Genomic DNA, 1,147,647 nt, shown 5'->3' with positions numbered 1-1,147,647 from the left:
CAATTCTCCTCTTTGTGTCTCATTTCTTCTCTTTAACTTTTGTGCTTGTTCTCTTGAGCCTCTCAAAGCTCTCAGCTTCTCTCGCCCTTCAGCCTCCAGACCTGGACAATGAGCTTTAGCGGCATTCTGGTCAAAGGAGTGGACACAGTCCTTTTAAGTGGGATTCCTTTTGTTCTCCCCGATGTGATGCTCATTGCACTACATTACTTTACTCCTCCTAGATAATCAATTGCAATTACTTCTTCTGTGTTTTTTTCTTTTCAGCCATAGTGATTGTCCCCACTGCCCCTCATCACCCTTGAGATATTTTCTCTAGTTCGCCCATAAATATAATTTTGAGCTCTACTTCTAACTCGCAGATGTTCCATTTGCCACTAAAATGAAATTTAGTGTTACCGGTGACTAAATAAAGAGAAAAATCAAGGAAGTTGTGTAATGCTGGGCAACAGACTGAAGTCAAGAGTTCTGGATTTGAGCTTCTGACCCCCTATCTCCTCCACCAGCTCTGCCAGCTGGCTGCATGACCTTGAACAGATTAACTCTTCTAAAAAGAAGGGCTTCAGTTAGTTGATCCCTACAGTCCCTTCTTGTTCTGAGCTTCCTCGACTCTGAGAAATCTGTCATTAGTGGACTCAGTCTTTTCCATGCCTCCCCCTCTCCTTTAATTTTCCTATTTTAAGAGATCTCTTGCTTAAAAATTGCTCTTAGAAGAGAATCTGAAGGGAATCATCTACTTTTTAAAAAAGAAACTATTAAGAAATACACAAAATTGGGGCCCATGATGTGGTGGTTAGGTTCAAGCACTCGCCTTCAGCAGCCTGGGTTCGTGGGTTCAGATCCCGGGTGCAGATTTGCTCTGCTTGTCAGGCATTCTGTGTCAGTGACCCACATATAAAAAAGTGGAGGAAGGGGCTTGCCTGGTGACAGAGCATTTAAGTTCATGCACTCTGCTTTGGTGGCCTAGGGTTTGCTGGTTCAGATCCTGGGCGCAAACCTACACACCACTTATCAAGCCATGTTGTGGTAGGTGTCCCACATATAAAGTAGAGGAAGATGGGCACGGATGTTAGCTCAGGGCCAATCTTCCTTGCACACATACAAAAAAACCCCACAAAATCCAAAGCATTATACAGATTAACACCTTTATCATCCAAGCAACCACCTCTCAACTTTAAAAAATAAAACTTTACCATTAAAGTCTAATCCTCTGGGATTGCAATTCCCTCTCTACCTCTGGGAGGTGACCTCTCTCCAGGACAGTCATTCAGTCTTTAATGTACATTTAAGTCATAGTGTTACCCCTATAAGGGATATTGTATTCAAGCATAGTCTCTAATAAACTAAATAATTTACATATACCTTTAGCAGAATTTTTGGCAGACAGAAAAGACGTGAGGAGAAGAGTATCCTTCCTAGGGGTAAGGGCTGGCTCTGAGAACCGTAACATACTTACATTTTGTCCTATGTTTATCAACAAATGGATTTTCCTTGTTGCTGGTGCTTTATTTACATATGTAGGGCTCTCTCAACAGTACTAATTCTGATTTTTCTTTCCCATTTTGTATTCACTTTACCTCCTTGTTCATTAGCTTTCTCTTTGGAAATTGAATATAGAAGAATACGGGAATAATAATGTTGTCTACAGCCGAGAGACAAAGAACAACTACTTTCAGTTCCATTAGTTCAACAATGAAGTTGTCCAATTTAGAAAAAATCTGTAATTCTGCCAATCCTAGCTGACAGTCACCTACGACAACACTTGGACTTACTAGGCTTTTGCTCTGCCCACAATGTTTCCAACATCATCTCTTGCCTATTCCTTGCTCACCGCCTGCCAGCCCTACTGGCCAACTTCCATGTTCTCAAATATATGCAGAGCCACCTCCATCCAAGGCCTTTTGACATGCTGTTCCCTCTGCGTAGAATGCCCCCATCCTGCTCTTCACAATGCTAGTTGCTTGTCTTCCTTCATCTCCTCAGATGACCACCTTGTCTAGAGTGGCATGTAGCACAATTGCAACTTTACTGTGTCCTCCATTAAAATATAAGCACTATGTGGGCAGACACATTTTCTGTCTTATTTACCAATTGCTCACTGTAGTCCTTAGCAATAGGAGGGATTTAATATTATCTTTTAAAAGAAAAAAGGAATAAAAAGAAAGAAAGAAAGAAAAGCAGGAAGGAAGAAAGAAAGGAAAGAAGAAAGGAGGAGAAAGAAAGAAAGGAGGTAGGGAGGAAGGAAGGAAGGAAAGAAGGAAGGAAGGAAGAGGGAGGCAGTGGGTGGGATGTGGGGTGGGGAAGGAAGAAGGAAGGAAAAGAAAGAAAGAGAGAGCACACACTTTCTTTATGCATAAGTCTTTTGCCAATTTTAAAAATTAACTCATGGGGGGCTGGCCCTGTGGCTGAGTGGTTAAGTTCGCGTGCTCCCCTGCGGGTGGCCCAGTGTTTCGTCGGTTCAAGTCCTGGGCACGGACATGGCACTGCTCATCAAACCACGCTGAGGCGGCATCCCACATGCTACAACTAGAAGGACCCACAACGAAGAATATACAACTGTGTACCGGGGGGCTTTGGGGAGAAAAAAGGAAAAAAATAAAATCTTAAAAAAAAAAAATCAACGCATGGAAATATTCCTTGACTGTTGTTCTGAGTCTTTGCCACAATGATTACTATTGCATGGTAGATTGGACATTTCTTCGTTAAATGATCAGTTTGAAAGAGAATCTTGGTGTTTTCAAGTCTTTTAAAAAGATGTAAAGCACTAGCACTAGCACTAGCAGCCAATCATCTTTGGGATCCAACTGTAGATTAAAAAACAAAACCAAAAATTTTAACTTCAAGATAATTATAGATTCACGTGCAGTCACAGGAAGTAAGTCACAGGAATCCTGTATATCCTTCCCTCAGTTTCCCCCAGTGGTAACATCTTGCATTACTATAGTACAACGTCATAACCAGAAAAACCTATTGTTTTTAACAAAGTGACAGGTTTTTTTTCAATTCCAATTCTTTATTCATTCTCCATCTCTTTCGCTAAAGGGTTTGAGGTAGTTTATAAAAAGGACAAATATAATACCATTATTTTAAACTTGATTACAAAGGAGAAAACCAGGTTAATAGCAGATAAAATATGTTAACTCTTGGGGCTAATTCAAAGTTTATAACCTGGTTCTCTGCAAAGTCAACAGATTCTAATTAATTTACAACTGGAAACATACCAGCTCTTCAGAGGGAGACAAAGCCTTTCTGAGTTCCTAAAACAGTAAAAAGTTCTCATAAGGGACAACAAAGTATGCTTATAAGAGAGACAGTTTTTACCACCTTCCTTGAATTACAGTGAATGTGACAGGTAGAGAACCACAAAGTTAACTCACTAACTAAATAGCTCTCTCCCGCATGATATTACACCTTATCGTAGAGTTTCAGGGTCACTCACATACAGTTGAAATACTCAGTGCTAGATTCTCACACTTCAACAAACCACACTGCATTATTAAACTCTTACGGGTCAATCACAGGTGATAGGCAGTATGGTAATAATTAGAGCTATTCACAAATATTCTGGCTTTCCTCATTCTGGGCCCCTGTTAAGACTGCCATTTCCCGCCCCCTTGTAGTTAAGCTTGGCCAATGACTTGCTTCAGCCAACGAAATGTGAGTGAAAGTGACATGTTTCACTACCAAGTGGAAGCATTTAATTGGTGGTGCTCAACTGCAAACATTTTCCCTGCTTCAGTGATCATGGGATCATGAGTTAGCATGAAGCCTCTGTCATCCTGGGGCCCTCAGAGACTAAATTAACTGGAGACCCCTGCTGATCTATGTTGGACAGACATGTTGCCTGAATAAGAAATAAACCTGGATGGAGTCATTGAGATGTGGCAATTGTTCATTATCGTAGGTTAACATACCCCATCTTGGTTGTTAGAGAAAATGAAATCCTTTAAAATATATTTATTTGATTATTCTATCAAGTCAGGTTCTATTTCCTGAGGCTAGATATGTCCATTTCCTCCCACAGATGAGTGTGCAAAAGGCAGGTTACAGTATCTATAAATCCATCTCTCCACCAATTTAGCCGTAAGTGTGATTTACCTCTTGTTTGCTCTGAAAATAATACTCCCATGACACTCTACTAAAAATCTCTAGCAACACATTGAAACTTTGGGAACATCTCATGACTAGTCCCATAAGAACTAGATAACCAGTTAAAGGAGAATAGCAGGTCATTAAAACCCTAACCTAGAGGGTCAAGTGACACAATAGATGGAATGAAGTTGGCTGTGCTTGCTTTTGGTATTCCTCACATCTGCCATTGAGGTGGGCTGCTTCCTACCCTTCATCCTTACAGGCACTGCACACTCTTTGGAGATAAAAGGAAGAGGAGAAAGGTACTCACACGAAGCATTTTTAATTATCTGTTAATTGGATGAAATGGCAATTAAAGCACCTAAAGGCCCAATGCATATTCATAGATTGTCTTCAAAGGGTACAATTACCAAAGCCGATGAAAAAGATTAAGAGTTAATATTGGATTGTGATTTGGGGCGGAGGAGGGTGAGGCACGTTCAGATATCTTCCTCCAAAAAGCTGCTAAGATTAATTTGTCTCTCTGCTTTTATAAGATAATGTGTGGTGGTACAACTTGCCTGGGAGCATAGCGTGTTTGTCAAAGGAGCAAGTTCCACAGTGGGTAGTCATTGGCAATTTTCCTGATTGCTCTAGGTGTACAATACTCTAGAGATGCAGGATGAATTTTTACCCAATGTAAAAGTTGAGTTAACATTTTCCATGATATTCATGTCTAATATTATTTCCATCAGAAATAAGTATTTCTGCTTGTGGTAGAGATTAAATATAATATTCCCTTTGTGAATTTCCACGGGAACATAAAAACAATATTTTTGAAAGCAGTAGCAAAATTTTCTTTCAGAGCTGCCAAAAAGGGTATGGAAAAGAGATTTTGGGATACCATGTTGAAGTCCTCCCTTTGCCTTGAAGAATATTTTGACATTTAAGATTTAATGATCAAGTGACAATGCAGTGAGCATAAGTTCAAATTCCACAGGGCCCAGCAATGGATGGGAATTACAGACACTTTATTCTGTCTGCCCTTGTTCTGCTCAGCTGCTGAGGTCAGTGCAGGGGAAGATGTGGAAGGGAAAAAAAGCCACACACATCCCCAGGGCACCCTCTAAGTGCCTGAGTTTTTGTCACTATTTTCCTGCCACTTCAGATAATTTAAGGCAGCTAGTGAAATAACAAATGCTCGGTGACCACAGTTTGGAGGTTTCCAAAGATAAAAGTATTTTCAGTTGCTTTGTTCATTGGGTCTGTCTGAAAGAGCTATTGACGTTTTAGAAATTATTTTTTAAATTAATAGACTTTCTTTTTTAGAGCTGTGTAGGTTTGCAGAAAAGTCAAGCCAAGGTATAGAGACTTCCCATACACTTTCTCCTCCCGTTCCCTTGTTATTGACATATTGCAATGGTGTGGTACTTTTTGTGTTATACAGTTTTATGGATTTTGATAAATGCATAATGTCATGTATCCACCATTATAGTTTCCTATAGAATAATTTCACTGCCCTGAAAATCCCCAGTAAGAGACATTGACTTTTATAGCTATTTTAGAAGTGTGTTGCCAGCCTCATTCCCCTCGGGACACAGTCTAGCTCTACCAGGCTGTATGTTGTGTACTGAAACGGTACTCTGAAATGATGAAAGACGTGTGGCATGACGGTTAAGTGACTTGGCCCTGCTTTGCTGCAGCCAGGTCCTTTAGTCTCTCTCATCTATGAAATGAGCATAAGAATAGTCCTTAATACATGACTATTAAATGAGATTATACATGCAAAGAACTTAGAACAGAGTCAGGAAGATAGCAGGTACTCCATACATTGTAGCCAAAATTCTTATTCAAAAAGGAAGATAGGTACAGAACTAAACACACACCCGCAGACGCGCACGCGCGCACACACACACACACACACACACACGAGTACAAGTTAAATTAGGAAAATCCGAATAAGATCAGTGAACTGGATCAATGTCAATATCTTGACTGTGATAGAATCCTACAGGGTCGCAAAATATTGCTTATCATTGGGGGAAACAGGGTAAGTGTACCCAGGATCTCTCTGTATTATTGCTTACACGTAGCATGTGAATCTACAATTATCTCAATAACAATTTCAATTTAAAATAATTAAAGCAAGCACGAGAGGAAGAGTCACCTAAGATTCACACGGCCGTTAGATGTGACATCGTTGATCACACCCTGGCTGGGAACCAAAATCGGCTGTCAAGGCCTTTGGGAATACTTGGAGAAATTTGAATATGGAATGAGAATTAAATGGTCTTAGGAAAATTTCTTCTGTATTTTTGTTAGGAGTGACCCAGGTATTGTGGTTATAGAAGGAAAAAAAATGAATTTAGTGCCTCAATTCTCAATGGCCTGAACTTATAAGTCTGTGACAAACCGATTATTAGAAAACCTCTTTATGTAATTCTTTGCTTTAGCGTTATTATAACCACCACCACATTCTCAATGTATGCTCGAAATTTCTAGAGCAGAGACTCAGTAAGCCACAGCAGGCTATTGTTTTGCCCAAGACCTAAGCCTTTAGATACAGCAGACAAAACGTCTTTCTCTAAGAGGGTCACCACCTCTACAGGACGCATCTCAACAAGGGATTATTAATCATACATTATGGTCAGGCTTTCTTCGCAAACGAACTACCCAGATAGAAAATGGAACAGCAGGCTCGACTGAGGTTCAGCTTCCTTGAATTTAAATGCCACAGACGGGTTTCCAGCAAGAAAAATGAATGAGTAATTAGTACTCAGCACAGTGATGGCCTGTATATTTCAGACAGCTTCCTTTCAACTGCACTTAGCAGAGGCGGTTAATGTCCCTGTTTGTAAAACACTGTTCACATAAACAGCTGTATCTTGGGAATTTCCTTATTGTCCAACTTTCTGGTTCTTGCAGTTGATGAGTACATTTCCCAGTCTGAAAGTTTGGGGTGTGCCTTTTCACCTATTGAAGATATTCCATTGCTTAGAAGTTTTAGATAAAGAACCGCTCTATCTTAGCTTCAAAGAATTGTAATAACATAGGCCTCTTTTTTTCCCTCTAAAGAGCTTTTTGTCGACCAGACTCCTTTCTCCTTGATCGTTTCTGACAGAAAGTTACCAGCATGAACATGCCTGTGGTATTCCTGGAACTGTTCTGTTACGCCAAACTTTTAAAGGTATTTTGAACTCAAATATGAGAATAAGCTCCTGTGGCAAATTTTTACTGTGTATAAATATATATATTTCTAGTCCTATTTTTAAAGACATAAAATGTGTTTTTAAGTGTATGCTTTATAGTTCAGATATTTATGAAAGTACCCTCCATACTCTACTCAATGTGGAAACTCCGAACGCTCGTGGAGTCATTTTTAATAGACTAAATAGAACAGTTAAATCACATACAAGTAACCCAGACCACTGAATTTAGTTTTTCTCTTGGTTAGCATTGTTTCTTTCAGCAGCTTTACCCATGTGCTATGGGTTATTTCTCATTTGTTCTCAGTGAAAATATTGTCTCCTGCATTAAGGTTTTTTTGGTTTTTGTCTTTTTTTTATCCTAAGGATGGGGAGGCGTTTGTTCAGGTGATGGTTTAGCCGTCACAATTTCTCCTCTTGCAAAAAAAAAGAGGGGGTGAGAAGTTATTAACAAGAAATCTCTAGGTCCTCTTCAGTTTCCACATTCTATGAATCAATTCACTGTTTGTGCAGAAGAATGTCAAGAAAACTATGGTATCTATCTGATATCTGTTTAAAAATGATGGCTTCTATCTTCCCAACTACTCCTCTCAACTTGAAATGTCCCACTTGGTTTAGCTTTCCCCAGATTTCAGTTTTTCCTGGCACAAAGTTAAGGCTATTTTGGTAAATTTCAGCTTACTTTGCCTTGAAGTCCATTGAAGCTTGAAGGCAGTAATTTTCAGGTAAATAAAATTATCATTTTTTCCTAGGAGTAAATGGACATGAAACAATGAAACATTACTCTGAGAGATGGAAAAGGTGCAACCTACAACTGTATTATGTCAAAAAAGCTTTCAATAAATTGCCAAATGATGGTAGCAGCATTAATTATGCTAGAAAAAATACGGCTCTTTAGGGTAAATCTCCTACCTTTGGACGTTGAAGGTAAGGAGGTTAACTCTATAGTTTTATCTTAGATCTTCTCATTTAGAGCATTTAATTTGAGTTCCTTCCCTATACACACACACACACACACACCCCTTCTGTAGTATCACTTAGAAACTAAATATCTTGATTAAAATGTATCAATAGATAGATAAAAGGTAGATGGATAAATAGACGGATAGATAGATAGATAAAAGATAGATGATATAACCTAGTAAAGTGTCATTTATAGTTTTAAAAATATGGACCATATCACCTATACCTTAATAAAAAATAAATACATAATAAAAATATATGGACCAGTTTGTCATTCTGTGTTTAATATTGACTCTTTTATGACTTTAGTTGAACTACTTGTTCTCATTTAACCTTTATTTATTATAGCTATATGACAGTCATACACAGGTATTATTAGGTGGATTTTTTTTTCCCATTGTGTCACTTTTACTAGGTTAGTTTGGTTTGGTTTTGGAGGTCAGCTCCTAAAAGCTTGTACTTTTAGCATGGTACTAAAAAGTACCATGTTTAGGGGCCAGCCTGGTGGCATAGTGATTAAGTTCACACATTCTGCTTTGGTCACCTGGGGCTCGCGGGTTTGGGGTGCAGACCTACACACTGCTCATCAAGCCACACTGTGGCGGCATCCCACATACAAAATAGAGGAAGATTGGCACAAATGTTAGCTCAGGAACAATCTTCCTCAAGCAAAAAGAGGAATATTGGCAAGGGATGTTAGCTCAGGGCTGACATTCTTCACCAAAAAAAAAAAAAACTACCATGTTTAGTACTACTGTAGCTTATCTCACAGCTCAGTATTTCAGATTTTTTAAAGGTAAAAGAATAATTTTGTTCTCGTCAAAAAGCAAAATCTGTCCTCATACAAAATCAGTCCTTTAATGGAGAAATCTTCATTCTTTAAGGTGGGGAAAATGAATGTTTCTATGGGGTATAGTTTCTGTACCTTCTACCATAAGAATTTAAATTAATGTTTTGTCCTGCAGCCTGTCCAGGCAACCCCTGTTATTTTCACTTTCATCTTGTTCTTATTTTGGCTTTTCTAAAATCGAGTTTTCATTGCTTGAGTAGCTTGAGCATACATTTCCTGATAGAATGCACTTTCCAACTCTTACTCATTTCACTTAATGTTTAAAAGTTGTCTTGACTCAGTGATTAGAGAGGTCTTCATTGATTTTGGCTGCCAGAATCACTCCAGGTTGTTCTGTACATCAGATTTTGCATAGGTTTTGTTGTTGTTGTTGAGGTAGACACAATTACTTTTTTCGCTTTCGAAAACCCATGTAGGCCGTTTCTTCCTATCTTAAATTAGCTTTGAGGTCTGACTCATTTCTCCCCAGTACAAAGGAATATTGCTCCTGTGGTATGTTTTCATGCCTTCTAATCAGCCACTTCCCTCAAAATCCTTTTTCTATCTTTAAAATTGTAGTCCTTGACAGCAAGTCCCTAAGAATTCTTACAGTCTGTTAAACAGAAAATGATGTCTTTTCCTCAAGAAACTTATGATTTTGTGACAGGAAGAAGGGTAGGGGGAAGTCACTATTACCTTAGCTTGTTAAGAATGGGGAGGATTAATTTGAGAATGCTTCTTAGATTATGTGGATTTACAGCTGTAATTTAGGACTATAGCTGGATGGATAACTTCCCAGAGATTTCTGACCTCCTCATAATGTTAGAAGACTTATTGAGCCTATTTCTTATGTTTATCCATATTGACTTTACAGCTCTAGTATGGAACTGGAGAGAACCAAAATGACTATAGTCAGTGAGTTTGTTATGGGGACCTTCTAGTTTAACGTATATGCTTACTTTTTTCCTCCTTTGGGAAATGCAGAGAAGTTCAGAAAAATCTAGGTTTATCATGTCATTTTCATGTTAATTGAGAATAACTCCCTTTGTTCTGGGTTTGAATGAGAGGTGATTAAGACAGAAAGGAACTGAACATCTGAGCAACAGATGTTCTATGTGAAATTCTCAGCAGTAAATGAGTGAACACAGGAAGGTGTCGCAAGCAACACCCATAGGTGGTATGAAAGAACAAATGGATGCAAGAGAGGGCAGAGGAGAAACGAACAACGGGCAATAAAGAGGTGGGGCCAAGTGTGTGAATAGAATGTTTCGAAAGGGTGGTTGATGGATTTTAAAGAGAAAGTACTTTTACTTTTTCTTAGTTTAGTTTATGTTTGGGTATTAACCTAATTATTGTTTACTTTCATGCAAAATAAGAGAGTAAGTCCTTGCACACAGTTTGGCCAATACCCGTAAGACTAAGTTTTGTAAAGTTTTCTGGGTAAGTATTTAAAAAGAAAGTATTTTCTCTAATGAGTTTTCGCTAAGAGAGTGTTTGAGATATATAGGGGTCTACTGATGGAGATTAAAATATTTAGCATTCTTCTCTCCTTGCGTCTTCTAAGTCCCATACTGTTTTCTTGACTCACTTTTGGGTACCTTCTGCACACCAGGTATTGAACAAGTCCAAAGCTCATACGTATATGATCTCTTTCCTCCAGCGGCCTTAATTTTGTGCTAGTTTTTTTTATGAGTAATTGAATCATGAGGGAGTTTTAGAAATATCTCAACTAAAAACCAGGAAAATTGACTAATTTCTGGAGGCAGAGAAACAGGACCCATTTGACTACTGTTAAGGAAACATTAGGGATTCCTCTTTGTTTACCAAGAAGTGTTAATTTTATTAATTGAAATATAATTGACATACAACATTATATTAGTTTCAGTTGCACAATATAATGATATATTTGTATACATTGCAAAATGATCACCACAAGAAATCTAGCTAACATCTATCATCTTGCATAGTTAAAAAATTTTTTTTCTTGTGGTGAGAACTTTTGAGATCTACTCTCTTAGCAAGTTTGAAACATGCAATACAGTATTAACTATAGTCACCATGCTGTACATTATATCCCCATGATTTATTTTGTAACTGGAAATTTGCACATTTTGACCCTCTTCACTTATTTCTCTCATCCCCCAGCCCTCAACTCTGGCAACCACCAATCTATTCTCTGTATCTATGAGCTTGTTCTTTGTGTTTTTGTTTTTAGATTCCAGTTTAAATGAGATCATATGGTATTTGTCTTTCTCTGTCTGATTTATTTCACTTAGTATAATGTCTTTGAGGTCCATACATGTTGTTGTAAATGGCAAGATTTCACTCTTTTTTTCATGGCTGAATAATATTCCATTGAATGTATAAGTGTATATGTATATATATGTATATGTACATGTATACCACATTTTCTTTATCCATTCATCCATCAGTGGACACTTAGGTTGTTTCTATGTCTTGTCTATTGTAAATAATGCTTCTGTGAACATAAGATTGCATATATCTTTTCGAGTTAATGTTTTCGTTTTCTTCAGATAAATACCCAGAAATGGAATTCTTGGAAAGAAGTGTTAATTTTATTCATTGCAATGTAATAGCCACTGTCCCAATTAATGTAGAAATAAACAGGAATTCATTTTAAAATTGAAATATTGTGTATATACATGATTTTACTTACAAGATTCAGTATTTGATTATTTTTGAACTAAATTTTGATGATGTAGATACCAACTTACATAATATCACTACACTTGTAGAAAGAGAAGGGAAAAAAAGCAAATTCTAAGAGAGTGATCATTCTTCTCAAGTGATTCGACAATGCTTAACCTTTGGGGTGAAAACAAGGACAACTTGACCAAAGAAAATGCCATCACCAATCTCCTCTGAAGCAAGCAATGATTAAATGCAAAGGAACACTGTTCTTTGAATTTAATTGAAGAATGCTGCAATTTTTCTTATTCCAAGACTTTAAACATTTAAAAATTAACATGCATTCTTTGTTGCTGACAAATAAGAATTAGATCCTTTGAATCTTCCTCTCACCAACTGGTTTTCAAGATATGTGTGTTCTCTTTTATTGTTTCATTATGCAGCATTTAAGTCATTTTAAGGTAATTATTCAATCTTTTAATTAGATGCAGCAATTTGAAACATCTCATATGAGGTTATAATTTTTTTTGTAGTTTTAGTGCTCAGGCTCCATGGGCATATGTCTCTAGAAGTACCTTCTATTTTTGAAATATTTAGTGAAAAAGTTAAGAAAAAATCTACCTTGGAAGTTTTATACAGGGACATTTTGGACATTTATGTTCATACGTATATTTGAAACTTGCTAATACTGACACGGTTTGGTTTATCTTCTCTCATGGTTTTATTTTTTATGTCTATAACCTGAACTATCCATGGGGAATTTGTCATTTCCCGAGAGGACTTAATTGCCAACTGATTACCTAAGTTTGCGAATTCCTAGCTATGTTTCTAAAATGTCCATAGTACTATGTTTCAGTAAGTACCGCAGTCCTTTTCCAAAAGGGATGCTGTGTCAATTTAATTCTAACTCCATTTTGTTTTAGAATATGCACCCAGCGACAAATAAAGATCTGGACTTACTTTTAAAATCTTATGGAGTGATAATGTCTCTCTCATTTTCAAACATGACTGCTTTGGTATGTATTTGTGTAATGATGGGGCAGGGCAGATAGAGTATAAGGGAGTGAGTTAAGTTAGTACCAATTACACACGGGTCAAGGAACCATCGGCTCCTATATTTCAAGTAGCCCAAGGCAATGTTGCTATAACATTTTCTCAAAATGGACTTCTCTTTACCTGAGAAGAGTAAAACAATATAAAGTAAGTTAGCTGAGGAAATTACTATGTGCCCATGAGCCCTGAGAGAAATCAAGTTTTCTTCACAGAAATCAGATAGTGAGTCCTTATGAAACCTATTGTGGTATTTCATGCTTTTCACTTACGTTCTTGCCAGACTTTCGTGGCATTCACATTTGTGATAGGTAATGTGCAAACACTTGGCTGTGGCAAATTCTGGACTCTTAATAGCCTGGTGAGAACCAGCAAGAGGAGAGAATATGGTGGGTGAGTGAGCAGAGTCAGAAGACATTGCAACATGGGGAACTGACTTGGGGACACTGGATTGTCTGTTAGCAGCTCAGCTTCACTCCTGTCCCATTCTATATGGTCCTCCTGCACGGGAGAACTCCGGAAATACAATTCTCAGAATCCCTTTCCACTGTGTTTCTAGATTAGATTCTGCTAAATGATAGACATTTACATGAAGTTTGGAAGGTGCAGAAAGGGAGAGCCATTGTTCTCCAGTGGCAGCTGAGATATCCATGGTGGTTTCCTTTGGCTTCTGGGGTCCTCCTGGCAGTTGCCCACTGAGGTGCTACGGGTGGCTGAAGATCCTGTGATCCCTGTACTTCCTTAGGTCCTGATTAAATAACTTGGCCAAGGTCAAACATGTAAGTGGGTGAGCATGAATTCAAGCTCAGGAATCAAACTCAGGAGCTCGTCCTTTAGCTACTCCCTGTAGTGACTGCTGGGCAGTGGAGATGGGATGCTACTCTGCTCTCTTCAAGTGCACTTGTCTTTTCTTTTCATTTTTGCCAAATCTTCAGGCCAAGCTTTGGTCATCCTTTAACTGTATAACTTTAACTTTTTCCATTGCCTCCGTTATTCCATTAAGGCTAAATAGAGCAACAAATATATCTTTTTTGTCAGCGACATCAACCTATAACATGGCCCTACTTTGTTAAATACCTGAAGAGGTACATTATTGGTAGACTTTATGCAACAGCCTTAGCTTGAGAGCTTGCAGTGGGTAACTTTGTTAGCCTTCCCAAATCTCGCTGTGCATCACAAGCCCTAGGAGGGCATTTCAGTAGTAAACATTCCCGCATCCCACATCAGACATACTGAATTGGAATCTCTGAGGTTGGGACCTGGACATCTGCTTTTTTAACGAGCATCCCCAGGTGATTTTCCTGCATTCAGGTACATGCTGATCTCCAAACCGCAGTCTGAGGAGACTGAGGTTTCAACAGAGCAGAGGTTTATTAGATGATGGTCCACATACCCTGCTTCGAACAGAGCAACTCCATTTCTCGCTCTCTTCAACTTTCCGTATTTTCCTAATTCCTCAGCAGCAGCGCAGAGTTCCAAGTGCTTTTCTTTTCCGGCTCGCCAAGACATTGCTTTCCATTTTGCATCGTCTCTCTTCCTGATTCTCATAGGTAACTGGAATTAGCTGGAAATACCCTCAATTAGGCATATACTTCTTTATTTTCCTCTCAGCACTGAAATCATTGCATGCATATAATTATAAAATGGAAACACTAAAAAAAAACCCTCAGTTTTTCTTTGTACAAATTTCCATATATCCGTGTGGTCTTGTTTATGTTGTCATTTATATTAATATGTTCTGAAAACGAAAGATGTATTTAATTTTCTTGATATAATATTCAAAATCTGAGTCATGTGTACTTGGAAGCTGAGATCACTGTGATAAAGTTTGGTTTCTGCCATTTTATGAAACTATTAGTTTTTTTCCTCTGGTGTTTAATGATTATAGACTATATCCATAATCTATGTTTTTAGTTTAAGGAATTAACTAAGGAGTGTGTACGAAATAAGAGTGGACAATATCAAGTACAAATTTCTCGTGATGGCTAGAGATGTATTTCAAAGCACTCACCAATAATATCATGTTCACATACATAGCACAAGATATTTCAGAATTTCTGCCTGATGAAAATATGAACTTGAAATAAAATATATATCATCTTAAAACTATAGCATGTGTTTGTATCACTTTCATATCTATATACGTATTTGAGAAAACTTCAGAAACTCTGAAGTGTTTTAATTTCTCAACTGATAAACTATTGCCACCCTCCCCTTCCCTGTGCACCAAACTCTGCACCTTTTACCCACCATCTGTGAAGAATCGTGCAAAGCACTTCATGTGCATCATCTCAAACCATCCTCAATATAACGACAGGATGTAGCTATCAGATACTATCCCATTGTACAAATAAGAAGGCTGAGACCAAGAGATGTTAGGAAACTTTCCCAAGGCAACACGGCTAAGAAGCAGAGGAAGTTGGATGTAAACCCCAGCAACGTATCTCTAGAAGCCAAGCGCCTACCATGATACTCTTTTGCCCCATCCTCCAAGTGAAATGGAAGTCAAAAGTCAGCTCACTAATCATTAGCCAAATTTCTTATCCTCTACCTTTTCCTGTTTCCTCAAGATTCAGGAGACAGTGTTCTCTGATGGGGTAAGCACTGCCTCTGTTACTTTAGTAGATATTTGAACTTGGCAGATATATTCAATTATTTCACCTCTGTGAGCTTCAGGTCCTCTGAAAAATGGGCACACCAACTCTACAGGGTTGTAGTGAAGATTGAATTAAATCATATGTATGGATGTGCTATACCCAGAGCCTAGTCAATGGGCATTCAATAAATGCTAGCTTGTCTTCTGGCCTACTTTCCTCTTTTTATCTTTGTTATTAGCCCTGCAAAACAAACAAACAGACGGACACTAAACCCCTAAGCTGCTTGTTATTCTATGTTCATTGAGTCCCCATAATTGGAGGTGATCAAGGGAAAAACGGATGACTCTTTGATTAAATGTTGTGGCTGGAATTCAAGCCATCTGGGTGATTGGCTTAACCAACCCTTAATTCATCTTAACTCTCTAATTCTATGATTCCACAGCAAATCACTGATCTGAATATGCCATTTTATTTTTAAAGGATTTAGTTACAGATGACTCTTTATTTTTTTTGGCTTATAGTGTCAAAAATAGAGGATGTGAAACAGAATGACCCCAACTCAGCCACACAAAGGTTGCGGTCAAATGAGTAGTAGTGCATTAATTTAATAGCCTGGTATTAAAATTGATGATAATAAAGTAGAATGGAAATACATGTTTTTATATATATTCTGGTTTGGCTACTGCCCAGATTGTGATCAATAAGCCATCCAAAGAAAGTCTATGTTGCAAGAATTTCACTTAAGTTTATTCGACTAATTTCTCTGTTATTGGGCATCTAAATTTTATATTAGGGTCAACTATGGCTGCCGTACCATAAAATCTGTGTCTTAATCCAGTAAAAGTTTATGTATTGCTTATATGAAGCATAATGTGTACGTTCCTGGTCAGGAATAGTCTTCCACATGGTTATTCCTGGGAAAGACTTAGATTTCTTCCTTTAGTACTTTATCATCATGTAGGGCTTGACGTTTCTTCACTAGATTCTTTGTATCTCACCAACATCAGGACAAGAGAGCATATGGAGGACAGCTCAGGAGGTATTTATGGACTAGAACTTGAAATTCTTTGTATCGCTTCTGCCCACATTCCATTACCCAGAACTCAGTGCTGTAATCATCTCTACAGCAGAAGAGGCTGGGAAATGTAACCAACCTATGTGTCCAGGAGGCAGGAAAACAGGTTGTGCTGATATCCAGCAGTTTTTGCCGTAGGTTACTTCCAATTTATTGCTATCATAAACAACACTGAGATGAACATTTTATTTCAATCTTTGTTCATATTCTTAAACTTTTCCTTAGAATACATTATTTAAAGCAGAAATTTTGGGTCAAAGACTTACTTTAAGGCATGCCTTAGCATTTTGATATAGTCAACTGCCTTTCTGAAAAGTTGGATCAATTTGCTGTACATTAGAATTACCTAGGGAGTTTTTAAAAATCCCAATGCCCAGGTTACACCATGGGCCAATCAAATAAGAATATCTTGGGGTGGGAGCTAGACATCAGTATTTTAAAAAATCTCCAAGTGATTCTAATGTGCAGCAGAGTTTGGAAAACACCGCCTTAGGGGTTCCAGAGCAGAACTCTGAAAAAGCCTATGTTGCTAACAGCACAGCAGTCCAGGACTACCTACAACAGGGCCATCACATGTCAGAGAAATAAACTTACAGATTCTAGAAACTTCTATAAACCTGTTATTTGGAGTCTCATTTATATCCACTGAATCTATAGACAAACTAATAAAGATAAGTCACTGTTATTAAAACTGACCGATTATATTTCACAGAGAAAAAAAAGTCCTCCCCTACCAGCATTACATAATAGTGATTGTTTCTTCATATCTTTGTCAACGAGTATGATCTTTTAGAATCCTAGGTGATTAAACATGAGCATTAGTTTCCTCAACTGTAAAATGATGTCTGTCCCATAGGGTTGGTGTCATTATCAAGTTAGATGGTTGTGAACATGATTTATAATTTATAATCTCTGTATATATTCTAATTATTTTTAGAATGATGGTGTAACGAGTGACTATATTAGTTTTCAAGTCATTTAAAAAACTCAATGGCTTTATTTTATTACCAAATTTGAGAAATTATAAAAAAGACTGCTATTTTCAAGAGTGGAAAGTGTCCACTCTTCCCATCCTGCGGTGAAGAACATCGAACACACCCCAGAGTGAATGTGGCCAGAGAAAACTATTTTCTAAGTATTCCCCTCCCCCAGAAATCTTAAAGCCCAGGTTATAGATCGGTAGGACTACAAACAATGTTCTCAGCCAAAAACTGCCTTCTATTGCCAACTGGCACCAGTGTCTCCTGGTCAGAAGAGGGAATGGGTTTAAGATGGAGCACATTCCTCTAGCACCTGTCCTTTGCCTCTTCTTCTAGATTCGTCATGAAATGCCAGCAGCATACTGAGAGTCCAGCAGCTCATGTGTCTGTGTTACCCTTATCAATACAATAAAACTGGATGCTGAGTATTGATCATCAAAGTTGTCTATCAATAACATATCAATAGGGTTACTATTGAAAATAAAGAAGAATAACTAATCACAAATGGTATTTCAGTGTTGTAAGGTAGGTAGGAATGTTATCTATATGTTCTAAAAGAGACATTCAAAGCAGATCCCCTCAGTAGAATAGACATTAAATGTTAGAAAATAATGACATTTAGTGAGTGTGTTAACATCTGTAGATGCTTGTGTGCTTCTAGGTGTACACACGTGCAAGGGGGTGACCAGGTGGGAGAGTGGGACAGGGTGAAGGGCAAAGGCTGGGTGTTGAAAGACAAGAAGAAATGACTGACCCTTCTCTAGGGAATATTAACCTTAGTTGGGAGGTTCTTAAGAGATGGCCATTTTAAGAATACTTACCTACCATGCATTAGTAAGAGATAATCAACATTGTAGACTGAGCTCGCAGAAACTAAAATGACAAAAATGACAAATGTTGCAAGGACTAGAGTGCAGCCTTCCTCTCCTCTGCCCCCGATGTAAACGCTAATGTACTACTGACTCCAGCAAAGGTCAAGGACTTAAATTTTGGATATTGGCACAAGGTTTTTAATTAATGCTCTAACTCTTAGACTCTCTGGTAGGGAGAATAACGACTCCCCAAAGATGTCTGGGTCCTAACCCCTGGAACCTGAGAATACGTTACTTTACATGGAAAAGGGAATATGCAGGTGTCATTACAGGTAAGGACCTTGAGATGGGGAGATTATCCTGGATAGATTGAGTGGGTAGGTCCAACCTCATCACATGAGTCCTTAAAAGTACAGAACTTTTCCCAGCTGAAGTCAGAATCAGAGGGGATGTGACTATCAAAGAATGGTCGGAGAGATGCAACATGACTGGCTTTGAGCATGAAGGAAGGGGGCTGTGAGCCAAGGAGTGTGGGTAGCCTCTAAAAGCTATGCCCTCTATAAGCTAAGAAGGCAACGAAATTCTCATCTAGGAAGGAATCCTGTCCTCTGATGCCTTGATTTCAGCTGAGTGAGACCTCTTGAAGACTTCTAACCCCACAGAACTCAAAGATAATAAATTTGTGTTGTTTTGAGCCAATAAGTTTGTGATAATCTGTTACAGCGGTGATTGGAAACCAAAACAAAACCTCTCTTTAAAAGTCCTGCCTCAAAAATTACTTGCCCTTTATTTACTGTACAGTTGTTTTGTTCTTGAACAATAGATGGTGCTAAGCATCCATGTTTCTAGTGTTGTCAGCCAGATCCTCCAATTTAAAATAATTAGGACCATATGACAACAGTTGAAACCGTTACTCATGAAAGTCTACAAATCACATCGTTTCAGATTCAGAAAACCTTCATCAGAGTAGTGATGAATGCCAGGATGTTGGAGATTTGGTTGCTATAATTCACAAGTAACTACTTATTAAAAATCCAGAGAACAATGAAACATCTTTTCTGTTTGCTATATCGAATTGCTTACATCCCTTTAAAAATATTAAAACACGAGCTCCCGCCCCTCTTTGCAAACACTGAACACCTTGGGGCCACACAGTATATGAAAGTGAATTGGAGATTAGAAACTACAGGGAAAAGATGTCTGTGAAAGAAATTATGCAGCTGTTGTTTGTTTTTTCATATGTCGTGTGGTGCGACACTTAAGATAGGCAGTGAAAGATGGCATTCACGTTATTTCTTGTAAATTATTCACCACGTATATGTGTTCTTATTAGAAGGGACTTTGAATAAATGCAGCATGGTTTGTATTTAGCTCCTAGGGGGCAAGATTATATCTGTTTGACTATTTTTTAATAGTTTAAGTATGTGTATATGTAGATTTTTGATATTTGATTATTATAATTTTTAAAAGCATCATCTGTGCTGTGATAATATTTTTGACCACTGTTCTAGACTCAATTCTCTTCATTCTAATTTAATGAAATGGGTGGTTGACATCTTGGATTTGATGACTAGTGTCGTATAATGTAGCATTTGGGTACTCACGTAAACCCATTATAATGAGAGGGAAAGAGGGTGCTTTCAGGGAACCGTGTGTTTGGAAAGATTTAGGAGCACTTGATGATCTCAATATCAATACAATCACTTCTTCCATGCCTTTCCTTTTCTAAACAGTAAATTAAATATGCTCATTTTCTGAATAAAAGTAAACACAGCCCTGAAAGATGAGTATCTTTCCACTGAGACTGAAGGCAGGCAATACAGATCCACTGAGAAAAACCACAAAATCATGGGGACTGAACATTGAACGCTCTGAAATTCTGAGACCATGGACTAGAAATATAGAAAATAACAGAAATGTCAAGGGGGCAACGTATAATGTTAAGGCGACGTCTCATGTCTGTTTAGGTAAATAACTCCTTAATCTCCTCCAAGCACAATTCAAGACTTTATCTATTAGAAAGCCTCTTCCTTCACTCAAGGGCCAGTCTCAGGAAGACTTTACTCTTACGTAGGTGAAAATAAGGAGCCAAGGGAAAGACCGTACATTTGCACAGGGACTACCCCAAGCCACTCTTTATTCTGAGTACAATTATTTTCTGCTTGGGCTCTCAAATTAGTGAAATTTAAGAAATGTTTAAAGGGCCTAAATCAGGTCTGAACGGAAATACAAGTCATCAAGGGCCATGCAAATGAAGAAAAATATTCTTTACAAATTAAAATTAATTTCTAAAATCTATTTAAGGAAGGAAGAAGCCAGAGCTAGGATTTCCAGTTGAGGAAGCAGGGAACTGGCAATGGACTTTACTTTCAGTAGTGACCTAAAAGGTGAGAGCATTTATTTGTAAATCCAATGTCACGGGCAAAATGTTCTTGCAAACTAATACTAGGAGTTTATAGAAATTATTCACATTGTGTTTATATGCTTCATAGGAACGGGGTGAGGAATTGTGTGCGGCAAGGCGTAGGGGTGGCATAAGGTGGATGGGGATGGGAGTACAGAGATGAGAGGGTGAATGAGTGAGGTTGGCGGCTATGAGGGGTTATGAGAAATCTGTCTCATTTAAAACTGGCTTAAATGACCACCAGAGGGACTCCAAACTTCACTCATCAATACTGCACTTCAGCAAGAAACACTTTAGAAGATTTAGATTTGTGAACACACCATGTTCAATAGTTAAAATGTAGACAAAATACAGCAATAGGTATTAGCCATTAATTCAGAGGAAGAAATTCAGATCCTTAAAATTGAGAGCTTTCAAAAATCACCAGTGGAGATTTAAAAAAGTCCCTGATAATTGATATGAGAGATTTGTTAAATAGCTAAATTTAGTCTGCGTTCCTTGCTAGCAATTTAAGACACTGTTTGGCACTGTTTTATTTCACTAGATTTCCTGTGGCTCAGTTCTGCCAGAAGATGTTGCTATAATATAGCTGGGCTTGCAGGACAAAGTAATGTGGAATGAAATGTGGTCAGACTGGATAAAAATGTAAACCATATAAGTATATAGAATTCAGGCACAAAGATATCCATTATATGGGGAAAAGAGGGCTTTACTGTAGTATGTGCCCCCACTATAAATAGTTCTGCAAAATGTAAACACGAAATATTTCCCCAGTGATATTCGCAGCCATATAAACAGTAAGCCTACTTTTCATTAACTCTCATTTCTTAATAAAGGGACTTCTGTAGGGTGAAATTTGGGCAAAAATAGCAATGATCTGTAACTTTTTTATAACAGGGTATAGCATACATGGAATAAAAACTAGAATTTAAAACCAACAGATTTTTTTACAAACACGGCTTTGCTTTAATGTATAAAATCCCATATGTTATAGAAACAAGCACAGTGGGTACATGAAGGAAGACAAACTAACAAAGGATTGAATAAACTAGAATACAGTTCCCTTTTTAAAAAAGTTAGGATTTCTTCCAATATTGGTAAACAAAACTGAAATGGAATACTTTTAAAAATTTCACACAATCAATCAAAATTTTTAAACTGATTATTAAAGTGAATGTCTTTTTTTTGGTAAGGAAGATTGGCCCTGAGCTCACATCTGTTGCCAATCTTCCTCTTTCTTTGCTTGAGGAAGATTGTACCTGAGCTAACGTCTGTGCCAATCTTCCCCTATTTTGTATGTGGGTTGCCACCACAGCATGACTTGATGAGCAGTATGTAGATTGGTGCCCAGGATACAAACCTGTGAACCCCAGGCCACTGAAGTGGAGCACATGAACTTAACCACTATGCCATTAGGCTGGCCCCTAAAGTGAATGTCTTTTAACCAAGTTAAAATGTATTTTGGGGCCAGTCCAGTGGCATAGTGTTTAACTCCACGCTCTCTGCTTCAGTGGCCTGGGGTTTGCAGGTTTGGATCCTGGGCACAGACCTACGTACTGCTTATCAAGCCATGCTATGGCAGGCATCCCGCTTATAAAGTAGAGGAAGATGAGAACAGATGTTAGCTCAGGGCCAGTTTTCCTCAGCAAAAAGAGGAGGATTGGCGGTGGACGTTAGCTCAGGGATAATCTCCCTCAAAAAAAACCATGTATTTTTACTCAAACTTAATCCAGACTATTAATTTTACTCTCAAAATTCAGATGAGGGCAACTAATTTTTTTATACAGAAATTTATACCATGGGAGGCAAAATGAATTAAGCATTTTAAATATAGGACTATAGTATACCCCAAGTTAACTTAGCAAAGGTGGACAAACCAAAAATAAACTGAGACACACAGGTAACCCAGTCTCCTTTAAAATACTCGGTATCAACTTCCCTCCTCTCCAATTTTTCTTTTTTTACCAAACTGGTAAAAATGAATCAATAGAATTCGTGAATGCCCTTTCCACTTTCTTTTGCCTGGCTTACACTTCACTTGTACTGGAAATTTGGCCCAGGTATGATTTTGTCCAGAAAGTTTTCTCTGAATTCCCGGGCTTTGGAGCTCCAGTGGTGCAACTGGTTAGCACGAGTTACTTAGTACTCATTTGCATTACAGATCACCCTGTACCTATTTCCGCCATTACACTTACTGTGCTCAAAGCAGGGCCATGCCTTACTGGTCTCATGCTTAGCACTGGGCCTACAAGTTGGATAAATGTTTGTAGGACTGAGCTGAAATGAAATGAATTCAGACAAGATAATCTAAAAATAGTCCTTTGGCAATGGGTTTTGAGTTTCCTTCCATCCCCAGTTGTAACGAACTCTGTAGAGCTTTGTGGAAAATTGAGGATTCTGCTCCTTAAGACAAAGCAAAACAAACCCTGCAGGGATGGCCCTGATTAAGGAGGCCTGCACCCAGATGTGTCTGAATACCGTGCTGTGGCTCAAATGGCTGTAGAAGAAGTCAGCAGGATTGTGTCTAGGGTGTGCGATCTCCTTACTTATTTCTTCTTTAAGGGAGAATGAAAAGAGGGAAAGTATCAGGGGTAAGAAACATATTTCAAAGTGCTGAGAGTTCCATGGAAAAAAGCACTTTAGAAGAGTGTAAAATACATTCTAAGAACAAATTTACCTTCTTTTAAATCTTAGATTTGTGAGTAATGAGATATAGGGAAGTACTCATACTGTGAACTCAATTCAAGAATGTTAAGCAAAAATCCTGTAAAATTATCATAACAGTGTTTGCTTGTAGAGTTAAGAGAAGTAATTATGAGACTTCATACAATCATTTTTTTCAAATCAAAGTCAGAGATGTGATTTATTATTTTAAATGTTTTGCTTTCTCCATCTTTTTGTTTGTCTAAGGCACTTTATTTTTTCCCTCTGTCATGGCTATATTGCACACCCTTATTTTTATCATCACCTCTGATATGTATGGAAAGATTCCTGACTAATCCAGAGAAAGTGCAAGTCCAACTACTAAGTCAAAAAGCATTTTAAAAGGAAATATTTGTTTTGTTTCTATTTCATAAGTAACCATTTTCTATTTTATGTGAACAAGTTAAAAACTATTGTATATTCTCATGGCAGCTTTCATTGATCCAAAAATAAACTCAGTAGTGGATTTGATTCTGTTTGGAAAGGAATGAATTGCTTATTTTAAGGATATTTCCTAACTATTTCTAGGCCCGTAAGTAGTGGTGAACCAATGGTGTGAACAATAAGCAAGCAATACTTCCCTCACTGTGGAGACTAGGTCCTTAAACTAAGGAAGCAGCCAATGGAGCAACTTTCCCATATACGAGAGAGATTAATAAATGCTAAGTCTGTGCAATACATAGTGAGATGGAGTTTTACACCTTGTATCTTTATTTAAGAGAGAACTCTGTTTAGTAATAAAGATTGTGACCTGAGCTCGCTAAACTCTATACACGAACTAGATTAAGTGAAAAACAGGCAAATTTGCACCCAACTTCACATTAGGTCAGCACGGACTATTCACTCAACAATTATAAACTGAATGCCTACTTTGTACCAGGCACTGTTCCAGGCCTTTGGGATGCATGTGTGAACCAAACAAAGACTCGTTCCTTTGCGGAGCTCACATTCTAGCAAAGGAGTCAGGGGACAGAAGCCCTAGGGTGTGAACTGGGTGAGCCAGGAGGAGGGAAGTAGGAAATAAGGTCAAAGGTGTTTGGGGGTGCCAGTTTACGTGGGCCTCAGAGGCCATTGTAAGGACTTTCATTTAACTCTGAGCAAGATGAGAGTCACTGCAGTGACTCTTTGAGCAGAGGGGTGACACAATCTGGCTTACTTTTGCAAAGGATCCTTCTGTTTGCTGCCTTGGGCACAGACAGGGAGCAGGCAGGCCTGTTAGGAGGCTGTTAGCAACCCAGGTGAGAAATGATGATGCTTGGACCAGGCTGATAGCTGTGGAGATGGTAAAAAGCGTTTGGATTCTAGAAATATTCTGAAGGTAGAGCCAATAGGATTTCCTGCCAGGTTAGATAAGGATTGTGAGAGAGAGAGAGTTAAGGGGTTTTTTTCATCCTGATCAGCTGCAATATGGAGAATATGGCAAATAGGAAGAAAAGAGTTGATGACAATAAGTATAAACATCTCTTTTGGGCAGTATTAGTAAAGAGAGAAGCAAAGAAATGGCATGCTAATCACAGGAGACATGGGCCAGGCGGCCATTGTTTTCCGTGGGAGAAATAACCATGTGTTAGTAACTGGTGGGGATGATTCAGTACAGAGGGAACATTTAAGGATGCGGGAGAGAAGGGAGAATTTCTGCAGTGATGTCCTTCGTAGGCCAGAGGGACTGGAATCCAGGGTCCAAGTGGAGGGTTTGGCTTTAACAGGCAAGTGGACAATTCATCTATGGTAACCAGCAGGAAGGCAGCATATGGACTGAAACCCAAATAAAGATCTGTCGGACTCAGAGCTCGAGCTTCATCCACTATACCACATGAAAGGAAGAAAAGAAATGGAGCTAAACGTGGCATTAAACCACCCACTCGGATGATTTATATACCCTTCATAATCGGTGAAACACAGAGAAGCATCACAAGGTGTTGGAAAGCACAGGCATCATGAGACTTTGTTATGATCCTCCTTTGGGTGTGTGATTTACCATTTGTAAGATGAGAATAGTATTGCCAGTAGTACCCTTATTTCGGGGTTGTTGTGAGGATCAAATGAAACATCATCTGTGAAAGTGTTCCAAGCTCTAAAGAGCTATACAAAACATGCTCTAATACTCAAGAGTATCAACCTCCCCAAGTCCTTTACACTTCTTGTTCCCTATGCCCGGAACACTCTTTTCCTAGTTCTTTGCACATCTCCCTTCTCTTTATCATGGTTGTCTCAGCTCAGAGAGGTCTTCCTTGACCACACTAAAGTGGTCCCCACGCCCCACACTGACTCAGTCATTCTCTATCCCATTGCTATACTTTATTATCTTTTTAGCACTTAACCATCTTTGAAATCATCTTATATAATTATTTGTTTGATTGTGCATTGATTACCTGTCTTCCTTTGCTGAAATATAGACTCCGTATAGGAGGGCAGTCTTGTTTACCACTTTTTCCCGAGAGCCTAAATCAGTGACTTGCACATATTGCGTCTTCAATAAATATTTGTTGAATGAATGATTGAATATCATAATTATCCTAATTAGAGATGACTTTCCAAAATAAAATAGCAATTTAAAGAAAATGCTGAAAAGTTGTTACCATTTTAAGTTTCATTATTTAACTGCAGAGCAACGACGAATGACTCCAATTTAGTGTAAGCATTCAAAATAGTTTCCTCCTCTTCTGTGATTTCCCTCCAGGAGAAAAATCTTATTTCATGTGCTTAACAACAATATTAATTCATCACCATGACAAACAAGAGAGAGTTGCAGCAAATTGCACGTCTTAGGAAACATTCAATAAATATTAAGCAAAGAAAGGAGACCTGTCTCTTATTTTAATAGAGTTAGAATCTCTCTTCTTAGGGCATGTTAAAGCCCTTTTAATTTTTTTGCTTGACAATAGTAAAGAAATGCTATGATGCAAGAGAATGCTTAAGAAGGGAGATGTACGCAGGGTCTGGGCCCAAGACACAGTGGGCTGTTCTCTCTCCTGGAAGGACTTTCAGAGAGAGTCTTTGGAGCTCCTTAATCCTTCCCAAGAGTTCACGTGATTGTGCATGACTTCCACCATCCATGTGAACCATGCTCTCCAGAATGGGAGAATTATATGCTGTAGTCATTAGGCTTTTGCTTTCAAAGACTTGGTTATTTTCCAGTAGGGCTGGTGTGTTCCACACACCAGAACTGGTCACAGAAAAATAACACACAGCTTTCACTAATGTGTAGACAGACAGGCAAGGTGAGAATTGACCCAATATATTTAATAGTAGCTGACTGCCCACTGATAAAGTCAACTTATGGAAGGACTGTAGGCTAGCTTTTACTCTCCACATTTCTTTACTTCCTGTGTTAATTGATGTTGTGTGACCTGTGGTTATTTTTTGTAACAGAAAAAGAAATTTATCTTGTTCCGAATACTATAGCTGTCTTGCATGCCTTTATTTCTTCTTTACTCCTGCCCTCCCTCCTTCTCTTCTTTTCTTCCTTCCTGTTTTCCTTCTTCCCTCCCTTCTAGTCTTTCTCAAATGCTTTTTCTGCATAATGAGGCCTTTCAAGGAGCCTTTAGTCCATCCTTCTTAGAACTTGCCCAAAAAAGGGGGAATAAATCTAAAGTAATAGAAAGCTCATCACCTACATTCCTGTTAGAAAGAGATTTCCATCATCGTTTGCCTCCTGTGTGAGCATTCGGAGACCTGTGTGCAGCCGCAGAGACGAGAACTGTGAGTTATACTGCAGAGTTGAGTCTGACCACGATGATGGCCGGTGAAGCAGCCATGTGAGCAAAAATCGATCATTTTTCTTTTCTTCTGTACACTAGGGCATTGGAGTCTAAAAAGGTAAAAATTCTTATTGAATTCTCCTAATTTACCAAGAAGATATTTCCGAGGAAAGCCATGTGGATTTCAAGCAATGAAAATCAAGTTCATTTTCTCATGGAATTATAAAATACAACTGCCTGATCATCTATCATCCATATTTCTAGTCTTTTGTACATCCTATATGTGCCCTTATCTTTCTGATTATCACTGAGTACTCACCTTCCTCACAGACTATGAGTTCTTAAAGAGCAAGGTATCTTTGTTACTTGTGAATTCCCAGCATATACATAGTATGGATCACAAAATAGATGGTGAGTAAATGTTTGAGCAATGAATGAATCCATGAATCAATGAATGCATTACATTAGAATATGCTTCTTGTTGTATTCTGTGTTAAATCTTAGGCTTTTTAAAAAACCACATAATTTGTCACTATGCCCCAGGACTGCTTGACATGGAAAACTCTGTATTGCCTTTTAGGAGAGGGTGGTGTGCAAAGGATATGAACTGTAGACCAATTTACATCAAGTAGGTTTGCAAGAATGCAAAACTATCAACAGGCAGTGAAGAATTCCAGAAAGAAAATTACAAGTACATTTACATGGAACATTTCAAACTGCTTTCACTTAAAAGAAAAGTGTTTATGCTCAGGTGTATATCAATATGAATGACATATTCTTGCATAAACACCAAGCTGCTGATGGCTTCTCCTTCATTTTAAATAAGGAAAAGTGAAGTCAAAATGATTTATATAATTCTTCCTGGACGAGTCAGTTGTGGTTGATGCCTAGGACACACAGTTTCTGGTGATGGAATTAGACTATTAGAACACAGGGTAGCTGTGATTCAGTAAAGTTTACTATTTCACCAGTTCTATTCCACCTTCTAGGTTTGAGAAAGGTCACTGCTTGGACACTGCATGAAATCAGAACAGAATGGAAGAAACTGCTGGATGAGTGTCAATAGTATGGCCATGCTTTTTCTTGTCATCAAATAGCAGTGTTTGGGTCCAGTCTTTGTATTTTAAAGAGGAGGGGACAAAAGAAATCTAGCACCAATTTACAGTGAGCTCATAGAATATCCTCAATATGTTCATAACTGGACCTTTCATTTGTTGCCTGATCTCGGCAACAGGGGCTCAATCTGACTCCACCTCTAAGTCTTCCACATTCAGAGGATGCAGGGGCGGACACATTGCTAACCATATAAGGAATAAAAGTAATGATGTTAAATTTTTAAAAGAGAATGTATTGTAAACTGTGACTTCCTCCTTCTTTTCACAGAGGGTTTGTTTATTTGTCACTCCTCTCCAAACAAAACAAAATCCAAGCCAATGAGGATGAGGATGGAAGTCTTGTACAAACAGTGCAGCTTTTCTTGAACTTCAGTAGGGCAAAAGCAACCTAAATCTCCACGCCAAAGTCGGAACTTACATCTCTCTCATAAAATTTAGAGAAGACCTTAATTTATGCAATGCAGATTATAAGACTAAATGAAGGATGATGAATCAGAGAATCTGTCACAAGGCATCCTGGGGAATAGCTTAATGGGGATAAATTGAAATTCTATCACATGACTATGAGTTAAAAATTAGTTTAATTTGCTTTCACTCATCTCTTTTCCTCAATTTCACCTTGAAATAGCAGCAACAATGTTTATACCCATCTTTCCTGAAGACAGATGATTAGTAAGGGAAAGAGTGTTCAAATATATATAATTATGCAATTCGAATGCAATGAGTATATTTCATGTTTAGGAAGAGCCTTAATTGTGGTGGTCATTTCTAAAGAAATGTCTCCCCAAATCCTCCAGGAGAGAGCGGCAATATACCCTGTGTCTATAACTTTTGGATCAGATTTGCAGGGAAGTTAATTTTATGTTAATGTGGCTCATATAGCCAAAGTTATCCAGCTTACTGAATCAGCTTTCTATTTTCTTTTGCCTGAGAAATAGGGCAGACTCTTGTAATATGGCTCCCCTTGAGCCTCATAGTGAGTGGGTTAACTAAGTGAACAAAACACTCACCCCCAAGTCCCAATGGCTAAAATGCAGTTTTGTAGACTTTGGCAGTGGCATTCAGTTATACTCAACTCCTGATTGGCCATGTGAGTAAGAAATACTGATTAAGGTTAAAATTATTTTATTTTTTTCCACTCAAGATCCTTAATCAGAGAGAAGAAGAGAGCACGGAGTTTAGAGCATGGTCCAAAGTAGCTACCATAAGAGAGACATTTTTGACATCTTCTTTTAATTTAGTGTGTAAGAATTAAGCTTTCCAGTCTATCAGATATCTGTTGGAACTTCAATGTTTTGAAACAGACAATTGGATTTCTTTAGTTTATTGCAAAGTGCTGTGCAAATGCAGCTCAGGTCCATTCTTCCAATCAAATGGCACCCCTTAAGCCCAAAAGCAGAGCCTGAGACAAGGATTTGGGTACAAGTGGTTTATTTGGAAGGTGAGAGAATAGGGACAGTGAGAAAGGAAGGAAGGAGAAAAACCAAGAAAGGATGCATCCCTGAGCTTCTTACTGTTGCAGGCAACTGGGGTTCAACCCTCTGCAGAACCATGTGTTATTGCTACTCAGAATGGCTCCTCTGAAGGACAGGGAGCTGGGGCACTTATCCCTCGTTAGTTGCAAATTCAGCCCAAAGGCATTAACTCCCTTCCGCTTCTGGTTCTGACCTACACACAGTTTGAGCAATTTCCTGAGGCTTGGTGAAAGGGCTTGCAACAGAAACTTCAGAGATGTGGTAGGCACTCAGGCTGGGATGCTGTTAGCTTGCATGAGAACTGTCCTTCACTGTTGTGGTGAAACCTGAAGCAGGTTGAGAGGACACACTGCAGAATACCCAAAGCATCTACTTCATCATGCTATGGAGGATTTTTGAAACATAGCTGAATAAATTTTATTTTAACATATTTTTCTCAATGAACATTCTAGTAAAAATAATGCTCCAGGAAGCGTGTTTATCCCATGGTGTTGAGTAGTCCTGGCATACCCTTTTAGAAGTCCAAAAATAAATGCTAATTTGGAAATTGTATAGTGGGAGATATACAACGTGCCTAGGAGTTCTCTAGCATGTGGGGACAGGCAGCACTCAATGGTGCCTAAAGAAGAGAAGGTAGCTTCATCCGTTCCCTTAGCTTTTCCAGATTATATTAATCTCTCTGTTTTAGCTCCTACTGTAGAATGGAATCATTATATTTTCTTTATGTAGTTATCACTGAGAACTCCTAGGTGCTTGAGATATGACTGTAGATCACACAGCTCATAGGAGAGCAGAAGCTTGGCCCAGCCTGTCTAATTCCAAGCCCAGTGCATTTGCTGTTAACCAGTGCAACTCTGGAGAAACAAAAATTTGCCAAAAGTTGGAACTTATGTCTAGATGAGGGTCTATTTGATCAAATAGTGTGTTATGCCCATTACAATTTACTCACAGTCTGGAGAGCTATGTCGAGAATAAAGAATGCAGAAAATGAGTCTGAAGAAGAGGCTTTGGATCTGATCTCTATCTCTTAAGGGCAAAGAAAAAAACATTTGTTGAGTATTTGCTCCAAGCAAGGCATGAACTTAAGCCTTTCGTATACACTTGCTTCTTGTTATTTGCGGTAGTTATGTTTTATAAAGTTGCCATGAACACTGAATTAGTGAATACTGAACAATTGCTCCTGGGAGAAATACAAGGTTAGGTTCCTACAAGCCTCTGGTCACAACACTTTTGTCAACTGATAAATACATAACCTTGTTTTATGTGTGTTTCTGTTTAAAGACATCTTATTTAATATATATTGTTGATTCATGAGCATTGAACTCAGGGTCAACAGCACTATAACTCACGCCCGAGTGAAGCTCATCTAACACGTGTTTTCTCTGTAGGGTATATGTATTTTTTCTGTAAGCTGTCTTGTGCTTTGGAATGTTACCACTTCAGCATTATGCTGGGGGACATTACAAACAGTGAAATTATCAATAAAAATACAAAAAACATGACATTAAATAGACCATGAGAAGGACGCTTGTATACAGTATGAGAGCTGAGACAAGAAGGCAGAGTGTCACCTGGTTGGGCCTCAGCTGTGAATACACACGCGCGAGGTGAATTGATTTTTTGCTGCTCTGCACAAATAATAATCAATGCACAAATAATACAAATAATAATTACAAATCTGTAAATAATCACCAAAGCACCACAAGTGTTGATTTCAGGGTTACAAATACATTTTAGCAAGTAGAGAATTCACAAATAGTAAGGATTGATTGTACATATCTCATTTAATCTTCACAAAAACTTTGGACAATATTTTGCATTTCCCATAGTTTATAGGGAGAAGAAAGTGAGATAACCAGCCCAAGTCACAAAGCTAGTGTGTGGCCAACAGGAATCTTATATCTGTTGTGTTGGGGTTTTTTTCAGTTCAACTGTATCTTACAGATAATGTCTCTCTCTTTTGTTTTTTTAGTGAGGAAGTTTCACTCTGAGCTAACATCTGTTGCCAATCTTCCTCTTTTTTTGCTTGAGGAAGACTAGCCCTGAGCTAACATCTGCACCAATCTTCCTCTATTTTGTATATGGGTTGCCGCCACAGCATGGCTTGGTGAGTGTTGTAGGTCCTCACCTGGGAACTGAACCCGCGAACCTGGGCCACTGAAGCGGAGCGTGCAGGACTTAACCACTACGCCATGGGGCTGGCCCCAGTAATGTCTCTTTTAAAAACATAAACAAAATATCATTATCATACCTAAAGTAATTAGTGGTTCCTTGATATACAAAAAAAGTTACTTAAAATTTCTCCAATTGTTTCACAAATCGATTTTTACAGTTGCTTTATTTGAGTCAGGATCCAATAGGGTGTACATGCTGTGTTTGGATGATGTGTCTCTTAATTTTCTTTTAACCTATAAGTTCTACCACTTTCTCTTTTTTCCTCCCTTGCAATTCATTCATTAAAAAACCACCATTTTTTTTCTCTTTCCATTTTTTTCCCTAACAACCACAAAACTCATAAAAATTTGAGGCTTAACTTTAGTAATTATGAAAGATCTTGTCAACATAGTTAACACTTATACCTGTTTTCTAGTTTACTGTCTGTTCTCAACTTTCCATTCTACTCCAATTGTCCCTTCACTGAATTTCTTTCAATCTATTTATATTTTTTCACCATATTGTACCGCAAGTATTATTATAAACCATCTCAAAAAAAATTTTTTTTAGCATGTGCAAGGACATTTCTGCAGATATGGATATATGGAAACATACCTGAGTCGGCTTGGCTCTAAAGCCTGTTTTTCTATTCTGCTTCTTGTCTACCTCTAGGCTTTATTTTCCCTCCAAGCTCATCTGGCAAACAGGTATGCTAATAATATTTACTCTTCTTTCAGAGCTGTGTTTGGGAGAAACGACATGATATATGAGCCTGACATTCATAATTAAATAATAAATGCTTGCCGTATGAGTGACTAAATGCATGATTAAATGGGAATGTTTCCTAAACCGTAAAAACGCCATATAAACGCTGCTAAAAATTATAAATAACTGGATGAAACAGTCTGAATAGAGAAAAAAGAATTCTCTCTCAGGCTAAGATGTTTTATTGCTCAGTTGTAAAGCTAACTTTATTAATCAAGTGGATTATTTAAGGCTCTGGGTCCTTCCCTTTCTCCTTCTATCTCTCTGGCTGTTTCCCTTTCCCTGTTAATACCAACTGGAGAGGATGAGCAGGGAAAGGAGGTGAAAGGTCAGCTTGCTTTGAATTTTTGTTTGAGGATCTGGAAGGGAGTTTTGTCAGGGAAAATGTACAAATTTATTGAGATTATTTGTTATTTCTTTCTTTGATTTTCAATTATCTTTTTTTTTTTTTTTTTGCCCTTCACACCAAAATGTAAACTCTATGAGGGTAGAAGTTTTTATTTTGTTTACTGCTCTATTCTCTTACATAAAATAGAGTCTAATTAATAGGTGTTCAATAAATATTTGTTGAATAAATTCCTACACATCACTGATACATTGACTAGAGTTAGATTTGGTTCAGAAATGCTGTCTTAGCTAGTTCATGCTAGATTGCGTGGCTTAAGCAAGAAACATTTATTTCTCAGCGTTCTGGAGGCTGGGGAGTCCACAATGAAGGTGGTGGCAGATCCTGTGTCTAGTGAGGACCCACTTCCTGTTTGCTGATGGCTGTCTTCTCATTGCATCCTCACATGGCAGAGAGCACAGAGAGGAGCAAGCTCTCTGTCTCTTCTTATGAGGGCACTAATCTCATTCATGAGGGCTCCACCCTCATGACCTAATTACCCTACAAAGTCCCCATCTTCTGATACCATCACCTTGGGGGTTAAGATTTCAATATATGAATTGTTGGGGGACACAAACAGTCAGTCCATAAAAAATGCAATGGACAGGCTAGTCACAGTGTCAGTCAAGTCTGTCTTCCCTTCTAAGAGAAATTATCACCCTCACGGCTCCCCTTACCAAGAAGGAAACTTTGAGCTTTTTGTTAAGCAGGGGAGGCCATGTTTTATAGCTTAGATCTCCTCCATCCTCATCCTAGATAGACCAAGACAGGCACTTCATCACACGTTAACCAAATCCACAATATTGCCAGTGATAAATGAGATGATGATCTGGCACAAAAACTGCCTAAAGAAGATTGATGGACAAACCATGAAGGACCAAGAGAAAAACCAAAGCTACGAGGAAACCAAAGTTACGTGCATGCAGAAGTTATCAAAAATGGAGCTATGAGATAGAGAAGAAACAGCCTTTGCTCAAGGGTCACAGTTTAGGTTGGTAATGACAAGAACAGAGAAAGCAAAGACAGGGAAAGATTGAGTGACTTACGGCAAGCCTTTGATAAACTTCTGTGCCTGAGGAGGGGTCTTAGGTCAGTTTCCCTGGAAACAGACTGAGATGGAAGTCTGTGTGCAGGAGGTTTAGTGGGAACAGTCCTGTGGGAAAGCAACTGTAAGGGAGAAAGAAAAGCAGGATTAGGCAGAGGGAGAGATTGAACTCAGATGCAGTGGCACCAGGGCCTCACTTCCAGTGAGAGCTCTGGAACTGGGATGGCCCATCAAAGTTGTGCCTGAGTGAGGCAAGAGACAGAGCTCCTTTACCCTCCCATAGATCAGTCCTTGCATGAGAATATGCAACTTTGAGCAAGGTGGCTTCCTTTCACCAAGGGCAGTTCTTGGAGAGGGACTCAACTATCAGTCGTCAGCAGGCAACACACAAGGGGGATGGGATGGAGTGGGAGTTGGAAGGGTGGGGAATGAGAATTTCTGTACTAAAAGGAGAGTCTGAGCAGCGAACCCTGGCATTCACAACATGAAGTGACAAAATAACTCAATTTCTACATCATCTTGGATTCTTCTTGTTCTTAAATTATGCTTTCATTTCTGAGAAGCCCAGATAGATGGCTTTTCTTGGATCCCCGAAAGATTTTTTGCATATATATCTATATATCTATATATATCTATATATCTCCATATAACAGCCTCTCCTGCCATTTCTTGAGGTGGCTTTATTCTTTACCTAACCTGAAGAGAGAACCCACTCCGTTGAGCACAAAGGGGAAGCCCGTGAACATTAAAAGACTAGTGCTGGAAGAATACAATTAGTCAGCTTTAATATTAATAGACCTACTAACATTAAATCAATATTGAACCTTGCTATTTATGAATGAATTCACTGAAAGCCACGAATTCTGTACCTACATAACGGATATTGATTCTTTCTTTATGAGAATTTCAGTGTGGAGTATCCATGGGGGCGAGGTTTGAATTAATTTCTGTGAGTAAAAGAGAGAATTCCAAGAAAGTTGCCAAGTCCCTGAAGATACACAGACTGAAGTGACAAAATAATTTTAGGAGAAGTCTGTCATTATGCCCTATTGACACAAGGGTGACATTCAGATCTAGGAAGGCCCAGGTGTGACTTCTTGTTCTGCCCACTGTGTTCCCTTGGGCAAGACCCTAAATCATTCTGAATTTCTCTTCTTCATTTCTAAAATTGGGATTGCAATACTTTGCTCGAAGAGTTGTTGTGAGAACTGAATGAAATCCATATGAAATCTACGTTAGTGCTCACTGTATGGTAGCCAGTCTGCACATGGTAGCCATCCTTTTATGTTTCTTATAGCCACTTCTTACTGACTGCCTGGAATCCTGATTCATCTTGCTGGCAATTGAATGTAATTAATCCTCATGGAATTGATTCTTCCTTATCCTGCAGCCAAATTCTAGGCTTTGGGAATATATGGGGGAAAAAACTACCACTGAACTAGAATCCTTACTTTAGCCATGCCTTCCAGTAAATCAATCCTGGTCCAGGAATTACCTTGCCTGGAGCAATCTCTTAAAATCAGGGGGACTGGCCCGGTGGCGCAGCAGTTAAGTTCATATGTTCTGCTTCGGCCACCCGGGGTTCGCAGGTTCAACCTATGCACCGCTTATCAAGCCATGCTGTGGCAGGCGTCCCACATATAAAGTAGAGGAAGACGGCCATGGATGTTAGCTCAGGGCCAATGTTCCTCAGCAAAAAAGAGGAGGATTGGCAGCAGAAGTTAGCTTAGGGCTAATCTTCCTCAAAAAAAAAAAAAAAGGGGGATCAGACTGAAGGCCACTGTCAATAGCTCAATTCTAGGAGGATTTGGTTAAATTAGCATCACTTGTGGCATATTATGGGTAATCAAAACATTGGATCTCCTTTCCCGTCTTTGGTCTAGGTGCATCTCTTGAACTCTTCAGAATCCCAGGAACATTCCTTGAAATTTTACTGAACTCACAGGGAGTTCCTCAAAGCAGTATACCAATGATTGATGGAAATTCCATAAATTGTCAGCTTCTACTTTCCCTGCTGGGCCCTTCAGGTGCTAAATTATTACAGTCCCGCAGTCAGAGTTGGATCTCAAGGAACGGGAACTTCTGTCACAAGTTCAGCTCCTAGGAATAATATTTCTGGTTTTAGGTCAGTCCTGTACCAAAAACTGTAAAACCCCCACAGAATGTGGTGGCAAACGCCGGCCGGCACTCTGGGGAGCCATTCCAACTGCCTGCGTTCAAGTCTGTGGTCTCCAAGCACAAAAAATAATCCTGAATTTGATGTGTTCTTATAATCTAGGGAAGGCCTTTAAAAAAGCTTGGAACAAATAGTGTCCCAAATTGGTTCCGTAATTAAGGTATGCAGAGCTCGGCTTCAAAGATCCCTTACGTCTGTTTTAAGGGATGCTGTTAGTGAGCAGATAATTGTATATAGTAGCAGTAGAGCCATTAGAGGAGCTTAATCTGTACAGAAAGCTTGGATATTAGGTGCTTCTGGGACATCGCTTCTACAGTAATGTCTCATCTGCAGATATTACCTCAAATGTGCACTTTTCTCCATTATATTTTATTTTTTTAAAGCCAGAGAGTTTGCATTTGGGTACAGTTTTGCAACAGGATGAATAGGTACCCAAAAGATACTTTGATTGCTGTGAAAGGTAAAAACATAATGAGAAAACTAATAAAGATCACAAAGATACAATTCTCATGACCTGTTAAACTTGTGTGTGGGATGAGACGCAGTCCCAGGATAGGCCCAGAGAGGGAATATTATATTTGGTTTAGAGTCAACTATGTCCCAGACACAGTTTTAGGCACTTGATCTTATCCTCAAGAAGTCGGGATAGTAGGAGGAACAAAATTCAAAATGAGTCTGGGAGTTTTGTTTTCCATAAGGGTTTTGGGGGGAGAAGATTAAACATGGGAATATGGCTAAGAGAAAAATATGGAGGACAAGTATTCCCTCTGGAAAGTCAGCTTCCAGCCTGTATCAACCAAAAATCTTTCTCTGTGATCTGTAGTAAATATACTCTTCTAAGTAATAATTCTCAAACAACTGAAGAGTAAAACCAAATCATCTCAAGCAGTGACAGGGTTAACGAGAAAAAGAATTCAAATTCCTTGCTCAGCCACTTTAAGTAGTGTAAGGATTATTATTATTATTAACTCTTTTTTTTAGTGTCTACTCCTGTTCAAGGTCCTCCCCCCCCCCCCCCCCACCGCCGCACACACACACTTTTAACTTTTATTGTCTAATCTCTTGCATAACGGACCACATACAAAGACTTGGTTAAAAAACCTCCTCCCAGCCTGTTGCAATATTTATAAAACCCTTGCTTTTTAACACACTGTGAGAAGGGCTTAGTAAAACAAAGGGCATCATAATTTATTGTTTTAAGATTATTGATTCAATAAATTAACAATAATTTCCATGAAGGGTAGGAACCCTGGTGCCATAAAAGTTTATTTATTCCTACTTTAACTAGCATTGATTAGAGTATTCAAATTGTCCCAGTGCTCTATAATCACTCTTTATAGGTGAAATGCCCTCCGCTGTGCAGGAGACAGTAAAATAAACATTCAACCAGAAGTGACAATGGCTCCTTTAAAAACCAGAAACACTAGATTTTCTTTCAAGAGGGGAGGAATAGTTCAGATAGTGCTTTTAATATACGCTGTGTGCATGTTGGGCCCTGCTCCCTGACTTATTGCAAGGACGCAGTTTTAAGAGGCTATTGCAATTGTCAGCAAATGGGTAGGATCTAAACGGTGATATTTATACCCCGTACCTCAAACAAAGAGATCTTTCTGTTGTTGCTGTGGTTTGGTTTTAAAGTATCATTACATATTGAGCTTATGATCTAGGTAGATTTTGTGTGTGTGTGCAAGTATTGTTTCAGTGCTTTTGTTCCTCAAATGGTGACTAAACCTCAAGGTGACTTGGTGAGGGCATTGTAAAACCGTTAATAACTTAAACAAACAGGGATTGCTTTTTATTCCATAGCCACAGGGCAGATTAACTTGAAGTAAGTATGTGAAGAGATGAGAACAATGGACAAGCCAGCTCACTAGGCATGGTAGACCAGCACGTGGGTTTCTCCTGTCCTCAGGAACAGCTCCCCTTTATGGCGTACCAATCCCATAGGGTCACGTTTCACTTTCATATATTCTCCCCCACTGTTTCCCTCCTCTCTTTGGCATCTGGGTAACGTGTTTTATTTTCAAGCTTAATGCTCTGTTTTCCAATGTGATTCCTTTTCTTTTCCACCACCAAGAAATCTCCATGCTGAAATGTGCTTTAGAACCAGGCATTTGCACTAATTAATAAAATGAAATGAAATAAAATACAATAAACCTCTTAGTAACCAAAGGCTTATGATTTACATAGGCTTCAAATGATTGTTGGTGTTAAATAGTTTCTCAGAATGCGACTCAGGAATTTGAAGTTGTCAGATTAACTGCTGTATTTACTGGTCTGTTTGATTAGGTGAGCATAGTTTATATTCCCTCTTGGAGACCTAAATAGCAACCATTTCCTACCAAAACAGCGCTGAGAACAAAGGCCCCATTCACAGGGCAGTAGGCATTGCTCTATAGGCCTTTGTATCTGAAACAACACGGTTACTAAGCACCTCTAAAGGAAAAGGTGCAACTAATTTTTTAAATGTACACGTAACAGGCAGAAAAAGAATCACAGTGCATACCAAACAAATATATTCTATCCCAAATGAATGGAGAGTCTTTTTTGTACTGCTGGCTTTCTTTCCAAGGCTGTAATAAAAAATTACTGCGGCCATTTTTGAAGGACACTGGACAACAGAAAAGCAGTATCGGCAGGGATAAGCTGGTCTCATCATTTTAACTACTCACAAACACTCTTTTAATCAATAACCATCTTTTTGAGGAGCTTCCGTAGACCAGGTTCTGTGCTGGGTGGGCATGGGGGGCATAAAGGCCAATAAACTCCCTCTCTCCCCCACTCCTTAGTCCTATCGCTCACATTCTAGAGCGTGGACGGTATCATGACATTGATTATTTCAATGTCGAAGATGGAGTACAGAGGAAGGATGGCTTCTTGGAGAAGATGACCCTAAGCTGAGTCCTAAAGGCAGGAGCTGGGGGAGCAATTCCAGGTAGAGGCGATTACAGCAGCAACGGTTGGTAAATATCGGGATCTGCACAGGAGGCTACAACAGGTTCCTGAGGCTGAATCGTCAAGTGTAGGTTAGGACTGAAAGCAGATGGAGAGGAAGGAGAAATCAGGATCCACAGAGCACTTCCTGTGCCATGCTAAGCAGTTTGGACTTGATCCTCCAGGAGACTGCGAGCCTCTGAAGGATTTTGAAGGGTAGAGAGGCAGAGAAAGCTGGCCAGTCTGTGCAATTCCAACTCCAAAGTGATTAATTGGTTAGTTGTGCATTTAGGGTCCCAAAGCGAATCTCATCGCACTGGTAATATATATTTTCTTGACCTGCCTTTCCTCACTTCGTTGTCTACAGTGTTTGAATTCAGCAGATAGACACTGAATATTTCACTTTTCTTGGAAAGTTAATGCATCATTCGTTGAGAGAAGTCTTTTGTCGCCCACAAAGACACACATCAATCATTTGATTGAAGGACTTTCAAAAGGATAAATATGTGATAACTCCAGTTCCTGGGCTTCTGGAGAGTGGTAGCCTGGAGGAGTTTACAGGAAACTCAGAAACATCCCCCAGGGCCGTAGGCGTAATGCAAAATTTCACAACGAAATTTTGTTGTTTTGGTCAAAAACTAAATAAACACAGCCTGGTACCCACACCCCTCACCATCTCAGCTGCCATATTCTGGCAGTTATTTTTCCTTTACAATGAATTAAGATGAAAAAGATACTTGGGTAAAGCAAATGCTCTTCCAGTTACATATATTGAAAAAACACATTTTCTTTACGTATCTGGTATGTTATTCAGATGTAAAGTATTTAACTTTTGATCCCAAACTGATCACTTCAGCTAGTCTAGTGGCTTGGCAGGACTGCTGTGTGCATCTGCCAAGACTCTACGTTTTTAACCTCCGGGGTTGAGTGATCACTCTACAATGGGAGAACTACACATGGGGTGGAGTGGGCAATCAGCATATTAATTGAAGCTGGACTCAATTTACCTCTGTCTCATAGTTTTCGCCACTTCTTTGAGGGTACGAATCATCCCCTTGTTTGTTAGGTGTGCAGATTACAGACATGCCCTCTGTCAATTTTGCTTCAGTGGGGCTGGTTTGGGGTCCAGGAATCTGTTTTGTCAAGCTCTCCAGGTGTTGCTGATCTTCAGGGAACTTTGGGAAACCTTGCAAAAGTAATTAAGTAAATTGAGTAAAAGAACATTCCTCTAGTCACCATATATTATTAAGCTTTAAGAGGAACACTATAATATAGGACCTTACTGAGCATCAAAATAATGAGGAAATAGTTGGGGTTACACATTCTATAATTTTGCAAGCCACTTTAGTAGAAGGAATGATGGCAATATAAAAAGGAACTGTGCCAAATTTTTTATTGGGTCTCCAGATTACTAAAGTAAGTACTGCCAGTTAGGTTGGGGTAAGAAAATTGTGGGTCAGACTATATTTTCTTTTCATTACAAAGTGAAATAAATTTGTTATTAGTGCTTCGGTTAAGAAAAATAAATCCTTTGTTGCTTCTAAGTACACTTCGTTACATGCTATCACAATGGAGGCCTTCTTTTGGGTCTGAGGTACCTGCCATGTAATCTTCCTCATCCATACCATCTCTCCACACAAGCCATTACAAATGAAACTCACTTAAGACAGAAAAACATGCTTTCCAGCAATGGTTTTCAAACTGTTTTTCTATCAGCTGGACACTTTTTCTAAACCCCCAGTATATAAACAAGAAGGAGCGGCTATGTTTTCAGCAGGGAATAGGGAAGTGTGGGGGAGGGGCACACCTCCAGGGTCTTCTCAGCTCTAAATCAGCACCTGCCTAATTCACTAGCTTCCCTGTGGTAGGAGAGGAGAGTTCAAGGCATTAGGATAACAAAGAATTGATGTTATATGAAAAATGATGTTTTGGTAACTCCTGAAACACCTCCACAGACAGGGCAGAAGAGAGTTTGAAAACCTCTGCGAGAGTTTTTCCTCAAGGATGATAGCCTGGGTTCACTCAGTCAACACAGTGCCTACCACATGCCAGATACTAAGGAAATGTTTATTGTGAGGCGTTTTCATCGCATGCTTTCTCAGAGATTTTCAGAGTTTATACCCTTTTACAAAGAGTGGTTATGATTTTAATAAAGCACATCGGATCTGTGGATGGAAATGGAAGAGAGAATGTTTCTACTCAATTGATAAAGTGTGCATGCACTTTTAGATTAATGTCCCACCAGTAACGGTGATATCCTAACTTGGTGTGTGGACAGCCTCTGGTGTGCGGCAAGATGGACTGGAATTAGAAGGCATGACTGTTTCTGTTTAACTTGCTTTGCACAGTATTGTCTGCAGGTGGGCACGCAACGAACGCTGCCAGTCTTAGCATCCAGAGATGTGGTTGTGATCAGTCATCATATTATTAAATTATTCATCTCATATTAAGTGACCACAATTTCAACATTGGCTTCTCTTGATAGATATACAATTCATACAGACTATTGGAACTATATTCAGTGCGTGCTGTGATTTCATTTGCAATGCCACTCAGAGTGGAAAAAATATGCCACACTTTTTTAAGCAAACAGGCTTCTTTTCACAGTGGACAGAGAATACTGTTAAACAGAGGAAACACAATATCCCTTTTCATAGCAAGAGATCAAATGTCTGCAGAAGAGTTTAATTTATACTTCTCCATGTGCCAGAGCCCAGTCTGAGACATAGCAGCATTTCAGTACTTTCAATCAGGTCATAGTTTCCACCCTGGATGACTTCATCCCTCTTAAAATAGAATAAATGGAATTCCACATTATACTATGGGTAGGGATTATAGGAAATTAAAAGACGTATAGTGCTCAACACACTAAATAATTGTGACATTGAGCTGGGAAAATAACACTTATGCAGCAAGTTCTTCTTGGGTGTTATTTGTTAAAGAGGTTTTGCTCCAGCTTTCCAGGAGAGCGGACGAGAAGTACTGCAGTGTGGGCCAGAAAGTAAATTCTCTGCTGTTCTTGCTCAAAGTTTTCCCTTTTGAAAATATATGTAGGCATTAAGTTAGATCAGAGGTGTGACTTGATTTCATTGTCCACCAGCCCTGTGGTCTGACTCTCTCTGGGTTTAGTCCTCTGGTTTTACTGTGTTGGCGATGAAGTCCATACTGAATGCAGTCCAGCAGCCTGCAGCTTGGGTTGGGTACAACTAGAGAGGTGGGGAGGACTCCTATTCAGCCAAAAGAAGGCTCTGAAGTTAAAATACGAAACCACACTCTATGAAAGCCCTAAAACGTAATCATCCTACATGAGCTGAATTGTTACCATAAAAACCAGAGGTTTTTGTTGTTTTATATAGAAATTACCTGGAAGAGAAAGCTATGATGGTCAAAAGTAAGAGGGCGGCAGATTCTTCTCTGGAAGACTTTCCTTCACAATGTACTTTTTTGGTTGACTTTTGATCTTATTTAATATGGTTTTGTAAGTGAAGTAATTTGATGTGTTTCCTGAGCAAATGAATACACACACTAGACCAGCCTGCAACGGGTATATTGCACATAAGCCTTCTGTTGATGAGTGATGAAAATACAATATTTTCATTCTGTTGCGCTCTCTTTACAATCACGTTTGTGGCGTTAAATGGTTGCAGTGTTGAGATTTGCATGCCTTTAAAAAAGAGCCCAGTGTGCAGGTCTTCCCTTTGGGAAGATTACTGCTGGAAAAATGGGGGTTCTGAGAGAGAATGAATACAAATCCATTGCAGGTGAGCCAGCACAATTTAATCACATAATATATTTATAATATATCCCTAGGAATTCATGTTTGCTTTGAGTCTGCCTACGAGATAGGCCACAAGGAGATAGAAATGGCTTCCAGTGGTTTCTAGTGCCTAGCGCTGAGTGTGTGCTATGTTTCTGTTCACACATAATCAACAAACAAAGGAGAGGCGGCAGCTGCTCAGAAGACTTCAAGGGAGGGAGATGTACAGGTGGGAGTTTTTAAAACTTGACATGCTGATAAGATTTCAGCATGGCTTCAAAGCTTGTTCAAAAAAATGACCTACATTGCCAGTATTTCTTTGAAAATCCTAATCTGTTGCTAAAACAGAGCAAACCAAGTTCTCTTTTGTAAACTTGAGTAAACACATTCTTCATCACCATCAAAGATTGTGGCAAGAAGAGGGAAGGACCTGCCTTTGTGATTCAAGAGTCCTCGACGAGTATTCTGTGCATATTTGTGGGTACAGTCATATCTTTCAAAGAACAACCCAGACCAAATACTTCTGGTAATCTCCAGGCTTTTAATGTGTGACAAAGCAGGGCAATGGGTTCAGGCATGTTTTTCAGAGCCTTTCTTGTGCATGTAGTACCAGATCAATACCACACTTGCTCTTCGGGGGCACCTGCTTATGGAAAGAGTTCAGAATATTGGAGAAATGAGCATTACACAAACAGATGGGGAAATTAAAGCAATGAAAAGCTCTTGACCTGGCCAAAGTCAATATGACTTGTCAATAGAGGAGCGGAGAGCAGAGAACGTGCATTCCCAAGCTCTCTGTTACAATATCATTTACAGAATCTGATGCCTTTGAGTTGGTGAAAAGGGTGATCATGGTGAGTCTCGAGGCCATAAAGACTAATGTGCTCCACCGCAGAGAATGGAGTCTCTCTATTTACCCAAATTACAGTTATTCCTACTCTTTGTGAAAGTTTAAAACAAGAAAAATGAGCCTCAGTCTTGTTAGTAGCTTCTATGGAACTCGTAAAAATGGGAAGTCAATTGAAAATGGGTTAGTGACGGAAACAGTGTTAGTCAGAGAAACAGAACCAATAAAATGTGTGTGTGTGTGTGTGTGTGTGTGTGTTTGTAGAGACAGAGAAAGAGAGAAAGATTTTAAGAAATTGGTTCATGCAATTGGGGAGGCTGGCAAGTTCAAAATCTGCAGTGTAGACCAGCATGCTGGAGACCTAGGGAAGAGATGATGCTTCAGATTGAGTCCAAAGGTAGTCTGCTGGCAGAATTCCCTCTTGTTTGGGGGACATCAGCCTTTTTCTATTAAGGCCTTTAACAGATTGGATGAGGGCTCTCTGCATCTTGGAGGGTAATCTGCTTCTCTTAAAGTCTACTGACTTCAGTGTTACTCTCATCTTAAAAAGCCTTCATGGAAACATGTAGAATAATGTTTGACCACATATCTGGGTACCATGGCCCAACCAAGCTGGCACACAAAATTCACAATCACAGAAACCAAGCAGCGTAATTATTGAGATGGAGACTCCCTAGGGATGCTGGGTGCTAGAGACCTGGTGGCAGTTACAGACCCTGATCTGATTACACAGGCTATCGGCAAATACATTTTCTGATGGCAACAGATACGTTTCCTTTTAACTGACTAAGGTGGGAAGTTTTCTGAAAGTCATTTCGAGTAAATTTCATACCCAAAAGAAAGTAATATCATAGGAAGAAACAATGTTGAAAAATTATCATCAGAGAATGATTACACACTCTCAAATAGTGTGCAAACACAATTAGAAACTCACAAAGCATTGGCCCCAAATTTGAAATAAGCCATATCCAAATGAAACCAGACAAGTGAAAAAATAAAATTCAAATAAATATTCAAAACAGATAAAAATCCACTAACAAATATGTAATTGAGCTCCTACTATAATGTGACACATTATCACGTCCTGATCAATCATTCCGTTTGACAAGATTGGCAAAGTTTTAAAGATTTTCTTAGTGTTGTAGGTAGAAAGATGAACTTTGGAGATCATTATTTCAACACATTCCCGCAGGTAGATAAGCAAGAGCATCGCTGTGTAGATGTGATCTACATATTACCTTTACATCAAAAGCTGGGTAAGCCACAGCCACTATCTCGTTGGGTATGGATGTCTATGCTTACACAGAAATGTACTTTCTCTTTCTCTTACACACGCAAATCCATATCCATATACATACACGTGAGGATATAAACTTGGTTTCTATTGTGATAATACTAATCAATCAGTGACATTTTTTGAGTACCTAGTATGTGCTAGGCCCCGTTGCTAATCTTTAAGAATATAAGGAACACGATGGTCAAAGTTTATCTTATGTACAAACTGGAGCATATATTCTGGTGAAGGAGGCAGAAACAAAAAACAGATGAATAAGTAAAATAGTTACAGTTAGTGTTTAAGTGTTATGGAGATAAGGGAAAATAATTTGACATAGAAAATAAGGAGAACTACTTTAAATAGAGAGGTCGAGAAGGAAATCTCTGAGAAGGTGTTATTTAGCTTGAAGCCCAGAGGACGAGAGCATTCCAGGCAGAGAAAAGAGTCATTGGAAGCATTTTCAGGAAGAAACACGTGATACATTAAAAATCTGGGATACTAAAGGGCAGACACATACTGAGAAAGAGCAGGAGCAGAATAAGGTGAGACTAGGGATGTGAAGAGGACCTCACAGGTCGTGAGAAGGGCTTTGGATTTTATTTCAAGAGCTATGGGAAGACGCTGAAGCAGCAAAGTGACATCAGACAAAATTTATGTTTTAATAAGATGACTATTGCTGCTGTATTGAGCATGGCTTGGTGAGGGGTGGGAACGGAAGAGATGAGATCAATGTAACTTAAAATAGTCCGTGCAATAAGATGACGGTGAACTAGTCAAAGGTGGGGGCAGAAGAGATGTAGAAGAACAAACTGATTAAGATGTATTCTGGAGACAGACTTGACAAGACTTGCTGTTATGTGGGTATGGGGCATGAGGAAAGGCAAAAATCAAGATGACACCTATGTTTCTCACTTGAGCAACTGAGTGGTTGGTGGTGCCATTTCCTGAGAAGAAGACTGGAGCTTATGATGTGGGAACCAGTTTGAAGAGGAAATCAAGAATTCCATTTCAGATTTGTTAAGTTTGAAATATCTGCAAGGTATCCTATTTAAATAAGCAATGTTGTGTGTGAGTATGGAGCTCAGAAGTGAGGTAACATTTTGAAGTCATCAGAATTAAAGTGGTGTTTAAACCCATGCGAATGATGAGATAACCGAGTATACTATTTAGCAGAGATAAGACGCTTCCCATTTGAGCCTTGAGTTCTATTTAGAGATTAGTTATAGGAGAAGGATCCAGTAAAAGAGAATGAGAAGGAACACCCAGGAAATTAAAAGAAACGATCAAAATAATGCAGTATTTCCAAATCCAAGAAAAAAGATAATTTCAAGACAAAGGCAGTATTTACCTGTAAACAAATACTGCTGGAAAATTGCAGATATTGAAGATAGCAAAGAGTCCATCAAATTGGGAACCATAGAGGTCACTGCTGATGTTGACAAGTGGTCATTCCCTTCCTTTGAAAGTGCTTGGAGCAGAAATCAGATTGCAGAAAATTAAAGTATAGATGGGAGGTGAGGAAGTGAAGGGCATTGTACATAGCTCATTCTTTTGAGAGATCCAGATGCAAAGGAGAGCAGAAAAATGGCGTAATTGCAGGAAAGAGATGCATTTTCATTAATGGCAGATATCAAGCATGTATGTTTTCTGATAGCATTGACTTCTGATTCATAAGAAATTACAGCTGAAGGGACCAAGAAGTAATGCTTGAGACTGAAGAAGAGAAAGAATCAAGAGCACACGTGGATAAATTGAATGGCAGTTTGTAAAATGACTCATATGGAAAAACCCTGTAATCAACATTCTAATATACTTCTCCCTTTCTAACTCAAAGCCATTCTAAACAGATTGTTCAAAGTTTAATAGAATAACTCAAGCCACAAAATGAATTGATGTCATTGTAGTGTAACCTTTCAGGGAAGGAGAGATCATTATTGAGAAAATAATTCAACTACAGTATTTCTTAATACTATATATTATATATACATATATAGCATTTCTTAAAAAGAAAATATAAATGTATCTTTAATTTCCTGATTCTTTCCTTGTGAGTCTGGAATGCCCAGTTAATCTGCCTCAAGAGGCACCCATGGCAGAAAAATCTCTCTCCACCCTTGTAAAAACCAACCCCACTATAGCTTGTGGCATTCAGGATCTCAGGCTCTCATGATTTCATGTGTGATTTTAAAATAACTCTATATTAGACAAAATTTCAATCCCCAGACTCAGTGCTCAGTCAATGTGACTTTGTTTAAAACTGAAGTTGATCCTTCCTTTGAACAAAAGGCAAAATACTTAGTCAATTCAAGGTCTCCTCCGTTAGCTTTGGGGTTGTTTTTAAGATCTAGAGGGATCGTATGGTGCCAAGATGTGGGGATAGAAGCAAATATGTTTTCCTTTTCTTTGCTATTTATCCATGTTGTCATCTGCTGAGGCCCCTTTGTTGTTTTCTGGGCTTTGGTCATTAGTCCACTCAGATTACTGCTATAAACTCCCTTTCCCTTCTAGTCCCTGGGCTTTTTGTGCAATGTCTGAGCTTCTCTTGGATGTTGGGAAACATTCCACTGATGTTATACAACTCTGGGTTAGTAGCAAACTCAGTGAGGCTGTCTCCCTGCCAAGGACTCGGACACTAGTCTAGGCCTTTCTGCTCTGGAGTTTCGGCTACAGGAAAGCAGAAAGCAGGTTTCTCTCTGTTCTCACATTCCTCAGATCTGTCTGGGAATTTGTACCCACTTCCTCCTAAGAGTTGGCCTGTGGTTAGGGAGGTGGACAAACCAGGAGGCCCCTTTCTCAAGTGCTCTACATCATAAACTCTGTACTTTGGACTCTTCTCTTTCCCGAGTCAGAAAAATATTTATTTAGTTTGATGCAGGGTAGCCTCTTCTTCCAAATCTGTGGTTTATGGCCAGATCTAAGCTTTGTAACTTATTTTTAAAAACAACTTTATTGAGATATAATTCTGAGACCATACAACGCATCCGTTTTCAGCATACAATTCGATCATTTTTAGTATATTGGGGAGTTATACAACCACTACCACAATTTCTAACTTAAACTTTTGAAACTTTGCAAAGCCAAAGGTTTGATTCTTTTTTCATTTCTTTGCATTACCTTTCCTGAGGCATGGAAATGTGCCTGAATGGGGAAAAGAAAAAGCAGTAAAAGAAAATACTCATGGGGGAACTTAATATATCAAAATGTTAATTTGCCACAATGTATGGGTCTCAGTGGTCCACAGCTGGACATTTCAGTATTCTTCAGTGTGGTGTCACAACCACGTTACTACACAGTGTTACTACCTGTGTAACACGGATGTAGAATGCTGCATAAAGCATCGTTTGGCTTGTGTGCAAAAGATCTTCATCTTTCTCTACTTTTGCTCCCTCCAGTTTTAAGGTTATAGATGTTTCTCTTACATGAGTCATCTAAATTCAGAGAATGAAGCTGCACAGTGAAGCTATCACTAGGTTATTTATTACATCTGCAGATTTCTAGAATGTTAGCCCCAGTTTCATCTCACATGGAATTTGTTCCAAATTCAAATTTTAACTGTCTGTTCTTGTCCATCGAAGTATTGCCACCATATTAGAAAATCAGTTTGGCTTGGGGCAAGTTTCACCTCTGTGATAAGGATTTGTGGAGGTACTGCTGGTTCAAGGCACAGTAAGATTTCAGGAGCTCATGAGCCATGAACTCACCACATATGTTGAAAGACATGCCTGAAAATACAAAGTGATGTGTTTTAGCCAAGCAATTTCACGCTATGGTTTAATCATGAAGAGCCAAAGCAGGAAATCTTGATCCTACCTCTACAATTTGTTAATTTTCGTAGATACAGGCAAATTGCAGTACAGATCTAAATTATCTAGATTGCTTGATGATATAAAACCAAAGAACCAGAATCTTGTCACAAACTCTTGCTTACCTGGTCTCCCATCAATATGTGGCTGAGAAAAGAAAAAAACAGGAAAGGAAAAAACAACTACTTTTTATGAAACGCAGGCACTTATATTTCTTATCTTATTTGAGAAAGGGAAATGGAGAGAGAAGTGAAAAGAAATACTGGAAAAACTGCCAGCCTAACGGTTAGCATTTTCTTGGATTCTAAGGAAACTTCTGGCCACATTCAATTTTTTGTTTTGGTTTGTTTTTGTTTTTGTTTTGCTTTTGTCAAAGGTGACGGCCAGCATTGCAGGTAAAATATTTCACTCTTTGTTTTGCCAATATTTATTCCTTCTGCCTGTTGTGCCTCTCTGTCATATCTCAGGATAGAAATTCCCTTATGAGCAACATGATTAGAAATGCAATGAAGACTATTAAATCTATCTGAATACAGCCAGCAAAACTGCCACGCAACCCATCTCAGGAGACCGCCCAAAAGCATTATGTGTGTGCACGAATGAATCCTGCCGATACACACTCCCTTCATTTGGTCCCCTATTTTGTCCTTCTTTTCACAACTACCTCCTTCAGTCTAAGTTTAGCCTCTGAGGACCCCAGCAACCTGACTCCTAAACTTACGCCAACACCAGCAAGCAAACACAGATGGGGGAAGTGACAGGGTGAGAGGGAAGAATAGGACAGACCAAAAGAAATGAAATGAGAAACAAAGGGAAAACTGAGGTTTGAAAGGCTTCTTTCCTCCAGCCTTTTTGGAGACAAGCCTCCGACACACATAACTACTCTGTAACTGAGGGTTCAACTTTCACCAGTGAAAAGAATTGCCAGCGTACCTGTGGTTATTTGAAGATTATACGTGCTATTTGGCCACCTTCTAATATGGGTAACCAAGATTCCATTTTTTATAAACCCCACGCAATGGAAAAATCCACATTTTAAGTTGAAAATTTCTCAAGGGCAATAATCCAATTGTAACAATAGCTAATATTTATTGAGCGCTTACTGTGTGTTTGCCAGAATACAATGACCCGCTGACTCTCCTATTATCTCACTTAATCTTTACAGCAATCATGTGAGGAATATGCTCTATAATCCTCCTCATTTCACAGCTAAGGAGATGAAATCTTCTGCCTGAGGTGACAGTCACTTAGAGGTTCTGGAGCCTACGTTCGTTACCACTTCCTCTTCATAGCCAACTGCTTCTTGTTCTGAAGAATTAAACAAAAAAAAAAGAGGAGTATTCCTTTCAGTCAAAAGTATTACAGAATAAGCAGTATAAATTCCTGGAATGAAAGGTTTTTTTTTTTTTTTTTTTTTTTTAAGATTTTATTTTATTTCCTTTTTCTTCCCAAAGCCCCCCTGTACATGGTTGTATATTCTTCGTTGTGGGTCCTTCTAGTTGTGGCATGTGGGACGCTGCCTCAGAGTGTTTTGACGAGCAGTGCCATGTCCGCGCCCAGGGTTCGAACCAACAAAACACTGGGCCGCCTGCAGCAGAGTGCGAGAACTTAACCACTCGGCCACGGGGCCAGCCCCTGGAATGAAAGGTTTTTAAAAGTTCTCAATTAATTTTTCATTTATTGGACCCTTCAGTGCCCCATCAAAACCCATAGCATGACAAACTGGAGTCTTCTTTTGGGAGAGTCAGCAGGGTCATTGTCCCACCTCTGTCTGCCCATCCCTCAGGGCACAGCATGGTCTGTCCCATTAGAGCCTGTGGACAGCCAGGGACGGCCCTTTTGAAATCAAAGTACTCTTCCCTGCCTGTACTCGGCCCTCTTGTGAGGTGTTAACATAACATAGCTTCATTATTTATTTAAAAAGTGTTTGTTTTTTTTCCCCAGCAGAGGCCCAGACTTCGCAGGCTTTGGGGTAGCTGAACAACTGAATCTGTGTCCTCAGAGATAACATAAAAATTTGGGTAACTGGGTTTGGAAGTGTGCGCACATGCTCCCAGATGCTTCGCCTTATGAAAGTAATCTCTTATGAGCGTCAGATGGTTGCTGGCCAAGAGAAACAGAAATGAAGAGGTAACTAGGACAGGTAAAACTGAGCTGCTTACGGTGGACACGTATATGTATATTTATTGAAAAATGTTCAGACCATCTCAAGGTTGTATTTTTTCGTTTTTATGAAAGTATGATATACGTGCAAAAAAGTACATAAATCATAAATGTACAGTTTGACAAATTTTCACAAAGTGAACAGACCAACATAACCAATACCCAAATTAAGAAAGCAAATATTACCAGGGCACCAGAAACCTCCATTTTTCCCCTCCTAGTCACTGCCTACTCCCAAGATAATCATGCTCTTGACTTCTAACCCGTAGATCAGTTCTGTTCATGTTTTGACTCTACATTCATGAAATCATAGAGTATACTTTTTTTGTGTGCCTGACTTCTTTGGCTCAACATTCTGTCTATGTACTTGCATATAGCAGTAGTTTATTCATTCTCGTTTCAGAGTATTTCATTTGTAAATATACCTCAACATATTTATCTGTTCTGTTGTTGGGAGACCCTTGGATAGCTTCCAGTTTGAGGCTATCATGAAAGGGGCTGCTATGAACATTCTCGTACATGTCTTTTGGTAAACATATGTTTCTACTTCTGTTGGGATAGCCAGAAATGTTAAAAACAGGTTTCTTACCTGTTTTATACTATTTCTGAGTGATATTTACCCCATGCATTTCTGACTCTATTATTAAAGCAATACAGTTGTATTCTTTTCCTTTTAATCTTGCCTCCTTTTGAACTTTGTTTTCCCTCTTCCTGAACTTTCTTTCTTCCTAAAACAAAACTGACCTCAGACACTGGGAAAATCTAAAATGCATCGCTCCAAGCTCATCATCTGAGGATGTAATAATGAGTGTGTTGTTTTAAATTACTTTTCATCATGGTCCATGCTGCCTTCAAAGGTCAGGCCTTCATCCCTTGTGTGTTCCGTGGGAGTACTTGGTACATGTGACCAAAAGTAGAGTGGTTTCCAACAAAATTAAGACAGGTTTCTACTCTTCTCACTAAAGATTTTTTTTAAGGTAAAAGAATCTACGTTTGATTCTCTGAATCTAGCTCATTTTAATATGAGACATTTTTGTATGCAAAGGACTGCTGACACCAGCAAGTTTTATAGTACTGATTACTATGGAAACATTTATCTATAAATATAAAATCCTTTAAAGCTTAGCCTTTTATCTTTATAGAAAAAGGCCTGTTTATGTCACTTCTAAGATTCCAGCTTTAATGTAGACATGAGCTATTCTAATGCCAAACAAGATAACCTCAGTGTTGGAGCCATGTGAGCTTTGAAAAGTGGAATTTGTGCTAAAACTATTATTTTTTGATAAAATATTAATAATGAAATAAAAATATTTAAAGAAGCTCGCTTAAGCCTAAAGCTCTGGTATATTGAATTCTTTTATTGAATTTAATATTGTGAATATGTCTCACATTTTTCCTATTCTAATTCATTGTTCTCCTCCATTTTTTGTGCATGTGTATGTGGGTTTGTGTGTGTTTGTTGTAATGATGGCCAAGACGAAAGTGATTCATTCATTAACCTTTTCCTTTGCCAGATTTATAAATTGTTCTCCTCAAAGTTCATGTAAAATCGGATATGATGATATAGTATCTTTGTATTATAATCACTTCCTTTCTTTTTCCTCTTTTACTAAAACATGTCGCTTTAAATAATTAGAGATTTATAAGGGGAAAATATTGCAAAATGAGAAGAGAGAGATTGCCATATGGCTGAAAGAAGGGCACTTTATGCTTTCCTGTTTTTCCTCATGGGCATGGGTAAGTGAATCGAGATGGAAGTAGGAGAGGGTTGTGCTCTGTCTTCCTCCAGGTACATCTTCATTCAAACAAGGTAACTTTTGTCCTCACATTTTTTTCCATACAAATTAGAAAATCCAGGAGTTATGGGTCTTGCCTAAAGAGAACATCCTCTCTACCTCCACACAAACATCTGAATTTACCATTATTATTTCTAAAACGTCTTCATGCCTCAAATGTGTCTCTAATCTAACAGTTTCAAGCTATGTCCAAATAATTGCAGTCCGATTAGTTAAAATCCTCTGAGACACTTCCAAATCTCCAGTGACTAATAGAACCCCCTATTCTTACAAAATGATAAGACAACAAAATATATAATTGTCAATCTTGCAAACAGTGCTTTCTCAATGCGTTTTACAGAACCCTAGAAATGACAGAAATAAAGAGACGAGGAGCAGAGAGATGCTGAGGTGCAAGAGAAAGGCATGTTCTGCAATCTTGTGGGCCTACCAGTTGTCATTGAAGAGTTAAAGTGCTGTATGACAAACTCCAGAGGAGCCGCTTCTCATCGTGGCTTCAAGGATGGGAACGAGATGCTAAAAGAGTGTGGCTGTCACAGCTGACCCAATTAACTTGTTAATTGCCAAATTCCTACTTATTTATCTTAGTGGTATATAAATAGAGATTAAAAAAATATTTTTGAGACACCATCAGTTTAGGCATTTTAGATGTTGTCGGGATTGACTCCAGTTGCTAGATAAATTTTCAGTGTGAAGGAAGTAAGAACTCATTGACAGAATATAGGGGAAATTATTATGGCAACATAGAACTGTAGAATCACAGGGTTGGAAGAGGGCCAGAGATTATCTATTCTGACCACCCATGTCTTAGCCATACTTTTTAGACACAAAAAGAAAGAACGTATTTAATAGATACTAAACAATAAAGGCCACAGAGTCAAATCTCTTTTCTGCATCTTCCTTTGATCTGCTATTTTCTCATTTCTTTGAGCACCAGAAAAAGGAATTCAAATGTGGAATATTTGTTTAATGCTTCAGATAGCAGCAAGACATATAGACTATGTGTTATATTAAGTGGCATAGACAGGGCTGACTCTGGGGGGATTATGACAGAAGGAATGTTCGCTGGCACACTCCTACCTTCACTATATCTCTTTGACCTTTCCCTCCACACTCTTCACCAACCCCCTTTCTCTACTCCACACCACGATATGCCTTGCCCCTTGGCTTATTCCAGCCTTGGCTCCTTCACCTATGACATAAAAATAATGACTTTACACATTTCACAGTGTTGTGAAAATTACATGAAATAATGTCTATGATGTCTTTATTCCCATATCCAGCACCTATGAAGGCCTCAATAAGTGATAGCTTTTATTCTTTGTGCTAACTGCTAAAGATGTAACTCATCTAAGGATATTCAGAATGTAAAATAGGACTTGAAGATGGAAAAAGCAATTAATGGATGAGATTGACATTTGCAAGCAGAGTGTTGCCTACTCAACAATTATTTATTGGGCATCTACTATGTACCAAACCCTCTGCTTCAGGTTGGAAATAGAGGATGAAAAAACACTCATTTTTCTTAACTTCATGGAGCAAAGAGTCTAATGAAGGAGACCAACTGTGAGCAATAACCACACAAGGGTTTGTATAATTACAATTATAATAAGGGCAATAAAGGAAAAATAAAGGGAGAAACGAGCATGCATAATATGGGGATATAATTTCAAAAGAGAAGATCAGGGAAGCCTGCCTGAGAAGTGCCATTTAAGTTGAGTTAGGCAAGGAAGAGGTGGTAGGATGGGGAAGACTTTTCCTGGCAGCAGAAATGGGTATGCCTCTTGGGAGACTGGCCTTGGGTAAAGTGGGAGGGATTGTGAAGAGAAGAAATTGGCCTGTGTGGGAACACTGCCCATCTTCCCTCTTCTTCTACCCGTCCCCCACCATCTACTGCTTCACCTTCCAGGAACTCAGGTTTCACAGTACAGTGACTTCTCAGGTTGAATCGCAGGGGACTGAGCCATCTTTTCCTTCTCACAAAGCAGACCACCACTCCCTTTTCATCTCTTGCCTAAGAGGTATGGGGTAAAACTCAGCTAGCTGTTTCTTAGCATGTGCCCACCCTTATGAATCTCCCAGGCCTCTGAGGCCAAGATTTGACCTGAACACACCTTTCGATCCCAAACTGTGAGAAACTGCAAGGTTTGCTAAATCTAATATGAACCTGAATTTACTGTTATTTTTTAACTGAACTGTGAACTGAACTTAAACCATTTCAAAGAAAACCTGGGGAGCTTCTTTGAGCCAGACCTAAGCTCATGTGTTTTTTCTCAAAAACTAATACACCAGAACTAAATCAGAACAATGAAATATTTTACAACCTGAATCTAAATAATTATTTCATTTAGTTTGAGCACCCATGCTGAAGAAAGAATATTAGTTATGGGGCGCCTGAAAGATTTTTATGTTTGGGTAAGTTGCCATTCGAATCATGCTACTCAATGTTTGGGAAATTTCAGAATTAGCTTTCATTTTTCTGAAGAAATTTTTGGCAAGGAGTATGTACTTCTTGTTGTCAGTCTAGGAATGCTACCTTTCCCCTGCAATTTTCAAGTACCTCTAATCCCTGTAAAAACCCCCAAATCGAGATTTATGTGAAAGTTAAAAAATAAAAATTAAAGGTTTGATTCCTTCTTGGTGCTCCCTCTTGCTTTCCATAATAATTTTGTTTCGTTTTAAATCTGGTAAAGGAAAAAAAGGATTTGGGAATGTTTTATTTCTAGTCAAAAGATTCTTTTATGTGAGAAGACATGGAAAAATCAGATGAGATGGCAGTGTGGCATCAGAGTGGCAGTGTAGTGATATAAAAAAATTTTGACTGAAAACATAAAGTCCATCTGAGAAGGTGGTGACTGACAGTCATGGCCCTTCTGGGTCTAGGTACCAGTGAGCAGCATCTTCTCCCTTCAGTGCCAATAAGAGTTAGTTCTCCAGGGTCAGTGATTTCCACTTAATGCTTCATCGCTGTGAGGCGTTTCATAACTTGACTTCTGGTTTTAAACCTTGAATCCTGGGTAAAAGCATGTAATTTCCCCTTTATTTGAGCTCCAGTTGAACTGAGCCATTGGCTTAATGACAACCTCTCAATTAGTAAAGCTAACAAAGAAAATTTCAAGGTGAGTTACTTTGTGTTTCTAACAATCTGCACTAGTTTTTGACTTTTGACCTAAGCAGAGTTCTGCGTGGGATCTTTCACAGATAAATTTAGATTAAATCGCAAACAACAAAACCAGTTACACAAATATAACCCTTCTAAACCACCCCCATTCTCCCCACAGAAACATGCCTTCTTTTGGAAGAAAAAAGCATTTTTGAGATCCTTAAGTTCCAAAAATTTTTTACATTTTACTATTTAATCCTCATAATGATGCTGTGACATGAGTTTTATTATCCCAGTTTTTCAGATGAGGAAACTGATCTTGCTTTGGGTGCAGTAAGTCTTTTCCTATCACACGGCTAGTAGGAGGCAGAGCCAAGATTTGGCTTGTTTTTTCTGACTCTGCAGTTTATTTTCCGTGATGCCGTATGTACAGATAACGCTAGTATAAAACAGCATAGAAACCCTTTTTTTTTTTAAAGATTTGTCAATTTTTTTTTTAAAGATTTTATTTTTTTCCTTTTTCTCCCCAAAGCCCCCTAGTACATAGTTGTATGTTCTTTGTTGTGGGTCCTTCTAGTTGTGGCATGTGGGACGCTGCCTCAGCGTGGTTTGATGAGCAGTGCCATGTCCGCGCCCAGGATTCGAACCAACGAAACACTGGGCCGCCTGCAGCGGAGCGCGAGAACTTAACCACTCGGCCACGGGGCCAGCCCCTAGAAAGCCTTTTATTAAAAGCACACCGCCATCACGATTGGGTTCTCCATCTGTAGAATGTGGCATCCCCACAGCACATTGTGTCGAGTTGGTTGGGAGTGATGGCAGGGTTGAACTTAGATTCCCTCAGTTATTATCTTCTGTGATAGGAATGACCAGATTAGGACTCATTCCTATAATTGTCGTCCTTACCCACTCACTCCAGTTTGAAACTGGGGCAATGACACACGGAGGAGGTACTTGGATGGGGATATCAGTGTTCTGGGATAGGGAACTCTGAGGGCTTCTCTCCCTTTGGTCCCAAGCATCTCTGAACCGTGCCATCTGCTTATTTTTGGACCTGATGAATCATCACTTTCTCTTTTTCTCCATCTCTTAAATGAGGGCCACAGGGGCCAGCTCATGGCCGAGTGGGTTAAGTTCCAGCTCCGCTTCGGTGGCCCAGGGTTTTGCCGGTTAGGATCCTGGGCGTAGACGCAGCACTGCTCATCAAGCCATGCTGAGGCAGCATCCCGCACACCACAACTAGAAGGACCCACAACTAAAATATACAACTATGTACTGGGGGGATTTGGGGAGAAAAAAGAAAAAATAAAATCTTTAAAAAAAGAAATTAAAAGAAAAAAAATGAGGGCCGTACTTTTTAGGCCTTAAGGTCTTAGGTTTTAGGTCTTAGGATAAACTTTAATTAGCCAATATCTATAAAGTCTTTGACTGTCTTAGGGAGAACAAATTTAACATTTTATTAAAACTATTTCTTTATTAATTAATTTATTGATAATTTATTAATTAATTCTTTATTAATTAATTTATAAGGCAAAACTTAATATAATAATCTCATGGCAATCTTTGCTCACCTACATTAATGAATCCAAAGTTTGTATAAACAGTTAACATCAATTTTGCAAACTCAGAACTAAAAGAACTTTAATGTATGCCATTTTGGTCTTTGTTGTTTATGTTTGTAAATCCAAAGTTATAGTGATTGGAATGTAAAGTTCCCAGCCTTAGTAATGTTTGGGTTAAATCTTTTTTCAGTGACTTTTAAGCTACCACCTCTTTGAGATGAGTGAAGTGGGAGGACAATTCCTGCTTTTACGAATTTAAGGTGGGGATATTTACATTAAACCATCTTGAAGGATTGTTCTGCATGCATTCATATGAAGTGATTACCATTTCTCTCGTTAAGTAATTTAGATGTAGCTTTTGAACTATAGCTCTGAGGCAACCAGGAGAATGGGCCACCGCACTACCATCGTTTACACACACATGCATACGTGTTAATCCCACTGGAATAATGAAGAGTCAGGGGCTCAACTCAGTAAAATGTAAGTAACGTAATATAAGTAATAGCATTGCCTTTCATTTGGTGTTGCTTGGTACTTTTCCAACATCACATCCCCGTTAGGAACTAGTCAGAAAGAAAGTATGAAGAATCTAGTTTTTAAGGACCAAATATAATCCTGAATTCTAATTTGCACATCCGGTCACCTCCCATTCAACTAACTTCTAAAGTTCGGAGAGACACAATAATGAGACAGGAAAATAAAACAGATAGTGCCTTACACATATCACATACTCAATAAAAATTGTTGAGTTAAATTAAATTGAATTACACGGTGACCAAACTAATCCAGATTAAGACATTCCATCCTTTAGCAGCTTCATTTTTGTTGTTGTTGATTTTGGACCCACTTCAGAGAAAAAGAACAAAGTGTCCTTTCAGGAACTTATTTTTTACAGTCTATTTTGGTTTATTTTAAATCAAATGTGGAGCCTAGAGAGTTTGAAATTAGGCTTCTATTGCCTTCAGCTCAACAAATGACAAATCACCTGATGAGAAATCTATCAAAACCACCAAAAAAATCCCCTCTCTTTATCATACTTCCTCTTTCCACGTCTTGCTCCTTCACTGCAACGTATTACTTCTAGTCTTTATGGAAAAGACTTCTTCCTTTTGAAACAGGTTTAGTAGTTTGGGCTCCTATCTTAAGTAGAAAGAACATAAGGCATTTCATATTTCTAAGGAAATTACCTTAAAGAGAAGAAAATACAGTGGCCAACATCACTGGAATTGGCTCTGGTGCAGGGTAGGAAACGAGGCCTTGAGCCTCAGTTTCCTCATCTGTAAAATGAAGGCGTTAGAACAAAGTCTGTTCAAGCCTTAGCATTCAATGAGGTTAACTCAAGATTGTGAAAACCCGAAAGGCTGAAGTTCAAAGGCCTCCCCAGGGAAAAGTATCCAGAGGAAATGCCACTTGGTATCCACGGTCACCGCACTCCTAGAAGGGAATTTGTTAGAGTATTGTTTGTTATTGGAAAGAAGATTGTGGGACATGGGAAATCTCAAAGAGATCTTAGGTCATATCGACACACATAGTTGGGTTTTTTTAAGTGCAGAACAGGGGTTTTTGTTAGTATGTTTTTTTTTTGTAGTGCAGCTCGTCTGCTATGTAACAGCAACTCCATGGTTTGGCTGAAATGTTCACTTTTCAACTGATTAGATGACATTGTGTGGACATAACCTTAGACCTGACTAATTAAGATTTGCTTTATACAAACAGCTGAACTTTTTAGTTGATCCTTTGCACTTTATCATGTAAGAATCTTAGACTGTAGGCGTTGGAATGTACCTTAGAGATTTAGTTCACTCCCATCATTTTCTAGTTGAGGAAACTGTCAAGAAAGAGAAATAGAACTTAGATTTTCTTTGACACCAGTTTTATACTTGATTTTGTAGATGACTTTGGCAACACGTCTTAGGTTTATGTAACTATAATAGTGGGAAATTCTCATCTCCACAAAACTGTCAAATTAAAAGAAAACAACCGTCCTTGCTTTAGAAAAATGAAATTCTCCATAGTGGGATGTTTTAGTTGAAACTTTCTGATATTTAATTCTAGTAATTAACTCCATCTGTCTGTCATCTATCTATAGTACTTTGATGATTAAATGGGATCACATTTTTAAGATGTCTAATAGTAGGCATCCACCATGTGTAAGTTTCCTCTTTCCTGCAGCCCCCACCCCCCATGCCCTATCATGTGCAAATGACTATGTTCCCTCCCTACCTTCAGTTGAAACCACAAAAAAGATCTTCTAGTTCTTAGTATCATCATAAAGACAGTACCGCATGTTTAGAAAAATGCTTCAATGGTAGCTGGCAGAGAAATGCATCTGTGAATTGATCACATTTCTCAGATACCTTGAGGCTTCATTTTGTCCTTTTTGTGTGTGCAGTGATTGTGGCTTGCACAAAATTTAGCGTATGCTTTTTGATTCGCATGAAAAAATGTGTAATGGTTAATTGAAGAGTCTCAAATTGTTGGGGTATACATACAGAGCAGTTTTATTTTGCCAAACCTTGTCTTTCACTACACTATAGTAATTCCCCTTTCCTATCCCTAATAGCATCTTGGGCATAGTGTACAATTAAAATTCGTCCAAAACTATTTAAAATTTCAATCTCCTATCCAATTCAAAGCTCTTTCTCTCCTCCCTGCAGCCTAGATTTCTGAAGTAAGGAGTTTCAAGTAGAGAGGAAGGCATGGTGTGGCTCTGGAGAGCCTCTCCCTCTCCATTTCCCAGGTTTAGCTCCTTTGATTTGTATGCAGTAAGGAGGGAGCAAGAAGGGGGAGAAGCAACTTTTCACTTCAGTGATCTCTCCGTGAGGTTGACTGTCCATGCTCTCCCTTCATTTTCAGGCATTTTCTTACGTTGACTGTGGGAGGAGGGGTTGTAGTGGTGATTGTTAGTAAGAGGGCCAGTTCTGTCTCTCCTAATACATCTGACCCCAGTTGTTGGGAGCTTAACAGCAGCTATCTGTGGACCGAAGGGTATTTTACAGCCTTACCTTGAGCTTGGAAACTTAGCTGCAATTCTAGACAGCAAAAATCCTGCCCACAACATCCTAATAGAGCAGCAAAGTAATTCCTGGGACAAACTGATATTTATATGTGTACCCTGTGGATGTCTGTGTGTGTGTTTGCAGTGGATTTTCTGTAGCATAAAAGCATCTACTGAAAACCCTTGCTGAGACTTTGTCACTGACGACCATATTGCATAAGAAGGACAGTACAAGATCTGGACATTCATTGGGTTTCCTGAACAGAGTATTTCCTATAGTTCTTAAGCTTTGATTCTCCATCTTTCTCTCTCTCTCTGTCTCTCTCTCACACACACACAAATACACACACTCCAAAACTGTTCCTTTCCTAGGTTTTCTCTTCTTGGAAAATAATGCCACCATTCATTGTGACTGGCCACAGCCACAGAGTTTCAGAGATGCAGCAGTAACATAAAGTTCATTGAACCTAAAGAGAATTCTGGGGCCATATTTGATACCTACCCACTCTTCCCCAAATTTTGGCTACTTACATGAAGTTGTTTTACCATAATGTATAAGAGAAGCCTAATATATGGAAATATATTTATATCACCTCTTATGTTTGAACAGATATTCACATTTTATATTTAAAAATATGGCAGAGAGACTTTCTGAAAATCAAGAGAATAGACATTTTTAGTTATTGACATGGCTGGCATCAAATCCACAGCAAAGCTAAAAGATATTGGGCCACAAAGTATTACACGTAGGCTCAAGGAAACCATTGGTTAAGGAAACTTTCCATTGTTTTGTTTTGGTAAAGCAAAGCATTAAAAGAAAGTGTGTGTTTAAGAGACAGTTTGAACATAGAACTCAGTCTGATGTGTCCTCTCTGCTATATTGAACTCAATTTGAATCAGCACATGTTTACTAAAGTCTACTATGTGGAGAGCTCTATTGTTTTAATCTCTGGGGGAAAAAAGCTTACTAGGTTTAAAAGATTATTTTAGAGACTGTCTTTTCTGATTATCTGAAAGAAATGTATTTTTGATACAACTCAGTTACAGAAAAATGATAAGATTTCTATGACAGATCTATAAACTTATTCCTTCTCGCAGTATTTTTCAAAGTTTCTAAGCCATACTGTATTTTATTTCTACTCAGCTTGAAAAAAGTTAAGTGACTCAATTAGCAATTGTACTAATAGACTTAAGTTCATAAAGTTTCAGTTATCTTAACTTTGTCAATTCTTAAGATTAGTCTTTCAAATGAAAGCAAGAAATGTTTATTGAAATTTTTCTTAAAACTGGACCTCTAGATTATGTCATTACTTTAAAAGCGAAGTTGAAGGTGACAAAAATGTTTGGACTGTCTGCATTTACCACATAGCTCATCTTCAAAATCTGGTCAAGAGTGGTTCTTAGGAGCACAGTTGAGAATGTAGTAGGTTCATCTCGATGAATGTCCCAGCACCTTTATATCTACGGTCTCTGTATAATCTCTAGGGAGGTGGAAACAGTTTATCTTTAGTGACTATCCACTACTATTATTTTTGGTGCTTTTTCTCAGCATTTTTTTCTAAGTGTGTCTTACAGTTATACTGTGTGCTGGCTGCCAAAGCCAGGTGGTATCGTGCAGGCTAAATGTTACTCTAGTGTTACTCTAGTCTTTTCCTTTTGTTCTGCCTCCCTTCACTTATCCCTCCATAAACCCATTAAATTATCTTTATTTCTGGGTGATGGCTCTAATTAGACAGAAAGAAGAAACTGTTTTGATTACCCTGAAGTGTGACTGAGCCCTAGTTGGCGTAGTGCAGTCCACTCCCAGGAGCACTTGTGTTTACAAGTCAATTTTTTAAACCTAAAACAGGAAAGCTCAATGGTGGCTTCTCAGGCAACAGAACAAGAAAAGCTTTAATCTAACTCCAAGAGAAGAGCTGTAGCTCTGTCATTTTTCGTTCTGCCATTTTACTTACCGTCATGAAATCTTTCTACCTTAAATGTTTTTCTAGACAGTGGGAGAAAATACACACATAAAGCATGCATCTATTCAAATTCTTAAATCCTTACAGAAGGTCGTAAATTTGTCTCTTGTGTTGGAGAGGAAGGACAATTTAATACTCATAGCAACAACAGAAGCCAGAGCATGAGCATTTTTGCATCAGTTCTCTGGTCCCCAATTCCCACAGAGTGATGCAAAGAGGGCCAGATGACACCTTCAGGTCAGTGGGTTGTGTTACAGGAAAGGAGCCTGCACATAGAGAACATGGATCTTTTATAATGGGCAGTAAATATTTATGGTCTTTGTTCTGGAGGGAGACATTATCTTTATTATGCCAAGCTCATAGCTCCACCAAATGCGTTTCTCCTGTTTTTGCTATACCAAAAACCCTATGTCAAGTGGAAAGACCATCATTACTGGTACCTTCTATTTCAACTTTGGGGACCCTGCCTTTGTAGCCACCAACGTGTTGGTTTCCAGCTGGGGCTGCAGGATTTGCATTCTCTGGATGATTCAGGCTTGACTTGCACACTGTCAACCTTCTCTGAGGATCACTCTTACTCTGGGGAAATTGCTGGCTTTTACCAAGAAAGCATCTTATATTCTTGCCCAGGGTCATCCTAAAGGCTAGGGGAGTTTTCCAAGACAACAATACTGACAACAAGAATTTATGTAGATTTCTTTGAGTCAGCTTCTCCTATTCCAGTAGGTCATCGTCAGCAGCATTGTAAAGCCAACCAGGGCAAAAAGAACCCAATTCTCCTGAGATTCTGTCTCAGGGGGAAAAGGCCAAAGGTCCCTTTTATCAGACAGGACCTATCACAAAAGACTCTGAGACATTTACGGTCATCTCCAAATAGACTTAAGATTGGCATGATAGCAGAGCATGAGCCATCTGATGGGCGAACTGTTGTCATTCTTCCTTAGCAAGGATTATGCACCCTGCCCCCTACATCCTAAGCAGACTAGGCCAAGATTTAGTGATGTATCTGGTTTCTATCCATATAGTCAAAATTTTCTCTCCTTTCACGCTTGGTGTAGGTGTTATGTCTCTGCAGCTCTTGTCTGAAAGAGGGCACACCAGGATGAATCCTAGTGCTATTTGTTACAATTTGGAGGACCTGAGGCTGACTACCAGATTGGAAAGAAACCCTTCTCCCCTACCCCTCCCCTGACTCCCACCCCCACTCCTGACCTAGAGGAGAGTTAGCAACACGTGTTTGTCTTTGAACTACTTCCTATATTCAGCCTTCAACCACTTTCCAAATGCCTCCTCATTAACAGGCAATAAAGATGAGGAACATTTATTGCCCTTTACATTGTACAGTTTGGCCAACATGTTCACTACTGATTGTATGGACTCTCTCAAGTCCCTTTAATTGACTTGTGAGACCCCCATCCTTCCTCTTCCGTGAAGTCATGTCACAGTCACCTTCCCATCCTCATTTCTAAAACTGCCAAACACTATGAAGGGTCTGGGATTTTACCCCACTGGCAAGCGAATAAGTTATCCTGCTACAGGATCATGGATGCTGGCAGAAGATACGAGACTCCTGGATCAGAGACAAAGAACAATTTGTTACTCAAGCAATAGAAGTAGTCAGAGTATCAGCATTTTTGTGCCAGTTCCTCTAGCTTCAATTTGCACAGGTTGATGTGAAAAGGACCAGATGACACCTACACACACAGTGAGTTATGTTACAGGAGAGGAGCTTAGGGAACCAAAATCTTTTATAATAGTAAGCGTATCTTCTCTTTGTTCCAGTGGGGACCACTATTTCCATCTTCCAACGCTATTAACAAATCTGCTCTGTGCTCTGAAGAGAGGCACTGTGTCTATATTCAAAGCTTGTTTGTGATACAAACTTCCTTGAAAAGACAGTCTGGAACAAAAGTTAGTCAATGCTTCCCCTTCAAGATATGAAGAAATACAATAGACCCACAGAGAATTGTCTCCCTACACTTGGAAGGAAGGGGGAATAATGCAACTACAAGTAGTCCTTGTTTCATGATTATAAGGACCCAATTGAAAACAATAGCACGGGAAAACAAGCTTTGGAAATAGCAATGATTGAGCTTTTGTTTCTTTTTTGATAGTTGGAGAGTGTGTTTCAGTGAATAATGTGTTTAGCAGTTCATCAAATGTTATATTAGGATTACAAGATTATAAAAGATGTGCACTGAGATTTCTTCGGAAAGTTCTCACATGACGCATTCTCATGAACTCTCCCTAATCGGGGAGACAAGATCATATCATTTTAGTGAATGGGCCTGGACTCAACCCATTTCAGTATATACCTTAGCTTGCAAACAGCCATTAAACTTCACAACAAAAGTGAAATCAGTAGATGCTTTGCGTTAGAAGTATTAAATTGGGTTTGTAGGGCAGTGGTAGAAATGTTTTATTTTCCTCTTAAGAAACAACATAGGTTACAATTTTACTTGTCAATTACACCTTAATAACGCTGGGGGAAAAACATGATAGGATTTTGTCTTATTAATAAAAAGGAACAACTCCTTTTTCCTCACCCTGAGACCTCGAACATAATTCATGTTTCCATTCAGAAGGATCTTCCCAATAACTGGAAAAGTCTGTCAAGATTTGGATAACGGCTAAGTGTAAAGCAATTGTTTGTTTGCTGTATAGGTAGACATTATTCCCACTCTAGTTACATTGATTATAGGAAATTTTCCATTGCTGGTGTAAACTGAGTTAGTCTTACTAACTAACTTACTAACTGGCCTTGGGTCTTTCAAATTCTGACACTCCTAGTTACTATGTAAACTTGGGAAAGTTATGTAAGCCCTGAGACTTCATTTTTTCCTCTGCAAAAACAAAGGACAAAAAACTCACTTATGAGCAAATTCTAAGGTCTTTTGGGATAAAATTAAATAAAATACCTTAAAAAAAATCCTTGTACAGTGCATAGTACATAATAAGTTCTCAATAATGTCTAGCCCCTTCTTTCCAATGTGGATTGACTACATATGGATAGAAAGTCCTTATTCTTCATTGTCATGTTATTTATTGGTTCACAGGTTCCTCATTGATACAGAAATTAATCCTCCCTGGAGGACCTCGCCTTCTTCTACCAGAGAACAAACTTCTCTGCTCACTTGCTTGACATTCTATTGTTTATCGTGACCCCCCCCCGAGAACGCATCCAAGTTTATAATGAAGACGCACTATATAGACACCAGACAAGTCCTGGGACTGGTTCCATGTGAGAGCTCCTAACAGAGGGGAGTGTGTTAAAAAGCTAAAGAACAGATTTGAAAAGCCTAAAATCCTTAGAATCTCAGCTTCAGATCCTGGCAGGATTGAATTAGCTTTTTCTCCTCTGGAGTAGTTAAACTTAGTTTCATGTGTTTTGTCTGCGTACTGCGTGTGGGAGTGGGAATCTATATCATTCAGATGGAAGCTTTCATCTGTTTCAAGCCTGTATGTATATTAAAACAGCCATGAAATTTTATATGTGCTCAAAGCCTAAAAATATCAGCACAGACCTTAAGAGAATCAGACAGGGGGCTGAAGAAAGATTTAATATTCAGTACTTCTCCTTTCTATTTCTTTTTGCATCATTTTTATGAAAAGTTGTGCTGACAGGAACTCAAAAAACGTACTTTGAAAACTGAGCAATTGTCCACTTAATGCATTCTATTCAGATGACAATTACTAACACTTTAGAATAAAACAAAACCACAACCTTTTCCTCAATAATAGGGTTTTAGGGCCCCGTTTGTCCAAATGAGAGCCTTAAATCTCCTTTTTATTTAACTTCTTTTTTTTTTTTTTTAAAAAAAAAAACACTGTTCCAGTAGTGTCGCCAATGTAATCTTGAGTTCTTTGGTCTAAACATACAGGGAACAACAGAAGGAAGTAAGGATGCCTTAGAGGGACAAATGGCATCTATGGATGGGCGTCTATCCTGAAAATGGGTGGTGTTGGGTCTTACATTGAGGGCATGTTTCTAGTTCACAGAGTTCTGTATCATTGGCACTTTAAGCGATTTATCAACTTCAGGGCACCTTGTTGGCTAAAGACTAATATAAGGATCTGTCAATCTTCTAAAGCAATAAAGCTTGCTTTAAGTAGAGCTGAATGCATGTTTTCCCAGAACAGGATTCCACTACTCTGGAGAGCCACTTTTTCCCATCCAAGGCATCCTGGAGATGAGTGTTGGGCTCCCAGGCTGATGCCTCAATGGCCAAGGAACTGTGGATATGTCCTTGAACTCATCCATTCCTTCACTCCATGATCTTGAGAAAAACATACCTTTGCTGCACTCAACACCACAACCCCCCACCTCTCCCCCTTCTATCCACTTCTCCACATGAAAGTAAGAGCTAGAGCATATGAATACCTATTTTTGGTAAATGTCATGGTTTTTCACATCACTGAGTAAGCATGAAAATTTCTCTCTAAATATTTGAATCACTTCATTTATAGTCAAGGACACTTTCTCAAAATGAACATTTTAAAGCCAACCAATTTGACTATACATCTGGTTTTGACCCAAGAGAAGCAGAAACACTATAGTTAATCAAACTAATTTGTATTGCTATTCTTATCTGGTGGTCTCACTTTGAGGAAACCACAAAGATGTCCTTTGGGAAGTCACAGTTTTAGGGGTGGGGCTGGGTTGGAGGTGCTGGATCTCTTGATGGTTAATGATTGTATAAAACACAATTGTAAAATTATGAAAAAGATTTTTAGTGAACTTTTTTTCTTAACACATTTGATTTTTTCAGAGCTGTAATTTTGAACTATGACAATTTGGAAAGAATGCATGCAGCGTGACATCATGCAAAGAACAGATCACTGAATTTTAGGGATTAGAATAAACTGAGACCTAGTCTTGTCTATGCCATTTTTTAGTTTTGTTGTGTTGGGCAAATCACATATCAATATGGTGTCAATTCCTTCTATATTAAATAAGGAATTGGCTTAGATTAGAGATCTCAAAATTTGTACTTTAGACTTGTGAAATTGTCTGTAAGAGTAAAATTAAATTAAAATAAATTGGGAAATGCTGCATACTATGCCCTCCAAATTTACATTTCCACATTAAGGGCTGTAAAAGGTTTTACAGTTAAAGACCCCAGCTCAGCTTTAGTACAGTATTTTCCAAAATTGTTTTTCTAGTGATGCATCTTAATGTCTTTTGGAAATAGAGTACAACAAATGTCTTTTGGAAACTGTGGCTTCAATAATCCCTAAGACCCTTTCCAGCTAGCATTCAATATATCAGTTACTCTACTTTTGTTATTTTTTATATTTTGCCAAGAAGGGAGTTTTTCTTTGTTGATTTTTGGTAATTTCTCAGACAAAGAATAACAAGAGATGAAATAATTTAGTCACCTAAGGATTCATTAGAATGAGTCATTGGTCCCTCCGCCTCATTTAAGGTACTTTCCAGTATTAAAGTTTATGATTCTAATATTCTAATTTGAGATCAGGGACAATTCTTCCTATAAGAAAAATTATTTTCTACCTTCTAGAAAGCCTTATGTTACTTTGTACACCTATAACCTGCACAAATGTTTGTTTTTCCCCCAAATTAGCATCTCAACACAATGACAGCTTTATCTATCAGCAACAGAGACATTTTGTAGCCTCATGGCTAATACTGTTAATGTTTCTGAAAAATCATGTTTCTCATTACATAATATCTTTAATCTAATTAAATTTTAAGCTATATATTGGGACACATTTACACAAGTGTTAAAATTTCTGGTTACTCTCCAGGACGTTACATCAGAGTAAATGTGTTGTTGACTTTATTTATTGTTTGAACACTTCTTTTGTCTGAACAATCTACATCTTTTGTTCAGACAAATGAAAAGGAAAGAGTGCATGCCTGCATCTTTAGGTGGATGTTCAAGTTCATTTATAAAGAAGATAATCTTTGTTTTAAAACGTTACGTCCTCCTCACCTGCAGTTTATTTCTTTCATTAAAGTGGTTCAAGATATATTCTGGTAAAAAAAAAAAAAATGCTTCCAACAGTTCCAGCATCAAAAAAGAAATACCATGTGTTTTATTTATCATTAAAAAATTGTGAAAAATTTTTCCAATCACTCCCTCTCTGATTGGTCACATTTTCTCTAGATATACATCAAGGATGGTAAAATACTCCCAATACCCACAAGGTGGCATGGCCTTCTTGTATAATTCAGTTTCATTTGGTTTATCTCTGCTTTAGCTGCTGCTGTATTTTAGATTGTATTCTTTTGTTAAAGTTTTGACTTTCACTATATGGTTTTATTTTTCCTCACTTGCAGCCAATGTACAGGGCTTGCATTCCTAGAGTGAGACATATTTTTCACAAACAGAGCTATTCAAGCAAAATGCTCCAGCCTTTTCTGTTGTTTCAGTCCACTTTGGAGCTGATTTTAAATTATTTGACTCTGTGTGATGCCTAGTGCCTATCACAATGCCTGATGAGTAGGCACTCAATAAATATTTGCTGTGGAATGTCATGACTTGCCTTATTGAGAAAAAAGTATTCAAATAGTATTTTCAGAAAAATTTATGGATACTTTTTATCGTTCTACTTGCTGGTGAAAAAGATCTTCCTCTGCTGTCCAGGAAATACTATTATTTTATGATATTATGAAAGTATGTTATGGATTATGGTGAAATGGCCGTCCTATTTCAATTATAAAAAAGGCATGGCTAATTCGGTTTATCCATTTATTCTTCTCCTTGGTAAACATTTGTGGATGCTCTGTCTATGCCCAGTGCTGTGCTAAGTGCTAAAGAACATGCGAGAATGAGTAGAACGTAGATAAGCCAGTAGGTATACAATTGCAGTAGAGTAATAAACATTCATTTCATTCATTCGACAAAAATTTAATGAATGTTTACTGTGTGCCAGGTGTTCTGGATGGTGAATAGTGAATAAAATAGTTAGAAATCTTACATTAGAGTGGATAAGACAACCAATGAACTAGATAAATAAGTAAGATGAGTGAAATACATAGTATGTTGGACAATAATATGTGCTAAAGAGGAAAAATAAAGCAGAGCAAGGCCCAGGAGGGAGGATTGAGAGTGGGTTATACTTTTAATCTGAGTAGTGGGAGAAGGCCTCTCTAAGAAGGTAGACTTTGCAAAAAGAGCTTAAGAAGGGACAGAAGTGACCTATGTGGTTATCCAGAGGAAGAACATTTTGGTTTTGGAGACAGGAAGAGCAAGGCTCAAAATGAGAGTGGGTCGCTACTTTCATGTCCTACCACAGGGTCTTGTGTGAGGTGAGACAGGAACAAAGAGGACTGAGGGGCTCCTTAGGGGAAGCGAAGGAGGATTTCATAGAGGAAGGGTAGTTCGCCAAGGATCAAGTGAGGAGAAAGACCCCTCTGGTGGAGGTAACCGCAGGAGCAAAGCCATGGAGGCATGAAAGCTAAAGATGTGTTTGTGTGGGAAGCGAGAAAATAAGACTGTAAATGGGGCCAACATGCCGTAGTCTTGTATGTACAACTCTATTTTCTATCCACTTGGGAGGACAAATAATGATCTTACCAGACTAAATTTGAGGAAAAAAAATTGCTCAGAATTTTAATTGAGGCAAATCATGGAAAAAAAAATGGACATTTTATGTGCAGAGTAATCTTAACCAATAACGTAGATCTGTTTTCTGTTCCCAAGAAATCTGTGTTCCTTGTCACTGGGATTAGGAAAGTTTGAGTTCAGAATGCGTAAGAGGACAGATAGTAAAAGTTTTGAGCCCGCTGTATTTTCTAGATGTCAGTTCTGCTTTTGAGATAAGGCCCCCAGTATGCAGTCCACCTTGGAATGCACTAAATTTTAGATATCTGAGATCCTTGCAATGGATAGCATAAGTTTCTTTTATGGGAGGTTTTACCAGAAGGAGAGCTCAAGTGATTATATCTGATGGATTTTTCTAGGTTTTAAACCTTTAGTAGGCGTCAGATAAGGGGATGGAAAAATCTCTCATGATTGTTTTGGAGAAACAGAATCTGACACATTCAACTGTAACAACTACAGTTCTCAATGAGCGTTTACATCTGCCATTACAGTCGTATTTCCTTTTTTTTTTTTTTTTCAGATAAAATGGTGGATTTAAATCTCAGGCTACAGCTTAAGGTGTGCACACCACCATTTATTTTTCTAAAATTCAACTTAGTTTCTCCTTTCAGACATCTTTGCACTGGCCTGGCAGAAAACTTAACTTCGGGACCCTTCCTTCCTGAAGTTGTGGGAAGTGTTTGAAGGTTGTGATGAAGTCCATGGCCCTGCGTGGGGTGAGATGTCTTCCACAAAGACTGCCACAGAGGAAGTGTCAACCATCTGTCCATATGGCACCTCAGGCCTGTGGCTCCCCTGTTGGGTCTGTGAGACCTTTGGGGGCAAGAACTTGCTGCTGCCTCCCTGGCATGCCAGGACCATGAGAATCTTTGCCCCATACACTTGAATGCTTATTCTCTGCCCAGGTTCGCATTATCCCTCCTGGGCTCTACCCTAGACATTGTTGGCCAATATCCCCTCAGGGTTAACTTGTCCTGTCTATCTCTCCTCCTCACAATCCAGAAGAAACTTTTTTGAAGTCTAGAAGGGAAATCTTTCTGCCTTTGTGCTTCTCCCACTAGCTGTCCTCTATCCCGCGTCACCAATATTCTCCTAAGAGTTGCATTCTGGGAAGCCAGGTACAGGAAGATCAGAGGATGTTTTCTCCCCTTCATGTGGCCCTTCTGAGCTAGTGGCCAGATATTGATTCTCTGTTCTAACCAGTGAAGGGAAAGAGAGAAACACCTGAAGAGGAAAAAATTTATTTCATAAATATTCACATAATTTCATACACAGAAATGCTGTGTTCATAGTCAAAGTATTTATTGATGTGTGTATGTGTGTCCTTTGTGGGAAGGCACGGTTATTGGTCTCTACTGGGCAATCGTAGGCAAGTCCTTTAACATCTTAGAGCACTGGTTTCTTAGCATATAAACAGTGGGCACTAGCGTGCAGTTCCTAACTGGAGGATTGTCACAAGGATTAAATGAGGCAACTGTATGAATGTAGTTAACCATTATGAATCTATACACGTCCGTACAGCACCAGAGCACATTTCTGGTTTTAGTTCAAAATGCTGTGTTTTGAATTTCAAGTCATCTGTGTTCTCAAAAGTAGTAAACCTAGTGATGACATAAAATTAGTACTTATTAGATAAAATACTAGTTTCTGCTCTCTTTCCTAAGAAGAGTAGGAAATCTCACTATTGTTGTAAATCCTCCTCTTTGCCAAAACCATAAATCTCTTCTATTCTGCCTGTTTCCTTCTCAGCACAAGTAGCAGCTTCATGAGGACATTATTTTGTCCACATCTCTAAGAAGGTTGCAGCATACTCAGAGCCGAAGGACGGGATGACGTGTGGAGGTTTCTGTGCCAACCTTTGTCGAGTAGAGGAGATGGGGTCGGGGCCTTGCACCTGCCTTGAGACTTAGCACAGCACTGAGTACAAGGCAGCTTCCACATTACTGTTCCTCAAACGATAGGACCTGGAAGGTGGAGCCCAGGACATCTGAATGGATGCCCACCCAAAGGGGCAGCAGGAGTTGGGCAACGATAGAGGGCCAGCATCCCAGGCATGCCAACCGCTGCTCTGCTTCCTGGCCCTTCCTCTGTCTATGTTCCACCTGCCTCTCAACAGATACACAGACACATACAGGCTGGGTCCTGTAACCTGGATCAAACAGACGAGCATTTTCAGACACTATTAACTCCCATGTTTACGAACACGGTACATTTCAATTCTAGTCTTATGTCTTTTTCTTGTGATGCTACTTAATTACTTCTCCCTTATACCATTTCTCTGAGAAAGCTAGATGTGAGATTTAGCTGGGTTGTTTACGTAGAAAAATAATAACTGTCATTTATTGAGCACTTGCTATTTGCTCAGCATTGTGCTGAGCACTTTACATTCATTATGTCATTTGATCCCTACTACAAATCTCTGAGGTAAGAATTATTTCTTTTTCTTTTCTTTTCTTTTTGTGAGGAAAGATTGGCCCTGAGCTCACATCCACTGCCGATCTTCTATTTGCGTGAGGAAGATTGTCTCTGGGCTAACATCTGTGCCAGCCTTCCTCTATTTTATACAGGATGCCGCCACAGAAAGTCTTGATGAGTGGTGCTAGGTCCACCCCTGGATCCAAACCAGCGAACCCCAGGCCGCCAAAGCAGAGCTTGCAAACTTAACTACTATGTCACCAGCCAGCCCCCAAGAATTATTTCTTTGTCTTGCTTACAGATGAGGATAATGAAGCCTAGCAAAATTAAGTGGCTTGCCCTGAAATCACACAGCAAGTGGCAAAATTATTATTTTGAACCCAGCGGTGGACTTTAGAGTGTGTGTTCTTAAACACAACAGTATAGGGATAAGGAAACTGAGGCACAAAAAGATTCCAGGAACTCATGCAAAGTTCTCAAGTGAAATCTAATCATAAAAAGTATTTTCTCCTGACCTCCAAGCCAATATTGCACCCCACTGTCTTGGGTCAAGTCTAAATGCAAACTGAACTGGGAAGAACCAGCTCTCTGCTGAAGCACACTTTGTACAATCCCATCGGATCGCGGGGCCCTGGTTTCTCAGTGATGAATGAGGACATGCTGCAAACTGCCCCTGATCAAGTGCCTCTACTGTTTTTCCACTTACTGTCCTGAAGGGGCGGCTCCATGGGACCTGAAATAAACATTTTGGAGGGACCACTTTTAAAAATACGCAATTATGGACACAAAGTTAGAAAAATTTATTTAAATATTATTTATTTAAGTTTTACTTATAATGAGAAGTGAAGTCATATCAAATAATGTCAGACAGCTAACAAGTACCACAAATATTCTAAAATCTATAGAAAGATCTAATATTTTTTGAATGAACTGCCTAAAATCTCCACAATGCTTTGTTTCCCTATATTTTCCCCTACATTATTTGGATTGTATTTTCATATAACAACCAAAAAACAAGCCAATCATTTCTTTAGGATGGTTGATAATTTTTTTTAAAATTAATACTTGAGATGCACAAAATATCAGTGACTTTACAAGCAGACATACTCGCTTTGGATAATGTCACGACAGGTTTGTGCTATGCAAACACAGGAATTCCGACAAATATATTTCATGAAATTCATATCAAAAAAGAAAAAATGTGTAGTGCATTTGTAATTGTATATACAACATTATCAAGTATATTCTTGACAGGAAAGAATTTTTATTACGGCTAAGCATCAATGAGAACTCAATTTCCTACTTACAAATTTACATGTTACAGAATTATTCACAGCCTAACTTCTGATTCCACACATTTCCAACATTGGCTGTCCTTTGCTTTCCACACGCTTCCGGTGCTGGGTGTTGTGGGACATGTTTCTATATCATGATAGAATCTCTGACCCTATACCTTCATGACACAAAACCAGGAGCATCAGCAGAGTGGGAAGGAGGAATCCTGGAAGCCAATACCACACTAAGATGGCTGGCAGGATCCCAACCATACACAAATGTGCCTGCAAACCACATCCATGTATCCCACTGAACCAAAAAACATGCATGGCAGCCCAACCTCAACTTAGCAAATCAGAGAAACACCCATGGCCACGCCATCATCTGAATGGAGGAAAGTAGGACAGAAAATTGAAGGGGAAAGAGACAGCTGTCTTGATCAAACTGTCTTTGGTTAATATCTTATTTTTTCAAATTTTGAAAAAACTCATGGCCCTGTGAACACATGTCTATACCCTCCCGCAGAGCCTTACATGTAAGCTGTATAAGTGAAGAGCCCTAAAGCTGAAACTTCACGGGCCTTGTTGGCAAAGGAAGACTTTCCATTCATTCTAATGTCTCTTGTTTCCATGTGAAATAGACATGACTGTATTTCCCTTTTGGACCGTGTTTAATTATCAATGTTTCAAACTCCTTTGTAACGTAAGACTTGAATGCACAAAATTTATTGGTACTTAGTCTTCCATTAGCTACAGAGGTTTTTTTTTTACATACTTTGAGATTATGAACATAGATAGCTTCATGAGAATTAAGTAAAGAATCACAAGACCTTTAAGCTTCTCAATTTATTTCTCTGACCCTAGGTTTCAAAGAAAGCAGAGGAAGAGCCGGAACTTGGCAAGCAGAAAGCCACAGTTACAATTACAATACAATTTAATTATGCCATAAAAATGCAATGAGTCACAGTGGGACACCAACCTAACTTATTAAAAACTGAAAAAATTCTTGACCAGTTATTTTGTTTTCCCACACAAACGATCAGTTTAATTTTCGCATTGGATAAGTCTAGAACTTTTCTTATCTGTAAATGAACATAATCCTCCCTCCTTCCAGATTGTAAGCTTCATGGAACAGAAACCTTGTCTATTTGGCTTATTCTTAGATCCTCAATTTCCAGTCTTGGCAAATGGGTGGCAGCTATCATGGAAATATTTGGTAAATGAATAAAAATTAAAGGATATCAATTATTCAGCTTCTCTATGGCACATACTAATACAAATTTCTTATTGCTGCTGTCAGCAAATTACCACAGACTCAGTGGCTTAAAAAAACACAAATTTATTATCTTACAATTCTGGAAGTCAAGTCCGAAATGAGTCTTAGGGGGCAAAATCAAGGTGTCAGCATTCCTTCTAGAGGCTCCAGGGGAGATTCGATAGCCTTTTCCAGCTTCTAAAGGCTTCTTGCTTTCCTTGGCTCATGGCCCCTTACTCCATCTTCAAAGCACATTACTCCAACCTCTGATGCTCTTGTCCCATCTCCTTTTTCTGACTCTGATCTTATTGTCTCCATCTTATAAGATCTTATTGTCTCCTGGTGATTTCATTGGGTCCACTGAGATAATTCAGGATAGTCTCCCAATCTCAAGATCCTTAACTTAATCCCATCTACAAAGTTCCATTTGCCACGTAAGCTAAAATGTTCACAGCTTCTGGGAACTAGGACATAGACATCTCTAGGGGCCATTATTCTGTCTACCACACATAGCAAGAAAATCACTCCCAGGATATTTGCTTTTTTGGAACCATTACTGGAACCCACAGAATTTAGACCTTCTGACTTCCGGGCTAGTTTTTCTTCATTGAAACGATACTGTCACTAAAGCAGAAATTTTTAAAAAGCATTTTAGTGTCCAGAAAGATTTACTGGACACACAGAGCACAAAAAGGTCTGTATTCACACCAAGAAGTAGTGGAGATGTTGGGAAAATTAGCTCTGTGGGAAGGCCCTCTTTATTTTAGCAATTAATAATCTGAATGAGTGGATGCATCACAGATATTTGATTCTCACCACGTCTCAGTTCTTTCTTTATTGCTTATTCAATTCTGGGAGACACTCAATCTGCTCTATTAGTAAAGACTTATTCGCTTTTCTCCATTGCTTCTCCTCTTGTCTGTATGAGTTACACAGAAACTAACTTGACTCAAGTGACAAGATTAAGATATTTGTTTAATGATGCTTTCCAGAGAGCCCATAACAACTTAATTAATAAGGGTATATGATAATAACGGAAAACGTTTTCAGAAGAATATGGGTTGCAGATGGCCTCAATGTGAACTAATAAACAGCAGATTTCCTGACACATTCTAGGTGTTCAATAAACATTTTTTAGGTAATTATGCATTTATAGATAATGAGGACGGATAATGGGAGGATGATTTCAGTTCCATAGAGCAGCTAACTTCTTGTAGACATCCTAGCTGGGACAGTGACTCTGAAGGCACAAATTCCACAATTAAATGATGAAAAGAGAAAAATGGGAAGGAAGTAGTCCAGGGATCTGGTGAGCACCTTGTGGACAAAGGGTGTAAAAAACTTTCTTTTGAAATTTGGGGTCCACTATTGTACACTGAAACATCACAGTATCAGTTCTCAGGCCTGACTCAACAAAGTGCCACCACTGAGTCATCTGACCACTTCCTGGGTTTTCCCCCTCAAAGCCTTCACGCCCAGGGTCTGCTTGTACCCCACCCTGATGGGGAATGATCTCAACAGGATTCATCAACTAAAGTCTTGACAGACCCTGCTTATGTAATGGTCCCTGTGGAAACCAGGATATCATCTCTAGAGACTGACATTGGGGAGGGTTTAAACAACAGTAACTAGTTGGGAATTTTCTCCTACGTGTCATCTGTGAGAACCATCTGACCTCACAAGCAAGACTCTGTGGTGAGAAGGGTGGTATATGTCTTACAGGAAATGCAAAAATGACTTTAGGGCATTACATACATGATTAACCAAAGAGTAAATTGTAGCACTGGACTCTTGCTTTAGATTTTTAGAGTAGAAAGAAAATCAGGGGGAAAGAAGAGAGGTCACTGATGAAGGGTGGGGTTTGTGATACAGTCTATGGCCTTACTCATTCATTCAGTAGAAATTTATTGAGTATTCGTTATGGGGCAAGCCACTGTTCGGGTCCCTCCTCACTCCAATTTTCTCTTGCTGCCAGCTCTCTTTTTGTTGTTCCCAATTTGAATATTTTTCATACTCGGAGCTACATAAACTTCTCTTCATCACCGGATTCTTTGATCTATGAACAATAGCAGCCCTTTGAATAGGAGTATTTGTTTCATAATTCCACTTTTTCTGGAGAATTTGGAACATAACCGTGTCTGAAAAATTTAAAGTTGGAGGGTTCCCATGGTTTGACCACTCCCTGACCTCTTTTTGGTCCTCTTATTTTCTTTTCGTAGTGTTTTCATTTTTCACCCAATTTGGTCACACTCTTTTGAGGCTAATTATATACTGGCCTTGCAATCTTCACAAGATTTGCACATGACAAGTTCTGATTTGCTTGTTAGTCAGTGAAGGCAATCTTCAAAATGAAGCTTCATAAATAACCAAAAGGAAGATTTTATACTCAACAGTAAAGCTAATTTATACTTACAAGGATTTTTCCATGATGCATTATACAGTGTTAGGCATAATATTTTAATCTCCTACACTTTAACACACATTTCAGCCATCCTGACTTTGATTGACCTATGGCGTCTGGATGCTTCCTAATGTATCATGAGACATACTGCACTACATTATATTATGGGCTGTAATGTGTTATTATGCAATCCCTTAAGACTCTTCCTCTGTTTCTTACACACATGCATGCTCACACACACACAAACACAAACACACTTTGATGCTTATATTCAATGGTCCCCAAGCTTAAGTGATATTTCTCTTTCTTCTCTTATCTATTAGTTACTCTGTTAGCGGAATAAAAGCAACTCTGTTCATTCCTAAGAGATTCTAAAGAAGTGTTTGTATAGATAGCTACACATGCCAACAACCTAAATACAGGATAATTTTTCCTAGGGTTCTCTCAGCACTCATCATAAAGTACTACGAATAACCCAACCAATAAACAACCTATCAGGAGAAAATGTGTGCAATAAACAAGGTGCACAGAGATTCTAGAAATAGCTCAATTACTAATTAGTATTGTGACCTTCAGGAGATCACTTAACCTTTCTGAACATCATAAACAGACTATTTATTACCTATCCTACCTACTTCTCGGGTTATGAGGACAAACTAGGGTAATGGATGTGAAAGCAGTTTAACAGTTTAATTTTCTACGCAGACAACTTTTAAAGTCAACTGTATCTAAGTTTGTAGAGCCGCTTTAGAATGAAACTGCTTCTCCTGTGCTTAAGCATATCAGTTGAGAAACCATTTAAAAATGGGGATTGATTAACTTTTAAGACAATCAATCATGCTTATTACAAGAAACTGTATGAGCCACTACAAAATCCTTTTGGTTTACATTCCAAGATTCAAATCGAGGCTCCTTGTGTAACACTCAAAACTCTTCACCTCTGCATCTATTCAGACTTGGACATTTAACAAAATACTGACAACTTGCGATAGATGTAAGTATATCTATTCTTCGAAAATCCAGGTGGACAGAAACTTAGCTTTTCAACTGATTTCCTACATACACAACCAATTAAGAGATTAAAAGGACATACTAGTTTTAAAATTTGTTATTTACAGACACTGGCAGTGTGTTGGCATTGTGTTTTGACTGTGTTTGACAGGAGCATATTTATAGGCAAGAATTCTACCTAGACTCTTTTGTTCAGCTCATTACAATTGATTTGTTCCTGGTATAAACTCAGGGTTATTATAATAATTAGCACAGACATTAATGTAACAAAATGGTGTTTTCCAGTTAAAGTAACAACCAAATGCAAGCCTGGTTTCCCTCCACGGCTAGGTCCTTCCAACACTGATACCAAGAGGTTCTTAATGCTCCATATTAAGTGAGATTCCTTTACTTTGATTCGTTTGGTTCCCCTGTTGAATCTTTCCAGGTCACAATTACGCTTAGTTTGTATCATTCAATGCCAATGAGGTGGCAAACACTCTCACATAAGTCAAAGGCAAGATCTGGAGAGTGCAGGTGTTCGGGAGATTGCACACCACGCAACGTTAGACTGTGGGATTCATTACAGCTTATGGGAAGACAGCAGCTCTTGAAGGACTCAAATGGCAGAAACACATTTGCAGCTCGCTGCCAAGCCATACAGATGTGGAGGCAATGTTTAAATTCATCTAATAGAGACATGTTCAAGACCACCTGAGCCACCTCTGTGGCTTTTGTCCCTAGTTTGTTAGAGCCACAGGCTTACACACCTGCCAAGGAGTGTGAACACCCCTCTCAGTCTTTGTAAAACGCACCTGTGTGCAACTTTTGATAGCTTTTACAAAACACGCGATTACGGCTCAGATTAAGTTCCCTTCGGCCACTTTTCAGTCAAGGGCAGTAGGTGTAAACATTTCTCAGTGGTCTGGAATTCCAAATGCCACTTGGATCCTGGACTTTGGGCCTTTTTATATTGTCTGTGCACGTATTCCAGGCCTGTTCCAGCTGTGAAGTTTAGGATTCAAAAGACATTTCGTCTGCAAAACATCACAGGCTCATGTTTAAAATTCACCTTTGAAATAATTTTGGGAATGGTGATTTGAAGTAAGCAATAATAAATCCTTCAGTTGTGGTGGAGAAAATGTGGCAATACACTTTGATATTCCTATTTATCAATATCTGTTGCCTTTTTATGGAGAAATGTCATGAATAAGGAGATGTCTTGGGGAACTGGAATGATATGTTGAGTGGCAAACTCCTTAATGCTTGGCTTTTGAAAGGAAAGAAAATGGTATTAAGGTGGTGGCAGCAGTCTTTGGGGTGAAGAGAATGACAGTGCTTAACACAAGCTTTTTCTCCTGTTGCCTGAGGCCTGAGACCCTGTGACACCAATACCATTCTCCAGGACAGTCTCCTGCCAGGCTGGCCGCCTGAGCTGAGGGATTCTGGGGGTGTCATAGCGTCAGATGCTTTGGAATTGCAAATCAAATTCTTCACACTCGGTCATATAAGAAACAGTCATCAGCTTCAGAAAAGTCGAGCACGAAAAATGGCAACTATTTTATAGTAATCTATTTTGGTCTGTGGTTAATTAATTACCCGCTTCTCTTAGCACTGGAGTCATGGTACCATGAATCCTTTCTTCTGTTGCACAAACTCTCTTTCCTCTTTCAACCCCTGGCTTGGCTCTGCCTTTTCTCAGAAGTTCTCTTGTGGGCCCTCCTTTCCTGCAGGGGCTGCTCTGTGGTGGCACCGGGGTTATATTTGCACTCAGGTCGGAGATGTGAGGGTCTTTTTTTTTTTTTTCCTGGCGAGGAAGACCAGCCCTGAGCTAACACCTGCTGGCAATCTTCCTCTTTTTGCTTGAGGAAGATTGTCGCTGAGCTAACATCTGTGCCAATCTTCCTCTATTTTGTATGTAGGTCACTGCCACAGCACGGCTTGATGAGCGGTGCATAGGTCCGTGCCCGAAATCCAAACCAGTGAACCCCAGACTGCTGAAGTAGAGCATGCAAACTTAACCACGATGCCACTGGGCTGGCCCGGAAGTTCTTTCTTAAGGTTCCAGCCTTCCCTTTTCTCCTCTCCCCCTTCTTCTAGGAAGTCAGGGCTTGCAATGTCCTCTCAGTGCAGTTTTCACAAATCACACAGCTAGAGATGGGAAAGAATAATTAATGTACCAACCAGATGTAGTAAATGATCACAAATATAAAAAGTGCATAGAGAATCCAGCTCAGGAAATACCTTACTTAGAGATGTTGTTCTTTTCTCTGTTTCTTCCTCTTTCCTTCATTCCTTCCATCCGGCCTTCCTTCTTTCTTTCCTTCACTTCTTTCCTTCCTTGCTTTTTTCTTTTCTTCCTTTCTTCCAAAATTTCTACTAAGTTACTTCTACGTGCTGATATGTCAGAAGACAGATAGTACTTTTAAATGAGGTGATTTGCATTGAGTTTAATAGAGGGGAAATTTACAAAGGTATGGGCTGGGATAAGAACACTAGCAAGGTATAGTAGAAATTCTTGGTCTTAGTAACAATGGGGAGCCATTACCACCTCTACGCCTAAGAGGTGACACTCAGGAGAGGTTACTACAAGCCAGAAAGGAAAGCTGTATGGACAGGGTCACCTGAGAAGAGTCATGGCCTTAAAGAGAGGGACACAGGCAATTCACAGCAACTTGATTTATTTTCAGATCTTATGCTCTTCTTATCTTCCAGTCTCCAGCAAGGCCCTCCCATAAGCTCACACTACTGAGCCAAATACAAGAGAGCCCACAATCCAGCCTCCCAAGGCCCAAAGCTAGGAGGAGGTGAAAAGTGGGTGGTGGGGGACAGAGGATGTGCAGCCCAGCTGGTCACTGGAGTACCTCTGGTGATATAAACATGACAAGGGCAAAGCCCTGCTCCTCGGGAATCTCACCTCCTTGGTGAGGGCAATAGAAAACATAGTGGAGGATTACAATGTGAGCACAGGGAAAAGACGGAGACTTAAACCAGATTGAAAGTGGCTGGCAGGGGAAAGGGGGACAAGCTTGGGAGCACGGTCATCAAAGGCTTCTCGGAGGAAGCATAGCCTCACTGAGTCTTTAATAGGATGTAGGCAGAGATGGATGAGAGAGTATTAGAACAGATGGAGCAGCATGATGAAGGCCAAGAAGTGAGAGACTGAGTATATGTTGCAAACACTGGATCATATAATGGACAGGACATGTGGCTGGAGATAGAGTTGGCAAAGAGGACAAGGGCCAGGTTGTGGACAGATATGCTTAGAACTCAAACTTTATTCTACAGACAATAGATATCCACTGAGGTATCTTCAAGGCAGCAAAAGCCACAATCAAATGTCACTTAAGAAGATTACACTATGGGTGGTAAAGCAACATATTGCTGTCTGAAGTGAGGTAAATTTGGAGCCTGGATATGAGTTAGGAGTCTAACATTGTAAAAGAGGGCAGTGAGATGCAAAGAGAGGAAAATACAGAGCATTTTTGTCCAAAGGCCTAAGTCCCATTACATCCATTCTGGCCTGTCCTTTCTGAGTCCACAAAATGTACATATTCTCTTCCTAGTCTAAGCTGCTCCTGCTCCTGATCCAGGCTGAGAAGGAGCTTGCCTTCCCATCAGTAGAATCTTCCAAACAAACGTCTTTCTTCCTTTCTTCCATTACGCCTCTTTCTCTGAGAAGCCTGGGCTGAATGTCCCCTTCTGGGCACCTGAAGGACTCAATCAATACCTGTCTTCTAACATTCATTTCACTATAATGAAATGACCTGTTTATGTCTCTATTTCACCCACTAAAAAGTGAGGTTCTTCAAGACTGACCTCATTCTACCCACTGTTGTGTCTGTGGTCCCTGACCCACAGTAGCTTTTCCATATGTATTTACTGAATTGAGTTGAACTGAACTTCGATCTCCTTCTTGTCTAAGCTCCCAGTTTTTGGAAGAATAGAGTTGGGATTGAGAAAGCGCAGTCTCCCGACAGTCTAGGTTCACTGAATCAGTACTGGAGCACAAAGTGGGGGCAGATGGTGCAACCAGATCACCATCCCATTTGAATTTCCACCCAGATATCTGGGTTCTCAAAAACTAACCCCAGAGGTTTTGTTTGTTTGTTTGTTTGTTTTTAATAAAGACCCAAGAGCAGCATCAAGTAAAATGGTATTCTGGAGAAATTTGTAAACTCTAAGGAGACATACGGCAATAATTTCCCATATATCTAGCTATGTGTAATTAATAGTTAATTTCTTGCATACTTAGCTATAGTCGGTGTACATATGAAAACGGGAAACACTTAAAAAGCATGCTATTGAGATCAGGCAAAGTCCCCAGTGAAGCCTGAAGAGTGTGAATACAAATCTGCTACACGTGCTCTTCCACTCTTTTATCCTAAGTAATCCTTAAGAAGAGATGAAAGAGGGGCCGGTCCCATGGCCGAGCAGCTAAGTTCCCGCACTCCACTTTGGTGGCCCAGCAGTTTGCCACTTAGGACCCTGGGCGCGGACATGGCACCACTCACCAGGTCACGCTGAGGTGGGTCCCATATAGCACAACCAGAAGGACCTGCAAATCGAATATACAACGATGTACTGAGGGGCTTTGGGGAGAAGAAGAAGAAGAAGAAGAAGAAGAAGAAAAGAAGATTGGCGAGAGGTGTTAGCTCAGGTGCCAATCTTTAAAAAACAAGAAAAGAAAAGGTGAAAGAGTGCAAATAGCAAGGCCTGGCAATCCTAAGGGACACAGTAGTAGAAGGATGCATCATAAGGAGACAATTGCTAGGAAGGTAAAAGAAAATTACAACAGTTACCGTGTACTGGGCATGTATTGGGGCTAGATAGCTTATGTACACTTCCTTTAATGCTCATGATAATCCTGTAGGGTTGATGTAATTCTTATCCCCATTTTATAGATGGGTCCACCGAAGTTCAAAAGTTCAAAGCAGTTCTTTCAATCAGCAGACATTTATTGCATCCCTACTAGGTGCCAGGCCCCGAGCTAGTTCAGCACATTTTCCAGAGCCACTCAGCACATCTGGATTCTGAACCCTCATCTGTCTTGAGTCAAAAGATTGATCTTTTCACTGTACAGTTTTCCTTTTCCAACCCACTTGGTTGTAACTTTGGAGCAATATTTTCTTGACTCTGTTGTATTAGTTTTGGAACAACCATTCCTCGAATCTATTGTATTAGCATAATGGTAACTTTTTGGAACACTGTGTTGCTGCCATATTTTCAGACTTATAGGATTCAGACAGCATCTAACCTAAACGTCCTAGCATTTTAACACCAAGCCTGCTGAAGCTGCACACAATCAAATCCAGTCTTGAATGCAGTTCTCTACGTGGGCAGAATGCATATGTGAAGGCTTCCAGTGGGAGAGATTTAATTCTTAACACTTTTAGTTATGTTGTTACTGGGACTTCAATATGTCTTGAGTTTTGATATAGCAATTCTAAAGTGCATGTTAGTTATTTCTGTGACGATGGGTGCCTGAATAAACTTTGCTCTTCTTCATACTGTACTAACCCCAACTCTCCCCTTCATGGCTCCCTGTAGCCTGCTTCAAGGCAATTAGTAAGAAAAACGTATTCCTTTCTCTCATCTCCCACATGTTTTTCTGTGAATGGGACTCCCACACCAGGTGGCCGCCAGCTTCAACATTGCTCCATGCTATTTTCAAAGATGGTTGAGGAAAGTTTGGAAAAAAGGTCACAATGCCTACCACTGCAAGCTTAGCGGCATATACGGCCAGGCCAGTAGAAAGAACATTTTTAAAGCAAGCTCCAAGAAAGTGAAATATTAGGTTTGATGGAATCAAAGATAGCTGCTTCTCCTTCCTGGAGTCTCCACCCTCCCCTACTCCTGTGCCACCACCAAAGATATCTCTCTGTGAGCAAAGCAATGTGTTTTTTGAAGCCATAGTTGGAGAATTAGATTATTAATTAATTTGGGTTTGTTTTAAAAGTGATGGGAGATGAAGAACTGATTGTCAAGAAAATTAATACGCTGACAGAATTTGTCTTCAGTAACCCAGCTCCCTTAAGATGTCCCCAGGTACCTTGCTCCAGGCATCCTTCACCCTGGGATTAATCTCCTGGACCAGAGCTTCAGGAACTCCGTATCTTGTCATCACTATGTTGCTTCTTCTTCCCTCTCTTTCCAGCATGATCTTTTATCTTACCCATAAAGTTACTATTCTCAAACTTATACCTTTAAGCTTCCAGTTTTTCTATGGAGTTGCTTGACAAAATAAAATCTAATTATAAAAGCAAGAACTAACTTTTTTGCTTTATTATTGAGTATTTTTTAGTACTTACTATGTGGTAGATAGCATGCTAAGCAATTTATATGCATAATATTGTTTAGTCCTTATAACAACTCCTGTACTGTAACAAAATTCAGCTGTTCATTCATTCAGTAAATTAGTTATTCAAACAATATGCCCTGAGTGTCTACTATATGTGAGGTTGTGTTCTAGGCCCTGGGAATACAGTGTTTAATAAGACAGTGGTCTGTTTGAGCTTAACGTCTAGATGAGGAAATAGATAACGAACAAGGAGGAAAATAATAAATAAGATCATTTCAGTTAGTAATAAGTGGCAAAAGGAAAATAAAATACATAGTGCAATAAAAATGGACATTAAATAGGGTGATGAGGAAAGAATTCTTTGAGGTAGTGATTTCTAAGTTGAGATCTAAATGATAGAAAAGTTAGACATACAAATATCTGGGAGAAGAACAGTCTAGAAAAAGGGAACAATGAGCATAAATGTGTGTAAATAAACTGAGAGAAATAGGAAGAAGCCTAATATGGCTGGACCATAGTGAGCAAAGGAGAGAGTATTAGATTAGAGGATGAGGTCATGGCTAGGTGCCCTCATCTATAAAGACTTAGAGGCAATGGGAAGGAGTTTGGATGATATTCTGAGAGTCAGAATAGGAGAGTAGCATGGTCTTATTTATAAGTTTAAAAGATTATCATACAGAATGGGTTGTAGGAGTCCAAGACTATAATTAGGGAGACATTATAGGACTATTGAATACTCCAGAAGAAAATGACAGTGGCTTAGACACTAGTGGTGGAAGTGAAAATAATTCAATATCCAGGCCAGATTCAAGAGAAGTTTTGGAGATAGACTATTAGGTATTAGGATGAATGTGGGTGAGGATGATGAGAAGAGAAGTGAAGGACGATTCGTAGTTTTTAGCTTGAGCAGTTAGATTGTGTCATCATTGAGATGGGTATGAGTGGGGAAAAAGCAGGTTTGGAGGGGTTTTCTGACGGGGATTGAGTTGAGGGAAATCCAGAGCTTTGACATACCTTTCAGACATCCAATAAAGATGTCAAGTTGGCTATATGAGTCTAATGCTCAACAGAGAAGCCAGGGTCAGACGTACAAATTTGGGAGTTATTAGCACTTTAACTTACAGGTGGTATTTAAAGTTTTGGGACTGAATGAGATAGACTTCAATACAGAAAAACAAGAAGGGAGAGTTCAGGTCTGAGTTCTAAGTCATTCCAAGATTTAAAGGTTAGGTAGAGAGAGAGGATGTAGCAGAGGAAATTAAAAGGGAGTGGCCAATGAGGAAGTAGGACATTAGAGAGTGGAGTCACAGGAAGCCAAGTGGAGAAAGTGCTTCAAGAAGGAATAAGGAATTTCCTGTGCCAGTTGATGTGGAGAGACGGACTAAGATAACAACAGACAATGACCACAGAATGACATGGAAGCTGAGGAGACTAAAACTTGATTAGGGAGAACTGGGCGGTGAGGAAGTGGAAATAACCAAAAAATTAAGGCTAAGAGAGATAGGATAACTTGCTCAGAGTTTGAACCTAATTCGAGATTTCAACCCAAGGAGTCTGACTTCAAAGCTAGATTCACAACTTACCTCTGTGTCAGGGAAAAGGATAAAGGCGATACCTAGTCATACGCTTCCTTCTTTTCTGAGTAACCAATGCTCAGTGACCTCAGGAAGCCAGTGATGTGTGATCCAGATGTCCTGGATGTCTGGATGTCCTGATCCAGAGAAGGGCTGTGATACTAGAACAGGCAGGCAGTGTCAGGGGAAGAGAGTATGCAAGGAAAGGTAGTGTGAGGGGAAATACTTTCAGAGAATGTCTTTCAAATTACAGTTTAATGATTTACATATGCATAGTCCTTTACATTTCATAAAGCATTATATTATATATTCTTTCATTTGATTTCCAGACAAACCCCGTAAGTTAGAAACAGGTCTAATGTATCAAGAAGACACATACCTGTACGGCAATTCATGAGGAAGGCAAGGCAAGAATTATAGTTACAAATAAATCATTTGAGAGATTAAATTTTTTTATTTAGTTTTTAGTTAGCATAGCTATTTGACCTCTGTCTTCATATGAATGCTTGAAAATCCTATATTATACCATCTATCCATCCATCCATCCATCCATCCATTTATACATTCATTCATTCATTCATCAGAACTACAATGCACACCTGGTGTTAGGCTTGTCACAGGGCCTTCATCTCCAAATCATGAGATTTATCCTTAAGAAACGTACGTTTGTTGGGATGAAAAAGTCACAGAAGTACATACAGGCAACATTTTCATGATAAACATACGTAAGTGTGTTATATTTCATAGGACCAGAGTCAATACATATTGGAATTTTCTGGTCAGAAGAAGTGTTATAGGGCTCAAAGAAGGAATTGGTCAACTTGCTCTAATGACTTCATAGAATGAGTAAAACGCCTTCATAGAGGTGTTGCCAAATTGGGTTGGTGGATTCTAAAGTAAAAGAGTAGGAGCAAGGAAGGGAGAGGGATGCAAGATATTCAGGACAGATTCTTCAGGCAGAAGGAGTGATATGAGTAAGGGCGTGGGGTGGGGGGGGGGGGACAATATTGGTATGCTTGTGAAATTGCAATTAGCTTAGTGTGACTGAGTACAATTTGGAAATAGAAGGTGGGTAAAGTGAGAAATAAGATTAGCTAGGTATTAGTAATAGCTAATTATTATAAGCAAGAATTATTTCTTTGAAACTTCAAACAAATCCAATGATATACGTACTATCTTTATACAGGTGAGGAAATTGAGACACTGAGATTTTAAGCAATTTGCCGTAGATCATAAAGCTCGTAGGTGGCCAAATTGGGACTTGAATCCAGGCAAATTGGCTCTGATTCCTATGCCTCCAATGCCACATTGAGGGCCTATTATGCAGTTCTAAAAAGTTTAGGCTTTAATCTATAGGAAATGGAGACCTGTTGAAACTTCATATGCCGTCACTTCTGTAGAATCTCGTGGTTTCTTGTATAGAATTCAGTCATAAGCTGGATAGAATTCAGGGGCTCTATGAGTTTGGACGCATCTTTACTTACCCAAATGCCTAACTGTACCGTAGGATTTCCTTAAATCATGAATTTAGGTAACAAACCTCAATAGTACCTGTGGCTGAGTATTTTCACATCACATCAAATTTGTTGCTGGCATCTCGAAATATCATTTACACTCATTGCTATTCAAAATTACAATAGCTATTAGACCTGCTGCTAGATCTTATTATCTAATGCGTTAATGAAGACACGCATTTATTATATCACAGATTTGTTTTTTAAATTTTGATGACTGTCTTTCAGTATCATTGGTTCCCTTTGTAATGCTCTGCATTTAAAATCATTAGTAAGAGAAGGGAATCCTAGGCTTCTCCAGACTGCCAAAGGAATCAAGGTACACACACAAACACAAGGTTAAAAACCCCTGATCTAGCTCAAATTCCCATGTATTATAGGAATCCTCTTGGTTTCATTACTCAGAGACAATTGTTTAGAAGTTGTTCAGTATTTACAGTGATAGGGGAGTTCACCATCCAGTAAATGAATACTTTTGTTGCTTTAAAACTCAAAATGTTTTAAAGATTCTGTTTTATATTGGAAGTAGTAACTGCATAGTTAAGCATTCTCCCCCCTCCCTCTTTTCAGCACTACCCTTCCCTCTTGAGCTACGTTCCTTCAAAAAAATGTGAACTATTTCTGTCTGGTTTCTTTAAAATCTGTTTTCCTGAAAGCCAGGGTATATTGATGACTCTTCCCAGAATTCCCATCCCTCACTCTTACAAATTTCCAAAATATTGGGGTAATCGTCTCACGAGCTTCCTGTCACTGACACGCCACCATCTAGTTCTTCCCTGAAATTCATAATTGAGTCGCAGTTCTCCTTATCGTTTCCTCAAACATCTGAGGGATGAAACTATAAGTAAAGCAAGTCAAGAATTTATCAGATACATGCTTTTAGCAGAGTGGAACTTTCAGCAACTGCCTAGATAAAGGCCCAGCCCTACCCCTTCACTTCTGGATCCTGTTTCCTTGTCAGTGTTATTAGCTGCATTCAGAAAACATGATGCATCTCCTGTCTTTGGCCATTTAGTAAAGTTTGCTTTAGTGATGTTTATTTCCACAATAATATCGATTCTGTTTCTCTCTCTTTTTCTCATCAATGGCCAAATGGTCTCCACCATATTTCTCCACTTTGCTTCATGAATTTTCACACAGGTGTGTACCTTCCTGACAAGTTAGATCTATTTCTTTTGAAAAGTGTAGCTTTCCACTGCCATCTTCCAGTTGGCAATTGTCTCCTTCTTCCCATCAAGTCACAGTGATTTCTGTTTTCCTTGGCTGCCACTGCAAATTTGCAAAAAGGAAAGAATTTGCAGTTCCTGGGGACTATCTATGCTGCATTGGGTGTAACCACGGAGTTAGAAAGGACCGCGGCAGGCACCGCTCAAAGGAAACTTGGCAACAGAAATCCGCTTCCCATCCCCTTCCCACAGCTGTGAAGGCCATTGTCAAGCAATTTATATCGAACTTCAAAAAAGTGTTTAAAGACAGAAAACTGTAGTAGGAGTTGGGACAGTCAGTGCTGTTTTTACACTTCTCATTTGTTCTTTCGTGTCTGAGATATAAGTTCGCTCAAAAAAAAATGTTAAGAACCAGTTTCACTCCAAATGCCAAAAGAACAGCACTGTTAGTTATTTTCTGACTACAGAGGACTAGAATATTATATAAAAGGAAATTCATCAGTATTACTTCTTTCCCTTCCCCAAATGTTTTGTCTCCATTTTTAAGTCTAGGATCAAATCTTTCAGGAAAAAAGAATAAGAAAAATGAAGGGTGGAAATGCGAAGTATCCAGTTCTGGAGTCCCTGACCCTACGAATATACACTTTTTTCATAGTATTAATAGTATTCCATAATATTTGTGAAGTTATATTTCCAGAGAACAAATCCATTCATGACATAATACCCTTGGCTTATGCATTTGTTTGTAGAGACTGGGATAAAACTAGTATAACTTTTAGAAGTTAGGAGCCCAAAGCAGTAAGAGATCCTATGGTTGAAAATGCCTACATGACTGGGATGTTTGAGCATGGAAAGTAAGTAAAGATTCTGCAATGCTTCTTGTCACTACTGCATAAAATTTTGTGATAACTTATTTGGAAGGCAGTAGGAAACACAAGCCCAGTAATCATCAAAGAATGAGTGTTGGATGACCCATTTGCTCTGATACTCACATTTAAATTTAAAGGTTTAGGGATCGTAGATATCTTCTTGTCTAACCTGCGCATTCAAAGGCTGAGAGCTGCCCGGCCATAGAACTAGATGGTTGTGAAGTGAGCCAAGGGTACAAGGCTCGCACCTGTCAGTCTCTTGCTCACACTACTGCCTTGAAGGAAATGCTGGATTTGACGCTGTTAATTACTCTCCTCCTCTCCTTTCGTTTCTACAACACCATTCCTTCTTGGGTTTCCTTTTGTCTTTTGACCATTTTCTCTAAATCTCAGTCATTATTTCTTCAAGCTTATACTCCTGCTCCTTAAATGTTCACATTCCCCAAGTTTCCACCTCTGGGCTTCTCCTCTTCTCAATGGACACGCTCTTCACGGGCACACCTGTCCATGGCCATTGCTTCAATTACCAAGGGAGATGGTGAAAGTGAGCAACAGTGTCTAATGCAGCAGATTCACTAAGGATGGGAAATACTCAAAAAGTTTGGCAGAAGGGGAGTTATTTATTACGAAATTTCAGTAAAGTGGTAGGTCAGAAGATTAAGGAGAATGGGGGCAAGTAAGTGTGGGCTGTTTTCAATTTAGAGAAATTTGGAAGAGAGAAATGTGGCAGTCAATTCAAAGAGGAGATTTTTTGTTTCATTTTTAGGATGAGAAGTATTTGAGCATATTTATAGGCTGAACGTAGGAGCTGATTATGGGGGAGACCAAAGATGTGAGAGTGAGAGAACTCATGGAGTGAAGTTGCAAAGAAGTTATGTCCACTGGCTCAAGGGGACAGATGGAAGGCTAGGCCTTGAAGAGTAAAGGCACTTCATCCTCTGAGAGTGAAGGAAGGAGATAAAAATGTGTGAATGTGAATTTACGTATGTGGAGGGGCTGAAAGTGAGAAAAATCTCAACCCCTACATTTGAAATGAAGAGACCATAACTAAGAACACGTGAAGAATTAACACGTGGCACTGTAGAACCAGTTGAAGCTGGGAAGATTAAATTTGTAGTGCCTCAAATCTGCATGCTGAATTTTTTCCATCCAGTGGCGCTTATTTGACTAGTTATAGGAGAAAAAAATTCAAGTTATTGATCCAGCATTTTCCTGAGAAGATTTTGGTGCAAGAGAAGTGCGCTAAAACCGAAAGAAATTTAAATAACTCTCACACATCCAAGGAGCACAGATACCAGAAGACTTGAAAAGCATTTACATTCAATGAAATGTACCCACTCAAACACCTCTTTTATAGATTGATGAGTTTTACCAAACATTTACTCTCGTGTAACCTTCACTACACCAAGGTATAGAACAATATCAGTCCAAAAATGTTCTTTTTTTTTTTTTTTACCTTTACCATATATTTATTACTTACAGCACTCTTCATTTCTTTGTGTAGATGTTTCCACGTGGTGTCGTTTTCCTTCCACTTAAAGAACTACCTTTACTATTTCTTGTAGTACAAGTCTGTTGATGACAAATTCTCTCAGGTTTTGCTTTTCTGAAAACGTTTTATTTTGCCTTCACTTTTTGAAGAATATTTTCACTGGATGTAGAATACCGGGAAAGTCTTTTTTGTTGCTGTTTTCCTTTCAGTGCATTAAAGATATTGCTTCATTGTCTTCTGGCTTACAAAGTTCTGCCAAAGAATCCATGGTCAATCTTATCTTTATTTGTCTACTCTGACTTCCTTTATGTGAGAAGATACAAATAGTGTGTCTTGTTCTTTAGCTGCTTTTAAGATTTTCTGTTTATCTCCAGATTTCTGCAATTTAAGACGTGCTTTGTTCTGCTTTCTTGTGCGTTTATAATGGCTGTGGCCTCTATACTTCCCAAATCTGTGAGTTGATAGCTTCTACCAAACTTAAAAATCTTTCGACCATTCTTTAGTCAAATATTTTTCTGCCCTTCCACCCAACACAAACACTTCCTCTGAATTCCAGTTGCACATATGTTAGACCATTTGATATCATCCTATAGGTCACTAAGCCTCTGTTTTTTTCCAACCTTTTTTCTTTTTGTGTTTCATTTTGAATTGTTTCTGTTGATATATCTTCTGGTTCACTGACTTCTTATTCTGTAGTGACTAATCTGCTGTTAAGTTTTTGTTGGCAAAGTTTTCATTTTAGATACTGTGTTTTTCATCTCTAGAAGTTTTATTTCATTTTTTTGATATTATCCATTTCTATTTGTTTTTCTTCAAATGCTTTTAACATATTTATAATAGCTCTTTAAACATCCTTGTCTGTTCATTTCATCATGTTGGCCCATCCTGGGAATGCTTCTATTGACTAATTTTTCTTCTGATTATAGGTCACATTTTCCTGTTTCTTCATATGACTAGTACTTTTTTGGGGATACTGGATATTTTTAATTTTACATTGTTGAGTTTCTAGACTTTACTTCTTCCTTTAAATAGTGTTGGACTTTGTTCTGTTGGGCAGTTAAGTTTCTTGCTGGTCAGTTGATCCTTTTAAGATTTATTCTTTCTTTAGTTTTAGAGTTGCCTATTCTCTAAGGATAGAATATTCCTATGACTGAGGCATGAGCCTTCTTAGATCTCTAAAAGTCATGGGCTTCAACCCTGTTTGAGTTCTCAGAATTGTTTAGCAATTTTTGTTCTCTCAGCCTCATGGAGTTCACCATAAATATCCATAGCTTATATGCAGCAACTGACTCAAGGAGAGCCCCACTCCTAAAGATTTCTGGAACTATTTCTCTGCGTACTCTCTTTTAACCTCTAATTCTCTGATTCACAAATACCAGTTGCCTTAGCCTCCTTGAACTCCAATGTCTGTCTTCTCAGCTCAGCAAGACCACTGTGCTTTGTCTGGATTTGCCCTTCCTGCCTCACTGTCCAGAAAGTATCTCTAGGCAGAAAGCCAAGGCAATCACTGGGCTCATCTCATTTGTTTCCCTCCTCTCAAAGATCACAGTCCTGACCCGCTTGCTGTCCAACACCTGAAAACTCTTGTTTTATAGGTTTATCCCTAGTTGCTCATCATGGGGGAGTAGACCTGGTTCCATGACTAGCAAAAAAAGTCTCAGTACATGACATTTTTGAAAAAGCAATTTTGACACAGCTCTCTGAACATGATAAAATATTAAATCATAAAAATTATAGATTGCTGTCATTAGTTGAAAATTACCAACAGGAAGAATTAAACAGCTTTTCCCCATCCTGGACATTCCTTCAATCGTATCCCTTGTTACTCAACAGTAGGATGCCAATGGCTTGAAAAGTGGGGTGGGGATCAGAGATAGTGTGAACAATGGAGTAGGATGTAAGCAACATCTGGCTGATGAACCACATCTAATCAAAAGTTGTTTATGTGCCAGTTTTGCTCATTTAATAAAGTGTCATCAATCTCTCTAAACTTTTTATTAATTGAAATATAATTAACATACAATAAAATTAATATTTTTAAAGTCTACAATTTAGTGATTTTTAGAATTTCACAAAGTGGTGCAACTGTCACCACTGTCTAATAAAGAACATTGCATCACCCCAAAAGGAAACTCAATACCCATTAGTGGTCTTTCCTATTTCCCCTCCCCTCCCAGCCCCTGAAAATTACCAATTTACTTTCTGTCTCTATGGATTTGCCTATTCTGGGCTTTTCAGATAAATGGAATCATACAATATGTGACCTTTCGTCACTAGATTCTGTTGTTTACCACAATGTTTTCAAGTTTCATTCATATTGTAGCACGTATCTGCGCTTCATTCTTTTTTATGGCTGAAAAATATTCTATTATATGGATATGCCACATTTTGTTTATCCATTCATCATTGATGAACGTTTGGATTGTTTCCACCTTTTTGTTTATTATGACTAATGTTGCTATAAATATTCATGTACAAATTTCTCTGTGGACATGTTTTTATTTTCTCTTAGAAGTGAAATTGCCAAGTCATATGGTTTCTCTATGTCTAACTTTTTAAGGGAACTGCCAAATTGTTTTCTTAAGTTGCTACACCATTTTATATTCTCACCAGCAATGTATGACAGTTCCAGTTTCCCTAAGTCCTTTCCAACACTTGTTATTGTCTGTCTTACCAGCTATAGCCATCCTTGTGTGTGTGAAGTGGTATTTCATTGAAGTTTTTATTTACATTACACTAATGACTAATAAAGCTGGATGTCTTTTCAATGGCCATTTGTATATCTTCTTTGGAGAAACATCAATTTAAATTCCTTGTTCACTTTTCAGTTAGGTTATTTATCTTTTTATTGTTCAATTGTAAGAGTACTTTATATATTCCGTATAGTAGTTACTTATCAGATATAGGATTTTTAAACATTTTCTCGCACTCTGTGGGTTGTCTTTTCACTTTTTTGGTAGTGTCCTTTGGTGCACAGAAGCTTTACATTTTGATGAAGTTTGATTAATCTATTTTTTTCCCTTGTTCCTTGTGTTTTTGTGTCATATTTAATAAACCATTGCCTAACCCAAAGTAATGAAGATTTATACTTGTGGTTTTTCCCAAGAATTTTATTATTTTAGCTTTTACATTTTCATCTCTGTTCCCTTTTGAGCTACTTTTTGTATATGGTGTGAGGTATTCTCAAAGCGTTTTGAATGTTCTACATTGCTATAAGCCTTTTGGATGGTCTACATCTTAAATACTCTGATTTAGCTCATAAAGTTATGAAGATATCACTTTACTTTCAGTTAATACATAGATCTATCTGTTTAATAATCAATTTTATTCTCCTCTCTCTTTAAAAATATAGAGAACAGAGAACAGACAACTGCATTTTTTAAGCTTTCTCTTTTTGGTATTTTTCTTTTTTAGATATATACTAAATAGTAGATCTGGCCGTGATATGTTTCTTAGTCTCAGTAACAGGAAATCCTCAATTAAATTTTAAATAGCTCTCTTAGAACTCTATTGGAAGACAGATGTGATAATATTTATAGAACCTAGCTCTAGAAGACTGTTGCACATATAATTTTTCTGGATATAAAGGTTATTTATACACCAATAGGAGTCAAATAATTGAAGTGGAAACTCCAAACCTCCTTTAATCAGGGTAGATATTAAAAATGAACAGGACCATTAGTGTCTACTTTAAACATTACTAGGAGATTTTTTTAAAATGAATTATTTTAAATTTGCTTTTACCATAGCTACATCAAAATGGCTTTGTGAAATATTCTTCATTAGCAATAAGACTTTCTCCAAATGTTTTTTATGAAGCTCATTTTAAATGGCTTTAGTATATTCAATCAAGTGGACATATCATCCTATACTTAATTATTTTCTCTTTGTTTTACAATTTTGTGCTTTAAGTGGATTCTAAACTGATTCATCTTATTCTGTACGAGTATGCCCAATATTTGGGCTCCCTCCAGCCCAGTTTATTGGCTAGAGCTGTAGTAGTGTGTTGTCTCTCTCTCGTGGTCAATTTGTAGTGCTCTTTGTAATAGGTAACTAATATATATCCAAAGGATCTTTATCTATATTAAAAGAGCCGTTTGTAAAAGTTATTTTTCTAAATGTGAATTTCTATACAGTTTCATTTAATCACTTGTATTCTTATTTTCCAAAGTGAGTGAACTAGATGGAGAAGTTCAATAAAAAGTAGAACTTCCAGCCTAAAAGAGCAAAAAATTATTTGTCTACTGAGCAAAGGGACATAGAGATATTGTTTATCTGGATGAGGTAGCAACCGGTGAATGTAAAATAGTGATTTTTTTGAAAGTTTCCGCAAGATGCCATTCATTGTTCTCCCTTACTTTCTGTCGGGCTTTCCCGTCACATTGACCTTCACACTGGTCTTTGGTCCACAGTGCGAATTCTAAGTGCTGGGAGAGATTGCCCCATGAAACTATCTCAGTAGAAAGAAAGCAGTGTAAATGTCTAATACATGGACGGGAAAGAGGAAAAAAATACTTAAGCTCTCAACTTAAAATGTGCAGGACGTTTGCTTATTTGCTTTGTCAATATTAGAGGATTTCATGTTACAGGATATTAACTGAGGTTGAGAGGCCTTAACAGGCCCAAGTAACCTATTAAAATCAGTTAACATTTAAGAATCATTAAGAGTCCTTTTCCCTATTTTTCAAGGCATATGCTAATCATCAGTTGGAATCAAGTATTTCCTCTCATGGAGTACTATTCCTTAGTTAAGTAAAAGATAGGATTTCCTTTGAAGTATATGATCACTGCTTATTATAGGGAAACTGACAAGGAAGGGCATTCATTATTTTTTTTCCCCTAGGACTGTATTTTCATTCACTCTTGGTATATTATCTATTATTTTATTCAATCATTCAACTCTTTTATTTAACTCAAATTCTCTCATTCACTCAATAAGTTTCCTCAGTGAGCATTTATTGAGTAGTAATCAGCACCAGACACTGGGGGCCATGTTACTCTCTGAGAGAGAGACCCTTGGGTTATTTTGGGGCTTAACAAGCAATTCAATAGGGGTATAATCAGCCACTGTATTCAAAATATAGAATTGTGTGAGCTCCTTAAGGCAGGGCCTGTACTGCCTCATTGTATCTCCAGTTATATTATAGGCGCTCAATTATATTTTTGTCAAATTGAATTGAATGGAATCCTGGAGTGTTAGATGTGGAGATGTGATGTCTAGGGGGCTCAGAGAGGTGCCCCAGACATTGCCACAAGATAGCATGACAAGGCAGATTTCTAGGAGTTCCCTACTTAAATTTCAGCTAGAGTGGCCTCCCTTTCATCTATTGGGCTTCTGTATAAGGTTTCATTTTTTTTTTTTTTAAGATTTTTTATTTATTTTTGTTTGTTTTTTTTGTTTTGTTTTTCTCCCCAAAGCCCCCCGGTACATAGTTGTATATTCTTCGTCGTGGGTCCTCCTAGTTGTGGCATGTGGGACGCTGCCTCAGCGTGGTTTGATGAGCAGTGCCATGTCCGTGCCCAGGATTTGAACCAATGATACACTGGGCCGCCTGCAGCGGAGCGCGCGAACTTAACCACTCAGCCACGGGGCCAGCCCCAAGGTTTCATTTTTTTAAAAAATGTGTCTACTGCTAAAAAATATTGGAAAGCCATTGGTAATTCAATTGTCTTACTTACAAATGAAGTAAGTCTATTTTTCAGCAATCTACATTAGTTACAAGTTATTTCATCTTTCCAAACAACAGATACAGTTTAGATCATGTCCCTTGCCCTTCCTTTCTTTCTTTTCGTTTTTTTTGCTTGTTTAAAAAAGAAAGTAGGGGCAACGGCCTAAAAATAATTTTCTCAAGAAATGATGAAACAGTAAAGTACGAAAGCCTTTGAAGGTCTCTAGCAAGCTATGTCAGTGTCTGTAATGTGAAACTGCTTGAGGTCTCTTCAATGGTGTGTGCCTTCACACTGTGAATGAATTCATTAAAACAATGCAGAATTCATCTGGGGCAGGAAAATAAGGAAACTAATTTTTAAATGACTAAAGACTGAGGATAAGATTCTCATTTAATTTCCCTGGCCTAATGGAGAACACATACAGATGCTATCAGCTCATCTCTATCATTAAAAATAAGTTAGAATCGAGGGCATGCAAATTCACACCGAGCCTTGTCAATTAAAAGTCAAGCCAAAAAAGATGTTTTGGAGATTACTGAGTCTGTCAGCTCCCACCAAAAGTGAGAGGAGATCCAGAGAGCAAAGCATTGGTTAATGTTGAGATCTTTGTTATAAAACAGAGCAAAATTGCCTCTTTCAGGTAACTTGGCGTTGATATCATCTGCTTTATGAGAATACTTCCAGATGATCAATCTGATTATGTGTCATAGTTACCCTTAAACTTGGGTACTCTAGGCGTAAGTCAATAAGACTGACTCAGACACATGAGGGCTAAATGTCATGAGAGTTGTGTTTCTCCCTTTTGAAGCAAGAAATTATAGACAACACTCAAGTTTTTTTCATACAACTGAGATTTTGGATTTTTTTTAACTTTGAAGAAGGGACTGCAATCTTTGATGGACTTTTTTTTTAATTTAGGTATACTTTTTTTTCTTTTTTGGGTGAGCAAGACTGGTCCTGAGCTAACATCTGTTGCCAATCTGCCTCTTTTGTTTTTTCCTCCCCAAAGCCCACTCATAGTTGTGTATCCTCATTGTAAGTCCTTCTAGCTCTTCTGTATGGGATGCTGCTCACAGCATAGCTTGATGAGCAGTGTGTAGGTCCATGCCCAGGATCCAAACTGATGAACCCCAGGCCACCAAATCAGAGCATGCGAACCCAACAACTACACCACTGGGCCGGCCCCCTTTGACGGACTTTTGTCTTTAATTTTCAAAACTGTTTCATAAACTGGTAATTTCAAAGACACGATTGAGAATAAGTGTTATTTAAAAATTCCAGGGGCCAGCCCAGTGGCGTAGTGGTTGGTTCACGTGCTCTGCTTCAGCAGCCCGGGGTTTGTGGGTTTGGATCCCAGGCGTGGACTTACACACTGCTCATCAAGCCATGCTGTGGCAGTGTCCCACATACAAAAGTGGAGGAAGATTGGCATGGATGTTAGCTCAGGGACAAGATTCCTCAAGCACAAAGAAGAAGATTGGCAACAGATATTAGCTCAGAGCCAATCTTCCTCACCAAAAAAAAAGAAAAAATTCAAGAAGCCAATGAACTTCCTTTTCTCTACAAAAGGATCATATTGAGCCCAACTGAATATTTTGAGCTCATGTGTCCATCAAAAATGTACATAAAATAAATTCTAAGAAGTCAGCTGAGGCCACATAATTGTTTAAAACACAATACAGACGTAATGAAATGAAGGCAGTCCTCATGATACCTTGTGAAATGACAGGCCAACCACACCATTCCAATATTAAAAAGTCAGGATGATGAAGTAAAAAGGTTAGGTAGACTAGCAAAACAGAAGAGGTCACAGGCAAAAGCAAATATTATGAGTCTTCCACAGACATAAAGAGAAGGCTGCCAAAGTGGCAAGGAAGGGTGAACAGCATGTTGCAGAAGCAGAGCTAGAGAGTTGTTGAGGCAGGAGGGGGAGAGATGGAGGGTGAAGAATGGATGCATGGCTGGGGACAGAGAAGTTGAATTGTGAAATAAGAGATCAGAATATATAAGCCATAAAGCATTCATCCAGATGGAATTGAGTAACACAAGTCATAAGTGGCAGGGGAAGAAGATGAGCTAGTGTAGACCCCCTCTCTTTATTGGGCTCTGTCCCAGTGGAGGGTAAAATGATATGAGTGAACTGTTTCCTGGGCTTTAGGTGTGTGTGTGTGAGAGAGAAAGACTGGCCCTGAGCTAACATCTGTGGCAATCTTCCTCTATTTTATGTGGGACACCACCACAGCATGGCTTGATGAGCAGTGCTAGGGCCATGCCTAGGATCCGAATCTGTGAACCCTGGGTCGCTGAAGCAGAGCGCGCAAACTTGACCACTTTGCCATTGGGCCAGCCCCATGAATTGTTATTTATAATGAAAAAGAAATGACCGCCTTTGCAAGGTATTTGTTTGCTGTGAGTGTCTAAAATGTGCACTGCATGTGTCCTGGGAAGAAAGAATATCTTGTCCTTGTCTCTTAAGTACATTATAATTCTAATTATATTTATTGCAGAAATATTCCTTAAAAGAAAATGCCCTTTGGTTGCAGAGCCATATTCTTTGAATTTCTCGTTAAGATTTGTTTGAGTTTTATTTTGTGTCCTCCCCAACGGTGATCATTTTGTAAAAATAAATTTTTATACTTTAAAAAGTTACATAGGTTTATAACAAAGCTTAAAACAAAACAAAGCAAAACAATGTCTGCCATATTCTTTCAAACTCTGCTTTCTACATTTGCTGGAATGGGAATCGATGGTTTTTTCCATATGAGCTATATACCTGCTCTTAGAGCTCTCTCGAGATGCCGTTCTGCTGAAGAACTAGAAAGAACACTTTCCTCATTTCTCCAAGTGTTCTCCTGATGTGTGGAACCAGCCCAAACAGATCCAAAAAGCACTGTGAGCAGAACATAATGCTCATAAACCTGAACCCTAGACACAGTCTCCAGCTTTTCGGGGAGAAATTTTAGATACTACTTGCTAATTTGGATGATGTTATTGTTATTCAGAGTTCATCCTTCTAATTTGAGTCACATCTGTGACTGCTTAGCTGAACTGGATCCTCAGCATTAAGCTCTATCTCCATTTGCTCAGGGGACACATGGTGTGTGTAGGAGCCATCATGCTTTGTTTTTACAAATCAAACTCTTAATTAATTACTGAACATACTGCAATTCACTAATCAAGCTGTATTTTTGAGACATTTCTGACTGATAAATATCTAGTCATCTGGCTTTGCAATATATCCTCTTGTCCTTGCTTTAGACAAAAATGGTGGGAGTCATCGGAAATGTTTCTTTTTATATGCTGTTTGTTCATCATCGTGCACAAGCTTGGAAGAAAAGAATTTCCATAGAACTTTGTCTGTATTCTTCTGGCCCACATTAAGAGGCAGAGTTTTTGAGCCAGAGTGGGTGCTGGATGCAAAATCGTAAAAGACCTGGGTTCAAATTCTGGCTTTGCCATTTCCAGCTGGTTGATCTTTAAGTTTCAGGTTCTTATTTGTAAAATTTATTTGAAAAATTAAATGAGAAAAACCAGATAAGCACTATTTTACTGGACTTGGCATCTAGCTGGCAGTGAAGTTTCCAATCACTCATTCATTCACTCACACCCAAAAATATTTATGGAGTACCTACAATTTGCTAGGTCCTTCAGCATGCAGAAAAACACCGTGGGCAAGATAGACATAGCACCTCTTCACATGAAGCTTAGACTCTGGGGCAGAGGGATTCACAATAAACCAGAAACAAACAAATAAGCGAAATAACTGCACATATAATAACTCTCTCTTTTTTTGTTGTTGTTTTTTGGTGTCTGATATTGGAATATGGCTGTTGTCTTTTTTTTTAATTGAGGTTATGATAGTTTACAACATTGTGAAATTTCAATTGTACATTGTTATTTCTCAGTCATCTTAGAGGTACACCCCTTCACTCTTTGTGTCCACCTCCCACCCCCCTTCCCCTGGTAACCACCAATCTGTTCTCTTTGTCCATGTGTTTGTTTATCTTCTGCATATGAGTGGAATCATACTGAGTTTGTTGTTCTCTATTTGGCTTATTTTGCTTAACATAATACCCTCAAGCTCCATCCATGTTGTTGTGAATGGGATGATTTTGTCATTTTTTATGGCTGAGTAGTATTCCACCATATATATATACCACATCTTCTTTATCCAGTCATCAGTCGATGGGCACTTAGGTTGCTCCCATGTCTTGGCTATTGTGAATAATGCTGTAATGAACATAGTTGTGCCCGGGACTTTTGGAATTGCTGATTTCAAGTTCTTTGGATAGATACCCAGTAGTGGGATGGCTGGGTCATACGGTAGTTCTATTTTTAATTTTTTGAGAAATCTCCATACTGTTTTCCATAGTGGCTGTCTATTTTGTTTTATAGATAATTGTGTACACATCTCATTTTCCATTATGGCAAGTTTTGTGAGGACAGTATCTTGTACCCTCTTCGGTATCAAAATCATTATTGCACATATTAGGAAACATATATCTCTTGAGTGAATAAATGGACAAATGTAAGACAATTTCTAACCTGTCTATGCATCTAGAATGGCTTATTGTTTTACAGGAATATTTTAGTAAGCACATCAATTACAAAGAGATTTCCTGGGTTCAAATCACAGTGCAGCCAGTTAGTAACTGTGTGACTTAAACTCTCTCTGCCTCAGTTCCACCACAAGGAAAATGTGGATAACAAATAATATGGCTGTCATGCAGATTCAGAGTTATTTCTTGTAGAGCATTTAAGAACAATGACACAGGGCAAGCATCGAAGAAATGTTAGCTATTTTTCTTCAACAAGAGAGTTGTTTCTCAAACCGGACTCTATAAGCAAATGGGAGTTCTTAGAAATATACTCAAGAGTCTTCTATTTTGTATAAGAATTTTAGATTTTGTATTTTCTTTTTGATGAAAAATTTAAAAATATTAGTTAGCTTATTTTGGAATATCTGCCAAGCAATTTCAGTGCCCATATTTACACTTACACTTAAAATTGCTTTGAGTGATCACCTGACACTACAGTGTTGAACTTTCAGTTTCTCACACTGGGATTCCTTATATTTTTGGGAGTTTAAAATTTCTCAAGATTGAAAAATACCATTTTAGAGCATCAAGAATACACGTGCTGTAGGCCATAACATAAATGTTCACAATGCAAAAATCATTGGTCATTCAACACACAATTATTGTGGCCATTGTTCATGCTCTCTCCCAATTCTTTTGGGTTCTCTGTCTGCAGGGCGCATAGCAGGATTTCACTTCTTTGCCTTGTTTGTGTTTGGATGATGAGGGGACCTGTGGCTACTTCTGGCCAATGAGTGTTGAGCAGAATTGACATGTGTTACTTCTGTATCAGAGTGTTTAACTGCTGATGCAAAACCTTCCAGAACCCACTTTTCAAGTTTTAGCTGTTGATTGGCTGCAACCCAGAGCTGCCTCACCTACTTACATTGGACACGTAGCGTGCATGGGAAATAACGTATTTGCTGATTCAAGCTATTGAAATTTGCATGCTGTTTTTCACCATTGCATCCTGACTAGTACATACTCTTATTGCACCTATGGTGTCCAGGACATGAGGATAGTTGACGTATAAATCAAAAGTCAGCCAATTTCCCAGCACACACTTTCCTCTCAGTTCATACCCTGCCAAATGATATCCTGAGAGCTGAGGTAATGTAAGCCTTCCAGTACCTTAAACTTTCACTCAACTTGTAATTCCTTCAGGTTCATATTATTCTCGCTCATCAATGAGACGATAATAAAATGCCTACTGTCTCCATCCTTCTCACCAGATGCTAAGTAAATGGTAAGGATTTACACTTTATTCCCCCAAGAGAAATGGAGAGCTGCCATAGAAAACTGAGTATTGCTTGGCAAGGTGGTCTCTCTCAGCTTGGTGTGCTCCTTCCAGACCGGATCTCAGTAGGGTTGCCAGTGGTGGTTCGCAGAAGCAGTTTGAGGCAGATCCAGAGGGCAGTGGTTTGTGTTCATAGTCCATTTCCTGGTCATGGTTCTCAGCAAAGACTCAGAGATCCTTCAGAAATCATATCTGCCTGTGTTACTCTCAGTCTCAAGACCCAGCTGAGTCCACTGGAGCCAATTTGATGTTCTTTAAAAGAACAGATCTTTTAAAGAATTGCCTATAGCATTGCTCTGGCAGCAAGTGTAGGTCCAGTGAGCTGGTGGGGAAAGCAAATGATCTTCTTACTTTTATTACCACGCAGTCTAATAAAATCTCTGCACTGTCCTAAAATGAATCGAAGGCACGGTGTCCCACAGGCTCTTCTTTATCTCCAAGCATATTGTCCAACTCCTTCAGAGATATTTTTCCAAGGGTTGGAGTTTATAGCCCAACATTTTCTTGTGGCAGGACCTGAATTCAAAGAAAGAGACTTAATCACAACCAGAATATCTACTTCATAAACCACCCCCTCCCATATGTTCAGTCCAGATTAGGTACTTTAAAAAATTTCCCCCAAGACATAAAAAGAAATCCTAGCTCATATTTAAAACACTAAAGCATGAACTTTGAAGTGAGATACTTTCTCTTTTAGCAATATTTAGACCTTATGCAACATTGATTAATACGTTCAAGAAATTTCTTCTGGAGCACTGGTATGTGTAAGTAAGCCACCATGTTGTACAAAAAGGGGAAAGTGGAAAGAGATAGGGCTGGAACGTTTTTATGGGAACACGATCATGAAGGATTTATAAGACATGTCAAAAAGCTTGGATTTATCCTAAGGGCAATAGAAAGTTATTAAAAAATTTGAGGATGGGTAACATGGTAAGATCTGCATTTTAAAATGATCACTCTAGCTACAGTAAAATGGTGAAATCAAGACTGGGAATGAAGATAAAAGTAAAGAATTTGTTTCAGACATTTGGACAAGAGAGAGCGGTGGCTTTGACTTAAAGATCACCAAGGAGATTTAGCATGAAGGTACTAATTTGGGGGTCAACATAGATATAGGCATTAAAGCCTCATGAGTGGTTGACAACACAGATCGTATGGAGAAAACAGGATCAAGGACAGAACCAAGAGGAACACCAATCTTTAAGGGCTGGGCAGGAAAAAGAACTCTTGAAGAAAACTACAAAGTATCAGAGAACAGAAATACTAGGGAAGTATGGTATTACAGAGCCAGGAATAGAGATTATTTCAAAAACTAGTGTTGTTAAAAGCTTACATATGTTAGGGACCAAAACCTTTCTATTAGATTTTATAACTAGAAGATTTCTGTTGGAGCAAACAGTGCCAAAGAACCATCGTAGGAAAAACCAGATTGTGGTAGGTTAATGAGTAAAGAAAATTAAAGAAATGAGGAGAATAAATATAGATAACTCTTCCAAGAAACTTGGCTTTGAAAGAAAGCAGAAAGAAGAGAATAGCTGGAAGAAGATATAGGCTCAAGGAAATTTTCTTTGGTTTTACTGCTAATTTTAAGGAGACTGGAGAAAGAGGGAGGTAGAAGACCTGGAGGAAGCAGATGGAAGGATTTTCTTAAAGAGATAAGTGGGAATGGGATCCAGGGTATGGGCAGAAAGATTAACTTTACACATTTGGGACATCTTTTCCGTTGTAATTGGAGGGAAGCACAACATACGGCTATGGAAACACTAAATTTCTAGGTTGGGAACCATGCGGTTAAAAGAGTTCTCATCTCTTGGCTATTTTCCTTTTGGAATTGGAGGTGAGATCATCTGTTGAGAATGGGCGGGGAGATTGAGGTTGGAAGTTTGGGGAGGGAGAGCGGAGATCCTTTGAAATGACTGCTATAAAAATTAAAGAGAGAACTGATGATGGAAATATAAAAGACTTCCTTTCCAATATGGGGATGATTATATCTTGCTCACAATTAGGGGGTTAAATGAGATGATATATGAAAAGTTGTACGTGGTTGGTACAAAATAATTCAATAAATAGTAGCTATTATTATTAATAACATCTTCATTTTCCTTCTCCTGTTTTGTACCACAGCACGAATTGTAGCTTTTATTTATAATTCCACCTCTTCTTTGAAGTTCCATCTATTTGCCTTCTCTTAGCTTTCTCCTCCACTCCCCTTCCAGGCTCTTGCTTTCGTCTCTTCACTTTCATCTCTTTCAACTCTTTCAGCCCGGTGGTTTGACAAGATGCCTTCTAGATACTGTCCCTTCTAAGATGGCCTGGCCCCCAGCATATCTCCTTCTGATTCTTTCCCTGTAATACAGCTCCTGACCCCTCTCCTGAGCCCATCATCAGAACTCAGTACCGAGGCCATGAAAATCCGTGAGCATTTTGTGGTTTACCAAAGGTCATTTGCAAGTGAAATCCTAATAATGGCCCTGAGTTTCAATAGTATGATTCTATAAAAAATAATCTACTAGATTAGAGGATCAGATTTACCTATTTATAATACTATAAGCCTTGGAGATGTTTATGATTCTAGTATGCAAAACAAGGTAGTTATTTTTTTTTATATATTTGCAGTTGCCAACGCCTATCTTGGGTCAATTTGTCTTCAAAATCCTTTTTTCTGTAACAAAACAAAACTGGTCTCTTTGACAATTCTGCCTCTTCTACTGTTTGAGCTGCTGTCAGAGACAATGCTGTCCATTTATCTAGTGCGTTTCTCCCCAACTTGAGCTAACAGCTCTAGCTTATGATCTTTACTCCATGCTCCATGCCTGAAATCCTGGTGTCTTGTCTCTGACTTTTTTTAGTGTGCCGTCTGAGAACATGGCACAACCATTCTGCCTTTCTCAACTCCTCCTCATTTATTAGAATGGTTAAGTTGTTCCCATCTCCCACCCCCAGAACCCAGCCATGTCCTCCTTATCTATTGCCACTACCAAGTGAATAATACGAAACTGAACACTTTATAAGTGAGTGACAGTAAAAAGACCCACGATAGATGATTAGGGAACACCATGGAGAGACTAATCTCCCTCTTCAAGAAATGATAAGCTTTTCTCATTGACTCCTGATCCAAAACTATATTTCACAAGGTTGACTGTGCACATATCAAACTCTAAAACTCTTACAATTCATACCTTGACTGCATTTTCAGGAGTATTCAGTATATATGTCAATCTGATTATTAATGCAGTGCAGCTTCCTTGCTGCTCACGGCACAGGAAATCACATGAAAGTCTGCTATAATTCTAAAAGTATACAAGGAACATGTTTTGCAGCCTGGCAGAGGGCACATGTAGACACACCGGAAACGTTATCAGCATCTCCGTCCCAGTGAAGTTTGTGTGAAAGAAACTGAGGATGCAGGTACAAAATGGCTGAGTGATTTTTTTTCTGACCAACAAAGCTGCTCGTTAGCAACTTGAAAGGACGCCTAGATCCAAAATAGTATTAAACAAGTGTTTCTTCAATATGAGATCATTATGTTTCTCTTCTAAATCCAAATACTAATTGCAACCTTGCTGTGAGCATACAATATTAAGGCCATCATAGCCATGGCAACAGAATGCAACATGAAGTGGAATCCTATCATCTGCACAGCGTTGCTAGTAGTTTGGGCGGCAGACGAGCACTTTCTTACAACATCCCTAATGTTCAACTCCAAAGAGGGGATTGCATTTCATACCTTTAGGCAATTTTGCCATACAGATTCTGTTATCTTTGAACATTTTGTGTATCTCTGTAATTAATTTCGATACAGGATGGCTTGTTAATCCATAGACAAAAATACAAGCACAAATTAAAATTTCAACAGGCACTTTACAATGGCCATTTACATTTCAAAATTAAACCCATAATAAAAACTTTTGTGTACTTATAATTGGACTGATTTTTAACACCCAATGATAAACATCTATGTAAATAGCCTCCCAAAGATTTTACACTTAAGAAAAAAAGCACTTTAAATGAGCTGCTTAAAGTCACCTTCTCTGCTTTGCATGATAATTATAATGCAAAATAATAAACAGCACAGGGCAGGAGTACAACACTTCTAGGATGATAGGGTGCCATTTATATGAAGATAATTAGGCATTTAAAACCTACCAATACCAATTTAAAAACCTACCAATTAAAAAAAACAGTGTGCTTACAGTAAACTCATTGAAATAAATTTCCATTCGCCTTTGCTGTGCTTTCATTGCAAATATGTCCACAGCTTGTGCAGCCCCAAGGACTCCTTTTTTGTGTGTAGGAAGTGAGGTGCAGATTAAGAGTTCATAACCCAGCCTATCTTTCTATAAAAACAAAAACGTATTTCGTAGAGATTTGCTGTAAACATATGGACCATATGCCATTGTTAAAAAGAAGGGAAACAGTTGTGTTGGCGGAAAGACTTGTTACTATTAAGAAGATTGAGGCGTGAACAGAACTCCATACTCATTTTCTCCTAGATTATGCAGGGAAGAGCAAAGGAGACAATGGGATATGCCATCAGTATTCAGAGGCAAATCCACTGCACTTTGCTTTCATATTTGCCTTCTCAAGAATTTACCTGAAAATAACCATGAAATCCATGTGAAAGCAATTAAGAGGTCATTTAGCTTTCCCAGATATGCAAAACATGACATGTCATTTAGACTGCAAGAAAATTTTAATACTTGTGCAATAAAGAAGCTCATGGCAGACAGATCAGTAGATATTTTCTTACTGTTATTAGTGCTACACCCATCCATCCATCCATTCATTCATTAATTCACTCCTTCATTTATCAAACATTTATTAGTCACCTACTTTGTGTCAGGCACTATACTAAATGCTGGCAATTCAAATACAAATTCAACTCTCAAAGAGATAAAGTATGTAAACAAGTAATTTCAATAAAGTAAGGAAAAATTATGAGCGAGTTCTATGCAAGATGCAATGGAAGCAGAAAGAGAAAATGATGGTCTGCTGCTAGAAAGAAAGAGTTCATTATAATAGACAATGTTTGAACTAAGTGTTGAAGAATGAGCAGGTTTTCTTGGAGGATGTAGAGGAAAACAGGCAGAGAAATCTGGAAGGGGCTTTAGAAGCTGGAGACATCAACGCGTTGGATTTTGGTGGCTGCAAGTAGTTATGTCTAGAACGTAGAGTGTTTGTTTGAAGGATATCCAGTGTTTCCCTATTTATCTTTCCATTAAATCTTATTTCTTCAAGTTGGTCTAGAAGCCTTTCATACTAGTTGAGGGTGAAAAATTGTTGACTTCAATAATTGCAAAACCCAAGAGAATTATTTCAGGCCTAGCTGAATTTAAGTGCTCTGAAGACTGTCTCTATCTCAAATTTGCTTTCCTCAATGTTGGTTCGATTTTCAAGGTTACACTATGAGTGAGCCTAGCAAATTCAGCAGAAATTTGGATTTGTATAAGAGATGATTTTTCCCTAAGAAAAAATTGGGATGTTCTCCCTGAATTGTTCACCAATTTCCCAGAACCATTTATTGAATGGCCAAAGTTTTTTATATATATCAAAAAATTGGAACAGCCGGTCTTCTGGACTATATATTTGGTTGAGTTCCTGATTAAATTTATTCAATAAGTATCTACTGGATGCTTACTATGTGCCAGACACTGTTCTAGTGATTTGTGTATATATCTTTGACACACATTCATTTTTTAAATCTTTGCAATTTGTTTTATCATCTGTTGAGTCAATGTTTCCCAAAATGTGGAACACATACTTCTGAGGACACTGAGGTTATTTTAGACCCAGAAATAAAGATGTTGAATCAAGCAATGCAAATGTTATTTTCCTTTTCAGTTCTCTTTTAATCCCTTTAATTATGTCAATAGAAAGTCTGTCTAGTACCTGGGTGTCTGGAACACCCTTCTTAACAAAGAGAGCTTCTGATAGGCTCATTAGTTAGCCAAAATTTAGTGGCAGTTTTTTATTTATTTTACAAAACTTTTTCCTATACTACTTTTATGTAATTTTAATATAATTAGTTTATCAAAGTTTTAGATTAAAATAATTTTTTATTTATATAATTTTATTCTATTAAAGGCAAAAAAGTTGCTGATTTTCTAGTTACACTACTGATATGAAGTTTCTTCTTAAGTAAAGTTGTTTAAGTAACACATGCAAACTGTTTAAAAGAAAGATTTGAAATAATTTTATCAGTGATGTGTGAGTAGGGTAAAAATTGTGGGGACAATATGTAAACAACTGAAATTTGGACTATTTTGTAATATGGCAGGATCTTCCTGCCATTCTAAAATTTCTCATATATTTGTATGTGTTTATTCATTCATATGATCTTCCTAATAACTTTGTCAAGTTCTAAGAAACCTCACTGATTTTTATTATAATTTAATTATACGTATAAATTAATATAAAAAGGGAAATGTCCTTTGTTACATTCAGTCTTCTTTTCCAGGAACATGGCATAGTTTTTCATTTAATCAAACTGCTTTTGTACCTTGTTAAGATTCTATCATTTTCTTCGTTAAATCCCATATATTTTCTTTTAAACATGTATTTAGGTATTTTATAATTTTGTGGCTATTGTTAAAGGAATTTTAAAAAATATGTTTTCTATCTAAGTATTGCTTGTATATAACTATTGCCTTTGCACACATTTGTATCAACCATCCTTCTAAATTACTGTGTTAGATAGGATAGACGCTTTCAGTCTAATTTTTTTTCTAGGCAGACAATTTTATAATGTACAAATGATGATCGCTTTCTCTTTTTCTCTCCAATAGTCACTACTCTTATTTCTGTTCTGTCATACTGTCTAGAACTTTGAAAATACATTTATTTTGATGATAGCAATGATGATAGCAACTATACATCTTATCTGCTTTTAATTTTAATAGGAGGGCATCTTCTCTTTTTTTGCCATTAAGTACCACGTTGAATATTGGTTTAAGAGTTGTTTTTTTGTTTTCTGTCATTTAAGGAAATATCATTCTATTTCTCGGTAACTAAGAGTTGTAAAAACATACTTTTCTATTTTTAGAATACAACTATAATTTAAGTTTTTAATTTGTAAAAGTGTTGTGTTTGCAGATGATGCGGACCAGAACCAAGATTCTGGTTGAATTTAAGTTGGTGGTAGAAACTTTGTTTTCAAAATAGCCAGTTTGATTGCATTCAACTGTCTCCTTCTTTACTATCCCAAACTAGTCTTTATGTGTGCTAAAACCAAACTTAGTAGACAAATATTTAGTTTTTTCTCCTAATATTTTACTATGAAAGTGCTTACACTTTGACAAAAGACTTTTTAAAAAATTACAATATATACCCACCATCTAGATTTAACTATGGCTAACATTTTACCATACGTATGTTTGCATAAATATATTTTTTCTTTCTAATTGACAAATATTAGTGAAACATAATTTTTCCAGATGGCCACTCTGGGAAATTATATATCAAGAAGATAGAAGTTCTTCACTTCTGAAAAATCAGAATTTAAAAACTAGATTGGAATTTACAGATTACCTAGTTAAACCACTTATATTTTGCTAGTAACCAATAGAGTCCTGTGGAGATTAAATGACTTTGAGCAATATTGTGGACACTGATTTATTTTTAAGATTCATTTGCATAAGTTGCCACTTATGTATGTATTTATTTATTTAGTATTAGATAAGGAAGAGCAAAATTCTTCTTCTTCTTTTTTTTAAAAATTAATGTATGTAAAGTTCAGTCAGACTTTATGCTTCCTAATTTCTATTTTACTATGCCATTATTAATAGTTGGGAGAATAAAGTGAGGAGTTTTGTCTTTGTTATCCTGGCTTTGAGGTGTTTGTAGACTATTGGGTTTGAGATAATATGAGTTGTCAGAAGCTCATGCACATGAGTAAGGAGAGAATTTGGAGTTTGGAAGAATCTGTGTAGGAAATAGAAGAGATAAGAAAAGTTAACGGCTTCCCTCAAAATGAAGGGGAGATGGAAAACAGCCTCAAAGTGTCTATCACCATCAAATAAGTGGTTAAAATTAATTAAGAAATTTTTATAATTAAAAAATATGAAAAAATAGAAAGTCATAATAAAGAGGAAAATGGCCACTTATTTTCTTCAGGTATTTTTTTTTTAATATAAAACATGTAGGCCTTTAACTAATAGTGTAAAAAAAATCACTGTCAGGCATGAAGGTGAAAGAAATTGACTTTTTCTTCCCTGTGTGTCTTAATGCCACGTGCTTTACTTTGGCCTTTTTTGTTATGTTCAAAATTAATGCCTACTGAGTAATAAATAATATATCAGACAAATAGAGAAATAAATCTTGACATACCAAAAAAACTGAACTATTTCTGCTTGCCAAAATATTTGGATATTAACAAAGCTGTAAATATTAAATTAGCAGGCAATAATAAATTGATTCTACCACGATTTACTTAAATTATTTTTACATCTCTTCATAATTGTACTCCAAAGAGGAAAATAAAGGACACATTAGAACTGGAAGTTTTATTACAATGTTAATAATAGTTCATATTTAATTGAGATCACATCTTTAATCTTATCTTTCTCCCACCAATGGCTCATTTTTATTCTTATTATCTTGTTTTCAGCACAGAATTATCACCCACTGGTTTTCAATTACAGAGATGCCCATATTGATTCTAGTCTTGATTTTAACTCACAACTGAAAAATTACTCATTTAATCCTATAAAGCTGTATTCTGTGGCTAGTTTAAGATCTTTTGAAAAAAATTATGTGGACTCAAAATACAGAAAGACAAAACTCATAAACAGAATTGTTCAGTTCTCTGAAGCTATTGGAAAACAGACTTTGAATGATTTTAACTCAAGTCACTATTAAAATGTAAGAAGACAAATAGTAATCAAAAATGTCATCACCATATGGAGGAAAACTTGATGTCAGTCACAGCATTTATAAAGAACAGGTGGCGCTTAAGCAATCAGAAAGCCCTTATGGAATTATACAAATGTAACCTAAATTCCATAGATCTGTCGTGGAGTGATGTACATAAATTAGACAAAAGATCTTTCATTAACACACACATTTTAAATTGTTTGACTGTAATTTCCAAAGTTTCAGAAGGAATGAAAATATTCTCCTGCACATCACATTGTTTACTTCTGCATTTTCTAAGGAAATAATTGTGTCCTTTGTTTCTTGTTAAAGACCATGCATATTATTCATTTTAGGAGGAATCTATGTCTCTAAAACCACCATAGGTGTTCTAATCCCCTCTGTCCCAAGGATCTGACAATGGGAATGTGGGGAGGGAGAGGATACTGGGGTGGGTCTGGTCTTGAAGACCAGCAGCTGAAACGTTTAGAGCCTGCGAACCCCTAAGCATTCAGCTAGAGCATCTACTGTCCAGAGAAGCTGTTTGGAATCCCCTCAGTCTGAGAGCAGTGCTGAGCTTACAAATCCTAAACTAGAACCAATTTTTTGGAACTCAAATTTTACACGATTCCTAGGAAGCAATTCGGGGGATAAAGAAAGCTGTTTAAAGCAAGTGAAAATGTTGAAGTAAAACCATAACTTCAGAATGTTTTGAGGAAAAGCAGATTGATAATTGTGACCCATGCTTTTGTAGCACTCTCATAAGAAAATCTCTTTACACTTTGGGACTTCCAAATAATATTGATGGTGATGCCCACTGATAATGGGAATAAAACTCTCATTTTGGAAAAACATCCTGGGGTTGCATGACGTTTGAGGTCGCCTGTCTGGCTTGAGGAGAGCAATTAGTGGCTGCAGATTTTCCACTGTTAATAGGTGAGCCTTGTAATTACCCCCGAAAGGAAATTCCCCTTTCTGAGTTCTTCCCTATTAATCTAATTTCTGGAATTGACTGAGTACTGCAAAATCCCAGATGGCGAACTAGAGTGCTACTGACTCAGTTTGTGTTTCACATTTTTATTCAGGATTCACATAAATGTCAACTTTCCACTAATTTTTTCCTGTAATATGAAAAGAAAACTCAAGGTTAAATTTTTTTGAAGAAAAGAAATTGAGTTTCTTGCAACGGCACAGATATACTAAGCACAACTCAGGCATAAAGATCAGAACTAAGCTGCTTCCAGTTTTTATGCATTTTATTGCTTTTATGTCCACCTTCTTTTTAGAATGTGTTAAAAAATATGCTAGTTGCTTTGAACTATCTGATTTTTTTGATAGCTTCTCTCTGCTTAAATTATGTTATACCCAACCATCGATTTACAAGGTAGCTGGCATCAATACAAGTTGCAGATTCAAAGTTATTTCCCACATACAAAATCACTTTAATCATAAGGCGTAATTAATATTAACATTTCCACATACTGATTCTTATAGCGCTTATTCTGTACCTTTCTTGGGTCCATTGCCACTTTCTACATGGCTCAGTGTACATTTTCATACCTCCAACTGAACTTCTGTTAGTCCCTTGAGAAAAGGATCGAGACCTTCCTTATTTTTCTATCCCCCATATTGTGTCTCATGGCACCTGGCATGAAATGAACTCAATAAATATCTGTTGAATAAATAAAAGAAAGGGCCAAGGAAAATATGTTACATTAGCTTCCTGATATTTTCTCTAGGCTTCTATTTTAAACATTTATCAAATCAGATACAACTATTCCTTCAATAGTACATGGGTTTGTTATTCAGCTTCTGATTTGGGGATAACATTAAATATCAGTATTTAGGGTAAAAAGTCTTACATCAGAAATATCTTCATTCATGTTTCTAGATTTATTTAGGTAGATTCAGCTTTAACATAACTTTTTAGTCAGTAAAATGAGTATACTACTTCTTACCTAACATAGTCATAGTAAGTGAGAGACAAGGGCTAATTTCTAAATTACATCAAGCATCTTTAAATACAATTTATGGTGAAGGAAAGAATTGTTTTTCCGTTTTTTCGGACTATTCTAGGATGCACTGAGTTGTTAAAATATAAGTAAGTGAATATAAAAATATAAATATAAATTATATAAAACAAAACAGGGAAAACTGGAGACAGGAATATGGATTCTCCTGGTGAAACATATGATAACGAAAAGACTAATAATTGTCGATGCTTATTTTAAAGTTTACAGTTGTTTAGAATACGCTGTGCTAAGTACTTTATATGCAATTTCCAACTTAATCCCAACAATCATCCTATGCATTAAGTACTCTCATTAGTCCTTTTTTCCAGATAAGAACACTGAGGTTCATGGAGATTAAATAACATGTCAAGGGCTATAGATGATAAGCAGCAGGTTAAGGATTCAAATCCAAGTGTGTCTCACCCAATTCCTTCATTCTTTACTTTATTGTCTAGTCCCTGTATTAGTGTGTGAGATTGTTGAAAACACAAGCATGACCAGTGGGGGTGTATATCTAATTAAAGACACCTATGCTTATTTCCTATGTTAAATCTTTTCCTGCTTCATTCACTCATAAACATAGGGCAATCCATGCCCTTCGACTGCCAGTGAAATTTCAAATAAAATCTCTCTCCAGAAGTGTGCATCAAGGTAAGAGATTTGAGTGTCACCCCCTCACCCAGAAGGTGTAGAGCTGGTGCCCTTCTATAAGAAGCAGGAAGAATTTGAATCCATCTGCAAAGTAATCTTTTTCTGGTAATCAAGGGATCTTCCCCCACTGGGTTCAAAGGGCTTCCCTCTTCTTTGTTGTGCAATTTCTAAAGCATTGTGCAATACGTAAAGAAAAGACCAAGAACATATCATTGCCTTGGAAACTGCTATGGAATTTGACAGACTGTAGGTTGTTGAGAGCAAATGTTCTGTTGCTGCACAGAGTCCGTGCAGCAGCAATGACTGGCAAAGTGGCTGAATGCTCATCTGCTAATCTTGATGTCAACTTAATTTGTCATCCCTGCCCTGAGGATAGGGCGGGAAGTTTGTCTTGTTTTGCTTTCTTTAAATAAGGACATTTGAATTATTTCATTCCCAACTGTCAGCGATGAAATGCAAAGATAAGGGCCAAAGACAAAACAGCAGCTTTCTGGGGTAGGTATCCACAGCTCCTGGAGATGAGAATTTGCAAACTAGGTTTTTAATAAATGAATTCTAACTGCATAATCCTGGGAAACTATTCTACTTCTTTTAAATATAATTGTGACTCTTACGCTGCATTTATATTAGCAAAAGGTAAAGGAAAAAACCTGGATTCAAAGAATGCCACTCACTGTACTTTCTAATGAACGTCTGGGAAAACAAATAAAACTCTGTATAAAAGAGGAGAGAAAAGATTAAGCAAGAAATGAAGGTAGGGAGTCAGTCCCTGGGAGCTGTTTCTCAAGAAGCAAATGTGACTCTGGCTAGTTGCAGTATTTTATTTATTTGTTTGTTGGTAGAAAGACTGAGAATAAAAATAAAAGTGATCCTTTTGTGATCCTGTTTGGCCGTGACAGATTCCTTCGGCATTGCCATAGTAACTGAAAGAAGTGCATTTATGAATAGACTTAGATTTCTAAGGCTTGAGTTTCCTGCCAAGAAGAGAACACAGGGTGGAGAAAACAGAGGAAAGTCAAGGCGAAGGGAAAGAAAACAGATTGAGGTGTTGATTTCCAAGCTCTCTCTTTGGAGCATGCAGACACACACCAGGTCAAGACAGTTTCACCTTCTTGGGCCTCCTAAGATCTTTAGATGTTGAAATTAGTCCTCTTTCAGTAGAATAAGTTTAGACAATTTCTTCAGCTCTTTCTGACGCCAGGAAGGGGAAAGCAATACTCTGGATTGTCAAAATGTGTACATAAGAAGAAGGAGAGTCCCCTCAGAGGTGGTTAGGTAAGGATGTGGAACAGAGACGGCAAGTATGAAGTTTACTGGGCTAGGCAAGTAACAGTCACACTTAGTAAGTGGAATGACCTCAATTAAAGAAAAATCACCCAGCTACCTTGTCCTACTTTTCATTTACAAAGCATCTTGAGAAATATTTCTCTAAACAATAATAATAAAACGAACAATGAAAGAGAGGGGATAAATGATAATCGACATTCAGTTCTGTCAGAGAGAACATAGTGGTGGGGACAACACAATGAAGAGCACAGGCCTAACATGGGCAACTACTTCGCAGTTCCAGCGAGTTCCCGGCCAGAAGCAGTGTGAGCTCAGTGTCGCCAGATCTCCCTATGTTTCAAGAGAAGCTGGAAGTCGGGATTTTACATGCAATCTTCTGATATTTTAGTTATGCTCAAAGATTTTTAAATACCATTAGGCCAAACAAAATATGCCTAGAAATTACACTTAGTTCATAGATGACCAGTTCATGACTCCCAGAGTCTGGTCTAAACCCACAGTTGTGTCTCTAGAGCATGAGCCAGTGATAACAATGAAGTGGCCGGAGAGGCGAGATTTAGGAGATGGAGATGGGCCGAGGGGATGATGTCATATGAAGCCAGGAAGAGCTATGACCGAATTGAGAAGAGACATTACCAATCTCCAGGACTTGAGGTAGAAAGCAGATGCTCTGGGTTCACATTTTAGTATCCAATATTCTCAAGTGTCTGCTCTATTTTCTGAAGTGTCTTCAGAAAATGTGCTGAACAGGAAACTTCCCTAAACTGTTTGGTTTTCCAGCTTGACTGTTTCACTTGTGATAAAATTTTTATTAAGAAATAATAAAGATATATAGGATTAGACATATTCCCACATATAGGATTATATATAGCATAGACACAAAAATTAAAGAATAGTAATAAAATGAACGTCCATTTATCCACCTCCCAGTTTAAGAAACAGACCATTCTGAGAATTTTTGAGGCTCTTCCCCACTTACATCCCTCTCTTCTGCCCAGGTATAATTGCTATCCTGAATTTTGTGAAAATAACTCCTTCACTTTTTTTTTCTTTTAGTTTATACATTCTCGTGTGGTTGTCAATATCTATTTATATATGGTTATTTCTACTATAGTTGTTTATAGGAGAACATAATGTATATGCTATCTATACATACACTATATATCCTATGTACTTTAATATATATAATATACATTACACTAGTGTTAGTAGTATAGTATTATGCACATAGGATATATTTGTTTATAGTTGCTTTTATAAGAATTTCGTTTTCCCCGTATTTGAATTCTATGTAAATTGACTTATACTTTCTATATTTTTTTAGTTTGCTTTTTTTCAGTTCAACAATATTTTGAAATTCATCCACACTGACATTTATAGCTATAAGTACTATATTCTCATCACCATGTATTCATTTCATTCTATTATGGAATATGTATATCCGTTCCACTGTAAAGAGCCATTTAGAAAGTTTCTGGTTTATTCTGTCATGAACTTTGTGAGTACGGGCATTTTCATCCATGTTTCCTGTATTTCTGAGAGTTCTCCAGAGAAACAGAACCAATAAAAGACATACACACACATGCGCACACACACACACACACACACAGATTATGAAGAATTGGCTTATGCAGTTGTGGAGGCTGACAAATCCCAAGATGTGCAGTCAGCAAGCTGGAGACTTGCTGTGTGCGGCTCCAGTCTGAAAGCTGGCAGGCATAAGACCCAAGAAACGCTGCCGATGTTTCAGTCCATGTCTGCAGGTGGGGAAAACCAATGTTTTAGCTGAAACAGTCAGGCAGAAGAAGTTCCCTTCTACTCATAGGAGGGCCAGACTTTTCATTCTATTCAGGTCTTCAACCGATTGAATGAGGGCCACTCACATTAGGGAGGGCACGGTGCTTTACTCAGTCTACCAATTCAGACGTTAATTTCATCCACAAACACCCTTAAGACACATCTAGAATAATGTTTGACCAGACATCTGGACACCTTGTGGTCCAGTCAAGTTGACACATAAAATTAACCACCATTTCCCTGATAGCTAATGATGTTGAGCATCTTTTCATATGCCTGTTGGCCATCTGTATATCTTCTTTGGATAAATCTCTGTTCAGATCTTTTGCCCATTTTCTAATTGGATTGTTGGTTTTTTCGTTGTTGAGCTGTATGAGTTCTTTGTATATTTTGGATATCAACCCCTTATCTGATATGTGGTTTGCAAATACCTTCTCCCAATTGTTAGGTTGTCTTTTCGTTTTGTTGATGGTTTCCTTTGCTGTGCAGAAGCTTTTTAGTTTGATGTAGTCCCATTTGTTCATTTTTTCTTTTGTTTCCCTTGCCTGGTCAGACATGGGACTTGAAAATATGCTGCTCAGTCCAATGTCATAGAGCGTACTGCCTATGTTTTCTTCTAGAAGTCTCATGGTTTCGGGTCTTACATTCAAGTCTTTAATCCATTTTGAGTTGATTTTTGTGCATGGTGTAAGGGAATGGTCTACCTTCATTCTTTTGCATGTGGCTGTCCAGTTTTCCCAGCACCATTTATTGAAGAGACTCTCCTTTCTCCATCGTATGCTCTTGGCTCCCTTGTCGAATATTAGCTGTCCATAAACGTGTGGGTTTGCTTCTGGGCTCTCAATTTTGTTCCATTGATCTTTGTGTCTGTTTTTGTGCCAGTACCATGCTGTTTTGGTTACTATGGCTTTGTAGTATAATTTGAAATCAGGGAGTGTGATACCTCCAGCTTTGTTCTTTTTTCTCAGGAATCCTTTGGCTATTCGGGGTCTTTTGTTGTTCCATATAAATTTTAGGATTCTTTGTTCTATTTCTGTAAAAAATGTTGTTGGAACTTTGATAGGGATCAGGGAAATGCCAATCAAAACTACAATGAGGTATCACCTCACTCCGGTCAGAATGGCTATAATTAACAAGATAGGAAACAACAAATGTTGGAGAGGGTGTGGAGAGAAGGGAACACTTGTTCACTGCTGGTGGCAGTGCAAACTGGTGCAGCCACTGTGGAAAGCAGTTTGGAGTATCCTCAGAAAATTAAGGATAGATCTACCATATGATCCAGCTATTCCACTGCTGGGTATTTATCCAAAGAACTTGAAAACACAAAGGCATAAAGATACTTGCACCCCTATGTTCATTGAGGCATTATACACAATAGCCAAGACTTGGAAGCAACCTAGGTGCCCATCAAGGGACAAATGGATAAAGAAGATGTGGTATTTATACACGATGGACTACTACTCAGCCGTAAGAAATGACGAAATCCAGCCATTTGTGACAACATGGATGGACCTCGAGGGTATTATGCTGAGTGAAATAAGTCAGAGGGAGAAAGTCAAATACCATATGATCTCACTCATAAGCAGAAGATAAAAACGACAAAAAAAAAAAAAACTACATAGCATTGGAGATTGGACTGGTGGTTACCATTGGGGAAGGGGGGGAGGAGGGAGGGCAAAAGGGGTGATTAGGGTCACATGTGAGGGGATGCACTATAATTAGTATTCGGGTGGTGAACATGATGTAATGTATCCAGAATTTGAAATATGATGTACATCCGAAAAAAATAAAAATTAAAAAAAGAAAATTAACCACCACACTTCCTAATCCACTTATGCAAGAATTTCTCCAAGAAATATATACAGGAATACAATTGCAGAATCATTGAGCATGTGCATAGTAAACTTCAATTTGTTTTTCAAAGTGATTGTACCAATGTACCTCTCTACTAGAAATCTATAAGAGTTGCCCTTGTTCCACACGCTTGCCAACATTTTTATCAGTCTTTTTGACAATGTGGTGGATGTGAAATGAAATCTTACTGTGGTTTTCATATACATAAGGTAAGCATCATACTAAGAATGTAAAAAAAATGCAAAATAAGCCCAAAGAAAATAAAATGAAGGAAATGATAAACATAGAAGCAGAAATCAATACAATATATTTTTTTAAAAGATACAATACAGAAGAAACAAATTCAAAAGTTGATTCTTTGCAGAGATGTTCAAAAATATCTTCCAGCCAACATCATACCAGAGTCCCTGACCAACAGCGAAGGCAAGGAAAAAAAAAAAGACTCAAAATGTCAGGGAAAATAACTGCTGTTACTCATATATGATTTGATTATCTACATAGAAAACCTAAAAGACTCTGTGGACGATTTATCAAAATTAATAACAGAGTTGGCAAACTTTCTAGTTGTAAAACTAACGCATAAAAGTTAATTTTTGTTCTATAAATTACGTAAAAATACCTAGAAAATGGAATAAAATAAGAAACTACTTAAAATAGTAACAAAATTGTAAGCCATAAAGAAATAAACCTAACAAAAAAGTTCAAGAATTTTAAGTAGATAAAATTTAAACTTTATTTAAAGACATTAAGGAAGATCTAAGTAGCGGAGACACAGCATGTTTTTGGATAGGAAGACAATATTCAATATATGAATTCAATGTTGTTTCAATCAAAATTCTGACAGTTTTTCATAAAACTTGATAAACTAATTCCAATACACACACACACGCATACATACATATATAAGAACAAAGGGTCAAGAATAGCCAAAACAGTTTTTTTTGTTGGAAAAGATTGGCTCTGAGCTAATATCTGTTGCTAATCTTCCTCTCTCTTTTTTCTTTTTTCTCCTCCCCCAAACCCCAGTATATGATTGTATATTCTAGTTGTATGTCCTTCTAGTTCTTCTGTGTGATCTGCCACCACAGCATGGCTGCTGACATATGTGTTCATAGTTCTGCACCTGGGAACCAAATCCAGGCCACCAAGTGGAGTACGCCAAACTTTAACCACTAGGCCATCATGACTGACTCAGCCACAAGACTTTTAAAATGACTTTCTTCACCAGAAATCCAAAATTTTTATTACAGAATGGCTAGCATGTTCTCCACTCTGGCTGATCAAAACTTGAGTGTCTCCTAGATGTGTTCAAGCTCCAGTAATATTCACGTCACAACTTCCCAGTGTTCATTCTTTCCCTGGCCTCCCAGAATTTCACTCTATGCATATACAGTTTCATATTCAGTCAGAGACTCAAAGGCATCTCTAAGCACATTTCTGGAGTTCTTTGTCTGCTTAGCTTCTCTCTGGTACTCTGTCCATCAAATTCCAGTTTTTTCATCTGCCTAAACTCCAATCCCTGTCTTTTGAGCTGAGAGAGACTTCTAGGCTCTTCTTGGACTCCCTTTCTGCACTGTCTCTGGAAAGTGCCCCTAGACAGAAAGCTTGAGAAGCTCACCTTATTTGTATCCTTCCTCTGAGGACCCAATCCTGTGTTGCCTGCTGTCCAATGCCTGAAAACAGAGGCTCAAATATTTGTGTCCTGTTTTTCGGTTGTTTATAGCAGGAGTTTTAGTATGATTCCAGTTTGTACCTCATGACCAGAATTTCATGATTCCTTTTGACATGACCCTGGAAATCTGAAGACTTCCTTGCTAGCTGGTATGACAAGATGACCCAGGTTAATCTTGTACAAGTTTTTGGCAGCAGATCTGGCATGAGATTTCCCTCTAAGGAGCCCTGGTTCCTTTTATGGGAAATGGTATTTGAAGACCACCATCAGGATCCTAAAGGAATTCATTGCTACTGAGCTATTTTTTGTTTCTAGATTCTTTCAGTTGCCAGAACTAGGATTTATCTAGATCTGTATCTACATCTACAACTACATCTAGATACACAATGAATTCATACTATTCTCTCTCTATCTGCTCCATCAGGTTTTTGCCCTAACTCTCTACCAACACATATTATCAAGATCACCAACGTCCTTCCATTTTCTAAATCCCATAGTCAGTCTTCAGTCTTTTATCATTTTCAACATATCAGCAGTGTTTGATCCAGTTGATTCTTCTCCTTCCTCTTCGAAATACTTTATTCCCTTATCTTCCAGGACATATGGTTTTCTACTCAACGTCTCCACCTGGATACCCCAAAGGAGTCTCATATTTAACATGTCCAGACCCAGACTCCCGATTTTCCTTTTGAAATTTTCTCCTTATGTAGTCTTCTTCATCTCAGTAAATAGTAACTCCACCCTTCCAGTTTCTCAGGTCAAACCTTGGAATGAGTCTTGACTCCACTCATTCTTCCAGACTCCAAATTTTGGCTCCATCTTCAAAATCTATCTAGGATCTGACCACCTCTCACCACTTCCATCAATACATTCCTGGTGAAAGTCACCATTATTTCTCAACTGGATTATCACAATAATCTCCTAACTTGTCTCCCTGTTTCCACACTTACCCCCTAGAGCCCAAGCAAGAATAAGCCTATTAAAATGTAGGTCACTTCATTCCATAGCACCACTCAAAACTCTACAACATCTTCTTATCTTTGCAGAGTAAGAGACCAATGTTAATAAAATGGCTCACAAGACTCTTCATGTATCACCTCCTCTGACTTTGCCTTATGTTACACCAGCCACACTGTCTTCCTTGCTATTTCTTGAGTATGTCAAGGATGCTCCTGTATTAAGAGTTTGTACTTGCTGTTCCCTCCACCTTCAGTACTCTTTTCCCAAATATTTTCATGACTTACCTCCTCCTCTTTAGGTCACTTTCTCCAAAACATGTGTCACTATCTGTGATTGTATGTGTTTTACTTATTTACAGGTTTATTATATATCCTTGTCACTAGATTCTAAGTCCCATGAGGTCAAGAAGAATGCCTAGAATACTGCAGGAATTTAATAAATATTTTGTTTAAAGAATGAACAAACAAACATTTGCTGAGCACCTGTTATATGCCAGGGACTGTGCTTCTTGGTAGCACATGTATGTAACATACAACCCCTTCCCTCAACAGAAAAGTGAGAGGCAAATGGCCAATGTCCACATAAAGTCCATGACACTAGCCTTGCACTTCCATGCACCTAGTCTATTCCTATTCCCACACATTTCTTAAAGTTTTTTGTGTGAGCATCTTTGATATATTTTAACCCTTTGACCTTTGAGAAAGCCATGCTCTAAAAATAGTCTAGAAGGTCAGCTCTGAGAAAGCCAAATTAGGAATTGATGCCTCCTCTCTTTGTGGCTTTGGGCAAATCCAAGAATCTTTCTGCTTCTGTTTCCCCAGCTGTAAAATAGGATTAATAGTTCCTGCTTCACAGGAGTCTTTTGAGGATTCTTTCATTCATGTAGTAATATTTATTGAAAATGGTAAGTGCTAAGTGGTATTATGCCTAATTAATTAGGTCCTCATCTCCCTGGTGTGGGTTATGGTGTCTGGCTGGTCATTAATAAAATATGCTGGAAGCTTTGCAGATTTCCCTTTCAGAGCTCTCGTGATGGCTGCATAAGCAGTGCACGAATTGGGCATCCAACCTTGTAGTTAAATACATACAGCTGCTTGAGTTCTATCACACTCACATTTATTTAGTTCTCAGACAATACAAAATTGGAAGGTGCTGAAAACAGCAGTTGAGAAAGAGAAATACTACAAAGGATCGTAGGGTGGTTTGTAATAAAGCCAGGAAATAAAACTAAGACTCAGTTTGGATTTGCCAGATAATACCAATGGGAATCCTAACACCTTCTCTGAAAAATTCAAGTGGGAGTGAGATAATAGTGAAATAATAAGTAATATTATAACTAGGTGACGTGGATGACATTATAGAGGAAATTACACAAGATGTAGAATAAGATATCAACAATGGATGATATTTATATTATGTATATATATATATCACAAGAGAAGATTTTTTTCTGAGAATATACTTATAATAAAACTGCTATAATCTGAATTTCCCAGAAAGCAAAGTTTATGTGCTCTTAATTTACAATTAAGTACAATCCCAGAGAGCAGGAGTCAGAGACAAGTGGAGTAACGCACAGAAGGAAGGGAAAGCGATACTAGGATGTGTTACTGAGCTGCTCATTGCTACATGTGTTTGATTGTTCAATACATATGACCACGTCCCTCTGGTCCTTCTCTGGAAACATAGTAAGATTGTGAGCTCTCAGGACTTACACCACATAGTCATTCAAATATTCACACCTCCCTGAGCCTTCTAACTCTTTCTTCCATACGATGCCAAGGAAGGTCTGGTGTCTTGACTTCGGTTACTATTGGCCATCATCCATGTTTCAAGGGGCCATTCCAATAAACTATTAGGTCTGGTTCTAGGAATCCTTGACAGAATATTGAGTCCTGAGTGCCCCCATCAATAAAATCTCTGTCCAGCTGTACACTCCACCCCTTCCAACCCCCTTTCTCTCCCTCTGATTCAGAACATATTGTCTTGGAGTTGGAAGGAGGGAGTGAAAAGATTATTTAACCCGATCTCCTGCCTAGTGGAAAAGTTCTTCCTGAAAGACTGTTCAATGGCAGTCATTCAGTCACCGTTTGCTTGATTCAGTGACAGTATGTTCATCTCATAAGGAAGCCTGTTTCCTTTTTTCACTTTTCCTATTAAATAATTCTTTATATTGAGCAAAAAATTAATCCACCTATGATTTGCAACCATATTCTCACTGTTATCTTTACTGTTCTTTGTTTATTTGACTTCCCTCCAGCTTTGCACATTAGGTCAGGATTTTTTTCCTTAGAATTCTACCCACCTGCAGCTTCTGTGATATTTCTCCTATATCTGTGGCTAATTTTTATCAAATCTCCTTTGTCAGTTCCTCTTCCTCAACTTGTCTATTAAGTGACCATATTTCCCAGGTTCCTTCTGTGGTCATTTGATTTTTTCCTTCAATGCATAAGTCCTGTGTGTCCATATCTGAACTTCTGACTTCAACTACCACCTCCCAATACTTTCTTTCTAACCCAGGGCATTCAGAGAGCTCAGCTCTGTGATTTCGGTTCTCTACTGAACGTCTTTACTTGGATGTCCCATGAGCATCTGCAAGTGAATGTGTCCCAAGCAGAACTCATCTTCTTTTCTTTCCCAACCCCTTCTTCCAGCTGTTCCCCTGTCTTAATGAATGGGCATCAGGCAGTCATTTACACAAGCCAAAGATCTAAGAACAAAATCTGGATGCTTTTATTCCATCACCAGTCTGCCCTCTATGTAAACCTCCAAGGGATTTTTTTTTTTTAAGGAAGATTAGCCTTGAGCTAAAATCTGCCACCAATCCTCCTCTTTTTGCTGAGGAAGACTAGCCCTGAGCTAACATCTGTGCCCATCTTCCTCTACTTTATATATTGGATGCCTGCCACAGCATGGTTTGCCAAGCAGTGTGTAGGTACACATGCAGGATCCGAACCAGCAAACCCCAGGCCACTGAAGTGGAACGTGCAAACCTAACTGCTACACCACCGGGCTGACCCCTCCAAGGGATTTTAATCCTTAAAAATCTTTCTATTCAACTAGGTCAGCGCTTACCCTTCACAAAGAGTTCTTTAGGAGTAAATTCATTATGCCTCAAAAACCTATTTTTCAAGTCAATGCCCAACGTATAGATATCTCTGATCCTCTGTCTAATCAGCACTCTCATATTGCTTTATACTTTCTTGAGCTAATCCAGATCTCCACTTATACCCTATCCTCTAAACCCTCCCTCAATGCCATCTGGACTGAGTGCCATAAAGAGCTAATTGCAAAATATCACCAAACGCTTCTGGAAGTGTTTTCTACACCTCCTTTGCCATATCTGATGTCTATCTCTTACTAAAGAATACAACTTGCCCTGTAATTCTCCATTTACCCTGCAATTCTCCCTTGTCAGCTGCATACCTCAGTGTTCAGAGGGTCTACCATGTCCTTGGTTCTTAGCACTAAACTTTGCACACAGTTAAAACTTAACAAATATTTTATATAAATGGACCCATCTCTTCCACCTATGCCCACTGCTGTGCCTTAATTCAGGCATTCATCAGTGTAGCAAATTACTGTAAGTACAGTTGGTCCTCATTATTTGTGGATTCTGCAGTATTTGAAAATTTTCCTACATGCTAAAATTTATTTCTAACCCTCAAAAGCAATATTCTCAGACTTTCACAGTCATCCCTGAACATGTTCAAAGTGGTGCAAAATTCAAGTCACCCAGGGAACATGTTCTCAGCTTAGATTGAACAAGATGACACTCTACTTTCTTGTTTCAACCCTCATATTGTAAACGAGCAACCTTTTGGCGGTCTGTTTAGTGCTACATTTTTTTCTTGCATTTTTGTGCTTGTTTTTTCTTTCTTGGTGATTCTGCTTTTAAAATGACCACCAACTGTAGTGCTGAATTGCTGTCTAGTGTTCCCAAGTGCGAAAAGGCTGTGATGTACCTTACGGAGAAAATGCAAGTGTTAGACGAGCATTGTTCAGGCATGAATTACAGTGCCATTGGTCATAATTTCACTGTTAATGAGTCAATAGCAGAGTACATTCAGAAAAAAGAAGATGAAATTTGTTGATCTACACATGAGGCACTCCAGAAAGTGGCAAAGTAACATCTATAGTACGTAATGAAGCTATGGAAAGGTGGCCAAATTTGTGGATTCATGAGATGATGACCAATAAAAAAATACTGTAGTGGACAGCAATATTGTGAGGCTGAAAACCAAAGAAATTAATAGTCACATTACCCAGAGTCAAGGCAATGTTAAACCCTTCTCAGCTGGAAATACTGCATATAATTATTTGTAAGATATGTACATATATACATATATAAAAGATAAAGGTGTCTTTAAATACAGATTCACCTAAAGCAAGGTTATTTGATTGATGAAAATGGTGTGAACCTAACCCTGTGCTGCCCCCAGAGGCAAGGACTCAGTATTCACTAACTCAGGATTTGCAACGACTTTAGAGAGAATAACTACCGCAAATAATGAGAATCCACTGTGCCTCCAAACCGGTCCTAATGCCTCCAGCCTGGCCCCACACTTGCCTGAGGGAACTTTCTAAAACTAAAATCTAATCATGTCCTTGCCCAGTTTTGAATGCTTCGAGTTTTCACTTTTTTCTGGATAACGTTCAAATTCGTTAGTTTCGAATACAACTCAGGCCTCATTTCCTATCAATGCTCCCACACACGTGTCCTTTCTTCTAGTTATCAGAACTACTCGTGTTTTCAGCAATTCTTTTATGCCTCTTTGATTTTCCGATACATTCACACATGCTGTTCCCTCTGCTTGGAGTGTCCTTGCTTCCTCCCCCTGTTTCAGCTAGTTAATGCCTATTCATCTTTCTATTCTTATCTCAAGTGCACTTTCTCTGGGACCTTTGCTGACCCCACAGTGTGATCTGTGTGCCCTTTCTCTGTGCCCCAGGAATCTCTCTAATATAGCACATACTATGATGCTTGATTTTCCTTGTCTGTTTCTTCACTAGAATACAAAGTCTTTCAGAGCAGGAGTTACATCTTTTCTTATTTTTCTTCCTAGTACCAAGGACAGTGACTAACCTACTTAGCACAGAGCAAAAGCTAAATATACATTTATTCAATGAATTCAGCATGAATGAATGAATGAATGAATGGTTTAATGAAGTCTGCTTGAGGAATTTGCTTAAGGAATACTTGAGAAATTTGCAGGATAACACTCTAAGTTCATACAACTCTCTCTCAGTGGACAAGTTTTCCTGAACTTTTCCACATCTTGTCACCAAGATCCATCCTGGGTCACATTCCATTTTTTCAAAAGTTCATTTTAAACTGTGGTACATCTGGAACGCTGTGACCCATATATGAGATACTTATGAAGTGTATAGAGTAAAATGGTCTTCTGTTTCCTTTGATTAGCACACAGCAAGTAGAAACGAATGAATGAATGAATTAGTACTAATGCGGCCTTAAGATTTCTTCCTCCTTCCCTTCTTTTTGTCCACATATCACTCTGCTGATTCCCATTGAGGGTGCTATTAATTTAAATTCCTATGTCTTTTTCATATATATTGCTGGTAAACCAAATATCCCCAGTGTATATTTAGGAAGATGGTATTTTTTTATTCCAAATGTAGGATTTATCATTTAATCCCTATTTAAATTCACCCAGCTAGCTTTGGTCTATTGTTACAGATTGTTCATATTTTTAAATATGAATTCTTTTACATAAAGCATTAATGATCCTTCTTGACTTCCTGCCATATGTCTTTACCCAAGTCATTGATAATAACATTTAACAGGCCCAAGGCCCCTGACATTGGTTTTATACCTTAAATATATCAAAATTCTTTTAGTACAATTGTTTACCTGCTTAGAAATTGTCTTAACCATGCTATCAACTGGCACAAATGCACACATCTGGTTCCCAATGGAGGCTGTGCTGTGTCGTGAAGAGTTCAGATTTAGAGTAGACCTGCATTCAAATTCCACCTCCACCTCTTACCAGCTGACAACTCTGGCAAATTCCTTAGCCTCTTTGTTCCTCAGTTTTCTCATCTGTAATTTGGAGATAACACACCAAAACAGGGCTTTCATAACCATTAAAGATAATGAACATAAAATGCCTACCACAGTGTGTGGCACATAGAAGACTTTGAAAAATGGCAGTAGTTTATAAATTACTAAAATGAGAGACTTGTTAAATGCTTTCTTGAAATCTAGATGTCTACAGCATCATGTTGAACTTCAGTTGGTAAGCACATCAAAAAACACTAGATGAGGGGCCGGCCTGGTGGCACAGCAGTTAAGTGCACAAGGTTTGCTTTGGTGGCCCAGGGTTCACCAGTTCGGATCCTGGGTGCAGCCCTACACACTGCTTGTCAAACCCTGCTGTGGTAGGCATCCCACGTATAAAGTAGAGGAAGATGAGCATGGATGTTAGCTCAGGGCCAGTCTTCCTCAGCAAAAAAAAAGGAGGATTGATGGCAGATGTTAGTTCAGGGCTAATCTTCCTCAAAGAAAAAAAACTAGATGATTTTAGCATTCAACCTCTGTCATCTTAATAGAAACTTGCCTCCTGATTAGTTTTTGCTACTTCAAGTAGTGCAAAGATCCCTTTTAGCACACAAATTGTAGGTTGAGTGATTTACTGCTCTGGTCTAGTCAATTGTTGTTTATTATTCCCAAAAACTAGTCCAGAGAAAAATGTGCACTTTGCTCCACATTATTAACACGTGATAATGACAAGGGATGGTGTGCGTGTACTAATCGATTCTTCTGAATTACTGAGAAATATTTGCATCCACTGTTTCCAGTCTGGCATTAGCATACTTTTGCGTATTCTAACATTTCCTGCTAGAACTCCCCCAGAGCCTTTTATCTTTCTATCACTCAAGTTGCCTGCTTTCTTTGTAGTTCTTTTTTCTCAGCTCATCCCAATTTCACCATTAGCGAACAGATATATACAACCTAGGGGCAAGTACAAATTTGATCTTCCATTTTCGCCCCCTCCCTTTCTTTGCTTCTTTAGATCATTATTAATCCTACTCCTTCCCTCGTCTTGTTCCTAACAAGATGCAAGAGGCATCTTGGTGTGCTCTGGTCTTAGTAAATCCATACTGATTCCCGAAGATTGCCGTATTGTTCTCTATGTACTTTCAAAACAGCTTTTTAATGAAATACTGTGTCACTTTTCCAGGGGTTATTGACGAACACAGCATTCCATTTGGTTTGCAATATACCATCTTCCACTTCAGAAAATCAGGACATCTACCTCTCCCAGCCTTCTGCCATCACAGCTCTTCCCCATAAATACTCCAGCCGCTGCTGACAGTGTTTCTGAGATCACACCTGTAAATTCCCCTGGTTCCTGGGAATAATTGCCCTGAATCTGGGGATTTGAATTCATTCAAAACAACTAAGAGCACTCTCATCATCTCTTCACCTAATTTGGGCATCATTTTCCTCTTAACCATGTTTGTTCTACTCTTTTCAGTTTGGAGATCATTTTCCTTGATAGAAAAAATAGAAGCAAATTAGGAGATGAGTAGTTTTTTCTTGCTGTAATCTGTTACCAAAATAAGATGAAAATCAAACACTGAGCTCGTTTTTACTTTGTTCCTTTTTACTCTAAGAGTGCTTTAAAAGTTTTTTCCCTCTGGCTTCTGGCTATTTTACACACTCAAACTTATTCTGAGGTTCCATGTCCTTGATAAAATTCTCTAGCTTTATTTTTCTCTTTTGTTTTCATTTCCAGTTATGTATCCTTTTCTCCATCCTGTACATGTGTTCTTTTTAAACATGAACCCAACAAAACTCCCGAAGCAGCCTAAGTAGTTTTGTTCCGTCTTTATCTCCTTTTTGTCATATGTGGAGATGACTTAAAATTAAATTTGAGATTTTTATATTTCAGCGTGTCCCCAGCCCCACTAACTCGAGCCATAGAAGCAGATTGATCTGTGGTGGGGCTGCCGCTAGAAGAAGTCTTGTAAGTTAGCGTGGCGAGCCTGCTAGAACTCTCTTTAGTGAGAAGCTGAAGAGCTTTGTGGCAGAGAAAACCTATGAGGAGACAGAGACAGACATGTCAGCTTGGCCCAACAACAAAACCTCTGATGAGACAGACTCTGTTCAGGAAAGGCAGAGTGATTTTGAGTATGATGTGGGGTGGTGGCTGTCACTTGAATTCATCCTTGTCCTTGTCTAGTTCTCAGGGAGAGACAGAGCTCTTGGCTGGGGCTAACAGATATATAGATAAACTTGGCTCACATTGTCAATTCCATGACACGAGAAAATCCAAATCGCTCTTTTTGATTTCTGTAAATTCCCAGAATTGGGTCATTTTCTGAATCCTCCAAGAAGCGTGTGTGTGCGTGTTGGGGGAGAAGTTGCAGAGTCTGAAATCTTCTGCAAGCAGCTTAGAGGCCACAGCCAGGGAAATAGGAGTTATTATCGTTAATATGATACCTTTGAATTCACAACGTGGTGAATCTGGGGTTGGGGGAATTCTTCCGTTTTTTTTCTTTGACCTTTCTGAAAGTCTTCAAGGATAAGGTGTCTCTACACACACACGTAGAGACACACACCTGGTGAATAAGCAAATACAGCATACAGTAGGTGCTGGATAAATATTCCCGATTTAATAAAACCATTCAAGTGGAGGACATAAATAGAAATATATCTAGCACTACTTTATTTGGTTGTTATGCATCTAAAATGACATAATTCTTTTCTCCCAAATTCCCTTTGATGCCCACCTAACCAAGTAGCTTTGCCTTGTACTCAGAATTAATTTCAGAACTGCAGCTCCCTCTGTCACTACCTCCTCTTTCTGTGAAATGACACAGTTAGCAGGCAAGCCAAGAAATTATCAGACATTCCACTTTTAGCAGAATGATTTTCCTAGCAGCTCCCTTGGTAATTGAAGTCTCTCAATACCACTATATTTGATCTCCTTGCCAATTATGTCATGTGAGTTAGAATTACATTCAGAATCACATAAATGATTATAATATATTAGAATTAGAAAGATTTTTATTTGTCTCTATTTTTCTTTTTAATCCTATTATGTTGAAAACAACTTCCTAAGATCATTTTTGCACGTAATCCTATAAAATATTGACTGTTCCGAAGGAAATGTCCAGTTCTCTACTTTGCACATTTCTGCCATATTCTTAACCAGAGAGTAAACTTCATATTGGAAGAAGCGCGTTATCTTTAAGAGCTTTTATTGGTCTTCCTAATTTACCCAAGTCCAAAGATAGATATAAACGAAATTTTGTCCTTCACCACAATCCCTCCCCTCTTGCCTGACAGACTTAAGACCCACCGGAACGTAAGAGGCAAGATGTCCTTGGTGAAGTCCTCCTTGTACTTCCTCTGAACTAGTACTCATCCTTGTACATATTTCTATTACAAGACCTTTCACATACATCGTGATACCTTTTGTGTTAGGCAAAAAGTAGCATGTAAATAACTTTAGCCTTTTCTCCACTCCTGGCTGCCAAATAGATCACTGGCCCAGCCAGATCTGTTTCTTCCCTTACTCGTAAGATTCTCTTGGGCAGGCTGAAAGCAGAATCAGGAAATAAGGATGTTTTGAAGCAAAACTTCATGGGGATTATGGAGTTATGGTTGGGGGAGAGAAAGAAACATTGGAGGAGTTTGGAAGAAAGGCAAGAGCAGCTGCAGTGAGTAAAATGGATGAGGAAGGGATTTTTAAAAGAAAGATTGTACTTCATTTCTTAGAGTTTGAGAACCACAAGTTGACTTACTCCAAACTTTTTTTTCAGTTGTCTGACTATGCTTCCTTAACAGCTCTGAGACTGGGCCACATGAGATCACGGTTTCCATAGGCTCACATTTTGTTTACTCATCTCTCTGATCTCTTCTGTAAGCTCCTTGAGAGCAGGGCTATGCCATTAACTTCTATATCCTCAGTTTTTAGCCCGTAATAGGCATTTAATAAATATTTGTTGAATGGAAAATGAAAAGTGTTTCATTTAACAGCTGAGGAAGTCAGGAGGTCCCCCAAATTTCTATAGCTGTGTCCTTTAGCTATCTTGAACTTTTAATGCCATCAACGCTTAATTAAAAATTTCTTCTTGACTAATGCCACTTTGTTGCTGCTGATTTTAGTAGAAAATAAATCAGACGATCTCCCAATATGATACAACACCATGTCACAATGGGCAATTGCAACAGGAGATTTAGGGAGAGATATACGAGACTTTCTGATCCTGGAGCTAGTTAGATATAATTGTTAAACATATCTGTCATATAACATACTGCTCCCTCCTTCCAGGAGTAGTTCTAGTATTTAAATGGCGTTTCCAGTCAGTTCAGGAGAGGGCCTATGCGCTAAAATGCTTAGAGTGACCCTCTCCCCAGAAATATAATTCAAAGATTTTTAAAAGAACTAAACTGAAAAATAAAAGGAATAATAATAAAGTTCTGATCTTTTCTGTGATGTATATTTGAAATTTTAAAAGCTATCAGGTATAAAAATCTTTCACAAACTTATTTTCTTATCCTTTTGATCCAGCTCTGCTAGCGCCCTCCCTGTGAACATGCAATTTTTCCGAACTAAAGATGGCAAAATGTTCATCACAAAACTAACTTCCTACCGTCTTCTTATTAATGAAGGAATGGCAAAGTTTTGTGGTGATGAGAAACATGTGCATTTGAGTTTTAGGGACTTAAATACTTTTTCCGGTGAAGAATTTGAAAACTAACGAGCCCAAGGCAGGTTTACGTCAAATGCCATCAAGTCTGTTTTCAGAAAAATAATCCAGACTTTTAGACTCCCATTCTAGTATTCTTTTAGCCATACTCAACATTTCAATAAAATCCTAATTTTTCCAAAGTAAAAATGTAATAAAAGGCTTCCTATACCTTCTTTGATGTTTTCCCTTATATATAGTGAGAGGAGAAAATATTAATCACTCAAGTGCTTATTGAGTCTCTACTATATATTGAGAATTATATGAGGTGTCATGAGAAATGCAAAAAAAAAGGAGGAAAGAAAATGTTGTTCCTGCCAACACTGAATTTATTGCATTGTTGCTATTGATTATAGAAAAACTGTAGCTGTTTAAAGGTTAGAAATAATAACTATGCTAATGATCATTAATTATAATAACCATAATGCAAACTCTCATTTGTATAACACTTTAGAGTTTACGAAAACATAATCTCATTTATCTTCATAGCCCTGTGTAAATTGCTATTTCTTTCCTTTAAGTCGTGAGGAAACAGGCTCAGATCATCTTGAGGTAGCAGAATCTTTGAGTGACAAAGGGAAACAGGCTAATCAATTCTTATTTGTACAATAGAGTCAACATAAGAAAATTGTTTGAAAATTAGAATTCTTGTAGTAAGTTCAACATGGAAAATCTTACAGTAACTTACTATTGAAAGGTTGTAATGTACAGAAGGTTGGATGCAAGCAAATACACAATATTAAAATGATAGAGTGGTCAACCAAAGGAGGAATCCTTCACTTCATTTTTTAACAGTTTTATTTTAGTGATGGCATACCATAAATTGTGCATATTTAAAATGACAATGAATGTTAACTAGACTTATCGTGGTGATCATTTGGCAATAATTCAAATATGAATCATTATATTGTACATCAGAAACTAATAAAATACGTCCATTATGCCTCCATTTAAAAAGAAATAAAGTGTAGGATTTGATGAGTTTTGACATATAAGTACACCCATGAAACCAGCACCACAATCAAGATAATGAACATATCTAACATCCCCAAAAGTTTCTTCCTGCCGCTTTGTAGTCTCTAGTTTCCGCCTCTTCCCACCTCTATCTCCTTTTTCCCAGATAACCACTGATCTGTGTTCTGTCACTATAGATTAGCTTGCTTTTTCTAAAATTTCATATAAACTCAACCACACACTATGCATTCTTTTTTTCCTCTGGCTCGTTTTACTCAGCATAACGATTTTGAGATGTATCCATGCTGTGTCACGATATGTCTACTGTGATATATCTATACATCAGCATACATCAGTAGTTCATTCCTTTTTATTGCTGACTAGTGTTTCTTAGGATAGATATAACACAGTTTGTTTATCCTTGCACCTGTTGATGAACTTTCGGGTTGTTCCTGTATTTCAAATACTATAAATAAAGCTGTTATGAACATTTGTGTACAAGTCTTTATATGGACATATGCTTTTATTTCTCTTGGATAAGTATCTAGGAATTGAATGGCTGAATTAACTTTTTAAGACACTGTCAAACTGTTTTCCAGAGGGATTGTACCGTTTTACTTTCCCACCAGCATTACCTGAGAGTAGAAGTTCCTTCACATCCTCGCCAACATTTGGTGTGATCAGTCTTTTTAATTTTAGCCAGTGTAATAGGCGTATAATAGCATCTCATTCTGATTTTAACTTGTCTTTCTCTAAGAACTTACGATAGGAGCATCTTTTCTTCTGCTTATTTGCTATCTCTCTGTCTTTTTTTTGGTGAAGCGTGTGTTTAAATCTTTTGTCCATTTTTATTGGATTTTTTCGTTGGTGGGATTTTCTTCTTATTCACATATCAATTCTTTATATATTCTGGATACAAGTTCTTTATCAGATATACAATTTGAAAATATTTTCTCCCAGTCTCTGCCTTGTCTTTCCATTCTATTAACAATATCTTTCAAAGAGCAGAAGCTTTTCATTTTGATATAGTCCAATTTATCAATTTATTCTTTTATGGATAGTGCTTTTGGTGTCACTCCAAGAAATATTTGCCTAATCCAAGGTCACAAAAATTTTCCCTTATGTTTTCTTCTAGCTGTTTTATAGCTTTAAATTTTACGCTTGGGTGTATAATCCACTCTGAGTTAATTTTTGTATATTGTGCAGAAAATATCGCTTTAATATTATAAATTTTTCAATTTGACTGTGGGATAGTCTGCCAAGAAGAGTTGTGGAAACTGTTCTGTTGGAGTCATTTTCAATACAACTGAAAAAAGCATTAAGAAGTTGACTGAAGAAACAGCCCTGCATGTGCAGAAGTTGGTACCAACTGGGTGTGCTTTCCATTATGCCATTTGCCTATTTTCTGGTTCTTTGTCTGCTTTTCTGAAAGAATTTTGATCATATCAAGGAAAGTAAAATCCCTAAAATTTACAAACTGATGAATTTCACATAATTTAAGGCTACTGGGTAATATTTTCATGCATGTTCCAACTGCTACTCATTTTATCTTCTTGAATACAGGAAGCACAGGTTTCTCCCCAATCCACTAGAAAATTCCATATATCTCCTTGGAGTTGTGGCTCTCTTCTATTTTTGTGACATTCTCATTGATGTCTGGGGTGATATTTTAAAGTTTTCTTTAAATTAATTTACTCAGCTTTTCTAGGAGAAGATTTTTTTGAGTATTACCCTTTATATTGGGTTTTAGCTGGGAGATAGTATCTTTTCAAAAAATGATAACTTTACTTTCATATCCATTGTTCCACAAAGATTTTTTTCTTTGTAGTTTAATCTTTATAATTAAACTTTTAACTAGGTGAAAGATAGGCTACCAGAGTTCTATTTAGAATAATGACTAATGCTGTCTTTTCAAAATTGGGGTCATGACCGCTAGGAAGTCCTAGAGAGGTTTTTGGGAAATATGGAACTTTCCAAAAGTATCTCAGAAACCTGAGTTTTGTAGAGCATTTAGCTAGCTTTCATGTAACCATGAGGCTTATGTGCACTTGGGAAAAAGATATCCCCTCCCATCTCTAAGGTCTTTCTCTGCCCTTCATCATTCTCTGCCTCGAACACACGTTAAGATTCAGGTACAGATCTCGGAATCGAGACATTCAGTCTTATCCTGACTAATACTTATATCTACAAAATGAATTGTCTGATTTTTGTGTAAGTAAGATGACATGAAATGAAATGTGGATTAGAGGAGGAGGAAACTTTACGGGGAAAAACTTTAGAGTTAAATTTTTATGTACAAAAATTCTTTATGTACATTCAGGATTACCAAACTAGCATCAAGTAATTATTTCTTCAATTGAATTAATTTGCCCAATTAAATTTCATTTAATTTTGGTAGAAGTTTTATTGATAAGCACAGTGGTGCCCTGTCCACGATTCCCCTGCTCTTCCCTCACTCCAGGGCTAGCACAAAGGCACAAAGCACACCTCAGCTATTATTTCTTTATAACTTTTTCGGGGCTGCCAATAGATATTTCTGGCAGAGGCTACTAGATGCTACCCAGTATCTATTCTCCCTTTCTTTCTTAGTAAGAGAAGCTCAAGTTTTTCAGGAGAACAATGTATCCAGCCAAAAGACGACATTTTCCATCCTCTTTGTAGCTGAGTGCATCTATGTGGTCATCTTCTGTCTAATGAGATGTAAGCACCGTTGTTTTGTGGGATTTCTGAGTGAGCAGTATAGAAATTGTTTGCACCTCCTCTTCCTTTTTATGAGACAGCAGTAAACTAATTTGTTTAAATCACTGCTGTTTGGGGTTTTCTGTTATGGGACGCTGAACGCAATCCTAACTGATACAATGCGGCATGACGATAACACGCAAATTCTAAGAGGAGGTAGCAGAAGGGCAAGACCAGCATCTCAGCGTCTCCTGGGGCATCCCCGACAACCCTCTTCAACCTGAACGTTCGTTTAAACGAAATGTGAGCCTTTCAGGCCCTGTCTAGAGTCAATCAAGAGGAAGTATTTTTCTAAGGAGTGTCTGCACAACTCTTTATTGTAGAAACAAAGCTTATCACATATTTTTCTTTATAAAATTAGTGCAGGTTCATTATAGAAAATGTAAGAAACTCAGAAATATAGTGAGAAATGGAAATGGGGAAAATAACCGATATTTCAACTATCTAAAAATAACCATAATTAATATTTTGATATATTTACCTGTGGTCTTTTTCTCTGCTGAGTTTCTACAACATAGGAACACATTGCATATATAATTTTGTACTCTGCTTTTTTTCCTCTTAAAGGATGATAAGAACATTTTGATGGTTATATTATATTTTATTGAGTGGGTCTAGCATCATCTACCTAATTATCCTCACACTGTGGATATTTTGGTTTCTAACTGATGATGTGATCCAGCGATAGGAAGGGTTAGGTGTTTAACCCTATTGAAATCATGACTCACATAGTTTGGTCCCAGTTCTGTGGACATTTAGAGAGGTACAATCCTAATCCTAATGCAAAAAATAATTGGAAAGATATTCCATGCTTTACTCATGTCTCTTAAGGCAGTGCTTCTCAAATGTACACATGCACAAGCGTTAAAATGCTGATTGCTGGGCCCCACTCCCAGAGATTCTAATTCAGTAGATCTGGATGGGACCCAAGAATATGCATTTCTAACACACATCTAGTTGATGCTGATGCTTTAAGAATCACAGTCTTAAAAGACGTTAAAAAGGATTAATTCATGTCTTCTCTAATATTTTCATACTTCTCTCCTCTCCAATTCTCAATTCCTAAATTCTCCAGTCTTCCTTTTGCTAATATCCTCCCCAAGACTTTTAGGATCCTCAGACTCTCCTCTATCTGTAAGTCACATGGCTTTTACTCTCTGCCAGTCTCTCTCTTCATCTCCACTTTCCTGCCAATCTCCAGTTCTTGACTTCTCTTACTTCACTCAGATTCTGTATAACATTAGCAGTCTGGCCAAGATAGACTCATCTCAAAGGTTGGGAGCAGAGATTGAGCTGGTAATGACAGAATTCTCTTTACACTGGGGGAAACCTAAGAATTCTCCAATATTAAGAAAATTCAAGTACCAAAAATTATTTTATTAGAATAGAGTCCCTGAAGCAGAATTTCTGAGTCAAGAGGCATGAGCTGCTTAAATCTTAACCTAGATTGAGAGGTTCAGAGCGTAGATGCTAAAGTCTGACACACATGAATTCAAATCCCACTTCTGCCACCTGCTAGTTATGTGATTTTGGGAAAATCAATTAACCCTACCAAGTCTTAGTGTCCACATACCTAAAGTACAAGAGATTATAGCATCCAACTAACAGAGTGGTTTTGAGGATTATATGTGACAATGAAGCTAATGCTTAGCAAATATTCTGGCACTTGGTAATAACTCGATAGATTGATGTTATTATTGTTCTTGCTAAATTACTTATGGAGAGTTTTCCAGACTCACACTTCCATGAATAATGTAGCAGAGTGGTAATTGGGTAGTTATTAGAGTCTAACTACAACACACAGTCTTCATGTCTATGTGGAGGGTGAAAAGAAGGAGTTCTTCCTAATTAATTAAGAAACTCTGTCTACTAGAATTTGAAGGAAACAGTGGAACTAATGATTCACAACAGAAGAGACTTACTGACGTTAATTCACATTTCATGCATGAAATGAAGACAAATTGGATGGATAATTTCCTATCCACTACATTATATCTTTTTAATAATTTTTACCATACCTCTGGTCAGAAAGTTCTTCATAGTTTTTAACAACAGTTAAGACCTTAGCATAAATGGATCCTGTGTGGTTACCAACATGTGAAGCATAGCATGGCATGCTTCTGTTTTTCTCAGCCAAATGATGCCAATTTTATTGAATCTATTACTACTTCCTTATAGCTTTTGTTTTCCAACTATATACTCATTATTGTTGACTTAAGTCATCAAACTGGGAGTTTTATTTTCAAATTTTCTGTCACCTTTATGTGATGCTCAGAAAGTAAGTCAAATTCCTAGTGCCTCAGTTTACATTTAGCAAATATGCACATTTAGCAAATATGTACATAATAAGAACTACTTCGTGGTTGCAATACACCTGAGTCTTGTGATCCATGAAAATAAACTTTCAAACTCTTGGTGAAATGCATTATAAATTGCAAAACATATTTAATCTTCCACTTATTATTGATGAAATCTGAATAGGTTCAAAACCACAAACAGGAATTTGTTTCAGGAATGGCAAGTGTGGCTTCTATTGCATACATTAAAGTCTATTATTCAAGAGAAACATAAAGTAAATCTTGTGTGAGCTGAGTCGATTTTTGTCTTAGCACACAAAAAGGCAGCTGGATAAAGAAGATGACCTTTGTTAAAAGGAAAAAAACTTCAATACCTGGTGTTCACTGCCAGTGGGTGTTCTGGTGTTGGCTCTTAAAAGAAGCAGGAATCCTATTGTCATTTCTTCTAGCTTTAATGATGAAATTTACTTTCAAGTTCATGTTTAGTCTCAGGCTATAAAAGTTCAGTACCTCCCCAGCACTTGATTCTGGGTCATTTCTTGGGGACCCTCACCATACTCCGAGACAAAATAAGTGGCTACAGATAAAAAAGCTTCAAGCTTCTGCGCTGAGTGCTGAAACTGGTACAAGAGCAAGGCTGTTAATAGCAACCAAATTGATTTTGAACTTCAGGAGATTTGCCTTCCTCCTGACTCTCAAGGCTTGGCTCTGACTTAGATTAAAGCTCTTTCTATTTAAATAGACAGAGAGTGTACTGGAGGAGAGGAGGGTAGAGAGAAATAAATTATGAACTACAGAAGTAGAAATACACATGCAAAAGCAATCAGAGGCTGTGAGGGAAAAGTACAATTTATAAAACATCCCTAGATATTATGTCTATATTATTCTTGAGAATTTTAGCAAGTGACTACGGTTGCGTTGACCCAGCTTATTGGCAGTTGAAGGCAAATTAATACCCTTGGTCTAATGAAACATTCATGACTCTGGATGACTATATTTCAGGAAGGAGAAGGGATTGTTTAGTTTGCAAAATGTTGCCCAATAAAGACATTAATGTTCTAGGACCCTCATAATATATAACTAAAAAATAAAAGATCTTTCATAAGACTTTTAGGATATCACTTATGGCTTCTCATCAGGAAAACATTGGTGAACCCTGTTGGGTACACTTCATTCTCTCTTTCAGGATCTCTTTTTTCCGTTTTGCAAATTGCTGAATTATTACAGTAATAACTGATTCAACTATCTTGTGAGTTTCCAGTATGTATTGGTTCATTCATTTACGCATTCATTCATCTAAATGGATGATATTTCATTCACTTAATTAGAGTCATACTTTATTAAATACCTGATACAATACCAAGGGCTGGAGATACAAATATAAAGCAAAATCCTTGCCCCTCAAGGAGTTTCTAGTCTGTTGATTACAAGGCCAGGTTTTCCAGCTTATCTACCTCAGAGGTCCCCCAAAGGTCAGTGATGCTTCTAGTTCATGTTCCAACCATGCAGATTAGGAATTAACACTCAGGCTGGTTTCTGTAGCATAGGGACAGCTTTTGCTTAAGAGTTTACTCATCTCATTTTGAAGACAGCCTAGCTGAGAGGAAAGAGGCCCTCCCCTTTTCATCCATCTCCACTGCCACCTGTAATGCTCCTACGTTTGACAGATAGAGTTCAGATTCTCATACTAGTTGTCATAAGAATTTAGAAAATGAAACATGGCTTCTCTTTAGGAAATGACTGGGAATCTCTGCTCTAGATTCTACTTTGTCTTCCCCTCCTCATTGTTTTTGTATAAGAAGTGAAAAACACTTTTTGAGTCAAGTAAGGGAGTAATTCTCAATTGTACAGATAATGATAATTAGATATGAATGACATAACCCAACATCTTGTCTGAAACTAGAAAATACTATTGGGCATTGCTCCCATTGTAATTTCAAGATTTGATGATGGTAACAAAATAAAACTTTAAGTGCTCTAGGAGTTGTATGACTAAACCACAATTTGGAAAATCTTTTTGGTATTTAGTTAAATTTCAGTGTGAGCATAACTTTCCCAGTAGAGGATGGAACATAAGCAATTGGTAAAACATGACAGTGATAAGATTATTCATAAGATTTTGGATTTTGGCAACAAAATGTATTGTTTTAAATTTAAATAAGTAATGAAAAATACATGCATGTTACAAAAAATTAAAATTAAAATATACAGAAGTATTTGGAGTAAAAATAAAAGACTTCCATCACCCCTACTCCAAATTATCCCCCTTCTCCTCCCACTGCCATTTTTCACTTCCCTTCCTGAGAGGGAACTGCTATTAACAGTGTGGGCTACATCCTTTTCATGGCATTTATACATATAAATAAAGTATAAGTGAAGATTTTTTTCTCATAAACGAGATTATATCATTGTGCAATTTGATTTTTTCACTTACTTGTGTGTCTAGGAGATTGCTAAATGTCAAAACACATGTGTCTCTATTCTTTCTAACCTGTGCATTGTATTCCATACTATAGAATATATCATAATCTACTTCATCATTCTTCTTAATATAAACATTTGTGTAGTTTGTTGTTTTTCACTATTATCAGCTATGCTGAAAAGAACACCTTTGCACATTCATATCTGAGTGTGTGTGTATATATATATATATATATATATATATATGTATATGTGTATATATATATATATATATATGTATTTTTGTGAGATAAATTATAAAGTAGAATACTTAAATTAAAAAATACCACCAAGGGGCCAGCTCAGGGGGTGTAGTGGTTAAATTTGGTGCACTCTGCTTCAGCGGCCAGGGGTTCATGGGTTCCCATCCCAGGCATGGACCTACACCACTCATCAAGCCATGTTGTGGCAGTGACCCACTTAAAAAAAAATAGAGGAAGTTAGCTCAGGGCCAGTCTTCCTCAAGCAAAAAAAAAAAAAAGCAACCCACCAAAAATCTACCCAAGATGCTCTCTCAATTTACCTACAATGTATGTATGTTGGTGTCCATTTCTATCTTTATCAATACTAGCTATTATAATTTTTTAAATTTCTGGCACCCTGGAGATTGCATATACATATAATTGCTTTACCTAAATTTTCACAATTACCAATTATGATTTATTTTTACATTATATCAATACATGTTTTTGTCAGTATACACAGATACACCCACGTTGTAATGTGCTTATGTGTGTTCTTTTCCCATTTTTCTACTGGACTGCCTTTTCATAATTGATTATGGCCTTTAATGCTTTGTGGGTTATATAGTTCTATCATGTTTTCCTACTCTGTCGTCTGTCTTTTTTCTTGAAGCATGGTGTCAGGGCATACGAAAGTTGAGTATTTCTATGTAATCGAATCTGAGACGGTTTTAATAGCCTCTGGATTTAGCTGTTGCTTTTATAATGCCTCCATCACACTAAGATTATAAAAATTTTCTTCTGCACGTTCTTTTAATATTTTCATTATTTTACTTTTTTTCGCTTAATCCATTTCTAATTTATTTTCATGTATTTTGATATGTAGGGATCTAACTTAATTTTTTATATAAATTTCCAATTTCCAAACATTGTATATTAATTATTGCATAATTTCCCCTGATTTCTAATGCAGCCATTTTTATAATTTTTTTTTTTTAGATTTTTTTTTTCCTTTTTCTCCCCAAAGCCCCCCAGTACATAGTTGTATATTCTTCATTGTGGGTCCTTCTAGTTGTGGCATATGGGACGCTGCCTCAGCGTGGTCTGATGAGCAGTGCCATGTCCGCGCCCAGGATTCGAACTAACGAAACACTGGGCTGCCTGCAGCGGAGCGCGCGAACTTAACCACTTGGCCACGGGGCCAGCCCCTAATGCAGCCATTTTTAAATGTCTGTAGATGTCTCTCTCTTTCTGACTTCTCTATTCCATCTAATAGATAACTGTTTATCTATTTGCACAAGCTACATTACTTGTGTCCATATTTTTAAATTTTGCATTTGTACAAAATAGGTCAAATTCCCGGTACTGATTTTTCTTTCTTAAAAGTTCCTTGGTTATTCTTGTACATTGTCTCTTTTTTGTGAATTTTAGGATTAGTTTGTCAAGTATAACAAATTCTGTTATACTTTTTGTGTTCTTTATTAATCAGAAAGATTGGGACCTGAGTTAGCAACTGTTGCCAATCTTTTCTTTTTCTTTTTTTTTCTTTTTTCTCCCTAAATCCACCCAGTACATAGTTGTATATTTTAGTTGTTGGTCCTTCTAGTTGTAGCACATGGGACACCACCTCAGCGTGGCCTGACAGTGCCATGTCCGCACCCAGGGCCCAAACCTGCGAAACCCTGGGACTCCGAAGCAGAGTGCGAGAACTCAACTACTCCTCCACAGGGCCGGCCCCCACTTTATCCTTTCTTATTCAACATAAAAAAATCTTCTTTAAAAAATCATTTATAGGGGCCAGCCCGGTGGCGCAGCAGTTGGATTTGCACGTTCTGCTTTGGCTGCCCTGGTTTGCTGGTTCAGATCCCGGGTGAGGACCTACCCACCATTTGTCAAGCCATGCTGTGGTAGGTGTCCCACATATAAAGCAGAGGAAGATGGGCACAGATGTTAGCTTAGGGCCAGTCTTACTCAGCAAAAGGAGGAGGATTGGTGGCAGATGTTAGCTCAGGACTAATCTTTCTCAAAAAAAATAAATAAAATGAATAAAAAAATAAAAAATCACTTATAAGGGCCAGCCCCGTGGCTGAGTGGTTAAGTTCGTGTGCTCCACTTCAGTAGCCCAGAGTTTCGCCAGTTTGGATCCTGGGTACGGACATGGCACCGCTTATCAGGCCATGCTGAGGCGGTGACCCACATAGCACAACCAGAGGCACTCACAACTAGAATATAGAACTATGTACTCGGAGGCTTTAGGGAGAAGAAAAAGAAAAAAAAGATTGGCAACAGTTGTTAGCTCAGGTGCTAATCTTTAAAACAAAATGATTTATACCTTAAAGGAACTTAAAATGTAATTGGCGAAAGCAATGATTTCTACAAACTCTTTATAAGCAGTTTCCTAATAAGGTCAAGAGAAACATTTATCACTTGCTTCAAGATCACTTAAGATACAAGAAACATTTTCAGTGGTAAAGTAGAAGTGATTTTTGAAAGTATAGCAAAACCATCTCCAAATAGCACCTTCACTTGGGGAGTTTTAAATATCCTGAGGAATAACATGGTATAGGTTCTCGAATACTATGAAGTGCCAAGTCAGTGGGACCATGTTAATGGATTAATCATTTAATAATAAACAGGGGCCGGCCCCTTGGCTGAGTGGTTGGGTTCGTGCATTCTGCTTCAGTGGCCCAGGGTTTCACTGGTTGCAGATCCTGGGTGCAGACCTAGTACCACTTGTCAAGCCATGCTGAGGCAGAGTCCCACGTGCCACAACTAGAAGGACCCACAACTAAAATATACTACTATGTACTGGGGGGCTTTGGAGAGAAGAAGGAAAAATTTAGAAATCTAAAAAAGAAAAATTAATAACAAACAAGAAGTGTGTGTGATCGCTGATTTTTTTTTAAAGTTGCTGAGTAGGAGACTATATACTCCTACATGAAACAACTACGGGCTTAATGTTTCAACATTCTGCCAAAGATTGGCACATAAAAAGATTCCTTACGCTGTGCTTTAAAAGGCAAAAGAGGGAGAAAATTCCAAGATGACTTGTTCCATCATATCATACATTTTAAATCATGTAAATAGATTCAGATAATAATTACCATTTTTCCAGTCCCCAAGTGACCCTACATAGCCTAATATCTGCAAACTATATCCCCATAGCCACCCACACACATACATATATTTTTTTAAATAGACAAAGATTTACAGATGGACATATATATATACATATATCAACACACAAATATATGCTTCACCACATGTACTTGCATACATTGGAAAGAGTAGAGCAAACAAACAAACAAGCAAAACTAAAATCAAAAGATGAAGATACATGCAGAAAACGTTGAAGAGGGAACCATGGGTGCACAGTGAAAGAGACTAGATATATGTTCTCAATGGAAGAGAATGGATATACATGGAAAAGGTGGGGAGTGGTGGCGAGAAAACTGTACAGCAGTCGAATCATTTAACACAAAATGCAGCTACATCAGCAAGTATTGTATCTGACCTAGATTGTCTCGACCTTCTCATCTTCCAAGATTAAACGCAGACATAGGATTTCGAGAAGGGCCATGTATTTTTCTAAAATTGCGTCTGGAAGGAAACTATTAAGGTTATGAGATCTTCCTCATTTGGTAAAAATGGATTCACATGTTTGTTCCAAATAGGTGTAATATACATACCAAGTATGAAGCAGACTTGTTTTAGAACATTGTTCTATGTATATAAGCGAGTAGAAAAACAATATTTTTCTCGGGAAGGAAGCATAATGCACAACATTTAATGTCAGAGAATCGTATCTAAATTTTCTTACTTCCAAATGATTTTTCTTATTAAGAAAAGAAATACTTTTATCAAGGTTGCCTACAATGCAGAAAAAGGCACTTAGTTGGGAAATAGCGATATCACTTCAATAATGGGCTTTTACACATTTAGCTCACTATTTGTCTACATGATAGAACCTCATTTTGGATACCTGTGAGTACAGTGCTTTTCTGAGTTAATGCAACCTGATCTATACACAGTCATTCTGGAGGATACCTCACTCCTGGGATAACACGCTGTGGGAAATGTGCCTCCTGATATATTCTTCAAAGGTTAAGCCTCACACAAATAAGACATCCAAATTAAGGGGAAACCTTTGGCTAACCACCAAAATTTATCTTCTAAAAATACTTCTTATTGATATGGCAACTTGCATAAGAAGTTAATGAAGTGGTGGATGATCATCATGAGGCCCTCCATGATTCTTTTTGCTTTTTTCCCAATAAAAGGTAAGAGAATGAGGGTAACGTGATGCAGACAAGGTGGGTGAATTTCTCACAATGCTTCAAGAATTAATTACTATATAAACTCCTTATTGGCTTTCCTCCCGCCCCCACCTCCTGTTCACTATTTCTGAGAAATATGGAGTAATCCAGGCATGTTATTTGCCAATGCATGAGGCATACAGATTTACTGTGGTCCTTCTCAGTCTTCATTTGGGGGCTGCTAACGAGGAGGCAGGTCCTTGTGCACAGCTCTTAGCTAGATTTTTTTTTCAATTTATAACAGAAATACACAAATGTGGCTCTATTGGACAAGAAGGAATCTCCTACTCCCATTACCTCATACTATGACATGAGGGGAGGGCTTATTTCTGGGTAACGTGAAGCATTTGTCATCATTTTTCTACCAGAAGAGTACAAAGTAAATCTAGAACCTACAAATTCATTGCTTCCAGGACACCGCCTATCTCTGACAGCTTTGTTTCCCAGAACGCAATGACACACTGTCCTCCCCTCCCCTCCCTACTGGGTTGAGCTGCAATACTGGTAATTGCAGACTTCTAGCAAATGTAGGAAGAGGACTAGAAAGGAAGGTAACAGGAAAAGGAGTAGCCTCTTCAGAAATCAGTTCCAGGACATAGCAGGGGCGTGGCTGCCTCATTTTCGAAGTCTATTTTAGGATGGGATTGGGTGAGTAAGGACTTCAGTGAAGCTTCTTTCCATCTTCTTTTTTGATTCAGTTGTTTCAGAGATCATTTGATTAGTGGTAATTTCATACACAACCTCACTAGTTATTAATCATTGGTTAATTCAACACATATTAATTGTTGGCCTACTATGTTAGCCACTAAAAAGCCAATAGTTTTGATGTTCAAGATATTGTGTATTTTGTGTACTTTCCTGAATACTTTTATGTGAAGTTAAAAGAGGGAGATTCTAGTCTCTTAGCAATTTGCCACTCAAATGTAAAAACTCACCATTTTATCTTAAAAGTCATTTCCCATATCATTTCATTAGATACCACAAATTGTCTGGTAAAAAATGGCTTGAGGTAATGCAATAAGACTAGAAAAAGAAACAAAAGATACATAGGCTGGGAAGGAAGAAATAAAACTGTATTTGTTTGCAAATGATATGATTGTCTACGCTAAAAATCTGAAAGTATTGACAAAAAAACTCCTGTGACCAATAAGCAATTATAGCGAGGTTGCAGGATACAAGGCTAATATACAAAAGTCAATTGCTTTTCTATATACCGACAATGAACAAGTAGAATTTGAAATTAAAAACATTGACATTTACATTAGCCCCAAGAAAAATGAAATACTTACATGTAAATCTAAAAAAATACAAGATGGATGTGAGGAAAACTACAAAACTCTGATGAAAGATATCAAAGAAGAAATAAATAAACGGGGTTTTTTCATGTTCATAGATAGGAAGACTCAATGTTGTCAAGATGGCAGTTCTTCTCAACTTGATCTATAGATTCAACACCATTTAAGTCAAAATCCCAGAAAGTTATTTTGTGGATATTGACAAACTGATTTTAAAGTTTAAAAGGAGAGGGAAAAGACCCAGAATAGCCCACCTCAGTGTTGAAAGAGAAGAACCAAGTCAGAGGAATAACATTATCTGACTTCAAGATTGACTATATCGCTACAATAATCAGGACCATGTGATATTGGTGAAGGAATAGAAAAATAGATTGATGAGAGAAAAGAGAGCCCAGAAATAGACTCATATAAATATAGTCAAGTGATATTTGACAAAGGAGCACAGGCAATACAATGGAACAAAAATAGTCTTTTCAACAAATACTGCTGAAGCAACTGAACCTCGACAGACACTAAAAATGAATCTAGACAAAGGCTTTACATTCTTCACAAAATTAACTGAAAATGGATCATAGACCTCAATGTAAAATGCAGACCTACAAAACTCCTTCAAGATAATGTAGGGGAAAATCTAGACGACCGTTTGTATTTGGATATGGCAATGACTCTTTGCATATAACACCAAAGACACAATCCACGAAAGAAATAACTAATAAACTAGACTTCAGTAAAACCAAAAAATTTTGCTCTGTGAAAGGCACTATCAAGAGAATGAGAAGACAAGCATAGAATGAGAGAAAATATTTGCAAAAGACACAACTGATAAAGGACCACTATCTAGATATACAACAAACACTTAAAATTCAACAATAAGCAAACTAACAACCCAATTAAAAAGAGAGTCAAGACCTTAACAGGCATTTCACCAAAGAAGATACACAGATGGAAAATAAGCATATGGAAAGATACTCCACCTTATAAGCCATCAGGGAAATGCAAATTAAAACGGCAGTGAGCTACCACTACACACCTATTAGAATGACCAAAATTCAGAACACTGACAACACAAAGGCTGGCAAGGAAATGAGCAAGAGCAACTCTCATTTGTTGCTGCTGGGAATGCAAAATGGTACAGCCACTTCGGAAGACAGTTTGACGGTTTCTTACAAAACTAAGCATACTCTTACCATATTGCGTTCCTTGGTATTTACCCATGGAGTTGAAAATTTATGTTCACACAAAAACCTGTACATGAATGTTTATAGCAGCTTTATTCATAATTGCCAAGATTTGGAAGCAATCAAGAAGCAACCTAGTCCTTCCGTAGGTGAGTGGATAAGTTAACTGTGGTACATAAGGACAATGGAATATTCAGGACTAAAAAGAAATGAGTTATAAAGCCATGAAAAGACAATAGCTTTTAAATGTATATTTAAATGCATATTATTAAGTGAAAGAAGCCAATCTGAAAAGGCTACATACTGTATGATTCCAACTATATGACATTCTGGAAAAGACAAAGTTATGGAGACAGTAAAAAGATCAGTGGTTGTCGTGGGTTGGGGGAGGCAGGGATGAATAGGGAAATCACAGAGGATTTTTAGGGCAGTGAAACTATTATGTATGGTACTATAATGGTGGATTCATGTCATACATTAGTCAAAATCCATACAATGTACAACACAAGAGTGAACCCTAATATAAACCCTTGACTTTGGGTAATAATGATGTGTCAGTGTTGTTTTATCAATTGTAGTAAATGTACCACTCTCGTGGGAGATGTTGATAATGGGGGAGATTGTGTATGTGTAGGGTAGGAGGTACATGGAAACTTTCTGTACATTCTGCTCAATTTTGCTGTGAACGTAGAACTGCCCTAAAAAATAAATCTCTTCTTTAGAAAAAAGAAAAAGCAAAATTAAGATAAAAATTTTCTCTATCTAACTAGCAAACATTTTTTAAAAAACAAAGAACAGCCCATTGATATCATCCACAATGGTGCAGCAAAATGGGCATATTCATGAATCATCCATTGCTGATATATTTTTCTTTATAATTTTCTGTTTTATCATTTTCAACCATCCATTGCTGAGATATTTTTCTTTATAATTTTCTGTTTTATAATTTTCAACAAGTAACATGAAAAACTGTTAAAAATATTTTTTTAAATGGCTTGAGGCAGAGAAATAAATAATCTCCTGAAAGTCATGTGATTATTTACTATAGAACTGAGACTAGAAACATATTTCCAAAATGGTTTCCACAGTACCATTCAGGTCTCAAATAGTCCAACAATGGAACAAAAAGAATTCATAGCAAAGAGAAGCTCCTTTCTCTACTAACTAGTGTAAATGTGGTGAAAATATATATTTCTGGCAGATGTGATCAATAGAACCAAGACACAAACACCAATAACAGATTCTGGAAGATGGGAGAATGTCATGTTCTCACACACAGTTATCCAGTCCATGCCAAAACCTCAGGCTTTAGGTGACCGTTGGTGAACGTTGAAAGTCTTACAGTAAAATACACTCCAGTGTAGGTCATTCTGTTGAAAGCAAAAGTGATGTGGTCCAAATATGAGGCTATTGGTAATATTGAGCTCAGAAAGTTTTGGAATTCCTACCGGAGTGACTTGATAGATTGTTTCTCAAGCTAGGATCCTTAAAAACAACTTCTCCTGCCAAGGCTTTTGATGGGCACAGAGTGTAAGACAGTGAAGTTATTCCCTCTAGCAAGAACCTAGAATAATGTTACCTTCATTGCTGATCTGGGGCAGAGCCTTTGGACATCAAACAAGCAAGTAGTAAAATTAATATTCTATCATGAAAACTAAAAAATCTAACAGAATTTATTCTTGCCTGAATAAAAGAAAACCGCACTTGCACATGTAACCAATATAAGGGTTTTCCCCAGAAAGTGTTCACCAGAGACCACAGCACTCTATCTGGAGCACACAGCAAGGATTGTTGGAGCCTGAAAAATGTTTAACAAATTTGATGAAGTGGTAGTAGGCATCCTTCTAGCCATAGGATAGCCTCAATAACCCTCATGGAAGAGTTCTGTGTGACATGGACCCTTGACATGCCACCAGACAATAATTGTAAATAGCAAGCCTACATCATTAAAATAAACTGCTACGTGGAGTTTTGTATATTTACCTCCAGTGTGTAGGAAACTATCCACCAACATTATGTTTGTTAGATAATACTTGTTATAATTCTTCTTCTTGATAATAATTATATATTAGAACTATTTATCTCTCTTTAGATAACATTCCTGATTAATTCTCTACCTAAAAATGAATAATCATGCTATGTACTATGGCAAGTATCCAGTTCAACTAAAATCCACTAATAGAGAGAAAAAAAATGAGAGTAAAGTATTTTTGAAGACTTCACATTTTTCTTTGTATTCTTCTCTAGCATCTTGTTTCCTGCTCGGCTTGGTATCTCCGATCACTCTGCTCTTCTGCTGTCCTCTGTGCCTACCTAGACCTGACTTCCAGTTCCTCCTCTAACATCAATCCTGTTTGAGTCCCTCACTTGCCCAGCAACATTCCATTTCCTTAACACTTATGATATCAGCTAATCCTGGCAGATTAGATCATAAATTAATTCATATTAAGGTATAAATGCCTGATAAAACTAATTCTCCAAGGGGACACTTGCATTTTAAAAGAAGCATTTATTAGTTTAAACTAGTTTCTAATTACTAAAATCCTTAGAGAATGTACTACTTTGAGCAGCAGCTTTTGTCAAACTATACTTCCTCACTCTCCAAAACCATGAAATCGGAAGAATATTATCTAGAAATCCTACTTTTTTTTTTTTTAAAGATTTTTATTTTTTTCCTTTTTCTCCCCAAAGCCCCTGGTACATAGTTGTATATTCTTCGTTGTGGGTCCTTCTAGTTGTGGCATGTGGGATGCTGCCTCAGCGTGGTTTGATGAGCAGTGCCATGTCTGCGCCCAGGATTCGAACCAATGAAACACTGGGCCACCTGCAGCGGAGCGCGCGAACTTAACCACTCGGCCACGGGGCCAGCCCCTAGAAATCCTACTTTTGAAAGGGTATAATCAAACATGTGAGAATTGTCCCAACTATGGTCTTCCTTGTGCCAGTGAGCCACAAGCAGATATTCCAACAACCCACGCTCCATTAAGATCTTGCGCCATAACTTGAGAAGGTATATCTGAGAGCGTTCCAAGCTAAAAGTTGAAAATAAGCTATTTAGTTATATACAGTCATGAGCTGCCTAAGATGTGTTGGTCAACAGACCACATATATGATAGTGGTCCCATCAGATTAGTACCATATACTGTAGGTGTGTAGTAGGCTATACCATCCAGGTTTGTGTAAGTGCACTCTACGACGTTCACACGATGATGTCGCCTAACGATGCATTTCTCAGAACGTATCCCTACAGTTAAGCCACACGTGACTGTATCCTACAATAATCAAGCTCACGATGACATGAAGGTAAAAAGAAAAATTACAATTTTATTTAGCGACAGTTTTGGTAAGGTTAGAAAGCCAAGCCCATAATTTTTTTTATTGAGATATAATTGACATATAACATTATATTGGTTTCAGGTGTGCAACATTATGATTACTTATATACATATATATACAGAAAGAGAGAAACGATCAACACCATGAATCTAGTTAACATCCATTACCTTGCATAGCTACAATTTTTTTGTTGTTGTGATGAGAACTTTTAAGATCTACTCTCTCAGCAACTTTCAAATATACAATACAGTATTATTAACTATAGTCACCATGCTGTAAATTACATCCCCAGGACTCATTTATTTCATGATTGGAAGTTTATACCTTTTTACCTCCTTCACCCATTTTGACCTACCTCCCACCCCCTGCCTCTGGCAACCAACAATATTTTTCAGATTGCACATATAAGTGAGATCATATTGTATTTGTCTTTCTCTGTCTGACTTATTTCACTTAGCATAATGTCCTCAAGGTCCATCCATGTTGTTGCAAATTGCAGGATTTCCTTCTTTTTTATGACTGAATAGTATTTCGTTGTATACAGATACACTACATTTTCTTTATTCATTCATCCATCAATGGACACTTAGCCAAACCTATAATGTTGATAAAGCTTTCATCCAGGAAGTTGGATCCATACTGCCAATATGTATAAGAATCACAAGTAGATTAATTTTGAAAAATAATTTGTGAGGCCGACTCGGTGGCATAATGGTTAAGTTCACACTCTCCACTACAGCGGCCTGGGATTTGCAGGTTTAGAATCTGTGCAGGGACCTAGCACTGCTCATCAAGCCATGCTGTGGCGGCATCCCACATAAAATAGAGGAAGATTTGCACAGGTGTTAGCTCAGTGACAATCTTCCTCAAGCAAAAAGAGGAAGATTGGCAACAGATGTTAGCTCACAGCCAGTATTCCTCACATGTGCACACACACACACACACGAAATCATTGAGGTTTCTTCCTAAGTGTTAAACAATAACCTCAGATGAATACCCAGATTAAAAGTAAGATTCATAAAGAAAGTATGTGGTGTATTTTGAGATAGGTTTTTATCATTAATCTTAACCTTTCTCCCAGGCTCCAGACTCAGTTTTACAACTGTATGCTAACCTCCCCTTTATTCTTGCCTCCCTCTTGACCATCGTGTCTACTAGTTGCAAACTTTTATAAATTCCACCTATGTTAGATCATTTAGATCCACCTGTTTTCATCATTGCCACCCCCCTATTCAGGCCAGTTTTATCTCATTCTGAGACTATTCTAACAGCTTTCCAAGTGGGTGCCTCCATGCCCAGTCTGGACTGTTGTACACACACAGTAGATAATCACTCTCCACATGATTGCCCAAAACACAGGATCCCAATGACCTCGGAAGTTAAGACAAACACCACGGAATAACATTTGAAGCCAGATTTGGTCCTAAACTACTTTTGCAAATTTTTGCCCACATTTTTATCTCTGCTTTTCATCCTTTTGGCAGCCAGATTAGACTCAACCCTGCTTCTGAACAGAATTTTTCCCGTTGATCATTTGCTTGTTCTCTTCCACCCATGCTCCTTTTGTTATTTTTCCATGTTGAAAATATATATCCTTTAAATTAACTCTCAGTTCTTAAAGCCCTTTCTGATACCCCTATTAAGTTGGAGATCTCTCTTTATATTCTTAAAAACTTGACACCTAGTCCTGTAGAATTAACATTTTGATTTATTCTTAGCTATTTGTATACTTCTAGTGATACGGTAAGCTCTATTAGAGTAGGAATTGTATTTTTCTTGCCTTTCCACTAACAATACTTTATACAAAGCAAAATCTCCATATATTAGAATTGAAATGAATTAAATTTGACATATTTCTCTGATTTGGCTTCCACTTGTATGGAACTTTTTTTGAGTTCCATGTGTTGTCTTGAGAAATTATATTCCTGTCATACAAACTCAAAAATAAATATAGAATTTGACATTTTGCCTCCTTTCTTTCTTCCAATGATGATGTGTATTCAAAGATGTTAATTCTTATGAAGGTAAAACTTTGATGGTGTCCTTGGAAGCCAAAATTTCTCGAAAGATGTTGCAAACATGCAATTGTCTTTCTTTACTATTGAAAGTAGATCTGAGGTTGAGGAGAGTGTCTGCATTTTAAAAAAAATGATATATTTAAAATAAAATATTGAAGTTAGAATAGTCTAGTGCAAAAACAATTTTTTTCTTTCTCTACAGCCATCCTTTATAACATTCTTCTTATTTCTGATAAATTACCACTTTTCTGCTTTTTAATTTAAAAAAATGTGTCCTACTACACATATTCTTTCCCTCTTGGAGTGATAGATTGAATTTGTCTAAATGTTCTAAGAAAGAGTTCTGTGTATTTGGCCTTATTGCAGCATAAGTAGAAACTACTACTTACAGACACTGCTATTGTTATCTTCAAAAAAGAAAGAGAGGAAAGAAAAAAACCTTTGTTTTAAAATTTGCTTGGACCGAGTGCATGGACTCCATTTCCTGAAGTGTAGAGTGATATAGAGTGCTACATAAATAATGAAAGTTACTGTAAAACCTGCGTCCCGCTAATACTCCCTTGATATTAAACAAGAGCAGTTCTGTCTTTAAAATACTAACCACTTATTCTTATAACATTCAATCTCTTCTAGGAATTTCCATTGCTTTTGAACTTATAGATTGTTTCGGATTATTCACAGTAAGTGGCCTGTTTCTCCCGGAGTTTCTTTGAATTGAGAAGCCCCCCAGGGATGCCACAAGAGAAGAGAAAGGAAACAAACCTAACTCACCATAGACCAGTTAGTCTACAGTTTAAAGTGAGTAATGGAGCTGTGTGACCAGCAGCGTGACCTTCAACTAGTAAGCGCTCCTCATGGACTTATAGGTAGGAGGCTTTTAATTCATGTTCCAGTCTTGTCCAGTATAAGGCTTAATTAATCCCTCTGTCTTTTTACAGCCTAAGTTGGAACAATAACACTAACAACTTCTGGAGACACTATATTGATTTAATCAACCATGGTCTGCTAAATTTCGGCATTCAAATATATTAATGTTAACACATTGATCCTATTTTGGGGGTGATTTTATATATATATACACACACACGCGAATCTGGTATTATTTTCATTAAATCATGAAATTTTCACTCTGACGTGGTTTTACTCTTTATTTTAAAAGAAAAAGTAATGAAGAGTTTAAAATAATGTTATTTCCCCCTTGCACACAATAAAACTAATGTGAAAGAAGGCATACAATCTTGCCTTAAATAACTATATTGGCTAAGGGCCAGTTAGGATAAGAATATTAAATCTCAATCACTCAAATGGCAAGAATTTCCTCGTCATTCAGCTGCAGAGGCTGGTGCTCAGTTCCACTGGAAAGGATGTGGTATTAGCATCATCTTTTGAGAGCATCCACTAATTTTACACAGAATTACCTGCGTATAAGGAATTCCACTGGAAAGACAGAAAAATAACACTGTATGAATACCGAAGCTTTAGGAATAGTTATTCTCCATTTCCTCCAGGTTAAATAACAATCTATGTTTACGATCTGAGTATCTCAAGATTAGTCTAGTAACATTTATCGAAATTTTTAAACTGCTTGGAAACGACCATCAGAGGAGAACATAAAAGAACATGATCCATGAGTTCAAGTGTCTCTATTGAAAAGAGACAAGATCTTTTGAGGCTGCTCCAGGTATGTTCACTTAATGCAACAGTGTTTCTAGAAAGGTATATGTAAATTTATAGTTCTACAAATTGAGTCAGATTTTCTTATTTTTTTTTTTTTTAGATTTTCTTATTTTTTTAAATGTAATCTTCATGTCTGTTCTACAATAAGATTCTGTCTGTCTGTTCAAGCAGATTCCTTAACATTTCAGAATCCAGTGATGGAAAATCATTTCAAGGTACACAGAACAACTACTTCCATCACAGTTGTGATGAGGTGTGGTGAGCTTGAAAAAAATTATAGGATTTTCCTAGTTCGTTTCAGAAAACAATCTTGAAGAGAGTGAATCACTCGTCTCACATTTCTCAAAGTCAGTGTTTGTTTGGGTGACACTAGGCATGGAACCCCTCCTTGGGTGAGCTGTTTGATACACACCTCTGAGGTAGACAAGTTGCTTCCTGCCAGTTTTATTTTAAAGATTGGCAACTAAGCTAGCAATTGTTGCCAATCTTTTTTTTTTTTTTTTGCCTTTTTCTCCCCAAATCCCCCCAGAACATAGTTGTATATTTTAGTTGTGGGTCCCTCTAATTGTGGCATGTGGGATGCCGCCTCAACATGGCCTGATGATTGGTGCCATGTCCGCACCCGGGATCCGAACCAGCGAGACCCTGGGCTGCCAAAGCAAAGCATGTGAACTTAACCACTCAGCCATGGGGCCGGGCCCCTTCCCTGCCAGCTTTTATATGGTTGCTTCTTCTCTCACTACAATCCACTGTGGCTATGGTCATGGCTATCTCCACCTCTCCAAGAGAAACTGAGCTACAGCAACCAAAGTTGGGACAAGAACAAAGTTAGACCCACTTTCTCCAAAAGGTCCTCATCTATAGGCATCCACTATGATTTCATGAACTCCTCCTTAAGTCAGAAGGCATATCACAAAGCAAAATGTCTTGTGAGAGCACAAGGATGTGTGCTGGATATAGATTCCCTTCTCATCATCTGGGAGCGGGGGTGGGGGGAGCATCTCTCTCTTCTTACGATGGTAAGAACGATACGGCTGGATATTGCAAAATTCCAGGTCTCTAAAGGGGTGCTCTCACTTCTTCCAGTCAGTCCCTCACTGAGGGAATACAGATGCCAAACAAGATTGAGGGGACAAGGCTTTCATGAGATCCCCAAATGTTTGGCTTTCATAAATAAGACCTAAATCAGAACACTTCTAAGAGTATCTTCTATTTGAGATAACAGTATTTTCCCTGAGTGGAGAAAGAACACATTTTAAAATACTTTTTGAGCTCTGGTCAACTTAACTAAAAAGACCTTTATACTACAAGACTTTTTAACACTGGGTCTTACTATATTTTTACTTAATGGGATTGACTATGGAGATTTCCCCAAGCTCTGTAACATGCAGGTAGTAGTCAGGGAACAAACACTTAAATGGAAAGAGAAGTTTTGCAAAAGGGATCCACTTTTTGAAGAGGGAATAATTTGATCACTTGCAGGAAGCATCTAGAGCAGGAATCTAAGTATGAAGTGTCTGGGCTCTGGAAGGGGCATCATCAGAGAAAGAGACTGATCCAAGAAATAGATGAAGTAGGTGATAGAACAGCAGAGGGAAGTGCTGTGATGAGAAGAGTGAAGATTCAAAATGGACTCAAAACCACATGCAAAAGCCAACTCAGGGTGGATTACTGAAGAGAATTGCCATAAAGGTAAAACCTAAAACTACAAAAATTCTAGAAGACATAGGAGAAAATTTTTGAGACCTTGAGCTAGGCAAAGATTTCTTAGACAGGACACAAAAATCACAAACCATAAAAGAAAACCTGATAAATTTGATTTCATCAAAATTAAAATCTTGGGGCCAGCCCCATGGCTGAGTGATTAAGTTCGCGCTGCGCTTCGGCGGCCCAGGGTTTCCCTGGTACAGATCCTGGGCGTGGATGTGGCACTGCCTGTCAGGCCATGCTGAGGTGGTGTCCCACACGCCACAACTAGAAAGACCCACAACTAAAATATACAACTATGTGCCAGGGGGGATTTGGGGAAAAGCAGGAAAAAAAAAGAAAAAGAAGATTGGCAACAGTTGTTAGCTCAGGTGCCAATCTTAAAAAGAAAAAAATTAAAGTCTTTTGTTCCTTTGAAAGATATTGTTAAGAAAATGAAAAGTTAAGCCACAGACTGGGAGAGAAGTTTTTAAAATCATACACAAAGAACTTAAATCCAGAATACACAAGGAAGTCTTAAATCTTAATAATAAGAAGGCAAACAACCCAATTTATTAAAACGGGCAAAAGATTTGAATAAATATTTCCCCAGAGAAAACATGCAGATGGAAAAGAAGTGCAAGAAAAGATGCTCAATATCGTTATTCATTAGGGAAATTAAAACCACAATAGGATACCACGACACCTTAATTAAAATGGCTAAATTGATAAAGATTGACCATACTAAGCTTTGGCAAGAATGCAGAGCAACTGGAACTGTCATACACAGTTGGTGGGAATGTAAAATGGTACAACCAATTTGAAAAACCATATAGCCGTTTCTTATAAAGGTAAGCATACACTTAATATACAACTCAGTAATCCCACGCCTAAGTTTTTGCTGAAGAGAATTGAAAGCCTATGACCACACAAAGAACTGTACATGAATGTTTATAGCAGCTTTACACATAATGACCAGAAACTGGAAACAACCAGGTTCATCAACTGGTGAATAGATAAACAAAGTTACGGTATATTTATACAATGGGATATTATTCAGTAACAAAAAGGAACAAACTACGGATGTGTACAATGTGGTTGGAAAAAGCCAGACATATAAATCTACATGCTGTAAGATACCATTTCTATGAAATTTCAGAAAAGACAATTCTATAGTGAAAGAAAGAAGAGTAACTTCTATGGGGCTAGACTATAAAGAAAGGGACATGAGGGGACTTTATTGCAGTGATGAAAACTTATGATGGTGGCCATACAATTGTACCCATTGGTCAAAACTTATCAAAGCATACACTTAAAATTCATTAACTTTAATGCATGAAAATTATACTTAACTAAATCTAATCATAAAACTAACTCAAAATTGCTAAATTTAAAAACAAGAACAGTGAAAGAAGAAATTAAAGAGACCAGTAAAGACATTGTTTTTCTTTAAGTTGAGGGAGATTGCATGCTGGAGAGAAAATATCATTGTCTCACTAATTCAACAGGTGATCTTGGACAAATCACATACCTCTCTGACTCTCAGTTTCCCCAAACGTAAAACAAGGAGGCTGAACAAGATGACCCTTCTTTACAGCTCTGAAATTGACAAAAGGTTTTGGTGTTTTTATATCAAGGATAGCCAATTTTGAGGAATATCTAATCAAGAATTTTGGTTCCATTTTATCAGGCTAGATTAATAAAATTGAAAAAGGAAACTCTGATTTATGTAGTTTGACAGTATTTCAAAACAAGTTGAAATAGAAAGGTTGAGTAAGCAAATACAGGAAAGAAAGTGGCTCCCTAAATAAAGTTTTCGTATAAAAAATTCCTCTGATGTCCCTCTATTTGCACAGAATGTTTTAACAGTTCTGAGGATTAGTCACTATCAACACAGACCAGTGGAGTTTAGGGTATCAGAAACACATGAGGTTATTAAGTGGTAGACTTGAAAATATCCATTGGTGCTTGTCATTCAGAAAAAAAGAAACAATAGATGAAGTGTTAAAATGGTGGAAATGTAACAGGGAAACCTTGTGTTTTAAGAGCCACAATACTGAAATAACTTCAAGGCATTGGCTTACACTCAAACAGGAAATTGACCAAATCAACATTTGGCTTGAGATAATGAAGTGATAAAAGGAGCAGTGGAGGGAACACAACTGTGAGTGAGAAGCAGGCGATGGAAGTTGTGTGTTAAGCTACAGGGCTGTTTCTGAAAAGTGTTTTTAATTAAACCTCTCCATCCAGTGTTCATGAAACCCAAATACAATACTGAATTAGTGCCATTGGGAACAGGTATAATATTAAAAAACAAAACAAAACAACAACAACAACAACAGTAACAAATTGGACCAGCAAATCACTTCCACCTTTTTTCAGACTAAATTCGACACTGTTTTCCTTTATTGATGGTCCTATTTCAGGCAGTAACAAGGCAATTAAGAAAACAAACCTATTGTGAAAGCAGATGAAGAAGGGACCAAATTGCACAGAAACACCTAAAAATAAGGGTTACTGTTCCCCAATTCCTGCCTCCCCCAATCTCTCTGACTGGGATTGGAGCTGAGCTCAGCTCTAGGGGTTGGTAACGGGAACTTGACGTTAGGGGGAAAGGTCCGGTAGCAGGATCCAGGACCAAATCATGTGAAGCAGCTAGCCTGTGAAGCAACCCAACCAGAGTTGAAGAAGTAGATGAGGAGTTAAACCAAGCAGACTTAGAGTTCAAAACAGAGTTAGTCAGAAGCGCAAACAGCTTAGGAGAGACCTAATGCGGATTTCAGAAGTTGTACCAATACACCTAAAAATATTCTCAATCTTCCTCTTTCTCTCTCTCTCTGTCTCCCCTCTCTCTCCCCGCAATTATTTATTTCTTTATCCAAATCTGAAACTGAATTGACACAAATCAGAGTTGCCTCAGGACTTTAAATGGCATAGGGTATTTTAGTTTATACACTGGGAAGTCTTTGAGGTAATAAGCAATAACAATGGCTAACATTTATAGAATTTTTTCAATGTGCCTGGCCCTGTCTTAGCACTTTATGAAACAAAACAAAGCAAAAAACTTTATGAGATGAGTATTGTTATCATCCCCATTTTACAATGACACAGTTTAAGTGACTTTCCAAATGTCAGAGCTTGAGATAAAAGGGCAGAGCGAGAATTAAAACCCAAGAACTCTGGTTCTGACTATTATTAACAACCACAGGCCAATGAAGAAGCCTGGGAGGAACCTAGAACCAGAATGAAAATCACCTTTAGGATGGAGCTGATCCCTAAAAGAACAGACCCAAATGCAGGTGCAGGGAGGAAGTTCAGTCCTGTGGGCAGAGGATGGTGTCCAGAGGGTGTGGCAATACTTAACAGGCGGTGGTACAGTCCAGCAGTCAGACCTAAAGAGGTTCAGCGTGAGGTTAGGGTGTCTCAACAGGTCAAGCAAGAACACTGAGAGGAAATTCAGAGAAGCAATTGTCAGTAGAGTCCCTGGCAATGGTTTCAGGACAGTCCCTGTTCTGGAACTAGAAATACTAGAAATGGCATCAAGATAAAACTCAAGCAATGAAAACAAGAATGGAATCTAGTTACCCTTACTGAGGAGATTGAAGCCATCACTGTGTTTGCATCAAGACTCAACCTCACCTGGTCTGCTCCCAGTCGATGACTGTGTTCAGCGGGCATACGAAGGCAGACCATGTTCTAGGACATGTGGCACTCCTTTTATGAGCTGCTTTGGTTTGAAAATGCCGGACTTTCCTTAGATGACCCAGTAAGCTTCTATGCACCACTCCTTCCTTCTCTTATTCACTCAGCATCAGTTGCAGTCTGACAGCCCTCCCCGACCCCCCTTCCTCCTCATTTCTTTTCACAGATGTTTCCCCTAATAAAATCTTTGCACCTTTAGTCCCGTCTGGGCTTCTGCTTCTTGGAAGACCCAGACTAATAAAAGCGTCTTATATTTGTATAGCGCTTTGCAGTTTGCAAAGCATTGTTACCTATGTTTGCTCATTTGACCTTCCAAGAGCTCTGAGAGATAAGCAGAGTATGTACAATCACACCCATTTTACAGGTTTGGAAATGGAAGCTCAGAGACATCAAGTGCTGTATCTGTGGTATGCAGCCTCTAAGATGGCCCCTGATAATCTCTACCTCCTGGTATTCACATCCTTTACTCCCCTCCCCTTGAGGGTAGGCTGGACTTATTGCTTGACTTATAATGAATAGACTGTGACAGAACTAATGGAAGGTTGCTTTGGAGATTAGATTACAAAAGACGTCAGCTTCCACCTTGAGTGCTCTGTCTTGCTTTCTCTTGAATCATTTGCCCTGAGGGAAACAGCTGCCATGTTGCAAGGCAGCCCCATGGAGAAATTCATGTGGCAGGGGACCAAGGCCTGCCAACAACCATATGAGTGCATTTGGAAATGGATCCTCTCCCTTCACCCCCAGTCAAGCCTACAGAGGAGACCACAGCTCCAGCTGACAGCTTAACTGCAACCTCATGAGAGACCTTGAGACAGAGACACCCAGCTAAGCCAAACTGGGATTCCTGATCCACAGAAACAGTGACATAATAAATGTTTACTATTTTAAACTGCTAAGTTTGGCGATAATTTTTAATTAGCAATAGAAGACTAATATAGTATCCAGTGTTCAGAATGAGTATGTAGCAGAATACACCATTGAAACTTATCCTCAAGCTTTGTCTGGCTGCATTTTATTCTTATCTTTACCCCAATTTGCAGTGCAACTTTTCTACTTTCTTTTTGGAAACAATCTTGAATCACCAGTTCTTTTTTTTTTTTTTTTTAATGTTATGATCTAGTAAACATTTGCCGTGGTAACAAACATCCCCTAAATCTCAGTGGCCTTCAACATTGGACATTTATTTTTGGTTCACAGTTCTGTCTGTTGGCTGTGGCTCTCCTGGACCCTTCTCGGGTCTATTCAGCTCTGCTCTATATATTTTCACATCCCAGGCTAAAGGGCTGAGGGTAAAGGAGCCATCCTTATCTGGAAATGCTGTTCTCATGACAGAGGCAGGAACACAAGAGGCCAAACTGAATCATTCGAATACAATTATAGTTTCTGCTCAGAAGTGGCACACATCATGTCCATTCACATTCTTTTGGCCAAAGTAAATCATTTAGCCAACCCAACAACATGACAGGCTAGTATATACTGCCTAGAGAGGTGTGGGAAGTTACAAGGCAAAGGGCATGAATTTATAATACACAGGAACTATAGTTGGGAAGAATGATATAATCTGCTACATATGATAATGAATGGTTATGAATTTAGATCATCTCAATGGCTTATGGATTTAAAAAGTTAAAGCATTAAGTGTAACAAATTCTTCCCCTTAAAGTATGTTATGAAAACACCAACACTCACTGAAACCATTGAGCAGAAGGGTAGAAAATACTAGACTGTCATTTGAAAGAGGAATTTGCGGAGAAACTCTATCCACAATGGGTGGCAATAGTTTCGTCATGATATCTTTTCAGTTATAACTTTCGGAGTTGGGAAATTTGGTTTCTTTCCATACCACATTCATTTAAGAGATATTTTTCTACTCTGTTTTTAAAATACGCATGAAGTCTTGCAGGAAAACATGTGAGATCTCTTGCTTAATCCAAGAAAAGGTTACCTCACCCTATCAACCCTGAATTGGCCAGGAACATTATTAGAATTTCTGAAAAGTTGTTAACACTATCCCTTGAAGGAAAAAAAAAAAGAGAGAAAGAAAAAAAGAAGATGCAAATCTCTTTTTTTTTTTAACAGCCAAACGTTCCGGTAATGATTTTCCACTCTTTGCCTATCTTGACGCTTTATATAGATTCTAGGTTAAAAATATCTGCTATAATAAAATAAGAAATAGGCAGCTAGCAAATTAGGAAGTAGGCAAAGCTAATTAAAATAATTCTGAAGACTATTGAAGGCACAGTCCTACTAGATTTTTTTCTTTTCTTTTTTTTTAGCAAAGTCAATGTTTCAACTTTTCTGGACAGTATTTTCACAGCTGACTTTGAGATTAACTTTGATGGCATCCTCACACTTTCAAACAAATATTTCACAGCAATGATATGTGTTGATGTCTGGCCATCCTGCTTGGGCTCTGGCTATATGCTAAGCACATCCCCTGTGCTTTCTGACAGCCCTATACAAAAAGTGCCCTAGCAAGCACAGTGGCCACAGAGGAGAAAACTAAGGGTTTTAGTGGTACACCTAAATATACAAGGCAAGATCATGCTCCTGCAAAGGGAGAGCACTAGGAGGGAAGAGGCATATGGCAAACTCTATTTCCTTTCACCATAGGCTACCTAAAGCTGAGAGAGACTAACATTTTCAGGTTTGTAGGTTTTAAGCTTAGTTTCCAACTTCCAAGTCAAAGGTTAGACCATCATTTATTTGGTCTATTTTGTGTGTGTGTGGTAAGAGGAATAAGGAACTTCAGTTTTCAGTTCTGTGAGCTACTTCTAGCCTCCAGTTCTTTCAGAGCTAATTCATCTGGGGGGAAAAACACTTAGGGGTAATCTACCTGTTTATGCCCAAAGTTATAAAATGGCATTGTTGTTTTTGAGTCAGTATAGCAACATCCTAAAACAATGCAGTGAGAATTATTTCCTGAAAGTTTCTTAAGGTGAGTTGGTCACTCTATCTCTTTTCTACATCCTTCTCCAAGTCACTAGATCTTTAGCTTTCCTTATGTTTTTATTTCCCCCACCTGGTCTTACTTTCCCTATATATATATATAATATATATATATAATGTTTCTTACACTTAACTAGCCATAAAATTGGAAAGCATTTTTATTTATTATACTTACTAGCATTTCAGGCTCTTTTTTATAGAATCGTAATGCAGATAACTAAATTTTCTCTTTAAATGTACTTGTTTTCCTTACTAATGTACCTCATTTTTTGTTGTTGTAGTACAAGGGCCCTGGTTAGTAGATTTCAACATAATAAAAAGACCCTCTACTGTTTGTATAACACAACGGGATTAAATGTCGAGATGTTGACACTATGGACCTCCAATAGACACCTTTATAAATACCACTTAAACATTGAATGTTTTAGTAGGTGAGTCCCATATTAAACGAGATTAAATATGTTCAACTGAGTATTTGATTCCATAAAGAGCCACACAGCTACCAAATGTTTTAATAGAATCAACACATAAATAAAAATTTTAAACTATTTTAAAATTGGTAAGTCCATATAGTGATTTTGGGGTCTCTCAATATATTTATCTGTGAGGTACACAAACTCTAGGACTTAGTTTCCTCATAAAACAAGATGACTGACTTAAACAAACTTCAAGTTCTATGAATTTATTTTACTTACATATTTTCCAAAATTCATTAAACCATCTTAAGCAAGTCATGTGAACTTCAGTCACTCCTTTTTTAGGATTTGTGATAGGGAGAATTATAATAAAGCCTCAGATATTAAAAAATATTCATAAATTAAGTAAAACTGTGTATACTTTTTTAAAAGTACCTAAAACGTATTGCCAAATTGTGTTCTAATATTTATGGTTGTGATTTCATTAATTAATATTTTGTTATATTTGAAAATACAAACATTGTAATTTATCCAGTTCTATTAAACACATTTAAAATACAAATAAATATAAATAAATGTGGTGTCATACATAACTTTTGAGTTATAAAACCCACATGTTAGTTTACTGTTCATACTTTTGTACTCATTCTTTTGGAGTAGAAAATCTAAACTTGCACATATTTGGATAGTAATATTGTATCTGTAGACTGTTTAAAATATGTGAACTGACTATCTTAACCAAGAATATGAGTAATAACAACTAGATAGTCACCCAGGGAATGCCATTAAAATCTGAGATAACTAACAGCAAAATTTCATTCAAATTCTTCAGTGATTCAGAACACTTGGTTAAAGTTCTTTCCGTCCTCTTGACAGTGCTTCCTGTTCTTGGCCAGATGCACAGCCACCAGCCAAGCACTGAAAACTCTGAGAAAAGCCATTGTTCAAAAGAGCTGGAAACTGAGTCATTCTCCCAAGTCTGATAGCCACACATTCAAAATCAGAGTGATTCACAGACGTGGAAATCCCTGGCTATCCATTAGAACTGTGTTTCCAAATATTTAATTATGCATCTATCCATCACTGATTATAAGAAATGTTACTGAAATGTTTATATGAAAGCACTAAAAGTCAGTGACCAGTGACCAAACATTATAATTTATTTCTATGTACAGTGCTACTAACAGCACTTGAAATTTGGTTCCATTTTTAGTCAAGCCTCTCTCTTTAATGACTAACTCAAGCAACCGAAGCCCTAATTAAATCATCATATTGGTGGTCTCTGGCTATGCAACTTGGCAACTCTGACAAGGGCAGCCTCCTGGCATACTGTGTAGACACAGGACAAAATTGACATTCACATTCAATCTGATGCTCAGGTTGCCTATTGTAAGATGAGCTATTAAGAGTAGAACCATGTTTTAGGCCCAGATAGTGATACTGAATTAATGCTACACATTATACAGAATTTTCTTTTCATGTCATATAATTTCATTTCAGCAGCAATTGTTAAATAGTGGGTGACAACCAAAATGAGGACCCCTGTCAAAAAGAGCCAATCCCATGTGTGGATGACTGTCTTTATTATATGATTCAAAGTCATAAGTGGAGGCCCTTGCTGTCAAAATTCAGTCTTCACTGTTGTCTGAAATCTGTCAGTAATAATTCCTTCCACTGGAGTACATAATACTTCTCTGGGTGGCTATTTTTCAATGGAGATAATTTGGGGGAGGGAGATGCCCAAATTAAATATCCAAAATCTTAGAGTGGATGAATTTGTCAGATTGTTGTGTCCATTCATTAGTTTTTTTATTCATTCACTCATCTCATTGATTCCTACAAATGAAATTTATAGAGCACCTTCGACATGTCAAGCACTCTTCCAGTTGATGGAAAATCTTGAGGAGAGCCCTTGAGGAGCTCACCTCCAGTTGGCAGCAGAGCACCGAGCTGGTGAGAATACCCAAAGTGGGGAAAGAAGCACAGAAAAGGATTCACCAAATCCAAGTCTGGTACTTCACGATTTTGCCTAAAGCTGGCACTGGTGGTGCCCACAGGTGTCCAACCTCAACCACAGCTGGTGAAGTGTGCAAAAGCTCTTAAAAAGGGGAAGCTGATTTCATAAATACAAGATTCCCTAGAGTCCATGATTTCATTGGTGGAGAACAAGTTTTCCTTAACATTTAAAAAATTTTATACAGTAAATACTTTAGTGGCTGAATCCAATTAGTCTCCCAAAGAAACTGCCCAATATGCTAAGATGTGTATGTTCAGCAAATCTAAAATTGAAAATTTCATCTTCCTGACCAAACTAACTCCCCGATTTTTGTAAATGGTACCAGACACAAGACTTGAAACCACAAAATCACCTTCGATTCTCCATTCCAGTCCTCTTTCCCGCCTTCCCCACTGCATTCTTGGGCATGTTCTTTTCACTCTTCTTTTATAATCCTTTCCTTTTTTCCTCTGTTCCACCTCAATCTGAGCTAATCTGTCAACAGTTTAACTCATCTCCCTGCCTTCAGCATTTTCTTCCCTTCTATCCGTCCTGAAAGCTGCCTCTATAACATTGTTTTGACCATATTGTTCATGCCTTCGGTGCAATGTAAAGACACCTAAAATTTAACTTCAGGCCCTCAATTAAATTTGTGCTACAACAGACCTTTAACTCTGTGAGCTTCAGATAAAAATCTGAACTCCTTAGCTTGGTATTAAATTTGTCCTCAACCTACCTTTGCCATCTTAGGTATAATTACTCATTTTAAGGCTTCTATTTCAGTCCAAATGGTTTACTCATCACTTCTTAATTACTCTTCATTTTTCCACGTCCATATATTTACTCATAAGGGTTTTACACACAGACACACACTCAGAACTAAAATTTTAAGCTTTATCCTGCTTCTGATCATTCTTGGAACTTCGCTGAGAATGATTTTCAACTGTGAATGAAGTCTTATAATATCTAACCTCTCAACCTTAAAGGGTCTTCATGAAGATCAAGGTTATTGACTCCTTACGCATCTCTTTGCCTGTTTTAATAAAGTAACATATTGTCTTATTAAAATATTCCAATGATTCTATGATCTATGTGGGGCTTATTTTCTTTTCTCAGATAAGGAAACTGAGGCAATAATTTGTTTGCGAATACTTCGCAAACTGAGAAACAACTATAAAAATGTGTATTTTTGTCTGTTTGTGACCTCCTATCAAATCTTCTATTTTATGCAATCCTAATATTTTCTCCAAAAACATTTTAAGTTATTTTAAGGTACAAATGACTTTATGTATTTTTTATCATATATTCTCCCGTGATAGTTGCTAGAGTTAGTAATTTCTACGTAAATATTATCAGATTTATTTTGATATACAGCTTATGTGATAGTTAATTGATGACTTTACTTTTCCATCACAGGAGATTTTTCCTTCCTCTGTTTTGCCTATTAGGCTATTAGCTGGCAGCCACATACTTGATAAAGAGGCTATGGAAGGTTTATCAAGGAAAAGAGACAAGTGTCACTTACGTGGGCTGCCTCAGCGTCTGCATAGTATGTATAAATAATATTTGTCCTGCTTGCAAATATTTCAAAATATATTTAAGTGAGTCCATCAAACCTGACCTAATGAAGAGGAAAATAAGAGTAATTCAAAACCATTCACAGCATATTTTATAAAGACCTATTAGTGATGAGGCAACTGAGGATAACTTCACTTCGCTAGCGATAAATACAATAGGCAAGATAATGACAGACAGTCATAAGACACTGGCTTTGAAACTTGGCTTTGATGATTTAAGTAGAGAAAGTAAAACTAGTTTATACTCGAGCAGGAATTTGTTTATTCCATTTATCTGAAGTTAAAGCCAACCATCATAGTTGGTTGAATGACCTTGAGCCTCCATATTTGAGCAGAACTTAATAGTCCATTTGCTGATAGATGAATTCCAGAAACTAAACCAGCTTCCAAAATTATGTTTGCGCGCATATATGTACTATATATTATGCTACTCAACTTTAAAAACAAATGTGTTTCTTTTGTAGAAAATTTTAAATGATAGATTCTAAACAACTTCCTACATAAATAAAGATGCTAGAGTCAAAAGGCTGGCTCATTCAGCTTAATAAAAAAAAATGTACTTTAGGTATACCTAATGATAAAAACTTCTTGGTTAACAAAAACTCTGAGTTTGATTTCTGCTATTTTTTTCTTTTCTCTAATTAGGAAGAACATGTTTTTATGGTGCTTTGCTCATTAGAAGTAAACATTTTAGCCTGGCGTCCTCTAAGTTTTTTTCAGTATGAAACAGGATGCTTGGCATGAACTGTATTTCCTGTATTGCACTGTGTTAAATTCCAAATACAGTTATACATCTTAATATAAGAAATATGTGTGACATAGCACCTTTTCCAAGATGATATGCTTGAAATGAAGTATGAACTAGGGAAATTAATCCATCAACCTATTAGATGATGACAGTTTAAGGAAACTCAGTCTATCTTTTCCACCCATCAAGGCCATGTGTTTTGCCTTTATCCACTAGAGGGGGTAATGTTCTTCCATCCTAAAAGGACTTGGAATTGTGCCAACGAGATTTAAATGCACATAGTGACCTTATTTCTTTTGAAACCAGGTTAATTAAATAATATAATACAATGGATGCCAACAATATCAATGAAAGTTGCTTCAAAAACATTCCATGACACAAAGATCAGAAATAGTTATTATTGTTTTTATCCATCCTAAAATTTTGCAAAATCCCTGGTTGTAAAGATGGGCAAATTTGTTTTAGTTGAGAGAGCAAATTTTCTCTTACATAAAGTAATTTTCTATGACCATTTCAAAAAATACCCTGTACTTTTTCATGTGATTAATTTCAACTTATTAGAGCTGATAATTGGATTGTTGTCTCCTTGGTTCAGCAAGGAGGCAAATCACCTCTTTATTTTTTAAGGATGTATTTAAGAAATAATGGGAGAATTAAATAGATTTATATGTTTATAATAAATATCATAAACACATGAATTAGACATGATATAACATGGTTGAATACTGATACAGGTTTTAGAATACTTGAAGATCAATAACATACACATAGAACTGGTTTTTTACATATAAATATATAATTGTCACTATTTATCATGGTAACGATTTTCCTTTAATAAATTCCAAGTCAATAAGACAAGAATGGCTTTTTTCTTTAAACCTACTGAAAAAATAGTTTGAATTGCAGAATAGCCAATCATATTTGGTTGTTAAAAGATAATCAAAATAATTGGTTAGAAATAACCAGTTGCCAAACTGATGAGATGTCATAATTATAATTAACTGTGCTATTAGGTCAGTTGTTTAGTTATTTCTATGAATAAGAAAAAGCCTAATCAAAATGCAGAATAATTAGTTCAGTTGAAAAGAAGAGGTATCATTTGCGAAAAGCAAGTATATTACACCAACCGTGTTTTTCGTAATTCTAATCATTTTCTAAAATAAAATATATTTCTGGTTCCTGGAGATTATTCCCCTTGAATAATAGCTGCAGTAGTGGTTTCAAATGGTGAGTGAATGAATACCAGATTCCCCATACAACTTTTGCAAATATTCATGCCCAGACACCCCCCATCCTACCCGCCCCTCCCCCCCCAAGGAATGCTGATTCAGCAGGTTTGGGGCAGGATCTCAGCAAGGGGACTTTTTACAAATCTCCGTATTCTAATCTGCAGGCCTGGCTGAGTGTCACTCACTGCATGAGGAGTCAATTGTACTTGACTAGGTTTTTCTCCTTGCTTTTTGACCCCTAGAAGGTATAGTATGAAAAAGTCTTTGGAGGCAAAAGAAGAAAATCATAGTGAATTATTATGACTTTTGGGGAGGAAATCTCCTATTGTATGAGTGAGTGTAAAGGCCTCAAAATACCTATGTGTGATAGCGAATTCCACATTAGAGTGCAAATAAACGTGCTTTTGAAGTCCTGTATTGTTTCTTAGCAATTTGTGCTGCCTGGAGATCTTCCAAATACAGCTAACAAAGGCTTGCAGAAAGGACTTACAGCATCATGGAAAAATTTTTGCTATAGACAAGAACAAATATTTATAAACAATAATTCCAAATAGACCAAAAACCCTATAAATAACTATTGTGTCCTTGTAAGTATATTACCATAAAAATACAGTTATTTAAAAAGTGAACAACATATTTATCTACTATATACATTAAAACAAATTATAGTGAGGTCACATCTCAAATGGAGATTTTTGTAACTCAGAAGTTAAATTATATGCATCTAAAAAGAATCAGCCAGTTTCACAATGAAATGCATGCCATTTATAATTTATTTTACTATAAATAGAATATTCTCTATATATTATAGAGAGCTATTATTAACTTACAGTCCATGATTTACTTTAATCAATATAAGAACAAATTTACTGTAAAGCAGAAAAGATCCATTTTTGTCTTCTAGAGAGTTTTTTCTACCCCTTTTTTTAACACTTACTGAAAAACACTGTGTCTACAAAGAGCAATAGGGCATAGCTCACAGGCCAGTGGAAGGAATTAGTATGTATCCAAATAATTGCAATGTAGTAACACATTCTGCATGTATTAAAGATGTTGAGAGTCCAGCCTGGTGGCGGAGTGGCCACATTTGCCCACTCAACTTCAGCAGCCCAGGGTTTCGCCAATTGGATCCCGGGCGCAGACACGGCACTGCTCATCAAGCCATGCTGAGGTGGTATCCCACATGGCACAACCAAGGAGCTACAACTAGAATATACAACTATATACGGTGGGGGCTTTGGGGAGAAGAAGAAAAAAAAAAAGAAGATTGGCAAGAGATGTTAGCTCAGGTGCCAATCTTTAAAAAAAAGATGTTGGGAGCTATGGGTTCCCAGGAAAAAAAGTGTCCAGTTCTGCCTGTAAGAAGTCCAGAGGTGGTGAAGGTGGTAGTTGTGGACAATTGTTGACAAGTCAAAAATAGTTCCAGGATTCATTAATTCACTCATTTCATCAAAGTGCCCTGCGCAGACACAGCATTTTCCTTGAAATAATCCCCAAGAGATAGGTCCAAAATGAGCCAGAACAATAATGCAGAGGATGATGAACGACATGTGGAGGTGGAAAGTGCTATAGAGGGTTGAAAGAAGGAAAGACCTCCAAGAGGTATGTGGCATGAAATGGACCTCGAAGTCCAGGTAGGATTGTTCTGGAGAAAGGAGTAATATCAGAAGGCAGAGGCAGGAACACACGGGCAGGGGCCCTTGTTTCTCCAGTTTGCTTGGAGAATGCATTTTGTCCACTAAGCCCAGATCACATTCTCCACTGCGGGAACAATTCCTGAGCTGTTCTACTCAGATCAATATCGGAACTTATATTAGCTTCATAATTAATTGGAACCAGTCAAACATTTAATTATATGCTCTTTTGCATTGTTTTCTAATTGTTTATTGTATTTTTTAACTTCTTAACCCTTTACATTGTAAATCTTTTGAGGGCAGGGATCGATTTTTTACACATGCGATGTCTTTCACACTGTCCACTACACTATTCAGCCACACAGTTCAGATTTAGTAAGTATTTGTTCATTAACTGATATTATGACTAAATGCAGTAATGGTAGGCTTGCCAGTTAAAATATGGGAAACCCAGTTAAATTTGAATTTCAGACAAACAAAAAAATTTTTAGTATAAAAATATTGATGGGATGGATTTATTCTAAAAAATCATTAATTGTTTATTTGAAACCGAAAATCAAATTTAACTGTTTATATACATACATATATTTCTTCTTCTTCTTCTCCTTCTTTCTTAAATCTAGCAGCTCTGGGTAGTGGTGTATTTTTTAAGGCTTTGTCAAAGTTTCCACAGTACTGAATATCAGTTCCTGACGTTTCATCCAAGAACAAACTCACTTACTTTGTTGTTTAAGGCTAATTCTTCCCTGAACAAGTGAACTTCACAAAATAAGAGGAATGAAAGAAAAAATCAGACATTTTTGAACCAAAGCGCATTGACGGAAGATGAATGAATGAATGAACAGAATCCAGTGATTGAATCAGAATGGACAAACATGAGACTACACAGAAGACAGGGGGATGATACAGACTGGAGGAGAAAGTTGTCTGAAGACATCAATAGGAAGACGAGTTGGGAAACAAGAAAGTTAAAAACAGGAAGAGACAGGAGAGGCTGGTTTAAAAAAAAGCAATAAAAGAATGAAAAGAGAAGAAAGGGTGAGAATGAAAAGTTGATGAAAGTAGAATAGAAAAAAGCAGGAGATGAAGAAATAGAATGTAGGCTGAGGAGATCTGAGGAGCAACAGCAGAGCCCTTCTCCTCCCCGCTTCCCACCTGTGCTCCCCAGTGACTGATCTATTGCTGCTGCCGCTGCTGTCACCAGTCATTCTGGGAGCACAGAAAGAAGGTTCACACATTGCTCTTCTCAAGGATGGACGAGGTAGAGAAGCTGACCAACAGTCATAGGGAAAGGCAAGTCAAGTGGAATGAAAGTAGACAGCACTACAGAGAAGGGGCAGCAAAGATGGATGTGTGTATACACACACACACACACACACACACAGAAGAGGAAAAACACCTGATTATTGGGATGGTGGATCAAACCTAAGTTCTAGGGAAGAAACACAGGCTAAGAATAAAAGTCTTTTAAAAATAAACTAATATTACATACAATGGATTATTATTCACCCTTGAAAAAGAAGGAAATTCTGCAATAAGTGACAACATGGATGAACTTTGAGGACATTAGTGAAACAGGCCCATCGCAGAAAGACAAATTCTGCATGATTCCACTTACACGAGGTATCCAAAATAGTCAGATTCACAGAATCAAAGAATGGAATGGCGATTGCCAGAGGCTGGGGAGAGGGAAGAATGGGGAATTACGAATCAACAGGCATAGAGTTTCGGTTAAGCAAGATGAATAAGTTCTAGAAATCTGCCGAACAACATGGTACCTGCAGTCAACAATAGAGTATTGTGTACTTAAAAATTTGCTAAGAGAGTAGATCTCTTACCAAAATAAAATAAATTAACTATATCATAATATCATGAAAATTGCAGTCTGTGAGGAAAATTTTTCAAATTGATGACAACTGATTTGTATTTGTATGGTAGCTCTTTCTGAATTGTTCCGAATTGTTTCCAAACTACACAGGCAAGGATATAAAATACTGAACGTCATTTCACTGGCTTTTCATGGACTGGGAAACTTGTTTTTTCTTCCTCCACCAGTGTCAAGGCATTAGCCAACCATGAAACAGGCATAGATAAGTAAACCTTTAATTCCTCTAATTCAAAATCCTCTGACATTTCCCAGAATCCCAGATAGCTGCTTGATGAGCAGTTTTATAAGCCATGAATTTCCTTCCAACTAGTTCTCTGCCCAGTTCAGTGGCTTCTCGGTCATATCACACTGAGAAATGAGATGAAATTTTTAAAAATTAGAATATATTGAAAATAAATTTTACTTAGAACTCTTGATTCTTAACAAGTATTTTGTACATGCGTGGGAGGGACAGAGGGGAGTTCACTGAAAAATTTTATTGTTTTGTTTTCAAAACTGATGAAGAACAAAGAAACTCTGCCCTGATGGCCCGGGTTTGTTTTCAGTTCAACTTCAAAGAGGGAAAACCTGCTTTTCTCGGGAACTGCAGGGGGGCTGCTCAACTGTCCTGCCTTGAAACCCATCTCCCACATAAATCAAATGTGTTGACAGACAGCACTTCCCTGTGAGAAATCACCATTTCTTCCTCTGCCTCCTGCTTATCTTTCATGCATGGCACTTATCAAACCTAGACAGAATGAAGAATCATGGGCTACATATGTGTTTTTATACCTTATTAGTTGTAAGTCCAAAAAATAGGACTGAAGTTCTTATGTCAACTTAGAGGATGGCCTCTAGAGGCAAGCCAAAGGGCTCTATTTTGTCCAGTTCATCACTTTTTTTTGGTCAGAGACTTAGATGAAAATATAAAGTAATACTTACCAAATTTGCCTTTGAGCATAATTTTGGGAGTCGAGAGAATTCCACGTATGATAGAGTTAAGATCCACAAAGGCCAAAAGCAAAAACTCCAACATGTGCAAAGAAGGGTCAGATCTAACAACATGAAACTTAAAATGGGTAATTTGGTACTTAACACTTGGGTCTCTCTGTCTCTGTCTCTGTCTCTTTCTTTCTTTCTTTCTTTCTTTCTTTCTTTCTTTCTTTCTTTCTTTCTCTCTCTCTCTTACACACACACACACACACACACACACACACACTCTTGTAAGCTGAGGCTTATCGGCATTTGTATAACAAAGATTTGTAGATTTTATTTCAGTAAAAGCCAGCAGTATGATGTGGCTGCTGAGAAAGCTAAGGCAGCTTTCAAGTGTGGTAATAGACCTATAAGGTTTGAATGAGGGAAATGGTTGTCATGTCCTGAGAGCTGGCTGGAACAATCCTAATGTGTTCCATTCAGCTCTAAGGATTTGGGAAACATAGACAAATTAGACTATATTCAAAAATCCTTGGATGAGGAAACTCAAAACAATCTGCGAGTTTCATCTAAAGGAACTGGAAATATTAGTCTAGAGAAGAGAAGATTCTTGGGCAATGATAGTTAACTTCCAATTATTCATCAACTATCTGAAAGGGTATTAAATGGCAAAGAAATCAGACACATTCCTATGAATGCTAGAGCTACAGCTAATAAGTTGATGCTACAAGGAGATATTGGCTCGTTATAAAGAAATACTGGCTGTCTGAACTTACAGTAGGGTGTTTCAGAGGAGTTCTCCAATTGGGGAAACTCAAGAATAGGCTGGAAAACCACTGGATTGCATGTTAAAGAATTCAACATCAGAAGGATAAATGTATTAGACAATATTTAAGGCCTGGGAGACAGTATAAATAGCCAGTAAAGTTACCTTGCCTGAAGTTAAACAAATCAGATCCAACATTTAGAGTCTATGTGACACTGAAAAAAGATATAGCTTCTTTGTTCCCCAGTTTCTTCACCTATAAAATAAAAATATTAGAAATTAACTCAGGATTATTGGAAAAAATAAGTGAGAAATGCATGTACAATGATTAGTACAGAGTAATTGTTTAATAAATAATATTTTGTTTTACTTTAAGATTTAAGTCCATTCCAACTCTAGCAGTTGGAAATCATTTGTAACAGCAGTTTATGTTTGACTTGGGCAATCTTTGTTTTGGGTCCTCTTTCAATATTCTCTACTGCTACCATGCTTGGTTATCTGTCTTTCTATGATATTTATCTAACTATCTGTCTATCTATTATCTATCTATCTACCTATCTATCTATCAATCATCTATCTATACCACTTAGCATGGTACAGAAGCTATGAAGAAGTGTGAGGACTCATTCACACTCTGCCAGCTGAGACCAGAGTGTAGTTATAGACTATTCAGTGCCTAGAAAGTTTTTATTTCTTGTGAGTATTAATGTTACCTTGGGAAAATGCAGAAGAGAAAGAGTAAATTTATAGGTCTTGATTTCACGCTTATAACAAACTCCTCACATATAATTTGCATCCCATTAATTAACTTAGAGTGTGTTTTATCATTGCTTCTGATGTGGTTTGTTAGAACATACAGAGAACTACGTGGAGGAGGGAGAACCCTCAAAAGGCGATGTACAGGCAATAGGAAGGGGCATCCTGATAAGAAGATAGGAACAGATGATAAATCCAGGCTAGTGAGCAAGGAAGGAGTGCAAGGTGATTGGCACACAGGGCATCGTAGCATTCAAGGATGGAACCACATCTTTTTTTATTTTTTCACTTTTTGTAACGCTTTAACGTTATAAGAAGATTTTACCACAAGACAGTGCACAGGAAATCATAATTTAGTACAGGTACTATTATCTTAAAATACTACTTACAATAAATATATGAAGTTCTGTGATGAATTTGACCTTTCATGAAGAAAAAGCAGGACATCAGGAGTGCTTCCCCTTAGATCTTAATATATTGGCCTATTTTTACCAGATGTTTTATTTTAGTGATTTTTTTGTTGTTCCACATGAATGACAATATTTTTCTCCAACTGTAAAAAAATGAATATTTATGGAAAAAGTAGGTTGTGAAACATTACATTTGGCATTTCTTTTTTCTTCTTTTTAGCTGTTATTGGTGAGTTTTATTTTTTTATTGTGGTAACACTGGTTGAAAACATTATATAAATGTCAGGTGTACATCGTTATATTTTTATTTCTGTGTAGATTACATCATGTTCACCACCCAAAGACTAATTCTAATCCATCACTATATACATACAATACACAGATTAGAACCATATCTTTGTAGTATGCATCATACTCTTCTCTAAAGATATAATCCTCTCATTAAAGAAAAAAATATGTATGTCTATGTACGTATATATGTGTGTGTGTTGGTATAAAGGACCGGCTTCATGAATATGCTACCAGTACAGTTGATCAGCGCTCCATGCTTAGAATAATTCCGCACTTGGTTTAATGCTCTGCTATTGCAGTATTAAAGTTCTTAACTTTTGAACATAGAGCACACATTTTCATTTTGTGCTGGGTCCCGTCAATAAGGTATATATATATATATAGATATACGTATGTATGTGTCATCTTAGAAGTGGGAGAGACCTTACCATTGGTCTAATTGAACATTTCTTCCCACCTCCACTTCTTCCACTCCATGTTTTTCTGTAACATGAATTTCTCATTATTTATTGTTTTTCTTTTCATTTTTCATTTTAAAAATAACACCAGTAGTGACTGCTTGATGTACATCTTTTTGGTTATTTTTAAATGAATATAGATGAATACATATGTAGATATATATTGCTGCTTTTTTACATATATAAGATCTTGCAATATATATTCACTCCTATTTCACTTCATGACATACGTTAGAGAGCCTTACGTATATGCATATTTCAGTCGTCATGATTTCTGAAGATTACTAGTAATAGTTTAGCAAGCTATCCATCAGTTCTTGTGGTACCCTGGATTATAATTTATCTAGACTGGAAGATCTGGATTATTTTAATGAAATAATTACTCTCCAGTTATTTTTGCATATTTTCAACTTCAGCTACCTTTAGGCTGTGGTAACCCTATTCTTTCCACTTTTTAAAGATCATTCTTTTTAATAGAAAGATGGAAACAGTATAGAAATGATGCCCTTCTCCCCTCACTCTCTCATCTGTCAGAATTATATTAATTATCTTGAGCAAGAGATCTAATTCTTCCTTTTTATTTTCTGCTCAGTAGCTAAAAATATTTGGTTGACTTCAAGATTTTTTCCTTTCTCAATAATCTCAGCTTATTCTGGACTTTCAATTTTTCCCACACTATTTTTAAAAATTCATGTCTTTCTTTTGTATGCATTCTTATTTCACCTCCTTTGTGATTTATGCTTTTCTTCTTCAAATTTGAGCTCATCAGACAGTTCCCGGGGTGACATTTTATGCTTCCCCTGCTTTATCCTCACTGAAATAAGTAAGGTGAGACTAATTAAACTAAGACTTTTAGAGAATCCTCTCCCCAAGCCTACCCCTGAATATTTTATTAGAATCTCTGATAATTGATCACTTTATTTTCTTTGATATCTAAAATAATGTGTTTTAATTCTTGATTCACATACCCAAAATAAGCATAAATGAGATTTTGAGGATATATCTGTAGTCTAGGCATGTATAAAAGAATTACATGCGCCTAACTCAGAGCAGGTCCTAAGTAGTCTATTATTGGTAACGGTATTAATAGAATAAATGAATAAATGAATGAATGAATGCATATACACACAAATTTAAGGCCAGGGCCATATCATATTTTCTCCTTTATAATAAATATATAATTAGTTAAACTTTTCAGTTGTCATTGTAGAATTGTTTTCTTATATGGTTCCTTTCTTGCATTTCAACCTTGATCAACCTATGGAGTAAAATACTAAATTAAATGTGAAATTCATACATTTCTTTGAAAGGATATAATTCTTTTTGTACATTTTGGATTCAACTTCTTAATATTTTGTTGAGGGTTTTTGCATCCATGTTCATGAGAGATGTTGGTCTGGTTTCTTTTCTGGTCATGTCTTCATCTGGTTTTAGAATTAGGGTGATGCTGGCTTCATCGAAGGAGTTGGGAAGTCTCCCCTCTGTTTCTAGTCCCTGAAGATTGTAGAGAACTGGTCTTATTTCTTCCTTCAATGTTTGGTAGAAGTTGCCAATGAAACCATATGGGCCTGGTGCTGTCTTCTTCAGAAGGTCAATTATTGATCAATTTTTATAGTAGATATAAGGAGCTTCAGGTTATCTATGTTTCCCTGTGTGTGTTTTGGCAGTTTTCACTTTTCTTGGAATCGGTCCATTTCATCTATGTTATCTGATTTATAGGCATATAGTTGTGTATGGTATTCCTTTATTATCCTTTGGTCTATGAGATTGGTAGGGATGAGGCCTCTTTCATTTTTCATACTGATGATTTATATCTTTTTCCCTTTTACTCCCTTTTACTCTTGGTTAGCCAGGGCAGAGTTTTATCAATATTATCGATCTTTTCAAAGACTCAACTTTTGATTTCATATATTTTCTCTATTGTTTTCTGTTTGCATCAATGTGCTTGATTTTTGCACTAATCTTTATTATTTCCTTTTTTTCAGCTTGGTTTAGCCTTCATTTTCTCTTTTATTTCTAATTTCCAAAGGTAAACTGAAGTATTGAATTTTATATATTTTTTCTTTTATAACATATGCATTAAATGCTACTAATTCCCCTCTAAGCACTGCTTTTGCTACACTCCACCAGTTTTAGTAAGATGTGATTTCAGTTTCATTTAGTTCAAAATGTTTTTTAATTTCTCTCGAAACTTCTCCTTTGACCTATGGGTTATTTAGATGTGTCTTCTTTAACATTTATATTTCCAAATATTGGGAGATTTTCCACCCATCTTTCCTATTATTGATTTCCACTTTAATTAAATTGTGGTCTGAGAATATATTTTGTATAATTTTTATGCTTTTAAATTTATTGAGATATATTTTATAGTCAAAATGTGGTCTATCTTGGTGAATGTTCTATATGAGCTTGAGATGAGTGTATATTCTGTTGGTACGTTGGATGGAGTATTTTATAAATGTCAGTTAGATCCAGTTGACTGATAGTCCTGTTCAGGTCATCTATATCCTTGCTCATTTTCCCCTTCTGGAATAATCAATTACTGAGATGGTGAAGTCTGCAACTGTAATAGGGGATTTGTCTAGTTTTCCTTTCAATTCTATCAGTTTTTGCCTTAGGTATTTTGACATTCTATTGTTAGGTGCTTACACATTTAGGATTGTTTGTATTTTTGGAGAATTGACCCCTTTATCATTATGTGGCACCCCTATTTATTTCCGATAATCTTGCTTGTTCTGGAGTTGGCTATGTCTGAAATTAATATAGCTACTCCAGTCTTCTTTTGATTAGTTTAGCATGATTTATCTTCCTTTACTCTTTTACTCTCAGCTTAAGTCTTTATATTGGAATTGGATACAATTGTATCTTCTTTTTATCCACGCTGACACTATATATCTTTTAATTGGTGTATTTAGACCATTCTACATGGAAGGGATTATTGATATAATTGGATTAACATCTATCATATCTGCAACTGTTTTTTAAATTTTGTTCTTTGTTTCTTTCCCCCTCCTTTTCCCTGAATTCTCTGAGTTAATTGAGCATTGTATTTGATTCCATTTTATATTCTCTCTTAGCATATCAACTATACTGTTTAAAAAAATTTTTTAATGGTCTTCTTTAGAATTTAAGATACGTATTTCAAACTAATCTGAGTCCACCCTCAAATAATACAATAGCCCTTCACATGAAATGCAGGTTTCTTAAAACAGAGTATTCCCTATTCTTCCCTCCTGTCCCTTATAACATTGCCCATTTCATTTATCCATTTGCTCTAATCTCCCAATACATTATTACTATTACTACTTTATACAAACAGTTATTTTTCAGATAAATTAAGAATAAGAAAAATAAAAGGCTTTATTTTACTTTCATTTATTCTTTCTCTAACTCTTCCTTTCTTTAGGTTGTCCAAGTTTCTGACCCATATCATTTTCCTTCTTTTTTTTTTTTTTTTTTTTTTTTTGGGGAGGAGGATCAGCCCTGAGCTAACTACTGCCAATCCTCCTCTTTTTGCCAAGGAAGACTGGCCCTGAGCTAACATCCATGCCCATCTTTCTCTACTTTTATATGTGGGACACTTACCACAGCATGGCTTTTGCCAAGCTGTGCCATGTCTGCACCCAGGATCTGAACCAGCGAACCCCAGGCCGCCAAGAAGCGAAACATGTGAACTTAATCACTGCGCCACTGGGTCGGCTCATATCATCTTCCTTCTGCTTGAAGAATTTCTTTGAACATTTCTTGGAGGTCAAGTTTGCTGGCAATGAGTTCCTCAGTTTTTGTTTATCTCGGAAAGTCTTTATTTCTCCCTTTTTTCTTTCTTTCTTTCTTCTTTCTGATGAGGAAGATTAGCCCTGACTTTTCTCTTTGACTTTGATTTTCTGGAGTTTGCATATGGTATGCTTAGGTGTGGATCTGCTTTTTTTTTTTTTTTTTTGAGGAGGAGGATTAGCCCGAGCTAACTGCTGCCAATCCTCCTCTTTTTGCTGAGGAAGACTGGCCCTGAGCTAACATCCATGCCCGTCTTCCTCTACTTTATGGACACCTAACACAGCATGGCGTGCCAAGTGGTGCCACATCCGCACCCAGGATCCAAACCTGTGAACCCCACCTGGGCGGCCAAGAAGTAGAACATTTGCACTTAACCACTGCACCACTGGGCCGACCCCCAGATTTTTTTTTTAAATATTTATTCTGCTTGGTGTTATCTGTGCTTCCTGGACTTATGGTTTGATGTCTACTAAATTTCTGGAGTTTCTATACAAATCACCACAAACTGGGTTGCTATTAACAAGAGAAAATTATTCTCTCTGAAATCAAGGCGTCAGCAGGGCCATGCTCCCTCTGAAGGCTCTGGGAAGAATCCTTTCTTGCTTCTTCCAGCTTCTGGTGATTGCCAGCAATCTTTGGCATTCCTTGGCTTGTAGCTGCATCACTCCAATTTTTACCTCCATCTTCACATAGCCATTTTCCCTCTGTGTGTGTATGTGTCTTCACATGGACTTCTTATAGGGACAGCATTCACTGGATTTAGGGCTGACCCGATTCCAGTATGACCTCCACTTGATGAATTACATCCACCAAGACTCTAGTCCCAAATAAAGTCACATTCTGGGGTTCTGGGTGGAAATTAATTTAGGGTGGGACACTACTCAACCCAGTACAGTGTCTATAATTAGTTTTAGAAAGTCATTGGCTGATATTATTTCAACATTATTTACATGTATTAATTATAACATTATATTACTTCAATATTATATTACTTCAATATTATTTCTAACATTTCCTTTTGATTCTTTCTTATAAGTTTCCACATTTCTGCTTCCATTACCCATCTGTTCTTGCTTGTTGTCTACTTTTTCCATTACAGCCCTTAACATACTGATCATAGCTGTATAAATTCCTGTCTGATAATTCCAATATCCCTAATATCTGAGTCTGATTATGATGATTGCTTTTTCTCTTCAGACTGTTTCTTCTTGTCTTTTGGCATGCCTCGTAATTCTTTGTTGAAAGCTCGACATGTTGTGTAAGATATTAGAAACTGGTGTAAATAGGGTTTTACCATGAAGATTTCTATTAACATGGCTAGGAGTCAGGCTGGGTTTATGTTTGCTGTAGCTGTAGGTGCTAGAGGCCTGAAATTCCTCTAGTGCCCTTGTTGTTATCTCCCCTCCTGACTTTGGGCTTCCTTAAGTACTCCTCCTCAGAGAGAGTCTGCGTCTTGCACTTCCCTCAGCTGTGATCCACTGTTATTATACTGAAGCCCTGCTACAGTGTGGTGAAAAAGGAGGCGGGGTGGGGGGGGAACATTCTATAATCTGATTAAATCTCAGGTTTTTAGTGGGCCTGTGTCTTGGGGCTGGGCTATGACCTTCACAAGTGTTTCTCTTGTGGTATAGCTTTTCCTCCCAGGTCCCTACTCCCTTCCTTGGCTTCAGGGCTCCCCATCTGTTTCCTTGAAGACCTGTTGATTATGTTTTCCCCTCGTAGGTGAGACAAGAAGGCTAGAGGGCCTGTGTGGGAGCAATGCCCTTCCTCTAGCTGGAATAATGCTCTGGTAAAGTCTTTTCCCCTGGATAGTAAACCTTTGTTATGGAGAAGGCTCCAAGTGTATTATTTCACAATGATTACTTATCTCCTTTCCCCACCAGAGCCATGAGGCAATGGATCTTCACCACGAGAACCTGGTGGGGTTCCTGTAGGCAAAGTCCCCCAGAGTGGGGTGGGGGTTATTTAAGATAGGAGTTTCTCACTCTCACACTCGTTCACATACAGCCTCCAGCAATTCATCAAAATTACCATTTAAGTGTTCGTACAAGTTTATGGCTCCAGCATCTTCCGATCCAGGTAAGCAGATCTTGGCTATAACTCCTGGGATGTGCCCCTCTATCCAGATTCAGGTGTGATGGGTTGCTATGTGACCTCAGTTCTCCAATGGTCCAAGAAAGTCACTGAATTTCAGTTTTCCCAGCATTTGCTTGCCTTAAGGATGTTTGGAATGATGACTTCCAAGCTCTTTACATGCCAGTGCTGAAACCAGAAATCCTTTTGGAATATATTTAATAATTTATTCCTACTCTCAATTTCATTTTGTTTATTTATAATAGCAGATTTTAAAATCTTTATAAATATAAAATAACTCTTTAAAATTTTCTTCGCATATTTGGTCCTGTTCTTTTGGATATCAGTGCATACCAAGGTTTGTTGTTGTTTTTGTACTTCCCAGTATTTTAACTTTTTTAAAGATTTTATTTTTCCTTTTTCTCCCCAAAGCCCCCAGGGACATAGTTGTGTATTTTTAGTTGTGAGTCCTTCTGGTTGTGGCATGTGGGACACCACCTCAGCATGGCTTGATGAGCAGTGCCATGTCCATGCCCAGGATCCAAACTGGCGAAACCCTGGGCGGCAGAAACGGAGCGCGCGAACTTAACCACTTGGCCACCGGGCCAGCCCCCTCCCAGCATCTCTATGAAGTAGATATTAGCTGTGTGACCTTAGGAAAGTTACATATCCTTTTCGTGCTCCAGTTTTCTCATTGGTGCTATAGAGTATGAATAGCGCTTGTCTTTTTGATTATTATGGAGATTAAATGAGATAATGTATCCATGACAGCTTAGCACAGTAAATAGTTGGCACAAAAAGTATTCTCAGTAAATGTCCACTTCTTATTAACACGTTTGTTGTCCATCTCATTCTCCAGATAGAAAAAATGAAGTAAAAATGTTTTTTAAAAACAGAATTCTCACTTCTGGGATTTTTGTTTTAGAATTTTCTGCACTTTGACCTGCAGCTGTGGTAGAGATGTAGGAGATACAGGCCCGACCACACTGGAGCTTAGCCAGGTGACGTGCCATCTTAAGGGTGTGCTAGGGCCAAAGTTCACTAAATTAGTTCCTCTGAGCTCTCACGTCCCTTCCCACTGGCCGGCAGCGTAACACAGCACAGACAACTGCTTCAGATCAATCCAACAAGAAAGAGGCCCCTGGAGAAAGGCAGTAAGTATTCTTCTTTGCTAGTCTCTTGCCAAATTCTGAAATTTAAAAAAAGAAGCAGGTTTTTAGTCTTAATGATAAAAACGTTATATTTTAAAAGATTTCAATGATTTACTTCATTTTCCTAGGAAGTCATTCTCTCTTTTTCAATTTTGCTAGTATTGTATGGTACTGAGGTATTGGTGGTGGACGGAAGACAGGGTGAGCAATTTCGAAATAGGTCTTGTGTGATTCAGAACTGCATAATTTGTAAGCTCATTTCGAAAACTCCATTTGCAGCAGGGGCCAAGGCTGGAAGTTCTGACAATGCCTTAGGGGAGCCTTCTCCCTGGCACCCTGTGGCATTGAATGATGACGAACACCACTGCAAACCAATGCACAGTTCAAGGAATTCAACTCTAAAGGATGCCTGAATCCTACAAAGTCTTTACATGAACTTTTAATAAGCAGGTTTTCTCCATTTACATGTAGAAGAGAGAAGAAACCTAGTCTCTATGTCATAATTTCTTAGCTTCTTTGTTACATTCAATTCTTTGAGTCTAGTTCACTTTTTATAATCATATCATTGCCTTTCTCTTGAAATTATGGTAAATTTTCACGCACACATAAATGTTTTCATGTTTAACACATTTATGCTATTAGTAGGACACTTGATAGGATAGTAAAGTTTTGTCTAGTCCAGCTGCTAGTATTTTCCAACCTACTAGTTTATCAGACTGATGGTTCTGTAGGTTATATTCTATAACCTCTTTATTGTTTCCATGAATGCATAGCATCTTTAATTTGGACAAATTGTTTTTATAATCCAACAGCATTTGTGATCATCTTCGAAGCTTGCAAAATACATTTGTAACCATCGTCTCATTTGATCCTTATAACAACATGTGAACGAGGGAGGGCAAGCAGCTGCTGCTAGAATTCTGATGTCACTGAATCTGCATGCTTGTCTAGAACAGTGGTGTAGCAAAGCAGTCTTCCGGGAGGAGTTTTTACACAAGGGTCTGATGTTTCCTAGTGACATGCACAGAGGGTTTTGCATTCTGTGTCCTTAGGAATTTCACTCTCAAAGAGGAAAAGAGTAGTTTTGCCCCTAAGGATGGCTGGATGTAGGGTGCCCCAGAAAGCAGGAACTGACCTTGAACTAGGAGAGAAAAGTGACATTAGTCACCATTTTAGGAAGGTCTTTCCTAATTAAAAGCAGTTCCTAGTACAGAGCAATTCCCTCAGTCAGTGGTTAGCATTGTACATTCTTTTAATTTCTTTAAAGCACTCTCTGATATTTTTGGTTGTTGTTATTTACTTTCTGAGCATTTGTCTTGCTCCTGGAGAATTCATGATTTGTTAGAGCAGGACCTGATCTTGTTTGGTTAGCACTGAATCCACAGCACCTAGCATAATACCTGACAAACAGTAGGAGCTCCATAAATGTTTCTCCCTTGACATTAGTTCCAGGTCTGATATGAATAAACTATGCTGGTCATCTAAGAGTGTCTTAGTCCATTCAGGATGATATAACAAAAATATCATAGGCTGGGTGCCTTAAACAACAAACATTTATTTCACTCAGTTCTGGAGGTGGCGAAGACCAAGATCAAGGCGCCGGCTGATCTGATGAGAACCTGCTGCATGGTTCACAGATAGTGGTCTTGCTGTATTCTCACATAGCAGAAGGAGTGAGAGAGCTCTCTGGAGTCTTTTTAATGTCCTTGTAAGGTCATGAGGGTTCCATCCTCATGACCTAATCACCTCCCAGAGCCCCACATCCTAATCCTCTCACCATAGAGGTTCGGATTTTAACATAGGAATTTTGAGTGGACATGAACATTCAGTCTATTACAGGAAGCTTGTTCTAATTCCTATATAAGTTACTATACCTCTGCATATGACAGAAGGTGAACTTGAACCAACTGGAGCAAGATAAAATTCATAAACTTTATAGGAAAGATCCTAGCATGAATCAAAATTAGAAGAACGAAAGAAGTGAACAATAGAAACTAGGGTGGCTCAGCTGACCCCTCAGGCTGGAATAGCGGCCTCAGATGCCCTCAGAACCTTTCTTAGCCTCTTTCTGCATGTCTACCTCATTGTCTCGGGTTGGGTGGCACCACAAACTTGTATTCATCGCTGAAAGCAGTTCCTAGGCTTAAATTCTCACAAAGGAGTCCTGAGGAAAGAAAGGGCTATTCTTCCCAGCTATACCTGTCTCCAAAGAGGTGGACTGTGGAAGAAAAGGGCCATAAACCAACGTGGTAGGGAGACCTGTTCATATAGAGAATGGAGAGCAATTTCCAGAAGATGAGAAGAATGCTGGACCTAAAGAAAAATGTTTACTTAGCAACTGAACTCAGTTTCAAATAACAGAAAACAACAAAATTGTGGCATAAAAATAAAGGTTTCATTTGTCTCACACAATGAGAAACCCAGAGGTAGGCAATCAAGGGATCTTGGGGAACTTCCTAGTCACTTCTAGAACCAAAATCACTTCCTTATTTCTTCTGAGCTGTCCTTAGTATATATTTGTCACTCTTGGTCACCAAATGGCTGCTCCAACCTCTAACATCATGCCCACGTTCTAGGTCATTCCAGTCACAGATGTACTATGACATCTGATTTAGATCACCACTACATTGTTTTGTTTAGGCCACATAGGCAGTGTCACCAAGTAGTTGCAGCCTTGATGTTTGACAGTACATAACCCAAGGAAACTAGGGCATGGGGAGAAGTATATGAATTTGTATCAGTCAGAATGAAACAAGGTTGTGTCAATGCACCTGTCTGTACATATTTGAGAGTAGTCACATTTGAAGCTGCTTTTGACGGCATCAGGCACAGCAGAATAGCTTGGGGCCAGCCAGGTCCACGTGAGTTTTCCTGTTTTCATAGCACATAGATGGGGATCATGAGCCAACAGTGGGTCAGATTTCTAGCTGCACTGCTTTCCCAGACTGTGGTGCTGGATCTAGAAGACAAGGAGAGCATGAATTGTTTCCCACTGCACCCTTAGCACCTCCACAGGTCGAAGTTGTTTCCTCTCTGAATGCTGGATTGTTGTTCTCCTTCCATAGCCATGAAATTGGTGTGTCCCCCCTGGTAGATATAACTTCACCTTTTTAAGCTCTGACTTGAAGCTAGATCTTCTGTCTAGAAGGGTGAAGTGAACGCGAGACAAGGCATTTTAACAAAACTTAAAGAGACCCACCATGTCCCCAATTTTGACACATGTGGGCTATGTAGGGGAGCTCAGTCAGCAATGTACTAAACCAAGTGGTCATCATCTTAATGATCTGGGACCTTGTCAATCCCAAGAGATATTCTGGGTGGCTGAACCAGAATTAAGTCTGAATTCCCTATACCCAGTTTTGTCTGGGCTGCCATTTAGAGTGACAACTAGAATGGCCCAGGGTTGTCGTAAGGGAAAGAAAGACTCAACATGCCTAGGATGGGTCAGGGTTGGATGCTATGCACGCACGGGGTTTGCATGGCAGTGAGGAACACTGAGCTTGGAGAATCTCCTGCTTTTATAACAAGCAGCAAGTAAACCTACTCTTCGTGTTGGAGGCAGACATTTCATCCCTCAAAATGTGCTTGTTGGAAATATAACCCTGAGAAATGGCCAGGGTAAAGAGTGGTCAGGCTATTTCATTCTTGGCCTACTCCGTATCATCTATAGGAGCACGAGAGATCATGGAAGAGAGTCTCTCCCAATAGAACTATAGGAAACAATCCTCTGAAATGCATTACTGTCTTGGCTAATAGGAAGCATGTCCTAACATTACTCCTTGAGAAGAAGACTCCCCAAGAAAAGTTTATATTTGGTCTTGATGTGCACAATAATTAGGCTTCTCCCTAACAACTGTAAATATGGAATTGGACCCTTTTTCTTTCTTCTTGGCTGCTAGAGAGGGAAGAAAAGATTGAAATCAAACAGGCGCAATCTCTGCCACAAGGAGGTCTTCAACAAATAATGTTAATGAAGGATACAGAACTGTGAAGTGGGATGAGCATTTGGGGAACTCACGACTGGTTCCATTTTATTCCCCTGCTCTTTTATCCCTTTATCTCATTTTTCTTACCTAAACTTAAAGTTGTATCAAAGATCCATGCCTTTTATTTTTATTTTTAATTTCTTTTTTGTGTGTGAGGCCTTGAGCTAACATCTGTGCCAATCTTTCTTCATTTTATATGGGACGCCACCACAGCATGGCTTGATGAGTAGTGCTAGGTCCGTGCCTGGGATCTGAACCTGTGACCCACCTGCCACTGAAGCAGAGCGTGCAGACTTAACCACTATGCCACCAGGCCAGCTCCTCACACCTTTTATTTTTAATAAACTGGAATTTAAATCCAGGTTTTCGAATTCCAGTGCTCTATATTGTGTCTAGTTCTATTGTCTTTGAAGTTGAAGAATAGCTGGTCAATAATTTTAACTTAAAAAATTCATGAGGAAAATTATTCAATCCCCCATCATCTGTCTCCTCTTCTATCACTACCCTGTTGGTTCTGTCTCCAGTGGTTGTTAGTTTTGTCATTTTTCTGTGTATTCCAGACTCTCTCATGTTTTGTACACATAGACTCAGACCCTCTGATGATAATGTGAAGATTTCTTCTTACCTTTTTCAAGCCAGTTCAACATGCTCAGACCTTTCAGCTGTGTATATTACTGGATAACCATCTTAAAGCTCTTCTTTTTTTTCTACAAACAATACCACACTCAGTTATGTTCACTGTCCTTCATCCGGCTTTGGATAGATCATCTCACTATTTCTTTCATTTCTTTTTGGAATGAAAAATTTGTGAGGCTTTAGATATTGTAATTTCCAGCTATAGGAAGGCAGAAAAGTACATCATGGGCTCTAGCTATGTCCAGGTAAACACTCAGCATGCAGAAGCTGCTTATAGAAATAAAACATTTTTTATTGTATAAATGCTTGATCATTTACTTGTTTATGCAACAATAAAAGTAGCTGAAAAATTAATGGACATATTGCACAAAGAGGCAGTTAAAATAACCGGAAGTAGTATGACCAAATTCGACCACTGGGATAGTAATCCAACTGATTACTCTGTCCTGGAGCAAAGTTACCTGGAGAGTAGCCATTTTGAGTATGCAAAATAGTTTAGTTTAGAGAGCAATAATTTAACATATTCTTTTTTTAAATCAACCTATAAATGAAATTCTAAACTTGTTTAAGTGCATCAGCATCAATGAGAAGGTGGGGGTGCAGGCATTGAAGCCCCGGACACCTAGAGATTGAAATTTTATTTACTCCTTCAAATAATTTACTGGAATTTAAATAAGAGGACATATTTTAGTGATTTTTTGAAGCTACTCTCTTTGCTTTATGTGCTTTTGTCAGTCTTTCATTTTGTTCGTTCTTTCACTTGCCCACCATATTTCACATATCATACAATGCAATTAGCAATATAGTACCAAAAATCTGAAAGAAGTAACAGAAACAGGAGTCATCATGAGTGCGTAGACCCAAATACCTAAGCCTCACTGGGACTCAAGCTTAAAACATTATTGCCTTGCTTGACAATTATTTTTGTTACCAATTCTAAGTCAGAAAAATATATCAGTCATTACCCTTTTCCTTACAAATAAAGTCAATGTATCTCATTGTATGTAAACCTCTATATATTTATAACACAAATTTTGTGGCAGTAGAGAACACAGAGAACATTGTGAAAGCTAAGCCTGAAAGAAATCCACATACGAAAAAAACTATTACTACATAGTTAAATCCCCTCACCTTGTATACTCATTATTTAAAATTAAAGGACAGAAGTCAAGTTGAAAAGTACTAAATTAAGAGACAAGATGTGGGGACCACAAGTTGCTTCACTTGAATAGAACCAATCTTGTTCTCTCTGGTTATTCTCCCAGGAAAGGAAAATTTACCAATCAGAGTAATAAACACAGTTCAGTAATATGAACAATGCAGTGTGGTTTTGGTTGTGTAAAGTACCTGGGTTGTACACGTTATTTCCCCTTTTCAAAACTATGGCTGAAATATTAAAAAAAAAAATCATCCTAAATACTTACCAAAATGAGAAAGTTTCAAAAAATTAGGATTCACTTTTAAACGTATACGCTGCCTCACATTTCAGTCAGCTTTGGCAACAAAACCAGTGTTGGCAGTTTTACCAACTGTTTTTAACCAGTTCAGCTCGATCTGGCTCTCAGCTGTTAATATAGTACTACCGAGCCTTAATTTGTAGAACCACAGGGGAAGGTTTAAATAAAAGAACACTCGATTTCATAGTAGTTTTTAAATGAAAACATATGTATCTGTAATAGGGCTTTAAAAGTTTTTTTCAATAAGAACTTAATGTGTGGCATCTGTTAGGTATAGGGTGTCTTTTTCAGTTTTTCTGAAGAGGTACATTAGACCCAGTAAAATTAATAGTTTGGATGTCAGTATCTCAGGAGTTATCAGGATTAAGAGCGTCCAAAGAAGAAAGATTGTTGTCAGTTATTTTTCCTTACACAGATAATCCCTTATATTGTATTTAGGGAGAGAAGCAGAGAAAAAGAAGACAAGCTCAAAATACTTTCTCAAAGCTGGTTGACTCGGAGAAGCTCACTTTTAAAATTTGAGATGCATATTATGTTTGGTGAGACAGGTAAAAATAGACATGGGATAAACCACTCATATACCTGGGATTCTTATCAAATATTTTAAGGTTCCTTTGAGTGGTCTCAGTGATGGAGTCCATAATTACTGAACTTAAATCATCCTTTTATAATACACTCTTGAGAATAGAGTGTGGGTTGACAAACTACCCTAATTTTTTTATAAAATGGAGAATTCATCGTCATTAAGATGACATGACATATTTGGTCTTTTGCATCACCTAAATTTCTCTCCACTTCTCAGGTCACAGCTTTTAATGTTTATTATTATTCCTCTCTACCTTCTTTAGGATTCCCGAGCACCCTGTCTCTGCTATTGTTAACATACATAACCAAATAAATCCAAAATAACCTTTGTGCAAATCAACTAAGGTGAAATATTATATACTCCTAATATTTGCTAGCATTCTCTCAATATCTCCAAATAGGTTAGGGTGATTGAGATCGTCTCAAAACCTTTTAGAGAATCTTGAATACCTTGGGCAGATGTAAAACCCTCTTCCATCAATAATATTTCTAGTTGTCTCAGGATGCAGCTAGAATATGGGGATGCAGATTGATACAAATCCCAGTTGATATGCCCATATTTTGAGAGCTATATATAGTATATATCTGTCCGTGAATATATGTCTGTATATACGTCTCATTATATATATTGAAAGGTAGCATAGCAAAGTGGTTAAGAGTCTTAAAGCTAGATTACTTTTGCTTGAGTCCAGGCTCCATCACCTGCTCACTGTATAACCTTGGACAAGTTCTATGACCTCTCTGTGCCTCAGTTTTCTTATCTGTAAAATAATATAATAAACTTATGTACTTCGTGGGGTGGTTGTGAGGAATAAAGGAGCTTATACACATAAAGCACTTAAGAACAATACCTGTAAAGTTGCAGGGACTCAAAAACTTGAGTAATTATTATTATTATATACATCATATGGATATATACATATGTCAATATGATATATAATTCTTAGCCTACAAAATAAGACAATTTCATATATATTGCTAAGTATCTTTTATATTTGATATATAGTATATATGCATGCTCCGTATATGGCACATTTAGATCTTCTCGGAAATTTCACATTTCTCTCATGACTGATGTGAATGAGAGTACCCACATAGCTCATACAGTCTGGACTGTACATAGTATAAATTTGGTGTTTTAAATCTAGCCATTTAATGAAATAATATTTCTTGTTGAAAACTGGCCCTAACACAAAGTGTAAGTGGCACGAAGGTGGAAGAGCACAGGCTCAAAGCTGGAGCAGGCTGGATTCACATCCCAGCACAACCACATAGAAGCTGTATGATTTTGGGCAAGTCATCTAACCTTTCTGAGCTTTACTTTTTTCATCTGCAAGACAGGGAGGTAAACATTTCTTGCAAGTTTGTGGTGAAAAGGAGAGATGAAATACATTTAAAAAAGTGCTTGGCCAAGAGCCTGGTACCTAGTAAATGCTCGATAAATAGAAACACTGATCTTTCATGTATCAGTCCCACTTCAAATGTGGGTATTTTTTTAAGCCCAACACAAACAAACATCCCACTGGAAGTTTTTGATCAGCTGTGCTGTTGCTATATAATGATCCTGCGTTAGTCTTGAGGACATGTGGTTTCAATAACCATAATGGTTGGAAGTTCTGCTGCCTGTAGGAGCAAAAAGGAGGAGGTTGGTGTAATTCAAGTTTCACCAACATCTCACCAGGTAGCTTGCAATTGTGCCTCTGCTCTCCCTCTGCCCAGCCTGGCCTCTGCTGCCAGTAGGAAGCCTGCTCACCCCAGACGCTGACACTGAAGAAGCAGTAGAAGCTGAAACCTTGAGGAGGTGGCACCGCTCTGCTTGGTGGGGTTAAGCCAATCAGGCACATTTATCACCCACTGGCCAGAGACCCAGGCGGAAAGGACTCACTCTGTCCCTTTATTATTACTGAGTATCATCTGAAAGAAACGGGTTAAAACCTCGGGGAAGGTCACTGTTAACAGCAATCTCTTTTCAAACGTTCTGTATTTTCAAATAACTGGTAGTGAGGAGCCCTTTTTTTGTAGTTGGGCCTGATTTGCCTCCTGCACATTATATAAGGACCTGGGCCTGACACAGTAATAACTAATTGTGAAAAGCAACTCCAGATGGATTATGAGAATAAATCAATGAAGGTATGCTAAGAACTCTTGAGAATCCAAATAACACTTAAATTCAAAGTACAGTACACTTATTGATGAATTCTTATGAATTCTTACATTCTTAGTACGCAAATGGCTCTGCTTTGAAGCTTGCATGACACAGGAACTGTAAGGAAAAGTAACATACAGGAAAGATGTTTCATGCACACATGCAGAGAATTTTTTCACACAGTGAGGCCACAAGGATCCAGCAATTTGAATATTATTATTATCCTGGTCTCTCTCATTAAATACTTAAGAAAACACAGTAAAATTGTTTAAAGATACACATTTAGAATGCCATATCCAGAGCTAGATCCAAGCCGGCAAATGATTACACTGCTTATAAATTCCAGGCAGATGATAATTTAAAATTCCCATGAAAGCCCTGAGTTTATTTGATTGTTCTCTTAATTACTGGGCTCTATGCTATCAAATATTTGTGGAAGAGGAAGCTTGTCTTTGTGGCAGTGGATAATAACTGTGCTTACACTTTGAAATTTTTGCTTTGAGTTATTAAGATTTGCATTTCTCACTTTTGTTCCAAGGAAAGGTGTTTAGCCATTTTTAGAAAGCAAATACCAAAGAATCAATCAGCAAACACCCCGGAAAGTTTCCACTCCAGACAAGTGCAAAATCTCACGTATTAGCAATACACCTCCAGAAACAAGTCTACAAAGAGTGGAGAGGGGGAGATAGGATGTATCACTTTTTCAGGTGAATATATTGTGATTGGTATGTGTTTCATGCCTTAAGAAACTATATTTGCTTACTAGCTAATGTTTAGAAACCGGTCAGAAAAAGTCTGAGACAGATCGCACAGACAGGCAAGCCCTGAGCCTACCTCCCATGCTGCTTCAGTGCCCTGCTCTTCCAGGCGCGTGAAGAATAAACAGACTGTGGTCATTGATCTCCTGGTGGTGATGTTGCACTCTGGGAAATGCTGGGGGTGCCCAGGGACGCGCCTCAGTCAATAGATGCGCGTCTGAAGAAAATCACCGAGATGAGGGAAGAGAACATGCAAATCGGCGTAAAGCTAGAGAAGAAAGAGGGAACGGCGAGAAAAAGAAACATGTTGCTCCGTGTTGTTTCTGTTAGTCCCCTTCTTCATCACTCTCCTCTATCCCCGCTGCCTCCCTCGTGACACCTCTCTCCTCGCCTCCTTTTGGACTCCACTTCTAGGAAGATCAGTTAAGATCCCCGCCGCTCCACCCTAGTTTGAGATTTAATAGGATTTTTTCTCCCCCTAGCAAACCGGCAGCTGTTTTAAGTCAATGAAAGTAAGATTGGAAAAGATAAGCGCTGGTGCAGCCCAGGAGCTGTCAGAGCACACACTTAAATCAGCCCCACAGCTTCTGCTCAGGGCATTACCTACGGAGTTTCTTCCGATGGTGATGCAACTCTGAGGGTCTCTGCCTTGCCTTCACGCGCCGATTCAAGGGACGCACAGAAGGAGTCGAAACCCAGCGCCGAGCCTTTTTCCCCCTAAACAGCATTGCTTGGTTTTTGGGCATTGGGTTTTTCGGCTTCACCCACACGAAACAAAACCAGTTCAACCACCCTGGAGGCAGAGATGAGAGCATCCCAAAACTTTTCTTCCCCCCTCCCCAGGAGTAGGTGGGTGCAAAGTGCCGGCGGCGGGGACCCGCAGGCGCGGAGCCGGTCTCGGGGAGGCAGTGGTCGCTTTAAAAAGCGAACCTCTTGCTGCTCCAGCCTTCGCGCTGGGCAGACGGCGGCTCGCCTCCCAGAAGGTTCCGCGGACACCCGCAGACCCCCGCGCGCGCCCTCTGTGCGAGCTTTACTCTGTGCAAAGAGGGGTGGGGGGTAAGAAGGGGCCCAGGTAATGGTTACAGGGCAGCGGGTGAGGTTCCAGCGCAGGGAAGAAGTTGACAAAGGGGACTTGACTAAACATGAATGCATATTTATAGACGCGAGCTCCGTCGAGATCTAGAGATATCCCACTCTCCCTGCCTCCTTCCCTTCCTGCCATTTCATTTTATCGCTCCTTTAAGTGGAGGGCAGATTTCTTTCTTTTCTTTCTTTCTTTTCTTTTCTTTTTTTTTTTTTTTAACATTCCTGCACGGTGTGGGTAATCAACGCGTTATTTACAATCTAGTTACTCTGCAGCAGACGGGGAAGCAAACTCTGGGGCTCCTTCCCTTCGGATGGACACAGAGGGCAGCCGGGCGGCGAGCTGCAGGAAGGAGGTCAGGGTGGGTTTGCGGGAGCTCAGGGGCGACCTGGAGGGAGCCGGAGCCCCCGGCGCCGCCCCCGCGCCCGCCCCCGCCTCCGCCGCACCCCCCGGGGCGGGCGCCGGGCCGCGGTGACCGCCGGCTGGTGCGCTGCCCTCGCCTCCCCCATTGTTCCTACTGTCTTTTTGCCTTTTGTTATTTGCACTCGCATTGTGTTGTTTGTCTCTGAAGCCGCCTCATGACCAGCAAAGGGATTTCACCTCGTCCTTGAGAGCCACACGGGGAGCGCGAGCGAGCGGGAGACGGGGGGAGAGGGACACGCGCGCGCGCACAGACACACACACACACACACAGACACACACACACACACACACACACAGAGTGAAAAAGGCGAGCCACCAAAACCCATCTCCAGTCTCCTCCCGGGGGCCCCCAGCCCGCCACTGTGCCACTTTGCATCCCACGCCAGAGGAGACATTAAGGAGACCCGGTAAGGTGCGTGAATCGCAGCGTTTTAACTTTGTTGTTCGTCCCGATGTTGTTGTGGGCAGACCTCCAAGGCGCAGAGCTCCCCTCTGCCGCTCGCCGGGCCCGCCACTCAGCACTCGTTCCCGGCTCCAGCTGGAGAGCCGGCTGAGGAGGGAGGGGGCCGCCACCGGAGTTTCCTCAAGTACAGAGGGAGGGGGACTGGGCTGGGGGTGAGGGAGAGGCGGGAGGCGGCTCGGGACTAGAAGTGGCCCTGTCATCCTCGGGGGGCGGCTGGCCGGGGCGAGTCGAGTGCGGGCTTGGACCCACTTCAGGCAGTGAGATAACTTTATATTTTTGTTGGGGAGCCTGCGTGCTGTTGCCGGTATTGTTTTGTAAGTGGTGGCGGTGGAGGTGGTGATGAGAGCTGAGGGCAGGAGTGCAGCGAAAATCCTAGGCTCGTCTGTGCATCTCGGCTAACGCCAAACGACAGACCCCAAAAGTTGGACAAAGCTCCTTGCCCTGCCTAGAATATAAACGCGACCCCCAGCCCACCCCACGAGAGTAATATTCCCCCTTTTCTTCTTTTTGTTTCGCTTTCTGCAATCCCTCTCCTACCACTCCCCCTCCCTCCCGCCCGGAATTTCGGAAACAAGTCTCATCCTTCAGGATTCTAGGGATTTCAGAGACCGGAAGCTTTAATTTTAATTGCAGCGACTTTTCCCCCACCCCACTCAGTGTACAAAGTGAAGACCACTCACGTGTTGTGTCACTTGAAGCGCGGGTTTGGGTATTCTTGCTTGCACTTTGGGGCTACAGTAATAAGCAAGGAAAAGAGGTTGTACGAGTTGGACTCAAATTGGATTTGGAAATGTTTGCGCTTGATAGCAGCAGTTTCTTGAGTATTGATCTGCTGGCATCGGATGCACACGAAACACTGTTGAAGTATTTTAATAGTAATTTTCCTTACACTTTGCAAAGCGAATATATTAATAAATAGATTGACCCTGGTGAATATCTAAAGACGCTGGCCTCTGACTAAATTCAGAGTGCGCGGAATGTGAATTCATTTTAATGTCTTCCCTTCTTAACTAAAGCAGGTCAAAATGAGGAATTCTGTGAACATGTAGAGCGATATTCTCAGTGTCAGCCAGCCCAGGCACTCTGGGTGGCAGTCAACTGTACCTCTTAGAAAAGTTTAGGGATTTGTTCTCTCCCAGTAGTGATCCTCACAATATCCAGATAGCCAAAGTATTTTGTCAAAAAAGGCATGAGCCGATTTCCCCGGAGACTGCCTTCAGGCTCAGCCCATTTCTGTCGTGAAGGGCAAGACCAAGGGAGATCTGTGGGATTTTGGGTAATAACTGTGGGAATCTGCAAACGGACTAGACAGAGTGATTTGTTTCCTTGCTGCTCATAAATAATGGCCCCTCGTATCCTTAAAAAAAAAAAAAAAACCACACAAACAAAACAGGCCAATGAAGTAGGCGCGTGGGAGATTTGTAGGCAATGGACATTTCAATCAGAAGAACCAGAGCAGAGTTTTTGATCAGGAATACAGGAGTGAGGCCCGATTGCCAAGACTGATTAGGTTAAGGACCAGATGGTTTTAAAGTATACGGAAATGTTTTTTAAGTTTGACTTTTATAGAATTTAAAAGGAGGACGATTTCTTAGAGTCTTTACAGAACTGCTGAATTTTGATCTGTCTAATTTTGAAGGAATTCAGCTGTATGTGAACTGCTGTTAGCTCTGATAGGGAAGGAATCTGGTTTCAAACGCAGATACATGGGACAAAGTTTCTGGGGGTGCTTCTTCCTGATTTAAATATAGCTCAAAGGCTAAAGCCTAGATAAATTCAGCCACGATGATTTAAAATCATAAGTACTTAGACTGAAAGTTCTCTTAGGCGTTGTGCAAAGTTTTCCTGCAAATTATGTCATCAGCTGTTTATTCCTCAGAACTATACGAGATAAAAATCATAGCATCACTTAAACTGATGCAATACAGCCTTAAATCCCTAAACTGGTAGGGATTGCTTTTGTTTGCCTAAAAGGTAGATCTTTCATCACATGAGTTGTTTAAAAACATTTAATTGTGGGGGTGGTAAGGGATGTGCATAATTATTTAGTTATTTGTGTTAATTATATAGTAGCATACTCGCTTGAAATTCTTTCTTTTTTTCCCTCTCTTTCCAGTGGTCTTCTAACAACCTAGTACATGAAGAATTAACAGAGTTTTTTGTTTGTTTGTGGGTTTTAAAAAATCTCTTTTTGTAGCCTTTTGGAATGGACAGTATTGAACCAATCTAACATAGACTTGAAAGAGTAAACTCTTAATACAGGAAAAAATAGCTACAACTCTTAAGACAGAAACCCTGTATTAGTTTTGTTGTTGAGCTTAAACAGTTCTGGTTGAATGGCGTGTTATATACAGGATTCAAAACTCTCAAACTTATTTGGTAAATAACCAGGCATTTGAGATCCAGTGGTTATTTCAAGTTAACTTAGTTCTATACATGTAAATGCACATCCTGTTTAGACTGACACATGGTTTTGTAAAAGAAGAAAATGAGTATACGCTTATAAAGATGTTATCTGTGGAGTGTGTGAAGTAAATAGTAAATAACAAGAGTGAAATTTATACTCAGGTATGACAGCTTTTTTTTTGTCCTTGTTCAGGGGAAGGCATGAGCTATAGGGACAGTTTAAAATTTCATTTTCCAGTTAAAAGAACGATTTTGAATGCTCGAATAACTTTTTTTCTTACAAAGCAAATGAAAAATATGATATAATGGTTAAAAGAATATACTGCCTTCTTGAAAAAACTCCATTCTTTTACTGAGTGATAGGCAATCATTGTTTTGAAAGCATGAACAGATGATATAAAGAAGGAATATACCAGGCAGGAGAAAACTTGTTTTTAGTAATCTAAAATACACTGGATTTCAAATAACTTAGAGCTTTAATGTTGAACATTATTTAGATTTCCATCAGGTAAAACTGTTGAATATGATTGATCGGCATAACCTGGGTGATTCATCCAATATCTAATCACTCCAGTGGTAGAAAATGCTATAATTAGAGTTTTGAGAGCAACCTGGAAAACTTATTCGTCTAGGCCTGAAGTCAATGCATTCCCTCACACACCCGTCACAATTTTTTAGCCTGAGAAATGTAGATTTATTTTAAAGGCGAAGAAAGTGCTTGGCTGTTTCAAATACACTATATCCTGAACTTAGATTTGTAGATAGTTAATAAAATAAAAGTCCAATTTTGTTCCAAACATTGTTTTAAAACACCCATTTGTAAATTGTCTACATTTGGTTTTCATATGTTAATGATTTGGGATCTGAAACTTCTTTCAGAAAGGCATTTTGGTTTATCTTAAAAAACACCACACAAAACTGTCTAAACAACTCTGTAAATAAACTGTTCCAAATGCCTCAATTTGATGAATGAATTAAAGAATTATAGTTCTTAATCCAATTATGATCAGTCTTGTTCTTCCATTTCCCATTTGGGGGATCTTGGGGGAATGGTAAATGATTCTCAAATGTGAGTGGGGTCTTTCCTGTTTATTTTCCGTGTGTGATGTAAGATAAATAATTACTCATACCTAACATTTAGGAGAAGCATTTTAGATGTAGAGAAGTTGTTTAATGATCTTGAGTTAAACTAAGAGTTCATTTGCATGTGAAGTTGCTCTTAATGGAAGAGTAAAATGAAAATTTTAAGAATGGGAAGAAGGGACCTAACCTTTTGCTTAAAAATAGTGAATTTTTATATTTAAAAGGGGAGAATAGAGCCCTTACAGCTTAGTAGTAGGGTGGACCCTTAGGCAGTTTTAGTCACTTTCAGCTGGGCCATATTGGGACATTTCTGTGGTACTATTTAATAAACTTTACTGTATTCAATTTCCTTGTCTTTCACATTAAGGATAATATGCTTTTTGGGTTGTTTCTCCAAACTCCTACCCGTTTGGCTGTCTACATGGGTACTTGTGAATGCTGTCCTGATTGGGGCCTGCACTTTCGGATGGGCCTTTGATGACAGCCCAGTTTACTTTGAAGGACCCTTCCAAATTCCTGCCCCATTTGCCCAGTTTAACCTCTGGCTCATAAACTCATTAATTCAAAGATGTTAATAGCTCATTATAGTTTAATTCTCTAGATGTTGTTGTTGTTATTATTATTACTGTAGTTTATTATGACCATCTAATTCCTTAGAGAAAGACTTCTGGAGATGAAAGTGTCAGGTGGAGCTGCCAGGAAGAAATAGGGATTTTTTCAGTAACATTCAAATCGTACCATATAGAGAAGTAATCACTCTGCTTACAGGAAAGAATGACATTCAGTCGGGGCAGCATATTGATAAAATTATGGGGAAATGAGTATGTTTAAAGAATACGTTAAATAACCACCCTTACAAATTGAGCCTTGGGGCTGGCATGGTTGCGTAGTGGTTAAGTTTGCGTGCTCTGCTTCTGCGGCCTGGGGTTCACGGGTTCAGCTCCCAGGTGCAGGCCTACACTGCTCATCAAGCCATGCTGTGGCGGCATCCCACATACAAAATAGAGGAAGATGGGCAAAGATGTTAGCTCAGCGACAATCTTCCTAAAGCAAAAAGAGGAGGATTGGCAACAGATGTTGGCTCAGGGCCAATCCTCCTCACCCTCCCCCCCAAAAAGGAAAACATGGATAAAAATTTAGCCTTAAAAGAAAACACCCAGGAAAACAAAAATGTGTCTCCAGGACTGGTGGTGGTGGTGGTGGTGATGGTGGTATTGAATTCTACAGGTACAGGTCCATTCATTCTTTATTGCTTAAAGTTCATTATAAGTTAAAAACCAAAAAACTCCTGGTTATATCTTTGATGCTCGATCACTTGCCATTCGGTTACTCCAGGGTTATATGCCATCACATGTCCAAGGGGAACAAATAGTGCCGCAGTCAAGGGGATGGGAGGACTCTGGTTTGACCTCCAGTTGGCATTCCCTGGAGGTCAGGTATTGTGTCATCACGGTAGCACCGATTAAACTCTTGGAGGTCTGGAATTCAGGAAGGAACCAGGGTGTGAAAGAGGTGATCCCACCAGCTTTTGGAGCTTCTTAGTTTAGATCTTTATCATTCTTCCAAGACTTCCCTTGGTGTTCTGAACATTCAGTGCTCTGTACCTTTTCTCAACCTCTGAAGCTGGAGCTTATAATGCTTTTTCTTATAGGGATATTGCATGGATTACACTAGATATTGTATGTCAAATTCCTACCATAGGGTCTGTCATGAACTAGGTGCTCAATAAATGTGAGCTATGCTCTTCTCTCCCTCTAATTTTTGATCATTAATAATGTTTGGAGCTTTATTTTGTACTTGCTTTGAACTTATTTGAGTCCAAGAAGAAAAATATATCACTTTCTTGAGGCTGAGATCAACACTTTAAAATAGTGATTCAGTTAACGTCTATATATGATCTCTGACAATGTGGTTTTATTCAGATGCTGTATTTGGTGCAAGTGTGAATTCTATCTTTTATTCATATAAAGTTCCTTCAGTAATTAACATTTTATCCTACACAGTAGGTAAAGGCAAACAAAACGTTTAGGACCTAACTGTAGATCTCGCTTCCTGTTAACCTTTTTGATTTCCCGTTACAGATGGAAACTTTTGAAAATTTATTGTGATTTTATCCATTGGTAGACATCCACTTCTGGGTTATATTAAGTTATAGTACATGTGGACAGAGAGAAATTCCACTTGGAAAAAGAAATAAATCTGACTTTTCAGTGTTTTGCTTTATGGAGTCAACAGTTCCTTCAAAGAGAATCTCATAGGTTTGTTTGTTTAAATTGGGTGTAAAGAGAAAGGCGTAATAAATATACCATTGCCTGTTTGAAGAAGTGACGTAGAGTAACAAGGAGATATTAGTGGTTGATTTCTCTTCCTGATGATACAGAGAGTTTCTCTGTAAGTACAACTGGCCAAAGATAAAGGAAAGACTTTAGAAAAGCAAATAAATGACTGGGTTATTGCGTTAATTTGGGTCCCTCAAGAAGCAGATGCCAAGATGGGATTAGACTTGTAAGAAGCTTGTTGGCGGAGGGAGCAGGAGAAGGCTGGGAGAGCCTTTCAACCATGATCCAAGTTTGACGCTTATGCAAGGAGAGACGGAAGGGAGGAGAATTGAGTAGAACGAAGCGCCACTGTAGCACAGTCCAAGAAAGGTTTGGTTAGGCTGATGAGAATTAGCCATTGGAGGAGTCCTCTGTCTAGAAGGACTGGCCTGCATTTGCCGCCATCACCGTGCTTAGTGCTTGGCCAGGAGCAGCCCTGTGGAAGTGTGGCCCTCGTGCACAAATGGTGCTGGAGACGAGGGGCAGCAGGTGGGGCACTGAGTCTTATATTCTCGCAACGGGAGCTCAGGGAGGTAGAGTTGTTGTTTGGCTGTATAACCCAGAGGTTAGTAGCAGTTGCCCTGGTCAGGTCCTTCCCACTGAGAAAAGACCTAGCAATTTCTTTGAGCTCTTTGATGCTTTATTTTCCTCCACTGTAAAAGGAGCACAATGATAATATCACCTCCCAGAGTCTTAGTCAAGATTAAATGAGGTTATATGAGATTATATATAAATCCATAGTGCTGTGCATGGCACACAGGACATGCTCAATATATATTGCACTCTTTTGTTTCCCCTACTTTTTTCTCCCCAAGTCCCCCCAGTACATAGTTGTATATATATATATGTATATATATATTTTTTTTAGTTGTGGGTCCAATTGCACTCTTTTTACTGTACTCATAAAATGCGCTGAGAGGTATAGCTGAATTGTATCAGATTATAAATATGTTGAAACAATAGATATCTCATGTAATTAGAAGGCATTGTTTATGCAAGCCAGCATCCTTAATGTCGCCTCTTAAAAATAGCTCAGTTTCTTTCTCATGCTTCAATCCCTATTTCTATCAGGTTATAAATCGTGCAACAGATAGACCAACTGACCTTGACCATCTTCAGGTAATTTGCCCTAAAGGATGAAGTAGACCGAACGCTCTCTTCATTTCCTTACCCCCTCAAGGCTCCCTATTCAGTTGAGAAGCAACTTGCACTGTAAGTCTGCATTTCATCTTGAGCCTCAAACACCTTGTGCGTCTTTGCTCCCCTATGTTACTGTTCCTAAACCAACTTGCCGCGCCACAAAGCGCTGAACTCAAGTGGCCCTCAGCGCGAGCTCCTGCTGTGATGAGTCACAGAGCCACCAGCACTTTGTTGCGTTCGATTTGATCACTACCATGAGCAGTCCTTCGATTGTCAGCTAAGAGACCCTTCAGGGAGTTGTCCCTTAATAGAAAGTCTCTTTTCTTCCCTCCTGTTGTAACTTTAAATTAAAAGAAACTGTAGAGGAGCTGGTGGCGTGGCAGCAGTTCATTCTTCTACCCACTGGGAGAACAACATCTGAGAAAAGACGTTATTGCACTGAGAATTGAGTTGTTGCTATTTTTTGGGCCAGCATTGTGGGGCAGGGGCAGTGCAGGATGAAGACCATGTCGTTTAGACTCAGACTGATGCTCAGTCGTGTAACAGAGAGCAGTCTCCTTCTGTGTGGACCAGGGAGCATTATTTTTGAGTGTAAGACCTCGACTCAGGATATTAGTTTCAAGCGGGATTCATGGGACCGCTGGTATTTTGCCCCCGATTTTTAGGTGCTTCTGTGTGTTGTACTGTGGGAAACTGGCACCGGGACAACTTCAGAATCCAAGGAAGATGGGAGGCAGGAAAAGAGAGCTAATTTTTGACACATTCCTCAGACGAGTGACCCCTCTAGGGAATCTGTGCCCAGGATAAGGACTGCTTACTGTGAGGCTTTTGGCATAGTTGTCTCCAAGTAGTGAACACTGGTTACTTCGATGTCTCTGGTTAAAAAGGCTGACGAACTTAGCATTTGTGAGAGGAAAAGAAAAAGATGTTAGTGCTTCTGACGGCGTGTTTCCTAGAGGCCGTTTCTCACTAAACTTCTCATTTAATTCTCTGCTGTGCCAGCCTTTCTACCCTCTATCGTTGCTGGTCCATTCCCATTCCTGGTTAGAGCCTGCTCCCAAATCTGGTGTCTGCTAAGATTTCCTGCTGTAATTCATGGCTACGGAAAGCCGAAGTTGTTTGATGTGTGACTGAGGTTTGCATGTAAGTTCTTGTGATGCTTGGTGTTACTATGCAGTATTGGCAGCCTTTCACGTGTATCTGGCACAATGCATCTCATTAATTTACTCTTACACTGGGAACTGCTTTTCAACAAGTGCATACTATTTCTTATACTTCTGTCTTGACTCTTCTTCCTTTGCTCTCTCAGCCTCATCTCCACCACTTCTCCTTGACTAGCACAATAGTAGTGTCTTTTCTAGTTTAAATCAGGAAATCAAGTGGTAATTTTAATGCACACTAAACGAACAAACAAATCTATCAGTACGTAAAGAAACTTAATGGGCCCACTATTTATTTCTAGGAACATCGTTGGCCCCCCAAAATGCTCTTCCCTCCTTACTTGCCTTTCCCTATCACTGCTTACTGGGTTTTTCTTAATCTTTCTCCTACCACCAAGTCTTTATTCTCGTGGCACCCTTGACACCCTGCCTTGTGTTAATCTCACTGGATGAAGTGAGAAGGGGAAGGGGTGCTAAATACATTGCTGCCTGGTTTGAAAGGGGTACCTCTAGGATGACACAGCATTTCCCATTGGACGATAAACTCCGTGAGGGCACTGTGTTGATCCCTAGTGCAATCACAGTGTCTGGAACAGAGCAGCAACAGAATGAATGATTGCAGAGCCAACATATCTTGCAAACTGAGCCTCCTTTTAATTCAAGGCAACCCTGCAGGATGGGGAAGTGGGAAAATTAACAGCAGTTGAGCATTGACCATGTACCAGGCACGGTGCTCAGCACTTTATGTGGATAATCTTGTTTAATCTTCACCACCTTCCTTTTAGGTGGGTATTTTCCCCTTTGCATAGATGGGCGAACAAACTCCAGTAAGTCAGGCGCTCGCTCATTTTCCTCAGCTAGTGAACAGGAGAATCGTTAGCTGAATTTCAGTCTGTTTGACTCCACCACTTGTATTCCTTTCATCATGCTGTGGCCAAGATGCTGGTGTGGGCTTCCTATCCACAGAATGCATACCTGCCTGTCTACGACAGGAGATAGGAGGAGCAGGTGAGAAGTGGTCGCTGAAAGTGAGGCCTGAGCTGTAATTTCCAAATGTCAGTTATTGTTATCAAGTACCTACTGATCCATGTATTAACCAAAAAATATTTATTGAACACACAGAAGCATGTTGCTTAAACTTTACTTAATAGGACATATTTTATGGTTTGAAGCAGAGATTCTGAATACGTAAAAACTGACATCAAAGGAAATCGAGAACAGTGTTTCTCAAAGATGATCATCTAATCGCCTAGTTGAACACCCCCTGGGATTTTTTTTAAAAAATCTACTTTCTGGCATCTACTCAGATGTGGGTAATCTGAATCTCTGTGGTCATAGCCCTGTAACCCTGCCTTTTTAACAAGCATGACTGACCATTCTTTTGCACGTAAAAGTTTGAGAACCAGTGATAAAGTACTGATTTGATTTGGTAGTAAGTTACATATATGGCTACAGAATTAAAGTAAGATGCTCAAAGAACCGTGGCAGTGCCAAGATAAAGCACAACTGATTGTTGGATTGCTGGGAAGGCTTTTTTTGGTGATGTGGTTTTAGGAGTTTTCAAATAAAATTTATCCTTTAGTAAATTTGAGTATATAGAACATTGGCATGCTTAAAGTCAAGAGTGGCGGGACCTGACACAAAGTGGGTTGGTGTCTGGGGAAGGGTGGCAGTTATGTGCATTCTAGACTTGGAAAGAACTTTCTAAGAGGACAAATCTAAGGTGGCTAAGTAAACTGAAGACCAGGGAATGATTTATTTGTCCAGCTCTGTATCCCAAATATTTAGAACAGTTTCTGGAACATACTAGGTGCTTAAAGACCTTTATTTAATGAATGAATAAAAACAGGGAGAGAGTAATATGTGGAGAATAGATTAGAACAGCTTGATTATGATTATTGTGGATAAAGAAGTTGAGAAAGAGTATGCTGAAGAGGTATCCTAGTGAGATAAGATAAGGACAAGGTTTTAATTAGACTAATATGGTCCTTACAGTAAGTGCCTTCATACAAACAAATAAGCAATGCAAAAACAAACCTGAGGTTTGTATGGGATCCAATCATCAGACTACTGTTGGTGTGTATTATCTTGGAAGCAGCAGTTACTACATGAGGGTAGGGAATGAGTGCGTTTTGTTCTCCATACGATCATAGTACTCGATAAATATTTATTGAACAAATGACAGAGTTTCCACATGGACTGGAAAAGAAAACTTTATATGGTACAAAAATATCTTGTAAAAAGAGAAAAAAAAATCTTTACAAATGCTAACCGATAGATTGGGGATCATGAATAGCAAATCTTCATGTTCTTAGACAGTTTGTTTAGAGTTTAGTCAAGTCTCCTTCTGATTGTCTGTCACCATGCAGTGCTTTGCTGCTAATGCCACTCTCATTTTACTGTTTCCAGAATCCTTCATGGTGCCTAGCACAGTGCATTGACTATATTAGCTATTTAATAAGTATCTGCTGAATAGTTCAATCAGTGAATGTAGAATATTGACTTGGGCTTGCGGGGGAGGTGGGAAATGGAAAGCAGATGAAGAAGAGAGTTGCCCTCATTCACTTAGAATTCCCAGAGTGACATGCGATCCAGCGACCTTGAAGGAGGCACATTTCCCATATAGCTCAAAGCCTGGTTACTGGAATCTTGAAGGGAAGGATGTTTAAGCTAAGGCAATGACTGCAAAGATGGGTTCAGCACTGTTAGAAGAGGCAAACCATTTGATGTGGAAAGTCAGGCTGGAAAATATACTGGGGGAGAAAAGGTAAAAAGTAATTCTAGACCTAACAGGAGTTTCAGGAGAAAAATGGCTCTAATTCAAGCAGTGTAATGTTAACATCAATGCATGTCTCGTGGCTCGAGCCCCGCATACTGCTTTGGAAATAAAAGGAGATTGTGTAAAGAATTAGCAATACAAGGCATTTTTAAGTGCTTTATTGCAGAGGCCTGTGATACTCTGTGAAATCTATGCAGCCTCTTTCTTCCTGCTGTGCTTAATTTCAGAATCTGATGCTATTACCTATCCTTGGAGAAAAAAAATCACTCTCTGTTAACTCTTAAAAACCGAGTTTAACATTGCACTTGCTTTCAACATAATCTTTCTGACATTTCTTGGGCAGAGAGAAGTGTATTTAGCCACTGAGGGTTTGCCTCCAAGTTTAGTATCTGGGAGTGCTTCTAGGGAGCAGCATTAGAGGAAGAGGGGAGGTTGGAAATAGATGTTGAAAGCATACGTTTAGAAATGGCTCAAGCAGCTTGAAGAATCAGGTCCCTTAAAGAATCAGCAGAGATTGTGTTTGGCATGAATCCAGAAGCCAGAAAGCTACATGCGTTATAAAGGAGATCAGGCAGAAGCCAGGACAGGAGTTAACTCTTTACAATATAGGTGGCTATCTTCTTGTGACGTGAAGACATGCCCACCAAAAATAAATTCCCTGGCATGCCATCGCCGTGCCCCTTCTCCTGCCTAGCTTGAAATGACAGTTGATGATTGATAGTTTACTGTTGCTAGGCATTGTGCTAAGCTGTTTACTTTTATTTGTATTGATTCTTGCCAGTAACTCTCTGATGTAGATACAAATGTTGCCCCATTATATAGATAAAGAAACTGAGCTTGCTTGAAGTAGCATAGCTGGTAAGTGGTGGAGCTGAGACTTGAACCCAGAGCGATCTGATTCTGAACCCTGGGCTCTTTACCCGTTGTAACATAGGAAGTATATTTTAAGTCCTGTTGAGTCATTCCTCAAAATGACATTTGTATTTTCCACTTTCTTTATGTACACACTTCTATCACTCTCAAAGGGCTCTTTTTAGCTTATTTCTAATCTATCGCAAAGTTCCTCAAACTAGGATCTCTCCTTACCATTTGCTTTATTTACCACTGTCAGGTCAATCTTTCTGACATGCTATTTAGATCATGTTACCCCTTTCTCAAAAATTCAAAGTGCCTGCTTACTACACACGGAGGGGACCCAGACTCTTAAGGCTGGTTTTTAAAGGCCTTACGGTCTAAGTCTTCGATCTTTTCAGTCTCATATTTGAAACCTTCTCTTTGAGAACAGTTTGTTTCTGATCTGGATTCAAGCTGAAAACAATTTCCCAGCTGACTCCCAAACTGTCTGCAACACGTCAGCCTTAGGAACTCTTTTCAGGATGCTCATGCCAGAGGCCATGGGCGTTGCATAAAAAGGCACTGCTCACACCTGAACCCTGTCTGACTCAGGGAACTCTTCCAGAGTTGTTTTTTCCATCTTCTTCAGACTTATTCCTCAATGGACTTTCCTTGGTTCCCAAACCACTTGACTCTGTGTTTTGGCTTTCTCTTTTTGTTTTGTCCCATCATTCATTTAATAATCAACAAATATTAGTGAGCACTTTCTATAAGCCAGACACCATGTTAACTGCTAGAGAGTGAGTGATGTGTGGAACAGGCACACACCTTACACACAAGGATTTAAAGACTATTAGGGAAGATGTACTTTAAGTAAATAATTACCTGCATTTATGATTGTAAATTGTGGAACTATCTTTCACAGAAGTATATACAACATATAGGAGAAATATTGGATATATTTGGGGGGGTAGTCAGGAGGCTGCCATGAGGAAGTCACATTTGAAGGAGGGTTAATAAAATAGAAAGGACAAGAGCAAAATCTTTTGAGACATAGGGAGTAGCGTGTACAAAGTTTCCAAAGAGAGAAAGGAAAAGGATGTATTCTTGGAATTAGTAGGCCAGCATGGCTGGAGTGGAGTGACTAGGAAATGGATATAGATGATGCTCTAGAGGTAGGTTGGGATCATATCATTATGGCCTTAGGCGCCATGTTAGAGAGTTGAGTCTTCATAATAAGGATGATAAGAAACCATTGAATGGTTTTAAGCAAGAGACTAATAAAATTGGTGGCTATAGAATGTAGACCAAATTTAAGAGAGGCAGGAATGGATCTGGGCAGGGTAGTAAGGAGGCTTCTGCAGTCATTCACACAAGAGAAAGATGGCGGCTTGGACTTCAGCCTATAGCAATAGTGTTAGAGATGGAAACAAGAGGAAGAGTTTCAGAATCAAACATGGAGGGGAAATCACCCAGTTTCAGGTGCTTTTTGTAACTGCTCCCCCTACCCCAAACCCCTCTCTACCAACCTAATGGGATATTTCCTCTGGTAATTACCCATTGTTTCCATGTTTCACAGGTTCAGAAAAGAGATGTGTAAGTCCATACCTCTCCCAGGGACTCCACTGGCTGGATCTGTATCTGCTTTAGCCCTTGAGTACACAGGCACAGAGCTTTGACCCAAAATGTATAGTGCCTCCTGGCTACATATATGTTTTTGTCGTCATATTTCCATGATTTCCTTTTGTATATATCATCCCTTCATATAGATTTCCTAAAGCCGTACCCATCTCTTAATTTCCAAATTACATTTAACTTTTTTTACAGCATCCTCACATAATCTACTGACCAAAGATCTCTCCTTTTGATCATATAATATTTACATCTAGAACTACTTTTATGGCTTTAGCTGTGTATTGTACCATATTGTAAGCAGGTTGTGAACATCTTATCCTTTGAGGGAGATTGTGAGCTGTGCCTGGGATGTGGATGCTGTAGTTCAATGTTATACTCCTGTTTCAGATCATTATTAACCTCTTTCTAGTTGGGCAATTTACTTCACCTATCTCAGTCTGTGATTCCTCATCTGCAGAATGGGGATAATTATATTTACCTCACAATGCAGTTGTGCAGAATCAATGAGAGAAAGAATGCAATCCTTGGCACATAATGGACTCCACCATGTGATGACATTTTATGACTATAAATGTTATTCTTTAAAATCACAAACCTGTATCTTATTACTACTTTTGTCTACTTGGAGCTTACTAAATATTTATTGAATTCAGATTTGAATTTAAATTTAAGTATCATTTCTGCCAGGGGATACAAGTATAAATAAATCTTGGTTCTTGTCTGCAGGAGCCTGGATTTGATAGGGGAACTCATAAAATAGACTGGTAATTATATATCAGTGTGATAGGTATGGTGATAGAGTATTTTGAAAGCACAGAAGAGTGGCTGGGGAAGGTTTTCTAAGTGAATTGATGTATGAACTGAGTATTAATCAGTTAAATACATATTAAAGTAATTTGTGTACATAGTATAAAACTCAAAGCTATGTAATAAAGTAGTACTCCTGTCTTACTGATGATCGTGCCCACCCCACTCCTAGTACTTTCAACTATGTATTTCTAAATAAAATATTTACTCATTATTTTTTCTTATTTTTCAAAAAATGTGAGTTATCAATTGACTTCCTACTATCTGACTTTGTTATGCTACTCTTTACTTCTCTTCCCCTAACCTGACTTCCTAAAACCACGTGCATTTCTTTTCCTGTTGTCCCAATATAATTTCATCCTTTTTTTGGGTGGAGGGGGAGGTTAAAGCAGTTCAGTAAATGCAGTTACTTTGACTATATAAATGTTGTTTATTGGTGAGAATATTATATTTTGATTACTTTTACTTTTCATACAACTTTTTTGGTTTTCCTCGAGTTAATAGTGGCCTATGTTTAAACCTACAAATTTTACCAGAAGTGCTCAATGTTTACTGGAATTCCTGAGTCAAGGCTTAAAACAGGTGAGTGGCCTATCCAGGGCAGGCCTTGGGGGCAGACTACTCTGGTGGGAAGGACCATTTTATAACTGACATAATGTAGAATTGTTGGAGTCAGATGATAATAAAAGGCCTACTGACTTTTAGTCAGTTATATTATGCTTCTTAAAATTTCTGCAGACATTGTACCCCCTTATTGCCTGCCCTTGGGAACCCTGCTCCCACCAACCTGCCCTTGGTGAGGGTCTGAGTTAAGCTAAGTAAGGCAGAGGGTGGTGTTCTGAGAAGGGAGGAAGGAATTCCGAGCAGACAGGACAACATGAGTAAGAAGGCAAGGAGGTGAGAAATAGCAGGGTGTGTTTGTGAAATTACAGAGAGTCTGGTGTCAGTGGAACATATAGCACATGATAGGGACCAGCTGAGATGAGACTGTGATGGTTGGCAGTTGTCACATCGAGGTGATCTTTTTATCATAGACTCGTATGCACCAGATTCTGTCTTGTAGGCCATGGGGAACCTTACAGTGTTGAGTAACGTGGTCTGCTTTGCTTGTGAATGAACTAATGACACATTAGCCAAAAACTGGAAAACTGGCTCCTTAAGTCAGCAGTTAAAATGCTGTCTTTACATATTTGATGACATATTAATATTTTAGGGGTATCCCATTGGTAAAATTTTTAGAGCACACAATCCTCCAGAATGCGTGTACCTGCACACACACACGTACACACACATATTCATAATTTAAGTACATGTGTTGTACTTTAGCTAATATTCAGGGCACAGTAAACACTTAGAGCAGGGTTCAGTTTAAATGATAGTAGAAGTAACAATGGCTTTATATCAGTTCCCTGGAGACCAACTCTGACATGTAGATTTGCATGCAGTGGGTGAATTGGGAGGGCTCTTGGGGACAACACCTGCAAGGGGCTGAAAGAAGCAGGATGGCCTGAAGGAGAAGTTGACTGTGATGCAGCTGGGGTGTCAGCTAATCTGCGGGGAGCTCTGGAACTGCATGGTTCCTCGGAGAGGTCCTGCCTTTGTAACCTCACATTGGTGTTGGATGTGGGCCATCCCTAGGGATGGGGGGGAACCGTGGATGAAGACAGTTCTCAGGACGGGGCTTAGATATGAGCCTTCAGCAGCCAACACTCCTGGTAGCTGGGAAATGAGGAAATGAGTGCTGCTAGGTAGCACACGACAACATCCTCTAAACACAACCTTCCTGAGAATTTCTTGCTCTAGTCTTTTGAATTGTCATAGATTTTCCTTGAAATATGGCTGATGAAGAGCTAGCAATGGGTCTAAGAGATATAGTTCCTCCATTTCCCCATGTTCACTTATATTTGCATTATTTATATGACTTGAAAAATCCCTAGTTTTTTTTGTTTTGTAGGAAATCTTTTTTAAACCACTTGTCTACTTTATAAGGGTTAATTTAGCTAAAAATTAGACAATGTAATCCACTTCCTCAAGCATATGAAAACTGTAATGTGTGACAGATTGGTGAAACAGAGAGAGAAGGGCATTAACATGAACTTCTTCCTGTTGTGAAATGAGAGCCCCAGTGGCAATCTATTAGAAGTTAGATTAAAAAAGAAAACCATGTGGATCATCTTAAACTTCCAGCTTTGGAGAAAATTTCTTTATGGAATGAAACCAAGGGAACATTTTAATTGAGAAAGCACAGCTGATTGGATGTTGACATGTGGTGGTGGTGACGGTGTATGGCACGTTGATAAGGAAGGAGGAGTTCTTGCCCAGTAAGTGGACAAGAGTGTAGGCCTAGGTTTCAGGTTCCCAGATGGTCATCTACGTCAGTGCTCTCCTAATTTTTTTGGTCATGTATATACACCGTCAATAGAAAAAGAAGCTATTACCTTACTAATAGTTAACACACAAAAATAGAAATTAAAAGGGACGAGATAAAAGGGAATAAAGAATATATAGAGAACAAGAACTGTAAATGAAGGTTGTAGTATTTTCTTCTAGCATGACAATAGATTATCATTATTATTATTTTTGCACCCACTTTGAAGACTTCTGAGCTAGATTTCTAGATCGTAAGTTGTGTACTAAATGGGGAGAATATGCACTGGAGACAAATTTTGGCAATTTTATGAGTTTGACCTATGCAACTATTTAAATGAGATAGTATGAACGCCAAGTATTAAAAAGTAAATAAGGTTTTAGGATATAGTTGTGATGCTTTAAATTTTTAAAAAAATTATGGAATAACTGTGTGTATGTGTGCACGTGTGTGTGTCTGTTTGCATGTATGCAAGCTAGCCAGGGTCATAATGACTTAGCATTTCCTCCTGTTTAGCAATTCCTCATAATTAACTAAAAGGTTGGGGCCACACTGACACCATTGCCTCTCTGTTTATCTGGCTCTAATTTATGAGCCACTTCCTGCCTTATATTCCAGAATGCTTTTTGAATGTTCTCTCATTGCTTATTTTTCCTCTGATTCATAAATTTATAAATCAGTTAAACGCAGTAATTAAAAGATATCTTTATTTGTGTCGTCTCAGCATTGGAGAACCTGAAAAGACAAAACCTTTCATAAATGCAGTAAGTTCCTTCATGTCCTTTTGGAATTTTAAATGTTTGTATGCATTTTTCTGGCAAAACTCGGCTTGGCTTAAAAGAATATCCCAGATTCATCTTGTGCCTGTACTTAAGATGTCTTAGCTGCCTTATTAACATCTTTTATTTTGTTAATAAAAATTGGTCTCAGTTGTGTTCTCATTTTTATATTTAACAGTGCCAGCTCACAAGATGTTAGTTGCTTTGAATTTCTTGGAAGGAAGGGGGTAAATACATTTCAGGTATCATTATTATTACTTTTCATTACAGATAAAATTAAAAGGTAGCTGGATTTGGAACCAGTATGCAGAAGTTTTAATAAGGATATAGTAATCATGGTTGCATTCCTAAGGAAACCTAATCGCATAATCTTAAATATAGTTCATAAGTTAAAAGGCAGAAACCTGGTCATGTCAGAGGGTATTATTTTTTAAAATAATAAAAAATTAAGATTCTTTTTTTCTATACACACAAACGATCTTTCCATTACTGAGTAAAGGGTGTATATTGTCTCAAAAAATACTGTGCCTTGAAATCTTCAGATGATTCCACCCGTACTTGTTCTTAGCCTCTTTATGACTATTTCCATATTGATCTTAATAGTAATTTAAAATAAACAATGTTGTTGTGTTTGACAACCTTAACGATTATTCATTCATTTAAAATATTTTTATCGTGGGGCCAGCCTGTGGCGCAGCAGTTAAGTTCACATGTTTCGCTTTGGCAGCCTGGGGTTCATGGGTTCGGATCCCGGGTGCGGACATGGCACCTCTTGTCAAGCCATGCTGTGGCAGGCGTCCCACATATAAAGTAGAGGAAGATGGGCATGGATGTTAGCTCAGGGCCTGTCTTCCTCAGCAAAAAGAGGAGGATTGGTGGCAGATGTTAGCTCAGGGCTAATCTTCCTCAAAAAAAAATAAAATTATTGAGAGTCTTGTCTTTGTCACATATGACAAGTGTTGAGGAATGGAGTTACAATGGTAAGCAAAAGAAATTTGGTTCCTGCTCTTATGGAGCTTCCAATCTAGTGAGACAGCTGGGGGTTACTTAGCTGATTGTGCCAACAAAAAGAACAGAGACACCTTCTCCTCTCCAGTGTAATTGTGACTGGTGGCTGGGCTGTTAATTTAAAAAAAATGGCTAAAGCCTAGAATCTTAAAGAAATGATATCTACCTTAAAAAATTAGGATTTAAACATAACGTGTTTTATCAATTTGTTTATCATCGCTTCGTTGTTTATCAATGTTATCAATTTGCCAATTTAATTGATATATAGGTGAGTCTTTTAAATATGGGTCCCTGAAGTGATGATCCTTGTTATCTTCTTGGGTAAGTCACACCCATAATCTATATTCTGTGGTTTTTGATTTTGATTTGCTAAAAATGACGAGAGAGCTTAAAGGCATTTGACAAGCAATCTGGCTGCAAGATTTGTCTAGTTTTTAAAAGTTTTTTATTCCAATTTTATGAAGCTATTTGACACCTAATTTAGTGGTTTTAAAAAACAATTTACCTTTATTCTTTCCAAAGCATTCAATCTAGTGTCATTAACAACCTTCTTTTTTGCCCTTATAGTTCATTAATTATGTAAATTTAATGAAGTTACCCAATTACAATAACAAACAGAAATGACATAAACGGACTTGGAATCCAGTAGACTAAGTGGTTAGAGTGGAGGGCGTGGGAGTGCTAGGGGAAGTCTTTGCCATTGCTGTGCCATGGCCAATAGTGTGTTTTAGAGCGAGAATGCAGCACGTCAGTTACTCTGGTGACTTGGTGAATGTAGGTTGGCTAAGAAAGTTGTATTCTACTCCCAGTAACAAGTACCATGGAGGAAGAGTATAGGGAGCTATAAGGAGATATTATAGGGTAGCCTGATTATTATGGAAGTCGCAGAAGGCTTTCCCAAGGAAGAGACACTTGGGCTGGGATACGAAGAGAAGTAAGGTGAAGAAGGCATGGGTGAGTATGGAGTAGAGAACAGTATATGCAAAGCTCTGAGGTGGGTTAAAGCTTGGAATATTGAGGAACGAAAGGAAGCCAGAGTGACTGGGGCACAGAAAAGAAGGGCAAAAGTAATGAAGAATGAGGCTCGCGAAGGAGGAGAGGGGGAGGCAGGAGTCGTCTCATGTACAGTCTTGGGGCTGCTAAGATTTTGGATTTTTGTCATAAAAGCAGTGGCAAGTAAGCAAAGGATTCAGATTTGGGGTTTAAAATGATCACTCTGGCTATTCTTTGGAAAATGGAATGGAGGGGGCATCAGTTATGTAGTGCTTAGAGTAGTTTAAATAAAAATTGTTGTCCTTGTCCCAAAAAGTATTCATTCTACCATTTTGGGGGGCCTTATCCTGCTACATTACTAAATGGGTCCTTGAAATACTTGAGGAAAGGCAGAATCTAAATTGATCACAGGTGTAAATCCTTTCAATCCCCAGGAGGAGCTGGACCAGTATTTTCTATAGTGCAGTTTGCTTACCATTTTCTCCTTTTCTATTTGTGTTTATATTCACAAGTTCAGCACAACATGTTTTCAAGACAATAGAAAAAAAGCAAAAGTCGTTCTTTTAGGCTTGTACCATGTTATTGACTTTCTTTGAAAGGACAACAAATGTGTTTATTTTATCACTATGGGTCTAAAAATTAACCGTGAAACATCAGTCTCTACTTCTAAACTATGTGTAACAAAGAAATGCTTTATTGCAACTTCATCAATAATTCAAATGCAACTTAAAAGAAAGTAGGGCAGCATAAGGAAAAAAAGCACACTTGTTCCGTAATTGAGTCGATTAAATAGTATTGAGCACCGTTGTTGTATTCATATTGATGAAACAACTTTTATAACTACCAAGAGCCTAATAAGAAATAAGACCTCAGAATTATGAGGCAATGTCATAGACATTTCTGTGGTTTTCTTCTATTGTAAGATGCAAATAGTGAAAGCAACCTTTTACTAGTGTGCAATAATGAAGGAACAGCTTTTGAAAGGTGTTCTTATTGGGATTTTAGTAGTTTTCAAGGCTGTGCAGTAATAGCCCAAGCTATTTTGGAACTTTGCATACATTAGTGTTCTGGTGTGGCATGATACAATAATGTGTGAAAAAGTATACGATCGCACCTTGCTTAAATTTGCAGTTTTTGTGCATAATCCCACATTGAGCTCTTGTCAGGTTTTCACTGTATATAGGAGAAAAAAGGTTTATAGAAGCCTACAGATCGGGGTTGGATGTAAATATCTGACTGTGAAAATAAAGCTTTTTTTAAAATTGTACTTTTTTGAAAGATCAAAAGTGATAAGTTTATATTATATATAACATTTTGCAGATCAACCTATGTTTAGTTTACCCAGTTGAAGCTTCAGAATGTACATATATAACCATCTAAATGAAAATGTGTATCTCCTCTATTTCATATTAGCACAGGATGAGTGAAAAGTACAAAGTCTAATTTTTGAAAACCATGATCGCACTATAATTTATGCATTCATATTAATGTTGTTTTCCAAAATTGTCATCCAGAGAAGCAAAACCCTGATTCCAATGATGCCCTTGTTCAAAACATTTTGGAAAACTTCCTTTCAGCACTGTCTTTTGAATCATTTGCAAGCCTGACTAAAACATCCATCTCATTACCTTCTATTCGCATTTTATACCAAGATTCATCATCCTTTTTTTTATTCACCAGAGTTGGCTATAAATGTCTCTCTGAAATGATGAAGATGGCTAAAATTGACTTTCAAATTATGAAATTTGTCACCATTGAGGATATTTAGAAGTGTGTATGCGTGTGAGTGTGACTGACTTAGACAGCAGTTTCAAAAGGAGGTGGAAATCCTGTGAGTAATGGCTAATCTTTGGAGTAAGTGACTGGTGTTCTAAGGGGACCAGTATGAAGGGAAAGCACATTTGGATGGCATGGTGTGTTTGTTTGAAAACCAGTCACATTACTTTTTAATGACACTGTATATTAGTTTTTACAACGTATACAAAGAAAAATGCACATATGTCTTTTGGAATGCAAGGCCAAAATACCTTACACAATTAGTAGCACATTTTATTATTAAGACAATTAAAGGATTAAGCAACTACAATACTAATCCTGTGTTGGCAGATTCTTCAGATAATGGTCTTTACATGGCAATGTCTCTGTATAATTTTAATTTAAATACTGCCATTTACTATCTGATCTATAAGTATGTGCATTTCCATTAGCATCTGACATAATTCATCCTTATTTTCATGTCATTTGGAGGTACTATTTGGTAGCATTCGAAGTTTTCATTTTGGTTGACCTCTTCCTGTAAGTAATTGACCCAGTTTTTAAACTCTTAGTGCTTGTTTTCTTAACCATCAATATAGATCCCAAATAGGTACATGTGCTTGAAATGTAAAATAATTGCAATGAGTTCCAAATATTTTCTTAATTTAAGAACTCTTTGGCCTTTCAGTACAACTCACAGAATGTTTATGTGTTGAATGATTTATGAATAGAATGAAAATGAAGTGGTAATGTACATACGCAAAACATTCACTGTTTATCCCCACTTTGAACATCTTTATTGTGTTCTTTCTTAAATGGGTAGGAAATGAAAGAAATGATTGCCAGACTCAGCTGCCTAGTTTTTGTTTTCTGAGTATTAGAGTTGGAATTAGTGCTTTCTAATAGAAGGAGAGCAAACAGTTCAAGTATGATTTTGCTGTGATCCATTTTTGTGACCCTGTACTCTGTAATTTCTGACTTCCAGCTTTGGGCATTAATAGTAGGGGTCAGACGCCTGTATTTTGAGAATGTCATTGGTAGCTCTTTGAAAATTGATAGATTTAAGTGCAAACCAGCGTTTGAATATGAAGATCTGGGAAATACTTTTGTACCACTTTTCAGTGTGGCTAACTCACCGTTGGAGACAGTAAAGACTTCTTGTTTAACATGGTAAGTAATTTGTGTAGACTAATTTGTGTCACTTTTTATCCTGGTTAACTGTATTAACATTCCTTTTTTTTGATTTCGTACTACTAAATGGATTTTGTTTTCCTGAATGCCTTTCTCTTTGACTACTCTAAAAATTTTAAAGCACAGAGTATATGCAGGAATCGTTCCAAACTAATAGCGACGTCCTTCTTATTAAACACTTTGGTTTGTATTAGTAAAATTGGGTGCTGCTTCACTTTTGCAAAAAAGTTTGGTTTTCTAAAAGACGGAATAGTTTTGAGGGACTAAATCAAACTGAAATGTACTACACCTTTAGGTCTTCAGTAACTTTATTTTACCCATTAACTGTCATAGCTTTTTGACAATCATATTTGAAATTCCATTGAAGGAAAGTATAATGTTGTGATCATGTTCATTTGCAATATAATTGTTTGTTGACAATTTCTAAAATCTGTAATAGATTAGAAAATAAAGTCCCAGCAGCTTTTTTGTTCCTCATTAAGAAAAGGAGATTCAGACAGCTTGTATTATAAATGTATCGTAGGACTGCTTACCAAAAGTTAGGAGTTTTATTCTTGTAGGAGTTAGGCTAGTAAGTCATGTTTATATAATCCTGATAAACATTTCTCCATGACTGAATTTTGAGTGGAAAACTTTGTTTCCTAAAAGGCTCTAAGTGAAAAAAAAAATAGGGTCTGTCCTCTGATTGTGTGGAGTGTGTGTGTGTGTGTTTGTGTTTAGATCCAGCTTAATACCAACTAATGCCAACATCTGGCAAAGAGATGGAGATCTGGGAATTTGTTGCTGGAAACCCTGGGACAAAGTGTTCTGATCTGACCAGCAAACATAGCTGTGGACTTGAACTGGAATCTTCAGGGGCAGAAACGTCTTAAGTGTCTGGAAAATTGGCCTGTTGAGTCACCATGAAGGCACTAAAACAAAACTAATTTTAAGCAGGTCAAAGTTCAGTGATTCCCTCTGGAATTCAAACTTTTTTTAAGAGTCTCATGTTTAAGTGAAAAGGGTCAAAGTTGATGCACTGTTACAATGTTTTGAATGCTTTCCCTTAAGAACAGCCACCCAAGCTGGGATTAGCATGGGGAAATGCAAGGCTGGCACTTCAGCGTCTGGGTTAAAAATATTTTAAAGCAGTAAATGCAGTCAGTACAGAGAGATCCCTGGGAGCCTTTCTATTCAAAAATGTGTGAGCTCAGGGCAGCGGCTGCAATGTAATTTAGGGCAGTGTATGCTTCATAGCTTTGGAGAATATTGCTTCTCGCTAATGTTCCATTGGAGGATGGTAGGATAGTAGTAATTTCAGAAGGTGGTATTCCTGTTTGTCTTAGATTGAAAACTTGAAAATAAATAAAAGGACACATCAACTGAACAAGAAATGTAACTGTGGAAAAGTACCAATGAATCTAAATTTGAACTGAACAGATACAAAATCAGCATGGGTGTAGGAATATTTTTAAGGAGGAAGCTACTGCAAAAGGAACTTCCCAGGGAATGGACTGCACAGGTATGTTCGGTGTGTGACAAATAGCCTGCGGAAACTTTCTAGAAAGTTCCTTGTCAACAGGGAGGTGCTTTAACTGTGACCAGATGTAATACTGTTGAGTATTTGAATTGAGGAATGATTTTAGAAACTGAAACTTAGGAGATTTAATTTCAGTAGCTGACATTCAGATGATACCTGGATATCCTGAGGATGTCAAGTAATTAGCTAGTCAGAATTCTTGAATGAGATTGTACTGGGATCATATGGTGGCCTAACCCTAAAGTGGGTGATTCCAGGACTTTTGATGTTAAAATGTTCTGCACTACAGCTTAATGCAATTAACTAGGCATTTCCTCAGTCTAAAGATCTTGTTGCTCACTAGAATGAGACCTAAACAACATTCTTAGACATTAAAAAGAGCCTATCATTTTATGGGTTGTGTCTAGGAAAAGGGGAGAGGAACATTTACTCTGCCTTCAAATTTAGAGAGACTCAGTTAAAAACTCTGTGCAGCTATGAAATTTGGCTGGTATCCATAGTCTGCTAAACTCCCTATAAAACTTTGGTTGTTCTTATTAGCTATTTTATTTTTCCACGATACCAGTTGCAGAATAATTCTGTTGTTCTTCATCATAAACCTATAATATTCACTTTGAAGAAGCTTTAATTATTTAGTTATTCATTCTATAAATATCAGTTATTCCAATTTGAGGAATTACATTTTGGATTGTGTTTACTGTGTCTCAAGAGATATGAACTCAGTCGTGTCTGTTTATTTTAATGAGATAAGCCAGGCTCACGTGATAATTTTTTACCAAAACACAGAATAAAAAGGCATGAAGAAGGAGAAGCTGAGTGATTATTGTATAACATGATGACTCTCTCTTAGACAGTTTTTAATTGGAAAGTGACCTGCGTTGAGCTGAGAGACGAGATGTCATGCATGTTCTGTGTGTTTCCATCACTAATATAGGTTAATAGAAAGCGGTCTTTGGTTTGGGTTGTCGAATTCAGTTTTGTTTATAATTAACAATATTACGAATGCTGATTATTTTAATGTAGTGGTGAAGAAAGAAGCATAAAAGAGAATCATCTAGTACAAAGGTTAAATTAGAAATAGTAAAAGGATAAATGTGTTTGAGAAGTGGTTCTAGGGTTTTAATGCAGGGGTATCTTTAAAGGAAGTCTTAGATTTCTCGGAATCTCACTTGTGGACCAGAAATTTAAGTTTTTGAGCAGGGAATTTCAAAAACAAAACTTATGTACCATCTGAATGGAAGAAATAGAAGCATTAGTACAGTCAGTATCCTAACTTCTTTCAACGTGACTACTTAATAGTTTTATCACAAGAGACCTTTAAAAAAATACTTGTTGCTCTGAACTTTTGCCCCTCTACGTATCTTTGCACGGGGAGCTTTGGACAAGAGTCTTAAATCTGTCTGATAGTAAGATATCCTGATTCATTTTCATTTCCCTACATCTCTGGGCCTTCTCAGCTGTTAAACTTGTGCTGGCCGACTGCTGGCTCCGCACGCTGTGCTGATCCTTTTGTTTAACTGGCATTTCTCTTAGCTTCCCCACTTAAACTAGCTATCAGAATCCTATGGGTCAACCAGACAGTTTGCCTTATCACAAGCTCACCTGAAACATCTTTTGAGGTAGGGCCTGTGATTTCATGACAAATAGTCACCTCAGTGGGGAGCTACAGAGCTCACCTCTATCTTCCAAGGGTTAACGGTAACCTATAATAATAATTTGGTGACACAAAATGCTTCTTTTTATGCATTACCTATTTCCAGAGGCCTAATTTAGGTTTGTATCAAAATGGATGTCACAAACAGTACAGCTTCCTGTTGCGAAGCAAAGTGCTACTGAGAGACATTCTGTTATTCTTTCGGTGGCACCTGGGAGGGGCGAAGAAACACTGAGGGGAGTGAAGCAATTGTCAGTCACTTATAGTGTAGCTGGGACAAGCCCGTGGTGGAGAATGGTTTTCCAAGGTGGAATAGCTTTATGGAATTGTTATATGAGAAACTGAAGTTTCTTCTGCTGCAGTTGATATGAGGCAAATTTTAGAACAAGGAAAACAGCAGAAGTGGTTATCACAAGGTGCCTTATTTTTCTGTATGATTTTCATACTTCATGCTCTAGCAACAGTGACAGCGCTTACCCAGGTGTAAACACAAACATAATAATACATCCCGAGAAAGTTTTAAACTTTGTCTGTTGAAAGTCTTAATTCCTCATCACGAAATCCCTGGCCGTGCGAGAGCCAGTCCATTCGGAAAAGCAAGCAGAGCTGATCTGTCAACGTGTTCCATCTTTAACCTTTTACTCTATTTTTAAATCGCTAGTACCTACCCTAAACATTCTAGGCTTCTCTATTGTCCTAGTTCTTTCCACAAAAGAAAGCAAACACAAATTTCTCATAATTTTTCTTACTTAACTATTCCCAGGAGTATTTGTACTTTAAATAGAAACTTATGAAGGTTTGTTTTTCATAAGTGTTTAGAGTTAGAATTTCTGGCTATGCTGGTAGTGAGAGATGGGAAAATATGGCAATGTTATTTCACAGAAGGGGTCTTCCAGGGAGCCCCCAGTGCACACCCTATAGGCTAAATTGCCCTTACAGTTAAGCCGGCAGCTGATTTGAGCCCAAATATGGGGTGGTAAGTGACCTGCGTTTTAGAATTCAGTGATGGAGGCATTTATGTATTTCCATGCTTTAGGCTCTGTGGGAGCATCCAGCTTCGGGCTTTGCCTTGACTGTGCCTGATTCTCGTACCTGGAAAAGGGATGGGAAAACCTCAGGGAGCTGGGCAAATTGTCAAGAACTCCATCCCAGAGGTTGAACTCCAGCTCCCACTTCAGCGTTTTGCTCTTGCATGTTTTCTGAGAGTGCAGGGTTTTTCTTGGCCTGCCGCTTCCCCAGTGGCCAGCCCTCGCCTCCTTGCTGTACTCTGGGGAGGTGTTCTCAGAATGCCCGTTTCCCACCCGCCCCTGGGAGCACCACGAAGGAGCAGCTGTCCTTGCTTTCCCACTCCCACTCCGAGGAGAGGCTTGGGTGCACCAGCTTCTGCCACATACTTAATTTGTGCATCTCAAGCACAGCTTGTTGCACAGCCCTGCATTTTTGGCTCAGTGAATGTGTTGAACATGTTCATATAGGTGTTCAACTTGGGGTACACACATGTGGGGATAATGGATATGGTCTCTGTTTTCAAGGACTCAGTTTTTAAACGTATATAATGGCTATTGGAAAAAAACATTGATTTTTTTTTAATGTGCTGCAAGTAACATGCTCATGACATTCTTTTTGCTTCTTTAAAAAGCTGGGTAAAAACTAGAATTTTAAGGGGTTTTTACCATAAAAACTGCTTTCAGCCACATTATATCTGTTTCCTTATTTAATTGACTATAATTCATTTTGTAATGTTGCTCATTCAAAGCAGGAAGACTTTCTACTGCCATGGTCTAAGAGTTTGGTCACTTTTCTTAGGGATTGCTCAGATCTTCCTTAATAGCAGCTCCCCAAAGAAAACCAGAGAAAAGAAAGAACGTTAAGCCGTCAACTGCAGCTTTTGTCCTATTTAAATTGCAATGGGTAATTTTGAAAAACTGTAAGTGGGGTGATGATGTAAGATGGACTTTTAGCTTTCTTTTCAAAGTTTCTTCCAATTTTTGTGCTTATTTCAAAACCTTTACCTAGAATGAGAATTCTTTCATGTTGGTTAATGTCCTTTGTTTTCATGGTATTGTTTTTTGTAATGATTCGTGGGTAGAAATGTGCCAGGGCCATGCTTTGGGATCTGAGCCTCCTTTGGACCCCATAGGATGTCAATGGACTCATTAGGATTTAGCCAAGTTTTATGCATTATTCATAATATACATTCACAGCGTGCGCACTAACGACCGTCTCCTGTGTCTGCTTAGTCAGAACCATTTGCATGCTGTATTATGGAACCATAATACAGAATGCATTTAGCCACATTTTCTGTATTATCCTTAATACATATTGTCATCATGTTCTGTTATGGGATATGTGGTGAATGTGTTTAAACAATAGCATACACTTGTGCATTATGATACCATAAAAACAAATGTATAATAAAAGTCTTGATGGAAGTAATTATTGCATATGTGCAATAATAGTTTCTAAAAAAGCCTTCATATTATTTCTAGTTTGCTTTTATTGTTTGATTATCTAGTTATTTGTTTATGCCTTCTGGACTGATGTCCTGAAATTTTTTAATTTTGAAAACAACATACCTTCTTTTTCCCTCTCATATCTTACCTCATTAGTTTCCCTAAATGAGTATTTAAAAATATAATATTTAAAAGAGACTCGAAGATTAGGAAAAGCATGTTTCCTAACTACCAATTAAAGATCTGTAGGGTATTTGTTATAAAGAGCCTGTGTTCCATGTAGCAGCAAGAACTGTGTTGTACATGTGAGAAATTAACATCAAATTATTAACATCAAATTATCTTCCATATCGAGGATAGAGAGGTTCTGAGTTCTAAAGTCAGCAGTGACTCTAATTCATTTAAGGAATTGGCACTTTATCTTTTATCTCTGACATCTTGCTTGCAAAATGGAAATGGCCACTGTTTAATTGCAAAAGGATGCCAGATTCCTTATATCTTTTTCTAAAAGAATATTTATTTGAAATAGAAAGAAAAAATCTAGAAATATACCTGTGTCACAAGTGTGAAGAAAACAAAGAATTTATTTAAAACTGTAAATGATAATTTGTTGAAAAGTTATGTTATGATGGAAATCTTAAGTACAGAATACAGTAAAAAAATTCATTGAAATTGTAAGTCTTTTGAGAGAGTTCCTGGTGGTTTTCAATAGTTTAAAGTCATCTGGTTTCTGGTTAGCTACTAGTAAACTCATTTTAGAATGTTGCCTTTGAAAACTCTACAGTGCATTTAGCATCCTCCAAATGTTGCGCTTTTATACCTGACCACTTCTTATTTCATTATGAAACTGTATAGGAATAGATTTAGAGGGAGTTTATAAAAGATAGTAGTCTTAGTTGGAAGGGTCATTAGTCTTTTTATTGATAATGACACTTTCATCGGTAATCTGTTTTACCTGCAATCAGTCTTATGAAATTTATGTTTTGCTAGATGTTATTGGTGAATTTGTTTCAAATAAATGATCTCACTGAAAATCTGAAGCGTGCCCATGGTAATGTTGTAAACTATCCTTCTCTTGTCTCTTCTTTTCAGCACGTTTGTTGTTATGCATCTAGATAAAATGGCTCTTTTCTTTGGGAATCTGCAAGAAATATAAACCTGATGCAAAATCAGAGTAATATCTTTTCTGCCTATCTCAGTATATTATTCTCTATTTCTCTACTGACATTCACGTAGTTGTTTGGGTTGTCTGCATGTTGAGAAGGAAATAGATTAAAATCTTGTGGTTCTAGATATAGTCCAAATGTGATAGATTAAATTACAAGTAGCCAGACCTCAAAATAGGACAGAGAAGGATATGGTACTCATCAAAACCTAGACATTTTGGTTGTCTGGAGTAATAGAGTTTGTCGGGGAAAGAGAGAGAAATTGAGTGTTAGAGAGGTAGACAGAGGGTGCACCCCCTTAAATGAATGCTTTTCTGCAATATAAGGAGGGAAAAAACCTCAGTGGCTCCTGTTTTAACAAGCTCTATTCTTTCCACTTTCATTTGATATTTCCTCCCAGTAGGCTTAGTTAACAGTTGATCACCCTGTCGGACTTTTATTGTCAATTTAAATAGTTCCTCTGCACAAAAAGTCCTCATGTTAATTTTGGCTATTTTTTCAAATTTTTGGAAAAGCTGTTGATCCTTAATGTATATGTCTGGATGAAATGGAATGCCTAAAAATGTTTTGTTTATATTTTAATTTATTAAGATATGTTTGTAAATCAGATGACCAGAAACTAATTCAATTTTTTTAAAATAAAAATTTTTAGGGGCTGGCCTGGTGATGTAGTGGTTAAGTTCACACACACCACTTTGGCAGCCTGGGGTTCACGGGTTTGCGTCCCAGGCATGGACCTACACACTACTCATCAAGCCATGCTGTGGTGGCATCCTGCATACAAAATATAGGAAGAGTGTCATAGATGGTAGTTCAGGGACAAATCTTTCTCAAGCAAAGGAAGGAAGATTGGTGACAGATGTTAGCTCAGGGCCAATCTTCCTCACCAAAATAAATAAGTAAATAAATAAAATTAAAATTTTTATATACAGGAGGATTGAGTCTAATTCAGCATAGTCACTTTCAAGACTATATACTTCTTTCAGTGATGCTGAAAGTGCTCAGACTATTTCAGAAACGTCTCCTTTGGAGCTGCTGGAACCTGAGGCGTACTCTTTTGGTAACTTCAGTGGGCAAATTTTCTAACTTTAAAGAAAGGATTTATATTTCAAAATAATCAAAAGATATGTTTGAGCCAAGTCTGGTGAATAAAATAGGCGGGTAGTCAGAAGGGGAGAGGGAGTGGAGGGGAGCACGGCTGTGGAACTAAAAGTCTGTTTTCTTGGGTCAGTTATAAATTAGAGGCTTACAAAACAGTGGCTTCAAAGTGTTTTAAGCAACAGTAGCAACAAGGAGATGAGTATATAGTTTCTTAAGTGTAATTCTTTGAAGGACCACATTTATTTGTCAGTAAAGGTTTAAAATAGATTTGAAACATGTTACATTAATTTATAGTTATACCTTGCATAATCTCAATATATTTTAAGTCTCTTTCGTGTTCATCTATTATAACTGACATGCAAAAATGTGTCCATTTTTAGACTGGGGTGCCTGCTGTTTCCAAGGTATGAAAAATGCACAGAGTCCTTCAAAACCATTAATTCTGAGCTAAGTTGTCCAAATGGAAAAATAAGTTCTATGTCTTTTTGGTTTTTTTAGATTAATTTTTCAGATAATAATTCAATATTTCCAGAGTCTAAGTATCTTAAATGTAGATTTAATTTTTTTCTACTTAATATTGGTCAGAGTTTGCTTCAATATTCATAGTAATAAAATTTATTTCAAGGAGTTTCTTCATTTGAATTTATTTGTTGGCTCTTCAAGACCAGTCTGGCCACTTGTAGACTGGCCCAGTTGCTTGCAAATAGATTATTTCCATAGATAAACAGGAAGAAACATACACAATTGTATATACGCATAGAGTTTCATGACTAACTTCCAAAGTAATAAATTTAAAAAGACTATAATTTTGGAGATTTATTTAATAATAAAGTGAATATTCACTGGACCATATGATTTTAATTTTGGAGTGGATCTTAGATATCACCATGTCCAAATCCCTCATTTTGATACCCCTGAATTCCTTGGAATGCTCCAATACGAGGAATAATATTAAAAGGGTTGCCATAAGCAAGGGCAGATTCAACAAAGAATGTTGGATTAATAGAAAATAGTTGAGTACTATTTTAGCTTATTGCAGATAATTTGAAATCTCAAATTACTGGGAATTGCTATTTCTTGAAGAGGGTTAAGAGATGGAACAATTTCCTAGTGAGGTGACTAACAGGGAAAATTCAAATAAATGTGTATACTAAAAGTAAGGTTTGGATTAGTCTGGATTAGGTATCAGTTTTTTTTCCCAAATTTGAATTAAATTGGATTTGGCTTCGTGAATAATTTTTGTTACCTGCATAATAATACAGTGAGTTTACCGTAGATAACTTTTTAAAAGTACCATGGGGGGGCCAGCCCGGTGGTGCAGCGGTTAAATTCACACGTTCTGCTTCAGCAGCCTGGGGTTCGTCGGCTTGGATCCCGGGTGGGGACACGGCACTGCTTGGCATGCCATGAAGTGGTAGGCGTCCCATGTATAAAGTAGAGGAAGATGGGCATGGATGTTAGTTCAGGGCCAGTCTTCCTCAGCAAAAAGAGGAGGATTGGCAGCAGATGTTAGCTCAGGGCTAACCTTCCTCAAAAAAAAAAGTACCATGGAATCCTGGCAGATGTAATAGATATTAACATTTTTGTCTTTATCTTAATATTTCTGTCTAAATTTCCATTACGTATTTTTTGTTTAACTTTTAAGCCCTCACTCTTTAACCTACTGTGTACAATTGCACATGGCAACCACAATCTCTGGTTCAGAGAAGAGAATACATTCATTTAGCTAAGTTGGGAAATTTATCTTTGTTTCTCTCTCTCTCCCTTATGTCCTTCCTTTCTCCCTTCTTTCTGTTTTTCTTGTACTTTAAATCCCAAAGTTAGCTCTTATTGCATATTGGATATAAGTGGAGAAGGGCAATAAAAATTGGCTTTGTAGGAAAGTTCTATGTTATTTTTGTAAGACTTCACCTAGTTCTTAATGGCTTACATATCTGCACCCCTAGTCCCATAATACACCCCACTCAGTGAACAAATCTTATAAACTATAACATTCCAATAGATGTTAGTTGTTCATTCTTTGATTTGGTGAGATGCAGAGCAGCCAGGACGGCAGCTAGAATTGCAGCTATTTTTGTTGATGGCTTTATGACTTTTTTATATGTTGTATACCTTTTGATGAAGTTCAAACTTTATCGCTTTTCAGCTGACATGGCACTAGTCCTACAAGTTATAACTCCCAGAAAAAAAATACGAAGTTTGCTTTTGGATTATGTTCATCTTGGTTGTTTTATAATTGGAATAAAGTTTCTGATGGTCCCACTGAGTGTTGACAGTACCTCCTATGATCTTTATATGTGAACTCTCCTAAGATTCTACTTCTTGTTTTCTTTTTCTTGAGTAACGTAAATGTGAATTTTAGTTCAGGCCTGGGGGATGATGTGTATATTTTCTTTTTGTTAGTAGGTATGTGGTATATAAATTGAGTATTTATATCTCATTATTTTGATAACATGCTACAAAGATCCCGGTAGCTGTGTTTAATATTTGTTTTAGGAAATTCGCCACTGCAGACAAATTTATTTTAGACTGACTTTTCTGAAGAACAGTGAATTAAATGGTGGGGAAAAAACCCAACGTGGTAAAGTAAATGTGATCTGTTTTCTGAGTTCATGGGAGACCTTCGTAATCTTTCTTTTCTCAGGATTTTTTCTTTTCTATTGTCTCCAATTCATTGCTTGTTTCTATTTTCTGTGTAGTAACTGGCCTCTAGATGCGGGCTTGTACTGATAAGTTATAATTCCAAGTGAAGTGATAGGGACAAATATTTCTAGGTGTTGGTTGTGGCACCTCCATTCTGACCTTAGACAAGTCACTTCATCTCTTTTCTCCGTCATTCTCTTTCTTTCCTAGCTTGTCGAGGAAACAGTTATAACAGTTCATGAGGCTGCTCAGAGGAGTAAATGAGATAATATAAATAAAAGCTCAGATATTCTAAAATTGAAAAGGGGCCCACTTATACCAGCCATCAAAATACTGAGTATTTGCTTACTGAAAGAGACAAACGATAATGCCCAGGCTTTCAGGAGTGTTTTGCCAAATTTCCCTCAAGATTTTAAATTGGCTGGTGGAAACAGAATTTTAGAACTGGGACACTGTTCCATACCCATAATCCCTCCTCCAAATCAGTGAAGGAAATTGAGGTCCAGGGATACTGGGTGAGATGTTTAAGGTCACATAGATAAGTAGGGGAATTGATCATAGAACCCAGGTCTCTTGGCTCCCACAATGAGCCATATTCTTCACTCTGCCATTTGGCCTCCTTTAGCATTAGATGTCTTTCAAGTGAGAGTGAAATAGGATCAGTAGCATCCACCCTTCTCTCAGAAATAAAGGACTCTAGAGAGGCATCTTCCTTTTGCTTTCTTTTTCCCCTTGTGGTTATTGACAAAGCTTGGGATCATGTTGAAACTTGTTGCAACCACCAGGAAACTCTTTCAACTTTTAATAGTTATCACCCTGCTCCTAATTAACAAGTAGCAAGCATGATTATGCTCCAGTAAGTTGGAAAGACTTGTCAGACTTTAATATTTAGATGAGGAATAGACCTCCAGCCATGAAAAAAAATCCCTGTTGATATTTTCCATAAAAGGGGACGTACAGTTCAAAACCAGCAGAGCCGACTCTGCCACTTTGTATAATGAGATCCTGAGAAATGGCTATGAAGAGAGCATGTTAGTCACGGCTTACATTAACACACAGTGTCTCCTCGAAATCGTTGGCTTCCTTTTCATGGAAATGCTGCATAATGAGCCATAAGGAGGTTATTATTTCTCTATATTTTGCCCAGAAATAAAACAAAAATAATAAAAATTATTAAACTTGAATTTATGGAAGTGTGTGATGAGGACAGCTTTTTTTTTCCGCCCGAGGAAGATTAGCCCTGAGCTAACATCTGCCAATCCTCCTCTTTGTGCTGAGGAAGACTTGCCCTGAGCTAACATCCGTGCCCATCTTCCTCTGCTTTATATGTGGGACGCCTACCACAGCATGGCTTGCCATGTGGTGCCATGTCCGCACCCAGGATCCGAACTGGCGAACCCCGGGCTACCGAAGTGGAACGTGCGCACTTAACTGCTGCGCCACCGGGCCAGCCCAGAGGACAGCTTTTTGTAAATGAATCTTTTGCTGGTGTCATCCATTTCAATCAAATAAGTAGTGTGCCCCATAGGAGAAGGAACTTTTAAAAATCATGTACACTTAATTCATTTCCTAAAAATTGACATTTACACTTACCTCGGGTACTGACTGACTCTCTCTCTCAAGGAAAAAAAAAAGTTTGTTTCTTAAGAAATCAGCAGGACGTTCAGCTCCCCTGAGAAGCTAGGTGGTTAAACGCTCATGTCTGTGTTTCCCCAGCTGCTCCAAGGTGAAGAGTCGGACCTCGGTCGTTGAATATGATGCTGGGTAATGTGACCTGAGCTTCTTGCAGAATGTCAGAAAATTCCCTTTATTTTCTTCTGATTATATTTCGCCACATTTAAAGAGACAAAAAACAATCTACAATAGAGAAAATAAAAAGAAATATAGAAGCAGAGTCCCCATTACCAGTAGTGTTTTCTGGTAGCCTTTGAAAACTGAATTGTTGTCTCAGTGTCATATCTAGAGGTCAGTTCAAGTCATGTCCCAAACCGGGTTATAACTAGTTTTAGTGTAGACAGTCTCAGCAAGGACATTGAGACAGCAAGGTTTAACTTTGCTATTCAAGTAATAATCAAAATAGAACTAGATTTACTATTTCATCTCTCTCTCCTCAGATGATTTATTTATGTGGGTTCTCTCCATCTAGAATCAGAGTATAGAGAGAAACCTCCTCTAAGCGGATGTCCCAAGTGAACAACATTTTTCTGGGGAGGTTAAAATCTCTCTAAATGTAGGCCATGGGTTGGTGAATGAGTGCCTATCACATGCCCAGTACCCCTTTTGGCATTGAGGATAAAACAGTAAACAGAATAGACAGCTCTTGCCCCAAAGGAGCTTAAAATCTAGACGGCATGATAGAAAATAAACTATAAATAAAGAGATATGACAATTCCATATGAAGAAGAATAAATAGCATAAGATGATAGACAGTAGTTCCCAGGATCTGCTTTGTTTGGGGTGCTCAGGGAAGAAGATGACATTTGAGTTGAGATCTAAATGATGAGAAGGATGAACCTGTGTGATGATCCAGAGAACAGATTTCTCATAGCATATGCTGTGGCCCAGTGACAGGGGAGAGCCTAGCTTGTTCTAGGGGGAGAGCCCACTTTTCTCCTCTCTTCTCACACTTGTTACGCTTCTCATGCCCTTCTCTCATCTGTACTCTCAGTTCATGATCTTGCTTCCTATTTCTCCTAGAAAATTAAAGGAACAAGAAGAGGGCTTCTCGAAACTTCTATCATAGCTGTGCACCTGCCTGCCTATACTCTGCCTTATCCTTGTTCCAATGTATAAACTGTCGGTGATCCTAGGAAAGGCTGACTCCTCCACTGGTGCACAAGATCCTGGAGTCTCTTCCCTCAGGCCTGCTCATACATACTCCACTCATGCTCCTTCCTCTGTCCTACATCATCACATTTTCCCTCTCTACCAGATCTTTCCCATCAATCTACCATCAACATTTTCCTTTTCAAATCTTATTTCTTCCATTTTAAGAGGACACACCCTTTTTCAATGCCACTCCTCTCCAACTACTTCACATTTGTCTCTAGCTGCTTAAAGAAGAATTCCTTGAAAAAGTTGTATAAATTTTTTTCTTCAAATTCTTCCCTCTCCTTTTCTCTTGAAACCACTCCAAGGAGGCATTTGCCTTCATCATGCTGCTGAAACTGCTCTTTATTCAAGTCAACAGTGGCCTACATGTTGCTATGCCAATGATCAATTGTCAGTCCTTGCCTTACTTGTCCCTCAGCAGCATTTGAAACTGTTATTTACTCTTGTCGCCTCATAAGACATTTTTCACTTGGCTTCTGTTTTCTTGATTTGCTTTCTACGTGCCAGCTGCTGCTTTTCGTTCTTTATTTGGTCCGTCTTCATCACTGTAATCTCTAAACATTGGCACACCCCAATGCTTAGTTCTTGAACCTCTTCTCTTTTCTCTCAAAACAAAAATCTTTGTTAGTCTTCATCCAGTCTAATGGCTCTAAATGCCGTACATACACTGATGACTTCTAAATGTAAATCTGGAGCCCAGAACTCCCTCTTGAACTTCAAGCTCATATATCCAACTACTTGATGTCTCTTCCTGAATGTCTAATAGGCAATTTAATATAATAGGTACAAAAATGAGCTCCTGCTCTCTCCCTGCCCCATACCCCGTGCTTCTCCTACAGTCTTTCCCATCTCAGTTATGGCAACTGTATTCTTTCAGTTGCTCAGGCAAAATCCTTGAAGTCATCTTTACGCAACTCTTTTCCCAACAGCCTAGTTTCTCGGGAATCCTGTCTTGTCTACCTTCAGAATATATCCAAATCCTTACTGTTTCTTACCACTTCCTAAGCTACCACCATAGTTCAAGCTGTTATCATCTCTCATCTGGATTAATTCAATAGCCTTCTAATTGGTGTCCCTGCTTCCACCATTGCCCATCTCTAGCCAATTTTTAACACAGCCAGAATGACCATGTTAAAGTGTAGACAGATATTACTCTTCCGTTCAAAGCCTGCAGTGGTTCCATTTCTCTCGTGGGTCAGTAGCCACATTAGTAAAATGGCCTACAAGGCTTAACGATATGGTATTCCCCCACCTCTCAGACCTCATGGCCTAATACCTTCCCTTTGCTTAGTCTGCTCCATGCACGCTTGATGGTGTTCAAATCCTCCTTGCATTTTCCCACCCCAGGGCTTTGGCACTGCTGCCCAGAGCTCTCTTCCTCCAGATAATTGTATGGCTTGCTCTTTCTCCTTCTTCAGTCTTTACTCAAATGTATTTTCTTAGTGAGTTTTTCCCTGGCCACCCTATCTAAAATATCCCCCTCCTTTCCACCTCTCTCCAAGAACACATACGCTCCCTGCTCCCTCTCGGGCCTTCCTACTTTATATTTCTCCTTAGCTCTTATTACCATTTTGAATTTACTACATGTTTTCTTAATTTCCTTGCTTCCCTCCACTAGAACGTGCGTTCACTGAGGAGAGAAATATTTGTATGTTCTGTTCATTGCTATATGCCCAGAATTTAGAAGAATGTTCAGTAAATATTTTAAAATGAATGAATGAATGATTGGATATAAGAGCATACTGAACCAGAGAAAGAGTAAGGTAGCAAAAGTTGTACAATGTTTTGGGGCTGGCCCCGTGGCCGAGGGGTTAAGTTTGCGCGCTCCGCTGCAGGCGGCCCAGTGTTTCGTTTCGTCGGTTCGAATCCTGGGCGCGGACGTGGCACTGCTCATCAAACCACGCTGAGGTAGCGTCCCACATGCCACAACTAGAAGGACCCACAACTAAGAATATACAACCATGTACTGGGGGGCTTTGGGGAGAAAAAGGAAAAAATTAAAATCTTAAAAAAAAAAGTCGTGCAAAGTTTTAATGAGATAGAATTTTACTTCTAGGGTTCTAGGATGCAACGCCATATTCAATTTTCCAGCTCAGTGTTGTTTCCTGGGCATAAAACCAGTTTTACTTTAAAGAAGAAAAATTTTTTTTTACAAAGAATAAAGATTTTTAAATCTTCTCTTGGAAGTATAATGATCCTGAAGATCTGACATACTCATACTTGTTTTAAAGAAGTTAGAAAATACATAAAGAACCATGGAAGATTTCTGTATAGGCTGCAGAAGTTTTGTTTCCTAAATATTAATACAAATATCACGTTAAGGAAGTAAAACAATTTAAAGTAATGGTTTTTAAAAAAACTTACAGGTGTAAAAGAGAAGCATATGGCTGAACAGAGATTGCCAATGAAATTGACAGATGATTAACATTCATTAAAACTTTTAATTAACACCTTAGAAAATTCCATAAAATGATACTGTATGTAAATGACTATGTGTGATATCTTGGAGCATTCTCATACCTTTTTTACAGGGGGGAAAAATGGATCACAGAACTGCTTATGATAACGCTTTTCCCTGCCCCAGGTTTGTTTCGGGTGTTATCTACTTGTGTCAATCATGCCGGTTTGAGCTGCCGATATTCTGAGTATATTTGTCTAAGATGTAAGTGATTCTCTGTATTCATTGGAGGAAAGAAAACCTCCCTTTTAGTTTCTTATCATTTCTTTTTCAATATTTTCTGATGAAGTAACTAGGGGAGAATTTGAGCTTTAACATGGAGCTTCTCCAAGCTGATTTGAAATCCAATTCATTTAAAATCTGGTTAATAAAATTTGTGATCAATAAGCCATATATAAAATGACACGGAAAGTTGTGAGAAACTGACTTTGTGAGGATTCAAAACACTAAATTGCGCTTTGTTTTCTTTGTTGGGACTCATTTTCTATTCAGTGTTGGCGGTGAAATGGGAGTGGTTTTCTGCTTGAAAATAGTGGTAGTTGGTAGTAAAAAGATTTGAAAACTTTTGCAGAGGTACAGTTGCTATAGGATTTTGTTATTAATTTTTGAGTTCCGATAAAAGACAGCTTCTTAGTGTTTTGTTGAGAGAGTTGTGGTACGAAAATAAGCTTCCTTACCTCTTGCTGATTTCTAGACCTGGGGAGGAGGATGGTAAAAAACATAGAAATATCTTTTCTTTGACAGAAGTGTGTTTCAGTTGTTGTCAGATAACATGCTTGGTCAGGGTTAAACAGCCACTGGTGGTCCAGGGTAATCTTTAAGGACATGAATTATTCTCCCAAGCTGTCATCTCTGGAGATCCTCAAGGACTGTGAAGGATATGTGGCTCTCTTTTTTCCACTGTCTCCTTATAGTTAATTGCATTTAACTTCCTCTGCTCTCTTTTGCCTCTTTCTCCCCCTGGGACATCCCCTATTTTATTTCTCTCTGCCTTTCTCCAATGAGTTTTCCATGCTTCTCAGCTTGGTGCCTATTGACTTGACTGTTGGAGCCACACTCAGTGAGTGATGGCTCTCCTTGTATGAGCTGCATGGTTGTGTTGAGTTATGAATGACTTCAGGGCTTCTTGGAGACTTCATTTTAAAATGCTATTCAGAACTTATTAATTGGCTTCTCAAAGTGTTGGCTCTTTGGTCAAAAGGCAACAAAGCAAGGGAGGTAGAACTAGATATTGCAACTGTTTTAGGTGGCTGAGGTTTGCAGAACACTTGCTACATAAATGAGGCATTATTATAATTTAAATTACCAAGTGTGATTTTAAAAGATCAGTTATAATATGCCTGCTTTTGAAAGCTAATGTGTATTTTAGGTTCAGTATTTAAGTTCCTTAGAATAATTTTTTATTTTCTTGTTTATTGGTTGGTAAGTATTAAGATTTTAAATCATTCTACAGATTAATTTAAGCAGTGAAAGCATTGGAACTGAAATATAAAAGCTTTAAAGATACAAAGGAACAAATTTATATTATTATTTTTATCTCTTCTGGTGTTAGGAGCCTAAATGTTTTGAAGCTGAAACATAAAGAATGGAGGAAGAAACAAAAAATTGCACTGAAAATACCAATTAAGCATGAATGTTGCCTGATTTATAATTCTATGTAGAGATTATAAAGAAGAAATATAGCTCATGAAGGATGAGATGCTCTAAAATTGTAATTCTGACTATATAATTGAGAATAATCCTGCTGAGAAAGAAAAGGCGTTAAGTAACATGTAACTATATCAAGAGCTCTTTGATAAGCTCAGAATTTAAAGGGGTAGGTGTTAAAGATAGAAGGAGGGGTACAAAGCGAGGGCTTATTAAGAAAGTCAGGAACTTTAGGACAGTTAAGGATCATGGTCATTCTTTCATTCAACAAACATTTACTGGGAACCTTTTCTATGCCAGATTCTCTTGTTTGCACTGTGGGTATTAAAGTATAAATCTTTGCCCTCAAAAATTTACTGTGATAACATTGGACTGTAATATTAATAATTGTTATAGCAAAAGAAGAATTCCTTAACCCCTATTTTGTTTCCAAAATGGAGAGTGGAGATTCAGCATACTTAAGTGGAAATGCAAGCCCAGGCTGGGATAAAGAATAGGGTGAGAACTTCTTAATATGAGTTCAAGCTTCCAGTCCCAGACAAGCGTATGTTTGAGCTTGAAAAGAACTTGCTCATATAATTGTGAGAAAAAGTGTTGGGTAAATAATAGCATGAGATATTAGGTAGATTTTTGGCAGGTAGAACAACTAAACTCATAGATAATTGATTAATGGATCAGTGTTAATGGAATATGAACTCTGACCTTGCCCTTGTCTTGAGTATTTATCGACAACTTCAGTGAACGTGTGCTTACTAGATCTTTGTTTTTTCTTGAGGAAGATTAGCCCTGAGCTAACAGCCACCAACAATCCTCCTCTTTTTGCCAAGGAAGATTGGCCCTGAGCTAACATCCGTGCCCATCTTCCTCTATTTTATATGTGGGATGCCTGCCACAGCATGACTTATAAGTAGTACATAGTTCTGCACCCAGGATCCGAACCAGCAAACCCGGGCTGCCAAGCGGAGCACACTAACTTAACCACTACGCCACTGGGCTGGCCCCTAGATCTTTAAATGATAAATATCTTGGAGGGGTAGCTTATATGTTTGATAAAATAGTCAGGATTCAATATTTAGATGTGTGAAAAATAGTATGTAAGGCTAAAATGGTAGAGACTCGCTTGAGAGTGGTTCCTTGGAAAAAAAGAATGTGAAGTTTAAATGGTTAATAAGCCAGTGGTTTGTTGGTCCTATTAAAAAGGGAACAGTGGCTAATTGTTACAGAGCCTTATTGATAAATTGGAGTAGGTCCAGAGTAGGGACATCACAACTGTCTTCAAATATTTGAAGAGTATCCTGGCTTTATGTTGCTCTGAAAGAATTGCTAGAAATTTAATGATGATCATTTTAGCACTATGAAACGGAAACCTTCCAAAAAACTAGAGTGGTCCAGCAATGGAGAGGACTACCATGTAAGGTACTGAAAGTCTTGTTATAGCGAAAGAGGTGGGCCATTTATGTAGGACAAGAATTGTGTTAGGAAATCTCTAAAGTTTCCTGTCTTTAGAATTGTGTAGTTCTATAATTTCACAAACTTATGACAATTTGAGAAGGTAAGAGGAATTTGCTCCAGGGGAAATAATATGCATATGAGTAGGGCATTTTTTTTAAAAAAAACAGATCAAACTCAGTGGCAATCCTGAAGACTATAATTAAAGTCGGAATGGGGAGTGGTTATAGCATTTCTCCCTCAAACATACTTGTGCTGTTCCCAGAATAATACAAAAGTGTGTAAAGAAACACAATGGTCTGAATTTGACCCATGGTTTGTCGGAGAGGTAAAGCATAGACGTATAATGGAGATCGGTTTAATTATTCCCCAATGTTCTGCTTCTCCTTTGATTAGAAGAAATGCTTGCCAGGTTACAAACAAGAGGGTTCATTTGGGAAACCAACAATCCTTGCCTTTGTATTGAGTTAAATATGGAGGTTTCATCTGTAAGAAGAAACCATGTTGGATTGCTAAGTACCTAAAAACCACTTCTAATGTGGCTCAAATTAACCTCGTTAGGCTTACCTGATATTTTTTCTATGAAGTTAACACAAAATACTCTAAGTGGATTGTAGTCCTTGGTTGAACAGATTCTACTTGAATTTAGAGATAGTTCTGTATGGGATCTTGGATTTGGGAAGGACCTGAAAGGTAACCTAATATGAAGTTCCTTATTTTACTGATGCAGAAATTGAGTTCTACAGCTTTTGACTGACTTGCCCAAGGCAATTCTGTTGAGTTAGAGACAAATTTAAGATTAGATCCCAGCTCTTGTAACTTCTAGTGAATTCACGTCTCTTTCTATTGTACCGTACTCTCTCTCTCTTCTTTTAAGCTATTCTGAAGCTATGTAGTACGTCAAGATATAGAAGGAAAAGAGGAGCTTATATTCACATTGTCTTCATTAAGTTAAAGGTATTATATTTAAGTCTTAAGTATTTTTCGGTTTTATTAAACTTTGATCTCTGGAAATAAAATAAGAGACAGTTGTTAAACTTCTGTTCTGGTGAAAATGGAAGGGATGGATATAGGATTCTGTGGTTAATTTCAAAAAGGATTTAGAGCTTATGACAGTCTTAGCAGCTTCCCTAAATTATGTAGATGACTATTCCAGTAGCAGATAGATCAAGTATCCAAGTTTTAGGACAGCTTTTAAGCTCGGCAAATCTAAGACATCTGAACAGAATATCACTTTACCTAGAGGTAATTCAGGCTTCTGGACTTCTGGCGGAGAAGAAAGTCAGCATGCTAGAGTACTTTGCTGCAAAGTCTTTAAGAGTGAAACATTTTTTTCTTGTGATTCTTTTGTTTAGTCTCCCTCGTGATTGGAATACAGATTTAAGTAGTGGTACTTCATTGTTTTCAGCAATAATTGACTCAATATTGGATTTAATCACGATAATGGATTATCCGTTAAAATGTATTGCAGTGATAATTTCAATGTGGTTTTTATTGAGCAAACTCCTAAATGAGTATCTGAGTCACTAAAATTTATGATAAAAAGCAGAGGTGCTCAATAAATGTTTATTGAGTTAATTCATTAAGATTTTGAAAAGTGAACTCATAAATATTAAAAAAGTGTATATATATCTTTAGAGATAGTCCACTTGATGCAATTTGAAGTGACTAAATGTTTTTGGACAGTTCCTGATCAGTAATTCCTATGTTCATGCCATGTAAGTTGACATAGAGATTTAACATAATCGTGGAACTTTGGCTATTGTGGGGAAAGAGGTGTGAGTAGGTTAAGTGGGAGGTGAACAGATTGCCAAATTAAAATGAATTTGGAAAACTGAAAATCATATGAATTTAAAGATAAATTAGGTATATTTGAAAGTAAAAATCAAAAGAGAAGTCATTTTTCTGGTCCATGTGACTTCAGGGAGGGGGGAGAGGGAGCAAAGGGAGGGGGAGTGGTTTAGAGATTTCCTTGCAACCAAGTAGTTATAGTAATTTACTGCATGTCTGCTGTATCCCCAGCCTGTTCCAATAAAGTAGAAGTCGCATTCCCTGGTCTTGAGGAATTTGCTTTCTTTCGTAGTGGAGACAGGGTAAGACAATCACATATGAGGCAATTTGTTATAACTGCCTAAGATTTGTGTGATTGTGAAAATAAGTGGAATGCACTCTAAAGATTGTCCTTGGCTTCCTTCATCCCCCCTTCCAGCCAGGAGTACTTACTGTTCACCCTGAGTTCTCATATCCTAGGACTAGCGCGTGTTGGAAATTCATGAGTGTTAAAAATTCTTGTTGGGACCAGGTCCTCACCTCAAAATCGTGCAAGTACCTGGCACGCGTTCTCTCTCTTCACCTCTCCTACCTTGTGCCTTAGACCCCTTGATTTCAGCCCTGACTGATCATCAGAATTACCTGTGGAGTTTTAAAATTCAGGCCCTAGGGGAATCTCCAGGGCTGTGGCTTAGGCAAGTGTATTTTTCAAAGACTTGTACATGTGTTTCTGATAACTTTTAACTATCCAACTTCTGGTGCCAGTGATCTGCATCTCATTTGCTTATCTACCTGGTCTTACTTCCTGCCTGGATATTCTCTTCCTGCCTATATAATGACTTCTCCTTTAGGTGTTTAATTTGATTTGTCTTAATCAACATTTGGGGGCATAACTCTTTTAAGATCATTAAAAATTTGAAAATTGGAACCAGTTAATTGAGTTATAGAGAACCAGACCTCAGTTAAAAATCTCTGCTATATGCATAGCATCTATTCTGGTCAGTGGATGTGTATTTATCCACTCCATCAACGTTGTGTGGAATATCCCATTTTTTGTGTCTTTAATCTGTGTTCTGTAATTCCCTCCAAAACACACTATGCTCACCTGTGTGTTGATTGTACATAGCAAGATGAGCAAATGTCTATTTTGAGCATGAAAATGTACTTGTTTCTGTAGCTACTTGTTTGTGATGTTAATTTGGGTAAAGTGATTCCATTCTATTTGAATAATTTCTCTGATGTAGTAAACATAAAACTTCTCATTCAGATGATAAGTTTCTTATATATTCTTAAAATGGTTTGTGAAGCCATTAGTACAGATTAAATGAAAAGCAATCACATCATTTTTAAACTAAAATTTGTGGTCGATAGTCTCAACATTTATCAATAAAAGTAAGATTGGGAATGTCAGATTCATTGCCTGGGCTTTATGACGGTAAATGGATTTCTGGTTCTAATATTAAACTACAATCTGTCTGACGTGATTTAAATATTTAGTGTAGATAAGACCAAAGTTAACGGATTTGCTGGAGTAACATGAACTAATTTTCTAGTTATTTGCTGGGCCAGGAGCATGACAACCATATAGAAGTGTGGATCAAATAAAAGTGAGGACCTTTTTATAGCTTGCTCATGAGAGGCCAGCGCATTCCACATCAGCACATCTGCCTTCCCAGAGGTTAGGAGGTTCAGAATTCACTGCTATGTGCTTTCATGATTACTTACTGGGTTGATGGCGTTTGGGCTATCAATATTAATTACTCTTTGTCCCCAAAGAAAATTTTAGGGACTTGTCTATTAGTATTTCTTATATTTGTGAATAAGTGGCATAAATAAATGCTGAGCCTGACACAGCTCTTCATCTGTCACCTTTTATTTGTTGCCATAAATGTCATGGTCATTTTTATGTTCATATAAGGTCCATCATTTTCACCCTGAAGCAATTTAGAGACCACTTATAGGAAAAAAAAAAACAAAAGGTGGGAGAGAAAATGAGGATGGAGCAAAGGAAAGAGACCGAGAGAGCCATAGTCTAGCATAAAATGTAATGGATTTCAAAGTGGGTACTTGGCTCTTACTATCTTCGGAACACTTTAAATCAAAGGATCTGCTTTTGTAGAATGTTAGAATTGAATGTAACCTTAGAGATAATATAGTTCATAGGCTTCATTTTTAAAAATAAGGAAAGAAGAGAAAGGTTAAATGACACAGTCATGGTCACACAAATAGTGGCATTGTCTACTGACTGGCCATCATGCTGCTGCTTTTCTTTATTTTTAGGGTGAGCAAAGTAGGTCATTTGCCTCAGACATTCAGGAAGGCTAAGACCATCAGGTACCTCAATTTTGCCAGTGAATGGGCATTTTTCAAACCTTCTTTTCCTCATTCCTGTACTTGACGCTGTTGACTCATCTTTTCTCAGAATTTTCTGTTCTTTCAGTTTCTGTGGCTGTGTGGTCTCTGTCTTCCTTCTAGCCTGAGCTTTATTTATTTATTATGTTGATTCTATATTCTATGTTCTATTTGTGTTATCATATTATTTATTTATTTCCTTCCGAGGACCTCGTTCTGCCTCCACTCCCTAACATCAGGCCTCCAGAATTCTGCCCTGAGCGACTGTTCTTTGCACTCTTCGTGTTCTCCTTGGACAATCTCATTTACCATCTATTTAGTACTTATTTTTTTAAGGTGTACTTTTTGGTGAGGAAGATTGGCCCCGAGCTAGCATCTGTTGCCAGTCTTCCTCTTTTTTTCTTTTTTTCTCCCCAAAGCCCCAGCACATAGTTTGTATATTCTAGTTGTGGGTCATTCTCGTTCTTCCATGTGGGATGCTGCCACAGCATGGCTTGATGAGCAGGGTGTAGCTCAGGATCCAAACCTGGGAACCCCAGGCCACCAAAGCAGAGCATGCAAACTTAACCACTCGGCCATGAGGCCAGCCCTGGTTGACTGCTTATTAAGAGTCCCATACCATGCTAGATACCATGTTAGACACTGGATAAGGACAGACGCAACCTCTGGACCATCCATTCTTGGGGTTTCAGCTGCTGCCTATATTCTGAAGGTTCCTGAATGCACAGCTCTGGTTGTGATCCATGCCCTGTGTTGTCCGTGTGTAACTAACTCGGATGTCCCATGGAAACCTCAAATTTGATGTGCTTCACATGGACTTTCTCATTTCCTTTTTTTCCCCACCCCTTTCTTCAAAATATGCTTTTCCTCCTGCATTCCGGATCTCAGTGTCAAAGTTGCTTAGCCACTCCTTCAGAAAGTTAAAAGTCAGCCTTGGTTCTTGTTCTTTCTTTCCCTTCCGATGACTAATTCCTGGCCCCTCTACCTTACGTCTACTCTCTTTTACTCCTTTATCATCCCTGATCTTCAGTTTTGCAGTAGGCTCCTAACTGGACTTCATTTCTCTAGGCTTGCTTCCCTTTCCACCACCTTCCTGAAATTCACTCTGCACAGAGTGTAATCCAACCATGGCAGTCTCTGCTTAGCACCTTTGCTTGGTTCCCCATATTCTTCAGGGTAAAGCATAAGCTCCTCAGTGTGGCACTCAGGGTTGTCTGTGACCTGACCCTACCTTGTGCTGCCTGCCCTTCCTACCCAGGTGCTTGCTGCTCTCTGATGATGTCACACTGTTTCTCGAGTCAGAATTCTGGCTTATGCCATTTCCTCTGCCTGGTCCATCATACCCTCATTCATGGCTCCCTGCTCTGTACCACTTGGCTGAACTTTAAAAAAATCAAGAAAAATTTCAAATAATCACAAAAGGACAGGGAAAAGTACTAAGAGTACTTGTATTCAACGTTAAGATTTTGACACGCTGGTTCATGTATTCTCCCCTGCCCTTTTTTCCTTTTGCAGAAGTATTTAAAAACAAATCCAAGCTACCATTCAGTTCCCCCCCTACTTCCATAGGCATCTTCAGAAGTATGGACATTTTCATACCTAACAACAATGCCATTATAAAACCTAACAAAACTGACAGTAATTCCTCGGGATCATCCAATTCCCTGTGCATAATGAAAAATTTCTAAATTGTTGCAAAAAAAAATCTTTTTACAGTTAGATTATTTGAATCATGATCGAAATAAGTACCACATATTAAATTTGGTTAAGTCTCTAATTCTCTTTTAATCGAAAACAGTTCCCACTCCCCTTTTATTAATGCTGTTTTCTTGTTGCAGAAACCAGGTCAGTTGTCATATAAAATGTTCCATAGTCTGTGTTTATTTGTCTTCCTGTGGTGTTACTTAATTTGTTTCTATATCCACTGTAAATAGAAGTTAGCTCTAGAGGCTTGATTAGATTCAGTTTCCATTATGAATTTGTTTATCTACCTATCTATTTATCTATCTATCTATCTATCATCTATCCATCTTTTTGTCTTTTGGGATGTTAAGATTGACCAGTGTGTTCAAGTGGTGACAGCTTCATTTTAAGCTTTTAAAACTCACCATCAATCATTGTGCAACTAATGGTTTAATCCATTAATGATCACTGCTCAAATCAATTACTTTATTAAGGATTGCAAAATGTTAATTGTATAATTCCATATTTTCTTCCACATTTACTGGCTGGAACTCTCTGTTTTTTGCCGAGGAAGATTCACTCTGAGCTAACATCTGTGCCAGTCTTCCTCTACTTTGTATGTGGGATGCCTCCACAGCATGGCTGATGAGTGGAGTAGGTCCGCACCCGGGATCCGAACCTGCGAACCCTGGGCTGCCAAAGCGGAATGTATGGAACTTTAACCACTCAGCCACAGGGCCGCCTCCTCAGGGGTTTATGGATTCTATGAAGTTCTGTGTAAAATTTTAAGTATATATCCTTTTTTTTTTTTGTGGAAAGAAACCATAGCCTTTATTAGATTCTCAAAGGTGTCCGTTACTCAAAATAAGACCCTTAGTTTTTGTGCTCAGAACTGGAATAAAACAGATTTCTGCTCATATAGAATTTTGGAAACATCTTCCTGACCTGAGATTTGATTAGTGGGTCAGCCTGTACACATAGTGAGATATATTCTGATTTCTCATAACTTCCACTTATAGTGTGAGTCAGAGGTATTTACTGTAAGAATGCCATCCCAACAAACCCCACTTTTATATCCTTTCATTTGCACATGAAAATGATATACACATATAGAAAATGTATTTTATGTTTTTGCTGCTTGCAGTCATTAAACTGCTTCAATTAGCACCTCAACTTGTTTTGTTTTTGTTTTTAACCAGTTCTGCACTTTCCAATGAATAATAACTAGCTATTTTCTTATATATTACTTTAATATCCATTTATATTACTATATCGATATTAATATCCATATATATTACTTTAAATCCATAGAAACGTAAACAGATGGGGTAAGAAAAATACCACATTAACTCAGGGATCTAGCACACAGAAATGGGCTCCCTGCTCTGGAAGTGGAACCAAGGAGGGAGGGACGGGCCTGACCAGAAGTGGCGGTGAGTCAAAGGCTCAGAGTCCAGAGGTCTGAGGATTGCAATGGGGGTTTTGATGACAGAGAAAGAAGTGGGAAGGGCTGTTACTACTTTAAACTCACATAGAGTTGAATGAGTCATGTGTTGGTACCATTCATTTACTCCAAAAGATAACATTTAGAAATTCCCCAAACAACTAAAGGGACAGTAGAAACTTAGGAATGTCAGATGTGGAACCAAAACCCAGATTCAATCCCAGCTTGACCATTTACCTTGGACGACTTGCTTAACTCTTCTATGTCTCAGTTTCCTCATCTGAAATAATCGAACCAACCTCATAATGTTCTCTTGAGGGTTAAATGTATGAAATGCGTAGAACAAAGTGCAGAAAATGTGTCCTTCAGCTGTAGCAGACGGAGCTGTGAAAAAGGGAAGATGGGAAACGCCTATGAATATGGTGGTGTGTGTCTGGAGGAGAAGTTACCCACCCCGTCCTTGCTGCCCCACACCCCCATGTGCATACACGCACAGACACCCAACCCTTGGCCTTCCCCATATGGGAGTGGACAAATCTTAATGACATATGCTATTAGCACGATGTTTTACATAGAAATTGATGGATTCATGGTGCATGTTTGTTTGAGAAGTTGTATAATAATTGCCTGTAAAATAAAGAAAAAAGCTGCTTTTTGATCCACTTGGCTGGTCGGTTGCCTCCAATGTAGACCAACCTAGCTGTGTAGCAGTGGTGTGACGCTGAATAGTTTGTTGTTATCAGAGCACCTGTTTTCTCTGAGTATGTTTACAGAGTTTTTATGGTTAGTTTTATCTACCTTATGGCTAAATATGGACATATTCAAAAGAAGTTTCATGCTAAAAGCATGGCACATGCTGCCTCTTCTTATTTTCCAATTGTTACATAAATCAATAACATCTCAAGAAACCACCACCTGTTTCTTATTTTTAATTTCCATGACATCTCTCCTCTGATATTGATCGTATTCCTCTGAGGAGCTTCCACCTCACTGTCTCTTGTTTCTCTGGCTTCTTTCTTTGTTCCAGATCTAACTCAAGCTTTTCCACATTGCAGGCTTTCAGTTCGAGCCCGATACTGATATTATACAGGTATTGATCTCGTTTAGCAGTTTGAGCCATTGCTTCTGATGCTTCTAAAAGAAAAAAAGTCAACGACAACTACAACAAACAGAGCACAACGGGGCTGCCCCGTCTTTTCCAGATGTAGGCATCGGTTTTCAACATGGTCATGTCTCCAAACCATTTTACTAATGCTACAAGTAGATCCTAAAATCTCTCACGAAGTCTCATTTTTAGCCTCCCCTTATCTGTATTACCTCTTCTCTTTGCGCGATTTGCAAACCCCAGGATTGAGAGGTAATACTTTAAATAGTTTTGATTTTTTTTCTCACCTGCACCTCATCTTATCTTAGATGCAGCATGAAAAAAAAAAAAAAGAAGTGAGAGCAGCCAGGGTGGTTGGAAATATTGTAATTGCACCTTGTTTGGATTAGCTCGAGGCTCAGTTTGCTCTGCTTTTCAATCCACTCATCAAGGTAGATATGAACTCAAAGGAGATCAGGTTTTGCTTAAAAAAGAAGGAAAACTAGAGTGAGAGTTCTTATCGTTAGCCATCGTGAGCAAAAAGAAGGAAGAGTAGGTTCTGTTTGAATGTTTATGTATACAATTTATTTATGTAGTTCTGTACTATTTTTGCGTTTGTCATCAGTTTTGGAAATGCGGTAGATGTTTTGAAATAACGTACATATGCTTTAAATGTTAGATTTGTCATGAAAGAGATTGTGACATGCTTGTATTTTTGTGGAATATTGTTAATTCTTCTTAAAGTAGTTACATTTGCATATTTTGTTGATTACTTTTACTCTTAAAAATAAATCTGTGAATCAGGTATAGTTTTAAGTGAAAGGCCTTTTCGTGACCTGTAATTTTTATATTTTTATAAAAGTCCACATTTATATTTTGAATACATCATTTTCAAGACCCTAAAGTTTGTCCTGGGGCTCATATTTAGGAGACTAACCATACTAGTCCTGTAAGAATAAGCGAATGGAACCGTTGACGTGGCCTAGAGTCTGATACATTCACAGTTTAGAGACATAAATATTGAAAGTATTATGTGCAATAATGATTACAATAGTTCTATAAGAAAATTAAATTATAAATAGCCAAATTAACTCAACTAGTTATTAATTGTATTTAAAAGACAGTTATGAAGCAAAGCCACAGGGAAATAGCCCTAGAGTTCAAGAAAGTAAAGCATGTACTGTATTTTCTCCTATGATTTGATTGGAAAAATCTTTGAATTTCTAATCTGAGAAACTAAAAATGCGATTGTTCCGTCTGGATGACTGTTCATTTAGATTGTGATGGTTCTACGATGAGTTTTATCAGCCTTATTGTAGAATCCTTCACCCTATCCTTTCTTGCTTTTGACCTGTGATTAAAAAAAAAAAATTTCAAAATCATTTTAGACTTAGAGAAAAGTTAAAACATAATATAGAGTTTACTTAAATCCTTCATCCAGCTTCTGCTAATGTTAACAATTTATGTGACCATAGTACATTGACCAAAACCAGGAGATTAACATTGATACACTACTATTTCTAGATACAGACCTTGTTCTAATTTCGCTGGTTTTCCTAATAATGGTATTTTTCTGATCCCAGACCCTATCCAGAATGCCACAGTGCATTTAACTGTTCTATCTCCTTGGTCTCCTCCAACCGTTGACAATTCTTCAGCCTTCCTTTTCTTTCATGACCTTGACAACTTTGATGAGTACTGGTCAGTGATTCTGTCAAACGTCTCTCGATTTGGGTTTGATTTCCCATGATCAGGTTGAGGATATGCATTTTTGGCCTGAATACCACAGAAGTGATGTCTTTTTCTCAGGGCATCATATGAAGGAGTACACTATGTTTTATGATATAAACTATGTTTATGTTAGTCTTGATCACTTGGTTAAGGTGGTATCTGCTGTATTTCTCCACCGTACATTTCTTTCTTTCTTTCTTTCTTTTTTTTTTTTTTGAGGAAGATTAGCCCTGAGCTAACATCTGCTGCCAATCCTCCTCTTTTTGCTGAGGAAGACTGATCTTGAGCTAACATCCGTGCCCATCTTCCTCCACTTTATATGTGGGACACCTACCACTGCATGGTGTGCCATGTCTGCGCCCGGGATCTGAACCAGCGAACCGTGGGCCGCTGAAGCGGAACTTTCGAACTTAACCGCCGTGCCACCGGGCTGGCCCCTCTCCACTGTAAATTTCTGTTTTTCCCATTGAATTAATAAATATCTTGGTGGAAATGCCAAGAGACTATGCAAATTTCTTGTTTCTTCTTAAACTTTGCCCACTGATTGTGGCACCCATCAGTGGATCTTGCTTGCAACAAATATTACTGCAACGTTGTAATGGTGATTTTGTATTTATCTCTTTTCTCTTACATTTTTTGGAATTTTCCTGTAAGGAAGAGCTGTTCCTTCTCTCCCATTTATTTATTTACATATTCAGTGATTAATTTTCATCATCAATAAGTTTCATTAATTCATCATCTCTGTGGACTCATGGGTATTCATTTTAATTTTATGGTTTATGGTCTAATAATAACTTTCTTTTTTTGCTCAATTTTTTTTCTCTTTTGGCCTTTGAGAACTCTTCAAGTTGATTCTGTGTCCTTTTGAGATGCCCTTGTCCTTTTCCCAACACTTTCTTATTTTCTAGCCCCACAAGGTGCTCCAGGCTGGTCTTGTATTTGCCCTGCCCCATCATTGGAATTAGGTACTTCAAAGATTCCCCTTATTTGTAGCTACATGCCACCGGAGATTGGTATTTAGAAACTAAGATTTTTGCCTCATATTGAATTTATGGAAAGACCTGTGTTTTTAAGAGATTATATAAAAGTAAATAAGTATTAAATAAATAAATCAGAGCATTTAGAGGTATGTAGCTGCAGCCAAGAAGGCTGTTCCAAATATTAGGTCTCAGGAGCTTCTAGAAGGTAAAGTACTCTTTTCTGGATGTAAAAACATTGGAGAGCGTTCCATCTGTGTCTTTTCCCAAGATGACCTAGAAGCATTTGTAATAATCTTTGCTTTTTACAAACAATCTACTTTCTTTTTTCTGTTTACCATATCGACTAAGAATTATACTGTGCCACTGAGGAAACGTTATTTGTTTTCCCTACTACTTGAAAGTATGAACACATAAAAAAAGCAAAAGCCAAATATCTATCTTTAAAATTAACATCGATGTTAAAAGTCTTGTGTATGCTGCTTTGGGTTGTGGGAACATAGACCTTGTTCCTGTCGTTCACCCCTGCGCTAGCTCGTCTCAGTTGAAGTGGTACACAAAGGCATCTGTCTTGCCCCTCTCCTGGCCCCGCATCCCTGACAACTAAGTGGGCATCTTTGTGGAAAATAATGCAGACTCAACAAGATCACAACCTTAGTGCTAAAACTGCTCTTAATGAGGTGCTGTGTATGAATGAATTAAATTAGTTGGCCCCTCCTGTGGCAGGCTCTGTTTACTGTTTGTCTGGTTGACTAATTTAAGGGGATAAAATTATGGTACAGTCTCTGCCTTGCTTGTTTTCATCAAAGAGATGGGCTAATTTGTAATGAAACTTTATCAATCAGATCGTGCAGTGGGTCCACCCTCCCAGCTCTGACTAATGAATTAAGGCTGTTTGAGTTCTTTCATACATGGCGCATCCTGTTGCCGCTGAGCGGGGAGGGCGCCTTGGCTGTAGACTGATTCTAAGACGGATTGCTTCTTTTCTCGCAAATAGATAACCAACTTTTCTGTTTTCTGTTTCTTGGCATGTTTATGGCTTTATGATTATCTTTCTTTTTTGACGTAGGGTATGAATTTAAAGTGGAAAGTGTGTAAAAATGCTGGTTTGTATTTGTTTGGGTGAAACCAAAGATTGTGCATTTCATATTGGACAGCAGTAGCTAAGAACTCTCAACAATGGGACAAGGAATAATAGTACAACCAGCAGAGAAATGGAGAGTTTGGAAAGGCAATATTCTTCAATGTTGGGAAAGTAATGAAAGGTCAAAACGAAGCTCAATAGAAAAGCCGTTATGAAAGGAAGGGGGAGAATTTGGCTTTTATGTTGCTGTCAGGATTTGGGATTTGTTTTCTTTTTATTCTGACAAAACTCTTTTGGGGTGTGTTTTTTTCTCTTCAATTCAAACAGTTTATACAAGTGTTATTTTAAACTTCCTTGTGTTTACATCACCATGTCTTTTAAAAAGAAACTTTTTTTTTCAATTTTGTTATCTGGGAATTTTTAAGGGCAGAGCCACTGTTTGTGAGACACACACACTCACACATCTATGCATTAATGTGAATATTTCTATTTTCCCTGCCTGACTGAGAAAGAAATAAGTACAGGATAATTCAAGAATACTTACATTTCAGTCTTGTTCATTTCAATGCATTAGTGTGATTATTTTGAAAATTTATGTTACTTCGTTGTCATTGATTAGTTAATTTGTAAAATACTCGCCACATAAAGATATTTTACATATGTAAAAATGACATAAAGCTCCATGTCAGACAGCAATCAGTGGCAGAAGTGGATTTAAGATTTCGAGTTCTGACTTCTGTCCTGTCATCAGGCCACTAATCTGCATGATTTTCTGAAAGAATTTGAGCACTGAGGAAAGAAGATGCCAGAGATACATTTCCAAAGAGATGAGTCACTTTGGGTGGTTTGATATAATAAAATCTGTGTTTATTTTGCAAAAGGCTTTTGAACAGATATTAGGGAAACAAATTTCATCATTGTGTTCAACTTTATACTTCATAACATTGTACTTTCCGTTCCAGTGGTTAACAGCACCAAGTTCGTAGTTATTCTCTTCTTGTTCTCTCTTGGGAGTTTTCTATTTAAAAAAAAGGCAGAGATTTTTAGTGTTTTATCAGAATGACTTAAAATGTTACCAGTATCCTTTGCCTGGACTGTTAAATTAGCCTTTAGCCTTTCTAATGCTATGCTGTGCTTTGCCTATGTCACTTCCTTGCTAAGAAACATTCTGTGGCTCCCCACTACCCACAGAATTCTTCCTCCTGACATTGAAGATCCTCCATGATATTGTCTCAATGTACTTTTCCTATGTCTGGGTGTGTACCATCCAAACTAGACTATTCCATCTTTCCTGACCGTGTTCCAGATTTCTGTCCTCTACATATTTGCTCTTGTAGTGCCCATAGGACCCATCTTTGCTGAGCTGCCACATCTCTTTTAAAGTCTGTATCTCATGGTTTTGACTTTGTGAAACATTTATTAACCAGGAGATGCAAGAACAAGGCTCGTGGTCTCATGGGCCTTGCCTTGTGGTGGAAGATGGGGTTGCAGACCATAAGCAAGTAAATAAAATTTAATAATACTTAATTTCTGGTGGTAATACATGCCGTGAGTACAGTTAGATAATTATGATAGAACTATACTTGGAGTGGGGGGAAGAGAATGTAGGCCAGATAGATTGAGTGGTTCAGGGTGGACCTCTTTGAGAAGGTGGTATTAGGCTGTGACTTAAATGCAAAGAAGGAGCCAGCCATGGGAAGATCCTGGAGAAGAGGGAAAAGGCACAAAGGTCCTGAGACAGGAGAAATCTTGGTGATTTCCAAGAATATGAGGAAGGTCGTGTCTGCCGCACACTGAGCCGAGGGGGTCGTAGTAAGAGATGTTCTGAGAGAGGTGGGGAGAGCCCAGTTCCTGCAGGGATTTGTGACCCATTATGTTCAATATGTGTGTTGATTTTAAGCTCTTGATTCTTTGCAATTCATTTCATTTATTTCAATTATCTGTGTAGTCCTTTTTAAGTAACGGATTGTAAACTCTTTTTGGGTAGGACTTATATATTATTTAATTTTGTTCATAGATAAGAGGCAGTCAGTAAATATTTGTCAGATAGTTGAATGAATGAAGCTGGGGGGAGTCTGAGAAATTAGTGTTGTAGGTATTTGAAATTAATATTTTACCGAAACAGAAAGAGTCAAGATCATACTTGGCTCTTTACTGGTGGCCATGTTCATGATCTTTTGAGGAAGGAAGAGATGGAAAGAGCAGAAGCTATTACATTAGGGGCAGTGCAGCAAAGGGGGCTAAGAGTGAGAATCTGGGAGTCTGATTGTCTGAGGGGGAACCCCAACTCTATCACTGACTTGCTAGATCTTTGGAAAGTTCCTTAATCTCTTTAAGACTTTGTTTTCGTACAAGGAAAATGGTGATAATATTATTTTCTGTATTAGTCTGTCATAATTCTTAACTGAAATCATCCATGTAAACACTGAGAATGATGTCTGGCAAATGACAAAGACCCAATACATGAATCCCTAAAATGTTAGGACAGAGGTTCATCACAGTGTCCCTGTTGGAAGGCTCTTGTTGAAATCCTTTCGGGTTCTCAAACCAGTCCTTGACCTCTTTGCCCACTTTATCTGAAATTTTTGGATAATTCTATTGGTAGTTAATAAGGTAAAACAGAGGAACTTAGTTTTTAAAAAATAAATAGACTCAAACAAAAATTTCTGCTTTTTTATTCTGTCGGCAGCTGAGAAATATATCTTCAACAAATTATATTTTCAAGAAAGGGATTACAGCCATTTGGTAAACAGCAACAATTTACATATCTTATGAAATTTCTTTCATAATTGATTCAACTATAAAATTATATGAGAAACTGGAGCCTGACTTTAGCCGTGATGATACGATGTTCTAGAACTTCTGTCATTCTATATGTTTATAGATGTACCCTGCTGTGCTATCTTAAGTGTCTTTGCTAAAGGACTGTGTTATAGGTGAGATCATTTTCTAACAGCTTCCTCTAGTAGCACGTCCAGGACAGCTCTGTGTCATAACAAATTCCATGCTTAGAGGCTCTTGTAAAAACCACAAATGGTGTAGAGATGAGCTTTTTTTCACCTTGGGAAGAAGCCAGTAGAACTTGCATAAGCATAAAGAGCAAGGTGTAAAGTAATAAATTCGGTCTATATTCTTAACCAAATTATGTTTCAGACGTTCGATTTCAGGCAAGGTCAGATTACATCAGCACATTCTTTGGGTGCTCTTTTCCTTTATTCTCATTAATACACTGAAATTTTGGATTGGAAAACATGGTATAAACTGATGGTGGAATTCAGACTGGAGCCCTTTGAGGGTGTGGTTTATTGTGCCTTTTCCAGCTCTTAAATAATTCTGAACATTTTAACCAGCCAAATAGAAAAATCCCTGAAGGCTTTTTGTACAGTTGTTTTGTTTCTCTTCTGCTACTCCCAGTAACATTACATAAGTTACCTGGAAATTGTGAAGCTTGGCTACGCTGAGCCAGATGGTCAGAATTCCTGGAATTCTCACTTCCTCAAACATAAGAGTGAAGGTGGATAATTTTTGGATGATAAGGAAATATCTGGGAGAACTGTCAAAAATGAATGATACTTTCTGTAATTGTTGTTCTTTTCCATATAGTCAGAGCCAAAAAGGACAGAGGCAAATCATGTGTCCAGGGATTTGTAGCCCAATTTGACTTTTTCAAAAAGTTTGGGTAAACTTTAAGTAACCTCTCTCTTTAGGCATTACTCTTCTTTGTAGGTAATTTTGCGTGTGTAGGAGTTGCTTGAAAATGAGCAGAGTTGCCGTTATTAAGATTCTGGAATTCTACCGCCACCACCCTTCGCCTCAAACACGCTCTTTTTGGATCAAGGAATATGGAGACTACTGTGCTTCAACTTCAACTCTGTTTGGTTATGAGATTAGACTGTTTTTGAGTTTGTTCTCCCTTGAACAGTTTAGATCGCTGTGGCATATTCAACTGAATTTATTGTTGTAGAATGAAGTTATGGGATTCGTTTCATGTTTATTCTTAAGTGTAGTTTAAAAACCTGGAGAGATTTATAAGACTTGGAATTATCCAGGGTCAAATCCCAACTTTGTCTTTGACTTTGCTGGGAAAGGACTCTCTTGGAACTTTGCTCTGGATGTAGGTCTGTGCTCCTTGCCTGCCTCCCCAACCTTTAGATTCTTTTGATTTTTACTCTCAAATCTACAGCTTTTCTTGTTACATTAGTTAATAAATAGTTGTTAATAAATGGTGCAATTTCGGATGTTAGCGTGTCATGAGACATACTGCACAGCTTAAAACACTTTCTTTAATCAGATCCTTGAACCTAAACTAGAAATGACGTATATTTTTGATGTTGTTCTAAAAGTTGACCTCAGAGTAACCGTTGTTCTCAAATGATCACTCAAACCGAAAAGAAACAGATTTGTTATTGGTTGATACTCTCTAATAAAATCAGGTTAAATCCTCTGGAATTAAGTTCCCGAGGACCATTCTTTTTATTTTTTTAAAGATTTTATTTTTTTTCCTTTTTCTTCCCAAAGCCCCCCAGTACATAGTTGTATATTCTTCGTTGTGGGTCCTTCTAGTTGTGGTATGTGGGACGCTGCCTCAGCGTGGTTTGATGAGCAGTGCCATGTCCGCGCCCAGGATTCGAACTGATGAAACACTGGTCTGCCTGCAGCGGAGCGCGAGAACTTAACCACTCGGCCACGGGGCCAGCCCCTCCCGAGGACCATTTTGTGAATTATCTTGTCTGAATAACTTTCCTAGTATTTTGACTACCATTTGGGGTCATTTATAGTTCTAAGTGGAAGAAGGAAAAAGAGCAAGAACAGGAGGGTTTCTGATCTGTACTTAATTATACTGGCTTCCCCTGATTAGATTAAGTTCCCACTACGCTGGGCCATGCTTTATTCACATTGGGTCCATGTTCTGGTGTGGTGCCCACAGTAATCACCCAGTAGACCCAGTAGATAGTCATTGAATGACTGAATGACTCTGATACATTTTTAGTTGTAGCTAAATTGAACAAAACTAAATTTCACTGTTTCTTGAGTAAATGTCAGGTTGTAACTAGATCTTCTTAATTTGACAATGGTTCACTGAAAACCAGATGGACTTTAAGTCTTCTGTCAACACTTTATGACAAAAGTGGCTTCAATGGTAGATTGGCAGTGAATATTCCAAGTTTTCATGCTGTGGTAGTATCAGAGAATAAAATTATTTTTTTAAAGCAAAGATGATATAATGTGCAATAATCAGATCCAACATTAGTGGTACTCCAGTCATATATATTTGGAGATAAATTTGTTGAGTTCTGGAAATAATTAATTCTGTAATAAACACTATTTTTCGGTGTTTGTTTTCATTACACTGATATTGAGGGAAAGAACGATCAGTTTCCCATCATGCTATCATAGCTCTTTCATTTTATTTAGCGTTTATGTTTTGCAAGAAATTGTGGTACATTGGAACTGCCTCACTCTAGACTTCTGTTATACTTAGAATGCTATGCATTGCATTATAAAACACGACATTAAGAAAACTCTTTTCTTGAAAGCACATTATTCCCAGGTATGAGTTAAGGTGGGAGGTTGAAGTTGGGAGAATTGGATCCTCATTTGCATTCCATCATTTATGGTGTGACTTCAGGTAAGTTTCATAACCTTTCCAGATCTTTGTTTTCTCACAAACTATAATAATAATAATAATAATCTATGCTGTCTGTTTTGAACAGTTGTTGTGAGGATAAAATGAAATAATAACTGTGAAGCACTTTGAAACTTTCAAAGGTGTTATTATCTGCTGTCGTTTTTATTGGCCGGCCTGGATTAGAAAACATATTCCAGTTTCTTGCGTGGCAACTGAACTACAGGGAAGAGTGAACCCATCAGGTCCCACCATTGTCTTGCCTTTTATATACTTCGTAAGTGCAAGAGGAGCTATGTATATATTTTTATTATCCTGCCTAGGTCTACCTGCTGCAGAGGGAAGAGAAGGGTCTGGACTTACTTCTCTACCCGGTTACTCCATGTACAGATACATTCTACACATCAGTATAATTTACCCACTTTTCTTCTTCTTAAAGCAAGAAAACCATGAAGTTATTTTCACTGTGGGCAGGGAATCTCAATAGATATCATTACTTCTGTGGAGCTTGTGTCAGTTTTTTCAATTCTTTCACATCACCCAATGCATTCTACAATTCGGGAAGTTATCAATTGATACAAGTACTTCTGCATTTAAAGAAGGTTCAGTTGCATCTTTACTGACACTGACATTTTTTAAACACTTTCTATTTTAGAAGAGTTTTAGATTTACAGAAAAGGTGCAGAACAAAAAGTTCCCATATGCCCCTGCCCCAATTTCCTCTCTTCTTGCCTTATGTTAATATGGCACATTAATTATATTATAATAAATGGACCAGTATTGATACATTATTATTAACTAAAGTACATACTTTATTCTGGTTTCCTTAGTTTTCCCCTAATATTCTATTTTTCCTGTTCCAAGACCCCATCCAGGATACATGTTACATTTAATATCATATCTTCTTAGGCTTCTCTTGACTTTGTTTCTTAGACTTTCCTTGTTTTTGATGATATTGACAAGTTTGAGTATTGCTGACACTAACTTTCAACCAGAGATTTCAAATTGCTCATTAGAAGAAAATGATGAGATCCACTCTCCCACCCACAAATAAAACCCCATAGCGTGAAGTTGTATTATCATGTGCTCATGGTAATTAAAATATTTTACTTAATGAAGCAGAAAGGGGGAAAGAAGTCATCAAAAGGCTTGAGTAGTATTCATATATATTTAAATTTTCTTACTACAATGTATTCTCTCTTTAAAAACTTTTTAATACACATTTAAAACTTCACATCTTAAACCTAACATCTGAGACCTTGTATCTAGCAATAAATCTAAGCTATTTTACAGCTCATTCTTTCATAAAAGGCCAATTTTCATCAGAAGTATCAAGAAAAAAATACATAAGTATCACTTGTGGACTCCAAGAAGCTTCAGTTAAGGTAACATTGTTTAGCATCACTTGCCAATGACAAGATGGCCTTAAGTGTTTATTATAACCCTGAGTCTCTGTTTCTATTAATACTTGAGGGGATTGAATCATTGACTTTTCAAAGCAACTTCACTGAAGGCTATGAAATGATTACTTTTCATCATGTCAGGATCATTACTGGTCTTGTACCTTATGGCCTAGAGCCTGACCTTCATTTTTTCGCAGTTGCCCAGTTTTGCTAAGCTTCCTGAGATAGATGTACCATAGTACGCAATTTATTTTAATTTAGGTAATCTATTTCCTATGGGGGAAAATGTTGTTATCTTTGCTTCACACCTGAGGGTGAGACTTTTCATGGACTTTTAAAGCAGGGGGAATGAGGCTAAGCACTCAATCAGAAGGCATTTATTTCCTTTATTACCTGACTTTTAGTTAGTTACCAAAATCAGCAGCTATTTCAGTTGTTGAGCTTTCATTGGTGCTACATTTGGACTTTGAGCTGTGGAACCCTTTTAAACTAGTCTGCAACGTATGAAGCTAACAGGCTAATGTGAAGGGGAGACACATGGTAATCTTCCTTCCTCTTTTGATTAGTTTGAGCTTAAGGATTTTATTAGGACCAAAAATTTGGTGAGTATGTGTGTCTGCTTGTAGCTCTTGCTTTAACCAAAGCTGTTTATACTTTATTGCCTCAAAGCAATTAAATGGAGTGAAGGTGTTGGGTTCCTAATTTGGCAAATGCATTCTGAACATGTAGTGACTTGCTGGCTCATAATTCACCTTAAAAAAAACACATTCTACTAGGAGTGTGAAAGAGCGAATCCTACAAGGGTGAAAGGAAAAGTATTTTCTTATGCCATGTGGGAAGACATGGCAAGGAAGGTAGACTGAGATCCAGTATGTACATACTTTGAGAGCGAGTGCTAATTATGTCGGACAGCTGTGGATCTGAAATGTGGTCCTGGTTTATCAGAACTTCATACGTCCATTGCTTTGTCCCGTCTTCATTCCTTTATCCCCTTCTTTTCCCTTATGTTTCCTGTATTGGTCAATTTCTTGTTTTGGTTACTACTGTACTTTCAAGGACTATTGTGCATCTTTACTTTGAAAGCTTTGATTCAAATATTATTTCTAACATTCAGAATGCAAAATTTATTATTTTGCCTTGCCTGAGAATTTTCTTTTTACCTAAATGCCAGCATGTGACTCTAGTGAACATTGTTTTGATGACGGGTGTGGGAGGGATGTTCAGGACGATCGTGATTGGTGTAATAAAGGAGGTTAAAATACCCTGGCAAGAGCCACTGTAGGAGAGGAGGTTCTTGAACCCTTCCCAGAAAGCCTGTGTAGGTGCTGCCACAGGCTGGAAAAATTTCCATGTCAGGGCCCGATTCAAGTCAGAGTTACAGATCAGTTGCCTTGGGTTTTACCACAAATGTAAATCAGAGAACCCACCATACAGAGTCATCTGTAATTTCCCCATTAACTGGTCCCTCCACTCCAAGTGCACACAAGCCAGTGTGAAGGGCTACCACCCAGGCAGCAACCCCGGCCTAAAGAGAGAAAGAAAGAAAGAGATGTTAGGTTTTTGTTTATTGGTTTGTTTGTCTATCTTGTTGGCTTTAGGATGAAAAGAATAGGGGTGAGCTTGTCTTACCTCTTAATTTGAATGTGGTGGCTCTTTGGGTATTTTGTTATTTTTAAAATCTTTTTGGAGGGGGTGATAGCGTTTTCAGCCATGTGTTTTAGAAACCTGGTGCTAACGTTCGAGTTAAAATAGGCATAAAGGAATATTAGAGGATCATGCCGCAAGTAAGTTAGCAAATGAGCAATAGACAATAAAAAGGAAATGAGAGAGTTTCTCCATGCCCATTTTGGATATTTATATGGATTTTGGAGCTCTTCATGTGCCTCCAACCCACCCACACAACACCATTAAAAAAATATGGTGTGTGTATCAAATACAGCCTGAATTTCCATGAAGGCAGTCCAAAAGAAACTGTGAGTTGCCCATGTAACCAATTTTTCCCTGAATTTTCCTGTGTAAGTGGAAAAAAATAGCTGTTCGGGTTTCAGCCACATTCGGGCATACTGGCTTCATACCTGTTTCAAATGTGCTTGCATAGGACTAATGGTCATCTTTAAAGAAAATGCTTCATCAAAAAGGACAACAGGCTAATTTACTTCATAGAAGGAAAGTTATATTAAAAGTGCTGTAAAAGCGATCTCTTTCCTTTTATCCCCCCTGAATGCTCAGTGCCCATCTCCTGAACAATCTTGGAAAACCACAGGGCAGAATTCCAGGAAACAATTCTTTTCTTTAATTAAGAACTCCATACAAGTTTGAACTAAAATCTGACTCTGTTCTAGGTGTTCTGGATGCTTCTCTTGCCCTGCATATTGATAGAATATGTTACCTGAAGAAAACCGTGCTATTGAACAAATGGTCTCTCTTCTATTCATGGCCGCATCTGTTCTGTGGCATTGTTTTGCCACCCAGAGGTGACAAAGCAGCACAGTGAATGTGTTAGGTCTCCCATAAACTACAGGAGGTCTTGTGAACCCCGGAGAGGTTTGTTGTTGGGGCTTCAACATCAATTTTGCCTTCTAATTCTATGGGCAATGCAGAGCAAACTCAAACTCATGGTAAGGAATATGGTCAACTTGTCCCCTGGAAATGGGTAAATGTGAATTAGACAGATGTATCATTTTCACTGCTTGACAAGCCTATTTTCCTGAAAGATCTAGAGGCAAGAATTTCTAAAAGCTCCCAGCTATTTGGCAGCGTGAAGGTTTCTTGTCAGGTGAAGTAACCTCAACCCTAATCGCAGCCTTATCTTTTTTTCCCGTTATCCCTCCATCCCTCACACCCTTTCTCTTTTGAAGGAGGTGTGCTCTGGCTAAGCCTTGTTGGCTTTCTGCCAGGAACAGTGTGGGATGACCCAACAGCCCGCCAAAAGCCCACTGAGACCCAGGGGGGTGGAAGCAGCCTCCCTCACCCCCAAACAGATTTTACCATGGGCCTCTCTCCCCCACAGTCTCCCTCTCGCTTGACAATGTGGACTTGGGAACTTGGCCCTCTTCAGTCTGATGTTCAACTTTGGTACCTGGCTCTGACAGTTTGTCAAGTACCCTGAGATCTGCAAGCAGGAGATGATTCTAATTTCTCCATCAGAGGCATTTAGGAAAGGGGAGCTGGAGTAATTGGAAATCAGAGAGCAAACATCACTGCTCCCCTCTTTAAGAGATTTGGACATCTGTGTTGGCATAAAAAGGTCATTTTAGGCCTGAGGGGTTTCACATTGTTCCTTTAAGTTAGAGCTTCAATGTAAACTATTTTCAACACTTGCCACGAAGAACAAATGACCTTTAGTTACTTGCCCAGAAGACAAATGGTACATTAACACAATAAATACAGTTTGCTGGGCTCTCATCCCATCCTGGCTTTAACTTTCTATGAGGATATTTTAAAACTATAGGATCCTTGAAATCTCTAATGGATTAAAATTCATTTATGATACTTTACTTTTTGAATTCTGTGTAGATTTTATGATAATGCCAGGTAATGGAAATCATCTAATATCACCTATATGCCTCAGAGCACATCCTGGACTTGGTTGTTGAGAGTGGGAAGACCTGAAAGGGTCTGGGTGAGAATGGGTTTGTGGTTACAGGAGGATTTTTTTTTTTTTTTTTAAAGATTTTATTTTTTCCTTTTTCTCCCCAAAGCCCCCCCGGTACATAGTTGTGTATTCTTCGTTGTGGGTTCTTCTAGTTGTGGCATGTGGGACGCTGCCTCAGCGTGGTTTGATGAGCAGTGCCATGTCCGCGCCCAGGATTCGAACCAACGAAACACTGGGCCGCCTGCAGCGGAGCGCGCAAACTTAACCACTCGGCCACGGGGCCAGCCCCTACAGGAGGATTTTTAGGCACTGACAATTCTTTCTTATGGGAAAATAAAAGATTTAATATTGAACATCTTCAGTGTTCAATATTAATGTTTAATGTTTAATGTTCAATATCAATGTTTAAGTGCAAAATTTCCTAGTCAGATCTAACTGCAGATTTAGTAATGTTGTAGGTCTTTTCGTAACACACTGATCAGACATGCATTGTATCTGGGAACTTGGCAACTTGTAACAAATGTCAGGACGTGGCCTGTAGTATGAGGGGCTGAAGAATTTTTTTAACCTTAAGTAAAGCAAACATTTTAAGTCACACTTGAATAGATCCATGATGAATCATTCAATTATCTGCATTTTTTCCCTTTTTTAAAAGTCCACACCTTTGACAGTTTGACGAACTGAGAACTAAATATTTTAGTTTTGCTCCAGGGAAATAAGACTTATTTAGTTTTTCTCTGCTGTGTTTTAATTGGAGGAGATAAAGGTGTTCCTGATCCTGCTATGGAGAAGAATGAGAGTCAGACTCTTATTATCTTCTTTGCCCTGGGTATGGAATGTACTGTATCCGAATGTCGTCCTGACTCTACTCTATTGAAAGTTTTCACCTTCGATAAAAAGGAAGACACTGGCTAACTGTGAATCTGGTGAGCAGAGGCCGTCTCTTGTTCATCTCCTGGCAGCTGCTGCTTTAGGAAAGCAGACCTTAGGAGTTGTGAGGATGACAACCTCTTTGAATGGGATCCTGAACTAAATATTCACCCTCTTTCCTTGGGAGAAATTTCTCTAAAAGTAGAATGTCGGTAATTACATAGGTAATTTTTGTTGCTGTGGAGTGACTTGCTGTCTTAAATGGAGTATCAAGGAGGACCGCATATTTTTAAATGAAGAAATGGGCTATGTAAAATATTCAAAGAGATAATAGGGAAACATTTTGGCTTTTTCTTGCAAATCCAGTTTCCTCATACACCTGTTTTGTGTCCCTTTTAATGAATATTCGTAAAATATTCTGTGTTGTGCAGATGTCTCATGTATGTAGTCTACTATTATTTCCCTCCTGATTTCTGTAAAAGAAACATTGATTATATTTAGCGAATGCAGGCTGGGTTTTGAAAAGTCAAAATATAAACAAGCATTTATATAAAATATATAAAGGTATAACATTATAAATATATAAAATATTATAAAGAAAGATTTTCCACAGATTTTTTAAATTTAAATTTTGTTTTTAGATAAACGAAACAAGGCATAAATCTTCCTTTAGTTGTAATTTTAGACTATTTGGAAGTCTACAATGTTTTCAAAGAATAATTCATGGACTTACCTTACCCGTGGGCTGTTGGGAGCTAGGCTGGGCAATGATAAGCTTTGATCAGCTTTTTGATAAATTTCTGATTTTAGTAAATGCCTGTAGTACAGTTTGTTTAGCATTTTCTAAATTGCATACAGGCAGCTATACTCAGTTCTCATTTATTTTCTTTAGATGCCAAAGCATCATACAAGATGTTTTACCTTTCTTTTGTTAATTAAAAAAAAAAGCAAAACAAAACAGATGTGGTTGGTAAAGGAAATACATTAGATGTCATGTATGTAGATATCAGCAAGGCATTTGTTAGTCACATTAAAACTGTGGTATTAGAGCCAAAGAATGCTGATTGTGTGAATCTATGTAATAATGAAAATTTCTGGTGTCTTGCCAGAGGGCTCTGTCTCTGATCATGGTATATAACTCACTTTCTCAATGAGCACCTTGCTGGTAAAATGATCAAATTTGAAGAGCCTTTGGGACTGGAATAAATTAAAAGTATGTTGGTTGCTGGTATCAGGGTTTGAATTGATCTCAGCAGGATGGAATAGGTCTTGCTATTGAGATTGATATAAAGTCTCTACACACAGGAGATAGTAAAGAAGTGATTTCCTCATATGGCAAGGGAAAAGGTTTAATGGCTTTAGGGGACTGAGTATGGGTTAACATTGTGGTATCGTTAACATTGTTTGGGCTTCCCCCTAGACTAGTGTGGTGTTGGATTGCATTAATCGAAGCTGAGCATCTGTTCAAGAGCAGTAATACTGATATGGAACTGAAACGACTCTAACATTCTAGGAGTCTTATTTTTAACTAATTTGAAGTCATAGCTTAAAAGAATTGCAGGAAATACTAACCAGAATGAGGGGACTTGAGGAAGAGACAGGAAAAGAAAGTCTCCAGGGGTCAATGTGGCTCCCAAATGCAAAACCTTTGGACACAAGTGAACTTAGATTTCTTTCTTGTTCATCCATTATAGGGAGATAGGTCTGGCCTCAGTCAAAGGAAGAGCCTTTTATTATAACTGCTTCAGATTAGAGTGGGCTTTCGTTAGAAATAGTGGACTTCCTGGACATATTCCACAGAGGTTTAGTTAATTATTTGTTAGGATGTTAGAGAAGAAACTCATACATCTGGTAGTGGTTGGACTAGTCACTTCTAAGTCTCCTTGAGGTTCTGAGAGTCTTGAGTTTCACATTATTTTTTGAAAGGGATATGGTTTGTCAGTTAATCTGTTATATATGTTGCATCCCCAAACATACTTACAAAGAGTGAAAAGGCCTTTAGGAAAAAAATAACAGGAGACATGTAGTGGATATGTATAAAATGTAGTGGATTGTGTATAAGAGTATTATAATATTAGCTGCTTGAAAGACATGTTTTTGACAGATGGAGGAGGGAAGACAAGCATTTTGGGTTGAGGGAGGGGTAATAAAAAACATTTAAACATATTATACTCAGAGGCCTTACTGTGAGAAAGCATACCATAGTAATAGTTACCAATTATCGATACCTAGACTATGTCAGACTTTTGTTTGTAGGTGCTTGTAGGTTCATTTTTCGATTTGTCACAAGAAATGGGAAGGGTACTTGTTATACACATTTTACAGATGAAAAAAACTGAGTGTGGCATCGTTGCCACGTGGAAAGCCAATGGCAGAGAATTCTTTCTGGTCCAGTCTGCTCTCTTTCCACTATACCACTAAAAAGGCTTGCGGACAATTTGTCTGGGTAATTCTGTGCTTCTAATGCCAATTCTGAACTACTCATATCTTAATCTGGACTACTGGTAAAGTTATTTTTTAAATAACCTCCAAGATCGGAGTTTTGATTATGAGGGCTAGAAAATTCTTGGAATCGTTCATACAATTTGAAGCCAAGAGACCCCCAAATGTTATTTTAATTATCTGGCCTATGTTCTCGTTATTATTTGTTGGGATTGGGGGTTCACGTCTTGCAGTCTTCATTCTGCTGTGATATATTAGTGTTCTGTTGAATAACTTGAGTTTACTTCCTTCTTCTGTTTTAGTTAAACCCATCTCAATTTTTCTGTACAGGCTATTTCCCCAGTACCCAAATTCTCTTATTCCCTTCTCCATCTGTCAGAATCTTGTGAATCTTCCTTTAAATTCCAACTCCTGAATCTGCTTTAACTCTTTCTAGCCCTCCGAGTTTCCCACCCCTCTGAATACAAAAGCATTTTTTTTCCCATTGGTTTTAAAAATGATCTTCAGTAAATGGCCTTATATTATTTTTTATCATTTGCTTATTTTTTTTCACCTCCAGATTTAAACTTTGAATTTAATCTTACACTAAGCAGTGAGTTGAAAAGAATCCAAGTTAATTACGGCTATAATCATTTGATGGGCAGAATGCTATCTATTTGGGGGAAAATTCCTGAATCTTCACTGGAAACTGATTTCAGAAATATTTTTGACACCAATGATTTTTTTTAAAGGAAAACAAGAACTGCTTGTTATGATGTATGTACAATATTAGTTCCCACTGGGAAAATGTAATTCAGCTTCTTTAAGAGAATTATTTTACCACAAGGCATTTAGTAGTAGTAAGTAATCCCCCACCCTCATACACACACCCACTCACATATGGACACACACATACACTCTGCTCCTTTGTGGTCTAAAGGTCTGAAGGTACTCAGCTGTGGTTCCTTCTTCCCTAGAAGAAGGAAGCAACAAATACAGTGTTCCTAATTGATATGATTTAAAACATTGTCAGCTAGCAAAAGGCAAGATGATGCAGGATTATCTCCAATACGGTGTCTTATTTCTGTAATTCATTTTTTTTTCTTTTTTGAGGAAGATTGGCCCTGAGCTAACATCTGCCACCAATCCTCCTCTTTTTGCTGAGGAAGACTGGCCCTGAGCTAACATCCGTGCCCATATTCCTCTACTTTATGTGTGGGATGCCTGCCACAGCATGGCTTGATAAGCAGTGGATAGGTCCACACCCGGGATCCAAACCAGTGAATCCCAGGCTGCCAAAGTGGAGTGGGTGAACTTAACCGCTATGCCACCAGGCCTGCCCCTGTAACTCATTTTTTTTTTTTTTTTGGATTTTTTATTTTTTCCTTTTTCTCCCCAAAGCTTCCCGGTACATAGTTGTATATTCTTAGTTGTAGGTCCTTCTAGTTGTGGCATGTGGGACGCTGCCTCAGCGTGGTTTGTTGAGCAGTGCCATGTCCGTGCCCAGGATTCGAACCAACGAAACACTGGGCTGCCTGCAGCGGTGCGCGCGAACTTAACCACTAGGCCACAGGGCCAGCCTCCCCCTCCCCCCCGTAACTCATTTTTAATTCAAGAAAAAATGGTCCTTGCCCTCAAGAAGTTTACAATCCCTTGAATGAAAATTAAGGAAGTCTTTAGTAAAACGCTACCTTCCTAGTAAACCAACTGGAAGCCATCAGAGACAAGGAGCAAGAAAGATTAATGAGGTGAACGGATTGACTTATGAGAAAAGATTAGAAGAACTAAATATGTATAGCTTGGCTAAATGAGTACTATGGTAGGAGACATGATAAATAGCCAGATTTACTCCTTCGTAAGGCTTTTCAGACCAAAGATTCTCCATACGGGCAAGATGATGTTTGTCAGTTCTATCAACTTCATACATTTCTTGCAGCTCTTTGAAGTCAGCAGCGTATACAAACTTGAAATGTAACTGGTAATACAAATATAATTAATCTCTGCTTCTGTGACGTAATATATGTCTGATTCGGCACACTTTTCTTACATAGAGAATGAATTATTTTTTAAAAATTTACCAAAAACGCTTTGAAGACTTCATGTGTTGTTTGGAGACAGAACTAATGAAGAAAATGCCAAATATTGATTGAAAAATGAGTCTTACGTGTGGAGTTTCAAATGCGGAAAATGCTTAGAAAACCAGTTTATAGCCAATTTAGGCCCACCGTGGCCAAATCATTATCACTGGTAGCTAAATGAACCTGTAGATGATTTGGGTGTTGATCCCATAAGCCTACCACAGTGATAGTAAACTGACCTATGTGGGCAGATGTCTGTTGAAAGAGGCTGAGACACTGCAGGTGCTCATTCATGCATCCTTAAAACAAAGGACTTCTACCCTTGCAAACTGGAATGCTGGTAAAATACACGTACTCATTTGCTTTGCAGTTCTGATTAAGAAGACTTACCCCACGATTAGCATCTCATCTGAGAGGAAAACTTACGGTGTATTTAAATAACTGAAGTGAAGTGACAAAGAATGGGGATTCCCAAAACAGGGTTTAGTTTCTGTGGTGAGTGATTCACCGGTAAAAGCCAGTAAGAACTTTCACTGAAAGAGAAAATTGCTACAGAACTAAGTTAATTCACCTGGTGTTTTCACTTTCCAGAAAAATTCTACATGTTGTTATTCTCTTTTGTTTTGGGTAAAGGAAAAAGAAACATTATCTTCAACACATAGTTTTATTTTTGAAGATTAGAAGAACCTGATACTTTTTTAAAAAATTGAGGAAGCTATCTAAAATGTTCCTCTCATTAGTTCACAAACTGAGAAAATAAGTATCCTTGTAACTGAATTTGAGTTATCCTAAACATTATCTTAATTCTGCGTTGTCACTGTGGTTCTCTGTTGTTTTTGCTCTAGCTGCCACACTGGTGCAGTGATGGTGGCGAAATGTATTTATTTATATGTGTATTTACATATGTATGTGTATGTTTATGTTTAACACATATTAAGTAACAAAAGCATCCAAAATTGATTTTCCACTAAAGAACAAATATTGACATGAGGAACATATTCCAATGAGATAATTTAGAGCAACCTTTTATTTATGATGCTTTTACTGTAAATTTTCAAGTGTGCATACATAGTGTGTCAGTAATTCATATTTATGTGGTTTGCTTTGTGTGGTCCTTTAAAGATGCATTCGACATGAATTTAAAAGTAGTATCGTAAAATGAAATCACAAGAATGAAAAATTATTCTGAAATAGAAATTTTCTAGAATGAAGAACTTTGGGATGTCTACTTTTTTAGATACACTTGGTTCATAAATATACTATCTGTACAAGAGTTGGGCAGGCTGAAATTGAATTTCAATGAAAAAATGTGAAGATTTTTATTTCTTAGGAGATCTAACATTCCACACTGATCAAGGATTACTTACATCTTCACTCTGGTATACGTCGATATGTATAATAGTAATCGTAGTGGGGAAAATGTCATTTCTGGTAATATTGAATGTCAGCATTTCAAAGACTGAAAAATCTATGAGTAAAATTGTTCTTAATACGTTATCATTGCCAAATGAAAGCTGCCCTGATTTCCCCATTCTCTCCTCTGGGGAATTATACTTATCTTTCATTCTGTGTCAGGAGAAACTGTCATTTAAGGGCAATTTCTGTTCCTATGCTGGCATATTTCTTTTGTTTATGTTCTTTCTTCTCCCATATGGGAATCTTTCTCAGCGTGTGAGTGTACAGTTTATCCATGCATAAATGGCAGCACCAGCTACTTCTCCTGTTGTCTTAGGAGTTGTTGCTGTTGGGAGGTGCTGCGTAGGATGGCTACTGAGAGGAATGGCCATTTTCTTTTAATCTCTGAAGTTAAAGATAGTTCTTCTGTTCACACATTTTGTGTTTCTACTTACAATCTCTCAATATATAAGGCTTTTGATGACTATATTGACTACTATAATTATGAATAATCAAGAGTCCTCCAAGATCGGAATGGACAGAATTACCAGAGGATATTGTATGAATTAATTTAAAAATATTTCTGAATTTAGGTAAATGGTCCCATACGAGAGGTTAATCCAGATTGTACTGAGATCCTTGAGGATAGATGGAAGCCCAGTTGAGAAAGCAACATGGCACCATGGTTCAGTGTGCAGGCTCTGGGGCCAGACCTGCTCAGTCCAGATTCTTCCTCTGGTTCCCAGCAGTCTGTGGGAATTTGGGCAAGTTAGTTAGTTGTGTCTTTGTACCTCAGTTATCCTCTCCTAAAAATAGGAATTTTTTTAGCTCTCAGAATTAAATGAGTTAATACTGACCAAGTTCTTAGAATTCTGCCTGTGGTAGGTGTACAATAAGTATTAGTTATTATGATTTCCGTAGTGAATTCTCTAGCATCTAGGACAGACCTGTCTCATATTAGGTAATCGCATAATAAGTAAATACACAAAATTAAATAAATACCTGGATATCCCCTAGATATTTCCCAATGTAAAATTTTATAAAACTTCTTTTTCATTTAATCTGTCTGTAATTGGAATCATAATATGTGCAAGTATCATGTTAAGTGCTTCAGAGTTGGAGATGTATGACACATGTTATTTATGAAGTGTGTGGTTTTGGGTAAGTTCTTTAACCCCTCTTTACCTCATTTTCCTCAACTCTAAAAGGGTTATTGCCAAGAGTAAATGAGACCATATATATACGTATGTATGTATGTATGTAGAGTACTTAGCTAGTGCCTGCTCCTAGTAAACACTTAATAGATGTTAGCATACTTTCTAGAATAGAAGGTAAAACATGTACAAAACAAATTTGCAGGGTAGAAAATGACATGTACAATAAGAGAGATTAAAGTGTTAGTTGAGCCTGTTTCCAACAGGGCAGCAGTTGGGGGTGGAGAGGAGAGGTCAAGGAAAGTTAGGAGAAGTTGGCATTTGACTTGTAAGGTGAAGAATGCATGGAATTTAGACATCCTCTGTGCAGCGAAAAGGCACTTCAGGTAGAAGGAACAACATAAATGGAGACTCGGAGTTAAGAAATCAGGTGCTTAATGGGAACAGTAAGAAGTTCAGCCTGGTTAGATTAAAGGAGGCAACCATTCGTACTATCAATAGGGAAAATAGTGAGAAATAGAGTTGGAAAGATAGATTCGAACCAGGTAAAAATCCTTGAATAAATTCCATGTTATTTGTGAGGCATTTGGAAGATGTTTAAGATTTCTGAGCAGGAGAATTACATGATTGGAGCTTTCCTGAATTTATTCAGGCAAGTTTCACTTGGCATTTATAAGTAGGATGGAATGGAGATGGAGATGTTGGAAACAAGGGGATTTATAAGTAAGATGGAATGGAGAAGGAGTTGGTTAGTGGTTCAAGCATGCAAGAATGAGGTCCTGAGCTAGTATAAGTTAAAACGCAGTGGAAGGAACAGATGGAAAAAGAGATTTCAATGGAAGAATTGTCAAGACTTGGCCTAGGTGTGGAAGAAAAGCAAGAGCATGGACAAATAATGCTCCAGGATTTCCAGTTTCAGGGAACTAAGAGGATGGTGCTGCCATTAACAGAAACAGGGAGCACGGGACATGGAACAAGTTGAACAGCAATGGAAACAGTACTGAGCTCCATTTAGAATTTATTGAGTCTGAGATATTGGCCTTCATCCTGGTCATCTGAGGGGAGAGGTCTTTCTTTAAGTAGGTGTGAAAGAATACAGTTCTTTTTATAAACTGTGAAATCTGTGGATGGAAGGTAAATATTGCAGTGTTCTGATAAAGCTATTGAGTTACGACATTATGGGAGAGCACCTACGTTTCTTTTCTTTCTTTTAAAAAGATAATAAAATGAGAGAAGTACAAACAGAAAGATGTAGATGTGTTCTTCAGCGATCTTAATGGCGAAATGGAAATCTGATCCTTTATGAGCTTAAGATTTTAATATTAAATGCGATAAACTGTGTTAAAATAGTGGTAAGGTTTTGTGATAACTCAGGTGAAAGAAGAAAATTCAAGATTGGTTCGAACACCTCCGTAGTAATTTAGAAAGCTCTTTCAGAATACTACCAAAAACATTGTCTGGGGTGTGACAAAATAGTCTTTGATTCTGGATTCCCTACATGTTGGACAAATTCACTTTTTTATGCTTAATTATGTTTATTTTGACGGTTTTGTGAGGTATTTTTTGGGAAAGATTTGCTGGGCTTTCTTTTACTTCGTAACAAATCAATTTGATAAGTTAATAAAATATATGATTTTTAGGCTAATTGTTTTATTAACTGGTATCTTCCATTAAAGGTAACTTTAACTATTTTTCTTACTTTAATAGGCTTCAGGAGAAAAACAAACTATACTGTCAGCTAGAATATAGTATACTTATATCTAAATGATCAATACTTGTCTCTAAAAATAAATACGTAGAAATATAAAGAAGTATACTCACAAATAATAGTAAATGAATAATGGATAAATAGTTACAGCTAAAGTGTTTACCAAGCCCTTCAATTTTCAATAGTATTTGATGCAAGTGTGACAACAATATGCATCTCATTTTAAAGAGAACCTGAAACCCAGAGAACTTAGGGGATTTGTCTATTTCTTGAAAAATATTTTCTTACAGTTAAACTGTCATTCATGTACAGTGTGAAGAATTTATCTCTTCAATTTGTGTCACTCATATCCAGGGCATTTAGTGTTTCTAAAAACTGCCAAACAGTGGTCATTTTCAACATTCTGGTGTGAAGTTGTGATTGTATGGGAGTCATAAAATTCTTTCCTTAATCTAATGCGTAACAATGTATAAAAATATTTAAATCTCCTAGAACTTAAGTATGACTATACAAATAGAAATGATATTGGGAGGCTATAAACTCATTAATTTTGGAATGTTTAACCTTGTTTTGAAAATGTGTCAGGAAGTTTTCTTCAGATTGGAATTCTGCTTATCCATCACTGAACCACAGACTAGATCTTCAGTATCATTTTATTTGCTCTCTATGGCAGAGATTCATTTTTGCAGGAAGCTTTGTGAGCCTCACTGTGTTCAGGGACCAAACAAAGATGAATAGAACACTGTCCTTGCCCTCAAGGGACTCTCAGTCTGTTGGGGGGAGGCCAACACATGGAGACACATGCGGTGCAGGCTGATGATAGCTGGGAGAGTCCAGGTGGGGGGAGGCGTCTCAGCCCTTTCAGTCGCCCAGCTTCTTCTTGAGCAATTAGACCAGTGGTCCATTCACACATTTTAGGTCAGCCATTTCTACTGTTGGTCAGTTTTCATTGTTAAAAGACTCTTTTGCTTTATTTTGTTTTGCTTTAATGGTTGACCAAAAACTGACCACCTTAGAATATCTATTTATGGGTCCTAGTTGAATTCTCCAGAACGACACTACTCTACATCAGTGCTTTACACATGATTTGTGATGAGGACCACTTTTTTTTTTTCAAATTGCTAATTTGTCGTGGACGGATGCTGTGATGAAATCCAATAAGAATGGATTCGAAACATGGAAAGAAGAAAACCAAAGACATACAAAATCCAAGCCCTGATTTTTCATTGTTAGATTTAACAGACATAAAAGGATTCTGTTGGATGGTTATAAACATTTCTATGTCTTACTCTTAGATGCTTTACCTCTTTCTTGCAAACCAGTAACAAACAGTTCGTGGAGGGGTGATGGCCCTCAGAGCATACACAGGGTAGCACTGCTCAGTACATCTTAGGCAGTCTTTCCAGGAAATTGATTGTAAAATTTTCTCTTCTGCTTCTAATTAAGCTTTAGAATTAGCCTGTTGACTTTCCTCTAATAAAATTCATTCTTTATGTACTTTATGAAATGTAGTGTATCTCTTGCCAGGTACTCATTGTTCCAGTACACTGATAATACACAGGATGGCCAGAGCCAAGAAAACAAGGAAAGGTGACAGCACTGGTCCCCATAATCAGTTCAGAGTGTCTCTCACTCCTTCGCACATCACACTCATCACTACCACTTTCAACTGAGTTCACATACATTTTGGTGTCCTTACTTTTTGCAAGATATTGTGCTGGGTGCTGGGGATGTGAAGATGAAGAGTACATAATTCCTGTCCTCGAAGTGTTTATGCTCCTATGGGAAAGACTCTGACCAACTTTTCTGTTTTTATATATGTTTAATATACTAAATTTTGACATACTCATACAAATGATATTAACGTGATAGTTTCTTGAATTTTACTACTTCTCATTCCAAATGAGTTGTAAAATATATTTTTTAATGTACATATAAGGGTAAAACATTTGGCAATATAAATTAGTCCATACAGAATTCTCACTAATAATTTTCATAATGAAATACTTAAAATTATGATATAGTAGTCTTCTAAATTTTTCTTGTAGCCCAAATTTTCCCATGATAGATATCAAGACTTAAAATGACATTACATTGGGTGTGTCATCCAGACGGAGCTCTCTTCAAACTTGATTTTAAGGCATCAAATATAGGCAACCAATTTTCTTGATTTGTAAGCCAAGATATTTTTGTTAGATAAGTTAGTCTAGAAAGGTTCTGCTAAACCTTGTTAAGCCAAGCATCTGTCTAAGCCAAAATTAAATGTAGTTATATAGTAGTATTACTTATGTAACACAATATGTATAAAACCTCATTGTTTTATTTCACATTAAAAAATGATCCTTCAAATCTGATAACTTTATTTTTCTTATATCTACTTGATGTCTTGCAGTCATTTAGTTCTAAGATGACAATAATTTACAGCATCCTTTATAAAGGTAAAATTTGCATAAATGTTTCTTTAAAAGTTTAGCATGCTATAAAGTGGTCACTTTTATTAGACAAATTCTTGGTTAAACAGGATTTTTATCACATATTAAATGATTTTCTAGTTTTCCTGAGCCTTGTTAGTTTTCCGTCTTTTATATATCCGCAGACAGCAGGCAGATACGCAGAACAGCTTGGTAAATTAACGTTAAAATCACTGCACCTCTTTAACCCACCCTGGTGGTCGACTGCTTAAGATTCCGCCCTCTTACCACCTCGGTGGGGTAGAGTAGGGGTGGGGGGTGGTGGGGGGGCGGGGTGATTCATTTCCCGTCTGGGAACCACACCACCCATCTGTCACTTGTCATACTGTGGTGGCTCTGTGTTGTTCTGATGCTGAAAGCTATGCCACCGGTATTTCAAATGCCAGCAGGGTCAGCCATGGTGGACAGGTTTCAGTGGAGCTTCCAGACTAAGACAGACTAGGAAGAAGGACCTGGCCACCCACTTCTGAAAAACTGGCCGTGAAAACCTTATGAACAGCAGCAGAGCATTGTCTACTATAGCACCAGAGGGTGAGAGGATGGTGCAAAAAGACCAGGCAGGGTTCCGCTCTGCTGTACACAGGGTCCCTGGGAGTCGGAATCCACTCGATGGCAGTAACAGCAACAAAAACTCCGTTTTAGGTTATAAATCTCCCTTTGAATCTCAGTTATTAGAACATTCATTAGGATATTCCATAAAGACTAAAGAGGCTAGACCTTTACGAAATCCTTTCTGACTGAGGGCCAACTCTAATCATCTGTGGGGAGCCCAGTCTCACACCTGTACTTACACTCATAAAGATGAGTATCATTTGGATTCCTTCAAGAGCAATTGGACTATATTTTTGGTTGTTTGATCTGGAGAAGAAAACCTAAAAAGACTCCCAAGGTTGTGTGAGATCCAAAGACAACAGATTTAGATATTTGAATTTAAATAATGGAGCTTCACAAGTGTAGATGGTTGAAAACACCATAGTCCACTTAAACACTGTTGCTGGGAATTTACTGTTGTGCTTTTAAAGGGTTTTGAGTTCAACCAGTGGTGTGACAGAGCTGGCTCTTACAGGCTTGCACCAGCGTGTATGAGCCAATTGTGCACATCTTTTCCAAATACTCTTGTGTGCAGTTACTTCATGGTGGGCTGGTAGCTTGAAATTGGCCATCAGTGGGTGTTTCACTATGAAATCTGCAAATGATACAAGTCAGGGCTTTTTTTTTTTTTCCTCCTGGAGAGTTGATTTTTGAACATATACCAGCACAGCACTGGTTTCAGCTTTAACCTTATTATGGATGCAGGTAATGGTCTAGGCTGATCATATTTGCTCAGTTTTAAAAGTGGTTCCCCCAGACACTTTAGAAAGGCCCCCCCCTCTGCATGGTACTATTCTGGGAACAGGGGATATAAAGATTAATAGAAAGATGAATGTTTTTGAGTAGTCAGTATTCTGTGAGTAAGCAAAGGGAGGAAATTCTTTACAGAGGTTAAAATCATATAATGACTTAAAAAAATTATTTCATATACTTGGTATTTTGTACTGCAGAACGAGTGACATGCATATTATATTGGTTATACATTAAAATAGCTCACCATAGGTGACACAGTAGGTATTGTTTTTAAATTATGTTTATTTTGTTCATGGCTTATGTTACATCATCTACAACATTTCATATATGTGTAGTAATACTTAATTAGAATATTCTTTCTTAATTAAAATAAGGCAATGTGTCTGATCATCTTCTTATTGATGTCTCTGGCAACCAAAGCTCTGAGTATCTCCAGGAATTGCTTTTACAGGCTAGGGAGATGAAAATTCAACATTTACACAAACGGAACTGTTGGTGTAAAAATCAAGAGAGATTCCAAGTATAGTCATCTTATATTAATGACCATTTGGGGAAAACACAGGCCACGGATCAGAGGGCTTGTTTATTGAGACACAAAATTCAAGTAAACCATCGGAAACTTAGTGAAGCAGTGCACACTTTATCTTTGAACTTTTAGTGGTACCATGTCCTCTTCTGGCAATATATGCTAGAGTAGGAGTGACTTGACCATAATCAGAGCTTCTCTCCTAATTAGGATTATCAGGCCACTATTGCTTACCACATTATGAGCTAAGGTAGAATCCTTTGGGAGGGGAGGCGATGAAAGGATAGGTGGTTACAGGCCATGCACCTCTCCATTCCCTTTAACCTCTCTGAGCACAGAGTCCCAGCGCTCCTCTGGGCTGTCAGTCCAAAGAACAACCCCGGCCCCTCTGGGTTCCTTTCACACACACTTTGCTTATCTGTCTGAGTGGTGGTTGTCTGGTTGTCTGATCTTTTCTTTTGCATGTTTTTACTTTTAAGATCTTCTCTTTCTTATGTAAAAAAGGCAATTAGACTCGTATCTGTTTATTTTATACAAAATGGCTGTTAATTAGTGTGATCAAAAACCCTGCCATTGTAGACTATGGGTTCCACTTTGTAGTTGCACTAAATTGAGTATGGTTTGGTGCCAGTTAACATGATAACAACTCAAAGTCTGGCTTTTTAAAAATTAATGAACAAACACATTTATGAGCCTTTGTTTTGTCTGGTTTAGATCTATAGGCTCTGAATGCATCAGAGTTCTTATTTTTTACTGACTAATGCTGTTGCTTATTAAAAGTGCATAAACTTACTGAAAAACTTTTTTGATAACTTCATATAACTGATGTGTGAAAGCTACACCATTTTCATTTAATTGGTTCATTTATGAGCTGGAGTACAAAGTATGCTTATTTATTCCATTAGTAACACACGCTAACATTTCTTTATATTAAGTTGTCAACTTACTAGAGCGCTAAAAACATCTTAAATTTGTCAGCCCTCTGGCCCCCCAACCCCATTTAACATTTAGAAAAAACAAGCAGATTCCAGGTATTTATTTAATATAAAACAACTTCAAGAACATGAGTCAATATGAGATGACCCAGTCTCCTACCTCTTTAATATCCTCAGTACTTTACCATGATAATTAATGTTCAGAATAATAAGGATAAGTATTGTAAGAGTCTCCTTTACAGAAAGATTAGATTATGTTCATGGTATACTGCTTCTAAGGCAGAAAGCCATAACAATATACGCTAAGATAATTTTTTATATTGACAAAATAAATAAATTTTAGAAAGTCAGAAAAAATAAATCAAAGTAAAATATAATTGACCAGAACATCCCAGCTCTTTAACAGTCTGGTTAACTGAAGTTTAAAAGTCATAATTTATTTTTCACATTAAAGAGAAAAGAAGAGAGTGACAAGAGTGTCAGGGAGCAAAAGACCCAACTCTCTGGATGTGTGCAAACTTTATGAATTATGTTAAAATAGGAGCACCTATCTTAACCTGACTTTGCTAGATCTCTGGGAAAACTTTGGATTTAAAACACATGCTTCAGATAGTCTGTAAAACAGCAATGAAACTTGAGTTTTCATTGACTACTTTGAAGAAAAAAATATGGTTATTAGTGAATGGTAATGGATCCTCCCTAAAGTTATTTAGATTGGAGTTAAAAGTCTAATAATAGCTACCATTTATTGAATGTTTACAGTATTCCAGGTAGTACTGTGTGCCCAATAATTAATTCATCCTTGGATTCATTGGTAGATTATCATGTTTGAACTTTACGGTCACCTTTTAAATATTAATTTTCAGTTGTAGAAACTGAGGCTTCAGAAGGTTAAATATCTTGCTCAAGGTCACTCACCAGGTAAATGACAGAGTTGAGATTTGAGCTCAGAGCTTTCTCATTCCAAGTGCTTTCCTCAACACTGTTTCCCAATGCTTGTCAATACTACATTAGTTTGAATAAAGCTTGTGTTTCTATTTTGCGATGAAATCACATTGTGACCCTCTTTCTTTATGCGGAACTTTTCCAAGCTAGAAAGAGAGAGTTCCCCTGTTGCTAGTTCTCTCACTGTTTGGAATCTTTGTCAAACACCCTTATGAATGAAAAGCTGTTGTTAATGGATTGAAGTGTTTCAGGGATCTTGATCACTTATCTTGGAAGTTTCCTGCCTTAATCTATCCTCACTGTTGAACATTCTTTCTTGATATTTAGCCTAAATTTACTTCTCTTGATTATACTCATTACTCCTAGTTACCTCCCTTATTGTGGATGTGTCAGTAATGATCTATCTTTAGCCAACTGGCCTTTGTTTACAGTCCTTCCCACAAGATTGAGGCTGATGTTGTAATGATGCTTAGAGATGATATAATATAGATGTGGGTAATTGGGCAATCAAATTCAAAGTACATTCTAAACCTAGAATTAGTAGGAAAGTAATAAATGGCACTCAGTGTTGATTTTCTACATCATCTGTACTTTGGTTTGCATTTAAAGACATCTGTACTTGATGCTTTAAGCTTATTTACATACAGTTACTTTGTGTGGCATATCATATTAGCATATACCAGCCTAATTAATAGTTTAAAAGTTTATTAAATATATATTATTTGATATGACACCAGTTTTAATTTTTTTTTATTATTTTGCACGAAATCAGCGTCTCGTATAATATAACCTTTGATCATATTTGCTTACTGCTTCCTGCCCTCAAGTCCTTGATTTCCATTTCCTTTTCAGTAGTAATGAGACAAATTATCAAACAAGCTCATTTGAGGAAATTCCAATTGTAATCAGTTAGCTTGATGGAGGAAAAGATTTTTGGTATGCAGCGTTCATCCTCCCCTGTGGATACCCAGTGTAGTAATTTAAAGCTTAGTATAGTGTACTGAGCACCCACAAAGTGAGCTTTACAAAGTCAAACCAGATTTCTTCATTCCACAGAGAATAGCTATCTATTCATAAGCTGCATGTGTCTGGGGATTTTTGTTTTGTTTTGTTTAACATTTTCATAATACGCTAACCTGGGGCATCACAGAGAGTGGCTCTTTCTGTGTTTTTGTACAGAATTGAAGCTCTAAAGGCATGAATTGAATAAAAAGCATCACAAAATTGTGAACCTAGAACATGAGTGTGCAAGAAAACCAACCCAGGAGTAAAGAGACATAAAAAAGGAGAAGCCTAGAGGAGAACCCTAAAATGTAAATCAGGAGGCAAAGCAGAAATAAGGGAAAGGAAGTTTAGATACGAAACTTAGGGCAGAAAACAGGCCAGGCATTGTGATGCTCATACAGAAATAACTCATCTTTTCTGAAAACATCATTAAAATCCTGGCAGACCAAGAATATGGAAGCACAGGAAGAGATATGTGAATATTTAAAAATAAAACGATTAAAGCTATAGATGATAGACAACATAAACATAATAAAAACCTTAAGCACTGAGAGAGTAGGCATATAAGAAGTAGTAATAAAACAGTAATGGTGGGAGTAGGAGAGGACACCTGGAGAACTATTTTGTAGGGCTGTGTTTGACTAAAACCTACTACCCTGAAGGCATATGGGAAATTTCTGGATTCTCCGAGGTCCAGGATCACTCTTACACATGTCTTATATTTGGAGCCATGCCTGGGAAAGCAACAAATCCCAGTAGATAATCACATCCATAAAAGGTAGCACTAACATAGTACTTACTATGTTCTAAGCACTGTTCTAAATACTTAGTATATTGTATGTCAACTAATTTAATCTTCATAATACCCTGATGAGGAAGGTGGACCGTACTTGTATCCCCATTTTAAAGATAAGAGGCAGACACCAGAGAGATTAAATAACTTGCCCAAGTTTACACAGCGGGAAAATGGTCGCACGATGCTCTTTGTAAACTACTTGGCCTGGAGCCCCTGCTCGAATCCACTGCACTGCCCAAGCCCCTTTCAGAGTCTGGGAAGCTCCATGCTGTTTTGTTCTCATCACCCACTCCACGGAGTCAGTCACCAAATCCTGACAACTCCAGCTCTTAGATATCTGCAAAATGCACTGCCTCATCAACCAGTTGTCATGATCTCAAAGACTCCTGTGCCCTTGGCCTCCACTGTTGCCCCATTCCAAACCTCCCACACAGTGCATTGGTCTGACTTTTCCAAAACGTAAACCTGACCATAAAACTCTATTAAAATCGTCCAGTGGCTCTCCATCACATCCAGGGTAAAATCCCAACTTCCCAACGTGGTGTAAGAGGTCATTTTCATCTGATCGTAGGCCCATCTTTCCCCTCACGTTCCCCACTGAAACTTCTGCTCCAGAAAGAGTGGGTTATTTGTGGTTCCCTGCACATACCAGTTTGTTCTCTACCTCTGTGCATGTGCACCTGTTGTTTTCTCTGTGCACAGTTTTCTTCCTCCGTTCTTGGCCTGGCTAACTCCTACTCATTCTTCATGATTTCGGTTTAGGCAACATGTCTTCCCGGAAGCCTTCCCTGATCCCGCAGGGTGAGTTAAGTCCTTGCTTCCATTTTCTAATTGGATTCTGTGCATATCTCCATTGTAACACACGCACTGAATTGTGTTCATTGTTTTCTGTCTCTCTTCCTCACTAAGTTATGAACTGCTCGAATATAGGGCTCGTGTGGTCATCGCCAAATACTCATGGCTCTCACAGGGACTGACACAGACGAGGTGCTCCTAAATGCTTGTTGAATAAATGAGCAAAGAAATGGATGAAGATATCTGACAGTATTAATACTTTTGCCTTTGAAGTTTCAGGTGAGGATATGATTTAGTTTATAGATCTTAATCAGTCCCTGTGTATTTTTCACTGAGGAGATAAATAAAGGGGATGGATTTCAATCACATATGAGGGAATTAAGTGGAGGAAGTAAGACTTTCCTGGCAGTTTCGTTAACCAGAATGCATTTTTAAATGGACTGAGTTCCTTTGGTGCACTTTAAAAATGGGATGCATTTACTTTTGGCTTCTGGAAAAGCCAACACTGTGGAATATCCTGGGGCAGAAGCTCCATCTGACTGTGCATCAATTGCCTGGGGAGGTTTAAAAATTATAGATTTCTTGGACTTCGTCCTCAAAGATTTAATGGGTTTTGTGTTGGGGCCCACACACTGTGTTTTTTGAGAAGCATCATGGGTAATTCTGATGTCCAGCTAGGACTGGGAGCTTGTCCTTATGGGTGGAATATTTGCTATTTGGTGCAACAGGAAGGTGCCTAGTGTATACTGTTGGGTGTTGGAAACCTCTGGCCATATTGGACCATAGACACTACCTCTACTCTGTGCCCTTTAACCAGCAGGCTCCTTCACGCTGTCTGGACTTGTAGCCCAGGATCCTTGGAAGACAAAGATGACTTCCTAATTAATAAAAACTTCAAGTGGGAAGGATAGTTCTAAAATGCTTATTTAAAGACTTTTGAAGTAAGCAGTGCTGTCTGAGCTCTCTTAATTACTGACTGTATCCTCCCTACCTTGCTCTTTCCCTCTCTTCTTCCTCCTTCCCTCTCCCTAGGTATGTGAAAAAGATCGAAGACTTAAAAAAAAATATTTTTACCTGGAGTATGGTATAGTTAGAGTAGTGTTATTAGAGTAAATGCTGTTATAATATCATAGTATTATCAGCATAGGGAAGTGGTAGGACGTAGCATAAGGGGAGGTTTCCCGTTGATGGGGCAGTGCTGTAACACATTGCTTCTGTCCTCGATAGTGTTTTGTATTGGAGGCTCTCCTGAAAGCCTTCTAGAGCTTGTACGGGGTTGGGATGGTGGACCAGGAATGGTTTGCTGTCAACGCTTTTCACTAGAATTTTGGATGCTGTTTGCCAATGGGTCTGTATCTTAAATTCATTTAGCCCCTGACTGATGTAATTTCATTTTGCAGTTGAATTGTTAGCCTAACTTTTCCTTCAGTTCTGTGACTATGATAGAGCTGTGTAGAAAAGATACAAGATTAGCAGTGTGCCTAGGTGCAGTCTCAGTGCCAGATACCTGTTTTGTGACTTGTGCAAATTAACGCTCCTCCCTGGCCTCGGTTTCTCACTGGGCTGTGAGCATAATGAAGGCAGGAACCAGATCTGTTTTTTTTCTCACTATTGTATTTTCTGCAACCAAAACAGACCCTGGCCTATTTGATATGTTCAATAAAATGGTTGATTGAATGAATAAATATATCTCTAAAATTGGAATATAATACAACTTCTCTCGTGGGTTTGCATATAAAATAATGTGTAAAGGCACTTAGAACAGTGTCTAGCACAAAATAAGTGCTCAGTAAGTGTTATTATTCATCAGACGGCAGAACACTGCAACCATTAGGAGTGAGGGTGCTGGAGTTAGAAAGTTTGTGTTTAATTCTGATCTATCATTTATTAGTTGTGTGACTTTGGGTCAGCTGTTTAGCCTATCTTAGCTTCCGTTTGCCCATCCAGAAGAGAAGGATGAAGATAGTACCTACCTCACAGAGTTGTTGAGCATTAAATGAGGTATAAAGCCCTTAGCTCAATTACTGGCACACGGTCCTCATTCCATAGTAGGTATCATCATTGCTCATCATCATCATCCGCACCATTACCATTCACCTCTATCATTACACCACTCCTGCAGCTCCCCTGGATTTATCAGTGGCACTCCATAACCTAAATACTTGATCAACTAGAAAGTCAGAAAAGGAATATTTTCCATCGACTCATTTCAGGGTTCATGTCAACATGGTTCCCTTTGAAAGCATCTGCATCACCAGCCCTCTTTACCAGCCATGAGACTTGGACAAGTGATTAAACTCTGCACCTCAATTTCCTCATCTGTAAAGTGGGGCTAATCATAGTTCCTCTCCCATGGGAGTTTTATTAATACAGCTAAAGTAATTAGAAGAGTGACTGTATATAAGTTCACAAAAAACGTTAACTCTTACTAGAAGTAGCAACAGTAATAAAAGACAAAACAAATACAAGCTCCACATTTCCAAATGTTGAATACCGGTATACACATATCATATAAGCGTGTATAAACACACAGACAAATATTCATTTTTACAAATACTGAATTGCCATCGTTTCTCAGGGTACGGATTCCACATTCCATCAGAGGGAAGGCAGTAATCTAGACATCTTATCTGAAGCAGTCCTTACTTTGTACATGACCACTGAGGAGGTAACTCCTCTTTGTCAACACACTTTTAAACTTAAAATATTTGAGATTAGTTTTAAAATTTTTATTTCTTTTAAAAAGCCAATAACATGGCAGCAAATTTAAAGAGAAGTGTTCAAGTTCACTGGAGTGAATGAGAAGAAAAAGCTTTGTGTTTCTGGTCATGTAAGGAAAAAATAGCTGAAGAGTATAAATTTCAGTGTTCCCAAATAAAAAATGATGTCTGACCAGGATTGGAAGCTTCAGATCAAAAGGGCAATTTTAGAAAACTGTGGTGAGTGAATGAGAGCACTAGTTTATTGAAGAAATCAATTTGCTATCTTAACCAATGGCACTGGAGCCATCCCTGTAATCTCGGAAAATAGATAGACACTTTGCGGTTCACCAATCCGTAGATCGCATCTGCTTCCTTACACTTGGCAAGCTCACACCCTTTTCAAATAAGATAGCATCGCAGGAGCTTTGTGGGATTATGAAGCCACAAGTTTATTAGCGAGATAAAATCTATAAGCGTTTAGAAGTTTAAAACTGTGTTGTCAAACCGTATTTCAGTTGTATGGCAATTTCCAAAGTAAATATGACACAGTAACTTTTAAATCTTGTCATTCTGTTTCCCTGAGAGTGTGTGATTTGAGATAATCTATGGCAGGGTTTCCTGTCTTTGCTTTCACATTCAGCTGTACATAGAAAGTAGCAATTGAAATACTGAAACTTAGAATCTACAGTTAATAAAACACCTCCAGTTGCCCCAAGTGCTTCTTTGCATAATGATGGGGCAAAAAATTTAAAGGGAAAAAAATATGGCTTTACTTTTAAAAATTTAGGTATAATTGACATAGAACATTATATTAGCTTCAGGTGGACAACATAATGATTCTAGATTTGAATATATTGTGAAATGACCACCACAATAAGTCTCTTTAACACCCATCATCATACTTAGTTACAAAATTTTTTTTCCGGTCATGAAAACTTTTAGGATCTACTCTCTTAGCAATTTTCAAATATACAATACAGTATTATTAACTGTAGTCACCATACTGTACATTACATCTCGAGAACTTATTTATGTTATAGCTGGAAATTGGTACTTTCTAACCTCCTTCATGCATCTCCCCTCTGCCAGCCCCCAGCAACCACCAGTCTGTTTTCTGTATCCATGAGCTCTAGTTTTTTGTTGTTTGTTTATGTGGTTTTGCTTTTTGGGTTTTTTTTTAGATACCATATATAAGTGAGGTCATATGGTATTTGTCTTTCTCTGGTTGGCTTGTTTCACTTGGCATAAGGCCCTCAAGGTCCATCCATGTTGTTGCAAATGCCAAAATTTCATCTTTTGTAGGGCTGAGTAATATTCCGTTGAATATATATATACCACGTTTTCTTTATCCATTTATCCATCAGTGGACACTTAAGTTATTTCTACATCTTGGCTATTGTTAATAATGCTGCAGTGAATATGGGTGTGCATAGATCTTTTCAAGTTAGCGTTTTCATTTCCTTTGGATAAATACCCAGCAGTGGAATAGCTGGGTCATATGGTGGTTCTATTTTTAATTTTCTGAGGAATATCCATACTGTTTTCCATAGGGCCTGCACTAATTTACATTCCCACCAACAGTGCACAAGTGTTCCCTTTTCTCCATATCCTCATAAACATTTGTTATTTCTTGTCTTTTTGATGACAGCCATTCTAACAGGTGTGAGGTGATATCTCATTGTGGTTTTGATTTGCATTTCCCTGATGGTTAATGATGTTGAGCACCTTTTTGTGTACCTGTTGGCCATCTATATGTCTTTGGAGAGATGTAAATATGGCTTTAAATGTATAACACAGTAGTTAGAGGAGAAAACAACCTTCGTCAGGGTGGGTCTGCTTTAATACATTGTTCTGTCTCATTTAAATGATCAAAAAGGTCTAAGACAATAAAAACTTATCAGAACTCAGTATTTAAAGGCCTAAATAAGCCTTTTTTTTCTCTTTTAACGTTTGACTGTAGAATAGAATCAAGTCCTAAGGAAATAACCGGTTACCAAGTAGTGATTTTGGAAAAGCAAATTGCAGGGTGTTCATTTAGGTTATTATACTTTCTATCAAGTTTTATACACAGAATTCCTAAATGAGAATTAATTTTTACTAGAAACTATAGGTATAGAGTTAGGAAAACTGAAGTTTTCCAATGAATCCCAGGCTTACTATATTACCAAAATGTAAATATGGGTATTTAGCTACATTCTTAATGTTACAAAAATGGTCTCTGTGAAAGGGTAATAGTAAGTCTTTTCAATATAATAACATGATGATATGTATCTTGTGTATTGTTGGATACTCTGCAGAGCTCTCCCACATGTATTATCTCACTGCATCCTCCAGATGGTCCTAGGAGGTAAGAAGGGCCAGTAGAATAAGGTGCATTTTGCAGTTGAGGATATTGGCAAGAGAGAGGAAAATGATGCAACCCAAACTGCTGTCAATTAATAACTGAGTTGGGATTAGAATCTCAAAGAGCAGAGAATATTCCGTTATATTAAACTGGAATATAATTTTATCAGATGATAGTATGAAACAGAATTGGTTTGTGGTTATTATAAACCTTAAATTATTGGTGCTACATGGGAGAAAGATGTCTCAAAGCACAACACGCTTTTATTTTGCTTGGCACATCATCATTTGCCAGCATAAGTGTTTAGTGAAGCTTAAGTCTTATTATTATTACATAGATTTTGAAAAATTGCTATAGACCACCCAAACCAAAGTAAATTAGTGCTGCTGATAAAAGATGATAATTTATGATATTTTTATGGTAGAGGACTATTGTTATCTTACGTTAATGTTGTTGCTGTTTTCACCACCATTCAAAAAGCAAGAATATCTTCCTAGAAATTAATTTAGTGTGAATTGCTATTTTAATGGGGATAGAATATAATGACTCATGGTTTTATGCATTTGAGCAAAAACCGTCAGTCACTTCATATCAAATTGTCTTCCTCCCATTTCTCTTACCTAAGGTAAAATCTGTTGACATCTTTCATATGCACTGTGACAGCGTCACCAGCAAACTCCAGATTCAGTGTGCTCACGACAAGAATCATAGTGGCGACTTCTGTGAGTTAATTGACTAGTTTAGAGCATGTCAAACAGTGCAATGAATCCTCCTGCAAAATAATATTTCCTGGTGTACAGACTGTCCAACGAGTTCAGTGTGTATCACTGGGTCAGCCTGGTGTACTTAGAGGCTTATCCTTATTCTTCCTTCTGTAAATGTGTGGTCATTTAGTAGAGGGCACCCAAATCTCAAGCCAAATATACACAGATCCTGAGAATTCGTGCTCTCTCAGGAGAGCAAGATTCTAATGGTTATTCAGTTATAGGGAAGTGAGTTTGGTAATAGCAATTTACTTTCCCCAACAAAATATGGTCTATAACAGGAAACCAATTGCAAGTTACCCAGATCGCTTGGGACTGGCCATGAGGTACAGTAAAATACCTAGGGGCATGCCGGGATGAGTTAAAGTCTTCTGGAAGAGTCCATATGGAGGAAACTACCATAAAGAGCTATTACCACTGCTCCTCTCTTGCAGTTTACCAGTACAGCACTGCTGTCTCAAAACCCTAAAATCCATCTGCTCTTAATGCATCCTCAAAAAGAGGGAAAATGCATCTCTGAGGGAGTACTCGAGAAAAGAAAATGGAATGGTCAGATGTAACCCCCTACAAATTATTCCTCGTGACGGGAAGATGCTTTTACAGGGAGCAGGGAGATTCTGAACTGAATAACTCTGAGTAAAAACAATACTGGAAAACATTGTGGTTTGAACCTAATCCACTTAACTTGGTCTGTCTTTAAGTTGCCCTCTAATTTAGAGTTCATTCTTTCAGGAGTCGAGCGCCTCTGTCATTGAGTAGTGGTCAGATTAACTGCGCTGTCCTGCTTACTTGCTGGCTGAAGTCTTTTTTGTTACTCCTAATGTAAGCTTTTAGAAAGCTACAAAGTACAGTGACAGACACTATCATAGTCAATTGGACATGCTTTCTGCAGATTTGTTAAGGATTTACTCTACACATTTGTAGCATTTAGTTGCCATGGAGATGACCTCAGTGGTAAGAGGAACAGCCTTTAGGTTGGACCTCAGATTTTCCTTTCATTTCCATTTAATTTGATTTGACTGCAAAATGTCACTTCCATTGCATTGATTAAGCTTCATTGCTGCCACCAGCCCTGTTAGAAAGGTGAAAGGGCAGGCCAGCTGCCGTCATTTTGCACCCTGACCCTTTTCTGATATCAATACAGATAGGCTTTTGAGATGAGAAACTCCTTCACTACGTTGATGCAGATGCAATTTCTCTTGCTCACTTCATGAGATATAATAAAACTAAAAATTATGCCCAGAAATTTTTATTTACCCAAAAGCACACTCTGTATAACCTCATTTTTTCCCTGTTTCAGCTCCATGTTTCTATGATATATAATGTATGAAAACTAAAAATTACTGGGTCTTAGGCTTCCCTTTAAAAAATTGTTTTGAAGTCAACTCAACAGTTGGCTACTCTCTTGAAATAGATCTTCTTTTATAGTTCAAATGAATTAGAAATAAATTACAAAATGAAATTATAGAAATATGAAGCATTAATTCTTGCTCACATGGATTGGAAATGCCATCCTTAGGTATTAATCAAGGTAGATTGGAAGCAAAATAATGCAGTAGATTAAGTTTTTCTTTGGTACCCCCTCCTCCTCCCGCCCCCCGCCGCCCCCCAGTCGACGGCTGCTTCTGTCTGCTTCTTTCTCTGTTCCCTCCCCTGACTCCTAATGTCTTCAGCAACCTAGGACTCATCTCTCTCTCCTTTTAGGTGAAACAACAATTTGATAAATTAATTCAACACTAAGATTTGAGAAAATAAATGTGTTAACTTCTTAGGAGTATAGCGTTTATATTTAACCGGAGAAGCCCAGGACGTTATTTAACACAAAGAACTTACTGCTAATAGGAGAACTTCAGTTAGAAGTGGGGCAGACAGTTTGACAGGAAGCCTTCTGGACACTTTTGACGTCATGGCACCTAGATTTCAGCCTCAGTGTGAATATTTGGTGCTGCTGTGTTTAGGAGGTTACTTCATTAGGCCTCTTTAAATGTACCACCATTTGGAAAAAAGCACTTAGGCACCTGATGGAACATATATAAGAAACCTGTGAATTCATGGCTGGAAAACATACAAGTCAGTGATCACTAAAGATAGACCAGCACTTTGGGGCAAAGCACCTTGACTGGGGCATGTACTTTCATGTTTCTACAAGAAAAATGCCTTTATTGACTAGGGTTGGGATTGGGGGGAAAAGGAAGCAATAATTGCTATGTAGATACTGGTTTCTTGTCTGGTGGGGTTATGGCCATGATCAGGTATGCTCTCCTTTGAGATCTGATACCAGCATTCTCTCCAGTGTCCCTCTGGAATAGTTATATGATTTGTGTTGGAAGTCTAAAATGATGTGCATTGGGAAGGTACTGATGATTTCTTTTTGGCCCCTGCTATGGTAACTGCACTTAACTAGACAAGTTTTCCTATGTTGGAATATTCTAGAATTCCGGTTAGTAATATAGTGACAGCCATAAGCATGGCTCCATTTAGTTGTTATCTCCAAATGATTTAGAGTAGTGTTTATCAAACTAATGTGCATATGAATCACCTGGATACCTTGTTATCAGATAAGTTCTGATTCAGAAGGCCTGGGGTGGGGCCTGAGAGTCTGTGTTTCTAACAAAGTTGCCAACTGAGGCTGATGTTGCTGGTTCCCAGACCACACTTAGTACAGTAAGGACTCAGGGCAGGTTCTCAATCTTGGCTACACATTGGAATTACCTAGGAAGATTAGAAATCTCAATGCCTGGATCCCATCCTACTCCCAGAGATCGGTATTGAATCGAATAGAGTGGAGCTAGTTATCAGGATTTTTTTTTTTTGGCGGAAGATTAGCCCTGAGCTAACATCTGCTGCCAATGCTCCTCCTTTTGCTGAGGAAGGCCGGTTCTGAGCTAACATCCATGCCCTTCTTTACTTTATTTGTGGGACACCTACCACAGCATGGCTTGTCGAGCGGTGCCATGTCCGTACCCAGGATCTGAACCGGCGAACCCCGGGCCACCAAAGCAGAATGTGTGCACTTAAACGCTGTGCCACTGGGTCGGCCTTTATCAGGATTTTTTTTTTTTTTTTTAAAGATTTTATTTTTTTCCTTTTTCTCCCCAAAGCCCCCAGTACATAGTTGTATATTCTTCGTTGTGGGTCCTTCTAGTTGTGGCATGTGGGGTGCCGCCTCAGCGTGGCCTGATGAGCAGCGCCGTGTCTGCGCCCAGGATTCAAACCAACGAAACACTGGGCCGCCTGCAGCGGAGCGCGCGAACTTAACCACTTGGCCACGGGGCCAGCCCCGCCTTTATCAGGATTTTTAAAAGCTGTCCAGGTGATTTTGGTGATCAGCCAAGGTTGAATTAGATAGTAGACCTGTAAAAATGGGGAAACAAATACCTATAGCTGATAATGTTATAAATAATATTTTTAAAACCTTCCTCAGGGTTTTTATTTTTGCTGTTAATCTGACATTTTTAGAGACAACAGTGAGCCAAATACGTTAATAAAAACCAATTCATCATTCCATTCATTAATTGTGAATATTAGTCCACAAATTAGCGCTTAACAATATTATCTTCAGCCATTTCTTCTTTTAAAAATAAATTTAGGATATGTTGCCACATTTAGCAAATAAAAATACAGACTCTGAGGTGCCATCCTAGGCCTGCTGAATCAGGCCTGCATTTTAACAAGAGATTCAAGTGATTCATAGACACAATACAAATATTGCATGGGACACACTTAAAAGACTGTTTATCTGAAATTCAGATTTACTTGAGCTTTCTGTATTTTATCTCGCAACCCTCTTTAGAAAGGAAGTAACATTTATTTCATTACAGAATAAAAGTGGAAAGTATTCTGAGTTTAGAGAACAATTTTAATATCTTACCTCTCATTTCATCTCATCTTCCTGTGTCTGTAATGCCCACTGATTTTTAAGCCTAACATAAAATAAAACCAGCTGATAGACCTCAAGATGTCATGCTGTGTATTGGAAACAAATGGGATGTATCCTTCTGTGTATTTATGCAAGAATGGGAAAAGCTCTGTGACTTTTAGGGCAATAATCAGTTTACATTAAAAATTGTTTTACATTTTTTTCTTTAAGTTTATTTATTTAAAAAATTATCACAGATTTAAGAATTCTTTTATTTATGGAATTCAGAAGCAGCCTTGTTATAACTAAAGTGTAACAATTGGTTGTGCTTGTAAAACTACAAATACTAGAATTCTCCAAAAAGAGAATTATCCAAAGGCTTATCTTACTATGAAAACATATTCCCACAAGGCTAGAATGTTGTGTCTATATACCCAAATAAGAAATGCTAATCTTTTAAAAAAATTACTTAGATTAACTAAAATGTCAAAGTCTAGCATTGTTCAAAGCAACATTCATTGTCGTAAACTCACATTTAACCTGGCTCCTGTTGATAGCAGTCTCCTGTGAGGCACAGATATAAAAAACACAGGTTATAAAAGTTTAGTCGCAAAAATTAATTTTCAGGTTAAGGTAACAAATACATCCTTGACATTATTAGATTTTCCTTGAACTGTCTCCCCTTTTGGAGTCTTTGTCACACATCTGGCACTCTATTAAGAAGAAGGCATTCATATGCTGGTATTGAATACAGTGATTTGCGCTTTAAAATGTAGCGTTGAGAACTATTTGGAATGTGTTGCTGTATGTAAAATTGAGCTTTAATAGTGTTATATTTCAACCTATAAATAACTTTTGCTTCCTATCTGACATTAAAACAATGTATGGCATTTGGCAAAAAGTTAACTGCCAAATGATTTCTTAAGTGCCTAGTTAAGGGATGTCACTGTAAATTTTTTATACTGGCGAAAACACTGTACGAATATGTCTGAGCTTTACTAATCCTTCAAAAGAAATGATTTATTTTGGCACTATGAAATCATAAATGCTAATCAACGTTCTGAAAAGGGAGGCATTGTCGGTTTTTATTTATAGTGAGTCAAGTTAACAGGTATATTCTGTAGTGAACTGTACTTAATTAGTGAGAATCAGGAAGATAAATAATAAAGAAGCCCTCAGATTTGCAAACATGGTGAAGCGGGGGAGGTCACAGCATGTTTCTTTGTAGTCCCAGTGAGGCATGGGGGTGAATGGACACATCAGTGGCTTCAAAGTCGGATCTCACTTGAACTGACTGGATCTCAGTTGCTTCATTTGTAAAATGAGAAAAGGAGTGTTTCCTCATTGAGTTGTTGTGAAGATTAAGTAAGACAACATGCAAAGCTCTTTGCATGGTGCCAGAAGATATTCGGAAGAAAGTTTTCACCTCAACCATCGGGGGGATCTCTTAAATCCTTCCATCCCATTGAGACCCGTTCTCCTTCCTTGGTAAAGTTTCTAGAAATATAGTAGGGCACGTGGGATGCTGAAAAGAAATAAACTGTTAACTGTTATTTGGGCAGACTTAAGCTGAAATGTGATTTTGTTAGGTGAAGACCAGATAAAGTTCATAGAGGAAAACAATTTCTAATAAAGAAAAGCACACCCACCTGTAAGTCAATAGGTAGAGGATATGGTCCTGGGACTAACTATTCATTTGATTCAATGCAAATTATTTAAATGTTCTTGGCTGAAGTTTCTTTACTTTTACAAAAGAAATAAAGTTGAACTGTAATACTTTTTTTTTTTTTCGTGGTGAAAATTGGTCCTGAGCTAACATCCATTGCCGATCTTCCTCTTTTTGCTTGAGAAAGATTGTTGCTGAGCTAACATCTGTACCAGTCTTCCTCTATTTCGTATGTGGGATGCCGCCGCAGCATGGCTTGATGAGCATTGTGTATGTCTACGCCCAGGATCGAAGCCTGTGAACCCCAGGCTGCCAGAGCACAGCACGTGAACTTAGTACCATGCCACCAGGCCAGCCCTGAACTGTAATATTTCTTGGTTGCCCTCCAGCTCCCCTCATAGTAATGTTTCTTAGATTGGGTTCTCTGAGTTGCTGAGTCCGAGATTGGGAGTGCTGCTAGGTTCAAGACCTGCAAAGGGAGTAAAGGCCCCAGGACAAGGCAGAGGGAGGAGTTGGGCTGAGATGCAGCTATGGCTCAGGCCTCAGCTGATCCCATTGGGAGCATGGGCTCTGCATGGCCCTTCAGAGTTGTTTGTGATTGAGACAAGAGTGCTAGGCCTCTGTCTGCCAAAACTCTTTATTAGGAGCATAACTTGGGCAAGTCAGCCTCTCTCCTTTCCCTGGCGGCAGGTGCTGAGGAGGAGTCGCCTGAGTGCTAGCAGCAACCAGGCCTCCTGGCAGCTACAATGAGTGCCTGGGTCCTGGAGGGAGTCTGACACAGTCTCTACTGCATGAAATTAGGTTAATTTCCCAGCGACTCATGGTCATGGACTCATTCTCAGCAGAATACCAGTCTTTATTGGACTGCTGTCTTTTTCAGAGATGTTTTGGGGCAATGCCAAGCTTTAGAATCTCTGGGTGTACTTGGGGGTGTTAATTTGACCATAGGCTCTGCTTATGTGTTTTCTGAAGTGAGAGGAATCAAAATACTCTGATATGAAATCTTTGCTGAGCTTTGCAGAAGGACAGACTTTTTGTACTATTCCTAAGGGATCTCGTTCATATAAATCTCTCCAAGGCACCAGGAAAAACAGCCTTGGCTTTGAGAGTTTCGTTTGCAGTTATGACCAAAACAAAAAGTGCTCAAGCACAGTATGAGACACTTAAAAAATGACAATAGATAGTCATACAAGTCACTGAGAAAGTCTACTTTGAGACTTTAAAAAAAGATTCTGGGTGGCTGGCCTGGCGGTCCAGTGGTTAAGTTTGCGCATTCTGCTTTGGCAGCCTGGAGTTTGCAGGTTCGGATCCCAGGCGTGGACCTACATACCACTCATCAAGCCATGGTGTGGTGGCATCCCACATACAAAATAGAAGGAGATGGCACAGATGTTAGCTCAGGGCAAAAAGAGGAAGATTGGCAACAGATGTTAACTCAGCACCAATCTTCCTCAAAAAAAAAAAAAGATTCTAGGGGCCGGCTCCGTGGCCTGGTGGTGGTTAAGTTCAGTGCACTCCACTTGGGCAGCCTGGGTTCTGTTGCCAGGTGCAGACCTACACCACTTGTTGGCAGCCATGCTGTGGCGGGGACCCAAATACAAAATAGAGGAAGATTGGCACAGATGTTAGCTCAGAGTGAATCTTCCTTAAGCCCCTCCTGCTAAAAAAATTCTATGCAGATTCTGTTCCAGTTTTGAATAAGGGAATTCTTCCACAGTAGTATTCATCCGTCTTTAATTAGCTCATCATTTTTCGAGTTTTAGGCTGGTATGTTTCACAGTTGATGTGCTGTGGATCAGGCCTCTGGACTGGCATCCTGCAGGGAAGGTATTTTTTTGTTAGTTGAAACAGAGGAGGCTGAGTGGATAAGACCATCAAGAAGATAAAGCAAACTTTATCTACTATGTAAAGAAGTTCAGTATATTCAAATACCAGTGCATTCTTGCAGTGGTCTTATTTGGTGGAATAGATAAAGTGTGAACCTTTATATCCCCCTAGTTGGCCTGGAAATGGAATGTCAAACAGCATATAGTCATCTCTCTTGTTTAAAAAAAAAAAGAGTGAGAGAAAGCCATTTTTATTTGTGTCAGATTTTAGATGTCTTAATATTCTTTCCTGTCTAATTTTGCAGAAAGTGATAATAGAGTTCCTATCAAATTAGGGGCTGCAGACTTTTAACCTATGTCGTGAAAAAAACATTAGTTATTATTACTATAAACATAATTCAAATAAAAGTTTCATTGTAATACTGTTATATTGAAGGGTGCATTCCAAGCATATAATTTTGCTCGTTATAAATAAAAGGATTCAGAATGATAGTACATTGGAGAAGAATTTTTTTTTTAAATTGGCACCTGAGCTGACATCTATTGCCAGTCTTCTTTTTTTTTTTCCTTCTTCTTCTTCTTCTTCTTCTCCCCAAAGCCCCCCAGTACATAGTTGTATATTCTAGTTGTAGGTCCTTCTGGTTGTGCTATTTGGGACGCTGCCTCAGCATGGCCTGATGAACGGTGCCATGACCGCGCCCAGGATCCAAACCAGTGAAACCCTGGACCACTGAAGTGGAGCACGCGACCTTAACCTCTTGGCCATGGGGCCGGCCCCTGGAGAAGAAATTTTTTAAAAAATGGAGGTGAATTTGAATTTAGACCTTTACTTCCAAAGATGGAGGCTCAATATAAATTTGTAACTTGAAAAATCAGAATAAAAGTGATTCCTATAGAGAATTCTTCATCTCTGTTACTTATAGAACACAAAAGTATTTTCTAAAATGTCATAACCTGCCAAATGTTTGTGAGGCAGAGACCAAAGTGAATAGTGTCGAGAGTGAGGGATAAAAGTGAGAAAAGAAAGAAGCAAGTGGAAAACTCACACTGGGTGCAACTTCATGGGAAGAGCTACAAGCAAGTCATACTGCTGATCTTGGATGAACCAATAGTTGAACCTGTTTTATTAGTCACCTGAAAATTACTTGCTTGAGTGGGATTGCTAAATGTGAAAATGGCTCTGGACCAATCTTTAGAATTTTTCAGACCTTTATTGAAACTCATGATAATTTTGACCCCTTCCTCATTACTTTTTCCAAATGCCAGTAGACAGAGCACACTTTTTCGGTAGTTCAAGTATATACACAAAATACCTAAGCAGGTGCATTTTCAGTCTGAAAGGGTATTTTCTCAGCCAAATTAATAAAACGTGAATGAATGAGAAAAGAAAGAGCATAATTCTAGAGGAGTCCTCTATAACATTGCTTTTAGCAGTATTATCAAATTGGGTCACAGATAATTGGATTAATTTGAGTACCCTATGGTTTTATTCGGAGAAATGTAATGTGGCAACTCTCTTTGCTCTTGGATATCTGTAGGATACAAGAAAATGGAAACACTCAGCCTTAAAAAAATGAAAGAGCTGTTATGTCGTGCTCAATCAGAGAGATGTAGACATTGACAGAGTATCAACACCTGAAGCCACTCTATTAAAGTGTGCTTTGCTTCCCCAAGCAAGAGTCACAGAAAATTGGCTCATGTTTCAACATCTAAGCTTCTACCAGTTGGTTTCCTTTAATTGGCTCTCATGTCCATTTACCAGAAATTGGCTGTTTCCTAGCTGCTGGATGTAGGAGTGACTTACTTGTATGAGTGTGCTTAGGATTACACCTGTTAGATAGTTTCAAGCATCATTTTCCTTAGAAAAATTACTAATGATGGATATCTGAATATGCGTACTACAAAGGAACTACAAAACCTAGAACCTGAGAGGCTCTTCAAAGAGTCTGACTTTTTCTAAAGACAGTATTAGAATAGAGGGGTCATGAAACCCTCTGGGTGGGCCCTGGTCGGTAAGGTGTTATTAAGGACAATTTAAGGATAGTATCAAAGGAATTGAAAAATAAATAGTATAGCACCATGCTTGGTATAGGTATTTTACCTAATATATGGATAGCTTGTAAAGCCACATCTTAATGCCACTCTAAGTAGATGGCTTTCATCTTTAGAGCATAACCACTTAAGGGTGCATTTTTGCTCAACTTCTTAAGAAATCAGTTAGGCTTTTTTTTTTTTTTTTTTTTGCTTATTTGAAATCATAGTGGCTTTTATTTTGTGAAAAAAAAAATCCCACATTTGACTTTGCTTTTCTAAACTTACAGGCATTTTTGGTTATCTAATTACTTTAACCACATATTTCCTGCAATGTGGTTGTCCACTTTAGTTTTAACCACAAATACAGATGTTCTAATTTCTACTCTTTTATACGTTTTTTGAGTGAGATCCACTCCTATCACTAGGGAGAAGGTGAATGTAAATGTAGAATAAATATTTTAAAAATATAAGAAATGGGTGCTTTAAACGTGAAGGAAAGTAAATGTAACAGTCTTCTGAAACAAGTCTAGTAAGGATTTTAAGTCTTTAAGACTTTCTATTTAATTACTTTGCATTGAAGCCAGCTGGTTTGGTAACTTTCATGACCTTATATTCCCTGAATGTTCTCATAAATCAAAGGAAGAATATGCTCAATTCTAACATTAGTCCTGGGGAAAATTCCATATTTGAAAACAAAAGAAAGAAAGGTAGAATCAAGGTTGCCTTGGGAATTTTGAGGTCCTTGGTAAGGTTAATTGGGAGGGCATAAATTCCTTTATCCTCAGATTTTTCTTTTCCTTTCTCTTCTCTCCCCCTAAGCTTTCCTGCCCTCTAACCCATCAATTTCTCTGGCAGCTTGAGCCTTCACACTTGAACATTGAACCTGGAGATATAAAAATATTCTAACAGGCAGAGGGATGGCCTTGATGATCTCTTAAAGTTCTTTTTAGTGCTCTACTTTAAATTCCAGTGATTTAATAGAAACTCAAGGGTAAAGTGGTCCTCTCGAGGTCATCACTGTAGCTCCCTCCACATAAGAATGCCTCCCATCTTCTGCAAGTTGACATTAACAGCCAGTCCCAAGGGACGTCTTCTTTCTCTGGACTTCTTCAGCCCTGTGGACTATCTCATTGACCAAGTCGGGGAAGAAGGTGCACATGGGATTAGAGAATTTTTAAAACCATGCATTTTACCTTCTTCCTAACTTACATTTTAAATATAGAAATCACTGCTTTAGTGACCTGCTCTTTTAAAAGAGATCTGTGTGAAATATCTAAGTATTTTTTGAGCTGGAATGGGTTTTCTGGTGGATGAGAATTGAAGGAAGTCAGAATTCATTGAGATCAAGCTATTCAACAAACATTAATTGAAGACTTCTGTCTGAGGGGTTACAAACTCTAATGTGTCAGGGGACAGGACTGACAATGTAAATCTATGAATTAAGCCCTTTATAAAGCAATAGGGATGGTGGGAGGCCTGAGGCATTGGCGACCTTGTGCTAGCATTCTAGTGCTAGTATTCTTGCCATAGCTCTTTTGCCCAAAGCATTCAGTTTGCAAACCCTTAAGTCTCTTTGCATGCTATCTGCTGCATCTTGTGGGAGATTCACAAGTGAACACGTAAGATTCCTGACCTCGCTGAGGTAAAACAGTAATAAAAATTATTATATTCTAATGGCAGCTACCATTTATAGAGTGGCTGCTAGGTCCCAGGCACTGTGGCACTCGTAGTCAATCCTTGTAGTAATCCTGTGTGGTAGTCGCAGTCAACTCTATTTTAAAGATTGGGAAGTGGAGGTGAAGAGAGGATCAGTTACTTGCTCACGGCCACTCCTCCTGTAATTGTTGGAGCCCGGGTTAAAACTGAAGTTTGCCAACTCCTGTTTGCCAACTTCCAAAGCCCATGCTCTTAGGCACTATTCAGGTATATCTCAGGCTATGTTCCTTGAGATGTTAACAGAGATCTCTCTTTTTTTTTTTTTTAAAGAAAATTGATGATTCCATAGTGAAATAATGGAAAACAAAATTTGAGTTACAGAAAGTTAAACCCCATACATTACTTACCATAGGACTTTTTTCCAGAGCCTTTATTATTATTGTGTGTTGTGAATCCCCCCAAATGGGTTTATTTTGCAGTGTTTCCCAAGCTAATGTGAGTTTTACAAGTTTTCTCAAATTCTAGTGTTCTAAGGAACCAACTTTGGGAAACTCTTTTCTATAACACCCAGCCCTCCCACTGAGATAAGTGTTGTCATTAGGAGCGAAGTATTTTGGGTGGACACAAGACAGCCATTAATTGTGCAATCAGAGAATGCATCAACAGGAAGGTAGCATTTGGGATTGGGTCTTAAAAATGGATAATATTTTCACAGATAATAATATTTACATAGATGATGTTAGGGGTTAGAGAACATTCCAGAAGAAATTATTTCAGTCAGAGGAACAGTGCAAACGTACACACGGAGACAGGGATGTGCAAGGGTGAATTTGGGGAATGTAGAAAAAATTGGTAGATAAGTATCATTTGGTGTTTATCCTATGTTAATCTTACTGTTAATTATATTTTAGAAGCTTGGTCTTATTTCTGCAAGTATTAGAAAGGCTCACTTTAAGAAGATTTCAAGTCAGATGACAGAGGATGTCATCTTCACTCGTATTATTAAAATTATTAATTCATTGAACAAATATTTACTGACTGCTTATTATATTCCAGGTTGGGTGCTGAGACTACAGCTGTAAATAAGATATACAAAGTTCTTGTTCTCAGACAACTCGCAGACAAAAGCAACACTAATGTAGGCAAGGCAACAAGAAAATGTCAACTTGTGATAAGTACTATGTAGAGAGATAAAATAGGCTGATGTGATGAAGAGTGCCTTAATGGCTATTTTAGAATAACAAGAAGGAGCCAGACATTTGAAGATCATGGGGAAAATGTATTAGGCAGGGAGAACAGCTGGTGCAATATCCCTAAGGGAGAAATGGACTCGAGGTTATTGAGGAATAGAGAAAAGGTTAATGTGGTTGGAGCACTGGCAAGGAGGAAAATGGTAAGAAGAATTCAGAGAGATTGATAAGAACCAGACCACAGAGTAAGGGTTTTTTTCCTAAGTGTGATGGTTAACTATGGGAGATTTCTAAGACAGGGCTTGACCAAAAGCGTGTGTGTGTATATGTGTGTACGCGCGTGTGTGTATAATCTCTCTGGCTGCTTTCTGAAGAATAAATTGCAAGAGAAAAGAGTTGAAGCAGGGGGCCAGTTAGGAAGCAATCACAAGAGTCCAGGAAGGACTAGTTTGGACCAGGGGTGGTAGTTTTGATGGAGAGAAGTGGACACTTGAACATAGAGGTTTTTAAGGAGGAGCTAATGAAGTGGGTGGAGAGGGTAGATGGAAAGAAAGTGGCTGCAGGTTGGTGGTATTTGCTGATGAAGAAGACTGAAGGAGGTGTTGGTTTGGATGGAAAATCAGAAGTTTTGTGTTGGACACATTAAGTTGGAAATGCCTATTACACATTCAAGTGGAGAGGTCAAATAAGCAATTGGATAGGTGAGTCTTGAATTCAAGGGGAGGTCTACACTGGAGATAAAGGGATATATTATTCCACATTATTCCATTAACAGAGTTGAGAAAGTCTACCCACAGTTAAAATACATTTTTTAAAGGTAAAATAAATGTTGTTTAATAATAAAAAGTTAAAAGTGAATACAGTATACAAATTACTATAGTGTAACATGGATTTGGGGTACAGCCACTTTTCTCCTGTCATTATTAAGTGCTGGTTGAGAAGCAGGAAAGCACTAAATTTTATTATTTCATACCTCGAAAGTCTCCTGGAGTTCAGATACCCATCTCCTCTACAACGTTCTGGACGTTTTTCCAGTGGAGTCCTGAATGCGTACTATTGGAAGGATGTGTTGTTCTTCCCAGAACAGGCGATTCCAGGCTTATAACAGGTTCTTCCTTTTCTTAAGTGGATATTTTCCCACTTCTCTCCATTTGTACCAAATGCTGCAACTTGAGTCTTCAAAGAAGGTTTGATCTTCACTCTTTATAATAACCTTTCATATATTTTGAAAGTTATTCTGTCTTCCATGTTTTCTAGCTTAAGCATACCCAGTACTTTTAGTTGCTTCTCATATAATGTGACTTCAAGCCTCTGCCCATTCTGGTTACTCTTGTTTCCAGACCCATTTCTCTGCATCCGCCTCCAAGTGTGGCACCTCACATTCCTACATTCCCCACAGTGTGATGGTTGTGTTCCCATGAGACTAAATGGACATGCCTTTGGCTTCTGTTTTCTGGATACCATACTTCTGTTAATGGGAACCAATCCAAAGCCCTTATTCTTATTTGTTTTTTAGTAAAATAAACCTTTAGTTTTACAATAGTTTTAGATTGTAAAGTTGAAAGATATTAGAGAGAGTTCCCGTATGTTCTCCATCCAGTTTATGCTATTGTTAACATTTTATACTACTGTAATATGTTTGGTGCAACTAATAAACCAACATTGGTACATTGCTGTTAACTAAAGTCCACATTTTTTTCGGATTTCCTTAGTTTTAGGGAAAATGTCTTTGTTCTCGGATCCTACCCAGGATACACATTACATTTAGTTGTCATGTCTCATTAGCTTTCTCTGAATTGCAACAATTTCTCAGGTTTTCCTTGTTTTCCATGACCTTGACAGTCAGGTATTTTGTAGAATGTCCCTCAGTTTGTGTTTGACATTTTTCTCATGGTTGGACTGGGGTTATGAGTTTGGGGGAGGAAGATGACAAAGGTGATGTGCCATTCTCATCACTCATGTTAGGGGCACATGCTTTCACCTTGACTCATCACTGATGACACTAACCTCGATCACCTGGCAGAGGTTTCCCATTGTAAATTTACTTTATTCTCCCTTTCCATACTGTACTCTTTGGAGGAGTGGCCCATACTCAAGAGGTGAGGAGTTAACTCCACCTCATTGAAGTGGGAGTATTGACATAAATTATTTGGAATTCTGTCCGGGAGATTTGTCTCATCTATTTATTTAACTTTTCAATCATTTATATCAGTATGGACTCATGGATATATATTTGATACTTTGGATTATAATATAGTAGTATATTATTTATTCTGTTGCTCAAATTTTTCCACCTTTGGCCATTGAGAGCTTTTTCAAGTTGGCTCCCATGTCCCTTTCGCAAACCCCCATCATTTTGTTTTTCCCCGTGATTTTAAAACCTGTGCTGCTGCTAACATCTTATGTGGTGCTATTACTTTTGGAGTGATTGTGGGTATAAAAACAGGTCTTATGATTGTCCTTGTTAAATTTCATCTTAGAATCTCTCATGACCATCATCTCTTGCCTACTATGACAATAGCCTCTTACCTGGTCTCTGGACTTCCATTCTAAACACCCCCACCTGCACTGTATTTGGTTCCCTGAATAGCAGCCAGGGTCTAAACAAATCAATTATGTCATTCTTCCCCATATCAGTAGCTAAGGCTTTACATGGTCTGACTCTTGCTTGTCTCTCTGATCTCTACTCTTAACCTTTATATCCCTCATTCAGTGTATTTTAGCCACGTGACTTTCCTTTCTCTTCCTTAGAAATGCTAAGCCTGTCCATCTGGGTTCTAACACTGGGCCTGTCAGCCAGGAATGTTCTCCCCTTATACCTTCAAATGGCTGATATTTTCCTTTCTGTTCCAGTCTTAGCTCAAGTGACACCCTGTCAGAGAGGCCTTTTCTTGCCACTTAATCTAGGGTAGCCTCAGTCTCTCGCTATCATTTTGCCGTGTTTTATTTTCTTTATAGCAATCATTATAATGGGATATTTTCTTAATTTATGAGCTATTTATTACCTTTCTGCTGCTTCTCCCGTTAGAATGTAATAGGTTGTTGTATCTCTTGTTCATAGTTATATCTCTAGAGCCCAAAGCAGTTCCTGGCACATGGGAGATGCTCAATAAATGTTTGTTAAATGTTGATTGCTAAAGGCCAAGTTATTTCTTCTGAGTAATACTTATCTCTGGGGTCTCCACAATCTGTTAGCTCTTGTCTTGTGATACCTTTGTTACTTCACGTTATTGTCTTTTACTGGATCCTATGGTGCAATTCTGATCAAGATTGTACAATAATTCTTCAGATAGCATATTCTTCCTGCCATAGTGAATTTTCTCCTTAGAAAATAAAGCTAACCCTGTTCCCATCAACACTTGCCTCTAGCTGATAAGCCCAGGCCGTCTCCATGCACCCCGTTCCATTGCAGATCACCAAGCCAGACTCGGAGGAGTCCCAAGCTATGAGACCTACAGGCAGAACACGGAGCTGCCAAAATTTTTCCTTTTGGCTGATATCAACTAAGGTAGCAGTTCCCTCTGGATATGGTTGTCTAACATTTTATAACCTCAGCTATTTATATTATTATCCAGCCTATATCTCTGTCTTGATCTCAACAAAGTAAGCATGAGGTCAGTATATTAACTGAAGCCCAAATATGGTGTACCTAATAGTGTTCTTTGTGTTACCACTTTAACTGGTTCTGACACTTGTGATCCCTATTTCCTGAATGTTTAAAAGCCATCTCTTTAATAATCCATTTTAGAGTCTCTTTTTGGATCTACATGAAACACAATAGTCTGTTGCTATGAAATTTACTTTTCCCTTTTACCACTTTTGTTTTTACTCACCTTGGAATCACACACAATTGCATAATATAAAAAAAATTAATGTGCTTTTCAAGCAAGTATAATGTTTTCCCATGTTAGTATGTAATTAATTAGACACGTCTGATACCATGCAGATTTGACCACCATATAGCTTACATGAGCTATATAGCCCTTTACAGTCACTATAAAATCACTAATTGACGATTCCTTGCTTAATAACACTGTGAGTACTTATGACTTGCTTCCAGTTATAATGGGAATTGCGCTGGATGGAAACTAATATTAACCCATGGGGGTACTCAGTAGAAATCAGTTACTATCTTTCAATTTCAGTTCTTTCAGATGGTACGAACCATATCATCTAGTATTTATTCCTACTGTGGGGTTGTCCGGTCAGCTTCCTTTGGAAACACACTCTGAGCCTCTGCTATTTGCATCTCTGAGGTTTATTGTTGTGTGCTCTTGGGAACAATACCTATGAGGGGCTTGGAAGGCAAGATGGGCAGATGGAGAGGGTGAATTGAGATGCAGTTGCAGCAGAGGCCTCAGCCAATCCTATGGGGAGATCTAAGGCTGGGATGGCCCTTCAGAGCTGTCCTGAATTGAGGCAGGGGACTGTCTTTTGTACTTCCTGATTTAGCAGTCACTAGACATTTGCTGCCCCTGGAGAGGAGTATAGCCTCTGGCGAGACAGCTCCCTTCAGCTGAGGCAGTGCCCGGAGAGGGCTCAGCTGTGAGCTGTTAGCAGTCAGTACTGCTAGCAGCTGGGACAGTGAGCGTTTAGGTACTGAAGGGAAGAGCTTCTGTTGTCATGTGGACAACACACAACAGCATCTTCTACAGGTGAATTCAAATAGATTTCGTGTCCCATTCTTAACTTTCTATTTCTGTGTATTTGCATTCACATTGCTTTATATTCCCGTTCCTGCCCAAGGTCCTATGTCTACCCTGAATATCTCGTTCTTCAGTTTCCTCAGCAGATAATAATACACACACCTGCAAATACAGTGGCCCAGCACATTGTTGAATGCTTAATAGATGTTAGTTTCTTCTATTCCGACTTTGAAATGTGTCTTTGACTAACTTGGCTAAGACCCTACCAATTAGGTTTCACAGACCTATTCCTCTCTTTGAAATAGAAGAGTTACCTCTTCTTGCCTCCTTTAGGCATTTCAAGAAGATGTAGCCTTGAAATATAAAGTGTGTTTAGAGAACCTTAAAAAGTCAGCAACCCCCTATGCAGAACTAACTGAGCCCCTCCCAACTCCCCCACATCAGCCTCCTTGTTAAACACTAGTTTAAAAAAACCTGCAGGTTTCTGGAAGCTTCTCAAACTTCTGAATATTAGCATTTAGTACAGTAATAATCTAAAGATTTACTGACCCGGTCCTTTATTCATAGTCGACAAGAAGGCAGTACATTTTGGCAGCTATTACGTGTAGCACTGTGTTAGAATGGGTGTTGAAAAAGCTGCTTTTCCTTGTTCTTTCAACAGTTTTTCCTGCAAAGGAAACTCAAGTCCCAACCTGTTACATTGATAATGCACAATACCATCTGATTTGAGTCAGTATGGATTATTGTGCAGCTCGACCTGCCGGGAGATGTTGTGCTTCCTCCAGCTAACCAGTCTCAGTGCTGCTTTATCCAACAGCTCTAAAACTGTGACAACTCGTTCTTGTGCTAGCATCTTACATGTGCCGAACAAAACAGACAGACACTTGGCTGATGTCAACAAGGCATGTCCGTTTTTTTTTTTGTAGGAGCCTGGTTTGTGTAAAGAAGTAAATCGTCTCTCTAAGTTATAACAGAATTACGTTGGTTTGCTGTGTAGAGCAGTTTACCTTTATTGGCTAGTGCCATGAATTCAATCAGTGATTTTCAACAGGGTATGATGGAAATCACTGAATTCATGTAGCCTCTTAGGTGTTCATTGAAAGAAAGTGAAGTAATAGTTGCCGTGTTATAATATTCTCATTTCAATCTTTACTTCCTTGGCCTATCTTATTATTTTGGGTTTTGAGGCCTAAAAGATGTTTATAAAACCATACCATGGGGGCTGGCCCCATGGCCGAGTGGTTAAGTTCGCGCGCTCCACTGCAGGCGGCCCAGTGTTTCGTTGGTTCGAATCCTGGACGCGGACATGGCACTGCTCATCAAACCACACTGAGGCAGCATCCCACATGCCACAACTAGAAGGACCCACAACGAAGAATGTACAACTATGTACTGGAGGGCTTTGGGGAGAAAAAGGAAAAAAATAAAATCTAGGAAAAAAAACCAAAACCACACCATGAAATTAAAAAGTTTAAAGAACTTACACATATCTTACTTCTGGAAAGAAATGGTTAGCATATGATATCTCAGATCATGTTGTTTTGTAGAATACTCCCATGGCTTCCCATCTCCCTCAGAATAAAAGCTAATGTCTTTACGATGTCTAGGATGCCCTGATCTTTCTGGTTCCCAGGTTACCTCTTTAACTCATTATGAACCATCCGCCTCTTGGTCCCTCCCCACCCGCCACACTGGCTTCCTTCATATTTGTCTAACCCACTGGGACAGCTCCCTTCTCAGGACCTTTCAAATTGCTCTTTCCTCACACACTCCTCAGATAAGTGAAAGATGTGCTCCGTTACCTCTTTCAAGTCTGATCAAATGTGACCTTCTCATTAATGTCTCCTCTTACGACATTTAAACTCTAAAACAGCAGACCTTCCCCCACCCCCAACCCTCTGACAGTCCATCTCTTTGCTTTGCCTTATTTTGCTCCTTGGTATGTACCACCTTCCAGTATACCATTTGTTTACTTATTGTGTTTATCGTCTTCTGTGCTCGCTAGAATAGACTGTTCATGAATGCAGGAAGTCTTGCGTGTTCTCTTCACTCTTGAATCCGTAGTGCCTAAACTAATGCTTGAAACGAAAGCAATTTTTGTTGAATGAATGAGTGCAAATAAGATAAAAGGACGTACTCTACGTTGAAACGGACCTAACGACATCAAATATAGACTGAAATATGATTGAGGTAAGATTGCATTCTAACAATCTAAAAAATTTGTCTCGTTTACAAATCTCAGCAGCTCAAATTGTTTTTCAGAGGAACCTTTAGAAAGTGTATCTATAAAGTATTTACCTTTCTCTGTTAGCTGCTTTTCTTCTTGCTTTGCCTGTTGCGGCATGTAGTCCAATTTTTCACACCTTGTTTAGACTTACGTGTTTATTGTAACTCTACTGTTTTAAGTTTCCTACCTCCTTAAATCACAAAGCACTTCAAGAAAGGATTTCCATGTATTATATTTTGTTCAGAAAGCCTTATCTCAGGCAGACATATTTGCACATTTTCTTTTTTATTAAAAAAAGTTTTATAATCATTATACATGCAGAGGGCTGTTCCGACAGACTGGGCTAGTATCTCTCCGTGAAACCACACACAATAAAACAGTTTCCTAAAAAAAGTTAACAATGCATAAAATGCTGATACAGTGCTTCAGAACACTTAATTATTTCTTTTTCCCCCCATTGTTTATCATTGTTTTGTCAACTTTCCATATCACTACCCACAATGCTTTGGGTTCGGTTTTCTTTGAACATTCCTTTCCTCTGAACTTACCATGAACTTGTGCCGGTAGCATGCCGCCACAAAATGCCACAGCCCCTTTATAGAGGGAAAAAAGCAACACTTTTGTTGTAAAAGGTGCTAAAAGCAAGCTCAGATCATATAAAATAGTAAACACACTTGTCCAATTGCTGTTTTAGGCTGAAGCATGATGCTTGCTTTAAAAGAAGGTTAGTGTGATAGTTTGCACATACTTCAGGAGAATCAGGAATTAAGTTTGTGTAGGGAGGAGGAAGAGAGAAAAGAATTATGTTTCATAAGATTAGGTGCACTGTAGGAGGAGAAGGATTGCATAAATACCAAATATGATACAGGAGAGGATGGAGCCCCTTATCGCGCTTGCACTGTAGGATGATGTGGAGGATTATTTGTTTTATACAGAAGGACAGGAGGAGGGTGTTTTTCTTTTTTTTTTTTTTTTTGCATTTCTGATTATTTCTCTACTTACAGGGTTATATTAGGAAATTATTGTTCCTTCTATCAAAGTGTCACGAGAGGAGCTCTGGATTGCTAAGTAAATCCTGGGTTCTCATCACAGCCCTACCAGTGGGTAGAAGTGAATGGGAGCATACGACAATAAGAATTCTTGCCTGACTTGCAACCTCAGGTGATTATTTGGTAAAAGGAAGATCCACGAACTTTGTGGGTGGCCTCAGTCATAGCAAAGTTGTGTTTCTTTAAAACCAGAATATTCAATAATTTCTCCTATATAACTGGCTGTTACATCTGAGTTACCATGTTGCATCAGAGGTGCAGCAGAGCTTAATGGTCCAAGAATGTGGGTTAAACCATTTATTCAGGATTTGCTAGGAAATTGAGAAATTTCACTCTTTTGTTTGTTTTACCATTTGCCTCTCACTCACCTGGAGAGGGTGTTGGAGGGGAGCAGGAAGGGAGATTATAATGAGATTGATGAAGAGTGTGGTCCTGAGGACTTCTGTGGAGAGAATTGACTGTGCTGAGGTGTTTCTCTTGTTCTCCCCTCCTGTGCCCCTCAGCTCTTCCCGCCAAAAAAAAAGTGTGTGGATGGGAAATCAGGAAAACACTCAGGGAGCTTGTGTGTGTGTAGCCTGGCATACGGGGATGTAGGTTCTGGTACCTGACGTAAGCATGCAAAAGTCAGAAAGCAAGAGGCCATGGCAAAGAGACAGGGATGCAATGGGAACAAGCCACATTTCCACAACTAGTAGGAAAAAGATGTGGTTTGCTGGAGGTCATATGTGGATCCTGTAGAAGTGAGCCAATTACGACCCCTTCTGCCACTACTTCCCTCCCCGCCCCACCGCCACACTGAAGAATTTCCTGTCAGGAGGAAGATGACAGCCTCAACAGAAAGACTAGAATTTGATGATCTGATGTAGAAGTTGAGGGAGTCAGCATTTATGGCATTGCCAGTGCCCGAGAACTGAGGACCTGAGGTGAATCTCTGAGGGATCCATAAAAACACACTACAAGAAGGAACCAGCGTTGGGACATTGGCCAGTGGCAGAATATAACTGTCCCAGCCAAGGAACACCTTTTCTATCTCTTATTTCTTCCCCTTCTCATCATCCTCTACTCAGCCAGCAGTCAAAATTTGACTCAGATTTTCACTGACTAAAATTTCAAATTGCCCCCAACTAAGATGTCTGCTTATTTAGTAAACATTTATTGAACAGGTCGTATGTGCAAGGCATCATGCCAGCATGTGTATTTCCTGACCTCAAGGAATATGTCTCACGATGAATTTTCCCTTATTCTTATTTTTAATGCAATTTTAGTCTTCCCCAAAACAAGATTGACAATTGCATAGATCGATAACTTCTAGGTCTATAAACACAGTTTGTATATAATATGAATGTTCCACTTCCACTTGATGAACAAGGTGAGAGATGGAGCTGAGAAGACTGGGATGGGAATAAGCCTGCTTAGGACAGTGTGTTTAGCTAGATGGAGGAGGATTAGAGCAGCAAACCGGGTAGCTAGATATTATTCATTGTGATCTTCTCATTCTCTTGCCATGTTGTTTAATTTTAGCTCGATGTTATGACGGAAAAGAACTTGTTTTGCTTATTTGCTTCTTTAGTGAATATTTATTCAACAGGTACTATGTGTGAGGCATTATGGTAGACATATGTCTTTTCTGCCCTCAAGAAATGTATAATCTAGTAGAGTAGAGAGCTTTCATTACTACGGCTGACTGCAATATTCAGAAGCATTTGATTAGTGAGATGCGAATGGTCTTGGGAATTTTTTAGTGCAAATGATAAAGACCTGATTCGAAATAACTTAACCATAGTGGAGATTTATTGGCTCATATAACTAGAAAGTGCAGGGAATGACACTTCAGACACAATTAATAGCATCAGAACAGGGTACACTTCCTTCTTCTCGTTACTCTGCTCTGCTCATCTCGGTATCAGCTTCATGCACAGGTGGCTTTCTTCTTATGAAGCAGCTCTAGGCTATGCCACTCATTTAACTAGTATCTCCAGAGAAAAGAGTGCAGACTTTTTTTCCTGATAGGCCCAGGAGGTTTCTTGTGACTGCCCACTTTGGATTCGTGTCCTTCCTGAATCCTTCGTGGTGGCCAGGGAAATGGAGTGCTCCCACTGAGTCACCCTAGGTTAAATGCCTCCCTCTTTGGGAGGTTACCTTACTGGTTCCAGTCAGATTACTTGGAATGCATTCTCCGAAAGAAAGAGGTGTTCTTTCACCAGGAGAGAGCAGGAGGGAGAGGGTGCGAGCAAAACCCACATCTCCCTTAGCTGGTTGAGGGGCAGTGCGGAGAAGGGAGGGGTCTTTCTGGTGGTTGCGGAAGACGTGCAGGAAGTGGTGGTAGTAAGACCTGGGCTTTTGAGATTTCAATTGAGAGTTTGGTGGGACATGGAGGAAGCCTTCCTTCTCAGGGAGAGGAGCCAAATCATGACATTTACAAAGCCCAAAACAATTTACACAATGCCCTGTGATTCTCTCTCGATGTATTTTAGCACCTTGAAGGTAATCTATTCGCTACAATATTTTCCTCAGTTTCTCCCTTTCCTTTCTCTCCCCGCTGTGATCACCATTCCACTCATACCATGTCATTTCTTCTGCCTGGCAAAAGTCACTGGTGACTTCTTAATCTGCAAATCCTGTGGCCTCTTTGCAGCACTATCTGACTTAATATCTTTGAATGTTTGACGCTGTGATTCATTTCTTTCTTCTGAAAATTTTCCCCTTTCTGGACTTCTGAGACATCACTCTCTCCTGGTTCTTTTTTGTCCACTTGAGCATTCTTTCTGAGTCACTGTTTGTTGGCCCCTTTATTTCTGACCTCTCCTTACTGTCTCTTTTCCCCAGAGCTCAAGCCTGGCTCTCTTGCCACTGTACATGTTCTTTTCTGGTCAGTCCCATTCATTCTCATGGCATCTACCATCACCTTTATGCTTATTCGTACCAATAGCCCTGTTAGATTTCTAAACATTCATTGTGTATCCCAAACTCCATGATCCATAAAGATCACAAATTGAACGTTTCCCTTATATTTTTGTGTCTCTTCTGTTCTTACCATTTTCACTGCTGTCACTCCAAAGTTTAATTTATAATTCATATCTAGCCAACAATCAAGAAAGACTTAATGTTACTCCAAGCCCTATTTAGGCCTCAATCCCGTATTCTAACTGATGTCCCTGAATAATCCCTTATTGTCAATAACATTGGACTTGGTAGACCACGTCTTTGTCCACATTTAAAAGACAAGAGGCTGGTATTTCAGTTTGAGTTTGAGTTTTAGATAGAAAGCAACACAGATTTGTAATGAGAGAAGTAGTCTTTGGGGCAAGTATATGTAGAGAAAGAGGCACACAGCCTGGTCTGCATAATTCATAGAGGAGGTCTAATGCAGGCAGAACTGGAGAGAGGTCACTAAGGTTCAGGAAAGTGATGAAAAGCGCTACAAAATGGACTTTAGTTCCCACTGTTGTTGATTTTCACCCCCTTGGTTTTCTCTGCATGATTATCCATAAGTTTAAAACTTCAAAGAATTCAACATTGATTGCCGCATTGCTACCTTTAAACAAATGTCTATTCTTAGCACTCTATAGTGCCCAAGTCAAAACAAGTGTAGTCCATCTTTAGTCAAGTGGGTGCTTTTATCAAGTTAACTTCCACTATTTTTGTCAAAAAGAGTATCACTTGTTGACAGCTTCAAAAAGCGTGTTTCAAAGGTCCATTTAACATTACTTTTTCTTCAGTCCCACTGACAACAGTTTTAGTAATTTTTCCAATTCAAATGTCACATTTCACTGTGGCCAACTTCTTTGACCAGATAATAAGCCATACTATAAACCAAATAGTGTAATTTTTTGGTGCTCAATGATGAGTTTGTAATCCTTCATTCGTGTGAAGATCATTAGAAACTAGTGAATGTTGAATATTTAAAAGCATTATATATTTGTTCAGAATGTTCTAAATATTTAGTGTTAGTGTTGTTTTATCAGCTATTTTGCTTGACAAAGACCTAAGCATCATTTTCACCATCTGAGAACACTCGCCTTTTTTTTCAGCCCTCCTTTATTTACACGGGAAGTCATAAAATTATATCAGGGCATTAACTTCTGATATTTTACTATCTGACATCCTGTCTTTATGTAGATTGGTTTTTATTTATTTTAATTTTTGAAGCATGAGTGTAGTCCTTATTTTAAGAAAATTCAAAAAATATTTATTTTGTTATAAAATGCGTGATCATTGTAGATTTCGAAAGCATTGGTGAGCAGAAAAGAAGCAAATAAGATTTTATTCACAAACAACTACTGCTAAATTGATCTAGACCTTCCAAGCTTTTATTTAGGCATCTAAATCTTTTTGTTTAAAAAAATCGTAGTAATTGGATCAGACAGTGTGTGTGTATTTTCTCCATTTAAAAAAATATCTTGTATATCCTGGATTTTGTAGGCAACTTGTTAGAGTGGAACTTTTTTTGCCCTATCTCAGAAAATTACTCCTAGGAACAGTATCCTATCATCAGGATTGCTGTAAAAAAATACTAATTCTCATATCCTGTTGCATTTTGATAATAATAATAACAACTAACTTTTACTGGGGAATTCTCATGTGACAGGCACTGTACTCAGCGCTTTACTTATATTATTTGACTCCTCATAACAATTATTTGACCTTCCTGGCAGTATCCATCTTTCATGGACAAGAACCTGGAGCACAGAGAGATTTATTATTTTGACCAAACTCATAGTACTAGTAAGAGGCAGAACCCGGATTCAAAACCAGGTCTTTGGGCTCCAGGCTGTGCTGAAAACTACAACACGATACAGTGAGAACGTTTAGAATATATATAGTAAGATGTTACACCGAGTTTGCTTGCTCGCTTAGTGTCCTCAATCTGCCAATCTTTGAGATTCTGAAGTGGGGTAACATTGTCGCGAGGCTGCGAGGAAACCCTAAGCCAAGTGGAAAGAGTGGGATGATTTTCCCCTGGTATTTCAGAGCGAAGATCCTGAAATCCTGTTAGAAAAGCACTATATAGTACATTGCTGTTTCATGTGTCTGTTTGGGCACCATCACCAAAGCCCACATACCTCTTTGACTAATTTTCAAGAGGTACCATTATTTTCACGAAAGGCATTGTCAGCTACCAAGTCTCTTGTCTTAAGTCCTGTCTCTGTAGCCAGAGATCAGCAGCCTATGTGGAATACTTGAATTTTACTTCCCTGTTAAAGATATAAGCTCCCTTCTTGGGTACCAAGCAATGGATAGAACTTGCATATGAAATGTAGAGAGGGACGGAGACTATTTAATAGATATTAGCAATAGAATTGCCTCTCAATTATCATGGTTCTCAATGAACTTTTTGCTGAGATGGGAAACATACAAGCCACATAGTCAGAAGAGTTGGAATTTGAACCCCAGTTTCACCACTTACTGGCTCTATAGTCTTGGGTATATTGCTTAATCCCTTTGAGCCTCTGTTTTATCATCTGAGATGTAGATTTATAGATAGGGATAGAAAGATACACACAGTCTGGTCTATAGTAGACAACCAATGAATATGAAGTCTTTCTTAAAAAATACGGACAACCTTCTGCTTTGTATTTGCTCTTCTATGAGATGGAGAAGAACATCTCTTCTTCATTAAAACTGAATTTTGATTAAATTCTTATATGGAAAAGGATAACAATTATAAAATTTTCAAGCATTAAGAGACCTTAGATATAATCCAGTTTAACTTTCTGATTTTAAAGATAAGATTTGAAGCTCGTAGCTGGAAAATAAACTGATTAATGGTGCAATCAAGACTCCATCATCTTGTCCAATATCTTGTTATAAATAATAAAGTTACTGCTGATGGCTGACAAAGGAGACAAAATTTACAAAGTTTTATTTTGTGAATGGTCCTTGAAAATAAGTTATATGCGAGATTGACCTCTATAATTCCCAAATGAAAGTTTGAGCCTTGGAAATGTAGTTGCTAATGCATCAACAAGGAGAATACAATAAAATCAGAAGATGATGTTTTAACTCCTAGATCTTTGTAATGAAACACAATTGTTGTCCTCAGCAAAAGATCATAACTATATATGTGGGCATGTGGTATTTTTTTTCCTGCTTTACCTCATAGAGTGGATACTCATTTTAATTTTGTTAATAGTCTTGGGTTTAATGAATTCTACATATTAAATATACACATACTCATAAATTTCATAAACATGCATTTAGAATTTCCTTAAATATAACTTTGTTGTGGTTAAATTTTTATACTAGTTTTTGAAAACATACCTTCTTGTCTTAGTGGTAATAAAAGTGTGGATTTACCACTTTTCATAACTGTGTTTTGAAAGCTTTATAGTCCTTTAGAGACAGACTCCCTGGAAGCCTTGCCAGTCAGCAAACACCCAAGATTAATAACATGAATGATTTGATGATTTTGGCATCTTGCAAAAATTATGCATTGGGTTTTCTTTAAAGAGGCATGACTTGTATTTTCCACTTTCAATTCTTTAACTTTTAGCTCATGTTTCAAATAGGCTATTGGTGTGTCCTTATATTTCTCCTCCAAGATTTCCAAGAATGATATGATAAATGATGATAATGTAAATTTTAGAGTAAAACACATGGTAAAAAACTCTGTTAATGGATTTGGCTTTTTGGAATAATGTTGATTTCTCTTTTAAAAATTCAAATTTCATATCAGTGAAAATTTGATAACTAGTTATTTCAATTTCACTTTGCTAACTTGTGGAATAGGTGAAAATGCCAATGGCAGATATAGGGTATGAGTGTCTCATTGCAATACTTGTCTGCTTTATTGAGTTGCCATTTGTCAAACTGTGAACATATATATGTAACCTCTTGCGCTGGATGTTATTATTATGATCCTTTAGGTTTTTTTAGTTTAATCAAATAAAAATTATTTAGAGGTGTATTGACAGAAAAACATTTGTGTATTTACCTGCCTTAGACATTGTAAAGAACCCATTGAATGATCTACAAAACGTGCCTCTTTATAAAGACTCGAATTTTGAACTGGAGGGCTTTGTGCCCATGTAAAGTTCAGATATCTATATTTTTTCTTCTAAGAAAACAGCTAGATGAGGAAGCCAACACATAGTGAATACATCATTGTTTGTAATTTCCTTTATAGATGCTCTTCTTGCTCGCTTCTTCCTCACCCCTTTCCCCATTTGAGAAATCTTGTTGAAACTGATTAATTTATCTGTAAGTTTTGAGCATTTCCTAAATGTCAGGGACTATTCCATTAAGAAAAATAAGGAACAATTTTGATTTCTCACTCCATGGCAAGTACTGTTCCAACAAATTTACGGACACTAACACAATTATTCCTCGAAACTGCATGAATAAGGCACAGAAGGTTATTCCTCTTGCCCAAGGTCACACAGCTAGTAAATAGTATTTGAACCCAGGCAGTCTGGCTCCATTGCCCGCACTATTAACCAGTGCACTGCACTGCTTGCAAGTTGCAAAATACTTTTAGAATGATGGCTTCCATACTTGCTTATAAGACCAATGACATAACGAGCAAATTAGCTTCTGAAAGGAAGGATTTAAATAACTTTTAGCTTTTTCCAAGTCCAGCTGATCCTGACCATGAAAGAACTGCTCTCTTGTCCTGTCATGTCAGTTGCCACAGTGATTTTGAAAATGGACTTGAAGCTTGGTAAAGACGGAAGAGTTCAGAAGAGTTTGTGTCTTTCAAACTTTGAGTAGAAGAGCCATTCAAAGAGGGTTAGCTTTCCTGAGTTGTTCATATTGGTCAGGACAGTCAGTACTGTATATTCTGGGGTGACCTCAGGTTTCTGCCTCTTCTGATAATAGCTGTCGGTGAAGTTAACAGAGGATTTGTGTTAAGATGTATAATGTGGAGAGTTATAATAAATAATTAGCATAGTCACAGCTTTTTCCCCCTCTCACAATAGCTGAAAGATTAATTTTAACTTCCTTTCTCAAAAAAATCTGGAATGTAGTACAGCATTTGGAAGGTGTATCAACATACACCTCTGTTGTTTGTTTTCCAGGCTATGCTCAAAATCTCTACAGTCAGCAACAAAGCCCTGAAAAATCAATATTTCGGCTCTTAGACTCCTGATAGGGGTGTAAGGGCAGGGTTTTCTGCCTCTTTAATTTGCCCCCTGATGTTTTCTAGTTTCCTGGTCTGAGCTTTTCTCGAGATCGGAGAAGGAGGGAAGTTTTATGAACCCCTAGTGGATCCTTCCACCATTGTGGATTTCTGCCTGTTAGTCTTTTACTGTTACACACGTTCACACCTCATATATTTTGCTCTAAAAGCAGAACATCTGAGATGATTCTGTGGTTGAAAAAGATCTCAAAGAGATGGAAGATGGATTTAACGTTGCCATTTTTAGATAATGCTGTAAATAGAATGGCAGCTGTCCTCGGATGCATAGCAGATATACAGTACATATGCTGAATAGAAACAGATAAAAGATTGCACTCAATTAATCCTCACGAAAAGTAGTGTTTTAGCTGTGGCCTCAGTCATCGAGTTTTTAGCTACAGTGCACTTATTTTGTACTCCCACGTGAGAAAATGCCATGCTTTGAAGGTGACTCAAGAAGGGGAAAAATTGGTATTATCCCCAACTAGGTTTAAAGCAATCCATAAAATTTTAGTTATTCGCCTCCCCTCTGTTTTTTAAAAATCTTGTACACAATTCGAATCTATAAACATTTCAGGAACACCTGTTATAAATAAGGCACTCTTCTTGGTGCAGTGAGGGGAACAAGGCGCGAACTGTTTCTTGGATAGGAAAGGCATAAGCAGAAATTCATCATGCAAGATCGAATCTGACGATTGCTATAAGTGAATTTAGATAGATATCTTTAGCTCAATAACAGTTGAACATTTATGAAACAACACCTCTGTTTCAAGTATATTGTTAATTGGTACTATGGATCTCAAGATAAATTAAACCTAGTCCTCGAGATTTCCTCAAGGGAGATGACGTGTAAACTAATAGTTATAGTCAATAGTTCAATTTATAGTTTGTGTTCAGAAGTAGCAGAGGAAGGAAAGATGAACTCTGCTGGAAGGTGATGGGTGGTAGGACAAGGCTTCATAGAAGAGGTAATGAGTGACTAGGATTTTGGGGCATGAATAAGAGTTGAGTAGATAGATAATGAGAGATGAAGGCAATAGAAGTTGAAGGCATTACAGAAAAAGGGAATGTCATGCCCAAAGATAAGGTGGCATGAGACTGCATGATATGTTGGAGACTGAATTTTCTGAGGTTGCCCTCATCCTGTACAATCTCTCTGCCCTGGGGAGGACGTCTGGAGTGTTCAGCAAAGATAGGGTTATTAAAATCCAGGCCAAAAGCAAAGTGAATTGTATATGTAAACTTTGTTTTTATGACAACAATGCATATGCTTTCTCTTTAAGACAGACCTGGGGGCTGGCCCTGTGGCCAAGTGGTTAAGTTAGCACCCTGTGCTTTGGCGACCCAGTGTTTCACCCGTTTGAATCCTGGGCGCGGACATGGCACCACTCATCAGGCCATGCTGAGGCGGTGTCCCACGTGCCACAACTAGAAGGACTCACAACTAAAATATGCAGTTATGTACTGGGGGGATTTGGGGAGAAAAAGCAGGAAAAAAAAAAACAGAGAAGATAGGCAACAGTTGTTAGCTCAGGTGTCAATCTCTAAAAACAAAAAAAAAAAGGGCAGACTTGGTTTTGCATCCTGACTCAGGAACTTGTTATTCTGTGATCTTGTGAACAATCTTCTAATCCTCTCAGACCTCAGTTTTTCAACAGAAATGGGAGTTCTTGTATTTAATATAAAACAGTAAATTGTCTGATACTTAGTGTATAGTGATGACTTTAATTATCTCTCTTTGGGTTTTTTTGGTTGACTGTCTTTTGGTGGTGCTCCTTGCTGACGGATTAAAAACATAGCTGCACTCCATGGATGTAGTGGGACTGCCGTTCTTCCCATGAAGTCTGGAATTTTCATGACGTAGGAGAGGAAATTGAAAGAGCTCTGGAAAGGGGGAGCTTGGAGACCTGAATTCTAGTTCTACCTTAGCCGCAAACTGAGACCAATGATCTTGACTGAAAATGTGCCCTGTAGTTGATTCTTCTCTTAAGGGGGGTGGCGTTGGTACTGAATGTCTGTCTGACTCATGTCCTTGTTGCTATGAGTAGTTTCTGAGGAGCAGCCCAGCGACTTGAAAGAACTAAACCACACAACTTAATTCCAGTAAAGGCTTACTAAATCAGAAATTCACTTATACATTTTCTGCTTGGGGGGAAAATTGTCTGCAGCAACTAAATTCATTTTAAAGAATGGTGGTTTCCCCATTGTTGTAAAAAAAGGACGAAATACAGAGTTAGTATCCCCTACAATTCATTAAACATGCAGAAAGGTGTTTGGCTAGCGTTGCTATTTCATTCAAAGATCAAGAATGGGAAGAGTGGGAGCATGTGGTTGGAAGGTGTGGGTGTGCGATGGTGAGATTGCGGTTAGATGAGCGCCAAGGAGCCTCTAATGCCTGTTGAGATTCTGTGTGTCAGAACATGCAAAAAATACCAATGAATCATGTTAATGATTGATAAAGTTTACATCTTGAGAAACTTATTTGCTGTTGACTAAGGAACACAGTGTTTCTTTCTATAAATTAATTGTTATCTTCGTGAATAATGAGTGTTCATTCACAAAGTACAGAGAGATTAACATCCTGAAGAATATGTAGTCAGTCGGGCTGCAGTCAAGGAGTGTTACCTCCAGATTCCAAACCACAGCCCTTTGATATTACTTCCTCTCATGACAAAATCTAACTGCTATTTTCACTGTACATTAATTTTGATATCATTTTGAAGTAATAGCATGTACGGCTCTCTAGTCTCTTAATGTAGACAGTCCTGTCTCTCTCCTTTCTATTTTCCTTGCTTTCTTTCCACCGTTAATCTGGTAACCAGCCACTTATTGTACTGATTATCTTGTAATTGAAACTGTAAAAGCCTATGGCAGGTAAACCTATGGCAGGCAGATGGTCTCCCCAGTATGTCAGCTGTCTCGGATGTGGGTTTTTTTTTGTGCTACAGTGTGGTCTAAGGGGAAAAAAAAAAAACTCAAAGAGCCCAGACCATACAATTTGAAATTTAACAGAATGTATTTGCTAACACTTTCAAAGTTGCCTTAAGACCGAAATTCATTATGGAAGCATCTTTTGTGGAGGATGAAGTGAAAGACACGAAGGGGAAACTATAGTGCTGGGATGACTGCAGAGGTTGTTAGAACAGATTTTCAGTAGCTTGTTTGTGCCTTTGGTCTTTTGGTGGACTTACTCTTGGCGGGGGAGGTGGAGATGCCCCCAAGCTATCGGTTGCTTCTGCTTGTTCTCATAGCAGCCTGAGGGGAAAAGTGCTTGTTTAAACACTAATATATTCCATAAAAACCAACAATTATGGCAAGGTTTTTAAAAAAGAAAATTACATTAAAGATGAATGAGGATATATTGAAATAATTACGTTTTAAGGTGTGTAACATTAAAAGATATTGAATAGAATATTGACTGTTTTGTGGAAATAGCAATAATGAGATTCCTGTCACCTAATCTTACAATAATTGGGTTATTACTATGCAAATGAAGGTATTACTTTAAAAAAGTAAGGAAGCAAGACAGATCCTTGAGGCAGTCCTTTATCTAGTCTTAAAGCTGTGCTGTCAATTCTCCTTAGACTGAAGATCCTTTTCTAAACAATTTGGAGATGCTCATTTCACTATTTGCTCCTGAAATTCCACTATAATATTTTTCAGCTGCCGCAGGTAGCCAGATCGGTGGCTGGTGATTTCATATGTTTTTAGCTCTTTGTGGAACTCAAAGGAATAATTAAACTGTATAATTATTGCCCACTGTCTTTTTTTTTTAATGAAATGTTGTGAATTTTCCTGCCAAAGATGCATGCTGGAGCCCTTATCTCCATTTTCCATACAGCTCTATCATTATTGTGTATTGTCAGGTGGTACCTACACATCTGAAAAGCCACCAGGTCATTTTGGGCTAGCAGACCTCCTAGGACACCTTTGTGGTTGAGGAAGTGATTCCATTTGTCCTCAGTCATACTCAGATCAATAGTCCATGCACTGTTGTCACCACCATGTCCATTTAAGCTCCTGTGGCACCCATTAAATGAATAGAAATATTTGGGACAGTGGCCATTTTAGTTCACGCCCCAGGTAAATATCTGTGTGTTTGGCAGAGAATGGTATTTCAAACTGTTGATTGCTGACGTTTTGAGTAAAAGGTGATTTTGTTTCCTGAGAATGTATGATTTTTACACACCGCTTGCTAAATGAAATGCTCTCTGTGTAAGGACACAAAGTTCCACTTTAAAAGTTTTCTAGGATTCTTACATAGAGAAAGAATCAAGTAGAAGTCTTGGATTGAGCCTTATTGAAATCTCACAATGGACTTTTTACAGTTTGAAGATCTTTGATACTGTATACTAGATTAATCAGAGCAAATAGATTTGAGGAAATCACAGGAAAGACAAATTTCATTTACCAAGTCCTTTTGGTTCCAAGGATTAGGAAGCCAAGAAAATATAAGCCTTATCAGTTTATTTCAGAATCTGTTGAGACTTGAAACTTATAAATGTCATCGACAACTGCTTTTTACCTTACGTTCTTCCATAGTTCTTAAGGTAGAACTTGGCTCGGAGTGGCTATTGTACATTACATTTATGCCACTTTCGGTTCAGTAGAGAAATCTTAGAATAAATTTCTATTTATACGAGGACAGATTTGTTGTTTTATTATTCTGAGGCATGATTTATCAGACATAGATAACATTTTCAAATGATTCACAATTCTGAAAATGTTAATTCAAATCCTTACCTTTGTATAGTCCAGCTCGTTTGGTCGGCCTCAATAAATCAATATATGTGGGTAGTTTTTATTAGATCTCAGTGGAAAGGATATTTGGGAAAAAATGCAGAATTCTAGCACATCATTTGGGTGAGAATAAGTTATGCTGCTGTTATAAACAACCCTTAAATCTCATTTACAAGCTCAGTTGTGAGTTTAGGTGATTCTGCAGGTCAGCTATCCTCCGTATGCTGACTTAGCTTTCCAGACTTCAATTTTATGGCTCCTCCATAGATACCTGCCTCTGTGAACTGCCAGGCCGGGGAAGACAGGGCTGGAAAGTTGAGCACTGGCAATTAAATACTTCATTCCAGAAGCAGCAAACATCGCTTCTCATATTTCTTTGCTAGAACTAATCATATGATCACTCCTAATTTCATTGTGATGGGAAGTGTAGAGGAGAACCAGATACTGATCAATATTGGTAATATATCCAGTATTGATTTATTCCAATTATTGAGAATACCTTTGAAATATGAAACACCACTCACAATGTGTGGATGAAAGTACAGCAAGGAGTGTTAATGAATGATTTTCATGAAAGATAATAAGCATTTTCCTCCTGTTCATTGATGCTGTCATTTTTCTAGACTTCTCAGACCTTGCTATTCTTGGGTTTTATGGAACAGGTTTTACCTTGACTAAGGTCGCTGTGCAGTCACCCTTTGCAGATGGGATTATTGTTAGCTTTTAAATTGTAGCTGTGACCAACCTGCAGCAATGATAAACATTGCAGAAGAATGCCCTTTTGTCCAGGTTTGATGAGGGTTGATGGCGTTAAATGCACCTAATAGTTTCTCAGCTTGGAAAGGGGGTTATAGCAGTTCCCCCTTATCCGTAATTTTGCTTTCGAAGGTTTCAGTTACCCACTGTCAACCTTTTTCCAAAAATATTACATGGAAAATTCCAGAAATAAACAATTCATAAGTTTTAAATTGTGTGCCGTTCTGAATAGCATGATGAAATCTTGCACCATTTCACCTGGAATGTGAATCATCCCTTTGTCCAGTGTATCCATGCTGGATAGGCTACCTGCCCATTAGTCTCTTAGTAGTCATCTTGGTTGTCAGATCAACTGTTGAGGTATTGCAGTGCTTGTGTTCAAGTAATCTTATTTAACTTACTAATGGCCCCAAAACGAAAGAGTAGTGATGCTGGCAATTCAGATATGCCAAAGAGAAGCCATAAAATGCTTCCTTTAAGTGAAAAGGTGAAAATTCTTGACTTAATAAGGAAAAAAAAATTGTACGCTGAGGTTGTTGAGATGTACAGTAACTTTTATTACAGTCTATTGTTATAATTTTTCTATTTTATTATGAGTTATTGTTGTTAATCTCCTACTGTGCCTAATTTATAAATTAAACTTTATCATGGATATATGTACGTATCGGGACAAACATACTATATATAGGGTTCGATACTATCCACGGTTTCAGGCATCCACTGGGGATGTTGGAACAGATCCCCTCTGGGTCGGGGGGACGTACTGTATTTGATTTGCAAAAGAAGGAAACATGAGAGTCAGTTCTACTCATTCTGATAGTTTCTACAAAGAAAAGAGAGCACACTTTCGGTATAATGAATGCCCCATTATCTTTTTGAACAAAGCGGAGTATTTGGAGCAAATAGGTGCTTAGCAACAGTAACAAAACTTTGTATCATATTAACTTTTTTGGGTAGCAGACTACAAGAGAACGGGATGTATTTGACCTGGAGGGAGGAAGTATTTTACCACATAGGTGAAACAGCTTCCTGTCATCCTCAGATGGTGACCAAGTAATTTCTTTTAAATATCTTCATGAACTCATGAATTTAAGCATATTTGATGAATTCAATCTCTTGCAATTCCTGTCCTTTTTGAAGCTCGAATTGTCTCAACTTTGACCAATGGAAACCTCTTAAAATTGGCTCCTGAGTACCTTTGACATAACTGTAGTCACCTTCGATAGCTTCCTTGGTATCTGGTATGTCAAGATGTTCTAGGTGCATTTTGTGCATATCCTGCCCCCATCCACTTCCTCAAGAAGCCTTGTTTTCAACACTATGTCTGTTCATTGCTACTGGTTGGGTCATTATTTATAGGCCTAAATAGACAGTGCTATTTTATGTGCTTAGAATTTTCACCTCCAGTACTCAAGTATTAATTTTGGGCTGTCAAATTTCATGTCAATACAAAGGTATTTAAACTTGTCCCAATGTATGTGAGGTCTTTCAGAAGTTTTACTAATATTTTTAGAGAACCACATTTCAGCCGTGGAAGAATATCATCTAGCTATCAACTGTAATGTATACATTTAATGTTTCTGCTCTTAGTATATTTCTTTGGTTTAATACTGTGGGCAAAGTCTTCTTTCACAGTTTATGTTCCTATTTGGCTTTTTTTGGCTAGAAGTGATCATATCTGCTACACGTTATTGTCGCTACAGCCTCTTATGCATAGAGTTCTACTTTTATTTTTTGCACGCTTGCTTCATCTTGATCAGCATTTAACAATGTTTATCTGCTGCAGTAATTTCCTCAGAAGTTGTCATATACATTATATTACTTACATATTTCTCTAGGTAAATATTTAAAAATTATTTTTCAAAAAATAAGGAAGTAAACACTAGCACAATTATCATCATTTTACTGAGCTGATATAGCCCATGTCATAGTTCGCTTAAATAGTTACATCGCACTCCTGGAGACTACACCATAAAGCATTGTTTGGCACTGAAACATGGAAAGTTAGAGTCTATAACATTTCCTGGTTCAGAAAACCCTTTTCAGGCTAGGTCTCATGTATAAAGAACTCTTTTCGCTAATATGTCCAGGAAATCAAATGCCCCGTCTCTTTGCAGCTGTGTAGGAGGAAAGAGGAAGGGTGAAGTGATGGGGTCTAAAGTTTTTGTGTTTATTAGAACCTTGGTTATGTATAATTTTTGAGTGCCCTCGTTTGACAGGAATGCTTGGACCAATCTGGGTGACTGACAAGTAATTACTCCATCTTTTCAGAGGATGGTGTAGCGCTCATCTGAAATGGGTCACTCGGACTAGTGCTTTCAGATACATGTGATCCTCTGTTCCACCTGTTTCCTTGTCCTGATTTCCACTTTTTGGTGTCTTCTGGAGGTTCCAAGACTAACCAGAAGGCCATGAGATTAGATATGTTATGAGATCACAACCATTTTCAAATGATACACAAGTATACTGGGTCATTAGAGTATTTTTTAAAGAAATTAGGATAGTTTTTGAAAAAAAGGCCCAACTAGATTTAGTTGATGATATCTCACATAGCCAGACATTAGAGGTGGGGCAGATAATTGCGTTGATTTTGTCCAGTGCTTTCAGCGTCTTATCTTTGCAGTTCCCAGAGCTCTGCCCTCCACTGTACGTCAGCTTTATTCTTAAATTGAAAGCAGATTGTCATCTGAAATTCCAGGTCTGACAGCCATAGGGTTTGAGAAAGAGACCATCGCTTCTGGTGGCTCTCTTTTAACAGTGAGGAAATGTTTTCCAAGAGACAAATCTCACTCATGTTTCATTGCCCCCATCCTCTCGTGTCATATGCTCATTCATAGATCCAAACCATGTTTCCAGGAGTATGCCATTCATAGATTGGCACAGGCCTGGGTTCACCAACCAATCACTGGCAAGGAGGATGGGATTACTATGGTTGCCTTAAATTTAGCAGGACCTACCCCCGAGATGGGGTTCATTCCTTCAAACTGCACAGCTCTTACTTGCTGAAGGAGGGATATTAAGGAGAAAGCCAGAGTATCTATTACCTTGTGCCTTAGGGCTTATTTGTGTATGTATATTCATTTGTTTGAGTGTAGAACATGAATAAAATAATGAGCAATTACAGTTGGAGCAAGAAAAAAGACAGTATGATATAATGTATCCAAAGATGTGTGTTTTGGTTGTAAAAATCTTTCGAACAATTCCTCTGATTTTTATTATTTTTAAAATTTTACTGACTATGAATTACTTGAGCAAGCTAATGTCATCCCTTTGTACCTCTAGATGAGCTCAGTGAAAACCAACTTCTGGGAAATATGAGTAAACTTGCCCTTAGGAGCTGTCATCTGGATTGAGCTTTCTATTCTAGCTGTCCTTCCGTGGCTTCTCCTTGCAAACCCTCGATTATAGGTCAAAGAGTGTCCTGGGCTCTAGCACCACCACCTGTATTTTTCTAGACCTTTGCCTGGAATATTTTCTACTCTTTCCTCCAACTTTCCAGATCTTTCCTCTTCCTCAAAACTCAGCTCCAGTTCTATGTCTATGAAGCCTTTTGGTGACCAGCCCAGCCTGAAGGTCTTTGCTCTCTCTTTCCTCTGAAGACTTCAAGTATTATTTTCTGTGCAGTTCCTTTGTTGGTCAAATCATCTGCTGCCTTTTGAGACTCCTATTCTATGTCTTTGGGCTGTTATTAACATCTTCTGCTATTGATTATGACCTTCTTGAAAATAGAAACCCTTGATAACTTAATGAGTCTCATGAAAATTGTTTCTTTTTATGTAGTCATCGGAAAGAGAAGTTTAAAGAATCTCTCATTCTGGACATAAAAATAGCTCACATTTATTAATCATTTTCTAGATGCCCAACACAGTAACAAATGCTTTAGGGGCATTATCTTGCTTCTTCCTCATGTACACATACAAAAGCTCCATGTCATAGGTTAGACAAAAACCTATCTCAAAATAGTTGAAGCAAGAAAGGGAATATAGTGGTACCCTAACAGAAAGTAACATTTAAGCTCACAGGATATTTCTGGGTATCCATCTCTCACTCTCTTGTCCCACCTCTTAGCTTCACTTTCCTCTTAGTTGAGTTTTTTAGGTTTGATTGCTCCTCAATAACCTCAATCACAGAGAGAGGGAGGGAGGGAGGTGAGGGGGAAGGAAGAGAGGAAGAGAGAGACAGAGAAAGAGAAAGAGAGAGAGTTCCTGCAGTGGCTGGAGTGATAGAGATCCCCACACGGCTTCCCAGCCCTGGTCACTGATTCCTCAGGCCTGAGCAGTCATGCCTAAAGTGTAGCAAGAGGGCGTGTGGGCCAACCCTACTTGAACCATGAAGTCTGAAAATAGGGGCAGCATGGTTTTTCACTTAGATGCTGAATAGACAATTACTCTGGTAAGTATTATTTCTCATTTGCAGATAAGCCCTGGTCTTAGAGATTAAGCAACTTTCCCAGGATCACCCAGACAGGAACATTCAACCCAGCATAAACTCCAGTTTATGCTAGTAACCACTTTGCTATATTGTAGTATTTTGATTAAACTGTGTTTGAGTATCAGTGCTCAAGATAAAAATAGCCTCTACTGTATGGAGCTTATTTTGTGTATCTTTAGTAGTAGTCCTCTTCAGACAATCAGTGCCTCGACTTCCTCATAGAAACTCGTCTTTTTTCCAAATCAGGAAATGAATCATTATCTGAAACTGTTACAAGCTCGTCGAGTGACTGGATTTGCTTTTCGAAGACTGTGTTTCAGTTACCATGTTTCCTTACCCAGATCTTTGCACATGAATACCCTCATAGCTTTTTCTGTCTCCAAAGACACCACACCTGACAAAGAAATTTCAGATATTGTCAGTGGAGTGATATTTGCAGAGGAAAAGCAGATTGGCCACTAAAATCTCCCTCCACTGCCTGCAGAGGTGACTGGGTGTAAGGTGGAGATTCATGAGTGTGGTGCATGGACCAGCCCAAGGTCTTTTAGCGGAAAGATTCTTGGCCACCCTGGGGAGAATAAAGCAGGACAGAGTGAGCTGTGGATGCTGAAGCTCAGATTCTCAGAGCTCCTGAGATGAAAGTGTACAGGTCCTGTTATCTCTGGCTCCTTCCAAAATCCAGGGCCTGCCCTGCTCTTGCTTGGGCCTGCAGCAGGCCCTGTTCTTCAGGTTCTTCCTGCCCTCTCGCTGCCTCAGAGAGACCACCCACTGTTTCACAGCAACTCTGAGTCTTCCCGGTCCTCTCCCTCTGACCCCAACATTTCAGATGTCTAAGATGAGTTTTCTATGATTTTTGACATTATTGTATTTTAGGTGCTATTTAATTTTTCACATATTGACACACAAACACATATTTTGTTGGTTACAACCCCTTTCTTGACATTCTGGAATGCATTCCTCGCTTTACTTCTTTCTCTGCTAATGACTTTTCTAACTTTGAAGTAGTTAGATCACAGCTTTTTTATTAATAAGTTTTAATGACTTTGTTTTCTCCACATCATCTAACAAAGTACGTTGCAGATATTGCTCAACAATATATTTATTTAATTTGACTTAGTACTCAGAGATGGGTTGAACTGTCTATGACACTGATATGAGGACCAGGAATTTCATCGTATTCATAGAGGTGGCCTGAATACTGTTTTTATTCTGCACTTTCAGCTTGAGCTAAGAGCTGGGGGATGAAACAACATTTACCAGCCTAATGCACAAATTGGTATGTAGTTCTTACTGTCTTTATCCATTGTCTTTGATATATCAGCTGAGGGGTTAATTTGGGATTACTTTTTGTTTTTAGAATGTAAAATTTGGTGTATTCTCAGGATTTTTGCTTCTAATCAGGAATAATGGCTTCTTGTTATAAAAAGCATTAAAATATGATGTGCTATCTTATCCAAATTAGATGTCAGTTGTTTTATAGATTATATTTAATCCATGATGGTACTGTGGCTGGAAAGGAGAACAAGTCTTCTCATGTTGAAATGTGGCCTATTAACAATGAAAAATGGATGTATAGATTATCTTCCTATTAACAGTTCATGGTCTATATTGAAGGTATTTGGTCTGTTCACCTACTGATTTTTAACCAGTTGAGTGTAATTCCACCTTCAGTCCAAGAACATCAGCATGGGGGTGTATCCATTTTACTTTTTAATGTTAAAAACCACAAAGGCCTTTCTAAATTAGCAGAGGGCATTTACACAGCAAACAAGTGAGAAACGTTATAAGCTTTTATCAACTGTTTTGGTTTTAGCTGCCACTTTGGGGCTTTTACACTTCTTTCCCTTTGCCACCCCATCTCCAGGAGGCAAACAAAGAAATATAATTTGCATTAGCTATAGAAATGCCTCTAAGATCACTGCTTTAAGTGTCCTGGGGATTTGGAGTAGAAATCCTGAAAAAGAGGAAAAGGCAAGGGTAAAAGCTCTGTTGACAGGGGAGTTTCGTAGGCATGTGGTGAGAGCACAACATTGGACGTGTGAATACAAATTTTGTACGCTTCCTCTCCTTTTGTAAAAAAAAAAAGTCTTTGAGTGTAGAAGTTCTGCCTGGTTAAAGAGTTGGACACGGGCAGCTGTATAGCTTAGTTTTTCTTCCTCATTCATATACTTCCCTGTTGGGGTGTTTAGCGCCTTCTCTCCTTCTTGTCCTGCTCCTCATCACATGTGGCACCACTGGCTGAGAGGAAGGCAGATGGCTCTCTCTCTGTCTACGATGCTGTATGGTGCTCTATCATTTGGCCTGCCCACTGGGCTGGCGTGGAAGGGCATTTGAATTCTCACTTGGGTGCAGTGCCTTAGTACATTCGCCCTCTGCTGGCATTAGGTCAAGAACCCCAGTTAGCTCGTGAACCAAGTTCCTCCTAGGAGTAAACATAATACATGTACTTGGCTAGGAGATCAGTTGTTAAAGATGATTTTATTTTTCAGTAGAATCAGGTATTTGTTCAAATTTAGAAAGCATCTAAATAGAGGCGATTTAGACATTTAATCAAAGCAAAATTTATTCTAAAAAAATAGGATCTCATTATAGATTCGCAAATCTGTGTATTTGTGTGCTTAGGGATAATAATAATACTGGAATATGTTTCAGAGAGAAGAGATGAGTAAAAATAAGAAAAGAAATTAATGGATTTGAGCCCAAGTAAATGAAACTCTATTGTTTAATTATAGTGTCTGACTGTGAATATAAATGGGAGATGTAGACAAGAACTTTCCTACAGTTTGGATCATAGAAGATTTCATGACTAAAAGGGGAAGTCTGTCACTCTGAGCTACAGGCTAGACGTTTCATCCTTCATAAAATGAATCAGGGAGTATAAAAAATATTTTGGGAATTGAGGACAGTCTCTTTTGCACACACTCAAGTGTTTTTACATTTAAAGTGAGTAAAAACTGCATAATGTGGAAAATATGCCAGTGTCCTGCAAATTTGCCATTCTGTAGTAGCCTGGAGAGATGGGGAAAAACTCATTGATACACAATGCGAAAGGACGTGCCAGCTCTTGCGATTTCATGTTTGGAAGCTCAAAGGGCCCAGTGTCTGCAATAATATCGATGGTTGTGCCATTTATTTGTTATCAATTGATACTTTTGGCAAGTGGGTAAGTTTAAACCCCAGTGTCCTGGTTAAATTCCAATGTAGATGAGTGATGATATTCCATCTGCCATGTTCTTATTTTGCCTTTCTTAAGGAAATGAAGCATAACTTCATTCTCAAAACAGACTGTTGACACACTTTGGGTAAAAAGTTAATATTTTCATTCCTCATCGTGTAATTCAGTATCATCAGACCTTGGTTCTGGGTCAACTCTTTCACTGACTCGCCCATGATGTTGTGCAAGTTAACTTCATCTGTCTAAAATGTATTTTCTATAAAAGGTGAACAATAGCCCAGTATTTGTTAAGCCTACTTACAATATTAACAGAGTGTGAATTGTTGATGGTCCATATCCTTGAAGAAAATAAGTGGACAATTTTGTCCAGACTTCAAAGACTTTTCAGATTTTTATTCACCTTAATGCATTAGAAAACACATTCTCTTAGACATTACCTTTAAAGTTGTCTATCCAAAATAGTATCTTGTTGTTTCAAACCAGTCAGGCTTTTTTGTTTTTTCCTCCTAATTCGAATTCATTTTTCAGTTATCTTTTTAGTGGAGGTACGAATGCTTGCATAGTTCTGGATGGGGTTAAACAGGAGAGTTTGGGCAGGGGAACAGGCAGAGTATCTCACATAGCTACATTTATTCTGATGTTTGGATTTTTGAGTTACCAATTTCACCATTTTATAGAAATATTCAATAGGGCATGATTCATGACACACTTCTCTCAAACTGATAAAATGATGACTCCATTAGACTATAATAAATTACGTGTATATAATGTCATACCTAAAGCAACCACTAAAAAAGCTATGCAAAGAGATACACAGAAACACTATAGATAAGTCAAAATTGAATTATAAAATTAAAAAAGTGTTGAACGAAAGCAGGAAAAAGAAAACAGAGAAATGAAAAACAGAAAAAACAAGCAGGAAACAAAAAATAAAATTGCAGACCTTTGCCCTAACATATTAATCACATTAAATGTAAATGGTCTAAATACAACAATTTAAAGATATATTGTCAGAGTATGTAAAAAATTAGGACTCAACTATATGCTGTCTATAAGAAATTTTCTTCAATTATGATATAGGCAAGTTGAAAGTAAAAGGATGGGTAAAGATGTGACAGGGAAGGATATTATATAGTGATAAAAGGGTTGCTGCATAAAAAAGGCATGGCAATCCTAAATGTATATGCACTAAATTACTGAGCTGCAGAATACATGAAGCAAAAAAATGACAGATTTGAAAGAGAAATGGACAAATTCACAAATATAGTTGAAGATTTTCGCCCCCCCCCCCCATCTCATCAGTTGATAGAAAACTAGACAGAAAATCAGCAAGGATATATAGGAAACTCAATAAAATCAGTAACCAATAGGCTCTGATTGACATTCACAGAACGCTTCACCCAACAGTTGCAGAACGCGCAATCTTTTCATGTGACCATGGAACATATACCAAGATAGACCATATCCAGGGCCAGAAAAAAAACTCAACAAATTTAAAATAATTGAAACTATATGGATTGTATTCTTTGACCACCGTGGAATCAAATTAGAAATCAATAGAGGCTGGCCCCGTGGCCGAGTGGTTAAGTTTGTGTGCTCCGCTTTGGCTGCCCAGGGTTTCGCTGGTTCAGATCGCAGGCGTAGACATGGCACTCCTCATCAGGCCATGCTGAGGCGGTGTCCCACATAGCACAACCAGAGGCACTCACAACTGGAATATACAACTATGTACTGGGGGGCTTTGGGGAGAAGAAGAAGGAAAGAAAATTAAAAAAAGAAGATTGGTAACAGATGTTAGCTGAGGTGCCAATCTTTAAAAAAAAATTAGAAATCAATAACAGAAAGATAACAGGAAAAATCTCTGAATTCTTGGAAACTAAGCAACATACATTGTAAATAATCCATAGGTTGCAAAGAAGTCTCAAGGGACATAAAAAATACATTGAACTGAATGAAAATAAAAATACAATGTCAAAATTTGTGGGTCATAAGTAAAGACGTGCTGAGAGGGAAGTTTATATCACTAAATGCATACGTTAGAAAAGTGAAAAGTCTCAAATCAATAATCTAAGCTCCCACTTCAAGAGCCTACAAAAGAAAAGAGCTGAATATACCCAAAACAAGCAGAAGGAAGGAAATGATAATGTTAAGAAGAAATATCAATAAAATTGAAGACAATTAATTTTAACAAGCTGGTTATTTGAAACAATCAATAAAATTGACTAACCTCTAGCAAGTCTGACACAGAAAGAACAGAGAAGACACAAATTATGTATAACGGGAATGAAAAAGGGTGTACCACTACAGACCCTGCAGACATCCAAAGGGTAATATGGGAATACTATAAAAACTCTACACATGGAAGTGTATTTTTAAATCCATTAATTTATTTATTTTATTGTTGTAACATTGGTTTATAACATTATGTAAATTTCAGGTGTACATCATTTATTTCAGTTTCTGTGTAGATTACATCATGTCCACCACACAAAGAGTAATTACAATCCATCACCATACCTATGTGCCTAATCATTCCTTTCTCCCTCCTCCCTCTTCCCTTCCCTTCTGGTAACATCAATCCAATCTCTGTCTCTATGTGATTGTTGTTGTTTTTATCTTCTATTTATGAGTGAGATCATACAGTATTTGACTTTCTCCCTCTGACTTATTTCACTTAGCATAATACCCTCAAGGTTCATCCATGTTGTTGCAAATGGCCAGATTTCTTCCTTTTTTATGGCTGAGTAGTATTCCATTATATATTTTATATATATATATATATACCACATCTTCTTTATCTGTTCATTCCTTGATGGGCTCCTAGGTTGCTTCCAAGTCTCGCCTGTTGTGAATAATGCTGCAATGAACATAGGGGTTCATGCATCTTCACGTGTTCGTGTTTTCATGGTCTTTGGATAAATACCCAGAAGTAGAATAGCTGGATTGTGTAGTAATTCTATTCTTAATTTTTTTGATGGGCATGAGGTAATATCTCATTGTGGTTTTTAATTTGCATTTCCCTGATAGTTAGTTATGTTGAACATCTCTTCATGTGCCTGTTGGCCATCTGTATATCTTCTTTGGAGAAATGTCTCTTCAGATCTTTTGCCATTTTTTAATTGGGTTGTTAGCTTTTTATTGTTGAGATGTATGAGTTCCTTATGTATTTTGGATATTAACTCCTTGTCAGATATATGGTTTGCAAATATATTCTCTCAATTGTTAGGTTACCTTTTCTTTTTGTTTATGGTTTCCTTTGCTGTGCAGAAGCTTTTTAGTTCAATGTAGTCCCATTTGTTTATTTTGTCCATTGTTTCCTTTGTGTGGTCATACATGGGACTTGAAAACATGCTGTTAAGACTGATGTCAGAGAGCTTACTGCCTATGTTTTCTTCTAGAAGTTTCACGTCTCAAGTCTTACATTCAAGTGTTTAACCCATTTTGAGTTAATTTTTGTGTATGATGTAAAATAATGGTCTACTTTCATTCTTTTGCATGTGGCTGTCCAGTTTTCCCAAGACCATTTATTGAAGAGACTTTCCTTCCTCCATTGTATTCTCTTGGCCCTCTTGTCAAAAATTAGCTGTCCATAGATGTGTGAGTTACACAAGTAAATTTCACAGATGAAATGGATCAATTCCACAAAAATCACAAACTACCCCAACTCATCCAATATTAAATAGATAATTTGAATAGCCCTATAACTATTTAGGAGATTGAATTTGTACTTTAAAAATTTCCAAAGAAGAAATACTCAGTCCCGGAAGTTTTCACTAGAGAATTCTAACAAACCTTTAAAGAAGTAACATCAATTCTACACATTCTCTTCTGGAAAACCATTTATATTATGAAAGTAATATTACCAAGATACCAAAACTAGACAAAGACTGTACAAAAAAAGAAAACTAGAGGCCAATATTCCTCATGAATACAGACACAAAAATCCTTAACAAAATATTAGCAAATAGAATTCAGCAATATATAAAAAGAATTATATACCATGACCAAGCGGGGTTTATTTCAGGGGTACAAGGCTGGTTCAGGACTTGAAAAACTATCAGTGCAATGCACCATGTTAACAGGCTAATGATGAAACATCACATGATCCTATCAATCATGCAGAAAAAGAATTTGACAAAATTCAACACCTGTACACGTTAAAAACTCAGAAAATAGGAACAGAGAACTGCCTCAACATTATATAGAGCATCTATTAAAAACTACATAAAAATCTACAACAAATGTTACTCTTAATGATGAATGACTGAATTCTTTCCTCTCAGATTAGGAGCAAGCTCAAGAATGTTTCTATTCAACGCTCTTACTCATTTTAGTCATGTGCCAGTTAATGATGGGGTATGTTCTGAGAAATGTGTTGTTAGGTGATTTTATCATTGCGCAAACTTCATAGAGTGTACTTACACGTACCGTGATGGTATTTTCTACTACACGCTTAGGCTGTGTGGTACTAATCTTAGGGGACCACTGTCACTTATACAGTCTGTCGTTGACTGAAATGTCATTATGCAGCGCATGACCGTAGTGCTAGAATTTCTAGCCTGTGAACAAAAGACAAGAAAAAGAAATTAAAAGCATAGAGATAAGAACGGAAGAAACGAAACTGTCCCTATTTGCAGATGACATGATTGTCCCTATTTGCAGGTGACGGAAAATTCTGAAGAACTTCAAAAAAAAAAAAAAACACCTCCCTGAACTAATAAGTGAGTTCAGCAAAGTAGTAGGGTACAAATAAACATACAAAAATCAATTATATTCCCACATAACAGTGATGACCAACTGGACCACAAAATTTAAAATATAATATCACTTACCATCACTCAAAAAACTAAAAACTTATGTATAAATCTAACAAAACATGTGTATGACTTTTATGCTGAAAGCCACACAATCCTGATGGAAGATGTAAATAAATGAATACACCATGCTCAGGGACTGGAAGACACACTGTAGCAGAGATGTGAATTCTCCCCAAACTGATGCACAGGTTTAACACAATTCCTATCAAAATTCCAGCAAGAGTTTCTATAGCTATAGACAGGATTATTCCAAAATTTACGTAGAAGGACAAAAGAATCAGAAGAGTAAATCGGGAAAAATTAATCTACCCGATTTTAAGATTTGTTATATAGCTACATTAATCAAGACTGTGTGATATTGGGAGGGGGATAGACACATATATCAGCAGAACAGAACAGAGAACCGTGAAATTGACCCACACAAATATGTCCAACTGGATTTTTGACAAAGGTGCAAAACCAATTCAATGGAGGAAACATAGCCTTTTCAACAAATGGTGATGGAGCAATTGGACATCCACAGGCAAAAAGATGAACCTTGACCTAAGTCTTACAGCTCATACAAAAATTAACTCCAAATATGTCGTGAACTTAAATGTAAAACTTAACTATGAAACTTTTATGAAAAAAGTAGAAACTCTTCAAGATCTAGGGCTAGGCAAAGCATTTTTATTTGAAACTTTTTTTTTTTTTTTGAGGAAGATTAGCCCTGAGCTAACATCTGCCGCCAATCCTCCTCTTCTTGCTGAGGAAGACCGGCCTGAGCTCATATCCATGCGCATCTTCCTCCACTTTATGTGTGGGATGCCTGCCACAACATGGCTTTCCAAGTGGTGCCATGTCTGCACCTGGGATCCGAACCGGTAAATCCCGGGCCTCCAAAGCAGAATGTGTGAACGGAACCACTGTGCCACTAGGCCAGCCCCTAGGCCAAGCATTTTTAGACGTTATACCAAAAACGCAATCTATAAAAGGGAAAAAAATGGATAAATTGGACTCTAGCAAAATTAAAAACTTTTCCTCTGTGAGAGACCCTATTAGGAAAACGAAAAGACAAGTCACAGACTGGGAGAAAATATTTGCAAACTGTGTATCTGACAAAGGACTAGCATTAAGAATATAAACTTTCAAAACTCTGTAGTAAAAAAATAAACAATCCAATTAGAAAATGGACAGAAGACATGAAGAAACATTTCATGGAAGAAGATATACAGGAAACAAAAAAACATGAAAAGATATTTGACATCATTAATCATTAGAGAAAATCAGAATGGCAAAAATAAAAAATAGTGACAACACCAAATGCTGGCAAGGATGCACAGAAACTGGCTCACTCTTGCATTGCTGGCAGAGATGTAAAATGGTACAGCCATTCAGCCAAACAGTTTGGCAGGTTTTTAACAAAAACCTTACCATACAACTGCCATACAACCCAGCAATTGTGCTCCTGGGCGTTTATCCCAGAGAAAAGGAAACTTACGTTCACACAAAAACCTGTATACAAATGTTTATAGCAGCTTTATTCATAATAACCCCAAACTGGAAACAATGTATTGTCCTTCTATGGGTGAATGGTTAAATGATCCATACCATTGAACACTGCTCAGCAATAAAAACAAATGAACTATCGATACACACACCAACCTGGTTGAATGTCCAGAGACTAATGTTGAGTGTATGATTTCATTTTTTCAATATTCTTGAAATGACGGACTTATAGAAATTGTGGATAGTTTAGTGGATTCCAGGGTTTAACGAGGAGGTGGAGTGGAAGGGAAATGGCTGTATCTTGCCTTTATCAATGTCAATGTCTTGGTTGTGATATTGTGTTATAACCTTGCAAGACATTACCATTGGGAGGAAGTGGGTGAAGGGTACACAGGATCTCTCTGTATTATTTCTTACAGCTGCATGCGATTCTACAATTATCTCAAACTAAATGTTTAATTTAGAGAAAGACAACCCTCTAATGGATTCTAGATTAAAATCTAAAGCCCTTCCTTGGCCCTTTCCCACCTCATTCATTTCCTACTTCTCTCTCCCTCATATGTCATGCTGTAGCCACCGTGGTCCTTTTGCTGTTCCTGGGCATGCTTACCAAGCTCTCCCCACAGGGCCTTTGAACTGGCTATTCCCTTTCCCTGGAAACCTCCTGCCTTTGGCTTACTCATTTCATCCTGGTCTCTGCTCAAATGTCAGCTTATTGGAGAGGTTTTTCCTTCAACACTCTAGCTAAAGTAGAATCCTTTCACAATCTATTTCCTTACCTGGATTTATTTTTCTTCTCTCATTAGAAACAAGATTTGATGCTTTAAAAAATTCCAAGTTCTAGGATAAGAACCTTAAATTCCCTACTATGCCTCCTCTTTTCTGTGTCTTCTTCTGGGATTTGGAGCATTTGATTTCAAAAACAACCCAAACAAGCTGATTCACTCTGTTTTCTTTCCTTCTGCTGATGGCTCTGTATCTGTCTGGGTCGAATTTAAGGGTTCTGTGGTAATACACGTGTTCTGTATTCTGTGACACTCAGCCTCACTGATAATTCCCCAAACAGCTAAGTTTTGAAACAGTCGAGCTTGACTCCACACACCATGAATCTGCCTCTAAATAACTTAGCTTTTATTCTCTTCTAGGCTTTTTAATCAGTCCATGGTGTGAAGACACACTTCAAGAGGATCCTTAAAAGTCTTGGACAAGCCTCCCCGCATGTGGCAGGTATGTCTCTGTCTATGCACCGAGTGTGCAAGAAATATAACTTTCTTTATTCTTCGATGGCTAAATCTAAATTATATTTAGATCCTTCATTTAGTCATGTAGCCTCAATCTGATGTTGCCCCTAAATTCTGGATGAGTTTTTAAGGTACCAAGCTCTTGAGGGGTGATATACTTTCTCCTTGGCTGTCATCTCTTCATTAGCCACATCTGTCCTCTCATCTCTTGTCAGGACTTATGGGCCACTGCTGAAGCGTACCTTGATCTTCCTTCTGCTCTCCTTCTCTTAGCTTCTTCCAGGTACCTCCTGGGCACATGGGGGTATGCTCTTGCTCCTGCTAGGCCACTCTCTGGGGTGGTATAAAGCACTTTGCCTGTTGCATGCTACTGTGAAGCACATGGTACTCGTTCTGTTGCTCTATGTCTTTCTGTTGCATGGGGTCCTTTGCAAGGCTGGTCAGGGCCATCTGCCTGGACATATCACTCAGCCATTTCTAAGATCAAGACTCCCTCCAAGAAAGGAGATCTTTTCCCTCTGCCATTATCTTCTACCAACATATTTGGAGTTTCTCTCTGTAACTGTACTTTGAACAAGCACAGCTTAGGAAATCAATCAAAACACTATTTTTTTCTCCTGTTGTTTCTTTAAAATGAATTTGTGGGGGGTGGTGCTTCTGGATGAAATTTAGATCTCAGGCAGGTTCCATACCTAAGAGGATTACTCTTAGATTAAAATAAAAAAATCCTCTTGCCACTAAATCACAAACATTCTCCATTCAGAAATTAGAATGTCCAATCTCACCATAATCAGAACTTGGAAGTTAATTTAATATCACATCACTTCCCCTCCCCCATCTAGAGCCTATTTTTGGGTTGGGCTATTGCAGTGGGAGAGGGTGTGTCCTTTTCCTTCCCTCTTTATCTGTCACCTCCTCCCCCATTTGCTAGCTGCTATTGGGAAACCCTAAGGGGTTGGAACATGGGAAAGAAGAGGAAATAAGCCGTTTAGGGATATTTCTCACTTGAACTTGTGCTATGTTAAGCTGGTTCTGTGATTTCTGGGCCTGGCAGATGTTTAAAACTGACTCTCACTTGGCCACTTTTGGGGGACTTTGGTGGCTCCCCTGCTGGACTCATCTGGCTTCAACTCGTCTCACTTGGGCAGGGCTTTTCCTTCAGCTACCCACTCCCCACTCAGGTCCTGGTTTTCGATGGTCCATTCCATGTGGCCTCTCATTTGGTGTATCAAGGATGCTTCCAGTTGGTCTTCTTGGGCATCAAGCTGGCTCTTTCATAAATGCTCCACACCTCCTTCATGAAAACATGCATCTTATGAATTACCAGTGGCAGGAGGCAGTGCAGGTACTTCTCAGATTACAGAGCTACTCCTGGCTTGACCCTCCGGTACCCCAGCTTTCCAAGGTGGGAACCAGTCTGCAGTCCATTGGGTCTCCCAAACTCCAGGGGACACATCTGGGCTCTCTAAATTATTCCTTTGAAGCCTCCCTAAAGACTTGAGATAGAATGAGTAGCACTTTCCATCACTCTCCCTTGGAAGGAGGTGGGACTTGCCACAGGGCAACAGCTCAATCCAAGACCCTCTTCATAAAGCTTCTCCTCTTCTCTATTCTTTGAAGCCTTTACATTATGTTGTTGGGTTTTAGAGCCATCCAACCAGTTCTCCTGATTTTCTTTTAAAATCTGGATGTTGATCTGGCCCTATACTTCAGAATTTCATGTCTGTTTAATGAAGGTGCCTCCATTGAATCTATCAGTCTAACATCTGGTCATTCCATCCCCACTAGGACAAGTTAGGGTAGGGGGAAAAGGGTAAAGATGCAGCCACCGCACCCCTAACTTGCTCCTGGATCTGTTAAGGTCTATATACGCCTTGACTACTTCATTTTCCCAAGGGATCTAAATCTGCTCTTCATCCCATCCCCACTAAGGTGAGTTGGGGGCGAGGGGGAGGGGTGAAGATACAGCCACCACACCACCAACTTGCTCCTGGATCTGCTAATGTCTATATATGCCTTGACTACCTCATTTTCCACTCAGGATCTAAATCTTCTCTTAGCTTAGTTAATACATAGGAAGTCTCTTCTAAGTCTGTTTTCTATGCATGGGAATCATTCCAATTTCCCAGAAGGTCTTAGGCTTTTGAAACTCAAAAACCAGTAATTGACACTGGCCCACCCCCATGCTCACTGCTCTGCCAACACTTTTTCAGCACTGTGAGTGCGCAGTATAGCAACTTGGCTGACTGAATGGGGACAGAAGCAAGACTCAAGGAAATAAATAAAATACTTCAAATATTATACCCCATATGATACGAAATATTGCCTATCCTCTTCTAAAGACCTACCATGTGATTTTTAATCCTGAGAATGGCACTGCATCCTTTATATGAAGGATCTGACGTTTAAGGAAACCAGGTATATTCGTTTGCTACAGCTGCCGTAAAAAAATACCACAAATGGTGACTTAAACAACAGAAATGTATTGTCTCACAGTTCTGGAGGATGGAAGTCTGAAATCAAGCTGTTGGTGGGGTTTATTCTTTCTGAGGGTTGTGAGGGAAGGATCTGTTCCAGGCCCTTCTCCTTGGCATGTAGATGACGTCTTCTCTCTGTCTCTTCATGTCATCTTTCCTCTATAAGTGTCTGTCTCTATGTTCAAATTTCCCTTTTTGATAAGGACACTGGTCATATTGGATTACGGCCCACACTAATGACCTCATCTTAAATAATTATATCTGCAACGACCTACTATTTTCAAATGTCGTATTCTGAGATACTGGGTGTTAGCACTTCAACATATGAATTTTGGCAGGACACAATTCAACCCATAATACCAGGGTTCAAAGAGGCTCGCTAACTTCAGCGTCCCACAGCCTTTGAAGTGCCGTTGCAGGGATTCTGTGCCCTGACTCTGGGGCTCTAAAGCTTGCATTCTTTCTGTGTAGTACCCTTCATCTCAGGCGACTCTTGCATGCAGGCTTGTGCAGTGAGCAGAATTCTGTCTTTCCTTTAAACAAACAAATGAGGCTGGGCGAGGCATGGATCCATCTAGGAAAGAAATTTGTACTTCGGCATAAGGTTGTATCCTTGCATGAACTTAGAACAACATGCCTTACACAAAGGAGAAACAGGAGCATATTTGTGGAGAGGTCCAATCTAATACCATCATATCCATAGTCTAGAAAATGAGTTTATACCTAAACCAGAGGTCTAGATTATCCTAGGGTTCAAATGGCTCTGAAGCTACTAAAATTGTGTCATCTTGAGTTTGGTGATGTTATTCCTATGGCCTGTGGTTTGCATTTTTCGTGCTCCTGGCCTGTATTCACATCTAAATATGCCATGCATAGGGCATATTTAAACAATGTGTACTAAAACAACTTTTTAAAATCATGTAAGAGAAAAAGGGTAAAATCTTTGCTCTAAAGGTCCTGCAAATGCTAGATAATGATAATGAGAGCTTTACTAAAAAAGGGGTAAAATGTGTTCCATTTCAGTGAGGATTATATAAGGAGAATTATCAGATTGTTTTGGATGTTTTCCTTTTAAAAGCAATTTTTTAATTGCATCCTAGGTGAGAGCTAGAAATTATAACAGTGATTCAGAAAGATAGCTTTATGCGTGTGAACATAAGTTGAGTCTTATAGTATTCATCACTGCTTTATTCCAGATGGCAAAAAATTTTTATTATTCCTTTCAGTTGGTGCCTGAAATATATACCTATGGAAATAAGTCCATTATAAGCTTTTTCTTGCCAAAACTAATAGATGCTCACTTATGGAGAAATATGTGTACTGAGAAATATTTAAGAAAAATACACTTTAATGAAGCTGCACTAATGATATTTATTTAGCTAATTGTGTACAGAGATCTAAACATGATTTCAAATAAAGTAGACTGTTGGCCATCTAAATAAGCGTGGCACAGGTGTGCAGTTTTAAGAGAATTAGATAGCAGATCTGATGAAAATTAGAGTAAGCCTCAAAGAAATATTTCATTGTAAATTAGATTTCCCATTATAAAACAAATATAGCCCCATAACAAAAATATTTTCAAATAAGGGCAAAAAAATGCTAACAGTACCAATAACTGAAAGCAAAAAAGTAACCTTTTTTTATATTTCCTTCTCCTCTTTTTTCATTCATTTGTTCATCTTGAGGATTACTGAGCACTTACTTAATGCAGCCACTTGGGAAATAAAGATGGCTATGATGAGGTTCCTGCCCTGAAGGACCTTTTGATTTATCAGGGGAATCAGATAGTAAATGAGTTCTTCTAACAGGTAATAAGTGCAGTGCTGGAGGAGGGTGGCCCAAGGACTCTAGTGTCAGGTCTGGGAATGCTCCCACAGGTAAGTGGGGATAGAAACATGAGAAGACATCCATCAGCCAGAAAAGAGAAGAGAAAAACATTTCATTTAGAGGCAAGAACACCTGCTAAGGTATGGGAAGTTTGAAATAACATCATAAGGAACTGTAAATAATGCAGCATGTCTGGAACAACAGAGAACTAGGTTGGAGAAGTAGGTGGAGGTGATATCATGGAAGGATTTGTGCCAATTATTTTATTGGCAAGAAAGGTTTTCAAATAGGGAAGGAATATGTTTAGAGTTTCATTTTAGAAAAATTAATCTTCAGCAGTATGATTGGATGGATGGCTTAGAAATCACAGACCTTAGGAACTAAGGGTTTGGTGAGGAGCCAGATTACCAAGAAGCTGAAATAAATGATGCTCGGCCTGCATGGGCGTCTAGGAGTATTCTGATGGAGACTCTAAAATGTTTTCTCATGGTCGTATTTTTATAAAATTTGCAAAATGTATGAGTTTTTAACTTCAATTAGTCATGAGTCCTTTCTCTTTCTATGTTACTACCCCTCTGTTATGCTTCTCTTAAGGCTGGGTGGCACTGGGGATGCAAATTTTGTATTCACAATTTTACCTTCTTTTTCTTTAAAAGAGTTCCCAAATTGTATAAGCTTAGGCCTCACTTTGCAAATCCAGCCCCAAGATGATATTGCAGTAATTCAGAAGAGAAATAGCAGGTTCTTAAGCCAAGATAGTAGCTATAGAGATAAAAAGGAGAAGGACGTGGAAGACCGAGAGGGAGGAATTATTGGCTCCGTCGGTGTGAGGGAGAGGCTACTGCCAAGATTTCTCGCTTCTATAGGTGAATTCTATAGGTGAATGGTAGGGCTGTTAACAGAAAAAAAAAATGGTAGGGACAGGTCACTATTGTAAATAACAATTTATTGAACATCTTTATGTGTGTGTGTGTGTGTTTATATTTTTTGCATTTTCAAAAGTAGATTTACTGTATCAAATTGTGTAAGTATTTTAGTGGATTTTGTTGTCTAGCACCAAATTGCTTTCCAGATAGATTGTGCCATTTAACACTGCTACAGTTAATGTAGCAATGAATTTTCATTTCTACACTCCCTCCATCATTGGGTATTATAATTTTTTCAAGCTAAATTATTCGGTAAAATCAGTGCCTCCTTTTCATTTTACTCTGAGGTGAGATAAATACGATCCATTATTGTGAGCTCTCCATAGGAGCCTATTTTCAGGGGGTAGTTATTGTGGTCTTTTTCTGGTACAGCTTTAGAAAGCATTAGGAGGTAATTGTAAATTTTTTATGTAGGTAGTTATATTATGCAGTCTAACTGCTCACATACATATGTATATTATAAAAGCTAGAAATAGGTGGGGCTAGAACAATTTTGTAGATCGGATTGTTTTAGACCAGGTGTCAGCAAACTTTCTCTGATAAGGACCAGATAGTAAATATTTTAGGGTTTGTAGGCTAGGAGGTGAAATTTAGAATATTATATGAGTTATTATTTAAGAGAGAAAAAAAATTCCACAGGATTTTTATTGACATATTTCAAAATGTAATAATAATAATTGAGTAAATTTTTTATAATAGAAGTCTCAATGCGAAAAATTGAATTTTTGGGGGGCAGATATTTCACTTAATTGTTCAAAGTTAATGTTCTCTATCATCAGATTGATTGTAAACTAAACAAATTGATTGCCATTAAACAGTTCTTATTTTACAGGCAATGATCTGAATTTGGAGCATACTGTGCCAACCTCTGTTTTAGACAGTGAGATTTATAAGTCCTTTTTCCATTAGGCTTTGTTAAAATGTTTTGTTTGATGCTAAGTTTCTGTTCTGTTGCATACTTTGTTTGAAACTATGGTAATCTACAACTTGCAAAACCAAAACACTCACCAAAATGTGCATGTGTGTGTGTGTGTGTGTGTGTGTGATGCATGTGGGATGTGGGTGGTTGTGTTCTCCATTGCCAGTGGAATTTGGGATACATCTGGGGTAACAACACTATTACAATGAAACATTTTGTCTGTTTAGATTAAGAGGCCAGAGAAGGGAAACAGGAAACTAGACTTGGCAGGTCCAAATTTGGTCTGGTGGTGTATGTATTGGAATGACTTTGAATGTTCCCTGTTGTTGACTTTGAGTTGACTATAACTGGTTCTGTTGATTAACGTCTGCATCTACTAAGTTTTGGGGGTTTGTGCTTTGGTTTTAGCTTTGCTGTTGCTCAGCAACTTTCCAAAAGTTCTTAATTTTTTCCCCACTCTCCCTCACAAACTTTATGTCTTGAGATGTTTTTTATAATTCACATTTCATTTGCTAATGGTTTTTGTGACAAGGCCACCCAGTTTCTATGGTTTTAAGAAAAAGAAGAAGGAGGAAGGAAAAAAATGAAACAAAATGGAAAGAGATGAAAATTTAAAAAACTAAGGCAAGCAGGTCATTTCACCCACTTCAGAGATTGGGCCATCTATCTCAAAAATTTCAACTGGAATTTGATTCCTAAATCTAAGACTAACTTTTCCTTTAAACTCTTGATGAATGATTTGGGAAGTCTATGAAAACTAACTTTAGCTACTTTCATGAGTATGCTGAATTGTGGATTAGATTTCTTAAGACCTGATGGTTGGACCGAAAGTTTATGTTTTATCTTCTTAGTCAACATGGACACAAAGAATTGGTATCTTTTTAATGTGTAATCAAATATAATTCAAATGAATAAACTCAATATGAAAACCTTATTTTAAAAAATATAGAAAACTTCTCTTTTGTTATTAGTACCTAGAATATTTTGATTTAATGTCTTGTTTAATGGATAAATATTCTATACCTATGCAACAAACATAAGCTATGTGGGTTTTTTTAGTGATAACGTGTTCTTAGATTATGATATGTGTGTTTCTGAAAGCCAGCGCAGGAGAAAATTCCATCAAAATTAAATTTTGGACTTATTGTCTCTTACTTATTTGCATAGGCTCTTTGGAAAGCAAACTTCCAAAAGCATATTTCCACAGTCTTCCTGCAGTGGCTAACTCAGCATGCTTTTCTCAACCATTATCTTGTTTTTTAGCTGTCGAAATATGTGGCAATTCTTAAAAATTTGTTTAATTCCACATTTTGTTTAGACTTTAGATGCAGAAGGTCTTTGTTTTTTTAGAAAATTGGTGCTAACAGCTTTATAATTCCAAGAAGAAAATTTGTTCCAAACACCATTCTTTTTTATTTTTCACGGAATTCTCCAATTATTGTTAATTACCAATTGGACTTGCTGTGTCTTAAAATAACATTCCTTTAATAAATAGTTATAATCACAATTATTGACAAATATCTGATATTTGCTATTTAAAAAACATTTGTTCAACCAGAAAAGGAGTAAATTATTTCACCAGAGGCAAACTAAGCTTCAGGGTCCTTCGCTCTGATGGGTTCTGTCTGAAGTTTGGGCAGAAGCTGTAGGCAATGTGTTCAGATGATCACATATTTTGTAAAAATTGCAAAGTAAGCTATTTTAACTGCAGTCATTAGGACCAGTGCCTCCACTTTAACCTCTCTCTATTCCTTTTCTGTTTTGTGGTGGCCTTGGAGAGGCCATGGCTTTATCTTGGTCGGGGGGCGGGTCCACCAATGGGGGAGTCAAATTTGGGATACAGAGATTTTAAATTAAGTGGGATATAGTCATATTGTTTGCAAACACTTCCATGTATGGTGAAGCCATTGATGATGTTCCACTTTGCCAATTCACTAGAGCATGGTGACACACAGGTGAGGAACGCAACAGGCCGTACTGTCCTATGGACACGTCCTACAGCACTGACGCCTGACGCTTGTAGGTGGAGGGGAGAAACTAGATTTGAAACATACCGAGCCAGGGCCTACTCTGGAGAACCTTCCTCATTATTAGGTGTGTAGTATTATAAACAGAGGAGATGGTTTGTATCAATGCCCAGTCACAATAGAAGTTCTCTCCTGTAAGGAATTGGATGACTAATGCAGTTTATACTGTTAATAATGCATCATATATTTTTTCTTTTTTGATAGATGTTACACACATAGAATTTCTCAAACATCTGTGTTTTCAGAGCGCAAACTTGTAGCAGTAATACAGGCAGCAAGTACCACTGTGTATGCGCAGTTACATGTTTTCTGAATGCCAATTATGAATAGTTAAAAACAAGTTTTGATTAAACATACTAGATAAAAGAATGGATTATCTTTCTATTTTCTGTAGAAAATGATATTTACAAAGAAGCAATCAAAGAGTATGCAGGAAACAGTTGTAGAGGAAAAAGCATTAGAGAGGTGTGGTCAGGGAGCTAATTGATATGAATATTATGTTTTCCAGATTGTGTGATGTTTGCGATATTTCTCAGCATTTTAAAGTAGTAATTTGTTGGGATTTCTTCACTGTAAATAAATATGCACTTTCATGTTAAATTAAAATTTTAATGTGTATTCTCTTTCTAAAATTACATGAGCTTTAGGACCCCATAAAACCTGGAACCACAGAATAAATACTTACTAAATATTTAGATACCACGAACGTAAGGATCGCTTTTAGCCTAGCATAGAGCCTAGTATCTATTTGTCACTCAGTTGTTTGGAGTTGAATGCATCTCCGTAATAAAAATTACTTTTGGGGGCTGGCGCCATGGCCCAGTGGTTAGGTTTGCACGCTCCACTTCAGCAGCCCAGGGTTTTGCTGGTTTGGATCCTGGGTGTGGACCTAGCACCGCTCATCTAACCATGCTGTGGCAGCGTCCCACATAGCAGAGCTAGAAGGACTTAGAACTAGAATATACAACTATGTACTGGGGGGCTTTGGGGAGAAGCAGAAAAAAAAATTAGTTACTTTTTTCAACGACTGGTACTTTTTATGGACAGTAAGTAATAGCTATAAGCTGTAGCTAAGTAGAATGTTTACCTTCTCAGCATCTTGAGGTGATGAAATCATTCATTCTACAACACATTTTCTCATGGGTGAAAAACTGGTAAGAGTCCTTAATTTAACCAGGTATTTGACGTTTGGAAATAATATTTACTTTATCATTTCCCTCAGCCACCTTTTCTGGTTTAACTTGTCAAAAAAAACAAAAGAAAAGAAAAAAAACAAGGAAAGAAGGAGAGAGAGAAAGAGAGAAAGCTTCAAGTCAGAATACTTTTGGTCAGGGTGGATTAGAATGTTATTACGGTAGTAGAGTCTTTGGACAGGTGCCTAAAATTCCGAAAAGTGACCAGGACACAATTAGTCAATGGCACTCCGAGGAAAGTAAAGTACTAGTGAGGGTCTCTCCCTATAAGTCCTTCCAAATAGTAAGTTTCAAACAAAAATTGATGTAACTGGTACGTTTGTTTAGAATGATGGTGTCTACCTGTGTTTTAAACAACTCCTTGTCACAGGGCAGTATGTACTTAACAATGTTTCAAGGAATTAAGCACAACATCTTCATTTAGTAAATACATTTTATTTATTTATTTTTTTTGGTGAGGAAGATTGGCTCTGAGCTAACGTCTATTGCCAATCTCCCTCTTTTCGCTTGAGGAAGATTGTTGCTAAGCTAACATCTATGCCAGTCTTCCTCTATTTTGTATATGGGATGCTGCCACAGCAGGGCTTGATGAGCAGTGTGTAGGTATGCCCCCAGGATCTGAACACACTAACCCCGGGTCACTAAAATGGAGTGCTCCAACTTAACCACTAGGCCAACGGGCTGGCCCACATTTTACATTTTAACATTTTAGCTCTCACCTCAAAAACACTCTGTCCTAAGCATCTCTGTGTTTGCCCATCTTCCAGGTGTACCTGAAGATTTAGCACACTCTATACATATGACTCCTTTTTAAAGCATCCATTTTGGGCACACAAATGGACAGGAGTTCAGAAAGATCCATCCAAGGATGACTGTTGCTACATTGTTCACCTGAATACTTCTCGGTGTGTTGATAGATGGCTTAAAAAGTGTTAGCTGGAGGAAGCCTGAGCGTGGATGCAGGAGTGAGTGGGGGCTGCTGCTGCGCCGGCACCAACAGGGTTAACCAGCCTTGCCAGCGTGAACAATGGAAACCGGGCAGCTCTAAATGAAATGAGCTGAATATTTCATTCGGCCACTCAGCTGCCTGCTCCAATTGCCTCCTTTACTAAAATAAGAGCTTAATCTAAAGTGACAACAACATCAGTTTCTGTGTGCTCCAGTCACACTGAACATGACTTCCTTAACATAAACACTATTTACATGGACCGTCTGGATATAGCGGGGAATCAGGAGCGTGCCCAGCTAAGACACAGGGTACAATGAAGGACGAGGAGCAGGCAGCTGAGAATTAACATCAGCAAATGAAAGCCTGACCCTCAGAGGGCATGTCCCTGTTACGTTTTAAAATGAGAGAGCATTGCACCAGTAACCTTAGCCTTTGTAAAGACTATGCCATTTAAAATAAAATAGCACCTTTTCAGTTTAGACACTTAACCAAATGCATTATGTCTGACCCATTTTCCAACTTACGTGACACAAGAGGATGGATCCCTAGCTGCAATTATTAGACTCTTTCAAACAATTGCAACCAATAACCTCCCTCCCCAGCCTCCTTCTCATAGCAGCCTGTACTTCTTTGAGATAAAGAGGGCATTTCCTTCAGTGAGGGCAGGCCAGACGGAGACGTCAGGGGAGTGGGAGAGAAGATGTCACCCTTGAACTGAAGGCTTTGATGTCGGTGTTAGTGGCACCCAGGAAATCCCTTTTTGAAAGTGATTTTCAGCTTGAGAGTTCGGGAAGATTAGAAGCAGGAGTGTGACAAGGCACCAGCCTGTCAGGGCCCACAAAGTAACACAAGTTACTTCCTTCCAGCACCCCAGAATAGATGATGAGAGAGACAGCAATCCCGAATGTGCATTATTGATGGTTTATTTCCACAAGGAGGATGCTATAGCGTTAATTACTTTCACCATGCTAGCCACCCTCTGGGAATTTTAAGAGTCACAAAATATAGAAATATTTAACTTCATCTTAGTAGAATTATTGACAGTTAGTGGAGTTCAGTGATTTTTCCACCAGCTTCGTAGATAAGGAAAGGAAGGCACAGAGAACTTGCTCATACATCTGAAGTCACACAGCAAATCAAAGAGCAATGGGGAAAGAATTCTTTATTTTTTTTCCCGGTAATTGTCTCTACTTCCTTCATGTCACCATTAACACTCTCATTTCTAAAATGGCTCTTCTCTTGAAATTTCCCTTGACTGAGTCTTACAGAAGGCTGACAGCTGACACTGGATTGTGGCTTCTGGGCTCCAAAGACCTGAGGCTGCTGACAAAATGGTAGCTCTGTTTTTTCCAGTACAGTTCTGTGTGACCTGTTCTCATCCTCCAGGCTCTGTGCCTGAGTGAATGTCCCTGTGGTCCCCGCCCCTGTGGCAGTAGGATTTAGATAAAGCTCTTATTCACTGAAGAAGAAAGAGACTGATCATTTAAAACAAGGTTCTTTTCTAAGGAAGGTATAGTGAGTGACAGGAGGGAAAATGGGAGAATCGTCAATATCTGGCGAGCCTCTGTAGAATACTCATTAATCAACAGACATTTATTGAGGATCTATGAGATCATCAAGCATTATGTTTGAGGAGAGAAAATTGTCTCTGGCCTCTTGAAGCCCACCGTCTAGTGAAAAGGTTTATCATAATTTGCCAAAAAGAAGAATTTAGACTTCTGCAGAAAGCCAATAAGAATATCACGATTGTGAAAAAATACTATTGTTTTAGTTTGAAATAATGCTCTTCTACTGTGTTTTCATCTTCATTTTTAACTTAAGGGAGCTGTGACTAGAAGGACGCCCTTTGGCTCGCCACTCATTGAGCACTGATCAGCTCTTTCAGGTCCTATCCTAGATGTGCCCCCGAAAGAATTACACACGTTTTCTCACAGTCAGATGGGGTTGCCAACACTTATACAAATATCGATTGTACAATTTGGTGATTGCCTTATTGAGACAGGTATCAAAGCTTGAGGGCGGAGGAGAGATGGGAATAACTTCACCTGCCCCGTGAGACCTCTTCAAACGGCAAGGACCTTGGCATCTCTGCCCAGCTCTTCAGCTTGGTCTAGAGTCAACAAATGTCAGCTGCGAATGGAAAAGCCAGTGGGAGTGAGGACCCTGCAAAAATTAAGCTTAGGAGACAGACTTTGCATGGATTTTTGAAATCATTAGGATTTGCGGAAGGCAATTGGGAAGCTGATTTGTGCCTGGCTTTTCTCTGTCTTAAGTCTTGGCTTCTCTGAGCTACAGTAAGGTTCTTTGACCTCCTCTTTTTCCTTCTCAAGTGAGGATGAGCTTGCCTTCTCTTGGGATGTCCCTACTGCTTCGTTGCCTCTTAGTATGATGGGGCATGATTAGCCAGAGAGAGAGATGCAGGATTTCTCTTGTTGAAGATGACAACACTCACTTTGAGGAATTTTGGGGCTCCATCAGAAGATGTCTGAGACAGACTCAGGCAGTCTAGTGTGTCTTCCATTTTCTTTCAGTCAACTTTCCCCTCATTAATTAATAGTGGTCAAGGTCTCAGCATTGACATACTATTGTGTATCGTTGACTAAAGCTGCTCATCATTTTATGTTTTCTAATGCAGGGTATTTTAAGAATATTTTGCCATTCTTACCTTCACATGCTGTGTGTAAACCATTCCCTGTGAAATTAATCATAAACCCCCTTCTTTCCTCCTTTGCTATACTCATTTTAAACTTTTAGGGAGAGGTGTATTTTTTTTGTGTTGTATATGTTGTATTTGGCCTTTTCTCTCTTCTTTGAAGATGAGGGACAAAATTTCTGTCGTCCTAAAATAGAAGATAGTATTGTGTCATAATTTTTTCAAGAATAGAAGAGTTTTGCCATGTTTTAATATAACTTCCACACTAAGTACTAGTTTTCATGAAAAGGAAAGTGTTTTAAAGCATAATCCAGACATAAGATTATATGTCTCTTAAGTTTCTGCCTAATCACTTAATGTTTTTATTGTAAGTTTCACAGGGTTAATTACCAGCACAGGAATGAACTTCTCACATATCATCACTGGAATGTCTAGTTATTGGGGGAGGGGTGGGGGTGAATGGTGGATTCCGTTCAGGTGTCCCTCAACCTGTTTATCCTCCAAGACCTTGTGAAACCCTCTTCTATAATATCAGGTTGTTATTCAGTTGCCCCCAACCCTGAGTGGTCTATAATTTCATCCCATCGGCAAGACCACAACCCAAAGAGTCAGCATCATGATTTTGCAGCAGCTGTTGCTGCAGAAGGTAAATGCCGTGCAGATATTGATGAGCTTGCTAATTTGTTTAGTAGACAGGATTTAGAATGGGGAACAGGATTTGTCTGCTAGCTGTCATCATCCATCAGCCCCAGGCTGCCCCAGGCAGTGGGTTTGCTTTTTGCCAGCTTCTAAATTTGCTTTATTTTTCCTTAGCTTCAATCTACTTTATTCATTTATTGTAATTGGGAGAGTGGTGGTTGAGATAGGAAAGAGAAATACTCATGCCCTACGCTTGAGATTGAAGGCTGTCATATGCAACAGTTCTCTGATATCAGTGGGTTCAGACGTGACCTATTGGTCTGTTGATTGATGTAGTTCGTGAATGAAGACCGTGCTCTCGAATGGGGGTCCTACAGCACAGGATGACTGCAAGACTTGCCAAAGTTGCCCTCAGTCCTATGTCTTTCTCCTTGGCTCCACCAAGATCAGAATTTGTAGTGTGGGATTTTCTTTGGGATTCTCATTCAATTCATTTAAAAATTGTGTTTTGAGTGCCCACTATATGTTAGTTATTATTATAGATGACAGAAATATATTGGTGAACAAGACAGAAAAAACCCCTGCTCTAAAAGTACTTAGATTCGAGAGGTGATGGAAATAAGCAAATAAATATGCAATACTTCAAATAGTGATAAATGAAATGAAGTAAATGACGTAGAGTGAGGGGTACAGCTGGACATGCTGTTTTAGATAAAGGCCAGCAAAAGTTCTCTGGGGAGATGACACCTGAGACCTGAGTGATGACGAGTCATGGAACATCTATGGGGAGACTTTAGGGAGAGGAAGTGGCAAAGGTGAAGACCCAGAAGAGACACTGAATGTGTTAAGTTCCAGGAATAGCAAGAAAACCAGTGCAGTTAAAGCAGGTGGTGGGGGGTGAGGGTGTGAGAAAATATTAGATAGATGAAATTGGAGAGGAAAGCAGAGTCAGGTCACCTGAATTTTATTGTTAGTGTGATCGGAAGCTGGTTGTTGCTGGAGGAGTGACGTGGTCAGATGCACGTTTTTAAAAAGCTTACTCTGGCTGCTGTGTGGAGAGTAGGCTGTGGGGAGACAAAAGTGGAAGCAGAGCGATCACATGGGAGACCATTGTCACAGTCCAGTCAGAGGTGATTCTGGCTGCTACTACAGTGACAGTAGTGGAGTTGGTGAGAAGTAATCGAACGGTATATATTTCATATATTTTGAATGGCTGTAGCTGATGGTTTGGATGTGGAGGGTGTGGAGAAGAGAAAAATCAAGGCTGATGATATTTAGATGTTTTGATTTCAAGTATTGCCTGGTCAGAGTGCCCATAATTAACTCATACATATTGGGGAAGGATGTAGGCTAAGGTAAGGTGCTTACTAACGAGATGTTGTTTTTGAAGACTCAGTAAAGTTTGAAATAGCATGTAGAAGAAGAGAAGTATCAGAAGACTCAAGATGAATAAATGTTACCCTGAATTTAAGATAGGAGAACAGATTATCTTTCTAAAATGTTATGTTTTAAAATCCTAGATTGTGTTATTATAGAGATTGTTTCTGAATTCTTAGAGGGAAAGCAGTGTTGACCAGAAGCCAGTATGGCTTCTCTAGGATCCAATCATGCAGAAGTAACTTCCTTTTTTGTTTTTGAGGAAGATTAGCCCTGAGCTAACATCCGCCACCAATCCTCCTCTTTTTGCTGTGGAAGCTTGGCTCTCAGCTAACATCTGTACCTATCTTCCTCTATTTTATATGTGGGATGCCTGCCACAGTGTGGCTTGATGAATGGTGTGTAGGTCCCTGCTTGGGATCTGAACCAGTGAACCCTGGGCCACTGAAGTGGAAGGTGTGACCTTAACTGCTATGCCACTGGGCCAGCCCCTTACTCTTTTTTTAATGGGTCTAGCCTATTATCAGATATCATTTATAAAGTATAATTTTATGATATATCATAAAATTCAGGGAAATTAGAAAATTGGTTTGTTGACAGTATGCTAATATGGATTAACAGCTGAAGAACCATATTTAAAGGATATAGATTAGTATATGGTTATCAACCTAAAGAGAAGTCTGTAGTCAAGTGCCACCCATTCTATTCATTGGCTTATCCTCTTTATTACTTTTATTAAGAACTTTGATGAAGGAAGAAAGAAAGTGAGGAAACTAACATTTTGATTACTGCTTTTGGAAAGGACACCCTTGGCAGTTTAACCCATTCTATCTCATTTGGTGCTCAGGAAGTCAGTGATAGCCTCAATGTTGACCAAAACTTAAGGAGATGAAACTTAGTAGTGGTTAAGTAATTCAACATGTAATTTTAAAATCAGTCAATTACAGTAGGGGTTATCTGAATTGATAGTCCATTGTCAAGATATTCTGGTTAATTTTATGTTCAATATAAGCCAACAGTAAGACATAGCTGCTCAAACAAGAGGTAGTGTCACCCTTTAACAGCATTGATAGGAGATTACCATAACCATTGTCCATAACCAATGAGATAATCATCCAGTAAAATGTATACTGATCAGTTCATATTTGTCACTTATGTGTAAAATAATTTGAAGGACATTGGCAATTTAATTCTAAAGCTAGTGAATTAGAGGGATGAATAATCTAGAAAGGAATACTTCATATGAAGAGGAATTTTTTAGCTGGAAAAAGAGAGACTTGGGGAGAATTTCAAAACAGTCTTCAAAAATATGAAAAAGAATTGGCTTTTGAGTCATTTAGGATCTGGCAAGAAACAGATGATGGACTTAAGCAAAATAATGTGAAGAGAGTTTAATAAAGGGAGAAGTTATAAGGACATTTACAGGGTTTTAAAAAATGAAGACCACAGTAAAATGTCACTTCATACTCATTAGGATGGCTGAGAAACAAAGACAAGAAATAACAAGTGTTGGTGAGGATATGGAGAAATTGGAACCCTTGAACACAGCTCATAGGAATGTAAAATGGGCAGCTGTTGGGAAAAGAGTCTGGCAGTTCCTCAGAAGGTTAAACCTTATGAGCTACCATGTAACCAGCAACTCCGTTCCTGGGTTCATTCAAGAGAAATGAAAATACATGTTCACACAAAAAGTTGTACACAATGTTCATAGCAGAATTATTCATAATAGCCAAAAAGTGGAAACAACCCAAATATCTGCCAACCAGTGAATAAATAAAATATAGTACATCCAAACAATGGAATATTATTTGTCAATAAAAAGAAAGGAAGTGTTGATACATGCAACAACATAGATGAACCTTGAAAAGGTTATTCTATGTGAAAGAAGCCGGTCACGAGAGCACATGTTATATGATTCCATTTATATGTAACGTCCAGATTGCCAAATTTGTAAAGACAGAAAGTAGATTAGTGGCTGCCTAGGGCTGAGAGGTTGGGAAGGAATGGGGAGTAATTGTTAACGGATATGAGGTTTCTTTTTATAGTGAGGAAAATGTTCCAAAATTGATTGTGGTGATGGTTGTACATATGAATATATTAAAAACCATTTTATTGTACACTTTAAATGGGTGAATTGTATGGTGAATTATATCTCAATAAAGCTGTTATTAAAAAGGACCAATGAAGGTTGGTCCAGGACTCTGGGGATAATAATAGCAGGGAATTGTCACTATCTCTAGGCCTGAAGGGACAAGGAGGGGAGCTGTGTGGAGAGACTCCACCAGACTCTGACCGTCACCTGCAAGGAGGGAGCTGCAGAAATATATACCCAGACCTGACTCTTCTCCTACTCTCTGACTCCTGCTGATGCCTCCTATTTTCGAAACCCAACCAGAAGCTTGGGAACAAAGGAGTCTGTTGATGTGATTCACAGAAATCAGCCTCCTGGGGCACAGAGCTGTGTGAAGGGTGGAGCCTGTATTTGGGTTTGAAAACAAGTGCTTCTGTGTATATCCAGAACTGGGACCAGTAGAAGAAAGTTAAAATTGGATGTGTTGCCTCAAAATGAAATGAATTTTGATCTCTGGAAATAGAGTTGGACTGAATTGGAGATGATGATAGTGAAATTACAGGGAGGATTGCAGTTTTAAGTGAAGGATTGAATTAATTACCTCTGAAAGTTCCCTTGCAATTCCAAGTTTCTGCCTCTAACCACTGGCATATTGGCACCAGTTGTATTATCTTTTGGCCAGCTGTGATCTTGGAAGTTCAAGATTTGGGCTTTGGCCAATAGAACATAGAGCAGGTAACTTTTGATGAAAGAGAGAAAGCAAAGGAAATATTCTAAGTATGGGGTGTTCACCTTGAGTTCACTGAACAAATAAATTAGATTCTAATGTGGTCAGAGACAGTTTGAGGAGAGCAGTGGCAGAAGAAAAAGAAAGAAGCTTGTCATCAAAGAAGATGTAGGATTTGGAGAAATAAAATTTTCCTACTTAACAATTTTGCTGATTGTGTATATTAGTCCACTTTCCTTTTTAGTTTAATATGACACTAAAAAGATGGCACTTGAATATTCTAAGAAAATTATAGTCGGCTTTCATGGTGCATGAAAGATGTCAAAGAACCATGTGTGTCTTCTCTCCTGCATGTTTCCCTAGATCCCCTTCTGGATTTATAGGGCAAGTGGTGGATCCCCCATGGGCATCTGATTCTGGGCTATGGATGGAGGGCGTTCTTTATGCGACTTCTCGCTCTTTTTGCAGAGACAGGATCTACAAGGGTGGCATGAGTGTGATCTGAGAAGAGAGTAGAAGGTTACTCAAGGGATTGCATTAATGGAAATGTTGTATTCAGCAACTCCGTGCTTTGCAGGCTACTTATGTTGATGACTTTAGAGAAGTTATTTGATGAGTTTTGTGGTTTTCTAAAATTAGTACTTTTCTTTTATGCCATGTTTTATATATACTGCATTAAATATATAGCAGTATAATCATTTATATGGTCCAGTGCCAAAATACAGAAATGAAGATGCTCATTTACAACTGTGGACAATATCCAAATAAACCACTGATATACCTTGTCAACTTACATGGATGTAGGATTTGGAAGAAGTAATCAAGACTGAGGAAGTATACTTTTCTATTTATTTTATTTCTGCACATCCACATATATCTCATAAATACTTGATAAAATACTTCTTGGATTTTTAGAAATTACCTTAATTTTTCCCCCTTCAATATTATGTACAGTAAATTTTACGATTTACTAAAGGCCAGTAGTTTTAGATTACTTGTTCTTTATGTTCACAAGTACTATTTTAATTTTTATTAACTTGCAACTCAAATTATTGTCACTTCATTGTAACAGATGGCATTTCATTGGTATAGGACGTTGGTTTTGCTATAGGACCTTTGGTACAGGATTATTGTTCAGATATGCATTTACCAGTTATATGACAAATATCCAGAAGTACGACTTTCTCAATTGCTTCCAATTCCATGTATTTATGTATGTTGTTTTAATCTTCACTGTTGTTTTTTGGTTTCACAATGAAAGAGAAGAAATTTCTCTGTTTACAAGTTTTTTTCATGAGTTATCTGGCTTTAGCATAAGAAATATTTATGAATAATATATGGTTAATATTAGAACTAAATGATTCAATACATATAAGATAATACACAGGGCCCGGTATGTAGTATTATAAATGTCATACACAAACCCTAACGCATAGTAGGGCTTAATAAAAGATAGCTATGGTGATGGTGGTGATGGTGATGATGATGATAATGATTGTAGAGCATTATATAATCATCAGCGTCAATTTCACATAATGACTTTGGGGAAAATCAGGTAATTGAGTAAAATCTTTAAAACCTTTAATCTTTTAAATTTGCTTTTTAAATTCCTCATATTTTTTTTTTCTCCCTAAAATCCCAATACATAGTTGTATATCCTAGTTGTGGGTCATTCTAGTTCTTCTGTGTGGGATGCCTCCACAGCATGGCTTGATGAGTGGTGCCACGTCTGTGCCCAGGATGGAAACCCGCTAACCCTGGGCTGTCAAAGCAGAACATGCAAATGCAAACCTAATCATACAGCCATGGGACCAGCCTCTAAATTCCACATGAATCTTAAATATAAAGCATGAAACTTAACATGTACTCAGCATTAGGTCTCATCAGTAGACCCTCAAAAACATGATTGTAAGGGGTTTTTTGCCATTCCTGAAAAAATGTGAGACAAATGTATCCAGGATGATGCTACATATTTGTTCTTCTGGATTATCTAAAGCCTAGTCATATATCAAGTCAGACCACCACACCTCGGCTCTTATTTTAGCATTTATTGCATGTGTTGACAGTATGAATTTAGCTGCCCATGATTTATCAGTATATGATGAGCTTTAAGGAATTATCTTTCTTAAACCCAAGTGGCCGTATAAAGATTTTTGTACTTTTTAAAAGACTGTTATTGAAGACACTACAAATTCAGTCCTGTCTTTTAAATAAAGATTCATTTGAAAACAAGCACTTTTGGTTCCTAGTCAGAACTAGGAAAATTTTTGTTTGAGAATATAAATTTCTTTTACATTGTAACCTCTATCCCGGACTCTCTACATACACATCCAAATGGCTACTTGGCGGCTCCGCTTGGGGCATGTAAGTGAGCCCCAGATGTGCCCCACACACCTGCTTCCCTAGGAGTTGTCCCTGGCTCAGTTAAAGACAAATCCATTCTTCCCACTGCTCAGACCCCAAACCTTCCTTCATCCTTGACTCCTCTCTTTCACATATACTCCCCCTAATGCCTTAGCAAAACCCTGTCAGCACTACCTTCAAAATATTTACAGGATCTGACCACCTCTCCTCATCTCCGCTATTTCTAGTCTGGTCCAAGCCACCATCATTTCTGCTTGTGGCCCTTGCCTTCTAACTGGACTCCTACCTTTGTCTGTCTTCACTGTATTTTCATATGGCAGCCAGGGTGAGCCCTTGAAATGTAAATCAGATTAGTCAGATTATGCCCTTCTCTGTTTAGGACCTTCCAATGGCTTACTTCCTCTGGGGAGTCGTTACTATGACCCTCAAGGAGCGCAGTCAGCTCCCCCTGCCCGCCTGACTTTATCTTCTACTACTCTCCCACTCACTCACCCTCAGCCATACTGCCCATAGCTCTTTCTTGAACATGCCGTGCACTGCCTTTCTTAGGGCCTGTGCAATTCTGTAAGGTTCCCTCTGCCTGCAGTGCTCTTGCTCCAATACCGCATGACTCATTCCAGCACTTTCTTCAGGTCTTGACTCAGATGGTACCTTCTCAGTGAGGCCCTTCCTTCTACTCTATCTAAAATTGCATCTGGCCCTGCCATAAACACTTTCTATTGTGCCTTGCTTTAATTTTTCTCCTTAGCACTTACCTAACATAGTATATAGCTCTTCATTTATCTTGTTGACTTTTTCTCTCTCTGAGTAGAATATTAGCTGCATGAGGGCAAAGAACTTGGTCGTTTTGTTTACTGCTCTATCTCTAGAGCCCAAGATAGTTCCTGGCAAATGGAGACGTTCAATAAATATATGTTGAATAAATGAATAATTCAAAGTTGACTTTGGCTCGTATTCAGTATTTATGGCCAGATAAGTCATAAATAATTCACATTGCTTTCTTCTTGAAGTCCATGTAGGCATCTTTGAGGTTACAGTCAAATTCTTACCAAGTTATTTTTTTCATTCCTCCTCTTCCTGAAGTATCTGTCTGCTATGATAACATCTATCACGTCCCCATTAATTAACAACGAGTCTTTTGTATTTACTTATTCAACATTTTTTGAACACCAAACTGTGTGCTGGTCACTGTACAAGGTTCTTAAGAGACATGATCCACCTTTTTAAGGACACTTCCAACTTAGTAAGGCAAGACTAACAAATAACCCATATAGAAGGGACTTTTTTCGTATATAAGAGAGGGCTGTTTCAAGAGGGATTTATAAAATACCCAACTGAGATTTTTCAGAAATATATGCTCTCATCCCATCCACTGGCTATAAGTTGGAGTACATGATGTGAGTATTTTAAAAAAGATTTTCTAAGTGACTTCATTAATCCACACATCTGCCATTAAGAACCACTGATTTAATAGTCACGCATGTATGTATTATGCTTCCAGACAGACAAACACAACTTACACCTTATTTATCAGGGCCAGCCTTGTACACTCGTGCTGTAATTGAAAGTTCCCTAACTTAAAGAAACATGTCCGAATCTATCAACTTTCGGGTAACAACAAAATGTATTAATACTAAAAATAAACATACGTATTTAATTATACTTGTTTCCTCCTTATGAAACAGGATGTTTCGGTTGCTTGTTTGTTTGGATTTTTTTAGTTTGTAAGAGTAAAGCTGCCGCTTGATCTGCAGTAGTGTCTGGCTTTTTGGGCATTTGTTGTGGCCGTGCTGCCCTTTTGCCATTTGTAGCTGAATGGGCATCTGTGTACTTCCCGAGATACGGTTCTCAACCCAGTAATGCATGCCTCCCACAGGCGAGACTGCTCTTGTGTGTTCTATTTGTGATTGCCACCTCACATAAAAATTACGCTAGTGCAAAGTCTGAAGACTAATTTTCTCAGTCCAGTGCATACTGCCCTATAGATGCCCCCACCTTGGGAGTTTTACTTGTTTTGAACTTCAGTGGAAATTTCAGGGCCTTTTCTTTCTGATTAGTTGCTTGTTACTGAACAAACTTAGAAATACAAAACTCTTACTGTATTATCCTTGTTCATCTTTGTATTTGGGTAAAGATGGACATGTGGTCTAAACAATTTGATATCATCATTTTGACCTTAGCCATCATATTCTTTGGTTTTCCTCAGTTTACTCTCTTGTGCATTCTATTTTCCTTTTTAAAAATATGTCAAGAGCATGGGACAATTAAAAATACTTGCCCTTGAAAAGAAAAGCTCCAGGAGTCTCAGTTTGGGAATGGGGTTTATCTCTGGATTCTGTGAGCTGGGTGCACGCTAATTTACCAGTGCTGGAACCAAATGGGTTGAAAATCGTTGTTTTCCCACCAGATGGGTTATTTTAAAATATCACAAAACTTCTGAGGTTATTTACATTACAAATGTGCTTCTTCGCACACATCAAGAATTGAGTACCGTGTTTTGACAGTAACTCCTTTATGAAATTATATGTTGCGCAAGTGGAGTAAAATTCAAGTCATTCTCTAGGGAGCAGGCTTATGAATCTGGATGAGGTCACACCTCTTTAAAGATGCAGTTTGATAATCCGACATCAAAACAAAGGAATTCTGTTAATCCTCTCACAAAAGTGCAAATTGCTAATCAGATCCCTGGGCTGGGCTGGCAGCTTGGTAAACAATGAGCTTGGCAGAAGAGCAACTTTGGGCGGATAGATAGCTGAGAAGCTTGGGGTACCAACTTTGCCCCTGTGTTAGCCCAGTTGGGCCTGTTGTTTTGAAACAATTATATGTGTCAATGGAGGTGGTTCTTGGAGTGATTGTGTTCTTGTGCTTTTCTCCTTCAATGCTAATGATGATGCAAATCAATCTTCCTGTCTTTCATTTCACTTCACTCGTGTATAGGCTACTAGGCCCCTATATTCTTTTCACTTGGATGCGTGTGTCTTTTGAATTTCATTACACATTCCTCTACAAGCCCAGAGGGTTTTCCTTCCTTCCCATAAATAGTGTGGTGGTATTTGAAAAAGGAAGAATAAATCCTAACCCAACTGAAAAAAGAATTTTCTTCTGGAAGGTGTAATAGTTAGGATTCTTTTTTTTGTACATGATCAAACCCAATTTAGGCAGCTTAAGAGGTAAAGCTGGAATTTGTTGGGTAAAGGAATACAAGGAAGGCAAATAACCAGATTGCAGGGAGGCAGGAATGTAGATGGACCTCAGGAACAGCTGGAACCAAGGAGTCATACTCGGCCATATACCATACTTGAACTCGGCCGGGGCTTCATACTTTCCCTTGTCTCCATGTCACTTTGGATGTCAACTTGATTCTTGCTGCAATAGAGATTTCTCCATATGGAAGGAAAGGTCACCATTGATGACAGCACTGGAATTTTACAGCTTGCTGCTTTTTCCATTCTGCTTAAACATCTCAGGGAAGCACTCTGATTTGGCTCCACTTAGATCAGATGCTTGCCCCAGACCAAATCCTATGTATATAACTTCATATTTGTCAGAGTGTAGAAAGTGCTTGCTATTTGTCTTACTCTGTCTTCTTTGGACTTCATGAAATATATAATCAGCCTGAAAAATTCTATGACCTGATGATCGTGTTAGCATGGAGAATTATTTTGCACATCTCATCACCACTCTTAACTCTCGCTGTAGTTGACCCTCTTGGCATTTCCAACTTTCACCCAAATGTGACTGAGTCAACTTGAAAGTGAAAAATACAACTTCTTCATTCTAAAAGGGGCTTTCATTGAGAGAGTGCATTATTTTGAATACTTCCAGCTAGTTGTGTGACTCCTGTAAAGAGAGCATTTGTAAATTATTTGGGTGCAATGTGTACGTTGAGAAGGGGTGAAAATTATAGTGTTGGTTCTGGAGCCGTCTTCCAATAGGGTCAGAGCTGTGTGCTTCTGCTGCAGTACAGTATGGGCCGCAGTCAGATGAATGATATAGTACACGACAAATCTACATGTGAAAGAGGAGAAACGTGTCAAAGGTAGAGGTTTGGGGTAGAGGCTGCCCCGGTGGGGCCGTGCTACTCACAGCCAAAGCTTTCTGAATAAGAGCACTGTCTTTTTAAAAGCAATAGGGGGTGAGGACTGAGGGAGCGCTCGCAGCGGTAAGTATAACACAGCTGTGCTCTGTTTATGCTTCGGCTACAATAAAAAAGCTATAAAATGTGAGATGTCATAGCTCCACTTTGCTTTATTTATACTATTTCCTCTGAGCTCTGTCACACTGCACATTCATCTGCTAAGTTGCAGCAAGAATGGAGATTAAAATATCACAGCTCAAAATAGGAGTCAAGCGGAAGGAGATTCATCATAGCCCTATTAAAAATATGTAAATATGGGAATGAAGTCATTTTAAAGCTATACAGCGCTCCTCCTTTATGAGTTAAGATCCCTTGAGCAAGTGGTGGGCTGGGCAAAGGATAGAGCAAGGGTGCTTGTTTGCCATTTCTTCCACCCATGGAAATTCTTTTAAGATTAAAGACTGTTAGAATTGCAAATTGCACATGTTTTCCTATAATCACGCCTTAGTTAATAATGGCAGGAAATCTAATGCAAAACAAGACAACAAAAGATTTGGTAATTAAAGTTTATATATTGTTCACTTGGTTAGGATTATTAAAAATAAGATATGAAATCTCCTTCTTGGCCTCAGCTATTAATGAATCCTTGAGAACTCTCCAGAAGTATCTCTAGGTAGGAAAGTTCCAAGAAGGAAACTGAGACTTGGAGGCATGTTCTGGCTTTCCAAAATCCAGTGGCTAATGGCAAAGCCGAGACTGGAAGCTAGGACACCTCCCTAAAACTTTGCTAGTAAATTACTTCTTTTAGCATTTCCTATATCTCTAGTCCTGACAGAGCTTGACTCTCTGCAGGCTGTATGGTGCGCTTAGGAGAGTAAGGAGTAGAATTTTTGGGTGGAAGTCTGGAATATCTCAAATGGTATTAGTAAAACTTTCATGCTCTCTTCTGCGTGCTGCTGATGTTTTGGCCTCCTTATTTTCCAAGTGTGCTATTGTAGCAATAATAAAGACCAACACTTATTAAGTACTTACTGGATACCAGGAATGGTTCTCTGTGTTTTATATGTATTAATTCTTTTAATTCTCATGACAACCCTATGTAGTAGGCATTATTACTCACATTTTACAGATGGGGAAACTGAGGCATAAGATCACACAGCTAGCGAGTGAGAACAGGAATTCAAACTGAGCAGTCTGGCTTCAGAGCCTGCACTCTCAACCACTATTGCCTTTCCAAAGGATTAGAAAAACACTAGAAAGAGTTCTTGACCGAAAAAGAGGAGAACTAGTTGCAGGCAGTCCTTCCATTACCATGGGAAACTAATTTTCCTCACTGTAGAATGAAATGAAGAAATGATTCTGTCCCTTCCAGTTTCAACTTTGCACGCATCTATCTACCTCATGAAAATAAATTTTTTGAGCAAGAACTTTTTTCTGCATTCTTTTTTAACTTTATTTTCAGAAATGGTTATGTTAAACATTTCGAATATACAGTGATTCTAGAATTTCTTTTGTCCTGCACTTTTCACTATGTTTTGGTTAAATTCTTTTTTTTTCCCCCTGAGGAAGATTAGCCCTGAGCTAACTGCTGCCAATCCTCTTGTTTTTGCTGAGGAAGACTGGCCCTGAGCTAACATCCGTGCCCATCTTCCTCTACTTTATATGTGGGACGTCTACCACAGTGTGGCTTTTACCAAGCAGTGCCATGTCCGCACCCAGGATCCGAACCGGCCAGCCCTGGGCTGCCAAGAAGCTGAACGCACGAACATAACCGCTGTGCCACCGGGCTGGCCCTGGTTAAATTCTTTTGGTTGCAATTAATAGCAGTATCACAGCTGGCTAAAGATCTTCTCGCTGTGTGACCTTGAGCACATTTTTTAATCTCTTCCGCCAGTTTTTTCATCTGTAAAATGGGTGTTGTGAAAATACCTCTCCCATAGAGTTGTTGTGGGAGTTAAGCGAGATATGACACAAAAAGCACTAAGCGTGGCGCCTGCTGCTAGTAACTGCTGTAAAATATCAAAGTGTTTGATTATGATTACTATTGATCACCCGAGTCTCATGTAACATCTCTGTCTCTCACTCCTTATGCTACCAGTTCTCCTATTGTGATTGGAAATCATTTAATCTTTTTGTACCTGCATTCATGAAGGAGAAAGGTTAAAGTTCTATCAAAAGTACCATCTAATTGAGGTAGAAATATTAGCGTGGGGTGGAACTTTGGAAATTGCATAGGCCCCCCTTTAGTGTGATGAGTATAATACCCTGAAAGATTGAGTGACTTGTCTGACACTCAACCAGCTGGTAGAGCATGGAGGGAAAGCCTACAGACCTTAACATGGTTTCCAGTGTCACACTGCTACCTATGGAGTTATTAAATAGCACACGTGAAGCTTCTTGAAATTTGTAAAAGGAACCACAACGCACGTCGTGAGGATTTAAGTTAGGCAAATTGCTAGAGCATCTCAGATTTATAGCAATTGAAGATTTAAATCATGTATCTTTTTGGCGGACTTCACAAGAGGACTTTAGGAAATATGCTTTCGGCTGGCAGGGAGTACTAGTGGTTATCTTTCTTTTTGACTCTTAAGAAATTGATGTTCTGGTTCCTTTTGTCTGTTGAGTGGCGTAACGTGATTTTCAATAGTATGAGAAGAAGTGTACCTGCTTAGGGAAGGTATAAAGGGATAAAGAAAAAAGATTTTTTTATAGCGATTTGAGTAATTTAAATAGGGAAATAATCTGATAAAACATTGTAATAATTTTTGACACATCTAGTTGGTTCAAAATTTATCCACTTCTACTCTAATATACAAAGAAAAATGAGCTGTTTCCCTAATGTATTCTTGCTCCTGAGTCCATACTCTACTGGGCAGATTGAAAGGTAGTAAAAAGTGAACCCAAAATAGCACAAAATAACTCAGTGTCTTCACTATCAAATCATTTCTTTCTGGTTGTTAGTTTCTCAGTTTCCGCATCCAGGCTGGGGACTAGGGTGGGTGGGGTGAGAGGTACCGTGGGTGTAAAATGTCAGGAGGCTCCCCTCTCAGGTGGCACCCCTGCACTTAGACAACCCTGAGAGGGCTGCCTCCTTTCATTTTGTGCCCTCCCAGGTGCCTCACAAGCCTCACCTTCGTGCTGGCTCTGCCCCTCTCCCCACTAAAGAAGCTATCTTTGAGGAGTCTGTGTATCATTGTGGCTGGGGTGGAGGGGAATGTGGAGTATCACATTTGTGCATGCTGGCCTCGGGGTTGTCCTCTGTATCCTTCCTGCTTCTGCCTTCTGATAGTGTCTCTACTGGTGGGGGCCTCTGTTCTTGCTGATGTAATTGGCCCCCCTGGATTTTGAGCCAGGACAGCTGCTACTGACCTACCATGCCCTTGAAGTTGAGGTCCCTCTTCGTTTCACTATCCCAGGGCTTTCCCAGTCTTTCTCTGTGTTGTGCTTGCCTGTGTGTGTGTGTGTGTTTGTGTGTGTGTGTGTCTGTGTGTTGGGGAGGGAGAGGATGGAACAGAGCACAGAAATTTTCAGGTTCCTTGCACATGCATACAACCTGTGAGGAATAACCAATTTTGGCTCAATCAAATCAAGTTCAGCTTCTCCCAAAAGGACCTACCCATTCATAATCTCTTAGTGTCTCTAAGAATTTGAGGTGCGCGTACTTCCTGAGTTATGGAGGATGCAGACGCGCAATCCCATCCACTGTGGTAACTTTTATTATATGATTGGGTATGGTATTTTATGGAAGCACAGAGAAGGAGTGCCTCATTTTGCCAGGGAGGATCAAAGGTGATTCCCAGAGGAGTGAAGCCCAAGTTAGGAGTTAAAGATAAATCATAGTCCTGTAGTTGGACAAGATGGGAAGTATGTTTTTGAAAGAGCAAATCTCATTGAAGAGCAGGCCCTTGTCTATCATAGTTACCTTTGTCTCCCTAGCGTAGATCTTAGCATATTGTATACACTTAAATATTTATTGCATCACCGAATGACTGACTTTTTCTTGAAGGCTGTTAAAGTTGGTCATTTTGAGCAGGAGTACAACTTGATAAGATTTATGTTTTATAAATAATAGTATAGCAACATTGTAGTAAGTGAGTCAAAAGGTAGTGAGGCAGGGAGCCTTTGTAGTCGCATGCTCCACGAAGACTCCTGGGAGAGATGCCTGTCAAGTGACCCCCAATCTCACTGCAGATGCTTCGAGATTATGTTAGAGAACACGTCACTCCACGGCCTCCACCAAAACCTAAAGACAATAAGAATATATAATGTCATAAGCATTTAGAGGCCATTATTCTTGAGAATTGAGTTTTTAGAATAAAGTTGTCATTGAAAGGTATAAAAAAGTGCACTGCTACTTTAATAATGTAGGGCACAGAGGAAGCAGATTGATGGTTGATATGTACAATGGTTGTTTCATTGAATTCGTACCTTCCAAATAGATTCTAGTTGGTGCTGTATCATCTAATTAATTTAAACACATTTATGGGGTGTGCATTATATCTCAGGTGCTGTGCTGGCCACTGGTGACCCAAAGATGATGATAAATATGTTCCTGCCCACGAGGAGCTAGCGATCCATTGGGGTATGTAAAGTGTTTATTATTTTTAAGATTGTTTGTTTTAAGCAAAATAGAGAAAGCTAAATACATAAGAAATATTTTGTATATTAATGTTGCAAGCATTTGGAACAATTTTTTTTTGACTAGATTAGCTAATGCTAAAGAAAATTGCTGATTTGGAGATTGTTGTTCATATGCCCAAATCAAATAATTAAACTCAGGTTCAACCTATTATAGATTCTGTATTAGGAGAGTTTTTGTGTGTGTGTTTGAGGAAGATTGGCCCTGAGCTAACAGCTGTTGCCAATCTTCCTCTTTTTGCTTGAGGAAGATTCACCCTGAGCTAACATCCATGCCAATCTTCCTCTATTTTTGTTGTGTGGGATGCTGCTAAAGCATGGCTTGATGAGCAGTGTGTAGGTCTGCACCTGGGACCTGAACCTGTGCACCCCAGGCCACTGAAGCGGAGTGCATGAACTTAACCACTGTGCCACTAGGCTGGCCCCTAGGATAGATGTTTTTAAAAAGTTAAACAACTCCAGAAAAAAACCAAAGCACTGAGATTTGTGTATATTTCCTACTTACAATAGTAAATGATGACAAATGAAGGGAGAATAGGATTGCTAACACGTCACACATAGCAGCAATGTATGTTTCTTCTTCACACTTACAACATTGACTACTCTACTTTTTATTGGTTACTTTAGTGATCATTGTTACCTTTCATCCTCTCCTACTTCATTGATTTCTCCAACTGAGCAAAGTCTATATTGAGATAAAATAGGACTCCTTGTTTAGTTAATGTTAATTTTTGGCAAATATGTATTTTATTTAAGTAATTTTATTTAGGTTATTGTTTATAATAGTCTGTGCTTACAATAAACCATGTTGGGAGTATCCCTGAAGAATTAAATATAAATGCAGTAAATATAAATACGAAGTATTACATTCTAATGATACTTTATATATTTTATAGCATGATATAGAATAGAATTAGAGAATAAAATAATAAATTTAAGTGAACTTGATGTCCAGTAGTTTATACTGATGGTAAACAGCCCTAATAGCAATATATTTGGACCTATTTAATAAGTGTATTAACATGCTATCTAGATTAAACATTATAACTGCTGAGGGTATAGTTGTGATCATTTTAAAATGTGAGCAAACCAAGAAAGAGGATGTCCTTTGCCTTGGCAATATGATTTTAATTTTTAAAAGCATTTAATTTCATAAACCATATCCATCATCTTTGCATAGATAAATGTTGTGGCAATTTTTTGAATGAACCTCTTGGTTCCCTAAAGAAATTATGGATATGCCATAAATTTACAAATGAAAGGCCATTCATCAGAGTTATAAATATGAGTGGTTCTAGTGCTGATGCCCGTGTAAACTTAAAGTGGTTTTGTATCTATCGGCTTTTGTGTATAGTTAGTATGGCAAAAGGATATAGGTATCGTCATACTTACATGGTGTCATAACATTGGCAAAGTGGTGAGAACGACATGCAATATTTTTTGAATAGCATGGCATTTTCTTGAATTACTGCCGACAATAGAACATAAATCAACCTTGATGATGGATATTCCAAAGATGTTTATTAATCTATTCATTTAATCTAAAATACTCAGTCTTGGCATTTATAGAGCCAGTTCAAAGGAAATGACAAGTGATTCTAAGCCCCAGCAGTTACTTGTAGGGGCCCCATAATTATGTCAGCTAACTTTGGTTGGAAAGGAGATTAAAATGCATAAAAATCCTTTCTTCCTATCTATGCTAAAGATATTTGCTTAACTAAAACATGTTTTCTTGTATGTGTCTAATCAAAATCTCAATTGGTTCCACCGTTGATGAAGTTTACTACATAGCTCTCTATTTGAATCTTCATTTTTTTGTTTTTTTGTTGAGGAAGATTCACCCTGAGCTAACATCTGTTGCCAGTCTTCCTCTTTTTTTTTCTTGGTTGAGAAAGATCAGCCTTGAGCTAACGTCTGTGCCAATCTTCCTCTTCTTTGTATGTGGGATGCCTCCACAGCAGGGCTGATGAGTGGAGTAGGTCCATACCCAGATCTTAACCCGTGAACCTGGGCTGCGGAAGTGGAGCGCACACAACTCTTAACCACTCGGCCATGGGCCGGCCCCTGGATCTTCAGTTTTTAAAGTCTGTCGTCTTCCCTCTGTCTCTCCTTTCATCCTTCCCTCACTTTCTCCTCCTCCCCCTCAACTGTAAAAATAATCCTGCACTGTGTAAACTTTGCCTGAAAAGGACTGAATCTGACCAAATTTCTGTGTACCAAATTAAGAAATAGCATATGGCATATGATTTTGACCATACATGATGAGATTAAAGACAGGTAGGATGGACAGAAATAAAGAGAGCGAGATTTATATTAGATAGGAAAGGTCAGAGAAAGTCAGTAGCAGTAAAGCTGAGGAAGTAGGAGGCAGCTATGCAAATGTTGTGGAGTGTGGTATGAATGTGCAATGTGTGTGCCTGTATATGTGTGTTACTTATTTATTGAAATATGGAAAGTCTGGGCACAGAACTAACTTCTGGATTAAAATAATGGAAGCGGGACTCAATTTCTGTCCATCTCTCAGCTTCCACTAATACAGCTTCAGTGTTTGGCTTCATTTGGAAGCAAGATGGTGGCAGTAGCATTGTTTCAACTATAACATCCTCTCAGGCTTCAGATCAAACAGGAAAAAGACAGTCTGTTTCCCAGAAGCCTATAAAAAGTATCTTTGTGCTAATTCGTTTTGATTAGATCATACACTAATCCTGTGTATGACCTCTCTTGGAGCAGGAGATAGAGCCAACTTCGTCATTTTTCATAGACTAGGCATTAGGATTGTATCCCAGAGGCAAACGGGGCACTGTTAACATAAGGAGGGTGCATGGATGCTATGTAGCAAAAAAGAATGGTTTGCTGCCAGAAAAATCAAAATAGGTACATACACATGAAATTTGGCATATAATTCCAGAAACCTGTAGATTTCCCAGCAATCCATGGATTCTGGGTTAAGAAACTCTAAAAGTGAAATCGAATCAATGCCTTCTAGAACAAACGAAAAGCAACATTGATTTCCGTGTCATCTAGGGAAATGAGTTGCTACTGGGGTTATTTCCTGAATAAAAAACAAAATGAGTTATCATCCTTAACTAGTTGTTTAAATGATAATATCAAAATAAGAATGAAAAAGAAGTTATATTTTCTTGTTAGCTAAAGTGGAAATGAGTGGTTCATCCTGAAGATGTTTCTTTAACTATTATTTTGTGTAAGGAAAAGAGGCAGAATCTTTTATTCAGGATGAGAAGTTTATACTGACAACATTAGAAAACTTCCATTAGGAAAAAAAGAAGTCATTTTTCATTGTTGGTGTTCTACAACTTTTATTGCTATGGGAGCCCGTGTTTATATATATTCTAAATCCCTTCAATGTAGTCAGTTCAGTTAAAGAAGTATTAATTGGGACCAGCCAGTACTGAGGTGGTTGAAATTGCATGCTCTGCTTCGGCGGTCTCAGGTTTGCAGGTTTGGATCCTGGGCACAGATCTACACACCGCTCATCAAGCCATGCTGTGGCAGCATCCCACATACAAAATAGAGGAAGATTGGCATGGATGTTAGCTCAGGGTGAATCTTCCTCAAGCAAAAAGAGGAAGATTGGCAACAGATGTTAGCTCAGGGCTGATCTTCCTCACCAAAAGAAAAAAAATAAGGTACTAATCATGTCTTGGAAAAGGAAATCTTTTTTGAGAATTGGCCTAAACTGCCTGTTGATTTGCTGAGTTTCTTTTTCTTTTTAACCATATTTTATTTTGGAACATGTTGGTGAAGTCAGTTATTTTCTTAAAAATTATTTTTAATTGAGAAATCTAGAGAGAGTTGGTGGAAAACATAGGTCAATCATAAGAAAATATGGATACTTTATAAATTTCTGCATAGCAATTGTGTATTTTTCATTAATTTTGGGAGGAAAACCTTTTAACAATGTGAAGACTTAAGTAGCAATCGCCGAGATAGCAGTCATAATTACACTTTATTTTTACATAGATGTCTCAGTTTATTGACAAGATGAAGGAGTTAGCCTGGAATTTTAAGTTCCTTCACTGAGTACAAGAGTTTTTCTTCTTAAGTGAATCAAAATGCCACTCAAAAATGGGAAAGAATTTCGTGGTTACCAGATATTTTTAGAGAATAAACATGTTAAATTGAGAGATTCACTGTGTCACCTTGTCTTTCTTCACACAAACAAAAGCCTTCTGAAATTCACACTGTTCCTCATGAATGGGTAAGCTTTTTAACCAAAGTCTTCTATTTATGACTAAAGTAAGTTGTCACTGCTTCTTAAGTTTAATACTCTCTGTTGTAAAGAAGTCCATCATATTTTTTCCCTACCAATTAATACCACTGAAATACAGCTATTTTGGAGGATGCCCAGCTTTCAGAATATTTCTACAAAAGCCATTGTATAAATGACTTTCTAGATTAACACGTTATTTTTTAAAAAAACTTCTCCCCAGGAGTCGGCCCACTGGTGTAGTGCTGAAGTTCGCAGCCTCTGCTTCAGTGGCCAAGGGTTCACAGGTCTGGATACCAGGTGTGGACCTACACACTGCTCATCAAGCCATGCTGTAGCAGCATCCCACATACGAAAAACAGAGGAAGATTGGCATGGATGTTAGCTCAGGGTGAACCTTCCTCAAGCAAAAAGAGGAAGATTGGCAACAGATGTTAGCTCAGGGCCAATCTTCCTCATCAAGAAAAAAAAAGCTTCTCCTCCAAACCTCCATTTACCACAAGTTCTCGCTTCAATTGAGAAATTCATGGATCTGTTATCACTGTGTGTGTGTATGGCTTTTGTTTTGATTTCTAGATTCCAACCTGTCTTTACACAGTGTCAATTATCTGTGACTAGGAAGCAGCGTATAGTTCTTCAGTGAATACTGGTTTACAGATTTTCTTGCTATACATTTCTTTCCGTTTTTCAGGTTCAATTTTAGTTTTTACCAAGATAGGGAATTGCTACTCTACATAATAATAGTAGTCATAGAATTTGAAGGCGATGTGAGTTTTTTAAAGAACAAACCTGTTTTTATATATAAGAAAAATGCGATTCTTACATTTTGGCTAAAAGAAATCAATGAATATTTTTAAGGCTGTGAGTTAAGGCAGGAAGAGCATATCACTTCTGTAATCCTTTCTAAAGACAGAAGATAGAGGACCAAAATATTGGAAGAAAAATCCAAGTTGTATTTTTCTCATATGATCTGCAATTCAGCTGTGTAGGTGTGAGCTTCAGATAAGATTAAGTGCTTTTACAGATGCGAACTGTGGAAACCTTCCCTATTATTATTAGGGGCTTTTTAGGGAGAAGAAATGAGTTTAGTCCAAGACCTCAAAGCGTAGACTTTTAAAGACAGCTGCCTTTCTGAATAGGGGACGGACTGCAAAGTAAACAGGAGAGAAAATCCACAGACACACTTGAGTTCCACTTTAGGGCTCTTGGTAACGGTGGTCACTGAGTGCAATTCTTCTCCAACTAGGAGTCAAAGAGACAAAGCAGGTAATCTACATAATCTTGCCCAGGTTTTCTAAAAGTGCTTGTAGATGAAAACATGTCAGACAACTAGTCAAATAGGGCTGCAAGTTTTCTCTGTTTATTTGTTGTAAATCCACTCTTTACTGAGAAGAAAATAAAAGGAAGCCTGAGGTTGGTGACAGACTTGGTTTTTTGCCACATTCCCAGCTCCTTTTGTGGACAGTTGTCTACTTCAGAGAAAGTTAATATTTTCCAGAGATGTTCCATAGGTATTCTAAATCATGCTACAGACACCTGCTCCTTTATATGGATATGTTATCCACCTAGGATGAATCAGAGTTGATTTTTTTTTTAGTGTGCTTCCTTTCAAAAACCTCATTAATCTCACTGTGCAGAATTTAGGGAGAAAGTTGTGTTTTGCTACTTGACACTGTTTAATGTAAATGATTTATGATTATTCCTTATGTATACACAATAGGCACTTTATAAATTGGATAGTTCTAGGAGTAACACGATACATAAATGTTATTGCTATAAATTCTGAAGTTGGCTATATATTTTTGTATCGTGTAACCAGTTGACTTATAAATGCTGACTATTCCAACCTGCTCCTTCTACTCAATATTGTAAATGGTGACTTCGGTAAGCCTAGTGAAGATATACACAGAGGCACTCAAATTGCACAAGAACAGGACACCCTGGCAACTCGCCAGTGCGGCTGCTGGCTTTCTTCCAGGGGTGATGGCAGAAAGAAGGAAGAGCGAGAGGCGAAACTGAAACTGTATGCAGCAAGAAGATGAATCTAAATTATTATTATTTTTTGCCCAATAAGGTCAAGAGTCCAGTGAGAGAAAAGGGGAAAAAGCAGAGTGTACAAGAGAAAAGCACTGGTAAAACCAATTTGGCAAAATTTAGTTAGATACCTCTTCACAGGTACATTTTCATTATTTAAATAATATTAAATAAAGAGAAAGGTAAAAATAGACTAACAGCTCTGTAATTATGTGTGTATATATATATTCCATATCAATAAATATATATTATTTTCAGAGTGTCATAGAAATAATAATATGTAATTCTTCTTTTTTTTTTTGCATTTCTGTGAATGAAGTGTTAGAAGAACAGAAGTTTTGCAAATCACTTGATTCTATTGGTAGATCAGGACATTTTATTATATAATGCTGTTATCCTAAGAGCCCTCATTTTTTTACCATGATAACCTCCTGTGATTTTCTTTCTGAGATCCTAACAAGTATGAAAAAAAATCTCTGAATAATTGGTCATTTTAGATCCAAGTAATTGTTAAATACCAAACTCATCTAAAATATTGAGTTAAAGGGGAAGGAGTAAAACCCATGTAACTGACCAGCCAGATTAATAGCAATCTTTTGCTACACCTGTTGTTGACTCCTTACCTGCTCACACAGTCCTAGCATCAGGGCTGATTTGAATTGTTCTCTGCAATTTGTGTAAAGAAGAACTGAGCTGTGAAGAATTCTATTGTGTTTATCGTGTCTATTCTGATAGTGATTTTATAGTCCATTTCATAGGCTGTTTCAGTTGATTTCCTTCCCCCATGGCCTCTTAAGTATTAATGTCTACACAATTGATCTGGTTACCCATGAAGTCGGTCCAAACCAGCTGTTATCGGTGACTGAAAATACAAGATCAGTCATTTTAAAACCTAGAGGTTCCTGACCTGCATAAAAGGACTCGATCTCATCAGGCAATCCCCAAGTGAAAAATTATGAGACTGAAACCACTGTGTGTGTGTGTGAGACCTGTAATAGCAAACATTGTTTATTTGGCTGTTCCGTTGAAGGAAGCGTCCTAATGTGCTCCTTTATGCTTCTGTCATATACTTTCTGGAGCTTTCCTGGTGCATGCTTGGGAAAGAATATACATATGCACATATCTCTATATTTGTAGGTACTATAGTCAAAACAACTTATTTGCCTAGCTGCCTTAGCTGTAAAGCTGACTTACCCACCCACTAGCAAGCTCCCTGGAGGAAATAGGGCAAAAAGGTCAACGAGAAGCAAGAAAGCCAATCATCTTTTACAAAAAAGTTATTTAAGAAGTTCTCAGTGGTACTGTTCGTCTTCTGGCAGGGAGATCACTCCATTCCCTGCCCATCCCTGTCTCATCAGCAGTGGCTTTGGATTCTTTGTAGAAGGAGCAAGCCTGTTTCTCCGTTGCTGCTGCTATACGCTCAGGTAAGCCTGGATTGAAATTCCAGAGAGACTGCTGTACCAGACTAGACTGTGGGAGGATTCTAGCGTTGATAGCGGGCTTCACAAACCTCAGTTCACTTAGCCTGGAGAATTTGAACCACCGTTTAAAATTCTGCTTTTTCTTACAGGAGGTTAAATTTAAATGCATGACCTCCTGATTTAAATACACACACACACACACACACGTAAAATCAGAAAAAGCCCCATCGCTTTTCATTCACTACAGAATACTTATAGTAACTATCGTTTACTGAAGACTTTCTTTGGACCAGGTATTATTCTTGTCTAATTTAAGCTTCCTAAGTACCTCATGAAGCAGCTACTATTATTATACCCATTTTTCAGCTGAGGGAATTGAGAGAGAGAGAGAAACTGAGTAAGTCACTCTGACTCAACAGCTAGTAAGAAGTGGAGCTAGGACTCAAACCCAGGCAGAGTGACCCCAGGGCTGAAGCACACACACTACTTGGCTGATTTGTAAGTAATAGGCAGTGCTTCATATGTGAAAAGAAAGCAGTAGGGCCATCATTTAGTAGGAAATAGAATTCGAGTTCTTGTTCTTGTACTGGTGGTCACCGTGTCTCTCTCTCAGACTCTACTGTGACCAATGGCAAACCTTGTTTGAGACAGCCAGTTAAAACTGGTAAAATAGTCTTTGGCCATGGAAGAGAAAGGAAGGCATTGGTTACTATGAGGATCTGACCCCAAGGCCTCGCTTTCACTGTTACCACAGTAAATAAGCGAGCTAATGAACCGTAGACGTTAGTGTGTCATCAGTGTCTTGCAGTTTTGTCATCCTGGCTAGCCCCATCAAGAAGGACAGAGTGCCCTCTATGAATATGTGTTTAGGAGCAGATACAGCAATTTATTCTTTTGAGGAGCACTTTATCTTTTGGTTTTGATAAATATACAAGCAATAATCAGTAGTTAGGAGTTTCAGGCTAAAATGGATGCCATTATTAGTGATTTATCAACTTTTCCTGCGACTACCGTGTGAATCACCAAGACTGGATCGTGCTGTCCAGAGCTACAGCTGCAAATATCCAATTCTTAGAAAAAAGCTCGCTCTAAAAACCTCTTGTGCGATGAACCCTTTGTTTCTCAGAACTACAGGAGTCACTAATTTCCCAACTCTGAATATGTAAAATAAAGTAGTGGCACATAAAACCTAGGAGGCTGCGTAGGTCAGAACATTTGTTTAAACTAAGATAGAATTAACTGTTTCAGTTCCAGCTACCTTTTCCCCATCTATTTGCCTTGCTAATAAGGCCTTACTTATTCCTGGGTACTTACCCTGTGCCTCCATCCCTCTTCTTTCTGGATTTTTTATTCTGATTTGAGCAGACCATCCTACTTCACATAGAGAACTTCCATAATAATAATAAATAAAAAATAAAGACTATTCAGTGAATAAGGATGATGAAAACAATGAAATTTAGCCCAAACTGGGCAAAATAGCATCTCACAGCACAGAATTCTAAGGCATTTTGATACTTGGTTAATAGAGATATTTCTCTCTGCCTGAAACATACATACTATTTCTGTTTATATAAGGGAATAGTGACATCCTGTGTGTAGCTAGACTAATTGCCTCTGTAATTAACTTATTTGAGAGGGAAGTTATATAGAAATAAAACATCACTGAGTACTGAGAGAGGCAATTCTGTCTTAAAGCAAGCCTCTAACTTTACCCAAGGGCATGGACAAAACAAAAAGATCCTGTCTGCTTCCCTTATTTTTTTCAACATCTTCCATTCTTCCTCCTTCTCTCCTATTCTTTTCTTCCTTCTTTCCTTTTCTTGACTCTATACAATTCTACTAGCTCTTTCCATTTTTCTCCCTATTACTTTCATTTTTCCATATTCTAAGGTAAAGATCTAGTGTTATTATGAGTGAAAATTCTATTTTAAAAATAGAATTGGGGAAAGATGTAAGTGTGGTGAAAAGAGATACTTTTTGTTTCAGTGCTATTCAGATGTCTTTTTTGGTCAAGGGTAGGATATGCAGAGAATCATTTTGGTGTCTTAGAGGCTGAGGAAAAAAATGGTAGCTTTCTTCCTATCGCTTGATAAAATATATATTAATTAAATTTAGAGAAGGATCTGGGAGCATGGCAAAAGGAGGATTTCTCTTGGCTTCTTAAATCCAGAAGAAACTATCAGAAGGCAATATGTTGTAGTAGAAAGAGTGCAGTTTTAGGTGTCAGAATTATTCATATCTGACCCCAAATGTATGACGAAGGGGAAACAAGACAAGTTTTCTCCAAAAGTGCCCTTTTCAACTTTTAAAAGGTAATGTGTTGCCAAGATATTTAAGAAAACAACGGCAGAAAGTGAGAATGAGAGGCATGTAGGAGAAATTAGTCAAAACTCTCCTGCTCCTTGCATCTTAACTTACCCACCAAACCCCAGCAAGACCCAAATCTCAGGGCTTCATCCAGCCCTAGCCTCATGCATAATCCTCCATCCCAGAATCAAAGCGGTATTTTGAATCAGATAGCTTGTTTAAGACTTTTTTCATGAGATAGCAAATGTTATGTTATAATAGATATATTTTTCAAGTCAGGTAACGAAGTTTCTATCTTGCATGTTACATGACTTGAAAGAGCTTCGTTTAAATTTATGACCACTACTAAAAAGAATTTCCTTGTGAAATGTTTGAGAATTTTAGGTCAAAGTAAACATAAGCACTGCATTCTATAATGGTTGCTGAGTGCAGAATAGTTGGAATGGAAATGGTTTGGGGTTTCAGACCGCGGTGGACGTGGGCTCCTCAACTTGCAGGACAATCTTTCTTTGCCTCTGTTTCTTTAACTGTGACAGAGGACTACAGATTTCTCTTTTATTAGGTAATCATGAAACTTTAGTGAAGAAACATTCATGTAGACACCATGCCAAGAGCCTGTAAATAAATGCTTAATAAATAGTAGCTAAAATTATTTCAGATGACATTTAACAAAGCAAACTGATTTGGATACTAGTTTATTGTAAAGAAATTTAATCTCATCTGGTTGAACCATTAAAATCTTTCCTGTAGTAACCTTTCACTTCTATCGATAATTTGTATTAGCGATAGCTACATTACCATTCTTGGAGGATGGTGCGAGGACATTTTTTTTTTGGCAGCTTAGAAAGTATTATTCATTGGGAAAGATGGGAAGCAAAAGAGGAGAAACTCTGCAGAGAGTTTTCCTGTGTGTCACCTTTGTGATTAATCATGTAATCTCTAGTGATTATCAGATTGCCAAAGAGGTTCCTTATGGGTAAAAAGGGGACCCTCAATACTAAATGGTCATTTGGTCATGGCTGTGTTTTGGCAATTGGGTTAATTAACTGTAGTATCTCTGGTCATTGGAGTGTCCAGCAGTTTTACACAAATCTCCCGTTGGTTTCATTGGTGATCTTCAATGAGATAGGGAATTACATGAATAGGAAACTCAGAAAACCATCCTCTGGCGATTCAGGTTCAGTTACTATTTATTATCATGAGATAACTCACTCATCCATTCAACAAATATGTACTGGGTGCATATTACATGCCACCCACTGTTTCTTGAAAAGATAGTCATCAACAAAGTAGATAAGGCACAGGGCCTCACAGATTTTACCACCCGGTAGAGAAAGTACATAACATAAAACAGGTAATTACAAGGAAATGTGTAAGTCTTATAAATGGAGAAAATTTTTGGTCTTTTACCCAAACTGAGTTGTGAATTTTCAGTGGTGGATGGTGGGGTAAGGATATTCCTTCCTTCTTTGAATTTCCATAGCATTTTAACTGTATTTCCATTTGGGAATAATTTCCACTTTGTGCTCCTGTTCCTTATGATTGTGGCATCTCTTCTAGACTGCAGCTTCCTTAGGAGCCAGGCAGGATACAGGTGGGATTCTCCTTAGCATCTTTCAGAGAGCATACACTTATGCACTGCATATAGTAGGCACTAAGTAAATGCTGTTCAGGGAATGAAGCAAAGAAAAAGTCCTAAGAGGTTTAGTTCCATTAGCTTTTTGTTTTAAATTCTTAAATATTTCACTTTGAAATTTCTCCTTCATATTAGTGGTGGTTAAAGGAAGATAACCAACTATAAATCATTATCCCTCCTTTCCCCTCTCCCTGCCACCTACTATTCTCTCAAAATTTAATCCGCAGCAATCTCCTCTGGAAGAAATTAATTATTTGTAAGACTTCCAAAGTTTGCTATACAGAACTCAGACTATAGTTGCCACATGCAAATAATGAAGGAAGAAGCATCTATTATTTGTGTTCTGGTACATTTTGAGGTGTCATGACCAACCTTTTTTCTGTCTATCACTGGATACGTCAAGAGACTCGAGGTTTAGGCTGGTTAATGTCTACCTTTAAAAAGTCAAAACTCTTCACTGGTTATGAGAAAGATGGTGGTTTAACCAGTGCTTTAGTTAGCATGCATTTGCCATTGCTTAATTCAGAGCACTCAGAAACTCTAAAAAAATAAAACTGAATTCTGACAGCTTTTAAAAAGTAGGGAAATAATCAGCTCTCATACAGAAATCCAACCCACAGCTTAAGAAGATTCAGTATTAAAAATGATAAAGAAGGGATTTTGGCAAAATGAGTGAAGCCCTTGCAGATTCTTCTGGAAGGATCTGAGCTGCACTGAGATTGAGAGACCTGAGCTCGGTGTTGCCTGTGAGCTGGGGTGTAATTTAGTGAGCTGACAGGAGTGAAGTATCTCCTCAATATCTGTGTTTGGCAGAAGAGATGAATGCATACATCAGGAAACAATGTTTAAGTGTTTTATTTCCTTATTTCAGCCTGTCAAACTGTCAGTATAGTTAATGGCCACCAAGAGAGAAAGAGAGAGAGAGGGAGGGGGAGGAACAGAGAGAAACAAAGGTGCTATGGAATCCGTAAAGAAAGAAACCAGGAAGGCATTTGCATGTTTCTGTGGCATAATGGTCAGTCAGACAAAAATAACTCCCTTTATTCATCTCTCTACTAAAGCCAGATGTGCTGGTTTTCTACCTACAGGCCCCCTTTCGTGCCTTCGTTCATGTCCTTCATAATTGCTTCACTTAACTTTGATCTCTGCGATTCCTTTCATTGCAGTCTAGACTGATTATCAATACTTCAGGGATTATTTTCTGTTATATTGGTAGTATCCAGTTTTGCTTAGTTTTCCAAGTTCACTCTCGTTTGTATTGTTTGCAAAATGTGGTATTAATGCTGTTTATACAAAAATGTTCAATCTAATGTGCAAAATATTCCCTTTTTATCCTTTGGAGTGTTTTAGAGTCTGCAAAGAATTGGGCTGGATTTTGACCTATTGCATGTTTCATTTAAAAAAATGCTTAAAGTGAAATGCCTAAATTAGACATTATTCTGAGGAGTACGACACTATCTTAAATTTCTAGAAAAATCTTAGCACAGCCAGGGGATTTTATTTCATGAAATGGGAGCATTTATAATGGATCATTTTTGTACTGGAAATAAGTTATTTTTCCACCGAAATGGAAAAGCCTCTAATCAGTCACATCTATGTCAAACTGAATTTTACATCTTTGAATTCACTCCAGTGAGGAACACTTTTCATAATGAACGATTAGAGTTGCCTTGTAAACCGAAAGCATTTAATTAGGAAAAAAATTGTTTTTTAAATGCCAATTAAAAATCATAAAATGGTCTAAGGAAGGGTAGGATGAGATCTTAAATACAGTGGGTTCTGAATCTGGGCAATCATCAAATCACCTGGAAGCCATTTTAAAAATATAGGCCCTCAGAACCCGCTCCAGATTGCTTGAAAGAGAATTTCAGGATTGGGGGCACAGCATGTGTGTGTGTGAGATCCGTGCCCTCTCCCCCAGCCCCCAGGTGATGTGGGCTATCAGCCAGGCTAGGAACCACGCCGTCCTTGTCATGGAAGGAGTACTGCTCTGGTTATCAGTAGGATTCGGACTGATTTCTAACATTATCGTTCACTCACTGAGTAACCTTGGCACAAACCACAAGCTTTGGGGGAGCACATATTTTCAACGCTATATGATTTGTATGATCTTTTCCAGCTCTAAAATCTTGTGACTTCATTATATTAATGAGATTTTTAAAAGTTTCAAACTTAATAACTGAGTTAAAATACACATGTGGTTTCTGATTAGTTTTTATTCTTAATTTGAGTTAATAGAAGGAAGGACACAATAACAAAAAAGTCAAAGAATCTCTTCTCTCGCTTTCAGTTTGATTTAAGAGTTCTTGATTAGACCTCTGTTTTCATGATATCAATCATGGAAATTTTATCATGAAAATTAAAATTTACCAGTCTGTCCTTTAGATCTTCAGATGCAAAATTGAGCTCTTCTCCACCCACCCAAACTTGATTCTTCATCAATACTCATATCTTAACAAATGGCACCACCATGCATCTTTTTGTGTAAGCCAGAAACCAAGAGTCACCCTCCCTCTCATTTATCTTTGGTATCCTAGGTTGATTTTACTCCCTAAAATATTGTTCATCTGTCAACTTCTTTTTTATCTCCACCGCTGTCCGTCCTGGGCCAGCATGCCCTCTTCCCTGGATTCTGCAATAACCTCCTAATTGAGAGTCTTTCTATACTATTCTTGCCACCCTGTGTTCTAGTACATGCTCAGTACTGCAAAGAGATTAAAAAATGTAAATCTGATCATAGGTCTTCCCCTGTGCAAACCTATCAATGGCTTTCCATTGTGCTTAGGATAAAGACCAAATTTGTATGGTGGCCTGTGAGGCCCTGCACGATCTATTCTATTCTTCTCCCCTTGACTTTCTGCACTTTCAGCACACTGGCCATCCTTTAGTTTCTCACATATGGTGTACTCCCTTCCCATCTTAGGGCCATTGGGTTTTCTTTTCCTTCTGTCTAGAAAGCTCTTCACCTCCAACTCATTCTTTTCAGATAAGCTGAAATGACATTTCCTCAGGAGAGCCTTATGCCCCAGATGTGATTGAGTCTACCTGTTATGCGCTCATATAGAATACCATACATTTTCCTCCAGAGTATTTTTCACAGTTCATCATTTTATATTAGCACAATGATTTGGTTAATTTTAATCTAATCTATAAAACTATAAGCTTGGGAAGAGTAGGGGCCTTGACTATTTCTTTCACCACTGATTCCCTAATTCCCTAAACAGTGTGTGATATCTGGTAGTTTCTTAAGAATTATTTGTTGAGTAAAAAATAAATGAATCAATGGAAGAAAAGTGCTCGCTTACTCAGGAACACCTCCCTCATTCCCGTGTATATTCTTTTCCAGCCCTATTGATATATGCAAAGCATTATCATTTTTCTTGTAATGCTCCTTTCCACAGCAAGGAGTGGTAATCTCTGAACCTGCCCTCATTTCTCGTTCTCTGTTCCAGCAACATCTGAATATCTGACTTCAGCCCTTTTCTGTGCTCCTCTGAGGTTAAAGAGGAATGTAAAAGCTCTAGGCTTGTTGATGCAGTCTTGAGATGAAGTCTAAAATTTTGCATAGCTCAATGCAAGAAATGTGGATAGAGAAGAGACCCCTCCAAAATTTCTTTAGAGGAAATGAAGACTCCGTTTTCTGAACTACCCCATTTGTTTGAGTAAAGAGGTTGCTCCATAGAGGGTACACAAATCCCAGGTCTGACCTGGTGAATCAGAGTGCCAGATTCCTGTCTTGATATAGCACATTGACACAGGTTATTGGTAAGGACGGCTTTTGGAGATGGAGAAGATTTGAGATACGGAGTTTAGTTAAGGCAGGGTATTTATTGTTGTCTGCTTTTCAAGGATATCATATTCCCCATAAACTGTTAGGATCTGGGAAATGGGAGCCCCTGCCATGCACCTTGTGCATTAGAGGGCCCTCTCCCTTCACCCTCCTGTGCTGTACCCCTCACCACTGGGTGGGTGACAGATCCCTAGGCCCTGTTCTAGACATGCTCCAGGAATCTCATACCTGTCCAATTCTCTGTCCAAGGACCTCACACCTGTCAACGAGGCCTGTGCAGGCTGTTTCTTCCATGGTCTGTCCTTCAGAGGTCATAATCCACCACAGGGGTGTGCGATCCTAGGCCCGAAGGTGGCCAAGGGGCAGCTGTTTGAGAAGAGCTGGCCACAGACAAAGGGTGCCCCCATTTTTCCTCTTGTCCTGGGTCCACAAATGTTAGAGAGACACTGGAGAGTAGATGAATGCTTTAGGAAGAAGGTATGTAGTAAGAAGAGAAGAAGACAGAGGATAAAGCCTTGAGGAACATAACATCAAGGCCCAGACAAGTTAACACCTGAGTAGATGGATAAATAAACCAATAAGTGTCTGAGTAAAATAACTTTTGAAAAGAGAAGTTAACTAGAAAAACCAGAATTAGGAAGGCAGAGCCTTAATTTTTATAGCCTTACTCTCACATCTAGTCAGCACTGAGCCGTGAATAAGTGTGACATTTGTTCTAGAGAGAAAGCTCATGGCAGTGATTCATGTCATGAACTTGTTGGACCCAGTTGTCATGGCCCCACAGGAGCTCAGTTTGTTATTCAAGTTTTTTTAAAGAATTGAGGGTTGATTTTGTTTCAATATTTGTTTCTCGTTATATAATTAATATATATTATTTTTCCAGAATTTTCAATAATGAGGTAAAGAGAACTTGTTATTCTCATTATGGAGAAGAAGCATGAACAACGTAAGTAGGAAGTTAATAGCATAGTTAGAATTTACTGTCACAAAAACACCTGCCCATTCATTGTGGGCCTCAGCGAACAAAATTCTGGGTGATGCTACTGGAGGAAATCAGGAAGGAACAAAGTGTGGGACCCCTTAGCTTTAAGGTAATTAAACTGTTTCATTCAACAGGCACCCCTTTTCCCTTAAGCCAACAGCTTTCTCTTTCACAGTACCTTCAGAATCTTTTTTGCAAAGTTGAAAGAGCTGTAATTTTAATGTAACTGTAATATTCTAGACATTAATGACCTGGATCACCGAAAATAACCATGGTAACAGGTGAGAAATCAAAGATAGTTAATTTAATTGCCACAGAAAGAAAATAAGTGCAAATAATCTATAATTCTTCATTCCCAATATGTACATGTTATTTTCTTACTGCATTAATTACCCAATAGTTAGACAGAAATTATCTAGTTGTTGCTCTGTGACTCCCCGTTGCATTCATGTAATGGTTTTCACTCTAATAACTAATCATTATAATTTCTTACCTTAGCAGTTTAGGCTGCTAGGAACTGGGTAACATGTTCATTCAGTTGACATTAGCAATTTTTAATAACAATAAAAATGATACTTTAAGTATAGTGGAAAGGAATTAAGCAGTTCTTTCAACCTAGTTACCTAAAGGCCACTCTAATTCAGTGCCTCTCTACACACTGCTAATGATCTGGGACTGCTTCTTACACATAAAGATTTCAAAATTCGTCTCAGTTTCTTAACTCTGTTTCTAGGACTGGCTGGAATATACCCACAGAACACTGCTTGGAAGGAGTAAGTTGTAGAATCCTAACTAGGCACATATTTAGAGTTACTGCCAGGGCTATTAAATATTTTTGTTGTGTGTCTATTATGTGTCAAATCTTTTGTTAGGCCTGGGGTATGATACAATGGTGAAGAAGACAGGGATAAAGGTGCAGGTGATAAAGCAGGAAATCATGACTAATGAGCAAGTTTCTATAGTTTTTAATTTTCATGTAGTCCATACACTGTTAAAGACGGTAGGTAGATGATATTTAAATTTCATAATTGTGTGCAAGAATCTTATAACATAACAATGTAGGGGATAATCAGTTGTATAATTAAAAATAATATCAACCGTTTATTGAATGCTTTGTGTATCTTTCTATGGTCATTTAATACTCACACAAACATACACTCTCCTCCCATAAGTGAATTCTTTTATCTCCATTTTCACATGAGGAAACTAAGGTTAAATAGTTGACCAAAGGTCATCTGAGCAAGTGAGTGAAAGAGAGCAGATCCCAGTCTTGGCTGTGCTCTAGTAAGTTCTAAAGTTTCTGCAGAAAGAATAATCAAGAGCCTTTTGAGCTTTGGCATTCTTAGGCAGTACTCATTGAATAGGATATTTGATTTTAATTGATTCTGTTCTCTATTTTCATTCCAGACTGTACCAAAACCATTTCAGAAAGATTCTATCCTATCTTTTAGATTGGTCTCTGAATCTCCTTTGGCAATTCTATCTCAAAAACTGTCTCAGTAAGAAAAAAAAGATGAATAAATGAACAAGGGTAGACACATGCTGCAAAGGAAATATGGGGCCACCTCACATCCATTAGGACACCTACTATCAAAAAACCCCCAAACAAGCAGAAAATAACAAGTGTCCACGAGGATGTGGAGAAATCAGAACCCTTGTGCGTCGTTGGTAGAAATGTGAAATGGTTTAGCCACTTTGGAAAACGGTGTGGCAGTTTCTCAAAAAATTAAACATATGATTTACCGTGTGATCCAGAAATTCCACTTTTGTGTATAAATCTAAAAGAATTGAAGGTAGAGTCTCATAGAGATATTTATATACCCATGTTCATAACAGCATTATTCACGATAGCCAAAGGTGGAAGCAACCCAAGTGTCCATCAGTGAATGAATGGATTAACAAATGAGTCATTATATATTATTACTCATCTTTTAAAAGGAAGGAATTTTGACATATACTACAATGTGGATGAACCCTGAGGCCAATATGCTAATGAAAGAAGCCAATCACAAAAAGACCAATCCTGTATGAGTCCACTTATATAAGGTACCTAGAGTAGCCAAAATTATAGAGACAGAAAGTGAAATGGTGGTTGCCAGGGGCAGAGGTGAGGGGGGAAGGGACTTGTTGTTTAACGAGTATAGAGTTTCAGTTTTGCAAGATGAAAAGAGTTCTGGAGGTTGGTTGCACAACAGTGTGAATGTTTTGACACTACTGTACACTTAAAAATGGTTAAGATAGTAAATTTTATGTTATATGTATTTTAACACATTAAACATTTAAAAGAAAGGAAATTTGGAAAATTATATGACACAGAGCACCTGAGGAGAGGGGAGAACTTCATTGGGTAAATTATTCAGCGAAGGCGTGCACAACGCTATGGAGCCAGCTCTGCCCAAAGCCAGGGAGAGAGCTTTCCGAGCAGAAGGATCCACAAATGGAAATCCCTGGGTTGAGAAAGAGCTAGATACGTTTGAATGAAAAGGAAGTCAGTGTAACAGCAACATAGTGGCAGGTGATAAGTTTGGAGAGAGGCACAAGGGGCTGATCATAGAAGGACCAGTAGACATGGAGGCTTTGGGGACTGTGTTATCATTATTACATTTCAGCTTTATTTCCAAGGGCTGTTTGTACCTTAGGAGATCACAAACTCTAGAATGTATCCATTTTGTTTCAAAAGTAGTAATTGGCACGCTTATTAATGTCGTGATTCAAGTGACTCTTACCGCACAATTTAAAAAAATGTTGAGAAATGGTGTGTTAACTGGTAGGTTTCATTTTTATTCATTAACTATATATTTTGGAAGCAAATGCAATCTGAAAGGATTTCCCTTTGTCTCTGTCTACCTTGGTCAAATAGCAGTGAACCACTACTTAAAACACGGCGTTCATTTGATACTTGAAAGTGCTTCATAGCATCTCTAGAACTTTTCTGGGGCCACGTCAGTTCATCAATCCTCACGACAGTGATTTCAGAGATTCTGGAGGCCCTAGGTTAAGGAATTAGTATTGCTAACTTTGCAGAAAACTGTCTAGCGCTGAACTTAGCAGTGTCAATTCATGACGAAGAGTTTAATATTGTAGTCACATCCTGGGTTGGTAAAATACAGAATTTAAAGGTTTATGAAAATGGCAGCTGTCATAATTTAAATACATTTTCTTAAGTATATTCCGAAAAGCAAAAGTTGCTAAAATTCAAATGTGAGTTTTATTGTTAAATATCCCCACATACGTTGATTTTCTTTGATGGAGAAGCCATTATTTAAAGTATTAATAATCTTGAAAAAGATCTATATCCCCTTTATTAGAATAATACATTTATTCTATATTCTGTACCATATATGTTTTTTCTGTTTCAAATACGTCTGGAAATTTTATCCTGCTTTGGATAATTGTTCTCTACTATTCAAGGCTCAAAATGGCACAGTAATTTGGAAAGTTCTCATGTGACTTTTCTTACTCATTTCTCATCTGACATTTGTCTCAGATTATCAGTAATGTGGAAAGATTCTGGGAAAACTTCCCTAAATGCATCAATGATGTTCATTCTCCCACATTTCGATAGAGGGGCCTGAATCTGGAAGATTGGGAGTTTGACTTTGAAGGAAAGCAGAAATATATTCATAATGGGATGACATGTCAGTTGAAACCTAAAGTTGATGAAGTGTAAGTGTGTTTGGACCAGACCATCACACACCGAGACAGGGCAGTGTGAGTGATTTATGGAACAAATGAAAAGAACACCTTCCTGGGCTGCCTTGTTTACACTAAGGGTGCAATAGTAGAGCGGAAGGAGCAGCTGTACTTAAAGAGCGACAGAACAAGTGTGCAGTTAATGTGAACAAGCCCCGAGGAAACCAGTAGTGCCCAAGGGTTATACGTCCTCCTTCAAGACAATTGTATTAATGCCTTCAGTGAAGTAGGGATAAACTGCATGGTTTATCCATGTGCAGTGTCAGAATTTAAATATTTCAAGAGAAATAATGGGGATGAAAATATTTAATATTTTAAGGTACTTTTAGATCCTAGGGACGAATGGTTAAGTGGAATAATCGTATCATCGGTCTTTTAGAATCATCAGTATTAATTTTGTACTTTTTCATTTGGGGTATCAATATTCATAGTCTTATTGTTAAAACTACTTCCAGTAATAATTCATATAATCAATAACAAGTAAAGGGTTGTAAAGACCATGACTCTGTTCTCAATGAGATTTTTAATAGTTTGGAGGATCCGACTGAAACATGAAACTGTAGAGCAAGAAAGTGCTTTTGGGGTGGCTGTGGGGCAGAAAACCAGCCAAGAAAAAGCTCTGGGTGGGCTGGAGTCCCTGGAGAGGGTTCGGGTACTTCGAACTTGAGCTGAGTCTTAGGAGTTTGTGTAATCAGAGGTAGGCCCTGAAGATTTGGTCACCTGAAGCCTTGGAAAATGAAAGTTCTGTGAACTTTTAGGATTTATGGTAAAATATCTGTGAATTTTGCATTCTGCCCCACAATATAGCTGTGTTCATGCTAGAATAAGAGAACGTTTGCATTATAATCAAATTATTTAATTTCGTTTTCTAAGTCTGATATACCTGCAAGTTATAGCCTTTTTTACCCATGATCTTCTTTTACTCCATCACACCCCCGAACATCCTCAGGAGTATGACTGACACTCCAGTTTGAGAAGCATGGCTGTACAGAATCACAATGCATTTAAACAGAAAAGCCTTTTCTTGGCCATTAGCACGTAATCGGCTGAGTAAATAACAGTTTCTTTAATCATTAAAAGACTCTCATACCATAGGGTATGTGTACACATTCTTTTGTAAGAGTTTGATGGGCTTTATAAGCAGCCCAGGTTTCCTTTTTATAAGTATAACTGGGGCCCAGATGGTTTCATGTGCTGATAAGAGTACATTTTCAATAATACGCTGTATGATTGGGTGCAAAATCAACATCCTCCAAGTTTTACTTTTAAAGTACAAGCCTTTGTTTTGTATTTCCGCCTGAAGCCTTTTTGACCTTTGTCAAAAATATTTTTCAGTTATTCAGAGCACATTGCTGTGCTCTAAAAAAAGACCACCCAGGCACATCCCTTTCAGTTGGCAAATTCCACTTAGAATGTGAAGGACAGAAGCATTCTATAACTGATGAGAACTATAGAGTCATTTGAATGTTTGAAAAAGGTCAAGACTCTTTTGTCAGCTCACGGAGGCTGGTCTCTCTGGCTTTGTGTTGCCTTGTTCAACAGCGTGACACAGTGGTCATCTGCACGCATCTCCAGTTTGGAAACTTGGCCCCGTGCTATTCGGGGGCAGCAGGAGTTTTTGGTGGTGCCAGAATTGCTCCCCACATTGTCCCTATTTGTTTCAAATATCAAATCACAAGCTGGCCAAGTAGCAATGAGCACACATTGGAAAGGATAAAGAACATAAAAGAGATTTTGAAGGCACTATTTGTGTTTTATGTGATTTTAATTTCTTTGATGAGGATGACGACTATTCTCAAGTGCCTGAATTCTTAAATCCTCCGAAGTTCTAAAGTAGCTCTAAAACCTTTTTGCCAGTAATCCTCAAGTTAACAATTTGCATCACGTCCAGTGGGCCTCCTGGCCACAATGTTGCTGCCCCTGCCCCCAGCAAATATTTCCCTTTCGCCGTTGCTTATTTCTATCTTGGATCCTTCTTCTCACAGCACCCTCCAATTTCTCACTTCTGACTCAACCAGAGCAGCTTGTTTTGTGGCGGGAACATTCATTCAGTTATTCATCTGGTAAATATTTATTAAGTATCTACTGTGTGCCTATACTGTCTTTGGGATTGGGGATATAACTGTGAATAAGACAAAAACTACCAAATATGAAACTGAGAGCAGATTAAAGACATAGACTAAATGTTATGACACCCTAGCTTGGTTCTCCAGATAGATATATTTTCTTTTTATCTATCAATTTATTAATCATATATATATAATTTCTTTTGTGTTCTCATTTTGTCTTTCCCTAATGGACTATAGTTCAAATAGAAAGGGGCATGGGTTGGGGCTGGGGGAAAGTGGAGAGCCGAGGAGCAGTCTGGTTTATCCTACATCTCTCTCCTTATGTTACCATGACCTTGATTCAAAGACTGTAATAAAGGAGACAAATTGTAAAGAGAAGACAATAGAGAAGTGATGCAGGCAGACTTATCACAGGGAGTAGAAAAAGACAAAGATGGTGAGTAGGAAGCCCATCTGGACCTGCAAGTCTCCTCAAGCCACTGGCCTGGCACTCATTCCACATGATACTTTTGATCCATGTTAACCCCTTACTTCTCTACATTTTCTTTGTGACATGAGAGGAGATGATCATTAAATTTGCTTTTTAGAACAAGTACGAGTTACTAGTTTAAAAACGTACGTGTAGGCGTTCTAAGCCACAGGCTTAAGTGATGTTAAGTAGAAATTAGATGACACGTGGTGAACTGAATTTGATATGGCTAGAGAGAAGTGTACGTATGGGGAATTGATGAGCCTAGAAAATTAGGTAGGAGTCAGATAAGGAAGCTTTTTTATTTACCACTTAGTACTTTGTTCTGAACACCATATGGATCCTTTAAATAAATGCCAATCATGTGAACGACATAGTCAGATTTCTGATTTAGAGAGATCATTCTGGTTTCATTGTGGGGTTGAATGGAAGGGTGGGAAGACTAAGGTCAGGAGATCAGGTAGGAAGCTGTTGAAGCAGCCCAAATAAGAAGAGATGAGTTTCTAAATTAAGGCAGCAGCAGCAGGGGGAATAGTCAATAGGGGAGATATGTAAGAGATATTAAGGATCTATAGACTTACTGACCAACTGGATATGAAGGACAAGGGGAGGTCCTAGGATTTTGTCATGGGTTCCAACTTTGGTAACTAGGAGGATTTTAATAGCAAAAAATCAAAGGAACAAGTTTGACAGGATGATATGATCAGTTCATTTGGGGAGAGAGGAAATTTTTGGTGCATGTAGGACATCCGATTGGAGATATCTAGTGCGAAAGTGGAGATATGTTGGTCTGGATCTCAGCAGAGAAGGCTAGGATGGACGTGTAGATTTGGTTAGAAATTGATGATTAAAGAGTTGGGATTAAGTCACTCAGAATGAGTGCAAGGACTGAGAAAAGAAGAGAATCAAGACTAGAGCCCCGAGAAACATTACATGTCAGGTATGTTAAGAATATAAGATGAAAGGTCTGAGGACCTAATGTGAAACATGGTGATCATAGTTGATAACATTGTATTGTATAATTGAAATTTGCCAAGAGAGTAGAACTTAAATCATCTCACCAAAAAGAAAAAAAGCAAATATGTGAGGTGATGGAAGTTTAATTAACTCAATGTGGGGACCTTTTCACAACATATACATATATTACATCAGAGCACTGTACATTTTAAATATCTTACAATTTTATTTGTCAATTATACCTCAGTAAAGCTGAAAAAAAATAAAAATAGTGAGAGAAAATTTTTTTAAAAAAGAAAAATGAAGTTTATAGGCTGATCTGAGGAACTAATCACAATGTTTGATATTATTTATAATTTGAGATTTCCTACAAGTTCTGGGCAGAAAGGATTAAAAATGAACCTTACAGCACTATGTGGCAGTAAATTAAGACCTGGTTTTAAAGTAATTTTAGATAGTCTATGTATCAGTTGAGGACACTCAGGAAAACAGCCCATGTCTGATGGTTCTGTAGAGGGAATCTAACACAGGGAATTAATTAAAATGGAGATTAACAATAGCAGGAAGCAGCCACTACTAGAAGAGCTGGAGGAACCAAGGGAGGAGGTGGTGTTACCAGAACTCAGGAGCCAAGGCTGCCCAGTGGGACTGGACCCAAGGTGGCAGCTGCCTTCAGAGGGAGGGGCTGTCTTGTGGGAACTTGTGCCCCCGAGGGAATGTGGCCGTTGGTAGAGATGCTTCCTGAAACAGAAAGAGAAGGCTTCTCTCTCTTCCCCCTTGCTTTATTCTGCCAGTTCCTCTCATTGGAAGAATCTGATTTCAAGCTGGTTAGCCATGGAGCTGGAGGGACATTACCTGCAAGATGTAACCCCCTGTGATATAAGGAGTACAGGTGAGGGTTAGTCTGGTCTGCGAGCAAACAGACAATTGACAGGCAGTCAATCAGTAAGACGTGATTTACTATTATTATTATTAATCAGGTGCTTTTACTCTTACTTATCTGACTAAAACTCTATTGCAAGTAGGTTACAAATCACTTCTTAAATTCTCTCACAACATAAGAACATTTATACTGTGATGTTTCCATAAGTCTGTGCCTTTTTTCCTAGGTTAGTAGGATCTAAGAACCAAAATATGCAAAAACTGATATTTGGTTGCCCAAATGGGATTAGAGCTAGAACCACTGAGTACACTAAATTTATACATTAGATCGGTGTTCTCGCTGAGTCTTCTCCCCAGATTCAGCTGCCTCGGTGGGGATGTGCACTTCATAAAAATGAACTAATAAAAAATCCCTCTGACAATTAGGCTTCCCTTGCTGGGCTTAAAATAAGGGAGTCTGTAGCTCTGCATTAAAAGGTGTGCTCTTGATATAGTCTTTTTTGAGGTTCTCAATCAAAGGGCTCTGCTTTTTAGTGAGACCTTTAAACAGCATCAGCCTTTCCCTCAAAAGAGAAAGGCTAAAAAGAGTGCGAGACTCAATTGAACTTAACAGAAAATCCATTGGTGACCAATGAAGCAGAAAGGATGTGCTCAAATTGCTGGGTTGAACGCTCTGTTGTATAGATCAGACAAGCCCATTTAGTGTCTACTGGCTCACACCAGAGTCAGATACTTGTTCACCAGCTTTAGCTCTCGGATATTTTAATGGCGGTGTTTACCAGTTTTACTGGGAAACCAATGAATGAAAAATCTGTAGTTGGATTAACTGGGTCAAACTACTCTCTTCCTTGGATTTTAATTCCCGTGGTAGTGAATTGGGTGCCAAAGCTTTGCTATAATATTGTCATGTTGAGTAGTATTTAATTTATTTGGTTCAATCTAATACTAGGTCTAAGAGGGTCTTAAAATATCCATTCTATAAATAAGCTACCTTTCAAAGCAGTTTATTAAATGATGAGCGTGAAATAACTTACACGATGATTTGAAAACAAACACACAGAAACCCCTTCTATGCTGTCTTAGGCTGGGTTCCCTGGAAGAAGACTGAGAGAGAGACTGTGTGCAGGCGGTTTATTGAAGAGGCTCTCGGGAACATCCGCAAGGGCTGGGACAAGCAGCCTGAGACAGAGACTGTGGTGATGTGCAAGGTAGGCTGGCTCTCGGTATCCCTCATGTAGGCAAGTGGGCTGAGCCACTGGACCACCCTGCCCCACCGCTGCATGTCCAGACATCGCTAGGCAGGGTTTTTACCTTGGGGAAGGCAGCTCTTTTAGCTGAGGGAAATTTCCGTCTTCCAGAAGTGACTCAATCGTGAGTTCTCTGCAGCTAACTTTCCCCACAGCTGGGGAAATGACTGCCTGGATCCTGAAAGCGGACCTTTGTGGCACACCACAGCATCTCTACATCTCAGCTTGTCCCAAATGTCCACTTGTCATAGCCACCACTGTAACTGCAGCATGAGTTACCAGCATTTTTTGGCTGTACTGTCGCAGTTGCCACATAGTGTTATCCTTTTGTGTAATTATTTCTTTGTTCTTTTTTCCTCATTTTATCCAATGATCTTTGGAAAATGCGAACATGATTCTGTCACTTCTCTAAAGAACCCTTCAGTGGCTCTCACTGCACTCAGAACAAACACCCAACTCCCTAACAAGGCTGGAAGTTTCCTGCCCTGGCTACTTCTGTGGCTTCTTATCTTATCATTTACATTTTTTGCTTTTTATACTATAACCATCATGTCCTTCTTACCTCAGGGCCTTTGCACACATTGTACCCTCTGCCTAGAATGCTCCAGCTCTCTCTGCCGCTCCCATCATTCTCATGCCCCGTAAGCTCCTACTTCAATATTAGCCCAAAGGGCTCTGCCATGAATCCTTTCCTGATTCTCCAGAGGGGGTCACATTCTTGTCACATATCCTCAGTACTTCACTGCAGTGCATCCTGTACTTTTTCTCAGTAACTGTGTGTTTGTGTGTGTGTGACATACAGACAGACAGACTGATTTCTTGTCTAATGTCTATTTCTGCCGTCAGACTGTAAGCTCCGGGAGAGCAGGGAAGCTGACCACTTTGTTCAGTTCTGTACCCTGCCCCTGACATCCTGCCTGGTACATAGCACATGATCAATCGGTATTTGTGGAATAAATAAGAATGAGTAATCCACCTGAAAACAAAATTTGGAGATGACTCTGGTCAACTTAAAAAGTACAGTGTGAAGTATCACCACCATTTCAAGCATTAAACATCAACTTTTATTTCCTAATTATAGGTTCAAAGTATGATGTATGTATTTCACTTTTCTACATTTCACTATATTCCTGGTCTCTCTCATTCTCTTTAGAATATATACATGTCCATATATACACACACAAATACATCCATATATACACACACAGACACACACACATACATGTATATGCATATGTATACATGTATTCTATATACATAATATGGGATGAGTTTTACGTGAAGAATGGAACATACGCTTATCTGGTCTGGTCTTGTTTTATAGATATCTTGGCCTTTTAGCATTTTAACACATAGCATTTATACTCACTAAGGATTTCAAATACTTTATAAAAGTGTAGAAAATAATTGAAATATTCAAGAAATTACCAATAAAGTAAAATATTTATAATAGCTATGAAACAAAATGTATTATGAATGTGAATGCTTATATAAAGTCAGGCCTTGATATTAAAGAATACTGGGAATGAGTCAGTACTGGGCTTTACAGGATTTATATTCAATCAGGTAAATTTCCATTACTTATATCTGTGTTTCAGAAACCAGGGGAAAGAAACATTTTGACGTCCCTTAGATAAATAATTTAAAATATTTTACTCTTTTAATTCTACATTTAAAAATAACATGGAGTGCATCTCAGTTTAGGTGAAACAACTCATATTATGCAAAAAATTTTTGTTGTGTCACTCTCTGAATACATGCGATTCTAGAAAGTTCTTGCATCATTTCTTAATACCAAATAAGTCTACATTCAGTTTATATTATGTGACCCACTTACAGTTTGTCTGATAAAAATCATATTGACTAAAGTTTCAGTGCCTTAAAGTTTAACCTATTTGCAAAAATTTCCTTTCTTGCTCTAGTGATGGTGTCATTTTTAAGACTATTTTGTGGAGGTGTCGTCTTTAAGAACTCAAGTAATACAGATCTACCAAACCAAAAAGAGACAATGTGAGAACCCCATCTTTTGAATCAGATTCAGAGATATAAAGCCAATAAACTAGATAGTGGTGTTAATACATCTGAGAATTATGAACTGGAAATAGTGTCTGATTAAAGAATTTATAGGAAGTAAAGTGAATGCTGTTCCTATGCTTAGGTGTTGAAAGCTGTGTAGACAAAGGAAACTCTTGTTAATATTCTCTCTGGAGACGTTACTCTTTTCGGTTTTTCCAAAAACACTAAGTGGGTGATTATTGCTTGGTCTCTAGTTATGTGATGATCCCTTCGCCATCTGAATCATTAACTGCAACAGAGAATTCTGAAATCTCAGACTCTTAGAGTTTCCTTCTAGTAAGTATCCAAGTGTGGCTTAACTTAAACTTATATTGCATGCATGTGGTGGGTAACTCCACAAAAAATTTATTTTGGCTAATATAGTTCCATTTACAAAACTTATTTGCTTGGAAAATGCCCAGAGATTTGCAATTGACTGTGAAATATCTGGGCTCCATCCTCATTCCCTGTTCAACCTGGTTTCTCGTTAATAAAAGAGGATTGTATTCACCGCTCTGTAGTGACAGCTATGCCTACAGATTGTTCTCTTTTCTCCTCTCTCATACCCCTCCCCAGATATTTTAATTTTATTCTTATTTCTTATGTTTCATAAAGGGAGGGGGGATTTTTTTTTTGAAAACTATATTTAGGTAATAAAGCAAGATGGTTTATACAATACGTGCTTATAGAATCAAAAATTATTACCCTATGAGAATTTCTGAAGTGTTTGAATACTGTATTCAGTTGCACCTGAGTGATGTGTTTGAGTCTTCATGCAAAAATTCCTTATTTGATTTTCTTGCTTCTCAATGGATGCTATAAATGAGAGTTCTTCAATGTCTAGGATCATGTGTTATTGATCTTGTCATCCTGATTTCAGAACGTCTCTTGGTACAGCTTTGAGTGATTGTCTGAATGTTATGCTGAACTTTGAGGTAAAAAATCGTACCCTCGTATTTTATTTCCAAGTCTAAATTTGGGAAATAGTAGTCAATTGCATGTTAGTGTCAAGAAGAATGTGATTTTATAGATACATCAAAGGTAATATTCCTAGCATGGAATCAGCAGCTATTAAAAATATACTTGATAAAATATTCCAATTCTTAAGCCTTGAAATTATATTGAAAATTTGACTAATGAAAACAGACAGTTGTAAGTAGAGTCTACTGAGAGTGTGCCTAGACTGAACCCTTTTTATATGTGGAGTTAAGGACAGTGATAAAATAATAAGGTTTATATTTAAGATCACAATTTAAGTTTTCTATACATTTCCTGGTGTCACTTGCCTGTCCCTCAAAATACCAGTGCTCTCTTCCCAATCAGAACCTCCTGGCCCTGGATAAATCTTTTAAGATACGTTAAATTTAGTTTGGCTGCATTTTATTAGACTTTTCCCTATATTCATGAATGAGCTTAGTTGACATGCTGTCCATTTCACTAAAACATTTCTATTTTAATCTGTTTTACATATTGAGCTTCCATAAAAATTTTATTCTAATTTTCTAAGAAAGTGTTCTAGTTATAAATTTATTTAAAATTTTCAAATCACCAATTTATTATATACTTTTTTTTACTGACAACTTTGTCCAGCTTGGCATCATTATTAAGCTAGCATAATAATATGAATACAGTAGATTCCTATATTTCTCTGTGTTTTATAACTTCGTTCTTAGAAAATTTGGAAGAATTCTTTGGTGGAAAAAAATATGACTCCAATAACTCTTTCGATATCTTTAATAGTTTTTCATGTTTTTGAGTTTTGTTTATGTTGGTTGAATTTTGATAAATGTTTATTTCCAAACAACTGCAAACAAATTGAGACCTCCATTTCTTGTTAAATCAAGGAGAGACAACTTATCTGATTACTCACTTCCCAGGATGAGCACATTCTTGTTCCCTTCTTTTTATCCACTCCTGTTAACTCTCTTCCACCTCCCAACCTCTGTTAGCTCTGTCAGTGCTTTTATATTATCACAATTGACAGCATTTAGTTTCTGTACAGTTACCATACTTAAATCTTCTGAGATTTGTTTATAGTTTGAGTGTAAAAGATCAAACCAATACACAGTTGAGAATATTTGAGGTTTCCTGCTCTCTGGGTTCCAGTATCAACGGAGAATATTTGTAGTGTATATTTCAAATGGTCACTACATTCTTATCTCTACCACTTGCCTCTGTGACATCTCACTTTTACAAACTTTCAGTCAGATTATCTATTCTAACCATTTCCCTTTTGCTGTGAAGAGTTTCTGCCCGCCTATTCAAGTCCAGACTGTCTTCCTAGTACTGCTTACCGCTTAGCTTTCTCCTGGGTCAGATCTCTTATTTCCTGAACTTCCTATCATCTTCTTTCTTAGTTTCTCTCAATTATTCCCAAACTTTTATTGGGAGACCACCTTAAATAATATGCTAAGTTACATGCCATTTAAGGCTTCATGGATCGCATATATGTGAAAGTATTACTATTCTCTCTGACATTTGATTAATAGCGTAACTGGGCTTAAAATTCAAAATGCAAAATCATTTTCTTTCAGAGTTCTGAAGCCATGTTCTTATGTCTTCTGCAAAACAGTGTTGCTAAAAATCAGATGCCAGGCTATTCTGTTCCTTTGAGAACGTGGTTTTTCCCACTCTTTTAAGTGTTTAAGATCTCTTTCTTTATCTTCAGTGTTCTGAAATTTGACTTTGATGTTGTAGGTATGGATCTTTTCTTATTCGTAAGATTTATTTTCTTGTTGTATTCTGGAAAATTCTCTCCTACATTTTCGTCAGTAATATTTTGCCTTTTTAGGCTTTTTTTCTTGTTGTTTGTTGTTGTTGTTGTTTGTGAGGAAAATTCGCCCTGAGCTGACATCGTTGCCAATCCTTCTCTTTATTTTGCTTAAGGAAGATTAGCCCTGAGCTAACATCCGTGCCAATCCTCCTCCATTTGCATGTGGGATGCCTTCACAGCATGGCTGATGAGTGGAGTAGATCCAAACCCATGAACCCAGGCTGCTGAAGCAGAGAGCGTGGAACTTCAACCACTTGGCCACGGGGCCGGCCCCCAAGCTTTTAGGTTTTCTGGAGATGATATTGGCCAGCTCTCAGACTTTCTGTTGTGATTATCTATTCTACTCTTATCTTTTCTCTCAAATATTTTGGTCCTTTCTGTTTATTCTATATTCTGGGAACATTCATGTGGTTTACTTCAGACACTTCTATTAATTTTGTGTTTTTCAGCAATTGTATTTTAATTTCCTAGAATTCTTTTGGTTTTTCCAGTTATTCATTTTTCATCAACTTGCGTTATGAATACCATGTATTCTTGAATCTAATGAGTGGATTCTAAATCAAGTATTTTAAAGATCTCGTTCTTTTTGTTGATAATCTTCAGAGGGTTTTTGTTATTTGTTTCTTTATCTTTTGTGCTCTAGTCTTTTCTCAGAAATTAGGTGATCTGTTGCTACCCATTATATATAAAAATGAGGCAATAGCAAAGCCATTTCAAAGGTAAGTTACAAATGTGGGGCTCCATTTAGTGCTAAAAGGAGCAGGTAACTGCATTACCTTAGAAGACAGCTAACGTGAGGGGGGAAGACTTTGCCCTGGGATGCTGACTTCCATGCCAGTTGGCCTAGTTCTTTCTTTTGACAGTTTGGACAATTTCTTTAGTAAAGAACTTGATTTGTTTTTGTTTTTTTTTTCCATGGGGATCGTATGTGACTTGGCAGGGGCGGGGGTCAACTGTTCCATACTGGCGATTCTGTGAGCACTCCTGGTTTCTGTTCTGCTTCTATTTCTCCATCGTACCTAATATCTCCTGCACGGGGGCTCTGATGGCGAAGTTGGCTCCCTTTTCTGCTGCAGCCTTGTATATTTATATTCTAGCTTATGGCTGTTTTCTCCTTCATTGCTCCTCCGTCTGCTTTCCATCTTCTGGAAACCTGATGAAATCCCTTGACAACTGATAGTCTTCCTCTCTTATTCTACAGTGTTTGGGTTTGTAACTTTCAAAAAGTACTTTTACTCATTTCATTGGAAGTTTGAGAGAGGAAATAAATCAAACCAAATGATTGTGTGTCGGACTCTCACATGCTATCCAGACACATTCATTTATTTTCTCATTCATTCATTCAAAACATATTCTTGTCGTGTCTGCCACGTGCAAAACTGTTTCCAAAGATAGAGCCTTGAACTGAACTTACAAAAATCCATGGCTTTATGGATCTTTTGTTTGAGTGGCCCCTTGTAGACAGAGAATTAGGAAGCTTGCTCTTAGTGAAGCCGAGGCAAAATATCACAGTCACATTATTATTGAGAGAAATAACGGAGGCCCAGGCAGGATGGAACTCAGGAAAATGAAGGTCCTGAGCGTGCTCCAAATATGCAGCCTGAACAGACTCTCTTCTCCCTCTATCACCGTCTTGGAAAGCAGCATTCATCCTGCCCTGAGGGCCCAGATCGTACCCCTACATAAGCGTCTAACACTTCTTCTTCCTTTCATCTTGAGCATTTCTTTTCGTATATTTCTTATGGAGGCAGTGTTGAATTTGTTTCTCAAGCCAACCTGACTTTTTCCCCCCAAGGGGGAATTTAACTTTTCACTGATTGTCATAATTGATCTGTTAATCTTACTGTCACAACTTCTTTTGGATCTACATTTTCTATTTTTAATACCCTTTTTTGCTTTCATTTTTGTCTTTTGTGACACAGGGTATGTTTATTTTATGTTTTCTTCAGCGACTTGGGAGGTATATATCTTATATATAATTCTATTATTGGTTACCGTTAGTTTTTTAAATATATATTTGAAAGAGCATTTTTTCTTGTGTTAAAAGTTAAAAACACACCACCAATGTTCGAATTCTACTTTTGTAGAATGAGTTATTTACCATGCTTTTCTACTCCCCTGACCTACTTCTAAACCTTTGTCAATATGGAACCAGATGCCATAACCATTTTTAATTTCCTAATTTGACTCATGCTAAACAACTAGATTGGAGCAGTGAGTGGGGAGAAATTCCTATTTTATTATAGTAAACTAATGTGATTCTCTTTGCAATATGATTCTTGGTAGCATGTTAGTATATAATATATAAGATCATGGCAATATCTAGATTTATCACTTTCTTTTAAAGATGAGAGAAACCTTAAGCATTAAACATATTTTGTTAGTCTTAACTCTTTGGAAATAAAATTTAATATCAAAAGAAACATTTTTGTATGCTTTTAAGCATGCTTCTGTAGCACTGCAGAATCAAGTATTATTAGGGTTTGTAAAAACATTCTAAAAAGAAAATCAACTTGCAATGTTGGTTTTACTTTTTGAACTAAGTGAAGGGGGCTTTAAAGACCAATCGTCGTAGTAAAGCAACAGATAAAACATAGTTAAATAGTTTTTTAGGCAAAATGTAGTGATATTAATGGAGGTAGTTTGCAGCTCTCACACCTCTGAAGTTTGTTCTACTCGTCGCTAGTGTTCCTTTAAAATTAATTTTAATTAAGCTTTTGCTATATCTTGACAAGGGTGAAAGAGTTAAAGAATTCTGTTTGCTACCCACTTTTTGTGTTTATATGAGAAGCAGCTCCTCTACCGGGAGATGTGTGGAGGTAGAGAAATATCAAACTAAGCTTTTGCTCTCTGTGGATAATAAAAATTACCCACTTTCTCACAGATGTCAAATCTGGCAGATTTCCATAGAAAATTTGGATTGAATGTCAACTACCCAAATTATTTTAGTGTCTGCTGAAGTGTGTGCTTGGCAGGGATTTCAGCAGGAAAATAGGAAGTGGGTTTGAAAACATTAATAATATCTGAATACAACTCCTTAAGCTGATTGTTCCATAGATGAACCAAAGTATATATTGTCCCTGCAAACCAGAGCCTCCAAGAAGTCCAGGTGGACACATTGTTAATGTTTCAAATATAGAAGTTGAGAGGAGGGCTTATTTATGAACCGGGATTTGCTATCATGGAGAGATCTGTTCCTTTTCCTTGAATAGTTTAGATGGGCTAATTAACAACTAATCGTAGTCAAAATGGCACATATACCATGTAGGCAGTGAAGATAACTTAGGTTTTATTAGTTACAAGTCATTTGTAGATAGATTGTTCAAAAGTATAGTGAGATTTTGTTAAAGATTTGCGTTCCAGTATTGTCACTGACATTCGGCAGTCTCCATTTCTCTAGCCTGTAGTTTCCTCGTCTGTAAATCAAAGGGGATGTTCTGCATCGTCTGAATGGATAACTTTCTGCGTATCTTTGATCTGTGCTGATAAGGAAAAATCGAGATCATTCAATGCTAGATAAATCTAGTTTGTTTCCCATGAGAAGCAGCAAAGCTCCTTTGTTTGAGGAAGAAATTAAGAACTGCGGTATATCAAGTAACATAAAATGAGTTCTGAGAAGTTAGGCAATAGCAAGGGATTAGCTTAACCATCACAGAAATTTTAAATTTCTGTAAATGTGTCTATTGTTATTCCTCAGACATAGCCTATTTTTATTTCCTCTTGCAAATGCTATGTCCTTGTGAAATTTATTCATCCATGCCACAAATATTTATTGAGCATCTACTATGTCCCACAAATTGTGTTAAATGCTAGGTAGTGAACAAAAAGGACAAACAGTCCTGCCTTCTTGATGTTTACATTCTAATGGGGGAAGACAGGTGATGACAAAACCAATGCAAACGATTTATAATATGTCAGACAGTGATAGAGGGAGGAAAGGGAGACTGGATGTGCATTGTGTGTTTTATATGGGAAGTCAGGAAAGTATTCATGCCAGGTCTGTTCCTACTCCAAGTTGCATCATAGATTTCTCTTAATAATTTTTATCTTTGCAGGTGCTCAGGTTAACGAGAACTATTGTATGGCTTTAAATATATAAGGAATGGCATGAATAGGATGAAGAATTTTTCTTCAGTTTTTTGGGGAGAAAGGAAAAGAAAGCAGCTGTTTACTAGGTACCCACCCACTCAGTGCCAGGTGCTGTACTAGGCACTTTATACATGTGGTCTTATTTTTTTCTTACCAGAGTGCCACATTGGTCTTCTGGTCCTTGTTTTTAGAAATGATGAAGCGTGGGCTGTGAGAGGTAAAGAGGTTGTCCTCAATTACTGAGTGAATAAATGGTGGAACCAAGATTCAAATTCAGGTCTTCTTCCTAACTCCCAATGTGTACACCCCTATCTTTACTTGTCCATGGTTACATCATCAATTGGGGACTTTGAGATTTTATCAGATAAAGGTAAAGATGGAGATAACATGTAGGATTATAGACTTTTGGGACTAGAATTGCCTAAAATAAAGTTTCAGCCTAAACTTGGGAAGCTTGACTTAAAGGTTTTCTGACAAGTCTAAATAAATAACAAACAGCACATGCCAAGTACTGAGCACCTTACATAACACACACATATACACACACACCCCTACATCCCTACTTCCGGGGAAGAGACTATGACTTCCCTTATATAAAGTGCTCTCTATTTCATCTTCACAACAAGGCTGTGAGGAAGATTTTATTGCCTTTGGTTGGAAGATGTTTTATCCATCTTATACTGGAACCCTCATTCTTAGTAATCATGGGATTTGTTACAGTATCTAACAACCCACATGGTTGAGAATGTCCTTTTTTATATCATATCTTAAATATAACTTCTCCACCATCATGAAAATGCATGCTTTCCTTCTTCCTCTACAAACATGGGATAAAGTTATTCTTTAATGTTCTTTATATATTCCTATATCTTATAGATGGCTAGACTTTTCATTGAGGGGATTCTTCACTGAGATTTTCTTGGCATGTCCTCTGTTTTTCTAAATCAGGGCTCATTGTGTATCCTGCCATCTTGGTCTCCGTGTTGCTTCTTTTAGTGGCTCTTCCCTCTCTGATTTCTTTATGTGACTATCTGAGATGTCTATAAAATATCATATTTGAGATGGGATAAATATTGATTTGTTTAAAAATGTAGTAAACATTTAAATGTAAATAAATTATGAAAGATTGCACTCATATTTTATATCTATGAATAGAAAACTTTAAAAATTTTCATACTATAAACCTAACTGAAAGCCTACATTTTTATCCTCACAGTCAACAGTTTTAGTGTGTACAACATTCTATTATGTTCAATTCATACTCTTTATTTTAAGGGTTTATTTTTCAACTTCCTCTTTACAAATAATTTTAAAAAACTGATATGTGATAAGATTAATTAACTTTTCCAAGAATACACAATTATATGACTGCTAGAACTGGGATTCTCTTGCCTTTTATTCAGGAAAACAATGTATCCCACTCGTGGTACCTCAAATGTTTATTAATTTGTCGTTTGTATTTTAAGGAGAAAGGAAGAAATATTTGCATTGTGACATGTGAGAAATATGAAGTTTAAAAAGATTAAATAACTTTGCTGGGTATAAAAAGTACTAGCTAAAGTAATAACTAACCTTTATTGAATAATTTCCAGGAGCTGGGCATTGTCTTAAGTCTTCTGTGTGTATTAATTCACTGAAAGTTCACGATAGTCCTGTAAGATAAGTATTGTTGTTCTTTCCATTTTACATGCAAAGAAACTGAGGCACCGAGAAGTTCGATAACTTGCCTAAGGACACATAACTAGTAGGAAAGATTATCTAGGTAATTTGGCTCACCATCTGGGCTTTTAACTACTGTGCCTTGTATTTGTCACAACTAAGAGAGGATATAGTGTTTCAAAATAATGATTTAAAAACAGGTGGAATTTCAGGACAGCTAATATATGTAATACAGTATTGCAGAAACTTTTCTTTGCTAAAAAATGAATAAATGTCACAACTACCTATAGAATTAACCATGCTAAATGGTCCTTCCTTGCACTTAGTTATGAATAGGAAAACTAACATACGTAGTTGTTAAAGAAGTATTTCAAGATCAAATAAGAGATAGAGATAGTTTGACAGAAGCGTAATAAGAGACGGAAGATAGCTTATCTTGGAATAAATTTAATGTATTTACCCATCTCTTCTACCAAAGGCAATTTACGGTAATGTTTGAACCTTGGTTTTTTACCCGGAGAAGCAGAACAACTAGGAATATAAATGGGATTTTTCCAAACAAAAAATTTAATGAATTAATATCATGAATAATGCTTAATTACCAATTACTACATTTCAAAACCAACTTCAAGCAAAATGACATTTGAAGTAAAATTTGAAGAAATGTAAGACCCAAGTCCAAAATTATTTCTCCCCTTCTACTTCTTAAAGCATACAATCTGAGCAACTGACGGCAAAGAGCTATCCTAAGTCCACTTCTGTTTTAACTAATTGTTCTCCCAGACTTAAGGTCATCATCTTTTCTTTAAAGGTAAAAATCCTTAATACACTTAATTCATGGCAGCCATTATTTATACATAATTTATTACACTTGTTTAATAACTGGAGGCCTTCTTCTCTGTTAATTGAACATTTTCCCTTAGTCATTTTGCGATCTTCATCAAAAACTTAAGCTGTTCTCCAGGAACTTGGCTAACGGAAGTGAAGTTACCTCTCCTTTATAAACTTTTGACTTTTCCTCCTAGCTGAGGGATAAATAAACTTTATTTCCCCCCCTTCCCGAACAAAATTAAAAACAACATGGCAGGCCCAGTCCCCTTACTACTACTTCCCTGTAGTATCAGGAGCCAGCTGTATTTGGGCACATGACCTTTCACCCACTCTTCAATATTTCAAGAGACCATTTACATTTTTCCAATATTTGAAACCATAATAAAGCACCCCAAACTTGGTAGCAATTAGGAGGGGAATTTTTCTTTTTCTCGTGAACATTTAAAAGCTAGCAGTGATTTTTCATTATTTGGAAACTTCTGTTTAATATATTAACATTTGAAACATTATAATATAAAGTACTTAATATTAATATGTTATGTAAAATCTACTGCATTATATTATTTATGTTTGACCTTAAAGAAGGGGTATGTTTAAGTTACTGATAAACTTTGAGAGCGTGTGCTAGAAAATTCATGTGATTTGTGTCTGGAGTTTTGAAACTTACTCCTATCCCTACTCCGTCACTAACTAATTTAATAATGTATGTCATCTCCATCCTACAATTATATATCCTCACCTGTTTTACTCTATGACCTCACTAAACTCTTTAGAAAACGAATGAAATAATTCATATTGCAAAAATTAATGCATTTATTACAATGGTACATAAACTTGGAGTGCTTATTAAACAGATTAGTGGACTGACCCCCGTTGTTTCCGAATTGTAGGTTTGTGTGAGGTCTGGGAATATGTGTAGCCTACAAGTTCCCGGATGATACTGATGCTACTGGCGCAGAGATCACGCTTTGAGAAGCACTGCCTTATAAAACTGAATGTGGCTTAAAAAAACAACTTAGTAACACGTGATTTGTCTGTGAATGGGGGAAAGGGCTTTATCCTGAGTTTGTTCGAATGTCTGGAGGTAGTAACGACTAGAAATTATGACAGAAACCGTTGTTCTACTGCCCCAATCCACACTCCCACTCTGTCCTTTTGTGAATATGGGTTTGATTTCTTCCTGGAGCAAAAAGTTGACAGTGTGCTGCAGAATTTCATTAACAGGGGTTTCTTGTTTACAGGTAGGTTTTTTTCCTTCTTCCACTTTTAACTTGTTATCAAAGGTATACAACACAAAGTAAATGTGAGACAATTCAGTATAATCTCTGTGAGAAACGTCAGCTCACTGAGACGCCAACATAACGGTTTTAGACTTTTTACAGGAAGGAAAATTTAGGTCAGTTTTAAAGAAGAATCTATACTGGAATGGATAATCAAACACACACCCACAAATGCACGCATGCACATACACAGTTTTTCTTTCAAAGACGCCATTATTTCCATCACTTCTGTTCATAATACCTCTCCTTACAATAAACATTTTTGATTGGCAATAGTGGTTAGCACAGACCTGTTATTTTGTTTAGTTCTTATGCTTTTTAAATGCCAGTCCCTTTCTAGGGGGAGGTGATCTTTTTAGCTTGTCATAAGTAACATCAAATAGCACCTTAAGTAAGTACTTAAGTACACTTTGCTGATAGTGACAATGCATGACGGCTAATGAGAAGCAAGTATGTGTAAATCTAATTTAAATTTACCATCAGTGTGGCATAGGTTACTACCTTGATGTTTTCGTCTTATGAACGGGATTCCTAAAAGGCCGTGATCAAGCATACAACTAATAAGCAGCCTTAGAAATGGAATGATGGCTTTGATCTCGCTGCTGTTTAGTTGACAGATGGGAATCAAACAGACATAAACTCTGTACTTCCAATTTATTGCTGGGAAGGGAAATTGTGTGCCCAAAATGCCATAAGACAGGTTGTTCTTCCAGCATTTATAGTCTGGTGGGAAGAAGAAAATAAAGGTCCTGTAGTCTTTCAAAAAAGACAGTTTTAAGCCATTTTCAACATAATATTTCAGACTTCCAGTTTGGATGAGAAATGTTGAGTATAACCGGGCCAACTTCTGAACCTTTTGAAGTTCATTCACATAGTACAACTTTTCATTTCCAATTTCTCTTTTAATTCAAGGTTGATTTAAATGAAAGATTCTTTACCCAACACTGTAGGTGCTTAGTAAGTGTTCTGCTTACAGTAACTCTAAAAATGCTTCCTTTAAATGTTAAAAATGTTTATATAAGTGTATGTTTTGATTCTTCTCATATTCTAGCTAAATGGCCCAAATAATTGTTTGTTCAAATATGTTGAATTCACACTATAAAACTAAGATATCTCTAATATGGTATGAGTAACAAATGAGCATGTGATACTCATAGACCCAAAATTAAAAAATATATATATGTACAGGTGTATTAACCAGATTTACTGTATTATATTCTTTAGCTTTTATGTGGTAAGCCTTTAAACACTTAAATGTGAAAAAAATTGTAATGTTCCTTTTTGGGGGGGATACCAATATTATGTTTTATGTGCTTCCTAAATGCAATTATTTAATGTTTAATCTTCAAATTTCATGCAAATATAATTAGTAAGAATTCTATCAGTATGATCACCCACTTGAGATTTTTCTGTTCAAACATAAATTGGAGTAGCACTATCTCAAGTACATAGAATTTTATTAATTAATGAAGAAATTTCCTAATTGACAAACATAGTTACTCGTCTATCTCATGTGAATTTCAGAACTGAATTTTTAAACACTTTTAATTCAGAGATTAACCAGTTAACTTGCAAAGAGTAAATGTATCTGACAGTTCTGGCTATAGCATTAACTCTGGTTAACATTCTCACACAAATAGGCCTGGTAATAAGCGGACAGGAAAAGGGAATGTGAATGATTTAGTTGAACACAGAAAAAAGGGCAAAGCTCACATCCTATAGATGGTACACTGAGTAGAAAATTTGGAATATGAAGAATGTTGTATCAGATTGGTCACAGAAAAAAGTTTCATGACTTCGTAATGAATTGATTTAGTTGTACAGTCAAAATATACCCCTATTTGTACAAGAGGAAATTAAATCTGCTGATATTGTCTAGGGAAAAATTAAAGCTAAGAGTGAGGACACTAGATAAGACTTTGCTCTAAAGAACAGAAATAGAAATTGGAGAAATCTGTTGAAAGAGAACAACCATTTAGTGTGAAATCATTGAAAGCATAAATCATGAGATGGGGTTAACAAGGGCTCAAGATTAAAGAGTTGAAAATAAGACCTATAAAGGACAAATTAATAAATAGAGAAAACTCATATTAAAGTTAGTTGTTTGGAACAATTAGGAGGAAACATTTTATAAAATAACTTTTAACTTGATTGTATGAAAACCGAAAGAGCCAAAAAGGGGGGGGGGGGTGGGAATCCTTGTCTATTAATGATTTTTTCACCTTTGGGGCTTTTGTGCAACTAGTGTAATTTTTTCCAAATATTTCTGTATATTTATGTACTCATCCCAGAGTTTTATCACTGTGATATCCCTGAGAATGCAAAGTGAAGGGAGGCCTGTACCTGCCTACAAGAAGTTTTGCAGTCCGATAGAAATGTAAACAAATGACCATAGGAATGGTGTCAGCAACATGGCTGAATAAGACATTCCTCTTCATGCTCCCCCACCCCCAACAACAACAATTTGGCATCCATCCATGGACAAAAGTGGCTTCATGGGAGCTGTGGGATCCAGCATCATATGCCAAGGGATGTGGAAAGAGTCTCACCTCCCCAAGTGTTTGGTAATTGGCGTATAGACCTTGGACCCAGCTGTGGACCCTGTGGTGACCCATGAACTGGCTCTAGCCCCTCTTGGCCATCGTTCAGGAGCCCCTGAAGAACACTGTCGTATTCAGCCTCCCATGGACAAGAGAAGCATTATGGAAGTCCAGATTTCCAGAGGAGGAAAATACAAGTTTGAACACGTTGGAGAGGAGCACTGAATCATGAGCTGCATGATTGAGAAGGTGGGACGTAGCTGGGAAAGCAGTAGATAGGACTCTTGGAGGGCATTAAAGGAATGCACCTCCTACTAACTGCTACATGGACTCCATAAGAAGCCCACCCATGAACTCCTGGGGATGCCTTGCCTACAATTTCTCCAGCTGGCCCATGGGCACCCCCAGCACTCCGTTTGCCTCAACCATGCTCTCTTCCACCCCTTGGATGGCTCCCTGTGTGTACTCCCAACCTCTTAGTGGCAGCAGTGAGAGCAATCTTTGGCAGACAGCTAATGAGCACACACAGAAAGTTGGCCTAAACTGTGGGCCAGGAAGAGACCACAAACTTGAGCTTTAGCACCACCCTTGTGAAAGCAGAAGGGAAGTTGTCAGCACCTGGCCTGGTATGTTGCAGGATTGGAAGAGGGCATAAAGTTTAAGAATTCTGAAGCAAGAGGGAGCAAGAAGCATGGAGCAGATGTATCCCATAGAGGGTCTGAGAAAGCCTCAGAATCCCTAGTAGGGCTGATAGAAGATATCTCTCTCCCAAAGGCAGTCAGTAAAAACTGGAGGAGGTGACTGCTACTTCATATGCAAACACAGCAATGCCAAACTTCAATGAACATCAAAAATGGAAGAAACATGATACCATTAAAGAATCACAATAATCTTCCAGTAACTGATCCGAAAGACATGGAGATCTGCAATTTACGAGATAAAGAATTCAAAATAACTGTTTTCAGGAAGCTCAATGAGCTACAAGAAAACACAGAAAGACAGTTCAATGAAATCAAGAAAACAGCAAATGAACAAAATGAAGTTTAGCAAAGAGACAGAAATCATTAAAAAAGAACTGAACAAATTCTGGAGGTAAGAATATGATAAATGAAATGAAAACTACAATATCATCAACAGCAGAATGGATCAAGGAAAAGAAAGAATCTGTGAGTTAGAGCACAGGAACTTTGAAATTATCCAGTCAGAGGAGAACAAAGAAAAAAGAATGAAGAAGACTGAAGAAACCCTGCATACTCTACAGGGTACCATCAAAGCAAACAACCAGAATTATTAGAGTTCCAGAAGGAGAAGGGGGCAAAAAGCTTATTTAAAGAATAATGGCTAAGAACTTCCCAAATCTGGGGAGAGATTTAGGTGTCTAAGTTCATGAAGCAACTAGGTCACCAAATAAACTCAATTTAGAGAGATCTTCTCCAAGACCTAATAAAACTGTCAAAAATCAAAGATGAAGAGATAATCTTAAAAGCAGCAAGAGAAAAGAAGTTTTTAACTTAAAAGAGAACTCTCATGAGGCTATCAGCAGATTTCTCAACAGAAACCTCACAGGCCAGGGCAGAGTGGGAAGATATATTCAAAGTTATTAAAGAAAAATACTGCCAACCAAGAATACTCTATCCAGCAAAATTTTCCTACAGAAATAAAGGAGACAAAGATCTTTGCAGAGAAACTAGAGCTGAGGGAGTTCATCACCACTACACCTGCCTTAAAAGAATTGCTGAAATGAAAGAACACTATTTAGTAACATGGAAACATAAGAAAATATACAGCACACTGGTAAGGGTAAGTAGATAGTCAAATTCAGATTAATACTGTTATATGATGATGTCTTAACAACTTAATTGTAGTATAAAGTTAAAGGACAAAAGTATTAAAAACAACTATACCTACAGTAACTAATAAATACACAATATAAAAAGGGTAAATTGTGACATTAAAAACATAAAAGGAGGGGGAGTAAAAAGGTACAGTTTTTGTATGTGATCAAAGTTAAGTTTTTATCAACATAAACTAGACTGTTACATCTATAAGATGTTTTTGTAAGCTTCATGGTAACTACAAATCAAAAAGATACAATAGATTGACAAAAGATACAGAAAAGGGAATCAAAGCATACTATTATGGGAAATCATTAGTTCATGTAGGAAGGCAGCAAGAGAGGGAGAAAGGAACAAAGGAACTACAAAACAGCCAGAAAACAATTTGATGGCATTAGTAAGTCCTTATCTATCAATATTTACTCTAAATGTAAATGAATTAAATTTTCCAGTCAAAAGATATAGAGTGCCTGGAAGCATAAAAAGTGACTGTATGCTGCCTACAAGAAAGACACACATAGGGTCAAAGTGAAGGGAAGGAAAAGCTATTTCATGAGAGTGGAAACCAAAAGAGAGCAGGAGAAGCTATACTTATGTCAGATGAAATAAGACTTTTAAAACCTTTAACAAGAGACAAGTTTGTTTTATAATGATAAGGATCAGTTCATCAAGAGAAGGTAACAATTGTGAACATGTATGCACCTAACAATGGAGGCACCTAAATAGATTACTAGCAAATTTTAAGGGAGACATAGACAAAAATATAATAACAGTAGGAAACTTTAATACTCAACTTTCAACAGTTCATAGATCATCTAGACAGAAAATTGATAAGGAAACATTGCCCTTGGATTATACCTCAGACCTAACAAACATATACAGAACATTCCGTCCAACCGCTGCAGAATATACATTCCTCCCAGTGTACATTCTTCTCAAGTGTACACAGAACATTCTCCAGAAGATGTAATGTGATAGGTCACAAAAAATCTTAGCAAATTTGAGAAGATTGAAATTATACCAAGTATCATCTCCAACCACAATGGTATGAAACTAGAAATCAATAACAGGAGGAAAACTGGAAAATTCACAAATATGTAGAAATTAAACAACACACTTCAATGGGTCAATGAAGAAATCAAAAGAGAAATCAAAAAATATATTGAAATAAATGAAAATGGAAACACAGCATACCAAATCTTACGGGATGCAGCTAAAGCAGTTCTAAGTGGAAAGTTTGTAGCTATAAATACCTACATTAAGAAAAAAGAAGGGCTGGCCCAGTGGTGTAGTGGTTAAGTTTGTGCGCTCCACTTCAGCGGCCCGGGGTTCACCATTTCAGATCCTGCGTGTGGACCTACACACCGCCTCAAGCCATGCTGTGGTGGCATCCCACATAGAAGAACTAGAAGGAGCTACAACTAAGATATACAACTATGTACTGGGGCTTTGGAGAGAAAAAAAAAAAGAGGAAGATTGCAACAGATGTTAGCCCAGGGCCAATCTTCCAGGCAAAAAAAGAAAAGAAAAAAGCCCCAAATTTTAAAAAAAAGAAAGAAAGAAAAGAAAAGAGAAAGATCTCAAACAATGTGACTTTATACCCTAAGGAACTAGAAAAAGAAGAACATACTAAGCCCAAAGTTAGCAAAAGGAAGGAAATTACAAAGATCAGAGTGGAAATGAATGAAATAGAGACTACAAAAGCAATAGAAAAGATTAGTGAAATTGTCAGCTGATTTTTTTAAAAAAGATAAACAAAATTTACAAACCTTTAGCTAAACTAAGAAAAAAAGAGAAGACTCAAATAAATGAAATCAGAAATTAAAAAGGAGACATTATGACTGATACCACAGAAATGCATGGATTATAAGAGACTACTATGAACAAATACATGCCAGCAAATTGGATAACCTGAAAGAATTGGATAAAGCCCTAGAAACATAAACCTACCAATACTGAATCATAAAGATGTAGAAAATCTCGACAAACCAATAAAGAATAAGGAGATTGAGTCCGTCAATGGATGAATGGATGAAGAAGGTATGAGATATATATCCATTCACCCATTGATAGACATTAGGTTGTTCCCATATCTTGGCTATTGTGAATAATGTTGCAGTGAACATTGGGCTGCAAATATCTTTTCAAGATCCTGATTTTATTTCTTTGGATGTATAGCCTGAAGTGGGATTGCTGGTAGTTCTATTTTTAATTTTTTGTGTATACACACAGACACACATACACACGCACATACATACACACACACACAGAGGAATATTATTCAGCCATGAGTAAGAAGGAAATTCTTCTTACTCATTTGAGACAGCATGGATGGACCTTCAGGGCATAATGCTAATTAAAATAAGTCAGATAGAGAAAGACAAATACTGTGTTGTATCACTGATATGGGGAATTTTTTAAAAAGCTGAACTCATAGAAACAGAGAGTAGAATGGTGGATGCCAGAGGCTGAGAGGTGGGGGAAATAGGGAAACGTTGATCAAAGGGTACAAACATTCAGCTATAAGATGAATAAGTTCCGGGGATCTGATGAATAGCATGGTGATTACAGTTAACAAACTGTATTATATACTTGAAAGTTGCTAAGAGAGTAGATCTTAAATGTTCTCACTGTAAAGAAGAAATGGTAATTATATGAAGTGATGGAGGAGTTAACTAACATTACTATGGTAATCATTTTGCAATATATAAGCATATCAAATCATCACATTTTATGACTAAAATTTACGTAATGTTATATGTCAATTATATCTCAAGAAAGCTGGAAAAAAAACAAATGACCACACTAAACCGTGACATGAGTGATGACATAAGCATGTACAACCTACCAAGTTATTACACAGAAGAAGGGATTATTAATTTTGTCAGGAAAGGTTGCCAATCATGGAATGCGTCAGAGCGGGGATGATGTTTGGGTGGGGTTTGATGGATGAGCTTTTGTTCAGAGAAGGATGAAAATGCATATCACAGCATTTATTTGATCTTGCAAGATGGTGGCTTTAGGAGATAAAATAATGAATCTAATCAGATTCATAACGAAAAGCCTTCTATACCATACTATAGAGTTTGTATTTTATTCTGAAGAAAAATCATAGAATTTGATTTGCAGTTTAAAGCTATCACTCTGGTAACCATGTGTAGGATGATTTCAAGGGGGAGAAAATAGTTATTTCACAAATTCAGGTAGGATATGAAGAAGGCTTAAACAAAGAAAATAGCATCAGGGACAGAGAAAGAAGGATGACATTTAAACATATTTAAAGGGGTAAAATCATTATTTAACGATTAATTGATTATGGAACATAGAAGAGAAGTATAGTCTAAGTTGATGCCAAGCTTTTTTGGCTTGGGAAAATAGGTGACTGGTTGTTATGAAGTAACATAAGAACCAGATTTGGAAACAAAGAAAATAATTCAATAACTTTATTGATGGGAGTTTCAAGTGCAGTGGTGATTTGCCAGATGTGGATGAACAGGGAAAGGGAGAGAATATGTCAGCTCGAAGGTGATGCGTGAATATTCATTCTTAATATTGGTAGACACTGGAGCATATTTACTGACAAGAGGGAGATGAGTCAATGGAAAAGCAAAAGTTGAATATATAAGGGAAGAGAGAAATAAGAACAGGAGAGCGTGGCATGCAGAGGTAGGCAGAAGGATGATTCTTGAACAAAAGAGCACCTGCACCTCAGGAATGGCAGAAGACAAAGAGGCAGCCCAAGTGAGAAGACAGAGAGTGATAGAGGTGGGTCACTCTTTATGGACGGACTGGATGCCTGGTGGCCTCAGTTTTGGAGTACGAGGCATCATCTGGTGAGATAGAGCCTGGTAATAGCGGGGGAAAGGTGGAGGAGGGTGTTAGTGTACAGAGTAATCATGGAAGGAAATGAGTATTGTCCTGGAGTGAAATAAAAGACTCTCAGTTCTTTCTCCATCTCTTCCTTTATAGGAGTTTCTCCATGACACACTGAAGTTCTATGATTTTAGAGAACTGGCTTTATGTTGATCATTTTAACAGTTTGGTTGCTTTCTGCTTCCCCAGGACTAGAGATTGTGAGATGCCGCCCCCTGGGTAAAAGGTCACTATAATTTAAAAAACTAAACCTTATAAAGAGCTTTTCCTTTTTTTCATCTTGTCTTAGGACCAAATTATTTCATGCCACCACCAGTTTCTTGCTTACAGACTAGAAGGGGTTTGTACACATGGGAACCCTATTTTGCTTTCAGAAAAAAAAAATTTTAAATCAAGACTCTCCTACCTAATAAGGAATGCTTTGGATAGCAAGACTTTATTTTTAACTTAAAAAATTTTAATTTCTCTCCAAATATGTTTTGAAATGACATGTGGAACTTGAATATAATTGGCACGGCTCTGTTTCATTATTCCCATCTACATGCTAAGAGATATTGAAGCTTGTGGATTTCTGTGTGCTTATTTGTATTTCTGCAGATTTTCTGCTTCCTTCCTCCATCCACACCCAAAAGTTAGAGGGCCAGAATAGGGAATTCCAGTCACTTCTGATGAGAGAATTGAAAGAGTGCGGAAAATTTTGCCAATTTTATGGGAAACTGGCAATCTTGGAAAAAGCGCACTCCTGGCAGATCCTTCACATAAAATGTGCCAATGTCAAGTCTGTTGTTAAATGTCAGAAAGAGTAAAATGAATATGTGTATTTCATTAGTTAAAGCGTCATATGGGTGCCAGAGGTGGTGATTCCTCTGGACCTTTGGTTGGTAAGTATGAGTGGGTGCCAAGATAGCCCCCCCACCTCTCCCCCCTCCCCTTCACTCCCAACCCCACCCTCGCTTATTCCAAAGACGTGGCAAAAGATTAAACTAGTCATTTTTAAGTCCTCTTGAGAGAAATCGGCTTCCTGGCACTTCCTTCACGTTTTAGGACTCCAGTGACTTTTATTCTATAATTACCAACCAAGAGAATCCCACAGTGACACAGGTGACTGTCCCCAGCATGGCTGTGCCTGCAGAGGCTACAAAGCTTTCGAGGTAACGCGGGCAGCTTCACAGTTGTCTGATCACCAGTGGGCCCCAAGTGATGTGAAAGAGAAGCCCATGGCTGAAGATCTTTAGCTTTGAAGGCAGGTTCAAAAAGAGTCCCATGCCTCTGTTTTCTGAAGGCTGAGTTAGATGAACAGATATTTGGCGCTTTCAAGATTTCTTTGTGGGACTTAAAGTTGTAACTTTCATTTGCGCCCAAGGCCTTCAGAATAAAGCGGACCACATGCTGGAAAGGTGCAGCAAGGATGGTTTTTATCTGAACTAGTTTCCCCTTTATATTTGAAACTAGATGAAATTAGTAAAGCTTTCTAAATGATTTGCTGAATAAGTATTAGAAAGAAAACTTTATATTTTACTTTGCTTTTTCTTCTCTTGAGTCTGGTAATGAAAATCATAAAAAAAACCAGTAAGAGATGGGGAGGAATCAAGTTGGTTGTAACCTCTGTATGCATTAATTTGAAATTTTGCTGAAGGGTTGTCTTTACATCTGTATTTTACATAATAATGTAAATTATTATGATGTGCAAACAACCTTCTAAATATGCTAAACTTGTATTTTCTTAAAATACTAACACTCAAAGAATTAAATGAAGTTTCTATGTTTTCTTCCTGTTTTTGCTTTTTAATGTCTTAATCTTTTTAACTTTCACTTTTTCTTTTAACTAACAAGTAATATATGTGAATTGCAAAAAGTTTTAACATTTAATAGATGGGTGTAAATAAGAAAAGAACATAGAAAAACATTCTGACTTCAATTCAGCTATTTTGTAGCTGTTTTTCTTTAGGCAGCTAGAAATGCAGTGTAACTTAACTAGACCACAGAAGATGAGTTAAAATAAAGGAAGACTGGAGAAATCCTCATAGAAATAGAGAGAGAAGACAAATGCTAAATAGGGAGTAAATAGGTAATTCATGTTATTTTATTTCGAGGAGATTCCTATATATTAAATCTTTGTTTCTTGCTAAAGTGTTTTATTTGTTCATTAATTAATCCATTGACACATTAGTCAGCATTCATCAAATATTTTATTATGGACCCAGAACTGTGCTTGATGCAACGATAAAGAAGACAAAGCACTTAGAGCTAGTAGAGGGATGCAACCACGTTAGCATCCAACAACGAATAAGTACTGAAGACCTACTGTGTTCTGGGCACTTTACTAAGAACTGAGGATGTAATAAGGGACAAATCAGACAAAAATCTCTGCCTTCATGGCGGATGGCAGATAGTGGACATCATAAAACAAGGACCAGCAAATGGCAGCATGTCTGTGGTGTTTAGGAAGAGCAAGTAGACCCATATGACTGGAGCAGAGTGCACGAAGGAGTGACTAGTAGGACATGAGTTTAGAAAACAGTTGGGGCCAGATCATTTTGGCCTTGTAGGACATTGTAAGGACTTTGGCTTTGACTCTGAATGAGATGAGAAGCCTTGATAGGGTTTTAAGCAGAGAGAACTGGCTTATGTTTTAAAAGGATCATTCTGGCCATAGTTTGGAGAAGACACGTGTTTTAGTCAAGGAATGGAAGCTGGGAGGCCATTGGGAGGCCATTGCAATAAGCCAGACCAGAGATTCATGGTGGATTGAATCAGAGTGGTAGTGGTGGGGGTGGTTAGAAATGATCAAAACCTTGATGTAGAGTGTTTTATAGATTCGTTCCACAAGATTTGTTGACCCAGGTGAATATGAGGTATGTGAGAAAGAGAGAAATCCCAGATGACTTGAAGATTTTGGCCTGAGTAACTGGGACGCAGCCATTTCCATTGGCTGAGATTTGGGAAAGAGCAGGTTTGAGGATAAATAATAGATCAATTTTGAACCTAAGTTTGTAATTCTTATCAAGTATCCAAGTAGAAATATTGAACAGAAGTGTAGGCTGGAAATATAAATGTGAAAGTCATCAGTAAGAAAGTGAGGGTGGACAAAAATGCAAAGGGAGAGGGAGTGTGAATATGGATGTAAGGAGTAAACCCTGCAATACAAGTAAATGCAATAAATTGTCACAGAATGGAAAGATGTGCAGAGTCGAGGGCCTCTAGGACCTATCAACCCAGGGAAAGGACTTTAGGTATTATCGCAAATATTATGGGAAACTCTTGGAACATTTTGAAGAGGGGAGCTACATGATCATAAAGCCTAATAATGGAAAAATTGAGATTAAAAACTTAGCAGAAACCTCAGAAAGTTTTTGCATGTTTTACTTGTATCCTTTACATTAGGATTTAAATCTAATTCCCGTCTATCTACTATCAGTGGAAAGAATTAGCTATGATCTCAGTGAAGTTAAAAATAAGTTATTTTTGTTCTCTTTATTAAATAAACCAAAGTTCTTAACTTTTTTCCTCAATTTCTTTGAACTTAATCTATATAGAATTTTTTGAATCTCTCGTTTTAAAGAGAATTTCATAAAACTCTTTTGGTTGTATATACTTTTTTTTGTATATTTTATGACCTTCATATGCTGCTAAATATTTTCCTGGGACAAAGCATGTATTTTTATTGTTGTTTTATAGATTTTAAAAGGACCCCTCAGACATCATACTCCTAAACACAGCTTTATTCATTCTGAAAGGGAGGCAGATAGACATTTCATGACCGAAGGAAGGCGCTAATTCTGGGATTCATGAGGCCAGAAGTCTGGTGGAAACCTCCTTGGCCTTTAGTCAGAATTAAATGATTTCAAGAATTAAAGAAATGTGGCCATCCATCTTCAAAATTTCAACTAACAGCCTGACCTGAAAATAATTCTAATCAATTTACATAAGATGGTTAAAATTATTTTCTGGTGATTGTTGACTAAATTATGTTTATTTTGCCAAGGGACATCAGGTTTGAGCTAAAACTGGAAATTCCTTTGTGTAATATGTTTAATTCTACTCCTAAAATATCTCACATGCAAAACTCTGAATTTTTTTTTTCCAAAATTAGTTCAACAAACTTGGCATATAGTAAATGTTTGGTAAAAAGTTCAGGAAATACAATAGCCGATGTGTGCAGTCCCAGAACCATTTTAAAATTTGGGAGTATATCTTTTAAAAGTAAAAAATGATAAAAGGAGGGAAAAAAGAAAAAATGCTGAAAATCCTTTATAGCTCAGATATTTAAGCCACTTAAGCTGTTAATGGGTGTTGTCTGTTTCCCTAACATGATGTTAACAGGACTTAGTTATTTGCACACAATAATGATGGAATCATTGCATTATTAAAACTCAACTCCATTGCTTCACCAATTCTCTGTACCCACTGACTTTTCCTTCCAGTTGCTCTATCATTTTTCCTGGCTTTTTTTCCTCAAAATAGATTTGGTTTGACCAATACCATAGAATTCATTAAAAGGAATGTGGAACAGTATTAAGAGGCATTGTACAATGGGTTCATGTATAAAATGTATATGTATATTTGAGTGTATGATGCAAATATCCTGAGACAAGGGATAGGCTGAATTGAGAAGTTGATTTAAATGTTAAAGAAATTTTCTTTTCAAAGTGTTAATACTTTCAAGAAAGCTTAAAATATGTATAATGTAAGGGTGTATTATTAAGTGGATGCTTCCTTTTGGAGTGATGACATGGTTTAGGAGCAAGCCCATACATGGTAATAAATAACACGTGTAACATTCATATTTTACAAAGCACTTTACAGACCTGTTAAATATATGCTCTTTGTTGTTGATCGATAGATATTGTTTACCCATGATTTTGCACTTGAGAAACCAAAGTAACACAAAGAGAGATTACCCCTCTCAAATCCTTTTAAGAAAAATGTAGAATATAAATAAATTTAGTAAATTAAAACTGCTTATGATGGGTGAAGCCATTTTTTTAGCAATATGAATGGCTTTTAAACATCCTCGCTTGGGTCTAATGGGAAGTGATCACTTGATCTTTTTAAACACCACCTACCTAAGCTCAAAAGCTTGAGAGTTACCAGATAGTGTTTGACTTAGTATTTTATGTCTAGCAATCCGTTGGGGAAAATGTTGCAGTGGATTAAAAATACCTGCTTTGACAAGCATATCAAAAAGATCATATCATTCTGAATCCAGTACTGGAATTAGTACTGATAGGGCATGTTAAGAACTTTCATTTCTCCAAGTTACTACATGTAAACATAAGTGTAAGGAATAATCTTTATCTTATTTGAATCCCTTTTCGTGATATGTTCTTTACAACTTATATTTCCATCTTTTCTGTTACTCTGTAAAATGGATCTTTGTTTTTACTTGTTATATTTTTTATACTATATATGTACTAGAAGAAAGGAAAGGAAAGAATATTTTCTAATCCTCTATTCAAGGAAAAAGTCAAAGATCTCCTTGTGAAATTTTACCTTAATGAGTGTGTAACTTTTTCGTGGCTGTCAATAACAGGTACTTTAAAAAGCATTTTGTCTAAATGTTTATTTGAAAAGCAAAATTGTTTTTCTGAAGAAAAACCGGTTTAAATAAGAGCTTAACTAGCTTTCATAAAATCAACTTTAAGATCTTAGGTGTAATTAAGTAGAGGAAAATAGGGAATAACAGTAATAACATACTTTTTAGCAAACTGCATTTCTGTGGAAAGTGTTTATAATATTTATTAACATACAGAATTAGTCTTAACGTGTTAGAAAGAAGAGAAAATGCAACACCTTTCAAAGATGCAAATTGACAATTAACAAAACAATAGAATTCTAGGCCTTCCTTTGCCAGAGGTGTAAATTGATAATCAGGCTCTGCTGCAAAGCTGGTTGTTTCTATTTAAAAGTTACCTTGACGTGAAGGCTCCCCAAGGAAGAAGAAAATAAGAAGATGACCATTTTCGTTAAATAGAACATCCAGTCTATAGTGATATCATCATTCTCCTGCTCTCAGCAGTTTATATTTGAAAAATCACAGCCGGAAGGGAGGAGAATGTGTGAATTTGGATTCTCTATGTATTTAACAGCTCTGCTTTTCACATTGATTCCTGATTCTATGCACTGTTCTGACCTTTCCTTTTAAGGTATTAAACAGTATGGAACCTGGACACCTGAGGAATCTAGTAATACTTAACTGTGTCTCTGTAGGGCTGTGTTGTGCTATGTTTGTGTTTTTGAGTTTCTGCCATGACGTTGTCTCTGTAAACTCAACACTCCATTTTCCGTTAGTAGACATTTCAGTTTCTCTGATTTTCTGTATCATTTGATTTTTATTTGCTTCTTTGTAGTTATTGACCTGATCTTATGTTTACTTTGCCACTGGAAGTCTCTGGCTGTATTGAAAAATTGTTTTGTTTTCTTTTTAATTTGTTGTGTCAGTAGTTATCCTACTGTCAGCCTGCATTTATTGAGTGCCACTGAGCGCCAGGTCCTGTGCTAGATGTTGTGCATACAAAGATGATGGAGAATTAGTCTAGTGGGGCTCGAAGCTCAAAAGAGAGTGAGGTTTGAAGTAAGAACTCCTCGATCTCTACCTCCCTCTCTTTCTTCCTGCCTTCAGTGAGTATTCATTGAGTATCTAGCTACACAGTGGTAAACAAGAAAGACATGGTCCCTGCCAGATCCTGCTTTCTCCTCTTGGTCCATTTATTACTCAGCATTTATTGAGGCAGGCTCTGTGTTCACAGGCATAAAAATGCATGCACTTATATAAATGAAAAAAGTATGAGCTGTGTTCTCAAGGAGTGTGATGTTTTGGCTAAATCCTTGAATCTTTCTCAGCTTCAGTTTCCTCACTAGTAAATAGGAAAAATAATAACTCATTCAGAGCACCCTGATGGGGATGATGGTAGAGATGATGTGTGTGAAAGTTCTTATTTAATTTGTACTGAAGAAGCTAATTCAATTTTCCTGTTCCAGGAAACTTGTGTACCAGGAATCCTACAATTTTAGAAAAGAGGGCAGCTAAGTCAAAGAAGAGGTTAGTTATATCATACAATAGATACTTTATTTTATTAACATTCATGATTTTGACTTTTCCCCTTAGGCTCTGGAGTTCTATGATGTAGTTATATGTAATTTTATTGAGGCAAACATTTGAAATGTGCATCGAGGGTCTTAGAGGCAATAACTAGTGGGGAAGTGCCGTAACATAGTGGTCACAGATCTGGGCTTTGGAGTCAGAAAGACCTGGGTTGAGTCCTTCCCTACACACTTGGACAGTCTCTTCAGACTATAGCATCTTCATCTGAAATGGGGATGATAAGCTTGTCTCAAAGAATTGGTTGTGAGGGTTGCTATAATGTAAATAGAGAAGATGTAAAGGTAATTTATACAGTGTCTGGTACATGGTCAGCCTTCAGTAAATGGAATCTACCCTTAGTATTATCAACTTAATTACTAGCTAGAGAGGAATCCTAACTGACTACCCAACATTTATATCCCAACAAGGAGGGCTTTATTATTCTGCCCTTGCTTTCCTGAAGTGTGGCCATCAAGTGAGAAATTAAACGTTAGTGAAAGCTGAAAAGGCCATTAACTTGTGATATGGACTTAAGCTCAGGAAAGACCAGATTCTCAATAGAATTGTGATCCATGAACAATAAGTTCTTATATAAATATATCTATATTTGGTAATTGTAGAAATACTCAGGACATCATCCCATAGGCTTATCAAAGGTCCACTATACATTTGCAAAATGAAGCTGGGAGCAAAGAAGAAAGGAAATTCAGATTGGTGATTGAGGGGGAAGTAATGCAAAAGTTGCTGCCTAGCTCTTTGTTATTTATTTGTTTATTCATTCATTCATTGATTTTAGTTACTGCGGAATTGCCGAAAATCACGTGCTTATGTGAGTATATAAATATATCTTCATACTTTCAAATAAGTTGTCCATCTTCTCATGGACAAATACAGTGGTCCCCCTTTATCTGTGGTTTTGCTTTCCACAGTTTCAGTTACCCGCTGTCAATCTGGGTCTGCAAATATTAAATGGACAATTCAAGAAATAAGCAATTCATAAGTTTTAAATTGCAAACCATCTTGTGTAATATGATGAAATCTCGCATCATCCTGCTCCCTCTCGCTGGGGATATGAATCATCCTTTTTCCAGCACATCCAGGCTGTGTATGCTAACCTCCTGTTAGTCACATGGCAGCCATTTTAGTTATCAGATTGACTATTGCTCTATCGCAGTGCTTCTGTTCAAGTAACCCTTATTTTGCTTAGTAATGGCCCCAAAGCCCAAGAGTAGTGACACTGACAGTTCCAATATGCCAAAGAGAGTCTCTAAAGTGCTTCCTTTAAGTGAAAAGGTGAAAGTTCTCAACCTAATGAGGAAAGAAAAAAATCGTGTGCTGAGGTTACTGAGATCTGTGGTAGGAAAGAAACTACTATCTGTGAAATTATATATCTCCAGCTTTGTTTTCTTTTTTCTCAGAGTCCTTGTCTTGCCCTGAGTCTGGGAATTGGGCTGAGAACTGGGCACTTTTCTGGCATTTGTACACATAAAGGGGTAGGAGTGGAAGGATAGATACCATCCTAGCCCACCTTCCTGCCTGGGGTCTGTCTCCAAAAGGATGGTTTTCCCCTTTTCCCTCTCTCCCTGGATTTCAGCTATCCTTAATGTGAGGGAAAATGTTCCACTCTCTGAGCCTCTCAAGTTTCCAGAGTATTGTCCCTCCAGGCCTTCTTTAGCTTTCTCCTCACTGATTGTGGGTTCTCTTCATGGATGCCATCTGAGTGAAATAAACATTCATCTTCTGCACAAATGAAGACAGAAGAAGAGTGACTGTCTTCCTTATGGTTACAGGGCAGTCTAGTAAATTTTCTTTCTGTGGGGCTGGCCAGGACTCTCTCTGTCTCTTTATGGTGTACAATCTTGTTCTCCAAATCACAGTGTTTGCATGATCCTAGGCTGCAACTTCAATGGGAGAATCATAGGTTAAGGGTCAATGCCCCGTTGTCCTTTTGGGGTCACTTTAATACAGGCATTCTAAAAACATCACAACAAGCTTTGAAGTGCTGTGCCAAGCCCCACTTCTTATCTCCAGTATCTGAGCTGGTGGTGCAGGTATCACCCAATCTGTGCCTGGCTGCCCTGGCACCTCAGAGGGGAGCAGAAAATGCTGACTCTCCCCACCCTCCCTGTCTCCTGCCAGCTCTGAATTCCAGCTTCAGGAGAAGTTTTGATGGGTGTGGGACTCAGCCTTAAGCAGAACATGGCACTCACTTTACACCTGCCAAAACCTGTTCTAAACAGGTCAGATCTATACTTTCTGATTCTGAAGTTCCTTGGGCAGAACCCACCCTTTCCAGGAAGAGTTCTGGGTGTTTTTTGGTTTTTTTTTTGTGTGGGTTTTTTGTATTGTTTCGTTTTTTTTAAGACATTTGGAGTCTGAGGTGGAGATCTTAAAAATATCTTTCCTCACCTCTCCCTCTCCTAGGTATTCTGCTAAGAATCTCAGAAAGAGTCATTGCTTCAGCCAAATCTAACAAGGCTGCCTCACCCTCCCTCCCTTCTACCAGTCACCCTTTATCTGCTTATGGAAGTTAAAGCAGAATTTATTTATTCGGAAACCACTGATGTTTCAGAAATGATACATCTCTGTACACCAAGTGTCCAACAGAATCACAATCACTGTCACAAAGCATATTGGACTCAGTTCTAAGGATTGACGTCTTTCTTTGTTACACTTATGCATGTTCAAGGATTTTTAGCAATCCCTGAAGACATCCCTGTGCATACTGTGGATAAACATCAGAACACAATCTTGTGTTTGAACAATATCATTTCCTTTATTTCTTACTATTAAACATGGCTATTGACATCATTATCTTGTAATAACATAATTAGTCATAATAACATAATTATTGACTCACAGGCCACCATTCTACCAGACTGGTGGCAAATCTAACATCAGCCATTCTTGGGTCTTCTGAACTTATTCTTTTGATTTGATTATCAAAGTTCTTTCAGGATCATCTTCAGGACCAAGGTATTGATTGGGGTGGAAGTTGCCCCCAGGTTATTCCATTATCTTTACATTTTGGTAGCAATACTTCCTGAGGATTTGACATAAACCAGGGGATATTGGGAATGGAAGGTAGGAGGTAGATTAACAATGATAGTGGCTGGGCTGATTGAAAGGTTGAGGTGAGGGACACTGAGGGTCTAGGCTGTCTATCCTCTGTCTTGGGGCACTGTATCAACGATACCGCTGATAACAAAGAAAAAGAATGTGAGAGGAGAGCGGGTTTGAGAGGAGAGATCATCAGTAAACTGGGAGACATTTGAGTGGACATATTGGAAATGTGGGTCAGGAGAGAGTTCTCCGATAAAAATAGAGAGCAAGTAGGGAACATGACCAAAGAGAGAAGCCTGCAAAACACCAGTGCTGTGGAACGTGCTCTCCTTTCTATCCCAGCACCTACCATCCTGTCAGACCATGTGGCTGCCAAACGGCTCACCCTTCCTCTAGTAGTCTCGCACTGAGTTCGTCTTACAGCTGCCAAATGTTTATTTCTCAATCGTAGCTCTACAGGCATTCTTCCTTTGCTCAGAAATCTTCTGTGGCTCCTCACTGTTTCATTTAGTTCAGTCTCTTTGGCTTGGAATTCATGATCCTCTCTGCTCTAACCCAATCTTCTACTTCAGCTTCACTTTCCAGTCTTCCTCAACCAGACATGTCCTTAGTCTAAAAAAGCCAAGACGATTTTCAGTGTTTTTAACAGGACTTTATACTTCCCTACCTCCATGCTTTTCCTCTTTGTTCCTGTTGTCCATGTTTCACATGGAATTCTCTTTACTCCACAACCTACCTGTCAAAGCCTTTTTTCTTTACTATTCCCTATATGATATGTTATTTTTCTCCTTTGCACTCCTGCACTTAATCATGCCTTTTATAAGGCATGTATTAAATTCTGACATATTTTTGACTGGCCATAGATTCATAGATTTTCTGTATATCAGGATTGGAAAGAACTTTTGAGCTCCATTAGTTCAATAATATCAACATTATATTTTAGTAGAACATACAGTTGAATGATTGCTAACTTTCCTAATTTAAAAAAAAGTTAATCCATAGAATTTTCTGAGTTTTAAGTTTGCCTATTGGGGAAGGCAGCCTTTAAGATGCCTCCTCCCGTGATCCCCACTTCCTGGCTTTCACACCTCTGTGTAATCCCCTCCCCTTGACTGTAGGCTGGACTTATTGACTTGCTTATAACAAAGAGAGTACACCAGAAGGGATGGGATGTCCTTCGTTTACTTACATGGAATGCTGCTGAGCAGTGCTGGAAGCACCATCATTTAATACAAATATTAAGAGAAATGTTTCCAACTTTCTTAGCCGATGGGAATTATATCTGGAATATCTATGTTATAGTACTTATAACTCAGTTAAGCTTCTTCATACAAAGTTTGCTATGTTTAAAGGAAAGCTAGCCTTAATATGACCTTCTTTTTTTCAGACACTGTACTGTATAAGATGGAATCCCTCTTCTCAGTGATTAAGAAGACTTTTGCTCAAATCAGGGGCAGAATATGTTTTACTTGACATTCCTCAGTGGGCAAATAGATGAATTCTTTTTGACTTTCCATGAGCGTCATGTCTAACTTCTTATTTTTTCCCCTATACTCTATACTATTAATATACTATACTATAATATTATTATTAACTTTTGGGTAAGACAAATCAGTCATTTCAAAGAATATCTGAATGATATTGGCTGTGTATTGATTTCACATATATTTGGTGATATTAAAAAAATTGTATGTAGCTACAAAATTTGCCTGGGAATTATAATTTATAACCTTCTTTCTCATATATATTTCTGTTGTGCTCAATGTTTTTTGGGTGGCCTTTCTCTAGTAACACTAGGTATAAAAACAGCCTCTTTTGTAAGCCTTGTCTTATGTTATATGTGCTCTTTCCTTTGGCCTCTCTGGTTCATAATGAATCTTGGTGTACTTTTAGATTTGGTGCAATTTTTTGAGTGTGTGTTATTTTTTGAAGTAGTCTTTTGTTGTTGTTAGTGTTGTTGTTTTCCCCCTATAACTAATGTGAAGTCAGCAATTTCATTTTCCCCACTCTGAGCGCTGTTGTCATCAGCTGTCCCTATATAATGACTTTTGATATGTCCCATTGTGACACGTTGGACCCTGTCCCTAGTTAATCACTCATTTTAGGAGACTGATTCTGGGCAACAATGATTATATTCTCTCTTCACTTTCAGTGTTAAAATCCTTGGCAGTTCATTTTTCTCTACCATTTTCTGTGGGCTGCAACTGAAACACCCAGCCACATTAAAACTCTTAGCAGAGTTAGCAATGCCTCTTTTCTGATACCCTGAGGGAATTCTCTTAACTACATCAATGGCCTGGGACCCTGTAGTGCTTAGAAAAAATTTTCAAGCTCCATATGACCTATCCCTATTTATACTGTTTTGGAACCTGCTTTTCTCATGTTTTGTAAGAAAAGAAGCAACACTTTGAAGCTCTTTGAAAACATTTTCCAAGTCCTTACTTACAAAGTGTCTCTAGTACAAATTGTAGGGAAAAGTACTTGTGTAAAACTATTTTCATGGGCCTTTGAAGATATATTCAGCAGTCCAGGAAATTAAGATATTCACAGATAAATCTAAAGTGATGCTAAATTCACATCAATATTCACGTTATTATTCTGCCATATCTTCTTTTAATCAAACAAACCTTATGGTGATACATATGTAGGAATATGTACGTGAGTGTATGTGTGAGAGAGACAGAGAGAGAGGGAGGCGAGAAAGAATGGGAATGCATATATATAATATAGAAATATCTTAGAGGATATGACGTCTCTGAATCCTTTTGCATCTGGATGGAACTATGACAAAAGATGATAACTTTCTACCAGTTGGATTTTAATATTTTATTTTTTGACTGAAGTAAGAAAGGGAAACAGAGAAAAAACTCAATAATGCTAAAGTTGTTGAGATTTTTATGAAGACTTTATGCATGTATATTCATGTGTGCGAATATGACTAAATTGTATGTATGTAATTTAAAGCAAAATTACTCTAGCTTCTTGTTTTACCAAAATGGATCCAGTTGATATATATTGCCCAAAGAACAGCAGTGAGGAAAAACATTTTCGATGTGTTAAAATCAGCTTCCATCACAGTCATTTTATCCCTGATATCTGCATGGCTTATCAATTTCTTGTAGCCAGAGACAGAAAAATGAGCGTTCCTCCATCTTCCACCCAGGACTGCACAAGTATACGTGTGCTTACTCGTGCTGGTTTAAAAAATAACAGGAAAAGAGTAACTTCAGCAGTAAATGTGTTTCGGTCAGAACCATACATTGTTAGAAACTGTAATAAGGCGCTGAAGAATTTGGAATATTTTTCTTGCTGTGCTTTATAGCAATATTTTATTAACCAGCTAATTGTTCTAGCATTGCTGGAAACTTTCTACAAAATTACATTTTGGCCCCTGCTCTTTTACTTAATTGTGGAGATGTGAAATGTGCATAATTCATGATTATCATAATAGATCATAAGATATCATAAGATAGATTCATGGTTATATATAATATATACTAAGATACATTCATCATTATCATAAGATATATTCATGGTTATTTTAAGCGATATTCACTGAGATTGATGCTTTCCGTGAATAATCCAGACACTTAAGGCATTTTGGGCAACTTTTTAAGACAGCTGTCATGGCATTACAGTACAAAGTGGAATAGGTCTGGGAGAATTAAATTGCCTCTTGAAGTGGAATACTTTTTTCAATAGCTGATATTTGCATTAGAGTGTCAAGATCAATGGGGACTTGATGCATTCAGTTGGGGGCAAATTAGGAAGCAGAGATGGCAGGTTTCTTGTCTCTGGGTCTTTCAAGTGGGAGAGGGTGATGGCAGCTGCTGGCTCATGGCTTGGAGCATGGAGGCAACCTGAGGGTAGAGCTAAGAGTCTGGAGACCCTGGAGTTTGGTTACTCCTGGCATTTTGCAGTGACAGTGGTGGAGGAGGAGCATTTTCTTTATAAGGCAATCCAAGGATCGTTGGAAAGATGGACATCAGCGTTCTAGATAAATGCAGATTAAATTTTAGTTAATGTACGTATATATAAAATATGCACAGAGACAGGATGGTATATAACAGAAAGAAATTTACAAAAATGAGTGCTTGATTCCCACCAGCATTAAAATTCCAACACTGGGTTCTCACAACTCGTGATAACATGTAGACGATCAGTTACCCAGGGATTTGGGGCTATGTGAATAGGTAATGTACTGTTTTTAAGATACAAAGTATGAAAGTGGAAGAAAGATTATAGTTTTGGAAGAACTGTTACTGGATGGCTTCCTGGAAGAAAGAAGTTGTGAGGAGAAATTAACAGAAGGAATACTAAGTCTCTTGGTTCACAGACTGAAATCCATTATGCTTAGAGGCTCTGTACCGCCATTTCAGTGGCCTGTTTTACTGCTCAGTGGATATGTTGCTTAGTGAATATTGGTCTTGTTGCAAGGATAATGTCCTATTTGGGTCCAAAATAGCTCACACGTCTCTCTTGTGTTTAGTAATAAATTGCCACTAACCATCAGGTAAAAGTTCATTTAACAAGATTCCAGATGGTGCATTTAACACCATTTTTAAGGCTTCCTGAAGCTAACTAACGTGTATAGTTAATGCAGATATATCTGAATTCCAGTATACTTTAATTATTTTCTGTAGGGTCTCCCCTCCATCTTTCCTGAGGTTTTTCCCTTTCTGTCATGTTTTTCTATTTTTCTGAACCGAGAAGTTACCACTGGCAGGATTTCAGTCTCAGAATTCTGTCCACCTTTAAAGATATAGCATTGCGGCTTTTGAAAAAGTTATTTTAAAGTAAGTTTGAAATTGCTGACAACAGCAGTGTTTTACTTGGTTTTCACGTATTCTCTAAATTCTAGCATTGGTTCCTTTTCGCTGAAGTTCATGAGGAAAAGTTCATCCTTCTGTTTGTTCCTTTAGGAAAATGCCTCTGGAATTGTATTTACCTTTGAGATTGTCTTGGGAAAATGGTGAGTTGTTATGCCCTCTTTAGTCTTAGCAAATTACATACCTCAGAGAAAGCAGGATAAGGGTCATCAAATCAAGTGTAGGCGAAGATGATAAGCGAGGAGATAAATTTTTGCCATTAAAAGTAAACCTTTGTTTGAGGCAGAAATTTGGTGCACTTTGTTGGCAGAGTAGGAAACAGTGACATTCACTAGGGATAAATTAGTTTTGTTTGTCTGAAATTAATTTATTAAATGAATTCATGTCCATGAGCCAATAGGGAAGACATATCAGAAAAATCAAAAGTGCTAGTACATAAACTGTCTAGTATTTGTTTATTTTGAATTTATATAGCCTCTTTTCTCTGGAGATTTGGAGACACGGTGCAGAAAATTTAAATCTTTTAAATAATAGACAATAAGTTGTAAAACGTGAACTCCTGCATAAATAGGTTATAATCTCTAAGGCTTTATATGTACCCAGATATAAGCACTTGCAGCTACAAAGGGAAAATACTTAAAATAAGAGATTCTCACCTGGCTGAATACAAAGAATGAGAGATACCTGGTATACACCTTCATTCTTTCAGACTTCGTTCTGTTTTTTTCTACTTATTCTGACATGTGAAGTTAGAGGTTTAACCTCAAGTGTAAAGCATGTTTTAAACTACTAAATATTCTTTCATATTATAGAGGAATTGAGAGTCCAAGCTATTCAGGCCTTTCATCAAAATGTGATTTCCTCCAGGACCAGGGGTGGGAGGACACTGGAAATAACACAAGAGGATAAAGACGCACCAGAAACACTAAGGTTAACATTGTTCCTCTTTGTGTGGGGTAATAAAAAATGGGTGAATCAAAGCATTTCCCTCAGTATTTTTCTGAGATTTAAATGAAGAAACTACACGTGAACTACTAGAAATAATGTGTAACACATCGCAACTGCTCCACAGGTGCCGTTAACACTGTTGTTACCAGTACAACTACAGAATATTGGAATGTAACATGTCTACATAGCTAATTTTATACTTTATTACTTCCATGGAATAAAATATCTTGATGCTATTTTTTAAATAGTAAGAATACATATACATTTTAATAGACTTGTAATTGGAACGGAACTTTGATAATGTTTTATAAGATCTTTTCAAATCCACTTTCTTTTAACTTAAAATTGCCGCTATTGAAGCAATTGTCATTTTGAAAACAGGAGTTATGTTTATTGGGGGATGGTTCATGGCTTGTCATTGGCAATTAACATGCATATACATTCAAGTTTGTCATCCAAAATCCACATGGAAGTGAGAACTTGAAGGACATAGGAGATAGTGGAAAAGGGCGAGGACAGTGGAAGCTGGCTGAGCAGTACCTCTGTGGTACTCTGAGAAGGAGTACCGTTACCCCTGCCAAGCAGACACTGCCAGTTACTAGCTAGCCGCTGGGACACTATGCCCTCGTGCAATGTGTTTCCTTAGGAAAATGTTCCGAGCAGTCACACCCGTTCCAGCCCCGCAGACGCTGCGTTTCCACAGTGCTGTGCTTCCAGAAGTTCCTTGCCCTGACCTGAAGGCCTGGGAATGCAGTGAGAATACAAAAGACGATCTTAAAAGGAGTCGTACCTTCTTGGCTTGTTGAGTCATTTGCTTGCTATGAAGGATCTGTTCATTATTTTAAGCAAGACTGTAGCTTTAGCAATGTTTAAGAGAGCATGTTGAGATTTTACCTATTTTGGTTAATTGAGCTTGTGGGTCACCTGGAGTAGTTAATGAAACCCCATTTCCATATACTCGTGCTTCAGCCTTGGGCTGCTTTTTAGCTCGCGATAGGTGGAGAAAGGAAAGAACAGCTTGTTTTATTGGAAAGGAAGAAAAACGCCCTTTGAGAATGGGAAAACTCCAGAAGATGAAACTCAGCCCTGATTATTTCGAATGGAAAGGCCCAGTGATTTAAAAACCATAAGTGCTGTCCTCTGAAATAGGCCTCTTGTTAGGTAAGCCTCCTTGGTAATAAGCATCAGTCACTGTTCAAAATTTTGACCGAATTATAGGTTGGCTCCACAATTTAATTACAAGGAAGAAACTTAAGCAGATGAATAGCAAGAATCGAAACTATATTTTAGTCTCGTCTAAGTTAAAACTGTAAACCACTTTGCATAACTACCTTTATGTCTGTGACTGTTAAATATAAAAAATCATTAATTCAGTGCAGCGTCTGGCAGTTAGGGTGATGACTGGATTGGAAATTAACAGCAGGGCCTGTTGGTGTCTATTTGTTTGTTTGTCTGTCTGTGTGTCAAGGCCCATGTGGGGTGTATGGGGTGTCCAGGTGGCAGAAATTATACTATCTAAGAAATAAAAAGGTTTAGCATTTTTCAGACTCTTCCTTCTTAAGATCACAATATCTGATGAGTACAGATTTGCCTTCTAAAACTGTGAAGTGATAATGCCTTAGTTAGGAAAAGAAATCTAAAGAACATGTTGGTTGCATAGGAGAGTGATTTCATGTTGCTTTTACTGCCCTGTCATTTTACATGGTTTCTACTGTCAGAAAGTTGGATCATCAAAAATCACGATGAGAATGCCACAACTGTTGCTTCTCGAATCTTCAAAAGATATTTTTCTTACTTATTCATGAGTTTGACATTATATTTAAATATCCAGGTCGTGGTTAGAACTGATACCTGTGTCAAAGGTGAAAGGAGAAACTAGCATGAAAAGCACTGGTCTGGGACCCCATTATTGTAAACCATGGCTGGGTCTGTCCACAATTCACATGTCCTGACCAAGGACACAAAGCTTTGGAGAAGGACGCTAGAAGGGGCTGTGTCTTCAGTGTAATATAGCCTCACATGTTTATGAGTTTCTTAATTTATCAGCGAGGAGGTCTCACGATCATGTGGAAACTGTTGCTTTCCCCATTAAGTTATTGTGCATCATTGCCACTGAAAAATTCATGAAAAGAGATGAGGCAGGTGAATTTTGATGATCATATCTTAAAGAAATAATATCAGCTTATAAGGAGATATTTCTGCTAATTTGGAAGCTAAATGTCCTGTGATGGAGTCTCAGATAAGTTTTTATTTGGTGTTCTAGTGGCAGATATTATGCAGTTTTTCCAGCACTATCTTAGTGTATGTTATTTCTCAGATTTAATTTTTCTTATTCTTTTCAGGAGTGGCTCAGATTTCAAAGAGGAGACATATTCCAAAATAATTCACTTAGTAAAAGGAAGTTTATATTTAATGTTCTTTAACAAAATCATTCTTCTTGATATCATACACAGGTCTTGATTCACATTCTAAAGGCAGCATACTAGATGCACCAAATGAGAAATACCACGTGAAAAACGGTGTTAGTTTCACGGAGCAAAATATGCTTTAGGGACCACAAATGATGCCGAGCAAGGAGTTTCGTGTTCACACATTTTCCCTTCAAGTTTCTTCAGACTAAATACACCATGCGTGCAGTTTTAAAATTCAGGGTTTACGTGTTTGGAGGTGTCTGAAATAGCCAGTCCATGCGTCATTCCCCCACTTCATTTTCTATGTTGCAACAAAGACTTTGAATAGATAAGTGTACTTAAATGAGAGGGAATTGGAGGAAAAGTTAGTCTGTTCTAGAGGAGAGTACTAAGGTCTAAGGTCCTCCAGCAATAAAGAGAGTAATTAATAAGAAAAAAAATTGCTGCCAATAAAAGAAACTAAATATAAATGTGTTGTCTCTCTTATATATGTATAATTTATTTTATTTATAAATTCACCTAAATATGTATATATAGTTTTACAACTATAATTTATAGTGTAATTTTTTATAATTTATAGTATAAATTCACATATATATGTATAAAGTCACATATATATGTATATACACATGTATGTACATATATGTATATATGTGAATATGTATATATCTATATGTGTACACACATATATATGTGTGTGTATATATATGATTAAATATATCTGTGCTAAACCTTGGAGGAGATTTATCATTACTAAATGTAAAAATTCCTGCAAACTTGGGGATACTTGGCTGTTCCCCATGCTACATTGTATCATTGGAAATCCATATTTTACCTTTTGTAGATATTAAGACTTGGCATGTTTTCTTGAAGAGGAAAGAGCACAGAAAATGCAGTGATAGGCCAGTTGAAGACCAACAGCAATGCCTTCTTCAGGTTCCATAGATTAAATTTCCCTAACTTGCCCGCCGCCTGCTTCATCCGTCTGTCAGCTCTGCTCTGAGCTTCTTTGTGTGCAGGAAGTACACTTCGTTTTTAGGGGAACACGGTTGCCTTCAGTAACATGCAGCCACTGAAACAATCTAATCCATCCGCAGATAAAGGTTAAAGTGTACTGTTGTTTCCCCCTTAGAGATTTTGTCAGAGGCGTCAATAGTGTAGACTGTTTAAGATGGTTGGATCCTGTGCATTTTGATGACTCCATTTCATGTGCCATGTGTGAGAGGCAGAAAGTGTGAAAGGAACTCTGCTTCCCAGAGTGTGAGCACTTGCTTGGAGGTGTTCACACTTGCTTATGAAATAGTGCCCTCGGGGTTCAAGAAGCAGGAATGGGAAACCAAAGGGCTTTCTTGAAGTGTTTCCATGCTTCCATGAAGAGTGTGTTACGTTGGATATTAATATTAGTTACTGAGGCAGAAATCAGGTAGAGAGGGGAGAAATATAGAAATAGCTTTTTCCCGGTGCTCTTTCCTGAGGATGCTGTTTGAGTGTTTAGGAAGAAAACCCGATGAGTGACAATGAGGCAGCTGTAAACAGGGGAAGTGACAGATGTAATGAAAGTCTCAGGGCCTGTCCTAGAAGAGGTCCCAGCACTGGTTGTGTGAGCATTATTTACATGAAGGCGAACAGACGGATACATTTGATCAAATTCTGAGGGGTCCCTACATCCGAATTTTGTTTAGCTTTTGAATGTACGGTTACAAATGCATGTATTTCTGATGCTTTTACAGGAGCAACTTACGTGTCTTCTCTTTTTTGCAGGACTTAAGGTTGTCAGAATAATGTTTAAAATGGCACGTTACTATTTAATGTAGTTGTTTGTGTTCTGTTACTGTTTATTCTTGTGTCATGGTGATTTATTTCACTAGACACCTGCAAGACAATCAAAAGAAAGAAAGCAGATTTGATAATTTATACCAGTTTGGGAAGAGGCACATTAAAGAACTCATCTAAACAACCCAGTTCTAATGGTAAAGTGGAAAGATATAATTCAGTTTTCAGGAACTGGCATCAATATGCTGTGTGAGCAGGGTGGTGATAGTACTCCCCTTGGCTTGAAAAAATTAGAATGAAAGTGGGAAATCAGTAAATCTTCATAGTCCTGCCAGTGCTGATTTTGGTATACAAATGCCCACCTTCTGGAATATTAATGTTATGTCTCTAAATTACATAATCCATGAAGTTTCTTTTTCCTTAGTTTTTTTTGGCTCATAATTGTTTTAATCTTCTTGCCACTCAGCAGTCTTTGATGCGTTCATACCCTTCTTCCGTCTCTGATAGTGTATCCAGAGGTATTTGTCCATTGTGCTGAAGATTCATTTTGTAGATACAGCCATAGCCATGTAAGTTTTAAAAGAATTGTTATAATAGATTTACAGAACATAATAGTTTATGTTAACTGATGTCCAGTGCAATGGTCGAAGTTTAAGGTCACAATAAATAAAAAGCTTTGATGAGGACCAGGTTTACCTTGAAATGAGTGAAGCTTAAGTCCACCTTGGCCCTGGTTGAGTCTTCGTAAAGGGATTACCTGGACGTATGTTTTTGTTAAATTTGCAAAATGATTAGTGTCACTATCTATTTGTATTTCAACTTCCCCTCCATCACATTTCACTTTTACCTATAGTAGTGGAGTGATGTGGGCATTTGGGGGGTCATGTAAAGGAACACTGATTTGAAGAGACGCTTAGTTTAGGTTGAGAGGGATATATTTACATCATCCACGGTCACTTTCATCTTTGGGCATCTTATTAGTAGCTGTCCCAGGAAGGGCATGGCTCCTAAGAATGATCCTACTGCTGGCTCACCTGACAGTGCGCCTGCAAGTTTCAGGACAGGAGTCACACTATGTTATGAACACCTCCTTTGTCACCAGGCGCTGGAAGTATGTAGGTAGTAGAAGAGTAACTGGGTTTGAATGTATGGAGCCAAAAGCTAGTCTGTGGAAAATTCTTCCAAATCCTATATCTCAAAAGAAATTTAATAAAGGCTTTCCCAGATTTAATACAGTCTGAAAATTTTGCATGACCTTACCAAGTTTTACAAGTTGTAAAGATGTAAGAAGCTTTCCTCAACTATCTATAACAACAAGGAGAACAACAAAATTCTATTAACCATGCTATTGGAAAGATTCAATTATCTTTCTCTTGTATCTATAAGTCTCTCTATGAAATTCCCTGTGTAAAATTTATGTACTCCGTACATAAAATTCTTTCCATGAAATTATAGTTGATATGAAGAGGTCATACTTTTTTATTTCTTTAAAGAGGGCATCCCAAGTCATATAAGTTTCAGGCATCACAAAGCTTGTATCTTCTTCTAATGAGGACACATTTTGAGACAGTTGGATAAAAGCTACATATCTAATGATCCTTATATTGGTTTAAAACTGTGATGAATAAACCATATCCTCAGGTATTCTTTATATATTAAAAAGCATTTGCCACATGACTAGGGATTTTAAAAAAATTAATACAGTATCCTAAGTATGATTCTGAGTATTTAAAAAAAAATCCGAGGCCAAATTTTATTGATGTAACTTTAGGTGGTTTTTGAAGTAATTAACCCTCAAGTATTAGTTTCCTTTTTAGTCAAATTCTGTTGAACAATATCCAGTTATTTTCACCACTAAAATAATCCTTCATTTTGATAAGATTGAATACTATTGATAATATTGATGTCAGTGATCCTGATCCTGGGCTGCCTGGATCTCGGTACTCTGTCCCCATTGCTCACTCCTGGCTCAGGTAAGAACTGGAGATAACTGTCTTTGAAATGCAAGAAGCTATTAACACCTTTTCTTCTCCTTAGTTCCAATCCTCACTTGCACCTCTTACTTGGATTTCTTTAGTTGTCAGCCTGTCTTAGGGCCTTGCTCGGAGCAGGCACTCCCTAATGTTTGTTGCATGAACTACAGTACATATTTTATTTAGCTGTGTGTTATTGCTACCTCCACCTCCACTAGACCCCTGGCAATTACAGGGCATATTCACAGCATATTCATTTCCATTTTTTACCAGCAACCATCATAGTGTCTTTGGTATTATGACTCTAAATGTAAATGATGGTGGTGGTGGGGTTACTGTCCTAAAAAATTCAGAGTCTGGCCAACCAGGAATATTGTGGTAATATTTTGCTCTTTTGATTAGTATACTGCTTGTTAGCTCACTTCCCAATTCTGAGTATTGTCTACCAAACCATACCGAATCACGATTAAAATTTATATGAACATACTATACTCATAACTTAGAAAGGGTTGCAACCGGACTCAAATCTTTTTATTGGGCATGATTTCCTTAAATTTCTTGCTTCTGTTTTCTGTTCCTATATGCACACTTTATGTGAATAAGATGAACATTAGCAGATTTATCTACATCTCTTCATTTCTATTCTACAGCAATAGCTCCTTAGAGTAATATCTGAAGTTATAGTAATTTTCTTCATATCAGAGTTTCTAACTATGTTAATGGGAGTTAGACTGGTTGCAGAGACATTCGTGAGAACTACCTATGCTGTAACATTTAAACAATTTATTTGATCTCTCTTTAGCTTACCTGCTCATGCCTTTGGAACATTGATGTTGACCTTGTTGGAACTTTGTCTATAATCATCATAAGTCCTTCAATAAAGTCTAACAGAAAATGACATTTAAATTTCCCAGTGATTTATTAACCCTCTGAATACTTTGTGATGTCCTATGCCCATCTTAGCACAGAGATACTCTTATGACACTTTATTCATATATTATTTCCTTGAATGCCCAATGCCTAATGACTTCATATTTAAAAAAAAAAAAGTCAAAGATGAATAATAACAATATAAACACTAGATAATACTGAGCATTACCTATTTCCTGATAAAAAGTGAGGAATAATCTTTGAGGGTAGCAAAGGATAGCCATCAAGCTGCAACCCTGTTTTTCAAAGCAGCTATGTGACTTTGGCCTTGTGGCTGGCCTTGCGTTTCCTCACGTATAAAATTGGGAGATGCATTAGCCCTACTTCTTCGCCTGACCTACTCCTAATCATCCTTCAAGATTCATCTCAGTCATCCTTTTGTTTGAGAAGCTATTGCTGACTCCCAGAGGAGGCTGGGTTCCCTCCCTCTGCATACTCCATCAAAGTCCTTTTGGCATTCTGTTGAAGCTATCTGTTTATTAATTTCTTTCTCTCTTTAGAGCTTGAGCCCCTTAGGGGCAAGGACCATGCCTTTGTACCACAAAGTGTGGCTCAAAGTAGGAGGCAGGAAACCAAGGTGGTTAAGGACACTAGCCGAGTTCACATCCCACCTCTGAACCTAAATCTTGGCTCCAACTTTGATTGGTTATGTAGCCTTGGCCAATTTCCTTAATTTACATAGGCTATTGTTTCCTCCTGTGGAATAAGGATAATAATGGCTGCTTCATCAGTGTCATTGTCAGAATAAACTTGTTGTATTTAAGCTCCTAACAAAGTGCCTGTCATATAGAAATCACTCAATTAATTCTATTACTACTATTATTATTAGCCAAATACATTCTTGTTGAAATAAACTTAGCATTATATTGTGTGATTTTTAAGGTACTTTCAGATATTAGAATCTATGATCATTCCATTTTTTACTAAGAAATAAAAACAGATGCTTTTAACCTTCTGAATTTGGAAATGGGGACAAAATGGTCATCAGTTAAAATGCGATGCATAATGTTATTTGTGTGCATTGTTAAGAACTGTGAATGGTCTGAGATTCTTACCCTGTTTGCAAGCTAATACATCAGCCTGCTACAATTCATGGATGCTGGCAGAAGACACTGGAATCCTGGATCAGAGAAAAGGACAGTTTATCTCTCATAGTAATAGTAGTAACCAGAGTAATAGCCTTTGTATCAGTTCCATGAGCCCTAGTTCCCACATGGTGATTCAGAGAGCCTGATGATGCCTGCACTTCATGGTGAGAAAATCTAAGATTGGGGAACCCAACTCTTTTATATCAGGCAGTAAGCATGCTTAACATTTGTCACTAAGTGAGACATTATCCTGTTAAACTTGACAGTAAACAAGCCTGCTCTTTCCTCTTGGGGGAGACACTATCTCTAGCTTCTAAGGCTTTGTCTGTACAAATAGTCTTAAACAGATGCTTCCTGAAGAAACACGTCAGGTGCCTTCACTTGTAAGAAGTGTGAACACTCAGAGTTCTTTGGCAAGAAACACAAGAGACTCATCGAGAATGGTCTCTCAACATGGAAATTTCAATTTCTATAGAGTGGGTTTATAGCTTTCATCAGATTCATAAAGGGATATGTGAACTAAAAAAAATTAAGCCTCTAAGTCCCTAATTCATTATTTAGGTGCTAGCATGTCTGAGGACACCAAAGGGTAAAGACTAAGGAAGCAAGACACCACATGGGAGATACTGTGAGGCATCTTGATGACTGAGGCAACTTGCTGCCCAAGATTCAGGGCTTTTATTTGGCTCATATTAAGCCTAGAACTAAGTCCAGAGGTGGTACCCTGGACTCTGTCCATAGGAAACAGAGTTGAGAGCCCAGGCTTCAGTGAGGAAAGTGAAGAGGGTAAGGGTAAAGAGTGACGGCATTCTCTGTGAAGAGGGTATTATTAATTGTTACAACGCTTATTGAAATAATTTAGCATATAAAAAGATAACCAAATTCATTTTTAAGATTGGATGTGCATTGTTGTGGATTTTTTTGATGTATGCTATACCTAACAGAAAAGTCAAAGATTACTCCTTGACTCAAATTTCCATTTTCATTTCATGTTATCAAAATGTGTGCTTCTGACTTTCCCCATCTGCATCGCTTTATTTTCAACATTCTTATAAGCAAAGTGTTATAAATACCATGACAAATTATTTTATGATCCATTTATCTCGGTAATGGTGACCTCTGTCACTTGAACTACTGTTCAATGTATTGTCAAACAGCAAAGATTAAGGCGTAGGGCATTTTGTGGAATTAGTGACGAACCAAGAGCTGATAGTCTTATGCCAAACCTGTCATTAGTACTCAGCAAATGTTACATTCTGAAAGCATTATTATGATTATGTAACAAAAATAGGAGACAAAAACAGATGGGTTAAATAAAAATACTGCTAATCCAGGGTTTCTCAACCTCAGCACTATTTACATTTTGGACTGGATAATTCTTTGTTGTGGGGAGCTATCCTGCATGCTGTAGAATGTTTAGAAGCATCCCTGGCCACTACCCACTAGATGCCAGTAGTATCCTCCCCAGAGTCACAATCAAAAATGTCTGCAGACATTGCCAAATGTCCCGCAGGGGTCAAAATGCCTCTCGGTTGAGAACCACTGTGCTATTCCCATTTTTAGAAGGAAGAGCATTCTATCAATGAATGAGAAGGTGAATAGAGAGCATAGCATAATCCTGATGAATGTTCATAGCTCCAGAAGTAAATTAACGTTTCTATAGTTTGACAGATTTCAAAGTGATTTTTCTGCCAGTTCCTAAAGTGCTGCGTGTGATCCGTTACAGAGCATGGTGGCTGGGAAAGAAGAGTGGATTTGGGTTCTTACCTTTTTTCTGCTGCTTTGTGGTTTTGTGATTTGGGGTCAAATCATAGTTTTTCTGAGTTATTTTTTAGTCTGTAAGAGAGGGATCATCCTGTCACACCTACCTTCGAGAATAGCTGTGAGAATCAAATGAGAGAGTGTAAGTGAAAATACCGTGAAAAGTCTACAAAGCTCTATAATGGTGAGGATGAGAAAAAGTGAAATGATTTTAAGAATTTCTTGAAAATTTTAGAGCATTCCTTAAAACAAGTAGAGGAACCCTGGGGCATCACAAAGGACGATTTGCGAATCACTTCTTTTGAAGATGCCCTCTAGCCCTGCTTAGCTCACTTTTCTGTGTGCTTGGTTGCCATGTGCTGAGTGGCTGTGACAGAAGGCACAGTTGAAGGAATAGTGGAAAGGCTTGGCTGACAGCAGCAAGGATGCAGCACTCAGTGTTCAAAAAGCCTAAATACTTTGTTCATGATGCCTCAATGTTCAAGAGTATCTATAAGTTGAGTAACTAGAAATTTAAGAAGGGGGAAATAAAGTTAATATAGTAAATTTATTAAAAATGGATATTATTGAGGGGCCGGCCCAGTGGCATAGTGGTTAAGTTGGTGTGCTCCACTTTCAGTGGCCTGGATTCACAGATTCGGATCCCAGGCATGGACTTACACCACTTTTCAGCCATGCTGTGGTGGCATCCTACATAAAATAGAGGAAGATTGGCACAGACGTTAGCTTGGCAACAATCTTCCTCAAGCAAAAAAGAGGAAGATTGGCAACAGATGTTAGCTCAGGGCCAATCTTCCTCACACACACACAAAATAAATAGAATAAAAATAAATGGGTATTACTGATTTAAGTAATAATATATCTGACTTATGATGTTATGGGTCTTTTATTAACTAAAAATGCTTTCTGAGTTTTATTTAACAGCTTTATCTTTGGTCAGAAATGAATATCCTTTCTCTATTTGATGCTAAAACCTTTTTAATAATGCAGAATTGCTGCAAACTTTTCCCCTTTTAAATATTTAATGCTAGCCTTTCTTGCCTGAAATTGTATGAAAATATATGCCTGAACTTTGAGAAATAGAGTAGTTTAGTCTCAGATTAGAGTGGATCTGATGATCCAGTGTACCATTCACTTCGGACATCCTGTTCTTGGAACTCTGACAGATGGTCCTTCCTTTATCTTCTACCTGTCCTTGGTATGGAATATATTTAGGAGATTTTGCATATGAGAAAACTGAGGCCTAGATAGATGAAGCTCACTTGGAGAGTAGGTAGCAAGGCCAGAAAGTGAGCCATTCTGTCTGAATCCAGAGCCATTGTTAAACCCTAAATCATTTTGCTTTGCTCCAATCATTCCTATTGCTGGACAACTCATTTGAAAAAAGTTATTTTTCACAATTCACTGAAATTTACCTCCCCATAATCGTGCCTTCAAAACAAGAACAATACTTGTTCTTTCATGTGCAGCATGAGACAATCTATCTGTGTATACTTTTCCAAATGGCAACCCTTCAAATATCTGATTGTTCTTAATGACTGGTGCCCTCCCCTACTCTTAAGTTTGATGTTTTTCAGACTGAATGTATCTTCTCCTCCTAATTGTACCTGATTTAGGACAATTGTCATACATGTTATGTTACTAGTTGACTTTTTCTGGTGTTGAATACTTAGCTAGTTCTCTACCTTCGGATGGAAACCAGTTCTGGAACCAGTATTTGAAATATTGTCCTACCATTGGGCACTGATTTTACCTAATTTTGATTTGGACAGTCTGTAATTATTAACTGTATTCTCTTTTATCCACTCGCACATCTCATTCTTTGCTTGCATTGTGATTGCTTCCATTAAAAATTACAAAATCTTAAATACTGCATGATTTCATCCATATGTGGAAGATAACAAATGCATGAATAAAGAGAACAGATTAGTGGTTTCCAGAGGGGTAGGGGGTTGGGGGGTGGGCAAAAGGGACAAAGGGGCACTCATGTATGGTGATGGATAAAAATCCGACTACCAGGCGTAAGCACGATGAAGTGTATTCAGGAATTGATAAACAATAATGTACACCCAAAATTATACAATGTTATAAACCATTATAATCCCAATAAAATTACTTGAAAAAATACAAAGTCTTCTTGAACTATCCTTAAAACACATCTTTTCAACTTGATATTTTTATAACAATACTATATTAAAGTAAGTTAAAGTCTCGGCTTGTGGATTTAAGTCCATCATTTCAATTTTAAGATCTTTTTACGTTTTAGAATTTCCTCACAGATTAGAGTTCAAATTTGATAAGTATGTCTTCATCTGGCTATATGATCACGGCATAATTATTCAAGTGTTTGGGGTAAGATAAAATCATAAATATTATTTGTATCCTTTCCCATTAATTATTAAGCACATGTCTGTTTCGAGGAAATTTAATCTATATGTTTGATTCATAGTCCCATAATTTTTCAAAATGTAATTTTGTAAGAGCCGTCTAACATCAGTCATTTTTATGGGGGGTGTGTGTGTGTTCGCTCCTAACATCAGAAGGTCATGTTTTGTTATGAATAAACAAATGCCTATATGTTAAACACGTCTAAGACATAAACTTGCTTAACTAGTCTCTACCATCTACCATTGGAAAAATATATTTTCGTGACGGATTGAGCTACCTCCTTAAAATAGACTGAGCAGATTCCCATGATGTCAGGCACTGGGATAGAATTTCCAAGAGCAGTAGTAGGTCTCTGTTGCTCCTTGATTGGCCCGTAGATTAAGACAAGTCAGTAAAAAAAAGGATATCAACAAGCAATTGACAAAAGATAAGAATAGATTGTCTGGTATATGAATACATTATTAATATTATATAGAGAAAACCTTACTTCAGGAAGGGCAAATATTGGACCAGCATACCGGGCTCTGTGCCGTTGAAAGGGTCCTATACTTCAGGTGGCCCTGACCTGCTTCATGGGAGCTGTGAATAAAGGATAAATAATGATTCTGCCAGTAGGTGATGAAAAGTAAAATAAAATAAGCACTCTATATGGCCAGGGTTCAACCAGAAAGACAGAAGCCACTGTGATTATTTTAAAAAGAGGGATGTAATGTTGGAAAATTGTTACACACTGACAATAATAAATCGTAAAAGAGTAACCTAGAGGTCAAGAACAGCAAGAAGTTACTACCACCCTTATGCTGGGAGACGCAGAGAGGAGGCAGGGTTACCAGGGTCGCCGGATGGAAGCTGTGACCATGGGGGCCTGTCTGGCCATAGATGGAGTCAGTAGAGATGGAGCTGATGCCTGAGATGCCTGGCAAATCAGAGAAGGAGGGTGAGAAATGCAAATAGCAGAAGGTTGATAGATGTTGATCCTTGGAGATGGTTGGTGGGGCTTTGTTTTACTGGTGTCTCTGTTTTGAGTATGTAATTGTCTATAAGAAAATGTTGAAAAAAATAGTAAATGAAAGAGAGAAAGAGAGAACCTGAGGCGTGTAAGCACACACACGCACACATGCACCCATGCACACACACATGCGCACCATGGCACTCGCCCGCCCTTACACTGTACTCTAATCTCCTCCTGGTAGCTGAACTCAGCTGGCAGGGTACCCTGGGAAACTTGATCCACAGGGCTCAGCCCATATCAGGGGTCAGCAGAGCAGGAGAAGGGCAAAGAAAGGATCGAAGGCAAAGGGGCTGGCAGACCCTCACAGGACAGATGAGGCAGTGGCTCTCTTCCCTCTGTCCATACAAAGTCCTAGCTAGAACTTCCTGTTGCTCTCTGTGGCTTTCTGAACCATAGAAACCCCCTATCTAAACCTAATTTTGTTATTATAAAAGTGGGATTGGGGATACACAATGTGATTATTTGACCCAGCCTCTGGCTGTGAAACCCACATTAAGACTTTGGACACTGCAGTGTCAATATAATACACCAAGTGTTTTACACTCTTCCTGTGCACTTCCATTTACATGAATTCTACTTAGTAGTCTTTACAAGTACTTATGAATATCAGACAAGCTCCAGATCAACTGGAATACTCATGGATTCAGTTTGAAATCCTTACCTTGAAGAGAGAGTAACGAATTGGCAAGGAATGATCATAATTAAAACTTTGGTCTGTTATATAGTAATGGTCTTCAGCACACATTTGTCACATTTGGTTGACAATAAGAAAAACTGTACTCAAGTTTTTGTATGTTCAGCCACAAAGACTGAAAATTAAAATGAAACATAGCAAAATGGAAGTATGCTAACTATGTAATTATTTGAATTAACATATAAAACATTACTATCATATTGGAATCCATCTCTACTGATTTTGTATTAATAAGTGGGGACTTGGTTCTCAAAAATCTTTTAACTCTGAAGAAGATTGGGTTTAATACTAGAAATAACACTTTCCTAGCTGCGACAACTATAAAGTCTCTTCTGCGGCCATCCTGTATGGTTGTTAACCATATGTTGAAATTTTGACCATTTTCTGAATGGTCCACCTAAGGAGACATCTTTCTCTTATTCACACAGAGGCGCTCTATCTGCTAGCAACTGCCCTGACCTTCTAGGACTGATATTATTAGGGGGAAAATATTGCCAGGAGAAGTTTCATTGCCTTCTCTAAAGAAGTTTTACTTTTAGTATCCAAATCAGGATTCTAGGAAGCTCCCATGAAGAATATCTTGGCTCTGAGCAGGACAGAGCCACATGCTGGTTTTAGATTTTCAGGTTTGCCTGTTTGTGTTTAGGCCAAGAACACTTTATTTATCTTTACTACTTTGTTTTATTGGTTTTTTTGTGAGGAAGACTGGCCCTGAGCTAGTATCTGTTGCCAGTCTTCCTCTTTTTGCTTGAGGAAGATTGTCGCTGAGCTAAAATCTGTGCCAATCTCCCTCTATTTTATGTGGGATGCCACCACAGCGTGGCTTGATGAGTGGTGCTAGGTCTGTGCCCAAGCTGTGAAAACATGAACCTCAGGCCACTGAAGTGGAGCATGTGAACCTAATCACTATACCACTGGGCCGGCCCCTACTTTGTTGTTAATCCTTCTTAATCATTCATGTAAGAGTAAACCTTTAATTATATTAAGATCAAGATGGGGATCACAAAGTGTTTTTCTGTTTTCAAATGGTCATTAAGGCTATGCTATGTTCTCAGTGTACATGTACTAATGTACCTTTGTACTAATATATGAATTAGTATTGCATATTTTACAGAAGCTAAAGTATTTCAATAACTTGGTTAAAGAAACTTGCATAAGCCCTGAATTTATTTATTTATTTTTTTTGCTGGGAAAGATTCTCCCTGAGCTAACATCTGTTGCCAATCTTCCTCTTTTTTTTTTTCCCCTCCTCAAAGCCCCAGTACTTAGTTAAATGTTCTAATTGTAGGTCCTTCTAGTTCTTCTATGTGAGACGCCAGCACAGCATGGCTACTGACAGATGAATGATGTGGTTCTGCACCGGGGAACCAAACCCAGGCCGCGAAAGTGGAGTGAACTGAATTTTAACTGATAAACCATCAAGGCTGGCTCATGAATTTAAAATTTTTAAATACAGTTTGACTTATTTATACAAAAGCAAAGCCATATATGCATTTAGGAAGAGATTTTTCATTTGGGTCAAAAGGGATGGGTTTTAAGGAGTGGTTGGCTGACGTCAGACTGGGACAAATCCCAGATCTAGCACTGCCTTAGATAACTATCAAGATTCCTAACTTCCCTGTGCCTCTGTACTATAAAATGTACCACCTGTGGAGGTTTTTATGAAGATCCAGTGTGGTGGATCCAAGTGTAAAGCACTTAAAACAGTGCATTGTAGGTAGATAGCACTAAAAATATCTCCTATTAAATTCTTTATTTAATATTTAAGAAAATTTTTAATCAAAATTCATTTTGATTAAAAAATATGAACTTTTTCTTGAGTTATCATTTGTTTTCCTGTTAAAATTAGGTAACACTTCTTTTCTCCAGGCTTTCTTGCGCCTGTTGCCTCTTTCTCTATTAGCCCCTTATCTGTCTATCCTTGTGCCCTGATACTCTAATTGAATTGTTCTGAGATAAGGGCTTTTGATCCTAAACATCTGGGTGTGTAGATATTTTGTGAGATGCTTTTTATCTCTTATTTGTGTATTCCTCATTTACTCTTTTTCCTCATGTTCCTGAAAATATCCTACTTATGGATCATGTATATTCCCTTTGTCTGACGTTGGAAAACAACAACATAGCAAAGAGCAGTGGAATTGAGATTTGGCTGTATATCTCCATAGCTCCTCCCCATTTTTAAATTCTTTAAATCTCTGAAATAGAAAATCAGAAATTTGTGATGCTTTGAAATCACATAGGAACATAGTCTTTCTCTTACCCCTCTTTTGGGGGGGTGATGGTGTGGGGGTGTGTGTTTACTCAACATGTGTATATTTTCTACTTTCCCCATCTGGCATCTGCCTTAGCACCAGCCTTGCTAGCTGTTCTGTGTCAAGAGTACTTTAACCTTTTCATTATGAAAGAGAAAGAAATGAAATAATATAAAAAAGAAAATCTTTCCACCGTCCCTCTCCCCACCTCACTTTTTGTTTGGTTGTTTCTAAGCAAGTTTCTTGCCATTTACCTTTGCATTTGCATTGCTTATTGATTGGCAATTTGAAAATTGTTTATTGTGCTCTTTTGTTTCACTGTTCAAGAGCTAAAACAAAAGCTACCAGGCCCTGCGAGGTACACATTTGCATGCGGTGAGCGTTGCCCGAGGAAAAAGTAATTGCTAATGCATATTTATGTGGCACAAATTTGCCATTTGTTTATGCATAAAATTATCAATAGTGCAGGGCGGCCCAGCCGTAGAAAATGGTGACCTTTTTAGCTTAATAAATAGAAATCAGCTGTTATTGTGAAGAGATCAGCCATTTATTCTGTGTTGAGGGACATTGCCGGGAAAATGCAGATTGGGGCTGGCAATATCATTAAATGGAAGGCCAATGACCCTTTCGGTAGAGTCTATTATACTTTATCTAATAGGGGATAAATGACTCTGGTTGGCAAATGGAATAAAGAACAACAGTTTTTTTTTTTCTTTTGTAATTTTATAACTATATGGATTTTAAGCCAGTAACACTGAACAGGAAATCTCATGCTGACCTGTTGCTAGAATTTGCTCGTAAAGTATCTGTTTTAAAGATGCTTTTCCTATTCATTATTCTCTGACTATTTTGATTTGTTCCCATTGAAACAAAAAATAATAAGTCAAATGATATTTTTTCAGGAAAATAGGTCTCCCTTTAGTTTTTAGCTTTCTTTTTCTTTTTCGTCTCTTTTTTTTTGGCCATACTTGTATCTTTGTATTGCAGATGTCTTTACATTTTACATGGTTGTTCTATATTTGATGTCTTAAAAATATTACAGGTAGAAGAAGATATTCTGAAAATAAAATTACCAATAGATTGTAAACTGAGGTGTTTTGTTTTTTTTTTTAACTAAGTATACTACTTTCTAAGAGATAAGAATGTCTTTTGAATAAGTCTGTGTGTCCTTTGGATTAAAGAATATTCTGTAAATATAAAACTTCTCATCAGCATATTTTCTTACTATGTAAAAAACCAACAGCGAGTCTTTGTATCTTTTTTGGTTCTTTCTCTGCTGTATCTGATGGATGAAATGCCCTCAGTCTCCCCAGAGCTCTCCTGTGACTCTGATTTAATGTGGTGTGACCCCACACGACATTTATTTGCCTAATATCTTTTTGGTGTGTTAGTGAGCATTTCTGCCTTTTAGGATTTTTTATCCAACTTTTTTAATCATTATAGAATTCACTGTTAAATGGAAGTTATGATTGTTTTTTCAATATTGTTTTGTAATATTTGATGCACTCAAAATTTTATGTAAATACTGATGCCAGATAATGAAAGAGAGACCTGTAAACCCACCTCAGAACATGGCGAAGCTCTTTGAAACTACCTGCCTGCTCCTCTCTGATTGTGTTTCTTACACAAGTACACCACACCAGGTTTAAAGTTTCTACAACAGTGAGTTTGCAGCCCCCAGTCTTTCCCTTGTGGTGCACTTTCGTACGACAGTGCGTTCTGCAGCTGGTCACCAGAGTGACTGAGGAATCTTTTACTGGCAGAAATGGGTCTGTTGTTCCTTTTCAAGGTAGAGGATGTAAATAGGATTCAGACACCAGGCTACATTAGTTCATAAAATGAATATATTTGTTATGTCATTTATAAGGTATTGACTTTAGGTCCATTAGATTCATAGTCCCTAGTGGGAAAAAAAACAGTGATTTAATGGGTAGGTTGGAATTCCGGAAGGAAGAGCAGTAGTGATTAACCCCTTCTTCCTCAACTCCCTGTCCTGTTACAGAATAGTGTTAAGTAGCTGAGAAGAGGGCTCTAGGGGAAAGGAATGGTTTATCCTCAGTCTTCCCTGTACTTTCGAAGGGATCACAAAACAGATTTCAGCTGGGTTATTACTGTGTCTCTGAATGTGATAGAACAGATCACTCGGGGTTGGTAAGAGTTGCCAAAATTATGTTTTATAAGATAATTTTTAAGTTAATGAATGCATTTTATTTTTACAAAACCCAAAGTATATTTATTTAGAGGGTCTTAGTAATTAGATTATAGGATATGAAGGAATCAAACTTAGATTTTTGTTTTTTAAAGAGAAATGATCTTTTTCTCAACTCCATGGAAGGGAAGTTCATTATGGTGTCATGCTAGTTACACCCTTTCTCAGCCAAGTTTTAAGTGATATTAGTGAGAATGGCCATCACAGTAATTTTTAAAATAGGGTGTTTCCTGTTCCATAAATACCTAGAAAAATATTGGTTTATACAAACCTCTTTTCTGATAAGAGGATGACTGAAATATCATTTCACCTCTATGTAATTAAATTCGGGCGCAGAGCGCTCATAATAATTCTAGTCAATTTCACCCAACTAATGTTTCTGCCACCTAAAAGGAATTTTCTCTCAGGCTGTTTTGGCAGTTGCATATTCATTCTTATATCTGAAAATAACTAATTATAATATAGGTAGGACATTTTTTAAAATTCCAATTGTATTTCCAATCTTCTGGCATACTAATATGTTATGGCTGGAGAAAAATATGTCAGCTGAAATCTGGCATCTCAAAACTTGACCTGACATAAAGATTATAGTATCAGCAAACATTTTTAGAATTTCATATTTTAATTCAAGTTTTTCAAGTTCTGTGACAAAAATATAAAAATACAGGCTCCCTCTTGTGGGTAAAATTACCAGCTGTGCGTTTCTGTGTTGCCCACATATAGGATATGGCAAAAGTTCTCTGTTTCATTTTTAAGTAAATTCTACTGTAGTAGTGTTTATATTTGGTCAGATGTGACATCTGATTTAGCTGAAGAAAAAGTAGAGTTTGAGGTACATTTTTTGGGTACCATTTTTAATGAAAATAAATGAATTTTTTAAATTGGAAGACTATGTATACACAACTTTTATTTTACTGCAGTGACATAATTTCTGATGTTCAACATTTTTAATAACTTTTCTCATTTTGAGATAATCTTCAATGGATTTCATTAGTGAACTAGTGAAATAATGTGGAGTCTTCCACTTGTCAGCGTGGTGACTTTGGATTTCTGTGCTAATTAACAAAAGTTCTGATACTGGAATGAAGTAAAATGTCTCCCTCCCAATTATGCCACAGATCGATACAGTATCATAATAACACTACTCAGATACCATAAACTTTGTGATGAAAACTGAATAATCAATGGCATGATAAGCATGAACACTGAAGCGTTACTCACTTCTCAGTGAATTGGACTGATAGTGAAGACACTGAGCTGGAACCGAGGCTGTTCCCTAGGGGGTCCTGCTTTCAGAAGTGGAGTCTTGGGAATTTCAACTGGATTGCCAGAGGCCATTTCTGTCCAGCCTGGGGAAACTGGTAACAAAGCCAGAGTTTTATTCACTCCTGAAAGTGGCAAGAGCAGTATTTCTGATGATGAGCTGGGCAGTACAATCATAGAGATATACAGCAAGGAATGTGAATGTAGAGATAGCTGAATGACTCCTACTAAACAATAATTGTGTTGACTCTTGCTGTCGTACATTTGAATGGAATCAAGGAAAGGATCTATGAGGGCACCCGAAGATCTCTCATAAATCATTCCAAGAAATAAGAATTTACCTTAATGTTGTCTGTCCTAAAGCATCTGCAGGATGTTTACATGAAAATTAGACAAATGAACAACTTGCAAGGGGATTGACATATATGTATATATACATATAACAATTATATGCATATAAGTTTTCAGATTAATTCTGGTGGCATTATAATGTCAAATTAATGCCTCTCTTTCCATAAACAATAACTTTATTATATTTATATATTTTTAATATATATGTATATAATTTATGTATAGATACATTTGTTTTGGAAACCTTAGACATCTGTTACTTCCAAAGTCATATATTGATATACTTACTAGGAAGGAGCAATGCACTGTTAATGGTCTACTTGTATTTTTTCTAGCATTCCTCTTGCTGATGACAGAATTCCTGTCTGAATCTATTTACAAGATTCTGAAGGCTGAACAGAGAATTTTGGCACTGCACTGGGTAAGAAAAAGGTATGTTCATAAAACACGTAATGCACACCTTTGAAAAGTCAATTACTACATTTGCTACTTCACAAAAATGGAAGTGTATCTGCCTTCTCTTATTTTAATTTATAAATAAAATATATGACATAGACATATAAAATTATAGTACCTAGTCCTTCATATTCAGGTGACAACTGGATTTGTGTTTATTATTTTGAAACTCATTATGAAAGTAACGTGTCTAAACTGGCAGATGATAGCAACGTTTCTTTTCATTTTCTTAATGAGATACACTTTTCTTGAAGTTGTGAAAGTTTTTCTTCTTCATTGAAAAATGTTTTTTAAAACATTAGGTGCTGCTTTTTTGTTGTTGGCACAAAAGAAATCCTTTGGGTCACAACGGGCAAGTCACACATTTTTACAAAAATTTCCGTAGACTATTAAGTATTCCAGGGTATGTTTTTGTAAACAAATACAAAACTGCAATTTTGCTGAGGCCAAACAGAGATTTTCCAATTTGCTTGGCAGAAAAATTTGGTGGGCATCTATCTGTGTGTGCATTTATGAAACGCTTGTTTGTCTTTTCAAAAAAGTTAAACCCTTGGGAACAAGAACTGAAAGTTCAACCACAGACCTAGAGCTGAGAATCCTTTCATAGTCCTGTGCCTGACTAACTGTCACATGAGTGACAGCAGTAAAGGTTGGGGGTAAGGGATCCTGTTGTTCAGAAGTCTGTCCTTAGTAAGATGGAAAAGGAATTCTCTTTCTTTTTCTCCTAAAAAGAATAATGAAAAAGTGGTCTTCTCGCACAGTGAACTAAAACTTACTTATTCAATAACCCACTCTTAAAGTCTTATGCTTTGTGTTTCTAGAACTTCAAGATACAAGTTTTTTTGTGAAAACCCTTAGAATCAAAGGCAGTTGTTACCTTCTTTAAAAACTAAATGGTTAAAATCCTAAATAGTATTTTTAAAATATTTATAAATAAGACTGCATATATTCACAGACTAATGAAACAATATAGTATAGTGGAAGGCATAGTGAGTAATGGATTGTTATGCTAACAAAAGTGGAATAAGTCACAAATGAATGTGAAAATATGAAACTTCTATAGTTTTACAAGTAAACACACCAGAATAAATAAAATTAAAAGGCAAATGAAAAACTGAGACTATTTCTAATATATATGGCAAACATCACATGTAAAGAGCTGTTATTGTGTTATAAGAAAGGCACTAACATCTTAATTTAAAAGATAATGAGATATAAGAACCAATAATTAATGAAGAATGCAATTCTAATACAAAAAGCTAATAAAGGAAATGCAAAGTTATGCCACACTTACTATCTAACAAGTAAAAGTAGTGTGGAATGATAATGTTATAACAAGAATGTGGGATGATGGATGTTTTCAATAATGTTGGAAAAAGGTTCTGTTTGTTCAACTTTCCAGGAAGTGGTTTGACCATCTCTGTTAAAAGCCTTAAATGTTTCCAAAGCATTTGATGCAACATTTCCATTCTATTCGTTTGGAAAAGATTGGGTTGCAAGTAATCCAAAATCGTTTTAAAAAGATAGCACTTGATATTTTTCTATAGGAAGTCTGTGTAGGCAATTCAGAGCTGGTTGGGTGGTTCCACAGTCATCAGTGACCCAGATCCTTTATCTTTTTCTCTGTTACTCTGAACACATGATGTATTTATTTATTTTATTTTTTATTTGTTTATTTTTATTTTATTGCAGTAACATTGCATTATAACATTATATAGCTTTCAGATGTACATCGTAATATATTTCGAATTCTGTGTAGATTACATCATGTTCACCAGCCAAAAACTAATTATAGTCCATCACCACACATGTGAGCCTTTTGACGCCCCCCCCCCCCACTTTCCCTATGGTAACCACCAATCCAGTCTCCGTTGCTATGTGTTTGTTTGTCATTGTTTTAATCCTCTACTTATGAGTGAGATCATAGGGTATTTGACTTTCTCCCTCTGACTTACTTCCATGTAATACCCTCAACGTCCATCCATGTTGTCACAAATGGCCAGATTTCATCATTTCTTATGGTTGAGTAGTATTCCATTGTGTATATATACCATATCTTCTTTATCCATTTATCCCTTGATGTGCACCTAGGTTACTTGCAAGTCTTGGCTATGGTGAATAATGCTGCAATGAACATAGTGGTGCATGTATCTTTATGCATTTGTGTTTTCAAGTTCATTGGATAAATACCCAGCAGTGGGATAACTGGATCATATGGTGGATCTATTCTTAATTTTCTGAGGATACTCCATACTGCTTTCCATAGTGGCAGCACCAGTTTGCACTCCCACCAGCAGTGTACGAGGGTTCCCTTCTCTCCACATCCTCTCTAAGGCGTGTTGTTTCCTGTCTTGTTAATTATAGCCATTCTGACCGGAGTGAGGTGATACCCCATTGTAGTTTCTATTTGCGTTTCCCTGATAGCTAATGATGTTGAGCATCTTTTCATATGCCTGTTGGCCATCTGTATATCTTCTTTGGAGAAATCTCTGTTCAGGTCTTTTGCCCATTTTTTAATTGAACACATGATTTACCTAGGGTTTTGGAATATCCACTATTGGTATTCCAACAATAATGTCCATACTCTATCAACAGGAAGGAAACATTCCTAGGAGAAGTTAGTGCTCCTTCCCTTCAAGGACATCTTCTGAAACATGGCCACCACCACTTTCACTTACATTCCACTGTCTAGAACCTAGTCACATGACTATGCCACACTTAAAAAGAGGCTGTAAAGTGTATTTTATATTCTGAAGGTAAATTTGGGGGCAGTATTACTGTGGAAGAATAAGAGACTGGATATTAGGGCCCAACTAACGGTATCTGACAATTTCACTTCAAAGAATCTAACTTAATGAAATAATTAAAGAAGGAGATGCGATTTATGTAAATATGTTTATTTTCGTATATTTATAATGGGAAGAATTTGAGATTGACTAAATTGTCTGGCAATAGAGCAGTAGGTTGATAAATTTGAGTGCGTTCATATTACACAGTCAATAATACATTTTTAAAGAATTTTTAGACACATGAAATTATGCATGATGCAATGTTAAATGAAACAAGTCAGAATCCACACTAAAGATACAGTGTATCTCCAAATTTGTGTGTGTACACACACACAAATGCACACACATATATACATTCACACATACATATAGTAGTTCCCCCTTATCTGTAGGGGTTGGTTTCAAGACCCCAGTGGATGCCTGAAACTGCAAATGGTACCAAACCCTATGTATACAATGTTTTTTCCTATAGTTAACACTTATGCACTGTGGCCATAACTTTTTCAGTTTGAGATACAACAGCAAAACTAGCACAAATTTCTTTTTCCTTCTTCATAATTTTGTGGGTAGAAGATTAGTTCTTACTGTAGATTTTAGCAGCCTCAGCATATGATTTTTTTCTTTATTGAGTCAAGAACTTTTACCTTTTCACTTAAGGGAAGCACTTTACACCTTCTCTTTGGCGTATCTGAGTTGCCAGCATCACTACTCTTGCGCTTTGGGGCCAATTGTTAAGTAAAATAAGGGTTACTTGAACACAAGCACTGCCATACCACAATAGTCCATCTGATAACTGAGATGGCTACTAAGTGACTAACAGGCAGGTAGCGTATACAGTGTGGATACGCTGGACAAAGGGATGGTTCAGGTCCCAGGCAGGATGGAGCAGCATGGTGCAAGATTTCATCATGCTATGCAGAATGGTGTGCAATTTAAAACTTCTGAGTAGTTTACTTCTGGAATTTTTCATTTAATATTTTTGGACCACAGTTGACCACAGGTAACTGAAACTAAGGAAAGTAAAACCATGGATAAGGGGAGACTACTGTATATATTATAAATACATAAAAAATTAACAGAAAAAATAGCTGAAAGTAAATACATCAAATATTATTAGCTCTGGATCATGGAATCATGAGCAATTTCAATTTTCTTTATAGTTTACATGGTTTTATTTTCAAGTATGATTTAATATTAAAATTTGAGAACTATAAAAAGTATGGTATTCCAAAAGGTTTACATATGTTCCTTAGTGCCCTGTTTAAAATACTACATATGTGTGCCTTCAAGGAGAGATGAAACAGCTTAGCACCCATCCTTTTTGACAATTTTTCTTGAAGTCAGTTTGCAACAAGCATTCCTTCTCGGTAGAGCCATACAGCCTCTTAGAAATCTTGATCATAGTGCAGCCTTTTAGTTTAGGACAGGTGAGATGCTATGCTGTAGTTCAGGGGCTTTGCACAAGCACGTGGAGGTTGCTGTAATCATACCTATTTCAAAGGCAAAGAGCAAAACTTTAAAGACATTTCTTTCTTGTGTGTAAGTGAAAGAGGTTGAATACTACAGTTCTGGGTTCTGGAATGTGTTTTTTTCTTTAAGGATTTTTAAAAGTATTATGATACCCTAAAATATTAAAGGAGTGAAAACTTGATTCAAAGCTAAGTGAAAAGTCACAATTAGATAGCAACCTATGAGAAATCCTCTGCAGAAATTAGAGTGAGACCATTTTATTTTCCCCTGAGTCTAAGCTGACTTCCCTCTTTGGAACTTGTAAGAGAAGCACAATGTTGAGAGGCTTAGACTCTGGAGACACACTGGATTCAGTTCCTGACTGTACCACTTATACCTGTCTACTGTTGGGTATGTTCTTTCACTATTGATGCCTTATGTGTAAAATGTAAATAATAATGGAAAGCACTATACCTTGCACATATTTAACATGTGGACACTGGTGTAACTAAACAGATGAAACAAAATAGACTTTAAAGCCCAAACCATTATTGGAGATGGTCACTTTATAAATGTTTGAAGTTTCAAGTCAATAGGAAGATAGTAGATAATTTTAAATCTAACTTCCTCTAATAACATAACTTTAAAATATATTGAGGAAAAATTGACAGAACAGCAAGAAGAAATAAACAAATCCATAAAACCCGTGAATATTAACTGACTTCTGTTAGTAACTGAAGGACTAAAATAGACAGAAAAAATAAGTAAGAATGGAGAGTTGAAAGAAAAGATTAAGAAACTTGACCTCATAGACATATGTAGAACCTTGCATGCAACTGCAAAATTCATATTATTTTGAAGAACACAGGGAACAGTACAAAAATTGACCATGTGCTGAGTCATAAATTAGATTTCAACCATTTTCAAATAATTGGAGTCATACCATAGTGAAATCAAGCTGCAAATGAGTAACAAAAATATAGCTAGAGAAAAAGTTTCATGATTAACAGAAATCACAATAGTAATTATTAATATTTTAGACTAAACAAAAATGAAAATCTTACATATAGCAATTGTAGAATGCTCCTAAGTAGTATTTACTGGGAAATTTATTCCTTAAATAAATAAATTAGAAAAAAAAGAAAGGATAAAATTTAATAGGCCAAGAATTCATCTCAAAAAGAACAATAAAATAAACTCAAAGTGGTAAAAGGAAGAAATGAATAAAAGTCAGAGTGAAATTACTGATGTTGGAAACAATCATGTGAAGGAGAGGACCAAGAAAGACAAAAATTGATTGTTAGAAAGATGAATAAATTTTCCAATCCTCTGATGAGACCGAGCAAGAGAGCAAGTGACAAGGAGCAAATAACCAGTATCAGGAATGACAATGGTGATATCACATGAGATATGCAGATATTAAACAGTCAATAATGAATATTATGAACTTTATGTTGCCAACTTTATGTTGTTAAATATGAAGAATTGGATGAATGGTCAAATTTCTAGAAAAATATAACTTAGCAAAATTTACTCAAAAAGAGAATCTGAATAGTTCCATAACTATTGAGAAAATTTAATTTAGTGGGCCAGCCCTGTGGCCCAGTGGTTAAGTTTGGCACGCACTGCTTAGGCAGCCTGTGTTTGGTTCCCGAGCATGGGCCTACCCCACTCATCAGCAGCCATGCTGTGGTGGCGACCCACATACAAAACAGAGGAAGATTGGCACAGATGTTGGTTCAGGGCAAATTTTCCTCAGCAAAAAAAAAAGAAGAAGAAGAAGAAGAAAGAAAGAAAGAAAATTTAGTAATCAAAAATCTTCCTGCAGAGGGCCAGCCCTGTGGCTGAGTGGTTAAGTTTGTGCGCTCTGCTTCAGCATCCCAGGGTTTCACCAGTTTGGATCCTGGGTGCAGACATGGCACCGCTCGTCAAGCCATGCTGAGGCAGCGTCCCACATGCCACAGCTAGAAGGACTCACAACTAAAAATATACAACTATGTACTGGGGGTTTTAGGGGAGAAAAAGGAAAAATAAACTCTTTAAAAAAAAAATCTTCCTTCAAAGAAAATGTCACACCAAATGGCTTCACAGGTAAATTCAAGGAGGAAATAAGTCTAATCTTAGTTAAGTTTTTTCAAAAAATAGAAGAAGAGTTAATACTCCCCAACTGATTTTATAAGGATCATATAACCTTAATACCAAACCTGGCAAGAATACTATGAAACAGGATATGTAAGGGCAAATTTCTCTCATGAATATAAATGAAAAAACCTCCACCAAATATTAGCAAACCAAATTCAGCAATATATAAAAAGGATCATTAAACGTGACCAAGTTGGTTTATGCCAGAAATTCAAAGTTTGCTAACATGTAAAATAATCAATCAATGTAATACAGATTAAAGGAAAGTATCATATGATCACTTAAATTAATGCAGAAAAAGCATTTAATAAAATTCAACATTTATTCCTGATTTTTAAAAGTTCTTAGAAAACTACAAACAGGGAAGAACTTCCTTAAAGTGATATAAAATACCCATAGCAAACAAATTATAATAATAAAATGTTGAAAGCTTTCCTTCTGTGATCAAGAACAAGACAAGGATATTTGCTATCTCCCCTACTATTTACCATTTTTTCTCGAGATGCTAGACAATGCAGTAAAGCAAGATAAAGAAATAAAGTAATTAGGATTGACAAAGAAACAACCAGCTATCATTATTGGCAGATGATATGTGTAAATAAGAGCATTTAGAAAGATTGGTGCATACAATACACTATATAAAAATCAACTATTTCTATATATCATCATCAATTCTTACCTAGTATTAGGTATGAGAGATATGCAGTACCTTTGTGGGGGAAAATTGTGAAACTAAGAAATATTGTAAAGGCTGAAGAAAATGGTGAGATATATACCATGTTCATGGACTGAAACATCCAATATTGTAGAGATGTCTCTTACTCCTAAGTTGATTTATAAGTACAATGTAATCGGAGTCAAAACGCCAATTACTTGTTCTGTCTTTGCTTCTTTGTTATTTGTTTGGCTAGTCTTTTTTTAATGTGTGTGTGTGTGTGTGTAATGTGACAAGTTGATTCTAAAATGCAAAAGATAAAGAATAGTCAAGACGCTCTCAAAAAAGGAGGAATGGAACAGAGTACTTGCCCTAACAATATTATAAAGCTTTATTAATTCAGAAATGTGGCATTACTGCAGGGGCAGACAAATAGACAAACGGGAGAGACTAGAGATCTTGGAAACAGACTCTTGCATATATGGACATTTTATTTGTAGTAAGGGTAGTACTTCCAAACAGTAGAGACATAAGAGATTTTTTATTACATGGTACTGAGAAAATTGACTATTTATGGAAAAAAATGAAATTGGATCCCTACCTTATAACACACACAAAAATCAATTTCAGTTGGTCAAAAACTAAGTGTGAGAGGCAAAGTAATAAGAGAATTTCCTGTAAGAGAATCTCCTATATTCTGTAAGAGAATCTAAGAAAATAACTGTACGACCTGGGAGTGGAGAAGGATTCCTTAGGTTAAAAAAAAAGCAGACATCCTACATTAATTTTTTAAATAGACTTTTTTTTCAGGATAGTTTTAGGTTTATAGCAGTGTGAGCAGAAGGTACAAAGATTTCCCATATAATGCCTGAGCCACTTGTCACAAACATGCATAACCTCCCCCATTATCAGCATCCTCACCAGTGTGGTACATTTGTTACAATTTATAACCGACACATCATTATCACCCAGAATTTATCGTTTACATTAGTGGTTACATTATTTTATTGTTTATTGGAAAGCATCATAAAAAGAGTGAAAAGGCAGGACATGGAGTGGTAGAATAAATTTGCAATACATCATTGACCAAGGTTGTATCTAGAATAGATTTTTAAAAATTGCTAATCAATGTAAAAATTCGCATGACCCGATAGAAAAATGGGCAAAAGAAGAAATTCGAATGGCTAATAATGTGTCCAAATGTCCAAACATATGAAAAAGTGCTTAATCTCGGTAGCAGTCAAGGAAATACAAATTAAACTCACAGTGAGCTCCCACTACACATGCTCCAAAGTGGGGAAGACGAAAATGGCCAGCGGATCAAAGCATTGGCAAGAATGCAGAGCAACAGCAAGACTCATCCAGTGCTGGTCGGGATATAAATGGAAACAACCACATTTGGATGGAGCACCTCGCAAAGTCGAAATTTATAGTCCCTCCCTGCTCAAGCATAGCAATCCTGTATATATATATATATATATATATATATATATATATATATATTCTAGAGAGAGAGGTGAATATGTATATCAGGAGACATGTACAAGAATGTTTGCAGGAGAAATATTTGTATTTGCCAAAAATTGGAAGCAACTCAATTGTCATCAACAAGATGGAAAATTGTAGAATAGTTATACAGTGAAATATGAAACGATGAAAATGCAATAATTTTAGTGATCTATTTAATATTAAATGGGAAAGAGCAAAGACAGAAGAATACATACAGGATGATTCCAGGAAACAATTATATTGTTCAGAGATGCATTGTAGACGATCAAACTATAAAGAAAAGCAAGGAAATTGTACTACAAGAGCGAGGGAGGGCTCTCTCTAGGATGAGAAAAGAGACTAAGCTGAAGGAGGGAAAGTTTGGGTCGGGGAGCACTTCTGACCCAAGGGAGAGTGCCAGTAACGTCCTGTGTGGTGGTGACATGCATATGTGCTTTCTTACCATTTGCTAAACTGTACATATTGTGTAGATATATTCATAATAAATGTTAAAATAATACAGCAAACAGTTATGATACATTCTATTTATTTCTTTAGTGGTGTATTATGTTTCAGGAGGGAAAAATGTGCTTGCAAATAGTGTAAATTAAACTGATACATCTTTCAAAATTAGGTAAAATAATTTAAGATGCTTATAAAGAATTTCCCACATTGGAAATGAAGAATAATAGGATAGTAAAATAAGCATTTATTCTTTCCAGTATTCCTTCTCTAAGAAATGTAATAAAGGATAGCGGGCATTGCCATTAGATTGAAAAAAAGTAAACTGCTTTGAGAACTATAAAATTATAAATATATTATTTATATAAATATTGAAATACATCGCCATGTTAAAGCATACTTTGCACGTATTAAGACTACCCACAGAAAGGCTTAGTTGAATATCAGACTTTATATTGCATTGACCAAAAATAATAAAAATCAGTACGTCACGTAGGTATTATAAATCCAAGGTTTTGCGGAGGTAAATTGAGGATAGTGGTTAGTTATACAATAGGTGGCGGTTGTTTTTGTTTTGCTTGTCTCTCTTTCTGTTAACATTCTTTTAAAATGTCACTGCATTTATAGTTATTTACTTTAACCATTTAGCCAGTTAATAATTTGTGATCCTAAGTGGTGGTTGCTTGTTCACGCCTTCTAGTCACCTTTCTCTTTTACTTGCAAATAAGCAAGCTCTTTGCTTAACTATTTATCGAATCCAATTACTTTTTTTCCTCAGTCACCCAAATCTAGAAAGTAAAACTCTTTATTGCTTGAAAAAGGAGAATAATCCCAATATATTGTAAATTGTCAAGTGAGTTCTTTATAATTAAAGATTACTCTGCAATATACAATTTTTAAGGCATTTATCCCGACAGGGTTCACTGGCCTTTGAGAATGAGCCACTTTGTTGACAAATCTATCATCTAAATTGTGCAACATTAATGAGAACTCTGAGCAGCACACTTTTACATTTTAATGTGGGTGGCAGTTTAAGGGAAAAAAAAAACCACCACCAGAACAAAATACTGAATATGATTGAAGTTGATTTAAAAAAGGTCTGCTACCTGTAGATAAAAATATGCATTACTCTGAACACATTATAATTAACAAGACTGTAAGGCTATGGTAAAATCTGATGACCCTCGGAAATCAAAACCCTGATTATTATTTAAAAAAAAAAAGAGAAAAGAAGGCACTCATTTTCACAGTTAGACAAATACAGGGCATGTGACGCTGCTTACCTGGGCAACTAATTGTCATGCTACAACTTCATCCACAGTTCTTTAGTGACATATTGTGAAACTGATTCATGAAAGTACTGTCTTTGATTTGAATTCCTCATTTGTTAATAACTGATTATGTGATCGTGTATTTCCTGAACAGTATAAAATTTCTATATCTCATTCTTTTTTATAACCGTTTATAAATCATTATAGGTCATCTTTTGTTGTTATACCTCAATCTCTTGAATTAGACTCCTTTTCTGATATACTTTCAGCTTAGTTTTCTCAAGTTAATGAAACATTGTAAGTAAAAACGTCATGAAGAGCATGCCAAAGGCATGTTTAAATCTAATGGCACTATACTCATAATTTTTTCCTCAACTCAAAATTATTTGTTTAAATGCCCGATTATACTTAATTGTCTTCATACTCTACCTACAAATATCTAATATTCATCTGAATAGTTTAGCATAAAGTTATTAAGCTTATTTTCTGGGTGTTTCAAGTGTATGTACATATGCGGGTATTTTATTAGTGAAATTTGAATTGCAGAGTTTATTTCAAAATGTGCATCAACTTAAATGACATAATGTGGTCACTGTAGAGATGCTCCATGGTGCTAGTCTCCGAACAAGACATTGCTACTTGAGCAGCCATTACTGATCCACTTGAAGCAGCCCTAAAACACTAGTCCGGCAGAAAATAATGGTCCATGTAGAATGCCTTTGGCTCTAGCTTTCAGCTTCTTGATTGATAAGGCACAATGAGTGACACTCATTCAAAAGTTATAGAAAAATTAGAGTTTTATTACTTTTTCAAAGTCAGATGATGTATGAATCAATAATTTAATAACACTGCTTAAGGATTGTTCTCTTATTCAGCAATTGTATGTAACTAAGAGGATTTTTCCTTTCAAATAAAATAATGCATGAACTCTTGACCAGAAGTCTTTAAAATAATGTATTTGAGTAAGCAATTGCTTATTTTTGTCTTTTTTTAGACTTCTAAGCAACAAAGGAACAGTTCTAACGATAATAATGTAATTTTTAAAAAACCTTGAACCCAAACTGTCTCCACAGAACTTTTTGCATAATTAGGTTATATATCTTCTAGATGGAAGAAGTCTTGCCCACGGTCACATTCTGTAAATGAAAATACATTTTGCATAAATTAGTGAAATTGACTGCTGAAATTTGTTATAAAATGTAATAAGTAGTTCCTAATTTTTTAAGTAGTTAGGAACTATAATGTTTTTCATTTTCTTAGATGATGCATACATCTATTCATCTTTTACAGAATTTTAAAAAACATTTTATAGTAAATAATTGGTGTTTTAAAATATAGTATATATGACATGAATAACATATAACGTAAACGATGTTTTACCTGTAATTAGGGAATTTCATTCCCTCTTAACATGGTAAAGCTTTTTGATACTGTGTCATGTTAGGCATTTCAAATCTGGATAAAAGAATGATTTTAGGACAATTTTCTAAGTATTAAGAAAAAAGTTAAATTAAATTTCTATGCCATTGCCAATATAAATTCTAGAAGGATTAAAGATTTAAATTCTTAATAAAAGAAACCATAAGTGTATTAAGAGATAGTGTTGGTGAATATTTCTCTAAGTGGGGGAAGGGTTGGAATTTATTTTTGTTTTTTTAAGTAATTTTATTTGGATTATAATGGTTTATAACATTGTGTAATTTCGAGTGTCCATTATTGTTAATCAATTCCTGAATATACTGGATTTTATTGTCAAGCATTACACCAAAGACAGAAATCGCAAAAGAAAAATCTTGCTAGATTTGATCACAAAAATGTCAAAGCTTCTTTGCATCTTAAATGATAAGACTGAACCAAATGAGGAACTGAGAAATATGTTTGCAATATATTAGGTTTAAGGATATAAATTGCCATTTTTATTAAAGCTGTTTGACTACTGGCAATTTCATGTTTCACATATGTAATAAAAATATAAACAGTAGAGAAATAATTTGAATATTTAATAGAAAATCAAGTGGAGAAGGAATATATAAAATGTTTAATTTTTATAATAATTCAAGTAATGCAAATTAATTGTGAGATCCTAATTCATTCAGCAAATTGACAAAAATTAAAAATGTCACAATAACCAATGCTGAAGAGGTTACAGTGAGTCTCATTTGCTGAGGCGAGAAGTGTCAGTTGTGTTACTGCGCCAGAGTACAGTTGATTTCATAGTGCACATTGAAGTCTGATAATGTTGATTCCTGTGCTCTTGGGAAGTTACCTAACATTATCCATACATATGTTATTATACATATATATAACATTTATATATATATTAAAAAATTAAAAACAAAATTAAAAACAACCAATATATAAAATATAGGCTTTGCATTAAAAAAATTGTGGTGTTTGTGTATGATAGAATATTAATTTTATTTAAAAATAATGTTGTTGTAACATGGGAAACTAGAACTGGGTCATTGTCAACATTCAGGAAATATTTGTTGAATGGGTATGTGGGTGTGTGCATGTACAGACACACAGAGGTGTGTACGATGCATAGAAGAAAAATACTGGAAGAATATAGACAAGATGCTAAAAGGCATTACCTAGACTACAGGATTATGGTTGATTTTTAAAACTTTTCACCTTTTTGGTTGCATATATTAACTACCTTTCTTTAATAAATGTATATTACTTTCATTTTACAAAAAATGTATTATTTTTTAATATACTATATTAAATTATGAACATAGAGTATGTAAGTATATACTATAAACATCAATGTAGTGACCCATACATCAAAGAGCTTTTCTTTATGTTTTCTTCAAGCAGTTTTATGGTTTCAGGGCTTATGTTCAAGTCTTTAATCTATTTTGAGTTAATTCTTGTGAGTGGTGTAAGATAGGGGTCCAATTTTATTCTTCTGCTTGTGGTTATCCAGTTTTCCCAAGATCATTAATTGAAGAGCCTATTCTTTCCCCATTGAGTACTCTTGGCCATCTTGTCAAATATTAGTTGACTGCATTTGCAAGGGTTTATTTCCGGGCTCTCAATTCTGTTCCATTGGTCTATGGGTCTATTTTTATGCCAGTACCATACTGTTTTGGTTACTGTAGCTTGTAGTATAGTTTGAAATCAGGAAGTGTGATGCCTCCAGCTTTGTTCTTCTTTCTCAGGATTGCTTTGGCTATTTGGGCTTTTTCTGTGGTCCCATACAAATTTTAGAATTGTTTTTCTATTTCTGTGAAAAATGCCATTGAGATTTCATAGGCTGACTTTTTCCTGTATTTGAATTCCATTTGGTCCCACTGTCACTGAGAATAATACACCAGATATAAGATTTTTTGAATACTTTGAAAATACATTCTGGATCCCGTATAATGGGCAATAGATAATGCTTCCTTATTAAGATGTGCACATTTTGAAAACCATCATTAAATCTTCTACCACTCTCCTAGCATTTCTTTAGTCACTTTTTTTTCTTAATAAAGCAGTTATCTTGTTGTGAAGATATTTCATGTCCAGGAATGCATAGATGTATCTACTTTGGATTTTTTAAAATTTCTCCTGCATTCCTCTTTTTCTTCTCTCACTATCATAACCAAACACCTCAATAAAAAAGTGATTATTGCAATAAAGTGATGCAGAAGATGTAGCAATTTATTAAAATAAACAGATATATTTGAAAGATTGTTCAAATGACCTCATCCTTTTGGATTTAAAGACACTGTTTCACAAAATAACTTCTATGCTCTTCCATTGCCCAACACACCTCAGATGGATGCTTAAATAAGTGAATTTTGATGCAGGACCATTTGTTCGATTTTTAAACTTTATCTGCACTGATACTAAAAAGCATAGAAAAATATTTTAGTTTTAGGCATAGAAATAACTTTTCAACAGTAAGTGATTTGTTTTTCAAATGAAAATTTATGCATTAAGACTAGCAATTTTAGAAAGGAGTAACACCTATAATAGAGACCTAATAGAACTCAAGATGTTGGTAGACCGTTAAATACCAAATATCGAAGTGTCAAGCTAATGCCGTTGGAATATGAAGAGGAGGGTAAACTAAACAGAAAAGGAAAGTCAAAGCTAATTTTAACCTTTGTATTTATTAACAAACCTTTGTATTTATTATCTTTTTTCCCTCGTCTCTCCCTTTTGTTTTAAGAGTATTGTTGTTCGAAAGCAAGAAACTCTCGGGTTAGAATACCTCAATTACGTTAAAAATCAGACCTCAAGACTATCTGTGAGGCAGAAATAATCCAACTATTATTTCTGGTATAAAAAGTTTTTTGAATGACATCATTTGCCCAGAAGCTGTTTTCCAACCTAATAACTCTTGGAATTATGATCTAAAATTTCAAAAGGATTAAGGCTGCATGACTACTAGAAAGTACAAGTGTGCAGGAATGTGACCAGAGGTGAAATCTGATTTAAAATTTCTTTGAGGAAGCTCTAGTTTGAAACAGTAGTCCTGAGAGAGTAGAAATGCTACTTATAGAAATATTGCTCAGCAAGCTTGTCTTAGCTCGTATATACTAAGTACTTGCACAGAACTCTCCAAGACATTCATTCACTGGGGTTTTAATCTATTTTCTTGATTTTAACCATCTGCTTCAATGCTCCTTGAACAAAATTAGTCAAAATGGACAGAAACAAGGTCAATATATTCTATATTGGTTCATCTTCTTTTTTAGTAATTGCTTTACATTTTGGAGGCAATGGGTGATGCACACACTCAGTCTGTTTATGGCAACCCCATTTTGAGTGTGCCTACCACTTATTCACTCCAGTATTTTTTCAGAGTTGTGTGTAGAGTTGGATGCAAACGAAGGAAGCAGGAGGCATCTCTATGTAGTAGACTTATACTATGAACATGCCAAGCCTGATGCTGGTAGTTGCAGAAGATGCAGCAATAAGTAAAATGGGATCCTTGGCCTCAAAAATGGTTAAAAACTCCTAGGTTGTAAGTGATGTTGAGAGTGGCAAAAGTGCATCGATCCTTCTGGTGAAGGGAGGATGTAAAGGTGGATAGCTCACTTCTGAGTGCTGTACATCCAGCTGCTGACTTGGCTAGGCGTGCCAGCTTTCTTAAGATGGGTCAGCTTGCTGCCAGTTTAATCTTAGGCATTTGATTTAGTCTTTGGCCATGTGGAGTACATGAGCTCCACTTCTTTCAGACAGCCATCTCAAATTTGTTACCGCACAATGTCTAAGACAAACCCAATGGTCACAAACAATACTTGGGGGACATGGTGTGAGGGATATACAATTCTGAGACACTCTGAAGTCTACCTCTGAACTAAGCCAGTGATGCAGAAGTGTCTCGCTGAATGCCTTCTAATGACCCCAAGTAAGTGGCTTTTCTGACCTATGTTTTAAGTGTGGTGTCGTTGGCCCTGACTGAGAGCTGCTGTAAGAAAGAGCCCCATAAAACTCATTGTGCCCACCAAAAATTGTGTTGCCGAAACATTTCACTGCACCCTGCAGTATTTACTCTATGAGACTACATAGGAGAAATCTCTGACTCCTCCTTTTACTAGCTACACTGTCCCTGAGTAGCTGTGCTGTTTTTATCTAATGATGCCTGTGTATTGCATAATAGACCATTGCTCCTTTTGTCATTGACTACTAAAATGCTTGGTGCCAAATTTAGAGTCTCCATAGCCAAAGGTATGGACATTTATGGAATATATTTACCATAATTATACTCTTCCCTTTGTTTTTATTTCCACTATCCCCCTTTTTTTTTTTGATGAATATTAGTCCAGAGTTAACATTTCCACCAATCCCCCTGTTTTTGCTGAGGAAGATTGGCCCTGAGCTAACATCCATGCCCATCTTCCTCTGTTTTGTATGTGGGACACCTGCCACAGCATGGCTTGATAAGCAGTGCATAGGTCTGCACCTGGGATCTGAACTGGTGAACCCACAGCTGCTGAAGTGGAACATGCAAACTTAACCACTGAGCTACTGGGCTGGCCCTATCACATGTATTTTTAATTGGTGTTCTCTATTGTATTTCATGTGTCAGAGGAGGAAGAAGTTTCATGGGCTAGGGATGGAGGAGAGGAAGGCTGTGGAGTAGAAGTGGGATTCCAAAAAGGCATAACCAGGACAGTGGTATTGAGTTGGGCCTTGAATGGTAGAAATGAGGAGAGAACTGAGACAGCATAAGCAAAGGTACAAAGACTGAAAAACTGTGTAGTTCAATTTGGCTTGGAAATATTAAGGCAGTAGTCACACATCAGTCAGTAAATTTTAGGTCATTAAATTCAACCTGAGAAGCTTACATATAATCCTGTCCAATTTGATTATTAGTAAGGTGCCATTGATTTTTTTCCCCATAAGGAAAAATGTCACTATTTGGCATGCCTTGCCCATTGCCACTAAGAGTTATCTGGTGTGTGGTGTGGTACGGGTTGTTCTTTTTTTTGGGGGGTGGGGGGTGGGTAGAGGAACTTGGAATTCAAGAGGCCAAAAATAAAATGCAGTAAAAGTTCCCCAATAGAAACTGTATAAATGCATCTAATGAGAGCGGGTGTTACTAGCCATGGTAAGTCCAAGTCATTCGAATTCCACTGAATGATACTTCACTATAGACGCCTTTATGGCTTGTGTACTCCAGAAGTGTTCAGGCTGAGTCCTTCAGTTAACTTTTCTACTAGAAATTTTAATCACATTGACTTAAGCCTTACAAAGTGTGAATAGTAAAAGTATAAAAAGAGAGTTAAAAATTGTTCTCTTGCTTTAGATATACAACAATTAATTTTCTTCTCTAAAATTTAATATTTCCTATTCTTTCACGTTCTGCATTTTAAATCTCAATGACAAGGATTTAGTTAACATAGATTGAACATTCACAGGCACTTTATAAGCACTTGACATTTTTGAACCCAATCGGCCCTCAGAACAATCCTATAAGTTCTATTATTATCTCAATTTTACATTTGGGGTAACTGAAGCATGGGAAAATTAAAAAGCTTTGCCCAAGCTTACACAAGAGAATGGCATGACACTGCCTGGATTTGCATCTAGATAGTCTTGTTCTAGAGCTTACACTCAGTAATATACTACTTCATCAACCCAAAGTTGAGAGAAATTATTCTCTAAATCTTATTTCTCTCCGAAGACAGAGAATATGGACTCTTTGTTAACCTGCTAGATTTGCTGTTCACCAGTTAGAACTCCAGCCCTTTAGAATGAGACAGGAGCTGAGACATGTGATCCAGCTCCCCCTTCGTTGCAGAAAACCTCTTTAAATCATTATGATAGATAATTTCCCCTCCTCATCATAAATAGTTTAAATTATAAAAAAATCACTACATCCCGAGGAAGTCCATTCCACTTTGGAGCAGCTCTCTTAAAAACATACACCACCCTAATCATCTCTCCTCCCTTTGCTATAATTTTTATACCCGTTAGACATGAATTAAAATGTATTGGTTAGCAATAAGTGTATTGTAATAATAATCCTAGTTAACATTTATTGAGTACTCACTGTGAGCTGGGCACTTTTCTAAATGCTTTCCATGAATTCACTATTTGAACCTTTATAACAGTCCTGTGATATGGATGCTGAGCTAGAGGAAGGTCAAGTAATTTGCCAAAGTTAGTAGTGAAAACCGGATTTCTGTCTCCATACACCTCATTACCAAACTCTGTCTCCTGATGCACCTTTCATCCACCATGCTCTTTGTCCTTAATCAACTCCATCTCTTACCATTGAATCAATGACAACAATTCTTGGTCATTTCTTTCGGGAGTTTGCCTCCTTTCTTCTGAGACAGCTTTTCTTCTATTACTTCCTATTCACACCCCCTCACAGCGTCCCCATCACCCCTACTCCCTCAAGTTACTCTTTGTGGCTGTCAGGTAGGTCTTGTAAAGTATCTTTGCCATAACTGTTTATTATTTCTATTTCTCTACCTTTGCATTTGTACTTTTATTTAAAATGTATTTTTTTTTAAAGATTGCCAATCTTTTTTTTTTGCTTTTTCTCCCCAAAACTCCCCAGTACCAAGTTGGATACTTTAGTTATGGGTCCCTCTAGTTGTGGCTTGTGGGATGCTGCCTCAGCATGGCTTGATGAGCAGTGCCATGTCCTCACCCAGGATCCGAACCGGCAAAATCCTGGGCCACCGAAGTGGAGTGCGCAAACTTAACCACTCTGAAATTTATTTTTTTCATTCCCATCATCAGTTTTTACTCTCCAGTTCATCTTGCAAAGTCAAATTCAATACCAAACTTCTTCAAGATGACGTCTTTGTAAAGAACAAGCAAAATAAATTTTCCCTCCCTTGCTAAAAAGTTATTTTATGGAATTATGAAATCTAAGACATGAAGAGGACCCCAGACAGTATTTGGGCTGGTTCAACCTCAAAACCAGTGCAGACATTCTTTTAATTCCTTATAGATCATCACCTAACTTGGATGTTTTTAGTGATGGGTATTCATTACTTATCAAATTAGCCTGATTCATTGTTGGACGCCTCTGATACTTATCAAGTTTTTTCTTTTAGTAAGTCACATTTTTCCTCTCTGTAACAGCTTGTCATTGATCTTAGCTCCTTCATTTAATCTGTTTCATTGATTGTAGTCCATTTAGCACTTTGTAGTATGTTAATTGTATGGTTATCAAAATCTGTCTTTTCAGTAAGTCTGAAAACCCCTTTTTAGTTAGGAGTCATAATTTATACTTTTCTATTTCCCTCAGTGCCTTACATACTTCTTAGCACAGACTAAGTATGCAGTAAATACTCAATAAACACTGAAATGAACTATGTTAGTTGTTGAATACATACGTGTATATATATGTGTGTTTATATACGTGTAAATGTGTATATTATATATAATATATATACATCAAAATGGATTTTTCTTATATTAACCTAGCATTTACACACAATAGTAATAGTGTCTAATGATAGCTGGAGTAATCTCCAACATTTGTGAAACTCCTTTTCTCTCTCTTTCTCCACACACACACACACAGTTCCACTTTGGGTATATTGAATGTCAGGTTCCTAAGATGTCTAGTACATTTTTATATCATACTTTCATGAAGTATTTCAGATATATTGATCTATTTTTCTCTTTAGGAAACACTATCAGAAATCTAGGTCTATTATCTATTGAATGGAAACCTAAATAGGTTAATGTCTTAGCTCCTGGAGAGGTGGTCTGGAAGAGTGGTTAAGAGTGATGCTTTGGGGCTCTCCAGTCCTTGACTGCCATTGACTAGCTGTGTGATCCTGGACAACTTCCTTCACCACTCATTGCTTAGTTTTCCCATCTCCAAAATTGAAAAATAGTACCTATTTCATAGAGGTTTGAGCATTAAATGAATTGATGTATGTAAAGCACATAGGGCATATATCTAGATTTCAATGTTATTATTGCTATAAAGCACTCACCTAGCATCTGAAAGAAATCTTATAGCTAAGATAATGTAGGAAGTAGCTCTAATGAGCCCTAGTGACCAAATTTACTTTCTTTTCCAAAACTCCGTAGATCTTAATTTTTTTAAATTAAGTTCGTAATAGTTTGCAACATTGTGAAATTTCAGTTGTACATTATTACTTGTCCGTCAGCATGTAAGTGCTCGCTTTCACCCCCTGTGCCAACCCCCCAGCTCCCTTCCCCCTGTAACGACTGAACTGTTCCCTTTGTCCATGTGTTTGTTTATCTTTCACATATGAGTGAAATCGTATGGTGTCTGTCTTTCTCCATCTGGCTTATTTCACTTAACATAATACCTTCCAGGTCCATCTGTATTGTTGTGAATGGGATGATTTTGTCTTTTTTTATGGTTGAGTAATATTCCATTATATATGTCTATACTGCATCTTCTTTATCCAATCATTGGTCAATGGGCACTTGGGTTGCTTCCACATCTTGGCTATTGTGAATAATGTTGCAATGAACCCAGGGGTGCATAAGTCGCTTTGAATTGTTGATTTCAAGTTCTTTGGATAGATACCCAGTAGTAGGATAGCTGGGTCATATGATATTTCTCAGTTTTTTGAGAAATGCCCGTACTGTTTTCCATAGTGGCTGCACCAGTTTATATTCCCACTGGCAGTGTATGAGGGTTCCGTTTTCTCTCCAACCTCTCCAACATTTGTTATTTTTTGTTGTTAAGCTGAGATTTGTTTCCTGGAAGCATCATATTCTTGGGTCCTGTTCTTTAATCCACCTTGCCACTCTGTCTTTTTATTGGAGAGTTCAACCCATTTACATTTAGAGTGATTATTGATATATGAGGGCTTAGTGCTGCTATTTTATCACTCATTTTCTGGTTCTCCTGTGTTTCCTTTGTTTCTTGTCCTGTGTATTTCAGACTACGAGTTAAGTTAGGTAGCTTTTATTCTGGATTTCTTAGTTTTCCCCTTATTTCTTATTTGCATCTCAGTTCTACTTTTTTGTTTAGTGGTTGCCATGAGGTTTGTATGTAAAATCTCGTAGATGAGGTAGTCCATTTTCTGATGACCTCTTATTCCCGTAGACTAAGCCAATTCAGTGCCTTACCTCTTCCTTTCCTAAGATGTTTTTGTCACATCTTAGTCTATCTTGTGTTGTGAGTTTGTGCTTAAAATGAAAAGATTAGCATTGTTTTTGGTGTTTTCCTTCCCTTTATCTTTAATGTTATACTTGAGTATTTGCCAACCTGTTCTGATGTATAGCTACAATTTTCTGATTTTGTCTACCTATTTATCTCCTTACTCAGGGCTTTGTAACCCTTTCTTCCTTTTTTTTTTTTTCAGATATGAGGGGCTTCTTGAGGATTACTTTTAGGGGGCGTCTTGTGGCAATGAACTCCCTTAGCTTCTATTTATCTGGGAAAGTTTTATATCTCCATCAGATATGAAGGATATTTTCACTGGATAGAGTATTCTTGGCTGAAAGTTTTGTCTTTCAAAGATTTGAATATATGATTCTACTGTCTCCTAGCCTGTGAGGTTTCTGCTGAGAAATCTGCTGAAAGCTTGATAGGGGTTTCTTTGTAAGTTATTTTCTTCTGCCTTGCTGCCATTAGTATATTTTCTTTGTCATTGACTTTTTCCAGCTTCACTACTATATTCCTTGCAATATGTCTTTTTACATAAACGTAGTTAGGAGATCTGGTGGCCTCTTTCATGTGGACTTCCATCTCTTTTTCCCAGATTTGAGAAGTTCTCCACTATTGTTTCTTTGAACACACTTTCTACCCCATTCTCCTTCTCTTCTCTCTCTTGAATACCCTATAATCCTTTTGTTGCATTTCCTAATCGAGTTGGATATTTCTCAGAGACTTTCTTCATTTCTTTTTGTTCCCAGTTCTCCCCCATCTGAAACATTTCTATATTTCTGTCCTCAATGTTACTGATTCATTCCTCCATGCAATCAGCTCTAATGTTCAGGGAATCCATATTCTGCTTTATCCCATCTGTTGTGTTTTTCATCTTCAATATTTCTGATTGGTTTTTCTTTATAGTTTCAGTCTCTTTTGTAAAGTAGCTTCTGAACTCATTGAATTGTCTTTCTGCATTTTCTTTTAACTCGTTGAGTTTTTAAATGATAGCTCTTTTGAGTTCTCTGTCATTTAGGTTATAGATTTCTGTGTTGTCAGGATTGATTTCTTTGTACTTGTCATTTTCCTTCTGGTCTGGAGATTTAATATATTTTTTATTACTGCTAGACAGTGTGTATTTGTGCTTCTGCACTGTGGTTGTATTTGATCACCGCTTCCACCTGTCAGCACTCAGTAGGGATCAAGAGCTGTGTATTCTGAGCCTGCTGCATTCTACAGGACAGCTCCCAGGTCCTGGGCTGGGGTGCCAGGGAGGGGAGAGGGATGCATTCTCTCCCCTCCATGATCTTGGGAGCTTTCCTCTCTGCTCTTGCAATCTGCTCTCTTGTGGTGTTGGCTTGATGAAGACACCCTCATGATATCTAGTCACCTCTCTGGGGGGCTTTTCCCCGGGTTGTGAGGGACCTCAGAGACCTATGGTGTTCTCACGTAGGGCCACCGCTCCCTCCCCACTTTCCTCCCAGTGGCCACATTCAATCCCTGGGTCACTGTCCTTCAATGAGGAAAAGAGGCATTCTCTTACCTTCTTCCACTTCCTGGGGGGGCTACAGCACGTCCTTCTGACATATGGCTGCATGAGTCTCTCAGACATCTTTTGTGTTGTATGGGTGTCCTCTGTTGGAATATGAATGTCCTTTTTGCTGTATCTTTGAGGGGAGAGTCTATGGGGTGAGCTCACTCCACCATGATGCTGATGTCACCAGACCTTAATATTTTCAAAAGAAATTCTTATCATTTTTATTTTCAGTACAGCAGATAGTTCAAGAAGCTTTACGGTATCACTGGTTTAAAGAAATAATAGGCAACTATTTTGATCTTATTATTAACAGTGTTACCATTAGAAAATGGCTGAGTAGTCCTAATTCTCAACTTAGTTGTAATTACTGAAGAATTTAAAAATACAAGTAAGTTAACAGTGTCAAAGGAGTTTAGCTTTATAAGCCAATAATGACAAAATACTAATATGGCATTTTATAGCACTTTACAGTTTTTAAAGTACTTTCTTATCCATTATGTCATTTAAAATGATAACATAGTAATTCTCATTTAGAGTTACTATTCAAAAATAAACTATATAGCCCATTTTTCCTGAGATTGGCTAAATTCAGGGAACTTTTAAAGACCCTGGGCCAAATGCAAAATATGGCTTAGTTTTCAGTGTTGAGATTTCAAAATAAAATTTAAAAATGTATCTAGAGTCACCAGTTGTACACTACAAGCACTGTCAATTGACTCTTTACATAGGAGGCTGGAGAACGTACTAAATAAAAGCTGTAGTTTCAATCTTCTCAGTCTAAAATTTAGAATCTAAATTTTAACTTAGAGAAATCAAAAGTCACCTGGAAAAAATTTGTGCATAATTCTTCTGTACATATGTATGCATAGCATTTGTAAATGTATATCATAAACATAGGAAAGTATTATTTCTGAAAAATGTGGCTTGTCCGAAGTACAAAGCATAAGCTCAAATAAGAAAACCATTAAAAATTCAGTGATGCTAATTTGGAAGTTTTGTTTTTCCCAATGACTTTCTCTGACTTTTCAATTAACTTAAATACCCATTTTCTGCAGGAAAGAAATATTTAAAATATGGTTCCACGTATAAGGTAGCTGAGCATGACTTAATGAACCCACAGAGCAAAGCAGGCCACCCAAACCTGTGAAAGCACTTTCCCTTCTATTCACACTTCCAAAGGGTTAACTTAGAAGTGCTCTATTGTATTCCTGATGGTTTTCTCCACTGAAAGCCCAGTGGGCTCTTTCAAGGGACTCTAAACAATGAGCTCAGTGAGGCTGTTCTGTCTAATTACTCAAAGACAGGGATGCTAAAGAGGAATTAATGACAGTTGACAAGTGCAATTAATAATTATAGCAAAGCCGGGAGTCATGCAGCAGGCAGATGACAATAACGGGGTAACTGTACATGGCAGCTTTCATCAGTTTGTACTCTGTGTGTGTGTTTAAAGTGAGAAGCTTTATGCAGGACGGGCCACACTTCATGCTGACAGGGTAGAAACTAGAATTCAGCAACTCTAATGGGTAGAGTCAGTCATATTCGCATTCTCTCTCTCTCTCTCTCTCACTCTCCCCTTTCTCTCTCTCCCCTTGCTTTCTCCCCCTCCCTCAGTGCTTTCAGCTCTTCCAGTTTGGTGAAAGAAACATAGTGTAACTTAAAACAAAACTTAACAGGAAAGAGCTACAGTTAGCTTTGCTATCAGCTGGTAACAAAGCTACTTAAAATTCCTGTTGGGCAACTGGAAGGAGAAGGGGCCAGGAAAAGGCGGTCGCAGAAGTGGGATTTCCATATCAAAGGGCAAGCCTTTGGCTCTGAATGGTAATTAACGTACCCCGATTTCATCTTCGTGGTCAAGTCATGAAAGGGGAAAAAAATTAGAGAGAAGAATTTTCACTCCCTTCAGACTACAGAAAGGAAAGCTGTAAATTAAATGAAAGTTGAGCTAAAAGGTGTCTAACACTTCAATCTTTGCATCTAATAGGAGCTATGATTTTTCTCAAGCATTTATTCCGTTCACATCTTCATTCTGCCCTGATTATGAAGGATATAATGTCTGCTTATATTTATTGGGCACACATCTCAGGCTTCTCGAGTCTGCAAAGGATATCAGTTTTCATTACACGGCCTTGGCGGCCCAGTCACTGGGGAAGGGTTTGTACACTTTGAGCAAAACTAAGCTGTTTTAAGAATTAGTTTTTCAGGTAACCAGAAAAAACCATAAACTTAATTGTTCAATTTTAGATATATGTTGGTATGACTTAACTAAAACTTGTATTTCAAAGTGCTGCAGAGTTGACTTTTATTTAATGTAAATTGTGCCTCTTCTTTCATTGATTGCTGGAGCTGTTTTACTGTTTCTTCTCCAACAGTCCCATTTCCAAGGTCATTGCTTTATTATATAATTATTTCAAACTGAAGTATGGGACATATAAGCAGTTTCACATTCGTAAAGCAGAATGCCACTTATGTTCCGGGAAAGAAGTACTTAGAAATCTTATTCCTTTCTTTTTGGATGAGATGTTAAACTTGGACCTACCTCTCTATTCATTAAAGATCACAGAGCACTTTTTTTTTTTCAAAAGAGCCCAGAAAGCTGGCCAAACTCCAATGTAGATAATTACATTCCACCTACCTAATTCCCTAGCTGCTTTAATTGGAAACAATTCCACTTTACTCTCCATCCCCCTTACTTCTTGTCCTTAAACTGCTTTGTAGCTTCTTAGGCATCTTTCGTAAACTACCATATATTTTCCACCCTCAAAGTACTGTTTTGGATTGTGGGAAGAATAAATTATACAGCCATGCATTAGTACTTAAAGATTTGCTAAAAACAAAACAAAACCCGAACACACAACTATAGCTGAATTTCAACTCATCTTCTTGAGTTATGTTGGATCCAGTGTGCTAAGTGGAAAGCTGTTTGTTTCCCTAACAAGAAGTATTTTATGCATTCTCAAAAGACAATATTGCTACCACAGGGGCGAAAATTGGTTCTTAGGAGGCAAAAAAGTCTTGTTCTTTTTACACAAAAAGCACAGATACATATACAGTGCACATACGGTATATCAAATGTATTAAAATTTTATGGGGGTCTATTAGGGAAATAGTTATAAAAACGTTCACTGGGGAAGAAGATAGTGAAAAAACATATTGAGAGACACCTGATTTAGACTGATATCCATCCTATTTTATTGATGATACAAGAGAGAAAGAGTGGCAGAGACCAGGAAGGACCCACCACTGCTCTTTTTGCCTTACTTTCTTTTCTTGTTTCTCTTCATTTATTATTGAAGTCTGTGATAAGGTGAAGAACTGGTATGATTTACTTCTCTGTTTCTTACCTCTTTTTAAAGAGCAAAATGAATGGATCAATAGAGTACAGTTATGAATGACTGAAGAATTGTAAACGTACACTAATCCAATCACTTAGAAGACAGAACAAGGAGTAATCAAATTAAAACCTAAAGGAGCAAGATCATAAATAACATTAAGAATATAATATATTAAACACTGACTTAGAGTTGTCATTTGAAAGGCAGTGAGAAATATTAGTTTTATTTTTTATAGAGAAAAAGTTGCAAATTATCTTCTAGATCTTACTAGTGAATGAAAAAATTTAAAAAATACTAGTGGATTGGATATAGTGGCACATTTACTAACTTGCTTTTCCTGTGACTACCAGGAGAGTATTGACTCTGGGATATTACAAAATAGTTAGAATATTTAAAAACTGTGGACAAATGAAACCTCTAGCCCATTGAGTTCAGTATTGTGTGTTGGGTTAAGAATGTGTTATATGAGTACATTTTTACACTACAGGCCAAACAGAAAATGTTGACAAAACCCATACAACTGTAGCTTAAGAAGCAATGGATGATGATGGTGATCACATTTTTGTGGCACTAATTCTGAGTCAGGAACTTTTCTAAGAACTTTACTTATACTAACTGATCTAATTCTCTCGAAAACCCTTAACTAGTTACTACTAACATCATTCCTTTTTTTTTTTTTTTTTTTTTTTGCTGAGGAAGATTCACCCTGAGCTAACATCTGTTGTCAATCTTCCTCTTTTCACTTGAGGAAGATTCTCCCTGAGCTAACATACATGCCAGTCTTCCTCTATTTTGTTTGTGGGTCACCACCACAGCTTGGCTGCTGACGAGTGGTGTAGGTCTGCGCCCAGGAACCAAACCTGGGCCCCCGAAGCAGAGCACGCTGAACTTAACACTAGGCTGGGGGGCCAGCCCCATCCTCCCTATTTTTATACGTGAGGAAATTAAGGCCAGATAGTTGAGTAACTTACCCAAGAATTAATTTGGTGCTTAAGAATTACAATAGCATATCACCCATAGAGACTTATTAAGACTTATGATTTTATCAAATTAACTTCCATTAACTTAAGACAAGTTAAATTCTGTGGTAGATAACAAAAAATGTAAAGTTATCCCTTCACAGGAAATGTGGAGTTTTCAAGGTTTTCTGAACTAATCCTTTTCTGTTTTTCCTTCCAAAGACAAAATGTCTTAAAATTTTTACTTTAAAATGTGTCACATCCCTTTTATATGAAAACCCATTCAATTAATTTGGGACTTATAAAATCAATCTTAAAATATATCTGTATGGGAATCTCCCATTTCTCTCCTGAATAGTCACCATGTTCTTGCTTCTCTTTGGTTTGGCCCTTTCCGTCTTCGCCTTAAAGGCAACAAAAACTAAAATGACTTGCAGGGACTTCCAGAGATGAATAAGGGTCGATTGTGTCTTTTCCACCATTTTTCATTCTGGGTTTTCTAGATAAGTTTTCATGGGTGGATCCTATGTTGATGTCAACAATGGATCAAACAAAAGTAAGATCTTAGATCCTTTTCAAATTATCCGCAACATTACAGAATAAAGAAGTAAAAAAAGATGTACGTGTATTTCTCCGGTCATGTCTATGAGGAGCTGGACAGGAATTCAAATAATAATCTTACTCTCAAACAAAAGTTTGTGTCCGAACTGCTTGGTGTGGACTCGCTTGCCTCCTGTCTTGCCCTTCTCTTTGTTCATGTTTCTTTCCTTTTTTCTTTTTTGTCTTTCTTTTCTTATCTCAGTGTCTCTATGTATCTCTCTTGTTTCCTAGCTCAAGTGCATCATTTTCTGCTATTGTGCTTAAAAAACTTGGCTGCAGGGTCTCTGAAATGAATAAAAATGTAATCCTCACTGTGCCCATTGTGCTCTCTCATTTGTTTTTGCTGTATCGATTTATCAGCAGAGGGAAATTACTTGCTGGAAGAGAGGATGCCAGTCAGAATGACATTTATTTCATAGTACAAGGAGGCTCTCCAGCGTGTTTCCATGTAACCCAGATATTGGAGCTGTAAAAGGGCTTGTAACAAGGTTTAGTGCTATGATTAGATCGTGTGGAGCACCTTGCTTTCATAACAACAGGCACTCTGCAGGAGCTGGGGCCTCGGGTTATGGTCAACCCTTTTTTTTTTTTTTAACATAGATACAGAATTCAACAATTCCCCCACCTAAACTGTTTCTTTTCCAAAAGCCAAATCTTGCAGACTTACAAGAATAAAAGAGGTATATTTTTAGATGCCTAAAGCTTTCATAACATCAAATTAAATGCAAAAATAGATGAAACACTTGCCTATTAATCCCCTGAACTTTTTCTTTTTGCCTTTTTCCCTTATTTTGGAGAAATTGTTCCATTTTAATTCACCAAAGCAAATCTTTTCATTCAGTGATTGTAAGTTACATGTGCTCAAGGCTACCAATTACCTGTGAAACCAAACACACTCCCTATGAAAAACTAAGGCAAGTGTGGCAAATTGTAACAGCAACTGTCTCTGGCTTAGATACTAAAGGTAGTATTTCATAGGTCTTTGCTATTATTCTTATAAGCCTAGCATTTAGGAAATTAACTTGTTTCATTCTCTTCCTAATTTTCTGTAGAGCTGATACAATTGGAATGTTTGTCATAGCCATTTTTTCCTCTATGGAATGAGAGAAATGAGTCTATTTTCTAGAGAATGTATTCATTTTTATAAGAATATGGAGATGTTTTCTTTTCTTTCTCCCCTTTCCTCACTGTTGAGATTTGTTCATTTTATAATGGTGGCAAAGGCAAAAATGATTGAGATTTGTAGAATGAAAAACAAATACTAAACTTAAGTTGGCAAATTAAACAAAAATCTGCACTTTTCTTTTTTTAGCAGTACTTGTTTTAGTAACTGGGTTTGCGATGCTGAGGTCTATTGGGCTACGCCTTGTCAAGTCCATTTTTGAATAGCTGGCCATCCCAGTTCAGTAAGGACTGAGATGTGTCCTTAAAGAAGCCTGGCACGTTCACTCAAATTTAGAGTTAGGGGATATATCACATAGATTGCCAGACCAGAAGAGACAAGGCAATAAGTAGTGGCTAGTTTATTATATTTATTAAATGTAGAAAGTATTTATCTTTTGGAATTCCAGGAGGTCATCTAAATATTGAGTGACTGAAGAGAAAGTACTTCCTGCCATTCTAAGTCATATCTCTGACATATATTTTAAGACTGCTGTTTTCAACATAGGTGTGCTTTTGGTAGTTATTTAGGCAAACATTAAAATTTTATCAGCTCCATAAAAAATGAGGCTAAGAATGAACCAAGTTAATTTTCTAAATACCAGGTTTATAAGAATAATAGCTAAGAGCTGTTATTTATCTTGAAGAATTAGGTACGTTTAATTATATAAATCTTAGTAGAAGTAAGTTTTTGTGTTAGTCTCAGCTGATTCACTCAGCCCGTTGCTGCTGCCCAAACACAGTGCAGTTGTCCTTTGAGTATTCGAATACAAAATAATCTAGCTGCCAACTCCAGGAAATTTAGTCCTGGATGTTGGTTTTTACTGTAATACTCAGATGTTAAGTTTAACTAGAAAAGATTACAGGAATTATAAAGGACAAGTGATCTGGAATCTGATTTTTCACATTCTGAATGAAAAAGACCTTTGGTATGAAAGCCAGTATACAATACTCAGAATTGTGGGCCTGCCTCTGCTAAGTGCCTTTCAATTAGAATTGTTGGGAATGCCCAGGGGAAAGCTAGGGCGTTTAAATTAAACTTATTAGACCTTGGCATCCATCCTCTGAGTTGGAAATCTATTTGGGTACCTTCAGTGATAATTCTTAATGAACTTACGTTGTACCTTTGAATGAGTTGACACCCTAAATGACTAGGCATAATATTTTAAAAGCTAAATTAAAATGGAGTTTTGAAAACCCCAATTGTCCATGTTATTCTTTGTTGAGCTTTTTGAATTCCAAGATGTTTCAGAACTTCAAAGAGAAATGCTGCTGCCTTTAGATTTTTAACAAAATCCTACAATGGCTGAACCTTTCAGCAAATCTGTCAGCTTCTCTGTTCCAAGGACAACTGCAGTGTCATTTTCTACTCCTGCTGGTATTAATGGAAAACCAACCTTTTGACATGTTTAGACTGTGTCTCAAAAGTTCTCTATCTCTTGCTGGGGTAATAAAGGGTAGAAATCACTAGCTGCAAGTGATTTGTGTCTTGGCTAAAATCCCTTCCAAAGACCTGCTTGGAACAGAGGGGCTTATATACTGCAATGATGATGTGAAATGAGCTAGGTGAATAAACCGTATTGGGGAAGATGCTGCCTCGTAAATTTTAATATTTATATATTAATATCTATACAGAACACATATATGTAACATATAATAATATATATACAGAACAACACTTTACCCTCACAGACTTTCAGCTTTCCATTCGTGGTACTGGCAGCAGTTGCCAGTTTTACATAAAGTTTTATTCTACTGTACTTCAAACTAGAGGTGGTTTTGAAAATAGACAGTTTAGATAGATTTCTGAAGTCTTATATCTTTGTGATTTAACTGTTGTTTCCTAACTCTTATGATCTCTCATTCATTGAATTTAAAGACAGTGCTTGGTCAAGTTCAAAGTGGAGATATGCCCACTTCTCTGTCTTAAGGTGCAGGGTTTCCTTGTGGTCTAAATATGGCAATACCATTTCCTTTTTTTTCTGTAGGAAACCAACTTGAATAGAAAGGGAAGAAAAGCACTAGTAAGTCAGTCAGAAGTAAGTACCAGAACAAAAGTGCTCTAAGAGTATTGAGGGAAATAAAAAGACCATTTAATTTGAATGTGGTGGTAGTTTTCTAATGGCGAGATACGGAGGTTAAATGTCTAAGTGTGGGATCTGTTTTATTTCTCTGAGGTGGTTTCCAGCTGCAGTGGTTCATTCAGGCTGATCAATGGCACGTTGGCCTGGGATCTCACCCCACTCCTTGCGATGCCATGTGATTGTGAAGCAACGTATGTGAACTTGCCTGGTTGACAGCTGTCAACTGTAAATGGCCATATGTAATGATGAGTAAAGTTGTTGTCAACTGTCAATAGGCCATATGTAATGATGAGTAAAGTTACAGGCTGCTGTCTGATTAGATGGAAGATTAGAAAAAAGAAACAACACTGAAACCTATCCCTGAATGGTCTAAAACAGGTATGATTTCTTTGAAAAGGGGCTTGTGTTATCTATCACTTATGTACCCATATTTCTGTTTTGAGCTCAGTTCTCTATAGCTATATAAGATAAATCCTGCTCACCAATAGTGACTCAGTTAAAGGGGAAAATTCTTATCAACCTTACAAATGAAAGGCTAGAACCAGCAATGCACAGGGGAACATTCAAATGGGAGGGCATTTGGTTTGTAGGGCAAGTACAAGCCTATGAAAGGCCTCTTTGTATTCACTCTCCCCTCCCCAGGACAGAGAAAACATTTCATTCAAGACTAAGCATTTACTGAGCACTATTCTGTGCAGCGTAAAGTGATGGGCAAGTGTGAAATTATTGCTTTGGGATAAATATTATTGTCAGTCCAGAGAGCTGATCAATGGCATAGGCATGATGGACTGATAAAGACATGCAGGCCATTTTTTGGCATCTTCTCTACTGAAGAGACATGTTTCTAGCCACTAGCTCCATGCATGATCGCTATTGTGGGATTTCTCAGCCTTTCTCTGGGCACCACCTTCCTTCGATCATTTTAACGAAAAGCTCCTGTTCATCATTTTTTTAATGACTATCGTAATTCACCTAGAACAAAATATTCTGAAAAACATAAACAAGCAGCTTTAACTAAGTTAAAAAGAAAGGCGTCCTACAGAGAGAGAGAGAGAGAGAGAGAGAGAGTGTGTAACCAAGAAGCCACAGTCAAAAGATGGCCATGAATCAGAGAAGATGAGAATGTGGGCCTAGCAAGGCTAAACAAAACAAAGGAAAACAGAAGAAAAGAAAGGAGAGTCCTATTTCTTCCTTCTAATACAACAAAGTGGTGGGTTCCAACTTTTTGTGACCCAACTCCCTGAGGCTACAATCTATTTACCTCAAAATGTTGGCTCTCTGAAGGTGGTGTATGGGGAGCCACTCTAAGAATTTACTCTCCAAAGGCAAATCACCACATGCCAAACCTGGGCTCTCCTCTGCAAACGTCCTGTTCAAATCTCCCGAAAAGTGCTTCCAGAAAATTCTGTTCTTGCTATTTCTCCTCCTCTGAAAAGGGAGGCTCAACACACTTTCTTCTCAACCATTTATTTTCTGAAAAGTTTAGTAAAACTTCATCTTGAACAATAAGCCCCAAAAGATTTCTCCCAGACTCTATAAGTATGAGAAATGGTTTTATAGAAAATGTCTCTGGCTTTTCTCTTTGTTTGTTTTTTGAACTGCCATCAAGAGCTCCTTACTGCATTAAGGTGAAGACTTAATATGCCCACGAGGCTCTGCGTCTGTGGCCCCTTAGAACTTCCTCAGCCTTAGCTTACAGTGCTCTGTGCTTCAACTGCTCTGATCTTTCCGTCTAGTCCTCAAAGGCCCCAGCTCTGTACTGCCCCCGGGCCTTAGCACAATCCCTTCTCTCTCTACAATGTTTTCTAACCAACTTCACCCTTTTCTGAGTGAACTCTTAGTCATAGGACAGAATTCATTTCCAGCCTGACTTCTTCAAGGAGACTTCCCTCAATCTGAGTCTAGATTATCCACTCTCACATTGCATTCCTTCTCTCCAGAACTATCTCAGTCTGGAATTACATACTCATCTTTTCGTGGCTGCTTATGTTCCTCTCCGTTCCTAAACTGTGAGTTCCAAGCAGAGACCAGGCCTTCTTTTCTGGTGTCCCTATCTCCCAGCACAGTATCTGGCCCAGAGGAGAGAGTAAATATTTTTTTATACGAATGACTGCCCCTGATGTGACATCTCCAGAAATAATTCATTCTTGTACTTGAAGGCTGGGACATTTCTCTTTTCTTGAGGGACAGCCATGCTTTTGTTTCTTCTTTTTTTTTTAATGTGATCTTTATATGCCATCATATTTCTCCTTTGAAAATGATTGGTAGAAACCTTGTATTTTTTTGTTCCCAATTGCTAGAACTTCTTTCAGATTTTATTGTATGACTGTTTCATAAATCCTCTCTCCCCTTTTCATTTACCTAGGGCTGTTTAACTTTGTATTTCATTACAAGCTGTCTCAAAGCTTTTTGGAAGTATTTGGGGTATACAATAATAAATAAGTGAGATGAATCAACCCCAGGAAAGCCCATTTCCCTACAATTATAGTCGTGTTAGAATATTTTATCCTTGTGTAAACATGGCCCAAGAAGAATTTGGTGACATTTTTTCTCAATTTGTGGGAAACATTTAAAAAATTTCTTTTACTTTGCACCTGTACACTACTTCTCTTCCAAGAATATTTAAGCTTTAAGCACTTTCCAATCATTACTTGATTAGCTGCCAACATGTCAGTGTTTATAATATGGAGGAACTGAGGCAGAAAGAGCCAAAATTTCAGAATTAAAAAAAGAAAGTTGATAACATGAGAATGTATTCCTGGCTCCTAGTCTCTTTCAGTTTCACTCAGGTGGTGTGATGCTAAGTTGATAATTATTGGTGTGGGATTATTATTTTAATTTCCTTGAGCTTTCTTTGCAGTTTGAAACATTGAGTTTTATATGACTGATATGACCGTCATAAACTATTTTTCTTCTAACACCCTTTAAAAAAAAATCAGTGTCTGTAAAAAATTCAAGAAAATCAACAGGAAAATAATATCCAAAAAAATTGAAATAAGAAATTTGTAATAGTTGATGTGATGTGACACCTAAGTAGACATTTTATTAGAAAATATTGTTAAAATATAAGCTTCAACAAGACTAAAACCCAAATTTTAAAAGTATGCACACCAATTGTGTAATGTTGTAGGCATAGATTTCATGGCCAAAGTCTAAACCTGGCCCAAATCTGAAATGATCACTTGATGTTAGCCAATAATATTAGTGTTTAGTGGATGAGCTAATAAACACAAAATGCTTGATACGTATCTAATCCTACATTATTGTACTTTTTGGACAAGTAGAATGTAGAATTTTTCACAAGTTAAGCAAAAATGTCTAAAATGTCTGTTTCCTCCTCTCTATCACTAAAGAATGTTTTTCTTTACTGTTTATTTACCTCCTTATTGACTAAATTTGAGTTCTGCATTCGCATAGATCTTTTCTTTAGCTGTTCTGTGTCCTGCCCGGGTTACAGCTCTTTCACTCATGTTATTACTTAGCCAAATTTTGTTGTTGTTATTGTTGTTACTGTTTGGGTTTTAAATCTTGTTACAAATTAGCTAAGTTTCACATCAACCAATTCTAGATGTGGACCATATAATATACACATATGTGCATGTACCTACATGCACTCACAGTCCTTCCTCCACAACCCCAAGCTGGTGAAGGCCCCGACTCAAATTTTAATGGACCAGTTGTGTTACCCTGTCTGCCTATTTGTGTTACGGTGGCCAGGATGTGGAGCAAAATCTCAGATCAAGTTGTAGGGAGATCGAATTAGCTTCTCCAGCTCAACATCAGGCAAGTCAAGTTGCCTTGTTTGTAAATTGCTTAAGCAGTTTGTCTTTCTTTCTTTCTTTTTAAACATGGTTTCCTGTTTCCTAGTTTACGTATTCATTAAATAATTCCTTAACTCATTCACTAACATTTACTAGAGTCCTCTTATTTGCTAGGCACAATCCTGGATTTCTGGGTTACAGTGGTAAGGAGAAAAGAAAAAGAAAATAACTCTCAAAACACAAATCATGTTCTTAGCATGGTGGTACTCACAGTCTAGTGATAAGGAAGACCAGTGTTAATTAAACACTTAAAGCAATGTAAAAATGTGACTGTGATCAATGCTACAAAAGACGGGTGAACATCGACGAGCCCTCTAATAGGAAGATTTGACTTAAGTGGGATGTTTAGAGAAGGCTTCCCTGAAACATGAGTTAAACATAACTAGGTCAAATAGTAATGGTAATAGCTGACCCTATTGATCACTGACTCTGCCCGAGGCCTTGTGACAGCTGTTTTACCTGTGTCAACTTGTCTAATCCTCCCGAGTATCCTGGGAGTATGGCACTATTATTTAGCTCAATTTGCAGAGGGAAAGAAGATTCCAACCTAGGGATCTACTCCAGGACCCAAAAGTTTAACCTTTCTCTTCTATCCTGCCTAATCATAGAGTGGAGAAGAATGTTCTAGGTACTAAATCTTGTGCAGCTTGTGCATAGGCCCTGGGGTGACGCGAGGGAGCACAGTAATGAAGAGGGGCTGAGAGAAGGCCAGCAGGAGATAAAGATAAGGGCGGAGGAAGTCAGTGGAGTACAGAGCTGGCTCCATTTGCTTTATATGCATCTCCAGACTCCGTTACTCCCCAAATGTCTCAGACCAACCCATGGAAAGCCATCTTTGTTCGGGATGTGGCAGACTACTCCTGGACTTTGTCTAAGCTCTTCCAACCAGATCTACTCTAAATTAATGGACAAGCACATAGACTCAGGGTTAGAGAAGTTCAATACAACAAGCAAAATGGGAACGCTTTCTTCTTCCCTTCCCCTTCCAACTATGGAAAATAATTCTTGGTATAAAACCACCAACCTTTACACCAAGTTGCCTACATTTGGAATTTAAATCTTCCTAACATGATAGGTAGACATCTTGTCAGTTTGCAAATCGATAAGCTAAATGGCTTGAGCTCAGATTAACTTCAGAAACATTATATAAGAAATACTTAGATCTTGTCTGGGAAGAATCATGGTTGTTATTTTTGGCTATTTCAAAATTAAGACTATTTCTTATCGGGTTGAAGCTCCAAGTATAGTTAGATGGAGAAACTATTATTAAATTAATACAGAGGCCTTACTCTCTGGGGCTGTTTTAAGAGACTTTCAGTATGTAGTTATAATAATAATTACAGATATAATTTAAAAGTACATAGTAACCATATGTGTAGTTAATGAAAAATACTATTGCTCTTTTGATAAGTGGTTAGTCAGTTAAATCATTCTATAATAATGCTATTCTGTGAGGCAATTTAGGGTTTTTAGAATGGCTCTATTTAAATATTAGATCCCAACAATACATAGAGAATAATACTTACATAGATTGAGTGTATGAAAGGAAGGACCGTTCACAGAAAATAAAAAATTAAATTTAACAAATATAGGACAAGATAAAATAATATACTTCATATTTGGTATAACAGCTTTAGTGTTACTTCTTTTTCTCTTTGAATTACTAAAAAGCATGTTATTGAGCATTTCCTACCTTTAATGCCTTGGTTATAGTTGAAACAAATATAAGATAGAAATTACTGTTATTACCTTAAATTGGAATATTATTTATGTATTCATAATATTCAAAAAATACTTTTTATATAAAAACATTATAAACTCTATGAAACAAAAGAAATATTAGAGATTATTTGTAAGCTGGAAATAGAGAAATATAGCTTTGGTTGTTAAAACCTTTATATCATGTGTCTAGTAAATTATGTATTTATCTAGATAATGTACGTTTTATGATACGAAAGTGAGTGAGTTAGAGTTCCAAGTTCACGGGGCTATATATATTTTTTTCTTTGTTTTTGTTGTTCTTTTCTGATTATAAAGTAATAACTTGTAAAAAAAAATATTCAAAGTAACTGAATTACAAGGGAGAAAGCAGAAGTCTCCACAATCACATTTTCCCCAGGGATAACCATTTTAAGTTTGTTTTTATATCCTCTTGCTATATATAAGGACATCTTTTTCCCCCTAAAATGGTGTCATATTCTTAATTCCCTATTGATTGACAATAAGGTTGTTTTCCATTATTTCCTTTGGCAAATGATGGTACAAATGACTTTTTTATGCATGTATGTTAGCACATTTAAGTGACTATGTAGGCAGTCTAAATTTCTAGAAGCGGAATTGCTGGACTAAAAATCATGGGCATTTAGAATTTTCACACATATTGCCAAATTGCCCTCAGAAAGTGTCCAGATTTACAGTCCTGCTAACTATATTTTAGGATTTGTTTTCCCCCCAGCCTTTAGCACTGGGTATGCTCTTCTTTTAAAATTTTATCTGTTGGATAGAAAAGTGATATCTCATTGCGGTTTTAATTTGCATGACTTTAATTATTACTGTATATACATGTTTAGAATGGATTAAGATGGTATAAGAAGAGGAAACAAACTATATTTGTATAGCTCAGTGGGAATAAAGATCAGGTTGATATACTAAGTTGAAAATGGATCTTTCATATTAGTCTATTGCGTGTCTCCCAGTGTTTTCAAAATGCCCTCATTTTTTGGTATAACAGTTTGCATGTCATGACGTATGCATTGAACCATTTGCTTCAGTGGAGGAATGTGCAGAACTGTAGCAAACCTTCTTTATAATGAAATTATTTTAATACCTTTCAGGCAAGAAATTAGTTTCATCAAGAAAATTGATTTAATTTAGAAGAGATGCAATATTTATAGCCATAACCAGGTTAAACATTTTTCTCCACTCCTATATCAGAAAATAGCTTCTAACCAGCATATAGCTCCAAATCAATTAGTTCAGTTTAAGGTCTTCAAATTTTATTAATACTCCTTCCATCTTTATGACATTTATTTTTCTGTGCAAATGTTTGAGGTTCTTCACATAACTTTCAAAATAGACAAAATAACTTTTGATGGCCAGCTGACTGGCCCTAAGGAAAATTTGCTGTCTTGACAATAATGAATTATTTTGGTTCATAAAGCTGGATAGTGATAAATGATTTTAATGAACCCTTCTGGTCATCTTAATGTTATTTTTTTATGTTTCCAAGTGCCTACAAATCACTAAAAATTAAAACTACATACCGTACGAAAACTTACTTTATTTTCAGTGGCTTTAATAGCAGTCAGAAATTTTAGTAGTTAATTAATTTTCATGAATCATCCAATACTTACTGTATTTTAAAAACATAAATTGAAGGGAAATCCAGAATCCTGATATCCTACAAATGGTAACTTTGCTGTTTGCCAGACCTGCGTGCTGCGGATCTTAACTGCACAGTTTTTGAATGGCAGCCTAATGAGCTTGAATATTCTGTTGAGAGTGAAAGCGAAGTGAATTTTTCCCCATGTCTTCTCCAGAGGTACCTGTGGTCATCTGAATGCTGCGAACTAGAAATGAAGCTTTGATGTGCAGAGCACATCGTGTGCAGCAATAGTAAAAATAAAGGATGGCTTTTATTTGTCATTGAGTTTCATTTTAACTCATTTCTGGATATGAACCTAGGTTCTGATTTAAGAGACCCTCCTACCATAATCATGGCCAGTAACAGAGCAAGAGGTTGTTTTTAATTGTCCTGAATTTTATTCTTATTTGGAAAAAATACTCTGTGTTTTAAATTTTCATTAAAAGAAATTTTAGATCATAAAATAGGAACAAAGAGCCTTTTGTAAGCAAATCAGGCGAAACCACTCATGTATTTAAAATCTACTGATCTATATTGAAGGTATTTTAAGTTGTACCCCAATCTACAATCATTTCACTGGTAGGAAAATATCTCATTGTTTTAAGTGTATTGATATATCCTGGTATTACACTTTATTTTTAATTGCAAAATAATATGGTTTGGTTATAAATAAGGGAAATCTTGACTACGAACCTTAAGTTCTTTCCAATAATGTCCAGGCGTGCTTAGGCATTCTCTATTGTTGTAGATTTGTAAGAACCGAGGGAGGGAGTTCAGAGTACATCTAATCAATCTTTCTATTTCGTGGTACTACACATAAACCATTACTCTTACATGAGACTCTAGCCATAGAAAAGAGACTTAGTAACCTATTCTGAGTGAATACTTGAGTTACACATTGTTTTAAAATTATGTCATTAAGAAAAATCTATACTGTAATAAGTATCTCAAATTGAAAATTTACATTGCATGTTGATTTTCATGGAAAAATGGAATGACTATTTGAAAAGCAATAGAGTCGCTATAGATGCTGTTCAGTAATTAACAACCACGTGGTGGAATCACATCATTTTGCATGTGAATTTCCTCTACTTGCCACCAAGGGTAAGTTTTCCGAAGTGAAATTCAGCTGCCAGTTTTGCGATACATAATTAGACATTAACTTGGAATGGAAAGTGATCATTGTTTTTACTGATTTTATTAGAGGGGGGGAAGAGGTAACTAATTTATTACCAAATTAGGAATTTGGCCAATAATACAGTAATGTGTAAGATAAAGAATTTGAATACTTACACATGTTTAAGAATTTGATTTTATCGTCTGGAAATTTGGCATTTGACATGGAGATACAGCATAGCCAAATCACCATACATTGCATTTTTGTGCAGAAAATTGGTTGTTCTTTTGGGAAATGTGATTTCATAGAATATGTTGCAACCTGACACAATGCGTTTTCAGCATCAATATTGACCAGTGAAGAATGGGAAGCAAACAGTGACAAGTGAGGCTTTACAGCAGATACAACAGTGGGACCCCCAATGTGGAGCCTAATATCAGTTTCTTTGATCTGCCATTAAATAAGTATGACCTTGTACTAATATCAGAATTTTATTTTCAGGATTATAGTTTAGCTATATCTCACAAATTAAAGGAAAAGAAAACACTTTCGATAAACTAAAATGAATTTTTGAGGCAGTTTAATATTAATCCAAACACTACTTGGAGTTTTTATTTTTTAAAATGGATAGTCAGGCAGTAAATAGGATTTCAGTGTATGTCACATTTAAGGATCTCTTTATATAGTGCCATAACTTTATGTATATAAAAAGATACATACATTTCGCTGAAATTAGCATAAGGCCTCATATCTGGAGCTGCATATTCCCTCTGAGGCGATGAGTTTTATTCCTTATGTCTTCTGTACCCTGATCAAATATATATACTTGGGATATTGGCTTGAAAGGGAATGGGCAGGTTAACTCTCCTTTTTCAATAAAAGTTAGACAAAAGTAGCATAAAAATAAATTGCAGAAATATCTTTGGACATTTAGAACCATATATTGGCTCTAAGATGAGACTTTTTTCTAGTAGAAAACTTTGTTTTCTTGTCTTTAACCACTGCATTCCACTTTCTCTTCTGAGTGTAAACTGGCAGATTAGACATTTCCAAGGGCTTGTTCAGTGTGAAATTTTTCAGGTGATTTCAGTTTAATGCAACCAGATAATTGTAGCTCCAGGGTTTAGTTAGGTTGTAAAGCTGCTAATCCAGACAATATTACCCGGTCACATGTTGTGCTTCTAGAAGACACCTCAGCCCTTAATGGTCTTTCCCCATGCTGGTGATTTCTAGTTTCAGAAGTCCTATAAAAAGAGGCACACTAGGCTAAGAGTAAGTCTGGAAAAAAATCAGAATATGCAGTTTGGGACAACAATGTGAAACCTTAAATATTTTGCCAAAGATAAAATTTGAGATTTTTGTGGCATTAAGTTCTACTTTATCCCTTTTCATCTCTAAGAAAATTTAGCCCCAAACTTGAAACCTGTCAAAAAAAAAAGGTCTTTTTTTTTTTTTGTTTAAATGAGCTACTGCCAAAGCAGCCATAGTCTAAGCATTTATAAATAGTTTAATCAATTACTGTCGTCATTATTCGGTAGGATTCTCCCTTTCAGTGGAGTGCAGTAATTCACTTTCCATATTTGTTCCACTCAGAGCCTCTTCTGAGCTGCAATTGTAATGCAATATTGAATAATGATAATGTTGGGATTCTGAAGGCTGTTACCTTTTTCTCTCACCGTGACCAAAATTGGGTATTTCTATTGTAGTTAATATGTAAACACATGCTTATAAATAAAAGGCAAATTATTCATTTGTCAAACCTTTGTTAGCTCCTGTGGCCCACATGCTAATGAACAATTCGGAAATAAAACAATATCTGGGAGCGGCCGTTGATGTGTGATTAAGCCTTTCTATTCTGATGCTGAGTGCTAGAGACGGGCAGAAGTCCTGCTTTAGAGGACACTTTAATATGGCACGTACAGACTGGAATTAGGATTCTATTGTGTCTAAGGCTAGGTTCAGGATTTAGATGTTGTAAAATATGTAGGGTCTAAGAGGACAGAAAAGAGGTGGAAATTGAGAGCTCAGGCACTGCCATTTAGGCAGTATATGCAGTGTAACAAGTCACCTCGTGGCAGTGACCGTGTACTCTGTAAAGTGCCTAGCCCGGCCCTTAGCTCCCTGTAGATGCATCATTTATTTTATTCAGTCCTCTTCAGCTGAGTTTCCTAGCACCAGGACCCTCGTGTTGCTTCTTACCTGTTATGGCCCAACAGGGTCCCCTGTGGGCTGTGCAGAGGAGGGACCAGCAATGCCTAGAGGCTGTGCTGGATGTTGCATTCTTGCCCTACCCCGGTCATTTTCCTTCACAATCTCAAAAGCTGCCACTGTCCTCAGAGGTGCAAAATGGGTGCATATGTGGCAGCACTGTCCCAGTAAAGGTGGGCATAGTGGTGGGAGAAGGGAGGTAAAGAGGGAAGAGGAAGTAAGACAGAAGAGGCAAACTTTCTTCTGTCATTTTAAACATGTGGAAATATTCCATTTGTTTCACTTAAAAATATACAACTGCTTTGACTTTGTTATCCTAAGTGCAAGTTAGAGTGGACTTATTTTTTGATACTTTCTGGTCACCACTAGAATCTGAAGTGGTTCTTTTAATGAAATATGAAAAATTTTTAATTTACTTGAAATATATAATTTCACTTTATATTTATAACTTACTAGATGATCATCATTTGTGCTTGATGCTATGGAGAATATTGGAAATCTCAGGCAAAGGTAGCCCAAAATGACTTTTGTAGGCTAGCTGTGTAAACAAGATTTTTTGGGGAAAGATTAGCCCTGAGCTAACATCCACTACCAATCCTCCTCTTTTTGCTGAGGAAGATGGGCCTTGAGCTAACATCTGTGCCCATCTTCCTCTATTTTGTATATGGGACGCCTGCCACAGCATGGCTTGATAAGTGGTGCATAGGTCTGCACCCGGGATCTGAACCAGGGAACCCCAGGCCACCGAAGCAGAGTGCGTGAACTTAACCACTATGCCACCGGGCTGGCCCTGGTGTAAACAAGATTTTTATATACGAAATAGGTAATTAAATGAGATAATAAATGAGTTTTAAGTATAGTATTCATATTTTGAAAAGTACAACTAGATTATCTTAAAAATATTTAATGTTACCTTTTTTCTTAGTTGTTAATTTGCTTGTTCAAAAACAAAGTTTAAGGAAGATCTCCAGGTTTGGAGTGTAAATTATTCAAATTTTAAATTAGTTTGCAAGAAATTAGAAAATAAACTTTAACCTCTGATGGTTAGAATGTTTATTATTAGTATCCAATATTGTACATACATGAATTAAATTTGCTTTATTGATTACTTGGTATTGACCAATTAAAGTTCAATTAATCAATTAAGGTTCGTTTGGTTCCACATCATGGTAACCTAGCTAGCTTTCTTTTTTAGTTTAGAATATTGGAATACCGTAGTGCCCCAAATCTCGGATAGGTGAGACTCAGGAGGGGTTCATGGACACCTCCACAAGCAGTGCGACCATTGAAGTAATTCAGCTGCCCTGACTTCGGTGGAAGTTTGAAATTAAAACGTTTCTTCAGACCCAATAAAGTGCTAAATTCACATCATACATAAGCCACCAGGGGTTATGCTCTGGGGTTATTGCACCAGTTTCTGCAGAAAATAAACAATTTCTTGGCAGCCATCTCATTTTCCAACAGACATTTGCACCATTAATGGTCAGGAGACTTTGGCAAAGTTCCTTGGTCCTTTTCTCAAGTGAGGCTGTTTTAAGCTTCTAGAGGATTCACTGAGCATTCCAGATCTGCATCATTTTTTTTGAGTTGTAGATACTGACCTATTTTTTTGGTGGAGGTTGACCTTTCCCTGAACTCTCCAATGTGTTTACTACTTTCACCTGCTTTAATGCCCTCATGGCACTCTACCTGAGTAATGACAAAATTGCAGGCTAGAGTCCTTATGGTTAAAGGCTGAAAACTTCCAAACAAGAAATGATGTCTGGTAAATGTTTCTTATTGCCAATCAACTGCTTTGCAAACTTATTCAACTCTACCTCTTGCTTATGTTCCTCCCCTGGTTTCCACTACTGCCTTTCAGATCCTTCCAATTAGAAGATAAGGCAACTATAACCAAATAGCCATGTGTACATGCATCAGGCAAAGATGCACTGAGTGGTGGCAGCTACAGTGAATCAGAATTGAGTTCTTTGTGCTCCTGGCCCAATTTCTTCCTTTCTAGCCTGCAACAATCTGGACTTTTAAGTTTTTTCCTATGGAAATTCTAAATTTTGTCTTCACAATTTCTCAAATTTACAGATAGTAACTCTTCTATGATGAAGTCAATTTTACGTGTAGTCTGATCGATCAATGTATTGGGTTAGAACACCAAGCAATGCTCCGTATGCAGATTAATAGACTATGAGAAGAATGGCACAAGTCCCATCATCTCATTATAGTTACTTCCTTATTACTCCCAGAATGGATCATGCAAACTCATCTATAAGTTAAAGTTTCATAATTTTTGACTAATTAAATGAAAGCTTTCTATATAAGTAACCTTATTTAAAAAATTCAATTATGTTACTCTTGAATACCTTAAATAGCTAAATTTGACTATAGAAACTAAGATATAGATGACAATTGTGTCATTAGCATATAAAATTACTAGCCTAAATCTTGTTATAATTAAATACATAAAAAACTGAACACATATAATAAAAGGTACTCTCTAAAAAGATAAACATTCTGCCCTTCCTCTGCCAGGTCTTATTTATGAAATTCTATAGCTACAATAATTCTACTACTCAGGGTAGAAAGCACATTTGAGCTCAGCTTTTTCCAAGATACTATCAGTTTGTACTTATGGAGTACAAATTAATACAGAGTTTCTGTTGTCGTTATTTTGTTTTGTTTGTTTTTTGTTTATTGCTTCTTTAGCTTTGAGTAAACCTCAGCGAAGCTTCACATATTTGAAGTCTGGTGTTCTCTAGTAATTAGAATAGATATGAACCAAAAATGAACTTAGAAAAATTAAAATTATTTAATTAATCTACGCCTCTGAGCTACGAAACTTTACTCATAAGATAGCTCTAAAGCCTTCCTTCATAAACTATATGGTTGTCATATGCTTGGGAAGAAATATTTTCTAAGCCACAGCAGAATAATGGAGTGAATCAGAAAGATGAAGGGCCATTCTGAAGGCGTCATAGAGTGAGGCAGTGCAGGAGGACAGAGAAAAAAAGCAAAACCAAACCAAACAGAAAAGTTAGGTGCAATGACTGGAGTCGTAATGAATTGATCCCATTGAGTATGGTGCAGAGTTTCTTATCGTCAGGACTGCTGACACTTTGGGCTGGATACTTCTTTTTGGGGAGAGGATGTGGGTCGCAAGGAGGAGTTCTGTCATTTTAGGATGTTTAGCAGCAATCTTGGCTTCTATCCACTAGATGCCAGTAACATCTCCCCCTTTCCCCCAACACTTGTGACAAACAAAGTTGTCTCCAGACTTTGCCAAAGGTCCTTGGGGGGCATATCCAGCCCTGCTGAGCCCCACTGATGGAGCATTTGACAACTGTGTAACCTTTGCTAATCTTTGAAAGTATAATTGTTATATTCCTTATTATAACTCTAAGCCAGGAAAAAGTTCATTGTTAGCTCTCTGTCTTTAAGATGACAGGTAAATATGTGATATATTCTAGAAAGCTTTACAGTCTTGTGATAGGAATTTTTAAAAAATTATTATTGCTTAGGTAGTAAATGTAGCGATTTCAGAAATTCAAATACGAGGAATCCTGTAGAGTCCCGTGACACTAAAAAAGTGAATTATTGAATATCATCATTTTGTGAAATATTTTCCCATGTAATTATGCAGTCAAATATTATAGGTCCTCTGGCATGGCCTCTTAAACTGATACTAAAATTATCTTCAGTTTCCTGAGCACACGTTATAGGACAGTAGACGGAAACAGCCCTAGCACAATAGGAAGTATGAGGAAGTCAGCCTCAGATTCCATGTTTAGATTTGGACGGCCAAAACTGGATATGAATCAAGAACCCATGAAACAAAGAGAGTTCCCTAAAGATTGTTATGGATGGTTTAGAAAGCAAGTTGTACCTTTCGTTTGTCATTTTGAGTATATTTTCCTAAAGAAAAATCACGACCCAAGCTCTAATCTTTGATCTGTTCATAATTGAACATATTGGAGAAGATTGCTTATATTCTCCAGCTTGTTCTTTCTAGAGATCTATTTTAAAATCTCTATCTGATTATATAATGCCAAATGTGCATATGCATATGGACCTTCCTTGTGCTGGCTATACCTGTATCTCAATGGGATCAAATAGCTTGGTTAACAGTTCCACCTACTACATTCTTATTTTGAATGTCTCAAATGTAGAGAACTCTCAAACCTTACCAACTAGGTAATCCCTTCAAGAAAACCTGGGTGTGGAAGGACAGCTTTGTGGGAGATTGGCTGCCTGTTCACAGATATCTCAGATTAAACTTTACTTATACAATGGAATGTTAAAGTTTGGATTTGGCATTGCCAAATTAAACAACTTTTCCCTGTACCACATTTTCACTATGATTATTATTATTATTATTATTATTATTATTATTATTATTATTGTTTTTGGTGAGGAAGATTGGCCCTGAGCTAACATCTGTTGCCAATCCTCCTCTGTTTTGCTTGAGGAAGATTGTTGCTGAGCTAACCTCTGTGCCAATCTTCTTCTGTTTTATGTGGGATGTTGCCACAGCATGCCTGTTGAGTGGTGCTAGGTCTGTGCCCAGGATCCGGACTTGGGAACCCCAGGCCTCCAAATCGGAGTGCACAAACTTAACCACTCTGCCACTGGGCCAGCCTCTTCACTATTATTTTTGATCTCCTAGTTCTGTAATTTGTACCTGTGTTCTCTTAATATAATTTTAGTTTATGATATTTGTCTTTTTTGTGGTATACTTTCTTATATTAATTTTTCTTCATATTTGTCTTGTCTTTGTATACATTTTTTTCTATTTTATTATTTTTATTTTTTATTACATTTTCTTGGTGTATTTTATGTATCTTCATTGAAGTTCACATGTAGGTTAGAATATCCTATAAATTTTTTTTATCTTTATCTCATTTTCTTTGCATTTATTTTAAACATTATTCATTTGCTCATTTCTTTTGTGTGACTATAATCTTCTCTTTTTCTGTTGGTTTTCACATTTTTGTCTATTGTAATAAGATTGGGTATAAGCGGAACAACTATAAAATCTGTGTTCTGAGAAAAAGTTCCTAAATATTTTACTCCTCCAATCCCCCAAAGCCTACTCTAAAATATCAAGTGTCGAAAACGCAACTGGCTACAGGAGCCAGACAACTGATGAGGACTGGGATGAAAGCAAGAGTATGTGTCTCTATCACATGGGCAGCTTCCATTTAGTACCAGTAGATTGCTGCCATGGGGAAGGGTGGGCATAGCATTGCCAGCTCTTCCAAGTTTTTGAAAGGTGTCAGAAATATGGATTCTCTCAATTTCTAAATACTGGAAAATGTTTTTTTAAAAATGTTGATACTATATAGGTCAAACAGAACACTAGACAGTAGTATCCAGCTACTTATCAAAGCTATTGCAGGGTCATTAAAGCTAGGTGATATCACTAGCCAAAGAACAGTTAACTAAATCAATAGGTTCACTCTTTTCAAGTCATTGTTAGAGTCAGAAATTTGTAATATTTGGTCTGCTTTTCTGTCCTAGGGCACTTCTATAGCAATTATAATCTTAATAAGTAGGATTCTTTCCTCTTTTAGGAATAGATTTATTCTCTAATTTTGGTTGCTTGAATTCTGAAGATATTAAGTATTAGTAGATTTCTCCTTGGGTTAAGATATTACCCTTATACCTTTACAGCCAGCATGTGTGGTCCTGCCTGATTGTTCTTTATTATTTTGACTTTAATACTATCTGTAGAACTTTTGTTAAATATAAAGGAAATTTCTAGAATTATCCTCTAATTATAATTAGGACAAAAAGATTAGCAAAAGATATTAAGAATTTTAGAGGATATTGCATAAATAGAATGTTGCATGAACAGAAAGATAAGAATTGTTGAATGAACTGGAAGTTAGGTAAGCCATTGCTGTCTCTGGAGAAATAATGTAATCTTGCTTATAAGATATCATGGCAAATAGAAAAAGAAAAACATACAAGGTGAATGAAAGGCAGGATGAAGTTAACTGGGATGGATTATGGAAAGTGTTCCTAGATTGATTTCCAAACTTGTTCAGAAAATTTGAAGAGAAGTATGAAATCCTAAAGGAATTGGTAATCCTATTGTGAAGTTCTAGGTCCTAAATATCTTGCATTTTGGACCCAGCACTGTTCTAAGAACAGTGGAGGACAGTGAAATTGAAAGTAAATTGATGGTTTCTTAATAGTTTTACATATGTTATATTATTTGACACTTAAAATAACCCTATGGAGTAATCAGGAGAATTATTATCTCCATGGAAGCTGAGACTAAAGAGAATAAATAATATTCACAGAGTTAGTTTTTAGGTATCAGAAATAAACTTTAGGCCCTTTCATTCCTAGTCTATCAAGCCATTCTGCTATTCTGCCGTATTATCGTTGCTAAATGGCATAGTCATATCAATCATAAAATGCACTGGAGAATCCTTGCTCCATGTGGGTTTATGTGTAGAGATGCTAGATAAGATCCTCAATAATTGACAATGTGTCTTTCGCTTCAAGGTGGAGTTTTTTTTTTAATATTGGTTAGAATGTACAAGCAGTTAATGGTAAACCTCTCACCTATACTCTCTTTTGATTATATATCATTTTCAGTTGGTCGGACTATATGTTTAAGAATTTTTTCCCAAGAGTTGAGTTTGTGGTTGAACTTATTAAATCTAAACCCTTCATATTAAATAAGTGAGAAGTAGGGGAAGCAGTCGCAGAACATAATCCTGGGGGATTTTCTTGTTTCATCCATTTGCAGAGTTTCCGCTGATTGTTCTAAACATGTGACTTGAAAACAGAAAAGTAAGCCTTGTCACTGAGCTTTAAAAAGAAACTAATTCTAGTGTGGCCATTTTCAACTGAAATTCGAGGAGAAGGAGCAGAGCCATCAGCCCCTTAAAATAATGGCTCCCTTCATCCTACTGGTCCATCTCAAAGCAAGAGCTTCAACGTGGGGCAGAGAGAGCCAGGGCTCGCTCTCTGCACATCTTATTGGCGTTCTTATTTGTTCTCTTAATCCTCTTGAAGCCTTGCACTTTAGGTCTATGGAAAAGCTCCTGATTTGAATTCTGCAAAAATACAGAATGCAAAATGAGGATGGGGTCCTTCAGTAGTCAGGTTTTGTTACTCAGTAGTTTGCTCCATTTTCAGTATAATTTTTTCTATCTAAATCTTGTCAAGAAACAGGAAAGAACAACAGGTCAAAATCATGACTGTGTGCTTTTGCTATTGATATAACACTTATGTTTATTTGTATGGAAGTTACCAGGAGACCTCTGAAAATTGCAAAATTTGAGCTCTGTGTCAAGGCACAGTTCCTGTCTTTTACGGCGATGGAGAACTGATCTAAGCGGATTTATGCCTCCTGGGACAGATATTGCTTTGTTTTCTTTTGTTTTTATCATCTTCCAGTTTGAACCCTGATCCTAAGAGTGAAAGTTCAGTCCAACAATTTGTCCTTTTTCGTTCATTCCATCCTGTTCTCTCTTTCCTTCCTCAGCATTTCTCTCTCCCCAGCTGGGTGCACTTTTCTTGGGAATAAACAGTAGATGCTACTTACATTAACTCTGTGCTCTGGTACAATGTGTTTGGCTGTGCTCTCTGTGCAATGCTTCTGCAGTCATAAATTAATTAAAAGTAGACAGGAACCACAGAAAAAGCAAGTTCTCCCTTTTTCTCCCCTTCCCCCCTTTCTTTCTTTTTCTACGGGTAAATAGCTAGTTTCTTTGTTCCTGGCTGCACTATTTCATTTCTGCCATCATTGTCCTCATTGTTCTGTGAAACAGGAGGGGTCTGGGCCAGGAGCAGCAAGGTCTCAGCTAATGACGGGAAGTCTTTAAAGTTTGCGCTGCATTTCATCTTCTCTGTGGGAGTTTTAGGACGTATCCCGTGTTTGATCCCCACCGCGCAACTTTGCTTCTAGTTAATTAACAGATCCCCCATTACACACTCTCATCTAGAAACACACGGGAGGCCTATTGGGAGGTAATTCAAGGCCAATCTGAGTGATGGCAGGAATTAGAGAAATCAGTCGTTTTAGGGCTAATGTTCAGGAAATAAAGATGTCCCATTTTAGAGATCTCATTTGAAATTTTTGATTATTTTTCTTTTCTATTAAAAACAAAACAAAGCAAGGGAATTATTTTGTCCATATAACTTTACCGTGACTATTCAGGACAGTTTGAACTTAGAGCTCTTTATAACTGCCTGGAAGAAAAAAAAAAGGAATAAAAGAAAGACAGACAATATTATGAGATGTAGCAATGCTAACAAGAATTTTGTCTCCCTGTTATTGTGAGCAGTCTCTTTCCTGCCCAGCCTATTAGCCAGGTCACGACTGTCCACAGCCATTTTTTCAGGGCACATGAGGCAGAATAGCTGGCAGGGACATCTCGGTGGTGGCTCATTTTACAGTCAAGCCTCCATCATCCTTTGTTCTTACATTGTTGCTTCTGTTCCAAGCGTATTGAAGTGGTTTACAAATAATAAATAATAACCTCAGTATTAGGATCCCAGCCCCTTCTAGCCTCTTTCCAGATGAACGTTGCAAAATGAAGCAAAGTTGCCCAAAGTTAGAAGTTGACAAGTGAGTGTAAGAACAGAGCCCTCGTGTTTCAGTGACTGCTGTCCCAGGTCACAGGGAGCCCAGGTTTTGATGGCATTTGATAAGGGAATGCCTTGTTCAATTTCTTACCCTTCTACAGTTCCCCCAGCCCTATGAGCAATGACCCCTTTTATCTAATGAATCAGGAGCTACTCCTGCCTTGCAATTCTCAGTTCGACACTTGGCAATGAGAATCAAACCGGGGCTATTTAGTGCAGCAGTAAATGGCCCGCCACATTAGCCCCCTGGCATGCTAAGCTATTAGGTTGTTTTACTGTTGTTAAAGTACATTTGTTAGGTGGAGTTGCTGCCCTTCTACACAAACTCAGCAGTGCCTGAGACTGGTGGAGGCAGCACGTGTACAAAACGTGTGCCATCCAGGACCCAAACGGTCAGACAGTGTGGCTGCGCTGCAGACAGGAGCATTCTTCTGTCTGAAAAAGCAGGGGCATGGATTATTATGATTAAAAAAAAAAAGGAGACCACTGAACAATCATGGTTTTTGCACTTTGCTGTGACTAAACTAATTACATGGGCTCGATTAACCATTAATTTATAGCAGTTCTTAAGTGAACCACTAATTGTCATAGTGCCATAGAGAAGGAAGGCCAGGGGTGAGAGGCACTAAATAAGTTGGTGTGGCACGCCACAGACCCGCAGCCAGTGCTGCAACACCCACTGGAGCTGAGCAGAATCCTGAGGAATGGGGAGATTAACATGGAAATGAAGCAGAAATATTCAGAGTGCTTCAATGGTGGATGTGTGTGTGTGTGTGTGTGTGTGAGAAAGAGAGAGAGAGAGAGAGAGAGAATATTTCTGCAAAGAAAGGAAAATGCCAGTACTATATAGCTCCATGCAGGCAGCTTGCAGAGTTGAGTTGGCATTTGGTAACTTGGTAGCGGCTGCCAGTGTGTGTGTGGTGGGAGAAGAGGGAATAGACAACAAGAAAAACACATAGAGTTTAAAAAAAGATGTAAAATGATTCACTTCATGCCATATGGACAAAAATGTTGTCACAAAAATAAGGCCAAAAAATAGTGCCAGGTTAGACTTTTAGTTCAAAAACATATGTATAATCATCCCCATGAACATGAATTTTAATTAGTATTTTGATAGAGAGAAACCAGATATTTTTTTAACCTGCTCTGTTCTTGTTTTCTGTTCCTCTCCCAGTTTTAGCCTCCATTAAACATTCATATACTGTATGTTTTGTGTCTGTATGAGGAAAATGCCTTATCCCTGGATTGGTGGGAATGCAAACATCTTGGTTTTCTGTGGCATGCAAAATATCTTCCCAGTGGAGCTCACAAGCAGAAGCTTATCACTGGGAAATCTAGAGCTCTCTCTGAGCTCTGGGCACACCAGGAAGGAAGGAGGCCATATGCCTTTTCCCTTTGTCAATGGAGGCATCTGCATCCATTTGCTTACCCAGATCTACTCTTCACACCCATCCACATCTCATCTCTCTGGGATGCCTTTTAAAAGTGAAATAAATTTAGTATATATGCATATTACTATGTGACAGGGCAGTTTTAGAGAAAAATTGATACGATTGTGACTACAGAAACTTTTAAAAATGGAACATGTCACTTAGTGCTAAATAAACTTAAATGCTCTCATTTTACTTATTAGTTACACTCCACCTACTTCTCAAAAGGATTTGAGACGACTATACTCGTCAGAAGATGCTGTGCTGAATCATCTTCCCTTAGCAAAGCTCTTTCCCACCTTAAATGAGGTGCTTCGATTAATGCCCTGCATGTGATAATAAGCTGATGATATAACAAAATGCTTATATTAGCAATGATTTGGCTGCTTAGGGGGCTATCCACACTCTAGGGGTTTTTCTTCTCCCTAAAGGAATAGAGAGGAATCAGATATTTGAATTGAAAATGATACAAGTGAATAAAAACCCAGGTATTAAAAATCAACCAAATCTTGGTACAAAAGCATTAACCTATTTTCGTATTCTTTATTAGAATCCCTCAGTTTTCCTCTGAGCTTTAGCTGTATTTCAGCCTACTCCGAGGGCAAAGATAAAATCAACATTAGTCTTAGGAAAGGTAAATTTTATCGCCCTCTTGGGGTCTCTCAGTGATTTATCAGACTTTCTGTGTGTGTGTGTGTGTGTGAGGAAGGTTGGCCCTGAGCTAACATCTGTTGCCAATCTTCCTCCTTTTGCTTGAGGAAGATGGTCCCTAAGCTAACTTCTGTGCTAATCTTCCTCTATTTTGTATATGGGATGCCACCACAGCATGGCTTGATGAGCCATGTGTAGGTCTGTACCCGGGATCCGAACCTACAAACCCTGGGCCGCCAAAGCAGAGCATGCAAACTTAACCACTACACCACCAGGCCAGCCCCTAAGACTTGTTTATTTTTTGGCAAACACTAACATAACCATTCCTTTTTTCTCTCCTCCTTCTTTCTTCCCTGAGGAGCCTCTGGTCCCTTCAGTGAAGGTGGGATGCCACGTAGCCACTTGTTGAGTACACCCTCCAGATGCTGGCAGTTTTCTCTGGGCTTGTTGTGTGACCTCTACTCTTTCCTCAAGGCCATTAGCCATCATTCCTGTAATGGTTACAACAACAGAAGAGAATATGTTATTGAACACACAGTGACCTCAAGCCACAAACAGAGATCCATGTCCATCCATTACATTAGGACTGCAGCAAAGATGGTCTTGGCATTATCTGTAGACTGCCTTATTTTTGGAAGAGTGGAAAAAGCTACTACTAAACACACTTGCCTGTCTTCAGAACTCCAACGCAGTCTTGTATTTTCTGGAAACTGTTCCCAAGCCTTTGTTGCAGACTTCTATTTGATCCAGTAGATTCATTCATTCATTCATTGAATCACTATTTTCAAGCCCCTAATATGAGTTCCAAATTTAAGGAAAGTTAAGGTTTGTTTCTTGCTACAAAGATGTTTGCACATAGAGAACATTTTTCTGGCTCTTAGGGTTTTAGAACTTTTAGTGGGTTTAGATTAGTTTAGGGTCTCCAAAAAAAGTTGTGAAATGAAGAAAAATTTAGAAAGTTCTAAAATGCATTTTCTCTCCCTTAATTTCAACCAAGACTATTTTGTAATTGCCTTACTCACAGAGCCCTATATTTAAGACTAGGAATAAATCTGAGCTCTAGGGAAAGCATCAAAGGTAATTCAGACTTCCCGGTTCTACTTCTCTCCCGTATCAGAAATGTGGGGGGCCGGCCCCGTGGCCCAGTGGTTAGGTTCGCAGGCTCCACTTCAGCAGCCCAGGAATTCACCGATTCAGATCCTGGGCACGAACATGGCACTGCTCATCAAGCCATGCTGAGGTGGCGTCCCACATAGCACAACCAGAAGGACCTACGACTAGAATATACAACTGTGTACTGGGAGGCTTTGGGGAGAAGAAGAAGAAGAGAAAAAAAAGAAGACTGGCAACAGATGTTAGCTCAGGTGCCAGTCTATTAAAAAAAAAAAAAAGAACCACCACTTTAAAGAAAAAAAAAGAAATGTGGAGGCAGCTGATACAGCTCAAATAGATTAAGGCAACCTCCTTACCTACCAGTGGTTTTCTGAGAATCATAGGAGGATTTTTAACCATACTCATGCAGGTTGTTACTCGTAACATTATTTGCAATTGCAAACTATTGGAAATAAACTAAATCCCCGTCCATAAAAGACTTGTTGAATAAATTAAAGTATACCTGTACAGTGAAGTATCATGTAGTTATAAAAAATAATGAGGAAGATCTCTATGCACTAATATGGAGACATTTCCAGGATACATTGTTGGGTGAAAATTTTTAAAAACTTCAGAGAATATAGACAGTATGCTATCTTTTGCATTAAATGAAAGAAGGGCAAATAAGAATAAGTACATATATTTGCTTATTTATACAAAAAGATATACGTGAAGGATAAGCCAGAATTAATGAAAATAATTACATGTGATGTGTGGGTGGGAATGAATAGAAGAGATAGGGCTGGAAATAAGTCTCCTCAGGGATACCTTTATATGTAGTTTGGCTTTTGGACCATGCAAATATCGTATGTATTAAAAATAAAATTTAATCAAGGGGGGAAAATATTTGTGATGTTAGATACTAACGTTAGCATTGATGGAAAGCTAAATGGTCATCATTGCTGATGGTTCTTCAAAATACTCTAGTAAGAACAAAGAGGAAGTGAGGGGGAAGCATTAAGAGATTGATACCTACTGAATTGTATATATTACTAGTACTTTCCCATTAAATTTAATTCTTAAATTTTGTTTTTTTAAATTTCTACAGCTAATCAGAGTCCCCTCTCCCTTTTGCCTTTTGACAAGAGAGTAGAATAAATGAAACTATTAATAGTTTTCTCTACTTTTGTAATAATTTGAGTCAATAATGTGATTTCATATCGTGTATTCTGGGGAGGGGCGGGGTACAGATTCAGTGCATATTCTTTGTCAGTTTCTAAGTCATTATAATTATTAAAAGCATACCGTATTATAGGAACTATTGCTTGCTTCCTGAACCATATTGTTTTTCTCTGTAATTTTTATTTACTGCACAACAATGCCAATAATGCACCATTTTCTAGTAATACATAACCTGCTCTCTGAAAGTGTGACATGCTTTTGAAGTTAACCCTTTTGGAGGGAAGAAAGTAGAAGCTATTAAAATTGTTGTAAGAAAATGAAATATGGCTATGAGAAGAAAGAAAGAAAAAAAGGTCTGATGGTTGTTGATTTATTCAACTATGGGTTTTGCAATGGCCCAAAGTACTAAAGAAAGTTTTAAACTTATTCCTAGCTTCTGCCCTGGATGATTGCGATTCAGTGTGTTCCTATAGCTCTTTGAAAAAACAAAGATATGAAGATGTGTATCATTAAAAAATTGATTTGTATTGGCCTTACTTTAGGTAATGGGAATTTTTTTTTTTAATTTTTGGCAAACAAAAACCACAAAATGATTTAGGTGATGGGTAAGATATAGCTACACATCCATCCTCTTGATTTTTGATCCTGATGTTGCCATTTACCTGAAGGAAGTAAAGGCAGAAGGATCATGTGTGTGTACTCATGAGGTTCACTTTCTTTATCTGTGTAGAATTTGCATGCAATTTAACAAAAATTTAATGGCACCTACTGTGTGTCTAACATTTGAGTAGTTCCTTTTACCCAATGACATTCTAATTAAATAGGCAAAATATCATAGAATTTCACACTGTGCAAGCAGTCTGAGAATTAAATGCACTGAGTAGATACTCAGCTAGAAGGGGATGAGAGTGATGTATAGAGTTAGTGCCCTGTGTATTTCTAAGGAGAATGAAAGGAATTTACTCAGCCTAAATAGCCTCTGTTAGGACAAAGTTTTAGCTATGAGATAAGTCAATGATCACAATATTAAAGAAAATTGTGCCATTCCACATCCCAGTGCTTTTCATCATGCAGTGACATAGTGGAAAAAATAATGAAGTGGAAACGTCAGTTCCTCATATCAAAAGCTATGAAATATAAGTGCTCCCAGCCAAAGAAGGCAAGATCTGGATTTTTTTTTTAAAAATGTGGATATATAGAATAAATATGCAACCCTCCTGATAATGTTGGCTGATGAAATGAAATTCACCAACTGTAATTCTGGCACTGAGAGACACACATAGTGCCTGCATACGCGCACACACACACACACACGCACACACATGCACACACACACACAGACCCTCAGCATATCCTTAATCATTTGCTATCTTATTTACATTTCATTTGCTAGAGTAAATTCTATCATTTGAACTTTTAAAAAATATATTTCAATATTACTTAGGGGAAAATAGGAAATAATGTGATTGGCTTTCAAATAGCTTATAACTGTTCAAATACTCTCAAGATAAATTATATTAAAAAACAAAAAAGAAACCCTGTTTCAGCTTCCAAAACATTCTAAATGGAGACTTAGCTCTAAGTAATGAAAATTGCTTTAGTTGTGCAGAGTGGCATTAAAAGCCTTGTCCACTAATTGAGTGAAGCGGTGCTGCTCAAGCAGCCTTGTCCCCTCATTAGATGATTTTGCGGGCACTGTTTGGCATCCTGCGTTGCGGGGCTCAATCTAACAGTACTGCTGGTTCAAATTAATGGTAATTCATTATGACACACTATGTCCTTCCAGGGAAACAACAATGTGAAGCCTGTGGGACATCTGTCTGCCACGGGTACTTCTTGATCACATTCCTTCCCACTTTAGTTCAAGCAACCACTTTTGCGTGAACCTTCTAACTTTTTTAGCTTACTGGTCATTGGAGATGCAACTTGACTGAAGAATTGCATCCATTTCTTTTCCACTCATGTTATTGAGAGAAAGAGGGTGTCTAGCAATCCCAAGTCAGTCTGGAAAATGATGCCATGTTCTAAAGGAAGCAAACTGCATTCATGTGTATGTATGTGTGCCAGGACTTCTTTTGGAATGCAAATACCTCACCTGATCTACTCTTAGGGAATAATAATAGAAAATATTGAAAAAGAATGTTCAGATGTGTGATATACATCCAAAGAGAATGAAAGTTTTCTGACTATATGAGTTTGACTATTCGACACATTAGGGGGTAAACTTCATGTTTCTATGATGAGCGTTGCTGTTCAGAATTGTGCTTTTCTACTCCTATGAGCAGGCAGACTGTTATCACTGGGGAAAAGGTTTCAGCAGTGATGCAATTGGATACTTCCTCCTCCTAGCAACTCTAAATTGTGTGTTTGTATCAATCAGTTCATTGTGTCGACTTGGATAATTTGTTCTGTCCATGGAAGAATGACTCAACTTTACTCATAAAGGGTGTCTAAATAATGTCTGGATGCAGATTTTCCACTGAAATCCTTAAATCATGCCGGCATGCCCATGAGTATAGAAAAGGTTGCGTATATTGACCAGTTGACTCCACAGTGTTGGAAGTGGTTGTGCTTAGTCAGTACGAGCTACAGGACAGTGGTAGCACCCACTGTGTTCCCAAGGCTGAGCCTAATCTCACTGTAGGACATCTACTCTGAGCAATCTGGGCCTGGTGGGATTTTAACAGCATTAAAAGCCTGCCTACCCACACCCAATTTATTGTCTGAAATTCCACAGTTAGATTCATTCCTTTGGGTTCTATTAAAAAAACTTTTTGTGACATAATCCAATTGCTTAGAATAGCTAATAGATTACGTTTAGTTATCAGTAATCATTTATTCATTTATCTAATGTTGATTTCTGTTAACCGTATCCCTTCATGAAATGTACTTTAACAAATTCTATCACTTCTGACTAGTGCCAATTGCCTCATTTCTCAAAATTATTGGATAAAATATGGATGTATCAGTTTTTACATAGTAGTTCTGAACATGTCTCAACTGAATGCCTTTTTTCTTCACCAAATCTGTCCCATTCACATTTAGTCTTCACAATGTCAGGGACTAGCAACTCCGTCCTTCTATTTTTCTCACTTCAAACACCTGGGAGTCCTCCTTGACTCCTAGCTTTCACTCACACCTACATCCAATCCACTGGCAAATCCTATCTGCTAAAAATACATATTCTGAATTCATCACTGCCATTCCGGCTCAAGATAGCGTAAACTATTGCCTGGAATATTGGAATGGACTCTACTTTCATACTTTTCAGTCTATTCTTAACATACCTCTGGAAATAAATGGGGGCATTTTTGGTTATCAAAAGGCTTGGGGATTTCTCCTGGCATTTGGTGGGCATAGTTTATGGATGCTAGATAGCCTGCCATGTGCTTGTTGGTCGGGACAAAAAGGAGTTGCCCAATAGCAACTCCATTAAGAAATACTGAGCCCACTAAAAACCTAAGTCACAGCATATCCCACTTCTGCTCAAACTCCTCCAATGGCTCCTGATTTTTCTGAGAACAAAAGCCAGTATTCTTATAGTATCCTACAAGGCCTTACGTAATTGTCCTTGTTCCTCCCTCACTTATCTGATCCCACTTCCTATTACTCTCTCCACTCACTGCCTACAGGCACTCTGAAAATAGTCATGCCACCATGCTATTCCCTCTGCCTGAGAAATTTTTTCCCCAATATATACATGTCTCACTCCCTCACCTCACTTGAATGTCCTCTTTCTCAGTTACCCTTCTTAAAATTGCAGGTTCTTCTCTCAGACTCTTATCTACATGCTGTTTGTCTCCAAAATATTTATCACCATCTAACACATGATGTTATATTCTTGTCTTTCTTCACTCACCAGACTGTAAGCTGCGTGAGAGATTTTTATCTGTTTTGTTCCCTGTTATTGGTGAGAACAATCTCTGGCATATAATAGATCCTGAATGAGCAGTTTTTGAATGAATGAATTTAAACACATAACAACCTTAGGCTTTATGTTGCATTAAAGAAATGGAGATTTAAAAGCTGAGTGGCTAGTAGATTTGTCACACATAGCTAGTAAAGAGAAGAATTTGTGCATGTTCTCATGAATACATTTTTTCATTCATCCACCAGGTATTTATTAAACTCCAGTTTCAATCGGGTACTGTTACCGTTCTAGATGCTAGAGGTAGAGCAATGAACAAAATAGGCAAGGTCATAAACTAGTCTTAGAGATGGTAACACTACGCAGGAAATAAAAAGAAGAAGGGGTAGTGACAGGTGGCAGGGGAGGCCTCCAATTCTTGTCTTTTTCCCACTGTAATCTGACTATCTCATTTCCATATTAGTAACAATTACTTTATTTGATATGTTAGGAAACAGTTGAAGAGAAAACAGGAAATTGATACATAGGTATATTTGGAAGAGGTCTGTGTGGTATATTGGAGAGAAAATGGATTTTGAAGTCAGGCAATCTTGGGTTCAAGTCCCAGCCCTGCCACTTGCTGACCATGTGACCGTGGGCAGCTAAGTTCAAATTGGTATCCTCCTTTGTTGAGTAAGAATGCACACTTCACAGGGTGGTTTTGAAGTAAAGAGCTGCTGTAGATAAGTTGTCTAACACTTAATAAAATAAGTCAATAAATGTTTTTTTGAAAAAGGACTTTTGGCTCCTACACAGGAAATGGACCTGGATGGGGTGCCCCAGTGGGTGTCTGTGTGCTGGGGAGGAAGACCTGGTTATTATGAGGGCACTAGGTGCCAACTCAGAACCTTTGCAAAACCCTTTTTTCCACTCACTTAAATAGCAATATGCAATTTGTATGACAGTTTTGTTATTCTACTTAATAACCTTTTTATTATTATGAAAGCTATATAATTTATTGGAAAAATACTTAGAAAATAGAGATTAGCAAAAGAAGAAAGTAAGAAATATTATGAAAGCTATATAATTTATTGGAAAAATATTTAGAAAATAGAGATTAGCAAAAGAAGAAAGTAAGAAATTCTTAATTCTAAACATCGTAATATTTTGGCATTTATCCTTCGAGTCATTTTTGTATCAAGTGTATGTGTATTTCTTGGTTATATAAACTAAAATCCTTTCGTTATTAACCAAAATTAGTATTTTAGACCACTTGGACTCCTTCCTTTTTTATATTATCAAGAATGTTTAGATGAATATATTTGTGCCTAAACTTTGTTTTCAGAATTATTTCCTCAGGATATATTCTCAGAAATGAAACTACACATGATCACATGTAAGGTTGCTGGTATACATGATTGAAATATTTTTTCAAAAGATTTGAAGTACTTTCAACTTTGACTAGCCAGATATGAAAAGCCTCATTTTATCATACCTTTCCAGTATATGGTATTATAATAAAAACTTGTGCTAATATGACATAACCCATAATTGGATACTTCCACGTGTATACTAACCTACCACATGTAGGTCTCATGGAATGAGAGGTTGCCCAATATCCCTTGGAGAGTTAGGAAAGACTTCACTGAGAAGGTGTAATAATTGTGTTGACTCTTAAGGGAAGAGTAGGCAGACAAGAATGGCAGAACATGCTCAACTTGTCTCATGTGGAGGTTTTGAGACTGGAGCAATGAGAACAGCTAAAGAAGTATCACTATAGTCAAGGTAAGAGCAGAAAAAGAGAATAGAGGAGGGCAATAGCTATGGCAATGGAGAGAAAGGGACAGATTTAAGAGATGGGATGGGCACTATTCAATGACCAATTAGATATGGAGGAAGAGGGAAAGGAGTTTCCCTCCAGGCTTAGCCTAAGGACTTTTTATTTGAAGAGTTCTGTATTTCTATAAATCACCCATTTTTTTTTAACATCATCTGAGTTCAGTTAAATTAGAAAACCTGAATTACAGCAAACAAAGGTTGTCCTTATTTACATAGTAGATATAGGTAGGCAACTATTGTTTTGTCTTCCAGCATTCTTTACCACTCCTCTTCTTCTAGAGAGAGCTTCCCCCTTCACCCCCTACACACATACACATCCTTTCCTTTGGGAGAACTGCTTCTTCATTCTCTGCCCACTACAAAGGCACATGATATAGTCCTGGCGAGTCATAGAACTTCACTCTGCTGGCCATTGTGAGTGATATAAAGAAAGAGCCCTAGTTTTCTCAATATGCATACAAAAATCTTCCCTTATGACATTTCACCTTCCCGTTGAATGGTAATTTACATTTAATTAAAATGCCTGTACATATTCTTGCTATGGTATGAAATTGTAATGAAAGTGATAAGGTGATCTAATATTGATTAACTACAGTTTGCCAGGCACTCTTGCACTTGACATGCATTAACTCATTTAATTCTGCTAAGGCAGAATTAAGGCATGCATTATTATAATTCCCATTTAACAGATGAGGAAAAGGAAGAACCAACACATTAAGTAACTTTTCAGTGGTCACACATAAATGCTAGAGCTGGGATAGACAAAAATTAACAAATTCTCAATAGAGGAAATCTGGCATTTTTACTCCTCCTCGTAAGGAACAGTACCAGCAAGTAAACATCTCTTCCATAAGGTTACACTTTACTTACAGTTACTCACAATTTCCTGGGAGCAAACTAAGATTATCGATCTTCTATTTTTTAATTTGATAATTATTTAATTAGCTTAGTAATCAACTGTGTTAATGCCTTATCTGTTTGGTGCTGATGATACTATGTTATGTATATCTGTTATGGATCATCTCACTTCATATTTTATCACTGGAAAGTTCTACTGTGCATGTATATAGGGGTGGAATTTCTGGTTTGCCAGATATTTAGGAATTGCCAAACTATTTTCCAAAGCACCTACAGCATTTCACATCTCACCAGCAATGTATGAGCTGAGCGTTCTAATTTCTCTACACCCTCACCAATACTTGTTATTATCTATCCTTTTTTAGAATAGCCATCTTAGTAGATGTGAAGGGGTATATCATTATGGTTTTGATTTGCATTTCCCAAATGTTGTTGAGCATCTTTCATGTGCTAATTGGCCATTTATATATCTTCTCTGGTGAAAGAATTCAGATTCTTTGCCTGTTTTTTAATTACTTTGTTTGGGTTTTTATTGTAGAGTTATAAGAGTTCTTTATATATTCTGGATACAAATCCCTTATCAGATGTATGATTTGTAAATATTTTCTTCCATTTTATAGGTTTTCTTTTCATTTTCTTCATGGTATACTTTGAAGCACAAGGTTTTGTATTTTGGTGTAGTCCAATTTATTTTTTTCTTTTGTCATTTGTCTTATCTAGTGGTGTTTTATCTGAGAAAATATTGCCAAACTCAAGGTTATGAATATTTATACTTTCTTCTAAGAGTTTTATAGTTCTAGCTCTTACACTTAGGTATGTGATCCATTCTGAGTTAATATTTTGTATGATATTGAGGTAGGGATCTAATTCCATCCTTTTGCATGTGGATATTTGATTGTACCAGAACCATTTTTTGAAAAGACTATTGTGTTCCAATTCTAATTCTCTGACATTGATTGTGTGTCCTACCATTCAAGTCAATCTGACAACTATCTGGAGTTGGCATCAGATCTCACAAGTTAAATGATAAGGTCCCCAACAATACTGCCCTTCCTTCAAAATCCAGCTTCAAGTGTGGTCTCCAGGCTATGGACACTTCTGCCTGGCTTAATTGGCTATAAGTTTGTGAGTTCTCACAACACTCCTTCAGGTTCAGTAGTTCACTAGGACAACTCACAGGACTCATGAAAGTGCTATATTTATGATTCAAGGATTCAAATGAACAGCTGGATGAAGGAGTACATAGGACAAGTCTGGAAGGGTCTTAAGTGCAGGAATTTCCGTCTTTGTGGATCAGGGTGTGCCACCCTTCTGGTACATCAATATGTTCACCAACCAGGAAGCTCTCTGAGCCTTGTTGTTTAGAGTTTTTATTGAGGTTTTGTTACATAGGCATGATTGAGTAAATCATTGACCACGTGATTGAACATAGTCTCTAGCTCCTTCTCTCTCCCCAAAGGTCAGGGACCAGTGGGAGGGGGAGGCTTCTGAAAGTTCCAGCCCTCGAATCACCTAGTTGCTTTTTTCTGACAACCTTTCCCAACCTGATGCTCTCTAGGAGGCTCTGTCATGAGTCACCTCATATCATAACAAAGGCACACTTATCACTCAGGTAATTCCAAGGGTTTTTTGAAGCTCTGTGCCAGGAACCAGGGACAAAGACTAGATCTATTTATTTATTTATTTACTTTTGGTGAGGAAGATTGGCCCTGAGCTAACCTCTATGCCAGTCTTCCTCTGTTTTGTATATGGGACGCCACCACAGCATGGCTTGTTGAGCAGTATGTAGGTCCTCACCTGGGATCTGAACCTCTGAACCCCATGCCGCCAAAGTGGAGCTCACAAATAACCACCACTCCTTGGGGCCGGCCCCTATTTATTTTTTGTCATACCACAACTTTTCTTTCCCCTATTGAATTGTCTTGTCAAGTGTGTGTAGGTTTTTTGTAGACACTCTTTATTAGGTTGAGGAAGTTCTTTTGTATTGCTAGTTTGTTGAGTGTTTTTGTCGTGAAAGGGTGTTGGATTTTGTCACCTGTTTTTCAGCATTTGTTGAGATGACTGTATGCTTTTGTCTTTTATTTTATTAGTATGATATATTATGTTCTTTGATATTTAGATGTTAAACCATCTTTGCATTCCTAGGATAAATCCCACTTGATCTTGTTGTATAATTTCTTTTACTATTTTGTATAGTTTAAAAAAATTTAGGTACTCCAGAAATCACCCAAAATTATTGAGGCTTTTAAAAATTAAAAGTGTAATATAAACTACTAATCAAAAGTTATAAAAGTACCCTGGTCCTCGATCACTTCTAAATCTCTGGCCCTAGTATGTTAGACCAATATCCCAAAAGTGGAATTCTATTATCCAGAAAGTATCATTTTGAAGTCTTATTTAAAATACTGACCACATAATCTGGCTGATAATACAGATAATTCTATCACTCGAGAGCAGAAAATCTATACAGTTTATATTTACACAATTTTAATAAGCATGTTGCGAGATCACAAAAATCATTAATAAGTGTTTAAACATCTTGAAACCATAGAACTTAATCATTTTGGGAACAAAAGCTTAAAAAGTTGAGAATAGCTGATGCACTTCCCCTTATAAAAATTATTCTACATCCATAAATAAATAATGCAATCATGATAAAATATTTGTATATATTGAAAATTTTTTGGGTGTTTGGATTCATGACTAGCCTGTAAAACCATTTTACAGATCAGGAAAAGAAGCCTTCAAGAGTGCAGATAAATTTCCAAAGACGTATAGTTCTTCTATGAGGGGACCAATGGTTAAACCCTGGTCTTTATATCACTGGAGTCTGGCTCTGATAAAGTGACTGAGTATAAATACAGTGTTTCAGTTTTTATTTTGCTGGTTTTGTTGTTTTTAACCTAGAAATTATCCAGTGAATTTATAAACCTTCTATTCTTATACAACTTATTATCCTACTACAACCTAGTACTTTGCTTTGATACTTGCTAGTCTGTACTTAATACATTGTTGTGCCCAATAGCATGTTTTCCATAGAGTACTGTAGCTGTAAGTAATGTTGCATTATAAGTATAGTTTAAGTTAACCATTATGGACTATAAAGATGGTTAAAATTGTTTCTCTCAATAAAACTAGGCCCAGGTGACCATAGGCTACATACATACACATGCTTACATGACTGAATTAATAATATAAAGATCGTTTAAAATGATTCAATTGATGCAGCTCCAAAATAACTGACTCACATTTTTACATCTCAACTGTCATTATTATATCTTGACTATCATTTATAAAAGTTTGTCTTTCAATTGTTCATTCATTATTCATTCATCAACCATTAGCTGGCACAGTCCTATGAGTCTGACATTGTTGTGTGGCTATGAATCTTGTCTAGAAAATATTTATTACAATGAAATTACTTAATATTCCCTCCATAGTTTCATAGTAGGAATTTTGGAACTTTAACTCTCTTTATCAAGTTTAATTTTTTTCACCTGAGTATTTTGGAAATACTTTGACTTCTTATTAATACTCTTCTTTCCTTTTTTTTTTTTTCAGCATTGCAAGAAATAGATAATATCAAGGACTTCAGGAGTGGGAGAGAGTGGACTGGGAGACTCAGCAGGTCAGGACACTTACATTATCTTTGCTGATCATTCTTTTGCCATCAATTCTAGAGTTCTCAAAATCTCTTGCCATGTGTTTATTTCTTGTATGTGCTTACTTGGTATGTTCTCAGTTTTGCAAATCATGACTAACATCTTTATATAAAAAGTCCAACGTTTGGGTATTCTCTTTTTAGGATCTTAATGTGTCAAATCCTAACCACTAGCTCACCAGAGAGCATCTCTTTTTAGGATTTGAAGGTGAAAAAACAATTTGAAGAAATTTTCAGGAATAGAAGGAAATTTCTTACCTAATAAGATATATAGGTACCCTGATTTCTATTCGTCTTTATGTTGTATAAACTGTTTTGAAATGAAGATTTCTTATAACTTTTCCAGAATCAAAACCTTAAAACATATAAAATGTTATTAATTATGTCATTGTAGTGGGGAACACTTGGGTCGTGAAAGTCAAGTTTTCTTTCATCTCTGTTATAGTCTCTGGGCTCAGGTACGCCTCTAAATGCTCTTGACAATCTTCAGAGTCAATCTGTTTGCTAACGCTAATTTTAACTACTGAATGTTGACTACCACGTGTAAGACAATTTCTGTGTAAATAGGAAGATTTCAACAGTCAAAGGGTCTACTATGAGCATTTGTAAGCCATTGTGGAAGGTGTAGTGTTAGTCACACTCCTTGGTAAACTGGAGCCATGCTGGCCTTTGGAGGCCCTATTGCCCTGAGTGTCACCATGAGTGACTGATGGCTTTGTATTCATCTCCTGCCTAAGAGAATTCTCCCAGTTGTCATAAATAGTGATGACAACTTTCACTACTATTGCTTGGTTATTTATGGAAGCTTGAGGATCCTCTCCCTCTCTGTTACTCCTCCAGTGTTACCATTTCTGTAACTCTCCTGGAGTTTGAGTTAGCTACTCCAGGTCTCCTACGGAGCAACTACCAGTGGGTTTTTCAGTTTTCATCGCACAGAGAGATAAGTGCCTTTGTCCTTCAGTCTGATGACATCTCTTGAAGTCAAATAGCTTATTCAGAAAGGAGTTAAGCTTAAAGGTCTTCTGCCAGGATGCTTCAGGGGTTTAGTTATTTCTTAGCATTAGCATTAGGGCCTAGACAGATTATTATTGTTATGTGTCTTGAGAGAACACTACCCTCCGGCTTAAAGGAAAGATAATTTCAAGTGTGTCTTGATGCAATGCATATACTCAAATCTCTGCTCTTGGCTAAATTAGGTGAGTGTCCTATAAAAAGCTGTATTTATAATGATATGCCCAAGTAATTGAGTTTGTAAGTATGTCTGCACTGATTCTTGCAGGGTTGAGAAGCACTTTGGCGTCAATCTTTCATGAAGAGTTTTCTTGTAGTAAGCATCCCCAAATTTTCAGTTTACAAATATCATTGAACTAAGCATTAAAAAGAAATAAATTGAAGCCAAAAGTGGTGGGTTTTCTTGGCAACCAGCCATTATGTAAATATTGACCTTAAACTGAATACAGTTGTTGTTTGAGTTTTGCATGTTTGGAAGCAAAAACCAAGAAGAAAGAGACAAACATCTCATAGATCCCTATCGTCTTGAGAGATAGAAAAAGCCCTCAATCCAGTCCACCAATTTTACAAACCGAAATGGCCTCCCAGTATTACATGAAATACTAGTAACAGAGGTAAATCTTGACATGATGCAGGCCTACTGCATTATGCTGCCTTGAAAGTTATGGAATACAAACAATTCTGTGCATAGCATTGTGTACAGATGTAAAAAATGGCATCATCATTTGCCATCTTCACCAATTTATAATTTGATAAAGATTATAATTGATACTATTTCACTTTACATTGTACTGATATTTGAAGAAATTAAGAACTTTAAGATTTTTCTTTTTGCTGTTGTTTCTCTGGAGAAGTTCCCTATTCAGCTGGATGAAATGAAAAGAGGGTCATTCGTTCATTCATTTGTTCATTCATGCAACAGAAGTTCCTACCCTCCTGGAGCTTTCATTCTAGTGATGGAAGACATCAAGTGAAGATTTTAATATATATGTTAATGGGATAAGTACTAAGAATAAAATAAAGCAGAGTAAGTGAAGAATGATGGAAAACTTTCTGATACTGTGTCTAGGGAAGGACTTTCTGATAAGGAGAGAATGGAGCATAGACCTGAATGGAGTGAGAGAAGGAACCCTTTAGATATATAGATGAAGAGAGTTCTAGTCAGTGGGAAGGACAAGTATAAGGAGTGTGCTTGCTGTGTTGAAGGAGTGTCACGAAGGGCAGTGTGGCAGGAAGAGATTAAGGAGTGGAGAGGAAGAGAAGAAGATGGGGAGGGTGATGTGGTGTCTATCATATAAAGCCTGGTAGACCGAAGCAGGACCTTGACTGTTGTCCTGAGTGAGATGGGAATCATTAAAGAGATTTTAGCCAATAAGGGCATCATATGGTTCACATATTTTAAGGATCGCCTGAACTTATAGGTTGTGCAAAGCATTTTTAAAATTTCTCTTTATCCGCAGAATATAAGTTATGAATGAAAATAGACTTAAATTAACAATGATCAGGGCAACATTATCTACTCAGTGTATTGACTAATGATTGTGTTCAAGAAGCTGATGTTAAATAGCACAGCTATTTTCTTTTCCATGTCCTTAATTTGCAGAATTCTTTTGAATTTGAATCGTGTTCTTTGGCTTTGTATAACAACTTATTGTTTTATAATAGGGACATTAATGACAATGACATGTATAATTTTCAAAAATTGTGTGTGTCCGTTTAGTTGCTTTGCATAGCTGAATTTCCCTTTTGTTTGTCATTTATAGTTTCACCCGAAACTACATAGCCTTGTAGAAGTCCACAAACAAATTGTGAATTTTATCTTCTATTTGCGAGGGAAGTTGTTTGAAAATTGTTATGGTTTTATTATAATTATCACATGATCCATATGACTATTTGTTAGGAGGAAATGTGGAGTAGTTAAAAAAACCAATTTAATAGGAATTAGAGGGCGTGAATTCTGGAATGAGTTGGATGACTTGGGGTCTTTAAGCTGTATTTACCTGTCAAATGACCAACACTGCTTCTCCCATAAGGAGAAGCACACTGGTGGTGTTATCTCTGCAATTTTTTTACATGTGTTAAGCCAGTGTGCATATAGTAGGTGGTATGTAGTATGTAGTATAGTAGGTGGTAAATAATTATTGGTTGAATAAGAGCCACCTACATTAGAAGTGACCATTTTTAATATAAATGAGAAAATGAGGGATATTATTTCATGTAAATAACAGAGGAAAATGTCCCTATTTATTTTCAGAAAAGTTACCAGGTTAGAGAAGCTATTATTGATACCTGAAAGGAAAGGTTCTTTCTAAAATTATCATGTGAAAGAATCAAAGGGACTGTTGACAAAGGAATTTTGGAAGTCGAGATGCCTTCTATTAGCAGTCATGTGGCAACAGTTTCCAATTGCCTAATAACTGTTTACTAAAAATTTTTAAGACTTTTAAATCAAGACATTAAAAAACTATTTTAAAACTCTAACTAGGTATCTAAGCCAGATTTCCACTTTTTGGCTATTGGAATATTCATGCAACAAATATATGTTTATTCTTTTGTAAGCAAATATATAAAAAATATGTGTTTATGAATATTTAATATGATTTTCCTGAAAATGCTTCTTTATTCTAAATTCTTTTCTTTTTAGTCTTAAGAATAAGAATCAGTTTTATGACTAAATGGAAAAATAAGGAAGTTATTCTTTGACATTATTTTTGAAGGATAGAGCACGCCTACCTCAACTTCTCATACACATTTAAAATTGTTCTTGAATCTGGGGTGACTCACATCCTTTTCCGCCACAGATGGTGGAGGAGAATTCTCCTTCACCTGGAGAGGCCAGTCCTTCCACCCATGCTTAAACCTCACTGCCTCTGGAAGTTCTAGAAACTTTGATTCTTCACTCCAGCATCTTCAGTTTCTTTCCTGGAACCTTTAATGTTTAAACATGCTCGAGTTTCCCCATCTTAAAATAAATAAATAAATAAAAACTTTCCTTTGATCCTGCCTCCAGCTACCACTCCCTATATATACATATTTCCCGAAGGTCTTAACTTACTGTCTCCACCATCTTTCTTCCTTCTCACTCCTCAATTCTCTCCCACTTCTATCATGCCAAGTCTTGCTAAGGTCGTCAGTTACCTCCATCACACTAAACCTTAATGGTATTTTTTAGACATTATCTTATTTGGCCCTTGAGTTCATTCAACTGCATGGTTGACTCCCCATCCACCACCCCACTCTTTCTTTTTGAAAGGCTTTCCTCCCTTTTCTTTTTTGCTGGCAGTGAATCTGTCTTATTCTCTACTATAGCCCTGAGATACCTTTCTAAGTGCTTTGCTCTTAGAATAAATTTGATTTTTAGATCCAAACCCAAATATTAGAATGTGAGATACAATGTCGTAAAGGCTACATTAGAGCTACAAGGTGGCGTTCTATAAGGGTTCATAGAAAACAGAAAGAAAGTTTCTCTTTTTAAACAAGACATGCATGTGATTTTCCTAGCAGAGCTGTTGGAGGCTGGGAGGACTGATGAGTATGTATATAAGGTCCTGGTGTCTTAAGTGTCTCTTTGGACTTGGGTAAGTTTTGATGCAGCACAAGGTAGACAAAAGGGAAATAATGAGTGTAAAGTCTTGTTGGGCTCTTTACAACATCAAAAGACTTTACAATTCGAAGTCTGTAAAGAGGACTTTGAATCTTATGCTAGTGATTTGACTTAATTTTTTTTTTTCCTTTTTCTCCCCAAAGCCCCCCAGTACATAGTTGTATATTCTTCGTTGTGGGTCCTTCTAGTTGTGGCATGTGGGACTCTGCCTCAGCGTGGTTTGATGAGCAGTGTCATGTCCGCGCCCAGGATTCGAACCAACGAAACACTGGGCCGCCTGCAGCGGAGCGCGAGAACTTAACCACTGGGCCACGAGGCCAGCCCCCAACTTAATCTTTTTGTTTGTTTAAGGAACATGGGTGGTGATTGGGTCTGTGCCTTGGATTAATTAATTAATATGGTGGTAGTATGAGGGTGATTGAAAGGGGAGAGGCTACAAGGGAAAGATAGAACACCAATGCAATCATCAAGCAGGAGATCAAGAAAATCGGACCAATGTGGTAACACCTGGGGACAGATGGGGTAGAAGCAGGAATTCAAAGAAGGAATCAATAGGGCTTGACTTCCTAGAGCCATAGGGATGAATTTCAACCTTGAGTAACTGAAATAAAGGCCACAAAACTCATGGATATAGGAAATCAGAAAAAAAAATAGTTGTTTGTTTTGATTTATTTACTTATGATTTTTATTGGTGGGGAACATGAATTGTTTTCAGAGTCTTTGCATCTGAGATGCCAGTGTTGATGTGTTGAAGAAGTATTCCATGCAGAGATTGTGCAACCTAGCAGGAGAGTTGAGGATGAAGCTGTCTGAACTTAAACTTGATAGCAAAAGTTGCCTCTTTGGTGCAAGCAGAGCAATCCAGGCTGAGGGAATACCCTGAAAGACCAAGAGTCTAAATGCCACGTGGGATTTTGAAGGAGACCAAATAGAATAGTCAAAATAAAAGAAATTCTGAAGTCTGAATTATGGTTCTGCTGCTTGAAAAGCTGTGTGGTCTTGAAGCAGACTTTGGTTTATTTATTCACTTGTTTATTTTTAATCTCTGTGCAGGTCCTGCCTGAGTGGTCTGCAAATAGTAAACACTAAATGCAGGCTTTCTTGGCTTGCTAGAATATAATCGTTTTTGGATTTTGGAATTTTTTTTCAAGTATTGAAAATCATTTAGGTGTTCGTTCATTTGTTCTTTCATTTCATACATTTATTCATTTATTCATATATTCTTACTAAGTCTTAACCTGTGTCAGGCACTCTTTCAGTTATGCTGCCTGACTTGGTCTCCATCCCATTTTGGGCTAGAATTTTCATTGGTTCAACTTGGCATATTATTCTCAGTTAGTTGTAGGAAGAAGACTGATTGATTTAGATCTTGTCCATCTATGGGATCACGCCTTCCACATCTCAGACTAAGTGTCCTCTTCCTCACGTTGGTTGGAGTAGCTATAAAAGGAAATGGTGGAGAGTGTTGCTTTTACTTTTACAGTAACAGTAAATATCTTCATTATGCTGATTCCCTTTAGATGCTTGTAGTAAGATATTTAACTCACGAATGATTTAAATCATCCTCTTTAACAGTCATTAAACACGCTGATGTTATAGAGATCTGACAAATACAACTATTACCATGTGACTACTGAGAAGTTTTTGGACGGAAGTGCCAGTTAGAAGAGGGGAGCCCTACCCCCGAATGCTGAATGAGTGCTTGCCTGGGGTGTTCCCAGGAACAGGAGCTGACACAGGTGTTCAGCACAGTTGCTTCCTGCTTCCCATCAAGAAGGATGGGGGGTTCTTAGCGCTGCTGGTTTGTGGCACTCAGCGTATTTGGCAAGCAGTCAGTCCTGGCTGTGGATTTCCCTGGGGAAAATAAAAGCCACAGGGAAGTCATCAGTGTGACCTTCTGCTGGGTAGTTGGCACACAGTTGCACCACAGGAAGGCTTTCAGTTGTCATTTGCTGAACGGGTAGATATCAGGTGCTGATGGAGGCTCCCCATTCAAGGTGGGAAGCGGAGAAGAAAAAAAAAATCCTGAGCAGAAGCTTACCAAATAATTCCCAGTCATGAAGCTTAACACCAGCTGATCTGCTGATAAAAGGGACCTTTTGGGGGGGTGAGGGGGTGGGGAGGAAGTTTCTTGGGTTCTGTAAGCACAATTATAAGCTTTCCTATTTAAGTCTGACCCATCATATTGAAATGCTGTCACTAGTATCATTAGCAAGTAAAGTGTTGATAACATAGTCAAATGCACAGCAGAGTTCTGGCTCTTAAGTGTCTGGACAAACTCCCAATATTAGGAATAGAAGTCAAACTGCCATCACTTTTCCTGTGCTAACAGACGCCCTGCCATTAGCAGTCTGAAGGCAATTTTAATAAAATACATAACCCTGCTGTGTTGGTCTCAAAAGATAAATAAGCAACGCAGAAAAGAAGCTTTTGTTTAAAAGTAATTATTTAAACTATGCATTACAGGTAATTTTCTTTTACCAGTAAGGCAAATGCTATCAGAATTTCAATCATGATATGGTGGCACTTATCTGAATAATGTGATATTGTCATTTCCAAGAGTTAAAGCATCACTTTTTTTTCACTTATATCCGGAATGAGGGCAAATTGGATCCAGGTATCATGTGCATGTGTTTTACAGTTTATATTATATTTTTTTGGGTGAACAGTGTTGTATTCTTAGACAGATTTATGGAAATGTAACAAGCTGGTGATAGAGTTCTGGGAACTGCAGGTTGACTTCCAAACACAGATTAGAACAGGAGGGCAAAGAGCATCTTTTTCTTTTTCTTTTGCTGTCAGAAGGGAAATCACATTTCAGTCTTTTAAAAACTCTTTTAATAGGATGCTTGTACATAAACCACAGTCACAAGGGTGTAATAAATGTGTGCAAGTATCAGAGGAGCCAAAGCTTTGTTTGCCAAAAGTAAAAATCTCAGAAAGCTTTTTAAGAGTTTATTTGGAAACCATTAAAACCAGCACCTTTCCTTTCCTTCTTAGTAGTGACACACTGGCCTGAAATCATTCATACAGTATTAGCTCTGGCCTTGCAGTCGGCAGAGTAAGAAATTGCCTGCGTCAATATGATATCGGGGCATCAGGAAGGCTTCTACTTCTAATTGCCATCCAGGGGGAGGTAAAGCAGCTTGTGCTTTGGAATGAGGCAGACCTCAGTTCAAATCCTGCTCAAATCCTGACTCCTTTTTTCATGATGTATCACTTTAAGCAAGTTTTGTGTCTTCTCCAAGTCTTTGTTTTATCATATGTAACATAGGGATAATAATAAAGCCAATCTTGTATGATTGTATGAGGATGAAATGAGACAATGTATGTAAAACATTTAAGACGGTGTCTGGCACAGAGGAAGCACTCACGAAGTGTTTTCTTTTTTTTTTTTTGAGGAAGATTAGCCCTGAGCTAACATCTGCTGCCAATCCTCCTCTTTTTTTTTTGCTGAGGAAGGCTGGCCCTGAGCTCACATCCATCCCCATCTTCCTCTGCTTTATATGTGGGATGCATACCACAGCATGGCTTGTCAAGCAGTGCCATGTCCGCACCCGGGATCCGAACTGGTGTTGTGAAATGTTCTTTTTTATTTTAATGAGATTTTAATACAATTTTATAGGTTGATAAAACGTTACATGTTGACCATGGCACTAGGAGTTGGGAGGAATATGTTAATCAATATATATGGTCTCCACTTCAAAGCTAAAAAGTCTAATGCAAGACAGATATTTAAGCAGATAACTCAAGTACCGTGTGCCGCTTGTTGTAACATTGGTATGGGTCTTGGGGACACAAAGGAGGCAGGGTTTAATCTAGGCCATGGGAAAAATTACTGTAAAATCTTGGTTTGTTAAGCTTTCAAAGGGAAGATGCTAAGCTATATATTTCCACCCTGAGCTGTCTTGATCAAAGCGAACTATATTTTTCCAGGAGTGATTTTTTTTCCAGCAACTTGTTCTCTCTATTCTTCTTCCTTTTTTATATAAACCTTTTCTTTGATTGTTAGCATCATGTTTAGATGATATGTATAATCAGAGAGAATAAGTAAACATACATTAACCACTCAAATGCTGCTCAGCATCTCTGCTGAAATGATTTGGGGAAAGAGCTGAAAACACAGGCTTTATTCTCATATGTTGCTGAAGGGAATGAAAATTGATACAAGTGTTTTGGACCGGAATTTGATGATATCTAACAAATGTACATATACACACCATTTGACCCCACAAGCCCATTTTTAGGAATTTATCCTGAAGACATACCTTCAACAATATGAAAATCATATGCCCAAGGTTATTCATTGTGGCATTGTTTATAATCGTAAAATATTCAAAATCATCTAAATGCTCACGCATAGGACGGTAGTTGAATACAGTCATGCATTGCTTAATCACAGGGATACGTTCTGAGAAATGCGTTGTTAGGCGATGTTGTCATTGTGGAAACATCATAGGGTGTACTCACACAAATCTAGATGGTACAGCCTACTACGCACTTAGGTCATATGGTACTAATCTTCTGGGACCACCATCATATATATGGTCTGTCGTTAACTGAAACGTCGTTATGAGGCTCATGACTGTACCCTAACACACTACGGCATCTCTGCATAATAAGGTAACATGCAGCTATCAAAAGAACAAATGGATATAGAGTAATTTCCAGGCTATACTGCTAAGTGAAAAAAGTGCAGAAGAATAAAATCTAGAATGAAAGGGAAATAAGAAAATACACATCTATCTACTAATTGGAGCAAAAAATAGGAAAGATAACCAGAAACTCATGAAATTGGTTACTTACAGGGTTGGGCTCAGTGAATGGAAATAGGATAGAAGGGGTGATGGGAGAGTGACACTTAATCTGAATGTTCTTTTTTTGATATAGTTCTGATTTTTGGAACTGTGTTAATGTTTCACATCCTCAGAAGTAAATATTTCAATAAAATGAATTAGGGTGTTCAGGGAGCCCCGCAATTAGAAACAAGAAATTACAGGTAAACTTAACTGTATTCATGTGACTTGCAAATGAAGGGGGTGGGGAAAAAAGAGCTAATTTAAGTAACATTGCCAAACAGTTTTTGAATTTATACTCTAAGATTTAGAAAAAGAAACTATTGTTCTGTAATCAGAAAATTTGTTTTTCACATAATATGGATTAATGATTTTGTTTTTCATAGGGGTGAGAGTTAACATTTCTGAAACTGCTTTAAATGTATCCTAGGATTGTGGATCACGAGAACCATTTTCCTCACTATAAAAGAAATAAGGAGGGCTAGAATGAACCATGTGGTATTGAATTGGAATCTGAGGTATCAATATGAACTCACGGTGTGTGTGGATATACATATGAAGCATATATATCATAGATATACAGTTATGCAGATATACAAATAAAGAAATAAACAGTTATCAGTGTGTGTGTGTGTCCATTTATATATTCTCTGGTTGTATCTGCTGAGAGCACCTAGAAGCGATAATACCTAAATAGGGATGAGCACACCTAGTTCCTAGATCTTGTTTTCTAAATACCATTCTCCAATTAAAAAAACCAAGAAGCCCTGTAGAAATGAATGATTCTAGGGCTAGAACAGGGAAAGTATATGATGAGAAACTGGGGTATCTTGTGGTGAAAGAAAGTAAGAAAGGATTAAAAATATATAGGGAAAATGTTGAAAGGACACAAGAGCCAATTTGAAGTGGCTCCCAATGGCCACATCTGGGACATTTGAGCAAGAAAATAATGATAGTAATGGAGTATACTCAATATAGACTATGGTGTTAAAAGGAAAGTTCCTTTATAGCAGTAGAATACAACTAATAACTATAGAAGGAATAATGGAAATAGAAAATCACTATTTGGTAAACAGGACAGTAATCATTTTTTCAAGCAGAATATTCATCACTGGATGCAAAATTATTGCTAAAAATATCATGATAAATAGGATGCTTGTATAGTGTTAAAATATCCCCTCTGAAAATGCTTATTAATTGCAAAAGGGAAACTAGTAACTTGAAGGTGGGAAAACGTGGCAGACACCACCTAAAACAATGAGATATATCAGCATCATGTGCCACACCTATGATTCACTGAGGAAGGCACAAAAAAACATTTCTGTCATGTTCTGGCCAAAAATGCATTATGTGAATGTTATCATGCGGAAATATCAGACAACTCAAATTGAGGGACATGGTACAAAATAACTGGGCAGTACTCTTAAAAAGTATCAAAGTCATGAAAAACAAGGACACAGGAATTGTCCCAAAGGGAAAGAGGCTAAGAAGACATGACAACTAAATATTGGCTCATGGTCCAAGAAAAGGACATTAGTGGGATAATTGTTGAAATTTGAATAAGGTCTGTAGATCAGCCAATTGTATTGTATTAATCTTAATTTCTTGGTTTTGACCATTGTACTGTGGTTTTGTAAGATGCTAATATGCGAAGAAGCTGGAAAGTCTACTATTTTTGCAACTTTTTTGTAAGCCTGAAATTAGGTCAAAATGAAAGTTAAATCAAAAAATAAAAAAGTGTGCCTTAAATGAACTATATATATGTATTATCCACCCTTCTTTATTACTGTAAAGAAAAGAGTTTGCTTTATAAGAAAGTGGTGTCACTAGGCTCTAGGGAAAAAGGAAAAATTATAATAGAGTGCTAAGTGTGTAGCATTGTGAATTGGATCTGATACTGTTAATTGAGTCTATCACACACTGTAAGCCTTGAAGGTACCTACTATACCTTTGTATATGCTAGTTTATTTGCCAATAAAATAGGAATAATGATCTTAGCAATATGGTTTCTAATTATTCACACCGATGGAGGAGAGCAGAGATACTGAGTATGGAGCCCAACAACCCTAACTTTAGGAAGCACTCAAGATCAAGATTTAATGGCAATGAAGGACCAAGTGTATCTTGTAGATGTAAAACTCTAGATTATAAAATTATTCCCCGAGAGGGAAGACAGAGCTAGTCCATTCAGTTCAATGGGTGTATGTACAGAGATCAGGAATCAGACAGAAACTAGAAAGGAAGTACAGGCTCAGTACACAGTGCAGTCAGTCAGTGTGTCTCTGAGAGTCCAGAATCTTCGTTAGAAACAGGATATGGTGACTCACACCTCCTCAAGCTCGATGGTGTCAGTGTGGTGGGGGTAGTACTCATTAATGCTTTGTGATGGCATTAAAGGACTCTTGGGTAAAGAACAATAGCAATGTAGAGTTGCACAGGGTTCTATGTGCCATCGGCTTGTTTTCACATACATGCGTGTTCAAAAATTTTTTGTTCAACATAGTTATGAGATGTAGGCAGAGAGGTTGATGTCATTACCTATATTTTATAGATGAGGAAACTCAGATCCAGCATTTCCAAAAATCATACAGCTAATAAGTTGTAGAGAAAGGGTTTGTACTCTAGACTAGGAGGTTCACTTGAGTTAATGACCCTTCTACTAGCATCAGGGAACTTCTCAAAATTACATGAATTTTTCATGTGTAATATTATACAGGTGCAGTTTTCCCCCTGAGGAAAGGATACAGATCAAGTGATTCTATCTGATTTTCAAAGGGGTTTGTTACTTAAAAGAGGAACAAATATGGATTTTCTTTCTACCCTAGTGTACAATGTGGAGTGGAAATATTTTTGCCAGACTTGAGAATCCATAACTCCTATAGTGCACATATCCAAGAAGTACCAGTATCAATAGCATTTAACAGATAGGCAGTAGGACTTGCCCAGAAATGAAACCAGGATTCCAGTTACTGATGGTTAAGGAAGTGACTATTCTGTTGACCACATTATGAATTGTCTTCAGTGCAGACAGTTCTTTAATAGTTCAGCACCAACCAGGGAGACTGGTGGTCTGGTTCCCAAGCTGGGTACCACTCACTGCAGGAGGTTGGGTCCTCTGGAGCCTTGAGGAGCAGCATCCCAGTTCCAATGCTCTGTTGAGATGTCAACTATCATTTTGAGCATTAGGGTGATCTGAATCAAATTCTGTAGATTGCTTGAGAAACCTGGGAGTGGTGTTAGGGGCAGTAGTACAATTATCTTCCCTATGTAGAATGAAAAGCAGTTTAAATCTGGCAGAGGGCTTGGGGTGAATATTCTGCATGTCTTCTCCAGCACCTGAAACTCCCCCCAGAGTTTTAGCTCCCTGAATTACTCTGGGCATTGGAGAATTTCCTTCTGTCCAGTGGCAGTGTACTCTTTCCTTTGAGGAATACTTTGAACGATGTCAGAGTCTGTATATAGCTTTGACATTTCCAAAAAAGGTCACAGTTATCTGCTAAGACACACAAATATTGTTCCTATCTATGAGTGTGTATATTACCATGACAGAGCAGATAAAAGCAAACAAACAAACAAAAACCCACTATACTATTTAATGCTTTACCATTAGAATTAAAGTCCCTTGTCTATTACATATACTTGACTTCCAAACCCAGGATTTATGCAAGACTTAATAGTGAGATGTGTTATAAAGACGATATAAAATTTAAAATTTAATCTAACCACTAACGATTTAGAGAATAATACAAAATCTAAGAGCTGGATTGTGCTTATCTAAGTCACTGATTTTATAGGCAAGGAACTGAGACTCAGAGAGGTTAAATTTTGCATCATTTTACACAGTTAATAAGCAACAGAGCCAGAAAAAGAACCCAGATTTCCTGATTCCTGGCCCAGTTTTCTTTCCACTATGGCATGGTGCCTCATGACACGTATGAGATTAGAGCAAAATTATATTTGCTGAAATGCATGAAAAATGTTGTGGGTCTTTTGATGATGTTTTCTGGATCTTTGCTTTTCTTTTTAGTTTTACACTCTAAAATTAATAGTGAATAATGTCCTTTATCTACTTCAAATTAATCGAGTTCTACTGATATTTTTTCTCTTCAAAAATCTGCCTCTAGTTTTGGGAAATACTTTCTTCTTTCAGAATAAATGCATGCAAACCTTTGAGTTGCTAGCGCTTGAGTTGCTAATTCATTAAGTGAGTAGTCTGAGAAATCACCTCTGTCGTGAGGTGTACTGGATTGCAAATGTCTTTTGATAGTACTGCAGTGGTAGTGTGGGGATTTGCAACTGGCAGGCAGAAATTGAATTGCCATCATTTGGCTTTAGCGGGAGTTAGAGTCTTGTCTCCAACATAAGCATGAGCCAAGGTACTGTCTCCTTTTTTCTAATTTTAGTTGGAACCATTGGCACTGATCGTACCTAGACAGACTAGTGTTATTTCTACCCAGCACAATCTGCTGGCATGGGCTCTCTTCCAAGCCATGCAGTTGAACTTCTCCCCCGGTTTACCAAACAGAGATGTGATTGGATGTAGAGGACAGGAGCTTTCACCTTTTTCATTAGAAGGCATCCTTTTAAGCATAGAGATTCTAAGTTTAATTGGTTCAATGTGTGACTCAGAAAGAATTGGCTGTTATGACTGAAAATTGCAGCATGCTTTGATTGTGGTCATGAAATAATTACCCTGATGTTTTGGTGCTGAGACATGGATATTGATATGTTTAACTGCTCAAGGGTGAGGGGAAAGGTGAAAATTGATGTCTGCTTTTCGGCCCTCACCTGTTCTCTACTGGAGCAGTTGAGTTATACAATTGTCCTGTCATGATCTCCAGTCATAGGCAGCTATCCCTGCTGGCATATCTCAAGACCTCAGTCACAACAGCCATGCTGTGGCTCCAATCTGCATCCCTTTATCACAACCCTCAGTGAGACCCCTTCAGAGCATCCTCCCACAGCTGAGTGCCATACCATGGAGAGTTAAGAGGGGCATCACAGCCTCTCGAACCATGACCCTCTATGCAGCCATACCTATAAGGTATACGTTAGGGTATACCTGCAAGGTCCCCTATTCTCCTTACTTCAGTTTGTCATGAGATGTCTGCAAGGCTGCTGCCACAAGGCTGCTTGTGGGAGCAGGCCACAAGTCCTCTTTTCACTCAGAACCTAACCAGAAAGGGGTTTCCAGTATTTTCCATCTGACCCCAACCTCTCCTCTCTGGGCTTGCACTGTAGGAGTAGGAGCAGGGCCCTCACATTAGCATTTGAGGTCTCTTTTTCCTGGTGAGTCTTCCTTCTCCCTACACCAAAAGTGCCATCCACACTCAACATCGTTTGCTATTACACATAAACAGTGATTTTTCCATATGGAAAAGCAGAGGAGTTTTTTTCTCTGTATTTTTGTGACCCAAATGAGAAAGACTATACATGAAATGGAGAGGGTTAAAGCATCAGGTTCTTATTTCATATATCATCTTGCAGGGGACTCAATGGCAAACAGAAAAGACAGACTCTTCTTCCCTCATGGGCTCACGGTGGGCTCACATGGTGTTTATTAGTTTTTGTTGTTCTTCAAAACAATAGATGTAAACACATCCTAAAGTAGACAGATTCTGATAAACAACTAGAGAACATGTTTAAATTTTATGAAAAGAAGAGCTTTGAAGTGTGTATCACATCCTGAAGATCTGGTTGAAAAAGAGAAAATTATTATCCAAATGGATAAGAATGCTGTAAATAAACCACTACTCTCCCCTGTCTCTCTTTCGCTCTCTCTCTTTCTCTCCCTCTCCTCTCTCTCCTCTAAGATTTTTCTGTCCCCGTTTTGGATAGTGACTGTGGCACAGGGTCTCTGTTCCCTGCCTGCCACATTCTGTTGCTAACTTTTGCCTAGTTTTGAAATCTGAACCATGGGTGAGCTGCTCTCTTATGGCATGAGTAGCACAATAAGATGAATATTAATGAATAATCAGATGGATTATGTCATTCAATGATCAGAGCAGCCCTTTGGGAAAGGTATCACTGTTATCCTCATTTTACAGATGAGCAAGTTGGTGCAAAGAGAGAGCAGGCAGCCTAAGAGCACATGATAAGTGGGCAGACCGAGATTTTTTCTGACACCAAATTCTGAGTCCCTATCACTTATGAATTTTATTCACTTTAAAATAACAGAAAGCTGAGTGGCAGTGGTTTGAACTCAATAGGAGGTTGTTTTTCTTCTATAATAATGCAAGAGGTTCAGATGCAGTCCAAGCCAGCTGTTCCACCATGCTATGAAGGACGCAGACTCCTTCCAGCCTTCTCTTCCACCACACTTAGGGCACATCCTTGTTCCAGTGCTCACAAGACAGGTGGTAGGGCTCCAGCAGGCTAGCGCCAGCTCACGTCACAGCAAGGAGTAGGAGAAGCATGAAGAGCAAAGAGCAGAAAAGCCAAAGCAGTCACTGCTATCCCCTTCTAAAGAGTTTTCACTTAATCCTCCCACCCCTCCAACTTCCATTTATATCTCAGCATTATTAGCAAGGTGTTCTGTTTATACGTTTAACTGCTTTATTAGAGTGCAGGAATATTGAGTAGCCAGTTATCATTCTCTGCCACAGCTCTTAATGCCCCTGTCATTCTGCCTTTTCCAGTCTTAGTACAAGGATAGGAACAGGGAATTCTTTGATTATAATTTAAAATAGTCCATAAATTTTCCTTTGTATAAGGTCTCCTCCACAGTTACGCTTATTAAAATACACACACACAGAAACATATGTCTCTTGAATGGAAAGATATCCATCTTATGATGGAATATTTTATGTAGAATCTTTAGCAAATATTTAGCACAGACCCTTATAATGGAATATCAAATTAATCTGGAAATGAGGAACTGAGACAACATTATCCAAGTTTAGAGAAACTGTCAACTGACCAGACCCTGTTTCTACCTTCCAAAATGCTAATTGACAAGTGGTTAATTATTGGGATGAAATGTTTTCCTACAGGCTAGACAATTCTGAGTTGTATATTTTTCCTCTTCAAGCTTGGTGAAACAGAAATTGCCAATCAGAATATTATCTGCAGGAAGCAGTATGTTTTCAGCTTTAACAGACCAAAATTCCATGAACTTATTTATCTCTTTTTTATCCTAATGTTTGAATAAAACAAGAGGGGTACGTTTAAGCAGTGAGAGAGTTACTAGTTGAAGACTTCAGTAAAATATAGTATATGGGTTTAACCTTTCTTGACAAAAAGTTACCTTTGTCTTCTCTCCTACCTCAGTTTCTCCCTTTAGAAAGTTCTGTCATATATACAGGACTTGTCTGTGAGTTTACTCCAGTAAAATACATTACAATAGAATGACAGTTCACAGGAATTCTGAGTAACCCGATGCTGTCCTCTTTTTACACGTCGATGGTACACAGTTATTGTTTTATCATGTTATTGTGAATGTGGTTAATATGTAATATTGTTTTGATAACAAATTGATCTTCAACGGTTTTATGTATAAGAACCATGTGCTTCAAAGCAGATAGTACAAAGCTGGACACAAAACAGATAAATGCTTATCAATGGCTTTATATCTGGAAAATATGTAAACGATTAAGTATACTCTACTCACTCCAGGATGTTTCTTGGGAGTTCTAGCTTCTTAATAAATCCCTAACATCAGCATGTTTTCTAATAGATTGAGGAAGTTAGTTAGTAGATTTCTTTTTATGCAAGGATTTATAGACTTTTAATATTGAAATCAATTCTATATATTCTTGTCAAATTTGGCTTAGCTCCATAAGAGGAAATTTGGGCAGTCAGTCAATATAGACTAGAGAAAAGCAGCTCGGATCATGGGGGTTCATAACTCCCTCTCTTACTCAGTAACTGTTTCTAATTTTGATTAGGCAAGTATATTGAGTTCTTCTCTTTCTCTTTTTAATGTTAAATTTGCCAAAGATTGTGACATGCACAAAGTAAATATGTATGATAAAATAATTAATATAAAAATCTTTTGCTCTAATTGAGTATTTCATGTGAAAGTATTAAATGAGCCTAAACTAGCTGAATAATTGTCTCAATCCTCTCTTCATTTGTATGTTGAAATCATGGCCTTAGACCATTACTAAGAGTTTTTCAGCAATAGGAATTGAACTGAATGTTTTTAAATTGGTGATTATGAACAATTTGGTGACTTCCAGAAATGTGAATTTACTTGTTTTAAAAAGATGACTAATTTAATATAGGATTTCATATGATAATACTTCTTGTCAGTATTCGTGGGCTGATCACATAAATATTTTCCTAGTTGTTTTCCATAAAACAAGTTATTTTAGACTGCAACTAGTAGATAATTGCCTTATGTTTTAGAGGTAAGGATCACTTAATTTTTGTAATCCCCCAAATACAGTCTTGAACCTATACCATGCCCATTTCTAATGCCAGCCCTTCAATATAGCTGAATCTTGCCCTCAAACCTACTATCTAAGGAACCTCAATCTTCCTTTCTATTCTATGAACTTCTGTAGTTGACAAAAGAGATTTCTAAAAAGATAATTGTATTGATTAATTCAATTTCTAGGTCGAGCATGAAGTTGTAAATTGGAGATCACTCATAGAAATTGAATACAAAGGGAAAATCTTTTTAAGTCTTTTTTTTTTTTGGTGTATTGAATGATTTATGCTGAACTCCTAAAAGCTTTCCAACCTCACAGAGCTTCAATAAACTTCTAATGGAGTCCTGAATGCCAGCTCTATTTTTGTTGCTTGTACAGTAGGTGGGAAACGTTTAACTAGTAGGATGAATCTTTGTTTTCATTTCTGTTGAAAAACTCATAGATTAACACCGAGGGACTTCTAATATCTTAGTAAAAAGTTTTCTAATGTAACATAATATACATATATTTATAGAAGTTTAAATATATATTGATACGTTGTTTCTTAAGTATATATTTTTACATCATATATTTAACCAAATCCAATTTTTATGCATATGTATATACAAGTAGATATCTCCACATTTGTATGTATAGTGTCCAGATTTATTGTATGTTAGCTGATTGAGTGTTTCATCAGATAATAGGTTCTCTAATGCAGAAACTGTTTTATCCACATTCCATTCACCCCCAACAGAGTATAATACAATGTGTTTTACACAATGGATGCTAAATTAATGGTTGGAGTGAATGGTGACCAAAAGAATACACGTTTAATCAGAGAAAAATGTACCATTTGATTTTGATACAGGTGCAGATGGGAAAGATGTCACTTAAAGAAAGTCACCTTTATTGTCGATTAGAACTGCTTTATTCTTATCTACTTAGATGGAAGCTAAGCTCTGGCACTTTTATATAGTTTTATTTATAATTGTGAACGTGTAGAACTCCATGAGGCCATCAATCAGTAGAGAGATGAGGGCCCAACAGAATTATTTCTGTAGGTGGCCAATTTTTTTTCAATCAAGGACAGCTGAAAGGTCATGATTAAAACCGTGATTTTCCTGAAATTCTAAGTAACTGCTAGTGACTGTTTTGCACAAAGATGTCAAAACTACTTTTTCCTCTGAAGAAGAAAATTATAAGTTCTTGAAAACGTTGGCAGTTTTCCAAATTTCACTTGCACTACTGTAATATATTTTAATTACTGCACTTGAGTCAGATTCTTTAAAAATATGAGGCAAAAATAAGTTAGTGCGATAGTAAGCATACATAGATTAAACAATAGACATCTAATGCCTCACTGACAGGTGCATGCGCATTACTCAGTATTAGCCAAAGAGTAGGATTTAAAGTTTTTACCCAGGGAGTGTGTGTAGCATTAATTCATAATTCTATGTAGAGATGAGGAATGATATCACTATGTATTTTTATTAAAATGTGGCAGTGGTACTTGAGATATTTAAGTAATTTGCTTAACAAAGACCAGTTGGCAGAGGCAGCCAAGGATAGCAAATGTTGCTGGTGATTTCTGTAGGTGGCCCTTTATTCCCTGAGTCAGAATTGACTCCAATCCCTGGGTAGTAGCAGGGAGGACTAACTGCTGTCATCATCTTTCAGACGAAGTGTGGACATGAAGTCCTGACCATTTGTAGTCGTTAAAGATTCCTCAGAACCTTTGTAGCAAGAACGGTTTTAACCACAGTGTCCTGGTCAGTTTCCAAATCGGGTAATTGCATTCTGCCTCCTAATGTCTTCCCGCAGGTTCTGTTTTTGTTTATTGGTTTGTTTGGGATTTTTATTGACAACGCTCGGATATATGGAGCTGTATTTTTTGAGGGGTGCATCTCTCCTTGGTTTTAAGCTGTTGTGTGCTTTTAATCTTCTTTAGGCTACACAAGAATAGAACCAAAGAGTTTTGTTAGATGCATATTGTTTTAGCCTGAATTGATAATTTGTGTTCCATACTTTTACGCCCTGTTTTAGTTTAATTTTTTAAAGAGATATATATAAAGGAACAAATGAAGAGAAATAATGGCATGAAAAGCAACGATATGGTGGCAGACCTGGGCTGCTGTTTGGGATATGGTCCAAGTGCACCTGCTCTCCTTTACCTTGGAGGAAGACGCTGGAAAGCAGAGAAGATGAATGATACTTTCTGGGTTTGGGGAGGGATGACTAGAGAATATTCAGAGTGTGAGTTCATTTAGAATTAAAAACTGGTAAAGTTCCATTTGAGCCCAAGAATGACATGGTTCGTTTCCATGTTAAATGTCAGTCTTTTTTTTCCCATTGATAAGCATGTTAAATTTGGATTTGTAAAGCAGAAGGATATGTATCTGAATTTAAGAGCAATATTTTGATATGTCATAATTTTGATGGCCATGTTTTGAATTAGATATTTCACTCATGATCATTTTTTGTAATCTACAGGAAGATAAAATTCTATCAAATCAACATTTATTGGATGACAACCATATTAAAAGAACTGCATTTGATGTTTTACTCTTGAAGATACTTTATTTGGTCCAAAAGACACTGTACCAAGTATTTATCCTATTATATTCCTTGTGGGTTGAAAGTGATTTTCTTTTTTAGTTTTGTTGTTATTTTATTTATTCAACAAGAAAATGATAAAACAAAATTCTAAGTAATTTAGACCTAACACAAGCATAGATTTCATCCATTAATCTTAAAACCTACCCTGCCAACAGCATTATATGGTAGGAAAAGCCAAGGAGCTGTTTTTTTAATGCTGGCTCTTACAAACTCTATCATTTCCAAATGGCTAAGTTGCATAGCTTCCCTGTTTCAGTTTTTTCATTGTGAATAGGGATGATTCTAATATTTTTGACCTACTCACCTAAACAGTTTTAACCAAATGCTAGAAAATACATTTCCTTTTAAAGTAAATGTTAAACTATAATATAGTACTTTTCTCACTAATAATTTATCTTTCATCGGATTGTTTTACGTATATCCTCAATTAGGGATTATTCTTTGTAGCTTTTCTGGAATCTTAGCTTGAGATTAAACCTGTTCTGGGTTCTGCGTGATGGAGCTTTTCTCCAATGTCATAGCCTCTGAAATCTTACCTTTCCTATATGGTATAGTTTTGCTTTTTTCTAGTTCATAGAAATTTTAGCATATCTAGGACACAAAAAATAAACAAATGAAAGACTTTAATTCTTCCTTGACATGCTTAATTAATCTGAAGATGTCTATACCTGGCAGAATCAGGACCCAGTTGTCGTTGGGACTATAGAAGGCAGAAAACTGAGTATTGGAGAAAATCACCAACAAGGAGTAGGCTGTTGGAGCAGATCTTATCAAGATGGGGAAGCTCATACATACAAAGCATCCGATGATCTCATAGTAGGAAAATATCTTGTCAGACAGGTGCTGATTGTCTAGCTGTGGGCAGTGAGGGGATGTTCCAGGGAATAAGGATGGAGTACTGTGCCTGGAAACTCCATCAACAGATAGTAAGAAGCAGTCAAACTGATAAACGGGCTGTGAGCATCAGAGACACTTAGCAGAAGTAGAAGACTATCCTAGGAGACTAAATTTTCAACAAAGATTAAAAACCTGATGACAGAAGACGTGAGGTAAAAATCATGGAAACTAAGTGTGGACTCAGTAAGGAAGCAAAACACAGAAATTAAGTTACAGAAGCTGTGTTGAAAAGCCAGATCCTGGTGGCTAGAACTATGAGGTCTGCTTGGCTTTGGGGCCAGACAGTGAACTAATCATATCAATGTAACCCTCTTTGGCTTTGTTGCTGTAACATCTTCTAATGGCCACCCTGTATCTCTCTCCTAAATTTACACAAGGCAAGAGAAGATAGAATTCATATAAATTCTGAGAACATGATCCTCATTGTCTTCTCTCTTTTTTTCACTTTCATGTCAGTCAAAGGAAGGTTATTTCCTACCTTACTTGGTTTTGTTTTCTCTCAACCATTACCTTTCTCTGCTCAGAGATTTTGTAATCTGTATACAAAAGTTACACCAAATTTCAGTGGTTTAAGACGCATTTTAGTACATTTTTACATATGAGATTGGGATGTATCTAAAATCAAAGGTTAGTCATAATTTAATTGTCAGAGTATTTTTTCTTGCTGATATAAAAACATATTGAGTTGTCCTCAAATCAATGGCATCTTTGGTGAAATACAAAGCTTATCAAACTAAGAGTCTATTGCTGCCAAGAATGACTTCAAATACAATCTGAATCATAAAGACATATGATGTCACTGATATCACATGATGTCATTGACATTAACTGTCACTGGGGCTTGATCCCTAGTAGTTTGTAAAACCCTCCCAGTGTTTAAACCATCTTTTCCGTATCCTGTCACATTCTCATTATAGAGAAAAAGAGCAATCAGAGCGGGCTCTCCAAAAGAGAAGACTCCCATACAGATTTTTAAGAACTGTTTTGTCTTCATAGTAGGAATGCATTTATTGCATCTGATGTCTTGAATCGAAGTTTAAGTAATACCTGCCTTCTCCATCCATATACACATAAACATGTGTCCAGAAGGGGCTTCCTAATGTTTGGAAATGAAAATGGGATCCCTTTTCTTTGGTGGATCCTATCTTAGTAAAGGAATCTCTGGTGTAATATTCATGTTTTCACAATTCTCCTTGGTTTCCTGAAATTGAGGCTTAATTTTGCCGTTTCAATATTGACTTCTTTGGTCACAGTATCCTCCAAAAATTCTCATCTTTGTCTAAAAGAAGCACACATTTGTGGCTGGGAGAGTAGAATAACACATGGAGCTTTTTTATTTTTCTCATTGTCTACCTGAAAGGACACACATATTTTCAAGGTAATTACATCGTTGCTTAAATTTCCACTTTTGAATTTACATGCTTTTATTCTGTCATAAATAGAATCCCTTCTCCTCCTGTTATAAGAGCTATAGTATATCTGCCATTGGTAAGCTTAGTATTTGGATGTGTCCCAATATTGGAACTTGTCTCATTATGTCTTAATATTTGGGCAATTCTTGATATCATGATTTTACAAAGCATATACACATAAAATTCTTCACATACAATTTTCATAGGAAGAAAATAGTGTATAGAGCCAATGAGAAAGAAAGTATAATATGCCTTTACTTGAAAAATGGAATGAAAGGACTGTAGGTAAGAACTAAAACTATAAATTGGAAAAGAACAGTTATTTATAATAAGGAATTGTGAACTTCGATAGACTGCTTTTCCCAGAGACACAGACCTCATTGGAAGGTGATACCAAGCTTCCACTGAGGGAGAATTGGGTGTTAGGATGAGACCTCCTATGTGAGACTTGAGAACACTTTTGTTAACTTGGGGTTCCTGCTTGGGAACTATCCACTCGTTTATCACTACATTTATAGCTGGTGCTGTGTTAGAGATGATATTTGAAATCCCCTATCAACATCACCCCAAGGAGGAGTATATATCCTGAATATTGCTGATTACATCAATGTGAGAAAGAGCTCACTTACAAAAAAAGAATTCCACAGAGTTTCAAACTTATGAATTTAAAAGACAAAAGTTCATTTAATATGGATGGATCTCTGGCTTTTCGGCTTTTGTAGTATTAGAGGACCGGCAGGTTCTTGTTTGTTATGCTCTCATCGTATATTTCAGCAATTAGATCAGAGAGAGACTTTGGATGCTGAATATGTGTACCATCATTGGACTTCAAGTTCTAACAGCCATCTCAAAGGACTAGCAGACATTTGGTCCTGTCCAAAATATCCATAAGACATTTGGTCCACGCCAAATGGTCCTTGATATTTGGTCATATCCAAAACCATTTGCCATGGACCAAATATGCTCGTGGGCATTTTGGATAGGACCAAATATCTTATGGACACTTTGGACGGGACCAAATGTCCTCCAAGGTCTCAATGCCCTGACTATTGAGGAAGTTTCCAATAATTGCTGATGAGTGAGAGGAAGCTTTGAGACACATACGGGGAAAAGTTATTGTAGCGAAAATGAGATGGAATATAGTGCTTGACTTAAGGTAGGCATTCAGTTTAGGATTTCTATCCTCACAGATAATGTTTTTTGGTGGAATATATCTTGTACAATATCACTGAAGCTAATGAAATATAGTTTTCAACAAATCATTTTTGGAAATCACTTTCCTGTACAACACATCTTCATTAGAAGAGAACCTGTGGGTCATTGTCACTTCTTACCCCTGGCATTTTATTAACCTCTTAGCTGGTTTCTCTACCTCCAGGCTCTTCCTGTGACAACCTGTTGTACACACTGCACTCTCACTCCCCTCTCACTCCCCTACTCAGAAATAGTAATGGCTCTCTGAGTGACCTCCTGAATGAAATCTAACATATTAGCCTGATATTCAAGACCCTACATGGTCTGGCCCTGTCCTGATGCTGTAGCCAATTGTTAGCCACCCTTGAAAGGCCAGGACAAGGCCTTCCTCTTTATGAAAACTTCTGTCATTGTTTTGGAAATAGTATCTTCTTTTTTCACTTTTAAATATTAAATAAACGTTTGTTAGTTGACTGAATTTGTTCCTCCATGCAGTCTATGCATAATAGATGCGTTTGCTATTACAAGGAATAAAAATAAACGATGAATTGTTAACAATGCTTGGGTATAAGTATCTCAAAGTATTGATTATTCAGGGAGCTGTTTGTCACTTGTGAATTTTCCAAAACTTGGCTTTTCTTGCTTCATCCCCATGCTGCCTAACTCAGGCTTTTTGCCTTATTCATTTAAATTCTAACTTAGGAAGCACATAGGAAGAAATGAAGCATTCAAATCACCTGAAAAGAGAAGAGAGGTATTTAGCCTTTGTTCACTCCTGGCTTTTGATCGTAACAATAAATTCTCTGTAAGCAATCCAATAAAACTTCCCATTGAGTTGCACTTGTGTTTCCTTTGAGCTTGAATTTACAGCCTACCGTCGGTAGATTAAAAATCCATTAAAATCTATAAGAACAGCAGAGGTTACATATTCCTTTTGCTGTAGTAAAGATTTTTCTAAAAGATTTTACATTAAAACTCTGTTGCTAAGTAGTGATATTAATAGGCCATTTTAAAGTCAAACTTGCCTTGTCCTTATGGCATGGAAGACTGCACAAGGAGTAGCTTCCCATATTCCATGAGATTGCGTTTTGGACAGATGACTGAGACACAGTTGACTTTTTTCATCATGTCAGAAAGACAATGCTAGACTCCATTAACAAACAGCAGACAACCTCAAGGATAAGTGGTAATGAGGAGAGTTGGAAAGAACATGCTAGGAAGGGGTGATAATAGATTCGGAGAAAGAGCGCCCAAGTAATTGTCCTGTGGACAGTGAGAAAAATGAAACAGGAGAAAGGGTGAGAGGTGAAGGATTGAGATGTAAATTTAAACTAATGTATAGATTAATAGGAACCAAAAATCGCAATGCCCAATTTTATTAAAACACTCAGATAAAGTGCAGATATGAAGAAAGTGTATTTCTATCTGTGCCTTTTCAAATTGATGCTCTTCTTTGAACGTGATACTTTATACTCTTTGCTATAAATTAACATGCTTTCAGCCTCTTACTATCTTTGCAGATGTTTAAGAATGAAATTTAATGTTGAGATGTCATATTTGTAGCTTGGAAGGCAGAAAGACTTCAGTGGGTTAGATGCTATGTTCCGCCGTTTTCTCAGGTGATTTGCCGTCACCAAGTCTTAGATAAGTTACAATAATAAAATACGATACTATTAAATATCTCCTCTAGAGTTGTCTTTCTACTGGATGTGACACCCAGACTGTTCTGAGCTATCCATAGTAGAAGTCCTGGGTACAATATCCTTGAATGGATTTGATTTATTTTTAAGCGACAGTGTATTTCCATTTAATACTACTCAAGAGTCTTAAAAATGTCCAAAGTCCCAAGGATATCTGAGTTTCATATGATATTACAATCAGGTCGTGACTGTTGGTTCCTCCATTGCTAAAGCCTCTGAAGGACCCTGGGCAATTTTGCACCTTGAAAATTTTTCTTGTATGAAAGCTTATGTCTGATTTGCTTCATATGAGTACATCAATACAGTGACAAAGAAAAAAAAAATGTCAGTAATATTTTTGCAAGGGAAAAAGGGGTATGATCAGAGAACAAACCCGTCCAAGCGTTGCTGAGTAGCATTATTATTATCGATCATACTCCCATGTTTTTCCTGTCTCAAAGGTGTGCCTCCTCCTCGTCATGCTGAGATTCATTTGGAATCCTCTCTCTTCCTCTTCTTCCTATGGGTCTTGTTTCCAAGGGTCTTGTTTCACAGTTTTGATGATTCTACTTCCCAGAATTTCTGTTGGCATTTTCCCCCCCTTTTACTTTTTTTCAATATGTTTTATCATGTTTTCTTTTATACAAAAGCGTTCAGTGTTCATTGGAGAAATGCTAGGGGGAAAACAGAGCAAGGAGACGAAAATAATATTAAAAATACAACTCTAATTTTGCCACCCAAAGAAGATGACCATTAAGATTTTGGCATATAATCTTCCTTTTTAAAAAGTAAAGTTGTATAATAGCCAAGATGTAATATATAACAATATATATTTTTTATAAAACTGCTTCATACTGTAATGTTTTTAGAGGCTACTTTTTAATCTAATGATATGAACATATTTTCTTGTAGTTAAATATTCTTTATGTCTCATTTTAATGACTGCACAGTATTCTATATTCTACTATGTGAATGTACTAGAGTTAGTACATCAAACCCTTTGTTTTTGGGCAGTTAGTTTTGCTTTCTGTTTCTTACTTTCTTTTCCCATTGCCACTCGTGAAGTCAAAGCTTTCATCATATCTTTCTTGGACTGTTTTAATATTAGTTCAAATGATTGCTTATATCCAGTGAACTATCTTATCCTTCCAGAATAAGTTAAAAAAACAGGAACCAAAAATAAACAACTCAAAAGATTGTGGCTTGAACGAAAGTTCTGATGACTTTCAATTTTCTTCAGAATAAAGTTCACGTTTCTTTGCAATTATGTAGATTCTTCTCTAATTTAGTCATGACCTGCCTGTATGATTTATCTGCGTTCACTCATCGCATACTATCCATGATTCCCTAAATACTTTGTTACTTCAATGACTTTGCCAGTGTAGTTTCTTTTGCCAAGAATGCCTTTTACTTTTGTTTCTACCTTGTAATGTCTGGTGTATTCTTTAAAGGTAAGCTCAAATTCACCTCCCTCATTCTCTCAGTCAGATGATTGCACCCTCCTCTATGCCCCTATGGCGTTTTGTTGTTGCCCCTGTTATGGAATCTAGTGGGAGGACGTGATACGAAGCACATAGTCTTTAGACTTGGACAGTCCTGGGATGGAAGGCAAGACCCAGCTCTTATAATTTCTCCATCTCGGTTTCATGGTTCATTTACTTGTTCAACAAATAGTACTAAGTATGTACTGTGTTCCAGGTCCTATGTGGAACTCTGGGTATACCAACAAACAAGTAATATTAATAATGGGTAATATTTACTATGGAATGGCTGTGTGCTGGGCACTGTTCCATGTGCTTTACATTGTGAACTCATTTAATCCTCGCAACAGGTTCTATTACTAACCCCCTTTTACAAATGCAGAAATTGTGGTACCAAGAAGTTAGACCCTTATGAAGGTCAGACAGCTAGTAAGTAGCAAAATAGGGATTCAAACCCAGGTGGTCTGGTTCCAGAATCTGTTCTCATGGTCAATATGCTTCACTGCCTCATAAAATAGACAAACTTGGACACAGACTCTGCCTTTCTGGAACTTTCAAGTTAGTGAGGGAGACCTACATCAAATAAATAGCAACACCAACAAATATAAAATTACAGTATGGTAAGTGCTATGAAGACGATATGTTCAGTACTATGAGAACAATAATGGGTTTACATGCTTACGAGAGGTTATATTTCCTTTCTTCTTAACATGTGCTATTTAAGATTAGATCTGAAGGAAAAGTAGGAATGAAACAGATAAGGAAGGGAAAGAAAAATGCCCCGACGTGCAGGAAACAGTATGTGCAAAAGCTCTGTGGTCAGAGGAAATATGGCACGTGGAAGGGCCTGAGAACCAGCAGCATGACTGGAGTGAAACTGAGGTTGTAGAGAGATGGGACGCAAAAATCCTTTAGGCCATGCTAAGTTTTATCTATTCTAGGCGCAATGGGAAGTGGTTAAATGTTTTTAAGGAAGGGGTTTCATGAGCATCTTTTTATTTTGTAAACATCCCTCTGGCTGCGGAGTAGAGGAGGGGAGTTTGCAGTAAAGATGGTGATATCATACTTGTGTAGGGAAAAGTGAGATAATGTAATTGAAAGTGTCTAGCACAGTGTCAGGCTCTCAGTGAGCACTTAATAAATGCTGGTGAGCTTCTTTGTGCATTATTTTACTCACCAGATCTAATACACTGCCCCATAAAACGTAGCAAAACAATTAATGCTTGTTGATTGACTGGGTGAATTAATAAATCGTTATAGAGACCTTTCTTGAAGATTTCCAGAAACAAGGAACTCTGTGCCTCAGAAACCAGTCCATTAAGCAATTTTATGTGTGAGAGTATATTTTCTCATTTTGAACCAAATATCTGACTTCCTATAATTCTACTTAATTTTGCCTTTTGGGTCTATACAGAATAAGTATAAATCCTCTTCTGTGATAATTCTGCAAACAATCGAAGGCAGTTATTTGAAATATTTCTGTTCCAGATCCTTCAGCCACATAATATATCATCCAGACTCTGCCTCATTCTGGTTGCCATCCTGAAGACTCTTTCTTTCTTTAGCTGTAGCACTCAGAATCAAAAGGGTCCATGTACTCCACCCTATACAGAAATCATGAGGCCATTAGCATCTTTCTTTGAGGCGACCATTCTAATTCATGCAACTCAAAATTACATTAACTATTTTAAAAATAATGTAATATGTGTTGGCTCATGTTGAATTCACAGGCTACCAAAACTCCGATCTGAACAGCCTGAAGCCATTTCTCTTTTGTTCCATGCATATCATGGATTTTTTGAACTTATTTTTGCAGCTTCACATTTATCAATATGAAATTTAAATTTAATCATTTTAGTTAAAATCTTTTGGAATACTGATCCTGTCATCTAGTGTAATAGTTATTTCTCCAAGATTTTTGTTTTGTACATATTTACGTAAACTTTTCTACAACTTTAGTTTTGTTGTTGATAATAATGTCAAATAAGATAAAGTGAGAGCTCTTATTTTACTGACGATTTCTTTTTACTTAATAATCCTTTCCAGTTTTCACTGACTTTGCTAGATGTCATTTGACTAGCTATAAATCTACCTAGTTGTATATTTATCTATCCCATAATTTTTCTTAAATTTCTTTAAAGGTCCTGCTGAAAATCAAAATCAAATCATTTTGCTGATTCCTTGGTTTAATTAAACCTTTTGAACAAAGGCAGTGCAGATAGTATGAAATTATGCATTGTGAGTGAATAATAACCACCACCATCCAAAGAGCGCTCGCTCTGTGCCAGGCTGTCTTCTGACTGCTTTGATACGTTAACTCAATTAATTTCTACACAAAAAACAATGAGAGAAGTACTATCGATATCCACATTTTACAGATGAGAGAACTGAGGCACAGAAGGTAAATCACTTGCCAAGTTTACGGAACTAGAAAGGGGTGGAGTCAGAATTCGAACCCTTGCATTTTGGCTCCAGAGCCTGTGCTCAAACTGTGTTGACTCAGGAATCATTACTTCTTGTGTGCTATAGAAAAATGAAATCAAAACAGTGAAATAATCTGGCACCTTCGGTAAGAACGGTAAGAATTATTTGGAAATTTTTGAAAATTTGGAATTCTTTTCTAATATTCCATGTATTTGGGACTTTTCCCATATGTTGCTTTAAACCTAAAATAATTCATACACTATACATTTAAATTGACTTAGTGGGTATCTACTGTCTAGTGAGAACATAGGTGAGGAAGCTCTGACTCAGGCAGATTACATGGGGGTGGGCAGCTTAGTTCTCTTCCTTTGTGGTACACCGGCAACACTAGAGCAAATGCAAAATAAACTTAGCTGCAGGGAAAGAGAGGGAGACATTTCAGGCGTTCACTGAATGCAAGAAAACACATGCAAACTGTTTTCAATATGTTTTTTAAATTGTGGCAATTTCAGCTGTTTGTAAAATGGAAAGAAAATTAGAATTCAAAATATTTTCCCAATAGTAGTGTTATACAGTTTTATTGAAACATTTTTTAATAAGAGCCTAAGTACAGCCCGAAAGGAATACAGAATCTCCTAGAAAATGAATACCAATGCAAATACTTATGTGATTGTCTTGGATTTGGGTGCTGGAATATTGTTCTTCGCTTCATTGTAGGAGAAATCTCATAATTGATGCAAATTATAATCCTAGTAAATGTGGCACTATCTCTGTAAGAAGTAACCATTTGGAAATTTACATTTTTTTCCTAATCATATATTTAGGACTTTTCCAATGAATTATACCTACGTCAATAATCTATCATTAAGATATGTTGTAGAAAATTTTACTTTCACTGAAAGTATTCTGTAGGTGAGAAGACAAAAATCTCAATAGCATATATTTTTCTTTTTGGCTCCATCAACAACAACAAAAACCTAATTTGGACAACTAATATGCTTAAGTATTCTCTGAAAAGAGCTATAATATATTCAAACTGTTTAGTTGCTCTCACAAATCATTTTGCTTTACAGCTTTGATCTTGAAATATGTGGACTGATGTCTGATTTATGCTCTTGGTCCTTCTTGTAGATAGTTAAGTGTTCTTGCTTAATGTTATTAAATAAGCCCAAAGTTGCAAATAGGCCTCCTTGACTCAGGGCACTTGAAAAAGACCTTTCCTTTTAAATTATATACCTTGTCCTTTTGGTCAATTTTGCTGTCGTCTGCTAATGCCCTTTTGTCCTTTAGGAAAGTATTTGTTCACTGTCATTTTCACCTGTCATCTGCTGAAATATCTTTATCTTGATTTATAACTATTATCTTTAAAAATTTAGGGGGACAATATTCAAAGAAGGTTATTTGGCTGCAAAATCCACTGTGCTTTATAACCTGTGAGTTGGGAAGGTATTTCATGGAAAACAAATCTGGTACCACGAAAGAATCAGTTGGATTTGTTTTGCATCATACAAACGTGGAGCTGAAAACTAAGGAAGCTGTAAACATACCCATTAGAAAACTCTAGACCGAATTTTAAGAAGGTACATAGAGAAGGCTGTTTTTGAATTATGATTATTCATTTTATTTTTCTTTCCCACTGAAATTCCAGCTGTTTGAGGGTAAGATCTTATCTTATCTTTGCCTCCCAGAACTTAGGACAATATTCATTTCATTTTAAAAGTAGAACAAGAGTAGCAATAGTAATAATAACAATATTATTACATATTTTTACATGGCTTATATTTACATGGCTAATATTTTTACATGGCTTACTATGTACCAGGCACTAGTCTAGGTTCTTCCCATGTGTTATGTCATCCAATTGTCACAACTCTGTGAAGCAGGCCATATTATATCCTCACTTACATGAGAGGAAATTGAGACACAGAGTTTAAATACCTTACTTATGATCACATAGTGAGTAGAGATGTATACACTAAAGCAATATAAATAGGCAAAAAAAAGAATCTGTGTGTTATTTCTGTATGTTATTAATGAGCTATATTTTACTACTCAGTCATTAATTTAAATGTATTCATTTTTCCCTAGTTATCCTTGGTGAATGAAATTGAGGTGGAATTGCTTGACAGAATATTGAGCAGCAGGATAAGATAATCAAACTTACAAGAGTAGAGAAGAGAGTGGAACCATAATTAACAAGGCACCATTTAATTTGTTTTTCAGTGGAATCAAATCCAACTGGAGGAGTCAAGTCATAGAGTCAATGTTTAAGATGAATAGCTGTTGTCATGAGTTATTGAAAAGTCCCAGTAAGTCCTATAACTGAGACCAATACACCATTCCTCAGTAAGGGGCAGTACAGCCAATATTTCCTTCAGCATCAGAACATTCTACTGCCTCTTCAAGTGAGAACCAGGAGAGGTAAACAGCTTGTGCTGAGAGCCATGCAATATGAAAATTTTTTTTCTTTAAGCTCTAGAATCACCCTAATGGTGAGATATTCACACCATGAGAGACACACGACATCTGAGACCTAGAAAATGCCATATTCACATCTCCCATTTCATGCTTACTCTGGGCCATGAGCGAGCTGAGTAGAATGGTGGTGGAATTATACTACTTACATTAACTACTTAAACTTTTACCTATTTCTGCTAGACGGAAATAGTTGAAATTCTTATAGGAAAATGCATATATATCTTATGTATATACACATATATATAAATGAATGAAATTTTGTAATTTGTAACATAAGAAATGTTTGAACTTCTATGCAGTTTGAATTTATGCTCCATAAGATTTTGGATGGAGGCAAAGGATGCAGAAGAAACCCAAAGGAATGTTGATTGAGAGAATGAATTAAAATGGCATAGTAATGGCAGTTATAAAAGGGCCTCAGTGCATGCCCCGTTATTGTTAAGGGATTGCAAACTTCCAGTCTGGGCTAAATGGGATCTTGAAATGTCTGCACTTCTCTATAGGTCCTTAGACTTAAGATTTAGAAACTTATTTGCAGTAGTTCTTCTAGGAGTGATTGGATCCCGGGGACTAATTTGTCTTAACCAAGTTTATATGAAATTGATACATACAGTTAAACTGAGACATTTAATTACCAAGATAACTAGAAATCTCTTCAGTAGAAAGGTTTCCTTGGGCCACTTGTTAATCTATTTCTGAAGATTGTTCTGTGAACGTGGAGGGAGGGCGGAGACAGTAAGATGGTTTTAACTGAAGTCACTGGGGTCTGAGCTCTAATCTGCCCTCTTCTCTCCTAGAAGAGTTAACTCATTAACTCACCAAATAGACTAGAACTCTCAGCCAACTGTCAAGGTGACCTAACAGGGCACCTTTTCTATGGAAAGTGTTAAAAAATAAACAGTTCTTTCCCTTTGGCTCTTTGGTTTTTTGGTTTTTTGGTTTTCTAGATGCCATTCAGCTATCTAAAGAGTGCTCTATCAAGTTAAATGTTGATTTAGCTCACAGTTTAAATAACTTGTGTTATTTATATTTTAGGTTCCTTGATAACATTTGAGATATTTAATTAGATTCAAGAAGCACTCTGATGTCAATGGTTGACAAACCATTTCTCCAACTCATTTTTTTCTACAGATGGTAAAGCCTGTCCGTTTTACACTGATTTTTATTAAATTTCATTTCAGAAGATTATTTGCTCTCATATTGTCCTCAGATTCTGTTCCTATTTGGAGCCTGTCAAAGGATGGGTACAGTTGGCAAAACATGGATTTTGAAGTTAGGCAGACCCAGATGAAAACACTAGCTGGGTGATCTTGGGAATATTGCTTGATCTTTCTCATAGATTCCCCATCTGTAAAATAGGAATAATTAAACCTATCTTATAGGATTGCATCTAGTACAGTAACTGGTACATAGTAGATGCTAAATAACTTAGCTTTCTTTTCCATATAAAAAGTTCTTAGAAGGAAAACAAAATGAAAATAACAATCCCTTAGTTAGTTTTAACAAAGGTTTTTATCAAAGGGCCAAATCTGTCCCTCCACAGTTGTTGTGTTTTTTAAATCATTTTTGAAGTAAAGGCCAATTTGAAACATCAGTAACTATCATATAAAAATCTGTGAGTCTCACTTTCTTCTGGGACACAGTGTCCCCATTTCTGTGCTGAACCATAGGCAGAAGCTGAGTATCAGCTAGACCTTCAGATGGGGCGTTTGCTGAATAGTTTACTGTAGACTCACCAGCCTACTCAGTCCTTCAAATTACCTCTCGAGGCCCTTGCATTTGGGACTCCTTCGTTACAGTATCCTTCTCCTAATAACTCTTCATTTCATGATATTTTGACCAAAGAAGAACAAATGAAGGTGAGTAGAAATGAAATTTGCAGTGCTTAAATAATTAAAAAAAAAAAAAATCGGGCCAGCCTGGTGGTGTAATGGTTCAATTCGTGTACTCTGCTTCAGTAGCCCAGGGTTTGCAGGTTTGGGGACCTGGTGCAGACCTCCATACTGCTCATCAAGCCGTGCTGCGATGGCATCCCACATACAAAATAGAGGAAAATTGGCACAGATGTTAGCTCAGGGAAATCTTCCTCAAGCAAAAAGAGGAAGATTGGCAATGGATGTTGGCTCAGGGCCAGTCTTCCTCACCTACACACACACACACACACACACACACACACACACACACACAAATCAAGCTCTTGTTTTGTTACTGTGTCTAAGGTGATCATTCTCTCCAAATTGAGAGCTGACGTGGCCTCGTGGTCTGAAGATGACACTGAATATTTGAAACTGAGACTTTCATAAAGAAACTTTGTTACTATGGCTCTGAACCACATGGCTGCACAATTAATGCTGTTGACTGATTACTGTGGATTTTCAAGGGAGTGTTCACAGTTTTATTGCCCTTGTCTGGATTGCACTGGAGTCTGGTGGCAACTACACACCATTTGTAAAATTAAAGTGCTATGTTCATCCTTGAAACAAATGGCAAAGCTATTTAGGATTGTTTTTAATCTCATGTGCTGGCTGGGATCCCATTGGGCCACACAAATTAAAACATAGTCCTGGGTCAATTATAGCAGTGTATCTTTTGAATGGGAAAGACTCGATGACTGGTTTGACAAGAGTCTAGTGACCCTGCTGAGTGTTATTAATTGTATTGTCCTAAGAGAATAATGAAAATAGGACCTGTTTTTTAGCCCTCAGGCTAAAATTGCACACCATTATCTATATGAACAATATCTGAAGCATCGCCCACAGAATAGACTTGAGAAGGAAGTAAGCACAATCACACCTTTAATATAGAAACCATTAAATATCAAAATAGCGGCATGCCTATAAATCCAAAATGTAGACTATATGGAAGAGAAAATTCTGGAGACAGAAACGTTGAGTTCTATTTGTAGATTATTCTGATACTCATTGCCCCATGATCTTCTGTTTAGACAAACAGTACAATTTATTACAGTGAGTTTGACAAAATTTCAGGTTTGCATTTTTCTAGGGTCTTTATCTTGATTTTCCAGAGTGCACTATCTAGATGAGACACCACAATGCAATGGTTAAAAGGGGTGTTTGGAGTCAGGTTGCCTGTATTTGAAGTCAGGCTCTAACATTTATTAGCCAGCTGTGAGAGCTTAAACAAGTTACTTAACCTCTAGATTACCTCACTTTCCTCAGCAAAAAAATGAAGTAATAATATCACCTTCCTTATGATGTTAGCGAGAAGAACAAATGGTAATAAGCTCTTAGCCCACAGAAAGGCACGATAGATGCTAGTTGTTATTGCTACTCCTGTTGGTCTAAGATGCACTTCAAACCCAACCCAGGTTTGGGTAAAGAATTGTTCTGTGATGTGATTATTCCATTCAGTCACCAAGTCTAACCCATGCTGATGAAAACAAAGCTCAGCTGGGCTGCTCTGAATGTAGTGTGAAGTACTGGAAATGCTCGCCTCCAAAAGCAACAGTTTGGTCTGTTCGTTGACAAGTAATCATCAGAAATTAGCTGTTTGTCCATAGCGTGAAGCTGCAAATCTGGTTATCAGGGAAAAGCCATCTTTCAGAGGGCTAGAAGGCTTGGGGGAGTGGCAAAGATGAGAAACCTAAGACATTTAAGTCCAAGACTACCGTGGACTTCCACTTCTCTATCCCATCCCTGCCCCAATGCGGTATATATAATAACACCAGGGGATAGGGAGAGACCTCTCCCTGCAGTGATGATCTTGGATTTAACAGTGGTTCTTCTTTATTTCAACTCAAGCCCTCTGTAGACTACGGGCTGTACACCATGTACTCATTTGCACTGGCCATCCAATCACTTGATAAGAAATTTGCTCATTTTAGTGGGCTCCTTAAACGACAGCAGGCTGTGGATGGCACTGATACCTGGCCAGTGATTTAGCTGAAGACAAACCACTATAAGTTTAAATAATATTTAACACATACTATTAGTAAGTTTCTCTCTATTCATCTTTAAAGATTTAACCACGTATGCGTGCTTTCCACAGTAAGTTTATTCCCTGTCCTATTATGGTAATCTCAATTTCTGCCTGTCTGAGGAGTCTCATTGGGATTATTTTTAATGGGACATAGCAGGCCTTGCCTTTGGAAGAGAAACCAGCCAGCTTTATGATAGAGGGTTCATACCCAGGGCAGGGAGTCCAAGACGAGAAACCAGAGATCCCTAGTAACAAAGTCTGTGACATCAGGGAAGCCCTCTCTAGTGAAAATCATTTTTTTAGTATAGTCAGCAGATAATGTGAATGCTCACACTCATTGCTAATTTACTTGATAGTTCTTACAGTTCATATTATGATCTAAGGTAATCAGCCGCTCTTATGTTGGCCCTGGAGATCTTGTGCCATCTCCAGTGCCTACGAGGGATGAATGGAGAGTAAATGTGAGGAATATATATGTAGGAATATATACAGGTGCGAAAGGCTATAAGACTAGGGGTGCAAAAGACCATGCACCTTTGCTTCCAATGAGTGTGCGCTGTGCTTGCTGCGAGAAACTGAAGGTTTATCCACTGTTGTGAAAACAGAACTTTCGAGAACAGAGCACTGCTTCCAAAGAAACGCTGTCAACCCAAATCACCATTGTACTTTTTGGTGTGTCCTAGTTTTATTTTGGTTTGGGGTTGTTTTTCCCCTTGGTTAGACATCACCCAGTCACTCAAGTTTAACTGCAAATACTACGTGGAAAACTGCTAGTAAAGTGTTCCTACTCTATGAAAGATGCTAGAAAACTGAACAAAAAGGACACTGAGAAGACAAAATGTGAGATGAAGAGGAGAGACATTTAATTGCTATGTAAAGCATTTCAAGTATAATTCTAAATATAATTAGCAAAAGTTGAGGATATTTGCATCCTGCCTTTAACTTTACAAGAACAACTGTGGACTACGCTTTTGGATTTTAGTAGGGTCTGCCAAGGAATGCTTCTTAATCAAGAAGTAGCTCTTAGTCGCTGCACAAGTGCTTCCAAAATATAACTTGTTTAAAAAGACTGGCTGCAATGCCTCCCCTCGGCACTTCTGCACTTTTCTTTCTGTGGATCTGTAATCATTCATAGGTTGCTTGGTGATTATTTTCTCCACCACGTAGTGTCTCTTCTGTTAAGGCAGGAAACACTTACTTCCTCCCGGTTTTTTGTTTTGTGTGTTTTTTTTTCCCACTCTCCTTCCTCGCTAATATCTGGAATAGTGATTTGGCGTGGTCCCCATGAGTATCCCCAGGCTCCTTCCACCTCCCCAAGGGATGGTAGTATCTGCTAGAGTGGACATAGGCAGAAAACAAAGCAGCTGTTTGTAATCCTTGCAGAGTGGTTCTCAAAAGTGTGGTGCATCTAAAATTCATCTAGGATGCCTGTCAAACCTCGGATTTCCGGGTCCAACTTCCCAAGAGATTCTGATTCGATAGGCCTTGGTCATTCTTGAGAATCTGCATTTTTGTCTGCTTTCCTGGTGAAACATTGCTTATGGATCAATCATTTCCACAACTGGTAGAAATTGGGTGTATGACGCTGATACCTTCTTATTCTTAACTATGACTGACCATCAGGATCTCAGTGGATGTTTATACAAGTGCCTGGGCCTCATACCCAGAAATTCTGATTTACTAGGTTTGGTTTAGGGCCTAAGCATCTATACTAAAATATTAAAATACCCCTCCCCCCTACAGAACAAAACTCCACAGGTGATTTTTTCTGTGCAGCCAAGATTGATAACCACTGCCTTAGCCCTTAACCTCCCCGTGTTGTTATTTGCATACTCCACAATGATTACCAGGTAGAAAGCTGGAAAAGGTTGCATTTCTTGTGAATAACTAATACGGGGCAGAAAAGGCCAGATGATCAGCTGCCCCTCGTTTATACATTGATTAGGTCTCAAAATATGACAAGCTGGACTTAATTGTTAGGGAAAGAGTAAATGAGACTGGTAGATAGCTGGAAAATAGAGACCTCTTAGTTTATTTCTTAAGTGTCACATCAATCTGCCCAGTTAAGTGATTAAAGGAGAGCTCTAAACGGCAAAGGGAACCAGGCCCTGATTTGTTCAGGGTCATGAGCAATGGCTCAAAACCATCTTGTTCGCAGATACTCCTTTCATGTTATTAGGCTGTCAGTTGACAGACTTTGCAAGATTTATGGCTCAAAACTCAAGTGTCCACATGTGTGTGAGAGGGTGGGATGGTGCGACGGGTTAGACGAGGTGAAAGGAGAGGAAAGGCAGCCCGCGAGTGAGCCCACAGTGAGCCAGCCTTTGAGATTCAGCCTCACGATCCCTCTCTTTCTCTTGTTTTTTGCTCCCGCTCATCCCAGTAAACCTTATTTTTAGTTTTGGAATTTCTTCTATAGGAAATTAAAATAGAAAGTGAGACTTCAACGAGAAGCACCTAATTTTTATGAAAAGATTCCTAGGGTGCTTTTAATAAAGTCCTATTGAAGATGTAATAATAAAGATTTAGGATGCCTGTCCCCAGCAATGGCTGATATTTCTTGTTCTCTTGAGAAAACTATGCTTTCATAGTGGAATGAACTAAACTTTATTAGACTCGTTTGCTTCTTTCTAACTTATTTGAATTGAAATTTCTGATATTTAAAACCTCACATTCTCTTCACAGTAGAGAGAGTAACCTGCATCTTTCTTCTTTTTTCTAGATATTTGTCTCTTTCCTGCCAAGAGGGAACCCACTGTCTTATTTCTGTGAACTACCCTCCTTACCGGCTTCTCTCCCTCAGTTCCTCCATTTCAAACCGGAACTTTCTAAAAGGAAATGTTATCGTGTTAGTCATCTGCCTGAAATCCTTCTGTGACTCTCCAGGGCGTATTAAGTCCAAACTTAGAGCAGTGTACAAGGCACGTTTGGGGCCTAGAATTTGTTCTTACTTCTGACCCCTAAGTCTGTTTACACACACACACACACACACACACTCACACATCCACAGAGTTCTCCAGCCATGCTTTCATATTATCTTGTTTACCCACATTCTCTTCCTTTTGCTTGGATTTCTCTTTCTCTTGAGAAGACCTCATAAACTCCAGCCCTGACTTCAAGACTCAACTTGAATACTGCTTTCTCGTAAAAATGGAAACTTTCCCCCTCAAATTAGAGTCTGTCAGGGGTCTCTTCTTTATATGCTTCTACAGTCCCGTGGTACATACTCTACTACTAGACATACAACTTATCATTGTGTTGCATAGTTGTGTCCCCTAGAGGTGGTATTTGAAAGCAGGTTCTGTGTCTTACTTGTTTTTCTCCATTGCCTCATTAAATGCCGGGCAAATAATAATCAAAGCTTTAAAAACAAATGTCTATTGACTGACAAAATAAAAGAAAAAATAACTAAAATCACTGTGAGGATTGTCCAAAAATATGTGTTGGGGACAGAGGAAAAGGCTTACAGATAATATCGGTGAGGAACAAGCTATCAAGTTTCAATTTTGTCCTGTTTCAAGGCCACCCTAATTTAGCAACAAAACTTACGAAGGATCACTGTGCTCTGGAACCCCACTGGACCAAGCGGAGCTGGAAATGGCGCTTCAGTGGGATAGCTATTTGTCAAGCCACATTTCTTCATTTTGGTGGTTTGGGGGAAGGGGAGATTATCCCAAAATTCTGCATGAATTCATAACGATGTTGTAGATGAAGCAGTGTAGGTGCAGTGACTTGGCAAAGGCTTCTCATTAGTGGCATCCCAATATGCTGTGTCCTCTGAATCCAGAGCATCACTTTGGCTAATAGACTAACTACATGATTGAAAGCCAAATTCCATTATTTTTGATAATTGGGAAGAGTATTTTGTGCCATATGTATTCATAATGTGCTTGATAATTTATGTATAAAAAAAACCCATGGAGATATTTTAAATGCAAACCAAGTAGTATCAATCTTCATTGATTTCAAGTTTTATCACTTACACTCGAATATGCGTTTGTGGGGAAGTGGGGTTTGCAGTGGGCTGAGAAATGACAGCAGACAAACTACATTTGACAGAGGTCCTGAGAGTAAGTTTTAGTCTACATCTCCCCTTGCTCTGTATGTCTGAAGGTAAAAGAAGATTTTCCTTATCTGGAAAAGCAGAGTGACTCCTGCCCTTTCTCCAGGGCTCTTCCTACCTGAGAATGTGTCTCACATGGGATTGCAAACATGGCGCCTGGCCCATCATGTGGGTGTTCTGTTTCTCCTCCTTTGCTCCGACTAATACAGAAATGTCACCTGCCACCCTGTGATCTCCTTGCAGGACAGCACAAGTTCCCTCCCCTTGCATGGTGCTTTCTGCTGTTTCTTGGGCTGCAAAGGAGAGCGGCCTCGTGCTTTTAGTGTTTCCCGTGAATTTTGTGAAACAGCTCTTTTATTTCATCTTTGTCTTTTTCTTTCCTCAGGACTCTGAGACAAGCCCCTAAGAGAAATTGTGGGGTCAGGAAACAATCTTAAGCCTTATAACCTGCTGTACTTAAAAGTACCACTCTCCTCTGAAACTAACTCATTGTCTTTAGACTTAGTTTATGAGCCTTTGTTATCGTTTTCTCCCAGGATACCCTTTGTGGTTCAGGCAAATGTACACCTTATGGGTACATTCTATCAACCCCTCAGACAGCTGGATATGTATGAAATTGGGCACCCTTGGGACTGTGGGGGTGAGGGTAGTATAACATAGCTTTGGTCAGTCAGATCTATGGCTTACTCTATACCTATAGTGAGAATTACATAGAGAAAGGGCTAGAAGACTTCTGAAGTCCTTGAGGGTAATAATTCGCCCAAGGCTCCAGTTACCCAGTACCATGGTTGGCACTCTAATCTAGGTCATTCTAACTCCAGAGTCCTACACTTTTAATACCTCTCATTTCTTGTCTAACGTTCTGCTAGCCTAGCACCAGACATACAGTAGGTATAAAATAAATGTTGAAAGAACCAATGAATGCTATATATCAGTTTCAAATGTGGTATGCGGCAAGATGCTAATGCTGTGGAAACACCGTGAAGACAATACACAAGCAAAATTATTGTGTATAAAGCTTTTTTTTTGAAATATCACAATTCAAAACTACTTCTGAGGCACTGATTTGAAGTAAGAATTTACTATAAGAGCTTGAACTTTTAGCGTCTTTGTGGTCTGCCTTAGAGTTGATAATGAATTCTGACAATACTTATTTGAAGTGAATTTTTTCCTGGAGATTTAAAAAAATATCTCATGAAGTTTTCTATAAGATATCTCTTTTAGGCGCACAGAATTTTAAATAATACATTTTATGTCAGAACCTTCTTTTTTTAAGTGAGAATATAGCAAAATTTGGTAACCTTTATGTTTATTGTAATCAAAATGACTTTTCTTTATTTGAGAAGGACTTTTTAATCCTGAGGGATCCGTAATTTTTATGTGGTTGTTATTATTCATTCTAAGAATCACTTCACTCTCCTCTAAAATTCAGTTTCATTTTATGAAGGTTGATTTGTCTACTTGGGAAATGTTACATTACATTCAAGAGCTGCACATTCTCTCTCTCTCTCTCTTTTTTTTTTTCATGGAAATTCAGGTTGTAGTAATAATGTGTATTTGCTATTATTCACAATAGTGATAGCATACTAGGCTCTGCATAGAGTAATATATATGGACACATTTGCATCCATGTACATAAATACGTACGCAAGAATGAGTCCCTAGTTTCTATAGGCACATGCCTGCCTGCCTTTCTTTTCTAGGTATATAAGACCTTTCTCCCACCCTGGTAGTTTGATTTACACAGTGATGGGAATTCTTTTATACCTGTTAATTCTATTCTCTATTATATTGCAAAAGGCATCATATTATCTGCCTTGTCCGATTTGCTTCTGTGTCTCATTAAAGTGGCCTGCTGTGAAGCTAATTTTTCTTGTTCATTGTATTGATATTTTGGGAGAGTGAGAATTTTTCCCAGCAGTTCCTGCTTTAGTATAGGGTTGTAGTAGCTGTCAGAAGAAGGCTTTAAAAACCATCCTCTAAAATGAATCAAAAATAAAAGCTGCTTATTTCAGTATCTCTATTGAAATATAAATTACAGGTCATTGATCTTTTCTCTCACTTCTTTGCAATTATTTTTATTGAAGATTTTTTTTTAAAGTAAGACAATGCAGTGTATTTAAAAGAGCAAATAAGCAAACCTCAATGATAAGAATAGTACCAAATGGGTTTGTAAATAGCAATAACATACATTTAGTAGGAGAAAAGCATAAGGAAACCTAGTTTTGTTGTTATTTACTACAATAGAAAATAAAGTATAGCAGCAATTAGTTTAGTCCAATTCTGAATCAATCTAAAATCTCACTATGTAGGGAAAGTTTAGTTCTAAAAGTTTAGAGGCAATTATTCTAATCAGGTCAACTACTTTATCTATATCTATGTTGATATAGCCATCGATGTAAAGTATGCTTGTAATATGTAATAATATTATTATACTATATATACTATACTATATACTATATATACTATATTATAATAATGTTATGTTATATATTAAACATAGATCTAGAGATATAAACTATACACATGTACATTGGAATATATATTTTAAATTATATATATATTAAAAAATATAACATTTTAAGTAATCATAATGATAGCAGAAAACAAAAATGAGGTGAAGCCAATGCAATTAACATCCTGTTTTTCTAAGAGGTGGCAGTCATGTGCTTTGCCTGTGGGAGGCAGATGACAGGTGAGAACGTGGAGGAGCCAGGAACTGGCTGATGTTAAACCCTGCCTCTGCTGCTTCCCTTCATCTCTCTGAACCTCAGTTTGCCCTTCTGCAAACTGAGGTTAGAGTGCTTACCCTGTAGAGCCTTTTGAGGGCTTGAATGAATTTATATTTATAAATCACTTAGAAAATAGAGCCTGACACATAGTAAGCACTATATCCTGTCTGTTAAATAAATAAAGATCTCGGGAGCTGAAGCTGATCAGAAATAAAATAAATATTGTTTAGAATAAGAAGTTGCTGTTTTTAGTAAAACAGAGAAAATATGCAACTTCTACAGATCCTCCTAGGATTTAGCATTTTGAGTCAAAGGAAACTGTTTTCCTTTGCAATGTATTCTTGACTAGAAGTCGCAGAGTGTGGTGGAGGGTCGGGGAAAGAGTAGCAGGAGAAAGTCAACATCATATTACCAGGGGCAAGTCCAGGGGGCCGGCAGAACTCACAGTGCTGCTGCTGAAGGTTTTATCAGCCGAACAGCCCAACAGTGAACACAGAGTTAAGCTTCTCTCTTCCAACATGCTCCACAGGCCACTAGTTAAATAAACTGTTAATAGGTATGTTTGGAAGAGGTTGCTAAGTAAAATGTTTGCCAAACACTGGGTTAAACAAACTTAAATAACAATGCTTACAGTTTTTAAAAGATTTAATATGCACTTCAATACTGCAAGAAACACACTTGTTATGCATCAGATCCCAAATTTATTTCACCATTATTATTTTTTTTTAATCAAATGACTGTTATCTTCCAAAGGTAGAAGATAGAACATCTATAAGGAAATAATAGTTATTTTTTTCGTCCTTCTTATATTCCACAGAGAAGAACTAAATAAAAGAAATAAAGTTAGCTTAGAAAGAATAAAATGTTAATAATAGCTAGCTAATACCATTTTACAACTTAAGCATATTTTCATATATGTTATTTTCTTCAGTAGCATATTTTCCTCATTTGTACTCACTCTCTAACCCTCTTCCTCATTTCCCAGCTTCTGAAATCATAAGGATGGGCGTACCTAAGAACCCAGTCATTCCATACATAAAACACTTTGCTTATCTAAGTTAAAGAGCATTTATTACGATGCTGTTTCTAGGAACAAACAAGTAGAAATCATGTACTGTTTACCAAAGGGGGAGGTGAGTAAACAAAGTTCATGCAGATAATGCATGTTAGTTAAAATGAATGAACTAGCTCTATGTATAAGTCTTAAAAGCATAATTTCAAGTGAAAATAAACAGAACAAAATTAACAGAAGCAAAAATATGATTGAATTTTTTAAATCATTTTCAAAGGGTAATGAGAAAGAAGAGTTTGTGTAGGTAATGGCAACATCAGTAAAGTGAGTTAATTGCTCATCAAAATTTTGGTAACGTGATCAATTGGCATAAGGCTTAAGAAATGAAAAGAACTGCAGTTGTGTTAATGTTCTCGCCTCACTGTTTCGCATGTTGTTCTCTACTCCTAAGAATCTCATTCACATTCAAGATTTCATTTAGCAAACTGTGTGCTAAAGACACACACATTTATATTTCCACCTAACGCTTCTCTCTCGAACAGTAGGCCTGTCTATCCATTGGTCTCTGGACATCTTCACTTGGATATCTTACTGACAACTCAAATGTGACATGTCCCAAACAATTCATTATTACACACTACCCTTTATCTCTTCTGCAAGGAAACAAATAAAAGCGTTATTCCTCTCCTTGAATTTTCAGTGTGTTATTTACTAATGACACTCAAGCCCAAACCTGGTTGTCATTCCCAACTCGCCTACACTGCCCTCTCCCCACCAATATCATCAAATCCTATCAGTTCCGCCTCCTAAATTTCTGGTCAGCCCCGCCCCTCCTCTTCCTCTTCTCCCATGGCCCCAGTTCATTTACTCTCATAAATTTTTCCTGGTTTATTGTAATATCTCCTTAAATGTCCCCCTGCCTTTAGTCTTCCTGTTCTCTAAAAACATCCTCTACGTATTTGTCAGATCTTTCCAAACTCCAAGTATCATATATCTGCTTTCCATGAAATCCTTTGATGGCTTCTCTTAATTTTTACATTAACTCTAAACTCCTTCACATGCTTTCAAAAGTCTTCATTGGATAAACACTGATTACTCCTTAGTATTCTCTCTAATGACCTCTTCTTTCTCTTTTTCTTTTCCTCTCTTCTTCTCCATGCTTGGCTCTTCCCAAGTCCAGTCACATCAACCTACACATCTTTTCCTGTGTTTCTGTCTGCCTAAAATGCCCTTCACAACCCTGGTCCCCCGATGTACTCCTTCATTTCCTTTATTACTTTAGGAAATACATTTATCATATATTTCTTTGTAAGTCAAAAACTATGCAAAAGTGTCACACGTACCTCTCCTTACAGCCATCTTGACCCATCAGAACAGAAGCAGTGAAAGTGAGTGCACTGAATTTCTAAAAGCACTGTTAGAATCTATTGGACTAGTAAATCTAAATAATCTAGAGTAGTCTATGGTATGGAATGTAACCTCAGAAAAAAATAGGAATTTTTATAATTTATGAGATATTTGCAGGATTTGTAGATACAAATAAGTTATCTTTTCTGTTGTAAGCTTTTTGGAGGTAGGAACTGTCTGTGCTCATTTTCTAAGCCCTGTAGCCCATAATTCCACATTTTATACATACCAGGCACTCAACAAATGTTTGCTATGTTGAGAAAGATTGTGTTAATTCATGGGAACATGTGATACCATAACATTTTATAATACAAATTATTTTACCTTACAAAAATAATGCAGATGTTAACTGAGTGTACTCAAAATGTCTTTGAAATAGCACTTTGAAAGTGAGAATGTTATTTTGTTTATGTATTAATTATAAGGAAATGATGAAAGGAAAGGATATTTAAAAGATATCTGGAAATATATTTGGTTTCATCTATACTTAAAGATGGTCTGCTTAAAAAAAAACCACTTTATTTTGTACTGCTTAGTTAGACTCTGGATTTTTAAAAATGTGCCTTTCAAAAATATCATCTTTCTTGTAATTAGAACAAATTGCCATCAGTGCCTTTGAATATTAACACTAAAATTACATGATAGAAAAGAATTCTTTTTTGAAGGCAATTGAACAAAATGATATATTAACTATATTTACTAACAATTTCTACTAATTAAAGCAGAAAAGTAGGGGAACGGAGCAGTAATATTTTGAGTTAGGAAGCATTCGGGTAACAGTGTGAAAAGTAACCTTTAAATATTCTCGCATCTATTTTCCCAGGTTTCCCTTTCCTGTCATAGAAACCTATAGACACACAGGAGAAATAGTGGCCTGCCAGTTACCATATTAATAATGATTTGGTATTGATTAACTACTTTTTCCATTCATGGGCACTTGGAATAATCATGAACTGGGACAGATGATAGTAATTTACAATTTACCCTTTAACAAAGCTCCATAGGGCATGCAGTTAAATAGCATTACTATTTTCCCTCTTGGTAAATAAGTTATACAATCATCTAAGTTTCAAAAGTGAATATTATATGCCTAGGAGTGAGAAATTAGATCAAACATATATGTAAATGGGAGCTTTTTTAATTAAAAAGGAAAGCATATATTATTGTAATGTTTAGATTTGACAGTAATTTAAGGAAGAAAGTTTTAAGTTGATACACTCTGAAGTGGGTATGTTTGAACAATAAAGCATCATCTACAATTGCAAGTGATGGGGATTACTTCTATCTCATAAGAGCTAGTGTGTTCTTTGTCATAGAATACGGTATTATTGTGTGCCAGGGGACTCATCGAAGAAGTTAGAGCGAAAGACACAAACTTAGGGAAAATTTCCTTACTAGAGATCCTTCTCTGAGACCATACGTAGAGAAGGATTAGTTGCCCCATGGGCAAAGATACATGTTTATTTTTGTAATAAACCACTCAAATAATCTATAACATACACTATACGATTTAATTTCTACTATATTATTTCTCTTCTATTGAAATAGTTTTATCTCGATGAATGATTTGAATCATGTCTGCCATTTTTGTCATCTTACAAATTGCAGAACGAGGGCTACTGCTACTTTTCTCTGCCTTGGGGATATAGATAGATGGATAGATTAGATAGATAGATAGATAGATAGATGTCCATACATATATTTTTTAAATGAGGGGGAATTTTAGAAGAGAGCATTTTGCTGAACAAGAAATTAAAGAAAATATACTTACTTCCATCTTTTCATTGACTGTTGCTAACTTTTCAGGAGAGGCTTACCATTACTATCAGAAAAACATTTTGAAGACTCATGCTGCATTCACACTCTTTAGAGCTGTTTAGACTGACAGAATCCTTATGTTCTAGGTGCTTATAACCCAATCCAGATAATGCTGGCATGAAGCTACAAGGCAGAGATTGTATAATAAAACACAGAATAAATACACAAAAAGGGACTTCATTTAGGAGAAGGCCCAGATGCAGAAGTGTGATGAGTAGACAGAAAGAGCATTGCTAAAGTTTGATCTCTTCTTCTCTAATGCAGTGTCTGTAAATAGCTCTGGAACCAAGATCATTGTCATATGGCTACCTCTCAGAACCCGGGTCAGAGAGCATACTATTTTTTAAGATAAATGCAGTTGTATCTGCAAAGTAGCACTTCAGAATAACAGACCTCCTTAATGCCCTGTGACTAGTTTGGGATTTTTTGTAATCATTTGCTTTATCATTTGCTGTAGGTCATTTCTGAAAGCCCTATTGTATCACTAACTAGATTATACTATGACTTGAGCTTATTTTTTCATATTTAAAAAGATTTCCAGGGCTACCTTTCTCTGGTTGGCACTTAAGTGACATTAAAAGTCTGACTGTCAGGTATTGCCTTTAGACCAGCTGAACTAGCTCCTCCAGCTTACATCCTTAGGGCCTCATTAAGAAGAGGCTCACAGCATGCCTGACTCTGGTTAATATTTGCAGAGCTCATTTACCTACATTGGAAACAAACCAAAAAAAGGCCAGACAAATCCTACTGGGGTGAAGAAGGCTGAGGGCATCAGTGCCCATCATCTGGGTCACCCTTCTCTGTCGGAAGTGGATGACCCACCAGGCTGTGACTCCTTTTCTTTTCTGAGCTGAAAGAGACCTGTTGAAAATGTGTCTTCAACTACCTTGGTTGTTAAAGAGTCCACAGGAGAAATCAGGTAACCCATAACCTTGAGAGACACAGGGAGTAAAGAGAGGATTCCTTTCTAAAACAAGATATGTTCTTTACATAAACCTAGTTCGCAAGACAGTTTGTTTTCCAGGAGGATAAAGGATATTTTTCCGGCTGTCGTGTCTGTGCCCTGATGGGATTCTAAGCCAACAGTTTATCCCTTCAGAAATACGGAATATGGTGATTTGCAGTTTCTCTGAGAAAACTGGTCAACACTTTCTTCATTCCTATTTCTCTTTACTCTTTTAAAACTCCACTTTGTGGCAGTGTCTGATATAAGGCGTTTAGATTAACGTAGCCATATGGGGGAAATCTGGTGTGAATAATTATAGGCAAAAAGTTCTCAACAATTCAACACTGTCTTCTCCTTATATCAAACTTATTTAGGAGCTATTGTGTTTGTTCAATTATGAAGTTGATTTTGGCTAAATCTAAATAAATGTGCTTAAATCATAGGCACTAACTCATTGATCTAGAAACATCCTTGACCTTTGTATATCGTTGGGCTAGATATAAAGTATCTTTAAGCATTGCACAACAGTTTTCTCACCAATTTCTATTAAATTTTCATGTAAACCATAAACCTTTCTTCAAAACCATATTTTTATATCCTCAGGTTGTTTGTAGAATTCTGATTTTTTTTAATGGGAGAAGTTCTTGAATTTGGAGTTGTTGGGGAAGAGTGTATAGACATTTGGGGGCTCTTGTTACTTAATCCTGCACTGTTCCAATCGACATTCTGAGGAGCAAGGTATAACTTTCCTTTTTCCTGGGACCCTGACTGACAGTGACATTTTATAGTACTGCTCTTAATTGTTTTTTATCCTACTATTCTTATTTGGTCTCCTTAGCTAATGTTCATTAATAGTAAACATACAGGCCTTGGCTCTGACCCTCTAATATTTATACTCTCTGCTCTAGTAAACAATCCTATGGCTGTATTCAGAGTTTACCTCTGTATACGTCAAACCTGGCCTGTGAAACATGGGCCATGTGACATTACTGCCTGATATAGTAGCTGTCTTCAAATATTTGATGGAGAGTGCTGGGCAATGCTGAAGGCACTGTAAATCTGTTAGTCTATTTTATTGTCACCACAGCTGAGGCTCAGTGATAAGTAACTTGCTTGATCAAGGTTATATGGTTAATAAGTGGAAGATTCAAGACTTCTTAGAAAAGGTCCTTTGTAGGTTGTCTAGAAGTCCACCACTTTCTTTCAGGCAGGAATAACACTTGGTGTTAGGATCACAAAATCTCAGAGGAGGAAGGTGTGGAGTTAAGCCCGCTGTGTCACAACCGGATGACCCCATACAGTAGCATCAGCTCTGTGTTTCAGTTTACTCAACTGCAAAGTGGGGCTAATGGTACCTATTTCAGCAAGGGTGTGAGATCATTAAGAAATGTGTATGAAACTCCTTTGTGAATTTTAAAGCTCTGTGAGGGGTGTGTGTGTTTATGAACGTGTGTGTTGTTATTGTTTGTGTCTGGAGGGGTATGTAAGAGGTCATCTCCTGAAAAATAATTTTTACAGCTTCCCTTTAAAACACATCATGTCTTCACTGTCTGAAATTTTTTATACTAAGCTACTCTTCTCATTAATGTTGACATTCAGTCAATTCAATATGGCCATAAAAATATAGCGAAGAACACGCTTCAGTGGGGTTGAACCTAAGTACCTTACTCAGAAGTGTCTCTTGTGTCCATCCTTCCTCCCTCTCTCTGGATGTCACCATGATTTTAGTTCAGGCCTTCTTCATTCTTTCACTTGTGGTCTTCAGCTGGTCTCCCTTCATCTAGTCTTCTCTCTTGTGTTAATTTTCCTGCCAATGGAGTGATCTTTCTGATAAAATAACGCTGATCTATCGCTTCATTGATTATAAATATTTAATGGTTCAACATTGCTTACAGGATGCAATGCAAATGCCAAAACAGCTTATGAAGCTCGCCTAACCTCCCCTTTCCTCTGGTCACTTGCTCTTCTTTTCCTTTTACCACATGCATCATGATGAGAGTTCAAGAAATGTGGTGACTTATGGTGACATTCTTTTATAATTTATTGTTACTATAGATATTCTGATCATTAAAACTTCAGGAATATTATAAAATTTAACGTCTTAACTACATTAAAATAATTTCTTGTGTACTAACTTTTCATCGCTAAAACTTAGCAATTTTTTTCTAGACAAAATTGCCTTTGACATTTTTATATTTCACCATCTTCATATTAGAGAAAATAGTGGCAAGTAAAGCTGAATGTGAGAGGTTTAATTTTTGACTCTTGATTGAGAGAGCAATGTGTATGGCAGTAAATCATGGATTTTGCTTCTACTTCTCTAGATGTAATAGTTATCTGTATTAAAACTTTGATTATTTAAAAAAATCTTTGATTATTGAATACCCAGAGATAAGAAGCTTTGCTTAAAGGCATATCCTAGTTAAAAATACTTTACTATAAAATAAAAATATAAAAATTCAGAAAAATTATTAAAATTTTATAGAAATAATTTTATTTATAATGAGCTGCTACTGAAAATATTGGAGAGAATATACTTTTCTTTCCAAGCACAGTATCCTGAATAATGTTACATCCATAAGGATTGCAGATCTTTGCAGTCTGTCAGCATAATGTTTCTGCATAATTATTCACCTTGTCAATTACTCAGATATGAGTGTTGAACGAGTAGAGTGTTAGTTCGAATATTTTGATCCCAGAATATTCCCTGGAACCTGTTCCTTAAAATAAGCCTGTAATATGAATTTGTTTTATTATCATATGCTATCTTCTAAAATTAGGGTTAGGGAATGGGAATAATGTATGGTTAGGTGTTCAGTTAATGAGATGCTGGGTGATTAAGTCATTTCTATGCCTACATGATGGATAGTGAGTTCATTGGGGGAAATTTACTGAGTTTCAAAACCAAGTGACAGGTTCCTCTAGTTGTTGGCAGTAATAGGGAAAACACAAGAATCTCAAAGTCAGTAAATTCATTGCGTATTTTCTCTTAGAATAGACTTTGTTACAAAATAAATGTTTTCCTTAAGATTCAAATTATATTAAGCAATTTTCTATTTAGGAACCGAAAATGAATTTGTAGTAATTGTAGAGAAATCTAAGGACACAAAAGAGAAACAGGGTCTATGTCTTACTCATCTTGTGCTGTTGGATTTAGCCTGGCACATTGTAATAGTTCACTAAATGTTTGATTAATACATGAATGAATGGTTAAATGGGTGGATGGATGGGTGGATGAACAGATGCATGGATGGATGGATGGATGGTTGCATGGATGGATGGACGAGTGAATGAAATAAAGACTTGTCAGGAAGTCAGGGAATCAAATATAATAAATGTAAATAAATGGTTTACCAAATCCCTATGTATATGGTGTACCTAAGAATCATTTCATACCACAACACATTATATCCCTTCAAATGAATGTCATTCTTTCAAAATTATTACTTTAGCCTATGAAGGCTACTGTTCAAAGTAATTTTGAAAATATTATTGTGTATTTAATTTCAGAATAATTTTGAAGTTATATAATAAAGCAGCCTCAATGCTTTATTATTTTATAGGAACATCTCAAAAATTTAACCAAATGTATTACCAAGTGTTCTCACTCAATTCAGCAGACAAAAACTAGCTTAAAATGACTTTTTAGGGCACTGGCCCAGTTGTCTAGTGGTTAGGTTCGGTGCACTCCACTTTGGCAGCCATGTTTGGTTCCTAGGCATGGACATACACCACTCATCATCAGCCATGCTGTGGTGGTGATCCACATAGAAAATAGAGGAAGACTGCAACAGATGTTGGCTCAGGGTCAATCTTCCTCAAACAAAAAGAGGAAGATTGGTGACAGATGTTAGCTCAGGGTGAATCTTCCTCAGCAAAAAACTAAAAATAAAAAATAAAAATATATATTTTTTTAAATTGACCTTTTAGTCTTTAAAATTACATATGCCATCAGAGGAATTTTGCTTATTGAGAAGTATCCCAAAGGATATATTGCAGTTTCTGAATGACAAGTCCAAAAACAGTCAGAGAAATGAAATTACTGGAATAAGTTTGTTGTTTTGAAGGAGACCACTTTGAAGGGGCAAAACTATTTTAAAATATGTTTAAGAAGCAGTCATTAAATTATTATCCATACCTCAAAGCTACATTTAATGGTATAAATATTAATGTGATTTGACCCACTAAGGAAGTTACGAATATGTATCAATGAATTCCTATAAAATCAATACTTTTTCCAAATACATACTGAGTAAATGTGAATTATTCCTGTGGCTTCTTGGGCAATAATAATTCAGTTTGACTTATTCTACAAATATTTCCCTGGATAGAATGAAATCTTCAAAGTTTAAATTGTAGTATTAATGGTTTGTCGATTCCAAGAGGATCAAGGATTTTTGTTTCATTAAATAAACACTTTTATTGTGTTAGCTATTGTGGTGTAAAGCAATGAAATGATATGCTGCCTTTTCTACCATTTTGCCCCCTTTTATGGGAGTATTAGTGTGACCTTTATGCTAACTAATTTAGTAAAATCATTTGAAAGGTTTTCGTTTTCTGAGTGTATTGGATTTTTCTTTTGAGAAAACTGACCTTGGTAAGACTGCTTTTACTTTAATAACTAGTTCACCTTTAACTTGAGTCTTAAATCTCTTCTTTTAAAGGAACAAAAGTAGAATAAGGTTTTCTGAATTAGTAAGCACTAAAAAAAAATTACATATGTCATCTTATTTGGGGACATACAGGATTATTATATAGAACACAGACAAATGAAGTATAAAAGAAGAATAAGGGACACAAACTACTTGATGAATGTTAGAGTCCATGTACGTTGCTCTATCATTACTCTCTCTGTTGCTCTTGAATTACATATGTTTTTTAGTGCAATAAATATTGGTACTTCACTTAATGTGATAGATGGGTTCAAGGAGAATGGCTTAGCTGACTAATTTATTCATCTACATGATGTGAAAGCAGTGTTTGTTGGGTTTCTATCAGGACAGGTCATCTAACAAGAATTCATTTGCAAATCAATTGTTGAAATTCAGAATACATTCCCCAAGGATTACTGTTATGAACTGGGTCTGTAATCTACCCAACCAAATCCCATGTAGATATCTGGTAATAACAGTTATGTTGCCCTAGACTTCTTAAATGAATCAGCGAGTGAACAAGTAAGCATTTAGAGATTCAATGAAAAATTATGCCTGGTAAGTTATACCTGTTGACATTGAAAGGCAAGAAGAAAGTTGTGTCTATAAGAATTGCATCTGTTTCTGTGCATTTGTTTAATTATTGTTTTAATTAAACTTATAATTTCTACATAGTGTAATATTAAATATATTTCACCTATTTTGAACTTAGGGCAGTATTTAAATGTGTTATAATTGTATGCAATTCTAAGCATTAATTTAGTTCAATGAGGAATTCTAATGTTTTAGATTTATATTTACTTAATCAAATATTTATACATTTTATGAAATTTAAAAATGCTTAACTATGTATAAGCATGCCAAAGTACCATAGAAATGCTAATGAGACAAAAATGGAGATCAAATAGATTATGAAGCTGAAATGAAGTTCCACTGCAACGAAAATGGAAAGAGGACACTGAAGATGGAAAATTAGAAATGAGAAGGAAAACAAAATTTCATTAGACCAATCAAAGAGAAGTACTGAATGTTAGAGAAAGATAAATTGTAATCATCATAGACAAGCATAAGCTGGAACATGTCTTATAACTTGGAACACTGCAGAGAACTTGGGTACTGTCTTCATGCCATGCATACCTCTCATTTCTTGTAAGCAAACACTATTATTTACAAAAACGCATTTTCCCACCAATTTCACCTTCTTAGTGAACTGTTCTACAGATAGATTTTTAAGTCCATGCACAGAATATGATAATACATTCTGAATCCTATATTTCCTTTGTTATGGACAACTTATGCTCTGCTTTCAAGAAGTCAGTTACTGAACTCATTGTTTCTAAGAAAAATAAGTTTTAAAATTGCTTTTGCAATGAAATATGTGAATACTTAAATAATTGCATAACATTTTATTAAGTGCTAATTTCTGCTAGACTTGCGCTCAGTACAGCTGGTTTAATATGTACAACAGATAAACATTAGGAATAACGATCTGGTATAAGCTCTGGGAATGGTGACAGCAAGGAATGAATACAGGAGGGTGGAAGAGGCAGAAGATGAGAGCAGGAGGAAGGAAGAGTGGCAATGTGTCCTGCTTTCTGAGGTGTATAGTGTTATACTTCCCCAGAAACAGACCTTGAGACATGGATTCACATACCAGTTATTTATTAAGGAAGTGAAGACTAGAGGCTAAGGAGGGGATGATTTCAGGAGAAATCCTGTCTTAGTCTTGGGGAGGGCTTGAAATATAAATTATACCTTAGAGTTTTTATCGTCTGAAGGCAAAAGAGTTGGACTTTCACACTGCCCTACCAGGCAGCCATTGTTTCTAAGCCTATCGAACAGGGCATAAGGAGATAAGCCGCACACTCTCAGGCACTTCCAGCTCCCAGCTCCTACAGTGTGAGAGGCCCCAGTTGCCTAAGGGGAGTCCTCAGAAGAAAACTTGCAGGTGCTAAGTAGGAGAAACAAAGCCAAGCTGTGAGTTGGGTACTCAGAACCACTAAAGAGGGGGTCTGGTCTGAGAGCCAACAGAGTCTATAAATAGAATTTCAAAAAAGAAGCATCTGTCTTTGTTATGCTTTTTCCCTCTCTTTCTACATCTTCTCTCACTTCCTGCTGCTGCTCTTTAGAGCTTTCAAGTACCTGATACCCAAGAGCTGCCATCCAGGTGCAGACATTCAGGCCCACCATCCTTTCTCAGCCAGCTCTGTACTTAGCAACCTGTTTCTTTCCATATCCAAATGAGACTTTCAGTTTTGTTTTTTGTTCTTTTGCTGAGGAAGATTTGCCCTGAGCTAGCATCGTGCCAGTCTTCCCCTATTTTTTAGTATGTGGGCTGACAGCACAACATGGCTGCTAATGGAGTGGTGTAGGTCTGCCCCCTACTGAACCCAGGCCACTGAAGCAGAGCATGGCGGGCTCAAGCATTAAGCCACTGGGGCTGGCCTGAGAGTTTTGTTTTTTTAGCATGACTCAGCTAAGCACTGAGAAGAGACAGGTTTGAATTCTTTCACATTACTTTGTCTTTTGTTTTTAACAGCTATTTGTTGACCTAAGTGAGCATCCTATTCATAGTATTTTATGTAGTTTAAGTGAAGAGAACTTGACACAGTACAGGGAAGACATTTTTCAGCATGGAGGCCACCATGGGAGCAGAAGTTGGCCCTAGATTGTTAGTCTTGCTTCCCTTTCTGCACTTATGAAGCCAAAGTTTTTTCATAGCTGCAACTGGTTTTTTGGTTTGTTTTCAGAGTAACTGCCTATCATGATAATGACATCAGGAAGGCAATGTCCAAAAAATAGAGAGTTTGATAATAAAGAGGTTTGGGAGCTCTTTCAGAATACTCAAAATAATTTCATAAACAAATGACAAGTCAGGAAAAAAATCAAATGGAAACATTTTTTATCTATCGAAGAAATTATAAATATATTTTTTCTATTCTCACCACTTCCAGTAGAGCATGGCTGACTAAATTCTCCTATCTTACATAGGGTTGACATACATGTAATTTATTTGTAAGAGTAGTCTGGAAATAATATGTATCATGAGTGCTCATTATATTCATTCTTCAGATATTTATAGAGGGCCTTCAATGTGAGGAGACCCCTCAAGACAGTCCTTAGAGCACAATAATTCCTCTTCTCAAGGAGGGTATACTCATTTATATTCAATTTCAAGTTCTTAGTGGAGATGAGAAGGTGAAATAAAAATAAGAAAATATTTCTCAAGGTGTTTATCCAGTAGTATAAATTTGTCCCTTATCATAAGGCATCATTTACTTGTACAACTAACCCCTGATAACTTTTTTAATTTTTCCTATTTTTAAAAATTTTTTTTTCTTTTTTGCTGACAAGATTAGCCCTGAGCTAACATTTATTGCCAATCCCCCTCTTTTTTTGCTTGAGGAAGATTAGCCCTGAGCTAACATCTGTGCCAGTCTTCCTCCACGTTATATGTGGGTCCCCACCACAGCATGGCTGATGAGTGGTGTATGTCTGTACATGGGATTTGAACCCTTGAACCCCGGCCACCAAAGTGGAGTGCACTGAACTTAACCACTATGCCATGGGGCCAGCCTCTAATTTTTCCTATTTTTAAAACAAAGTTTATACTCATTTTCAATATAAAACAGCACATTGTTATTATTTATTATAATCGTGTAATATACTCATTATAATTTTATTATATTATGAAAAATCAGAGCAGAAGAAAGAAAAGAAACAAAAATGCATTTTATTCGTAAGATATGGTGCATTTTACCACCATAAGATAACCACATTCCATGTGTTTTTCCTGTCTAAATATTTTATTCTTCATACGTACATTTTTGTGTCCTAGTTTTCTTTCACTTAACTTTAAAGCATGAACATTTTTCTGTTGTTATCAACTCTTCATAAATCTTTTCTAATGCCTCTCAAGCATTCCATTGCATGAGTTATTAGCCAACAATTCCCTGATTGTTGGGCACCTACCTTGTTCATAAATTCTTCTCTTTTACCCTTGTGGAAGATAATCAGCCTGGCTTTTAGTGACGAGACCTCTCCATATAGCTGTGCGGAGGTGCGTTAACACTTTAAAGCCCTTTGTTGTTTAATGAGCCTCTGCAGCCCTCTCAAATGTCCTCCTCCTCCTGTCAACTGAAGCCATCTATTTGGAGTAAAACTTTCTATGTCAGAATAGCCCTAGACAGGGCTCACTAGGCCTGAAGCCACTGACCACCATCCTGTCAAGCCACCCCGATCCAAATAGCCATAAAGGGCTTGCACTTTACAGATGTTTCCACAGGCTGACATTATCTAGAAGCAAAAGGACACTTGTATGTTTTGAGATTAAAAGGAAATTGGAGTTGTGCTTGCGTGGGGTGAAAGCTACTGCCGTTCTCCTAGTTTATCAGAGGAATCTCCTGGAGGAAGAGGAGTCTCCTGAGCTGCTCGCAGAGAGGAAAGAATGTTAAATTGGAGGTGGGCATTCTGGGCACGGATTAGTGATAGGCTAAATGATACTTCCCATCTCCCACTTTCCTTCTAGGGACTGAGGGTCTCAGGAACGAGGGAGACAAAAGCCCTTTGGAGATAAACACACACTGAGGGGTAGGTGTGTGCATGTGTGTGCGTGCTTTGAAATGAGGTCATTTTATTTCTCAAAGGCCCGACTGATGCATTGCATTGATTTCCACACCAGAACTTTTAGGTGTGTTCAATATCTTAGAATCACCTTAGTTTCACTAATCAACTTAGTTTGCAAAGTTACTTCTTGCCATCATTTCAGCGATGTGTGCTGGAACAAAGGTAAGGTCACAAGGATCCAGGGAAGAAGATGTTTTTCACCTGTGTGTGTGTGTGTGAGAACAAGATCATAGATAGCAGAAGTTGCAGCCAGAATGAGTTTACTTATTCCAACAGTCTGAGCTTTTCTAGAAAACTATTTTAGAAAGCACGTATTACTTTGAAACAGCAGTAAGCAAAGTAAGACCAAATTGTGATGTAATCATCAAGAAAACCATATTTGTAATAAGGTTAATTAAATTTGCTGCAATCTTGAGACAAGCATCCTGTAAGTGTGCCAGTAAATCTGGTCTTGCTTTATCAAACTGAAGGGCACCGCCTCCTTCTCCCAGAACGAGTAGCTCATTGCCAGGGGACACACACAGGCTGGCAACAGTAACTAATATGTTATGAGAGGTTAGACAAGTTTAAATAGAATTCCTCTCTGAACTGAAGGGCAAATTGTAAGAAATTTCTTTGTCTGCTTGTGATGCTGTTAAATTGAAAGCACAATGGGAGGTTTGGTAGAGGCAACAAAGGTTGAAATGACGGCCTGCTGTTTGGAGCAAGCATCCTGGTTCCACCGATGGTCCAGACATCTGCTAACAACAGCCACTCCTCGTCAGGTTCTGCCCCACACAGGGTGCGAGAACACTGCACTGTTTAACTCATCAGAGTCTTGGAGTGCTACAGTGTGCTCTGCATCAAGAATGTTTATGTAATAAAACAGAGCTAATTAAACATTTCAAAGGGAAACATTATTTTAACACTAATTAGATATGATTACAGTTTTTTTCTCTCTGCTCGGGCTGAGCTGCGCTAAGCACCTTCATTTTGCTTTCTTTGCTCAATGTTGTCACCAAGTCTTACCAACTAATGCAATGCTGTCCTGTCTTATGGTATGTATTCCAGTCTGATAACATCTTTGAAAACCTTTACCAAAGTTAAGACGATTTAAACAAAGAACAACAGTAACAACAAGAAATTGAATGCGTTTGTCTTGGTAGAAAAGCATGTGAACTTATATCTACTTATGATCTTTTTTTGAGACACTTGAAAGGTGGTTTTCTGTTCCTTTTTATTTCAAACCCGTCAGGTTGGTACAAGCAAAAATATCTCCATTTCTCAGGTGGAGAATCCAGGGTGCAGACAGAATAAGCAGCTCTCCATCTCTATCTGGCTAAGATAGACATCCCAGAGCTTGCTTTCCTGAAGCATCCTTCTCTGAGAGCTCGCAAAGTCCTTTTGCTCAAGGTAGTTAAAATCTGCCAGATAAAAACTTATGAAATGTGCATGAAAGTCATGCTGGAATGATAATAAACAGACAAAAGACGTCTATAATCAATGACAGATGAAATGCTGTAATATACTTTTAACTAATGAATGACCAAAAAAATCTTTGAACTCACCAAAAAACTAATTTTAACCAAGACATATGACAACTTACGTTTTTATTTATGTACGTCTTATATTAGTGAAAGCCTAAAGAAATTCACAAAGATTCAAGATTTGTGCAGAATAGAAAATGCCTGTATGTTAGAAAACAAATCAGTTGAAAGCCTTCCAGTGAGAGAGGGAAACTAAGGGTTTTTAAATGTTTGAATATTTCTTAATGAATTCAATGAGATGAGACATTTTCCTAGCTTCTTCAAAGCTATTTATGATTAAGAATAAAGCGTAGTAGAATATGTATCAAACAGTATTATGATAGAATGAATATATTTTATTTTATGTGGTCTTGAGAAACAGTAAGCTTGTTTTTTTACCTCAAATTCTATGAAATCATACGTTTTTAAGAAAGAGAGAAATTGGTTCTCTGCAGTCCTAATTAAAAAGAACTTCAATGAGAAGTTTTTCTTTTTGACTTCCAACCCAAGCTTGAGGGCATAGCAGTAGCTCGTGAGTATATTGTGTTCATTTTGCTGTTTGAGTAGTTCAGGAAAAAGGAGTTGCCTTTCAAACACCAGGCAACTAATATGATGCCCTCAAGATACTGCTGTCACATCAAAGTTTCTTTAAAACACGCACACATCATCATCATCATCATCATCATCATCATCGTCATCGTCATCATCATTAGCAGCAGCAGCAGCATCACCAAGTAGCTTATGTTTTAATAAATATATAAGAGAGAACTTTTTCTCAATTATAATTTTGCTGTTGAAATTATGGCTATGATTTTACCAATAAATAAATGATACACTATTTCATTAAGTTGGCATATCGAAGTTTTATAAAAATTCCTGTGACTGTGTAGGATTTCTTTTTCATGAATTTTAGATTCGTTATGTACACCTTTGCAGATATCTCTAAAACTTGGAATGGGAAACTAAAGAAGGATAAAAATACTCAGTAAATTGGATTGTTCCTCTCTCCTCCAATCGGGTCTCATATCCAACTTTTTCGTTGCTATTAATATCCCTGTTTTTCCAGTCTGCCATGACTTTAAACATGGGTTCTCCTTTTACTTCTCAATCTCCTTTGACATTTACATCTCATATTAATAAATTCTGTGATTGTTTTCTCTGTGACGTTGTGTGGTTTTTTTCTTGCTGTTCCACTGATGCCATTTGTATACAGACCCTCTTCACGTCACTTCAACACATTGCTTTACAAATGGTCTTCCTTCCTAATTCTTTTTTTTTTTTAAAGGAACTGCTCTAAAGAGCCCTTTATTTTTTTTATTTAAAAATTGGCCCCTGAGCTAACATCTGTTGCCAATCTTCATGTTTTCTTTCTTTCTTTTTTCTTCTCCTCCCCAAAGCTCCCCCAGAACACAGTTGTGTATCCTAATTGTAGGTCTTTCTGGTTGTGCTATGTGGGATACTGCCTCAACATGGCCTGATGAGTGGTGCCCGGATCCAAACCAGGAAAACTGTGGGCCGCCGAAGTGGAGTGTGAGAACTAAACCACCCGGCCACGGGGCTAGCACCTTTCCTAATTCTCTTTAAATTAATCTCTCATGCAACTGCGATGCTATCTTCCCAAAACAAGGCCTTTGCCTTGTTGATTCTTTGTTTGGAAACTTTCTTCCTTCCCTCTGAGGTCTTGGCTTTACCACCAACCTCACCATGACTCTGTTCTGGCCATGACCCCAGATCCTCTCAGTTGCCATACCCAGCAGCTATGATCCAGCCCTTAATTTACTTAATATTTGTGCTTCATGTGAGTTGTTAACTATTTCTCCTTTTCAAAATTTTCGTCTCTAGTGGCTTTTGAGATAATGTAAACTAGCTTTTCCTCCATCTTTCTTGCTATCCTATCTTAATCTCCTTTATAGCATCTTTTTCCCTGCCCATCCCTTAAGTGGATGCTTTTCTTCTAAGTTCTGCTTGACCTTTTCCCTCTTACTTTGTCGACTTTCTTTGATAAATTTTATAGAGATCAATGGCTTTGACTACCACCTAAATGCTGGTGGTCATCCAATTTTTATCTTAACCCATAAACTTACTACTTACTAAGCATCTGTACTTGCAGGTACCACGAATACCTCAATTGCATCTTTCCAGATTGACATTATTTCCCCAGAGCAACCAAATTTTTTCTTCTGTAATCTACTTCTTTGTAATGAACACACTATTTCTGCAGTGCGGTGAGTCAGAGCCCGACAATCTTCCTTGATGGCTCATCACACAAATATTTAGCACCTACTGTCAGCCAGGCATTTCTTCAGGCATTGAGAATACAGCTGTGGAGTAAATAGACAAAAATCCACCCTAACCATGAAGCATACATTCTAGTGGAAGGAAAAAAAAGCAAATAATGAACATGTAGTATAATAATGAGTCTCTAACTTTAATGAAGTATAATTGATATATAGTAGACTGCACATATTTGAAGTGTATAATTTGATAAGTATTGACATATGTATAGACCCCAGAAAACAGTCACTGCAATCAAGATAGTGAACACATCCATCACCCCCAAAAGTTTTCTCATGTTCCTGTCTTCTTTCTGTCAGTGTAGATTAGTTTGTATTTTCTAGATTTTCAAATGAGATGATATGTTATGCATATTTTTTCCCTTTGTCTCGTTTCTTTCACTCATCTTAATTATTTAGGTTTTTCCATGTTATTGTGTGTACCAACAATTCATTCCTTATTATTGCTGAGTAGTATTCCATTGTATGTATAAACACCATTTATTTATCCATTCATCTGTTTATAGATGTCGGAGTTGTGTCTAGTTTGACTATTACAAATAAAGCTGCTATTAGCATTCATGTCCACATTTTTTATGGCCATATTTTTTAATGTCTCTGGAGTAAATACCTAGGAGTAGAATGACTGGATCTTAGGGTAGGCCTGTATCTAACTTTTTAAGAAACTGCCACTGTTTTCCCACCAGCAGTATGTGGGAGTTCCAGGACCTCCACATCCTCATCACCACTTGATGTGGTTGGTCTTTTTAATTTTAGTCATTCTAAAAGATGTATAGTTATATCTCACCATGATTTTAATTTTCATTTGCCTAATGACTAATGATGTTGAGAATATTTTTATGTGCTTATTTGCTATTTCCATATCTTCTTAGTGAAGTGTCTGTTCATATCTCTTGCCTATTTTTAAATTGGGTAATTTTCTTATTGTTGAGTTCATATATTCTGATACAAATCTTTTATCATTATATGATTTGCAAATACTTTCCTGTGGCCTGTGACTTGACTATTCATTCTTTAAAAAATGTCTTTTGAAGAATGGAATTTTTTATTTTTGATGAAGTCAGATTATTTTTTTTCTTGTATGGCTTATGCTTTTGGTGTTGTATCTAAGAAATATTTTCCCTATCCATAGTCACAAAGACTTTCTTTTATGTGTCCTTCTAAAAGTTCTATAGATTTAGGGTTTATATTTATGTCTAGAATCCATTTTGAGTTAATGTTAGTATGTGGTTCAATGTGTGGATTGAAGTTTTTATTTTTCTATATGGATGTCCAATTGTTCTAGCACCATTTTTTGAAAAAGCTGTTCATTCTCCACTCAATTTCCTCTTTGCAGTTCTGTCAAAAATCAGTTTTCTATTTATCTGTGAGTCAATTTCTAAACTCTTTATGATGTTTCATTGATCTATTTGTCCCTTTTTTTGCCAATATCACACTTTATTATTGTAGCTTCATAATCAGATTTGAAATCAGGTCAGGTTAGTACATCAATTTTGTATTTGTTTCCTCAAAGTTGTTGTAGCTATTCCAAGGCCTTTACTTTACATTTCATATGAATCTTAGAATTAATTTATCAATTTCTATTAAAAAGCCTTCTGGGATTTTGATTTGGATTCTGTTGGAATTGTTGTGTGTAATCTATAGAATGATTTGGGGAGAATTGACATCTTAACAATGTTGAGTCTTCTGACCAATGAACAAAATATGTCTCTCCATTTATGTAGGTCTTCTTTAATTTATCTCAGCAATGATTTATAATATTCAGTGTATAGGTCATGCACGTTTTTGTCAGTTTAATCCCTAAGTCATTCATAATTTTGATGCTACTATAAATGACATTGTACTTTAAATTTTAATTTCTGAATATTCCTTCTTTCTGTATGGAATACAGTTGATTTTTGTGTATTGATTTTATATCCTGCAACTTCTTAACTCATTGGTTCTAGTAGCTTTATTGTAAATTCAATCAGATTTTCTACTTAGACAATTACATTGTCTGTGAATAAAGGCTGTTTTACTAGATATGAAAGGCAGCTTTCATATCTAGCTGCCTTTTATTGCTTTTTCTTGCCTTATTGTTCTCCAGTACAACCTCCAATACAAGGCTGAATAGAAATCATGATAGTGGACACTTTGTCTTGTTCCTGATCTTGGGAGGTAGCATCCATTCTTTCACATTTAAGTATAATGCTACCTATAAGTTTGGTGGTAGACGTTCTTTATCATGTTGAGAATATTCCCTGCTGTTCCTAGTACAGTGGGCATTTTTAGGAAGAATAGATGTTGGGCTTTGTAAATGCGTTTTCTACGTTTATAGATATGATCACATAATCTTTCTTTTTAGTTTATTAACGTGATAAATTACATTGACAATTTTCAGATTTTAAAACAACCTTACGTTACTGGTATAAACTTTATTTAGATTCAACTGATTAACATTTTGTTAAGAATATATTTGCCTCTATGTTTATGAGAAAGATATTCGTCTTTATTCTTTTTATAATATCTGTGATTTGGGATCAGGGTATGTTGGCCTCATAAAATGACTTGAGAAGTATTCCTTCCTTTTCAACTTTGTGGAAGAGTTAGTGTAGAAATTTTTATTATTTGTTTCTTAAATGTTTGGCAGAATAGACCAGTGAAGAAATCTGAGCCTTGATTTTTCTTTATGGGAAGATTTTTTTTTTTAACTACAACCTCATTTTTTATATAGACATAAAGCTGTTTATGTTCTCTATTTATTCCTTGGTGAGCATTGGGAATTTGTACCTTTTAATGAATATACCCATTTTGTATAAGTTGTCAAGTTTCTTGGGATAAAGTTGATCATCATATTATCTTATTATCATTTTAACATCCGAAGAATATCTGGTGATGCCACTTCCCTCATTCCTCATATTGGTAATTTGTGTCTCCAGTCTCTCACTCTCTCCTTCTCTCTCTGTTTCTTTTCTTTTCTTTTTCTGATCAGTCTGGCTAGAGATTTTTAAATTTTATTGATCTTCTCAAAGAACCAGATTTTTCTCTCAATTTTTTCTATTGATTTTTTGTTTTCTGTTACACTGAGTTCACTCTGATCTTCATTACTTCCCATCTTCTGCTTACTTTGGGTTTTATTTGCTCTTTTTGTTTAGGTTTTTACAGTAGAAACTGAGGCCACTGGTTAGAGAGTTTTCCTTTTTCCTAATATAGGCATTTAAATCTATAAATTTCTCCTAAGTATTGTTTTAGCAGGATCTCCCAAATTTTGATATGCTATGTTTTCATTTTCACTCATTTCAAAATACTTTCTAATTTGCTTTTGAGTTTATCTTTGATCTGTGGGTTATTCAAAAGTGTGATATTTAGTTTCCAAATATTTGGGAATATTCCAGATATCATAAAGTCCTTGATTTCTAATTTAATTCCATTGTGATCAGAGAACATTCTGTGTAGGGCCTGAATCATTTAACATTCATGTAGACTTGTTTTATTGACTGAATATGTGCTTGCTTTGTAAATGTTCCAGGTGGATTTGGAGGGAATGTATACTCTGCTATTGTTGGGTACAGTGTTCTATAGATGTCAACTAGGTCAAATTGGTTGCTAATGTTCTTCAAATATTTTATCCTTAGTTATTTTCTGTCTACATTTCTATCAATTCTTAAAAGGATTGCTATGTCCTCTTGATAAATTGACCCCTTTATTATTATGAAACAATCTTCACTCCTGGGTATATTCTTTCTTCTGAAATCTGCTTTACTGATGTTAATACAGCTTCTCTAGCTTTTTAAAAATTAGAGTTATTGTGGTATATCTTTTTATATCCATTTCCATTTCATCTTTTTATGTCTTTATATTTAAAGTGGGTTTCTTGTAGGCAGTATTTAGTTAAGTACTATTTTTTAATTCATTCTAACAATCTCTGTCTTTTAATTGGGTAAGTCCAGATCATTTACATTTAATGTTATTATTGACAGTTTTAGGTATAAATCTACCTTTTTTGTTCTTGTTTTCTATTTATCCAATTTGCTTTTTGCCCCTTTTCATATTTTGACTTTAAAGAATCAATTTAATATTTTATTTTTTTAATTGAGGTATAATAAATTTAATCTTTCTTATAATTTCATTGTATTTCTTCTTTCACACATAAGCTACAATTATTTGTTTTGTTGTTATAAGATTGCTTTAGGATTTATTGTCTATATATCTTCAACTCATCATAGTCTGCCTTTAAGTGCTGTTATACCATTTCTCACATATTATGAGAACCTTAAAATATTACATTTCCATTCTTTCCCCTCCTGGCATTTGTGCTATTTTTGTCATATACTTTGTGTCTACATATGTTGTAAACCCAACACTATATAATTATTATTTTTGTTTAGTTAATTATCTTTTAAAGTGATTTACATAAATTAGAAAAAATTATAATTTATCCATGTAGGTACCATTTCCATTGTTCTTTGTTCCATTTTGGATCCATATTTTCATCTGGTATCATTCATTACCTTCTACTTGAAAGACTTCCTGTAAAATGTCTGTGTGGTAGATCTACTGGTGATGAATACTTTCTACTTTTGTATTTGTATATTTTATTTTATATTTCACTTTTACTTTTGAAAGATATTTTTGCTGGGTATAGAATTCAAAGTTGTCAATTGTTTCCATTCTTTTATCTGTTGGTTTATACTTTTCATCAAATTTGGAAATTTTTCTACTATTATTTCTTCAAATATTGTTTTTCCATTCTCAGCTTCTGTTACTCCATCTGCAGATACATCAGAATATATAGTTCCTGGAGTTGTCCCAGAAGTACCTGCTTCTCTGTTTTTTTTTTTTTTTGTTTCTTTTTGAGTCTTTCTTCTCTATATATTTCATTTAGGATAGTGTCTATTTCTGTTTTTCAAGTTCACTAATCTTTTTTCTTCAGTCTCTATCTGTCATTAATCCCATCCAGTGTATTTTTAATATTAAGCATTATTCTTCTCTCACCCCTGGAAACATTTTAATTTTCATATCTAAAAGTTAGATTTGCATCTTTTTAATATTTTCCATCTTTCCCTTGTTTCTAAACATGTGGAATATGGTTAAAAAACTGTTGGAACTTTTATTTAACATCTCTGCTAATTCTTACATCTGTGTGAGTTTGGGGTCAGTTTTGAGTGATGAATTTTTCTTCTAATTGTTAGTTGTATTTTCCTGCTCCTTTGTGTACCTGGTATTTTTTATTAGATGCTACATTTTGTGAAGTTTACTTATTTGAATGCTGGATACTTTTATATTCCTATAAATACTCTTGAGCTTTCTTCTGGGACTCAATGGAAATAGATTACTCTTTTTGGGTCTTGCTTTTATGATTTGTTAGGTGGGACCAAACGAGTATTTTCTCTAGAGCCAATTTTTCCCTGCAACTAAGGCAAGACACTTTTGCGTACTCTAGAGTAGCTCCATGAATTGTGAGTCTTTCCAGTGTGGCTGATGGAAATAGGCCCTATCCCTAGCTTATGTAAACCCTGCTTCTGTTTCCTCTAATTTAGTGGGAGGGGTTCTTTCCCCAGCCGTGGGCAGTTTCCTCACATATGTACTGGTCAGTATTCTGCTAAATGCTTGAGGGCCACCCTCCACACATCTCCTGAACACTCTCTGCAGCTCTCTTCTCTCTAATAGTGGGTCCTATGAAAACTAGCTGCATTTGTCTTCCTGGATTTGGCTCTGTTTCCTCTACTCAGGGAGTCTACCAGCTCCACTTGAGGTCCCTTTTCCTGAACCACAGCCTACTCACTCTCTCAAGAGAGTAACCTGGGGCAACCATAGAGCTCATCTCTTTTCTGGTTCTCAGGGATCAATATCCTGTTGACTGGTGTCGAGTATTTTAAAAAGCATTGCTTCACATATTTTCTCCATTTTTGCTGTTGTTTTTGGTGGAATAGTAAATCCAGTCTCTGCTACTCCATCTTGTCTCAATAGTATGCTTTAAAGAAAAAGTAAAATAGGTAAGTGGAAAAAACAAGTAAATGTAGATGAGAAACAGAAGTTGTTCATTTTGTCAAAGCTTACAGAGATTATCCTCATCAAACACTCACTCCACCAATTTCCCATTATAGAGAGGAAAAGGGAAATAGAAAAGATGATATTTCTATACACCAGTATTAATACCACTAGCGACAAACCTTCTTTGGACATAGTCTAGAAAAGATCTACCGCAATCCAAATTTTATACCTCATTAGAGGCATGACACTTTAATTCATGTGTATAGAAACCAATAGCCTAAGTCTCCCTTCTATATTTTGGGGGCTCAGTGTTAACAGGTATATCTTCAATATAAACTGAATCCTAAGAGATAGAATAGAGAAAGAAGTTAGAGAGAAGAGAGTCAGTGCTGTGTACACCCCTCCCATAGGTTTGGGGGAGAAGAGTATGCAGCACTGTGTATCCCCCTCCAATACTAGTTGGCACCTAGTTATATATTTAATGTCTTTCTGTTCCTGGGAAAAACCTCCTGTGTTGATGGTGGTAGTTCTTTTTCAAAGTGGGAAAAAGTAGCACAAGGAGATATTTTCTGTATTTCTCAAAATTTGATTCAAAGGGAAGCACATGAAAGGAAAAATATAAAGTAGACTGGTTAATTTGATCCCAGATATTTTATTATAAAGAAACCTCTGGCAGACTTTAAATGCTTACCTTATTCTATAATTAAGAATTCTTTTCCATTCACAAAGTCTACCACACCTACATGTAAACATGAGTCAACCAGTGATTAATTCAACAGTTTGGATAATTAGATTCCCCAGCCTCCCAAAAACTATACCAACTTGCCTTTTATCAGATTTCAGACCAATAATAACCCACATTTTTATTACCATCTATTTACATTGTTACCAGAATTTTGGGCATATGGCATGTTGATGTAGTCATATAAATAATAAATAATCAAACAGACCAGTTTATAGTATTTGAGAAGGAAATACTCTGTTATTCAAATGGGTTTATGAAATCTGTTTCATTTGTTTGTTTGAGAATTAACTAGTGTAGGAGAAGGTCCTTTCCTTTAGGACAATGTGTCCTTTCTGAAATGGGCAGAGGGGCATTTGGCTCCTAAAAGATTATTCCAACCAATTTCAATGCAAGAGACACTTTTGGGCGAAAGAGATGGTTTAATCTAGTATCGTTTCTTGGTCAAAATCTTTCTCCATACTACAGGTAATATTATTAATGAACTTGTGTTCTTTTTATCAGCCTCTACACGGTTAGCTATGACAACCGTCTAACTTCCTTTCCATCTATCCACCTTCTTCCATTACCCAAGTATAGTCCACAACCGTTTTTTTCTTAAAACTTCTTGCTGACAGATTTTCCTTCATTTAATAATACTTTGCAACACTTTGGATATAAATATGTTTCACCTGGTAAACCATTTTAATAGCAACCTGAATTAAATCATGTAGGAGAAGAAAGATTTAAAAGGAGGTTTGAAATACTCAGTATATACCTTGTTTTTTAGCAGTGAAGAGAGAGGTTTACAGAAAGGTTTCAGAGTCATTTAATAAACTTTTGGGAAGGTGTGTCTTTTTTCCCCAGAATGTTCTAATGGTTTTATATTTGTTCTTCTATTTCTGATCCAGAAATACCTAATGCATATGCTCTATCCTTTCCTCTGAAGCTTTTGAGGTTTCGTGATTTTTTTAAAAAGCTATTCTTTTTAATGTGTGATTTGATAGAAATATAATTGTGTGCTACTTGGAGTTTTAGAATATTTAGTTCAGTTTTTCTAAATTTAATTGAAAATCTGAAGCTGATTTCAGCTGGTATTAAGCAACCTCAGTGCTTTAAAAGATTTTAGTTGCATCTATGCATGCTTTGGAAAAGTGGAACAGTTATTCTCACTTTCTATTGAATGACAACAATGAATTATGGACTATTTAGGAGTAAGTACCTACATTGTTGAAAAGATTCTAAGATCTCTTTTTGTTAAGGGGGAGAGTTTGTTATGCATCTTTGTGGTGCAAGTTACTGGGTTTAATCTTTTGTCTCAAACAGAGAACTCTCAAACCATTGATTTTTTAATAATCTGAGTATGTATAAAACATCTCATGATTCAAAACTGAGCTATAAAATATGTATATACATATATATTTAAATGGCATTAACTTCTCAATTAAGACAGATCGTAGGGACAAGCATTACCTATGTGACTATAGTCTTTATCTATAAGGGTCAAATATGGTCAAATCCACTTGCCATTTTTCCAAAAATGATTACTTTTGCCATTTACATTTTTAATTCATATCACTCCTCTAGGCATGGACTCATCATGCTTTTGTGGAAAAAACCTTGACCCATTCACATATCCTTCCTAACAAAACCCTCTTTTTCTGAACATCACTCCCTCCTTAGTTCTGTAACATGCCCACCCCCTGCCCCCACCTTCCCATCAGTGACAGCATCTGTATGATTGGGATCAGAAATGCCAACCGGCCAGCATTGACCTACACTATAAGACCATCCATTACTTTGGACTCTTTATCCTTGAAAAACACTTAAGTCATGTGAAATATGGCATAGGTTTTTCTATATTTTGTTTCACAACCAGAGTGAATTTGCTCATAGAAGTGAAGAAGTAAGCTGTTTATTCAGAAAGCCAACCCTAATAAATGGAACGTACATCACTTCAATAATGATCTAACGGCTGTAGTGTTTTCTTTTCAGTTTGAATTCTAATTATGGAACATGTATTCCTTTGTATCTCCAAAGGAAAGCATTCTCTGATCCAGGCGGAGGGCAGGCAGGTGATGCTCTCACATGTCCCACAAGCCTTGCCTTAGACCTTACTTCTCAGCACCCCCAGCAGTTTCCCTAAGGCGAGATTCCATTGGCTAAAAAGCATCCCCCTTTGAGTGGAATTTGAAATGCTCTCACTTCAAATATGGACGCACAGAGAGCAAATGTCCTCTAAGAGATTAAAAATTACAGTGTGTGTCTTTAAAACTAAAATTGTTCCAAACAGCAAGATGGAAATGGTTGGGTTTTTGAAAAACCAACAAACAAAAACTATTTTGTGGGCTAACCACAGAAACAGGTTCTAAATACATTAAAATATTTTATCCCATTATTTGTTTTGACCAATTGACCACAATATTAAAAATTCAATCATGGAGCAGCTGACAAGTGCAGTTGCCTAATTTTATTTGAGTTTTTTTTCCTTTTTCCATTTTTCCATCCTGTTAACGCTGCTGCCTGTGCCCAGACAGTAATGGGCTTCTTGTATGCCCACGACTGTTATGATCATGTAAATTTATTGGTGCTTAGAAGAAGCGAGCTATTAAAACATTACAACAACCATTACAGCCGGGCTCGTGTTGGCTTTCGCTCCCAATGAACATATGCTTCCGAGTGAATGCCTAAACTCTTATTTATGGATTTAATTTAATATGCGGAAAGAATTCAAAATTAAATTTTGTGTCTGCCTCCAGAGAGTGTCAGTGTATAATAACATGGTAATTTTTACACATCTTTATGAGAAATGGGAAAATTAATTCTTTCTGACAAGTTGTAATTATTCGTCTTGGAACAGTTGCAGCTGAGCAGTTTGCATGCCTGTTGTCTGGTGTTTCACAGTGTAAGGGGAAAACTCAGGGATGGAGATATATTGTGCATCTGAGAGTTTCTAATAGCTTCTGACATTTTAGCCTTGCATATTATCAGGGTGCTCTTTAAGGAGTCGAGGTATAATCTATTATGTTGCCCGGGACACACACAGTTGCAATAGCTGGAACCTCCTACAGCGATTTTTTAAATGGGGGGAGCAAGTCCAGGATCATCCTGTACATGTACATAGTTGAAACTGATGTGACAAATTTTTATGTCTCTGAAGTGTGCTGTTATTATCTGCCCTTTCACCTGAATATACTCAGAACAGCTGGTCATTTTGTACGAGTAGGATCTTAGACCTGTATTTTTAATACTAAATATGTTTAAAATGAAAATATGTGTTTTTTACCTGTCTTTCAAACACATTTCCCCACCCCCACCCCACACGAATACAAATGCTTTTAAAATAAATGCCCACTATCCCCCTAATCTTTAGATTTGGTGTTTAAGTGTTCATGAAAACTTAGGATTAACTTAACACACAACTAAACCAAAACACCACTGGCTATGTTAGCAAAGAAAATATGGAACATGTTGTATGTGAAGAGATGGAACGCTGATTGACAGGCCAGCCTGGAGGGGAGTGGTGTCATTTCTGTGTGTAGGATCAATATAGTCCTTGCAAAATAAATGCAAAACAATGTAAGAAAGTGTTAGCAGATGAACATGAGAAAAATTCAATTGTCAAAAACAAGCTCATTTCCTTTTTTGCTTTGGTGCTTCTGCTACAGAACACAGGGATAAACAAGTGGGTATGCCTCTGTTCTCTCAGTTGCTGTACTCAAACTTACTCTGACATTGTCTTAAGTGGCAAAGTTTTGCTAAAAGTTTATATTTGAGAATGAGATGTCAAGCAGAGTTCTATCCACTAGTGGCCTCCAAAATAGCATGATGCCTTTTGCTTGGTAAGGCTAGCTAGAGTCCTGCCAATTGCGTTGCACCATGCACACGTTTCCTGCAGGTGCTGTTAGCTACCAGGTTCTTTACTTTCCATCTCAGACTGCCCAACAGTGGCCACTCGAATCCAAGAGATGCTGTATCTCATCCTTTGGTGGTGGATTTGATCTTATCTAGTTAAAAAGGCACAAACAGCATCATGGTCCTGGATGAAGACAACTTTGGACTTTACACAGTTTCTTGTCACTGATCTTGCAGGAAAGCTCTCAAGCATTCTCACTCACTGTGATGTAAGATCAAGAAGTATGATGTTTGTAAGTTGGAAACTGATGCATGATAGTTTGTCAATGCTAATGTTGGAAAGCTCTAGAACAGAGTTTCACAATTCAGTGGAAGGGAGACTGGTATCAGACTCCGCCCTTCCCCCTCCACTCTTACTGCCCCTCCTTGCCACAAGGTAGAGCAGAATCTCAGGAGAAAAGGCGCCGGCATAGATAAGTTATTTTACTTTATGAGACCACACATGCCTCCTATAATTGCCAATAATGACTGCACTTATTTTAGTGTTTATTTAATCAATTCAGCTTTTTTCTATGCACTACAAACTCATAAAAACATAAAAAGCTGGGTTTTGGAGACTGGAAGATCGCTTTGAAATGTAAATAATACATTTCATTCTTATCTGTCCTTATAAGACCCAGATCGTTTAAATTTCCAGAACTTTATTAGCCCTGTCCAGGAGTGAACAATATTTTTGTAGTACAACATGCGATTTTGAGTGAGAACAGATCTAAAAGGATTTTTATAGCATGAGAGACTTATTAAAACTCTAATGTATTTGAGCTAGAGTAACACATTAAAGGCCCTAATCCAGTCTGAACCATCAGATGACATCCATGTTTAAAAACAACCCCAAACCAACAGAAACCAAAATTAGAAGTAGAAGCAAAGGTCCTTCCAAAATGGGAATGTGATGTTAAAGCAGCTTTGTTTTTAATAGGTATGAAAAGTCATCCCTTTTAGGTATGTTTGAGAGGGCCAGGAAGAGCCCCTGATCACTCAAAACCACGCTTCTGACCCCACCCCCACTGCCCCAGGGCCTGAATCCCACTTAAACACTAGCAGCACTGGGCCACGCACCCCACATCCCTCACTGGTTCACTTGAGTCCTCACACATCTCTAATACAGATGCTAAAGTATTGTAGTCCCCTTTGCACAGAGGAGGATGTTTAGGGTTAGAGAGGTTAAACCATGCCAAGTTCACTTAGCTAGTAATGACTGAAAAGTAGTTCTTAAACCCACATTTCATCATAAGATATTCACTTCCTTTGGTTGAAAATGTTGCTCACTTTCTCTCCAGTATAGCCATTAAAATAGAACAGACAAAGAATAGGAATTTGGACGGCTGTGGACTGGATTGTGATGGAATGTAAACCCAGGACTCTACTCCGCTGCTTTATTGCCCCCCAGACTTCCCCACTTCCTTTAAGGGTTCCATAGGTCTCATGGTGAGCTGGGCTCCACACCTCAGTCCTCCCAACTCCTCTCTCCTGCTTCGTGCGTCCTGTCACCCTTGTCTGATGCTTTGCCTTTAGTGGCTCTCTCAGATGCTTCTTTCCATTCCTGTTTTCACCATCCTACTTGGAACCCTGGTTAACTCCCATTAGGACCGTTTAAAATAGCATTCTGTCTTCTGATGGAGTCTCTCCTTGACCAAACTTTAGTGAGGCTCCTCGGAACTCTCTTCTCAGCTAGGCTCTGACTTTTGGGCTTCCGTCTTTGCCTCTGCATTGTCCAGTTTTAGCAAGAATCTTGCTGAGTCAGTTTGGCCAGAATCTCCCTTCCTCAGAATCTGATTGCCCTTGATATCTGATCAGGTTCTTTATCTTCCCTCATCCGTCAGTTTAAGTCTGATCACCCTGCCTGCCCTCAGCAAGAATCCTGTTAGGTTGGTTTAGCCAGAAATTCCTCTTTACCCTGATGTTTCTTCTTAGTACTTTTCCATCCGCTGACCTCCACCCTGTTCCTTAGCTATAAATTCCCACTTCTCCTTTTTGTATTCAGTGTTGAGCCCAATCTCCTCTACTGCAAAACCTCATTGTAGCATTGTAGTCCCATTCCTATTACCACAGCCCCCCTGAAGAGTCTGCCTTACTGTTTTTACGTGTCAAGAATGAATTTTTTCTTTTCTTTAGTACTTTCTAGTCTCTCATAACATTATAGGGTAAATTGTCCTAATGTACATTTCTGATGGAGCCATTGCCTTGTTCAGAAACCTTTAGTGTTTCCATATCATCTACCAGATAAAATACATTCATTTTAATCTCAGATTTCAGGCTGATTTCCCAGTAATTTCAGGTGTGTACTTTGTATTCCAACTAAAGTAGGTTGCCATTCCCTGAACACATTCTGGCTTCCCAGTCTCTCTATCTTGGTTCCTACTTTCCGCTCCCCTTGGACTCCCTGCACCCAGGCCTCAGGAAATCTCTTTTAAGGTCCAGGCTATATGCTACATTCCCTCCAAGCACCCCCAGATCCCATCCTAATAGCCATCCTTCTGTCCTCTGAACATCCAGCACTGTTTGTTTATGCCTAAACTATTGTAATTATTATATGTGGCATTTACGTACATTATTTATACATCCATCTTATCTCTCCAAGATACTAGGACCTCAGGAAAGCAAGGAATGCTACTTATTTTCACTTATCATTCCCAGAACACCAGTGCCTTCCATATGGTAGATAACTCAATAATTACTTACTGAATGTATAAAAGCCTAATTAGCCAGAGACCACCAAGAACAAGCCTGTAGTCTGACAAAATCAGATTTATTGACTTGTCGTGAGGGAGGGAATTCCAAAGAACCATGGAATTCCCTTGAAAAGAGTTGGGAAGGAGCAACTGTTGAGGTCGGGTTCCTACTGAAGGATTGAGGGATCAGTTTGGGACTGGCTGCTGTTTCTGAGGTGGAGTTAAAGTGGGAATTAACTAGGGATTGGATGCTGTCATCATTTAGACGAAGGTAGTTTAGGAAAGTGGGTATTGCTGATGAGAAATGAGAATAGCAAAGTGGGTCTGGGGCATCCTAGGTCAAAATGGGGCATTTGGCAGCTGCTGCACAGCCTTGGAAGAAACTGTTTTCTGTTTTTATTATTTGGCTTTTTCTGTGTCTACCCTCCTATTGGGACCCATGGCAAGGCTGTTTTTTTCTTCTTTTTAGTCTGATCAGATTCTCATTCTTCCTGTCCAAGACAGATTTTGACTCTTACAAATAAATGAGTAAATTAAAACAAAAAATACAGAGGAAATATACTTTTGTTTTTTCTGGATTATTACTTAAATAGTTGGAACCTGAAATTAGTCATTTTGAATAGTTGGGAGAATATTATTATCTGTATGCTCAGTAGTTTAAAAGTGAATTTTTAAGCACATATAAGGCTTAAGTCAACTGTCTACACTTATTTTTACTTTTCCTTTTAGCAACTTTCTTTTCCTTGTGCCACCAGAGAATTCTGTTTTTATTCAGCTCTCCTGTCTCTGGCTCATTGTTCATTCTTAATATAGATACAGAGCTGTAGAGATGTGCTAAGAACATTTTCACAATTTCTTTACTTTCTTGTCCACTTCCCTTGTCTCTCAAATGCCTTTGGTTTAATGGATCAGAAGCCTGATTTTGTTATGTTTAAGTGTTTGTGTGTGTGTGCTGTAAATAAACACACATTTATCCCCCTTCACACACTTATATTTACGAAAAAGAGGGTGAGAGACTGTTTTTGTTAAAGTTTCCCCTAGAGCAGAAACAAGTATAATCAATGCTAGAAATTGTTAAGCCATTTTCTTCTGAACCTGCTCTCTTTAAAATTAGGTTAAAACTTTTTATGGCAGGCGTTTCCACGCTATCTTCAGACACTGTGTTCTCTGTTGTAGAATTTCTCATGGTGGCGGTTTTTCAAAAGGTACCAGATTCCATCCATTCCAGGATACTTTCCCTCATTCCTTCTGAATGAACCCACTAATAAAACCCCTAAAATTTATTATTTTTTCCTTAAATGGATACCACAGCTGAAATCATACATTATTTGACTCAATTTAAACATTAGTGTTTCTTCACCTGCATTTATCAACCTGTCTACAACCAGAATGTTTAGAAGCAACAACTTAAAAAAAAAAATGACCTCACCATTTTAGAATTCACAAGGAGAGGTGTTCCATTAGCAAACTGCTCAATTTCTGATTCAATAGAACAAGGTAATTTGTCCTAAAGTAGAAGCCTCTTTTCCTAATTTGGTGGAATGTTACCTGGGCAGCCCTGATCACACAACAGACAGAGAGCATGTCAATATTTTTGGTGTGCGCTATATGTTACAATGTGATTATAATCATTATATCCCCATTTGCATTTCTCTGGCTCTTTGTTTTCTTTTTAATTGGGTTATAAAACAATTAGTTAACACCATGTCTTTTTAGAACTCCCTGAGTGGGCCAGGAGCTGTTTGTTCTCCCTGGACCAATGGGGCCAGGGACCCTCAGGAATCTCATTTTATTTACCGCAGGGTGAAGGTCAGAGAGAAACAGTTTTTGTTTTGGTGCTGTTGCTTTCTGTTGTGACCTCTCTCGCATTGTTTGGCTCCCCTGCCCGGCCTCGTGCTTTGAAGAGGCGCACACCAGGTGTTCCTGTTCTGAATTACACATGAAAGAACCTCATCCCTGGACTAATTAACTAGTAAACTGTACCCACCTCCCCTGGGTTTAATTGATGCTGCTCTTAAAAGGGGAAGGCAGTTGCTCAGCCTACTCCATCCCCTGATTTCACACCACGGTCATCTCTTCTCTTTCTTTCTTAAATGTAGGGGATGTTCCAGATGATTTTGACACCTAGGTAAGGCACCCGGGCTGGTAGCATAGTTCAGAAAGTAATTATCCTGGATGAAGGGAAACTGCTCTGGACTTTCCTTCATGCCTTTTTAAAGCTTTGCACGTGACTTTCTCCAGGGAGTGACACGTCCTGAGTGATCTACTTACTCACAGTAGCAAGACCCAGAATCTCATCAGTAACTTTCTGCATTTCTGCATTTGACTTTCCTTCTTATTAAAGTGGAGGAGGAAGCCAGTATCCCAACCAGTGTTTTCTGCTTTTATTTTTCATTGTGGTCTTTGAAATATTAGAGAAATATTACAATTTGTAGAATTGGATAGTATATCATCTTGTCTCCCAGGACCACAATGCAAGGTTGATTTTGTTTTTCACCTTCAGGGATCTTGGTCTTCTGATGGAGTGGACTTACCATACTGTGGGCAGTCTCTTCTAGGCTCTGACCCGTGTTCCAGGGAAATGCAGGTCGAGGCGCATGTGTAACGCAACAACCTATCCTTTCCTTTCTTCCTGTCCTCTCCCTTCAAGTGTCTTATCCTATTTTTTAAAATGTCAGGATTCAAAATTTAGCTTATGAATTCTGCCATTTCTTCCATGATCATTCAGCTGTGTTATATTGCAGTGGTTGTTTTAAGTTGTTTGATTTTAAAACTAGAATTAAAATATTTAAAGTTGTAAGTCTAAGGGCATTTAAAATGCTCTAAGAATAATTTCTTATATAACTTCTTATATAATTTCTTATGAGTATAGTTGACCATACTGTCTTGTATATTTGAAAGTGGCCAAGAGAGTAAATCTTAAAAGTTCTCATAACTAGAAAAAAAAAATTGTAACTATGTGTGGTGATGGATGTTAACTAGACTTATTGTGGTGATCATTTTGCAATATATAACAAAAAAAGAGAGAATAGTTTATGTATAAATTTGGCTTCCTAGGGCTGCTTCCTAAAATTCCAGTGCAAGTATATACATATTCCTGATGCAATTTCCTCTTGAGAGACAACTTTAAGGGCCTTCCTTGTCTTTTCCATGTTTTCCATTTCACATGAACACTGATGGACGTTTATGCTAATACTAACGTCCAGAACAGGTTATGAAAGACAAGATTTTATTTTTAATTCATATGTATAATTAATTCTCTGAAATGTTAGTAAGAAAATCTTAGTTTTAATTTTTATAAAAGGCACTAAACCTTAAAAAAAAATCAGTCATCCTGTTGGAAAATTTGTTCTGTGGCTGAAAGATTTACTTATTGGATTGCACCCTAGGTACACATGATAAGATTACGAAGTTTTAAAATTTTTATTTTGAGCTTTTTAATTTGCTTAATTGAAAGCCCCTTGAGAATGGGAGATGTCTGGATCTATCATTTCTGTATCTCAGCCGAAAGCAGACTGCTGTGGTATAAGTGTGATCAATAGTTGTTTGTTGAATGTAGCTGAATTGAACTTTTTTTTTTACTTTATACTTAGCGCTGTATGTTTAAGAGAGCCAGGAATGCGAACTTGACAGAATGGCAGAGCAAACAATCTCTCTTAAATTATTAACAAAATGATAACAAAGATGTGGTCATGCTCCCTGAGTCCTTTAGGACTTGAGTGAGTTTGACTTAGCCTCTGATGTGAAAGGGGGAAAAAATTAAGAAAAAATGCTGAGAATCTAGTTCAGTGTAGACAAAATGTGGAGGTAGCGAATTTGTACCCAATGATCCTGTGAAGTCTGAAAATACTTGGTTTAAACATAGACACAGTTTTAATAACACAGATGTGTACCACTCTCTCTCCTTCTCTTTTTCTCACATATCCTACACATGGCAATCACATGAATTTATACTATATGGCATTACTCACATAGTTCATAATTCTTAAAGTATAAATAATAGCAGCTGCAGATCTAAAATCATCCACCTGATATTCACTTCTGTTTTACATTTTCATCTTCTGCATATTCTTAACAGTAAGATTATAAATATATGTAAAGTTAATACTGCACATTTAAAATGTTAGTTTAGTAATGCATTTCAATATAAAGTGGATTCTTCTCTGTGAAATGAAATCAAGTGGTATAAATAAATAAATGCAATGAGTAAAAATCGAGCTTTTAATTATAATAGATACAGTACTAGACTCTGGGTTTTGAAAAATGCATTAGATATGTCTCTTTCCCTCTGGACATGCTGACAAAGAAAGTCACACGAATAAAACCACACAATACAGTGTTATAAATATGATAATAAAGACATTTAAAAAGTACTAGAGATGTATACAGGAAGCTAAAAAACGGAGGAGACTGATAAAAGTTTTTAGAGGTATCCTTGGAGTTGAATTTGGAAGATGAATTTTTGAAGGCAATTTGAATATTTTTGTTTGGATAATTAGATGAATGATGATACTTTAACTGGGAATCAGAAGAAGCTATAGGTTTTAGGAATGGAGAATAACATTGTGGATATGTTAGATGTTAGTGGTTTGGGTCAGTGAGAGAGAGTGCTCTAGATAAAAATATGGAGCTGGCATTTGAGACACAAATTATGAATACACACACGCAGACTCACTTGGTCGTCTTTGCGGTATGGGTGCTAGTTGAAGAAGCCAGGGGTTGAGCAGGTTTGCCCGTGCAGAGTATGTAGAGGAAGAAGAGGACTGTCCACATGGAAGGGACCAGCAAAAGGTGAGGAGGAAAGGGCACGGGTCAGTGTTGTGAATTCCTAAGATAACTCAGAGTCCTTCCTCCTTTCTGTTCTCCTTAAGGATTTGGGAAGTGTGCCCAGCTCACTGTCTCTTTTTCTCTGCTCTGTTTCCCCCATTTCTATAGTCATCAGTCTAGGAAAATATACCCTTCTCTTTCCTTTGCTTCCCTTTCCAACAGACTATCTTTAACTCAACTTCATTAATTGAAATGAAATATCTACATGTGAATAACTTAAAAATTTTGAATTACAGAGTCCAGCAGATTGGAGCAGGTTCAGACTGATACGAGGTCCTTATAGAACATGATTTTTTACCATCTGCCCTCTCTCATATTTGGATAAGCAGATTGTTCTTAGCCTTTCCTGTTTTCTCCCATTATGTATCTTGCTCATTGGCGCTAAGTAGACTTTCAGAAGATGTAGTGGCTCCACACATCATTCACCCTAGACTTGTAGTTTTCTTCAATAATAACTTAGTGAAATCATTTTGTTGAAGCACCTGAGAGTATCAGCTATATATCTTTTTACACTACTGCTTTCAAATACACTACTTCAGGTGTGTCTTCCCTGCTCCTTGTTATATTTCTAACATATCCCATAGTTCTCTCTCCCACTTCTATCCCTATGTTTTCTTGCCTCTCCCAGAGGCAATCACTATTAACAATTTCCTCAGTATCCTTCCAGATATATGCTATACATATGCAATCTTAAATACACACACACACGTGCATGAACACATAGAAGCACATATACATTGTGTTTGAATTTGTAGCATGAGCATATTAGAATTATGTAAAAATTTAGAGAATTCTACTCTAAAACAAAATAAAGCAAATGAATAAAACCCCAGAACTATAATGTTGGCTTTTCAGTCTTTTTAGCTTCAACTTTAAGCTTTAAAACTTTTTACCCAATATCTTTTGGGTTCTCTTTCTTAAATTTATCTCCCTTTACATAAGTGAGGACTTTCAGTTGTAGGGAAATAAACTCAACTCAGACTAACTTAAACTAGTTTTACTTTAGAAACTCTCTTTTACATTATCTTCTGGTTGATTCTGCTGTGATTTATTACTAGGATTCAGGCTGAACTCAGGCTTCTTCCACACTGACAGTTCCAGTTCCCCATCAGGAAGGGAGAGCCACCCTTTATGTGCAATTCAGAAAAATCCAGAGGAGGTCTGATTTGGATACATGGCCATCCCGGTACAATTCTTTTTTGGCCACAAAGATTGGGTGGAGAGCCAGGCATGGGCCAAATGCACACCCAAAGCACAACTATGGGAGAGGAATAGGCCCAAAGAAAAAGGGGTGTTTTTATCAGATGAGGAATGGGATAGAATGCTGGGCTGATGAAATGTGTAGCTAACATAGCCCATAGCATCCCTTTAAAAATAATTAGTAATAGGCACATTAGTCTTGACAAAATGATATTCCTTTTGTACTGAACTAGTTTTTAACGTGGACTAAAGCTCTTAATATGTTGCTGATGACTATAAAGGGCTTGTTCAACTGAAAAGGTGTTTAACATTCCTTCAAAAGAAGCTTCATTGTTGATGTATTTTCAATATTTTCTCTAAATTATTCTTTATTTTAAATTAGTTTCATCCATCCAATGATTATACCCATTATAATCCCAGTGTGAAGTTAAGTCATGACTGAATGTTTGTATAGGTTGATAGTAGTCAGATGTTTTTGTAAATATGCATAATTGTGTTTAAATCTATCAACAGATCCCGATGTTTCTATTTGCAACTTATATCTTGAAGAAGGTATAGAAACTCTCCCACTTCTATTCTTTCTCCATTGCCACCTTTCTATTCCACCATTTTTCTTCTGGACTCCAGCAATGTTTTCCCAACCGGTCACTCAGCTTACCCTCTCACCCTTCTCCCAACAAATCTGTTCTCCACACAGCAGCCTGAGTGACCCCTTTAAATACAAATCTGATCATATTATAATTATATCATGTAATTTCCCTGTTTAAAGACCTCCAATGGCTTCTCATTATAACTAGAATGAAATCCAAATTCTTTGCCTTGGCCAAGAAGGCTCTGCAGGATATGGTGTCTGCTTACCTCTGTAACTTCAGTGAGCCCTTCATTTATGAAGTTGAAATCATACTACCATTCAGTCTGACGAACATGTCAAAAGCTGTCCTCAAATCAGGGCCTTCAGACTCTGTTCCAGACATATGGAACCGGCCTCTCCCTGACACCCACCTACCGTGTCTGTCTTCTCTCATCCTTCAAGCTTCTGCTAAAATGTGAAGTTTGGAGAGTTCTTTCTTGCTACCCTATCTAAAGAGGATCCTGCCCTTTCTTCTCTAGGTTTTCACCAGGTTTGTTTCTTTCACATGCTTATAACAATTAGAGAATTTTATGTCATTGTATTTCCTTGTCTACTGCCTGTCTCCCTCACTAGAGTGCCAGCTTCATGAGAGGAGAGTAAAGATCGATGCCTGCTTCTTCGTGGTCTATTGTTAATAGCACAGTGGTTGGCGCAGAATTTTTGCTCAGAAAATGCTTATCAAATGACTAACAGAATGAATTTAGTAATCTCGTTAAAAAATCATCCAGCTGATAATTAATTAAAAATATTCTTCTATATAATAATGATAATAATAGCAAAAAAATCCTAACAACAGCAGCAGCAAACACTGCTAAGAAGAGAAAGGAATTCATTAAGAGGAGGGACAAAAAAAAAAAAACCCAAAAAAAGCTCCTCAAAAAACCTCCAGAGAGGTTAACGAGGCTGGTTGGATGTTCACAGAAGAAAAAAAAATCATGATTCAAAGGAAAGAATTATCCATTATAAAAGCATTTTTCACCAAATCCCAGGAGATTGTGCTAGGTGTCTGCCAGGATGGATCTTATTTGCCTAAGGAAAATGGTGGGCTGCGGTGCGGACCGTGCACTAATCTGAAGACTCCAGGGAACAACTAAAGTAAAAATTAGACCAAACTGGGCAGTGTTACCCGTCTTGTGCTCACTTCTCTGTGTGTTTGGTTTGGGCTCAAGCTCCCCAATCTGGTGGTGTGGGAGGCGGGGTGAGGGGTGTTATCATAATCATCCAAAAGAAAGTAGGGGTTTGTTGTCTCATTGGAGAAGAACACTGAGGAGACTCAAGAATTTATATGTGTCGCCAAAGCTGCCACATAAAGATAGGGTCTTCCATTTCATTTCTACACTGTAACAGCGAGAACGATAGCAAAAGGATGGAGGAGAAGCTTAGGAACTTTCTAAACCTCTGCCTCCAAGTTGCTTATAAATGAATCTAAGAATACGGAAATTTAGAAGTGCCCTGGCAGATGACATTAATAAGGTAATGAACTAAACTAGGTAACCAAATTATTTCATTATATTTGGTATTCATTTGAAAATATTATGATATTTATTTATAATGTACAATCTCATGTTAAATCCCTTTGTAATGTATACAAATCATCTAATATTTAATATAAGCATGTAGGTGAAAAACTGGTTTGTAGACCTTCAAGGAAGATACCTCCGAGAAGCCTTTTAAGATTAGACTGGAAGCAGGGTGTAGTTAAGTGAAGAGTGTGAGGAAAGGAAGGAATTCCATATAGGGAGCGGTTGGTATGAAGGTGAGTAAGGAGATGAGTCAACTCATCGTGGGCCAAGACCCCAGACAAAGCCATCTGCTGAGTCCAGGGAGTCAGAGGGACAGTGGGGTGCTGAATGACAAGGTGGAGGGCTCCGTATAGCTAGACTGTGAAGGATCCTGTATACAGTATAGGGTTTGGGCAGAGGGAAGTCAAGGAACATATTTTAGCTAGAGAATGACTGGATCAGGTTTGCATTATAAAACGATGCTTCTGTGGCCTATTTCACCAGTCCAAACAAAAGATGCAAATGGGCTGAATGGGATGGTGGTTGGGGAAATGCAGAGAAGTGTCAGATTCAAAATGTATGAAGTCATGCAGACTTTGCAGCACACACTTATTTATGTTAGGTGGAGGATAAGGTGGGGTGAGAGGAAGAGGAAGGATGATTTCCTGGCTTTTCCCTTGAGCAGCAGGGTGTTTTGTGGTACCCTTACTGAAGTGAGGAATGCCAGAAGAGATGCCCAAATGAATGAGTCCCATTTTGAGCACAGTGACTTTGTCTTTTCTGAAAGGTCTCCAATGGTGATGTTGAGTAGACATTTGAGTAAGTAGGTAGGTTTTGGAGCATGTTATAAGGGTCCAGGAAGGAGATACAGATTTTGAAGACATTGGCTTGTAAGTGGGGATTTAAAATATGGGCATGGATGTGATTACATAGTGAATCAAAAGAGGGCTTGGAACACAGCTCTGAGGAACTCCCACGTTGAAGGTTTGGGCTAAGGAGAAGAAAGGATTTAGAGAGAAGGCTGAGAGACAAGAAGAGCACCTGGAATCCCAGGGAAGAGATGGCATAAGGGAGGAAGCGGCCATGGTGGTTGAAATGCTGCTCAGACATCAAGGAAAGTGTGGATCTGAAAATGCCCCTCGGATTCGGTGGGGTGTTGATCATAAGAGGCCTAGGCCCAATAGCCTTGGAAGAATGATGTTGCAGAAACCGAAATGATGTGAGTGGAGAAGAGAGTAAAAAGTGAGGGAAAGTCAAGAAAAGAAACTTCCAGACTTATCTCTCTTGGAAGGTAAAGTGATATCTAGGGAAAGTTTGTTTATTTATTTGATTTTTATGTTTTTAAGTGAAAGAGACTAGAGTTTGTTTAAATGCTGAAGGAAGGAAAGAGAAAGATTAAAGTATATGCACTGGAAATATGTATTATTTTAACCTTGACACGTTTATTAGACCAAAACAGAGACAATTTTTAAATATCCCCTGAGTTTTCTTCTTATTACTCCTCAGAGATCATGGCTGAAGAGAGTTAGGAAAACAGAAGGGGTAGAAATGTGCTCGCAATGATTGGGAAACCTGATGTTAGATCATGCTTGACCTGGTGATGTTGCCAGATTTTGTAGGTGCTTTTGGATTTGCTGAATGACTGAATAAATGTTTTGTACCTCACGCTATTCCTAAGGAGAAGGAAAAAAGGGGAAAGGAAAAGGTGTTTGAAAATGGGAGTGATTGGGATTCAGGGAAAGAGAAATGGAGACGAGGAGAAGAAGGGTAGTGAGGAGTAAGCCTGTAACTGGTGTCTCCTAATGGGGTCCATGCTTATGCCTTCAGTCTTTATATCTCGTGTGCAATTGCTCTGAGATTTCTCCTTTAGGAAGCTTTGACCTATATAATAAATCTATAAAAAGAAATTTTACAATGGGGAATTGTGTTTGCATTACAAATAAGGGTTCTTATATATTTTTGACCCAGGGTTAAAAGTCAGTCTAATTTTAATGTAATTCATTATTCTCTCTTTTAAAAAAATTAGCTATATTTATAATCATCAGAAAATGTCTCTCATGTTACTTTCACAGATTCTCTTTGTGTTTAGAGTTTGAGGAAATCTATGATATCACTACATTATTCAGAATGGAATCTGGAGGAAAACAAAACCCTTTTACACGTACAAGTGTATCTGAATATGTCACAAATACTACCATCATGTATTTATGGTTTTTCTTCGTTTCTTCTACGCTGAATGACTAAATTATAATAAAGGCTGAATAACGCCTTTTAGAATTAGAAAGGATAGTGGCTATCTTTGAGAAATATTTTATTCCAATTAGTCCATTAGTCTCCAGTGGAGACCAGTGGTGAATGTAGCTCACTGGACCCTATTTCTTCTTTTCTAAGTTAAAGACTTTCAGCTAAATTTGCATCATGCTGCAGTCCTGGGGATCCATTCAATATCCATTTCTTTTCTTACTTTTTTTTTTTTTTGGTCCTATTCCACAATATTCCACAAGTGATTTATTCAAGAACATTTGCATAACGGAAGGTGATTTTAATGTATGCTGTTTTCAATGAGGCCTGCACTTTGCGATTGTTCTTTTTGCTGAAGGAATTGCTGAAGTGTCCCAGGCATTTGACTTTCACCCTCTTCTGTGAACTAATCAGTAAATGGTTTTGTCAGGAAGAGCCATACCCCCATTGTTAGAACAGACCTGTTGCATGCATTGTATGATTCTGGTTTCCAAGTAATTGATGTGCATAGAGGTAAAAAAGCAAAATTTTTCTAGTTTCCTTTAAAATCTGCATTAGCCAATAAGAAAGGTTTGCTGCTGAGCAGACACATTCTGAGAGATTATTATGTGGCAGGAGAAGTACAAGGGCAAAATGGGTCAGGACAGCACAGGGGATCAATTTTTAAAAAAAGAAAAATAGTGTAGAGTATTTAACATGAGTCATTACTATTCTAGATTTCTTTGCAAAATGATGCTCTACACAGGTCTTTTACCAGCCATTTGATTGCATTTTTAAAATCAGCATAACTGCCAATCACCTTTTTATCTCAAGAAGGATGGTACTGTTCTTTCAGGGCAAGGTGAGACTCTTGAACTTGGCATGCAACTTCTGGAAGGACATAGTGAGGATGGGAGGGGATGGGGACACTTCCCCAGTTGGGAGTACCAGCTGCTCAACTCTGGGCCTCAGTGGGGTGAGGATGTTTTGGAAAGAACATCTTCATATTCTACATGTCAGTCATGATATGCCGTTTGTTTTGGTAAATACAATTGTAACTCTTTTTCTGTTTGGGAATATGCCTGATGTTTATGCCAAAATGATTGACAGTGAACTCCTGATTGAATCTGAAGGTTGGCACAAGGAATAAGAAGAAAGGTGTATATCTTATTGTAATTTATATTGCTTTTGAGATATGTGCTATGACTTACTGCAGCATACACAACTTCCTTATAATGTTCTTATATAAATTATCCAATTATTTACATTTCAACCACATGATGGTTGGGGGATGAAAAATGGCCTGCAAGTAAGCTTTGATGAAGGAAAAGGGTTTGGGGAAGACACAAGTTGAAGTTTCTTTTCTATGAAAACTTGCCTGTGAATGACTTAGAGAAAGACTTTTTATGTTTCTAGTTGATACATATATTCAGTGTAATTCAGGGAATTTTAAGAGAAAAGAAAATGTTTTTCTAACTACAACTATTTCTGAGATATGAGGACACATTTGTGTGATTATCCACTATTTTGAATTAGTTATCTCTCTATTTTTTCAATTAGCGTTGGTGAACAGAGTCTTTTCTATGCGAGTACTTATTTTCAACAAAGAAACGTGCATCAGGATTCTAGTAGATTGGAAGAAATGGGCACTAAAGAAGTTGTTCTGGAGATGATGCATACAGCGAAGAAGTCTTCCATATACCTGGGTGAGGCAAGATAAGATGCATAGTCAGTGCAGGACCTGGCCGTGACTGCTGTGCTCTCTTTCAGTAATGACTTTAACTAAAATTTGATGGCCAAATCTTGGCTTTAGTTGGTGAGCTTTGTGCTTAACCTCTCACCTTGGTTGACATTGAACTCGCCTCTAATGGCTTCACAGCAGCCCAAGAGCAGCTTCTCAGCTCCTTAAGTAAACATCACATTACTTCAAGTTAACATCACATTGTGTCCTTCAAACGCTTTTTCTGTAGAGTTATGTTCTGCTGACCTCTAATTCACTTTTAGAAATTGCCTTTAACAAACTTCCTTTTTCATATTTTTCAGAAAAGAAATGGAAAAAGAAAAACCCAGCAACAAAACAAAGATATAATAGTTTACCTCACTGAGCTATTCTAGGTGTTACTGCGCCTTATAATGTAAACTAAATATCCAGTAGCTACAGTCATTTTATTAAAGAGCCTAATATCTTATTTGCCTACACTGATATATTTTTAGGATATAGATTACCTTTAAATATTCTGATCTTGTTCACTTTTGTCTCATTGACAAACTATCAAAAGGACATGTAACGTTCTATGAAGGGACTGCTATGCTTGGGGTGATTACATGCTCTAATTGGTGATGGCAGTTTGTCTCAAATCATAACCTTCCCCTTCTTAATGAACCAGACTTTGATCTTGTAAGGATATTTCTGATGCCACTGCAGAGCAATTTAGAATTTTATAACTCTTAAAAGTGAGGGAGGAACTTCCATCTGAGGAGAGATGCCCGGCGTGCCAGCTGTAGTGTCCCACCTGGCCAGTAGGTCGGGTCCTTAGCTGTGTTATGATATATTCATGGATCTGTAGTCATTGCCAGTAGTAGTAAAGATTTATGTAACCAGGAGCCATTCTCTAAAATTCCCTAAGTCCTTGATAGCTTGTTATAAAATGTTGATACCACAAAATTGTCTGTTTTGTAAGCATTTAAACCCCAGAGTGAGGAAAGTAATGCATTGAGTGAATTGAGCCCAGGGTAAGAATTCAGCTGTCCCCAAATTTGCCTAGTTGGTGCTCAGTTCTGCTCTGGGCCCAAACCTCATATTCAGTATAATTGGGGGGGTGGGGACCCTGGGAAACTGGAGAGAACCTGCCTTGACCGAAAGGGCTGTTACTTTTTTTCGTGTGTTGGGTTTATTGTTACCCAGTCTTATTTTTTCAAGAAAACGTCAGGAGTCTAGATGTTTATGTAAAAAGTCCTGATTTTTAAATGTTTCTCAGAAAAGGGGGACAAAACCACACTGAAGACTAAACAAAACAACTCTTGAGTCAGATCAGGTCCTTGGATGACCCATTTGAGTCCTCTGCCGTAAGGAAAAGTTACAAGTATATTGTATTTCCATTGCTCTCAATTAAATATATTATCAGTTTATTTAGTCTTCAGATAACGAATAGGTTGGTAGACATTATAATATCACCTAGGATAAGGGATGTTGACCCCTCTATTTTTGAAGACCATATCAAGTTCGGTTTGTCATGTTAGGTCTGAAGGCCACGTCATATTTCTAATGATATCTTCTTTTTCTTGTTCTGAATATATTCATTTTACTTTTTGCTGGTTAGGTGATGGAGAGTTGGATAGTTCTGAAATAGTAGTTTGAAAATGTATTTTGGATAATAAAAGCATTTTTGCTCTCTGGATCTTTATCACTTATGGTGTTTAGAAAAGTAACCAATTTAGAGTGGTTAGCAGTTAGTAAGCACTCAATGAATATTTCCTGAATTAAAAGTAATGGGTCTTTTAAACAGAAAATATTTAGCATTGGTGAGGGTATGGAGAAACCGGAGCTCTGCTACGTTCTTGGTGAAAATGTAAATTGGAATAACCGCTTACACCTTTCAGCAGTTGGAGTTTCGGATGGCCTTCTTTTCTTCTTCTTTATTTGTTTATTTGCAGTATGAGCCTTTATCACATCCTCAATTTTTTCAAACTGTCTGGCATATCACTTGTTCTAGTAAGTACCTTCCTCCTGCCTAGGGTTTAGTTTTTTCCTTCCTGGAGACTCATTTCTGAACTCTCCTTCGGACGCTTCGGTTTACACTGTTTTTTAGACTTGCTGCAGAGCTTATCAGGTGACAGCCTCAAGGAACTTACAAAGAAGCTTTGCACAAGGACAAAAATCTCTGAGACTTTACATGTCTAAAAATGATTTTATTCTGCTCCAACACTTGACTTCTGTAACTGGGTGGGATATAGAATTCCAAGTTGATAGCTATTTCAGTTTGTCAAAATTTCATAAAGATATATCAAGACTAGTAGTTTATTTAATGGATATTTTGCTTTTTTAAAAAGAATAATTTATTTTTTGAGTAATAAGACTAGGTCATCTGTGTGTTCTTTTATTAAGAATAGTGATGTCTTCTGCATTGGATTAATCTCTTCATTTCTGTCACCTTCTTTTCCATTTTCTCCCTTTTTGTATATTAGACTTTTTGTATTGAGCCTTCATAGTTTTTCTCTTGTCCATTCTGTTTGTATTTTTGTTCAATTCTATCTCTAACCCTATCTTGGAACTTTTAAAAAATTTCAGCCATCCATTTTTAATTTTTAAGTACACTTTTTTCTTTTCTGATAGTTCAATATTCATAGAATCTTATTTTATACATTCAATATCTTTTCAAGTCTCTCTGATGAGCTCAATTTGAGATTTATTTTCAAAAATGTCTCTTTGTTGAATTATCTATTTCTCAGATAATTTTTTCTTTTAATTTGCTTATTCCTCTTTATGCTGCAAACTTTCCGCAAATGTTTGCTGATTCTTGATTGCCTATATAAAGTTGTAAAAAGGAAAAGTTTGCTCAAGTCTACAGCGGGACAGAGCTTGTCAACAGGCAAGCTTCACTTCTGCGGAGGGTCAGATAACCAGCACAGTTCCAGTCCTCTCAGTCCTTCAAACCAGAGAGGTCTTTTCTTGGAGGATCGTCAATCTCAGCAAAATCCTTTCCATCTTTTATGTGGGAGTTAGTACATTGCTGAATTCCAGGCAATAAGCACACAAGGATGAGGCTGGTGAGTGGGCATTTGATTGCCTTCCTCGTCAAGTTTTCCATTCCACATTTCCTTCCTGCCCTCCGTGTTGGCTAGAATCTCCAAGTCCTGAACTTTTCCGAAGTATAACAGGGCACACAGTTACATTCTTGTTTGTAGCCCTTCCATAGCTCTTCCAGCTTGCTGTTTTCTCTGTTCCATTTTATCAGTCATTCTTTCTCCCTCGCCTTTTCAGTGTCCAGAAATCTGTTGAAAAATCTTATCCACTGGTTATTCCATCTCATATTCTTCCTTCTTTAAAATCTTTTCCTAATTCATTATTATACCTTGATGGTATCTCTGAGAGATTGGAGAAGAATGTCCACAATCTTAAACCAGAAGCCCTGAGTTATCACACTGTAATAATAAAAATTTTATATTGTTTATAATTATTTGAGCCAAAGTCTTAACTTTATATTATATATCAAAACAAAGTATTTTTGTACAGTTTAATATGCATTAATATTTTCAGAAATGCAACCAAAAAATGGTAAAACAATGACGATATTTCATTTTGCTCTGAATTCTACTAAAAATGTTCATCATTTCAAAATATCATTGCACCTTATGATATGTGAGCTACCAAATAACCCAATTGTATCAATCTGTACTTTTACCTCTAGATTTTTAGGGATTCTACATATAGTTTCAAATATCTAACTTGATCATTTTTTCCTGCAGTTCAGACATATTGAGCATTTACATATTTGAATACATATAATTTTATCATAAATTACTCCCTTTTTGTTTTCTCCTTTATATTACAAGTAGTACATTATATTGACTTTGTTGAAATCAGTGTCTGAGTAATTTACACTGTTTATGATTTTCATTTCAGAATAGTAAGGGGACAATAAAAATCTTGATTTGAAAATATGTCTTAGGTCTGATAAGGTTGAGAAACAGTAATCGGAATCATAAGACTAGATTTCTTTGCCTTTCAGTCTTTATAAGGGAAGTGTGAATAAACTTCCAAATAGTGAAAATAAAGAATTCTAAACAAAGTTCTTTCCATTGATGCTTTTTAAAAGCATTGATGCAGAAACAAGTTCCAGAAGTGTTCTTTCTCCCCACACTGAAGTGTAAATCAACCTCCTTCCATCTGCCTCTTCTCTACTTGGTGAAGTCTTACTTGGGTGTTCTCCAGCAGAGGCCAACACACCTTTTCTGGAAAGGGCCTCAGAGTAGACATTTTAGGCTTCAAGGGTTGGATGGTCTCTGTTGCAACTGCTTACCTCTGCCATTCTAGCATGAAAGCGGCCATAGACAATTCACAAACAAATGAATGTGGCTGTGTTGTAATAAAACTTTATTTACAAAATAAACAACAGGCTGAATTGGGCTTACAGGCCATAGTTTGCCAACTCTTGATTTTCATGATTATCAATTTTGCAGTTTCAGTGGATGGCCATTTGTAATGATGCTATTGTCCATTGCCGTGGCACAACCATTTAAACATCTTGAACTATTTGCCCACATTGTGGTAGTTGAGCCATGGTAAACAGGGCTTTAGAGGGTTTTTATTTTGCTAAAGGTTCCTTGTTCCGTATTTGGCTGTTTGCTGTGATGATTGATAAGCTTAGCTACTTTATACACAGAAAGAAAAACACTACTGTTAATCTCTCACCATTCTTGGTGATGGCAAGACTCTTTACAAAAGCTGAACCACATAGAGATTGTTCCATTAAGAGGGAATGTAGAGAGAGTGGAAAATATCTACAGTGGATTAACCTAAAATAATTAAAGGTCAAGAAAAAATAATTTATGAGTAATGATTGAAGTTGTGATTAGTAAAGAAAAGGGAGAGCTTTTGAGGGCCTCCTATGAGTCATCACATATTTGAAGAATTACCATGAATAAGAATTCTAAGTTTTAATGGTTGGGTTTTTTTCAGCTTTGAGATTTTAACAACAAAATCTTAAAAAAAAAACAAAAAACACTTGATTAGAGCTTTACGTATAAGGAATATCATGGCTATAAGAATCAGTAGCTATCACGTCAGCCTATAATCTGAATTATTGGAATTTTCAGCCCTAAAATATGTGGATTCAATAAATATTGATTTTGACCTCAACCAGGCAGATAACAGATTTGTTTCTCAGTGATATGCACAGATTCGTTAGGTATTAAAACTGATGCTGGTATTAATGATACTAACGTATGACTTTTATTTCTGGTAATTGTTTTAGTTAGACTTGGTGAGACCCAAGATCGAAAAGGATTGACTAGTCTGATTCATCGTTCACAGGCCCATTGTACACACTTTTCATTCCCTGCCGCACAAACGTAGACGGTTACTGTCAACTTTGCCCTTTGATAGATGTTATCTAATGTTTAAAATATTCCATGAAGCCTTTTCCAGATTTCCATTGGTGATTTCAAGTTTAGAAATGTGATTTGCTTAGTGCAATGTTCTCAAGTGGGGCTCATTTTAACCCCCAGGGGACATCTGGAAATGCCTGGAGACATTTTTTTTTTTTTAAAGATTTTATTTTTTCTTTTTTCTCCCCAAAGCCCTCCGGTACCTAGTTGTATATTCTTCATTGTGGTCCTTCTAGTTGTGGCATGTGGGATGTTGCCTCAGCGTGGCTTGATGAGCAGTGCCATGTCCGCGCCCAGGATTCGAACCAACGAAACACTGGGCCGCCTGCAGCGCAGCACGCGCACTTAACGACTAGGCCATGGGGCCAACCCCTCCTGGAGACATTTTCGCTTGTCACAACTGGAGGATGCTATTGGCATAGTGAGTAGAAGCCTAGGATGCTGCTAAACGTCCCACAATGCAGAGCACCATCTCCCACAAGAAAGGCTTATCTGACCCAAAGTGTCAATAATACTGAGGCTGAGAAACTCTGACTTCGTGTAAAATTTGGGATATAGGCCTTCAGGATTCTTTAAGTTCGTACCGTCTTACTGCTCATCAATGAGGCACTTTATGTCTTTTTTATGGAGAGATTTGAAAATGCATTTCCCTATATATCTGAATCATGGGGAAATCAGTGGTTGTCAATGTTTCTTCCAAGATCAGTCATCCATTTATTCATCAAATATTTAATGAGGGCTTGATGTGGGACCAAGGCTGAGTATACACAATTGAATAAGAGAAGGTCTTAATCTAGATCACTGCTAGGCCGTAAAGGTACATGCGTTGTTGTTATTCTTTATTAATTTTGTAATGTTTTGTTACATGATAACAACTCCTTGCGCTTGATGAAAAGCAAGGATAGGCTTGTCAGGAATTTTTGGAAGCTTTATTTCCATTGGCAAGAAGATGGGGCAAGATAGTACATTTACAGAATCTTGAGTTCTTTGTTTTTGCTTAAGTAATCCATAGACCAAAACTGTTGAAGGATCACTGATGAATGATGCCTTTTATGAGCAGAGGGATGCGGTTGATGACTTTTATAAGTTTCTTTCAAAAATATGAACATCATTATTCCAGTAGTATATCATCAGACAAAATTTCAATGAGATTAGCATTAAAGCAAGTTTATGCTATAGCATATGTGAACTTGTGAATATGTTTTCCAAGGACTCTGCTTCTGCCTTTATTGTTTTGGAAACTATAACAGGGACTGTGGGTTTAATTTCCAAATGTGGATTTTAAAATAATAGCTTTTTAAAATAAGCAGGAATATTTTTCAACATCTGATATGATTAAAATATTTTACCATTTATTCTGTTGAAGTGATTTTTTGCTGCTGTTGTTTAAAACGAATTTTCTTCTTTGTGCTATTAAGGGAGAAAGTAAGAAAACACCCGTAAAGAGAGACCAATCTATTTTTACTGTGTAATGATCCCCCTAGTGGATAAGAGAAGCAGCTAGCTTCAGGATTTGCATAAAGAAGCAGGTGATTGTGGGTGAGACTTCGCTACTTGTTTCTCACTTTCGGAAGTGTGTTACAACATCCGGACTGACTTTACTATTTTTAATAAAGGAACTCCCAGTGATTAAGTTGCCTTTTTAGAAACTCTTAATGAGGCAGAGTGGCAGAAGTGCATAATTCTTTAAAATGAGAAAAAGATAAATATCTTAAACAAAAGTTGGAGTGATGCTTTGGTAGTTTTTCAAAACACTATTTAAAGAAAAGACTTTTCCCAATTATTTTGTGTTCTTTCATTGAAATTGGCTAACAATTTTAAAGTCGTCATAATGCGACATGGTGCTGCTCTGTATCTGACCTGGAGTTAGAAGATTTTTTAAAGCGAGGACAAATGTGAAGGAAAATTGATGATATGAAAATTGATGACTCATAATGAAAGTGCTGTTTAAAGCCATACTGTAAAAATAAGATATTTAAAGCAACCGTTTGTAATAGCTAATAATAAAGCTTTCAAAATAAAGATTCATTTTGATTGAGTAAAAATGTTCTTATAATATGAAGCCCACGGGTTTTAAATATGCTGCTCTTCATGACCTTAGAAAGAGGACCAGGAGAATAAAGATAAATGCCCTGTGAGGTGGAGAAAAAAAATAATGCTCACTCAAAGAGCTTTACCATGTTCTAGTAAAGATAATGTTAATGATGACCATGTAATGAATTATCAATAGAACATTACATTGCCTGAACAAACAGTATTACTACTTTCATCCTTTGTACAATGCCTTGCTGGCTCATGGAACTGCTTCTGTTCTGAGAAAGGTACCATTTAAGTAGGAAAATAACGTGTTTCTTTGTAAAGGTCTTAAATACTGACAAAGGAGAGTGCTTTGTTAAAGAAGATGCTTTTTGCTTATGCAGTATTTCAAAAAGTCGTGCTTGATAAGCATTTTCTGGTATTATTAAAAGCTGTGTAAAATATAAAACAAATGCATGAGCTATTTGTGTAAATATGATTCCCTTATTTTTTAGTAGCCATAATTAATGTGATTTTAAACTTTTTCCTATTTTGTTTTACTTTGGAAAGATACCCATAGAACAAATAACTAAATAGCTAATTTGTTGACAGAAGTCAACAATATAATGTGTGTGATACAGTACAATAAATGACATATAACATCATTCAGGTACTGAGAAGTTCTGCAAATTTTACTTGATTTATTGAAAAGAAAACCACATTTTTCAGCAATTAACATTCTTTGATGACAGTAATGATGATGCATGAATTGGATGAGGAGATGGGAAACGAGAAGATAAAAGGATGGAAAATCTATAATTAACAAAAAACATACACAAACAATAATTAGGGTAAGTGAAATATATTTCTGCAGAATAAAAATGGAACAAAGTGAACAATGAAAATCATAGACAATTAGGGTGGATGTAGCTTGGATCATAGAAATGGTGAAAGGCAAAGATAATGTAATACAACTTGTACAGAGAAACAATGGAAATCTGTTCAGAAGCTCTTTTAAAAGGCCTCCCCCTCATGTGTATTGTCTCCTATTCTGCCTTTTCATTAGCATGTTTTCTTCAATATTTCTAACTTACAAGATGCCTGAGGAAAATAAACCCTTGATTTTAAAACTTTGTTTGTAGCTCTGCCACGTCATATTTTGAGTGAGCCTCTATAGTATATGGATTTACTGAAGCATTCCCCTGCCTTTGCTTTTGAGTGGACTGCTGGTCCAAATTGCCTGATATTTAAATGTTACCATAGTGATGAGTAGTGGACACTGTCATCTTTCTCTTTTTAATTAAGGAACAGATTCAGGTAAAGCTGCTCTCTCAGTGACCCTCTTTAAGCTGGCATCCACACATTGATTGTTTTCAATTCTTTTCTCTCCCCTGCAATCCTAGCTTTGTCCTTTCTTCATATCAAGGTCTTCAGCCTCTTAGGTTAAAGATGCAGGAACTCCTTTTAAACCCTTCCTCTGGGAGCTTTATCTTAGAAGGAATAAAACACACTTCCACTAAACACCAATGCACTAATGCATTTTTTTTTTTTCAGCAAGAAGCCCTGGCTTTCTCCACTTTAAAACTCAGTAATGTGTGAGTGGTAGTTTGTTAAAATTCTGTATGGTCTATAAAGACCCTAAATATTTCTACTCCCACAACTTTTTTGAAGACAACAAAATGCCTTTTCACATTAGGATATTTACCAACAAGATATATTTGGAAGGTTTCAATGGTGTTATTGATATAATCATTCTTCCTTGGGCCGTAATCTCCTAAACTACTCTAATACCATAAGAAGTATTTATAGAGTAACTTACATGCCTGGCACTGTTTTAGATGTCTTTTCAAATAAGAAGAGTTGGTGCCCCCCAAATGCTCACAGTTTGATTGTATATGAGGCTGAGAATAATCAGTATTTTAACCCAGGGATAACGGTCTGAGTGGAAGAAACAAAATTTGCTTGGAAGAATTAAGGTAGCTAGTAGTCAGAGACACAGGCATGGTGCCAGAGGAATAGCATATACAATAAAATGCTTGTCTTAACTATTTTCATTCATTCCATTTAGGATTGTTAATATTAACTCAAATAATTTTAGGGTTCTTCTTTTTCTCACCTCAATTTTGTGGCAATTTTGTCTCATTTGATTTTTGTATCAGATTTCATTGATGTTGAAGATGAACTAATCGAATTTATCATTACTTTTAGGGTATTTCTAATTTCTTTTATGTATGTTAAATATAGATTCCCATACATTTTTCTTGTTATTCTCAACCATTTTGACTTTACTCGTATTTATAGTCTTTAGCAGATATATTTTGTGTGAATTATTTCACATTTTACATTGCCTTATTCATCTAAAGGCCATATGTACTTCTGAATATTTTCCCAATAGAATAGATGGTTTGTAAGTATGCACAATCACATTTATTTACACACTTTCAAACAATGACATGAAGAGATGATTCTTTTTTTTAAATCAACTTTATTGATGTTTAATTTACATACAATTAACTGCGTTCACGTGAGGTATAATAATTCAATGAGTTTTGACAGATGCATATACTCATGAAATCACTATCACAGTCAAGTTACAGAGCATTTCCATCCCCCCAAATTTGCTCATGCGCATTTGAGTCAGTCACTTCCTTTCCCTCTGGTCCCAGACAACCATTGATCTGTTTTTTCCAGTTTGCCTTTCCTAGAATTTCAAATAAATGGAATCATACAACTTGTACTCTTTTGTGTCTGGCTTCTTTCACTGAACATAATGTTTTTGAGATTCATCACATTATTATGTGTATCAATAGTTCTTTCCTTTTCTTTGTGGATTTTGTTGTATGTATATATCACGTTTTGTTTATCCATTCTCCTGATGATGGACATTGCATTATTTTCATTTTGGGGCTATTCTGAATAATGATGCTATGAATATTTGTGTGCACATCTTTGTCTGGACTTACATTTCGTTTTTCTTCGGAAATTACCTAGGAATGGAATGCTGAGTCATATGGTTAGTGTATGTATAACATTTTAATAAAAAACTGGCAAACTGGCAAATGCTGTTCCAAAATGGAGGTGACATTTTTGTACTTTATTTTATTTTTATATTCCCACCAGCAGTGTGTGAGTGTTACGGTTTCTCCATATACTCACCAACCCTCAGCATTGTCAGTCTTTTAAATTTTAGTCTAACTTAAATAGGTATAAAGTAGTGTCTCATTGTGCTTTTAATTTGTGTTCTCCTAATTATTAATGAAGCTGGTTCTCTTTTTGTGTGCTAGGTGGCCATTCATATATCTTTTTTGATGAAAAATTTGGGTCAAGTATTTTGCCCATTTTTTATTGGATTGTTTAGTTATTGAGTTGTAAGAATTCTTTTTCTGGATTCAAATTGTTTGTCAGATACATGTATTACAACTGTTCTCTCCCTTTCTTTGGCTTGCCTTTCATTTTTTAATATTGCTTTTGAAATGCAAATATTTGGGATTTTTTAAAAATCCAACATTATTTTTATAGGTTGTGCTTATTTGAGAAATCTTCGCCTATCCTAAGGTCAAAGGTTTCCTTCTGTGTTTTCTTCAACATTTTTAAGATTAAGAAATAGATAATAGTATGATGGACTAATCTCTTTTCTTGGTAAGGAAAGATATTCTGGAGTATTAGGGAAAAGAACGAAATGTGATTTCCTAAATTGTGAAAAAAGGGAGATAATTATTGAATTGTTTGTGATTAAACAAAACTTCTTTCTGTCCTTCTTGTCTCTGAGAAAAACTTATTCTGAATGCCTTCCCTCTCAGAAGATTCACTTTAATTCAAATACTCTGAATACAGTAACATTAAATGATCAAGTCATTGGCAAGAAAAACTTATTGTCTTAGAGTTGAGGAAATATTTTATATTCTTTATGTGCAAATTGAAATATATCAAATATATACTTTATGAAATTCTATTATATTTAATCAAATCTTTATTTTACTGGTTACAGATTTGTCATGGTTCCATCTAAACATTTTAAAAAGAAAAATGCGTTTAAGTCATGTACTTATTTTTTTCCAACAAGAGGACTTGGATGAAAGACTGATAGTATAAACTCTAAATAAGTGTGTTTAGGAGTGAGTTCATCTTTGACATGATAAATAAGGTAAGATAGAGACTTAAAATGAATTTTTTAGCTACCAGCAATGTAACTGACATTATCAGAAGGACCAGACTAATGGCTACCTTCATTCTGCAGTGAATAATAGACTGTGTCTCTTTTTCTTAGTAATATTCTTTCCATGCAGAAACTTATAGACCATTCTAAAGTGGTGATCTGAATAACTCAGAATAATAAGTCAAATCTGACAGGATTATATGTGGCTTCAGTGAAACAATAGAAATCTGAGGTTTTATTTACTGATGATCACGGCCCCCGGTTGTTTGGCTGTCCTGGAGTGAAACAATGGAACATAAAAGCCAACTGTTGTGTTGTGATATAATATTGCATTTAAGGTAGGCTAGTGCTCTCACTTAATCTGAGCTCATCTGCAAAGTGCTCCTTTGGTGGAGACATTTCTGACAAGGTACTGTTCTTGGCACTTCTCACAGGCTTATGTTGATGGGATATCTGAATGGGAGATACTGCATCATAATGAGCTGTGTGTTAATAATTGTTTGCAGTGACACTATCTCGGGAGTAGAGATGATAATATCAATAAGCATTCCCTATATGTTTTAGATACTATAAGTATTTAAACTTTTCTTTACATATCACTGTTTTAAGGGAAAATTTTCAGAGTTTGCTTAAATTCAAGCTAGTCTCCAGGTTGCATGATCTCCTGAAGATGTGCATTGGGTTCCCCAGAAGTTATCTCTAGATTATAAAAGTATCCTTTACAGTGAGCAAATAACTTTTTGGCCTCTGGATCATTAATATTTGTAGGTGATGTTTCTTACTGCTTAAAATAAATCAGCAATTGAAGCTAGCAGTAGTCATTTCAGTATAGAATTTGTGAACTCATTTTACTATGATAATCTTTTCTAATTTCTGTATTTCTTAACACATTAATTTTTCAATTCCCATATTAACATACATTCAATAAACCTTCCATTGTGTATCTTAACAATGAACCAACCAATAACATAGGTAAAATTTTATCCATTATTTATATGAGGATGCATGTGAAATTATAACACTTAAAAAATGAAGGCATTCAAAACTTTGTTGCAAAATAGAGACTCAAAGCTGTCTTGTACCCTCCTGGCTTGTTCTGGAAAAACAATGCTTGAACAATTTCATCCCTTCCAGCTTTAAACCTCCAAGACCTTTCTTAATGATTTTCTCTCCTCAGAAGGCACGTATGCTGGCTAGGAATAAAACCATTGGCACTGTTTTTTAGGAAGAAGATTGTGTTAATGAGCTACAATAAACTCAAATCTCCACTACATTTTGCACAGAGTCTTTTATCCCATACTCGAGAAATACTACTCAAATCATCAGTCAGAGCATAACTTTGTTACAGAAGATTGTCTTGTTCATATGATGTTATACAAAGTTCCATACACAACCCTTCCATAGGTTAGACTGTTTTATAATGCTTTCATACTCTGTTCTTTTCAGTTCAGGTGAGAATTAAGATAATGATATTGAGGGAAAAATAAATTGAAGATGTTTGAGTTCCAGAAAACCAAGAAGACTAAATAATTTGTAAAATGTAAAGCAAGGATTTTAACATTTTTTCAAACAAACAAAAAATGACTGCTTAGATAACATCAACAATTTACTCTTAATGCTTCTTAATTTATTCCTTGTATATGAACTTCTGTACAATTTAAAACAATTAAAGGCATCCTTAATTTGCTTTTCATTTTGAACTTTGCAGTAACAGTGTGTATCTATTATGGATTCTCGGAGAAGCCTCTCAGGTTCAACCCGAGTTTGTCCTCTCTTCTTCACATTCTCACCCTTCCTATGTTAGCCAGGCCTATTAGTCAGGGATTTCATTTTACCACCTCAAAACTGCTAAGGCAACCTTGTCATTGTAATTTTCACGCCCTTTCTTTTTCTTTGTTCTATATGTCAGTGAAATCTTATCTCCACAGTCCTCTGTCATAGGTTAATAGCTTGGAACAAAGTTCAATTAGAGTCTCTAACATAATAAAACAAAATGCACAGATGAAAAATTAGTAGCCACTGCCCTCTTTTCTAGTTTATTCAAGTAGTGTTTGTTGAATTTTGCCCATCAGTGAAACTGAAGTAGTGGATATGATGGGGAATTCTCAAATGTGTGCAAACACATTGATTTGGGAATCTTTAATGCAACTGTGTTGTTTTAGAAGATGTTCCAATGACATTGTAGTGCCCTGGAAAAGTTCTTAGCATAGATTTTATTCTCTCTTGTATTTAACCATATTGCTGAATCCAGAAACTCTAAGTAATGTAGGGGAATTTCACATCTGAACACTACCTTAACATTTTAAAGCTTTTTGAAAAGAAGTATTGGTTCATTTCCATATACTGCATTTATTCAATTAAAATCACCTTTGCTAAAAGGTTAAAGTGTGGGTCACTGTCTGCACTCTTTCTACTCAAGCTGCTGTCTGCTCAAGGTCATTTGGAAATTATGTGGCAGAGAAATTTTCCAAAGAAATAAGAGGTATTAGTGCAAATCTACCAGCTGAATTATTTAAGAATATATTGACACTATTGAACATTATCAACAATCCCACTGCCGTCACTTCCTCCTCCTCTAGTCAATGAGCTGTTAAAAGACACAATTTGTTGTACTATGTAGCTAACAAGAAATAAATAACATGCAGCAGGTGCTACACAGGAAGGCACTGAGTGTTATTGTACTAACTGTGCCTGACTAATTCTAGCCAAAACAACAATTCTGTATTCAGTAAAGGAGAAGAACAGATAATTTAATGGAGATTTGGAGCCTAGTTGTTTGTGATGTCAGGGTTATACTCAGAAAATAGAACCAAGTGAGAGACATGGCTAGAGGAAATCCTCTGCTACAGAGATTTAGACTCAGCTCGTGAGCATCCAATTCAATGAAAGATAACAGTATGCAGATGATTTAAAATATTGGATAATCCAAAATTTTTCTATGTGTTTTTTAAAACAAGTATGTGATGATTTTGGCCTGGATTCACCCTCTACACCGTATTTCTTTTAATGTTAAAAGTAACTTGCATTCCCTGAGCATATCATAGAAACTTATGCTAAAGGAAGGTGAGAAGCAGAGTATAACAAAGGGGAAGAAAGCTGGAAATGACATTTTGACATTTATAATGTGTAGAGGAAACAGAGTCAACATGGATTTTGAATGATACAGGTATCTGTTTTGTCTCTTCTACCAATGAGTTGATTTATATTATTCTGATCATTTATTTATTCAATAACTACTAATTATTGTGTAATATATGGCACCTACTATATGTCAAGAACTGTGGACAGAGCAAAACTCGAGTCAAATGCAGTACTGCTCTTGTGGCGACTGTGTTCGGCAGAAGTAAGTAGACAATTATTAAGTTAAAAAGGTAATTATCGGTTGATGTGAATGTTAGTTATGAAGGAAATAAAAAGGGTACAGACACTTAGAGAGAGCTTCTATGGTAAGGTTTCCTTTGAGCTGAAGGATGAGAATGGATCAGTCACAGGAATTGCAGAGGGAGATTTTCCTGGGCAAGGAACAGCAAATGAGATGTCTTGGAGATGACCAAAGTGTTGCCAGGTTCAAAGAGCAGGAAGGAAGCTGATGCGGTTGGAGCATCGTAACTAACGTTGAGCATAATTTTAGAAGACAAAAGTGGACAAGTGGGCAAGACCCAGATCAACAGAGGGCCTCTTAAGCAGTGGTTGGAAGCTTAGTTTTCATCCTGAAAGCAATGGACACTATTGAAGGATTTTAAGAAGGTGAGCAACTTGAGCTGATTGATTTCTCTACAAAGAGATGACTGTTCTCTCCGTGGAGAAGGAGTTGTTAGGAGGTTATTGCAAAAGAATTGATAAATTGTGGACCAGGATGGAGATTGCAGAGGTGAAGAGAAATGTGGGGATTGATGCATATTGTGGAGGTTAAACTGACATGACTTGCTCAGGAACAGGGTAAAGGGCAAGGAAAAGAAAGAGATCAATCATGACTCCATATTTTTGGGCAGGGAAATACAAGAACATGGTTGGTATTCTATTACCCATGATCCACTGAAAAGGAAGAGATTGAAGATGCAGGAAATCGGAGCAAGTGAAGTGGAGAAGTTTTTCTTCTTGGGTGGGGAAAATTTGCCCTGAGCTAACACCTATTGCCAATCTTCCTCGTTTTACTTGAGGAAGATTCGCCCTGAGCTAACATCTGTGCCAGTCTTCCTCTGTTTTGTATGTGGGTTGCCACCACAGCATGGCTGCTGACGAGTGGTGTAGGTCCATGCCCGGGAACCAAACCCAGGCTCTGAAACAGAGCACGCTGAACTTAACCACTAAGCCACAAGGCTAGCCCCATAGAGAAGTATTTTAAAGAGAAGTACTAATCAGTATAAGATTCTAAACTCCATGAACAGTATTTGTGCATCTGCATTACACTTAATCTGACATAATATGATTATTATCATAGAATAGTAGGGTTGGATGCATCTTTAGAGCTCATCAGATGCAAATTTCTCATTTTACAACTGACCAAATGAAGGTGCAGATAAGAGGTGAGACTAACACCTTGTCTCACAGCTAATTAGTGAATTGGGGAATGTCCAGTTAGCTCCATTTGTTGACAAAGGGGGAGTGTAGGGAGGAGAAAGCCTTTTCTTACTTGATGTCATAACTGGTCCATTTGCTTCTGTGAGCCAACCTAGTACCTCTTCAGCAAGCCAATAGGTAGAATAATGGCTGAGATTGAGATGTAGTTAACTTTAGTACATGCCATGCTGTGTCACCCAGATTCTCTTCAGGACTGAAGCACTCATTCCCCCCAGCTGCTAGAACTGTTGGCAGCCATTTTCAGCTGAGTCACTTTCTGAGACTTGCCTCATCTGAAGAGAGTTACTTTGCCTCATGTCCCATCCTCGTCCTGTGGGCACCCTGCATCCAGTGATTGGTTGATGAAGAAGTATAAAGGTTTCTGTCTTTCATCCCAATTCAGGACAACTCTGAAGGGTCAGCAAAGACTCCTGTAGGACCTGCAGAGGGTTTTGTTTGGATTACCTTACAATTTAACTTCTCTCTCTGCCCAGTCCTATTTCCTTCCAGGTTGTTGATCCCAAGAAGACAAGTAATCTTCCTGCTTGGAAATTTTCATCTCAGGATCTGCTTCCTCAGGGATCCTGACCTACAAAACCCACAAAAGATATGACCAATAATTAAAACTGTAACACACCAATCCTGGGGTTAATCAGAGGCAGCTTGGATATTTTAAAAAGTCACAACTGGGGGGCTGGCCCCGTGGCTGAGTGGTTAAGTTTGCGTGCTCCACTGCAGGTGGCCCAGTGTTTCGTTGGTTCGAATCCTGGGCGCGGACATGGCACTGCTCATCAAACCACACTGAGGCAGCGTCCCACATGCCACAACTAGAAGGACCCACAACAAAGAATAAACAACTATGTGCTGGGGGGCTTTGGGGAGAAAAAGGAAAAAAATAAAATCTTAAAAAAAAAAAGTCACAACTGATAGGTGGGTTATTTTAGCAAGGGGAATGATTGAAGTCAGACTCTATGTCAGGCTTATGATGGTGTAAAACTGACTCCATTTAGAAGGAAACCTTAGCTAGTGATTGAGAGTTTGTGGGTATCAGGTTTTGGCCTAGTAGAGAAGTAGCAGACAAAAATCTTAGAAATGATCAGAGCCTCGCCTAAGGCTTAGAAGTGGTTCCAGGACTAACAGATAGCTTTTGGTTAAGCATAAAACATTGAAACTCAGTGAACAAGAAAACTGTACTTAGGGGAGGGCACATCGATACCCATGGCTAACATGAGTCTGAGCGTATGAACATGTAGCCAATTGCAGACCTTTCCTTCTGGTGGATATATGGCTTCTGGTTACTCCCCTCCATGGTCAGTGTGAGCTCTAAAGCTGGACGAGCCTGCCTCTTCAGAGAGAGATGTAACAGAGAGAGGTTGGAGAAGGTGAGAGCTGGGAGTTCAAGACAAAGAAACTGTATACATTTCTGGGAAGAAAAATTGCCTTACTAAAGGAAACTTACTAAAAATTTCCGTACTAAAGGAAATTTTTATTCCATTCTCACATTTCTAGATTCCTTCTGCTATCCAAGAAGAACATTTAGTTTATCAAGGCAGTGGTAGCATTCGAATCCATTTTTATAAGTACTGTAGCCATTTCTCAAAACCTTGCCCTGTTAATAAGTCCTGTAATCTACAAATAGAGCCCATCCAGAGGTAAATGAACTCAGTAAAAGGGTCAAATTGATACCAATGTCCCAAGCAATTGAAAACTTGTGTGTATGTGTATGTGTTTTTGTATGATTTTGCTAACTAGTGTCCTAAATTAAATATTTTCAAAGCAGTCTTACTTCTGCAAAATTATGTAAGACTAAAGAGAAAACTATCATTGGAACCCCCAAGAATAGGAAATTTGTAATAGAGGACTCATGCTGAAAAGTACTAAAGGGGCTGTTAATCAAGCTAAGTGGTTAATAAGGAAGTGAACACTAACATCTTTTTAGTTAAGTCCTACCTGTAACCACTTCTGTTAGTTGCAAAGGGCTCATGATGACTTACAAATTTTACTAGCCGATACCTACCTCCAATAATTATCACACCACTCTAGTGACTAAAATTGATGGAAAGAAAGGAAAATAGTGAAATAAATTGGTAAAACTGGCAACTGTGAAAGTTAATAGGTGTGACAAAAAATTGTAGATTCCCAGAACTCAGTTCTCTCTAAATGCTAAGAACGTCTCTGAAAAAGAAAATACCTGAGAATAGTTGAGTGACATACAAATAAAAGTTTAAATAACAAAGTATGGGAGATGGATTACAAAGTGGACTTTAAATTTTTAAAGAAGGTGATGCATTATGGGGTGAGGTTTCCAAAGGTTATGCAACAATGAAACTTGACAGCTTATTCCAAGATATATATCAAATGAGAGTATGACAGATAGTAGTATATATCATGAAGATAAAATATTTGGTTACCAATCATAGAAATGAGAGAGGACTGTTCACTTTGAACCAAATTCATTCCTGACTTGTTTTACTGCTGATTTAACTTCATAAAAGCTAACAGTAGTGCTGAGATAACTGGATATTCAGATGCAAAAGAATGAAATTGACCCTTAACTGATATCATATACAAAAATTAACTCCAAATGGATCAAAGAACTGAATATAAGAAGTAAAAAGCTGTAAAACTACTAGAAGCAAACATGGAGTAAATCTTCATGACAATGAATTGGGTAGTGCTTTCTTAGATATGACACCAAAAGCCCATGCAACAAAAGAAAAAATAAATAAATTGGACTTCATCAAAATTAAAAACATTTGTGCATTAAAGGACACTATAAAGAGATTGGGACACAATCCACAGAATGGGAGAAAATATTTGCAAATCATATATGATAAGAGTCTAGTATCCAGAATATAGAAAGAACTTTTGCAACTCAACAACAAAAAGACAAACAACTTAATTAAAAACTGGGCAAAGGACTTGAATAAATATTTCTCCAAAGAATGTATACAAATGGCCAATAAGCGCGTGAAAAGATGCTCAACATCATGAGTCACCAGGGAAATGCAAATCAAACCAAATGAGATATTGCTTCACATTCACTAACGTGGTTATAATAACAATAAAAAAATAAAATAAAACCATGAAAATAGCAAGTTTGGGTAAAGATGTGGAGAAGTTGGAACTCTCATACATTCCTGGTTGGAATGTGAAATGGTACAGCCACTGTGGAAAACAGTTTGGCAGTTCCTCAAAAAGTTAGACATAAAATTGCGATATGGCCTAGCAGTTCCTTTCCTAGGAATATCCGCAAGAGAAATGAAAACATATTTCCACACAGAAACTTGTACACAGATGTGTATAGCAGAATTATTCATAATATCTCAAAGGTGCAAACAACCCATTCACTGGGTGAATGGAAAAGTAAAATGTGCTATAAATACACAATGGAATATTATTTAGCCATAAAAAGGAAGGGAATTTTGACACCTGCTACAACATCGATGAACCTTGAAGACGTTATGTTAAGTGAAATAAGCAAGTCACAAAAGGACAAATATTATATAATTCTACTTGTATGAGATACCTAGAGTAGTTAAATTCGTAGAGACAGAAAGTAGAATGGTGGTTACTACGGGTGAGGGGAAGGGCGAGTGGGGAGTGACTACTTAATGGGTGAAAGGTTTTCTTTTAGGGTGATGAAAATATTTTGGAATGAATAGAGGTTACGGTGCACAACATTGTGAATGTGTTAAATGCTACTGAACTGTACACTTCGAAATGGTTAAAATGGTAAATTTTATGTTATGTGTATTTTACTACAATTAAAAAATAAAAGGTAGCAGTTACAATGAGCAGAATTAATCCTTGAGCTTAATTATAATCATCAAGAAGGAACTGTTGGGCTAAGAGGTTGGTTAGTGATAATCTGGGAATATAATGTCAGATTCTAAGACAGAAGATGAGTCTAAAGCAATGAGTTACTATTTAAGAAGTTATTTTTGACAATGCAATCAAAGCGATCCCAATGCAGAAGAAAAGAAAAAGGCATAAGGGATCCCCTGTCAAGATGGCTAAAATCTAGACTTTGTTCAAGTTGGAGAAAACAAAAACAAAAACTAAAAGCTAAAGGACAGGGCAAGGCAAAGAAACTTCTCTGAAATTGTATGAGGTGAGAAAGGAAGAGATCAACTACTTGAGGAAAATGTTATATTAACAGAGTTAAGGAAGAAAACAATCTATTCAAATTTTATTTCGTTTTGTTGTAAAATCCAGTAATTTGTAGGTTTTTTTTCCTTTTCTCCTGCTTTTTGGAAGCCTGTTTTTTCTGGAATAATCAAGAAAGTCTCCCTTTCATTCTGTGATGTATGTGTGTATATGTGTATGTGTTCTTGGGGCTGGAAATGATGAGGAATTAAAAGAGGATTTGTAATGCACAGCCTTTCCATTCAAGACTAGCACCTGTCATTCTCAGAAGGGAGGCTGTACTTGTAGGTGATTTACTTGGGGAAACAAAAGAAAGGAAGAAGTAAGCTAGACAATTTTGAAGAAGTACAGATTTGGGGATGACTTTCTGTAAAATCTCTTACTTATAATAAAGCCAAAAAACTTGACATTAAATCCATCATATGGACCAGAGAGGGGAAGAAATGAGAGTCTAGAAACAGTTACGTTCATGTATGAAAGCATGAGGGGAAGAAATGAGAGACCAGAAACAGTTAAATTCATATGTGAAAGCATGACACTTGACAGTTGTGGCATTAAAAATCGGTAGGGAAAGTATGGGCTCTTCAGTACATGGTGCTAGGACAATTGGTTATCCATATGGAAAAAAGTAAAATTAGATCCTGGTGACAGAATAAATTCCAGGTGGCTTAAAACTCTGAAAGTGAAAAGCAAAACTTTAAAAATTCTACAGTCAAAAATAGGAATATTTTTATGACCTCAGGTTAAGGAAGGATTTCATCAAGGAAAAGATTAGTAAATTTGGCCTCATTAAAGTTGCATTTTCTATACATCAAAAGGGACCATTGCAAAAAACCCAGACAGAAAAATAAGCTGCTGACAGAGGGGAGATATTGGAAAACCTATAGCCACCAAAGGATAAGCATTAAGAACGTTAGCAGTAGGAAAAAGACAAACTACCTAATAGTAAAATGAGCAAAAGGAATAAACAGGCATTTTATAGAAGAAGAAACATAAATGTCCAATAAAGTGATCTGCAACTTCACTAGTTATGATGGAAATTCAAATTCAACTAATATACCATTTGAAACCCAGCAGATTGCCAAAAGTGAATGAAGATGCTAGTGTTGATGAGGGTAAAGAGCAATGGGAGCTCTCCTACAGTTTTGTGGCGCTGGAAATTGGTACAGTCACTTTGAAGAGCAATTTGGCAATGTTCAATCGGAAAACAATGAAAGACCAAAATATTTTCAGCAGACAAAAAATAAATTGTAGGGTTTATTCATACAACAGTTAAAATGAATGAACTAGAATAAGTATCAATATAGAAAAATATAAAATATTATATTCTTTTGATATAATGAATCTTTTTTTGGACAAAATGGAGAAAAGTTACTTTGAAGGTGTTACTCATGGAGCACACAGTTCACTGACATTTTAACTGGTTGGATAGCCCTAACCACAAAGTATTGATTAATGGATTGGGTAAGGTGTTGTATCCATTAGCATTTTTGATAATTAACAAACCATCCCAAAACTTAGTGGCTTAAAACAGCTACCATTTTATTTAGCTCATGATTTTATGGGTTGGCCAGGATGACTGACACTGCTTAGGTGGTTGGGGCTCTTACCATGTGGTGTTACATCTTCTAGTAGATTAGCCCAGGCTTCATGTGGCAATCTCTGGGTTCTAAAGACCAGCAAGTGAGGACACGTGACAAAGCACAAGTACTTTCTCGGACCATTGCTAGTGTTGAGTGGTCCAAAGCAATTCACATGGCCAAGCCCAGATTTAGGGCTGGAGAAATAGACTCCACCTCTTAATGTGAGGAGCTATAACGTTACATCACTAAAGGGTATTCATACAGGTATGGGAAGAATTCGTGGACAGTTTTGCAATCTATTACAGGGTCTTTATAGGATTATCTGTACTTGGTCTATGAAACTTTTATATCAGTTACTTGGGTGATATTCCTCAACTTAGGGCCAGCTTAAGATGCAGATTTTAGTAGAATGGCTTTACCCCCATTTTAGTACCCAGGACCATTAAGTCTAACCAGTTTCTTCCAGTGGAAGAATCTATGGGCTTCTTCTGGGCCTGACCACGTCTAGTGAAGTGGCGTTTCCTGGTGCAGCCTGCTTCAGGGGCTGCCATGTGGTTCAGCCTCCAAAGGTTAGGACAGACATCACTTCCCAAGACTGGCTAAGAAGTATAAGATTCTGCTTCCCCAATAATGTAGAGGTTCTGTTTGTGGGGAGAGAGTTCTCCTTGGTGAGGTCTTTAAAGTGGTTCCAATAAAACAACTGAAAACAAATCAGCAGCATTTGGCTCAACCTGGAAAGCAAATAAGTCCTTCTGTAGAGATTTATTCTTCCCCAGATTAGCGGAGAGGAAAGACAATGAATCAGGGAAATTCAGCCACATTCACTTTCCTGTAACCTGAGAACTCTCCTCAGGAGTAGAGGTGCGATGAAAACCCAGCCCTTGAGGTCAAATGGGTTTCCCTTCTTTGTCTCCAACTTTCTAGTTGGACTCTGGTTGAACGTAGGTAACGGTAATCAGTTAAGCAGTAACCAACTTGGCTTCAAACTGTGATAAAAAATATTAGGGGGGAGGGGAGAGGGGGAGAGGGAACAGGGTGGAGGGAGCAGACCAGAGTTATGCCAAAACCTTAATGGTTACCATCCATTTGGTAGCTGAGGTGTGAGTCATCAGTGTTTTCTTCTTTATGTTTTCTGCATTTTTCAATAGCTATAATGAGCACATATTATGTTAAAAATCGGGGAGGAAAAGAGACTTTCCCAGAGCCAGGATTTAAATCCAGGCCAGAGACTATACGTTATTCACATTTATGCTTCATACCTATTTTAATCCTACATAGGTGCCACTCTCTAAATGTTTATTGAATGCATGTAAAATTATAGGGAGTTCAATTTGGCTCAGCGTGAGAAAGAATTTTCTGGGATGTAAAGTAGCTCAAAAACGCAGTGTTCTGTCAAGCAGTAAACGCCATCTCTATAAGCAGCCAGACAGAGGCTGGATTAAACAAGCAATATCTTGGAAAGAGTTAATAGTCTGATTGCAGATTTCAGGTAAGGCATCCTGGGGGAACTTGCGTTCAATGGATGAGTAGAATTTCAGATAAAAAAGGAGAGGATAGGTGGCAATGAAAGAATAGTTAGGAAAAAGAAATGACTAGATGACACTAAAAGCCCCCACCTAACTAGCATTTTCGTATATCACAGCTTGAATGATTGGATTCTTTTAAAGAAAAATACTATGTTTTCAATCTTAACGTGGATTTCCTGTATCCTGGTAAGTCATTTCTGCCATTTCCCTCTGTCTCATCCCAGTATCGGACTGTTTTACTAAAATTTATGATAAAATAGTATTCCCTATTCACTTTACATCTCTCCTTTTTTGGTGAAAATTTAACTTTTATTTTCTACTTTTGGAAACTTCTCAAATTTTGCGACTAGCTTTAACCAGTAAAACACCACTGATGCATCATATGATGATAATATATCATCATTTTATGATGTAGAATTATATTTCATCTTCTATTCTCTTTATTGTGTGTCAGCTTAAATACAAGACCTGTGATATTTAAAAACATCAATACCTACTGTGTATTCCTCGGAGAAGTCTAGCGTCTCTGAAATATTGTGATTTCTTGTCAGGCGTTGTCACCAAGCGAGTTTATGTTTTGAATTGGTGAACAAAGAGCCAAACTTAAGAATGCACTTGGGCTTTGTTCTTCAAAAGTTGCTCTGAATGACAATTAAAAGGAAGAAAGTACAGAAAATATAGCAGCAGAACTCACTGGAATGTTTCTCAGGCTTTCCCATAAGGTGTCGACAGTTCTCTGTCAACTTGTAGGCTTGAAAAACCAAAAGCAATCTTGTCAGGTGTTCTGCCGCATCCCTCCCAAATCCTCCCTGGTGCTGGGAGCTTGGTTCAGATGTTCCCGTGTTATGTAATTTATTCTGTCTCTAAATGTCATTCCCCCACTCTCTCCTGATTTGCTTTCAGATTGGATGCCTACAGCATACCGCCAATTACCCTGAACGTGCTTATGGCACAGAGCTGGCTCTATCTTACAATGATAGTATATTGGGAAAATTAAGTTGTTAACAAAAATAGTGAAAGTTTCACAGTAAAATATGCATGTATTTTAGATATATTTTAATCCAAATATTTCGATTTATCCAAATATTTGTTCAATAGTTTGCTATTTTTTTAATTGAGGGAACTTCCTGACCATTACATTGTTTGCTTATTTTTGTATTTCTTTACAGATAATCACACTAATATACAATTTTATTGACTCACTTACTGGCATGATATATGTCTCTTTGAGTTCTTGGGGTGATTCCATCAGTGGTCTTTGACCAAACAGTAAGAATGAGCACTCTGTCATTGCAGAAGCGTTTTTCCTGGTCACATAGAAATATAAGTGAATGTGAGTTTATGCTTCCCTTTCGTTTTGCCAACTATCATTCCAAAGGGAGGTAAATAATTACTTTTACTGAGTTTGAAGTTAAGGATTTGAAAAGGGCACTTGTAAACCATAAATTTGCTATTTCCTTTAAAATCAAGATCTAAGTAAATGAAAAGTAGTGAAAAATATTTTAATAAGGCTTTTAATAAAAATACACTTTTAAAAAATGAGGTAGTTTCCATTTGCTGGGGATTTCAAGGTATTTTAAAATCACCGATTATGATTCTGTTAATCGTCTAAAATATTTAGTCATTAAATGTCTATTGGGGTAAACTGGTTTGTTATCTTAAATTGTTCTACCTGATCTTAAGTATCAATTTTTTCGTTGAAGGAAAAAATGCCTACATGCTTTCCATTTCCTGTACAATGGAGGTGGTGTAATAATCGCAAAAAGCCATTAGAACTACCTTGTAAGTCTTTTATTATACCAAACACTTGTGGAGAGCCAACTCATTTTCCAGAAATGAAGAAGGAAATATAGTAGCTGAGAATCTCCATGTTCAGAATACATCTTTCATTTACTTTAACTATTCAGGTCTCATCCTAAAGAATTCCTTATAGGAATCTCTATGGCAATCTGGTGTTTAGACCAGAGAGGAAAGCACATAAGGCATGGGCATGTTACCAGTCTTTCTGCTCTTTGTCAGATGCTGTTTGGTTATCACCTAGAGGGTACTTCTGTGCCTCAATTTCCCACATTTATCAAAGATGACAATATAGCTCTGTAGTATATACATTAAAAAAATAACAGATTAAATTTTCAATTTGGTTAACTTTTCTCTATGCATGAATATATAGACATTTGTACATGTAGTCATATATAAATTCCTAATATTCAAATGTAAATACAAAACCTAAAGCTTATTCTTTAGAATGGCAGGACATTAAAATATTCATGCCAGTTTTTCCAATATATCAATTTATAGGACTAGATCTGGCAAAGCTATCATTTGTAATGACGACTGGAATGCAGATGGATTTTAGTGACTGTATATAGAAACTGGGGGGAAGGGAGTAGCAATCATTCTTTGTTTTTTAGGATGAAGCAGAAAAATCTGCTCTCTCCTGTACATGGAGGAATTTGTTAGAAGCAAGGGCGAAAATAAGGAATTACCAATCAGCTAGTAATTACATTTCTTTTATCTTCCCAATTCACTAATATTTTTACACTCTGAAAATATATGGCTATTTTTACACAGATATATTACTGACTTTTGGATGAATACCAGTATTTTTGATTTGTACCCAGGAGCATATTACTGGATCTAAATACTTGTTAACGAGTCATCAGCAATTTTATTATAGGCATCTCAGGCATAAAAACTGATAAACATTTTGTTCCATTCTTAAGTAAATCAGTAATGATTCTCCACCATAGGATACAAGCTTTCTATGGGGTGCGATTCAGAAGGCCAGATGAAGAAGGCACTTTTCAAAATACTTCTCCTCATTTAAATATATATCCCTAATTAAGATGTGCTGCCATAATGGGTCATTGTTGCCAATAGGATTGTACATATAACGTTTCTCAAGAGTTGGGATGGAAAAGTTTGCGAATTACTGATTTAGGGGATAAGATGATGTTTTATCAATGTAAGAATTTATGGCCATATTCAAGTGAAAATGCCAAATAATCTGAAATAGTAGTGATTAGAAGGTAGGTAGATAGAAGGAAGACTAAAATTAGCCCTTAGTGTTTAATGAGACCCTCAAAATATTTTAATTAATATTAGATTGCCAGATTATTCACTTACATTCAAGTAATCAAATCCATATGTATGTTTCCTCTTGCTGCTCCCCCTGTTCACCAACTAGTATTTTATTATCTTCCCCTGTTTCAGCAGGAATACGTGGAAAGGTTTGGTAGTTCCATGTCTACACAAACCTCACTAAGGCAGCTTTTAGTAGCAGAAATTGTGATATTATACTGTTCTTATATAAATGAAAAAAATTTACTACATTTTATAAATGCCAATAGACAATTTCTAAGACAGCATATTCAGAGCTCATAATTACAGGGAATGGGGAAGAAGTCTATCTTCAAAATGAACCCTTTTCCCCTAAAATTTACATTCACCATTAGATTGCTGCTGAAAGTATGTAAAATCTGTATGTTTTTGATTCAGTAGCCCTATATTGATAAATTCTTGATTTAAAAAAAAAGTGAGATTTATGGAAAGGGCTCTCTATGCTTTCTTTTAGTATTTCTAAAATATAAGGGCAAAGATTCTTACCCATTGCTCACAGCTTTCTTGGGGGATGTAAGTGCCTCCTCCTACTTTTTGGCCCATTTCTGAGTTATCAGTAGAGACTCACTAGTTGGAAGAATGGTGAGGACTAAAGAGCCCTGTCTCTCTTCTTCATTACACTGAGACCCTGTTAGCTCTATTAGTAGGGAGCAAAACAAGAGATGCTTTTATTTTTGCCTGTTGTTCGAATAAATGGAGGCTGTGAATATTTAGAGCAGTCTATTTTTAAATACTAACTCCCTTCAATATTTTAAAAGGAAGATTTCCAATGGAAAAAAAAATATTTAAGAATCAGCCCCTAGAAAAGAGGAATGTGATTTTTCCCACGTATTCTAAACATGTTATCTACAGGAGTAAATTAAATGATCTCAGAATTTACAGTCGGGGGTTACACCTTAATTTGAAGTTCATTGCTTCCCAAAATATCACCTTCACAATTCCCTTTCAGAATATTTGCTTTCAGCTGAAATAAAAAGCATATAATCTACCATTTTAATCATTTTATCAAAGATAAAATAAATTCATCCTCCCCACATAGACCTTTACACCCTGGTAACCAAGTAAATCTGCCTGATACTTGTAGGTAAAGCGCCCGATTGGTTTTACCCTGTACATATTAATAAATACACAAGGTAAAAATAGAAACAAGAGTAGATGAATAATAAAGATAAGGGGTATTTATTGCTTTATGTTACTCTTTTAAATATATATGCAGGGTGGATGTTGCAATTAAAGCATGTAAGATCTCTGTTTGAAAATTTGTCAATATATCAATATAGCCTTTTTCTTAACATATTTCACTCATAAATTATGATTAGAATTTTAGTAATTTATGGAACAATAATCGATTAATTATTAATATTGATTGTATAATTAAAACAAATTCTAAAATTATCTGTATATATATTTAGAGAGAGAGAGAGAGAGAACAAATAGACACTTGATAGTTCTTTAAACATTTGGTTGCAGTGTATGCCTGGGCAGTGTCCAACATGTAGAAACATATGCACAAGCCCTTGGCACTAAGTTAATTAAATGTATATTTAAATAATTAAGAAAACAGGTCACTCTAAATTTTGTGAAAACATGATATGTGTATGTCATTTTTGTTTAATGATCTTGGAGCTCTGTCTTTGATTGGTACTTGCAGACATATTCTTGAAATATCACCATGGCAAAAATAAAGATTCATTGAATGAATGAATGTAACATTCTAAACTTTGAATATTTGATTGTGTTTTGTATTTTACAGTTATGTGTTCATTGCATTTGGAAATTCTCACCAACTTTAGTGGATTTGTATCTAGTGAGTAATTTAAAGAAAGAACAGAAAAAGCATAACTGTTCTCCTGAATGTTTTGACTCTCCTGGGCCTGTCAAGCCACTCAGATTCTGTAGAGAGCACTGTAGTTACTAGAAATGAAATAATAACATTAATTTTAAAGTTTGGTTTCGTGGGTGAAACATCATTACCTTGGAAATCATTTCAGAAGTTTTCTCCTTCCAATTAGCTCCCTTAATGTAATTTGAAACTAACTTTTTCCTAAGGCTTGTTGATTTGCTCTTCCTCCTCCTTCGCCTCTTTCTCTGCTTCTTGTTTGCTAAATTCTACAATCCAAAGTGTGTAAGTTTAAGGTTACCTTAGAAACAAGCAAAGAGATTTTGTATTCTTGTGGCATTTCCGCAAGTACTATAGGAATTGAGCACGGCACCCTTAGTTGTTTCTCTTCTCGAATCGTTTAAAGGAAAAACATTCTAACAGTCTATGGCCTCCAATATATACTAATTTTACCCAATACCCAATACCCAGAAGTTTCTTAACTAAGGGTTTATTTTGACAATGAAAAAGATATTGTACAGTGTTTTCTCTCCCTTAACAGCCAAATTGTGTTTGCCAATGCTTCCTTTGGAAACATAGACAGTAATAGGTAGAATGGTTTTAAAATCATTTTGAATGTTCTTGGCTTTCTTAACCACTCGAAAGAAAACTTTTGATTTAGCAAAACTAGTTTGAGTTCAGAAATACTTTAAGAAGTATTTTACTACCAAGTAAAATATTTTTAGTGTACTTTAAATACTTTTTTTTTTTTTGAGCATATGCTTGCTTGTCTGTTAGACAAGTTATACTGTTTATCTTACCTTAGAGAATTTTTTTACTAATTTAAGTGTGCTGACTAACTTTTATTTTGAAGGGGATATCAGAGGAGGGATATTTTCAGAGTTAATTTCTTTGCCCATCTTAAAATTAACAGTAGTTTTTCTTTTCTGTTAATGACAAAGTGTTTATTTTTTCAAAATGAGGAATCTGTTCTTCTTTCAAATATGAAAAATTTGAAGCCATTTGTGAAATATCTTTCTAAATATACCTCCCACCCACTTATTAGGAAGTAGTTGCATAAGGAAACAGTAGATTGTAGTGTGTATGTGGGACTTATTCAGCCCACAACCATTGACACATATGTATTATAGCCAAGTAATTTACAAAATACAAATAAAATGTAAAAGTATGAAATAAAATCCTAGTTTAACATAATGATACCCACAGTAATTCACTGTGGCTATGAATGAGGGCTCTGAGGTCAGAATGCCTATCCAACAACTTTGATGCTTCCACTGACAAGCTGTGACCTTAGGCAAGTTAGTTTACCTTTGTGAAATGGGCACAATATTGCACCTAACTCATAGAGCTGTTGTGAGATTTAATGGAGATGGTATGTATGGAATGCATACAACAGAGTTTCTGGCATGTAGCAAGCCAGAGCCCCACACTCGATTGTGTAGTTTTTACATGGCCCAAAGCTGGCCAGTTGAGGAGATGAATAGCAGGTGAACGGGCTGAAAGTCACCCCCTGCCTCTCTTGCTGTCCATGCCCTTGCTTGCTGGGCAGGGTCAGTCAGAAGGAAGTGTCCTTTTATTTTGAACAAAGTACCAGGTAGTATAGTGGTGGTTCTGTATGTCAGCTGTCTTTATTATTATCATCCTAAACAAGAACACATACCCTCCTTTTCCAGATGGTCTTTGGTGATTTTGAAGTCAGCCAGTCATCCACATAATCATTATGAAAGTATGGCGGTAACAACACTTCCTCCACAAGGTAGTTAGAAAGAGAATAAGGAAAATATCCAAGTGACTGTATTTAAGCTCCATTTAGCATCATTGTTATTATATAAAGCTTATCAATCCGGAGAAAGATAGCCATAGTTAAGATTCAGCATTTGTAATAATTAAGGTAAAATGCATGGTGGTGAGATAGGGTTATTCGCAATGAGACAGCCATTAAAGGACAAGATGTGCCTTTTGAACTTCCACTGGAGTTATAGAATAAAATAGGAGGTAGAATATGATTAGAAACAGCATGAAGAGGACCATTTTTGAAATTAATAGTGATAATTGACAATAACCACAAAGTTACTGTAACTGGTAGGATGGAGGGGTGTTTGAGTTGGTGAAGTATACCGTGTTCCTATTTCACTGAAGTAAAATGTATAGAGGAATATTTTTACACTGAAATCTTATTTTTAAAATGTCATACATAGGGCTTTAATTAAAGGACAATGAAGGAGGAAATAATAAATCAGGAACCTTAGGTCTTGGAGAGATACAGAGCATATGAAATCTGTTATATTTTGAAACTAACACTGGAGTAGAAAACCGGGAGCTTTCTCACGTTTTCAGTGATACTAAGGAAATTAAGTCTGAGTTCTGTCTCTACGAGGAGACTGTTTCATGTAACCATTTCACTGACTCCACCTTACCTTTCTGCTTCCTGAAGCTAGAGACAAACCATGTTTTTATCCTTGAACCTCTCTTCTCTCTCTTCTACCGCCTCTATTTGGATATCCTTTGGATGTATTAGGTTGGCAATTTCACATAGTTCTACATTGTAGATATGGCCACAAACCTTTGAGATCTCAAACCTTTGAGATCACATTGACTCCCTTCCCCTTCTCAGCTACCATATCTGGCTTCCCAAGCACACATCTTTTTCTGTCTTTAATTCATCTTCTCCTTTCCTTTCCTTTCCTTTGGCACAGCAGAAACACCATACCTCATCTCTTGTGAGTTGAAATCCTTAAGTAGTCTTGGGATTCCTTTCTGGCTCCCTATTTCTTCCTACACCAATCAGCTGTCCTTAAGAGTAGAATTCAAGCACCACTGACTACACTGTGGCTCCAGTCTAGATTTCCAGACCTATCTTGCCCTAATCCCATGTAAATAGCCTCATTAGAGACATCATGGACCACTACATGTTCCTTGTTATGATGTACCTGTTGCTGTTGTGTGTTCCTGTTTTGTTCTTTCTTGGTCCTTCTCTACCCCTTCCTTAAGCTAAACTCTGTGTTTCTCATTCTCAACCTGAGTCCACTTATAACAATGCTTTTCAGATGGGTTCTCACTAACCGCCGTAAATTACACTCAGCCTGTCTGCCATAGTTCTGGGGAATCTGCACTTTCAACTTGTAAAAGGAAAGAAACCTTATACTTATTTGTGTATCTACAGCCCTTCACACAGTGAGTGATTACAGTGGTTTCGTTGTTTGTCTTCCCAGCGGATCATAAACTGCATAAAGATACCTTCAGTGTGCATTGTACTGTACCATTGCTTGAGACAATGCCTGGCAGGTAGCATATGCTTCATAAATACCATAGAATAAATCTTGCAGAATTTTGATACTCAATACATGTTTTAAAACATGTACACGTGAATATTTATAATTCTTCCTGCTGCTGTAGGAAGGAGGTCCCCTAACTTACTTTGTAATGTTTAATCTTATAGAGAATAGAAAGGAAAAATGGAAATTTTGTTATAAAATTAATTGAAGAGACTTGAGAAATTATCAACCGTTTGATTAAGAAATGCATTTTTCGTTTTCCTAACACATGAAAATGTATATACTATAAAAGAAATGGTCATTCCAACATTTAAGCAGTTACACAAATTCTGTTCTCTATTGTGAGAAAAGGCCCTCTTTTTAATGTTAGGGCAGCTGAGCGTATCCAAAATAACTGAGAAGTTTATTGGCATTATTATCATTAAATATATTATTACATCTTTGTAAAATCATCAAATAAGATGAAGTACACTCCTAATAATGTGTGGTTTAGAATAACTGTGAAGAAAATAACTTATAAAGTGTGTTAATGATAAGAGGATTACCTGATTGAAATCTCAACAGCACAGATATCCATGACTTAAATTAAAAAGAAAAATTAAGGGGAAAAAAAAAAAGACAAGCAGTATTTGTATTCCTGCGTTTCAGGTGAGATATCTACATTTTCCTCGTATTTTTCCTACTCATTATCTGTAGAAACCCATGGAAATAAGTCTCTGTGCAGCTCCAAATGCCCCCATTCCATTGTAGATGGTATTTCCAATAAGGGCACTGTTTCTTGCAAAGAATATTACATCTCACTAATTGTCCTACAAATCCCATTCTTAATTAAAATCAAAATCTTCATCGTAACAACTTTACTCTATAGCTTGCAAATGTGTGTTCTTGTTTGTTTGGAGGACGATGCTCTGGATACATCGGGTTTTTTTTTTTTTTTTTTTTTTTCCTTTCAGAAAGGAGCAGCCCTGGTGAGAAAAATTTACAGCAATTGATTTTGTTTGTTTGTGGCTGCAGCCATAAAAACTCTCAAGCAAAACTAAATAGTGCTTGTGGGGCACAGGCCTGGCGGTTCATGGGCACACAGTAAATTTTATAATACCGTTAATGCTAGACAATAAGACAAGGTATAATAATTCCAATTTCATCATTTGTCTCTGTTTTGTACGAAGTTGTACACTCCATCATGCATATGCTGGCTCTAATGTGACATATTTAATTCTGCATTTAGTCTCTGCTTTGTTACACATGCACGAAAATAGCAAGTCAGCTTCTCAAATGCCACGTACCAGCCCTCTAACAACAACAACAAAAAAATTAAATACAAGATAAGTTTGAATAACAGTAATGGTGGGAAAATCTATCCCAGGGTTCATTCTTTTTACAGGGAGTTGGCAAACCGGGAAGAATAGACTTTGTCATGTGCAAATATGGTGACCATAAATGGTGCTGGAGGCTTTTCCATTGTCCTCTGGGTTTGCCATGAGAGAAAGCGGGTGAGAGAAAGAAAGACACGTTTGATAGAGTTGTGAAGAATGTTTGAATGGCTATTGGGTGTTGAGCATTGTCTCGCAGTGACCTCAATTCGGTACAGTAGAGACCCTTGAAAGCACTGTCTGAAGTCACAATACCACTATTCTCCTCCATTTACTAAAAGGGATTAGTTAAAAGGGTGACGTTCCGTGCAGAGAGTTCCAAGTATTCCATGAAACAAAAGGCTCTGAAATGTTTTTGAAGTTATTTTTAATTGAGTTGAACTAATTTAATAAAGGTCCTAAGGAGGAAAAAAAAATAAAGGAATGTGATTGTTTTATGATTCCTCACAGATGGAATGGACATTTATAGCATACTTTTCCTTTAGTGTTCCAGAGAACAGTAGCTCCATTTACAGCTACTGTTAGCAATTTAAAACTGCTCCAAAATGAAGTCTTTCAAGAAGTTGACAGCTTATAAATAAATCTGTCTGATAAAATTGAACATAAACTGCATCTGTGGTTAGTTTGCCAAAATTAATTCTACATTTAATTAGAGATAGCAGTCAAACATATTTAATAAAAAACAGTCTTGGAGAGTAAATCAAATGAAGTCAGATTTTAGCAGACGTTTTGCATTTTTTTGCAAGGAGTGATGAAATGACCTCACCTCTCTGATTCCCAGTTATATGGCAGCGGAAGCTCTGTAGAGTTATGGGGAAGCCAATGAGTTCACACTGTCTGGAAAGGTTCCTTGCTCAGCTTAGGGTAAAGAGAGAAAACGATCATTTTGTGATTTTGCTTAATTCCATCATTGGGTTTTACTTTGATGCCATATGTATTAAACTAACACGTTAATAAGCATATTACTGCTAATGATTGCACAGACCAAGCTAAGGTAATCCTAATTTATTATGCACAAGTACATAGAATTGTCCTTAAAATTTTTTTTTTGTCTTCCCTGGCAATCTTGTTTTTTATTTTTTCAGTTTAACCATTGCAATGAGACATACTAAAATCATACACTAGATACAATGCCATTTCTTCCCCCACAAAGACTTTAAAAGTCAGCTTTGCTTATCAAATATTTGTGCTCTCTCTGCATGGTTTAGGCAATGCGGCATAGCTCTGGAATCCGGGGGAAGATGCAAAAGCACACGGATCAATCAGAATGCAGCAAACAATATTTTGGAACAAAAGTGACTTACAGTTCAAAGGGCAAAGAATCAGATCTTCAAACATTAGAAGTGTCAACACACAGTCCATAGTCCTGGGGGAAGTATACAGACAGACAATAGAAACTAGCATTAGCAATAACGCTTTCAAATACATATAAAAATCATATATGCCTGCACAAGTGCATGCAAAAACTAAAGTCACTTAAGCCAAATTTTATTTTGATCGATTTAACCCGTGTGATGTTACTTTCTGCAATATGAAAGAACTTAGGAAATATTGTGGGAGATAACATTGCTGTACTTAATTAATATCAAATTTGGATTAGACATTAAACATTTATTTTTTTAGCTCCTCTATATTCTTAGCATTGCCATAGTAAAGATAGTTAATCTATAGTAAAGATTTTTCCAAAGTGTCTACATGTTTTTGGTGTCATGTAGTTATTTATACAATTTCTGACTGAAATATGCAAAGGCATTTTTTTCAGTTCTTCCAAGTTTCATTTAGTTATATTGTCCTTGCAGAAGAGTGTTTTTATTTTACATACATAATTTGTCTCCCATGTAACTCTATCAAAATTTTGCTAAAATGTTGTAGAATAATGGAAAGCAAAAGTAGTGCACCCTTAGTCCTGAATGTTAAACAATATATCATTGTTTGAAGTTTGCTTATAGTCCAAGTAAATAAAGTAGTAGTAAATGTATACAGCACAAAAATTCTATCTACCGGTCACTTTTAGTCTACCGTGGAATAATTCTGGTGTTTTAAAACTCATAGGTAGACTTAAATATGAATGCGTTACAGTTGTTTCATCATCTATCAAAATACAAACCACCTATAGATTATAACTAGATAAAAAAAGATATTAAAAAATCAAGTATCTTGGGGCTCGCCCAGTGGCGTAGTGGTTAAGTTTGCATGCTCTGCTTCAGCGGCCTGGGCTTTACAAGTTTGGATCCCTGGCGCAGACCTAGACACTGCTCATCAAATCATGCTGTGGTGGTGTCCCACATACAACAAATAAAGGAAGATTGGTACAGATGTTAGCTCAGGGCCAATCTTTTTCACCAAAAAAAAAAAGAAAATCAAGTATCTCTAAAAAAGGAGTTGACCAGTTCCATCATGCTATGAAATCTAAATCACCGATGACACATCCCAAAGGACTGGCTGATCTGCTGAGCAATTTATATATCGTACCCAAGGAAATGGTCATTTTAATCAACGGTTTCAAATTGAGTATGTATTCACTACCATTGCAGGATTAGGATATTATTACTGCAACTTTGTGGATAAATACTAAGTGATTTGCCTTCTCATTTAATAAAAGGTATAAGTAAAACAAACATCTTCCTTAATTTAGGAAACATAAAATATAATATCTCTTATTTTCATGTCATGCTTTTGCAGGTGTTTGAAAAAAAACTTCTTTAAAATTTCATTAGCAACTTTATCATTTATAAAATAAAGTGCTTCAGAAATAAGGGTTAACGGTTCCGTGGTTCCTTGCGGTCTAGTTAGAAAAGCCCATCCAGCAGTGGATTGTATTTTGGGAAATCACTTAATCTCCCTGGGTCAAGGTTTCTCCATCTTTAAAGTGAAAGTATTGATTCAATAAATTCTAAAACAGCTTCTCGGTCTTTAATTCCATGGCTAGAGCATTTCTACCCATTCTACTTATCTCTAATTTCAAACAAATGCCATGTATTTTCATTGTTTTGTCCACTTTCACGAGGTGACACTGAGCAGAACACAATTAATGGGGAAGAGAGACATAATATGCAACTGGACACCGTTGTATTTTTTCATGTATCATCAGGTATAAAACATTAATGACTAATAGAGATGTAGATGTTGATGCTCTCAAGAAATTGATGCAGAGGTGATGTCATAGTAACTTTTTTTTAATTCTACACAAGGAGTAAAACTTGTCATCCTTCCGTTGCTAAGGAGTTTGAGAGATTTGGTTAAGAAATGCCTAAAAAGGTGCGCTGGAATCATTATGCTGTACACCTGAAACTGATGTGATGTTATATGTCAATCATACCTCAACGAAAAAGAAAGCAAAAACTACATTTATTTGGAAACTATCAAAATTGAAAGAAAAATGGTGATCTACCTTTTCAGAAAGATAAATATTCTAGAAATGCTGAAGAAAGTTCTAAAAAGCACTGTAGTTCCTTGAAATCAATACATTGGATATGTAGGATTGGACTTTATGGAGAGCATAGAGAAAATTGCTCTCAAGCATCAATGCTCCCACTTTACTTGAGGTTCTTACACAGTGTCACGGAACTCTCCCGAGTAGACTCCTCACCTCCTGTCTCTTATTATAGATCCATTTATCTCATTAATGATGCTAGTTATCTTATAAAAATGTGAATCAGGTTATGTCATCGTCCTGATTGAAAACCTCTAATGATTTCCAGTCACCTACTGGATAAAGTCTAAGCACCTAATCCAGGTAAATAAGACCTGTCTCTATCTTACCCCCAGCACGATTTCCAGCCTCCTCCTTATGTAGTTGCATACCCTTGTCCAAGATGTGCATGCTTCCATTTTCAGCCTTCGAAAACCATGGCTCATCTTCAAAAGCCAAAACAAACATCATCTCTTCTGTTAAGCTTTTCTTTCCTCAGGCACCTCCCTGATTTGTGATTCTCTCTCTTATGTGTCTCTCTCTCTGTGTGTCTCTCTCTGTCTCTCTCCTCATCCATACCTAGTGTGCTTTTTAGTCACCTTTTTTAAACCTGTTTTTAAAATACCCACCACCAAGCACAGCATATATATTTAAGAACAAATAAATAAAAGTTAACTCTGTAAGACAGTAAAATGTGACTAATAGATGAGATTTATTTTGTTGTCATGTGTTTTATGGAGGTCATTTCACCTACGTACATATTGTAAACATAAAATTTATGCCTTTTCCCAAATTCTAATGAAATGCCTATTCATTATCTTTCAATGAAAATACAGGTTGCAGTTCTCTATAGTTTTTGAAATTATCTAATTATTTGCAAATTATTCTTAAGGGTTTTCAAAGCTTATGTATTTAACATAACATTCATAATTGCTATGGGTATGTTGTTAAGATTTTAAATTGCTATTTTGAAGCCAAAACTGAGATTTCAGTTTCATATATATATATATATATATACACACACACACACACATGTATATATGAAAATACCTTTCAAAGACAAGTACCACCTTATATAAATAAGTAATTTCTTTTAATTGCCTCAAATATTTCAGCCTCATGTGGGTTTTTGAAGTTGTATGCAGCTTTGATGTTTTATTAATTATTTTCAAGGTGGCTTTCTTTCCAGAGCGAAGCATACATATTGATTTTGTGTATGATGAAGACTGAAATTTCTCTCTTGGCACTGATACTTCTTGCAATCAGATCTAGAAAGGGTTTGATCGTTTTTAAGCAACTCTCCAACAGTTAACTGTTGGCTGCCAAAGTTCAATTTAGATAAGTGAAGGGGAAGAGTTTAGAAATTTCACACATTAAATGTGTGATGGGAAAAACCCAATATAATGTATTAAAGATGCAGCCTTTGGAAGGAAAACATGGAGCGTCGTAAGAATTGTGTGCCAGTCTCCAAAGGTTTTCAGTCAGGTTTGGTTCAGAAAAGCCCTTGAATGTGTTGGGAGCAGATCTTGGAAGGGCTGTGTGGGGTGTCGGGGAAAGCACCAGAGTAAGTCTTGGTTACACGGAGTCTGTAAGATCGACTGTGGTAGCATGACAAAATTTGGTCTGTGTAGTGTGCCACTGCCAATCTTCATGATTGATACAGATTGTTGGAGCCATATCTATCATATGGTGCTCCATATTGATTGTTAAAGTCTGCAAAAGTGAATTATTTGGAGTGTGTTTTTCCATATCATTGGCTAATTTTTCCTGTGTCGAAGAGTTTATAAGCATTTGACCTTTGCTCTGAATTCACAGTTGTTACCATGACTTGAAGAAAACTATATCGCCATTTCTTTCTTTATCATACTTGAATCAGGATATTGTAATCTAATTCTTAAGGAATATAGTAAAGGATAGCTGCATATTTGAAAAGTCGCTGTATAAAGGTTCTCAGTAAGTCAGTTGTTTCTATTTTTAGGGATGGTTTAAATATTTTATTTTTAAAATTGCCATCTAGACTTTAAGAGAGTTACAAGTCTCATGCCAACGAAACTCTTTTAGAAGAAATTTCGGTCATACCAACCATTACAAAAAAGCAAGAAATAGCTTTGGATCACTTTTAGTATTGCGATTGTTTATCTATAGAATTCAAATGTAATCAACTTGAATGTGAAAACACTCCAGACTTTTTCGAATTGAAAAAATTCTGCATGTTTGCAAGAAGCAAGTGACATAGGAGAGTTTCCTTTAAATCACCTATAATGTCAGGATCATTATAAAGTAAGCAACCAGAATGCTGGATTGTACGGCTGGAAAGAACCCACAGAAGAATTAAAACAGATGGTATTATCATTCTATCCCAAGCACTGTGTGGATTTTTTTGGTCAGAGTCTGATTAAGGTTTCTGAAATTATTAAGTGGCTAGATAATAGAGAATAAGAAAATGAGAGCACAGAGGGCTGGCCAAGTCTTTCATGCTCCCTTAAACAAAACTGCCTGCAGGTTCAACAAAGCCATGTCTGGGTTTTGTGGGTATACAAGGTCCCTCCCCAGAAAAGTTGTTTTGGGTGATGGTCACCATTTTAATTAAAGGAATATCAAACTATATGTTTAGAAAGATAATAATAAGTCACTCAAATCCAGATGCTAGATGCCACACATGTTGGAGAATGACTGTAAGAAGAAAAAAAGAAAAAAGAAAAACTCCAAACACTCCCTCATTCTACCAGCTGGATTTAAATGAAACCAATGGGCTAAAAGTTATGACCATTTTCGTTTTCCATCTCCAACAATCTTCCTCCCCACTTTCCTTACTCCGCATCTAATTATCAGCTATCTCCATTTCTTCCTCTCCAATTGCTAACTGCCTTTCTTTTGATTTGCTAATATATATGTGATATACGTGGAAGGGAAGCGACATCTTGCCTTCGTGTGGAGGCATTTGTGCATTCTGTGTGTTTCCTTTGTATCACATTGCATATTAGTGTAATTTTCCTTCAGCCTCCTTGGCTCCTTTGAAAAATATTCATGAATTAAACAGTTTAGCAAAAGTCAAACAAACAAACAAAACTCAAGCCATGAGATTCTGTGATTACTTTCAGTTTGATTCCAGCTGAGGAACATTCAAATTTCAAGTTTGCTTATTTCAACCATGGTTTTTTGGGGTTTTTTTCCTTTTTAAATTGTGGTTCAGCCATGTCTTTTAAAGTATAATTTTCTTAATTGAAATAATAAAAAGTTTCTCAAACGCAGGTGGGCAGTTTGCGATTATGGCTCCGTATACTATATATCAGTCTGCAGTCTTACAGTGACCACTTTTAAAACTAATTATTATTTTTTTCATTCCTTCTACAGTACAGTTGACTCAGATCATAGCCCTCTGATGTGAAAGCATAGGATTTTTAACTGACACTCTTGTCTCTTGAAAGAAGAGTTTGACAAATGTATTCTTGATTTTTCACTTAAGTCTTACATGGTATAGCATTAGGAAAATCACAGTCCCTATTTCTGAATGCCAGTGACTGTTAATGATGTAAATGATGTATCAGCAGGGAGATAGCAAATTTATGTTTGGAGGGTGAAAAAGCAAAGCAATTCGAAGAGTAGAACCCAAACTTCCCAGGTCATGCAGTAGTCATAGTTAAGATTTCTGAGTCGGGCGCTGACCGTTTGAGACAGGTGTGATAAATGCTACAGATAAAGGCCAAAAGTGAATTCAAAAATATTTGGAAAGGCTTTGAAATTTTCTTTCACACATACTAGTTTTGTTCATGTGAAAAAAGTAAGACTTCTTACATTGAAGATTGAGCTCTTTTTGTTTTTTTTTTGTAATTTACAGAAATAAACATTGAGCCTGACACCAGGTTTGTGTGGGAGTAAGGTAAATTTGGGCTAAATGACTGATGTACTGTTTGGGTATAAACATTAGATTCCATATTGCAACTGTCTGTCACTACTCTTGTCATTAATCAAATAGGTACTAAAATGTACAGCAATGTTTAACTGTATTTAATGTAGTTAGTTTTTATAATCGTTGCTGGTTGCTATCCAGGTACAGGTGGTAGCTTTTTTTTTTCTTCCTGATTTAAGATTGTGAGATCATTCACTGTCTTTCTATAGAATTAGAGTCTCAGTATACACATTTGATTTGATCTGTCGAATCTGGTATCATTTGTGGTCTAGCGGCAATGCAGAATTTAAAAATCCTGGACATTGCTGAGGTGTTGGGAGAAAAGGAAATAAATTCATTTGATTCTTGTGTGTGGCCTGATGCGAGGTTGAGCACATCTATATTCCCATTTATCTATGAATTTAGAAGTAAAAAGTGAGTTTGAAAGAAAAAAAAAGAAGCAATGTAGTTCCATTGAACTTACTCTATAGTTTGTCTACACTGAACTTTGATAGAAAAAAGATAAACATATTTTGAGTATGAGTTAACAGACATGCAGTATCTTTTTGCTAAATAGTAGAGTTTGACTTCCAGTGAACTACCTTTACTTTAAATCTCACAGATTTAAGACTTAAGGTAGCTTTTAAAGAGAAGATATCTCAATTTTCCATGCTAGCATTATTTTAATTGTCTCACTCTTTAAAAGTCATGCTAAAAGGGACAAATTAATTTTAAAAAAACAGTGAATTTATACATTATCCAAAAAAGATAATTTGTTAGTCCGCTAAGAGTTTATTAGAAATTTATCAAGAAGTCATGTGATAAAAGTTTCACTTTTTATCTAAGCTCAAGTTTATTCTTTTTTATATTACCTATCAAATACCCAAAAGCTGGGAGCAAGAGTAGAGAAGCAATAAATAAATAAAAATTATCTATTCTTTCTACATGGTTTTGTGCAATTGCTTGAATTCGTTGTATATTATTTGTTCTTTTTTTTCCTTTTAGAAGATATCAAAAATGTGTAATTGGAGCACTTGCTAGGTGCAAGGTCTAAATTTGAATCACTATTGAAAAATTCTGGTTTCTAATACAGATGTTCATTTGAAAATGCTAGATGGTCCTTCAGGGACCCTGAAGTGTTTTCACGGATTCTCATGCCTGGTTGGCAGTTTTATTGAAAATGGCTGTAAATCAGGAAAGAGAGCTGAAAATACATTTCGTGTCATCTTTAAAGCAACTGTAAGTTGTCCCAGAAAATGAAGAGGCCTTTTTACAGAAGGTAGCACGATAAGGTGTTGAAATGCATAGAAAAAACATGTTCCCAGAGAAGTACGCCCAACAGTTACTTGTTAATTACAGTACATATGGGAGGGGCATGGAAGATAAGATTAAAATCAAGATTGTCTATGCAGTCTAAAATTTAAATTTGCAGAACCTGGTCTTTTTTTGGTTTTTTGCTTTTTTTCGGTTTGGGTGGTGGTTCTTCTTTTACAAGATGTGTATTGACTAGCAAATTAAATTTGAGCTCATATGCTATAGGAACCAGGTGAACTCACATTCTCCAAATGCGTCTGTTGTTTGCTTCTCCCAGAATAAATATTACAATTCTTGATGAACAACAGCTGGAAGGCTTGCATGTGGTTGCATTCCTCATGGGTTCACAGGATGAAATCGCTTGTGTACTACTGACAATTTTAAATGGAGAAGAAAAGTATATTCCATCATAAGATGTCAGAAAAAAGTCTTCTTTAAAAACTATATTTTTCATATTTACTCTCCTTGAGCTTTACATTTTGTATAGTGAATCATTTGAAGGAGTTATATTGTATCTCAACATTCTCTGTGACTTATCTATGCTTGTTTTTGTAATAATATTTAAGAGGAAGCCTGCCCCGTGGCTGAGTGGTTAAGTTCGCACACTCCACTTCAGAGGCCCAGGGTTTCACCGGTTCGGATCCTGGGCATGGACATGGCACCACTCATCAAGCCATGCTGAAGTGGTGTCCCACAGGCCACAACTAGAAGGACCCACAACTAAAAATATACAACTATGTACCAGGGGGCTTTGGGGATGAAAAAGAAAAGTAAAATCTAAAAAAAATAATAATAATATTTAAGAAATTAATGTATAGTAAGTGCAAAAGTTTAGTTTGGCAATGCATTCAGAATAGAAGCAATTTGATGACTGTATTGCTAAGTAAAGTCTTTATGGGTATCTTTTAAGTCATGTGAGCTACCTTACTAATGTTTTAACTTATTTTACTGTTTCGGGTAAGGAATAGGTTTTCTCCATTAATGTCTCGTGGAGAAGTTGGTAAAATGATGCTAATGGACAGACTCCTGGACTGGATGGAAGTGAGTGGCTGTGGCCACATTGGTGCTGTCAAGGAAGCCTTATGGCCCTGGGTAGACAGTCATCATCCTGTGAGCACTTCCTCCCATGTGAAACAAGGGGTTAGGAGTGGATGATTTCTCTTCTCAAATTTGTGAGCCTACGAGGACTTTTAAACGGGTCTCAAGTTTCTTGATGTTTGCTGCCAACACTGATTTCATCCCTTTCCATTTCACTGTAGGTATTATCTGTTCTATAAATTGTGGTGGTTGATGATATTTAGCAATATACCTCATCATACAGTCTTTCATATGGCAATCCGGTGTTTTCTTTCAGGAGAACACATTTTAATAATATTCACTGTCTCATAAGGTTAATTCTTATCTTGACAATGAAATGTCTACACATCTCAAGGAAAATAACCTTGCTCTATATTTCTCCTTTTCTCTCATTCTCCTCTAAACACAATACAGACTAGCTGTCACAGCTGTTTGAAGTGTTGATAAGCGTATCAAATTCAATTGCAAACTTATTGAGAACCCATGTAGTATGCTCCATTCAGAACCGTAGAAATAGAACATAGCTAACACTTGAATGGGAATCAGGAAACCTGAATTCCAGTGCAAGTTTCAACATTATCAGACTATGTGCCCTTGAACAGGTCACTTCGTGTTTTAGTTTACTTATCTCTAAAATGAGGGAAAGGGACCAAGTGATGTTTACGGTTCTGTCTAACTTCCAATTTCTTTTTTCTTTTTTTTCTTTTTTTTTACTGTAAATGCTCTCATGGAAGGGATGAACAACTTTGCATAGCATTTTCAAAACATAGTCTCCTCTTCCTCAAACATTTTATTCATCCTTTAATTCAGTGATTCAACACATATTTACTGAGCACTTATTACAATCCAAGCACTATGAGTCAGAAAGTACAAGATTTGAATCCACTTATTATTTAAATGCGGACAAATATGTTCACCTTGAGCCATCTGCAAGATGGAGATAGCAGTAGTTGACTTACAGGGTTGGTATGAGGATTAAACGAGGCAGTGCAGTCAAGCATTTAGCTCAATACCTACCAGATAGAATGGGATTCATATTGTTATTAGCACTGTTATTATGTGATGCATTTAAATTTTAAGCTATTAATTGGGGGTCATATTTAATAGTCTATACAGTATAAATATAGATTAACTGATGGAGTTTTACAGATTCAGAATTTCAGATGCTGTTTTATGTTGAGCACATTACTTATCTTCTCTCTTGGAGATTTGGACAGAAATACCTGTCTCCTCTTGTACTCAGGATTAAATGAGTTTAAAATGAGGTAATATACAGAAAATTCGCAGAATAGTGTTTGGCATCTAAGGCTCAAGCATATTTGTTTCAGGCAAAACTAACCTAGTTTGGTGCTAGGCAGAGTTAATCTATGGAGGTTACCTCTGGTGGAGAATTCACCGGAAGAGGCATGAATAACCCATGTAGGGTGATGGAAATATGCTATATATTAATCTGAGTGTGATTAAGTAGATGAATACGTAGGTAAAAACTCTCTGAGCTGTATAGTTAAGAGTTTTCATTTTAGTGAATATAAATTTTGCCTAAAAAATGTTGGTTTTCTTCGCTAAACATAAATACTATATTACATTTTATAACCAGAAGAAACTCAATAATAATAATATTTTTCTAATCCCATAGCTAAAATATTACCCCAATACAATATTTTTTTTCAACAGTACATAAAAATGAAAAGGGCACCGTGATTCCATGAAGCCATGATGTCGGAAAGCAGTTGGAGGAACTCTCAGTGGTTCTATGTATTTCATCACCCAATTGTTTCAATTTGGCACACCATATTTTAGGATATTTATTGCCTGCCTAGTTCTTGAGTATACTCTTTTCCCTGGTGCAGACAAAACCGTACATCATGGAGTATTATTTTTACGAGGACCCGGTCAAAAGGACCTGATCAGTGCCATTGCCTCTTTCTTCATGTATTTTTCTGAGATGAGGAATAGCTTATGATTTATTCCAGTCAAGCTTTATTTAGGATTGGGTCTGTAGGAAGGGGCGGAAATGGCGGGGGAAGGAACGGAAGGGACAGCATAAACATATACATACAGTGTGTGAAGATAAAGAAAGGCATCTTTTGTTACAGCTGGTTGCAGAAGAAGTTTCTGCTTGCACTGCTGAAGATAGTCTGAGATTAGTGGAGTTGTAGCAAAGTCCGGACAAAGACGGGCTGTGTGAGAGGGATCAGTGTATTTGCTCAGCAGGGCTTTCTCTCCAGTTGTTGACAGATTTAACTGGTGTAATGTTAGCCCTGGCTAGCTCCTCCCCGTGATTGTCAAGAGGCAATCATTGCAGTAGTAAATGGCCATGTGGAGTATACCATGATTTCCCTGTTTGTGTAGTAGCTGTAGCTTAGGGTGGGGATTTAATATTGAATGGACTCCAGATTGTCTAAATTGCAATCACAGTGTTTATTTAAATAGCCTATGGGGACCATTAAAGCATTTTAACTTTTGCTCCTATGTTTCTCGTGTTATGAAATCTTGAAGCACATTGGGGAGAAAAGAAAAATCCAGCCTTGCAAAAGCATTAGGATGCTAAAAGTTCTCTCTGCTGCCAAAAACGCTTCAAGAGGTTTAGTTCTCTGAACTAATGTGTAATATGATGGATGGGATCCTGCCGTGGTCCCTAACTAGGGGATTTTCCTTGTGCAGATACGCTAATCTGTCACAAGATAATCACTGCTATCTCAGCTCAGGAGATTCTTTCCAATATTGAATCTCCCCTTGTAATGCTAGAGTCTGTTCTGCTTACAATAATTTTTATAATGCTGTAGCTTTAAAATGACATAAAACTCTGTTTTAATCACACAGTTGCTATGAAATTATTAAACTTTTTAACTTTACATACAGAAAAGCTATTTCTTTTACCCTACTGGCAGAGCCAGGATGATGGACGAGTTCAGTCTGGTGTGTGGGGCCAAGAACTTGAGGTACGGAGGAAACAGGTGCATCTATTTCTAAGGCAGGGCTTCGGAACAGAAAGCATGACTTTGGTTTCCATGCTCTGATTTACAACAATTAAATTAAAAGCACATCACAAATCATTGTTACTTAAAGTGCTCACAGAAATTTCTATGGTTGGTTCCATTCTTCAAGAAGACTTGCCTGTGTTTTTGAAGACCGTGAGTCTGGAGTACCATTTGACAACGCTAAATGTTATTTTCTGACTATGGAAGCAGCCTGGTCCCTGAGATCTTTCTGAATGCTGAGCTCAATTTCAACTTTTCTTTTTGTTTTAATTCCTCCTTAGTTTCTAGAGCTGTGCTCAGTGCTTGCAGCTATGTCAAAATGAGTTCCTGTTCTTGAGGCTCCAACTCTGAGTGGGAGGATGACGTTTGCCTCATTAGATTAGTTCCGGGCACTCCCAGGGCGCACTAAGCCAGCCCTTCTGCATCCTTTTGCCCTGTGCTTATAGTGGTGTTAACAATACCTATCTAGCTCAGAAATAACTGGGGGCTAATGTATATAAAAGGCTTTGGCCTTTCTCGAAATAAAGATACTCTAAGAGTTAGCTTGCTGAGGGCATGAGAAAGTCAACAATAGCAGATCTTAAAAATAAATAACCTCTATTCTGCAGCTGGGCAGTGACCATTTAACTTGACTCAGATCATATGCAAGTGAAGGTTCTTTTCTATCACAAGTTTTCTCAATTATCTTTTTATTTATCTTTATGATATATACTATAGGGCCAATTACTTCCAAATACATCATGATCTAGGAGTAGGTTTTCTTCCTAAAATTCTTTACATTGTTCTTTATTCCATAACAGAATCAAAAGTTTCAGATTTCTTTGGACTCAGTATTTCAAATTTTTGGAACGATATCATCAGTATTTCCCACTATCCTTTGTATACTTGCCTTTCATCTCTAATTCTTTTTCTAGGACATATTGGTGACTAAAATCCATAAATTTTACACAAGCCCCATTTAACCTGCTAAATTCCCTTTTCTTATCACCATTACCGTTTTTTTCAAGAATATTTTGCTTATTAATTTTCACTCTTAGTTTCACCTTCTTCTTTTCAACTCCCTCCTCTCCTCTCCTCCCTCCTTCTTCTTTCTCATTTACCCCCTCTCTCACAATCTCTCTCTCTTTCTTTCATGATTTAATAAGTATTGTGAACTATCCAAAGAAAACTCAAGCTGTAGAGAGGGAAGTAAAGAATATGCATAATCTATAAAATTCATAATCAATCTCAGAATAACAAGGAGTTGAGTATATGTTTTGTACTATTTAATAGGGAGCGATCAAGTACATATGGCTCATTAGAAGAGTGTGTGCTTGTTTTGAGAGTTATACTGAATAATAATATCTATCTTTCTTTTATCTGATATCCTTCTAACTTCTAGGAATACTCTTTCTAGGACTACCACCCTCCAAAAAGGATATTTTAATATAATGTTGAAAGGCACTGGAATTTGGGACCAAAAGGGAGTCTGTATAGCAATTTTTTTCTTTTTCTGGGGCAAACCCTTGGTACAAATGCTGTTTATTTTGACTATATTACATTTTGCTGAGCCTTGGGACTGCTTTGGAAGGTTTAGAAGTATCCAGGGAGGCGCCTGCCACTTTGATTATTCATACCCAACTCTTTATTTTTATTTGAGACATAAAATAAAAACACACCCTGGCCTCTGCTCAGCTTCAACTGGCGTTCATTTTAAAAACAAACCCCAAACTGACCAAATGGCAGCAATACAAGTTTTTCTGTGAGTGAGTCATCTTTCATGTCAATCAGAGTTCATTTATGGAAGCATTAAGTTCTGGTGCTGGCCAGGCCACCTTTAGACAAATTAAAGTGGGTTGGGATTTGGTAAGCCTGGAATGGAGAACCAAAAGAAAACCAGGGTGATGTTATGACTCAGAAAGTGACTCTTTTCCTTCTGAATCAGAATTGAGCCACTGGTAGAATTCGTTCTCTCAGGAAGATGGCAAGTTTTAGGTGAAAGGTTAAATGGAATCTCTGACTACCTGTGTTCATCTTGTTTTTGGTTCAACTCTGTGCCAGTTTTGGATAATTACTTTCTCTTCACCTTTTTCCCCATTACTTAGTTGCAAATAGGAGTAATATTTTCCTTCTTGTGTCTCTTAAAACATTTTTAAGAGTGACTGTGAACTTTTAACCACTGGTACATTTTATACTAGAGGTGGCTTTGTTTTAGTAATGTGTTAACTAATTTCTGCAGAAATATACCACGCTTTTTCTTCTCTGCTCTTCTGAAAAACATTGGGAAGTGTCTCTAGATATTTACCCTCTGGAATTTGCTTCTTATTCTCTTTATGTACAAGCAACATCAATTCTAGTTCTCGCAGTTTTGGTTCATACTTTTTCTTCTTATTTCTATCTATATTCTTCTAAAAAGGATTTTTCCAAGGATTCAGTTTTGCAACAAACACTTATTGAACACCTATTATGTGTGGCTATTTCATCTTTTTCACTATGTCTTCATCAGAAGCTATTTTAGAATGTTTTCATTTACATAGTTGATTGATTTCTACTTCATACCATGTGAAAGTTCAGGATTTTATTAAGTTGTACAAATAATCTACATGGGTCAGATTATAGTTTTTGGTATTGACGCTTGTTAATTTAGCATCGAGAACAAATTTTGAACCTTTGTGCATTTATCAGCCCTCCATATCAACTGATAATCAAGAGAAAGTTTTATTATATCTTTATGGCAAGTTCTTATGGTGGCTTCATTGCAGAATTATAACCATTTTAATCCCAAGAGTATTTGTTCATTCTGTATTTATTCATTTAATGCACAATTATTGCGATCCTACTATTTATCATTCGACTGTATGTTCCTTGAGGCATTATAATATTTTTTGAATGACAGAATAAAAGAATATGTGAATCGATGAGGCATTATAATATCTTTTGAATGACAGAATAAAGGAATAAGAGAATCGATGAGCGTGAGTTTTAAAATTATGAATAAGCCATGTTTCCTTTTCAAATATGAAGCAAACTATATGTAATTACCACAGAGACATGAATAAGGGTCTATTCTATGATTTCTCAATTCTGACAGTTACCAGTGGAAATATGGGTTGGAGAAGTGAGTGTGTGGGTGAATTCTTCTGAAAGAGTTGAAATTTGTTATAGCTACGCATCTGGCAGTACTTAAGAATTATGAATGATTTCATGTTTCCATGGGCACATGGTACATTATAACACATTATGTAATATGCTGGTTGATAAAGCATTTTGTAATAGTACATAACATTGTGCCTTTCTTCCCTCATTCTTAAATCACTGTACACACATTAACTCTCATGATATTGTTCCTAGGAGTTATTGTTAAGATGTTTTTATTATCAATAATAGCAGTGGTAGCAACAGTCTATCGTTGAAGATACAAGACACAAAATAACTTGCCCAGGGCCACTCCACAAAGGATTGGCAGCATCCCGTCTCCTAGTTCTCTGTTCAGGTTCTAAGCCTCAGAGCGTCTTTGAAGGAATTGCTAGCCTGGGTATTTTGTTCATTTATTTTCTTATAACTTAGTGTGATGCTTCATATAAGCAGTAGGATTTTCCATGGGTGGCCCACTGGCAAGCTCTAATTCTTCAGGGCCATGTCTTTAGAAAGATGTCAGAAGGCCCCACCCTTTTACTGCCTACCACTTTTTCCTACCGAGAAACCATAGTTGAAGAGCTCTGGTATATGATAATGGTATGAGTCTTTGTTGGCATGAACTTAAGACCCTAGAAAATATTTCTTCATCAGTCTCTGTCACACAGTAACATTTAGAGCTACTGATATTTAACCGGCAATCCAGTTAGTTTCTTTTTCGCAAATAGCTGCATTATTCTTTCATCGCGTAGCCATCGCGTAGCATTCTCTAACACAAATCACAAACTAACATTGTTAAGGATAAACTTTGCTGAAACCAGAAAGAGAAGTCAGAACTAAAGGTGAAAATCTTTTCAGACTTGAGTCCACTCAATGCTTATTAGCTCTGCAACAGAAAGGCCTGGAAGAAAGAATAGAGTTTCAAAGTCAGAGGAGAATTTTCTTTGCTTAGGCAGGTCAAGTCAGATTCTTGTCCCTTTCTTCCTATTGTTGTACATCAATTTTCCAACTATACTGTCGGGACGTGAGCCTGCCTCTTGGGGCTAGGAGCCTACAAGGTGTGACTCCTCTGCAAATACGATGATACCACTTGGTGACAATTGGTTGATGCAACTATTTTAATATTGGTTTGTTTCTTGAATATATCTTCTTTTCTATTTTTTTCTCTCTCAAATTGCTATATTAAACGAGAACAAAACTCTCGTTCGAACAGAACAATTATTTGAAACCATTTTCCACAGAGCAAGAGAATACTTTATATAGTAATGACTAGCAAGCCGTGTTTTAATGCTCATATGACTGACGCAGTGGTTCACAGCCGTTCCTCTGGAACCGTTCTTGCTTCACACATTATAAGGCATGTTCAAAGAAGGGAGCAGAAGAGAGAGTTCCTTTTCTGTCAAATTGATGCTATGGGTATATGGTACCTTGTGAAGCTTAAGTGACTCAGTTATTCCTAGGGACCTAAGTACTGACCTTAGGTTTTTGAGTGACATGGAAGAAAGTTCTCAGAACCAGACTGATTAGCTTTTTGCAAGATCCTGCCTTTAGAGCTTTATACAAAAGTCATCACTGACATTGTAATGGTAGCAAAAGAAAGTGGAGCTTTGGTTTTTATAAAATGTTATTTCTATCTGGATAATCATTTGGATATATGACTGAACATTATGACTACAAAGTGGGCACATGGTAATAATTGTTTATGGCTCCTCTGGAGACACAGTGAGGCCAATTGGGAATGCTATCATTGTCTGGGAAGCTAACTTGGTTTTCCTTAATTCTTACGACTCCTTAATCCCCCTGTTCTTTGGTTATACCTGGTATAGGGAAACTGAACCACCGTAATTTCTTCTTTCTCCAAACCCTGGTTTTCATCTAAGATCCCCAATTTTGTTGTGGAAACCTAACAACAGTGATAACTAAAATAACAAGGAAAACAGCCAACATTCACTGAGTACGTACTAATAACAGTTATCTTGAGTTCTTCACATGCATTACCCCTGTGAGGTGATTTATTCTCTTGGGCTCTTTTGGTCATAAGTGACAGAAACCTAATTCAAATATGCTTGAACATAAAAAGAGAAGGAGTGTTCTTAGTTCAAATAAATGAAAATTTCAAGAGCTACCTAGCTTCAGGCATGACTATCCCAGGGCTCATTTCCTCTTTCCGAATCTCTCATCTTTCTTTACCTTTCTCTATGTTGGCTTCGTTTTTAGGCAGGCTTTGTCATTATGGTCTCTGCCTAGGCAACTCCAATCCTTTGTCCTAAAATTAAAAAGTTAGGGCTTCTTTTTTCATAGCTCTATATGCCCCATATAGGTCACCTGTTGGTTTGGCTTGTATATTGAGTCTATACTTGATCCCATCCTTGTGACTGAGAAGATAAAGTGCTTCTTGGCCAGGGCATATGCTTATCTCTTGTTTGAGAATAGAGGACCAATTGTTTCCCACAGGAAAAAAAAAATGTGTTTTTTTAAGAGAAGAGAAGATGCCAGACAGTCCAAAATGACTGATCTCCATGACAATGGAGCAGTATTATTTTTCCTAGTTTACAAATGTAAGAACTTTGCCTAAGCTCACATAGCAAATATATGGGAATGTGGACTATGACCCCATCTGTCTAATTCCAAAGCCCATGTGCTCCCAGGAGAGGTATCAGAGTTGAGAGTGTAAGACCAGAGTCAGAATGTCTACACGCAGTTCCTGGCTTCACCACTTAGTAGCTCTGTGGCCTGGAGGAAATATGTAATCTTTTCAAGCTTCAGTTTCATTACTCATAAAATGGGGGTAGTAATTGTATCTACATCATATGGTAATTGTGAAGATTAAGTGACATAAATGTATAGACTGCTTTGTATGGTTACTAGCACACAATAAGTGCTCAATAAATGCTAACTATCATTACAGTGTTTTCTTTTTTAATTAACGATAAAACTATGACTCAAATCACCAGTCATTCTGACTTCACTTTTATTTGCTGATTTACCCTAGGTCCCAAACTGGATTTATAAACCCAAACCATCAGCTGATTAAAATCTCTAATTTCTTCTTCTTCTTCTTCTTTTTTTTTTTTTCTGCTTTATCTCTCAAAACCCCCCCTGTACATAGTTGTGTATCCTAGTTGCAGGTCCTTCTAGTTGTGGGATGTGGGACGCCGCCTCAACGTGGCCTGAGGAGCGGTGCCATGTCCATGCCCAGGATCCAAACCCTGGGCCGCCACAGCGGAGCACGTGAACTTAACCACTCCGCCACGGAGCCGGCCCCGTTCTTCTTTTTTTTTGTTTTAGAAGAGTGGCACCTGAGCTAACAACTGTTGCCATTCTTCTTTTTTTTTCTGCTTTTTCTCCCCAAATCCCCCCGTACATAGTTGTATATTTTAGTTGTGGGTCCTTCCAGTTGTGGCATGTGGGATGCCGCCTCAGCATGGCCTGATGAGCGATGCCATGTCCCCGGCCAGGATCTGAACCAGCGAAACCCTGCGCCACTGAAGCGGAGCAAACGAACTTAACCACTCAGCCACAGGGTCGGCCCTGTTAATTTCTTCTTTTGCTCAGCTCAGCCAAATCCATTTGTTTAATTTATTATTTTCTACGTTTTTGATATTATTTTCATAGCCTGATATTATTGTTCAACTCTTTTAGTATTATTTCACAGAGCAGTAAGTTTGTACCGGAAGGGAACCACATCTTTTTCCCACTCTATCCTTTGCAGTACTTAGAACTTTGTATAAACTATGTACTCTGTAGATATTTCTTGATTTCATTTGTGTTTTATGCTTTTGATGGTGCGTTGTGTCATGAGGGACCATCTATAGAGAATTAACAGGGGAAATGTGATTCCCTTTTCCTGAGTTTGTAGGTGAATCCAGGTTTGAGGTTGGGGCTGGGAATCAGATATGGGCAATCTGTGGGAGAGGAGAACGTGGTTCTCCCCACCACAGACTCACATGCCAGCAGAGAAGACTCCTTCCTGGGCTCATAGGGACTCATTCATCTTCCTTCCTCGTCTACTCATTTTCAGAAAACATGAAGGCAACATGGTGAGACTAGGATTTTCTTTAGGAAATTCGTTTTAAAAAAAAATTTGGTCTAGGCAAGGAGTGTTTTCTAAATTGTTTCAATGGTTTGCAGTGCCCTCCTGCCAAATGTGGACTTTATTTATCTGCAATGAAGAAAATGAACTATTTAACCAGTATGACTCTTCCAACCACCAGTCTAGCCTATTTCCTTTCTAGATAATTAAAGATTTTAGTGTCATGGGAGTGTTTTGAATATGGATTTACTATCAGTAAAACACAAGAGAGCTGTTTTCAGAGTCAGGTGAAATTTAATGCCAGAATTTCAATATTTAAATGTCTTAGAGATTAGACTATAATGATAAAGATGAAATCTGATATGCATATAGTGTATGTGTATATATATGTATGAAACACTGTATATAATTACCGAGAGAGTACTTCTCTAGCAAGTGATAATTTTATACTTCTTAAATGTTGTAATCAAGTGAAGCAGCATAGTTAGATTAATGCAATGTTCCTTGAGTCTTGGCTATAGACTATTCAGAAAGGAAGCACACATTTGAGATATCTCCTCATGAGAATCATGGAAGGCCCCTTGACATTTGTCTTCACCGTATTTGATCCTCCCCCCAGAAGAAGTGGCTTGAACAGAGCCTTGCAAGTAACATTTTAAACTGCCTTTATTTATTTATTTTTGTAAAGGGCCTATTACAGCAACCTGGTCAAGGTTCAAGATCACTTACTCTTTTCATGTGCTGAAAGAGTTTGGCCACTTCTAAACCGCAGCATTTGGACTGGCAGCCTAAAGGCTAAAAAGCCCATATCTTTTAACCAACCTGAAACAATAACTTTTCCCTCTATATTTATAGATTGTTTTTTTCCTCACAAAAGTAATAACACTCAGTAAACGAGAAAGTGCTGCTAGCATTTTGGAGTTTTCAACTAATTCCTCAGCAAAGAAAATGTACTCTGTCCTGGTTGTATTTAGTATAAAAATAAAAGGAACATCCTAGAGACAGAGTGATCTTCCTAGTTGGTTACCTACAAGGAGATGTATTGATTTCTATTGGTAGTACTCGTTTCTGTCTACAGATGTACATTGTGTCCAGGGGTTCAGAAAACAGAGCTTTTAATTCTTTGTAAATAGTAGCATTGTATGAAAGGGGATTTTTTTTTTAACTGCAACTGCAAAAAATATTGTGCACAACGGTTTAAAATGAATTGACCTTTTGTTTCAATGAGGGCGGTGTGTTACTTGTTATGGAGTGACTCCATTTGCCCATGCAAATAAGCACAAAGCCAGGATATTATCAGGCAATGGCAAAATTAAGAGGTAGGTCAGATTTAATGGAAACATCTGTCATTAACCCTTTTACTGAAACTGCCTCGGGGAATCCTTGCAGATAAAAGCTATGCTAGGCTATCTTACCTTGCTTTGCTGAGCTGCAAAGGGATGGCAATCATAATGTACAAATTCTGTTCAGAGGATTTACTTGAAAGAATGGTACACTTTAGTATATAGAAGAAAAAAGCAAGGTTTATTCTGTGTATTTTTCTCTTTACAAAACATTTAAAGACTGTGGAACAATTAAGGCTGCTATTAAGTTTTAGATTTTACATCAGCAGACTTATTCTCTGCTGTTGGCTACCTTATGCCATGGCAATGAGGGTCATCTTCTTATGAATACCTTAAATCACAAATGGAATATTTACATGCTGTTTTCTGAAAAGAAGGAAAACATAAAATTAAAAAAAAAGAGTGTTATATCTATAGTTGCACATGGTACCATGTTTTCACCTGTGTTGTGCAGTGGTAATAAAAAAAGTTAATTTTGTTAACTTAACATTTATTGAAGATAATTCAATTTATGAAAGTTTAAGTCATTTGGATGTCATTTATTTTTGTTGCTTTAAATGATCAGTTACTAATAACAAAAACATATTTGAGTCGCTTTGCATTTGCAATGAAATTTAAACACAACTTAAATGATTACAGGTCATGTAATAAACTGCATTTGAAAATTTTTTTAATTTACATAAGTGAACATAAGAACATAAGTGTTAATAATATTAATTTGCTGATAGGTAAAGAGGGCAGGGGGAAACCTTTGATTACCTCCATAGAAAGGAAATAAACACAAAGCAGTGTTTCTGGTGTTTTGGTTGTGTTGATTCACAGTATAATTGCCCTAATGTTATTTTGCCCCTCCTTTTTCTTAATATTTTTATTTTCACGTCTGCCTTCTTATAATGTTTATTAAATCCTTCTTTATATGATCATTTCTGTCTTTTTCCCTCAACTTTCTCTGTCTTCACACTATCCTGATATCAATGTAGCTGGGCCTTTTCTTTCTTTTACCTTTTTGAAAGTAGTATGCACACATTAAAATCCACCTCTCTTTTGACTACTTCTTCTAAATAAGACTTTAAGCTTATGTAATTAAGAAAGCATTGTAAAATGAGCAGAGTGGTCATTTGCTTTTTTAGGGGGCTTTTGATAGAATGTCTGACTCCCTTCTTTTGAGTGGTAGGGGCCCACAAACATTTGTGCAAGCAGCTGAATGATGGACCATTTTAATCCACAGGTAACCTCCCCAAAGCCACGGGATTGAACTGAATTGAATTATTCAGAATATTGCTTTGGCTAGATTAAGGAAGTGTGGCATGAAAGAGAATTAGGGTAACTATGGATGTTTCTTTGCTTTTAAAAAAATACACTATTCATTTTTTAATTTTAAGCATTAATATGTTTGAAAACTGTTGTTGGAGTTTAAAAAGAGCCAAGTAACCTCAAGCTCCAACTATAGAATTAAATGGACTTGAAATTATTTTATACTGAGTTTCAGAATTCACCTATTAGTTTTATATTGATCAGGCTTTAGCATTTTATTTCAAAGTGTAAATCATCTCTGTTGCTTTTGGTGTGTATGTGAGTGTGGATCCCTATCGACAGGTCTGTTCCTCTTGGACTGTGAGCTCCTCAAAGGTGGCAACACGTCTGTCTGCACTGACCATTGTAAAGCACTTATTTCAACAATATGCACAATTAGGCACCCAATTAGTGTGGTTTTGTAATGACAAATGGTTTCAGTGATGGCTTATACGCTAATACTTGAATTCAGTGTGTAACTCTCCTCTGTACAGGAGGCATGGCATGACAATGTTGAAAACTGTTGCAGCACATATGACCCTAGACTTGATTAAAGATCAAGAACATCTAATGCCATCCCCTCCTCCCAAATCATAATGCTGTAGACTCTTGGTCCCAGAGGCAAGTATGACCTGCCTAGTTAATTAGTGAGTAATGCAGACTTTGGGGAGTGCCAGCCACCTTCAAACAGCTCACAGGAACATGGAATTTACCAACAAGATTTTGCCTTTTTACCCAGTTAAATTAACCATGGTGTCTCCTAGATGTCATTGTATTTCATTCTTGTTTCCTCACTTATAATATTGAATCTAATGGTTGGAGAAGATGTTTTGAGGATATTGAAATTTGGCTGAAATATCTATTTTGGAAGAAGTCTTACTTTTTTCATTTTTACCAGATTTTAACATTTCTCTTCTAAGAACCGTTTTGGTGATTAAATGCTCAGAGCAAGACCTGCCAAACAACACACATCTTGTTCCTGGTTCTCAGGGGGAAAACTCTATGCACTGAAAAGAGGGTATGTGCCGCTCAGGATGGTAAAAATTTATCTTTGATCCATGCAACGTTTTTGTTACAAAGAGAGAGCTGTGAAATTCCCTTTCTGATTTTTCATTTGAGGCAAGACATTGACTTTCTTTTCCAAATCCCATGGATTGTTGATCTTAAAGTCCCCCTTCAGTCAGTTGGGCTGTTGGGACCACCTCCCATATTGTCTCTCTCTTTGACAATCAGGGCATGAATCCCTGGCTTCAGTGAATGGCAGCCTCTTTCTTGAAGGAGTTATCTGAAGTAGAAGAAGCGGTATTCCTGACTGATGGGCCTGCCTGGCCTAAATCTAGATTCTTAGCATAAAACGTTCTCCTGTTGCTGATTTTTTCCCCCAAACCAGAACAGTTTATTGTCTTGCTAATAAGATATTCAGAATGGTCTATTGGAATTATCATTTTATCCTTATTTTTTTTTAAGTCTCAGTTTATTTAATTGCTTTTTTGAATATAGTCACTTGATTCAGAATTCAAAAAGTATAAAAATGTTTAGAACAAAAAATATTTCTCCCATTCCTGTTCGCCATTGCCTCAGTTTCCACTCCCCTTACTTCCGGAAAGTAGCAATTGTAACTGCTGACTTGTATGTTCTTCTAGACTTTCTTTACTGGCTTATCCTTTTTAATAGGTCATACCTATTCTCAGTCTCCCAGTTTATACATGTCCACGTTCACTTGATGTTCATAAAGTGTCTTACTATGTGACATTTAACAATGTGTGTGTTGAATCTGGGTACTTTTTGCTTGGCTTTGCATTCATCTTTCCACTTATGTTTTGAAGAGAAATTTCGTATTTTCTTTGCTCTAATTCTGGTTGCCAGGATGGCTGAATGCCATTCCTGGAAGGGGTGTGTGTTAGAGTTGGCACAGACAGAACTGGCACAGGAAAAGGAAACCATTCCTGTGTCAAGGAGTTATATCTATTCGTTATTTTAAAAATTATTATTGCTACCTTCATTGACCATTTGTTGTGTGTGACCCAGGTTCTGGGTACCATTTTAAACAAAGAATGAGGCATGTTCCTGGGTAATGCCTCAGGAACTCCCAACTGGGCATATTGGGACTCTCTCTATGTTGAGATTATGATTTTGGTGGCCAAATCTTTAGCAATAAGTAGAAGATCGTCTGGTGCAATTGTTTTCAAACTGTGCTCTGAGGAAGGCTGTAGATTTTTGTAGGTGACCCTGAGGGCAGTTGGTGAAGGGAAGGGAAAAGGACATAACCATGCTACTTTTCTCTCTTTTATCTCTTTAAATCTTGTAAGATTTCTATTGAAGAAATATTTGAATGGCTTTAAAAAAGTTTGAAATCTACTGCTCTAGAAGAGAAATGCCTTAGCTGGAGTCAAGGAATCGTGTTCTTTAGTCTAGCTCTGCCTCATTTTCAATTCCATGTTGCCTGCAGTGGAAGAATCTGATGAGAACAAGTTGCCACCCACTTTGCAAAACTGATATGATTGTGGAAAAGTTGAGTGTGAATGTATGTTATTTCATTGACTTACACTTTTCATGCACTAGGTAAAAATCACTATTTAGAGGGATTCTGTAGGCAACTTTTTATAAAGTTAAAGATCTCTTTGTGAAGTGAAGAATGCCCTATTTTATGTTGTCTAAGTTTGGGTTTTTTATTTACATTTTCTTTGAGAGGAATGTGTATCTAATAAGAGGGAGAATAGTGGCATTGGCTTCTGGAGTTACCTGAAAGGTGTAACATTAAGGGATACAAATATCAGAGGGAGGAAAAGAAGCAAAGCATTGAAACTAGTTCCTTTATAATCACGTGCAAAAGAGGTTTCTAAGTTTTACAGGGGTGGTGGAGGAGAACATAGAAGCAGAAAATGATCTGGCAATAATTTGGAGACGAGAGAATGGAGAAAGATGATCGGGTTTACTGAAGAGCTTTTATTGAGAGATTGATGACTGTGTGGTGAGGAATTTGAAGGCACCTGTGTATTTCTTTTTCTGATATTTTTGTTTGCCTTTACTGTTAGCTTAAATTAGAGAAAGGTGTTTCAGAGCGAACATGACTAAACATCAGCGCTTTCTTAAAGTTGTTACTTTACATTTGGAAGTGAGTCAATTTCATTTCTTTAAAATCCTGTTGAAGTTTGCATATTACAGGATGACTATAAAAACGTTTCACATGTCACTGGCATTTAAGAAATGATTGCTGAATTCTACTAATTTACATTCAGATACATCCCAATAATTCCAACAGCACCAGCTTCAAATTAAATAGGTTGTGAAAGGGTTAAAAATCAAGTTAATGCAAAATATTTTGAGTTTAAATCAGTAGGTTAATTATAGATGTCAATAACATAGGTAGGACACGAATCGTAGCAGAAAAGACATTCATTAAGTTAAATATTAGAAACTATTTTTTAAATTGGCGTAGTAGTATTAAACATATTAAAGATAATATAGGCGGAGATTGTCCATGTAGCAATATTTTTTTTAGAAATCTATTTCACTTAAACTGTAACTGGAAGAGTTGAAAGTCATGTGTAAATTTTTGTTTAATGCAATGTTTTATTTACTTTGTTTTAGTAATAGTTTCCTGGTACTCTCATTCCTTTTTAACTGTGCTCTGCGTTCTCTGGATAGCGCACGAATTAAAGGGGCTGATGGTAGATTTCTGGGGATCCCCCATGTTGAGGAGCAGGTAGAGGAAGAAGGGGCAAGTGAGAAGCTCAGAAAGGACAAGCGAGGAGGCGGGAGAATCAAGCAAGGGGCGTTCCCAAAGCTGAAGGAGGCGAAGAGCTGAGAGGTTGGTGGGTGGCAGTCTTTAATGCTACAGAGAGGTTAAAAAGATGAGGCTAGAGAACAGGCCAGTGGACTTGGAGATTACATGGATATTGGTAACACCTGAGAAAAAAGCTTTTGTAAAGAGGTAGGAGCAGAAGCATTTGCAATGAATTGGAAAGCGTACAGGAGATGAGTAAGAGGAGGCAGTAAACACAGCCTACCATGCAGGTTAAGGTGGTCACTGGAGAAATGGAAAAGGAAGTGAGAAATGAGGGAGGCTGGGTCAACCAAAGATAACTTGACTATTTTACCACTAACTATGTGTTTTACCGCTATTTGTGACAATCTCCCTTGAAAGGTCATTTTCTTCTCTTCCTAACTTACATTAAATAAATCTGGAATGGTTGACACTTTTCCCCAAAGTCTTTTTAACAATTTGCTTGTGGATTTTCACTTCTAGTTTACTATTTTAAGTGTAAAAATTACTTAAATAGATATCTTTGTATTGAAGCAGCCTTCCCTCCTTGCAATGAATGCCATATGAGTATGGTGAATTATTCTTTAATTCACTCTTGCTATCTACTTGCTAGAACTTTACTTCTTTAAGTGAGTGTGGTCCATAATTGTGTGTGTGTGTGTGTTCACTATATTGTCATAGCCATGACTTGATATTAGGGTTGTGCTAAACTTGTTAAAGAATTGTGAGTCTTTTAATCATTTTAACGTTTTGAGACTGTTTAAGCAGAAAAAACATTGTGTTAAACTCAGTTTTATTAGAACCAATGTAAAACTACCTGGGTCAGAAAAAAAATCTACCTGTGTCTGGCATTTTTAGACCTGGATCTTTAACAATCTTTACAATTCTTTCTATGATCATTGGCCTATTTAGGCTTTCTATCTCTTCTGTCATTTGTTAATTTATCTTTAAGAAAAGTATTGTTAGGATGGGGGAAATGAGTATATTTTAGGCTGAGGAGATGGAACTAGTAGATGACAGGGAATTTATGATAAAAATAGAAGAATCATGTAATTAAGGAGAGAAATTATCCTGGTGGAAGGAGTGATGAAATTAAGAAAGAAGCAGAGACATCTGTCCTTCAGCTTGAGCGAAGGAGGTAAGGATGGGCAAAAATAGGCTAAATTTAGAGGGGGAGGAAAATTGATAATTAAAGGGAAAGAGGATGGAAGCAAACATTTATTCATTTATTCTCTGTCAGGCATTGTGCAATGGATTATGTAGAAATTATCGCACTTAATGTTCATACAACCCTATGAAGCGGGTTTTAAATTCTCTTCATTCTAAGGACACAGATAGGTTCAGTAATTGTCCAAGAGTATCATGTTAGGAAACTGTGAAACTTTTATTAGTATTTACTCCATACAATTACAGAGCTTTAAGTCAAAATATTTATTTTTGTTTCCTGTGCTTGGGGAGAATATATCTCCTATTATGCACATCTACTTGTATTTGTCCATATTTGCATATAAGTGCACAACTGCATGTAGACCTTATGTGCATCTAAATATAAAAATATATGAGACTAGGTGTATATTTATATATATAACTCATTTATATATTTTATATATATTTTTATATTTATATATCATTTATATGTTTTTATATATTTTTATAAAATGTATATATATAATTCATGTGAGCAAATTATACATCTAGGGATTTAACCTAGAAGGGGCCCTCTCCAGGTAACAAAAATAGCAATAATAATGAGAATAGCTTCATTTATTGAGCAACTATGTAGTTTTTGACAATTTGCCTTTTTTATATTTTTAATCTCACCACAATCATAAAAGGCAGAGCAGTTATCACCATTTTTTTAGAGTAAATTCAGTATGTTACTTTTAATTAATTAATTTATTTTTTACTTTTCCTTCTTCTCCCCAAAGCTCCCCAGTACATAGTTGTATATTTTGGTTGTGGGTCCTTCTAGTTGTGGCATGTGGGATGCCCCGCCTCACCATGGCTTGGTGAGCGGTGCCATGTCCACGCCCAGGATCCAAACTGGCGAAACCCTGGGCCAGTGAAGCAGAGCGTGTGAACTTAACCACACAGCCACTGGCCCGGTCCCATCACCATTTTTATAGATGAGCTGACTGAAGCTTGGAGACTTTCAGAAACTTGCCTTGGGTCACGTTGCTGATATATTGCTGAGCAGTCCTTCAAACCTAACTTTAAGGAACTGGACCTCTCTATATAAGAGACACTACCTCTTTTGTGATCTTCACTTATTATCGGTCAAAACTGTTTCGGGTGCCCTTTTCTTTTCACAGAAGCCACTCTAATGATTACCACTTACTCTCCAGATTCAGCATTGTGAATCTTCAATTGTTAGAGGGTTTTTTATGACTCTACTAGGTAGGTATTCTTTGCCCATCATAGTCTATTTGAATAGTCGAAATAAAATAAAACACACCTTCACTTTTATTTCTCTGAAATGGCTAGCCTCGTACCATGCATAGGGTATACGCTCACCGAATGTTTGTTAATGAGGCTTATGATGCCCTGAGTGATACGTGGCTACTCAAGAGGACTGAAGAAACTATACACCTGGTTATTTGTGCAAAAATGAAAAACATAGCATTTTTAAAAATCTTATGACCATATGACTGGTGATTTTTCTACTTGGTAGAAAATAATTCAGTGTAGGCTTTAGAAAATTCACGTTTCAAGAAACTTCAAAGACATTTGTAATGATCATACACAGTCACTTATCCGCTCCCTCGTTCTTTTTCCCTTTCACTTTTCTGCCTCTGCGCCCACAGCATGTGAAAGCATTGAAAGAAAATAAGAATCTTAAACTCATAAACATACCTGCTTACCATCTGGCAGGCATCCCAGCAGTCTGGTGATCTCCTTAGTTATCCAGCAGATAGTAGAAAAACAAGAGTCCTGTGAAGATTTCACATGTTGCCATCTCCCTGCCAGATGGTGATTTGTAAAACATGGACAAATTGCACTGGCTCCACTTCCCTCCGACAATCACAACAGAAACACTGTAGCAATGGTGTTTAATTTGAAAGCAACTTCAACGGAGTAACTTTTAAGGTATCAACAACTAAAGAAGATCAGGATAAAATGTGTCATTATCTCCAGAGAGCTGGTCCTTCCCAAACCTGCTCTTCTGTGCACTGATACTTCCAGGATACTCCCTAAAAAAAAAAAAAAAAAATCTACAGAGGGTTGGGAAATTCAACATCATGGGACGTTTGATTACTACCTACTGATTCTTTGCCACAACATGATGTTTTCCTGTCATCTAATGATGGGTTGCAGGACAAAAAATTATATTGACAAATTTGCCAATTGGGCAACTGACTTCACATTGGAACATGAATAACTGAATCTCGGTAGAATCAGGGAATTCTACTCTCTAAGTGTTACTAAAACAGAAAGTACTTTTAAAATAATAGTTTCCCACTGTTTCAGTTGTTTTTTGTGGTTGTCTACACAATAGTCAAATCATTGGTCAGTTTAGACGGAAAATGTCAAACAAGTGGTTTAGCATTGCATAAAGAAACTACCAGTTTGTGGTTCTAACTTTTTCAACAAGCTTTGGTCTCAAAGCATACTTGGCCAGAGAGGGGTATCTTTTGAACTCTCTCAGTGATTCAGAGGTCCATCTGGACCTAGTGGACTAAAGCTTTGCTGGTATGGAGGGGAAATGCTAGAAGATAATCAGCTCTTCTTCACTGTTGCAGTAGCTAGATTTACTTAATAGTTTCTCTTTTCCATCAGGAATGTGCTGCCTACTTCTTCCTTATGATTCGGAAAGGTTTTACATAACTAAAATTTTTCTTAATGAGAGCTTTATTAATATGTACTGGACATAATCTACAATTCACCCATTTAAAGTGTATAATTTCAATTATTTTTCATATATCACAGTATTGTGCAAATATCACAATTAATTTGAGGACATCTTCATTTCCCCAAGAGGAAATTCAATACTCATTAACAGTCACTTCTCATTTTTACCCCAACTCCATAACCATAGGCAACCACTAATCTACTTTCTGTCTCTATAAATTTGCCTATTCTGGACATTTAAATTAAGTGGAATAAAATAAGATGTAGTCTTTTGTGCCTGGCTTCTTTCACTTAGCATAATGTTTTCAAAGTTCATCCATGTTGTGTGTCAGCACTTCATGTCTTTTTATTGCTGAATAAATTCCATTGTATGGATATGCCACATGTTATTTATCCATTTATCAGTTGATTGACATCAGAGTTGTTTTATTTTTCGTGGAATTGTGGCTATGAACATTTGGGTATACGTTTTTGTGTGGATATATACTTTTATTTCTCTTGGATATACACCTACGAGTGGAATTACTGGGTCAGTTGGTAACTCTGTGTTTAATCTTTTGAAGAATGCAAGGATTGTTTTTGTTTGTAATTCCTTATTTTGTACAGGTGAAGGACACAGTTGGACTCTAAAAACACGGCATTTCTGTAACTGAGCATTTTAATTCCTATTTTAAAATAGTGAATGGACGTGAGTTTTAGAATTAGACATAGAATTATACACACCTAAATCTGGATCCCAATTTCACCGCTTCTGAACTCTATGATCTTGGGCATATTACTTAACAGATATTAAATTTCATTCTGTAATCTGTAAAATGAAGATAATAAGACTAATTTTGCCTGGAGTTTGTGTGCCTGAAATGTGGTGATGTATCAGAAAGTAGCTAGCACAGTGCTGATCACATAGTAACTTTCCAATAAATGCTATCTTCTTTTGATTCTTTGCTTTTTACTTCTGAGTACCTGAGGTGAAAGGATGGAACTGAGGAAAAGCTTTTGGGAGGATCCAGGTATTCACATGAGGGCCTTCTTGGCTGATTTACAGGGTCCTTAGAGAAAGGAATCACATTTTTATATTTACTCTTTAGGACTGTATTTAGAATTTAATAATCATAAAACATTAAGACAATGCATACAAAACATTGCTGGAACTTTTAAGAACTTAGTGTTAAAAATGAGACTTTACTAGAATTCTGATGCAGTTGGGTCTACCACATTTTGGAATTTGGGGCTCCTTCCACATGTAGAGGTGCTTATAAGGAATTGACATGAGAAGGGCATATGATTCTTAGGAATAATTGTTTTGTTTTAATTGAGATATAATTGACATTTAACATTGTGTAAGTTTAAGGGGTACTGAGGAATAATTTCTAGTTAGAGTTTCAAGGGGAGGACTTTGGATAAAGAAACAAATCATTTGTGTTTTGCAGACATTAGGCCCTTGGCCGATCCAGAATGGTGGTGTCCATGTAGTTCCAGAGAGATGAGCAGGGCTTGCTCAAGGAAGTGTTGTCAGGCATAAACTTCTAAATTATTTAAAATGTCATTGGGGACGTCCTCCTGATTTCAGCATAAACCACGCTTGCAGCCCATAGAATGATAGGAGCCTTGAAAGATCCTTAGCAAAGGGAAGTTCATCATCTTCCCCAAGAATGGAATACCCATGTGAAATCATTTTCTGCCTGCAAAATCTGGCCTTCGTGTAACCTAAATCCTTTGTGCTTCATTTAAAGTCCATTTCCATTAAATCCATTTTCCTGAGGCAAAAGTATTATTAAATAACATGACAATCTGTCAAAAGAAGAGGAAAATATATATCTAGATTAGCCAGCTTTCTCTCTTTTAAACTGTCCCAGAGAGGTTCAGTCCAGCATAAATGGTGTGACCAGTGAAACCGAGATGCTTTCTTTTACTGTGTCTTTGGGTGGTCAGCCTGCTGACCCTTTGAAACTCTGAGAGGTATTTGAAGAAACCAAAAAAGTTTTATTCACGCCTCCAAAGGGAAGAAAAGAGAAGGAAAGGAAAAATGTGAATAGGTTAGGAGATGTGGTTCAGATATATTCTTGTTTATACTTAAATTCAGACAAAATTTTAAACCTTTTTCATGGCTTCAAGTTCCAAACTTAGGTATTGTTTATTAAGTTGAACTTTTTTTAATGATGAGTTTGACTTAATTAATTGTATGCACTATCACAATTCTACATTTTTGTGTCGAACCAAACAGGGATGTTTGAATTCCAATAATTATTCCAACTTAAGTGATTGAAAACACACTATAATTATGATATCACAGATATTAATAAGCTTTGTAAACTCTTCTCCCCAGAGAACTCATGCTTTCTTTTAAAACTAAATTTGAATTTCAAACCTAGATTACTTCATAGTGTCATTTTAAATAGATAACATCTGGAAGGAGGGGGAAAAGTTCACCTCTCAGCTCTTCAGAACAGATTCCATTTCAAGCCCACCAGAAAATTCAGACCTGCTGCATGTTTAATTTTTGCGTCACTCCTGTTTTTTTTTTAATTCTCTCCTGGTCCACTCCTCCCCTCTGGTTATATTCTCCTCCCCTGCTCTTAAATGTGTCTATTACCCTCAGGCTTTGACCTTGGGCAGACTGTGAGCACGAAGTCATGTTATTTAGAGTGAAGTAACACCAGTAGCCAGGAAGGAACAATGTAGTTCAAGCCAGATAAAATAAATCTCTCATTTCCTGTCAAGAGACCGAGCCAAAAGCAATGATGAGAGACAGGGGCAAACTGCGTAACCCGAAACACAGACGCTTGGGATAGACACAACCACAGGCCTCCTTTGAATACAGACAACAAACCAAAAACAGCCAGAGTGACAGAAGACATGTAATCACTATGGAATAAACCAAAATGTATAAAACAGAGGGGGATCTATGCGACTTTTTGGCCACAGAACAGACATATTTGAATTGCTTGAGTTGGGAGGCCTAAGGACTAGACTGAAACCTGTGAGGGATTCCCCTGTGCTGACTGGAAGTTTCATGAACTCTGAAACACACCTGTGTAGCTGCCACTTTTGACCAAGTCAGCTTTAGAATGAAAACCAGACACATTGATTCTGAATGATGATGGGCTGAAATTTCCAAAAAGCCATGGGGAGGAACTCCCATATTCAATTCAACTGAGGTACAGAGCGGTTATCACTGGCCCCCAACTTTGAGAAACTGCCTTCTAAGTGACCGCTGATGTATTAAATGCCAATAGAGTGCCTGCTATCCACAGGTGCTATTTAAAGGTATTTCAAATATTTAATCCCTTTAATCCTTAAAACAACCCTAAGAGGAGGCATTGTTGTATTCTTATTTTATAATCAAAAAGCTTGAGGCACCAAGAGGTGAACTAACTTACTTAAAGTCACATGTCTGGTAATGGGTAGAGCCTTGATCTGAGCCCAAGCCGTTGGGGTCCAGAGTCCACTCCCTTAATTACTATGCTTTGCGGCATACATGGCCGTACTCTACTAGCACGACATTTCACTAATCTTAGTTGTTTGCAAGCCCTGCTCGGATTCTTTTGAAATCCGTTATTTGTTTCAGAAACACAATGAGACTTGTAAATGCTCACGTCAGATCCAGAAGAAATATAAAAAAACAGTGAGAACAAGCTACATTCATTAACGATGCCGATTATTTTGCTTTTGTCCAAAGCTCTTCCAAGATGGTAAGGGACTGAGAGTTCATGCATTCATTCATTTGTTCCTTCAATAAATGCTCATTATTGAGTGTTTACTACATGTTGGGCTCTGTATGGGTGATGGAATAGTCTCCTGGTTGACACATAGTCAATCAAGGATGCATTTTAGGTCCACTTTGGTACAGGATATACTGTGTAGAAGTCTCCAGAAGACGGCAAAATTCTCAAAGGCAAAGAGTAGTTTGTATTTGGAGATAGAAATTTTTTTAACTAAATAGGATGAAATATCATTTTAACTTTTGAATCAAACATTTAGAAGTTATCATGTGGAGATGGAAACATTCTTTAAGACTCTGCCCACTTAGTGCCATAATGACCATGGACAAACATACTTTAGGAAAAGAGCATGCCTCATTGTGAGAATGTTTCTAAAAAGCATTAAAGTCTTAATTTGTGGTCTTCTGTGATCCTCCTTGCCCCTCCTAGAATGGAAAAGGAACAGTACTTTGGCTCTTAATATGGACTGTGCAGAATTCCATTGTGGCACATAGCATATTATGTTATACTTCTCTAGTAGATGTAACAATATTATACTATACTTACTGCTAAATTAAGCTTCCTGAGTAGGGTATTATGTTCTTCATCTTTGTGTTCCAGTACAGGACATAGTACCTAATATAGAGAAGTTACTCAGCACAGGCATACCTTATTTTATTGTGCTTCACTTTATTGCACTCCGCATATACTGTGTTTTTTATAAATTGAAGGTTTGTGGCAACACCAGATCAAGCAAGTCTATCGGCGGCATTTTTCCAGCAGCATTTGCTCACTTCATGTCTCTGTGTCCCATTTTGGTAATTCTCACGCTATTTCAAACTTTTTCATTATTATTAGATTTTTTTATGGTGATCTGTGATTAGTGATTTTTGATGTTACCATTATGATTGTTTCGGGGCACCAGGAGCTGTGCCCATATAAGACAGTCAACTGAATTGATAAATGTTTTGTGTGTTCTGACTGCTCCACCAACAAGTTGTTCCCCCATCTCTCTCCCTCTCCTTGGGCTTCCTTATTCCCTGAGACACAACAATATTGAAATTAGGCCAATAATAACCCTACAATGTCCTCTAAGTGTTCAAGTGAAAGGAAGAGTTGCATGTCTCTCACTTTAAATCAAAAGCTAGAAAGGATTAAGCTTAGTGAGGAAGGCATGTCTAAGCTAAGATAGGCTGAAACCTAGGCCTCCTAACAGTTAGCCAAGTTATAAATGAAAAGGAAAAGTTTCTAGAGGAAATTAAAAGTGCTACTCCCATGAATACACAAATGATAGGAAAGTGTAGCAGCCTTATTGCTGATATGTGGAAAGTTTTAGTAGTCTAGAGGGAAGATCAAACCAGCCACGATATTCCCTTAAGCCAAAGCCTAATCCAGAGCAAGGACCTAACTCTCTTCAATTCTGTGAAGGCTGAGAGAGCTGAGGAAGCTGCAGAAGAAAAGTTTGAAGCTAGCAGAGTTTGGTTCAGGAGGTTTAAAGAAAGAAGCCATCTCTATAACATAAAAGCTCAAGGTGAAGCAGCAAGTGCTGATTTAGAAGCTGCAGCGAGTTATGCAGAAGACCTAGCTGAGATAATTAATGAAGGGGCCACACTAAACAACAGACTTTCAATGTAGATGAAAGAGCCATATATGGGAAGAAGAGGCCAGCTAGGACTTTCATAAATAGAGAGGAGAAGTCACGTCTGGCTTCAAAACTTCAAAGCATAAGGTGACTCTCTCTTAGGGGCTAGGTAGCTGGTGACTTTAAGTTGAAGCTGATGCTCATCTACCATTTCCAAAATCTTAAGGCCCTGAAGAATTATTCTAAATCTACTCTGCCTGTACTTTGTAAATGGAAGGACAAAGCCTGGATGACGGCACATCTGTTTACAATATGAATATTTTAAGCCTACTGTTGAGACCTAATGCTCAGAAAAAAAGATTCCTTTCAAAATATTACTGCTCATTGACAATAAGACTGGTCACCTAAGAGCACTGATGGAGATGTACATTGAGATTAATGTTTTCATGCCTGTTAACACAACATGCATTCAGCAGCCCATGGATCAAGGAGTAATTTTGATTTTCAAGTCTTATTATTTAAGAAATACATATTGTGAAGCTATAGCTGCCATTGATAGTGATTTCTCTCATGACTCTGGGAAAAGTAAATTGAAAATCTTCTAGAAACTATTCACCATTCCGGATACCATCAAGAACATTCATGATTCATGGCAAGAGGTCAAAATATCAACATTAACAGGAGTTTGGAAGAAGTTGATTCCAGCCCTCATGGATGACTTCGATGGCTTCAAGACTTCAGTGGAGGAAGTAACTGCAGGTGTGGTAGAAATAGCAAGAGAGCTAGAATTAGAAGTGGAGCATGAAGGTGTGACTGAATTGCTGTAATCTCAGGATGAAACTTTAACAGATGAAGAGTTTCTTCTTATGGATGAGGAAAGAATGTGGTTTCTTGAGATGGAATCTACTTTTGATGAAGATGCTGTGAAAATGTTGAAATGACAACCAAAGATTAGAATATTACATAAAACTTAGTGGATAAAGCAACAGCAGGGTTTGAGAAGATTGACTCCATTTTTGAAAGAAGTTCTGTCGTGGGTAAAATGCTATCAAACGGCATCACATGCTACAGAGAAATCATTCGTGAAAGGAAGGGTCAATCGACGCAGCAAACTTTGTTGTTGTCTTATTTTAGGGAATTGCCACAGCCATCCCAGCCTTCAGCAAACTACCACCTTCATCAGTCAGCAGCCATCAACATCGAGTCAAGACCCTCCACCAGCAAAAAGTTTATGACTTGCTAAAGGTTCAAATGATGGTTAGCATTTTTTAGCAATAAAGTATTATTAAATTAAGGTACGTGCACTGATTTTTTAGACATAATGCTATTGCATACTTAATAGACTACAGTATAGTATAAACACAACTTTTATATGCACTGGGAAACCAAAAAAATTGTGACTCGCTTTATTGCGACATTTACTTTATTGCGGTGGTCTGGAATGGAACCCACAATATTTCCAAGGTATGCCTGTATGTGATTGTTAAATGAATTGATGAATATAGTTTGCACATACGTATAAATCAGAGGCATGCAATATACTTTTATATGTGCACTATTATGCAAATTTCGGATGGTCCAAGGCAAATTTGCTATTAAAACAATGATTATACCTTTTATAAATAACAATCATTATATAATACATAATTTTTTTATTATTCTCTTTTTTTTTTTTTTTTTTTTGAGGAAGATTAGCCCTGAGCTAACTATTGCCAATCCTCCTCTTTTTTGCTGAGGAAGCCTGGCCCCGAGCTAACATCCATGCCCATCTTCTTCTACTTTATACATGGGATGCCTGCCATAGCATGGCTACTGCTAAGCGGTGCCATGTCCACACCCGGGATCCAAATCGGTGAACCCCGGGCCTCTGAGAAGCGGAACATGAGAACTTAACCACTGCGCCACCAGGCACCCCTGATATAATAGATAATTTATGTGAATGTTTATTATATAAGGCCTGGTAACACCTTCTTCTAATGTGTCTAGCATGAGTTTTTTAATTAAATCCTTACCCTAACTCTATGAAGCATGTATATGCTTTGTTATAAGGTTGAATTGAAAATGACCGTAAGTGATGGACCTTTTTGCTTTAAATATTATATAATTAAGTTTATTCTGACACAATTACCAATAGAAAAGATCCAGGAAAATAAAAAGTATTCTACCCCCTTTTCTAAGAAATAATAAAGTAGTCCAAGTTCAAGAGGTAACTATAGCTCACATTTATATTTTTGTGGCCAATTCTGTAAAATTTTCCATATCCACAAAGAAAACTCACATAGATCAGGAAAGGTTTTGTTTGGGCAATGTATGATTGTATGAAGAAACTGGTGCATTTTTAGGATAGGAAAAACAAAGGAATACCCCACAATGGACTTGGGGAACCCTTGCCTTAACCCCTGGAGAAATTCCATAGGAAAATTTTATGGGACCAATTGGACTTATGTGGATGGAGCAGAAGACTGCTCCAGCTCTGTCATGCTTTATTTTGAATTAGAAAGATACCTTTTATAGACTTTGAACTTTATTTTAAAAGGCAGGCATTTATACTTATTACATGCTTAGTAATCTGTTCGCATATCGTGCCTACACAGAATACAAAATATTTAAACGAAATGAGAAAATTAACTGAGACACTCAGATGTTTTGTTTCTTGATGCCCACAATACTTGCACATACAGGTTCCCAATAAATACTGGCTAGTCTTTTGCTTTCTGATATTTATTGACCTTTTTACCTCTCTGCTTTGTCTTCTGTTGACAGAAAATGGGACTTTTGCTTAATCTAACTCAGGATGTTTCCTTTAAACAGAAACAATTACTTCCTTTCTACAGGAAATTTATGAACCAGAAAGCCTGTGGAGACTCTTCATCTCTTCTTTAGGTAGCTTGCAACACAATGTGAAGCTAAACTGGCCTCTGGCTCTGGTGGGGAACAGTATCAGTGATTTTTATATGCCCCAACATCGGGGTTATCTGTTCCAATCTCACCTCTACTAATATTCATATTTAGGATATGATAATTAAAGCTTGATGAATGTTAGATAATACATTCTTTGAGAAACATGTTTGCTGAAGGTTCTGTGTGCTTCATAAAAGCAGAAAATGAAATCATTAAGAAGTAGGAATTACAAATGCCAGCACTGTACTGTAACCATGAGTAAAAGATGAAACTCAAATAAAAAAATATTCTCTCTGTGGACTAACGATGGATAATGAAAAAACATATCTTTTGGTGGCGTTTTTTTTTTTTTACCTTTCTTCATGAGGAAAAACCCAATGAAATCAACTATCATGATAAAACAGTTAAAAGGAAGTAATTTTTGTGCAACATACAAATAAACTGTAGAATTCATTGCTGCTGGCTGTCACTGAAGCAAACGGCACAGTACATATACTTTTTAAAAAAAGGTAAATCACTTTTATGGATATGGGAAACATTGTAATTACATTATCTATAGAAACTTTAAGAGATTCCAGGCAGTCACACTTCAGAACAGACAAACGGCTTGGTCAGGAAGAAATATTTCCAAATTTTGTTGGCATAGCACTCTTGATGTATGATCGTACTCTAGATTCTACTGTGAATATTAGGAAATATTCAAGACAGATTCCAGATTAGGAAAATGTGCAATCTGTTTTATCATTTTAACTACTTTATTACTACCTTGTGCATATGATACTATAAAGGCATATTCTGGTATTATTATGCTAAAATTAGTGCATATTTATTAGAGCCAAGAATAATACCAAGACTTCCTAAAACTTGCATTCTCTTCTTATATGCCTTATGTGTGTTGTTAGTCTTTTATTTTTGTGATAAAAATGTTATGTATCCAGTTTTACACTAACTTTTCCCATGATATTTGAAGACATATTAAAAGGGTTAAATGCAGTGTTGGTTAACCACTTTCAAATACAGTTAAAGTGCTCAGCATTGTATCTTGTGCATGGTAGATGTTAAACAAATCAACAACTTTAGTGATTGATTTGGGGCTTTTACTAGAGGACTTAGTGTTATTTAATATGCACTTAATGTTCATTTTTAAATGCAGTTTAAAACAACAGTTATAACTTGTTAACCACTATATTAACAAAGCAAGTCTTACCTAAATTTATTAGTTAGTCTTTTATCGCAAGGACATCCTGAAATTTAGGGGTGGTATTTTTAAGAATTACTGACTATTTCTTTATAGCCAGGTACAGAAATTATTATCTAATAGTGTCATCTAATTTTCACTTAGGCATCTTCATGTTTCCTGAGTGTGAGCAGTCATTACTTTGTGTCACCTGTGCTTTAATTTTTATAGGGATCTTTCAATATATCATTCACCATTAGGCTCCTATCATGTGCACCGTTTGGAGAGTGATTTTTTTTTTGTAGTTATAAATTCACAAGAGAAGCTCAATTTTGATAAAGAGATAAAATGAATGGTTTAAGGAATTTAACGTATGTGGTCATGGTATTATATTATACATGTTCAGTCTTTAATCAAAGGAACTCCAAATACTTTAATGTCCTCATAAAGTTCTTCTTATAACTGACAGTATTTCTTAAGCCCCAAATGATTCCTCTGTCTGCCTTCTGAAACCAAGAATTTGTCATTTTTCTAGCACATGATATCAGTAGTAAGCAGTTCTCGGGAGCTCGTAATGTCAGTATCCTCATCTTGGCAAATGTTTTTAATGTTTAGGATAGAGGGAATAAAAGTGTACACATACCTAAGACGGGTTCCACTCAGTTAACAAATATTCAGTGCATCTTATGATATGCAAAGCTCTTTTATAGGGTTCAGAAGCTAGAGGAAGCCCACTTATGTATCCCCCAGGACCATCCAAACTGATCTTCGGCATTGTTCAGTTCTGGTGTTTGTGGTCCCTTTGTAGATATGTGAGTTTTCCTCAGTGTCCAGACTTTTTAGTTTAAGAAATAGTAGTGTATTTTGATGCCTGATAGGAGGAAATACTCTTAATTTAGAGTTATACCTAATTTATTAAATGCTTGGGGTTCTTTATAAACTTTTTTCCCCTAAAAACATGATATTCCAAACAATTCAAGTACTTTTTACAAAGCATTGCAGATATATAGCTCAAGTAAATATTTAATATGTGTAGCGAAACATTGAAAACATTTATGTTTTTCTATTTTCGTAGGAAATTCATGTAGAAGATGAGCAACCAAGGGGCGTAATATCTTGTGACGATATAATAACAATATTTCTACAATTGCTTTTCTACCATGTGGAAGTATTTACTAGGAATTTATTTACTAGGAATTTAGGTAAATTTGTCATCTTTTGTACTTGAAGTTTCATCACAAACCAGTTTTTTTAGTTTAGAAAGTAAAGACTCAGGCATGTGAAGTAAATTTTCTAAGGTCACACAGCGAGAAAGTTAGGACCCTGGTTATTTTCAACTCTAATTTCTGTTCATTTTTCTAGGTCTAACTGCTAATCAAGCAATATTTAGGAGTAATTGTTTTCTACATGCCGGTCCTTTGAACTTATCTTAAAATATATCTATAATTTTATATGAAACACCCACCATATATTCATCACAGTGCTGGGTTTCATGCAGTCATGATACAGAAATCATGTCCCGTCTTCCTGGGAAAATAATGCTAACGTACTTGAACCAGGACAATGCAATAGACTGGCCTGGCTGATCACATAGGCATGAATTAAAATTTTAATTTTAAAAAAATTGATCTATGTACATAGTTTCCATAATAAGATTAAGATCAGCAAGGTTAGGAAGCAAGTGTTGGCTGCTATTGTATCTGCGTAGTTTAGCTTCCTACAGGACTGAGCCACTTCCGATTGGACACAATAGGCAATTGATAAAAGTTTCTTGATTCAATGAATGGCTTTTCCTTGGTTAAGTTTTTAATTTAATATGTTTAATGCATTATCCTCCTGTATTTATGTCATCAGAAAAAATATGAAAGATTTAAAAGGAGTAGGGGAAATTAATATGTATGTATTGTAGGATTTGGAGAAACTTTTTATTGATTTGAAAATGCTGAGATTAGTCTACCTGGAAAAATATTTTACCATTTTTGCAACCATTTGAGCTTGAACTACCTTAAAGGGATATGTTTTCCCTTTTATTATTAAATGTGAACCATATCAGATTTTTTTAAGTGGGAATATTTTGTTTTTAATTGACTTTTCTGTTTGCAACAATGTTGCAGAGTTCTTTGCTTCCATAATGAATGGATTCAAGAATAGCCCTCTGCATCAGACTCTTCTAAGTATTATCTATCCAATGTTGACTTTAGTGAGACCTTGAACAGTCCCCACTACACAATATACTTTAGAGTTTGAAAAGCTATTTGTTTTGGCTTGTTTTACTCTAGCAATTGAGAAATTATTTAGTCATAACCGATCTTACTTAGACACAGGAAAAACCATCAAATCATCATCTCTTTTTGAATCTCTGTTTTTCGGGAGGTTTCATTACTTCTGGGGATATAAGTGACTCATATGTGTTGAGAAAACTCACAGTTTCCATGATTGCTCACATTTTTTGACTTTAGTATTTACCATTAGAAATGATATTTTCTCCTGCTAGGGATATGGGAAGAGAGAAGAGCGCCTCAAGTCTCTTTCCTAATAAATCTGTGGTTGAATAGCTGATATGCAATAAGTACAGGTAATTTTTCTCATTTTGGAGTTGGGAATCAAAAGAAAATAGAGTAAATAAACCAGTTTTAAAAAGCAGTGATAATTGTGAGAATAACAGTTTATAATTTTTAATTAGGATGTCCACATAAAAATTACATGGAGCTCTGCAACTTAGTTGAGTCTGATATGACATATCTGTGAACAGGACTGAAGTATTGTAAGTAATGATGAAAGTATTAGGGCTTAGAAAACTCTGAAATAGTAGGCAAACTTCCATGCATTCTCTGTCACATACCACTCAAGTGAATAGTACAAAGTTGAATTATTTTCAGTTGGACTTTAAATCTAAAATATGTAATTTCCTGCCATAGGTAGTGAATAAAAAACATCTTTTTAAAATTTTCCTTTACTTCGCTTATATTGGGCTCCACCTGGGTCACTTTTTTCCTCTTGAAAAAGTACAAAGCAGAGTGGGGGTTGAAGTTCCCATTATGTCAATAGGTGCAAGAATGTGGCAATATTTGGTTGTGTAATTAATTTGTTTCACAAAGGGGAGAGCCCCCTTAGGATTTTTGGAACTGACACTGGAACTCCCCAAGCCCAGTCACATGTCATAGGGCTGTGGTGAAATCCTGCTCTATGGGTCATGGGAGTGACCACAGAGCAATTCCTTCTTGATCCCTGGCTTTAGATTGGTATTGGTATTGTCACTGCTCCAGAGGTGACAGGAAAGCCTGGGTGGGATGCATGTCCAGGACCACTGAATTTCACATCCGTGCCACTGACAGAGCTTCCTGGGAATTCAAGGCACATGTTTTGCTCTGAAGAAACCTCCATATCCACATGGTTTCCGGCTGAGAGAAAGGTTTATTTGGTGACTCATTTATCTCTATCTTCTTCCTCTGTTAATTTTGGTAGGGTTTTGGTTTTGCTTCTAGAAACTGAATGCTTAAGGCTCTCTAAACATTAAGAAAATGTACAGGCTGGTTTTGTCATATTTTAAATCTCCATTTCTACTCTTTTCTCTTTTTTATTTCTTTTTGGGGAAGGGGGAATGAGTGGCCTCAGAAAGCATCTTAAAAATATTTACAGCATCATGCGTGATTCTTTAGGCATTTAACTGTCAAGTTTGGGTTACTACTTTTATCAGTGTTCTGTGTAAAAACATTGCGGTAGACCCAGTAATACTATCTTTAAATGTATATTTAAAACTATAGCACATAGTGCCACTAACATGGAGAAACAGTATTGGAAATTGCTAGACAGACACCAATTAGTCTCTATTTTGAGGAAATATTTTAGTAGAAATATTTAGTAAAAATGAATCAATAATTCTTGTATCTATAGATGTGTACAAGTGCACATTTATGAGATGTAACATCTTTTCATAAAATTTTATATTTAACTTTTGGAATAGAAATAAGTTTAAGACTGGAATATTTTGAACTTTGTAAGCTAAATATCACTTAAATGATATATTTCATCATATACTTCTCACTGCATTTTATATTTGCCAGCCTCCTTGACGCTCCCCCAGTATAACTATGATCATATATTGAAAAATTTTAAGTCAAGATGGGGACAGGGTGGCTTTCTCTTCTTTCTTAACTCATTTAGCTCTTTTAGCTTTAGTTGATTCCGGCAAGTTTATACCCCCATTCACAGAATTATTGATTAAAGTATGAAATGTTGTTACCATCTATAAATGGGAATTCCTTTTGTGCTGTCAATGACAATGCCAAGAAACTGGCTTCAAGATAGTTGATTTCCAGGTATCAGCCTATCCACTTTATTAGAAGTCACTCTTTTGCTATCTATATATCTGCTCTCTATGTGTGTATATATGTTATTTATTTGAATTGTCTTAAGTGCATACTTGAATAGCTTGCAAGGGTCAAAGAGAGTTCAAATGATAGAAAAATGGTTTGTTATTTTCTCTCTTCCCCTCCCCCCTATTGCTAATGCTAACTGATGAGGAGAGCAGGCAGTGTCCTTCAATTTAAAGAGACAACCTTGTTCGTTTGGAGGGTGTGAATGCCATTCTTGTGAAATACTGTAAATAGTAATTCACAAGAGGGTGACTTTTTTATTACTTTTACATTGATAACATGCCCTGTGAAGACTTAGAGTTATTCTGCTGAATTTAAGAGAGATAAGAATGGAATGTGTGTGTTAATTTAAACATCTGTACATACAATAAAAACATCCTTTGTTATCAGGAAATCGGATCTTTTTATGTGTTTACCAGTATTAAATAACTTTTAAAGTTGTTATCATGTGATAGTGAATCTTTATTACCTTACTCAGTTTTTCCTCCCAATGCCTTCCTGAAATATTGAGAAGGGCTGTGATCATAATGTAAAACACTGAAGCTACAGTGTACAGAAATGAACTTGAATCACATCTAGAAGCAGTCTGACGACAGCATCAGGTTGCAGAGCACAGGTAGCAGCACAAGAACTGAGAGCTGCTGTCAACCAAGATAGGGGCGCAGCTTCCTGTGTACTGAATTTGTATGCAGCTTTTTATTCGCCTTGATAAAAACATAAGGCCCACATGTAAAGGTGAGTGGTGAACATAAAAATTACAGACTGATTGAGTTCTCAAGAGACATAGCGGAGCAATCCCAGTCAGTCGCTTTGCTGATTAACCCTGGGTACCTTCGCAGTATTTAATTATTTGGTAAGGTACAGTAGAAGCATTTGAGAGTTTGAATGCCAATAGCTGTTAAGTCAGTGTAGTGTTTGAATGTTTAATGGCTTTAATTATCATTTATACATGGACCTACCCCTCCTTAAGGCCCAGGAGGCAGTGACTCACTGGGTTGTCATTAACTGTCATTATTGCTAGTAAAGTCAACTTATTCATAAAAATAAAGAAAAAATTAGTGGTAAAAATCACGTCATTCTATATTACAGTATTTATGGTGCTAACTTATTCTGTATTTTAGAATTCTATTGGCATTTTGAAATGTAGATGAATCATAATATTTTCATCACCACAGTTAAAGCCTTTAAAAAATTTTCTATATGTGTGTGTGTGTGTAATTTGTCCGTTCACTAGGGTTCTCCTGGTATGAAAAATAAACACCTTACAAAAGATCTGCAGAGAGTTTTTCTTTTTACTTGAATTTGATCATTTCTGAGAGGGAAGAGATTGATTTGGAAGGATGACCACCTAGAGCTGGAAGCAAACAGCTGGCCAGGTCGGGGCGAAACTTTCTCCAGTCTGAGGATTTGGCACTGCACAGTTAAACCATTCCCATTTTATAATGAGCCAGAGGAAGGTAGTAGGGTAAATAGCTGTAGAAATTTTAGTTGCATAAAGTTAAAATATTTTCAATTATATATAGTGAGGGAGATGTTTTTCTTTGTTTTATTAAGAAATTATTTACATGTAAGGGGCAGATGAGTTGAAGGACTGTGATTTATTTTTTTAACCTAATATGCTTATTGCATTTTATTTATGGTCATTTTTCCTGGATGTGATATCATTTAGCATTGATTTCTGTTAAAAGAAGGAAAAATATTCCTATAGCTTCTTTCTGTGCTGTTTCTTTATTGCCATATTTCTTTGTTTTAGGGATGTGGATTGGTTTGACTTATACATTGTAAAAGCTTCAAATGACCCATCAGGACAGCCAGTTTTTATTTTGAATTTTTATTTGTCTATGTTTATTTGTAACTGTTAATGGTTATAGGGGTTCATGGGCCAACTGTGTGTATATAAGAGTGTATGTTAAACTGAAATGTAAACCGTGGTTATCATTGGTTATCATTTACTGAGTAAATGCATATACTAAAACCCGAGTTGGTGAAATTTAAAAGTAGATGGCACTAGGATAAGATACAGGTACAAGTTGCCAAAACAATTATATTAAGTTCCCTATCCTCGGAGTCACTTAAGAGTCTTCTCACAAAGGCTATTACTGACCATTAAATGGTATTTATTGAGAACTATAATTTGCTAGGTACAGAAAAAAGCATTGCAAAGAAATAACCGTGATTTCAGGCAGAAATGTAAACCAGGATTGGGAGACTTTGAGCCCACATTGTCAGGAGACGCTGGGTTTAGCGTTCTGTTTCATGTGGAGCCCCGCAGTTAATATGGTCCTTGTTGAAACTTAAAACAGCTCTATTAGTAGCTTGATTGAGAAGGGGGAAGAGGCCTGGAGTAAACAAAAGTGTGTGTTTTCAAGACAGCCTAATTGTGTACGGTACATTTGCTTCCGCAGTTCCTTCTAATCCATCAAATAGTAAAACACACAAATTTATTCTATTAAAGTAGATAAAATTGTTAGGTAAGTATCATACTGGGACCAAAAGGGGAAATGGCATCTCTTGAACAATTCTCTATTGTTCAAAGGATCATAGAAGTACTGCTGCCTGCCTGTCGCGTTCAATCAAGTTGGGTAAAATGCTGCTTTGGAGAAAAGGAAGGAGGAAACTGAAAGTATTTGCTTACACCCTTTTTCAAAAATTCCTCCGGAGTGATGGTGATGAGAGTCCCACGGGCAGGCAGGGGAGACTTCGGTGTCGTGAAGTGAAAGAGTTATTGGTTTTCCCTCACCCCCACTGCTGTCTTTTACTTTGGTACTGCCCAGGAAAGCTGCACGGCAGTCGGAACTAATTGCAACTCACTCAGGAAAGTCTTCATTAGCACTACCACACATGGTTACCAGATGTGCTGGAAGGCAGGGAGAGGAGGCTGAGGCATCCAGAGAGGGGAGAGAAGCAAGTAGCTTCATTTGAAAACTTAATAATCTGCCTTTTGTTTCCAAGCGTATTGTATTGGAGAGGTGAGACAGAAGGGCGTTTTGGAAGATGAAATGCATTCTCCTTCACTCATTCTCTGGAAGCTGAATGGAATTCTTTGTTTCCTTCAAAGTATCAGAACTTTTTGAGACTATCAATGTGTTGTAAATGTTTCACTTTCTCCATCAAATTAAATGAAAGCTACCTGCATTGTCAACACAGTGGTGTTTTTCTACTGGCTGAGATTGGTAGTCCTAAATTTGGAGGTTTTGAATAGAGACTAGACTTACAAAATACGTAAATACCTGTAAAAATTGTTGTCTTCAGATTACAAATCCGAACTAAGCATCATTGAAAATAAGAGGACAAGACTCTCATCTATTCCTAATCCTGATCCCGAGTCTGGAGTGGAGTGGGTGGCATTATATCTTCTCTTATACAATGTGCTACTTTTAGCAGTAAACAGTACTGATGGCAGACCCTTGAGATTAAATATTTTATTTGTACTACTTATGGGTAAATTCCCCAGAAATTTGGACTTATTCCTTCCCACTGTGCTCCACAAGAGATTAAATGAAGTCACAGAATTTCTACTGTTTCTGAAAATGTTATTCACCATCTTCTCACTTAATAGTATACCTATATCTATAGACATAGATTATTCTGGAAGGCCAATGAGAACTCTTCTGTCTCCATGAAACCTCTGGTTCTCCAAATGGAACTTTTGACACTGCAGAAAATTGTGACATTAAAAAAATGACGTCATGATTTGAATTCTCATAAAAATCATAGAAACTTTATTATTTATTTGTTTAGTGCCTAGATTGATAATTTTTTAAAAATTTCACTTTGCAGTGATACTAGAGTTCAAAGTACTTTTTCTTAAGTTAAACATCAAAAATAGTGATTAATTTGGAAAAATCTTGAATTCTACAGTTAAAAATTTCAAGACTGGCTGGGTGTTTTACTAGCAATTTTAGGACAGTGTCTTTTGGGGTGATCATTTATCGCTTCCATTCCTAATCTTTCAGTAGAATCGTGAAGACACTTGGGAAAAAAAATGACAAATTAGAAGAGAAAAATTAGTTCGTCTAGTTTTGGAAAAACATAGTTTAGATTCATTTCCTGTTTAGATATAAGACCCAGCAGTTTTTGACCTGTTGGGGGTCATGCAGCCTTTTGAAATTTTGATCCAATCTCTGGATCTTCTCACAATTGTGCTTGTACACAAATTTTTAATGTAATCTAGGGCCTCCCAAAATCCAGTTTGAGCATTCCAATTTAGAGCCTTCCAATATTCCCCCCACCCCCACTAAAGAAAAAACCCACAAAGTACAAGTGTTACAAAGTGTGAAATATATGATCTGCTATAGTTAGTCCTAATAAGTGGTAGAAGAGAATATAGTCTGAAGGAAATTTCATTGAAAATGAAATATTCTTCACTAATGTGTTTAGTTGCTACTGTTAGAAAGAGCTGTACTTATGATTATTTCCATAGTTGTCTCAAGTTTCTTTCAGGCAGTAATCATGCCTTCTCTTTCACTTAGACTTCCCAAAGAGCTTAGAACAGCTTTACCCACCCTGTACTCACCTAGGATGGTCTGACTGAATGAATGAATGAATGAGCTAATTTTAAATGGCATTTGTTGGTAACTGCTACAGTTAACAGCAGGAAATGCTACCACACTGAACTAATTCTTCCTACAAAATTTACTATGAAAATGCTGCCTCTGATTGCAGTTTTTATAAATTGAACAAGAAAAATATATTCAATCTTAAATTTTTACTGTATTATATCAAAGCCGTACTATAACAATATATTACCGGTCAATGCTGGCTGATTTGATTATAGGTATAATTACAAAAAGTATTAGTATTTTCAGAAATTAAATTCTTTTAGCTGGTATTTAAAAATGCATATTTTAGTGGATTTTCAATGTTAGAATGGTGTATGTCAAAAACTAATATTTAAAATATCTCTTTTTTTTCTTCTGCTGGGGCTTATATTATCATTCTTGAGCTGACTATGATTATTTTTGGAAAATCAAAACAAGGTCGAGACATTGATGTTTATGTAATATTAACTATTACTGTAATTTTCCCCATAATTTATTACCTCACCAATAGTCCCAGTGTTGTCAGTTTCCAAATCAAATCTATTTAGTTTCTATATGTTGGTTTTTGTCCAGTGCTCCTCTTCCCCGCTCTGAACAGTTTAATTTAGACCTCATCATTGCTTACTAACAGTAACAGTATTTTAAATAACTTTCTTGCCTCTGGTTTATAGCCAATATTTGTCCTATTGCGATCCTTCTAAAACATGGATTTGACTCTATCATGCCTATGCTTAAAGTCATCGTTGGTTTCCTCATCACCTTATGGTTAAAACTGTGAAGTCATAGCTGGCACCATAGTTCTTTGTACCGTGGCCCCTGCCTCAGCTCTTGCTGCTCCCCCTGCATTGTAATTTCCAGCCATACTGAGTTACTCTGAGTCTTTTTCTTTTAATGTTGTGTGGTAGTGATTCTCATTCTTCAAGATGTGTAAAAATGGAGCATAATACAATATTTTATGGGTTAATAGAGTCAGAGTGCTAAGCTAATAATTTATAAATGACATTTAAGAAGACTAGTAATTTATAGGTTAGAAACTAGCTTACATAAGAACATCATAATCTGAGAAGAATATTTTTGTTAGTGAACTGTGTGAAAAGTACCACTATTGGTATTTTACAGAGTTGACATAACACAACCATATGGAGCATGGACGCTAGGGCCAGACTGACTCAGTTCAAACCCAAGGCCTTCCTTTACTCACCCTGTGACTGAGCATGTGACTTCACCCCTCTGGGCTTCAGTTTTCCATCAGTAAAACAAGGGTGAAAACATAGCATAACCTCATAGGGTTGTTATGAGAATTAAATGTATTAAAACATGTAAAGCTGTTAGAACTTACCTTGGCGCATAGGAAAGCTGTGTAGCTGTGATAAATTTGAGCTATCGATATTTCTCGACTCTTTAATTAAATAGAGCTAACCAAAAATACCATATGAAGCACAATGTAAAAAGTTGATTGTCCTCTTATTAAAAAAAATTCATCTTCAAATTACTGTATTATGAATTTTTTTAGGGCTTCTTTCCAAATTTCTTTTAATTCAGGAACTTAAAAAAGCATACGAACTTAAAAGAAAAATAATATTAGAAGACAATGGTCAACATTTTAACAAAATATAAGTACAATTAGGAGCTCAACCCAATTAAAGAAGTATTCCCTGGTCAGGCAAAACTGGAGGAAAATTGAGTTCTATCTAAAAATAAAAATGTTGGAAAAGTTTTGACTCCTGGCAAATATGCCATTAAGGTACATTTAAATGTGGAATAGAACTGATGAGGAGATATCTCAACTTTAAAGTAATTATGAACAGTTACTAAGCAATAGAGAAAATAGAAAACAGCATAAATTTATTGTTAAGAATGTCATCATTGTGTGGGAAAAACTATGTTTTAAAATTTCTTGTCTCTCCTATATATGAGTATATTTAGTTATTATTTCTCATACAAATAAAATATGGCTATATAGTTTTGATATATGATTGGTTTGCTTCTAGATAGCACCAACTTATTTGTTGACTTAGGTCCTTAACATTCTTATGTTTGGGTAAATTGTGCTTTTTCTTGTTTGTTTTCAGAACAGATAAAAAATATATTTTAAACCTGCTAAATAATATCAAATAGATGTTTGCTGCTAATTAGTGTATGGTTGGAATTGTAATTATGTCATCCAAAGGGACTTATAAATATAGTCTAGTTAAAATGTGATTCAATCTTCAATCATTCACAGAGGCATACATTCATTATTATTCATTTAGTGCTCTCTGATTTGAGCTCTAAATGTAATCCAAGAAAAGATGGAGGGATTTTACTTTTATTGTCATGATTTAATATAGCAGATCCCTTAGTTATCATCCTGTACTAATCCAGGGATTGTTACAACTTCTTAGAGTCTGTTATTTGATTTTTAAATCAGTCTGTTTATCGTACCAGCATAGCAGCATGTAAACTGAAGAGGTTAGAGGAAGATGCCACGTCTCATTACAAGGCAATCAGCGTATATTTTTCTACTGTCCAAATTTTAGCTTAACTTTAGATGAACCTTTGTTTCAGCCATTTGATATATTATTACTATAAAACCCTTAGCTATGGCTTCCATTAATCTAAATTATAAAGAAACTACCAACTTCATTCATCCCACAATCTTTAGCAGGTCCCTGCTGTGTGACAGGCATTGTGCTAAGTGCTAAGAGTTTTGCACTGAATAGGACAGTTATGATCTCCTGCTCCCAGCGACCTTACAGACTAGAAGAGAATATGGTCATTTAAAAAGTACTATTATTATGAAAGTGCTGACTGCTACAAATGTTTTGACTGCACAGGGTGCGTAAGAGGAAGGTGTCATAATGTAGGCAGCCCAAGAAACCCATCCTACCCCAAAATCCCGAGAAAGTCATAGACTAGCATCTTCTAAGGCCCAGAAGTGAGAGAAAGCATGATGAACTCTAGGAACTGCAAGATGAGAAATATGGGATAGCAGAGAGAGCAGTGATCATGTAGGTGACAGGAACCAGATCGAGGAGGGCCCTGGAAGCTTGTAAAAAGGTTGGTTTTTTTCTTAGAATTGTGGTGATGATGGAAGAAGTTTGACGTGATTAGATTTGCATTTTCAAAAGGTGAGTTTAGATGTAGGGTGGAGGAGGCATTGGGAACAAGACTGAAGGCAGGGAGATATATGAGTCGCTTGCATTAGTGGTCCAGGGAGAGATCACGGTAAGTTAAAGTTAGAAGAAGAGCCGAGTTCTAATATTTGGGGACTTGAAGGAAGGAAGGTGGCTGTGACTGGTGGAAGAGTGGGTGCATGAAGCTGGTCTTCCATATGACAGCCTCTGTATATGTTCCAGGCGTGCTTTCACATTGCCCTCCTTATGACTTTTCTTCCTCATCTTAAAAAATACCATGTTACATTACCTTCAGATAACAACTTGAATAACCTTTCAACAGAAAGGACGCTGATTTTGGAAATCCTTTTGAGGGGGAGTTACCATCCACTGATTGACATCTTATCTTACTATGCTTCTGCCCAAAGTAGAGTGATATGACAATGGTGTCAAAGTTGAGAGATATTTAGGAGGATGGATTAATAGGACCTAATCATTTACTGGATGTGGGGGATTATTCAGAAATTTCTAGCTGTGGCCTTTCAGCGTATGGTGGTGTCGTTCAGAAAACACTGAGGAGGAGCAGGGGGGGATAATGAATTTAGTTTTAAACATGCCGAATTTTAGGTGTCTGCAAGACATCCAAATGAAGATTTGGAAAGCAGTAGAATATGGTGGTCTGGAGTCGAGAGAGCAGATTTGGGTGTTCTTTTTACATAGGTGGTGCTTGAAGTCATGGGCGTAAACAACACATGACGCGAATAAAGAAGATCTAGTGTAGATCATGAGGAATTTCAAAAGTTTAAAGGTCTAGTCGAGTAGGCTAGAACCTCGGAAGCCAAGAGAGAAGGTATTTTGAGGAAATAGGAGTATTTAGTAGTGACAGGCGTGCCGTGGAATTGAGTAGGAGAAAAGAAATGAGTCAGTGTCTGCTAGTTTTATCAATATGAGTGAAAAGGTATAGTGTATTAGGATGGGCTGAGTAGTGAATCGGAGGCAATTATGAGATGTTTCGCTTTTAAGAATCCATCTTAAGCGATGAGACTATAACTATACGAGTATGATATGAAGCTTGTGGGTTCACTTGACTTTCAAGTGAACTTTTAAAAGTTTACCTATGTATAAATCTTTCTTAAATGCTTCATTGGTGCTGTGGTCCAGGGTTTTATAGTCACGATCACTGCAAAGTCTTTGGAGCCTGGTGTGAGTTTCTAATGGCAGTACACTATTCCCTCAGTGGCTGCCTCTTCTCCTGAGTGGCTGAGATTACATTCACTCTGTTGCAGATGTACAGTGGAGAACTTTAAAGAAATCTTTGCACACAATTTAACATCCACAGCCAGAGATAACAGCTCCTCTGTAGTCAAGGCCTCATCAGTTCTATCCACTGTGCTAATAGGATTTTCCCAGCTACTATTTAATTACAATCAATGTGTTTTTTTTAAAGATTTTTCTCAGATTTCTTTCTTTCGAGATAAGAAATCTTTTATACTCAGAACATCCAAAGGAGAGTTGGAGAAACTCTTTGAATGTTAAGACCATGTCGTCTTCTGTAGTCCAGGAAGTAAGTATCACTGAAACCTTCACTCCCAAGGTTATCCTGTCAGAATCATTTCCTTTGGGAGGCAAAAGAGCTGAATGGCCAAGGCCAAATTTAGTTTCCTTTGCTTCCTTTTTTACTATGTTTACCTTAACCATAGTGAGATATTCTGCTTGCCGTTTACTACTTTTTAAGAGTGTAGCTATGTTGAATCTGGCCATTCAAAAAGAAGTTAAGCTATGCTGGGTATGTTCAGATTCTAAGATTTTATTTAAATACAGTAATCCAATCTATTATAGGGATGTGGAATAGAAAGTAAATCTGGTCTCCAGGAGCTAATTGTTAAGTATAAAGAGTTCCTATGTTTTTCATTCTGTTCCTGCTAATCTTAATATTCACATTAGTGAGAGCTAGCTCGCTCTTCTGATTCATTTGAGAAGAAGAGAATAGGGTGGCCACAAATGAGTATTGTTACTTATTCCATGGAATGTTTTTTTTCTGGTAATTGCAGGCAGTGATATTTTTTTGTGTGCTATATTATTTTGTGAATAACTTTGAAAATTTTATTGGTATTTTATCATTGTCCACGTGTTTATCAGCTGTCAACTAATTTGGGAATTTGAGAGAAATATGTTACTCTTCCCTGTAATAAGCTTTAGATACCATTAGGAACGGATAGAGTGTCTCTACAGCTTAAGAAGGACTCATCCTTCTGTGAATATTGAAAGGCCAGAGAGTCACTGTTCTCTGTATTTAAAATAATTTTTTCTTTGGGAATACTGCTATCAAATTTAGTATGTTAAAACGTAGAAGTGGAGATGTTTATCAAGAGAACTAGAGTAGAGCTAGTAACCTTCAATTCTTTCTCTCTAGACTGGATTCTTTTCATTGTTTATGTGACCTTCAGACTTTTGTATGAGTTCAGAAAAATACGTTTCTTTCCTTTGGACACACTGAGTTTACCATGGGCTCAGATTCCTGACTGCCACATTCTGGATTACAATCTGTATGGTATCCTTATCTTTCCATTTCTTACCAATGTTGTTCTTTGAGTCCAAAGGCCCATCCTCTCCAACTTTGCCCAGATCCCTTCCATTTGGAAGCTTTCAGATGTGTTTCTTTTTTGTCTTTCCTTTCTTTCTTTTTTATATTTTGTACCCTGAAAAGAGCATAGTTAACATTTAAAAAATATTTTCCACAGGTTTCTTTACATTATTAAAGAATTTTTTAAAAGTAATTGCTAATTTAAAATTTAGTAGTTGGAAGGATTTTAATAAGTGTTTATAGAATGCAGGTTATAGTTCTTCTTATTTTTTTAGTAATCACAGTTTTTATATACATAGATTATCATGTTCAGAGAAACTGTTTCTGGAATTCCCTATAGGGTAGAGAAATTTGATGTGGACTACCTATCCTACTGTACATTGCTCAATGAAAATCTAAGTGCTTAAACTTAGGCTTTATAATCTTTTCATAATTAGACCAAGTAAAATTCTGGATACTCAGAGTTCAGGTTGAGTATGTTAAGAGATGAAGGGTTGTGGTCCCTTTTAATGTATTCTTTCCAACCCTAACACGTAATGGACTCCTTTCACTTGTTACTTTGGCAGCATCTGCGAGTACAATAATTTCAAAATAATGTTTAAAAATTATTGCACATTTACAAATATCTGAAACGTAATCAAATTTAGTCAACTCAACTTATTTTGAAGCAAAATATTCATCTTGAGCAAATGCCTATGAATTCTCATATTTTCTGAATTTTGGTGGTTATTTTTAAGCAATACTATTTATTTTCATGACTGCCACATAGCAGTTATTTAGGAAACTAAATCTAAATTGATTTGTATTGCTATAAAATTTGGTTTGGTTTCAGTTAATGTGATACAGTGCAATGTAGATAGAAATAGACTCCGTGGTTTCATTGTCTTGATATAAATTAACTTGATATTTTGATTGGATGAGTGAGATACAGTTTATAACATATCAAAAGAAATTGTTTTGTAGTTAAAACAAAGTAGACCTTTACAGTGTAGAAAATAGAAATCTGCCATCTTGGAATGCATAATTACCTCCTTCAAACCTTTATACTCCTTTTCCATTATATTCCAAAATATCGAAGCAATAATGTCCTTCTTTGTATTCTAATAACTTATTAAAATTAAAGAATATTCTCAATGTACTTATCTCAGTCCAAATTAACTTCTGACATGAGAGAGTCTGGCTAAATGCTTATTGTAAGGTCACAATATTTTAAGAAAAGCATAGCAGAATGGTTACAACCTAACACTCTTGGTTTCAGAAACATGGGTTTGCCACTCACTAGTATGTAACTCAGGGCAATTTACGTATTGCACTAAGTCACATTTTCCTCACCTGTCAAAAAGATAATGGAAGCACCTTGAGGGTAGGGAGTCTGTCTGTTTTATTCAGTACTATAGTCACAGTGCCTGGCACATGGCACTCCATAAATATTGAATGAATTAACAAATAAAGAAATAGATAAATAGACACATGTATATATAGCTGAGTATGTGACACACTTAATTGCTCAACTAATGGGAGTTATTTTTGTGATTCTTCCATGTGAATTCTAAGGATGAATATTTAAAATGTCCCTAAATTTAGGACTGTGTATGCCAATGTCAAAACTCAGTAAAAGGAACTATCAGGTTTAGCAAAATTTGGCTGTTATTTTGTTGAGTATGATTTGAAGTAATGTTTACAAACTATCCAAAACAGTCAACAAGCTCTATACTGAGATAAATTTTCCTTCTCCAAATCAGACACCATAAGACTTAAAATCTCTACAAGATAATTGTACATTTTATATCTGGGATTTGGACAGCTTTTCTGGATTTCAGACTAATATGAAAAATTTAGCATTCATCCAATTTCTGAGGTTTGTCTTAACTATGCAGATCAAGTAATAGTGCTTTTCAGAAAGGAAATGAAGTGGCTTTAAGAGAAACTTGGAGAATAATCCTCAAAAAGCTCTTGATGCAGCTGCTCCATCATGTATAACAAACAGCTGACTATGCTTCCTGAATGTGCTCATTATTTGATAGTTGCATGTCACATAGGAAACATAGCTTTCATGAATGCTCCCTGGGAATTATGACTCACACATACATTTATAACTTTTTTGATATTCGTTAAATTGAAATATAAAACCTTAGGTTTCAGATATTGGGGTTAATTTTCAAAAAAGCAATGCCATTACATCTTTGGATATCTCAGTAGGCAGAAATCGTCATTTTCCTTGAGAAATCATGCAACCCAACAATAGCAATAAATTTCAAGGAGGAAAGCATGCCAGTCCTTCACTCATGGTCAGAAGTTTCGCTGAGGGCACTGACTGCCATCTTCCAGTGGTGCCGCTGAATTAAAAGCCATTCATTCATTCAATGGTATTGAACAAACAACATATTAAAATGCTTTTGAATTTAGTTTAGTTGAAATTATCTTTCATCAAGGAATGGTTCTCCTCTTTCTGAGAAGACGATCATCTTCAACCAGGCTCATAGCTTAGACATGGGGGTACCTGTGGAGCAGTGATATTACAGAATCAGCCCTGCCAATCCTTGAGAGGGAGATGCCACTCTACTGTGCTAAGCATCGTGCTAGGCACTGTGAAAGGACAACGGTGAATTGCTTTTAACCACCAGAGATATGATAGAACGGTTGGCAAATAACAATAGCTACACAATTCTAATTGCATCTTGACCACTTCCTCTTAAAGAATTTCAGAGGTTTCCTACTGTTTTCAGAATGACACCAGAATCTTTAACATGGCCTACAAGGCCATTTTTTATGTTCTCGGGTGCCTCTCCAGAATTAGCTCACATTGCCCTCTGCCTTGCCACCTGAGACTAGGCACATGCCCCTCTCAGACCAATCCATTTGTCATGCTGTCTCAGACAGTAGAGACTCTGTCTCTGTCTTCTATCTTTCCACCAAGTTCAACTTATATTCTTACTTCACATCTGAGAAAAAAGTGTCAATTCCTCAGGGAAACCTTACACAGCCTCCCTTTATAGATTAAGTCTTCATGTTACCATGTACCTCCCCTTTGATCCATATTACATTTTAATTTTACATTTGCTTATGCATTTGTTTGACTTTTATCTTTCTCACTGACTGAACTGTAAAGACCATGAGAGCAAGGATATTATCTGCTTTTAGTTGTCCTTTTATCTCCAGTGCCTAGCACAGTGCCTGACACATAGTAGGCACTCAGTAAATACTTGCTCAATAAATAAAGGAGTAAATGAATGAATGAATAATATACATGAGACAATAAAAAATTTAAAAAGTCCTAAAAAGACACTATGGGAGTTCAGAGGAATAAATGAATTCCCCAATTGCTAAATCTGGACTACATGAAGGTGACAACTATTATTGCATTCTATGAAGAAGGCAGAGGCTGAAAATCTTGCCATATCAGATTGGATGATAAAAATCCTGACAGTCCATAATTACTGAACATCTGTCATATATAGGGCACTTTATTAAGCACTCCCATGAATCACCCAGATAAGGTTATAGTCACATCATTGAAATAAGATACTGGTGTGAATTCCTTTGGGCCAAAGCACTACCTTGGAATGCTGATTAAAATCCTCAAAGATTATACTTATGTCTTTTGGAAGAACTACCTAATTTGCCAAAATTTCATTTGAGGAGCACTGGGCCTTGATTGTATAGGACAATGTTGTAATAGTCCTGGGAGGTTACCATTAGTAGCACTTTGGTGTTGACAGGGTGAAAAGTGTTAATGCCACAGTGAAAGTCATCACATCTTCAAACCACTTAAACCTGTCTTGCTAATGAGAGTCTGCAATTCTCAGCCTACGTCAGTCCTTAGTGCAGCCTCTAGGAGAGGAAACCCCCAAATGTGGATGAACTCTAGAACTGCTGAGGTAGGGGTTAGGGTGGCTGGCTGTGCCCCTCAGGTCTCCTAAGGCACTTATGCCTCTTTCCCCATCTCATGCAGAACTTCTAATCTCGCTGTAGGAGAGAGCTCTGTCTTCTGATACCTTCTTCTGACATCCCATGAACTGTACCTTTCATTTACTTTCCTTTTATTCAATGAGCAGAAGTTATCTCCTTTCCTCTTCCTCTCTTGATAAACGTATTGTAGTATCACAACCCTCCCAATTGCTCTGCCAATGACATCACCCCTGTGGTGGTTATGATTCTATTGCTGCTGCTGAAGACCTTTCCTGGGAAAGGGAGCAAGCTCTGTAGGCTCGGTGCCAACAGTGTCCAGCGTCCTCCATAAACCAGCAGTTGTTGGGATGTTTTCTGCAGGGCAGATCTCTTCTTTAATCACTGGTAATAATGAAGTTTTTGTCATATTAAAGGGGAAAGAAGAGAAGCAATTGAGAATAGTTTGAGAGGATGACTGTGCCGTCCCTCAGGTCCAGCGACAAGAGGACTACAATGGGTAGCTTTCAGAACTACATATGGTCTTCCTTCCGAGGGAGTTGATTAAGCGACTCCGGATGAAATTGAAATCCTGTGATTTGACCTTTGTCTGGCCTGGGAGGGCTGCAATTCGCATAACAATTTCCTTTTGTTCTTTGTTTGGAGTTATTAATCCAACATGAGCCTCGAATTAATCAGGGGTAGTGCGTAGCTACATTTCTAATTCACAGCTCCACTGCTTGTGTCTTTTTTAATTAAGGCCGAATGATAGCAGGCCTTAGCCCTGATTGCCACACTTGCTAACCACACATTGAGGGATGAAGAGGCTAAACAGGCAGAATGAGATTACTTCAAGGTTTCACTTAATTGTTTTCTTCCTTTAAGTAAAGAGCACTGACTGAACATTGTTCATTCTGGGCTGAGAGAGCAACTTTTATGTGTGTTACTTGTCTTGATGTTGGGATAAGGTGGAAACCCAGGTTCTTGTTCGTACCCTTAGGTGTAACGATCAAGGAGGTTACCCAAGTCACAGGTCAGTTATTGATCTAAACCACATCCATGTATCTTCATTGGAAGTGGGAGGTTAGTTAATGGTGGGCCCCATGTCAAAGAACTTGGACCCTTAGTTACCTGTATATTGTGTAGGCACTGGGGCCTTTGAGGCCTTAGAGCTGCTCAACATTGCTTAGTCAAAACTTTGTAAGAGTAAATAAATTGGAAATTTACTCTGATTGACTTATTGTGGAATTCACTATCCCATGGTTCTGTCTTCTACTTTGTTCAAAGGGATTTAAATACTGGAGGGACCTAATTATAGTTCAGCTTCACTGTATAGTTAGCGATACAGTGTGGAACCCAGGATTAACGATGTGGAATTTTAGTAATAACTTTTTTCCCTTTGGTAAATTTGTTAATTTTCCTTCAACTGCTGCTCATATTTTAGAAGGGAAATATACAGATATAGATCAAGTGATGTTAAGTAAAATTGAACTCCAGTTTATCAAGTTACTATACTTCTCCTTGGAAGAAAATGGTTCCTTAGAGTGGTAAATCAGCTCTGAGACACTGGGAACGTTTAGTTAACCACTGTCACGGTGAACTTGTTAGGATCTTTATACAACTCCACAGGTAACTTATTCCTCCCTCCAAGTGCCTGACTAACCTAGAAGAAGTTGACACTTCATTACGATAAAGTTCAGGCTTGAACAAAGATATAAAGTGGAATAAACACAGTCACTCATTTGGTACATGTTCTTTCCTGTTCTGAGACTCAGGGTTGAGAATAAACAAACAAACAAATAACAGGAGATTGGGCTCCACAATCTATATGATTCGTTTCATCTTTAAAACTGTAATTCTATATTTACATATTCCATTTAAATTTTCAGATTTGGTCATTTACTTCTCAAACCTCCGTTTTGTCCCTTTCTATGAAAATTAGTAGGCTTCCACTGGGTAGAGATGTCTATATATTTTCCATAGAATTAAAGGTTGGAAAGCATTTTAATTTAAATGCATTATTTTATTTCGAATTAGCCTCCTCTTGTGGCTGTGCTCAATGTTAAATTGTGTTTGCTAATGTTTGAATAAAAATTATATGTGAAGAGGAATATTTTAGAGAATAGAATGCAATTTGTAGGGGAAAGAACACTGAACTGGGAGTCAGAGAACCTTAAGTCAGGTTATAGCTCTGTTCTTAACTTGCTGTATGACCTTAAGTGTTTAGGTCTTATTTTCAACTTAGGCAAAATTAGGAAGAATAAACCAAAGCTTCCTTCTAGGATTTTCTATGGTTCTGATAGTTCCATCATGTTTAGGGCTTTGAGATTGATGCATCAGATGTTTTGAATATTGTGATTTTCATTCTAGAATATTTTCAGCTCTTTATTGATAGATACACCAAAAATATAGGTAACATTTCTAGGCAAGTGATAAAAACAACAACAAACTTTAAGGGAAACTGTATTTTCATCTGCACTTGGAAATCTACTTTTTACTTTTAGGATAAAAGGCTGTGAATGTGACCAGTGAGGTTGGGCTGAAAAGAAGAATCTATAAGAAAGGTGATAGGATAGTAGTTAAAAGGGGACCGGGATGTGAAGGAAGGATTTAATGGGATGAGAATGATTTCAGCATGTTTATACGTTAAGGGGAATGAATCAACAGAACAGAAGATATACTAAGGATTAGGAGAAAATGATGAAGCAAGGTCTTGAGGTGATGTGAGCAGAGTTGATCCCAACACTAGTGGGGGGTTAACCTCAACGAGAGGGAAAGATGCTTCATTCTCTGACCCTGCAGAGATGTTGATTAGTGGGTTGCAGAAAGTGATGTGTGTGTGGATGGGGCAGGTAGTGCATACTTATGAGAAGTGAGGTCATCTGAAAGTGATGGGGTGGTGTATTAAGGAAAGTGGTGAAGGTTTGAGACAGCTATTAAAGGGAGTGAAAGGAAGTAAGAAAGGACAGCTAAAATTCTTGAATGGGCTTAGAGTGCAGGTGTGCGTGGGGTAGTGGCAAGGATCTGTGCTGTTTCGTAATTTTCTCCAGCTGTGTTCAGCTGGCCCAGGGTGGATGAGCTTCAGAAAAGGCAGATTGTGGAGTTGATTAAGAATGGGCATTTCTGGGGGAAGGGTGTTCAGGGATAAAGACGAGTTGATATGCCTTGTTGCATTGATCTTATTAATTCCTCAAACAATCTTAAAAGATAAACACAATTATTGACAGTTTAAAGAGATGGAAACAGGCTACAGGAAGTAAGATAATGCCTTGAAGTCAAACATTCTTGACCCTACAGCTTATACTGTCATTTAATAGTTTAACACATTCCTCTTCATTATTTCCTTGAAAATTATTTTGAGTCATTCAGTGAATTTTATGGATGAGAACATTTCTTGTAAGGATTACATAAAACTCAGAAGTAAACTGTGTTTGGTGAGTAGATCTCATTTTATGGTCAATGTCTAATCCATGGAAAATCTAGAAACAGAAACTCAGATATTTATGACCACCAATCCTTGGCTTTCAGCACTATGTCACAGCCTTTTGCTCTCTTTCTCTCTTGGCTGAGATTCAAAAAACATTTTTTTAATCTTTGGAAAAGGTTGATAGCCCTATGCAAGTCAAGATATTATTGCCACATTTCCAAAATACGGGTGCCAAACTCTTTGGGGTTGTGATACACCCAGATGGTCTTCCTTCTTTGCATTTCTGCAAATGTTACCACCAAATACAACAAATTTTCCTCCAAAGTCATTAGAGCCCATTTGGCACATTCTCTAATCCGTCCTACTTGTTACCTTTTAATTACTTTGTGAGGGGATCTAGTTGTCTTGTTGTTGCTGAGGGCCAAATGACCAAGGGGTTAATGTTTTTTCTGTCCCTGGCCAATTGGTTTTTAGTCAGTAGTTATTTATGGGGAAGTCCAGGGGCCATTAGTTTTCAAGTATGTGCAGCTGTACTCTTCACAATTACTAGTCCATAAGCAAATGTGGACTTACTTTTTGTGTACGGTTGTTTTTACCCTGATTGGTTAGACAATCTGTTGCCATTTATGAATGATTCTTGTTGATGCAAAACATGACACTGAATTCTATTTTATTATTTGGATTCCATGTTTCATAGGATGCTGTAATCTTGATTCAGACAAGGCACAAGGGTATGCACCTCCTGTCATTGGTGACAAATTGCTCCTGCCTAGCAAAATGTCAAATCTCACCCACCGCATGTTAGCTGTACCGTTCTCCATAAATCGGCATAGGTACTGATGATCTTCATTGTGAAATCAGGGACTGGTTGGCCTTGGCCTTTTTTGCTCATGCTCTGTTCTTTTGGACATAAGGTAGAGATTACTATTAATGGTTCTTTCAGTTCCTAGGAGCTCCTCCCTCTGTGCTGTCTTACTGTGATTTTTTTTCTGCCCTCATTGAATGGTAGTCTTTGATGTCACACAAGAGAATACTGTTGGCTAACAGTCTGGAGGCTGCTTCATTTGAGCTAACCACCACATGAAAACAAATGTGATCCATCATATTTCATTAACTAGCTGTCCTCCTTTTGGGTGCCCTTTTTTGATGTCAGAGTGCATCCTGACAGGAATCAGAAAGATATGTGTGATTAAGAACAGTAATAATGCTTATTGCATTGTATTGTAAATTACCTTCCTGGGCCCCGCTACTTTATCAGCCCCACTGGCATTGGCTCCCGTACATTTTTGACTACTCAGTATATACAGTGTATTAGCGCAATGGAGATCATTATGTGGCCTGTATTTGAGTCATTTTTATTTAAGATGCCAAACAATAAGCTGTTGATTGGGGGAACAAGAGGCGAACAATAATGTTCTGTGTCACATAATACACCACCATTTTCCAGCTTTGCTTTAGAAGGGCCCTCTTTATTGTTTTTGTATAAAAATGGTTCTTAGGAGGAGGAATATTTTGCTGAGGTATGTCATTATTTTGCAAATTTCTATTATCTCATCATGTTGTCTTCATTGTAAATTGCAGCTAATTAGGAACCTAGTTAGAGCCCCAGCTTTGAGGCTGGCTTTTTTGTGAAAAGAGCCCACCGATTACCGCACTACAAGAGAGGAAGGGAGAGAAAAAGGAGATTAATCTGGTTACCTAGGCGACACTCGCTTCCATCTGCGAGGAACAATACATTTTTGTTTCCTTGGCTCAGTTCAGATCTGTTTTGTTTAGAGGGGGAAAAAAAGAGAGAGAGAGAGAGAGAAAGAGAGAGAGAGAAAGAGAGAGAAAGAGGGAGAGAGAGAACCTAGTTCCACAACAATGCTGGATTCTGTCTAGCCCAGGCTTACAGGCTTGATTCCCCTGCAAGTTAGGGGTCTCAGGGGAGTGAGAAGATGAAAGAGATAAGCTGCAAAGTTGTCAAAGGTCGTGACCTTGCCACACAAAGCCAGCAGTTTTACCTCTAAATCCCCTTCTCCCAAAAAGCACTTAATGAAATAATATACCGTGCTTCTCAACACCCTGTAGTCTATATTAAGGAACAAGGCCCTAAAGTTGTGGATTTAAGGAGTCATTTTTAATTTCATACTAAATAATCAGTGACTCTAAGAAGCTACTTATGGGTCCAGTTTTTTTCTAGGCAAGTTAACTTTGACTTTTCTACTTTTTCTCCAAGTGGTTTTCCCAAAACCTACCATTTTTATTGTGGTGACACATAATATTTAAGGTATGAGTTTACTTTCCAGTGAATAAAACCAACTTACTGAATCAACTCAAGACTGAGGTTTATTAACTGCTCACTTCCAGTTGCTTTTGTTGTACATCAAACTTTTAACTTTTTAGGATAGGGTGGCCATTTGCTTTGCTCAGGCGAAACATGTGGATGTTGCCAGGCTGTTTGCATCCTCTTATATAGTCACCAGAGAAAGGGCTGAGTATGGCACAGAAGCTGAAAGAGAAGCTAAAAGGCTCAGAAATCTCAGGGCTTCTTCAGGGGAATTGGCTAACCCCACAGCCTCTGATGAGCATAATGCTTTCGGCATCATGTTCTCACTGGTTGGTATGCCATCATGCATAATGAGTAGTTATCCAGGAAGGTTATGTGTGATGACATACAGTTAAAGAGGCTCCAAGAGAGGAATGTTGGCTTATCTGAGCTTTCCAGTCATAAAATGCATTGATTAAATCAGAGCAACTAGCTTATTTTAAAATGCCCTGTGGAATCCATGCTTCACACCCGTGATATCTCCTCATCAGATGAATTTCCAAAATACATTCCTAATAGAAGGAAAATAAATATTTTCACAACAACTACAAGTTACTAATGGTTCTCAGTATGCTACATACACTAATGGACACTTCTCTTCAAAGCATATTACCCGTCTCTCTTGTCTTATTTGCGATGGGAGAAAGATACCTACCCAAACATTCTGTGCTCATCACTCATCCAGCCCTCTAGAGCATCTGTACACTTTCTCATCCCCATTATAGCATTTGGGCAACTCCAAATGATGTATCTCATAGGATTTATAAGCAGTCTTAGAAAACTATGAAAAAATTTTAAACTCATGCAATTCTAATTTGTTCTAATATTTATTAGATTTTATGGATAAAAAGCAAAATGCCACTTCTTATGCCAAAATTAAGTCCTCACAATGGTACTCGATTTTTTGAGCTTTTGCAGGAAATCAGATAAGCTTTCAGTTTACCCATGAGTACCTCAAACAAGACAAGCTACAAATTAGTTTACTATGGCAAACCCTCAACAAGAGTCTTCTCTCAGTAACCTTTTACTATATAAGGACAATTACCAAATACCACATTGTTATTAAAAGCTGGAACATCTTTCTGAAGTTTGTGAAACCAAGGTTACTCTTGGCAATGGCAGGGACTAAATGTGCAGATGTGTTTTAGAAATCCACTTGAAAACAGACAAATGAAATGGTCTCTTCTTATCTGAAAATAAACTTTTTTCATTAAAGTTATTAAGCTATTTTAAGCTTTGAGGGGACATGATCTTAATACCTTTGTGTTTCATGAACTTCAGTTAAGTTACATAGTTATACAGAGAATTAGTTGTAGCAAATAAGTCAACACTGCTCAGAGTAGCTATTTTGCAGAATGTATTTGTGTTCTAAGGAGCGCTCACTGGAAGGACTCCTGTGTCTCTTTCCTCATCTGTCTGCAGTCAGTCCAAACAATTCCTATTCTCAGTTTACTAGAATTGCATATTGAACCTCATCTCTTTAGAGAGGCTGTGATTGATTATATGCTGAGAAGGTAGAGAAATGAAAATGAGAAAACTGTTTAGTATGTGCAGAAACATATTTTTGTTCCCATTGGAGAAGATAGGATTCTTTAACCACAAAATATTTTAAACTAGCATGGGAATGCAGTTATCACCAGATAAAATGGCAATAGCTACTTACCAATATGACTGGAGTTAAGAGACAGTGAGCAAGGGCGCATCTACCTGATAGATTTAGGAAGGGTTTGTTAGTTCTCTAATGCGTGAGTGCCTCGTCTTCAATATTGACTCATTATTGCTCACTCAAGACCTTGGGTTTCCCCCTTTTAGGAAGTAACTTCTAATATTCTGCCCTGAAAAAGTGGTTCAAAATGGATGCAGAGGAAAGAGTGCCACCTGCTGATTTCTCATCCTAAAGCAATTCTGATTTCCTTGGAGGTTTCTCAGACAAGATCTTGCAATGTCTAGTACTATTTATTAAGTCATAAATGACAAACACAAAGCCTAGAGTTGTGGGGCCATGGTTCTGTGATTATGGAGTTATTAGTTTGATTCTGAGGGATTCAAGGATTGATTACAAATTGTTTTCATTCAGTTCAAAATTCTCTACTTCATATCGTGGGTTTCAAAAAACTCAAATCCATCATTTCATCAGTTTTTCACACTTTTTCTTCTTATTAGTTACAGGGGAAATTGTGGACAATAGGAAAGTGACTTCGTTGTCACCTGAAATTTCCTTGTCTTGAATTTCTTTTGGACTCTTCTCAGTGTAGAAAAACATGTCTAATGAAAGCTACTTTGTGATGTCGACTTGGAAGTTGCTCTCACGAACGTGACTTTTCTTCATTCTCTCTTGCAAGGGATCATTCTTCTTTCTAGTTGCTGTGTCACTAAGGAAGGAAATTGCTTAGAGCAAAATAGAAATAAACATTAACTTATTCCCTAAATGGTCCACTTGCAAATTAAGTTTGTAGAAATTTATCATTTCTGTTTTCCCTGCTGAAGTTAACAATTTGGGGAATTTTGTAAGTTTTTAAACAATTATCAGTATGTAATTTCTCACAAAATATTGCGGTTAAGAGAGGTGATGGATGTCTAAGAAAGACATGAACCTTTAGCTGATGAATAAAAACTGAAGTAAAGCCTGGTAAGAATTTTCAACTGAACGTGATTCTGACATCAGATATATCAGTGTGACTTCCTTTTGTCACACTTTTATCAGCAATTAATAGGAGAAAACACTATTTCTCTTAGTCAAATGGCAGAGGGAATGGTCCATGCTAAAATCCCTTCCTTTAAAAAGACTCCCGATTTAAGTATAATTTTAAAAGTTGACCAGGACAGTGGGTGGGCTGCTCCGGGCTTATCCAAAGTGAAACTCATCACCTGTTGCAGTTTATTTAGCCTTAATTGTTACTTCGGAACAGTTGCCATTAACCTGTGCCTCCAGCGTTAAGGTGATTTTATCTCCAGTCAGCTCAGGCATGAATCAGGTTGCAGGCACAGCGAGAAGAATGAGCAACAAAGGAGTTGTTCCCACAAAGGAACAACTCCAGAAATGGGCCAGAGCTGTCACTCTCTCTTCCTACTCTACAAAATAAAAGTTGTTAAAAAAAGATGGAATCCTCTTCTTTTGGAGAAATAAAAAAGAAGGAATAGAAGGAAAGAAAAAAAAGTAAAGAAATTTAGTCACAAAGGGTTCATTTTTAATGTTGGTAAAATAAAACATTTTCCAATCCTTAGAAAATAGGAAACCATTATCATGCCATTGATATGAGTCACTATGGTGGCTGTTTGTATTTAGGTGAGATGAATCTGAGTGTGTGTGTGTGTGTGTGTACCCGTGTGTCTGCGTGCACACATGTACATTATAAGGAATGTTGTTTTCTATATTTACATTTTGATTAATTTGTGTAGATATTCTGCAAATGAGCAGCCCTGCTATGTATAAGTAACCATACCATATTATAAACAATTTTCTAAATAGAACACTTCACTTTATTGCTATATCATTGCTATGATTTCCCCTCTGATATATCTGACATTTACTTCTTAAAACAAGAAAAAAAAGTGATTAGCAATTATATGTCATTTGTAATTTAGTCTTTGGCATCAAAATGCTATTAATATTTTAGAACATTATTCTAATTTCTATAGAAAGATTTTCCAAGAAATGCAGAGCAATTGGTAGCAAGGGCATTTTTTATATAAGACAGAAAATCTCTTCTTCCCTTGTCCTGAGTACTGATTGTTAGTCCTTTGGTTTAACTTCCGAATGTCCTATTTAGGCAAAGGGATTGCTGCGTCCTATTTCTGCCCCTACCTACAACACTTTTTCTTATACAGATCACACCTCTCAGGATGCAATGCAGTGTGTCACTGCTAGTCACTTCCTTTCCGTATTTCTACCCACACCCACATAGTCATTAATTTGTTTTGCACATATTTATTGAGTACCTGTGTGTGCCAGGCATTGTTCTAGGGATCCATCTTGGGATACATCAATAAAGAAAACCCAACAAAGATCACCGCCCCTGTGGAACCATATTCTAGTAGGGAGAGGGGTCACAGTAGTTATTCAATAAATTTTGTTGTTTTGATTGAGGAGTGGTTTTATTTTGAGGAAATGCATGGAAACTAGTTCTGTTTATGCAGTAGTAAACTGAATCCAAAGCTTAGACTAGATTTGGATGACTGAATGAAGGTCAGAAAATATTGCGTAATGAGGACTATGGTGTGGATTGGAAGATATCTTCTTTGGAAGAATGCAAGATCCACAAAATAATTCCAGAAAGAAATCACTACTTTGCTCACTGTTTCTTCTTTAACTCTTCAAAACTTCTATCTTAATTTATTTCTAGTGAAATATTTGGGGGAATGTATTAGGGATGGGTTGGAACACAATACCATTTTGAATAAACAAATATTTTAAAACCTTCTTAAATAGAAGGTGACCTGATATCTATGGCTTATAAAAATTTAAACTTGATTAACTACTATCGGCTATCGTTAAGGTTCCATTTTCTTTTTGGCTTTCATAAAATAATGGAAGTTTCAAGCTGAAGCCTAGAGATACTTTGATCATATTAATTTCTTGTTGGGGTTTAGTATCTCTTTGAAAATCTGCTGAAAATATATACCCTATCATTTCAAAATTTAATATATGGACATAAAATGCTGCTCTAAATTTTAGGTAATTTGTAGATAACATGAATCCATTTGTTGGCCCTCAGATTTGACCTAGATCTAGTCTAGTCTGTTCATTTTACAGATAAGAATATAGATATGTAGGTAAATTATAATTTATTGAAGACCACACAAATAGTGAATGTCAGCATAAGAATAAAGAAATGTCCTGATTCCTAGTTAGTCTGAATTCTTTCCACTCTACGTCCCATTCTGGTTGTCTGTAGCTACATTACAACTCACCCCAAAGCATAGAGACTTAAACCTACAATTTATTATTATGTCTCATGGTTCTGAGATTTGATTGGGTTTAGCTGGATGGTTCTCACTTGGGGTCTCTCAGATAGTTGCAGTCAGATCACAGCTGGAGCTGGAGTCATCTGATGGCCTAACTAGCTGGATATCCTACATGATTTCTTCACTTATATGTCCAGTATCACAGCTGGGAAGGCTGCAACAGCAGGTGGCATGGCATCATTCTTCCTCCATGCAGCCTTTCCATGTGACTAACTCTTACAAAGCATAGCAGTCTCTTAGATGGCAACTGGCTTCCTCCAGAGTAAGCATTTCAGGAGACCCAGGAGGAGACTGCAAGATTTATTATGACCTAGACTTGGAAGTCATGCAGCATCACTTCTGCTGCATTCTATTGGTAAAAGAGTAAATCACAGGGCTAGTGCAGATTAAGGGCAAGTGAGTTCACATGGTGTGAATACCAGAAATCATGGTTCTTTGAGGGGCCGTTTTTGGAGACTAGCTCCCATTCTCCCTGTTAAGTGTTAGCCATAACTGACTTTTTGGGAGGAACTTCTTTAATAACAGAAATTTACCTGCAAGTTATTCAAAATTTGATTATTTAAATTTTCCTCTTGAAAATGATATATTTTCTAATAGAGTATTTATTTTTCTAGTTAATATTGAAGAGGAGGGTCATATTACCTTAAAAATAGAATCTTAGGAAATTGAGAGCTTGGATTTCTTTACTGTTTGGAACTAGATCTTAAAAATATGTGTGCAGATTTAATCCAAGCTCTGCATCTAGGATGTCCATCCATTCCTCCTGGTAATTGAATTCCACTGACTGACATAATTAGGCCCTATCTTTTAAACCTGTTTTGTCAAAATCTTCTTGAAGTGTCTTCATTTACATATTTCAAACGTTGCAGAAACAATCATAATAGTCGGTTCTGTCAAGACCCATTGTAGAATGCTTTCATTCTCTGATTGACAGTGATAATAATTGATACCATGGATCCTTTATATTAGAGTAGTTGTTTGTTTGGCATAATTTCTAGAAAATGTGCACCGAAAATCCTTAAAAAGTGTTTTGGTAAAAGTAGCTTCAAATTTTTTCATCCATTTTTCACTCCTGTCATCTCAAATGGTTTGGATCAAACTGTCCCTAAATTAGTAGACTGGAAAAAGAGCAATCTTAGTCTCTAATTTCAGATATTTTCTGGTCTCCAGAGTCATTCCTCTTTGCAATCATTTATAGTTGACTGAATGGCAGCTATACTTAAAAATGTCTAAGGGGTTTACACCAAAGACGATATCCTTTTCCTCTTAGCTCATTTCTTAAATTAAATTAGGAAGACTTTGCAAGACCATTTAATAACTAAGGAAACTGACACATTATAAAATAATTCAAAAATATAGAACATTAGGGACTTAAGTACTCTCTGATTCTTACTGCCCACTCCCTGATTCTCACTGGCTCTGTTTTCAGTTAAGATGTTAACCCCAGTCAGTTAAGACCCCTTTGGAGTTGTTTGAGGGGGGCTAATAAGAAGATCTTCCCTGCCTGATTTTTTTGTAAACCCACCATTATACAAAGGAATAAGATAGACTAAGGCTAAAAGGTTACCTTTCTTAGGGTTAAAAGTGATATCAGAGAATGTGGCCAGGGACTCTTGCTAATACTGAGTGCCAGGATATGGCAGGTTTGCCCACCCAACAGTAGAAGGAGTGGACAGGGGAGGCCTCCTCCCACAGGGACAGAAGCCAGCAGAACTGGGACCCCTGCAAGCCTCCAGCTCCTAAGGAAAGAAGAGAAGGAGCTGAGCAACTTAGGTTCAGTTTCTCCTACCATCCCCTTCCCCCTCAACACACACACAAAAGTTGGTGTTCCTCTCTTAAAAAGCAGCAATCAAGGGGACAGTGAGAAACCAGGAACACCCAATAATGGGATCGCCTCCACAAAAAAGGACAACAATAGGAAAAGCATTTTGCCGCTAATTTTCCCCCAGTTTTTTGTTCTCTTAACATCTTGGGCTTAATCATTAAACCATTAACGAGATAATATGTGAAAAGAGTTCTCTTACCTTCCTTTTCAAGACAATCTCCTATTTTAATATTCTTTCTGTTCTATTAACCTGATGAAAAGATGAGGATTCTCTTTATGTGCATAAGAGTGACCATGGGATGCTCTGACAAAAGCTTGCCTATTCACTGACTGGGTCAGGATAATAATTCTTTTCCATTGATGATTACTACAAAGGCCTTTGGCATCAATAGCCCATTTAAATCAGCCAGTGATAAACCTAGCCAAAGGAATGAATCCAGAATGGATATCAATGCAAAACTATTCCAGATGCAAATAGAGAGTTCAAGCACCATTTAGGGGATCTTTTCCAACTATATTTTGTTCCCTTGGAAAATTTTCTGAAATGAATATATAGTAAATCTTTCCAAGCTTTGATAATTTATATTATAGCTAGTGAAACAAATGTACATTTTTGCTTATGTTTAACGTCTCTGTATTTTATAAAAGTTTTCAAAAAGATAGTTTCAGGTTCTGTCATTCATGGTGATAGTTGTATCTGTGACATGATTCATTCATTCATTCAACAAATATTTGTTGAGATACTGTTATGTGCCAGATACTATTCCAAGGCACTTTTATTTAATAATGGATTTTAAAAAAAATGTAATGAGGAAAAAATGTAAAGTAAAGGAGATGAGGGAGGGTGGAAGGTGTGGTTTAGACAGACAAGTCCTCTAAAGAGGTGGCAACTCATCACAGTGCTTGATGAAGAGAAGAAATGAGCCACAAAGATCCTACTCATTCTGGAATGGCATGCCAGGCAGGGAATTGCAGATACAAAGGCTCTGAGGCAGAAAGACACTTAATATGCCACTTGCATTAGAACGTGACCAGATGTGACAAAAAGGATTGCATTTTCACCATGAATTTGATATTTAATAGTGAGGAAACGAATCCGAATATTTTACTGAAAAAATGTGTTCTATATTACAAATGCCTCTTTTCCAATAATCAGCTGATTAAAATCATTCAAGTTGCTCTTCTTCAATAATTTGTAGTTCTTTTTTTTCAAAGATTTTATTTTTCCTTTTTTTCCCCAAAGCCTCCCAGCACATAGTTGCATATTTTTTCTTAGTTGTGGGTCCTTCTAGCTGTGGCATGTGGGACGCTGCCCCAGCATGGCTTGATGAGTGGTGCCAGTCTGCACCCAGGATGCAAATTGGCAAAACCCTGGACCACTGAATTGGAGCTCGAGACCCCAACCACTCAGCCACGTGCCCGGCCGCCAATAATTTGTAATTCTTGACAATTATTGTACTGCTACTATAATTTGTAATAGCTTCATTGAGATATCATTTACATACTTTAAATTCATCTATTTTAAGTATATAATTCCGTGATTTTTAAGTAAATTTACACAGCTGTGCAACCATCACCTCAACCCAATTTTAGAACATTTCTATCATCCTCAAAACATCCCTTAGCCCATTTGCAGTCGATCTCTTTTCTGACCCCCAGGTAATCTACTTTCCAGCTCTATAGATTTGCTCTTTTGAACATTTCGTATAATTGGAATTATATAATATGTGATTTTCTAGATTTGGCTTCTTTCACTTAACGTAGAGTTTTGAGGTTACTCCCTGTGTTAGAATGTGTCAGCTGTTTGTTGAATGGGTAAACATTTTGTTTATGCTTTCACCTGTTGATGGAAATCTTGATTTTTTTTTCACTTTTTGCTTATCATGAATAATGCTGCTGTAACATTCACATTCATGTCTTCCTATGGACATATTTTCATCTCCTTGGTCAGATACTTAAGATTGGAATTACTGGATTTTATGGTAAATTTATGTTTGCTAACATAATTGCCAGACTGTTTTCCCGAGTGACTGCTATTTTATATCTCTACTAGCAATATGTACGTCTTCTAGTTTTTCCACATCCTAGACATTTATTGCCTGTTTGAATACAGCCATCACTGTGGATATAAAGTGGCATGTCATTGTGGTTTTAATTTGCATTTCACAAGTGATTAATGTTTTTGAGCACCTTTTCATTTGTATTTAGTGATTCCTCATGTATCTTCTTTGGTGAAATGTCTATTCAGATCTCTCGTGAATTTTTAATTGGGCTGTTTATTTTATTGGGTTTGATGAGTTCTTTATATATTCCAGATACAAATCCTTTATCTTAAATGTCCTAAAAAAATTCGCAAATATTTCTTCCGCACTCTGAGACATACATTTTCATATTTCTGATGGTGTCTTGAGGAACAAACATTTTTAATTTTGATAAAGTTAAAATTTATCAAATTTTTTCTTTTGTGTATCATGCTTTAAGATCAGGATGATTTTATCCTATTCTGAACATTGTATGGCTTTGGTTTTTGCATTTAGGTCTATGATTAATTGTGAGTATTTTTATTTTTCATGTGAGATAAAGATCTAAATTTATCTTTTAGCACATGGAAATCTAATTGTTCCAGCACTATTTGTTGAAAAGACTATGCTTTCTAAATGGAATTGCCTTAGCACATTTGCCAAAAATTAATTGACTGTAGATAAGAGTTGATTGCTGGATTCTCAGTTTTGTTTTGATGAGCTGTATGTCTAACTTTATGCCAGTACCACCCTGTCTTAATCTCTGTAGCTTTATATTGTGCTTTGAAATAAAAAAGTGTATGTCCTCTAACTTTGTTCTTCTTTTTCAAAGTTATTTTTGCTATTCTGTGTCCTTTGCATTACTATATGGTAAAGTCAGCTTATAAATTTCTGCAAAAAAAGGCTGGCGGTATTTTCATAGGGATTGTGTTTAATGTGTAGATTAATATAAGAAGAATTTCTATTGTAATATATTGAATCTCCCAATATGTGAACATGGAATTTCTCCATTTATTTAGTTCTCTAATTTCTCTTAATGAGTACAAGTCTTGTACTTCCTCTGTTAAAGTTATTCCTTAATGTTGTATTCTTTTTGATGCTGTTGTGAATGAAATGTTCTTAATTTCATTTTCAGATTATTCACTGCTAGAATATAGAAATAAAATTTGTTTTTGTATATTGGTCTTTTATTCAGCAATCTTGCTGAATTTGTTCATTAGTTTTGCAGGTTATGTCAACTTCTTCAAAATTTCTATACATAGGATCAAATAATCTGTGGATAAAGATTCTTCTACATCTTACTTTCCACTACGGATGAGCTTTCTTTATTTATCTTAACTGATTGCACTGGCTAGAATCTCCAGTACCATGTTAACTGGAAATCATGAGAGCAGACATCCTTATTTTGTTCTTGATCTTAGAGAGAAAGCATTCTGTCTGTCTCTAATAAGGATAATATTAGCTGCAGGGTTTCTCGTAGGTGCTCTTTTTAGTGTTGAGAAAGTTTCCTTCTATTTCTTGTTGGTTGAGAATTTTTATCATGAACAGTTGCTGGATTAAGTCAATGTTTTTTCTTCATCCATTTTGACGGTCATGTATTTTTTTGTCATTTATTCTACTAATATGGTGCATTATGTAATTGATGTTCAGTCATCAAACCAATCTTGCATTCCTGGGATAAATAAATTCCACTTAGTCAAGGTGTGTTAATTCTTTCTGAATGTTGGTGGTCAGTTTGCTAATATATTGTTGACCATTTTTGTATCTATATATATGATTCATATGGTCTGTCGTTTTCTTTTCTTGTATTTGTCTCACTTTGGTACTAGAGTGATATTGGCTTCATATAATAGGTTGTTAATTGATACTTCCTCCTCCTCTATTTTTCCGTAGAGTTTGGAAGGATTGGCATCGTTTCCTCTTTAAATAATAGAATTCACCAGTGAAGCCATGCAGGGCTGAGTTTTTCTTTGTGGGAAGAATTTTAATTACTAATTCACATTTGTAATAATTATAGGTATATTCAGATTTTCTGTTTCTTCTTGAGTCATTTTTGATATTTTGTGCCTTTTTAGGAATTTGTGCATTTTGTCTAAGTGTCTGATTTGTTGGCATTAAGTTTTTGGTTGAATGCCTTTATAACACTTTGCATTTCTATAAGATAGTAGTGATATTTTCACTTTAATTCCTGATTTTGGTGATATGTGTTTTCCTGCTTTTTCTCTTGGTCAGTCTGGCTAACTTAAGTTTCATTGATTTTCTCTCGTTTTCTATTTTGCTGACTTCTACTCTTTATTATTTCTTACCTTCTCTTTGCTTTCAGTAAGTTTGTTCTTCTTTTTTTACTTTCTAAAAATGGAAACTAAAGCTATAAAATTTCCCTAAGTACTATTTCAGTGGTATCCCATGAATTTTATTTTACTTTTGGTTTTCTTTAGTTCACACTATTTTCTAATTTCCTCTATGATTTCTTCTTTGATCTATGAGTTATTTATAAATGTATTTCTAATTTCAAAATATTTGTTGACTTCCTAAATTTCTTTCTGTTGTTGATTTCTAATTTAAATCTATTTTAGTCAGAGCAGATACTTTGTATCATTTCATATCTTTTAAAATCATCTACATATTTTTAATGGCTTACCTTATGGTTTGGTTTGTTTTGTTTTGTTTTTTACCTAGACTTTGAAGGTCTTAGAAAGCTGTCTGAAGAAGTTAGATTGTAGTTTTTCTCTACTTAATTTTTGTATTGAGGTAACGTTGGTTTATAACATTACATACATTTCAGGGGTACATCATATTTTGACTTCTGTGTAGACCACACTGTGTTCACCACCAAAAGTCTATTTGCCATCTATCACTGTACAAATGTGCCCTTTGCCCTCCCCCTTCCATTCTTCCACTGTGCTAACCACAAATCTATTCTGTGTCTATTTGTTTGTTTGTTGTTGTTTTATCTTCCAGATATGAGTGAAATCACACGGTATTTGGCTTTCTCTCTCTGACTTATGATTAGCATAATACCTTCAAGGCCCATCCAAGTTGTTGCAAATGGCAAGATTTCATCCTTTTATTTTTTTAAATTGGCACCTGAGCTAACATCTGTTGCTAATCTTTTTTTTTCTCTTGTTCTTCTCCCCAAAGCCCCCCAGGAAGTAGTTGTATATTCTAGTTGTAGGTCCTTTTGGTTGTGTTATGTGGGATACCATGTCAGCATGACCCGATGAGTGGTGCCATGTCTGCGCCCAGGATCTGAACTGGTGAAACCCCGGGCCGCTGAAGTGGAGTGCATGAACTTAACTACTCGGCCATGGGGCTGGGCACAGATTTCATCTTTTTCAGGGCTGAGTAGTATTCTGTGGTGTGTGTGTGTGTGTGTGTGTGTGTGTGTGTGTATACACACCTTCTTCACATCTTCTTTATCCATTCATTCATTGATGGGCACTTAGGTTGTTGCCAAGTCTTGGCTATTGTAAATAATACTGCAATGAACTTAGGAGTACATATATCTTTCTGAATTAGTGTTTTCATATTCTTTGGATAAACACCCAGAAGTGGAATAGCCAGATCAAATGGCAGTTCTATTTTTAACTTTTTGAGCAATCTCCATACTGTTTTCCATCGTGGCTGCTCCAGTTTACATTTCCACTAGCAGTGGCTAAGGATTCCCTTTTCTCCACATCCTCTCCAACACTTGTTATTCCTTGTCTTTCTGATAATAGCTGTTCTCACAGATGTGAGGTGATATCTCATTGTATTTTTGATTTGCATTTCCCTAATAATTAGTGATGTTGAATATCTTTTCCTGTGCCTGTTGGCCATCTGTATATCTTCTTTGGAAAAATGTTCAGATCCTCTGTCCTTTTTTTTTTTTTTTTTTTTTTTTTTTGAGGGAGATTAGCCTTGAGCTAACATCTGCTGCCAATGCTCCTCTTTTTGCTGAGGAAGACTGGCCCTGAGCTAACCTCCATGCCCATCTTCCTCTACTTTATATGTAGGACTCCTGCCACAGTATGCTTGATAAGTGGTGTGTAGGTCTGCACCTGGGAGCAAAACCAGCAAATCCCAGGCCACCGAAGCAGTGTATGTGAACTTAACCAGTATGCCACTGGGCCAGCCCCTCTGCCCACTTTTTAATTGGGTTATTTTGGTTTTTTATTGTTGCTTTTGAGTTGTATGAATTCTTTATAGAGTTTGGACTTTAACCTTTTATTGGATATATTATTTGTAAATATCTTCTCCCAATTGGTAGGTTTTACCATATAGTGTATTAAGGAGAGTGTTCCATATGCACTTGAAAAGAACGTGCATTCTGGTGACAGAAGTTATCTATACATGTCAGTTAAGTCAATTGCTTCATGATATTGTTCAAATCTATATCTTTGATAATTTCTGTCTAGCTCTCTTATGACTTCTGTTTTCATGGTATATCTTTTCCATCATTTTACTTTCAACCTAGTTGTGTCTTTGAATCTAAAGTGTGTCTCTTGTAGACAGCATATAATTTAATCAATTTTAGAAAGCTCATCTTAACAATCCCTTTCTTTTTTTGAGGAAGATTAGCCTTGAGCTAACATCTGCCACCAATCCTCTTTTTGCTGAGGAAGACTGGCCCAGAGCTAACATCTATGCTCATCTTTCTCCACTTTATATGTGGGACACCTGCCACAGCACGACTTGATAAAACCGTGTGTAGCTCTGCACCTGGGATCTGAACTGGTGAATCCCAGGCCAGCAAAGTGGAGCACATGAACTTAACTGCTATGCCACTGGGCAGGCCCTAACAATCCCTATCTTTTGATTGTAGTGTTTAAAGCATTTACATTTGGGGCCAGCCCCGTGGCCGAGTGGTTAAGTTCGCCAGCTCTGCTGCAGGCAGCCCAGTGTTTCATCAGTTCAAATCCTGGATGCGGACATGGCACCACTCATCGAGCCACGCTGAGGCAGCATCCCACAACTAGAAGGACCCACAACTAAGAATATGCAACTATGTACCGGGAGGCTTTGGGGAGGAAAAGGAAAAAAAATAAAAATTTAAAGCATTTATATTTAACACAGTTATTATATGGTTTGATTTACACTTGCCACTTTGCCATTTGTTTTCTTTAGCTCATATATTTTTAATTCCTCTATCCCTCGTTTGTTTCCTTCTATGTGATAAATCTATATTTTCTAGTGTACTTTTTAATTCTTTTATATGTATGGTGTGTCTATATATACACACACACACATTTATTTACCAGTGATTTTGCAGAGATTACATTATTCATTTTAAATGATCACAATCTAGTTCAGATTAATACTAACCTAATTTCTTATAAAATATACATATTTTTATATCTATATTTAATAATATAGATTAAATAATTAATTTAATAGTATAAATTAAATAATAATATAGATATAAATAATTATAATAATATCTGCTCCATTATAGTTCCATTCCTTTCTCCTCCTTGTGCTATTATGGCAACATGCATTATGTACGTATATTATTTACTCAATAATACAATATTGTAATTTTTGATTCATACAATCTTCTTTTTTTTTTTTTTTTTTTTGGTGAGGAAGATTGGCCCTGAGCTAACATCCATTGCCAATCTTCCTCTTTTTGCCTGAGGAAGATTGTCCCTGAGCTAAGGGCTGTGCCAATCTTCCTCTATTTTTTTTGTATGTGGGATGCCACCACAGCATGGCTCAATGAGCAGTGTATGGGTCTGCGCCTGGGATCCAAACCTGCAAACCCTGGGCTGCTGAAGTGGAGCAGGTGAATGTGACCACTACTGCACTGGTCCAGACCCAGATTCAGACAATCTTAATAAATTGTATGAATTGCCTCATAAATAAGTTTGGAGAGAAAAAGGACAAAAATGTATTCTAAATTCCTCATATCAACTCACATATTTACCTTTTCTGGTACTCTTCATTTCTTTCTGTGGTTTGAAGTTACCATCTGCTTATCTGCTTTAATTTTCTTGCTCCATTATAGAGCAGTTCTCTCCACCTTCTTTTTGCTAATATATGCATATAAATAATTTTCATATGCTATGAGCCCAACAAGCAGTGTTACAATTATTTTATAATTATTGTTTTGTGAAATTGTCTTTTATAAAAATTTGTTAAAGGATAACAAGAAAAATACATATGTTTATATTATCTTTGCAGTATAAAGTCTTTATTTTTTATGTGGACTCAAGTTACCACTTGCTCCCAACCAAAAGGACTTTCTTTAGTATTTCTCCTAATAATTCTCTCATTCTTTGCTCATCTGGAAATATCTTTTTTTCTCCTTCAGTTTTTGAAGGATAGTTTTCCTAGATATAAAATTTTTAGTTGGCAGGGTCTTTTCCCCCTAGCATTTGATTATAGTATAGTATTTACAATTATTGCTTTATGCAGTTGTCTTTTAAATCACTTTAGAGGAGCAAAGGCACACACACACATACATATATTCTTCTATATTTACCTCTATAAATATCCTAACCCACTGTGTTCTGGCCTCTATTGTTTCTTAGGAGAATTCTGTTAAAGTTACTGTGGTTCCCTTCTATGTGATGAGTCATTTTTCCCTGGCTATTTTCAAAATTTTCTCTTGTTCTTTAGTTTCTAATAGCTTGACTATGAGGTTTCTAGATGTGGATCTGTTTTGTTTATTTTACTTGAGGTGTAGAACTTGTTGAATATGTAATTTATGTTTTTCAGCAAACTCTGGAAGTTTGTGGACGTTATTTATTTAAACATTTTTTCAGCCTCTTTCTTTTTCTTCTTTCCTTCTGGAACTCCCATTTTGCATATGTTGATGTACATGAAGTTTTCCCATAGGTCTCTGAGGCTTTAGTCCTATTTCTTCAATCTTTTTTTCTCCTTCTTCTTAAGGTTAGATATTCTTTATTGATCTATCTTCAAATTAGTTGATTCTTTCTTCTGACTACTCAAATCTACTGTTGAGTCCCTCCAAAAACTTTTTCACTCTTCCTACTATATTTTTCCAACTCCACAATTTCCGTTTAAAAAAATAATTAAATGTTTTGATTGATATTCCATATTAGGTTAGTCATTGTTGCCATATTTTCCTTCCTTCTAAAACATGCTTTCTTTTAATGTTTTGAACACAACTGTCACAGTTATTTTGAAGTCTTCAATATCTGGGACCCCTGAGAGACAGTTTCTATTAACTGCTTTTTTCCCAGTGTATGGGTTACAGTTTCCTGTTTCTTTGCACGTCTCGCCATTTTCTTGTTGAAAACTGGACAATATATTACAGTAACTCTGGGTTCTGATCCCCTCCCTACCGTTGGGAATTGTTGTTACTGTTATTATTTGTTTAGTTATTTGCCTTGACTAATTTCATGAATTTTATCTCACTCTCAGTGTGTTTCATTGATGTCTCTTCCTTGTGTTTTTAATTTGTTTATTTATTTATTTATTTTTAAGTCTGGCTTCTTATATTTTGCCTGGATCAGTTTAATGACCAGACAATGATTGGTCAGAGGTTGGGCTTAAATATCTTGAGTCAGTAAGACTTCTACTCTTTGCTGATGGATCTGTATGTGAATTGAGAAGCACAAAGTTTAGGAAGCTTATGAATCTGTCTCAGCTTTTACTTTCTGCATGTGTAAGGCCTCACATTTAGGCAAGTATGAGTAGATAGACAGAGCTCTCTCCATGATCTTCCAATCATGTTCAGAGTCTTCCAGACCCCCACTAATATGTAGGAGTTCATCAAGGCCCACAGTAGCTGTCTCTTTCACGGGATCTCCCTATAAAATTTCTAACTGTCTGCAAGTCTGTGGCTTACTTCAACCTGTATTGTAACCACATGTAAGCTATGATGTTGGCTCCCCTCATTGTTTGCCACAGAGATTGCTATTGTTTTTGACAACACTTCAGGGCATGGGCCTTTTCATGCTCTGCTCCAAATCACTTCTTCCCTGTCTGGCAGGAAAGCTGAAGTTCCTTACAGCTTGTCATGCCCTGATAGAAATACAGCAGTAAGGAGCTGGGAACTGGGGAAGAGGGTGGAAGCAGCCCGGGATAAAATGCTACACAGACTCCCATTGTTTTTCTGAGGTTTAGTAGTGTTTCTTGAATAAACATTTCACTACATTTTTGTATACCTTTGGTTAATTCTCAGAGCTCTGAAATGATTGTTCTTGGCAATTTTATCCAGTTTTATTATTGCTTTCTATAGAGAATTGCTGAGCTCTTCACTTGGTCATTTAAGCAAGCTCTTCTTCAGTTTTTTTAGCTGAAATTCACATAACATAAAATTAGCCATCCTAACTAAAGTATGCAAGTCAGAGGCGTAGTCATTCACAGTGTTGTGCAACCACTTCTATACAGTTCCAAACATTTTTATCACCCCAAAACAAAACCCCGCACCCATTAAGCAGTCACTCCCTATTCCCCCATTCCACCAGCCCCGGGTAGCTACAAATCTGCTTTCTGATCTATGGAATTACCTATTCTGGATATTTCATATAAATAGAATCATACAATATGCAACCTTCTATGTCTGACTTCTCTCACTTAGCACCTTGTTTTCAAGGCCCATCAGTGTGGTAGTATGTGTTAGTACTTCATTTATTTTTATGGCTACGTAATAGTGCACTGTGTGTGTGTGTGTAGGTATATATATACAGCACATTTTGTTTATGTACTCACATGTTGATGGACATCTGGGTTATTTCCATATATTGCTTATTGTGAGTAGTGCTGCTATGAGCATTTGTGCACAAATATTTGTTTGAGTGCTTATTTTCAATTATTTTCTGTATATACCTAGGAGTAATGTTGTTGGATAGTCTATGGTTAACTATTTTGAGGAACCACCAAACTGTTTTCCACGGCAGCTCTATCATTTTATATTCCCACCAGCAATGTAAGAGTGTCTCAATTTCTCCACACTCTCCCAACACTTATTTTCTAATTTTTTTTATTATTATAGTCACCCTAGTGGACGTGAAACTATCTCAGTGTGGTTTTGATTTACATTTCCCTAATGACTAGTAATGTTGAGCATCTTTTCATTCTTCATCAAATTTTAAATTAAAGTCATAGAACAATCCATGATTAGATTTCCAGTCTCTGGAATTTAAGTTCAGTGGTCTCTTCCCAGTATAACGATGTCTTTTACTACATGTCACATGATATCATTTAATGTCCTGAATTTGCCTTGCCCTTATTCAGTTTACCCAAAGAGCTAATAAGGCTGGTCTATCTTTATTGAGTTAAATAGAGTCATTCTAATCAGCAAAATGAATTAAATAAACTTTTCTATATATTTATAGTCTTGTGCTTCATAGTGTGAGGTGGCATATATCCTGAGCTAAGACATACTAAAAGAGTTTTTCATGTTGAAAACTTCACATTGTACTTTGTTCCATCTCAAGGTTTAACCTCCTGCTGAAATGTCCGCTCTGTTTCTATTACACAAGGTAAACAAGTCCTAGAGATCTACTGTACAGCACAATACCCATAGTTAACAATACTCTACTATACACTTAAAACTTTGCTGAAAGGATAGATCTTATGTTGTGGTCTTATTACAAAAATGATAATAGTAATAATAAATAAGAGGGAGGGAGGATAGATAGATAGGTTTATGGCATAGATCGTGGTAATGGTTTCACAGGCGTATACTTATCTCCAGACACACCAAGTTGTATACATTAATGACAGTCAACTTTTTGTATGTCCAAAAAACACTCAATAATAAGAATATAAATAACCCAATTAAAAGTATGGGCAAAATATTTTGAACAGACACTTTATCAAATAAGATAGACTGATGGCAATTAGGGACATGGAGATTAAAACTACATTAGGATACCACTACATATGTATTAAAATGTCTAAAATTAATTAAATATAATTAATTATATTATTAATTATATCTGTTCTGTGCTCTTTGGGATGTGTTGTTAAGTAAAAAAAAAAAAGCAAATGGAGAAATTTTTGAATAGTATGCCACCATTTAATCAAGAGAAGAGAGAGAAGATATCTGGATATCTAAAGATAGATATAGATATCTAAATCTGGATATCTCCCTCATGTAAAAATCAAAAGAAAACCATATTTTGTGATTTTTCGGAAAGGCAGAGATAGGGTAGAAGTTAGACTTTTCTACTACACCTTGTTTTGTAGGTTTGCCTTTAACACAGTGTAAACATGTATTTTTTTTAAACAAAATTACATAAAAACTTATAAAGGAATTGTTAATTATTAAAAGCAAAATTGAGAAATAAAAATAAAGAAAATGCCCACATCAGCATCTGTACATGGAAAATATTATTAGGTGAATAATGTGTAACTACTACAGGCAGAATATTAGCTTTTGATATCACCACTGTCCTTGTACCTGGGAATTCTAAAATAAGATCTGATCACCTTTAGAACTCAAGTAGTCAGCACTGATGGTTTTTTTTTTTTCCATCTTTGAAGATGCAATTATCTTTTTTCCTTCCTACCATTATATTTGTAGTAATTTGACAAAACACATATTAATAGCTTTAAATTATTACTTAATATAAATGTTCCTTTGTTTAAAATGTTTTTTGTTTGTTTGTCTGTTTGAGGAGCATGGGTTTAGATGGTCTCTGGTTGACTTCAAATACTTTTTCACTGAGAGCCACAAGAAAAGATGATTTTCTAAAGGGTTGATAATGGGTCTTGAATGGGATTACTCTTTGGTTATTTATGCTTGAAAAGCATAAGTTATCAAACAGCAAAGATGAGGAAGATAGTGAGTGCACCATCTCATTTATTTCATTCATTTTTTCATTCATTGTCTGTCATTCAAGTAATATTTCTTGTGTACCCAATATGTGCTAAGTGCTCTACTGGCCCTAGAAACACAACGGTGAGGAAGAATAGGGATCTTTCCTTCATCCGTGGAATTTTCAGACTAATGGGGAATATATACGTTAATCATGCAATAATACAAAATAATAAAATGCACCTATGACAATGTGCTATGAAGCAGAGTTTCATGGAGCTGTGGCTCTGTGGGGAAGAGACACAGGAAGCCTTCTCTAGGGAATAATATTTGAAACCTTCAAGGAGTTAATTAGGCAATGAGAGGGCAGGAAGATCTTTTCAGATAGAGGGGAAATATTTGAAAAATCCCATGGCAGGAGGAGTATGGTGAATTCAAAGGCCTAAAAAAACACTCATGTAACTACTGCAGACAGTAAGAGAGAACATGGTACAAGATCAGACAGGACAGGTAGAGGGGGGAAGACCATGCTTCACCTTATAGACTCTCACCCAACAATACGGTGTATGTGCTCTGGGATGACATGTTCAGATTCACTTTTAAAAAAAATAATTCTGGTTGCTCTGTAGATAATCAAAGAAGGTGGAGCACCAATGGATAAGAATAGACAAAATGACAGACTATTATAGTGTTCCAAACAAGTTGTCATGGTGCCTGGAGCTAGGTGGAGAAGATGGAGAGACGTGTTTGGAATAGAGATTTTTAAGAGGTAACGCGTCCCCCCTTGGATTCCTTAGAATATACATTTATATCCCAGATTCAATCTGAGTTGGTTCAGGTGGGCAAATAAGGAGTAATGACAAGTTAATTTCAATCTCAATCTCGCTCTGCTAAGCATTTATTTTCCCATCAGTATTTATATTCATAATCTTTCTTGCTAAATGTCAAATGTATATATTTAAATATCATGTCCTCTGTTTCATTTACTTTGTGGCTAATAAAAACTTAATAGACACTAATTGTTGTCAAATTTGCCAAGAAAAGACTCTCACAAATCTTGTTAGTTTTCCACATTCTGTTCATTTTGGAGCCTATAATGTATCCCCAGCAGGGACTGTGCTTGGAAGCACCAGGGACTTCTTGGAAGAAAATATCCTTGACAGATCTCGGGTCAAACCATAATCATCCTTCACAAAGATTGATTCTGGACATACTGTAGGTAATAGATATATTTTTATACTGTTGGGATTTATGTCACTTTGTTGTCCAATTGTTTTAGACATTTTGTCCATCCAATCATGAGCATCTACAGAGATGTATACCGACAGCTTGTTTTCTTATACTAGACCACTGGCACAAAAATGCTCATTTCAACTTTTCCATATCTATCTATGAAGTCTTGGAAAATTTGCTACTGAACCTCATTTGGTGATCACAAGTGTGAATGTATTAGCCTATGAGGAATAAATCTCATTATTTCTTTAATTTAGAGTTCTCCTCTCTCCTTCCTCCAACAACCCCACCCCCACCCCCCACTTCACCCCACCATGCTCACAAGTGAGTTTTCTCTCCTGGAAGAATGAGTAGAGATAATAAGGAGTTACAGCAAAATTGCAGAGAAAAAGAGAATTGATAGTATAATCCTTGAATATGGGAGTAACTTGGAGAAAATAAATTCATATATTTAGATATAGTTACAGACACAGCCATAGTTGTAGGTATCTATATCTATCAATCGATCTCTCTGTCTCTCTATCCATAACACACATTCATATACCTTCTCGGGGGGTGGAATTCAGATTATTCCATCCAATTTATATAGCAGAAGGGCTAATTTATTACTTTTCTCTATAATTTGAGTTACTTGAAAAATTTTTTCATATAAGGAAAATTCAAATAATTCCTTTTACTTCATTATTGCTATTCTCCCTTCATTTTGCTCTAAAATTTCCTCGCTTTACTGTGTCATTTATTGCGTTATTCCCATGTGTCTTTACTCATTCATTTCAGATTCCCTCCTTTGTTTTATCTTTGTAGAAACACTCTTTTATTTTTATTGCTTCTTAAATTTTCTCTCACTATTCTTTGCTTCACGTAATAACTTAAAAGAATGTTTTTAACCAAAAACTTCCTGAAAAAGTCTGTGTCATTGTGGATCCCTTGTGGCTTTGGGACAATGAAGGAGTAGGTGGGGGATAGTAAGGGAAGAGGTGACTGAGTTTGGACCACAGAGGTATCTGTGAGAAATATGTGGCATGTTGACAGTCTTGGATGAAGTTGTCATGATGACAATTTGGAGTCTTGTCTGATTTGAGAGCATTTACTTGCTTTGCTGCTCCAACTGCAAAAATAAACATTGTGTGTGGAGACTAACTCTACTTGTGTATTCTTGAACTAGATTAAAGGTAGATACTAAAATGTCTAAATGGGTGTTTTTGCTTTGTTATTTGGTTTTTTTTTTTGGATTAATACTCTGATTTACCAAAGTTCTGTTCTTTAATATAGCTTATTTGTTGTATTTAAAAGGAAGTGATTTGAAATATGCATTAGCGTCACTGTGAAGTCAGCTTGTTAAAACTAAAATGCTGTATTCCATTGATCATATATTTATTGCTTTGAATAGTGTCAATAAATGTGAAGTGCCTTATGGTGTTGTAATTCCAAATTGGCTGAGATATCTAACCTATGGACCAGAGTGTAGATTATCACAAATTCTGAGTAATAAATGTCCAGCACAAGAATAGAGTAACTCTTTGTGGAATTGTCCTGATCATCTGAGTGGGTTTAATTTTCAGTACGCCCATTGATAAGGAAGAGACAAAGAAGAGCAGAACAAGGAGTGAGAGGTTACGATGATTTTGTTCCCCTTTGTCTTTCTTCCACATCCTCCTGTGCAAAGCAGTTCAGTAGAAGTGTTACCAGCACAGAGTTGTCCTTCTTGTCATGCATGCTTTTATTGTTGTGACATGGAGCTATCTAACAAAATTTTCAGTGGAATTAAAGAAAGTTTACTTTGGCTTTGAGAAAATTGTTATATAATGAAACGAGAGTTTCCTTTATTTTTAGGGTCTAAATGTTACTGTTATATAATATGGACTCAAAGAAGAAATTATGAAAAAAAGGTACATATTCAAATGGCAGTCTACAGCTGCATTCTTAAGAGTCCTAGAGACAATTGTCTCTTGATAATCTACAGAATGATTATTGAACAGTGACAGAGAACTCATGCAAAATTTTTTTTTCTGAAAATTAGATGTATTTATGGAATAAAGAAAAGATATACTTCTTGGTGACAATTATTTTAATCATTCATATCATATTGTAAAAGAATTATTATTAATGGCTGCCTTACAAATGGTATATTAAATCTTGTCTTTTTAATAGTTTGCTTATTTACATAACTTGGCTTTAAAACAATGTCAATAAATATGTTCAACTTAATAAACTGACTAGGGAAGGAATTTTTTTTCTGGCACATCAGTTTCTGTGTGAATTTTCTGAAATAATATTCTACCTGAGGACAATAAGGAGAAAAACCTAGTTTTTTAAAATGGTTCATTGTTAACTAAAGATGTTGTTATAGGTGTTGCCAGATCAAGCATCAAATCTCCTCAGAAAATATTTAGAAGCTATGGAGATACAGATTTTAGGAATAAAGTTACTAAGGAAGACATTTTCTTCCTTTACTAAGCCCAAACCTATACTGCTCAGGGTTTCTTAGGACTACAAATTTATTATTTTTGTTTTTGCTGTTGATGATGATGGTATGGATCAGTCTAGGAAGTCTTCTCTTAGATTGTGATGATTAAGTATATATTATCTGTGTTTTATTCTTTTAAGTACTCAATCAGCATAATTATACAAAAAAGTTTAAAAAAACTACTTTCTATATTCATCTAGCTGGTTACTATATTTGATCTGTTGTGTTAATAAATTATAGTATTAATCTGAAGAAAATTGATATGGACTATGAATTTCCAAGTATCTAAAAAATTGCCTTTTAATATAGATTTAGAATTCCTTATTTGTAGTTTTGAAATTTTTTTGTAAGTCATTTTATAGTTGGAAATATTAAATTTTTGGTAATTCATTTGGTGGAAAACTTAAACAGACCTAACAGAAGACTAGTGTGGGTAGCATATATTTCCTGGCAGGAATAACAACCTATGAGATGTTATCCCAGACCTCACTGGTAGTTTCTATGTCCTATATGGTGTACACACCATATTATATTTCTGCTATTCATTTTTTCAGTATTCTGAGGCTCATTTGGCCCCTGAGGTTTTGGATAAGGATCGTTCACTTATATTAACAGTTAAAATTAACTCTACCAGTATCATAGAAAAATGTCAAAAATGTTATCATCTGCTCTGATTACTATTCAAACCTTCTGCCTTGTTATGTGGCATCTCTCATTAATTCTTTATCAAGCCCTCCACCTTATACTAGATAACATCCATTCAGCAAACACTATTGAGCACCTGCTACGTTCTAGGCATTTTGCTAGGTCCTAAAGAAACAGACAAGGTCTATGTCCTCAAGAAGCTTAGAGACCTTGCTAACAAATAATGCAAATGAATATATGGAATAATAGAAGCATGTAGAAGATACAGAAGTGTAGTATAGAATAGGAAGTAATAGGTGATGGTTCTTTCTTGGCATAGAGATGTCAGGAAATGGATGAATGGGACAGGTGGAGAATTAGAGAAGGCTTCACAGAGACTGTCATGCAGTTTTCAAAGAACATCACAGTTAAAGAGAATAGACTGAGCATAACACAAATGACATGATGTTTCCATGGAAGGACAAGTCTTTCCTTGTCTCTTAACCCATCAGTTCCTCCAACTTCACTTAATTCCCTGTTCATTCCAGACCCATTTGAGTATCACTTCTTCCACTCTTATGAAAGCTTTCAAAGTCCTGCTTTTCTTTTTTACTACATCCACTTTGGTTTAAAACAGTCCTCTTTGCTTCCATACCTGACTGTTAAGCACTTCTGAAGGAAATCATGTAATCACATTATTAGTGCTTGTTAGTTTATGGTCTTTCTTCCTTAATCGGGCCCTTCCTAGACCTCTCTCCACATGACTCTCAAATCTTTTTGCTTGACCTTAGACACGTGTATCTCCCATGATTCAAAGAAGCTAATCCGTAATATTGAATGCAAGAGACATTAATTTCCTCCAATCTCCACACTGTAATGTTCAAAACTATTGCTAGCACCAGTGGACTCTTCAAGTCTTTGCTGACTCTTCGATTCCTTAAATTCTAAATGTTTCGGTTTCCTTATCTATATCCCAATCTCTCGTCTCTACCTATTTACTCTTCCTAGGTGACCCCATACTGTCTTGTATACCAAAAACCATCAATAGTCTGATGACTGCAAAATTTTTATTGCCAGGCCAGGTATCTCCCTGGAATTCCCAGACTTATACATTCAATTGATTACTTGACATCTGTACCCAGATGTATGGTAAGGATCTCAAATATAGCATGGTGAAAATAGAACTTTCATTTTCCCCACAAACCTGCTCCTCTGTTTGTCTTCTCCATCACTGTAGATAGCATGCTCTTCCATCTACTTTTTTCAACTCAAAAACCTGTGACTTTTTATTGATTCTTATCTTCATCTCTTCCACATCAAGTCACCAAATCTTTGTACTACCCCCAAAAGATAACACAAGGTCAGCCAGTTTTCTTCATTTCTTTTACATTATTTTAGCCAAGTCACCATCATCTCTTACTTGGATTGCTGTAATAAAATCTTAGGTTTGTTTTTCTATTTCCAGTTTTTTCCCCCTTAAAATTGATTATCCTTTCACATAGCAGCCAGGATGATCTTTTCATAATGCATATTAAATAATATCCTCTTCTTCCATTTTGTACTACTGCCTCTCTAGCCTGCTAGCCTACTATGCTCCAGCTCCACTGGTCTTCTCTACCTCAAACACACCAAGCTTGCATTCATGCTTACTTCCATTAGTGGTCCCACTGGACCACTGGCCACTTGAGAGAGGCCATCTCTGACCACACAATCTGGACACCCAGTCACTCTCAATCACTTTATCATTTTAACTCTCTGCATAGCAATTATCACCATTTGATCTTTTTTCGGACTTATTTATGGATTTGTTGGTCTCTCCTTGCCTTATTTTCTACTATATCCACACCTTCTAAAATAGTACTAACACTTAGTAGGCACTCAATAACATGTTACACCAATCATTGAAGTTAGCTTTATTAACTGTAATAGCAAGTAAAATCTGTTGATTAACTGAACTCTGCTACATTTTGAAGAAACATTCTGTTTTTTAACAAAGAGCTAAGAGAGATTTTTTTTCAAATGAGTCTTTGGCACAAAAAAAGGAGAAACTCAAAGTAGAACTTTAAGCTTCTGTTTTTTTCTAGAAGAGAGTGGAGTATAAAGAAAAAGGTTCACTAACTTGATAAAGTCGGTAACGTTAATCTCTAAAGGATCATAAATGGAGATTATGATCCCCAAACTATTTTTTTTCCTTCCTAGAACATTGAAAGGAGGCATTCATAGATACTTTGAGAATCTGGTACTGTCCCTACTTGATACTACAGTGGTCTGTCACTTCAATGGAAAAAAAAATCATTCATGTTGATGAAATAAAAGATCATTCAAATCACTTGTTTAGCATCATGTAGCTCAGTCAGTTGACTGACTAAAGTTTTTACTTTCTCTATGGACTGATGAATCACCCAATTGATGAAAAACATATTTTCTTCTTCTACTAATAGTATATTATGATACATGTAATGAAATGTAATTGTTATTGGTGAAATATCACATTAATTTGATTGATGTTGATAATAGTAGTGATTATTTTTGTACTTAATGAGTACTTAAAGTGGTGAAAGGTCCTTGTCCCAGAAGATTGCTACTTTGTATGTGTATATTTATATTTTATCTCTGTAGACTTCACGAGGACAGGGATTTTGTCTTATGTCATCTTTGAGATTGCAGGAAAGCCTAGCATTATGTTCCAGTCAAATCTTACAGGGCAAAAATAAAATACAGTTAATATACAGTGTAGGTTAAAAATGGATTCATTTTCTTTCTTTGATAATTTCTTTGGCAGGCAGAATAATGGCCCTCAAAGTAACCATATCCTAATTCCTGCAGCCTATAAATATGTTATACTACATAGCAAGGGGGAATTAAAGGAATAGACTAAATTGAGATTGCCAATCAGTTAAAGAGATCATTCTGGATTACACAGATGGGCTCAGTGTAATCACAAGGCTCCTTAAATGAGGAAAAAGGAGTCAGAAAGATGGCACTCTGAGAAAGACTCAACATTGCTGACTTTGAACATGGAAGGGGGTCATGAGATAAGTAATGCAGGCAGCCTCAAGATGCTAGAAAAGGCAAGAAAATGAATTCTCCCCAAGATCTTCTAAAAGAAATGTAGCCCTGCCAACACCTTGATTTTAGCCCAGTGAGACCCATTTTGGACTCTGACCTCCAAAACTGTACAATAATAAATTTGTGTTGTTTTAAGCCACTAAGCTTGTGATAATTTGTTAAAGCAGCAACAGGAAACTAATACAGTTTCCCTTCTGCTTTTCTTCTCAGAAACGAAAAATAAAAGAGCATTTCAAGGAAGGGGGATGGATTGTTTATCTATGAGGACTTTTCACTTAGCAATGGTATTTCCATTTTTTTCACGTTCTTTTTGGTCATTGTGCAAACTCCTTAGGTCACATATTGCAAGAAAGCATAGACAAACTTGGCCAATGTAATTTAATTACAAACTTTAAGTTACCTGCTTTTAGTATGCCTGTCAAATTATTATTGGTTAGAGAAGGAGATGTCTAAAAGCAAAAAATGTAGTAAAAACCTAGTCATCTTGATTTTCCAATTTATAATAAATAGCCATTTTACAAACGCTGGGTAGCAGTTTCTCTCCTTAACAAAATAAAAATGATGCAAATGAAGTTTGTATTTGAGCTTGCAGAGCGGTGCTTAAAATACTTAAGAGAAAGAATGATTTTAAAGCATTTTCAAACAATTTAAAAACACATATTTACAAAGAAACAATTGATGTGCTAATTACAATTATTCTTATCTGCCCATTATATCAAATACCTACTCAATATTTACTAAGCAACATTGTCAGACTTTGATTTGCTAGATCTATAGCAAAGTCTAATGTAAGCATGTAGTTAGTGCCAATTTAATGGAAACAATAGGTGTACAGCATGAAAATGTGTCAGTTTGAAATTTACTCTCATTTTGGCATTATCAACTGTTCACTTATTCACATACTATTGATTACCTCATGTATCAAACTTTGATAAGAACCCAAATTATGCAGCTCCATCCTGTCTCTCTTCACTACTTCACTACAGTTGATGATCCCATCATACTGGACATCTGCCATTCCCCAAAATGAACCACATTCTCTCTCAGTTCTGGAATTGTGAGCACACTGTTCCTTTGCAGAAAACATGCCGACCTCCTTCAGCCAGCCTCTGCTTCCACCCCTTGGTGGTTTCTGAGTTATCCAGGGCTCCGCTTCAGTTTATAAGTCTCTTCCCTAGAAAGCTTTCCCCGCCTGATCCAAGACTGAGCTAAATGTTTCTCCCACGCTACTTCGTGCACCTCGTAGGCTCTTGCAATCCAAACCTACTCCTGTTGTAGCACTCACCACAGCAGGTTGAAATGGCCTTTTCACTTGTCTGTGCCTCTTAATTTCTGCAAGCTTTTTCAAGGCCAGGATTGTGCCTTGCACATTCTTATCTCTTTGACGCTTAGCACAGTACTGGCATATAACAGGTTTTTAATAAATAGTTACTAAATAAATGAACCAATGACTATGTAAAAGACATACAGAGGAAAGCAGTATTGAGAGAAATCAAAGAGGGAGGGGTGGTCCTTTTAGAAAAAAAGTCTCTGAGCCTATAGTCTCAGAGTTGGACAATAATTTAGAAATTACGCTGTTTCTGGCATTGCCTCAGGTCATTCCTGAGATTCTGATTTCCCAAGCTACATACTGAGCTTTATTCCATCTTTTAATTTTGTTTTAATTTATTTTGTCTTAAAATATGTTTAAAGGACAATACGGTAAACTTTTATCTTTAAATATAACTTCTCTTGCCTCACATGAAATAATTTGACAACAGACTAGGACAAAATTTAAGGGAAATCTGGTTTGTAAGGTCTCCTTGGTCACCATCTATCTCATAGAAATCTCATTTTCTGTGAAAAAAATAAAAATCTCTTTTCTGCAATAACATTTCATAAATTCAGCTTTTCATAGATTTAGTTTGCACTTATTAGAATTCTGAATTAATAAAATTTGAAGGCATTTAGTAAATGATTTTAGATTTATGCTTTTATGATATTTACTTAATTTATATAGCAGTCACACAATTTCAGCATAGAAAGGAACTTCCCAGCTCTTCTAGCCCAACTCCTAATTCTACAGTTGAGGAAGACCGATTCCCTATTCTGCAATAACTGCTTCCACAACCTCAGACCAGGGACCTAAACTACAAACACCAATCTTCTGATCCCAAGATTATTCACATGTTACTGGAATGGCACAGTGCTACCATTTCATGATGCTTTGGTGACACTAAACTTCTAATCAGAAAACTTGATGAGCTTTGGAGCTACCGAACAGAGAGGCTGAAGAGTGAGGGAAGCAGGGGATGCTTAAGAATCCCTGAAGCACCACACAGTCTGCTCCAGTGCCCCATCACTGATAGAAAAACAGTGAGGGGGATGCTCCTGCCTGTTTCTGAACATGGATGCTTAAGATTTCCCTTAGCACCGTGGGTAGCAGGGCTTGGTTCAGCACAATGGACTCCAGATCCCAGTGACCAGCAAACCTGAGTATTTTCTGCTGCTTGTTCTCCAAGATTAACTCAGGCTCTTGATGGTGCTGGGCTGGTTTGCAAGAACCTGAAAAGGTCTGATCAAGTCATAAAATGACACATCTGCTGCACTGTCCCACAGGGTAACCAGTGGCTGTAGCTATTGAGTACTTGAAATGTGGCTAGCCCAAGATGATATTTATGCACTGGATCCAAAAACTTAGTAAGAAAATATGAATTTAAAATATATTATTTATTCATATAAACTTTATGTTGAATTGATTATATTTTGGATATACTGGGTTAAATAAATGATTAAAATTATTTTCACCTTTTACTTTTTTAATGTGACTACTTAGAAAACTTAAAAGTATATATGTGATTCATACATATATTTCCATTGGGCAGTGTTCCTTTAAGGAGTCGAGTAGGTAACATAAAAATTCTGGTGTCAGTGACTGGTACCAATACTCTCAGTCACCAAACCATGATTACCATGAACTATATACCCTGCAGCATTCCTGGTTTATTCAGAATGGATGACCACTGTGGGGTTCTCAATACATACATGCACATCTCTGAATGGAGATTTGGGAGAATTATAGGCTTATAAAAGAAAAACAGCCATGATTCTCCACCCTGGCTGCCCAGTTCTCTGTACCGTACATATAAAGGAAGTGGAAAAGTTACACCCACTTGAATGTTACAAGCATTCCAGTTCTTTCCTACTTCAAAGGTAGATGTGGCATTTCTCCTGGCTTGAGGGTGAAAATTGTGAGGCAGGGAGAGGCATTGTTCTGTAGGTCATAAAAGTGGGCTTTTAGCAAAATCGGGCAGTTTATGGTTTTATTCATTCAAAAGACTTTTTCCGAATACATTTCCCAAGGCTTAGAATTAGAATTCAAGTTCAAAATGTTCTTTACTGCTCACTTCCTTCTCAAGGAGATCATACTATGTACATATTTCCATCAATCATACTTCATTGAATATTCTGGATGCTGATCACATATAGAAAACGATATGGTCTGTGCCCTCTAGGTAGTACACCATAGGACTTCTTAAATTATTAAATCAATATTATATATTACAATAGACTGTTGCCATAAATATTACAGTGACATAGGCAATTATTTTCACATACCAGTGTATAAGGAACTCTAGTCGCTTCCCAGTAATCACTGAGGACACCAGTAGAAAACAAGAAATTATATTTATGAATTGTGAAGAACAACTATTAGATATGAAGTGAGAATTTAGAAAAATTAATATCAGTTCAATAACATTTCTGAGCCTTGTGAAGAAATATACCTAAGAACTTCCATCTTAGAAAAGAAACAAAACAAGAACAGGCAAAACAAACTTCATCCTTTATTTTCAGGATTCTTCACTCAGAAATAATTTTTTTAAAGCCCATATTCGAGGATTTTTAAAAAATAAAAAGTGAGCTAAATCAATCAGAAACTAAAACCAAGCTGCTCACAAGTGTGTGTGTGTGTGTGTGTGTGTGTGTGTAAAATGTACATAGAGGGGCCAGCCTTTTGGCCTAGTGGTTAAGTTTGGTGTGCTCCGCTTTGGCGACCCGGGTTCAGTTTCCAGGCATGGACCTACACCACTCATCCCACAATCAAAATAGAGGAATATTGACAACAGTTGTTAGCTCGGGGCGAATCTTCCTCAGCAAAAAAACAAAAAAGTACATAGAAAAATAATTCTTTGTTGATGTTATGTCCCAATATTGATGGTAGTCATTTCATAAACAGGGTATATTAAGGGTATTTCCACATTTTAACACATTCTGTTCAGATTCCAGAACTCATCTCCCTCCAAAAATCTTCAATAGACATAGGTAGATACGATAGACAGACAGACAGATAGATATTATATTTAAAGGAATGAGAATATTATTGACATTAAAATTTCATCAGTAGCAGTGAATACTCAAAGAAAATGAAGCAATATCTTCAAAGTTAGGGGAAAAAAGATATTTCACTGTATTTTATATTATGCAAAAGATACTTTCAATCATGCAATAACTTAGATTACTATTCACTTGTCCTATATGAAAAGATTATTCAAGGGGATCCACCAGAAAAACAAAAAAAGGAATCTTAGAAAAAGGAATATATGAAACAAAGTTAACAGTTGCAGCTAAGTACGACTATAAGAAGGGAAGGAAGCAAGAAAGTAAATGAAAGAGAATTTGTTAGCTATTGATGCTTGGAAGACTCCCCTTCAAAAATAAAAAATTAAGATATATGATTACATATTTTTATGAGGCCATAATACTTCTCAGTCTACAGTTAAAAACAATATAAGTGTTAATTAATATTTTTTAATTTTTCAAATCAATCTATAGTGGTCCAAAATAAAGTGACAACAAATATGAATAATAAACCTTCATAATAATATAATCTTTCATAAAAATAAAACTACAGCTAAATTTTTTTTGAGGTGAGAGAAGTGGAGAGGTAGAGAAAAGGTTTACTAATTACCTCATCTTTTATAACAAGAAGTAAATATTGCCTTAATTGATAAATTTTTATAATTGTCATTTAAGTATATCATTTAAATTCATAAGGGCAATGACTAAAAGAACTAAGGAAAAAATAAATCTAAAAACTTAGGGGAGGAGAGAAGAGATGTGATGGAGTAAATTTCCTAAATATTTAATTTTTTTATATGTAGTGTCTAAGGTGATAAGTTATTTAGTAGAGTACATGGGAGATTTTATTGAATTCTCTTATAGGGATGCAAAAATCAAACAGCTGTTAAGTAACTTTCTGTTAATGTTGACAAGTCTTAAATTTCAAATAAATGAGCGACATAATTTAGAACCATGTATGCAACCCAGAGTGAGAAAAATGTAAATGTTCTCATTGGCTTGGCTTTAGATTACTTCATGATAAAGGCAATAAATTCCTTGTAGTAGAGATTGAAAGCAATTATTTCATATTATTCCTAACACATATTGTGAAGAAGAATTTGATAATGATTGCAAAGGACATTGAACAGCTCATAGAAATGATGTACAGCAATAATAGGTGATGGTGCTTTGGGAAGCTTAATGTCACATCTACAGTCTCATGTTTTAGTTTTTGTGTATAATTAATACTGTGCATGCTATTATTAACTCCAAAGTTTTGTTTTCTATATTAACAATAAATCAAAGGAAACAGTTTTAAACTTTGATATTCTTGATGGGTTCATGTTTGATATTGGCTACGTTTAGACTTCATTTTTATTTAAGATTGAAGACATAAGTGTTGAAATTTGCAACATGGTATTCTTTACTTTATGACTGAAAGACAAATTTTTGGACATTGAAAATATCGTGAGTCAATCTGTTCTTGGAAATTTACCAACCAAATTTTGTAGAGGTTTAAATTAAGCACACCTTGGGTACTTACTCCAGCAGAATTTATTGAAGATTAATAATAGATACATGAATCACATGTCATAATACATTTTTATCCAGTAAGGTGTCATTTAACTTCTTAATTCCAAAACACACAACGTGCAAGCTGTCCCAAACTTGGGAACAGGTTGTTTCAAATAGTTTGTTTGGAATTTGGAATTCACAACACATTTTCCTACAGAAATATAGTTATGAAGTGTGTTTGGATAATTGGCACAGCCCACAAGAGAGTATTTAATCCACAAATTAGTATCTGGGCTACAGTTTTAACAGGTTTAGAACTGGTAGTCAGGTGGCATTTGTGGTTCAAGAAAGACAAGAGAAGCATTGGTTTCTTTTTCTTTTCTTAGGTGCAGGGTTGGCCTAAGTAAAATAATGAGACAAATTTTGGCTTCAACACTTTCAGCCTCTCTTTATTCATCTTCTCCTTTTTCTATTCTACCACTTACTGTTTACTTGAAACTTCAGTCTCACCAACTCTACTTTTTCAGGAGTTGGAAGCTGGGAGAGGGACAGAGTAGCACAGCATCATTTTATAGCATGTTCCAAATTCCAAAATTATCCTTTACTACCTCCCCTCTGATCCTCCTCCATATTGTGTTGATGACCTCAATGAAATGCTGGAAGAAATTAATCTTGACTAAATTAATTCACATTAAGTTATAGATGATAGTCTCTTTCTACAAATCTTCTCTCCTTGCTATTGTTCTTATTTCTCATCCCCAAATAGTTTTTATCCAAGTATGAACATCATGATATTTTCAGAGAAGGTAATGAGGTTAAATACGAAGTTCAGTAACAATACAGTAGTGTATTTTACTATACAAGTCCTCACTCAGTAATCATGGAGGATTGGTTCCAGGATCCCCACAAATACCAAAATCCAAGGATGCTTAAGTCCCTTATATAAAATAGTGTAGTATTTGCATATAAGCTACGCACGTCCTCACATTTATTTTAAATCATCTCTAGATTACTTATAACCTAATACAATGTATATGCTATGCAAATAGTTGTTATACTGTGTTGTTTAGGGAATTTTCACAAGAAAAAGTCCAGGGGCCGGCCCCATCGCCAAATGGTTAAGTTTGCCTGCTCTGCTTCGCGGCCCAGGGTTTGCTGGTTCAGATCCTGGGCACAGACCTATCAGTGCTCATCAAGCCATGCTGAGGCGTCATCCCACATAGCAGAACTAGAGGGACCTAAAACTAGAATATACAACTATGTACTGGGGGGCTTTGGGGAGAAGAAGAAGAAGAAAAGAAGACTGGCAAAAGGTGTTAGCTCAGGTGCCAATCTTTAAAAAAAACAAAAAAAAGTCTGTACATGTTCATTGCAAGAGGCAACCATTGCAGATCTTTGGTTGGCTGAATCCCAGGATGTGGAACCTGTGGATATGGAGGGCTGATTGTATTTGGGAAAAGGGCTCATTTTATGGAATCTGAGTCCTCCTTCTTCTAACTCCTTTCCTCCTTTCCCATCTTTGCCTCCTATATTTGCTTTTCAAAGCTTATTTTATTTTTGTACTTCTAAATTAACAGATTTTTATAAAAGTTAGTCTTTTATTTTGTTTTGTGTTTTGAACAAGTAGTGGGTTGACAGTAAATAGAGAGTCTTGGGAAAGGGAGTTATCAGTGGGTTTGCTATTCTTCTTCCAGACACATAAAAGGGACTCACTGTATTATTATAATGACAGACATAGTTTACTGACTTTTGTGACAGCTATAAATTCACCTTCAAATGAATGTCTAATGGACTTGCAGGTCACCTCCTAAGTAATATTACTTTTATATCCAGATCTACTCACAATCATGTGATTCCTGGTTTTAACAAATCTTATGTTCATCTGCTTTTCAATAAAATAACTAAAATCAGGCTGATCCCTGGATTTGTTTCTTGGGCTCTACTAACTTTTACTTCTCTCTCTTTTTTCTCCTCCTGTTAACCCTCCTCTTGTTCTTTTTTTTTTTTTTTTTAAATAGTATGGACCTCATAGAAAGGATTAAAGACATAGTCTGTAAGAGACTGAAAGTCTTTGGAAAGACTGTTCAGCCATTTCCTCAAGATTTAGTCAAATTGATGACAATTTCTTAGTGATTTTGACAAAATAGGTTTTATCTAGGTTTATTTAATTCCAGACGGAACTTTTTTATTTAATCAGTTTAGAGAATAGTATTTTATGACTATCCAAGGATTTCATTAAGTTTGATACTTTGAAGAAATTTAAATTACTCCACTTTTATTTTAAAATTAGCTGTTTCAAAAGAGTCAAATAAAAAATTGGTTTGTTCTTTAAATTTATATTATACATAAAAATATGTATTTTTTACTCATTGCTGTGCTTAATAGTTAAAATGAGTTGTGTTAATTATATCTGAGGCTGATGTCTACTGCTGAAAAGAATATGTTAATTCTAATTTACCCATCATAATTTTGCCCACAAGTAAGGTGAGAAGGATAACCTTTTAATAGGTTAAGTAACATGGTGGATTCAATACAAGTGTCAGAGTATAAAACTTCTGACTTCTGGTCATAATAGCAAAATTTGACTAATGCATATTATGCACAAGGCACTTAGGTTATGCATATGCATTGATTTCATCCTTACCATAACTCTCTCAAGTAGGTATTGTTATTATCAGCCTCACTTAACAGATAGGAAATCTGAGGAACTGAAAGTAGTTAATGAGTAGCAGAGACAGGATGTGAACCTAGACAGTTAGGCTCTAAAACCCATGGTCTTTATCATGACATCACACTGCCCCACTAGAAGGAAACACATCACATTCCAAAGCTTCTGTATCACAAAGGATTCATAGCAGGGCACTAATGACAATAATAAAAACAAAACAAACCACACTTCGGAAAAACCAACTAACCAACCAAGCAACACAAACAACAAAAAAAAAGTTAGATCTGGATACATGAAGAATAAATACAACCCTAATCAATAAACTTGGTATTTGGCCTTTCATGTTTTATACTTAATCCTGCTTTAGTTTTTATCTTTTTGGATAAGTACATCAAATTCATCTTAAGAATTGGGATCTGTTTTGGCTCTATTTTTTCTTGTACTGAGTTAATAAGAAAAAAAACAATGAAGGAAGATTTAGATGGTGCTCTTTCACTGGCTATCTCTGTAACATTTTAAGATTTTTGCAAATCTAGTTTCATTTAAATAAAATATTTGAACATTTTCCATTGCTATATGCCTATTTCTAGTGATTAGAGGTCTAGAATGCCTACATACAAGTAAAAAAGACTAATGGAAATTAATTTATTTTATTCTTGTAACTGACAAATTTAATACAAGGCATACATGCAGTGAAATAGAAGTGATTTACTTTACCGTATCCTCAAATAGAAGTAATTTACTTTTAGATTGATATTTTAGCTTCTTTTTGTCAACCTACTTTTACAGATGTTTTCCAGACATATCTACAACATTTTCTTCCTTAATATTTGATCTTTTCTCATAACACATTTCAAAATATTCTTTTATTAATTTCTTCTAGGCCTCCTCATTTTTTCCTTACCATTTTTCCTTTATTTTCATATCACCAAAACTCCTTAATCATTTGTTTTTCCTTTTCTGCATTAATCCATTCATTTTAAAGTTATGATGTCACAAGTTACTTTTCTCTTTCATTTACTTGCAAAATGATTCATTCTTTGTACTATCTTCCTGTCATTTCCTGCCAGAAACCTAGTGGTTTTAGATAACTAAAACATGGACCTAACTGTTTATGGGAAGATAATAATCTAGATTTTGAAAAGTAAGAAGATAGGCTGGTTATTAGTTTATGCAGGATGATTCTTCTCCCCATAATCCCTTCATCTTTTAATACTAGATCATGTCTAGGTGAATTTTTTTCTTTTAACTTGAAAATAAGAATGTAGAACTTTGTTTGAGTCACTAAGACAATGTTAGTGTCAATAACTACACAAAAACATAAAAACTGAAAAAGAAAAAAAAAAACCTTAGGACTCTTTCCAAGATACATTTAGTGTCTTAGCTTTTTAGTTTTGTAATCTGTATTACCCTGAGGTGTTTATGCTCAGTTTTTGATTCGTAAATAGAAATACGTAACTGACTTTGCAGCTTGAAGAACACTGGTATCATCTAGTCTTTTTTTATGTTAAACTGCAGAATTATGGGCAGCCTTGGGGTCAAGGTCATATGATGCATCTCCTTGCCTTTCCCCATCCTTTCACCCAAAGCACTATAATTTTTATCTCTTTTACATTTGGAGATGCTGTGTAAGATTTCCTTAAATGCTTAATACATATTTATTGAATGCAGAGATGAATAACTGTAGTAAAATTTTGAGAATCATTAAACTATTCTAATTCTGCTCCTTTTGTAAATATGGTTCTTTTAGACCCTCAGTTTTTCATGTCTAAAATGGGAAAACAATAACTACCTATTATTATCTATTTCAAGGAATATATAATACAGTGGGTATAAAAGTGCTTGCATTGTGTTTAGCACTTAATAGCTCTCAATCTGTGTTGATTTTTCCCCTCCTCAAATCTGTGAATTGGCAAAATAATTAACAGACTTGGGAAGTGTAAAGGATTTAAGAGAGATTCTAGTTCTCTCTCCAAAATATGAGGATTATTGAAAAGGCATTCAGTTGGTTATTCTACATTTTTCATTTTCTAGACTTGGGGAAATGTGAATAAAAAATCTACACAGCTTTGCCATCTGAGAATCAATTATGTAGCTTATGTGTTTAATATATTTATTTAAAGCTACGTTTCTTGGCTGCAGAAGGTGTAGTGGTAATTTTGTTGGTAATCTCCCTGGATAAATTTTTATTAGCTGCACAAAAATGAGTCAGCTGACACACTTAATAGGATGGCTATAATACAAAACGAAACAGACAAACAACCTAAAAACATGGAAAATAACAAGTGTTGGTAAGGTTGTGGAGAAATTGGAAACCTCTTTGCTGGTGGGAATGCTGTGGAAAACAGTTTAGGGATTCCTCAAAAAGCTAAACCAAATTACCACATGATTCAGCAATTCTACCCAGTGTTGTTTACACAAAGGAATTGAAAACAGAGACTCCAACAACATACTCGGATGTCACTGTTCATTGTAGCACTATTCACAATAGGCGAAATGTGGAAACAACTTGTGTCCACCAAAAGATGAATGGATAAGCAAATGTGCTATATTCATACAAAAGAATATTGTTCAGCCATAAAAAAGAATGATACATACTACAATACAGATGAACCTTCAAAACATTATGCTAAGTGAACTAGCCAGACGCAAAGGGGCAAATATTGTATGATTCCACTTATATTAAATATCTATAATAGGAAAATTCATAAAGACAGAAAATAGATTAGAGGTTACCAGAGGCTGGAGGGGCAGGGAAGATGAGGAGTTATTGCTTAATGGTTACTGAGTTTCTGTTTAGGGTGATAAAAAAATTTTGGAGGGGCCGGCCTGGTGGTGTAGTTAGCAGATTCAGATCCCAGGCATAGACCTACACACCGCTCATCAAGCCTTGCTGTGGCAGTGTCCACATACAAAAACATAGAGGAAGATTGGCACAGATGTTAGCTCAGCGACAATCTTCCTCAAGCAAAAAGAGGAAGATTGGCAACAGATGTTAGCTCAGGGCCAATCTGCCTCACTACCCCCACCAAAAAAGAAAAACTCTTTGGAAATAACAGTAATGGTTACACAACATTGTGAATGTAATTAATGCCACTGAATTGTACACTTAAAATAGTAAATGTTATTATATATATATATGTATGCATCCACAATTTAAAAACATAATAACATAATATACCATAAACCATTGAATTGTACACTTTAAATAGGTGAATTGCATGGTATGTAAATTATATCTCGATGAAGTTGCTAAAAAGCTGAAAGCCTGTGAGGTGCTCCTTTGTTAGGAGGAAAGGTGTCATTACTTTTCTCTTCCTGTGATAGGCCACGGGATAGGCCATACTAATTAGTGTAACAGTGTAAAATAGAATGGTACTGTGATTAACTGTTGCACAGCAAGAATGTGTTATATGTTAATAGGGTGATCTTATGCATGCTGACATGCTATTATGCTATAAAAGGCTTCTGGGCTTCTCCAACTTGGGGAATTGCTCACTTAGCTGGGGGAGGCAACAGCTGACCACAGAACTTCAGATTCCTTCTTGTTAGAAAGTCATTGTGGAGCTTTGTCCTCGCGCGAGTATCCTTGAGCTCATGTAAAATATTTATACTATTTGTTTGCTGGTTTGGCAGTAAACCAAAAGAATGCAACCCAGAACCATACCCAGCCATCTTTGAAATGGTGCCTGACTCTAGCACGAGTATTGTTGAGTACATTTTGAACATTTTACCCTGAGAAGCTATCACTTTTTGCCCTGAACATAAGTAGAATAAGCAACAGAACTGATGCTCCAACAATGAAAACTAGGTTGAGCTAGTTTCGTTTGGAGCCAGAGGAAAGTTACGATGAAGAAGAAGAATTTAAATTGAAATGAAGTGTACACAGACATTAGTCAAATACAAATTTTGATTAATTTATGTTATTACAAACAAAGAAAATAGCAGAGGATGGAAGCCTTAGTTCAGAAATGATTTAGTATATTCTGGTAACAGAGATAAAACTGCTGTGACTGGAGCTTAGTAGCATGAAAGAGGTGTTGTGTAGACCATAGTAAGGATTATGGATTTTATTCTAAGGGAAAATGTGAAGACTGAAGGATTTTATGCATAGGAAATAACATGATCAGATTTTTGTTTGAAGAACCTCAATCTGGGTATTGTGTGGGAAAATATGGATTGGAAAGAACAAGAATGAGTGGAACGACTAAGAGGAAATTGTAATACTTTAGCAGGAGATGTTAATGCTTTGGACAACTGTAGTGATAAGGATATTAGAGACAATTAAGTAAGTCAAGATATACTTAGGAAATAGAACTAGAAAGATTTGTAGACAAAATAGATTTGGGTGGCTGAAGGAGAGGAAAGTGTCAAGAATAACTGTATCCTAGGTTTAGGGCCCAAGAAATTGGGTGGATGTTGGCCCCACTTATAACAGAAAAAGTGAGGTAGAGAATAGAGAGGTGATGTGGTTACTTTTGGGTCATTTTGATTTTGAGATGCCTATAAGACATTCAAGTGGAAATATAAAATTGGAAGAGGGGTCTGAGAAATATTACTTTGGAGTCAACATATAGATGTTATTAAAACCGAGAGACTGAACAAAATTGTCCAGTGGAAGAGAGAATAGTGAGACCTGATGCTCAGACCAAGCAGCTCCAACATTCAAAGGCTAAGCATAGAAGGGACAACATTCAAAGAAGTCCGGGAAGGGGCAGACAGAAGTATGATGAAAAACAGGGGCCCTGCTGTAATGGAAGTAAAGAGAAGAGAATGTTGAATAAAGGAAGGCTTGGCAAAGTAAAATAGTGTAAGAATTGAAGTTTCCACCAGATTTAGTAATATGGTCATTGTTAATCTTAGAAATAGTTTTGGTAGCACTGTGTGTGGGTGAAAGCCATACTGTATTTCTCTGAGAAGTGATGTAAGGTGGTTAAATGTTAATAGCAAGTGTGGACACCCTTTTGAGGAGGTTTGGCTGAAAAGGGTCCAAGAACTAGTACTAGAGATGCAGGTAGAATCCGTGTTCTGCCATCTACTATTTGTTCAACCATTGGCAAATTACTTACTATCTCTGATTATGTACCCTAATGGGGATGATGCCAACAAGAGTGCCTACCTCAAAGGGTTGGTTGAAGCGTGTTTATAACAACAATACTTTGCTCCTTAGTAAGCACTTAATAAATGTAAGCTATGATTATCCTTGATCTGGATATTATAATATCCTTAATATTAGTGGGATCTTCTAAGCCACAAACTAGACCTCATATTCTTCAAAAAATTTCTAGCTAGGAACACCAAAGCCAAGACAATCAGAAGATAAAGACAGATAGGAAAAATTAAGGTCTGTTTATCCTAAGTAACCATTTTAATTTCTTATTACTATTACTTGGTTTAAAAGCCTTTCCAATTTCCCATTCTCTTACATCCAAATATGTTATTTTTACATGTATCCTGCTATCCTACAATGTTTTATTGCAGAGATAAAATGCAGTGTTTTTGTTACATCCATTGGCTTAAAATTATTGTGAAATTATAAGGATATTTTAAAAATTCTTTTTAATCAGAAAAGACATTTATCTGGGGAACTTATTCTGTATAATTTATAGACTATATATTATCTTCCTATTTCTACTGTATGTTGCATATTGTCCGTATAAATTTATGAAGAGAAACTTTTGGCAGATACTAAATCACTAAATTAAAAAAACAGTTTAGAATATTTTGCATATTTACTTTTTATATTTCTTATTTATGTATATTTCATATGCCTTTTAAAAATACAAATTGAGCTTTTCATTTTGCTCTGTTTCAATTGGCTTTTTTTGAGCTGTAATGCATCTATTTTAAACAGAGATATTTCTCACATTTTAATTTAAAACATTCAGTTCATTACTATGGACCCACCTAGTGTCGACTTTTCAAATTCATTTCCTTACTGTGTGTATGCTTATGCTATACATCATATAAATCGTATAATAAACGAAATGCTTAAATAATCTTAACATTTACAAGCTCATTTCAAAATCTTAATGTTTCTGTTTCCTTTCTTATGGTATGCATTGTATGCAACATAAACAATCTGAAAATAATTACTATGGGTTAAATGCAGAGCTGCTACAAAGCATCTTATTGCTCTTTTCAGCATCACTCACTCAAGGGGAAAATATAATCACTGGTATGAAGAGTAGTATTATTGAGAGAGGTCATTTTACATATGAATTTGTGTGATTTATTTTATGCACTGGAGTTACTTTTCTAAGTTTATAGACAATACCTTATTGGCTGTAATAGCTGCTACCACATATACTGCATTTCACAGTTTACAAAGCATTTTTCATGTATAATATTAACTATTTATATAATTTCTGCAAGATAGGTATTGTTATCACCCCCAATTTACAAATGAGGCAACTGAGGATCAGAGAGGTATTAGGGCAGAATTACAACTTGAACCTAGGTTCTCTGACTTAATATAATAAATGTTTGTGTTTATTCACTAAATTATATTGCTTCTGAGATTTTGGTATATAAATCAATCAATACATAGCTATTATAGGTAACTCTGTACTCAGTATGCACATTACATAAAATTTGGCCTGGCTATCACATACATAATGTGTCAATGTTCAGAAACTGGCCTACTTGCTAATTAAATTAATAAGATTTAATTAACTTGACTGAGCAGGTTCAATATATTTTTCTTCATTGCTTTTCTGTAATCTCACTGCTGGTCAAATAAAATATTTCATTTAAATCAACTTAATTTTAATGTGTTTATTTTCAATATAGATAATACATTGAAATATAAAACTTAATACTTAAATGTTTTTGACAATCACTGCACAAAATTTCCTGCCTTTCAGTTTCTGCCTAAATAGAAACAGACTTGTTCCTTTCCCTTGTCCGGGAGGGAAAAAAGTCCAGTACAGGCCATTTACCCAAGCAAACCTCTGAAGGCATTCACTTGCTCGTTTTTGAATACTGGGTTTCCCTCTAAAATGGAGAGAAAGAAATGGGGGGGAGAGGGAGAGGAGAAAAAGTGTTGGATTCCCATCCCTTCTTGCCACTACTACTGCTCGGCTCGGACAACTGAGTATGCAGAAGGACATTTCTGCTGCTGCTTTGAAATCTTGACTAAATAATGAAATTTGCATCCAGTAATAGACAACACAAAATTTGTAAGGTTGAATATCACTATGGTCTGGCCGTGGGTCTCAAGGTGCCACAAAGCCACTTCTAAGAATGCAAATTTGTTGCTTAGGTTTGCATATCTGCCGAGTGGTTGTGGTTGTTACTCTGAGAGTATCACAAGGGGATCCTAAGCCCCTATGCGGAAGGTCAGTCCACAATTTGTCCATGAAGTTGTCACTCCTGGGGGGCTCTACCTGTGGTCTTGGTGCCTGAGGTCCCCATCACCCCCCCAGCTATAGGGGCTGTTGTTTTCCAGGCAGGATCTGACAACGGTCCAACATGCTGTGGCCACCATTATTAAACCTTAAGTCGTCAGCAAAACCAAAGGACAAGTTGATAGGCAGGGTGTCTCTCACCTCCAACAGGGCGGCGCAGGGCACCAGAGGGTGATTGGGCCTGCCCACTCTCACGGTTCAGGCCGCCGTGCATGCCACCAAGCCCCTGTTCTCGACACTGGACGTGGACAGGTTGCAAAGCCTCCACGACAACGGCAGTCAGCCAACAGCGCCTTCTTGGTGACACCCCTGCCCTGCGGTAGATAGTGTCGTGCGCAGGGCACGTCGCGGACGTCGATGCGCACGTCAGGCACGTTCCCTTCGTGCCTTGCCCGCGCTGGGGCTGCCGGGAACCGCTCTCGAGCCGCCCTTGGCCTGGTCCTGGCCATCGCCTTTGGGGAGGTGTGCGCCGCCAGTGGCTTGTATTGCAAGTGTAGGTCTTTGCAAGCGCACCTTGCCAGCTTTCTGATATTATGGGTCACTGTCAAAGGTTCATTTCTCGAGGTGGGCCAAAACTTAGTGGAAGCGTGTAAATGTGCTTTTAATTTTATAGACATATAGATGCCCATATATGTGTATTTATATGAATGAGCATGCGTTTATATTGAAAATAATCAAATAAGGCCTTTTTTGCTCTATGTGAGGTGCTTGAAGTGTTTGAAAAACACTGAGGTGAATCGTTGTCCTGGGTTACCTAGTGTTTTTCATATATATTGTATATGTATATATTTTACATATGTATATGCATACGTACATCTCACTAATAAAGTATATGGCCAACAGTTAGGGAGATGCCCATTGTAATGCTGGACTTTACACATCTAGACTATTAACAGTTTTCTTTCAGAGTATATTATGTTAGCTTCATTTTCAAGGTTGGCCTAAAAGGAGATGTGAACATGTTATATCCTTCCAGACAATCTATATTGGGACCTCTATGCTAACAGGACAACTATGTATATTTCAAGGAAGCGTAAAATGCTTAATAACATAGGTATGTCTTTTCTGCCCCAGAAGTGGTGGCAAGGTAAATAAAGGGGATATTAAACGAATGTTTCTGAGGAATGCATGTGAATGGTGGGAAATAGGATGACAATTACAGTCATAGAGAATATTGAGAAAGTGGAAAAAAGGTTATAGGGAAAAAAGGACAAACATGATAAAATAAGACATTTGCAGTATACATTATAAAATATTTATAAGTATCTAGTTTAAATCTTTTAGGATTCCAATACTTATCTCCCATAATATATCTCCATGTACTTCTGCAGACATTTAGAATTAGTTTGGTGTGATGCTTTTCTAACTATGCTTTGAAGAGAGAGGTTTAGCAGAATACTCTTCGAGCTAAACTCTACTCCAGCTCCTGCCATATAAACTTATTGCTCTTCTTCAGTTTAATATTTCTATTCTCCCTAAGTTTTGTTTGTTTGGTTTTTGAGATAGTGTTGCAAGTTTAAAAAGTTTGAAGCCTACTGCTTTAGATTTTTATTAACCAGTTATAACTAGCTTATTACCAGCCTGGTTTTATTTACAGTATGCTTGTTTAAATAGTGTGCACTTTGGATGCAAAAACTACCCATTGAATAAAATTTATAGTCTTCTAACTTGTTGAACTTCATTCATGCATGCATGCGTGCATGCCAGACTTAGCATATATATAGTCAGTTGTAATCCTGTTGAACATATCTCTGAAAGCTCTCTGAGGTCAGGTCATGAAATTAACCAGTCTAGTTCTCCTTGGTACAGAGTTTTGCACTTACATGGGTATGTTAGATTCAGAGATCAAGGACAATTCCTTGAATTCTGCATCTGCTTTTATAATTACTTAAATGTAGGTATGCAGACAGAACTGCATATGTGTGACAGAAAAGTGTGATTATAGTGTTTGACAGGAATTGTAGGAAAATAGAAATGAGATGAATTTATTGGTTTTGAAGTAATAGAACATAAGTAATGTCTCATTTGCAATTTTCATGACCAGTCGTATGCTCAGGCAGCATTTCCTGTTTTCTCCTGTGCTTCCTCAGCATGTTAATGGAGTAGCTTCCTATTTGTTTAATTGGCTTAAGAATTTATTTAAACATGTTTTAATTTAGAGGAGGTTATTTGCCCTTTTTTTTAAACTTAGATGCATCCATTAAAATGTCCTATATGTAATAGTACAGTTCCCTTTTAAAAGAATGTGCTTGCTTTCCTTAAACTGAAGAAGTGTGGGCATCTTTAACACGTGTCTTGGTATTTGTAGTTCCCCTGCCATGCTTCCAGAATATCAGAATGATAAGGGGAAATCGTTAGATTCTCTCCATTTAATTTAACAGTTTTAATTGGACAGGATCATTATTATATTTTCTTTTAGTGAATTGCGGGTTGCTTTCTCAGTGAATCAAACTGTTCAGGTTGCTTATGAGGTTCAGCCCTTGGCATAATGTCACTAATGATTTCTACAGGACCTTGAAATAAAGCAACAGGAAAATCTATCAACAAAGAGATGTAAATGGAATATTTTTAGATCAAAAATAAGATTCAGATCTTTGTACTGGAAGAAAAGGACAACAGTGGGCAATTGCATACTTGATCACTTTAAATGCAATCAAAATGGCAGTGACTGCCTAATTGCCAAAATAGCATCTGGTCACATGGAAAAATGGAATGGCACTTGTATTTGACCGGGATTATTGCCATTATGAAATTAATAAAGAAGTCCATTATGTTATAAAAGCAGTAGCTAGTCTATTATTTTTTCCTCAAAAACTTTAGACATTTTTAAAATTCAGCATTTTTTTCTCTCACTGGTGTATCTTTCCTAGAGTAGGCCTGCAGTTGATATTTTTCTCTTGCAGTTCCTAATGTGGAGATCCTATGTTGTTTCTAGTCTTTCTTATGGAAGGGAATAAAATATTTGTGTGGATATGTTCCTGGATGTGTGGTGTGTTTGTGCCCGAATTGTGTGTGTGTGTGTGTGTGTGTGTGTGTGTTTGCAAAGGGGTGGGAAAAGGGTGTAGAATTTACGGTTTCATTTTACCAGAGATGAACTCTGTTTTCCTAGTATTTTAAAACCATCTCTCACCAGTGATTGCCTAATTGTCAAAATCAATGACTTTTTAAATGGACCTCTTTTAAAAAAAATTGTCATTATGTTGTTAGTCCTTTCTTGAAATTATCCTTTCTAGTTTAGTGCTTTATTCACCTTATACAACAGCCTTTCGTACTTATGAAATAAAATGTACTTTTTCTAGGATATTTTTATACACTTCAGTGTAGTATTTCCATCTCTAAGTTGGAAACTTCTACTTAGGTGTTCTGCCATTATGTCAATTCAGTGTAACATCACTTTGCCCACAAAGAAAATCTCAACTTCCAAACTTCTGTTAATACCACCACTGTTGTCCATGGACTTTGACACACCACCGCATATTATTTCTTACACTTCAATCCTAGTCTACGTAAGTGTTCTTTGAGGAAATACTATTTAAACCTAGATGTGAAGATAATGATGGGGGAGCATGCCCCAGCCTTGGGAAACAGATTATGCAATGGCCTCGTGATACCAGTACACACAAACTTATGGGTCCTGAAGTCTCCTGATTTTTTCCTTCAGATAGAGAATGCCATGAGTGTCACAGAACTTTGAAATAGTCTGGAGGGTACGATAATGAACAAGATGAAGCATCTGTCTTTATACAGCTTAGAGTCCAGTGGTGGGAACTTACATTCTCCTAGGTGTTATTGGAGTCCCAAGAAAGATAACAGGTGAAGGATCAAGATAGGATTGTAATAGTGTCTGATTCTTCAACAAATTTTAAAGGATAAGTAGAAATTAGCCTGATACATTGGGGTAAGGGAGTGTGGGAGGTATTGCAGAAGGAATGTCCATTTCACACAAATGCATTGAAGGAAGAAAGAACAGGCTGTTTGCCAGCAGCTCTACCAGTCTGGTGTAGCTGGAGCATGAAGTTCATGGCATGTAGGGAGAGATGAGCCTGGATAAGGAGACCATGACAGAGCACAAAGACATGTTAAGGACATGTTAAGGACTTTTGATTTATAATAAGGTGATCATATCTTAAACTGGAGTTACATGCAAGCCTGTTTTATTTTTATTTATTATTAATTTGTTTTTTATTTTTATGAGGAAGATTGGCCCTGAGCTAGCATCTGTTGCCAGCCTTCCTCTTTTTGCTTGAGGAAGATTGTTGCTGAGTTAACATCTGTGTCAATCTCCCTCTATTTTATATGGGGTGCTGCCACAGTGTGGCTTGAGGAGCAGCACTGGGTCTGTACCTGGGATCCAAACCTGCAAACTCTGGCTGCCAAAGTAGGGTGCATGAACTTAACCACTACGCCACCAGGCCGGCCCCCAAGCCTCTTTTAAAGAAAAAAATTAGATACTTTCAAGAATATTGTCACTGTGGTCTTTGAATTCCAGTTAAGGAAGCATTTATTTCAGAAACTAGCATCATAGTTTATGAAAATATCTTTAAGTTGAGAAGTATCATTAAAAATGAAAATTTTGGTCTTTCTAACAAGTAAAATACTTTTTAATAACAAAAAAATTACATATTAATTACAGGCCTATAAAGCTACATCTGTGTGGGGTCTCCTGATCTGAAATTTGAGAAATATTGTGTATAGTTGGTGGACAACCATTGGAACGGTTTTAGTTTAATTAGATGTGTATTTAAATAATTTAATTTATGTATATTTAACTTTTTTTAAAAAAGTAATGGATTCACATTCCAAATAAAGAAAAAATATAAAAAGCTAAAAGAGCATACAGCAAAAAGTTTTAATCTCATACCTATCTTTCATCTGTCCATTTTCCACCTCTCTCTGTCCCCACCATTATACCCATTTTTGTTTCATTTTCTTGGATGTCTTTCTAAAGTTTTCTTATGCACATGTAAGCAAAAAGAAGTATCTCTAATAAATTCCCAGAAGTGGAATTGCATTTGTAATTTTGGTAGATATTTGCAAATAGCTGTCCATAAGGGTTATATTGATACACATTTCTACTAGTAATGTATAAGAGTGCCTGTTTCTATAAGTCGCAAACAGACTGCGTTAGTAAGCTTTTGCTATGTTAACAAACTCCACTTTTTCCATGGACTGCAATTTTTAAAAAAATTTTTTCTTGCTTGTGTTACTTGAGGGCTCTGGGTTTGCTGTGGGTTAGCAGCATGTTGGCTTGTTTGAACTGGGCTGGAGTCCATTTGGCTCCATGTCTCTTCTCATTCTAGAACCCAGATCGTGGACTAGCACTTATCTGGGATATGCTATTTTCATGGTGGAAGGCAGAAATAGGATAAGTTGGTTGAGTCCAATCAAATATTCACACAGAAAACTCCATATTCCATTGGCCAAAGCAAGTAACATGTTTAAGACAAAGTCAGTGGGGTAGGAGGTAAAATAGCAAGGGAGAGAACAGACTATTTTTGAATGAATAATACAATCTGACATAAAATGTTAATCAAAGTTTTGATTTTTTTGCCAAGCTGATAGGTTAAAAAAAAGATTATCACATTGTATGTAGCTGTAAATTTCATTTTCATTAGAAGATGTTGGGCATCTTTCTTTTGTTTAAGAACCATTTCTATTTTTGAAGAAGTTATATTATTTTCCTGTTTTACTATTGGATTGTTGATGTTTTTCTCATAGATTTCAAGGAGGTCTTTACATATCATGAAGGCTAGCTCTTTTCTTTGATATGGGTTACATATATTTTTTTCCCAACTGGTTTCATGTCTTTTGATTTGTTTATGGTGCTTCTTGTCATTAAGAAGTTTTTGGTGTTTATATGGTTGGATTTATTAATCTTTTATGGCTTCTGAATTTTGATCCTTTGTTAGTAAGACTTCTCTACTTCAAGATTATATTAGAGTTTGCTCATGTTCCCTTCTGATAGATTTCTGGCTTTATTCTTTACATTTAAATCTTTATCCATTTGAAATTTATATTCTTGTTTGCATTGGTCATGAGGTAATCATAGAGCATTTGTTGAATATCACCTATATCATTTACTAAGTAGCATATACTAAATCCCCCCTATGTGTTTAGTTTTTTCCCCCTATACTTTCTTTTCTATTCCTTTGGTCTTTCAGTCATTCAGTATACATTGTTGTAATCATTGAGATTCTATATTATGTTTTAATTTCTGGTAAGCTGAGCTCTTTTTTTTTTTCCCAGAGAGTCTTTCTGATTATTCTTGTTTGTTTATTTTTTCACATAAACTTTTGAATTAGCTTGTCTAATTCAAATTTGTCTAATTCCAGTTCTAATTTGAACTCATTAAATTTATACATTAATTTGGAAAGAAATGTTATTTTTATCATATTGATTTTACCTATCCAGGAACATGGTATGTCTTTCCATATCATGTTAAATGTTTCTTCAGGTAGGTCTTGTATGTGAATGAGTTTATTCTTCGATGTTTTATCTTTTGTGTTAGTAATGCTAATAGGATCTTTTCCCCCCATTATCTCTTGATAACTGGGTGTTATCCTATATGTGAAAGCTATTGATTTCTACGTATGAGTTTTGTTCCCCACCGTAATTGTGAATTCTCATAATGCTTCTGGGGTTTTCAGTTGATTCTCTAATCTATGCTTTATTAACACCAACAAACAATTCTAAATTCTTGAAGTTCAGAAAATGGTCATCTTATTTTAAAATCACTTGTTACTTAAACTCCCCGCAGGATTTTATTTGTTTTACTAAATAGTACTTTTATGATTTTATCTTGTACTGCAGAAAACTTTTGGTAGTAGCTTTCTTGTGTACTGGAATAGGCACTAGGTTTATGATTGGAAGCCTTGGGTTCAAATTATAGTTCTGCCTCTTACTAGCTGTGTAGTTGGAATTTAGTTAATTTTTGTCCCTATACTTTATTTACCTTTTCTGTGTCATGGAACTAATACCAGTAACTGAGACATTCCAGATTTGTTTTGAAAATTAAATGAATTAATCTGTGTAAAAATTGTAAATTTCTAGTTAGTAAGAACTTGATAAATTTTTTATTGGAACAGGCAAGAATGTCAGTATCTTGTACTAGATCACAATTCCTTGGGGAAAAAAAAGTTTATCTTTGCATTGTCAACTTTTATCAGAGTGCTCTGGCCAGAAAGCATGCTCATAAAAAAACATTACATGTATTGATTTTTTTTTTTTTAACTCAATACGTCAAGCAAAATTCAGAGTACACACTCAATACTAGAATAATGTTTTTTAAGTTAACTTGTTAATTAGGATTAAGACTAGTAGTCCACTTACAAAGACTGAATAAGTCTGAAGTTTGGTCCCTAAACCAGGAAGGACATGCATTGCCTTAGGTATATTTTTATTTTGTTAAAGATGTGCTTAGGATGCTGGCATATCTTAGAGATGCTTATAGTCTTGTAGTTCATGCTTTGACTTTAAGCAAGATTTAAAATTAAAAAGCTTTCGGATTACAGACCCATGATTTGTTTAGAGTTAGTTAACATTTAGGTCTTTTTAAATACTGTTGTACCATCTGATACCTAAATAGTTGTTCAACTTCAGGGAAATTTACAAATATCAATTTATGGGTTTTTTTAATTTATGAAAATATTTAGTATAAACAATAAAATATTCATATATATATGGCTTACAAGTGTAAATTAAAGATTCTATACACACTTATTGAGTGATTGTATGAATATATTCTTTTGGTAATGGCTATTTTCTTGCATTTTCATCCTGTGCATAGTCTGACAGAATTATTTTCTAAATTATGGCAGTAAGTCATTTTTGTTAACAATAACAAGAAAAAAAGAAGCTGTTTATTTGGCAGGAGTTCTACAGAGTGTCCACAAAATTCATTTTAAAAACTTGGTTTTCTTGAACACAGTTCGCCTGTCAGGATTTCTAACATTTCAACATTTTAGTTTGTCTTTGAGTTTCTCATTTGATGTTTTGAAAATTTGGATGAAGGCTGAATCCCTTGTATTTATTTCCCCCTACATGCCAGTCACTGCCATCACACGCTTATGATGTGTTCAATATACTAACAAACCACTTTTAATTCTCTCATTGAATTAGGTAATGGTAATAAACATAATTGTATTTAACAGAGAAAATGAAATTTGTGTCTTGAAAATTCAAGAACCCCAAATTTTCAGAATCTCAAATAGATGTATTTAGTAATAAAATTAGTTCTTTCAAAAACATGGTCATTTTTTTGTGACCAGTTAAGTTCTCCTTGTTGTTTTAACTTAATTGAGTTTAGCTGAATTAACTGTAATTAATAGAAGATTTATTTTCCTCATTACCTTATATTGATGTGCGAATGTACACTTATGACTTATACTTTAATGGATTAAAATAAACTACAAGGACTAGTCTTAAAACTTTTTTAAAAGGATATATAACTAGGATGCAACTGAGAAGGATAAGAAATTTTGTTTTGCAAATTACAAAGTAATTTATCAAAGAAGAGATTTTATGGCCAGAATTTGAGAGTCAAGAAATCTTAAAATTTGTTTTCCCTGAGGTGTTAAACACTTAGACAAGACTACATCACTAGTAAGGGAGGAATGGAGCCTCACTTAGAGCACAGGCCTCCTAACTTTCAGCTTTAGCCCCAATTCTTTCCCCTGTGCCGTTCTAGATGTAAGGAGACTGAACATTGTTAATAGGTAATATTTTCATTTACTATGAATAACAATTATTTGTCATCTGCTTAGTATTCATTTAAAGGAAAATACAGAGTATAGATAACTGTAATCAACTTAGAAATGAAGCTAAGTATTCAAATATTTTCATACTTTACTCAATTCTGGCTCTTATTCCTTCTTTGATTAGTTAATATCAAGAAATACATACAACATCTACAGGGGAAAATCTTCCCTGAAAAGATGTGTACTAAATATTTTACAGAAATTTTCTAATAAGTAAGAATCCAAGCCATGTGTAGCAATATTATGGTGTTACTTCTCACTTTGCTGCTGTCTCTAGGTAAGATGTGGGTGCAGCATGTTCTCTGTATTTCTTTCTAGGTTGAGAAATTACAATACAGAAAATCTGGTGGTGAAGAGCACGTTTTTAGGGTGTGGTCCCATTTGAATGTCTTCTCTTCTCATGGGTTATATAGATCTTTTTCAATAGGAGTCTTCTGATTTTTTACCACGAGAGTGATTGGTTCATGTCTTCCCCATCCTCATGTACTGACAACATTAGACATCACCAGGAGAGATGATTGGGTAGTGAATAAAAAAATAAAAGTATAAATTCAGTTGGTCTTATCTCCCTAATAGACACCCTTTGCTCAAAATTATTCTTTCTGAAAGACAGAAATTCCATTGCAAAGTATTTACATGGGGACCAGAAAATAGACACTTGTATTTTCCCTGGCATTCCAAAAATTATAACCATATTAAGAGAATATTTATAAATTATTTTTAAAAAGAGAGCCAAATTATATGATGCGTAGTACTAATTCTGAGGTTTATTATCGACATAAATGGGATAAGGGTACTATTCTTTAACTGTTTTTAATTGTATAAAGAACCATCTTTTATATCAAGTTATTTGTGAGGATGGGGCAATCATCATTCAACCTAATGTTGTCCAAAGTTTGGACATTCACTTAGCATTGAGATGCTTATTAAGCACTTTCCTATACATTCGTTATTTATTGCTATTACGCTATCTTTGAGATAAATTAGCATTTCTTGCCTTTTGAGAACTTTAGAGGAAAGATGTCATTACTTTGTTGTTCCCCATCTTGGCACTTATTAGTTTTGGGACCTCTGACAGATTAATTCACTTCTTTTTGTAAGCCATGGTTCCCTCATTTGTAGTTGGGATAGTACCACTACATGTCATTTAGTTGTGTTGAATGTTAAATGAGATAGTTTATTTTATATGTATCACAGTGACTGTTAGAACGTCCCCTCAAAATGAAATGTATCATTTAAAAATTACCTCAAATTATTCTGAAGGAGATAAATAGTTAAGATATCAAACAGCGGGAGCTGTTACTGGGAATGGCATCATCTTTTTCAGAAAAATATGAGACTAGAGCTTCTAAGGTGAAGACATTCTTTTTTTTTTTTTTTTTTGAGGAAGATTAGCCATGAGCTAACTACTGCCAATCCTCCTCTTTTTGCTGAGGAAGACTGGCCCTGAGCTAACATCCATGCCCATCTTCCTCTACTTTATACATGGGACACCTACCACAGCATGGCTTTTGCCAAGTCATGCCATGTCTACATCCAGGATCCGAACCTGTGAACCTCGGACCGCTGAGAAGTGGAACGTGTGAACTTAACCACTGCCCCACTGGGCTGGCCCTGACTAAGGTGAACACATTCTTGAAGAATGTGTCCTTGAAGAACACTGGTTGGTCAAAAATGTGATGTGAGGACAATTCATACATATAGTCTAACTAACCAACTGACAGTACAGATAGTATGAGGGTAAAAAAGCCTTGAACTCATAGGCTATCATATACCAGTTCCCTGGCATGAATGTGTTATGAGGAATTGAATTTTAGGTCTTTAAAAAAGAAGACAGACTATTGAATTTCTTAGGTGTTTTTCTGAAGAGGTTCAATTACAAGACTCTAGTCTACTCTAAGTCAGAGTTTTAAGCTACACCTGGTAGGTCAGTGGTGAGCTCACTAGGCATTTGGTGAATGGCTCACAGATGTACATTGGTAGGACGTTCTTTTTTTTGAAAGAGGGTGGGTTCACTTTTAATGTTTTTGTGACAAAGTAAATAATACAGGGAAAAAAAACAATAGGTGAACATTTTTTTAATGCCTATTGTGACAGGTTAAGTCAATATTAAGTTGGTATTGTCTGACACCGATTTGCTTTAAATTCATTGTGGTTATAATACTAAAAGTTTTATTTCTCAAAACTAAACATTCCAAATTCCATAAAATGTGCAAACTATAGCTTGATGGTAGGAATGTATATCAAATATTGAAGCATAATCTGTACCTATGAGTACACACTTTAATTTCAGTTATTAAAATAGAATATATTTAGCAATTCTGTCTTAAAACAGGAGAATGAAAATACTTCTTTTTAAAATTAAGAGAGAAGTATTAGAAATGCTTGCTTGAAACAAGGCCCGAAAGGGGTTAAATTTGGCAATAACTTGTTTATGATCTTAAAAGTTCCTGATATTCTCTTTGAGAATTTTCTAGCAGTGTTCACCAGCATATCTTATATTTCCTTAGCCTGTGTGAGTCTCCTTTTTATATTTGCAATGGAAACAACATGAGCTCAAAAGCGCACTTTTTCGATTCATTCCATTTTCCGTAATACTGCTGCAGGAGTGTCAAAGAGACTCATTAAATGAAAAATTGTTTTATGGAGTTTCTGTTGTAGTTTGTGCTCTCGTCTTCTCTGAAAATGTGTTTATATTTGTTTTTCTGTCTTTGTAGACCATTTATATATTTCTCACCAACTTAATTATTGTTCAATTAAGTTCTCAGCATCGCTTTTTGTTCATTTGCTTATTTATTATGGTTTTAAATTTTCTTACCATATTTACCTTACAGGTCTTAGATATGAAACAGTTGATTTGAATTTTGGTTATATATGTATTGTTTAATTAGATTTGTTACAAATTATTCTTGAATTCTTCTTTTAAGTCCCTGGTACTTAACATATTGGTAAGCATTTAATAGATGTTCAGTGAATGCTAAAGTGTGTCTTAATCTACATATATTATGAAACCTTCTGGAGATCTTCTTATAATAGTATAGCAAAATCACATTGGGATGTGAGTTATGATGTAGAGAATACCAGATATATAACCATTTGAATATCTTAAACTTTTCAGGTAATTGATAAAGAATATAGATTTACTTAACACATATTATGTGCTATAGTTGTTAACACATCTTTAATATTTAAACATTTTAACATTTAATATAGAATAAAAAGATTTATAATAGTAATTTACTATTAAATGTTGCAGTGATTGGATCAATTCAATTATTTAATAAAATTACCAATGACAGGATCTGAGGAGAAAATTTTGGAACTGCCTTCTCTTTTGCTGACATTCTAAAATCTTGCAGAAATGCTAATTTGCAATATAGAATCAAACGAAAGAAAACTTTTACGGCCAGAGAAGTACATTTAAAAGTATTTATTCCATTCAACCATCAAATACGGACTAACTTAGTGCCAATGAGGTTAGATCAAATTTAATTTCATTAACAATTATTTGAAAGCCTTTTAGATCACTTAAAAAGTGAGTACCATCTTGGGATTTTCATTCAGCTGTAAATTCTGGAGTGTTATTTTATTCTGTATTATGGTGTCACAAGTGAAATAATTTCTGGCTTCAACTAACAAATGGACCAAAAAGCAGTTGTATGACTTTAAATTCCTTTGCTCAAGTTTAGACACTGGGAAACTTAGGGATATACATACTCACTCTTTTCTGTGCTTCATAGGACCCAGGAGCTAATCTATGTGAACAAAATTCCTTATGGCCTTGGAGTTCCATTAGTTCAAATTATCATTATTAGAATGATCATTATTATATTTGTCAAATTTTCTGTCTAGTTCCTAGTCTATTTCAGTTCACTTAGCAAGGATGATTGTGCAAGAAATAATGTGGTTTTGAATGGCTACAGGAATGTTTATAGAAATATGTTGAGATCGTAAACTAACTTCCAAACCATTTAACATTTTCCTATATGTTCTTTGTGTTTATTTGGTATATATATACTTATACATACATATATTAAGTGTCTATGAAAACAAAACCGAAGACAAGGAAGATTCTGATATGAGCTGCTTTCCTTTATACTACAGTTGGCCTCAAACAATCATACTCTCTTTCTTACCTGCTCTGGTGACCTTCTGGATTAGAGTTTCAGAAGAGACACAACCAGAGGTAGGAGCTGTAGCAAGACAGCAGCTGGGACCATACGGATCTCAGCATCCTGCCTTATGGCCATTATCTTTGTTTCTATCTTTATGCTGCCACTCTGTCTCCTTCTTGTGCTCTCCCTGAATCCTCTGCTCACTGCCTCCTCCTCTTCCTGACTCCAGCTCCCATTGCCCCCCCATAACTTACCCTCCCTTCTTCATTTTTCTCTATTGATACAAGATGAAACAAGATTCCCTAATTAGGAAATTTTTTTAAAACTATTTTTTAAACTGTGTGTAGCCATGCAGCTACCATTCCCTGATGCCCATAGCCACTGTTAACAATAGAAAAAAATTATTTGTTGTGTACTTTATCAATTAGAGTGCATTAGATTGTACATCCCGTAAGGGTTGAAAAAATAGATATTTAAAATAAATGCAACAATTTTCTCATTTTTCTATGTAGGAATGGGTTGTTGTTGTCATAAAAAATAATTCGAGGCTAATGGTAAGAAAGAATAGTGAGTAATATCCTGTCCCCTTCCCCAACCGCCGAAAATGAAAACCATGTCGGCATCAAGTCATTTTTGCCACGTCCCTTGTTAACAGCTTTTTCAGGGTGGGTCATAATTCTGTATTTTGTTAGTGTCTTAACTCCATAGTGACATGCTTAAATCTTATTCCACGTTGATTCTGTAGTATATATCTGTTTATTTTTAGGATACCCTGTGAATGATGGGTCTCAGTATTAAGTTATCAACTTTGTAGAAAAATTTATAAGCTTTGAGTGAAGAATCAATTTATTAATGAGAAGGTTAATAACTGATTTTTCTATTTGGAATATGTGTATGGTGTCTCATTGTGTATGTCTAAAAAAGTAAACTTACTGTCTGCCTGTCGCCAGGAAAAAAAAAGTGGGACCTAATCAAACTGCCGTGGGGTCAACCCTTGTGGTTTTAAAGGCCCTTAATGTTGTCCAGCTGCAAAATAAAAGGAATTGGGAGGGGAAGTTGGAAGGAGTGGAGGGGGTTGGGGGGGAATGTGTGGAAAAGAACAGGGAGTCTGGCTTTTATTTTTTTTTTTTTCAAGTGAGTTCAGTGCCAGCCTGGACATTGGCTGTGCAGACTGTTGAGCCATTGTCTGCTCCATTTCCAGAATAGCCCCCAGTTAATCACTTCGGCTTTGAAGGGAATTTCCTCGTGGAATTCTCCACAGAAAATCTAATCAACTGACCTGCCCTCTCAACAATGGAAGGCTTTTTTTTCTCTCTTTCCCTTATTGGGGCGGGCTCTGTAATGTAGCCTTTTGTGCAGAATGAACCCTCCCAGTAGGAGTGGAGAGCGTGTGTGAGTGACTGTGTGTGTGTATGTGTGTGTGTGTGTGTGTGAAGAATGCACACTATCTCGTGTTGGTGAGTGTGTGCTTACTCCCTGACCAGATGCTGCAGTGCGCGGGGCAGCCACCAGCTCTGCATGCGTGTCTGTGTAAGTGTCTCTCTCTCTGTGTGTATGTGCCTCTGTCATTTCATGTCAAAGGTACATTACCTGATTACCTTCCTCGCCTGCCAGATTTTTATCTAGATAATTGGAACTGCTATGGAGGCTGAGCCTTGCCAGCCAGCTTAGGATCTGTAAAGCCATAGTTTGTCCACCTTGTTATCTGTGGCTGCCTGGGCAGAGGAAATTAAAGAGATCCACAGCCAGGGGAGCGCTTCCCACCTCTGACCTCCCCAGCAATCCTGACCAGGACAGTTTGTTAGTACCATCTTTTTGTTTTCAGTTTTTGGTTTGCTTTGGGTTTTTGTTCCCTCGTGTGTGTTATTTTGGCATGTGGATACCTATTCCCCTCCACATCGCACATCGTGTTTTATGGAGTTTGGAGCTGAGGAAACTTTGGTTGGGTTGCCAGGACGTTCGCACCACTTTGTGGAAAGCACGAGCTAACAGTGAGACCGACAGAGTGAGTGACAAGTTGTTTACAGGTTTCCTTGAAGGGGCCTCTGCTATATTTCAATCTGTCAAAGTTGCTTTTCTTCCCTCAGAACAATGCCTGATTGTTGTGTGTGTGTTTGTGTGTGTGTGTGACTGTGTGTGTGTATGTTTCCGTGTGCGCACGGAGAGAGCCTAGAAAGGGGTGAGAAGGAATAACAATTCTTTGTGTAAAAACGCTATTACTAACATTTAATTTTTTTGCTTTATTAGTTAGTAAATGCAGTTTAATTGAGCTTCTGTTAGTATACAGATTTCTCTTTTAATCAGCAGCAAATGCATTTAAAAAAATCATACTGTTTTTTGTGTGTGTGTGTGACTTTTATTATTTAGAGGAGAGAGAGTATAGGAGACGTGTTAAATGAGTTGACTTCTCACATTCGGTGATGTCTAGAAGAGAGAATTAAAAGGAAAGGACAGGCACCCTGAGGTTGTCTAGTGCCTTGCAGCCGGAGCGTGCGGCTCCGCGGAGGGGGGAGCGGCCAGACCCCGCTGCTGGAAGTGCGCTACCCCTTTAAGAGACTGGTCAAGGAGTCCTAGGAGAGGGAGGGGGGAGAGGGGGAGAGAGAGAGAGAGAGAGAGAGAGAGAGATTGAGAGAGAGAGAGAGATTGAGAGAGAGAGAGAGAGAGAGATTGAGAGAGAGAGAGAGAAGAGAAGAGAGAGAGAAAATCAATTGGTTTAGAAGGTTTGGACTCACTTGACAGGTTCAGTTGGAGACGATCATAGGTGGCTGCTGTGACAAAGGGAAATTGTGCTTTTCCAGCATGCTTACTGACCCTGATTTACCTCAGGAGTTTGAAAGGTGAGTACAGTTTTCCCCCCTAATATATTGAAGTACAACTCTCCCATTTTACAGTAGTCTCTGAATCAGTTGGAAGATGCTGCCCTAGAACGTGATTGTTAGAAAAGCTTTTAGCTAGTGCTTCTGCAAGCTTGTTAGCTGATTTTTGTCGTGATTGCCCAGACCAAATTGCACTGATTTGCAAAGTCTCCGAGATTTTTGCTAATGTTTTTAGGTTGCGTCCTCTAACAGGAAATTAAATGAACATTAAGCATCTCTCTCTCCTCCACTCGCTGCTTTTCTCTATGTCATTCACTCTTTTACTTTCTTCCTTCATTGATATTTTTCTCCCCTTCTACACCTTTTTAAATGCTTTTGTGCAGTGTTACCATTTTCAACATCTCTGTCTCGTAATTTCTGGGGTGACAGAAGGTTTTAGTGGTGGTTAAAACGGCGGCTATAAGCTCCTATTTGATCTTTCTGTGAAACTTTGGAAGCTGCTCAGGAAAGCACATGACCTTTTGTTGATATAAGAGAGCAGGTTTTTTTTTAAAAAAGAAAATTTAACATTACAGCAATCTATTAGCAGATTACGCTTGAAATGTCAAAAAAAAAAGGGAAATGAGGATGATCCCTTTCTAAGTTTTAGTGGCGACTTTTTGCGCTAGCTGTTTTAAGCTAAATTTTGATTTACTATATTTCTCCCTTTTGCTATGATGGGGATAAGTGTATTTGTAATTAAGTAGTTTCTTCTTAGAGAAATATGTGCAATATCCTTCCATTTGATGTTGTTGCAAGTAAAGCAGGGCTTTGAAAGAATTTTAGCCCTCTCCCTGTTCCTATAAGTACACACTGCAATTTTTAAATTTGAGTTCTTATCCCAGCATAAGTTCATTTTTTGGAACTATAAATAGAATTTTGTTTGCCATTAAAAAGAATTCAAACTTTGTATTCTGGATGGCGAATTTAAAAAAAAAAAAAAAGCTAAAAAAAGCCAGGATGCATGATACCCAGGCTTTTTTTCATTTTCATGAAAGCTACCTTCTGTATAAACATTTGTTGTATCTGACTATGCAATGCAAGCTAGGTGCTAGACCAGCTGGTTAAAAATATGCTAAGTCAAGCTGTTCATCGCTCAAACGACTGAATTTGATATGAAAAGACGAAAAAAGAAAGGACAAAGATTAAAACATTCTAGAAATGAAGCAATGGAAGGGAAGAAGGGTACTGAGAATAAAATAATGCTTGAATGTGGTCACATATTAGAGAAGCCAATATCAGATCAGAGAAGAAAGTAAAATAGCCGCTATATATACTTTAATAGTTTTCTTTCTTTCATTTCCTCTTTTTTTTTTAATTAAGGTGCATCCTCACTAAATAATTCCAGTGAATGGTTGAGCTTTCTTAACAGTTTTGAATTAATTTTTTCAAAGTTCTGTATATTAACTCTTTAAAATAGTTAGCTTTTGTTTGCAAATATAGCCTGTTTCCTACCTAGATATTGAAATTATTTATATTGGAACATACTATTGCTTAATGTAGCAGTTTGTTAATATGCTACAGTAAGTTTTGTAGCATGCGCAGAGTAGCACTTAAATGATAATATTCTTCAACTCTGTATTTTTTGAAAATAAAACTCTGAGTCTGATTTGTAAGCCTGTTAACAGATTGTTCTTATAAAAGGTAGTTACACATTAACAGGTTGTAGCCTATTTCTCTATACAGGCAAGCTTTCCTGCTGTGAACTTTATTTGTATTTTTTCAATTATCTTTTTTTAAACTAAACTTTTCCCTTTCCTATTCTGATGCTCAAATCTCTTAACTATTTTTTTTCCTCCTCGTGAGAATTTCATTATTTTGTCACCCAGAGGCATGCTTTTCTAACTGGCTAATTAAATAAGCAAGTGATAATCAATCAATAGAGTTGTTAGTATAGACAGCATACTTGGAAATATTAGTAACTAAAATAATTTTGAAAAATGTCATACCATATAAAATTTCTTAATAATTTCCCCTGTGGTTGTAATTGGTAATACATACAAAAATCTCAGTATAAATCATCACTATTTGTTTACATTGAGTTCGTACGGATGAGTGTATCGATAGTCACTCACAGGGAGTAAATCACACAGACTCAATATTGAATATTTATAGTCTCCAAAGGAGGTATATATGCTATAATTATACTATCATATATAGTCAGCTTTTTTTGCCTTTTAAACTATTTGCAACTTTCATTGAATAAGTAGGTCGTATCTATTGAGTGTTAATTTTTATTCTATTTGCTCATCTGATATAGATAAGTTATTCACTCAAACTTAGAAATCTGAAAAGAAGATTTCTAAATGTCTTTATGAAATAGAGAATTTTGCTGTAGAGAATATAAATAAATTGCTTGGGATTCATGTATTTTGGAAGTTTTATGTGATCTTTTTTCTAATTTTATTGGTAGAGTCTTCCTTATCTTCTGTTATTCTTTCCAACCTGTAGACTATTTGGAACTTTAAGGAATATTCAAAACTTAAATACCAGGATCAAAATTTGGATTTAGATTTGTTATGTCTGTATTATCAGCCCCAGAAATGAACATGGTCAGTACTGTCAGGCTAACAAGCAGTTGTTAAATAATTCAGAAGTAGTAACATTTTCATTGTCTGTTAAAAAACGTTCAGGAGGTAAAGCAAATGGAACAGTGATTCTGAAAAGTAAAGAAGTTAAAATATTTTATTTTTATTTTCAGGAGTCCCTGTCATAACTGATTATGATTAATGAAAAACACAATTTTCAGGTGGGAGGTGAAAGGCAAAGTATGTTCTAAGGAATTATTTGTACTCAAAGTCTTTTACATCCTACTATTTAGAGGAAACTTAAATGGCAACTTGTTCTAAATGTTGGGAGCAGCATCATTAGAATGAATGCTTGAATTCTCCTAAAAATTTTTAAAAGAAGACAGTGAATTTATATATTTGAAAATAAATGGTAAGAAATTGTGTCTTAAGGTTTTTCCTTTCAGAATACCATCTATTTTTTATATTCCTAGAATAAAAATATGTAAAATATTTACCTTAAATATCAGTATTAGTTTGTTTCTAATGAATGAAAAAAAGCAATTTTTGATGCTATCAATTATATTGTGGTCTATTTCCTTTTTATTTATATTTATCCTATTTGATTGTAATGTAATAGTTTTATGACTAAGCTACTTGTTACACTTTCTAATTGCTTTATGTTAGAGACTTAATTAAAAAGGAAGTGTAAGGTGATTGATTAAGAAGACAGTCTGATAATGTCTAGAAAGAAAAAAAAAGTTGGGACTGAAGGTAGTGGGATGAAGCAAATTAAGCTTTTAGTATCACCTATATGATTCTTCTCTCAAAACGGGTGCAGACAACAGACTGCCTATTTTCTGCATTTTGAAGGGAGCACTACAAGAGTAAAACCTTCTGCAATAAAAATTTAACTTATTATTTACTTTATATTCCCATCAAATTTATTTGTGGTAACATTGATTAAAGAAATAATTTTTTCACATTAGTGAACTTTTCAGTGTTTTTCTGAAGAAAGAAATATACATCAGGTACTTTGGAAAACTAATTTGTAAAATTACCATGAAAAATTACCATTAGCAGACTGCAAGAATGTCTCTGACATTAGCGGTACTTTAATTACCTAAAGTTTGGCCATAGTAATAAAATATTTATTACCTGGACAGATTTATTCAGCTTAATTAGAAACTTATTTTTTTAACCATTGTGAGCATGAGTGATGAGTACATGCAAGTTAGCAGGTAACCCCTAGGTGTGAATCAAAGGAAAGTTATGTGTTCACGTTCTGTCACCTGATGGCAACTTTAAACCTGCAAGTTTGATATTACCTTTTCAGGATGTTCTGATATCTTTGTTCCTTTTTTAAGTTTCTCATTTACTACTACTTTGTAGAGGAAAAGGTGCCTACAACTGATTATAGATTTTAATCACCATGTCAATAATTTGCAAGCTGAGCTAAGATACTGGGTTGGAATGTAGCTTGCATGAAGCAGTGGAGAAACTACACTTCTATCACACTCACACTGGAGTGCTGTTCTGAAGACTTAGCAGGAGACCTGACTGATTACCAAGAAGAATTAATGGTTAAATGTCAGGTGGCATTGTGTACTGCTCAGTGTTCAGCAAGTTGATAGATATAGAAATGTGTAAATGTTGTGATTACTTCAGATGTTGGTGTGTTCCTTTCTTATCTTATGTTTCTCAAATACAATTAGCATTCAATAAAGCATTTACCTGTTCTTAGGGAGCTTTTAACTAAAATCTGTGTATGTATCACACCTGAGAGGCACATAATAAGACCTGTTTTAATCCTTTAGCACATTACTCCTCCATAGAGTTGGAAGCTATTTCAAATGGGTTACAGTCATGATGCATTTAAAAAGCAAAATTACATTCATGGAGAAAGTCTGATTTTTATTGTCTCTTCTTTCCCCTATCAGTTCTTCAGTCACCTAGTGAGTATGTGTATAATGCAGATGTGTATTATGTAGGTTCAGCACCTCCCTTTTTATAGATTAGTTAAATAAGTTTAACTGATGGATTTTTGTTTTCTTCTGTAATTTGTTATTCATTTGTGCTTTCAGTGAGGTTAACCAGCAGCATGAGAAATAAACCAATCTAGATATTTCTCTTGTGTTAACACACATATAGTTTAATATGTCAAGTTTCTGACTCAGATGATGACAGTCAGAGAAGATGTTCAAAGATTTAACCAAAACGTGAAATATGTTCCTTTTAATGGAAAAATTTTGTTGAACAAGAAGTGGACTAAAACATAGCAAATTCCTCCTTGCTTCATTCATTCTGTCCTTTCGTTTTCATTGATTGATAGCATCATCATTTATATTAAATATACAGTTTGAGTGCTTTATACATGAACATGATCCAAGTGATATTACTAGAGAAGAAAAAATTCTAAAGACTGATACCATTGCCCTTAAGTGAACAGTGTTTATTCGGGCACTCTTTAGAAGAAAGCCTCATATTCCTTCATTTTCATCAGGAACTGATAATGGTTCAGGAGAAGACCTTTTATCCTTTCCGACTTCTGTGTTTTCTCCTGCAGTTTGGAAGCTGCTCTCTCTTCCCGTTAGCATGATCTATTCTTCTCTTCACTTACTAGTTGAGAGTTCCTACATCTCCTCTGGAGATACTGTGGCGTATGGTTCTGCTTGTCCAATAGGGAGGTGTTGCATTTCTACACATTCAGTCTCCTTTTCCCTTGGAGCCTGAGAGTAAAACCTCAGCAGTACTCCCTGCCTTTGCCAGCCTGAGGAGTCAGAGACTCAAAGTTGTTCCCAGCTCTCGCGCCTTCATTGTAGAGCTGCATTCTGCTCAGTGGGCTGCCGAGAAGGACCAGACCGAAACAAGATTTAGAAGAATTCTGGTGAGATCTGTTTTTAGGGATATGGTATTTTAAAAGAATGCAGTAAACAAACAGAATTGTGGCATAAACAAAGATAATTAGCATAAACAATGTCGTTTTAGGACAGGTGGTTTAAAAAAACAAACAAAACAAAAAACCCAAATATGAACCCAACTTGAATGCTGCCAGTTTGGAACCACTGAACCTTAATCTGTACTTCATGAGAATTACCCAGGTTTGTTGATAAACTTGTTAACATGCTTTTTCTGTTTCCTTTGTATCATTTTCCGGTCATTATGCCCTTTTGTCACCCAGCTTGAAAGTAATTAATCTATTACAAGGTAGTTTAAGGACTTTTTACCCATAAAACAAGACAGAAGGAAAATTGGAAACAAAAGCTTGTGGATGCTCATAGACATTTGAAATCAGTGTCGAACCTTAAATCAATTCAAACCCGAACTCGGCTCATTGTATTTCAGATCTCTCTTTTATCTAAGTAACATTTCAGTCACTTGGCTCTTTAGTGTTAATACATTTACTTTTGTCTTGCCTTAGAATTCAGAGATTTTTTTGCTATGACTGAATCATCACTTGTGCTATATGTTTATTTCTAAGTGTTGCTTATTTCTTCTTATTTTTCTCTATGACTTAGTGAAGGTGTTGCAGCAGCAGCGTATAAATGTAGCTGGTGATCATGCAATTTGAGGATGCTAGTTATGGTGAACCACATTATCTAAAACTCCTATGCCGTCGTGATGCATTTTTATCTGGAGACATTTAGGTTTATTACTAAATGACGTTTCTTCTTAATGCCTTGTATTGAAATATTTTGACTTACATGAAACGTGGAGTGTAGTGAACAGAAAGCTGTTTATTTTTCTTGCATTAAGGACCAAAGTTCTTTTCTGAAGTTAAAATGATGTTTTTTTCTGCATTTTCTCATGGAGAATGGGGACCAGGAATTCAAAGTAGGTATCTCTGGTATTCTGTAGCCCTTTTCTTTGCTGAAATGAAAGCATTTGTGAATGAGTTTTGGTTTCTTGGAGTTATAAAGATGTGTGTAAACTAGTAAACCATGTCTCATTCATGTGCTATGGAGATTTCTCGTACTTCAGGGACAAAAATAATTTGGCTACTAACGAATTAGGGCTACCTGCCAGTGCCAACACATACTGTAGGTAAGAGGAACACTATAAAGAAAAGCTGCTGGCAGCAGATCCGTTGAAACTTTCATATGTAACAGCGTTTCTATTTCTGCTCTTCACATCTTTGGAAGAATGTGTTTTTTAGAAAAGAAAATGTTAAAAAACAGAAGATAGGATCTTTCTTAAAAATGTATTAGTAGCTTCATTTTTAATATTTCTCATTATGGGGATGCATAGGGTTTCATTATGTTCTATGTTCCCCTACCCATCCCAGTCATTTCTGTCACATTGAAACCTAAGAATCAGATGCAGTGAGGATAGATGTAATATGAAGAAATGAAATTCACTGTATAGGGCCACAAAAAAAAAGGTACTCTCAAAACCTTCTAAGATTTTTATATTGGCAGTTTGAGAGAGTTAGATCAGTTGGGACCCTGAGCAGCAGTTTCGTGAAGAATGTGTCCCCTCTTTTAGGGCTTCAGGAACATTATTGAGAAAAGAAGAGAAAGGGTTAACCTGCTTTGCTTGTTGATAATTTTTTAACCTAGCAGTAAAAGAGGACACAGGCCCAAATAGTGTTTTCTTGAGCTTTTTAAATCAAAATTTATTTTAAAGTGTAGTAAATGATTTACTTTAGTGCTGATTTTGGTTTTGTTTTCTGTTTTTATATTAATTAGGGTGAGGATACCAAGGGGTTAGGTTGTTTGAGAACTAGTTGTGGAACTTTCACATATGATCTGTTCACTTGTCATTTTTAAACAATTTTATATTTATCTAATAAAAAAGCATCCTGAAGAAAGAGAAACACAAATGTTGAAAATGAGAAATACACCTTCACATAAGAGAACACACAATGAAAAAAGTAATGGCTTATTTATGCTATTAATTTTCATTCACAGTTATATAGGTTATTTGACAAAGTTCTAAAATATTTTTGTTCCAATTCTGAAGGTAAGGTATTATTTGCATACAATTCTTCCTTTGGGTTATTTACCTGGGCCAGAGTTTGTTGGGCAATAATTTACAAAGTCCAAAGACTTTTTTTACTCCTTTCCTGATGTTCCTTTGTTTTACTCCCCCCTCCCCCTTTTTATTTGCTATTGGGTTTCATCATATGTTTGCAAAGAGTTTGCAGGAAAATGTCACATAAAATTAATGTTAACATTTCTTTTTTTTTATATACACTAAAAAAGATCTATGTTGAAGCTTCATTAGGATAAGGTATAGTGTTCCTATTCTTTAGAAGAGAAAGGAAAGAACTTGTGATCAAACTATTCAATTTTTCATTCATTCGCTAATTCCACTTTGACCTTGAATGAGTGGTAACTGAATATACAATATCAGATTCAGATTGTCATCTCTCCCATAGTATTATCAGGATATGAAGAAAACTTTTATGTAATATTCAAAGTACCATTAATCAAACAGAACACCTAGGAATGGAAAAACAAAGATAACAATGAATGCTATTTCTGAGGCAAGAACTTCTGTTTCCCTCCTGTCCTAAACATAGCTACAATTTGGGAAATAGAGGAAAAGGTATTGTTTTTAGAGCCCTAAGGATTATGGGATTTAAATATGGTAGTATAATTGTTTATAAAAATCTGAGCATTACTGGAAAAATAAAATGGATCTAATTTGACCTATAAACAGTTTAGGAATATTTAATGCTTTAAAAGCATTCTTCTAGAGAAATAAAAGAATATTCAAAAGATCCTGATAGCAATTTAAAGCATCAAAGTGAAGGAGCAGAATATATAGACTTTTATAAGTAAATTAAGAGATAATTGGGAGTCACTAGCAGTTATGTGAAGAATTTATTTTCGGGAATGTAGTAGTTATACACATATACACATAGAAAAGTTTGGAATACAGGAGAAACTTTTTCACTTACAGGGTAATTGAATTTTGAATAAGTTGATTTTGAATAAATCCTACCAAGGCTTGATGAAGCTGCAGTTTAGAGGAGAAAATCTTGAAATGAAGAAATATTTTATAGAAATACAAACACGATTCATTCCCACTTTGTCATTTACAACACAGAATCCTATGGCATGAGCTATAGGGACATAAAATAGTATTCCAGTTTTAAAAAATCTGAAAGTGTTGTTGTGGTGCATATTTAATGGAAAGTTTGAATTCAAGAAGTTGGATAAATCAAGGTATGCTTGAGGAAAATTTGGGGATATTTGAGATTTTGGATTGAGATGAGAAAATTGAGTGTTAGAGGCGTAAGGCATACATATCAAATAGACTTTTTTTTTTGGTGGATTTTGAGTATTACTCCTGAAGCATTGAGCCTTTTCTCTTTGTTGATAAAAATTTACCTTTGTCAATATCTTCACTGATTTTCTCTTTGGAAGTGTAATAGCAGAAGTGTTATTAGCTGGGTGTAAGACCTCAAGTTCTAGTTCTTCCCTGCAGCCTGAGAAGAGGTTTTAGGTCTTAGTGTGTGTATTTGTAAAATGTGAAGGTAGGCTGGATAATTTCTAACATCTCTCAAGTCTAAATTTCATCACTTTGAGCTACATTTCCTCACGTCAGTTTCATCACTTTGAGCTACCTTTGAAAGATCCCTAGCTCCTTATTCTGATGGTCAGAACTATTACATTGATGCAGCTATCTGGAGACAGAGTATCTCCTATAACCAGCCTTTACATGTGCAATCACGTCTCAGTTCCAATGAGTGGTGTCGTGCAGGAACAAGTAACCATAGTATATTTTAGGAGTTTTTAATCTAAAGTACTATGTATAATTCTAATTTAGGATTAAGTGCTTAAATTTGCGACGAACTATTTTGAAGCTAAGTGTTTCAAAAGATAAAATTTATATTCTATGTGTCAACTATTACAAATATTGTGAAAAATAAATTACATATGGATTACTATAGAAGGCACTGTGGGGGAATATGAAAAGCGTGAGAGTGGCGTTTTAGGTCAAAGAGCTGAAAGTCTATTTATAAGGATAAGATAAAAGAAAAAAAATTAGACAGTAGAACATTAGAACAACATAGGGGCTCTGAACCGTATATGTCTCTATATGAGTAAGTAAACCACTGGGCTGGATAGTGGCAAGATCAACCAAAATTACAAACAGGTAGTCCAAAGAAAGATTTTAAATGATTCTGAAAATAAATTAGAAAACTATTATCATTAGCATCAGGCCAGCAAACCTAATATGCATTAGTTGGTGGTTGGCAATTTTAAGAAAAGAAAAGTTAAATTCTATGAAGCGAGGAGTAGAGGAACAACCAATGAAAGATGCATTAAAAATCTTTGCTATCTGAGAGGACGAGCTTCACATATTGTTAATATCTTACATTCGGCAGATTGCATGCTTTTTTTTTTTAACACAATATTTGGAAAAAAAAGTGTTGTTATACTATCGGCAACATAATCTTTGACTACATATCCAAGGACCTTCCATGCTATCTATACTTTGAAAATATGACTGTGGGCTCATGAAGTCCTTGTACAAATTAGTTATAAGTTTAAAAAATAGATTCATATATTTGGGATGACATAGGAATTGGCTATATGTTAAAATTAATTCTTTACTTAATAATTACGATGGAGAAGTTTTTATTCTATTCTTGCCACTTTTAATTTAGGAATAAAGAATGGGTGTTATTCTCTTATTCTGGTATGGATATAAAGGTTGTTAAAAAAAAAACAAACAAACAGAAGAGGACCTTATTGATCCAGAACTACTTTTAGAACTAGGACCAAGGGAAATGTGCAAACATCCTACTGTTAAACAAGAAAGAAAATCTGGAAATCATCCCAGTTGGGCAACTTACTGCTAATATATTTTACAATCCAGCATTTAGTTATATACAAAGTTGGCATAGGTTCCTACAGTTTCTAAATCAAGAATTAAAACTTTGTGATGTATAAGTCACTTTAATTCCTTGGGTTTCAGCCATGCATCTATAAAATGGGCTTTAAAATGAGTATAAAATTATTTATCTCCCGATGCTAATGAGTCATCTCAAACTTATGAAAATTTATAAAAATATTTGGATATCTCTGAATTCAAGCCACTGAATTCAAACTTTAAAAACTAGGTTTAATTTTTGGCAAGTGTAAAATGATCAGCACTTCATAAAAATTATATATTTCTATTTGATAACATACGAGTTTGATATTTAAAAATTATTTTAACATATAAAATAATAGCTATCAGAAATTTATTGACTTATTTTTTTAAATTATGTAGTTAATGAAACTCTAATTGTTTTAAATGCACTTATGATTACTGATCCCAGATAACTTGCACCTCAATAGCAGCAACATAGCTATAGTTTCCTCTGAATGGTTACTGCTAATAATGAAATAGCCTAAAAACACCTCTCTTCACCTTTTATATGTAGGAAATCTGATGCACTAAAAGTTGTTTTTGCAAGTATCCATATATCAAGTCTTTAAGTAATGAATTTGGTGATTTAACATATTCCTGTGCTTTAACCTATGCAAATTAAAATTCATTTATTGTGTATAATCATAAAAGTGAATCATTTTATAGAACAAATTATCGGACAACAAAAAAGAGTGATTTTTCTGTTATGGTAAAAAAAGTCACAAACACTATTTATTGCTTTTTGAAGTGTTATGTGTACAGATATTTTAAAAATTAGAAAATATTAAGTAACTTGAAGCAACTTATCTGTACAAATACAGTACATCATAGATTTTCATAGTAAAAGTAACACGAGAGGTTTTTGCATTAGCTACCTATTTCTTAGACTGTAGATGAAGCTTGGAGAAATTTATAGATTTCTTTTTATGGGTAGCTTTATAACAAGCAAACAAAAACACCCAAGAATCAGAACCTTTATTTTTGATACGAAATTGTTTTCCACTGATATAATCTGTTGAAAGCCAGAAGCCATCCAAAGTGCTGATACCAATTTAAGAAGATGATCTTTTGCCTTAATTATACATCTGGGAAATATTAGCTGAACATTTTGTGGAGAACAGTGAATACCTTATTTGCCAGTTGTCTAAAATGCTGCTAATGATCGACATAGTGCCAGTGTTTTGATGGCTAAAACCTAGGCTGAATATGAATACAAAGAACACAGTTGGGGGAAAAAAAGCGCACATTTTATACAAAACAGATTTCAACCATCTGCTTGGCACTTAAGTTTGCGACTATAGGCGATATATGAAAGAGACCACTGTCCACGTTATGAATGGTATCACTTTTATTGGTACCTTAGAAAAACCGTAGGGTTTTGAAAGCATATATAACCGCTGATTTTCTTCAGCTAAATAATGAAAACAAGGGCTTCAGCCAAAATTTTGTTCCCCCTATAATCTCTTCTATGTCAGTCTTCTTTTCCTAGCAAAATGGGTTTCGCTAATAAAGTAGGTCTTAGTGCTAGACCTCAGAATATTAAAATATACCAGACAACACTACACAAGTGGCCCTTAGGACGAGAACCCCAGATGGTTATGAGATAAAATACTGTTTGCTTTAGGAATAGGTTATGTTCCTGAGTCTGTTGCCTGAATACTATGGTGCATGTCAAATCAGCATGGAAGTTAATGGTCCAGAAGCACTTTTGAATTTAATGCTTTCCCATTTGTTCTGAATTTATAGTATTAAATCAGACCAGTGCTGTTTCATCACTAGCTCAGTAAGGGAAAATCCTGCTATAGATAGTAAATTATAGGCAAAATCTAATTATTTGACCCATTTCATTTACCTTAAAGTTATAGGAGAAATCCTCAATAAAAGAATATTGGCAAATATTATATACTAGAAGCTTTTGACTTTATAATAGTAGTTGGTAAGAGCAATTATAGACTGTTACTTAGCACATAGTAAGCAAAAAAGCAATTTTTTGACCAAGTTATTTGACCTATTTTATTTTCCTTAGCTGAAGTATATTTTGTATTTTTAAATATTAGGAAAATTGAACTATTAGAATGTGTTAGCTTATTGATTTGTTTATGTTGTATGAATTTCCAAAGATATATTGAGACCTTTTTAGCTCTTGAGGAAGAAGGATGTGATTTAGTAAAAAGTATAAAGAAATGCTCTCAGAATTCCTCTATATTTGTGTTTTCCAATATGGTAGCTAGTAGCCACATGCACCTATTGAGCTCTTGAATTGAGATTTGCTGTAAGTATAAAACACACACTGGAATTTGAAGACTTAGTTTGAAAGAAAGGATGTAAAATATCTTACTAAGATTTTTTAATATTGATTCTGTATTGAAATGACAATATTTGGATATATTGGCTTAAACAAAATATTTTATTAAAGTTATTTTCACCTGTTTCTTTTTGCTTTTTTAATGTGGCTGTTAGAAAATTTGAAATTACATGCTCGGATTTGTGGCTCACATTATATTTCTATTGGATGGCGCCGTTTTACCCCCTTCTGTGGAGGGAGGAAAATTAAAACTTCTATCTATATCTAAATTCTAGTTGTTCACGTCTCAGTTGGGTAGCAGTGAAGCAGAAAGACTTAAATTTTTATTAGCTGTCTTTCTTATTAGCTTTCTTCTACAAGAAGGCAAAATTTTAGCACTTTTAAAAAGACCTAGTGGTAACTCTGACTGACTTGCACAGATGTTGATATCATTTACCCAATGAATGCTGTTAGTTTCTGCAAACTGCCATGGAGTTACAGTGGAAAGGAAGATGTTTGCTTAAAGTTTGTATAGATGATTTTAAAGAACATGTTTAAAAAGGACAATTAATTTACTTTTTGAAACACCACTAGATGTATCTGTAATTTATCCACTGGGTTTTAAAGAAGTTTGTGGTGGGGTGAGACTACCTTCAGCTTTTGCATCCAGCTGATACTACACAGTTTCTAAAATTGACCCACAAGATGTGATTCAAGCTCTTTCTATACATATAGAGATATAGTTATAGAGAGAGATATAAAGATAGCACTAACATTCAGTATGTACTTATTATGTGCCAGACTTAGCCTCACAATAATCTTATTTGTTATCCACATTTCGCAAATGAAGAAAATGAAACAGAGAGAGTTGCCTAATTTCTCACAGGTAATAAGTGGCAGAGCTGGGATACACCCAAACAGTCCACATGCAAAGACCTTACTCTTAATCATCAAATTGTAGTTTCATCTATGTAAGAAAGTGCTTTCAGAATTTTATAATCTGTTATTTATTTTAGTGGCAGAAATGTCTTTATTCATTTTAACAAATATATTTTACATGCATCCTATACCAGGCATTATTTTAGTTGCTGAATAAATGACACTATAAATAAATAACAACCAATGGTTGTGATATAAACTTCTTATTTCTTCTCTCTGAATGAATTCATTCATTCAGGGCACAATGGCACAAAGTGCTGTGCCAGGCAGTGGGTATCTAGACATTTGGACAGTTATATTAAGGGTTTCTTGGTAAAGGCTACTTGGAACTGTTTTCAAGAGATTCCAATTTCCAGTGCACATTATAGATGAAAACTCCTTACTGTGAGAAGTGTAACTGTAAAATTTCTCAAGTATCTCTTCCTTAAGTCCTTTGCTATGGACTAGCTATTGAAATAATATCTATGGACAGGCAGTGTCTTTGCTCAAAAAGTTTATCTGATTAGTTTTTGCCATCTTAGTTGGGAGGAAGCCTCTTTACAGTATAGTACATTTTTTACAGAATAGTAATTTTATAGTAATTATGTCAATATTCACATCTTACATGGAAAATTGTGTGAATTGGTAAACAGTGATATGCTTAATATGATATTAATCTTTTCATCTAACTTGTAGCCATGACATACTAATTTTATTTGGGTAACACGCAGGGGTGTTGGTAATTTTGAGTAGAAAACTCAATCAGGCATGATAAAATAATGTGGCTAGTAAAAAGACTGCAGGTTCCTGGGAACAAGAACGCATGTGAGAATGGAGATGAAACTTATGGTCTTATTCCATGGAATTTTTCACTTTTACTATGAAAGTAATATATATTAATATGGATTTGAATTGATCCGTGGATCTATGTTTTAAGTCTTGACCTTTTAAGTGTTCGTCCATATATAGATAGGCTGAGGCTTCTGGTTCTTTCTTTGATTTCTTGATAGTTTACTATGGAGAAACCATCTAAGAAGGTAACTTTAATACATTAATATTATTTGATAGAGTCCATATCCACATTTTCTAATTGTCCCAGCAATGCCTTTTACAGCATTTTTTTCTCTTTAAATCCAGGATTAAGGCAAGCATCAGGTATTGCATTTGCTTGTCATTTGGAGTCAGACTGCTTAAATTTATTTTACAACTCCACTGCTTATTAGCTATGTGATTTTTGAAAGTTACATGAACTCTGCATACCTTAGTTTCTTCATCTCTGAAATGGGGGTTATAAGAATTTTCATCTTTTAGGTCATTTTACTGCTTAAATAAGAAAGCATGTGTACCTTAGTATGCTCAAGAAATGTGTATTATTATTTCCTTGAACAGGTTTTAATCGTGTAGAAAGAATTCCAAGAATATTTCAGATAATACGGCAAGTAACATTGGATTGCATACTGATGTATAGATATCAAGTACTTTACTTAGTAAGTAATGTTGTAGCCAGTGGTTTGTACAGGATTTATTAGAACTTTAAGTACTTCCTAAAAGGATTAAAAGACTTAAAATAAAATGTTTATGTCACAGAATCACTTATATTTTACATATTATACATATATAATACATGTATTTGTGCTATATAAAATATAATATGTACATATATTATGAAAATATATATGATGCTCATGTTTAAGTTTATATATATATGTGTATGGATAGATAAAATAAGGGGAGAGAATTATTTCTAAAACCTTGGCCAAGACTAACTCTTTGTTACCTGACAATCATAATGAGGTTAATGGTTATCATTTTCTGAAAAAAATAAGAAGTTTACCATTATATCAGTAATCACAAGGGTTTTGGGGGGCCCAGATATCTGAGGGAGTAATTTATTTTGTGAATCCTTAAATTATTTTCAATAGCAGTATTGTAGGAGATTCATAAGGCATTCTTCACATTGCCATATTTAGTAGAGACCAGATAAGAGAAAGAATATTGAATGATAACTAACTTAGTGAAGGAAAGCATTTCTATAAGTAGCTGAACTAATGTTTGCCAGGTATGTAGATTTCCTGGTGAAAGGATACTGGCAGAGATCTAAGAAAAGGCTAACATGTCCCTTAAACTATCTTCTTTAAATAACAGTTGTTACATCCAAGCTGTTGCTAAGAGATGAGGAACAATCAGTTCTTGACTGAGTTGTATTCTTGCCTAGATTGAGGGCACTCCCACCTCTGTCCTTAAATTGACTCTGGGTTTAGCAGACAATAGAGACAAAGCAAGAATTTTCCTCAGGAAACACTTTTGGATCTGCTTGAGTACCTGAAGAGCATCCCATTGCGACCCTGGGCAATAGTATGGTACAACATAGCAGGGGTTATCTTCATTTGAAGCATGTTAAGGCTGTCTATTATTAATTAATTGTCCACTCTGATAAATGTGTTGTTTCTGCAGATTTTGAGCAATACAGCATCTCACTGGGCCCTCTGGATTGACTTAAAAGTCGTCCCAAATTAACTAAATGAATTAAATTAGCAGATCATTTTACATGCTTTCATATGATTTACTAGCACATCTACGTTTAGAGTGATGTAGACACAGAAGCATTCCCATCTTGATTGATTCATTTAAAAATATTTAGTAAATACTTACTATGTGAATGATTTGTTTGGCAAGGTGAAAGTACATATCAATATGAATAGAGGAGTGAGAGGTGAATGCAGGAAAGCGTGTAGGATAAAAATGACATTTACAATTTATCACTTTGTTAATATGAGAATATCATTTAAACGTACCACTATTTTCCATTTGCAAACTAAAGTATCACCAAAACTGATGGTTTTGGTTGAGGCATAATTATCTCAACCTGCTCTTTATGACAACATTTAGGCATTTACAGATCACAATGGCAAATCTAACTCAGAAGTGCTGAAGATTTTTGACTTTAAAAATTTGCTACAATTGAAAACATCCTAGTCATCTAAAAAAAGGTCAGCTATTCAGATATGGAGCTGTTCTTAATGTTTCCCTTTCTTTTTTTATTTCAAAAAATTCTAAGTCTACAGAAAAGTTGAAAGAGCAGTCATTGAGCATCCATATACTTTCCCCTAAGTTTCACTATTTATTAGCTTTCGGCTCCTTACTTTCCCTTTCTCTCTTTCTTTCTTTTTTCTTTTCTGATTCATTTGTGAGTAGGGTATTCTCCTGCATAACCACAATAACATTAGCATATCCAAGAAAGTAACTGTAATACATTAATATTATTTAATATAGTCCATATCCACGTTTTCTAATTATCCAAGTAGCCCTTTTATAGCTTTTTTTCTCTTTAAATCCAGGATTAAGGCAAGCAACAGGTATTGCATTTACTTGTCATATCTCTCTAGATGTCTTTTAATTGTAAATATTACCCTGCTATCTTTTTGTCTTGACATTTACGTCAACATTTTTAAGAGTCCAGGCTATTTGTTTCATATGGGTGCCTTTTAACATATGGTATCTCACAATCTGGATGTGCCTGATTATATCCTCATGATTAGATTCAGTTAGATATAGACTTTTAAGACAGGTGGTAGACCATTGTCCTTTTTTAGATCACTTAAGATTATAATTAGATCTGTCAGAAGTGGATACCTACCAAGTTCAAATTTTGGTGTAGCAAATTCATGGAAAATGTGTTTGTGTTTTTTTTAATTGGCTTAGATTTTAAGAGCTCTAATCTGTGATCAGAAAGCTATGTGAGCCGTGGTGATTTGTCTGTCAGAGAGCTCTTTGTTACTAGTTGGTACTAGTTGAGAAAATAGGGCTTCCTTAATCCAAGAAACCATCATGACTTATAAAGTCTGCTCTGAAGATGGCCATAAATACCAAAACTTTTGCAGGTAATAATCTAAAAATATTTATTATTAAGTCTGTGTTAATAGCATAGCACTGTAAAAGTATATTTTGTTACATTGGAATTCATACTTAGAACTGCAGTGTTCACTCTTTATGAAAAACATGCTAGAAGTCAATTACCTCAGTCAAAAAAAATCCAACTCTTTTCCTCATTCTTCATGCACCATTCTCACATTTTGAAAATTGGAAATAATCCTTTCAAAGTTTCTAAGATATTTTGTAAATTTTGAAAAGAATTTAGAGGCAAGTACAAGCTATCCTTTTCTGTTTTAAGTCTACCACTCTATTTAATAAATATATGTTAATATATATATATATATTTAAAGATTGACACCTGAGCTAACATCTGTTGCCAATCTTCTTTTTTTGTTTTGTTCTTCTTCTTCTCCCCAAAGTCCCCCAGTACATAGTTGTATATTCTAGTTGTAGGTCGTTCTGGTTGTGGTATGTGGGATGCTGCCTCAGCATGCCCTGATGAGCGGTGCCATGTCCATGCCCAGGATCCAAACCAGGGAAACCCTGGGCCACCGAAGTGGAGTGGGCGAAATTAACCACTTGGCCACAGGGCTGGCCCCTATATAAGATATATTTTTTTAAAAGATTATGGAATGGAGATCTTTTTTGTTACCAAGATTTTCCAATTCTCTTCAAACAGAGAATTTAACAGTTTGAAAATTGCCCCTATTTAAAGCGTACAGCACAGGCTCTAGAATCAGGTGTCTGTGTTCAGATCTTGGCTGTATATTTCACTACCTGTGTGATAATGGCTAGTTTCTTCACCTCTCTGAATTTCATTTTCCATTTATGTAAAAAAAAAAATTGTAGCTGTTAAGTAATTGAATATAAATAAAGTGCTTATAACTGAACCTAGGTTAGTAAGCAGTAAATACGTATTAGCTAATTATTACTGATGGTGAATTGTCAATATTTTCAGTCACTAATAGAAATTTTTGAATGGCACTTGAAAGAACAGATTTTTAAAGCAACAGTAAAATGTTTGTGCATCCTTCATGAAATATTTATTGAATACTTTGTATATATTAGACAGTGCAAGCTTGTGGAGATTTAATAATGATCAAGACACATATGGATCTTGTCCTCATCGAGCTTATAGTCTGATAGGGAGACAGACATTAAACAAATTGCAATAAATAGAGGCAAATGTTTTGAGTGAAGAAGTGAGTACAAGGCCTTATGGGAGCACACAAGGAGACCTAATCATGGTCTATGTGTTAGAGGCTTTTTGAGGAGGGGTGAGAATTGAAGATGAAGAGTGATAGAATTTTCCAGACCTAAGCAGTCATGTGAGTCAGAAGTGTGGGCTCTAGAGTAAGAGTATCTAGTTTACAAGCCTGGTTCAACCACATGCAAGATGAGTTCCCTTGGGTAAGTTGTTTAAATTGTCTGTGCCTGCCTCAGTTTCTTCATTTGTGAAGTGGTGGTAATAATAGTGCCTACCTCATAGGCTGGTTCTGAGGATTAAAAAAGATGATTCATGGACAACTCAGAACTGTCCTTTTAAGTACCAAATAATGTTGGCTCTATTATCAGAGGATTCAGCTTATACAAAGTCGTGATAACACTGGTATAATCAACTGAAGGGCCTAAAGTGCCTCAACTTATTTCTTGATGCAACTGTGTCATTATCATGTTCCCTTCAGCTTTCATCCTCTTTCTGCTGTAAATGGTTACAGAACTTTCTTTTGTAGGTTTACGTGAGTCTGATCTTCAAAATATGTCAGAATATCAAGCTGAACATATTTAGACTTTTCCTTGGTGTGTCAATAATGGCATTTTGTGAGAGCAAAAAATAACCTAGTCAAATTGCTGCAGTCAGGTAAATTTTAAATGGCTTTGAATGAACTAAAAATGAAGCATTCTACCAGTGTTCTTGGAAAGTTTATGGAACAAAGTCTGCTTTACCAATGTGAACAACTTAGCCATTTTCTCTGCGTGTTGCCCTCCTCCCCACATGACTCAGTAACATAGTTACATTTATTGGTTGTTTACTTACTTTTAATGCCCTTCATTCCACTAAGGTTTGTAAGGGGTGAGAAAGGGAGCTCTAGAATGCATGGTTTGAATTGAAAAGAGACATTGTGTGGTCAGAATGAGGATGAGTGGAGAAATTGTAGGGAAGTTTTGGTTTTGAACAGCCTGTTGATTGTCCCTTTTTATTAAATGAAAATGCTTCAGAATCATTTAATTTGATGAAACTGTTAAGTTGTTATTATCCTGCTCATTGATGGAGTCTGATAAACTTCAGTGCTTTTTTTTAACTGCAGAATGTCTAAATATAACATTTTCTGTTGATTCAATACAAGCGGTCTTGTTATGTTAGGGCTCAAAACAGAGTAGTTCTGAAAATTGTTTTCACAAGGTATTAGATATCCTCAGGTGAAAATGTGTATGTTTGTAAAAATTAAAGATTGTTATGCAAGTAAGTATAGATTATACTTATCCTGACATGTGCTATTTAATTATATTCTCTGTTGTGACATTGCTTATGACCAGTTGGATTTTGTGTTTTTAGAAAGGTGGTTGGTTTTCTAAATCTTTCGCATTGGCCTTAATTATGCTTTTTCTATATTGGATATTTACTGTCAAATGCTCAAGTAAAGGCCAGCTCGATGACATGTGAACTTTGACTCATACTTTGAAGACCTCTGAATTTAATTGGCTATCCAGTATTATTCAGATCACAATACTGAATTTAAACTTTTTTTTTATTAATGAAAAAAAAGGATAGGAGAGAAAGGAGCAACATTACCTTTTTAACAGTTTCTCAACTGATAGTTTTGCTTTTGCTTTTTTTCCATTTATATCATGGTCTAATATATAATTTTGTTTCCACAATGTAACATACTTTTATAGGATTTTTTATAGGATTTTATATTACTTTAGGAGTCTTAGAAATTTTAATGTGAGTTATCCCTATTAGGGGAAATGGGCCATTGTTCACTAAAGAGCTGCTCTCTGTAGGATAATATCAAATTCTCTGCTGGTTGTTATTCTTTGAATTGCTGTATCTATTTGAAATGTTATCTTATTTTTAATGTTGAGCTTTTCTGTTTTTATTTTGTTTCTTAGAAGGAAGTTTTTTAAATATTACTAGAAAAACCAATTAATTTATTATAATTTCTATTTGGATATTTTTTAAATACTTATTTGTGTAAATTAGTAACAGCTAATTGATTATGAATAGACAATTTTAACATAGTAGTGGGTAATAGAAATTAAGACATTTATAAGATAGACAATTTTCTTTTGGTTCCTGATTTTTCAGGGTCCAAATTTTTACTTACTAGCATTTACTTGCTATCTTATGTTAGCTATAAGAGCTGGGATGCTTAAAGATCATTGTTAGAAGGACAAGTACAGTTTTTTTTTTTTTTATTGAAAGTCAGGCAAATGATAATGCTGTCTGTTCTACTGTACTCAAGAGCAGTCAACGTTAATTTCCTTGTAAATTGCTATTTTGCACATGGAATGAATATTGAAAAATCAAGGAAAGTGTTTATATTGCTTTATACTAAATAAATTTATGTTTTTTATACTTTACCTATTTTGATCTAGAGATGAATAAAAATGCATAAAAGTTTTTTTTAAAGGTTTAGAAATTCAGATGTCTAACAAAGATATTAAAGGTGAAGGGTTTACATGTCTTCCCAATGTCAGTTTGTTGGGCTTTAATATTAAAGAGTTCCATTTCAGTTATTGTGTGACTTGTTGATTCCCATAAAATTCCTTGGCCACGCACGAGTGCTGAGCTCCCTTAAGGTCAGAAAGGAAAATCCACCTTTCTGCTTCACAAAGGCCTTCTGCTAATAGATGTTGAATCTCAGATCTTAATTTTCTGGGCTGAGATCTCAGTTACTTGACTTACTGCACATCTCCTGTTTTTCCTGGTCCCTGACCCTACTCAGACTCTGTATTTTTGGGGGCTGATCTAACTTCCCTTTAGGTTTTGTTACCTGTTACTCCTGGGAGTCATGCTACAACCCAGTGTCCTTCCTCATTTGCCCAACGGATTTTCACTGGGGAGCTCCTTGACTGTTAGATGCCCTGGTTCTGTCCTCTCCAGCTGCTCCTGGATGCTCCTCTGACTTTGGAGTACATTTCACAGCCATTTAGTGGATGCTGAATCTTTTGGGTTCTGGAAAATGTAACACCTTTGGAAACAAAGTCATTTCAAGGTGAGCTTCTTTGTGAGTTTGTGAAGATCTCTACATTTTGTAGAACACATGATATGAACACAGTAAAAGATATAAATAGAGTTTGGTCTTACTCACGACTTTTAAAGTAGAAGCCACTTTTAGCAGACTACCAATAGATCTTCAAGACTAAGTGAAATCAAAGAGAAGTGCTATTTTGCATATTTGTCAGAGATGGATTTTTACATCATAGTCTTTTTCTTTGGGACAAAATATAGATGATATAACTTTCATTGAACAATGATGGAGAGTGATTTCTAGCTATTATATAGCCTGTGAGGTAAAACAGAAAAACTAAAGTAACTATTTGTAATGATCATCATCATTTTAATAAGATTAAGTATTTTCCACTAATTATGGAAAGAATACCGTCTCAGATCTTGGGTCTTGTACCCCTCCCTATATGTATTTATGTGTGTATGTAAGTAAAATGAGAATGACACAGCAAGAGCAAGAGAGAGAGAAAGCAGGAGAAAAAGAGGAGAAAGAGAGAGAAAGAGGCACCAACTTGGAGACAAATAGAGAAAGCGATGAAAAATGAGAGGGAGTGCCTTTAGTAAAATACCATGAATTCTTCACAGAAATGATATTCTTCCAGTGGAAAGGCTAACTCTACTTTCTCTCACACGTAGAAGTTATCATAGAACCAAGAGCCTCCCCCAAAGAGGTTATGCAGCTTGTTTTAGGTGCATTTGAATAGTTGCTCTAACAGTTAGGAGCAGTGAAAAGGAACTTTGATAACTTTTAAAAATTTTTGATAAAGTTGATACATATAATCCATACTACAGTCCTTTTGGGACAGCATAGCAAGGAATGTTCAGTTTTAAAAATTAGGTTCTTGGGCCAGCCCCAGTGGCCTAGTAGTTAAGTTTGGTGTGCTCCACTTCAGTGGCCCAGGTTCAGTTCCCAGGCGTGGACCTACACCTCTCTGTTAGCAGCAGTGCTGTGCTGGTGACCCACATACCAAAAAATAGAGGAAGATTTGGGCTGGGCCCGGGGACTAGTGATTAGGTTTGGTATGCTCTGCTTTGGCAGCCCGGGTTTGTGGATTTGGATCTCGGGTGCAGACCTACACCTCTTGTCAGCCCTGCTGTGTTTGTGATCCACGCATAGAAATAGAGGAAGACAGGCACAGATGTTAGTTCAGGGCAAATCTTCCTCAGCCAAAAAAATAAAAAATAAAAAAAATTAGGTTCTCAAATTAATTGATTGTTCTCGTTTTGTTTTTATTTGTGTTACCTAGATCCTTCAGGTTTTTTTTTTTCATTTTTTTGTACTAAAGGTAATAGGTAATAATCATGAAGTCCTTTCAAGCATGCAACAAGAAGTTCTTTATCCTATGAACTAATACAGATCTATTTCAAGGCCTCTTGAAATAGGTTTCTTGGCATCTCACTCTTTCCTGAAGTTGCTGAACCTTCCAATCTCGGTTTTTGAAAATTGTGCTCCTGACAAACAGAACTCATGGGCAACCTTACCCATACACTCTTTGATACCAATAAAAAGAAATCTCTCAAATCTGTCATCAAAATGTTGCTTTTATTGATAGGACAAAAGTGGATGTGGTGATGCTTTAAAACAAAGAAACAAAGTGCTATAGAAAAAAGCATATCATTTTGAATATAGTAAACATAATTCACAAGTGCACTTGTCCTCACTGGAACATTGATCAAAAATAGGTTAAACCTATGAATTAAGAAGATTTTATGTCTTTATAATATTTGCTTTCCCCTGTAGAACATTCATTGCCTGAAAAACACAGCTTGTTTTTCTCTCCTCCCCATGTGCATATTGTAGGTTCTGACAAATCCTACAGTAAAGAAAAAGGAAGAAAACTCTTTTGTAGCTTTCTCCTAATTTATTCGATGAGAGAAATTTTCATCTTATAATACCCGTTTACTTCTTGGAAGATGTATCACTGAATACAATGCTGAAAATGCCTGTGTAAAGAGAATGTGTGGGTGAAGAATACCACTCTTGATTCAACCAAATCCAATAGTATAAAAATACCATAGTAAATAAATGAGTTAGTGATTAATTAAAATATCAAGTCTTCCTTGTGTCATGGAAATATCACATTGATTATGGAGATAGAAAACTCTGGTGTATTACTTATCCTTACTGAGCCTGTATCCTCATGCATAGCCCACAGGGCCGATAAGCAGCTATTATAACCAATGGCTGTCTTGGTTGTTGACAGCTGGCATCCATTCTGATTGGGTGGTACCAGGCTATACTCCCTAGTGAGATATTTTATCATCTTTAACCACAGATTGTTGTGAGGATTAAATGAAATAAAATATTATATTATATATAATACTGTCAGAGCAACATACACAAGTATAACATTTGCCAGTTTGTTTCAAGATAGGAAAATTGAGATAAACAAGTTTTCCATCACTTCCTAAAAAATGTTATAAATGTCAAACAGATTTATTTTGGTAAGGTTGTTTATGGCATTGAATATTCACCTTGAAACAATGTAATGTGGTTATAAACCTCTCAAAATTTAAAGACAGCATTGTAATAAATTTCCCACGTACAGATTACTCTTCACCATTTGCATTTACTATTCATCTTCATATTTAACTGGACCTTGAGATGGAGTTTTCAAAGGAAAATACTTTTTCTTACACCTATCACTGAATTACCAATTTTATTCTGAAATTGCATGTGAAGTTCTTCTTGTTATGTAGGAAAGGAGAATTACAGAAGATGATGTCAGGGACCAACTATGAACCTTTACTATAATGTGAATATTAAGGGGATGCTAAAAATCACACTGATGTATCACTTGCTCGCCACTGTTACTGTCTATTGAATAAATTAATTCAAATATAGCACACACAGAATTATCAAGGTATCGTATGTGTTTTTGGTATGTGAAAGACAATCCATTGAATTTTATCTGTAATAGAGAGCCAAACTATTGTGCTGATGTGTGAAGTCATAGTTGTGGTTTGTGGGTATATTATGAAAACAGTATAGGCTATGATAATTGCAAAAATTCATGGTAACATATTTGTGATAATTTATTGGCGTGATACATGGAAAATACACCATGGTTTGGGTTTTCTTTAAATTATTCCATGATACAAGAATGAAAGAAATTTAAAATTGCAACTATATGGATTTAACTATATGAGCTTAAGCAAGCTTTTGTTAGGTTGAAAATGTTGACCTGTTGAGGTATCAATTATTAGATGTCCTTAAGTCAATAGTAATAATTTAAATATCTAAAAATATTTAAATATCTTTATTTAATATAGTTATATATTTATGTATATCTATATTTATATCTATATATAAAAATAAAATAAATATCTAAAAATAATTTAAATATCTAAAAATAATCTCCTTGCTATTCATTCTTGGAATTCATTGATTCATTTTTTTTTCAAAATTCGTTTCCCTTATATTTAACATTTTGCATATATTCATTTAGCCTCTAAGGATTATAACAAATGGAAGGGTAGGATACTAATAGCCTGCAAGTTTTGTTTTTTTTTTTTTTAAGATTTTATTTTTTCCTTTTTCTCCTCAAAGACCCCCAGTACATAGTTGTATGTTCTTCGTTGTGGGTCCTCCTAGTTGTGAGCCTGCAAGTTTTAGACTGTAGAAATGTTGTGGTCTTTCTCCATTGTACCTGATTTAAACGTGTATGATTTTTACTCATGACTGGGGAACATCAGGTAGAAAGAGAAGAAAACATTACCTCAGCATTTTTGGTCTTTTCACTAAAATTTCACTTTAATTTGTCAGATTGTATATGATTTGTAAGTTTAGCTTCAAATATTTATTCTACATGTTGCCGTGTATAACTTTTTGATGGTAAAATCTTATTCTGGGTAAAAGGTCGCAGGGAGGCTCACCACAACAGTGGCATGGGTTGAGGAAGCAGTGGCTGCATAGTCTAAGATGACAGAAGCAATGATGTGACATGCCTCATGGGGCTTCATCTTTGATGTTAAATTCATATCAGATTTTTGATATTTCTGTTACCTTCATAAACTTTTAAGATCCCTTTTTTCTAAAAATACAAACATACCCATTTATTTTTTTTTTGGTACAATTCAATAAAGATTCGTTGAACATTTACTAAATTCAAAATTTTTTAGACCACATTTGGGAACAAAAGATCTTCCTTCAACAGCCTTCATTTAGACAGTAGCAATTTCATGTAAGCATCACAAGACTACATAACATGACATCTGCAGTACATAACTCACAAAACACCATAAGAACTCAAAGAAGGGAAAAATAAATTTAAACCATGGAGATGGAGGAAGGTTATAGAAAGGTGCTCGCTTTTGGACTGAATACTGGAGGTTGTATAGGCTTTTGGAGCACCCGACATAGGGTTGAAAGATGGAGCACTGGCATGAACCAAACCATACATCAATGCTTAGCTTTGGATGTGGCAAGAATCATGTGTGATTAAAATACAGGGTATGAAACACTTAAGTTAGGGACCAGCTATGGCTGGCCCCAAACTCCAGGATTGGCTGTTACTCTGTAGGCAATGGAAAAATATTGATGTTTGTGCTTGGGGCAGGGATCTTATGATGGGCTTTATGTTATTGTAGCTTTTGGTCATGACACTTCTAAATTTAATAACTTTTCATAACTCTGCAGCATCCTCATGCTGCTCATGTTAGTTACATTCTTGGTGTTGAAGGGATATTTATTTGTTAAATAATTAAACCTCAATCTGATCTTCTAGCTATTTATCCTACCATTTATCTAGCTATTAATCTATCAATTCCCATCTTGTACCCTAGTCTCTAGCCACTCTATATCACTCTATACTTCTTTTAATTTTGTGCTTTATTTTTCTCTTTTGGTGTAGTCTTGTCCTTTAAGTTTCCTTTGGGTCTTGTCTGCTTTCTGAATCCTGCTTTGACTGACTGAGGAAGTCATGTACTCCCTCTGTGACTTCCATAGGATCTTCTTTTCATCTGTTTATAATGTTTCTCATGTCTTCACACTAGATTGTGATGTCAATGGATTGTGAGTGCATCAGCTAAGATTTGTTCATCTTTATTTCCTTGCACCAAGCACGATACCAACACTCAAGAAATGCTTGTTGAATTGGATTGAATTTTCAAACAATATAGACTTAATGGCAATTGAATTTGTATGTTTTTAACATAGGATATATATAACACATGTTACATATGAATGTTGTGGAAACAGTTTATCTATAGGATCTCATTTTCTCTGTAGTATTATCATCTAAAGACAGGTTTGAACTTCAACTATGCCTATGAAGCTAAATGTAGTAAATCAAAGAGAGAAATATTTGTAAGGTACAAGTGACCCATGAATGCAGGCAGATTTCCTGTTCTCTTTGTACTCACACAAATAGAGATATTTTTCTTGACACAAAACCCTGGGTTTATTTTGTGAGTTAATTCTAAATTTAAAGGGGGAATATATAAGCACTATTTGAGGGTAGAGTTTAAAAACTGGTATCTTTTGAAGAATCTTCTTCATATTTTTGTATTCTAAATGATGTATCAATAATCAATGGCAGCATGGCATTGGACATTTTGTTCTTTCCTATTTTCTTTCTTTCCTTTTTTTTAATCAAGACCGAACAGGAAGCTATGTTGGCAACTGCCACATTGGGTGGGATTCAGGAGGAAGGTACACTGGAAAGGAGTTAAAACAAAGATTGCTTTGGTCTTTTTTAAAGGAGGAACATACTAGCTGGGTTATAGTATTATTTCTCTCTGAAAAAAGTTGGAGCCCAAGGGGAAATTGTTCACTGTGTCGACTAGTCCATTTTTTAATCCTGCAGACTCTAATCATTTCTGTATTCTTTGCCTTTAATGAAATAATTGTTATATGCTGGAAGTGAGTGATTGCCGTTTGGATAGAATGAAGGAGTTTTACTTTGGAAAAAATAAATTAGTAATGGAGTGGCAAGGAAGAAAAGACAGAACAGCTTTTCTGTTTTCCGGTTTGGATTCTGCTAGTGGCTTTGCTGCCTTGCCTGCAGTGATGGGTATTGCCAGAACTTAGGGAAAAACAAAGCTAAAATGGCAACATCTCTTAGGAAAATCTGTAAGATTGTAAGGAGGCTGGGTGGTTGTGGGGAGTGTGAGTTGGAGAGCAGATGCCTTTGGTCTGAGTTTCAGTCCTCACAGTCTGTTTGCTTTCTTGCTTTGAAATATTTTTTGTTTCTACCTCCTTGGTTTACAGGGAGCTGAGGAGGCTCGTTTTTGTTGTTGTTTTGAAATGTAAGTTTGCCAACAAGTGAAACAGAAAATAAATGCTGTGACACACATGTCCCCTAAGACCTTTGCTTCTAAGGGAAACACCTCTGCTTCATGTTTCAAAACAGAGGCCCCAGCATTAGAATACCAGATTCTTTTTGTCCGCAGTGCAATAGGAAAATGTAAAATTGTCGCTTTGGATCTTTAACTTTTTTTTAAAGGTCATCTCAACTTTGAGGTCTTAGAGCAATAGTTTCGCTGCTGCCATGATTTGCTTTTTTTTTGTTCAATTCGTAGGGCAGACATTGTGCTAGTACTGAACAGCTGCTTTAAATTCTACTTATGAACGGAAATTTGAGGTTTTTTAAATGCTCTTATTTAATCACGATCAGACCTCCTCTGATTGATGCACTGCTCCTGTTGATTATTTTTCTACTCCTTTATTAGGCTTCCTTGGCAGTACAGAGCCTATTCTGACTTAGATTCCCTTTGAAAGGGTGTATTAGGTGGATTATGTACCAGTAATTGTTTAAACAATATAGATGGAAGGATTATTCTATGTATTTGGACAATCATTCAACAAATATTTTATGTCAGACACCATATTAGCCCAAGGTACATAGAAGTGAAGAAAATATACATTGCCTCTGTCCTCAGAAAGTTACCAATCTAAATAGTAGGCCTAACTAGTTATCTATTAAAAAATGTTTATGGGTCCAGCCTGGTGGTGTAGTGGTTAAGTTCACATGCTCGACTTCGGCAGCCTGGGGTTCACAGGTTCACATCCTAGGCACAGACCTGCATGCCACTCATCAAGCCATACTGTGACAGTGTCCCACATACAAAATAAAGGAAGATTGGCACAGATGTTAGCTCAGTGATGGTCTTCCTCAAGCAAAAAGAGGAGGACTGGCAACAGTGTTACCTCAGGACCAATCTTTTTCAACAACAACAAAATTTTTACATATCTTTTCACAATACCTGCTATTAGACCTTTTCAGCATTGTCTATACACTTTATCTTAATGAACAAGAGACCTTTGTTTTGTCTTGAGTCATGCTATTATTATACATATATTTTACAGACTGCTTATTTTGAGGCCCTCAAAGTTACTATGGAAATTTAGGTCTAGGTAAGATTTTTCCGATTTTGTCCACTACTATACTTCTTTTCTGCCACTTATAGACAGTTTTTGGCAGACATATGAGGGATAGGTCTGTGGATCAAACCAGTGACATTCTTGTTTTCTTTTTGCTCTTCATGAGAAGATTCATGAAAATAAAGTCAAGAAGCTTCTGCTTCCAATTCATGTGTAATCTGTGCAAAAGTTGTGATTCCTATACTCAACCGAGAGTTAGATCAAAATGAGAAGTAAGATAGCAGAAGCAAATGTCATTGATCCTTGATGGGAATTTTGTCTTAGAGCTAGTATGTTACTAATCTAGAGATTACCTTGATAGCCTACCAGATTCCCTTAGAGACTAGACTAGGCAGTCTCTTACTGACTATGTTTGTCTCTTAACTTGAAATATACTGAGGGTCATCTCCAAGTGAAATACAAACAACATCGGGGAATTAAGAAATTGTATTTCAAGTAAATTAAAATGAAACAAATAACAAATCATTAAAAATATGGCTTCTTTTCTATTGCTTTTGGCAGAATAATTTTTATTATATTAGGAAATTTCTATTTAGAAGCTTATTTCAACTAATATTTTTAAAGGCCTTTTTCGTTTTTTTGCAGCAGCAGAGATGAGAAAAATGATTTCAGACAAAAGAATATGCCATAAGTGAATAGACTTTTAGGCAAAAAGAGAGCTGATTAAATAAATGCTATTTGGCAACAGGCCTACAGACAATAGATTAGATTTACAATAGAGTCCACTAGTCAAATGTACAGGATTTTCTAGGATGATGTTAGTGTCAAATATTATAATAAATTATCCAAAAGTTTCAGCACTTTGGAGTCTAAGTTATATTTTCCAGACTGTCTTATTCATAACTGGTAACAAATATATTTGTCAGAAGATATGTCATTTTTTGGTAGGTTTGTTTTTTGTAAAAGAGCGCTCCTATATTTAATACACATCATAGAAATCTGCAAAAGAAAGAGTGTAGTGGACTCTGGGGCCAAAGGCTCAAAATGGAATCCTGCCCTGCTACCTGCCAGCTGTACAACTTTGGGCAAGTCACTTCCCCTCCATATCTTGGCTTCCACAGCCATAAATAGGGACAGGAATAGTGACTACTTACAGGGTGGTGATGGTTAGAAAGGTAGGTCGGTCGGTCAGTAGGTAGATAGATATAGAGACATATGTCACTTATTCTGATGTGTTAGGTGCTGTATAGGTATCAACTACATTTTATTATTACCATATTTAAGTGAAAGAACTCTAGCCAAAGTGACAACAAATACTGAGACAGTTCTAATGTCAAATATTCTGCTCACTGTTAGATTTGCATTGAACCAAAGGTCACAAACTGATGGATTGGCTGTGCATATTTGTGGTTTTTCCTTTGATTTTACTAACTTTAAAATTTTGGAGACCTCTCCTAAAAATAAAGATTTGGGATTTTTCCTCACAATTGGATGTTTTGATCACATTGAGCCAGCAATCCCACCTGAATAGGGTGAGCCTGAGTGAAGTCACAGCAGCCACTCTAGTCTGGGCATATGCTCTGCCAGTTTCTACAGTCTGCCTGTCCCCAGCACCCCTACACATTGCAGGCATTTGCACAGTCACATTCTTTACTCACTTATATTACCTGTCTAGTGCCTTTCAGTCTCTGGATTTTTGTGACTTCCTTCACAACATCCTAATTTTTAGTTGAATTTTTTAAAATAATGTTGTCTGTTTTAGACAAAATGTTAAAATGGATGCTTTAAGGAGCATTGTTCTCTTTATACGTAAGTCCCCAAAATATAAACAGGTAAAACATTTTAAAGGTGTGACCAAATACAGCAGAACCTTAGTATATACTAAATCCTTACACCTGGAAATATAGTCAGCAAGCAAAGAATCAGACTCATTACCTGAAGTGTTATAGGGTAAAATTTTTAGTTTTGTTTGGGTCTATCCTAAGATTTTGTTGATTACTGGCTTCAGCTATTTTACCTGATAATTTAAGACTTAGTATTAGTTTTTTTCTTTGTAGTAGAAGATTACATGACACTTAGAGGGAGGAAAGGATGCTAACATTGCATGCCCGTGTTACCCCAAATTAGAAATCTCTGGGAACCATATGCTTTGAAATACTTTGAGTAAAAAAAAATTCCTTAAGAAATGGAAAAACAGAAAGTCATGGAAAATACTAAAGTTGTATTGTTAGTAGCCATAAAATATGCATATGATATACTCATAGATTTGCCTATATTTCTATTAAACATAAATGCATGCTAATAGCTTGGAAGAAGAATGAGGAAAGATTACTCATTTCAAACCTACCACCAATCTTAGAATATAATTCAAATAACCTATAACCAGTTTTTATAGTACTGTCTTTAAAAATGAAGGAAAGCATACTGTATAATTTATAAAATATTCACATTATCAGTACCGTATCATGAGGAATTATCCATAATTACATAGTAGATGTCCAATTGATCAGTTCTCATAAGAAGTTTTATATATACTATTATAATTTCCATTTTCCAACATTTTGTACTTTCACCTTAGACCAGTTACATTCTGGAGCTCATGATAATAAATACCATAATAGAAATATTAGCAAATCACACTGATTCTTTTTAAGAAGAATAAAATCTCAGCATTGGAAGGAACCATAACGGTCAACTAGTTCAAACTTTTAGAGGTACTCCTGAATCCTCTCCATACATTTGTGATATATGATCTGTCTTCTGTTTGGATATGTAAAGTGTTGTGAAGCTTATTATCCCATGAGAAAAACAATTCCATTTTTGGTTGGCTCTGACAGTTGGAGGGTTCTTTTTATCACTGAGCCTAAATGCACCTTCTCTTAACTTATGCTTTTAACTCTTCTTTTATTCTCTCTATTTGTAAATCTCTTGTATATTACATAACATTGTAAGTATCTGTTTATATGCTAGCTCCCACAAGATAGGACACCCTGGCACATAGTAGACACTCAATAAGTATTAAATGAATGAATGAATAGTTCTGGTTCTGTCCTCTAAAACCACACAAAATAAATGCAAATTATAGTTCTACCATAGCAGAAGGTTACCTTTCAACAATTTTATTTTATTTATATGGTGACCTGTGTGTGCTGTATATAACACAAAAAAATCCATGTATAAAATTTTAGAAGTTAACACTTTTTTAGTTATTCAAGAATCTCTGATAGAAACTCCATGGGCAGAAATTGCTACACTAGTTGGTAAAATGTTTAAGACCTGAACTTTAGTGGTGGCTCCTGGATTGATGCCCGTGTTCACAGTGAAGCGGGAATTGTAATAATACAGTCCTTGATAATGCTCTGTGGGTTTCCAAGCATCAGGAAGGCTACACTGGTTATTTATTATAAAACATATTTTACCCAATGTTCGCAATTAAAACAGTATTGCTAACATTGTAGTTCAACAGACTATATAGTCTAAATGCATTAATTTCTCTTAGATTACAGTTCTTTACTGCTTCTTATATTTGCCCACAGTACCTCCAAAATATGAATGAGGGTTTACATTTCTTGACAGTACAGTGACAGGAGTGCTTATTAATTCTGAATAGTTTCTAAATACTCCATGAGCTGAAGGGATATAGTCCATATGGCAAGTAATTGGTGGTGTTTAAACTATCTTGACATCACTTCATTTTGAAGTGCCTGTTATTTCAGTCTGCTTTTTGGTACTAGCCAGCAGAAATCTACCTGGAACTTCACATTTTCAATTGATTTTCTTTTGCCAAATGATTGATGGAGCATTCTAACTCAATTGTTTTCTCTGGGCGTGTTTGTGGTTATATTCCTTTGCTTTAAAACATTTTATTAAAACTTCAAAATGTTTTTAGGTGAACTATATGGTCATTTTGGCAATGGGTATGGCTAAAATTATTGATGATAGTTGATAGGGAAAGAACAGTGTTAATCGACTGTTTCAATAGCTAAATAGTTACATAGATTGAAAAAGAAGTTCTTACTAGGTTTTTTCTTTTCATTCTTTTGTGATAACTTGATTTTTCTGGTCAAAAGTCATCCTTTTTGACTTTAGCCTCATAGTTCTCACTCAAATGGCTGTACAAATGCCAAGGATCAATCTAAGCCATACTGTGAGTTTCTCACAGTTCTAACGCAGCAAGTTCGGCGATACGGGACACCTGTGTTCCACATTTATTCCGTACAATAGAAACCCATTTCTTTGTCTGGAAGTCTTAAGTCCTACACACAGAAGGGGGAAATTGTTTATGTGAAAAGCAATTTCTAATGAAACTTTTACAATGACTGAATCTTATAGTAACAAGCCCTGCCCTCCTTCATTCTGAGGGATTCACCTTACCCTCAAGAAGCGGGTGGAAGGAACCTATTTTATGTAAGTTGTTTGGAAATAAATGTCATGCAGCAAAAATCATATTCTGAATTCCTAGTGGTGGGATGAGGTTTTGGTACATTGGTAGTAAGAAGACTGCTAGCATAGCTCCCGATGTCACTCAAGAGTGATTTCTTTTAACTTAGTTTGAAAATAAAAATTATTTGAAGATCCAAAATGCTGCAGTGCCAAATAGTACAACTTGATTACTCACTTTTCCATCGAGATTCAGAAGTCTTAGCCTTGCGCAGTGAATTCTAAAATCTTATTTTTTGTAATTCAAAAATAAAAATTTTGGCTATATAGAAATATTAAAATAACTCTTGGCTCTTTTTCATAGGTCCAAATATATTAAACACAGATGGCTTCTCATAGCTAATTAGATTGTGTCAGACCCTAACCTTAACTGTACTTTACAACTGAGCAGTTTACATTAGATTCAATTCAATTCCAAATAACACCACCAAGAATAATAGATAACATTTATTAAGTACGTATGATGTATTTGGTACAGTTCTACATGCTTTTATATGTACTCATTTACTTCCCTGAAAATGCGTAAATAATGTACTATTTATATTTCCTATAGTGAGAAAACAGAGATTAAGAGAGTTTAAGTAACATGATGAAGGTCACAGAGTTAGGACATAGCATAACTGAGACTCAGCCCAGGTTTGTCTAATCAAAGCTCAGGCTCCTAAATATTGCCCTCCTGCCTCCACTTTGGTTTATTTTGCCCTATGCTAGATTCTGCAGTAGACTGGAAAATGAGTAATATTGTTTGTGGCTCAGAGAGTTTACAATCCAAAATGAGTAACACACACAGTAACTCACCAAGTTCAGAATCCAAAGTGAGTAGGCTCACTTTGATTTTGGTTAAAAAGTTTCTTCTGGATTAAAAAGTCTATTAAATGAGTTTCAGTAATGAAAATGAAGATCAGAATTTGAGGTTTTTTAATTTAAATCTAGAATTTTCAAGTAAATTACTTACCGTAGTAGGAAAGTTGTGCTAAATTTGAATGAAGGTGAAAATGAATAAATATGAACTACCAGCATAGATTTTTAAAACAATTCTAAAATTAGTAATGATAAGTCATTGATTTTTTAAAATATCTGAGTCCTTAGGAATCAGTAACCTCCTGTGTTTTACTGCTCACATTTACATATTTTTAGTTATTATTGTCATCCAAATGTCTGTGCCTCTTCCCTCTAACTCATTTCTTTGTTCTCCACTATGATGGATTCTAAATTATTTTTAAAAATTGAAACGCTTTAGGTATACCTGAAGGAAATCCTGAGTTCTAAATTGGTTTAAAGCTACTTGTCCAGGCAAATCAACGTCTGTTTAGCTAAGTCTACGTTGAATGGACCTAAATCAGTTCAGACTACTAGCATAAGTGGAAAGCATCTCGGAATATATCATGGAATATTCATAACTGGGGTTCAGGTTCTACTTTTATAGTAATAGCAAGGTATTTGTAAATAAGTTACTATGAAAAAATTTTAAACTTAGCTTATCCATTCTGCTTCCCCTCTGTAATTTTTTCTAAGACTTGATTATATAGCTTGCACCAACAATAGTTCATTGCATAGAAAATGAATTAGTCTTGAGCTTGTAAGATGGAAAACACACGTATTAGTATCTACTGATAATTATTTGGAGAATATGCCACAAATTATTTACAAAGCTTGTGATTACTTCAGAAGTTTCTTCAGATCAACTGCAGGTTAAGTTACCTTTACCTGTCTTAACAAGGTTGAGCTACTGGATCAAACTGCTCCAGACTGAACTATCTTGGCAGTATGTTAACACGTATTATGTTTTCTAAGCATTTAAATGAAGAAATTAGTAAGAATCAGTGTAAAAATTAATAATCCACCACTGAGAACTTATCAGGGAGTACGTCTGCCCTCTGGGTGCATTAGGAATGAACTGTGATTCTGTACAGTGTTTTCTTTTAGAACAACCATTAAATATTCGCTTATCATGATTCCAAAAAGATAATGTTGCAAAGAGGGTGCTTAAAAAAGAAAGAACCTAATAAAGAAAGTTAGGAGAAGAAAAAAGGATGTTTACTTGGTGTAGGTCTACCAACAATATTTAATAAAAGCTTGCATCCAAATAAAAGCGACAGAAATGATATATATTTCTGACTCTTTGGAGAAAAAAAAATCAGTTTTAAAGCATATAGTTAAGTTACTTCATAAAAAGATGTCCTATAATGAAAAATGTAGTAATATTTGGATGAGGTGTAGCGCTATGTTCTAGTTCAGCTATTTTCTAACTGCGAGACTTTTATTAACTTATATAGCAGCTCTGAGCCAGTTTTTGTAGGTAAAATGGAAGCAATGATGTCCACTTTGTACAGTTTTTAAAAATTGCGTTATTGAGATTTATTATTATACCAAAAAATGATTCATTTTGTGTACGAGTCAGTGATTTTTAGTATATTCACAGAGTTGTGCAACTATCACCACAATTTAATTTTAGAATATTTTCATCACTCTAAAAGCCATCTTGTACCCATTAGCAGTCACTCCCCATTTTCCTCCACCACACCCTCTCTCCTAGGCAACCTCTAATCTACTTTCTCTATATATAGATTTGCCTATTCTTGACATTCAATATAAATGTAATCATAAAATGTGTCATTTGTGACTGGCTTCTTTCACTTAAGTTCATTCCTGTTGTAGCATGTGTCAGTACTCTTTCCTTTTATTACCAAATAACATTTCATTGTATGGATATGCCACATTTTGTTTTTCCATTCATCATTTGCTACATATTTGGGTGGTTTCCACTTTTTTAGCTATTATGATTAATACTGCCGTGCACATTCGTATACAAGTTTTTATGTGGGCATATGTTTTCATTTCTCTTGGATATGTACCTAGGAGGGGAATTTCTGGGTCATATGATAACTCTGTGTTTAACTTCATGGAAACTGCCAAAGTTTTTCAAAGCAGCCACACTATTTTGCACTCCTACCAGCAATATATCATGATTCTAGTGTCTCCATATCCTTTCCAATGCTTGTTATTGTCTTTTTTTTTCTTATTTTAGCCATCTTAGTGGATGAGAAGTGGTATCGTATTTTGATTTTGTTTTGCATTCCCCTAATGAGTTTTGATCTCGAGCGTCTTCTTATGTGCTTTTTGACCATTTGTATATCTTTGATATGCATATCTATGCAGATCTTTTTCCCATTTTTAAGGTGGATTATTTCTCTTTTTATTGTAAGAGTGGTACGGTAGTTCTTCATATATTTATATATATATATGTATGAGTTATTAGACATTTTTATATAGTCTGGATGCAAATCCCTTATCAGGTATATGATTTGCAATTATTTTCTCCCTTTTTGGGGTTGTCTTTTTCACTTTCTTCATAGTATCATATCCAGCACAAAAGCTTTTAATTTTGAGAAAGTCCAATTTATCTATTTTTTCTTTTGCCGCTTTGTGCTTTTGATGTCAAATCTGAGAAATCATTGCCTAACCCAAGGTCAGGAAGATTTACTCCTACGTTTCCTTCTCAGAAGTTTATGATTTTAGCTCTGATGTTTGTCTTTGTCCAATAGAGAGGTGTTATGACGACCAGAGATAATACTTGTAAATCATTTAGTACAGTGACTGGCACATATCAGTGCAAATGAGTGAGAGTCATTCATACCTCTCTGAAACCAAAGTGAATAAATTTGCCCTAGAAAATATCTTTAGGTCCGTCTCACAATACTATTGTTCTTACTGCTCTTTGCAAGGAGATATAAATAATGTGGTCCAGTTATCTTAAAAAACATTTCCATGGATATTTGAATCATTATAATTTTTATTAATAAGTCATTTAGAATAACTAGAATGTAAACAGATGGAAGAAAAACAAAACAGAACAAATTAGAGCAGATTTAAGATTCTACTACTCATTTATGTAAAAGAATTTGTAAACGTGAAGATGTTACAGTATAATCAAAGCATTCTCTTTGGAAAGTGTATTGAAATTGAGCAAATTTGTATTATATATAATAATAATTTTAATTAATATTAATTTTCTTAAGATGTCACAGAATGGTGCTATTTTTAGTGGTTTGGTTTTCTTTCTTTCTCTTTTATTTTGTTATTGCTTTCTTTTCTGGAAGATTAGCCCTGAGCTAACATCTGTGCCCATCTTCCTGTATTGTATATGTGAGACACTGCCACAGCATGGCTTGATAAATGGTGCCCAGGTCTCTGCCCAGGATCCGAACCAGTGATTCCCAGTCCACCGAAGTGGAGCACATGAACTTAACCATTATGCCACTGGGCTAGATCTGGTTTTCTTTTTTAAAATAATATTTTGCTGGGTTTTGTAAAAGTTGAACAGATCATCTACAAATATTTCTGTAGAGTTTAGTAAGTATTTTAAGGAAAGGCAAGGTGAGAAGTTCATGATGGTAAAGAAGTGAGTTTTAAACGTTGCTCTTTTTTGCAATGGAGTATATTTTTTCTCTATATTCCACTTTCTTCTGTATGATGATTTGAATAGACATTAGCACGTGTTGTTTTTGATATGATTTGATATATTCAGCTTGTTTCATAAGAACCAAATATTTATTAGAAGAGAATGACTCAATTATTTCTGAAACTAGGCTACCACATGCAGCAAGTTGGAATAGGAAAGACTGTTGCTCTAGTACCTTACTGGCTATGGATATGGGAAGAGGTAGGCTCTGAAAGCAGCTATAGTTCATAGTCTACCCTAAAGAAACTAAATTTTGTGTTATAAAGATACATTTCATATTGAATAGAAAAGGATACAGATTGGTGAAGGAATCACACTTTATCTCATCTAAAAAAGGATAAACCTCTAGGTCATTGCCAGGGCAGCATGAGGAAGCCTTGTACTGCAGCTGCAGCAATCTCTGGATAAATAGAGGATTTAATAACATTCAAATATTTGTCCCAACCTCAGAGGACACCCTGAAATAGAACTAAGTTTACAGATGCTACGCTTTCTCTCCATATAGGTCTGGTAGCTCCTGCCCAGGGATTTCCTTGGGCATTTAATGTGTTTCGCCGACTCTTTAACCAGTGCAGTTACGGTAGCTGTCTTTGAGTGGGATTTGGCTTCAGTCCTTCATAAATAATGTCAGCATGGCATGTAACAGTGACAAACTTGAAAATAGGAAATGCATATTTAAATCTCTGGAAAATCTTCTCCATGGTTTGATGTTCTTGGCTACGTGAGACCTAGGTTTTGAAAGGATTAATTAGCTCAGTCTAAACTTTCCTTCAGACTTGAGAACCATATCTCACAGTTGCTACACACTCTGAGTGTGCACATAGCCAACTCCCTTTGAAATACATATTCTATGGGAAACACATTCTTTAAAATGTAGGATACATACCTTTGATTTCAGCTTTCATCCTACCTCCCTTATATACACTTTACTATCTTCTACAGGAATGTATCACTTTCTAGAGTCCTTAGCAGAAATAATTATCTTGCAATCAAAAACTGTTGATAAGATTTTGGTAAAAAGGAATCCAAAGCAAGTACGTTTATATAGCCATTCGAAATGTTTTCAGGGAACTGTGTGTGAATGGCTTAATGGAGAGGAAACCAGTATTTTAACAAGTTTTTAAATGATCATGCCTCCATAAACTTGCGGTCGGCAAAAAAACAAAAAACAAAACAAAAAAAAAAGAAGAGAGAAAGGGACGTTGGGAGGATTCTGTCACCTTTCGAACACAAAGGTCTTTCAGTTGCAGGGGGTTGGAATGGGGGTGTTTGGGTAGTGGAAAAAAAAATGTTCTAGCATGTGGTAATGAGGTTAAAAAAAAAAACCAGCAATGGATGATTACTTTTCTCCATCAAGGCTCCTTTATCCTCATAAGCTCAGACAGTGGTCAGCATGTTAGACACCCCTCCCTGTTTTATCCATCCCTTAACTACGTTCTTTGACAGGACTGGTTTATACAGCTGGGCCTTTGTTAAGCTTTGGGGAAATACTACAGAACAGCAGAAAATATGGCAGAGTACCTATAAAACAGTAAATGGTAAACATTCTACTGAAGTGCAAGATTCCAGCTTTAAAGTTTTGCTTTTGTTTGATTAGTTTTTCTCTGATGGATTTGTAAAGTGAACACCTTTAAAATTTTTCTCTGTACTGACAGATTTTAAAGTTATATGGGTAAATTGTATTAATCAGTAAAATTCCTCACCAACTGTATTTTAATAAACAATAGGAAAGAATTCAGCTATATTACTGACTAAAATTACAATCTAAAATTAAACATTATTATAATGACAGAGTATTTTAAAGGACATCACATTGTGTGTGTTTAGCCATAGAACTAATTGAAAAGAGAAAGCAAATAGGAAAAGCTATTTATTTCAAAAAGTTTATCTATATGACATACTTCAAAATTTTCTTGAAAATGGAAGCTTGATAGTGACATTAATGTTAGCCCCGTTTGAAATCTAGTGTAAACTTTGTACTGCGATCTTTTTGTGCCTTTGTACTTGTCATACCTTTATAGGAGTCTGATGATTTTCTTCTCTACTTTGAATTTTTATTTCAGGACCGGGAAACTGGTATCCTTTAAGTTACTGCTGAACAGTTCATACCCATTTATAGAAAAGAGCTAACATTCCTAACTCGTCCACAGTGGCAGTATGAACTGTGCATTTAAAGTTTTTTTTCCTGAAAACAACAGGGAATGTGCTAAAACCAGAAAGATTAATGAGGGAAGAAGATAAACAGTTAAGACGTAAAATGAGTTTAGAGGTCAAGCTAGAAAAATAAGAAAGCTTATGGATTTAATTCATATTCATCCAAGCAAAGAAGCTTTGGCATGAAAGGAACCAATGCAGAGGCTCAGCATTCTTATAACATCAACCATAGCTGCATCCCGCTGTTTTGGAGTTTGGGTTGATAGATGCTCATCGTCTTTGGCTCTGCACCCTTACTTTTGGACTTTTCATGATTATAGTGGCAAATTCTTCATTTTTCCGGGATGTTCAGAAAATCTGTCTTTCCTAGCATGCCTATCTCTCACATCAGAAGCTGTTGTGCTGGGAAAGATTTGTGCACTGTATATATGTTCTTTGCTGTCTATTTTGGATATAACATAAATATTTTCTATTTTTGTTCATCTTTCAACAGCTGTTGTAGAAACAGGCTGCAACCAAGTCTATATGGGGCATGGAAAGAAAGAGTGAGTCCCCTAAATTGGCCAGAATTTAGCAATGTATAAACTTTTCCTTGTCAGGGTTATTTGGATTCCAAAGAAGGTAGGGGTCGTAATATTTTTCTTCATTGGACTACTTAGACAGTCATTCTCAACAAATCTGACACTGATGTTTAGTACTCCTTTTAGTTGTGAGCCTCCTTTCTCATTTCTGCTAGGGAAAAAACCCACACTGTTCTCTAGAGGTTTGCTTTTGAAGGCTTAACTTGCTTGATTTCACAATGACCTTTGAAAACAAAAGAAATTAAAACTAGACTGGTTACTTAATTATTTTTGTCATCATTATTAGATCCTAAATAAATTAAACATGCCACAGATTTTATTTCAACACATACACCATGCTAAGAATAAGTCACTTTTGATTATGGAACAATTTGCTATTTATTTAGACTTAGCCAGTAATGTGAGAGGGGAGAGAGAGAGCAGGAGTCGGGATAGGACTTCAAGAGGAAGTTCAGATGAGACAGAGAGGGAGGCTCAAAATGAGTACTTAAGGATATTATTTTGGAAAATAAAATTTTATATCCTATTTGCAGTTCTGCCATAAGGAGAGTCTCCTGGGAGAGTCAAAATGACCAAGTCATTAAAATAAGTGATATGGTATTTTTACAGAGGGGTCACTATCATTAAGCCTAAGTAGATGTTCTTTCCTACTTAAAACTGTTGGGGTTTTTTTGCATATGCACCTCACCTGACCAGTGATGTTCATGAATGAAAATCTGTCTTCTTCCAATGTGAATATGGTGAATACATTGAACTCTTTTTGTAGGTTATTACAAACATGCCCACATGTATGTGTATGCGTGAACATATGTAGACACTCATATATCCTCATGAGGATAACATGAAACAGACTGGCATTATTTTGGAAATCAATAATTAAGAGGTTAGTACCACTCACTGTAGTAGTAATACTTAGGAATTATGTTTCCTTTGGCTTTTTCCCCTTTATTTTTTATGTGTTAACAAATTGGAAGGAGTTTGTTTCTCTTATTTATTTTTCCCTTCAAGATACGCAAAACTTTCAACCAGGAAGTTTTGAATTATATAGTAAATGAAAGTTGTTAGCATGTGATTATGATTAAGTTAAGATGGTGCTGTCTAATCCTTCATAGAGGTTCCATGAGAAAAAGAAAGAATATTAATGTCCATTAATATACCATTAGACAGTAAAACTCCCTCTCTTTCTCTTCCCCCCTCCTCCTTTTCTTCTCTCTCTCTCTCTGTCTCACACACTCACATGCACACGTGCATGCACACACACACACACACACACACACACACACACACACACACAGGGTTATACATATATACAAGACACAGACACTTCTCAAACTTCCCTGAAAGGTTCATTCGAGGATAGGACAATAGAAATTAAATGAATCCCTGTTTCACTAGCAATTGTCTGACAGAGAGCAGAAAAGATAGTCCCTTTTCAGGAATTCTACAGGCAGTTTTTAAAGATACCTTTTTAGAGAATAGATATGCATTTCATACAATATTCTTTCACTGTTCTATCTAGCTGTCTATAACCTGAAATTTATGCGTATGGCAACCACGTGTCTCAGAAAAATCCAGAAGGCTTCTGATTTTTTAGACTTCCTTTATTTCTTTAACTCAGAAGCACACAGTTACTTGTTAAACAATTCACCCCAACTTTTGGTTCAGAAAAATGGTACTCATATTAAACACAGGGTGATTTTTTTTGTTGTTCCTTCTTCTTATTATTAAAAGATTTTTACAGCATGTACTGGAAGAGATAGTTTTTGGTAATCCCTAGATTTTTTTCCTCCGATCCTCTGTTTGTCCGAGGAATGGAGTATGTGGCTACTCAGTGCTCAGCTTTCAGACTCACAAGGAGCCGAGCATCTGGGGAAACTCAGGAGGTGAGCACTTTCACGCTGACTCAGAGACCAGCCGTATGACTCCAGTCTGGCGCTGTCACGCCTGGTTATGGAAAGGCAAGAACAATGCCTCCCTTGAGAAGGAGGAAAAAAAGTCTAGTGCAGTCACAATTTTGATGTAAAATTTAAATCATCCCTCCACATCCTGTGGACTTAGAGCTGTCAGAAAGGCAAAACCCATGCTCAAATGGAAAAAGCTTTTTATTTCCTTAAAAAATGTACCCTTTCTAACTATAATAACAAGTTTTAGAACCACAAATCTTAATTCTAGATAATTTGAAGTATTTTACAAATAATCAGAACAAAAGGACTTTGACATTTTTAACCTGTAGATGGCTGGAAGGTTAAACATTCTTTTTCTGTTTGTTTCTGATTAATGGCAAATGTATAATAATACATGAATTAAATAATTCACAATTAATTGCTATTTATGGTTTTGTATTGTTTTCCTCCAAATTCTTGCATTTGATCATTTTAGCTACAACTTAAAAAAATTTCTTTCCCACATTTAAAGGTCTTAATCATTTCTATTGCTTTTTCTTCAAGTAGATTTGGTTGAAATTTAGTGTATTTGACAATTAAAAAGATTCTGTGATCAAATGTTTAATAACTCATATAGCTGTTTTTATTTTTGAGATAAAGAAATAAAATTATAACAATTATTAAGTCAAATACAGTTAGGTTATGTTTTTAAGCAGAAAGTGCTTATTGCCATATTCTTGTGTTGTAAACCATGAGAAAAGTTTTGATAATTTTTTCAAAAAGTTCTGGAATTCTGCAAAAACGTTTGCTCGTTCTTCTTTTTATGAAAGTAACTTTGTATTTAGGAATCATATAAGTTCCCCTAACCAGTTTTTCTTTGGTCTTGTCAGACTTATAATGAACTCTAACTTTTGTAAGTATTAGACCCTTATAGAATGATTAGAGTTTAATTAAATTTAATACTCTTTCTACTTTTTTATTTATCAGGAATGCTGTTGTCTTAGACACTTAGTAAATGTGAATTAATTTTAAAGTTAACACAATAATACGTAAAGATGAGAAGTTTTAGCTGGCAGATATATTTGTTTAGATAAATTTTGGCTCTAGAGCCCAGGTATTAGGTTACTCATAATAAAGTAATCTTATTTAGAAAATTTTCTGGGCATCTTCATCCAATAACATGCCATCTAATTTTGGAGTAAGTTTTTAGTGATTTACAATTATTAGACGGTAAGAAAAGAAAGTAGAAAAAGAATCAAATTTTGAGTTCTGAATCATTTTAGGATGAAATTTTGCTACCATAAACTGTTTCTAAGGCTTACCTTTGGTATCTGTCTCCCTCGTTTAGAAAACAAAAAGAAATGGACATTTTAAAAGTTAACTTTAGTTGCTTGCTTTAGGCACATTCATTCAAACACTTCTGAAATATCCTGTATCCATCTAATTAAAAGGCACTCATTTCTTTCAGGTACTGACAAGAATTCAGTTCTATTTCTGAGTCTTTTCTTATCTCTCTTTAACTTCTGATTTTTTTTCTTTTCGTTTTCCACCCCGTCCTGGAAGAACCATGTACCTCCTCATTTTTTGTTGTTCTTATCCTTCCCACCATCTCTGACTCTTGATGGGCTGGATGAGGCCGGGGTGAGCTATTTAGTAAGAGCAGAGATGCTAGTAAAGAGAAGGGCAGAAAAGTGATGAAGAACTTAAAACGTGTTATTCTTATGAGAAAGAAGGAATGGTATAATGAACTACTTGATCTCAATGCAGAGAACATCTCAGAAACTAAACATATGATAAGGTAAACACAGAGAACAGCCCTGGTAAAGGTCACTTTGAAAGTTCTTCATAACTACAACATTTTTAATTAACACAGTTTTTAAATGTTTCAACTTTTCTAATATTATTGAAATTTTTCTGTAAATTCAAATTATATTTCATAATAGAATAATAAATTTATTTTTAAGCAGCTGTAGCTGAAATATTATTTTTGTTTTTAGTTTTCAACGTTATGGTAAGTTTTGCTTATAAAGACTAGTAGAAATAAGTTTCTACTCTGGTGAAATGTAGCATAAGGATTAGAAGAGAGTCTAGTCTTATTTATTACTCTATGTTGTCTGTTTTTATATTTCTTGAAATCTGTGTTTATACTTCCATTTATAGTTTATGCCAGGACCTGATAAACTTGTTCGTGCCTCTAAATAACAATATAATGAATGAGGTCTTTGTATGTGGGAAGCAATGTGTGGAGAACTATAGAGATTGGCATGTTCTATATCAGAAACTGATGGCAAAGAAGATTTATAGAAAAGAGAAGAAAAATATTTTAAAAATTTGAAAGACTATATGTTTAGCACAAATAAATTTTCTATTTAAAAGACTTCTAAATATTATATATGACAGACTTGGTTATAAAATTTACATGAAATGTTCACAGGGTAAACACAAAGCTGACTCTTAGTAGTCAAAGGAAGATGCTCACAACATGTAAGAGAGAATAAGAAAGAATACACCATATGATGTGAATAATAACTGAAATTCATAGATAAGAATAATGAAAATGATACTTTTTTCTTTAATAAAATGACATGCCAAGCGTGTGTAATTCTATATTTATAGATTACACAGAAGTGTTGGTTGGTTCATTCATTTGAATCAAAACTTGACCATTCATGCTGTCTATGTTGATTCCCCATATTGGACAGGTAACATTCTATTGCGAAAAAAATCTTTGACAGACAGTAGAATTTACTTCCTAATTTTGATTACCCTTCTCATAACAACCTTAATTACAAAAGAAACCAAACAAGTACATGTAAATGTCCTGAACAAATAGTCTTTTTAGAAAAATTGAAGCATGTCACTTCTAGAAAATTAGTATAATCCTTGGACATGAAGGATTGCCAATTTGTATTTTATTTTGTAATACCTCATATTCATTGTTCCCTTATGAAGATGCATCCTCTTAAATATTTTCAATCATTTTAAAAATGTATTCCGCTATGCTTAAAATTTAACATCAGGGAGTGAATATTAGAAACAAGTACTTAGGAAAACAATTAATGCAAGTTATAAGTTAAATGCATGTCATGCTCCAGAATTTTAAAAGTCCATATTCAGAATTGTTAGCTTTGTAGAATTTTTTAGAGAATAATTACACAGCTTCCCTTATCACTTTACTTTGCTCTGTCTGTCTTCTTTGCTTAATCTGTTTTATATGCTGGTCTTCCAAAATTGGATGGAATGCAAGATTCAGGTCTGTCCTCCTCCTCCGCCACTCTCACGGCCCCCGCGCACACACACTCTATATTTTCTTCATATTTTTTCTTGGAAAGACAATTCTATTCTTGAGCTGCTGTATATTATAGTGCAAAGACAAAGTAGTGTAACCAAAGATATTTAACTACTTTATGACTCAGTTTCCTCTTTTATAAAACAAGGATAATAGAAATACTGACTTGGAGCATTGTGGAAGAAGTCAATGAAAAATAATCACAATTATTGTTTAACTCTCTACTTGTATTTAAAAGATTACACTGCCTTAGTTATTTTCACAGAAGTCTTGCATTTTCTGATCATCTACTATTTCTTTTTTAAAATCCTGCAATCAACCCAACTTATTTCTTAAATTGAATTTCATATTTTCCACCAAATTGGCCTATCTTTCTAATTTTTATATTTCTCTTATTAGCAGTATTATTCTCTAAATTGTACAGTAAGTAATCTCTTTATCTTTGAATTATCTCACCCATTTGTTCCCCTTTTCTGGTTCCCACCCTCGACCTTCTATCAGTTACTAATTTCTGAGTATTTTTCTTCCTAAAATAGGATTTTGATTATATTACTGTGTGGCTCACAAGCCATCACCAATTCTTTTCTGCCTTCATTATCAATTTCAAGTTTTGGTTTAACCATTTAAAATTGGTAAGATTTAACCAGAATCACTGTCATCTCATCCTTTTTATCTTTATCTGCATTCACTTCTCCTAGAATCTACTGCTTTAATCAAACCATTCTACTCACTATCCAGTAGCATTCTATACATTTCTTTAATTAGCTAATGTAATTTCCCCTGTTTGGAATCTTCTGTTCTTTGTGTCTATTGACATGTGATCCATCCTTCATTACTCTGTTGAATTCTTGTAATTTATGGGAAGCATTCTCTGATTATTTTAGCAAGACATCATCTCTCTATTGTCTGTTTCCCACAGCACTCATATTTATAAAAAGTCATTTACCTTAATATATTCTTTCTTGATTTCTTTTTTTTTTTTTTTTGAGGAAGATTAGCCCTAAGCTAACTGCTGCCAATCCTCCTCTTTTTGCTGAGGAAGACTGGCCCTGAGCTAACATCTGTGCTCATCTTCCTCTGCACTATATGTGGGATGCCTACCACAGCATGGCTTGTCAAGTGGTGCCATGTCTGCACCTGGGATCTGAACTGGTGAACCCTGGGCCGCTGAAGCAGAACATGCGCACTTAACTGCTGTGCCACGGGGCCAGCCCCTCTTGATTTCTTAATTATGTTGCTATCTACAGGCACATGGTAGTCTTTCAATAAATGTTTTTCCATAAATAAGTGAATGGATGAGTGGGTATATGTCTTCTATGTCCATCTAAACTGTGCTTCCTTAAAGGTAAACTAGAAAAGTCTTCATATTTAAGTTGGCTGTTTCCTCGATAACACAAAGATAAATTTCCTAGCACAAAATATACACTCATTCAATTCATTCTTTTATTCATAGAAAAATACATTGAGTGCCAAGTATGTGCTAGGAATTGTGTTGTCATCCGATTAATTGTATCTCATTCAACATAGAGGATTAGACTATTTGGAGAAAAAATATAGGGTAATTTGGAAAGACCTTTATCACGTTGTTTTGTCTTTAGCATTAATCTTGGAAAAATCAGGTGAAATGGTCAAAAATAGACCTGTACTTACTAACCTCTTATTAAGTGCGAGACATGCTACATGTCAGGAAGAATTCAAGAAGTTAAAAAAAATGTTCTTGCTTACAAGTGCTGGTGTTCTAATTTTAGACACTATACACTAATAAGAAAAAGAAGACGATTAAACCGTTTACTAAATGTCACAGGTTATACTGATGTTCAGTTCAATTTTTTCATGTGGGCCATTAACAAGAGTTGATGATGTAGTTGGAGGTGGGGCAAAGTCCCTTCAACTATGATGGTAAGGGAAGGCTTTGAAGAACTGGGATTTGAGTTTTTTCTTCACAGATATTTATTTCTTGCAGTTTTTTTTATATGTAACTGCAAACCTTATAAAAAAGATGTTATCATTTCAAAAGATTAACCAGTAGAAGGCACTGCTTCCTAGGACTTTATCTCTGAATTAGCCAAAGGTTAAAATATTTAGAGAAAGAAAGAAACTTTAGAGAGAAACTGTTGTATAAGGAAAGCAATTCCTATTCTGAGTCTTCCATTTTATGTTTGTTCCGTATAGTAATTCCTTTGACTTTGTACATGTTGTCATTTTCCAGAGTAATTACAGCAAAGAACATATCCTAAGCAGACAGAGTTAAGTTTAAAGCAGTAAGTAGGTGATTCCTCAGTAATAGGTCTGTTGGTAATTAATTATGTAACATTTTTATATAAAGTTACTTCACTTTTATGTTCCTTTACTTACACATTTTAAAAAGTAAGAGTTTTTCACAAGTACTTTAAAAAACCTTATTAAACAGGGTTTACCAATTCCTTGACATTGGAATTAATAAAAAAGAAGGGAGCTGTTACCACTGAGCTGGATTTCCTTTTTTCTGACAATATTAAGACATTTTCTAAGCATGCTTGTCCTGTATGACTAGATATTACAACTACCCATACTTAGAGAATAGTCAGAGAGTTGCTGGTTGTAGTTAGCAGCTTTCATTTAACAGATATTTATTGAAAGACTACTATTTTCAGAAAGGATTGTAAGTACTGGGTAAGTAGCTATGAACAAACATAATGTCTGCCCTCTTGGATCTTATAGTAGGAGAGACGGATAATAAAGAAGTAAATATAAAACACGTCAGGTGATGATAAGTGCTGTGAACAAAGCAGAGAGGAGTAAGAGAGGGAGGAGGTGCTGGTTTAGGGGGATTCACCAACAAGGCTTCACTGAGCAATGATGTTGGAGCAGAAAACTAAATGAAGTGAGGGAACAGGCAAGTGTATATCTGGGGTGGGAGGCTTTCAGACTGAGAAAATACCAACTGTGAATTATGTTTAAGTAAGTGGCAAATTAGTTTCCTGTTGCTCGTATAACAAATTACCACCAGTGGAGTGGCGTAAACAATACAGATGTATTCACTTAGAGTTCTGGAGGTCAGAAGTCTTACAAACAAGATATTGGAAAGATTCATTCCTTCTAGAGACTCTAGGGGAAAACATGTTTCATTCCCTTTTCTAGCTTCTAGAGGAGCACCTACATTCCTTGGCTCACGGCCCCTCATTCATTTTCAAAGCCAAACATATACTATCTTTCAGTCTCTCTGTCTGATTCTGATGCTCCTGCTTCTCCTTCTTACAAAGATATTTGTGATTACTTTGGGCCCATCCAGAATATCCGGAATAATCCTCTCATCTCAAGATCCTTAATCGTATCTGCAAAGTCCCTTTTTCCTTGTAAGGTAATATATTCACAGATTTGGGGAATTAGGATTTAGACATGTTGGATGAGAAACATTATTCTGACTACCAAGAATGGTTTGCAACCTTGACTGTGCATTAGAATCACCTGGGAGCTTTAAAATTTCTGACACCCCATCTGCACTTGAGAACCAATAACAATTGAATGTCTGGCAGTGGGACCCAGGCAGCAGTATTTGTTAAACCTCTTCATGTAATTCCAATGTGCAACCAAGTTTGAAAACCACTGGTTTAGTTTTGTGTTGCAGTCTCACATCCCTTACCCAACTCCTACGTGTGCTCTACATGTCTGAATACAGCTGGGTGCATCCTACTTGCAGAATGATTATAAGGCACACAGAAAGCCCTTCACCAATAACAAAGGACTCCAGTAGTGTTAAAATTATTTCACATATGGACTAGAGTAGTGTGATTGTTTAGATTGCTACAGGGTTAGGTAAAGGAAAAGTGTAAAAAGCAAGCTGTCTCTTACAAGGGAGGCCATTCCTTATTCACTCCATGCATGTAACTCAGCAACACTAAGAGTGTTATAGACTAGAGATGGGATTTGGTCCATATCGGTCGATCTTCCCTTTTCCTAAGTAAATTTGAAACTTAAATTTATATTGCACTTTTAAAATATCTTTGCTTCTGTCATTACTTCCTATGTGAAATTCCCTCTCCATTTATCCTGAGGTTTCCATTTGTCCTTCTTTTCCCTCGAAATCCAACTGGTTAACCATTCTCTGAATCATTCCAGTATCTGCTGACCCTCATGAATCCCTTAGGTGCCTAGCTTTAATGTCATTTGGCCCTTAACCTGAACTGCCTTTAAGTATTATTTCTCCTTCTATTTAAAATTTTCTCAACCAGTTCATAAGCTTTTTAAAGCAGAGACTGTTACATTTTTTTTATTCCCATTAGATAACTGTCTTACACATAGTAAGTGATCAGTAAATGGTGGTTGATGGTTTGAAGACTCTTTTTTCGCCCTGGAATTAAACATTAGTTCTTTCAAGAAGATTTTCTGGTCCACAAACAAAACTGAGTTAAAGACTGCTATTACGTCATCATAGCTCCACAAGGTAGTTTGCACTAGATTGTATTTGTCTGTTTCATGTCAGTTTCTTTGAAGTCTGAATTTTGTGCATTGATAAGTCTAACACCTACCACAGGAGTGACAAATCATCCCTGAATAAATACATAAGTGCATACCCCAGGCTAGATCCTCAAATTGTTCCAAGGTATCCTTGCACTGCAACACAACCCTGCAGTATAAGCTGCAGGAATTGGAACCCTGGATAGACAATATACGGAAATTTGCAGTGCCTTCTTAATGCTTTTTTTGAAATTAATGAGACTTTCCTCTGTCCAAAATGAAACCCTTTGGTAGATGAACAAAAATTCAAGAATCTAATGTTATTGGTGATTTTATCAATATTTTTAGAAGTACTATGAGTTAGACTAAACATGAATAATGCAACCAACAGATTGAAAGCTCTCTGTATAATTTAAGTATTTCACTTTTTTCTGACTTAGTAGCCTATTACTGAACTATAACCATAGTCATTTTTATTATAATAACTTTAAAAATCTTTAAAAAATCTTAAACCTCAATTGTATAAAAATACTCTCATATCCAACACGTTAAGACCATTCCGTAAGTCTCTGACAATGGAATTGAAATAAACATGAAATATGTGAGATTTTAGGATCAATTGCCTTCTGGTATCAAGGCGACTCATGTTCAGTGCTTTAGACCTTATACTTTTTGCTCTATAGAATGATATACATAAAGAATGTTTATCCAGTTGTATATAAAGATATTTTAGATATTGAAATGACTAGATTTTGAGAAGAATAGTGATATCTTAACTATCTACCTTATGTCTACTTTTGGACTTTCAATTCTTATAATCATTATTAATAATGATGTTAATAAAATAGAAATCAGCAAAAAGGTCTTTCCTTCTGAAAGGCAGGGGAATTGTACTAACTTAGCAAAGGCCAGCTGATCTAACCTTCTGCTTTGATAACCCAGAGACTGTCTCTTGCCGATAGCCTGGAATTTTCAGACAGTGAGAGACTGTTTGTACATGAGACTGGGGTAGACACCAGAGTACCAATTTATTAATTCCAGCAAGAATTATAATGCTGTCAGAGACCATAAATACTATGGCTTATATAATAAATGCATAATCTCCTTGTAGTCAAGCTACATGTGAAACCAAGAAATAATAAAAGTCCCTTTATTGATTTACTCTGATAGATCACTTCACAAAGACCTTAAATATTTTTTCTGTTCGGTCATCCAATTCTCTATATAGGAATCAGAAGTTTGCTTGGAAAGCATAGAGGCAGAACAGTAGGAGTTAAACATCTGTAGTGTATAGAGTTATTATATATAGTTTAATGTATCAATTTGGTGATAGATATGGTGTTGCCAGTGAGACTGAGTATTCTAACTCTGTTAACTCTAGCCCCTTACTCCCTTTCTCCATACTTAGAGTAGACTTGGAGTAGACTTTGGCAATGAGATCAGAAATAGTTAAAGATGCCTTAAATGTGATGGCCCAGTCCACTGTCCTTTAGACAGGGCTTACATGGTAGCCACCACCATCTCCTCCTTTCTCTCTCTTTTTCAGCTATCAACACCCCTACGATTAACATTTCTTCTTTAACACTTGCTAATACATTTGATCAGTTTATTATCAAGTATGGCTGGCCAGGGAGCAATTCTCTACCAGGGGACTTAGTAGTTCATGTTGATTTTACAGTTTAACTCTTAGAAGGCAATCTGCTTTTCTCATTTTGGAGTTTTTGGTTTTTGTTTTTTGAGGGGGAGTGAGTCACACTGTAAAATTTGTAAAACAAACAACAGCTACTGTGTATTGAGTGTCTACTCTGTGCTAAATGCTCAAGTCATTTTTCACATGGTACGCAGTTCATCTCAAAAAGCATACAAGTAGATACTACATCTCACTTTAAAGGTGAATAAATTGATAGAGACATTAAGGGAAGTCTCACAGCTAGTAAGTAGTAGAATCAGTATTTCAATCCATGTGTGTCTGATTTCACAGCCTTATTTTTTTCTACTGTGCTATTATTTCTTAATAGAATATCTTCAGTCCTCGAATACACTTTTATTTTGAAACTTCTAACACTAAGAATAGGATTATACAACAATGATTAGAGGCCTCTCTTTTGGTAGTGCGTTTTAAATGTAAAATTCAGTGATATATATATGAAGCAAGTGGCGTGGCAGTTCTTTAATACTTTCCTGCCACCTAGTCCCACTAGTCTAGGATAAGTATGAATGATTCTGTAAACACTGCTTGTTTGTTGAACAAAAATCATAACTTTTTCAAGGTCAGATCAAGTTGTAATTACAAGAGTCTTTTTATTAAAAATTTTAACTCTATATTGCTTCTGTGTAAAACTTTTAATGAGAAGGAACTCTCTAACTAAAAATATTTACCACATATTTTTAAACTCTGATAATATTCTCAGACTTGAGTACAAAAAAATGTTTAAGTTTTGTTCAGTGCTAAGTGTATTGTTACCTAGACATTAGCTCATCAAAACAAAACATCCTTATTTGATTTTTTTCTTTTGCTTAGGTATTCTAAGGACTAAGTAAGTCTGAGAATCCACATCCAAATCTTTCATAGAATTATGGAAATAAAATTGAAATATTTTTATATTCTTACCTTTTTTTACTACTTTGAAAATTTGATAATTAGAACTAAATGCCAAAATTGAGTTATTTGGGGAGGTGAGGGAAGAAAAATTGTCAAATGTTTCAAGATTAACCATGATTGCAAAATTTATTCAGTTCTTAAGAAGCTTTAAGCAAATATCAAACTTTTTGTCATGTGGTCTGATGTTTGCTTATAACTGATATTTTACATTCACAATAATTTTAGTTTTAATAAAATGCAAATTTGTTGTAATGGCAATCATTCATTTATTTTTATTTTTGGATGAAAGAAATTTTAGTTATTTCCTTCCTTTAACTGCCAACAGTATTTGCTATTCATAGATGTTCTGTCTTCAATAAGGTCTATCAAAGTGTAAAACTAGATGGGTATTTTTCTTTCCTTCAAAATGGAATGGTTTTTCATTATGCACTGTTCTTAGGTGAATTCTCCTGTTTAAGAAGCCAGAATACAAGAGAGCGCTATATTAGTGTATTATTCTCACAACAAACAAGCACTGTTCTGTTGCTACCTGCTTGGCCATTGTTTCTGATTGTGTGTGCTTTGCAGTGGTATTTGGATGGTTTCCTGCTCTCTGCCAGCACAAAAAGGCATTTCTGTTACAATGGCCCCTAACCACACAATGACGGCATTAAGGATTTATGTGGAGGTTTCATTATTTTCTCCTCTTTTGTTCCTTCCAGGATGTCTTCCAAGCGACCAGCCTCTCCGTATGGGGAAGCAGATGGAGAGGTAGCCATGGTGACAAGCAGACAGAAAGTGGAAGAAGAGGAGAGTGACGGGCTCCCAGCCTTTCACCTTCCCTTGCATGTGAGTTTTCCCAACAAGCCTCACTCTGAGGAATTTCAGCCAGTTTCTCTGCTGACGCAAGAGACTTGTGGCCATAGGACTCCCACTTCTCAGCACAATACAATGGTAGGTTTCTCATGGTCTATTGTGTCTACACTCACTTTTTGACCAGTCTCCTCCTCTAATAGTTTGGCTTCAGTCCTTTGCTTTATAACTATCATCTACTTAATAGCCATACACAAGATTCACTCCTGACATCTTAGAATTCTTTATAAGTAAATTGATTCCAGTAGGGAGTATAAGATATGCTATTTTCCTTTTTTTTTGGTTTCTGTTTTGTTTTCAAGAATTCTGCTTTTGAGATACTTACAATTTAATTACAGGAAAAATATGTAAATAGAAGAATAATGTTAAAGTAACACATTTTAAGTTAGCGTGAAAGTTAGATGTCATAATATGTCTAATAAAAGTTTTTTTCAGATAGAGTTACAACATTGTTTGAACATTTCTACGTTTTTCAATTTTTTGCTTTACCCACTGGGAATATTGTAGAAGAGTATATTTCATAAAGACTATAGTTTTCTAATGTGACTACATTAATTTCTAACTCAGTCCCATTCACACTGTTGTTTTGATAATTCAGTAATTCCCTGTTGCATCCTATTCTAGAATTTGCAACTCAGGATAATTTATCTGGCCCCTCATCCTGGGGGCTGGATCACTGCAGAAGATTAGGAAACTGTGGTTTCACGGATGAGAAGGGAGAAGGCAGCATAGAATCTTTGGCTGAAGCTTAAACAGCAGACACACACAGACACAAGGCTTTTAGGTCCTTCCTAGGAATTTGAATATGTAGAGTGGGCATGCTGGCAAGGTAGCAGGGCACTTAGCTGCCAGTAAAGCCACACTCATCTTCTCAACGTGGCTGCCTGGGTAGATGTCATGTTTTTGTGACCTCGCCTCCTCGTCTACTTCAAGGATGCCAGTGCCACTAATTTGAACCAGATTACACCAACAAAAATGTTTCATCACACATTCTCTTACTTTTAAAGACAGCTCTGATTCTATTAAATCTTTTCTTTTTTTTTTTTTTTGCTTTCTCTGGAAAATTATTACATATCATAAATGTACTTGGTACTGAGATATGCCCACCTATTCATGGTATGGTATCACCATACGTGGAATTAAATCAACAAGAAGAATCAACTGTCTTCTGATAGCTGTGAAATGGATACTATTCTTTGATATTCACGTTAGATTTAAATAATCTCATTCAACATTTTAAGCCTTATAGGTCAAAATTTCTGTGGCTATTTTACTGTGTGCCAAGATTTTCCCACCAAGAATAATGTTATAGCTAACACTTATCTAGCACTTATACAGAAATGGTGTTTTAAGCACTTAATATATTTACTCATTTACACCTTCACAATAATTCAGTGAGACATTATTATTAATCCCATTTTATGGATGAGGAAACTGAGGCACAGAGCAGTTAAATAACTTGCTTCAGATAACGGTTAATAAATGGGAGAACCAAGGTTTACCCAGGCAGTCCGACTTTGAAGTCCATGCTTATAAATGTTATAAGCTCTTCACAAGGGCACACGCATATTTTATTTTCTGATTATTTCTTATTTGGCAAGTTAAATCATGGTTCCGTAATTCCTCCCTTCTCCCTCTTCTATGAGTTCATGTTAGTTGTGTGCAATGAGACAGCTTTTTGGTCTCCTCTCAAAAAAGATTAAACTAGGAAAAGAAAGAGGAAAAAATGGTAGTGCACAGTTCAACAGGGTAAGGAAGTCAGACTCCCCATTTGACACTGCATCGCTGCCAATGCCTTTTCCCTCTCAGTATTTTGACCGTGGCCTCCTCTCGGGGAGTACTCTATTGAGAGTACTTCTTGGTTTGCTTTTCCTGTGATAATACTATAAACGTAAACACACAGATTTGAAGGAGTGAATATAAATAGTTATGACTAGAAGAATACCACAAAGATAAAGAGGAGGTTATTTTAAGTATACTCAAGGATGGGTATAAGAAAATAAATTACATACCGTAGCTGGCATGAAGGGATGCTGTGATGCAGCATGTTGGTGAAAATGAAACTGTTCAGTTTGTAATGGAGAATTCAGTTCAACTAAATGAAAACTATGAACTGCCTACTTTGTACCAAGATTTTTGGGGGGGCACCATGGAAATAGATTTGAATAAGACACAACTTCTTTCCTCAAGCACCTTCTTCTAGAGAGGAAGTTCTTAACCAGAGTCTGTGGATCTCCTGAAAAGCAATGGAGGATTTTCTATATGCACACATGGGAGTAGGACTGTGGTTTTCATCAGATTCTCGAATAGATCTGTAACCCAAAAAGGTTAAGCTACGCTGTTCTAGAAGTTAGTACAGTTTGGATACAAATGATTTAATTTAGTTTTAGTGATATCAGCACTAATTCTTTCTCTTACCATGTGGCTAATTGGTTTCTAAATTTGTTTCTGCCTCAGTTGTTTCTTGATTCCACCAGCTTTTAATCTCTTGAGTAAACAGTTGGAAGAATCTATTATATGATCTGAAATTTCCAGTGTCTCCTCTTTTCAGTCTTTCTTTCAACTTCCACTAGACTTGTTTCCCTGAGAAATGAGTTGAATTATTTACTCCACTTTGGAAACTAATGTGTGCTCTTGTTGCTTACGGGATTTAGTCTGAAACTCTTTATCTTAGCATAAAACTCTGTATAGTCTAGCAGCAAACTATGGCTTTAGTCTCCTCTCCTGCCACATCCTGCTGTGAACCCCATGCTACAGTCATGCCAAGCTTTTCAAACATGTTCATGAACATACCAGGTGACCTCAAATGATACAGCTTTATTCTTTCTATCTGGAAAACTCTCTTTTCATATTTACCTTTCTGATGAATTCTGTTTCTCCCACAAGACTGAGTTCAAAACTTGCTGCTTCTTACATGCGTTCACTCACTTCCTCAGGCAGAGTGGTTACTGCATTATTCTTTTATCCATGAAACTTGTTCGTATCTTTTCTCATGACCTATATTATAAGTGATGTGTTTACATGTCTGCCTTTCTATGCACTGTATTTCTTCTTGAAGGTACAGTCATATGTATTTTTGTATTTCTGATACCTAGCATATAATAGATATGCAGTTTATGATTATTGATTAAATGGCAGAGTTTATATGGATGATTAATGTACGTTTTGCACAAAGTTGTTAATATGCTATTCATGGTGAATATGCTGATTTTCTAGAAATTTTAGAACTAATGTAGAATCTACTAATGTAGTATATTCATAAAGCAGAAAGTATGTCATAATGGCCATGATATATTCAGCTGTTAAGGTGATTAAGATATATTTTATCCATTTACCAAAATAATGGAATGTATCTATAGAATTATTATTCAACACAAAGACATATTTTTTTCTTGATTCTAGGCCATTGTCATATTCACATAACAGGTCCTTTTATTTCAGTAGGAAAATATGTTGCCTTTTTTTTCCCTATTCAATATCTTTGAAAACAGAATGTTTCACCGTCTTTATATCCTAGAGTTCAATTTTAAGAAAAAACAGATTTCCAGATTTAATTGCCAATTTATGTGTGACATTCATAGTCCGTTCTTAAATCAAGAAAGAGATGCTGAAGAGGTCCACATTTTGTATTGCCGACATAGTTTAGAGACAGAGTAAAACTGATGAGTAATCCCTGTAATGCTGGCTTGGAGGGATAGAGAGATGCTTTCAGTATAAAATGTAAGTTGAAAAATATTTCCTAAGATAAAAGTTCTGTATACTTCATGGCTATTGCCATATAAAGATTTTGAGGAATTAGGGCCTTTTCTTCATATTCAGGGCATGCAAATGTTAACGTTTGGAATTGGGTCAGACAAAGATGTAATTCTTCCTTTCTGAAGTTGTCTTTATTACCTTAATATTTTGAAGAAATAAGCTAAGTGTCTAAGAGCAACTCCCAAGTAGCTGTAACTGGCGTGAATACTACAAGTCCATCTGTTCTTGGAAGGTTTTACTCTATTCAGAGTGCATAGAGATGAACTGTCTTAAGAAGATTATATACATATATTTATAAAATGCTATCAGATTTCTAATCAATGTAAGATTGAGACATAGAGAATTATAAGTATGAAAAAGATTGATTCTGTTGGTTCCTTCTCTGAGGTTCTCATAATCTTGCCAAGAAATTAATAGCAAAATTTGATTCCCATATAATCTCCAGAAAGGTAAAAGGCATGGCTAGCAAGTCTGATTCTGACATGAGTGGAAAGGCAGTCCTGGGCTTTGTTTTTTTTGAAGGTCAGATCTATTCTTCTTGCCTCCTCTACCCCTTTTTAACATGGGTTTGGAGGCTGGAGGCTGTCACTTCAGAGTTTCAGAGATAAGCAGGAAGCACTATAATTTCTGGCTCATTTTTAAAAATAGTTGTGATATAGATGGATTTATTTCATGATGCAAAGAATGATCCAGAACATGTCCTCCTGTCGATCAATGTGATTATTTTTGAGGACCAGAAGTGAATAGAGTAAGTCTGAAGAGAAATCAAGTAGCAGCATCAGAGGCAGCTGGGGGCCTCTGTGGTGGCCATTTTGGCACTCATTTCCTCTCTGGTTGCATACTACTTCTGTTGGTTAGATTGTTGTTCTAGTGTCAAATGTGATGTGAAATGAAAGTCTTGACCACCTGTGGTTGTTGAATAATCAGTTGTCTTTTTTTTCCCCCACAAAAGGTATACTCTTATCTCAGCCAAACTCTCTTTTGACTGCTTAAGCTCCTCTTGAGTTGTGTGAACAATTTTGTGTAGCTATAGAATGGCTGCCTCCCAAGACTGATTTTAAAAATATATAATTATTCCTTTTAGCAGGACAATATTTTTATTAAAAAAATAATTTGAGTTGCTCACTCTACAGATAGCTGAATTTCATATGAAAGAAATATTTTGTCTGTCTGTAATTTTTTAACATTTAAAGGTGCATTGGATTTGGAAATATGATGTTATAATACATTTTAGTGTCTCATTTATTGTTATATTGATAACATTTTCCTGGAACTGTTAAAGAACTCTAGGTATGTAGTGTATTGTGTTTAATAATTGGATGTATCTTAATATAAATGTGTTTCAACATTGCAGAAGCACCAGTTCTTATAAGGCAACATTGGTGTGTGTCACTTTCTTCCTGAAGTCCATCAAAATTAGACAAAGCTGTCTTTTTAAGTAGATCTTCTATAGGAGTTGGGCATAAAGCTGAGACCCAAGTATAATATTATAGCAAGGTTCCAACATATGAAATCTAACCTTAAACACTAAAAGAATTCATTCAATGCACACAGCAGAGAGAGGCTTTTACTTGCTCAGGCTCACTGTCAACTCCTGAAATTCTTTATTTATCTAAAATAATTTTAATATAGCAATTTAATAATTGCTATATTATAGCTGTGTCTTGAAATACCCTTTATATAAATTTTGCTTGCAATATAACAGTCGTTAATAATGTATTTTTGATGTGTGACTAGGATAACGTTATGTGTGAAGTACTGTTCTGAAAATTTAAGAAGGAAAAGAGAAAAGTGTGTGTTATTTAAAAATAAGTCACAGAATAGGACCTTAAATTATGGTATGGTAAAGATTTCTATTTTTATATGGTAGTTTTTATAAGCTTTTAAATTTCTGGTGACCTCTGTACATCAAACTTAGCATAAGTTATTGTGATGGCATAATACATACTGTTGTTAACACTAGTGTGGTTATTGTGCCAGGTCTAATAATGAGAATTTCATTGTTTGGGGAGAGCAGTCTCCTACACTCTAGACAAAAGTGTAATTACTTCTGAACGATGTGGAATGTGCTCAGTTTAATAGCATGGAGAATAGATTCAGAAAGATTCAGATAAAGTAAGCTTGGAAGCCATATGTGCAGTGTGGCAGTATACAATTATGATAGTAGGCAGTATAATTCTACACACACATACCCGATTTCACACAGTTTATCTATAAACTGTTGTTTCTGTAAGAGATAGGCTTGCTTATCTTAACAAGGCCAATTCAATTGAAACAAGGTGAAAATGGTGACAAGTTTGTATTTGTTTTTTACGGTAAATTGATGTTTATCATACAATGAAATTGCATTGTTACAAACATTATTCTGTAAATGTTCTCAGAAAATACCACATGAAGCTGTTTATCTAGATATAATCCCAGGCTTCTGTTTGAATGTAAGTGGTTCAATTTTTATACTTGCATTGTTTCTGAAAACTACTCCCAGGACTAGCAAGAATGAGGACATGTGAAAAACAATCAGTTGGGGTCCATCAAAGCCACTGGATGAGTTGTGCAGGAGATCATTTTATCCTGTCACCATACACTTCCATTCCATGTGATTGGGGGAGGGTCTAATATCAAGTGAAGATCCTTGATTCATATAATGTCCGCAGTATTTAAAGTGCTACTGTTGAGTTTAAAGGTAACTGAGCCTTGAGAAGTTAATGAATGTGCTCTCATATGAAAAAAAAAAAAACCACGTGGGAGTTGCAAGATAGTTCAGGACACTTAATGAGTGTCTACTGTTAGCATCCCCACACAGTGCTGTGCAGTGAGAGAGTAAGAACTTCTAATGCTGTAGTAATGGGGGCAAATGTGTTTGCTTAAGAAGATTGGCCTAAGCAACAGTTGCACACCACAAGCTAGCCACACTGGCAGCCCGCCTTGCCCATCAGGGAGCCAGCAGCAGTCACATGCTGCTGGGCCACACAGCCGGCCACACCTAGGGCCTGCCATGCCTACTAGCGAGCCCACAGCAGTTGCAGGCTGCCAGGCCTCACACCAGCCACACCAGGGGCCTAATCCACCCACCAGTGTGCCCAAGACAGTTGTGCACCACTGGGCTACATAGCCAGCCTGTGCTGGGGGCCTGCCCTGTCCACCAGCAAGCCAGCAGTGGTTGCACACTGCCAGGCTTCACAACCAGCCACGTTGGGGGCCTGTCCTGCCCACCAGTGAGCCTGCAGCAGTTGTGAGCCTCTGGGCCTTGCAGCTAGCCACACCAGGGGCCTACCCTGCCCAATAGTGCACCTGCAGCAATTGTAGCCCCATCATAACAGAATGGCACATGCAGCCCACATGGGGGACACCCTTGGAACATCTGTATCTGATGCTCAGAGGGGAGAACATGGTGGGCCACGCAAAACATCTCCTGCATAAGGCTGCTATCCAAGATTGGGAGAGGTAGCTGATCTACCTTATACATCCAAACAAACACAGAGAATTAGGCTAACTGAGGAGACAGAGGAATATGTTTCAAATGAAAGGACAAGACAAATCCACAAAAAAGATCCACAGAGATAAGCAATCTATGTGATAAAGAGTACAAAGTATTAGTCATAAGGATGCTCACTGAACTCAGGAGAAGAATAGATGAACTCAGTGAGAACTTCACCAAAGAGTTATAAAGTATAAAAAAGAACCAATCAGAGCTGAGGAATACAAGAACTGAAATGCGAAATTTACTAGAGGAAATCAGTAGCAGATTAGAAGACGCGGAAGAATGGATAAGAGATCTGGATGACAGAGTAGAGGAAATCACCCAAGCTTAAGAGAAAAAAGAATTTCAAAAAATTAGGACAGTTTAAGAGACCTCAGGGACAACACTAAGTGTACTGAAATTTGCGTTACAGGTGTGCCACAAGGAGAAGAGAGAGAGAAAGGGGCAGAGAATTTATCTGGAGAAATAATAGCTAAAAGCCTCACTAACCTGAGGCAGGAAACAGACACCCAGGTCCTATAAGGACAGAGAGTCCCAAACAAGATAAACCTAAAGAAACCCACACCAAGACATGTTACAATTAAAAGGTCAAGATTTAAAGATAAAGAGAGTATCTTAAAAGCAGTAAGAGAAAAGCAACAAGTTATGTACAAAGGAACTCCCATAAGACTATCATCTGACTTTTCAGCAAAAACCTTACAGGCTAGAAGGGAGTGGCATGATGTATTTAAAATGCTTAAAGGAAAAAACCTAGCACCAAGATTATACTATTTGTCAAGGTTATCATTCAGAATCAAGGAGAGACAAAGAGTTTCCCAGACAAGCAAAGCTAAGGAGTTTATCACCATTAAACCAGCCTTGCAAGAAATGTTAAAGGGACTTCTTTTAGCAAAAAAGAAAACCTAGAAATACAAATAAGAAAATCATCAAAGAAAACTATACCACTGGTAAAGGCAAATATGTAGTAAATGGAGTGGATCAACCACGTATAAAGACAGTATGAAGGTTTAAAGACAAAAATACTAAAATCCTATATATCTACAATAACAGGTTAAGGGATACAGAAATTAAAAGAGGTAAAATATGATAACAAAAAAATAAAATGGGGGAGGGAATAAAAACGTAGGCCTTTTAAAATGCATTCAAACTTAAGAGACCATCAACTTAATGTAGACTGCTGTATATATATGTTGTTATATATGAACCTCATGTAACCACAAACCAAAAACCTATAATAAATACACAAAAAAAATAAAGAGAAGTGAATTCAAACATAACACTAAAGAAAGTCATCAAATCACAAGGAAAGGCAGCAAGAGAAGAAGATAACAGAAAAGAACTACGAAAACATCCAGAAAGCGTGTAATCAAATGGCAGTAAGTACATTACCATCAATAATTACTTTAAATGTAAATGGACTAAATGTTCCAATCAAAAGACATAGGGTGGCTGAATGGATGAAAAAAAAGACCCATATATTCGCTGCCTACAAGAGACACACTTCACATGTAAATATATTCATATACTGAAAGTGAAGGGATGGAAAAAGATACTTCATGCAAATGGAAATGAAAAGAAAGCTGGGGTAGCAATACTTATATCAGACAAAATAGACTTTAAAAGAAAAACTCTAACAAGAGAGAAAGAAAGGTATTACATAATGATTAAGGGGACAAACCAACCAAAGGATATGACACTAGAAAATATCTGTGCATACAACATAGGACCACCAAATACATAAAGCAAATATTAACAGAAAAAGGAGAAATTGACGGTAACACAGTAATTTAAGTAGGGGACTTTAACATCCCACTTATATCAATGGATAGATCATTCAGAAAGAAAATCAATAAGGAAACATTGGCTTTAAATGACACATTAGACCAGATGGACTTAATGGATAAATACAGAACATTCCATCCAAAAATAGCAGAATACACATTCTTTTCGAATGCACCTGGAACATTCTCCAGAATAGATCATATATTAGGCCATAAAACAAGTCTCAATAAATTTAAGAAGATTGAAATCTATTAAGCATCTTTCCCAACCACAGCAGTATGGAACTAGAAATCAGAGAAGAAAACTGGAAAAAACACAAATACATGGAGGCTAAACAAGCAATGGGTCAACAAAGAAATGAAAGAGGAAATCAAAAAATAGCTTGAGACAACTGAAAAAAAGAAACGCAATTGTCCAAAATCTATGGGATGTAGCAAAAACAGCTCTGAGAGAGAGGTTTATAGAGATGCAAGCCTATCTCAGGAAACAAGAAAAATCTCGAATTTATAACCTAACTTTACACCTAAAGGAACTAGAAGAAGAAGCACAAAACAAGCCCAAAAGTTCATAGAAGAAAGGAAATAATAAAGATCAGAGTGGAAATAAATGAAATAGAGTCTGAAAAACAATAGAAAAGGTCAATAGAGCTAAGAGCTGGTTCTTTGAAAAGATAAACAAAATTGATAAACCGTTAGCTAGACTCTTCAAGAAAAAGAGAGAAGGCTCAAATAAAGAAAGAAAGAGAAGTTATAAACAATACCACAGAAATACAAAGGAACATAAGAGATTATTGTGAACAATTGTACATCAACAAATTGGGCAACCTAGAAGAAATGGATAAATTCCTAGAATTATACAATCTTACAAGACTGAATTGGGAAGAAACAGAAAATCTGAACAGACATTACTAGTAATGGAATTGAATAGTAATCAAAAAACTTCCACAAACAAAAAATGTCCAAGACCAGATGGCTTCACGGGTGAATTCTATCAAACATTTTAAAAAGAGTTAATACCTATCCTTCTCAAACTATTCAAAACAGTTGAAGAGAAAGAATGACTTCCAAATTCATCTGTGTCATCAGCATTACCCTGATACCAAAACCAGACAAACAAAATCACACAAAAAAGAAAATTACAGGCCAATAACCCTGATGAACATAGATACAAAAATCCTCAACAACATCTTAGCAAATAGAATTCAGTGACACATTTAAAGGATCATACACCATGATCAAGTGGTGTTTATTCCAGTGATCCAAGGATGGTTTAATATCTGCAAATCAACGTGATATGCCACATTAACATAACAGAGGATAAAAATTATATGATCATCTTAAGGCCGGGCCAGTGGCGCAGCGGTTAAATTCGCGTGTTCCGCTTTGGCTGCCCAGGATTCACCAGTTTGGATGCTGGATGCCGACATGGCACCGCTCAGCAAGCCATGCTATGGTAGGCATTCCACATATAAAGTCGAGGAAGATGGGCACAGATGTTAGCTCAGGGCTAATCTTCCTCAAAAAAAAAAAAATTATATGATCATCTCAATAGATGCAGAAAAAAACATTTGACAAAATTCAACATCCATTTATGATTTACAAAACCCCTCAAGAAAGTAGTTATAAAGGAAACATACCTCAACATAATAAAGGCTGTATATGACAAAGCCACAACTAACATGCTTAATGGTGAAAAACTAAAAGCTTCTCCTCTAAGATCAGGAACAAGATAAGGATATCCACTCCTTCCACTTGTATTCCACATAGGGTTAGAAGTTCTAACTACAGCAGTTAGGTAAGAAAAAGAAATAAATACATCCAAATTGGAAAGGAAGAAGTTAAAACTGTCACTATTTTCAGATTACTTGATATTATATGTGGAAAACAGTAAAGACTCTGCCAAAAAACTACTAGAACTAATAAATGAGTTTAGTAAAGTTGTAGGATACAAAATAAATATATTGAAATCAAATGTGTTTCTATACAGTAACAATGAACTATCAGAAAAGAAATTAAGAAAGCAATCCCATTTATCATTACAGCAAAAAGAATAAAATACTTAGGAATAAATTTAACCAAGGAGGTGAAAGATCTATATACAGGAAACTATAAGACGTTGATGAAAGAAATTGAAGATGACACAAATAAATGGAAAGATATACCATGTTCACGGATTGGAAGAATTAATATTGCTAAAATATCTGCACTACCCAAAGCAATCTACAGATTCAGTGCAATCCCTATTAAAATGCCAATGGCAATTTTCACAGAACTAAAACAAATAATCCTAAAATTTGTATGGAACCACAAAGGACTGCAAATAGCCAAAGCAGTCTTGAGAGAGAAGAACAAAACTGGGGGCATCATGCTCCCTGATTTCAAACTATACTACAAAACTATGGTAATCAAAACAGTTTGGTACTGGCACAAAAACAGACACATTGATGAATGGAACAGAATAGAGAACCTAGAAATAAAGCCATGTCTATATGATCAATTAATCTATGACAAAGGAGGCAAGAATATACATTAGGGAAAAGACATTCTTTTCAGTAAATGGTGTTGAGAAAACTGGACAGATACATGCAAAAGAAGGAAACTGGACCATTTTCTTATACCATGTGCAAAAATAAACTTAAACAGATTAAAGACAAATATAAGACCTGAAACCATAAAATTCCTAGAAGAAAACATAGGTAGTAAATTCTTTGATGTTGATCTTAACTGTATTTTTTGGCTATGTCTCCTTAGGCAAGGGCAACAAAAGCAATAATAAACAGTAATGGGACTACATCACACTAAAAAACTTTTATACAGCAAAGGAAACCATCAACAAAACAAAAAGACAACCTACTGACTGGGAGAATATATTTCTTTTCAAATGGTATATCCAATAAGGTGTTAATCCAAAATATATAAGGAACTCATACAATTCAATATCAGAAAAACAAATAATTCGATTAAAAATGAGCAGAGGACTTGAATAGACATTTTTTCCAAAGAAGGCATATAGATATCCAACAGGTACATGAAAAGGTGCTCAAAATATCACTATCCATCAGGGAAATGCAAATCAAAACTACAATAAGTTATTGTCTCACGTCTGTCAGAATGGCTGTTACCAAAAAGATAACAAATAACAAGTGTTGGCAAGGAGGTGGAGAGAAAGAAATCCTTGTGCACTGTTGGTGGGAATGTAAGTTAGCACAACCACTATGGAGAACACTACAGAGGTTCCTCACAAAATTAAAATAGAACTACCATACGATCTAGCAATACCACTTCTGAGTATTTATCTGAAGAAAATGAAGACACTAATTTGAAAAGATATATGCACCCTGTGTTCATTGCAGCATGATTTACAATAGCCAAATATGGAAGCAGCCTAAGTATTGATAGATGAATGGATAAAGAAGATATGGTATGTATGTACAATGGAATATTACTCAGCCATAAAAAGAATGAAATCCTCCCATTTGCAACGACAGAGATGGATCTAGAGGGTATTATGCTAAGTGAAACTAGCCAGACAGAGAAAGAAGAATACCCTACGATTTCATTTATATGTGGAATCTAAAAAAAAAAAAAAAAATGAACAAAACAAAACAGAAACAGACTCATAGATTTAGAGAACAAATTGGTGGTTGCCAGAGGGGCCGGGGGGGGGGGGACAAGTGTGAAATAGGTGAAGATTAAGAGGCACAAACTTCCAGTTATAAAATAAATAAGTCATGGGGATGTAAGATACAGCATAGGGAGTATAGTCAACAATATTGTTGTAACTTTGTATGATGATGGATGATTACTAGTCTTATCAAGATGATCATTTCATAATGTTAATAAATGTCAAATCACTATATTGTACACCTGAAGCTAAAAACAACAAAAAAAAGAATCACATACCAAAAATAAATAAAATATGTATAAGGAGCGTGATCTTAAAAAAAGGAGAAGAAGAAGATTTGTCCTAGTGGAATTTAATGGCTTTCATTCAACGGAGAGTATTGTGGAAAGATTGAACTCAAATATATACAATGCATGCCAAACATACCTATCAGCACAGGTATAGAAATGAATAAGAACTAGTCTCTTCCCTCTTGTAGATTTTTGTATAGTAGGGAGGTAAGACACACACAAAAAAATCACCACAATGTAATATAAAATATTGGAATCTTGATAAAGGCTAACAGATGCTAAGGAGATTCACAGTTGAAGGATAGATATCTCATTTGTGGGGATCAAAAATATATTAATTTGAAATTTTTTCCACAAAATAACTACTAGATGCCAAGATATTAAAAAACATATATACATGTTAGATCAATTAACATTAATGTAAGGTCTTTATACTTGAGTGTATTTTTGTTTTTGTCATAGATATTTTTTTTTTCCCAAAAGAAGTAACTAAGTATGAAAAAAAGAGCAAGTTAAAAAAATACTGAAGATAAAGTATGCCAAAAAGGAATTAATATAAATGGTGGGGGTGTTAGTAAACTATGTGCCTCATATTAATAGGTATGAAAATGACTATGTTAGTTATTGAAGTTTTAAATGTTTCTCTTTTTTATCTGGATTTTTACCTTGAGTGAAGTGGAAAGAAGCATGAAATACTTGTCTAGGATACTGTAAACAGCAAGGACACTAAGACGCAATGCTGGAAACTTACTTGAACTGTGTTCCTAATTTTGTGGAATGGATTGGTGTTCATCTTCATCTCACTTGGATCTACATAATAGAATCATTTGAATTTGGAAGTTAAAAATAATGAAAAGTTTGAGAACCAACCTTCGTTCTGTATCTTAGATGTTTTGTTTTCAATTCTTCCTCATTTTCTTCCTTTGACTCTTTTTCTCATTTGCTCTTCTTCCTCTCTCTTTCAATTTGCCTCTATTAGAAAACATTCTTAATGGGTCCTCTTGTGGATCTCAATGGAGCCATTATCAGGAAGGGAGAAAGAGTGAGAGAATCAGCACCATTGTGCTCTGAGATATACTTCCTTCTGATTTACATATATTGCCTCCTGGGGGTTTGCCAGCCCTTCCTGCGGTTAGCCTAGGTTTCTCTTAGTGTATGTGATTAATAAGGATCAGTTGGTTCTGTGATAAAGTTTTCACTGATTTCTAGTAAACAGTGACAGTGTAGTTAGTTCCTGACAAAACTATATGGTATATTTCTTCCATTTATTCAGAGATGATATTCTTTTACTTTTCCTTCATGATCCAATGCTGATAGTAAATGATAATTTTATTTTTAATGTCCTTATTTGGGGATGGGAAGACTTTGAACTCTATGTTGGTTCCCAAATTATTTTTTGAAGTTGTGCTGATCAGTGAATCCAGATGTCTGGGACCTAGTGCTCTAGCATACCTATTATGCATTTTGTGGGCCTGTTACTAGCTTCCATATTAAATTATTTGACAGCCTCTGTCACTATTTTCAATCAGTTCTTGATTGTTTCTGTAACCCAATTAATTGTTCTTTGTCTTTATATTTCTTTCCTAAATTTGAGATTTTACAGAGACTGCCAAAAATGAGAAATAGGTAATGGAGATCATTTTCATAACTATAAAGTAATTTTGATGTGAGTGTCACTGTGTTAACTTAATGTGAGTGATAATAGCAATGAGTTTATCATTATTTCTTATTTTATACTTGCGAGGGACAGTCACCTAAGGGAATCCAAAAGAAATAGGAATTTTGCAGAGTTGGTGCCTGAATTCTAGGAATCGGAATGAAATCTATAAGACTCTATAACTCAATTGCCAATGAGACCTCAAAATATTTGAAATAATACTTATGCCGTATTTCTTCTTGGCTACATCAGTTAGATACAAATATCCACTTTACCTAAAAAGGGGAAAATGATCTTTGTATAGCAGCCTCTTTAAAAAGTGCAACTGTTAGCACTTAATTTGAATCTTAAGAAAGTGAAATCATGAAAATAACGTAAGGAATGGATTTTCATTATAATTTCTCTTTCTGATGTATTTTGGCAATTAGACACATATGGCTTTCTCTTTTAAAAAAGTATAGACAAAGACAAATACTTGGATTTTAGGGTGATAAGTTTAAAAAATAGAAAGGAATTCTATTGTGTAGAAAATCTGAAAGGAAGATTGGGAGAAAAAAAGCACTTTTTAAGGGAAATGATTGCTTCAGAAATGACAATCTCGGGGCCAGCCCGGTGGTGCAGCGGTTAAGTTCACACGTTCCACTGCTCAGCAGCCCGGGGTTTGCTGGTTCGGATCCTGGGTGCAGACATGGCACCGCTTGGCAAAAGCCATGCTGTGGTGGGTGTCCCGCGTATAAAGTGGAGGAAGATGGGCATGGATGTTAGCTCAGGGCCAGTCTTCGTCAGCAAAAAGAGGCGGATTGGCAGTAGCTAGCTCAGGGCTAATCTTCTCCCCCCCAAAAAAATGGAATGACGTTCAAAATGCTTAGAACACTGTTGGTGCTACATTAGGTGCATTTAAAAGCATGTAAATTCTTTACTTCCTCCACAAAGTCTGAGATTCCCATAATTTGTACTGGCATTAAAGCTGGCATTAAAACAGAATTCATGACAGTATTTCAGAATGCTACCAGTTTTGATCATCTTGTGCCGTTTTTTCCCCCCCATTTCTTACTTTAGAAAGTAAATTTTATGTTTTTCTCTATTCTACTGGATAGGAAGAGCAAGTTCTTTGTTATTTGAAATTGGAAATAAATGTAAAGCTAACTTAAGTTGACAAATGTAATCGGTCCCTTTGGTTACATATCTTTTTTTGTACAACGGCAAAATGCTTTTTAAAAATTTTCCCATAGACCATTTTTAGGAAAGATCCCTGTGAGCAGAAGAGGTGTGAATGTAAGGAGAGCAGCCTTGGCCAGCTCTGTGACACTGACATCAAATGATAAAGTGAATGAACACAAGTGACTGGATTTTGTGTCTTATTTAGTCAAGGCTGCTTCTGTGGCAGCAGAGCAAACAATGTTATCATTATATAGAGAAGCAGTGTTTACTTCACTGTCTCTTCTTAGCGCTTAAAAATCCAGCCTGTCTCAAGATAAAACAGTTAATTTTTTTGGTCGATATCCTTAAACAAGAAAATAATATTCTAAGGGTCAATAAAAAATGTAAAATGGAGATAGGATATAAACAAGGGATATAATTACAAAGGTTCCATTAAGTAGCTTTGTATTTATGTACAAATGTAAAATATATACTGTGTAAAAAGTCAAAACCTTTATTAATGAGTAATAGAAACTTAGTTACAATAACTTACAGCATTGCACTAAATAATGTACTAAGCCTGATAACCACCTCTTCTGCCACTTACTGGACCCTTCCCTCTGTGTAAACATATATCCTGGAGAAGGGGAGGCTGCTGGGCTGTTACCAGTAGCCATCTTTTAGGCTTTGTGGCAGTGGCTGGCATGCTCTGCACAGTAGGGACACAGGAGTCAGAGAACATGCTTCTGTGTATCTGAGATTCTCATTTCCCCAGGATCATCAGTAGAACACAAGAAGCGACTTTGAAAGTCTTGTGTGAATATGTCTTACAGCCTATCTAGAGTCTCATAGCTGCAACTCAAATATGGAGATTTCAAACAGCCAGTGCTCTTCAGAAGATGAATCTAATAATTAATAATTGTAGAAATATATATCACCGTTTTCTGTGTGCCACCACCCTGTATTTATGATCTCAGCTTCTCAGTTGAGTTCAGCAACTGTGATTATCCTCAATTTATACATGGAAAACAGTCTTGGATAAAGTGATTTACCTAATAAGTGAGTGGTAGAGAGTTTGGATTCATGACTTCAGAACCTAAGCACTTAATGACTGGGCTCATTGCCTCTCCACTCATACAAACATTGCAATCCTTTTTATAGTTTATCAGAGTAAATAATTTTAACAGCCTTTAAAAATACTTGTAGGGATGCAGTTAGAACAATCATTGCTTGACTATTCTACCTTAACTCGGAGGTAACTTGATTTTAAAATTTTTTTGGCTGGCTTTAAATGGACCAAGAGATTTAACTATTTCAGAATGTGTACTAAAAGTTCTACATGGGCTGTTGGGTAATTTATGGAATTTCAAAGGATCCTTTCCTAAACTTTTCACATAAAGATTAGTGTTAATTTGTCCTCTGACTGTAAGACTGTTGGTGTAGCATTGCGGTTTAGCACATGGCCACTCGTGACAAAATTACTGACTAAATTCCAAGTTCCCTTGTTTGAGATCTGTATGGCATTTGGTGAGTTATGGAAATTTTGTGTACCTTATTTTTGCCGTCTGTGAAATGAGGATGATAACAATAGCATCTAACTTAGAGGATTCTTGTAATGTTTAAACAAGTCAATATACATAAAGCACTCTGCTGCCTGGAACATAGCAGGAACTTAGTAAATGTTAGTTACTCATTAAACAAGTTCCTAAAGAAATGTTCAAGTCCCATGATCTAGGAGAAAAATGGTACATTGTATTAAATGTCAGATGTTTTCAATTCTTATGAATTTAAGTAACTTACAAGAAAATATCAAACTAAGGAAAAACACTTTTGAAATGAGAAATCTAATAGAAATTTTAAGCTCTTGTCAACAAAAGGGGTTTTGTTTTGTTTTTGTTTTTGTATTTTTAACTGTTCAAAAGGAGATCATTCATTCAATCTCAGATACTGTCTCTCGGTCAAATATTTATGACAGATTCAGTTATCATACATATTATTCACTGGCAGCCAAATTTTTGCTTCATCTTGGTAAGGCTGTTCGTCAACAGCAACCACTGCCATCACCACCACTAATACAGCAACAAAAATCTGTCTAAGCCAAGTCGGGACTGTGTTTTGATAAGATTATGATATGTAGAATTCAGCAGGAAAGAGCCGAAACTCTCCCTTCAACTACTTAGGTTCCAATCGTAATTCCATATTTTATGAGGTGTGTGATCTTCTCTAAGTTTTGTGCATCGCACTGTGCCTCCATTTTCTCATTTCAGATTGGGGACAATAACAGAATCTCTCAATATACTAAGGGGTTGTGAGGATTAAATAATAGAATTCTCATAAGTTGCTTTCAACTGTGCCTGACACATGGTTAGCACTTAATAGATGATATAGTTCTTGAATGGTTCGTATTCTGTTGACCGATCGCTATTAACTACCAGAAAAAAACACTATATTTTCTTATGGGTTCCCAGTAGTCATGTTTTCCTCAGTAACCTGGAGGAATATTACCCAGATTCCCTTCCCATTTTCAATGGTTCACTAGTCTTACCAGTTAAGCTCTGTCAGTATCTTTGGATGTAATTCACCTTGAACATGAGATGCAAATTCATTTAAAGAAGAAAGCTCTATGGTTCCCTTGGGATAACATGTCTGTCTTGTTTGGCACTGTACCCTTAGAGTCTGGCACAGTGGCTGACACACAGCAGGTATCTTAAAGTAGTTAAATGGATGAATGAATTGCCTCCAAAGCCTGTACTCATGGAAGACTTTCTGGGTGCAGCTTTACCTTATCTACATGTTGAAATAATGATACTTACCTCATAGAGAGAAGATATTATGATTAAATGAAATAACTGCTTAGCACAGTGCTTGTCACACAGTGAGTATTCCGTTAATGTGAACTCCCTTTCTGTCACCCGAATTCTCTCAGCCCAACTGCTCTCCTGATAGAAATCACAGCCTTCTTCTGCAGCTTCATATACTACAATTCTCCAAATAGTTACCAGAGGAAAGCAACATCAACACAAAACAAAATAGCAAAAATATTTTGGAACAGAATATGTTTAAAAGTTGCTTCAGTTTTCTTGCACGAATATGCTAAAGGCTACATAATGATTTTCTTTTACGACGTGGTTAATGAAGTCCATGGTTATAACTGTGGTTTTATTAGCATATCCACGTTTTGTTTTGTGTTGTTTTGTAAGTTTCAACACGTTTTAAAATTCCTATTTGATTTCAGGTATTTTAGAGGTACTGTAGGGGATTCAGGCCTTTGTTTATTAGTATTGTGTTTATTGCTTTTTAGTCCTTTGATCTCTCATTTCTGTTTACCCATAAGAGCAGCTTGAGATGATGTAAAAAGGATGTGATATGGATAAGAGGCACAATACAAATGGATTTTTATAATGTAACAGCTCGACCTGTCAGAAATCTGACGTGTTGCATCTGTTAAAAAACAAAATTCGACTGAGTAAATTTTAAAGATCTTATTGGCTTTATTCAACAATTCAATGAATTCAATGAATTGGGCAGCATCCCATCCAGCAGATAGAGAGGAACTCCAAGGAGCTGTACAAAATGAAAGACTTTTATAGGCAGAAGAGAGCAGGAACAAGGAAGTTATACTAGCAAAAAGTGGATTGTTTGTGGCAAGATCATCTTCCTTTAGGGGATGGCAGGGGTCTGTCAGGCGGGGTACCTCACTCCTGCTGACCAAGTGATTTCTGATTCACTGCTTTAAGATTTCATTTTCCAGGAGAGGCCCACATTGTAGTTGTCAAGTCTGAGTTTGGTGACGTGGGGCTTGGCGTAAGTGACTCCATTTTGGCCCTGTTTTCTTGTTTTCAACACATCTAAAATGACACAAACTACAACATGTATATCTCTACCTGTTAATTCTTGATAATTAAGCATGTATCTCTGCCTTTGTTTTATTGGATAAAACTTTCACTTTTCACTTTTTTAATGTGCTTCATATGATCTTTTTATTTCCTATCATATACTCTCTTCCCCATTTGCTTATGTCCTCTTCAGTGATTCTATAATTATTTTTGTTTTACATAGATGGAAACATATTTTTCCCCTTTTTTACATATGGTGTTTTTGCTTCATGCAGAGAAAACTACAGAGATGACATTTTTTAAAAATCCAAATTTTAGTCGGTTTTACATTCTTATGTTTGTTATAACCCTGAATATCTCCAAAATATCCTTACCTAAAACACTTTATAGTTTCATTACTAGATTTATACCAGTAAAGATACATCAGCTTTCTTAGGGATAATCTTTAAGCAGAACTTAGTAAGACAAGCTTTGAAAACTATCATTCCTAGGCAAGTAAATCTCGAATCATGAAACATCAGTTTAATCGCTCCCCTTGACAACTTAACACGACAGATTGAAATATAAAAGCCTGTGGAAGTGGGATCAATGGATTATCTAAGTCCCTGAACATCTTCTCTTAAATTGGGGGACTTGACAGAGTGGTTGTGAGAGGGGTGTGTACTGTGTGTCCCTTGTCATGTGCAGAGCATTAAGTTTTCAGAGATTAGTGCCAAGTGGCTGTAGTCTACCTGAACATGAAGCAGAGAGAAAGAAATTGGGAGGGAATGAAAGAGAAAAAGAGGGGGCTACAGGAAGAGAGGGATAGAGAGATTTACATGTGAAAACTCAGGGGGCTTTGTCATGGCAATTGTATAAAGTGATATACAGTGCAAATCGACTTGAGCATGTCCCCAGATAGCAGGCGGTTTACAGCCTCCACGAGCCGAGATTACTGCTTTATCTTGTCATACTAAATTAACATGGCAGCACACTGTTAAACAGTGGTGACCTCTTCATCTGGGGAAATTGCTGCCTAGAAGAGAGGGGGTTTTTAAGTCTCTCTCTCTCACCTCTCTCTCTCTACCCCCGCTTATACCCTTGAAGCATTTTGGGGTTACACTGTAGCTGTTTTAAAATTATTACAGAAAAAATATTCTGTATATTAAGATGATAACAGAGAGAGTGCAATGAGATCAAATGGTCACTTGGGTAGAATAATAAGATTTTATTTATCCAGTGTTCGAAAAATGACATGTCATCTATATACAATGGAATTAAGAATATATTTGCTGTCTTTTCATTTTAATCCCTTGTTGTTCTATGAACAGCCTATTTGTGTAAGAGTTAACTTGTATACTTTCCATAAGAATTTATTGGTGGTGAAGAGATAGTGTGAAGTGAGGCTCAGACACTAGTCCTCCCACTAGTCAGGTAGAAGAATAGCTCAAGAGAACTAGCAAGGGGATTATGCCTTAAATAGAAGTACTCAAGTTATCTCTTCTTCCAGAGCTTACCAGGTACTGCTGCATGCCTCCAATTCTTTTTTATTTCTTTATTATTTATCTTTTTTCCTTATTTCTTTAAAAAGTTCATAAGATTAATTTGCTTCATCCTCTGCCGGCCTGAAGCTGAAACTTCATGTGTTTTCTAAGTTCTACATATAGGAAATAGACTCTTTTGCTCCTTTCTTAAAATACTGATAAGTTAATCAAAATCCATTATATATTTTTCTGAGCTTAGTGCATGCTATTGGAATTTGAATCAAAGGAGTGGGTGAAGTAAAGCTCCGAAATGTCATATGAATGTCTATTCCTCTGTGTCCCCAGGTAAAGACTCTCCACTCCTGAAGTATAGCCCTGAGAACTGCGTCCTCACTGTCCTCTAGAGCAAGTGTTTTCAACCTGGGTGTTAAATCACTTTAAAGTTTGTAGGGTGAGATTTATGGAATCTGTGAATCCCTTGAAACTGTGTGATATACTCAGATTTTTCTAAAGAGAGTGTCCATAGTTTTCCCCAAGGGATGTGAGCCCCCAAAATAGATTATTACTTTTCTAGAGCTTAATCCTGTCTTAGGGCATTACTGGGGTACAGCCTCACACTGGGGCTATATATATAGCAAGTAAGATACTGACATATAGACACAGTTGTGATCCTGCTTATTTTGTAATCAGAAAGTGTATTTATTTTACTAAGCATGCCTTGGAGAGTTTTCAAAGAGCTGCCATGCTGGAATAAGTCCTGTAGTACACCTACTGCTCCTGACCACTTAAAACTGTTCCTCTTAGCATCCTTTTCCTGGGTCCACTTTTGGAGCCATAGACTGGCTGTAATTCTAGTATTAGGATGAGGTCCAGTTCTCCAGTACCCTGGATTCGGAGTCCAGACCCTAGAAACCCAAAAAGACTGTTTAGCTTGCAAGGGATGTAGAAGAGGGGTGACGTGTTTTCTGTGTCTTTGTTTCTTTCTTTCTTTCTTTTTCTTTCTTTCTTTCTTTCTTTCTTTCTTTCTTTCTTTCTTTCTTTCTTTCTTTCTTTCTTTCTTTCTTTCTTTCTTTCTTTCTTTCTTTCTTTCTTTCTTTCTTTCTTTCTCTCTCTCTCTCTCTCTCTCTCTCTCTCTCTCTCTCTCTCTCTCTCTCTCTCTCTCTCTCTCTCTCTCTCTGTCTCTCTCTCTCTCTCTCTCTCTCTCTCTCTCTCTCTCTCTCTCTCTCTCTCTCTCTCTCTCTCTTTCTGTCTCTCTCTCTCTCTCTCTCTCCCTCCCTCCCTCACTCCCTCCCTCCCTCCCTCTCTCCCTCTCTCTCTCTCTCTCCCCCTCTCTCCCTCCCTCCCTCCCTCCCTTTTCTTTTCTTTTCTTTTTTTTCTTTCTTCTTTTTTTTATAAGTTGCTTCCTTCTGCCTGCTCACCACTCCTCCCTTTTCCCAAGTCATTATTTTGCCATAACTCTGAAAACAAAACACACCTTGATTTAAGACTGACCTGACTAGTTAAATTCTCACTGTGATATCCTGGTACCATACTGTTTGACTAATACAAGACTTTTAATGCCAAGGCAGTTTTCTTATGTTCAGTATTGTCATAAATGTGGTATATTTTCAAAGAAATAACCAAAATTTGAAAAGTTTCTGTGATATGCTATGTATTATTTGGGAGTTAATACTAAAGAGTGGCTTTTTTGTTGTTGTTTTGTTTTGTTTTACTGAGGAAGATTAACCCTGAGCTAACATCTATTGCCAATCTTCCTCTTTTTGCTTGAGGAAGATTCACCATGAGCTAACATCTGTGCCAGTCTTCCTCTATTTTGCATGTGGGTCGCCAGCACAATGTGCCGCTGATGACTGGTGTAGATCTGTACCTGGGAACCAAACCCGGGCTGCTGAAGTGGAGCACACAAACTTAACTACTAGGCCACAGGGCCTGCCCCAGAAAGAGTGACTTTTGAACTCAGTCTATTCCTCCTGCTCCCTGTTGATAATTTGTTCTTTCCTAGTATTTTTTGTCAAACTAGTGGCATTAATAACTCTTTTAGTTAAAATAGGAAGTCACTAAGTAACCACTCTCTCCCATGTTTAATTATTTCTAACATTGAGAACTATTCTTTTGGTTAAGTTTAGGACTTAGAGGTAAGTTGATATTGTGTTATCAAAAATATTAAGCTTTCCCCTATTACTAACTTCCCATTCCCTTTATTTACTTAATAAATATACTTAATGAGGACTCTGCACAGTCATATATTAAAACTTTGAAAAACTTCTTTCAGATAAATTGTGAATTTGGTATAGAAAGCTATGGAAGACAGATGCTATTTTATATCTTATGAAACAGCAATATGTCAAAAAATAACAGGAAAGAACCCTGGCAAACTTCACTATCACCTCTTAATCAGAGCAGTGGGGGCGAAGAGGAGAGCAGCTCAAGGGGCAGGCAGCCATAACCACCCAAAATATGGAATGATAGAGAGCCTTATTCTGGGCCAGGATGCCTGCAATATGTAGAATACTTGAATACTAGAGAATATTTTTGAGGAGATCTTTGATATACAGAAAGTCAATGTAATATGGAATTTTCCACAAAAAGCAGAAAAACTAAGAGAAAGAGGGAAGAAAAAGAGGTAAAAAGAGAAACCTGATAAAACAAGAAGTAAAAAGTTATTACACTAAATTTAAATGGGTAAACTTTCCTTTTGAAAGATTAATATGTACTGGATTTGTTTAAATGTAGTTTTATACCCCTTTAAAAAGTCAGACATATAGCAAAATAACATGGAAATCTTAAAAATAAAAGGAAGGGTAAAAATAGCATCCATAGACAGAAGTCAGAAGTAGCATTATTATTGTCAGACCAAGTTGAATAAAATGACTGGTAAAGAGTCCTTTTACGTTGTTATATAGAAATAAAATGTCATGAATATTTGTACATTAAATGAACTTTATAAAGGAAAAAGTTACTTTAATATATTAAATTATAGAAAGGGAAAATGTTAGAAAGGTGAGATATTAATAGAAAAACAATTATACTGAAACGTTTTTAAAGTATCTTTTTCTCTTTCACAGATGAATTTGACAAAACACAAATACATAGAGGATTTGATAAATATAGTTAATAAGGTTGACATCAATCTACATAGATCACTTAAAAATTTTAAGAAAGTACGCTACTAAATAATTCTTGTGTTCAAATAGAAATCAAAACTATAAGCTACTTTAAAAACAGCAGCACAAATAAGGCATTACATATCAAAACGTGTGGAATGATGAAAGTTCTAGTATTAGACAAATTTATAACTTTAAGTGCCTTCATTAGTAGATGGAATGCACGGAGAAAAAAGAAGTAAGCATTTAACTTTAGAGGCAGAAAAACATGGTAATAAAATAACTCCCATGAGGGCATAGGACAGAACCTGAAGAATATAAGAAAAGAAATAAGTGAACTGGGAGAAAATTGGGCAGACTTTTCCCTAGATTGATAAATGAAAAAGAGCAAACACAAAGACACAAAAGTAGAACTGACTAAGGGTAATGTTATTACAATTATGGAGATATTATAAATGGGTATAATATATGCTAGCATTTTCAAAGTTGTTTTCTAAAGATCACATGTACCATACAATGTCCAAGACAAAGGTTCTATAGTCAAATCAATTGGGGATGCATCTTATAATATAATTCATGATCCCACTTTTTGATATTAACATTCCCCATGGTATATTAAATGTTCTGAGAAGTCAGTCCTGCTGTTCGGAGAGCTAGTGAACTTTTTCTTGCACACTGTTTCTCACACTTAATCAATCATAGAACTATTCTTTAATATATAACTCCTTGAATCAGTCTCTGAGGAGTAATATCCCATTGAACACACACTGGCAAATATGGCTGTATAAAATTATTTGTTAACAAATTTGAGAATCTTGTTGAAATATATGATTTTATAGGATTACAAAGAAAGTAGGAAACCTAAAAAGACTCTAACCATAAAAGATTTTTTTTTTTCAAGTCAAAGAATAATCTCCAAAAATGGTGCCTATAACCACCTAGGTATTTTCAACTTCTAAGAAACAGAGTTCTCATGCTGCGTAAAACTTCTTTTCAGAGCAAAAATATTAAACTATTCCAATTAGCATAACTACAGTACCAAACCACTCCCCTAAAAGAAAATAAGTCCAATCTCATTTTAAATATAGATGCAGAAATTCTAAGTAAAATATTAGATGAAGTTATCAATACCTTTTACTAGAATTTTAATAGACCGTGCCTAAAAAGCATTATTTTAGGGAATGTAAGGAGAATTTGATAAGCAGAAATACATATTAGCATAGTCTATATTAGAGGTCAACAAACTACTGCTCACTGGCTTGCTGGCTAAGTCTGGCCCACTGCCTCTATTTGTAAATTAAAAACAAATGTTATTGAACAGAGCCATGCCCACTTATTTACTAGTGTCTGTGGTTGCTTTCGTGCAACAATGGCGGAGTTGAGTAGTTGCAACAGAGGCCCTGTGGCCCTAAAGCTGAAAATATTTACTCTCAGACTTTTTACAGAAAAGCTTTGCCAACCCCTGGTCTATATCCTCACTGGGTCAAGGAGAAATATATGGTAATGCTCAGAAATGTGTTTGATCCAAAACATCCACTGCTTTGTCTTTGTAAATGATTAATAGAGTGATACTAGTACAATCTCAAACTAGCAGCTGCTTCGCACTTAATGGTAAAATTCTCTAGTTCCTTTTAAAGTCAGGACAAGTCAGGCTTGCTCACTATCACTACTTGCATTTAATATTATTTTATCAGGTTTCTCCCTGCCTCGTGCCTTCCCTCCTGCCTTTTTCCCTCCCCACTTTCTTTCTTCCCTTCCTGTTTCTCTCCCTCTTTCTTCCCTCCTTTATTTCTATCAAGAAAAAATAGTGGAACTTTTCATTCAAGAAAAAACAAAGGGGAATTTTTCCAGAATTATGAGAAATTTTAATCAAGAAGAAAACAGTAGGAGAATTTTTCTAAAATTACAGAACTTAAAACGATCTTCTGAAGTCCTTAGGTATCGTAATGAAAACTTTTCAGCAGACAGCTTTCTCAGTGATACAGAACAAATGGTTTTCTCTATGCTCTTTGATTCCTTTTTTTTAGAAAAATTAACTTACCATTTCTCTTGATAGTGTCTCTTTATGTGTTCTTGTTTTTAAGTCAGAAGATTCTACTTCCTGATTATTGAACAGAAACTTCCCGCTTTGTTTTAAGGTTACTCAGTTCCATGGACAAAGAAAAACTCACTCTTCACCATGTGTTACAGGTCTAACATTAGGTAGGCTGCACAGTCTCAATTTAAACATGCCAAGAAAATCGACTATCCTGTGGTCATAGCCTTGACCAAGACCATGAGATAGACTGGAGGTTGATGGCTTGTTCTTAAACTCCTCACTGTTCCTAGAAAATGTCTTCTCAAAGCATGGAAAGCCTGAGTTTTTTTGAACTATAAATGAGTATACATGCAACAAATCTATTGCCTTTGCCCTCTTTCTTTTGGTACTCAGTGTTTTAAGTTGTAAAACGGTATGGATTCGGGAGTTTGTTTTAGGCACCATCTGTCTTTCAGAGCATTTTCTCGTGATTTATAGAACTAATCCTTTCCCTTAGGACTTTCTGACTTTGGTTCAGTTTTAAATACCTTCCTGGAGAGTATGTTTTTACTCCGTGGAGCCCCTGGACTCACCTTGCGTCTTTTCAAGTTCTTCTTGTGATCTAGATTGTCTTGAATCATCTTTGCACTCTCTCTCTTCTTATGATTCTAACTTTTGGTGAAATTCTCTTCTAAGTTTCTACTTGTGATTTTCAAATTTCTCTTCTACATCATAGGCCTTCAACTACTGGATGAAAGCTATCCTGTCTTTACCAAATGTTCTCTTCTTGTGCCCTTTCATTTTAGGGGAATTTATAACAGACAGTAGTTTTACTGGGTCTCTCTCAAGTGTCATAGAGCTTTCTAAGAGCAAGTAGTTGATCGTGTTCTCTATTATAGAGCTTCACTGAAGTTGATTGCCTCACTGCTGCCAGGAGTCCACAACCAGCAGCGACCACTCAAGGACGAAATGCGGCACTGGGATTGAAATTTCCCCTTTGAAGAGCTATGGTGTCCATTTATTAAACATAAATAAATGAATATTAAAATGCCATTTTCATGAGATTGTTCACTTAAGAATTTCTATGAGGAAATGTCGTTTTGAATCTTACTGGAAATGAATTGTCTTTGGGTTTCTAGGCCAGAGAAAAATTATCCTCATTTTGCCCTTTTATTTCTGATATGATTTTACTTTATACATTTTTTATGCCTATTTCTCATTCTGTGCTTTATTACTCCACAAAATGTAGTTTTGTGAATCAACTATCTTTCAAGCACCTAATATTGAATGTTTTTTTAATTCAGAAAATCCACTTAGCAGAGGTTCACTGTTAACTGTGCTTTAGAGGTTCTTTAACCTTTAGCTCAGTAGTAAAGTCCATCTGGCGAAAGTCTTTTATAATCAAATTATTGGAAAGTTCTTTATTTAATAACAAGTTAAATATTGGTAGCACAATGACCAGTTAACCACATGTGGCTTTTCGAACTTGCTTTGTGAATCCCTTAAACAAAATTCATCCTCATGTGCTTTATTTCCACAGTGGTAGTAATCCTTCACCAGTAGGCTCCTATATGTCCTTTGTGGCAAAGAAAAGAAAATCTATATATATAATATAAAATCTATATATATCTATATATAATATATAGATATCTATATCTATATGTATAATATATCTATATCTATATATATAATATAATATAATCTAAAGCAGAAATAATAGTCTGTTTTATTTAGGAACAAATATGGTATGGAAATTTGAGTATATGCAAAGACTTTGCAATTGAAGTGTTGAGGAGAATGATTTCCTTGGTTGGCAGACATACAAGCTGGTACTTTATAGTAAAGGTTCATTAACATGTGAACAAGTGGTTTAATTTTTGGTGTCAGCAATGACACTGCAGTTAATTCTCGGTCCTGAAATCAAATGCTCAGAGACATGGATTTAAAGAAAAATGCAAATATCAAGCTTGAGTTACAGTGAAAAAAAGCATTTTTGCTTATTAGCTAAAAATAATGTAACTTTTAAAATTCTTTTTCATTTGCTCAAGCTGTCTCATGTGAGGAAAGAAAGATATTAAATTAAACTTTGCTAATATTTTAAAGGTATAGAGAGTTTGAGAGCAAAGGTCATTTTGACTGTCTATGCATTTGGTGAAAACGCTGTATACCACTGGTTTAGCTTTAATTGGTCACTGAATATAAGGGCAATCTACCAAGAATATTTATCGCCCCTTTGATTTCCAGGGTGCATCTAGCTAACATGGCTGGCTACATTTGTGCCTCCTTTTCTTGCTCAGTTCCATAGGCAGCCTTTAGAATTCTTTTGAAGGCAGCCATCTTCCCAACTGTTCAAAATCAAGGATATATTAATAACTTTGTGATAGAAGTCCCAAGATGTGTAGCAAACTAGTTACCAAATAGTCTAACTAAATAGTAATGTGATTATACAAGTTGATACTAAGTATCTGTGATTTCATTGTCCAAGAAAATCATGGGGGGAAAAACACGTCAAATGTAAACTAATTGACCAGTTTTTTATATTTCTACTGCCAGTGTGTACCCAAAACAGATATACAGTTTTCAACTTTATCTTGTTTATTTTTTAATTGAGATATAATTGACATATAACATTGTGTAACAACAAGGTGTCGTTACACAGTGTTCAATGTGTTTATTTGATAAATTTATATATTACAGTATGATTTCCACTGTAGCGTTAGCCAACACCTCTATCACATCACATAATTATCATTTCTTTTCTGTGGTGGGAGCAATTAAGATCTAGTCTGTTAGCCACTTTGAAGTTTATAATACAGTATTGTCTATACAGTTTCAATTTTTTTTGCTTTGTCTCATATCAAACCATAAGAGAGACTATTTTTTGCTATCTTTTAATGACTGATAGTATAACTTCTGGAAGAAGAGAAGCAGTCTGCTTATATGTAACTGTTTGTGCTCATATTTTTGAATATTTATGATGAAAGCTCATAAAATCATCAGTCAGCAAGTTGAAAGTATACAAGTAGATAAATGTAACATACAAGAGATTCAGTGAGAATAAATGTAATATAATGCTTGTGTTAAATCGAGCTTTGCAGATATTTATACTGCCAACTATTCTTAGAGTAATCAGAAGAAAGAAAAGAGAGTTGGGGAAAAAACCTGTTGTCAGAAATATTGTCATCTTATCCATTAGGCACTATAGGCACTGTGCGTAGAGCCCACAGTACATTCAGGGGCCCATCAGAACGTTCTGACTTCTTTTAAAATCAAAAGAAACAAGTGAACTTTTTGGTTGAAGAAAATGTTTTAATATATAATACTAATACATTTGTTTTGATACCAGTGGAGTCATAAATGTAATTTAAAATATTCTTTTTATTTATTCATTATTATTATTCTTGCTGTTATTATTATTTTATGGAAGGAAGAGGTTTATGAAGGCAAAAATTCTTAGGGCCCAGGAAAGGTATGATGTGGCCCTGGTAAAGCACAGAAGATAATTTTAAAAAATATTACAGAGATGCCTTTATATAGACCGCCTCCAACCCCCTTTTCTGTCTTCCCCATTCTGCTTACCCACCCTTTTACATTCCGTGTCTAATCATTCTGTGTCTGAAATTGGAATGTCGGAATTATTTACAGGTTTCTTTGTTATCATCATCCTTTAGTGGCTTGAATTGTGATATTGACCAATGGATCCCAGTGTTCATCTACTGTCTAGTCCAAAACAAAGATCAAGTTATTAACTCTAAATCTATGTTAATTTGGAGTATTCGTACATACAGGTGCAGATTTTCAGTACTCAGGGTAATGCAGTTAACAATAAGACAAATTAATAAAAAAGTGAAACAAACAGGATGTTAATTTAGTAATATTTTTCTTTCCATTTTTTAAAATTTCTGCTTTACTTGCTGGATAGTTCATTCAGACAGAATGAAACAATCAAAAGCTGACATCAAAAGAAAACCTTTGATTATTTTTGTAATTGAGATGCTTTTAGTTTAATATATGAGCTATACATAGGCATTTAGTTTCTTTAAATATTTCTCTCAAAGGCACTGTTTATTTTTTGAGGAAAATAAATACCTTCAAGTTTTTATTTTATAATTTGAAAAAAGACACAGTAGTCCCTTCATCTGATTTTGAATAGGTTAAGTATTTTTGTTACATTCAAATAACTATGGGAATTCCATGGTGGATAAGGGGATTTTATATGATCCCTGTAATTATAAAGAGATTTTCTTAGGGAGTGAAATGCCTCATTTATGCACCTCTACTGAAAAACAAAACAAAACAAACTTTATCGTAGTAAATCTTACATAAGCAGCAATAGTGAAATAATTGGAAGATCAGTACAACCAGAAACCTTAGCTAAGAAATGTGAACACATCAAAAGCACTGGGAATGCCACAAATCCAATTCAGAAGAAAATTTAGCACCAAGTCCTGTTTTTCACATCTAAATACCTGGTCTACGTAGCGAAAGGGAAAAAGTAGGTTGAACAGTTATTGTGGGATTGTGATAAGAACCTTAAACCTTGTAGCTTAGCTACAAATAGGCTCAGCTGCCGTCCTGGACTGTGCAGTGGAGCTACATCGGTCTTCTATTGTAACCTAAGTAGTTTGAAATATTTCTTTTCTTAATTTTAAAAGCTATATGTAAAGTTTTAAATATACATATATATGTAAATTCAAGATTGTCTTTTTATTTTCATTACTCCTTACAATCTGTGTGGTGACATGCTTTCTTGTCTGGAAGAAGTCTGGGTAGAGTTAGAGTTTGTGTTTGTTGGGGAAATGTGTTAAGCATTTGAAAAGCCTCTAGGTTTATAATGGAGAGCAAAAAAAATTTAGAACCTTTGGGATAGGGACGAAGTTTTGAAATCAGATATAATCCCCACTGTACTTATGCTTCTGCCCTATTCCCCCAGCTCCATAATATTCTAGTTGAGTTACCGATGGTTTTACAATACGTGTTAAATCTATGACAAGATGGTTCAACTTTCCTTTTACTTTTGGCATGGTCTTCTGTATACTCTTTTCTTCTTCATTTTCTTTTCAACTGCTTCCTTTAACCAGTCTTTGTCTCATTCTAAGCACCTTCTCTATTTAGCCCTTAAACACTTCTGCACTCTCTTTCTAATACTTTCTGCACCATAGGTGCGTTGTGAGTATCAGTGTGATAGGAAAAAATTGTCACAAAGGAGGAGGCCATGTTTTACCTAGATCTTAAACGCCCCATCTTTCAGTGTAATGACAGAGGAGAGAAGTCATTTCAACTAAACTAACGTTTATGGAATATCTCCTATGTATAAAATATACTGGAGGCAAACATAAGAAGGGAACATTCTTATCCTCTGGGAGCTCACAATCCGGCTGGGAAAGTGGATACGTAAATAAATCCTAATTAAGGCTTTGATAACATTATGATGAGTGTTACAGATCCAGGGGTTTATGATATGTTATGGGAGTTTACAGGAGAAGAACAACATTTTCTGACTGAAGGAGAAAAGGAAATTGCTGAGCAAATGGTTCTAAAGCAGTGCCGCTCAACATGTGGTCTGTGCTGCTTCCTTCATCAAGAAAGTCTTATTATGAAAAGAACATCATCCGAACTAAACATCTGAGTGCTTAGTGATAGAATTGATATGTGTTCTGGGGCAGCTCCTTATCTTATTGTGAACTGGGGTTTTGAGGATCACTCCTCTAACAGATCCAGTATATGTGTGCAAATCACAAGTCAGAAGTGAGTGTGGTCACTTTCGAAAGTGGGGCTGTAGGGTGGTTCTTGGAGGGTTTTCATTGAGAGAGTGGAAGTGAATAAAGGCTTCCCCAAAACTAAGATAATTAAGCTGAGTCTTGCATGATAGGTATGATTTGAAAGTACAAGATGAGAGAAATTGAAGGGAAAGAGATATTCCAAGTAGCCTAAAGGAAAAGAGCTTGCAATAAAGAACAGACCTGGGTGTGGTTGTGAAAGTTACGTAGTACTACTGTACTACACAAACCTGTACTACTGTCTGTGTCTTTTCAGGAAATTTATATACATGTCTCTGGAACACTAGGCAATTTAGTTTATTTGATTAGTGTGTGCTTTCAAGGAGTCTAGTAAAAAGGAAATAATGTTTATCGGAAAGTAAATATGGGCTAGAAATTATTATAAGCATTTATATTCATCATGTCAAGTAATCTTTACAACCTTCTGCAAAGGAAGTGTCATTATTCCCATTTTACTGATACTGATGGCGAAGTGAAGAGAATAGAGTCATGCACCTGGTAAGAATGGGAGTGACTCAAAAGATCAAATATTAATGGAATAAAGTTGGAAAGGTAGATTACAACCAGATTATAAGGGACCTGGAGTGCTCTCGGAAGTTTGGAGTTTATAGTCTGTAATTGTTGGAAAGCCATGAAAGGCTGTAGATGCACGATGGCTTTATAAAAGTCCTATCTCATGAACTAAATGTTAATTTATTATTTAGTTTAGACTCTAAAGACGTATCTTAGGGAAAAAGGTGAAATAAACTCTAATTCTCATTTGGTCCCAGACCAGATCTTTGGAAGCAAAATTGAACCAGGATTCAGTCCAGGTTGAAGTGGGAATGAGAGGAGATGGGTGTCCTGTTTAAGAAAAAGCCTTGAAATATTTTGGCTGGTAATGGGCTTATTTCTAGTTTAGAGAAACACGTAAAGTGTCAAGTAAGTTCTGTGAAATAAGACCAAACATTTTTTGTCTGTTCTGCATAAGAAGAAAAACCTGATACATGTAACCCAGGAGTGGATTATACAGAGAGCGCAGTAGGCTTTGTGAAGTGTAAGAAACGACCAGGAGTATGTATATTTACTTTCCTTGCTCAAATATGAAAAAAATAATTTCACTTGGTGCAAAGGACTTCTAATATATTTTCTTCTCACCCTTACTATATTCTGCCAGGCCAGTCAGAATGTAGCAAAATCAGATGAATAGTTAAGCATTTTGGAGAGATGGACAAAGAGAAATCTTGTCATTCCTAGAAATAGTGAGTAGAGGCATGAAACAGAACAGTTCACGGCAAGCAGAAAAGGCAAAATATGAAATCTGGATTAAACCAGCTAATATTAAAAGCAGTTGAAGTTTTAACACATTTGTTGAAAAAAGCAAGGAAAAAGAAAGGAAGGAAGAGAAGGAAGGAAATTAAAGCTCTGTACCTCGAGTTTTGTCATTTCTTCACATTTTCTTCAAAGTGTTATTTTCTTTTCAGTTGAAGATAGCACTACCTGATTGGTGTTTAGTTAAAAAAATGTACATTATATACATATATGTGAAATATATATGTATATATACATATTGTTAGCCATAAAAGTCATGATTTTTATATTAATTGTATGTTTGTAGGTAGAATTTTTTTACTGTCTCCTTTGTTATTTACACCCAGCTAGAGCTTAATTTACAGACCTGCTTTTCACACCAAGAGGTATCACTGTCCATTTGGTGGTGGCACAGTGCCTAGGAAAAACCTATTCCTTTCCATAGGGACAGACTTAGGCCACTTAATCCATTTCAATGGTGGCAAATAATACAAATTCCTAATTTATCTTACTGAAATCCAGATATTCTTTTGTGTGGACTATTTAAAGAAAAATAGAATGATAAGAGTTTTAGAATGGTGAAAGACTGAAGGTAAGAGAATTACTTGCTGTAATTTTTTTATATTTACCACTCACAGACCTATACAGTTTTAAACCTGACATTAGATCTTAGAGGTCTTTTAGTCCACAACTCTCATTTTGAGATAGGAAAATTAAAGTTCGTTGAGGTTAAGAGACTTGCTTAAGATCTAAAGTAGTGGTCTTTGCTTCACTCCTGTGTTACTGGGAGAATGTTGGTGCCACTATAAGGAGAGAAGACAAAAGTGAGGCAAGAGCAATAGCTGGTTTGGATGACAGAATTCTGAGTTCACATTGATATATGCTGGGTTTGCAGTACTGAGATATTTAAGTGGAAAACAGACTACTGGAAATATGTGATTGAAACTTTCCCTGCCAAGAGATATAAATGTGAAAATTACCTGCATAGACACAAAATCTGAAATTGTGAATTGAAAAACAGTCATTTATTCCACAAATATCTATTGAGAATTTACAGTTCTGTGTGGAGTAAATCTAAGCCGAATTTTAAAGCTTGATGTTATCTTGAAAGAGGCAGGGAAGTGAGAAAATAAGTGCATAGCCTGGGGAAAGCGAGGAGTTAAATTATGGTAGTATCACTACATGGAGGGGAGAGGGATGATGAGTAAGTTTGTGTATCATCCAAAGGAGTGTTAAGCATTTCCTGAAAACTGGGTGGAAGCCACTGAGAAATCTTCAATACACAGTGCCACGATCATATCCCTATGAGAGAGAGTTTAGAAAGACACGTAGGAAATTATTATGGCTGTTGAATACATTTTAGAGGATTTAAGGTCAAAACAGTCAGTGCCTGGGATAAGATTGAAAAGCAGAGGGTAGGCCATCAGAAATCTAGGAAAAGAGCTATTCAGTAGTCTCACATATTTTGAAGAAGTCCTGAAAGATGTTGAATTTGACTCTTAGAGAATTATTTATAACTCCCTCCCGGACGTGGGATAATGCTTTACAAAAAGTAGACACATGGTTAAAAAAATTTTGTGTGCGTGCCTTAATGATGTGTGCGTGTTGGTGTGAGGGGAGTGTTTAAAACGTTATTTAGAAGTTTGACCACACTGCATAATTTTCATTTGGAAGTACAAGTCAAGGAAACTGAAATGTAAGATGTAGCCTATTAAAAACAGCATAGACAACTGAATATGTTAATGAAGTTCATTATGAAACCAAAATGGCATATTAGAAACACTATATGGGATTGAGAGATGACATGTATTAAAGCAAACTTTTACTAAAAAACTAGATTGAGGTTCATAATATTAGAACAATTAGGTGTTTTTAATCTGAAGCTATACAGTATAATGTTTAAAAGCACAATTGAGGGAATTAGATACGGATTCAAATTACTTGTTATTTAACTTAAAGTGGGGCTTAAACGCAGTTTCTGTATGTGTGAAAGCAGTGATAGGAGTACCTACTTCATAGGTCTGTTAGGAGTAATCAAAGTAATAGCTTACTAAAAATCCCAATACAGTGATTGGCACATTAATAAGTCTAATAGGTGGTGCTTTTAGTATTTTGCTAAGAATATGCCCTCAGATTCTGAATGAGATTAATTATGGTAAAAAATATTGTAATACAAATATATTGAAGGAAAGAATTATCCTCATGCATATTGCAATCAGAGGGTATATAAGATGGTCATATACAAAAACTCACAGTTATTCAAATTGTCAGGTTTTGGAACTGACACCCAAGCGAAAATGTTGAAAGCTTCATCATTTAGGTCATTTCAAACTAGATTCTACCACACTCAAGAAATCCTGTGGTCAAATTCTTATCCTTTCCACTAGTCGCATGGTTCTTCCATGCACAGACCTGCTATTGACTTTCCTGTTTCCATAGACAAAGCTGCTATTCACTTCCAGGAAAATCGGTGGCTCTGTGGAATTGGATAAGAATTTGGCCTACAATGAGTGATTTGAATGAATGAATTTGGAATTGGCAAGAAAATACAAACATATGCCACATTTACTTGGTACATTCACGCTTCAAGTGAACTCAGGTAGCACATAAATTCTGTGTAAAAAGCCAGAGATTTTCGGCAAGAACCTATTACAAAGTCCAGCCTCAACTTTCTCCATGTATTTTTGTCATATTCAAAGAACAAGGCAAAAATATTATATTTAATTACTGCTTATTGGAATATGAAAGGCGAAAGAGTCTCTTCTAATGAAGTCATATATAGTGTCTGCTATTTACAATGCTGTTATGAGAAGACAGGACTAACGGTCATGTTTTAGGCTAATTTAACATGTGGATTTATTAACTTTTTTTGGATACACTGTTTTTTTAAGCTAGTCTTCACTGAGTGGATTGATACTGGACTACTTGCAAATTAAATGTTATCCTTTGCTTTTTGTAAGCAAAATACAGCCAAGGTGTATGGGGGCCCACTTGTGTGCTGGCATTAAGTTGGAGGGAGTCTGAACCTTCTCCCATTTTCAGTGGTCGACAGATTTTGTCTCTTGATGTTATTGCTCATGCAATTTTCAGTACCAGAGACATTGGGCCTGTAAAGAGGAAGAGATGTTACATTTTTGACAGCTTCTCCCTTCCACTGACTGAAACAATAAAAATAAACATGAAGCTGTCGGAATGGCCTCTGCATATAATATCATTTGCATGCGATTTCCTTTGCTTCTCTAGCTAATTGAATTTATTCAGGCAATTTATTTTTTAAATGTGTAGTCTCTGTGAATGGAAACATCTTAACTAAAGACAACCATTTTATTTTCTCTTAATGAAATATATCCCTGTATGTGTATACTTCTATTAGAACCAAGAGAGTAGAAGAAAAATAATGGAAACACCAAAAATGTGCGGTAAAAAAATTAATTAGGGCCAGCCTGGTGGCGCAGTGGTTAAGTGCGGCCCGGGGTTCACTGGTTCAGATCCCAGGTGCAAACATGGTGCCGCTTGGCAAGCCATGCTGTGGTAGGCGTCCCACATATAAAATAGAGGAAGATGGGCATGGATGTTAGCTCAGGGCCAATCTTCCTCAGCAAAAAGAGGAGGATTGGCAGTAGTTAGCTCAGGGCTAATCTTCCTCAAAAAACAAAAGAGAAGAAAAAGAAAAAGTTAATTAAAGAGATGAAGTGTGACTCTTGTAACCAAATATTCTGTCTTTGTGTTCACCCCCTGTTTATGTTCAAGGTCTCTAGGTGCTCAATAGGAGCTTTTTCATGTTTTTCCCTGTTTGATGTTGCTAAGTATAATGAATGGATAGCAAAAGACTTTCGTAAGAAGCCTGTGCGTGTCATCTTGAAGTGGTAAGCATAGCAATACCTGGTTGGTTCCCCGTCCTAAGGCTCAGTCTTAATAAATTTCAGGCTTAGAGAGAATGATTATTTAAATTGAGCTCCGTTAGTCAAACAGTGTAGCTTTATAACACAAATAAAGCTTATATTCTCTTGCAGTGGAGTATATAAAGAATACATGTCTTTATTTTGGATTAGCCTTTTTCTGGGTTATTGAGCACCAAGCCAGAATCACTTTGGGATATCAGAAATATCCAGAGATATTCAGAAGTCAGGAATTCAAGTAGAATTGTAGAAGAGAATGCGTCTTTCAAAAATCCAAAATTATCTCCTATCTATACTCCATAGGATTTAATATAGCTTAAATGCAATATCGCTTTCTTATACGTAGACACCAACAAGTTCCCTTGACAGAGTATTGTATTAATGGAGGAAAAACACCGTCATCTCTTGTTTACACCTGTGATCCTAGTTCAGTAAAGCACTCACACCAGGACTTTTTTGTTGTTGATAAATTTTAGAGGTTGAACAGACGGCACCAAGAACTCAGCATTCTGAGAGCCAAGTCATCATAAATAACATAAAGATGTGCCAGTTTCTAATTTTCTCCTTTGTCTTTACAGCGCTATCTTTTTGTCATACTTTGGTCTTACTTCCTAGAATAACAAAAATTCTTTATTCTGACATTCTTATTCTAGAACCTTCTCATTTTCCAATTTCTCTCTGTTTTGTATATTCTGTAGATGCTCATTATTTCCATGTATGCATTTTTCTCTACAAAGCATTTTTACTTCCAAGTCTAATTGTAAATTATGATAACATTTCAACAGTTTACATGGTAAGCCTAAGTAACTGAAGGAGAAGGTGATACCCATTTATAACTGCCATGTTTAGACATATGTGAAGAGGGCTTGGCCATTTGCTCTTCTCCCTGAGCGGACACTTTTTGAGAGCTCATGAACTAAAATGGACTTAACTATTCACTGGAAATTAGTGGTTCATAAGTCATCATTTTACCACCTTTATTTTTCATTTTATTACTTTTATTATTTTTTTGTGAGGAAGATTGGCCCTGAGTTAACATCTGCGCCAATTTTCCCCTTTTTTTTATGTGGGACACTGCCACAACATGGCTTGATGAGCAGTGTGTAGGTCTGCACCTGGGATCCAAACCCACAAACCCCAGGCTGCCTGAAGTGGAACACACAAACTTAACCACTATGCAACCAGGACAGCCCCCCACCTATTTCTTTACCTGCATCTTGTGGTCTGAGGTGCATCTACATTTGGATGTTCCACATTCAAATTTAAAGATCTCAAACAATAAACTTATCATTTGAATCCTCAGGGAGATTATATGGCACCCATCATTTACAGTGCTAGAGTCAGAAGTTAGGGCTAACATAAAAGTTATGGACTAATTTAGCTATGTGGATTTATTAGTTTTCTTGGATGTACTGATTGTATTTTATTCATCATCTCTGTTTGCTAACCATTCTATTTTTGTCAATACCGTAATCATTATTTCAACCTCCCGAGCAAGAACTGTGTTTATCTTTCATTCCTTCCTTCTTATTTTCAAGTTATCCAATCCTATCATTACTTGCTTCAAATTTTCTCTAGGAACTGATGGTTCTTTTCAACTGTCACAACTACAATCTAGTGGAAAGCTTTTTATCATCACATATGCGGCTTGGTAACCGTTTCCTATTTGGTGGAGACCTTACCTTTCTCTTCTATCCAGTTCATTCTCCACACCGCTGCTAGACTACTTTTCATAATAACCTGCTTTAAAGAATCCCCTAGTATAGAATCTAGAATAGTTCTTTATTGCCTGTCAGATCAAATGTAAACAATTCTATTTGACTTTTATGATCCTTCATAAAATGATCCTCCTATGATAGTCATTGTTATAATTTATTATTCTCCATTTCTTTGGGTTAAGCAACTACCTTCTCTTTTGTGTGTATATACGTGTGTACAGTATAAAATTTTCTGGGTGATGCCTCTGGGGAGAAATGCTCTATATCTTTTCCTCCCTACCTATTTTTTATAGGCTTAAACCAAAAGACTATCTACACATGAAGATTTAATATATTAATTAATTAACTCAATATGTATTTATTAAACATGAATAGTAGGGTCTGAGGTACATGGTGAATAATCAGACATGCTCTCTGCTTTCATGGTGTGGGAAGAAAATTCAATAAGCAATCCCCAAACAGTGTGCTAAGGTTATGGTAAAAAAGTTTCCACCTTTTTTTGATTTCCAATATTCTCTCTTCTTTGAACTTCTTCTGCATGTATAATTTCCTACTATACACTTTAGTATTTATTATGGTTGTAATTACTAATTGTCTTGTGTGTTAAAATGCCTCTCAAATTTAATTTTATACACTTTGGGAAGAGAGAACCAGCTTTAATTTTTTATGCCCTTGGCATCTCCTGCAGCAGCTGAATCAGTTGAGGAAGGTAGTCTAACTTTATGATGACCAGCATGAATTTTAAAGTTACATAATCTTGGCTTTAATTCCCCAATTTACCATTTCCTACTATTACTTTGGGTAAACTACTCTTAGGAGCTTAATTTTCCTCATTTGTTAAATAGGAATAAGAGTCTTCATGGAATTTCTCTGAGAATTATAAAAGATAATGTCCATAAAACTTTTAGAACAGTGCCTTTAAGAACTCTAGGAGTGGTAGCTATATTTTTATTGAAACATTAGTAAATTTAAACAGATTTTGTATATTTAGTCAGGAAAACGCCTAATTGTTTAGAAATATTTTTAAAAGTCTTCAAAACTATGAGGTTAACATAAAATTTATATATAGCATTACTCATATAAACTGCGTGAAAATAATCTTTGCAGAAAACCCAATGTTTTATGTAAAGAATGACAGCGTCTCAATCATTGTGTGTGCTATAAGATGGTCCTTATATGCCCACTAAAGCAGGCTCAGGGAATTCTGCTTTATACTAGGAATAAATAATTTGGTTAGTTGGGAAATTTCCTGTGTGTGTGTGGACTGTTTAATGCCTTATCTATCATTACTTTTGGAATGAATACTGAAGCTTGTGCTTCTTATATGTCAAATCAATGCTTAATGTCAGTTCTTAATAAAGGTCCCTTTCAAAGAAAAAGTTATATTTTTGCCATAAATGTAGTGCTTTATTGAAAATCTTAATTATTATAGAATAATAGGCCCTTAGCTTCTTTTTTTAATAGGAAGATGGAATTAGTTTCATGACATAAGAAAATTGACTGACATTGGTCTATGAAATCAGCTTGATCTAGTGAGGAGATATATTGCCAATAAGGACTCTATTCAAGGTGTTACTGGAGCATAAAAGAGGGAAGCTAGCAAAAATGAGAGTTAGCACTTAATCTATCCTTCCTCATATTACCTTTGTTGTTGTTTTGTATTTATAGTGTAAAGGAACCTAAGGATTTGTTTGCATAAGAATCTAGTGGTGCTAATGTTCTCGTGAAGAAAGCAAAATATTGATATGTCTATTTCACAGGAAGAAAGAGAAATATGAAAGAAAAGTAGAAATATGGCATAATAAGTAATTGGTGTCATGGATTTATGAAAAATAATTCATTATTCGAATTTTTTTCAGACTTTGACTTTAAAAAGTTTTATTTCATAATGAGAAGTAATTGAACATTCTTTCTTTGATCATTTCCCTGAGTTATCACTTTGTAGACAACCATGAAACTGTGAAATTTGAAAATTGAGTATGCAACACAGATAAAAGCACACTGTCACATGACATTTTGTGGACTACTTTTTTTTTAAGTGTGTATTAGGTTATCTTTAAAAATGGGCCACCTTAAAAAAGTTAAATTATTCTTTAAAAAATTGATTCCATGGATGCAGTTTGATTTTAGCAGAAAGGACTATGAAACTACTTGTATACGTGTTTTCTTTTTTTTGGTGGGGTGGGTGGTTGAAGGGGCTTGTCTCTTGCTAGTATCTTCTCCACTTTCCTGGTAAAAGGCTGACTTTTTAAAAATTTGTTTGCATGTATTGTGTTTTGTTCATCGTTATATCCTAATATGGTGCCTGAAGCATTCTTATTTTAACAAATACTCATGTAGCCCTTACCACTTCCCAGTTACCATTTTATGAGTTTTATTGTTTGTCATATATATATTAACTCATGTAATCCCCTAGCTCATATAACTCATTATTTCATAACTTATAATCCACTAACAGCCCAATGAGGTAGATAATAGTGTTATCCCCATTTTACGGATGAGGAAACTGAGGCATAGAAAGATTAAATAACTTCCCCAGGTTGCACAACTAGTTAATGGCAGAACCAGAATTTTAACCAGAGCTATTTGGCTTCAGATTCTCTGTGTTTAGCTGCCAGCATCCTTACACTGCCTCACAAGTTAGCATTGAAAACATTTTTATTACATGAACGAAAGAGAAAATTGAGTGAATGCAGTAATATTTCTTATTTTTAATAATTATTTTCATTACTGTTAAATTCTGGAGATTAACGATACTATATAACAGCACATACGAACTACTTATTTTCCTATTTTATAGATGAGGAAGCTGAGGTTTAGAGAGTTTAGCTAACTTGCCCAAGTTTATATAGTTAATAGATAACAGAGCTTGGATTTGAACCCAAACATTGTGACTCCACTTTGCCTAACACTGCTTTACACTGCTTTTTTGACATCATATTTTACTTCACAAGAGATCACAATTTATTTTACCTATCACTGAATATATAGTCAGTTCTCAATTATAAGTAATGCTGGTAAACAGGATATTAACTTTACCAAGTGTCTACTCTGTGTAAGAAACTGCTCATTATTCTGTGGGATAGAAAGAAGTCATTTCCCAAACAAATCACAATTTGAAGAATTCCTCAAATTTCATTTCTTCCTTCAGACTCAGGGTGAATAGATGTTTAGGCAAGTTTATTAACAACTACAGTAAGAATGTCCTGGAGTCTTCCTAGGAAAATGGTAGATGAGTTATATATGATTAGTGGCTAGCTACAATAAATGTTGTTTTTTTTTTTATTAAAATGTTATTCTACAATCCACAAGGCTAGTGTTAAATGGAAGTGTTTTGATATGTAGCTAATTTTTGTTTAGAAGCATCTTATGGTTGACCTTTGAGGCCTCAGGGAAGAGATCATCAGCCGTCTTAAAGTGTATTTGCTAGATGTTTAAACATAAGTAAGACACAGCACACAAACCATCAGCAGGATGATAATGAGGCTGTCACAGCACAAAATGTTCTTTGTTTTTACAGGTTCTATTAGTTAATGTATTAGAATCCTCTAAATGCCACTTTTGCTTATTAAGTGGCTTTGAGAGCACATGAAAACATACATTTCATTCTTGAATGTGGCATTTCTGAGATTCTTAGTAAATGTGATTCTCAAGGAGTGTTTAAAAACAGCCATTAGACACTTCTGCTCATGTAGCATCTACATGCAAATGAAGATATTTTCCAAAACTATTTTTCCTATTTGTGCGATCTCTTATTGAATCAGAAAATTTGCCTGTAAATTTCTGTTTCACTCACTGGAATTAAATGAGATGGCGAATATGATACTGGTTTAAAGAAATGAAAGATGCATACTATCATTGCTTTATTTTCATATTATAAATAAGATTAAACTATTAACGAATTCAAACCAAATTTTTAGTACATTTCTAAAAACAATCTATTTCCACAGTGCAATTTTGGGGTAAATTGCAAATTCGCTAATCTATGCAGTTACTAAGAAATCAGCAAACATAAGCCGCTTTCAACATGTGCCAAAATGACTGTTAAAAAATTAAATCAATGTCATTTTCCTCCAACATATGTTGGTCCTTTTTACCCCTTCATGTTTGCTATCTTTTCTCCCACTTCCCCATCCCCCCACCTTCTTTTCACCCTGGAGTATGCTACTGTTCAGCTCTCCTCTAAAATCCATTAGCCCCATCACTTTTATGACGCCTTTCTTCACCACTGCAGCTTTTAATCATCTCTCTTTTTTCTTCTCTCCCTTTTTCTCTCTTTAATTCAAGTTTTTCCTATACCCGTAGTTCTCAAACTTTAGAGTGTGTCAGTCTCCTCTGGAAGGCTTGTTAAATCACACCGTTGGGCTCCACCCTCTGAGTTTCTGATTCAGGAAGTCTAGGGTGAGGCATAAGAAAAATGTATAAAGTATTCCCAGGTGATGCAGTGATGCTGGTTCTTGGACCACCGTTTGAGAATCATATTTTTACAAATTACCTGTCCTTTATTGTTGTTTAGTACCATGTGAATGCATTTTTAGAAGGAATGCACTTTTAAATCTTAATGTAGTTTTCTGATTAATAATTAAATATGAGCCTAAGCTAACATTTCGCCGCAGTGCTTGGCAAAAATAAAAAAGCAAACCAAGTTAGACTTTTGCTGAATTTCCATCCCATTGCACAGCAAAGGATCTTTAAAAGATTTTATATTGTTAGGCTTTGAAGAAACATCAAACAGCCTCCACTTCTTCTGTTTGCACTGTCCAAAATACATAAAATCTTTGAAATATGGACTAGATCCTAGATTTGACATATAATGGAGCCATTTTTATAAAATTATAATCTTTTACCTAAACTTGATGAGGCCTGCCACTATTTAGAGTATTAGATCTGCCCCAAGAGTGGGTTGTATCTTTATTACAGAGGCAGATGAACCTGTAATGTTTCTACAATAGTCTTTAAAAATCAGAACTGAGCAGGATTTGGTCTATAGAACTTTCCATCGATCATAGAACAAAAAAGATGCAACTACATATTTGAGTATTTTAGAATTTCTGCCTATTGTTTATATTGTGATGGTTGAAGGATTTTAAGAATTTGGAGTACTAATTTTCAGGGAATTTCAATAATCTCATAAAATGTTGAAATATTTAAAATATAAGCATTCCTTAAAAACTGACTTTGGATTTTTGGTTTTTTAAAGATTGGCGCCTAAGCTAACATCTTTTGCCAACCTTCGTTTCTTTTTTGCTTTTCTTCTTCTTCTTCTTCTTCCCAGTGCTCTCCAGTACATAGTTGTGTATTCTAGTTACATGTTCTTCTAGTTGTGCTAGGTGGGACGCCGCCTCAGCATGGCTTGATGAGTGGTGCCATGTCCATGCCCAGAATCTGAACAAGTGAAACCCCGCATGACTGAAGCAGAGCACATGAACTTAACCACTTGGCCAGGGGGCTGGCCCCCGACTTTGGATTTTTATGACTAGCTTGCTAGCAATGTAGACTAGGCCAGTTATCCAAACCTAGGATCTGATTGTTGCAAGCTCTCAGGAAACTTAAAAAAAAAGAAAAATGCATGTCCATAGCTTTCGGATCCCATCCCTAGACAGATTTATGAACCACTCATATGATATCCGGAATCTCAATTAGTTTACCTTGTAGTTGTTTAGGGGCTAAGAATTGTTGATCTTATAAAACTCAGTAAGTTCTACAAAGGTGTTGTCGTTGACTTTGTCCAATAAAGAGAGGTGACCAGTTGTGATAAGCTCTGTCTTTGTAGATGAGTATGGAAATAGCCCCAACAAAACTGCCTCTGTCAATTGTTATTTTTTTGAACCACTGGACCAAAGTACCCATTAGGCAGCTATTTCTTAGAAAGAAGTTTAGAAAATATTTTAAACTAGATGGCTTTAACATTAACAGTAATCACAAATATAACAGACACCCTTCAGAGATCTGTCTATAAGTGCTGACTTTTGTTTTATAGGTATTGGGAAGTGAACATATCCTGTTCCCAGAATACTGAATCTGATCGTATTAACCAAAGAAAGACTTTTTTCCCAAAGTGTTGTTTTTACCTCAATGTATGCTTCATGTGTTTGCATCGTATTTTCAGGAAAATTCCTATTTGAAATTTGAACTAGTATGAGTTGTCAAAATGGTAACATTCATTTATAAAAGCAATTTGTTCCGCCTTCCATTTCAAATTTATATGTGTATTATCACAAGGTGATTGCTGAATAAGAAGAAAATGATTGCCATTAGTGACGTACTCTTTTTTTCAATGTTTGTTACTCTCTAAAGTATAATTAAAATATTGATCTCTTTCTAAATGCTTATCTTAGGAATAGTAAAATTGTAAGTTACTGACATATATACTTTTAAGTTTATCTGAATAAAGTGTGAATAAAACCTATAGTTTGAGGCTCTTTTTGAAAATAATAACAGGTCATTTAAAAATCATTTAATTGTATATATTGATGAGTTTATAATACTTCTCTGGAAAGATATTCATTTAGTTCAGAGCTTCTTAGCCTAAAATTCATGGTTTATAAGCGTTCCTAGGAGATTTCATGGAGGAAGTTCACAGTTGGAACTGAGAGTAGAAAATTAGCTCTCTGAAACTCTATGTGCAATTGTGTGTGCAGTTGCATGAGTGTGGGTCTGCCTGTCTGCATGTGCATGTGTGTTTAGGAGAGCATCTAAGGCTATCATCAAAGAATCTATAATCCAAAAGAAGTAAGCATTATGGCTTTACGGTATCATGCAGAACTTTTATGAAAAATTATCTGAATCAAGAAAACTTTAAAAATAATTGAGTTTCTTGCACAATAGTCATGAATTTTTTTCCTATTACTAAGTTAAATTTGACGTATCCTAATTTGACAGAGTAGGTTGCAAGTACAGTCATGCATTCCTTAATGACAGGGATACATTCTAAGAAATGCATTGTTAGGCGATTTCGTCATTGTGTGAACATCATAGAGTGTATTTACACAAACCAAGATGGTATAGCCTACTACACACCTAGGCTATGTGGTACTAATCTTATATGCTTATAGGCTATGTGTATACCATTGTATATGCGATCCATCATTGACTGAAATGTTGTTATGACCTGCATTACTGTAGTACAATTTAGTTTCAAAATAAACATTTGTGATAATTCAACTTTTTAAAGAATTTAAGAAATAACCAGATAATGTAACTTTTTTACGGAGATATAATTGACATATAACTGTTATTTTCCGATGTACAATATAGTGATTTGTTATTTGTATATATTGCAAAATGATCACCACAATGTCTAGTTAACATCCATTGCCACACACAGTTACAAACTTTTTTTCTTGTGATGAGAATTTTTAGCATCTACTCTCTTAGCAACTTTCAAATATACAATACAGTATTATTAACTTTAGTCACCGGGCTGTATGTTACATCCTCAGGACTTATTTATTTTGTAACTGGAACTTTGTACCTTTTGACCGTCTTCACCCATTTCCACCAAATAGTATAGATTTTAAGATATTTTTCAAAGTTTTGTTTTGCCTTGTCCTACGGATATTTACAGGAACAGCCCGTTACTGGAAGAAGAATGTGACCTTGTCAAAGCTTGTTCAGCACCAAAGCACTTTCTCTGTGTATCTGCAGTTCGTTTTATGCTGTCTCTGTGCAATACCAAAATTAATGAACTTGCGTTAAACAGAATCTAGTTAAAGATAGTGCAAATCTTCTGTACTGTTTTTATTGTACTAGAAGGGATGCTAGACATGTCCATGCATTTTGTAAAGATAGATTAAAAAACTCATAAACTATTGAGTACCATTACTTTGATTAACCACTTAGAGGTCAAATCTGTGTGTTTGGTTTAAATAATTATTTAAACCTTAAGGTTTATCTTTTTGAATATGACATAAACCATATTCATATGGTATGATATTTTGATGGAGACAGCTTTATGAGTCTAGAATATGGTTGGATTAATTAATTTCAGTGCATATATATCATTTCTTTTCTTTAGGAGTTGAACATATTGGGGTGAAAACCTCTCGTTTTCATAGTTAATTATTAAGAAGAAGGCAGTATATCTGTTCACCCATAACATTCATAGATATAGACATAGGGTTTTGTTATTCTTTTAAGAGAGAGATAGTATTACCACTGTGGTTGAGCACCAGGGCTCTGGAGCCCAGCAGGTTGGGGTTGATTATCTACTTTACCTTTTATTAGTCATACAATCTCATGCGTTTACTTCAGTCCATGTGCCTTAGTTTCTTCAGCTATGAAGTAAAAATCATAATTAGGCTTATGAAAATTAACTGAGTTAATGCAATAAGGCACTTTAAACAGTGCCTGACACAAAATAAATATTCAATAAATATTGGCTATTATTCTTAGCAATTATTGTCTGATAGGCTGACTATTAAATGTGATGTTTTTACTATAGTTATGAATTCAATTCCAGTCTATAGCACCAAAACTAAGCATGATACTGTGTTTCTTGAGGCCAGAAGTCAAGGGTGAAATGTCATTTGGACAATAAAAGGAACATATGTTTGGTTGAGTTGCATATAGTCTCTTTTTTCAAATGAGGTAATTCTTCTTAATCACTGCATTATGAAACTAAAATTTGAATGTTATGGTTGAAATAATATTTCTCTCAAAGTGTTCATAGCAAAATTCTGTCCTTAGAATTAATTAGTAAGAGTGTATTTAAAGAAAGTGCTTCAATGAGGATAGATACATACATAGATTAGGCAGATCCCTTCCGTTGTCTCATGGTTGAAAAGGGGGCAAGATTAAATAAAGCTTGTTCAAAAATCAACCTCATTCTAAAAGTTTAGGACTCTCTTTTGTCATTAGACTTTTGAAGTCATACATCACAACTTTGAGAGCTCTTCTGCAAAATACTGAAGCTTGTCCTTAGAGTTCACAAAACGATTAAATATTTATTGCTGGTCTGGACCACTAATGCCTCTGGATGTTCACCTGCCAGCAAGTGAAGAGAAGCATGCAGTTATTATTTCAGTTATGGTAAATGCAATTCCAGGGAAGAAACTAAAAACGATAGGAGTACCTTGACTCAAGACTATGCCTGCGCTCCCCAACAAGCTATTCACCATGCAAATGAGCAGTCAAGTCCCACACTGAAACATCTGTTAACTCCATAAAACTGTTAAAGGGATTAACAGTGCCAGAGGCTGAAATGTAATCAGACAGGTGAAATAGCAATAAGATAAATATTCCTGTGTGAAATAGCAGTAATGCATAATTAATTAATTTATTTTTATACTATTGTGGTAACTGAGTTTAGAATACTTGGGAAATATGTTAAACTCTTAAAAAAATGTCCTTGCCCTTGGCAAGGTGTAGAAAATTAGAGACTTGCAAAATGGTATATTATTTTATTTTGCTTTAAATTGAAATATTTTCTGATATATTTTTTATTGAGTTTATGACAGTTTACAATCTTGTGAAATTTCAGTTGTACATTATTGTTTGTCAGTCGTGTTGTAGGTGCACCCCTTCACCCTTTGTGCCCGCCCCCCCACTCCCCCCTTTCCCCTGGTAGCCACTAATCTGTTCTCTTTGTCCACATGTTTAAATTCCTCATATGAGTGGAGTCATACAGAGATTGTCCTCTGTCTGACTTATTTCACTTTACATAATTCCCTCAAGGTCCATCCATGTTGTTGTGAATGGGATGATTTTATTCTTTTTTATGGCTGAGTAGTCTTCCATTGTATATATATACCATATCTTCTTTATCCAATCATCAGTTGATGGGCACTTAGGTTGCTTCCACATCTTAGTTATTGTAAATAATGCTGCAATGAACATAGGGGTGCATGGGACTTTTGGAATTGCTGACTTCAAGTTCTGATATTTTTAATAGACTTGATTGCAGATAATTTGGGTGCCATTCTCTCTACTGATGGTGTTGTATAAAGATGTGTGTAATTTTCAATTATGGCAAGTGAATTTGAGGTGCCAAATTCTTGTTTGTAAAGTTTGTCATCATATAATATGAAAATAGAGTATAAAATAGATCTATGTTCAATGTGAAGCTAAAATTGGGGTGCTTCTGCTTTGACCCTGGAAATAAATAAAAAGAAAGATTTGTGGAAAATGAATACAGAGATTTTGCTGGATTCTGGTTTGCACATTAAACTGAGGTAATGTGTATTATGGGCCATTCATAAAAACCTTCCTTAGTTTACTGAAGGAATTTGTCATTGCTCTTTTCAGGCATGTGTGTGTTTATGTGTTTGCTTGTATTCATGTGTGGGTTTTAAATAAATAATTCCAGAAGTGTACCTTCACTCAGCTTGCAGCCGCTTGTAATTATTACATTATGCATGCTGATTCCTAAATCCAAGTTCATTATAAGCTAAGATTCATCTATGAAAGTATTGTCTATAGAATATTCAGTCAAGACATAGTAACCGTTAGAGGCATATTCTGTAATGTTTCTAAGAAATGGAAATAATTTTGGATTTAGAATTATAATTTCAAAATTCTGTTAGCACACATTTTTTCTTTTGCTTTCCCCACATTGCCGCGACCCACACTACAAACTGATGTTTGTATCATAGCTAATGTCCTTGTCCTCACTAATATCCATTAATAAATATCATATGAACAGATTATGATATTTGTGTTAATATCTCTATTTTTAAAAATTAGAATGACAATTTTATCAAGTAGTTTTTGTTTAAGTTAGAAATAGTAGCATTAACCTTAAACCATAAGGTATCAAATAAATGTGATTTGTCACTTCTGGGGTCAACTGATCCTATTAACATGTCTTAGATAGAGAAGAAATATGTAAATATGGATATAATCTATTATCCTGAATATTAAATATGTGCACACTCAAATATATTTTAATAGAAACTTTTAATGCTGTAGAATTAAGAAATATACTTAAAGGGAAAGTAACTTCCTCAGAGATCTTAGGATACAGATTTATTTTTGAGCTCTGCTTTGTGGGAAGTCGAAGGATTGTGGAAGTAAGAGGCTATACAGGGAAAACCTTTAAGTAAGAAAATTAATTTTTCTTTATCATCTTAATAACACCCATCTTGAAAATGTCTGAAAAATCAATTTAGTGCTGTTTACACAAAATATATCCCAAATATTATACAGAATGCCAGAGTTGTGCTGACAATTGTGGGGAAAATACAGACAAAAAGAATACCAAAAATACAGTTAAATTTTAGAAGTAGAGAATAAATTCTTTTCATACACGTACACAATTATGAAGAGGCAAAGACTGTGAGAAACTTTATTTTCTAGAGCAGATGTGGCTTAAAGTGCAAAATAGCAAAGAATATTGACAGAAACAATGCTTCAGGTAACAAAATGGAATCAGAAATATCTTGAGCATAAGCAGAAGTGAACTTGGCAATATTCCTATCTGATGTCAAAATAACCTGTGTGGCTGGTGCTTTCTCAGAAGCTGAGAGGGAGGTGGAGAGCTAAAAGAGGACCTCTCTTTAATTAGGAGCACCATCAAGAAGAGGCAGCTCGTTAAAAGGAAAGTTAAAGTATATATAATGTTATTTACTTAAATATTACAGTGTCGTAAGGAGGTTTCATACAGAGTACTGCTACATATAATGTCCTAGCAAAACCTTAGACTTTCAAACAAAAGCAGAAAAATAAATAAATCTAATCAATATAGGCTTTGCACAAGGCTACATTGCCCTTTGTACTCAGTCTAAGGAAGAGAATCTCCATATTTTTCTTTCTCATATGAATTAATCTTTGACTCACTCTAGTGCTAGCCTGTAAAGTTAATGCATTCTTCTTTGAAATTTCTTTATTCCTTTGCTCTTGCAGAGTAGACATTGCACTTTTTAATGTTTCAGCTGAATAAGCCACATAACCAATTTTAGAAAAAGCTTAGTGAATTTTAAACAAATATTTTTTCCGTTTGCTTTCTCTTTCAGGAAGTTGATGGCAATAAAGTTATGTCTTCATTTGCCCCACACAACTCATCTACCTCACCTCAGAAGGCAGAAGAAGGTGGGCGACAGAGTGGCGAGTCCTTGTCTAGTACAGCCCTGGGAACTCCCGAACGGCGTAAAGGCAGCTTAGCTGATGTTGTTGACACCTTGAAGCAGAGGAAAATGGAAGAGCTCATCAAAAATGAGCCAGAAGGTAATGGCTGGAAAAGAAAACAAAGTTGTTACCACCTCCTGATTTTAATAGTTTGATTTTAACCTCTAGTTTTTTTTTTTTTCTGACTTATACTCTCAAAGTTAAATTCAACAAAATGGAACCCTAATGCTAGGAAGATGGATAGTATTTTTTTGCAGAAACACTTAAATATGTCTATCCCAATTTTTTTAGTCGTTAATTTCTGTTGTGATGTCTTCCTTATTTTCACACATGAGTAAGTTGTGGTTGAGTAAAACTTAAAGATTCAAGAATAGAACGTTGCAGAGAGCCCAGAATAGTCACCACCCACATGCCGAATATCTGCAGTCTAGTTTGTTCATCTCCAATTTTTCCCCCAAGGCCATTTTACAACTTTGTTACATTTTATTGGCTTTATACATTAAAGCATCTTATGCTACCTTGATAGTTAGGTCTTTTTCTTGTATAGTCCAAAATTAATATCGTTAGGCCTATTGTATATTTAAAAAGTGGTGATTCTCTACCTCTGTTAGCTATGCTGAAGTGCCCATTTGTTCAATTTCCAGGATGCCTTTCTTTTAGGATCTCATCTTCTAAATCTCTTTAAGAGTTACTGATAGTGGCCTATGGGTGATATGCATGAGGATTAATCTTAAAGCAAACAAACAACTGATGCAAATTGTATAATTTATGTATAAGTGACAGTCATCCTTTATGTTACAGATATTTACTAACTCCTGTTTCAACCTATGTCCATCCTAGGCATGGATGCCACATTGCACACAAGAACTTGCATCCTATTTCAGAGTCAGATGGAAATTTAAAACAAACAAATGAAAAACAGTGACATAAAAAGACATACTTTACACCAAAAATATACTGCATTTATACTATGTAACACAGAGTTGGGCTCATTTCTAGTGTGTTGTTAGGACACTGGTAGATTATGAGTATATCTGGCACAAAATGTATGTTAACCAGTATATTTGGGAGTCATGTGGTAATTAAATATTTCTGGGTCCCTACCAGATGCATAGCTGGGACATGGATTTTAGTTAAAATTTATGTAATTCACATGATCTTACAGTTGGAAGGAATTTTAGAGATAATATAGTCAGCCAAAGACTTTTTGGCTCCCATTCTCATGGAGATAAAAATGGAGTTTTGAGGAGGACCCAGACAACCATCTTTTTTGTAATATGCTGGATTTTTTTTCTGATATTAAAAATACTATCATCTTATCATAAGAATTGTTTTTTAAAGAACAGAAAAATTGAAAGGAGGAAAATAAAAATCACCCCAAATTGTAGCTTTCTGCTAGAACATCTCTTAACTTTAAGATGTATTTCTTTATCTTTATTTTTGCATACTCTGCTCATTTTATATTAACTTTATACTTTTAAAATTATTTTGCATCTTTTATGTTTCGATAAATTATTATTAACTAAAGTCCATAGTTTATTCAGGTTTCTTTAGTTGTCACCAAATGTCCTTTTTCTGTTCTTGGGTGCTGTCAAAGATAACACATTACATTTAGTTGTCATGTCTCCTTGGGCTACGTTTGGCTGTGACAGTTTCTCAGACTGTCCTTGTTTTTGATAACCTTGAAAGTTTTGAGGAATACTGTTCAGGTATATTGTAGATTGCCCCTCTATTGGGATTCATCTAGTGGTATTCTCTTAATTAAACTGAGATTATGAGTTTTGAGAAGAAGATCACAAAGGTAAAATAGCATTTTTATCACATCATATCAAGGGTACATACTTTCTACATGATTTATGAATGTGAATATTGACCTGGATCACCTAGCTGATGAGTTTGTCAGGTTTCTCCACTGTAAAATCTCCCTGGCCCCTGTCCATACCATACTCTTTGGACGGAAGATCCTTTGCACAACCCACATTTTGAGAATAAGGAGGCTTTACTCCCCATCCTGTAGAGTGGAGTATCTACATAATTTATTTGGAATTCTCCATTAGGAGATTTATCTCCTCTCCACTGTTTATTAATTTATTCAGTCATTTATTTATATCAGTATTGACTCGTTGACATTTATTTTATACTTTGAGTTATAATCCAATTCTACTTTATTTTGTTGCTCAGATTTTTCTAATTTTGCCCATTGGAAGCTCTTTCCATTGACTTCTGTGTCACCTTGACGTATCGCTATGATTATGGGTATTTTTTGGAGCACTTCTTTAATTTCTGGCACTAGAAGATGCCACAGAGTCATCTTGTATATTTCCTGCTCTACTCCTAGAATTAGCCATTTCTCTAAGAAGCCCTGGTTCCTTTTATTTGAGAATAGTATTAGAAGGCAAGATCTGGCTACTAGGTATGCTCTTTGCTTCTGAGGTGTCATTTCTTTTCGTGCCTTTCCACTACTAAAACAAAGAAGTTTATGTGTGTATACTAATCTGTATATATACATATTCATAAATATTTCTATGTTTAACTATCTGTATTAAACTAAACATAAGTTCTTACCCGTCTCTCCAACTCTAATCCATTTCCACGTGAATCATTCTAGCCTCGTCCCATTTAGTTATTCTTCAGTTCCAGTACACATGTTATAGTAGTATCAGAATTATTAACTGGTACCTCTATGGAAAACATCTTTATCCGTGGAGTACAGTGCTGTTTTGCAGTTCCTTTTGCTTTTAATTTTACAGATCTCTTTCGTTTTTAAAGTTACCTAGGTAAATTACTTTTCCCCTATCCCATTCAGTGAAGTTGTTTCATACATTTGTAATACGGTTAAATTCTTTATTTTTCTCTCTCTCTCAAATTCATGAATGATTTTTTTAAAAATGTATAAACATTGAGGCTGGCCCGGTGGCACAACTGTTAAGTTCACACGTTCTGCTTTGGCAGCCCGGGTGTGGGCTGGTTCGGATCCCCAGGGAGGACCTACGCACTGCTTGTCAAGCCATGCTGTGGCAGGCATCCCACATATAAAGTAGAGGAAGATGGGCATGGATGTTAGTTCAGGACCCATCTTCCTCAGCAAAAAGAGCAAAAAAATTAATAAACATTAAGACTCAATCTCTGTAGTTGTACATTCCAACATGTTTTGACAAATCTATATTGTCACTTATACACCATTATAGTGTTATTCAGAATAGTTTCATCACCTTAAAAATCCCCTCTGCTTCACCTGTTTATCCCTCCCTTCTTCCCCAGAATCCAAGTCATCACTGATTTTCCTCCTATCTCTTAGATTTGCCTTTCCTAGAATGTCCTATAACTGTACTTATAGAGTATGTACCTTTTTAAACTGGCTTCTTTCACTTAGCTGTGTGCATTTAAGCTTCTTTCTTGTCTGTTCAAGGCTTGATAGCACATTTCTTTTTAGCACTGAATTATATGCGATTGTATGAATGTATCATAGTTTGTTTATCCATTCACCTATCAAAGGACATCTTAGTCACTTTCAGTTTGGGGTTCTTATGAATAAAGCCTCTATAAATACTCATGTGCAGATTTGTGTATGGACGTAAGTTTTTAACTCAATTGGGTAAATACTTAGGAATGTGATTGCCAAAATGCATGGTAAAATTATACTGACGTTGGTAAGAAACTGCCAAACTATCTTCCAAGGTGTCTGTAAGATTTTGCATTCCCACCATAAATGAATATAATTTCCTGTTGCTCCATGTCTTCACCAGCATTTGATACTGTCAGTTTTTTGGATTTTATTCATTGAAATTGGTGTGTAGTAGTATCTCGTTGCTTTAATTTGTAATTCGCTAATAGCAAGTGCTGTTCAGCATCTTTTCATATGCTTATTTGCCATCTGTACATCTTCTCTGTGTCTGTTTAGATCTTTTGCCCATTTATTGAGATGTTTGTTTTCTTATTGTTGAATTTTAAGAGTTCTTTGTATATTTTATATGTAAGTCCTTTATCAGATAATGTGTTTTGCACATATTTCCTCCCAGGATGTGGCTTTCTTTTCATTCTCTTAACATTGTCTTTTGTAGAACAAAAATTTTTAATTTTAATAAAGTTCGGTTTATCAGTTTTTTCTTGCATGGATCATACTTCTGTTGTTGTATCTAATAAGCATCACCTAACCCAACATCATTTAGATTTTCTCTTATGCTGTCTTTTAGAAGTTTTCTCATTTTGAATTTTGCAGTTTAGGTCTATTATCTGTTTTGAGATAATTTTTGTAAAAGGTGTAAGTTCTATAACTAGGTCATTTTTTTGCATGTAGATGTCCAGTTATTCCAGGCCCATTTGTTGAAAATACTGTCTTTTCTCCACTGAATTGATTTTGTTTCTTAGCCAAAGATAAGCTGATTATATTTTTATGGGTCTATTTCTGCCCTCTATATTCTGTTTATTGATCAGTCTTTCTATTCTTTTGTCAATGCCTTGCTGCCTTGACTACTATAACTTGTTAGTCAGTCTTGATGTTGATACTGTCAGTACTCCAACTTTGTTCTTTTTCTTCATTATTGTGTTGGTTATTCTGGGTCTTTTACCTTTCTTTATAAACTTTAGCATTGGTCTTTTGAGATCTGCAAAATAACTTGTGGGGATTTTGATTGAGATTGCATTGAATCCACAGAGCAAGTTGGAAAGAATTGACATCTTTACAATATTGAGTCTTTCTATCCATGAACACAATTCTCTCCATTTAAGATCCCCTTTGAATTCTTTTGAGTTTTTTAGTTTTCTGCATATGGATCTTGTATGTATTTTGTTACATGTATGCCAAGTATTTTTTCTTTTTGGAGTTTTAATATAAATTCTATTGCGTTTTTAATTTCAAGTTGCAATTGTTCATTGCTGGTATATGGGAAAATGATTCACTTTTGTATATTAACTTTGTGTCCTGTGACCTTGCTATACTCCCTTATTAGCTCCAGGAGTTTTTGTCTATTCTTTAAGATTTTCTACAAGATAATCATGTCATCTGTGCATAAAGACAGTTTTACTTCTTCCTTCCCAAGCTGAATGACTTTTGTTTCCTTTTCTTGTCTTATTACATTAGCTAACTTCCAGTACAATATTGAATGTTGTAAGAAGGAACATCCTTGTCTTGATCTTGATTATAAGGAGAAAGCATCTAGTTCTAACCATTGTGTATGATATTAGCTGTAGGTTTTTTGTAGATATTCTTTATCAAGTTGAGGAAGTTCCCTTCTATGGGTATTTTGCTGAGAGTTTTTGCCATGAATCATTGTTAGAATTTGTCAGATATTTTTTCTGCATCTATTCATACGTTGTATGATTTTTCTCCTTTAGCCTTTTCATGTGATGTGATTTTCAAATGTTGAACCAGTCTTGCAAGCTTGGAATAAATCCCACTTGTTTATGGCTTATAGTTCTTTTTATAAATTGTTGGATTCAGTTTACTAATATTTCTTTGAAGATTTTTGCTTCTGTGTTCATGAGAGATATTGGCCTATAGTTTTTCTTTCATGTAAATGTGTTTATCTGGTTTTGGTAATTGCATAATGCTGGCTTCATAGAATGAGTTGGGAAGTGTTTCTCTCACATTTTAATTTTTAATTTTTGTTTGAGATGTGTTCATGGCCCAGAACTAAGGTCTAGGAAGAACCAGCACAGAGGTGGTATGTGTTGTATTACAAAGTAGTTTTGGGGGATTTATCTTTCGATGATGTCTCTCCTCCATGGAAATTTGGTATGTGACCTTGGTATTCTCCCAAGATATCATGTTGGCTTCCTTCCAAGTGGATGCACAGACTTTTAATTCGGAAATATACGACAGACCACAGACAAACAAATAATTCCTAAGAAGAAAGACAGCAGGAGACAGTGCTCCCCAATTTGCTTAGCAGGAGACATTCAGAGGTATTGGGAATTAGGAGAAAGTATAATATCTAGTAACAGCTATACAGGCAAAAGAGCAGAGAGAGAGAATCCATAGCAGGAAGAGTTAAAAAGAGGACACATCACTTTTGCGTGTGGACTTTCGACTATTTTCATTATTGTATTTCCCACAACTTTCTTTGTATTTTTATCCCTATAAATATATTAAAAGCTCAGGGTGACTTGTTAATGAATAATATAAGGACATTGAGAAAATGCGGAGATAGTCTTTATGGAAGACTGGAATGTAAATTGAACATGGCAAGCATCTGAAAGCCTGGGTTCTAGAAAGATAATTTCTGTGTGAATACAAAACCATTAAGATTCATTTACATTTATCTACACAAGATTCCTAGACATGTCCTTTGAGTACACAGAAATGTAAATAGACTCACTTTTATTGATAAAGAAATTTGCCATGGCAAGAAGGTTTATGATTGAGAGATATATCAAGGAGTAATTTGTGTATTCAAGTAAAATGGTGAACTTAATCACCAAGAAAAAATAATAGTAAAGCAGAAAATTGTATCATAGAAAAGGAAAAGAATGTTGGAGGAAATTTCTGGTTTTTTTTAAACTGCAAAGAGAGAAAAATGGGTAAATATATCTAGGGAGATGTGTAAAAATCTCAACAGTAAGTAGAAAGTTACATTGGCTTTAAAGATTCTGTTAGTTAAAAGGTATGATTGGACCTGAGAATGAACACCAAAAGCTGACACATTCAAGCATCAGGACAGTGACATGGAGTACAGTACAAACAAGTGATCAGTAGCTCTCTGATGTATTATAGCATCCAAAGAATAACATACTTAGGAATAAATTTAACAAAAGAACTGCAAAATTTATACTTGAAAAACTACAAAATGTGGTTAAAGCCCTGTGATGAGAGCAGTAATATGAGGATGAAGGAAGCAGAGATAGAGTGAATGGAATAAATGTTAAGCTCACAAATATATGCCACAGAAAATTCTTTTCTTCCCTCAAGCTATTTTTTCCATTGTTTTTCAAAGGCCATTAAAATGCACAGCAGGTTGTGATGAAAATTTCATTAAGCCCCAGCTAAATCATTATGAGGGTGCCATATTCATGCCTTTGCTTCCTCTCATTGAGGGGGGAAAGCAGATTTCAGTAGAAAGTCCGTATTATTTCCGACCTTATCCCTGCCAACAGCAAACTAACAGATCTTCAGAAGTTAGAAGAGAATGGTGTGTTACACAAAAGGAGGCCACCGAGGTGAATGGAAATGGGTTGAAGGAAAAAATGGCTCTCTTTTATTTCAGCTAGCTTATTTTTATAAGCAATTAATTAAAATATTTTAAAGGTTATAAAAAAGAGAAAAATATATTGATGTACTTTTGTTTGTATCTTTTACCTGCATCAGAATTTTTGCCTGTCATTGCTCAGAAAGGTCTGGGGCTAAAGATTCTTATTTGTCCCTTGTCACTTTGACATGGGATGCCAAACTTCATAGTAAATTCAGAGTTCAAAATATTTGGGCTATGTGGTATAGTTGCATTAAATTTGGTGGTCACTGTGCTCTATCAGTTGATCTTTAACTATTAGATTTAGTAGTTAAGAATGACGGTGAGGTTTAATATCATGTGTGACATAATTCCTATATCCAGACATTGAATAAGTAATTATGCATTGGGAGAAAAAAGGTGGCGTGGCATCTATTAAGTGCATATCATGTGTTAACTATAGTGTTAAGTAATTTATATGAAATACTTCATTTAATCTTTACATAAATCTTATAACGAGGGCTACTGTATATAACTATTCCAATTTCAGGAAGTGCATGAACTAAATATTCTGATTTTTATTATCTCCATTTTCAGATGAGGAAACTGATGATTAAATATGTCACAGAGTGACTAAGTGTCAGGGTCATTATTCAAACTGAAGTCAACCTCAAACCAGAATCCATGCCCTTAACCACATTATACTGTTTCTTCCAATGAGGAATTTTGGCAGTGATAGTTTAATGTTACTCTTTGGCACGTGTGCCTGAACTTCTTTGAAATATTGAATAATAAAGTAGTATTCAGTAATTTTCTACTAAATTAAATTTCTCATGCCTCAATGGTGATCACATTTCCCAAAAGTTTTTAATTGAAAATCAGTTCAGTTCAAACTATTTAAGTTTAATGTGCTCAAAAAAAAAATGCTTTAGAAGGTATCTTAATAAAAGCTTATTTCAGAAAAATATTTGGAAGCAAATTAATTGTGGAATAATAGAAATTCAGAATTAGAGTGAAATGTAGATGTATTTTAGGCCTCTGTCTTCATTTTTGAGAGGGAAAGACTGAGGCAGAGACTAGCTTGAGATGACACAGCAAGGTGATGTTAGGGCCACAACAAGAATCCAGTCCACATTCTTCAAGTCCGGCTTCTTTCTTTTCTTGTTCAGTTACATCATACCTTCCAATGTTCTTTACTCTCTTTTTCTTGATCTTTTAGAAATAATGTTACCACCTGAGTTTTCTTAAAAATTATTTTATTGAGGTCATATTGGCTTATACATTGTGTAAATTTCAGAAGTACATTATTGTGTTTCAGTTTCTGTGTAGACTACATCATGTTCACCACCGCCTTAGCTTTAAAGAGCCATTTCACCGTTCATTAAATTTTGAACAAATCTAAGGCAATCACATGTCTTAATTTAGTTATTAAAACCAAGATGGATAGGTATCCACAAATGTCCTGTGTTCTCAAGTTTCCAGTAGCTAGGGATGGTCCATAAATACAAATTAGCATTTCAGTTTAGGGCTCAGAGTCAGACCTTAACTTGATTTTCATTCAAACCGTAGCCTCATTAACAGAGCAGGTGAAAATACTTTTTACCTTGATGAGAACTTTAGAAAGCTCATTTAAAGTAAAATCCTTTTAGATACAAAGATTATACATAACAGGCTTCTTATTTTAACTTTTCTATTTTAATGTCTGTGTTACCTTCAATATCTCTTTGGAATGGTCATTTCAGCTTATAGACACATTTATGTCTTTTATTTCTAGAAACACAACAAACAACACTCACCTTTTTTTGATTCTCATCCCCCACCAGTAATTCTATTCCTCCTCTCTCCAAGTCTCAGTTGCTAGAGTTATTTACACTTATTGCATTAACCTCTTCAACTTTTTAAGAACTGTTACTTGCGTCGGTTGTTTCCCTTCCTCCACTGTAATATAATTGTCCATTTATTTGTCAATTTCTTCCCCTATATTAAACTCCTTAAGGGTGAGGGTAGTACACATACTAAATATTCAAACTGTTTATTGAAAGGATGTTTAAATTGCTTCAGTGTTGCTCCTTTGTTGTCTTGGGGAAAGGAAATGAGAGACCTTAATAAATAAATGGCTGTTCTGCGAAATGTTACGTGAACTACCTCATTTATTCCTCAAAAACGCTGAAGTTGGCATTATTTCTTATCTTAAAAATTAAAAACTGAGGCTTAGTAGCTTGTTCATGTTCTTATTATATGGAAGAATAGAAATTAGAATGAAATTGCTATCCTCCACAAAACTACTTGGCCTTGAAGACAAGACCATGTATAATCTGACCTGACTCTTATTTTTTCCTTAACCTTACTTTCCACCCTCTCTAAGGTGCCTGTTCTTGTGCTTTCTTATGAAACCACATGCAGTTCTCTCAAGACTCTGTGTATTTAATACTACTCTGTGTTTTCATAAACTGTTTCCTCTGCCTTAAATATCATTCCCTGTCTAATCTACCCAGTGAAGTCCATTCATCTATTAAGACTGAACACCTGCTCTGAACACCTTTGTCAGAATTTGGCTTAGTCTACACTGCTAACACTAACTGATCTGTTAGTTCTTGCCACATTATCATCGTTTGTTTACCTTCTGTTGGCCACAATAATAAGTATGTGAATGTTTAAATGACCAGTCCTTGGCTTAATTATCTGTACCTCTCCACTTCTTAATAATGGGTTTGGCACATAGTGGGTGATTGTTTGTCTTAACTGTGGATGACAGTCAACCCACTAATTGACATTTTGTAGCCTTTGCTAATGCTCCCCTAAAAATTGACTAGGATTTGTTTGTCTTTTTCTTCTCTTTTTACCATCCTTTTTTCTTCATGTCCTACTCAGACTCTCCTTTAACCTCCCTGCCTGTTTATTTCATCCATCCTGTCTTCTCCAACCTTCTTCTCATATGCATACCCCTATCATTATTGAATCTTTGAGATCATTACTTTCGATTCTTTCTGTGACTTAAAGGTTAAAGTGTTGTCCTAGGTTACAAAACTAGGTATTATAAGATCCAGGGTACAAAAACTAAAATACATGCATAATGAAAACTTTATAATCATGTTAGTCTTTTTTCGTTTTCCTAAAAATTGGCCCTGAGATAACATCTGTTGCCAATCTTTTTTCTTCTTCTTCTCCTCAAAGCCCGCTAATACATACTTGTATATTCTAGTTGTAGGTCCTTCTAGTTCTGCTATGTGGGATGCCGCCTCAGCATGGCTTGATGAGTGGTGCTAGGTCCGCACCCAGAATCTGAACTGGTGAACTCTGGGCCGCCAAAGCGGAGCATGGGAACTTAACCACTCGGCCACGGGGCAGCCCCCATTAATCTTTTAAATGGCTCTATATTGCACTTTTCTCTAAGGAAATATGTTGGCATTATCTCTGCATTGGTGGCCATAGATAATAGTTCTCCCCCACTACTGTAGGCAAAGTGGGAAGTGAATTGAATTGATCTATGAATAATTTTCCAGAATTCAGAGCTATAATCTGTTTTTTTAATAGTGTTTTGACGTAATGGAGACGAGCATCCGTTTCTAGGTATGTAGAGCTAGTGTGGGAGAGAGTTCTTATTTCTTATGATGGGCTGAAGATGGTGGCAGCTTGTTATTGTATCTTCTGCTCCACAACCCCTACCCCCAGCCACACACATACAGTTCATCTTAGGAGGGCTATGGTGAAAGAAAAGTAACTGATTCTTTTCAACACCTTCCCTGTTCCCTCCAGTCTTCCGAGGACTCTAATATATTTCCTCAAGGGTTCTTTCCAAACTCAGGATTCATGAGCTCCTTCAGAGGGCTTATAAATCCTGAAACTTGTAGGCAAAATGGTGAAATATGTGTACTTGTGATTTTTTTTGAGACATAGTCCATAGTTCTCATCCGACTTTCAAATCAATCCGTGATGAAAAAGAGTAACTAGACTGTGAGTCAGTGTGTTTGGGTTTTAGTCCTGTTTCTGCCACTGATTACTATGTGATTGTGATGTAACATCTATATAGTTTAGTCTCTGATCAATTTTGAGGCAGTAACTTCTAAGTGTTTAGCAATATTTGGGATTGTCATTTTATCTGTTTTGCAACATTTTGGGGAAATGCAAATTTTTAATTTTAGATAAGGATTTCTTTGCATAAAACTGAGCATCTAATGTATTACTTTCATTGTAAAATAACATTGTATTTACTGGTGTTTAAGTTGCTATAATAATTGTGTTGATTTGATGAATATCTGCCTTCAATTGACAGTGCTAACAGCCCTACGTTCATCAGGGGGTTGTTGAAGGAAACAAATGAGGTAATGTACAGAAAGTACTTTGTAAATTATAACCAACTTGAAATTGTACCAGTTATTGTCATTATCACATCTCGGCTGGTTAGAAACATTGTTACTTTCGGCATAACAGAAACATTATATATTTTCCAGTGTTGCTTTCCCAGGATGCTTTTATGTACTGAAAAAAATCTGATTCAGAGCCCCAAAATTCTGAAATTTTAGGGTATGTGGTTAATAACAGAAACAACAATAAATCCAACATTCATAAAAATCTTGGATTAAGTAGTTGCCTCGATGTTTATTTATGTAAATTTCCCAAAGTAAAATGTGGTTAGTCAATTTTCTACCTGAAGAATTTAGTTTTGAAAAAGAAGGAAAATTTTTCTAAATTGATATGGATGAAATCACAAATCGTGACCAGTGAAATTAGGAGAGGCAATATAACGTTGGATTTGTGGATTTATTTTCTTATTTCTGCAATAAATGTGAATGCGTGCTGAAGACAAATATAGTTGAGCACTCCGTTGGCTAAAAGTTTCATAAATTTCTAAGGTTTTAGCTTTCTCTTATGTGGTTGGTTTGTTCTTCCTTTCCTCCCCTCTTTTGCTTTATTCTTTTCATTCCTTTTGTGTGTACGTGCGTGTGGTATGGTCCTCCTTTCAGATCCCACATATGCTTGGTTTAATTTAGCATCTGTATCTGTCAGTGTTCTTCCTTCTTAGAGTGTGACGCCCACACCTCCAAAATTACTGTGCCACAATGAGTGTACTCCTTGTGAGAAGCTGCATTTATCTGTGAAATTTTGTTTTTACTAGAATTAGACTTTATCATTATTTACACAACTGGAACTTTTTTTCCCTGAACTTCTTCAGAAAGTCTTTGCTCACAATTTTATGTTACAAGACCCTAAAGGCACAACGTATTACCAAAATCACCCACTGTTACTTTACATGAAACAGTTCATTGCTTTTAGTACTGACTTCACAAAAAGTGTTAGTTCTCTTGTTGTGAGAACTAATAAAAATAGTGGAATGATTTGGAAAAGTATATGTTGTGACAAAACTCAAGCTTTCACATCTATAGAACACAGACCATCACTGGGTGAAGGAGATACTGAGATTTTTATTCTCATTCTCTCTTTCTGTCTCTGTCTTTCTCTCTCTGTCAGACACAATGGGAAAGATTGTTCTCTTAGGTGGAAAAACTTAAGTGGATATCGCTTTGATGCTGTGCAGTGCAATACAAATTCTCAGGAGCAAATGCGAAAAAAACTTTCACTTAATTCCATTTGTACCTTTTGTAGGATTGGATTGGACAATTTCTAATTTTATAACTAGATGTTTATGAAACAAAAGGTATAAATTGTTGGTCATGAATTATCTTCTCTTAAAACTTTAAAGTGTGTATGGATATTATTGTGTAATGTATCTTTTTGATATTTGCATCTGTCACATCTATTGAAAATAATTTTCTGTAGTCTATTGCAGCTTCTATGATACTTTACTTGTTCCCTTTTCCCCCAGAAATAATCACGTGTTAATACCTTTTTAACTTTTGTTACAAATGTGTTGACATATAGAACCGTTAGATCCTCTAAATGGATATAAAGGTTTCCCCTCCTGTTTTAAGACATGATTTTAGGGATCCTAAAGTAGATATTATAAGCAATATATTTTCATCTGTGGTGTGCTACAGCATTGTATGTAATTATTCTTTGGAAAAGACAGGCCCTTGGTGCCTGATATTTGGCCTTGTGAACATCCCCACAGGCATTGCATGTTTGATGTTTGAGTTTACATTATAAATCACAATGCCTGTTCTTATAATTTACGTGTCTGTTGTTGAGCAGCCCTTTATAAATTAAATTGAACCATATTACGTTGACAGACAAGTTGAAATAGAAAGTCAGAATTACCCCCTAATTTTACCAACTTTTTAATTACTATTTTTATAGGGAAATTATGGAGATTGGCTTTCCTAAATTCAAAATCCCAAAGCATTCCATTAATTGGGCAAAGAAGAAGGCACTTTGAAATTCACTCTTGTTTTAAAACCTCATTTGATGAGGTGGGAAAAATAAAAAGTGACGGATCAGGGGAAAAGCCTAAAGATACTTTAATTGGCAGAGGTTTGAGTTGCTTTTGTTTAGTTACTCACTGTCCTTTTGACAAAGTACATGTTGAAGAGGCTTTGTAAGTGCTGTTCCACTGAAGGACAAACAAGGGTACTTTTCAATTGAGCCCTTTTAAGTTTTGTTCCTCACACTCCGCTGCTGTTGGAGGCTCCTCCGAGTGTATTGTGGCTATGTGTTCATCTGTGCAGTCTGTCACTGGAAAATGTCTCTCTTCTTGTTGAGTAAGTTTAGAGTCCAACCTCCAGGCACCCTTTTCAAAGGCACCACTGTATGGAAATCGACACTCATAAAATGATGATAAAGAAAAGAGTTTATTTTTTAAAAGTCAGGACAAGAAGATGCTCTCAAATGCTGTAGAGCCTGTTTCTTCAGGAATAAGTGTTTTGACTTTAGCACAGAGTTAGCTGAGTTTGAAGCTGTGTAATTTTTCAGCACTAAAGTGAAACTTGTTCACTGTCATCTCCTTTTCAAGTGGTATCCATCATAGCAGTTTATCTTGATGTTGTTGATTTCATTACTTGTTATAGAAAATTAATTTATATTTTCTTGAAAGATCTTCTGACTTGGATTGGAAAGGCTCAGGGATTGCCTGTGGGGATCGTCTTTACATAAAGTAGTGGGTCCCTGAGCTGAGATCCAGGGTTGTCTGTACAAGAAACCCATTTGGCCAAGAAAGCTTCTAATTTTTTTAACTAGAACTTGTACTTTTGTTAATAAAAATGTAACGATATTTAAGTGTATGTCCTCAATGTTCATCCTTCTGTGAACTATCAAGCCAGCATTCTGTTTTTTGGTGGCTGTTTGTCTGTTAATATAAGAGTTCTATTTGAATCCTGCTCACACGTGAGTTTGTCTACTAACAAGGCTGTATAAATCATTCCAAATATCTCTTTACTCAGATGTTTTTAATATTTTTTAATCCTTTCAGATAAACAAGGTACCCCTGTTTTTCTTGTCCTTGACTAAAACTGTCAGTACCAGACTTTCATTTTTAATGCATGGCTCCCTTAAAAAAGACCCATTGACCCAGACTGTACGTTTACAAATAAACATTCGGAGATTGTGCCAACCCCTCTTGTTGCTTCTGTGCCACAAGCTTTGGGAGATATCATTTATTCAAGAGTGAAGAGCCAGCCACCTGTTTCTGAGGCCTCTTTTCCCTCACATTGAAGGTTCAGGACCTTGCTGAATAGTAACACTCTAATCTGGGGAACACACACAGCATCCTTCTGAAACTGATTTGTCAGGCTAGCCTAGCTGGAGGATTCTGTGTGTTTGCGCGCGTGTGTGTTTTTCAACCAGTTACCCTGGAGGCACTTGTCACGACCGTGCATATTAAAATTAATCAGACTCCTAGGCCTGCATGACTGTGTGTTTAACATGAAGAAGTGGGTATCAAGCAAATGCCCTAATTAAATAGGCCTGCTTGGTTTTGTTCTAGTGGATGCTTGGTCTTTTTTTTTAATAGGAGTTGCTTATCGGGGAGGCACGGACAGCACTAGAGTCAGTGGAGAGCTCACTCAGAGTTTCCTTTGCCACCTGCTCCCAGAGTTCTGAGACCTCAAGGACTCCCAATGTGCCTTTCTTAACTATCCTTAATGTGGAAGAGAAATATGGCCAAGATCGTGAGGGAGCAGTGAGTCTAGGGCAAAACAGAATGAGCATATGACCCGGCCATTTGGATTGATTAAGATAGTCTGTCTTACATGGTGATAAACTTTGGGTACCAGATTGTGCTCTCTGCTCCCATTTTTGGATGATGAACTTTGATGGCTGAGGGGAAGATCTTGTGTGAAATTCAGAATGAATGCCCTTTCTTTTATGTCCTGAATTTGAAAGCCAACTTCTAGTCATCTGTCTTTTCAGTTAATTATTTCCTAAGTCATCGACACATAATATAGAAACCATTAATGAGGAAATAACTGTCTATCTATCTATATATAAGTCACTTATACTCTGATAGCTTTTGGATGTAGCCTATTTTCATTTATGTTAGATTTTTCCAATAGCTTTTAAGGAAGACTGTCACAGGACATTTGGAAACAAACTTTTATGAAGAGTAAGCTCAGAATGCTGAAAATGTCTCAGGCTGACATAACACAGTAGCTTTCTTGTTTGTGTATAGAATGTCATAAATGAGGTAAACTCTAACACTCTGACCTGTGTGTTTGTGGGTTTTAGTCCCAATTCATGTGTGTTATTTGGACTTCCTTTGTATTTTAGAAAATAGAATAGAGGACCCGCCCCATGGCGGAGTGGTTAAGTTCACGTGCTCCACTTGGGCGGCCTGGGCATTCACTGGTTTGGATCCTGTGCACTGACCTAGCACCACTCATCAAGCCATGCTGAGGTGGCGTCCCACATAACAGAACCAGAAGGACCTACAACTATGTACTGGGGGGCTTTGGGGAGGGGAAAAAAAAAGAGGAAGATTGGCAACAGATGTTATCACAGGGCCAATCTTCCTAAAAAAAGAAAAGAAAATAGAATAGAAAAATTATTTAGAATATTTCAATTAGATCTGAATTTATGAATAAAGAATGGAGCCAACATTGGAAAAAAATTTGAAAAATAAAGTACTGAAGAACTCTTAAATGTTAAAGTTTGGAGTTCTAGTTTAGTAAATTTCCAAATAACCACAGCAGGTTATCTGGTAAAAGATTACTCTGGCAGGACATGATCCATAAAATTGATTTGTTCCTTCCCAAGTTGACAAGGTTGGAGAATTCCAAAAAACTATTGTTTTCCAACTTTTCATCCTTTCCTCCCATTGTATCTAATGGGTAAAAGGAATCCATCCATTAACCTATATGCTGTCTTTTTTATGTGGGCGTGCAACTCACATGGAGAGAACTGTATCAGCCGTGCCAAGCAACTGTCTGGTACCTGACAGCATCATAGAAACCCCTCCTCTGTTCATTTACGTTGCTACTGGTTATTTATTAACACAATGCAGACTGTTCACTGTGGGTGTATATGAAATAGAAAGAAAAATAAAGGCCCTGTACAAGTAAATACATCTTTCATCATTTCTTTTGTTTGCTGTGTTTACTGTGTGCTATTCTTGGTCAATAGAAGTTGTTTGACAGTTCTGCAAAAGGGTGAAGAAACTTTTCTTGAACTTTCTCCTTTTGTTTTGTCTGTAGAGAAAGTTTTCTATTTGCCATTCTCTTTTTATTGCAACCTGTCTATATAAAATGGTTTTTCTGAAGATTATTATTGCTTTTAATACAAATGCAGATGATTATGAAACATGATAGACAGTTTTATCTACTTTGTTTGAAATGGACAGTTAAGAGACTAGAATTCCAAGATAGCTTTCATTTCTAAACTTTTTAATTAGAAGCAGAAAATGAGATATTATACAAATCACCTTTTTTACCTCCTGCTAAGAAACATACTGTTTGTTCTCAGGCCTTATGTAAGCTTCAAGCCTTGCTTTAATTCGCATTCAAGTTCTCTCCTCTCCACATATTAATATAATATCAATGGAGAGCTCATTGCATGGTATAATTACTGAGGAGATCAGTAGCTGGGAAAGCACACAGTAATTGAGCATGCCTGTTTATTATAACAGGACAGTGCTCCTCTGCTGATATTTAGTGTGCTCACAGATAAGAATTGATTTGCTGTTTCAAGATGAATTAAATCTCTGTTGCATTTCTGAGAAGTTATGCTTTGTTTGTAGAAATTTGCCTGAAAGGTTTATACACCACCGTGTGACATTAGTCATGTGGAGGACTTGGGAGCAGAAAGCCATATAAATGAACAAAATGCACCCTCCTCCCTTTGGAGTTTTGTTTTCTTTCTTTTTTTTTTTTAACCCTAATGTTTTTGCTTCAGTCCTTGCTGTGGCTCTCTAATATTTTTCATCAGTGTCAAGATACCATGTGTAAGTGAAGAAAAGCATGTTAACGGGGAGGTTGCAATTTTGAGAGCAGTACAGTGTAAATAAGAGAGGTCAATTCTCAGCCTTCATGCGGTATAGCGCTCCAAATTCTAGGGAGAAAAAACATCCAAGAGCAAAGTAAAAGGGATTCGAATTAGACATGTTTGCTCGTCTTTTACCTCCTCCCAGCTTAAGTTTACGTGTTCTTGTTCTGTGCGATGGCAGGACAGCCACCTTGCCTTACTTAGTCTCTTCTCCATTCAATTCATGGGAATCGTTGGGAATGAACCCAACAGAAGTGAAGATAAGTTGAAGTTGTACATTTTCTTAGCACATCTTTTTTACTTAGAGAATATTATAATTAGAGGTTAATAAAGAATATAAATTGTCAAAAAGCATAGTAAACTTTGGGGTCCTTATTTTTTATTGCCAGGACTTTTTCCTTTCTTTTCTAACTTTAAAATATTCAAATTAAAAATATCTGCAAGTTTCAAAGTATATTAAATAGGGAAGTATACAATATTGCCTTTTGAAATGGTTTATTTAAATACCAAACAATGTGAAACCTTCTGAAATGTTGTCTAATAATTGTTTTTCAAGACTTAGAATTAAAGAAGTATTAAATTTCTTTCTCTATCGGTTTTTTTTTTTTTTTTTTTTAGTTTATATTTGTGCTCACATACACAGGACAAAATCTCGCCAACTCTGTTAGATCTCCAAAATTTTCCTAGAATGAGTGAATACATACACACACACACGTAAGATAAGTATAATAAATTAGAGTCAGATTTTAAGAGCATTTATGTCACTGTTTGTCTCTAAACTAAAAATTTTGGCTTAGGACACTTTTTGACAAAAAGAAGGTAGACAGGTCAGGATCAGAATGGAACTCCCCATTCTGTTCTGTATTCTATTTTTTCATTACCTTTGGGGTCCTACTAACACCCTATGTAAAGTCTCTCTTGATGCCCAGGGTACAATTATTACCTCCTGTCACTGTAACACCTTTGCTTTTTGTTTTTAAGCTACTCACTCATTCTGACAGAAAATATCTGTTGAGGGCTTTTTATATGCTAGTTGTTTTATAGGTTAATGAGAAGACAGAAATCAAAGATACAGTTCCTGTCCTTAAATGGCTCACAATCTTTTGGGGGAGACAAACCATGTGGCTTCATGGTGACAGGAAGTGTGAGTGAGGGGGGAAAAGAGGCTCTGTAAGTAGAGGGGAAGGGCCTTATACCAAAAGTGAATATATAATCCATGCATATAATTATTTATCCTCTAACATGAATTACTATTTACATATTGATAGACGTGTTTTTTGTTATTTATGTCACCTATGGAGGTCATGTGGCTATTATGACCACTCTAGCCAATTCTCTTTAAGTGCTTATGCAAAATAAGTTGTTACAACCCATGGATCTATCTCTTCAGGACATAGCTTCTTTTAATGTAGTTTCACTCATCATCTCATCTTGTCTGGGTATTTTCAGGTTATTGATTTCTCCTTATCCACAGCTTTTTAAAAAAAATTTATGCCTCTAAAGAAAATGTTCTAATTGCTTTTTTTCCAGGTTCTCCAGCTAATAAAGCTGGATATATAGTGTAATATTTTCCCTTTATCCATCTTTAGCTTTTATTCACTAAAATAGTAGTGGATATTATCTTTGAACTTTTGTTTTAGTACCAGTGGAATGATGTTTGGAAAACTGAGCCAAAATCATGATAATAATAATATAACTGGTACCTAACCTAAATCTTACTCAGAGAGCTAAAATACACTTAGCTTTGTAAGTTCTTGACTCATGTGCTGCTCCATTATCAAAAACTTTAATGCTTAGCCAAAACTCATAAAAACTCATTAAAAGATTATTTACTCTGTAATTGTAACCTAAATTTTAAACAAAACTGCTTGAATTCTAACACTTAAGTATATAACAGGTTCATATAGAACAAAGTATTAATATATTTATTCTGGCACACGCGCATATCATGATGGCAGTTAATAAAATACAATCCCTGTATATTTTTAAAATTCTTTGCCCAAGGAGAAGAGACAATGGTGGAGCAGCCTTGGGGATAAGAAAGTAGACTGACTTAATTTCTTCTCAAAAGTGGAAAAAAAGCTTCATTTGACATGTGATGTGGCAGTTGTGCCATCCTATATATTTTATTGGGTCTCCCAGAGACCTTTATTAAAGTGGGTGGGTAGTCAGCCTGCAGCTGCAGTGAGCTCACTTCCTGCCTCACTCTCCAGCCTCATTTCCTACCATTCCTTGCTTTGCTTTTTATGACTTTTGCTCCAGCAATGCTGAATTGCCCGTGGCTCTTCACAGCCACCATGCTTTTCTCTGCTGTGATGTCTGGTTGCAGTGCCTCTTACCCTACTTTGCACCTGGATGATGGCCATTCACCCTTAATATTTACTTTAGAGTTCACCGCTACCAAGAATTTTCTGCCAACTCTAACTGCTGCCGTCCTCCCTCCCTTAAGAAATTTTGTCTGTCTCTCTCTCCTCCATTAGATTTTGACCTTTTAGAGCAGTGGTCAGCAAACTATGGCATGTAGGCCAAATCAAATCTGCTGCCTGATTTTGTATGACCTATGAGCTAAGAATTATTTTTTCCATTTTTGAATCATTAAAAAAAGAATCAAAGGAAGAATAATATTTTATCTCACATGAACATTATATGAAATTCAAATTTCTGTCTATAAATAAAGTTTGATTAGAACACAGCCATGCTCATTCATTTACATATTGAGATGGTATCTTAAAATGTAATGTACTTTAGTGTTACAGTGTTAGAGTTGATTAGTGTAGCCCATAAAGCCTAAACTATTTGCTGTCTGGCTCTTTATAGATCAAGTCTGCCGACCCCTGTCCTAAAGGGCAGGAACAGAATCTGTTACCCCATCATCCAGAGTTGCTAGCACAGTGACTCATAATTGAGTGAGTTAATTAAATGGTTGAATAAGCTATCTCTGACCTGAACCAAGACATCCACCCTAGGCTTTCTAGCTCTCTTCCTAAAGGACATTTAATAGAGGACATACTGAAAGATGAAGACCTGCCAGGGTGCTAGTTTTTCCTCTATCATTGTCAGTGTTATCTTGGACGATTGCTTCATTTTGCATTCTTTGAAAATAAAATTATTACATTAAATGGGGTTTATAGTTTCTTCCAGATACAAAATTCTAGAGATATTATATGAATGTTTTTATTAAGTCAGTATGCAAAAAGAAGGGAAAAAAAGGCAGAATTGGAGAGCTATTTATTAAGCAATGTGGACAAAAGGAATAAAAGAACAATGAACTCTTAGAGATCCATTACACACCAGGTTCATTATTGGTGTTGATAGGTGTTCCGCAGTAATCCAAATAAAAATAAAGTTAGTTGTTGGTCTATACTATGAATCTCTAATAATAATAATTGGGGTGAAAGATAGGATCTTTTGTTGCAAGGTTTGTGGCCTATAATTTGTCTACGTTGCTTTGAGTGATAATTTTGTTCAAATAGTGAAAAGCAGGCACTTTTAATGTTACGTTTTGCTAGAATCCTAATTTATCCTGTGTTTACTTCTCTTTTTTTTTTTTATCATGTTCTCCTCTCTTATATGAACCCACCTCCCCAGAGATATTGCAAGCTAGGTGAATGGCAATGTTGATAATAAACCTGCATATCTTATTTTATAGATTATGAGAATTACAGAACGCTTCATCTCTACAGTGACCTCTTTGATTCTAATAGGAGTGCTAGTTCTAATCTGGGGCACTCGTAAAGGTATCTTGGATGAAAATATCAGAACATAATTCAAAGAATCTTTGGATGAAAACCCTTTTGCAATTTATACCTGTTTCTAATGTATTTAAAAAGGCAATCAAAAGGGCAAACAAAATTAGATTTTTGGTTTAAAATATTCCTACTTCAGCAAAAATATTCCTGAGTAAAATTGATCATCACAAAAACCTATAAAACGACTACAGGTAGAAGAACTAAAATGGAAAGATAATTTCAAAAATATTTCTTAAAAATGGATAATTATATATTTTTTCTACCTTTTGCTATATACAGCATTAAAATGCAGCATTGAAATTTAGAAGAATATGTTCTGCAGTGTATGAGAAAAAGCCTACGACGTTATGTGGAACATCCAGAATAGGAACAACCTCCAAATTAATCTTTTCCAGTTTTCACACATTTAGTACTTATATCTTAGGAGAAGTTGATGGATAGTAGGCAAAATGTTTCCAATAATTTAAAAGCTGATAAAGGAAGTGAAAGAATTATGTACATCCAGGAAGAATTTCAGAAAAAAATATTTTCTGGAAGGGCTGTGTCAACTCTTATGAAATAACCTCAGGAAATAATAAATAGATAATTTTGCATAGTCTCCTAACTTCTAGTATTAGGGTCCTGTGGCTTTGTTGTACAATCTTTTCTGTTTCCTCTACAGCAATCTCTTATGTTGAAGGCCTGTAACCCTTCACTATGAGATAGCTCATTGTGGAAGAGAATAAATTTGCTCTAAGTCCACTTGTTTCAGGGTTTGCTGTGCGGTCTATCACTGAATCAGGTCAGCCATCAGCAAGTATGTGAAGGGAAACTCAAGAGAACCAATTTCACTGAGATTGAAACATGCTACGTGTAAAACGTTTTTAATTCCACAAGGGATATATGTTAGGGAAAATTAGTATTATTGCTGCTACTTCTAGTTTTCTTATCCTGTTTTTCACTCAACAAATATTTACCAAGCACCTAGTTCTCTATTTGGAATTCTGAATGCCATTGAAAATATAACTGAAACACTTTTATGAATGAATATTCTTTTAATTTATAAAAATAAAGAACATTTTAATACTCTTAAATTCCTATTTAAATTTTTTTCATCTGAAAACTCATTATTGCTTAAATCTCAAGATTTAGCTTGTTGTTTTAAAGGAAAACTATTGCCCTTACTTTACTGCATTTGATATAATTCTAGCCTAATTAAATTTCCAAACATAGATACCATTATTTTATTTGTTAAAATGTATGAACTTATTTTAATAAGAATAATTTAGCAAATATCTCTCAAGTTACAATCATAATATATAAGGAGAGTCTTTTACTAATTGTTAAAAATACAGAGACACACTTTCCAAAACTCAGAAATTATTAACTTCCTTAAGAAAATTCAAGTATGCATACGCTTTCTTCTGTAGCAAAATGGTAGAGGGATGAAGAATGACGGTTAAAAAATATATAGTTTGTGTCTAAAACAAAATAAGCATTTACTTGCTGAAGATAGGTTTCTACCTGCGATGGTGGTTACAGAACAACATGTGCTTTTAAAACACATTTGGAACACCTTCTTTCTATATATGTACTTTTTGCTTTTCCTGAAAACGTTGAAATGCTCAGAAATGTGGCGATCAAATCCCGTGATTTGTATGTAGGTGAATGAGCCGCTTCCTTGCCTTATCTTCTCTGGGTGTCCCTGAGCTCTCCCCGAGCTGAGACAGATGGCTGCTGGTTTAGTTATGTGTGTGGGAGAGAGGGACTTCCACATGTGATTTTTACCATTTGGTAGTAATTAGTTTGTTGTATAAATTAACATTAACTTCACCATTCTTCAGGCATTGTTTGTAATTATCTTCTTTGAGTCTCTGAGTTGTGTAGAGAGATAAAAAGCAGGGAAGAAACTGCTTCTTATTTTATAAAAGATAAAGAATCTATCATTAGACAGAATAGATCAACAATTGTTGCTTTATGCCCAAATAGACTGAAAACTTTGAAATAGCTACAAAACAGAAAAGCCAAAATTTTCCTGAAACTTAATGGTTTAGAAATACAACTATATTTTCTGAAAGTGTGATTTTTTTTTTAAGGCAGAAGTGAACGTAAAAGGAAAATGAAATATAGTTTGGAGAGTTTTTCTGCACGTCATTTAGCAAATAATTTGTTTTTGTTCTCACAATAACTGCCACTTGAAAGCCACTGTCTTATCTTTTTCCTTCCTTATATGTTACATACTTTATTGAGATGCCTTCAAATAGAAGTATTTTAGTGTACATTTTATGAGAAGCATGTATTTTTTGAGATCTAGCATGTCCATATTCATCTTTTCAGGCAAAGCTGTTCATCTGTAGGTGGGATTTTGATAATTCAGGTTTTAAACTCGGTGGAATCACCATTTCCTCTCCCCCTCGAAAATGAAGACATTGGATATGAAGGAAACAAACAATAAACAATCTGTGCTTCTTAGAATCCCCCTTCAGTTTGATTTTGGCCTTGCTCATATTATTTCTGGGTTCAAAATTTCCTTCTTGTGTCTTTCTATAAAGAGATCTGATAACTAATACCATATAACAGATTGTCCTTTAGAGCATAAATGTTTCTTTCTGAAAAAAATTCCCATCTGTGTTTTTTCTTTGGAAATTGCTCTAAGAAACTACCAAGAAGAACAAATTATTGCTAGACATATTTTGACCCAAAGTATTTAAAGTGTGTCATCACACTTTTACTGTCCATAACACAGTCATAACTTTGATGTTGACAAGAAAATATGATGGTCATTATTCTACCAAGAGTTTCTTTATTGCAGCCCATTAGGTGATAAAACCTCAGTCACACCAGAATTAATATTTGTGTGAACCTGTTATTAGATTATTAATAAAAATAGAAATGTATATCATAAGTAGCTATTTTCTATCATATACTTCAGTTACTGATCAGTTGATAGTTGTAGAAACTATAACTAACAGAAGTTATTCATTTCTTGGCTTTTTTTTTAATATTGTTGCAGTTCATTTCATGGAATACAATTACTTAATGGTCTTCAAGATTTAAAAATATCCCAGTACCATTGCAAATTACTTAGAAAAACAAGAACATTTTGCCCTTATTTAGAATAGCTACACTTACTGAACTTTTTATTTTTTTGAATAAACAAAATTAAGGCACTATAAAAGCTGATTTTTGTTTTGAGTTGTTGAATAAGCCATTCATATATTTATATTATTTTGAGGTTAACAGAGATATACCTGTTTAAGAAGAGTTTCTGTATTACTACAAATGAGGTCTGTTTTTTTTTCATCTTCTAATGCAGAGCTTATTTTTATGAAATAGCAAAACTGGAAGTACTATGTGCTTAGAAGTTGGCCTACCCATAAAGTGTACATCTTGCATTTCCCGCAATTAACCAAGATTCTGCATCATGCTTCTCTTTTAAATGTGCATCATTTTTGACCATTTGAAAATCTCCAAAGTTTCTGAGTTTTAAAAAATTTTGCCTCCTCAAAATAGCTTATGCACTATATTTTTCCCCAAATGAGAAAAAGGAAATTATTATTGTCTTGTCTCTTTCTTTTGGCTGTAAATCAAATAAACATAAAAGCCTTATGCTCTGTGCTTTTCAACATCTAGAGCTGGCTAAGAAGGAAGCAGCCTTAATCCTGAAAAGGTTTCCTTTCCCTGCTTCACAGATTGAAGTATATTTTCTTTTAAATGGGGCAGGTATAGACTTCGGTAAAATTTTGAGGAGCAAACTTCATGTCTACTCAAAATTCGTTCCATATACTGTGCGTTACTTGCAAACTATATCAGTATAATTTTGGCAAAATACTTTAATAGAATGGTTTTTGATCTATGCACATTAGAATTTGTAATTCTAAAGTATTCCTTTGTGTGAGGGAAAATAGTCTTTATGTTCCTCAAGTACATTTAGACCCTGATTCCTGAAGTGAAGCACAATAAACACTTCAGCTTCTGGACTGCTTGATTTTGCCTCATTTACGTACTTGTGTTGAGAAGAATACGTAAATGTAGGCTTACATGCACCTTTTGAGGACATCACAATATCCTACCATCCCCACCTATACAAACCTAAACCATCTTTTTCATTATTCCCCAATTCAAAAGAATTCATTTTAACATTTCTTCTTTTGGAGAAATAGTTTTTAGATTAAAACAATTAACTATTGGCAAATATCCTACACAGAAAACAACTCTGAATAATTTTTTTGGCAACTATTTGAAATGCAAACTCTAGTATGACATGATATATTTTGGACCCAGAGATAAGAAGGGAGGGGGGAAAAAACAGCAGCTATTCTATGGCTGTGACTGTGGCTGTGAAGCTCAAAGAGAATACATTAATTAACCCAAGAGAATTTCTAGGAAGCTGCAGTGAGAAACTGTGGCTTTGAAATCTAGTGATCTTTATCCACTGTTGGGTTTGGGTCAAAGACCTTGGACAGAGAGGGAAAAAAGGGAAGGAGGTACATTATAGGAACCAGATGTTAAAAACTGATAAAGGCTGACCAGCCCCCTGCTGCTGAAATCTAACCCCACCTCCATCAAAAAGGTGACATTCTCCTCTGAAGCCTCTATGTCCTTCGAGGAGAGAAAGAGACACAATTCTGGCTCTGCATTTTTCCTTTGGCCTACCTTGTCGAATGGCCCTAGAAGACTAAACAGGTGTTATCTACTTTTGATTTCAGTGCATTTAAATTAATCCTGTCAGCTCAGCTGTTAAAACAACTGTCATCTCCAGCTGTTAGTAATTTTCGACTGGGCACTTTCACAGGTTGCCAAGATCTGAGCCTGCATTGTGTGTCTCTCTGAATGCAGTAGAAGAACAATTTGTGGGTTTTTTAAAGGGGCTTGTATTGTGATGCTGCACACATGAAATGATCATAATAATAATAATTTCAAAAGAGTCTCTGGTGCCATGTTTTGTAATATATAAATAAACCATGTGCTGAATGCCACTCTTGTCTGTATTCTGTAGTGTGTTACATAACTTTTTGGCATATGTAAGTCAATGACCAATAAGTCAACTTGGAAAGCACAAAAGATGATAAAGATGTCAGGAGATAGAAGATAATACTACACCTGCTTACAACGGTTTCTATGTTTTCAGAAATAATAGTTGCCTCTAGTAGATTTGTGATTTTTCTTTCACTGAAATATTCAGTAAAATGTTTTGCTTCTTTTAAGTGAGTAACTGCACTTTCAAGCCAAATATAAGGTTTCTGGCTAGATCTCCTGTTGAACATTTTAAATCATAAGTATGCATTTCTTGTATAATGTCAATATTTGAAATCTATTTCAGTTAGTAGCATTCAAAGAAAATATTGTGGAGGGGAGGAAAGGCTATTAGAAATTCAGTCTATTATCAACAATTGGAACCCACTAAAAATGTGCAGTAACCTCAATTCTATCAAAAAATGACTTTCATTTGCCACTGATGTAACCATCTAAAACCAGTGAATTTTTTTCCTATCCTAACCTTACACATTGTAAAACAGAAAAATTATAAGTTTTCTGTTTCATCTACAAAGTCTGAATTTGGGTGTTAGTTTTTTACTGTTAAAAATTATGTTTCAAAAGGAAAATAAATATATAAATTACTTAAATTGATTTTAAGTTATGTTTAGAAATAATATAATCAGATCAATAATGAAAACAATTTTCAGTGAAATATACCAGTGTTGAAATTTCTGGCTAACTTAGAATATTTTATTTGAATTTATATAGTATAGATGTTGAATACATTTACACGGATTTAGTTTCACGGTGCTCTACATTTGTTAATTTCTAAGGAATATCTGAATCCATATTTATTAATGTTTACAAAAACGTAGGTAGCTAATTTTTTGAGAGGACATTGCATACACAAAGTAAACAGTGAAAAATGTGACAAAAAGTGTATAATGGAAAGTATATCTCCATCCTGCTCCGGTTCTTCACTCACCTAATTCGTTTTCTAGAAGGATTCATGTAACATGTTTTATCCTGTCTATCTCTGGAGATATTCTGAGAATATACATTTAGAAACATGAGTGTGTGTGAGGGGCGGTGTATATCAGAAGGATATTGTACACACACACATTCACCCTCAGATTTGGATGTCATTACTCCTAGATTTACATATCAATTAAATAATATTTATTCCCTAAAAAACTGCATATATATATGAGCATGAAGCATAATGATATATATGTGCAAATTACATAATTTATTATAGCTGATGATTATAATTCACATTGAATAAAGAATATTAGAAGCTAATCTGCAATACTTATCAAAATTAAAATATATATGCACCTTCAACCCATTAATCCCACTATTAGATGCTGAATATTCTCACACATATATGCCAGATTTTGTAAGAGTATTGTATGTGACATTACTCTTATAGAGAAACTAGAAACTTTCTAAATGTCAGGGAACTTGCTAAGTATATTATTGTGCATTCACAGATGGATTTCTACAAGCTTGTTAAACATCAAGGAAGTTTATCCATAGAAATATGGAAAGATGTCCATGATTTAGATTTTAAGTTTGAAAAGTTGTGTAATAGTAGATATAAGATGATCTTATTTTCTGAAAGTATATATGTGTGTATACACATCTAAGTGTTAAATATTTATCTAAAGTTATATATAATAAGTTAATATGTTTTATTATGGATATTTACTTTGGCTATTTTCTGTTAACATTTGACTACTAAAAATTAGATCTTAATAAAATGAGCAATCTTTATTAATGCTAATAAGAATTAATTACTGATGGATTTTACTTTTAGTTTGTAAAACATTAATTTACATAGGAAGAAAGAGTCATTACAAACTAATGTAATATAGAAAATATATATGGCAGGGCACTAAGTTAGGGATGATGGGGTGGAGATGGGGGAAATACAGAGGAACATAGGAAAGGCATAGAAAAGGGTGGTAGATAGAGCTAGCTTTGCTTGCTTTATTTCCAAAGCCATATTTGCATAAATATCTCCTTTTAAAAAATTGGTGGAAAAAGAGGATCAGGCTCACCTGGATAGGCTTGCTTCACAGACATACACACATCAGGAGTATGAATGAGAAACAGATATGCCTTGCTCAAAAATATGTTCTGCACACATTCTTGTAAAGATTAATATATTTGAATTAAGAAGATACTCTTTATATTAGTTTCCTAGGGCTGCCGTAAACAAAGTAACACAAACTGAGTGGCTTAAAACAATGGAAATTGGTTCATTCACAGTTCTGGAGGTAGAAGTCTGAAGTCAAGGTGTGAGCAAAGCCACGTTCCCTCTGAGGCCTTGGTGGAATCCTTGCCTCCTCTTAGCTTCTGGCAGTGGGCATCAAGCCTTGGCATTCCGTAACTTGCAGCTGCATCACTGTGATGTCTGCCTCCATTGTCACATGGTGTCTCTGTTTTTACATGGCGGTCTTCTCCCAAAGACCCTAGTCATATTGAATTAGGGCTCACCCTAGTAACCTCATCTTAACTTGGTTAAATCTGCAAAACCCTATTTCCAAATAAGGTTATATTCACAGGCACTAGGGTGTTAGGATTTCAACTTTTTTGTGGACAAAATTCAACCTATAACATACTTAGAAATATAAACACAAATGGGTAATAAGCCAATTGGTCATTCATAGACTGCTGTGAATTCATTTAATCACCATGCGAGTTTAAATTGGTATGTAAAATAAATATTGGAGTATAAAACAGGAATAAAAATTTTGGAGTTCATAGAAATATTGATATAGGCACTCCACCTAAATGGATTCTTCAGTGGGAAGTCTGCACATCTAAAAGTTCACCTAAAGGCCCTGGGTGGATATCTAGAAGTGGAGAAAAGATAGGAAATTATGCTGAAAGGAAGATGAGAAGATTGCAAAGTAAAAATGAACAAACACACTCCTCTTCTGTGTAGCAGAAAATGCTCATGTGCCCGTGAAAGCCATCTCGTTCCCAAAGATGCAGATCCTGGCCAGCGGTAGGCATGAAGAAAGTCTCAATACCTTGTGACTGGGAAAGCTGTATATAGAGTTCATGGATGTTTTATTTTAACTTGTATTCTATTGTTATTAGAATTGTGACTCTATTTTGCCAAACACCCTTATTGTTTAAAAAACAAAGCCAGAAATTACTGCAATTTGCTAAATAAAACCCTGTCTTTTTCCTTCCCTGCCACTATTCTTACTATAGGAAAAGTTTTTTTTTTTTTTTCCCCAATGGAACAAGGATAATTTTCGCCTTGTAATAGAACCTCAGTTTTTGGTTTACGTTTTAGATTGATTCTGATGCTATAAACCAAAGATCAAAAGAAGCGTTTGAGGAAAGCTGACTCAGGCTAAGCTCTTCGTATTTATGTCAGAGTTAAACATGTCTCCACCACCTCTCAGGAGCCAAGTGTTGAAGTTCTCCGATCTGAGCGCTCAGGACTGGGGAGGAGAAGGCGTTGGTGCCTGCTGCTTGACCTTGCCTCTGTGAACACGGGTGTCTTCTGTGTTCCTGCCCTATGCTTTCTCATGGCGTTCTTGGAGCAGCATTGAGAAATGTTAGGTCTAAGTGTAGAAGACTCATTTTTCATTTAAGTATAGAAGGTTAATGGAAGAACAAAAAACCTGAGAGGTGAAATGGTAAGATTGTTACTTTTCACTGTCTCTATAAGGATATTATTGTAAGTCAAAGCAGAGAAAGAATTGAGACTATTGCCACGTGCCTCTCTTTCATATTCATTTTGCCAGAAAAGATGCAATTACTTATAAAATTGATTATCTAGGAATATTCCCAATTTCATAAATTCAAAGAATGTATTACAGGGATGCAGTCTGTCTGCATCTACAATACCCTTAGAAGAATGAGGAGCAAATGTTTTCACAGCATACATTGTCAGATCAGGCAAATATCAAAATTTAAATCCACATATGGTAAATTATTCAGTAAATTATTAAATTTCAGAGTTATTAAGAGGAGGTGATAGCAGTATATAGAAAATTTGGAGACTGCTAAAACTTTCACTTAGATGGTAATCTTGACTTTGTTCTAAATTATCATGTTTGGCTGTGTAAATTTATATAGGCCAGTCTGATTTTTGTCTATCAGATTCCTAACACATTGGGTTCAGGTTGTATAAAATGCATAAACAATTGTCCCTTTATCTTTTTTTTTTTTTTTTTTTTTTTTACTGAGGAATACCTGTTGCCAATCCTCCTCTTTTTCTGCTTGAGGAAGATTAGCCCTGAGCTAACATCTATGCCAGACTTTCTCCACTTTGTATGTGGATCACCACCACAGCATGGCTCACAAGTGGTGTAGGTCTGCACCTAAGATCCGAACCCACAAACCTGGGCCACCAAAGCACAAAGCACATCGTACAGAACTTAACCACTATGCCATGGGGCTGCCCCCACCCTTTATCTTTTGATAGTAGGAAATAGAAACAAAAAAAAAATAATGAACTAATTTTTTCTTCTTTTTTTTTTTTTGCTGAAGAAGATTAGCCCTGAGCTAACATCTGTGCCAGTCTTACTCTATTTTATATGTGGGTTGCCACCACAGCATGGCTGACGAGTGGCATAGGTCTGTGCCCAGGATCCGAACTCGCAAACCCCAGGTTGCCAAAGTGGAGCATGCCAAACTTAACCACTAGGCTATTTGGCCAGCCCCCATAACAAACTAATTTTGATTAGCTTGAAAGATTGTTCTAAACTTAGTGATGTACTTTTTAATAATAGTAAATAACATTTATTGACCATATAGTTTTTTCTCAGGCATCAGGCACTTTATGTTCCTCTCTCTCTCTCTCTCTATATATATATGCCACTATAGATGAGGAAACTGATATCAAGATGGGCTAAATAAATTGAGTGAAAAATAGTAAGACTTGACCTCAGAGATGCCTGGTGCAAAACTAGTTTTTAACTGTTACACTATATTATTTCTCACAACTTCAAATAATATGATGAGCACAGATAATATGAGTGAATTTGTGAAGTAATGAATGAGTCCATTCATTCCCTCATTCATTCCACAGATTTTTTTTTTAACCACCTGGGCTTGCAAAATACTCAGACATACAATGAAACAAGTAACATGCCAGCCATGTCACGGAAGATTACATTCTTCTGGTGAAGACTTTTTTCAACTATATGGATAGCTATATGCAATGATAGGTACATAGAGAAAAAGTTAGATAACAGGAAATGATAGATTCTATTAAAAAGACAGTTATTTTCATGGAGAAAAAAGTGAATTATTTCGTGATGGAGTGGTGTCACTAAAGGTGACTTCTATTTGAATAGGCAGAGTTGAGGGAAGGACACTCTAGGGCTTCTTCAAGGGGAGCTGAGTAGGGAGTTGAGTGGGGGTGAATAGTTTAATAGTTTAATTAAAGGCACAGAGGTTAAAATGTATCAGGTATCATCATGGATAATAGATAAATAATTTAGTTTATTGGGAACATTGGGCAAATAAATTGAGAAAAGGAAAACAAATTAGATTCCAATGTAGTTTAGGGTCAACTTTGAGAAGCCCTAAATACTGTGCTAAGGAGTTGAAACTTTATACGTTAAGCACTGAAAAGCTATTGACAATTTTCCATCGGAGGGGTGATTTGATCAGAATTCTGTTGTCAGCAACCATTTTCATCATTGATGATTACTCCTACCACGCACTTGCTTGAGTCGTTTGGGTAACAACAACAATAACCAAACAAATCATGGTGTCATGGCTGTCCTGATATAGATCTTTATCTAAGGATTTTTATTTTGTAATTTTAATGGGATTTCAGGTAAGAGGTATGATCATTTAGCCCCATGTTTATATGCTGACTCCACCCTAGATTTTATCAATTTCTTTTTAGAACTTGTATTTTACTATAATCCTTGTAATACTTCTTTCCACCGTTAGATTTTAAATATCTTGAAGCCATAAGGCTTGTTTATTTACTGAATAGTATAACTTCAGTACATGATAGTTGCATAATTATTGTTTATTGAATGAGGGGATTGATTAGGAAATGTTGGATGCCTAGTAAAATAATTATTTGCTAAATGCATAAAATATAAACAAAACCCTGCAACTCTTTGTCTTCCTCTATCTGCAGCTCTGTCTTTACAGATGTTCACATCTGAGGTTTGGTGACCATATTACAGTTTTTCCTACTGATGAGATTCTATTCCTGCTGTATCATCTTTATAAAGCGTTCAGCCCTTCACTTTGTAGGATAATGTTTATATGTTCTTTTCAACTCAGCTAAACATTACCTCTTCTAGGAAGTGTTCTCTCACCTCTCATCAGGCTGGTTAGAAATGTGATCATGTTCTCTTTTCCTCCTTCTCCTCCTCCTCTTCTTTTTTCACTCTTTCCCCTTCTCTTTCTTCTTATTGACTACTGTTTCATAATTAGAACAAGTCCCCAGTTCTGTCATGGCCTGCAGTTCTTATCTACTGGGTTTTGCTCATAAGCTGTCACTAGGTTTGGGTGCTGTAAAACTATCCCAGGAGCCACGGGAAAATCGGTAACGAGACTTCCTGTTCCTGGTGAGACTTCTTATCTGCTTTTTTTTTTGGAAAATAGACCAAAGAAGAATGGAATGCAACAAGTATAGCGATTTCCTAGAGGAGTATTTCTCAACTCGTGGCCCAGTGCCCTACTAACTGCCTCATAATAACAGAGTGCTTTTCAGTATGTCTCCATTTTAACAAGTTCTTCAAATAATTGAGTGCTTTTGCATTATTATCTAATTTAATTTTACAATCCTATAAGGTAGGATTATCCCAATTTTACAGAGAAGGAAACAGTCATAAAGGCTATATATGATACTCTTAAAGAAATTTCTAATGAGAATACTTGTTTATTTTATGATATACCTTCCTCTTTCACGGCTGTTGCTATTGTAAACCTAGCGTGCCCTGTGAGCAGCTGCAGTGTTCTTTTTCTCCGAATGCAGTGCTTTAGAGGAGCATTTGATAAGACAGGTATAAAAGGAAACAGTAAGAGTAAAATTTTCTGCTCTCCATCTGTATTAGTGGATTACTAAATACTTAACCCTTTGAACATTTTTATTCAAAAGTTTTTTAATAAAGAAAAGTGATAGCTAAACATTATATCATTTATGTCTCAATTTTGAAGACTTACCGTCTTATCATCAATGTGTATATTTTAAGTACTCGTTTCTCACTATGTTCATTTCTTTAGTACATCCATTTGACAATGTTTTATTCATATATTCACAAACATTTATGGAGTTCTTAGTATGTTTGGGCACAGGGTTGACACAATTTCATGAAAGCCTTATTGTTTGACATCAGAATTAAGAAAGTATCATGACATCCTTCATTATTCTCACTGACATTTTAGATCTCACTCTAAGAATGTTTCAGTTCTTTCAAGAACACTATGATTTATGCCAGTGACATATTTAAAAAAGTTTTACATTTACGTTTAATACCTTTAGAAGATTGGCATTGAAATTACATTATTAAAAATTAATCTAGGTTATTATCTATGATGAGGTGCTTTACATCCAACTTTAAATATCCATAGATAAAATAAATAGGTCATTAAACTTTATATAGTTGTTTCAAGTAGGAACACACAGAGGAAATATGATCTGCTTAGTATTGGCTCTAGAACACTGTCTGCAATTTTCCGTTATTTGATAAACGTTGTTCTAATTAATAATACTGAAAAGACTTCCTTATTGTGTGCTTTATAAAGACAATGAAAGTATTAGTTGAGAAAGACTGAACTTAACCTTGTAGAATAAAAAATTTAGTAGCTGGTTAATGTCCATACATGAGCACTTCTTGTATAAGGCTCTTTTGGAGAAATCTTGCCTGTGTAGAAGATTTTAACTCTCTATCATTCCTTTGGTTGCTTTCTCAGACTTTACCCCTAGCTGAAATTGCTATGGGTTTTGCTGTTTACCTGTTTTGTATCCTCTGTTGGTGGGGAAATCCTACAATATCTTGGTTCAAAAATGCATCGAACATCTTAGAAAGGATTTAGCTAAATTGAAGAGAAATGATATAGTGTTTATTTTGGAAGTTCATCGTCATTTTTAGGTCATTCATTTCTCATTGTTAGTGATTAATGGGCATTAGAAGGAAGTTTGATTTTAACTTTCAAAAAGATCCTATTATTACCCTATTATATCACCATCTTTAGCATCACCGCTGCAAATTAATGAGCAGGAATAAGTTAGAATGCTTAAAAATTCTTAACCTTTACTCCTTACACTTTTATCCACTGAAAGAAAACATAGAATGGGTGATATTACTAAGATACTCTCACACTGTCTGGGAGTAAGGGGAGGGGAGAGGGCAGTGGGACCCTCAGAAAGCTAAAGAGATGAGACCTTTTCACAAGTATTTCCTATGCTTTAAGAGGAGAAAAGAAGTCTTCTAATGATAATACAAGGACTATTTTCACCAGCCAGTCTTGGTTTTTGAATTAGTTGAAGTTTCTATTTTGGCTAAGCAGTACAGGTATATCTCATTTTATATAATGTTTGTTATGAAAATTTTTGTGTATATTTGCTTTTTATGATTCAAATATACATATATTATTTTGTGAGGAAGATTGTTGCTGATGTAACATCTGTGCCATCTTCCTCTATTTTATGTGGGATGCCACTACAGTGTGGCTTGGCAAGCCATGCTAGGTCTGCACCCGGGATCCAAACCTGCGAACCCCAGGCCACTGAAATGGAGCATGCGAACTTAACCACTGTGCCACTCAGCTGGCCCCTGGGTCAAATATTTTTTACAAATGATTTTATTGCAAATAACTTCAGTGCCTAATAAAGGAATCCTAATAATTATTTCTTTGATTTAATAAATATCCTATATTACTATAGTAATCATCCTCAATTATCAAGGTTTTAAAAAATACAGCTTTGTATGTTATGATATCCTGAGGGCGGAAACAATTGTATCATCATAGAATCAGAAGAACTGATCACAGCTTTAAATTTTATGCTTAATGTGTGTGTGTGTGTGTGTGTGTGTGTTTTAAAGAGGCTGCTGCTTTTTATTGTTGATTATTCTCTTTTGAAATTTTTGGTGTGAAAAATGGGATACTGCTATTTTAGATATATGTGTAGAATATAAATCTATGTGTGTATGACTATCTATGTATACCTATATATATACAGGTATAAAATTTGTATGCCCTAAGTGAGAGTAACCAAATGAAAAAGGACACCCAAACTTCAGGCTGCCATCTAAATTTCTGCCTTTGATGCTAAACTCTGAATTCACAGTGGTTCAAAATGACAGCCATGGGAGATGGAAAGACAAGAATCCTGTATTTTTTGCAGCTACCACGGATTATTAGATCCTTGGATTTTATTCACTTCAATGAATATTTGTTGAATGCTTTCTCTATCCAAGTCGACGTTCTAGGTACAGGAAATATCACAGGACAAGACAGAAAGCCCTAATGAGAAGAGTCAGTGAGAGTAGTCAGATAATAAATGTAATGAATAAGTAAAATCTGTGATATGGAGAAAAAGCAGGGGATGAGGATTAAGAAATTTAGGGGAGGATGAATTTATAAATCCTCCCTGAGAAAATGACATTTGGACAAGGACTTGAAGGAATTGAGGGAGGGAGCTGTGTATATTTGGTGGGTAGAGAATAAAGAGAACAAAGACCCTGGCAGGTTTGAAGGTCAGCAAGGAGGCCAGTCTGGCTGGAATGAAATGAGCTAAGAGGAGGCTGGAAGGAAGTGAGTTTAGAGAGGTAAAGAGGCCCTCGACGGGAGAGTGTTCAACACTGCTGCACGGACTTCGGCTTTTACTGAGAGAAGTGATAGCTATTGAAGGGGTTCGAACAGAGCAGTGCCAGGAAATGTCTTTATAGCCAAGCATAAAATGTTTCTCATACTTCCAGACTTCTCTAGAATAGTGCCAGAATTTTAGAGATTTAAGGAGTTATCCCAGAACATTTTTTTCTTTTTTAAAGGTATGCTTTTTGGTGAGGAAGATTGGCCCTGAGCTAACATCTGTTGCCAGTCTTCCTCTTTTTTTTTTCCTCTCCCCAAAACCCCACTACATAGTTGTACATCATAGTTGTAAGTCCTTCTAGTTCTTCTGTGTGGGATGCTGCCACAGCATGGCTTGATGAGCAGTGTGTAGGTCCGCACCCAGGACCCGAACCCGTGAACCCCAGGCTGCTGAAGTGGAGTGCGTGAACTTAACCACTACACCACCAGGCAGGCCCCTGTATCCCAGAATTTTTAATCCAAAATCACATAGGTACATGGAACCTTCTCTCACTTCCCTGTAGTTTTTTTCCAAGGATCTGTTGGGACCTGCTCTAAGATTTGGATTTCTTGTTTTGTTTTTTGTTCTGGGATCAAAATAAGTAGAATTTCCAGTTTATAGTCTTTTTTTTGCAAGATTATTAATAGCCAAAAACTCAAGTAGAGGATGACTCAGTGGTCCCACCATTGCTTCATAATTTATGAATTTGGCCAGGTGACCCACACAGCCTGATGAGTTCCGTAAGAGTGTGTTCTATGGTCAAGATACACCTGTCTGTATCCTCAACACTTTAAAAGCAGATTTCTGAAGCACTTCCCAAAAAATGTTAAAAAGAAAACTTACAGGTTTAAATATCTCTATTAAACTGATTGTACCAATAACTAGTCTGAAAAAAAAAATGATGTTTTTACTTTAGAAGAGTTCAAACAATGAAGGTACCAAAAGAACAGGAGGGCATCAGAAATCCATTCTAGTAATATGATTTAAACTGATTAAGCATATGGGGGTGATTAAAACCACTTTGAAGCTGTATTAATTTTCAGATTTTATATTCAAGTTAGACTCATGTTTTACTTTTTGAAGATGTATAAAATATAATTACTAATTTGTCTTTAAATAAAAATATCTATTGTGATATAGTGTGGAGCTAAGCATATAAGCTTAACTAAGCTTGTATTTATAAATATGTTTTACCTTCAAACTTTGCAATGTGGAAAATGTTTAAATACACACACACATAATACTGTATGGGAATGAATAAGCACACTAAATTACAATGGAAATGACTATATTGCTGATCTCTTTAGCTAGTTTTCAGCTAGTTCTTTCATGCATTGGAATTGTAAAACCCTATCCTTTTTCAATTAGGCACAATTGGTCGTCATTTAGGAGATCCAGTTTAGGAGCTAAACACAGTTTGCGAGTTTAATCCAGACTTAATCCCTCCTACGTAGTTGCTAGTGAGGCCCAGTGGAATATGAAAATTCCACCACCAGCAATAACTCATGTTTTTTTGCCTTCCTGTTCTCCAACTTTCGCTGTCATTAAAGTCCTTGATATGATTTTTAAGAGTTAGCTATGCAACTCAGCTATGAATATGTGCCTTTTGACTGCCGGTAACTTATGAAATTCTGACTGCTCATTCAGATATACCTTTCTGTTATCCTTTCTCTGCAATTTATCCTCGAGGGATACTTAAAAGTCTTTAGAATAATGATACATTTACTTTTCCTGCTTTTCTCCACTGACCGTCACTATCTTACTGGGTTCTGTGGGGCTTCGTTCAATGTTGCGTTACACTTTATACTACTGAGAAAGAAAGAATTCAGCTGCCAGGCAAGACTTTAGGCAATAGGACTTTGAATGAACTAGCAATGTATAATTTGAGTTGTAAACACCATGGATTCATTGTAGTTTGAAAGTATTCATCATAACTGAGTCGTAGTTAAAAGGATTTGGTTGACGATTGGGTATCGATAGGTAACAGTTAGGGGTTTTCCAGACTCCCTTTAATGTGGCTGAGCTGCATTATCAGGCAGGTTCAGACTCTTAAATTACACCCTCTTTCTTGACCTTGTCGTCCAGACTCCAGAGCATTTTTTAGTTTATTAGTTAAATACTACCCAGTAACTTAAATACCAGAAAGAGCTCCATTTTTTGAAGATTGTTTCCAGGAAGAGAGCATGGTAATCAATAGAGATGGGACAAATAATTTTATATTTTACACACATACACACGTGCACACAAACACACACATTCCTGAGGGTGGCCTTCTATAAACTGTAGCTTCATTGTATAGTAGCAACCTTTCAAAATTCACTAACTAATAATGCACAGCAAAGGCTCTGTTCTGTGGCTAGTCCTACCCACAAAACTCCCATTCAGCATTTTTTCTGTTTTCCTGGATTATTTGAACAGTTAATAGGCACATACACATGAGCACACACTCACACATACATGCTTATCCCACATCACAAAAACCACCCTTACGTTCGGCTCTCATCTGATCCTCAATTGAGCCCCAAGGCAAGACTTAACAAGCTTGTGTTAACTCTATTAAAAAGGTATCCAAAAGTAGTCTCAAAAGGTAAAATTTGAGGAACGTAGTTGAGGTAAGGAAAGGGGGAAATTATATTTAAAGTAATAATGTAACATTTCTGTATTAAACAGAATAAGTCTCTAGAGCATCTCTTGCTAGCATTTTTCATGAACTCTCTGTTCTTTGAAAAATCTTATACAAGTCCACCCATCCAAAGAAAAAAAATCAATGGTAAAAGATACCCTTGTGAATATATATATATATTTTTTAACACTTTTCAGTGGCATTTGAACTGATTCCTCCCATTTTTCAGAAAATTCAAAGTATTGCTCTGTGATAGGAAGAGGTCAAATAAAAAGCTACTCAGCTATAAGTATCCTTCAACATATCACATTTAGGGCACTGCATCATGAACACTCGCGGTTAAATCTGCCAATACAACTTAAAGCGTAAGAGATAGTGGCACTAGATGCTCAATGGCATTACAGTTTACTCTTGAGGTTCTCTTACTGTGTATTTGTTAGAAACAAGTTATTTTATTTTCAAATACGTCAGCTGGATTGTTAGAAATCATCTTTCTAATCTAAGTCATATAGTACATTACATTTTAAAAACTATTATTAGCAAACGATTGACATTTATAGGAGAGTCTATTTTATTTTATTTTTTATTTTGGTGAGGAAGATTCACCCTGAGCTAACATGTATTGCCAATCTTCCTCTTTTTTCGCTTGAGGAAGATTAGCCCTGAACTAACATCTGTGCTCATCCTCCTCTATTTTTCATGTGGGTTGCCACCTCAGCATGCCCAACAAGTGGTGTAGGGCTGTGCCTGGGATCTGAACCCATAAACCTGGGCTGCTGAAGTGGAGCATACTGAACTTAACCACTATGCCATGACGTGGGCCCCAAGAGTCTGAATTTTATTTGACTAAGAAGTGACACTATTTTAATGCCGATACCACGCAAATGAGATATTCTTTTGGAGACCTAAATAAACTAGTCCGAAGTTAATCAGCTTTATTATCAGTTGAATATATGAACTGACATATGAATATATGTATTTGACAGCCACATTTTTATGAAAAAGACTAAATACAAAATTGTGTATTTTTGCAGAAGTGTTTTTAGATATTATCCTATCCATTTCAGGGAATGCTGAAGTAAATGAGACTCAACCTCTAAGCCTACCAGGGGACAAATGAAGAATAACAGTAGCATTTCATGGCAGTTTTCCTATGGTATCTCATTTAACCCGGTAGTTTATAATCTGCTGGGAGACAGTGATACACACATCTGTAACTGTTAGGCAACAGGGTTTGTGAAAAGTATTCTGACATCAACTATATGATTGTATTCTTGAAAACTCTCCTAGTAAGAGAATTTGGTTAAAGAAGTTAAGACCTTTTAGGGAACCAGAATTATAAGTCAACTTATATAAATATGTATTTGGGTAAATAATAACTAGGTAAATATGTGTATACTACTTCCTTTTACATTCGCTAAAATAAAACAGTGGGAACAGCACACCAATTTAAGAGAAAGTCAATAAAGTCTTTCATATCATATATGAAGATATTAAAATAGAGAGTTATTCTTTTCTAGATAAAACTTCTCCAATATTCTTCCCTTGTGGTTTCAATGAAATGCTTGTTAATTCATTTTACGTTAATCATTTCAATGAAGGATTATACAGAAATCACATACATCTTTTAGGTTTATCATTAACAAAACAAGCGGCCATAGTGACCATATGCTATGAAAGTAAGAAACCTGGAGAACCATTCTGTCTCTCTTGGGAAAGGTGATATCACGTGTTAGTACCTAGGTCACACATTCAAGAAGGCACTCACTCTGCTCTGTGTCTTGCAAATGCAGAGTCAGCAAGTGCATGATCCCAAGAGTGAGAGTCTCCTTAACTTTTGCACTCGAGACACCCCAGCAGCCTCATCTTTATCAGGTCCAGCTCTGAAGGCAGAGGCTATGTTTTTCTTGCTTCTTGCCCTACCATGTAGTTGTAACATATACACATTTAATTAATGTACTAAGTTCAGAACCTTTCCCAACAGCTTCATCATTATTTGGCTTAGTTCTCACACAACATTGTCTTGCCTACCAACAGGCATCAAGCAATTGAGTAAATTCTGCAGAAAGGTAGGAACCTTTTAGACTTCTCCACCCCTTCCTGTTCTTAGGTTAGGGATTTGATGGCTTTCCTAAATACATAATAGCTTTAATGTTGATGTAGGCATTCTGTTTATTTTTTCTTTAATTTAATTGGTTCTTAAATATTCGTGTGTTTAAAAGTTACTGTTTAGGGTTAGGTATCCAAGATGCATATTATCTGTACCTCCTAGGCAAATAAAGAGATTTTCAAGAGTTATTTTCTTTAGAAGCTACTTTTGGCTAATGTGCTGATTTTACACACTGTCTCTTACCCCGACGGCCTAGCAGAGTACATGACACAGAGTAGGCACTTAATAGATGCCTGTCGAATAAATGGTTTATACAGTAACTACCAATTTTTTACTTTAAAACTTGGAGTCACTCCTGACTCACATGTATTTTATCAAGAATTCTTGCAGTGATGAAAAAAGTATATAAATATATATCTACTTATTTTCACATGAGGGGAATTTACAGTTAGGAGAAGATTACTGTAATTTCAGTAGAAGTTCTAAAATCCCTAGATGAAAGTCTTACAAGAGGAATGTTTCAGGTTTTTCCCATATTTGCCTGGTTTTGTCTTTGAAATTGTTTGTCTTGATAATTGGGTTTGAATTTCAAAAACCTAGATTAAGGTCTCAGTGGTTTTTATTTTTTTATAACGGCCCATTTTACATATTATAATTTTCACACATAAAAATCCAAACTCATAAATACAGTTTTAAAATCTTTTCTGATTAGGGGATAAAGTCAAGAGGAGCTGTAGGATGATTTTACCCCATATCCTTTACTAATTTTTGCTAAAGTCTCTCTTGTCTAGAAACATATTTCAAACAAGTATAGCCTTTTAGTTTTGCTATTTGTCAAACTGTGGGAGCATTAGTATTTCGGTTTAATCTATGCTACTTGCAAAGGCCACATCAGCCACCCTTTACAAGTTAGTTACCGAGTCCTTGTAACTCATATAAACAAACTACTTTAAGTGGATGGCCAGTCTGCACAATACCAATCATCTCGCAGATTTTTTAAGTTGGTGGAATTTGTGGTCTAGTTGATCCCAATTTTAGTATTTGATGTACGTTCACAAGGACACAGATTGTGGATGCGAAACTTTCAATAAAGTTTTTAGAAACTTTAGAACAAATAGTCTTTATGTGCTCAAAATGGCTGTCAATGTCCAGCTCATTAAACCGTGCAGATGAAATGGTCTGAAACATGATGTCCCTCTCCAATAAAAACAACTGGAAACTCAAACACACTTGCATAAGTAGGCAGACCATGTCTTAGAGAATAGAACTGGAACAGAAAATGGTTTGTTAATACATATTTGTGAGTTGGACCCCAGAACAGTTTTTTATTATCGTGTAGCATGAGTCCTATGGCCTTGCATACCCATGGTAATAGCCACTTTGTCTTAAGAAGAGCTGCCTCTGTGTAATTAACAAGTTGATTTCTAGTAGATGGTTGGGAAAAAGTAGGAGTTCACTCTGAAATTTTGATCCCCTGCACTTGATGTAGACTGGTAACATCGTTTATTGAGATAAGGAACACTGGAAGAATTGAAGAAATAGAACCTTTGCCAAGTCCACATGGCAATTTTTCTAATTACTTACTGTAAGAATATATACAGCTTTTCCTCAGCTTTTTTCTTTTTCCCTGAGGAAGATTAGCCCTGAGCCAACTACTGCCAATCCTCCTCTTTTTGCAGAGGAAGACTGGCCCTGAGCTAACATCCATGCCCATCTTAATCGGCTTTATACATGGGACACCATCACAGCATGGCTTTTGCCAAGTGGTGCCATGTCTGCACCCGGGATCCGAACCGGTGAACCCCGGGCCGCCTAGAATGTGTGAACTTAACTGCTGCACCACTGGGCCGGCCCCAACTTTTCCTCAGTTTTAAAGGAATACTTGTTATCCACCTCATAGAGTATGTAAGGATTAAATGAGATTACATACATAAAAGCCTATTACTGTTCTTGGCCCTTAGTATGTACTCTATAACTAGACACTAATTTTTATCATCAAGATGCAGTCTGATTTGGATATGTTGACTTATGACTGAAAGATAATAAGAGATACATAGGAGACAGTTGAAATCTTATGTCTGTATGTCATAAATAGAAAGATTCAGAATTAATTTACATAGGTGATAATGGAGGTAGATGATGTCTCCACTAGAAAATATGTATATTGTAAAGAGAAGAGTATGGTTCACACAATTTTCCTGTGTGTGTGTGTGTGTGTGTGTGTGTGTGTTTGTGTGAGAAAGAGAGAGAGAGATTGAGATTGAGAAATAGAGAGATGAGTACAGGGACTGAAAGAAGGGCCAGTGAAGTTAAGAGAAATATGAGCACTGAACGTAATATCATAAAATCACTAAGTTATTAATTGTATGCATCATATTCAATTCTTGATATAATTTTTAGTTTTCCAAAACACTTTTCTTAAAAACTCACTCAGATTTAAGAGATGCTTATGTATATTTTGCAAATGACACTTAAGATGTGATTATGAAATAGTAAAACTTACCTAACAGAGAAAATTATTTAAATGAAGAGAAATAATATCTTCTGGCAATTAAGTAGAACACATAAACTGGGGAAATTAAAGCAAATGTTTTTCTATAACGTTCATTTGTTTTCCAATTTCGTGGTTATAGTGGTTATCATATTTAGCCAAAACTATATGAACATATTTTCTACATGTGATGCTCTTACACACCAATTAGAGATTTATTCCTAGTTTACTTTACATAGTTAGTAAGAATACGTATAGAAAAAATCCTGTGATAGATATCGTATAATTCAGTCTAACAATGAATCATGGGCTTGAGCTTGATAAAGCTGTCGTGTGATATTCTATTGAGGCTCAGATTTGTTGTTTTTGAAAAGTATGGAATGTATCAGTGTTTCTATGTATATGATTTTTTGATTATTTTCCTCCTCACATATATCTGGTAATATCAAGATCAAGATTTGATTTTGTTTGTTTCATTCAAACAACAGTAAAAGTGATTTTGTATTCTATTACCTTTTTCTCTGATCTCCTTGTAGACCTTGAAATTGAAGTTGGCATATTTGTAAGTATGATTTTCTTTGCCAGGCCTTTTGAAAGTTTGTTTACTTGGCAGATAAATTATCCTGAGAATTCAATGGTAACTTTAGCTATATTAACACAATAGGAAATTAGCCTTCAGAGATGTAGGTTAGCATTTCTCTATGTACAGCTATGAAGGTAATTGTTTCTAACACGATAATTTAAAAATTGAGACTCTCCTAGCACATAACTCAGTTCTTGAAGTAGGTTAGGCAAGAAAGCCAAACTATATACCACAAATATAAATCTTGTAGTTTTAATTTTCAAACAGCTAGTCAGGAAAAATCTATTTTGAAGCTAACACTGAAAAAGTTTGTTTGAAGGGACAGACCCACACTGCTACCCCCTTGTAGATAAACAATAGGGAAAGCTAGCTTGCTTTGAAAGCTTTCCAAGTAGTAGTGATATGTTCATACTGATTCATTCACATGTTCTGGGTTTCTTGTAATCAATAGCATGTGGGCAAAGAACACTTCAGATCTCTCTGGCTCTCATAGGTATTTAACCCATGACTTTTCCTGTATACACGTGATGCTTTAATGCAGAGAATAATCTGAAAAGAAATTTTGTATTCTCCTTTAAGAAGAGGCCAAAGGCAGACTGAGTGACAATCACAATAGTTCACCCTCTCCGTCGTATCACATTTACTTTCTAGTGGGTGGCTGTCATGCTCCCACTTTAAAGGTTAATACCAGTAAAAACAGGAAAAATCACCTGTTCATTGAATATTGTTGGAAATAGGTATTATTACTGTTGGATTTAAAATACATGTTAAAGACAGGCTTTGAAAGTAGTAAAGTAATTTCATTTTTTTTCAAAGAAATAATCAGAGTTACATTAGAAATATGGATAATCTTTGATTTCATCATGATTCAGTCATTTATTGGATTCTTTCTCTCTCTCTCCTTCCTCTCTCCCTTACTCACTTGCTTCCTTCCTTCCTTCCCTTGCTAGATGCTCTATGCCATACATCATATCAGATGTCAAGAATAGGAAATATAAGAATGACTGATATAATTCCTATCTGGGTGATGGGAGACCCAAGAATTCACATTTGGTATTCTTTGTGCTATGATGGACGAACGTATAGAATGTTTTGGGAGCCAAGGAGGGACATCGGAGAAAGAGGCAAGGAGAATAGTCAGAAAAGGCTATGTTTTTGTTCATATACCATCTCATGCCTCCTTTTTACATATTGTAGCTTATCTGTCTTCTTATAAAACTAGACTTCTGGGACATAATTTCTTCTATCAGCCACAGAGATTTATGATTTATACTTAGTATTTTGAAAACATTTTTATTTAAATGTGACAGTACTGCTATCTGAAGAAAAGATTCATTGACAGACCATAGGAATAGTTGACAAATATTCTCTATGGCCCTTAATACATTTATTTTTATTTTAATATAGGACTTAGCTACAATAAACACAGAAACAGTGTGATTTATTGGTACTTAATATTTTTCTTTGTTTAAATTCAGTAGTATTCTCCCTTTCCAATGAATGTTGCCTGGCACACATATGTGCTCTATAACTATTTGTTGAATCAATCTAATAAGCAATATGTAATTTCACCATTTCATGTTCTTGTCAAATTGTGTAAAATCTGAGCTCTGCTGTTCAATTGTTATCAAAAGCTCAGTGGCAAAATAGAATATTAGTATCTGATTATTCTAAATCCAAGCATACCTAACGGTTTCAAAATTTTATCCCTGGGTGAAGCAGAATTTCATCATGTTCCATTCTTAGGCCATTGTCCATTGCTTTTACTAAACTCTTCTTTGGCATTATATCATTAGTCTGCATTGAAGAATTTAAAAAGAAATGTTCATAAAAAACATGCTATTACAAGGATATAGTTCAGTAAATCAAATCGGCTGTTCTGTTAATGAGGACCCATGGGAAGATTTTCACTCAGGTTTGTGCATCAGGAAGAGCTTTTTTGTACCTGTGTGACTGATTTCTTTTTACCTGCTGGACATCATAAAACTGTAAACTGCTTCTCTTGTGGCTCTGACCAGTAGGAACTGCTAGCCATTGTACCACACCTTAGGTTTATATATGCTACTCTGTGATCTGACCTCCTCAATTCATTTTGTTTCAAATCTTTTTCTTCTTCTGCATTTTCTTATTTTTACTGTTGTATTTTATGTCTCTCTGTAACTCCAATTCTTTCTTTTGCTTTTTTTAATAAGTGGAGGGCATAAAAACAAGAATATTTCAACTTTTTCAAAACACTTTCACACCTATTTCAGCTATCATTCAGTCTTACATTTTATTATACCTAGTATAATCGCAATAGGAATACCAATATTAAATAAACATATGAGCAGTTACCCTTCTCACTGTATTCACGTAAGACAACTTTCTGTCTTTTCACATTGTTACTTCTGCATCTCAAGTCCAAACAAGAGCACTTTCTCTTTTCTCACATATTTCCCCTGCTAATGTTGATGATAGACATGATCAGGGCGCCTTGAAGTATAACGTCCTGAATTTATAACTCTATTTCACTTAACAAATAATATCAGTAATGTTTCTAGATTTTGTAGTACTAAGCTGAAGTATCTTCGACTGAACAGAAGACAGCAAGCACTATGCTTTATTTCTCAAATAATGCAGTATAACACAGAATACTGTGTTCTCTTAATAATGACTTTAAATTCCCATGTTAGCAATGGGTGTTCCTTGCAAGGAATATAATTATGATTATAATTAAGTTGGTATTGATGTATTTCAGATGACACTGTTCATCCTATGTTGAAAGCTTGAATCAAAGCAAATGTGTAATTCTCATTAACCAATAATCTGGAAAAGAGAAATTTTTGATTGCCGTTCAGCATGATATAGCTTAGAACACTTGAGGCTATGATTTACGAGACAGGGCCCAGTACGTGCACTTCTGCTGACTCAACATAAAGTCTCTATATCAAATAACTTTGTCATTTCAGTTTCACCTTTGCGTCATGTGTAAAAAAACTCTGAACAATACCTTAACACTGACATTTTTAGGATGAATAAGATTTTGGAGTCTCATTGCTCTCTATTCAAAACTTATTAATAATAAAATGCTTTGTTTTCTTAAGAACTCAAAAATATTTTAACTCTAATACCTTGTAAAATTACATGACCACTTTATTGCACCCTCGATATTTTCAAGAAGGTAGATGTACTGTAGAGAAGAATTATATCATCTTAAATTGTCAAAGCCGTTTAGTTCAGCCTCTCAATTGATACATGAAATTTCATGTTAACGTAACCAATATTTCCGGGGTGCCTACTTTGGGGTAGGCGCTGTTCTGACTCTTCAGGATACAGAGAAAATAGGAAAATAGATAGATTCTCTTCTCTCAAGCACTTTACTGTTCAGGTGGGAGACAAATAAAAAGTCTATAAATTGCAGCACACCCGACAAATGTTTTGGTAAGACAAAGCTGATATTCAGCAGGTACACATTAATAAACATTAAAATTATTCTTCATCATTGGTCACTAGCCAGTCTTTCAAGCCCCTGGGTGCTCCTTTACTGCTCTGGCTGGCTGTCTCAGCCCTTCCCCTAGGACCATTGTGGCCTCTCCAAGATCCAAGAATTTAACGTTTGGCAGTGAATATAGGGCTTCCGTGACCAGGCTTTAGTTTTGGGTCTGCAATACCGGTTGTTCATGTGTTAGTATTTTGTCATTCTTGTTGTTGAAACATATTTTGAATATAACCCCAGGATACAGATATGCACAGTGATCCAAGTCCAACTGGACCCTGGAAGAGGGCTTTCTGGAGGATGCTGTGCTTAAGCTGACTCCTGAAAACTGAGTGGGTGGAGCCGGCTGAGTGGTTAAGTTCACACGCTCGGCTTTAGAGGCCCGGAGCCGGGGTTTTGCCAGTTTGGATCCTGGGCGCAGACCTAACAGGGCTCATCAAGCCATGCTGAAGTGGCGTCCCACATAGAACAACCAGAGGCACTCACAACTAGAATATACAACTATGTGCTGGGGGGCTTTGGAGAGAAGAAGAAGAAGAAAAGTAAAGATTGGCAACAGATGTTAGCTCAGGTACCAATCTTTAAAACAAAACAAAAAAACTGAGTAGGCATTAGTTAGTGACCCTTTATAGCATCTCCAATACTTTGTTCATCATTCAGTCCTGGTTTAAACAAGTCTTGAATCAAGGAGAAGGTCCTTCATGAGGCTGCTCAGTCCGTCATGGGACGCTTTCAGTTCTTAAAAGCTTCTTCCTCTTTTAGGGCTGGAAATAGTTAAAAGTAGACTTCCACAGTTTCATTCATGTTTCATCTTAAGCTTAAAACAATTGCCAAATTTGGATCCTATTTTGTAATCGTGAGTTTGAATTGCTTTTTAAAAATAATCACCAAGGAATTGATAATGGAAAACAGTGAGTTAAAAGTTCTTCAGTATTTCTTAAAATAGCATGTTCCTACTACAGACAACTTGGTACTTCAGAATTTCAGATCGCTTCCTGATTATATATTCAAAATCTTAAGTACTTTTACCATATCATTTACTTTCATAGATCATAAATACTTGCTTTCTCTGTTCTTTGTACTGAGATAAACCTAAAGAGAGTTAATTTTTAATGATTATTTGATTTTTTTAAATGACTACATGAAGATGTCTAGAAATTACGTGGTTCTGGTACATCCTATCCCTCCACCTTTAGTACTTGAGACCAAAAGAAGTTCCGTGACTTACCTAAAGCTGTATAACTTTGGCAGAGTACCCATGGGAGAAATGGTGTCCTCTGACCTTTTTTGTTTTGTCTTATTGGGGCAATATCTAGGGCAATACTCTTGGTTCTCAAACTATGATCATAGTGAACCCTATATTTTACTACTAAAATCAAAAGAGCAGTCTTACTAATTCTAAAAAAAAAAAAGAAGATAAAAACATGTTAATAGAAATTATTTGCTTAAATTTTTATTTTATAATTTTTCTATTAACTTTTGTATCTAGTCATTGCTTATCTGATGGCAAGTCAAATGAAGCGTGGTACAGACAAATATTAATGAAAATTTGAAAACAGTATAAGTTACTTAGCTTAAAATGTATTTTATTCGTTGATTGTCATATTTTGAGGTTATAGTTGCATACCTACCCTATAGTTAATACTTCTTCTAGGAAATAGTTCCTGATTGATATAATAGAAGCATTGGTCTCCTATAAGAGCACTATGATTTCTAGGTTTCTGCCACATGACAAATAGGTGTTTATTAAATTAGTTATTTCCAAAATAGTATCTTATTCCATTCACGTGATTATTTTCCCAGAATTTTCTTGAAATTCCTTAGTTACCAATCAAGAGCTAAGCAATATGTGTGTTTAAAATAAAGACTTTTTATAGTTTAAATAACTGTATACAGTAGTTTGAACTTATTGCCTAAAACCTGTTGCCAGGAGTGTAGAGTTGCTTTTCAGTATTCTAAGTGGAAGGATGTCTTTCTGATATGATTTAAACACCAGCTGTTGTGGGATAAACCAATGATTTCTTAAGATCCATATCCTATTATATGAAGATTTCATTAACCTTGGGAAAAGAATTGAGTGAGCAACAGAAAAAAGAATAGTCTAATGGTTCTTTTTAAAATAAAAAATACTGAATTGGTAACTAGAAAAATTGTTCCTATTTTAAATTCAAAGAATGTTAGATAACTTGTTTTCCCCACTATTTAAAACTTTTTCAGAGTCTGCTCTCCTGTTTGTAATTCTGGCCCAAACGGGAAATGCCAACCAAAATGGGAGGAAAAAATTTAACAACACCATCAAAAAAAATCTAGAGTTCTTCTATTCTTCTTTAATTTTAGAGAGACTAAGTAAATTTAGATCGTCCTAACAAAGTTAAGGAATTATATGTTTTCTTTACATCAAAAAGCACCCCCAGTGCAGTCTAGTAGTGTTTTTGTGTGTATATGTGGACAAAATCACTGTAAACGACTTCAGGGTTTTATGAACACTTTAAAAAATGCATAGCGTTAATTGATATTATTCATATAAATAATTTATTCACGGGTTTCTAATGCGTGATTTTGGAATTGATAAAAATCAAAGTGAAAAAATTTGCTCAGCTATGTATTTTCTTCATGTAATTCTTTCTTAGGAAAGTAAGTTGTTAGATAAAAAATAACCTTTAGAAATAAACATCAAAATTTACTAAATATTTGTAATGATTTAGACTTTTCATTGAAATGTTTTTATTTAATTTTCAGCATCCATCCACTTGTTACTTTTTCCACAAATAATTCAATGTTTAGTTTAAACACAAATGACACCAGCTCAGCATTTATACTAATCCTATAACAACAAGCTGATGGAAATGGAAAAATCAGGTATTTGAGAAAGTAGATTTTGATTTACAGCTTCTAAAGACTAATTTTAAACAGTGAAACATAAATTCTATGGCTGTCCAAGTGTCTAAATTCTCAATAAAAGCTCCTGTGTTGCGAAACAATCACCTCATAAAATTTACTTTATGTAACTCATGTTATAAATGTTTTTTTAAAAAATGTGTATCAAAAACACTTGTCAGTTGTTGTGATCTTTTCCAAAGAAGCAGTGCAAAGCGTTGATGAAATAGATGAAAATTTGTTTTAGTGCCATGAAGAAAGCATTGCAATACTTCTTCAAAATTGAATAATCAGTATACCTTCAGAGACGTCTGTGTACTCACACAAGACCATTTTTTGTTGCCTGTCCCCATTTTATTTTTTATGTATATATAAATGTAATGTGTTAAGCAAATAAATCAGAGAGCCATCCATAGGTTTAGGGGGAATTTAGAGGTTGTGTCGTCCAGTCCCTCATCTCACTAAGAAGAGCCCATGAGGATATGTGTTTTGCCCAAAGTGATTGATAAAGTAAGCAGGGCAGGAATCAGTTCTTCCCACCCTCAAGCCTGGGCTCTTTCCCTTGCCCTCTGTGTCCTTGTTTTAAGTTATTTTAAAGATTTGTTTGAAAATTTCACATGTTCATTGTTCAGCCTTAAATTCTAATTGAATTATGTTGTATAAACTAAAATAACTGAGTCACAGGAGTTTAGTTTATTTCTTATAGCCAACCTCTAGGTTACGAACTCCATGAAAGCAGGTGAGAGTGCCCAATTTGTACACTGCGGAATTTTCAGATGCTGATGCAGTGTCCTGGTACGTGGTGGATTCCCTGTATTAATTGAATGTTGAAAGAATGAACTTTAAAGGCCTATTTGGAGCCTATCAGTTCCATGTCAACTAAACATTAACAAAATATCTGAGCTATTTTTTATAAAATTTGGATAAATTTACTGTGAAGTTAAGACAAAAATAAAATGAAAATTCTAAGTACAACTTGTGCTAAATGCTTTTCATATGTTAGTTATTTAATCCGTGGGTTGATATCTTCCTTTCTGCTTCTCTACTTACAGTATTATTGTTATTATTTTCTGTTTGCTAGAATAAGGACAAAAGCAAACTCTTCTAGACAGAAGAATAGTCTTCAAATTAAATTCATGTTTGGCTAAATAAAGTGAACCTCTGTTTCAACTCATTCAGTGTTTGGTCCAGTTTGCTATAATTCCAAATAGTAATAAGCTAAAACTGTTTTTTAGTTTTTGCTTAATTCTGTCTAGTCAAACAAAATCATTTGATTATCACCTCCTTTCCCCAAATTGGTACATCTTCCAGGATTATACAATGACTAAGGTCCTGTTCTTATCAAATTGCTACTTCTTATACTTACAGACACTCGTCATACTTCCTCTATCTTTCATTTAAACATTTAAAAGTTGTTTTCTATGATCTACCCATTATTTTAGACATTGATTAGCAAGATAGATTCTCATAAAACTTATATTCTAGTAGATGGCGACAGATAAGATGATTTTAGATAATAGGTACTATGAAGAAAAAAAATCAGGATAATAGACAGTGAGTATGATGAGCTAATTTAGATACAATGGTCAGAAAAAGTTTGCTAAGGAGGTGGCACTTGAGCTGACAGCAATGCACTGTGCTTTCTTTGTAACAAAGGTTTTCAAGGTGCCTTACAGGAGAGCATTCATTAACTTCGTGATCAGAGAGCTTGCAGATTGTTCATCTGATTTAACCAGCACAGGGAGAGGAGACCCATCTCTCTGCGGTAGACTCACTTCATCTCAGCTCAGGAGAGGCTCAGGAGATTAATTTGTTTAACCAAAATGCAGAAGTATAGTTTAAAATAAAGACTAGCTGCTATAAAGTTCAGAATACTGAAAATTCTTATGGCAAAACAAACTTGTTCTCTCCTGTAGCTAGAGTCATGTAGAAAGCCAAATAATTGTCTTAAAAGATGCTGGTAAGCATGTTATTGCAATAAGGGAGTTATGTGAATTTGATTATTTATAGCTAATGTATCTACAAAAATAAAGATGGTTTTGCTAAAGGAACTGGCTGTAATTTTAGGCATCCATCTCCACCTTAGGGATGGCGTGGCCAATGTGTCCAGACTCTTGGTCGTTTTGGCTGAACCTACTTTTATGCTCCGTTCCTCTATTTATCCAACCTCAATCCTTCTCCCCCCATTTTTGGACTCCAAGAACTTTCTCTCTGACTGACATTCTTTTTTAGGTGTTATTGTTAATACCTTTAAACAAGTTGCATTAAATTCTTAAGGACCTGAGAAGCCGTTCTGCTTTTACATATCTTTGATTTTTTCCATTGTGGTTTGATTCTGAGGTTTTAAAAAATTTATTAGAGAATTATATTTTCTACTACCAAATTCTTTGACAAAGCGTGAAACCATATACTCACAGTCCTTATGTCTACCTAGTTGAAGATGATACAAGATAAAAGCTTATATAGGAGAGTGTGATTCTAAACTATTGTTGAAAAAATGTATATAATACAATATAAAAAATATTTAAAAATATATATAAATGTTTTTAGCTCTATACATCTATTGTCCATTTTAAACCATTCCCTAGGGTTGGAAACTGAAGGCATACCAGGATACCTCACAATATGCTAACAGAGGTTAGAATGAAGTTGACATTTCATGTTTGTTGCATGCCTCGCATGTGTTAGGTGTGATGCTCTGGAAATGTCTAGTCCATAAAAACCCATATATATTCAGTCTCACCATTAAATCCCAGTCTTCTTAACGTAGGTTCCCTTTAGTTTCTTTTATCCTTAAAAAGTTATTATTTTCTGTCAGTTTAACAATCATCATGACTCGTTGTTTCAGTTTAACGTAGCCTAAATAAAAGTAGTGTCTGGGTTTGGCCTTTAATTTAGCTTCAATTTTCCAAATTCTCCCAACTGTGTTGATTTAGGAATAAGGAAAAAACATACTGTCCAAAGAAAGACCAATTGTGTTCTAAAGAACGGACAGGGAAAAAAATACATACACAAGGGACAGAGACACACAGAGAGAGAATGAAACATGTTTGAGTATGTTTTAAGTTTGACTTTGTGTTCAATTTTCTTTGGCTGATACCTTTCTTCATTTTTAATAGTCTACCTGAAACCATTTCCCTTCTTTTACTTTTCATCACTTTAAAGTAATTTTTGAATTACTTTAAATGTAGGAGGATCTTGGGTAATAAAACTTAACTATGTTTTGTTTTCCCTTTTATTTTCTTTTAGTAAAAGGCAGTCACAGCTGTTTTTAACAATCAGACCTTGTGCACGTGCCTGTTTTCTTTACTCCCACGGTTCTTGCAGTTATCTATTAGTAACAGTCATCTGTTAGCAGTATCGTAACACAGAGATTAGGAGGCAGGCAGCTTTTAGCCTCGTGGTTAGTTGGCCAGAGCAGAGATGAGAGATTAAAAAAAAAGAACCGTCTACGGAAACAGCAGAGATTTCCATTAAAAGCATGAAAGAAAGGAAGCACAGAAAAGTTGAGCTACTTCTGCTTCCTTAGGTAAGAAAACTTACCTTTGGTGCCTTGCCTTCTATCCAAAATATGGGTACTGTTATCTCAGTCTTCAGAGAACCTTTAAGGCTCTGGGATGCGGCAGGGGAATCACCAGGGGAAAGTGACTGCCAGCATCAGTAAATGGAATAAAAATGGTCAATAATCATCTCCACAAATGAGTAGCAGGGCCACCATTCTTCCTTGATTCTTCCCCCCATATCAGAAGCTTCCCCTTCGTTTTCTGCACACCCACCACTAGATCTGCAGGCTTCATCAACCCAGGTCTACAATGGAACTTGTAACTTATTTCTCTGCCACTGTTTCTACTCTGTGCATGCTATCTTATCATACTGGACTCTGGTTTAACAATACCAGTTTTATTATTTTACAGTCCTCTTGAAAACACTTCTCTGGCTGTTTATTGTCTATTTCATCAAATGCAGACTCTTACTGTCTTCCCAAGGCCTCCAAAATCTGATCAAATTAATTGCTCAATATTCATCAAATACCTATCAATATTGCCAAGTAGAACTTTCCTACTTAGTGTATTAAGCCTGCTCCTTCTATCCCAGAAATATCTTATTACATCATATGGACTATAAATAGTTTTAGCAGAGAGAGTGACTATATAGTAGGTATTCATTTTAAAATTACAGGTACCTTCATACTAGTCCATGAATTTAATAAAAAACTGTCAAACTAAGCATGATTGGTTATTTTTGAATTTACATAGTAATTTTTATTAAATTTGTTTGCTACTCATTCATTTATTTTTGTCATTTGAATGCATTTGTTGGCATACACTAGGTAGCAAGTCTCAAAAGTTTTAGAAGCGTCAGAGTTAGACCATTCAGAGGAAGTTAGGCCGAGTCATTTTATTGGATTCAGATGAATTTGTAGTAAGTGTAATCCCTCTTTTTTGAAATGATTGCTCTTCAACTTGCTCTTGTGGTTAGAAATGTCATGAGGAAAAATGCATCATTTCTCAAAATAGTGTTTGTTAAGCCGTCTATGAACTGAGAGTATTGTTAAATGATAATTTATGAAAATTGCCCTTTTATATTTGGGGGCAGAATAGTTAAACATTAGAATTCACTAGAGAAAGTTTTATCGTGAAGCTGTCTTATGCTGGGAGCGGTAAAGCCACACATTGGTCATAAACTCAGAATAATTTCTCTAGTACAGTTATTTTCCTACCTGGCAAAATTACTTAATGTTATGTATCTTGCATTCACTTATATTGTGCTCTCATCTGACCATTTTGATCTGAGATCACTTATTTTCACTTTTCTTTCTGGTTTCTACCCTTACTGCCCCAGTTTCAGACACCCACTTTAGGCCCTTCTTGCTTTTATAAACCACTTAGACACTTTTTTTGGCTTTCAGCCTCACCACTCTGTGATGGAGACGACATGATACTTCTCTTCTTGCTCTCTGTATCTCTCTGTCCAAACATCTACAGCTCTGGGTAAATGGACTTCCAACACAGGATCACTGCATGGGACTATGCCATGCAGTTTAGCTTTCCCAGCCCTTTCTGCTAAAGGAGGGGAATTTCCAATCTGATTATGTCAATTCCCTGCTTAAATTCATTCAAAGCTTTGTCATCTCCTTATTACGGTATTCAAGATCCTTTATGGTATGACCTTTCTCTACTTCTCTAGTTTTAGCTCTCTCCACTTCTGATATCTATCTTATGCTCTGGACATACCAAACTTCTTTTGGTTTCTAGACCATGCTAGGCTTTCTCTTGTCACCATGCTCTTTTCCATATTGCTTCTCCTGCTTAGGTGATATTGTCCTCTTCATTCACATGGAAAACTCCTCTTAGCTTTCAAAACTTGGCTCACTTAACCTAGCTTTTCTTTATAGACCTTCTTGCATTATTGTCCTTCCTTCCCTAAGCTAGACAGTCTCATTCTGTGTTCCACAGCATCCTGTGCATACTTCTTTCATAGCTCCTAGTACAGTGGTAATTTATGTGTCTAACTTGTAACCATATTTAGGTCAGGGAATATATCTTTCATCTGTGTAACTACAGTGGATAGCACAGTGACTGGCACACAGTGGGCATAGAAGAAATATTTGTTTTTAAGTTATTTAATAAACATTAGGGATTTCTATTCTCAATTGTTAACTCATGGATTTTTGAACAGATTATAAAGATTTGGGATATGATGTGAAAATTGTTTTAGAAAATGAAAGCAAGTGGAAAAAATAATTTATTCTTGTCTATGTGTGCATAAAGTAAAGATTCAATATTTAATTGATCTTTTATTTGCAATCAATACAGTAGAGTCACATTTAACCTGGGTTTAGATTGTAAAGTCAGTGGGAAGGACAGAATTACACTTGAAAATACCTCAGGAACTTGCCACTGTGGAGACCACCACGCTGTCGTCATTTGGTCAGTCCACCAAAGCATGGCAACACATTGACTGGTTGAGCCTTAAATGAAGTTGTTAGCTTGAATTTCATATTGAATGAAAAGTGTGTGTCTTTAAACATGAAACCCACCTTTGGCAGAGTGAGATGCTCAAACTGGGAGAGATAAACAGGAACTGAGACCAACTGAGGGAACAGCAGTCTCAAGTCATATTTGTCATGTGTCAATTCACTCAGTACAGTGTTGAGGGCAGTGACAGAGACAATCATTTGTCCTACCTTAACTGTTAGTTTTTAACTTACTTTTCTTTTAATTTCTTTTCCAAATGAGTGTAGTTGAATTTTGTTGAGTTAAATATTTGTATAATGTGACTCCACAGGAAAGGTATGAAAGGGCTTTTTAGCTTGATTGACCCAAATAATTGTCACAGTTTTATAGATCTTTCAGAAAATATACACACATAGAAATAAATTAAATGTATGAGCAATAAGAAGTTATGTGTGTATTTTTGTGTGTATGTGTGTATAGAAATTTGGGAACAGAGGCAGGTGTTATAGTCACTGGTTATGTCTCTCTGACATAGTCGATGCACCCAGAAAGTACCTAAACTCATTCAAAATTAGGAAAAGTGTGAGCCCAGAATCATTGAGAGGACAAGACAATTATATGGCTATTAGTTCCCTGTAACCTATGCTTTCTGATTACTTTCCTTCTTAATATATTTAAATAGAGATGACAAGAATAGCCCTGTCTGTGTCCACAGTATAACTCCTTTGATGTATAGCATCTATGGGAGATAATTAAGAAACATGGATAATGCAAATTTATCATTTTATACTCTAATTATGGGTAACTCAAAGAATGATCTTCCCACACATCAGGAGTGACTTCCAGATCATACATAACCATGAGTCATCTTAAAGCAAAGAGGATCTCTAAGACTGGCAGAATATTTGCATACTCATTATTCACTCAACAAGTATTTGTTGAGTGTCTGGTATATACCAGACATCGATTTAGGAAATGGAAGTACGTAGTGAACGAGACGAATAAGTTCGCAGTTCTCCTAGAGCTTATATTTTAGTGGGAAGGAAGAGAAAAATAAATAAGATGATTTCTATTAGTGATAAGTGCTATAAAAAATAAAAGAAGTTGGATAGAAATTGACTCGAAGTGATAGTACGGCTATATTGCTTTAGATGGTGTGTCAAAGAAGGCCTTTCTGAAAAGATGAAATATAAGTTAGGATGTGAATAAGGGAAGGAGTCAGCTATGTGAAGTTTTTGAAGCGTGTCTGAAATAAAGTGAATAGAATTCACAGTGGAAAGACATAGAAGTGAGGGTGAACTTAGCTAGATGGGGAAGTATAAAGATGGCCATAGTGGCTAGAGTATGATAGGAAAAGTAGTAGAAACTGACTCTAGAGAAATAAGTGGAGGCCAAAGCTTATAGAACTCTGCTGGCCTTGGTAAGAGGTTTGGATTTCATTCTAAGCCCAAATAATCAGACACCCTTGAGAACTCAGAAATCATCGCCAGTATGAGCTCAAAATAGTGTTGTATTATATATATGCAATTCTATTTGCATGCAGTTCTATTTGCAATATGTCACCAATCCTTATTGTTAGTAGGCTTGCTTAGTCAGTCTGGTTACTGATTAAGAGAGCAAACTTTGAAATCCAGCAGATACAAGTTTGAATCCTGGCTTATTTCCTCACTAGGTCTGTATCCTTGAGAAATGATTTAACCTTCTTAAGCCTCGATTTGCTCTGTAATATAGATGATAATAAGAGATAATATAGATAATAGTAGTACTACCTGTTAAAGTTGTTTCAAGAATTAAATGAGATTATTACATAAACCACAGCTCTATGCATGGTACATAGTAAACAGTCAGTAAATATTAATAATTTCATTATTATTATAAACAAAGTAGGCAAGAGGGAAGCATGCCTAATAGGACTCCAACTTTTGCAATATTCATGATATTTCGAGCATTTTTTAATTGATTTGGGGTTGCAAAGTTGTCTCTTTGGCCTTGTAATTTTTTATCATTTGTTAAGCTATCTTGGTTTTTCATAGCCATTACAAATGCAGGATCTGTTCTAAAGTGAATTCTATTTTGTATACACACAAAAAGAGATAGGTAGCTGAATTTTGCATATTTTAAAAGAGTGTCACTGGGGCAAATCTTTCTGTAAGGTCATGGATTCAGATTAAAGATACATCCTAGAAAAGTTTCCTTTTAATAGTTAAGTATTTACCTTGTAGGTTATATAGTATTACTTTCTTCATATTTCTCCAGTTAGCTGGTATAATATTCCAGCATTGTTATTTTTTTTCTCCAGAGAAAATGACCTAAAGAACAAGACTCAGTATAAGAATAGAGGACTTTTCAATGCAGAATTTGCTCTTTTTCTTAGGGTGATAGAATGTGAAAAATTTCTCATCTGCCTTTCCTGCCTCTCTTTGCTATGCTGATACGATCAGAGTATAATTATAATAGTAGTCAAAACATTAAAATTTCCATGATCTTAAAATTTTTGGAGAAAATAAAGAAAAAATAGAAATACTGTTTTTCAATGCCAGTCTTTCATATTATTCCAAAATTTAAATGAAACTCATTAGATAAATATTCTGGCTAACTCCATTTGTAATTATAGCCAAAATATGTAAGAGTGGAGTTTCTTTGTCTGCCCTTTTCCCTACCATTGTCTAGTTGTAGGGCCTGTATCAAAGCATCAGTTTGCTTTAGAAAACATATATTTAACCACACAAATAACTACTTGGAATCACTAATTCTAGATACTGCTTAATGAGAAAATTGCTCTGCTTCCAGGTATAATAACAATGGCAGTCAAAGGGTAACGTGATGATGCTGATGAAGATGCTGATAGCAGCTATCTTCCATTAAGCACTTAATGTGTGTTGGACACCATTATAGTCTCTCCTCTGTCTCTCTGTCTCTGTCGCTCAGTCTTTCTCCCTGGAAGGCAAGGAGGCATCATAATTTCACTTATAAAAATGAGCAAACTGAAGCTGGTTAAATACCTTACCTAAGGGCACTTAGTAAAGAACAGAACCAACCTGGTTCTGACTCCCAAGTTTTCTGCTCCCTGTGCTACTACACTACTTTAATAAAGTAATGGAGGTGATTTTTTCAGCTACCTGCAAATGTCAGTCTTTTCCACTTGATTCTTATTAATATTTTAATGTTTCATATTGAAATTTAGGTTTTATGTGGCTTTCATGGCTGGCAACTTTGTATCTCCAAAACCTGCCAAAATATAAAAACTCAGCTGTTTTTCTTTTTTTTTTCCTTTTCAAAAGATCCTCAGCAGGTCTTAACTTAGTGAATGTCCAGTAACAAGGAAAGGGCTGCACAGAGTCTTTATATTTACAGTTTACACTTTTGTTTTTCAGAATAATGCTGCTCCTCCTAACCACATAGCCATTGGATTTGGTGAACAAATTATTCCTACTTGCAGATGAGGGTCAAGGAGTTGGAAGTGCTTGTACTTTTAGGTATAAAATAACCAAAATAGTCATGCTTAAAACTTTTAGCTAGAATTAATAATAATTTAAAGGAAGCCCATGGTAGAATTCAGATTGTTGGATGTTTATATCACACTCATGAGTTGCAGAAGTAAAATTAGACTTCCTTATTGGAATAGTCTCCGCTACTTTTGTTTTTCAAATACCTAAACAGGGTAGATGCTCAATAAATGAAGACTGGTGTTGTTATTAATAAACCATCCAAACATGGAAACTTCTGGCAGATACCGATTGGCTTGAAGAAGTAAAAGGTTGTTATGAGCTCTGTCGTTCACTGAGCTGCTTGAGATTTCATTATTTGAGCAATAAATTACGTATAAAATGGAGATGTTGATGAGTGACGAGGAGGAGGAGGAAGAGAGCAACAATGACAAACACCTAAAAACACTGTTTTGAGACACTTTACTTACAGCAAGTCATGTAATGCCTTCAATAGCCCTTCAGTAGGTAGGTATATAGGTATATACTTATTTTACAGATAGGGATACTGAGGCTCAGGAGGCTAAGTTCTTTTACAAGATGTTTAAGCTTATAAATGAAGGAAGAAGACTCTGACTACAAAGTCCCTGCTCTTAATAGGATTTTGTAAGAATTAAAAAGAATTACATGTAAAGCACTTAAAAGTTAATACCACTTAAGCTCTCAATTGGTAATTGTTACTATTACTATTGCTTAGCTATTATTGTCATTATAATATGCAGTTACATAAAGAGTTTTCATTGTGGGTTTAGAGGGAACTTTTTCTTTTAATTACAGATTTTAAAAAACTTCCAAATATTTAAAGATGTGATTTTGCATAAAATTGGTCATTCTTATTTTTAGCTAACTTTATTATTAAGTGTTGATGTGGTTTTTTATATAATCCAGAGGATTTTACTTAGATTTCTAGAAAGAATATATATTGTTGATTTTAAAGATAAAAAGCCTCAGTGTAGAAGATAAGATTACACTGCGTAAAACACCAGTTAACAGGAAGCATAGAGTAAAAATAAAAGGTCAAAGATCAAGGCATCAAAAAAAGCCAACTCCTTTATAATACTTGGTATTTCTACCATTTCTTTTATTCTGTTTATTGAATTGGAAGGCACTCATTCAGGAATTTCAAGTTTGTAGAGATTTAGGAAAAGTACTTGAAATTCTATTTCTATTTTTTATTTCCATCACAACCACTTTGTAGAAAGGCAGGCATGTAAATATGCTGGAAAAATTGTAGGTCCTCTTGAACTTTGAGAGAAACGTCCATTTTGGCAAAGGAGGAGGCACACATTTGGATAAATTTATACGTGCACCTCAAATGTGGGTGCTAGTTTGAACTGCCAAACTCCAGAATTTTCACATTTTTAGTATACCATGGTGGGTTAAAACAGCCCATTAGTATAAGGAGTATTTTCGAAACTGTTGACATTTGGCTACTGTGCTTTCATCCACTGTTCTCTCGTCTTGACAGAAACTTGGTTTAACTTGCAGAGAGAAAGTGAAAGACAGAGAAAGGTGTCTATATGAAATGCCCCGGAGAGAAGGCGAACTCCTATAAGGCAACATTTAGGCATTGAGGGTGACACTGTATTAACCTTTTTAATGGATGTATGTAATAAAGTGACATGTAAATGGAGCACAAGGGGAGATATGACACTATATCTGGAAAAGGATAAAACAGTTGGTTGAATACTGGGCTATTATAGCAGTTTGCAAACCTTGGATAAACTCAGTCAGCGGTTGTATAATTGGTTATTCAATCCCGACCCTTGTTCACAGCTCAGAGCCAGGAACACTGAGACCTGTTGCCAATTTGAGTGAATATAGTGACTGTACTCGGCCGGGGCCTAACATTGGAGCCAGGCCTTTTCCTGTGGGCTGGTTTCCACCATGTCTGGGACTGGCTCAGTGACAGTGGGTCTTTTGTTGTGAAAGGCTGGCTGGTACTCCCCTCCTTTGCAAAATGTCTAACAGCTACACAAATATAAGAAAATAGGAAAAGGGACTTACTGTAGCTTTTCTCTTAGTAAGTTAATGTGGAGTTATTACTTTTCCTTTCTTTTTCTTTTTTTTTCTCCTTTTTGAGGAAAGTCTGAGTTAAGTAAATAAACTTAAAGAATGATATAAAAGCTTGCTTCTAGATAAGAACTGAACCTTGTAGTCCCTGATTGGAATATGATATGTATGGCGAAATTTATAGTAATTCGATTCACAAAAACGGGTTTCTGAATAAGATATTTTTACTTTCCTCCTTTCTCCTATGAATGTTCATGTACTGAGAAGATTGCTTTTACTGAGTATCTCCTCCATAACTGAAAGATAGAGCATGTTTATAAACCTGTTATGTATTTAACTTTAGGAAACAAGCGCCCCACCTCCTCTGCCCCAACACACTGGAGCGAGGCCAACAGACTAACCACTTACTGTTTCTAGTCTAGCAAAATTTGAGAAATAAATCAGTGAAGATTTTGATTTGAGTGTGTGGTATAAAGAATGCCCAGTCTTCTTACAGTGCCCAATTCATAAAGGAATCTGTAACAAGCTTGTAGTATTTGCCAGTTAGGTGCAGCTTACTGATAGGGTGACAGTTCGCAGCTGCAATCAATTATGCTTCCATTATTTCTGTTGTTTAAACATGCCTCGGAATACCAGTTCAGAGGATTTCACCAAATGCATCTAAGTTTCAAAACAAAGTAAAGAGCATATTAAAAAAGAAAAAACCAAATACATTTTGAATCGAGAATTTTTTCCTGGGAGTATGTATAATCTCTTTACCACCACCATCCCGCCCCCGAATTTCGCCTCACGCACCCCAGCATTTAAAAAATCACACACACAACACACAGCGTTTGATTTAATGCAGGGTTGCAATTCAATCAAGAGACTGCTGAGGTCATATAATATAAATGGCTACAGTACTTCTTGGCTCAGTTATAGCCTTGATCATTCAGGGCTTTGTTTTTGTTAATTGAGTAGCCTCCTGCTGGGGAGAGCTCCTAAATATTTTGCACTATATGTCACGAAAAAGAATTTGGAGACTAGAAGGCAGTTGGGGGGGTGGGGCGGGGAGGGCGGGGGGGCAAGGGAGGGGTGAGTTTCTGCAAGGGAGGAGGGAAAAGGAAAGAGGTGGTTCCGAAACCATGACAGGACAAAGGGAAAAAAAGCAAATTGTTTTTGAATAGAAAATTAATCATTGAAAAGGGACTGGCTATTGTGGGGCAAACATAAAAATAGAGGGAGCATTTAACTTGAAATATATGAGAAAAAGCACTATAGAAACTCCAACAGAGGCCTTTAATGGAAAATACACCCGGCCATCTCATTATAAGTACATCCCTGGGAGCCAAGTGTTATGAGCATTAGTAAGAAGGTGGTGTTATAAAAAAAATTGATTATAATCAAGCTTAATGTATTTGAGGCTTAATAAAAGTATTGTATGGAGGTAGTGAGTATCATGGCATAATAGAGACCTCTTAGTATTGGATTGTTCATAAGTGTTGTATTTCATAATGTGGACCTGTGGAGGCCTTTACTTCCTGATGGGAAAATAGGAACTTGTATTGGTAAAGAGAAGATCACAAATTGTAGACCGGCCCCTATTAACCTCAGAAACTACAATTCAATGTATATCTTATCATCTTAATCTCCCAAATATTTTGCTAGTTTGTATTATAATACAATATTGTATATAACAAACAGATGTCTCCCTAGGTCACTGTTTGTAATTTAGTAAATTGTAGGTGTCCAACTGGAGAGCCTAGAGCTGCTGTTGAAGAATGAATGCTTGAGATGCCTCATTAATTTAATGTACGTAAGAGGCTGGTGGGCTTAAAGGATTTGGTAGTAGCCCCATAGAGAACCCCCTAAATGTAATTCAAATAGTGTGGAATAAACTTTTTTTTCCTATTATTTTTTTCCCCCTCCATGCTGTGAACCCTCCCTGATCATTATTTTTTAGGCACTTTACGTGTCACAACAAAAACAGAAAGGCTGAAATATGTATGAAAACAAGAGTTTCAATTAAACTCAAATCAAGTATTTTTTAAAGGTGTTAGTTTTTAGTTTTTATACAGCCTTGTTTGGCACAGAGCTCTGCACATGTTTTGAGATTTGGCTGTGCTGCTTTATAATTTCGAAGGTGCTACCCTGTAAGCTGAATAATTTGCTGAGAAGAAAAGAGAGAGATAAATAACCTGGGTTTCACATCTAGAATTATGGAATAAAATAATAAATTGATACCTACTGTATAATACGAAAACCTGTTAGATCATGTATCTGCTTTAATGTAATTTATAAATTTTGGAAATACTCTTGTAAAGAATTTAATCCCCTTATTAAACAAAGTAATTTCTCTCTTGTTCTTTGGTAGCTGCCATGGAAGAATGATTTTTTTTCTTTTCTCTCTTTAGAAATGGAACACTTTCTTTCTTTTATTTTTAATTTCATTAATATATATTTTAAGTATATAATGCACATTTTAATATTCACCTTTGTCAAGTACTAAAGATCAACTTTGGTGATTACAAATTTATTGCAATGATTTACAAGTTGAGTTTACCAAATTTCTTGCAATGAATTATTTGCCTTCGGCAAATAAGATTATAGGCAGCTACCACACTTGGAATGATTTGGAATGCTTATAATTTAACTGAAGATCTCAACTCCTGTTATTAGAACATTCTAATTTGCAACAATGATTAAATATATGTTTCTAATTTACCATAATTATTTACAATGTTTCACCTGAATCTTCTTTCTAGAAGAATTTCGAGATTTTTCCAAATAGTTGAGGGCAGTGAAGCCTCTCTGAAGTATTCATCCCAGTGTTCACTTTGGGTGGGAGATCCGATGGCCTGTGACAGAGACCCTGTGGGGCTTAAACACACTCTGCCCCTTTTTGTGAGAACTGAGATAGTAAGTTTTTGGAGGTTTTCATATCCCTCAGGGAAATTTCTCTGAGGAGGATTCCCAGAGGTATAAACACTTTCGAATTTCTGACATGTGGAGCACAGACCTTTGTGGCTTTTGAAAAACCATTCCCAAGTTTATAAAAGCTTGCTCTCTGACCCGCAGGTCAGAAAATTGGGTGGTCTGTCATTTTACTGGATTCATCCATCCTTTGGGGATGAAATACTGACCTATATCTTAATTTTTTAACTGCTAATATTTCACTGTATTTCATCAAAATCCCTAGGCTGCTTTAAATAAGCTTTTTTCCTATCTTTTTTTAACTTCATTCTTTTAAATCGGCGAATCATTAAGGAAGCATGGGGTACACGTCATAATCTGATGAACATCCCTTGAGCCTTTCCCACCCCTGCCACTTTTTCTCCTCGGATACATTTCTAATAAGACAAATGGGTTCAAATTATACGTAACATTATGTATTCCATTATACTAAATGTTTGTATATGTGAAAGAGAAAGCTATAGGTGGTAAGTATCTCTGTTTATGTGTCATTTATTACATATGTGGGAGTGAAGTGTTTCAGTGATTACTTCTGGAAAGCTACGCACAGGAGAAAGAGGGACCAGTCAGCAGACCTCTCTGTCTTGCCTACTATCCCTCTCTCCCTGGATATTTCATTATCCTTTCCAATGTTTATGTATCATGTTTTCCTCTCAGTTATTAGATCTGAGACATGATTCTATAGATGTTACTGACTGATGTTTTTAAGAATAAAGAAAGAATAAGCAGTCAAAATGCTGCTGTGCTGTAGAAATCCGTGTTAATTATATTCAAGGTATAGATTATTTTATTTCCTATTATTAACACTCTCTCTAGGATTAGTAATTTGTTGTCCTGCCATTTCTTTAAATGAATAATGAGGGTATTGTCCCATTCATCCTTCTCTGATTTACTAAATTACTTGTAACATTATTCCACCGTTTTGCTCTGAATCTAGCCCCCCAAGATCTCAACCGTTCAGAGAGCATGTCCTTGTCATTTGGCTGACATGTCAGGAGTTTCTCGTTTCTTCTTGCCACTTATATAAACATGTATACCTCTCATTTTGTATGTGTAATACATTACATTGAAGAATATGTATGTATTTCTAACGTGGTCACATGATTGATAATCACTTAAGATTTTTAACAAAATTTTTGTTCACAGTACTCCCATAATAATAACTTTTCATTCCCCTCTCCTTTTTTTTTGATGAATAAGATCATCCCTGAGCTGACATCTGTAGCCAGTCTTCCTCTTTTTTCGCTTGAGGAAGGTTGTCCTTGAGTTAACGTCTGTGCCTATCTTCCTCTACTTTGTATGTAGGATACCGTCACAGCGTTGCTTGATGAGTGGTGAGTAGATCCGCATCCGGGATCCAAACCCCTTATCCTGGGCTGCCCGAAGCGGAGCGCACAAACCCAACCACTACGCCACCGGGCTGGCCCCCATTTTTCCTTTTTTTAATAATAAAATTTATGTTAACTCCTGGTAGTTCATTATTGCATTTTTTCTTTAAGGAATTTTTTTATTTGAAATGCTACATTTCATTGAGTTGTAAAATAGAGAAGTGTTGGAATATACTTGGATTTTTTCAGTTGATAGTGTTTAAATTATCACTCAAATGACACTGTGGTGTGAGTAAAATGCTTTTACCTTTCTAAGAAGAATTCAGTAAATTCTACTTCGTCTTATTCACTTGAAAAAAGTTTTCAATTCAGATTTTTGAAGATTTAATAGAATATTTGTATCCATATTTTTATATCCTGAATCAGTGTTTACTCATCAAAACATTACCTGAGGTCTTGGAAAAAGTGCAGATTCCTGGGACTCAACCAAGACATGAAGAGCAGATTCTCCAGTGGTCCCAGAATTTTACATTTTAAGGGAGCTTCCCTGTGGCTGTGAACTCTGGATAGATAGGGTCCACTTCTGTTTTGCTCTTGTTAATATCCCCCATGCCTGAAAAAACATGTACTATATACATTTGTTGAATTAATCCACTCTGCTATTCTTATCCGTATATTTATCTTTTTTTTTTTTTTTGAGGAAGATCAGTCCTGAGCTAACATCTGCTGCTAATCCTCCTCTTTTTGCTGAGGAAGACTGGCCCTGAGCTAACATCTATGCCCATCTTCCTCTACTTTATATGTGGGATGCCACCACAGCATGGTGTGCCAAACTGTGCCATGTCTGCCTGGGATCCGAACTGGCGAAACTCGGGCGACCGAAGCAGAAAGTGCACACTTAACCGCTGTGCCACTGGGCCGGCCCCCTGTATATTTATCTTTTAATTTAATTTTATATTGCTAGAGTGATTTAATTCATATTATTTTCTTAATTATGGACAAGATGATAAATTGGCCCCATTTTTAGAAGTTCTTGTCTAGTAGAATTTTTTATAGCAGTTTCAGTTGATGAACAGAAGACTATTTTACGCCTCTTTATGGCCATACTATACTAGTAACATTTAGAAAAAAATCTATCAGCACATTTATTTACTATTCATTAATATATTGTTTCCAGGAAGGCATTGTTCTCTTTACTTTTACTTCAAAAAATGAAACAATAGCAGAGCAACTCAGTGACACTTTAGCAATTTGAGCCAAAGATTTAGTGTCTGGTCACTGTTAGTCTATACATCTTCCCCAGGAGACGTTGAATTTCTTGAGATCCCATGTCTTAGTGCCTATCGCAGAGCCACAGTAGATGATTGTTAGATAAATGAATGAATACATGAATAGGGTATGACACCTCCCGCTATTGTGTCTGCGTGCACACACACGTGTCTGAATTGTGCAAAATAAAATGGCGGTATCCAGATGTGACATATTTTGTTTTCTTTAAAGTAGTCTGATAGCTTTAATAGTAATTATGCCACTAAAAGCAAAAATAACAGTTTTGTACATTCATTCAATTCAGAAATTAAATGAATATACCAATAGATTGTATAAGCCCACCTTTATACCCACTGCCTTTAACATTAAGATTGGTAAGTCTGCTTATATAAGAAAAGTGAGGGGCTGGCCCCATATTTGAGTGGTTAAGCTCGCAAGCTCCGCTTCTGCGGCCCAGGGTTTCCCTGGTTTGAATCCTGGGCACAGACACGGCACCGCTGATCAAGCCATGCTGAGGCGGCATCCCACATGCCACAACTAAAAGGATCCACAACTAAAATATATAACTATGTACTGGGGGGCTTTGGGAGAAAAAGAAAAAGTAAAAAAAAAAATCTAAAAAAAAAAGAAAAATGAAAACCCAGCTATGCTTTTCTCTTTTTTCCAGTTATGCAGACATTTTTGTTTCCTTCCCTTTTATCTTCTTTCACTTGTTCCTTCTTAAATGAAAATACTTCTTAAAGAGAACTCTTACAGGTTGATTATTTTACTGTTCTGCATTTTTGAGAGTCACAGCACATCATAGCTAACACGTAACTGTAGCTTACATCGTTGGTTAGATCGTGTGTGAGCCTGTGAACATTAAATGCCATTTTGCGAATAAAACTATTGTCTTTTCTCATCTAAAATTACTCTAAAAATGACATGATCCAAACTCCACGAAAGGTTATGAGAGACCAAATATAACAAGTTGTTAAGGCAGATGGACTACTTTGGTTGAGAAGCTATGTGCAAATTTAGATATATGATTTTAAGCAAATCAGAAGATATTATTTCTTCATTTTAAGATCTGATACTAAGTATTAGAACAGAAAAATATAATTTGAATTGTAAGTAGCTTCTCAGCTCAACACTTCAACTACCTGTGTATCACAATCTCTGATTTCTCATATGAATCATGTCAGTTTTATTGTTCATATCTTTTCAGGCATCTGGCAAGCTGAGATTGCGATTTGTTGTCACATATGTTGTGATAGAGAAGATTCAGGATGTGTAGTGCTTTAGCATCAGGCTGTATGCGCTTTAGTTCTCACTTCCAGTGGTAAAACATTCTGTCATGTTTTTAAAGTATTGGAATTCTTATTCTAATGTCTGTTAAGTGGTTTTCTATTTCTATGCTCTTTGTATTTCCTTTATTATCTCTGCCACCCACTTTCACAATTTTAAACAACAACAACAAAATCATTCCACGAATATGATCATTAATTTTTGTTTTCAGAATGGTCTAGATATGTAATTAAATGGATGGTTATGTGAATACACTCTTTTATAGTAGGATAATTGCTTCATTTATAATTCAAACACATATTTAGGTAATTCTTTTCTTAGCTATATCAATAGGCATATGTAATTTGCTTGGAACTATGCATTCTCATCTTACTAAGCTGTGATATGTTTAAGCTATCTTAAACTTTTCCTGTTTGTTTATAAATTTGTCTTGTGCAATTAAGACTTTGTTTGTTTTAAATATGCCTGATTCTCATATACCTTTTGCTAGAACTGAGTTCTTAGAATTTGTCTTCTATTTTTCTTTCTTGCCCTGTCGCTCATATACACAGTTGAGAAAATACTATTTCAAATAACGTATGTGAAAAATAACAGATTTATTACAATTGGTCTCTGAGAAAGTTGGGTTTTTGATGGATGAAATAGTAAAAATAGGAAAATCTTTTATGAGAAATATTGTGACTTTTGTAAATTGACTACTGTTGACACATGAGGAACATCTTCCTCCGAATTTTCTTTCTGTCAAATTGCTTTGGCTTTTCTCTTCTGCACCTCTTGCCTTTGGAAACCCTTTGCTTCCTCCTACTCTCCACTTTCACCCCTCTCATTGTAACCCATGACTGGAACTTAATTCACATTTCCCCACACACACTTTGCTGACATCATAAATTATTTGGATACAAATGGACAATATTCATTAGCTGTGCACTTTACTGAAAGAGCCTTACACAGGAGTGCTGCACTCTCCCATTTTTATTAAAAGTTAAAATGCTTCTGCTGTCACGGGGGTTGGGGTGAGTTAGCTATGATAGAGGACAGGGCTACCGTGCTAATAAATAAAAATAATAACTATTACCGCTGGTTGAGTGACCCTGGAAAAAGAGCACTACAAAGCTATTTGTTGTTCCTTTCACTTGTCAACAGCACTGGCTTAAAAGCTTTAACCATTGTTGAGGACCTAAGAGAACCTTTGGAAAGTTAGACAACTATCAGAAAAAAGCAAAAAATCAGGCAAAGATTAGTTGAGTATTTTTGTATGTCTCTGTTGTTTGGGGACAATTCATTCATTAACCTAATGGAAGTGTCAACTGTCCTTGTCCCTCATACTACTACACTTCTCTCTATGTCTTTATTGACATGAACCAACTGGAAAATTCATGGGAATGAGAGATAACCAATGAAAGTAAGCATTGTGGGTCATTATCATAAAAATGTGTAGAAAGAGAACTATTACCCTGTGATGATTTTGATTTCTGGGTAGTGGAAGTGATGGGCAAAGTGAAGCATGTGTATATGTATTTCATTAGATTTTTGAAATCGTCCTCTTGGATTGTTGTATACTATGTTATAGTTGTATTGTTAGTCAATTTTTAAGTGTTATTGTGTGCCCAGCACTGTTTTAAGCACTTTCCATAAATTATCTCAATTAATTCTTGTGACAATCTTTTGAGATAAGTGCAGTTAATAACCTTTTACAGATGAGTAAATTGAGGCATTGAGAGGTTAAATTACTTGCCAAAGGTCAGAAAACTAGTAAGTGATAGAGTCAGCTTGTATGACATGAAATTATTATATTTTTATAGTTAGTAGTAAAACGTAAGAGAGATTTGTACGTAAGGGATAACTCTGGAATTACTTTTCGAAATGCTGCCCTCAAGTTACTTATGTTATTTTTACTGCGATCTAGTATTTGAAACAAGAACAAAACAAAGTGTTGTAGTCAATGCAAGAAAGTGCACTTACTTTCCAAGTGATGGAGTGGAGAAGACTATGAGAATTTCACAAGTCTATCTTTTAATGGAAGTTTTTGTGTAGGAAATATAAAACCATCTTGTGAGAAGTAAACCTAAGGTTATTCATATATAGCAATTATATCATATTGATTCTAGCATATTTAATCATGTGATGAAAAAATATTCATCTAAAATGTGCTGTAAGATAGGGTACAATTGAACAGGTGTGTTAATAGGTTCAGCTTGTGCAATGAGAAATTTAAGCCTGTGAGTTATGATTTAGATATTGCAATATTCTAAAAACTGAATGTGCATTAAAAATTTCCACACACGAGTCAGTAGGCCAAAGATTTTTTTTTAGTTTAAACAAGAGCTTATTAACTTTCAATTGGAAACAAATGAGTATTTTGGCACTACTAAAAGTAAAGTATTTCTAGAGCTTAATTCACTTCAGGATAATTACATATAAAAATGAGGATTTTTGAAATCCTGATGCTTTGGAATTTCAGATGTGTTTCTATTGTGTGTTGTGCTATGTGTTGTTTTTTTTAGCATTTCCTAGAAGAACTTGACATTTCCTATGGCAGACTAGCTGTAGTGCTTGCCTAATGGGACTGTTACAAGGCCTTCTGGTCTTCAGTGCACAAATAGCTTTCCAGATATGTAAAAGTTTTTACATTTCTTCCATTGCATTGTTTAATGTTTGCCCTAAAATGTTGTTTAGACATGCAGCTGTTGTCAACATGAATTGAACTCTTACTGATACGTGATTTCCAGATTTAGCCCAATCTTCTCTTCAGAAATAATCTTCTTAGTAGTAATTGAACAATTAAATAGCAACCTACTGAATTGTAGTTAGCTTTTTTAAGAAAAATATATTTAGCCAAGTGCACTAACTTGCATTTTTTCTTCAGTTGTGTGGGGGCCATCAAGTGAAAGCTTCCAAGAGAAGAATATTGAGTTAACAGTACCTAATTCTAACATATTAGCCACCCAGATCACCTGTCATATAATCATCTTCTAAAACTGGATGAGGTGAATAAAACTGGACTAACATTTCATTTTTGAAAAGTGTGACCCTCTGTTAAAGGAACTTGTTGTCGTGTGTGGTATATTGAAAAGAATACCGAACTAGGAGTTAGGCTTCATGTCCTGCCTTTATTTTTACTTAGATTTGTGACCTTAGGCAAGTGGTAACCTTAATTTATAATTTTCAGTCTGTAAAATGAAGAGTTTGGTCTAGACCAGTAATTACCCAAGTTGTATTAAGCAAAACATTCACCTCCCAACACTAATTTCCTTGGTCAGATATTTAAATAATACTATATAATCCATAACTCACTTAAGATTGACAGTCTGTTAGCACATAAAAAGCTCTAAATCTTGTAGAAAAGAAATGTAAATTTGTTTAATGTTAATTAGATTTACATGACAATTGAAAGCTATTTTGTTTATTGTAGTTTTAAGTAACCAAACAACTTATATTCCATTTATGTTTTAGTAAATTACTTTTAGGAAATGCTTATCTAAATGATGTCTAAAGATCCTTCCAGGTTAAAAAATCTGATTCTGTGACATGAATAACGGACATATGCTTTTACTTCTTCATTTGAAGGAGTATTGGTATGTTTTGAGGTTTAGCCATATTGTTGTTCCTTCCAAAAGACATCTCCCATCCCTGAAGGTGCACCCTATCACCTATCAGGAATAACACAGCGTAGTTTGAGCTACAAAATTAAAGTATAAACAGTGGTAGATTTGGTATGACCTAACTCCTGGGACTTTGTTTAAAAAGTGAAATATTATACATACATATTTTTTTGCTTGTTCGATTTTTCAATGAGCTCTGCCTCTGCAGCTCAAGGGAGATTAAGGGAAAAAAACCTACATAAACACAAAGCAAAAACCTGAGCTTGTGTGTAAAGCTACTGCACTGGAGCGAATGTGGTTTAATTCTTGGCACTGGCAGCTTGTTGGAGAATTACAATATGTTGGCATGAGTCTCCAGGTCTCATTGTTCCAGATGAGGGAGTCAGTCTTAAGAGTGTTTGGCACTGAAGGGAAAAAGGAGTGAGAGTTATAGGGAATGAACAGGCCCTAAAGAGGCAGGATGCTGTTGTGACAATGGCTGGCACAGTTGGGGGGGCCATTCACTGGTGGGGATTGCCACAGGCATTGATGTGAAGAAGCATATGTGAGCAAAAGAGGCAAGGGTGAGAAGGGAAAAGCAAGCAAACACATCAAAAGGCTCCTGATGGTAGAAAGAGACAAAAGTAATCCAGTTAGAGTCATCTTAATATTAATGGGTTGACTGATAAGGATATCTTTCATTTTTAATTTATCTTACGATTTATTTCTTAATATTTGTTTTATTTTCTCTTTTAAAATATGTACATATTTTCCTTTCCTTTAAAGAGATAGATCCTTGAATTAAGAGGCCCTGGTTTTGTAGTCCATCTGTTCTACTTTCTGGCTAGATGACTCTGGGCAAACCATCTTTCTGAGCCTTAGTTTTTGTATCTGCAAAATGGATATAATAAAAATATATACCATTGACAAAACTGTTTTCTCTGACAGCATTCTGTAAACTGAAATGCTCTGCAAAGAGTGATAACTACTGTTGTCTCTCACACTTATTTTTGTATAGGGAGCCCTAGCTTTTATTATGATGGTAATCGTGATACTCCAATGCTTGCCAGAAGTAAATCTCAGGAGAATCTTTAAAAGTGTTTAATATAAATCTATGACACATCTTAACATGAAAATAACAGATAATCCAGAATGTTAACATTTGGAAATAACTATGTTCACAAACATACCATACTCACAGTATAAAATATAATTTTACATGTGTTGTTTTTTTTAAATCACATTTTAGAAAATGGAATATTTAATAGATAATTACTATCTCTTTTACTTCATAGGCACTGAAGCAGCACTTACATAGTTGTGTCAAATTTCACTTGAATCATATTCACACATTAATGAACAGGTGTGCTATAAATATTGGGATTTTTCCATTTGGTCTTTTTCAGTTCTAATCATTTATGTTCTATAGGATCTGTGCCATTTTCAGAGAAATTCAATCATTGATCCATGTCCATCCATTGTGCTCATTATCATGAGATCATTTCTTGCCACTTCTTCATGAAGTCAAACAAATTAAAAGAGTGGCACTTGTTAGAATACTGGATGTAGATTTGCTTGAACTCTCTGTTTTACAGTCATTCAGATAGAGAGGTGAAGTGGGTGAAATGATCTGCTTTTGGTCCCAGTGAACTAGCCAGTGTCAAAGTCACGGTAAGAGTCCAGATTGTTTGATTTATGGCCCAATAGTCCTTCCTCTATAGGAATACATTTTCATTTCTTGGTATATATCTGTTATATGGTCATAGATTTTCCTTAAATTGTGCAGCATTCTAAACTGCAAAGTCATATAGTGGGGCTACATCTTGAACATAATGAGAACGTAAGTAAGAAATCTTGGCTTTTAATCCCATCATGCTGCTCATAGGAACGTGTCACCCTGGGAAATGCAATTTATCTTTTCAAGTTTTTACTTCATCCATCCAATGGAATTAATAACAGTAGTTTTTCCTGCTATCCAGGACTGTTTTGTAGATAAAATGAAGTAATCTGTGTGTACTAGAAAGAGCAAAGACTTTAGGATCCAGTGGGTTGAACTTAGCTTCATATTGGGCAAGTCATGATATTTCCCTAAGCTTTGGTTTCTTAAATGGTAAAACAGATGTACCAATATCTAATTCAAAAGATTATTATGTGAAGCTTGAGATAATACATGGAAAGGACCTGGTAAACTGCTTAGCGCTCAGCCCTCAAAATAGTAGCTGTCATTATCATGTCGTTGTTGACAGGAGATAGGAATTTGTAGGAAAAAAATAAACTTAGTTCAAGACTCCCCTCTGCCCAGTATGTTATGTGAGTCCTTTTGTTCTTTTTGCTTTTCTTTTTTTTTAACTTCTAAGATGGATGTAATAACAATTTGAGTCTTCAGGTATTTGCTATGATTAAATGAGAAAATGCAAGTAAAAGCGTCTACTGTAGTTCCTGGCACATAGGCTGCTCAAGAAATGTTTACTGAATCTGAATTTAAAGTATATACCTCATCCAAATTGCAAATATAAGTGTCTTTCTTCATTCACGGATGTGACAACCCCAAGTTAGATATGTTTCTGATTTTACATCTTCCAAATTACTTGGTCCTGAACAAGTTATTCATTTTTCTGTGGTATATGTTAAAAGTCAGGTACTTGAAAAAAGTGGCTTTGTATACGAGCCTCATGTCTTTATGCAAGTTAATAAAGAGGCCAGGAATGTTCTGCAGGTTTCAGAAATCTAGCGGCTGTTTCTTTAACTCTGCAACTTAGACAGAAGACTTCTGTTTCTTTATGAGCACACTACAGTGAATATTTTGTCTAGCTGCAGGGGAAAAGCTTTGTCATGGACTTTGCAGACAATAGCCTTAAAAGTAAAATGGTCTGCTTTTGGTGCCGGGAGGTTCAGGGGCCCATTGTTAGCGCACAATGGATTTCTCTTGCTGCATTCCTGCTTTGCAAAGGTTTGTTAGCTTTTACTGACTGACAGTACTCTATTGCAAACACCATATTGGCTGTGCCTGTTTACATGCTACTCAAGAATTTTTGTAGAGTGCTGGAAAAAAGAAACAGTGGTGTTTGTTTGACCTACTCTGATAAGGTTTAAAAAATGATTTCACTCACGAAGTGTTTACTGGGAGTGTAGAATCGTTGGAAATTCTTGTAGAAGTATTTTAAAGTCACTTTTAAAGCCTCAATGAACAGAAATATTGATTACTTTAAGAAGAAATTTGATCCATTTTATTACTCATAGAATTATGATTGCCATTTTCAAAACAATATTAGATAAGAAATAGGGAGAATAAGAAATTTCACTTTCTTTTACTTTAAGAGAAAGTAAAAGCAAATTCTTTAGGATCTTTTTTCCTTTTTCCTTAAATGTGAAAAATGGAGAGAGATATTTTGTTACAAAGCAAACAAAGTATATCTCACACATTCCATAGTGAATGTGTACACGGTAGTTAAGGTATGTATGTGTATATCTACACACACACGCATACGTTATATATATATACATATATATGTATGCATATACTTTGCACCGTATGTATGGACTATGTATAACAGTAATCATTCACAGCTTTTCACCATTTTATTTTCCACAAGATTTTGACATCTGAGAAAGAAGCGTTTCATGTTGTCACAGTTTTTCCAAAGAAAATTTCACCTCCAGTTAGTTAAAACCTCACACAGGCTTTGTGACTCAGATAGCTGATAGCCGTAATGTGGGGGCCTGAGAGAAGTAGATAGCATTAGCCAAAGATGACGATGAAGACGCCTTAAAATGCATTTTACTGTGGGGAAAATTAACCAGTTTCTAATAATCTTATGGTCTCTAGGCCAGACGGTCCCTTTGATAACTTAACGTGTAGTCCCTTTATGCTCCTAGTAGGGGGTAAACAAATGTCTGAACAAACACAAATACACATAAACACCAGTGTGGAGAATGGCGGTGTGCGTGTCTTCGATCTAGATAATAAGTGTGGGTATTGTTATTTAGATGGAGCATACTGGGACACTTATCTTTTAGTACACTCCATTTTCTAACTGAATGCAGTGCTAATCGTGGGATTGAAAGCCATTGTAATTGTGTACCCATCTAAATGCTGACAAGAATATACAATTACATTGTTTGGAACTGAGTTTAATGTTTGGGAGTTTTATTAGCATTTATATTTACTTATACATTAAAATTCAGCACAAAAGAAGAGGTCAAAAACCATGCGATGTATCAAAACAAATATCAGACTAAAGCATAACCTTGCTCTCTAAAATATGTGCGTCCTGTTCCAGTACAGGGCATTTTAAAAGAGTGTGATACAAATCTGAAATAAACAAATAATAGGTTTCCATTATAGGCATTACTCACTTCTCTAGATTTTGCAATCTTTATAAAGCTTCTTTTATACCAACTTTTCTTTTTTTTAACGTTCGCGGTACTGGCAAATCTTTCCACAGTGTGCTTACCACCACACGATGTTAAACACATATTATAAAGTGGATGTAATTGTAAACACACAGAGGGATATAATTACATGTAGCAGATTTAAGAGCTAATTCTTTGCCTTTTTTTTACTCTACATTTTATCAACATAATTATTTTTTGACTGCAGACTAACACCCTGAAATTGACAAGCATCCATTATAGCAAGAATTTGTTCACCAAATTGAAAAACAATGAACTGCAGGTTTATATGTACCCATTGTCATAAAGAATTAGTACAGCTTTGTTCCGCAAGAGGAAAAACCTAATGATTTTGAAACAGCAGGTGACAAAACACATTCTTTTTTTCCTCCCCTGTTATCAGTTTGTTGATGAAGTCATTATGAACTGGGGCGGGATCGAGATGGCCTTATTTTTAGCAGATAGACTTTTAATGAGCTCCATTGTAAAGATAGTCATGTTGATTTGCTTACATTTTTTTTCTTTACTTAGAAACCCCCAGTATTGAAAAGCTACTCTCAAAGGACTGGAAAGACAAGCTTCTTGCAATGGGATCAGGGAACTTTGGTGAAATAAAAGGTAATACGTTTGCAATTATTTTGATCCAATATATACCAAAATGAAGTTGCTATTTAGGAATATTAACAGTGATAAAATACATCTGCCCTCCCCCCTTCTGCCTCATGCATTCTCTGTCTTTGGTGTTTCTTCTTTCTAGCTTGAAAGTGGATGTATCAGGGTTCTTATTTCTCTCTTTGTGCCTTATAGGGTAAATGGTATGTTGTTTTAACAGAATAACCCCACTATATCTTTAACAGGCTTTGCTTTTTATCATTTTTTAAAATTGAAATGATTTTCTCTGTAAGTAGGTATTTTATCTACAGCAGGGTTATAAACTGCATATTATGACAGGCACAGCCCTGTGGCCAAGTGGTTAAAGTTCTGCACAATCCACTTTTGTGGCCCAGGTTTGCTGGTTCGGCTCCCAGGCGAGGACCTACACCACTCATCAGCCATGCTGTGGAGGTGTCCCACATAAAAAAAAATAGAGGAGGATTGGTGCACATGTTAGCTCAGGGCTAATCTTCCTCAAGCCAAAAAAAGAGGAGGATTGGCAAGAGAAGTTAGCTCAAGGTAAAGCTTCCTCAGGGGAAAAAAAAACCAAACTTGCATGTTATGAGATGATTTTATGCATTTTGCATATTAGGAATGTGAATGTACATAATCTACATTTAAAACCAGAAATGGTGAATGAGGAAAACTTAGTAAAAGGTTGTTTTGTACTAATGAGGGCAACATTTTTGGTTTGGTTTTATTCGAGTAAGAAATTTCACATAAATAAGAGAAAAATTCTATTATGGACTTCAGATGATACTGAGTATTTATATCTTAATAAACTTTTAGTAATAACAAGAGGAAAAGATTTAATTTATCATATAAAAATAGAATCAAATGATCCTTTCAATTAATTTGAGTGTGTTTTCTCAGAGCATAGTGGGCAATCTGGTTTTCTATTTGTTGCCAATAGGACACTTTTGATTCTGAGTTCCAAAGGATTAATTTTGAGAAAAAATACTTATTCATCCACATTAAAATGTTTAGTTATATATTGCTTTGTATATTTTTGATAGAGGCTGAATATATATTTAAAATATCACCAGATTTATATTAATATACCTGTATTAATATATGTGTAAATAACTTTTTTGCATATGTGTGTATGCACATGTGTTCTCCCAATGAGAGAGGCAATTTCTCTTAAGGCCCTACTACATCAGAGTATCCTGGAGAAAGGCAAAGCATAGATCAGTCTTCTCAAATGTTTGGCCTACATGACACTAACATCTCAGTGTTTGGAAACTTCTAGAAAATGTTTAACTGAATATTTTACTTTCCATCCATGTATTTGGAGTTTACATATATTCAGTCTATGATTAGGTGTGGGTAGGTGGTGAGAGAATGAATGGGATCTAATCAACAAAGTCAGTAACCAAAATCTATAATGGAATCAAATTCAAATAAATAATAATTAATATGCTTTAAAGAGCTTGAAGACAGAGTTTAAAGAGAACAGAGAAGTTTCTTTTTCTGAGGCAGGAGATCCTTTGTATTATTTTGTTGGATTTTAACCCATTTGCACCTGAGGTATGGGATATATTCTCCAAGGTCCTTTATTCTCTTCTGACCTAGGTAATCACTGAGAGAGTAGAGCAGAGCAGACTGCCTGTTCCAAGCCTTGTGATCTCATTCCATTGGAGGACAAACATTTTTCCCTCCCTCATTTTCCTCACAAGTCAGACTTAAAAGCAGCGACAGCAGTGATGATAAGCTCAGAGAAAAGAAGCTCAGCTGTCCTTTCAGGCTTGCCTGTGGGGTTAGTTCAGGAAGCTGCAGTACAGTCACAAAAGAAGTTTCTGTCTTTAATTTTGAGTTTTTTAAGCTTCACATTCAGAGCATAAGTTTGGTTATTGTCCTCTGGTTCTGTTTAAAAGCTGTTTTCTGAAGTATTTTAAAAGCAACTGCAGATCTTTCTTCTGTTGGGGGCATGGTTATTAGGTGCTCGGATCAGGTTTGGCAGAAAACTGGGAAAATAGCGCCGGATTACTTTTTCTGCTGACTGCCCGTGACAGTTACAATTACTAGCCATTGTTCATAGGTGGCCAGAAAGTGGAGAGGAGACAATAGCGTGTTGCCCTCTGGGGGTAAATGAATTTGACTTAATGGTTCTTGGGGGGTCAGACACTATGATTACATAGTGACCAGGAATGTGGTTTGCATGCCACCTCAGGAGTTAGACAAGAACAATGGCTTTGCTGTTTGGCAGCTATTTTTTTATGCGGCAAATAAAGGTGTTAGTCTCATGTATGTATACATTGTTTTTGGTCATAGGGAAGGATAAGTGGGAGTGTTTTTTTTAAATCTGAAAATATGAACTTATTCAATTATTAGATGATTTATTAATGATAATTTAGAATAATCTATTTGAATAGAACCTGTGCATATGTTAGGATGTGTACAGTCTTTACAGTATTTACTGAATCTTGTGGATTAAAACTTTTTGCCTCCATTACGCTGGTCAGTTTCCATTTAACTTTTAATTAGTTCCAGGAAACATGTGAGTGAAGAATGAATGCGTGTGTGTGTGTGTGCGTGCACACACTTATTGAATATCTAAGACAATAGCTAAGTGAGGACAGGGCTCAGTTCCTAATTGCTGGCTTCAAGTTGCTATGAGTGAATTACTTTCAAGGCATTTGGACAAAGATTAAACTTACAGTTTGGCAGAGTTCAAAAAGTGTTTCTTACTATTACTATTTAAAAAGTAAAAATGGTAAACTTTTAAAAATAGGAGAAATAAATAGCATTTGGTCTGGGTAGTTTAGCTATCAATAAATAGTTGTCATACTCACTTAAAGTCAATCTCATTTTTCAAGAAACAATGTGAGTTAGTAAAGGTCACCCACTTCTAAGAGCATAAAATTATTTTCCATGTTAGATTATTTTGCCTGTTAGAATTTATACCATTTTATGGTCTGGTGCTTTGGAAATGTGAGGTAATTAGGTTTTAAAGTTACATTAGGAATAATCCTCTAAAAGAAATGCACAAAAAGGACACTAGATCCTCTTTTGCAGAATGAAACAGTTAGACTAAAAAGCTGTGCCAATAGCAAACAGTCAAGATATGTTATAAACTGATTACCTGCCCGAGAAATTATTTATCTCTTCTTCTCTAATCAGCCATATAGTGTAATTAGCTAGTTTGCAGAGTTTTTTTGTCTTTATCTATAGCAGAAGCACTGAGTAACGGTTGTGTGAAAGGTGAAGAAATACCTTTTATAGCCTCATAGTTATTGAAAAGGGGAAAAATCAGGGCCTGCCCTCCAGTTGGCAGCCAACAGTGTCACACATTGTTTCAGCTAGCGTGAAATTCCATTACACTGAAGGTCATTGCCTTGGCACTTCACCTGAGGACAGTATCTGGGGATCCATGGAGGCTTTGAGTAATCTAAACAAATCATTTGGTTTTCAATAAAGTCATTGCAAAATTTGTATTTTACTGACTTAAATTTATTTGTAGAATTATAACAAAAATATCCTCATGTAGAATTCTCTCAAATATTTCCATCTTGGTGAGGTTCTAAAAGCAGGGCATTGTTTAATAAGAGATTTTTCTGGTTAGGTCACTCAGAACAGCCTAGATCAGTTTCTGCACCTGCCTTGCTTGAAGAATTCTTTGGATCCTGGTTCCTTTCCCGTTAGTATCCCTGACCCTTCTCACTCTGCTCAGAATGCATTCATTTAGGCCAGCAAAGTATTGTATCTGGTATTAAGAAAAATGCCAGCTGCAGTTGGTATAATAAAAAACTGGCTCTTTTTGAAAGCTGTAATTTTGTTCTTTCTAGAAGATGGGACATAAAGGCAAATACCAAACAGCTCTAGAATGCCAATCATGGATTCAAGGAAATAATCCGTTCAGCAATACTATGGCCTTTCAGAACTCGTGAATTAAAGACATGCTACGTAGATTCAACGTGTGGGTGAAAGTAGACCCTCTCCTAGGTGACACGAAATTTTGAGATAAGAGAGACATGTAGATTCAGTATGTGGCCTGAAAGAGAGAATTCTGTTTAAATAACAGACGATTTGAAAACAAGCAGACTTGGAATAAGAGTCAGGTCCCAGGTAATAAATCTAGTAAGGGATCCTCGGAATTTTGTTAAGTTTAAAACATGGAAACTAAAATCTCAGCATTTAGATATGTAAAGATTTGTATCACTTTGAAAGCTGTTTTAAACTCTTTCTTTTAAAATCTAGTAACTGTCTAAGAATCGCGTGGTTTGCTAATAGTAATCTTGTGACTACTTCATTTGTACATTAACCTAAAAAATATACATCTGCACGTTTTTACAAAGGGGTTGGAAATGTTGATTGTTTTCTGAGAGAACTCTTGGATCTGGAATTTGTTCGGTACGAGAGTTAGCCATAAGAAAGGTACATAACATATAATCATTTACTTATAAATAAATATTTAATGTTTTTAATCTACTAAACTTGTTTTATAGTTCCTCGCAGTCACTTATGGGTAATGTTTTCAGTTTTTTGTAAAAGCTACCTTGTAAGAACGATTATTGGTGCACAGAATTTACATTTAAAAAATAAGTTTGGCAATGTCTTTAAAAGTAAAAAGTGGCCTTACCTTTTCTGCAAATCAGTGACTTGCTCTGTCTCAGAATGCCAGTCTTTATGCCAGTGTATAAACATGGCAAGTGATGGGAAGAGAAAATCAAACACTGGATCTCATTAATTTGTATGTTGATCATCCAGTTCACCAAGTAAGAAGTTTTACATACCTTTTAAAGCAGGTTCTTGATAATGCAGCTTTTAAACAGATAGTTACATATTTAATCAGGGTTTTTTATTTGAAAACAAAAATATGCGCTCTTCAACATTTTTCTCATTTAAAAATACATTCCTTCACTTAACAAGTATTCATTTGTGCAAGGGATGTGAAGATTCCAGAACTAAAATAATTATAAAAACATTTTTTTTCTTATAGATATGGACTCCAAAGCTTACACTGTCTGGATCATTGGATAATAGAATTAACCTGAAACCTTTTCTCTTTTAAATTAAAATTCTTTTACTAGGGAAGCATAGTATAGTCAAAAAGATTTGGGGTCATGTTGCCCTGATTTTTCCAAGCTCTTGTGGAAATCAGGTTACCTCTTTTGGTTTATTTCCTCATCTGCTCATTTAAAAGCAGTTGCAGTTTACTATTTATTACATGACCATTTGTGTCAAGAACTTTGTAAACATTCTTACAAAACATTGTTACTAAGTGATTTTATTCCTATTTTACGTAGGAAGAAATTGAGACTCAGAGAGAGACAGATAATTATCCAAAACCACATACTTTAGTTGTGGTAGAGTTAAGACGTGAACCTAATTCTGCCTGTCTTCAAAGCGTGTGCTCTTTATATGATGCTTGGTAGTCTGTCTTCGGTAAAGTTGGAATGGATGATCTCTAAAATCCTTTAAAACTTCCAAACATTTCCAAACCCTCCACAGCTGGATGAAGAGCCCCTCTGAGATGCACCCTTTACATTCTCTGCTTAGATCTTTCCCTAGCACACACAGAGTATTTTGTATTGTTAGCCTACCACATATTTACCTTTCCCTTGCAGACCACCTCGCTCACTGTTGGCCCCAAGTTTGTAACCCAGTACATATTTGATGAATGAATGACAAATAAAAAATGCCATGTTTTGAGATAACTGTTATTGACTACATTTCAGTCTGTAAATGCAGCAAATTTAATGATATTTTTTTAAAAAACTGCTTTTTGCCTTTTAAATACAATATCCAAGTAAGTAGATGGAATAATCTTGGAAAAAGGTTTTAAAATTATAATCTCCATTAAATGGTAAACATTTGTAATAAGAATTGTATTAAGAATTGTATAGAACCATACTTTTTAAAGGTAACAGGAACAATCCTTCCTTTCACTACAGTAATGATAATGCACATATCTTGTTCATAACGTCCCAGAGACAAGGCATCCAGCCTTGAGATAACAATGGTAAAGACCATAGCTACTTGTCAAATGTTCAGTTTCACGCTAGTGGTAGTCGCCCTTAAGAATGAAAGCTTTCTATAGTAGATATATTTAAGTCCAAGGTAAAGATCACCTTTTAATATATTGAAGCGAAAAGAAAAACACGGTTCTTTCAAAATAAATTATGGAAATCAAGAAGAAGAATATTTATAGTATTAGCAATGTACAATAGAATATCAATTAATTTATACTGTCATGTAATAAATGATAGTATGCCATATATAATTTCAACTGATTCCAACTTATAAAGGTATCTGTATTGCAGTAAAGGATATGTAGCTAAATTTTATCAAAGTTTGATTAAATCTGTTCTTAATGAAAGAAAAAACAGTTCACAGATGTTTGTAAGTTGGATGACTTAACAAACGCTTCTTTGAGGAACTGGAACAATATCATTCATACCTCTTTATGAGGGGCTCTGCCTTTTCTCTCTTGTTAAGACAGCTGTTGAAAGAAGCTTTAGTTGTAAATTTAGAAAGACTTGTTAGTTTTTATTCATTATGTTTTCAGTTGTTGAACAAGTACTGCTATCTGTCTTGCCATGTGCTATGTTCTGCAGATAGAATGGTAGTGAATATAAAATTTCTGCCCCTCTGGAGCTTACAGTCTAGTAAAGGCTCTTTCATTAGGCAGAATTTTTAAAGACAACGCTACAACGTTAGGTCCTTCAAGTGGAATACCAGTTGAAAGCCACATTTCCATTAAAAAAAAGTAAAACAAAGTCCTATCCAAATTAGAACACGAATAATAGTCTAAAAACACCAACAATAAAAGAAAAAAAATCCTGGCAAAGATTGACTGTTGCTTTGAAACAAAGAAGTAAATGTATAGTAATTTTTCTGAGGGAAGAAATATAATCTCTAGTTTGCTTTTAGCCTCAAAATTCTAGGACTTTTCCTTTCTTGAGTGATTCTTCCTTCCTTATACCTTTCCTTATTTGGATAATAACTCCCAATAATTTACTTTGATTTTGATTATTTAATTTCAAGCCATGTATCTATTTCTTTTGAGTGGAATAAAACATTATTGGGAAATGGCAGTTTCTATAGATTTTTTTCTTGTTATTTCAAATGTATTTGAGACCACCCTTAATTTAATTAATCGTGATGAGGGTTATCCTTGTGCATAGAATTGTATGTTATCAGTCAATCAAGGACTTTTCTCTATTCTTACAAAGTTTGTTTATTTTATTCATTTAACGAGTGGTTATTGGGTGTCTACTATGTGCTGGGCATTACTCTATAGATGCTGGTGATCCAGTATTGAACAAAACAAGCTAGTATTGTGCTGTCATGAAGCTTATTCTCTACTGGGATTTTCAATAAATAAATTACTATGTCAATAACAATACAGCATATGGTGCTAATTACTATGAACAGGGTAAAAATTGAGTGATGTTGTAGAAAGTGAGATGATGGCTTCTATGAATTTGCTGTTCAGAGAAAGCACTCTGAGGAGTTGGCATTTAAGTTACTACAGTCTGAATGTATCTGAGTTGGTTGGTTATTTATTTATTATCTCTTCCATTTAAATGTAAGCTCTGAAGCAGACAGTCTTGTCTAGCTTGTAGACTGTAGTATCCCCAACACCTAGACTAATGTGAAGCACATAGGAGGAACTCTGTGGGTATATGCTGAATGAATGAAAGAAGAAAGCTGGTCATTTGAAGTGGTTCTCTACCATAGGAAATCTGGCAATGTCTGGAGACATTTTTGAGTGATATAACTTGGCAAGGAGTGCTACCAGCATCTACATGGCACAGCTCCTCAGAAAAAGAATTGTCTGCCCCCAAATGTCAACAGTGCCAAGATTGAGAAACACTGATGTAGGGTAAAAGTTTTCCAGAGGTGAATATTTGGATTGCCAAGACTTTAAGCTAGGAGAAAGTTTGCATATTGGTATTAGAGGAACTCAAAGAAGGCCACGTGACTGAAGCATTTTGGCAAAAGAGAAAGTAGGAGGAGAAGCAGCAGCAGCAAGGGCCTGGTCATTCAGGGCTTTGTAAGGGTAGGGGGTTTGGATTTTACTCTATGTGCAATATAAAGCTATGGAATGGTTTTATACAGGCATGTGACATGATCTGATAGACCTTTCTAAATGGATCACCCTGAACTTCTGTTTGGAGAATGGGTATTTGTAGGAAAAGAGGTGGAAACAGGTAGAATGGTTGGAAACTATTGTAGCAGTCAAATCAAGAGATGGTAGTAGCCTGGATTAAGAGGTATTAGTGGAAACAAAAATACATGGACTAATTTATAATGTGTCCTAGAGTTGATAGGATTCCCAAAGAATTGGATATGGAAGATCAGGTAGACAAAAGAATCTAAGCAATGTGTGCATGGTGATATCTCTTACTGAGATGGGGATCACTGAAGCTGGTTCCCTTCCTTCATGACTTCTGTCACATTACATTAAGGAATGTTCTGACCTACACATCTTCTGTGGAACCTACAAAACTATAAGAATCACTCAAATGATAACCATGCCTGTAGTTATTAGACAGTAGGAAGAACTGAAAGATAGACTATTTCTGTCTTTTACTTAAGTAATCCTTCAGTCTAAGGGGATCGAAGCAGGACTAGCATAGAGTAAAACATACAAGAGTGAAAATAACTGAAACATGAAAATTAATTCCTATCAATGACACACACACACACACATGGACTCTACCATTAGCTATCTGAATCTGATGGAGCTAGACCATACATACACGACCATGTCCGCGTGGTGTTATATACTTGTATGAATCTTAAGAATCTGAATCTAAGTGAAGAAACAGTAGCTGCTCCTTTTATTTGGTGGGGCTCTGATTTTCCAATGATCGAATTAATTTCCTTTTTTTTTTAAGTCTTGGATGTTTTGTGACTATTACCAGTTTCTTCAATGTTTGTAGACCCTCCTCAACCACTGGGAGATAATTATGAAGAACATGATAATTTAGAGATGGCCCCTAGGGCTTGGTCCTTCAACTTAGTTTAGGACTTTTATAAAAATGAGGAAAATTTCTTTTGCAAAAGCTTAGGTTCCTTGGCTCAACTCTCCTAAGCTAAACCCAGGACTGCTATGCAAGTCATATAAGATAAAACATCTCATTTCTCTTGGCTATATCGCATGCCTAAACTTCAGCGTCGTTTAAAGGGAAGGGGCTTTATTCTTTAAATCATTCATTAAACAGTTTTAGATGATTTGCTATATGCCAGGTCCTATAGTAGGTGATGTGAATATCAAAGTTGGTAATTTACAAGTGTTGCTGTCACAGCTATCTCTGCTGACTTAGGAGACAAATGTGAAAATAAGAATAATTCAATATAATGATTAAGTACTATAATAAAGATGTATATTGTATGGATTCCCAAAGAAAACATCAACTGTTATCAGTGGGAATTAGGAAAAGAGTCATCAAGAACAAGACACTTTAGCTGGAACATGAGGAATGGGTGTTTGGGGAGGAAATGACCTGGGCCAGGCACTTGTGAAGGGTGGCATTTGAGGGGGATGGTAAAAAATTCAGTGTGGCTAGAATTTAGGATGCACAATGGAAGTGGGAAAAATGGGTCATGTTTGAAAAGACCTCATTCATTCTTAAGAATGTGTTGACATTTTATTCTGAAGACAATGGGGAAGAAGTAGAAGTGTTTAAACAGAGGAAGTTATATGACTAGATTTGTTTTCTAGGAGGATAATTTTGGTACCAGCTTAGAGGATAGATGTGTAGAGGGAAGAGTTAATGTCAGCAAATTCTATTGAAGTTTGCTACAACAAGTTTTGCAAAAGATGATAAGAATGGCAGTGAAGGTGGGGAAGGGAAGCTGGAACAAGAGCTCTCCCTAGGTACTGTACAGCAGTATCTATGTTATGTTGTCATTTATGCAAAAGAAATTGTTATGGGTTGAATTGTGTCCACCCAAAACTCGTATGTTGAATTTCTAATCCCTCGTACCTCAGAATGTGACTGTGCTTGAAGATAGGATCTCTACAGAGTTAATTAAGTTAAAATGAGGTCTTTAGGGTGGACCCTAACCTAATATGACCAGTGTCCTTATAAGAAAAGAAAATGTAGACACAAACGTGTATAGAGAGATGATATGAAGACACAGAGAAAAGATGGCCATTTACAAGCCAAGGAGAAAGGTCTAGAATAGATCCTTCCCTCACAGCCCTCAGAAGAAACCAACCCTGCTGACACCTTGATCTTGGACTTCTAGCCAATAAATTTAAATTTCTGTTGTTAAAGCCACCCAATCTCTGGTATTTTGTTGCAGCAGCTCTGGTAAACTAATACAGAAATATTCTGGTATATGCTTAAATCTTTATTAACAAAAGTAGGATATACAGGAAAATAATAATGGTGAGTTCCTTTGAAGGACAGTGTTGAGAGGAGATATTTCACTCTATACCATTTTATAATTACTGATTACTTATTCATGTGACCATAATATTGAAAAAAATTTAATTACATTAGAAAAAACAAAACAAAGCTGTTTTGAGGAAATATTATCATTGTTTGTTGATATAATAGATACAGGAATGGGTATTTGAGAAGAGAATTGAGAATGATTAATATTTCTAGCTTAGAAAGTTGATTGAGTGATTATGCTTTAAAATTGGAGGAAAATGGAGAGTTCCGCCTTATACGTGTTAAATTTTTATACTGAGATCTACACTCAGGGATGTCTATCCTACATCTAGAAATAAGTTATGAGGGCTGGAGGACAAGCTTAGGGTTGGCATGTACCTTAATATTTCATTGACTCTGAGACAGCATCTATTGTAAAACTCAGAGAGTTTATAATATGTAAAGTATATGTCTTAGAAAAAATACAGAATTTAGGAATTGAATCATGTTAGTTAGCTCAAGGCCAGAAAAAGGCAAAGGATGGGACTGGGGAAAATATGAGCATTTGTGAGTGGGCAGAAGAGGAAGAACCAGTGGAAAAGATTGAGAAGAAAGGTTAGCTAAGTAGGAGTTGAAACAGAGTTGTGTCTGAGAAGTCATGTGAGAAGGTCAAGATGAGGGGAAGTGGGCTAAAGGTTCAGAAAGTTTGAATTGAATATGGACTGTAAAATTAGATTTGTGTTAAATTTCATGTAAATCTGTTTATGTCTATGTGACTAAGTGAAGACAAAAGGATTCTGTTAATCTTTCATATACTAAATGCCAAAATGATATTTGTTTATACTCATCATCAAATAAGTATATTTCTTTATACATTGGTGTTATATCAGTTATTAAAATGGGAAATGCCACCTTAAGCTTTTAGAAATTATACTTCCACATATTTACATGAAATATATTTTTATGAGTATGTAAGTAATAATAGTAATAATTCATTGTAGAAAATTTTCTAAATATAAAAATATGAAGAAAACATTAAAATGACCTATAATCTTACTACCTAGATATAGCTACTATTAATATATAGACAAATTTTATTCCAGTCTTTTTTTCTAGAAATATAGATATGTGCATGCATTGTGGTGTTTATACAAGTGTTTTATTTCTATCCAACTTTTTACCTAGCTTTATACCATAAATAAGCTCACATTATCAATAAATAGTCTTAAAAAATACTTTTTCATGGATGCAAACTACTGTACCATATGACTCTCCCATAATTATTTGATTATTCTCATTTGACATTTAGGTTATTGCTAGTATTTTATTTAATTATTTATTAATGCTCATCTTCATTTCCTGCAATTTTCTTGGGCTAGATTTTTAGAATTGAAATTACTCCCTTGGAGGTTATGAGGATTACAAGACATGACATGTGTTACTTTTCCGAGTGTGTATTCCTAGAAATGCGATAACAGTTTACTCCTCTACTGATGATGTATGAAGATGCACAGTTTACCATCATTTGAATATTTTCATAAAACATCTTCCCAGTATAGATTATTTAATATTAGAATTCTAATCATAATAGACAGTTATTATTCTTACAGTAAATGTTCTTCTGTTTGACGGAATCCAAATATCTGAGGCATAATAAATTATTGGCAACAATTTATTGAGCCCCTGCCCTGAATAAGGCTAGCTGTTGATAATAAGAAGGAATATAAGGCATGATTCCTGCCTTGTATTCACTCATAATTTCGTTTCTGGGTGTTTGTTCTCTAGCCTATGTAAATTACATTAGAAACTTTATTTCTATTCCAAATGGGCACCTGAAAATTATAAGCCACTAACTATAGCTACTACTTCCTAAAAAAGCATATGCTTTTTCAGCATAAATTGGTAGGGAGGAATGCAGTGGGATGGGGAAAGGTGACTGAGTTATAACATATCATTCTATCAAACTACATATGCAGGTGGCAAATGCATTATGAAAATAGTGCTTAACATCTTATGTTTGAAGTGAAAATTGTAATTACAAAGTATGTTCTCTCCTACTGCTAGTTCTTTACCATAGGGGTCTTATCTATCTGGTGAATTTTAAAAGAACAATTAAAAGTGATATTGTTTCTGTTTCAATGAACTGCTCACATTTCTGATGTATCAAATAAATATTTTAACTTGGCTAAGAAGACTCACTGGCATGTTTTAAATATCTTGTTCATGCTATTTATTTTAAATGACTGCCATGACTCCTCCAACTCTTGAATTTTTATAATGTTGGGTGGTCACAATATGCCCTGTTAGTTTTCTAACCACATTTCATTATTTCATGATAGCCTAAACTTGTATTCTCAAACTTGCGTGTTTTCTGTACCAGCTACATTCTATTTTTGAAGACAGCCTCTGGGTGGCATATAAACAAACAGTCTAAAACTTGATTGACTAATAGTTATTTTCCCCTTTTTAATGCAGAATTAGTTCTGATTCTTCAAGACTCTTTCTTAAGAAAAGGAGAATTATATCACTGATAATACTATCTTGATCTCTTAATAATTATGGTTATTAAATTTTAATGTTTTTGTTTTGTCTCTTAACTTTGATAAAAAACTACTTAGCCCCAGGAACTATGCTGTAGACTTCTTTTTATTTCCATCAGGCCCAAGCATAGAACAATAGAAATAGTGGATGCTCAGCAAACAATTTTTTATTTACTCATAAAATAAAAGGGAAAAAAGCTATAGATTATTATTTGTCATGAATAAAAAGCAATCAAAATGTTTGTTCATTCCGATACTTTGTAATGGGTAAATAGGCATCACTTTTTACTGTTGAGTTAAAATCTAAAAGAATGGAGGTATATGTTTGTTTGTGTGTTGAACCTTATATGTGGAATACTTCTGTATACAACGGAGTCATTGCCATTGAAAAATCACTCTTCTCCTTTCTCTTTTCTTGTATGTTTTCTTGCCGTATTATTTTCAGGGACTCCTGAAAGCCTAGCTGAGAAGGAGAGGCAGCTCATGGGTATGATCAATCAGCTGACCAGTCTACGAGAGCAGCTGTTGGCTGCCCATGATGAGCAGAAGAAACTGGCTGCATCTCAGATTGAGAAACAGCGTCAGCAGATGGAGCTGGCCAAGCAGCAGCAAGAACAGGTGAGTAAGAACTAGAAACACAGTCAAATTCCTCAGGCATTGTTTTGCCTGCTATTTTATAGGTCACTCTCCAAGGGGCACAAAGATCAATAGAAGCCTTTCCCCACCTGCAGCACATAGGTAAATAAAAAGGCAAAACACCAAAACAGACAAAAAAGTCTGATCTAAAGAAGTTTATCAACTGCTTTAGTGGTATGTACCATGGAAGTAATTATAATCAAGGTGAAATTTTGATAGGTCATGAGAGAAATACCAAAAAAGAAGCACAGAGAGTCAAGAGAACATTTCAAGTCAAGGACATTATGAAAGCTTTCATTAAATGAGCGCTTGGTATGAGCTTTGAAGACTGGGTAGGATTCAACAGTGAAGTAAATTTCCAATTATGGGGCAGGAAGTTTGGTTAGGAGGCTATTATAATAATTTAAATATGAAGGAGTGAGAATCTAAACTAGATAGTGTGATGACCATGGAAAAAGAGAAGAAAGGAATACAAAGATGGAAGAGTTATGGTTAGTTGAATTTTTTGAGTGGGCAAAAGGTGTTGAGCCTGGGTAACAGGGCGAGTGAGGAGGAGGGCAAATTTGGAAAAGCAGGTGGTTTTATTATGTTGAATTAGAGCTGTTGCCAGGTGGTCCATCTGGAGGTATGTGAAAGACAGGTAGAATTCCAATCAATATTTGGAAAAGAGAGCTGAGCTAAATTGCTTAGATTATCTACATGGAGACGGTCATTTGAACCACTGGAATAGATGAGTTCCATTCATTTATTCAACAAACAGTAATCAAGAGCTTCTTGTGTGTCACGCACTGTGCTAACTACTGAGGCTACCTCAATTAACCAGAAAGACAAATTCTAGTGGAAAGAGAGAGACAATTAACAAAGGAAAAGAGAAATTTACAAAATAATTTCAGATAGTGATAAATAATTCAAAGAAGTATAAGAAGAGTAACTTGATAAATATTGATTGGTATGGCAGGCAGTGTTTCTTAGATTAGGTAGTTGAATCTGGCAATTAAACTCAGATCTGAATGACATACAAGAGGCTACCACATTAACATTTGGGGCCACAGAGTTTCATGCAGAGGAATGGTAGGTTTACAGGCCTTAAGTTAGAGTTGTGCTGATATCATGAGGAAATGGAAAGGAACTAAGGGTAGATCCTTGGGAGATGCTGACATACAACTGGTGGAGAAAGGAAAATGAACTTGTCCAGAAGCAAAAAACTACTAGATCTGTCACTTAGATTCTCATTGTTGGCTTTTAAGCATGTGGCTTCTATGGAACTTTTCCTAGCATAGATCAGACAATAGCAATTGACATGTAGAAGAATTGATATGTAGTGGAAAAATGGAGGCAACGCGTAAGAACTATTACTTAAAAAAAAATTGGTAGTAATGGGAAGATAGAAGGTGTCATAGGGTGAGCTTACATATAAAGATGGCATATCTTTTCCAGGCCTAACTCCCTTTACCATCCCATGTTCTGGGCTCAGTCCACTCACCATCCTAAGTGGAAGAGGGCCATTATTTAGTCAAGAATATTTGTGTGTCCACACAAATACTGCAAACCTTCTAAACAGCTCTCAAAGTGTAAACTAGCAGAGTTGAAAGAGGTGAAGAAAATACTCAGATTACATTTGAGGAGACCTCCTTTCTTTCATTTTACTCTTCTCTACTTGGTGGTTCTTCTCTGCTTGAAAGATGGTAGTTTTATTTTTAATGAAATGCCTCATCAGTTTCCTTAGCGATATATTTGGCTTGTTATTGGATATGGCCTATATTTCTCTGGCTTTACCCATATGATAAAACAGTTCAAAATGCTTACTTATAGAAGCAAAAAAACTTGCTTATAAAAGTCTAGGGGGTGAGGGCAGAAGCACTCTTTTCTTGTTCATAACTCTGAGTACCTTCAGAATTTCTGAATTCTAGAAAATCCTAGAAGCCTCTGAAACTGTAGCACAGATGGAGATATTTCTTTGTAGAGAATCCTTACTTTGGTAGGTGTGAGAGTACACTTGTCCTAAAAAATCTGAGCATCTCTAATGGAGAGCAAGGTTCCTTTCTTCCTCTTTCATGTTCTGACCCATCCCCATATATTATCATAGGATTCTAGAATTTTTTACTTTCTCTAACATTCTCCTTGGAACTTTAGGAATCCTTAGCTTCCTCCAGAATTTCTCCCCTGTACTGGAGAGATGCCATGCAAAAATGTCTACATGGCCTGAGAGAAGATCCTTCCTGATAGCTACAGGTCAGGTTTCTAGAGCCCCCAAATCCCGCATATCTTGAATTCTAGTTGGGAAGAGATAGAAAATATATAGACAAGTAAAATATATTATATGTTCATAAAGATTATGGGGAAAAATAAAGCAAAGAATGCCAGGTAGAGAGATAGGCCCTTTCAAAATGGGTGCTCAGGGAAGACCTCATTGACAGGGTAACATTTGAGCAGCGACTTGTAGGAGATGAGGGAGTGAGCAGTGCTGTTATCTAGGAAAAGAGTGTTCCAGGCGGAGGGGAAAGTATGTGCAGAGGCCCAGAGGCAGGAGTATCCTTGGGAGGTAGGAGCATCCTCCGTGAGTTCAAGAGGCAATTAGGAGAAGAGTGTGGGAAGAGTGGAGTGACAAAGGGAAGAGGAGATGAAATCACAGAGGTAGCAGGAGGCCAAATCATATAGAGGCTTGCAGGCATTGTAGGACACTGGCTTTTACTCTGAGCGAGACAGAGGGTTTTGAAAAGATGAATAACATGACACAACTCATGTTTAAAAGGATCTCTCCAGATGCTGGTTTATAATAGGCTGTAGGGAGGGAGTGAGGGCAGAAGCAGAAAGAGCAAATAGGAGGCTATTAACAACAATCCAGGGAAGAGGTAACAGAGGCCCGGAGCAGGAGGAAGTGTGGAGGGGTAGGAAGTGGTCACTTTCTTGATAAATTCTTAAGGTGCTGATAAAAGGATTTAAATATCAGCTGAAATATTGATATGTGGGAGGAAAGAACAAGACTTAAGGAAAAGAGTGATATTCCTTTTTCTGTTATCTCCTTTCCTACCTTTCTTCAGGAAAAGAAGGAAATTTTTAAAAACATATTCCTAAGATAAATGACAGCATTAAAATAACCATAATTGTACCAATGTCCATAAGGGAAATAAAAAATTCATTGTGCAGCCTTGTATACTCATCCTCATCACATAGTTTCTTTACTTTCCTTCATAGTAATGGACTCTGCATGTGTCAATTTTTTCCTGAATTTTTAGCTTTCTGATACAAAGGTTAAGGGATATACTTTTGTAATGGAAATAATAGTGATTAGAGCATGACGAGAATAAGAATTAGAGCTTGTTTATAAAAGAGTGATAAGTTTCTTGAGGTTATAAGTTACATTCTCATGAGAAGCCTTCCTACCCTATATCATGTAAATGAAGTGTTTAAAATTTTCTTCTCATCTGTTAATTCATGCATTCTTCATCAAATATTCATTCTGTGCTCCTTTTGTACCAGGCTTTGTGCAAGTGGTGAGCAAAATATACGTCATCACTAACATCACTGTATTTACGGATTTCTATCTAGAAGACAAAGATATTAATTTTAAAAAACCCCAGAAATATAGAATCATAACATATGATACAGTATTAAGTATGTAGAAAATGCTATGAGAGCAAATAACGGGGTGATTGTGTTAGTCTGGCTTAGAAAACACTTAAGATGACCACATTGAGGGCTAAGTCCTGAGTTTAGTTTTGAACCGGTTAAATTTGAAGAACCTTTGAGAATGTCATTGGATAAATGAGTCTGAAGCTTAAAGCAAAAGTCTAGGCTAGAGAAACAAATGTATAAACACTTGACATACATATGAAAGTAGGTATAGAGGGAAAAGAATCGAGTCTAAAATTGATCTTTACAGAACTACAACATTGAATGGCTGGACAGAGCCATTGAAAGTGGCTGAGAAGGAATAGACTCAGAGGGAGGAGCAAAAGCAAGAAATTGTGATGTCATAGAAGCCAAGGAAGACAGTTCAGGATCAAGGGCAAGCACTTGAGTGTTGAATTCTGATGAAAGGTCAAATGGTGAGAACTAAATACCGTGTCAGAATTTAAAAAATGGAAGTGACTGATAACTTCATTAAGAATTACTTAGTAGAGTGCGGGCAGAAACCAGAATTGAGTGTGTTGAGGAGTTGGCAGTTTAGGGGTTTATGGAAGCAGAAATGAGGACAGTATTTACCAAACAAACAAACAAAAACCCCAAAACTTCACTAAGGAATACAGCATCTTAGAATACTTGGTGCTTCTCTGAGCACCTTAGTCACAACAACCCCCTGTTTATGCAAAACTCTCTTTCATAGAAAAGGGCTGAAAATGTCAGAAGCAGTACCTTCTTAGTATATTTCCAGGAAGAGGGATTTTTGAAATTCTAACATTTCGTACTGGATTGGATCACTGGTGTAGTGTCTTAGGCTTCATTTGTTTTAGGCCAAAAGAAACATAACTCTTCCTGAAAACTAAATGTCTTGTTTGATGCTACTTAAGGATGAATTGCTGGTCGCGTAGGGGCACAGGCACATCTATTTTCGTCATCTTAATCAGCGCCAAATCAAACTTTGAGAAACAGAACATTGGTAATTTCCCCCTGGGACTACAATATACTTTTAAATTTTTCATGTGCAATTTCTCCACAGATTGCAAGACAACAGCAGCAGCTTCTGCAGCAACAACACAAAATCAATTTGCTTCAGCAACAGATCCAGGTCAGAGATCATAATTTCATACCTACTTCCAATTAAAAACTATATTTTATTTCTCATTCTTAGATGACCTAACTGAAATAAGCTCCAAAGTAAAAATTACTTTCAGCCTAATTCGTGACGTGTGGCCTCCTGTACCATGAGAATCTTGCAAATGGTGGCTCTGTCACAGGCCTTACTGTGTCGGGGAACTTCAGTCTATGCAAGCTGACAGTAATTTTCGTCCTATAACTGAATGGAAATTATTGTAGAGAAATGTTAGAAATGTTTCATTTTCTCCAATCTTTCTTGTTTAAAATGTGCCTGTGAATGTTCTTAATGGAAAAGTGCAGGAAAATCACAGCAGAAAGGTACAGCGGATTTCAGTTAGAGAGCAGTGGTGAGAGAAATGTTTTACTGTATGCTCAAGAGGCACGTGTGATAAAGGCAGAAGTTAGAATAGGTGATGATTTGGTGTTCAGGTCAAATTTCACCATGATATTGCCTGGTGAAACCAAAACTGAGGGCTCTATAGTCTCCGTATTTTTTTATGTGGAAATTTGCAATGATGAGAAGCATCGATAAAGGCGGAAGAAAGCAGCTGTATTGATAACAAAAGGAAAAAGTAACTTGCCAGGGATATCCTGTCTCCACCACTTGCTAGCAGCATGAACTTTGACAAAATTTGTTTATCTTTCTGGAAATGCTTATTTCAAAGAGTATTTATGAGGCTTTAATGAAATCATGCATGGAGAACTTCAGCATGGTGTCAAGACACATAGAAAGTGCTCAATGCACAGTTGCTATGACTAGCAAAAAAAGGAATCAAATTTGTGGAGCTATGACTCCAACCCTACCTAACATCATCCATCTGAAAGCAACTCTTAGATTAGAAGTCAGTTTTTCTGGGGAGAAATTCATCATTCTCTTGAAAGCTGTATCTTGAGGATCCAACATATTTTATAAGGTGTAAATATAAGTGACAGAAGCAAACATGTCAAAATTATTTCATTCACGTATCAATCATGTTTAGACGTCTTTGACAATAAAGTTTATCCCATTTTATCTAATTGGGTCAAGTACACTTAATTTCTTTACCCTGCATTGGATAACCCAATCAGGGTTTAGGTATCTTGTTCTACATGAGATTTGAGTAAGCTGGTCTCAGCTTCAGTGAAGACACAGAAACATCAGTGAGATGTTCCAAAGAGGAGTCTTTGCCTTCGTTAACTGTAATTATGAGCAGCGCATTTCTAATGTGATCTTCTCTATCTATGCCTATCTGGAGTGTGATTATTCAATTCAGTGATTTAAAACTGTTCATTGTATTTTACGTTCAGTCTAAGTATGCCAGCTTTGAATACAGTTTTAGGTGATGATACCAGGTTATCTGCATTTTAGATGGTTTTAATTATTGCAAACCTGAGATAATAAAATTGTTACAGTAACTTCTCATTGTAAATAAGATGCCATTCCGTAATCCCCAGTATGGCCCTTTGCAAGTCACTTGGTTTCTTTGTAATTTGATGAGGGTACCAATAGTTTTTAAAGTTTATAATTTTTGTAAGACTGACACAGTCCTGTGTTAAACAGAATTGTAAAAATATATCTAAATCCATATCATAAATATGCGCAAGGCTTAATAAGCTGTGTGTTCTGACCATTTAAATTTAGCCACCTTCGGTACTGTTTTTGGAATTTTATTTCACAATTATGACCAGAACATTCATAATGTGGATTTTTAAGCTCTGTTGTAATAACAGAATGTTGAAATAGATGAATTTCTTACTCCAGAGCATGGAGTACTATAATTTATAAGTCAGAGCATTTTTAGAATAAAGTGTTTTAAAAATTTTCTCTCCTAGAAATGGTATGACTCAGAAACCGTATTCCAGAGATGTAAGGCTGGGTTTAGTGACTTGCCCAAAATCACACCACTAGTTACTAATAGAACTAGAATCAGAAGAAAGTTTTATCACTGTTAATAGCAATTTTGCTGATTATGAGCATTTTAAAGGCTTAGAATTTCTATTTGATCAAAAATGTTAAGCTGCTGGCCTCCACTGGTTCACAGAGTGAAAAAAATGCAATAGTCCCTTCAGGAAGTAATGCCACACTGATAGTAATTTGGGGGCAATATTAAGAGATGTTGAGATATTACATTTGTGTGTCCTCTTTCTAGTGTTAGTACAGATAAATGATACTGATGGAGTCAAAACCTATCAGGCTATTATTTAAAGAAAAGTCTGGTAATTAGGGAATGTTGTAGGCCAAGTAAGTACTGACCAAGACTGACAATCTGATAGGAATCCATTTTCACAGCTACTAGCATAACCAGAAGCATAGTTCTAAAGTATATTTTATAAATTGTTAATTTGGGGCAGTCTGACAATGACTTACTAAAATTACAATATATTTATATTAGTCTATTGAGAGATCGTTCCAACAATTATGGGAAGCACTGATGTAGTGGTGTGTGTAGAAATAGAAGATTAAAAACGGAGAGCAGATCATTTTTTTCACCACATAAATCCTTACCATATATATATATTTAATGTTTTCTCTCCCTTTTCTTCTCCCTTCCACTTCCTCCTTTTCCTTGGCAGCATAGGACAAGGAGGAAGAAGAGTAAAAATCGAACTTGCTATAGTGGAAGGCAAATCAAATTTATAACAAATATCATTATAAAATTTATTTTAGTATACATACTAAATGAGGCTTACAGAATCAAATGCTCACATAAGAATTTACCATAGATTAAATTTTCTTTGATATCTGAAAATACTTATGGAGTAAATTTTGAATTTGATCTACTCTTTTTTTTTCTTTCTTAAATGTGGAGCCTGAAGACTTTGTAGAAATAAACATACCGATTTAACATTATTCATCCTGACTGCGTTTTCTTAAATGTTTTGCACTATTGTTGCTTTGCACCTTAGAAAACAATGCATTCCAGTTCCTTTATTGATGGAATAACAGACTACAATGTTATTAGTCTACAATTAAGGCTGCCTTTAAAATTGTTGTTTCAATTATAACTACACGAGACATTAACTTGATGCAAATCTTGGGAAAGGCATGTAATAATACATCAGCTGGGTTGGAGAAATATGCTAGGTGGATTAGATTGATAGGATAAGAGAGCAGGACAAATTTTCACACTTGATGGATATGTTAAATGACCGGATGATGTTCCCCAACATTTTCCTCATTCTTTTACTAAGATCTCTTTAAAGGAGAGATTAATTTAGACATCTTTATTCCATTTGAAGCACCTGTTATTCAGTTTAAAAAATGTACGAACGAGTTTGTACGTGTGTGTACACGAACATTCAGACGACTAACGACCCAGGTTATTTAAAATTTCTCTTGGCCTGTTAATTCTGTCTTCTTTTAACTTCAGATTAAAAGAGTGAGGGTAGGTTTTACTCTATAGGTATTTATTCAAAGAGAAAATGCCATAAGAATTAGCAAATTAACCAGTTTTATTTAATCACTTGGGATCAATTCTTTATGAACTCTCTCTTTAAAAGGCAACCTTAGCCCTAAAATTGTGTGATTCTAGTTGGATTGAAAACTCAATCTAAATTACTTCTTTATAAAGACTTTACAGAGTTACAATTTTCTTCCAGGTTTATCCACATAACTCTTTAGGATTAAAAGAAGAATTGAGAAAGTTTCTGTTATTTGCAACAGCCTAAATTAGTTCATCCCACAAATAAAATCATGTCATCATACCAGAAACATCTCATCTTCCCTCAAGAACATGTCTACTCTTAATTTTAGGAATACTAAGAAGTTTCAGTCTTCTTTTTCTACAATTTGGCAGTGTTTTCCTTTAATATTTTTATTGTCCTTAAAAATAGAACATTTTTTCATTCCTACTTACTGTATCTATTTAACTTTTAATGGACATTAATACATGAGATGAAATTTATAAATGTTTCAGACAAAAATGTCTTTCTAGATTTTTTTTGAGGGTAACCATTTTTTCCTTTTATTCTGTTGCTTGTGCTACAGTGCCCATCTTTTCGCAATTTTGTTTCCTGACAAATCTTTCTTACATTAAATCAACCTGCTTCTAATACTGATAGTTAGGTGGTTTATGTTTCCATTAATGATCCTAAACCAGTGGTTCATCTTGACCTGATTCACTGTTACCAAAACTTTTTAAAGTAAATGAATGAGTGACCTCTACTTAACTTCCTTAATAGCAACAAACTGAGTGTTCCTGGAAACTCAAGTTCCCTTTTATCTTGAAGTTTTGTATGAGACAGGGTTTCTGTAACTTTGGGCGTGTGTGGGGCAAGCATGTCCTAGTTTTAAATTTCTACCCTTGTTCTATAATACTCAGAGGAATTTAGGATGCCTATTAGCATCTAATAGAGTCAATCCAACAACATGCTCTAGTATGAAATCCACTAAAGATATTTTTAAGGACAAATTTAAAGATGTTGTACTTCTTTTTAAATGTATATCCGTCATGATTCCCATACTGAAAGTTCAATGGACTTTCGTAAGAGAGTCCACAAATTTGTTGGATTTCCCCTTCTGGTAAACTTTTCCAACTGTTGTTCATTGTGTTCTCTTGAGGGCAAAGAATTGGTATTTAATAACCCCTGTCATTGTTTCTGAGTCATCAGATAAGCGTGTGCAGGACTAGCAGTAGCTTTGGGACACTGATTCTGTCTGGAGCTAAGAGTAGAGCAAAGGACAAGTGTTGTTCCTTTTATTCTTGAACAGTGTATATTCTGTAGTATGCAGGAGAGAGCTCGGTTCTTTAGGTTAAATATAATCCTTTAGATTATATTTATTTATTTATAATATAATCTATTATATATCTATATCTATATATATAAATAATCTAATTATATTTAACTGTGTGAAATACAAATTATATTAAATGATTAAAAGAGAGAGAGCAGGTTCTCTAGAATTAGACTTACCCAAATTTCAGTCTCTGCATCTTCATACCTCATCTGCTGTGTGATCTTGGGAAAATTGCCTGAGCTCTCTGAGTTTTATTATTCCCATCTATTACATGGGAATTAAAATACATAAATCATACCTGGTTAGTCTGAAGATTAAATGGGATCATGCCTAGCATGTAGTGAGCACACAGTGCTAAGATTTTTTGCCTAAGTCATTAGACAGAAAAACTTGTTCTTTCTATATTTCTGATGATGAACAATTTAATTAATATTTCCAGCAAAAGGAGAATTTCTAGGAAAAAAAGCATATAATCTACATGGCAGTAGCCACTGAAAACTGTAAGTTCAGTGTTCCAAATTCTTATGATTTTAAAACTACAAGGGATTTTTAGAAAACCTTTATCTCTTGTTTTGACATCTGTAAACTGAAACCAAGTAAGGTTAGAAGATTTTTCCCCATGTCTCATAAGTTGCTATTTTGTGGAACGATGGCTGGATTCCAAGTTTCCTGAATTGGCCCACTTCATTTTTATTTCACCGATATTCTACCATTTAAGGTTTAATGACTCAAAGTTTTAAAATGAGTTTTCTTTCTCTGGGAACTTATTCCTACAAAGTAAAAATACAACTTGACTTATGTACAATTGAATGATTAAGTTACAGTCATGGGCTCAACCAATTTATGATAAAGGTTTCATTTTATTGGAGCCAAAATTCTCTGAGCTCATTAAGAGTTTTGGTAATTCTTGATAAATTATTATGCAGAACAAAATCCATTGAATTATTGTATTGAAAACATAATAATGTTAAAGGTGAAATAATAGTACCTGACTGACCTGCTGATTTATGATTTCTTTCTCTGAGTGTGGTAAGTTGGAAACATTTTACTCCTCTCAACAAGACCCCACACACACACATGAACACAAAGAGATTGCAAAGTAACCTTGTCTCTTTAGGAGACTGGAAATGCCAAGAATAAACACCGTGCAATTAAGGTAGCATTTCAGCCTGAGAGGGAAATGCATTAACTCCTTGAACTCCGACTAATGTTTTGGGACAAATATTTTGCCATGTGAAATAAAATATACCACAACTGGACAGGATACAGTTTTGCCATTCAGAGAAATTATTAGAGGAGAGAATATGGAGATACGAAGAAGTAGTTTCAAGGATGACTTTACTCTCTTGTACTTTCTGGAAGCAGAACTTGCATTTGAGAAGGTAGGTGGCCTCACCTAAAAGAACAGTGATGGTAACTGCATCTGTCCCTTTACTCAGAGGGAGCCACTTTAAAATCCTTTAAGCATTCTCGTGTGTTTCTGTTTTTAATCCATCTCCTGGCGATTACCCAATAATGGAATTTCAGCCATTCGTGCTGTCTTTCTATCTAGAGAAGGCTGTGTCTATAGATAGATTGATATGCATATTTGTTTTCATTTTTGTTAATATAACATATGCCACATGGCCAAAGAGTACAGGAGAGTCGTGAGAGCCGTCATCTAGACCCAGTCCTCTGTCCTGTGCCCAGTCCTTTTACTCAGAAGGAGCCACTTTATAATCTTTTAAGTTTTTATTTTCAATAGCCTCTCAGTATTTACTTCTCTATCAGAAATATAATTATAGTGCTATTTCTGACCTATCAACTGTAAATATCATTAACTTGACAACATGAAGATTTACTTTATTTCTGTTATTCGCAACCCAGCATCCTCCCCTGTTCCACCCCCTCTGTCGCCTCACAGTATAGCTATGTAAATCATTTAAGTTCTTCCAATAGATACTTTTAAACTTTAATTAGTTTATTTACACCTCTTTTCTTATTCAATCAGCTATAACTAGTGTCTCTTGACATTTGCTTTGTCAGATGAGGATGACATCTTTCTTCTCTCACTCTCAGCTGCCAATTTCTATCTGCATGTTTACTCTAAGTATATATAATACGTGTGTGTATATGTATAAATGTGTGTATACACACATACCTACTGTGCTTTGCGTATTGGTTAATCCTAAAAGTTGAAAATCAATAATTGGTGTTTACATTAAGATATGTCTATATATTGTTTTCCGGATAGGCTTATAGCATACTGCTTATTTCCTCTCTGTGTAGCTTTGTGTTTTCCAATTGCCTTTACTTTCTTTCTTTTTGTTAGCTCGTATTATTTGCCTTATTATCTCTATAAATTCTCACGAATAAATCAGATCTCCAGAATCCCCTTTCCCTTGTTGCCTGCTTGCTAGTCCTCTGTCTTCCTGCTTTCCTTTAGATTGGTTGGTCCAGCCGACATTCTTGGATGTCCCTTTATGATTCTCCAGAGTTGGAATCACTGTTTCCTATATTGTCCTCCTTCTTGGTTTATCTCCCTGTTTTGCTCCAGAACCACATCAAGGAACTTCTTGAAAGAAAAGAAGGGGCAGGCGAATGCGTAGGATATAAAGTTTATGGGATAAAAGTGTTCTAAATGTATGCATATCTAATAATGTCCCATTTTTACCCCTCTACTTGGTTGATAGTTTGGCCACAAGTAAAATTCTAAGTTGGACATCATTTTCCTTACATTTCAGATCCATCGATTCATCATCTTCTAGCATCTATGAGAAATATGATGTTGATCTGAATTTTTTTGTTATTGGTGACCAATATTTTTCCTTTCTGAAAGCTTTTAGTATCTTCTCTTTACTATGATGTTTTGCTAGGATGTATAAAGATATTTTTCATTTATTATTTTGTAAACACCATGAATCTTTTAGTATAAAGAGTTGTGTTCTTTCACTCTAAAAAATTCTCATCTTTTTTCTTTGACCATTTTATCCCATTTATTTTCCAGTTTTTTCTGGATCGCCTATTAGGCAGATGTATTTTCTGGGTTAATAACTATGCTTCTTATTGTTCATATTTTTTGTCTTTCTTTCTTGATTTTTCTTACTGGAGGATTGCCTAAACTTTATCTTCTAAACTTTTTAATTGGATCTTTATTTGAGAAATTATTTTTTTAATTTCCATGAGCTGCCTATCATTCCCTGATAATTCTTTTTTCAGGTTATCCTATTCTTGTTTAATAGATCTTTTCTCTTTGAATATCTCAGGGTATACAAATGTGAGGATGTTTTAAAAAAATTAAATTTCTCATTTCCTTATCCTATCCTCCATTTTTCACCTGCTTGTTTATCTTGATGTTTCTTTTTCAGCTTGAAGTTTTGCTTGAATTAAAAACTGATTGGTTACCCATTCAGATTTAAGAATGAGATATAAGTCAAAGTAGATTGAGAGCTCTGACTACGAATGAGGCTTATCAGTAGGTAGGCACTGCTTTAGTGAGAACATGAACCCTATGTGAGGGTACAGAGAAACCTTTGCTCTTGAATTCCAATGATCAGGCTAGCTATCCTAAGTTTCTCCAGACTGTTCAAGTTACGTAGAGGGAGTGTGATGTAGCTGGGGGAGAGGTGGGCTGATGAGAGACATTTTCAAATAATACTACTCTTTTCAACCCAGGTCTCACTCCTGCTCTTTCTCTCTCATACCTGGGCTTTCAAGTCCCAAGACTTTTTGGTGGTTCTGAGGCCAATTGAAGCTCTATTTTTCCTTCCCACCCGCTGCCCTGCCCCCGCCTTATACACTAATCTATTTCATCCACTTCCATCAGTTGACACTCTACAATTGCTTTTCATCTACCAAAAATTTGGTCAAATTTCTTGCCTGTGCCTGCCTCTTATTCTTAATTATCTTGTGTGATACAGGTTTATACATTTATTCACTTTTATCATTTTAATGGTGTCTTGGGAAAGAATGGAGGTAAATGCACATGGCCAGTCTCTCACCTTGGATTGTAAATCAGGACATCCTATAAAAAATGATCCTTTTTAAATAGGAGAAAATATTCAAGACAGTAAATAGTATCTGGGAACAAAGGTGTCCTTGTAAAGAGCATGAGTTATTGCAGAAAGGTGAAGCTTGAGGCTTCAAAACCAACTTTACAGTTCTAAGATTTGTATAGTTTATAATATATTTTTTTAGTTTCATTAGTAGGAAGATAGTGGGGACAAGGGACAATTGACATGGAGAGTTTAACCATCCTTTTTCTCTTTTTTAAATTTAGCAAACAAGATAAGTTTATATTTATATAGAATTTTAAACTATGACTTTGATATTTTAAACCTTTTACTATCATTATTGAGAGCCTAGTTGAAATAACAACTATATTTGATGACTATACTGAAGTGATATTGACAACAGTTTTTGGAAGTTACAATCCTGGTTCTGTAATTCATTCATCCTGACTTGGTCTCTTCATTAAAAATGTAAACAATGCATTTTATGGAAGGAGATTCTTTTTTTTCTCTCATTTTTTATGTGGAATCTCAATCTTCCGTGTTGTTTTCCTTTTTGTGTTATCCCATTTCTCTGCCATTCTGTGTTTCGTCTTTCTCCAGGCTTTGCAGTATGATTTCTGAAGTGAATCCTGGGTTCATTTAATCCAATATGGCCATTCTGGAATTTCAGAGACTGGCCCAGAAAGCAGACAGACAACAGTATTTCCCAGGACTTTGCAGCCTTTTCCCAAACAACATTACCTGTGGAAAAAAGTTGAACACTGTTCCTCACTGAGGCTCTGCCATCCATATCTTATCAGTCAACAAAACAGGGTCCATCAGTGCTTAGATAAAACCCTGGGAACGTAATTATCAAATAGTGGGAAACAAAACAAAACAAAGCAAGTTAACAACAAGAGATTTGGGGACTATAAGCCAGAAATCATTATGCTGGACTAAAATGAACCTCTTTATTTCAACTTTACTACAATTAGTGTAGTAAAATAAACGCTGTAGCAGGGAGTGCTCACAAAGTCTTTAGAAAGAATTCTATCTCCTGTCTTTGAAAAGAGTTGGTAAATGGAAAATTAGATACCAGTGAAATTAACAGAGTGTTAACATAAAATGAATTATTCTATAAAGAGTAGTAACTTTATGAGTTAAGCCATACATTCCAGGCATCTCTAGCACATGGGAAATTTGCTTCAGGTCTCTAGCCAGAGTACTAATTTCTAGTGAAAACCTGGTAAATTTTTATGTAATTTATAAGCAATGAGAAACTAATTTACTTTTTACTTTATGTGTAAAAAGTTGTGTGTGTGTGTGTATTTGGCTCTGTTTTTCTTCAGAAAAGAAAGACTAAAAGTCAAATAAAATGGGAAAGGAAAGAGAAATAGAACGTTGAGGATACCTTTCTGATACTAAGGTGGTCCCTAGTTTTCCCTTTAAGGAGAAGCAGAAGGAAAAACTGGAATTGCTTCTTCTGAAATGAATATTCCAGAAGTGGTAAATTCTCAGTCTTCATCATACTTGAGCTCACAGCAATATTTGATAAAGTTGACCACTCCCACTTTCTTGTAACACTCTTCAGTTGGGCTCCAAAGACCACAATCTGCTTTTCTTCCCCATTCTCAGCCTCATTTGGTGGATTCCTTCCTATCCTTAAAAGGCTAACTTGCTGTAATTCTTCATCATGTGACTTCTTTATCTCTACTACTTTCTAAATGATTTCCTCTAATGGCTTTATATACCATCCTAAGAGTATTAACTCTAAAATTTGTCTCTCCGGCCTCTATTGCCCTCCTGGACCTCAAGAGTCAAATATCCGGTTGTCTGCTCTGCCTATTTAAATGGGTAACTCATAGGCACCTCAAATTTCAAAGACAGAGTCTTTATCTCCCCCAAACTCAGTCTTTCCCGGTTTATCTGACTATGAACATACCATTTGCATAGTTGCTGTTGCCAAAGGCACAGGAGCTATCTTTGCATCCTCTCGTTCTCTTATGCCTCACAAAATCCATTGGACTTGCTTTTTATTCTCAAAATCTATCAGTCAATCACCTTCTCCCACAATCACTCTAGTCTACATCACCATCATTTTTCACCTAGACTACTGCAGTAGGCTCCTAACCAAGTAGGTCATCCTACTTCTTCTGTTGAACCTCTGCAAGTAGATTTTTCACATGGCTGCTAGAGTTCTTTTAAATTTAATTGTACCGTAACCATGCTCAAAATTATGTTATTTAAAATAAATTCACTCTCCTTCATCTATTGGCTGTAGTTGATTGGACTACTGCCAACTTCTCTGACTCTCTCCCTCATTCCTTCCACTCCAGAAACCTCTTCTTCCTGGTTTCAAGGATTATGCCAAGAATGTTCTAGCATCAGAACATTTGTATTTGTCATTCTCATGGCCTGGAATGCTTTCTTCAGTTCCTCAAATAATTCAGACTCTCACTTCATTCAGATCTCTCTTCAAATACTATCCTCCTGACAAGGAGGCCATCTCTAACAACCCAGTCCTAAGTAGTCCCAGCATCTGCCAGTCATCTTTGATCTCTTATCCCGCTTATTTTGCTTTACAGCACTTAGCACCCCCTTGTATTTACTTGGGTTTTTTTGCTGTACACCTACCACCACCACAGTACACACCTGGCAATGAATTTTGTGTAATGAAGGAGTTTATCTGTCTTGATCACTTCTGTACCTAAAGAACCTATACTAGTTTCTGGCATATAATAAGAACTTAAAAAGATTTATTGAATGGATGAATGAATAAAGTGGGGGCACATTATCCATTCTGTAGTATACATAATAGTAAGCAAGACAATAATTTTCTTGAGGGATTGAAATAGACTTTTGGGGAGCCATCAAAAATAGATAACCAACATTCCTTAGTGCTGTATATGATTCGTAAAATCATTTTGTGCTTTGTACTATACTGATGAGAAGGAGCAGCCCGTTGCTTTTTAAGTGTTTGGCACTTTGCAGAAGTAATTTCATCTAATTATCACAAGAATTCAGATAGGTTATGGCATTATCTCCATTTTATAGACAGTGGAACTGAGGAGTGTGTGTGTGTGTCATTTTGAGATCCTGATAGTTGACTACTATGTAAACTAAAAAGGTGCCTTCTTTCTCTCTCTCCTTATTAGAGCAGCAATGAGTGATTTAATTCAGATAATCCCTAGAAAATAAGAGTAATTGATCTTATCAAACTGAGTTAAACCTATTAAACTAGAAAATGTTGCAGGATTCTTTTTTTGAAGTAATTTACTTTTGCTTTCTACAGTAAACCAGCTAAGAGAGTGCTCTTTTATAAATGGGGGAAATAAACATTTATAAATGGAGGAAAGATGTGTTTCACACAAGCAAATATTGCATCTAACTAAAGCTTCACCTATAAATACCAAAAAAGGTAGGATGTCATGTTTATGAAAGATATATATTTTTAAAAAGAATTATTTTATGTTCACAATCTTGTTATACCTAAATAGGAAATTAGAAAAGATGAGCAAAACACACATGAGTAACTAAAAGAGGTAAACAGAGCTAATTTTGATATCATACATGTATTTAGAGAATTACATTAATTATATTAATATATAATTATTTTATATATATATATGTACTCTGTGTACACTCAGGTTTCTATATGTCTTTTTTAATCATTCACTTTCCCTTCATTTTCTGTTTATGGCCAAAATACGTATTTTAAAGTTGTTTCTTCTATCATAACCACCATGTAATTCTGAATACATTTTTGACTCCCTTTCTACCTCTGTATTCCTTTTCCCAACTTTGCCAGTACCTGGATCCATACCTGCTGCTTGGCCATCTGACCCAGCTACTAGTGATTTCCTTGGTAAAAGGGTACTTTTAATTTCGTCCTCTTCTCTCCCATAATTCCTTTCTCTGGCTAACTTTTCTCCTCTTTCTTCTCATTATTCAATTGGATTTTATATTTCCTTTGAATAAAAAATTGCTCACTAATAAGTGAAGTGAGTCTAAAACATTGTTTTAATTTTAAAAGGAAACTCTGAGTTTCTGAGGGGTCGTTCGAGAGGGAGAGAGCAAAAGAAAATACAAACAAGCTCGAGCAGAGTTTCTCAGGGTGTTAGCATAATATAGCATTGCAATCTTTTCATGATAGAGGGTGTGTTGTCATGAGCACCCGTGTCATGCAGCCAGAAAAAGAGGAGGGACAGCACTGCGTAAGGTAAATCAAGAGATAACAATAAAATTTTTCTCTTGCCTGGTGGAGGTGTTTAGGATGTGTTTTCTTTATATCTTCATCCGCCCCTAATTGAGGATGCTTTAAAATTGAATGACTAGCAGTCAAAACGTGTTTGCTTCAAGCTGAGAAGAAAAATGCTGGTGTCTCGGCTTCCAAACTGATTGCGCTTTGTACACAACTGACAGCTACAGTCACTTTGAGTGACTGATAAGTGGGAAGCTTCGCCACTTATCAAGGAATGCAGGCTGAAAAGAAAAGACTGGAGCCGTTTAGATGCTTTGGCATGTTCAAAATAACATCTTACATCAGTCAGACTCAGGAGCACTAAAAGACATTTAAAATGAAGTATGTAAAGAGAAATGTGGTATATGTGTATATGGAGAGAGAAAAAAATTATTCGACAGGCAAATAGCTGCAAAGGGCTGAAAGTGAAAGCATCGTTGTTAGGGGTCAGTATTTGTGAAATGAATCAATGGTTAAGTAATTTACACACATTTTAATGAAATTTACCTTTAGTTTGAAACATCCAGACTTAAAAATATATAACTATAGAGGTCCACCATTATTTATATAAGCAGCTAGTTTTGACCACATGGATACCTTGAAGCACCTGAATAATAAAAATGTCATCATCTTATATAAATGGTAATTTCACCCTGATAAGGAATCTCTGTTCTCATTCCTCCTCTTCTCTACCTGTGTATTTAATATTTAAAATATATGTTTAAAATATTCTGTTGTCTCTAACTTAACCAGCATGACTATGTAATAGAATAGGGTAGAAGTCTGTTTCTTCTTTTAATTTTTTTTTATTTTTTAATTTTTTTAAAAAATATTTTATTTTTTCTCCCCAAAGCCCCCCAGTACATAGTTGTATATTCTTAGTTGTGGGTCCTTCTAGTTGTGGCATGTGGGACGCTGCCTCAGCGTGGTTTGATGAGCAGTGCCATGTCCGCGCCCAGGATTCAAACCAACGAAACACTGGGCTGCCTGCAGTGGAGCGCGCGAACTTAACCACTGGGCCACGGGGCCAGCCTCTCTTCTTTTAATTTTAAACATAATTTCGAGACTATGCTAATGAAAGAATATACAGATTCGCTGGACTGTAAGTTCTACAATAGGAACTTCTGAAAATGATGATTTTTATACTCAGTTATTAGACTTATATATACAGCACTTGTAACCTGCTCTCAATTTTCTAAGACATTCATATTTCACATATTTTGTCTGTGTTTACCTGACTTATTTGTTCTTCTGTACTCTTTGGATCTCTAATAAGGAAGATGAAATATACGTTAATGATTTTAACTCTCCTGCAAACACCATAGTTGTCTGTTTAAATGACTTGTTTCAGTTTGAAAAACCATAAACATGCTTGTTTTTGTCAGGCCATGTGTCCAATTTTAGGTTTGGAGATCAAGCCACAATAACCATAGCCATGGTTAATTCTTCAAGCTTCCTTGGCTTGAACCTGTGTTCTGGGAGGCTAAATGTAATGTATAGTCTCTTAATTATTTAAGGAACAGCCAAATGCATGCTTGAGGGATATAATTATGAAACCTGCAAATTATTTCACTCTTCTCAATTGCTGTCCTACTGAAGACTACTAATGTTACATCATTGTGAAAACTTTCGGTATGCTTGAAGATAATCATTTGAGCGAGCAAAGAAGAGTGTGTTGGGACAGTATGCCCCTCAGACCAGTCTGAACTGCTACAAGTCCTCAGCGAGATATGGAGCTTGCTAAACCCCTTTTAATTCAGCTGACATTCTTTTTCACTGCAAGACTTTCTTGATGGAGGAATGATTTGGTGGTTTATATCCTATTACCAGCTCATGACCACAGACCAACACTTTGAGTAATACTGAATCAGAACTCTTTGATCAATAGAATAATTAATGAGAAATATAGACTTGAGAGAGAACTTAGTCCAACTTTTTTCTTCTTTTGTAAATGGGGAAGATGTGGTTCCGAAATGATAAGGGCTATAGCCAAGTCCCAGAAGTAATTAGATGTAGACCCTGATCTCTATGCTAGCAGTGATGTTCTAGTGGTTGAGATTCGGCGGTCTCACAGCTGTGGTCTGGGTTTGCTTCCCTGTCAGGTACCCACTCCACCATCTGTTGGTTGTCATACTGTGGTGGCTGCGTGTTGCTGTGATGGCGAAAGGTATGCCATCAGTATTTCAAATGCCAGCAGGGTCACCATGGTAGACAGGTTTCACTGGCTTCCAGATTCAGACAGACTAGGAAGAAGGACCTGGCCGCTCACCTCCAAAAAAACTGACCACGAAAACACTATGAATAGCAGAGGAGCATTGTCTGATACAGTGCCAGAAAGTGAGAGGATGGCGCAAAAAGATCCGGCAAGGTTCTGCTCTGCTGGACACAGGGTCACTAGGAGTTCGCATTGACTCGACGGTAGTAACAACAACTCAGTACTAACAATAACTGGTCTCTTAGTCCTGTTTAACCGTGTTAAATAAATCAAAATCATAAACACTTCTGAACACAAAATGAGTAGCAATTCTGCAGAGCCCATCAATTAAGTTTATTATTTTGTCCAGAATTTGAAACAGATATGAAATCTTTTGCTAAAGAAATTTGGAACAATATTTAAATGTTACCATAAAAATTGTAAATGACACATCACTTAGGCGATAACAATTAGGAACTGTTAATCAAATTATGATTCACTAAAATTATCAGTGTATCATTTTGGAATGCACACATACAAAACTTTCTTAACATACTCCATTGGTTCATGACAGTTCCCGTATTTTTTAAAAACAATCATTTTTACAGTGAGTTAGTGTCTCTGCTTAATCTATTTTGGATCAGAATTTATAACATCATATCATTAGAGTCTATAAACTAAAGAAAGAAAGGAAAAAATGATGTTCTAGTCTGAAAATAATGTCTGATGTGCTTCTCCAAGCATAGAGTTCTTTTGATAAACAGTAGTGGAGCCTCTTTCAAAGTAAAACTGAAATATTTTAAAGGACCTCTCTGATTTCCAGATGTATTTTAAAAACCTAAATTAGGAAATGAATATTTCGGCAAAGGAAAATATTTTCCCGTTATGTAATTGATTTTTCTTTTTCTCCCACTGTAAAATGGTGCCCATTCCTCAGTCTCCCCATTTAGGGTATTTGATATACTTCTATTCTATCATTTATTGAAAGCTTTATCTTTCAGTATCTTCTTGTTTTAAAACATCCTCTTTCTGTTTTATTCTGTAACAAGTGCTTCATTCATGTAAGGGAACAGGAAAGCAGATCTTTCTCCGAAATCTTTATCCCTTGAGACATTGAGTGAAATCTCTTTTGTGATTAAAAAAAGGCTACTGCTCTCAAGTGCATTACAAGCACAATCTTGAGGTGTACAAATACTTCCATCAACACATCATTGCTTTAAACTGTCTCTCTTTAACCTGTCTTCTGCCACCTCCTATGTTTTTTTTCTTTTTTGTGCTCACTCTTACCCAATCGCTTTCTCCCCAATTATTCCCATGCTTGTGACACCAACTCATTCCTAGACAACAGATCATCTCAGTGAGAATTTAGGAGAAAGAACACAATGCAGAAAGAACTATCTATCAGATGTTATTTTGTAAATATCTGCTTTAAAAAAATTAGTACCCTGGTAGCATGAAACTGCTAGTAATTATTATAGTCATGGGAGAGTTTAGATATCTTGTGAATCTCACTTCTCACAGTACTATCATTGTTACATTTTATTTCTCTTACGTGGCCGCTGTAAGATACAATGTTAGTGCATGTAAACAGAACCCCACTTTGAGTGATGTAACAGTTTGGTTTTAATTCATCTAGTAAGTCTGGGCTCATCCCTGTCATGACACAGTTCAGATATCTGATGGTTTTCTTCTTGCATACAGTCATAATCCTGGAAGTAACATAACAAGGGCCTGTCCCAGGAAAAAAAGTAAATGATGAAGCCAATCAGTGGACATTCTTTGGTTACTTCTAAATTAAAGAAAATCAGGATCACAGTATTTATGAAATGTACTGAGGTTCTCAAATGCTTTTGTGCTATCACTTTGCAAAGATTATTAATGGCTTCTGATGCTAAGGTAAGACACAATTGTCATTGTTTCTTTTTTATCTGATTAAACCCTCACAATTCTGTGTTTATCTAAAATAGGAGAGAGGTACTCTTCTTTAAGCTTTTACTACCATATGCAGAGCCACATAGTTAATATTCCCCTTTAGCCTATCTCCATATGTTTTTATTTAACAGCCATTTTTTGCACTCTTTCTTTTCCTTATTCTTCCTTTTTTAAAGCATTTGCTTTTATGCATTTTAGACCTGATCAGAGAAAATAGAAAAGAAATATGAGAAAAAACCTCTCAAATTAACACTAAGTTTGATGTTTTACAAGTTTTCTGGTATAGACTAATATGCAATGACATAATACCTGGAAAAGGGAGACAGAGAGACCTAGAAAATACAAAATTACCTGAGTTTTCGCAGGAAAAGATGAAAGAATTAAATGTGGTTTGTGAAAATATTGTATTTTACAGCCATTCCAGTTCAATTTAGATTAACCTTCTGTGATGTAATTCTGCCAAGTCTCTGAAATTATGGACCTTAAGATGTTGAACCTATTTGCCCAATCTCTTCTTCTAGATGTAAAGATTAGGATAGGAAGTTTCGTCCTTATCTTTAAGGGTTTTACAGCCTCAAAATGAAACTGAAATGCCTACATGAAGAAATAATTCTTGAATTTTTTATTTATTTTCTCTGAGAGTGTTATAGGAAGCTCGAGGAATGTGTATATCCCAGAATAATTACTGTATTTCATGTTTTTACTTGCTCTTATTAGTGCTTCTGGTATCAAGAAGTGATAATATCCTAAAATTTGTTTTATTTTCTATTTGAAATCTCTATCCCATAAACCCACATTTATTGCTTGGTTCCTTTTATTGACTCCTTTGCAGAAAGATTAAAAAAAATTAAGTTTCTTGAACTTGGAGTGTGTCTTTTATTTCAAAATGTTTTAAGGATTCCAATCATATGTTTAAGAAATTGTAATCTTCTTCTTCAATAACAGCTATCCAGACAATAGAGCCCACATTATAATTTACCTATTGACATCGTAAAGGAAAACCTCATCAAGTAAAGATGTGCAACATTAGGTAGACATCTTCCCCCGATGCCATTGACTGTTCACATGACTGGAATATAGATACGAGACTTTTCTCCTTATGGTACAGCCTTAACCTACAGAAGAAACAGAAAATAACCTCAGGATGTGCTGCACTTATTTCATTACTACTTCTCCCTTCTCTCCACCTTGACCGCTATCAAGTTTTATTCCCTTCTGGCTGTGTTAAGCTGTACTAAATGTCAGTGGGATGTCTGCCCACATCATCTGTTATAATGATCTGTTCCTACTCATAGGGACTCATTCATTGAGGCTCTCTTTTTACAATCCTACATACCCACCTGCTTGCATAGGAAATATAATTCTCCCTTTATGCAATTCTGAGCTGGTTTTAATAAACATGCTGGTGAGAAATGCTACACGCCTCTTTCTGTTCACTATTTAATAGCTTGCTGAAAGTGAAAGAGCAGTATTTAAGTAAGAATACAAATGTTTGTCGTTGGTGAGTAGTTACTGAGGCAAAAGAAAAAAGTCAAGGTTGAGGAGTGATGAAAAATTGTGAAATATAGACCATATTTTCTAAATATTTTTGATGCATAAGTTATAACATTATAATGTATATAACTAACACAACTGGAAATTTTTTTTGGCCTTTTAAAGTTCAGATAGAGTGTTTATCTATCTTTATCGAAATATAAGGGACCTCAAAGTACTATCAATTGGCTACGGATCAAATATCCTGTATATTCTGCTCAATTATAATGAGGACATTCTTATCACCTTTTAAACAATGCTCACACATTGCTAAGATTTTCAGAATCCTGTGGGAAAAAGCCAATAATATAGCTTCACTTATTACAAGAGTAAACAGGCGTGATTGTAGCTATTTCAAATCTTGAAGGACCAAAGTAACCTAGGGATGAGAAACATGCGCAAAAAGGCTACAGAAAATTCAAAGGACTTGGAAGAGCTAAGCACAGAAGCGCAAAGGCATTTGTTTGTGTGTGGATGGTGGCCTTATCTCTAAGGAAGGGTGCCTTGAGAGGGTGCGTGGGGACAGGACTGGAGAAAGAATGATGGTCTTTTCCTTGAAAGGCTCTATGGGCTGTACATAGATCATAGGACTTAGAAACTGGAGACTACCATTTTTTAGTTGCATAACTTTGGACAAGTCATTTAATGTCATTGATTCTCAGCTTTTTCATCTGTAGCTTGGAAATTCTAGTATCTCTTACATGATTGTTGAGATAAAAAATCAAATACCATACTGTGAGCGTGCCTTAAAATTTGTAGAGCACTAGAGCGAATGTTTGTTGGTGGTGGTTATCTTTTTTCCCCTCTTCTGCTTCATATCATTACTCTGAACTTCAAATTTGAGTGATCAGCATTGGAGAAAGGTTTTTAGTTTTTTTCCCCCTGCAGGAAAAAAGCAGGAGAGAAAAAGCAGAAAAATTATGAATTTACTTTACCGTTGATATAATTGGCTTTAATTTGTGGCATACGTACTAGTATGGTGTCTAAAGGAGTTTGCTTGATCACAACCCCATCTCTCAATGTTATGCCTTACACCACATTTCATTGTCATGCTTATGAAATAACAAACATGTTTGCCTGTTGTCCAAACATTGGATAAGAGAGTTGTCTGACGAAACTATTAATTATTCCAAAGTTCTTTTTTTTCTTTTCCTTTATTAATAATAGTGTATGCTAGCTTTCAGTGTCGTTGTTGGTTTACATCTCTGAATTAACTTTGTCCTTAGTCAAATTGAATTCAGATATTAGCCTACTTTCTAAATCTTTAAAGTAGTTAATTTGTATGTATGAACACTAAATCATATGATTTACCAAAATTTAATTTTATTTTCACAATGGGTCATAATATTTTCTGTGTGTTGCATAAGATAAGCTTTCTCCATCTCTTTGTATGCAAAATTTTGGCGAACGTGAAAATACTAGCATCATCTGTATGAAGAATTTAAATCCATTTTTACCTATGGAAATTTTATCAGGTCTCTGGAGACCAGGAAATATTAAGCTCAGTTCAAATTTCATGAGATGTATTACTAATGATAATCATGTTTGGATGATAAATAGTGAGATTAAAGTTCTTTAATTGTTAACTGAATTGTTCACTATTCTTTGAGGCCAAGATTTCTTTGGAGAAATGACTACTCTTTCCTTTTAACATCACTCAGTGGACTCTGTGCTAAGTTGCTGCATGCTTTACCGCTGATATTTCTGTATAGAATTCATTCTTTAGAAGGACCATATGGGAGTAGTTGATTGCTTCATCACAACTGGCTTCTTGCCTCCAGCTGTGTCCAATAACCTGGCATAGCCGTAGTTAGTGCATAACTACTAATGTTGTTATTGGTCATAAAAATTGTTAAGGTACTTAGAGTAATAATGGGATCTCTGCAGAGTAGAAGTAAGAATATAATTTTCTATCTGACCTTTTAAATGTTACTGACCTATCATATAAAATAAAATTAATATATGTAAGTTATAACCATTTTATTTCATTTTAAATATTAAGTTTCTGAATTTGTTAAAGTTTACTGCATCCTATGTTACTAATCAGATGATATGAAATGAAGAGTCTCATACTTAGCTATAAGTTACAGAAAACATAACTCTACCAATGCCATCATGGGATGCATTTTTAAAAAATAGGAAACCCTGGGGCTGGCCCCGTGGCTGAGTGGTTAAGTTCGCGTGCTCTGCTGCAGGCGGCCCAGTGTTTCATTGGTTCGAATCCTGGGCGTGGACATGACACTGCTCATCAAGCTACGCTGAGGCAGTGTCCCACATGCCACAACTAGAAGGACCCACAACTAAGAATATACAACTACGTACCAGGGGGCTTTGGGGAGAAAAAGGAAAAAAATAAAATCTTTAAAGAAAAATTAGGAAACCCTATGCTTCTCAAAGAGACAGTTATAAGTTTAAAACAATCCCATGAAATTCCACTATATATTAATTTTTGACATAAAATTAATATACTTTTCTCCCTACTGGTATACCTTACTATATGCATAGAAATTTAATCAAAACTTTATAAACAAATATTTTTCATGAAAAAAAAACCTTAAAAAGTAAATATTTCTTTTTAAATATAGATAATTTCTCACCTTTTTTTTACATTTGGATTTTTATTTGTATTTAATCAAATTACCTCAAAGACAGACATATAGAAAATGATATCCAACTGTGGGCAATACTATTAAAAATTACTTTTAAATATTTCTAGCTTGAATGGTACTTATGGTATAAAAATTAGCCCAATAGAATTATTGTGGTGATCATTTTGTAGTGTGTACAAATATGGAATCATTATGTTGTACGCCTAAAGGTAATATAACATTATATGTCAATTATACCTCAATTTTAACAAATTAATGCATTCAAATTTAATATTAAGGTTTTTAAACTTCTTTTATTTTCTATTTTCATTTCTCTTATGGTGAATTCTTGATTCCTAAAAAGAAAAAAAAATTGTTGTTATTGCCTTTACATTATACTTTAGAGAATTATTTAGAAAATAAATTCATATGGTACATTCATACTGTGGAATATTGCATTGATACTAAAAAGAATTAAGACTGAGCAAATATATCAACAAGGAAACATGACCAAAATATATTGTTAAGTGAACAGTTCTAGTCATAGCATCCCAAATAACTTAAATCCAAAGAGAGAGAGAGAGAGAGAACATATCTGTCCCTAATACTATTAGGGGAAATGAAACCTAAAGAAGGACTACATAAAGCCACAGCATTGAAGATTCAGATAATACTGCTAGAGCCAACATCCCAGAAATCCTCTAAGACTCAATTAAATGATGTTGGACTCTCTAGATCATCCAGGACTGCAAGAAGTTCTACATACTTCAGTACCATATATTGGGGAAATAAAATTTTCATTCACTGTTTTTAAAACTGCTGTTATGTTAGTGTCACAGGCCTGCCATAACGAATTCCCACAAACTTGGTGGTTTACAACAGCAGAAATTTATTCTCTCACAATCTGGAGGCCAGAGTCTGATATCAAGGGGTTGGCAGGGTTGGTTCCTTCTGCGGGCTCTGCGGCAGAATCCGGATCATGCCTCTCCCCTTGTTTCTGATGGCTGCCCAGCGTCCTTTGGGTTTCTTGGCTCATAGGTGCGTCACTCTAGTCTCTGCCTCCATCTTCATGTCGTCTTCTCCCCTATATCTCTGTGTGTCTCAAATATCCCTCTCCATTCTCTTATAAGAACACCAGTCCTTGGATTTAGGGCCCAACCTACACCCAGGATGATCTCATATCCAGATCCTTAAGCTAATTACATCTACGAAGACCCTAATTCCAAATAAAGCCATATGCACAGGTACCAGGGGTTAGGACTTGGACATATATTTTTTGGGAACACAATTCAACTTACTCCTGCTACTAAGATTATTGATACATTGTACTAAAATTGTTTTGACTATTGGATATCTTATTTCTTTGAGAAAGTATTGAGTAGAGAGAAGAATGAGTACCTGGCTGCGAAGAACACTGTCAATACACAAAACTGCCTTACTGTTCCAGATATATTTACATTTTGACTTTTGTTCAGACTGCACAGTTGGTTTTCATTGTGGCTGTGACTTGCAAAGACAGTATTATTATTGAGTGTTATAGTTGATAGCACTCTGAACTTAGCTTCAGAGGACTTTGTTTAAATCTCGGTTCCATCACTTAGTAGTTGTGTAAACTTAGCTGTTTAATCTTTTCGTGTTCCAATTTATTCATCTCTAAATTCTAGGTAATACTAGCATGTGTAAAGTTATAATTAATGATGATTATTGTCATCATATGTTTCCTCCAGGTGGACTCTGGCTGCTTGCTTTGTCCTGAGGTTACAATCAATAGACGTCTCTTAGAGCTGGGTACTGAGCATGTGGACATAGCCTAAGGGTCATTTGTACCTAATCCATATTTGTTCAGCTGATGAAATCTGTACAAAATGCCTTCATCCTTGAGAAATTTTAAAATACCAGTTTTACATATTTTTCATTATTCTTATCAACATACACTAGACTCCTGACCATCTGGATGGAGAATTATATATCACTTTTGGGCTGTGTCTAATATGATGCCAAAATATTTGATGAATTCAGTCAGATTTTTAAACAAGTGATCTTGATTGACTAAGCTGTTATTGAGTTAACAGTGGTGGCCGGTGTATTGACGTTGTTCTGACATGGTTATATCATATGAGAGGTGTTGTGAAAATAGCAAGGATTCTTCAGTCAGAAAGAACAAAGTTTAAATGGCTGTTAGGCTAGTCGCTAGTAGTATGACCTGAGCAATTTACTCACTCCCCTCGTTTCTAAAATACATATGATAGATCTTTGTTTCAGGTTTCTTACAGTCATTAGAAATAAATTAAAGCACCAGATAAGTTCCCAGCTAACAGAAGGTGCTTAGTAAATGTTAGTTAAAAAGAAAATATTAATAACACCTATGTGGCAAAGATGATGATTAAGAAATAGAATTTCCAATGAAGTGATTTGTTTTATTTTTTTTTGAAATAAGAATCGGGATTTGTCATATTGTGTTAGGAAAGTTACTTTACTAATATACTATTTTAAAGCCTTCCAGTTCTGTTTTGCGGTTGCAGTTACTTCAGATAGCTGTTAACATTTTTCTGTTTAGTTTTGTTGACGTATAGCTAACATTCCATCTTTTGTTTTATAAGCGATATCAAGTTTATCAGCATATATTTTCATAAAATAAGTTTATATCCAGAAATATATCTAATACATCAGAAAATACAGAAATATGCTTTAATCTCTAATTTATTAATAAAATAATACATTTTTTGCCCTAAAGATCTATAGCAGATATGTGCCAACATTGTTGATTTGTCATAAATACATATTCAAAAGCATAACTGCTTTCTTTGTATATAGACACACACATATATACTTTGTTGCCTATATTTTAAAGTTTGACAAATATTATACCAAAAACAAGATACAAGGTATGTTTGGTAAATATTAATTGATGGTGCTAAGTTCAAAATTGTGTGAAAACTGTCTAAACGCATTATGTAAAGTGCATTCTCTTATTACTTTATTCTCTATGTGGGAGGTAATGTGTAAGTCTTTATCAAGTAACAGAATTTTCTGAAAGTAATACATGATGGTATGTCACATTTTTTAAGTAAACATGTCAAAAAGGCAAAATAGAAATAGACTCTCTCTGAAAATAAAGTACTTCTGTTTGTTTATGAGAATACATTTATAATTAAGAGAAGATAGAACTGCATACTTTGTTCATGTCTAATTTCAAGGACTCCCTGAACTGGTGGATCTGTATTGAAAATAATTTTTGTTTGTTTTATTTTTTAATTTATTTTTAATTATTTATTCTTTTTTGGGGGGGGGGAGATTAGCCCTGAGCTAACATCTGCTGCCAGTCCTCCTCTTTTTGTTGATAAAGACTGGCCCTGAGCTAACATCCATGCCCATCTTCCTCTATTTTTTGTGGGACGCCTGCCACAGTATGGCTTGACAAGTGGTGCGTAGGTCTGCACCTGGGATCTGAACTGGCAAACCCTGGGCTGCTGAAGCAGAATGTGTGAAGTTAACCGCTGTGCCACCAGGCCAGCCCCCAAAATAATGTTTTTAATATCATGTGAGGCACTGAAAATATACCAGGCAAAATTCTGTACCACATATAACAAACTGTTTGTCTAATCCAATAGGGACTCTTTCTTTTTCTCCATGTATGATTGTGTAAGAGTGTATGTGTAACCTCTTATCCTGCAAACCAGGTATTTTTTCAGTAAGTGACTTTGTCCATCAAAGTACCATAGAAATAATACTTTTGAGAAAAATAGATCTTCCTATTACCAAAATTATAAGACAAAAAGCTAAAATACTCCATACTTTCTTAGCATCAAACCATTGAAATATTGGACTAGGTAAAAGTTCAAATTAAAATTCTTTAGTACTAATAACAATACAGTTGATATTATGCTGTAATAAAATTTCCCAAACTCAATTTCCCATGTCAATCTTACATCCAAAATATTACTACATAACTATATTGACACTAGAGTGATTTGTTATTTCCCGTACTGATTTAGTTATTTCCCCATGTAGGTCACAGAAATACATAAGCACTTATTATCCTCAACTTCGAAAACAGTGGAAGTATCATTACCTTAGAAATCCTGTTTAAATTAGTGATGTAAGAATAATGTCCTCATTGCCTAACCTCTATACTGTCTGTATTTACTCCTACTGGAGTAAAATTAAAGTTTCTTCCTTAGGATTTTGGTCTCTGTTTAAGTACTTGTTAGTACATCTCAGCTATGAGGATATTGCCATTTGAGTACATTTTTCATTTTCTTTTTTGTAAAACTCCAAGGGTCTGGGTGCACTAGATGGTGCTTCTGTAATTAGGCTTCCTGAAGGAGTCCTGCACCTGTTTTCTTTACTCCTAACTTCACACTCTGTGGGAAACAGTTCTGGACTTAGCAAGGAAATGATTCTTAGTCTTAGTTAATGCAACAGGCTTCCAGCTCTATGTAATGATTTCCATGATGATGGTATACGTTGAAATGGAAATGTGATGTGTATGATAGACAAAGTGTGTATTAACATTCTGTCACTGAAATATCAATCATGGGTTATGGGAAGAAGTTCTAGTCTTAGAAATTTGTGGCCTAGAAATAGCTAATGATAATATCTCCCGTCTCCCAATTACTTAACCTTAAAACTTTGAATTTATTTTTGATGTCTTCCTCCTCACACTTTGTACAACATTGTGAGTGCTTTGATTTGCCTTCATATACCTTACATCTTTTATTGTTTCCCCTTTCCTGCCCCAAAATTGAAGTTTTCATTCCACCTGTCTCTGCAATGGCTACATAACTGTTCTGTCTGACTTCAGTAACTGTACTCTCCAGTCAGCTTTGTGCACTGCTGGTGGATCACTCTTCTTAAGGGAAAACTCTCCTAATGTCCATCACTTGCTCAAAAATCTTTGACAGCTTCCAAATATCTACAAGATTAAATGGTTCATTATTAGCCTATCATTTGAGACCCTCTACCATTTGGTGCAGCTTACCTTTCTAACTTTATATTCTTTTATTTCCTTTTATGAACTTGATGATCCAGCTAACTTAACTATTCTTCTGTTCTTCACACTTTCACACTCGCTGGCCTCTGTGTCTTTACTCATGTGGATTTCTTTTCCTGCAATAGCATTCTCTATTCCTTCCTCCCATGTCAAGTACAGTCATATACTCTAAGACCAAATTCACATACCCACTTATCCATAAATTAGAGTTCCCTAATCTTCCTGGAACAAAATGTTCTGCTGAACTATAGCATTTACCATTCTATAGCTCTTTTATGGTCCTACTACTTCCTACTTTGTGTTATACTTATTTAAGCAATTTTTTATCTTCTCTCATTGAAAGGAGACTTACAAGAGAATTTATCTTTATATGTTCACAGCACATATTTTATTCGCTTATGAGGAACACATTAATTACTCAATAAAGACATCAATTAAAAAGAATTAAAAGACCCCAGCTTCTTCATCTATAAAAGGCTGGTATAGATAACAAACTTCTATCTCTGAAACTCAATGATGCTTTAAACAAATCAAGAATGTTTACAATCAGCAACAATTTCAAATTAGTCTTTGAAAATTTGTATATATACAAATTAATTTTTTAGTCAATTCCTTAAGAACAATGAAATAGGTGTCTATTTTGAAACACTAGTGTCACGTAAAAAAAAAAAAAAATTCCCCGAAAAGATAAATGTAATCTTAAAATGAATGAGTGAATGTTTAATTATTTTAATTTTAGGGTTAAAAAAGAAATCCAAAACTAAAATTCAGGTTAAAAAAGTGAAGTGATCCTACAGATTATGAAACTTTAAAAAAATAGTTAAATTATAGCACATAATCATTGCTCCTGGTATATTTCACTCATTCTTATTGTAGAAGGCCCTGGCCTATTCAGGATGCAAAGTGTCGTGGCACTGTATCCTCCCTGAAGCCAGGCTGAAGCCTTGCAAATTCAGTCTGACTAACACCCCAGAAACCTAAACAAATTCACTCAGTGGCCAGGGCTAAGGGGCTGAGCAGACAGGAATTTCTGCAGTTTGCTTTGGTGTTTAGAAGTTATCTTAAAAGTCTAGTCCTGTGCCACGCCTCTCTTCACATCTTGTGCCTGTGGAAGATGGGGTACGCTAGAAGCAAAGTACCCTCTCAATGAGCTATAGATGCCCAGGCAGTGAATTGGCTTTTTCGTCAGGACTGAAGAGGTTCATGCTGGTGCCTAAGGCAATACTTTCAACAGAATGAAACTTAAATCTGGTCTTATAATCCTACACAGGTTAAGTATTCAATTCTTTATTTCATAACTGCACGTATAGGAAATCTAGTTTCTGTTACTGGCCATTTGGACATCATAGAGAATTTTTTAAAGTCATGAGCTAAGTTAAAATGTCTTAAAATACATGTATTTTAAGCATGGATATACAGTCTGAAGTGTGATTTCCAACCATATTAGTTGTGAATTGTGGAGATATCGTTATAAGTATATCCCCTATCCGTTCTGCAACAATTTCAAATATATTTATAATAATATTGAATTAGGGCTAATGTATTATAACCTCCATAGATAAGTAGATTATATTAACATAGAAATGCTAGTATAACACTTTGTTAAATATAAAAATTCACAATTGTTAATGTTTGTAGGTTTTAAAACAGAATTTTTAACAAATAGAAAGACTTTAAATACTATTTATTTGAACTTCTTTATATTGACTTAGTGTGGTTTAACTTTAAAGTTTAGCCGTTTTGAATAAATGTATTTTTCTTTAGTACTAAAACTATTCAGAGTAATTTGTCACTACGCAATTTAATTTTCTTCACTTAGCCAGAGATATCATAAAGTACAATATATTCCTTTCCTCTTTAGTGGAGACTTTCTGATTTTTTTATTAATACTAGGAGTTTTGTTGTAAACTTCATGGGACCAGGAGTTAGACATACTTTCATTTTGTTAGTCCATGTTACCCAGTCCCATAAGAATTTCTCTATGTAACTAGACAGAATTTATCCAACAATTGACTAAATATCTTATTTGTGAGATTTATGTGCATCTCGGTAGCATTTGGTCTTTAGTTTCAATCGTGTGTGTATAAGTACTAAACATAATATTTCGTACCATGGCCGGTAATTGAGAAAAATCATCAGATGACTGTATTTTCTACTCTTTTATCTATTTTCATGCCTGACTCATATCATTTTTTCTCCCTCTTTGCCTTTTGTTTACTATATTCCAAATTGTTTTTAAACTGTTACACAAGGGATTATGTCCCTTGGGAATGGTCCATTACATTTTGAATATCAGTGCCATTCCAAGTTATTTCAACCATGGCATTAATCTCACTTAAAGCAATAAAAAGCAAATAGTGGTAAGAGGCAAGATGCATAAAGCATTACTTTAAACAGTTAAAAAAAAAAAAGATGTTAAATGTTCCCTCTCTAGGAGCTCCTGCAGCTCTTGATACATTTGTGTGCAACTGAGCAAGAGAAAAGTAGCAGTGGGATTATTAGTGGAGAGAGAAGCTTACAAGGAACATGAAAAGGGGACCGCTTCGCATTCTGGCTCCTTTCTTCCTGCATGCAGTTAAAAAGAGAGAATCATTTAAACGAGCTCCTGTAGAACTCCCTTTCATTGGTTTCTTTTCTTACGTAAAGTTACCAACAGGTTCATTCATAAGGTTATCTTGAAGGTTGTTTCACTGTCACTGAGCCACAGTTAAGGTGGTTTGTAAAGGGTACCACCCAAGTATAAAGATGCCTGGTAGGAAAATAAGGCCTTTATACAAAAAGAGCAGCAGCCCATCAGATCTTTGCTTTTCAAACCAGGCAGGTTCCCCCTTAGAAAGATTAATTACAGTCAGGTTGAGAAGACAGCCTTGCTCTGTGTGTATGTCTGTGAGTGTGTGTGTGTGTGTGTGTGTGTGTGTGTGTGTGTTTCCCCCTCTAACATTAGAAAGATAAAGGGTGTGATTAGTGTGCACAAAGCCTCTGATCAAACCAGCTTAGAGGTTTGTGACAGGAGGTTCAAACACTTTATGGATCACTGGTGCTGACAGGTAGATCACACGGGCCTTAAACAGATGTTTAGTGAGAAGATGAATGTGTGAGATCTCAAACATACAGCGCTCTTGTACTTGGCCACTGTAGTCTGTGAAGTATTAAACATTGCTAAAGAAACCTACTCCTCTGAAAAGGGTGAAAAAGTTACTAACAAGCTTCCGTTAAATCTCAACTTTTCTTTTATTGTCAAAATTTAATACGGCTTAGATTTGAAAGTTATCGAACTTGACGAATATGACCACCCTTTATCTTATAGTTTCCGAAATACTTATTAATGAGTTTATGAGTGTTCCAACTCGTGAGCTGTATTTGAAAAGTTCAGTTGGAATAGGTAGAATATTCAAGGTAAATTAAATTTATCCAAAACCCAGAAATATTCAAGTAACATGTCTTTATATTTTTGATATGCAATTTTGAGATAATATGGGATGAAAAAACTCATAATCATGACATTGTATCAAACATATATATTTAACTGAGTTTCCATAGTGAATTGTGTATCTTTAATAATTCTTTACAAGTATCTATAACTAAGAAATGTTATGAATGCCTTCTATTTTCTTCTTTAGCAAAACGTAAAACGTATATAGTGTGTGTGTGCATGGATGTGTGTATATATATATGTATATACTCCAAAGCTAAATAGATAGTATCAATTATTTTATTCTGTCATTACTATCACGGGGGAATGTGGACCTGAGATTTATGTCAGTTGTAATACATCTTGCTGGTGGTAGCAACTTTGCTAGCTATCATTATAAATTGCCCTCGCCTTGTTATTGTAGAATCATACAAACTGGTAGAAAGAAATATTCATCTAGTCTCACACTCTTACTACCTTAAGGCCATGGTTCTATGAGAATGTCCTTGTAAACTCTTAGGAAAATATTTCTACATGATTGACAAAATAAGGGAGAAGAATGATTCTGCACTAGATTTTGTACTAGAAAATACAGTTGTCATTAGGAAATGACAGTTTTTCAACTCTTTCAATACTAAATTTAGGTTAAACAAAATATGGCTGTCAATCTTATCCTGCTAATAGAAATATTAGTGAACTAATAGAACTAATAGAAAGATTAGTGAACTTTTGGGCACAGAAAATTATTATGAAATAGTATATGTGAAAGCACTTTAACATACAAATACAAAATATCAAAGAGGAGAAGGGTGAAGGTAGTATTCTCTATCCTTCAGCTTTCTCACTCACTGATTTTTTTCCTTTTCTTAAAAAAATAAAGATGTAAGAGTTGTTTGTAAGCAAGTTTCACAATTATTTCTTACCCAGAGTGTGGGACTGCCTGTTTGAATGTTTCCAAGAAAGTATTGTTCTTATGTGACAACAGGTCAGAAAGACTCTGCATTAATTACACTAACATATGGTTATTAACAGATTCTAGCTCAGGGAGCAATACTTTACAATGTTATCTTCCACATAGTCAGATGTTAGCCATATTGTCAGTGCTGGCAGCTATTGTTTCACTCATTTACTTCACAGAGCTAATTACTCCCTAATAATAACTTTACCTTGGAGTTTTTCACTTGCTTGTGCCAGCAAACCTGTTCACACTACATATGCTAATTATTGGCACTTATTCATTATGTTAAGATAGCTTTAAGTTCAAGCTGTGCAGCCTGGCTTTCGGTATGGAGCCAGCTGGCTGCAAAGTTCCACCTTTTTTTACTAAAGTCATTAAAAGTTTTAATATGGGCCCATCTTGTTCTCTTTACAAGATTCAGTCTTTCAGGAATTCAAATGAATGTGCAGTTACCCATGGACAATTACAAATTATAATAAGGTCTTTGGTTTCTGTAAGAAATTCTCGAAGCTTGCACTCATTGTGGCCTTTTCTGTTAGATTAGAAAAGATGAGTGAATTCTTTTACATTTAAACTATATGGTCACTTTATTTGATTCCTCCATACGCAAACATACACGTATGTACATACATACACATGCTTTCTCTTTTTGGTTCCTATTCCTTCAGAATAAGTTTAACTCTCTGGTGGTATTTAATTTATGCATGGCAAAATGATAGAGAATCTGGAATTTTACTGTTTGTATAGCATCCTTTCTCAAGTCTTTTTTTATCATTTCAAGAGACTTAGGATTACTGCCAGGGCAAAGACTGTCCTTGAACTCTATTCAGGATTCCCATTGATAACAGCAGGAGTTAATATTTAAGTGTTGTTTCAGTCAAAGTAAAATATGGTTCCTCTAGTTTTAATGAACAAATAGCTTCATTTGGTTCACATCCAAATATAATTAGTAACTACTACTCAATTAAATAACCCAACTTTAATGCCTATGAATCAAAATGAATTTGACCTTTTTAAGTAGTAAATTTTGGGAGGAAACTTTTGAGACCTAGAAATGAATGTATACTCAAGTGTAAACTCTGTCTAAAAGTAGTTTTTATCTTAAAAAGGTAACTTTTAAAAGATTCAACCTTCTGATCTTCACCTTAGATACAATAAGTCTCCTTAATCTTTTATAATAATCAATATTGCAACATAGGCACTAAACACAGGAATCCTGAATATGCAGATACTTAGTAAAATCTGGTTGAGACATGTATTATTATACGTAAAAGAGAAAATTAGAAGATATGAATCTATTTCAACCATAGGCAAAGGCAAGAGGCTTGGGTTATGCTTTCAGTTTTGTATTCCATGAGGTAAATCTTTCTTCATTTCTTTTTGCCTAACATATCCTATATTTTGTTACTCAGTATATCGCTACTAGAATACTCATGGGTAGTGTTCACTTTAGTCTATGAAATGACAACTACCTAGTTACAGTATTTTTGAAGATTAGTGTGATTTAATTGGGATGGGGAGGGCATATTTGACATAGAATTAGAAGAGAAATAGAAAAGAATGTAAAAAGCTTTTGGTTTCTACCTACCAGGAGCTCTCCACCAGTGATGAGAATGCATGGAGAGTACCAATTACCAGGATATTGAGAAGGGGGTTGCGTGTCCATACAAATTAACCCTTGCTGGAGGGCCTAAAAGTGTTTCTACTGGCATATAACCTCTATTAAAGGTCTTGTTTATGTTTTATATAATTACATGATAACATGATTGGCTGATGAGAAACAGGTAGTCAGTGTTGAGGGAATTAAGAATTCATTGCTCGTTCTAAATATGACCCAAGTTGGGAAATAATGACTGTATTTAAATTTAATATTATGTTTATGAAGATTAACAATTCTTTTGTAGGTTTAATTTTTCAGTATATGAGTTATCCATTGCTATGGTCATGATGGAGAAAGTAAAAGAATTTGGAGAAAGGGGTAAACAATGTTAATAAAAATAGCAAAATTTAGCTACAACTTAAGCAAAGATGCTTTTTATTCAAAAGAGTTTTCAAGAGACTCTAAAATTCCGGTTTGTATTTGTCATTGCTAATAAAGGTTGTTTGTGAGTTTTGGTTATACAAGATCTCTGGGAGATAAGAAGACATGTGGTTGCCATGCCACATGTATTGGCACACAGGGAGCATTACCACAGTTTCTTTTCAGACTGGTTGGAAAGTTTGATCAAAATAAAATAAGATTGTAATTGCAGTGATTAAGAACTGTAACTGAGAGATCTAAATAGGCCTCCTCAAATTCCTTGAGCTAATTTAAAACTCTTTGTATAGAATGAAATTACTATAAATAAATAAGTGAAAGTAGTTCAATGAAAATAGTAAATTTTAATTTTTAAACCATTAATTTCTCCATAAGAAGTTATAAGACTGAGATATATGTGATATGTTTCTGTTTGAGGCTTTTGAAGCTGTTGTTGACTGTCAACCTCATAAGAATCTTTAATGATACATAAGTAGCCACAGTGGACTAAGAAAGACCTCATTTGGGTTCTTCTCTATCTTCTGGGTAATCTAGTTTCATGCTTTTTTATTTGAATAATTTTTGTCACCTTGATTCTTCTTTACATGTTTGTAGAAACCGTTAACCCATTCTCTACTTCAGAAAGGGAAGAGATTTGATTATTTTTTACCCTCTCTCCTGTGTTTTAACATTTAAAATTGCAGTGGCTCCCACCAAAGGGAAAGAATTTTTTGGAGTCCTTCAGACCAGGAGAATATGCTCAACTTTTGCTCCCTCTGGCCCTTTGCCATAAATTGTGGGGCTTTTGCCTGTGGCTGTTTGAAGGAAAAAGTGCTCAAAGCCTCTTCATGCTACAAAACAACTCATTTCTGTATAAAAAGGCTTTTTAATGCATTTCTGTTCTTACGAGAATTAAAGGAAAAAAATCTCAAGAAATAAATATAAGAAAGAAAAATCTTTAAGATGAGTCCAGAACACAGAGGACTGCACCATAAGCTATCGCAAAAGCTGGGCTTCCACTGGGGCCACATACCAACACCAACATTAGGATCAGAGAATAAGGCTTAGCCCAACTTACGCTACAGTAACCAAAACAAACCAACCCAGCCTAAATCTTAGAAATATAAATTTCACTCATATTTATGTCCAGTATGTGCCACAGCAGCTTTGGTCCCCATTCTCTTCAATCCAAGATCAAGGCTTAAGGAGCAGCATGTCTGGGACATGATACTCTAATGACAGAGGGAAAAGGGTTATAGCGGAAAGATGCAAGGGCTCTTAAAGGTTCACTCAAAGTTGCAGCCATCATTTCCTCTCATGTTTTATAGGCCAAAGCAAGTCACATGGCCAAGCCTGACATCAGTGGTATGAAGTAGTAAATCCTCTTGTAGGAACCCAATAAAATGAGGCACTGACTATTTTTAAAATAAACTCCAGCATGGGGTCTTAGGTGTTCTAGTTCAGTAGTGCCCCTGAAAACCTAATAGAATCAAACAAACTTTCTGGAGGAAAGATCTCTAATTTAGTTCCCCAAGAGTCCCACACAGTAAGATTAAAGAAACATAAACTCAAATTAAACATCACAGAACTCACAAAGAAGCAATCCATAAAGAATAAGAGTCAGTAGAAATACCATATTTACTATTTAACCTTACCACTCCAAGAAGTTCAGATATTGGAAATTCCACATAGACACTATAAAATAAATATGCATGAAAGGGTTAGGGAAATAAATAATGAAATCACACAAAAAAGAGTAAGCATCAAAAACTCTCAACAAGGGCCAGTCCGGTGGTGTAATTGTTAAGTTCATGTGCTCTGCTTCAGCGGTCTGGGGTTCGCAGGTTCAGGTCCTGGGCGCAGATGCACATACTGCTCAGCAAGCTGTGCTGTGGTGGCATGCTGCCTACAACATAGAGGAAGATTGGCACAGATGTTAGCTCAGGGCCAATCTTCCTCACCAAACAAACAAACAAACAAACAAACATAAAAAACCCTCTCAACAATAGGAATATTTGAAAAAAAAAAAAACAAAACAAACAATAAAAGTGAAAACTATGATAATTGGAATTAAAAATTCAGTAGACAGCTCCTGGCTTCTTCCAAAGACCAGATTAACCAGCCCACCTTAAACAACTAGAAAACCAGACAAAATATGTGAAATAAAAGTATTCAGACATTGGGCAGTAGGCAGTTCAGTCTTCCCTGAGAGAAAGGCAACAAATGAGGAGAGCTCCGTGAGGCTCCCCAGCTCCCTGCCTGGAGAGAGGGGAGCCCAGGCAGAGCCTGACAGGCTTTCTGAGTTGAAGAGACAGACAGCAGGTTTCAGGAATACCAGGGCCCATGATTAGATATATTTGCAGGACAGACCACTGGGGAGGATAGCTTTGCATAGGAGAGAAAAAGCGAGAGACTGACTGACTCTTCCTCTGAAAATCTGCAGAGGGTTTTGCTGTCAGGTCTTTGCTACGTAGTGATCAGTGTATATGTCTGTAAACTACAGAAGTCAAGTAAAGAACCTTTGGAAAGGAGCCGATAGAAATAACAATCCCTAGTTCTCACATGGGGCCAGGAGTGTTTTGTGCTTTTACCTGCCAGAATGGAGAGACACCTAACACATGGGGCACTGGGGCAAGCCTTCAAGAAGGATATTACCTTAGTAGTGGAACCAAATTAATTTTAGGCTGACAGAAATTCTAAACCTGACCTAAAAAAAAGGATTTAAAGTAAAATTTGAAAGGATCAAATTGTTTCAAAGTAAGTAAAGTGGATCCCAGAATAAGCCCAAAATATATTTAATGAGAATACAAAAAACAAAGGCAAATTTCAAAATGTTTGTCATCCAATCAAAAACTAGCATGCATGTAAAGAAGCAATAAAATATAACACATAATCAGGAGAAAAATCAATCAATAGAAACCAAACCCAAGTGGCACAGATGTTAGAATTAGTAGACAAAGATGTTGAAACAGCTATTACAAACATACTCCATATGTTCAATAGGAAATGAATGGAAGATATAAAAAAAGTCCAAGACTGAACTTTTAGAGATGAAAAGTACAATATCTGAGATGAAAAATAGACTGAGTGGGATTAGAAACTGCAGAATAAGATTAGTGCACTTAAAGGCATAGCAATAGAAACTGTTCAGAAATAAAAACAGAGAGAAACCAGACTGATAAAAAATAGAGTATCAGTGAGCTGGGGTAGGGGGTAGAGGGAAGTAGAAAAAATATTTCAAGAAATAATGTCCCCAAATTTTTGAAATCTTTTATAAACTGTAAACCTATATATCTAAGAACCTCAGTGAACCCCAAGTGGAAGAAACATGATCAGATCGCTGAAAAGCAGTGATGAAGAGGAAACCTTAAAGCAGCCACAGATAAAAGATATATTCCATACAGAGGAAGTAAATTGTTGAAAGGTTCTTCTTTTTTTGTATTGAGGTAAAATTGGTATATAACATTGTATAAGTTTCAGGTGTACAAAATTATAATTAGATACTTGTGTACACTACAAAGTGATCACCGTCATAAGTCTAGTTACCATCCATCCGTCACCATACAATTAACTCCCTTCATCCATTTTGCCCACCCCTCAACCCCCTTCCCCTCTGGTAACCACCAATCTCTGTAGCTATGAGGTGGTTTTTGTTTTGTTTTCTTTGTTCATTTGTTTTGTTCTTTTAGATTTCACTTTCTTTCTTTGTCTTTCTCTGTCTGACTTATTTTACTTAGCAGAATACCTTCAAGATCCATCCATGTGTCTCAAATGGCAAGATTTTCTTCTTTTTTATGGCTAAGAAGTATTCCATTGTGTGTGTGTGTGTGTGTGTGTGTGTGTATACACACCTTTTCTTTATACATTCATCCATCAATGGACACTTAGATTGTTTCGTATCTTGGCTATTGTAAATAATGCTGGAATGAACATCAGGGTGCATATACCTTTTTGAATTAGTGTTGTTGTATTCTTCAGATCAATACCCAGATGTGGAATTTCTGGATCATATGGTAGTTCTATTTTTAATTTTTTGGAGGAATCTCCATACTGTTTTCCATTCTGGCTGCACAAACTTACATTCCCACCAACACAGTATGAGGGTTCTCTTTTCTCCACATCTTCTCTAACACTGGATGTTTCTTGTTTTTTTGAAAATAGCCGTTCTAACAGGTGTGACACGGATTTTGTGATTTTGATTTGCGTCTCCCTGGTGGTGATGTTGAAATTCTTTTCATGTGCCTGTTAACCATCTATATGGCTTCTTTGGAAAAATGTCTATTCAGATCCTCTGCTCATTTTTTAATCAGGCTGTTTGGTTGTTGTTGAGTTGTATGAGTTCTTTATATATTTTGGATATTAATATCTTATCAGATATATGATTTGCAAATATCTTCTCCCATTCAGTAGGTGCCTTTTCATTTTGTTGGTGGTTTCCTTTGCTGTGCAGAAGCCCTTTAGTTTGATACAGTCCCTCTTGTTTATTTTTGCTTTTGTTTCCCTTGCCTTTAGAGTCAAATCCAAGAGAATCTCCAAGACTGATGTGAAGGAGCTTACTGCCTATGTTTTTTCTAGGAATGTTATGGTTTCAGGTCTTACATTCAAGTCTTTAATCCATTTTGAGTTCATTTTTGTGTATGTTGTAAGACAGTGGTCTAGTTTCATTCTTTTGCATGCAGCTGTCCAGCTTTCCCAACACCGTTTATTGAAGGGACTGTCCTTTCCCCATTGTATATTCTTGGCTCTTTTGTCATAAATTAATTAACAACATATGTGTGGGCTTATTTCTGGGCTCTCTATTCTGTTCTATTGATCTGTGTGTCTGTTTTTATGTCAACACCATGCTGTTTTAATTACTATAGCTTCATGGTATAGTTGGAAATCAGGGAGCATAATACCTCCAGCTTTGGTGTGTTTTCTTAAGATTGCTTTGTTTATTAGTGATCTTTTGTGGTTCCATACAAATTTTAGAATTATTTGTTCTAGTTCTGTGAAAAATGCCATTGGAATTTTGATAAGGATTACATTCACTCTGTAGATTGCTTTGGGTAGTATGGACATTTTAACAATGTTAATTCTTCCAGTCCCATAAGCACAGAATATCTTTCCAATTATTTTTGTCTTAGGTTTTTTGTCAGTATATTATGGTTTTCAGTGCAGAGCTCTTTTACTGCCTTGGTTAAATTTTTTCCTAGGTATTTTATTCTTTTTGATGCAGTTGTAAATGGGATCATTTTCTTAATTTCTTTTTTGATGGTTCATTATTAGTATATAGAAAGGTTCTTCTTATATTATATATGAAGTGGTATCATTATTTGAAGTACAGTATGATAAATTAAGTAGGTATACTGTAAATCAGGGAGCATCCACTAAACAAACCAAAACAAAAAGGAATACCTAATAAGCCAATAATTTAGATAAAATGGAATCATAAAAAATAGTTTATCCAAAAGAAAGGAAGAAGAGATAAAAATGGACAAAGAACAAATGAGGTAAACAGAAAACAGCAAGATTATACATTTATTCCCAATCATGTCATTAATTGCATTAAATGTAAATGATCTAAAGAAACTAATTAAAAGTCAGAGATTGTCATATTAGGTTTTTTAAAAATAAAAGCAAGATGCACCTATGTGTTATCTGCAGGAAACCACTTTAAATACATAAAGATACAGACAAGTTAAAGCAAAGGATTAGGAAAAGATATACAAAGTTAACACTAATCAAAAAAACAAACAAATACCCTAGAATGGCTATATTAATGTAAAGTAGATTTCAAAGCAAAGAATATCAGGGATATTGAGATTCATCTCCTAAGGATATTGTGGTCAGTTCATCAAGAGGATATAAAAATTCAAGATATTTGTGTGATAACAGAGCTTCAAATTCTATGAAATAAAAAATTTTAGAATTAAAAGAGAAAATACAGCTACACAATTATAGTTGGATATTGTAATAACTCTTTCTCAGAATAACTGATTGAACAAAAAATTGGAAAATTGAGTCAAACAACACTCTTCACCAAACTGACCTGACTGACATTTATAGAACCCTCCACCCAACAAGAGCAGAATAATTATTCTTTTCAAGTGCACGTGGAAAATATAGCAAGCAGATCATATTCCGCACCATGAGAAGTCTCAATAAATTTAAAAGGATTGAAATAATGTAAAATATGTTCTCTAATCACAATGGAATTAAATTAGAAATCAGTAAGCAAATAATATCTATAAAATTTCAAGTTATTTGGAGACTAAATAATGCACTTCTAAATAACCCATGGGTCAAAGAAGAAGCCACAGAAAAATGGGAAAATATTTTGAAATGAGTGAAAAGGAAATCATCACACATTCCAAATTTCTGACACATACTAAATCAGTGCTTTCAGGGAAATATATAGCATTAAATGTTTATATTAGAAAAGTAGAAAGATTTAAAATGACTTATCTAAGTTTCCCCTTAAGAAACTAGAAATAGAAGAGCAAGAGAAAATTAAGCCCAAATTATGCAGAAGAAAGGAAAAAATAAGTAGTAATCATTGAAATGTAAAGTAGAAAAACAAGAGTGAAAAAAGTAAATGTAAAGGTTGTTTCTTTGAAATTAACAAAATTGATAAACCTCTAGCTAAACTGCTGAGGAGAAAAAGTAGACACAAATTAGAAATATCAGGAAGAGAAAAGACATCACTGCAGATTTTATAGACTGTAAAATGACAACAAGGAACTATTATGAAAAACTCTATGCCCATAAATTTGACAACTTAGAGACAAAAGACACATTCCTTGAAAGACAAACCACCAAAGCTCACTCAAGAAGAAATACATACCCTGAATACCTCTACACTATTAAAGAATTTGAATTTTCAGTTAAAAATCTTCCCACAAAGGAAATTCCAGTCCCAGATGGCTTCACTGGTGAAATGTACCAAATATTTAAGGAATAAAAACATAATGCCAATTCTACACAAACTCTTTCAGAAAATACAAGAGGGATGAATATTTTCCAAAACCAAATGAAGATATGTCAAAGAAAGAAATCTACATACCAATATCCCTCACAAATATAGATGTAAAATTCCTTACAATTTTAGCAAACTGAATCTAGCAATATGTAAAAAAGGATAATACATTATGATTAAGTGATGTTTTTACTGGGAATGCAAGATTGTTTTATTATTCAAAAATAAATTAATGTAATTCACCAGACTAATAAAATAATTATCTATTATAAGTTGATTGTCAGTAGAATAATCATCTTAATAGATCCAGAAAAGGCATTTGACTAACTTCAACACCTATTCATGATAAAATCATTTCAGGAAATTAGGAATAGAGGAAATTTTCTCAATTGGATAAAGAATTTCTACAAAGAACATGACTACCCTCATATTTAATGTTGAAAAATTGAACTTTTTCCCCCAAGATTGACCACTCTGAAAATTTTTATTCATCATTTTACTGGATATCCAATCCATTAATAAAGGAAGAAATTGGAAAGGAAAAAATTCATCTGTATTTATCCACAAATAACGTGATCATCTATGTGGAAAACCCTAAAGAATCTATTAAGAAGATACATAGTGAGTTTAGCAAAGGACACAGGGTATAATGTCAACATGCAAAATACTAGAAACAATCAGAAATTGAAATGTGTAAAAAGCATTTAAAATTCATCAGAAATATGAAGTACTTGGAAATAAACTTGACACAAGATATGCACGACCTGTATGACATACATTAGAAAACTTTTGCTAAGTGAATTTAAAGAAGACCTTAAAGAAATGAAGAGATATGCCATGTTCATGGATTGAAAGACTAAATATTTTTAAGATGTTACTTCTCTCTAAATTTATCAGTAGATTGAATGTCATCTGAATCAAAATCTTATCTTTTTTGTCATAATCGATAAGCAGATTCTAAAATTTTTATTGACATTCAAAGCATTTTTGAAAAAGATGAACAAAGCTGGAGGATTTATACTTCCTGACTTTGGCTTACTTTCAAGCTATGCTAATCAGTACAATGTGGTACTGGCATAATGGCAGATGTACAGATCAGTGGAACAGAATAGCTAGTCCAGAAATATACACACGAATGTATCTTCAGTTGATTTTTGATAAAGGTGCTAGGCAATTCAATGGGAAAAAATAATCTTTCTAACAAATGGTGCAGGCATAGTTGGATATTCATATACAAACAAATGGATATCAACTATTCATATATAAATTTATACCACATATTAAAATTAACTCAAAATGGATCTATAAATATAAGAGATAAAACCATACACTACCTAGAAAACATAGGACAATTATTTTAGTCACCTTGTGTTAGGCCAGGATTATTAAATAGCAACCCAAAAAAACACTAACTATAAAAGAAAGAAAATGATAATAAATTTGGCTTCATCAATGCTAAAACCTTTTGTTGATTTTCTAACACTGTAAAGAAAATGAAAAAGAAAGCCATAGACTGACAGAAAATATTTGCAAAACATATATCTGAGAGAGGACTTGTATTCAGAATATAACAAATCTCTTTAGACACAACAATAAGAAGAGAAGTAACTCAATAAAAATGGCCACAGAATTGAACAGTCTTAACCAAAGAAGATATAAAGATGGCAAACAAACGTATGAAAATATGTGCATCATTAATCATTAGAGAGATGTAATTTGCAAATTAAAAGCACAGTCAGACACCTGTACACACACAAGAATGGCTAAACTTAAAATGACTGACCGTACCACAGGTAGAAAGATTGTGGAACAACCAAAGCTCTCAGAAGTTGCTGGTGGGAATTCAACATGGCACAGTCAATAGAATGTTTGAAGTCAAAGAGTGGAAAAAAAAAAAAGTTGTATCAGGCAAATGCCAATCTAAAGAAAGCTAAGGAGCTTTATCATATCTGAAAAAGTAGACTTTGTGCCAAAAAACATTACTAGGAATAAAGAGCACTGCTGCATAATGATAAAAGGTTTAACTCACCAGGAAGATATTACCATTCTAAACTTGAATGCATCTAATAAACTATTCTCAGAGTATGCGAAGCAAAACTACAGGGAGAATTGTGAAACAAACCGTCATTGTGGATGGCTTTATTTAAGGTGCCTCTCTCAATTATTGGGAGGTTAAGTAGATACAATATTATAAAAGGTATAGAATATTTGGAAAAAATGAAAAGCATGATCTAACAGGAACTTTTGGAACCCTGTACCCAATATTTAGAGGATAAATCTTCTTCTCAAACACACACATACAGTATAATTTTTTAAAAAAACTGGTTATATCCTAGGTCTTAAATCGTGTCTCAACAATTATAGAATGGGGTAGTAGACAGTGTTTACTGACAATAATATAATTAACTTAGAAATCAATAATAGAAATATAATAAATATAAATAAAACCCCAAATATTTAGAAAACCTAAAAAGTGTTTTAAATAATCTGTAGGCAGAGAAAGAATTTTGCCATATGGGGGATTTGTAAAATGAAACTTAAGAGTTCTTAAGACTTAATGGTAATAACTCTAATTTCTAAAATTTTAGCATACAGCTGAAATAGTACCTTCTGTTTAATATAAAGTTCTTACAGTAAAGAAGGAAAAATTATAAGTTACTGGCTACTTAAGATGTTAGGAAAACAATAATAGACTAAATGCAAAAAAACCAGAAAGAATGGATAGTAAGTGCTAGAGGAATTAATAAACTGAAAAACAAATATATAATATAGAGGCTCAGCAGAGTCAAAAGGGTTTTTTACTTGAACCGACTTGTGAAATATACAAATCTTTAGTGAGATTTATCACGAGTAAAGAAAAGACAAATAAGGTCTGAAGACCTACTAAATAACACAGTGACTAGTTTGAACACTGTGTTATATAACTGAAATTTGCTAAGAAAGCAGAACTTACATGTTCTCACCCAAAATTGGGGGGGGAGGTGTAAACATGTGAGGTGAGGGGTGTGTTAATTAACTTCATGGGAGGAATCCTTTGACAATATATACATATATCAAATCATCACGTTGTACACTTTAAATAATGCACAATTTTATTTGTCAATTATACCTCAATAAAGCTGAAAAAAGACAAAAATAAATAATACAAATATTAAAGAAGATATCAATTGAGCTATAGTAAAGGTTAAAAACATAATAATTAAACACTATGAATACCTTTTGCTAATAATCTTATTAAAAATATAAAAGAAGTGGGCAAAATTCTTAGGAAAAAAATAGAATTTATAGAAACTTCAATTAGAAGTAGAAAACCTGAATGGTCTTATAACCATTAAGTAAACTGACTTAATAGTTTAGATCTTTCCACAAAGAAATACTAGGCCTGGATAGTTTTACAAATCTATTCTGCCAAATGTTTAAAGAAAAAATCATTCTAATTTTATACTATTTCAGACAATAAAGAGGGACTGCTCTTTAACTTGTTCTATGAATTAGTATAAATTCATGACTAAAACCAGTTGAGGTTTCAAGAAAAGAAAATTATATTCTGTATATCACTTTTGAAGGCTAGAATTGTGACAATCTAAACAAGACAGGAAATAATAGTGTTTGATAGTGTGATGTAGAGTTTAGGAATTTTGTTGCTCCCATCGCCACTGCCTTGTTTCATGCCCATTTCCTCTCTCACACAGCCATTTCAATACCCTCTTTGCCTCCTTGCCTTTGGCCTAGCTGCCTCTCCACATTCCTTCTCATTGCTCTCAATTTGGTCTTCCTAGAAGAAAGAGTCTCTGCTGTGCTTAAAACCCTTAGCAGCTCTCCATTGGTTCTTCTGTGCTCTGAGCACTATTCTCAAGATACTCAGACCAGTTGATAAAAAGAGAAGAAAATGAGTAATTGTAATTCCGTGTGATGAGTGTACCAGTGTAAAAGTGTGCTCCTTTCTTCCAGTCTGGGAAGGGCTGGAGTGGGCTATGGGGGAGACAAGAATCAGGATTTAGGAGCTAAGGAAGGCTTACTGGAGAAAGTCAACGTGAGCTGGTCTAGCTGAGCTAGAAGTTGAGTGTGAGTGAGTCCCTTAAGTGGAGAGAGGGACATTTCGGGCAAAGAGACTAAAATGAGAAGGCCGTTGAGATATTGGCAACCTGGTATATGCAGGGAACTGTGAGTCCTGGGATGGTAGTAAAGCACAAAATGAGGCATGCAGGAGCTAAGCGGGGAGGGAGCTAGGTCAAGGCCACTCTGCAGGTTGGGAAATTAGTGCTTTATACTTTAGGATAGAGAATCATTGGATGTATTTAAGACAGAGACATTTGCATTTTAGGTACACTTGGTGGCTAAGTGGAAACCAGTTTTAAAGCCTATGAAGAGTGGGAGAAAGAGATTAAGAGGCTCCAAAGTACAATTGGAAATAGGTAGGAATAAAGAGTAGGGGATTTATTCAATAAATATTTATCAATTTGGCAATTGGTTAGACCTTTTCTTTATAATATCATTGTCTAACAACGTCTAGCATATAAGAGGCAACAAAAGAAATCATTGCACGTACAATTCAGTGAATGGATGAATGACTGTTTTTCATATGTGTTACGTGGAAAATTGAAGGGATAGAATTAGACTGTCACTTAAGTCCGGTTGTGGCATATATGTTAGCCAAAGATGAACCTATTTCATATTCTGCACTGTACCATTGTAGTTGAATTTGATGAATGAAATAGGGTAGATATGCTTCCTCCCCCAAACTGGGAAGAGACAGGAGCATGACTAAGATTCAGGGGCCTGGGAAGTCTCCCTAGAGGATGTGAAGACTGAGCTGAATGTTCAGTGATGAGGAGGAGTTGATCAGTGAAATTAATCGATGAAGCAACCCAATTTGAGACAAGGATTACATGAGTTACAGGCAGATTCTGTAAGGAAAGTGTCTCAGTTTTACCTATGTTGAATTTGAGGTCCTTGTGAAATAAATAATATTCAACACAAAATTGGATGCATATGTATGAATTTCAAAAAGCATTTCCTCCAGGTAGCTTCAGTGCTAACATTGTGCCTTAAGCTTAACCTTTTTTAATTGAACATATCTCTCAGTATGAGAGATTATTTATTTACCTGTCTCTAGGATATACTTCCAAATCCTTTATTCCTCAGTGTCATCTCATGTTTTTCTCTCCTCTGTGTCTCCTTAACAATACCTTTTTCCTTTTCCATACTTTCCTCATCTTCTTATCATAACAAAACTCCAACAGTGTCTCAGATGAGGTATATGGCATCTATTATTGGGCTTTGGGTTGAAGAATTACAACCTGAATGACATGATGGAGAAGACACTAATTAAGTTTTATCTGACAAAAGCATGGAAATAGATGAGAAGAGGTGATTAGAACTCCAAAGATTGAAACAGAATGCAAAATCACGTAGGTAAATTGGAGAGGTATGCTTAGTAAAAATGAAAGTAGTATGGCAGTGCATGGATGGGGGAAAAGTGAACCAGAAAGGTTTGACAGCTAGCCTGTGAAGGGGGACAGCAGAAGCAGCCCTGAACCAGTGGAGATAATAGGCTGGGCAGCACGTAACCATCAAGCCTGCCAAGTTCTTTAAAACTTGTTTTTGATACTGTACAATCTCACTCATAAGTAGAAGATAAAAAGAACAACAAATACACACGCAGAAACAGAGATTGGATTGGTGGTTACCAGGGGGGAAGGAGGAAGGATGAGGGCAAAAAGGAGATTAGGCACATGTGTATGGTGATGGGTTGTAATTAGTCTTCAGGTGGTGAATGTGATATAATCTATACAGAAATTGGTGTATAATGATGTGCACCTGAAATTTATATAATGTTATAAACCAATAAAATAAATAAATAAAATTTGTTTTTGAAAGCATGTGCAACAATACAACCCAATTAATCATAGACAACTTGGATATTGGAAACAGCAGCTCCTCTGTATGAGTTTAGCTATACCTGTAGGAAAATGCTATAGCCAGTCTGGTTGCAGAGAGAAAACAAAGAATACTTATGCATTAGGAAGGGTTAAAGAAATTAGATCTGAATGGCCTGAAAAAAGAAAAGAATATTGATATTGACTTAACAAACGTTAAATATATGAAAGAGCTGTTTTGGTTTACATGGAAAGGAAAAAAAAGAAAAGCTTTTAGCACAGCTTAGGGATTTCTGTCAGATAATTTTCTAAAAGACATGCTTATGAAATATTGGAAAGATGGAGAAAGTTGTACAAGATTTCCTTATCTTTAAAAAAAAAAGGGTATACTCTCATCTGTTTAATTATTCATTCAACAAACATTTATTGAACACCTACTGTTTCAGGTGGTCCTTCTTCCTGAATGGTAAAGTTAAAATCATAAACAAGAGATATGCAATCCCTGCCACCATAGATGTTAGAGTCTAGTGAATATACATGATATTATTTGCATGATTGTGGGTATATTGAGATGTGTTTTTCTAGCTAACGGTGGATTTACACAAAAATGGAAAATGCGAGACCCAGCTGATGGTAATTACTTAGGCAATATTTAGAAGAGGATATCTGATACTTGCTAAACTAGTGGAAAATAAATAAGGGAAGAAAGAGGTATAGAATGTGAGGCATGAGAACTGCTAGTTACATAGACTAGGCAGACCGTTCATGTAACTTTGTAGCCACTCCCATTTTGTCACTTTAAAACGTTTATTATTATTATTTACTCATATGAATCTCATGAAATTGTTTTACAGTGGAAGAACGAGTTACCATGGTGCTCATAAAAATTACTTAAGTGAAATGTAAGATTTGCAGTGTTTCTAATACTGAGAGTATATCAAAACCATTTGATTAACTGGAGATGTTACTGCCTGATTATTTAATGACACAGTATAGTTGGAAGCTTGTCATTAATGTTGTCATATGTCTAAAAAATAATTTTCTAAGTGCAGCTCAGTATTAGAGGTGACTAAATATCACATTATAATTGAGATGAGAACTATATCATTCTATTGTTGAATTGTGATGTCAGGCCATTCTACTTCACAGCCCCAAAGGACCATATAAAAAGCATTTGCAAGCAAGATGTAAGTACAGCGTCAGCATAATTGTAGCCAAACAGATCTACAGAAAGAGTTTGTCTGTGTGGGACCTGAAGGTCCAGCTGTTCTTGAAGGATTATCAGGATTTAATGGAAAGCACAGATGGAACCAATACTATTGTCTAGCGTGTTCTAGGGCAGAGGCTAATATGTGAAAGGTGATCAGTGGCAGGCTGATTGTAACATAAAACAAAACTTTTTTGTTAAGATGAAAAAATGTGAACCAATGCAACCCAATAACACTGATTCAGAGGAAATAGTCTCCACTGCTTCATTTTAGTGATTGTGGAGATGGTCATATGTGGTGTGCAGCTGTAAGTGGTTCTTTCTGAATTATTAGAGACTGAGCCCATTATTCTGGGTGTTTAGGCAGTTTTACTGGATATGGACCATTGCAATCGTATAAGCTCTCTATTGTGTGACCACTAATTTAGAGTGCTGCCATAGCCAGCCGCAGGACCCATGGCTTCTGTGAATGAATGAGTCATGTTGAAAAACACACCCTGAATATGCAGTCTCAAATTTATTATTTAAGAGTTTATGTATATTTAAAATTCTATGAACTCCTTGTCAAATTTTAGTTGGGTTAAGTCAATGAAAACATTGTTTTCGTTTAGAATCAGTTCATCCTAAAAAATGCTTTTTAAAAGTAATACTGCCATTCCTCTTGTACGCAAAGTGTAATACTGGAGATCCATATATTCCAAATGTTGTTGAACATAAGCGTGCATTTCAGAAGCCCCAGTAATTCTGATCATAAATTATTTTGCCTTAAATTCACAAGATTCTGCCTTGGAAAAAACTCTGTTGTTCCTTAATGACCACACATATAGCACTAGACACTTTTTTGAGGTTAAGTGGCATTACTCTGACTAGTGCCCATTTATAATAGATCTGAAAACATTTAAATGTCATAGTGCTGTCTCATCGAACCTCAGTACAGGCATCTTTGCACATACCCAATACCAAACAGTAAAGTAAATCTTCAGTAACAAATTGAGTTTATAACCGTTAATGTGTAACTTGACACTAAACTCATACCAGAGACCCTTTTTTATAAAGGCTTCCTGTCGATAGAAATGATTTTTCAAATGTCCCTGGAATTTGTTCTAATGGAAAAGCACCTGGACCTAATGAGTGACTATATTTTATTTAGTGTTATTGTCTCCTCCAGTTTTCAATAGTAAAAATATCTCTTTTCATATTTTTTCTAATCTATATCAATAAAAAATAACTTTTGAAAGGCATAGGGTAATCTTGAGGACTCCAGAAGGGAAGTCCCCTTTTTGCTACTGCCCTACTTGAAGAAACAACTGAGCAGGTAATTACTGCAGTGTTAGAGGATAAAGAAAAGATATGTCATATGCTTCTCTTAAAAGAGAATCGTATTTCTGTGAAAGCAATTGATATTTGAACCATTTCCTAGTTTTCTTTTGAATAATTAAAATCAGTCTGAGAGCCCAGTATTTGCGAAGTTTGAATGGCATTAGAGAGTCGCCAATTGGCATTGCTTGGTAGTTCTACTATTTGTTTCAGTTTTGAGTTGGGGAATATTTTTGTATTCTGGGAGAAGCTGTTCTAAAATATGTCATCCATTTCACATTTTCCCTTCTTAAGCTGATATTTTTATGCAATACAAAAATAAATAAATAAAACACTTACTGGGGCTACAGGATGGTCATAATATCGGAAAATTGGCCCTCAGCCAAATTAACCAGGAAGTCGCAAGGATATAGCCAATTTTTTTTTTCATTCTGAATGTAATATCTGGCTCATTTTTAAGCATAAATTTTGCACTAAGTTGAGTTATTTTCATTCAGAAGAACCTGGTACTATTTTGGCATTCTCTTTTTATAGACTATACTCAGTTCTACAAATGTTTGCTCTCTAATTATAGCTTACTTCAACACCTGGATTAGAGAATTAGAAGTTATACCAGGGGCTTATACTATATTGTCAATGGATTTCATACCTTAAGAAAATTAATTCTGTGACTAGTGTGCAGAAGATGTTATGCTTGATTATTATTTAGAAGTTATAACGACGCCTAAGTTGAAATAGGCCTGTGTATTATTACAAGTTACAGTCTATATGACACCATAATAATTGAGCACATGATTCCGTTAATTAGACATAACATTGTGTACTATATCATCTGTATCATTAGGTTTTGGTATTGAATAATAATAATACAGGAGAGTGTTCAATCAGTGGCTTTCAAATTGTGTTGACAGAATCTCATGGGGTCCATGGAGTTCCTCCAGGGGGTCCCCAGGGTGAGATCATGGTATTAAGAGGGAGAGAGGACCTCGTGGGTGTGGGTGAGCTGAGTCTCTGTCAAACTTTCATCCTTAGGGTTCTATGTTAGATTTGTCTGGAAAAAAGATTTTTGTAGCTTGAAAAAATGTTTGAAACCAATGCACTTAAGGTTCTTCTTGTAGACTAGCATAATTCGGGGAGTGAGTGATCTAGGCATAAAGAATCCCTCTTCAATATATTTCACTATATTATTCTTATTTGTTCATCCAAATGTATAGACAGGCACAATTAAAATTTTAAGTTGCCAGAATTCTCAAGCCCTCTTTTGTCTTCCCTTCTTGATAAAGGAGTTATCTTTATGTTTGAGCTCTTTTCTGGTTTTCAGGGTATCTTTACCATAAGTTAGGATGTTTCTAACTGTCAAGTTATAATTTCTCTACCCTCTTCCCTGTCCACTTTTAAAGTTAAAGGGGGAGAATAAAAAGAACCAGAGAGAAGAGAAAAAGAGACCAGGAAAAGGAAGACTGGGAGAGAAAAGAAGACCTCTCTCTGTTAGGATCACCTATTTTCATCAACTACTCCCTTTGACTACACACTGGCCAGGTTCACTGTCAACTGCTTTGTTTCTCAGTAGCTTCCAAGACCTATGAAGTGTGATGCGGGGCTAGTCTAATACTTGTCTATGTTATGAGAAATAGTTGAGGGAGATGATAATTTCAGTATACATATATTTTTACACAGGTACATAAATCATTTGCTTCTGTATCTCTAAATATTTTTGTAGTGATATGCTTAGGCCCTACTTTTTTAAGGGCCTGATAAATTAAAATTAAAATAACAATACAAAGAGAACTTTTAACAGCCTTGATTATGTGAATTGTCTCCATTTCTATTTTAAAAGTTAAAAATATAGAATGAAGGTTGACATTAAGCTAGTTGCACTGTTAGGAAGTCATGTAATTTAAATGATAGATGAGATCACCCGCAGTTCAGAAGCCTTTACCATCACTTTAAGCACTATAGGATAGCTGTAAGGAAGAGTTTTGAACTTATGCTTTTGAATTTTCAGTTCTTTGTATTAACTTTATTATATTAAATGTTTTTTTAAGTACATTTATCTATAGGCCTGTATTTCCAGATACACAAAAATCTCATGTTCATTCAAAAAATATGCAAATATGTAATTAAAAAACTGAACAAATAGCTTCATAAAGGAAAACCTGCAGTTTGTCGTTTTCATTAGGACAGATATATGAAAGATCCTGAAAAGAAGCACTGAGCAGAGCAATACTAGAAAGTTCCAGCTGATCTAGTAGCTGCCTTTATGTAAGACAATAGATCTTGTGAATATTCCTCTTTCTCTCCAGGCAGCTAGCTAGTCTGGTTAACCGAAATTGTTGAGTAATTGTTCTGTGGTTGAGAACAAAATGCTGAATTAAACTGTTCCCAGCACAATAATTGTGTGATTATAGCATTTATGTTGCTGGCCAAAGGAACAGTCATTAGGTTTGGAAGACTTACCAAAACCACAAGTACAAAAAAAATGCAAATCACATGTAAATTGCTGTTTAATACCTATAGCGGCTTAGAAATGGAACTAAGAGTGGAGCACATTTCTAGTTAAAAGAGATGAACCTGGAAATCTTGATTATACATTTAGTATAATACTGAAACTAGGAAGATGATGAAAATGCATTTTCTTTATGCTTTTCCCTTCTCTGCCCTGCTTATATTCTCAGTCGTGCTTTGATTTCTCTCACATCTCCCCCTACCCTTTCTTTCACTCCCAGTCCCATCTTAACCCCCTCTGTTAGCTTCAATATTTTTAACTCTGTATGTCTGTCTGAAAAGTTTTTTGCTTTATTTTTCCCCTCCTCAAAATTATGTGGTGAAAAGAACTTACGAACTAGTGGGGTGTTAGGGCTAGTGCAGAAAAAGATTTAATAGGAAAACTGTCAGCAAATACATACAAAGTGTCAAGTAAAGCCAGTTGCTAATAAAATTGAAATACTGTTATTTCTTTTCATTCTAAACTATTATGCTTTCTATTGCTGATAAATGCCTGCACTGGAACACTGGCCTTTTTTCCTCCCGTTATAGCAGTCTTCCAGGTGAGCCATTTGCAGACTAAAGTCTCCATATGATGAGGATCAGGTCTTGCTAAACACATGTGTGGTGTTGAGAACCACATGTGAACTTTAGGAGTAGTAGCTATGTCAGCAATATTAATCGTGTTAAAACCAAGAAATGAAAAACAGTGGTTTTGAAAGATGAATGACCCAATAAGAATGAGTGATAGATAAGTGACATTATTCTAGATCAGTTATGAACTTAATTCAAGGAGGTGAACAGACGTTTTTACAAAAGTTTTCAGGCTTCCGATACATTTCATTTCATTGTTAAAAATATACGATGAAATGCATTGAAGAATAATCCTGCTGGCGGTGAGGACAGTCACACACAAGACAGAATAACTGAAAGATTGAAAATTCTTTGCTGTGCATCTCCATCTTTTGTAATTAGAAATGTTTAACAGAGATTCACAACAAAATTAGGGTTTAGTTTTCCTATCTACTTGCATGTCACATTGGAGAATTTACTTCCTTTATAAATTTGTGTAAAAGCTCCCACAACAATTATTTAAAATTAGTTCTTATGAACTATTTCATATTAATATAAATATGCTTTTAATAGGCATCAAAATATGCAATTATAATTTTTGCCTGTATAATGCATGTTTTTATTCTTTTGAAACTTGTGTTGAGCTGAAGAAGTCAGTTAAGACATGAAGATATAGTGAAAATTTTAGATTTCGATGTTATCAAGCTGTAGTCAGCTCGTTAAATGGCATTTTGTTTTACAAGGTTAGATCAACTTTCACTTTCTTTACCACTAACATCAATCTCATTTCTAAGGTTGAATTCAAATTTTTGAAAAACATTTTCATACATACCGTTTTTTGTATGTGTTTTTGTATATAAAAACATCTACAATGTTTTTAGTCCTTTTTGTTATTTCAATGAACAAAATATTGTGCAAAGAACTTAAAATACATGTTCAGAGTTTAAAAGCTTTGTGTGTGATGTTGACTTCTTTTTAAAAACATAGTGGCTTTAAATTTATTCTTCTTGATTGTTTTCCCCAATAGTGCAATCTTCAAACTGTGCAGGTTTTAAATTGCTAACCGCTACATGATATTAAGTAACCTCTAATTCCTGCCAACCACCCACATGTTAATTAGAACAAACACAGCAATTTCAGTGATTCCATTTGTCAATGGTAAAGCACATTTAGAAAATAAGAATCATGTTTCAATAATCAAATTGTGTTTTTCATAGAAACATGTTCTCAACTCCCAGGTAAATATTGCAGTCTGTTCTAAAATATACCTCATAAACTTGAAGTTAGACAAAACCTCTCATTCGAAAAGAGAAGTTGTTATTTTTGGAGTCCGTTTGTGAAAAACTAATATTTTTCCCTCCATCTAAAACCAAACGCTTTCATCATCGTTTTGCACAGTACTAAATCTCTGAAATCTGTTGAGTCTTGCTTTAGGGCTTAGTGTGTGGACAACTTTTATAAATTTCTGTTTGTCTTGAAAGTGTTTGTATTCTGTAATCATCAGGTGCAGAATTCTAAATATGTCCATTAGATTGAGCTTTCTAATTGTGTTGTCCAAATTACCTATATCTTTGCTAGTTTTTCTGTCTGCTTGAGCTGTTAGTAATTAAGAAAGTTGTGCTAAAATGGCCCAGGATAATGAGAGTTTATTAATTTCTCCTTGCAGCTCTGTCAATTTTTGCTTCATAGATTATGAGGTTCTTTCATTAGATGCCTGTAACTTTAGAATTATTATATCTTCCTGATGAATTGAAACTTTTATTGTTATTTTTGGAACCTCTTTATCCATAATAATCCTCTTTGTGTTAAACTGTATTTTGTCTGATACTAAAATAGGCACTTTAGACTTTCTTGTTTACCTTTTAAAATTTTTGGTTAATATTTGTCTGATATATCTTTTTCCATCCTTTTTCAATCTTTTTTTGTCATGATTTAAGTATTTCTCTTGTAAACTATATATGGCTGGGTTTTCTTAAAAATTCAGTCTGTTGGTCTTTGTTTTTTTAACTTACGAGCTTAGTCCACTTACATTTATTGTGATTAACCTTGTCTGTCATTTTATTCATGCTTTCTCTTTGTACCACATTTTGTATATATTTTTTCCTTTTTTTTTTATGTATTAATTTTGAGTTCTCTCATATCATTGTTTCTCTTTATCAGTTTGGACATTATCTACTCTATTTCCATTTCCTATCAGTTGCCTTTGATAATTTAACCTGTCTCCTTATGGTGAGAGAGTCTGAAATTGACAAGTATTCCTCCTCTTGAATTATAAAATAATCTTAGAATTCTTAACTATGAATATTTATCTCTTGTTTTACATGTTATTGTTATTGGATTTAGCTCTTTTTAATCCAAATATTGGACATTATTTTTCATTGAACAAAGGTTTTTTAATTTACTCACATATTCACCAATTTCTTCACTTACTATTCTTTCCAGGGTTTCTTTCTTTCTTTCTGAAAAACATCCTTTGGAAATTCCTTTAGTGTGAAGGAATTTTTGGTAGACTCTTTCTGAAGAGGGAAAAAAAAAAAGTGGCTTTATTTTGCATTTATTCATCATAGTGTTTACTGGGAAAACACTTTGAAGTTGACAGTTATTTTCTTTTGTCTCTCCCGTGACTTCTAGTAATACCATTTAGAAATTTGTTGTCAAACTAATTGCCATTCCTTGGTTGGTGGCTTTTATCTGGCTGCTTTTAAGATTTCTCTGTGCCTTTGTTTTTGTGCAGTTTTTATTACAGAGTATTAAGTAATATTTTCTTTTCATTTATTCTGATCGTATATATTTTTTCCTGTTTCATCAATGGGCCTATATCTTTCAAATTCAGAAAAATTCTCAAACACTTATTTTTAGAACATTGCCTGGTTATTTTTTTCTGTTCTCTTCTAAAATTTTGAGTAGGCATTTGTTGGACAATCTCATTCTAGCCTCCATGACGCTCAACCACTCTTTCATATTTTCTGTCTCCTTCTTTCTATGCACTGAAATCTAGCTAATTATTTAGATCTCTTTTCTACTTAATGAGTTTTCTCATTACTTGTGTCTAATTTGCTGTCTATTCATCCAATGAGTTTTAAATTTCAGTTATTTTTATTTCTCCATGTTCTATTCAATTATTTTTATATCTTCCTGAATATCTTACATAGTTTTATATTTACCATTAATTTTTAAGCCATCAAAAGATGGAATTTAAGTAAAAACTTAAACATTTTAAGCATATTATTTTATTCTTCATCGGATAATCCAATACTGGGATACCTTTGAGTGTGTAAGTCTGTCGCTTCTTGATTCTGCTTTTACACATGCTGGATTATTCTTTTTTGTTGTGAGTTTATGTTTGGCTGAACTCACTCTGTGGGAAATCAGAGTATCAAATTAGTGATGCTTGTCAACTGGACTGGATTATTCTGCCAGGTTCCAGGAGGCAATACAAACATGAGACCACTTATTTTTAATTTTGTAGCCTGGGGTTTCACTGACCATATAGGAAGTTTGATTTGAATTCCAGACCCCAGTTATGTAAGGTTTGTGGTTGAATAATGGAAGTATATTACTATCATTAGTATTTTATAGGAGTAGAATGTAAACTCCATGAAATCAGAGATTTTAATCTGTTTTTTTTCACTGTAGTTTTCCCAGTACCTGGGAAAATATCTGGTGCATTGTAGGCACTCCATAAATATTTGTCGGAGAATCATCATTATCAGTGGTTTTCCACCAAAGCTGCTGTGGAAACATCTCAGTCTGCTTGCCTCAGTCGCGATATTTTCTTTTTAAACTCATCTTTTACTAGTGGTATATCTTCCCTTTGACTGTTCTAGGTTAGCACAGGAGTCTGAAGTTTAGCTTTTTAGGGGTCATCTTGGTTTCCAGGTGCTGTTACCTACATTTGCCACCAAGGTGTAACCCTCATTCTCCTTACCTACTTTCAACTTATTAGTCCTTCCTTTCTCCTGTGTCCAACTTCCTTGGAGACTCTATATCAGAAAGTATATTGGGGCTGGCCTGGTGGTGCTGAAATGGCTAAGTTCACACAGTCTGCTTTGGCTTCATGGGGTTCGCTGGTTCGGATCCCAGACCTATGCACCACTTGTCAAGCCATGCTGTGGTAGGAGTCCCACATATAAAGTAGAGGAAGATGGGCACAGATGTTAGCTCAAGGCCAGTCTTCCTCAGCAAAAAGAGGAGGATTGGCAGCAGATGTTAGCTCAGGGCTAATCTTCCTCAAAAAAAAAAGAAAGAAAAAAGTATGTTGGTTATTATGTAACCAGGATCTACTTGTATCATAGCAGCAGGGGTTTCAAGGATATCTAATATCTAATGCTGTTTCATTATACTTTTAAAAAATTATGTGTTGAAGTAATTATTTTCAAGCTGTGTCACTCAAAATTTTTGTCATCTTAAAATTTTTCATGCAACTTATAATTTATTTTGATATGGTAAGATTTATTTATAAGTATTATATCCTTTATTTGAGTGACTATATAGTGGTTAAAAGCCTAGATTGTCACTAGGCTGCCTGGATTTGAATTCCAGCTCTTTTACTTGTGGACTTTAGGCATGCCTTACTTTTCTCATCTGTAAGATGGAGATGATGGAAGGATCTAGCTCATAGGGTTTTTGTGAGTTTGGTTGAGTGATAGTAGAATTGTGCAAAAGTCAAAGTGAAAAAATTGGCATCATGAGAGAAGCTTAGAGAAACAGAATAGGTATTAACATTCACAATCATCTATCAGATACTTTTGATAAAGGGCAGAGAGATGGAAAGAATTCATGTAGTCAGTTCATGTTCTCTTTTTATCTAATAAAACATCTATTTAAAACTAGACTTATCACAATTTTGGATGACTTAAAGAAAAATTCTTTCTAATTGAGAAAGCAGTCTATAGATTTAGCAAAATACCCATGATATTGCATAATTCATCTTTATTTAAATAATGTCATATGTGTAGGCAACTTATAGTGTTTTTTGCTGGAAAGCATCAAGTAAATTTGCCAAATAGTAAAATTAGCCATACTTACATAGATTGTTGCAAGTAATGTACAATTCCCTATTATTGAATGTATTTACAATTGTGTATAGTACAGTAATCCTTCGTGACTAGAAGATTAAAAAACTTTTGATTATATAAATGACACTGTGCTCAATGGATTGTCCAATTTTAAAAATATTTCACATTTTCAGCTTAAGGAACATCTATGATGCCCTTTCTGGTAATTTCACATGTTTTATTTTCAGTGACAAATGTTCTAGTGAGTGACTTGCTGCTAGAATGTCCTCAGCAATAGCGGAGCCAGACAAGCATCTGAGAACCAAGTTCCAACAGAGCCTGTGAGGCAGCATCCATTATTACTCAAACAGCTTGGATTTTCCACATCTTGAGGAATGGAACTAGACATTAAGTTGCCCCTACTATGGTAGCATTTGGAGATGTTTGAAATGTTATTTTTGTTTTTGTCTGCAGGAATATTGCCATAAGGGCTTCTTCCCATGTATATAACAATTTTCATTACTGCCTCAGTTTACTTTCTGCATGCTACACACAAACAAATCCCCATACAGTAGGCATTCACACCAATCTAGCACCTGCTTGCTAAAAAATTTAAATTACTCACTGGGAAAAGTTTGAACAAAAGAAATGTAAGCAGTATAATCACATTTATTTTCTTAAACAAAATAAGAATAATGTACAGAGTTTAAGCATGCAGCTATTTACTTGAATTTTTAGTCGAGGGTTTTTTTTTTTGATGAGCATATACAAGGTTATGTCTACAAATTAAACTCTGTATTCTTTATGTGTTTCCATACCTGTAAGTCACATTGCTTTATATATTACTGATAAATGAGATAGAAAAAAGTTCAAGTGTATTTAATGGCACACAACGTCTCACATTTGAACTTATTTTTTGATCTTTCTTATGTGTGCGTTTGCAGTTTTATCATAAATAAGATAACTGCAGTTCTTGGGTTATTTCAGTAAGGACACATCAGAGTTCTTCTCTCTCTCTCATCTCTTGAAGAACAACAAAATCCCCGAAACCTAACTGTTAGCATCATTGACACTAAAACAAGGATCTGAGGAAGGTAATGGATTGCGTGGTAAAAAGATGGCATCAGTTATTTGCCTGTTTCAGGGTATTACTTTGAGGAGAAATCTTGAATTCTGAATGAAAGTGAAATGAAGCCTAAGATCCATGGTATGAAAGGAATGTTTTAATAAACCAGTTACTATTATAAGAAGAAACTAAAGCTAAAGCATGAGTAGACTTTTCTAATAGTGAATAGCTTTTTAAATAATCAGTTAAATTGACACAGAGTATCTACTACATGCTAGGGATCAAGCTGGATATTGTGGACACCAGTATGAGTTAGCTATGCCCTGCCCTTGAGACACCCTAGCCGTGGAGGCTGACACAAATAATTTCAACCTAATGGGAGAGTTATGTGGAGTACAGACAGGAGAAGGGAACGTTGTTTGCTGAACACAGCATGTATACTCTTACCTTAGGTTTTTAGCATCTCCTCTTCCATTTGCCTGGAACACTTTTCCCGAGGTAACTGAGAAGTTTATTGTCTTACATCTTCCAGGTCTTTATTTTTGTCACCCTATCACTGATTCCACTTTTAAGCTTGTAGCCTCCATCCCATCCTTTTCCTCTGCTCTGGCTCACATTTTTCCATAATATGTATCTGTCTTATTCATTGCAATATTCCTAGAGACTATAACAGTACCTAGCACATAGTAGATTAGCACATAGTAGGCACTCAGTAAATGAATAAATATATTTTGCTTGGAGAGTCTGGGTAGTCTTCATAAAGGCAGTGATGCTTTAAGCTGGGTTTTGAGGAAAAAGTAGTTTTTGAGTCTAAATCAGGTGAAGTTTTCAGCTCCACTTCCTAGTCTCTGACTGAAAACAGGTCCAAGAATAAAAAGTCTGTTTTCCAGAAAGAATCATAAATCTAGTAAGGAAGTGTAAACTAACACAGGTGAGAAATAGACAGCGTTAGAAGATTTCACAATCCAAGGCTCATTGCATAGAATAAATACTAGTGTGTAGGATATTTCAGCAAGAAATAAACTAATAAAGGTCAAAGTAATTGGTAATAATTTCAGGAAACCCTGAAGTAAATGTTGGTATTATGTACTTTTTATGAAAATCAGAGTGAAAATTTTCAATCTTTCTTTAGTCAAATATCAAAGAATTTTTTCCTATTTTCTACCAAAATAGGCAACAAAGAGTTACAATTTAAGATCTTTAGGATAGGATCTGTCAAACAGTTAACACAGGATAGCAATTCCTATGCTAAATATCCTTCTGTTACGTGCCAAGCATTGTGAGGTTCTAGTGCATCTCTATTTTTCTGATCCACTTTCAGATTATTAAAGCAATATGTACATGCATTGAAAATTTGAAAAGCGTTTTATACAGAAAACATAAAGGAAAATAAAATGTATTAGAAAGATAAAAATCGAAGGCAGAATGCCACTGCTGTAAAACCTTGCTACAAAAATCTCTTAAAACATAATAGAATTTTATCTTTTAAATATAATTTAGATGGGATCCTTTTTACACTGAGAAAATATATGGGAATTAATTTTGTCACAAAGTTTCTATACTCTTTACCTTAATCAGTATTTTTATTTCAGAAAATTATTGTATTTTCGTTTTCTAATTTATTGAGAAGAACCAAAGAATTTAAGCCTTAGACTTATTGTTTTGGCTCGTGTATAAGTCCGCAAATTACTTGTTTTCCTATCAGTTTTCCTCGTTAATAAACTTGGAAATGAGTACACCTGGCCTGCTGATCTCAAAGAGGCTGGATAAAGTATAATGTACGTGCAAGTGCTTCACAAAAAGACAAACATTATTCTGATGTAAGACATGACTATTTCCCTGCTTCAGGCAGTGGTGAAGTTATATATTTTTTAAGGTGGTCTTTTATTTATTTATTTAGTTAGTTTTGGTTATGTTTTTATTGAGATATTGTTCACATACCATAAAATTCACCCTTTTAAAGTGTATGATTCAATGTTTTTTAGTATATTTGCAATGTTTTTTAACCATCACCGTTATCTAATTCCAGAACATTTTCATCGCTCCAAAAAGAAACCCTGTACGCGTTAGCAGTTACTCCCAATTCAACTCTCCTCACAAAGTGATAATTTTTTGAGTTATAACTTTTAAAGAACTTACGTTGAACTGAAATTTATATTGATTATATTATATTGAGGGGAAAAACACACTAATAATTACAAGCCATTGAGCAAAACATCAGAAATCAGAAATCAATAAATAGCGAATTTTATTATATTTTCTAATCATGGGCTCCTGAGAAATATAATTGAAAAATATATTTCACTTTGACCATTGAGTTTTATTTTGTCTTTCATTTGTGTGTAAATGACCGTTGACATAATAATGCATAGTATAAAATAAGATTGTATTAATATTTGCAAAGCCTGTTTTTTCATGTGAACAGAGAACCATGCATACTCATATGAACCAGGCTGTTTTGTTGTCAGGAACCATGATAAGTAGTACAAATAGTCACACACATTTGAGGAAACAGAGTTGCATTATAAAGACAGACTGATTTTATCATGTTACAGCTATCAAGCTATGTAAAAATATTGCCTTTAAGAAATAGATGATAGCCTGATCCTAAATAATTCATCATTTGAGATATTTTAATCATTGCCTTTTTAAATTCTTTCATTCAGCTGAAAATTGTCCTTGGCAAATAAAATAGCTGTGTTTTTCCTGTACACTTTCATAATTACTTTCCTGTTTAACAGCATATTTTTACCACCCTTAAGTTTTTATGATGATCAACTTTCAAAATAGAAATTTTTCCTGAAGTCAGCAAATATGCTTTCTTAAGTATGTATTATATTTATAATAAATGTCATCATTTTGCTTGACATGAGTTTAACATACATTAAAATGGTGCTTTATAAGAATGTAATGCTTAAGTTTTGAAAGTAAAGAAAGCGTGCTATTAGACAAGAAGAATATTTGTCACACCTGTATATTATTAAGAATGAAATTTCATTGCCTTCAAGTGACGGAGGTCTTAATTCTCCATCATTTGAAAGTGATTGTATCCTAGTAACAATGCCAACGATATACACATCACGCAAGAGTAAAAATGCAATAGTGAAATGAGCCATTGAAAGGAAAAGTCAGTGACCATATAATATTTCAGTTTCTATTCTATCTAGTAGCAATCTGGTTAAAAAGAAATGACAGTTGCCCTGAAGGAAATAAAGTGGAGGTATTATTGTAGTAGTAGTTTGGAAAGAAAATTGCACTGTGTCTTGACTGGATTATTTCTCTATCCTTGCAAACTATCTCCACCTCTCTGTGGTGCTGCTTCTTGCCTTCTTTATACAAATTGAGTTTGTATCATCTAACCTCGTAGGGCCCAGGGGCCCTTTGGTGACAGGGAGGAGGAGGAAAGGGGAATTAGAAAAAGGAAATGTGACAGGCAGTTTTGAAAAGAAAAGCAATTTTCCTTGTGGGTCTGTTCCTAAATAGGAGTTCTTCAATGCAATATTTTGCTTCTGCAGAGCAGTCAGTCAGAATCGAGTGCATGCTTGTGCTGTTTTCGTGGGGCTTGGCAGTGACAGGTTTTATTTAGGAGGGGAGGGAATACAGGGGGATCGGATGTGGGGAAGTTAGTATTTTGGCTATATCAGCCCTGCAGGCAGAGTTAGCACTTGCAACAACGGGACAAAAGTATTTGTAGTCATCAGATAACTTTGCAGTCAGCTTCAATAGCATCACTCTTTTTTTTTTTCCTACTTTTTTTTTTTTTTATTTTGGCAGCCAAGCTCTTAGTAGAACCATCTGTCTTTCTATTAGTATTTTTGAGGCCTGTTTTGAAGCCACTTTCCTTGGCAAAGTCACTTTCATCCTTGGAAACGATTTTTAAAAAAAGTTCTGTGGCTTTTTGCCGAAGAAGAGTACTATGTAAAAAATCCACATGGCTGTTCATTTTTGTTCTAAAAGAATATGGCTACTTTGTCTTTGTCTTGAATCAAATGAAATTAGAGGTGATACAACTCCAGTGTGACTGTGGGGAAGTGAGGGGCAGGGGTTGCAATGTTAGCAGTGTTTTTCTGTTCCTGTATCTCTCAATGAGATTTTCTCTATTCTTCCTAGTAGATTAATTGCAAGATAAATTGACTCCTTTATTCTTAATTTTACTGCACTTTTTGTTTTCTAAAGACCATTGCATTGGGTAGGATAAAGTGACAAATTGACTTTCTGTTATATGAAATGAAAAATCACGGACTATTAGTGGTCATTGAAGATCCCATGCCTCTTCTTGCTAATGGTGGAAAGTCAGCTTTGTTATTCTGGTTACTCCAGTTTGGGTAATTATATCCTGCCTACCTAAACCCCTCTTGCAATCTCATTTGGATATTATATTCTTCATTTTCTCAAAAACTGCTCTGTACTATCGCTGTGTGCTTCTAAATAGCTGCTATGCTCCCCATTGAAGGTGGATGAATTTCAGATGCAGGTGAACTGATCCCTAAAGAGAGCGTGTGCTTGAACGTGATGGTACTCATCACATAAACTCTTGAGAAGCGTTTGAAAAGTTTTAGATTTTACATTTTATTCCTAATGGTGCTGACTTAAATCATATGGCTGCCTTTCATTTTAGCATTTGTGTATTTAGTTTACACAAGTCTCCTACCATAATTTCCTCTTGTTTGAGCTCTCACACAAACTGCTCCTTGATATCATGAGGTCCCTCCAGTTCTTTGATTCCTATATTTTTCCCAGGCTAGTAATGCCTTCCAGGCCTCTCTTCCTGGGGTAAAGCCTAAAGACTGTTGTCGTTCAAAAGCAACTTTGGTTTTCTCGTTACCTGTTCCTGCTGAAGTCCCTCAGTCCCTTTCTCTTCCCCACCTTGAATTTACCTTCTGTGTTCCTCAACCACAGTGACCAGGCACTCTGAGAAGAAACACAGAAAAGGAAAGATTTACAGTATCACAATTTGTGTGGTCTCTCTGAAGGTCTTAGCATTTTCTCTCACTCTTTTTAATTATCCATGGTTTACTCACATGTTCATTTCTCACGATGACCATCCAAAACTTCCTTACCTTTGCTAAACTCTCTTCCTCAGTCCCAATCTTTCTCATTTTCAGGATGTGACCTTGCCTTCATCCTTGAGAGAATTTCTTCTGTCAGGCCTTATTTTCCTTACCTTCTCATTTCACTACCTATAAAACATACCTGCTTATATCCACTTGTACAGCTCCGTTCCATAGGGCCCAGAGGACGAGATGTCATTCCCATTCAAAAATCATCCCTACATTTCTGCCTTGCCTTTCAGGCTCCTCTGGAATTATGATCCACCAATTAGTTTCTCTCTTTCCTACATTTAAAATTCTCAATTTCTATTTGCTCCTTTCAGCCAATATATGTGCTCAAAACTCTGCTACCTAAATAAAGTCTATGTGTCCCTATGCAGCTGCTATCAAATGTGTCTCCTAACTTCTCACCCAGCCTTCTCTGAAGGAGTCTACATGCTGTCTCCTTTTTCTTACCTGTCATTCAGTCCTCACCCTTTTTCAGTATGGTTTCTACTCTCCATTCTATGAATTTGAGATTGTTAGATTCCTCACTATCTTCTAATTAACAACTCCAGAAAGTAAATTATTTTTTGTCTCTAAAATACTCTTTCTGGTACATTTTCCACTACTGTTTACCATCTCAATCTTGAAATTCCATTGGTTTTTGTGATACTATATTCATGATTTTCTTTCCTCTTGTCTCACTTCTCCACTCAGACTCCTCTTCCTCTGCTCTTCGTTGAACTCTTGTTGTAACCGAGAGGATTTTGAGCTGTCTCTTCTCTTAATCCTTCAGACCATCTCTACATTATCTAGTTCACTCTCATCAATGAATGACTCCCCAAACCATAGCCGCTAAAGATCTCTTCTCTAGCTTCAGACTAGAGTATCTGTCCGCTAATGAGATATCTCCAATGGAACATTATTTAGGCACCTCAAACATATCATACCCAAAACCATATTCATTATCTTTCTGTGAAAACTATCCCTACCCTTCTATGCTTTTTTTGTTTTTTTACGAGTATAAATAGTTACATAAACTAGACACCTGATAGTTATCTTTGACTCTGTCCTTTTCTTCACCTCCAAAATGCATATATATATATATATACACACATTTTTTTTTTAAAGACCGAGATTGCTCATATATCCACACATAGAACATCCCCCATTTTTTCCCTAAATACTTCTTGGCTTTTTCTCCTCGTTCATTACTGTCCTATAATTGATCAGGCTCTCATAATCTACTGCCTAGTTGACTGTATTAGCCTCCTACCTGGTCTCTGTGCTTGGCCTCTCAGATCTCTTCTTCACGTACTCATCAGAGCATTCCAACTGACCTACTTAAAATCCCTCAGTAGTTCCCCAGAGGCCAAAGGAGGAATCTCAAGTTTCTTAGCCTGATACACAGATGATTTAGGCAGACCTTCTCACCACTGTTTCCCTCTTACATTTTTTGCTATTCTAGACTGCTGGTGGTGTCACCCTCACATGATGTTTCCCCTTGTCCCCATTCCTTTGCTCTGTCCCCGCGTCTGCTTCGAATTCCTTCTCACACTCGCATCCCTTTGCCTGGCTAACTCCTACTTATTCATTCAGACCCTATACCCGCTGTCTTTGTCTCCATGAGGCCTGCCTTGACTTCTCCTGGCTATTTTAGGAGTCTCTCATCTGTGCTTCCATAGTATCCTATACAAGTTTCTGTTGTTGAATTAATAGCAGTGTATTATTGTTATCTATCCATTTGCCCCACTGGACTCAGAGCTCCTAGAAAGCATATTGTATATGAATTCATCTTTGTATCCCTACTTACCAAAAAAGTGCACATTCTGCTTAGTAAAAATGTTGACTGAATGAATAAACCAATAAACAGGCTCATGCAACTAGAAGCTAGATTAACAATCTTAAATATCTACTTGGTATATTCGTTTCAGGGAGCCACTGAAGGGTTTTGCAATAGAATATTTACATAAAATATTTAACTATGAGTAATTGATAATCATTTACTTGTCCTTTTACAAGTGTGATAATGTGTTTGGTTTATATTGGATTCATAAGATTTTGGAGGGCAACACTACATGCGGTATCCATGTGGTATATTTATAAAAAGTGTTAAAACGTAATATTTCATCTTACAACTTAAAAAATATAGGAAGTAGCCTCTTAAGTTTATTATGAGTTATTCTAACTTGTGAATACCATGCTCCTCATTAAAAAAAGACTATAAAGTTTTGTGACAAAAGTATTTTATTGAAACTTAATTATAAATGTCACACATTTTAAACCTTAATTAGGAGCTTAAAGAGAATTTCATCCATTAAGTGAAAGAAAATAAATGAAGTTAAGAGTGAATAGCGTTTGGAAATATTCAAAACAAGCAAATAGGTAAGAATGAATTACCAACCCCATAACAAATTAATTTTAGGATTTAGCCAGAAAACAGAATACTGTTTTGATGTGATCTGTCCTTTTCTCCCAAAGGGTGTCTAAATTTCAGCCACAGTGAACTGAAAATTGGTTAGTATATAAGAATAATACAGTTGATGCTCATTATTTGTGCTAGTTATATTCTATAAAGTTGTCGTGAACACTGAATTAACGAGTACTGAGCAGCTGCTTCTGGGCAAAGTATGGAGTTAGGCTCCTGAGAGCCTTTGGTCATCCATTTTCATCAACTGATCAATGCAAAGCCTTATTTTATGTGTGTTTCTGTTTAAAGACACCTTATTAATATGTGTTATTGTTCTATATGCTCTTAGTGAAATCACCAACAAAATTTCTCACTACTTTGCACAGGTCTGTGAGTGACTGCAAAGCACTAATATAAGTAAGTTTGGAAGGGGTACAAGTAAATTTTAGTGAGTAGGCAAATTTGCAAATACACAGTCTGCAAATAATGAGGATCAACTGTATTTTGAAATGTGTTTTTAGTTGCATATATGGATTAGCCATGCATTTTGGATTTTATTTTACTGTTTACTTCAGTCTGAATATTAGTACAGTGTTCTATAATCTGTTCTGTGATATTCTAAGGAAAACCCATCTTTGGGACCATGAAATTAGCCTTATTTTCTGTTATGGTTCCTTCCTTTCCCCTGCAGTCTCCGTCTCCAACTTTCCCCATTGTGTAGGGAAGGAGTGCTAGATTAAGAGTTAGGAGATGTAGTTCTCCTGTTAACTTTTTTCTTACCTAACTGTGGGATCTTGAACAATTTATGTGGCCAAGCTAAGTCTTATTTCTTTATCAGCACAATGATTGTGTTGTGACAGAGAATTTCTAGGATCTTTCTCAGCCTTAAAAGTCTGTTATTCCATATATGTAGATCTTGGAAAATTTAGACACTAAAACAATTTATAATACTAAAGAAAAATGCATTTCATAATCATAAGACAAAAATTTAGAATACACAGATTTCAAAAAGCCGTATAATTCATTGTAGTTTATTCTTTAAAATACTAATATTTTTACCTGAAAAATTATGGTGTTATTAGAATATAAATAAATTACCTGAATAAAAACTGTCACACACAAGTAGATAGCCTTATGTACACACAACCACTTAAACAATATAACAAGAAAACATACCCTTTACAATAAAAATAAAAATATTTTTTAAAAAACCTTAAAAATAAAATTACCAAGAAAACTACAAGAATTATATAAAACAAAAGAATATTTGAATAAATTGAAAGATGTAACTTGCTATTAGCCATTAAGCCATCATGTTAATGAATCCAAATAGAAATTCCATATCCTAAAAGTAATGTGGAAAAATAAATGTAAAAATAAGCCAGGAAATATTTGAAAAAGAAATGATAGAGTACTAACTTTACCTATTATTGAAACATATTGCAAAGCTATAATAATTAAAACATCATGATACTAGAACATGGTAAGTAGGTATATCTGTCCATTGCAGAAGTATGTAATAAATTTCTAATTTTCTGGATTACTTTTCTATCTCTTTATGCATGCGTAATTCCAAGAGTCATGGTTATATACCATAACGTATAAGATCATTTAGCTATAGCTGAAGAATAAGAACATAAAGCAATTAGTACTTCATGCTGCCATTCTTCTCTGGGGAAATTGAATTTCTTTCTGGTCATTAACTTTGTCGTCCAAAGGCTTTTTGTGGACATTTGAAGTTGGTGCGCAAAGATGTAATTAGCAAGATGAAACTATGTAATTCATTCTTCTTCCTTACTTATGAACTATCAATACCTATCATAGGTTTCAGTTGCTGTTCTAAGCTCTAAAGCTACAATAATAAATAAGTTACAACCTCTTTCCTAAATAAGCTCATAGGTCATAAGGGAAACTCAAGTTATACAAGCAACTATTATTCAATACAGTAAGTATTGTATTAGCTTTATGAGGTTAAAAGAAGCAACAGTTCTTTCTGCCTGAAAATTGGCACCATAAGAAAGAAGTGCTTCACAAGCAAAAACACTTTGTGGGTCTCAAAAGCCTTTGAAAAATAAGCAGAATTTTGCCAAGAAGAAAAGGGAAAGAGAAATCACTCAGAGCAGAGGAGAAAATAGTTTTGAATGCATTCAAGCGTGGAAAAACACCGAGTCCAGAAGGAAGGCTTCATGATCCATTGAGGCAAGAGTACAGGATATCTGAAGAAGGACAGCAGAAATGCCTGGAAAGATAGGCTGGGGACAGTTGTGAGGAATCCTGAATACCATGCTGAGGGAATTGTTTGTTATTCTCTGGGTAAAAGCAAACCATCAAGAGTCTTTCACAAGAGGGGCATGTAAAATACAGATACAAGACTCATTTAGAAGAAATTCTGTGAGAACTATAGCTTCATAGCTGATTTTATCCTGTGGGCACCAGAGCCTATAAAAGTCAGGCAGTCTGCCTTTCAACTATTTATATATCTGAAGGTGCTTTGTAACTCAAGGCAAAACATGAAGAAGACAAAAAGATTGTTGACAGTGACTGAAAGCGTTCCTTAAGACAGTACTTCTCAAACCTGCATGCACGTTGGAGTCAGCAGGGAAAATAAAAAATGCTGATGGCTGGATGTCACCCCTGTTGATTTGGATTTAATGGGTCTGGGAAGCAGTCTGGACATTGAGAGTTTTTCAGAACTTGCCAGGTGATTCTAATAGACATTCAAGTTCGGGAACTACTGTACTAAAACAAGAACCTATTGTTTCTGCAATTCTAGAAATTATTTTTCCCAGATTTTAAGGTATCTGAAATTTGTATGCCTCTTCTAACACTAGTATCTGTTTCACTTGAAGTTTCTTTCTTCTGCTCTCTAAAATGCCCTTATTAAATCTATGATCCATCTTATAATCAATGGTGTCTTACAAAGGAGGAGATGTACTATATAAAATATAACTTACAAACAATAAAGTATAAAGGATATACAGTAGCTGGTGATAAACCAGTGTGACTGGTTTGTTGTCTGGTTCTTTGTTTGCTTGTTATTCTGGTCAGCATCCTCTGCTTACGCTGAGCTAGCCCCCATGCTGTTTTGCCTTTGGATGTCTACCTCTTGTTTCAGGCCACTTATTCCTACATACTTGCTCAACGTGCAGTCTCTATTTTTTGAGTCTTTAGTTAATTGTTTTCCATTGGTTTCTCCATAAGGTTTATCTTTTTTCTAGTATGCTCAAAAAACGCTGGCTGTATTGGTGAAACCTTCAACTCTAACCTTAAAACAATGTCTTTTTGTTTCCCTAGTTGTTGTCATTCCCTTTTAGTTTCACCCTAGTGGCAGTGATAGATTTAAAATCTTTTTAGCTAAAAGAAGTGCTTTCCAATTTGAAGTCATTGCTGAAAACAGATTCCCTCATTCCTTTTTTTTAGCGGTAACTTTGGTTTATAACATTATATAAATTTCGGGTGTACATCATTATATTTCGATTTCTGTGTAGATTACATCATGTTCACCACCCAAAGACTAATTACAGCCCAATCCTCTTTCCGCCCTCCTCCCTACCCCCTTTCCTCCCAGTAACCACCAATCCAATCTCTGTCTCCATGCAATTGTTTGTCGTTGTTTTTATCTTCTATTTATGAGTAAGATCATATGGTATTTGACTTTCTCCCTCTGACTTATTTCGCTTAGCATAATACCCTCAAGATCCATCCATGTTGTCACAAATGGCTGGATTTCATCGTTTCTTATGGCTGAGTAGTATTCCATTGTGTATATATACCACATCTTTATCCATTTGTCCCTTGATGGGCACCTAGATTGCTTCCAAGTCTTGGCTATTGTGAATAATGCTGCAGTGAACATAGGGGTGCATGTATCTTTACGCATTGGTGTTTTCATGTTCTTTGGATAAATACCCAGCAGTGAGATCTCTCATTCTTATGATGCTCATTTCTCCCTCTCTCTCTCTCTCTCTCTCTCTCTCCCCGTCTCCCCCTCCCTTCCCTCCTCCTACCCTTTCTCCCTCTCTCCCTCTCTCTGTCTCAAACCACTCCCCCAACATGCACACTTACCAACCAAAATCTCAGAAATAGTTCAGAGGGCTACTTTGAAAGATGAAATGAAGGAGAAACTGAAAGTGGACTTTTAAAGTGAGAAATGATGACAACTGTAATAATCCTAAGTGCCCTAAGAATGTGCAGTGCCACTGGGAGAAAGGGAAAGTCTGAGAGATATTTCAGAGTTGCCGTTAGAATTAACGACTGAATGAATTTGTAAAATTTTTTGTATATTTGTTTGTTGTACTTTTTACCATTATCCCCACCGTAATATAAGATCTGTGGGCATGAGATCTTGGTTTTCTTGTTCACTGTTATATCCCTACTGCCTAGCTCATTTTCTTATACATAGCAGATGTTTATTAAATATTTTCCAAATAGCTGAATTAATGTGTGGAAGGAGTAGTAAGAGAGAATAAAGTCTCAGATATGTGATTGTTAGCATGACCCTAAATTCTCATTCATACATTCATTGATAAACACTAACCAATAATCATGTTCACCAGGCAGATCTTACTTACATATTTTGGGGCAAAAAATCCTAGTTATTTTTGTTAATGATAACCTCTGCATTAGTCAGTAGTGTGAAATAGCTGCAGAAAGGACTGCATTAGGTTATATTTCTAGAAATTCTTGCTCAGTTCAAAGAAGACAGTGATTCCATTGTGCTGGATTATTTCTTTACTGTTGTGAACTCCATATTCAGAAAATGATGCCAGCAAATTAAAGTGTATTCCAAAGATGGCAACCAAAACAGAGGCCATGCTATGGCTTTGAGGAATGGTTCAATTGCTTGGAAAAGGATAGATGAAGACAAAAGTACAGTCATGCACTGCATAATGACATTTTGGTCAGCAACGGACTGCATATCTGTTGGTGGTGCCATAAGATTAGTACCATATAGCCTAGGTATGTAGTTGGCTATACTATCTAGGTTTGTATAATTATACTCTATGATGTTCCCACAACGACGAAATCACCTAACGATGCATTTCTCAGAAGGTATCCCTGTCATTAAGTGATGCATGACTGTATAGTACAGAGTAGGACTCAAGGGGCTGGATTCTAGACTTCATTCTGACTATGCCATCCCATGGCTATGAGCAAGTCAGTTCTCTTTTGGCCCCAGTTACCTCTTCTCTAAAGAGAGGGGAAAGTCTTAGTTACTCTCTAAGCTTTCAACTAGCTCTTTTCTTCAAGAATTTAAAAAATTTCGGTATTGTGTGTGATCACGAGAATTATCTTCAAATAATGAAGAGCTATTTATGTATAAAATGATACCAGTTTAGTTAGTTTTCCTTTAGAAGGTAGAATTAGTCCTAATAGGTGAGATTTACAGGAGATTTTAGTTCAACCTAAGGGATAGTTTTTTACCGTTACCTTAATGCAATAAGAAAAAGGCTTATTGTGTGAAGTAGTGACACTTATCACTGTCAAGGATATCATGTAGGGAAATTCTTCATCAGCTGAGAGAGAGAACTTAATAATAACCTTCCAACTATGATATATTCTGATTCTCTTGCCTAAGGTAGTCCCAAGGCAAGGCCTCAAGCCCAGTGTTCTAGCAAGCTTGTATGCCAGTATGTTGAATTCAGTAAATGACTTTCTTTTATCATGAAGTAAGGAGGGTGGGAAGCATGGAACACCAAAACTTCTTCTCTTTGATTCGCTCTATCACGTTCAGCAGGTTCAAGGTCAACTGCCACCATTAATGATTCCCGTATTCCCTCCTGATCAACGGACACTGGCTGCAGCTGCCCAGCAAGGATTCCTCCTTCCTCCAGGCTTCAGCTATAAGGCTGGATGTAGTAAGTACCATTGATTTTCCACTTGGGAGTGGGTGGAGGGCATGGCTTTAAATTAGGCAATCTAATGTTCTTGCCACACCAAGAAATGAGGTCACCCATATAGCATTTTTATTTTAAAAAGGAAACACACAGAAGATGTAGAAAGGATTTATGTTGTTATTAAAAGCACTTAGATTATTTCTATGCTTCTGAAGCAAATATTTGCTATTTGTAATTCAGTTTCCTAACATCTGTTTCCAGTGTATTCTTAATATGAATATAATTTTCGGGTTCAATTTATTTTTGCATAGATAAGAAAAGAATATGCTTTTCAATACCTTTCCATTGCCTTTAAAAATAAACCCAAGTTTCCTAATGTGAATTAGTTGACCTTCCGTTATCCATCTCTTCCCTATGGTTACAGCCTAATCCTCACTAGTTTTCTTTTCTACACCAGACCATACTCTTTTTTGACTCTGGACTTGCATTGCCAGTTCATTCTTCTTACTATTCTGAACCTTTTCCACCTAAGATCAGGGAGAGCTTGCCTGACCTGGTTAAGTACCTTTCTCTTGGTTCCTTTGGATGCTGTATATTTTCTCTTTCACTTTAATTGTAAGTTCTATGAGGGCAGGTGCCGATTCTGTCTTATTCATTGTTATGTCTAAACTTGTAGTAGAACATTCAGCTTTTTGTTGAATGTATGAATGAGCACTCATGACAAACAGTACAAGGGCATTTTGCACTGAATAATGTTATACCAAGATAACTTTTTATATTGCTTATTAACTTCAGATGCCTGTGATTTTATGATTTTTTTCTTTCTTACCAAAATCAAAACTTTACATTGTTAGTTTTAGAAACAATCTAATATTTCGTTTTCTAAAATTTAAATAGCCAAAATGCCAACTATAATCTGTTAGATAAAAATAGTAACAAATTCCAAAGAGGAGCTACACTGCTAAGCTATATATCTTCTAGAACATCATTACCATGGCCAGAAAGAACACAGAGAAAGCAAGTTGAGTGAAATATTTTCATTGATAAAAGTAGAGCACTGTTGAAAACAACTAGTGAAATATTATCATTTTTGATATTTATATAGAACATTATTTCATAAATTCCAGTAGATTTTGGTTCATTTAAATGTGAATAAATTGTTCCATTAGCATCTTGCCTTGCTTCAGTAGGTATTTCATTTGAGAAACTCTATCCAACATTACTAGAAATCTGATCTAAGTTTTCTGCTAAGTGATGTTTTAGATTTTAACGTTGTAACATTTATTCCTACTCTTTAAACCTTTCTCTAATATTGAAAAAATGAGATGTAATTCTTTAAATATATAAAGCCATTTGAGATGAATAGATTGTAACTATAGAGTTTAGGTAAAAGTGAACTGAAGTCAGGACTGAAAATTCACACTTGCATGGGACTTTGCCCTTCGTAATTTTTACACTGCTTTTGCACATCTTTCTCTTGACTTTTATTCCCTATGTTCTAAGATGGTGTTCTCACTCTGGATGCTTAATTGATTCATTTAATATTTTTTGCCATATCATTCTATCTTTGTAGATCTATTCATCCAGAAACACCAACTTTTTTATGATTAACTTTATAAACTATATATTCTAAGTATTTAAATTCTGAGAATAGAATTTTAACTTCTATTGCTAAACTAAATTCTTGAGTTTTTAATCATAAAAGCTTTTTTTGTTTTACTTCTATTTTCCCAAGGAATTACTATTTACGTTAAACAGGTCTTGCCAGTGTGTTTTTGGTAACCTTGGTTACTAAAATGAAAAAAACCCATCACTTTTAAAAATCATCAGTTGCCTCAGACTGCACCTGCAATATATACATATAGATTACTTCTGTTTTCCAAAAAGAAATTTTTTAAGCAACTGTAGAAATAAGTCCCATTAGCAAATATTGTGCTGAAGAGAAAACCACATTGAGTATGAACAATAGCACAACTGTAGGTCTGGAAAAGGTCACAAACACCTCTGCCTCACTCCCATTTGACAGAGTTGGCATACTACATTTGTTCAGTGTTAATGTAATGTGGCGTGGAGAAATTTTCCCCTTTCTAAAATTGTTAGTATATTAACCATTTGATATTTATACCTTCCGTGCTTAAAGTTATAAATGATACCACTTCTTTTGTAACCTTGGAAATAAAATAGAATAAAGCCTCTACAGCTGCTGGCAAGCTTGAAACTAGCATCATGCCAAACTCTAAAACTAAGAAGAAGCCGGTAGCAAAAGAAAGTGCCACCCTTGTTGACGCTCTGGCACTTTGAGTCAGTTTAAATGAGGAACTGGGTGGAAGCGATAAATAGTCCAGACAATTTCCTCCCTAACCAAGTTGCAAGAAAGGAACAGAGGTAGAGAAAGAAACAAATCTTGCCATCTCCTCTCCTCAATGGGCCTTCCTATGTCATTCCCCCCATAATTGTCAACCATAGGTGACATCTCTGGTTGTCAGTTGTTTCGAGTAATATTACATAGTTCTCAGTGAAAGAGACTGAGCAACCTACCTTGATTTGAGTTTCAAGTAAATATGAAAGATATACTGTTTGTTAGTATCAAAAACTCAAATGCTTTTCATCAATTGATTCATAGAAACTATTGATGACAAATTTTCTTATTTAGACAATGTGTCTTGATAAAATAAATAAAATAAAAATCTCTGAAACTACACAAGAAAGTTAAAATGTTCTCAACAGGGAAAAAACAAAATAAAAACACAAGTTGGGAACCTAACCATCATAGATTGTGTTAACATCTCCTGTTTTCCAAAAAGGAAGCTTTAAGTGGACATAAAGGTATTTTTCCCTTTAAGAAATGTAATGGTAGAAATATGGTGTGGAATGGAGACCTGTGGAATGTAGTTGCTGGACTCTCTCTTAACTGCTAGAATGCACATCATTAAACAATGTAAGAATAAATTAATAGCAGCACAGCCAGAGACTTCAGAGCAAACTGGTTAGATAGAAAAAAAGTTTTAAAGAATGTTGTAGTCCACTCTTATCCGTGAATATGTAGATCAACTTACAAGTATTGATATATTATTATCAGAATCTCAGATTCTGTTTTGGCATTTGCTATTAATGAAAGCAAGCATGAAACCACACTTCTTCATGGATCCATATCTAGTTATTGCTTTTCCTACTTATTTCTTAAAATCTAAAAATAATTCCAAACTTTTGAGGAGGTAAAAATAATGGCATCTATTATTAAATTGAGTGCTTTTAATATATATAATAACTTGAAAACAATTATGTAAAAACAGTGGTTTAGTCAATCAATTCAGAGACTATTTCATTCAAGGAAAAAAATTAGTCAAATAATCTGTATTTTTAACTTGTCAGTTTTGTTAAAACTGTCAACTAAGTTGCTATATGTAAACACACACCAGATTTTATATTGCGTAATAAAAAAATCCCAATTTTAAATTATGTTTGTGGGTATTAGCTCATTTTATTAAGTAAACAACCACTACAGTTCTTGAAATAAATTTGTAAAACTAAACAACTGAGTTTCCAGTTCTGAATTGTAAAATAAATGGGCACAGAAATTAATTGGTTCAGGTACACTTTGGATGGTTGAAGCATCCAAGGACAGCGTCCATTTGCCTCTGCTGGAAAGTCTGAGTGGAATCCTAACCTCTTAAGCAAAAACCTCAACCTGCGGACCACACAGCTTGTATCACGTAGCTATTTTTGGAATAAAATGTACACACACCTTTGACCTGCAGAACAGTTTTATGTTGTCAGAAAGACACCACTTTCATGTTTGTTCATCATAGAAAAAAAAATCTACCAAAATTGAAAATAATTTTGAATATGTGTGTTGGTTTTAATCCAACGTTTTAGACTTCAGAGAGACGTTTGAGATAAGGTGGTTGAAGGTCTTAAGTTTGGTCAACACCAATTCCTCTGACTCCTGCTTCTGGTTCTCGTTCCGCAACACACAGCTTCCTTGCACCCACCCTCAGGTTAAGTGCTATTCCTTCAGAGCACATATTTTACAGGCAGAAATGAAGGAATAGGTGCTTCTCTTTCTACTAATGTCTACAGTCCTCCATCCCTCTCCTTTCTATTTGGGTGTAAAGTTTCTAGTCATATATTTCTAATAGATGCTTTGGAAATTTTTTGCAGGAAGACATTTTATATGGAAATAAACAAAATCTACAGGAAGGCAAAATCCAATAAAATAACTCATTTTGTATGTACAGGATAAAACAAACAGGTGTAAAAGAGTTGGCTTAATAGTTTTGCCAAGTGTCAAACTGAATGTGCCACATAGCTACAGAAATAGGATCTTTCCCCGTTGATGGGCATGCGCCTAGCGCTCCAGTTCCCAAACCATGTGCTAATGGACCAGGGTGCTGTAGCTAAGTCACAGGAGCACACAGGTTGTTTTAAAATTTCAAGGAAAATACGGAGAATCTGTCAGACTACATAAACTACCTTAGTTGTTTGGACCTTACTACTTAATAAAATGGAGTGGTTGAATATTTCTTTTGTCCTAAGGGTGCCCTGAAAAAAAATTAGTCAGCCACTGATGGTGTCTGAATCCAAGAAAGTTTAGGAACGTTCGGCGTAGTCTAGTATACATTTTAAAAATTATGATGATCTTTTTTACTGGAAAGTTATTGTTGACCTATCATATTACAACCACAGAACAGAATAAGAAACTTGTCTTGCACTCTTACAGGGCTATGTACAATATTATATACATAAGCAGTTGGTTTGTTTGTCTATAGCAATTCATTCCTTTGTCTATATGATTTCAGAATTCAGTTGTTTATTTTGTTTGTTTTGATTTAATTAACCCAGTCTCAAATAGGCAACTACTAATGGAGAAGTGCTTGGAATGAAAAAGAATGGGCTTGGGATCAGGTTTTGCCTCATTCTGTTATTTTGATCATCCTTGTGCAAGGTGCTGAGCTTCAGTTTCCTCATCTACAGAATGGATTGATAATACCCATTTTACTGAATTGTTAGAGAGATTAAATAGAATTATATATGCAACAGTGCCTAGCATTGTGTCTGTCTTATTACGTTATTTATAAATGGTAAATACTGAGTATATAATGCCAACAAAACACAAATCATGTTTCCAAAAAAAAAGATTCTAAAACCACACCCAGCAATTAATTGTATTCCATATCCTAGCTAGGATCAAATTCGTTCTGCCACACCTGACATGAGGCTTCCTCTGGCTAGGAAAATATAATTGTTTAGAGAAAAATATTACAGTGCTGATGGAAACATTTGTTTCATGTAGATATAACCTTAACCTTAACTATTTTCATTATAATCACCAAGTTTTAAACTTTTTCTATTGTCATTTTCTACTTGTCTATTTATCAGAGCTCCTGTTGGAAAAGATCATGTGATTTTTTTGAAGATGTATTTAGTCATTGTTTTGGCTGTATGAAACAAGAAATATATTCACATACTCATTCTGCATTTTAACACATTGATTAATTTTTCAGAAATGTGCTAAATAAAATAGCCATATAAAGTTACTGATTGAAATATTTAATTGCCTTATGAGATTAGCTTAAATAAATAGAAGTCGATGAGCCAAGCTTAATAAAATATGCCGTATTTACTCTTCATCAGTTTTCTGAACAGCATTTCCGCTTCCAATAAAAAAGGAAACTCTTAGTTAATTAGTTCCTCATACACCACAATAAAATTAATGTTTAGAAGTTAAATACCATAAACTTCCTCAGGCATATTTGCTGATGTATTCCTGTTTTTAGTTAATGTCACATGTTTCATTGTTTAATGGGGGATCATGTGGGTTCTGTTATATCTTTCTTGTGCAACGGGTCCATGTGTCTGGCATTTTAGGAGACTGCATGCTAATTTCTGACTTAACTGTGTCAGCTGTGTCAGCTGACATACAGGTCATTGACAATCAGTGCTGAAACAATCACCAAATCACAAGCTAAAAACCATTGACATGGTACAGAACGCTTTTATCAAACTGACAAAATAGGAAACATGTGTTGTCAGGATCACATACTGTAGAGTCTTTGCAAATAAGCAGAGAGAAGAGGACGTAATCATGTCTTCAGGCTTCTGTGTTTCTGTGTGTTAGAATTCTTGTGACCAGCTCTTGCCCTTCCTTCCCTTCCTCTCCCCAAATCTTAGAAACCAATGACTTTGGGTGAACCTGACTGAGTTGTAGAGCTTTGTGAATATTTGTTTTTGTAAAGAATAGCTTTGGTAACTGAACAGCCAATCATTTAAATTCTCATCTGGGGGAAGTTAAATTAGTCACATAAAAATATGAAATGATTAAAAAATAAAGAGAACTGAGTACAAAAAAGTATGACGTTTCATGATTAAATGGTGACAACCACCCTCCAGTTCTCATGGGAGAAATGTTTCTAGGTCAATAAAATATTTTTTTTCTAAAAAATAGAGTTTATAATATTTTTTACAAGATTTATCACTTGAGAAAAGAGAGATGTATATGTCTTTATTGTGACCAAGTGTCATAACTTGCTATAAAAATAACAGCTTATATTGTGCCTTATTGTTTATAAAACATAGAGACATAATTAACTTTAAGCATCATAACTTCATGAGGTGATAACTGCACTATATTAGTAACCAGTGTTTGATCCATTCTTATCCCTTGCCCCCCCCACACACACTACCAAAACACACACATGCAAGCAAACAAAAAAGGCAAAGCCCTTTCTTTGATAAATTCCTCAGATTTTATTACACTATGTCTAATCTTTTAATCCATCTTGTTTACTTTTTAACAGTTAAGAAGTTGAGAATGTCGTTCAATTTAAATATAATCCCCTTCAGCTCAGTGTTTTCTTTTTGACGTGATTCTCATTCTTGGTAACGTAGATGTGTCCAGTGGAAGGAGTGCTTGGCTCGCGACACTCTGCTCTCAGCCAAGGGGTCTCAAAATGTAGTTTTGCCATCGTCCAGCCTAACCCTCCAAATTCTAGGTTCATATTTTTATTGCCACAGCTCACGTGGAATCTCATCTCAGTATTAAATTCACACTAACTGAAGTATAAGCCTAGAAGAGCAGTATATTATTTTATTCAAATAAATGTAACTGTTAACAATATTTTACAACTCTCTTCTCCAGTAAGCGTGCTCTTTCACCATAGAAAGCTCTAATAGAAGGCAAACGTTAGTCATAATGTTGATAGGAAAGCATGGAAGCAGGAAAAATATTTATTAAAACAGGCTACGATAGCCTTTTGCTTCTAACTCTACAATAGATGTGTATCTTCCAGGAAGACTGAACAAGTCATGTTCTTGGAATACCATGTGGAATCAGACACTGTGTTAGGTTTAGTTACCGTAACAGGCCAAAATAATATTTTTCACTCATATAATAGTCCAAGCGTTGCTCATATGATAGCTTCGAGCTATCAGGTCCCAGGCGTGTTCTCTTATTTATTATACTGCCTTCCACATATTGTGGCTCCCACCTCATGGTCTTAGGTGTCTTCTCCAGCTAGAATATCCCCATTCCAGCCAGTGGAAAGGACAAGGAGAACTACAGCTGCTTTCTAAACAGTATTGTTTCCCTAATAGTTTACTTTAGGTCTATTTTCAAATAATATATTTAAACTTTTCTTATACCTATATATATATAGTTAGCTCATAACAACCTTTCACATTTTTTCTAATATATTAAAGATAGCACTTGCTGACTGCACAAACCTCAAACAATTTAGAATTATAGAAAACACAAACTAAAAGTTATTTGCCTACACGCATACACTCCTGTAATCCCTCTCCCCAGAGATAGGGAAGTGGTTATATGAAGAACTCCTTGGGGCAGGTGTGTGCACACAACAATGTTTATTGTAGCATTGTTTAAGACTGTAAATATTGTAGACAAACTTCAGGAGTTTGTCTGTTCTAGGTCACTATACTTCGGACCATTCGAGACATTTGCATTACGTGTTTTTCATATTTTAGAGAGAGGGGAAATTCCATAGCATTTCTTAGTTTCCACAGGGCTAAAATTTGCCATTGTAGTAGAAAACTCTAGGCTGGGAGTCAGCCCAAATGTATATTCCACAGGCTTATTGTCACTGTGGTTTAGGAAGCTTCCTGTTCTCAACCTGCAGATCACAGACTCCGGATATATTCCAGGAGGAAGGATGTCTATCAAAAATCCTAATAGAAAAGTGGAAAGGCTGTAAAGGATATCAGAAATGAAATGCGTGCTAACCTTTCATATTAAAAGTGGAACATAAAAGAGAAATAGCATTTGATTTGGTCTGAAATGGCTTGTACGAATGCCCCTCTTCCAGATCCCTACTTTGTAATATCTTAATCATTTTAGATGTTTTTCTCTGTGCTATTCCTTTCTTCATAAGACACAGAGGCACAATTTAGACATAGTAGTCTAATATAGATCTGGATATAGAAGCAGTTCTTTAATTAATGATTCTCTTTGAGCAGCTTAAAATGAGTTATTGTGCAGTAGCTTAAATGTTGCCTCAGTGGTAATGCTGGAATACTGAAGGAAAAGGAGACTTCTTTGATTCATTGTCACCTTTTCAGGGATACTCAGGTTTCTTAGATAATTAACACAGGAATTTTCGTTGGTACTAGAATTTATTAAATTTATGGGCAAGAGGTGAAGAAAGAAAGCTAAATCTTTAATATGCAGAAATGTCTTCCCTTTTTGAGAGGTGTTTCTTAAAAAGTTTATAAATTAATCTCTCACTAAACTAGCCGACTAGGTAACTATTAAATTAAGTAGGATAAAGTTTTCATTTGCTATGCTACATTAAAAAGACATAAAAATATTTTTTATTAAAAAAAATCTCTCTAACTGAAAAAAGTTAGCCTGTGACAGAGCAGTTAAGAGCTAACAATTACCTCAAAATATCTTATTTTAAAATAGCTAGAGTGAAACAAGAGATAATTTATTAATTTTACTTTTTCAAATAAAATTCCTATGAAATATTTATATTCATTACTTACCATTTTATGGGTTACTACAAAATATTAGTATTTCTCATAAAAAGTTTCAAATATTAGAGTCATATTATTCTATTCTTGCAAATCTAGAAAGACTTTACAGATTTTCTGCATTTAAAAGCCCCTCTGGGGCCAGCCTGGTGGCGCAGTAGTTAAGTTTGCACCTTATGCTTCAGTGGCCCAGGGTTCTTGTGTTCAGATCCTGGGTGCAGACCTGTGCATTGCTTATCAAGCCATGCTGTGGCAGGCATCCCACATATAGAGGAGGATGGGCATGGATGTTAGCTCAGGGCCAATCTTCCTCAGCAAAAAGAGGAGGATTGGCAGCAGATGTTAGCTCAGGGCTAATCTTCCTCAAAAGAATTTTTTTAAAAAAGCCCCTTCACCTTTACTTATGTATACCATATCAGTTGTTCTGAACTTCTTGAGCTCTACAAGATGATTTAGGAAAATGACTATAAATTTAACTACCTAAAATGAAGGAAGAAGTATAGTTGAGCTTATTGCTATAAGAAAGCAAAGTTCAACTTACTTGGATTTCAGAGTCTTCGGGGATTTGAAATAATCACCATGATGGAGGGTTTTGTTTTTACCATTTGTTTATATATAACTTCTTTTCTGGTAGACACCTTGACCATGCTCAGGTGCTGTAATGACATCACAATAGTGGGTTCTTGTGAATGAACAGAAATCATTTTAAGATTGAGGAAATTCATATTACTTACTTTTAATACCCAAGGGGGTATGAATTGCTTTTAAAGTCAAAATTTATAAAAGAGATCAATTATGAATTATAAAAGAATTGTTTGATGGGTGAAAATATGTTACAGAAGATTTTTAACCACCTCCTTCAGCTCCTTATTTTCTCATATCTTCAAAATCTAAGCTTCTCTTTCCCTCTCCATTTACTATCCTTCCTTTGTATCATTGGCAGTTGATCTAAAACATCATTATTGTTTGAATTAAACCCTGTACAGAAAACTAATTTGTTCCTTATTTGTATAATGATTTGCTTACAATCTGTTTCTTCTGCTAAACCTTAATCTTTTGATATGGGAATAATGGTCTCCTGTGCTTGATATTTGTTAATTTCTTGGATAAATAAATTATTCCTTCATTTATTCAGTCAATAAACACTTAGCCTTAAATGGCAAGGCAGGAACTGGGGATTTAAAGATGAGTAAGACATAATCCCTGCCTTTAGGATGCTCATAGTCTAGTTGGGGAGAATGGTATAAAAACAGATGTAATATGATAGAGAGACACATAGAATTTTAACAGAAGTCAGAGGAAAGGTGATGAATTCAAATCTAAGAATGGTGAAAGGTGTCAGGGAAGGCTTCTTGGAGTAAGGACCCCTAACTCAAATCCTAAGCATGCAGGGCAGCTAAACAACTGGAGAAGTTTGGAGCTAGAGGGATACAGAAACAACATTCCAGGCAGAAGAAACAGCCTGGACAAGGGCCAGAAATCAAGAGATGGAATAGGATGTACAAGGACCTATAAGCAGGTCAGTGGTGAGAGTAAACTATAAGGGGAGAAATGAAGGACAGTTTGAGGACATAAGAAAAGACCAAATCAGGGATATATTTATAGATCTTATCTGCTGGAGGAACTGAAAAACCGTTGAAGGGCTAAAATCCAGAATTGAGATCTTACTGGCATTTACTCATCCATCAATCCGTCCATACATCCATATCAAGGCATACCTTTCTTGTTCACTTTTGAACTTTTCAGTCCTTAACACATAGTATATAATCAGTAAATATTTATTACACTTTAAATACAACCAATTAATATTTACTGTGCGCCTGTAACAAGTGCCACTGGAAGCTGAGTAGAGAATTAATTTCTTTAGCAGAGGACTGGAGCCTGGGAGACTGACTTGGAGGCTCTTCCAGTAGTAAGAAATGAAAGGCTGGGAGTTAAAAAAACAAAGCTTATAATTGGTTGGCCATGGAGGGTGAAAGGAGGGAGAAATCAAGGATGCTTTCATATTTATAGCCTAGGTGGCCAGGTGTCACAAATGAGAGAGAAATAACAGGAGTAGAAGTTGATTTTGCAAGAAAAATGATGAATTAAGTTTTGTACATGTGAAGATTGAACTTCCTATGGGACAACTAAGGGGTATTGTCCAAACAGCAATGGGAAAGGTCTAGGCTGGAGTCACTGATTTGGAATATATTAGACTGTGTATGGTAGTTGGACCACGAGATTGGATGAGATCATTCAGATTATTTAGTAGAATGAGAAAAGCCAAGTGCCAAGGATTAGACTTGAAGGAATACCAATATTTAAGGGGTGAGTGGAGGAAGGTAGAACAGCCTATTGCAGACATCATAAAGTCAGCGTGAACAAGTATGAGGAGAACCAGAAGAGCATGTTGTCACAAAAGTCAAGAGAGTATTGATGTACTTAGAGAAGGAGAGAGTCATTAATAGTATCAGCCATTGCACAACAGTGTTCATATAATTTGGCAATTATAAGTCTTAAGTGTCATAAGTCATAAGTCATAAGTGTAATAAGTGTCATGAAGGCAAGGACTATACCTTTTATTTCTTTGTGTCCTCCATTTGGTGTTTGATACATGTGATATCATTACATATATCAAGTAGATATACATTAAATTAATATATCTATGTTGAAAATTGAAGTGTTTATTTGCATAATGTTCTAAAAATAGTCCATGATGTTTTCTAAAACTTAGTATTTTTTATCAAAATAGTAAGGACTATCGTACTTCCTAACTGTGAGATCTTTAACATTTTTTTAATTTGTAGAATGAGAATAATATCTACCATATTGAGTTGTTATGAAGACTAAATGAGATTTCATAAACACACAAGTAAACATATTCATATCTATTTGGATGTATGTATGTACATTCATATGTACACGTACGTAAAATATTTTAACAGAGTGTTAAAAGTCAACAAATATTAGGTGCACGCATTTTAAATCAGTGGGAGAATATTGAGTTATTAAAAAATGATGTTGGAACAATTGAATAACTATCTGATTAAAAAATAACTTTTTTTCTAAAGCATGTATGAAAATAAAATATAAACCCAAACTATGATTTTTTTTCCCTCTGTATCTCTTTTCTGTCATCCAATTGGTCATTAAGTCTGTCTCCCAAATCTGTTCCCTCCTCTCTTTCCCTTATGATTAGTTTAGGCCATTATCATTTCCCACTTGATTTACTGCAATAGTTTTTAACATGTCTATTTGTCTCCAGTCTCTCCCTCTTCCAATCGATTCCATCCCTTGCTACAAAAGTGATCTATCTACAACACAAATCAGACTATGTCACCTTCCTGCTCAAAATCTTTCAGTGACTTAACATCACCTTCAAAGTAAAATACAAGACTCTGCCAAAATGTGTTCTACCTGCTTCTTTAGCTGCATAGTTTAACATTCTCTTCTGCATCAGATACACTGGGAGGATTAAAATATCCCTGCAAGTAGGGGCCATATAGGTTAGTGGTTATTGTTAGCACTGCCCTGTGAATGTCCAGGGGCTCCTCCCAAGCAGAAGTAACCCACCAATTTGTCTATTGGCCCATGAGATGAAAGAAAGCAACTTCCTTCAAAAGTTCCATTCATAGTGTCCTTTTTCACTTCCTTCTTTCTTAGACTCCTACAGAACTCCCTCCGCCTGGAAGTTAGGATGGTGAGAGCAGGATGTTTTAAGCACCACTCTGAGAAGACAATTAGTAAGAGCAATCCTGGTTGCAGTAAGTGGTGGGGGCCTACTGGTGGGCCGCTCTAGCAGTTAGAAGACTTGGAAAGGAGGTGGTAAAATGGTCCTGAAAGATAATCTGTTAGTGAAAGTAGCCAATTTTTAAGAGACACTTTAACAAATAACCTTCCCTGACACTCTTTTCAGGTTAACTTCTTCTTTCCTGGAGGTTTCCAGAATATCTCCTACACTCTTCTACTTCGCTCGTTGTATCGTTGGATCGGTTTATGTGTTTATCCCCCTCACTTGGCTAGGAACTCTTGTAGGGCAGGGATTGTGTGTGTATGCATGTGGGTAGGTTTTAATTTTTACATTTCCCGGCACCTAGAGAAGGTGATCTGTCAGGTAATCTGGTATTTGTCGAGGAATAAAAACACAAACAAAAAACTATGGAAGGCTAATAAAGGAACGAGTCTTCTTATTTCAGTGAAGATGGTGCCATGAAACTTTCCAGCACTTTTATATTAGTTCAGTGGATGAAGGGTGTATGTCATTGACCCTGGGTAAGAACATACTTGCTTTTGACAATCTTTCTCAGTCTGAATAACATTGTTGGAAAATATTGCTTTTCTTACTCTGTGTTTTGTAGCATAAAAATGTGTGTCACTAGAGATAATTATTATTTATATATTCATTACTTTAATAATAATGCAATTAACATGCTTTCTGAATGGTTATTGGGTTATTAGCTATATCACTTGTATAAGTAGATACTATAAGCTGGGTTGTATTCTGAAAACAACTGACTAACATACCTCGGTATATTTTTCAACTTTTTGAAAAATTTTAGTTTTGAGCTAGAATTTTCCATACTTGGCTTTGAAATAAAAAGCAAATTAACTTTGGAAAGGCTTAGGGAAAAACTTTTCAAATGGTTAAAACCTAGGAAAGAGTAAAAGAAATTACTTTAACTAGTTGAAAGTCAATTAGAATAACTTAGACATGGTTGAACTTTAAAAGTCAGAATTTTCCATTATCTAATTTTTACTGGGTACCTCATGAGGTATTTACAAATTAAACCTGTTGTAATATTTTTTTAGTACAGTAAATTGAGGGATAGCACAAATAGATGACAGTAATTACTTCAGTGAAATATCTTTTTTTCCCCAGCAGTTTCTGAATTTCTCTTTTGCCATTAAGAACTACCCTTAACCTTGTTTGTGAAGTCTTATAGATTCCTCTTTAAAACTCTGACACATGCATGTAATATATTTTGAATTTCCTTGATTAAGTGTTATATTGCTATATTAACAATTTTCACAGTTATTATATTTGTATTTACTTAGTAACTTGGGGCAAATTTCAATCAAACCAGTTCTGGATATTCTGGGCCTGAAAAATTGGGAATGATGTAGACATGCTTCAAGTTATGTGTGTTTGTGTGTTGGATGGAGATAGTTGTAATAATGTGGTTTCTCAGACACAAACCATTTGAAATTAATTGATATCGTATTTATGATTATATATTTATATCTTGGAAACTATGTATGATTAAAAATATATAATAGCTGTAGTAGTCTTTTCGATTCCTGCTGTGCCAGTCTTTCATTTTCTCCAGTTCACTTAAACATCAAATACATTGACAAAAGGCAGTATATGACAAACATATTGTATTAGTTTGCTAGGGCTGCCATAACAAAATACCACAAACTGAGTGGCTTAAACAACCGAAATTTATTCTGTCACAATTCTGGAAGCCAGAATTCCGAGATCAAAGGTGTCAACAGGCTGGATTTCATTCTGAGGCCTCTTTCTTTGTCTTGTAGATAGCTGTCTTCTCCGTCTGTCCTCACATAGTTGTCCCTCCGTCTGTGTTGTTTGTGTCCTAATCTCTTTTTATAAGGACACCAGTCATATTGAATTAGAACCCACTCATGTGACTTCATTTTACTTTAATTACCTCTTAAAGGCCCTAAATCCAAAAACATACATTCTGAGATACTGCAGGGTTAGTACTTTAACATATAAATTCTGGGGGGACACAATTCAGCCCATAACACATATATAAACTTATTTAGCTTGTATATACATTTCATATGTGTATATATATATATATATATATATACATTTACATATACATGTACAGTATGGCATGTGTATAACAGTAGTTATGCAAGGGAAAGATAATTATATTCATTTCACTAGTATAGATTTATGAATTTAGGAAATGAAGAAAGATAAGATTCTAATATATGCATTTTGTAAAACATTGTGGAATAGTCCAGATTTTAACTAGTGAGCTCTAAATGTTCATATAATACTCAATTTGTTATTAACAATTAGATGCTAGTAATTGGGAAGCCCAGAGCTCCTATGAGGGTGTTTGCCATCCATCCAAATTCAGTTTAAGTGTGTGTCCCTAGTTAAAGAGTGGGTCATCTTTAAGACCTTCTCCTTCTTAACCTCTTTAATGAAACTTGTAAACTTCATTTCATATCCGCTGCCTTTTGATATGCAAATATCAAGTCTGGAGTATGAAAAGTTTTTCAACTCCCTGCTTTCAATCTCTTTTCCCTTTATCACCTATCACTTAAACTGGTTTTCTCTCCATTCCTTCAGCCTCTCATACTCATATTTTGATGCATTTCATCCTACCTAAAACATGTCTTCCCCTCCACCTGCAAATCTTCCCGGCCAAGCTCACTCTTATTTTCACCTTTATTCTCTAAGGATTGAAACCTGGAATTAGTTCTCCCTTAACTCCTATGGCACTCACTGACGGTCAGTACTGCTCAGATAAGTACTTAGTTAGAAAAGATAGGCATATAGTAGATGGAGACTAAGTTTTCTTTTGTTTTGTTGTTTTTATCTCCCATAGCACCAGGCAGAGCTCTGGTCACATGGTAGATGTTATAAGCACTTATTAATTGATTAATTTTCAACAGAGAAAGTAAAGTATATAAAAAGAATTATCACCATGCAGAGCACCACGGCCTCTGTACTTTTGCTGTAGTTAGTTTTCATACTGCATTCATTAAATGAGGAATATAAATGAATTACAGTTTTAAGTATTTAAATTGTTAATTCTAATAATCATAATATTTGCTATTTTAGCTAGTTTGCCTAAATACAAATCTGGCTTTTAAACATCTAAAATTCCCTTCACTTTATAAAATCGGATACAGCATTTTCTAGATTAAATATTAAAAATACTGAGTAATAAGTAAAGCCTTATCAGATATTATCAATTGTCATCTCTCTTGTATCATCAGTTTTTTCCCTATTTATTGTGCCTTTCTCATTAGCGCACAAGCATACTATAATTTTTACAAGTATATACCTTTTTAATAAAGTTTTCTTGGTCACACATCCTCCACTAGCTACTACAAAACACCTTACTGAAATTGGCTGCTCCAGCACTTCTCAAATGCATACAAATCATTGGGAATCTTGTTAAAATTTAAATTCTAATTTAGAAGGTAGATGCTTTCTGCTTTAACAAATTACCCAAAGCTTAGTGGCCTAAAATAACAAACGTTTCTTTGGACATAGCCATGCTAGGTACCTCTGGCTCAGAATCTTTCACTTCTGCAATCAAGGTGTTGGCCTGGACTATGGTTTTCTCTAGGCTTGCCTTGGGGAGGAGTTGGCTTCCAAGCTCCCTCCTTTGGCGCTTGGCAGGCCTCATGTCTGCTTGCTGTTGGCCTGAATGCATCAGTCCTTCCCTATGTGATCCTCTCTGCAGGGCAGCTCACAACATAGCTGCTTGCTCCAAGAGAGACAGAGAGGCTGGGGGTGAGAAAGGGCAAGTAAGACAAAGCCAGAGTCTTTTTGCAACCCAGTCTCACAAGTAACATCTTAGCAATTTTGCCTTATTCTGTTCATTAGAAAGCAGTTACTAGGTTCAGCCTATACTCAAGGGGAGGGAAGTACACAAGGACACAAATACCAGGAAGTGGGAGTCATTGGGGGTTCCATCTTAGAGGCTGCCTGCCGCAGTAGATTTGGGGTGGGTCTGAAATCCTACATTTCTGAGAAACTCCTAGGCGATGCCAGTGCTGTTCATTGAGAACTTCACTCTGAAAAGCAAGGGTCTGTCTACACTTACTGCCTCCAGTGCCTTTCTTTCAATCATCCTCTATCGATCACTCTCACTCCAGTTAGGCTTTCTCACCCTCCACTCCCCTGCACTGCCCTTGTTGAAGTTATCAATGACTCCTAACCACTAAATCAAGCATTTGAAAAAATTCATCACTCTTTCTGAAAATCTTTCTTTACTTGGTGTCTGGAACACCAAATTTACATTTCTCCTCAGTTTTTCTACTAGTTACCTTTCTCCCTGACTGTAAATGTTAGTGTATCCCACACTCCAATCCTTGGACCTCTTTTTTTATCTACAGTTAACTCCTGAATAGTTTATAGCTTTAAATTTCAGATATATGCTGAGCACTTTAAAATTTATGTCTCCTATGTGGATTTGTCCCCTAAAATCCTAATCGGTTTATCAGGTGCCTCAATGAACACCTCTACTTCGATATTTGATCGTAATTTCAAACTTAAAATGTCCAGAACAGAGCTCTTTATTCCTTTTCCCTAACCTCCCGCCACAGCAAGCCCAACCTGGCAATCTTGCTTCTCATCTATGTTTGCAAACCCAACAAATAGTTCCATTCTCTAATCAGCTGTTCAGGTGAAAAACCTGGGAGTCATCCTTGAGTCTTCTCTTGCTCTCATATGTAAACAATCATTAAGTTTTGTCGGTTCTGCTTCTTAAATATCACTTGACTCTCCCCTTCATTCTCCATCCAAACATCACCAGACAAGTCCAGACCATTATTAGATATTATGCAGAGTTCTGCATCTTTTTATTACTGATTACAGCTTCCAGCCTCTAGCCCAAGTGATTGTACTCAACCTATCTTCTTTTCATGTCCATGGTTTCCTTTATCCTAGAGGATAAAGTTTAGATTCTTTAATATGTTTTATAGAGCCATAACAGTCTGGCCTGATTCTCTCTCCAACCGCATTTATGTCTACTTCCCTGCCTACACTCTATACTTGAGCAACACAAGGACTGGCTCTGATGTAGCACTCCCATTTCACTTTGAGTCTTCATGAAATTGTTTCTTTTCCTGGAACATTCTTCCTTCCCTTCTTTGCCTGGCTAGCTTTCACTTAATTCAAGTTTGAGCTTAAACATGACTTCTTCGTAGAGGCTGTCTTTGACCTTTTAGACTAGACTTGGGCACCACAATGTAGTCCATAGCCTTATACACTTCCCTATCTTAACAGTCATTGTGTCTTATACTAATCATTGAATTATCTTTATCTTTTCCCCCCATTAAGCTTTAGTCCTGGGAAGGCCAAATCAGCAGAGGTGCATTCAGGCATTTTGAAGCCTGAAACATATAATTTGCAGGGGTCTTCTTTAAGAATAAAAACAGAAAATTATATCTATATGGCTTTCCTATTTATATATATATATATACATTACAAAAGAGAATATTCATTTATAAAAAGAAATCGCAACAAAGGAAAAAATTAAGGAAGCTGACAAATATAAAAACATCTGACCCTGTGAACACTGCTAGGGGCCCTTCCCAGAACACCAAAGCTTAGGCTGCCTTAGATCCCCACTTAATACACCTCTGCTCATTCGTCTTCTTTAAAGCTCTGTTTCTAGTGTCAACAGCACTGCTTAACATATAGCAGATACTCAATAAATATTTTTGAATGAATATATTAACAGTTATTTTCAGTCAAATTTCCATGCATTTGAGATTCAACAAGTTTTTCACAAATTAGATTTCCAAAAGGTTGTTTTATATATTGTAAAATGGTTCTTATAGTTATTATTTTGAATTATTTGCTGTGGTCATATATCAAATGGCTAATATTGTACTTATCTGTTAACATATCATTGGCCTCTATGTAAAACATCTGTTGCAACTCTTTACTAAGCAGAAAAAAATTTTTTATTTGCTTCAAAAATATACATTATAATCTTCTGTATGTGTGTATATGTATATATGTTTTTGTGTGTCTCTATATCTTTATAGATCATATGTATTAAAACTTTAAGATCAATTTCAAATTACTAAACTTTTATCTTTTTAGATATTCCCACGAACAGAAATCCTTTGGGGAGAAACAATCTATTTTCTGTTTTCTTTATAATTATTTTTATAAACATTTGTCTCTGGAATAATAAAGATACAAATAAATAACTTAAAAATTGAATAAAATGTTTTCTTTACTATGAATTTGTCCACGAGACATTGTTTAAGAGGCTATTTGAATCAAGACAATAGCATAGCAGTTGAAAGATAAGGTACTTGACTTAAATCTTTAGAGTTTAGTTTGTTAAAATAGAATAAAGTTCTTTTTATAATAACGTTTTAAATTTGCTGAGGAGTTGGTGTGCTCATATCAAGATTATCAGGTGTGTGTGTGTGTGTGTGTGTGTGTGTTATAACGTGCAGCTCTCTGATCAATGTGCACTTTTTCCTCCTATTTTCCTAAATACATCATGAAAAAAGGATGAGGTTTCCGCCTTAATTGCTTGTGCCTTTTATTCACATTCCTCTCTCAGCCAGAATTGTGAAAAGAGTGTTAGTAAAAGGCTGCACAATAGAGCTTTTCATTAGGCCTCAGCAAGGCACACAAAAGAAGGCTTTTGGAAAGAGTGAATGCATGAGTTTAATTTGCAGGTGGAGAGGAGATAAAAGGTGCTGACGCCTCTATTATTCTCTTACTTAGGTGACCCTTACCCTGTTCAGCTGATCCCAACTACCATGGCAGCTGCTGCCGCAGCAACACCAGGCTTAGGCCCACTCCAACTGCAGGTAAGTCAGGAAACAATGCAGAAGAGACAAAGGTTAAGTAAATATCCAGAGCAGCTATTTAGCGTGTTAAAGCAAAAGAAAACTGACTAGTGATATTTGTCTCACACTTTTTTGTTTTTAAATTTATTTGTACTGATCCTCAATCAAAAGTTGAGATGTTAATTCTTTTAATTTTTAGCTCTGTTTTTGTACTAAAGATAGCTTATTGTAGTGTTTTATTGTGTGGTATGATTTAACAAAATGAGCTGTAGTTTTTCTTTGATTACTATGTGCCATAATTTCGTCACAGAATGGTCCTCATCAAGATCAAAACTACAAAAGATACTCGAATAGATATTTATGGATCAAGGCAACTTAACAAAAATTACATTTAGAATTATTTAAGATGCCCAGTGTTATTGAAGCACTCAGCAGATCTCTTTATGGGATCTGCTCCTGCTAATGCCTGCTCAGTTGGGCAAGCGAGGATAAGTAGACCAGAAGAGCAGGTGCCTAAGTGAGCCCAACTTTATCCAGACATCCCAATTTTGACCTTTTTAGCCCTGCAGAATATACATGATCCCACATATCCAAGAATGTCAGTGATATCTTTACCAGATGTCCAAGTGATTTTAGAAATTTTGTCTCTGGGGTTGAAAAGAATGTCAATAAAATTACATTAAAGGTATCTTCCATTAGCTGTTTAAATCTTTGAATCAGCATCCTACAAAATCTTCCCTAGTTTCTGTTTCAATGAACTTTATAGTTGTGCAATTAATGAGAATAACAGATCATCTAATAATAGGATTAATCTCTCCTTGTGAGAAGTTTTATATCTGCCTTTGCCTGGAAGACACAGTATGCCTATGAAGCCAGCTATAAAGCAGTTGTGCTTAATAAAATTAAATTGTGTTCCCGAAAGTGCATTGTCATGATAGATGATCCTAGTCTATAAGGAAAAATATAGTTTTATATTGTAGCATCAAGAGACAGATACATCTGGTCTGCAAAGGGGATTGTCAGAAGACCTAGTGGGTTTCTGAGAAACCAGTTGAGTCTCACAGGAGGAGCTCAGGAGGAGTTGAGAGGAGTGTTCTACAGAGGTTAATAACAGTCATTCCTATTCTGTCTTTCCTATGAAATGCTACAGTGTGAGCGTCTGTTTCTTTGAGCTGGAAATACCTTGGGAAGTGTTGGAGCCATGGGGACAATAAAAGTAACATAACATTTGTTATCCTTTGAAATGGCATCTGGGAAATAGCTACAATACGGAAAGTGGTTGTAATAGGTAAAACTAAAAAGAGTAGTGGAATTAGAAGAGGAAAGAATATCCAGCCATAGAATTGAATGTGGAAAATAAGAGTTTTAGAGATTTAGGATGTCAGTTTTCAAAGCAAGTTAGACATTCTCATTTCCTTTCACCATTGGTTAGTGGTGAGAGGGAGAGAGGCTGAGTTGGAGCTATTCCCTGTGTTTCATTGCAGGTTCCAGTAGAGAGTATCTTTGTTAGGGAACAATCCAAACTTCTTTTCTACAAACTATAGAGAGAGTATTAGACTATTTGACACAAATTAAGTTTTATTTCTTTTCTTACAATATGAAATCAGAGTCCCTTAAAATTTAAAGATATAAAAACATTTTGTTTATCAGAAAACAAGAAAAAAAGATGCCAAACATATTTGCTCTTGCTTTAACTATAATTTGTTCTATAAGTGGGATAAAGATCCTTTTATGCAAGTGGCATTGGACCCATTAAAATATGACTTTTAGTTAGGATCTCAGTAAATCAACACTGTGGCATGACAAGAAAATTAATAATTCAAAACTGTTTCATGTAAACCATTAGCTACTGTTAAAACACATACAAATAAACACACACGTTATTTATTTATGATTGAAAAATGGTACTCAAATGCAAATACATTCCAGATCTAAGAAGGGACACTATAAATATGTTCCTACTCATGGTCAACCTTGTTTACCTACCATTTGTGTTTTCTTTTGAAATAATCTTTTGCATATTGTACTTGGATAATATTATGTTGAGTAAAACCAATAATCAGGATGCTTTTTGAAGAAAGAATAAAGATGAGTACAATTATTTTAAAAGACAAGCAAAATGTCATGTTTTAAATTTAACCATTATTTATTACTTAAACATTATTTCATGGGTCCAGCCCTGGTAGCTTAGTGGTGAAGTTTGGCGTGTTCGCTTTGGCAGCCTAGGTTCAGTTCACGGGTGTGGACCTACACCACTTGTCAGTGGCCATGCTGTGGCAGTGACCCACATAAAAAAAATTAAAGGAAGATTGGCAACAGATGTTATCTCAGGGCGAATCTTCCCCAGCAAAAAGATGAAAATTGGCAACAGATGTTAACTAAGGGTGAATCTTCCTCAGGAAAAAAAACAAAAATTATTTCATGTTCTTGGATAAAATAATGAAATACTTACTATGTAATAAAATAATACTTTACATTAAAAAATCCCCTTACTGTGTACTTTTAGGAGCAGTTAAAATAGTCTAAGCATTGTCATATATTTATTTTTACTTTTTATAGAGAAAAAATGGCTTAATCTGCATTTTGTATATAAAGCATACAAATTAACATGTTGTGCCAGGATACCATATTATTTTTTTTATAATGAAATGTCTGTCTTTGTCTCTTTTGCCTTTTAAGCCTTTCCTGAGCTTCAGATCCACATAGCCAAGTATTTGTCAGTAATGAAGAGGAAATATGTATAGATGTTTATAGAAACTTTAAACTGAGTACAAAATGGAATTTCTCAGTTCTCTTCCTTACCCCCAGATCTGTTCATTCCCTGGTCTTAGCAAACAGCTCCATTCTATCTATTGCTCAACCTAGAAACATGAGAGCTGTCTGTGACTTCTCTTCCTCCCTCTTCCTCTATACCTATTCATTCATTATCTATTCATTCCATCCGTTAAATACATCAAGAATCCATCCATTTCGTTCCATCATAACTGTCACCCTGCTGGGTCAGGTACTCTCATTACTTGCCTAATTTACTGAATAGCAGCTGAACTGGTCTTTGTGTCTTCATCTTGCCCCTTTTAACTCACTCTCTACTATACGTTAGTCAGAATGATCTTTCTGATTTTAAAAAATTAGGTCATGTCCGTCCCCTGCTTAATGATCTTAAATGACTCCCTGGTGTTTTCAAGTTCTCTGTCCTCTCTGGACCTTTACATGTGGTGTTTCCTCTTCCTGGCACCCCATCACCCACGATCTTTACCAAGCCTACTCTTCCTTATCCCTGACGTTGCAAGTTGAAACGTCTTTTTCAGGGAACACTTCATTGTCCCCACATCTAGATTAATGTAGCTCTTGTGTGTTCCAAGAGCACACTGTATTTCCCCTCTCCAAGCACTTGTAGAATATGTTTTAAATCCTACTTTCTGGCTTCTACCAGATGGCAAAATCTATGAAATCAATGACTCACCATCATTTGCACTTAACTAAGTGCTTGAAATATTTTATGGACTCAATAAATATCTATTAAATGAAAGGGTGAAGAATGAATCTTGATCTTACACTTATAATAGATTATGTATCTATTTTGTTCAAATAGCTATTCTGCTTTATAATATTAGAATTCAGCAGAATATTAATGATTCATTTCATATAAAAATTAATTTTCATGCTTCAAAAAAGTATCAGAAATACAAATATCAAAGGCATCATTGGCTCATGGAAGAAAAAATTAGTGGTTTGAATTCAATTCAAGAAGATTTACACTGAAATTCTATAACAAAAAAACCTATTTTTATTTAATGAAATAAAAGCAACTTGTGAAAACACCACGTGCCTAGTACGGTGTTTGGCAGAACAGTATTTAAAAAGTTGTTTTGTGACAGTTTTGCTCCACACCACCTTGCTCAGTCTACTCCAACTGTGCTACACTCTCTGTGCCTTGACTGGCCAAGACACGCTCCCACCATAGAGTTCTGCGTTAGCTGTCCCTCTCCCTGAGAGACTCCTTCCTCCCTCTGCTTGGAAGCCTAATTCTGTCACCTCATTCAAGAATTTGCCCTGATGTCGTCTCTCGGAGGCCTACCCTAACCAACCTGTTGAAATCATAAAATAACCCTCCCAGAGACACTACACTTCCTATTTCTCTTATTCTGCTGTTTATTTTCTATAACACTAGTCATCTTCAAACATGCTATTATGTTTGAACTTATTATTATGTTCTTTATTTATTGTCTGTCTGTTCCAAATATTCTCGGGGACTGTCATTTTTGTTGTTGTTGTTCAATATTGTATCTCGTGCTCAGAAGAATGCTTAGCAAATAGCTAGTGCTCAATACATATGAATAAAGTGAAAGAAACTATAATGGTCATTATCACTTTTAATAAAGCAACAAAGCAGTATATGATTACTTTCTGGAACAAGTGTTGTTAAAGACAAGGAAACTTTATATTTTTTCAGCTCCTATTGGAAGACTTTTGGTGTATGAGAACTCCCTGGCTCTATTTCTCCTGCTCTTCCTTCCCTTTATCTTATCATAACCATGGGCTGCTGCATAAAGAATGTGTTTTAGCATTTATTACAGTTTATATAATTCCTCTAAAGTCATTATAATTTACCAAAAAAAGGCCAAACATTGCAACATTCGCTTATTCCTATGTTGTTAATGTGTGTACAGACATGTATAAGAAGAAGAACTGCTGAAGATACTTTTGACTCAGTATGACTCACCTTGCTGATGCAACACTAAAGTAAATTATTTCTGAATAATGGAAGGATGGATTATCGAAATAGTAACTAGCCAATTAGCAATCTCGTATCCAGCGTTTACTCTCTTCTCTTTATTCCTCCCCTTTCTTTTTTTACCTTTCCTCCTCTTCTTCAAACTAGTATTTTCTTCTAAGAGCCAATGATGCTTTTGATATTTGTTTTCCTGGTATTGTCTCTTTTGAAAGGAAGGGGATTAATTTATATGGAAAACTAATCTAGCTTCATTTACATATTAAAAAATGAGTATAATTATTTAAGCAAAATAAAGTACACTTTGAATCTTTTGGACATTTGTGACTACATAAAATCAACTAAGCGAATCGTCTATTTCTAATTAATAAAACCAAATGATGGCAACAGTCCATCTAACATTTATTTCTCATATTCGTTGTCGTTAATTTGCATTTTACTTAATGGGCATCATGATTTTTTAATAGTAATAGTTGCAGTGTGGTATACTATTTCTATTTTTTAACAAGGCTAATAAGATTTGAAATTAGAGGAAATATTTATCCACTTATTTCTCACTTTATAAATACTACATTTGTGTTGTCCAAAAGATGGTTGCCACCTGTTCTACCTATAGGAAGCCAAAAGTGTCGACTCCAACCAATGATTAATAGTGATAAGCAAAGGAAAAAGGACTGAAATTCTTCTTGGATGGTCATATTTAACTCAAATAAGCAAAGTAGCATTCAGTTTATTGAATTAAGCTTTTTAATGATTTTAGTAGGATTATTTTAAAAATCCATAATGCTTTTGGAATAAAAACTCAAAATTACAAGTTGTCATAAATGAAATCACAGGGGACTCCAGTTCCAGCCTCCAGTAGCATCAGTAACATGCATTCTCTGGGACAGAGAAAATGATAGATAACATGTGATCATGTGTTACAGAATGAATCCTACAAAATATCAACTGAAATCAATCTTTTTTCATAGCTATCAAAGGTACATGGAAGTCATAGTGGAAATGGCTTAAGCTTCTATCTGATAGAGAGTAACATCAAAGTAGATGTGGATGAAAAACCAAGTTCATCTTTTTATCAATCTCCCTCCCATCTCTGAAGGAGGTCAATAATTATGACAGAACACAGATAAATGCTTCATATTTCCCAGAGCACTGTAAGTGACAGCATGGCTTTACGTGTCTGACCAAGAGAAACCTCCAGAAAATCAATAAGGAAGAAATAACCATATGGAGAGGTCTAGATATAAAGATTTTTACCTTGTTATTGAGGGAATACTTTACAAGTATTCATCTTTACCTACCTAGATTCTCTACTATTCAGCCTAACTTTTAGGTCATAGTCTTTTCCATACAGGGTGAAAAATGATCATTGCTCCTCATTTCAGTTGCAACCCTGGTGTGCTGTTTGCTGGAGGACTTCTGTCTGCATGAGTGAGTTTTCTTGCAGGTTAAAAGAATGAATTCCCTCCTTTCCTCTCCCTTCGACCCTGAGCCTGCAGGGCAGACAGACAGAAGCACACATATGATTAATACAGCACAGCTGCAAGTGTGAGTCATTTGCATATGTATTAATAGAGGCAAAAAAAACGCAACAACAATTAAATTATATACAAGTCATTCTGCATACTAAAGAACATATGCAAATAGGCCTGAAAAAGTGCAGCCAACATTTTCTCTGACTTTTCCAAGCCCATATGGGCTAGAGTTGGAACCCAGCAGTGTTCAAGAATCTCCTTTAAGGAAGAACCTGGTAGGAACTGCTTCCATGGTTATTACCACCCCTAGGGTTCCCGGGAGCTGTTTGACATTTGGACAATGTAGACAGTACAAGCCGTGTCTTTTTCATGCTATTTCTGTATTTCCTTGTTTCCAGCAGCTTCATGGTGTCTCATTACATGCTAACAGAAACATCAGTACACGTGTGCTTTTCTACAGTACCCATTTTTATTTTAATGACCGATCACATAAATGGTAAACTTTAAAATTATATTTGAAGTTCTATCGTTGCCTACACTAAAGTAATATAATAGTTTGTCGCTGCCAGGTTTTCTGGTCACAAGTCCATGCCCATTCCTCAATGGCATTCTTGTGTTCTTTTAATCAAAACATGGTTAGGTTACTTTAAAATGTTTCTGGGCTAATTACCATACGTAAAAGGATTGCTAGGCTCAAGGCCAACAGTAGATGCAATGCTAGGAACAATACCAATTTATTGAAATTTTAAAAGTATACGGTTTTTCATTTTATCAAGAAAAGCAGAACTATGCAATTTTCTAGTCTTGGCTGTATATAAGAAGAGAGAGCAACTAATATTCTTCAGATTCACAGATTGTATTTATAATAGAAATTTGTTCTTCAACATAATTGTCAATTTAGTTTATGTGACTCCTATACTTTAATTTATTCAAGGAATGTTTTATGAAGACAAATTCAACCTTAGGAGTAAAATTTTACATAAGTAAAAGTTATCACCTTGACCAATAAGAATCTTGAGCCTAAAGAACCCAAATGAAGACAGACGTCCCTTAAGAGGAACAAATGCTGGGGGTTTTGGTACCAGAAAACTTTTGAATATTACCAGTTATATATATGGCTAAGTCTCAAAGCATCCTACTGGAACATGTAAATTGCATTACATACAACTGGTAAACATAGGGCAGAAGTCTTCATAGTTAATTAATTATATACAGAAAAATTTAGTCTCTCAGCAGGGGATAATTAGAGGGAAGATAACATAAAGACTAAAGCAAAAATTTTTATTATATTAAGGCATTATCTTTAGATTAATATTTTAAGAGCCACTGTTGCTTAATGAGAGACATTATGAAATAATAGTTAAAAGTGTAGTACCTGCAGCCATCTTTGCCTTAAATCGTGATTATGCTAGTTATAGCTCTGTGACTTGGGCAAGTTACCTAACCTCTCTATGCCTTAATTTTCTTGTCTGCAAAAAGTGGTTATAGCACAGCGAAACTGATATCTTAGTGTGAGGATTAAATGAGATAATATACATAAAGTGCTTAGAGCAATAAAAGTATTAATTGTCATTTATCAAATACTATGTGCTAGGGAATATAAACGCTTGGTATTATTTGTTGATTGATAAGTGTTACTAACTGGTATTAAAACTATTTTTTTATTGCTCAAAGGCGGTCTCACAAATTAGGGCTTGGCAGACTTTTCTGATGTGGACTGACTTTTTGCAGGGCTGCAACTAAAGCAAGTTAGTCAAATTGAGGCATACAGTCTTATTTATGAGAAAATAATTTTATTCCCTTGTGTGTGGAATTAGACCCATCGCAAGATTCTATGGGAAGCAATGAGTTTACTTACCCAGAAAGAAAAATCTGAGTAGTTGGAGTATAGTGTTCTATATTTTCCTATTGCTCACTCTTTATTTCAATATTTATATCTATAAAATGAAAATAATGCCTGCTGTCGAGTCCTGTTTTCCCATGGGTATAATGCAAATGAGTAGTCTCTATGAGCTGCCTGCAACCATTCTAAATAAATACCTTATAAAATTTAAGATAACTTATTTACATAGAAGCTTTTAATGTAATATGCATTTTTTAATAAATAATGTAAAAAACTTTTCTAGTATAACCCTTCAAAACTTACTCTATTTCTAGATATATTAGTAGAATATACACTGAGACACATATCTCTTATTCTACTACTTTATTGTCTGTAGCTAAACCATTTATCGTATAAATCTGAGAAAATTTATGAACTTTTCAGTACTTCCTTTAAGGAAATATTCCTGTGGTTTCAGACTTGAATGTGGAAGCAAATTATTTTTATAAACCCCATAGTGTACTGGAAATTTTATTTACTCAGCAAATATTTGTTCTTTGTAAGCTGTTAAGCTAAGCATCATAAGGAATGCAAAGAGAAATCAGTGAAGAATCCTTCGTGGATCCTAGAGGAGCTTGAAATTTAAGAGAATGAATGGAGTGTACAAGTGGAATAGAATTTGAAGAAAGTCATACAACCTCTTGTCCTAATCAGTATAATTTGAAATGGAAAGGACCTCAGAGACTGTTGGAAACAGTTGTTTCCAACTATTCATAGGAGTCTGAGAGGCTCCAAGCACCCCCAAACAGATGATGATGGTTAGAATGAAAGATTCTGCTGCTAAAACAAAATTTAAAAACCATTCTTCTATTCCAGCTCCTTAATTTTATTGATGAGGCCATCTAGACTCTAAGTAGTGACCTGGCTAAATCAGATATTAACAGACGTGTGCCTGGAATCCTAGCAATTGAAAGCTAAATCTAACTTCTTCTCATTTTACTAGGGTGTCCTGAAAAATAAATGCATATATTCATATATATTATTTTTAAGTTGTTTTGTATAAAACGAGGGGAGAAAAATTGCTGTTTTTGCATTTAGACTATTAAATTAAGGATAAATAAAACAATGGGTAGGATTTGCATATTAGTAACAATGGCAACCTTCTGAATTGCTTTCATTTTGCTGAGTTCAGTGATTGTGCTCTGTGAATTAATTCATTTGTGAAAAGCTATTGAAAGATCAAGGAATTCAGAAAACAAAACAACAGAGAAGCGTGCTGTTTCATATCTATTTGTTCATAGAAGGTTCAAAGTGAGATTGTTTACATCACAAGTCTTGTTGATATTTTATTTGCTTCTCAGAAGAAAGATAGTATTCAAAGATGATTGTATAATCATGCAGATAAGATTTTGCAGTCATGAATGAAGTGTTCTGAGAGAAAGGCCAAGGAGAAAAATCGAATTACAATTTTGAGCTGTGTTTGGTTGGCAAGTATCTTCCTGAGACTTGAGAATAGAGCCCTATTCCATTCCTTCAGATAAAAAGCTTATGCCAGCCCAGCGTATTTCAAATCTGCTGTTTCTGGTGGAAGTTTCTCAGTAATTGTCCTGCCACACTGAGGACATGAAAAGAAAGCGGGGAGGGGAAGAAACTTTCATTATTCCATCTTTCTTAATCCTGACCTTTCCTTTAATGCCATACTCCTTTCTCTTACCCAGTCTCTTCTTAGATAAAGGAAGTAGACAGGAAGAAATGGAGGAACAGACTCAAAGTATGCTGCCAAAGGATTTGCTGCAATGAGCCTTGGGCCAGCATAATTAATGCCTCCAATGTGAAAACTGCAACAGTGTTCTCTCTTGCTTTCCCCATTACTAGAACTTCTTCAACATAGAATGAAAAAAGTAATAGTGATGGTGAAAACTACAATTACTTCCTTTCTGGGATGAGGGAGATCTATAGAAAATATTGTCCTTCCATCTATAGTAGTTGCTTTAAGGTAGCAAATTTCCGTCTGAAGTTTGACTATGCTGTGCTGTACAACTCCTACTGCTTCAAATATGTGCCCTAAATATTTTTCATATGATTAGTTTCCCCTTGAATTTTGTTCTTTGGTTTTAAAGGAATTTTAAATTATTAGAAATAGTACAGTAAAATATTTGGTTAATGTACAGAAGATAAGCCAAGACATTTAACTGTTAAATAAGTAAATAAAAGCAAAGGCCCTTAAGCGTTCTTCATTTTTATCTTTCTTTAATGCATGTTCCTCAAATTTTATTTAGACATTTTAAAATATTGAAACAAATTTTAGGATTAAATAATATTAAAATGGCATATATGGTATAATGGGTTATGAGCTTGAGCTCTATAATAAGAGACCTTTTTTGTGTGCGTCTTTGGTCAAGTTACTGAGTACCTCTTAGTGTCAGCTTCTTCACCTGTGAAATGTGATAATCTTGTTCCTATCTGATAAAGGTGTTGTGAGGATTAGATGAGATAGTACATAAAAGTGCTTAGCATAGTATAAGCATTCAGCCATCACTAGCTGCTATCATCCTCATCATCTCCTGGCTTCAAGGATTTTCCACTGTCAGAAAGGAGCCTAACAAATTCTTTCCCATTTCAAATTAGCAAGTGATTTTCTAGGATATAGTAATTATGTTTTATAGTAAAGTAGCAGAGAAATCCATCTTAATTCAAGTTTGGGTTGAACACCTTCTTCGGGAGCCGCACTTCCATATTTAATGCGAGCAGAAATTCTTTCTGAAAATAAAATATCCTTTCAATGTAAAAACCTTTCTTCTACATGTAAGCCACAAAAATCCTGTCCTAATTCTTCCTAAAAATAAGAAAAATCATCTCTTTGTTTCTTTCCATTCCATAAGAGTTTCTAGAGTATTTTTGCTTTTATGACATTGATAATTATTTGTGAAAAGAACAAACTTTTCCCTTTGAAAGGAAAACTATTATGTTATTGGAAAGTTGTACTGTTGTTATAATGGGGAGAGTTTTACAGCAAGAATGGATAGTTAGGGCGTAATAAAGGCAGCCAAAGTAGTTGGTCTAACTATCATGATCCGTCTAACTTCCCAAATTGCTCAACAAGTACAGCTCAACAAATAAGGATTCTAGTCTCAACCTGCCTCTAGAGTAATGTGGGAGTCTGGTCTCAAGTCATTTAACCTTCCTAGGGCTCAAGTTTTTTAATTTGTAAAATGCATGTAAGTATAGCTGTCCTACCTGTATGTCATGGAGGAAGGGATAAAATGAAATAAAAGAAGCGTTAATGAAAGTAGCCAGGAGCCCCAGAAATCCCCAGAAAGATCCTTTGCACCTTACAAGTGGCCTTCCCTGATTCATGGATACGTTTATCCATGTGCAGTCAAGGAAAACATGGGAGAAGGGTGATGAGACAATTATTGATCTGAGGCATTCAGATGAAATGCTTTAGAATCCTGAAGCTAGTTAAGCTAACTCTGAAGATCCAATTAGACTAGAAAGTTTTAATTATTCCTATTACATCTCCATAAAATGAGAAGGAAGATGAGCAGGTCAGACCAATGCTAGGTTACCCATTACACAACTTAAGAACGTGCTTACACACAAGAAGCACTATCTAGATATAAATAATTTGACTTAAAATAGCTTCATAGCAATAATCAGAGTGTTATTTCGTTTTGAGTTACACAGCCAACTGATTGGGCACTATCAACTTTTTGGTCCTTAGGACTGCTAAAGATTTTAAAATAGGAATCTACTTCTAAAAATCTATCTTTCTCTTCCTATTTCTTGAAAATCTTTCTCCTTTTTACTTTTATGTTTTCCTTTTTTTCTCTTTCTTCATTTAACTTCCCCCCCCTGCGTTTTTTAGCTACCCTCCTCTGTCGATCCTTCTCTACCTCTTTTTTCCCTTCTCTTTTCTTCAGTTCTTTCCTCCTCTCTCTTGTTCATCAAGTTCTGGGCCTCTAGCTACTTTTTTATTCTTCCACAATTGTGAAAAAAAAATAGAGGAACTATCTCCTTTAGAAATATTTGCTAGCTGGCTAAACAATTGTAAAAGTAATCCAGATATAGGCAGATGAGTCAAAAATTGGAATTGAAAATACCAAATGGCACGAATAGAGGCTATCAGAGGAAATATGTCTGGGCCTTTTTGTTTTTGGTCCAAATAGAATTGATAACATTCTAAATGATCTCAGAAGATACTAGCCTAGAGATGTTTTCATCCATAATTTGTCTTCTCTATTAATAAAGCCAAATAACACCATGAAAACATCAACAGTAGAGGCTTCCAGTAAGACCATAACACTAATGACAGTCCTATTTTCACCCACTCTCCCATTAGAATTGGATATTTTCAAACTCTGCTTCAGAGATTGGGAAAGAAGGGAAATGCAGGGGTGGAAGCACAGCTCATTATCTTTATACTAAGAAAGTACTGCACAATTGGTTTCTTAGCATCAGCTGGAATGGAAAGAATTGCTTTTCACCTTGTTTATTTGATAGTCTACTATCAGTACTTTATATTCCTATTATCTCACATGGTGGGTGGTGACCCCTGGCTACCTGCCCTCCTACGCACTCAAACCATTTGTTATTCATTCTTTATACCCATATGGACACATTAGAGACAGAGAGAGATCAAGTCTAAATTTTGTAGGGTTCTAAAAAGTCTTTACAGTCTACAGTGTTAGCAACCCACTTTTCCTGGTTCTTTCTTGGGAAGAAGGCCAAAACATTTAAGAATTATAAGTCAAAGTTGTTGAGTAAGATCCTTTTTATTTTTGCATTCTATCTTTCATTTTTTAATTTCTGGTATTAACATACAGTACAATTGGCTGTATTTTGAGTATATAGTTCTATGAGTTTTCACCATACCACAATCAGGATACAAGACAGTTGCATCACATTCCAAAATTCCCTTGCTCTCTTTGACCACATCAGAAAGGGATTCTCATCTACTACCCAGGAAGTCTAAGCCTGGCTGACAGGACAGCCGAAGCTAAGAGAAGGAGCTATCTTAAGTTCAATAGTGTTCTTTCAGTCCCTCCATTTTACTATGGCTTTCAGCTCTATCTACTGTCCTTAAATCTAACATTTTTTTGCCCATACACTACAGAGTAAATATTTGGTTTTCTCTTTATATTAATTTCTCATCATATTTTTTTGGAATAGAGATATATGTACTTAATTTCTGCTTTCAATTTTATTTTTTCAATTTCTATTGTGACCCAAAACTGTACTAATTTTTATTAATCTTCCATAGGTTTGTTTTTGTGTGTGTGAGGAAGCTTGGCCCTGAGCTAACATCTGTTGCCAATCTTCCCTTTTTTTGTTTTTTTGCTTGAGGAAGATTGGCACTGAGCTAACATCTGTGCCAATCCTCCTCTACTTTGTATGTGGGATGCCACCACACCCAGGATCTGAACCTGTGAACCCCAGGCCATGGGAGAGGAGTGTGGGAGCTTAACCACTATGCCACCAGGCCAGTCTTCCTTTCATAGGTTTATTTTTTTATCATAGTAAAATATACATAACATAAAATTTGCCATTTTAACCATTTTTAAGCATCCACTTCAGTAACATTAAGTACATTCACGTTGTTGTATAACTGTCACTACCCGTCTCCAAAACTTTTTCATCATCTCACACTGGAAGTCTATGCCGATTAAAAAATAACACCTGACTTTCCCATCCTCCCAGCCCCTGGTAACTGCTATTCAACTTTCTGTCTCTATGAATTGTCTATTCAAGGTACCTCACGTAAGTCGAATTGTACAATATTGGGCCCTTTGTGTTTGGATTATTCATTTAGCATAATGTCTTCAAAGTTCATCAGTATAGCATATGTCAGAATTTTCTTCCTTTTGAAGACTGAATAATGTTCTACTGTTTGTATAAACCACCTTTTGTTTATCCATTCATCCATTGATATTTAGGTTTTTTTCACCTTTTGGCAGTTGTGAATAATGCTTTGAACATGGGTGTACAAATATCTCTTCCAGTACCTGCTTTCAAGTATTTTGGGTATATACCCAGAAGTGAGATTGCTGGATCATGTGCTAATTCTCTGTTTAATTTTTTGAGAAACTGCCACACTGTTTTCCACAGAGACTGCACTGTTTTACATTTCTACCAGTAATGCACAACGGTTCCAATTTCTCCACATCCTTACCAACATGTGTTATTTTCTGTAGTTTTTATTTTTGTTTTTGATTTTTTTGATAATAGCCACCCTACTGAGTGTGAGGTGGTGTCTCATTGAGGTTTCGGTTTGCATATCCCTAATGATTAGTGATGGTGAGCTTCTTTTCGTGTGCTTGTTGGCCATTTCTGTATCTTCCTTAGAGAAATGGGAGTAAGATCCTTTTTAACAGAACTTCTAGAAATTGATTCCTGGATAACGTTTGCTTTTTCATTGCTCTCACTTTAGGTGGGCCTTTAATTAATATTTGTTGACTGAAAGAAGGATAAAAATAAATGAGTAAAAGAATAAGTACTGTCTCCCATTACCATCCAGAGTATTTGAACCTCGGTAACCAAGAGATTCGCTAGCTGAGGCAGGTTCCTTAACTTTCCTGGGCTACGTTCTCATGGTCTATAAATGGGGACAGTAATAGCTGCCCCTAGTATTATTGCACAGATTACATACTATGCAAAATATTTTTAAAACAGTGACATATCAACATGAAACTAATGTTTTCTAATAAAAATGTTAGTATTTATAATTATCTAATATGTTTAAGTTTTATAATGGTATTTAAATGTTGATTCTTTGTGTTTCTTTGCTCTTCATATGTTAGGCGTATCCTCTTAAAATAATCTAAAATATTTTTTTAAGTCTAAACATCACAGGAACTAGTTCAATATATTTCAAGAAATATTTGTTGACTAAATTAAAGAATGAGGAATGAATGCGTATGTGTGTACCCACACGCACACACACACAAACACAACTTTAAGTTGCATTTGACTTATATGGATTAAAAGTTTTACCATGTAGCTTTTCTCATTACTAGCAATGAATCCAAAATATTATGTTGCCTCAAACTCTATTGGATTGATATTTAAAGAGCTGTTAAGTTTCTGGTAAAGTATTGAGTTAAAGGGAAAGAGCATAAGTTGGTTTTTGTTCTTTTTGTTTCATTTGGATGGCTAAAATAATAAACTGTAGACGGTTTTATCTGAATTTTCTGTCTGATTTTTTTCTGGTTAATTCTTTTGCATTAGTAACACTGTATCTCTTACTCTCTGTTAATAAAATAGTAGAAATAATATTTAGTAATTAAGTTGATGAGGCTATGGTGTGGCATTTATAGAGGAATTTGTGAGCCTTTTATTAAAGTTTGTGGAAGTGTGAGATACTAGAAAAGTATAGGATCAATGGTAAGTTGATTTGATGTTGATATACTTTAATGGGTAGATTTTCTCAGTTATATGAGAGGAGACACTACTAAAAAATATGTATTCCCTCTACTAAAGTATTTCACTTTAAATCAAATTGACTTTATCTTCATTTTTTTATGATCCTTTTTCTTTTCAAACTGGCTGAGGTTTGAGGTTGATGTTCACATACTGATTTCAACCAAACGTCAAAGTGTAGGATCAGAAGAGGAATAAGAGATGATCCAAATAAAAAAAAAAAGAGAAATGTTAGATTTTTTTTTTAAGAAGCTAATTTGTCACTTCACTCATTGAGTATGAACTGAATAGACTTCTAACCCTTAAAATACTTTTTTTTCTCTTTTTATTGCCTGGAATCTTAAGAGTTTTATCATTTGCAGTCATAAAATGAAAATATACACCAAACCCTCAAAGGGCAAGTATGAAATTAAATTATATTTGGGCAGCTGTAACCTTTTAAAACGATCAGATTCCAGTTAATGTATTTCTTCCTGTTCCAAGTGCTGCCATGGTGTTTGATGGTGGGAAGCAGTCCAAAGGGCATTGGGAGATAATAAATTCCCTGTAAATTTCACCCCAAGGCATGTCTCGATACACCAAGGCCTCCATTTAGCAAGGCTGACCTAAAACTCTTGTCACATCCAAAGGTCATTTAGGTTGGAGTTGGTGTGTCCCATCTATCTTTCCTTGATGTAAAGAGTGACAGTTGAAACAGGATTGAGCTCATAAACAGTCATCTGAATATGAAAAAGAAGCTAGCTTTGGAGTAGGAGGGGAAAGTGAAGAGAGAGCTACCTTTTACAGTAGGACTGCCGGATGCTGTGCTTTCTGCAAAGTCCAGTGAAGGGCCCACGTGATCATGTAGCTTCTGTTTCAGAGCAACCATTAACTTGAAAGGGGCGTTACTGGATTTGGTTGATTTAGAATCAGATACTCTTTCCCCTCACTTTTATTTATATTTGTTTCCAAAGACTGGGGTAATTTTTAGTAAATATTTTTTAAAAGAATCTCGTATTTCCAACCTCCTTTTACTTTAAAATAGCAATTCTCCTTTCCTCCTTTAAATCTATTCTCTTGAGTTAATGTATCAAATGAACCAACACATGGGAAATGATTAGGAGAAGAGTGGTTTAAAGAAATAAAGCTGAATGTGCTTCTGGAAAACAGTGATTTTTTTTTCTTTTGCCCTCTTCATCGTGTACCTTTTTATTGTGGTAAAATATGGATAACAATAAAATTTATCATTTTAACCATTTTTAAGTGTACTATTCAGTAGCATTAAATCCCTTCCTAATGTTGTATAACTACCACGACTATTTATTTCCAGAACTTTTTAATCATCTCATTTGGAAACTCTGTACCCATTAAATAAAATCTCCCCATTCCCACTTCCCTCAACCCCTGGTAGCTTCCATTCTACTTTCTGTCTCTGAATTTGCCTGTTTTAGCTACCTCATGTAAGTGGAATCATACAATATTTGTCCTTTTGTGTCTGGCTTGTTTCACGTAGTATAATGCTTTCAGGGTTCTTCCATGTTATAGCATGTATCTCTCAGTCATGCACTTTTAAGAGTGACATCAGTTCTTTCAAAAACAATATTCATTTACAAATATTCAGAATCATAGGGCCAGCCTGGTGGCATAGCGGTTAAGTTCATGTGCTCTGCTTCAGCAGCCTGGGGTTTACAGGTTTAGATCCGGGGCACAGACCTACACAGCACTCATCAAGCCATGCTGTGATGGCATCCCACATACAAAATAAAGATTGGCACAGATGTTAGTGCAGTGACAGTCTTCCTCAAACAAAAAGAGGAGGATTGGTAATGGATGTTAGCTCAGGGCCAATCTTCCTCACAAAATAGAAGAAGAAGAATCATAGATGTATAAATTCCCAATCATAATAATCATGAGTAATATATAGTGTCATATGGAGAAATATTAGACAACTACTGGGTAGATGTAGTGAAAGATTAAAATTTTGCAAGTCTTCTTAGGGAAAAACATTAAAATTTCTTTCATTAAGGCAGAGTTCTCTGTTCACTGCTATGTTCTAAGTGACTAGAACAGTGCTTGGCATATAATAGGTGCCCAATAAATAAATATGGAATGAATAGATCAATTTAAGGCAGGGAAGGAGAAGTTACAATTGTTGATTATTTCTCTGGACTACTTCGATGATCTATAAGAACTGTGTCCTGTGCAGTTGAAAAGGAAGCCTGTTGTGATCAGAGGAGCTAATTAAAGTCAAGATGCATTGTAAATGCAAGGTGCTATGCAAGTGTGCTTTTGTAATTTCAATTGATTTAAGAGCGATGTGTGATTTGGGTAGTGCAAATAGCTCATTTTTAATATATCTTACTTATTCTTTTTTAAATGGTCTGGAAAAATCAAGTTTAGTAACTATAAATTAAAGCAAAATATAAAGTTGTTAAAATATGATTAAATTCCTAGTATAAATTATACAGGAAAGAGCAAATATTTAAATAAGGATGAGATTCAGAAGGTTGAAAATTATATATCCAGATTTATTCTAGAATTGATTTTGAATCAGTGTTAAATCATGTACAAAAAAGTGATTAGGTAAATATTATTCCAGCTAAGAGTGGGTTGTAGGTGAACTAAACCCTTCCAATCAATTCTTCCTATTATATCTAGGCTAATCTTGTGGAAATGCAAATCTAATTATGTCATTCGTCGCCTTAAACTGGTATAGTCCCATCTAATTTTCCAAATATCTCTCCCAGCACACTGGAGCCTCACTCGCCTCCTTCCATTGCCCTGTACTTGTCGTGTTCTCCCCCCCACAAGGTTGTCCTGACAATACTTCTTCCTGCTCCGTGTACGCAGTTACATCATCTCATCCTCCTGACCTCCAAGTAATCATATTAATAGGGTCACCTTTCCTGATCTGTCTGACTATATTAGAGCTCTCTCTTACATCCTCCTACTACACCATGAATTGAGAAGAAAACCGACCTGAAATATTTTTTCCTGGCAGTGGCCAAGCGGAAGAAGGAGGATGAAAATGCTGGGAAAATGTCCTCTTGGATATTTCTCACTTCCTTCCTGCCTTACATCGGCAGTAATATAGTGCTTATCAGAAGACCCCAGCCTCTATCAGAAGGACTGTTAGAATTTCCCTCCCTGGGCTTGTCCAACTCTTTGCCCCAAAGCCCCAGACCCTACTACTGTATGAAAATGTCCAGAAAAGAGGCTTATAAGGCATAGTGGTTAAGAGTTATAAGCTCTGTAAAAAGACTTGGTTTTAACCTCAGCTTTGTCTATGTGACTTTGGACAGATGACTTTTACTTTCTCTGTGCTTCAGTGTTCTCCTCCACAAAATAGGAATAATATCGATTTCCTAAGGTTGTTGAGAAAGTTCAGAAACATACAGCATGGACCTGACACACAGTAAAAATCCTATAAACTTTAGCTATTATGATTATTTTTGCCGCTATCATTCTGTGTCCAGATTTTTTCTGAAATTTAGATTAGTTTATCTTGATTTGTGTACTCAAATAACCAACACTAATATTAGTGTGCAATATTTTCTTAATCTTAAAGGGTTACAGGGAAAAAAATAAGGAGGAAATCCATAGGAAGAAGTCTTTTTAATTTTAACCCATCATAGGTGTTGTCTATTATAGTACTAGCAATAAAACAAAACAACAACTAAAGAGAAAGATCTTGAATGGCTGCGTGCTTTCTTCAGGGAGAGTAGAGTTCTGTCACCAATGATTCAAGAAGTCTTTTACTCTTGAAGCCTTAACTCTTGGCCTTGGAAACTGTCATTGACTCACAGCTTAGGGAAAATCCCTGTTTCCACTGGCCAGCAGGTGGGGGAATCCCAAGCAATGGGGGGAGATGAATTCATCCCATAAAGTTTAAGTTTGGAAAGCATTTTCACATAGTAACATCACTACCCATATGGCAAGTTTATGGGGCGCATAATAGAAAGGAGAATTTAAAGGATGCTCAGACTTCTGAAACTACTAGTTGTTTCACCTTTGGCAAGTTATTGAACCACTGTGAGCCTTCATTTTCCCCACTGAACACACATAATTCTTATGGTAATCCCTGCAATAGCATGCAGACTTCTAGCAAAGTGAGTGGCACATCATAGTCACTGACAAATCGTGACTCTTGCACGTCCTCTCCCTATCTGTACCAAGTGTTTTCAAGCATCCAGCAAGTATGCATCCTGGGAGTGAATATGTTTTTATAATATACAAAATAATATATAGTCTGATTTAATATGAACTAACGCTCAATTTCTTTTTGTACTGAGTTAGAATGCTCACTATTTTTAATGCTTTGAGTACTATTACACCCCTCCCCTATCTATTGGGATAGAGTGAGCAATGATTTCACAATTATGAACTTGGCCAAAAATAAGTGTTTGCTTTAAACGTTTCTGAGAATACTCAGCTTTCCTATATCAAATGATGAATATGTGGTAACAACAGAAATTTTTTCCCCTGGTAAACAAGGATTTCTCTTCTTATTGTTATTTTGAAAGGAATTTCAGCAGTGTTTTTTTTCCCCCCATAAATTAAACGAATTAAAAATATGAGTATAGTCACTGATATATAAAAGATTTGAAGAGCTTTCCAGCCAGCGTCCTCCTTACCTTGCCAAATGGAGATGTATTTACTGGTTGGTGACCTCAGGAATAGATGCGGAGTGTTCATCCTCCCACAGTAATAAACAGCAAGTCTGGAGCGGCATAAAAAGGGTCAATCGAGTAGGTCATACATCATATGGGGAGGCAGATGTTGGAACATATTGTAATGGATTACTGTGCAGTACATGAAGATGGCTTGTGGAGTAGAAAAAACGAGGAGGGAGTGAGAGAAGGAGAGAGCAGCTATCAGTTGGTTTTTTCTTGCATGACTCTTGCAAATATATCTGGTTCTTTAAGGCACTGCTTCAAGTATAAAAGTCAAAATGGTTTTTCTGGCTCTGCAGGATTTATTGGTGGGTAATAAAATGAAGAAGGCCTTTTAAAATCCAGTAATTTGAAGTGTTTCTTATTTATATGCTTCAGTATCTGCAATTTGACAGAAACAGCATGAGAGCATCATACCTGTGAAAAAGGTCTTAAGATTTAAGTAATTTCAGATGCATTCTTTAATTTTTAGCAGGATGCCGTCTTCACACCCTCTCCACGCTCCACCTCTCATTGATAGCTCCGTATTCTGTCCAAGTATCACACTGAGTGGAGCTGAATTTGGAATAAAATTATAAAGATTGTCCATGTATTATTAATATTTGGTGAAAATAGCTTTACACAGATCATGGTATAACTGTTGTACATGTATTCACTATAGCTTTTTTAAAACTGCACTATTGACAGACACAATATTGTACTTCTGTATTCCAGCTTTTCCAAGACATATCACCCAGGAGTGAGATAGCTAAGGAGGTCTGGGTCATCACAGCGGTAGTTTCAGCCTTGGATCCCCTGCTAGCCAGCCCCTTATTTCCTCAGGCATATTTTCCAAGGGCTCGCCTGCTTTCTCTGAAGGCGTACATTCCTTTTCTCAAGTAGATAGCATTTATTTTCCCCTGTGGCTTGACCTCCTGCCATCTTGAACTCACCTCTAGATGTCTGCTGACCATCCAGCCTTTTGGAGGCTTTATCCACTCAAGTCATTTCCTTGCATAACCTGTTATTTAAACTCTAATATTCCAAGAGCTCCAAGTTGTTCGTTTTTTAAATTAAGCACCATTGATATACTGGCTACTAGTTATTCTCCATTTGGACAAATCAGTAGTAAGTCTGAGTTTACTTATTCTTTCAGTTTGATACATTTCTTTCTTGCCCTCAAGTTTCCTTAGGAATTGTGTACAAATACAAAAGATCCTGGATCTCCCATGTTGTATGTACTTACCTGAACTTGATCCTCCAAGTGACTCTAGTCCCTCGTTTACCCAGACTGTCACTGCCTCCACTCCTTTGGGAAAAACTCCCAAATTGAAACTCTAGCCTGGAGATTAAGTGAAAACTCTTCCCAAATTCCCCCGGGCACCTTCCCCTAATCATCTTCTCCTATGGTCTGTGGTAGAGCTGGTGAAGCAGCCAGACCCCCAGCCCCCATAACCCCCACCCCACTTCTATGGGTTAACCACCAAGGAAGTTGAGAGAGAACTCTAACCATCTACTCCCTACCCCAAGCCTTTCACCCTTACACAGACTAGACCAAGGGTCTCATTCTTGAGAGTGTACTCTCAGCCCTAACTGTCTGTTCTTCCTTTTTTCCAGCAGTCACCTTAGTGATTAATGAAAGACATCAACTTTCAGAGCTCAGTTTGGCATGCTAGTATTCTTTTATGGGTACAAAGAGCACATAGTCATCATTTATAACTTTCGTTGCACTTCTCTATCAGGATTTTTGAAAATGAAAGAATAAGACACGTATTATTGTGTAAGTATATTAAAAATGTATATGAAATGAAAATGTTTATTTGTATTACTTTTATTGCCATTATATTGCTTATCATTATGAACCTTTTGATAGTAGCTATACACTGCTATTAAACTGGACCCTCACATAGTTTCTCTTATAGATTTTACTCCTTAAGATCAAATTCAGATATTAAGAACTCTTACAACTCAATAATAAGACAGTACAATTATTTAAAAGAACGGAAGATCTAATAGACATTTTACCAAAGAAGACGTATAAATGGTTAAGAAGTACATGAAAAGATGGTTAATGTCATTAGTCATTAGGGAAATAGAAATTAAAACTACAATGCGATACCACTTCACTCCTACCAAAATAGTTACAATAAAAAAGACAGATAATACCAGGTACTGATGATATATAGAAACTGGGACCTTCATACATTGCTAGTGGGAATGTAAATGGTTCAGCCTCATTGGAAAAGTTTAACAGTTTCTTAAAAAAGTAGACATCAACTTAGTATATGACTCAGCAAATCTGATCCTAGGATTTGGATAGCCAAGAGAAATGAAACTACACAAAGATTTGTGCTGGAATGTTCCTAGCAGTATTATTCATAGTAGCCTAAAACTGGAAACAATCCAAGCATCCATCAACTACATAAATGGATAAACAAATGTGATATATCCACGCAAAGGACAACTGTTCAGCAATACAATGGAGTGGACCACTGATACAAACTATGTCATGGAGGAACTTCAAAAACATGATGCTATGTAACAGAAGCCAGATCTCTTTTCTTCAGTCTCTTCCAACCTTGCCCTAGTAGTGGTGACTACAAAATGGAATAACCTCACATCTGGGTTAGGAGAAGTAGAAGGAACGTGTTCTTTTATTTCAAAAAAATTCCCTCTGTGGCATACAAAAAAATCTTAAATTCTCATAAACATATTTTGTTGGCTGATTTAAAGGGTAACTTTCAGACTTTGCATGTTACGTTCACTCTGCCTTGAATATCCTTCAATTCTAACTTTATCTTACACTTCCTCGAAGACTCCTGTCTAGCCTGGCTGTAGCCCTATCACATAATGGGTCCCACCTTAGCAGCCATTTGCAAGTCTATCACAGCCAAGAAAGCAAGCCCATCTAGGACAAAAGCCATTCATCCTCTCTTGAATGGAGCTAGGGATGGGGAGAGAGAGAGCGCGCAAGCTGTGGGCCCAAACACGGAGCACCAAGGAGATCAAGAATGCAAATTCAAACCTGCCCTCCAGATCATTTGTGTGTGTGTGTGGTAAAATATCTATCGTATAAAATTTACCTTTTTAACCATTTTTAAATGTATGGTTCAGTGACATTACGTACATTCACATTGTTGTACAACCATCACCACCATCCATTTCCAGAACTTTTTGTCTTCCCAAATTGAAACTCTGTACCCTTTAAAAAATTACATCAGATTCCCCAGCCCCTCTGTCCCCTGGCAACCACCATTTCTCTGTCTCTATGGATTTCACTACTCTAGGTACCTCACATAAGCAGAATCATACAATATTTGGGCTTTTTTGACTGGCTTATTTCACTTAGCATAATGTCTTCAAGGTTCATGCATGTCAGAGCATGTGTCAGAATTTCTTCCCTTTTTAACACTGAATTAATATTCCACTGTATGTATATGATACTTTATCCATTCCTCTATTGGTGGGCACTTGAGTTGCTTCCACCTTTTGTCTATTATGACTAATGCTGCTATGAAAGTGGGTGTACAAATATCTGTTTCAGACCCTGCTTTCAGTTATTTTGGGTGTAGACCCAGAAATGGAATTGCTGAATCACGTGATAATTCTGTTTCATTTTTTGAGTAATTGCCATACACTATTGCATAGTGGCTGCACCATTTTACATTCCCACCAGCAATGCACAAGGATTCCAGTTTCTCCACATCCTCACTAATATTTGTAATTTTATGGAGTTTTTTGATAATAGTTATCTTAATGAGTGTGAAGTGGTATCTCATTGTGGTTTTCATTTGCATCCAGGTATTTTGAAGTTTCGTTTGTTAAGATGGAAGGATGAAACTTTTTTCTTTTTTTTTAAGGAAGATTATCCCTGAGCTAACATCTGCTGTCAATCCTCCTCTTTTTTTTGCTGAGGAAGACTGGCCCTGAGCTAACATCCATGCCCATCTTCCTCTACTTTGTATGTGGGACGCCTACCACAGCATGGCTTGACAAGTAGTATGTAGGTCCACACCCGGGATTCGAACTGGCGAACCCTGGGCCACTGAAGCAGACTGTGTGAACTTCACTGCTGTGCCCCTGGGCAAGCCCTGAAACATGTTTTATTAAACAGTTCATTAGCTTGATTTCTAAATTATAAATTTTTGTAAATTTGACATGTGAGTTTCTATTTGCCCTTTTGGGATCTAACAAATTTAAGGCCTATCCTATTTTTCTTGCAATATATTTGAATAACATCAAAAATAAAAGCTGACAATGTTAGGAATCGTCCATGTTTAAACTCAAGTTGCTCTGATAATTTTCTGTGAAGAAACATTATGAAAAATAATATGCAAAGCAAATTTATTCACATTGAAACATGCTGATATGTTTTGAGAGATTTTCTCCAGTACATTAGTTGCTCTTTAAACTCCACATTTAAGTTACATTAAGAAGCTGAAATTAAGCTATAAAGATAACACTTATAGAGCCTTGAAATTGCTTTCTGAATTTTTTCCTTACAAATATTATTCCTTGTCCCTTCCCTTCAAAAAACTAACAAATGGTTTTCTTCCACATCATGTCCAACATATACCTTTCAGCTTGGATGTAAACTTTACAAGTACCCATCTACTTATTTTTAAAATCATAATAAATGGCAACGCACACATTTTAAAATCTCTAACCCAAGTAGTTAACATAGTCTATATGTGTTAACTTTCACTGTCAGATTTCATTCCCTGCACTAAAAAAAAAAAAAATTCATCTGTTATTTCTGTACGTGTATTTGAACTTGAAACTGTTATTAATCAGGGAATTTTTCAGCTCTATAGTGTTCTTTGTGAAAATTTGGGTCTATATGTGTTTGCTTATGTGAGACTTTAGGACTACCTACTACTTATTTCTGGAGAGGGCTTTCTTAATCACCGAAGGTGATAAAGGACTTCAACTTTCCTCCCTATACCCGTCTAGATTTTTGGGGTAAATTAAAACTTCATTTGTCTTATTTGATTAAATATTAAAAATATGTAAAATTCCTTTACAGTTATATCTCTTTTTCCTCTCTTTTAAGTATTGATATTTGATATGAGATTTCATGTGGAGAAAATGGTTCTACTTATAAAGATAATTTTAAACAATTAATTTAGCAAAAATGGTATTAAATGTTTTTCCAGTATGTTAGCAGTCTCCATTCAGATAATGGCAATGTACGGGTTCAAATTTTGTACAGGTACAAAAACAAATCACTGTACAAATTTTCTAGAAAAGTTAGTGTGTTTTACCGTATTGCATTGAGGAAAGACAAATTTTTCAGTTATAAATTTAATTGTTTTTCTTTTTCTTTAAATGCTTTTTGCTCCCAGCTCTCCTAGCTAGTGTGATGAAGTTGGTGACTTGGGGAAGAGAGATGTGGGGAATAAGAAAAAGGGAGGGTAAGCATAGAGAGAGAATGGTGGGCGTGACTTATTTGCTCTGTTTTCGCAGTAAGATATGCCTGTGCCCGTCTCCTAGTCCACGCCTGCAGTAGACGAAGTTAGTTGGGTCAAACCATACGTTGTCTTACGCTACTGGCTCCTGAGTGGTTGCCAGTATGTGGCATCTTCCCTGTCTCAGGCTTTTCTTTTATTCAGATTGTGTGGCACAAAAAAAGGAGATCTGATAATAGCTCCCAGTTCAAATAGACAATTCAGTTTCGAACTAACCAAGAGAAAAGGATCCCAAAGAACAGCTTATATCTTCTAATAGCCATAGCTTCTACTAAATACCTTTTACTCTTAAATACCAAATATTTCAGGTTTAGTAAGGAAATATAGTATAGATACATTTATTAGAAAGAAGGCATTTCTCATTTGTCTTTTCCAAAATATTTAAGAATATCTATACTCTTAAACTCTTGGTTCTATTGTCTTTTTAAAAGATATTAACTTTTTCCTAAGAATTTCCACCCATTTTTTTCTGTTCATAATTTCAAATTCACTTACTTACATTATAATTATGAATACAATGAATACATTATACTATCTTTGGTTCCTGTGCTGATAAGATTGTTAAATTCATTGTTTCTTTGTCCCTTTAAGTAAATGAAATGAATGAATGAATGTGAAGTTTTACCAATATCACTGATAAGCCTTTTTTTCCTAATTCTTCTAATAGTAGAAGCATGCCAATTTCCAGATTAAAAAATTTTTTTTCATGAGTAGTCACTGTCATTATCAGATATATGTTAAATATATATGGGGGATCTGTATTTGTTATAAACAAATGATATTATCTTATGCAGTTCATTTCTGCCTTTATCCAATTCTACTTTTCCTTGGTTCTAGGATTTTCTAATAAAAGCATTGAATAATGGACAGAATCCCTGCCTTCAAGGAGTTTAGTAGTCAGTTAATGGTTTGAGGGAACAAATGGGGATAGATATTTTTGTCAGTGCCTAATGCTTTGAATCCATATACTCCAGATGGCAGGTACACACTACGCTAGTAGCCAATGGGAGAAGTTGTGTTTTAAGCAGTTTGGGAAAATAACCTATTAGGCAGAAGAGACAGGAATTTATGTCTCAAGGAATTCATGAAATAGTCTACCTTAGAATTTAAATAGGCTGTTGTGTGGAATTTCTCCACCCCTAGCACTGAAAAATACCAATTTAGGATATCCGAGCAAAATGGCCATCTTCATAAGAAGATACAGTTCTATCTGACTGTGGTGTAAAAGCCATGTTGCCCAAGTATGATTGTACTGTTTTTCCCAAAATTAGCAACAATTAATTAGCACAAGTTAAAATATCTTCTTTATCATCCCATCAGGCTTTTTTCGACCCCACGCTGGACCATTCCAGCGCAACAGGAATAATGCCTACTAGTGAACTGTCAGCCCACTGCCTGGTAGTGCTTTGGTACATGTGGTAAATTACAAGAAAAAAATACTGATTAGGCTTGGCTAAGATAAATGCAATTCAAGCTCATGTTGTAGATACAGTACATCATACTCTTAATACTGAAAAAAGTATTTAATGAGCTATCCTTTAGGGGAAGTCCACAATTGAATGGTGAATGATTCTAGAATTTTCCCTATCACAATGCAAAATTATAGGAAAATCTCTTTGACTTAGTTCTTCTTTTTTCAAGAAAGGAAAAAAAATATGTGTCTTGGCTGTGTTATAAAGATAGTGTAATGGGGGCTGGCCCCGTGACCGAGTGGTTAAGTTCACGTGCTCCGCTGCAGGCAGCCCTGTGTTTCATTGGTTCGAATCCTGGGCACGGACATGGCACTGCTCATCAAACCACGCTGAGTCAGCATCCCACATACCACAACTAGAAGGACCCACAACGAAGAATATACAACTATGTACCGGGGGAGCTTTGGAGAGAAAAAGGAAAAAATAAAATCTTAAAAAAAATAAAATAAAATAAAGATAATGTAATGAGTGTATACACAAATGAGAATATGTGATAGATAAATACTTACATATTACATCTGAAATGAAGACTTTGTATAAATTATACTATTCATCCGTTCTGTTTCTTTTCTCTTTTCCCCAGTTAATTGGCAGACGTTTATGTGCCCCTGTGCTATGAACTTGGAATCATTTTTTCCCTTCTTCATCTTCACAACTGTTAGTTCAACTAAAGTCATCATTAAAATTATCACTACTAAATTTCTTTTCCTGAGAAATACTCGCTCTGAGCTAACATCTATTGCCAATACCCCTCTATTTTTTTTTCTTTTTTGCTTGAGGAAGATTAGCCCTGAGCTAACATCTGTACCAATCTTCTTCTATTTTATATATGGGTTGCTGCCACAGCATGGCTGATGAGTGGTAGAGGTCCCCACCCAGGATCTCAACCCGCGAACCTCAGCTGCCAAAGCAGAACACACCAAACTTAACCACTATGCCATGACGCCAGCCCCCTTACTACTAAATTTTTATAACCTCCTAACTGATACTCTTGTCTTATCTTTATTCTAGTTAAAACTATTAATATATGTATTGCTTTCAAACATTCAATGGCTTTCTCTTGCTTGCATATTAAATTTAAACTCCTTTGCCTATATTTCAAGATCTTCTATAGAGTGAACTTAGCCTGCAAACCCAGTACTGTTTTATTCTTCCCAAGGTATGCACTCAGTTAAGTCATTGTCCTTTCTACTTTCTCTTCTCTACCACTCACTGTTCCATACCATCTTCTATAATTCCCTTTGCAACAGCTGGCTCATTCCTGCTCCTGTGCCTTTCTTTAAATTGTTCTCTCTTCCTAGAATGCCACCTACTTTCTTATGCTCAACTTAGCTGCATCTCTCCTGTGAAGATATATCAGAATATACTGACTCATTTCCTTTTTCTCCACAACTTCAGCAGTGGCATACAGTTATAGTATGCTTTATAGTCTCAATGTTTTATGTTTATCAATCTTAACTTCAGGATGAAACTATGTTGATGCATTTTCTGAATCTCCCGCCGTACCTAGCACAATCCACAGCATATAGCAGGAGATCAGGACATATATATTACCTAGTTAGTTTCTTACTTGGTATAATTAATCCATTAGTAAATGTAACTATTACTTTTTTTTTTTCTGCTTTTTCTCCCCAAATCCCCCCAGTACATAGTTGCATATTTTGGTTGTGGATCCTTCTAGGTGTGGCATGTGGGACGCTGTCTCGGCATGGTCTGATGAGCAGTGCCATGTCTGTGCCCAAGATTCGAACTGGTGATACCCTGGGCTGCTGAAGTGGAGTACACAGACTTAACCACTCGACCATGGGGCCAGCCCCTAACTATTCCTTATTGATCAAGCATTCTTTACCATGTGTTTTTTTGAGTGTTTATACACATTATGTGATTTATTTCTCTCAGCAACCCTATAAGGTCAGTTTTATTTATCCCTGAATTTGCAGATTAAAGAATTGTGGTTCAGATTAGTTGCCCAAGGTCACTAGCTCAGAGCTGGGGTTAGAATTGTGGTTTGCCTTACTTTTAACTGTTCCACTAAAAGTAGAAACTATGGTCCTTGAAGGAGCATAAAATGCTGAAAAGACAAAAATGTAGATTTATGGAACAATTTGAGAGAAAAGTGAGAGTTACTTATATATATGTATGTGTATATATATATATATATATATATATAAACATACTTGTGAACACAGAAGCACCAAGACCCAAGTAATCACTGGATAGATTCCAACCTAATCATATGTGATTGTTTCCTTAAAAAAAAATCATGGTATGAGGTGGGTGTAGGGATCAGGGAAGAGAAAGGGAGTAAGAATGTAATATTTTAAGTAATATAAAGAAAAGAATCCTAATGCTCTGTGGAGTTGTGGGAAATGGATCAATTATGATACTAAAAAAAATTATAAACTCCCAGTCATCTTATTGACATATCCTTTTACTCTTTATGTAATCTAAGACATCAATGAAATCTTATTTTTCTTTCTGATTGAGTCGGATAAGAAACAATATAATTGGTCCAACACACAAAAGTTGGGAGGAGGGACAGTCATTATTGATAGTATAAATATATTTCTCTGGTCGTTCTTTCTTTGTCTGAAATGTATTTTGCATTAGTTGACATAAAAAAAAAGCCATAATTTTTATCAATAATTTTAATGTCCTATTTTCATTTAGACCAAAGTATCTGGAAACTGTGAAAAATATATATGTATTTTTATGTAAATATATGCCTGGCTTCAGTTCTCATGATTTCATTTATAGAGAGACCCTGCTTGTCAGAGTCTCTGACTTATCCTGAGCAGTTTTATCCTGTGAAATTTCTCTTTCAGTGAAAAATCAAGATAATTCAGAAAACTATTTTATAGTACTTTTGCTTGAGAGCTTTTTTCTTTAGTATCATTCTTTTTATTTCAGAAGTTCTAGCTTGCATAGTAAAAGCTATCCATGGAATCTTAAGACAAATGAGAAACAGTTTGTATAATATAAATATATATATGTATATATTTAATAATTGCTTCAGCATCTAGATTTTAAATTTTTTACAAACTGCTAAATGGACATGAAAGAGTATTCATCTAAACGTTTGATGTGGCTATTTGAATGTAAAGCAACCTCCCTGTTTTAGATGCTGTATCTTTGACTATCATTATCAAAGTAAAATTTCCCTTTATTATTAAATTTATTTGTTGAAGAATTTTTTATTGGTTATTTAATAATAATTACTATGTGATGTCTCATTGGAAGAGTGTGTGTTTAGACAGTATTCCTTTAAACCCTAATCCTCAAGATAATTTCAGCTTTGCCTTTATTTCTATATCATGAAGTAAAGTGGACTTCTGGCAGGCATCCAGTTAATTTTTATCAACGTAGGTAGACTGACCAGATAATGTTCTTCAAATACTCTCCTTCAAATACTCTCCATATTCCTTCTCAATAGGCTTTTTGTATTTCTACATAACTAAAGATCAGAAAAAATTTTTACAGGTGCCCATTTCAATAAGTCAAAGAAAGGAGATACACAGGGTTTGAACAAATATAAATAGTAAGAAAATTATTTTGTGTATGAACCTGCATTCTTTTGTAACACAGTCACTAAAATTTAAAATAGAGCAAAAAGAGTTCTTGACCAAATAATGTGAAATACTTTACTTCCATAGACATTGAGAAAGAGTAAATATGGATGACTGTTATTTGCTTTGGGTCCCTGGACATACTGAAGCTGAAATCCCTTATATGTGGTATGTGTCATTTCCCCCCTGAGGAGTCATCAAATTTAAGACGGCAGCTTCCTTTTTAAAATATTCCAGGGCAGTAAGCAAAAATACCCATAGGAAGAATACCACATCTGAAGATAGGTACTTTCTGGGAGGTGTGTTTATTTTATGACTGATAGTCTTTTTTTATCTCTGTCTCTCTTTTTCTTCTGTAGCAGTTATATGCTGCCCAGCTAGCTGCAATGCAGGTGTCTCCAGGAGGAAAGCTCCCAGGCATACCCCAAGGCAACCTTGGTGCTGCTGTATCTCCTACCAGCATTCACACAGACAAGAGCACAAACAGCCCGCCACCCAAAAGCAAGGTACCCTTTTGAAGAAGCTACATGTCTTGCCATTTAGAGTTTTACTTTGCATTCAGTGATATTTATTGAATATCTATTATGTGGCAGTAACTGGGCTAAATTCTGGGTCTTCAAGGAGATAAGAGTCTAGTAGGATCAGTAAAGTGTGCGTGTGTAAATTTACATACATACATTTACTCATTCATTTATTCCACAAATATGCATTGATAGCTGTAGTAGGAAATGTGGTTGATACAAAGGTTTACAAGATAGGTATGCTGTACCCAAGCAACTTACAGTCTTATAAAATAGATACCCATACTCTATGATACAAAGTCCCATAGTTATGGAAAAAGTGTATTGGAAGTTATGAGGACAAAGAAATTACCTTCAGTGAGAGATCCTGTGATGGGTTTCCAAAAGAAGGGGCAACAAATAGAGTTTAAGATATGGGTACAATTAGAGCATACGCAAAATGTTTTATTTAAATATCAACAGCTGTTATAATGTGGTACAGTATAGATATGGTTTAGAGATATCTTACATGAGATTATCGTGTAAAGATATGAAGATAATAATGGTTCCTGAGAGAACATGGAGAAGGGTGGTGGAGTTTCAAATAATTTGTTTCTTGTCTTAGAAGAAGTTAAAAGTAGAAAAATTAATGCGAATTTTTTTGTGTGTTAAGATCTTACTTAAATGGTGATAAATGAATATATTAAACTTCCTGTGGAAGAAGGAAGAAGGATAACCATAAAGTAGTTTTCCCTGAGATTACTCAGGGAAATAGCCATACATGTTTTCTGACTATTAGAAAATTTTAAGTAGAAAACTGACACGGTTAATTTACCCCCAAATAATGTTTTGTCTTTTGCTGAATTACCTAGAAAACTGCTTCTGTTCTCCATTTCATGAATGCCATGTTGAAATGCTGAAAGAGTTACAGGATAAGAATAGTCACAACAGCTGAGAAAAAATACGTAGAGAAAAAATTAGGAAGTGTTGAAAGAAAACAAATCCAAGAATTCTTTTTAATCCTTCTCCATTGCCCAGGCAGATGCTTTTCGCAGTTAATATATTAATCCAGAGGGTAAATTGGGAAAGAGAAGGGATCGGTTGGGAAAGTGCCCTCCAACCTCCATCTTCTCAAAACTCCCAAGTCTTTTCCACATTATTAAGAGATAAATACATTTGGATTTATAACTCAACCTAGACAAGGACCTTAGGTGGTGATTCACCAGCAATGTGTGCAAATACGTAGTGCAAAATCTTGTACACACTCCTGTGATGTCAGGAAATATACGTATGCCACTTTATCTCTTTCAGCTTTGTAATAGACCTTGCATGTTCTTTGCTTAATGTATACCCAAGGCCTGGTCTGCTTTTCTTTATAATCACAGCAGAACATACGTGTTTAAAACTTGGTAATAATCATAATATTTATTAAATAAGATTTAATTTTAAAGTAGTGATCTTTTGGCATCTCCGTGGACTAGCAGTTTTACTGTTTTATAAGTCCAGGCTAACTTTGAGTAAAATAAAGAGCTTTAGCAGCATAGTCATTGTCACACACAGATAACTGTGTGAGATATTATTGGTTTTTTTTCTTGATTTATTAAGGTGATCTCACCTCATGTTTCATAATGATGCTTTACATTAGGACATTTTGTTTTATGTTTTAGAGTACCTAGTTCATGTGTAAATGACTAATGGGTTTTTTTCTTGCCCCTAGAATAACTTTTTGTCATTAATATCTTCTCCCCAAATCACTTACTCAAATAATCATGAAGCTTTTGATGTTAGCCTCATCCATTTATGCATCTATTTATTTGTTCATTCATTCACTCATGCATTCAAATGTTTATTGAGCAGTTGCTACAATGATGCTTTCTTCAGGAACGATGAACCATGACAAGTTTAGAAGTGACTGAAGGTTTGCTTTGCCAAAATTAGAACAGTACTTTATGAGCTATACGATTGTAGACATTCATAGAACCCCATAGGCTAGGCGCAAAGACTGATTATTTTTGGAATGTTAAAATTCTGTCACATTCTATGGCTTCATATATCTCCATTTATTTAGTAGTAGTGAAAAAGTGGATTGTGTTTCTATAGCTATGATTATACATAATTGAAAAAATATATTTATAGTTTATTTTTAAAGTTCAGTTACTTTTTGAAAAGTAACTCTTGTGATTTCTCTATCATGTAAGGTTTGAGAAAATTGTAGATGTATTTCTTCTCATCTGCAATTATTGTAAAATACATAAACAGTTTATCCAAGAATTAAGTGCCTTTTTTTAAGCAACAATGATTTAATAAAAATATGTCCTTTCTTTGCTCAGTGTCTTCTAGTGTCCTGTCGACAACCACCCTTAGTGTCAGAAAAGATGTCTTAAATGTTGTGTTTTAGCTCAGCAGTAAACTTTAGTGGGTTAAAAATAGCCAGACCAATAAATATCACCACTGTCATTTTAACGAAGAACATGGCCAAAACAATACAACCAGCAGTAAATAGAGAGGACCCATTTCACTACGTGAATTTAGTTTCCTGTAACCTGGAATTGACATTTATACGTAGCATAATAAGCATTTTGGCTTCACAAAGCTATTTTACTTATATATAATAACTATCATTTATTATTATATTTATATTTTTAAGCAATCAATTCTTAGTGTCCTGTAGATATTTTCTATGTGATTTATTGGTGGATTTTCATGTCTCTCTGTAAAATAGACTTATTTTATTAAAGGGCTTTGTGTTGTTTGCATACTTACCTGGCATAAACCAAATGATGGTTTACGTTGAAAGTGCATTTAGTGTTTGGAACAATGGAATCGTAAGTCACATCCAGGTAATGATGTAAGGAAAATGATCTTATTGGCAGCTGTCAAAAATCAACTACGTTCTCTGGATTTAATTGCCTGCCCTCTTCCTGGGTGTGCCTTTGCCTTTGACTCACAACTCTACAGAAGGACACAAACAAAACTTATTTGCAATTTGCAAAAAATGGAAGGGGGGAATCAAAAGGAGGGGCTCCAAAAGACTGTAAAATTGTACAGCATGAGTCCTCTGATGCATGCTGTTTTCAATCTGCTGTGTGCCAGTTGGAGGCTTGGGGAGTGTGTGCGCTCGCAAGAAAGGATAATGCTGAGAAATGATAGAGTGGCTGTGACCTCCAAGCTCAGCCTGGAAATCCAAGACATTGATTTCACTTAGCATTCCTGCTGAGAAATCTGGCGGAGTTCAGTTGTAATAAAAGAACAAGATTCTGTTCTAATGGTAATGGCGTATGACAGACATATCACTTTGTCTGTCCTCAGCACCAGAGAGAGGAGAATTGGAGAAAGGTCACCTGACCTGCCTGTGGTGTTGTACGAGTGCTGTACTGAGCTCTGAACTGCCACCCAGGAACACAATTATTTATAATATTAAATGATAAAGAAACCTTTAGAGGACTCACAGAGAACCTCTAAAGACTGCACACAGGAATTTTGTTCTGTAAATGTGAAAACACAGAAAGGAGTCTGGTCTCTTCAAAATCTGCATTGGAGAACATGAATAGTGTTGCTTGTTGAGTTATATGTCCTTGAACTTATTGTTTGTGAACTGTTTTCATTAATTCCTGACATATTGTCATTTCATTGGTTAATTCTCCTTTTTTTTTTTTAATGCCTTGATTTTATTAGGCACAAGCCAAGAAAAGCTTTTTTTCATGGTCTGTTTTGCTGAAGATTGGAAAATTAAGACCGTCAGCAGGTTTTTAAAATTTCTCCGGTGTTACACAAAATCTTTCTTAATACATGTACACTTGTCTCTTTAGCAATTATTTAACTTTTTCTCCCATGGATCCTACTCCAAGACTATTTTTTTCATTGACCAACAAAAGAAAATATATTTAGTTCTTCAGAGATATTCTCATAGCTCATGTGTGTCCTTGCAGCTGCATTTATGACTAAGGACTAGTAAATAATTTTGAATGAAAGTATGAAATCTAGAGCTTTTGTGCACAAGAGATCCTGTTTAAGGGAAATTTTAGAAATAATTCTACTTCTCATATTAAGGAAAATTATTTAGTTAAGATATTGATTAGCAGTATTGGTCCTTGAATCTCATATACAATATTGCTGCTTTGAATATGCTTATTTTCCTTAACAAATGTTTAAATTAATTTGTTTACAGTTTAGTGTATTCAGTGACTTTCATTTTTGTACCACATATTTCTTTCTTTAAATGATTTTCTGCATTATTCATCGTAGTCTTTTAAGAACCCAGGCAGCCTTTGCTTTGTGATAGTAATTAATCTCTTGATAACATTTGTTTTGTAAGAATAAGTTATTTCTTTAAAAGATAATAGAATTAATATTAACCTTAAAATAGTTATCTTGAGAGGAAGACTATTTTTACTCAGTTTCACACACAACTCACACACTTGTTGGTGACGAGGAGGCTTATAACTCCATGTTCTCAAGAAATCCCCATATTTCAAAGATGTGCTAACCATCTGAGCTCCACATTCTAAGTGTTTTGCCTTGGCCAAAGTAGCCACCTCTTGGGAAAATTCTAAGGGCAACTTGTAAATACTATTAAATTTCTCTTGGTATTTGATGAAAACTTATATATTGCCTACAGCAGCCAAGAGTAGTTAGTTTGAAAACCTGATGACAAGAGAGAATTCCTGGGTGCTTTTCTTTTAACCTTGCCATGACCCTAGTCATACTCCTGGTCACAGTTGTGTCTCTATCAATGACAGGCACACAGAGATTGTTCGAATCAATTTTTTTTGTTGTTCTTTTCAAATACTTCTGGCAGTGATGTTCCCATTTGCTCAGCAGTGGCACCTGGGAGTTATGACAAGGAAAAGAACTTTTTTTTTCCAGAAGCCAGAAACAGCCCTAGCTAGCTGACCAGACACAATCCAATTTTTTCAGCTGCAATATCCTTATAAATATTGCTTCAAGTTCAGAAGCAAGAAGTGGAACTGTATTGTTTTCTGATCTTCTTTCACAGGCACAGTAATGGAGATCTTTTCTGATTTGGTAGCCATATACTTCTGTTAGTAATGTTAGAAGGGCCAATGACTTCTATTAGGGTGCCTATTTTTTGCTATAATGGTACCAATCACATAGTTTCATGCTATCAAGTAAGCATCACATCAATACACACTGATCTGCAGGGTAGAATTTTGTAGTTTAATACTCTGAGTCACAGACTGTGCTACACATACTCACAAGATGGCTTAGCAGTATGCTGTGAGTATGAGAAATCAGAGGATAATCATGATTCATCGTAATTGAAAAATTATTTCTAACAGGAGATTTGGGAAACAGAGCCTTTTTGCTAACTTTAAGATAGTGATCTACAATGCCAATTGAGGGGAAAGGCTGAATTAAAAAAATGCACATACAGTGTAACCACAACCAAGTCGAACCACTGCCAATGCTAACTAAAAAGCACCATTTTTAATATTTGACAAAAACATCCTTTCAAGATAAAGCACAAGACATCGAAGTGATTTCTTAAGTTTTAGATGGACTAGTAAGTGCTAAGGCCTCCCCAGGAATGTGGCCATGATGGAAAGGTCGAAAAGCACTGCTCAATATAACTATAACTTCATGTAGTATTTTTCACATTTTATCTGACTATGAAAAGTTTTGAATAGTGCTAATTGCTAGGGATGTAATTTCCAATATGTAAAAAGTTCCTCGCAAACTACTATTTGACTTGTTCTTGGAGATTTTCAGGTCAAGATCTCAAATAAACGTTACTCACCACACAGCGCTAGAACTGGTCTCTAAATAATCCACATGCTTGAATACTATCAATAAAGGAGGAGCTGCCCTCTGTCTATATGTGTAAGATCGGATAAAGTCACTGATCTATCTTGAAACTGTGGGACCTGGTGCTTTTGTAGATTTCATTTCTCCTGAAACTTCAAAATAGAAAGGGATGTTAGCCTCAGCTAATTATAACCACATTCGAATTGGCCACATTCTATTATTCTGCTTTAAACACTGTCTGGCATATCAATTAAATGCTAGGATCTCCCTAATACCTTGCTCTGTACAGCTGCTTTGTGCTTTGTTGAATAGCTGTTGAACACCCCTCTCTCCCCCGTGTTTCAATGTCTGTGAAATAACTGTCTGTGAGCCTTTGAGACGTGATATGGATGTGTCATACTCAAGAGGTGAATTCATTTGAGAAAAATCACCCCATAGGGTTAAACTGTAAATGTGGCCCATTATCATTATCATCACTTCCTGGGTGGGACATATTTACAGTGCATGTAACATAGCCGCCCTGTCATTTTAAATAAAATAGTTTTCTTTTTGTGGTCCCATGTTGCTAAACTGAAATATGTTAAATGAAGTGTTATCAACAGAACCCCTCTGATGAGCCTCCTCCTTTCCTTTTCATCTGTATTCAGTTGACAGGAATCTCAAACAGCTAGGTACTTAAACAGAGGCTTTTCTGAGCACAGTGGTATTAAATATCCAAGTAGGTCATTTGGTGATATATTCTTATGACTCAGGAAGAGGGAGGTTGGCCACATTTGTAACATAAAAGCAATAAATAAATAAATAAATTATAAAACAAAGAGATAGACTAGTTATAATCTTGGCATTAAAAAAAAAAAAGGCAAAATATACCAAGGGATTTAGGTAATGTCCTTTGAATTCAACTGGCCTGGCCTCTGTTCCCCAGTATAGTGGTTTTGTTTTGACAGGAACTTGTCTTGAACACAGCAGCCAGCTCTGATGAGCCATGTCAAAGCTTTTTAATAATGCAAACCATGGGGAAAGCAAGAAGATGCTGGGCACCTGCAGACACAGGAAGATCCACAGAATCACATTTTTAAAGTGAAACTTGCCCTCTACAATAGGTCCAACCCAAAGGAGAGTCACTGTCGGAAAAGCTGTGTGTTTAAGGCATTTTGATTTTAAAACTAGGCAGTTAAAACCTAAATGGAACAGGGAAGAAAAACAGGAACAGTATGAAAGGATGTTCCTGTGTAGGAGAAGTATCTAGTACAACCTCAATGAACGTTGTGTCCAAACGTGATAAGTCATTACTGCGTCAGAGACTGAGAAAGCAAAAGTATACTTCTGTAGTTATCTTTCCTTTTAAGAAATCATTTATAATTTCAGCTTCCTAAAACATTCTTCAAATCAATTAAAATCCTTTTGTTTTCTGTCCTAAATTATTTGAGCTATTGGTTATTGACACCTTTCACCCCTTTAGCCCTCACCTGGAGTGGAACTGGAACTCTTTAGAGAATTGAGAGCTGAAATCATGGAGGACTACCCTAAACCTCAGATTTGATACTCTCGCTTTATTTAATTAAATATATTCTGCTTACACATTCTTTCGTATTCATAAAATAGGAATAATTTTAATGGTCTCTTTCAGATATGCCCCAGCATATAAATTTGTTTTTAAAATTACAACAAATACTAATGTCTTATGCAGGTTGATGGAAAATAGTATGTATGCACATTTATTTGTTATATTTTATCAACACATTTTCTCTAGTGAGAACAAAGCATTCTACTAATATTTTTAAATATTGCACAATGGGCAATAGATGGAAAACAATTCAGTGATTTAAGACATGTAGATACGAGTCAAAAAAATAAAGAAATGTAACATTCTAAGCTGAAGACAGACAAGTTCAAAACCTAAAGTATCCAAAAGTTTCATTTATTTAAGAAAATGTGCCAGACATTTTGTTAGTAGAAATATGGAAGCTTAAGTAGGAAGGAAACCCAGAAAGTATTCGGTCCAGCACGCAATAACCCAGTCACGAGGTCACTTTGCCTCTGCGGAGTCTCCTCCGGGGACAGGGAGCCCACCCCTCCATGAGATGGCATTATTGTATTCAGAGTAACTCATAATATCATGATATTTTTATTTAGATAGAACTGTAATCAACTTTCCAGGATTTCAACTTGTGATTCCACTGACTGACAATTGTATTTGTTAGTACTCTTTCAGTTGCAAGTGATAGAAAACCCAACCCAAACTAGAGTAAACAAAAAGGAAATGTATTCACTCACATTTTTTTTTTAAAGTTATTCTGAATTGTAAGGTGTGGCTTAATCAGTAACTCAAACAATGTCACATGGACTTGATTCTATCTCTTAACTCTGTTCTTTTCTCATTCTTCGAAGGACTGTCCCTTTTTAGTGTTCTACAGCACCCTATGCTTACAGCTACCATTCATTGATTCAATAAATCTTAATTTATGCCTAGCATGTGCCAAGTTCAGTTCAAGGCAGTAGGACTACTGCTACTCCAGCTAAGAACAAAATAGTTTGTTCTCTTGAGATTTTGCAGTCTACAGGGAAGAGAGAAAATATGAGCAATTAAACAAATAGATAATTTCATATATTGGTGAGTGCTATGAAGAAAATAAAGCATGGTAAAAGACAGAGTTCCTGGGGACAAAAGAGGGGGTCTTCTTGAGATAGAGCTATAAGGGAAGTCTTCTCTGAGACCTAAATCATGAAAAGGAAAGGACTGTAGGGTAGGAAGAAGTTCTCCTCCAGCCTTGTAGGTTCTTCTGGTTGGTCTAAGAATTAAATTGACGTGAGACAGAATAACCAAATGAAGTTTAATAACGTGTATACATGGGAGAAACCCAGGAAAACTGAGTAACTTGCCATAATGTTCAAAGCCACCTCCTTAACTACTGTCTTTAGCTAAAGACAAAAGAGGATGTTGAGGGTAGTGGTTTGGGACTTCAGAGAGGAACAAGGCATTTCACATGGTGATGGAAAGCAAATGTTTGGTAAACAAATGTTTGCCATGCCATGCAGAAACATTGGGAAATGGAGAGGACTTTGATCAAATGAGCCTTGCTAGGTTCCTCCCTGTCTACCGCACCTAGTTCCTATCATACTATAGTTGTCTATGGTGATAGCTCCTTCCTGGGACAGGCCTTCTATCTTAAATTCTTTTATGCAGTTAGGGGGAAGGTTAAAGTTTCTTCCTGAGTCTTTTATTCTTAAAAATAATCAGGCTAGGGGGCCGACCCTGTGGCCAAATGGTTAAGTCCACGCGTTCCACTTCGGTGGCCCAGGGTTCGAATCCTGGGCGCGGACATGGCACCACTGATTAGGCCATGTTGAGGCAGCGTCCCACATGCCACAACTAGAAGGACCCACAACTGAAATATATACAACTACGTATTGGGGGGATTTGGGCAGAAAAAAGCAGGAGGAAAAGAAAAATAAAAGAACATTGGCAACAGTTGTTAGCTCAGGTGCCAATCTTTAAAAATAAATAAATAAATAAAATAATCATGCCAAAATAATCTTCAAGTTAAGAGACACATTTTGGGGTGGCAAATTCTGCTCCCTTACAGTGCCAGAAAGTTCTGAGGAAATGATATCCCAAACAGGGGGAGCAGCAATGCAAAGACTCTAATATGTGAGTGAAATTAACAAATTCAAGGTTTATGAAGTATGCTGGGGTAGCTGAAACGTAGTGAACATGAAGGAGAATGATAAGAAATGAGGTTGGGAATGAGAAAGACTAGATCATGTAGGACTTTTTCACATTAAGGAGTTTATATTCTAAGTACATTCATTTTTAGAGAGAAATGAATTATTTTCCATTTGTCATAACCACTTATTAAATGTTGTAATTACCTACTCATTGTCTTCCTTTCTTAGGATATTATGCCTGAGAAGAAAAATAATTTTTTTACTTTTATCCCTTGGACCAATTAATTAATATTTTAAGTATCTCTATAATACTTTCCTAGAAATACTCTGGAATTTGAGCACTAATAAAATACCCTGGACATTGCCATTGGAGAGACAAGACAATTTAATTCAACAAATGTCTATTAATTGCCTACGATGTGTCAGTCAGAGTGCTAGGACCTGAGGACACTGGTGGCTAGTGTAGACAGGTCTGTGCCCTCATGGAGCATGGAGTATGTAGTAAGGGATATCGTGAGGGGTAGGGACAGAAAGAGACATCATATACAGCCTACTAAGGGCAGTAAGTGTGTGATGGAGTGTGGAGTTAACCTAGAATATTTCCTGGGTTTTCTTCAGATTCATTTGCTTTATCAGAGTTTTTTCGTTAGTAGTATAAGAAAACAACACACCGTTGATAGTACTTGTCACCACCTGTATGAAGCAAATTACAAGGTTGAGTTTTTGGAGTGATATTTTGGTACTAACACTAAACACATGAGTATTGACTTAAATGTAATCGCCTTGAAAAATTATAATTGCTATTCACTAGTGCTCATAACAGGTTTGGAACTCTGTTTTACTTAATGTCTTTTGAGCAGGTTAACAAGCCACATAAGAAAGAGATCCTAATTTCAAATCAATCTGATTTTTACTTTTGATATTTGATTTTTTAAATTTTTGATTTTTACCCAAAACTTTATAACCCAGTGTGATTTCAGCAGGTCTGCCAAGTGCAGCAGACTTTTGGCTATCTTAAAAAAAAAAAAAAGTCAGTAAAAGATGTGCTTACAATCTTAAAACAACTACAACAGAGTAGTTTCTAAATTATGACTAGCATCATTTTCACCATGGGGCTAAACCTGCAATCTCCTGAACTGAGTTTTTTGAGAGGAAAACTTTCTTTCAAAATCTCTGTCTCCCTCCCTCTCTGTCTCTTTCCTCCATCTCTCCCTTGTCCTCCTCCCCTCCTGCCTTTCCTCCCTTGCTTCAGTTATAAGCTTTATTATAGTCGCACTTCTTGTCATATGAATATGCAATACCACCCACTTAAAAAAAAACTTCCATAAAATTTCTGCTAAACTTCTGTAAGTAAAGTGATTATTTTCTTGGTAAAACAAAAAAAACTCGTATGATTTATTTAAACATGTGCATTCATAATTCATTTCAAATTCTATTTATTTTACTGATATTGAGATCATATACAAAGTTCTACCTATATATATATATATATATATATATATATATATTTTTGTATTATAGTCTATAAAGTGAAATTCTTTTTTAGTTATACCTATTTTCACATTTTCTCGCACACATACAGTATGGAAGTGGTATTAATGGCACAGTTAACCTAAGGAGAAGTAGAAACTATTTTAATCCAGAACCTGTTCAAAAAGTTATAAGATAATGAAGTTCTCCATCATCATTTGTATAGTTTCTCATTACTTCTAATCAAGTTAAAAACATAGTCATTGTTAATTACGGTTTTTTAAACAAAGACCAGAAATTATATGACTCAATTAGTATTAAATGTGAAAAAAATGTCTTCACCAGATGCACAGTGAGTGTGCAATTCACATTGACTGTGAATTATTGTTTAGGGTCTACTTAACATGATCAGAGGAATTTGCAAGTGCATATTCCTTATCTCATGTATCCTAAAGTTTGAGACCTTAGGATACACAGAATACCATTCAAAGTATAGAATAGCGCTTTTATTTTTTGTTTTTTGAAAAAATAGGGAACAATTTTATAACTCTTACTTGAAAATATATTTGAAATTTTCTCTATACTGAAATAAGAATTTTGCTCATTATAATTTTAATCATATAAATATTAAATTTGAAAAGTGCATTCTTAACGGCTCAGAATATCGAATATTGCTAAGAACTCATTTCACAGAGTGCTGCTTGGAAGTCAGCAAGCCTACAAGTGCAAGTGTCTAAATATCATTAACAGCCAGGATGTCCCTTAACTGAATCCCACAGCGTCCTAAGATTCTCATAGGAAGCTTGTGCCCCTTTCCTAGCCCTAGGCCTCCTTTGTAGATAATATAGTTAGATGCTTCTTAGAATTACACATTCCCCCTTGTGAGCTGGAAGGCTTTCTATTGCAATGGCCCACATCTTTTAACACTGTACTTCCAACTAAGGACTAGCTTACTCCATTGGGTGACTCTTTCAGAACCCAACAGTTTAAAAAAATAGCCTCTATGATTTTGGTTTTTCAAAAGGATAAAGATGAGATCTCTAAATTTAGAGAAAATAAAGACCAGAATTTTCAATTTACAAGGTTTACATTACCAAAGTAATATGAAGGAAATAATGTATACTCAAATAGATAAAAATTCATTTTCCCCAAATTGTTTGCCAATACCAGAAAAGACGAAGAACCTTACGTTTTCATAAAACCACAAAATATTTTGTATTAAAGCTCTGTTGTAGTTCTTTGCAAGACCAGTTATCAGTATTGAGATTCTCTATGAGACTTTCATTTAAATTAGGCCTTTCAATAACCAAGGAATCTTATTTTTTCTAGTTTATTATATAATTTGAGCTGTTATGGTTTGTTGTGCAATTTTGATAACTTTTGGCAGTGTAGATATTTCATAAATAGGAGAGAAAGAAATTGAGACCAAAAATGGAAAGGATGAAATACTGCAAAAATTTTTCTCTTGTGGTATTTCCAGTAGCACTTAAAATAACATAAAAAAATACTGTTGTGAAGTATGTATAAAAGCATTATGACAGCAATAAAATGTCCTTAAATAAGTACAGATTTGTGTTTTCTATACTTCTCTATGCAACTCTTTTGAGGATCAAAGTTTCATTTTAAGTCGGCAGGAGCCCAATATTCAGGTCAACCTTGTATAAATACAGGGCAAGACAAGAATCTTGGGTCACATGATGGAATTTTTAGTGCTAATTTTCATGTAAATAGGGCTGTCATTTATCTAAAAAATGATGGTTCTGATCCAATTTTAAGGGAACCCCAGGGTAATTTTTGTTTGGTTTGGTTTTGCTTGCTTTTTTCTATTAGCATCCATAGAGCTGCAGTGAACTAGAATTCTGATCTGTTATATCTTGACTATAATTTATGTACTTGCAACAAAGTAAGTGAAGGAAAGATCAATTCCATAAGATTGATCATATTAGATATACTTCCTTTATCCATTGAATTTTAAGTGGCTGGCCCATAATATGCGCTCAATAAATGTTTACTAGATTAAACGTTTATGTTATACAACTCATTCTTAATAATATGAATTTAAAGCTTATTTATCACTGTTTGTGGATATAGTTTTTACTATATGTCTATTTTTGCAGTTATGTTTATTAATACATGATCTAAGAGAATAAGTCTGTATAAGGATTTTTTTAAATTGAGTAGTATGTCTTTTAGCTATTGTCAGGTGAACTTTTGGGCCTTTGATGTAACCATGTTATTTTCTAGAATTCTGGGCATATAAAATAAGACATTGAGAATTTAATAAGATGAGTCAATGTTGAAAGGAATGTTGCAAAATATTCTTTCAAAATATACTTGAATCCTGTTTTAAAAAACAACTTAAATTTAAACTTAAAATGCACAGTTAAGAAAATATAATTTATCCTAAATGAGATGTCTTCTGTCTTCTACTAGAAGAAGAGGCATGAGAATGTCTTTCTTTGGAGAGAGACATGTTCCAAGCAAGAGACTTTACATTTTGCTTGAAACGAAGCTGTATGTTTCCTCACTGGTTTATAAAATTTTTAAAAAAGCACGTAATGACTGTTCCTAATAGATGAGGCTTCTAGAGACCCTTTTAGAAGATGTCAAACAACATTTATTGAGGTCTAGTCGATAAACCTGTTGGGCATCTATAATATGCCGGACACTGTGGTAGACTGAAAAAGAACATTAGCACCCTGTACAGTGCAATGCGAAAGATAGACAAATAAACTAACAATTAAAATACTATGGACTAAGTACTGGTCCAATAATAATATGGACGTAAGGAAAAATGTTCTCAGCACAACCTGTGGAGAAATAGGATAAGGAAGGACTTCCAAACAATGTGTCATTTAGGTTTTTGAAGGAAAAAAAAGCCTGTGCAAAGACATGTGGCAATGAAAGAGTAGAGTGCTGGATTTCATCTGAATTTTAAAGAAAGAAATAAGGTGACTGTAATGCATCTCCAGAACTTTGGGAGTGAAGTTAAGAAGAATGAAATGTAAAGATAAAAGTCTCTAAGGAACGAAGTCTAACCTCCTTACCACGGCACTCTGTGATCTAGCCCCACCTACCTCACCAGCCTAATTTATTACTTCTGCTTTTCTCCCAGTCCCGGCAATTTGTGCTCCAAATAGAATCACTTCCTCATGTATCATGTTATTTCACCTCTTTTTGCCTATGTTTGTGCCACTATCTCTCTCTGGATTGCTTTTGCCCTCTTCATTCAACTTTCCCTCTTGCCTTGCACCTGCTCATAAGATCTATCTCAACTGTCACCTCTAAGCAGAATTGGCTATTCCATCATACGTGACCCCACTGCATGGATACATACTCGTGGTCTAGTATCATAGCACCTTTATAACACTTGAGTGCATTTGTCTTCCCTTGTATGACTTTGTGTCCCTTGAGGGTAGGGATTATATCTTATTCATCCTTAGCACCAAGCATAATATTTAACATGTAATCATTGCTCTAGTTCTGTTAAAAGATTAAACAAACAAATAAGCAAACCGTCTGTGGAAGTAAGCCAAGATGTTATGTTCAAACATGACTGGATTTGGGACCCCTTAGGTGGAAGCATCAAAGATCTTGGGCTTGTATCGTTAGAGGATAATTTCAACGCAGCATGAGCCAAATACCATTGTACCAAAGTGAAACACTGAAAGCTATTGTACCATATAGAAAGACCATGTGCTCAGAAAGATTATGCAACCTAAAAGTCAGATTTTCCATTGTTATCCTGCAGTCTAGGTGAGATATACTGGATTTAGAAATTATGAGCTTTCCGATCATTGGAGACATATTGTCTGTAGTGAAGCATGCATAACTTACCAGTTCTTACTGTGGTTTGAATGAAGTACTCACTATTTACTTCTTTTCGCCCTGACTCTGTGAAATTTGCTTCTTCAGGTATCTGGAAATTAGCAAAAGGGTACCTTAAAAAACAGCAATATTCTGGTCAGATATAAATTAATTAATTGGCATTCTGGCTCATACATTAGCCTCGTGAATTTGTTTACTATAAATACCTCTTCAGTTGAATGGCCTTCTGTACAAATGCTGAATAATTAAGTGGATGCTGAAATGAAAGGCAAAGGCTTATACTAGTATTGGCTAGTTTTGTTATGTTGTTTGAAAGTTCACATAGAGTTTTAGGAGGAAAAATTTTGTTTTCCTCTCTTATTTTTGTAAGATTATCTTTCTCTGCTTCTCTTTTATGCCTAACAATGTAGCTCAGATATGGCAGAGAAATATCCCAACCATACATAGTCACATGTATATTTTTATTACATATAAACATATGTATATTCCATCCCTTACTATAAGAATAAGAATGCAGATTCATTTTATTTGGCAATCTAATGATCCAAGCAACATTCAAAATAAGGTCACATCTAAGGTAAATGCACTCATTCTTTCTCCTTAGGTCAATTTAAAAAATATCATCAAAATTCTTATGTAATAATATCATTACAGTTGCTAAATAAAATATTTTATGCTATCCAGACTGTGAAATGTATTATTCTTGTAATGTTATGGGTTGGGAAAAATTAAACATGAGGCATTACAGCTGAGTTTGACTATACGTTAATTATTTTTAATTGACTATTTCTTAAATGAATATCTGATAAATCAATCTTGCAATTTTTCATGTTTCATGGCATACTTAACTTGATACAGACACCTAAGAAGCATTATGCTGTGAGAACTTTAATACAAATTTGGGATTATAATTAAAATCAAACTCTTACCTGATGCTCGATTCTAAGCCTTTTCATCTTTATTGAATTTTCTTTGGCCTATACCTTGAATTTAATATTATAACAACGATAGGCAGAATGTATAATCAAGCTAAGCATCTTCAGTATGTTGAGAAAAAAATATTTTGTCCCCAGGGCGCAACATAAAAACTGGCCTTAACTGACATTTTATATAAATAGTCATCACCCCTTAGAATTCTTTAAAGACATCAGTTCCCTCTTGATCACTGCCGTGAAGAAAAAGAATGCCTTAATGACTCTATTGAGGTTATCATTAAAATAAAAGGAGATTTGCAGACATCAGCTATAAATCACTGTAAAATGGCCTATGGGTAACCTTTGACACAACTCATTTGAAATAAACCTCGGATGGATTCACAGCCTTTGGTCAAGCTGGTAGGTGGGCTAAGGGTCTTTTCCATCCACTCCTTCATTTCTTGCAATATTATTTCCTCTCTAAATCACTGGACAACATTTGGATAAATGTAAATTGACGTGTTTTATGTTGAAACAAAATAAGTCCATTCAAATAATAGTGTTGAGGATGTTTATGGCATTTGCTTGAAATATTTACTCTTTTGGTATATACTTTAGATATATGAATACATTTGGAATTTACTTGTAGCTACTTTGTTAAAATATTTCATAGTTTGGTATTAGAAACATTTTGCAAGGGGCCAGAATAATATTACCCAAATTGAGCTCTACATAGCTACTATCATAATGCAGTATAAAAATTTCTTCAGAATTAAGAAGAAATTACAAGATTTCAATTGTTAGTCTGATTTTTCAAAGGAATCGTTTCTTAACAATCCTCTTCGCTGTTGGCATTTAGACGACAGGGGCAGCTCTGAAAAGTTGCCTAGGCCTACACCCCAATGACTTGGGTTCAAGTCCCATATTTACTAAAGTTATGACTATTGGCAAATCCTTGAATAGCTCTAACCTCATTTTCTTTTTCTGTGAAGTTGGATTGGTGATACCTCACTCTCTTGCTGTGAGACTAAAATAAGACAAAATATAGGAGGCTGTTTTGTAACTTGTAGAGTAAAATTTAGATGTCAGGAAGTAAAGTGAATAATATTAGCAAATCAGCATTAAAAATGAACAGATATAAAAATATTGAAGTTATTTAAAAAGTATTAGTTTTTAGGTTACTAAACTTATTAAATATGTTTCTTTATGTTTTGTAATATTTAACTGACTCTCCAAAATATTTATATAACAAATAGTGTATAGGGCTATAAGCATTTCTCTCTTCTTTGAAAATTAGGTCTCTTCATGGTAAAGTTGCATTACAAAATCAGCATTTCTTTTGGAGTAGGGAGAAGTTCCCGGGTAAAAATTGCAGTATTTCTGTATTCAATTGGACATATACTATGCCTTTTCTTTTATTCACTCTCTAATAGATTAATGAGAGGAGAAGGGGGAAACACTTTAAGACAATCATAATTGAAAAATAGTTGCTTTTGATGAATATCTTGGGGAAAGGAAAATAATCTTTATTTCTAATAAAAATCATCTAATCCCAAATAGCAAATTTTATAGGACTGAATGTTCCGGGAGCTCATGCTCTTGATACCTTTTTATGTTTTCAACTTTTCAGAAAAAGTGGTGTGAGGATCCACAGAATAAGGAAGTTATAACTTTATGAAGAGTTCTGAAAATTGCATTTAAATTAAACATCTAAAATCTAAATCTCAGTCCTAGACCAGTGAATCAACCACATTGGTGACAAAGAACTCAGTCTAAATAATCCAGACTAAATGAAATACAATTCTTTTCTAAATAACTTCCTTCATGACACTCTTTTAGATTAATCACAATGATATTTCTTATGTATTAAAATTTCCTAGCAATAACATAGCCTTACGCTGTTCAATCATTTAGTGTCTATATTGCTTCACCAACTGGAATATAAATTCCTTCTCTCCTGTGAGCACTGTTGGTAATAATGCCTAAAAGATGCTTGTGGAACAAAATAAAGAATAAACCTACCATGTGAGCAAAAAAAAGTGAGACCAGGGCAGACGGGACAGCTCTTCTAATTCTACATCCAGAAAGGAAAATCGCTATTACTGCTCTTAATCTGAAGGGTGAGAATCAGTCTGAGTTAAAGCAGGTGGGAGTGAGAGAAGTGAGTTTTGCATTTAAATTTTATTTTTACTTATCTTTGGACTTTTTACCCTTTGTCTTCAGTGACTGCCCCTCTTTCTCCGTCTGCAGTGAATGGAGTGAAAAGAGTTGTAGTTTGGATGTACTGACCTAGTAAAGTTTCAAGTTAAATTAATAGAAAGCCTGTCGCTAAGGAGTTCCTGACAATGGCTCTGTTAGCTGACATCTCTAAGTAGAAAGCAGAGTCCCAGAGATGTCAAACCTTCAACTCTAAGGGGAAAGCAAGAAGAAAAGGGAGCAAAGCTCTGAAGACTGGGAAGAACTACGAAATTCAAGTGATGAGAATCCATTTGAAGAGATTTAAATGTGGAGGGATACACGATGGTAGTGCATATATGCCTGCTTTGTTATTCACTAGTCAAAGTGACATTTGCATTGTATGTAGATGTAAAGAAGTTTTAAAACACTTTATGGGAAAGCAATAGAAAAAGACAGAATTTATCAAGAATGAGTCATTGACTAATCTTAACTATCTATGTAATTAACATTTAGTAGTTAATATTTAGTATTCTTTCTATTCAAGACATATGTGGGTAATAAAAACAATTAATATACTGGTGCCTACCCTTTAGAAAGTTGTACTGTAAAGAGTAAGAGTATTCAGATCATGTGTAAAAATCCCTTTGAAGAGTAAAATTTTCTTAAACTATTTAAAATCTGATTATTTTGCCATCAACAAGTCAGGAAAACAACTATGAAATCAAATGAAACACAGTGGTCTGATTGATATGGTCAGTAATAATAGGGTGCCGCCTTAGTCTTCCCTAACCTTCTTGCTGTGTGTCTCGTTCACCTTCAAATCCATTACACGTGCATGTGCCTGCACACACACATGCACGTCCATCCTTCTCCGAAGTTCCATCCTCAGACAATTTGGGCCTTACTCAAATCTCCCAAATATACACCAGCACACCAGTTAACTATCATTAATCATTAAATAGTTAGTGATTGTGGGTTCACCAGACTTCTTGGGATTTGTGCCCATTAGAACATATGTGTGTGCATATATGTGGGCATTAGAAATGAGGTCTTTGATTTAGAGTTAGTGTTAAATGACGTGTCTATGATTATGCCTTCTATTTCTTCTCCCTCTTTCTCCCAGATTGACTATCTAAAGATGGTCTGTCTGCTGATAACCAGACCAAAGTTTTCCTAGGTTCTAGAAAAACTTCAATCCCTAAAAGAACCATAGATGGTTTCTGAAAAAGAATTTTTTTAGCCCTCTGAGAGTCTTCCAAAGTTTTTGATTTTGTTCGTTTTCTTTTATGATCAACTCATTCTTTTAATATTTTCACGAGTGCTTCCCCCCCTTGAATAATAAGCCTCTGTGTGATATATTTAACTCTCCCTTAAAGTCCACACTCATTTGGATTGGTGTGTTTATATTGTTCTGCTGTCTTTTTAATATTCATTCCTTTTGTAGATTCAGGTAGAGAAGTTGTGTGCTCATTCTGTACATTCAGGTACAGCTGCAAGTGCCATCCCCAACACAGAGCTGGTAATAGAATTTGATCAGTGTCGCTTCTATTTGCTTACAGTTTATTTTGTAAAGCTGAACTGCTCTGAGAGCTCCTGCTTTATTCTTTTGTGAATCCATTCAATCATTTGATAATTTTGTCATTCTTTATTAATTTTTTTTCACATACCTTCAAGTGGAACTAACGGGAACTTAACTGTGACAAATGCTTTTAATTATGAAATTTAGGACTGGTGAGGTGGTGCCAAGAAAATACTATATTCTTCTTTTACATAGAGTGACCAACTCTTTAATTTCTCCAAAGCATTTTTTAAAAGCTTTTGGAGATTTACATTTAGAGGTTAATAAGAACTGGTATGATTATTAACATCAATTTTTACTGCTATATGCTTTCTCTTGGCCTCTTGGCAGAAGAACTGTTAATCATTTTAAAAGATAATAGCAATCATCCAGATGTAATGAACACGATAGGACAAAATAACCATTATTATTAGGAATTTGAAGTTGACTAGGGGCCAGAGGTTAAGCAAAGTTGAATCTGAAACACCATGCATTTTGTATTGGCTCGTGTTATAACTATTCTCATCAAATATTATTGTTGAGACTTGCGTTCCTCCCATTCTTCCTCTTTTCAAATATGCTTTGAGAAATTTAGTCTGCAGAATTTCTGCGAGTGGGTTTTCATCAGGTATTGTGAGCTAAAGGTCTTCTCATAGATGAGATTCTTCTGAGTAAATATATAGAAACTGTATTTATACAGTATATTTTTAGAACATTTTGAAAATAAGTAGAGGTTAGATAGAGAGTTCATGGAAACTTAAAATCTCAAAAGCTGTTAGTAATGTTAAAAGGAAGAAGAGGAAATATTAGAAGGAAAGAAAAAGTAAAAAGGAATGACATCTTGCTCTGCAAAGTAAATAAATAAAATGAAGGGAGCTTCATGAAGTGTATTCACGTATTATGATTGAAGAATGAAAAACAGGTACTTTTCCAGAAGTCAAAATGAGGTCATGGTAAAAAATGCTTTGGAGCTGTGTAAAAACAGTGTATATTGGCTACACTTCTTTTATACAGGATGGATGAGTTATCACCGCCTAACAAAATACCCAAAATTTAGTGGCTTTAGACAATAAACACTTGTCTCACTCAGTTTCTTGAGTCAGGAATCTGGGAGTAGCTTACCTGGGTGGATCTGGCTAAGAGTCTCTCTTGTGGTTGCAATCAAGTTGTCAACTAAGATCGCAGTCATTTGAAAGCTTGACCGGTGCTGGTATATCTACTTCCAAACTGGCTCACTCTCAAGCCCAACAAGTAAGTGCTGGTTCTTGGCAGGAGACCTCAGTTTCTTGCCAGGTGGACCTCTCCATAGGCTGTTTGAGCGTCCTCACAACACAGCAGCTGGCTACCCTCTGGGGGTGATTTTGGCCCTCAAGAAATGTTTGCTCACGTCTGGAGACATTTTTGCTTGCTGCAACTTGGGCAGCAGTGCTACAAGCACCTAGTGGTCAGATACCAGGAATATTTCCAAACATCCTACAGTGCCCAGGACAGTCACTCACAACAAAGAATTATTCAGCCCAAAAGGTCGGTAGTGTCAACGTTGAGGAACCCTGCCCCAGAGCAAGTGGTCCAAGACAGAGGAAGGTAGAAGCTGCAATATCTTTTATGACCTGGTAACAGGAGTCAAACTGTCATTTCTACAATATCCTATTGGTTATGTAGATCAGTCCTATTCATTGTGGGAGGGGATCTGGGTTATGGAAGGCCATCTTGGAGGCTGGCTACCACAGAAGGGCTTTGTGTGTAGAAAGAAGGGCACTTTTGGTTTAGATATTTGAAAGCAATTTTTTAAATTAAAAAATGAATGTGAAATATTATTGATATTCCAGAAACCACACTTTATTCTTTCCTCTGTGTTCAAATATATGTGTGTGTGTGTGTACCATGTACACTATTGAGTCGTTAAACCAACAAAGTCAGAAATCAAGGAAAACACTCTATTTTAAGGATGAGCAAGTAGGCATTTTAAACAACAAATTAAATGATGGATACTATTTGAATAGCTTTAAATTAATCAAGGGCCAACAATTTAAATGTAAAAGCAATGTGTAATTACCACATTGAAGCAAATGTCCTTTACACCACTAGCATCCACTTTTAAAAGGAGCAGGTATACATTAAGCAAAAGCGTAAAATGGCAAAATAAGGAAGTCAAATGAGGAGTTAGAACATATTTCCCCTAGCTAAATAACTTAAGACTTGCATTTAAATGGCAATCAAGTCTGATGTTAGCATTAACAGAGCAAAAGCATACCTACCAAAAAATTCCTGGAGCTCTATCTGCTTGGTTAATAAGGCATCTTGCAATTTATAAGTCCAAAAGCAAACGTGTTCATGAAAGGGGCTTCAGGACCATGTGCTCTGATTTTTAGGTAACAGTTACCTACTAATTAAGTGTGGAGTTTGGACGGCCACATGAGTAGGACTCCTGATTCTTCAGGGACTAAGAAAACAAATTTAAGGTTGTTAAAGTTAGTTTTATCTTATATTACTTTGATTGAGTCTTGCACGTAAATGAAAACCTTTTCTCATCTAAGTTCTTCCTTAAGGAAGATCAAGGACATTCCAATCTTTTTGGAGACCCTCATGATATTTGTTTTGTTTTCTTTTTCTCTCTAGTAAACCTCTACTCCATCCTAGAAAGAAATGTCTTATTTGGGTGGGAAAGGTGAAAGCGGTCTCCCACAGTGAACAATAGGAATAGAAGAAGAGAGAAGATGACTGTGAGCATAAGCCAGAGGAGAGAGGGGCAGCGGCAGTGCACATTACGCAATTCAGCCTGTCGTGGAACTTCCCTACTTAATTTAATACGCTTAATTCATCAGAGAGGATAATAGCAGCAGCGTGATTAATTTTGCAACATGTTTCATGAATGCCTTTACTCTTCCCCATATGTTATTATTGCTGCTACTTCACATGAGTATTTACGATAAATATGGGGACAATCATAGTTTTCAAATTTTGCAGAGGAAGTAGCCTGAAATTATGTGTATATTTTTATCCAATTACTTTATGGCTATTAAAGAATTAAAGTGTATTTATAAATGAAACAATATAATAAATGCATAGACAAACTGTCCTCAAAAAACTCAGTTTAAATAAAACACAATTCCATATACATCTATACCTAGGCCTTAAATAAAAAGTAAGTAAACTTCTTTGTTCTCTTATTGCTGACCACACAAAATCAAAGCCTCAAAGCTACATGCCTAGATGTCAGTTGATTTTCGTATTTCTACTGCCTGCCATATAACAGCCATTAATAAATAGATGAAGTTCTATTCAATAAGTGATGAATGAATGGATGAATAAATGTTTATATTCTTGTCTGTTGCTATTAAAGTGCTATAAATTTAACTACCAAATAAATATTTGATTTTCAATAACTACTTTAGGTAAATATTTAACAAAATAGAATTTTGAGAGAACGTTTTATGGCGTGAACTAGATCATCAATTAAATAATGAGACTGAGTAAAGATGTAAACAAAGGTGAAATTTTTATTCCAGAGGGTATAATCATTTGCACATCTTTCGTGATGCATCTTGTAGTCCAAGGACCTGCATGTAGGTATATTTCCATACATGTGAAGAACAAGGATGCAAATAGGAAGAAAAGAGTAGACTTCTTTAGGGTATTGGTGTCCCTGTTTTCTACTTCTCTATTAAAATTCCTTAGCAAAGAAATGAACGAAGTGTTAAGGAATGAGGAGAGAGAAATAACCCTCAAGATTCCGGAGGATGATTTTTCTTTGATAAATTATGTTTGATTTCTGTGAGTAATTTAGTCTTTGCACATTATAAAATTATGACTATCATACAATTATATTAGAGTAACATGTTTTTCCTGGAATAAACTTATTATTTGAAAATGATCTAAATGAATTATATTTTAATTTTATCTGTTTATTTTACAGTGTTTGTTAAGTTTACTTGGAATAATTTTCGCATTCATGGTGACAATTGATATTTCTTCAGTGCATCAAAGGCTGTTTGTGTCAAATTCTTTTCATTATCCAATTTATTTTTTTATCTGTGTGGAGGATTTTCATTGGCTGATATACAAATTCATTAGGACCTCTGCAATAGTTCTACTTCTGTGACCACCAGCTGATGTTAAGTGAAATATTTGCTCTCAGACAGGTCATAGTAGCTATAAGGAAATGGGACTTGCTTAAAGGATATGTTTGTTTGGCTTGTACTTGTTTTGTATTCTATTTCAGACAACTAAAATTAGACTACACTTTATTAGGAAGTTATAATCATGAATAGGTTCTTAAAACTTGTATTTGGATATACAAAATCTTATTCTCTTGAATATTATTGCATGAATTATTGTATTTTCTAGCATATTGTACACAAACCCTTTGTGTATCTATCACTATCAAACTATCACTTTGTGTATAAATGAAATAATTATGAAATATGCTATTTTCGAAAGCTTCAAAGGGCAAAATCTTTTAACAATTAGACAAGTAATTAAAGGAAAATTGCTTTCCTCATTGCTTGGTGGTGTACTTGATAGAAATGCTATCTTTTCCAATGCTTTCTTGACCTTGAAAATTACTTACATTCTTTCATATGTAAATTATTTATTTACAATTTTGAAATGTGTGTTTAATCTGTAAGAATAGGTGTTGGTCATGGTAAGCCTTCAAATTCCTCCTAAATAAGATATTGCAAATAAAAAAAGGTAGAAAATGCCTTACCTTTGGCATTTATTGTACATGTTCATAATTATGAGCATGCATGTCATAAATAAATAGTCCATTCCATTTTATAGTTAAGGTTTTTAAATTTTCATCTAGTCAAATGAAAAATAATTAATAGAAAATGGCAAACTATTGTAATTTTTGTATTTTTCATGAATAATAGGCATTTGTTATAGTAGCTCAGTAATAAATTATTAAAAGAACCAAATTGTGTAATAATATCATATAATGGGTCAAAATTACTTATATAGTCACCAGTAGAAGGATCAAGTGTGTGGGTTCTTATTAATATACCATTAGCCTGGTCACACAATGAAAGAGAATGAAAAGGCAATTTTGAATGACATTTCGATCAACTTTGCAACTGTCAACCTCTATTATGTCCTTGGGGCTTTGTACTTTTTGGCTTGCAGACATCTGTGCTGCCTTGCGTGGAGGAGAATATTAAGAGTTCTAGTGGGTCTCCTGCTCTGATAAATGCTTTGGGTAGTCATTTTTCAGTATGAGCATGTAATAGTGCTTAAAGCTAAGCATATGACATTTCACTCCATCAGCACCCACTTGTGCATCATCTTCATCGACACCACCATTCCCCTGTACACACGTTCACACTCTATTTCCTCTTTGCTCATAAATCTTCTCTGTTGCAGCTCTGAGAATATATTCCTTCTTCTTTTTTTTTCTGCACAGTCAAGTGAAACAGCTACCTTTAATTTCTCCAAGAACCCCCTCAAAACTTTGGCAAGAGTTGTAATGATGTCAAAAGAAATTTTCAGGCCATGATGACAAGAGCCAGTAGTTTCACACAGAAAGTAGTAAGCAGGTACAGCATTTGATGGGGGAAAAAGTGCCTAGAATATTTACAACTGCATAGTAAACAGTCAATAAACCTCCTATCTGACAGGATATTTAGGCTGAATTAACAACAAGAAAATCCGGACTCTAATCATTATTGGCCTGCTTATTCTCAGTGGTATTTAGTTTATTATGCACTTGCATGTTTTCATTTATTACTACCATATAGTATGTTCTGATAAAATTTTAAAGATTGAGATAAATTATATATTATATTATTATATTACATATTATATTATATATAATGTTATCTCCTGGTATTGAGGAAGCTTTTTAAGGGGTTTTGAAATCTAATAAATAAAAATTTTAAAAATAACCTCCTTTTATATTATATATGGCCATGGCTCTCAAATGTTACTGTGCATCAGAATCACCTGGGAATGCTTGTTAAAACACAGGTTACGGGAAGCCACCTCCTAAGTTCTGAGGATAGAGAATTTGACTTTCTAACAAGTTCCCAGGTGGTGCTTATGGTACTAGTCTAAGGACCACATTTTGAGAACTACTCATCCACACTGGTATATAGAAAAAAAGGGACACGAGACTCTCCCGGGTTTCTGCCAATCATAGCATCATATATAAGGATTAGGGGTGACCAGCTCAACTAAATGTTTCGAATTGAAAGATCTAGGAATAATTTTGCCCCTGTAGTTTTTAAAATGCTGAAGTAAACTTTTCATGATTATGTATTGAGCCAGTCATAGAATTATCTTACTTCACTTCCTTCCAAGATTCTATGAATCCATATGAATTTGGTATAATGGTCATAAATTTATTATGCATCTAACATGATCCCAGATTGCTGTTTGAATTCTCGTAGGTTTTCAAATGACTGTTCTTTTCTCTGAAACAGAAAATAATGTTAGAGTAATTTTTCCTAGTCTGTTTCTGGCTTTCCTAAGTGTAGCTAACCATGGACTCTAATAACAATAAATCACTTTAAAAAATATAAACTTGAAATAGATGTCATATTATACCATTTTACCACTTTTGTAAAGTGAGTTATTTCAATGTTTTTTTGATAAATATATGCATAAAATTTTGGGAAAATTAATTAATATATGTTTCTTTGTCATCAAATCACTTGATTCTAAATTATTCAACTTTCAACAAGTTATCCTCCTACTGGTAGATATTTTATGTTCTCAACTCATGAAGATGAAACAGTAGCTAAATGGAAATTAAATTTTTATTCTACAATGATATCTCTGTAAAATGAGATATAATGTAAACAATAAAGGACAAGCAAATGACATCATATTTCAATTTTAGAACACAGAAAAGGCATAACTTCTCAGTTTGCAATGAAAGTGATGTAATGTTAATATTATCTGGCTCTTATGAATGATGTGATAGAAATTTTAATGATAATTGTATCCATTGTATCCATAAATTTTAGAATGAAATTACATAACAGCTATTATAGAAAGGTATAAAATAGAATGTAAACTATGTAAACTTGACCTATTTAAACATAGAACAATTGGAAATCACCATACGTACTGACCAACCACATACAAATCTTCATACCACTATGTAATACATTGTAAGGAAGAGCTGGAAAACAAGTCTAGATTTAAAAAACATAATGTTAAGTGTTTAGAACAGTGTTGCATATAAATAAATAGTACATATTGGTATAACGGTAATTATGTTTATTTTCATTTTTAGATCAAATCCAAAAGTATTTTTGTGAGACCTGGGAGAAAAGATTATTTTCTAAGAAAGTTAGAAAGTTCTCCTCTTTTTTGTATTTAATTTGCAGAGCAGTTTTGATCAGAGATATACATCATTGAACTCCTCCGTCGTGGATGTTCTAGGCACTCTGCCTAAGCACCAGAGTACAAAGATGCATGTGACTCAACCCCTGTTCTTTGGAGATTGAAAAAAACCTATCTACATCATAATTTTATATGAACTATATATTCTCTCTCAATGAAAATGAATAGTACAATGAATAGCTTTTTAAGAATCTTTCTTACAGGTTACATCAGTTACATGCTTTCTGGATAGTTGAGTGCATGTGTACTTTCTCTCATACAAAAGGTTTTTCATAATATGTAGTTGAAAGTGACATTGTTGATAGCTAACCAAACACTGTAACGTTCAGACTGAATGTTAAGATCACTGACTGGTAGAGTAATAAGATGGGAAATGACAGGCTGTATACCTGTGTTTTTCTGGGTGTTTTTGATCAGCCTTTCCTTATCACAGCTCATGTTCTAATGATCATTGCAGGATGAAGTGGCACAGCCACTGAACCTATCAGCTAAACCCAAGACCTCTGATGGCAAATCACCCACATCACCCACCTCTCCCCATATGCCAGCTCTGAGAATAAACAGTGGGGCAGGCCCCCTCAAAGCCTCTGTCCCAGCAGCATTAGCTAGTCCTTCAGCCAGAGTTAGCACAATAGGTAAGTTCTGTTTCTTTTGTTCTTGCTGATTTTCTGTTTATGGCAATTGAATGAAATAATATTTTCATGGCAAATTTTGTATACCTTGTGCATGGCGTTAGTTCTATAGGAGAGTTTCAATTTGATGAATCTCATAGGTCTGTTTTAAATATGCAAATGAAGTTTATAACAGAAGTCCCAGTTATAATATCCCCCTGAAAATCTAATTTGAACTGGTTATGTTTATTGATGTAGCTAATGTTGTTAAGTTTACGAAATAAAGACACCTAAATGACTAATCACAGAGAGCAATTTTTCCAGAATGTCGTTGTTAGGTGACTTGCCTTTTTCATCACTGAAATTTATTTCCATTTTTTGTGATGTGTACAAAATGTACATAATGATGAAATACATTCTGCCTGGATCAGCAGTCAACCATCAGGATGTGAAGTTTGTTCAGTTCCATACTATTTGAGATTTACTTGAACACACCGATGTAGGATAAAGAGTGGGTAGCTTCAGTTCTCCATAACTGCCATTTCACTGCAGTAAACAAACACTAGAAAATGCTTCTATAAGCTAACTTTTAAAAGAAAAGTCCAATGGTTTTCATTTTAGTAACACATAAGTTAGATTGTAACTACTTACTTTAACCCATATTTATTGGTGTTTATTATTTGCATACAGTTAAGAGGAGGCCAGCACAGACTAGCCCTCAAGGAGCTCAGGGCTTAGTTGGGGAAAAGTCATCTATCCTATAGTACAAGTCACCTATTGTAAGTGCTCTTCCAGAGTACCACAGATACAATCCTACAATCAAACAGAGGAGAATGTTGGATTCTATTTGGGAAGATAAGTTGGAGGTAGGCTAATTCAAATGGAACCTCTAAGAAGACATACATTCCTAGGCATTTTAGGTTGTGAGAAAAACCCAGAGTGAAGGAGCATATTTTTGAGAAATGTGCTGGTTTGGCTAGACTATGAGTGTGTAGTGTAAAGTGATCAGAGCTAAAGCTGAAAGGGGCAGATGGAGTCCGATTGAATGCTATCTTAAGATATTTTGACTTTTTCTCCTGACAGCAATGTGATCAGAACTTTAAGAAGAGTATTGGCAGTGGAAAGAGATTGGAATCAGAGAAGTCATTGTTCTAGTGCAGGACAAGAGTAAGTTACATGAAATAGAAATAGGCAATGAAAAAGAAAAGGAAAGAATAGATCGAAGGGAGATTATTAAAGAATTGATGTAACTTATCTACAATAGCATGTACCTGATGAAGTTCAAGTTGGAGACAGAGGAGTCTAGGATTTTGAGTTTATAAGGTGAGAAGGGTAGTGCCTCCCTTAAGAGTGAAAGACAAGCCCAGAGTGGAAGCACGTTTGGGGAAAGACATATACATAAAGATTTAATAAGTGTTGAATTTGAAATGCGAGGAGCCAGTTAGGTAGAGATGCTCACGAGGAAACTGTAAATGTAAGTCTGATATATAAAAAGGGTGCTAGAATTTTAGATATGGAAATTATTTATTAAGGAGGCTGTTGAAGCCATGAGAGCATTTCTTCACTAAAAAAGTGTGCAGTAAGAAGAGAAGTGAGGTAAAGAATCATAGGTATTACCTACTGTATTCGTTATCTGTTACTGCTTAACAGACTAACTTAAAACTCAGCAGCTTTAAACAACGAACATTTATTATATCACAGTTTCTAAGGGTCAGGAATCTGCAAGCAGCTTAGCTGGGTGATTCTAGCTTAGGGTCTCTCTTATGGTTACAGTCAAGATGTTCACCGGGCTGCAGTCATCTATAGACTTCACTGAGGATGGATGAGCTTTTCCCAAGAGACTCACTCACATCCCTGTTGGCCTGAGAGCTCAGTTCTTTGCCATGTGGGTCTTTCCATGGAGCTACTCATAGCATGGCAGCTAGCTTTCCCCAGAGTGAGTCATCGAAGAGGGAGAGCAAAGAGAAAGCCACGGTGCCTTTTGTGACCTGGTCTCCAAAGTCACATACAGTCCGATCTGCTTTATTCTTTCCATTATAAGAGAATCACTAAGTCAGCCTAACTCAGAGGAAGGGGAATTATGCTCCAACTCTGGAGAGAGGAATATCAAAGTATCTTTGGACGTATTTTAAAACCACTACACTTTTTTAGGGGAAAAACTGATGAAGAGCAAGTGAGTGTTTTAGAATAAAAATGAATATAAGACAGTGTCCCGCAGGCTTAGCAAAAGTGAAAGTTTCAGAAAGAAGGCGTTATTTAATGATGTCACATTCTGCAGAAAAGTTAAAAATCATGAAGAAGAAAAGCCTTAGGATTTTTCTGGAGATCATGGTTGGGTAGACGCTGACATAGAGGTTTTAGTAGAATGGTTGAGCAGAATTCCAGTGACAAAGATTTGAAGACTATGAGGGAAGAAAGGGCGGTTGATATAGAGACCAGTCTTTTTGTAAGCTCAGTGTCGAGAAGTGATTATATTTTGAGAAGGCTGAATAGAGATAAGTTTTAGAATAGGAAAATCATATATATAAAAAACATATACATATATAGTAAGGGGAAAGAAGAGTTGGAAAGATATAGAGATATGAAAGAGTGCCTGCATGATGATGGAGCAAGGAAAGGAGATAATGAGAGAATATTAGCCTTGGAAAGGAGAAAAGCTCCTTCGTCTTTCTGAGACTGAAGGAAATGAAGAAGAAAAGGGTGAAGTTACAGAAAAATTCTAAGATGGACAGAAAGGAAACTAAAGGAGTGTATTTCAAATGCTTCAATCTCCACAGAGTGGAATTTCAGATTGTTTACCAAGAGGAGGTCAGTCTGGGGCACAGTGAGAAGAGAAATAGTGAAAACTTAAGTTTGGAGAAGGTTTAGGGTACACATATGCTCTTTACCATCATGCACCATTCTGTTATGATCTCTCAGTTAACTTTGCTCAGCATCCAAAATGGATGTCAAGTAAGATTTGCTTTCATGCCCTAAATATGTAAGAGAAAAAATATTTTATTTGGCAAGAATGATTCACTTCCGTAATAGACCTGAAGGATCATAAATATCACAGTGTTGGTATATGAGCTTCCTTTATAATGTCACTAGACCTAGAGTATTTAACTAACAGAATAACTAATATATTTGCATTTTTATCACATGAGGATTTTTTACTCCAGCTTTCCAAGGATTAAGTATGACAAAATATTTTATAAAGGCAAGGCTGTATTTAATGACATTTATCATCTGACTTTCTCCACTACTAAAACTTCTTTTATATTTTTCCCTGAAAAGTTCCTTCACCACATACACATCCCTCATATTTTCCAAGGATTTTGAGGCCACTACAATTTACTTTTTTCTTTTCGACAAATGCAGATGTTGAAAGCTGAAACTGTAATGAGTAATGATGTAGTTGGATAAAAGCTATGAGCATTAATGGTGTTGTAAAGGTCACCCCTGAAAGAAGAATTAATGTGTTATGCCATTAATAAACCACAGAAAACTGAACCAAAAGATACGTTATCGTTAATGACATGGGGCTCTTTGCTATATATCTATTAGCTACAAATATATAAAGTGAGTTTTTGAGGTTGGTGACCAATATTACAGTGTATTCTATAAGAATTCTTTTGATATAGTACACAATGATAGGCAGCTCCAAAGAAAGGGGATCCTTAAAAGGCGTGAATAGTTCAGAAGAATGCTGGATAATTTTAGAATCTTTTGACCAGATGTTATCTTTCCCTTGTTGGCCTTTTCTGCCTATGTTGTGCATATGTTTAACACTTTTAACTTTTTTAAAAGCATTTTTGATCTATTTTCTCACCGCAGCTAATTTTAGAATTACAGACCCTTAACTAGATCGAACAAATATCGATATCATCTAGTCAAAACTTGTTATTTTACAGATAGGGAACCAAGGCCTGTAGAGGCTAAGTGCTTATCCAGGGATTCCAAGTTCTTGTCACAGTGTTGACAGTTCTGTGGTCCCATGTTTATTACCTCTGTTTTAATTTCAAGAAAGCAAATGTCCATGAAGACCTAGTAACTTGCCCAAACTCACAGCCAGTGCAGTTTGAGTCCTTTCTAGCGTGGTCTCTGGGTTGACATGTTTTCTTTTTAGTAGTTGCCTTTTGGTAGCCTCCCTGCATTAGGTGCTCTACTCAATCATTTATTGATCCTTTCACTCATCCATCTAATAAATGAGTATTCAATATCTTTTCTTTGCCATACACTTTGCTAAGTCTGGAGGATAAGCAGATGAAAGTCTTGGACTGAGGCTTTAGATGCCTACAGTCTTTGTTCTCTCCTGTCTTTGGAAGACATTGAAACATACCATTCTTACCCTTCATTCCTCAGAGGCATTAGCACATGAAAAGCAAAACTTTATCTGAGCATATGCGGTAGATGCACATTGATTAAATAAAATGAAGGGGATGCCAGCCCAGTGATGTAGCAATTAAGTTCACTCACTCTGCTTCGGCATCACAGGGTTCACAGGTTCAGATCCTGGGCACGGACCTAGCACTGCTCGTCAAGCCATGCTGTGGTGGCATCCCATATAAAGTGGAGGAGGATTGGCACAGATGTTAGCTCAGCAGCAATCTTCCTCAAGCAAAAAGAGGAAGATTGGCAACAGATGTTAGCTCAGGACAAGTCTTCCTCACCAAAAGTAAATAAATAATAAAACAGTGCTGTAGACTGAAAAAAAAATGAAATGGAAGGAAATATTTTCAAGTCCATTAATTTGGTACTTCCTTCTACAACTTGCTAATTTAAAATATAACATGAAGAAGGATATTACCTTGAAATTTTGTTAGTTTACATTTTTCATGAGAGAAACTTCTTTGAGGGTAGATTGTTGAACAAGAATATTGTAATAGTTTCATATAAAGCCATTGGATTACCTGGAAGTTAGGGGTATTATTCAGTATCTGACACTTAATATTTGCATAGCGCTTTATAGTTTATAAATTGCTTTCACATTTATTATCTAATTAATTCTTGTTAGCTTTCACAGATGAAGAAATGACTACATATCAGGGTGCCAAAAATTTCATGATAAGTGACCTCAAAAACAGAAAAAAATTGGGGCCAGCATGGTGGCATAGTGGTTAAGTTTGCATACTCCACTTCGGCAGCCCAGGGTTCGCAGGTTTGGATCCTAGGCACAGACCTACCCATCACTCATCAAGCCATGCTGTGGTGGTGTCCCACATACAAAGTAGAGGAAGATTGGCACAGATGTTAGCTCAGGGCCAATCTTCCTCAAGCAAAAAGAGGAAGATTGGCAACATATGTTAACTCAGGGCCAATCTTCCTCACCAAAATACATATATTTATTAATATTTGTTGAAAATAACTTGAAATACATGTGCCCTCACTTTTACTTATAGCTGGAAAGTCCTATGTAAAATAAACGTGTAGTAAATAAGAATTTGTATTGCCTTGATAATGTGTTAAATCCATGAATTTTAGTAAACCTGTGTCATATGGTACAGGCATCCATTGATGTGATGACATAATCAATGAACTTGGAATTATAAAAGTAGATATTTTCAAGTTAGAAATATGCATTTATACCTTCAACAGACTCTGCCATGGGCCAAAGGAATAAAAGACAGAAAGAAAAAGGAATATCCTCAAGTAGTTCATAGACTGGTGTGAAAGGCAAACTTAGAAAAATGAAAGACAGTGTAACAGTGAAGGCATCTACAAGGTTTTGAAGGAGTGTATAAAAAGGAGGTGCTAATGTGGCCAAAGAACATGTCTGGGGTGTATCAGGGAAATCCTTACAGAAGGGATGACATTTGAATATATTCCCAAACACACCAGAAAGAGAGAGTATTTCAGTAGAAGAGAAAAGCTTGGGAGACAGAGGTGGGGTTGGGAGGAAGAAGACCAGTCCTGGAAAAGGAAATATTCCTGTGCAGCCTACGTACAGAACTTATGAGATACCAGCAGGAAGGATAAGCAGAGCTGATATCATGAAGAGACTTTTAGGCCATTTTAAAGTGTTTGGAATTTATCCCAGAATGACGTTTTTGGGGGAGTGTTAAAGAGTTTCTTGTTCCAGTATATTTGGAAAAAGCTGCATGCTGTTGTTATCTCTTGAAGATTCACAATGCACGTTAACATATTCAATATTTTGAGAATTTGTGCAATGAGGAAACCTTTCTAACTTTAGCTTGGTATTTCCCACACTTATTTGAACATGGAATTATTTTTTCACAGAATATTACAGATCATCATCTTATGAAATGCTCCGTTAAGCACTAGGGTACCAAGAGCTGGTTTTTTAATCATGTTAAGTGACATGATCCAAATCCCTTTTTTTGGAATATTTTGGAATGCTTTATCTGGAAGCAGAGTAGGAGATGGATTCAAGGAGGATAAGCCTAAAGACAAGGAAGCCAGTTCGGAGGTTAAGGCATTAGCCCAAGAGAAATACGAGGTGGCTTTAGCAAAAGCAGGGACCATGGGGATGGAGAAGAAGCACATTTGAGAGCTGAGGAGGAGGTGTAACTGTCAGAGTTTGGTTGCCTTTTATGAGTGTGGGGTAAAGGCGATACCTTAGATGACTCCCCAGTGACTGGATGGGCACCTGCAAGGGCATGTGGAATGTAGAAAGAACAGATTGAGGCAATGGGAAGATGATGAGCTCTGTGCTAGACATGCTGCATGTCAGTTACTCCTGGGATGCTCAAGTAGAGAAGCTTGGGAGACAGATATGTCTATCTGGAAATCAGGAAGGATTTGAGGCAGGCAGTAGATATTTTACAGTGCTTAAGATCACCCCTTGAGTCTTAAGAGCACACCTAGGATCAATTTTGATGTATCAGTTTCTAAGGCTACTGCAACAAAATACCATAAACTGAGTCACTTAAAGCAGAAACTTATTCTCTCACTATTTGGAGGGTAGAAATCCAAAGTCAAGGTGTCAGCAGGGTTAGTCCCTGCTGGAGGCTCTGAGGAAGAATCTCTTCCTTTCTTCTCACCTCGCTCCTAGTAGCTGCCAGCAGTCCTTGGTGTTCCTTGGTTTATAGGTGCGTAACTCCAATCTCTGCCTCCATATTCTCAGGGCCTTGTCTCCTGTGTCCCTGTGTGTCAAATCTTCCTCTCTCCTTTCTCTTATAAGAACACTGGTCATTGAATTTAAGGCCCACCCGAAATCTAGGGTGATCTCGTTTCAAGATCCTTCATTTAATTACATCTGCAAAGACTCTATTTCCAAATAAGGTCACATCCACAGATACCAGGGGTTAGGACATGGACCTATCTTTTTGAGGGATAAAGTTCAACCCATTACAAGTAGTTTCCTGTTTTTCCTTCTACCTCTCAACAGCTTCTTTCCTTGTGGAGCAGCCATTACTCACTCTTTCTGTTTAGATTTTATCCCCTCTCAGATTGGACTTTCCAGTTCGTCCCTTTTTTTGCCCCTGAAAATATATAAAAGGGACCTTTTTTAATTTTCAGAATTTTGTTGGTGATGGTTAAGAAGAAACAAGAAAACATAAAAAGTCAAATAGTGGTAAATTTAATAAGGTTACAGAATCTCACAAATTTCTTACATTAGTGATTCCTAACCTGCATTTCCCAAGTCTCATTTGAGGTGCTAACTGGAAGCCATATTGACCTTTGCCCTCTCATTTCCATCCAAGATTGAGGCTCACCAAACCTCTCCTAAACACATACCCTCCCTTCGGATCCTGTCTTTAGGTGCAAATGCTGCCTGAACAGATAACGAAGGCAGAATAAAATGTATCGAGTGATCATTTGGAGTCTTTTGGACTCTGATGGAATGACTCCCATTTCCTTGAACCTCTGTACCAGCAAGAAATGATATGCCCTCACAGATTTTATCATAACTGTCAAATCCTTGCAACAAGATTGCTGAGGGTGAGCATATAGGGAAAAATAAAGAGGAAAAAAAAGAAAGGAATTAACATTTTTACTGCCTCCTCAGGTACCAAGTGTTATCTACTCCTTCACATGTGTTATTTCATTTAATTCTTCCATCAACCATACATTCATTTTACAGTTGAGGGAAATGAAAGCTCAGTGAGATTAAGTATTACAATTTGTCAAATATCACACTTTCCAAGAAATAGAAACCCAGATCCTTCTGAACCCAATGCCCAAATTCCACCTATTTCACTATGCTATTTTGCAAGTAAAATGACAGTTACTGAATAACTTGGACCACTTGTCGTACTAAAGACTGTATTAACTCATTTCATTTTCGCAACATTTGTATATCTAATGAGTGTTATCCCCCATTTAACCATGAGATCCTTGAGACTTAGAAAAGTAAAATATGTATGATTTATATAGCTAGTAAGTGGTAAAGCTAGGATTTTAATTCAGACTTGTCCAACTCTAAAATACATACTTTTTATGAGTATTGAAACTTTGGACCAAAATCTAAAGAGCAGGTGAAGAAAAGATCCCAGGCCAGGGTATGAAGATGGCCGAGTCAGAGAGGAAAGGGATTCAGTACTATGATGAGAAACAAGGATGAAAAGAGTTTCAGTAATGAGGGGGTGGTCAGTGCTGTCATTCTGCAAGGAATGGAAAGTGTCCCTTGAATTCGGCAATTAAAAAAGCAAGAGAAGCAGACACAAAGTTGCAGTAGGAATGGGAGAGTGAGGAGGAATGGGAGAGTATGATAGGAATCTTTGAAAAGCTTGGCTTAGAAGCTAAAGAGAGAGACAGGATTGGAAAGAGAGGGCAGCACAATGTTGAGAGAGACTTTATTTGTTTGTTTTAGGAAGAGAACTTTGAGTACTTAGAGGTTGGGGTGGTAGAGATGGTAGAAAAAATCAGATAGATGATATAAATGTCGAAGAGAATAACCAATGGTCAGGTATAGAAATCTAGAACACAAGTTTAGGGGATTTGCCTTACAAGAAAGTAAGGTCACCATTTTCACTGAAACAGTAGGAGGCAATGGGCATAAATGGAAATATATTTGATGCTAGCGTCGGGTAGGAAGCAGGGGATGGAAGAGCAGGAAGGTGAGAATTCAGCTTTACTGGCCTTTCCAAAATCAGAAGCGAGCCCATTTGCCAAGAGAGAGGAAGCCAGCAAGGTTGGGAATTTGGTGACTGTGATGAGAAGAAAATGTAAAGAACCAGCAAAGGATCCTATTAAGATCCAACTTAGTCATATATAAACGCCATTCATGATTTAAGACAGAAGATACAAAAGTTAGAATTTCATACAGCATTTTAACTAAAGATCAAGTCTCTAAAAGCAGGAATGTTTATTTTAAAGTGAACACCTATTTCTACCTGCACATGAACACACACCTTAAGTTGGAAATAGCCATTACAGAACATATGTCTGTCAGTTATTCACCCCCATAATAATTTGCATCCCTTTTGCAGCTATATTAATCATTTTTCCTACACAATGTTATCTTGGCAGCACCTAAAAAGCATAAAGAATTCGTATTTTTATTTAACACCATGCGCCAAATGATTTCAAATATATTTGTGCTCTGAAGAGTCTAAATAGACTACAAAAACACATGATGTGCCAGGTTGTACGTAAACGGGTTAGAGGGTAGGAAAAGCAGGCTGCTTCTCATAAGATCTAAATAAACATACGCTGAGACCATCCCTGTCATGTAAGAGCTGCATTTCTTTCTAGAGTAGTAGTGTTCATGAACAGAGGAGTTCAAGAATAACGTATTAAGAAGGTTGTTTGGGAGAACCAAATCAGGATGTTCAGGATAATATAAGGTTAAAAACAACCATCTTCTATAGTAAATATTAACCCTGAAGGTTTGACCTAGGTCTAATTAGTTGTTTCCAATTCATATTTTATTTATAATGAGCAGAGATGTTTTCTTCTTTGAATAAGTTCCAATGAATTTAGCTCTGAAAAGCAAAATATACAGTAGTTCTCAAGGCTTCCCTTTCACCTACACTGAAACTTCTCTTTCTGCCTCAAGGAGATCAGAGGACGAGGTCTAGTGTGTGCATAGTAAGGGGGGGAAAGGCACGGATCATTTAGAAACCTTCCAGCACTGAAGCACTGCACTAATCTGACATCAGCTTCTTCAATAGAAATGTTAAGCAGCAAGAAAGTATTCTATGTTTTTTGGCAATCAGCAGATCAGATAGAAGAGTCTAGCAATACAACGAGGATGTGTAATCTGACATGATTAGACAAGGCTCTTTAGTACCAGAACATTCATAATTGAGACAAAGAAAGAGTATTAATAACACTTTCCTAACACGGCAGTTAGCCATTTTATATTTCCTTTCTTTAATCTTAGTGTTTTTCAACAAATCATGGGATTTAATAGCGTGTTTTGGCAGATTAGAGGATTTATGGCCCAGATGTTTTTTGTTCTAAAAATGGATTAGGGTGTAAAGTTTGCTGGAATCCATGAAACATGTTGAGGCAAGCCGGTCATTTTATGTGTGATTAGTGCCTGCCTTCTGTCTCACAGTCCCTCCATCTGTCACAATTCACCAATGGATCTGGTTAGATTTAGCCTCATGTCACAAACAAGTCCCTTTTCTGGGCAATTTCATATTATAGATTCAGTTTATGCCATTTTATGCCCTAGTTAAAAGATAGGGAGAGTGAAAGAAGAGATATTAGCTTTCCTTTCAGTATATGCCAAACAATCTTTTCTCGTTAGTTTTCTCTCCTAAGATCATGCAGATTATCATCGTAACGTGAGTCAAATAAATGACCAGTGTTCAAATTAAGTTAAAAGATAATTTTCTTACTTACACCTGTTATTCTTTAAAAGAAATATCTTGGCAATGCTTTTTTTCCTGACTCTGGATTGTGGAGCTGCAGACACAAGCTGGTCACTTGACCATCTTATTAAGAGTGTGAATTAAGTGTGACTACAGTTACCAGTAGCCACAATTTCTTATCAGACAATTACAGGTGCTTGGTTCCATTCTGTGCTTGAGGTTTAGCCCCTTAACTCTTGGCAAGTTTGTATCATTAGCAAACCACTGCCACCTGTGGTTTATTTCCCCATAAATGGATTCAGGAGGAAAATCATCTTCTTACAGTCAGTTAATAATGATTTATCCCTTCTGTTTATAACAAACGTAATAGTAGTTTTATACACAAACTCTAAATTGACCTTCCTAATGCTATGAGAGTGTCAATAATTATAGTGATAATTATCAATACCCTGTATCCTTTGGTAATATTCAAATGATCCTTACATTAAAAAAATCAAAGATAGGTTTTATGTTTTCACTACAAAATATTCAGATAACTAAAAAGAGTTTATTTAAAAATTATATTTTAAACTTCTTTCCAAACACGTGGAAACAACTACATTTCACTTACATATGATGTTTTTATTGTTTGGCGACATGCCCATGTATCACTATGTGATTCAGTCGTCAATTATTCATTCATTCATTCATTTTAGACAAATTCCATTGAGAAATTATTATATGCCACACACCAGTCATTACCTCAAAAAGAAATGATTTTTCTAGTTAAAGGTTAACCTATCCATGCATTTGTATAAAACGTATCCTTTGTTCTGGCACATCTTCAGGTTATTTAAATGACCATGATGCTGTCACCAAGGCAATCCAAGAAGCTCGGCAGATGAAGGAGCAGCTTCGGCGGGAACAGCAGGTGCTCGATGGGAAGGTGGCTGTTGTGAATAGTCTAGGTCTCAATAACTGCCGGACGGAAAAGGTGAGTTCATAAGCGAACTGACTTTCCCAAAACACTTAAACTGCAAGAATGCTTTTCTTCTTTATCTTTTCATCTTCTCATCCTCAGAATGATGGTTCTCTCTCCCTTTTTCTCTCTGTCAATACAGAAATCTCCATGCCCATCTTGATCAAAACCATCAGGAAATGGGCACAGTTAGAATTCTGTGTCCATCTCCAGACCTTATTGACAATAAATATCCCTTTTCTGCCATCAGTTTGCATTCAGATGAAATGGAGTTTGAAATATCTGAGTCTGGGTGAAAGTTTTGATTTGCAGAGATGCTTAACGTGTATTTGCGGATGAGCTGGATTTGAAAATGCTGAATCTTCCTTAATCAGCATAAGCTTGGATGATACCCATGCTCTAGTCTAAGTATCCACGATCCTGAGCTTGTCATAATATGTTTCTAATGCAAAGCAGTGTCAAGTTCGAGGTGACTGCACAGTTGGAAAATTTGACTTTATTATAAAATGAAATGTGCTTTTTAAAACTTGGGCATTGTTATTATACTTAAGCCCAGTGAAACTTCTGAATTTATCCAACGTATAATAATTTCAAACTCTTTTGTCTAAGCTAGATTGCATTTTATTCAGAAAAATATTATCAGTTATTATAGAATGCTCAGAGTGATATACTTCTTGTGGTAATATTTGATATGTTTTGAATTGAAAATTAGAAGTGTTACTGAATCCCCTTTCAACAATCCTATAGCTAAATAGATAGAATGAATAAAGAAAAAATCATCAGCTACTTAGCAATAACTTGAAAGTTAATCATCATGGGGAACTTATGAGTCAAACTGTATTGTCCAGAATGAGCAGATTGCTAATTTGGATAGCTTTCTGGTTTCCCAGGTTTTATATGGAAGTTGGTGTATAATCTCTAGGAAGCTAGCAATCTGCAGAGGGAAGGTGAAATATACGTGTGATCCTGTCACAACTGTACTTTTCTCTGGTCCAAACATGGGTCAAAAGGATGGAAAAACAATTTCGATTCTGTTCTGTTTCTGGAGGGGAGAGCAAAACATGGATCCGTATACATCCCTTGCAGTCATTCTCACAACGTAAGAAGACCAACATTGGTGTAGCAAGAAGGGCACACAATTTTTCTAGCTAAGCTCTAGAAGGGAAGGGGAAAAGCAAAGTGACAGCTCTAAGAAGGAATGATAACAAGCATAAAGAAATTTATATTCAGATATTTAAACATTCTTGAAAGGATGCTTGAACAGAAATTCCTTTTCTCTGCTCCCCATGTAGAAATGAGTTTAACACTCAGCCAGATGCTAATGCAAAGTGACTCAAGCTATTCCTCGCAAGCATAGCTAAATTGCCGTTATTTGTTAAGCGCATTGAATTCAGCTGTGGATACAGCAGTTGGTTGCATTCAGCAAGCATCTGTACCCTTTTTTTTCCTAATCCTCCAAAGCAGAGACAACTCTACCTATCTCCCCCCCTCTCCTCCCCTGTGCTGGCTGGGAATTGTCAAGTGACAACCGACCAAATCCTTTTGGACAGGAAGCCTTCATCGTGAGTTCTATATACTTGCAAAACAGGCCTTGTGGTTGGATCAGGGAGCCCATTAAAAGCACTTTGATGGTATGGAAATTCATCTTCATGAAGCTCCTAGGCCCCTAAGCAGCATGCCGTTTAGCTGTGGTTACAGATCAGTCATTCACATCGGAGGGCAATAATTGTGCTGACGGCTTGTAAGGCAGTGGAAGTACATAAAATAATCCTGGGCCCTCCACCATGGCACTGCAAGTTAATCTTCTCTAATACAGATCAGCTGTTGTTCTAACACATGACTTTATGCTGGCTCCAGTGACTCTGCTCAGCCTTTTGATTAAGTAACAGGAGTGAAACCATCTGCATTCACTTTATTCCATAGTTGTCCATTGTTAGGGGACTGTATTTCCACTTCTTGTTCCACCTCCACAATCATACTTTCTCTGATTAGCACCTTCTATTCGAGGGGCAGGAGGGAGAGTTGCTTCTGTGTAAAGCTACTGCTTTCATTTTGCTTTCTCTTTTGCAGAATTATAATAACTTAAAAAATATATTTTTGAAGTAATACCTGCCAAAATCTGCTGTCCAGTTCAGTTCTGTCCATGCTCAAGAAGGTTATCATTGCCAAATCTCTTCATCCGGTACTTTCAATGTAGTTGAGTTACATCTTCACGTATATGCTTATTTTTATGGGTTTTAAGTGAAAATTTTAAAATAGGAAAGTGAAGCAGTTCCATTATTGTAATGGTAGGGCAACTTCTTGTCACGTGTAAGTAAACCTTTTCAGCAGAACGACCCGATTAGTTCATCCCTTGTGTTACCCTTGACACTGGGAATGAAGCTGAGATTATTGAAGCTCTCTTTGAAGCCGGTACTACTGTGGACACCTTTTCCTGTTGAACTACCTTGGGTGTCATTTCTACAATATTAATCATTGATCTATGTCTCTGTAACTCATGAGAATGACATAATGTCAAATTTATATCTTTTCATTTGTAATTATTCAACATTAGCACCTGTATGTATTAGGGATGGTGCTGTGTACTCAAGGTACTGTATTGAACAAGAAAATATGTCCTCTGCCTTTATAGAGTTTACAGTTTAGACCAAGTTATTATTTTGACTGTTAATCATGGCATATTTATACATTTGAGCCTACCAATAGGAGTTGAATAAAGACTCCATATTGCTCAGTATATCAGATCTGTTATACACCTGAGTTGACAAAAGCGGATGCTTGTTCTTCCACATAAAGTGGCATCACTATGTGTATTGTGCTGTTATTTTCCTAATACCTCCCTTTTTAATAGATTTTTTATAATCACCCAACTTTGTCCATGGCCAAAGCATAGGTAGATCAGTGGTTGGTTTGACATTTTGCTTCATAATTCTTAATAAAAGATATAAACAGAATATATGATAAAATTCCTCTTATAGTTTGCACTGTCATTTTCTCATATTATTTGAATCCCAAAAGAAGGACTTTTTTTCTCTCTAAAACAATACTTCCAACTTCCTAAACCCAGAAAGTAAGTGAAATGTAAGGAGTAGGGGAGATAAACGAGAGGGAAACATGGAAAGGAGCTGGGGGAAAGGAAAGAGGGAAAGAAAAGAAATTCACCCTGGTGCTTTGCATCCATCTCCAAGGTGATAGCATGACCTGAGACTCAGGACAATTGGAGTCCTGTGACGGAGATCTGTTTCCTTGAGTACACAAACCTTATGCATGTTAACTTTTCTTCACATTTTGAATGACCAACATAGTTGTCCCAACTAGAAGGTCTTAATTCTGAAAAGCTGTAATTGGACAGTGAAAACAATTAGAAGTGTGAAGACAGGGACAAATGTTTTCCAGTAATATATACAAAAACACATAATGAAAGTCATTTTTACTGAAACACATTTTAATTGAAGACTTCTAAAAGATTTTTCATTTCTTTACTTTTCTTGGAAGTGTTTCAACATACCCAAGAATTGTGTATGTCAGGTTTCTTGGAAACTCTGGGACACAGTGTTATTTATAATTGTCATCTCTGGTTAATTATAGTCTGATTGTATATTCAAATAATGTTATCTTTTGCCACACAGCTCTGTTACAGATTAGTGTTATGGGCGAATAAGTAAGCTTCTCAGGTAGGAAGAATCAGAACGAAGACCTTCAGACAATTGTTTAGTAAAAAACACTGGCTTTGCTTCATTAACACCCAAATGGCACAGTTTGACCGTTCAATCAACTGCATACTCAAGTTCTGACCTTGTAGTTGGAGGTATCCATACCCACCAGGAGACCATAAAAACCTCAGTTTTTGTCCTCACCCCACCAGGCAATACTAATGTCATAGGGACTCAATGCTTTTGACCGAAATGAGGAATAGACCAGAAGTTTCTCTGCTTATTTCCTTCCCTCCCAATGTAGTTATCCTAAGAAGATGATGTCTATGCTGTACTATCTGTTAGAGATGTATTTCCTTATGGATATCAGGAAATCTGAATACAGTAGTTTCAACAAATAATGAATAATTTTTAGCACATAATGAAGTTCAGGAGTAGGAGGTTGGTGGCATTAGTCCATCATCTGGTGATGTCAGTGGCTGAAATCTCTGTGATTCTCTTGGATTTTCCCCTAGGGTCACAAAGTGTTGCTGTATCTACCACTCTCCCCTGAAGGCAGGCAGACTCAGGAGGAAGAAGTTGTTCTCTCTTTGCTAAGTTCAGTCTCATTTGCATAGGGATGCTTTTCATTCCTCCTTCATTCACATAGGCATGTTTTACTGCACCCCTCAAACTGACTTCCACAAACAGCTCATTTGGGTGGAGCTGGGTCATATGGACACCTTTCAAACCAGGGAAGAGAAACTGATTTAAATCGATCATGAATTATTTTCTGGGACTAAATTAGAGACCTTATCCCATCCTCCCTGAGATCAAAGGATATCTTTTTGTTTTTTTAAGAGAGGCAGACTGCCACATGCAGCGCCTCATTTGGATGTGTCTGGAGTCTTGGACGCTTGACTACCCTATGTTCTCCTACAAATGGACCTTGAGAGCTTATTTGGAGGTCCTGGAAGGGTAGCATGGCTACTCATATACCCTTGACCAAAGAATGATCCTCCTCTATCAGGGAAGGGTGTCCTCTTGACAGAGCACAGCTTCAGGAGGGTTGCACGTGGAGCAGTGAGGGAAGAAGGGGAGACCCGCCTAGCCAGCCAGATCAGCCAAATCGACCCTGGCGATCAATGGGGTGACATGTCGTAGCCAGATCACCCTCACATCCAAGGGATATCTTAAAATCAAAGATTACATCGACAGAGAAGAAAAGACAGACCAGAATGGCTATTGAATAGGAAAAGGCCCTTGTCATCCACAGCTACATTATAAAAATGATATCAAAACTCAAATACTTCCTTCATAAAACTGGTTTGTTTTGATTATTTTTATATTTGTTGTCATCTGTCTAAGTACTTTTGCTCTTCCACTGTTACAAGTGCAGGCCTTCCACCTTGTCTGTGGTCCATAAAGAATTAAACTCCAGTCCAGCATATGTCCAAGAAAACATTGCTGGACAGCAGGTTAAATCATTGAATGTGTGTTCGCACAGATGCTGTCTACATGTTAAGGCTGACTTTGTATTGCTTTTCATATAGAAAACAGAGGTCACTCACAAAACTAAACATGCAGATGTGTGCAAGTACTTCTTAAGGTAGAGAATTTATTCACCAACCATTAATTGCCTACAGTGTACCTGAAATCTAAACACCTACACGTGCTGCAAATTCATCTATAACTGCAAAGAAATGCCTGGGAAACTGTCTTGCTTTTTCTTCCGCGGTTCAGTGAAAATTCTTTGCAAATTTCCATTGAATAAGATGAAAATCTGGTGAATAATATTTATGTTTTAAATAATAATTTACTCATTAATGTCACCAGTTTCTGGTTTTGGTTGTCAGTCATATTCATAAGAAGCCTTATCACCGACTATATAGACTAATTTGTAAGCAAAGGTTAATTTTATTACTCTAGCACTTGGAAACTCTTCCATCACAACCTCCTCTGTTCTGCCATTGTCAACCCTTTTCTTTCCCTTTAACAGAGTGCCAAACATGAAATGACAGTGACCAATGTTGACTTAATGTGGATGTTTAATAATGAAAAAAAGTGTGTCAGTTGCAGCATTAGTTACAAATGGCAGTAAGTGTATCAGATGGCAGCCCTGTAATAATTTTACATCCATCATTCTTTCCTGATGCTTCGCTGGCCGTCTGATGGATGGGGCCAGCAGTGTTAACTCTTCAGAAACTGACACAGTGTATCTAGTTCAGCATTATCTAACACATGCTCCTTCCCTTAGATAAGGAGAAGGCATGTGAGGAATTGTGAATTACAGGTTTTGCTTTGAAAAAGTGAATATGAAGGAACTCAAGCCTTTGCATTCAGTATAAGATACTACCATTACTTGATGATTTGTGGATGGCTTTTGTAGATGTTGCCTTTAGGTAAAATGAATTAGAGAAGTCAAATTAGAACTAGATATTTCAGTGGTTCAAGGAAAAACTTCATGAAGGAGGAAGGCATGTTAGGTAAATCCTTCAGGAAGAAATAAGATAGATCATTGCAAAGTTTGGCAAAGCAGGAGTTTTTTTAGGAGGGAGGAATGTGTTTTTAAAAAAGTCCCCAAACTTTTAAATCTTCTGGTTAGAATTTGTCTAGGAAAAATTAAAATAACATAAACGATTTATATTTTCTCTTTATAAAACTGAGTGTATGTTATTTTTTATGTTTTTTAATCTCTGTATTTACATATAATTGTTTATTTGGTGACTTTAAAAGAAACACCAAATCTGAAGTTGAATATTTGCCTTTTTATTATTGGCATCTCTCTACTCTGAGAATTTGTATAAAATGAAAGGGGAACTGCTTTCTAGGCAACTGATTATTAGAAAATCTAGACCAGCTTTTTATGTGCGAGTTGGCATTTGATCCTTAGGTTTTCTTTTCTTTTGTTTTTCATTCATAAAACCTTCTTAATTCTGAGTGTCTTAGCTAGGGAAGACTTCTTATGGGACAGGAGGGGAGAGGAAAACCCCTTAGTGAATATTATCAGCACAGAGCAGCCCGTTTTCAAAGACCATGACAAAAAGGCAAATAGGTATTATGTCATCACTCATCCATCACTCTATATGTCAGCCTTTCAATAATTCCAATAGACATTCTCGACAGGCTGGTGCAAGTTAAAGGGGCTGTTTGTTTCTAGAAATCGAGTATAGGCTGTCTATAGCCTTTTGTTCCAGATGGTTTTCTTCTGTGTCTTTTCATTTCTTTCTTGTTCTTTCTTTTCTTTTTGGGGGTATTTAATTGAAATACATGCCGAGTTTGCAGACTGCAAAGATCAGAGCTGTTTTCGTCCAGCAGTGGTAACTATGCATTAAACATTTTGATTTGTTTGAGCTTAAAGTTTAGTCCTTTTTTGCCATTTGCTTCATGGAGTTTGTGTATATTTACAGCCTCTGCATTTAATGGCCACATGCCTTATTTTCACAGATGGCCAGTGGAAGACTTTTTCTTTCTCTTAGTATAGCCCGCTTTCAGTTTTGCTACATTTGTCACAGTGCCACTACTTGCAGCTAGCAAGTGCCCACGCTTGGTGGGGAGCAATTATGGTGTGAGTTTTTAAGGAGCTTTTTAAAGGTTTTTTTTTTTTTTTCCAGTAAACTTTTTATGGTTTAATTTTCAAGCCTAGAAAAGCTGTGCATGTTTTCAAACAGAGAGTCTTGTGTTCTTTACATCATTCTGGTAGAGGGGTTAGTGCAGGATGGTCCAATAAAATGAGACACAGGGCATGCCAAATTGAGCTTTCAGATAGACACCCACAGGCCTCTCTGATGATTGAAACTGGCTATTCATTTAAAGATATGAGGCTATGCTCCCATAGTATTCCTGAAAAAAGCAAACACTCTGTAGAGAACGATCTAGATATTTTTTAAAGTAAGTTTCCATGGTGAATAGATAAAAGACTAGAAGAAGAATAAACAATAGTTAAGCCAAGGTGCTGAGGTTGTAAATTTACATATATGTCCTCACATTTCTGATTTTTCTAAATTTTCTCTAAGTAAAATAAGAATGACTTTTGTTGTTTGACCAGAAGTGTTATTTTTAAAAGCCTGGTCTATTAAGAATGGGCTTCCCTTCCCTTCTCCCTTGCTCCCTTTCTCATCTCCAAGAGCAAATAGCTGTCTTCAAGACAGTTCAGCCTTAAGGCACTGAAATGGCTAAAGAGACCTTGTCTTTCAGTTACCCTCTTTTAGTTAGTAGGTGTATTCTCTATTGTCATTTTTTGCAAGCTACTTTAACAATATGGATTACAAATTATGAGGAAAATATTCTGAATTTAGCATTTATTTCAAAGGGTTTCATTGAATCTTTCCAATAATATATTCTCTCCTTCTTTACAACGGAGAAGGACTTGCTTCTGAGGCATAGGAGTAATAACGACTATTGATATGTATTTTGTGCTTTACCTTTTTCAAAGTGCTTTCACATCTCATACTGTAATATAAGCAGAACAGTATTCTTATCTTTGTTTTAGAAATAAAAAACTTGAGATTTGAGAAGGTTACAGGAATTCAAGTGGTAGATCAGTTTTTAAACCAAAGTCTTCTGACTCAGATTTCAGTCTCTTTTCCAGTGGAGCATGCTGAAGAGGTTCAAGAAAGACACCCAGCTGTGGCCGGCCCAGTGGCCTAGTGGTTAAGTTGGCATGCTCCCCTTTGGCAGTCCCAGCTCGCAGTTTTGGATCCCGGGCATGGACCTAGCACTGCTTGTCAAGCCATGCTGTGGCAGTGTCCCACATAAAAGAGGGGAAGATTGGCACAGGTGTTAGCTCAGCAACAGTCTTCCTCAAGCAAAAAGAGGAAGATTGGCAACAGATGTTAGCTCAGGGCCAATCTTCCTCACCAAAAAAAAGAAAGAAAGAAAGAGAGTCACTCAGGGCCTGTTTGATGAGCTTGTCCTCCAATGTTGGTCAGGTATATAATTTAGTACATTTTTGAGGCCTTATCACAAAAAAAATCTCATTTAAGCAATCACCATCTCCACAATTTATCATTTTTCAATTCTTTGTTTTTCCTGTTTCTGCTCCCTTCTTAGGTCTTCCTTTCTTTACCACACACCACCAACTCCCCCACTAGAGAATGAGTAGGAAAATGAAAAGAATATGGTCAATCTTATTTATTTTCTTTCTTGTAGTAACACTGATAAAACATGTGAAATTGTAGTCATTCATTAAAAGGAGATTTTAAACATCTATTCTAATCTATATTTTTCTCTCTCTTCCCCTAAAACTACCATGGATAATTGAAAAGTGAACTATAACCCTGATATGCCTGTTTCTGTTTGTCAGACCCAGCATTTCTGAGCCAAGCCTTGACTCCTTAAAACAATCCAATTGTATTTATTTAACTGAGGTAACTACTGACTACTGAGGCTGCATTTGTACGACTGTTGACAGTTTTATAGCTTTTATACCATGAAAAGGAAAAACATTAAAGAGAAAAATTCTATACGTTTCTGTAGCTGAGCAACAGAGTTACCCATTGTTTATAGAACAATTATCATCAGACAACATTCCAGTTTTGTGTTTACATCTGTGCAGCCCTCCCACCTACCGGACATCCTGTGTAGGTTGTGAATTCCATTATTTTTCTCTGTTGGCCTCTTGTTTTTCTCACATTAACCCTTCTGATTTGACTCAGTGTGCACAGTATGTATAGCTGCCCTGGTCTGAAATAGCAACAATATCTTTTTTTAGCCGCTGGCTGAATGCTGATCACACGTACCGACATTTGAAAGCTCAGATTGCAGTTCGCTGTCTTCTCCTCCCTTCCCTCTTCCACATGTGCACGCCATAACTTTACCATGACAGTATCCCGTGTACCTTCGTGTGAGTGATGTGTTTTCTGCAGATTCCTGTGAGTGGCTCTTCTATGCATTATATCCACAGACCTCAGTGACTTCTTCCTTACTGTGGCAATGGTTTTCTGTTTTAAGGATTAAATTAATAATGTTGAATTTAGGCCCATGACTGTGTTTTTCACAAAGTACTTAAATCTGTAAATAAATACTTAAATCTATAAATATGATTACTATTGGACAATCTCTTCACAAATTATACCTCAATAACCTTTTTTGGGTTTTCTTTTCATAATTTGAATTTAAGAAGATGATTATAGAATTCTCAATTAGAAGCGGAGTGCCTTTACGTTTTCAAACTTAACTTTTGAGGAAATTATCATTTATGGATAAAGAAAACATGTATAGTTTTAAACGTTTGTCAAAATATTTTAGCTTTTTTTAGGGAGCCCAGTCAAGTAGGACATAGAATTGCAGGTTGGAAAGAAAATGAAAAGGGCCTTTAATTCAACCTGTCATCTGATGTTGAATTGCCTCTTTGATATCTTTAATATGCCATGCAGGTAGTCCCACGGCCAGCATTTGAAAACCTTCAGGGAGATGAAATTTTTGGCATCCTGAGGCAGCCTATAACTCTTCCTTCCATGGTTCATTTTCTTTCACCTGATAACTTACAAACGTTGGATAGTGTTCTCTTTTGACTACATATGGCCAAATTCTCTCTCTTTCACAAATAACAGGTCTTGATTCTTTTTAAACATGGAGGTTCTTAAGATATTTAAAGATAGCTATTGTTGATCTCCTCTTCCTGCACCATTCAACTCTCTTTTTCAGGGTCCTGTGCCATTTCTCCATCGTGACCACAAAGATATTGATAGGAGCACAATCTAAAGCTAAGTCCAAAACATTATGGCCATTGAGCTTCCCTGGTCTGCATTCCAGTTCCTGTAGAAAAAGAAATTGAGGTCATTATAACATTGCTTTTCTTAATCCATACTAGCTTCATGTTGTCACCACATCCTCTGCCAAGTGCTCTTAACTAATTCGTGTGACAATCAGCTCTATCTTTTGTGGAACATACATTAAGCGCTCACGTCATTTTTCCTCAGATTGCTCTCTTCATTCACGAAAATTAGCATTAGTTATTTGTCATCGACTGTATAACATTTCTCCCACTTTAAAATCAGTTCTTTAAAAATGATAAATGAGGTTCATCAATTTTATCCACAAGTCATTTTACTATCTTGGAAGGTTATTCATCTGGATTAAGACTTGAATTCATAGAAACTGTGTGTTTCTTCTGAAACCATTTCATCTATCTTCAACTTCATAATACTTCTTAAGAAAACTTGATCTGCCAATAGATTTCATTTTGATCAGATTGCCTGATGAAACTAAGTTTCTAAGAAATTTAGCCAGAGTTACACTTGAGGAAACATTTCATGCAGCTGGCTACCAAATTTCATAAAAGGAAATTATATTGTGGAACAAAATTGTGGGTTTTAATTCATGACTTTCTCCTCTAAGGGAATCTCTGAATTTAGAAGGGGAAAAAAATCAGGATTAGATAGGGCTAGTTTTGTAGATGACTTGACCAGAGGACATTTATGGACTTTTTCCTACCTCTTAGCTCATATAGCCCTATGATTCCCTGATGGAGAAAATGAATGGAAAAATATTCCTAAGGGCTGCAGATTTCAGAGTACCAAAGTATCTGGGACTATCCTAATGGATAAATTCACATTTGACCAGAGGGAAATTAGTGAAAGATTTCTTCAACTTGCATTTTTGTTGGTGTAGGAGGGAAGCGCACGCGCGTGTGTGTGTTTGTGTGTAATTTATACACAGTTTACAAGAAAGCTTTTTTTTCCCATTCTTGCTGTTAGGTTATGTGGGTGGATGGTTACTTTTTAGAAAATGACGATCTCAATAAGGAAGGGTGAAACGGAGAGGTGGAGGGGTAGACACATGCATCATTTCTTTATATTCTACTTAAGCTGATGAAGAAAATCTCCAACTGATAAATCGTTATGACGTTATAAATAATCTTTCATCTTCTTTGGTGGTCTGTGAGTTTCACATAATTAGAGGGTTAAAAACCTTTTTTGTTTCTTTCTTCTTCCCGTGTCATTAGTATAGAAGGAGACCATAAAAAAGTGCAGCCAGAAGGGGTTTAACTGTTACTGAGTCAACATTTGACAATCACACTCTATTCTGTCATTTCATGCATGTGCTTTTTATGAGTTTTATAGCTTTGTGAGCTTTATTTCAGGGATGTCCATTATGATAGCTGATCCACAGCCCATCTCTCTCTTTGTGTATGTGTGTCTGGTAGGAAGCAAATCTTAGCACTTACACAAATCCCAATTTCAAGGGCTAAGACAGGATCATGCACTGTTTAATTTAGGCTGAGGTAGCTGAAGAAATATCTCCTCCCCCTAAAGTCCAGTTTGTGTGGTTTTTTGTTTTGATTGGCTTATGAAATGTCAACAGAAGATGTACATTGGAGCCTTTACAAACAGTGAATTTTTAGTTATTTTATGTATAAACTGAAGTAATGGAATAGGAGAAACTTTTAGTTTAAATATGTACTAGAATTACATTAAGGAGCTGTAAACCATCTTGCCTGAGCCTCAGATGGAAAATTAAAAAGGTCAAATACACTGTTGTAAATGATGCACAACAGGAAAGAAAAAAAATCACAACAATTTTTGCAGTTGTTACCAACATTCTCCTTTTTAATGCATATTTGTCCATTACTATGGCCGTAGAGAATAGAGAATCGTAACCATGGCAGGGTATTTAGTACTCATATTGAACTCTTTCTGTAAATCTTATATGTTAGGAAGAATTGCTAGCTTTTCTATTTCCCCCATTGACTTTTTCCCCTAATATTAAAAGCATATCTTTCTTAATTTTTTTAAACTAACGAGAATCTATCATCTGTTTAAACCCCATTTTACAAATTAAGATTCTGGGACCCAGAGAGGTTAATTGACTTGTCTAAAGTAATATGGCTAACATATATGGCAGAGTCGGTTAAGAGACGATGTTCCTAATCCCAAGACCTATTATTTCCTAACTTCAAATATGACCTCCTCCCGTTAACTCCTGTGGTGTTTTGCCATCCAGAATGTTGTTGGCTTAGAAAGTACAGATCTTTACTGACCACTTCTAATCAACTCTTTGCCCACATTTCTTTAGATATTTTTTGGCTCGCCTTGATTCCCACCATTGCCTGGTGTCATGTGCAAGCAATATACGTGCTGTTTTCCATTATGCAAGTCATTGGATAAGCCACAGAGTCCAAGACCAGCTGCCAAATTCCCTGAGTGAATATTAACACATTAATAATAGTTCTTTGAATGTTCAGTTTTAGAGTTATTCGTTTGACCCCAAGAAACTGTATGGTCTGAAACAGTTTTCTCTTCTGTAGATACGATTCACTTGGATCTTTGTCCAAGTCAACATTGGGTCAGAACATTTTTTCAAGTAAAAAATAGACTTTACTTAATGTTTCCCCTTGATCTTAGTAAACCTACAGAGTTGTATACTATTTGATTAGCCAGATAAGAACCATCTTTCCAAAAGAAATCTAGTTGTTACTCAATTATTAGTTTTTATTCAGGAGAGAGAGCATACAGGTCATCTTGTTTGGTCCTTATTTATAAATCCTCAAGACTATTTCATTTTGACTACTTTGTATTAAGTAATCTGTTTGCACCCTCTACTCTGAGATTACTCAGAGCACTTCAGAATTTTTGCAAGTATTTCTTTAAAAATGTGTTTATTTTTCTTTGATTTTTGTTTCATTTCTAATAGAAAAATGTATAAGAGAGAAGACCAATGAATCTTGTCAGTTTTAGATCAGCATTTGGACAGTATTGAGAGGGCAGTAAAGTATTAGTGTTATACTTTCGATTTCTGTTCAAGAACACTAATCTTAAAGTGGGGGTATGGGGTACGCTTTTTCTGTACAAATTCTTGACTACTGTGATTTTTACTGGAGCCAGTTCGAACTAAGAGTAGAAGTTTGGTAAAAATTGTCACCTGTGCCCATCAACATTTTTTTCTGTTTCCTTGTACTCGGTTTCTTCAGTGTCTCCTATGTTCAGCATCTTCCCAATTACCTCCTTCCTACCTGATATCTACTGCCCTCATTTTGTTCCAGCTGACTCTATTTAGAAAGGATTAATTCAATTAAAAGAACTTTGACAATCAAAATATTACCTTTTCCAGTAATTTTTGCACATTTGCAAAAGGGCTTTTGGAAAGGGAAATATTTAACCCAAGAAACAGAATCTCAAATGGTTGAATTCTTGACATGATAATACATGGGTGAACTCTTTGGGAAGGGAATGGCCAGGATGGGTAGGATTGGAAAGAGTAGGATGAGAGGAATCTTCCCAGTGTACCAGCCTTTGTGCTTTATAGCATTTAGCTGATTCTTTCTCCTCCTATATGCCTGAGAAGATTTAATTTAACCTTTTGAAAACTATTCTTAAATCAACTCATTCTTTTTGTGGTTCAGTATATTATCTAGATTCCTATCCACATATGGATTTATATCTACCTCTATACATAAGAACTAAATATAAACATTTACTACAGGATCAATTTTCATATGGAATTATATGGTAATTATTTGCCATACAACTGCTATATTTTTATATACCATATATTTACCATATTACCACTTGGTTTTATTATATCCTCCTTACCTCAGTTCCTTTATGTCTTCTGAACTTATTGTCAGTGAGGGTTTCTAAATTATGGCAATGTTACCATTTTGATATACATACTATTGTAAAGTGTTTTAATTAAAGGCACTCCACATGTTCTCCAATTCCTCCAATCACTTTTTCTCATTTTCTCTCTTCTCTCACTTTGCCTGTTCACATGTCTGAGAATTAGCTTAAGTAACTATGCAAAGGGTCACAAAGAAAATCCAGCTTACCATGTTGACTTCTGCTTTCTACCACTGACGTCCTCTTGAGAAATATTGTAAATTCCACTTTTGGGCAACTACTTGAGTCCTTTTATTATACTATGTGCTTTAGAGACAGATGATTAGAGGTTACTTACTGTAAAAACAGATTGTGACTTTCCTGCTCATCATTTGCTAATTTTAGCCTCTTGGTAAGATGGCACAAGATCTGTACAGCTGAATTCAGAGCCTTAGAAGTCACTTTGCATTTCACTCTTTTTCTACTCTGATTGCCTTCATTTTGCTTTTTCTTCTTGAAAGACTTTACTTCAGAATGGAAAATTCTGTAGAAAATATGTAGCATTATTGCCTTATACACTGTTAAATCAAAACCTGAGAGGCGATCCATGCCCAGTATACTCCCCAAAGATAGTACAGGAAAGTCTTCATTGACTCCGGGACTATCAGATCATGTTGATGGAATGTGGTCTTTTAATATAACTGTCTTCTATTTTAACAGCTACATTTACTCTAAAGAGTCTGTTAAGCTGGTGTCTTTGGTGCTCCTGAGCTTAGCTGAATATATACTGCATACTCTCTCAGCAAAAGAAACCCAGAACATAAAAAGCAGCTGAAAATACCAATTTCACTCACAAAACAAATTGGGTCAGTTTCTACATTTTTAAAAATATAGTTCGTCAACTTTAGTATTATATAATCCTGTAAAAACTAAAGTTGATATAACTGTCTTATTTCCAGTTTTCCTACTGTATTTTACACAGATTGACAATTAAAAACATTTTTATCTCTATTAAATTATGTGCAGAATTTGATGACTAGAGAACAGGAATTCCAAGGCCACTAAATGAAGAGAATTTTTTATCTAGTATGTACAATTGCAATAGCGTTGGAGACTTTGCAGAGATAAAGCATGTAGTGTATTAAGAATTTCAATTACTCTGTTGGCTCTTGGTGGGAACATTAGTTGGGCCCTTTACCTGTAATACAATTATCTTAAATAGTTGATTATTTTCCGTGAACATTTTACTGTGTCAATAGCTGTTCCGCAGTGTATGTGGTTCACTTGTGCAACTCATGGCTATGTTCCTCAGAAAATGAGGTGAATAACTATAAAGAAACATGAGCAAATTTTATGAAATCCAATAGAGGCTTTTCTTAAAACTGTTTTGGAACCACATCATCCTCAGAGCAATGATGGAGAGTGCTAGAAAAAGTTGTAAACCTTTCATTGTACGCTGTTACTGTTCTTAAAATCACCCAATTACTTAATTTGGGAGCAGTTTAATGTCGCATGTAGTTTATATTAAGCATTATATTTTCCTTGAAAATAATTTGGTTTGTGGTGCCATGTTCTCCACGAATTCAAATCAATGCACTGCATGCTTTTAAATGACTTGATGTCTTTGCAGATCTAATTTCGGTATATTTGTATCTCAAATAATTCGCCAACTCAATATTTTGGCTTAGCAATCCAAATCAAATTGTGGTCCAAGTAGCAGGCACTCACATTGAATGTACAGAGACTTGACAAGCAATTAGCAATGAATATTTAAACATCTTCATTACCCTTGCATGAGGAATGCAGATGGCATTTAGGGAGATGGCAACCAGAGGGCACTACTGTGAATTATGTTTCTATCATTTGGTCACCTGACTATTGGAAGACTTTCTCTGGGCCCCATGCCACTTCTATACTTCCACTGTCTGGCTAAAAATAAAACAGGCATTCCAAATGTTGTAAAACAGGTTGTTTCCATGAAATTTCTGTGCACATTTTGTTATTTGGGGAGGTTGTCTCCAAGGATCCCAGTGTATATCCTTTAGGCATACCAAACCCAAACGCCAAGACTGTGCAGGAAATGCTAGGAATCGGAATTCCTTCAAAAATCCTGCTGATCGTTTGCTTCAATTATCTCTGCCTAATGTGCCGAAAGTGCAAAAGTGTATATGTCAACATCCCATCCCTTCCAGAAGCTAATGTATTATATATGGCCCAAGAAAAAATGTCTTTGAATAATTATAATTTCCAGATTGAACTCTCATTATAAATTTCTTTTTTCTAAGGAAAAAACAACACTGGAGAGTCTGACTCAGCAACTGGCGGTTAAACAGAATGAAGAAGGAAAATTTAGCCATGCCATGATGGATTTCAATATGAGTGGAGATTCTGATGGTTTGTGACAATTGTTCATCTATATTTCAATAGTGTGCCAAAGTGTCTATTTAGTGCCAATTAAAACTACTGAAAAATATACAAGACTGCCACCTTGTACCTGATGGTTAGAATAGGAGCTTACATGTACTGAGCAGTTCCCAGTTGCCAAACTCTCTGCTGAGTACTTTGCGGAAATCATCTCATTAATCCCCACCACAACTGTGAGATAAGTACTATTACAGATAAAGAGATTGGCCCTTAGGAATTTTGAATCCTTTTTTCCAAGGCTTATAGGGCTGTAAGTGCTAGAGACAGGTCTAGGGTTCAAGATGGCGTGATTCTAAGCAGATGCTCTCAATCGCCATCTACATTCTCTCTTACTTCCCTGTTTCTTACGCCCGAAACAAACTTTGCAGAAACTTGTCCTTAGATAAACTCATTTTTAAGTTTTCATTTGTCAAACCCTGACCAGAATACATTGTGCAGAGCACATTTTCAGGATTGTTTCTTGCATTTTGAAACCCTTCCCTTTTATACTATCTACTATACAGCCAAGTGCCCTACCTACCCTCTGTAACACAGCTAGAACCCCAGCTGCACACCCCCTTGCTTTCCTCAAGTGCCTGGAGACTTCTGTTGTCTGCATCATTTCTCAATATTCTGAACAGCCACAGTGACAACTAATTAAATTGGTGCTCTTAATAGCACAGCAAAGAGGGAAAAGGAAGAAAGTGGTATTCCTCTTACACTGAGCCCCAGCTGGGAACCCCTCTCCAGTGTCAGGTGACATAAATGCATTTTAAGAGTACTGTCCTCCAATTTGTCACTATTGCAGAGGAAGTTCCCTGCCTATAGAAAAGACTGCACCAGGGCAAGCCAGTGAGAAGCATATTTTAGGAAAGAAAGGGTTCCCAGGAATCCCCCAAAATACACAGTTATCTACTCTGCCTTGGGCCATTGATTCGACGTTTAAGTCTAGTTCTATAATAGCCAATAGACTAGCCAAATGTGCATTTAACCAGATAATTTTGTCAAAACTGAATTTGATTCAATTGGGTATCCAAGAAAAGCCTGCGTTTTTCTGGCCTGTTCTATCCAAACGTTTCCTTCTATTTTCTGCTTTGCTTGGCTAAAATAAACCTGGCCTTAGTACATAAAAAGAGCTTGTTTAGCTTTGATGAAGTCATGTAATGTTCATTTTATTGCTTATGTTGCTGTAAGGTGTAAGAACGAGAAAAGGCAGATGTGCAAATGATCATTTGCTAGTTACAAACCCGTTTTACAAAGATGTCGCCACATATTAGCACTCATTTTTGTCAATAAAAAGACAGTTACTGGTAATAACACATTTCATAAATTTTAAGTTGTATTCGCATGATAAAATATACCCATGGTAATCAGCATTAAAACATCAAAATTTTGTTGCTGTTATTTGTTAAATTCAGTCAGGCTTGTATGCAAAATATTTCCCAGTATTCATCAGACCAAAGAACATATTATGAATGAAAAATAATGAGAAACTCTACCAACATATATCCGATGTTTTTTGTTTGCTGCTGGAGAGGTCTTCGAGTTTGAGCAATTTTGATTGATTCCTGTTCCTTCAAATTAAGAAAAGAAAGGAAGAGTATGAAGGAAGGGGGAAAAACGTAGTGCTTTTAGTAATAATACAAGCTCTAGAAATCTCCAAATTATTCTAAAATTGTATATGCTACCGAAATACATCTTTTCCATTTTTTGTAACAGTAACCCTCTAAAACTTACTACCAGAGTTCTGTGTTTTCTTCTATTTCTCCTTATTTTCTTTGCCTAAACTCAAGTATCTCTGGAAGCTGTTTAATCTGCTGAAGCTGTTCTATAAAGCCACATAAAGCCTAGAGGAGTGACTGCAGCTCCCAAAAGTTCCACTGTGGCTCTTGGTTGTGTTTTATTATCATGAGTCTCGCTAACTGGAATGTAACTTTCAATGGGTCTCTGGGTAGCATAGATGTTAGGGGGAAAGTTCAGGGGAGCGAATATATTATTTTTTCCACCTTAAATACATGGCTGTAGACTTCTTAACAAACATAGTAATGTTACTATTCTTTTGTTCTTTTCCCGACCATTTTCAAATATCTTTGGGGAGCAGACTATCGTTGCTGCATCGGCATATTTCATTCGTTTCTTAGCACATAAGTTCAAAGAAAAGCCAAACACATTACAGGAGAAGAAGTATATTGTATTTTAACTTCAAAATTTTATCTAGCAGCATTTTTATTTATATAGCCTCAGAGAGAGGAAAAGGGCATTAGGTAGCAGAGACACATCCTTACCTGTAGTCATCCATGCTGCTGAATGTATTAGTGTTTCACAATTTTGTGAGCTTCTTACCTGTCTAATATTTCTACAGTACCAGCAGGCCGATTGATCTAAGCCCACTATTCTCTTTCCAATTTGCATCAAAGATCACATGTTCAAGTTTCTTGTGTGCTCTTGAAAGTAAGTGGTGAAACAGTCCACAGTCCATTCAAAGAAAGGGAAAATATGTTAGAAATGGATTAAAAACAAAAATGCAACATTTGCCACCACAAGGCTTATCACAAGAACTTCATAAACAAGCATCTGTCTCAAGAACTGGAAGTACCATTATCAAATGTACTTTTTATTTTCAGTTACTTTAGTAGACTGAAAAACAGTAGTGCAAGGAAGAGAATTGCCAGAAGTTTTAACACTAACGTGAAGCAATGTTCCCTATTTTTAGGAAGTGCTGGAGTCTCCGAATCAAGAATTTATAGAGAATCCAGGGGACGTGGGAGCAATGAGCCCCACATAAAGCGTCCCATGAATGCCTTCATGGTGTGGGCTAAAGATGAACGAAGGAAAATCCTTCAAGCCTTCCCTGACATGCACAACTCCAACATCAGCAAGATATTGGGTAAGAAAAGCCTTAAGGGTTAAGTGATGTATGGAATAAATCTATAGTTCTGTTTTCTGCAGTTGTTGGGAGCAACTAGGTTTGGAGGCCAGGCAGCTCATGTTATCTGCTTAACATAACGTGATATGTGTCATCATGGAGCCTTTTCTTCTGATGATGAAGCGTTCCATGCTCGTCAAGAAATGTGTCCAATTTCTGTAGCGAATTTAATTGTGTGTCTCTGTACTAATTGTTGTAATATTTTCTCTTCTTTAAAAATCTAGAAATATTTGTACTAAGTCTAGGAAAAAAGTTGCTTTCAGATGAGCCACTTGATAGTGGCATTAACTGTGTTTATTCTTTTCCTTTGCAAACTATAGAAGTCATGCCATCGTGGAGTTAGGGTGGGACTGGAGATAATGTTTGCTCTAAATGCTGTAACCTAAGGTCACTTTAGATCATCAGGACACAAAAAGATGTAGAGTGTGCATTTTTTAATTTATACTTTTAGTAACCTTAGGCATATTTTCAGTATCATTTAAAAAGGGATTTTTCCTGTCATGGCAGCTTTCAGCTTAACAGATAAAGTACATATTTACCCTACATATGTAGACACTGAAGCACACAGAAAAGATGAGTGAGAGGGAAGCTGCTGATTATGAAGAGACCTGTTATAGACAAATTTAAGTCCCAGAAAAAAGGAACAGAAGATTCCATTTCTTTTGTGCTATCCTCTTGACATCATCATCATCATCTTCATCTTCACTTAGAATGGTGGCCAGGTACTGGACAACTTAAGCAGATTCTGATTTTTTATTCTCTGACTTCTAAGAACTAAACGATAAAGATAGAATATGAACACATAACTCTGTCAGCAAATTGTAGCCTTAATGAATAAGTACCAAAATTTGAGTTATTAAAGCTTTATTAAAATCCATAATGCACTTGGAATAACATGTAGTTAATGTAGATAGTGTCCCTTTTGATTCTTTCCGTTAAGGAACCGATCGTCTAAAAGTAGTTACTAAACGTATACGTGCGTTTTTACGATGCCCCATTCTCAACAATGGTAAGAGATGCCACCCAGTTGATAGCATGCATTGTAATGAGAACAAACCAAACAAACAAAAACCATTAACCACTTAAACTTGTGTCTCAATTTTCATCTAAATGATTTTGAGATCTTTAGATGAATGTTATGTCAAAACATATGAGCATGTGAAGCTTTAGGTATACATAGAAAATGTGAATACTTATGTATAAAAGTATATATCCATGCAAACCAAAATTGGAACTGATCAAAAAAATGCATATTTTTTGCATCTCTACCATCTCTGATCTATTTTTCCCTTTTTATGACTATATTCTACCTTCCATGTGAAATTTCCCGTTCTTTAAAAAAATCATACCTGTTTCATTTAGAAAAACTCTAGAAAAGAATAAAATACTTAATATAAGCATATTTCATATTTTAATATGTCAGTTATTCCCAAATTAGAAATCCCAAAATGTCAAAATAAACTAAATACTAAGATTGTTTGAATTGTCTTTATATCATTCAATTCCTGTGTCTGAATACTAAAAAGTGATAATCACTGGTTAAAACTTTATCCTAAGTATAAGAGAAAATCAGTTTTGGTGATGTGAAGTATCTTAGGAAATGTAGCAAAAGTCTTTATGGGAAAGAGATAGCTAGCTAAAAGAATTTCTTTCTGGTTTGGAGGCGAGAATATTAGAATGACCATATGATTATACCCTAATAGGCTACATTAAAGAGAGTGCTGTCTAATTTCAGACCTTTGTATTAATTAAAGATATAGCAGGAACATAAACCCACTGAGGTGTGTTTGGGACTTCAGTATTTAGTCATAGCTTCAAATAGATGAGTGATCTTCAAATATCCACAAGATCGTTCTAAATGGCCCATTTCATATAAAAGTACAAAGAAAGCTTGATGTTTTCCTCTTTACTGATTGTTTTGGATAACAGCCTTCGACAGCATGCCGCTAATTCATTCTGCTTAAAACAGGCGCTTGAGCTGGGTTGACATTTTATGTAGTCTCTGGGGATCCTAGTTGACATTTTAAAGGGCTTCTAAGCATTTTATAATACCCTAAAATCTGGTTTTAATAAGCCATTCTGCTGAAATTGTTAACATAAGGAATCACCTTTTACCGTTTGGCGCTAGATCAGGGGGTGGGGGACATCTTTTTCTGATTAGATATACAGTAGTTGGAGTAAAATGTGCAAATTCATTACAGACCCCATGGAGATGACAATGTTGCTCAGCTCAAACTCTTCATTTTTATTATATTGCCAAATTTAGAAAGGAAAAGTGCACTTTCAAGGCCGATTTTTTTTCTGATTTTGAACATCAAATTTTTTTTTCCAGGGCGTTACCTGCTTTTATTTTATTATTATTTTTTTATTGAGGTCACATTGGTTTATAACATTATATAAATTTCAGGTGTACAACGTTATATTTTGCCTTCTGTATAGACTACCTCGTGTTTACCACCCAAAGTCTAGCAACATCAAATATTTTTAATTGAAGCTTCCTCTTTGTCATCAGGAGGAATACGCAAATGTACTTTATTTTTCATTATAAAAGACTCGTCTTTTGAAAACAACAGGCAAGTTACTCATGAAGATGGTCCAGGGTAAGCAACCAGCCAGACTCAAATCAAGTAGATGTTTTCATCTCTTATGGGGATAATCCAAAATGCTTTCCTACTAATGTGTTTCAGGCGTGTACATCACAGCTACATATAGTGGTTGTTGTACCTGCAAAGCCTTTGAAACCAAAACCAAACTTGTCCTTTGCTTAACCCCATTCAAAAGTTGTTATTTAAAAATGAAAACTGCACGTGCCACCAAACTGAAACATTGGTCCACGCTGTCATAAAATGGAGCAGTTAGCCATTTTGCCCCCAGTTAGTGCTTAGGCTATCTTAATTCTTAGTTTTGAAAAGACTTGAAACTATGATATGGCCATATTTTAAAATGTAGCTTAGAATTCAGTGATACTTCCAGAGAAATTATATTATCAAGTGTCAAAATATTTTGTGATTCCAGTTCATGCCAGATTTAGAAGCCAACTTTTCTGAGAATTTACGCATATTTTATTATCCTTTTTTCCTCTGCATTTTAGCCAAACCAACTTTATTTAAGTTCCTCTAATCCCCCTTCCCACTGCAAGGCCTTGACCGTTCTATTCTTCCTCCATAGAATGCTCTTCTCTTTCCATCCCTGTAGGAGTCATTTCTGCAGCAAAACCTTCCTGACCTGCACAGGACTGATCCCACCTCCTTATATGTTCTCATAGCTTCCTGTACTTTCCACAGTTATAATTAAAGTAATAAATTTTATAATTAGCTGTTTATTTTATTTCTTCTCCACTGGAACATAAGCTCCAAGAAGATAGGAACATAGTGATTCAGCACTGCACATCCAGGCATTAATACAGCATCATGCACATAGTAGGAAATCTAAAAACAGTTCTCACATTCCAAGGCAGGTTACTATGAGGCATAAACATTCTCTTTCCTTAGAGAAACATGTTCTTTTTTACGAAGAAGAAGATGATTAGCCCTGAGCTAACATCCACCACCAATCCTCCTCTTTTTGCTGAGGAAAATTGGCCCTGAGCTATCATTTGTGTCCATCTTCCTCTGTTTTATATGTGGGACGCAACCACAGCATGGCTTGATGAGCGATGCATAGGTCTGCACCTGGGATCCAAACCAGTGAACCCCAGGCTGCCGAAGTGAAGCATGCAAACTTAGCCACTATACTACCGGCCAGCCCCAGAGGAACATGCTGTTTTTCAGCTTATAGAACATTTAAACTTAGGGAAGAATCTTTAGCAATTCCTACTCTAATTGACAATGTTAGTTTCTTTGCTCTATTTTTTGATAAAGATAGCTAGTGAATTTTAAGTCAACCATCTTTGATCCGTTTTTTTAAATGTATTCCTATAATTATTCAGTAAATTATTTCTGGTATGCTGACTTTTCGACTCCATGATCTGGGGTTCAAAATTCTGTTGTACATACTTGTAAGAAACTCCAAGAAAAGAATTGATTCAGTTCAATAGTATTATAGCTTTACCTGTGTTTATATTTGCCCTGAGAACACCATAATGATTTTCAAGTACCTCTTCAGAATAATGTTGGGCAATAAGGAGTTTGAGATAGTACCTTCAAGTGACATGGCCTGACCAACTGACTTAATGTTGGACGCTGCTATTTAAACATAAGTTTGAGAAAGGAATAAAAAAATAAACTCTATTATTTGAACTGTAACCTGGGTTTCTGTTGTAAATAGAATAAAGTCATAGTTGCCGTCTAGATTGGAAAAAGCTGTTTATAAATCTTTGTAACACCTACGTGGCTGTACCCACCCAGGCAACATCTGCTCCAATAGGAAGCAATTATAAGGGAAGAGAGATTATCCCTTTCACTGCAATTCTTTAATAAATAGAACAGCTCATACTGAGCTTTCGTAGGGAAGAACTGTTCATCAGTGCGCGATTTGCACTTGAGATAGCAGTTATAGTTGAGTTATGACCCCATTCAAAAGCTCTTAAGATCTTGCTCAGATGACTTTGGAAGGCAGGTAAAGGCAGCAAGTGCAGGAGATATTTGGTAGGAATCTCCGAATTCCAGTTCTCTTGGTCTGTGTGCGTTTGGGTAGAGCTGAGTTGATTCCTTGCGGATAAACACATTTCATCTGCAAATAGATGGATTTTTCTCACATTGTTAATAAAAAATAAACATTGTTACTATTGCCTTTGTTACTACTACACATAGCCGTACTGATAGAATCAAAACTTTAAATCACGTCTGTATTGAGAGTTAGCATAAACTATTTTTAATTACATTTCAAACAGTTTTTTTTCACAATCCTGGTTGAATCCAAACCAAAATTAAAAGTGAAAAGAAGGGGAAAAGCAAGTTGGATTAACATTATTATTGCATACTATATCACAGGAGAAGACATCTTTATATATTATTGAAAGTGATTTATTAAGAGAAAAATCTCAGTACATACTTATTATTGTAATTGTGACCTCTGCTAGATCATATTAAGTAGATGGGAATAGGTGTGTAAATACATACCGTGTACCACACTTTCAGTTCCATCAAACCTGAGTCTGAGTCACAGATCTGCAATTTAGTAGTTGTGTGACCTTGGGTAAGTTACTTCATCTCTTTGAACTTCAATTTTCTCATCGATCTCCTCTGTCTTACAGGATTGTGGTGAAAGGTAAAAATGAGACAACTTATGTAAAATTTTTAGCATAGTATCTAGCACACAGTAGTTACCCAGTGCATGTTCATTAATATAATATTTTATAATTAAAATTTTATGAAATGAATTTTTAATTGCAATCATTCATGTAAGCATACTTAAACATTTAGGGGAGAATGAGAATTACATGTAATATATGTTAGAAAACTTTGTAGTCAGTAATGTACCCCACATAAAAATACCCAATAGCTAATTAGCCTCAGATTCAAAATATGTAGAGTTTTTGCATAATATTTTGTTCACAGTTGAATTAGATTATGATCTAATGTAGAAATTAAATTCTCTATGAGCTTTTAAGTACATAATATACAAATTGTTAATTCAAGCCAAAAAGCATATATATATTACTCAGTGTTTGTATCTTTGGGTACACAGTTCCTTTGAGGACACAGCCATCAACGCCTCTGTTCTTGTGGGCTCTCACCTCTTGAGTCACAGCTCACCAATCAAAAGCATTTTTATGTGTTTATGAGTTTTGACCAACATTTTTACTTTAGACTTACTTGTTCTCAGTTATATCTTTTTAGGATCCTTCGCAGCTGTGCAAATTAGAATCCTAACCTTCTTTTCCTCATAGGATCTCGCTGGAAAGCTATGACAAACCTAGAGAAACAGCCATATTATGAGGAACAAGCCCGGCTCAGCAAGCAGCACCTGGAGAAGTACCCTGACTACAAATACAAGCCCAGGCCGAAGCGCACCTGCCTCGTGGACGGCAAAAAGCTGCGCATCGGGGAATACAAGGCAATCATGCGGAACCGGCGGCAGGAAATGCGGCAGTACTTCAACGTTGGGTACGGCCCTTTTGGTCATTTTTTCAAAAGGAAAACTTCCTGTTATACTTAATGGGATGTGAAACATATTTGTTCAGTTGCAAAGCAGCATTTTGAAAAAGAACCTGAACACAGTGTATTTTCAGAGACTAAACTGTCCCCTACATGATCCTGGAAAAGAGTACTTCCATGTGAATTCACTCCCAGCTCCTAGAAGGATGGCTCCAACATGAGCTTTGTTAACAGCTGGTGCGAAAATAAAGTATCTAAAAGTAAATAATTTTGAAGTTCACTATTAAAAACGTAGAAGCATAGGGGCTGGCCCGGTGGCATAGCAGTTAAGTTCACTCGTTCTGTTTTGACAGCCAGGGCTTCGCCGGTTCAGATCCCAGGCGCGGACCTGGGCACAGCTTATCAAGCCATGCCGTGGCAGCATTCCACATATAAAATAGAGGAAGATGGGCACAGATGTTAGCTCAGGGCCAATCTTCCTCACCAAAAGGAGGAAGATGGTGGTGGATGTTACCTCGGGGCTAATCTTCCTCAAAAAAAACCGAAAGAAAAAAACAAAACAACAGAAGCATTACTGGTTCTTTTCCCACTTGGTTTTCATTACTTCCAAGGCTTCACAGAGATAAATTCCACAACAACCAAAAACTTAGTTGAGATGATACAACATAGAAATGATTTCAAAGGAAAGAAACACTTGTTTCTGAATATAGAAAGACTTCTGGGCTGTCAGGGCACAGGTGTGGCCTTTGTGGATCACAAAGTAAGGATTCTATTTAGGGCACCGTGAGGTGTGAAGGGGAAAGTTCCCTTCGGAATGAAGAATGCAGCTCTCAGGATGTTTCACCCTGCTTCCTGTGGCGAGGCTGTTGACAGTGTCATAATATGCTGCCTGCAGCCACATCGCTTCTGTAGAATTTTCTCAAAAAACGTAGAAACAAAGTTGCTCGTATGTGGAACAGAAGTAAGTAAGATCCCGAGAGCTTCTTAGAATAATAAATACTATTCTGAAAATGGCCAGAGGATGCCTTAGAATAAACCTTTGCACATCTGCCCTGTCCCCTCCAGTCCCGTGAAGGAGTCTGCCTGCTCTGTCCAAGGGTCTGTGATTTATATCCCAGTGCCTGACTCCTCTCAAAGCTGAGCATGAAACCCAACACTTCTTGGGGAATAGTAAGCATTTGAGTGAATGAAAGAAGGCGTGAATGAACATCATCTGTTAATCCCTTCCCACTAGGACCAGCTACGTAATTTGTGGAGCCCAGTGCAAAGTGAAAATGTGGGGTCCCTGCTGAAAAGTTCTTAAGAATTTCAAGGCTGTCACAACAGAACTTAAAACCAAGTATAGGATCTTTCTAAGCCCCAGGGCCGGTGCAACTGCAGAGGTTGTCCACCCATGAGGCAGGCCCTGCGTCCTACCCTGACCTAAAACTATTTCAGGGACCAAGTGGACAATGTGATATTGTTCAGTTCTGGTGAGTTCTTGGCAGTAATATTTCATTTTGAGAGCTGTAATGCTCTAGAATTTTTCCATTAAAATTGAATTGTCTTTAGGTTTAATTTTTTTAAAAAACTGTTTCTGCATGTTATAGTGAAGGGAAAATGAACTTGGGGTCAAGGACTTGGGTTCTTCTGCTTAATCTTTCTGCACCTCAGTCTTTTCATAAAATAGAATAGTAAGAAAACAGAATCATTTTCAGAATCAAAGGAGTGACACACGTAAATGTCTTATCATCTATAAAGCACGCTACAGAAGTAAGGTATTGAATCAAAGTAGAAAACAATTTTTAAAATGCTGGGCATTAGGGTGAAAATCTCTCCCTTAGAGTTGGATGAGCTGAGCAAATTAATTGTCTAGTAAGGCTTGCATCTGACTGTTCACCCACCCACAGTGTTTTTTGGGAATTCTCTCTGATAGGCAACAAGCACAGATCCCTATCGCCACTGCTGGTGTTGTGTACCCTGGAGCCATTGCCATGGCCGGAATGCCCTCCCCTCACCTGCCCTCGGAGCACTCGAGCGTGTCGAGCAGCCCAGAGCCCGGGATGCCTGTTATCCAGAGCACTTACGGTGTGAAAGGAGAGGAGCCACATATCAAAGAAGAGATACAGCCTGAGGACATCAACGGAGAAATTTATGATGAGTACGATGAGGAAGAGGATGATCCAGATGTAGATTATGGGAGTGACAGTGAAAACCATATTGCAGGACAAGCCAACTGATAAGGGTCAAAAGGTTGTTGTGACCTTAGGACTTAAAGAAGCCCTAGCTGGTTCATCCTTACCAGTGGCCAAGCACATTAACTTTCTCATACACTGACTGTTACTTTAACTGTTAGTCTTAACTAGTTGGGACATCAGCTGACTAATAGACCTCAGCCTCAAAAGGCTTGGAAAGGAAAAACAAAAATACAACAAGCAAACAACAATATCAACAACAAGAGATTGAAATAAGCTATGGGTAACATAATGCCAGTAATTCAGCTGCTACATCCAAGCACTGAAGTCTTACCCGTCAACTTTTTTTTTTTTAATAAACTTTATGGCTGTTTGTTCTACAATGTTCTAGAAATTCTCACTCAGGTACACAGTGCCAACAAGTGGCTTGTGAATGTGTTTTGTTGTTTTGTGCTACAATTTTTAAAAAGAAATAAGTTTTGTTTTTTGGGGTTTCTGGGTTTTTTCCTTTTCTTTTTCTTTCCTTTCCTTTTTTTTTTTTTTTGTAATGCACCTGACAGAAAAAGAAAGATGAATTTCTCTTTACTTCTCTCCACCTTTTCCATCTCTATACTTTAAAGATGGAAGTCTGTGCATGGGGGGGAAGAGGGAAAAAGAGCCTGTTTTTAACTTCCTTGCTATCCACCACAAAATAAGCAATTATTTTCTTCAGAGGACTTTCTTTGTCTATTGCACACCACACTACATCTTTGAGCAAGTGCCAAATTTGTACTGAAGTGTTGACCCTGTTCATTTTTTCCCTTTCCTTTTTCCTGTTCCTTCTTAAGTTAGAACAGTGTTATATCTTAGACAATCCCTTGAAAAACCTGAAATACCAGCAGCTGGTGAGATTTGACTTTTTTTTTAATGGAAACTGTAGGTGCTGTTCTCAGGTGAAAAGAGAGAGAGACATAAGAAATTTAGAGAAAAAATATTTTCTGATCTCGGATTTTTGTGTGTATGTATGTGTGTGATTATGGTACTAATAGGAATAATGTTGGACCATTGTGAGTTAAACCCACATCTGGGGATGAAATCCCACATCCTCCTAAGTGACTGGTCTGGAAGCAAACTTGACCTTGACTTTGCACTTCAAATGACAACTTAACTAATATAGGGCTCAGAAATTATATTTTTAAATTTCTAATATGATTATTATTGGATGAGTCAGGTGGCCCTGTGTAATAAAGGTGTGCATGTATAAAATGGAAGCTACTAGCAAACTGCTCCCAGATGTCCCTTCTCCCTGGTCAGTTCGTTCCATTAACGTTTGCTACTTAATGATTTCTGTTTGTTTTCCTTGAATGTATTTGGCCATTTTCCAGAAATATAGAATTAGCTTATTTCTTCAACATTCCGTTCTTTCCTGATCAGGAAATGGAACTGATGATTTTATATGGTCTTTTTCATCTCTCCATGAAATAAGGTGGAGGCCATTTGCATTTCAGAATTGTGGGCCATGTGCATCTCATGCCATAAAAAGCAGGATTTGATTAAATGTTGTTGCAGCCCTGCAAAATGCAGCCTGGCTGAACCCAGCAATCTTGCCATTACTCTTACTTTGCTGTAAGATGAACCCACTGAAGTCCAATTTTTGGTTCCAGCACAGTATGTGCATAGAGCAACAATGAGTGGTAACGGGACTGCTTATTTAGATTTTGCCAGCCAAATGCCAAGGCACTTGTAGGGCGTATACAAATAAATACAGAATCATTTAAAGTCAGTTGCCATTATTTGTGCTGAAGCATCAGACAGTAAATACTCCAACCAGTAGCTTGGATGTGCCATGGTTTCACTCCAGTCATCACTTTCCTATCCCACTCCCTAATCGCAACCCTAAAGTTTGATTTTTACATTTAAGTAAGAAAAAAGTCCTTTTTATTTTTCTCTCTCTCAAAAGACTTGCTCTGGGGTTTTGCTTGGAGGAGCTGATCATATCCTGCATGTCAGAGATTTTGTTTTGTTTGTTTTCCTGTTTGTTTTTGATGACTGTATTTTCATTTGAACTGCCTCTTTTTGCTAGTGTTGTAATAATGATGATGATGATGATAAAATAATAATAATAATAGTAATAATAATAATAATGGTCAGCTGTTCCCAGATTAGTAAGTTATGTATAATTTATTTCTCCCTTTCTATTTTATTCTGCTCTGATTTGGAAGTGCAGCCAATAAGCTGTTAGATATTTAAAACAAATTTCCATCTCCAACATATATATATATACATATATATGTATATATATTCTCACACACACACACACACACACACACACATTCACCCACACAATTTTACTTCTCCTTCCATAAGTTTTCTCCTTTTTAAAAATTTGGCCCCAACAATGTCAAGTTCCAGTGTTTAACACAAAGGAGTGAATTAATAGGAGGGTCGTGTTCAATCTTAATTAACTTATGCTCTCATCACTCATTTTAGTTATTTAATTGCCACAGTCATCTAGAGCCAATTTTTTTGTTTTTGTTTGTTTTGTTTTGTTTTTAAGCACTCTGGATAAGAAAAAAATAGACACTTGTTTTTATATCGTTATTATGTACAATGTGAAAACAGAATTTAAAAAATTTGTTCTCTGTCTTTGTTAACAAATTCTTCCTGACTTATGTGGGTTCACCTCTCACGTTTGCTGGATACTTATCTTACACCGTGTTATAAAGATGCTTTGTTTTCATTTCATGACTTTGGGCTACAAGAATACTTTGTTTTAGCTCCAGGTAGATGCCACAGAGGGCATTCACGGCTGAAACCAGTTCTAACACACTTACCAGTGAATTGACAAAATACGTCTGTTTTGGTCTTTTTTTGTTTATTCTTTATTTTGTTTTATTTGAAGGGGAAAACAAAATTGTTAATGGTGACCTTTAGCTGCTGAAATTCTGAAGTTAATTTTATTTAATTAGGTTTATGTCAGAGAGACTGAACTGTGTGTGGACTGACGCACAAAGCAAGTTCATAGCCCTGCATTATGCTCTCGGTTCTGACATCTAATTCACTGCGTGTCACAATTTTTTTTCCTTAGTTTTCCCCAAAAGAAAATTATATTAATGTTTAAAGTGCTTTGAAGTCATTTGATAAAAGGTGCTACGAATAGCAACTTACTGTGTTAACACATTGCCTTTTTGGCATTTGATTGGTTCATAATTTTTGCAGAGGATCCTAAAACCTTGTATTCTTTTTCTGTGCCCCATGATGACCAAAAAAGATAAGGTAAAGGAAATGAGAGTAAGATCAAACTAAAACAAACGTGAAGTTTCCCTCCTCTCTCCTTTCCTATGTACGTGTTCACATCTCTCTCTCTCTCTGTCTCACACACACACACACGCACACGCACACGCTCACCCCAGTACTGAGGAATAATCTTGCCAGAATTCTGTATTTTTATGGCTGTTGTAATAAGTTCCTCTAAAAATAGTCATGTTTTAATACGAATCTAAGAGAACACCACTGGAGAAAATAGGTTAAAGTTGCTCATTTATAAGTTACTAATAATTTGGCTAGTTACTACACTTGGCTAAAACACAAAACTATTCTTCAGTACATTTATACCTAAATTAGTTAAGTCAATTTTTACCATTTATTTGGCGTCTGCAGTTAAAAGTTAACCATGTATAAAATCCCTCCAAAGAACATAATCATTCTTGAAACCAAATCCTCTTATAAGGAACAAATATAAAAGAGTTTTCTTTGATGAAATTATTTCATAGATTTGATTTCTGGAGTAGACTTTTACCTTAATTCACTTAAAGAAAATTATCTTTAACTATTTTATGATCCAATTTCAGATATTTTCTTAATCCAGAAGTTGTTACTTTTCCCAGAAGAAACCTCTTATATCACATGGAAAACATCAAAAATAATTACATTTTCATTCATTCTAATGAGTAAATTATTGAATTGTAATAAACAACTGTATATTTACAAACAGGTTTATAAAATATTTGTTTATCAAGTTAATAGTAAAATAAATATTATGGGATCTGCAAGGAAAAATATGAAGCCCACTTAAAGTGGTTCAGATATTTCTTTGTCTTGTAGGGCATAGGTTTTCCTTTAGACAGGCTTTTACAGTATTTAATTTTAAAGTTTCCTATAACTATCAGTTTTCCAGGTTGAAGATAATGTTGTGTTGAGTTTTCTACTGATCGATTCCTGTCCTCCCCAGTGTTTCTGTCACTGGTTCACTAAAACAGTATTTATATGGCTCCGCTGGCTCTAAAGCTCTTAGTCCTTCTAACATTTTGGATTTTATGAGTAAAAATGGGAAAAAATAGAAAAGAGACAATCAAATGCCTGGAGCTTAAAACAAAGTATGTGCAACCTACCATCTCACTTGAAATTTAATAAAATAAATAATTATGTAAATATAACATAGAGTTATAGATTTATATTTTGTTCATAACACATAGTGTAATATAAGTTGTATATTTTCATGTTTTTGGTTTTATGTTATCATTCATGCCACAATAAAAATAAAACAGGAGTTTATGTACTCTTAAAAAAAAGGATGTGGGTTGCCACCAACCTGTTTTTTTTGTTTTTTGTTTTTTGTTTTTGCATTCTCTTTTTTCAGTATTACTGCCATGCAAGGCACCAATAAAAACAGCAAATGTGTTCTTTACCTATTATACTGTGTTTCTTTTCACAATTCTTGTTTTAAAGGTGTAATCATTAGTTTATTATGAAAAGAGTAAAAGTATGGAAAATACTTTAATTTTGTTTTCAGTATAATAACCCCACTTCCTAAAGTCAACTAAAGTTGACTTTAAATGAGAACTAATGGTTTAATTCTTAGAGATGGACATTGCAAGAACGACATCCAGGCCTTTTTATAATCATCCCATCAGACAGGGATCTAACTTCACTGTAATGTCAAAAGATGTCCCTCTTATGTGAAATTGAGTCTAATACACTTAAAAATCCTACAGCCCAAATTGAAGCACCCTTCATGTTGTTTTCCCAAGCTTGACTCTGTCAATGGGATGGGGTTTCTGCACTTTAGAATTGTATTTCAGACTACTGTTTGTATAGAAAAATATTCTAAATTTCAGGTTATGCAATTACTAATAACTAAAATAATTTTCACCTTGCTGGTATCTAATTTGGAATCCTGCATATTTCTAAATTGTTTAAACTCTGACATTACCCTCTGGATTCTTCCTTCAACTTTTTAAGCAAATATTAAAAACAAGAAGTCTCCTTTCTTTCCAATGGCCATTTTTGCTTGTAGAGACAAGTATTTCACCATAGTGTGTTTTTCTATCTTGATAGTTCTATGTGTAATAGTTTCCTGTAAGGGTTTTTGTTTGGTTGGTTGGTTGGTTTTTCAGTAAGTATCAAGACACTGGGGTCAGATAACATCTGGTTCAAATGAATATAAAGTAAGTATATAAAGAGGACATACTCTGCTAACACTTTGCCCATTGTATCCCTTAAAAGAAGTAATTTACAAAGTCTGCTCCATGGAACACCTGCTTCAGAATTAACTGTTAGAAATGTACATTCCTGGGCCCAACTCCAGATGTAGTGAATCAGAATCTCTAGGGATAAAGATAAAGCTGTTGCTATTTAGCATTTCCAAATAATTATTCTGCACGCGCTGATGTTTCAGAACAACCAGGAGATGGGGCTATTTTCCTCTTCTATCTACCTTCTACCCGTGTCAAATTCTGCAGATCCTATTGCCCACCATAGTTTAACCTTAGGCATCTGTGAAAACCTTGAATCTGAGGGTCAGTGCGTAGGCAAGAGTTTGAGAGTGGAAAGAGCTCTCAAGCTGTCTCTTCATAGATTGTTTTCAAGAGCATTTGATGCCCCAGTACCCTGTCACATGTGGTCCTTGTTTGTGCTTCTCACGTTGTTCATCATGGCAAAGCAGTAGGCTTCACAGACTCCAGGCAAGTGGAACACAGAAAATATAACTGAAACACACAAAACTACACCCACTTAATATGTGCAAAACAAATCAAGGTTATTTTGAAAGGAAAATACCTATTGTAGAAAGTAAGAAATAAACATTCCAAGTAGTGTTTATTAATAGACCACCTATCATCCTATTTTTTCAGGAAACAGCATCATCAGGATCTGCCACGTGTATGTGGATGGGGAAAATCTTATCTGGTTATGAAACTTGGCTCATCCAAGGGGCCAAGTCCCAAACACTGCTCTTTGTCTCCTAGCAAATTAAATTCACTTTGTTTTGTCCTGCAATAGTCCAATTTAAAAAGATTCTTTTTTGGCCTTTATGTTTTTTACTTTCTTAGGGAATACTTAGGACTAGCGTGCAATAATAGATTGTTTTCTTACTGCCAATGCCTTGAAGAACCAAAAAAATACTGGCAATAGTGAAAAGAAACCCATTCTCTTTTTTTCATTTATCTCAATTTTGCCAATTTAAGTTGTTGGCGTTTAAGGAAGTTCACATATATGTTTTTAAAAAAATCAGGATACTGTCATTCTTACCAAATTTTAAAGTTCAGAAGTCATCCCTCTTTAAACTCGCCATCATCATTGAAACCTCAGTGATGGCAATGGAGGTGCAGGTAAGCATGATCAGTTCAATGTCTGAGTTAAACAATATTTATGAAAAAATTCCGATTTATTTTTCTTGAGTTTCTAAAGCAACCTAATAGCTAGCTGCAAAGACCTGTTTTATAAGCAAGCATTGTAATTTGTATGTAAAGTGTATGCAATAGTATTGCTAAAAGTTCTTAAAAATAGTTATGTTTTCTTAAACAGGCTAAACATCTGTCTTACAATTTTGTTTGTTCTTCCAATTTGCTTAGCAAACTATTTTACCACCGAGAATGAACCACTTCAGCTGTGATCACAATATATCATCATCTTTTAATTAGGTCCAGATACATAAGATTTTACTCCCCCCACTACTACCGTTTTCTAAACATGCACGTGAATATGAAATGGAATGGTACATTGTTGCTATTCAAAATATAACCAAGAGGATGAAAGTTGTTTTATCATTGATGTCTCTATTAATTCAATTTAAAAAGGAAAAAGAAAATTCCCACAGCAATTGTAGGAATTCAGTAGGCCTAAGTGAACACCACCATTTTGTATATGGCCTGTTGAATTTAGTGTTAAGTTTCAGAGTCTGGAAAGCAATCCTAAATACACACAAACTGTAAAATATATTTGAAATAAAGTCTTTTGTTTACAAAAATCACCTTTGTGATAACTTTTTGAATAAATTCATGTGGTCCTGGTTGAAAGAGAAATCATAGAACATAGATAATTACACAGAAGACTGACTTTATTCAACTTGACCCCACATTGGCCCTCAGTAAGCATTCATTTTCCCTTATATTCCAAACCAACAATTGACTGGAGTCAAGTTTACAAATTGTGATTGCATGGACTTGTTTGATTCAAGACTACAATCGATACTCGTAGGCCCCAAATAATTACACAAATTGTTCTATTTATTTGGAAACGTTCCTTCAAGCAACATTGTCTTCTACTGGGTTAACATGCATGAGTGGAATTAACAATCTGCTTTCTTATGGGCAGAGCTTATTTGACATCTGGAAAACAAAGTAAAATTGCCAATGGTATAACATTTGGGTACAAGTGCCAACTACAGATATCACAGAGAAAATTTTAGATTGTCCTCATTAAAGCATTATCAATTTCTCCCTAATTTGCTGATTCCTCAGATCTATAAGTTTTGGTATTATAGTCTATTATGTCATTTGTATCTTAGACTCTTGCTTATAAAAACCTCTGGTGGAGATTTATCTCCTATTGTTATAGTAAAAACTTTAAAAGGTCACAATTTTTCAGATACTTAAGATTCCCAAAGTGTATGTTGGAAAACTTTACGAAGTTTTGTAAATTTTACACTTTTCATAAAAATTTTAAACACACAAATCCTGAGCTTGTATCATGGAAAGATATTTAAATATTTTTATAAATGAAAAATTACGTCAAGAAAAATGATTGATAAAAAGAATAATAGGAGGTTGTGTGGTTAGTCTTTCCTTGTCTTAATGATTCAATATTTGGCAAATATTAAGTGAATGATGCTAAACTGGTCCTCTTGGCCATAAAAAGCCTAACTCTTGTCAAAGTTGATGTGTCTCTGGTGCCCTAGTTCATCACATTGGCTTTATATAAAGTCATAGGCTCTTTCACCCATTTTCAAAATTTGATGTGGCTTACAATAACTATGTAAGTACAAAAATGCCAGCACAGTTAGCGCACAGTAAATAAAGAGACGAAAGGTAAAGAGTAAGAAATAAAAAGGAATCACACCTATACACACACTATACAAGTGCACTCTCACACTATACAAGCATACACATACATTTGTGTGTGTGTGATTCCTTTTTATTTCTTATTCTTTACCTTTCGTCTCTTTACAAAAGAGATTTGTGTGTGTGTGATGTGTACACTGACTGAGAAGGATAACTCTAATCACTAACAAAACAGAGATCTTATTTTCCAAGCAGTCAGGGCAAAGAAGAAACTACATGGATTAGAGAATTCTCATTGCTTAATTGAAGGAAGCATGCGAGTTTATCATGAGAAATAAACCTTCATTGCCCTATATTCTCAGATGAATTTCACACTTAAGGGATAAGAAACAATGCAAAGAGCCACTTTTTTTGTAAGCAGATTTACAAAAGCTGTAGATTTGTTTCATATGTGCTTACTCTATCAGCACTTGAACAGAGTTTTATAAAGACAATTTGTAGGGGGTCAGAGAGAGAAATAGTGCACATATGAATAGATAACGATATGTGGATTAGACAAGGATTTACAAGGATAAGGATAGAAGAATTGCGATTGTGATGAATATTTATCATGTCCCATAGACTAGCTTTTTCAACTATCAGATGTTTCAAATTAGCTTTTAATTATGATATGTTCAGTATTATAATAGGTCTATACAAGAAATAAAACAACATTTCTTCCCTCAACATTTGTAATTTCCAAGGAAATAAAACTGGCACACATTAAGCAATAAAACAATATAAGAATATGATTAATGAACCAGAAACTGTAAGTGATAGGATTTCAAATGAGGACAAGAACCACTTTTATATTTACTGAGAGTTCAACTTCTAAATAAATGCGGTAGGTGGGGAATGGCTAACCTCCCACTGGAAAAACTAGAAAAAGCTGGAAATTACAAAATTGTATTTTAAAGGCATTAGAAAACTGTGGGAGAAAGGAGGACTAGACGAATTACAATTCCAGAAAAGCAAGGTGAAGCTGATGATTGCTAGCCATTTCTATTTAATGAAGGCATTAACTAATTCTGGGTGTTGCAGTAAAAGACTTGGCAACTTCTGGGTGAAAGAAAAATTAACAAAGCAGTTGTGTGAATCTGAAGTGATAAATTAGATACTTGAGGGACCTCAACTGCAAGACTGGTTTGACTAATGGCATATTTGCTGAATTCTAGGGCTGTGTGAGTTGCTGGAGACTGATCTATCATTTACTGCTTAGGAAGCAAAGACCAGCCAGAGATATGGGACCTACTTCAAGTGTAGAGCTAGTCTCCCTTTTAAGACATTTGTCAGATTTTATCTTCAAGGGCTAGGATACTGAAGAGTTGGGCTGGATAGTTTAGAAGGGCAGACCTGAATCCTCTGTAGTCTTTCATGGCTGCAGAGACAAATATCTACCAGGTTCACAAGCAAACCTTGGGAAAATCATTCTCTGAGGCAAAATAGAGGTCACCTGAACATTACCAAAACTGCCAAGCAGCCTTGACAGAGCTAAATCCCTGATAAAAGTAAGAGGATCTGCCCCTCTCCCTGTCTGTCTAACACAAGAATAGGAAATTCCACCCTGGCAGAAGGTTAAGTCATATGAGTTCTTCACAGTTTTTTAGATAAAATATTTAGGAATAAAAAAGTTCTAAATACATGAAAAGGCAAAAAAATGACTGATGACTGATAATCAAGGGAAAAACAAACAATACATGTAGGCCTTCAAGTGATACTGATATTGAAGTTAGCAAATAAAGACTTTACCATAACTATAGGTAATATATACAAGGAAAATAGATGAAAAATAGACAACACAGATAAAGAGTAAAATCTATAAATAATAATCAAGTGGACACAGAGGAGCACAGGGTTAGTGAAAAGGAAAATAGTTTAATAAAAAATAGAGGTTTATCAAAAGAAATATTTAAAGAGGGGGTAGCTGAGAACTTGTTAAAACTAAAAAAGATGTTACACAGATTCAAGGAGCTCAGGTAATCCAAGCAGGATAAATAAGAAGAAAACCGTGTATAGAAACATTATAGTGAAACCATTGAAAACTGAA

At 36.4% G+C, this 1,147,647-nt stretch overlaps 1 protein-coding gene and 1 long non-coding RNA gene across 49 annotated transcripts; one reads left to right on the top strand and one right to left on the bottom strand.

Annotated features, from left to right (window-relative positions):
- The first annotated feature begins 194,485 nt into the window (after positions 1 to 194,485).
- SOX5 (SRY-box transcription factor 5) lies at positions 194,486 to 1,141,969 on the top strand. 48 transcript variants are annotated; one of them, XM_070620841.1, is made up of 21 exons: positions 194,498 to 194,881; positions 331,937 to 332,018; positions 360,765 to 360,841; positions 368,479 to 368,583; positions 386,449 to 386,573; positions 443,912 to 444,008; positions 508,076 to 508,142; positions 803,247 to 803,373; positions 854,186 to 854,396; positions 931,287 to 931,373; positions 944,732 to 944,904; positions 949,583 to 949,651; positions 1,019,897 to 1,020,017; positions 1,039,435 to 1,039,520; positions 1,070,444 to 1,070,590; positions 1,097,772 to 1,097,949; positions 1,109,459 to 1,109,604; positions 1,126,048 to 1,126,156; positions 1,128,879 to 1,129,052; positions 1,134,922 to 1,135,138; positions 1,137,045 to 1,141,969. In XM_070620841.1, the coding sequence occupies exons 8-21, from the start codon at positions 803,248 to 803,250 to the stop codon at positions 1,137,346 to 1,137,348; spliced, it is 2,148 nt and encodes a 715-aa protein (XP_070476942.1). In that variant the 5' UTR covers positions 194,498 to 194,881; positions 331,937 to 332,018; positions 360,765 to 360,841; positions 368,479 to 368,583; positions 386,449 to 386,573; positions 443,912 to 444,008; positions 508,076 to 508,142; position 803,247; the 3' UTR covers positions 1,137,349 to 1,141,969. The 48 variants fall into 48 exon arrangements, with proteins under 48 accessions (XP_070476941.1, XP_070476932.1, XP_070476922.1 ...); XM_070620822.1 differs by having other exon boundaries at positions 803,247 to 803,478; XM_070620809.1 differs by having other exon boundaries at positions 803,247 to 803,478; positions 1,019,894 to 1,020,017.
- On the bottom strand, positions 643,491 to 734,323 carry LOC139083532 (uncharacterized). Its single transcript, XR_011540335.1, has 4 exons — positions 734,104 to 734,323; positions 681,505 to 681,627; positions 656,560 to 656,897; positions 643,491 to 644,172 (listed from the first exon to the last, which is right to left on the bottom strand). It is a non-coding gene; the product is annotated as an uncharacterized lncRNA (long non-coding RNA).
- Positions 1,141,970 to 1,147,647: the final 5,678 nt, after the last annotated feature.

Source organism: Equus przewalskii, chromosome 5 (assembly GCF_037783145.1).
Source record: "Equus przewalskii isolate Varuska chromosome 5, EquPr2, whole genome shotgun sequence".
NCBI lineage: Eukaryota > Metazoa > Chordata > Mammalia > Perissodactyla > Equidae > Equus > Equus przewalskii.
The sequence above is the reverse complement of the archived record's forward strand: the minus strand, read 5'-3'. Positions and strand labels throughout refer to the sequence as shown.

Coding starts and splice junctions, on each gene's coding strand:
- SOX5 (XM_008512789.2), top strand. CDS start 749,633: ATGCTTACTGACCCTGATTTACCTCAGGAGTTTGAAAG. Junction 931,374..944,731: donor GAACTTTGGTGAAATAAAAG/GTAATACGTTTG, acceptor TATTATTTTCAG/GGACTCCTGAAAGCCTAGCT. Junction 1,135,139..1,137,044: donor CGGCAGTACTTCAACGTTGG/GTACGGCCCTTT, acceptor TCTCTCTGATAG/GCAACAAGCACAGATCCCTA.